The sequence below is a fragment of the Bactrocera oleae genome, chromosome 6 (genome assembly GCF_042242935.1).
Source record: "Bactrocera oleae isolate idBacOlea1 chromosome 6, idBacOlea1, whole genome shotgun sequence".
NCBI lineage: Eukaryota > Metazoa > Arthropoda > Insecta > Diptera > Tephritidae > Bactrocera > Bactrocera oleae.
The window spans coordinates 8,049,273-9,202,705 of NC_091540.1; the positions used below are offsets into that span (position 1 = coordinate 8,049,273).

At 33.8% G+C, this 1,153,433-nt stretch overlaps 31 protein-coding genes and 2 long non-coding RNA genes across 53 annotated transcripts in view; 17 read left to right on the plus strand and 16 right to left on the minus strand.

Annotated features, from left to right (window-relative positions):
• Nucleotides 1–42,331: 42,331 nt before the first annotated feature.
• Nucleotides 42,332–64,824, minus strand: Plod (procollagen lysyl hydroxylase). Its single transcript, XM_014233839.3, has 11 exons — nucleotides 64,350–64,824; nucleotides 61,369–61,460; nucleotides 53,101–53,240; nucleotides 52,486–53,023; nucleotides 52,294–52,425; nucleotides 52,110–52,231; nucleotides 51,246–51,347; nucleotides 51,049–51,174; nucleotides 44,859–44,985; nucleotides 43,316–43,750; nucleotides 42,332–43,248 (listed from the first exon to the last, which is right to left on the minus strand). Exons 1-11 carry the CDS (start codon nucleotides 64,480–64,482, stop codon nucleotides 42,964–42,966), a joined length of 2,232 nt encoding a protein of 743 aa, XP_014089314.2. The 5' UTR covers nucleotides 64,483–64,824; the 3' UTR covers nucleotides 42,332–42,963.
• LOC106616912 (immunoglobulin domain-containing protein oig-1) lies at nucleotides 45,551–48,477 on the plus strand. Its single transcript, XM_070110943.1, has 7 exons — nucleotides 45,551–45,887; nucleotides 45,993–46,206; nucleotides 47,158–47,264; nucleotides 47,327–47,408; nucleotides 47,540–47,607; nucleotides 48,141–48,216; nucleotides 48,290–48,477. Exons 2-7 carry the CDS (start codon nucleotides 46,122–46,124, stop codon nucleotides 48,370–48,372), a joined length of 501 nt encoding a protein of 166 aa, XP_069967044.1. The 5' UTR covers nucleotides 45,551–45,887; nucleotides 45,993–46,121; the 3' UTR covers nucleotides 48,373–48,477.
• On the plus strand, nucleotides 49,809–51,024 carry nkt (noktochor). The gene is made up of 4 exons (XM_014233841.3): nucleotides 49,809–50,221; nucleotides 50,290–50,361; nucleotides 50,533–50,682; nucleotides 50,742–51,024. Exons 1-4 carry the CDS (start codon nucleotides 50,120–50,122, stop codon nucleotides 50,898–50,900), a joined length of 483 nt encoding a protein of 160 aa, XP_014089316.1. The 5' UTR covers nucleotides 49,809–50,119; the 3' UTR covers nucleotides 50,901–51,024.
• A 345-nt stretch (nucleotides 64,825–65,169) lies between the features above and the next one.
• Nucleotides 65,170–70,375, minus strand: Ube3a (ubiquitin protein ligase E3A). Its single transcript, XM_014233838.3, has 9 exons — nucleotides 69,853–70,375; nucleotides 69,423–69,785; nucleotides 68,182–69,347; nucleotides 67,823–68,064; nucleotides 67,420–67,762; nucleotides 67,138–67,355; nucleotides 66,892–67,073; nucleotides 66,293–66,785; nucleotides 65,170–66,229 (listed from the first exon to the last, which is right to left on the minus strand). The coding sequence occupies exons 1-9, from the start codon at nucleotides 69,900–69,902 to the stop codon at nucleotides 65,891–65,893; spliced, it is 3,396 nt and encodes a 1,131-aa protein (XP_014089313.2). The 5' UTR covers nucleotides 69,903–70,375; the 3' UTR covers nucleotides 65,170–65,890.
• A 350-nt stretch (nucleotides 70,376–70,725) lies between these two features.
• Nucleotides 70,726–74,449, plus strand: LOC106616918 (protein FAM91A1). The gene is made up of 2 exons (XM_014233848.3): nucleotides 70,726–72,765; nucleotides 72,827–74,449. The coding sequence occupies exons 1-2, from the start codon at nucleotides 70,932–70,934 to the stop codon at nucleotides 73,957–73,959; spliced, it is 2,967 nt and encodes a 988-aa protein (XP_014089323.2). The 5' UTR covers nucleotides 70,726–70,931; the 3' UTR covers nucleotides 73,960–74,449.
• Nucleotides 74,450–76,242: 1,793 nt separating this feature from the next.
• M6 (neuronal membrane glycoprotein M6) lies at nucleotides 76,243–146,129 on the plus strand. Of its 7 annotated transcripts, XM_070110870.1 has the most exons (7): nucleotides 120,616–120,773; nucleotides 120,945–121,120; nucleotides 121,713–122,145; nucleotides 136,326–136,485; nucleotides 139,071–139,230; nucleotides 139,976–140,120; nucleotides 141,728–146,129. In XM_070110870.1, exons 3-7 carry the CDS (start codon nucleotides 121,929–121,931, stop codon nucleotides 142,003–142,005), a joined length of 960 nt encoding a protein of 319 aa, XP_069966971.1. In that variant the 5' UTR covers nucleotides 120,616–120,773; nucleotides 120,945–121,120; nucleotides 121,713–121,928; the 3' UTR covers nucleotides 142,006–146,129. The 7 variants fall into 7 exon arrangements, with proteins under 7 accessions (XP_036216901.1, XP_036216896.1, XP_069966971.1 ...); XM_036361003.2 differs by lacking the exon at nucleotides 120,945–121,120 and having other exon boundaries at nucleotides 120,615–120,773; XM_036361004.2 differs by lacking the exon at nucleotides 120,945–121,120 and having other exon boundaries at nucleotides 120,616–120,837.
• Nucleotides 146,130–149,547: 3,418 nt separating this feature from the next.
• On the minus strand, nucleotides 149,548–153,263 carry SAK (Sak kinase). The gene is made up of 7 exons (XM_014233802.3): nucleotides 152,876–153,263; nucleotides 152,711–152,806; nucleotides 152,258–152,651; nucleotides 151,103–152,192; nucleotides 150,481–151,012; nucleotides 150,236–150,424; nucleotides 149,548–150,167 (listed from the first exon to the last, which is right to left on the minus strand). The coding sequence occupies exons 1-7, from the start codon at nucleotides 152,909–152,911 to the stop codon at nucleotides 149,817–149,819; spliced, it is 2,688 nt and encodes an 895-aa protein (XP_014089277.3). The 5' UTR covers nucleotides 152,912–153,263; the 3' UTR covers nucleotides 149,548–149,816.
• A 737-nt stretch (nucleotides 153,264–154,000) lies between these two features.
• Nucleotides 154,001–160,818, plus strand: Cdk12 (Cyclin-dependent kinase 12). 3 transcript variants are annotated; one of them, XM_036360990.2, is made up of 9 exons: nucleotides 154,001–154,136; nucleotides 154,368–155,352; nucleotides 155,441–156,528; nucleotides 156,591–156,783; nucleotides 156,843–157,356; nucleotides 157,421–158,305; nucleotides 158,380–158,768; nucleotides 158,917–159,390; nucleotides 160,107–160,818. In XM_036360990.2, the coding sequence occupies exons 2-9, from the start codon at nucleotides 154,832–154,834 to the stop codon at nucleotides 160,207–160,209; spliced, it is 4,167 nt and encodes a 1,388-aa protein (XP_036216883.2). In that variant the 5' UTR covers nucleotides 154,001–154,136; nucleotides 154,368–154,831; the 3' UTR covers nucleotides 160,210–160,818. The 3 variants fall into 3 exon arrangements, with proteins under 3 accessions (XP_036216883.2, XP_036216884.2, XP_069968163.1); XM_036360991.2 differs by having other exon boundaries at nucleotides 154,019–154,136; nucleotides 154,271–155,352; XM_070112062.1 differs by having other exon boundaries at nucleotides 154,019–154,136; nucleotides 154,271–155,352; nucleotides 155,444–156,528.
• A 3,070-nt stretch (nucleotides 160,819–163,888) lies between these two features.
• Nucleotides 163,889–174,073, plus strand: LOC106616895 (WD repeat-containing protein 26 homolog). Of its 4 annotated transcripts, none has more exons than XM_014233817.3 (5): nucleotides 163,889–163,984; nucleotides 165,349–165,500; nucleotides 165,593–166,751; nucleotides 170,291–171,243; nucleotides 171,790–174,073. In XM_014233817.3, exons 3-5 carry the CDS (start codon nucleotides 166,236–166,238, stop codon nucleotides 172,271–172,273), a joined length of 1,953 nt encoding a protein of 650 aa, XP_014089292.3. In that variant the 5' UTR covers nucleotides 163,889–163,984; nucleotides 165,349–165,500; nucleotides 165,593–166,235; the 3' UTR covers nucleotides 172,274–174,073. The 4 variants fall into 4 exon arrangements, with proteins under 4 accessions (XP_014089292.3, XP_014089291.3, XP_014089285.3 ...); XM_014233816.3 differs by having other exon boundaries at nucleotides 163,890–163,996; XM_014233810.3 differs by having other exon boundaries at nucleotides 163,893–164,176.
• Arv1 (ACAT-related protein required for viability 1) lies at nucleotides 171,972–175,926 on the minus strand. The gene is made up of 4 exons (XM_014233808.3): nucleotides 175,683–175,926; nucleotides 175,494–175,613; nucleotides 175,288–175,432; nucleotides 171,972–175,213 (listed from the first exon to the last, which is right to left on the minus strand). Exons 1-4 carry the CDS (start codon nucleotides 175,815–175,817, stop codon nucleotides 174,858–174,860), a joined length of 756 nt encoding a protein of 251 aa, XP_014089283.1. The 5' UTR covers nucleotides 175,818–175,926; the 3' UTR covers nucleotides 171,972–174,857.
• Nucleotides 175,927–176,176: 250 nt separating this feature from the next.
• Nucleotides 176,177–176,573, minus strand: LOC138857920 (uncharacterized). The gene is made up of 2 exons (XR_011397135.1): nucleotides 176,444–176,573; nucleotides 176,177–176,249 (listed from the first exon to the last, which is right to left on the minus strand). It is a non-coding gene; the product is annotated as an uncharacterized lncRNA (long non-coding RNA).
• Nucleotides 176,243–177,254, plus strand: Nubp2 (NUBP iron-sulfur cluster assembly factor 2). The gene is made up of 3 exons (XM_014233807.3): nucleotides 176,243–176,381; nucleotides 176,434–176,876; nucleotides 176,933–177,254. Exons 1-3 carry the CDS (start codon nucleotides 176,271–176,273, stop codon nucleotides 177,174–177,176), a joined length of 798 nt encoding a protein of 265 aa, XP_014089282.1. The 5' UTR covers nucleotides 176,243–176,270; the 3' UTR covers nucleotides 177,177–177,254.
• A 1,491-nt stretch (nucleotides 177,255–178,745) lies between these two features.
• LOC106616890 (extracellular matrix-binding protein ebh) lies at nucleotides 178,746–198,127 on the plus strand. The gene is made up of 8 exons (XM_070112065.1): nucleotides 178,746–179,773; nucleotides 179,839–179,956; nucleotides 180,021–180,173; nucleotides 180,264–180,349; nucleotides 180,416–180,701; nucleotides 180,764–180,820; nucleotides 181,749–182,804; nucleotides 182,889–198,127. Exons 1-8 carry the CDS (start codon nucleotides 178,746–178,748, stop codon nucleotides 195,459–195,461), a joined length of 15,357 nt encoding a protein of 5,118 aa, XP_069968166.1. The 3' UTR covers nucleotides 195,462–198,127.
• A 142-nt stretch (nucleotides 198,128–198,269) lies between these two features.
• Nucleotides 198,270–210,343, plus strand: LOC138857921 (serine-rich adhesin for platelets-like). Its single transcript, XM_070112064.1, has 3 exons — nucleotides 198,270–198,994; nucleotides 200,606–204,271; nucleotides 205,457–210,343. The coding sequence occupies exons 1-3, from the start codon at nucleotides 198,859–198,861 to the stop codon at nucleotides 206,527–206,529; spliced, it is 4,875 nt and encodes a 1,624-aa protein (XP_069968165.1). The 5' UTR covers nucleotides 198,270–198,858; the 3' UTR covers nucleotides 206,530–210,343.
• A 1,283-nt stretch (nucleotides 210,344–211,626) lies between these two features.
• Nucleotides 211,627–224,179, minus strand: cmb (combover). The gene is made up of 10 exons (XM_036360980.2): nucleotides 223,936–224,179; nucleotides 223,781–223,847; nucleotides 223,452–223,592; nucleotides 222,523–222,784; nucleotides 220,966–221,561; nucleotides 219,049–220,903; nucleotides 218,577–218,971; nucleotides 217,315–217,985; nucleotides 213,227–215,468; nucleotides 211,627–213,147 (listed from the first exon to the last, which is right to left on the minus strand). The coding sequence occupies exons 2-10, from the start codon at nucleotides 223,832–223,834 to the stop codon at nucleotides 212,266–212,268; spliced, it is 7,098 nt and encodes a 2,365-aa protein (XP_036216873.2). The 5' UTR covers nucleotides 223,835–223,847; nucleotides 223,936–224,179; the 3' UTR covers nucleotides 211,627–212,265.
• Nucleotides 224,180–225,257: 1,078 nt separating this feature from the next.
• LOC118680578 (uncharacterized) lies at nucleotides 225,258–228,154 on the minus strand. 3 transcript variants are annotated; one of them, XM_036360984.2, is made up of 3 exons: nucleotides 228,006–228,154; nucleotides 226,425–226,490; nucleotides 225,258–226,343 (listed from the first exon to the last, which is right to left on the minus strand). In XM_036360984.2, exons 2-3 carry the CDS (start codon nucleotides 226,476–226,478, stop codon nucleotides 225,483–225,485), a joined length of 915 nt encoding a protein of 304 aa, XP_036216877.2. In that variant the 5' UTR covers nucleotides 226,479–226,490; nucleotides 228,006–228,154; the 3' UTR covers nucleotides 225,258–225,482. The 3 variants fall into 3 exon arrangements, with proteins under 3 accessions (XP_036216877.2, XP_036216878.2, XP_069967186.1); XM_036360985.2 differs by having other exon boundaries at nucleotides 228,012–228,098; XM_070111085.1 differs by having other exon boundaries at nucleotides 228,038–228,061.
• Nucleotides 228,155–230,958: 2,804 nt separating this feature from the next.
• On the minus strand, nucleotides 230,959–232,258 carry LOC106616885 (protein obstructor-E). The gene is made up of 4 exons (XM_014233796.3): nucleotides 232,136–232,258; nucleotides 231,611–232,079; nucleotides 231,437–231,545; nucleotides 230,959–231,371 (listed from the first exon to the last, which is right to left on the minus strand). Coding segments are annotated over exons 1-4 (813 nt in total). The 5' UTR covers nucleotides 232,137–232,258; the 3' UTR covers nucleotides 230,959–231,137.
• Nucleotides 232,259–234,523: 2,265 nt separating this feature from the next.
• LOC106616888 (putative uncharacterized protein DDB_G0285119) lies at nucleotides 234,524–247,970 on the plus strand. Of its 2 annotated transcripts, none has more exons than XM_014233799.3 (3): nucleotides 234,524–235,454; nucleotides 244,540–245,463; nucleotides 245,527–247,970. In XM_014233799.3, the coding sequence occupies exons 2-3, from the start codon at nucleotides 244,553–244,555 to the stop codon at nucleotides 246,215–246,217; spliced, it is 1,602 nt and encodes a 533-aa protein (XP_014089274.1). In that variant the 5' UTR covers nucleotides 234,524–235,454; nucleotides 244,540–244,552; the 3' UTR covers nucleotides 246,218–247,970. The 2 variants fall into 2 exon arrangements, with proteins under 2 accessions (XP_014089274.1, XP_069967185.1); XM_070111084.1 differs by lacking the exon at nucleotides 234,524–235,454 and adding an exon at nucleotides 242,547–242,976.
• Nucleotides 247,971–249,193: 1,223 nt separating this feature from the next.
• Nucleotides 249,194–253,826, plus strand: Pdi (protein disulfide isomerase). The gene is made up of 4 exons (XM_014233845.3): nucleotides 249,194–249,526; nucleotides 251,892–252,199; nucleotides 252,313–253,281; nucleotides 253,355–253,826. Exons 1-4 carry the CDS (start codon nucleotides 249,370–249,372, stop codon nucleotides 253,415–253,417), a joined length of 1,497 nt encoding a protein of 498 aa, XP_014089320.1. The 5' UTR covers nucleotides 249,194–249,369; the 3' UTR covers nucleotides 253,418–253,826.
• On the minus strand, nucleotides 253,814–255,834 carry JMJD7 (Jumonji domain containing 7). Its single transcript, XM_014233825.3, has 2 exons — nucleotides 255,494–255,834; nucleotides 253,814–255,428 (listed from the first exon to the last, which is right to left on the minus strand). The coding sequence occupies exon 2, from the start codon at nucleotides 255,347–255,349 to the stop codon at nucleotides 254,393–254,395; it is 957 nt and encodes a 318-aa protein (XP_014089300.3). The 5' UTR covers nucleotides 255,350–255,428; nucleotides 255,494–255,834; the 3' UTR covers nucleotides 253,814–254,392.
• Nucleotides 255,835–255,916: 82 nt separating this feature from the next.
• LOC106616902 (GSK3-beta interaction protein) lies at nucleotides 255,917–256,903 on the plus strand. The gene has a single exon (XM_014233826.3). The coding sequence runs from the start codon at nucleotides 256,128–256,130 to the stop codon at nucleotides 256,602–256,604; it is 477 nt and encodes a 158-aa protein (XP_014089301.1). The 5' UTR covers nucleotides 255,917–256,127; the 3' UTR covers nucleotides 256,605–256,903.
• Nucleotides 256,703–259,632, minus strand: Ddx1 (ATP-dependent RNA helicase Ddx1). The gene is made up of 6 exons (XM_014233824.3): nucleotides 259,366–259,632; nucleotides 258,227–259,304; nucleotides 257,513–258,156; nucleotides 257,324–257,439; nucleotides 257,162–257,263; nucleotides 256,703–257,089 (listed from the first exon to the last, which is right to left on the minus strand). Exons 1-6 carry the CDS (start codon nucleotides 259,379–259,381, stop codon nucleotides 256,862–256,864), a joined length of 2,184 nt encoding a protein of 727 aa, XP_014089299.1. The 5' UTR covers nucleotides 259,382–259,632; the 3' UTR covers nucleotides 256,703–256,861.
• A 137-nt stretch (nucleotides 259,633–259,769) lies between these two features.
• COX8 (Cytochrome c oxidase subunit 8) lies at nucleotides 259,770–260,285 on the plus strand. Its single transcript, XM_014233827.3, has 2 exons — nucleotides 259,770–259,985; nucleotides 260,080–260,285. The coding sequence occupies exons 1-2, from the start codon at nucleotides 259,875–259,877 to the stop codon at nucleotides 260,173–260,175; spliced, it is 207 nt and encodes a 68-aa protein (XP_014089302.1). The 5' UTR covers nucleotides 259,770–259,874; the 3' UTR covers nucleotides 260,176–260,285.
• Nucleotides 260,286–260,671: 386 nt separating this feature from the next.
• On the minus strand, nucleotides 260,672–262,618 carry Rpn10 (regulatory particle non-ATPase 10). The gene is made up of 7 exons (XM_014233787.3): nucleotides 262,467–262,618; nucleotides 262,126–262,266; nucleotides 261,951–262,065; nucleotides 261,307–261,897; nucleotides 261,161–261,245; nucleotides 260,972–261,081; nucleotides 260,672–260,908 (listed from the first exon to the last, which is right to left on the minus strand). The coding sequence occupies exons 1-7, from the start codon at nucleotides 262,490–262,492 to the stop codon at nucleotides 260,786–260,788; spliced, it is 1,191 nt and encodes a 396-aa protein (XP_014089262.1). The 5' UTR covers nucleotides 262,493–262,618; the 3' UTR covers nucleotides 260,672–260,785.
• Nucleotides 262,619–264,167: 1,549 nt separating this feature from the next.
• VhaM9.7-b (Vacuolar H[+] ATPase M9.7 subunit b) lies at nucleotides 264,168–265,033 on the plus strand. The gene is made up of 3 exons (XM_014233791.3): nucleotides 264,168–264,412; nucleotides 264,478–264,525; nucleotides 264,604–265,033. The coding sequence occupies exons 1-3, from the start codon at nucleotides 264,318–264,320 to the stop codon at nucleotides 264,728–264,730; spliced, it is 270 nt and encodes an 89-aa protein (XP_014089266.1). The 5' UTR covers nucleotides 264,168–264,317; the 3' UTR covers nucleotides 264,731–265,033.
• Nucleotides 265,034–265,336: 303 nt separating this feature from the next.
• RpLP0 (ribosomal protein LP0) lies at nucleotides 265,337–267,033 on the minus strand. The gene is made up of 3 exons (XM_014233781.3): nucleotides 266,931–267,033; nucleotides 266,712–266,812; nucleotides 265,337–266,496 (listed from the first exon to the last, which is right to left on the minus strand). Exons 2-3 carry the CDS (start codon nucleotides 266,763–266,765, stop codon nucleotides 265,597–265,599), a joined length of 954 nt encoding a protein of 317 aa, XP_014089256.1. The 5' UTR covers nucleotides 266,766–266,812; nucleotides 266,931–267,033; the 3' UTR covers nucleotides 265,337–265,596.
• A 248-nt stretch (nucleotides 267,034–267,281) lies between these two features.
• Mkrn1 (Makorin 1) lies at nucleotides 267,282–272,217 on the plus strand. 2 transcript variants are annotated; one of them, XM_014233842.3, is made up of 5 exons: nucleotides 267,282–267,413; nucleotides 268,146–269,388; nucleotides 269,909–270,047; nucleotides 270,105–270,242; nucleotides 270,311–272,217. In XM_014233842.3, exons 2-5 carry the CDS (start codon nucleotides 268,490–268,492, stop codon nucleotides 270,407–270,409), a joined length of 1,275 nt encoding a protein of 424 aa, XP_014089317.1. In that variant the 5' UTR covers nucleotides 267,282–267,413; nucleotides 268,146–268,489; the 3' UTR covers nucleotides 270,410–272,217. The 2 variants fall into 2 exon arrangements, with proteins under 2 accessions (XP_014089317.1, XP_036216866.1); XM_036360973.2 differs by lacking the exon at nucleotides 267,282–267,413 and adding an exon at nucleotides 267,903–267,955.
• On the minus strand, nucleotides 272,117–273,823 carry LOC138857657 (uncharacterized). Its single transcript, XR_011396846.1, has 2 exons — nucleotides 272,997–273,823; nucleotides 272,117–272,940 (listed from the first exon to the last, which is right to left on the minus strand). It is a non-coding gene; the product is annotated as an uncharacterized lncRNA (long non-coding RNA).
• Nucleotides 273,824–296,422: 22,599 nt separating this feature from the next.
• On the minus strand, nucleotides 296,423–655,079 carry bru3 (bruno 3). 5 transcript variants are annotated; one of them, XM_070111190.1, is made up of 12 exons: nucleotides 654,538–655,079; nucleotides 648,554–649,616; nucleotides 582,232–582,280; nucleotides 480,519–480,653; nucleotides 419,741–419,820; nucleotides 306,427–306,570; nucleotides 305,104–305,362; nucleotides 303,891–303,989; nucleotides 301,237–301,314; nucleotides 298,565–298,741; nucleotides 297,949–298,476; nucleotides 296,423–297,388 (listed from the first exon to the last, which is right to left on the minus strand). In XM_070111190.1, exons 2-11 carry the CDS (start codon nucleotides 648,611–648,613, stop codon nucleotides 298,349–298,351), a joined length of 1,209 nt encoding a protein of 402 aa, XP_069967291.1. In that variant the 5' UTR covers nucleotides 648,614–649,616; nucleotides 654,538–655,079; the 3' UTR covers nucleotides 296,423–297,388; nucleotides 297,949–298,348. The 5 variants fall into 5 exon arrangements, with proteins under 5 accessions (XP_069967291.1, XP_069967293.1, XP_069967292.1 ...); XM_070111192.1 differs by lacking the exon at nucleotides 480,519–480,653; XM_070111191.1 differs by lacking the exon at nucleotides 301,237–301,314.
• A 70,636-nt stretch (nucleotides 655,080–725,715) lies between these two features.
• Nucleotides 725,716–726,697, minus strand: LOC106614892 (C-type lectin 37Db). Of its 2 annotated transcripts, XM_036360968.2 has the most exons (4): nucleotides 726,534–726,697; nucleotides 726,393–726,463; nucleotides 726,101–726,332; nucleotides 725,716–726,008 (listed from the first exon to the last, which is right to left on the minus strand). In XM_036360968.2, exons 1-4 carry the CDS (start codon nucleotides 726,613–726,615, stop codon nucleotides 725,980–725,982), a joined length of 414 nt encoding a protein of 137 aa, XP_036216861.2. In that variant the 5' UTR covers nucleotides 726,616–726,697; the 3' UTR covers nucleotides 725,716–725,979. The 2 variants fall into 2 exon arrangements, with proteins under 2 accessions (XP_036216861.2, XP_036216860.2); XM_036360967.2 differs by having other exon boundaries at nucleotides 725,716–726,332; nucleotides 726,534–726,696.
• A 130,279-nt stretch (nucleotides 726,698–856,976) lies between these two features.
• Nucleotides 856,977–858,039, plus strand: LOC106614875 (C-type lectin 37Db). The gene is made up of 3 exons (XM_036360966.2): nucleotides 856,977–857,107; nucleotides 857,177–857,247; nucleotides 857,330–858,039. The coding sequence occupies exons 1-3, from the start codon at nucleotides 857,026–857,028 to the stop codon at nucleotides 857,801–857,803; spliced, it is 627 nt and encodes a 208-aa protein (XP_036216859.2). The 5' UTR covers nucleotides 856,977–857,025; the 3' UTR covers nucleotides 857,804–858,039.
• A 24,793-nt stretch (nucleotides 858,040–882,832) lies between these two features.
• Nucleotides 882,833–887,308, plus strand: Ir76a (Ionotropic receptor 76a). Its single transcript, XM_014230802.3, has 10 exons — nucleotides 882,833–882,919; nucleotides 882,996–883,246; nucleotides 883,443–883,605; nucleotides 883,742–883,989; nucleotides 884,763–884,892; nucleotides 884,964–885,069; nucleotides 885,134–885,532; nucleotides 885,606–885,711; nucleotides 885,785–885,893; nucleotides 886,741–887,308. Exons 1-10 carry the CDS (start codon nucleotides 882,865–882,867, stop codon nucleotides 887,145–887,147), a joined length of 1,974 nt encoding a protein of 657 aa, XP_014086277.2. The 5' UTR covers nucleotides 882,833–882,864; the 3' UTR covers nucleotides 887,148–887,308.
• Nucleotides 887,309–1,136,885: 249,577 nt separating this feature from the next.
• Hml (hemolectin) overlaps nucleotides 1,136,886–1,153,433 on the minus strand; it is a 19,558-nt gene continuing 3,010 nt past the window's right edge. The window contains exons 5-39 of the mRNA XM_014230800.3: nucleotides 1,153,350–1,153,433; nucleotides 1,153,112–1,153,271; nucleotides 1,152,920–1,153,047; nucleotides 1,152,742–1,152,837; nucleotides 1,152,002–1,152,199; nucleotides 1,151,742–1,151,902; nucleotides 1,151,517–1,151,674; nucleotides 1,151,252–1,151,406; nucleotides 1,150,574–1,151,176; nucleotides 1,150,292–1,150,520; nucleotides 1,149,340–1,150,226; nucleotides 1,149,027–1,149,276; nucleotides 1,148,640–1,148,966; nucleotides 1,148,262–1,148,578; nucleotides 1,147,452–1,147,828; nucleotides 1,147,113–1,147,284; nucleotides 1,144,609–1,145,654; nucleotides 1,144,269–1,144,524; nucleotides 1,144,084–1,144,177; nucleotides 1,143,770–1,144,022; nucleotides 1,142,943–1,143,711; nucleotides 1,142,701–1,142,878; nucleotides 1,142,316–1,142,626; nucleotides 1,142,048–1,142,147; nucleotides 1,141,562–1,141,974; nucleotides 1,140,847–1,141,330; nucleotides 1,140,455–1,140,660; nucleotides 1,140,053–1,140,363; nucleotides 1,139,702–1,139,986; nucleotides 1,138,639–1,139,629; nucleotides 1,138,363–1,138,578; nucleotides 1,137,839–1,138,297; nucleotides 1,137,618–1,137,770; nucleotides 1,137,452–1,137,555; nucleotides 1,136,886–1,137,120 (exon numbers count right to left, since the gene is read on the minus strand). The exon at nucleotides 1,153,350–1,153,433 is cut by the window's right edge and continues 161 nt beyond it. Coding sequence (XP_014086275.3) covers nucleotides 1,136,998–1,137,120; nucleotides 1,137,452–1,137,555; nucleotides 1,137,618–1,137,770; nucleotides 1,137,839–1,138,297; nucleotides 1,138,363–1,138,578; nucleotides 1,138,639–1,139,629; nucleotides 1,139,702–1,139,986; nucleotides 1,140,053–1,140,363; nucleotides 1,140,455–1,140,660; nucleotides 1,140,847–1,141,330; nucleotides 1,141,562–1,141,974; nucleotides 1,142,048–1,142,147; nucleotides 1,142,316–1,142,626; nucleotides 1,142,701–1,142,878; nucleotides 1,142,943–1,143,711; nucleotides 1,143,770–1,144,022; nucleotides 1,144,084–1,144,177; nucleotides 1,144,269–1,144,524; nucleotides 1,144,609–1,145,654; nucleotides 1,147,113–1,147,284; nucleotides 1,147,452–1,147,828; nucleotides 1,148,262–1,148,578; nucleotides 1,148,640–1,148,966; nucleotides 1,149,027–1,149,276; nucleotides 1,149,340–1,150,226; nucleotides 1,150,292–1,150,520; nucleotides 1,150,574–1,151,176; nucleotides 1,151,252–1,151,406; nucleotides 1,151,517–1,151,674; nucleotides 1,151,742–1,151,902; nucleotides 1,152,002–1,152,199; nucleotides 1,152,742–1,152,837; nucleotides 1,152,920–1,153,047; nucleotides 1,153,112–1,153,271; nucleotides 1,153,350–1,153,433 — 11,054 coding nt within the window. The 3' untranslated portion in view covers nucleotides 1,136,886–1,136,997. The remainder of the gene's footprint in view (nucleotides 1,137,121–1,137,451; nucleotides 1,137,556–1,137,617; nucleotides 1,137,771–1,137,838; nucleotides 1,138,298–1,138,362; nucleotides 1,138,579–1,138,638; nucleotides 1,139,630–1,139,701; nucleotides 1,139,987–1,140,052; nucleotides 1,140,364–1,140,454; nucleotides 1,140,661–1,140,846; nucleotides 1,141,331–1,141,561; nucleotides 1,141,975–1,142,047; nucleotides 1,142,148–1,142,315; nucleotides 1,142,627–1,142,700; nucleotides 1,142,879–1,142,942; nucleotides 1,143,712–1,143,769; nucleotides 1,144,023–1,144,083; nucleotides 1,144,178–1,144,268; nucleotides 1,144,525–1,144,608; nucleotides 1,145,655–1,147,112; nucleotides 1,147,285–1,147,451; nucleotides 1,147,829–1,148,261; nucleotides 1,148,579–1,148,639; nucleotides 1,148,967–1,149,026; nucleotides 1,149,277–1,149,339; nucleotides 1,150,227–1,150,291; nucleotides 1,150,521–1,150,573; nucleotides 1,151,177–1,151,251; nucleotides 1,151,407–1,151,516; nucleotides 1,151,675–1,151,741; nucleotides 1,151,903–1,152,001; nucleotides 1,152,200–1,152,741; nucleotides 1,152,838–1,152,919; nucleotides 1,153,048–1,153,111; nucleotides 1,153,272–1,153,349) is intronic.

Here is a 1,153,433-nt window from a genome sequence, read left to right on the forward strand (position 1 = left end):
TTAAATTTTTTATTTGTATCAACAAATGCTTTGATAGGCATTACATATGGACATACCTACACTTATTTGATAGCATGCGCCATCAACTGTGTTGTGGAAATTAATTGTTTATCATAGTGCGATGGTAGTTGCACAGTGAAACATTTCCTACATACTTGAGATAAAAAACCTATTATCTAGTAATGAATATATGTCTGGACGTCAATTACATGAGCAATTATGAAGCTGTTTCTTTTTATTTGTTATACGCTACACTTATTAAAAGTGTGCAGAATTGTGGGTAATTGAAAACTAATACAAATATTGGCTATAGCAGTATATAAGAAATATTTTTGAAGATACATTTGCAGCAAATTTTGTTTCTTGCTTTAAAAATCAAAATCAAAATCAAAATCAAGATAAAAATTGCTATATAAGTTTCTTTATCTTGATTCTGATCTGTTAGTTATACCAACTGTTATATACTATAGTTCTCCGATCTAAACAAATTGTTCGAAGTTTTTGGCGTTGCTTTCAACAATAATCTAAGCTTTCCATACAAGAATTTTAGTTTGATCGTACAGTTTCTATGTCAGCTATGTGCTATAGTGGTCCGATATGGGTGGCGCCGAAAAAAAGTGCGAAACAAATTTCAAAACAATATCTCAACAATATTTCCAACGTTTCTTTCTGGGTGTTACCTGTTCAGGATATATATGTTAGTAGTGAAAATAATATGAAAATTAAAATTTGTGTAGTAGTCGTGTATATTTTATCTATTAATCAATACAAGTTATACGTTAGAAGGATTAATTTTGGAACCAATTTCCGTTTCCACTTACTATATACGCTTACAAAATTTTTGAAGTGCTAAATTTTTCTATTTATATAATCTAATTTATTCGTCAGCTATTGATATTGATAGAATAACCTATAATTTTTTAAGTATATATAAATATAACTGCTTGTTAAATGCATGGCTAACTTATCTTTGAAGAATGTGCAGATAAAAAGTGGAGGTTGTGAAATATACAGCTCGAGTGCCAATTATTGAACGCTTGGTAAATTAATCATACATATATTTTTAATATTATATATAATATAAATATTACCGACATTTATACCGCAATGCTTGTGCATAATGGCAGCGCATAAGCAATGCCATTAACTTGCGCTGAAAGGCAATTACAACAGCTTTTTGTGCTGCAATATGGGTCAGGGCCAATAAAAATACAAAACACCGAGCATGTCTATTATGCATAATTCACTTACTGCTGCTCATTATGACGCGCTTGACTGGCGCTAGCCAGAGCAGTCAACTGGAAGCCAAGCTGATTTCTTAGCATAATTCCCTTTTATAAATTATTTATCAATGTAGAAAGTCCACTAATCGCCCCACATAATTTCTTTAATTTGCGTGCAGCACTTAAAAAGCAAATAGGAAAATACTATACGCAAAAGAAATATAAGCTTAACTTTATTAAATAATCATAACACTCATACGCCCTGTTGACCCACTTTTCACGCACACAAATTTCACTCTCAACTTAATTGCAAATGCCATTTGAGTTTAATTGCACTTTCACTTGCGTTCTATACATAGCTACAAGCCGAAAACTGTGCTTGTACACGTATATATATGTGTGTGCTGTGTAGTGTCATGTAATTGCATGATCCTACACACCGCGTCACGACACGCCTGACACGATTGCGGTCCTGCTCTAAATGTCTATTAAATTATTTATTTATATATATATATGGATATGTATGAGTGTGGATGTAAATATGTAGTCATGCCACGCGCAGTTATTGTCTACCAACGCTGACACTGCGCGTCACACACAACACGAGCACACAAAGCAACTACGCTACAGTCCTGCCGCGAGCCAACCAACCAATACACACCAGCAAACAGCACACAGGCGACAGATTGACTACCAAACAAATGTCGGATGCCATGTAAAACTTTCGCAGAGCGCGTCGAGCAGTCGGCAACATGCAAACAAAACGACGCCATCTTTCAGCAAAAAATAAAAATAAAAAATATGTGGAAAACTGCATTTTGCCCCACCATTTTGTAGACCACTTGCATATTTCCGCCCCCAATTGCCTACGTGTATTACATTTTAAACTAACTGTAAGGAATTGTATATTTGTCTGTGCCACCATCGCTAAGCCATTTAACCAATGAGTTTCCTGTACAAAAGCTGCAGCACGCACACACCACACACCTAAATGGTATATGATTGTATGTATCATGTTGCAAATCGGTTTAAAATAAACCTAGTAGTGTATTAAAATTCAATTCAATTCAGCAGGGCATTTCACATTCACATTTCGACCCTCTGTGGGTTGGCCGCATGCACGCCCTGTTGGCAACAACAGCACGCTTATATATGCTATAGCTAAAAATGCGCTTATACGCAATGTACTGTAGGGTAGTTAAAAAAAATAATGTTTTTTTTAGCTTCGTTCTCTGAAAACTGGCTGATGGACACCTCTAAGAAAGGCTCTTCATGTATGAGCTCTTAATTGTAACAGAAAGATCCTCCACTTAACGATTTTCTATTTTGTTCTTAATATCAGCTAGAAAATTGCATATCTCGCTTCCAACTATTTGAAAATAATTATCGTTTAATAAATTTTGTAGGAAATTTAATGCTTTATAAAGTGATATCTTACGGGTTTTTCGTAAACGTAACCGTTTAAAAGATATTAACGGTTGAAGTATGGTCATTTTAAAGCAAACTTCTTTATTTTCTTATAGAAAATGTTCTCCGTACCTTTACAGAGTTTTAAATAGGGAATCATCCAATTAATGAACTATGTTGTCATCTGTATAAAGTACATACAAATCATATTACTTATGTAATCTTTCTTGTTGACCGCACGTAAAAGTTGATCAATTTATCGCAAAATTTCTCTCTTGATCAACCTAAAAGAATTACCCTTGTGCTCGCTTAAACGTTTCTTAATTGTTACAGAGTTTAAAGCAAAATTTACAAGCAAGCAGGAGCTTGGAATAAAAAATATTCCAAGGCAGTGTTTTACTACATTTGCAGTATTCAAACACGCGCAATTTTTTACAAAGTTAAAACAGTAAAATCAGCGCCCAGCTTCAATTATACTGACTCTTCATTTAATATACTGACTCTTTATTGTTATTGATCTAATATTCCAACGGCGATTTACGGTAACTTGCAATAATATAAAAAACTATTGTATATGATACCTAATTGCTCTAAGTAGCTACGAATGATAGTTTATTAAGCTTTGCTTGGTACTAAACAGCTTTGAAACGCTATCTCTGCACCTGTCAAATTTAATTATCTTAAATTAACTAATGAGCGTAGTTTGCTCTATTTACCCTTGCAAATATCTTAATTACTTTTTAATCATATTCTAGGTAAATGTATGTGTAATGATATCATTACACAAACACACAACAATGTGTAATAGCTATAATTACTATGTCACAATTACGGTAAATATGCCTGCTATGATGTCTCCCCATACAGCACTTAGTTCACGCAAAGGAATTCTTCCCACCAACGGCAAAGACAAAGGAACTATTCGCTTACTACATTAAGGTATGTATGTATGCCTGTATGTAGTCGATTGTAGTATCCACATATTCGCGCTAAGTATTCGCAGGAGTCCCATTACTCTACAATGGAGATATGTATGCAAGAATATCCAACAATGTCTGTGCATTCACATACACATACATATACGTACGTAATTATGCATTTTCACACGCTTCGTTGAGCCGCATGTCCTTGACAATTTTCCGGCATACAACAGCAGCAAAAAACAAGTTCAAATTTTTTAATAAACTTTTCTCTTGTATATCCCTGAAAGTGGTAGTGGAAGTGTTGTGCAAAAAACAAAGAGTCAAGCGGAAAAAGGGTGCTAATTTCAGAGCAAAAAAACAAGTCTATACGTATATAATATTAAAGTTTCAAAAAAAGTCTTAAGCTTATTAATGACTGTGCGGCAAGCTTAATTATAGTACACATTTAAAAGCGAAATTGCGATAGTAATTTATTTTAATTTTATTTTTTTGTTGCAACTTTATTGCGTCACAAATGTGGAAAATGTCATTTAAGGGGTTATCCCCATTTGGCAATTGAAAAATCGATTTTTTTGCGTATATATTGAATGTACACATCCATATTTGAAAATATTTTCCGTAAATTGCAAGTTGATAAAGTAAATAGTTTTGAAGATATGAGCGTATTTGCAAAAACGCTGAGTTAGTATTTAACTTCCAAAAATTTAATCACGTTTATCTCGAAACGATGTATTCTGAGTCGGTGAAGAAAATTATCGAAACATTTTCTTAAAAGTGGGCGCCCCCATAATGGTTTTATGTACATACATTAGGGTAAGTAAAAAAAACCGCGAATGTTGTTTTAGCCGACAATTTTTTAAAAATTGGGCGTGATTTCACCCCCTAAATGGTTTAATGTACATTAGGGTGGGTAAGATGAAACGAATGTTTTTTTTTTCGCTTGGCACTCTGAAAAATTGGTTGATAGACACCTCAAAAAAATCTCTCCAAGTATGAGTAACACGAATGTCCTCCGCCTTGAAAATTTTCTATTTTTTTTATATATTATTATCAGATAAAAAAATCCATATCTTCCTTCAAAGTAATTGAAAAAATATCTTGTTTTAAATATTTGGTGATTTTTAACCGAACATATCGGTTAATCTGTAATCTTATATTATTCGAAATTCGTAGAAAATATTTTGGTGATGACAGCATGCTCTTGTGCCGAAAATGGGGTCAACACCTCCCTTAGCGCTCATATATTTATATTTTTAATTTAAGTATATATGAAAATCTCAAATATGATTTTACCTTGCGAGAGAATAAAATGTTCGGTTTAAACCTACCCTACTTCTTGATAATAGTTGCAATGTTTAAGGCCATCATGAAATGTAAATTTTGTTCCAAAAACGGACTTTTTTTTTGGAAGCGGACATTTTTTCAAAAATCCAAATTTTGACTAGGCTTTCGATCGTTACCCGTATTCACCTATTGTAATATAATATTAAATGTATTTTGGTTTTTAGATATGAAATAACTTTAAGTTAAATAATCATCCGAACTTCTTTCGGGGGCCTTCCTATAGTTCGGCGACGGATCCAAATTTTCCAAAATGAATCGCCGATTATTAAAGTACATTACATTCTTTTTGTTTATTCACACACTCACATTGTAAGCGATCCCTCAACGCCTTATTTCCTGCTTTATTGTTTACTTTTGTGGCACCGTGACGCCACAATAAGTGTTCATTTGAAACAAAGCAACGGCAAACAAAAAACTAACGAGCAAAAAACAGGCAGAAAGCTGGAGCCAGAGCAAAACTGCAGTCAGTCAAAAGAGAAATATACTCATATATACTACACTATGTAAGTATATAAGCAAATCACTCAGCAGCAGAACTTCTGAATGCAACCGTCCAACTTGCATAAATTGCACTAAATCTGTACATACATATGTACGTATATACGCTTACAAGCGAGATTGCAGAAGGAGCATTGAATTAAGCATGCATCGGACACAAGTGGATAATCCGCAAATATATGCAACTACGATAAAAACAAACGACGCCAACAATGCAACATTTATTAGTGTCTACACACACGCGCGAATCTCATAAGCCGCCATTGGTTGGGTGATGTCAAGTGGTGTAAATAAAGCCTTACTTGGCGCGCGACACTTAGACGATGGCTACAGGCGACAGGCGGCTGACTGTTTAACTTGGATTTATGGCGAAAGTTAAGAGGGATACCGAGGGCAAACGCAAACGCAAAAGCAAGTAATAAACGAAACTAAAAAGCAAAAATTGGGTATGTGTGGTGTTGTGCGAAAGCATGCTGAAAGTAGGTGAAAGTGAACTAGATGTGGCAAAAATTTACAAACATGCACATACACACTTTTTATGTATGTATTTAGCACATAGTCAGCAAGGGAACTAGGCAAAAATAAGATAGAATAAAATTTAGTTAGATTTATTGTAAGATTTTTTAAAGCAATTTTCGCGAAAATTGGCAGTTGCAGTTCATAACAGATTGTGTAATAAAGTAATTTGAAATTAATTAGTTAAAATAAGAAGAAAACACGCCAACTTCGACTGCAGTGAAACTGTAATACGCTTCACAGATACATTTTTTATAGCATGAAAGTATATAATAAGATATCTATCTTAATTTTGATAAGTGGGTTTTGTATGGCAGCTATATGCTATATTGGTCCGATCTTAGCATTATGTTTGAAAATTATAGCGATGCCTTGGATAGATATGTGCACAAAATTTTGTGAAAATATCTTGACAAATAAAAAAGTTTCACATACAAGAACTTGATTTTGAGCGTTAAGTTTGTATGGCAGCTATATATATACTTAAGTTCTCCGATATCGGCGATTCCGACATATGAGCAGTTTCTTCGAGAGAAAAGGATCTGTGCAAAATGGACGGACGAATAGACCGACATGACTAAATCGACTGCTGCTTCACGCTCTTCATTTATATATATAATTTATAGGATTTCCAACGTTTACTTCTGGCCTCCTACATATTTTTAAATCCAACTAAAAACGTTAAGCTTAATTTTAAAAGGTATCAGTGAGGTGAGTTTCTCATTTAAATAACTCGTAAAAAATAGTTATTTAGCAAAAATTTTCACAAGGCAAATTTTTGTGAAGCATAAAATTTTCTAAAAAAATCTATCTCTAATACATAACAGTTGTTTAAAGTGAAAAACGTTACCCCGCAATCACAACAATGAAATCTAAGTACCGTTACTATAATTTTCGACGCTCCTATATTTTGGTTATAGCCGTACATATGTATCAGCCTCTTTGAGCTACAAATTCGTCAGTAAGCACAAAAAATATAACTATATTCGAGAAATCAAATGTAATCATATCTTTGATAACTAAGAAATTTGCTAGCAAAAATTTGCACATTCAAGTTGTGAAAAATTTGCTAACACACATTAACACATATTCAAATTCGCAATATGCATACATAATGAAGTATATTTGTATGTACATAAACACAAAGTTATATTGTTATGCATTCATACTCAAACCCACACAACTTTTATCTGAAATTCAGATTTTTCTAAAAGAGAGCACAGCGTCGGAATGTAATAGAAAACAGGAATTAGAAATTTTTAGTAGCAGGAATTCATTTCAACAGAAATTCCCTTAAAGGTAGCGTCATACAAAAGACGGCTTAAACACATTCCTGCAAAAAACCGAACCAACATATATGAAGGAGTAAATAATCCATACATATATACGACGTATTCACTTGCTTTTCAGAAACGACTAGAAAGATGAATTATGTGGCAGCACAGACAACACACTATGGCAGACATACATGCATACATACTATGTATATGTGTATAAATGCACTTGTGTAACTGAAAGTCTGAAAAGGCAACAATATTAAATGTAAACATCGTAAAAATATAGAGCACATATGCTCATACAGTTAAACCTTAGATATGAATTTAAATATATGGTTACCGGGCAGTGCAACAACATTTCAGTACACAGCAGGAAAACACATGCTAAACATATGCATAAATGCCGCTTATGCCTGTTACATATTATCCATAATAATATGCGTACTTTCAGTAACTGTGCTTTATGTACATATATTTGCATGTGTATAGAAGATACATAACCTCAAATTTGTTTTCTTTAAATTACATTTTATATTTACGTATTAAGTATGAAAACTGAATATTATAAAGAATTTGCCTGAGAATCGAAAAGAAAACTTGAAAGGGCTTACTTAGTGGAAAATTAAAAAATAGATTATACCTTTAAAATAACATACTAAAATTTTAAAACGATATCTCAAATAGGTTTTCAGTTAAACTAATATCCAAGCGCTATGAAATTTTTTCTGCATGTACTGTACATATATGGTTTTCCAACGACCAAATTTTGGGTAAAATAAATTTTTTTTAAATCGCTGCTATTTTGTAAATTTTTTACTCTTTTCGATAGTATCTTTTAGTAAGAATATTTTTTTTTAAGTTTTAAACACTCAGACGTGCGAAATCACTGCAGCCATGAAGGACCTTTTTTAAGCGCCGTCGGCGATTGCATATGATTTGAAAAATTTGATGGTATATTCTTAAAAAAAAATATGTATAAATAAAAATTGTAAAACAATTGATACAGTAATCCCAAAAGTCGACTAGGCTGTCACACGAGGTGTGTCCCTTAACAAATATACGAGATTTATTTAAAGATAGGTGCAGCTCTTGAAACCTAGCTTTAAATAGTGAGCAGCTCTATTTTAATATAAAAATTTAACTCAATTAAGTTCTACAATACTCTAAGTCAATTATATACTTTTTGGGAACAAGCTATAAAAATAATTTAATTTAAACCATTTATACGAAGTAGCGAATAAGCCGGCAACTTTACATCAGTTGCCTTACATAATAGGCATATGGGACTGAATCCACTAAGTTTCTGATTGAATCCACTAAGTATCTGAACTTGAGTCAATTTTATCCAGATAGATAAAAACCTATATTTTTGGCTACATAAAGAATTATATTATTTAAAAAATGGAAATAGTTTTTTTTTTTGCAAAATGGGGAAACTCTGTTACATTATTATTATATCTCCGAAGTTCTCCTGCTAAAAATAGTTTAATTATTCGCAAATATAATTAATATAATATAACCAAGTGTGGTAAATCAATTTATATACAGCTCTAATTAACTATCTTACCTTAAGCATGCATAATAATTTTAGCGTTTATTACTCATTATACGACAATGCAATACTCTCTACTCTCAGCAGTTTAACTACTTACGTGGTAAAGTTAATTTAATACCATAGTATATATAATTATATTATATGCAAGTCTACTGCACTATATTATTTAAAAACTGATAACTGATAACTAATATTTTTTACAATGGTTGTCTAACATTGCAGGCTTATCAATGTAAATCTTTTAGTATTTTCGAATTACTTTTTGTAATGCCATATTTGAAATTAATTACTTAGTACTTGGGTGCAAGCATTTTGTGATATCCAAGCTTGTTATAATATATTTTATTGAATGAAAATAATGCAATAATACAGTGTCGCTAAAGTTCATTAATAGTGACAGCTTTGATTGCAATTATTTTTAAGTACGCTTCTCTTATCAATACACCGTATCAATATTGATTTATTGTTTTACTAACACCAATACCAATAATATTTAAAACGGTATGACATGCGATTACACTTTGTTTGAGTAATGACTAATTTTTTGCATTCATTAACAATACGCCCCTTAAATGGATACAAGCAAATTTTTGTAGAGATTATGGTAAAGAGTTATTGGTGCGGAGAAGGTCGAGAATTTTATGAGTAATAATATACAAATGTATTTATAATATATAAAAATCATAATAGATCCTTCCAATTACGTTTATTTCAGGCGATTAAGAAAGAATCAAATCAAACTAGCTTAAAAATAGAGTTACTGTTCTTCTTGCCTCAAGCTGGAACTGGAATGGAGAAGTAAGAAGTATAAAATGGCGAATAGTCAGTCGGAAAAGGCATAATTGTAATTTTTTTAGGTTAATTCGAAACTTTTGCCATACTCGTATGCTTTCCCGACTTTTTTTTTCATTCCTTCGTTTGTAATATTTAAATCAGTTTTGTGTTCTTCCAAAGATGGCAACTCTATACACCAATATTTCTAAAACAAAATTTTCTAGAATATTTTCTGTTCCAGAGATTTTATTTGTTTCATTACATTGTTCGAAATAAAGTTCATAAAGTGGCATTCAAAATCATGCAGGCATAGAAATCGCATGGTTATTAATATAATTTTTCCATATTTACTCAAACTATGTAGACATGCATCTGTCATTTGTTTAACAGTTAAAGTGATAATAGTTTTAGTGAGATTATTATACTGCCTCGAATTACCGAAAAAATTTCAACTACACAAACAAAGCAACAAGTACTATCTATTAGTGATATATACCAACACTAATGTTATGCACTTACCCTATATGCAGGTATGTATATACAATTAGTATTATCTAAAAATCATGATTTGTTTGCACGAAGTTAATTTGCAAACGAAACTGTTGCGCCAAAGCAGCGTGAAAAGTATGAAGCAAATAATTTAACTGTTATATGATATAATATAAAGTAGAGCTATAAAAGTGTGGCAACAATACCAATTTCTTACTCACAGCAGAAAGGGCTCACTAAAAAATATGTAATAATGGTAATAAAAATTTATAGATATGTTGATATTTATAACTGAATGCTTCGTTATGACATATATAAAGATATACATGTATATACATACTATTAATAATAGACACATGGAAAACAAATTGAGAGGCATATAAAGGTGTGCCTCACACGAACCTTACACAGTTACTAAGAAACTTCTTACGGTTGTTGTTAGCAATCATTGAGGCCACAAAATTCGGGCCGACACAACTCATTGAACAGAAACGAATAGAGACAAAAACAAAAAAAATAGCGAGAAGTGGAAAGGACTTTAATATAAATTACTAATTTTAATTGATGCACTTAATTGTATATTATAAAAAAATTATTCTCTTTCACTAGTGTTAGTACAACAGAAAAATAGAGGTGCCACAAATAAAAAATTGTGTTTATGTTAATTTTTAAAAAAAATTATGGGTAGCCAGAAATACAATAGGGGTGTTCAGACCGTACATGTTAATCTGGTAATTAGTTAGTTAATACTTCTTTAAAACACTTTACTGTAAACATACTTTTTGCTCTATTTCAGTAGTGTGCTAAATTTTGTTTCAAAATAGTTGATTACATTTTATTTAATACTTACTTTTGAAAAATTTGTCTCTAATTATTTTGTTGCGAGCAGCAAATATATTTTTTCCCAATGAATCAAATGAACTTTTTAGGCTACAACGCAAAACAAACAGCTGATTTGATGTTCCCAAGTAACGAAAAAATTAGCAAGTTTGTCACACTGATACTACGTTACTCAGTAGAACAATAATTCTTTAATTTTATAAAAACAAAATGCACGTAAAAAACTAACGAATAACACCTAACGATTCAACAAAGCATGTGTGAATATCCCTAATATTAACAAAATGTGCGAGAATTTTTTACAAAAATAATTTAAAATTTGATTTTTTTTTTAAATCGCACAAAATTAACAAAATTGTGTGATATTATGAAACCACGATGAAAGTGAAACTTTTTACAGATTGTAGGCATTCATTGTTAAAATCACGTATTAAATCTGAACTTAATAATTAATAAAGGAAATGTTAGATGACAAAAAAACTAATTATAAATATTTATTTCACTCTATATATGAAAATATACAATACAAAACTAAATACACTCATTCAGCTGCTATGCAATGTATGTGAATGTAAAATGCTGTAATGCGACATACGACAAATGAACGAGAAAATTCTAGATGATTATCTATCAAAGTTTAATAAATATTGTATTTATTTTCATTTAATGCCAGAAAATAAATAATTTTTAATCACACGTTTTTTAACAATTCACACACTTTAATGAACACATTTTTGGGAATTTTTTAAAGATTTTAAAAAAAAATTTTCATTTCTAAGTTTTTAGAAAAAATATTAAATTATAATCTGTTTTCTAAGCTTTGCTAAAAAGTTATGTTGCATTTTATTTGTATATCAATTTTAAATAATATTGTAAAAAAAACAAATTTTATTAACTGATAACAGTGATATACAAGTATATGATAGATTTTTTAACGTACTCTCTAATATTAAATAATGTGCTTACCTTTCTTACGTGAATATTATTTTCCTATCGAACTACCTTTCATCAAAATATATAATTATACTGCGCCTTGAAAACACGTATACTCATTAATATACAGTTAGCAGTGTTCTTATCTGCAAAAGCATTTCTTCCGGCAATTATTATTAATATTATCATTCTTCACTAATTTTATAGTATTTGCTTTGATTGGATACACATTAAATATATACCATACTTTAGACGTTTAGCAGTACGAAAACATTTGTGTTAAAAAATACTAGGTATCTAATGCTTACTGCGCTCTTATCAATTTCCGGCACTACCCTCTATGGCAATAAATGGTTGATCAAAAGTACAATTGTATTTACAAGCTTAACAAATATTTTGACATATTTTTCCCAACTACTTGTTTGTTTCTTTAATTTCGCCACAAGTTATTAGTGGATTGCTTAGCGATTTTAAATTTTATTAGATTTTTTGTACAGAGAACTTGCGACTAGACATACGCATAGATTTCGTTATAAATTAAATAAATTGTAATCAGTATAAAAATGTAGATAACAAATGTATATGTTGAGAACTAGTTCAATGACACTCTATCAGGTAATGGATGGACGGATGGATTTTTTTAAGAAACCTCTATTTTATGTAAGAAAATATATGCAAAGCTATTGCACACGAAAAACACTGTTTCGAAAAAACTGCCTAACTGTTAAAATTTTAGTTTATTTCCGTTATCAATTTTGACCATGTGTTAACAAAAACTCAAGCAACCTACTTATGTATGGCAGTCAGCTTATCATAAAAATGTATAATTATATGTAAACGTGTCCGCTGTCAGACCTTATTTTGGGCATAAGCTTACAAATTTTATTGAATTATTATTAACTTGTGATTGGTTTTAGCAAGCCTTGAATATTTTTTGAGCGAATGTATAGGTAACTACGACTACTGTTTATCGCTTGTTTGTACTTGTATTTATCTAATTTTTGTTCATATAAAGCATCAAAAAGTAGTAAAAATATTTATTTATTCGTATTTTTTATTTATATTAGAGTATATTCAGGTTTTTATGGTTTGGTTTATGGCATACTGTATATTCAGGTTATGGTATCAGCTTATAGTAAAATATATAGCATTACATATATAGTTATTACAATAGCTAAAAAGTTATTAAATAATATTAATACTCGTACTTACATAAACTGAAACTAATAGTCTGCACAAATTAATAAAGTGTTATCAAATAAATAATTTAGTTAAATAAATTTTAATTATTTTAAAACGCTAAAATCTATTTAGCACTCTAAGCGGCTATTATTAAGCAAAATCACACTTAAACTTTCACTCATTTCAATACACAAAAAAAAAAATTAAGGTTTCTGAACTAAATTTATCGAATTCATTTAATTAAGCACATTTGCGATTTAATTAAGAGCGATATAGTAACAAAATATTTATGAATTTTTAAGTTTTTCCTTTTTTCAAATAAATAATCGAATAATAAATTTCCAGTTTCGTTATTTACACAGTGTCCAACAATAAATTTTGTAATGCGTAGAAAACTTTTAAAAATACACAAAACTGAAAATCATACAGAATATTTTTGCGCACTACAAATAATTAACTGTTTTTGTTTTTCGAGCAACAGCTTCTGACCATGTTCAAAACAATAACACAAATTAACTATGTGTCAAAATGAGTACAACACTTCATAAAAGCGGTTAACAACGACGGCGTAAGCGTATTCAATTAAAAAACACAAACAAGTGGCGGTGTCATTTATTAATGAATTTTTGAATAGGTCAACAATTAAACTAAGCCTCAATGAGCACGACCGCAGTTTGTGGTGCAAGGGGTTGCTCACGTTGTGGTTGCTTTTTATATGTAAAAGTACGTGTTTCAACACCCAAAATATTATCAACTGTTATAACTAGTGTTTATATAGACAGCGACTGTTATATGAATCACCACAGCAGGGGGTAATGGTTAACTCGTAAAGCATTATTGACAATTTTAGAGATTTTTCATAGTTATTGAAGATTCAGTTGCGACTGAGCCAATATAATGCTTGCGAAAAAGAAAACAGTTGTCTAAATATGCGTCGAATATGAATCGAACACACAACTGGCATAAATGAAGTAGACTGACTTAACTAAATAAGGATAGAATTGAAGAACTTTACATCTCTTAAATGAGTTTTTTTTTTTCAATTATATTATATAACTAGTTTTTGCGTAAATGTTGTTTTACAGGAAATGGTAATTGGAAAAGTTAAAAGATTTTCGTATATAGTACAATTTCATATTTATTAGCGTGTTATTTTAAGTCATCTCAAAAAGTCAAAATGTTAATAATTTTTACGAATTTTCACGATATAAGGGAATTGTTTGGTATGTCAAAAAATACAACAATTCGAGTCCGCTACTCTTCTAAGAGACTCGAATTCCTTTTTATTACCTTTACATTACATCGGGAAAAAAGTGTGTTACACGAAATATACACAAAATGTTTAAAAAGCTATGACTTTATGAAACGAAGAATATATCTATCTGGAATCTGGACTTATTTTTGATACTGACTGATCGGAAATTAGCCGCGCCTTAGAGAATATGCAAGAAAAATTGTCGGCCTGTCATAAGATTTTGTCACTTAAGTTTTGATATAGTTTCAAATTATACTCCATCCAAAAAAATTAAATTTGGTTCAAATCAATATTTCATAAGAGGTCTATTGCACACACAGAAACCCCCCTCTCGTACGCCTTTGTCAAAAGACCCACACATACGTATACTATATATGTATTTCTGCTAGTCATCAATGTCAGTTAAAACTATGAAAGTCGTTCATTAAAAAAACTTTGTTAATTTATTTAAAAATGTTATGTGGCACCGCTACCTCATTAAGTAACAGCAGTGCGTATGCGTGAATTCCTGTATGGAACAACAAAAATTCGCATAATTTGCTGGCGAAAAGTTTTGCCGTTAATTATTTCACATTTTGCACATGTTCGCCCGTGTAAAGTTGTGTAAATTTGCGTAATTTGTATGATTTAATTATTTGCACTTAAAATCATTATTACTCTCACATATATTTTACATTTAAGCACTTACATATACTAAGTAGTTATGTAAACATGGCGTATGGGGGTATATGGAACCGCACTAAAATATTGAACTTGCAGTTTTGTGTTTGCATTGTTTCACGTCAAAGGCGTCGAAGCTAGTGTACATGTCTGGCTGGCCATAGAAACACAGCTCGAATTTCACCAAATACGCGGTCATCAGCAGCAAAATTTATGATGACGTAAGCGCAACTGAAAATTAATAAATGTTAAGTGTGAGTAATTTAAAGCAGTTTATTAGCAATATATGCAGTTCTTTGAGCGCGTCTCACTTCAGTGACTAGAATAAAACAGTTCTTCAAACTCATTTTTTTCTTTAATTAAGCACCTCCATAAAAAATATTAAAGCATGGAAAGCATAGTTCAAAATTATTGTTTTAGCTTTTCATTTTCATTCCCTATTGAACTTGTGTGGCGACATCAATAAATATGACAAAAATGTTGTTTGTTATACGCTGCAGTGTAATGGCGACGACAAGGCGAAAGGCAAACGTCAAATATACAGACAAATACAATTGTAGAGTTAAAAACAAGAACGGAGCCATAAAGTCAGCAGCCAGAAAGGCAAACGGCGACAGGGCGACTGCAGCCGCATTGCCTGAAGTTCATGGTTCATGGCTTATAATATATGCACAAATACATTTATATGCATGAAAACATATGGATTTATGTGGGCGAAATGCCAGCGAAAGCAAACTGAACTATGTTCTCAGTATTTTTGTTTTTCGATTGTTTGCTTGTTTCAACACAAAAACCGATGCCTAACCATAGGGACACCGAGCAACAAACCAATTGAACACCAACGGATTCACAAGCCAACTGTGCGCCACCCAATTGACCGAAAATAAAACAAACAATAAAAAACGAAAGTGAAAACAAAAAAATCGAACTCGACTATTGGCAATTAAATCGTTGCTCGTGCTATATACCATACAACAATGCAAACAAACACAAAAATTGCAATAACAGCAAAAGCAATAACACTAAGCAATACAAATACAACAAGAGTAGGAAAAAGGCAAATTGTTTGGCCAAAATAACTTTACAAAACGATTTCGTTGCTTACTTGAAAAGTTGCCAATTTCAGATAAACTCTTTTGTGTGTTTGTAAATATGTGCAAATGTCTTTGTGTAGCAATGAAAGCGCTTTCACACACACATGTAAACAGTTTAGCAAGAATAGCGCGAAAAAGTAGCAAAAAGCTGCAGACTTGCGAATTTTTCCCACATTCACCGGTAACGATATACGGGTATTTATTGATTGCAGTTTAAGTGAGTAGACTCACGAGTATACTTATGTATTCACATACATAACATGCATATGTATTATTATTCTACTGGTCCGTTACATTGGCGTAAAAATGAGTGGATAATAGGTGAAAGCTACAAAAGCTAAGTGTTTGTACGTGTCACTTGTTTATCTTAATGTACTGTAGATATAATATTTACTGTTTTGGAAAGAAATGTAAGATAAGGAAGTTTTTGCAAATAATTTATAAAATGTCACACATGAAAATTGTATGTCGGAAAAATACTAAAAGCTAAATCCTTTATGGAAAATATGAGCATAATAGAAAAGTATAAACTGTCTTTTGATATAACTTGAATTAAAAGAATTTGATTTGAAAATTACCAAGAAAATTACAGATAGAAGTAGACTAGATTAATTTTAATTCTGAGACAGCAATATCATCATTAGTGAAACTAAAACTTGTGGCAGGGGATGTGAAACTTTTTTACTCTTTTTAATTACTACATAATTATAACACCTTTAAGAATATATATGATACTCATTCAAATACCTTATTTTTTCCAAAAAAAGCTAAGGAAATTCACTTAAAGCACTTACTTATTTAAAAAGTTCATAAATTTCCTTTAATAAATTTTAATCACTTGCTGTAACTCTACATTAGCTAATTTTTTGTTTTATCTGAAAACCAGGCCTAGGCTTTAGATGTCGCCAATAACTTTAATTTTTAAAATAATTAGCCTTATTTACCAAAACAAGACATTAGAGAGGTGCAGTGAGAGTGTTAAATGAAATACGAAAAACACCTAAAGATATGCTACACCTACGACCAGAAAATGTTAACAGTTCAATCTCTCTAATTTTTAACTTTTTGATATTTCATTTGTATTTGCATTTGCAGTCCAGTATTTTTCGATAATATTTTCGATTTTTTAAGCCATTCTGAAGAGTAATTTTTTTTTACCAAGAAACTTAATTTTCAAGTGTTGGCTTATCCATCATATTTGAGATGTAGAACGTTTATAACGAAGCAAGAGCTGTCATAATTCAGTTTAGATCATCCTTTTCAATCGTGTTGCGAATGCTAATACCTCTATCATCCCAACTTATTAGAAATAGTAAAATACCCTTTGCTGTGTCTTTTTTTGTGCCTAAGATATCGTTGCAATGTCTCCTGAACCTTTTAACCTTAGATTAAACAGACGAGAAAGTACATATATAAGTAGTGGTCTCAGCTATACTTGAATATAAAATAAATATTCAAATCCTTGAATCTAGCTCCAAGCTTTAATTAGTAACCACTTGCCTTCTTTGCCAAATCTGATATGCTCCGAACTTATACTTGTAGTCCGATTTGGATTTAAATATATTAGACATTTTCCGTTCTGCTGAAGAATATGATGATGAATTCTCTCCAATTTGAAACTATAATAAAAAATCGATTATCTTCATGAGGCATTGCAAACCATCAAAGCAAATGAATAAGAGACGAGTCCATGACACCCACTCACTCATACGAGTATGATGCTCATCATGGTAAATATTAACTCTACAGTCAGAATGGTCATTTAAAGTCAAACCAAACTTTACCTCCCAAATTACTCTACAGCATGTATATTCTGCCCGGACGTTCTAGATATCATATATTCATTTGCACATCATGTGAAAATAGGCTGAGCGTTAATTTGGTAACTGTATTTAAAATTTGGTTGTATACACATATGTGTATATACAACTGTACAACTATGTAAGCATGCAAGCATTTAAATTATCCCAGCTTTTGCTGCAGTGTCCTCATTTCATTCACTTTTACTGTTTGCTGTCACAACTGTCACTGAATTTTAATTAAAAATTTGTAATGGTCAAGTTTTGAAAATGGGTTATTTAAAATTTCATGTCGATTGCATGACGACTGACTCTTGTGAGCACTCAACACGTTGCTGTAAGTAAGCTAAGTACGATAGCGGTAAGATAGGAACAAGTTAATATACAGACGTCCTATCTGGCATACTTACCGTATAAAGAGCCGATATGGATACTCACATACCTATATGTATTTGTTGGTATGAGCTTTAATAAAATATCAACGAAAGGGTGAAAGTTCTATGGAGCAGTTCTATGGAACATTGTATACTTTGTATTTTTGTTTTAAAAATACTCATTGGTACTTCAATTTAGCATCAATTTTTTTTTTAATTTTTACAGTCTCCGTTTTAATATGGTATTGACACAATACTACAAATAAACTCCAGCCCACATTTTAGTATGAATATTCGAGTTTTACGGTATGTATGGGAGATAAACATTCAGCTGTGCTTTTTGTTGATTTTTTTATATTTTTTTATTGGTCAGTTGGTAAAAAATCCCATTGCAAAATTTCCTATTGCCCACGAAAGAAAAAAATACAATATAACATATAATAAAAGTTGCTAAAGGAAATAAAACTCTATTGGCTAGTATATTGAAAGCATTGCATGAATATATGCCATTATAAAAAGTCAATACTAACTGTCAATATACCAGATGAAAACGCAATAAGAGCTGACGTTGTCATGACAGCACTAAACATGGCAAAAAAAATTGCTGTCTTAAAGCAAACTATTCTGTAAGGTAAAAGCTTTCGAAAACCGTAAAAATTACTTTTTACACAAATAAAAATACCAAATTAAAATTGCCTAGTGCTCATACTAATAAAAATACATTTCACTCTTACTATCCATTCAAATATTCCTACTAGTATATATGTATATCAATTTTCAATAAAGAAAAATATTTTACTGCACCTTATATGCACATAAACCACATATTTTTTATATTTCAAACATATTTCTGGATTAATAGGTGCTTTTTAAAAACCGAAGAAAATTTTCCTTCCAAATTTTAAAAACTTGAGCTTACACACGAAGATTTTATACAGTTTAAAAATAAATATATTTTATTTTACTCACCTCATATCTATTGTGGCTGTTTCCAAAATATCAAGGATAGAGAAGAATTCTGGAAAAAATAATAAAAAAAATGTGAAGAGACGTTACAAAAATAACATTTATTGGAATAATAAAAATATATATAAACTAAATGTGCTTCTTTAAAGGGTTATATAACTTGTGAATTTCAAAACCTTGATTTTTTAGCTTATAGTATATCGAATGTGCATATATTTGAAAATATTTCCTGATAATTTGAAGGTGATTCCGCAAATAGTTTCGGTTATATTAGCGTATGGGTAAGAATTTTTTAACTTAGTATTATCGGCTGCCAAAATTGTAAACGTGTTTTTTCTCGAAACGCTGTGTTCACAGTTTTGGAAAATGCTTGGTGAAATTTACACTTGACCTTCTTAGATATATTTGTCATGTGATGATCGAAGAAGTAAAATTTTTGATTATAATTTCGATTTTTTTATACACTCTTAATTGTAAATTTTTTTTCAAAAAAACACTTTTTTGGGGTAACCGTCATTTTGTCAAAAACCCAAGTTTTGTCTAACCCTTCGATCTTTACCTGTGCTCATCTATTGTAATAAGACATTTTTGTGGTTTTAAGATTTCAGATAATTTTAAACAGAAACATCTTCCTCACCGCCAGACACATGTTTTCGGAGGCTTAAGTACATCAAATTCCATACCGAAATGTAAATCTTTGTAACTTTATTTATTAAATAAAAGGCTTCTTCAAAATACAAAAAAAAAAAATAACAAAAGAGTTTTTTCTGACTTGCAAATGGATATAACCACTTAAAGCATATATTAATATATAAATTGATTTGTAAAAAAAATTCAATATTTACGCGTTTCGTATTCTTCTTCAAAATTATACTAAATAAATACAAAAATACGACTATATTTAACCTCATTCATAACTTCAAAAGAAAGGATATTTATATAAGAAAAGAAACCACAGAATCCCAAAAGCAATTTAAAATATATTTATAAAACAAATCTAAAATTTAAAATTTCTCAAATAATAAATAATAATAATGTCATGTAAATTTCATACCTTTCTTTAAATATGCGATTTTGCAACAATATTAAGTACCGCGCCCAAATGTAGGCAACATATTTTATTATTTAAAATTTACTTAAATTTAAATAATTCAATAAAAAAATGCGACATTACGTTTCAGTATACAAATATACGTCTGACATAAAAAGTCGATAATTTTGATCACCTATGACACCTAGAGCACGCCACTGCGTATGAGTGACAATATTTCACACATCATCCAAACTGAAAGTGACAGTGCAAGTGGATAGGATGACTCAATGCAACAACAAATGTGCGCGACGAGACATTGTTGTTGTTATTTTTGTTATAACAAGCTGTCACAAGTGACTGTCACATTTACTGCCAGCAAATATGTACGCATGCGAGTATAAATAAGAATACCAGATGCATATATAAAGCTGCAGTTAAATCATAGCGCGCAGTTTAAGTGTAGAAGGTGCCTCATGCCACACACTGCCAATCCAAAAATGCTCAGAATAATGGCCAGGTCGCCAACAACAACAACACCCGCACAGAAATTGCTGGATTTATTATGCGTTAGCAAATGTGGCATATATACTTGTATATGATATATGTTTGTGTGTACAAATGTAGCAGTTAGTTGCTATTTGCTGCTCATATTGCGATATTAGCCGTTATACAAATACTATGTAGTGTAAAACTCTGTCTGTTATTGGCAATTTTTTTGTTTTTGTTGTTGTTGTTGTTTGCTGTTTGCTGCCATCGGCCTGTACACTGTCTATTAACACAAATTCTGCTTGCACATCACATTCGCAACGCACAACATGCACACACTAAGCTGGCATTTGCCGCTAAAAGGATAAAAAATGACATCAACAACAACAAAAACAAGCAGCAATGTGGTCAAAGTTAGCAAGGCACCCGTAAAACTACCAACGGTTGAGTCATTTAAGCATATAAATTTACTGGCTTTTGGCCACAACAGCTGTTACTGTGGCTACAGTGAAAATGCAATTATTGTGATTATTGTTGATTATTGTTGTTGTTGTTTTTGTTGCTGCAACTACCGTTAATGTTAATTGCAATCACACTAGCATGCATATATTTTTATGGCTGTAGAGGTGCACATATAGTATGTTCATATTTGTGGTGGTCGTGTTGCTATTGCTACCCTTTGATATAGTTGCGGTTATGTAAAAGCGTTGTAAATTGTTTTGCGGCTTTGTAGCGTGCACTGTATTTAATTAGACCAAAATGTTATATAAACGATATGATTTAAATATAATAGCAATAAAACTGTCATATATATGTATGTAATTAAAATGTGTTGAATGTTATAGAGCTATTAAAATAATGAGGTTGAAATAATTTTTGGACGCTGAAGCAGTTGTTTTTATATAACAAATATATGTGAAATTGTATATAAGAAAAAAACTTTTAATGACAAAAAATTTGCTTAGTTAATACAAAATACAAGGCATTACATTTCCTACCTTGTGAGACCACTACAGCAGCTTTTTTGATAATCAGATTAAGACTTTGATTCTGATTTTATCTGTTTTACAATACCCATTGCTCCTAATACTTAAAGAGTTAGACCAGTCTAGAATCCTCAAAAAATGCTTAATATTGAAAATCTTGTATGCGAGCAAGTAACAAAAATTCGAATTTCTCTCATTCAGGCTTTATTGAGCACGTTTTCGAATGTATAAAAAAATAATATACATTATATATATATTTGGTTATTTAGCTTGACAATCATTTTTCGAGGATCAGTTTGTACGACATCTATATGTTATAGTGGCCCGATTTAAATTATTTATTTATTGCTTTGCGCAATAATGCATGTCAAATCTTATGAAGAAACCTTGTCAAATAAACAAGTTTTTCATACAAGAACTTGATTTTGATCAATCAGTTTATATAGCAACTGTAAGCTATAGTAAACCGATCAGAAAAATGTATTCACAAATTATAGCGTGAGAGAATAATCTGCGCGAAATTTCGAGAAGATATCTGGCCAATTAAAAAGTGTTCCATTGTTCCATATTTTCAATAATGTTTTTTCATATAAAAAATAAAATGCTTTATTCAAAATTTTTAATATTCCAAAGATACATATTTTACAAAGATTTTGTGAAAATTTCAAAGACAAATATTCAAAACTCGGTCATTACGACGTCATTTTCGGCAGTCCCACGGAAAATAGGTGCTTCCGCGTTGACAGCAGAATTTCTGACAGGTTTAGAAAAAAGTAAGAAGAAGAAAATACGTGATTGAACTAAGAGTATTAACTAGGTATTGAACGGGGAAAAAACAAATAAAGTAAAATTTGTATTTTTAGCAGACGTTTTTACAAAAAAATGCAAATTTCGGTGAAAATTGTTCGATATTTTTTATTATTTTTATTTAAAATATATCTCAAAGAACCGTGTAAAATTTCATAAAGGTCGATTGAGTAGTTCGTGACAAATCTTGATAACCGACTTTGAAAACACAGTTTCGAGAAAAACGCGTTTAGAGTTTTAAGTGATTATATACCTGACCGCAACTTTTCTAAGCTGTAATTCCAAAACTATTACTGGTATCAGCTTAATAATTTAGGACAATATTCTAGAGATTTTATAGAACTAAATAAGACAATAATATTTTTTTTTTTTTGGAAGCCGTGAAACCCATCTAACCCCATCGCTAAAAATACTATTCGGATCAATGTAATCAATATTCTAGATATGATACAGAATTAAAAAAACAATAAAAAATCGATTTTTTCGAAGCCTTGAAACGCATGTAAATCCTAAACAGATAACATAAATAACCTCAAGAAAATTGATTTCACACTCCAAATAAATTTGGTCCTGATAAATTAAATTTGCACAATCAACCAATCTTATATAGTAATATTCGTTTCTCACGCGCCATTTTAAAAACCAGCTGTGAAACAAAGTATTGAAAATCGCAATATTTCCTAAGCGGAAATTATTTTAATTACATTAAAAATTTTTATACATGCATGTACAATATTTACTTGCAAATTCATTTCATACGCACGCATTTTACAGTTCAATGCCTTAAAAGCTTCAATAATCATCAATATGTACACATGCTTTAACGCACGCAGAATAATCGAGGAAAGTAATGCGAGTGCATCCTTGTTGTTATATTAAATTTTATATTCACACTACAATTTATACACACACACACGTGTAATATATGGTTATATTTGGACCAAATGCCGCAATAAACACTTCACACGGTATTTAATATTCAGTTGCTTGTCTGTATGTAAGTACTCAAAGCAAGGTATGTATGTGTTTGATGCACATTTTTCCACTTCAACTGGCAGCGGCAATTGTAAAAATACAAATACAATATAAAGCACCGAAACAATACCAACAAATCTACTACAAGTATGTACATACGTACATATATATGCTTGAGTGTACTATATGTATATGTGTGTTATTTAACACTACAAGCACGTATGTAGATGTATATTTAAACGTTTATACCGGTTGAGCACTTGTCTGTGTATGTGTGCGGCAACTTATGCCCGCAAATGCGTGCAATGCTTTCACATACTATAATAATTACTTTTGTTTCACCACTACTTTCATACAAACTTACAAACCGCACATACAACCAATAATACACTATATGTACTTGGCAGCTTTTGTTGGCATTTCCTTCCTTCCGTTAAGTGCTCTTCATATTTTTCTCCCTCTTTCCTTTATATATCTGCATACATTTGTATATGCCATTCACATTTATGTTGTTCTTTATACTTTTTGCGACAATTATTGCAAGGAGCTTGCTCACATGACCGGAAAAGGTGAAAGAAATTAAATAAAATATTACAGCCACGACTACTTATGAGTTCAGAGTAGCGTTTACAGCCACAAATAAGGTGTCAGAGCATGCTATCGCGGTAGCTGTGAACGTGTGTGGCATACACTGCGCATACTTCCTTGTTAATATACCGAACCAAAAACATAACACAATTTTTTTTTTATCAAACTTTTGGGTCCTTCTGGATTATACGCCATGGTTATGTTTCGAAACCCTTCAGCATAGTTTCAAGAATTGTCTCTGCGATGAAAATGTCAGGCGTTAAGTGTCCTTACACGTCTACAAAACATTAAAATAATTACCAAATTATCTTCGGCAATCAGAAAAGCTAGATAAATTCCCACCATATGTAAACGAGTTCATTCATTAAGAACACTGGTTGAAAATGTAACCTTGAATATTCGGAACTACAAGCAAGGCAATTTTTGCGACAATTTAGTATATTGGGTCGCTTCATGTTTTGCTCTTGTTGTCATATGGTCGTCATATGCTAGCCATTGTCGGTTGGCAATTGCAAATAATTATATGGCATAACGTATTTAAATAACGTGGCGTGAATGGCTTTCTTGGTTGTGCCTTTTAGCATGCACATAGCTACACACTTCTTAATCTTTTGAAGCATTCTTAGCCCATTAAAAGGCACGAAAACAGCAGCATAATTTCTTGCAGTCCTTTGTGTATTAGTAAGTTTCTAAAAAGCGCTTATGTTTACCTTATTCTTGCCAGCAAGTTGGTAGTTATATTGCTGCTGGCCAAACGACAGGTTGTGGCTTCTATATATATATGTGATTTAACAGTTCTACCTTACTAGTATGTCATGTGGTTTTTTGTTTATATTTATATGTGCTTTTTTATTTAATTTCGTTAAAAGCTAGCATTTAGATAGACATATGAACATCGTAGATCTAACTTGATACGTAATATAAAGGCAATGCGGAGTAAACACTTGAAGCGTGCTGCCCAGAAGGCCCTATTGACTTCAAATATATGTACATATACATATATATATATAGGTATATATATTATATATAGGTATATATATATATGTATAAATATATTTCATAATTTTTATTATGCATTATATTTTGTATGACTTATAACACCGTAGAAAAAGTTAATGTGTACCTTAGTGTCACTTAGGTAACTACAGGCAGTTGTTGTTGCAGTCTTTTTGTTGTGGTTTCTGTTTAACGCTTCTCCAGCACGTATCTAATATGCGCATGAATGTAGTTTTAGTTTTGAAGTATTTGCTGTGAATGACCTAAGCAATAGTGCTTACACAGTAATTGTAATGTATTTATGTAAGTCCTATTTAAATATTAAAAATTATTTTTAAAGGGATATTTTCATTGAAAAATATTAAAATTAAGACAAAATATTTTAACATTTATATATCATAGGCTAAGGCTTGAGAAGATAAAGTGGTTTAAATAATGCAGTTATTTGATGACTTTAATACTGCTTACATATACATATGTGTTCAAGTATTCATGTATTCATGTAAGCCAGCCCCTGATAAGCACCATTTTCTAGCTTTTTTATTGTATTACGACGTCTCTTTTGTTTAAAAATAGACCTCAGTATCGACGATTTCTCCTAAGTGACTAGTCACTTCATGTCTGATAACAGTAAAAAATCGCTAGGATCCATATGTGGAGAGTACAGTGGATGCATAAGCAATTGAAAAACCGCAATTCATGGGATTTTTCTCTGATTTGTGATTCGCTCAATCAGCAGAATGAGAGCTCGCGCAGGAACCATTTTGCAGTGAACTTTCGCATACCCAAATTTTTATCAACGATATATTCTATATGATTCTTTGATAGCTTTAGAATGTCAGTTATATCAATAACTTCTTTTTATCATACCCACCACAGTCGGCACTACGTAACCGTACCGGACCCGAATTTTTATCCAGTCAAGCACAGCCGACACAGCCTTCAAATTTCTTCACGGATATTTTCTCTCTTTGCGACAACAACAAAATCATTTTGTGTTTTTTTTTATGCTTTCGCCCTTAACATCCTCTTTTAGACGTCCTCAGCGTATATGCTTTTTGATGAGTTGAGATCTATACGAAATTCACCTGAGCTGTGTATGAATAACACATGTCAAAACCGTTTCGTTATCAGCAATACTTTTTTTCGTCAAAAGATAGTTTTCCATTAACGCAAGCATCTTTTTTATCCAGTTTATCCAGACAACATCAAAAGTCACAGTACGATTTGAAAATAGTTTCTTGTTTTTTAGAGTATAAACCCCTCAAATTATAACTACATCCTCTTTTGACTTTATTTTATCGTCGAGTAAGTCAACTGGAGAAACTTCTTGCAGCGCTCTCATATTTCATATGCAGTGAATTAAGTGCTAAACTTGACAGCTGCGTGACTGAGCTTTATCCTCGCACTTTTTCAGCCAAGTATAGGGTGCTTACTAATAGCTGGTGATATTCACCATGATGGAGACAACGTTATCGTCAATGAGAAGTCTCACAGGTCATTTTTAGGTCTCCAATGTCTGCATAATTCGTCTTAATTGAGTCTATTTTATGATGACCGAATCATATCTTGCTAATTGGACTACAAGGCCTTGTGATTTAACCTTTTTGTACTACTCTTTATAGAAGTAAGTCAAGTCAATGGTCTTTGCTGACAAAGCGGAATGCAGAAAAGCAACATTCGTTCTACACCTCCAAAATAAACACCCTTTTTAGCGAAAATACTAACAAACTAGTAGCCCTTACTAACGGGCACTACGCATTCCAACATGCTAAGTGCATTGAAATACCTCTCAACCGCATTCGCTTGAACACATCGAAGGGAGGTACATTTGTTGTTACAGATTTCGTGAACGCAATAGAAGCACATGCGGGCATATATAATATAATGCATATGCAAACGCACGTACATATACATGTATATGAATGTGCTTGTTAACACGCAGCTTTATTTCTCGGTAGGGGGTGGCGTGCAATAGGTGTGTTATGCCGCAGTTAGTATTATTGAAGCATTTGTGCTCACAACTACTCACGTGCGAAGCTGCATACACCGTACAAATATATTTGAAAAAGCCGTAAACATTACCGTTACTGCAATTGAAATGCAACATCAGCCACATGCCTGCACGCATTCCTGCTTATTTCCTTTTCACATTTATGCACAACCACTTATGTCTAACCCTATTTCCTATATTTATGCTGTTATGGTTCGCTAAGCATGCATTGCGTGTCCACCTGGTTCTTCGAACGGCCCTAAAAATGTATGTCCTCCTGTATGTTTAAATGTATTAACAAGCTCATGAAATTTTTTCATTATTTTTTATTTTTATAGCCTGAACAGGGTACATTAAGTTTGCCACGAAGTTTGTAATACGCAGAATGAGATCCTATATCCTATAAAACACATACATATATTTATAAATGATCAGCGTGATGATTAGAGTCGATTAAGCCATGTCCTTCTGTACATATGTTAGGGACTTACTCAACTTTGGAGTTATCGATCTGAAATTTCGTACACATTCTTTTCGTTCCAAAAACCAGTTCATTTGTCAGAATCACCGATATCGGACCGCAATAGCATATAGCTGCCATACATACTTACCGATTCAAAACAAGTTCTGGTGTGGTAATACTTTTTATTTGACAAGATTTTTTTAAGGAAATTTGAGTTGAAACATTGTTCAATGTAACGCCACAAACTCCGAACAAATCAATCAGATCGGACCACTTCAGCATATAGCTGTCATAAAAAATTACCGATAAGTTAGTTAATAGTTCTTGTATGGAAAACTTTTGTATTTGTGAATGGTATTATAGCTACAATTTTTTCTTGTTTTTATTTCAGTTACTTTTAGCTGTATTGTTGCTATTTTTGTAATCTTTACACTTTTCTAAATTAATTGAAGTAGCTTTTCTTACAATTCGTTACTGGTTGAACTTATTTTTTCTGCTATTATTTCTGTCATTTACTCACACTCTCGTTTCCATAAATTATTTAGTATTGCTATTAGCGAGTTCCACGCATTGTTTGCCTAGCGGTACACGGCCGCTGGCAGTTCCTTCATACATACAAACATAATAGCAACAGTTTTTCTGGCCACACCATAATGGCATACATTATCCACTTTAAATGTCTAGAACGCAAAAATTTCATCCAACAAAATATATATATAATCAGTACAACCGTTGCGCCGCGGTAATGTTCTGTAATGTTGGTAACGGTATGTGTGGATGGGCCATGTCAAGTCAGCCCAAGTCGAGTACGCACTTCACATATTTTGCCCTTTTGACTTTTTTACTCTGTGGCTTACTTTTTTATAAAGCTTTTGTTTTTCAACATAGAAGACACTAATACATATTTGTCTGATATTCCTCCCGAGACCGAGTGCGTAATAAATAATCACGTTTACTGTTGCCTATCAGCTGCTCCTTAGCACTTTGTTGCTCTTCCGTTTTACTTATATTTTCTCCTCTATTTATTTGCTTTAGCTAGCTCTGCCCGGTAGTCGTGTACCCAACTACCTGACATTCTTGCAGCTCTTCACTTTTAGTACTTCCTATAAACAAGGAATGTAATAAAAAGCCGGCGAAAAGGCTGGCCGAGACAGGAGCGTCAAAAAATACTCATTTCTATTGAATTTTCATACTCTCAGCCTTTATTTGTGTTCTAAAAAATTCTAGCGGCCCCGGAAGACATAAACACTGCTGCACAGAATTACCACCCTTGTCTCATATGACTTTACAGCGTGTTTCGTTCCGTTTTACAGCATGTTTACAGCGTCTGTTAGAGTGACTCTCTTAATGCTCACATACTGAACATTTGAGAGAGCAAAATGAAGTATGGTAATTCTAATTTGCGATGCCGTTGTGACCTACAGTAAGTAGTATTTTTTGAATGAATATTTTTTTTATATAGTGATATAACTTCTAAATTTATTCCAAATATTATACCCAAATGAATTGCTGTTGCACCTTTATCGATTTGGAATTTTTTATAAATTCAATTGTTGAAAAAATACAACTGAAAAATGTCAATATACTGTTGAATATGTGTTTTGAAGTTAAAATAAAAGACTTGAGTGCATTATTTGCCCTATTTTTAAACGTTTCTAAAAACATCTAAAAGACCAAACTGGACATTGACGTTGACTGACTGACCTATTTTTTTTTTTTTTTTGCACTCAATTATAGTGGTACATTATTGGTAATATATACCGTTTTCGCAAAAACCTTTACCAAGTCCCTATATATACATTGATATGAATTACTAATGTTCAATTCTTAGATAATAATTTTTGTTAAGTGCTGAACAGTGCAGTATTTTAAATCAAAATCTATTAGTTATAACTATATTTAAAGCATGGTTTGAGTAAATTAATAGAATCACATAATATTTAAATGGATTTAACAAGTAGAGTACATTCTGAATTTACAATCATGCTGTAAAACTAACATATTCATGACTATTTACAGCAGACTGTAAAAAGGCAGTGGAGCTGTTACGGAAATATGGATAGAAATAGTACCAGAGAATGTTGATGAATGAACTCATCAACATTCTCTGATAGTACTACTTTGTTTTCCTAAAAATTATTATTATTAATTACTCAAAGAAATTCTGTTATACTTTAGGCGACAATTCACAGCAGTTACCTTTTAGCAAATATCTGAACTAATTATTTGTAGCAAAAATAAAAACAAACTATTTTCAATATATATTAAAAAATTAAAAAACAAACAACTGTTGGTTGATGATGAAAACAAAACTGTAATTGTTAAAATATTTGTAAAGATATTAGACAAATATTTTTTAATAAAGTGTCGTTGTCCTAATATAAAAATTTAATTATTTGTCAAATGTACATAACATTTAAAAACACAAATTTATTGTTTCCTTAAAAATTAATATTAAAATAGGCACACTTGCAGTTCAGTCTTAATGTTTGAATAACTGTGTAAATAAAATTATTATTTTAAAAAAATTTTACGTAACTAATTGTAAAGAATAATAACGCTATTTATGAAACAAAAAAATATGTACGAGCAGAAAAGCTGTGGCAATAAGTCTAATATGGTATTAAGATATTTTCAAAAAGGTACAATTTATATAGATTTTACTTAATATAAAGGGCTATATTCACTCGCAAATCAGAAATAAATACAATATAATATTTAATAAACCATATAAAGTAAAAAAACGGAGATTCATTAAAAAAAATGCTCAACCAAACTTGAGAAAAGGTATTTTTAGCATTTCTTTATATACTGTGCTAATCAGAAAAGTCAGATAATAACGAAAGTATAAAATGTTCGGTTACACCCGAACTTAAGTTTCTGCTTAAAATTATCTCAAATCCAAAAATCGAAAAAAAAAATATTATTGTCTATTGTATTATTATTGACTACTAATGACTGAAGGACTAGGCAAAATTTTGCCAGATCAACTTCACATTTTCGGAGAATACTCTCGAATATATGTACATTCAATATAAATCCGAAAGGTTCAATTTTTTTTTAATTCACAAGCGGATATGACCCCTAAGTAAAGAACAAAAATTTCATTTGCCGAGCAACGCCAAGCCTTTTCAACGAATATAACACTTTTAAGCTCTCAATATTTTTTACCAATATAATGCAATTTAAGCTCGCTAAAACGAAATAAATTTAATTAAATGCGAACATTGATACCTGCAACAACAACACTGCCATAAAAATAGTGTCAAATTAGGTATATGTGTGTTATGCGTAGACCCTAATTTTGCGTTGTATAAACACTAAATAAACTGGAGCATATTAAATGGGAATGTATGTGCATACAAGTCGTAAATGCAATGAAAAATGTCCAAGAACAAATAAATATACTATATACTATATACAACAGCTTACAAATTTTCACTCACAAAAGCGTTTTTTTTACAACCATTTTTCAAAATATGCATATGTATATAGTTTTCCATGCACACATGGTTAACACGTATAGAAGGCAAGTAAGCAAGTGCTTCGGGTAGGCGCTTCACGACCAAGCATTCATTTATATGCCAGACGGCGCATACAAAAATTTAAAAAGGAAAACCTTGTAAGTGCCAAAGAATAGCACTTTCACTTTTCCCCCAGCATCAGTACAAAGTGGAAGTGGCGTAGAGGAGTGGAAAGCCAATATAATACGCGCCGACTCGTCAATGAATACACAACCACGTAGTTAGTACGAAAAAAGCCGAAAAGGAATTATGATGGAGCCACTTAAAAGCGGAGCAAGAGTTAGAAACGCTCAAAGTGTAGAAACCAAATAAAACAAAAATTAATAAAAATAAACAAGAAAAAAAGTTAACTTCGGTTGCAACGAAGCTATAATACCCTTCACAAATACAAAAGATTTCTTACAAGCACTCGACTCCGATCGTTCAGTTTGTATGGCAGCTATATGCTATAGTGATCCGAGCTAAACAATTTCTTCGGAGAAATATCCCAAGCCCGATTTCGTGAAGTTATCTCTTCAAATGAAAAAATGTTCCGTAAAAGCACTTGACTCCGATCGTTCAATTTGTATGGCAGCTATATGCTATAGTGGTTCGATATATTCCGGCAGCTTTTTGGTAAAAAACGAAGGGTGCAAAATTTCAGATCGATATCTCAAAAACTGAGCGACTAGTTCGCGTATATACAGACATTCAAGCGGACAAACAGGCTAAATCAAGCCAGCTAGTTATGCTGATCATTTGTATATATTATATATATGATATATAAATTCGTGACAAACTTAATATACCCTGTACAGGGTATAAAAAGAATAAAACAAGCAACAAGGCGCAAAAGTTGAGTCAATAGACGTGCGAGTAGCCACAACGCATGATGGAGCCGCGAGTAGCTGGTGCATGTAGTTAACAGAAGGTGAAGTAAAAAATATGCAAGCAACATTTTTTTGCTTTTTGGAAATGGAGAAAGAGTCGCTACCTCGACGACACTAAAAATAGAACAAACGCCGAGCATGCAATCGTCGAGGAGGCCGTAAGGCACAACGTTTGAAGAGGCAGATTACGTGCGCGAAACTGTTGGGCGCGCACTTTGATTGTGTTAAGCATATACATACACATGCATATTTTTAGCAGAGTTACGCTGACAACAGCGTGGAGTGGGTAATGCGACAATTAGGTAGCACAATGAAGGCAACTACAAAAAATTAAACAAAAAAAATTTTAGAAATCATTACAAACCAAAATCTCGAGCAATGCGATTAACGCAAGTGGTTTTATGCGCAAAGTCTCGTGTACATATAAATGCGCCGCACAAAATGAACTTTGAACGTAAATGTGAGTGCAATGACATATACACACTATTATCTATATACAGACATGCTTATATAAGCAAAAATTTCAGCATAATTCAAAAGTAGCGCGCAATCTATGCCATATCGCGAAAACCCTCGTCTTTTATATATAATATATACATACATATGTATGTACCTGCATGCATTATAATTTTTATAAAAACTCCATTGTTTCATGCATTACTGTTTCATTTTCATGGTTTCGTTTTATGGTTTAGCTTGCTTATAGCGTGACCGCTTAACCGCTTCTATTCGCTATTTTTTCTTTTGTACTTCTTTGCTTCGGTAAAAGGTCTATGGGCTTTACGGTATTTATACTAAATTAACCTAAAATATCAGTGAAAATTTGTACGTCTATGCATTCGATTTTTCTCAATTATTTCAAAATAGATTTAAAGAATTGTACAGCACACGTAGTATCGTAGCGTTCGAATCAGTCAGCTACATTTGAGTACAATGCACTTGAAACTTTAATATATTACGTTTTTGTCGAAGCCTCATTTTTCAAATTGAGCGATGATGCTACTCAGAGATCGTCTACTTAAAATTTAAACTGTATTTTGATAGCACGATTTCCAGAAATCAGCGCAGTAGTCGCTGTTGTTTCCAAACATCAATATCGTTTTGTGTTTGTAAACTAAAATACATATTTCCTAAATCCTGAAGGAGAGATTTTCGATTCAGTTTTTGTTACTTCCAGCATAAATTTTCACAGTTAGGCTATTATTGAGAATGCTATTATTTATGCTGGCATAACCCTTAATCAAACATAAAAACGATTAACTACCGCCACAATTCTTATAAAAATTTTCAAAGCATTAAACATGCATTTTATGTAAGAATACATAAATATACAAATATGTACTTAAATACATGTTATATAATTAAAACTAAGTCGGCAGACTTTCCTCCGGCGCTCATATGTCAGCGCTGCAACTTTTGTTTGCCTATTTTGATTACGCACACTTAAATATTAAATATATTTCTACACAATACATATGTATGTAAGTGATATGTATGTGAGATTTTTTTAACCTCAAGCAAACGACCTATAACAAAGGAAATCACATTTATATATGATATGTGTATATGTATTTGTATGCATATGTGATTAGTAAGCTAGTATGTTTAAGCATACATAAGAGCATAAAGCCATTTATCTGGACTTAGTTTCCGTCCTCATAATTTCTTTCTTCCCACAACATATCTACACATTTTGAAAAATGAAAATAAATGTATGTGTCCTGTTATACGCGTTCAATTATATACAAAAAATTTCTTTGGATTCATAAATCGCAAGTGATTGAAAAATTTCCATAGTTTGAAGTAAATTATTAAAAAATAATAATATTTTACTTTTAATTTTTTAAAAAGTGAATTTTAATATTTATTTTTTTAATATTTTAATGATCTGAGGTGCATTCTTATTTTTTGCACAACGCTATCATACATTTTTGCAGATTTTCTTTGCATTCCTTTTTTTACGCTAAGGCTTTTGTATCTACAAACTTATTTATTATGTATTTACTAAAATGTGTCACATGTGTTTTCATATTTGCATTTAGCAAATTTTTTCATATTTGCATAAACCTCACCGTTTCAAAGATATAAACGGTTGCAGTTTGACTATTTTAGGACAAATTTGTTTTTTTTTTTGAACTCAATAAAAAAGAAGAAAAAACGTTAACTTCAGTTGCAGCGAAGCTATAAGACCCTTCACAAACACAAAGGTTCCTTACAAGAACTTGTTTCCGATCTCGTTTCATACAGATACCTTGTCAAATAAAAAAGTTCTCTGTGCAAGCGCTTTATCCCCATCGTTCAGTTAATATGGCAGCTATATGCTATAGTCATCCGATTTATAAAATTTTTTCGGAGATTGCATAATTGCCTTAAATAACAACTCTTGCTCAATTTCGTGAAAATACCTCGACAAATAAAAAAGTTTTCCATACAAGCACTTTATTCCCATCGTTCAGTTAATATGGCAGTTATATGCTATAATGGTTCGATGTCGACCATTCCGACAAATAAGCAGCTTCTTAGTTAGAAAAGGACAGGTGCAAAATTTCAGATCGATATCTCAAAAACTGAGGGCCTAGTTCGCCAAAAAAAACATTCGATTTTTTTTGACCCACCTTAATACATACAAATATTTGTTTTTATCGCCAACTTTATTGCTAATTTGTTTCGTAAACAAACAAGCAACGGCAGTTTCATTCAAGCTCAATGATGTGCATATAAAGCCACGAAGAAGCTAATGATAAAATTGAATTGAAAATCTATGCGAGATATATTTAAATGCTGTGATAATCGCTGAATAGTGGGCTTCCAAACATAGCATGATTAGAGATTTTTTTTCGAGCTCAAGGCAGTTTGTTTTATTAGAGCACGAAAAATTATTTACGAGTCACAAGTAGACAGAAAATTGTTTGATTATTTATATAAATAACTGTGAAATGACTATAGTAAAACTGTGTGCTAATTAATAGTACAATATTATTGCAATTTAAGAATGTAGTTAGTAATATTTAGATTTGAATAACTCTTTGGTCCTACCTAGCTCTAACAACAATCATCCGTACTGATATTAATATCATCTAAAGCTTTTTGAGAGCCTTGAAAGTTGTAGTTTGAGTTGAATTCAGACGCTTGTAGACTCACTATAAATTAATTTCCTGCAATACAATCGTTGAATGATTCCATGGACTTCAAGAATAGTTATTGATCAGTCTTTCTATTTTCACCACTGATTTCATTTAAATTATTGTCTAGTAAATATATATATATATATATATATATATATATATCACATATTTTTCAAACATCCCTGTCATATGGCTACTTGTGTTATAGATTTTTTTTTTTTATAGATATAGATTTTCCCAAGTATTATCGCTACAATTCTTATATGATTCAAAGTTAACTGATCATCACTAAGTCACACGCTCGGAGGCGCAAGTATACATAAAGTTCAGTTACGCTTGAACCTAAATTACATGTGGCTTTATTTGCTTCCATTTTACTTATAAAAATATAAAGCGCTCAATTGTGCAATTTTTATCAATAATTCGCTAAAAATTATATAAACCATTAGAAATGTATAAATATGCAGTGAGCGGTATTTATTACTTATGGTTTCAAAAAGTAGTTAATAGCGCTCACTGCATAGTAACTAACTAGTGTAAAACTATTTTGATAAATCATTGATTTTGCTTTAATGATATTTTTATAGAAATGGTAATAAAAATCTTCCTATTTATTATTAACAAAAATTTTTATTTTGCCACGAAGCAATGCGCAAGAGATAATGGTAAATAAAACAAGAAAAAACGTTATTTCCGTCTGCACCGAAGCAGTAATACCCAGGTGCATTTCTTATTGCATAAAATGGTATAAAAAGATCTTTAGCTTCATTTTTATAGATCAGTTTATGTGGTAGATATATGATATATGTAGTAGTCCGAATCAAACAATATGTACGCAGGTTGTAGCATTGATTATGTGAATAAATTTTGTTAAATAAAAAAGTTTTCAATACAAGAATTTAATTTGATCGAACAGTTTTTATGGCAGCTATATCCTCTCAAGATCCGATATCGGCGGTTCCGACAAATGAGCAGCTTCTTGGGGGAGAAAAGGACGACGCAAAATTTCAGAACAGAATTTCGATATTTCAAAAACTGAAAGTCTGCTTCGCGTATATACGGGGAGACAGACAAACTTGGCTAAATCAACTCAGCTCGTCACGCTAATCATTTTTGTATTTACGTTACAATGACTCTATAGTTAGTTAGTTAATATGAATTGACAGAACCCTCGAACGATTCTCTTCGATATGCGAAAGGAGACTATTATGAGAGTAATGTACTGCTGTGTACTTGAAGTATATAGACGTCCTACTAGTCTCCTATGTCTTTAACATTTGAAGTGTCTTACTTTGTGTTCCAATTAAATACCACTAACAATGCCACATTATTTATATTTTTACCTAAAATAAAGATGCATTCGAAAATAAAGATTAGACTCAACACAAGTTGAAATCCGCTGTATTCTTTTTATATATTTAGCTATAATTCTATATAATTTATTAAGTTCATAAATCACAAAGAGTAGGAGAACAGTTTTAAAGCGTAATAGCAAAAAAAAAAAAACAAATGCAAATGTTTCTAATAAGCATTTATTTGGAAAATTGTGCACACACTGCTATTACTCACTGCAACAATTACAATTTATTTGCACATAAATGACAAACTATGAAAAGAAAATTAAAGTGAAATCAACCCTAGTAAAATGATGAGTCTATGTCTGCAATGTACATATGGCTATTCATTGAAGATGTCGTTCTGCTAAATCGGATTATTTCAATACGACAAAAATAATGATGAGCCATTACCTTAGTAGATATATTACGAAGATTTCTCAGTATCAGTCGGTCTCATTATATTGCAGATATTATTTGATTGTGTCCTATCTAGTATTGCTTTTCTGCTGGCTTAGCCTTTTATAAAATTATTGGTTCGGCGTGACGAGTTGAGTCGATTTAGCCATGTGTGTCTCTCCGTCTGTCTATATATATACGAACTAGTCTCTCAGTTTTTGAGATATCGAAAATGCCGAAAATAACGCTTTTTCTTGATTTAGGTGCAGTATTGTTCTTTTTTTAGCTCTGATTATGTATATATATACTCCGTATAGCAAGCACAAACATACTATGTACAGATTTATATGCATGTATTTTCTTTCCTTTTTTTTTCAATTTCAAAAGAACCTAAGTGATAAGTTATATACCTATACCAAGTTTGCGAATTTAAGAAAACATATACGATAACAATTAACATGGGTGTGCAAGTGCATTTCAAAATATAACAACAGCAATGTGAATGAGCGGAAGCATAAATGAGTACTTCAAACTACAATGAAATATCGTTACTTTCATTTATTTTTTGTTATTAAATTTCTTTCTTACTTATCGCTTATTGTTAAGGACTACTAAGGCAAACTTTAGTTATTATTATGTACTATATAATTACCACTAGATCGCAGTTTTAGCTATAATTATATTGATTTGATAAAACAACAAAGTGCCTAAATTAATAATTGGCGGGCATAGATGTTTTTTTTAACCAAATTATGTTTATCAACGCTTTCAAATTGGACTCAACTAGCAGCAGGAAGTGCAGTTTGTTTACTAATCACAGAGAAGAGATAAAATATTAAGCTTTTAAAGTTAAACACGGATATTTGTTGTTGTAGTAGATAATGCTATCATTAAACGAAGGCACTAAAAGTTTTACAACGCAATTCAACAATCTAATAGAGCCTCACTCAGCACAATCACTACGTTTAAGATCCTACAAGGCCTTTTACAATAATCAGACAGTTTCTATGACAGCTATGTTATATGCAATGGTAGTCCGATTCAAACAATATGTGCGAAAGAGCCTTGAACAATAATCTACACCAATATTTTGTGAAGATAACTCGTCAAATAAAAAAGTTTTCCGTACAAGAAATTGACTAATATCGATCAGTTTGCATGACAGCTATAGGCTATAGTAAAGCAAGAACATAGTTGTGATCGGTCAGTTTGTATGGCAGCTATATACTAAAAATTTTTGGTGAGAAAAAGGCGTGTTAGTAAAAGTACGTTAATTCTAAACAAAATTTTCGTTGCGTAGTAATTTTCTTAAGTAAGTACAATAATAGAAATCTCTACAGTAACAGCAGGCTTCTAGAACTACGTAAAAACTAAAGCAGCTAACTAAAAACTGACCTATTAAAAGTTAATTACTCAAATTGTCACTTTTCGTGATGTAAATTTTATGACACTCGCTGACTAAATTAAGAATTACTAAAATAACTTGTATGTAAATTTGCTTTTGTCACTTACCAGATTTATTTTTAACTACGTAAGTAAATAGACATTGTATTTGTTGTAACTGCTGAGATTGAGACGATGACTGTTCTTTTATTATTATTTTTTCATTTCGTCTTATACTTTATAGTTATACTCTCAAATTTGTATATATTGCCAGCACAGCTTAAATAAATTTGCTTTGGTTTTGAGCCAGATGTCAACAATATACTTGGACACTTGTATATGCATACATATATATACGAGTATATAGCAAATAACTTTTCAGCTATTAAGCTTTGTTTAATTAACTTAGTTACGACGCCTTTTAAATAATTTTTTTATTATTACGTGTGGTTTCTATCAGCTCTAGTAACGCTTATAAATTATTTGCTTACGAGTATTTACATTTTTTTAAGTAAGCAAAGTGCTTAAAGTTCTTATTAAAAATTATATTTAAATATTCAGTAAATTAACGTATGTGCTTGGTAGCTACTGACCACACACAAGCATATTATATGTAAATAAAAAATGTGATTAGTCAAACAAATATGCATATGAGTAACAACCGGCCGCCACACTGATTAAAGTAAAAAAAAGTTGCTTGTTTATAAACAATAAACTGAAAACACCCCTTAAACGGTAGCGCTCAGGTGTTTGACAGCGTTGCCTTAGACAACCGAGCGGTCAACCGACCGACGGCCTTCACTGCTGTCGTTATTGCTCGAAAAGGCGAAAAAGCAAATAATTTTATACGTTTAGTAAATATTAATTTTAAAAAATATTTTAATTAATGTTATATTTCTTAATTAAAAAAACAAGCCACTTAAACTGCATATTTTTTTAATGCGCAAAAAAGTGCAAAACAAAAAAGAAAAATATACGGCAAGAACCCAAAACGTGTTACAGCGGTTCGTCCGGCCACATGTCCGCTGCCGCTACGCCAAAGCAATATTTACAGTTACAGACTTAAAGGAGAACACAACACCAAGGCGCATTATAAATAAAAAAGAGGAGAGCAAGAAATTGCACACAAAGCAAAACACAAGATTACCTTCTACAATAATTCACATAAATCAAACACTTTTTCAGATAATTCTCTGCAATTTTAGCAAGCATAATTTACGGCGTCTAGGCATAAATAATTATTTCCATACTACTTATGCACACCCAATACATTTATGTATATTTTAACTTTATGTAAACACACATCAATTATCCTACAAGTAAATAATTTGTACCAAAATTCCAACGCACAACACTTTATGCCATCAACAGCGAGAGCTCCTTTCATGCGCGCTGCGAAAGGATAACTGACTGTTGACGTTTTAGTACACCGTAATTTTCTCACGCGCTGTAAAGTTGTCGGTTTATTTCGTAAAAAAAAAAAAAAAAATATGCAAAGAGCCTAGTACCTACCACTGAGCGGCGTAGCCTATGCCGATACACTGCACTATTCAACAACTAAAAACATACATACATATGCATGTACAATTTGTGTGTCGTTTTATAACACGATAATAGTCACAAGCAAAAGCGATAATAAATATATACGCCACCGGAACAACGTCAAAAAAAAAATGTTGCCGATAACAAGGTACAATATATATTTTGACCGCAACCCATTAGGCGCAACTACGTTTTGAATCACTGGATATCTTATTGAGACTGAAGTGGAACATGTGAAAACAAATTGATAAATACTATTGTCACAGCAGACCGCAAAAAGCAACAAATATCAATACAAGTTAACAGCGACCAATGCAAAGGCAAAATGCGATTTATACATTAACAGCGGTAACGGTGGCGAAATAACAGCGATATGAAACGGAAGCAGTTGTGTACAGAAGAGCCGAGTAAGAAAATGCGACAGCAGTGTTAACCGTTGTTCAAAATTTTGTATATGCTAAATAGATGTTAGCACATGCATTTAGATATATATACAGTTGTGTTGAAAATATATTGCGCATATGAGTCAGTCGAGAGCATGGTCAGTCGAGAGAACAAACAATTGAATGTTCATTAACACGCTGCTTTCTCTAGCAATGCTATGAAGTTAGCAGTGAAATTTTTACAGCAATATGTTATAAGCAGAAAATTTGAAGAGTGCTAATTATTTTACTGTAGGAAATAAAGAAAATTCAGATTTGAGACCACAAGAAAATAACATAACTCGAAATTTGAGGAGTTTCGTAGCGCACATTTAAGGCTGTCATTTGGTAGAGTTTAGCTATAAATTTTTTTTTACTTTTTATTGAAATATATAAATAAATTCTAACTCATTTTAGTTAACGGGTTATTTTCACTTATGGATTGCAAAAAATCGAACTTTCTTATGTTTTTATATCGAATATGCATATATTTGAAAATATTCTCTGAAAGTTTGAAGTGGATCCAGCAAGTAGTTTCGGAGATATGAGCGTATTTGTAAGATTGTTTTAACTTAAAGTAATCGGCTCCCAAAACTCCTAAGCGCGTCTACTCCAAACGATGTTTTCAGAATGGGTGAGGGAAATTACTCCGCAACGACTAGACCGTTAGACTTGAATTAACTTCTTAATTATATTTGCCAGATAATGATTGAAGAAAAAATATTTTTGATAATAATTTCGATTTTTTAAGCCATTGCAATATTTTTTTTTTTTGTTTTTGGATTTGAAATAATTTTAACCTGAAAAATCTTTCTCACCACCAGACACCCTTTTTCGGAGGTCTTTCTGAAGATCGGCTACAGCAAAACCCACCAATCCAAATTTTCTCAAAATGAACCACCGATTATTAATGTATTTGCGTTAAATTTTGTAAATGTAGACTATTTTTAATTACATATTTATTAAATTAAATGCATCTAAAAAAAAGAAAAAATTCAGAAAAACACGTTTTTTCTGACTAAAACGCATAGAGATTTTAGCTATATATATATATATTGCTTGCATTTTTATAACTAAAACAAAAAATTGCGCTTGGCTACTCTGTTGCCTGTGATAGCTAGCTGATAACCAGACATTATATACAGTGGCCCAGCGGCTACTATACTCACACTAAAGTCATACGCAATGGCAAATTTCGCAGGAAGTTAATGAATTTAAGTTCCAGCAAATAAATTTCTTAAGTTCGATTTTCTCATTGATTATGCAGAGGGAAATCGTTCTACAGGTAGTAATGCTCAACTATGCTCTATCCAGACATGATTTCCGTATATCTCTCATTTTAAAGTTGCTTTGATTGTTGCAGGAATAATTTCAGTATATTATGTATGTATATTCAGTATAAATATTTCAGTGTCTTGTTGTCAATAGGTCTCACACAGTAACGATAAAAAGAGAAACTTTAAAATATATTTTTGGATTACCACGATTACAACTTGTCATTATAATGAAACCTTTTGTTTCCGAACATAAGCGAACAACTTACCACACATACATATTTCCGGTGATCCGACTTTTCGAGTTTGATATACTCGACTAAGGAATCATGCATACATATTTTACCTACATATATATTTATATATGAACATCATATTTTTATACTCTATACATAGTATACTAAGTTTGCCATGTGCGTTATGAGCTGCGAACTAGTCACTCAGTTTTTGAGATGTCAAGCAGAAATTTTTCACATGCTCTTTTCTCATCAAGAAGTTGCTCATTTCTCGAAGTCAAGTGCTTGCATGGAAAACGTCTTCATTTGACGAGGTATCTTCACGAATTTTGACATGGGTTATTGTCTAAGGCAACAATGCCATCTTCGAAGAAATTGTTCAGGTCGGACAACTATAAGATATAGTTGTCATGCAAACTAACCGATCGTGCTCAAGTTTTTCACGAAATTTGGCATAGATTATTATTCAATGCATCGCTACAATCTCCGAAGAAATTGTTTCGATCTGATCACTATGACATATAGCTGCCATACAACTGACCAATCAAACTCAAGATAAAAATCTTTTTATACCCCTTTATGTTAAGAAAAATGCACCTCTGAAGGGTATTAACGCTTTGGTGCAGCCGAAGTTAACGCTTTTTCTTGTTTGTTGAAAAAATAACAATACAATGTTTACTAGTATAATTATTTAACGTAACCACAATTTACATGATGAAGCAACTAAAGATTGTGATACTAAACAACACGAAACACTCTAATTGGTTTATTGTCTACAAAAAACGCATTATTATTTATATTTTTTACATAAAATGTTTATTTGTTCATTGCTTATAAATCAATCACTTTTTAGCAAACACATGCATCAGCTAATGGTTAAGGTTAATTTAAAAATGTTGTAAAAAATTGTCAATTACGAGTACATTTTGACTGTTTCAATTCATTGCGATTGTTTGATTAAATGCAGATTCATTTGTTAGTTAGTATTATAAAATATAGTAAATTCATTCATAATGACGAGTATTTAGCAAATTTTGCACGATATGCATGCAACTAGATTTTCACATTTGTTTGGTATAAGTAGGCATATATGTATGTATGTATGAATTTTTGTGTATTGTATATAAGTTTATAAGCATATTTATGAATTGTATATATAGTATTATTAATCGACTTTGTTCACATGCATATGGTAGTGTAGAATTAAGTAGACTCTTACAATTCGATACGATAACTAAGAAAGCTTTTCGAGTTTTCACATACTATGCTCATTAACATAAACGTACGCATAAAGAAAGCAACTACAAAACAACTAAAGGTAATCTTTGGACACGCCAATGGCAGTTTTTTGCTTAAATTCTAAACGACTGTGGCGCTACAAAGTACTCATCCACTGATTTATACCGCAAAATGAAACATTTATGGATCAACAAATGAAATCATTATGTAACGTGTGCCATTTGTCACCGACAAGCCTTCGTGATAGTGTGTTAAACGACCTGGATGCATAAACATCCAACCTTTGCGCGTCTTATCCACCTGACAGTTGTAGCGTAGGAAACGGCAACCACCGCCCTCGTAATCCTCATTCACACTATTCAATGCTATATTGATCGTGTATGTGGAGGAGTCATGGTGTGGACGCAGTGACGGTTGTTCATCTGGGCGATAACGTACAACGAAGTTCATGAGCGAGCGTGGCGGCTAAAAATAAAAATAATTATATTTAAATAGATATTTTTAAGTTTAAATGTACAACACTTGCACTCACATTATGATAGTAGCCCATGAAAACTTTCTCCTGCAACGGGCGCACAATGTAATCCAGGAACTTCAGCCACACTCCATCCAATCCCACCTGTTTCATGTGTATGTCACGTGTCGGCACCGCTTCGTAGCCACCCTCTAAACGTTCATCTTTATTGCTGCCATCTGACCATTTGCCAAAGTTTTCCACAATCGCCACCATATCATCGCAAAAAGCGTCGGTACCGACTTGAAACCAGAAAACGTCCGGGCAGGGTTGCTCAACTGTTGTATTCGGTTCCAAATGTTTAAAATAATTTGGATGTATATACTTTTTAACCCAATCGTATTTATTGCTGAATAACGTGTAAAAGTCAGGACGCGCGACTGTGGTGTCGAAGTTATCGGCGTTTACCAAATGGCCAAAGATATGCTGGTTAGTGATGTACATGAAGACACCCTGTAGGAAATAAGAAGCATACATATTATTATTAGTGCAAACAGATTAATTTGGTTTAAGAAAGTATTACTTAGGCGTATTTATGGGAGCTAGAATGTTTAAAACTCAGCATAATCTCAAATATTTGTGTAGTAAAAGGATGGCAGGAACGGTTAAACAAAAAATCAAATAATAAAGAAGCAAGTGATGTACAGTAAGTTATGTTGTCGTAAGTGAATTAAAATTGGAAAAATAAAAATTCGACATTTAAAATAGTTACGTTTTTTATTTTTATTTTATTTTTATACCCTGAACAAAGTATAATAAGTTAGCCATGAAGTTTGTAACAACCAGAATGGAACGTCAGAGACGCTATAAAGTATATATATTTATAAATGTTCAACGTGAAAAGCTGCATTGATTTAGTCTGTCTGTCCGTCTGCATATACGCGAAACAGTACCTCAGTTTTTGAGATATAATTCTGACATTTTTCACACGTTCCTTTCTTTGCAAGAAGCCGCTCATTTGTTGGAACCGCCGATATCGTAACACATATATAGCATATAGCTGAAATACAAACTGAACGATCAGAATCAAGTCTTTGCATGAACATTTTTTTTTTATTTGACGAAATATCTTCATGAACTTTTGGCATGGATTATTATCCAGGGCAACTTTACAATCTCTGAAGAAATTGATCAGATCGGACGACTTTAGCGTAGACAGTTTGTATGACCGAACAAAATCAAGTTCATAGATGGAAAATTTTTTTGTGAATGATTTTATTAGCTGTTATCAACCGAAGTTAACGTTTTTTGTTTTAAAATTTTTTTTGAAATTGTAAGCACGCTATGAAAGCACACAATTTTGTAATTCTCATAGGGTGTTTATATACAATAAAAATTACTATAAATAGCTCTCATTACGGGCAAAGGCTAAAGCAATGAACTTATTCGAATATGTATGTGCTTATATATTATATACATAGGTATATACAAATGTGCACCTTCCGCTGATCACGTTTTGACGCTGTGCAGTACAGTTTGCCATAAGAAAATTTTTAAGTATTTCAATACAAGTAAACCTATGTTTGTATTTATGTACATATGTATGTCATGTTTTACTTACAGCTCTGCGCAGCGACTCGCACATTGCCATATCGGGGTCATAATCGCGATGCTGATACGAGATATGCTTGAATGCGCTGCTCTTGATCAGATAAACACTGGACACATAAGGGACATTCCACATGCCGCTGAAATCAAAACGAGAAACCATACATTATTATACAAATTACAACAAAAAAAAAACATAACAGTATATAAGGATAAAGAAATTTTGGTATATGGAACAGCAGATGATACAATAATAAGAACTGACACAAATTGGTGTAAATATAAGTCTATAAATAACACTATACAACCGCGCTTTGAAATCTGGAAGATATTTGCAACTGCATACATAGATACATATGTATGTACGTATACGGAGCAGCACGAGTTGACGCGAAATACATTGTAGGTTGAACATTTGTCCGTATGCAGACAATGGATGGCAATTACAAAAAAAAATAAATAAAACAAATTTTATTCGCAAAAGTGCAACAACGTAAACAAATTCATAAAGCAACCAATGACACATAGTTTCAGCGAAATCGTCATAAATAAGTAGCGCCTAAGAGGGAAGATTTACTAAAACAAATTTTTATATTTTTTTGTACACGAACAATTTTTTAATTTAGTTTCCGAGAATCAACAAACTAAACCCATAACAAATGTAGGTGTATTAGTAAGCTGCAGACTACTGCCACTATAGCGGTTATTCGCCACAGTGACAATTGAAATTGTGGGCGCAAAGCAGAGCACAACATCGTAGGTGGGTGTATGCCGCGTTAATGAGTTTGTGGCATGTTAGAGACGAACAGTATGAATGCTGGTGACGCGTGTAATCACAATGTGTTGACGATGGCGACGACGTAGTTGATGGCGCACAGTTTGATTGCGGATTTCGCGTGGTCAGTAGTTGCAGAAACATGCCTTTGAGCTAACACAGCAAATATAGTGAAGTGATAGACAAGTTAGGCAAATATTGTTTTAATGTGTAAAACAAGTGGAGACGACAAGAAAAATCAAATATTAAGATAAAAAAATACGCATTGTAAATACAAATATTCAGAAAGCAGACAAAAAAAGAATTATTTTTTATTTTCATACAATCGGAAAAACTGTTTCTTTCTTTTCATTTTGTTGGGCTCTTTTAAAGATATTGCTTGTGCAAAAATATAATTTGTATAAAAAATTATTATTTCGTTTTGAAAACATATTATTTCACACTACTACTTAACTACAATTAAATAAAAATAAAATATTATAACAATAAATATTAAATAAAATGCGCATTGCATTCGGCAACAGTTTTAGTTACATTTCTTTGCTGCTGTTAAATTTTTTATTGCTCTCCAGCAGCGAGGCGCAGCGTAAGTGAAATATTATACTATAAATATGGAATTTACATAATTTGCTTAAAAAACAAAAAATAAAAAATAAAATTTTTTAAATTGTTAAAATTTTAGCGAAATGCGGATATAAAAAAAGATATTACAATATAATAAAAAAAATTATTATACATAAAAGTGTAGTAATAAAAAATTGTAACAAACAAAAAACAAATTTTAATACTAAAAATTAACCAAAAAAAAAAGGAAATTTTGTAAATAAAATAAGAATATTTCAATCAGCAACAATCCACTAAATTTTGTTTAAATATTTTTTTTTGATGTTTGTGAAATTATATAGGACATTATTCCAAAAATTAAAATTGTTTAATAATCTAAGAAAAAAATATTTTTAAGAAAAATAATGTTAGAAAAATATTTTTAATATTAAATAATAATAAAATATTTTTTTTTTAAATTCAATAAATATACAAACATATGTATGTATATTTAGAAAGTATAATATTAGAATAATATTATTTAAATTCAATACATATAAAAACATTTTTCTTTTTTTTAATATTTTTTGAAACACAATTTTGAAATATCAAAACAATTTTAAAACGTTGTGTCTTTACAATAATTCCCAATAAAAAATACTACTATCAAAAAATGTAAAAATATATAAATTTTAAACATAAAATATGTATTAAAAAAATGTAATAAATTACTATATATTAAAAAAAAGTATGTTAAAAAAGTTATTGAAAAACTACTACAACTATATTAAAAAAAAATTATGTAAAAAACATTACTAAAATTTTATATATTAACAAAAAAACTTAATTATAAAAAAATGTTCAATTGCAATACTAAAAACTTTAAAATTTTTAAACGTTTTTAAGTTGTTTAACGCCGTTTTTGCATTTTTCTAATATAAAACTTGTTATTTTTCAAGAATAATTCAATAATTGTATTATTTTCTACAACTAGGCACCGTCGGCGCACGCGGCGTGTTGCGTAGAAACTACACGGGAAAAAAGCCAGTTGTCATACAACATCGCTCACAGGATGCCGTCAATTATTACGATCATGAAAATGTAAATTTGTGGTTTTTTCACCTTCGTGCATACTAAACCGATTCTTTGTTTACATTTTTTAGGGCGCCAAAATAATAAAATCATCACATTTTGAATTGGATTATACGTTGGGAAGAAAAATCACATTCTTCTGCATGGCTCAGGGTAGGTAGAATGCCATAATTTGATAATAATAAAATAAATTAAAGAAAAATAAAATGCAATCTCATAAATTTTATGCAAAATTTGTAAAATTAGTTGTATTTAAAAGAAAATTTGTTATGCTCTCGCTGTAGGCAATCCGCGGCCCACAATCACTTGGTTCAAAGATGGCGCCGAATTGTATCAGCATCGATTTTTTCAGGTAAAATACAAAATTAGAGAGGATTTCAGCAATTAAAAATAATCTATATATATATCTATATATATATATATATATTTTTTTTTTTTTTCTGTCTATAATAACTTTTTGAATATTTGGAAATCTGACAAAATGGCACCGATATAACAAAAAAATTATTTTTTGACCATGTTTTTCAAGCTAAATGATATAATTATTAATGAGATTTGTGAATCAGTAGCAATTTACATATTTCGAATATCTTTAATAGTGTTTTCAGAATTGTGTCAAAATTTAAAAACACTACTTTTGAAAAAACGCGTTTAAAGAACACTAAACGACAAGTAGAGTCAGCGTGGGGCCGGGTTTGAGACTCGATATCTCATAAACCAACATGCTTTCAACCAAATCCTTCATAAAGCATGTTTCGAGTTATGTCTACAGTAGAATATGGTATCTAACGAAATCCCCTTTAAGAGAAAGTTTTGAAAGTTTTTTATTGACATTTATAAATTATATTACAGTACGTAATCAAAGTTCTTTTTACACTTTTCTAGGTGCACGAGTCACACATTGATGCGGATATAATCAAATCGAAAATGGAAATCGATCCAACCACACAAATGGATGCAGGTAAAATAATTTATATTAGTTTCTAAATAAAATACGTACTTTTTTAACACGTTTTTATTGTAAAAATGCGCAGGCTACTATGAATGTCAAGCGGATAATATTTATGCAATCGATAGACGCGGCTTTCGCACCGATTACGTTATGATCAACTTTTAGTACATAATATTTCTAAATACAATAATTTTGTGTGAATTGATTTTTTCTAGAAAATGTATACGAATAATTATTGCACGTAATAAAAAAAAGAAATAAGTACTCACAGCCAATTTTTAGTACGAATAAATTTTGATTAAAACTAAATCAGTGTGTGTGTGTGTGATTTGCAATGAAAGCAGCTTAATACGAATACGAACCATGAGCGTGTCCTATGAAAAACTTAAATAACTACATATTCCGGTATACCACAAAATCCGTGATGGGAACCAACCTAGGAAAATAATATTTGGCGACAAATTGTCGCAATTATTTAATTCAGGCAATTTTCGATTTAACGTTGTGTTTGTTTATTCTGCCTTCTGCTCGTAGACAATTGGGTGTAAATGAGTAAATTGTAAAAGAGTTGAACCGAGTTTGTGTGGCGCAGCGAATTACAGTGGAACTTTTCAGAAAATTTTTTGATATTATAAAAAAAAACCATAGTCAAAAGTAAATTATTTTATTTATGACTTGGAAGCTGCTGGGAAAAATATAAATTGCAATTAATTTTTTTTATAATAAAATATATTGAAAGCAAACAAATTTTATATGAAAAGTTTGATTACATATATGTACATATATCTATAGTATTTGCAAATATACAACCAATATCAAATTTAACACGGATAAAGAAATATTTATCGATTCGGTTTGCATGTGTGGTTTATATACAACAGTCCGAGTCAAATTTGATCTTGTGTGTAAAAATTAAAATTTTCAAAATTTTTCAAATTTGAATTTTATAAATACATTCTAACTGAAAAATAAAAATTTACTTAATTTTAAAATATTCTTTTAATACAACATTTTACCGAATTTTGATTAAAAACTAGCGGCAAAGTGCTCTAACGCCTAAAAGCAGGCAAGATATTGAGTTTTTCAATTCTGAAAGCGGTAAAATATTATGTATCACGCTTCAACACGCCTAACAATATGTGTCTAAACTTTAATTTATTATATATATGTATATATTATTTATTTCGAGTTAACATTAAAACTATTTTTAGCAGGCTACTAAAGTGACATGACTAAATATAAAACGCAACGCACTGTGCCACAAAGTATTATACTTGAAAACTACTAAACAAATTTCAAAAAAAATATTATATATATATATAATTAAATTTCCTCCTTGACCTAAAAGTGGTCAGATGCGGAAGGGTGTCACACGCTTATATTATTATCTGCAAAGCTTATGCGCATTACTATATGTATGTATGTAGTATGCCAAGTTGAAAATATTGCATAAATGATAAGTGCCAAGTGGCTGAGAGTGAAATTTCGTGATATGTAGGTGCAAAGGTTCAACATAAACGCGTTGGACCCCTGCAAAAAGTGTAGCTTTCAATTTTCAAATTTAACCAGACACATGCTGCGACTAACGGTCCCTTGCATTACGTCCAAACACAATCACACAATTAAACCGAACAACGTGATTCGACGGCAGATTCACAAAATATCCAATGTTTAGTCTGATTTATCCGGTCGAAGTGTACAGCAAACAATAAGGCGACAGCGATCGTAACGGGCGAGCGTATAGCGCTAACACTCGAGCCGAACCGAAACGTAACCGAGCCCAAATTGAAATAAATTATATACAAAATATTGCTGCAGAGGTTTTGAAAACAAAAAACACAACTTTTTTATAATTTAAGTAATATTTCAAAAACTGTTTTCGCTCCGCAATCCGCTAATTGCTATAAAAATCATGAATGTAAAAGTATTGTTGATTTGCTTTGGGGTGCTAATATTAAGCTGTCAAGTGTGCGACGGTCGACGTGGACGTGGTCGAGGACGCACCAAATCGCGAGTATGTGGACTTGCGTTAACGAAACGTTAATGGTTTATTAATTAAAATAAATGTTTATTAATTTGCAGGTACAAATCGGTTTACCCATAACAGGCAAATATCGTGATCCAGAGTCGGATCAGTATTACAACAACAATAATGTAAGTGATGAAGAGATTGTAGTAATTTCGTACTTGATATTTGTAGCTGAAAGCCTCTTTAAAAGCGAAAATTGTATTTGATTTGTAAACGCTTTTACAATTATTCGAAATTCAAAAATCACATATTAAAATTAATTTTCCCACACATATGTATGTATGTATCATTTTCAGGGCGCTAAAATTCTGCAAGCCTCGCATTTCGATTATGAATACGTTTTGGGTCATAAAATTGCTTTCCTTTGTGTGGCTAAAGGTAATCCACGTCCGCACATAACCTGGTACAAAGATGGCACAGAGATTTTTCAACATCTCTACATGCATGTGAGTACGCAAATTATTAATTATTTGTGCTCTTACAATTTACTTTGTATTTTTGGCAGGTACATGAGTGGCGCATTGGAGATGATAGAGTAAAATCGAAAATCGAAATTGATCCCGCCACACAAATGGACGCCGGTCTTTATGAATGTACTGCTGATAATATGTACTCAATCGATCGGCGTAGTTTCAAAACAGATTTCTCTATTGCTTTCGATTAATTTAATAGTGTTTGCATTTTTATAATACTATTATAACTTTTTCATACTAAAAATAGCTGTACTGAATTGTTAAAGGCCGTTAATACAATTTTACAAATAAAATTTAGTGTTAAAATTATAGAAACATGTTTTTGTTTATTTTACTCACGTAAATGAGGCCTTCACAATGTCCACATAATCGTGTGAGCGCGCATAATAGCCGCCGTCGGAAAGTGCACCCCAGAAATTGCTCCATAATTCATCGTATTTGCTTACCACAGGCGCAACGAATTGTCTGGCATAAAAAATATTTTTAAATTTCAGTATATATTTAAATCAAAAGAGTTATTAATTTAAATAAAGTACCTATTCATTATCAACAACTCGCGCAGCAATTGCGGGTCGTCTATTTGCACAGCGGCATCCACAAAGAATATATAGTCGCCCAGCTTTTGTTTGGCTTGTTGGCTGTGTAAGAAAAAGAGGCAGTTAATGCAATTAATAATTTGATAGATAAATGAAACAAAAATATATTCTTTTAACTTTTGCTTACAAGAGCTAACGACAATATTTAGTACTGGTTTTGCTGTTTCGAAATTAAAACCAAGACAAAACGTTGACTTCGCTGCACCGAAGCTATAATGTCTTTACAAATAAAAACAAGAAAAAATGTTAACTTCGTTTGCACCTTTAGTAACGTTCACTAATACAAACGATTCCTTACAAGAAGTTGATTCCGATCGTTCAGTTTGTATGGCAGCTATAAGCTACAGTGATCCGATTTGAACAATTTCTTAAGAGATTGCGTCATTGGCTTAGATAATAAGCCATGCCTAATTTCGTGACGATATATCGTTAAAATAAAAAGTTTTCCATACAAGCACTTGATGCCGATCGTTTAGCATACCTATATGGCAACTATAAGCTACAGTGGTCCGATATTTGTGGTTTCGACAAATGAGCAGCTTTTTGAGGAAAACTAACTGACTAGTTCGCGTATATACAGACAGGCGAACGGGCAGACATGGACATGGATAAATCGACACAGTTCGTCATGCTGATGATTTATGTATATGTTTCAAAGGGTCGCCGATGTTTTCTTCTGGGTGTTACAAACGTAATATACCTTGTTTAGGGTATAAAAACTATAATATGAAGCGACTAAATTTTTCTTATATTTAGTATGAGCTCAAATACAAATTTACAGCTATCAATTACTCAACAACTTACAGCGCCAATTCGCGACCGCGTTGCTCATTCAGATCATCGCTAGAAAGCACTATTTTCGCGCTGCGGTACTCCTTCTCTAGGCGCTTAAGAAAGGCTAGCGCCATATCATCATGGAATTTTTGCTGTAATTACAATTGCAATAATAACAATATGTTTTCTATAAGAAAAATTAAGTCAAACGCACATTGCTGTAAATGTATAGATGCAAATTTTGTTTGGGATAGTTAAGATTTTCGATTTTCTGCAAAAACATATCGAAGAAAGGCACTGCTTCTGTAATGATGAGCGCTACGGACACAATGGGTAGATTATTTTCCTGCAAGTCAAACATATAATATTATAACAAATATTTATACGAATTTGAGCATTAACTCACTTGCAACTCCAGTCGATCTTCCTGACATATCAAACAGTTACCATGAAAAGTTTGCGCCAAATAATTAGCAAATGCATTTAATTCTACTTTGCTTGGTCCATTGCCGTGTATAATGCTCGGTTCGGTCATGAAGTTAATATTCTGCAATTTACCCTCATTCGAGTCCAAATCCACATTCAGCTTGACATCTTCACGCGCACCATTCAAATTCTGGAACAAACGCGATTGCGTGTCCAATTGTATGCTCAATTTTTTACGTTTATCTACATCAAGGAATATTTTCGTATAGTAACGTTGATCATCATCGTCATCTTTGATTTCCTCAGCGCTTAAAATACTATAGATCTCCGGTGCATAGCCGATAAAAGCGCCCGAGTTCAAGTATGGCGAGGAGTTGGCCTCCGATACTGGCGGATATGCCTTTGCCAACTTCACATCAGGCCAACAGAATTTCTCCGCAGAGAAGAGCACTCTAGCGCCGAATTCTTTGAATTTCTTATAAATATCCTTAAGGCCGGTGGTAAAGACGACATCGTAGCTGTGAAAAAATTATCGGCAGCACACACAATTAAGGCTTTGTTACAAAACTAATATTTTTTTTATTTAAAGAAATACCTGTCAGTATACAAAATAATTGTGTTTTTCTCATCTTTGAAAGGCGCAACGGCCTCACGTAATAAACGTATTTTAAAGCCGCCACCCAAACCATTCATATCGCCACCTTTCCACTCCTCATCCATGCCAAGCGTGTTCACCTGCGGATAAAGTAAATAAAAGCTTTACAGTTTTTCTAAACATAATTATATAAATACATATGTGCAAGCATATGTTATAACATAACAAATATATGTAAGTCAATATACATAAAAACATATGTAGAGATATTAGCAAAGCTCAACGACCTCTTCTTTTATATGGCTTTGCAGTTGTTTGATAAACAAATAAAATTTTATTTCGCTGCATTGATTGCTTATGTTTATTGTTGTTGTTCCACTGCTAATCGAAATTCAAAAGTTAAGCAGCAAGCTTAGTTTTATTACTTTAAACTAAGTTTTTGCGAATTCGATAAAATTTATAGTTACTAATATTCTTTGTTTTTTGCATTTTTTTAAAACATTTTTTTTTACTTTATATTCTTTATAGTTTTGCCATCAGCAATTAAGAAAGAAAGCAAGCGAAATTTTTATTGTTATTGAAAATAGAATATATATATATAATACTGTTTTTTATGTAATGCTTATTTAAATTCCAGACCATTACATTATGTAAGGTTTACAAGGTTTGCTGAAAAGTGTTTAGCATTCAGATAGATTATAAAGTCCTAAACAATAAAGAATAAAACCTTAGTAGTAATCTTAATCTTAATTTTATTTTAGGAAAAAAGTCGCCTCCTTACCACCTTTATATAAAAAGGCACGAAAATAAGTTTTTATTATTTTTTTTTTTTACTGAAAAGTCAAAAGATATAGCAGCCGATCAAATTTGACTCGGACTGCTCTAATCAATACAACATTTTCCCCTAGATTGATAACACTTTTTTTATATGCGTGTGAAATTTGATCTACATACTTGTATGTATATTAATTAGTGTCTGTTTGACAGCTGTTTGTTTACAACGCGTTTTTTTTGTCTAGTGATATTTACAATGGAAAAATAAAATTGAACAACGAGTTTGCTTGTTGCCAATGAAATCAAGGCAATGGAATCCTTGAAAATGTTGCAGAAGTGTTTTGGAGAGTCTACTTTATCACGCACACAAGTATTTTCGGATTCAAAAAAAAAAATTGATAAATAAAAAAATTTCATCATTTTCGAATACTTTCAACATTGACTTGCTTAGGCGATCCTTACTTAATTTGTGTAATTTAATGTTGTCGGAGCGGCAGAGAATATCTTTTAAGTAATTTGGAAAAATGCTGCCGATTTGGGAATCTTTGACCAGATAAAATTCTGATGCGTACCGGTTACGTAGACCCGACTATCGTGGAAACGCTAATTTGGCAAATTATAAGCATGTACAATTTATCATATTCAAATCAAGTGTGGTGAATATTACAAAAAAACATTAAATATGGCTTTTATTATTCAAAAAATTTCAACCTCATAAAATCAGCTATTATGCTGACGTCATTATAGCACATTTTCACAGTTTGTTGAAGGAATAATCTTCACATCTGTTTTTCAGACCCCTGCCTTTGATTTCCTGCGAATATTCAAAAATATTTATCAGTGGTGATGACTTGACAGCGATTTGAAGTTCAAACGCTAAATTCATTGTCGTTAGGTAAAGAAAAATATATTTTGCATACGCTATAGAGGATCTCGCGAAATTAGCATGAGTAAGCGCAAATGCCAAACACTGTCTGAAACGATTATCTCTGCTATGTTTCGCAAAATTGCGGTATACCATACATAAAGGTATGAGAATAATAGAAATATGAATAATATTATGGTGCAAATCTTGGACGCAGGAAACCAACGTGAAAAGCACCGCATACAAACTTGAACGCTCCATTTTCATTTTATATTATATTATAATATACAAATAACTATATTATATTTGTGAAAATAACTAACAAAAATTACAAACAAATGGTTTCAAATGACACCAATGATACCAAGGTCGCAACTGTTGTGTACAAATATTTGACTTATCAGCAAGATTTATTTCAAACACGATTACCTAATTCTGGGCAATTGCTACTTTGCCTGCACAAAATAAATGGTTTTAATAATTGTTCATCTCAAATTGCAGTATATATATAAATACATAAATATTAAGACACGTTAATATATACAAGCATTGTTGTTTATATATACAAACGTGGAGACAGAAATGTTTAGAAAAAAATTTAGAATAAGAAACTCTTACGAAACTGATAAGTAGGCCGCCAGAGCTGAGCTTGTGAACCGGTAGTGGCTTATCTAACAGCAGAAACCTTTTGAAAAGTGAGCTGCGGTTAATGCTAGCGCAGCAAATACATATTTGGTGAAATATTAACAAATAAAAATTTTTTTTACAAAGTTATTAGTGCCTGTGGAACTTAACTTTTAGGGGTTAGGGCAGAAAAATAGGTCTATACTTTTTTTATACACTCAAATTAAAGTTTGTAGGGAAGATATTAAATTCTTTATTTTTCTTTCTGAAAATAAATTGTCAAAGCCACTTTTGAGCGCTCTAGATCGGACTGACCGCTTAAGCAAACCATATTTTTACTGAAAATTGAGCGCAACCTCATAAAACCAAATGTTTATGCTGCTTTTCAGCCTTTTGAATATTGCTCTTGGAAAAATACGATTTTCCTGAAGTACCAGTGGCAAGCTGACGTTGTGATTCAAAAGAAGACAAATCAGCTATCCGTGTATCGATTTTCGAGGAGCTATAGAAGACTCTAATAGCCTAGGCTATACAATATACTAATTTCTTCTGAGTTATTGATTTTGGATTTTGTTACATTGCTGCAAGGGAAGCGTTGAAAATATTGCAGAAGTGTTTTGTGGAGTCTATTTTATCACGAATACAGGTACTTGAGTGACACAAGGCATTCAGCGTAGGTCGTGAAGTCATCAAAAACTTGCCTCAAGCGAGTCGTCCATCCACATCTGTTAATGACGATATAACAGCGAAAAAATTAAAGCAACAGCGCTCGAAAATCGTAAATTTGGCAACAGAGAGATAACAAAGGTTCTCAAAACATCTCTTATGAATCGACCCAACACATTTTGGCTAATGTTTTGGGTATGAATCGTGTCAATGCTAGACTCGTACCAAACGACCTGAATCTATGGCAAAATTGACGTCGAGTGGAAGTCGCAATAGAGATGCTTGGGATTCTACATTCATCAAACGCAACATTACTGCTGACGAGACGTGGGTTTATTAATATGACGACGAAACTGTCCAACAGTCTACCGAATGGCGCAACAAAAATGAGTCGAAACCAAAAAAAACTGAAATTCGCTAAAGGCACTGAAGGCAGTTCCAGCCGAGGCTTAAAGCAAGTTTATGGAAAATTGTATTAAGCGTTGGCTTACATGGCTTAAAAGCACACTTTTTTGAAGGCGATAATAAAGATTTTTATTAAAATAAAATGTAGTTTTTCATTAGTTCGGATCAAATTTGATCTGATGGTAGATCCTAGAACTAAAAAGAATTTTGAGTTACAGTACATGATACTTATAAAAGAGAGCTTCTAGAAATGAAATATGTTCACATGCTGCGATCGTAAGGAAGTTTAAAGTAAGCTGGCAATACAAAATTATAAACAAAATCTCGAAATTTCACTCAATCGTTTAATGAAATATCAAATACAGACATCGACTGGATTACGTGACAATTTACGCATATACCATATATATACTCAGGCATATATACATATGTACAACTCTGCATAATTGTACGAGTATAGAGGGGTTTCATCAAATAATTAGAATGCGTCAGGAACACAGTTGGCGATTAAAAGAAGCTGCAGTTTACTGCACAAGAGCAAGTTAAATTCAAACATATAATATAATTATGTACATATATACATATGTCTTTAATATAAACACATGTTCCAGTTGTTACAGTGCGCCGGATGCTGCTATGACCGATTCATCAGCTCACTGTGCACACAAATGAAATCATATAAGTAAATAAGGCTATGTATATTAAAGTATGAACATATACAAGTATATGTGTAGATGTAGGAGTATACATATAGAAGAAAGCCTCTGAAAGCGACCTAGTTCTGATTGCACGCACACGAATGTATGCGATTACTATTAATTTTTTTTTCATTCTTAATATTATTATTTTTCAATATTATTATTATTTTTTATTTCATTATTATTATTTCTTTTTTATTATAATTATTATTTTTTTATTTCATTATTATTATTTTTTTTTTCATTATTATTATTTTTTTTATTTCATTATTATTATTATTTTTCTCGTTGTTTTCTTTCTATTTATAATACAACGGGCAAATGAGCTATATGCTCGATTAAACTATAAATTATTTCTAACTGAAAAGCGTGCGTCAAGTAATTAGCAAATGAAATAAAACGCTTGTACAATAAACTACAATAGATGTGATGGAATCAATTGTGGCCGCCTATTTAACGGAAATAAATATATATACTATAAAGTAAGAATATGACGAGTTCTACAAGAGTGCCGAAAATCGGTGAAGCTCAGCCAAGCCTGATAACCGATAATTAACACGATATACATATGCAAATGGTTTGACGCATAAAACTTGTTAATTAGCTTTTTTTTTTGAACTATCAAGCAGCAGACAACCGAACAGTCGCACCCAGGCATCGGACATCGCGTACATTTAAAACTATATGATATTAATTTTTGCGAATTTCAGTGTCAAGCGACGATATTCAATATTTAGTTGTTTGTTTTGACCGCTTTTTGCGACGATGATGGTTGATAGCACGAAACCGAAGACAGGTCTTAAGGGAAACATGTTTTGTTTTTTGTTTTTTGCAGCATCAGCCGGCATGCCACTGAATCGTGTGTCGGCTGGAGCGTAATTTAAAATTGTAGTGGTAAAAAAAATCAAAACACATGTGAACCTTTTTTTCATAGATCTAATATTAAAGCATACATATACATATATATATATATATATATATATATATATATACATTTTTTTTTTTGTTAACGAGATGAAAAATAAGTATGTATGTACGTATGCAAATAAATTCAGCATGTGGCTGTTGTAAGCAAAAAAGCCGAACAAATGAGTTAATCAAGCAAAAGTAACTAAATTTAACGGCCTCAGCCGAAGACAAATTAGTACAAAACATTTTATTTATCAAAAGAAAAAATTGAAAATTTCAAGTATTAAGAGGAATACATCTATTAGACGAAATTTTTTTACGAACGAAGTTTATAGCGCAATTACTTTTCTTGAGTATAAAATGAGGATTTAGTGTTGATTCTTCACAATAACATACATACATACAAACATATACGCATATTCATCGATTGAATGAAATTGCTCTAAACTAATCCAGAGAACATGTAACATATTTATACCCCGAAAAGGCTACATATATTAACATAGCCTCTAAAATTGTAACACCCGTTTTTAACATTTCCAGAAGGCAATGTCGAAAACCCTATAAAATATATTTATAAATACTCAGCGTGACGAGTTAAGTCAATTTTGAAATGTCCGTCTATTTGTCTGTCCACCTATATCTATGCGAACTAATCTCACAGTTTTGGAGGAATTTATCTGAGTTTTTGCACAAGTTCTTTTCTCCACAAGAAGTTGCTCATTCGTCGGCACAGACGATATCGGGCCACTCGACCATGTATGCTGATCGATCAAAATCATATGATTGTAGGCAAAACATTTTTATTTCACAAGATATCTTAACAAAATTTGGCACAAATTATTATCTAGAATAACGATACAATCTCTGAATAAATTGTGCAGATCGGACTACTATAGCATATAGCTATCATACAAACTGATCGATCTATATCAAATTCTTATATGATAAAATTTTTATTTGACAAGATATCATAACGAAATTTGGCACAAGTTAATGCACTAAGCAGCACAAAAATCCCCGAGCATATTATTTAGATCTAATTACTATAGTATATAGCTGCCGTTCGATGAAAATTAATATAAAGATCTTTTTATACACATTTATGCTATAAGAAATGAACCTGTGAAGGGTATTATGACTTCGCTACAGCCAATGTTAACATTTTTTCGTGTTTTCTCTCATTATGATATATTCATCGCTTGGATGAATAATAACTGCAACAGTCTAAATAGATCAACAGATATATTTTCTTTCAAAATGCTTGCAAAATATTATCAATTTACAATAATAATAAACTATAAAGTTCTGAACTAAAAAATAAGATACAAATACGAGTATAGCTCGTGTATGAAAATTTCTAAACACGTAAAACAAAATATATAAAAACACGAACTTCTTAATAAAACATAAAAATAAACTATTTTTGGAAAATATTGTCAAAAAATAACAACATCTAATCAAAATTTTTGATACTGACAACTTCTTACACGTTTCTTACATATTTCTAGCGTATCAACTGTTCAGCTTTCCTACATACTATACATACAAGTATATTCTTGTTTCCATGTCCGGCAACATTTGCTGATAAAAATCAATAAACTATCGCTACCGCAAACGTTATTTATATAAGCACTATAATTTATGTACAATATTTTCTCACCAAAGTCCCATAAAACCATCCACTTATCTGATGTATAACTTAAAGTGCTTGCATCGCCACCCAACTTTACCAAATGGCACCAAATATTCACCTAATGCACCAATTCTAAATGGTAATCGACTAATGTCTTCATTTAAATTTTTAATTACTATTGTTTTGTAGTTAAAAATAAATCACTGTCTTCAACGCTATGAATAAAAAAAATTAAATAAAAATTGCGTCGAAAAACTAGTTTTGGCCATTAAAATTTAAACAGTTTTTCGATACAAATTAGCTTTTAAAACCCAGTGTGAGTATCGGTATATGTACGTACATATGTACAGGTTGGTTGAAAAGTTTCTGCGCTCGAAATGAAAATATACTCACGAGTTTTTTCATGCAGCTTTTTGGATGCTGCAGTAATATTCAGAGTTGATGGTTTTACATTTTTGCAAATAATCAATCAACTTTTTCATATGTAATTCTCCATGTAAAATATGAAGTACTCGTTCGTCTGAGATGCCCATGGTATTAGCAATTTCATGCTTAGTCTAACTTGGATCTTTACTAACAATATTATGAACTTGCTCACTGATTTCTGGTGTGGTTGCGATTTTTGGTCGTCCTTGGCGTGGATCGTTTTCAAGCCTAGTACGACTACATTTAAATTCACCAGCACAAAATTCAACGGTGCGTTTTGAAGTTGAGGACTCCTCCTACACTTTTAACAATTGTTCATAAATTTCCTTTGCTTTTGAACCTTTCAAAACAAAAAATCTAAGCACTGCGCGATATTAAATTTTTTCCATATTAAAAAAATACTCTGACACGTCAACTTCGAATGGCTTGTAAACAAAGAATTAATTGACAGAATGGCTTGTAACTTTGCATGTGTTCACACGACAGATGTAACAACTTGAGGAAAAAAAAATTGGTGCTAGTGAAAACAGCAACTTTTCAACCAACCTGTATGTATATCCATACCTTTATATAGGTACATATATCTATACATATTTTTTCTCTTTTCAATACAATATATATTTTTTCGAATTCGCAATGTTTTGATAATAGAACTGAGATAACCATCGTTACCGATGTTTGCTGTCAGATAAACTATAGTAGCCATTAATTTAAGACGTTAAATGTATGAATAATAATAGAATAGAGTAGACCAAAACAGGCTTATATTTATGCAATGCGGGAACGTGTGCGAATGAACGTTGTTGTTTTAGTTTTAGCGTTAACCTGTTAACTATATTTTAAACACTTTCGATGCCATGTTTCAAGCTCATATTTCATATATTTATATATTTTTTAAACAATATATATTTAAAATTAATTTTTAAAGAAATTTATTTAACTAATTTGTATTTTTATGAATTTTGCTATGAATAATTTTTAAATTATTATTATTTTTTTTCATAATATTTAAATTTATTTTTTCAAATAATTTTTTAAATTTATTTTTTTAATAATTTTTAAATTTATTTTTTTAATAATTTTTAAATTATTATTTTTTTTTTAATTTTTAAATTTATTTTTTTTAAATAATTTTTAAATTTATTTTTTTAATAATTTTTTAATACTTTTTTTCCAGTTTTTTAATATTATTTTTTCATTCACATTTCATAATTCAGAAAATATATATCTATATACTTGTAATATATATAGTGGACTTCACTCACCTCAATGTCATAGACACGCTTTGCTGAACGCAAGTACCGCAAGTATCCATCAGTGCGTTCTGTCGCCACGGTAAATACTTTTATGTGTTTTGCTGAAAAGAAACATAAAAATGTCATAATATACGTACATACATACATGTATTCTTGGTAATGCACAAAAGCTTGTCAAGTCAAGTCGGTACATTTAGTAGATATTTTATTACATTTTGCTTCAAGGCGATGTACACAATACAAATGTTAACGGTGTTTTTTATAGTTACAAAGCTTGCTCATTAAAACAAAATGTTCTTGAATTGAAATCATGCATATTCATATTTTATTAATTGGAAATTGTAAAAAAAAAAAATATTTTCTATAAAACTTGCAAAATTTTACAGGCTTAGCAATTTATTTAAAATTTACACCAAAACGATTTCATACAGATATCGTACTGATGAATATTTGACAACAATTCAAAATAAGATGAAGTCAGAGGTTCTCTAGAGCTTAAATAGTTTTCTTTAAAGAAAAAGTAAGTGTTAACTCTTTGAAAACCAACATAATACTCAAGAAATCTTGCTTGCATATTCCAACAATTTCCAAGGCATGACTTGGGAAATAATCTATGCCAAATTTTGTAAGATAACTAAAAAAGTTTTCTATACAAAAACTGGAATTTGAACGATCAGTTTATATGGCAGCTATATCCCATAGTAGTTGTTATTGTTGTTGTTGCAACGATTATCCAGACCATGCTTGGTAGAAAGCAATAAGTAAACTCTCATCGTAATCATTCAAGGGTAGGTCCAGGAAACCAGCTGTTTCGACGGGTTCGGATCATAGAGAGAGTGGAGTTATTCGTAAGTGAATTGGTTTCGTTTTGCATGTAAAGAGGTATTTAGTGTCTGGTGTAAGTGTTTTGTATGTCAGGGTCCATTCAGGATAAGTAAGAATTTAACCTGCTACAATACCTAGAACGAAGTTGCGCAAGGGTCACTCTGCTTTCACGCGGCAACTCGAGCTCTTGTGCTGCTGTGGATGGTGTTTTATTGCGGCTCTGTACTTTTGTAACAATCGTGGTTGTTTGCGGAAGGAGAGTCTGCACTGTCGAATGTAATACCAAAAATTTTAGGTAATCGACGGAAATGTTAAGATCCAGATTATACTATTTCGTCCAGTTTGTAAATAGGATGGCCTTAAATTTGGCAGCGGAGAGTTTTAAGCTCCCTGCAGAGATAGGCGTTCTCTTAGCAGTACATAATCGGTGATGACAACAAATGAGCGGTTTTTTGGGGAGAAAAGGGCGTGTGAAAAATTTAAGATCGATATCTCAAGAACTGAGGTACTAATTATATATCACAGATTGCCATGCTGATCATTTATATAAACATATGTATATTCTATAGCGTCTCCGACATTTCCTTCTAGGTGTTACAAACATCAAGGCAAACTAATTATACCCTGTTCAGGGTAACATGATAACAATTTTAGCAAAAATATTTCTTTCAGTGTGCACAAATTTTAACTAAATTTTCACTTTATTGATGCCAATTAAATTGTGTCGTTCAAATACATTGTGAGTTTAAGTTTGCACATGCGATTTTTAATTGAACTGATACACTAATATAGGTACGCATGAATGTATATATATATACATATGTGTATGTATGTAAATTCAGTGAAATTAATGTTTATGTGTTTGTACAGCAGCAACTATTAGAATTATTGTCAGGCTATATAAATAATATAAATCATAAATTTTTATGTATTTGCATATTAGCATTATATAGACAATTTTATTACGGTAATCAAAACATCAAACCGGACCATTTTTCAAATATTTATATTATGTTTGTGCATGTGATTAAAAGTTAAAAATTAGTATAACAAAGAACTATAATCAATACATACATACATAAGTATCTATATTAACAACTATACAACCATTATAGTTAAGAAATTATGCTTATTTGATGGCGAAAGAGTTGCGAATTGTTAGAACTTCTCTAACTTGCGGACTTCCAGAAAATTCTTTCAGAGATCTTCCACAAATATATATTTATGTATATGTATGTATGTATAAATAAGTATACATGTATACGTACGTTTTTGAGATATGTATGTATATGAAACAGAAACATTGTCCTCAAAAAAGCAATCACTAAATCAATTTATTAAAATTTTGTTGTTTTTGTTGTTGTAGCGGCAGATAACATTCCTAATGTGAGGCGACTAGTTCTATTCTCCTGATATTGTAAGTGTGGCTATTAAAGTAATTTATTTGAAGAATTCAGAAATTGTACAAAAAAAAACAGATCAAAATTAACCCGGACAAGTCTATTTAAACTGCGTACATCATTTTCGTTTCAATTTGTACAACTTTTTTTACTCTGTATATATGCGCATAATGCTTATTGTTTATTTTCTAACTATTTACCGGCATAAATGCTTACATGCATGTATGTATGTATGTATGTATATAAAAGCAATTTAATTGAGAAAGTATCCAAGAAAGAGATCAACTAACCGCAAATATGTTCATATCTTCCTATGTACATAAGCATGTATGTAGTGGCAAAAAGCGTTCCACTTAGCGAGATAAACAAAAAGCTAATATGTAGTACATAACAACAACAACAACAATAAAATGATAAATAAGGCACCAGCAAAGCTTATGTCCACTACATAAAAAATGCTGTATAAAAGTATTTTATGTTACATTTATGAATAGGATGCATGATTTTTCAGCGACTGCAGTAGTACACAAGCAGTTAGAGCATGATTGTGCTGGAGCAGAGAATGCAAAGTCAATGCAATGAATTCGAGGTAATGAGCAAAGGAATTAGAACAGAAATGGCAAAGTGATCTCATACAAAAAAAAGTGCAATTAATATACGCTTCCCATATACATACATATGTCCATGTATATGCCATATATACATATGTAATATATTGAAATAAAAGATCACATACAATAAAATATATGTACATATGTTACTCACCTCCTTCCTCGGCTGCCGCCTCGTCAGTCGCATCCGTTGTCGCTGCATTTGTTGACGCCCAAGTGCAACAGGACCAGAGGCAAAGCAACAAGAGTAGCGTATGGTTAAACACTGCTTGTTTCAATAACTGCATGTTTATATGTATATAAAATGTATCACTATTTTTCCAAATTTATTTTCACACTTTGAAACACATTCGGGTAAACTATATATTTACAGTGCACAATTAAATGAATTTAATGTATTATGGAGCAGAGATGGCATATACGATTACTGCACGACCAACACTCTCGAGCACGTCTTTACGTCTGATAGCCAAGAAGCAACAAGCTCCCTTTAAGACGATCAGAGACACAAGTTGACCACACAATCACAAACAGCGACAACAAATTTTAACGAAATCAAATAGACAAATGAGCGTAAAAACCAAATGGGGAGCGCTCTGCTAAAAAATGCTCCAACATAAACAGCTCCAAACGATAAGAATAAACAAGTATTTTAATTGGTTTTATTGCAGGGAAAATTTGAAAGGTATACAACACAGCTGCGATATCAGCTGTAAAAGTAGTGATGCCGGATGATTGTTAATGGAAAAATAAAACGTGCGAAAGTTTGCTCGCCATAATTTTTTTTTTTTGTTTTTAATTTTTGAAATTACAGTTAAACTGTATATCACTAAAACGTTTAAACAACTGCTAGTTTTTAGCAAATAATAAGTACACATTTGCTGTTGTATACGCATATATTAGCATTTATTTATATTTGCATATCAATTTTTCAGTTTTCTAGAAAAGAAATTTTAAATAAAATTCAAAAGCTGTCGATTTAAAAATAAACTTTCTTTTATATATACATATACAAACGAAAATAAATGTATGTATGTTGTTCTTGTTGTTACGAATTATATCGTGGTGAGTGAACTGTTTTGGGTGGCACTCGTGTTGTTTTTATTAAAATTATTATTATGTATATAAAATTATTTATGTTTCTTATTAGATGTACTCAATGTTACATTGAGAAAATTATGCAAAAATAAATTGAATTCTTTAAGTTTATATATTATTTAACTTGCAAGTAAAATATATATATGCTTTTGAAAGAGTAAAAATTAAATTATTAGCGCTTTTTTCTACCAGCGCACATATGTAAGGAAGCTTCAAGATTTTGTAAATTATTAATTCACTACTCGCTTCGTTTAAAGAAATGTCTTTTACATTTATATGTATGCATGTATGTATATATGTATTCATATGTAGGTTTGTTGTAAACGAACCAAAAATATATATACTTGAAATAAAGACAAGTCTTCAGTAGCTGTCGTAGAGACCAAAAAATCAATTATTTGTAAAACATATCCTTCAAAAAGAAATAAACAAAAAATAAGAAACGAGAATGATAAAAGAGAACTAGTTAAAACAACATTCGTTGCGCTTGTATTTCTCATTACACGTATATTCCCGCTTTCGTTTTGCTGTAGCATCTCCATTTGGTGTCGTTCAGTACTCACGTATATAGGAATATAGTTATTTGAAAGCAGCAATTTATAACATGCCAAAACCTTTTGAATAATTTATCGCCTTTAGTAGACGTTCCTCCAACTTCTCACGAGCGCTGTATTCTGGCAGCAATAACACATTAAAGCATGTATGCGAGGTGGGCAGGCGATCGCTGTCGGGACCGTGACGTGTTATTAGTAGTTTCAGGCGACTTAGACCGCCGACAGGCACACGATCCGAGCCAGTTGTGAATTCGAGTAATTTGCGCTTAGACTCCTCGGGCATAGAATGTACAACACTCCAAAAGTCTTTGATTACTTGCGAGTCCTTTGTGTAACCACCCTCGTATTCAGTGGATTTTTCCAGTTCAACAAAGTCGAATTTCTGCATTATGTGGAAAAATCATTACTATTGAGTCATACAACAACAACTAAACATTTTACTTACCCTACTACCGCATACGAGTAACTCAATTTCTTCTGGCCGAAACAGTAATTTTAATGGCGACTCATCTGTTACCATTTCGAAACCTTTCTTGAAAGCCCTAAATTGTCGTTCAATGCTCTTGTTAAGCAAATAATCGCTATACATATCGACGAACTCTAGCTTATTCTGTTGACCAACTGCTATGTCACCACCGCCGGGTTTCAACTCATGATCGACAACTTCACCAAACACATCGTTATAGCTAATTTTAAATGTTTGCATAAAAACCTCTTCCATATCGGCCTCCTGATAGTCGAGTAACGATTTCAGACTTCTATACAATGTTGGATTCCAATATTTCAAATCGTAAAATGTACCAACGCCGCCCATTAATTTACGATAGACGACCATGGGAAAATTCACAGCCAGTATGATGTTATTGTAAATTGCTAAACCTAATATAATGCCAATCAGCGTGAACTGAGCTTCATTCTCAAATGGTGCTGAATTGAACCTGAAACAGAATTATTATAATTTTTGTAAACATTTTCATTCATTATATTATTATAATTGTTTAAACGTTATCAATTATTTATACATAATAAAAGTTATGTTCTTACCACACAGTGTTGGTATCCTCCTGATGCACAAACATGCCATAGTCGGGATTGAAAATCTCTTCAATAATCAACTGGAAAAATTCTTTGGAAACACCACCTTCATCGATGCCCTGTTCACCAACGAACTCAACTACTAGCTGCTTCTTTAAGTCTTTCGGATTGCTCATAGCCACAAGCTCAAGCTAAACGTGAGAATTATTTTAAATTTGCTCTTACATTTTTTGATAAAAATTCACGTTCATTTACCCCAATGAGTGCATCGTCTATAATATTATCACGTCGTACTTTCAATTTCAAGTCAGGTCGTGCGCCAACCTCATTGCCATCAGAAAATGAGTTCAATAAGGAATATAGCGATGAATTGCGCTCACTATACATGCGTATGCGGCTATCGTAGTAAAGCGCAATAACTTTTGTCGCGGGTGTTAAGATAAACGAATACAGCATAAAGGAAAAGTGTAAATCTGTAATAGAAATTATATATAATAAGTTTTTAATATGAAAACTAAACAAGAAAAATTGCTATACCGTCGCCACTGGGATTTAGTGATAAAATCATATTTCTATATGATAAATAATCGCGATCCATTTGTATGGCATCGCTTAGCGGTTCATTGTAGAACTCTTCAAATGGCACCAACGGCACTCGACAGTCCATACTCGATATACCCAACTCTTTCTCTAGCTCGTCTTCCGCAAACTTCGGATAATGCGGTTTAGGTACTTGAGTATAGAAGAAGATATCATCATCATCGTTGGTAGTATCCGCATTAGAAGATGTGTCGACATCGGCGCTGCTAGCCGATTGACTATGAGCATTAATTGAGCTGGTATCCAGCTCGCCGGCTAAGATATTGGCGTAGAAAGCAATCTGCGTTTTACAAAAATTAATTTATTTTGTAGAAAAAATTTATTTTTAATTATATTCTACCTTGAGTACACGCGTTACCGCAATCACATCAGTATTTTCCTGTACTGTATCTTCGTCAAGTATTACCTGTAAGGTAATCAATTGTTGACAACACTGTACCAGCGATTGCATTTGATCTTTACAATGCGCCGCCCATATGCGACCCAAACGCGCCTGAGCGGCAACTGGTAATATACGTGTAGCATGACAAAGCTTGGGCAACGAACGTTCCAAATATTCCAAATCAGCGAAACTATTAGAAGCTGCAGTATAAAAGCATTGAAAATTTAGCGGGCAAATAAAAATTAAGCACAATATACTGGTGAGGGGCAGATTTCTAACAAAACACTACTTTAAAGCAATAAGAAACAAACACTTACTATTTGTCGCCATATCAAAGCAAATAACCAGACAATGTAGCACTTTCTCCCAGTCAGTTTCACGTCCATAGCGTATACTTTCTGCCAGCAGTATTATGTTGCTATTTAACGCCTCACCAATGCTCGTATTATTCAAAGCAAACAATTTCTTTTTTACACGTCGCAAACTCTCCAAGTCTACCAATGTTTCATTGCTATTTGACTGTACATCTATCTCGTTGTCACCAGCTGTGTTTGCTGCAGCTGCTGCTGTTGAAAACCCATCAGAAGCGCCATCTTCATCCATTGGCACATCATCGCAATCGATAGACACTTGTGGTACTTGTTGTTCACTGTTCGCGGGATCATCTTCGGCCGAAACACATGTACTATCCTCATCTTTATCAGTTTCACCCTCAAGTGTACGTAAGTCCTCTTTCTTTAGATCAGTCGGTGATTTACCCAGTAATTCTTGCAGTTTTGTAGCTGTCGCACTAGATGTTAACTGAGTGGGCATAACAGTAAGAGTTGGCCTACGAAAACTCTTACTAAGCCGATCAATGTGTGGGTAAACTTCGTTTATGGCATGTAAAAGTCTATCGTATGTATTAAACTTTTTGCCTTCATCCAATAATTCATCGATCAGTGCCTCGTTAAGGTATGGCACAGGTGCGAATGTTGGTGTAGGTGGTCCAGAAATTGTACGCGCCGCTGGCGCACTGACATCCATATCTCCCTCTGTGGATGCATTCGAAGTTTGTGTTTTTAAAATATCGTTATCATCGATCGCCATTTCAGCAGCTTCAGCTGCATTACAAAGAATTTCCAGTTGACACATTTCGTCGTCAGCCGCAGTTGAATTGTTTTCAGTAATTCTATTAGAATTACCGCGACTCTGTGAAGTAAAGGCAGGTGCAGATGAAGAAGCACCGGCCACATCTGCATCCCCTCCTCCACCGCCATCGCCACCAGCACTATTACGAACAGCCTTAGCGATATTACTCATATTGCTTTGTTGGCTGGTATGACTGCGCACACTGGCACTGCCAGAGGTAATGGTGCTATTACCGCTGCTACTACTTGTGCTTGTAGTGCTACTTGTGCTGCTGGTGCTGCTATCGTTAGGCGAAAGCATTTCTGAGTCTTGAATGCTGGGTGTTGTAGCCGCAGAGCTTGCCGAATGTGAACTAAAACAAAGAATGCAAAGAAAAATGTGTTTAAGCGATAATAGAACAGAAAAGGATATCTGCGCGTTCAATTACCTCGACGGTGAGTCATTTTGTGTGCGCGGCACCTTCGGTGGTTGACTGTAGAAATCGCATAGTTTTGCGTCCTGTGAAAAAAGTTGAATGGCGCGTGCTGCAATTTCGTTTGGATTCATTGGCGCAACCTGACCACTAGAAGCACAGTTTTGATTTGAACATTTTGGATTCCCACATCCACGCTGAAGCTGATAAAAATAGCGCTCAATAAGTTCTTTGACAGCAGATCTTTTCATATCTGGATTGGTGGTGCGGGTGTGTTGTATCGTTTGTTGCGGTTGTTGTTGCTCGTGTTCTTGTTGATTGTTGCTTGTTGAACTATTAGAGACGATATGGCTTGCAGTTGGTGAATCTTCATGGATGCTAAATTGTTTAAAAAGCGTTATTCACACATTCTAACGAAAATGTTTATAACATTGTGTTCGTATACCTTGAAGTATCGTCGCCAATGGCTTGTTGCTTCTCTTTCTCAGCGTTCATCAAGTGGCGTTATACACCCAGTGTTTCGCTCCAAAAAAATTTTTCTTTCTTATTTCAGTTTAATAATATTGAATATTATCCTGTAGTTAAACAAAGAAAAGGTACGATGCGGTATTCAGGCTTTTTAGCCGAACTACTTAACTTTGCTTTGAAATGGAGCTTTGGTTAAAAGGACATTCGGTGAATTATTATTTTGCCTGAATGCTCACAGGCTGTTACCTGCTACACTGTTCCTACTAAAAGGAACTGTCAACACAAAAAAAAATCGATTGTTCCTGTCGTCTTCGCCAATTTTCGCAAAATTTTTCACAAATTTATTAGTTTGCGGAATTCTTGTTCACAATATATTGAATATTATTTTTGTTAATAAATAAATTGTATATGCTTTAGTTTATTTATAAAGATTTAAACTTTCTTTTAATGCAAATGTTGTAAAGAAAGCTGTGGAAGAAAAATGTTTAAGAAATAGTCTCCTTGTTGCTAACACAACTGCCAAAAAAATTCTAAAACTCATTCAAACAGGGTTGCATGCGAAGTCTCGGAATCAAGGTAAACAATCAAATTTTTAAGTGAGAACGTTCTCTGTTTTTTCTAACTAATATTTTTTTAATTTGTAACACATTTTTATAAAAGTTTCAGAAATAATACTATGCATATATTTTTATAATTCAAAACTAAACAACAGCAATGTGTTATCATTTTAGGTACTACTCTACTTTATCAACCTTGCAATATTGTTTTTTTTAATACTACCCATACTGTTATTTTATTTGTCAAAATATGAAAAAACCGAAAACGAACACAAACAAAGGTACTGATAAACGTCAGCTGTGCAGACGAAAAATTTACACCTTTTAATCTTCTTATTCGTTTTTTGCCACATTCTAAAAAGTAAATAAAAGCAAACTTACTCGTTTCCTTTTTGTGCCAAAAATATTTTGTTTTGTGATACATAAAATGTAAATAATTTAGAGCCGCGTAGCTGCTCAACTTTTAAAGATAAAAAAAAACAATAAAGCTAGGTGAGAAATGATGTCGGAGAAGGTCTCTGAAGATATCGGTAATTGCGTACGTCAAAACATTCCATGGGCATCCGTACCGATTCATTTGAAACAAGTTCTCCATAACAATCAACTCGACTATGAAAAGTACGTTTTCAATTATAGTCTCAAGAATCAGCTGCGTTTTCGTGGTAATCTCGTTTTGAAAGTTTTTCGACATGAGCAACGTTACTACGAATTATTGGTGCAGAAGAGCATCAATGGCCTGTTACTTTTTCCATATCATTTAGCTGACATTATAACGAAAGGACTGCGCGTTACGCCATTTAACTATTATCTTGATTTAGTGAGTCAATTGCTACGCAATGATAAGTCATATGATACGCTACCAAATTTCACAGCTGCAGATTGCCTGCGTATTTTGGGCATTGGACGCAATGAGTATTTATCACTGATAAGCGATTTGAAAACACATACAACACGTGCGCTTCTCTTTAGTGCCAAGCCGAATCCATTGGATTTTTTGCCTCGATTTCCAGTACGTATATGTATTGAACCATGGTGGCGCATCGAGGTAGGCTATGTCTTGGAGGCGGATATAAGATTTGTAACTACAGCAGAACGTAGTCTTATTGATGATCTCATCGATTTTGGCTCACAAACCGCAGGAAAATGCGACTACGTCGTTGTGCACAGTTTATATCGAAAAGGTCTCATCTATTTAGACATACCCATATCAGGAGAAGATCGTATCAGCATACCACCGCTACGAAATTTCGTAATGAATCGTACTAGTGGCGATCACTTTGAGAATTTACTCTATAAAATTTTCGTTAGCGCTGATGAATATATGACTATTTCGGAATTGGCACAAATGTTACAAGTCGATTTGGATTTAGTTAAGCAAGCCGTGTCTCTACTCTGCCGTTTGGGTTTCTCACGTCGCAAAGAACCGGTCAGTGATAGTCCCAGTATTGATATAAAGTATCATGCCAGTTGGGAACAATACCAATTGGAACAACATACAACGCGTGAACCACCTCAAATAACGCCGCTCAATTATAACAACTTCATTACATCGGAGGCAGCAGCAGAACGCGCTGAAGCTGCAGAATATAGCCCAGTTTTAACAAAGCCACAAGATAAGGACAACAGCTCCATTGGTTATCTTTCATCTGATGGTAATACAAGTGACTTCAGTTTTGCTAATATGCCTTCACCATCCCCGCAAGCAATGCAAACTGTTGGTGACGTACACAACCATTCAGAGGAGCAAGAACTCAGTTCTGAATTGGATGATTTAAGTGAGAGTACAACAAAATTAAGTATTAAAGAACTGCCAACAACACCTAAAGGTGATGGCAAATTACCAAGTATATCAGAGAAGACGGGCAAACGAGTTGGATTTCTCTTTGATTCCACTCTAACGGCATTTTTAATGATGGGCAATCTATCGCCGGGTTTAAAAAATCATGCTGTCACTATGTTTGAGGTGGGCAAACTATGTGAGGAAAGTATTGACTCATTTTTAGCAGAGTTAGAAAAAGTTTCGCTCTTAGATGCCGAGGGTGAAGGTGATGTTTCTAGGTATTTTGCGCATGCAGTAATTTTGAGATCGACAATATGTTCGTTGCGCCATCTGGTGCCAGGTGGTCTAGATTTGTTACGTCTGGAATGTTTGGAGTGCTTGGATCAGAAAACACGCGATCGTGTACTCGAAAAGAAATATAAATTTGTTATATCTGCCACGCCGTTAACTGCTACACTCTCACATATCTTCAGCATTCCATTTTTTGGCCAATATTACCGCGGTTCAGATAGCTCTCATATGTGGACGAAACTATTTTATAATCATATAACAGGTACATAGAATATAAATAAAATAATTTATTACAATTATTATTTTACTACCTTTACCTTTAGGATATGGACCTCCAAGCCTTTTCCTTTGTCGCGGCACTGTACTTAAAACACTTCCACGTATATTTCTTGGCTACGGAAAGTTGCTTGTTAATATACTACATTCCGATTCATATGTTTTGAACTCTGAAAATTTCCGCAATCTAAACGATCAGTTGAGAAATGGCTGCATTCTCGTGCAGGGTTATGGTATACGACAACCTGGTGAATTGCGCTACGAAGCCTTCCCCTTCAATGCCGAAGATCCACGCCAATTAGAATGGATCAATCATAAAGCTGTACAACAACTAACGAAATATTTAGATCTTGAACACAATTGTGGTTTTATAACATTCCTTAATACCGGCGTGCCAGATATTGGCTGCGAATCATTTGATTTGCAAGTACATCTGAGACACCCCAAAATCAAAATTAAGCCAGTGAATGCGCCAAAGAGTGTTGCAACAGCGTCCAATGTCGTTGCTGGTACAACAGCGCCAATAACCGTATCAACAGTACCACAGCCACAAGATCTATTGTCACCTGCAGATGGCTCTGAAGTGACTAGTTTTGCGCGTCTGAGTGCTTCACCGCTCAGCGGCAGCCAACTCAAGAGTCCGGATGAGAATTATTTTGCGATTAGTCCACAAAACGGTTCACCATCCAATGTGTACACTTCAGTCGACTGCAACGAATTATTGGCATCAGAATTGGCCAAATGTGATGCTGATTCAGCGGCAACGCATATCAAAAACGAATTGGTATCTCAAAGTTCCGTTGAAATACCTATAATCGCCACGGCAGTAAATAGCAATAAAAATGCGCTATTGGAAAGTGTTGATAATTCTAGCGAAGATACAACATCAGAGAATTGGACTATATTGGATGTGAATTTTGGTGTGCCACTCTTCGATGTCGATTGCAACACACGTATATGCGAGCAAATTGTACATAAACTGCATCGAGATGATAATCTGCAGGCTTTGCCGGGTAGAGCGGAGCAGATGAATGCGACTTTCTTGAAGTTCGTAAAGCAGTGTATGTATTTTGAAGAGGAACCGAACATAGAGCAATTAAAGATTGGAAAAATCTTGCCATATCCACGCATAAATTTGGCTTTCGAAAATGGACGAGTTTGCTACTGGAGTGGTAGATAAGCGCTTGAACTGCGAAAAATGTAGTATATAGGCTGGGTTATGCAAATGGAAAATTTATAGAAAAAAATAATGAAAAGGCAATATCAAATTAATTTGCTGTACATTATTTATTGTCAAATAGCTGCAATCCATTCCTTTATTTTTTTTTTATTAGCTTATTTTTGCGTATGTATGTGCTCGTTTTCTTTATCTTATCTGTTTTGACAGATTTGTACTTTTAATATGCTGAATACAAGTGCACATTCATATTTTGTTTTTGTTTATATAATATTACGAAATAGAGTTTTTGAGCTGAACTTATGGAAAAAATGTGAAAAAGCAGAAAATAGTACCTTCTGTTTTTAATGGTATGAAAGCCACTTATACATACATAAATAAAATATAAAATGAATAATAATTTAAATTTTATCATACAATGTATTGCTTATTCATAAATACTTACAGCACTTATGAATACAAATAAAAAAGTATTTATCATTTTCAAATATAATATTTAATGTTTGCTTGTATGTAATATGTCTATTAAGCGCATTCCCATTCAAGTTTTTAATGCGCTGCAAATCATTAAGCTGGAACAAGCTCAGCTTAAATTTAATAAGTATTGGTTTTTGTTCTCATATTGCAGCGTGTGATTTACACAACGACATATCAGTTGTAACTGCTATTGTGAGTATACTTGTACATACAGATTTAATTTCAGAACAAGAAAAAACGATAAATGCAGCTGCACCGAAGCTGTAATACCCTTCACAGGTACATTTCTTATAACATAAAAAAGTATAAAAAGATATGTCGGTTTATTGAGCAGTTATACCTATGAAGACATAGTTCAGTTTGTATGACAGCTATATGCTGTAGTAGTCCGATCTGAGCATTTTAATAATAATCCATGCCAAACTTCGTGCAGATATCTCGTCAAGTACAAAAGTTTTCCATACAAAGACTGGATTTTGATTGATCAGTTTTTATAGCAGTAATATGCTATAGCCCAATATCGATGGTACCAACAAATGAACAGCTAGGGAAGGAGAGAACGTGTACAAGATCAGTTTCAGATCGATAGCTCAAAAACTGAGAGCCTAGTTCGCGTGTATACAGACCGAGTGGCGGACAGACAGACAACGGACATGACTAAATCGACTCAGCTCGTCACGCTGATCACTTAGAGACATATATTTGTATATATAATATATGTTCTCCGACGCTTCCTTCTGGGTATTACAAACTTTGTGACAAACTTAATATACCTTGTTCTGGGTATAAAAAAAACCATAGCAGGTATTCAACGCCCTATACACATATAATAGATTAAAGCTGTATAACTTAATAGCTGTCGATAATTAACTTACCCTTTTAACAATTTATAGATTTACTTTATATTCTTATATTATTTACGATATATTCTACACATTTTGTTTTCATATTTTTGTATTTAATAAAAGCTGTTTTTCTTCCTTCAATGCAAAGCGGTAGGTTAACTTTCAAACTGTATGTTTTATGAGTAGTTTTGAAACCACTGTGCAACTGTCAGCCGGATATAAGTTTATTTACAATTATTCGCGCTGTAATGTTTTCAATGAAAATAAAAATTTAAATTAAATTAAAAATCTGATATTTATTGTACAATAAAAAAAAATTAAAAAAAGAGTGATTTTAATATTTGACTTACAATGTTTAGCCGAAATCTTTTTAAAATCGCGGATTTATCGCTAGCATATTTGTATTGCTGCAACTCAAAAAGTCAGAAATTTATTCATTATAAACAATATTATTTTATGTAATACTATATAGAATATTTTGTGTGTATACAAATATATTAGTATTAACATTTTTTTCTATGAAAAACTCAATTATAGAGCCACTTATATATATTTGTTTTGCTCTACTTTTGTGGCATTTTGAGAGCTTACGAATAAGGTGTCTAGTGGCAAAAGAATTATTGCAAATTGAAGTCAACACAGCGGCGATATGACACTTTTGTGGTAAAGTCGTGATCGAGAATTGTATAAATTACTTTTGTTTCGTTTTTTTCTTTGAATAGTCGTTTTCACAAAACCAACTGTTATCAAACATGTTCGAGTTGTAAGTGCGCAATGAAACCGGTTATTGCGAGTATTTAGTATCAAGTGAATGTAAAGTTGATTTCGTTACACAGTAACTACAATTGCTGCTGCTACAACAAAACGCAACTTGCTGCTGCTGGCCAGTTATTTTGGCTGTTGGTTGCTGCTATTGGCTTTTGTGTTGCCAGCGCTTGCGACAGTCTGTGTGCAACGCTTGTTGATGGTGGTAGTTGTTAGAAGCGGCAATTGACATTCTATGCCAGTAAATTCAGTGACTTTTCGACATTCGAGAGAGGAAGTTAACATTGTGACAGTTTAAGATGACGGAGTACGCTCGTTAAACGTTTTGCCGCGTTCAAGTAATAAATGTTGTGTTTTGTAGTGCGGTGGTTGAAAGTTATAAAATAAAATTGTTCATATAAAAAGCACAAAACCGTGCACCAAATTAAATGTGGCACAAATGGTGGTTAGTTGGTGCTGTTACAGAACGTCAAAGTTGTAAATGCAAGACGCTGTGCATATTTACAAATAAGTTTTAACCACATAATATGTGAAATGAATTAACGCCACCGAACGGAAATAAATTAATATGTTTGATATACGATATCGCAAGAAATATTAGTGAGGTAGTGCAACTTGAATAAAAGTGCTTATTACAATAAAAAAAATATTAAATTTGAATCTGAAAAAGAGAGTTGAAATATATTAAAAACACAAAGAGATATGGTAGGGGAACATGAAGTTTTTTCCAATGAGCATAATTACATATACCAACATACATAGACTGCACCTGACAAGAATATTGTAAATGCAAAGCAATTCTTAGCGTTGCATTCCATTGGATTATGAAGTAAATATAAAACACAAATATTTATAAGCTCGTTGCCAAGCGAACGCGTAAAAGCGAAAACAAGCAACAAAAGGGAACAAAGCAAACAAGTGTTTTCATACCATTGCAACAGCTCTGCCTGCCATTTTCTTATGCGCGTGCATATGAAAAGCTGCTGAATTCACACAACAACAAGCCAACATGTGTTAAAGGTGCGCAACAATAAAATAAAAACACAAGCAATAATAAGAAGTAGTATAAATAAACGCAGCATAAAAGCCAATATTTAATAAAATAAGCAATAACAGTGCAATGACAAAAAGTAAATAAAGACAAAATTTTTATAAAGTGAACAAAAACAAAAACAAATACTATATAGCACAGAAAAACAACGATTTAAATAACATAGAGAAACCACAGCAAATGAATATGGCACCCACAACGTCAGTAATAAATTGAATTTGGGCGAAAACACGTTTGCCTTCAACATACTCCAACGCGTCGCGCTTACACGTACAAACGAATCTATAAGCCATACACTTAAGTCCATACCGCGTGGCAGCGCGCGACTGCGGAGTGTACACTAGACCCACAACACCGCTTCACACACCTAATCGGCGCTCAGCGCAACAACAACGGGCGTCTTAAGTCAACCCCATCACCACTTACATATGCAAATACATACAAGCAAACATTCTGACCAATACGCTGTACAACAGTCAACTGAACTGAGTAAATTAACTTTGCTCTAAGCGTGGAATAGCGCGCACACGGCGTGCTCTCGCTTGATTTGCGTTTGAGCTAACATGCCATAGTACGCTAATATACATACATATATACATATAGACGTACATAGACATATACGAATACTGTCCGTGTGTGTTTTACCTTTTGGTCGGAGCTGCTGCTTTCTGCTGCTCTGCGCTTGTTGAAGTTTTCGTGGCTTTAACACCTTTGCGCGAGCTTAAATAACAACGCACAGTGCCTAATTCTCATATATTGTGCGTTTGTGTTTGTGTTAACCCGTTTCACGCACACACATATGTATGTTTGTGCGCACACCTACCTGTGGACTTGCCTGTGCGAGAGAAATAAAAGAAATAAAAAAAGTTTTGTGCTAACGGGCTTAAATCCGCATGTATTGGTGTATTAAAAAATTAATACTACTGTAAATATTGCAGCTGTCACAAAGCAACAATATATTCATACCATATTATCGAAATATACTGAAATACGCTGAATAAATTTTCCGACAGCACGCATAGATATCAAGAGAACATACAAAATGGGTAAGTCCACTTGCGGTCAACAGCTAACGCCCAAACTATTATTCTTTTTTATTTTTTTTTATTGTATTGTAACATTTGTGAATATGAAGTATGCATTAGCTTGTATATATTATATAATATATTTCTTATATCATATTTTGTTGATTATTTACGATCACAGCAGTTCGACTGCTTCTGATATTTAAATACAGTCAAACCTGAGCAAGAGAGAAGCGGGTAAGCGAGAAAACTCTATAAGTGAGAATGATTCGCAGGTCCCGAACTGAAAAAACAAAAGCCTTCATAAGTGACAGTCGTTTTTTCCACTCTGACCTCTATAACTGAGAGCCTCTTTTGTATTTACGTTTATAAGCGACAATTTTCCTATGTGTGACACATTCTTATTTTTTTCAGGAGTCAGGAACTATGTTGTTTTCTTGTAATTCAAAGAAATAATATTTAACTGTATTAACTTATTTGGCATGCTCACTGCAGTTCATAAATATCATTTGCAACGAACAGCACAGCCCTTGCAGCAACTTATAATGTCTAAACGAAAAATCAACGTGTTGTTTTAGTGAGAAATCTCTATAAGCGAGAAAAAAGCATGGTCCCTTATACTCTCTCTTAACCAGGTTTGACTGTATAACATAATATTAAACTTAATCCTTGACTTGAAAAATAGTAGCGGCCAATTAAGCTTAGTGTGCTCTGCATTTGCCATATCCATATATCAAAACATTTAATATATCCAAAGACCTTAAATCGTGGAAAGCAGAAAATATGTTGCGCTTAGGCGTTAAAGCCAGTCTAATGCCCGAAATAAGCTTTAAATTTGACAATTTACTGTGCAAATATACGAAACACCCTTTTCAAGCAGACCTCTACGAGCGGCGGTGTTAATTTACATGAGTCTTCTAGTAATGCATGTTTTTTAGTTTTGCAAGAATTCTTCGCAAAACAAAAGTTGCCATAGAAAGAAAAAAATTAAACAATTCCTGTGTTACCGGCCTAATGAAACCTAAAAAACAATATTCTTCGCTAGTAGATATTGTCCGAACAACGTCAAGTTTGGCTTACCAAAATTCGATTTTTGATTAGATTGAAAAAACTGGTAGGCGTTTGTATGGAGAACTATACCATCTATGGTACAGAATATGCAGAAAAAATGTGACAGTGATTATATTTGTCTCCGAGTAAGCACTCAAGCAAATTTGAAAAATATAGTTTTCAAAAAAAGGCGTTTAAAGATAAACCTTTGGAGCTGATTGAACTGAGCGGCAATACTTTAGAAGGTTGTAACTCAGAAGCTATTTGAGATAATGATTTAAAATTTTAATATGTTTATTTTGGAGGTATAACCTATCTAAGTATGAAAAAGCAATATTTTTTAAATTTTACACTGTGCCCTGTAAGATTTCAAGTAGATACGTGTGATAACCCCCAAGTGCTTCGAAACTACAGAGGATTATAAAGAGGCGAATTTTTTTTAGTATACTGCCAATTAAACAATGTTTTTTTGAAGCTTAAAGAGACGCGCTCCTTAAAATATATATTTACATTCTAACCAGTATGAAAAAGACACATTTTCAGATCTAAAAATCCTTGAAAAAGTTTGTAAAATTTTACGACTACCTCACTAGGCATTTCTCTTATTTAATTCACACTCGCAACAACACATCAAAAGCTGGCTTCAACCAACAGCTGTTTCAATTTCTTTGCTTTCTTTCGATTTATTTTTCGCTTCTAGGTAGGAGCACAAGTATGCATCACCTGAACACCAATGTTCTTTATTGACACACACAAAATTGGGCACAGCTGCAACAAGCCGTTAAACACGTATCTTACATTTACAGCCACATTTTGACGTTAATTCAATTTTATTTCTTCTGCTTTGCTTAATTTCCGCAATTCCGGTGTGTCTACGCACAACCGAACGCCATCTTCAAATAATTTAATTTCCTTCTGCGAAAAGTATAAAACAACAAGTTACAAATGCAACAAAAAAAAATCAACTACAATGTGGCATATTAAAAGAGCAAAGGCAGCAGCAGTAAGCCAGCCAACTATAACGGTAAAGTTGTAGCCAAACGCTTTGAGGCAAGAGTAAATTTCTGACTTTGCTGGAAATTAAATTGGATTTTTGGCCAAAAAATAAATTTATACTTGTATACTTTTATTGTTGTTGCATTAAAGAGACACCGAATGAAAGACAACAAATCGACACTGTGGTTGTATGAACTGCTATGGTGAAGTTCGGCGCCTCTCGTGCTGAAACTGTAACACGTTGCTTTAAATGTTCAAATGTCATCCACCGTCACAATTGAGTATGAGCAATGCCGTTACTTGGGTATCAGCGCGCACTTGCATGTTTTTACATTTTTCACTGCCACTTCCGTCCCCAACTCTGGCGTTGAATTTTTTGCCGTTACGTCTGCTGCTGCCACTCAAGCAAAATGTAATTCGAAACTTTCCAAAAAATGTGCGTAAAAATTCCTTTGTTTTCGCTTTATTTACCACACGTTAGACATCCCTTATTGCGCCGGCAGCGACCTCGAAGTCAAAAGTGTGCATGGTATTAGTGCGCTGAGTAACAACTGTCCTGCCATATACTAATTGCGTGCCGTCTGTTTTGCGTTGATCCGCTGCGCTAGAGCTTAGCTGGCGGCGTTTTTAAATTTTGACTCTTTTTTTTTTTACTTTGACGTTTTTTTAGTTTTCTCTTTATTTCTCTGCATTTTTGCAGTCACTCCTTGCCGTTTCGCTTCTCTCACAGTGGCAATGCAGGCAGGCAGTCAGGGAGCGCTTCACTCAAAAGTATATAAGAGTAAGCATATGCATGGGCTTATGGACAAACATGTATGTACATCAATACATAAATATATCTATATATATGTTTATATAAATATATATATGCGTATGTTATTGTAATTGTCGTTGTGCCCACTACTCGAAACAACCTTTCACTCGCAATTTGGGTTGATTTTTTGATGATTTACAACCGCAACAGCACAAGAACATTATAAAAGTACCGTTAACCAGTGTCGTGCAACATTTGTGCCTGCCATGTAAGCACGTCGAAAATTCATGCACGCCGAAATCGTTGGCCAAAAATTTTATTCCTGTGCTATAACTTGCATACGCGTTCTTCCTCTCTCTCTTTCTCTGCTTATCCCTCTCCTGAGGGATTCCCCTTAAGCGCTTGTCTGGTGTACGCACGGAAGTATGCATGTGCATACGCAATGAATACCTTTATATATTCTGGCATCCTTTTACTTTTTATACCCTTAACAGGATATATTAAGTTAGTCACGAAGTTTGTAACACCCACCAGGCAACTTCAAAAACCATATTTAGTATACATATATACATATGTATATGTAGCTACATATATAAATGATCAACATGACGCGCTGCTTCGATTTGGCCATGTCTGTCTGTCTGTATAAGCGCGTACTAGTCCCTAAGTTTTTGAGAAATAGATCAGAAATTTTGCACGCCTTCTTTGCTTCAAGAAGCTGCCGATTTATCGGAACCACCGTTAGCGGACCACTATAGCAAACAGCTGCCATAAAAAACCGTTCAATCAAAATCAAGTCCTTGTATCTTCACAAAATGTGGCACAGCCACGCTACAATCTCCAAATCAATTGGATCAGGCCACTATAGCAAAGTATAGCTGTAATACTAGCTGCTCGATCAAATGCAAGATAAAGATATTTTATGCCATTAGAGATTCAACTGTGTAGGGTATTATAGCTTCGGTGTAGCCAAAGTTAACATTTTTACTTGCTGCCTTTTGTCTTACACACATATTTGTGCACACATTTATATGTATTGGGACGCTTTTTATGTAACAAACCAGCCGTGCCGCCACACATCAACGCACAAACACACGCTTACAGGTATTTGCTTTTAACCGCTCGAGTTTTTGGCGCTTTATTTACATTTGTTCTTGACCACTTTTCCACTCAGCATTGGCTTGGCGTTCTTTTCACCTATGTTCATGCTTTTCGTTTTTATTTTTGGATAGCATACAACGGTATCCTCATTTGCTTTATTTTGATTTGCAGCTTGTGCAATGTACTGTGTTTGCTGTTGTTGTTGTTGTTGTTCATGTGCTGTTCATATGACTACCAATGCCCTACTTGCTTTTTAAAACCATTTGCGCCATTGCTCAATTATATGATGTTGGTTGTGATTGCGTTTTTACATTGGCTTTTGCTTTCAATTTAATTCATTGGCTCTCAGCCTCTCCTTCTACCGCCGCCCTCGACTCACACATGTGCTGCAACGATGCCCAGCCATTTATCTATTATGCATGTGTGTGCTTGTTGTGCCCGGAATTGCTCTTCAGTTGTTGCCAGCACTCCCTTTTGTTTTGGGTTATTGTACATTATTTGTTATTTCTTTGTATGTAGTAGTCCTTTTCGGTAACTCCCTGCGCTCGTTGATTCTTGTAACAATTGTTTCCACTTACACTCAATTGCAATAAAAACAAAAACACTCGTATGAATAACAATAACAAATGCACCTACATATAAGGGAACAGAGACACAACAACAATGCCAACAAAAAAGCTTATACAATTACAACAACAATATAAGCACACAGTGAAGTAGCTTGCTTCGGCTCTTTATTATAGTTGCAAGGAACGCTTTTTACAGTGTGCTGGAAGGATTGAACAAACCTGCTAATTAGCAGATTTTTTTTTCACAGATTTTTGTTTTAGGAATACTGAATTATCGAAGTCACTTGCTTCTTTACTGGTTTATCCCCATATGTGGCCACCAACTGGTTCACAGGAACCTTTAACGATATTTACTGTTACGAACGGTAAAAGCTCCGTCGGTTCGAATGCTGTTCTTTCGCGGTGACGAGCTTTGACGAATTGGATTATTATATGCAATATAGTAGCTGTATAAACCATCGGTACCACCCGAAGCTCCAAAGGTATTTACGATTACGAATGGTAAAAGCTCCTTCGGTTCGAATGTTTTCGTCTTTCACGATTCTCAGCTCTGGCGAATGTGATTATTTTATGCAATATAGCCGTATAAGCTTTGTAGCGCTACCAAAAAGCGACTTCCGATTTGATTTTCTCCAATCTTTTCTAATATTTGACGCAATGTGTTTGCAAAAATGTTTTCTCCGTTGTCTAAGTCTGCTCTGGAGGTCAGTCACAGAACTCCTGTCTTTAGAAAAAGTGAATACAGACGTACATAATTAACATTTCAAACTATGGTAACCCGATTACTAACCTCTATACTTTCGGTTTAACGACAATTGATATCCATTGTGCTTACTCCTCCTCGTCGGACTTTTTCACACAATTTAGCCTACTGTAAATTGACTTCGTCATCACGGCCATAATCACCATTTGTGGTCGGTCGTCATCATTGTACAGTTCGCAACGTCATCGCCGTCACCGCCAGCGTCAACAGCGCCATCTCCCAATTAAGGCGAGCACGTACAGCGTTGTATGCGATAATACTTAAGGAAAACTGGTTTTCTTCAACACAACAACGAGTTCTGAAGTAATAGCAACATAAATGCTTAGCACGTCCGGTACACCGTACCGTCGGGACCATTAGTTAACTTAGCGGGTACAACATTATGGTGACTGGCAACTCGTTCATTTGTCGTTCAAACAAGTTTCAATCAACCCAACAATCATTATCACTTTAAACATCATCATGTTGTCCAGCTTTATTATCATTTGACTTTTTTGATATTTGTATGTAGAAGTCTTTATGCTTAAAGGGGTTGTTGATATGTGCGTACTTTGGTGCCCGTTTGCGGCCGCAACTTACATATACCTTTGCTTTCATTTAGCTATTCGACCGTTCACTCACTCACTCTCACACCAACAACTGTCTACTTTTGGCCCTAGTTGTAGGTTTTCGGCCATTCTTCCACTTCACTTACGAACATGCAACTACTTTGTTTGTGTGTGTGTGTATGTGTGTGTGTAGTACTTAAACAGTTTCAGTAGTTGTTATTGCTGTCCAACGCTCTTTCAAAAACGCTTTAGTCAATGTTGTTGTTATTTTGTTGTTGTCAACGTTTTTGTTGCTGCGGTCATTTGTGTAAAGCTATTTGAGATCCCTTCCTGTTACCGCTCATCCGACGCCACTCCACCGACTGCTGATCCACACTTTCCCCTTGTACAATAATCGTGTGGTCTGTCGTGTTATTGCCGCCATCATTGTTGTATTCGATTGTCCATCATCGTGTGTGTACAAAAGAGGGTATAGTTTAGGTCCCCAACTGCAAGTTTTTCTCCAGCCCTACTCATGCAACGTTTACTAATCTGCGCTCTTCAAGACTTTTCGTATTTATATACTATTGTTGTTGTTGTTGTCTTTGTTATTGGCCTGATTTGATGTAGCCCATTTGTTCGCCTATTTAGTTTAGCGTTACCAAAGCGTTGCAATGAATTGTTATTTTATTGGCATTGAATTTAATTAGGCTTCAATATCAGCTAACAGCCTCTGCAGCTTAAATTCCATGAAAAGCGTAAGATAATGCTTAAATTTTGCACATATATAGGCAGTAGCAACAAAAAAGTTAACTATCACTTGGTCTTATGCGCATATGTACATGTCATGTATGTATACATAAAAGCCGTTCAAAATTGGCGCCCTTCTCCTTCAACCATCAATTAAATATCTGAAATGAAATTTGAACAGTTTAAGCTTACTACAAGAGCTGTACCTGCTGATCAAAATTTACCCGGACTGACAAAAAAAAATATATTTTTACGTATTTTAATACAAATAACTATTTATTAACGCCTTCAAAATAGCTTGCTAATGCTTAATTCAATTCTCCGTATACTTGTTATAAGCCTCTGCCCCACATCTTGTCATCAGTAATTATACGTTTGTTGAATATAGGGTCTTCAGCTACGTTGTCAAGCATCTCTTTTGCGACCTCTAGAGAACATTTTTTTATCAATTCGGCTTACTCGCGCAGTTTAGATGAACGGGGCCAAATTTGTTTAGATGGTATACACGAAATTGGCGTAGAAAAATTAAGAGAAGTTAGGCTCTGCTCGCGGCTTCAGACAGCGCTATTTCTCGCAAGAAGATGATTACTGTCAAATATTTTCTGCATGTTCTGTATATAGTTCTCCATACAATGACCTATGACAGGTTAAAAATGACTAAAATTCTACTTTTTTAAACGCCGCCATTTTGTCAATTTTAAAATTGTCAATGTCTGTTAGTAGTCATCCACGGAGAAGGCCATAATCACTGCAGCCGTAGAGGACCTTTTAGTTTACCGCCATCGCAGGCAGATCACGTGTAACTGGAAAAATATTTAATTTGTTTCTTCAAAAAATTTACTGTATCTTCTTAAAATTCTTCAAATACGTGTGTTTTTTTTTTTTAAACCCAAAAATCCCATTTATTTTAGCTGTCACCACGCACATAAACTCAAAACTTATGTATATGTACATATGTATGACAAGACATCGACAACTCAAATCTTTTTAGTCAACTTCTTTCATTTGCACTACATTCGTGACGTCTTTTTTCAGTTCTTGAATTTCGTGTCTTTCAAAATCAATACACACAGGGTATATCGTGCATAAGTATGGCACATTTTTTATCATTTCATCCGTACTAAGCCGTGGAGCTTACCAAACATCGTAGTTTTCATTAAATCGTATTTTACGGCGCGCACTTAAATTCAAAACAAACAAGCTACTTTTTTCTCCCATTTAACTACGCTTTCACTCTCAGCACCTGGGACTGTTGCCTGTTGGCGCTCGATTGCTGACAGTTGGCTACTGGCTGTTGTTCGCTGCTGGTTGTTTAACTGTTGGTCGACTGATTGCTACTGTCACCGCCGGCCGGTTGTCGTGTTGACATTTCATATTGCGGTTGATTTTATGCTGATTTTGTGCGGATTTTGGTTGAGCAGCACACCTTGCAGCTGATGTTGTTGCTGTTGGCGCATCACGACTCGCGGCTAGCGGTTAGTCTGCCGTTATGTTTGCTTACGTGGCAAATTTCGGGATTTAACGGTTAAGCAGCAGAAAAATTGCATACATAATACATATATACATGTGTGTATACTTATATATTTAAAAGAGTAAAAAATATTTTTCATAAAAACTAACAAAATATATATTATACCATTAAAGTATGAAGTGCGTCATGAAAAGAACAACCAAACTGACAATATCATACTACAAACGCGCACACTCATGAGCTGGTAGTTTAATTAATTTAATTATGCGCAAAGTTGCACAGCTTGCAGAAACAAAACTTGTAAGTCTTTAAATTTTACGTTGCACCCAGAGTAAAAAGTAAAACGAAAGCGAAAAGCAAAAACGCGAATGGTATTAAAAGTAGATCCCATAAAGCCTTTGGAGTCAGTCATTAGCGTGTAAGAAGCAAAAAGCGAAACATTTTTGATAACAACCAACTGGTTCATCATGAAGTCACATAAATGCGCCGCAATATGTTTGCAATCGACATTTTCATCACATCATTCCTGTTTACTTTTCATTTGGTTTGCCTCGCTTATTTATGCAAATATATTCGGGTATATCATATTTTGTTTAGACAAAACGCCTGCCCTTATTTTGTGTTTACTCTGCTTTTTATTTCTTAATTTTAGCAAGCGACGATTTGTCCAACCATACCGCCGGCAAGGCAAGCTGATTGGCCCGCTCGTGCGTCCTAGGCGTGCAGTGGCGTGCGTACGCTGCGGGCATTTCAATTAAATTCCCAACGCTTGCATTTCTAACGCTCTTATCTTTACTCCATGCTATGTGCGTAGTTGGGTTTGTGGGTTGTTATCCTTTGTGGAAAAAATTTACTAAAGTTGTTTATTTGCCCCTGTACTATATATTCCTTTTTCGAATAGTTTGTTGTGTTGATCTCAGAAAACAAATTATAGCAATCTTGTTATTATTGTTAACATGTTGAACAATTCAAGAATACTTGACAATCATAATATCTTCCGTAACGTGATCTGATTCTGTCACTAAAGTCATCTTAACCAAACCGATCTTCTTCGGTTTGTGTCTAGCGGCAACGCACTTCAAACCAAAAAATAGTGAGTCAAAGAATGATTTTTAGTAAGCAAATATTTCCTTTCTCGGTAAAGTACTCGTCCCTCAGTTTTTGAGATATCACTCTGCAATATTTTACATGCGCTTTACTTCCCAAGAAACTGCTCATTTGTTGTCCAAATACATTTTTTAGATCGAATCACTATAGCATTTAGGTCACATACAAACTGAACGATTAATACCACCTTCTTAAATTATATTAAAACTTTGTTTATTTGTTGAGATATCTTTACGCCATTTTGTATGAATTGTTGCCTAAGTCAATAGTAAAAATTATTATTTCGCTGTAATTTATACCACTTTTTCCTACAGAGCACTTTTTGCTAGCTTTAATAAATATTTGTAGGGTTTACTTGCTTATACGGGCACTCCCTATTTTAGTTGAGCGAATGTCCAGCCATGTACATGAATGTGTCTGTGTATATGTTTTTATGTTTTTCTACCAATACTAATGTCCCTCCTTCGCTGTCATGGCATTTCATACGCCCAGCTAAGCCGCTGTTTCATTAAATCCCTTTAAAATCTTTCACTAAAAATATTTACTTTATGTTGCTATTGTTATTGTTGCCTTTAGTTGCATATTATGTTTTGCTTTATTTTATGCTGTGTGAAAATATTTGCTTACTTAATTAAATTTATAATTAAATAAAAAACATTCCTAGCACAAAATTGGTCCCAAACTTCCCGGCAGCTACAATATGGCTTATGAATATGCAAAAGACAATGCACACACACTTGTACATAGGCATAAAGTATGCGCAGCCAGACAACCGGTCAATTTCTCTTCCCCACACTATTTCTTCTATTCCCTATGGATGGCTGCCGTTCAATAGCTTTTTGAATACATAACTAATTTTATAGCACTCGTGCTTGGCATATAATTACCACAGTGTCCTTTCAATTACCAATAATATGAATAGTTATTGTCGCTGCATAAATACACGCACAAGTACGTATAGAATTTATAAGTTTATATTTGGGCAAATCTGCACCAGATTATGCGAGTATATTGACAAAGACCATGGCTCTAATTACAATAAATAATTTCACGATATATATACATATATCCAAATACATAGAACTTTGTGTAAAACGCCTGCTCAGCGCATACCACTTATGTACTTTATATAAGTATGAATATATACTAAATATCGCCTTCATTATACAATTGCTAATTAATGTTGATAAATTAATTTGCTTGCATAATATTAGGCGCATTGGCATTTCACATGCATGCAAATCGCGTAACTAATGGCGGTAAATTTGCACACAAATAAGTTTGTATATTTATGCTAATTGTATAATATTTGGCAAATTTGTTTAAATTAGCGTAAAACGCGATAACAAACCAGCGCTGCCAGCCAACTGTGGACCATTTAAATGCTTTTTGCACGAAAATCAATACGAAAAAAACGTTTGCATGATAATAAATTATAATTTGGAGCAATTGAAGTCAAAACTTTAATTAAGTGACATTAGAATGGTATTAAATGAATTAGCGTAAGCAACATTGGCAAACAATTGTGTGCAATTTTAAAGCTGTTTGCGGTATTAATTAGGTATAAACATTAGGGATAATGGGTCATAATATTTACTATGCGTATTTGGGGTTTAAGTGGTTTAAATGGGCTTCTAAGCATATACTGTTATTAATACCGATTGGTATTAGTGATCAATACACTTTACGATAGTATAACGGAGTAAATTAAAAGTGCGCCTAGAGGTATGCAAAGTTAAATATCCGCATATTCATAATTTTTTATTGAGAGCATTTCAGTGGCACTGTTATAGAAAATTCAAACACCTAAAAATAATGATGGCATTTATTAGGGTGGAGCGAAAAAAATTTTTTTTTTGTTTGCTTAGCCTGAGGGTAAAATTTGTAGATTATAAAAAAGAAAATTTTTGGATAAACAAAATGTTTAACATCTAGAGGCGGGCCCACTCACTTTGAAAGTAAATTTCGAGTTAAAATTTTTATTTTGTAAAAATTGTTTGATAAGTGTTCTAGAAGCAGTGGAGGGTCTTTTTTCTGGCCAATTAAAAGTTATCAACTTAAAAAAAATTTTGTGGTCATTATTTGAGTTTTACAAAAAGTATTAAACGACCACATGTTTTACTTAAGAATTAAAATAAATTTTGAGTCACAAACAGTCAAATTCGGTAATTTTTATATAAATGTGCAGAGTTTAAACCAAAAAAACATGTTAGCTCGAAATTTACTTTAAAAATGAGTGGGCCATTGCTAGATATTAAAAAAAAAATTTTTATTTACATATTTATTTTTACTACTTTGGTGAAAGCACCGAAAATTCCATCAGCAATTGTTAAACTCCTGGAGAATTATATAAAAGTCATGTATGTGCAGCATCAATTTACAGAACTGTTAGAGCGCAGCAAAGACAAAGGTATTTCACAGAGCATATTTCCAGGGTGTTGCATACAAGTGGTTCGACTTCTCGTAATCGCTGGGATAATTTTTTCGACGTAAATTACTAATAAATACATAGAAAAACATTTGTTGTTGGTATAAATTTTTCCGACAGTTTAAGCAGCACAGTAACGGTTTAAGGATATATGATGAGTTTTAATACTCTTATATGCTTTTCCTTGGTATTGCAAGCGCCCACGCAGTTAAATTTAGAATTAGAGAAAACTATTAAATTTCACGCTTTTCAATTTAAAGCACCACATATCATTTGCTGAACTAAAAAATACTTAAAAATTTACTTTTTGTTTGTTACTTTCTTCACGACTGCTATCATATTAAATACAAAAAGAAAACTTCGAAGAAGTCTGTTTCTAATGTCTCCGCCCCAAATGACTGGTGGTAATGACATTCCTGCCACAACACAAATCATCAATACAACTCCCACGATAAACGAACGAATCCATCAAAGCCAGCAATTGGGCTAGAAAAGCTTGATAAAAGCTTCTATAGAAAAAAATGCCAACAAAATTGACATTTCCGCATCAAGATCAAGTTACAACGATTTCTATGCAAAAGACGCTATTGATAAATGCAAAGATGCCACGCGACTGTGCTACTACAAAGCATCCTTCACTTTCAAGTTAAGGGCAGAAAAAAATCGCCTGCGGATATTTTCGCGATGTGTAGACATACAAATTTGCACCATTATGCATGCACTTCTCTATGTAAGTTTCTGTGTGTGTTTGTGTATGTGTGTGAACTTAACGCTTTGCTACTGTAACTTGTGGTTGCTTGCCTTTGGGGAGTATTCAATTGGAAAGCAGCAAAGCATTCAAATCAAAATAAGTATCAGTCGTATCAAAAGAAAGAATAACAAGATAAATAAAAACAAAAAAAAATTCAGAAAAAAACACTAAAATGCTGCACAAAAATAATGTGTTCGCCCCAATTTAGGTGTGGGTAAGCGAGCAATGGAAGTGCTAGTAAATCAATGCAAGTGCAAGTGCGTGCTTGTGTTATGCGCAGCATGTCGTATACGTAATCTCTGTAAGTGTAAGAGATATGCTAAGCCATTGCGAAAGCTACACGCCTTCATGAAGTCGCTGCCGACAGCAAACCAAACAGGCAGACAGGCAGGCCACCAGTATAAGGGGAGTTCACAATAGTCATCACTTACTACCAGCATAGCGTATGTTTATTTGTTTGTATGTGTGTGTTTATTGTGTCTATAGTAGGTCTACACTACAACCGCTGTTCAGACTCATCACTTGTCACCGGCTCTTGTGGCGTGCTTTTGCTGTCTGTCCTTTGGTTTTCACTATTGTACCGTTATTTTTTTTCCCTTACATAATTTTCCCACTCTTGTCGTATTGCCGATATTGCTCTGTTGTGTGTGAAAACTAAAGTGTAATGGCTATAATAAAACGAAACAACCACCCCAGCGGCAATATTTTATTCAAGTTACTGCGTTTCATTTACACTCAAATACGCTCACAGCTACACCATAATGCCGAATGGTGGAGCCCACCAAATAAATGCTAGAATTTTTTGTTTTTTGTTCATTTCCTTAAAGTATGAGAATGAGTTTGACGCTGTGGACCCTGGTTGAAATTTGGCAAAAAGTGCGTCGTGCGGCTCGTTAAATAAAATCCCACGCAGCGGCAGCGGAAGCGCACGAGTACAATAACGAATACAACAACAATAAATACATTAGACTGCAAAACGTTTCATTGAAATGGTTAAATCAAAAGCTTCAAGCTGGCACACTAAGTCTGACAGGAAGTTTCATAGAATCAATTCGTTTGGCTTCAGTTTCCTGCTTTCATTTCGTTTGTGTATTTCATCCTTTTCCTAACGCTTTTGCCTATACTCCTTCTTCGCTGCATTACTTTCTCACTCCCTCTCTTTGATACAATTGTGTGGTCTTAGGTCTATTTATCCTCGGTCGGCTGTTATGCTTATCATGCATACTCTCACTTCCTCATTATTCCTACGTTTTCCTCATTCCACCGTTTTCGTAATAGTGCCGTCTTTTTTTTTTTAACTTCCCAAACCCCGCAAGCAAGCGCTTTTAAATGGCGCTATCTTCGAAATCCATGCAAATCCGATTCAAACCCCACAAAGCAAAGCGCTTAAGCTAAGAAAGTGAAATAAAAAATAAATACAAATCTTAAGCACTAACAAAAATCATACAATTCATATATGTAGCTAGAAAAGATAGATAAGCCTGAATTATTAATTAGTTTAAATGCTTTGAAACAATGCAGCTTATGTTTCTTAGTCGAGTTGATTGCTTTTAGGAAACAATTTTCTTCAAAAAGATAGAAAACAAATTAAGCCTGAGTGGTGGTCTAAATATGTGCCAGCATTTTTAAATCACAACTCAGATAAATTATATTTTTTTATTTAAATTGTTTACTCCACAAATATTTATTTCTTTAGTGTAACTATTCAACTACTCCGTAGCCGTGATTCCATTGGAAACACAAAATTTCAAGCATACTCGTTGTTCAATTTTTTTCCATGGTAAAAATCGCCAGACAAAATATTAGCGGCGTAAAAAAAATATAAAAAATGTTGTGCCAATTTAAGAAAAGATATTTCATCGATTCGGTTTGCGCGCCTAAATTTGATCTTATATACGTATGTTTAACTATTTAGTAAGATTTCAACTTCTGACATGAAAAAAAAATGTTTCAATTCAATAACTACGCTTCAGACACTTTATTGTTTCATATTTGTTTTTTTTAACAGCCATTTATGTACCGTTATAATATTATTAATTGCTAATCCAAGATAATATTCCACGAATTCTAGTTTCATCGAGTAATTTCATAGAGGGTTACAAGGGCGTTGCGTTAAGTACTTAGCGCCACCGTGTGATGGCGCAATTATCACTGGATGTATCTATAGTACATTCTTATAGCCAACTGTCAAAATGTCAGCCGAATCGCATTCGTAGTTTTTTTTTTGGAAGCGGGGGCGTCTGCGGATTTTAGATTAATATCCAACAAGGACCAACAAAAATTGTCCAAGCGAGTTTCAACACACGACAACCTGTTTTTGATGACTCACTACCAATTGACTCAAAACCGGCTTCCACAGAGGTTAACGTGATAAAATCGGCGTACGTCATATTCTGCATGGGATATTGAACATGAGAAAGTTGTCGGCCCTCATGGCTGCCTTTGCTTGTACGATCGGCTCAGAACAATCGTGAGATCACTTCACAGTAATAAGATTTACTGACATTTACCAAAGATCAAGAAACAATCAAAACTGGGAACTGTCGTATCAGAAAAGCGTATTTTTCAAGCAGGTTAAAGCAGTTGAAACATCGCTGAATCAATTGGCTTGAGCTCAATATTTAAGTGTGAAGCACTATAACAGATATTCTGTCTATCACGGATGAAATTTAGGTATCACATATATATCATATATATCAACGTGGTGCTGTGTAGTGTTGAGATAACTTAGATATTGACCGATATAATGTTAAAGGAAAGTCTAGATAACATTATTGACAAAGAAATATGTTCAATCAATTTCATGAAGATCTCTAACAATATATTAAACATTTTTGAGTTAAAATCACTATATGATTATAGCTAAGTTTTTGTCTCAATCTTCAACTTAAGCCCGATACAAGTTCGAATTTGAAGCACTTCATAGACAATAGTAATTTTAAAATAATGTTAAAGGTGCTTTATTCGTCAAATAGTGATTAAATTTTTTTTAAACAATTGTAAAATAAGCATATTATTGACAATATTACAACAACCTTCAATATTTTAAACTTTGAAGCTCAAATCATACTAACATCTTAATATTTTTACACTCCACTGAGCTAGTATTTACATTTGTATAATTAATGCTGAGGATTCGCTTAATAAATGCAATGGCAGTTTTCTACCCTCACACACCTCTTTATAGGCATCAAATTATAAAAAGTATGTAATAAAATATGCGCAATGGGAAAGCACAGATGTCTTATGTGGAGCATTCATACTCCTGCTTACTTAAGCATAACACACGTATGTCACTTAAGTACAGACAAATAGATATTTATGTATGTTTGAGCGCACATTTACATATTTATAGAATGTGAGCTCATAATTTATTAGCATAAATATGCATAGCTAAATAAATATTAAAATGAATAGTAACCTATTTTAAAACCTCCACAACACACAGCCACATTTGCGCACACTTTTTTCAGGCGCATTACGCTCTTGCTGCTTAATTAGGCTTTTCAACTACAAATTGAAATGGGTTAATTGCATGTGGCAACAGCAACAACACACACCGTAATTTAAATATAATCACACACACACACACATTGACATAGTATGTATTTAAAAAAGTGTTGCTTTTCATGGTTACAAGTACAAGCAAATCTGCTGTGATATGAGTGTGTGTTAGTGTATGTATGTATGTGTGTGCGTTTAAGCATTTTGTATCCTTGGCACATGTGCCAATTCCAACTACAACAGTCGCAACATTGTTAACCGTTGATTGCGTGCTACCGGTTAGCAGCTGTTGGTTGCTGCTGATGAGCGTCAGTGTTGGTGCAAACTGAAAGCAACAACAAATCAGGGCAAAAATAATGAAATAAAGGGTGACAAGAGTGCGAGAGCGAGTGCTTGGTGCGCATATATGGAGGCGGTTGGAGCGCGAGCGTGCTGCTAGATATATGCGAGCATAATGTTTATATGTTATATTAGATTTTCTTCTAAGCTTAAGTATATGCGAGTGAATGCAGCATTTTGTAGGGTGTCGCAAACGCTTCTTCATTTTATTTAAATAAAAGAAACATATTTACGCTTATATATACACGTACATATTTCTTTCTTTACAAAATTTTAATTGAGCCAGCATAAAACAGCACTCATGCCTCACTGGTTGCAACGCTGATCCGGTTTACTTTCGTATACAACGTTTTTATACCCTTAACAGGGTATATTAGGCTTGTTTGTAACACGCAGAAGGTAACGTCGGAGACCCTAAAAAGTATATATATCACTGATCAGCGTGACGAGCTAAGTCGATTTGGCCATCTCTGTTCGTATATACGCGAACTACTTGTGGTACCTCCTGAATAGTCGGACTCGCTGACATCACTCCACTATAGGATATAATTGTCATGCTAACTGATCGATCAAAATCAAGTTCTTGTATGGAAAACTTTCTTTTTTTTGACAAGATATCTTCATGAAATTTGGCATAGATTATTGTCGAAGGCAACGGTGCAATCTCCGAAGCAATCGCTCAGATCGAATCGCTATAGCATATAGCTGCCTATCTGATCTATCAAAATTAGAATGAAGACCTTTTTATACCTTTTTGAGTTAGAAGAAATGCACCTATGAAGGTTATTACTGCAACCGAAGTTAGAATTTTCCTGTCATTTTTCTCTGCGTCAAATTGAAAACCTTCTGTTATGACATATTTTTTGCATGGCGCGCTAAATTACAGCCTATTGAAGTGGTTTTATTTTTTGTTGAACACTTGCCACCAATTTTATTATGTATGCGTGACGTGAAATAATTTAAGCGTATTAATTTGGTTAGTTAAGCTATCTAGCACATGCGTATTTAAAACATATACGATATATACATACATATAAACACCTATGTATATACGCGTATGTATTCATAAGGAAAGTTGCATATCCGCAGGCGCCCGAACGCACAGCAGTATTTCTTCGTGATTTGCACACACATATAAATAAAGCCTTGTATGCTTTGTCTGCTTATGCTCTCTTGCAGCGCGTTTTGCACTAATCCTTTCATTATACTATGAAAATTAGTCTTAAAATCTTTATTATACGGCTGTGCATATAGCCTACTCCTTACATTTCTACTACGCCGTTGCTTTTCGCTTAAGCTTTTAATATGATAAAGAATGTGTGCAATACCGCATATTTACTACTACTTGCATGTGTATATATATACGTGTGCATATGCTTAAGACAATCTCTTGGCAATGCATTTCCACACATACATATGCAAGCAGCAGTAAACGAAATGGTATACAAAGGATTTTCCCTTATGCGCCTTTGGCGCCAAAATGTATGCAAAGGGATATACGCATATAGGCACAATAGGTAGACATAAATCTGCATAACTATATAAGTATGTACTGTCATGTTTGCATAAATAAGTGGAAAAGTATAACAAATGATAGCGTGTGCTAAGAAAGTAACCCAATGAGCCAAAAAGGGAGGAATCGCTAAGTTAAATTGTAGCCTTACATTGTATACTCTCGTAATTTAAAAAAATCAAAATATTTATTTTAGCACCAAATATAAAAAAATACCACCTATTTAGCACCAACTACAGTATCGGATAGATAACGCTTTCCTTTAAATTGGCTAAGCTAGCTTACACACGTCATTTTAATCATTTTTATACAATTTCTAAATATACCATGTGTTAATTAACTACCAGATTTATATGCCTAATCACATAAGTTTTTCTACTAACGTTGATTTGTTTCGAGCGATCGTATGATGAAATGAAGCAAACTGAATTCTCTACTTAATTTTAGCTAGGTTATACTAAGCTTAAATTATGCTGAGGCTATTACAATCTCATATCTTCAATAGGTAATGGTTTTAATAGAAATTCATAGCAGGTTCGAATCATATATATACGCTTTCTATGGGCGATGAATACTTTATATACGGTCTGGTCCGAAACGGAACGGATTTGCTATTATACCCGGCCAAGAACTGGCATCAAAGTATAATACCTCTAAACTATGTATTTTGAAAAGGCATTAAGCTGGTAAAACTAGAGCCTATTCATTTCACTTTTCACCCAAAAAAAAAAAAATGATATTAACTGTGAATACGCTGTTCCATACAAGCTGACATGAATGAGTCTTCGTTACAACTGTTTACTGTGTAATCAAGCACAAGACTGTACAAGTATATAATGTTGATTATATTTATGCTACTAATTTACTAGTGTTGCTAAGTGAAATGGGATTTCACATTTGGGCGCACAGAAAAGTATACAAATACAACAAGAAAACATACATATATGTATATAGCAAAGAAATACACCCAATTAGATGGATTTTCACAAAGTTGATACAAGCAACGTTGCTGGGGGCGAAAAGACGAAATGACGATGGGACTGCTAAGTAGATTTGTAGGTGGTTGGACAAAGCTGTCCACCAAAAGAAACTTTTTACGGCACGCCATGGCAGCAGGCAATCTACCGTATTTCACGCAGTATGCTTAGCTGCTTTTATCAATATTCTAGAAACCACACGGCATACATACAGCTAAATGTGAAAACTTTAGGCAAAATTAGCATAAAAATGGGCAATAATTTTTAAGCAAAGCAAAATCTAAAAAATATAAATAAACTGAAATGCAAAATAGAAATGAAATGGTCACACAAATTATCTGACAATAGGCAAGTCAAACTTTTTCAAACGCTCATAAATACTGTATTTTCAGTAGCATTTTGTTTTATATCCTTTTTTCCCTGTGCCTAGCGGAATGCCGCCGCTCCCCGCAAACACACAAAACCATAAAAATCATAACAATAACAATTTTATTCAAATTCAAATGTATTTGCTATTTATTACACTTTATCTACGGTTGTTGTTGTTTTTTTTTCTTTTTGGCACAAATCGCAAATAGATGGTTAAATGAATGAATGAGCCAAGTTGAAGGAAATGAGCTTAAAAAGACCTAAGTCTAATAAATAACTTTGGCGCCATTAGGCAAAGCACCGAGGTACATCATAAACTCCATTTCCAATTGGTCCGACAATCAGCAACAGCGTGAGCGATGTACATAGAAGCGTTGCGAAAATTCTTAGTGTGAGGCATTCGAAACGAGCTGTTAGAGATTGCGGTAACTGATAAAAAAAAATGCTTAAAAGAGGGTATGTGCATTCATACAGCTACTGTTATTGGCGTTGAAGGGTGTCTACTTTTATGCTCAAGGAAAACATATTACAGTTACTGTGCCAATGTGTTGCATATGTATGTGCTTTTTGTAAATTTGCGCGTACAAATATTTATGTGAAAATTTGCAAACAATTTCCGCGATAATATTGTTGACAGCAAAATGTTCAGCAACAAAGAAAATTACGGACAAAATTTTATGTATGTTTCGTTACGAATCGATGAAAATGTAAATATATCGATTATTTATATGATAAAAAAAAGGGTTTGAGTATAGAAAGCAGCACTGTTATAAAATTATGCTGACTGAAAATAAAATTTATGTTTTTAAAAAAAAAATCGATAAGAACAAAAATATATCGATTAATGCTGAAAGGATTTAAATATAGAGAGCAGAATTTTTATGAATTGTTGCTGACATCAAACTCGAAAAATATCGAAATATTGATAAAAAATATCGAAAAGGCTACTTTTTATGTGTTTATATACGTTTTTGTAGTATCAAATAATATTACAGTACATAAAAAAAATATCAACGAAATGATTGTATACAGTTCAAAGGATAGAAAAAGATTGATTGGCTTTTATGAATATCCTTATATAGCCCAAATTGTCAGAAGAGCTCTCCAGCAAAGATTCAAAACGATGAACTTATATTAGCTACATATATTTGCATGCAGTTTTCTTTACCACAGTATTTTTTAAAGAAAACTGAATACGTATATCGATAAATATATATTTTTTCATCCAAAATAAACTAAAGTTATCGATGATCGATGCATATTAACTACATTTATATGGAGATTTCCTCAGCAAATTATTTTTATTTTAAAACAGAATAAGTATAGCGTTAAAAAATCTAAACTTATGAAAGTATCGATATATTTTCAGTGAAAATAAAATCAAGTTATCAATAAATGTTCATAGAAAATTTTATGAGTAAAATTTTAAGCCATTCCGCTAACCAAAACAATAAAAACTTCAATATTTGATTAATTTTTAAAAAGTATATAGAAATATTATATTTTGAAAGAATAAATCTCCAAATATTTTCGCTTAGCGTGTTTTTTATTTTGTATTCGAATATGGAATGTCATAAGAAATTATTATTCCCCATATAGAAAATAAACACTACTTTCGAGAGTAAATAAACCCAATATTAATAAGAAAAAATTTTAACAATTATTTTTTTTTTTTTAATTAAAGTTTAAAAACTATTGTAATATCTCAAAATCATATTCAATCAAAATTTTCCGCAAAATCTTATATTTTAAAGTCTTTGCTAAATAAAACAAAAAACAGACAATTTAAGATATAAATAACTCACCCGCCGCACCACTTTCGGTGCACACATTTTTGTCATATCGGCTTTGGCACTGGCAGCATCACCACATACGACTTTTGCCTAGGCACCGTAGCACTGGCAATTGTAAAATGCGCGCTTAACGCATGAATGATGCTAAATGAAATTTGCAACAAATAACACATGCATACATGCACACATACAAACACCAAAAGAAAGCACAATTCACAAAACAACCACAACAAACGCAAATTTCATGTTCCAACGCCTGTGCGTATGCATTGTTGTGCGTCGTTATAAGAATACAAGCGCACAACGCTGACGGATATTGAAATCTCCACTTGGCAGACACGACACGACACGACTGCTAACAAATACATTTAACAGCGCATCAACACAATCACACTACATGCACACGCTACGGCTGTTCATATAAATTGCATTGGATTTATGCTCTTTTGTATGCCAGTGTGTATGTATATGTGTGTGTGTCTGAGCATGTGTGTGTTAAACTCATATGTTTACACAGCAATAATGTTTATGCTGCCATAACGATTTGGCTAACACATTTGTTGGCACCCGTCGCCACTACTGCAGCTTGCTGCTGCTGGTGCTGGTTGCTGCTATCATTTGGCAAAATGGTTAAATGCGACATTTTATGCCGGCTAGCAAGTGCGTTTGCCGATTCGTTTGAGTGCGAAATTTTCGGATGTGCGTATGTTGGCTGTTATGCATAACCGTTTCCAAAAGTACAAAAAAAAAATAAAGAACAAGAGAAAACGTTAACTTCATTTGCACCGAAGCTATAATACCCTTTACAAATACCAAATGATCCTGCAAGAACTTGAATTCGTTTGTTCAATTTGTATGGCGGCTATATGCTATAGTGGTCCGATATCGGCGGTTCAGACAAATGAGCAGTTTTTTGTAAGAAAAAGATGTGCGCGAAATTTCAGACCGATATCTCAAACACTGAGGGACTAGTTTGTATGTATTCTGTCTGGGTGTTATAAACTTTGTGACAAACTTATATACCCTGTTCAGACTCATATATGAATGAAATTATATATTTATGCGTGTGTCTCGTGCGCAGGAGATTTGCTGAATATGAGGATGCTGAATAGTCTCATGATGGCAGATTTATCAAAGCTTAGATGTATATTGTATTGTGGCGATTTGCGCTTATATGAATTCGATAACTTCATATAAACATTTATGATTTTATTAATGTTCCCATTGATTTGTTTATATAAAAGATTTATTATGAATTTTTTACAATCCAAACATTAAAAGCTGTCTTAGCGGCGGTCTGATAAATACTTAGCCTACAAAAGAGGAACGAATATTTCGGATAAAGGCGAAGGTGGCAACCTTCTTGTTTTCTTCTGCAATCAAATCAATAATTTGGAGTAGTAGTGTGGTATGACCTTGTGAATACGAAAACAGAAGTTTTTCGAACTTCAGGACAGTTTTCGGCTTCTTCTGGGTAGTTTTGCAGGAAGAAGTCTAATAATTCTTACTCTTGAGTGTGAGCTAGTGGAATTATGTTTTGTCGGCTGGTTAAACGACACAGCAACTTCTTTGATTACGTTTGAACGGCGCAAAAATTTGCTATAAAGTGTTCACCCGATTAATTTTGTAGTACGGAGTTAGTAAACGCGGTACTTATCGCATCAAAATTAATATCTTCTACAAACTTCCACGTTAGATGGGATTCACGAGATCGTTTGAGATGCCTACTGTCTTTTTACTGACATTTAGATAGTAGTCGTCTACGAAAATGCACTACACCTAGTTGCACGTAAACATATTTGCAATATTCCTTAATATTATTTGAGCAAGTCACTACGATGGGCATTTTTCGTGTACGATCTTCATGAGCTGCGTACTTTATTTACTTTTATCTATACGATCCTACCGACAATACGCACCTTTGTATATTGAAAGAAATTCATCAGTTCCATTTTTTAGATGCTAAATACGTTTCGAATTTACTGAAGCCCGTAATAAAATGAGCAATGTTAATAAAGTTTTGGTTTTTGCTAAAAAATATAGTAAAACAGCTTTTCTGAAAGTAAAAATAAATTTAATGCTTTGCGGACGCGCTAACAAAAGTAAATGAACCAATTCAAATAGATGACCCATAAAAAAGAGTTGCTTTCACAGAAAATTTACAGATATATATATTTTCAACATTTTTGCGAAGAAGCGTTAGAACAAGTAATCACACACACAGTACACACGCGTATATTGACTTTTTAGAAAAAGTTACGACGCTATAATTTTCATTCAGATAAAATGCACTAAATTTGCGTACGTCCAAAAAACTCAAGCGGACTTGAGCGTAATAAAACCACTGAAGATACTCATAAAGCGTTTAACAGCTTTTCTTATGCTTTAACTGCACTTTCGGTCGTATTATTGCCATATCTCGTTACCAACAGCAACAAAATTCTAAGTGCAGTGACTGACGGCTAACGGTATAATTTTCTAAGCGTAGAGTGTAATGACATCTCATAAGCTGCACTCGCTTGCGCAGTTAACTGTAAATAACACGTTAAAGATGGCGTACGGTGGCGGCAAACGAGTATGAATGAATTGCGCAGGTGTTTGTGCATATATTCTTATAGAAAGTAATATGAATGAAATATAACGAAGTCAGCATATGTTAAATTCAAGAGTGACATAACTCAAATTTGGTTAGCAAAGCCAGAATTCAGCATAAAACTTGCCAAAAAATAAACCGAAAACGAAAACACCAAAATTTTTTGAAAGCCAGCCAAAGCTTTTAAAGAGGGGAGAGAGCAAATTGAATTAAGCGTTGGTATGCTTGTATTGGCTCAGCAGCCTGTTTGTAGGCAATAATAAAGTTTTTTATTAAAATACGTGAAAATGTAGTTTTTTGTTCAGTCCAGGTCAAATTTGATCAATTGATAAGTTAACAAATATGTATTTGCCACATCGAATAATTTTTCATTTTGAGTTATGAAACTTTAAATTTAAGCAGCAAAGTGCTCAAGTCATAAACACACATGCGTATATACATGTGTATGTAATCAGCGACAAAACTATCGCGTGTTAACTAACAGCAACAACATGCTACTGCATTCTACAGCATTTTTCTCCACCTTTGTTGACGTGCATAAAACTGAAGAAGTGCTTGTTTTTTTACACTTGAGCAATTTTATTAGATGTCGCGGCAGCGCGGAGCCATCTTGAGCGGTTGTTATTGCTTGCTGCAGGAAAAAGCAGCTAGAAAAAAAAAGATTGAAAAAAACAAAGTATTTGCTTTAATAAAAAATAATATATAATATTTAGTTTAATATTTCATATGTTAGCATCACTTTATTTTCTCTAAAAATTATATGTATATATATGTTCATTCATATATATCACACCATTTATATTTCCAAATTAATTCACAACGTAGCTTAATGCATTTTCTAACTCTGGACATACATAACATATGTATGTAGAAGCATTAAATAAGTTTGTAATTTTTTGCGACACATTGTCACTTGCAATGCATACTTTAAGCCATTGTACTGCGCGCAGATTAACAAAGTAATTACAATTTTCCGTATTTTTCTTAAATTCTTTTGTTTTTCGCTGCGTCGGTGAGCGCATGCAATATTATCCTTGCATAATTATAACATTAATGCCCTTACTATGCGTTATGCAAATTTTTAAAGGGTGACAAATCATAGGTACCATAAAAGCTTTCAGAAGCAGATAAGTACTTATATTGTGATGAAACATCGAACTTAAAGTGTAAATAAAAACTTCACTGAAAAAATAAAATTAACATAATTTGTTTTTTGTTTCGAACTGTCTCGAGACACTTAAGGAATTATTTTATATACTTTTATGTGTAGATTTGCAAGTCAGAAATAACGCATTTTTCGTGGATTTTTTTTTTTTGAAGAAACCTTTTATTTGTTACACAAGTATATAAAATGTATATTTACAGAATTTAATATACTTTAATAATCTGCGTTTCTTTTTGAAAAAAATTCAAATTCCCTTGATCCCATAACCAAGCTCTGGCGATGAGCAAGATTATTCGGCTTCAAATTATCCGAAATCTAAGCACCAAAAAAAATTATTATTACTATAGATAAATACTGCTACTGATTAAAAGGCTTGCCAAAATTCTAATTTTTAACAAAATGCGGCTGCCCAAAAAATTATTTTTTTTTGTGAAAAAATTTACATTTCAGAGTGGCTTAAAATAACGAAATTTTCAAACAAAAAAAACGTTAACTTCACTTGCACCGAAGCTATAATACCCTCCCCAAATACAAAAGGTTCCTTAGAAGAATTTGATTCCGTTCGTTCAGTTTGTATAGCAGCCGTAGGCTATAGTGATCCGAATTTCTTCCGAGTTTGCATTATTCCTTTAGATAATGACCCAGGTCGAATTTCGGAAAGATATCTCATATGAAAATGTTTTCTATTCAATCACTTGATTCCGATCGTTCAGTGTGTATGGCAGCTATATGCTATAGTGTTCCGATATCGACAGTTGTGACAAATGAGCAGTTCCTTGGGAAGAAAAGAACATGTGAAAAATTTCAGATCGATATCTCAAAATCAGGGATTATTTCGAGTATATACGGACAGACAGGCTGACATGGCTAAATCAACTCATTACGTTGATCATTTATATAATATTTCATAGTGTCGCCGACGTTTCCTTTTGTTACAACAACTTTGTTACAAAGTTATGTCACTATATTTTGGAATTAGAAGACAAAACGACAAAATCGATAAACAATAATTATCTCAAGGCGGGATTCGAGGTTCTCATATATATTTATTAAAAAATAATAATACTCTACTACATACATTTACCATTGGAGTTTAAGAGGTTACATGAGTTTCGTCGAGCAAAAAACGCTCTATTTTCAATAATTTTTTTTGTAAAAATCATCAAAAGTAAAAAGAAAAAAATACGTGTTTGAACTAAGCCCATTAACTATGTATTGAACGAAGAAAAAACAAATAAAGTGAAAATTGTATTTTTGGCAGACGTTTTTACAAAGAAATGCAAATTTTGATGAACATTTTTCGACGTTTTTTGATTTTTAAATAGTTGTAATTCAACAACAAAAAATTCTTTGTGCAAGACTTTGTAAATTAACATTCATATAATAATATTTAAAAATATAAAATGTTGCCTTAATTGATTAATAATAAAATGAACGACTTTGTGTTTTGGCTTTTATTATCACTAACTTGCTCTAAAAACAGTAGCGGAATGTCCTTTAATTAAATTGAAACGTTTCAACAAATTGCTTTCCAATGTGACGACTATTAATTACAATAACAAAAAAAAAATCGTTGCAAAGCTTTTTAGACGTATTGTGGCCACATTTTGACGTGTCATCAAAAATGCTGAAATTTGTATTTCGCAAAGAAAAACCGCGATATGACTGGTACAAAGCGGCGCAGATACACAGATTACATAATTGTAACCGCAAATTTTTGCGGTCAACGCAGAGTAATTACATAATTTTTTAAGCTTTTAATAAATTTTAAAAGTTTTTCTTCAAATTTTAACAAAACTGTTATTTTATACAAAAGCGCGCTACACTTGTGAAAATTCACAAAGTTTTTTCTTTTGTTATTATTTTTGGGCTTAAAAACTTAAATGCTTAAATGTACTTAACTAATAATTGAAAAAATAGTTGACCCTGTTTTTTGCGTTGCACAAACTTGCTTTTTGGTGTGCAACTCACTCGCTCCTGACGCGCTACATATGCTACACCGAAATATGCATGTATGTACATACGAGTATATGTACAATATATAAAGAGCAATTCCAGCAAGCAACTAGCCAGAGATAAATAACACACAAGTGCCACAAAGGATGCAACATCCTAGCAGAGGCATAGAAAAAATTGCAGCTCTGATAAATATGAAGTGATATATTGTATGAGTGTGGTTTGTGCCACATCACTTATGTACATATATGTCCATATATATGTTTGCCCCGAAAAATAATGGAACAAGGCAGAGGCGTAAAAAATCAGTGTGCTGTAGAAAAACCGCAAGCAATTTTTAATACTGTCAACGTGACACGAGCTTTTTTCGGTGCTTCGGATGAGCTAAGCGTCCACTAAGGCGATTGCCACATGCGAAATGAACTAAATACACAATGACTATACAAATACGTTGCGATGGCTTGTGCACTTAGCTGTGTGTGCTTGTGTGCATATTGTGGTTGAAATGTGGGAAAATTTGTGCATGGCTTAGCACTTTTCACTCTTACATCTATATAGTATATATATATTAATTGCACACACATACATGCCTGCATTTAAACATTGATGTAATAACACATACATGCGCAAGATTTCCCGACGTGTAAAGGATACGAAATGTGATAAGTTTTCGCCTATACGCTCGCACATGCATACACACTTGTAGTGCAAGAACGCTTTTGAGCAAAAGTTTATCGCCACAAGCAGCAAAAGGTGCTTTGACTGCATAGTTTTGACAACTTAATGCTCTCTAAGTTTCACTTAAGTTTTTTTTCTCATCCGAAGCACATCAATTTAGCCATGTTAGCCATCTTGCCTACAGCTCAAACCAAAATTTATCCTTACCACATACAGCTAACGAGCTACTTGAACGCACTCAAACAGCTTTGCGGTCATGCCACCAAAATCATCATCGAATACAATATTATATGCCACAATAAGTACATTTACACTTCTTAAACCGAAATTATGTTTGATTAGCTCTCATTTTGTATTCTACTGGCAGTTTTGATAAATCAATCATTATCAATTTTTATCACGTGCGTTACGTTACAGATTTTTTAGAGTGTTGCCGTCAACTCAAGAATTTTGTTTAAATTTAATATGAAAATATGCTGTTTAATGTAGTAGTTATTATTTTTCGGTTTCAATATGAATCGGGGACTAACGTATACTAATTTTTTTAGCATTAAAATTATTTTTTACTTTTAGGCAACGAGCTCCTTAAATTTAACTTAGCAGAGTGAATATAATTAATGAAAAGTTATCATTCACATCCATGGTTTTAAAGTTAATTGAGTTTAGAAAGCACAACTTAAGGGGCGGCGCACACCTAGTGAGAAATTTTGTAAAATTTTTATTTTTTGCATATTTGGATACTGATTACCTTAAAAAATAAAATACTAAAATTTTGAATCGATATCTTAAATGGTATTTGAGTTATAGCCTTCTAAAGTGTAGCCACTCAGTTCAATCAGCACTATCAGTTTATCTTTGAACGCGTTTTTTTTCCAAAATAAATTTTTGGAAATTTTCTGCAGTGATTATTCAGAGACAAAGATTCGCGCACTACCAAATTTATTTTACATGTTCTGTAAATTGTTGAATTTTGACAGGCCAAAAACGACTAAAATTTCAGGTGAAATTCTACTTTTTTGTAAATGCCGCCAGTTTGTCAATTTTTGATTTTTTTGTTGACCTACCGACACTACTTTTTAAAGAGAATTTTATTAGGTTTCATCCACGGAGAAGTCCGTAATCATTGCGACAGTGGGAGACTTTTTTTGACGCCGTATGAGATCGCTTTTAACTCGAAAAATAATTAATTTTTTTCTTAAAAAATTTAACTGTGTATTTTTAAACACTGTCACACTGGTTGTTACGATTAAAGGTTCAATCTTTCATATAGACATATACATCTAATATTTAACTTGCTCTAAGGTAGAGGCTTACTCACAATATACATTTTAATTAAGAAATGCTAAACAAACAGCCAAAAACAAATACCAAACTAGTACCGCGTCCTCTGCAGCTCCCATCAAAGCAAAGGTCAATTTATATGGTAGTTATATGCTACAGTGATCCGAGCTAAACAACTTCTTTGGGATTTTTAGCAATGCATTGAGTAAAAATACAAGTATATGCCAAATTTCGTAAAGATATCTTGTCGAATAAAAAAGTATTCCATACAAGGGCTTGAGTTCGATCGGTCAGTTTTTATGACAGCTGTATGTTATAAATGGCCGATCTGAACAATTTCTTCGGAGATTGCATTATTGTCTTGGGTAATTATTCATGCCAAATTTCGTTAAAATATCTGGCCAAATTAAAATTTTCATCATACAACCACTTTATTCTCATCGTTCAGTTTGTATGGCAGCTATATTCTATAGTTTACCGATATCGGCCGTTCCGACAAATGAAAATCTTGATTAGAAAACGACGTGTGCAAAATTTCAGATTGATGTCTCAATAACTTGGAGACTAGTTCGTATATATTCAGACAGACGGGCAGACAGGCGTACATAGCTAAAACGACCCAACTCGTCACGCTAATCATTTAAATATATATTTTATATTAATAAAATAAATATATATTTTCTCGGGTGTTCAAGGCAGAGTACCGTTACAATTCAGAGCTCATACTTAGAGAGACTTTTTTAGACGTTTCTAGGAACCTATTTTTCAGAACATCAAGCGCAAAGAAGTATTCAATGTTTAAGCCACTCTAATATATATATATATATATATTTAAGCGGGTGAAAACTGGTGTTTAGAAAGCGATTACCTCAATTTTCCATACTATATTATAAGTAGCACACGAAAAATCTGTAATTTAAATAACTTTTAAAGTAGAATAATATAACTCCAACTAAATAAGGCTTTCAAAGTACTAAATTTCCAGTCAACTTAATTGAAATACAATCACCTAAGTATACATTATCCTTTTTCTGTTAACCCTTTCTGTAGGGGTGCCAAACATTTCCAACAGCACATGTTAGCTTGATAAATTTAAATTGCAAATAAAAGCTTACTCCTTACAAATTAGTGGCAACATTTTTGGGTCTAGTGTGCATTTGGAATAAAATTACAAGCGCAAGTTGTAAGCCTTTAAGCAACACTAAATTAAATACCTACAAAATATGCCCACAAACATGCTACGGTCAACATAGCACGCAGCTGATGCAAAATAGAACCAAAAGTCATTTTATAACAATTCCATATATTTTATAGATAACATACCGTTTTACAAAGCTCACACGTGCACAAGCTTGCTTTTTAAATATTGAAAATAAAACAACTTACGAAAATCAAATGTTTCATTTAAAAACATACCAACATTTAATTGCGAAAACATACATAAATGATTGTGAAAAGGAGTATAATTCGCACATGGAAAGGGCAAGCGTGCGCGTTCTTCAATTTATTTACATGTATGTGTGTACACAAGCGTGTATGTGTGGCTATATGCATGTTATGAAATGCCCACAACATTTATATTTATTCAACAAGAATTTAGCGGTGTACGTGCGTTTATGCTAAATTATGTGCTAATATGTGTATATATATTTATGTGTGTGTGAACTTGTACCAAATTATGTGTTAATGTTAATGTGCGCAGCTCTTCATACGAGTAGGCCATATAAATGCACGTAAAATGATACGTTAACCTTTTTCGCTTTGTAACAAAGCATAACCGTAGGCGCTTAAACGTACCATTAAGCGTTGAAACGATGAAACGTCAACGGCGATACACTTCTACACATGCACCAACAAGCATACTCCTAACCTGCCTGTATTACTTGAATTTCTATAAAGCAACACTCAGCCTCAATGAATCTCTGCCTCCCTCTCTCTCTCATCCACTAGCACCAGCAGAGCACCTTAGATTTTTATATGTACTCGTACTACTTGTACGAAAGACAAACTCTATCCTTTCAGTTCGTACCTTTGGGTTAATTGTAGGTCTGCAAATGATATGTACGAAAACAGTTAGCCGCACAGCCGAGCAGCCAGGCAGCCTCCCTTCCGACAAACACAACGTAATTATGCGTGCCAGCATGGTAGTCTGCTTGAAATACTCAAATCTTTGTGTCATATTGTGCGCTAAACCTTGACAATAACCTCAACTTGGCGAACAGTTGCAAACTATGGCTCCCTTTGCACTCAGTCACTGAGTAAGAGTAACCATTTCAAATGAACTGTCATGCGGCATTCATATTACGCCCCCACAAATAAGTCGGGGCAGTGAGTTGAAATGTACGTATAGTAGTTCTGAGTCAAGTAAATGTTGGCTGGTGAGTCAGAAGTTGAGTTGTTGTATGCACAAAAAGTTTTCCACTTCACACTCACACGAACAAACAAAAATATTTGTGTGTGTGCATACACAGCCAAACACTTAAAACTTGTTCCGGCTTCAACAAGTTTGCTATGCAAGAAAACTTCAACTGACGTTGTGGCAAAATAGATCCAACAGCCACAAAAAACAAAAAACGAAAGAGGAAAAAGAAAAAAGAAAAGCAACAATAGGCACATGAAGCGAGTTGGCATGCGATACGTCGACTGGGTCACAAACTTACCGACAAACCGAATCAAAACGCAAATGCGAACTCCAGCTCGACCTCGGTCCCGACGTCAGCCTCAGCTGGTTCATTGTCGGCATGTCAGCGGCTTAACGCATCCACCTCAGCTTGTCAGCGTCAGCACGAACGCTTACGCAAGGCGGCTGGCAACTCGCATATCCTGTACGCCACTTGCCTAATTGGATGTTGGGTTGCCATACAATTCAGCTGGCTCTTACTTGGCTTTTCTTTCGTTTGTTTGTTAGTATGAGTGAGTATCGCATTTTTGTTTCTCAATTTCGTGTGACGTTTCCGAAAATGTTTGCTGGCATGGTTGGTTTGCTGGTTGGTTGCTTGGTTGATTCTTTGGTTACTTTGACAGTGTAATGAAATTCCATTTTGTTGCACAGCAGTTGGCGCGCTATCTATATACATACATACATAAGTTTTGTGCATTTTCAGCCGCTTTCAAAGGTCGTCGAGGATATGACAGCAGAAAAAGTACGAACAACTACGCACACGTGTGCCTATGCCCGCTTTTTCATATTTCGAAAAGCAAAAGAAAATTAAGTGCGTAGAAATAGCTAAAACTGACCAAAAATAAATAGAAATACAAATATAGAAGCGCTAAGAAGAGCTTAATTCGGTTATAGCCTAACATTAGATACTTAAAACTTTACAATAAAACTGTTGCATATGAATTCAATATACGTTATTACGAAGAAATTGTAAACCGATTACAGCCAACCAGAAGTACAAAAATCGTTATAATTGGTTTATGGGGGATAAGTGAAAATATGGATAAAATTCATTAATTTCTTGCAACAAACCACACTATTTCTCAAATTACATGTTCACTTAATGCCATTTAAAAAACATATATTACATCTTATATTCGTCCCGTTGTCAAGGGGATGAGCGAAATTCTCTACATTAGAGCGGATAAGGTGTGAACCGGTTTACCTCAACCCTGGCTTGAACTCCCACGACCCATTGCCAGATTTCGCCTGACCGCTAGGTTGACGTCGACTAACCTAAAGCTTGACCTCGCATGACTTCCAGTTTGATTTTATCTAATCCCAAGCTTCATTTCCCTTCACCTATAGTTAGATCTCGTTTCACCCTAATTTGACCACGAGTGATCCCTATTTTGTGCTGGCATGATTTCAAGTTTGACCTTCTGTGATTCCAATTTTAATCTCCTTAGACCTATAGCTTGACCTCTATTTTACGCGCAAGTGACTCCAATCTTGACCTCGCGTCACTCCTAGTTTGACCGTATTTGACCATAAGCTTGATACTGCTTCACCCAACTTCACCCAATTTCAAACAATAATATAAGGAAGTCAAGATGAAAATTATGTACGATTTTGATTTAAATTGGTCGAGTAGTTGCTGATATATGGAATTTCAAATAGGCGGCACTATGCCTACAAACGACAGATGGAAATATTAAACTTAGTTTAACGGAGAGTCAAACACTTGGAAATCAAATTTTCTCATCATCCAGATATTTTTGATATTGATAGCACCATATCTCTCGATTAATTTAAGGTGTTACAAACAAACGTTAGGAGAACAAATCTATTATGCTCTAAGGAAAATGTTGCGTGAGTATAAAAAATATCATACGGTAATACTTGAATGGATAACGCAAGGAATAAAAGGATGAACGACAGTGCAACAGAGAAATATTTTTGGTGCATAAAAAAGTAGTATATATATAATAATTATTTTAGTACACTACTAAATAAGTATAAACGCAAAAGCAAAGGTTGAAAAAAGGCGTAGGAGTTTAAAAGGACGAGCATAAGAGCAATCAAGACTGGCGCTGGTTGATGACGCAAAACAGCCTTCTTAAAGTCTCATTAAGAATCGAGCGGCAGGAGAAATTTCCATGAGTATTTTAATGCCATTCCAATGATAGTATCACACCGTTGCGCGCTAAATTTCGCTAATTAATTATTTGGTAGCCTATTCGCAATCCGCAATCGAATGAAACAACGTTCACATATTTTTGTTAAGTTTTCCGGCAATATATACCACGGTCGCCACGCGCCAGCACGCCTATGCATCCTTATGCCAAACAAAACATAAAAGCAGAACGCTAAACTCATCTCATCAGCAAATTTAATTTTGCCATAAGTAACTTTTTTTCTTTTCATTTCTTTTATCTCCTTTGATTGCACACTTTCCATCTGTTTACCACTGCTTTTATGTGGCTACACGGAGTTAGTGTATTCATTGTTGTTGTTATTGTTTCTGTGTGCTTATTGTTTTAGCAACAAATGTTGCCACTTTGCCGCCACAGCTACTATTTATGGTCTAATGCTTAACTGCTGCCGAACGCCCGCCCACCAAAAGTAATGAAAGGAAATTATTATTAACTTTTTTGTGCTAGTTACTATTTTTCTTTTCTTTTCTTTTCCACTCACTTATACCAGTTCTTATTGTTTTTTTTTTGTTTTTACTCTACCTTCGTAATTACAACTTCTGTATCGAAGACTCTATAGCGAAGAGTAGAGAGCTGTAAGGTGTCGCGCGCTCTGCTTGGCTTGTCTAGGCTTCGTTAAACCTTCTTCTACTCATACATTTCGAGCAGCAGGAATTAATTTTCTGCTTTGCTTCCTTTCAGCGGCAGCGAGTGTGGCGACAGCGTCAAATATTTTCCATGCACACACTAACGTCGCTATTACGACTGCCTGCGCCATTTCCGTCATAACCCGTTCGGCATAGAAACATTTACTCATAGGTATATACTTGTACATTATACTTGTGCATAAGTGCGCATATGTATATGCCATGTGAAATGTTCTCTGTATCGTTATGAATTGCAAACGTGAACGCAGCCGGGAAGCATTGTATGCTACGCGCCACAGCGATGCTTTGTCATTTTTGTCATCTTCACTAGCGGAAATGTCGGTGATAATTCTCTCAGCGCGACGGACGGATGCATGTCTCCGCGAGCAGCGTCGGCAAAACGGTGGTATCATAGCACGACCACGACCACCAGCACCAACACTATTTCCTTGTGCACCGCCTACTTCCTTTTGTGCTTCAAATTGTATCCTTTAGTAGTAGCAAAGGTAGATGCGCCATAGAAGCTAGTCAGCGGTGTTGGCTCACGTCAGTTGTGGTCGCTTTTGCTTTATTGCTGTGGCCAACCTGCTACCTCAGCATGAGAAAAAGCTACTTTGTCCGCTTTAATCCACGGCAATCTGTACAAAAAAACCCGATTCATGTGATTATCAGCATTATCATTACCATTTGCGTCCGCGTCATCTTCATCAGGTGCTTTCATAATTTCAGCGTTAAGTCATTTACACCACTCCTGAACGCTGATGAACGCTGTGAAGGAGAAGCAGTAGAAATTGCGCAAAAAAGCTTTAAAGAAATATTTCACTATAGCTTTCATGCAGCATCAGCGAAATTATGGAGTGCACGGAATATGAGCAAAGTGTGCAACAACAAAAAAGTCTGCATACTTTCTACGCCACTCACATACTTTTCGGTGTATTTAACTTTATGAAAATAGTTTTCTTCCGACATTTCTTCTGTACGTGTGCTGTGCGTGCACCAGCTAGTTGCACGTAACCACAGCAAGTCGCAACCATACAATGGAGCTAGGCAGATATATGTATTATATGTATATTATACGGCACCTATAGTAGTTACACGCTACATACAAAGCATTGCTGCTGCCTTCAAGTACAAGTGCACCGAGCTGTCGGCACACCCACTTTATTGAATATGCTCGCACAATATGCTTTTCATATGAGCATGAACGACTGAAAAACCGACAATTAAAGACTGGTGTGAATGTATGCGCATCACAAATTTTATTCATATAGGCTTTCTGCGAAAAACTGTAGATATTTTCATCCATACCTATTTTACACAGTACATCACTTAAGTCTACCTCATTTAAATTCACTTGCCGATACTCAATTGCATGGAGCTTACATATTTGGAGCTACTTGTGCCTGTCCATATGCTTATATGTGCTCGCACCCATGCATTTAATAGACAGTTGAATGGCATTGACAGCGTGTATGTAGAGGCATTGGAAGACGACAGTTGCAGCAAAGCATTGTAATTTTTTACAGCCTGCGTCTGCAGCAGAGCTTTGTTACGTTTCGCAGTTGGCCAAGCAGGTGTACAACAAGCCCAAACAGCGCCTACTACCCAACAATCGGCAGCTCGATTTCATAATAGCACATTGCTGGAATTCTCTTTAACCTGTCTATATTATTTGCTGTGCTGAGTTGGTAGTACTGTTTTATTTTCTCCTTTTAGCTGTGAAGTGTGAATGCACTTAACGGTAGAGAGTTTGAAAATAAATTGCTCTTCGTTGAAAGTAAATAAAATCGTTGAAGAAATAGTGAAAAGCAGTTATGAAAATATTTCATTTTAATTAAATTTTATATTTACTTGGTTTTGATCTTCCTTGAAGGTAGTAAACTTTTAGAGGTAATAATTTGTTACACAATGCTAAGGCTATACTTATAGCTGATAAGCATACAATATTTAAGAACATTATTAAATTTTCACTTTTACCGCATCGCATTTGTATCGAATGCAAGAAATTGTTTTGATTTGAAAAAAAAAAATAGAATATAGAAATAAATTATTGACAAATTAAAATTCTTTCGTAAAGTTTTTAAAATACCACAAGAAGCTGCTAAAATTGTAGCATTCAACGGTCAAAGCGTATGATAGCTCTTACACAACATGCACTGCATAGAAATGTTAAACTTCGAATACCTCTTTACCTCTCACAAGTATGCTTCATGACAGCTGATTTAAACTTTCTTATATTTAAAAAAATAGAATTAACAAATTCAATACAATTTTAATCTATTTAATGTTTGAGTTGACTTTAAATTCAGGTACATGGCAATTTATCATCATTAATGAACTGTTGACAGCAATTTTTTGTGAAAAATAAATCGTTAATAATAAATAATTTTTCCAAACCATTATATATAAACATAAATAATTGATGATTTCGCTTTTACAACACAAAAATTAATTCTATAATACTCATATTTTTGTAATTGAATATTCACATCCAGCAAAAAAGGAAAATTAAATTCAAAATTAATATATGTACATATACCATATGTATTTATTTCAATGCATTTTTTTGAGCATGAATATAAACACATGAACAAAAATGTTATAAATAAAAATGGTACATATCTACGAGTTTACAAGTATATACGAGTAAAAACAAGAGTTTATAAGTATATATTAAAACACTAAACCAGCGAATGGATTAATTGCAAGTCCATTCAAATCATATGTGCAAATTCATTCCTACATAAAGATGTACATATGTGCTTCAATATTTTTATAACCTGAATGTCCACATGCCTGTCTGTATATACGCAAATTAGTTGCTCAGTTTTTGAGAGATCGATCTGAAATTTTGCACACGTCCCTTTCTCTTCAAGATGTTTCTCATTTGTCGATGTCGAACCGCTATGACATAGAGCGGCCGTACAAACTGAACGAACTATATGCTATAGTAGTCCGATAGACCTCATAATGTAAATAAAAGCGTCATTGACCCCAAAAGTAAACAAAGGTTGTTGACTCGGCTAAATCAAAACAAAGATTGTGGACTGTCTTCAAAAAATTTGGCATGGATTATTGTCCAAGACAACACTACGATCTACGAACTTGTTGTGCAAATCGGACCACATAAAAGCCACCTTAATTTTAGAATGCTAGTCATCACGTGCTGCTTGCTTAGCTAAACTAAACGAAGTTGAGTCAAGCCATTTAAGGGGCACACCTAGTGACAGCTTGAAAACTCGATTTTGGTAAATTAAAAAAAAATTACCGTATAAATTATTTATTTTATATATATTTATGCATATTTTAGGAATACAAAGTAAACTTTTTTAAGAACAAAATCTAATATATTTCGCGTTACACGCGATCTTCTACGGCGCTAAAAAATGCTCTTCCACTGCTGCAGTATTTCCGGTCTTCTCCATGGATAAAACCTCAAAAAATTACTAAAAAAGTTATATTAGTAGACTTCGTCCGTACAATGACCCACGGTCAAAATTTTTGTCGTTTTTAGCCTGCCAAAATACGATTTTTGCTCAAATCAAAAAACATCGCATCATTTATCTCCGAGTAATCACTCAAGCAAATTTGAAAAAAGCTGTTTTAACAAAAAGGCGTTTAAAGATAAACTGATTCAGCTGATTAAACTGAGTGGTTACATTTTACAAGACTGTAATTTAAAAACGATTTCAGCTATCGATTTAAAATTTTAGAATGTTATGTATAACCTATGAAATTATGAAAACAATTTATTATTTTTTAATTCTTTAAATTTCTAAAAACGTAAACTGTCCGCTTACAAATTTAAGCTGTCTGTTATTTGTACAATTGTTTTCAATTTCTTAAATATTTAATTGCCAATCGACGCTTAACCTAAGAACCTAGTCTGTGATCAGTTAAATTAACCCATTGACTTTAGGTGTAAACTCATTGCACAGAATCAAGCAACGAGCAACAGATGAGTAAGCAATGTTACGAACAAAAGATAGAATTAAGAATAAAGAAACAAGTATCGAAAATAAACAAAACCAAAAAACCAAACAACGCAAAATAAAGTGTAACACTCATTGCTTTAATCAAGTTCAAGAAACCAGTTCGGAAGCAGCAAGCGTCAAGCGTTATTTCAAATACCAACCGTCACTACGCCGATCAGCTGGCTTATTTAGTTGACGTTGTTTTGTGGATACCTTTATTGGTTGTGGAGCAGAGAGTGGGGAGTGCTGAAGCAGAGAACTTAAAACAATGAGAAGGTGCAGGTTCGACAGCGAACAATTTGTAGGAATTTATCAAGGAGTTCACCACAGATGCACCAGAAACAAATAACATTTTTCGCTTTTATAACAGCGGTGAATCTGTACACATACGCTCTCTTAACATAACCAACCGACGAATATTGAAGAGAATATAATATGTGAGCAAAACTGGGCATATTGATATGCCATTTGAAATATATTCCCTTTTATTGAACTATTATTTATTATTTTTTAAATTATTTTATGTTAATTCACTTTTACTTTATTATGAGAAATATATCAAAATACATTTAAATTATTACTAATAAAGTATTTTGATATATTTCTTAAAATAATTCATTAATTGTACTTGACACCATTATGGAGTCATAAAAGTACAGAATTGTGTTTTGCCGTCGGTATTTCACATTCATGCTTCAATTTTTCTTTTCAAATGCATGTGTAAACATATGTAACAGGACATACATATATTATGTCGTTTACACATTTGTATGTATTTTTATGTAGATATGTACACTCATTACTTCATGTGAAATCTCCGTTGACACATTTTTTGCTTTTATGTCAAAGAGTCAATCTGTCGAAGAACTGACGCGACGACAAAGCGTCACAACATTGTGTTGTTGGTAGAAAATCCGAGATGTGCCATACACACTCTTACAAACATACATCGCATATGGGCAAGTGTAAAGTCAATGTGTGTACAAAAAATTCGAACGTACTTATGTAAATTCTTTGACAAATACAGTCAATCCCGGTTAAGTGCCAAAACCAAAGATGCAGATTTTTTGTGCTTTGTAGTACATAAGCGATTGTGGTACTTAAGCGAGTGGTACCAAAAAAAATTATTTCTATGTATTTAAAAAAAAATTACCGTTTTCTTTAAAAAATTAAGAAAAAAAAGTGAGATGCAGCAAGACACCGGCAGATAAGAGGGATTAGAGGAGTGATACTTAACCGGGGTTTACTGTATACATAAATCAGAGGAATATTGAATATTTTCTTTAAAAAGTTTCTTGAATTGTAAATCGACAAATTTACTATGTGGTCACTTTTATTCTAAAATATTTTAATATTCATATTTGAGGGGTTGTCACTTTTCCCTTCTAGAGGGAATATCAGAAATTTGTTCAATTTATGATTTTTAGCTTTTGCCATCGTCGCGAAAAGACGCTTGTAGGCAAACGCATGCTCGGGGAGACGTGTAAGGCGTTTGCTTTTATGAATGAAACGACTTAGCTTATTGCTTGTGCGCCAGCGTTCATGAATGAAAATGTTGTTGGTGTGTGATTTACTACAAATTTAGGATTTGTCAATTTGGCTGCCATATTGATTTCTGGTGCTGATGCTATTTGAGACAATTGTTGTTTTTGTACAACAATGTTTGTATTTTTCTTATTGGCTGACGTACTTACATTTGTACGCTTAAATGTATGTAGATTTGTGTATGCATTACTTATTTTGCGCGGTCATATGCATATTTGTACATACATACTTACATATAGAGCAGTGCGCTCACATGTATTTATTGATAATTGATAATATATTATTATATTATATAATATAACATATTGATGTACATACATAAATTATTAATTCTGTAAATATTGAAATTAGAAAATTATGAAAACAGTAAAATATCATTTTTTGCATAATCTTTCACATTTTATCAATGTAGCATTTGTGCAAAATAATAATAATTTCATCATAAAAATCGTTTATATGGCAAAAAATAATCATGCATATGTGAAGTGGCATTTGTATTTCTTGTTTTCTCATTCATTTCATTTCATTTTTCTCTTTATATTGGTAGATACGTATTTTGTCAGAAAGCGTTGTTAAAAACTCTCATTTCTGTTAAATAACAGCAAAACTATACAGAAAGTGGTGAACTCCTTGATCTCAAATTTTCAGCCAACCAATCGAGCATCATACAAAATTCAATTTGCACCTTCTCATTGTTTTAAGTTCTCTGGCTGAAGTAAGTGTGGAAAGCAATGCATAGAATGCTGGAAGTGCATACAAATGCATGTGTTTGTATGGGTATTGAAACACTTGATTACTCAACATCATTCACTGGAGTTTCCAAGCAAATAGGTAAAGGTTTTTCAAGAGTATATGGCACATATGTACATACTAGTTCATGTACTGTATCGTGTATTGACTTATTGAAGCGCTAATTTGCTGTTTTTCAATTACAGCAGGTAGATAGCAGTCACAGGCTAACAAACATACATACATACCTACCTATCAACAAGCAAATAAACTCCACGCTGCAATGAAGAGTGCACGAGAGTACCGGAGAGCACCAGTGAGTTGGGTACGGTACTGAATAAGGTCTATAAAAGTAAACTTCGTATAGCAAAACCAGCTACAAGTGTGCAAACAATACACATACATACGAACACACTATGTATAGAACAGCTACGTGCTAGTGTGGGCAAGTAGGGACGGTACTTGCTATTAAAAAAAAATGAGTATTAAGTAGCAATAAAAAATGAATAAAATGAAATAATGATCAACTAATGCCAGAGAACTTAAAACAATGAGAAGGTGCAGGTTCGACAGCGAACAATTTGTAGGAATTTATCAAGGAGTTCACCACAGATGCACCAGAAACAAATAACATTTTTCGCTTTTATAACAGCGGTGAATCTGTACACATACGCTCTCTTAACATAACCAACCGACGAATATTGAAGAGAATATAATATGTGAGCAAAACTGGGCATATTGATATGCCATTTGAAATATATTCCCTTTTATTGAACTATTATTTATTATTTTTTAAATTATTTTATGTTAATTCACTTTTACTTTATTATGAGAAATATATCAAAATACATTTAAATTATTACTAATAAAGTATTTTGATATATTTCTTAAAATAATTCATTAATTGTACTTGACACCATTATGGAGTCATAAAAGTACAGAATTGTGTTTTGCCGTCGGTATTTCACATTCATGCTTCAATTTTTCTTTTCAAATGCATGTGTAAACATATGTAACAGGACATACATATATTATGTCGTTTACACATTTGTATGTATTTTTATGTAGATATGTACACTCATTACTTCATGTGAAATCTCCGTTGACACATTTTTTGCTTTTATGTCAAAGAGTCAATCTGTCGAAGAACTGACGCGACGACAAAGCGTCACAACATTGTGTTGTTGGTAGAAAATCCGAGATGTGCCATACACACTCTTACAAACATACATCGCATATGGGCAAGTGTAAAGTCAATGTGTGTACAAAAAATTCGAACGTACTTATGTAAATTCTTTGACAAATACAGTCAATCCCGGTTAAGTGCCAAAACCAAAGATGCAGATTTTTTGTGCTTTGTAGTACATAAGCGATTGTGGTACTTAAGCGAGTGGTACCAAAAAAAATTATTTCTATGTATTTAAAAAAAAATTACCGTTTTCTTTAAAAAATTAAGAAAAAAAAGTGAGATGCAGCAAGACACCGGCAGATAAGAGGGATTAGAGGAGTGATACTTAACCGGGGTTTACTGTATACATAAATCAGAGGAATATTGAATATTTTCTTTAAAAAGTTTCTTGAATTGTAAATCGACAAATTTACTATGTGGTCACTTTTATTCTAAAATATTTTAATATTCATATTTGAGGGGTTGTCACTTTTCCCTTCTAGAGGGAATATCAGAAATTTGTTCAATTTATGATTTTTAGCTTTTGCCATCGTCGCGAAAAGACGCTTGTAGGCAAACGCATGCTCGGGGAGACGTGTAAGGCGTTTGCTTTTATGAATGAAACGACTTAGCTTATTGCTTGTGCGCCAGCGTTCATGAATGAAAATGTTGTTGGTGTGTGATTTACTACAAATTTAGGATTTGTCAATTTGGCTGCCATATTGATTTCTGGTGCTGATGCTATTTGAGACAATTGTTGTTTTTGTACAACAATGTTTGTATTTTTCTTATTGGCTGACGTACTTACATTTGTACGCTTAAATGTATGTAGATTTGTGTATGCATTACTTATTTTGCGCGGTCATATGCATATTTGTACATACATACTTACATATAGAGCAGTGCGCTCACATGTATTTATTGATAATTGATAATATATTATTATATTATATAATATAACATATTGATGTACATACATAAATTATTAATTCTGTAAATATTGAAATTAGAAAATTATGAAAACAGTAAAATATCATTTTTTGCATAATCTTTCACATTTTATCAATGTAGCATTTGTGCAAAATAATAATAATTTCATCATAAAAATCGTTTATATGGCAAAAAATAATCATGCATATGTGAAGTGGCATTTGTATTTCTTGTTTTCTCATTCATTTCATTTCATTTTTCTCTTTATATTGGTAGATACGTATTTTGTCAGAAAGCGTTGTTAAAAACTCTCATTTCTGTTAAATAACAGCAAAACTATACAGAAAGTGGTGAACTCCTTGATCTCAAATTTTCAGCCAACCAATCGAGCATCATACAAAATTCAATTTGCACCTTCTCATTGTTTTAAGTTCTCTGCTAATGCCGGCCGTTTCATTTCGTTTCGTTTCGCTTTTGTACATATAGAGCCTAGTACTGGCGAATCAGTTCGAAAGTGAAGCGCAAACGAATCGAAAGCAACAAGTTGCTATTGTCGCAATCGCTTTCGTTGTTGGTTATTCAGCAGATTGTTGATGATTGTTGCCGTTGTTGTTTGTGCGCTTGTCAACATAAACTTCGTGCGAATAAAACGTAACGTTGCAATTGTGTGCTTATGCCGTCCGTTAAATTTTCATTATTTTTTCTGCAAGTGCAGGTCGGAATGGGTGCACTTTTGTCGGTCACAAAGTGCAGATTACGCGGTTTATTGTGATCTAGATATATATACAAATACATATAGTATATATAATTTGTTTTTTACAGTGACAAGAAAAAAGTATAAATGTAGTGAAACGTGACGTATAAAAATATGTATAATTTATTGATGTGCGATTTGATAAAGCGTGGATGATTCATAAAAATAAACGCGATTCCATGTAAAAATGAGAGATCAGAATTTGTATGGGAAATGGAAATATGTGTGAAAAATATTGCCAAAAGTGTAAAATTGCTTGCAAAATTAAAAAAATCATATAAATAAATTTAAGAGGCACACCTAGTGTGACAGTGTAAAAATAAGGAGATTTTTCAAATTAAAAAAAAAAATAACTGCATCAATTGTGCTCAAATTTTAAGGGTATATTTAGCATATTTTAAAAATACACAGTTAAATTTTTGAAGGAAAATATTTAAAATTTTTCATGTTTCTCGCGATCTTCAACGGCACTACTAGATTATCCACCAGTGGTTTCGAACTTCTCCGTGGTTGAAACCTAAAAAAACAAATACTCTACTAGCCGACATTGTCCGCACAATGACCTACGGTCGAACAAAAAATCAAAAATTAACGAAAAGACGGTTTTCGAATCATTTGTCTCCGAGTAATCACTGCAACAAATTTAGAAAAGACTGTTTTAATAAAAACGCCAAATTTTTGCTGATCTATTTAATTACTTAGTAGCACAAAATAAAAATTTCTTTTAAGAACAAGCAAATATTGCACAATACTTTGAAAAAATGTGCACTGGTCCAAACTGTATTCGAATAATATCGTTTGATTAACATTTATTCATATTTTTCCTCTCATTTTAGCAATCTTTTGAGTCACAAAATTAAAGAAAAAGTAACAAAACGAAATATATTTAACTAACGACGGAAATTTTTATATACATAATTTCCGAAATAATCAACACAGAAGTATTATTTCAACGACTAAGTTTAGCATACGTACAAGCATACCAAAGAGTTACGCCGATTTCTTGTCATTACTTTAAATCTAAGTAATAACTACATATAAATTTATGCGTCATGTCTTCACCGACAAAATCTCTAAACCAACGCGATCGTATACGTGATCCTCGCGAAGATATCCTGCTCGAAACAAATTTCGAAGATGACGGCATATTAACACATGCCTACAACAACAATCCATATAATGGTGGCACAGCAATACACAATCGTCGACGCAGCACCTATCGTTCAGATCACTCTTTGGACCGCTATACTGAACGCGGTGGCGATGAAGGTAAATCCATCAATAGAGACTGCACACATACCCAAGCATACGTATGGTTGTGCACCATATTTTTTTTTAGCGTCAAAATGTTGCTAAATTTAGTGTAACCAACACCGCTTAAACTACAATAGCTTCACAAATGCAAAGTTTTGTATATTTTTTATGCATATATTTTATATTATATTTTTCTTTGTTGCAAAATTACGTAATTTGAAAGCCATGTAATTTAAACGTTTGTAATATGACACTTGCAGTTAGTGTTAAGTGCTAAATTGTGCTCAAATTTTACGCTTTACGACGTCACACTTTTTACGCTTTTATTGTTGTTGGCATAATTTCAACCTTCTTTTGACACACTTTATTACATCACTACTAGAATGCTATAATTGCAGCCGGTGTGTGTTTTTATTTATTTTTCTTATAATTTAACGCCCTGTGCTGAGGTTATTAGGTTAATTAGCCTTTTGTCAGTGAATATTTCTTGTGCTGTTGCACAGTCACCCTAACATATTTTCTTTTAATTTTTCTAACAAATAAGCACAACAACATTTTTTTTTTTTTGTAACTAATACCCAGTTATTCGTATTTTCTCCAGCCTTGCCACCCTCTTTTATGTTTTTCTTAATAATCGTTCTACCGCAACTTTACTGTTTACTTTATTAGCCTCATTCAATACCCACCGCATTTCTTTGTTTCACTATTTAATATTTCCCCATTCTTATTATCTTGCTGTTATCACACAAACCATTTGCCAACAAACCGCAATATCCATTCCATATCTTATCATCGCATTAGTTGTCGCTCTACACACAGTCACAACCGGAGCAATAAATTTCGTCATATTTGCTAAACTCTGCCCAAAACGTAAAATTATTTCAGCTCGAAGTCTTTCGATGGACTTGTATGTATATTCTTACACTCATATATATTTATAGTAAGCTCATTGTAAGCTTTCCTCAATGCGCATCACATCAATTCATGCGTTCATCTGTTCCAATACTCATTTTGAGTCACCTACTAGCAACTATCCAGCTTGCTGAAGTGTAGCTCAAGCTTTTAGTGAGGTGCCTTGGCGCACAAGCTAGTCGATGCACAAGCTAGCAGCTGCTGTGCCCACCGTATGGCCTTTGATATGAGCACGCATTAATACAATTTGTTTTGCTGTAATAATTATTTTATTTACACTGTAAGAAACGAAAAATGTCTGGGAAATTGACTAGATGATTCATTGAACGTGTGAGTAAAGCGTATATATGTATGTATGGTAAATAGTAGGTATGAATATTAGTCAGCAGCAGCAATTTCGTGGATAAAAACGTTGGTTGGCGTTAAATCAACTATAAAGTGTTTGTGTTCGATGAATATTTACAATGATGTCATTAAAATTTCTACTATTTTGTTCAATCATAAAAAATCTTAGCTATTATGCTTTGTATTAACATATTATAGTCACAATTCATATTTTACCACTAGAGGTACTTAAACTTATATAAGCTTAAATTCCTCTAAAATTTTTTACTGACCGTTTTGGTGTTTTGCATTAAACACTAAGCACTAACACGGAGTTTACAAGATAAATAATTTTGCCCTAACTTTTCATAAACACCGCGTCTTGCTTTTTATAGCGATAAAAATTTTTTCAAGGCATTTCTTCTTCTTTCCACATTTTACTGTCAAATGCAAACGTACATTAAATTAAACGCTTAGTTTCTTAGCACCAAAATAAAAAACTCACAATTGATCTTAAACACAAAACTCAAGATTTTGACATAAGTTAAATGTATTCTTAAGCTTTAAATATGCATGTAATGCGTGCCTGCCGATTCACAGCTATATTAATAACATAACATTAAATTTTCAACTAAAATTTCTTTCAGTGCACTTTGCATTATTATTATGCTAGCTCTGCCTGTAGTCATCACTTTGGCAGTTGTTTTGTGCTCAATTCTAATGTGAAACTTTATTAGCAGACAGCAGTAGTAGTAGTCAATGAAATCACCCACAATTCGTCTTCACAATTGCCGACATTAGTTGACTTATAATTGCTTAACTTGGTCCATTGTTGAACTTAAGGGTCAATTATGCGATGTTTGTCAGTTAGATTGAATTACATTGAAAACAAATAATGAGCCCACACATTTATGTATGAGTATATACATAAAGCCACTTGTGTGTGTATTAGTTTCAAGCACACTCTCAGGCAAAAGTGCAAAGTTGAAGATACCACTTAAACTTTTGCATAAGCTCTGACTTAATTGTGATACAAATACACATATATAGGTATATAATTAAAGTTGGATAAACCTGGACTTAAGGCGCACAAAGTGCAGTTAACTGCGCGTACTTAAGTTTAAGTGATTTATAGATAGATAACTATATAAATCAGTTAGTATAATTGTGATCCTTGTTGTTATTGCTGTAAGTGCTCTCGCGTGTATTATGGAGCTGTCAATATTTTGACTAATTATTTTGGTAACATAATATATAGCATGCAATTGTAGCAATATTGAGCAATAACATATTGTTTAATGAGAATTTACAGAAAAATTTAATTTGCTTATTCATAATGTTTTCGAAATTTTCTGATTTATTTAAGTTTTTTCTTCGAATTTTTAAATAATATTCTTAACGAAAAAATACTGTATAAACCGTATACATCTATTTATAGTGATATATTATAATTGTATTGGTGCCTTGAATAACAGTTTAAGAGCCAAACCAAGTCTGACAGCCTAAAAAAAGAGAATTTTTAGGGATAAAAAAAAGTTTTATTTTAAAATTCTAAGCGTATATACATATATATATATATATATATAAATTTAAGGAAATAAGTACAATTTTAGAACAAAAAAATTAAATATTACATGCGATATCCGACGACGCTGAACCAAAAGGTCCTCCACTGCTGCAGTGATTTCGGCCTGCTCCGTGGATGAAATCTAAAAAAAACTCTCTACTAAAAGATATTTTCCATACATAGTGGCGTTTAAAAAAGTTGAATTTTAACCTTAACTTTGGTCGTTTTTGACCTGTCAAAGTTTGATATATGAACAAATCAAAAAACTCATTGAACATTTTATGGCGAACAATACCGATACAGAACACGCAGAAAAAACTTGATACCATTTTTCATCATTTTTCTCCGAATAACCGCTCAAGCAAATCTGAGTAATGTAGTTTTGCGAAAAACGCGTTTAAATATAAATTGAAACCGCAATATTAACAAAAAAAATTTATTTATCTAATTTCACACTTAAAAGTTAGAAAAAGTTTTTAAATCCATGTATTCAAATGACATTTGGCCTGATATTTAAAACAATAAAACAAAAAAAAAAAAAACAAATAATAATAATATATTTATGCTTTGAGTATTTAAGATATACTTATAATCAGGGTTGCGAATAATGCATTAAAAAATAATTGAATTAACATATGAATACATTTTTTTGTTTTGTATTCCCAAATACGGGATTAAAAACTAGAAAAAGTGTTTAATCCCACATACCGGTTTAAAAAATTAAACAAAATTTTTATTCCGAAAACCGAATTAAAAATTTATTTTTAATTTTTAGTCCCAACTACCGGATTGAAAAATAAAAATTAAAAATTTTAATCTCAAGCAGATAATTAAGAATTAAAAAAAATATCTGGTTTAGAATTAACATTTTTTCGCGTTCATCCAAATCAAAAAATTATATTTTCAATTTTCAATCCCAAACATGCTGAATTAAAAAATTAAAATTTTATTTTTAATGCCAACATCGGGGTTAAATAATGAAAATCGAATATTTAATCCCAACACCAGGATTAAAAATTAAATTTTTATCTAATATTATTTAATTTTTTTTAAATACATAAATAAAAATTAGATATTAAAAAATTTTTTAATTAAATTTTTAAAATTTTATTTAAATTTAATTAAACTTTTATTTCTTATTATGTTTTTTTTTTTTTAAATAAATAAAAATTTTATTTAAATACCTGATTAAAAAATTCGCAATTGTGCTTAATACGAGTTCAATTAGAAATAGTTATTAAAGTAACTTTGTTGTTTTTTTGTAATAACTAACTTATGTAGATACATATGTATAATATGATTTCATACTCCTGTTGTTGTTTTTGTTGTTGTAGCGGCAGAATTCATTATTTTTCATACTCCTGAAAGCTCTTGGCAGGTCTTGTGTATTTCAAATTATGTATATATATTTTTCTTTTTTAGAAACTACAACAGTATTTCTGTAATAATCTGTGAAATTAAATTAATTTATTCTCCGCAAAACCACAAAGCATTTCATCGTACAACAAAACTCAATTAAACTAAGCATTAATCTTAAATGAAATTATCTCGATGTATGTATGTATACATTAAATACCATACATAACAAATAGGCCTACTTGTATTGTATAATTATACACAATCGAAGTAAATAAGTACAAAAAGCAAAAAGAAAGTGATTTAATTTAAGAAAGGGACAATTTAAGATGAAAACCGCAAATAATTCCCAAAGCAATCATTAAAAACGCCTGCAACATTCACGCAAACAAAGACAGTAAACAGCAACAACAACAACAACAAGAAGAAGAGCAGCAGTGTACTTAGAGCAAACAAAGCGACACAACGACGCACAGATGTATCGATAAACCAGCAAGCAAACAAAACGGTGAAAGCACACAATTAAGCTTCAATAGTGATTGCAAATAACAACAACAACAAAAACACTATGCAATGCTACCATCAAAAACACGCAGCACCAAAAACACCGTCATGCTCCTACTAAATGATATCTTTCTACTGATATTTTCAATACTACGATGCTTATTATTTATACGCTTCACTGGAATAGGCGGAGGATGTGGGTAACAGCACAGCACGATTACAATTCAACCATTTTTCATCGCCCAAAGTGTGATTACCGCGCGCACCGATAGACGCAGGCTAGCAATTTCGCCCATCCGTCTGTCTGACATAGCAGAACTTCAAAACGAGTTCGCACACAATTGATTTCCTTCCGTTTTGTGACACGTCGTAATGTACATATGTGCGTTGAATACTTAAGTAAGCGTTGCTGGTGGAGCATTAGTGGGAGCATACATTTATGCACACGACAGCGAGAGGAGAAGAAGTTGCGATAAGAGGTCGCTTGAGAGACAACCAGACAAATGGTGAAATCAACAAAGATAAATATAATAAAACAAATATGAGTTAAGCTGGTAGATAAACAAAAACATCTATATTATATATAAATATGTATTTATAATCGGCCGGTACTCGAGGCAGGAAGTAGTATAACATATATCGGAAATATTTAGCTAATGATTTTTTTTAATACAAATATATTATTTAACGTAAAAACTACAGAATTAATAACTTACCACAACAACTTAATTAATCAAAAAATATATATGGTAAAAGATAAGCTGTAAGGTGTCAGTAACTCAATCGGCGGTATTACACATTTTTTGAATCAAATAGAGAATATTATATTTACCGAGTCTACGTCAGAGTGAGCCTGCATATTTTTGAAAAATTATGTTTAAGAGTTTATAATAATTATTAGCGCTTTCTACTATTTTTTTTTTTCTTAAGCATTAGTTGTATGGCGATAATCAAGATGGAGACATTTTTCGCTAGAGTGAATTTGAACCGGCTAAATAGGCGCAATGCTAACCGCCTCAATAGATTTGTGATAAACTCAAAGCGTTTTATCGAAACATCAGGGTTTTTTATTTCGTACCTAGGAGCTTTTGGCAACACAAAGGCGTAATGTATTCCTGTCCAAATGAAATCCTCATATTCTCCGTCGCGAAGATCAGTCCCGAAACTATACTAACTCACACCCTCTACCTAAGAACAGTTTTTTTTTTATAGAAAAACACTCAGTAGTTTGATTTTGACTGTAAAAATTATTATTTTTATTATTATGGTAGATTTTACTCTTAATAAAAGACAATATTTTTCCTTAACTTTTAACTTTTAAAAATCATAGGGTAAAGCAAAAGTTGTACTAACATAAAAGGTTACCATTCACTATTTTTCATGCATTGTAGATAAAAATTTCGAACATAGTTCTAAAATATTTTCGAAACATGTTAATATCAGCATTTAATTAGTTCATTACTCATACCAAGAGCTTACAACACTCTATACGAAAAAGCATACATGCACTAAAATTTAAATTCTATAAAATAATAGATTTTCCCCACAGGGAATGCCCCATAAGATGTAACTTGTTTGAACACCCAATACTTGCATATTTAAGGTGTTAAATTGCACGCAAATACGAGCCAACAAACACCTGCTGTCGCTCTGCCCTGCAATTACTTGAGTAACAATAGCCAAGCTGACATTCGTGCTTTATGCTGCCATTTAAACTCTGCTGCTCCCACTTTGATATAAGGCATGCAGATGAATACATATGTATGTAAATATATACAATGTACATACAAGTATATACATACATACATATATGTATGTTTTTGCTATCCCGTGCAGCGCTGCTGCCATTAACATAGCCATTACCATTACCGTCGCCATTACTAGTAAGCCAGCAGGGCATAGTCTTTTGACGAATCGGCATGCAAATATTATTATTTAAAGGTTATTGGCAAAAGTCCTTTACGCAAAGCATATTTACACATATGGGCATTAAAATGGGTACACATTGTTGAATAACTAACTAAATCGCATATAGAGGAGCCATTATATTAATTTAAAAATGTTAATTTCAAAATATTAATATTCTAAATAAATTTTAGAAATTTTCTAAAAAGTTATATGATTGGTTAATTATTTTATGATTTTAATGGTGTTTATGATACATTTTTTTTGAGAATTTTTTTATCTATTCGGCTTACACACGCAGTTTAAATTGAACATTTCGAGACATATTTGATATATGTGGTGTATTTCTTTCTCTGTATCACTGTACTGATCAAGTACAGTTCGATAACTAACTATGTGCCAAATTCTAGCACTACAGAATATGGTTACTAAAAGTTTTCAACTCATACACAAAATACTTCGTTTTAATGAGAAATTAAATATTTTTAAGGTTTATTCAGTTTTTTTGATTTAGTTCGTGAGACTATCCTAGATGGACACCTATAAATAAAAAACTTAGCGTATTCCTCTTTCAGTGACCTTATACTTATTTACACAAAGATGAGTATGTGTGTGTGTTCTATTGGCCGCTAGCCAGCCATCAATCCACATATATACACAAACATTGAGAATTCAACCAAACCATTGGTGGTTTGGACAACTCCACCGCCTAAATATTGTCTCACTAACGGCACGACCATCAACAGACAAACCATGGTAAATAGCCACCAATGTGACAGCATCATGATCAAAAGTAATAGCTGTGGCAGCTAGAGTAATATCAGCATAGAGTCATCAACAAACGAGTGTCGATGCTGGCTGCTGATTGTGGTTGCAACCCAAACATGCAAGCGTATCCACCATATACCATACATACATAACTGTAGGTATGTAAACAAAGTTGAAGTCGAATTTAGATTGGGAAGGTTGTCGCTTTATAACCGTCTGCCATTTATCGTTTGCTGATCGCTTGTATAATAGTAATCGAATTAGCGACGGCATGGATGATGGTAAATTGCCAAACTAAAATGAGCGAAAAAATTTGCGCGACGAGCAAGAAAGTTTTGTAATGCGACAACAAGTTAAATGGTAGTGCAATTAAATTTTTTTTACAAACGGTAAAAGTCATAAACTGACTGCATTTGACGTTATATGCTTTGCACCATAATTTACAGCACTTCATCAGTTACAGCACTCGCTTGTTTGCAGACACCAAGCGCCACCCAACGATAATGACTCTGTTAATTGTGCACAAAAAACTGTGTTCATCTGTCATTATTTGTTTATTTTTGCATATGTGTGCACGCGCTTGTTGTTTACTTACATATGCATGCATGTATGTGTGTATCCTTTTGCCAATTCGCATTAAATTATGTCCATCAGAAATGTTCACATCGCGCACAATATTTTACAATTAATTACATTTTATTTGTTTATTACAATGCCATCAGTCGCTTGGAAGCTTTATTTTTCACACATTTAAATCTCACGGCTGATAATGCTTCAATTTTGCATACGCATAGCCTTTTGTGTCCGATTATTTACGGATAAAATTCCCATTATTTCAATGGTAATGCAGTAGATTAATATAACGTTTTTTGCGCATTAAGGCGAGTTAATATATGCCATTGAAATTAGTGGATTGGCAAAAATTAATATGCATTAATAAGCGCGAAAACTATTGTACGATAAACTGTATTTTAATATCTGAAACAAACTATTCTTTTTGTAGCTTGAATTTTTTTAACAAGGTATTCTGATTTCTTCACAATAGCTATCTGCATCAAATCTATACAAGCAAGTATAAGCTATATAAGCATATGTAAGTATACCTGTATAGCTAATATTAAGGTGTTTTCTAGGTTTCACGACTTCAAAAAAAATAAATTTTTATTATCTTATTTAATTGTATAACATCTCTAGAATATTGTTCTAAATTCTTAAGTTGATGACAGTAATAGTTTTGAAGTAACAGCTTTAGAAAGTTGCGCGCACGAGTTCAGCTACATAGTCACTTAAAACTTTAAACGCGTTTTTCTCGAAAATGTGCTTTCAAAGTCAGTTGTCAAGATTTCTCGAGAGCAACTCAAACGATCTTAATGAAATTATACACGAAATACACTGAGATATAATTGACTAGGTCTTGAGCTGAAGATTTGTTTTGTTCAATTACAACTATTTAAAAAACAAAAAACCACCAAAAATTTAATTTTTTGTAAAATCGTCTGCCAGATATACAATTTTCACTTTTTTTGTTTTTCCTTCGTCCAATACCCAGTTAATGGGCTTAATTCAAACACGTATTTTTTCTTTTTACTTTTTATGATGCTGTCAGAAATTCTGCTGTCAACACAAAAGCACTATTTTTCCGAGGCACTGCCGGAAATAACGTCGTAATGACCGAATTTCGAATATTTTCCTTTGAAAATTTCATAAAAGCTTTGTAAAATATGTATGTTCGGAATAAAAGAAAGTTTGAATAAAATATTTCATCTTTTATATGCAAAAAAGATTATTACTCGACGAATGTAACATGTAACCCCATAAGTTTGTAAAACCCAGAAAACCACTTCAGAGACCCTATAATGTACATACTTGTATGTACGTAATAATCAAAGTGACATGCTGAGTCGATTTAGCCATGTTTGCTTGTCTCCTCCTCTATCTATATATACGCGAACTAGTCCCGCAGTTTTTGAGATATTGATCTGAAATTTTGCACACGTGCTTTTCTCTTCAAGAAGCTGGTGGAATCGCCGATATCGGACCACTATAGCATATCGCTGCCATACAAACTGACTGATAGAAATCACATTTTTGTATATAAAACTTTTTTATATAACAAAATATTTTCACGAAATTTATCATAGAATATTGATCAAAGCAAGGCTTTAATATCCGAATATATTTTTATAACACTATAACATATAGCTGCCATATAAACTATTCGTTCAAAATCAATATAATAATTTTTGTATACCATTTTATGCTATGAGTAATGTAACTGTGAAGGATATTATAGCTTCGGTGCAGCCAAAGTTAACTTTTTGTTTTTGTAGGAAATGTAAGTGTCGGACCGCCCTCCAAGTTATTACATGCTATAAAATAATGACAGCAAATAAAAACTTTAAGCGTCTAATACGATATAAATAATCCAAAATTTATGAATTTTACATATTCATACTAAAGTAAGTTCGCTTAAACTTATATCCAAACACCACACTGCCTTCAATCCATCATACCCAGAGTTTATTTTCACCTAACACTCATAATTTCATCCAAACATGTTACATTACAATGATTAAGTAGGTATAATAATCCTGTCATTTACACAAAAAAATATACATTTTTTGATTGACATATATATACATACAATATGTCCCGAGAGCATACCAAAGGCGCAGTATCCACATTAGCAAACCTCGTATTTTCAGTATTTTTCACTTTCTCTTTTTAATTTGCACCACAATTGAGTCAAAGGAGCCCAACATCAAAGCGATATGTACAATGTAATCTCGAACAACAGATGGCTTGCTTTGAGAACACAATACTTATTGTGGCATATTCAAATGTTGCCATTTTCTGAAATTTAAGCCAATTTCGCTAACACATAAACATACATGCATATTTCTGCTTTTCATATACATACATACATATACACATATGTGAGTGTATATAGTCATTTTCGTGAGCACACGTTTGCCTTTGCCTTACGCACACCGATAATGGATGTATGCCATCAGGCTGCAGTTCAACCCATTCAGTGAGCAATCAATCTTGTCTGACAAATCTCAATGCATGCAAAAGTTTAAAGAAGAGAGCATATGTATCAGAATTGGCTTGGCATAAAAGAAGGATTCGCATCCATACATTAATGTATATGCTTCTATCAATGTATGAAAACGCTTACGAAGGCAAAAATCATTTGACTATACGTAGATATGGTAGTGCGTATGTTAGTACATATATATATTATAGTTTGGGTAAAAAATTGAACAAACTACATAACAACCCATTAAAATTCGTACAAAAGTCCTTTGACTCCGAGTATGTCGTTAGGAAAACGTTACGCTACACATCTTATATTTATAATACAATTTCATTTTGCTTTGCGCAACAAAACAAGAAAAAAAATTTGTGAGAAGTAATACCCTTCATAGGTATATTTCTTATAACATAAAATGAACGGTCAGTTTGTATTGCAGCTATATACAATAGCGATCCGAACTATTCAATATGTTCGGAGATTGTAGCTTTGCCTTTGACAATAATCTGTGCCAAAAGGAATTGGATCGGAACTGAACAATACGTTATAGCTGGCTCGTGATTTAACTCACGGGAAGTTGGCTGCCCGCTGGCTCTATATAAGTAAAGCAGGCGCCGTGCCTGGCCAGTGTTTAGGTCACTCTCATGCCATCATGTGATTTAAAAGTCACGAGATGACCTCACGGGAAGCTGACTGCCAGCTGGCTCTATATAAGTAAGGCAGGGACCGTACCTGACCCGCGCTTAGGTGACTGTCGTGACCCGATGCGATGTGATTTAAAAGTGATGAGGCGACCTGTCATAAAGCTGGCTGCCAGATGGCTCTATATAAGTAATGCAGGCGCCGTGCCTGGCCAGTGCTTAGGTGACTATCGTGCTTCGATGCGATGTGATTTAAAAGTCATGAGGTGACATCCTGAGAAGTTGGCTGCCAGCTAGCTCTATATAAGTAAAGCAGCCGCCGTGCCTGGCCAGTGCTTAGGTGGCTCTCGTGCCTCGATGCGATGTGATTTTTAAGTCATGAGGTGACTTCACGGGAAGTTGGCTGCCAACTGGCTCTATATAAGTAAATCAGGCACTAGGCCTGACTATTGCTTAGGTGACTTTCGTGCCTCGATATGATGTGATTTAAAAGCCACGAAGTGACCTCACGTGAAGCTAGCTGCCAGCTGGCTCTATTTATTTACATTTAGCAAAGTCCACAACCTTTGTTTACATTTGTCCAAGTCCACAATCCTTTTTTATATTTAGCCAAGTCAACAACCTTTGTTTACATTTTATGAGGTCACTGACCCCTTGATCACATTTGGCAAGGTCAATGAAACCAATGACTGTTATTTAATTTTAAAAAGGTAGGCAGCTATTTGCGATCTTTCTTCAAAATTAATATTATTATATACTTTTTGATTGAAAATATAAAAATATTAAATTGTTTTTATTTATTTTTTAATATTTTTAATAATGTATCTCAAAAACTGAGAGAACTAGCTCGTATATCTACAGACAGACAGGCGGACATGGCTGAATCAACTCAGCTCGTCATGCTGATCATTTATCTATATCTATATGCTTTTCAAGGTCTCCGACGTTTTCTTTTGAGTTTTAAAAACTTCTTGGCAAATTTAATATTCCCTGTTCAAGGTATAAAAGTGCGACAAAAAATAAAAAAATTCATGTTTCAGTGCACTTTGTTGTAGCCCTTTACACATACATAACACTTCGCTCCTGCTCCTGCAGATATGTTTTGATTTTTTAACGCTTACATTGAAGAGATATGTAGAAAAAAATTTATATGAAATAAAATGTATGCAAATCAATGAACTGCATTGAAAAAAAATATATGCTTGTACATACATATGTATGCGTTGAAAATGTGTTACAATGTGTCTTTGGTTCATATTGCATACAAAAAACGGCTTGAGGTTTCAAGATGAAAAATGTACGTCACCTTTTGTACTAATAGTGCGGGTTGCTTTTGCAACTACATAGTGTATGCTCATATATACCCATACATATTTGGGAGGTATGAATGAATATACATACATAATAAGTGTGTTTTCCGTTATTTTTGATGAAAGCAAATTGGATTCATATTTTGATACATGCACACTGAAATGCTTAGGAAAACATGTTAGCATATACTGTTTTTTTTTTTTTTGAGAATAGAAGATTGTGGATTACCTACATACAAGTACTTTGTTTTACTTTTGGAATAGCTACGAAATATTATATTATCATTATATTTAGATGTTTATTTCTGCGATATTTTATTGAAAAAGTTTAAGAAAGCTTTATTACAAATATATGTATATTTATTTTTCCCATTCTTATAGCCTGAACAGGGTATTTTAAGTTTGTCATCCAGAAGAAAACTTCGTAGATAGAAAAAACGCGTTAGTGCAACCGATTTTTCTTGTTTTTATTAAAGTTTAAAGCTCGCGATTTTCCAGCACTTTAATATTAACATAGCTACATGAATAGTCTTTTCATTGTTATTTATTTCACAAATTATTTGAATAATTTAAGCAAATCAATGGAAATTTAGGTAATTGATGAGATTAAATTAATGGTATTAAAAAGAAAACAACACTTCAGCTATCCTAATGTATGCCTGCGCTCCATTGCTCTTCCTTCACAACCAATAACACTCTGACAGAAATTATTGTATATTTAGTTGTACAAATATGTATTGTATTTATATATTTATTTGTGGTATGCACATTATCTTTGCACTATGTATTTGAAATTTGTTCGTTATAGCGTTAAACGCAGTCGACGGTACCTTCTAGTAAAATATCATAACATACACATACTGTGGAAGCAAGCTTAGCAGATGTATACGTACATATTTTTAGTACAATGGGGTGTTACGAGAACAGAAGATATTTAAAATTATAAAGTGCAAAACAAATGCGACCTTTTTAGATAAAAAATCTATTCTAGTATACTATTGCAAGCCTAATCAGGATCATAGAAATATATGACCATACTATGGCAAGCCAAATCAGGGTTGAGCCTCAATACGGATTATTTTTAACATTTTTAAATCTTATATGTATCTTATCAAGTGGTGCTCGCGTAACTAATTATGATGCTTACCTAAATTAAAATCAAAAAGTAAAGCAAAAATGGTTTTCTCTGTATATAAATATTTAGCTAATGATTTTTTTTAATACAAATATATTATTTTATTTCCAATATTCTTCTCACAAATATTATTTTTAAGAAATATTTAATAGCTATTATTTAGAAGCTTTATAACAGTTTTATACAAGTTTTTTATACCAACAATAATAATTTAAATCGTTAAAGTTAGTAAATTATTAAACCAAAATAGCTGCTTACTTTCATATATTGCCCAGTCTAACGTTGATGCTTAAAATTCCTTGTATATAAATTCCATACAATTCTGAACCGCACCAAACTACATTTATTCATAAATATGTACACATATTTGAGGCTATGCTACCGTTTTGTGCCAATTTAATAGTATTGGCAACCCAATCACCGGCAATCAACTTGCAAGCTATTCAAATGCTTTGACTCCTGGCTGCCTCTACATGCTGTGGTGCGATTTAATACAATTTGTATGGAACACTGAATACCCGCACAATTTTACCCATTCATACTGCACTATATTATAGCTAAAATTGTGCTGACTCAAATGCCGTCACAATAGTAGATATGCAGCATATATTCCTTCATATGCTAACTTAAATATTCCATATATGTATGTATATGTAGTTGTCTATATAAACCTAAAAGCGTACAGTCCTTGTAAATTTGTAACACATTTTCAACACATTTCTTACCTTCATTACAGGTGACTGCTGTCAATCATGTATGTCCCGCATACCATATGCCACATTAATAGCGACGCTCATGTGCCTGCTTGGCGTCGGCATATTCTGTGGTACGATGTATCGAGGCGCCTCGTTGACGGTGATTATGATGGATCAAGTGTTTCATTTACATCTAATTTGGTGAGTATCTAGTTAAGGCGTTACATAGCTGTACCAATGCTTGTATTTGCGTTGTATGTATGTTTGTAACTTAATACAAAGCTACCGCACTCTAAATATGCTGTCCAAGCGCATTTACTTGTTGTTAATTTCAACCGAAATGTGACAGAGTGACAATATGCTTTAATTACAATTACATCAACGCTCCTCATTATCGATGATCTAACGTATTTCGATGGGCTGGAGTAATGTGCAGATATTTATTACATTCTTGAGTGTGAGAGCGTGCAAGCTGGTATGCCGACAAACTTGAAATCATACATATCTACATATTGAAATTGCAATTTGCGCTTCACTCTCAGACTTTACTTGCGTCTTAAAGCGCGTTAATTGTTTGCATATGTTGTAGACTTGATCTAAATTATCTGGAACATTTTTTTGTTATAGTTTCAATTTTAGCCTTTGATGACTTTGATTGCTGAGAAAAGGCTTACAGCGGCTTAAGGCTGCATTATGCTGAAAGTGGAAATAAACTTTATTATTTAGCTGAAAGTAAAAATGTGTTATTTCTGTTAAAATATTAGTTTACTTCCAACTTCTCCCTGCGGGTAGGGGTAAGAATTTACCCGCGGTAAGGCATGCCTGTCGTAAAAGGCGACTAAAAGCCAAATGCACTATGACTGTTAATTTATTTTGCCCAGAATTATCAGCATAGTAAATGATGTCAGAAATAGTGCTATAATACTCAGCTTGAACTGATATTATAGACTTTAAATGAAATCCCAAATAAAAAGACATTTGAAGTTCAAGCGACAAATGTCACCAGTCATTGAGTAATGGGTTGCTCAACTGGCAGTAGTTTCGGCTACACAGTCTTACCGGAGACTTTCTGGTACCACGGGGAGCAGAAAGCCCTTGGACTTCGGTCCAATCTGCTCATTGGGTTATGACCCCTTTGGGGAGATTCGTGGTGGCTGTGGTAGAAACCTAAATGCAGGAAGAATTGAAAATTCAGCCTAACTGTTTTTTCAGTTCTAAAAAGAAGTTGCAAAAAGCAACTGGGTTCCGTACCCGAAAACGGAAGAGGTTTTAGGTCGGCCTCGAATCTTACCAAGATGGTAGTGTGGGCCCAGATACACTGCCACTGGTAACCAAATTAATACTTGCAAATAGCTCGTATTATTTGGGGCGCTTATCAACGCATTGTATTAATACGTTGTGTGTTGGAGCACCGTGAGGTAAGGCCGTCGCCGGCAGGTACTCACGTAAATCAACAACGAAAGTTTACTTCCAACTGACTCTGACAATGTGAAATTATATATAATAAATATGAAAACAAGACAAAACGTTTACTTCGGCTGCACGGAAATTATCATGCCCTTCACTGGTGCATTTCTTCTACTATAAAGTGGTGTAAAAAGATCTACCAGGATTGGATTTTGATCAATCAGTTTGCATAGCAGCTATATTCTATAGTGGTTCGATATCTTCAAAAACTGATATACTAGTACGCGTATATACAGAAAAACAGACAGACAGCCGGATATGCCTAAATCAACTTAGCTCGTCACGTTAATCATTTATATGGTGTATATGGTATCTGTATATAACAAGTATGACTTATAGCTTTTCCAAGCACTTATGTAAAAGCTTTCTTCTTTTAATCACGTAGTATGAACAGTGTTATGTAAAAAATTATATTGAGTGAAAAGTCGTTGGGCTAAAAACACCCAAGATCCGCTTATCTGATCTGAATTTCCAAGAGGACAAATCTTGTTAATATGCAATAGGTTATAGCTATATGTAGATATATAATATATGATCAAGCACAGTTCGGATTACGATTTTCAATTTTCTAGCTGAGAGAAGTGGTGTCAGAGAATGAAGATTCTCAGATATAAGCGTGAATTTACGTCTATAACCAATTTTTGTAATTGCACCAATCTTGAAAATATTGCTTGTAGTACGATCCAACTTAAAAGAGGCCACAAAGCCACAGTTAAACATATTTCTTATATTACTAATAGTCAGATCAACTATTGTACCATACAATCCCAATAATTCCTAAAAATGTGTTGATTAAACTTCACACGATCATAAAAAAGATAAGCCGATTTGTTAAGCTATTAGGCTAAGGGACTACAGAAGCTTAAGTATCTTTTTATAAGCCCGAAACTCAGACCTACCACACTGTTCGAAGAATTCAAGTACTATTCTCGAATGGAAACTGGATCAGCCACGGCTAGATTTTAATTGGCTTCACACAAGAATTTTACTACTCTGCTCTACAAAATAGGAGAAGAAGAGGAGCTCGCATAAATTGCAGATATCATATCATAACTAACTTCAGACAAGCACCTAACCATTCAGCTAACCAAAATAAAAGAAGCGTATATTTTATAATTTTTAGGTATTATAGTTATTTTAAGTTATATAAACGTAATTATGCATAAAGTATTTACATAATGCGCACATTCGACATTTTTGAACAAATATATACTTGTTTACATAAAAACCTTAGATAGCATAAATAACCGAGAAAACCGCTCGGATATCTCTTCAACTAATGTAACCGACTCTAATTGCGCATTCATTTCATTTTACAGGATTGAAGCGATTCAAATGATTTTCGTCATAATTGCTGCGGGAATGGCGGCGCTTGGCTTCATGATACTCTTCGTTGGTTTCCTCGCAACTGGAGCGACACGATACAAGGTCTATCGCGCGTGGCGTTCACGAGTGGGTGGGCGCATCTCGTGCGCAGTGGTAAGTGAAATGCAGAAACTAAAACAAAAACTAAAACAAAAACTACAACAAAACCAAATCAGGGAAAAATAATTTGAAAAAAAAAATGTTTGCCAGTCAACTAACCAAGCGTTGGAAGAAAGCACCAGACAATGTTTTACAAATGAGTCGCGTAACTGATTTGGCTGGTAGGAAGAAGTGAAGTTCGTGGCTCAACGCCAATAGACAACCAAAAAAAAACAAAAAAAAAGCACAGAATAAATATTGAGATGATGCGACATTTTCACTGCAACGACAGTGTCTAATACAAACACAACAAAGCACACGAACTAACAGCAAATAATAGAGTAAGTAAAGCTTCAGTTACAATGAACTGACTAGCGAACTACCAGCTATTGCTTATTTATATAAAAATTCCGACGTCGGCAGCATTGACTACTTACTGACAATTAAAAACGCATTTCACCCGCGAAAAGTTACAAAACTTAATTAAGCGTTGATCAAAGACAAAAGAAGACTGCAATTGAATGTTGTCTGCTCATTTTTTCCATTCGCAATTTGTTTGTGTATATATTGTAGTTGTGAAGTGAGACAAAATGGCAAAATTAATTGCAATTATTTACGCTTATATGTGCTGGAAATAGCGCGCGATTTTTTATTATTTTATTATTATTAATATTTTTTTGTTTTGCGAAAATTTACTCCTTTTGCTGTCTTTACGGTCGAAGAAAAATGTCATAAATTTTGCGCTTTATTTTCTTTACAGTTCATGGGCGTCACATATCTGTTGAACTTCATTTGGATATTGATTCTATGCTTCTTGGTCATAGTCACCTTCATCTATACCATGTTCTGGAATATGTGCTCAAGTGTGGAGCGTTCCCTCAGCTGCATCGATTTAACACAATTTCGTAAGTATCACTGCAAATTTTATATTAAATTATGATTTTTGCGCTTGACTTCGGAAACATAATGCCAAATTTCTGTGTTAATTTTCTGCTGTCTGACATCAGTTTAAGGGGTTAGGGTTAGTCAGAGGCACGAAAAAATGAGAATTTTCATTAATTTTTTTTTGCTATTAAGTCATGTTATTTTACAAAAGTAGTAATATGGCATTATTATACAATGTTTTGTCTTGAAGTCACGAAACTTTCAAAAAACAAAAATTTTATATCCAAAGTTATAGCTGTCTGTATTGACTCAGTTCTAAAAAAAAGGTCCTTGCGGTGACAATCAAAAGTGCTTGGAAATTCATCTAAAATCAATCGGATGAAAAAAATTAGTTTAATAAATAGATAATCCTGGGCCTGATCGGAGCTTTTTTTTCAAAAACTAACTAAATGGCGGCCTGAGGAAATTTTTTTCTAGATTTTTGGTAAAAAACCAACAGTTAATTGATCTTAAAAAATCATTCGATCAGGCTCGAGTTTATTATGTATTCTAAAAGCTGTATAAATTTCATTAAAATCTACTGAGCGATTTCCGAGTTACAGTTGTCACCTCTTCAAAAAACATAGTTTTGAGAAAAACGCATTTAAAGTTTCACACTAGAGCTCCCGAGCGCTCTTTGTTATTTGTCGAATAACTCAAAAAGTAACTATCAGATCAACTTGGAATTTTCAGAGAATATTTTCAAAATATTACACTTAACGAAAATGCAAAAAAAATTATTTATTTGAAAATTCTGACTACCCCTAACCGCTTAAGAACTCAATATTGAATAAATTATCTCGCATTTCAAATTTTCAATACAAGAATTTGATTTTGATCGGTAAGTTTGTACAAAAAAACGAAAGTAATAGAATATAACAAAATATTTTTTAAAATCGTTACTAACCTCAAAAAGCACCTCAAAATATATAAATCGGCCCAAAAACTTTTTAATATACTATATACTTTTATAATACTTGTTCAATATTTTTCATCAATTATTTTTTGATTTTGATTGTCAACTTATATTGACCAATACACATAGAACTTTTAATTCGCTTTGCGTCAGTAATTTGTTTTGACAGAAAATTTCGATGTATGCTTTTGTATGAGTAGCTTCACATAAAAAGTTTTTGATCTTCATCTTTTTACGCTTTGCCAAGCAACCGTCTTCATTTTTTAGAGAGAAACACTGAAAGCAAAGCGTTCATGTAGCATACCCTTTGATTTCTTCGTTGTTTAAGTATGAATTGGCACGGAAAGCGAGGAAAGTTGTATGTGATCGGGCCTTAAGTATATGCACATTCTAATCCAGCTTCAAATTGGTGTCAGCTACAAAAACTTACCCTAAAAGGGTTGCTAAATTTCAATATGCTGCATATAACATAAGTCTCAAAAGATAACTCTCCATTCAATCAGCTGTGAGTTTTTGAAATATCTTTACAAATTTAGTCTTTAACCACCTGCTTTAAGCAGGCCAATACAAAAGATTAATGCAAAGTGGTCACATGCTTATTAACTTATTTTGCAAATAATTTTTAATTTCTACAATTAACAAACATACTGCTTTCTTCCTTTCTACTTCCAGATTTCATGTTCCCGCCAAACACAAAACAGGAGGATATGAAAATCTGCGATAAATATGAGATTAAAACCTTCTGCAAGGATGGCGTCGAGAATGCCGAAGTCATGTTTATACTCGCTACATTAGCTGCTCTACTCGTCATACTTAGTCTGGTGCACTATCTCATGTGCCTGGCAGCCAACTATGCGCATATTAGAGATCATGAAAAATTCCAAGAACTACAAGAAATTCAAAATCTCAATGAGCTCGAGTATAGCGCTACGTCCAAGGATCGTTTCTAGGACATATTTCAGAAGATTCATTTTGAGCTTAAAGAGAAGTGAGCGAACAAAGCAGTGAAGAGATAATCAACCCACAGAACTACACACACGCACACAGACATGCAACACGTACACTTAGAAAAATAAAGCAAAAGAACTGATATAAACAACATATAACAATGAATAATATAAATAATGGCATATTAAGCAAATAAATACAGAGATTTATTGGAGAAAATGTATTATATAGCGCATACATACAACAAATTATTATTAGCAAGGCAATGCGCGCAGTAACAGCACTACTGTAAACTGGATTTTTTTTGTGAAGTTTTTGTGAATTTACTTAAATTGAAGTAAGCAACTGTGCGCATTAACTTTCAAACACATCACAAACATAAACTTTCTAAAAATTTTACATATTAGTATATATACAATATTTATATTTAACTTGGTTTTGTTTAAATATTGCGCGTGAAATTTTTGAGTTAACATTTAATTAATTTTTTCGTTTTGTAATAATTTTTAATAAACAAATAAAATTACATTATTATTTTTAAAATTTGAATATTTTTTCAAAAGTGTATATTTATAAATATTTAGTACGTATTTTTCGAAAATTATATTTCGTGAGAGCTGCCTACTATAGTAGGGTATATGTTTACTTTTAAAATCTTTATTTAATTTCGTTAACTTTTGTAGCTTCCTATATATAATATATTATTAATATTTTTAACATATTTTAATTCTATTTCTAAGTGCTAAAAATGGTTTATCTACACTTACAGCAATTCAACGAGTAGCAAAGTTGTAGGTAATAAAACGTTCTAGAACTTTCGTGTTAACACTTTTTCACATAAGCTCAAAATTTATATGAAAAATTCAAATAACCAAGTTTTTGTTTATTTTTGCTTATATGTTTTACAAAAATTTTTATTCTTTCACAAAATTTATATAAAATTAACTTTTTTATATTCGCAACACACTATAATTTTTTTCATTTAAAATATAAATTTTTTCACTTAATTTTGACTAAATATCAGAAAAACGCTCTATTGTTGAAACGAAAATTTTTGCTGTCCAAGCCCACTTATGGAATTTCATATCGTTATAAATAAAAGTATTTATTTTTTCTTTAAACTTTTTTCACAATTTAAAATTTATTAGTGTTTTTTTTAACTTTATCTTTATAAGTTTTGATTAATTTCATGTGTTCACTTAATTGAGGTTATATTAAGTTATTTATAAATTTATTAATTGAATTATAAATTTATTAATTTATAAATTTATGATTTAATTTAATTGAAATTATTTGTGTAAAAAATACACAAGAACACCAAGAGTTACCAGACATATCAGTTTGATTTTATTACTTTAGCATTCCTGCTGCAACAACAACAATTAAAAGTTAGTGCATTTTGCACCGAATTTTCGAAGTTGTTGCCCAAGTACCTTTAAAACGACTTTAGTTTAGTTTTATTTAGTTTTTAGTTTTTTTTTTTAAATATGTATGTATATATTGCATAACTATATACTGCTTTGCTTGCTTAATTCAGCAATAAATATAATAATATAACTTACAACTACATTTCAAAAATAAATTTGTAAGCGTAGATGTTTTGTTTTTGATTTATGTTTGTATTTTTTTTTTTGTAAATTTTCAAAATAACCACATTTTTTATGCACTTAATTTTTAAGAAAGTTTCAAAAAACCACATTTTTCATGCACAAATTCGGTAAACCAAAACATACGAAATTCGTAGCCAAAAACAACAAATGTATAAACCGTGCCAACTCAAAACCACAACCCGACCAAAATCGAACTATTGAGAAAGCCGTCCAATTGTAGCTAACGAGACGAAAATTAATTTTTTTCGAAATAAAATTTTACAGTTATTTATGCATATGCAGAAATTAAAATGAATTACTAAAAGCAAATTTTTTTCGAAATAAAATTTTACAGTTATTTGTGAATATGCAGAAATTAAAAATAATTACGGAAATATATTCTAATGCTGCGCTGCTGACTTTGAACATTAAATTTGCGCTTTAACATTAAAACAATTCTACAATTATTACAAACATACCTACAAGTATATTAGATGCAAGCATATTTTTGTAATACATATTAATGTGATGCAGGCTTGTATTAAATGCTTTTGGTACCGGCTTATTGTTATAAGTTCAAAAACGCACACGCTAACTACCCATATTGGCAAATAAAATGGAAAATGTACTGCAATTGACAAACACATCAATTAACAGCAACACATACACACAAACTGTTACACACACACATGCACATCCAGCATACAAACGTACAAACATACACACACCAGGGCAATGCACAATCGATAGTTTAATGCTCAAAATGAATTCTTCTGAATTTGCATGTAAAATAAGAAAGCTAAAAACAAAAGCAAATAAAAGTTTGCGTCAAAAGTTGTATTTGAAAATTTGCAAAATCAACAAGTAAATATTAAATTGCATTCAATTTGTAATGAATTGCTTTCAGCACATGCATACACACGCATATACATATATATATAACTGCATATATGTGTGTGTGTATTGAGAAGTAAACTCATATATAATTTTTGTAGCCACGTATATGTGCATATGAATGTATGTATGTATGTGTGTATGGCAAGCATAGAGCAAAGGTGCGCTTATAAACTGCAAATATAAGTTAGTAAATCACAGCGCTTGTGTAGTTTATGCACAAACTATATATAATATATAATATGTATGTGTATATAAGTTGGCAAAATGCGCATTGTAAGCAAATTAGCATATCAAATCAACGATTAGTTAAAACTAGCAAAATAGCACTAAATTACGTTTAAGTGTAGTAAAGTAAATATAAAATACTTTGTATATATAAATACATACATACACATGTAGTAGTATATTTAAAATACTATAAAAAATTTAAGTAAATGAAAATTCATGCAATGACTCTTTATGCTTACATACGAATTATTACTTTTATTGGAAACTGAAGCAATATTTGACAGGTAAACAATGCAAACAAATAATAAATATGAAGTTAAGTATGCCAACATAATAAAAACAAGCACGAGAGCACATGCAGAAGAGAATATGTAAATAAATCGTGTTTTACTCGGTGTGTGCAAATGTGCACATTGTATATATTAGTTATGTAGCGTGTTGCACTATTCACAATTTTAAAGGACACACCAAGTGTGACAGCCTAAAAAAGCCGATTCTTAGGAGATACCAGAAAAAACAACTACGTTATTAACTGTTTTGAAATTTTAAGCGTATATTTATACATATTTTAAGAGCGTACATGGGTTTCACGGCTTCAAAACACAAAAAAAAAATGTTTAATGGCTAATTTAATTCTATAATATCTCTAGAATATTGTTCTAAATTCTCAAGTTGATAGCAGTAATAGTTTTGGCGTTACAGCTTTGAAAAGTTGCGCGCAGGTCAGCTATGTAGTCACTTAAAACTTTAAACGCGTTTTTCCCGAAACTGTGTTTTCAAAGTCGGTTGTCAAGATTCATCGCAAACTACTCAACCGATCTTAATGAAATTTTACACAGGTCTTTAAGATATCCTTTACAAGATCTTAAATTCAATTACAATTATTTTCTTTCACTTACAATTATTTGCGTCTTTTTTCACACTGCCGAAAATACAATTTTCATTTTATTTGTTTTTTTTATCCGTGCAATGCCTAGTTAATGTTCTTAGTTCAAACACGTATTTTTTTTTTTTACTTTTGATGATGCTGTCAGAAGTTCTGCTGTCAACGCGGAAGCACCCTTTTTCCGAGGGACTGCCGGAAATGACATCGTAATGACCGAGTTTTGCATATTTTCCTTTGAAAATTTCACAAAATCTTTATCAAATATGTATCTTCAGAATAATTAAAAGTTTGAATAAAATATTTAATTTTTTATATTATATATGAAAAAAAAACTATTGAAAACAGGGCGTTCGTTGCTCGTCAAAACCCGTGTAACCCCTTAAGCATACACAGAAAAATTTTTGAAGAAAAATATTAAATATTTTCGCGTTACATGCGAACTTCGACGTTGCTAAAAAAGAAAGCTTCTTTACTGCATCACTGCTGCGAAGAAGAACCTTTCTTTTTAGCATTTAGCCGGCTTTCTCCATGCATGAAACCTAAAAAAAATTCTCTATTAAAAGACATTCTCCGTACCATGCACTACAGTCGAAAAATTAAAACAAAAAGCAAAACAAAGGCCGGCGTTTTAAAAAACTTTAATTTAACCAAAATTTTGCAGACGGACATAACTAAATCGACTCATCTCATCACGCTTGATTATTTATATATGTATGTACATATATATTTTATGCAGTCTCCCACTTTTACTTCTGGATGTTACAAACTTTGCGACAAAGTTAATATATAATGATTGCTATGAAACCGATCAACATTTTTTTTAAGTGCTTTCGTGGCATTCTTCAAAGTCGTGTGTACTACGATTTTTCGCAGTTACTGAAGACGAGAACTTTTTGTAATATTATAAAATTTTTCCGGCTGCTAATTTTACCGTTGCATTATACTGATTGCCCGCATAATTTGCCAAAGATTTTACATACTTCTAAGGCAACAACATATAACAATCCATCTTAATTTTGAGTTATGTCTGAACTGCACTTTGACAGTTGTTCCTTGTGGCTACAGATTCAAGCGCATCGCTTTAGCTAATCTTTAAACGAGTAACTACGCTACATCGTTCTTGCTACGGCTTTCGTTTAAGTTTTGTGTAACTAACATTCGTTCATCATACGCCCTGGAGAATATAGTTTTTTAATGTAGCATACTTTTAGGCGCACAAAGGAAATGCTTATGTGTTTGGCTTATATGTATGCATGTGTCAATAGATTTATACTCTGTATATCAACACACTCACATAAACAAAAATAAATTATTAAACGCTTAAGAAAAACAACTCAATTTATGCTTGATGCTCAAATGTATATCGGACTACGATTTTTTTACAAATGAATTTTTGTTTGGAATAAGTGTGTGTTTTTATAGTTGAAATACTTGAACGCGCACAAATTGTATATCTCTGTAAGTATGCAGTATACTCTTAGTAAGTATTTGCTGAAATGATGTACTGCCACAGAAACACTGCCAATTTTACTATTTATTTAGAAAACGTACCGATTTCGATGAAAATTTTCCAATCCATATCTAAATAAAAAAAAATTAATGTAAGACCGAAAATATAATAGTATTAAGTATATATAAAAAAATTTAATTTAGTGAATTTAATGAAAATAATTGATAAAATAAATAAGTTAATAATAATTTTAATAATAAAAGGAAATAATAATAATTTTTGTAAAAACAAAATTAATAACTCGACATAGTTACAATATATGATATGGTATAATGCTGAATCGTAAAAGTTAAAATTATTTTATTAATATTATTGAGACATTTAACCTAAAAATCAATTATCATTTATGTAAATATGTTTTAGCAACTAAATTATTTCGAATGTAAATATAAATAAGCAAAAAAAATAAATAACTGCATTGTCAATATTTTTTCACACAATCAAAACTTCAATAAAGATTTTTTTTCGAAAAGACAAATTTTATTTAAATAAATTAAATGTAAATACGATAAACAAAAATTTATATTTGGTTCTATTTGTTTATAAAAATATCAATAAATCTTTTTTATTTAATTACATTTATAAAGAAAGAAATTAAATAAAAAATAAAAATATAAAAGAAAAAAATAAAAAATTAAAAATAAAAAATTAAAAATTAGAAATTAGAAATATAAAACTAACAATAAAAAAAAAATTTAAGTATAAAAGTAAAAAATTAAAAATTAAAAATTAGAAATATAAAATTAACAATAAAAAAATAAAATTAAAATATAAAAGAAAATAAAAAAGAACAATATAAAATAAGTAAGGAAAGCCTAAGTTCGGGTCTAGGCGAACATTTTATACTTTTGCAACTTGCAAGGATCAAAGTCAGCTAAATACCTACAGGTGTTGGCAATATTAAAAAATGTGGCGAAAGTGTTCAACTTCATTGTTGAAACGTGAATGGATTACAATCAAGTTGTGTTATGTGGGGAATAGGCGTGGTTACTTTATAATTTCGCGCATTTTCGCACTGTTACATGGGAATGTCAAAATAATCTTATGTACCAAATTTGATTGAAATTGGTTGAGTAGGTTCGGTTATGATTTCACCTAAATCACCATTGTCCAAATTTAACACCGACTCCTATAAAGCCATTTTATACCATCTCAAGTGCAAAATTGTATGTCTCTGAAACATTTAGTTATTGATTTATCGCGCCTTTAGTAGCTTTTAACAAAACCGTTATATAGGGAGAGGGCAGGTTAATAATCCGATTTCATCGCACTGTCGGTAAGGGATCATAAAAGATTTGTCCTAAGCGAATATGGTTATTGTAGCTTTAGTGGTTTAGCAGATATGTACATTATACCTATTAGAGGGCGGGGTCACGCCCATGTTTTCAAAATTTGTGGCACACAGGTGCCCCTTGCTGCGAACTCGTCCTTACTTGCCAATGGACATATGTATGTACCAAGTTCCATCAATATATCTTCATTTTTACTCAAGTTACAGCTTGCACGGACAGACAGACGGACGGACAGACACTCACCTGGATTTCAACTCGTCTCGTCATTCTGATCATTCATATACAAGTTAAATGATACAAACAACCGTTAGGTGTACAAAACCACTATACGCTGTAGCAACATGTTGCAAGAGTATAAAACTTTAAAATGTATAAGAAAAAACAAATAAATAAATTTAAAAAAAATAAAAATTAAAAAAAAAATAAAAATTTAAAAAAAAGTAAAAAAATAAAATTTAATAAATAAAAATAAAAAATATATTTACAAAAATTAAAAAAAAAATTTAAAAACTTAAAAAAAATAAAGTAAGAAATATTAAATATAAGAAAAAACAAATATATATACAAACAATACAATTGATTGGCGTATTATACTGTCCAATATATTATTTTTAAAAAATATTCCAATTAAATAAATAATGCAAAACGTTTATGTTTCAAAAATGTGTGCAATTTTATTTCATTAGCGTTTAAGACCATAAGGATTACTAATTTAAGTGAATATGGTTAAAACTTGCTAAATCTAATTTAACAGGTTAAATAATATGGACATAAAATGAATATATACATTAAGCAAATATGCGCAACTAATTATGAAATATACATATATGCATGTATGTCGGCATACTCATATCCAAATTTAGAAAGAATTGTAAAATAATTACTTCTAATAAACTTAAACTATGAATAAACAATAGTCTAGTTTTATATATACTGCTTAAACGATAGATGTATGTACGTATGTGTATCTGCTAAACTCAGCATTGTCAAAGCAGATAAAAGCAATAAAGATACACCCGTCTGTACTTACTTATCACTAATTTGAACCATTTAAAAAATAACTCAACGGCGCACATGCGTTTTTCCGACAAATGCCTGAGTTAATACGCTTTTTATCTTGTACGCAGCAAAAACAATTGGACTTTATTGTGTAACGCACAGAAAAGCACAAATGTACATTTTATATATTTCGGCTTTAATTCAATTCATATATACTAAATATACATATATTTATTGCATTCAAGTATGAACAATTGAAATAACGTTTTAATAAAAAATAATTTTCGTTTGTAAAACAATTTACAAATAAAATATTTTTTTTTTTTTTTGAAATAAGAAGCTGCTCGTTCGAAAATTCAACTCACAGTTTCGAAAATTCAAAGAGCGCGCGTTTAATACAAATCTAAGGGCACTAACGAAAATATTTTATAGCATGTTGTTGCGTTGTACCAACGGTATTTGTAGAGCGTGGTGTAGTCAGCACTTGTATGCTTTCGTACGCGGCATAGTGACCGTTATGCGGCTGCTTAGATTGCATAAAATGTCCGTTTGTGCGCAAAAGCGGCGCTTGCTTCAATTGCCGCTCCACCTGTGGCAATTGTGCTAATTTTTCTCTTACCACAATAGGCAGATCGTCTTGTGGGCTAAAGTGGGTGGACGAACCATTTGTTTGCGTAAAAGTAATGCCACCGCCCTGATGTGCGGGTATCACTGAAACATGCGAACCGTCAGGGAATTGCACTTGGATAATGCCATGCGAAAGCTGTAATAGCAAAAAAGAAAAAAAATTATAAAAATGATGATATTTTTTTTTGAAGTTCAACTACATACTTCTGTGGCGATACCAATGCCGGGTATGTTAAGTTTTCGTATCGGTACATTTGGCTGTGCTGCCATTATTTGTTGTTGTTGTAGTTGATGCTGCTGTAAGCCCATTGATTGCTGTGACGAGGAGTTACTGAAATTGGTGCCGCTACGAAATCCCGAAGATGTGGTGCCGGTTGAAAAGTTAGTACTTTCCTAAATGGAAATTTACATTGTTTACAAAACGCATGAAAAAAGTAGCAACAATTTACCTGTTGCGACGTTGGTGTTAAATAAATGAAGTTGGTAGTGTCGCGCATTGCCGTTGTAATACATTGACCCTGCATCACATCAACATCACTGGGTCGCCGGCCCACCACAGCTGGAAAACAGCAATTACCACTAGTCTGCGCCAGCTGTAGCGCACTGCAGATCGCCTGACAATGCTTTAAGCATTCCTCTTGATGTTGCAGCAAGTTACGGGCAGTAAGCTCGTCGTGATCCTTCAACAAACGACCGTGCTTATCGTATACACGTATATCAGCATTAGACGATTTAATTACTTTTGCGCCATTATAAAAGAAAACCTCGAAATCGTTCATGCTTTCCATGAGCTGGCATTTTGCTTGTGTGCTAAAGAATGTAACTTTTGGAGTTTTGGCTTTAACCAAGTTGACAAAACGTGAGGCATAAATATATTTTTTCCAATGTTTGCTGGGTAAATTATTATAAGAGTAAATCGTGTGATTAGCAGCAGAACCATCTGGTGGAGCTGGAGGCGATTCTTCGCTAATAGGTAAACCACTACATGAAAATGAAGTAAGAAAAGAAAAGAGTAATTATATAAATTTTTTTATTAATGTTTTTTATAAATAATTTTTATGATGCACTTACCGTCCTGGATCTGGTTGGTAAATGGTAACACGCAAGCCATCTTTTGAAAACCAATATATATCGGTTATACGATCTTCGCGTAAACGACTTTTATATTTTATGAATTCCAATGCCACCTCGCCACCGGATAAAATGCTCATGATAGCATTTTTGGTTTTATAACGTGTAGGCAAGAGACGATTGGTGTTTAATGGTAGCACACCTAAACGTTCTGTGGTACTTTTTTGTTCTTGCGCAGCTGCATTATTTGGCATAAGTACTTTATGCATTCCGTCCATATGATTAGACTTATGCGACAAGTAATCGCTGCCACTAGCGTGAAAATTATTTTCAACATTCTCGCCACATGGTTTAGGAAGCGGAAAATGATTTTCAACCACATAGCGTGGTGTACTATTGTATTTAGATGAGCCGTTAGTTTGCCACTCAATGTCCATGCTATTACTTTGAGGAGTCGATGCATGGAATTGACGTTGTTGATTTGTTTCCAAATAGTCACTAGCAAAAGAATTGTAGGACTGTGCTGCCTTCAATGGCGCAAAGTCAGCTTCGTTTTGTTGATGCTCATGTATGCGCTCCAATGTACCACCACGCATTGGATATTTTTCCATTGAACGTGAACGTTGTAGTGCAGCAGTACGAGATGAACTTGAGTTGCTACTGGCGAATGTTATAATGCCGCTGTCACAGCTTGAGCCACTTTGTTGCTGTTGATATTTTTGCTTATGATTCTGCGTGCACTCGTGAATGTCAATGTTATTGCCGACAGCAGCTGAACCTGCAGCTATGACACAACCTTGTTCATGACGCAGCATGAATGGATGTTGCAGCACTTGTTCCAAGGTTATTCGCTCATTTGGATCTTTTTTTAATAAACGTTCTATTAAATCTTGTGCATCGTAAGCGAGATGTTGTGGTATTTGGAAATCCGATTTTACAACTTTATTAAGTGTGGACTGTATTGCATCTGTATCAAAAGGTGGGTGTCCGACAAGCAGTGTGTAGAACATACAACCAAGACCCCAAACATCAGCCGGTAAGCCATGGGGAGCTCTAGTTACTACTTCAGGTGATATGTAGTTGGGTGTACCTGAAATAAATTCAAAATAGCGTTTGGCAATGCGTAAATTAACATTTCCATTTGCGGTTACCTACCGCACATTGTCATGTGTTTCTCATCAGGTCGTTTTAACTGAGTAGCTAGTCCGAAATCGGCAATCTTGACATGCATATCTTTGCTAAGTAATAAGTTCGAAAGCGATATATCACGGTGCATTATCTGATGAGAATGTAGATACAACAAGCCGGAAACCACCTGTCGTAGTATGTTAGCCGCTTCATCCTCAGTCATGGCTCGTCCCATTTGTTGTTTCATATAACGATGCAGCTCGCCATTATGTGCCAGCTCTAGCACCAGATATACATAGTTAACATCTTGAAAAAAAGTGTACAACTCCAGAACTGAAGGATGTTTTAGACGCGAATGTATTTCAACTTCTTGTCGTACTCGGTTGGCTAAGCCAGCACGCTGTATAAGCTGTTTGTCAATCTTAATAGAAAATTTTAAATTTTACATAAAACATTATTACAGTGTATTCATATATGTACCATTTTAATAGCCACTACTTGATTTGTACGCGTACAACGCGCCTTATATACACTAGCGAAGCCGCCTTTGCCCAGTAGATGAAGTACTTCATATTCCTATAATTTAGTAATTGGAAAGTTAGCTTCACTTGTAAAATTACTTTTATACTATGCTGCAGCTCACACCTCAATACACTCCCCTATTCCTCCGTGTATAGACATTGTTGGGGTAAGCTCTTACAGTCTCTTATCAACCAACACTTAAATTTTCACTTTATTATTTAAAAATAATTGTTTTTCCTCAATAAACATGTAAATAAATAAAAGCGTCGCACCTGCCTACATTCTTTAGCACTTTTTATTTCTTTTAAATTCGAAGTCAACGTCACAAAACGTTTATGCTCACTAAACAAAGTTGTGTGCTGTCAACTGGTATATGACAGCTACATGACAGCATAGACGCCTTAAAATATTTTAAAATCAAAATATTGCTTTATACTCAATTGAAATTTAAAAAAACTTTAAACATTTATTTTCTCCGCCACATAAACATTATTTGATTTATCTGTTTCCATCGTTCTTTTAAAATCGGTATTACGAAAATGTAAACTTTATTTTATTACTTTGAAGCAACCCTGTCCATTCGCCATTTACGCATTTCGTCGAGAAATTTTCATTTCGCTGTCGTAATCATAATCGCTCTGTGCGCTGCTTGGAAAGAAAAATTCCTTTTAATTCAGCTTCCATAATTTTATTGCCATTTTCATAAAATTTTATGCAAATATGCTCATTTAAAGAACGCACATGAAACAATTAAACCCCAAAGAATATATATAAATTAAATGCATATGAAATTAGAACAAAATTTTAACGCACGCAAAGCGAACTTATTGCTTTAAGTTTATTGAAATCACATTTCGTGATCAAGAAAAAACGGGAGTACTGCTCCAGTGAAGTACAAGTCGCACCTTGTGCACACGTTCGCAAAATATATGTGATAAGACCACGTACTACGTTATTACAGTGGAGTTGCATACTATACCAATCACCAAGTTGTTACAAATGTGCTATTGAATAGTGATTTCGGTGAAAGTGTGGGAAAGAATTTATTTCGGAACAAAAATATTGGTGACAAATATTCAAGTCCAAGATACCGTTTTATATACCAAAGTGAAGAATAATAATGCAACCTGCCTTAGACTAATGGACCATCGGTAGTGGTCACGTCAAATACGGGCAAGGAAACAAAAAATTTGCAATACTTGTAAATTCTTACAAGTTTGAGCAGTGAATATTTACCAAAACATTACTATTAATACTCCTGAAAGTATTTTTTAATACCTAGGATGGAATTATTTACTGCAAGTTGGTGAAATTATAAAACTTATGCCGCTGCGTTCATGTCAAAAATCTTTCTTCAATCAAATCAAAAACAGAGTTGTTAAATGTAAGTTAGCTTAAAATAATTACTTTATGTTGTTGTGTTAAATATTACTTTAACATTTCACCTTATCTAATATTGAATCAAGTTGAACATATTAATTTTTAACATTTGATTTATTTTTAACTTTATTTACTCAGATATTAACTATAAATTATCAAAAATATACATAGAAATTTAAAAAAAAAAAACACCTATTCAATTCAACATCGTTTTCGTTATTTTGACATTTATCAGTGTTGTATCGTTGACTGACAACTAACCTCAAAATACTACAGGGCAAAAAGTGACAAATGATAAATTTTATTTCTGTTACCGTGTTGTTGTTGCTGTTTGTAATTCATCGGGGCGACATCGTTGACGGCGAAGCTTGCAGAAAATTTCACAAATAGTATAAAACTACAAATATCATTCTTAAATTGCATTTATTAATTTACTGCTTTGGAGTATAAAATCAGCGATAAAGTATTTAACATGTGAATTGAAATTATGTATAAATCAATCAAGAAGGAGAACATTTTAGAACAAAAAAACAGACAGCCTATATTTCAACTCTGCCTGAAGGAAGTGAAGTAGCTGAAAAAAAACAACAAACTGAACCAATTAAAATAATATTGTGTTAGAGGTGAGACTAGCAAATTCGAAAAGATTGGTTCCAAGGAATACAAGTGTTAGTGATTGTGTCTCTAATCGTCCCGCTAATGGAAAAAGAACGGGGCGGTTGCAGCAGCACGCGCTACGCCAGTGCCAGCGAACGTAGCAACGTTGTTGGCGGAAACTCACATTCGCTAATGGCTAGTGAATATGACGGTTTAATAAAAAAACACAAAAAATCTAAAAAGAAAAGTAGTAAACATTCACGTTCTCGTGAAAATTCTCCGACCCGACAGTTACGGCATAGTCGCAGTAGCAGCAACCAGTCTCTGCAAAGTCGACCCAGCCCAGATGGCGACGATACTTTAGCAAATAACCAATCATCGACGAAAACAAATGCCTTGAATGCCATCGTAGAATACTCAGATGTTAGTTCCGAAGATTTCTCTGATCCTGAGGCGGGCGAAATTAATTCGGAACCAAATGAAACCACGAAGCAGCAAAGTGTCAATATAACGGTACTAAATGTGAGCAAAGATCTAAGACCTTCCACACAACTTCCTCCACCAAATGCACCTAAAGTTGATCAACAACTTCAGAACATGAGCAGTGATGATGATACTTTCCGGTATGTTAAAATTTGTTTGAATTATTAATATTATTATTTAGTACAAACATTGTAAAATAAATTAAAAAATGTATTTTTCTTTTACCAGAAGAAAACGTAAAGAGAGTCTTGATAATTTATCCAATTTATCACCAAATCGTGTGCGCCGTATTATACTTGGTTCTCCAGTTCGGGGGGGAAAATCAAATAGCACTGCAACAACAACTGGTTTATTGAAATCCAAAGGTGATAAAATGTCCAGTTCAGGGGCGTCCCCCAACGATGCGAGCACAGTAATGTTATCTCACCATCGTACACACAGCGATTCATCAACGAAAAAACAAAAAAAGAATAGCATTAACAGTAGCAGCAGTAGCAAACTGCTTGATGAAGAAGTTTCGGACTGGGATGCGGCATTGGCAAGTAGTGATTCCATGGATACCGATGAATTTGAAGCAGAATTAAAGAGACAAAAACGCAAGAAAGCCAAAAAAGACAAAAAGCATAAGCGAAGTAAGAAATCAAAGAAACGAAAAAAGAAGCGTGCACGATCATATTCAAGTATCGAGTCGATTTCTGACAATGACTTAGATGAAGTTATAGCAGCTGAGAGTATACGTCACTACACACCTTCGCCGAAGGCACACCGTTTTCACGAAAAAACTGTTGGTAACAGTGCAATTAAAAGTCCCGATCGTAACATCGCTGGTAGTGGTGTTGGTTCATCTTATACGCCAATGAAAGAAGTCAGTCCAATGTCCATAGATACACCACCACTGCGTCCCAGTAGTAGCAACAGCTACTATGCTGAAAAGACAAATGCCGCTTTATCAGCTAATGCCGCAGTAAAACCGAGTGGCACATCTACAGTTGCGGCAGCAGCTTCTGGTCTACAAGTCACTGTAACTAATCAACGGCATCGTACACCCCCACGTACCAGTGCTAAAACACGATTTCCTGCCGCAACATCACCGCATACACCACCGCTTTATGTGGGCGGTAGTGTTGAACGTGGACATAACGCACGCAGCACACGTTATGCGCTTAGTCCATCAAAGGAAGAACTACTAACTACGCACCATCATCATCAACATCGCTCATTAAGCAATGCCAGCGGTGGTGGTACTACTAGTCATCATTACAGTGGTAGAAGTAGCAGCGGTGTTGATATGCATAAATATAAAAATCTTTCGCCTGGTAAGGGCCGATTGTTTTATTTGCGCGATACAGTTATTTAAATTTATTTCTCGCTATTTTAGATCGCTACCATCATCACCAGCCTGCTACACCGCCTCATAAGCGCAGAAAAGCAATTGATACACGAACGCCTGCGTACGAGTCTCATCATACACGTACCCACCATAGCTCTAGCGCCCACAGTTTGCGTAAAACACATGATTTTGATCGTTTCGGTAATAATAACAGAGACAAATATGGCAGACGCTACTCCAGGTAATACGCATAATTTAATGTTTTGAAGATCTTTTATAACTATGTATTTCGTTTATCAGAAGCCCTAGTTTGTTAAATGTTCGAAGTAGACAATCACCAGCATATGCGGCCACCTCTTCCTCATCATATCGTAGTAGTGGTGTTTCGAGTAGTAGTCATCGTCATGGTGGCAGCAAATACCTACAAGCAACATCACCTTCCCCTGTACGATCAAAGTCGTCTAAACGCGGCGCTGGCGCTGATCGTTATTCACGTTCGCGTTCACCGCGTTCTGTAACTAGGCATTATGACTCACCACCCTCGCCCATCTCTGCAGCGTTAGTTAGTGGCCGCTCGTCACATCGACGTTACCGTTCATCTTCACGGAATCGTCGTCGTGATGGCAAGCGTTCATACACGCGTTCACGCAGTCGAACACGTTCACGTTCACGTACACGATCGCGTTCACCTTCATCGTCACCCATTTCACGCGACCTGAAGCTCAAACGCATCGAATACAGTAAAAAGATCAGTGACACAAGTCTATTTGCTGAGCTGGTGAAAGACAAGCACAAGCGACAAAAGGCGATAGACGTGAGTGTATTATATTTATACATAAATATATTTCAAACATATATTTTTTTTTATCATTTGATAGGCACTACTAGAACGTCAAGAGGAGAACAGTAATAGTAATAGTGCGCTCATTATCAATGAAAATAGCTCGTCAGTGGATAGCGGTACTCCCAAGGTAGTCGTACATTCAGACCTCACACCGTCCATCACTGATAGCGCTACTGCGAAATCCGCAACATTAGCACCCAATCCGGCAACAACGCCAAATGGTGTGAGTGGTGGCAGCAAAACAGCTGTCGAAATAACTAACATTCCCATGCCGAAGGTGATAGATGAAAAGCTTACCACCGAACAAATGACAAATGAGCCCGCCACCAAAGCCACTGCAACAAATGCGACAATTGATGAGACCGATCGTCAGTCCATAGTACCGCCGCCAATTAAGACTAAACCTAAAAGTCTTACTGCTTTACCAATGCCACCAGGCATAAGTGCCGCTGATTTAGCCAATGCGACTACACCCTCACCACCCTCCGAGTATAATAGCAAAAGTACTTCGTCTGCTCCGAAAGTGAGTAACAACAACGCCTCGTCTACCGCCACGCCAGCTGCAAACACTAATGCCAACAAAAGCTTGCTCAATTTGCCGATGCCACCAATGGTGCCCGGCGGTGAGGAGCTCAGTGGCGATGAGGACGATGTTATTAATAGTCCAGAAGATTTTGACACCGCAAACAGCAGCAGCAATGCGTCGAAAGCGGGTGCGGATGGCGCATCAAACGATGCCGCAACGGGAAATGGTAAACTTTCCAACAGTAAAGGGAACACAAATGCTGCCACTGCAAAACGCAAACGGCCGGTAATATTGAATCGTCGCGATTCACGTAATCAAGTGCGTGATTGGGGCGAACGTTGTGTCGATGTTTTCGAGATGATAGCACAGATCGGCGAGGGTACATATGGACAAGTAATGAATTAAACTATTATGCGTTTAATCATTTTTTAATTACTTTAATGATTTCATTCTTATTTGCCAATTAGGTGTATAAAGCACGTGACCATCACACTAACGAAATGGTTGCGCTGAAGAAAGTGCGTTTGGAGCATGAGAAGGAAGGCTTTCCCATTACAGCTGTGCGTGAAATTAAAATTTTACGACAACTGAATCATCGCAATATTGTCAATCTTCATGAAATAGTCACAGACAAACAAGATGCTTTGGAATTTCGAAAAGATAAAGGCTCATTTTATTTAGTATTCGAGTATATGGATCATGATTTGATGGGTTTATTGGAATCTGGCATGGTCGACTTCAATGAAGAGAATAATGCCAGTATTATGAAGCAACTTTTGGATGGGCTCAATTACTGCCATAAAAAGAATTTCCTTCATCGTGATATTAAATGTTCAAATATCTTAATGAACAACAAGTAAGTAACGTAACGGACTTACCTATGTTGAACGGATTGTTTTGTTTTTGTTGTAATTACACAAATTGTTGCTGCTGTACAATCAAAATTTTACATTAATAACAATATTTCATTTATAATAAAACAAAATCTATTAATAATTTTGCAGAGGTCAAGTAAAACTTGCCGATTTCGGTTTGGCTCGCTTATACAACGCGGAAGATCGCGAACGTCCATACACTAACAAAGTTATAACACTGTGGTATCGTCCGCCGGAACTACTACTCGGCGAAGAACGTTATGGACCAGCGATTGATGTTTGGTCATGTGGTTGTATATTGGGGGAGTTATTCGTTAAACGACCACTCTTCCAAGCGAATGCCGAAATGCCGCAATTGGACACGATTTCCAAAGTGTGTGGCACGCCGGTGCCGGCGGTATGGCCAAATGTAATCAAACTACCACTCTTCCATACATTTAAGCCGAAACGTCAGCATAGGCGACGCCTACGCGAAGATTTTGAATTCATGCCAATGCCCGCTTTGGATTTACTCGATCGCATGCTGGAATTAGATCCAGATCGTCGCATCACCGCAGAGGAGGCGCTCAAATCACCATGGCTCGTAAACATCAATCCCGATGAGTAAGTTTTTTTTGATTACGGAGTATGAAATGTGTTACACCCACAATGGAACGTCAGAGACCCAATAAAGTATATGTATAAATGATCAGCGTGACGAGTTGAGTCGATTTAGCCATGTCCGTTTATCTGTCCATCTGTCTGTATATACGCGAGTACTAGTCCCTCAGTTTATGAGATATTGAACTGAAATCTTGCACAGCGCCGCTATCGGACTACCGTATATATGCATATATATATTTAATTACATATATATCTCTGTTCCCACAACAGTCGGGTCTAAGTGACTGGAACGGACCCGAATTTTTATCCGGCCAAGGACTGTCAACTCGGCACTATTCCTCGAAATTACTTTAGTTACTTTAGGAATTTTCAGTCGCTACAACAACAACAATGACTACCATATATCTGAAATACAAACTGAACAATCAAAAGAAAATTTTTGTATTGAAAATTTTTTAATATGTCAAGATATGTTCACGAATCATTTCAAATGAATTATTGTCTAAGTCCACGCTATAATATCCGAATAAATTTTTCAGATTGCACCACTATAGCATATAGCATCCATACAGACCGACTAATCAAAATTAAGTTCTTGTAAGAAAAAAAAAAATTTTGCGTATTTTATCTTCGGTGCAACCGAAGTTAACTTTTCTTTTTGTTTAAGTCTTGAAATTATACATTTTGTTAATATCTCATAATTTTACTTTCCGTAGAATGGCTATACCCAGGTTGCCTACTTGGCAAGATTGCCATGAATTGTGGAGCAAAAAGCTACGTCGTCAAAAGCGCGAACAGGGCGACGCAGGCACGCTGTGAGATTACATCTATTCTATGGTGGCGACGCCAGTCATTGATTCGGAGTTGACCCAGCGCTTGGTGCCTGACAAAGTGACAGATAACACAAAATAACTGTGTATATAGCTGGTGCAACAACAACAATATCAACATTAATTTCTAAAATCAATTGATGGCGCTGTGAATGCAGAAAGCTAATACCAACAACAATATGGAAAACTGTGTCATTTGGAATTAATTTGAAATGTACGATGGTAAAATGTTTAGCGCAGCTGTTATTGTTGTATCTAACGTGTCGGAAGTAGGAAGTGTTGAAAGCTTAGCAAATACACGAAACTTTCTTCATCCTTTATCTATAGTAATTGTAATTGATTCACATTTTAGATTTTTTTTTTATAATAACCATTATAACTTACTATTTTTATTATAATCATATTATATTAGTAATGGCATCAAGTTAAAGCGTAAACTAAATTATAATTAGTTTTAAAGCAACGAAAAGGATAACTTAAATAAAACTAAGAAATTATTAAACTTTGTAAGCCGATTACAAAAAAAGAAACAAGAGCAAAATAATATAATAAATGAATATAAAGATCTACGTACACATATTTAAGCACATGCGTCAAATTTGAAAGTCTCTTTCTTAACACCTTTTGGGTGCATTTATTAAAATTCATTAGGGCACAAACTTGGAGAGCAAAAGTACGTCAAAAATGAAAAATTTGTAAACAATGTCTCATATATATGCATACTATTTACTAAGTAAAATAACAACAAAGCATATAACGGAAGGACTGTTAGGTGACTGATATATTGTTAATACCGCAGCAAATTGATGAATTTCCAAACATAAAACACTGTAAATATTAATGGAGAGACTTCAATAGTTGCACACAATTTTAAACTTATATTATATGAGTAATGAGTTAGTTTTTTTTTTGACACTTCAAAAATTTCAGTTATTTAAATACGTAACTGTAACTATCTTTAATTTTACATTCAAAGCATAATTATGTATGAATGTAAATCAATTAAGTAATTACATATATGTATGTGTGTTGCATATGCATATACAATAAAAACAATGTACGTATGTATGTTACGTGTGTACATTAAAAATTTGTAGAATGAACTTAAACGACTTTAGCGTTGCAACTACATATTACTGTAAATCATGAATAAATAGCAGCAATTCTAAATTTAGTCAATAAAAATTACAAAAAAAAAACGTATTAAGAACGGTTTATTACATTTTTAAATGTATATGTTTGTACAGAGTTGCGTGGAAAAATTGATATATATATATGATTTGAACAAAAATTATTTCCATATTTTTAATAGAATTTATCACTCAATATTTTATTTAAAAAATAAATACTGATTATTTGGCAAATGAGCTTAACAGTGTTCAGTTACGGTATATATTAGCTGTTCCTTGGAATTGCGCTATAAACAAGGCGTACATGCCTACTAAATAAATGCATAACAAAATTGAACAAAATACTTTGAATATAAAACATTTTAGTTAGAAAATTGGCAAACTACTTGGATCGCCCATTATTATACATACGTATAATAGCGGCTCCTTATTGTATACATACAAACACACTTGTTTTATATAGCGTATATAAAATTTTGAATAGTATTTTTATTTGTTGTGAAGGTAGAATTTGATATACAACTCAGAAAATTTTATTAACCCTATAAAAGCAAACGCTAGCTTCTTTTTTGCCACCCTTTCTTATTTTGAGAGAGTGTTTTACACTTACGTCTCATAAAAGTTAAATTAGAGAAAAGAGAAATAAGTTGGCTGTCTAATATTAACTTGTTCGATAACTAGATAACTCAGTTTTTATATAACATACATATTACTATGCTAAGGCAGTACTCTAAGTAATGAATATAAAAAATATTTTATTTGAGAAAGCATCAAGTAGTAGGTAGTGGCACCATGGTTTGTTTTGTCCATCTGCATCAATATACACTGATTTTGATAGGCAATAAAAATTTTAGGTTTTCAATGTATTTTTTATTTTACACATACAAATACAGTATATTGTTTATTTTTAGAGGAGATAGCGGTCTTAAACATTGCATAAGTAGGTAACTCATGAAAATATTGTTAAGACCAGCGTTGAAGTTGAAATTGAAATGGATTTATAAGTAAAATGTATGCAGTGGAAACATTTGAAGCATTCAAAGTTTATATTTTTTATAAATAAGTATAGTACACTAGAGTAAAAGTACATATATTACATAAACATCGTATATATATATATATGTATATTATGTATTGAATATAAACTGCAATAGCAATTAAACATTTATAAACTATTGAAATGAGGTACTAACTGTAATGTAATAAGTAATTCGTTGAACAAAATAAAATCAAAATATTCATGCATACATATATATTAATCTTAAGTAAATAATGAAGTTATAAGCTAAAAAGTTAATAATGGGTGCATGTGAGACTGAATACAAGAAAATAAAATCTGGAATATTAAACTAAGAACTTCTACAACTGATATCTCAACGAATGGATATTGTTGGCATTAAATAACTGACATTGTGTTAAAACTCATTTATAAAATAATATAAATATATAATTGTATGTAATGTATAATAGCTGAAAAAAACTGTACGTAAATTTAACCGCTTAACTATAACTATTGTCATTTTGTTACATTAAAATAACAAAAAAATTTATTGAAATATCTAATTTCGTGTTTGTGGAAGAGCAGAGGAGCAAATAAATACAAAGAATTAAAAAAGTGACGTGAAAATATTTAATAAATTAAAACATGTAAGTATCTGCGATCGCATCTACTTCCTTTTTTAACATATATATTACATACAATATAATAATACATTCAGTTATATATTTGGCTACATTCGCCTAATTCATATTCGGTTATGCTAACCTGTTGACGTTGGATTATGCTATAATAAATAAAAATTCCAACAATATTTACCTTCACATACATTCATACCCAATTTAAAATAAGTAAATACAGATGATTGACATCAATAATAACGGATAGACAATAACAACAAACCATAAGATAATCTGACAGCCATCAGCTGTTACTCTATCACATTTACTTCGAGTTATATTACATCGTCCTTTTTTGTTTTGTTCTCTTATTTATCACATTATCTCATGTCCATGTGCGTATGTGATATATGTATATATGTACATAAAATAGATTTATTTATATGCAAGAATTATAGTCTATTTCTAACATTCCTATTTTGTATAATTCGAACCAGAAGTAGTATCATACAGATAAACGCGAATATACGCTCTATATCAGCGTAGAAAAAGTACATTTTTGAGCATATCTGGAATTTAAATGCAGTAAACTGCATGTCATATGTGTAGCTGTTGAATGCAGCAGAAACAGAAAAAATGCAATAGTTCGCATTTTTATATTATAAATAATTTATCGTTCTAGTTTTATTTATAAATAATATTATAAAGTGATTAAAAATGGGACACAGTACTCATATTTATAGATATTACAAATTGCTATCGATTTGCAGTTAAAATTACTTGTCGAAACTACACTACTACCAGAGAATGTGAAATATCTACATTCTCTGCTACTACTACATTTTCCAAAAATAATGTGCAACCCTAGGCGACATACATACCAAACGAAAAGAGTTCGGTATGCAGAAGAATAGTGGTGAGCAGAAGAAAAAATAGTAGTTCTTTGTTTCGTCATCGGTTTTTGGAAATTTTTAAACATTTAACTTATTTATTTGTGGTGAAAAATATGAAATATCGGTAGTAGAATAAGTAAATAATAATAAATCATTAAATATTTATGTGAAAAACATAAGTAGAGTATGAAAAAAACACTTTCATATGTGCAGCAGTTGGATATGCAAAAATGAAAAAACTTACATTGCATTTGGTGAATATGGAATAAAAAGAAGTAGATGAAAGCGTATGAAATAAAGCAGCAATGAGATTTAGGTGATCGAATGCAAATACGTTTGAATATAGAAAGATTGTTAGAGGAGGGGCAGGTTATGTAGAAGTAAATAACAGGAAGTATAAAAGTACATAGAAATAAAAGTGCAACTGTTCTGTGCTGCTGAACACTTTTGTGCTGTGGAAGAAAAAAAATTTAAAACAACTACATATAACAATAACCCCGATAGTCCAATTATTGTGACATATTTACATATGTAGCCATCGTACAAGAGAAAATGAAGAATGTAATATAAATACGCATGTATTTATTTATGTGGATACTCATAATTATATGTATATGTACTTTTATATGATATATTTTTATTAACCCTTGAAGTACATACTAACACAACAACTTCATTAATACGATGTTAAATTCTATATTCTTGATGTAATTAAATTAATTGAAAAGAGTAAACCTGTAATTTAATTGTAAACTATAAAGGAGATTAATTACTTTACAATTAAAAGGTGTGGAAATATACATATAAATAAATTGTGTTAAAATTCATTGTATTTGTGAAAAGTGAACAAAATATATAATACTAAAGTGTTCATTAAATTTAACTTACTTGAAACGAGTAGTAAATCGTCGCTTCGAGGATAAATCAATCGTACGTAATTGTCATATTTGCTATATACATACATTCATATGTTTATACGCTTTGTAGGTTAAAATTCAATACAATGAAACCTGCCTTTAATATTTCCATAAACTTCCTTTTACCTTTATATGGCACATTCATTAAAATACATATATAAGTATTTATTACATCGTTGCTTCATAGCTCGTCATTTACATACAAACATGTATACACATATCTCTTCATACAACATACATATATTAAATAAAGCGTAATATTGTAATAAATGAAAGTATGGAGTCATGTGCAATAAGTTTATTTAAAAAAAATATAAGTAGCCAGCAACTGAAACAGTGCGTTTGAAATTCTAGCCTTTCGACTAGAAAGAAAAGAAGAGGAAACATCCTCTCTTTTCTTTTTTTTTTTTTTAAATTTCACTTAATTATGTACACTTAAAATATTTCGCAAGTTATTTTTTTGTTCACATTCAAAATATATATAATTAAAAATTAACTTTACCTAATAATTGAATTTCAACACTCAAATGTCTAATGTCTAATAGTTTTGTATTTTCTTCTCTGTTATCAGCATTGTCAATTTTTGTTGGCGCATTACTGAGGTAAACAACAAACTCAAATAAAAGCTATCAAATACATGACAAGAAGCATATGTACATCAAAGAAAAACGTACATTTTTTGTAAAGCAGACGATACCGCTCTGAGCAGCTGCTAAAGCAAAGGTGAGTACTTTGGACGTAGAATGTTGGAGTTGCACTCGATTGTAAATAGCTGCTATGGTTCTCTTAACAAAAATATTCATATATGTATATAGATAAGAGCACCTAAATCGGCTGAGCGGAGAGGCACGAACAAAAAATAAGTAGAATCTCAACGGCGGCTGTTTCAAAAGCTTGCGGACCTAAGAATTAACGAGAGCGTTTTAGCGCGACGAGAGTGTTTTGTTGACGTGCGTGTAAGTAAAGAAACTCAAAATTGATAGAAATAACAAGAAGGCTGCTGCAACTGGTACCTCTTCCGAGGACCAGCCGCCGCGCAAAAAAGGACGACGTTCAGCAGGAGGATCAACGGCAGCAGCCGCAGCGGGAGCTTCGATAACGACGACCGGATCCGCAGCAGCAGCAGCAGCAGCAATAGCAGTAACTGGTACAAGTGGAAGTAGTAGTCTCAGTACGATTGCGTCTATTGACGCAGACACAGCGTCGACTTCACGAGCGGCACAACAGCAGCAATCAAATCAAAATCAAAATAATCGCGAGAAACAAAATAGAGGTGAACCAAAAAGTAATAGTTGCGTAAACATCGAAACAAGAGAGAATTTACAAGAAAATACAACAACAAACACTTCGATTAGCAGTGATAGTGTTGTGAGCGTCGTCAGTGGCGCAGTCGTTGACCGTAACATTGAAGTACTTGAAAATAATAATAATTGTAATAGTGGTAGCATAACAACGAATATGCAAAATTCAACACTGAATCCTACATTATCGAGCACATCCTCATCTGGATCGGGTTCGGTTGGGGGTTCCGCGTCAGTGTCCGGGTCTGGTGTGCCTTCGGTTGGCAATTCATCAGCAGCAAATTCGGCAACTGATGTAGCTGGTAGTACGGTGGGGCATGTCGGTGACTCTTCAGCTAATATACCTAGCTCTGTAAATTCATCAACTTCAACATCAAATGGACACGACACAAAACACAATGGTTTCACCGGTACCAATGAGAGTGGCACTGTGGACCTACAAAACAATCACGATCAATCAATCGTGCCTATTGCCAATCATAATTTGCATTTGGACAAGTCTAATCAGGAGATAATACGTTTGATTGGCCAATATTTGCAGGATATAGGATTGGAGAAATCGGTAAAGACTCTAATGACAGAATCCGGTTGTTACCTAGAACATCCAGCTGCATCAAAATTTCGAGAGCATGTCTTGTCTGGAGAGTGGAACAAAGCTGACGTTGACTTAAAGGTAAGTGAATATTGTTTAAGTGAAGTGCCAAAAATGTGCAAGCACCAATACCGTTATACCCTGTACAGCGTATATTAAGTTTGTCATCAAGTTGGTAACACCCAGAGAGGAGTCGGAGACCCTATAATATATACATATATGAATATATATAAATGATCAGCATGACGTGTGGATGCTATGTCCGTCTGTTTAAACGCGAACTAGTTCTTCAGCCTTTTAGATATCCATCTGAAATTTTGCATATGTCCTTTTCCTCAAAAGCTGCTCATTTGTAGAAACCGCTGATAGTGGACCACTATAGCATATAAACTAAACGATCAGAAGCTTGTATGAAAAACTTTTTTATTTGTCAAGGTATCTGGTTGTTCAAGACAACGGTACAATATTCGAACAAATAGTTTAGATCGAACCGCTATAGCATATAGCAACCATACAAACTAACTGGAAACTTGTTTACAATGTGAAGGGTATTATAGCTTTGGTGCAACCACAGTTAACTTTATTTTTCTTTTTCTTTTTTTTTTTTTGCCTGTTTTATGATATTTTTACTTTCCTTCGTTAGAATCATTTGACTAACTTGCCGTTTTTTTTTTTTACTTTATTTATGACGAATACCAAAACAAATACTGAATCAAACTACATTATTAAATCTAAAAAGTGTTTATTGCAATTGTGTGTTTAAAAATATATATTCACAACAATTGTCTCTTAAAGTTACATACCCATTAGTCTTTGTGTATTAGTAGAGCTAACGTCCAACGCACTCGCCAACCATTGCCCTCTATTCGCTCCCCTTCAAGTACTAAGACACATTATTGTACGTAAACCTATACACCAAGATACTTTTTATATATATACAAGTACGCTCTTCTTTTATACGATTGTTTACATTCCACTAAAATAGCAGAAAAAAGCTAACTGCGACAAAACAAAAACCAAACGTAGAATTGGCGAATAAGTTGAAAAATGCTACCAACAAGAGTAAATTGATTGACATCTGGAGAAGAGCAGCGACAGTCAATATGCCAATGAGTTTCAGCTTTTACTTCTTCCAATGTTTTATTTGTGTGTGCTCAATAAAAGCTTTTGGCGATTGCGCGCGCTCACTACTCGATGACTGGCTGGCTTTATGATTTTATTTATAAGCGTAACCAAGAGGCATATATGTATTTATGTCTAAAAAAAAATACAAAAACAGAAAATTTAAGTAAACCAAAGCAAATTGTAGCAAAACAAAGAAATCGGGTGGAAGATGTACAAAGGAACCCACACTCAAAAGCTAACAAAAAAAATTACACACATTTACAAAATGTACAATGGAATACAAAAACTGATTCACTGCGTACGCTCTAGGTGGAGAGACTGATTTTGTCAGGTGTTTATATGCAAACATGTACATATGTATGCAAGTGTATATTTCATGCGATTGCAATCATGAATTTCCTAATAATGAGTCGCAAATTGTTTAATATCCATAATATTTTAAAAATTGCTTTCATTGTTATTAACTTCAGGTTGATGCATTGATTCAATTAATCTTTTTACATCATTGACACAACTTGACTTACGTACATATGTACTATATGTATTGTCTACTTCAGTTTGTGTTTTTCTAGCCATTTGCTTAGCTTAGCTACGCATGATGAACTTCTTTGCTGATAATTGTATCTTGCTGTATTATTATATATTCTACGGTAGATGGTACATACACATAACACATAAAAACTGTGGATGGGGGTGGGTGTTATGTGCGTTGTAGAAATGTGTCTATCGAAACAAAGAAACTGCAGAAGCGCTGGTGATTTTACATGCTCTATGTAAAAGTATTCATAATAGCAGCTGATTACCATGCATGTCGGGTCAATGTGCCCATATTTAGCTTTGTTGTATAAAATGTTACTGGAGAAAAGAGAGTACAGCGACAATAGTTAGCAAAGGCTTTACCGCACACTAGCTAGAAATTGGAGTTAGAAGATTTGTAGACGATTGTATATGTTTTGCGTTTTAGTTCCAATACATTTTTTTTTTTGTCTTTTTTGTATCTTACTTTGTTCTAGCGCTCAATTCTTAATTCCCACACTATCGTGAGTTCTTAATTGAATTAAGGTATTCATCTCAGAGATGCATACGAATTTATATTATTATTATATTAAACAAAAAATTATATATTTTGTTATCTAAAATACCCATTACACCGTCATGTAGTCATAAAATAGTGACGCTGTCTCTTCGGTATTGTTAGGATAATGCGTGACAACAATATGGTATCACATGTTTCTAATTTGACATTTTTACTGTTACACTTTTGTATTTTCGAATACACTAGCTCGAGTTGAATATTTTAATGCTGTTGCTTGTAGCTCTCTTTCATTCGTCACTACCTACCTGCCTCGACTATTTGAATGTAGTATTTTCCACCACTGCGCTCGCTATGTTTGAGCTCTACTCTCTTGACAAAATGTTTATATGTGAAAGTTACAACATAGTTGTCTATGTTTGCATTCGAAACTAAAAAGTGGTAGATATCTCAGTAAACTGCCATAACAGCTGACTATTTTACCTCTAGCTGATTATACCACTTTATTGTAATTACATGTTTGTTTGTTCGTTTCGCTACTTTCCAAGCTTTCGCCAAACGAAAACAGCTCATATAAAACCCATGATGTGAAGTTTTAAACAATTATTTTCATTATTAAGAAAATTAATTTCTGGTAGAGTTATTTCCCATACAATACAAAACGTTCTCAGATTGGATTACCAGTTTATTCTAAACTTTTTATATCTGTTATATCTGAGGAGGTATCGAAATTCGGTTATTTAATATTGTCCAAGACAACGGTAAAATCTCCGGAGAAATTGTTCAGATCGGATCACTAAAGGATATAGCGGTCATACAAACTTATCGCTCAAAATCAAATTCTTATAAGGAAACTTTTTTATTTGTGAGGGGTATTATAGCTTCGGTACAATTGAAGTTAACCGTTTTTTATTGTTTTATTCAAGTAAGGTTAAGTTCATGGTATACATTTAAGATTATAATTTAATGACGTTGAAAAAAAATCTATAATTATTTTAAACAACAATTTCGTTTTAATATTGCTTTTCGTTACTTTCTCTCTTTGTACAAACATATATGTATAATTTTTCTACATTCTAAAGTCTCAACAAACGTTTTCTTGTCGAACGACTAATTTCTGTATTGAATCAGTTCTAAAATATATCTTCAACAGACTATTTTTAGAATTACGTATGTACGTGTATTCCCACATATGACAAAGTATATATTATATATAAAACTCACGAGTACTCCATGATTGAATGTAAGTTGTGCTCCACATATAAAATATGTGGCCAATGACCATATATACCGTCTTTGCATAACGTCAAAGTAATCCAGGGAAGACATGTGAGAAATTACTTCATGTGTAAACGAAAATCTGTACTTATTATATATTACATTTAATGTGTATACTAGTTAAAATAATAACACTATCTTACAATTACACTTGAATGAAATTGTATTTTTCTATCAAAAATAGGAACTGGAACCACTCATTGACAATGGCAAACCGTCGACTATCATCGAAATGAAATTTTTATTATTAGAGCAAAAGTACTTGGAATTTTTGGATGATGGCTGTCCATTGGACGCTTTACATGTGTTACGTAATGAGCTTACACCGTTACAACACAACACTTCACGTGTTCATCAACTTTCCTCATATATGATGTGTTCGAATAATCATGATCTCTACCAACGCGCCAAATGGGAGGGCAAAGGCATATTGTCACGTGCTGTGGTTATGGATCGTTTACAGGCATTCCTACCACCAACAGTAATGATGCCACCACGTCGTTTACGTCACTTACTCCAACAGGCGGTTGAATTGCAATCGGAACATTGCGATTTTCATGACATGGCGTTTAAAACAAATTTACAAAATATCTCATTACTTAGTGATCACACCTGTGACACAGATGGCTTTCCTATGCAAACTATACAAGTGCTCACCGATCATTGTGACGAGGTTTGGTATTGTAAATTCTCCCCAGACGGCCTTAAACTCGCCACAGGCAGCAAAGACTCCAGCGTTATTATTTGGGATGTGGACCCATATAAATTGTCACTAAAGCATCGTCGCATATTGGAGGCACAATCCAATATAAGTGTGGCTTTTGTTAGCTGGAGTCCAGATTCGAAATTATTATTGGTGGGTGGACCTGATGATACACCCGAAATAAGCATATGGAATGTAGACGATGGCAAACTCATACTAAAAATGTCGCAATCAGTGGATGACAGTCTATCATGTGGTGCTTTCAGTCGTGATGGTAGTCGCTTCGTTTGTGGCGGTCAAAAGGGGCAGTTCTACTTGTGCGATTTGAGTGGATCAATTCTTAATACTTGGGAAGGTGTACGAATCAATAGCGTTGCCTACCGCGCTGATAATAAGACTATCATAGCATCAGATAATCACTATCGTATCAGAGGGTAAGTTTTTAAATGTTCATTTCCTGTACAGGCTTTTTTAAGTTTGCCACGAAGTTTGTAACACCCAGAAGGAAACGTCGAAGACGCTCTAAAATATATATATATAAATGATTAGCATGATGAGCTGAGTCGAATTAGCCATGTCCGTCTGTATATACGCGTCTGTATATATATTAGTTTTTGAGATATCGATGTGAAATATTTCTCACGTCCTTTTTTCCGAAAAATGCTGCTTTAGCTTACAACTGCTATACAAATATAACGATCAAATATATTTAATTGTATGGAAAACGTTTTTATTTGACGAAATATTTTCAAGAAATTTGGTATGCAGTATTATACAAGCAACGGTAGAATCTCCCAAGAAATTGCTTAAATCTATAGCATATAGCTGTCATACAAACTGACAGATCAAAATCAGGTTTAAAATTTTATACCCTTAAATGCTATAAAAAATGCACCTGTGAAGGGTATTATAGCTTCGGTGCAGCCGAAGTTGACGTTTTCCTTATTTTATTATATTTTCGCCGTTTCGTTAATTTTCAGCTACAATTTCGAAGATCCCGGCACGGATTTCGATATTCTCAAAGAACCACATCCGATAATGACATTTACCGTAAATTCTGCCGATCGTCTGGCCTTGCTCAACATTTCCAGCCAAGGACTTCATTTATGGGATTTGGAGGACAAGTGTTTAGTACGTCGGTTTCAGGGCATTCGTCAAAGCAAATTCGCCATACATTCATGCTTCGGTGGGGTAAATGAAAGTTTCGTGGCGAGTGGAAGCGAAGATAAACTGGTTTGTATTTGGCATATAAAGCGCGAAGAGCCATTGGGCAAACTGGCGGGTCATACAAAAACAGTGAATTGTGTTTCCTGGAATCCTATGTTTCCGTCCCTCTTGGCATCAGCTAGTGACGATGCAACCGTACGTATTTGGGGCCCGAAATCGCACAGTGCCAACGCCACACCCGAAAGTGATGACTGTTCATCTTGTTCATCATCATCGTCATGGAATATGACATCGTAATTTAGCACACTTACGCATATACACACCATAAAAGCGGTAATCAATAGAAAAAGCACACTATTATCGCTATAGCCACTTAGATAAAACAACTAAAATAGCAATACAATAGTAATAACAACAATCTATAAAGAAGGTTAATGGACAAAACAAAACCAAACAAAAACTAATTGGAAATTAACAGGCAAGCAGCAATTATCATTTAAAAATAAAACTATTTAAGAAAATAAAATATTTATATGAAATTTATTGAAAAACTAAAAAACTGAAGGTGCGTAAAGAGCTTGCTGCACTTTTCGAAATTGATTTCGAAAACAATGCTCGGCTATATATCGCTACATTTAATGGTTAGATTAATCGAGTTGTTGAAAAAATGTCTGAGAAATGATTTCGCCATTAGATTTTAAGACAGGCAGAACCGAAACAGCCCGATGTGCCCATTTTTTTCTTTTCAAATATTAACTAACTAAAGGTAAAGGCCACAAATAAAATGCATACAAGTAATAAACATATGCATTAAATAGCAAAAAAAAAATTGTATCAGAGAATTTGTTACAACAAATAAATAATTATGAAAATATATAAGCCTGAATGCAAAGAGAACTAAAATTCATCCAATTGAAGCGAAAAATAAACGAATAAATACAAAACTAAGAAAAAATTAAATATAGCAATTAAACTGGTTTATAATTAATATATGTAATAAGCGTTAATAGTAATTAAACGAAAATTAGTACTGCAACGGGTTAGCAAGGAGATTTGCAGTGGCGTGCATAATTTGATATATTTAAAACAACCAATTTAAATAATCTAATTTTTTAAACATTATAATGTAACATGTTTTGAGTATTATGCTCAATGTTAACAACTTGAAAAACTCGATCAACTAACAACTAACCTATAATTTAGCACAGTAACGACCCAAACTGTCGCTGTTAAAACAGTTGCTTTAAATATTACAGAACTGTTATAAAGCTTAACTGTCATACGCGTTTAGCAGTCTTTTTTAATATGTTGAGGTTTTTTAATTTTTTTATATGTATGCGTTTTTTGATTGAATATTTTTTACACACAAGCAAATAGTATACACAATAAGTAAATAAATAAAAAAAATAATTTTTACTTGACAATTTATATGTTTTGTTTAGCGATAATAGCATCATAGCGCTTAAGCTAGCTTTTAATATACAGAATAAGAAACTATCAATGCGCCCTTTTAATTAACTTAATAACTTAAATCAATGAAGTATATCATCAATTTATGTGCGCCACACTATCCAACTGTGCTACTTTCCCTTCTTAGTTATTTAAAAATCATATATTAAATTAGAACTGTTCTTAAGTGATTATATATACGATAGTATATATATACATATATACCGAAGTAAAATATATAATAGAAAAGGGGGGGTTGGTTGGCGGAGAAATGCAAAACAATATAAGTACGAAAGGTCAGCCTACAAAATGTATAACAAATTAAAAAAAAAACAGATTTTGAGCAGCATAGACTAACAACGGGTCAAGAATGTAACAAATTAATAACACATATTTCATGCACACAAGCAAAAAAAATTAAATATTATATGCATAGTGATAAATCAAAATTGACATACAAACCTACATATAATAATAATATACATGCAGTGCATTAAAATATGAAAATAAATATACGATTTAACGTATGTATGTACACTATATACAGACACAAACTTTTCTGTTTATGTACACAATATATAAAGAACATTTTTAATTACGGTATTTAAGCGAATGATAATAAATTACGTTTATATAAGACATATATAATGTATAGCAATCCTTTTTTCGCTGTGTCTGGGTAAGCAAATAATTTTGGTTGAAATTTTCCTTTTATAGCGTAAAATTCGAAGATGACTACTATAAATATTTTTCTACATGATTTACGAAAATTTCTATGTATTCTATTTTGAATACAGATGTTTCGCACTTTCTTAAATCGATGCACCTACTTTGAGAGAAATATTAAAAAACACGGAATGGCAGCAATTACTTTGAAGCGTCTCGGAAAAAGATGAATTGCGCGGCCCCTCATAACTCGGTGCTGGATCATTTGAAATCGAAAATTTAAAATTATATCATTATATAATCGCTTTGAGCAGGTAACGCTAGGCGATTTTTCGAAATTGCAATTTTTAATTTTTTGGGACCATTTTGAAGAAAAACTGGTGAAGTTATAGCATAAATCTTTGGAAATATCTGGTAAGATCCTTAAATTAGTAATTTACGTACATACATACGTACATGTAATGCATGTAATGTTTCTTTACTTAAAACCGTTCGATTTAGGTTTTGATAAAAATTTAATAAGGTAACTTACAATGTATTCATATATATATTTATGTAAATAAATCTTTAATATGTATATGTATATCAAAATTTTTGATAGGTACATATAATGTGTAGCATATAATGGTAAAACAAGGCATCGATAACAAAAACCTAAATAAAGTACAGGACATACGAAAAATTTAATACTCGCTGCATTATTTTTTTTTTTTTGTTTTGGAATTTGCGTGACATATATTAATTAAACATTTATTTCTTAGGTTACTCATAAATAAAATTCTAAATAAGTAGATATATGGCGCTTAATATACTCCTTTGCTAAATACACGGGCAATATAATGAAAAAAGATTGCAGCTTTTGAACATTTCCAACTATTGCATAAATATAAACCAAAGAAAGTAGGTGATGTCCTTTGACAAGTATTTGGTGAATGTTTGCACCCAAATCTGTAGTATTCTCACGCCACACTATCAGCGGTAGGAGGAAAATTTTAGAAAAATTTGCTATTGTTAAAGCCTTTAATAAAATTAAAGCAAATTTGTTATAACCCGTGCTTTCAACCAGCCGCGGATTGTGTACACACGTCACAGCAAACAGAATCAAAGTAGTAATGCAATAATCTAAATAGAAGCGAAAAATACGTTTTTTAATGTGCATATTCTAGAAATAAACATATTGTTTTTCATTCATTTACCAATAATATTTTGCAAGCAGCATATATAAAAGCCCTTTTCGCTGATAATTTCATTTTGCAAAGAATCCTGTTTAATGCTTCCTTTCTGTCTCCATAATGCGAAAGACTCTAGAAGCAGCAGCACAAGTGATAATTTCCAGTTCAGCTAATGGTTACAAGTGGAATATTGGTTCAATAAATATTTACTTAAGTATTCACCATATTACCTTAAAATCTCGGTTATGTAGCATATGCTTATAAGACTCTTGGGACAATAGCATCGCATCCACCAGAATTATTATCGGATCAAATTCAATATATTTGTCCGCCACTTTGTGACAATTTTCCTAATGTTAAATAAAATTACTCAGTAAAATGATAAATGATATTTTGGTTGGTATTTAATGTGGACGTACGCATTGATTTGTTTTGATTGCAGTATTACTATACTTTCGATACAATTCGGCTATAGGATGACCACAGTTTATGCAAACATACTGCATTTGCTGTTTTGAGTATGCTGATTTTAACTGTGAAGTTAGCTTTCCCATTTTTATTTAATGTTATATATATTTTTTTTTCATACTTTATAACGCGGCAGATGGTTTTAAAATTCGCCATACATTTTATTTTGTATTTTCATCTTACTTTTCTCCTTCACTTTTTACGTAAACAAACCTTATTGACATATGTAAGTACATACATATACCCATAATTTCTACACCTCAAAAGTTAGTAAAATATAACATTTTATTTAAAACTTGATTCAATTATTATCTAGCTAAAATTTACGGAAAGCACTGATTAAATATTATTTATTAAATATAAATTTTTGTTGTATTTTATTTTTTTGTAATTTTCTGATAAAGGTATCTTGTTTATAAACAGCTGATTCACACCATTGAACGTATTTTTGACAGCTAGATTCTTAAATTAACTTCTATTATGGCGAAATTCACTATCTCGTGTTGATTCTACGTTCTCTGTTTAAAATTTTAAAAATAATGTTGGAGAAAGTAAAACATGTTATATTAGTTTTGTCCGGAAAGGGAGGTGTGGGTAAATCTACTGTTAGCACACAACTGGCAATAGCATTACGGGAAAGCGGTTTGAAGGTGCTTTAAACAATTAATTTAATTTATTTATTTCAATTATATTATTTCATAGGTGGGCTTACTAGATATAGATTTATGTGGTCCAAGTGTTCCTTTCTTGCTTGGTTTAGAACAAAGCGATGTATACCAATGTGATGAAGGTTGGGTACCTATTTACACAGGGGAAGATAAAACTCTCGCTGTCATGTCAATTGGTTTTTTATTGAAGAACCGCAATGATCCCGTAATTTGGAGGGGTCCTAAGAAAACAATGATGATACGACAGTTTTTAACTGACGTAAAATGGGACGAGTTGGATTACTTGATTATTGATACACCGCCAGGAACTTCAGACGAACACATAACAGTAATGGAATGTATGCGTGATGTAAAATGTGATGGCGCTATTATGGTTACCACTCCACAGGGCGTTGCTTTAGATGATGTACGAAAGGAACTGACCTTTTGTCGAAAAACCGGTGTCAAAGTGTTAGGTATTGTGGAAAATATGAGTGGGTATGTTGATACAATTAAAAAAATTTTACAATATGTTACGACTCATTATATTCTAGATTTGTATGCCCGAAATGCAGCAACTGCACAAATATATTTTCCTCTAATGGGGGCGTTGAGTTGGCAAAACGAGCTGGTGTTCCACATCTAGGAACATTACCAATAGATCCACGAATAAATGTATTAGTGGGTACGACACGATCAGTGATTACGGAATTACCGGATTCCAATACAGCGAAAATATTTAAATCAATTGTCGAGCAGATTACACAGCCCAATTCCAAGTCTATCAGCACAGATTGAGTGTATATATAACAATTTCATATTCGTTTTTTTCAATTAAATACGACGTTTAATAGCAAACGTTATAGATTTTTTAAATATGTGTATAAATTTATTTTCTTCCTTTTATTATTTTTTCGTTTTTTTCTTATTGTGGGTTAAAGAAATTTTTATCAAAGTTTTATCGAAATTTCGATTATCGATAAAATTAATAATGAAGTCCGTAATGGAATTTAACTATTTATGATTATTTTATTTGAATAAATATAACTTTCTGTTTAATTTCTATCGGGTTTTCTTATATATCAATTGTTTGATAATGTAATTATATATAAAAATGTATAAAGTCAATTGAGTGTTAATATATTTTCTAATACAGCACTGTCGACGAATTAGAGGAATAATGGAAACCGAATTGACATTAGTTTTCCTATTGCAGCCAACTTCATGTATATATGTAAATTTTCACTGCTGTAAGAAAAAGTAAAACACCGTGTATATGCGCCAAACATTTAGATTTTTCAGTGATATTTCAGGAAAAAGTTATAAATTTAATTGTAAAGTGCAGTTCAATAACGCAAATACGTGATTACTAATATATTTAACAAATATATTCAAAAATTTGTGAGAAAAACGCGCTATAGCTTTTGCGTTGAATGGGGCAGTGAAGCACTAATCTTTGACGCCATGTTTAATTTCTTGCCATCAGCACTCCTATTAAATGTATTAAGGGGTGAGGCGAGTAGGCCGGGTGGCAAGTAGTGGTGGAACGATTTTAGAAAGCGCAATTTTGAATACTGCGTTGAATGGAGTGAAAAATGTGTATAAATGTAATTCACAAATAAATAAGTATTAGAAGGTTGTATATAAGAACACAAAAATTGAAATGTGAGCTTTCTCCAAATAATGGAATTGTTTGAAACTCTAAAAATAAATGCCAATATAATTTATGCAACAATATCTACGCGAGAGTGTGGCTCTCTTAACGATTACAGTAGAAAGAGGATCAAACAAAAACATTTACAAAAAGAGTAACAACAACAAAACCAAAAATAACTAGAAATGTATGTAGATGCTTAAAACTTTGTGGAAAAGCGAGCGGACAGGTTTATTCATTTAGTAAGTTTCCAACTGGTAAGCTTAGCATTTGAGTACAATTTAACATAGACGAAAACGCACCTAAACTCAATTAACATAAATACCAGTATTTCAAAATTGGATACGTTATCATATATATTATCAATTTTAAATATACTTGAATCTCATGGGATTTAGCTATATTGAAAGATTTACACTCTCTTTTTAATAAATTCATGTTCACAATCGGTTGTCGAAACTTAATTTGCATTTAAAAAATAATTTTTGCTGAAGATTTACACTTAATGAAATAAATGTATTAAATATCTTACTTTAAAACAGTATTATTTCAGATACGTTATATTTTATTTTGAAAAGATAGCTTGCAACACAATTTTAAAAATTTATGATTGTTTACAAAAAAGAAAACGTAAAGAAAAAACTTGAAACATAAAATTTCTAGTCTTCTAAATTTGCTTGTATCCTTTAAGCAAAGTTCTAAATTAATTAAATATGTTTTTCAGACGCCGCATTTATAGCATCATGTGGGATAAAGATACCTCAAAAACTAAAAAATCTGAGGACACATCCGTCGAAGGAAACACCGAAAATGCCGCCTCACAATATATCAAAAGAAATAATTTATCTGAAAATGTTTCAGCGGGAGCAGATACATTGGTGGTTGCAACATATGTTGTCCATGATGACGATGATAGCGCCGGAAATAGTAGAAAGGTAAATGCTGGTCCAAAGTCTTTGGGCACAGAACAAAGCGATATCGAACATTTGCTGTCTATTGTACAATTATGTGATGGACCATCGACAAGCTCCTTTTCACAGAAAAATGAATTAACAAACAAGCAACCACATTCGACAAAGCACTCAGATTTTAGACCTGTATTGCCAACATCAGTAGCAACGATAACGGCTGCAGCTAAGGAAACAACTAACGCGGAGGAGTTAACTGTATCCATTGATAGTGATGAATTGCCATATAAAAATACAAATGCAAATACTAAAACCCAATCCTTTATGCAATCTAATAAACCAGTAATGTCAGTAAAATATGTTAGTCCTATATCAAGAAAATCGTCTCAAAATGAAAAGGTACTAGAACAGAGAAGCAAAAATCTTCAAAATGATAATGTGGCTGGTCCACAAATCCAGGGTTTGTATGACAAACCACTTACCCTGTCACCCGAAAATTTGGATGCAGCAACAAGAGAATATTCACCAGCAGGTTCCGTTGAAGATCTTACATCAGTGTCGGAAATGCATGCGGGTTCGCCCACCCCGTCCAGCATTACTAGTGCATCGACACTTCGAGTTGCAAGAGGTACGAGTGGACGACGAACGGAATGCTTACGACATATGAGACGACCACCCAAAGAACCTGAAGAATACCTAGATGCGCTATTTCCGCATATACGGAAAGTACATGATCAAATTCGTAAAGCTTTATTGCATGCACCGCTTACGGATGTTAAAGATAATGCTTTGCTAAAGAAAAAAATGTTGGAGCTAATTCAGATCTATACTAGGTAATATAATCGTTGAAAATTCCTTGAAGATTTTTATAATTATGCATTGTAACACTTACTTACAGTGGTTGTAAAGATGAATTCGAAAGAGTGGGACCCTCACTTGTGCTCTGTCGTAGGCTTAAGAGAAATATTATACGGCTTCTTGATCTGTTCCATGAAATTTGTTCATCTAGTCATGAAGTAAATTAAAAACTAAAATATATATAGATAAATATATAACTTACTTTTTACATGAAATTTGTAGGATCATGCCTATTTGTACCATATTAGCCAACTAATCGCCGTATATACCTCCCTTGAAATAAGATTGTCCTTTAATTTGACAAGACTACAGAAATGTGCGTTAATTCACCGCATACATCACATCATACATAAACATTTAATGGTAAAGAATGAGGTAAGTTCTTTGATTTTAATCAAATCTAATTTCAGTAAACTTATGCTATATTATATTTATTAATAATTTTTTTTTTTACATAAATTTTAGTCTTTGGCCAAAGAAAATATACTGCGCATGTTCCTTCACATGCCCGATACGTATTCAGCACGTTTTATAATGGAACCGCTTTTCAAGTAAACATTTATACATTTGTACATTATTAGTGACAAAAATATTGATATTGATTATTTAAATTTTAGCACCTTTTTGCTAGAAATCACTACGAGCGGCAATACATGGTGTCAAAAAGAATTGCCGGATAAGGTATTTGTGCAATACATTATAATATTACATATATGGAAAGAGATGCTACGAGATCCACTTGAACAAGTCGAACTAATTAACCGTGCCCAGCATTTTATGTGTCCAACTAAGACGCTACATGCAAATCCAATGTATGCCAATCATTTACCAACGATTCACACACGCAAGCATGCTGTTAAAGATATCTTAAATAGTCTAAAATTTTTTCACGATTTGAGAAATGTAAGAGCTAGCGCTAATTATTTGTAATTTGATTGCATTGTAACATTTTATTTATTTATTAGGCAGCAATTTGTGATGATACATTGCATGATGGAGACGATGACATTGAGGTGGTTATAGTAAGTATAATACAAAAAACCTGAAAAAATGTTAACTTCGGCTGCACCGAAGCTATAATACCCAAATTCAAAATATTCCATACAAGAACAAGATTTTGATCGGTCAGTTTGCATGGCAGCTGTATGCTATAGTGTTCTGATCTGAAAAATTTCGCCGGAAATTGTACTGTTGCTTTGAACAATAATCCATGCCAAATTTCGTCAAGATATCTTGTCAAATATAATAGTTTTCCATATAGGAACAAGATTTTGAACGGTCAGTTTGCATGGCAGCTGTATGCTACAGTGTTCTGATCTGAAAAATTTCACCGGAATTTGTACTGTTGCTTTGAACAATAATCCATGCCAAATTTCGTGAAGATATCTTGTTAAATATAATAGTTTTCCATATAAGAACATAATTTAGATCGTTTAGTTTGTGTGGCAGCTATACAAGTATGCTATAGTGGTTCGATATTGGTGGTGGAGCAAAGTACGTGTGCAAAATGACAGATCAATATCTCAAACATTGAGTGACTAGTTCGCATATATACAGACAGATAGTTGGACAGACCGATTGATATGGCTAAATCGACACAGTCCATCATGCTGATCATTTATGTATATATTTTATAGAGTCTCGCTCGTTTCCTTCAACGTGTTACAAACTTCGTGGCAAACTTAATATACTTTATTCAGGGTATAAAAATTGCAAAGGATTTAACAATTATTTTATACATGATGTTTAAGTAAAAGGTCTGAGGCTGAAGTTGAACATCATAGCCAAAACAATGTTGAGCAGTTAGTCGCCATCATTGTGTTTACGCTTTGCTTGTTCGCTTAAGTAAATGACTACAACGTTAACTGATTAATCGATAAGATATATAATATATAATTTAGTTATTAAAATATAGATGTCCTTTATAAAGATATGTTTTTCAAATTTCAGGATGAAGTTATAAACACACCATTTTGGGATTTTGGTGCCACCTACACAGGGGAATCCAAACAGACAAAGAGCATAAATCGCAACGTACCAGCAGCAGACCCAACAGAATGCGTGGATTTGACACAGGAAGATGATCAAGATTCAATTTTTGATTCGTCAGATAAACCTTTAGAATGGCTTATTAAGCTGAGAGAGTGTGCAGCAGAGAGAGTGCAAGTTGATGAGTCGGAAAAGATTATTTGCTTAGACTCTGATTCAGATGGAGAATTGTTTTCTGGTAGTATACTAGATCCATCAGAATCATATCAAGATTGTGATGCTGTCGATACCGATTACACAAGTCTCGACGGTAGTACAACAGATGATAAAGATCTATCTGAAGATGAGGCGCTATCAGGCAATGGTATTACTATTAACGGTCTTAGAACTTATCTCGCGCCTAGATCTAAAAATCAGATAAACGTTATAAATGACAAGCGTTCAACAGCAAGCGCTGCCTCAGTATCAGAACCTTACGAAAGAACAAGAGATTGTGATGGTGAAGGTGACAGCGCAGCAGTCGGTACGAAAAAGTCGACAATTGCTGCTGTCTCAACTGCGGAACCCACAATACCACTAATTGTTAACTCTTTTACCGTTAGGGGTAAACAAAATATGCATTTGTTGAATTCACCTAGATTTAGCCTAGATATTGGACCAGAACGTTTTGGGAATGAATATATAGAATTTCACGATGCAGGTGGTGAAGAACGTGAAATGAGTTTAAATTTTAAGGCAACGAAAAATCATTATAGACGCGCTGATAATGCGGTTGCTAATGATCGTGCTGCAGTTGGCCGTAGCGCTGGTGGCTATTTTGGCAAAGAAGTTAATACCGATGATGAGGAAGATGATGATGAGTACCAGTCCTTGCCATCCACGTCGTCATCAACAACAACACTTGGTAAAGTTATATATTCGCAAGCGCTACTGCGGCCTAGTCAACACTTTTTAACGGAGTATCAAGAGAAAAATTCAGATAATGAGCGATTTAAGGCAGATAACAAAAAAGAAATGGTAAGTATAGGCATATAAATCTGGAAGAGCTGTGTGCATGTAAATAATATACATTTTTTTTTTTTTTTAATTATTTTCTTTCAGCTCATACTTGGCGAAGACAAACCAGTGAAAAAACAAGTGAAATTCAATGATAACCCCATCGGACCAACGCGTCGTCCTCATGCCATATTGCCGATAAAACCTGCTATACATCTCAATAAAATCCAACCCAGCAATCAACAACCTATTTTCTCCAATTCACCACAACCACGTTTCTCATCACCGTCATCTTCAACTTCTTCAACAAACGACTCACTTAAGCAAATGGCACAAAAAGGTAGGAATTTCGTTGACATAATTAAAACAAATAAATATACGAAAATATCTAAAAGTTCATCCACAATAATAATTGATTCTGATGATGATGATGATATTATTTATATTAATACTAGTGCAACTAAAAAAACGAATTTATTTTCTACTCAACCAATTCAAAGTAAAGACACCTATAAAAAAAATATAACAAATGAACATTTATCAATTTGTAATAGCAACATTTGCAAAAATCGATTGTGTAAAATGCAAGCGTGTGATGTTTCAAATAGCACTATAAAGGCACTTGGGCCAAAAGATATTTCATCAACCAATAATATACGCAATAAAAATGTTGACATTATGCACATTTCTGGTGATGAGGGTCATGATAATATTGCTAGTATTTTATGTAGTAATGTAGGAGTTTTAGAGCCGGAAAAACAGTATGTAAGGGAAGAGCAGAATTCGAATGTTTCGACAACGACAGGGCCTAATGTAGATTATAGCACCGTAGCTGAAAATAGCATAGGTTTAGTTATTAAACAAACAGATGCTAATGTAGAGAGCACAAGTAAAGAGCAAGGTGACAGGGCACATTTCTTGGAGCCAATGACAGGTAGTGATATTTGCACGAGTACAAGTACAGAGGCATTTGTGCAGAGTACCGAGTGTAGTGTACAGAATTTTGAACAATCTAGTTCGAACACTGAAGCGGTGGAAGTTGTGGAAAGTGTGCAGTTGGCGGCTAATAGTATTGGCAACGAAAATATGGCCAAAAGTGAAACAATTGCCGATAAGCGAATGGATGTACAGGCAGAATTGTATAAGCCTATAATAAATGTAAATGACATGAACAACGAGAATATATCTAGAACGCTGATTTGTGAGGACAAAAGTGATTTAGATGACAAATACAATTGTGATGTACATTCCAGCGTATTGCCGCAATGTCTTGATAGTCAATGCGCTAATAAAGTGGTAGTTGAAAATGCGATGGTAACAGCGAATTCCGAACACAAGGAATTAAATAAAGAAGAAACAGTTGTTTCAGAAAAATTGCAAAGCGATATCGTTAACGTTAACGTTTTGGAAAACAATTTTGATGTTGCAGAAAAGAATTCAAGCAGCTCGGAAAACATAAACGTGGTTTGCACTCAATCTGTAACACCAGCAACATATACTGAAATCAAAGAGAGCTGTAAAAACCAAACAGAGAAAGAGCTTAGAGACACTTTAGTAGTCACTAAAGAAAATTTAGATGCGAGCTTGCCAGAAACTCAAGCATGTGGCCAAATAGCAGCAGTTAAATTAAAAATGACAATGACTGAAATCACTGAAAATGTTGTTCCAACTACAGAAATACCGAAAAGAACTGAAGTGTGTCAGGTACTACTTACAGCGGAACAAGTTATTGAAGAGCCAATGCGGTTTGAGACCAAACGTAATACAACGGATTCAAATGTATTTATAACTGAGAATACTTTAAGTCAACAAAGTGATAATAAAATGGTGGAAAAGTTCATAACAAATATTGAAGAACTTGATGTGCAGGAAAAGAACACACCTACACCGGCTGAAAATGAAGTAAATGCGGCGCACGATGCAACTAACACATGTGATGTAAAGGATATGGAATTGGCAAATGAAATATCGCAGATAAATACAAGCAATATAAATATAGACAAGTCAACAAGCCGAGAGACAGCAACTGCAGCTAATGTCAACGAAAACAATATAGAAACTGCTAGCGTTTCAAAAGCTAACTGTACTGTAAGTGCTGCAGTTGAAAAGTGCACTGCCGGTTTAAATGAAAAGGAAACTGAATTACAAGTAAATACTACTGAAGCTACACAAAATATCAACTTTAAACATGATTTAGAAAATATGAGTAAAAACAAGTTAGGTAAAGAAAAACTTACTAGTAATCACATTAAACATAGCGAATGCTTAGAAAACAGTCCAAATAATGCTGATGCAAAAGTATGCATGCATCAAGCTGAGTCACTGGAAGTGCCAACGAAAATATTTAACACCACACTTGCAAGCAACGATGGCCTCGCCTGCTTAGTAGCAGCTGTCAAATCGGTTGAAGCGCTGACCTACACTACACAAATAGCTGAATATATAGTGCCTGCTGAAAAAGGTCGTAATGAATCAGAAACGTCCGAAACGCCTGACGGAAATGAAACAGCAGGTGATGTCAAAAAACGCCTACATTCATATTCGAATTTAACTGCATTATCAGAAACACTTGTCAACGCAAAAATACTTGAAAATGTTACTGAAAAAGCGATTGACATACTTGAAAATAACTTAAGGAAAACTACTGATACTGACATATTAGTAAAAGCGAAAGCAACTGAGTCAAATAGCATTTATTTTAGTGGTGATAAAAGTCCCAAAACTAATTTGGAGCGTCTTGCCGAAGCGGCAGTTCAAAAATATGGCGAGCATGTCGCTGATCAAGAAACTTGTAATATGACGCATATTAAAACAAAAGCCAAAGAGCTGTCTTATGAAGCTGTGGCTGTAGAAAATGTTAAAAACAAAACGGGTGAAATATCCAAAACTCAGACCAATATTATTAATGCTGCTAGTGGAACTGTTAGCGCAAATACTGCATCATATCGTGATAAAACTAAAATAACTGAATCCGAGACATCAACTATCGAGTTCGCGCATATGCAAGTAAACATTGTAAAATCTCATGCAGTAGAACGCCAGCTAGCTTGTCACAAACAACTTAAGTCCACTGCTGTTATTATTGATAATATACAAGTGTCGCAACCTAACGATGACAATATGCAAATAATTGATTTAAGTGACAATCTCCAAAGTATTCAAGATGCAGCCAAGCCCACAACAACATGTAACTTTAAACAAGAAGATACCTGCAAAAATTCAGCAGCCACAAAAAAATCCGAAAATTTCGACAACGCTTCTAAAATAGAAAAAAATATTGCTACGGTTACATCTAAGCCGCCCAAAACTGGTTCGACATTTTATTCACATTTTGAAAGCTTTATAAGTACACTAAAAGATATGCAAGGAACCAAATGTGAAGTAAAAGGTCAGCGTAGATCGCCACGAACTCAAAAGTCTAATACGACAACTAAGATTTCGTCAATTGACGCAAATGCAAAATCTGTCGTAACTGAGACAAAACTTAGCCCACATAACCGTCACAATACAGTAAAAAATGTGTCGAAAAACAATGCGGATGTAGTAATAACGAAAAAAGTCAGTAACGCATCACTGACACAACATAGCCCATCACTCTCTGCGTCTTCAGATATTGAGCGCTCCAATGTTGGCGTGCGTGAGGTTGAATTGAGAAAAGGATACAGCTTGCGCAAGCCTGAGCAATGGAAAGTGATCAAAAATACAAGTCTACGCGCTTCACCACCCGCAAGCAGTGCTGAATGCATGGACACCAGAAAGCCTGTCAACAGTACACTAACAAAGCGCTGTATAAAAATACGCTTAGCAAGAGCAAAAGTACCAACAAAAGTCGAAACAAAGCAGCTACCAATAAATGCAGAACAAAACGAGGTAAATTTGAAATCGGCGTTCGGTGATGTGGCACACCGTCCGATAACAAGAAGACTTGCCGCGGCACTCAATTCAAGTCTACAAATGGTCACGGAGAATGCAATTATTGAACCGTTAAAACCATTTGCACGTGGAAGAAAATCGAAACCCAAAGTGCAAGCTACGGAGACAGAGAATACGCTAATGAAACGTAGAAAATATGAAAATATGGTAGACGAAAAAGTTATTGAAACAAAACCAGCAAAAGAAACGATAATTCATAGTGAAGAAATATATTCCAAAATGAAAGAAAAAAGAAAGCATTGTGCTTTAGAACTGGCACAAAATTCGCACACTAAACCGCCAGATATTGCGACGAAATCACAAAATCAGCTTCTTGGCAATATTGAAACGATTTCAGTTGGTTCCACTAGTTTTACTGAAGAATGTTCGTCAAAACGTATGAAAATCGAAAAACGTAAGAATGTGATGAAAAATAGTGTCTGTGAAACGGTGACAACAGCGCAAAATGTGAAAAGCGAAACGCTTACTTTTGAGACAGTTTTCGTAAAACCAATTCTAACCATCAAAAGGTCAAAACCTGCAAACTTGAGTTCAAGCAAAGCAATCGCGCTACAGCAGCAATCTATTGAAGAATCGCTAACACCGATAAGCATAAATAATGAAGACCATTTACGCCATGAAGATGCATTAAATGACAATTCAACCGTTGAAGTTGTAATGCAAGAGGAAAAATTGGAGGATGAAAAAATACAAGAGAAAGCCGAAACTAAGATTTTAGATACTACATATTCCACCGAAAATAGTATGCAAGGTAACAGCGTAGAAATAATCGCAGAACATGCTTTAGAAGAACTGTCAGTACTGTCCACGGTTATATCGACAGTGGAAGATCCAGCACCACCGTATGATCATAGATCTCAAGTAGCAGATGAAAGTATGAAACCGAATAGCGCAATAAACATGGGCGAAACACCTACTCGCGACGACGCAGATTTAATGGTTTCAGAGAAAAATAGTAATGAAAGAAGTGGCGCGGTTTTAAACCAAAAACCATCTGCTACACAAAATGAGGACAACGCAACTGAATTGGAGAAATCTATAAACAAAAGTTGCACTGAAACAAGTGTTAATATTAGGGAATCAGTACCCGAAACACCGTTTTACACAACACCCCGTGATGAATGTGCTTCGACAAGCAAGTCTGAAGATGCAAGTGTATTGGGTTTAGATGAAAATATAAGGATAATTTGTGTTGAAACAATTGATACAGAGAAAGCAAATGTAGAGAGCAGAGAGGAAATAAACGTATCAGTTTTGGAAGAAATTAAAAATAAAGATAATATTAAAGCAGAGGTTTTTATTAGGGACTCAGTTTCAAACAATCAAGAGGTTGTGGAACGCTTTAATGAAAGTTCTTCAACTTGTGTTTCAAAAGAAACAAGTGTCCTAGACTCAAATGTATTGGATTTAAGTGAAGTCAATTGTATTAAAACAACCGATTCGGAGATATCGGTAAAAGCAGAAATAAATGCGGAAACAAACGCACCGATTTTAGAAGAAATTACAATTAAAGATAATGCTGAAAGACGAGCTTTTATTGACGACCAAAGTGGGGACGATGAAAGCTCTCCAACAGGTGATTTAAAGGAAACAAGTGCTTTGCTTTTAGATGTAGAAATGGCAAAAGAATTTATGAAAACTAGTGATTCAATGAAAATTTTAGGTACAGAAACAAGTATGCGCGATTTAGAGGCAGATATAAACAGGAATTGTACTGAAACACAGAACATACTGAATGTCAGTGCAAATCATATAGAACTGCATACGACACAATCACCAACGAAAGAGGTTCTATTAACCAATGACCTTGAGTCGCCACCAATAAGCTTTCAAGAGGATTCGGTTATACTAGCAGAAAACAATGAAGTGCCGCCACTAGTAGATATATCCGATTTTACCAGCTTAACGTTGGATACCAAAAGTGTTGTGAATTTTCAAAATGTTGCTGAATTTTTAGAGAAAGATACTAATATTAATTTGAGCGTTTCACACATACAAATTAGCAATAAAAGTGAATATCTCAACGAATCCGATGCTATAAACACTTTAAAGACCAATATGGAAGCTGATAAATTATTAGAAGAATATAATCATTCGGCGCGAATAATTGCGAATGCTAATTTAAAAATACCACCGGCAATGCACACGCCAACCGATGGCTGCACACCACCCTGTAGTAGCGTTACATTTAGTTTCACTGCCAGCGATAGCTCGAGTTCATTCACGAACAGTTGTTCTTGTAGTACTACATCCACTGTAAACTCAGCAACAGACTTGTATAAAAACGAACTAACAAGCTTTAAAGTAGTGCAATCGCAGGCCCAGGTAGTCGAATTACTCTCCAGTACGAGTACAAGCTTTCAGGAATTGTCGCTATTAGATTTAGAACATGACGTTATTATGAGCAATGACGATTTACTCTCCGAATTCATACCGACTGCTATGATGGATACAATGGCGGCCACTAGTTTGGAGCATAATTATGCAATAAAACCGTTAGAAACGGCTATACGAACTGAGTATGATATACAAAACGAAGCCAGTGAGGATACTGAAGTACTACCAAATAATGAGACACCATTGCCAACGCCATGCTTGAAAGTCTCGATACCTATCGCCTATATAAAAAGATTTGAGGAGATAACGGGCAATCGTTCTAAAAATTGGTATTTAGCTGAAAAACCAACAACCTCTAAAGCGGCTTTGGCAGCGTTAGCCAAAAGAAATGCTCAATTTAAAACTGATGTGCAAATTTTTAATACGAGCAGTGTTTCAACGAATAATCGAATTGTCGATTATGAAAGTGCGGGAAATAAGCGAGACGTTGCCACAACAGATAGCTCAGTAAGCCATCAGTTACTTATTGGTGAAGGTTTCAGTCCATTACCTAGTTTGCCACTAAAGAAGAGAAGAAATATTTCTGGTGTTTTGGAGGAGGATTTCTGTAATGCTACAGTGATTTTGTCGGATGATAGTGATCTTGTGACAATGATATCACAGGACAGCAATTCAAATGAAACAAATAAATTAGAAGATATGACAACTGAAGCAGTAAGAAATCAGCAAATCGAATTTAACAATACGAAGATTGAGGAAACAGCAATTGAACATCAAACAACTACAGATAATCAAGCCATAGCTTACCAAAGTAACACAAATTACATAGAAGAATATCAAAGTGATACATCTAAAACCACAAATGAAACAAAACAAACCAGTGAAATGGATTTTGCGAACAATACAAGAGCGGAAACAACAACTAAAGAACCAAAAATTGAGGAAAACGAACAGAAAGACGAGCAGCATGCGGTTCTTTCAAATTCGAATTATTGCAGTGAATGCGAAGTATATACTTGTATGAATGAAATATCACATGCGAGCGATGAAAAGTGCTTTAATAACCAAAAAGATCTTGACAACAGTAACAGCTTGGAAATAATAGCAGCTGAACAACAAACAATGTTGGAACTAGCAGATAATCAATATAAAATAAACGACGAAGTAGTATTTGAATCAGAACCAGCCGAAGGAGAAGATATTACAATGAGTAGCGAACACAATGCGGGTGTAAAGCTTGCAAATGTGACAAGAAATCAGGATATAATACGAGATCGGCAAAAAGAAGTCACTCTTCAACTAGGAACTGAAATTCAAACATCTGAAAATCAAGTATGGCATCAAAATCAATTTGACCAACCAGATCTGGCTACAAATGATGTATCAACAAAAGAACAAACAATAACAGAAGAAGATAGAGCATTGCAGGAAAAGAAAAATGGTGAGGCTTTAAATAATGAGTCACAAGAAGCTGAAAATTTAACAGAAACGGTAGCATTACAGGCAGAGCAACCGGATCGGACTGTAAATAATACATCACCAAAAGTTGATAATGTAACATATATGAGAACACTACAGGAAAAACAAACCAAGCGGGCTATAAACAACATGGCACAAAAAACTCAAAATATAACCGATGAGGGAGGGCTGTTGGGAGACCAACAGGATAAACCTCCATACAATGCTGAAACTGATGAAGCTATAACAAACAAACCATTTCAAGAAACTATCGAGCAATATAAAACGCCAGCAGTCGCAAATGAACACCACATTGAGGAACACATTATGGCCACTACTCAAGAACAACTGGATAGCAATGAAGTGACACCTGCACAAAATGTTCTAGTGCCTGATCATCTAGGGCTTACACTGAATGAAGATCACCATACAGAACACACCAAAAACGCAACAGCAACAGATTTACTAGTTGATGCTAAAAGCATTGCTGTTTTGGAAATGCAGGAAAAAGATATTCACGACTTAATGAGTATACAACAAATACAAAGCAATGATAATACATTGGTAAATTTTAACGATCATGCAAATGAAGTTACACTATCAAATTATGAAGATCAATTCCTTGTTACGGTTTGTTTAAACGATGCTGACACAGTGAGTGGTTTTGAGACAACAAGTAACCTATTTGCCACGAAGGAATATGCAGAAAATGATTTTGATATAGGAAACGATGTTATAATCAGTACGCAGGATATTAAAGAAGAACCCATGGAATTCACAAGTGATTTTAATTCACCAAAAAATAGTCCAATAAATTTAACTAAGCCGTTGCCTATAACCAATAACGCCTACGACTTTAATATCTCGCTGTTAAATCAAAATGAATTTGTGGAATTTACCAGCGAACCAACGCATTCTGTAGCGCCAACAAACACAACAAGTAATTTTCAGTTATTTTCCACAACAATACCAAATAGTGAGATTGTGACTACGAATTTGAACATTAATAGCATGCCGCCATTCACAAATTGTGAACTAAATCTAGACCAAGCGCAGCCAAGTGGTAGAAAAAGCATTATAGATCTGGCGCAAATGGACGAACTTAGCTTTGGGGAGCATGAGTCAATGCATGCAACACAATTACCTAGAGTTGTCGAACAATCGGAACAATTAGAATACAATAATTTTGCGCAGTCACAAATACACACTACAACAACAGATATTGGCACAACTTCGCCACTAAAAATAAGCTCAAATATTGCTGTAACAAAACCAACACAAACTGCTGAAAATGTACGCGACACATATGCAACGGTTCTACCAACAATCAAAATATGCTCAAGCAATCAAGCACAACAATGCTTGGAAAATAATGAAATAATAGCTATGCCCACAATTTTGGCACAGTCGCAGCATCTGACAACGCCATCAACTTTATCACCAATTTTACCATTAATCAAACCGACCACAACTACAATTGACGCAATATATGAGAAGTCCAATGTAATATTCAGTTTTCCAGACATCGAATCGGCCAGCGTCGCAACAACTTTAAGCGAAAACTGTGTTGCTGCTGACAACTTTCCAACAACGACAATAGTTAGTACAGCTGGTAATTGTACAACAATACCGCCTACAAATGATGAAAAGTCATCATCAACCTATCTCAGTCACAGCTCAATGTCACAAACGCAAACAACACGCAACAACACAACACGTGTACGTGCGCCTGCGCGTGTGCAAATTGTTACGCCGCAACGTAAGAACCGTGAAATTGCGCAAAAAACAAGCGAAGAAACAAAAGCGCCGAATATTAACTATACGAATACAACAGCAAACTTTTGCAACGCGTTGGAATTTGACATGAATCAAGTTGCAGCGGCAATGCCAGTTGCCTATCCCACTACGCCAGCACGTTACGCGAATCTTCTACAATTTGAAAAGTATATACAAAAATTAATGACAATTATCGATGTGCCCAGCATCATAGATTCTGCACGAAATTTATTTGTTGATAAGCAGGCCTTAGCCGAAGCGCATGCTGCCTTACTCGCACAAGCCACACAGTTCGATGATGAGGGCAATGCAATTTCGGAACCACTTCTACTGAAATATCACAAAGACGGCACTATATCGATACTAAATGACAATGACGAATGCATTATATTGACGGCGAACATGTCGAAAACGGTGAAAAGTCTATCTTTGGCCTTAAGCATTCTACAGGAGCAGCAATCACCAGTGCTGGGTATACGTGCGCGTATCCATGCATTGCTCAAGCAATTAACACAAACATCTGCAACAAAGACTGCAGCTGTTGCGCCAAATGTTAACAATACATCTGCTATACCAACGGCGGTGGTGAATCCCACCAATTTGGTTGATAACAGACATGTTATCGACATGCATACAACACACGCTATGGAATACTGTAGTGATATTGGCGAAGCGGTTAGCCAACCGCTGCAACCACCACTTCAAGTTATCAATGCAAATTACCAAAATGTGCAATTGTATGCCGCCAATTGGCAGAATATAGACGATAGCGGCCTAGTAACGAGTATACCCAATACGGAATTACAAATCACAAATATAGATGCGCTGCCATTTGCAGCAGATGATGGCACAACGAATTATGAGCATGCGATCGCTTTTAATTTTGACGATCACGCCACTATACTCGCCACGCAGGAAAGTACAAATGCACAACGCTTTGAAAACAGCTTTCACGCGACTTTAGAACGAACAGACGGTAGAAGTTGTGATGAGGAAGAGCAAAATAGACTTCTACACTGGCAACATGAAAGACCGCTGCACAAACTAAGCTCTGTTGCAACGCATGCACTAAATTGTACAGATGTGGTATATGAGCAAAATGTTGCACATACGCATGAACATGTTACAACTGGGCGCATAGACGTCAATAATGACAATTTACATACAGTAATGATTGACAAAGTCGGTGCTAACACCAGCTACAGTAGGGGTGATACTATAATTGAAAGTTATGCTATGCCGACTAATAAACCTCAGGCTAACACTGCGCTTGGTAGTAATCTGGCAGCAACAGTGTCGCGCAAGGCAGACAAATCTAAAAAGACTGTACATCGAACGCACGATAATTATCAGCACGCGCATACGCAATCGCATGTAAAGACCACTGCGCATAGTAGTACTAAAAAAGCCTCAACTAAGCTGGTAGAAAAAGCGCCGAAAGCACAGTGTAGTATATTACCAGCAAGCGTAGCAGTCACACCACAGCCGCATACACAAAACACATCTAATAGTAAAGTACGCAACATGCAACATAGTAACACACCATTACACAGACACTCATCTACCATACATTATCGGCACACGCCACATTCAGTGAATGTCGAATGTAAACCTAGCGCCACATTGCATTATAAACAAGCAACACCGCGACAGCAGCAGCCACCGCAACGCATTGCTAGTCTGCAAGCGGCAAGCCAACCAAATCACGCGCCACAACCAATACCACACATTAGCATTGATAGTGTTAGCAATACAACATCATACACACCGGAATACCCACAGAATTCAGCGCTGTCCGGTGGTTTTGGACTATTGCATAATCATAATAATTTCAGATATCTCTTAACAACGCCACATACACGTATGCATTTCACACCTACCACACACACAACACTGTCGAATTGTGACATCACACCACTAAATACCACACCAGAATCACATGAAACTCTCGAGCAATATCCTTATCAGCTGCACACGCTGCAAACACCACCGAATTTTAGCGATAACTTGAAAATAAATGAACTTGAGCTGCAATCTGTTATAAAAAATGCAACGCATTCCGAAGTCGTCGCTAGTAGCGCAACTACAGCTGATGCTGCTGCCACTGCAACTAAAACAACTACAACTGCAAATGTATTGCGCAGTTTTCGTAATGTTGCGCGTGCAAATACATTAGCGAAAAGTGCGGCCACGCCCACTTTCATGCTTAACAATGATGCGCTAGCAACTGCCGAGAGCACATTATTAACAATACAACAACAACAACAGCATACACCGCAGCAACCAATACAATTTATACAAACTGCAAGCGCTTTAATAAACGATGATATACAGCAAAAACAAGAAGCAGACTTGAACTGCTTGCGCCAAGAACTAGCAAAACAGGAAACACAGCAGCAAACTGGATCGCAATTGCCACCAGCGCAACAACAATCACAAAATCCATTGCAAGTAGAACGAAATCAAAGAATGTACACGACAATAACACCAATTTTAGCGGCGCAAGCTAAACACCAGTACAACGATGAGCAGGAACAAGCGCTACTACCACAACAACAGCGCCCACCAACACCGAGACCAATTGTAAAGCCTTGCCACCGCAATGCGGCAACGCCGCCAAACAGAACATCCTCCAATACCGCAGTCAATCGTAAACGTGGACGTCCACGAAAATATAATTTAGGTGAGGATATGCTTTTAGCTACTTCCGAGCTGCTGCAGAAGCATAATGCTTGCGTTGCAACGCCAAAATATGCCAAATTAAGCGTTTATCCGAAATTACGACCGAATGCAGCGGCAAGCACAAATGCAAGCGTGCGCCATAAACTTCCAGTGAATAAAGCAACAAATGCAAAAGCACGACAAATATTACCAAGCACACACCACACGTTAACTAAAAAATCGCATGATTTAGCAACGCCACAAGCAACAGCACTACCGCCACCACCACCACTTATAAAGTCAACGTCTGACTGCAAGCCACAAGAACTAAGACCTTCATTTACTAGCTCTGCGAATGCATTTCATTTAATCGAACATATGGTTAATGCCGTTGAGTCTAATAGTCTTGAAAATGTCAAGCCAACTGCAAATGTTGAACAACAACAACAACAAGAACCACAACTCCATTTGCCACACATACAAACAACGAGTGACAGTCAGCACAATGCATGATATTTATGTTTTCACGAAGAGTTATTCAATAATACTTTTCGTTTTATCGATATATAATCTAATCGATTAGTCTTTCTGTTATTAAGTGATTACATCAGAGCACTTTCTTTAAGTCAGCTAAAAATTTTTGAATTGCAGAAATCTTCGTTGTGAAACCGTTGTTTCTGAAATATTTAATTTTATACATCTGTTGCTGTTTATGAAAGATTTTATAAATTTTTTTTTAAAACCGCTAGAAGTTTCAGTCTAAGCTCAAAAAATTAGTTTGGCATTTATTTTGTTTTTGCTTCGAAAAGCATGCTTATTAATATTTTGGTGGAGTGTCAGCTTTTATTTAACATTTTAGATATTTTATATATAAATATTATTACCGCCGAGTGTAAGTGTTTTTACGCTATTTTGCTAGTTCATTAGTGGCTATAAAGCCCACGACTCCATGACATATTTAGGAATTGCGCATTGAAACTCAAAAAGCCGTTTCTAGCAATCAATTCCATTTAATGTAATTATATTTGTTTTAGCTAAGTTTGTGGTTAAATTCCGTAAATTATTTAGGTCTATGCAACTATACAAATATACTAAGCAAAAGCTGAAAATATGCAATTTTACTTGATTACTTTATAAATAATAACTAAGTATTTTCAAATTTATTTTTTAATATTTATAGAAAATAGCAATTCTTAACATATTTTAATATAAATTTGTGACAACATTTTACGCTACTCAAATAGTATATGACGAGTTCCTTGTACAAAGAACAAAATTTGTTAACTTAGAATTTATTGTACTCCTTTTTATTATTTCCTACCACGCTAACTTCCCACAAACTTGCCATTGGTTTCTAATGGGTTTCTCAATTCAGAAAAACACTCAAAATTAAACTTGACCCGGGCAGGTCTAAATAAATTACGCGCAAATCGTATTTTTGCCTATATGTATTGTTGCAACCTCATTTTATGTTCCTGTGAAGTTTGATCTCCATATATCCGTTAGTGTGCGTTTGGCAACTGTTGGTTTACGCTGCGAAAGGGTCAATTTTGAACTTGAATATATGTACCATAGATAAACCAATGTAAATAATTTACCACCGCTTCTCAACCCAGTGTGTTCTTAATTCAACAAGAAAAAATTTCCTTAATGCTTAAATATAAAAAAAATATATATATATTTGTAACATTTTAAATTAAATAAAATAATTTTAAGTTTGATTTCTGATAGTTTTCGAGATTTGAACCAAGCCTCAGTGATTAGCTACAAAAATGAATTACTTGTAAACAAATTTTACAATGCAGCGCCACTAAAATTAGTTTAGTTATAGATTTATATATATGTATTGTGAACACTTTGAAAAAAAAAAAAAACAGAAAAAAAAACAAGAAAATATTACGCTCTTTTCGTACTTAGTGTTTTAATAATTGATAATGGATGTACAACAATAACAAATATATAAATATTAGATCAAATATATTTTATGTAATAATTCTTAGCATATTTTTCTATAAGCAGAGTTAGGACACACTAATATACACAAAGCAATATCGTGTGAGTTTTTAGGTTATGCTGCTATTGTTTTTAAAGAATTTTAAGTTTTTTACTGCCTGTTTTTACTTGTTAGCTGTAATATTATTTGTTCTTTAATTCCTTTTCCTTAATTTTCATATTCATTAACACAACACGTTTTCACATACTTTTATGTACACACGTGAAATAAGCACGAATTTTCCAATGTAATCACTTGGTATTTTATACATAAAGTTGCATAGTAGATTTTTTAAGTGGTTAAATGGGTTTCGTCGAGCTAAAATTATTTTCAATAATTTTTTTTTTCATATAAAAAATGAAATATTTTTTATTATTCCAAAGATACATATTTGATAAAGATTTTGTGAAATTTTCAAAGGAAAATATGCAAAATTCGGTCATTACGATATCATTTTCGGCAGTCCCTCGGATAAAAACGTGCTTCCGCGTTGACAGCAGAATTTCTGACAGGTTCAACAAAAGTAAAAAGAAAAAAATACGTATTTGAACTAAGACCATTAATTAGGTATTGCACGGATAAAAAAACAAATAAAATGAAAATAGTATTTTTAGCAGATGTTTTTACAAAAAAAATTTCTCGACGTTTTTTATTTTTAAATAGCTGTAATTGAACAAAAAAAAATCCTTTGCTCCTCGACCTTGTAAATTATATCTCAAAGACCTGTGTAAAATATCATTAAGATCGGTTGAGTAGTTCCGACTTTGAAAACACAGTTTCGAGAAAAACACGTTTAAAGTTTTAAGTGATAATATAGCTGACCTCGAGCGCGCAACTTTTTAAAGCTGTAACTCCAAAACTATTACTGCGATCATTTTAAGAATTTAGGACAATATTCTAGAGATGTTATAGAAATTAGTAAGACAATAATAATTTTTTTTTTTTTTGAAGCCGTGAAACCCTTTATTTACCAGATATAGAAATTTAATTGTGCGTTAAAATTGTTTAGGCATTTTTATGCAGCAAATATTTCAAACAATACTAAAATGATATTAAACATAAAAATACTTAAAATAATAATTTTTGTAAACTTAACCGATGAAATGTTGAAGTTTCGCACACCCGTTAGGCTAGTTTGTACTCGTATGCTAATTGTGTAAAAACACAGCAAAAAAATATGGCGTTTCGTTAAACGAAAATCAGAAAGATGACAAATTATTATTTGAAATGCTGCAGTGGATTGGCTTATAGTTGATGTATTTATAACTCACGAGTAAAGAGCTGAAATTCAAAGTTTGATATGAGTTTATATATTTTGAATAGAACAATGCGAAAAGGTCTGAATTAATATATACTTCATTTATACATTCCTATTGCCTAATTAAATGTGTACAAATCTGTTTGAAAACAATTAAGCGCTATTGTGCAACACTTTGCACAAGATTTCTTCAATCAACACCAACTTCACGTCACAGCCGCTTATAAAATTATTGCTGACTACAATCAACCTCAATCAGTGAATGTAAATCGGATAAATTATGCAGTTAATCGCTACTTAAACTACAATCAACAACCAAAACTCCAAACTGCAATCAACAAACAATATGCAACTATTCATGATATGAGCGTTGTTAGAATGACTATAAATATTTCATTTCTTAGACGCTGAAAGTAACATCATCAGTTCGGCAAAGCGTCATTTACACATACATATATACATAATTATAATATTTACATACTTATGCAATATGATTACACGCACTATTGTACTTCCTTACATACTTACATATTTACATCGAAAAGCAATCTGTTTAAGGCAACTACAAGCATAAATAGCTTAGCTGTAAGCTTAAAAAACTGATAAGTTTGATTTTTTTCCATAAATGTTCATAAATATTTTAAAGTTAGAAAATTAAAATGTTAGCTATAATTACTGCGATATCAAACCGCTTTCCTTCTTATATTTATCTGGGCAAACTAAAAACAAACTACTCTACCTTGTTCTATGCAGAACGCCAATCTGTATTGCCTACAACTATTCATCATATACCTGGTAAATACCTAGTTGTTAAAATTAGTGTGCATTACAACTTTTTCTATACATTTCTAAATATTTTTTTATATATACTTGAACATTCTAAACGCTAAATAAAAAACCAAAATGTATATGTGCAATTAGTAGTGTGGCCTGTGGTGCTTTACGAAATGCTTTTCATATTGATACGCGTAATCTTGAAACGTACTTTTGTGTCACTTTAACTAAAGTTGCTGCAATAAATTTTTTAGTCAATAACTGATTTACAAACTGAAATACTAAATATTGGTTTATGAAATATCTAGCTACTACGAAAATAACTGTCAGTCAATTTTAAGTTAATATTTTATGTGTTTAGTAGCATTACTTAATTACTATGAAATTGGACCTGAGTAGAAATGTGGCATGACAAATTTTTTGCATAACAAACTGTTTATCTGTGTTAAATCTATAATCAGCGTATTTAGGCTAATCGTCAATTATACATACATACGAATATGTGCCAAAAAGTTATTATTGAAAAAAAAACACACGCTTTGTGCAATATGCTCGATCCAATTTTGTAAAACACTAAATAAACTCTACTTATAACTAAAATGTATCTAACACTTTTCTTCTAACGGGTGTTGTTTTACAAAATTGTATTGTTTAAACTTGATATTGTTCTCAGCAGATATATTATATAATATAATATATTGGTATGAAGCTTTGGAGTATGAAAATAAAAGTATACTTAAGTTTTGCCCTTTTTATTACAATAATCATTCAAATCCGTAGACAAACTGCTGCTGATACTCAGATAGTTTTGTACTCGATGATTTTTTGTTTCAAACGGTTTTTTTTTTTACATTTTTTCACATAAATTGTCAATCACATTTGAATATGTTGTACTGCTGCTTGTCCATTTAATGAATTCAGCAATATGGTCTATGTTTTCTGCATAACAAGTGCAAAAGTCATATATGGTTTTATACAAGACACGCTCACTATAATATTTTCAAAAACAAAAAAATATTAATTTATGCAGAAAACTGCAAAATTTAAAAAAAAAAATGATCATTCATGAAAGCGACCCTGACAATTGTAACAAATTTCAACTCTACAGTCTACAATTTGTAATCTTCCGATGTGTTTTCTTTCCTGTCTGTTATTTATATTTACGCTCCACCTAATTACCATTCGGTTTTCTACATATCAAAGCTAAAATCTATAGCATACCAACTATGTTTTACTTGAACAATTTAAATGTATGCATAAATTTTAAATAATATGGCATAACGTTAAGAATAATTCTCCAAAAGTTTCATACCAATTATTTGATATTGTTTCAAAAAAAAAATCATAAATTTGTTTGACAAAATCTAACGAAACTATTGGCTAGCATATTTGAAGAGATGTGTACTTAATATTTTTTCTTACCTCGTCCAACTAATAACTGTGCATATATATTTTGAGAGTGATATTTTCACTTTATTTTTTTTACAAATCTAACAACTTTGATCACATTTCTTTTAATTATTCTGCAAACACTACTCATTAATGTCTTAATCAATTCTAAAACACAATTTTATCATATAATCAATTTGTAATTAACATATATAAATTTCAATATCTTTCCACTTTATTTAGAGCATATCAACGCAATTGCAACACTATTTAGCAGTTATAAAATCACGAAACAGCCCGCCGTTAGTGGCGCTGCAGCACGCAATAGTGGCAGCAACACCACAGTTCTAAACAAGTCCAAATATAAAGCTGGACCGAAGTCTATGCATATGTCGCGTAAAAGGAATGCAATGTCGGAAAGGCGTAAACATTCTACTAACTCGCCACAGTCTGTCTCCAATTCACAATCACCGACAACACGTAATCACTCAACATCACCGGCCAGTTTGCGCGCAAATAGTCCTGTTATTATAGCGCCCGAAACAGCAGCTGATCCGAAATTGAATATGAAATGCGCTGTGATAATGCAAGAAAATGAGAACGTCATCAATTATAAACGACAACAGGTCGCCTTCATCAATGAATTATTGGAGAAACAAAGAGAAATGCAACGGCAGCGTGCACTAAAACGACAAGAGTTCCAGAATATATTGAAGCAAAAACGTGAGGAGGGTAAACGCTTGATGGCGGAAATTTCGCAAATAAAAAAGCAGCAAGCCGCAGCGCACGAAAAGATTTTAAAAACACAGACACATCAACCAAAACAATCGCCTACACTTTTAAATCGCAAACGATTATTGGTGAGAGAAAGAAATATAACATTCAAAACAAAGACAAAAGTACGCAGCCGTTCCACAACGCCCAATCGCACAAATAATCTGGAAAATGTTGCAGAGACGGCTGGTGAAGGAATAGATACAGCAAGCGCTGCTATAATACAAACAATGATAGGCGACACTTTTGAATTGGCGACTGAAGCTATGCCTTTAAGCGATGGCGCGAATAGAACTTCTGTCGCATTGAAAAGTATAAAGGCTACACAGATGCAAGACAAAAAATCTACCACTTCAATACGTTCGACAACAGGTGCCTCAAATGGAGAGGCAAATACATTAACGAACTCAACAAAATGCAGAGTGCCGAGTACATCGTCAAATACATTAACAAAGTTAAATGCAATTGAGCAAGTTAATTCAGCATTACAATTGACAGAAGAAAATAGCAATGAAAAGCAAAACGCCGACACTTCAAGTAAAGCAATAAAAACTAATATAACGGCAATATCAACACAAACCATGAAAAGCCTGCAGGAAGCTGAAGAATTGACAGGCATGGAAATACCGAGCGCAGTGTTGCCATTGACAAGTAAGACGAGTTTCAAACCCGAAAATCCGAAAATACCGGCATTACTAGCATTAGCAACAACAACACCGTATAAACGTTGTGCTAGATCAATGACACCCACACGTGGAGATTATGATACGACGAAGCAGTCCGAACTGCATACAAAACGTATTACAGATAATTTGTTAGTTAATTGCTCATCACCGTTATCTACACCCACCACATCTAGAACACGTCTACAACGTGCACCGTCATTATCACCGTCAATATTCATGAATCGCAATCGTGTGGAGGTGCGACGTAGCATGCAAGATCCCACTAGTAATACCGACTTCACTACGAATAGCACATCTTGGTTGCTGAATGCTTCGCCGCGCACTTTCAGCAAAACATTAAAAGTTCGACTAAAACGTTTACAGCATATAAATATGTTGCCTACAACCGCAAATTCGCCTGAAAAGGAAACAAACGATAAAATTTCAATGCCAGCGTCTGTCATGCCAACTCTCTTAAGCGAACATGAGGCGCGAACAACACATACAGTTGCTAACGCGCTAAATGAAAATATAGGGATCGCAACACAAGAATCTCAAATTAAAAATAATAAGCGCAAGCGCGTGCAATTATTGAAACAACAGCTCAAAAAAGAGTTGCATGAATTGGGTAAATCATTTGTTAGGCCAGTCGACGCAAAAACTGAAAATACCTTACGTCTGCTGTCATCTAAGGATATAGCATGTAGTCAAGCCACGCAAACAGCTGAAGAGCGCATTAACAAAGGAGCACGGCGGAAGCACGCAAAAAAGGTGCAACAAAATAGCAAAAAGTTAAAGCGCTTAGAAAAAGTCAACAACGATCAGCATACAAATAAAATGCAAACCGATTTGACGATTAACGACAGTCCATCTGATAATGCTGTTGGGTGTGATAGTAAAGATGCGAAGACAGCGAAGAGCGATGTTGGAGACGACTTACAATGTGATAGAAATCAAGAAACGAAAGAAATAATTGGTGAAACGTTAGCAAATGTTAACAATGATCTATGTCCAAGCAGTAGGCAAATAACTATTGAGTCTAGCGAAACTGTCGTAGAGCAAGCGTTAGGACAACATAGTGAAAATAACGCAAAACATCAACAGTTTTCAATAGAGCCTTCGAATAGCGATAAAAATGCAATTGAAGACATTGAAATTGCAACTGCGCAAAAAGAACCCGCCTCAAATAACTCTATGAGCATTAATTGCGACAACGTTATGGATAAAAAACACAAAAGAACTCATAAACACGGTGCGATCGTTACCCAAGTTGTAGATGTTACACCTGGCCGGCATGTTAATGATAATCTTTTGAGCGATTTATTGCTAGTCGCAGCTGCAAACAATTCAGCGGTGTTAAATAGTAATGACGTCTTGAACACAACTGCTAGTTTAGCTTTTATTGAACCGCCTGCTGCAGAGTTACCAATTCCCCGCAAAATTACGGAAACTTGTACAAAACCGACTGTCGAACCCACTTCGGTCGTCAAGCCGAATAATTTACTGCCGGAAATACCTAACGGTGCTAGTGACAAAACGCATGTTGAGATAGCCGATGAAATGGCGGTGGCTGTGTCGGGTCTTGCAATGTTAGCAAATAGACCGTTAACAACAATAAATACCGAAAACTGCAAAAACGCGCCTGAATTCCAAAATGAAAATGTGGACACAATCTTTCCAAAGAAAATGTCCAGCGAATCAATTTCCTCTGACATGCAATGTGTTGCTGAGCCAACGACTGTGATTGGTTTGTTAAACGATACTCGAAACCATACAATAACCACAATCGACGCGCATGCAACCACTGATGAAACAAAACAAAGAGTTGTGGAAATTCCTAATGACATTGTTGCCCTGCCAAATGATAAAGGTGACATAACAGATGGTGAGGAGTCTAGCAGTGATTGTTTGTTGTCGCAATTGTCAAAACGTGTACATAAAATGTCCGATTTGGAGAGTATTGTCGATGCCACCACTGTGCATGTGATTAAGGATGCCACCATGACGCTGATGAGTTTCGAAGCCACACCAACTTTGCCAGCTTATTTGCTTAATGGCGAAAGTCGTGATGTGCCCACACCACCAGCTATAGCCACACCCGCGCCGACCCCTGCACCCACACCCACACCCACTGCCGATTTATACGCGGAGACTGAGCAGCCGAAGTCTGAACCGACACCACCATTGCCTGAACTAATGATCAAAGAAAATGCGCATGCTCCAACACCAATAGATCCTATAATAAAAGAACATTTAACTACACCAAACGACTCAACAGATGCAATGGTTGCAGTTAAAGTACCCGAACCAGCGCAGGAGAACATGAGCTCATTAGCAGATGCACCCTTACAAGCTCAACAAGCGATAATTAATACTGACGAAGGTTTGTCTAATAATCATTTGTCAGCACCATTGACGCAAGAACAACAACAGTTTGAATTAGAAGTAAATTCACCGGCGCCGGCAAGTGGTAAGCTTTTATTTGTTATGAAAAGTTTTGGTATTTTTACATAGATCATTAAGCATGGAAAGTCAATAATCCGAATTTAGAATTTTGTTATACCATTTTATCCGTACTGACGAAGCAGCATTTTAATACAAATCTTTATTATTACCTTCAAAATAGGCTCCTTTTGAGCCAATATAAGCCTGTCAACGCTTAATCCAATTTTTTATACATTTATTATAAGCCTTGGCGGGGATGGCCATCAGTGCTGCCCGTTTTACGTAGCGGATTTTTAAGACAAATATCACAAGGAGCCTGGCGAATCTGTCGAATCTGGTGGCTGAGCGATGGCTCTCGTTTCATGTTTGCCAAAAAGTCAGTCAGAATCGTGCTAGAATGTCACGGCGCATTTAGGTCATTTGGTACGAGTCTATCATTACCGCGCTTCATACCCAAAACATTAACCAAAATTAGTTGATTCGATCCATAAGAGATGTTGAGGTCCTCTGCTATCTCTCTGATGCCAACATGACGATTTTCAAGCACGGTTTATTTAAATTTTTCGATGTTATCGTCATTAACAGTGGAGGATGGACTACACGTATGGCGCAAGTTTTCGATGACTTCACGACCTGCTCTGAATGCTCTGTGCCACTCAAATACTTGTGTTCATGTTAAAGAAGACTCGCCAAAAGATTTCTGTAACATTTTTAACGAACTGTAAACGTGAATCCATTGGAAACGCAACATTTTAAGCAAACTCGTTGCTAAAGTTTTTGTTTTTATGGAAAAAATTATCAGACAAACATTTAGCATCGTAAACAAAAACACACTTAATTGACATATGAAGACAATTGTGACAATTTAAAGAAAAATAAATAAATAACAACGTAAAAAAAAAATTAAAAAATAACAAATAAATGAACTCACAAATAGCGTTCCTTTAAGTTAAAAACGACGATTTGAAAGCTTAAAATGAAATATTGAATTTTTTTTAAGCTATTCACACAAATACACCGCGGTGGGTATCCGGGTACCCGGTAACTAACATAAGGGTTAAATGGACTAGGCAAGTTTGAACAGATGTAATAATTCGTTTGTGTCTATTAGAATGTTTCATTGTTGTATTGAAAATTGTTTAATACTTAAGTGTTATTAGAGAATTATTAAATTCACTGCCTAATTTGTTCATAATTTCCCCCCTTACAGCAATATCGACCTCAGATCATGAAGTATCTTCAACCCAAGAGATCGTTTATACACCAACAAAACGTTCTAATGCTAATACACTCAATAGCACCGCCGGTATGTCGATACCAACACCCAACGAAGAAGAGGCAGCCATGTTAGTGCAAAATAGTCAAATAGATACGACACATCACCTGCCAGAAAGCTCATATTATATGCGCAAGCGCGCACGTAAATTTTCAGATGAATTTACTTTGAGTGAAAATAAGAATGAAAATTCCGCTAAAGACATAATGAAGCAAAGACGTAAAACGTTCTCCTCTGAATCATGTCTACCCGCACAATTTTCATCGAATCTTACAACATTCACGAAAAACAATAACGAACTCACGAATAGCAGTGCAACAGCTGGCACAAGTAACGGCATAAATAATGGTGGCCAAAACAGTGGTGGTAGTTCACCATCTACCACCACTGAACCAGTGACTAAGCACGCGCCAGCACGTCGGCGCAATCATCAACAAAAACGCAACAATTCACAATCACCGCTAACTGCGCGTAGTCGCGCCGGTGGCAGTGCGGGTGAATTGAATGGCAGTTTTGTTTATAGTTGCAGCCGTTTGCAACCTACTAACGTAGATATGGCGGATGTGGAACATTGTGTGGTGCTGCCAGCGAGTGCTGTTGTACCACCAGTAAATTTGGGTAACATTGCGCGTACATATTCGAAAAATAACATAGCCCAGATTAAGGTGTTCGTACCACCTGAAGTGGAAATGTGTTTGGAAAACGCAGATGCAGAAAAAGACGCCACTGTAGCGACCACCACAAGTAAACGTGGTCGTCCAAAAGGCGGCATCATAAATCGAAGTCGAAAACAAACAAAAGACGAAACAGCTGAAAAAGTAAAGGCGAAAAAGACCGCTACAAATATAACGAAAACGAAAACAATGCAATCCTCGAACAAGCGCGATACTGCTGCTGATAGTCGTCCGAAACCTGCGGATAGCAAATCTTCAAAATCAACAACAAGCACCAAGACACCAACGCGTTCGAAGCACGTAGAACGCGCATCTAATCGTAAACGGAAATAACATATCAATTCAAGTATGTCGACACGTTGTAGCACTGATGACGCTGATAATTATGATAGTGATTATGTTGTCAAAAATTACGGAAATATTTCGCCGTGCTCATCTTTGCAGTCGTCTGAAAACGAACGTTTACACACACTGCGACCACGTCTGCAGGAGCAATTGCAGCGCATGGTGCTAACTGAAGATCACTCACTACATGAGTATGAAATTGAGGACGCCGAGCGCTTAAATGTGTTTGATATTGCTCAAGATAATAATATTGTTGACTCGAAATGGAATGTGCCGGAAATGCAACCAATTGTTTTGGTGCAACGCATTTGCTGGAGAAAGGGTGTATACAGCGATTAGTGGATTAGTAAAGTTGGTTTCTTTATTATGTTTTATCTGAATGGGAAATATGTTGTAGAAGTTTAATTAGGGCGTATAATTATAACACGTTCCAATGTTTTGTACATGTGAACATTTTCTGTTAATTTAATTAATTATTAATTATTTGTATGTAAATTATATATATGTATATGAATATGTAAACTTAAAAATATAAAAAAAAATTGTAGAATGTAAAAAGTACTGCCAGAAACAGAATATATGTTTATATACACCCAAAACAATACTAAAACAGTCATACATACTAAATGCATAAAAAACGAATAAATATGAAAAATAGTGGCAATGAAGGTAGTGTGAAATTTGTAATAAAGTTTAAAAGAAAACAATATATGGCTTGTGTAAATGCGGCAGTCATGTGAGTTGTGAATAGCATGGCAAATATTCGTAAAAATCAAACCAATATATACATGCAGATTTTTGCAGAAATTTCATTGATTTTAATAAAGCTACTTATTGTACAATTTTAAACTAATTTGCTGATTAAGAACGCCAGACTAGCATGGTGTATAAACCAATTGTAATATATGTAAAATTGTAGCGTTATGTAAAATGAAAATAAAGCATGTATATATGTATACGCGTATATATAACAAATTTATATATTGTTAAACTTTTAGTTAAAGATTTTGAATAATTGTAATTTAAGTTTGTTTTATATTTATTTTTATTAAAATATTAAATTTGTGGTAATATTGTTTCTAATTAAATTTCGAATATACGTACATAATTTCTTAGCCGTTTATACTTATGATATTCATTTAGAATTGAAGTAAATTTAATTCCCATGAAATATTATGAATTAGTATTTCGGCAGTAAATTCGTTAACGTTTCCTTAAAAGATATGAACAACAATGCCTTTACACGCGACTATTTCTCTCCAATATGGTTATTGTTTCTAAACAATATTTTTCTAACAAATTGCATTGATATCATTAAACTTATGAAAAAATACAGGTTAATTAATAATGAAAACGATAAATTGTGTAATAATAGATATTTTTATAAAAAAAAAAATCGATACATATATAATGTATATTTTATTGTGTTAAATATGGCAGCTCAATTTCGAAACTAGAATTGTAATGCAAAAAATAATAAATAAGAGGAAAATACTATAAAAGGTTTTTTTGGCATCGACAAATATATGTACATACATACATTTGCTTAAATGCATATGCGACGGTAAAGAAACTTATTATATAATATAACTCAAATTTATTAGTGTTTGAAAAAAATAATTATATATACATATATAAGTAAAAAGCAAATAGATTTGCGCATATAGCGTATTATAAGTGGTACAAAGCGTCATTCAATATATCTATATATATAAATATAAAACGTGTAAAATAAGTTATTGCACGATATATGCATATAAAAAAAGAAACTATTTTACGTAAATGAAAATTACATATGAAAAAAAAATTTATTTTACATATATGTATGTAGGTAAGCAGTTAGATATAAGCTATTGGAGTACCACACGAAAGAAAATACTACCACAGAATTTCTTAGCACAACGTAAAAATTATTGTTTGTAGCAAAAATTTAATTTCGGTAAAAAATCTTAAGATAAATTTAATATTAAAATATATATTACATATATATATATGTATGTAAGCGCATACATGCGTATATATTATAATACTGTTTTCGGGTTTATCAAGTCGTTGTAGCTGATAATTTAGATTTATAATAGTTTTAAGCGTCAACAGGCAAGCGTGCATTGTACACATACAATTTGAAAATATGCCAAAATGGTTTTTTATAGAACAGATTGTAAATCACACAAAATCAACAAAAAGTAAACAGAAAAATCACGAGAAAAACACAAAAAAAAAAAAAGATTTGTCGACATTATTGTTTTCAATTTTTTTTTCGTAAGAGGAAACGAGCACCGTAGTAACACAATCTTATACCATATAATTGAAACATGATGTGTATTAATTTCAGAAGATGATTGATATAATATGTATACTTGTATGTCTCTAATAATAGAAATATGATAAAAAAAATATATATTTAAAAAACACTGTAATTAAAAAAGCAATAACGAACTTACATTTTCCCAAAGTCTTCGAAGCACAGCACTCTATTCTGTTATTTCATGTCATATGATTATTACACATATAACAACATACGTACATAAATATTAGAAAGCCGTGACGTCTTTTATTGTGCAATCTTGGTGAAACACACAATAAAAATAAAAATGAACGTTTTGATGGTGAAACGCTGGTGGGGGCAAAATAAAAGATTTAAGATGAAATATGATTTAATAAAATATATATGTATTCAAAATATAAACAACCGTACAAAGCCAAATATTTTAGAGGATATAACAATAAAACTGGTAATATAATATTTCCTTAAAACAAAAACACGAAAAAGTTTGCTCTAAAGCGTTAATCAAGCGGTGCAAAAAAAAAAATTAATTGAAACATATGACAAAAAATTAAATAAAAAGTTGCTATAAGAAAGCCAATATGACAAAAAAACAAAAAACAATAATAATAACACTCATTAAATTTATAAACACACATGTAAAATAATATTTTTATTATTATACTTTGAAATATATATTATTATTTTAAAAGGTCTTTTACTTAAAAAATCACTTTTGAATATTATTTGCGTTATAATATTTGTAAAAGCAACGTTTGCTGGCAGTAATAACTTTGCAACTTTCTTCCCTTAAACGTTTCCTTAATTTGATTAATTGAAATGCACAATACTACATAGATACCTTAAAGTAAGTTACAAGTATATTGTATCCCGTATTAGTTTACTATAAAATTTTTTCCGTTGTTACAATAATATATTGTATATGAAAAAAAATATTTGAAACAAAAAGCAGTAGCGCATATATTTTGTTAAAAACAATTCGATTATTGATACAGAAAGTCATAAAGGGTGCATTTGTATTTATTAAGAAATAATTGCAATTTAAGTAAATTTCGTTATTGCTTATATAATAAAAATGCCTTGCAAAATATGTATAATTATATTCAACGGGAAATAGCCAAAAAAAAAAAAGAGCAAATATAACAAACAATAAATAAGTGCATTTTATTACAATATTATGAATATATTTAATTGACAATTTAAAGTTTATTGTAGCTAAAGCAGACACTTACAATTATTGTGTATATTATTAATACGCCAGCAATTTATTAGTGTATTTATATTACGTACGCTTTATATAAATGTACACATACCTTATACATTTATATATACCTATAACACTATTAAGCTAAGTGAGTTATTTAAGTTTATACATTTTGACAAACAAAAAACACCCTATTTTATTTTGTTGTTATTTATTGTGATAATTTCTAAATAAAGTTAAATCTTTGTATTTTACTAAATATTACAATGTAAAGTAAATATAAACTATCCAGAGTATTTTAAAATTTTTAACCATGTTTTTTGTATTACACATTGAATGAGAAGCTGTTTCAAGGTAAGCATAACTGTTGTTGCATTAAATATTTTAATTATAAGAGAAAACTATGTATGTTAATAGGCGCGTATGCTACATGCTTTGAGTGGTTACATACAGTTAGAATTTTCAAAAAATCTATTTTTGTTTTCTTTTTTTTCTTCTTAATGTACATATATATAAGAATACACACAGAAAATTTCATATCGTGCCGGTGAATATTTTCGAAGTTACACGCAAATTTGGAAAGACGTTTTAGCGCGCTTGGAAGTACAAGGCCGGAGCCGACGAACTTTAAACTCGTCATTTTTAGAATGGTGTTTTCAAAGTCGGTGACCAACATTACTCGAAAACGGTTAAACCGATTAATCTCAAATTATAACACGAGCTTCTTAAATATATTTTTTTAGTAATTAACCGAAGATTTTTTCTAACAAATTTTTAAATTCCATCTGATTCTTTCACTGTACAGGATACAAATCGAGCATCAGTAATGTTATTGGGGTAAAACTTTGCACAAATAGTGTCCTCAAGGTATTTAATCTAACGCTGAAAAAATGTCAAAATCAAAATTTTTTAAGAACCCAGACAACAAATATATGGACACCTGTGCATATGGCTGATTTTTTACCGAACATATCGATTAGTCTATGAGTTACTAGTATTGAAATTCGGACAGATTATTTTTGTGATAACAGCATGCCATTGTGCTAAAGATGTGTAAAATCGCGTTAATACTTCCCTTAGCCTCCAAATACCTAATACAAATATTTTCGAATTTAAGGTGGACTTTATACCGCATCTATCAGTCAATGTGTAAGAAATCTGAATGAAATTCCAAAAGCAACTCTTTCTAATTGTAGTGTATCTTCTTGCCTGTGATTGTAAATAATGTATGCAATACTTACTACGTTCAACTAAAATATATATCACTTTACCTTGCGAGAGTAAAAAATGTTCGGTTACACCCGAACTTAGCACCTCCTTACTTTTTTTTTTTTTTTGTTTCTTTAATTTATTAATTTCAAAGTCTGCAGATTGCTTTCAATTTTAAATGATCAAAATGTACAACTTATCAGCCAGAATTTAATATATCTATTTGCTATATGTTGGTACTCAAAAGTGTTCTTTCATACAAGTACATACTATTTGGACATTTTACATATTTCTTGTACTCTTAATAACGTTATACTTACCCCTTCTACTATCTTCAAAGCTATGTAGCGATATATTTACATATATAATAATATGCAAAATATCGTTGTTTTTAATGAAGTAATTTTTAGTTTATTTATATAAGCTCAAATTTACACATATACAGTTACATTTGCATTAACTACATACATGTGAAATAGTGTACATACTGTGTAACAAAATATTTGGTCAATATAAACCGACAGTTAATTAGAATTTTGTGGGAATGTATGTTTATGGTGCAGCATAATACAGTCTAACACACACCTATAGATATCTAGTAATAAAAAACTAATAAATATATGAATTTCTTTTAAAATAGTCAAAATTTAGACGACACGACACACGAAATATTAAAAAAAAAAAACAGTATTATATTTGTATGTATGTATGTATGCATATACAGATGTATGCCAGAAGTAGCCAAGTTAACGTAAAATTTATTCGATTTGTGTTAGGTTTCGGAAACAGTCTATTAGTGTATTTTTTTTATTATAAAGTTTTCTTTTATATTTGTATATTTTTTTCCATTTTTGGAAGATATTCTACAGCGTTAGCGCTGGCTAACTATGAGCAACACGTTCAGTCACATGAATTCATATACAAATAGCAACGCTGCCGACAGCATAGGCGATGAAAGCATTGTGGCGACGATTATTATTAGAGTAGTAACCAGTTGCAGTGACATATATATGTATACAATTAACTAGGTATAGTTATTATGTGGATTAAAATCTGTTTCCGCTGTGCCGCCATCAGTGCCGTTTGCAGCAAAATGTTGCGCATCTCGCTGTTGTATCGCTGCATTTATAGCCTCTTCGGTCACTGCGGCTGCTGCGATGGCAGCAGGTGATAGCGGCAACAAACAGCACGCACCCGCAACATCGCCACACTGATCGGCGTTAGTTGGCTTCTCGTTGTTCTTTTCAAGTTTATCAACATTATCATTCGGATTTTCTTTGTTTACAAGTTCATTTTCATGCATTAATGCGTTAGTTGCCAGATGCTCTGCAAATGTGTTATCAAACAAAATGTTGCTGGTATTGCTGCTACTATTAGCGGAATTTTGATCAGCTTCCGCCAAGTCTTCGTCGTTGTTTTCTTTATTGCTAATACTGTTTCCATTTTCTTGCTGCTGTTGTTGTTGTTGCGCTTGCTGCTGATTTGCCATTTTATTGCGAATGCGTGGTAACTCTAGACTAGCGCTTGACGCTTCCGAAGTACCACTGATGCTTAAATCGTCGCCTTGTCGCCACTCACCTTCGGAACGTGCGCCTGGAAAAATGCCTTCCAAATAATTTCGATACCATTGCAAGAACTCGTCACGTTGACGTGGTGCGCAGAGTTTTTTAATTCTCATATAGAATTTCTTGGGCGAAATGTGTGGCGCAGCAGTGGAGAGCGTTTTATGGCTCACAAGCGTTGGTGCAAACTTTTGCACTGCGCAGGCGGTCAGCTTAGCGATTTCCACTAACACAGTGTCGTTAATTTGAGTGTTAACATGCGTTTGGTTATGTATACGTGTTATTATGTATGTGATAAGATCATTGCTATATGTTGGACGTATATTGCTGCCGCCACTGGCGTGCTAAAATCAAGTAAAATGTAAAATAAATTAATAAAAATTAATTTTTTTTCCACAATTGCTTCTTTAATGAAATACTAACCGGCATTGCTTCCGCATCACCGCCGGCACCACTGTTGTTGACAGTATCTGAACGATTTTTGTGTTTATTGCTGTTAGCTATCATCGATTTATTGCTAATATTTGATTCTGCTTGACTAAACACATTTTGTCGCCAACTTGGCACGGTGTTGCTATCTGTGCGTCCGTTACTATCAGACAATTTATGCTGTTGCGTCTGACTAAGCGCTGTTGCATCGCTAACTGTCACATTATTAATTGTATTATTGCTGTTGTTGTTGTAACGCATATCATCCTCCTCCGGTTGTTCGCTTTCGCCTGCTTGCGGTACGCTTGGTACGTGGCCTGTACTGTTGTTGATGTTCGCCATTGCCTCCACTAACGCTGCTGCGGCATCCTCATTGTCCGCTTTGTTGCTTTCTGTGTCAGCATTATTTGCTCCATATTCGTCCTCCTCTGCATTCTCTTGCAGAGCAGCTGCTTGCCGATTATTTACATAGGCGTTAACTGGAGAGATTGGCAAAGCGTGTTGATCATCCTCAGCGGCAAGATCATCATTGGATTCATGTTTGAACGCATAAGAGTTGGCTGGTGCCGTTCGTCCAGCGCCAAAGTTACCAGACAATGTTAATGGATTCTGTTGTTGTTCTTGCTGTTGCTTATACTGTTGCAAACGTTGCTGTTGCTGTTGATTGCCCATGCGCGCATTCAAATTGAATTTACGCGTTGGATCGCGTGGTAATGAAGTTGCGCCCAATAAATCATTGGACTCTTCATGCTCGTGAGCAGAACTGGCCGTATTTGTAGCGGATAGACCAGCGCAAACTTGACCAACATTACGCACACAATTGCTCTCAGCTGACTCTTTCTCTAGCAGCATGCGTTCGAGGCGACGGAAAACATCTTCTTTTATTGACTCATAGAATTTGGTAGTGAATTTATCATTCTTCAAAGCATTAACAAGTAGATTTCGTTTAATCTCTTCAGATGTGGTATCATCGTCCTCCTCATCATTTAACACGTCTATGTCTACGTTTAAATCGACACCAGCTTCGCCTTCAGTTTCAACTTCACGCTCAGGATTCTCGTTATTAATATTAGGCGTATTATTAATAATTCCATTGGTGTCCATTAACTGCAATCCATTAGTGTTCGGCATGTATGGCGAGTTATATGTGGTTGCTGTGCTGCCACCCACTGTGGCGGGCAAAACATTAATAGCGTCGTTATGATCAGTGGTCACAGTACGTAGTAAAAGATCGACACGTTCACGATTCCGTAATTGTGCCTCTGCTGCAGCTACCGCCTCGCTAACCGAGGCTGGTAATAAATCCTGATGCTGCGCCTGTGTGTAATCAGCCATGTTTCGTAAGGTTGGCGGTGTCGTTGGATCGAGCTGTTGTTGTGCGCGTAACAACTGCTGTTGTTGTGATAGCATGCGTTGGTGTTGTTGTTGTTGCTGCTGTTGCTCTGATTGCATTCTATTCGGATTGTGATGATCCATGGCTTCGGCACCACGACAATTTGGCTTTGTCAACAACTTATTGCGCTGATAATGCGGACTATTGCCAAAGTTGACATTCATGTTGCGCAACATGTTGCTCGAATTCGAACCCATATTGCTGCTCAAGTGTGCATAGGGCGCGGCCAAATCACTGTCAATAATATTGTACGTATCGTAAACATCAATATCAACATTGTCGGTGTCGGTATTGACTTCGGTGCAATTGGTGGCGTTCGCAGCAGCGCCGGCTGGTGGTAGCCAAGACGATTGGTATAAGTTGTTGTTATTGGTGTATAATGAATTCGGCAGTCCAACATTTTGTTGTTGTTGCTGCTGATAGCGATTGATATGCGAACGCTGCAACGTGTGCAAATACTTATTATCGTTCGCATTGCGTTCGAAATTCAAATTGTTGCAACTATTGCTATTACTACCGTCTACGGTGCGATACAACTGTGGCTGCGTTTGTGCTGCGCGTTGCTGTTGCTGTTGGCGTTGCTGCACCGCTTCTTCACGCTGCTGTTGCTGTCGCTGTAATTGCTGCAAATTACTCGTGGTCAACGCTGCAGGTAATGTTGTTGTTAATGCGCGGTGATGGGGCTGTAATTGCGAACGATATTGCGTCGGACCACGCCCCTCAGTTTGTTCCATTACGCGTTGTTGTAGATATAGTTGATGTTGGTGTTGTTGTTGGTTCTGCTGCTGCTGCTCTTCATTGCTCTTGTTCGAATTAGTGGAAAGTAAATTTTGACGCGAATAACTAAATAGTAAATAAATGGAAAAGGGAAAAAGCATTCGCAATTTGTTTTTGTTAGTTATTTCAAACAAGCATTAGTGATTAGCGTACAAAAAAGGAATATAAAAGAGTTAACCTGCAACAATTTTTAATAAATTTTTTTTATAATATCTGTGTTAATGACTATGTAACATTAGGGTGCCCGTAATTTCTCTAGTTTCAGTTTTTGCCCTAAAAGCAACAAGCCAAAGTAAGCAAGCTCTTCATTTTCAACTTGAACCGTGCATAAATCATTTTACTTCTTCCATATATTTTATATGGAATTTTTTGAGCTTTTGCAATAAAATTGTTATCACCTAAGCTGATGAATTTACATCTTTGAAAAATTGATATTCTAATACTAAATTTTCGGCTCCACAAAAAAGGTAACCTTTAAAAGTTATACGCAGTTAAAGTTATGCACCAAATGTACTGTATTCATATAGTACACCATGTCGTATGAGCAACACAGAATGTATCTACCACTTGCTCAGGGCATTGGTTGAATAACTTTAATTGCGTATAACTTTTGGAATGTTTTTATGAAAAACAGTTATTAAGAAATTTTTTGTAGAACGTAAAATTTTGTACCAGAATATCAATATCTTTTTCAAGGTTGTACTTTTACATGCTTAATGTAAGATATCAAAAAATCCCATGTTATAAATATAAAGAAAATATCAGAAAAATTAAGGCACGGTTTAAAATGAAAAAAATTAGCTGTTTTTGTTGGAGCTAAAACTTTATTTTTAGAGCGAAAACTGAAATTTCAGTGGGCGTTGCAAAAAAAAACAGCAACTTGGGAAATAACGGACAGCTTAATGTGGCATATTGAGCAAAATAATTTTGTACGAGCTACATATCTTCTTTAGGTATACTTATACGATAAATAATTGGACTTGCTATTATCGTAAATACGATATCAATGTATATTATTTGTAAAAAAGTTTCTAAGAAAAATGCTAACTTTGTATGTCGAAATAAACTTGGTAAACTCAAATAATAATATTATATAACAAGTGGTGGAATCCAAATCAAGCTGCGAGTAATAAAATATGGCATGCACAAACTAAATTAATATTTTATATAATAAAGTAGTTAATATTCAACTGGGTTTATTGCCATAACTCAACTGTAACGAAAGCTTTCTAAAGCGCACTCGTGTTTTAGACTAATAGAAGCGTTTAATTATTACAAATATTTATAAAAAAAATAGTGCGCATCAACTGTGGTGTTAGTTGCATAAAATATAAATATAAAAAAAATTAATCCCTCATTGTGCAAGCAAACTTACCCACACCTTCAATAGATACTTTTCTTTGGGGAAAATGAAATATAATTATATTTAAATGTGCTGCACATTTTTTTATTGAAATAATCGATAGATAATAACTGAACTAATTTTTATACAATAAAAAAATCAGCCATAACAAAATATATAATTGCCATTTAGAACTAATCAAAGAACTAATAGGTGCTAATAGTAAGAAATACGTTTTAAGTAGTTTTATAAATAAATTTATAGTGCGAATTTGAAGAATGCGTTAAAGTTTTCTTTTTCAAAGTTTTCAATAGACGGAAATTTGGATAGATTAATAGATTACAGCAGTAGATACAATGAATAACCAAAAGTTGCCTAACAAAATACAAATATAAGTATAAAGTTATAGTAAATGTGCAAAAGTTGGTGAAAAAATGTACAATTAATTGCACCGCAATAACGTTAATAAAGTATAACAACCCAGTACCCTTGATATAGTATAAACTACAATACATGGTAATTCAAAGAGAATTGTACGCAATTTTTTCTACTTCAATGCATCGAAATTACCTTCGAAAATTGTCCCAATAATTGTTGGCGCGATTACCGGGTGGCACTTGATTATTCAATGTATTACCTCCGCCAATATTGACGTTACTATGACCATGTTGTTGTTGCTGTTGTAGCTGCTGCTGCTGATGCAAATTGTTAGCATAGTGATTTTGTGTGCGCAAATTGGCATTATTTTGATGTATAGCGTTGTTATGATGGTGCATAAAAATTGGTCCTGGTCCAGCGGCATTACCCTGCAGTGGTGGTGATTGTGGTACTTCATTGTTGTAATGTGATGCGGCCTGATTGGGTGGTGGTGGTGGTGGTGGTGCGGCGTTATTTAAAGTGTTATAAAGGCCGGCGTTGGTACTGCTAGCGGCCGCAATATTGCTGTGTTGTGTTTCGCTGCTGAAAGCTGTTGCGATGCGACCATGTTGTTGATATTGTTGTTGCTGATGACGTTGATAGTTGGAGAATGCGCTATTTCGTGTAGTTGTGGTAAGACCGGGCATGAAGAGCGTTGGTTGCTCAGATTGTGCACGATTTGTGCTGCTCAAATAAAGATTGTTTGGCAATGTGCCTGTTGTGATGCCGGGCGGTGGCACCGATTCGGCACGCAGTGAGTAGGGCAAATCCGTTAATGGTATAGCGTTGACGTTGCCGGTTAATGCAAGTAAACGCTCCTGTAACTGTATATAATGGTGATATTGTTAAGATATCATATTTTAACTAAAACACAAAAACAAACTTTAACTTCGGTTGCACCGAAACTATAATACCCTTCACAAATATAAAATATTACATAAAAAAATTTGATATTGTTCCGTGAGTTTGTATGGCAGCTATATTCTGTAGTGGTCCGATCTGAAAAATTTTTTCGGAGATTGTACCGTTGGATTGGACAAAAATCCATACCAAATTTCGTGTAGACATCTTATCAAATAAAAGTGTGTTTCATACAAAGATTAAATTTTGATCGTTTACTTTGTATGACAGCTATATGCTATAGTGCTTCTATATCCGCGGTTCCGATAATAAGCAGCTTCTTCGGAAGAAAAGGAGTTATGCAAAATTTAAAACCGATATCTCAAAAACTGAGGGACTTGTTCACGTATATACAGACAGACGGACATGGCTAAATCGACTCAGCTCGTAATGCTGATCATTTATATATATATTTTATGTTTACAACTTTTCGTTTTGGGTGTTACAAACTTAATATCCCCTGTTCAGGCTAAAATATATGTATATAATAAGAATATCACTGGCTGCTTACTTACCACATGTATGGTGTTATTCAAAGCATCAATTTCACGTTGCTGATGCCACAACATCTGATTACATTGGCATACAGAATTGATGAGCATTTGTTGAGTTTGTACGAATTGCTGTAACAATACAGGATCGGCGGCCAATTGTGCAGCTGTATTTGTAGAGCTTATTGTTGGTGTTGGTCCGCTAACAATGGGCGCATTAGTAGCACTATTTGCTGCACTGCAAATACATTCACTGTTCACGGCAGATTGTGGCAGCAAACCAACTGGTGTGAATGGTGCACCAACACTCTGAGTTGTTGTTGCCGAGTTCGGTTGTGTTGCAGTTATTGGATGTGACGGAGCGCCAAAACCATAGTACAATTGTGGATTCCAAGTGTTGGGCATTGGAGGTAGCGGTGCTGATGGAGAGTTAAAAAAGTTATTTAAAACTAGAACATAAATGAACAAAGCAATTATAATTTAAAAGAAAACTTACGCCAACTGCTGCAAGCGCCCATGGCCGGCATTGGTGGTGGCATTGAGAATTGGGAGCTACCCGATTGTACACTACCAGCTTCTAGGGAAGCGCCATCCTGTGTGGTACTATTGGCATTGGCTAGTGTAGAATGACGACGTTCACCTGCCGTAGATGACGTTAAATTTGTGTCAAAACTTTCTTCCTTACCCAGAGGCCTGGCTGATACATGTTGTCCTTGGCTTTGAAGACTGTGTCCATTTACTTTTGCCGATGCTGCTCCAGAAGCCAAGGTATGTGCAGTTACAGCAGCTTTTGCGGCAGCGCGATGCTGCTGAGCCGGAGTAGATTGTTGTTGGGGTGCCGAAAAATATTGACGTCCAGTGGAAGTTGTATTCGAAGTGGGGAAGTCCGAATCATTTAGCTCTTCATCGCCATCTGCCTCGTCGTCAGCTTCGGAGACAGTATCTCGACGGCGTGGTTCTTTAATGCCAGTTGGTGCAATAGTGGCACTGTTATCGTCTTGCTGTAAACGTTGACACAAAAGTTCGAATTCCTTTTTCTTTGTCTCATATTCTTTTTTGAGTTGGTCGCTTTCGGTATTTGTTGACGGCGGTGGCGTGGGAGTGTCATCTTCACGTTGTTTACGACTGCGTGGTATGGGCGTGGGTGTTAAACTGCTGCGCTTTAAAGCATCTTCACCAAGTTTTGCTGCGTCAGCTGCTTGTTGTTTGCGCAAAACGATTTCTTCCTTCAACGCCTTTATGCGATCGCGTTCGGCCTGCAAACTTTCGGCCTGCGCACGTAAATCAGCGGTTACTTCATTAATCATACGCATTTTTCGTGTAAGATATACATCATCGCCAATGTCATCCGCGCTGCCAGCAGCATGTGCCGGTACAACCGAAACAGGTGTACAATCGCGATCAAACGATGAGCCGGTCGAACGTGATTGTGAACGAAGTTCACGTGGAGGTGTACGACCAATATCACCAACATCTCGCGATGTGCGCGCTTCTATTATATTCACAGTCTCCATCATCTCCTTTAGACGTTGTAATTGCTTACGCATCGTTTCTATATCGGCAACTTTTTGTTGTATAAGCATAGCGGTGGCGGCTTTTTGTTCGGGATCGTCATTTTCATCATCATCATCATCGATATTGGCTGCATTTCCAGCTGTTTCAGGTACACCGCCATTAGTGAGTTTTATGGGCACATTACGCATATAAGTGACGGGCACAATGCGTGCACCATTAGTTGCATTTGGTGTTTCTTCGCGCTCTTGCGTTATTTGTTTTACCGCGGGTGTTTCGCCAACATTAGCGTCGTTTTCGCTTTCCCTCGTACCCATAGCACATCTACGTTCGGCGTTACGATTAATATCTTGCAGTTCGCTCACCAATGTACGCATATCATCACGTTGCGTACGCAAGGATTCAAGTTTATGTTGCAATGCTTCTTGTTCGGCTAGGATTTCGGGACCATCATCACCCAAAAGATTGCTTAACTCATTCTGGTTTTGTATAAATGTGGTGAGATTTTTCATGCGCCCAACCAATGTTGCCATATCTGAATGCACTTGATCGATTGACTCATATTCAGGTGAGCCATCAGCATTGGACGAGCCGTTTAGTTGGTTAGCACCAAAACTTAAAGTACCAGCCTGTTGGCGCAGATGTTCCATCTCGCTCAAATGCTGTTTGGCGGCATTTTGTAAACGCAACAGCTGTTGCTGCTGCTCTTGCATATTTTGTATATTACGATTCGAAGTCTCCAAACGTTGCTGTAATTCATCGAAACTTGGTGAGGTATCTGGCGTAGGCGTTTCAACGCTGTGCAATGATTGTATAGATTGTGCGCGATTATCGTTCAACTGAAATAATAAAAAAAAAATTGTTTTAGTTGCTTACATAAATAACAATAATTACTACATACCTCACTAAGAGCAACATCCTCCAGACTTGTTGAATTCACTACAACTTCACGTTCCATACTTTCGGTTTTATTTTCATATACCATTAACGTCTTAGGTAAATTTTGTTGAACAGTTAAATTAGCTACGCTTACTCTTGGTGTTATTTCTTCGTTCTGTTTTGGTAAACGCTGATTAAGTGAAGTAATTGTTGGCGCAGTTATCTTCAAAAAATGTTTAATTAATTGTAAACGTTGTAGTAAAATCGACTCAACATTTACGCCTTCACCGAAACGAATTTGCTGTGGATTTGTCGAAGGCACCGCTCTTGCAACAGCTGTTGACAAAGCAGTAATAGTCGGTGTTGGCGTTGTAGTTATACTGGTGCCCAAATTTAGTAGTCTAACCGGCAACAACGGCGTTTTATTCGCTTTGGTTAACTTTACAAATGAATTTTGTCTTGCTTTTGAAATCGTATGTGGTTCCTTTAATATTTTTTGTGTTTGTGCGGAGTTAGTTCCATGCGAGATACTAGCTTCTCTTAACACATGTTCTGGTGACTTTTGCTCTAACGATGTACTAGGCAATGCCGGAGGTGATTGTGTGTTTTGCTCTGATTCTAAAAGTGGTTTGCCAATATTATTATTTTACAAAATTTCAGATCATAAATTATAAAAAAAAAACAAGAAAAAACGAATCTAAGCTTAATATCCCTCACAAATAAAAAAGTTTTCCATACAAGAACTTTATTTTGAGAGTTCAGGTATGGCAGCTATATGCTATGGTATATGCTCCAATATCGGCAGTTCCGACAAATGAGATATAATATGATTCTTGGGGAGAAATTTACGTGTGCAGAATTTCACATCGATATCTCAAAAACTGTGAGACTAGCTAGTATATATACAGAAAGAAAAACCGACCGATGTGGCTATATCGACTCGGCTCGTCACGCTAATCATTTATACATATATAAATTTTATAGGGTCACCGACGATTCCTACTATATGTCACAAACTGTTTATGGTATAAAAGACTAATTTCGTTTAAATTAATCTATTTGCTGCCCCAGTGGGCAATAAGAAATGTTTACATGAACTATTGTATTATTTTTAGCATGTAGACCATTCTCTGGAGCAATGATTCATCATAAACATTTCAAGACAATAATATATTTCGTAACGCGCAGAAATTTGTCACGATCTAAATGTATGATAAAAAATTGAGTTTACATATATATATGACATTTAAAGAGGAAATAATATTTCCAATTTTGAAAGTATGTGAATAATTTGGAGAAGTACCACGATCAAATTTTATTTATTTTCTTTAAGCGGCAAAGAGATGGGAAAAATGTATACGCAGCAAAGAGATATTGCGGAAAACTAAAATTAGATACTATTTTTAGAAATGCGCTGGTCGCTATCTGTGTTCGAATTCATATACGACGTACAAACAGGTAAAAATATATAAAATTTACAAAGAAAATCTTAAAAAATAAGTTAAGTAACATAATTTTATAAACATACATATATATACTCCATTAAAAACCCGAACTAGTAAGGACATCAATAACTTACCACTTTTGCTGATGTCGCAATGACTATCTGTTATATTTCCGTTTATATGTGCCGATGGTTTTTCTGGACTATGTTGTCTTTTTCTCTGCACATCCGCTGCGGCAGAACTTATATTATTATTATTAATATTACGTTTATTACAATTTCGATTGTTTCCTTTTGGAAATGCTGATTCAGTTTCGCCGCTGGTTGTTGCAGATGCTTTATGCGTTTTCACTGTTGCACCACGACTTGTCGGTCGATTCGTTGACACTGCGTAATCCTTTAAATAGAGTGTAAAACACCAAACTATTAAAAGCGCACAGCAAATTAAAACCAATGACACTTTGAATGACTCAATTGTGAACAACTAAATGCTTTAACTGTGTAAAGTGAAATTGGTCTATTTTTGAAAGTTCAAAGATTCAATGAGAGAATTTTTACATGTGCTTTGTTCAATTACAAAACAAATTCGTGAGGATTCGATTCTGATGATCTACTCGTAGTGACACCTTCGTGTCCAAATCGGTACTAAATCGCGAGATCTTTGCCGAAACTCAAATCTCTTGACCTAACGAAACTTAGTAAAAACATTTTTGAAAATTTCTCTTTTGAAATAATATCTGTATTGCTCTTATTAAGTTTGTTTATATTTTTGATAAAACTTTATGAATATACACGTATATGTAGTAAGCATTTTAGAGAATTTAGAGTATTAAATTTATTTTACGAAAAACGTGAAGCCATGCTAGTTAAAATATTTCATTGATTTATAAATTTTAATTTACTTAAAATTTTAAACATATTAACTTCTAAATTTATTGAAATCCTACTACAAGTATATACATTTGTACAATATTTGAAAACAAAGAATAATTTCATTTACAAATTTTAAATAGGTTTACATACAACAAGCAAAACTCATATAAACTTGCCTCATTGCTATTTACCTGCCATCGAACACAACAATCTGAAGATGTTCCTGTTGTGCCACTACCACCACTGACCCCAGAGTTTATGCGGTGCCGTTGAGCAGACCTATGTGATCTTTTATGTGGTTGTTGTTGCATTAATGTTTGTTTACTTTTTTGCTGTAAGATATAATGCAACATAATAAATTATAACTACAATATAAATTGACTAATAGCAAAAGCAACTAGTTTATAATTTTCCTTTCAACGATCTATATATATATATATAAAATGTATGTAAATGTATATATATATATATTTACCAAATTACAGGGGTTGTAATCCTGCTCTAAATTACTTCACCTTACCATTTCTGTTTCCTTTGTGACTTGAACCGTAGTTATATTTCTCACTGGAGCCATAACCTTTTTATAGCTATTTTACAGATGGCATGGCATTAGTTAATTCATATTTTAAATAAACATTAATATTTTCAGATTCTTCCTTTTTTGTATACACTGACCTGGCTTGAAATTTTTGCTCTTTTACTTCCTAAATCACTTCTGCGTTCGGGTTCTTTTATTGGTGACCATGCACGCTTCCACTATTCCCTATCGAATTATTATTACGAAATTTTTTAAATACTATTATAACATTTAGTCAAAAAATGTATGTATGGTTTCTACAAAATTTTCTGACAGCGAAAGAACTTTTCAATTCATTTGAAATTTTACATCAAAGTTATGTTCTACACTCTGCACTAACAAATTTTGGCTTTTGAATGTTTCACTCAATTCCGTTTTGTTGTTCTCTTTTTCTTTATCATATGCTATTTGCCATATCTTTTGAAATTGCAGAAATGTCAAATATCATAAGCAAAAATTCTGACTACCCAGCAAGCAAAAACAAAAACATTTGAGTAAACAGCTCTCAGCAATAAATATCACCACTTTGCTCTCAAAGCGAGGAAATTATCAGGGTAGGCTGCAATGTTCCATTTGCTCAAACTGTTAGACAGTTATATAAAAGGTATTGTCATATGGCAACGTTGTACGGATCTACAATTAAGACAAACCACACAACCTATATTCTACTAATGAAAACTTTAAAGGGGGAGTAGGTGTATTTCTGTAAAAAAAAGCCCCATTTTTTGAATTCTTTGATGAAATAGTTAAAAGTTATTTTTAAAAACCAATGGTACGTTATAGTATGACATTCATGAAGAAATATTAAAACATGCGGCAATGGTAACCATTACTCTGGAGCGTCGCGGAAAAAAGTTTAATGGCGGTGTCCCTCGTAACTCGATGCTGGATCATCTAAAATAAAAAATTGAAAACTATATCGTTACTTAACCGCTTTGCCAAGGAAACGCTGAGGATTTTTTCTAAATTTCAAATTTTACTTTTTGGGAACACTTTAAAGGAAAGAACGAGATTTTTTGTAAAATTTTTTATTGTAAAATGAAAAATATTAAAAAAAAACCTCTAATGTTAACTCGTAAATTATGCATAAAAATAGTATTCAAAAATTGAAAACGATCGTGCAGTAGTTATGATGTTATGAGGGACACAGGCTCACGTGAGTTGTAGAGAAAACGCTTTGAAGTTTTAAAATCTGATGTAAAACGTTCCTAAAAAAGTTAAAACTAAACATTTAATAATAATATTCATTCAATTAAAACAAAAAAAAATCGAAAAAAACATTTAAAAACCCTACCCCCCTTAATCAGAATCAACACTAATGTAATATAAATAATTGTTACCTTAGATATATATATATAATATAATATATACTTGTATGTATATTAAAACCGTAACCCAAAATCTTATTGTAGACGCATAATTTAATATAATGTATTAAATTTTATTAAATAAAACTGTTGAATATATATGCTTGAAGTATAAATACATATTTAACATTTATAACATGGCTATATGCTCAAATCAATTTCGGTTTTTTAGATCCGAAATTAAGCTCATATACAGGTGGAATAAGTATAATGCATACATACACCAGCAATCAATAATAGTTTTGTTTTATAATATTATAAGATATCTTAGCAAAATTTTATGACTGACGCTTCCTGCGTAAAAGATCTTCCTTAAGCGCACGCAAACGATCACGTTCGGCACGCAAATCATCCGCCTGGCTACGTAAATCTGCTGTAAAATCACTAAACATATTCATCATAGCTGAGAGTAACTCCTCATTGGCCAGCTGTGATGGTGCATATGAGTTAAGAGCTTGCTCCTCGTCGTTCGGTGTATTTTCGTATTTTTTTGCTTCATTTTGTATGTTAGTATCGCCTTCGTTTAATTTAGTATTTGGTTGAACAGTCGTTGTGCTGGTCACACATGGAGATTGCACTTCGGTTAAGCTATCGGCAATAATTAATTTATTTAGTGAACTCTCCAATGCGGCTGCGGCAGTGCTATTTGGAACACCTTTCAAGGCTATGTGTTCCTCTATCATTTCAGTGGTATTCATAATGTTCTGAACTTGCTTAAAACGTGCTTTCAATGCCGCTATTTCTGCTAACTTTTTCTGCAAATACGCTGCTGTTTCAGGGTCATCGTTATCCTCCTCGTTTTCGGACGATTTCGTTTGTGTTAGACCAAATGTTGTTGTACTGCTGTCTTTATTTAAATTGGCGCTTTGTTCAATGGCATCATTTGACGAGGCTATGTCTTGCTCCTCAACTTCTGCAGTGGCTAATTCTGAGGCATCGCTCTGTTGATGGTTTGCACCAGTTTCCTGTGTATCAGGTGTATGTGTCCTTTCACGTCGCTGTTCGCCGACACGACTGAATTGTTGCTCATTCAAATTGCTTAAGGCAGCAGCACGTTGTCGTAGTACTTGCATTTCTTGTATCAACTGTCGGTGTTCCTCCTGCATCTCCTGCAATTGTCTTTGGGAATCCAGCAGGCGCTGAAAATACGGGAACAATATATTATTTTTTATTTGACATTATTTTGTAGGCAATATTTTTGGAAAATAATTAATATTTACCTCACCAAGCGCTAAATTTTCCTGTGAAGGTGGTTTGTTGGGTTCGTTTACCATTTTTATGTTTACCTAGAAAGAATATTATATGTATACCAAGAATTTAGTTTAGATAAACATTAGCGCTTATTAGCTTATTTTATGGATTAATTATAATAAAATATTTCCTCAACAAATTGCAAATACATGTCTATATTGATATATCTATTGTATATACATATATATGTATACAAATATACATATATGATAATTTCATGGTGAAATATAAATCATAAAGTAATATCAGTTGAGTTACCGTAATTTAAAAATACGATTACATAGTTTGATTAAAAAATGTTAAGTAAGAAAACCTAAATATCAAAAACAATTAAAAATAAATAAAAATTTTATAAATCGTTAATAATATAAATAATTTAATAGTTAGGAAATAATCTTTTATTTGTGAAGTTTACTTTTAATTTATTTGGGACGACAAGAGCACTAACTGAAAAAATTGTACACCTTATTAAAAAATAAATAACCTACATAAAACAAAACAACAGTAGTTTGATAAGAAAAATTAGTACTTAATAACTACAATGGATCATCTATTCGTTACATAAAGAGTCGTAAAAGTTTTTCTTTGATAATAAATATATCAGAAATAATAATGACAATATGAAGCACTGTCCTTTAAAGGCACAAACAAATCGATTTGTTTTTTTATATTTCGATAGGTATATAATCTAGCTTTAAAAATAACATACTAAAGTTTTAAATCGATATCTCAAATATTTTTTGAGTTACAGCTTTGTAAAATATAACCAGTCAGTTCAATCAGCTTAATCAGTGTATTTTTAAATGCGTTTTTCGAAAACTAGATTTTTCGAATTTGCTTCGGTGACTACTTGAAAAATCCGATCACTTTCAAAATTTGTCCGCATGTTCTGTATACCCAAAAACGCCCATAATTTTGGGTACAATTCAACTTTTTTTTAAATATCAACATTTTGTAAATTTTTGATATTTTTCCACCATAGGTCATTGTACGGACAATATCTTCTAATAAAGAATTATATTTTAGGTTTAATCCACGGAGAAGATCGCAATCACTACAGCAATAGAGGACCTATTTTATCGCTAACGGAGATCGCATGTAACTCGAAAAGCATTTAATTTTTTTCTTCAACAATTTTACATTGTATTTTTTAAATATGTACAAATATACTCTTAAAATTTTAAAACAATTGATATAGTAGTTTTTTTCATTGCCGACAATTTCCGTTTGTTTGGGCTGTCACACTAAATGTGCCTTTAAATTTAGATATTCACTTTTAAATATCACAACACCCTGTATAGAAAGTGCATAAAAGATTTCATGAACAACTTATGCTAAAAATAGTTAAAATTTATTTTCCTGTCATTGCACAGAAACTAATTAAATTTTTTCAAGTCATTAATGTCACTTTCTACTTTTTTTTTAAATAATATATATTTTTGTAAGTAAAATAAATATGATAAACTGTTGCCACTTAAACAGAAATATACGCTTTTAAATACATGTATTAAACAATGAAAATACGAAATTTGAAAAAAAATCGCTTTTACCAAAACCTTCAAAACAAAGAATTTTCACGCACGATTGTCGCAGCAAACAGTCCAATAGCAACTGAGTAATATGATTTTCAGCGCTTTTACCGAAAAACGGAGATAAACTGTTGCTCTGGTTTTGCTAAATCAAAGAGAAAAACGAAGAATAGGTGTGAAAATATACTAGGTGTACATATGCATGTATGTATAGTGTTTTAGATTTTATAAGATCGGCTGTGCGCGTGAAAAATGTTATTGTGGCTATATATATAAATATATACATACATATGTGTATATGCGCTTATGTATAATAACAAAACAGATACCTTGTGGATAGGCCATAGTGGTCTCAATAAAGGGTGTTTGCTCTTACACAGCTTGATAAGAGTTTTTAAGATTCAAAATAATTGAAATTAATACTTGAAATATTACTCATACGACACGTATTCCATGCTTGAAATCAGAGTAATTTTGAATCTTAAATATTAGCTAGAAGACAAGTATTTATATATAAACGCGTTTTTACACCTTTCATAGATATCTGGACGATTTTCTGTTTCCATTTAGTGTATTTACCTACTCTGATATTGATCGGGAACTTGAATCGAGTATGGATCAAGCGCCTCTCTACAAGTATGCTGACTGCCTATCCTTTGAAATATCTAAGCTACAATAAAAATGCAAAATACGCGATCAGTCATTGTGTGTCGGCTTACAACTGTACATTTAAATTTATATTTAAATTTTATACTTTTGAATATTTTACACAAATATTTGTAATTTATATTTTTAAGATTTACGTTAAATATTTTCTGGTATACGGCACTCCTCGAACTCAACATCATAAAGTAGTCCAGGCGTACACTCAAGCACTATCTCCATGCCATTCAAGCAGTAGTAGTATTTGGCTGGATCGAGATGTGCAATAAAATTGGCACCGTCAGCAGGGCAGTCAGTATCAGCGTACCTGGGTGGCACCTTCGAAACAAGGACTTAAAAAATAATAAATTAATTTTATATATTTATGACTATCGATATATACGCAATTCAACTCACTTGTGTCTCAGTCTATTGATTTGCGGTATTATTTGTCGTCGTACGGAAGTTATTTGAATGATTATTAATTAATTGGTTTTTGATCATTATATAGGTTCATGAAATTATGACTAATTATGACTCCGAAGTATGACTAGTTTTCATTAATAAATTGAATTGTCATGTGATTGTTACACTTATCTGCCAAAATATTATTAAACATACAAAAACATATATTTTGTGATAATATCAGAGTAGATAGAATCGAAAAGTTCCCGAAATCATACAACAAAAAAGAAACAAAATTCGGTTTATGTTGTTGTTGCTGTTGCAACGGCAAAATTCTGCCGAGTTGATAGTTCTTAGCCAAAAAAAAAAAATAATAATAAAATCTGCGTACCGGTTACACAGACCCGACTTGGCGATGCAATACATGTGTACATATCCAATTTATAAGCGAACTTAACATAGCCTTTATTTTGATTGGTCTTGGAATAGTCAAAGTACTCTAGGAAAATGGTTAACCTCGCTTACTGGGTGTATAAATAATTTATATGTTCTTAGAACTGAACGTGTACAAAAATGTAAAATACTTTCATTCTCTAGAAGTCAGAAGTGGTATGTTCTTTAGTAGATGAAAGTCGATCGATGCTCTCAACATGTGCAACAAATTAGATATTCTTATCAAGTAAAAAATCAGTTGTTCTAAATTTTGTTTGGAAAAAAAAGTTACTCGACCATAATTATAATAATACAATTGGTTTTCCGATTTTAGTGCTTTTTCATTAGGCGTTAGGACAGTCGGGAGAATACAAAAGCGGCGTAACTTTGACGATTTATTCTGGGAGAAAGAAAAAGAAGGCGAACTTCTTTTATTCAGTGTTTATTAAACATTTATTTGAACGTATGAAAAAATTTTTATATTCATATTTTGATACAAAATGGCGGCTACTGAGCCAATTTTCGGTATCACCATTTCCACGATGGCCTATACGGACGACGGTTATTCTAGGAACTGTTGCTATCTGAAACAAAAGCGGTGTCGTCGGCTTAATCTACATGAATTTTTCGCAAAATGGCGGACTTATAAAAAAAGTTTATATTTTTTACCGAAAAAATACTAGTAAATTGTTTATAAAAAAAAAGTTGCAATAATTACAAAAGAATAGTGCGTAGAAGCTGTAGGTTAAGCCCTTAAAATTCGATTTTTTGAAAATTCTAGATTGATCTAACTTTTTAACTCACTCGTTTACTGCTCTGTATTACATATATATATATATATATATATACATATTAGGGTGGAGCGATACTTAGCGATACCACTTTTAAAGTAAATTTCGAGTTATAATTTTTTTGGACAAAAAAGGTTTTTGATTCAAAATTTATTTTAACGCTTAAACGTTGTCGGTTAAAACTTTTTTTTAAACTTCAATAATGACCACAAAATTTGTTTTTAGGTTGATAATTTTTAATTGGTCAGAAAGAGGACTATCTACAGATTATAAAACATTAATAAAACAATTTTACAAAATAAATATTATATTTTAATTCGAAATTTACTTTAAAACTGAGTGGGCCGCCTGTAGATTAAAAAAATTTTTTTTCCAACAATTTCCTTTTTTATGAGCTAAGAATTTTACCCTCAGGCTAAGCAAAAAAACAAAAAAAAAATTTCGGTCCACCCTAATATATATATACCTCAAAATATTAATAAAATTAGGGTTTACTTCAGATCAAACACGTTCAATTGGAATGCCAATTGAGCTTGAAAATTATTCTCAACTATAGGAAGTGACATTTAACTTTAAACCAATGGATTGGTTGATGCTGGTAGTGTATATTCGTCTCAGCATTGAAATTCTCTATTCGATTTCAAGTTGTGAAACGTTTAAAATATATGACTTTCACCAAATAATTGAATAAAAAATTTTCTCAGTTGATTTTCATTTAACCTCAACCTTTTTATTTAATTGCTTAGCGATCAAAACAAGTTCACCCTTGATTTGATAATTTTTAATAATTGTACGTGGCAAAATATCGAAGAACTAAAAAATGCACATATTCATTTAGCGATTATGGACGAGAGAAACTAAATATTTTTTTAGGATATTCTTTTTAATAATTTTTTAGGATATCCTCTTTGCGGCGGCAAGCGCCCATCCCCATGTCAAAGAACAGATTGGCAGCGCAAGTCATTAGTGCACCCTTACCGTTAACACACATGTAGTATTGATTTAAGTTTTCGTGTGCGATCTGCTGAATACCCTCACGGGGGCAGCTGATATCGACCATGCGTGGAGCGATCTCGGCAGCACTTTGGAAGGAACGTGATCTAGGTATAGCGGCAATCTATAAAGCATATAATTGAATATGATCATAGTGTACAATAACATTAACATATTAATTAGACTCACAGTGCAATTAGAATTAGCTGGACGGACGCATTGGTTGTTGACAGCGTTAAATTGCAAACTACCGACACATGTTCGGTTTTGTGGCTGGCCATTCATGCATATAAAATATCTACAACAGAAATACATACATAATTATGAAATTATCAATAGTTCACCAATTATTCTTCTATTCACCTCGAACACGACGCCTGGCTAGGAGCGTAGACAATACTATCGGGACTATCATAAATGGAACAACGGTTTGCAACACAATCCACATTTTGTGGATAATCGCAAGCATTTAAGTTCGGGTTGTATTGTAAATCATCAGCGCATTCTTGTAGCACCGGTGTACCAGCAAAGCAGAGCGCATATTTGTTGCAAGTCCTTTCCAAGCCCACTGAAGACAATATATTCGGGTTGCATGACAAGCAGGACGAGTTGGATACCTCACACGATTGCGTCCTGCCATTAAAGAAGTAGTTATTACGACATTGCTGAGCGATCGGCTCGCCATTAACGCAAATATAATAGTTGGTGCAGTTAGTGATATCCGTTACAAAAACGTTGTTGGCCACACCTGCACAAAGATTAATGGACGTTGCATTAGCGGCGACAATGAAGCCAATGATTGCCAGCAAACCAATAGCGTAGTCTCGATTCACTAAAAAAAATGTTATTGTAGATTTAATGAGTAATCCTGCAACAATAGGAACTCACTGTTTGCCGTAAGAAGTGGTTATAAGTTCCAAGTGTTTATGCTTGCCGCGTTACGAAGAAGCCTTAGCAGCCGTTATTGTCGTCAAGTTGTACTGCGTAAGACGTACTGTTTGTTACCTTTAATGTGGGTTCATTTTTATATTCTTGGTTGACAGCATTTAAACACTGATAGTCAAAATAGCAATAAAAAACAGCTCAAAATTGTAAAGATGCTATCAATTTTCGATCTTATCAAAACATGCTTATGTAGTCTCGAATAGGAGCACATGCACACACTAACGGTATATGCACGTTTAAAAGTGTTAACCGAGTGTTTTTGTTGGCTTTTACAAAAATTTCTGTACGAAAACAGTATGTGTGTATGTGAGCAAATTTACAAATTTCCAAAGCATTGAACTTCAAAAAGTTATCATTAAAGTCTCATGGTTCTTTACAATGAAAGTATCTGCGATAAGATGTTTTGAATTAATAAATTACTTTAACAATATGGCAACGCTTTAGACCATTATAATTATATCATCTGATCAATTTTGCCCCAGGTTGGTCAATTTAAACTGCGTGCGAAGACCGAATTGATAATTTTTTTTTCCTAGATTGGTACAAGAGGAAATCGAAACAAGTAAAAACTTTAATTTCGGTTGCATCGAAGCTATATGTTATACTTTTCACCAATACAAAAGACTCCTTGCTAGAACTTAATTTCGATCGTTCAGTTTGTATGGCAGCTATATGCTATTGTGACCCCATCTGAACAATTTCTTCGGAGATTACATTATTGCCTTAGACAATGCCAAATTTCATGAAGATATCTCGTCAAATGAAAAATTTTGAATTAAAATAAGTGAAAATATAATTTTTTGGCGGTACGGCTCAAATTTCATCAAAAATAATGTGAAATAAAGACGACAAAACTGAATAACAAGCTCAATTAAACAACTGCAAGTATCTTATTAATACAAATAACTTTTCACTTACCTTAAAAGTATTACTAATATAAAATTATTAACAACATTGTATTCAAATAGTAAATATTATATTTTTATCATAAATTGACTGATATATAATTTAACTTTAATTATTAACTTTAAAACACACTATAATCAAGCGGAAAACCTACAAAGAAAATATTTACATATATCATTACTTATTGTACTTTTTTTTAGTGAAACAAATTTTTCTGCATGAAAACACGCTACTTCGACAATATTTACCAACTGTTGTATTCGTACATAAATTACAAGTAATCATTTTAATGTTAACAACTGATAACTCAATTCGAGTGCTTCGCGCCAGTTCTCGCACTTAGTGCGCACAAGTTCACTGTGATTGAAATGCTAATGCAAAAAGCAAATAAGACTTTTGAATTTTTTTTTTTATAACTTTTAAGATTTTTAATGAATGAGCACACATTAATTATAACAATTACTTATAAATTTTGCTTTTACTTTCAACTGCCGACGAACATACCAATTGGTATATTGGCTGAATTGCATAAGATACGCTTACTATGAGTACGAGTAGATAATTTACTACATATTTGGAATTTTTCGCAGCTTGTTCCGGCGGAAATGTTATATGGTAGAAATGTTGCAACCATTACAGAAAATTTGTTAAATTTAAATTCCGAAAATTATTACATGGATGGAAAAATCTTTGCTGTGGCCAAGAAATCGCGCTATAAAAATAATCTCTTACAGGGAAGGTACTAACCTTAACTAGAATATTATCAAGATTTTATGACATTGCATTGAATAGCTCTTAAGTTATTGGTCTCAAAGTGACATTTTTGTTTACAAAGGTTGGAAAAAAGTGAGTTTCATATTTTATTCAAACATTGTTTCTTGATGGGAAAAAATACCGTTGATTACAACCAATGGCTCAATAAGTTATAGCAAATCTGCTCCCGAACATATAGTTATATTTGCTGAACTTTTTTGGAACCACATCAGTACAAATTATGCGCGCGGAAGTTCCGAAGAAGCAGTAACACGATAAAATATCGAGCAAATACATAACATTTTTGTTAAGATCTCAAACGAATGCATTTATCACATTTTTACAAAAGAAAATGCTCGGATTTGGCAGCCAGCTATAATTTCTTCCAAGTTTTCTTTCCCAGACTCAAAAAATGGCACATTGGCAAATAATTACACTCATATATATGTACATTGTAGGGGCAAGAATGTTTGGTGGCAATTGAGCTCGACTCTGGTTCTAGTTTTCAAAAAAAAAAAAAATATTTCTGACGTATACTCTGAACATGTCGGCAGCGAACCTCGTTGAATAGAAAAATTTGTTTAAGGTTAAATTATTCGTTTGATACTTTTAACTTGTTTATTATAATATATAGATTAGGCAATTGTGGTATAAATTTCTTCTACAATTATTTTATTTTGACAGAAATTGTAATTTATTTGAACTGTAACAGACGACAAGGAAAGCTCTGTTTCAAAAATTTGCACATGCGCATAGGAAATAACCAAAACGTATGAATAAGAAAAAGTAATACAGCATCGCAGCCAAAGCAGCATCAATTCAAGCACAACAATGCAACAGACAAGTGGTGGGATGTCGAAATCGCATGAAAAAGCTTTAAAGCTACTAGAAATGGCAGAGAGGCCAGCGATTGCAGAAGAGCAACACAACCGTAATGCGACCGAACACTTTGCATATGATTTAGTCCTTTCGCAGACAGACGACCGAGTGTAGTGCGAGCCAACAAATCAAGTGAGACTCCGCCAATATATAAAATTGACTCGCGTAAAAAATAACTATCCAAATATATAAATATACAAAGAAAAAATTAAGTACTGTATAAAAAAAAATCATTACTAGACTGCCATATAAGGTTAAATATTCAAATGAAAATATTCAGAAATATTATTACTTAAGTAAAACGCGAAAACGTGACAATCGAATAGCAAAAAAATGCTACATTTCACAATAAGAAGTGTGTGAAAATGTATTGCGAAGTTGGTAAGAATTGAGTGCAAGTAGGTAAAAGCCGAGGGAAATTTTCAAGGACTCGTCGGGACAAACCACATACACACGCATTCTAGTTAGAAAAGGTGACAAGCAGCAGCACCCTATGTGTTCAAAATAGTGTTAAAAAACAAAAGCAAACAAAAAATATAAACAGATTTTTATTTGTGTACAATTTTCGTGTATTTGCGTCCACCAGACATACTACACAGAAGACGGCAGAGTCAGACGAAACGTATAAGTTGCCAAAACAAAGAAAAGTGAAAGACGAAAGAACTGACTAACTGAAAACGTGCTGTAGGCGAAAGTAGAAGTTGTGAGTGCAGTTGATAACAAAGTAAGTATGTGAAAGAAAATAAAATACTTGCCACTATAAGGGGCATTCGTAGCTGCAAAAATACTGAATATTTTAATTAGGATTTTATACCTTATGTACTCGTATGCTTAGTAATTGTAAAATGCAAACTTTAATGTAAAAATTTGCAATTTTGTTTAGTAATCTTAATAACTTAATCTTATGGGTTAATATTAAGATTACTACGAAGTTTGTACCACACAGAAGAAAATGTCGGAGACCCTATAAAGTATATACAATATAACTCATCAGCGTGGTGTGCTAATTCCATTTGGCCCTCAGTTTTTGAGATACCGCAATATCGGACCATATAAACAGAACGCTCAAAATCTTTTTATGGAATTTTTTTTTTTATGACAAGATATCTGCAAGAAATTTGGCATAGATTATTGTATAAAGCAAGGCTACAATCTCTAAACATATTATTTGGATCGCACTATTATAGCATATAACTGCCATATAAACCGATCAATCAAAATGAAGTCATTGTATGGAAAATCTTTTAATTGACAAATTATCTTCACGCAAAGACAATAGTCTAAGGCAACGCTAACTGCTCTGAGCATGTCATTCAGTTCGAATCACTACAGCATATAGCTGCTATATATACAGACCGATAAAAATCATGATAAGTTCAACAGAGTTTCTTGAGTTTATCAAATTTTTGTTGTATTTGCAGTACATCCGATAATTTTCCATACAATTTTAAAGGATAAAAACAACTTACTATTGAGCAGTGTTATAGAATAAGCAACGATCAACAGGGCGTATGAGTGATGGCAATGAATATTCAACGCGGGGAAAACACACTTTTGCTTAGAAAACCTCAACTACCATACACACTGGATATTGATATTGTTTATAAATTTTGTATACATATTTTTTTAAATATTTTAATAACTATTAAAATTACAGCGCTCGTAAAACAATTTTATATCAAGCTCAAGAAACATCGCTGAAACTCGTGGTTAACATATATCCACATTTTATACAAACTTAACATATATTAAGTAAATAATTACATTTCATCAAACAAATTTTTTTTGTAAAATTTCTCTATCTTTATTTCTTCTAATTTTCGCAATAGTTTTTTTTTTTTTGTTTTAACACCTTAAGTGATTTAAATTTTGAACAACTTTTTCAAACTGTAAGATTTCCACAAAAGACAGCAAAATGTAAAAGCCATTTAATGCTGAATCAACTTTGACATGATTTCAATTCAAGTATTGCCTTAATAATCATTAACATTGTCAATGACAATACGCATTGGCAAGGGCAATCAGAACAAAGTTGACTGTTGTAATAGAATAGTGGCAAGTATGATGAGAGCTTCCTGCGTCGACAACATTAAACCGCCATGCTTTAATTACAACTACAATGAGGTTACCTTAATGCACTAATCGAATACACGGTATTATGCATCTACATATTTATCTATATACGCATGCATGTACATATGCTTATGTACCCACAAATAAAGCAAAAAGTTGCCTAACGTGCAACCGTTATACATACATATGCATATTGTTGTTGGCGTTGAGATTGTACGGCATTGTGCGGTTCAGGTCGTTGATAACTCTGTGCCGAGCACTTGCACTTGAGCCACATGCACGACCTATAAAACCGCTTGAAGTACCACATAGCCGAACAACCGCACGACGGCAACCACTCACCTAGGTTATCAACTGGTTACCTTTGCTTGTGTTTACCACAGCAATTCTAACTGCAAAGCAACAACAATAAAAACTATGCATAAAACTTACACACAGATTTTTATGCTCTACCTTTGTACAGTGCACTTGAATGCCTTTTAATTATTGACTTTTGCACCGCAATCACTCCCACTATACAAGTACATATATATATACTTGCAAAAGTGCAAGCATAGCGCAGCAATGTATGTAAGTGTGACAGTTTGCAACTGAAAAATTGTCTCAAACAAGAATTAATGTTATGTGTACATGATGTACGAGTACATACTTACACATGTAAAATTTAGTATTACACACTTATATATATATAGATTTTTACATACATATATTAATAAAGTAACGCACCTGCATTCGTTACAGGTTGTTGTATGTGACATGCAAGCATCAACAAAAATTGTAATATAACAGTGCAGCGAAGGCAAATGCAGCATAAGGCATGAGCAGAGTAGGGTTTTGTTGCTTTCTCGTTTGCTTTGCTATGCAGTCGCAAATTAATTACATTTTCCTATTAGATGTTGCAGTTTCGCAACGGATGTCGCGATACGCGAACACGTGGCAAAACAAGTTATTTAGGCATATTGCTTTATATACATGTACATACATACATTAGGTTGAGCCATATCAAATTTGTGGGTTACAATGAACCTATATATAGGAAAAAAATATCACTGGAATGCAGGTTTTTTTTTTGTCTTACGAGTATTCTTAAAAGGTCTCGGTGAACATTCAAATTTCCTCATATAAATCGGTTTTCATTAAACATACCAAAACTTTTGAAGCGTTTCGAATAACATTTTTTACATCGCGGAATATGAATGCGATTTTTTTTGTCATTTCAACACTTTGTATATTTAAAAGCTTTGTAAAGAGAAACAAATCAAAATATGTTTAAAAATGTTACAATAGATTAAAAATTTTTATATCGCGGTACCAAAATATCCAAAAAAAAATCTAACTCAATGAGATTTGTTGCAAATCTAAAATGTGTATATTAAAAAGCTTTGTAAAGTATAATTTAAAATATAATTAAAAGTGTTCATATTTAACAAAAAAAAACCTAGATTCAAATAAAATAAAATATTGTTATTGAAAACAGATTTTTTACATATTATTTACAATATATGGGAAACTTTGAATACACACCATCACCTTTTAAAGGTTAATTGTAATTCATAAATTCAATATTACTGTTCATGGCTCACATATGTATGTGGTATATGTGCTTTTAGGATGTAAAAATTGTAAAACACAAATACAATTTTAAGGCACATAATTAAATACCTAAACTTAAACTTAAATAGATATTATAAATGGTGTGCACTATAGTGAAATTCTAAGGCGATATAAAATGTCTACAGGAATAAATTTGAGGTGTTTTTCTGGCTGCTATAAAAAAACAAAAAATATTTTTCTTATCAATTTTATGCAATGTATTTATTCGCGTTTTAACAATACAATACATAGTGAAAAAATGTAAAACTTAAGATATTATATTACAGCTGTTGAAGTGCGGAGTTGGCAAATATGGTGTGCATAAAAAAATATATATTTATCTAGTTATTAACGTATTAACTAAAAAGGATTAAAATATATTTTTTCACAAAATTTGCTTATGTGCGAAAAAATAATATTTTGTTTTACAATCTTCTGACTTTCTTCAAGTAAAATTTTTTCTATTTATTATAAATTTATAATAAATCGTAGTTAGTATGATACAAACATACATATGTCTGTAGAACTCACGCCAAAATTCAAGAAAATCAGTTAGGCAGAACACATCATCAAACGCGAAAACTCTTTGAAAAAACTAGTTTTGAGAAAAACGCGTTAAAAATTTTCAGAGAATTTGCGAACAGTATCAACTGAGACAGCCGATTTGAATGACGTATCACTAAAATACGAATATATCTCCGAAAATAATAAATTTTTTGACAAATTCTCTGAAGCGCATATTGTTGAAAGGTTAATCTATGAAAATATGAAAAAAAATATCGATATGCTATTAAGTAGTCAATCACTTACACAACATTTTTGATTAAGATATAAACACTTTTTGCGTATTTCCAACAACTTTTCCAGCAAATTAAGATAAGCTGGAATTTAAATGATAATTTGACACATTAAGCTAAACTTGAATCCACAATTTTTCATCAATTTCATTTATACTACAACTAATTACGCACAATTTTGTGCCACAGCCTAAAAGTGAACAAAGTTGCGAAAATACACATGAAACAAGTGTAAAAAATAAAAACACAGCATAAAATGGTGGATAATGCTGTCAACAGCTTTTTACTACCCTCATACATGGAAACAACATGTGTAGGAATATAAAAAATGTCAACCTACATGTTTTATTTTTATTACTTTTTTCTTATTTAAGTATGTTTTGTTATTTAAGCGAAAATAACATGTGCAAAAGTGCATTGCAACACTTAAACGCCCCCACCCACACATGCGCACGCCACACTCAAAATCGCGCTGCAGGACCACTGCTCTACAGCAGTAGGCGCTACCAAGTAACCAAACATCAAAATACTAATTGCTTTGACTCCTAGCATACGCATACACAAACACACAAGCGCACACACATTCACACACAAAAAAGCACTAATCGCAGCTGGATCTCAAACCCACTGCGTCTGGTTGCTGTGCTGACTGATAATTCAATGGCAGTTGTTGTTATTATTTTTTTTTTACTTTTCATCAACAATCGCATATGGCGACGTCTTTGTCTTTGTACAATTACACTGCTACTCACTTGCTGCATCTTTTGTCCCAAGATTTGCTGGATGCATGAATTACTGCATGCTTTGTTTGCGCTTAAGTTCACACATAAAAATTTTGAACCAATGCATGGAAATACATACATGCAGCTGTCTACATGTAGGCATGTATATTACATGTACCATATGTATGTATGTGCCTATGCATGCACGAGTGTCTACCGAATTACACATAGACGTGTATATGTATTTGTTTTTTTTTACGCTTGAAGACAGTCATATATAATTTTATATAGATTCTTATGTACAAGCAGCATTCTTAAATACGTTCATAAATACCTACTTACGTATATGTGCGTATGTGTGTGTTGCTGTCAAAGCTTTTACAATGCTCTTTATTTGTGGCTCGCGTGGCTCCAAGCACTTACTCACACTTTATACTTCGTTTTTTTGTTGTTCTATGCTAGTGGCGAAAGTTATTTGATACATTCACTTGTGTTCGTAGGCGATTCCGCAATGCATTGCAGTTGTATTTGTACTAGGCTGCTGATGTAGCGGTATGATTCACAGTCAAAGTAACAAATAAACATTTTGAAGTGAGGCGAAGTGTGAACACGAGTTGTCAGATGATTCATGCCGATTTTCCCATAAGCTAAATAGATAAAGAACTAAAATTTAATCATTTGTTAGTACATCAACCATATAAATTTATTTACTTATCTTTATCATTATCTTTATCAGAGTGTATTCATAAAATTATAACAATAAAGCTCAGTGTTTAAAGTTTCGCCAATAAATATGCAATGAATATTTATTTTGAGTTCAAGTTTAAAATATATACATATATATTTCTCTTAAAATAAACGTTTATAAGCCAATTTATAAAAAAAATTGGTTTCTTAAAAAGATTAATTGATTTCATTCCATAATACTACATTACAAATATTTAATCACATGGACCTATATATAAAGAGTTTAAAAAATGTTGTAATGGAAGACCTAAATACATACGTATAAATATCGTATATATGTATGTAAGGGCTTAGACCAGTCTTGAGCCTTCAAAAATTCCGTTTATTTATTCTGCGAGTAAAGAAAAAGGAGTCGAATTTTTCTCTCCAGTTTAATTGAAAATTATTTTAGTATATGATAAAAATGTTATATTAATATTTTGATAGGAAAAGTAGCCGTTATTTCGTAGGTCATTCGGCGAGTTCACATTTTAAGAGGATCACACTTACGCGGTCTTAATCTACATAAGACTTAGTAAAGTAAATTGTTCGCAACATGAGGCACGTGAAAACATAAAATTAACAGAAAAAAAACATACAATAAATAGAATAATATTTTTTGAATCCTACATGGTACTTTAAGTAAATAAAACTTAGATTTTTTCTAAAACTTAGACTGACCCAACCGCTTAATACATAACAATTCAGTAAAGGTCGTAAAGTGATCAAAAACCTGAGTCATGCTAAGTGTTAAGATTTTCAATGATAGACTCGTACCAAATGACCTGAATGCACCGACCCACTCTAGCATGTGTTCAATCACCGTATTCGCCAAATTTGGCTCCCTTCGAATTTTTTTTTCTACGAAACTGAAAAATTCTCTTCGGGGCACGCGTCCATTGATCTAATGTACTCAACAAACTGTTCGCGTCATAAACAAACAGCTATCAAACACAGACCAATTGACATATCGAGATCAAAGTTCACATGACCACACAAAGTGGTCTTTACCAGTCTAGGAAAATAATATTTATCGATTCGGCTTGCGCTCGCAGTTTAAATGGTCAGTCCGTGTCAAATTTGATCTTGAATGTCTAGCAGCAAAACAAACAATATTCTTATCTATAGTGAATTATAATTGCAAATTTTTTCCACTGGTTTTTAATTTTAGTTTAAAATTTAACACTTTATTGCGAAGTCATTTACCATAAAATACTACTCTCCTAGCAAATATGCAAATTTACTTGCATAACAAGAATTAAAATGTAATTGTTGAGTTGTCTCCAGCTGTTAGCCCTCCTACGTATAATAACTGTTTATAATATGCGATTATTAATCTGCGTAATTGTTCATTATTGCATAATTTCACCATTACAGTCAAAACACCAGCTGTGTAAACTAAAGCAAAATACAAATCCCCAAGCAATAACAATTTTAGACTGGGCACCATCATGCCGAACTAAATAGCCACTCTCACTCGTCTTTTTCTAATATCACTATCAATCAACCAATGCTGGAGTATTTTAATACCACTGCACTTTAGCACGAACAAGGCGTGATTGGTCCTTAAAATCATTTAAGCCGTAAATTCGTGTAGCTACTGCCACAGCCTCCCTTAAAGAGCGGTGTTTATTTTTTCATTTGAGCGAAATGGTTCATTGAACATAAGGTTGGCCACCTCTGCGTTGCGATGTTCGCGTGGTTTCTTTGTTGTTTCGAACTTCACAAACGCTTCCTTTGTGCGCCATGCCGTTGATGGAACGTCTAGCTAAAAATACGTGAGTGTGATGGAATTTATGTGTAAGACAATGCATGTGGAATAGCACATAGTACATATAAAATGTTTGTGTATAGTCTGACGCATAAGCTCACGAGCAACCAATAATTCGCAGCACCTACTGACAATGTCCAAACAATCGACAGTACCGAACATCTAATCATTTAAGCCAAGAACTCCTTGCTGCTGCTCATTGACCTTGTGTTATTGTGTTGCGGTTGACATTTGGCAGTTGCTGTTGTTGTAGAGTTGAGGAATGTGCACGATTGTTGACTTTCATCTAGTAGAATGGCAGCTTGTTTATTCTTTTTGAATTTTAGCCGTGCAACGACCCTTTCAAAGGTATCCACGAGCGGTTGACATTGCGTCGGTTAAGTCACCAGTTAATGACTTCCTATCTACTTATTCGTGAACTTTTGCTTTGTGTACGGTCGTCGGCGCTTAGATGCCAATAGACGCAGACAAAGCGTTTGACAGAAACAAAACTTATGTAGTCAACAGACACTGGCTCTTTGTTCGTATGCATGAGTGCGGATCTTACTAAAACTTCAATTGTTTGTGGGTTTGAATTGTACTTTGTTATCCTAGAATGTGTTTCAATGCTGGTGTATTGTTGGCAAAGTGAACAGAAACGTGTTATTTAAAGAAAGTCATGAACTAATTAATTTAGATCTGGTGATTAAAGTGGAAAGTAAAACTATAAATGAATTGTTATTAATGCATTATCAGTTGACTATTGCGATCTGTTATACTGCTGTATTTTTATAGCAGCGATTAGAGGCTTTGAAACTTACTTCGTTTAAAATATTGGTTGTACATCAGCTGTACCGGTATGAAATGATTTTTTTTTTTTTTTTTGTGAAAATTAAATACTTATTTTGAATGGGAAAGTAAAAAACAAGTTATGCAAAGTATTAAAATCCAATTTTCAACTTCTGCCTAGGAATCGAAATGCTATTCACTTTGGATCTTTCCCATAGCTTTCAAACGTTCTGAAATTGTTTTTTGTGCAACATTTAACATTCCATTTCCATTTCCATTTGCTTTTGACTTAAAGTATCATTTTCATTTAATATTGCTTGCAGTTCGGTGTCTTTCAACTTTTTTGGTGGTCTGTCACGTTCTTCACTTCACACATGAAAACTTCAATATTATCTCTGAACCGTTGATATCATCATTTGCATGCTGCTTCTGATAGAGTAAGATCACAACATGCCTCGACAAGCATTCGATGCGACTCTGCAGCATTTTTCTTCAAATGGAAATAAAAAATGTATGCTTTCAGCATTTCTTCACTTTCCGGTACAAAATTGGACATTTGACAATGAAAAAAATTAAGTTGTTTCTTCAATGACTGTAAAGTTATTAAATATGTTTGACAGATGTCAAAAATAAAGACTCGTTCACACCAAATGTTTCCTACCAACACATTTGCAACTTAAATCATACCGGTACACCTGGTAGATTATGAGGTTTTTCCAAAATTTTGGTTAAATAATTGATATTTTGGTTTTGTATGCCCTGAACTGGATGCATTAAGTTTGGCATTAAGTCTTTAACAACTAGAAGGAAAAGTCAGAGACCCTATAAAGTATATATAGAAGTGATTAGTGTGACGAACCGAATCGATTTAGCCATGTTCGTTCGTTCGTTCGTCTGTATATACGCGTACTAGTCCCTCAGTTTCGATCTGAAATTTTGTACACTTCCTTTTTCCCCCAAGAATCTGCTCATTTTTCGGTACCGCGGATATCGGACCAATATAGGATATATCCTTTGATTAAAATCAAGTCCCTGTATGCAAAACTTTTTTATTTGACAAGATATCTAGACGAACTTTCGCATCGATTATCCAAGACAATGCCAAAATCTCCGAACAAATTTTCCAGTTTGGACCACAAAAGCGTATGACTGCCATACAATCTGACCGATCACAATCAAGATAAAGATCTTTTTAGACTCTTTTATGCTATAATAAAAAGTATTACAGCTTCGGTGCAGTCGTAGTTAATGTTTTTCTTATTTTATCCGATTTTGTTGCGATTCATTCTTAGTATATGAGTATGTGTATATAAAAACGTTTCTACTAAAAGGATTATTTTTTCATAATATTTCCTACAGTTAGACGACGGAAATGCACTTCTGGATAGACAAACGCTCACAGCAATGTGGTTTCGGGAGATCGAGAGTTGCAGCCTCACTCTCTGGCGCCGGCGGATCCGGAGTGGGTCTCAGTTTTGGTCATCCACCGCGTCGTATAAGCGGCGGCAGTGGCAATAAAGCGAGCAGTAGAAGCAACGTACTGCCAGACTGTCATCACAACACTGCCGCCAGCAGCAGCAGCAGCAGTCGCAGCCATCAATATCAACAGGCGCAATTGCAACATCACCATCAACTGCAACAGCAACAGCACTATGCCAATAACAATAATAATTTGAACAGCGGCAACAATTGTCAACAACAATCAAATACGCACAGCAGCAATAATAGCAATTATACAGGTAATATAAGCACCGCCAATGCAACAGCCTCAGGCGCCGCAATGCAATCGACCACATCGGCGACGCTTAACAATAATCCCCACCAGTACACCTACCAGCAGACGCATCAGCATGGCAGTGTTCCAGTGCAGACCCATCATGCGTCCGGCAACAACAATTTAATGAACAACAACAACGCCAGCACTTCTACGTCCATGGCTACAGCAGCCGATGCGCGCGGCAACACACCAGCAACGCAAGATTTTAATCAGCGCGCGGGTGCCATGTTGCAAAGCAACGCAAACACACCGAATGCAACGCTATATCAGCAACACGTCAATCAATGCTATGATATGCGTAGCTATCATCATCCTCAGTTCGGCAATATGTCCGTACGACACTATCAATATTCGGGCAGAAATTGTAATGGGCCAACGCACGCTAACTCAAATCCCCCAACACATGCATATCGTAATGGCAATAACAGCGGCGCAAGGACAATAATTGGTGCTGCTCATTCGCAACACTTGGACCAAATAGCATATCGGCAACAACATGGTTACAGGTAATCAGTGCTATTTGCCAGTTAATAAATTTACCACTTCTAAGCGCTCAATTATTTTTTCAGTCACTCTGCTGCAGCGTGCGCTCAATCAAACGAGTCTATAATGGGCGGTTCCGCGCCTATTTCCACTAATACCACAAATACAGCGAGCTACGCGGTAGCTAACACAGCGCATCGCTATAGTTCGGCAGCCATAAATATGCGCACAAGCAACATGACGGTAGACGCGAACGGTGGCGACGCTCAGCTGCTACCTTCACACCTTAAATGTGGCATGTGTGCTTCGCTAGTGCTGGCCTCCGTCTTTGTGGCGGGCGCAAAATTTTATTTCGACCATCAGGGTACTGGCTTGGAAGTGTTGATTTTTTGTGCTTTTTCTGCAACTTTCTTTTTGGCCGCCTGCACCGTATCACTGTGTCGCGTACCAAAAGGGCTATTGCCAAGCGGACGCAATGCCGTATTGGGTGCGCAACCGCATGCTGATGCCGAAAGCGCTATACATTATACGCGTCCACCATACGGTAGACGTGATATTGTGAATGCTGATGGTAGTAGTGAATTAGTTGGTTCGGATGATATACAGGGCGCACCATTATGTGGCCAGTTGCAATTGATTGAGGATTCGGCTAGCGCCGGACCACCACCATATCATATAGCAATATACTTTCCTGAGACAGAGAGCAATGGAAAGGGCAAAGACGCACCGATAGATGACGAATCACCGCCGCCGTCCTATGATAAAATACTTATCTAAATCTATACAATGCATAGTAATAATATATGGGAATGTAGTAGAGAGCTAAATGTGTTTACGGCCAAAAGAGAAAATCAGCATTATTGGCGCATAGTTGAAATCCTCATTCACATTTTCTCATACTAAGAACGTAAATACAATTATTCATATCTTTCAACAACATGTCTTACTTCCGTTTAGTAGATGAAAATCGATTTGACGCATTGGTTATATATAGCATCGTGGGGCTTGGAAAATTCCAATTTTATTTTTATAATGATTCCCTTAATCAAAGCCTGTATGACAAAAATCTTCAAACTATTCACACAACGCGTAATCTTTGTATAATTTCCATTCCGCTTCTTGAAGAGGCGAAAATCAAATTTAAAGAAAATGGTCTGACAGTCGAAGACATAAGCGATATAGTATTATTGTTATTTGTTAACAATTATAAATGAGTGCCACACCACTTTTTCATCAACATCATATTTGTATACATATAAACAACTCAGATATATGTACATATTTCCATTCCAACTAAGCTGCTTCACGTCATCTCTCTCTGACTACAAACTCTCTACAATCTACATTTTTTATGTATGCTCAATATTTTTATATACACTTTTTTATTCAAACTAAACGTCTACACAATAATCTATATTAATATAAATAAATATATATATATATATATATATATATACGAATGCTCACGTAGTGTAAATAATGATAAGTTCACATACATACATATATCAAACAATATTTAAAATAAAAAATTTATTAAAAATTATTCGTAAAGTAATAAGTTTGTGGAAAGAATTATGTACTCTGTACATATTATAAGCTAAAAGCTGAATTTAATTCAATTAACTGATATACAAAAAATTATGAATTGAATAACATTCTACGAAAATATTTTTATCAATTGCAATATGTGTGTAGATATGTATGTACATACGTATTATATGTATATACGAGTATATATACAAAACAATGCTCAAAGTGGGATCTTGGTAGAAATCTATATCTTCATGAAATTGATATTTGCCAAATTTATAAAAATCATTAAATATCGCAAGAAATTAACTAGAATTTCTATTTAGAAATTAATTATGTTTGTAAGCATAGCTTTAAGTAAGTTGTTGGAAAAACGTCATATGAATACTGCGATTGGAAACTTTCTATAATTTATAAAAAAAAGACCTGTCATTTGGTTCTGTGATATGATATTTACGAGTAAAACAAATAATACAGTAAAACCTAACCCAAATAAACAATGTTATTCCAATGAACATATATACATACATATGTACATATACCTATGTATAATAATATAAAACAAGCATACTATAATAAGACATACTTACATACTTATGTATGTAGCTGCATAACTAACTGTTATATTCAGTTTTCAACTGTAGGAAGACGAGCGCACAGTAAATAACATTAATATACATATGTATAATTTAAGCATACTATAACATAGTGTACTATAAGAATTGAACTTGAAAAAGTTTGTTTGAGATTAAATTATGTTAAAATGCAATTAAATAGATGCGAGTGTATGTATGTAGTATGGTATTGATCTGATGCATACGTATATACAGGTTAGTAAGTATAATACAATATGTAATTACTTAATTTATGATATTTAAGAATGTGTGGGAGCGAAAATGTTTTAGAAATGAGTTATTAATGAATGACTTCTATGAAGGGTGAATAACCAAAAAATTTTAATTATAAATTCAACAATAAAACACCTAAATAACGAAAAAATATTAAATTGTACGAGTATAAATTGCTTGGCTAACAAGATGGGTTTGTATTATACTACACAAATATATTAATAATCGATTTATACCTATATTTGCAGTTAAATTGTTTGTGTTTAATAATTTTTTCATATTTTATGATTATTATTTTCAATCATTCTTCAAATCTTCGACAAAAATAACAGAGACTGTTCCTAAATTGTAATCGGCAAAAAGCCTTTATTTTAGTGACAATTCATCATAGTTCAAAGTGAGTCCATACATAATAAAAATATTACGTTTCAAAATCAACATATGTAGTATTATGAGCTAACATATAGTGGGTAAAGAGTATATAGTATGTAAATAAATACCTTCAACTTAGCAACTCAAATTGGTAGGCATGCCAGCAGGCTAGGTGTACCGTTGTCTTAAGCCTTGCAGAAGCAAGTATTTTATAAATACATACATATATATATATATATATATGCATCATTCTGTGAGCTACAAGGATTCAGCTACTGATATTGTTTTATACCAATTTTGCATTTAATCCATCTTAAATATTACAATAAACAGTTGCATAATGTATTCGTACACTTAAGAACAACTGCGCAAACAAAAATCAATTTCAATTGTAGCAATTCGGTGCAATGCCCGGATACTATTATAGGTTATCGACTTTTGCGAATGAAAAGATTAAAACAATTGCAAAAACAATAATATATGTACATATGAACTTACGTACATAAAGCGTGCACTTATACGCTCAAAAGATTTTTCGATGTGTTTTTATTTGCCTTTTTAAATTTATATTTACAAACAACATCCGCTTCCGCGATTCCATATCCTCATTGTAGAATTTATAAATGCATATTACACAGCTGCTAACAATTCCAATGCTTGCTTACAACAATAAAGAGTAAAACATTTGCCAACACTGTAATGCTGGCCAACCAAAAGAGGAGACGTGTACAAACACAAACTACGCAGGGTGGTATTCAATATTATTTAAATAAATAAGATTTATTTGATTTGTGTTGGTAAAATACAGAATATGAATAAAATTATACAAAACAATTAATTTTGTATGCATTTAAAAGTATGTTTGCATGTAAATTTTATATAAATAGTTTAATAAACACAGTATATTAAATTTAACTACATCTTAATTTCATATTATTGGCAGCACTAAATGTATACATATCGGGAACACTGCAAGCCGAAGTCTCCAATTTTCTTCCCATCGGCATAATCGTCATCAACATTTGCTTTTAGTGAAAATTTTGTCGTTCATTTCATTTTACATTTAACTGTCGAGACAAGTTGTTTAGTTTCTTAAGAAGTTAGGTTTTATTCGGCGAGAACGTGAAATATCTTCAGTTAACCAAATAGAGCAGAGATATCATAAACAGATAATAAAACATGAAGTTCGTAATTTGTTCGCTGCTACTGGCAGCAGTTATTGCATCGGGTGCCCACGCCGCTGAAGAAGTGAAAATAGAAGATGGAGTACTTGTGCTGACTACAGACAATTTCGATGAAGTCATAAAAAAACATGAATTTGTGTTGGTGGAATTCTGTAAGTACCAATTTCCAATTAGCATATTGAAATTTAATACGATTAAAGTTTAATATTAGCCAAGTGTAAGCAAGTTAAAAATAAAATAAGATTGTTATTTAAGATATAAGCGTTACATTTAGAGATGAAAGCAGAAATATATCCGCCATTTCTCTTACTACATAGTATATATATCAGGAAGTGCAACAAGATTTATGGGAAAGTATAGACTTGCCTACTTTTCCCATTGGCCATTTTATGACGGGAACGGTTTAATAGTTCATAGATTCCTTTTCTTATTGTTTTATTCTTTAATGCGCTATGCACTTAAATTTGTATTTATCGGTCTTCATGTCTACAGTTCTGTGAGTTTGCACTGTTGACGAAGCATATTTCAATCTTTGTCGCGTCTTCTCTTTCACGCTTTCTACCGGCTTACCGCAGATTTTGTATCCGTTGGTATGTTGCTTGCTCTTCAACACCAATGCTATATGTGGTGAGGAAAAGTATATATAATGCCTTTATACGAGAAGTTCTAGTGACGTGTCAATTTAAAAATCGCCTTGTTTATATTTCTATTTTCCATTATAGGAAGATTAGCGGTGTTAAATAATTTTTGTAAAAGGTTTTAGGAAAATTGCTATCGTATTTGGTTTAACTATTATTTTATTTTTAAATCGCCATTTTTCACATGTGCCATTTGGATGTTCAGAAGTACAAATTTTATGAAAATATCACAAAAGCACTCTTTTATATAAGTATATGAGTACATACATAAATCGAATATTGCACAACTATCACCCTCATCCAGCTTTGAAGATATGTACATACATACCATACATACATAAGGTAAAAAAAAATTCATAAACTAAGAGCTGAGATCTGACCACAGTTTTAGTTTCATCAAAGTACCTCTTCGATTATTAACAACAGATTGCAATATAAAACCTAGGTTATATTTGATAAAGAAATTGAAATTGTCACGGTGCGAATGAAATGCATTGTATTCTACCACAAATATTCTCGGAGAAACAGGTTGTCCGCAGAGAAGAACAGCAAACACTTTAAAGATGACGTGTATTCTTGTCAATTGCATTGGATGCTGAACCATATGTTTCCTTCATTTTCATGTTATTAAAACTTCCAGTAATTGATCATTTTATAGCGCTAATCTCATTTCAGTTTGCGCTTATCTCCTATCCGTTTTAGTATTGTACACTTACAGTCGCTTTGCTAGGTGCCATTATCACAATACCATCTTCATTTTTATGCATGTATAATACACAAGGCAATCATAAATTTATTTTCTCTGCACTGTCTTGCTATAGGCATTTATTAAAGACCAACGTGGCAATAGCAATTATCAAAACATGCTTTCTATTAAATAGTTACAGCGAAAAAAATTAGATTAACTAATTTTCTATTTATTTACTGCTTTATGGTTTATGATAAACCGCAAAAGCCGGCTTTTTGTATCATTATTTTTTTCTGATAGTCTCAAAATCGCTAATAAAGCTTGAATGATTTCACCATCTTTACACAGCCTTTAACATTTTACCGCTAAATTGAAAGCTTTTAAATTTGTTTTTGTTTTTCAATTATTTATGCGTACTCAATTTGGCCGGTATATGTCTAAACAACTGCTTGCTGTTGACTTTTTTGTAGCAATATCAAAAGCTCAACGCACGCATAATACCTTCAAGTTCATTGGCCTTTAAAAGCGGTTGCACGTTTAAGCCCAGCTACGGTTTATTTTTTAGCACCAAGCAAAATTTTGTTTACAGAAATACCGTATGTTAGAAAAGAAATCAGTTATTTGCATTTTTAGATACAAAACAAATATATTTAGAAATTCATGTAGTCACGTCAGCTCTAATTTCCTACAGAAATGTAGTAATAATAAATACCTATTCATCTGTGTTCATTTTGTTGACGTAAGAAATTTATGTTTGAATGCTCGCAAAAGTAAACTCATCTACCCACGCTGCAAATAATTAAATAATGCTATAATCAGCATCAACTTGCCTCGTTATGGTGTCCTTAATTCAAGCTCAAGCATAAATTTACGTATGTAGATGTTATACGTACCGCACCTATGTACGTATAAGTATAATGCTTTCTACGTGATGCTTTGAAATAATTATATGGTTGACGATTTAATTTATTCCAATTGTTTTGAGAGAAACTAATTAGAATTTAGAAATTAGTTATTAATAAACCAAATATTAACCCACAAAGAAAAATACAGCAAATAGTTTTTTTTTCAATTCTGATTAACTCAACTTTATCATTTATTAAAATAAAGAAAATAAAAGATTTAACCCCCAATATTTTTATGATCTTCTATATGTATATTTATATAATGGTTGTGTAATTTCTCGTTTAGATGCTCCATGGTGTGGTCATTGCAAAGCACTTGCACCCGAATATGCTAAAGCTGCACAGACCTTGGCCGAAAAGGAGTCGCCCATCAAATTGGGTAAGGTCGATGCTACTGTAGAAGGTAGTTTGGCCGAGAAATTCCAAGTACGTGGTTATCCTACACTGAAGTTCTTCCGCAATGGTGTCCCCGTTGAATACAGCGGTGGCCGTCAATCAGCTGATATCATTTCATGGGTCAACAAGAAGACTGGCCCACCAGCCAAGGAGTTAAAGACTGTCGAAGAAGCTGAAAAATTCTTAAAGGACAATGAGGTTAGTTTGGTGATAAAGAACGCACAAATATATATATATAAATATATATATTTTTTTTCAAATAAATTTATAATGCAACATTTTTGAATTAACTTCTCATTTATTTTAATTAGATCGCAGTTGTCGGCTTCTTCAAGAGCCAGGAATCCGATGAAGCCAAGGCTTTCATTTCTGTTGCTAATGCTCTTGACACTTTCGTTTTTGCTCTTATTGCTGATGATGAACTTATTTCCCATTATGAGGCTAAGGATGGTGCAGTTGTACTCTTCAAGCCATTCGATGAAAAGAAAGCCATATACGAGGGCGAGCATACTGTTGAGAATATTAAAAAATTCGTACAAGTACAATCTTTGCCCTTGATTGTCGAATTCAACCACGAATCAGCCTCGAAGATTTTTGGCGGATCAATCAAATCGCATCTCCTCTTCTTCGTTTCAAAGGAAGCTGGACATATTGAAAAGTACGTTGACCCATTGAAGGATATTGCCAAGGATTATCGCGAAGACATTTTGTTCGTCACTATTTCTTCAGATGAAGAAGAGCACCAACGTATTTTTGAATTCTTCGGTATGTCCAAGGAGGAAGTACCAACTATTCGTTTGATCCGCTTGGAAGAGGATATGGCCAAATACAAACCCGAAAGCAATGACCTGTCTGCTAGTACCATCAAAGATTTCTTGCAGAAATTCATGGACGGTAAATTGAAGCAACATTTACTCGCACAGGAAGTGCCTGAGGATTGGGATAAGAACCCTGTTAAAGTGCTGGTCGCCAGCAACTTCGATGATGTTGCTTTGGATAAGAGCAAAGATGTGCTTGTTGAATTCTATGCCCCATGGTGTGGCCACTGCAAACAATTGGTTCCTATTTACGACCAACTTGGTGAGAAATTCAAGGACAATGAAAATATCGTTGTTGCTAAAATCGATGCTACTGCCAATGAGTTGGAGCACACTAAAATCTCTTCATTCCCCACTATCAAATTGTACCGTAAGGGTGATAACAAAGTTATCGACTACAATTTGGACAGGACTTTGGATGAATTCGTGAAGTTCCTGGAAGCTGGTGGTGATGTTTCACAGGTAATTATTGTAGAAAAGTGTTTTTATTTTTTATTTTATAAAAACTAATATTGAAAATTGTATAAAATTTTAGAGCGGTGAATCAGAAGAAGAGGTGGAGGAGAAACCCGATGATCATCAAAAGGATGAGTTGTAAATATTTAACTTAAATCAACTTAAAAATAAACTGAACAGCAGCAATCAGCAGCAACAAGAACATTTACATTTCCACCTTTAATCGAACGAATCATGTTATAGATATTTTACAAAAAAAAAAATGCAACGGAACATTCTTACTTTGGTGCAAGTGCATTTCCTTATCTGCTGTACCATTGTAGTTTTTCATAGGTTTACAAAATTGCGTTCAAATGTGTTCTTACCAATAAAAATCTACCAGAAAAACGAAAAGAGGAAGGACAACGTCAGCAGATCTTTATTTTTTTTATAATTACAATAAATAATTTTTTGTATTACGTTTTAAGTAACTTAAAAAACAAACGAAAATGAAAAATCAAAATTACTACATTTGCTATTATTTTTGTAATTGTGGTAATTTTTTAAATGAAGTTGGTATTTTTTTACTCAAAAATAATAAGTGTTTCTGCAAATACCTTAGTATATCAGATGATATAATAAATGAGAAAAGGTGAGATTTATTTGTTAGAAAACATGGACGTGAGGGCTGTCATTTCACACAATTATTAAGTATGTTTTTATTCTCTACGCATAAAAATTGAGGCAAGAAACTGGCGCTTCCGGGCTTACCTTCCACTTGGACGCATTAATATTGAATAATTTTTTGTGTATAATATACATACATATATATTGTAATTTAAAAATCAAATCTATTTTATTTAAAATGACTTCTCATATTTAAGTGTATGAAACAAACTTTTAAATTAAATAAAAAGAGAGTAGAAAAGAAAAAAGAAAGTTTGGATCTAAAATACTATTTTATTTCAAACATTATTTACTTGTGCTAAAAGTAGTTGTGTTAGTTAGTGAGAAACTTCACAACTTTCATGTATTCCTACTGATAAAAGGTTAGTTGCAATTAATATTTTATTTTTATGTTTTTGGTATTATACAGTTTCGTATGTTTGAGAAATTTAAAAAAATCGAAAATTAATATCTAATAATTTTGGGTTTCCACAAGTTTTTCCAGCATTCGGAAGAAACAATAACGGCTATCAAACTCCATATCGTACCAAAAATTCACTGCTATGCATTTATGACTTTGTTGCACATGGTGAAACCAAAAATTGGGTAAAAACAAGATATCACCGGCGTTCACACGCACATGCAATGGTTGGCTATTTGCAAATTTTGGATATTTGGAAAAATCTGGTGCTAAGGGATCAATACTTATCCACTCTGTTCGTAACGGCTGACTTTCATTATTATCCATTTGAACAGGTTCAATATAAAACTGGCCTGATTCATTCCGTTGGTACTTTCCTACGGGATAAAGTTGTCGCGGAATATTTACTACTTGGTGCGGTGGTAGTAAAATAAAGTCTTTGTATCCTGATATGACGCAGTATAAATTATCAAATGGATCTTTATGCATTGATGTAACTGCACGTTTATCACCCATCCAAAAATTTACCAATGGGGGACTATTTAAACATTGCTCCGCAAAGTCCAAGTCTTTAATATTAATATCATCAGCCAATTCTGGAAAATCAGTTATAAAATTTGAATTTTGTTTCTGAATATAATGTATAGGACCAGTAGGATTATCTAGTTTTTGCAAGAAATCGCTCATGCACATCTTTTCTTCAAGCGGTAGTACAAAATACTCAGTTTCACCTTGTTTGGCCAAACCGTCCGCGTAACCATTTGGCGTTGTTGTCACATCTAACAATTTTTTATCAAGTACTTGCTCAAGGTAAGCAGAGTTCCACTTTTTAACCGCTGGCCAATGTTTCACTGCATTCCTTATAACCACTGGCTGGTTTTTAGCGTAGAAATCACGCGCAAATACAAGTGGTTCTGGTATTTTATCCAGTATTACAACTTCCGTTCCTATACATAGCTCATTTGCTTCCCTCAAGAGTTCATTTAATGCTGCTGTAATATTTTCCATGGCTTGTTGTAAAAGGAGCACGTGACACTGTGTTTATTACCATACGTTCGACATAAACCAGGACAGATAACCATGAAGTCTGGAACATGTTTACGAATTTAGAATGTTCTTATTTGCCCAGGAATCAATGTAGTATTCAAACACCTTTTTATTTAAGATTATGTAGTGATATCTCAGTTTTTATCATGTTTTCAACATTGTATAATTCTGCAAGTAACCAATCCTAAGTTTCTCACTAACCCATACGCAAAAAATTGACATTTGACAATTCCAAAAGATTAAATTTACATAGTTTTGTCCAATATATTATTAATTTTATCAAAATATTATTATATTAGTAGGTTTATATAATGGTTTTTAGCGACCAAAACAAAAAATTTATTGTCTTTTCCTTTCAATATTGGCCGCACATTGCGAATTTTTCCATATTTAATAATTCAATCAAAACCATTGTAAACTGGCAATATTGGAAATGTCACCATGCACGAATTCAACATTTATAAGCTTTATTGTCAGCTGTTTACGCACCTCAGATAAAGCCGAGACTTTTAGATTTATATATATGTATATAGATAATTTTTAACAAATTTCAATTCAAGAAACACGCAAGTTCAAGAAAATACAAAGGATATAAAAGAAAATTGAAATAAGTGACAATAGCGATAAATTTGCAAATATTATTTATTTTTTGCTTTATACTAATTAATGCTATTGTTGCACATGAATATATATAAAAGTTTCTCATCAGTTTTGTGTACTTAACTTAATATACATAAATATGAGTATTACTCCTAATGCTAACTCTCTTGCAATACTTGATTATGATAACGACGACGAAGAAGTTATTAACTGGGAGGAGGAAGCAGCTGCAATTATAAAAGACGTTAATCCACATGTTGCGTTAATAGAAATATCCCGAGAAATTCCTAGCAATGTGAGTAAAGTGTACCTGAATGTGCGCACTATCGAGGGGCGAGACTACTGCGTTCAAGTATCGAGTATTGGTTTTCGCGTGGTAGCTAATGAATTTAATTCAATTGACGACGGTAAGGAAGAAACAAATGAAGAAGAGGAAGTGGTTTATGAGACACCATATGCACTATTAGACAAAATCAGTCCAAGTTATGTGGAATCATTTGGTAATCAGCTTTGCAAACAACTATTATCGGTACAACAAATGCGTACACAGTTCAATGAAGAAGATGAGGAGGGTGTAGAGGACGAAGATACTACCGACAACACAAAGACTTCATAGGTGGTGTAGAATATTATTTTTACACATAATACATTGAACAAAAGCCAAAAGTGATCATTCAACAAAAAGCCCGAAAGCTAAATAATACAAATTAGTAGTTAAGTCTTTTTAATTTAATATTTAATTTATGAATTTCGTGAGGGTATGTTTTACTATAATAATAACGTCCGCATTGCTTTTAAGTAGTAATTATAAGCGCTTCTTTCAAACACTAATGTTAATTAAATGATGTTCCATATACACATAATTATTTTTGCTTAAAATTTTAAACGTTTCAAGAATAAAGATTGTGACTGTAATTCAAGATCTGTTAACTTTCCGACAACTGGCCCCAATTGTTGAACGTGGTCTTTATATCCAGTACCGGTGTTTATATTTTTTTGACCATACACAACTTTGCCATCGAAATCATTCACTGGTACTGCCAGAGATTTATCAACTTGCTGAATCGTGACATTCAGATGGTCCTCAATATCAGCTAACAACTGTTGAATTAAAAAAAAGTGCAATTTTATTTCGATATGGCATTAGCTCGCCCTTATGCCAAATATGCTTACATTCATTTCATTGTACCAAATACAGCAACCTCGCACATCGGTCAAATTTGTATTTTGACAATTGCGTCCCCTTGTCGAGCACCATTCTCCGTGGTACCAAACCTATAATAAATGATAATAAACTTGAAATAAAAAAATACAAAATATACTGTTATGTATTACCTTCTCAGGCACCGATGATACTAAACTAATGGCCAAACCCATACGTTCCGCACGTCCCACTCGGCCAATACGGTGTACATAATTTGACTTTTCATCGGGCAGTGTAACGTTGATCACTAAAAAATATTTTATAATAAATTTTAAAAATACATATACGTAGAGGCAAATAATATAAAGAAATAATCGTACTGAATGGCAAGCCAGTTATGTCCAAGCCTCTTGCCGCTACGTCGGTGCAAATAAGAAATTTTACTTGCTCTCGTTTAAACATTTCCAAATTTTGTTTGCGTTCCGGTGGTCTTCGATCTCCATGTAGACAAACACATGAATAACGTTGGCCACCTCGCGATTTAAAGTAATTTTCCAAATTGTCACAGTCTAGTTTAGTGCGGCAAAAAATTATGGCTCTATCCATTTTATGCTGCTCAATGGCAGCTATACAATATTCGCCCTTAAGGATTTTAATTGCCTCTGACCATGTTTCTGGTGTGTGATTCTGTGGATTTACATTATCGCGACTGTGTACACCATCAGTGCGTATATGTTGTCGTAGATTATACCAAGATGTATCCTTTTGTGGATCAACCATACAGACAACGTGATGTACCGTTTCTGGCACAGCGTCTTCACCTTTGAGATCTACCCAAGTAGGAAAGTGCATTAAACGATCGGCCATTTTTTTCACCTCAAATGCATGTAGCGTAGCTGAGCAGACAACCATTTGTAATCGCCGACCATCGGACGTTATTTTCGGAATTTGCTTATGTAAACGATCAATTAAATCAGTATAACCTTGTTTGAGTAGTGCATCAGCTTCGTCCAATACAAAAAATCTACCATTAAATATAAGGTATTATTTTTAAAAGATTATTTTAAAGAATTCATTATCGCAAGGGCACCAACCTGCAATGTGTTAACTGTACAAAACCACTGCTAATCATCTCTTCGAGACGGCCAGGTGTACCCACTACAATATGCACACCCTGCTGTAAAGCACTTTTCTGCTGCTCCGGTTTAACCCCACCGATTAGTAGAAGTGAGCGCACATTTGGATTGCTTAAATGCACTCCAAATTTTTCTATTTGATTATAGGTTTGTTCTGCTAATTCACGACTTGGCTCAATGATAATTGCTTGTGGTGCGTTAGGCGCTGGTTTGTTAGCTGCGGCATTGGTTGTCGGACTAGCAAGCGGGTTAGACTTAAATTGTCCTGCAACTGCATGAGATACAGCAATAAATCCTTGTTTTGGAGGATACTTAAATTCAGTTTTTCCAAAATTAAAAAGCATTTCCGCATTTTTTAATACAACAGCTGGATAGAAGTTTTCATTACGTTGATTTTCTGGTATTCGAAATGCTAATCCAAGATGTTTGCCATTTTTAGCAAAGGATACTTCCATTTGTTGTAAGTCTATATAGCAACCGATCACATCGTTTTTTCCAAAGGCTTCACCGTAGTCATCAAATTGACGATTATTGGATTTTTTTCCAGTACCGCCAAATCCATAACCATTACGGCAGGTACCAAGATCCAAATTAGCTTGTTGCGTAGACCAACCTACACGACATAGACCTTCGTCTGTCACGATGGCTTCAAAATAAAATTTACCCTTGCCACACACACCAGTTGTTGCACGACATCCGTGCCATTCTTTAAACTCACGCGATTGACAACGCAAACCATCTGGTGTCACTGCAAGCGCTGTTCCACGATCAAAGAACGACATCGTCCATGGTGCAATACTACCACCCGCTCCCAAAGACTTGCTAACTTTTCCCTCTTCAAGGTCCCGCAATGTTTCCCAGACAATTTGCAAAATAGGCAAACAAAACGCTCCGGTTTTTCCGGATCCGGTTTCAGCAGCCATCAAAACATCACCACCTCCCAGAATGAGAGGTATTGCTTCGGCTTGTACATCTGTGGGTAGTGTCCACTCCATTTCATCAATCGCCTTAGCAATTTCTGGTAAAACACCAAATTCTGTGCAATTAAAGAACTCATCATTTTTTATCATATGAAATAATTTTCGCAATATCCTTACCTTCAAAAGCAGTCATATTTTTGAAACAAATTCAATCAATTTTTTTATCTTAACCGGCTGTATAAATCACTATATGTATATACATATGTTCACTGTGATACAGATGGTGATTTATCTATAAGGTATGTTCAATAATTGACAATAAATGCACATAAAAATCGCATACGCCTTTGCAAAATTTACTTTTCTTTTAAAAATACTAAATTATTCTTGATTGTTGGATGGTTTTTATAAATTGGAAAATCCTAAAAAGACCATCGTTGTTATAATATTGTTTCGTAATATTGCCAAATATTTCCGCTGAACTTGAGTGATTTCTCTGTGGATAATATAATTTTTAAACTCAATGCATTTAAGGTATAACTGTAGATGCCGCTAATACGCAGCTGAATAGCTGAAAAGACGATTGTCAAAAAATTATCGATCAAAGTGTGGCAGTGGAATAATTCCAATTTCGGCCAGAAGTTAATCAGTCGCCAAATTTTTAGTGAATAATATTAAAAAAGAAAATGTTCCAAAACAGTGCCGCTCGTCTTTTGGTTCCAGCTATCCGAAATGGATTGCAAAGCCGTTGCCAATCTGTCATTGCTGGACCACCAATAAACAAGGTGTCTACAGCCGTAAGTATATTCCTACTATATAAGCAGGTTACGTAAACTGACTTGGACGAGAAATATAAGTTATATATTCGCATGTCTTATTTATGTATTTCAGGAAAAAATCATCTTGGGTGGAGGAATGTGCGTGTCGTTGCTCGTTGTACCGGCGTGGGTGTTGCTCCATTTGAAGGAATATAAAGGTGGCAAGTAAATTCAGCACCACATTGGAAGAATTGCTTTCAGTACATAATAAAATTTAAAGTTTTTGTGAAGTTGTAAAGTAAAAGCATTAAAATATACGATCGCTTATAATTTAAATAATCCGTTTTTGTCATTGAAACGAAATGTGTGTAATATGTGTAATTTGTGCCTAAGAGAGGAATATAATTGAAGTCAATATATCAATATAGTATCACAAATGGTTATGATACAGATGCTCAGCTCAATATTAAAATGAACCGAAATCCTATAAAACAAAATACAATTTAGTTGCTGAGCTCTGCCCAACATCAATGAAATGTGTCCTTACTGGACTTATGACAAATACTGCACTAATAATAGTATACAAAACAAGTATGTTTTACAAATCATAGTCAAGGAACATATAAGATACTTTCAGTAATGATCAAACTAAATTTCAAACAAACCCTCATTAAAACACATTCATATTAGATACTAGGGTTACATTTTTTAAATACATAAGCTCGTATGGTTTAGGCATTATATTTGCATAATGCAAGTTTATTATAAAATAATTCATATTACGTTTCAATATAGTTTTATTATTAAAGCGGGATTATTGGAATCGGCGCAAATAAGATTTACTGAGATTGGTCTCCATCATCACTTTTCTTGTCTTTTTCTTTTTCTTTACTGAGTGATCCGACTGCATCGCGTACAGCTTCTGATTGTGGGTCGACGCCTGGTAAGTTTTCCAATACACTCTAAAAAGATTGTTTATATGAGAATTAACCTCATAAAATTATTGCAATATATAAATATATCACCTGTAGAAATGCTGGATCACCAATTACTTCGGAGTAATCCTCATCGACGTCCATTGGTTGATTTTCTTCGGTTTTAGGACGTTTAGCCTGTTGAGTTACGGTCTCATCAGCTAAAGCAAATTAATGAAGAGAAAGAATAAAACTTTCATAATATAATTTTTTTTTTATATATTTCTCAACAAAACGAACCTGCATCCTGCATTGACATTTGCATAGCGAAAGCTATTTGCTCTTCTTCGGTCATGTTAGCAAAATCAGGCAAGTTATCTTCTGGCTATTTTCATGAAAAAGTTATACTCAATAACAAATATATAATGTAATTATGTTGAAATTACCGTTTCTGTGGATAATGCCAAAGCACGTTGCAACATTGCTTCCTCAGAATTTGGTTCTTCAAGTGCAGTAGCAACATTTGTGCTAGTTTTTTCGGAACCTGTTGTGGCACTGCCAGCATTCACTTCTGTATTTCCTGCAGTATTTGATTCTGAAAGAGCCCGCCGTTGTTCCTCTTCTTGGCGTTGACGTTGTTCTTCCATGGATACACGTAAAGCGAGAGCCAATTCCGGATCTTCATTGGGGTCAACACCAAACTCAAAACCAGCACCACTCAAACCTGCCCCTCCCATGCCATCTTCACCTTGTATTATTGGTGAGGATAACAATGCATCGGATAATCCCGAGCCCCGAGGTACGCTAACTAAATGGGAACCTGTACCATCTTTTCCATTTAGTGCGTTTACGAAAGTAGTTAAAATTTCATTGTTGTTTCCATGGTCTCCAAAACTGACAATGTCGACGTTTACTTTTTCTTTTTTTAAACGTTTAGCTTGTTTTACTAATTCACCTTCCTCATTATTTATAGGTGAACCCACAAATACCACAATACGCATCTTGTGATTTTTACCCTGTCGATGCTTAAGAACCAACTGTAAAGTGATATGATATATTTTAAGGATTCCAATTGCATCCAATAACTTACATGTGCAATACGGATCCCAGTGAGTAAATTGATTTCTCCCTTTGGTTGTATTAAATGCATCTTTGAAAAAATACGCCCAACATCACTAGTAAGTGTTGCAAGAACCTCAACGGTGCTATAAACAAAATGAATTATATTAAAAATTTCGAATATTTTATTAATTTTGTTTGTGTACTTGGATATAGTCATCAGTCCAACATTGTTCTCTGGATTAGAACGAACTTTTGTGAGGCAAACTAGATTAATACCATCCTTCTGGACATTCAAACGCGTCGGGAAGTAATCACCATTTCTCTGGTAATCACTATTGTCGAAACTTAAAAGTAAAAAAGAAAACAACAAAAACGCTTCGTAATACACAGGTACATAAAGCCGCAATCAAAAATGTGCATTGGTAGAGCTTAAAGTCAAACTTTAACAAATAAATTAAACACCAAAGTAATTAGGCAGTTCTTTTTTGTTTGAACTTACTAAAAATTATTCGAATTTATTATTTAATTATTTAAAATTGCTCACCATATCATAGTACTTTCCAAAACCATTTTCAATAATTTTGCTTGTCACTACTCCACTGAACTGTAATTGAAACTCATCCAGCTGACATTTATTATATTGCGTATGTTCAATTAGTGCATTTTCAGTTGAAATTGCAAGTACCCCTTAAGACCCATTCACATACAACTTTCCTCGCTTTGCATGGCAGTTCGTACTAAATCCAGTTTTAGTGTTTCTCTCTAATAAAAATGGCAACTGTAGCTTGGCAAAGCATATAACGATGAGAGTTGTTTAACATTTTGTTTGCCTTTGAGTCGAAAACTTTTTATGTGAACATACTCATACAAAAGCTTACATCGAATTTTTCTATATAAACAAATGTTCACGCAAAGTGAAGAAAAAGTTCCATGCGAATTGGCCATTAACGCAGAGAACTTATAACAATTCTTGTATGTTCTCTGCATATAGCATGATGAGCTGAGTCGATTTAGCCATGTCCGTCTGTCTGCATATACGCGATTCAGTCCCTAGGTTTTTGAGGTATCGATCTGAAATCACATCCAGTCCCGGTGCCTGCCTTACTTATATAGAGCCAGCAAACATTACCGTGAAGTCACCTCATGACTTTTAAATCACATCGTATGGACTTACGAGAGTCACCTAGGCACTGGCTAGGCATGGTGTCTGCTTTACTTATATAGAGCAAGTTGGCAGCCAACTTCTCGTGAAGTCACCTCATGACTTTTAAATCACATCACATCGAGGCACGAGAGTCACCTAAGCACTGGCTCGGCACGGTGCCTGCTTTACTTATATAGAGCCAGATGACAGCAAGCTTCCTCAGAGCTCAATTCATGACTTTTAAATCACATCGCATCGAATTACGAGTGTCACCTAAGCACTGGCTAGGCATGGTGTCTGCTTTACTTATATAGAGCCAGCTGACAGCCAGCTTCCTCAGAGCTCAATTCATGACTTTTAAATCACATCGCATCGAGTTACGAGTGTCACCTAAGCACTGGCTAGGCATGGTGTCTGCTTTACTTATATAGAGCCAGCTGACAGCCAGCTTCCTCAGAGGTCAATTCATGACTTTTAAATCACATCACATCGAGGCACGAAAGTCACCTAAGCACTGGCTAGGCATGGTGTCTGCTTTACTTATATAGAGCCAGTTGGCAGCCAACTTCTTGTGAAGTCACCTCATGACTTATAAATCACATCACATCGAGCCACGAAAATCACAGAAGACTTAGCCAGGCACGGTGTCAGCTGGGAGCTAGCTTTCCGTGGGGTTACCTATTGACTTTTAAATTATGTCACATCAAAGCGTGTGAGTCAGAGAGTACAGAGAATATATAAAGTTATTATACGATCTCTGACAAAATCATTGTCAACCTCAATGGCAATGTATCTGACAAATGGTTAAATATGTCTATTGCCTGTGGAGATGCGGAGTAAAAAAGCTGACAATTGAGCAAGATGAGCAGAATAAATTAAACATCAAACACAAATATAAATTGACATATTCTAATATTCCTTACATATTTTCATAATATCAACGATTAGTGGTAAATATAAAAACTGTCTCAAAAATTGTCAAAATTATTAATCACTCAAAATAGATTCGTTTTTCGGAAATCATTTTGATTGCAACCGTGCAAATTTCATTAAGCAACTTGCTGAATTGAACAGCTGTGAGTAGAAGTCCCATGTCTGGTCATGTGACATTTGTTAAGCTGGAAAAGTCATTTGCCAATTTTAGATATTTTCCACATCGTAGTGCACCATTTATTTGGAATTGCATTTTCGGAAGTTATTTAGCGTAAACTATTATCAAATTAACAGTATTACGGTTTAAAATATTGTAAAATGGTTTCTCCATGGCTAGCACCTATCATAATCACCTGTATTTGGGGCTTTATTGGAATAATTTGTCCATTTTTGGCTCGCGGACCTGACAAAGGGTGAGTTAATTTTACAGTACAACTATGCCACAAATCAAAATATTTAAATTCCTATTCTTTTATAGTATCACTCAATGTTGTTTAATGTTGGTAGCTTCCACCTGTTGGCTATTGTAAGTACCTATATAAAAATAAAAAATTTTCTACCCTCCTATATATTATATATTTATATATATATATATATATTCTAGCTGGCTGTGCTGTTATATGACGCAAATGAACCCACTTATCGGTCCTAAACTAACCAAGAACGAGATTATGATCGTGGCTCGAGAATGGGGAAATCCTATCCAGGATTCAATTGATATTACATATTAGTGCTTTTGTTATTCGTCGTCATTCTTCAGGTCCGCAATTTTTTTTATAAGGCCTCCCGTTAATTTGTTCTTTAACCTTTTACTGTTTGTTTACAAAAATATTTAAAGTGCCTATTGTATTATGACTGCTGCTATTTAAGCACGAGCACATATTTGTGTTCCCGTTTTGACGGCCAAGTAAATTATCATTAAAGCAAACGATAACATTGCGATGTTCAATTATTTATCAATATCAAATATTGTAATACAAAGTGTCCTTATATAAAAATATACATATATACAATAATTTTTGCCGAAATACAAATTTTAAAGTTTTATTAGATTTGAATATGACAAAGCCCTACTTCCACGCAGCAGGTAAATATGTACACATTAACGTAGTCAAGCGTGATCTAAAAGAACAATACATATAGAAAATGTGTAGTAATGTCAAATCCAAATTCGGGTATTTTCATCGCGAAACTTTGGAACTAATTGATTTCCTTAGTTGATATTTAACTCGCTATATTCAGAAATTACTTTGAATACTGCTACTTAAAACTGCATCAAAATTCCTTGTTAAATATTGCAATCAAAAAAATTCATAACCTAAATTAAGTAGTCATACTTTTCTTTTTTAAATTACAACTTTATTTGGGTGTACATATTTAGAATACAATTGGATAACTACGTTTTTAGTGCGTAACTTGCCATTGGGTGTGTCAGACCACGACAATAATTTACTAACACTAAGTTCGTGCGTTAAAAAATTACAGTATACTCTAGGATCGTTTGTCCTATTATTACCAATATTTCCAAAATCTTCTATAAAATCCAAATAATCGTACACCTGTGGTAAGTGTAATATCAACTTTAGTGTTAAGCTGTTTAGTCGAAGAGACCGAAACCCATATCGTCGTCTTCTTCTGACTCCGACTCCTCCTTTTTGGCTTCTTCCTTCTTTTCGGCAGCAGCGCCAGCGCCAGCAGCTGGAGCAGAGGCAGCAGCAGCAGCAACAAACTTGCTGGGGTCCTTGATGAACTCCTTGATGGTAGCAGCTTCCTTGAACTCTACTTCGGTGGCAGCAGCAATAGCCAACAGATTCTTGAAACCATTGGCAATACTGTGTGGTGCCGAAGCAATAGTTGGGTAACCAATCTGTAACGATACAGCGGCCAAATTTGCAACACCAGCTTGGAATTTCGCACGCAGATCTTCGGGCTTGATGTCCAAGATCTCAGGTGAGAAAATGGAACCAGAGTCGTATACTTGGGTTATGGCCAAACCATATGAGAAGGGCGAAATGTTCAACATATTAAGCAAAGTAGCTTCTGAAGCACCAACTTTATCTCCTGGCTTCAAAATGGGCACATCATTTATAATTTCAATTGTACCCTTGGAAATCTTGGTTGGAATCGAAAGAGCCTGGAAGAAAGAAGTTTTCTCGGGACCCAAACCAGTGTTTTGTGCTGGAATGACGACTGGCAAAGGAGCAATAGCACCAGCACGAGCAGGTGCACGCACTTTCGATTCAAGCAATTTGTCACGAACTTCAGCCAAATCGCCCTTGGTAAATACGAAACCAACATTGCCCTTAATGTGTGGCAGCAATTTCTCCAATTGAGCGTTGTTCTCCAAATGACCACGAATAGCTTTGCGCATCATAGTATTCTTACCCATGAGCACAACACCCAATCCACGCAAGCTAGTACGGATGTTTTGCATTTGCTTTGAGCCAACATTATCAGCGCCGACGATGAAGCACTTAGGATATTCGTCGAAGAGTTCCTGCAAATTGGAATACACAATTTAGTTGGAGAAACCACATACAAAGTGTTTTTTTTTATGCCATGACTCAGACGCAATTTTGTCAAACGTAACGTGTATCAGGACGTCTGGGTTCAGCTTTTTCAAGCAAGACATCCGGACGATACACATTCAGACGTAAAATTTTATCATCATTGGATTAACTTCAAAATTATGTTTACTCATAGAATACTTACGACAACTTTAAGGAAGTATTGAGCTTTCCAGGCGGCCTTGTTCTCCCTAACCATCTTGAATCAAGTTGTGTAATTAGGGACTCGTGAAAAGAATTTAAGAACTGCAAGCATAATGAATACATTTTATATGGTAGTTGAAAACTCGAAATATATATTCGCAAAGTAAGTTATTAGATATATAATAAGATGCTTCCTATTTTCACAGATTTAAAAACCTACCAAAGCACGAAACGTATGCAAACGACGGTGACTTGGACCAAAATGGCCGAGTGAAAATAAATGTTTTAGTAGTTGGCATCGCATTGGAGGATTTTAGCAGAGTTGCATTGGAAATACTACTGGCGACATCTGTAGGACTAGGGAAGATTTTAACTAAACCGAACTCTATTTATATAAAACAAAAATCATTCTAGAGAACTTATATCATATACGTTCTCTGCTGCAATAAGCCATTTTGCTTCTTTTATTCCTTGTGCAACTAAAATTAATACACTTAATTTTTTTAAATATTTGTTTTTTTTTAATATTTGTGAACCCATCACATAAGTACCGTCAATTATTTGTAAGTCTGGCATCATTGTCTACATGTCTGTGGTAGACGTCAGTGCAAAGCAAAAGATTTGCTCAGCGTTTGTGGAAAAGACGCAAATTGTGTGAATATTTTCAAAACTTTTCAATAAGATTGGATATTGGCTTAAAGAGGTGATTTTTTTTAGCAAAACTAATATAATTGGTTACAAATCCGTACATTTACATATCAACGAAAATTGTGAAATCGACGTAATTATCGCTTGTGCATCAGACGTTTATTTATGTAGAATGTGCGCTTTATGGTGTTTGCTTTCTGGATATGACCATGAAGGTCCAAATTTAAGACTATTTGTACTTTGAATTCGCCAGTTACAAAATTTTTCATGCAAAGGAGGACTTCGTTGCGTTAAGAAAGTGTACTATGATATAGTGAGAAAATTAGTTTTTAAGTGAAATAGAATGGACCTTGAAAATCAATTTTGCATTTAAGTTCTAATATTATTATTTATATGCTATTGTTTTATGTTATAATTCGTATTTATTATTTGTTTTGTTTATAGCTAGGATAAGATTTTCACGGCCAAATGTGTATTCTCTGTGGTATTGCATTGCCATATAATATGTTTATAAATGATTTGGCAGGACTGAAAGAATGACAGCTGTTGTAATTACCGAGGGAAACGTTTTTGACAAATGTGTTACAATTTACCACTGTAGAATTTTTTTTAAAATAATATTTATGATATGTTATGACTTTCATTTTTCTGTTTCTACTTGTTACAGGAACAGATTCTCAATGATTTCCTTATAATTTGTTAGAAATATTAACATTACAAATAATGCACAACTAAGAAATGCTGACCGTTAGAATAATATTTATACGATTTTGTTTTTGTTTTACAGGTAGATTGCGTGTTTCTTGAAAGAAAAGGCAAAACCTTTTGTAACCTGTCTATTTCATAGACGTCGAAGGACAAAGAAAGCGATAAAGGACGCTTGGCGGAATATACAGCATCAGTTATAAAGAAAACACAAAGAAATATAAAAGCAAAAACTTTGTAAGAGAACCAGAATACTAATTGAGAGTTCATTTGCCTTTGTCGTGTTCGTGTAGCAATTTCTTAATTCAGTTACACTCATTCAAATTCTGTGAAAGTGAAACCACGTTGACGCACTGGTGAAGGTGTGCTCACGATACCACCTCCTTAGTATTTCATGTAATTTAAAAATTAAAGTGTAAAATAAATATGAATGCATCTGCTGCATTTGTGCCATCAGTTGGATTCGGTGGTACTATAGCTGCCGGTTTAACTTCTATGATGTCTAATTTAAACGTGGACGAAGGTGCAACAGCAATGTCAAGAGCACAACCAATTATGATGGCGAATCCACCTATTTGTCGCTATTTTCAACGTGGTGTGTGCCATTATGGCAGCTCGTGCCGTTTTTCTCACGTTCTTACTGGCGGCGAAGCAATTAATAACAGTAGTAATGAAACTGAATCTCTAAATCCCACAACCTCTATAACAAACAACCAGAAAATAACAACAGAAACTCTAAATGCTCGACCTAGTACTAGTCGACAAAATTGGATAAATGCTCCAGTTTTTGTGCCGAAAAGTTATCGACAAACGTACTCTGCTGAAGAAGTTGCTGATAACTCTATTAATGAAGGTGCAACGAGCATGTGTCCAACGAACAATGACATACAAAAATCTTGGGCTGAAGTGGTTGGTGGTAATAATGTGGCACAGCGTACAAACCTTATTGAAGTTACCGATGCCGAAGGCATGCTTGAAATGGAATGCCCATTTGAGGGTCCCTGTCCGTATGGTGCGTATTGTGCTTATGGCATACACATGGAACTTTGTAAAATGTGCGACCAGTTTTGTCTACATCCAAGTGATCAACCGCAACGCCGCAAACATAATCAAGAATGTTTACAGCAGCATGAACAAGCCATGGAGTGGTCATTTGCTATTGCCCGCTCCAAGGATAAAACTTGTGGTATTTGCTTCGACACAATAATGGAAAAAGCTGGAAGAGAGAAACGTTTTGGAATTTTGCCGAATTGTAACCACATTTTCTGCTTGGAATGCATACGGAAATGGCGGCAGGCAAAACAGTTTGAACATAAGATCACACGGTAAATTGAAACTATCTTATTATATTATATTCATAATTAGTAGCTTAAAACGTATAAAAAATATTAAAGAAACAAATAAAATAAAAACTAAAAAAAAAATTATAAAAAATAAAAAAAAATTATGTAGAAATTAAAAAAAAGTACAAAATATATAAAAATACAAAAAATATTAAATTTTTTTTATTAAATAATTATTAAAAAAAATATTTAAAATATTGGAAAAGAAAAAAAAAATAAATTATAATATAACTATTTTAAAAATTTCCTAAAATTATTGAAAAATATAATAAAAAAAAAAGGAAAAAAAAAAAGGTATAAAAATAAATTATAAAATGATTATTAAAAAAAGCATTTAAAAAAATTACTAAAAAAATTATTTAACAAAATTTTTAATAAATATAATTAAAAAAATTAGTAAAAAATATAATTAAAAAAATTAGTAAAAAATATAATTAAAAAAATTAGTAAAAAATAAAATAAAAAAAATTAGTAAAAAATATAATTAAAAAAATTATTACAGCTCATGTCCAGAGTGTCGCGTATCTTCAGATTTTGTCTGTCCCAGTGCCTTTTGGGTGGAAACTAAGGAAGAAAAGGATAAGCTGCTCAACGACTATCGATTAGCGCTTGGTGTGAAAGACTGCAAATACTTTAAAAAGGTAATATTTCAATAAAATATTGTTTAATTCTTTTCTAAAGAAATATATATATTTCAGGGTGATGGTAAGTGTCCATTTGGCAATAAATGTTTTTATAAACATGCTCTACCCAATGGGAATTTAGTCGATGTGGGTTGCCCAAAGCGTGCACGTAAATTACATCGTGGCTCAAACGATTTCATCGATTTGCTAGATGTATGTACAAAAATATAGTAAGTTGTATAATTACATGTGCACAAAATTAAATTGTATCTATATTTTAGATTTATTTGTGGGAGTTTGTCGAACAACGCGATTACCATTGGCTTGATTTTCTGTCCGGCACCAGCGATGATAGTGAAAGCGACTTTTCGGAGGTGTAAAAGTGTGCAGATTTTCAATAACTCAAAGTTATACAATTATTACATGCTGGCATATTTATACCAATATGTTACCAATATTAAGTTGCGCAAAGAAAAAAGAGAACCTATATACAAGTTAGAAATTCTAAAAAAGGAATAAAATCATAATAGTCTATTAGCTGCTATGGATCCGTCGTATGTAAAAAACGGATTACCAAAATTATATGATTAAATTGCACATATGAAAAAGTCGGCATTAAACAGATATCCAACAAAAAAAAGAAAGAAAAAAACACAGATTAAAACTTGAAAGTTATAAACATACAAAAATTGTATAATCGGGCGAAATGACTCGTATCTAGCTTGTACAAGTATATAGAAACAAAAGCGAATACATTTATAGGAACACAATGCAACGAACTTTTTTCGAGTAGTAAAAATAAACAAAAAAAAAAGTGCATAATATACAAAATAAGAAGTTTCCGAAAAAAAATCATCTTATAAAAAGTGGGCATTGCTGAAAGAATAAACAACAAAAAAGAAAAAAAAAAATGAAATACATTAAAAATATGCAATTACGGAATATATAAATTTAGATTTATGTGCGAATATGTATACATTACTTTGGTCATTTATCATATGGTAAAAATAACAAATTAAATGTGTTAAATATTTAATATATATCTATATATCAAAATTAACAACACAATCTAAGCCGCATATAACACACTGGTAGGAACTCTTTTTACGAAAAGCCATATCACACAAAAATGGCGTACAAATTTCAAATGAAAAACCACAAATCCTTATATATATATATATTTGAATTTGATTGTGATTTATACTCGTAATTGCCACGCTGACCGCCATGATGTCGGCTTCAATTGTAATAAACAACAACAATAATAATTAATTTATCATAACGCCATGAACGCGTTTGGGCGTGCGCCTGCCTTAAATGTCCCCCCACCATCGCGCGCAACGAACGTGCAACGGCTAATATATGACTAATGTTACTTTTATTTGCAAATTAATTATTAGTGATAATACATCAATTTTTTTTTTTATATAATAAAGTTGTAAAGTTGGAAAACGCCAAAGGCTTGTTTGCGGCTGGTTATAAAATATATATGCGTTGTAGTATTTTAAAAATTCCAACTAAAAGTGATGCAAATGTTTATGCTGGTTAATATATTTTGTCATGCATTGATTTAAAACAACTTAACACGCCGTTAAATATGTAGCTACTTGTCCTATAAACCACACGTTCACCTTTATGAACTTTGTTCTTTCGTATTTATGTTGAAGTATTTGAAAATTAGAATTCAGTATATGCTTAAGTTGTTATTTGCTTAAATATTACGGTGCAGTGTAAAAGTGTAGGACTTAATTCAATTGTTTTTCTTTTTTTTTTGAATTTAAAATTCATGCCTTTATGCCAAAAAGAACGTTCAAATTTCAAATTTTTATTTTTTAATTATCAATATTTTTAGTTGATTATTATAAAGATTAAAAGTTAAATTGTTCTTAATCTATTTACCATATTTTTTTCATTTCACCTGTTGTCTGTTAAATGTATTAAAATATATATATATATAAATTTGATTGCAAGGAATAAAATCAAACCCGTTAACTTCGCGTTTGTTACATATAAGCGTTAGCATTAACATTATTTTTATAAACAAATAAAAAAAAAAAAAAAAAAAAATAACACAAAAACTAAAAGCCCTCATATGTTAGATATAGCGTTAACAAATTAATTACTATGAGTTAAAAAAAAAAAATGCGCATAAAATTGTATTAAAGGGACATCTATCTGTGTATGTACGTATGTATGTATGTAAGTGCGCGCGCTTGCTCTAACACTTTACTAAAAAATAAAGAAGCAGAACCAAGTAAAAAATAATAATTTTGTATTTAATGTAACTAATTCCTCAATCATAAATATATGCATACTTAATACCTACAATACACAAACAAAACACATACATATGCATACATATATATATTATATACTAAAAAGCTAACATGGATTTATTAATTACAAAATTGAAAAAATATATATTTAAAAATTTATTATATTAAATTGAAAATACCTCCAAAAATTTATGCAAGCAAACCGTTAAAGTGGAAGCTAAAACAAAATCTAATTAAACATAAAAAATAACTGTAATTACGCTAAAATCTGCTCCTCGTACACAAAGTACTCATATAACGAAAGTAAACTATCAAAGTAAAACAAATACAAAAAAGTCTAAAATAAAACCAGAACACTTAATAAAAAATATACTTTGTAGGCGATTAGCAACCAACTGCAACTACATATAAATATCTTGAATTATTTGTTATAGGAAAAATCGTGGTAAGTGTGATTTGTTATATAAACTGCGCAAATTGGAGCCGGACTGCCTAAAAATAAAAATATACACATACAGGTTGGTTGAAAAATTTCTCCTATTCCAATGATCTTCCAAAAATTTTATGCCATCGCTATAAAGACTTTCCGGCAGCTCTGTAAAATACTCGTCTACCGCTGTAATAGCTACTTCGTTCTACGAAAAAATGAAAAATTATTTTTGTTTGTGCTGCAAACCAGGTCTTTTCTCACGAGTATTTTCATCCAGCTGATCCAAAAGGCTGCAATAATATTCAGAGTTGATTGTTTTACATTTCTGCAGTTTATCAATCAACAATATTTCTTTTGCATCCCAAAGAAACTGATGCCATAACCTTCTTTGCTGATAGTTGTGATTGCACCTGCTTTGGAGCTGAATAACCAGTTTCAGTCCACTGTAAACGTTCTTGTTTCAATTTAGCATCATGGTGGTAGATCCAAGTCTCCTCCATAGTTATAAGACAACGCAATAAATCGGTTTAATTCTGCTTACAGCGCTCCAAATTATGCTGAGAAATTTGTTTTCAGTGTGATACAGTTTTTGTTGAATTCTTAACGTGTGCGGCACTAACTTTCCAAACAGCTTTTTCATGCGTATTGTAATTCTCTATGTAAAATATGAAATACTCGTTCGTTTGAGATGCCTATGGCATTGCCAATTTCACGCTTAGTCTAACTTGGATCTTTACTAACAATATTATGAACTTGCTCAATGATTTCTGGTGTGGTTGCGATATTTGGTCGTCCTTCGCGTGGATCGTCTTCATGCCTAGCGCGACCACGTTTGAACTCGCCAGCCCAAAATTCAACGGTGCGTTTTGGAGGTGAGGACTCCTTAACCACTTGATATTCAATTTTTTCCATATTACTTGTAAAAAAATACTCTGCCACGTCAACTTCAATTGGCTTGTAAACAAAGAATAAATTGACAAACTGATTCATAACTTTGCATGTGTTTACACGAAAGATGTACCAACTTGAGAAAAAAAATTTTTGTAGATAGTAGTGCTATTTCTTGGTGAGACTAACCAACCCTCCAACCAACCTGTACATGTGTACGTATTTTATACAAATCTTTATTATGACAACAAAATAGGCTCCGGAGCACCCCTCGTGCCCTCTTACTTGTTGCTAATTTTTTTTTGCTGTCGAACTTACCTTGTTTATGGGTTCTGACAATTGAACATAACCCATGCGTTTTAAACCCTATAAAGTGTATACTGGGTGACCAATTTTGAGGTTCCCTACTTTTTTTTAAAGAAGAAACACAGATTTTTATTTAAATTTAATGGAGAATGTTTATTATCATTCAAAAGAACATTCTTTGGCATTTATTTTTTGAAGATTATCTTTTTCAAATGTTGGCCGCGGCTACGTCTCAGATGGTCCATCCATTGAGTCCAATTGGATGACCCGTTCGATCATTTCGACTGGTTACTGGCGAATGACAAGCGTGATGTTTTGCTCCAAGGTCTGAATCGAAGCGAGATTGTTTGCAGAAACTTAAGACTTTACATATCCACACAGGAAAAAGTCTAACGGTGTAATATCACACGATCTTGGTAGCCAATCGACCGTCCCCAAACGTGCAATTATCTGCTTACCGAAGTGTTCTCTCAATAAATCCATTGATTGATGTGATATGGGGGAAGTGGTGCCGCCTTGTTGTAACCAAATGTCGCCAAGATCACGATTTTCAATTTCAGGCATCAAATAGTCGGTTATTATGACGCGGTAACGGTCGACATTAACGGTTACGTTATCACCGGCATCATTTTTGAAGAAATGTGGACAGATGATTTTACCAGTCCACAAACCACACCAAACCGTTGTTTTACTGGATAAAATAGCAGCTCTTCAATCTCTTCAGGTCGCTCTTCGTTCCAAATGCAGCAATTTTGCTTGTTTCCATACCCCCTGAGCCAGAAATGGGTCTCATCGCTGAACAAAATTTGGCTTCAAAACGTCGGATCTTCTTGGAACTTTTCAAGAGCTCACAGAGCGAAGCGATGTCGCTTAGGAATGTCGAGCAGCTTCAGTTTTTGCACATGTTATATTTTGTACGCTTTCAATTTAAGTTCTTACCGTAAAATGCGCCAATTCATTTCATACGTCAGTCCGCGTTGCTGCGAACGGTACGGAATCGTGGTCTATTCGGTCGAATATTATCTAATAATGAATGCCGGAGCTGGGTCAGTTATTTTGACCATAACTTGAGCGAACGTGAATTTTCGTAATAAAGTTGCACGATTTGTAAAGATTTTTTAGACGTAAGACTTTCCATGATAAAATGCCAAACAATACTAAACAAAAATAACATGTCAACTTGACACTACTCTTGCGTGATCTGTCAAAAACAGGTTATTGAAAAAAGTACCTTTGTTTGGAACACCCGCTATATGGTATTCATGGTTTAGCGCTGAACATGAATGTAGTTGGTCTATGGTAGACCTTGGTGTTAATCTCATATCATCAATTCCGATCTTCTGGTTGATATTTTGTTCATCAACTCAATTTATTATATTTAGTCGCTTTAAGTTTATGTCAGATATATCTCATTTGGGCATGATTTCAATATAATTTTCGTCGAATGATGAATGTTGAATTCTTTCGCAACATTTTTTAATGTGAAGTTTTGACAACAACTACAGGTACTTCCCCTATTTTAATTCTTACAAGTTTTAAGAGTATGAAATGTTCGGTTACACCCGAAGTAAGCCCCTCCTTACTTGCTGCTTTTCCTTTTTTTGCTGTCAAACTTACCTTGTTTATGTGTTCTGACAACTGAGCATGACTCATGCTTTTTAAATCCTATAAAGTATATATACATACATAAATGGTAAGCGTACTATGCTGTCATTTACGTCTGTATGTCTAACGATATTGGGACACTATAGTTTATAGCTGCCATAAAAACTGACCGATCACAAACAATACAAAATCTTTTTTTACCTGTACGCGGTGTGTCAAGCGAAGTGAATATTTTTTCTTGTTTTTTATAAAAATAAAAATTCCCTGTTAACCGCTATAAATAAAAACACATATATTTTTTTGTTAAAAGTTTTATTTGTAACTTTATTTTATTACTTTTTTTGCGTTTTATTCCTCTTGTTTTTGTTGTTTTTGGGTTTTTTGTTTTCATTTAGGTTTTTGTTAAATGTCTATAAAGTATATATAATATATATTCTGTGTTTTTGTTGATTTTTTGTTAGGCTTTTTGTATTTTTTTTTGTGTTTTTTTTTTAATTATTATTATTTATTTAATTATTATTATTTTTTTTTTAATTTTTGTGGTTTATTACGCCTATCATATATTTCCTCGACTAGCAATCAGCATAATCAGCATAAAGAGTATTATTATTATTTTTGTGTTTTGTTTGGTAATAGTACTTAATATATCCTTGTAATATATTTGTTTTATATTTAATTATGTAATAATTCATAATAATTTATTATAATAATAATTGATAATAATAATAATCATAATAATAATTAATATATTAGTTTAGTAATTAATATATTAGTTTGTTGCTGTTATTGTTGAATTATAATAATAATATAATGTGTGTGTAATAAGTTGGTTTTTTTAATTACTTCTTTGTTATGTATGTATGTATGTATGTAGTTGTTTTTCTGCAAGCATAACATATGCAAGTTATTTGTTTAATTTTTAGTTATTTTAGCAGCAATTGTTGCGTGTTAAAAATGGGTTTAATAGAAAATTAGTCATATTGGATTTGTGTGTGGTTTGGGCGATCGCTGCTTGGCGCGGCCTGTGTATACAAATGTGTATATGTTTATATGGGTATGCGTCTATGTATTAGCATATGCTACTGCTGTTCAGCGTAAGTATGTGTATGCATATATAAGCATGTGTGTATGTGTGTTGTATAGGCTTGCTAAAAAAACAACAAGTTTTCGTTGGCGTGTGTGTGTGCTTGTCATGTTTATTTTTATTTTATTTCCGTTTGCATTGCATTCTTGTGTCGTATTCATCTACCTCTAGCAATGCTTAGTAATAATTGCCTTACGCTTGCCAACGTTATATAACATTTGCGCTTTCTTAAGTTGTTTGTTTGTATTTATGTGTTAGCTCTTAGATATTTAATTTTCTTGCTTTACTATTAAATATCATATGTATGAAATGTATTCATATATTGTATACTGGATATTTAAATGCTTGTAAATATGCCTACAACTTATCAGACATTTCGCTACGCCCACTCTGCGCCGTTCATTTATTGTTTCGCTTTGGTTTCTGCTTGCGTTTCCAGCGTTTGTTCATAAATAATTTATATCTTTAATATTTAATAGTTTTTTTTTCTTAATTTTTTTTCTGTTAATGATAATAATTTTTGCAGTGTTTGCCACATGCTACACCGTTAAATATATATGTGTGTGCATTTGTGTGTGTGTGTGTGTATGTATGCATGCTGCTACGTTGTCTTGCTTATATTTATCATCGGTACAGTTTAATACTAAACAATAATTATTATTTATTGTATAATAAATAATTATTATTTATAATAATCATATAAGTACTGTTAATAATAAACATATAATAATAGTGTTATAATATTAATTAATAATATTTAGCGTTTAACGCGCTGAAAATTTTGTCTATCAATTCAGCAAAAAATTTGCGAATTGAAATTATGCAACTACTTTGTTTTATATATAAGTATATATAGTATGTACTTTAATTTAATTTATTTACGTTTTAAATGTAATGCAATGCAATTAGTTTAATTAGTTGTGATACTTTTTTTTTTAATTTTTGTAATTTACTTTACAACTCACGTTTAATTTGTAAATTTCTTTTACATGTCGGTGTATGCTTTCATCCTTTTTGGCTTGTCGCACTTGCAATGGCGAACGAAGCGCTTTCATTTTCTTATATATAATAGAATATAGTAATTATGTATCGTATGTATGTACGATTAAATGGTATATATGTATGTATATTTTTTTCGCAGTTTCGCAACTATATATATAATTAATTTTTATGCATTTTTGCATAATTTATGTAATTTATTTTTTCTTTTGTATTTTTGTTTTCCCTTGCTATTTTTTCTGTTTTTTTTTCTATGCATGTATGTATATACGCTAAATTACTATTTAATTATTTTTTGTTTTATAAGGTTTAGTTTGTTTATTTGGTTCACTACTGTAACATTCCCTATGAAAGTGTGTGTGTGTGGCTTTCGCATTTTTGCTCTTGCAGTGGTTTTCAATATTAGTTAAGTCTGTTTATAAGTTAATACGGTTCATTCTAATCATTTGTATATAATGTGTTCAAGTATTGTATATTTATTTTTGTATGGCAAATTGTTCTCCAAAAGTTGAGTTAGTAATGCAACTGATTTTTAGAAGTGTATGTGTATGCGTGTAAGCAATAGAATGAATTTGTGAAATTGTGAGTGTACTGTGTGTAAATCAAATAAAGTTTTTTAGTTAAAGAAATATGTTTATAGTTTCAGCTAAATGAAGTCTTTGAGTTGATTTTGAACTAAATGAAAAGTAATAAAGGTTTTTAAGTTAAAGAATTTTTGTATTTTCAACTAAATGAAAGGTTATTTAATGTGAAATTAATTTGAAACACTTTTAAGTTTCAAACTAAAAAAAAATTAGTATATCAAGAATTTTTTTAAGTTCGAAAATCATTTAAAGCACTTTTCAGTATTTTTTTTTAATGTTGTAAAAATTGAATTGTCCAAAGAACTTTTTAATTCGAAATAAATGCAAAGATATTTTGAAACACTTCAGAAATTTTTTATTGTTGTAAGTGAAATTGAAAGGTACGAAGAATTTCAATAATTTCGAAAATAATTTGCAACAGTGTTACCAAGAAATTTTAAAATTCGAAATTAATTCGAAAATAATTTGAAACTCTACAGAGTTTTTTTCATGTTGTTGTAAGTGAAATTGAGAGGTACGAAGAATTTCAATAATTTCGAAAATAATTTGAAACTCTTTTGAGAAATTTTTTTAAAAGTGCTGTAAGAAAAATAACATATTACCAAGAAATTTTTAGATTCGAAATTATTATTTTTTTAATGTTTTTGTAAGTAAAATTGATACCAAGAACTTTTGTAAATTCGAAATTAATCTGAAAATAAGTAATAATAAAAATAACGAAATTAAGTCGAAAATAATTTAAGACACTTTTCAGAAAACATTTTTGAAAATACGTATGGAACAATTGCTTCCAGTTACGGCTGAACTTTTTTTTTATAAATTTCAGTCTGATGTTTTGACGCCTTATTATAAGTACTTAGGGCACAATAAACCTTAGGTCGCGGTGCAAACCTCATTTATTATCTATCTATTATAAGTACTTGTGTCTGATACTCGACATTAATTGGAAAATATTAATATAATAATGTAATTAACCGGTTGAGATATAAAAAATTTAAGTCGAAGTTAAACTGGTTTTCTGCCCAATTTACTGGGTACAGAGAAAGAAAAATTGATCGAGGCGGCAGCTTCGATTCATGAAAGGCTTTTTAAAGCAATTCAAATTTTTTTTTATATGAAAACAATTTTGAAATTTAAACCAAAAAATGTGCAAAGAAAATTTTAAAGCAAACATTTTTTGGTACCAAAAATCTTTTTAAAAGCTTCTATTAAAATTTTTTTTATATTATTTTTTTTTTTATTTCAAATCAATTTCGAGCTTTAAAATAAAAAGTGTGCGAAGAACGTTAAATACTCAATATCTTTTTATTTCATATAAGTTTCGAATTTTGAAATAAAATATGTGCGTGAAAGCTTTGAAGCAAACAATGTTTGAAACAAAAATCTGCTTGGGAGCATCGACTAAATTCAGTTTTTCCATTTTTTTATATAAATACTTTATGTTTTGAAGTAAGTTTCGAATTTTGAATAAAGAAATTGCACAAAAAATATTCATGCAAACAATTTTTCGACAAAAATCTGTTTAGTAGCTTCAATAACAATAATTTCAAAACTGGAAAACAAATAAATTTCTTCGAAAATTATTTTTGAAACATTTTTTAAAACTCATTATTTGTATAAATCATTTAAATTCTGAAAACTAAAATACTTATTGTTAAAAGCTTCAAGTAAAAAAAAAATCAGAACTAGAAAACAAATTGTTTTTTCGAAAATCATTATCTAAATGTTTTTTTTTTTTAAATTAATTATATGTACAAATCATTTAAATATATTCAAAACCAAAATATTTGTTTTTCAAAAATGAAATGATTGCATGTTTTCAATGTTCACAAATTCTTTTATATGTTATGTTTGTATATATTCTTCTTCAGTTGCACGTTTTGAAAATTTGATTAAATGCTTTTTTATACTATACTGGTTTGCGGTCATTGCATTATGCACGGCTTCTATTTTTTGTCTTATATCTGTCAAATTCTATTACTTGATTTTCTATGCTATATTCAGCTTAGTCATAAACTTATTAAATAGTTTACTAAATTTTGCATACAATTTTTTATTTCTTCATAAGCTAATAAACTTTACCTTACGCACCAAACTATTGGTAATAATACAATAATTTGTATCTTCATTACTATTTAACAAATAAAATCCCTTGCTTGCTTTTTATTAATATTAATTTACTGATAATATCTCTAAAATATCTTTTCTTTCATATTTTTCTTTGCGCTAATTATACATAGTTGAATGATATAAGTTTAAATAATTTCCATTTGGAATATTCTTCAAATATTGTATATGTATGTATGTATGTATTGTATTGTATAATATTTTTTTGCTCATCTAAATACTAAAAACCTTGCGCTGCTAATACAATTATTTATTAATTATTACAATGCCATTATGATGTTTTTAAGACAATATTAATTACTGTCTTGTGTGTTTTTGCTTTGAAGGACAAAAATTAAAATAAAAATAATTCTTATACTCTGTAGCAACATGTTGTGAGAGTATAATTATATTAGTGCCTTCGCGCATGCGTTAATATTTCAAGTTGCTTTTCAAAAAAGATTTCTAGGTCTAAGATTTTGTTTTCGATAAAAAAAATTTAAATGTGATCTATTTTAAAATTAAAGTTAACTTGCCGATAACAGCATTAAATAGGACTTCTTTGTAGCTGAAATCTTTTATTAGTTAATTAATTAAAATTCACTTATCACTACCTTTTTAGTATTTTTGTGTATTATTCTACATATTTTAAGTCTGATATGGTGAAAAATAGTCGAAGAGCTTTTATTTTGTTCTAAATAAAAGAAAAAAAAAATCATGTGGTATTTTTTAGAAGGAATTGTCGAGGCTTTCTTTTACTACATTTTTTTTATTTGTATTTCTTACAAAGCAAATTTCAAAACCTCAAAACTAATTGAAATAGCATACAAAAGTTTCAATAAGCTTAAATTTCACTTAAAGCTCTCATGCTTACATTTCGTTTAAAAGCTTACACGAAGTTCGCTTGCATACAAATTTTCTGAGTGTGGAAACCTATGCTAAATAGCCGGCGCTTTTTCTTCAAATCATGCTATGAAAGTTAGCGCTTTCATTTACTATTGACATGCCAGCTGATTTTCGTAATGTGTTTAAAGCTTAAAGCTCCAACAAATCAAAAGCTTGCGCTGCATTTACTTTTTATATTAGGTAATATTTTCTATGCAGGCATAAACTTAACTGCTTGCTTCAGCTGAAGGTTTCAACTCAAAACAACTTTATCAATCATAAAAAAAAAATTGTTGTGTTTTAGTGTTTAATTTTGTATTATGCTGCTTAGCGCTAATGCTAAATGCATCCCTGTGTCGATTTCTCTTCTAGGTTGATTAGTTTGCATTACTACATCATAGAATATTTGTTTTTGTTTTCGCTTTCGCCTATAGTCTTTCGTTATAACAGTATTGACTATTATTATTATCATATTTAATAATAATAGTTTGCCTTAAATGTATTTGAAGTATTTCTATCTTTAATTATGCTTGCGTTTAAATTGTTGATTTTGTGAAATTTCGCTTCTTATTTATTTTATTAGTTTATTTGAAACCATTTTACAATAAAAATGTGTATTTTTGATACTTTAATATTTTCAATTACAATTTGATCTTTTTTTTACGCATTTTTGCGATTAGCGTGATTTTAGAATTTTTTTACTAATCTCAATGCGTTATTTTGTAATTATTATTGTATTGTTTTGCTTGGTGAATTTTATTCTCTAAAAAGAAAAAATAGTAATAAATGAAAAAGTGCTGTAAATAAATTGTAGAAAAATTTAGAAAGTACATATACATTTCTTCAATTGTCGGTATTTGCTACGGGTATTTGTTGTTGAAAATTTTATTTTTAATTGTTTTCGTTTTTTATTTATGCATATAGCAATTCATGTGTTTTATGGACCTTTATATATACTTTTTTTGTCATTATTTACTATTTTTTCTGCTGATTTGCTTTCTAAAACTTTTTATTGTTCATTTAAAGGTGCTCTTTAAATCTAAAACTTGTTTGTTTTTTTATTTTTGTTTTGATTACTAATTTAAATAGTTAACAATTTGTAATGTTTTGTGGTTGCGTTGCATGTATTTGAGAGTTGTGATAATTTGCAAACATTGATGAAAGAAATCCACAGAAAGCTTAAAGCCAGAAGTTTAAAAAACTAAAAAAAAGTTTTAAATTATTTAAGAAAAGGTTTGAAACTAGTAAATTTAAATCTAAGCGCATAAACTATTAAAAAAATATTCTGAAATATTTTAAAATATAATATTAAAAAAAAATATTTTAAAACATCACATAATATTTTTTTAATAATATTTTTTTTAATAATTTTTTTTTTAATAATTATATTTTTTAATAATACTATTTTTTGTTAAATAACATTTTTTGAAATAATATTTTTTTAATAATTTTTATATATATAATTTTTTTTTATTATATTGTATTATTAATAAAATAACAATATTTTTAAAATAAGTTTTTATAATTTTTATATTATTATTTGAAAAATATTAAATATCATTTGAAAGAATTATTATTGAAAAATATTATTAAAAAATATTACTTGACAAAATATTATTAAAAAAAAAATATTTTAATTATAAAAAAATTACAATAATTATTTTTAAAAAAATATAATACTATTAAAAACAATATTTCATAATATTTAAAAATATATTGTTTTCCAATAGGAGTGATATAATTTTTCTTCTAAAAAATACACTAATTGTTAAAAGAAGTCAAATGTTTTTATTAAATTTGAAGTACCATCGTTACAATTAAGTTACGAATAAAACATCATTCAAATGGCCTCCACGACTTTATTTGCAGGAACGAATTCGATGAACCTAATTTTCGAGTACTTCTTTCTTGACTTCTAAAGCTTCAAGAGAGTCTGGTTTATTGCTAAAGATGAATTACTTCAAATAACCACACAAGAAGTAGTTTAATAGTGTTAAATCAATAATTTTTGGAGCCATTCAATGTTACAATTTCTTGAATTATCAAATCTCCAAAAAATTCTCGAAAAATATTAAAAAAATATATGTTATTTAAAAAAAATTTTCAATAAATAAATTTTTTTTCATTAAAAATATTTAAAACAAAACAGTTGTTTTATAATATTATTTTTTTAACATATTAATATGTTTTCTTAATTTTTGTTTAGAGCAGCATTTTGTAATTTAAAAAGAACACTCACTTATATAAAAAATGTATTAATGAAAATTTTTTAGATACCGTAATAGTGCCGAAAAATTTCTTGAAACCTTCTATTGCGTGGTATAGTTAAAAATCGGTAATAGGAAAACATTTTGTGTTAAGTGAGTGAAATTTAGTGCAAAACGCAGTGAAATAATTTACAAAATTATAATAATAAAATATAAATAAATAAAGTACTATAAATAAATAAATAAATAAAATATTAATTATTACAATAAATATTGCTAAAACTAAAGCAAATACATCTAAGCAGCTTGCAAATGAAGCAACCGAAAAAAAACCGTTACCTAAAAAAAAAAAAGATTTCGAAACAATACTTCTTGAATCATTGTAAAGTGTATTTAATTTCGCTATATTTGTGCTTACTAACATTTACTAACATGCGGACGGAATTTTCTGAATAGAACAATCTGGAGATAAGTTAGACTCAAAAAATTAAAAAAATATTTTGTTAATTTGTAACAAAACAATTTACAGAAAATACATACGAGTACACACTTGGGTTTCGAATTTCTAAGCGAGTTTAATACTAATAAAAAAATATTTTTCGTGCTAAACTGTTAAAGAAATAGATTTGCGCAAAATATTTATGCATGTCGTGTTATAATTTTTTTTTATTATGTGCTAGCTTTTGCAGTTATTATAATAAAAAAAAAAACATTTTTTTCAATTACTCTTCACTAGCTCTAATAAGCGGCACTCAATTCTGCTAAGCTTTTGTAAAATGCAACTCTGCTATTTAAACTCACCTAATCAAGTTTACATGTAGGCATTGCATATGTATTTGATTATATGTATGTATGTATGTGTTTATGTCTGTGCGCATGCGCTAAGTGGCGCAAAGTGCTGTTATGCTTATTTTCTTATGTTTGCTTTATAAAATTAGTTATCAGTAATTTCATTTACAGCTAATGTGTTTGTTAATCTAAATTTTCAAATTTATGTATATGTATAGTATATATGTTTTTGCTTTTGTGTATAATTATATTTTATTTATTTTTTTTTTTATATTAAACTTATTTACAATATAAATTCGCTTTATGTTTGTCTTGCATAGGTTTTCTGCTCCTCTAAAATGGTCAGTAAAGTGTTGATAGTGTGCTACAGAGTGCTTGTGTGAGAGAAAGAGAGTGTGTTGATGACTGCATATCAGTGTGTGCGCCCCTGTATCAGTGTGGAAATGTATTTGCAAGCAATTCAGCTTCATGTTCCATTATTGTACGAAGCTTGAACAAATTATGTTTTTGGTGAATAATAGTTTTAAAAATGTAGAAGCAGTAAGCTTCTAAGCTCGCGCTTATTAACAGATTGGTATGACTAAAAAGCTTACGCGTGCTTTGTGAAAGTTGAAAAATATGGATTATTATAGTGAAAGCTTTTCGTGCATGTAATGGAAAACAGCTGAGCAATTTTCCAAATTTTGTGATACATGTAACCAAAAAGTTTCGCGTGCTTTGTAAAAGTAGAAAAATATGAATTGTTAAAGTGAAAGCTTTCGATGCATGAATTGGAAAACAGCTGGGAAACTTTCAAAGTTTCGTTATACGTATAACCAAAAAGCTTTCGTGTGCTTTGTAAAAGTAGAAAAATATGAATTGTTAAAGTGAAAGCTTTTGATGCATGAATTGGAAAACAGCTGGGAAACTTTCAAAGTTTCGTTACGTATAACCAAAAAGCTTTCGCGTGCTTTGTAAAAGTAGAAAGATATGAATTGTTAAAGTGAAAGCTTTTGATGCATGAATTGGAAAACAGCTGTGAAACTTTAAAAGTTTCGTGCTAATTGTATTATTAAATTACTGTGAAATACATATGAAGGTAAACTGTTGAAGAAATTAAATAGATTAATGTTTTTAAAAATATTTCGGTGTAGTATTTTGTAAATGTGTAAGCAGTAAGTGTGCTGACTGAGGGTTTTATGCTTTTATTTCGCATACATATACATATATGTTGTAACACTAAAAATTTACGCACTTAAGACTTGAACAATGCTATGTGAATTTTATTTCATATCAACGCGTATTTTATAAGATTTCATTTTGACTTAATTTACAGTGATTTGTAGCAGCTAATTTAAATTGTTTGTATATTAGTAATAATAATAATAATAATTGCATGTAGTACCCTGTATCCTAAGTGTTATTTATTTTTTAACCATTCTTCATGTGGATGCGCTCATTCGTTTAGTGATTTTCATTTAATAAGAAAAGCTCTCACTTGTGTGACTTAATTATTTAAATATAGCATGCTTATTTGTGAATAAAAGCTTGTGTGACTAAAATGTTTTTATGTTTGTTTATTAATAATATGTTTGCTTATAATCTTAATATTTTTCTTTGCAGGTAAAGGCATATTTAAAGTTTTTTGTTTACTTTTCCATCGATTCTTCATTTAATTTCAATTTGGTTTGCTCGCAACAAGCGCGTTGAAAACCAAGTAAAATTTAATAAAGCAAAAGTGGCAACATATTTCATAAATCATTGACGAATGTTCTAACAAAATTTTAAAATTATTCTTAAGTTGCATTCTAATTATAAGTTTGTTAAATTGTTACCTTAAGTGTTTAATGTATTATTTCACATGACGAAGCTTTCAAATAGACATGCAAGCTTTTTATGCTTTAACGCATGCTTTTACCATACCCAACAAGCTTTCGTAAATTTACGTAATTGATATTCTTATAAAACACATTAACAATTTTCATAATTTTCAAATGTGCTTCTTGTGGACACATTACCTCGGTCTTTTATCAAATGCCTAGTTCAATTAACCATATTGCCGCAACTTCGTTTAAAACTTGTGTTTCTAGTCAATTTCATAATTACACATTTTCCCTTCTAGTAATCACATTCTATAAGAATGCTTTTATTAGCTATTCTCATTTAATATTTAGCACAATAAATCAGCACCTTATTACTACGCTCTATATATTCCACTACTAAATTCTACAAATTTAAACACTTTGTAATAATATGTAAGTATATATATATATATGTACTTATTTACTTAGTTAAACGCTTAAGATCAGTTCTATATTATCTAAGTTACTAATGACTAAAAATTTAAATTGCTGAATTTATTTATTTAATATAGTTTCCTTGCTATGTACAGTAATGTAAGGAACGTTTTTCGATAAGAGATTCATTATCTGTATTTACTTTGTAGTACTTAATAAATTTACAGCACATATGTTTCTTACAAGTTTATTGTAAAACAAAAGCTTATTTTGCTATTAAGGCTACAGGCTTAATCTTTAAAATAAGAAATAAATAATAATAACAATCAAGATACCAATATGCTTATGGCTTTAAACTCTGGAAACCGAAACGAATTTTATGCCGAAAGCTTGCTTGCATATATTAGATGAAATTATTGAAAATAGGTGAGTTTACATTCTTGAAGCTTTTGAAACACGCTTAAAATCTACTTTACTTAAAATATATTTCCAAATAAATAAACTTTTAATTCTTCCAGTGGATATATATTTGCAGTCTTAAATATATATTTCCAGCTTATTAAAAAATTATGAAATATATCGAACAACTCCTTTGGAAGCTTTAATCTGGAATGAATGCAAATATCATTCAGGATTAAAAGCTAATAGTTTACGCTCTTGACTTGGCGTAAACAAAAGTGCCATTTACCTCATAAAGTGTAAGCGAAAGGGTCATTAACCCCATGAAATGTAGACAAAAGGGTCACTGATCTCGACAAAAGTAAACAAAGGTTGTTGGCTTGGCCAAATGTAAAAAAAAGGGTCATTGAACTCATAAAATGTAAATAAAAGGGTCATTGATCACTAACTGTGATTCGAAATTCGAAAGCTTAAATGGTTTTCATGGGAAAACGCAAGTAATAAGCGATTTAAATATGATATGATATTAGAAGCTTTAAACTGAAAGTACACCTAATGGTTTTTCCATTTCAAAATAGTATAAAAAATTTCGTATGCTAGCTAAAAATTTGTTTAAGGTTTTTCTGTCTCAAAGCTCTAGTGAAAACTTACATCTCGAATTTATTTGAATGTTTCTGAAAGCTTAAAAAGCTTTCATGTGAAAGCGCAAGAAATAAGCAATGTATTCAATTTTAGTGCATACGAAATGTGGGTCGGAAAATTGAAGCAAACTTTTGTTAAAAACAAGGTAATTATAAAACAACAATAAATTATTTGTAGTTACAAAGTTATATCATATTGTGCACAATATTTTTTTCCGTTTTTCAATAATTTGTTGCAAATCTTTTTTTTTTATTTATTATTTAAATCTATATACTAATTGTTACTAATAATGGTGATAAGAACTTTTTTATTCCCACTAACTGGGATATTTTCGGACGCATTTCACTTTGTGTGATTAAGTTTAGTATATGTTTTTATTTGATTTTGTTAAAGGATGCTGTTGTGTGCGTTTTAATTATTTCATTTCAAATGTGTTTGCGTGTGTGTGTGTTTTTATTTTAATATTATTAATTTCGTTATATGCAACAGCTTTCGTCATGATATGATTTAAAATATTTCTCAGCTTAACAAAAAGCTTATTTATTATGCATTTTATTATAATTTCTTGCAATATACTTTACTTTTGTGAAAAACTGAATTTGGCAAAATTCTGCGCATGCGCGCATACTAATTAAACGCGTGTGCGTCTGTATTGTTCGGGCAGCACATAAACGTAAGTTTAATAAAAGAGCGAAACCTTGTGTAAAATATGAAATTATCTTTTTTTTTCTTATTTTGAACAATTCAAAATTTTTGAAATATGTTTTTATTATATCTGTGGTTATTGTAATCAGCGTGCTTCTTAAATTTCTGTGTATCAAGGTACATATTCATATTTTCTTAACTCGCATTACAATTTGTGAGTTTTACATATGCATGTATATGCGCAAGTAATTACGTGTTCTCAATTATTTATTTGTTATAATATGCATTTTAATTATTTTGTTTAGTGTTTGTTTAGTAAAATTGTTGAAATTTTGATTTTTGGCTACATTCATATTGTGTTTTTTGCATTTATCACCAACGTTATGAGCTTGTTTTTTGTATTTTTTGTGTTATTATAGTTTAGTTTTAAATTTAACAATTTACTTTTAATTATTTATTATTTATATTTTAATTGTTTTTTGTATTTCTTCTGTGTTTTCGAAAAACAAATATATGTTGCCGCAGAATTATTGTAAATGTGTTAAGTCGGTCAAAGCATAATTTTATAAGTGTTGACAATAGAATTTCGAAATTTCGCTAAAACGTTTCAGTTATCTTGTTTATTTGTTTTTTTCTTTTAATTTAGTTTAATTTTTTCTCGATTCACAGCCCATTTGTGTGTGTGTGTGTGTGTGTATGCATATGTTAGCAACTCATTTCTCTGTGGATGAATGCAAAAAATTGATAAAAATAAACAAATAGGTAAGCACTTCCCGCCAATCAATTTCCAAAAAAAAAAAGAAATTCTAACGTAGTTACATAAAAGAAAAAAGGCAAATTTAATTGTTTTGTTTATAATAAACTTTTTATTATTTTTTTTTCGAATTTTCCTCTGCTTGTTCCATAATAATGGTGCTAATAATAATAATATTCCATAATTAATAATGTTTTGTTAATAATGACTAAATTCATAATTATTAATTTCATAATTATTATAATTGTATTTAATAATAATTAAATTCTTAATGCATACAATATGTGAATGCATGTAAAAGCGTTTTATTATTTTTATTTTAGTTCTTATTATTACTAGTTGATTTCAATTTTTAATTAAATTTCAAATTACGTTTCTTATTCGGGTAAGAATTTTGCCAAAATCAGTTTTCAGTAATGCTATTAATTAAGTAATTTTAAAAACAATTTTGTTACTGAAATAAAAGCAAACTGTCTCAACAATACGTAGTACATTAAGACAATGTTTGTATATAGGTAAATAATTATAAAATAGTTACAACGAAATGATATAAAAAACACTCATTAGTTACTTTTGGTAATTTGACTAGAACTTTTCAATTTAATTGTTTAAAACATAACTGATCTTTTTTTTTAAAATAGTTTTATGATATTTTCTTCCTTTATTAAACCAAATAAAATGCTAACGTTTTCGTTTTACAAATATACTACGCTTACATATAAATATGTATACGAGTAGACAGCGCTTACATTAGAGCTTTTAGGCTTTCGTACGCTCTCCAAATCGAAGCTTTTAAGTTCAAAGCTTATGCACATATTTTAAAGGCAAACATTTCAGTGCGCCCATTAACTAAGCCTAGGTTTTTTAACAAATAAAATCCTGGCACTTCGTCGCATTTGCACTGCAGGAGAGCGCCTAATTTTTTCGCCCACTTTTGCAATGTTGCTGCATGTTATATACTTTAAAGCTCTCACTATGCCGCCTACTGCCTATGACATTTCTTGTTATTATTTAACACTACTTTAGCACTTAAAGAATAAAAATATATTAATATAGATTTTTTTTAATATAAATTTCATCATGTATATCTCATGTACATATGTGTATGATAGTTTAAGCTTCTCTATGTATGTATTTATATTACATATGTTATGTGTATTGTAGTGCTTAAATGGTACAAAGTTAGCTGTTGCTTTGTTTTGTTTTCCATTTTTCGCTTTGTTATTTATAATTTATTTCATTATTATGAAATGTTTACTTCTTTACTTCCGTTTTAAAGATATTTTCTTATTATTTCATATAATTTTGATAGAATGTAAATTTACATATTAATTCTGTATTTAATATGCTAAGATATTAACTTACTTTATTATGGGTGGTTCTTACTGTTTTAGCTTTACATTTGTATATATGTATGTATGTAAGTAATTATGCATCTATTTTTCTCTGCTTGTGGGGGGACTTTCATCCGCCTTTGACGTTTTCACCTATATTTACAATGTGATTTCTATTTTATCAATTAAGTACATTTGACGCTAGAGTTTTCTATGTATTTATGTTTGTATGTATATGTATATATATTTTCATACATCCTTAGTTATTTATACAGTTGGAATAGTTTTGAAATAAAATTTAATTAATATGTATAATTTTAACAATGCAATTTTAAAACAAAAATTGTTTGAGAAAAAAAATAAAACTCTGGAGTTATTTATTTAACTGCGTGAGAGACAATTCAGCAGTCCATAAAAGCTTTTTGACGTAAAAATTTTTACGAAATGTTGAAAATGTTAACAGTGCTGCATAGTATTATGTTGCTGAATTGCACTTAAACACAACTGAATTGCAAATAAAGGCTGCTGAATTTCATATAAAGACTGCTGGATCGATAAAGTGTGCTGACTTGCATATAAATACTACTAAGCGATCCACTATTATATACAAAAGCTGCTGAATTGCATACAAAGGTATTTTCTTATTACACACATAATAATAATGCGTGCATTGCACTTAAAGACAGCTGAAATCTATATCAAGACAGATGAATTGCATATAAAGTCCGCGGATCGATAAAATATGCTGAATTACATTTAAAAACTGCTGAATTGCATATAAAAACTATTATGCGTTCCAATATTACATATAAAGGCTGCTGAATAGTACATAATAATGCGTGAAAGTGCAGAACTGTTTTATGTTCAGAGAAGAAGTTAGTTCCTCAGAGCTTGATTGTAAATTGGTTGCACATATTTTTGCACAATTTTTCCAATAAATCAAACAAACTCAGCAAGTGCTGCAAGATTGTATGGCATACAAACATTTGGCAACAAATAAAGACTTCCTTGTTACAGCATTTGCTCAAATTTAAATTCAGCAAAACCTCAGTTGCTCTTCCAGTTTTGTGCTGAATACAACAGAATACAGCAATTCTATGTTTGAAATTTTATTTCAAGCTTTGAAGTAATCTTCTACGCTAAATAGTTTTCGCATCAACTGTTTCAGTTTACCCGTTAAGCAATATATTGCTGCTGTATGCTATTCAGCAAGCGCTGAATGATATTCTGTTAAAAGTTTTTTAACATATTTTTTTATTATAAAAGCTAAAACCATCAAAATTTGTAAAATTAATTGTTTGTAGTAGAAAATAATTGCATTTTTAATACTGAAAATTAATTTGAGATGCATAAGTGTTTAACGTAGTTAATTTATAAATTGTTTAAAATTATTTATTGTACAATACACACGAAATTAATTGTAAATATTTATATAATATGTCAATACATTTTACAATGTAATTGTTTGGAAAAATTATTTTAAATAATTTATTTCAAAGATTGTTTCAACAATTAATTAGGCATACAAAAAAAATATTAAAAAAATATATTTAAATAGTTTACAAACAATTCTTAACAATATGGACATCATATTTGTATTGCACTGTTAGTTAAAATAATTTTCAAGTGAAATTTTGTAGTCAAAATTGATTTCATGCTCTATAACAACGTTGCTGTTTTCCAACTTTTAATAATTATGCAATTAATATACAATTTATTTAATAAACTTAAGCTGCTGCTATGTCTGTATGTATAGTAATTAATGAATACAATACAGTAAACAGTAGAAATTAATTTCAACTCTCTAAAATTACAAATTCGCTATACAATTTTTGTTTTGAAATTTCTGCTTACAATTTTCAAAAACTTTACTTAGTTAATAAATAAACTTATTTATCTTTTTTGGTTTATTTAGCTGTAGATTGGTTGCATATTTCCTTTAATATATTTTTTAAATTTAATTAATTTTATAATTCATTAGATATTTATGTAGTAAATGTGAAATTATTTTCTTTTTATGTGTATTTTGATATATTTAGAGTCGACTGCACGATTTTCAATTTGCAAAAAATATTTATTGTACGTTTTAGATGATGACATGCGTGTATGTATGTAGTTGTACGAGTATAGTGTTTAGTAATCTTTCATTTATGCTTTTAAACGCTAAATATTGTTTCTGCATTTTTGTTTTTTTATTTGAAAATTCTGCATTTAAATATTTGTACATTACTGTGTATTATTTATTTATTTTTTATTATTTTGTTTGCATAATGCAAGTGTGTAAATGTATGTGTGTCTGTGTTTGTATTTGTGTTACTGTATCTGAAAAACGTTTTTGTATTTTTGCGGCGCGTGTGATTTGTTATCGTGATTGCATAACAGACTGCAAGTTATATTTTAAATTTCGTGTTTTACTAATTAATACTTATTTATTTATCATAAATTATTTCTTATTTGTTGTTTATTATTTTTTAAAGAAAAAAATTCTACGCAGCTCTTACGTTGCGTGACTTATATGCGAAAATCATTCAAATTGTGTCTGCTTTAATAATTACTTTAATTACTGCTCGGTTAATTTATTTTATTTCTTGTTTTATTTTATTTTTGTTTTTAGTTTTATACTGCTTCACCTACGCTCAACTGCTATCTCAATATTATTTGTTTGTATCTTGTTTTGCTTCTCATCACGAAGTATTTGTAACATACTTTTTTGAGAATATAAAAAATACTAAATATTAATTTTAGTTTTTTTTTGTGTTATATTTCTACTCTCATTTAGTATAATATTTTGCATATAACTTATTTATTATTATTTTTTACTCATAATATTAATAATATTTATTAATAGATTTGTATATAATATGTGTATATATGTGTGTATATAAATCTTTTGGGGGGATTTAAGTGTAGTTCTAATTTTGTTGTTATTTCAATTTTCTATGCATTCTTTAAAAAAACTTTTAGTTGATTATATTAATATATATGTATATATATATTATAGTTAGAAAATATGCAAAGAAAATTTAACAAATGTTAAAAATGATTAGCTTGTATTTTTTGCTAAATTAATATTAATATGTCGCTTTTCTAAATTTATATATACTTGTAATAAGCATTTGTTTCTTATTTTCATATAGAAATTACCTGTATTTGTGTTTTTTTTACTAAATAGATTAAATAGTTTGCTGCTGTTAGCTGTGTTTTCATTTCGATTTTTGTTTGTTTTTGAACAGCAATTTTTGCATAGAGTCTTCACGTATTGTGATGATAATTAATTGATTTCGCTAAAATTGCAAAAAATATTATATTTGCATTGTGTGGTTATTTAATTAAGTATTAGTTGAAAGCCTCGGTTTGTAAGTTTATAAGTAAATGAGTAATCGCAAATAGGAGGTTTAAACAAATTTTTTTCAATGTATTAAAATTAAAAAAAAAAAATTTAAAATATAACAAAAATCTAAAATATAGAACAAAAAATAGTAATTAAAAAAATTTGCAACACAATTTTAAAACGAAAAATTTAAATTTAAATATTAAAAAAATTAGCTTAGTTATGTGCAGTAAAATAATTAAAAAACTAGAAACATTTCGAAAAATTAAATTATTGATTATTTTTTTTTGAATTTTAATATAGAAGTTATTTCTATTTAAAGTGAATATATTTATTTAAAATTGCGTAATATAAAAAATATGTTTGGTCTGAATTTGATGCATATAACGCCTAAATAATTAAATAAACACTTTTTTTTAAATTTAATTTTATACAATTTTAATGAAAACTATTTGTTTATAAAAATTTATTTTAAAGTAAATTAAGAAATTTAAATGAAACATATTTTTGTTCTGTATTAAATGTAAGTGCTTGAAAAATTAAAAAAAAAAACATTAAAAAAATTAATGTAAAAAAAACTCGCAATAACAGAAATTAAAATTAATATTGAAATATGGCGCAAATAATAAATCACCAAAACCGAAATCAGTTTGTAATAACAATAATTATAGCTAAAAAACGCATGGTTTTAATACGTCTACATATTAATATTATTTATTTATTTGTGGCATAAGTTCCTAAATATTTCATATATTATTTAGTTCGCCGCTGTTGTAACTACTCTGCCTCATTTACATTAAAACTAATTGCTAAATATTTCCCCCAACTATCATCATCACTGCACTTTCTTACTTTCAATAATAATAATAATAATAATAGTTGTTATATATATATTTTTTTAAATTATTATTTTTGTTTATTATTTATTTGTTGATTTTTTTGTTTTTTTTTTACTTAAATATTAATTAAATTCGAATTTTTGTGTTAGATTTTCAATTATACTTCGCTTTTTCTGTTGCTTAAGAGCTAAAATGCTAAAAAGTTCCTTTCTTCTCTGCTCCAACATAGTTCCCAACACTACCCAATGAACTACTATTCATCATACTACCCTCTTATATGTGCCGCCACTTTGCTTTATTAATCGCAAACCACTAACCTAATTCACTTTAAACTCGGTTCTCATTATATCGCTCTATATAGCTGTTTTATTTATATGTTGCAAAAGTTCAACATTAACTTCAACAAATTTAATTCATTTTTTTTTATATATATATTTGTTTATTTCTTTGTTTTGTAATAATTTCTAAATCAATTTTTGCGCGGTTACTGACCGTCCTTGCCCACCCTAATACATATGTATGTGTTTTGTAGTAGGTATCTGTATATAAGTATTAATGTATGTATGTTGATGCTTGTTTGCTCAAACAATTTTCAAATCGGTTTCGTTTTCGTGTGTATGTATGTATGTATCAAAAAGCGTTTAATTATGTCTGCAGATTTCAGCTTTGTATGTATGCATGTATATGTATAAGCATAAATAATACTACAGGGCTACTATATGAAGAGTCATTCCACTGTCAAGAGAGGCATGCTTGACGTTTTTTTTTTGTTTTTTTTTTTTGAGATAAAAAACGAAAAAAGTCTTCTATGTTTGTTACTACGTGAAATCACTCATCATTTCATATATGAAGGCTGAGAAAAAAATTAAACACTTCGTGGCAAGCTCATAGGCTATATTAACCTTCGATAACTTGTATTTTTACCGAAATTTACCGAGATCAATGCTATTCAAAATATTGTAAGATAACTTACAAATTCCGCTTTGACTTGTGCGGTACAATGATTTACTAGCAGAATGCGCTTTTGTTCAGCCGCTTAAAGCTTCATTTTGAAAGTATACAATGTTTCACACTAATTTGAGAACCTCTACATAATAAATTTCGATAAGCTTAAGTGTACTCGTAGTTAAGATAAAATCCGTTGTCTGCTGCTATACAGTTTTAAGAAATTTCTTATTCAATTCTAATATTTCTCCTTTTCTTTCATACCTCTTTTCAAGCTTTTATTCTGTTGCTATGATCTCTGCTCTCTCACATTTGTACCCCTCTGCTTGCTCTTATAAGCTTTTGTTATCTCTTTGCTCTCTTAGTTGTGAGTCCTCGCATTGTTGTAGTTATTTATCTCTTTCAAACCATTTCGAGTTGTTTTAGCGTTTATTTCTCTAACTCTCCACTCGCGTTTAGCCCTGCTTTGGCATATACCTACCTACATACATATTATATATTGCCAAATCTTTGTATCTTATTTTGTGTTTAGTTCTTCTGTGTAATTTAATTGATATTGTGGAACTTTAAGGCTTGTAATCTCAACGTTTTTTGGAACTTGTTTTTGTTTTTTGTTTTCTTATTACAAACTGTGGAAAAAATATTTCCCAATTTTTCCCGATGTTCTCTACTACTTCTCTAATATACTTGCTCGTCTTGCTACAAATTCGCGCATGCTTATATATTGTATGATTTTCACTACTTGCTTCGCATTATTTTCAAACTATTTGTATTTGGTAATAAATTTTAAATAATTATTATTTATTTAGTTCTTATTTGCGCACGTTGGCATGCTAATTTTTATGGTATCTTTACTAAGTTTTTGGTTTGTTCGCTAAGTTTAATAAATTCCCATTATGATTCATTTTGTTTTTACTAATAATGTATCTTTACGCATTATTTTTATTTTGTATGCGATTATTTGCATTATTTCAATGAAGTATATAATTATATTATTTTTTTTTTTTTAGATTTTTTAATTTTATATTTTGTATAAAAATTATTATTTGTTTGTATTTCTTTTTAGTTTTTATTTTAAGTACTTGGTATTTGCTCTAATTTTTATTGATGCAGTTTTTGTCTATATTTGTTTTTGTATTTTGAAAACCCAGAACAGTTCAGTTTTTTCGGTTCTTTATTCATATTTTGCAGTCAGCTTTGTTTTGTAGTTGTTGTTGTATTTGTGTGATAATATTAATTGTAGTGGTAATTAAGTAATTGATTAGTTAATTTATCCAACTATTGTAGTAGTTATGTATGTTATAATATATATATGTATATATGGTACATATGTATGCGAAGTGTTTGGTAGTTGAATGGTATATCGAACTCTAAAGTGTGATCGTGTGCATAAAAAATGATTAGTAAACTTTCAAATGTATGCTTTTGAAAATTTAAAGAAATCTATATTTTGTTTAATAATAGTCAAATTTACTTGTTTTTTTGTTTTTGGGTTTTGTTTTGTTTTGCTTATACGGTTGTTTTGCCTTGCGATAAAGTTAATTAATAAATATATTTATATATATGTATGTATATATATATATAGATATATGTGTGTATAATGTATATGCGTGTGTTGTATATATAACTACCATATTATTTTTTGTATGCTTAATTTTGTTTTTGGTTTGGCAAAAATTGTTCAACTTCTCTTTGACATCCACATTATTCGCTATTTTCTACTCGTACACGCATTTTCGTTAGCGGTATTTCAGTTCTTCTAAATTTTGTGATAATAATAATATATATTATTTTTTTTTTTGCATTTTTGCATATACATAAATATATTTATGTATATTATTTTTGTTTAAATTTTTAATAACATTATTTATTGCACACTTTATCGGCATGTTGTTTTTCATTGACGTTTCGAAAAAAATTTAATTCCATTTGTAAGCTTATTTGCTCGCGTTTGTTGTTGAGCTTTGGTAAAAGCTTGTATGTGGTTTTGGATCGGTTTGCCTGGTTAGTTGATAGGAAGCTGGATTTACATCATCGGGTAAGACATTTTAACTGGTTTAGTGGCATGGATTTTGTTGATAAACTGTTCTTTGATCTAAAATGAGAATAGTAAAATATAACGATGTAAATATTTTCGCTTGTAAACTTTTTGTGTTCATGAGAGCGCTAAAAACATCACTAAAGTAATGTGCTAGTTTGCTTTACTTGTAATTAAAGCGTTTTGTAGCTTATTAGGTTAAAGCTTTCTGCAGCTTGTAACGGAAGCGTTTTGTAGCTCATTAGCTGAAAGCTTTCTGTAGATTGTAATGAAAGCTTTTTGTTACTTATAAGGTGAAAGCTTTTTATTGATTATAATAAAAGCCTTTTGTAACTCTTAAAGTGAAAGCTTTATGAGTAAAAATCTTTAGTCAGGTTAAGCTCAGCTCTTGTCATAAATAGTAGATTTTGACAGTAGACTTGACATAAATAGAAACTCTTCATTTTATATTCATAATATCAATAGCGCTATATTACCGTTAGTTTCTTTTTAACGGTGCAGTGTCAGTGCAGGCATAAGATGTGCTTTTGGTGTTAATGTTTTGAATTTAAATTTCAATTACTACCGTTTTTTACTAACGAATAATTTTAAACAATGAACGTTTTTTCATCACTTACCGAGTAAATTTTGCACGTTGCTTGTTTTCTATCGGCTTTCACTGGGATATTAATTATTGTAAACTTGCACATATGTTGCTTGGTGAATTTATTTTGCGGGATCAGAATTTGTATTCAGTTAATTGGAATCTATTGACTACATTACTGCGAATTTTTCTTTCTTTTGCTGCTAGTTGTTTCTGCTGCTGACTGTTGTTGTATGTAGAGGTTTACTTGCTGCGCTTTTACTTTTAGTTTTGTTTCATTTTTTTTTTGTTCTATTTGGTAATAGATTTTTTTTTGTTATATATTTGTGTATATTTTTTGGTTGCTCTTGGAATTACTGTTTCAACATTATTTTCAAAAGAAGTAATCGTTTGTAATTGTTAATGTTGTTTAACGCTTTAAGGAACTCCGATTGTTAATAGGGTCGGCTGGCATCCTTTGGCCGCTTCAGTTGAACTTTCAGTCTTTTCATGCCAATCTGGAAACCATTCATAGCCTGAATGGCCGCTTGAGCGCTGGCAGGATTATCGAATGAAACAAAACCTATGAAGAAAGTGTGTTATACAATCAGTAAAGATAAAAAAGTTAAAATCACAGATTTGTGTTTTGTGTGCGTGTGTATGGTGCTTACCAAAACATTTACTCTGATTTGTAGCGCGATCAATGAAGACCTTTGAACTGATCACATTACCAAATGGCAGGAACATCTGCATCAATTCCGCATCGCCGAATTCTTGCGGCAAATGATATATGAATAGATTACAACCCTCCGGCCCCGAAATCGAACATCCTGGGAACATCAGAAAATCTTAAAGAAGACATTACAAGAAAAGAAAAGAAAGAAAGAAATAAACGATGAGAAAATCAAAAGTGAAAAATCTATGAATTTGTGATTTGTGATGCTGCGACTTAAATTGAAAACAGATCAGACGAAATAAACATAAAATGCAATTAAACCAAAATTCTGAATAATCGAATATCCGTAATATTACATATGTAAGTGTATATGAGTATAATATGAAATTACGATTTCCCTGCTATCTGGTACCAATTTATATTAAGAAAATATAACCTTTATACATACATATATTGTATATATGCGTAAAAAGAATCGAGATATTTTATTGATAAAACGTAAGAATATAGTTACAATAAGAAAATAATAAGTAGAAGATAAATAATAAGAAAGTAAGAATAAAGTGTTAATATGCATTAAACATTTGTTGGAAGCAGTATTGTGCTAGAAAGCTTTAAGCATCAACTACAGTGGATATTCTGTGCTACGCAGTGCTAGTTGTGAAAGCTTGAACGAAAGCTCAAGAGAAATAATTTTTATTTCGAATAAATTACCTACTGTCAAGACATTATAAAACAAATTTAATTTTAAGATTGATTGTGAAAAGTTAAGATTGCAGTGAAAAAGTAATTGTGAAATACTTTGCAAATGGCGTTTTGTAATATAAATATTTGAAGAAAGTCAAATCAACTTTCAAGATTTTAAAAAATAATGTTGATTGTAAAATAGATTGTAAAAAATTGTGATTAAATTGGAAAAAAGTGGTACTAAAGTTTGTTTTTTGCAAAAAAGCTATTTATAATAAATTTTTTGGAAAGATGTCATTTACGCTTGTTAAAATATTATATTAGTTAAATTCAAATTTTTAAAAAAGCCCATGAGCTTTTGCGAACAAGCGCAAAAATTGATTGGAGCTTTCACTAAAAGCTTGAATGAAAAATTAACGTGATAAAAGAAGTAGATATAATATTCATTTTATGCTAAATTTACTAAATTTAAAACAAATATGTAGAAATATCAGTATGTCTTTCAAAAATACTTTCAAAATATCACCAAAGCTTTCACATCCGTAAACGTAAACTTTTTATAATATATGCTTTTTATTATACCGTACAGCCAATTGGACAGCAGCAGTGCTACTCAAGTTGTGAAAGAAGAAATGCAGCAATATAAATGCGTAAACTTGAAAGTTTTCTTTACTTAAATGCAGTGTTGCATACGTGTGTTGTACTTGTATACGTATATTAATAAAAAAAAAAATAAAAATAACGTAAAATAAACTAAAATAATAAATGCTTAGTAAAAAAGTTTGCCTAAAACAAATTAATAATTCAACCAAGCTTTTATAAAGCGCTATGAAATATTTACAATACATTTACAATATTTTGGTACGTCTATGAAATGCTTTTAACAAAAGCTCTACCAGCCTCTAAAGAACATTTTGTTTCTAGCAATGCAGTTGTCATCCATTCTTTTGTAATTTTAATACTTCGAACTCAAATCCATTTTAGAATGTATGTTTATATGATCTTGTCCAATACAATAGTTGTACATACATTGGGGAATTAAATAAAATACTAAAAGCGAATGGCAGCATAACTTGTAATAGAAGCAAACACACATGCAATATGTACAACACAAGGATAATATACGATGAAAGGTGAATAGAATATTGCTATTACGGATATTTTTTTTGTAGGTGTAGTATATGTATAATATGTATATTGTATGTAAGTATGGCTGCGAACATGTGTGTCTTATTCTTAACTAAAATTTAAATATCTCTTGTATATATAAAAGATTGTGAAATTTATATGAAAGCATATACGAGTACATACATATATTTTCATATTAAAAATTTAAAAAATAATTCATTTTTCATCTGCATCGTAAAAACTGGACACTTATGTGATGATGAGCTTAATGCTTATAACTTTTTTCAGTATATATAATATATAAAAAACTATACACTTATATTTACATACATACAAGTACATTTCTACATTAATATGATTAAAAAAAAGTATTAAAAAATTATATATTTATATTATTATAAAACAGCTTTTATTCGTAATTAAATAATTACATATACATATATTAACAATTATCTACAATTCATTACAAAATAGTTAATCCCCATATAGCAAAGCTCACAAATCACAAAATAGCACGCAGGTAATTATAAAGAAAATTAACAGAAAAAAAGTTAATATTAAACAAAAACAAAAAAAATCATGAATTAAATGAGTTGAAAATATTTAAAAACACAAAAACTAAACGGCTTGTGAGTTTTTTCTACGATGATTTTATTTTCATACAATTTTTTTAACCAATAAATATTACAGCACACAAATCAGTTGTTTTTAACGAATTACTGTTATATGTGATTAAATGAAATAATTGAAAATAATAAAGCTACATAACTTTACTAGAAAAAAATATAAACATTTAAGAAATGAAAAAAGAAATACACAAACAAAGAACATGTACATTTAAAAACTGCTTACCTTCACGCTGAGTGGGTGCAACCGCCGCTAGAGGTGGTGGTAAAGCTTGTGGAAATTGTCCATAAACGGCGGGAAAGGCTGCATTATATAAATAATTTTTGTTGTTGGTTTGTTGTTTGTTTTTTTGGTTTTTGCGTTTTGTACACATACATATATATATATATATATATATATATATAGATAGATATAGATAAATATAGAGTAATCGAAACATTTATGAGACAACACAACGTTTATATAATGTTCAATATGTAATTGGAAGTTGAAAAAATTAAACGAAATAAATGAAAAAAGAACGGAAAAAGTAGAGAGAACACATTGAAATTACACAATATAAAAATCAAAGTTAATTATTTCGAACAATATTTATATACGTCTTGGCAACCATATATAAATATATATTAATAAACATTGTTGTATAGTAGATACGGTAATAACGACCAAAAAAATATATTATAATTTATACTGATATTATTTTTAATTTGCTCATAATAATTATATTTATACGTGTGCGAAAGGTTGGTTAATACATAAATGGCTAGTAAAAACAAGAGTCACAGCTTATGCAAGACATATGTGCGGATATTGAGAATTTATCATGTTTTTTCATTTAATTAAAAATGTAGATAGGTAATAGTTTTATCTGCTTTTTCAAAGTATTTTTATAAAAAGGTATTTCATTTGAATTTATAAAGTGTTTAAAGGATCTGCGGGTAAAAATTTTGATAGCTTTTTAAATAAAGCTTACCAGTTTTTGAAAACTTATGAAATAAAGCTTTAGCTTAGTTATACATACTGAAAGCGCTCAGCTCTCTTGTTTCACTTTCTACACTTTCACTAGTGAAAGTTCTAAGCTCTCTTGATTTACTTTTTTATAGCTCTCTTGAAAAGCTTTCTTCAATATAACGAAAGTATCACATATTTGACAAAATTTTAATACAAAGCTCAGTAAAATTACATAGTGAAAGTTCCAAGCTTTCTTGATTTTTATAGCTCTTCTTAAAAGATTGCTTCAATGTAACAAAAGTATTACATGTTCTACAAGCTTTTGATATATAGCTCATTAAAATTAAAAAGTGAAAGTTCTAAGCTCTCATGTTTTCACTTTTTTGTAGATTTCTTAGAACACTTACCTAAATGTCATCATCATCTCATATCATTGTATTCGCAGAGGGAGTGAAATGTTTAACAGGTGAAAGCTCAGGTATGGAAGCTTGTTTTAGGACATGAAAAAACAGGCAAGTTTGAAATTTTGATAATTTTTTTTATATGTTAGTAAGTATTCAGGTTGTTCGCTGCCACACAGAATTTTTCGAATTTTTCGAACTAAAGCGAGTTATTTTCTTTAAAAAGTAATATTTTTCTGTTCCGCTTTTTTAATAAATTACCCAATACATAAGTTCTGAGACTGTTATTTTTGTTGCCCATTACTTTTCGCCTTTTCGCAATGATATTGTTAAACCATTAAACACTTAACAGCAATATCGAAATGTTCTTTACATTAAATAAAACATAAAAAATTACAATAATTGAAACAATTATGAATTACAAATAGTTGGTAGTTGGCAATAATTAACACTTAAAATGAAAATTACGAGTGACAAAATATTGAATGTCATATTATATGTATGGCGTATGACAAGGCGTGGAAGGAATATATTATATATATATATTATATAAAAATGAAAAAAATATTAAAAATGAATAAAAAAAAAATAAATTAAAAATATTTTTTTTTATAAATTCAATACGATAGTAAACCGAAATAAAAAAAAATATCTTTAAATATATAAATTATATGTAAGATAAGATAATTATAAAGTTATAAATTTTTTTAATAGCAATTTAATACTTAGTTTGCGATTGTGTTAATTTTTTTAATACCCTCCACGCCTTAGTACCAACAGTAATTGCATTATTGCGCATTAAAATAAATCATAAATAGATCGTAAAATAGAATTACTAACAATGAACGAAAGGTCAATTTATGCCGACTTAGAACAACTATATAGTTTTAATAAATATTGCTCTGAGCTAACAATTAATATAATATATATTTATATAATTGTTTATTTCATGACACAACAATCAAATAACAATGAAATAGAGAACGAGGTATGAGTGTGACTGTCACAATTACATAAGAAATAAATCCATTAATGAATTTCATAATAACAACAAGAGCGAAAACTCACAATAATTTTTAAGTTTCCAAAAAATACCCTGTAAAATGAAATTTGAAAAATGAAAACCAAACTGAAACGAGTGATATGCAACGCATTGTACACAGTAGAACAAATTGAAAAAATAAAAATAAAATTATAACAGCTAAAAATGTTTTGTAGAATAATTGATAATGGAGTGATGGACGAAAACTTAAATTAACTATGACGTTTGAAATGGTAAACTTATAAAAAGTATATACTATAAAATAACCTTAAAGAATATACCCTAATTTCATATATAATAAGAAAGCTAATCAGTTGCATTTATTGTTGTAGAAATTATAAATTTATAACGATATTTTTTGTTCCTAACTAAATATTATTTTATCATAGCTTTAATAATGCATAATAACCAAATCATAATTAATCAAAAACTTGCTCAAGCTTATTTGGAGCTTTTTTCTTGTCACTATGACTGTTTGTACTTACCAACTCCTGGAAATGGTGGCATTCCAGTGAAGGCATGCTGTAAGGCGGCAGCATCACCATTTGGCAGACCTTGTGGTGGAATCGTTAAATGGAGTGGATCTATGGTAAGAGAATGAAATAATCGAACTTTAATCGATAGAAAAGTGTGTATTAAGAAATGAACATATTCATAATTCAACAAATATCTATAACAATTATGTTGTTTTGTTAAATTAAAAACTGGAACTTAACTCAACGAAAATTTTTGTGGGCTAAAGGCAGAGCTGCTGAAAGTGCGTAATTTAATTCTCCAAATAGAAGTGCCAATCTCTTCATATTTTAATATTATTTGGAAAGCTCAAAGCTCAGTGCAAGCACAAAAGTGTGAAAGCTCTAGTTTAAAGGTCTAAGTAAGCTCGAAAGCTTTGTTAAAAGAGATGAAAATTTGAAATTAAATTAAAAAATGTATTAAACCAGAAAAAATGTTAACTTCAGTTTTAACCTAGCTAATAATACCCTTTACAAATACATAAGTTTCCTTACAAGAACTTTGATCGGTCAGTATGTATGGCAGCTATATGCTATAATGGTTCGAACTGAACAATTTCTTCGAAGATTGTATAATTGCCGTAAGCAATAACTTGTGCCAAATTTCTTGAATATATCTCGTCAAGTGGAAAAGTTTTTCATACAAGTTTTTATGGCTGCTATATGCTATAGTGGTCCACTATCGTCCATTCCACAAATGAGCAGCTTCTTGCTGAGAAAAGGACGATGTCTCAAAAACTGAGAGACTAGTTCTCAAATACACAGACAGTCGGACCTACATACCTATATGGCCTCTGACGTTTTCTTATGGGTGTTACAAACATCGTGGCAAACTTAATATACTAAAGAATAGAATTCTACTGTTGAATAGAAACTAAAATTGAAGTGAACAGATCAGGTTATACAGTGTTTCATCAATGAAAAGAGCAAACCGAAAATAGATTACTCTATATATGACTTCCATGACTTAATCAGTTTATGTGAATTATTACTTATTTATTAAAACCTTAATTTGAAAAACTTTACTACGGTCCATATACCCTATTATGCGTTTTATTTACCCAACGCTTTGGTAGTTTATTTATGTAATTTTAAGCATCTTCATGTAAATATTTGCTTGTAGTGATAAAAATATTGAGTATGTATATGTGCTCTAGAGTTATATGAACTTTTATGTGTTACTTACGTCCCGGGAATGCCGTCTGCGGAATGCCATTCGTAAAGACGCCATCAGCGGCGGCGGCAGCTGCTGCGGCCGCTGCAGCAGCGGGTTGTCCATTTGGCGTTTGAGCGCCCATATTGAAATTGGGCATGGTCGGTGAGGGCAGCGATGGCTGACCGGTGCCATTTAAGCCATGAGGTATTTGCGTTGCCAACGCGGCCATCGGATTCATATATGAGCCGGGTGCAGTGGCAGCGGCGGCCATTAAAGCGGCTTGCTGTTGCTATAGTTGTAATAAAGAAGGCGAGGAAGAAGTAGAAGTATAAAAAGCACGTTATGTAAGATACAATGCATTAAAATGAAAGCGGAAAAAAAGAAAATAAAGCCAGCAACAATAAATGAAATGAGTGAATGGATGAGAAACGGAAATGCTAAAGTATGCAGATGATGAAGTTGTGCGCATAAATAAGGCAAGCAATTGGCGGTCACCAAAGAGAAAGAGAGAGAGGGAGGGCGTTGTGTTAATGTGCAGCGTACGACGGAAGTGGTTAGCGGTATGCAAAAGTGTGATGAAGTGGGGGATGGGAAGTGGTGATGGCGCTGAACGTGCAACATTCATGGTAACGAGGCTGCACGTTGCTAGTAGTTGCAGTTAAATTGGTTTTGCAACAAAAGTAGCAATAAAAGTGTACAATTTACGATGGGAAACGTGCAAGGGGGCAGCGTGGCTACTAAAAGCGTCGAATAGTGCTTGCAATGCGCTGCCGACCAACATCAACACCAATGTCGCCGTTATTTAATGCACTTTACGTGACGCTGATTTCTACTGAACTTGCGACTGTTGTTCTGCTTGCTGTTGTAGCCATTATTGAACGGCTTTTTGCATTGTTTTCATTTGCGCACCCACAGACTGCACGAGTGTGTGTGCGCAATAAAATGCAGCGCCTTTTGTTTTGACATTTTATGCGTACCATAACAACAACAACAGCGACAATAAAAGGCACGCAAACAAAAAGCAAGTGACATTAACAATAACAGTAAGTGCAAAACAATGCACACAACAACAACAGCAACGCAAACGAAATCAATTACTCTGCATTGTATTTTGCAAAGATTTTTTATTGCCGCATAACTTTTGGTGATTTTTTCTCGCTCTTTGTTTTTGCGATTTTATGTTTTTATTTACGCAACTCTTTTACATTCTCTCCATTCTGTGCGCGGCATGTTTGCATGCTTTATATTGTTGTTGTTTAATTATTATTGCATTGCGCTTATTGGCTTGCCCGCTTTTATTGCATATACATATGTGTTTATGTGTGTGTGTGTGTGTTTGCGTTGCGTACTTACCTGCGCATAAGCTCCATATGGTCCAAATTGATTAAAGACAAAGGGATTAAGTAAATTCATATGACCCGCCATTTGTTGCATACGTCGTATCTGTCGCTCCTTCTCAGTATCGGCAAATTTCACAACAAGACTGGAGGAAGCACCCTGTGGCGCGATCACATGTAAATAAAATGAAAGCAGAAAATAAGAGCAAAGCTTGAAAATGTGAAGCGTACGCTTATATAATACATATAGGTATTGGTAGTTAAAGCACACGCATACGAGTACAGACGCCAGTATAAAAGCTGACAATCATATAATGTAGTATTATATAAAAAGTATAAAAGGAAATAAATAAAAGGTACTCTTAAGTCGATTTCGAGCCGATTAAAGTGCGGCGGGTGGCAGCTGCTATAAAGCACACTCGCTGATTACTGACGGTAGTTGCATGGCGACAGCATGATTTTAATCTAGTTTCATTTAAAGCGAAACGACTTTGCGTAATTAAATTTTTGCTAAAGCTTTAATGAGTTGAAGAATTGTTTTGCCTTTTTTTCTAGATAGTGTTGTGACTTTTGCTAACCGTTTAACTGTTTGATAGCTACGAAAAACGAAAAACATACCACACTATTTGGCAAGCTTTCACAATTAGAAGCTTTCACCATTTCCACGTTAGTGCAAAGTTTTCAAGTTTATATGCTGCAAAAGTAATGTGCTTACTCATTTTACGTCTGGCCACTTTTACAGAAAGCTTCAAACTGGAAAGCTTTCACATGTATAATATTTGAAAGAAATTTTACGATTGGCTAAAGTAGAGAATATAATGCATTTATAAACTTTGGATGTGATGCGCTTTAATATTTTATGACTCTACGACTTTTACGGAAATCTTTACTGTAACAGCTGTTCAAAAGCTTAAAAGAGCTTTTCATTAGATAGCTGTAAATGACAACAATAGCAAATTTTCTTATTATTCTGGCATTATAAGCACTTTACAATTTTTATTTTTAAAATAATATTTGTTATCTGTCAAAAACTGAGAGCTTTTTGGCTGTTAGTTGAAAATTTGTATTTTTAAGAATTTTTTAATGTATTGTATTTGGTTCTAAAAGCGCTTTACGAACGTTGATTCCTGTTAATCGCGCTGCAAAGATTTTACTTTCTGGAATCTTTGCCAGTTTATAGTTAGAGAAATTTAAAAGATCAACAAATAAGCTTTTTGGTAAAAGTTTGCAAAATCATTTATTTTGACAACTCAATTAAACCATATATTTGAGTTTGAAACGATTTTTTAAAACATGTTAAATAAATTTTTAATATTTGTTAACTGTCAAAAGAGCTTTTAATTAGCTATTTGAAAATAGTTTTTTTTACATGTATTTTTTTAAAAGCACCTTTAGAACGTTTTAACTTTTTGTAAGATGTCAACACTGTACTTTCTGCAGGTTTTAAATTTTTTGAAGTTAAATGAACCTTAAATGATAAGTAAAGACGTTTTTTTTTTAAATCGTGACAATACTGTTAAATATTTAAATTTTCAAAGCCTTTTTAAAGCATTTCAAAGAAATTTTTAGACATTGAGCGTGTGCTTTCGTGGACTGTGATCCATTAATTGATTTCGCTGAAGAATACTTTTAAACGAAAATTAATGCACTCAATATTTTTTTGCGCACACTACGCTTAAATACTAAATTAAGCAACTCAAGTTCTACACAACGCTGCGTTGTCAATGTGAGGCTTATATGTAGCGCATTAAATAAAAAATAACCAGAAATCATAGCAACTTAATATCATTGTCACATTGATTAATGCGTATTGTAAAATCCTTTGGCAATACAATAGCCTCTTTTAATTACAACACAACAATGAAATGAAAATAACACCAAAAACAACAACAACAAATAGCTCTGACACCTATGACAGTTATGTCAGTAAATTGAATAGCATAATTATAACTGAAATGCAGACATGCACACACACATACACATGTACATATAGGCACGCCTTTGTTTGTGTGTGTAGTGTGCAAAAAGGCGCTGCTGCAAATTTTGCTATTGATTTGCAAAAATTTCTATAGGGACGACTTGCAATTACGCAGAATTTCGTGACAGGGTATGGCTGCATATGTGCAAGTGGGTGTGAGTGTCAAGTTGCAACATGCGCCGTGCGCTATGCTATTATTATGCTAATTAATAGACAACACTAATGTGTGAGGCAGGCGTGCCAACCAACGCATACGAAACTGTAGAGACGTGTGTGCGTATGCAATTACCGAAGGAGCGGCCTGATACACAAGTATACAAACTGCTAACGAATGCAAACTGAAGACATCACTTCGTAATCATTTATTTCTATTCGATTTCAAAGCGGCAACACCATATACATAGTTGCTGCGCCTGAGGAAAGGAGTGCGATGCGGCACAATTGTTGGTCACAGCATGAGCTAGCGTCGGCGTGAGAGTCGTTACAATAATTGCTACACATTTGTGTATGTGTGTATATATGCGTGCATGCCAGCTTATGTGTGGCACACACACGCGCCTTCTTGTGCACACATACATAAATAAGCGGCTTACAAATATGAAATACAAAAGCACTCAGTATGCAATTATTTTGATATTTACTTAAAAATAAATAATAATAATATTTCATGCTGCCACACCCAGCTGCAGCAATGTCACTACTGGTAATGGCTGTAAGCTTGTAATTTTTCGAGTATGTATGTGTGTATGGAGTGGTTGCATGATTATACGCGAGATGAAATATAACTGTATGTTACATATATACACACAGCCATATATATGTGAGCTTACATAAGCACACATATACACACACACATGTATGTCTATCATATAAGCACAATGTGCTCGAACATTTTGCTATATGTTTTGTATAGCATACTTCAAGGCGCACCCACGCATTGATGAATGTTCATTCTCAAAACAAAAACTATACATATATGCAATAAAATAGAATTGTTGGCAAATGCACCTACATAAATACGCATAAATGCCTTTTCAAATACATATGCTCACCATTTCACTTGTCATCCACTATTTATGTGTGCTCTTCGAAAGGTAAAAGAAAATTATAAGCGGATTTAATGCTTGCTTTTCAAATAACAATAAAGTACCGTACTTGTGCTGTGATATATGTGTGTAGTTGAATATGTGCTGAGCTTAGTTAGTTTTTATAGAAAATATATTCCTTTGAAGTTACGGTAGCGTGAAAGCTTATGCACACATGATTTTGGCTTTCAAAATTAAATTTTAAGAACTCTGCTTTAAATATGCTTGAAATATTTTTAGCTATTTATTAAAATGTAAAGTAAAATTTTACAAAAACATGCAAAAACATTAACTTCAGTTGCACCGAAATCATAATACCCTTCACAAATAAAACTGTTTCCATACAAGAACTTGATTTAGATTTTGATCGTTTGGTTTGTATGGCAGCTATATGCTATAGTGGTACGATCTGAACAGTTTCTTTAAAAATTATGGCGTTGCTTTGGAAATTAACCCATGCCAAATATCGTGAAGTTATCTTGTCAAATAAAAGAGTTTTTTCGATATAGGAACTTGGTTTCTACCGTTCAGTTTGTTTGGTGGCTTTATGCTATAGAGGTGCGATATTCGCTTGTGCACAACAAATAAACAGCTTCTTGGAGAGAAAAACGCGTGTACAAAATTTCAGATTAATCTCTGAAATACGGAGGGACTAGTGCGCGTATATACGGACGTCAGACGTACAGACAAACGGATATACCTAAATCGATCTGAAAACCACACTTGGCGGTAGTTTCTCGGTGGAAAATCCTCTATTAAATGGAAAGCAGTCAGCGAAGCGTCAGCTTTGATAGTGACAAGATTGAGACACTTACAACAGATTAGGAGTCAGTTAGTCCGTACCGTAGAGGAGACTTAAATGTCTTCTTCTCTCACATGAAGCAATACTTTGTCCAGTGGTTCCGTGGGAGAGATTTGGGTTGGGAGTAGGTTAGGTTTAGCGGATTAAAGTTCCGCACATCGGCTTTCGATGCTTCCCCCTACTGTAAAAAAAAAAAACCTAAATTGACTTAGCTAGTCACGGTGTTCATTTACGCATATATTTTATAGGATTTCTACTGGGTATTACAAAATTCGGGCCAAACTTAATATACCTTCTTCAGGGTATAAATATTCCCTATTAAAAATAAAATTTTTCAACGTATACATTTTATAAAAAATATAGAGAAAATTTTAGTCTGATAAAAGAGTACATTAAAATAAAATAAAAAAATAAAAATAAAAAGCCAACAAAAATATATTTCATATTTTATAAATAATTAATTTTGATTATTTTCAAATTTTCAAAAAACAAATATTATATATAAATATATAATTTTTACTAATTATGTATAATATATATAAATATATATTTTTTAAACATAGAGCTGTGCCCACATTAGTAATTTTCTATATTTACATTACGCCTTGAATATAAAATGATATTGCGTCAACTATTTGCGCAATATCTGCATAAAAATGACATTTTTCAATTACAAAATGTTTTAATCGCATGCAACTACAAAGTACAAAATAACTTGGTAACAACAACACCACAACGGCAATATCAAAGAGGTGATAAATCACACTTTGCAACATTTACGCCTATTTCCAGCGCTGATTGCATGTTGCACACAACGCCCGGTGTTGCAACATAAGCGTGCATGTGTCTTTGCTATTTTCACATTTGGCGCCTGACTGTATGCTCCAATTTTTTCGTCGACAATTATTTACCTCATATGTGTAACTTTATATGACGAAGGCTGAAATATTCGCTGCTGTGCCTGTCAACTGAAAGCGCGGCGCAAAGCATGCTTGCAACGGCAACACCTTCAACGACTTTAATTACGTCATACAAGTAGCCCTGGCAGCATTTATTTGTGAATATGCATGCATGTTTCTGCTATGTTTATCGCAAATGCGCGTCACATTTTGTGTGACAAAGAGCAACAGTCACGAATTCCATACCAGGTACCTAGGTGCCGCTGTAGCAGCACCACAGGCGGCAGTCATCAAATAAACCGGTCAACTGCCTGCTTATTGCCGGTTCGTTTTAGCTTGAGTTGACGTGTACACGCCGTTTTGTATGCTTTAAATTAGCGAAAGTGTGAAAGTGTCATGTTACAAAATATGATATTTACACCCCTATGAACGCAACATATTGCATATATGTAGGCGCCGCACTTATTGCGCCGTATGTTGTTGCAAATTGAGTACGTTTTGTTGTTGTAGTTGTTATGCGACTAGCTGCTTCGAAGCTGTTCGTGTTGATGCATGTGACGTGTGAAATGCGCACACAACAGCTCGGCTTATGAAGGGACACATACATTTAGGCATTTGACGTTACCAGTTTGCGTGTCGGTGAATTTGTAGCTATTATGGCTACTGAATTTCTCTTTCTAATTTTGTAAAATTATTGTGTAAGTGCCACTCATTTCACACTTCTATTTACGGTATGGAATTAGCGGATCCGGCTGTAGTGTAGGTGCTGGTAGCCATGTCCTTATATCTTAATGAAGCGTTTGTGTTTACTTTGTATGCTTAGAAACTTAAACAAGACCATAGAATGTTAATAAGAATATACTGATTTTAAAGTTTGAAGATATTACTAAAAAGCAAATAGACCTTTAAACACAGGGTCACTCTAAACTGCTATTAAACGTCGAAATTACTTACTTACAAGCTTGTCCTTTAATTGGATGCAATTCTCACTAAATTATCTTCTATCTATCTATCTTCTTATATTATTTGGTGAAAAAACTGCCTACAGAAAAACGATTTGCCATTAGCAGCTAAAAGCTGCAATTAGACGAAAAAATCGTGCTGAAAAGCAAATTCTTTTATGCAGCAAAAATACACATATCCTCTGCTAGCCAATGCATTAGTAAGTGCAAGCGCCTAAGAGCATGCTACAGGCGTTTTTCATGTGTTTTTAACAGCCAATTTATTTACAGTAAAAATTATTTATTTCTCAATTAAAACAATATGTCACACCGAAAGTGTTTTAAGCATACACATAGGCACATAAAATATGCCTGAATGTGTGCGCTCAATGTTTTTTCCACACAAAAGTTTTAAACTATTAAATAAAAATCACTGTCGCAACGTGAAAAAATATTTTGCCTTAATTTCTTCGCTATTGTGTTGCCTACATTTTCGCGCTGCATCAAATTGTATAAAAATTCCATATGTATATGTTTTTTGCTAGCATTTTGCATGTTGGCAAATTTGTCGTGACAAATTTGTGAAACCATAACGATAAGCGACCGGCGCAGCTCCGGCTGGTGACGCTCACAAAACATATTGACGATGCAAAATGGAAAAAACCGAAATAATTGTAGAGTAAAAGGCAAAAAAAAAAAGCTTATGCGCCTTTTAGGCGCTGACAAATCACACAATAAAATCGTACGCATGGCAATTTTAAACACTCGCCTCTCTGAATGCACTCGGTTGTGTACATACAAGTATGTAGCCGCGCGTAGGCAAGTGGTGAGTGTATTTGCATATTTTCAAATGCAAAACGAAAATAACGGCAATGCTGAAGTAAATGCGTTACACAAAACGCAGTCGTTTTTGGTGGTTGCCCTTGTTGCACAGCTCCCTACACAGCTCTTCCCGTGCGCCTGAGTGAGTTATAGCATTTTGCAGTGCTGCTCAAAGTGTGCAACAGTCAGTGGAGCCAACGAAATATGCCACCAAAAGGGCGGTACAGCTAGTCTGTTGCATATATAAAATAATTCGTGGCACGAAAGTCATGTTAACATGTCCCCAGTGTCTGCATATGTACGGCTCGTAGTGGATTTATGTATGTGTGTAAAATGGTACGTGGCTTGTACACCACCACAGCGCTACCAACTATTTTGCATGCGGTCGGTTTGTGCCATCCTGTAGGTTTACCCACGTGCCACGCATGCCGAGGCAAATGAGCTGGCAACGATGAAGACGATAACGTCGCCAATGCCACTACCAATACAACAAAAGCTACGCAAGTCTAAAAAACATTACCGACAACAAGCAGTATGCTTTGGTTGTCGCTCCGTACACATACATACATACACCTTCATATCAACTAAAGATTGCGCTGCTTAAAATATGCCGCGTGCTTGCGCTGCTGAATTTGCGCAGCCTCTGATATTATTACTGATTGCATGCATGCACTACGCCGTCTGTCTGTCGGTTTGTCAGCTACTGGCGCCTGTTGCACTTGTTGTTGCTGCTGTGTTAGTACCCATGTTGCAGCTGCCAGTTTTTGGTGTGCAATCAGTTTATTATATTCACAAGCGAAGTGGTGTGGTGTTGGCAAAGGTGGGTAGGTAGTTGGTACGAGTACAAAGGCGGTGAGGTCGCACACGAGTGCCAGTATCAGCCACTAGCTTAACGAGCTGTTAGCGTACGCACAGTGGTTGAACGGTGCTCCAAATGTGAAATTTTATAGAAATTACAAATTGAGTAGATATTTTGGTAAGTTTGTGCCTTAATAACAGAATGAATTACTTATAACATTTTTAAACTTTTCATTCGTTTGGTCAGACAGTTTGTAATTCTCGTTCGGTTTATGAAAAAAAATTAACAAACTCTGAACAGGGTGGACTTAGCGAAACGCGAACTAGCCAATCAGTTTTTGATTTATTGATTTGGTAATTATTTTTTGAAAAGATTTCTCAACCAAATTTGACTCATAGTATTGCCAAAGGCAGCGCTATAGTCTCCGAATATATTGTTAAGATCGGAGCACTATAGCATATATGTAGCTGCCAAATAAGTATTCGAATATAGGAGCTCTGCAATGCTGCGTTATATTTAGTCAAAAATTATTACCCTTTAAGTGTGTTTTTATTCATAAATGCTGCATTGTGCCTTTATATATGTTTGTAGTGTGTATATATTTCTAGGTTGAATTGTTATCGAGTGCTTTAACAATAGTCACCGAAGCAGTTAAGACACACCAAAAAAGCGTTGCCAACGCACAGGATGTGCCTGTGGCTTGCACAGCCATTAGTGAGGCACAAATCAGGCGCATATGCGGCGACAAACAAATGCATATTTAAAGGCGCACAATAAGAGCAAAACCTACATACACACACTAACATATAAATTCAAGCAAATATAGTAAAAATGCTCAAAAATAGGAACCTGTCGCTGCGCCGGTAAAATCACAGCGAGTAAAAGTGCTTACAGTGTGGCTTTGTCGTGCGCTTTTACATGTGTATATGCAACACTGTGAATATGTATGTATATCCACTTGAATTTTTCGCATACAGTCAGACTGTCACCGCTTTGCTGGTAATATTCCCAGTACGATTACTTGTTGTTGGCTACGCTGTTATCCGTTGGGGCAACCAACAGGTACACTGCCGAGCTTGGCTTGTTTTTGGTGCAACCTTTCGCTGTAGTAGTTTTGCATATCAGTGATCCTGTTGGGATATATCGCGCACACAAAATCATGTACTTACGGTTAACATGTATGTATGTGTGTCAGCAGTTTTTGCGGTACATGTAGTTAACTCTTTTTCGTGTGCCCGAAAAATGTTTTTTAAAATAAATGCCTGCGGATTTTATTACAAGCCACAATAGTGTTGGTGTTATTTACAATATTTGTTGCTGTTGGTTTTGTTGCTTTCATGTTACTATGTTGGCTGCTGGCGGCAGACAAATTACATTTTAAATGCACTTTTGTGCCTCAAATAAATACATTTCCACCCAAACATACCGAATTGCTGAAAATGTTGTGCACAAATTGGTGTTAACGTTGAAAGCTGTTTGTGCCCGTGTAAGTGCGTGTAGTTGTATGTAGTTTTGTAAAGTCTGAGAAATTAATTGCGCTAAAAGGAATGCGCTCGATAACGCTTAATTGTGTTTAATGTTCATATTAAAGTTTATCTGGTTTTAGAATACAATTTTAATTTAACAGAAAAATGCTTCTAAAAAACATATTAAAATTTTGAAAATTTTTGTATTGATTTTTATATACCATTTTTTTTATCAATTTAAGCATATTGTTATAATAAAACTCTTTAAAAATTCTTTAAATCAATAAAAAAAATGTTGCATATTTTAAGGCGCCATATTATTATTATTTTTTGTACTACTAGCATTTAATCATGTCTCACAGCATTTTTTGCCCAATATTAAAATTTTCGGAAGCTTTTAGATGAAAAACTAGTTTCATACGGTCTGACTATACCTATATTAGCGTCTGAAGGAGCACGCCTGTTAATGTCGATTTTTGAGAATTAGAAAAACAGAAAAAAAACTGCTAACGATTGTTTTGAAACTTTCGGAGTATATTTTTACATGTTTCAAGAATACATAGAAATTAAATATTTTTGGAGTTAAAAAAAATCTCGACGGCGCAAAAAAAAAAGCGGCTATCCTTTAATTGGCTGTAATTCAAAAATTTGAGACATCGATTTGAAATTTTGGTATGTTATTTCGAAAAGTAAAAACTATCGGTATATGAAAAAAAAATTTTTTTTAAAACTACACACCAGACGTGCCCCTAGTGTATGACATTTCTTATATAGGCTTAATTGATCTACCATATCATTTTGAGAATTAGTTTCAATATTTTTCTATTAACTTCTTAATTTTATTATTTTATTTAATAGTTTCGCTTGCGCACTGTTCACTGCTATGCCGCGCTGCCAGTCGACAGCAGAAATGCAGCCCAATGAGGGGCTGACTGACTTCCTGATTGCTTGTAATGTAAACGCCTCATAGCAAATAAACAACGCCCATTTCGACACTTCAATATTAAAGTCACTTGAAACTTTGCCAACTCAACAGTGGCAGCTAACGGGGCAGCAATAGCACACACCGAAAACCATTAAAAAAGGGCTGGCAACAACGGATGGCAATTGAAAAACATTGAAGCGAAAAAATTACGCCCCGAAAAAATTGGAATAAATAAAAAAAGGAATAAGTCAAAGCACATTAAAAAACAATAAAATTATTAGGTACTTGAGGCCAAAACAAAAACAAAAAGAGTGTAAAGTAGCAGGCACCGAATAAAAATAACAAAAACGGCATAACACAAATGAAAGTCAAAAACATGTTGCACTTGGCACTTTGGCCTGGCGAAATGTTGGCGTGTGTGCATAAGGGCGATTTGCCAACCAGGCGGCGGCAGGCCGAGCTAATAGCGTCACGTTTGCCAGCCGGGAATGTGCAAGCCGTCATTTGCTGCGGCTGGCTGCCGCTTTGGCGTCAGCCAAGTAAGCAAGTAGCATGCAACATGCGATTGTTGCCAAACGTGTGCCGTATGCTCAGTCGGTTGTGCCTTTGTGGCACATTGCCTGTTGCATGCAACAGCACCGTTGAACGCTTGTGCAAATCGTTTGTATGTGCACTCGTGTGTTTGCCCGTACATTTGCTTGTGCTCGTTGGCTTGCAACGAACAACGTGTTGAATTTTTCATTTCATTTGCGGATATTTCAACTTCAATGGGATTTTCGTGTTTTGGCAACACTTGCCACTTTGTGTTGTCGTTAGTAGCTCACTCATAGCGGCTGACTGCTTGGCTGGCATTCGCCGTTTGCCATTTGCCATTTGCTAGCTGCTTGCCACTTTGCCACATGCTATGCCACTGCAAATGTTGTATGTGTGTGTGTGTTTGTAAAGTAAGTTCTCCTTTGGCAGTCATTTATGCGCCTCAACGGACGGAAGCGGAAGTTGGAACTTCCTAAGCATATATTGCGGTTGTTTGTGTTTCATACTTTCTAACAATAACAACAACGTAAACTTCAACAACACTGTAACACTAATATAGTGCATACTTGTAACAATGCGGCAAGTTGAATGATGATGCGCTTTAGCATTGAGGTTAAAGTGGTGTAATTTAATAATGAAATATATAGAATGCAAAATGTTGCGCTTTTGTGGGTGGCTGTGTGCATATGCACGCTAGCTTAATTTGCCGACGTTTATGCGCCTCCAATTATGCAACGAAATTGGATATGAATTAAATTTTGTGGTTTAAAGCTTTACTAATTCATCATTAGTGTTTAGCGGGCTTGAGCATCATTGCGTTTGTGGTTAATTTTCCTTTTTGCATGCTATTATGGAATTAATAAATAATTGTGCTGGATTTCGGTTAATTGAAAAACTAGCTAGAACTATACTCTAGAACCTATAAGGAAAGCATGTGAGGAAAGCAAGCATTTAAGGGTGTTTCATCTATGATAAGCCTAAAAATATGCAAACTAGATTATATAACTAGATCTGTTTGTTAGTTTTTTTTGATTATTTCTAGGCACAACAAGGTTTCCAAAATAAAATAAATTGTAGTCAAGAAATATATCAGAAGTTGGTTGACAGATTAAATTCATTAATGGGTTGAAACATAAGACGAATTCCATAAAGCGCCTAAAATTAGACATTTTAAATATTAAGTAGTAAAAAGATGGGGTTTTTTAATATTTCTAAATCTATACTACAAAAATCCGAAGTCAATCAAGTTTTATATGCATTAAAGTATTGAAAAATAGGTAAAATTGCATATAGCGCCTAAAAGTAGACTTTTCATACATTAAGTAGTATGAAGATGGATTTAACCATAGAAAATATTTAAATTCCTAGTCATGCAGGAAAACCGCGAAGCATTTGTATTGATTTGTTTTGCATACTTATAGGCGCGCGACGGTTCCCAATAGCTCAAACTAAATTTCAATTACAATATATATATAAACGAAGCCACCGCTAACCACTTACATCTCTTATTGCATTGACACATAAGAAAAGTTGCGTTAGTCGCCTAAAAGTATGCTTAGCTTACATTAAGCAGTTGGTTATATTATACATAGCTTGTTATTTGGTTATTGCTTTATTATTGACTTGAAACTTCTAGTTATATATATTCAAGCAAAGTCTTCTAGAAAATTTATTGCGTACTTTTTTAGAATATAACACTTCTAACACTGAGAGTACGAAGTAAAAATATTGAAATATTTTTAAATATAGCTTTACCAAATACCATAAAACATTGTTTCTATTGTTTACAAAAAAAATTGTATGCACTTGTCAAACAACAGTGAAATGTCTAGTTGCCAAACTAGCGCCTTGGTGTATGCTACACTTTTTTTAAATCTTCATAATATATAAGAAAGTGCTTTAGTTTCTTTAGAGGAACGCACTATTTTGTACAGTATATGCATAATATGTTCAATATTAGCAAATTCACACTTTTAAATGCTTTCAATTACAATTTTAAAACTTCAAAGTGGACATTTTGTGCTTGACAGACATTTCCAATTAAAATGCTTTTATGCGTAGTCACATTAAAATTAACTTTAGCGATTTTTCCAACAAACGCCACTTTGGTCATTTTTGTGAAAGTTCTTTTGAACTTTTTCGCTACTACAATCACCGATATGTCACACTCAACAAAACTTGCTGTTGCGGCAACTAAATTAATTACAAATTCATTTTCGCATTTTGAAATTTTTCGGTTGTCAACAGCGATTGAGATGAATAGATTTACCCGCCAGAGTGCAGCAGTAATAGACTTTTTCGGTTTTCCGCTACTACAATTCACTGTCACACACACACACAGTGGCACCACAAATGTTGCAAGTATGACTTCACTCCCTTATTAGTTGGTTGCGTTTAATCTTTTCCGCCAAATAAATCACTCAATTGAAGTGAAAAAACAGTCAAATTAGTGTAATTCCCGCAGCGATATGGTTACAAGCGACAGCACACACACACCCAGACATACACACACAACTACTAAAGCTTCCTTATACTTTTACACGCACATATATACTTCACTTGCTGGAAAGTTTTCTTCACTAAATTGCAAAAAATTTAGTAAGTAGTAGAAAAGTGGTGACTGCCAAAAGTAGTAAGTAAGTATGTGTGTACCGAAGTAGTGGCAGTAGACTTTTGTCGCTTAACTTTCTGCTTAGCGCACAAGTTCAGCTGAAGGCACAAGAAGAGAAAAAAAACAAACAAAAAATAAGTAGAATAAAATATTACAAAGTCGAGAAAAATGCTGCCATTATGCGCCTTACGTGTGTGTGCGTGGCATGCAACATATTATGGTGACGCTGGCGAATGTGGCGGCAACTTTCGCCTCATTGCATGCTGTTGTACCCGCGACGCCTGGCTGGCAGTGGCAGTTCGTATATTCCATGTCTTGCCACTTGTAAAACCGCATCAAAAGGCAAAATACTTGCTGCGAACCCCTTTGCCAACACTTCGCGCAAATTCTTTTAGTTAAATCCGCGCTTGCTCAATCCCTCACCGTCTTGGTCTTTATGCAAAATCCATGACGGAGAAAATTGTAGCGCACGCTTCTGTGTTTTTGTTGCCTTTGTTGTTGCAGTATAGTCGTAGCACTTTCAGCTTAAATGCTGTCGTCATTGTGCTGGCAATGAAAGAACGAAAGCACCAAACAACCGGCAAGCTTTTACAAGTCTCTGTCAACTAAGCAACGCTGCGCTGGCGACGTAACGGTGCGGCCAGTGGTTGCGACTCGCGCACAAACTTATTTAATTCACTACGTTTTTCGCAATTTAATTCAATTACATTAAAAAAGTTTTGTCAGCTTTGTATGCTGTGCGCTCTATTTGCATTGCACACTTTTAGGCGTCTAAGTTTGTAGTCAGCATTTGCATTAAATGCTTTAAAAGAAGGAAATGTGTTTGCTGAAATGTTTGTTTTCACCAAAAATTATCAGCTGTTGGAGTGAAAAGTTTGCTTAAACGAGTAGTATTCTGCAAGCTTTGTGGTTTGGAACTTAGCTTAATGATCTTACTTTGTAAGTTTTTTGTTAAAAATCTTTTAAAGAACATGCAGTCGTTTGTCAAACAAGAGCGATCGAACTGTTAAAGTTGCAGACTACTGAGAAAAACTTAGTTCAATGCAACCGTAACTAAACAATGATAAAAGAAATTTTAAATTGAGTGAGCTGTCGGAGCTTTTAGAAGCGTGTTTATGGAGTATTTATGCAGTTTTGTGGTTCCTATTAATTAATTAATGTTTCGATGTTGGAAATTATTAATTCTATATTGTCCAGTGTAGTTTATAGATTAAATCCAGTGAGCTTTTGGAGCTTTCAGTAATGGATTTACGGATTATTTATATAGCTTTGCGTTTTAATATGTGGCTTTTGGATTTTATTCTCAAGTATCATACATAAATTAAATCGTTTAAACTTTTAGAGCTTTCGGTAATGTGTTTTCAGGTAATTTATACGACTTTTGGTATTCTGTTTCACTAATGCAGTGATGATGGAAATCACTTGCACAATTTTGCTAAGATAACGGCTATAAATTAAAGCTTTTCGGGTAGCTTTTTTTAATATTATGGGTTGGAAAAGCTTTGCGAGCTCCTAAAGCGAGCGTCGGGGTGTTCTTATAGATTTCTGATCAAAAATATATTTATGGCTTAAGCGAGTCACTTTAACTAATGCAGAAAGCTTTAAAATAAACGCTTTTGTAAAGCTTTTTTCTTATTAATACCCTTAAAAGTTTTATTAGTTTTAACTACATGAGTTTAAGGCTACTTTATACATTTATGATAGAAGATGTTATTTGGTCTTGAAAAAGTGACTTTAAAGAAAGCAGAAAGCTTTCAAAAGTTTTGAAGTTAAATAAACAAGCTAAAGTAAAGTTTGATAACTGTAAGTAACTTTAAGATTACTATTATGTTTAGTTTTTTGTTCACCTACCTCAGCAGTCAATGTTTAATTACATTTCACGAGATTTAAATTTAGCAACACTCACTAATTCAATGAGCGTGTCAAGTGAAGTTTTTAATCAAGTGACGACTCACTTAGCTTATACACATTTACTGCTCACATATTGCGCAAATAAATGCATATGCGCTACAACAAATAAAATGGAAACATACATACATACGTACAGACAAATGTACTTTTGCCCCAAGCAACTAACTAACCAACTCTTACCTTAATTGAATTGCAGCTGCGTCACCTTCTAAACGAATTCAATCAATAAAATTCAATGCTGTTTACGGTGTTGCACTTGGAGGAGTGGAGTGGAGCTGCAGATAAAGCATCAGAACCACAATGTTGTAGTAAACAAAAGCCCTTACGAGTTTTGCTACTTTCTAGTAGTACCTGCTTTCCCCCACTACTTGCTTGAGAACCCCTGGTTTTCGCAATGCTGACTTTAGCTTTCACATTTTGTTTTACCCATTTTACGCTAAGCTTTTCTTCACATTTGTTTTCATTTTTAAAGTGTCCGTGTATGTTTTTGCCAGCACTTCAATCTCTCAATCACATTAAATTACTTGCACTCAGGCGATAACATTACGCCAACACACACACATACTTCTACACATATGCGTCCTTATTATTTACTACCACTGCTGCACAACGCTGCTGTTTGTGTGTGACACATTGTTGTAGCATACTTTTAGGTATTGTTATATGGTGTGCGATAAATACACTTTGTATTTTATGTATCTCTTCATAGCTGTTGTTATTTTGTTGTGTGCATTTGTGTATGTATTTGTTGTTAAATTCTGTTTTGCTGTGGCTGAGTGTAAGTAAGGCATGACAAAGGCCTCCAGATATGTTAGTATATCCTTATGTGTGATTAGTAAGTATGTGTGTTTAAGCTTTTACTACACACTACTCCTTAAAGGCAGACAACAACAATTAGAGGCACAACAAAGTCGTCAGCTTTTCAAAACTTTTATCACAATATCAAAGAAAAACCCAACAGTCGATAGTTACTCAATAAATTTTGTAGAAATTTGTGAGTAGCAGGGACAAAATGAAGAGTTAGTGTAGAGAAATATGGAATATATATCTAAAAATGTGGAATGTCTTTGTTGTATTGCCAATGCTGTTCAACACACACACACACACACTTCTTCTACGCACATTTACTTTTCCCAATGCTTGCCATGATTATACAACGCAGCTTCCGTACAGTCGACTAACACATATACAGGCAGAGAGTGACCTGTTTCAACCTCGAACTCTTCACACACTCTATTTTCATTGTTGTTGCTTTGCAATTTTGCTAAAATTCTCATTTGCTTGAGTAAACGTTGACGTGTAGCCGCATCAGCAGCAAAAACTTGCACAATACTCGTATAAGCAGCCATGTAGCCAGTGAAGCGCATCGTCCTTGCCACAAGATATGCCTCATTCTTTGCTGCAACACAACACAAGACAATTGTGCTACCCCATGCCACTAGCGACGCTGCTATGTGGCATGAAAGCCCATTTGTGCCTACAGTGATCTGTGCAAAACGGCAAAACAACAATAATAATAACAACAAAAATGTACAACAAAACCGCCAAAAACAAGCCAACAAAACTCAACCACAACAGCAAATGCAACAGTCAGTTGTTTGAAGTCAGGCCAAGTGAAGCGTGCAGCGCAAGGACTCATCGAAAGTATGTAATGCGAACTTCGACATTCTTAAGCTGCAAATGCTTAGGCGTATGGCCTAGAGTGCGCGTAGACAAGACGCATGGAAAGGCGGCGCTGCCTATGTTTTTCAAAACCTGCAACGCACACATTTGTCTGCATGGCCTGCATGTACCTTTGTCTGTCTGCCAGCTCGGTTGGCTTGTTGACTGTCTGCTTTCAATGTTCAAGCACTCTTGTTGCTTGCCTCGAGTAGTGCTGTTGCTTATTGCTTGACTGGCTGCCTGCCAATGACTAGTCGTCGCTTTAGGTTAGGCTTTACTTACAAAGTGCCCTACAGCTCACATTCTTTGTGACGCGTCCTTATAACCTTGCCTGCATAACAAATTTCTGTTATTATTGTTATGACTGTTGTTAGTACATATTATTATTATTGCTGTTGTTATTGTTGTGTGTTTTCTATACAGCCATTTGTTGTTGTTGTTGACCACCAGTTTAGCGGCGAGAGGCAACAAGTCTACCGTTGACTTTTAGGTCTAACTGCCTGCATGCAAGCATTTTATTTACTCGCCTGCCTTTACAACTCATTGCATTTAGAATATGCCAAATATTTTTGCCAATAGAGCTATTAGATACAGGTATGCTTTATAAGTTAATATACATATGTACATACATTTCTTTTGTGCTACCGAAATACTCAAATGCTGGAGTAATGGTGAGGATAACTTGCCACACATATAAAATTTTGTGCTGTTGGCAATCTGCTTTTAAAGCCTGTTGCTTCCAGTTTGTTTTGCCTGTTTTTTGACAGTGTTGTAAATTTGCTGTATTGGTTCATGCCCCAGTGTATAGTAGTTTATCATCATTGAAGTGGAAATATTTGAACTGGCTATTCAAATTGTGTTACCGCTTAGTTGCACATACGTATAAAGTTGGCCCTTCTTTTTTGGACCTTTCTAGCTGTCATTTAGCAATGTTGTAAATTTAAGGTTTATCTCAAGCGATTTTTTTCAGTTAGAAGTTTATACTAATTTTTTTACGCTTAAGTGCTTCATATGTTGGTTTTTTTTATAAGAGATTATACTTTACTTCAATTCAAAATTTTCAGAATTCTACAATAAAATCTGTGTATTTTAAAATTTTAAAGTAATTTGTCTTTCGAGTCATTCACAAAAGTAAAACTGGTCTAATATTAGCAACATAAAACTCGATGGCATTGAACAGGTGATTATACCACTTTAGTGAGACTCTCTTGCGTCGTATTCAACTCGCTAAACTTGTCGTTGCTTTCAAATGTCAATTTTTTGACAAGAGAGGCAAAAGAGCAACGGTAAAAGCTTTGGAGCAGAAAAATGGCGAAGCATAGAGGTTAAGTATCACGAAATAAGGAGGGTACCACAAATAATAGCTCGAAAACTTTGTGACCAAAGTTAGTTAGTGTTCGGATATCAATTCAAAACTTTTTTACACAAGTTTAAGAACGCAGGATATCCAAATATATTCATAATGGATTAACAGTCTTGATGTCTTCAAAAAATTATATTTTAACAATAATTTATAGTATCTAGTGAGCTTAGACAATACTTAAAATACTTCTCTGAATAGTTTTATGAGCCATGATAACTCAAAAATATATCGAATACCATTATAAATGTGACTAATGACTGTCAGTTTCATTTCATAGATATACTAGAACAGTATTGGATACTTTAACTATATTTTTTTCTTTAAAATTTTTATAATTTTTCTTTGAAAAATTTTATCTATCATATTTAAAATAACCAATTTAAATAAAAATATATATCATTTTTATTAACAGCAAGTTAATTTATTAACTAAAACAAAAAGCCAAATCTTTTATCTATATAGAAAAGTAGCCACAGCCGGAAATGAAAGAATCTCTCTGCAACTGTTGTCGCCACACAATCACAAGCTCATGAAAGCAATTGGAATTTACTACACCACTACTACTAATGCACTTGTAACGAAATTTAATTTCAACATGATGAACTTTTCAACAACGACTCAACAACGTTTTTGAGTAAAGTCAAACAAACGAAGCGAGTACGATTGTCAGTAGATGTAATGCTTGCCGTTGATCCCGGAGTCTTTGAGGGGAGGCATGAACAATAGAAGAAGCAACTAGTCTATGCCGGAGACAAATAGCAGGAGTGAAGAGTCGGTGAGCCACAAAAAGAAAAGGAATATATATAGAGACGTTTAGCGAAAAGCACAAAACTGGCAGAATATATGTGTCGGATGTATATACTATATAATATGTATATCTAAGCATGTATATGTGTATGTGTATGTCTAAGAGAAAAGCAGAAAAGTGATGAGTGAATGAAGCTCAAGAAGGCAGCGATGGTGTAGCGGAGCGATGCAAACATTTTAGGTGATTGCTTGCAGCAGCCAAAACGAAACGACGCATAAACGTAGACGGACACGGACATGGACAAATCTCCTAAACGAGTTACAAATGCCCCTAATGTAGTTAAATCAATGTGTGTGGCAGTGGCAGCGATAGAAAACGGAAAGGCAGTTTTTAGACGGTCGAAGAACACTGAAGCTGACTGGCATGCATATACATGCGTATGTACGTCAAAAGTATAGGCTTTGAGGTTGACAAATGCTGCAAATATACATATGTATATTTGTAGTAAGATATGTACGTTTGTATGTGTGCTGGCTTGTGGCAGCTAGGATTTTATGCAGCACATTAAAATAGCCAGACAGCGTTGCTGCATTCGCTTGCGCTTTTTTGCTATTATCTACATGTTTTAATGTTGTTGTTGTAAGCTTGTTGTTAGCTGCTATTTTGCGCTTCATTGCAGCTACAAGCATTTGGAGTGTTTGTGCATTTCTACGCTTAATATAACTGTACTGGTTTGTTTTTTTTTTCGCTTTTAAAAAACTTGCAACTTCTGCTTTTAGTTGCTGTTATGCCTAGTTTTTGGTTTCCCCAAGCTGAGTTGAAAGCATTGCGTTGTGTGTATGAATTTATTATACCCTGAACGGCGCAGATTAAGTTTGCCTGAAGTTTGTAATGACCAGCAGGAAACGTCGGAGACCACATTAAAGTGTATATATATAAATGATAAGTATAGCGAGTTGCCCGTCTATACGTTCGCTTGTATAAACGCGAACTGGTCTCTCAGTTTTTTGAGATATCGTTCTGAAATTTTGCACACATTCTTTTACTTCCAAGAAACTACTCTGTTGCCGAAATTACCCATATCGCACTACTAATGCATATAGCTGCAATACAAATTTCCCAATCAATATCAAATTATTTTACAGAAATTTTTTTTATTTGTAAAATTCCAAAGAAATCAATCCGATCGGACGGCTATAGCATATCTCATAGTCATATATAGACTGGCCGTTCAAAATCGAGATTAAGAACTTTTTATTCCCTTTTATGCTATATGAAATGCATCTGTGAAGGGCATTATAGCTACGCTGCAGCCGAAGCTAGCGTTTCTTGTTTTTATTTATTTTTTGTTGCTACAAATTTATGTTGCTTTTACTTAAATTATATTTTGGCGTAAAATTCAATTTGTTACAAACTTTTTGCCGCAAATACTTGCTGTAAATATATGCATGTAGTGTGTGTGCAACAGGCCACAAGGCCAGCCTAGGAGTTATCTAAGATTTATAGTTTATGTTATGAATATTTTAGTATTTTGGAAGATTTTACACACACACATACACCAGCGCGTTTTTCGCTTTGCTCACTGCGACCATATAAATTATTTACGTGACTAAAAGCGCTAAAGTGCCACTCAACACCGCCTAGTGGTATACAACGAAATGCAAAAAGCGTTTGTCATTGTGTGTGTGTGGGTGTGCGTCCGGCTTTTTTGTCACACACAAAACTGTTTGTAAACATGAAATTGTTAATAAAATTATCAATATTTCATTATGGTTTTTGCGCTGCATGCCGCACGGTTGTGTGCGTGTGTGTGTTGGAAATCTCTAAAGCTTACGGCTGACCGCATGGCATGCAACACTTTCAGTTCAACTTAGCCTTGTCGCCGACTGTTCAATTTTTGATTACGACGCTTGTTTTTCGGCTATGCAATTACATATTGTATATGTAAGTGTGTATGTGTGTTTGTTGTATTTATTGTCCAAGCGTGCTTTTTACACAAACAAGCTGCAATATGAAGAGGATTAAATTGCATTTATAAGCATTTCGTTTGCTGTGCATAAAATAAATTAAATTTACTCGCACATATGCGTTTGTGTATACATGTATATACGCACTTAAACACAGTGCTATGTGGCTACACACACGCACACATAATCACGCAGACACACTTAGGCGCATATGAGCGTTTAACGAGCATGCATTTTGATTTAAATGAAATTAGTGTACTCTCATTTGTATATAAATATGTGTATAGATGTGTGTATGTGTTTGATGGCAATGCTTTGCATTTGCAATTGAATTGGCATATTTTACACAATATTTTCCAGCAAAACTTAATGCATTTATTTATTTGTATATGGATTAGTTTGCTTGCATATTTGCAAACACTTTCAAATGAAAATATGCATGTAAGCAAATAGCAAGCGCTCATATGCATGTGTGTATGTGTTTGTGTGCAGTTTGACTTTGGCAAACATGACACTTTGCTATTTGCGTTTGGTTATGAATTTTTGATTTGAATATTGTATGCACACATACATACATATATATAAATATATGCGTTAGCACTGAAATATGCAAATTGTTGGTATTTAACCAAAAATGTTGCTGCCTTTGTGGCTGCGTAGCTCAAATAATTGAATTTGCCAAAAATTTGGCCTTTACTTTAAAGTTTGTAATAAAGAAATTCATTTATATTCGTTTAAGCGCCATATGTAATTTAGTATTTGTGCTTATGTATAGTGCATTCTGTACCTAAATGCTTGTTTATTACAAAAACATATATATTAGTTGCATACTCTTAGGCGCACAAGTTTATTAAATTGCTTTCGGTGCTACTTTTTACTTTAAAAATTATTCGTGCTTTTAAAAAGAAGTTTTTACAATAGGTAATATAGTTATTAAATCGATTTTAAAAGGTGTTCGAGTCGTTTTTAGAATAATGCTAAAAACTTGCAAAAATTCAAAAGACTTTAGTGTACAGACTTAACAGAAAACTCGTTGTTAATTTAATTCTGCATAAATTTGACTTTAAGTTTTGGCGTGGGGAAGGAATACGCCATAATTATTATTTATATATTGTATACGCGAACTTTTTAATTCAAAAATTTTGGAATATAAATAAATTTTTTATTTTTTAATCCCGATGTTGGATTGAAAATTAGATTTTAAATTTTTTAAGCCGCCTGGGATTGCAATTTAAGTTTTAATTCTTTATTGCAGATGTTGGGGTTAAAAATTTTAAATTGAAAATGTTACTTTTTGATTTGAATGAACCCGAAAACATGTGAATTCTAAAACAAATTCTTTTTTTAATTCTTAGCTATATGCTTCAGATTGAATATTTTAATTTTCATTTTTCAATCCGATAGTTGGAATTAAAAATTAAAAATAAATAGTTAGTTTGGTTTTTGGGACTTTTTTTAAGACCGGTATGTGGAATAAACATTTTTTAATGTATTTTTTAATCTCGTGTTTGGGATTAAATTTTTTTATTTGCGACTCTGATATTTGATATTTTAATCAAAAAGTTTGAAACCCTGAAACTTTTTGATTCAAAAAGTTTGGATTAAAAAATTAAAATTAAAATTTAAATTAAAATTGCATTTTTTAATCCTAGAGGTTTTGGATTAAATATTAAAATTTAATTTTTTAATCCAATATGTTTGAAATTAAAAATTGAAAATTTAAAATATATTTTTTATGATTTTAGCGAACGCGAAAAATGTGAATTCTAAAACAATTTGTTTTTGCAATTTTTAATTATATGTTTGAGATTAAAATTTTTAATTTTTATTATTCAATCCGGTAGTAGCTAGTAAAAATTTATTTGAAATTCGGTTTTGGGGCTACATTTTTATATTTATTTCTTAAGCAGGTATATGGGATAAACATTTTTTTTTGTATTTTTTAAGCCGGTATTTAAGGTTAAAAAATGAAAAAAAAATGTAATTGAATGATTATTAAAATATTTTTGTAATGCATTATTTGCAATACTGATTGTATATACATATAATATAAGGTCTCCGATGTTTCGTTTTAGGTGTTATGAACTTAATATACCTTGGTTAGGTTATAAAAAATTATGAAAAATATCAATATGTACATTTCGGAAATAAAATTTTTTTACAATTAACATTTTTGTTCAACTTTGCATTTTTAATTAAAAAATATTTGTTAGACATAATTAGTAGAATTAAGTTCAGCCAACTGGTCATTTTTACCAATATTCTATAAATCCTATGATTTTTAATAAACTACTCTACTAAAATTTAAGTTGCCAAAGTTGTTAGCATCTTCTTAAAGCCTTTAATTACGACATTTTCATTTGCACATTCCCATAGACACATATACATGTGTATATTCAGTCATACAGCATATGCATGACACCGCTTACACCGTCTCCGCTGAGGCTACACGACCACAACGCTGCGCGAAAATTTTTTCACACATACCAACCGCAATGGCAATGCCAAGCAATGCAAATAATGCAAAATTTCCGCCGACACCATTACCAATGAATGGGCTGCCAACGCAAACGCCTTTGCAATTTCCGCGACAATGCAATGAAGGCATACTTTAAATGAACCTCTACCCAAACACACGGCGTACGTGTGTTTGTAAGTAAGCATGTGCATAAAGAAAGAAGTGAGCAAATATGCGGCGCAGCAAGGAAGTCGCACACAAATCGACGCAACCACTTCCGTCTATCATTTCCTCTTGCAATTTAATACACTTCAAAGCAAATAAGAGGCACACAAAAGCGGCGAGCAATGGCGGGAAGCGGCATAAAGAATGATTGAGAAAAGCTTGGTATGCATGTGGTAAATGAAATGTGTGCGCAAGAAGCAAATATCAACGACATACACTTGCACACATGTGTTTCTGTTTGTAGAGGCGCGCCGTGTGGTGTGCGGACATTACTATAAATGTACTCCCGATTGTTTGTCTGTATATGTGTGCGTGCGCATTCCATATGCAGATAAAGGCATATCAATACAAACGACATACATGCAGTACTTCTCCCGCTGCTTGCCAGCGCCTCACTATCCAGCCGGGCACACTTACTCATTCAGTGAGCAAATATTTCTTAGCATGCATACTCTATGCATATGCCTGCCTGCCAGCATGCTTTGCTTTGTTTGGCATACATAAATCGGCAAAGCGCACTAGAAGGCAAATAACGACGAAGGGACGCAAGTAATAAACATAAAAAACAATGTGGTATGAAAAAGACGACGAGGCAAGACGCATATGGCTTGCCAGCAAGCGAAGACGTATTCGCCGCTACCACTTTCTCGCGTCTTCGGTGCACTCGAAAGGCAAATATATTCATTGCAACATTCGTTCGTGCAAGCGTACATGCGGTTATATGCACATACGTATATGTTTGTATGCAAACTTATGCGCTTATGCTTGAATTGCAAATAGTTACGAAAGATTTGCCAACCAAAGTATGGCAGTGTCGTTGGAGTATGCGAAAAAAGTGGTAGCACATTTTATTGATAGTGGCATTTTTGGGCTAAAATTGTAACGATGATGTGTGTGCCTTGCAGTCGTAAGGACATGAGTAAGAAAAAAAATCACAGCCAAACTAGCAAGCGCCGTTTAATGTGAACAAGTGCAGTCTATTACTTACTTATAAATGTTTCTGAGTTAACAGATTCCATTCAATTGACTGCAGCCAGAAGAGCTTTTCAAGTAGAGTACAGATTTTAGAAGAATTATTTGTCAGAAGCTTAGACTAAATATAGATTTTGAATTCTAATGTGTGATTATTATTCTAAGAGCATATATTTCAGTTGCTAAAAATAGTAAAATACCAAAATGTATTATTTTTAGTTAATGTGTTTTTTAAGTGGTGTTCTGGCTATTAATTTAGATAGTTACATTATATATAGCAGCACGCGCTATTTAAAGTGCCAATTTTCAACGAAAATAGTAGCTCTATAGAGGTGAATTCTCCTGGCATACACAGGCACAGCTGGAGATCGACATTGCGTATACATAACCCGAAAGTGAAACATTAAAAATTTATATATGTATATGTAATACATATTATATAAATAAAGAATATTGCATTGATATAAGTTCTACATAACTCACATAAGGTTATAATACAGCAAACTACTATAAAGCGTATCTGTTTTCCTGACGGTAACTGTAAATAAATCTTTTTTGAAAATTTTAACAGTGATTAAATTGATAACAATTTGGCAGCTTCCACCATAGAGTTGATTGCACATACATGTATGCCCTGAATAACACATAGCAATATCATTTATAGCCAGAGGCAGACACATTTTTTCTTTTGCCTAATATGTGTGTGCTACTGAAAGATTTGCAAAGTGGATTATATGGCGTTTTATTAAAAAAAAGTTTGGTATGCCATAAAAAACCAACTTGTCCGTATATGTAATCCACTGCTACTTGCTTCAACACACATTTCGACAAGACTTTCTGTGGTGAAAACGTTTATTTGGCAGACGCTCTGGATGAGCACAAGCCAGGCAGTTGCTGCCTAACCGAAATAAGTAACGTGTGGTTACATGAGTAGGTAAACAAAGAGAAAAAATATTGCATTGGAAAGTATAGGCTGGCTGGCGCTTCACTGCAATGCAACCTGCTCGATCACTTTATTTGCCCGCTACGCAAAGTAAATACATATGCATGTAAATGTGGAAATGTAAATATGCACAGTTGTAACATATGCTTGTGCAACTGTCTACTTACTATCTCACATTTCTTTTACACTTTCGCCGATTGAATTGAATTGAAATATTGTTGCATTTGTGAAAATTAAGTGTTGCCTGTCATGTGGGCGTTTTAGTTTCCTACATGCAATCATATATACGCGTGCGTGTGTGCTAACGAACGTGGCATGCAGTCCTTTACCACATCTAATTCGCTGACTGTCTGACAAATAAATTGCTTGTGGCAGTACTTGGCTGTTGTGACTGTATGCTGGTGTATAAATATATGTATGTGTGCCATATATGCATGTGAAATTGCATGGCATGTTGAATGATTTGTTTGCTTGGCATATGGGGCGTATGAGTGATATTCAATTGATAGTTTGCATGTAAGCAAATAAAGGCGTTACGCGCGACGGTAATATTGATTTAAAATATCCGCCGATTCGTTGGCGCTTAAATTTAATGCAGGCGTATTAAATGTAATTGCTTTGATAGTTTTTGTTATTGGTAATCAATAAAACTTTGATTTCTTTCAATTAGTGAATTTTTCAAGTTCAAATTGTATGCTAATGCTTTTCTTACATTAGTCGGCACTGCGTATACGTCATTATATTACTAATATGACAATCAAATACTCAGATATCGATCTAAAATTTTACACACGTCCTTTTCTCCTCAAGAAGCTGCTAATATAAAATACAGCTGTTACACAAACTGACCGATACAAATCAAGTTTTCCATAGTTTTATTTTTATTTGGAGAGATATTAATGGCCAAGAGTATGCTACAACTTTCGAACAAATTGTTCAGTACGCAACCCTATAGCTGGCGATCAAAATTAAGGTAAACATTTTTTTATACTTTTTTGTGATATAAAAAATGTCTCTGTGCAGGATTGTCCTGTATAACTTCGATGTAGCCGAGTTTAACTTTTTATCTTCATACTTGTATGAAATCTTGTATGAAATTTCACAAATTTTACTTGTAAACTTAGTAGAAGAAGCGATTAGCATAAAATGCATTTATAGCGTCTGTAAGCACCATATGTGCATTAATAACGGTTGCAATTTGGACGTACAAATTTTCGTTGCTCTTGTTGATGATAGACAGGCCAAAGTAGGCACCAAATTTTGGCAAATTTAAGCATTAAAAAGTGACAATCATAATCAAGCACATACTCTACATAACTCATAAGCATTGTTGTTATTTTTTGGCAAATAAATTGTGTGGAAGAGTTGTTTATAGTAGAAATAAAAATTCTAAAACAACAGTAGCAAACATTTAAGTGTTGCAGTATAAAAATGTAAACAAAAAGTGGGCAATATAAAGCATGAGAATCTACACTGCTGCACTTTTTTATTGCCTGCAACTTTTATTGCTAGCCGCCATACTAATAAGTTTGTTATTTCTAGTCAATTTCATGGCAACTTTCAATTCAAAAAATTCAAGCACACACATTGTCCCACGCATACACATAGAAATGCCGTTATCCAGCGAATATTTACCCAATTGAATTTAATATTTTCATTGATTACTTGTTGTTGTAAGCCCTGCCAGTTATTACACAAACTGCATTGCAGTGTTGTTGGTTTCATACAGTTTATTTAGAAATGTCATTTACTGCCGCTGCTTTTACGGCTCGCCCACACCGCTGCCGCGAACCGGCTGGCATGGCTTGTAAAGTTGTTGTTAGCGCCTGCGTCACCACTGTCCACATGTCGCGGTATGTGCTGAGTGCCGAAATTTCAAAGCATTGCCAATAATTTTTTCTATTGAATTTGCTATTGCTACTGATTGCTGGCACATGCAACAATGTAACTGCATCTGTATGCGTGCAACGTAGTATTTGCTGCGCATTTGAACATTTGCTCGCATAATTGGACAATTTTGTGGCACATCTGACAATACTGCGGTTGGACACGATTTCATTTTGTTGCCAATTGTGGTGGCATTACATTTGATTGCGTGTGCATGCCACGTGCCGCGCAGCGCTATAAATTGGTGAATACAAATGTTGCTGCGTTTCGAATTGATGGTTTACACAGATATTGACAGTGAAATGCTTTGCGGTGCTAGAATTTGTGCAAAATTGGTTTTTAATGGAAGTCTAATTTGCGCTCAGCGCCTAAGGATCGGCTTAGATTTTAAGCATACTTGTTTTTTGAAAATATAATTTGTTTTACTCTTTTGATATATCAAAAGTCGTTCGCCATTAATTAGTATGCGCATCATTATGGACGTTATTAAGGAAGGGAGTATGTGTCACGACGTAACTATATTTGTGGTTCCTCTGTATAAAATTGGCTTTTAATGTTGCAGCATTAGTTATGGAGAAGCACGCATATAATTGAATCGTAGCAGGTTTTGAAAGTCACGCTGTTGTCATAAGAAATTGACACTGCGTATACGTTACTTTTTGATTTAGCTAGTTGTTGGTCATAGTTTTGGTATTCTCAATTTAAAATTCTTCTATTTAGTACTTTAAGACAAGTAATCTTCTGTTCAAATTTATAATATTTTTAATTACCATTGCATATAGGGAATGTGAAAAAAAAACGGCACTGCGTATACGTAACTTTTACATTGCAATTAAAAAACCGACACTGCGTATACGTAACTTATGCTTTTGTTAAGGTTATAGGTAGGTGATTTCTGAGAATACACTGCCAGTAATTATGCTCACTTTTTCCTTGATATGGCTTTACAAATCTGCCCTTCCGTGACCGTGATCTTTGTTGTTTGTTCTAGTAGTGATTGCTTCTTGGTAAGCAGTTCTTCTACTTAAATTGGTTGTATTGCTCACTGAAAAACTTATGAAATATTTTAAGCATTTAAATTACATGCTAAAGCCTGCACTTTGTTCTACTGCTAAGTAAAACATGTTAAAGCCTACACTTTGTTCTAATGCTAAGTAAATATAGAATACTTTTGCATAACTTTAAAGCTCTTCCATCAAAAACACATACCAGTTTTGGGCAAAGAATGCCAAGCAAATTCAAAAATCCTTACAAAAATAAACACTTAACGCTTAAATGAGCTTTGAGTGCTTTTATGCTGCATTAACATATTTTAGAACTCAATTTTACTGATTTTTAATATTTATTTATTTTTTACTTTTTCTTTTTTTCTTGAAGTTCAATCATGTGTTGAAAGCAGTCCGATAGTAGCAAGCAGGAGTCGAAGGACAACAATAAAGTAACAAAAAAACATGAAAAAGGAAATGAAATACGTACAAATTGCGTGGAAGAAAGAAGTGAACTAGAGGAAAATAAAGTAAATGCGTCTAAAAATTCAAAAAAAAAAGACTAAAGTAAAAAGAGATAAAAAAAATATTAATAAAATACTTAAAATCATAATAAAAATTCCTTGAAGCAACCGTTTTCCTTGCAGCGTACATTTGCGCATTTATGAAGCGTAGTCAGTCCCTTAGATTTTCTATAAAATTTCTTCAACGACACTAAAGGCAGGAATACTTTGCGATGGGGATATATATGTGATCACATATTTACACACACACTTTCTGTACAAACTGTGTGTGTATATACAAACCAATTCCTTTTACTCTGCTTTATTTTATTTGTTATTTTCGCTTATGCTGCGCTTCATACTATCGCTGTTGCCACTTCCACCACTTCGCAACACTTTTACGTGTGTTTGTATGTGTGTAGGCGTGACTGTATGTGTATTTGTGTGTCTATGTGCGTCTCCTATCTATGCTTTTTATCAATTTCCGTTGTGAGATCAATTTTTGAAAATTATTTGCAAATTTCATTCACTTGCCTTACGTCCATTCAAATTTCCTGTTGCCTTGGCGAGTGAGTGGGTTGTTATATGCAGGATTATGAAAGACATAAGGGTTCTCGGTTAAAAAAAAAAATAAAAAAAAAGAAGTAGCGCGCTCTTTTAGCGGGTCAAAGAAACACACCACCCTTGCATTGACACATTATTTGCTTTGAGTATGTAAATTTTTTCCAATATGCATATTTAGTAGCGTTTACTTAACCGTTGGGGCACTTTACAGCGCTCAGCGTTAAGATGCGTGCTGTTACCACAAGAAACCTTTAAATCTTTATACTTTTTTGGGTTGCTAAATAGACGCAAATAACTGCAGCTTAAGCAGCTGCGTCCAGCGTTTTTGCAGTTCCCAATGATTTAGTTGGCTTTTACAACGATTTTTTATTTCCCTTTTATGCAACCCTTACTCTTCAATTTTTATTTTCTAATATTTTTCTCACTCTACTCTTTACCATTTCGCTTTTAGCCGTTTCCTCATTTTTATGCGCGCTTCCTGTACTTTATGCGCAACCTCTTTTGCATATATATTTATGAATGCCAGCATTTAGTATATCGTCAAGGACCTTTTGTTATATCCTGCCCGCTGAAGCATGGGACTATATTTCTCGTACACACAGTCTTACACATACATACAAATAGTCAGTCGCCCATTACTCTACTTTCCTCTTAGACGAGTAGTGCCACCCAATTTTTTTTAATATCCTGCCGTGCTGCATAAACAGCTGTAAAGCTCAAGTGCCTTAGCTGCACTCAGCGGTAAGTTTTTTTGTATTTTGCTATTGAAAATCCATAAGACATCGGAAAATAGCCATAACGTAATAGTCGAAGACGGAGGCATAGACAAGAAGAAATTGCGCTAAGATGCTTATCCTTGACGAGTGTAACAGTAATGGCAGGAGTTGTTGAGGCAGCCTTAACAAAGCGCAGCCAGCTATTATTACTTTTATTGCTTATTTGCTTTTAATATGCAACAAGAGCGCGGTCGAAACGGCTAAAGTGTGTGCAAATATGCTGGAAAGAGTGTGTATTGGAAAAATGGAAGCTGTGTGAGTTAGTTAAAACGCACTCTAAAGCATTTCAGACGTCTTACACCCAACAGCTCCATACAGCAGCAAAAGCAGTTGGAACACTGAGATGATTTGGAGTAAACAGAGCCGGATGCAAGCGTCTATTTTACATTTTTCAACGCAAAGCACAGAGTTGGCGAGGTATGCTGCAATATTTTTTGGGCTATGCAAGATATTGGACAAAATTGTGGTGTCTAAATAAAAATAAAAAAGGGCGTAAAAGAGAATCAGCGCACTGTAGCCGCTGCGGGCCAAGCATAACGTTGATTTTCTTATTGCGCCGTCTAGCCAGTGTAAATGCACATACATATAAAGTATGCTTATCTTTCATGCTATGACGGTTGGCTCTTGTTTTAAGTAAGCAGCAAATGCCAGTGCCAGTGGCAGCTAAAGAAAATATAATAAGCAACTTGAGCGCTGCAACAACACACTGCGGGCTGTGATTTGCTATTGTCCTGCAGTTGTCTAACCAGCTAATGGGGGTTAAGTCTTAAAAACAGCATGGCAAAAGTAGACAAAAAAAAAAGTAATCGAAAGCATAAAAGTGACGTAAAGATAAATGAGTAGTGATAATACTGAATAAAAAAAAAATAATAAAGAAAAAATAAATAAAAAATATTGCTGTATTGAATGTTTATCCCAATCATAAACTGAAAAAAATACACACTATTTAAATCTATAGCTGCACTTATTCTTTATGCTTTCGACGGACGTTTCTTCACGAAATTTGCTTGTAATCACTGTCTACAAGTGGCTACGCCTGCAGCTATGCATTACTAACCGCTACCGCGTTTTAGGTTAGCTGCTTGTTGGTAATTGCTTTGTTTCCTTTTTGACTGTCATTACTTGTGACATGCTTTTGCTATGGGTAATTGCTTTTATAATAAATACAGCTATTTTGTACAAATTTATTTCTGTCGTGATTTATAAATTTTTTCCTTTATCAAGTTTTTCTGAGCTTGCAGTGTTCTTTGACTTTCTTGATTTGTCTTTCAATCCACTATTTCTTACAGTTTTCGTAACATTTTTAATATTAGGACAAAACTCCGTTATGAGCACTACTTACAGTAATTGCTGGTCTATCTTACTTTGTAGTACAAATTGTAGTGTTGTTTTTACATACCTGAAAAGAGACAAGAAGAGTAGTATTCTTAGTATTTCAGTGCATACTTTTGGTATGTATTAACATTGGCAAAAATTAAGTGTGTACTTGTGAGGCTTTGTGTAGAAGGCATAATTTTCATTTGAAATCAGTTTGTTTTAACTTTGATAATGTCAAAGCTTGAAGATTAGCCATAGAGAAGTTGCAAATTAAATAAAAATAATTTAATATAATATAATGAGCACCTAAAGGTATACTTTAGAAGTATTCATATTTTTTATTTAGTCACGTTTAAAGGCATTCATGCAGTTGTGTCTGACAGTTTTCAAGTCAAAATTGTTATATTTTATGCAGGTGAGAGTCCTTTAATAATTTCTTATGCTCTTTAGAATGCATTCAGTTGCAAGTAATGGAAGTATGTTACCAATGTTTCGAGTATGCGCTGCTCAAATATTTACTCTGCCAAGCTACAAGCGTGTAGGTGTGTCATTAAAGCGTTGCTATCTGAGGCTTACATTTGTTCTTAATACGAGAAGTCGTTTAGCTCTAAGTTTCAGTTTTAAATTAGCTAGTTTAGCCGTTTTTCAATGGAAATATGGCATAATTTTGAGCGTTGATGCTTCTTCAATAAGCAAAATTAGTTGATCTGAAATTATTGCATACATTTAGGAGTGTAGACCGGTTCAAAATGTGCAAATCTCTGCTTTATTAGTTCTTTCCTAATTTTTAACACTAAAAAAATTTAAGATAATATTTTTAGAACGGTTATTTTCAAGCATACTCCTACCTAACTTCCATTGTCTTTACCTTGGATCTGGTTTTGGCATTACAATAATTTCCAACCATCATCGGACTTTCGAAACGATTTTCGAATGCTTATTAAAAATTCTGTAAATGTTTTGAACTCAAAGCCCAATTGGTATGCGAAATGGCACACGAAGGTAAAGAACGTGGAAGAGAGAGAAAGCTCGAAAGGAGCGCTTGCGAGTACCTTGGTATTTGGGTGGCTTCTCACACAGCTACTACTACGCCGTCTTACCAGCATTACAGCGCCGTCATCGCCTTAAGCTGGGCAATAAATGATGCTTGGCGGCTAGCTTTGTGCTGTGCGTTCGCCTTGGTGTGGTCACAGTTTCGTACGTAAAATGCGCAGCGCACACGTAAGTTGTTGGCGTAAAATTCGTGCGAAATGAATTGGAACGAAATGAAATGTGCCAAAACGAAAAGTGTTGAACACAAAGTAACTAATGAAGCATGAACAACACGATGTGCACAAATGGCATTGCACACTTTTAGCTGTTGTTTTTTTTCGTTTTTTTTTTTTATCTTTTTATACGCATTTAGCTTTCGTAATAATGCGCTAAGCTAAAAGTGAAATGAAAAATGTGAGAAAAATGCACGAAGAATTGCTGAGTGGTGTAAATATTTGAAGTAAAATTTGCTTAACACATAAGAAGTCGACTTTAGATTTTAAATTTTTAAGCAGAATCATATAAATTTTTCGTACAAATTACATAAACATATATTTGTGTGTGTTTTCAGCATTTACGTCATTTATCATAGCTTCAGCATACTTCAACATCTAGGCGCGCTGCTCTATATCATTCATTAAATATGTGCAAAGCTGCTAAAATTATGCAATTTTATTATTGTTCTTTTTTGTGTGCGGTGCGCACCAACAACCCGCCTATGGCTAATTTCTGCACGCCAACACAACAACACGAGCAAAAACGCAGCTAATACATGCATAATTAAATATATATGTATATGTATATATGCCATAAATATTCAAAAAATAAGTTGACATATGCTTTTCGCTTGTGCGAAATTTGTTATTTTGTAAATTTTATCTCAATTCGACCCCACAAACAACAAAAAGCATGCTTCACTAGTTTGATACCTAATTTACACACAATGCGCCGGCGAGTATGCAACGCTTGTTGTATTTTGCTGATGTTCTTATTATTTTTGTGTGTTTGGCGTAAATCGCATAGTTTATTATTAATTTTGCGCTGTTAGTTGTTGTCATTGATAATAATAAATTTTGCAAAATATTATAGTAAATAATTGCATGAAAACACAACTATTTGCAAGTTTACATGTGTTGGCGTGCGTGTGTGGCAGGCATGATTTATCTGCGTGCAGCATATTTTTAAGCGTTATTTAATTAATTATTGTCGTCGCCTAGGGGGGCTTTATGCACATATACATATATATATGGATGCACACACACATGCTCACGCGCTCCATTGTTAACAACTCATAACTAGCTATGTTTTGAGCAGCATTGAGCATTACCCGGAAATCACACATTTTGTGGTTAGCACGTACATTTGTCATTTACAGCCCAAAAACGCGAATACAAACATACATACACACATATATATGTACGCATTATAGTTACATTCTGAACATGTGTTTACTGCATGTCGCATGTTGCATGTTGCAAGTTACCTACTGCATATTTCACTCTCACACAGGCACATACACACAGAAAAGTACATTTATTATCTGTTGTAGTGTCGTCTTTTTTTGTTTTTGTTTTTGTACAATGTTTTTCTGCGCTGCGCTGCACTGTGTTTTGCGCTTTATTAAATATTAATAATATTACAAAATACAATTGTGATTAAAATGTCCCTGAGGCGTTATTTGCGCGGATACAATTTAATGCATTAAATATGGCCGCAAAGGACACAACATCGCTATTATTGTTATGTAGGTGTGTGTATATGCGTGTTTTTGTAAAACATTTGCGTCTATCATTTAAATTCTGCGTTCAACTAATGCATTTTTTCATGCTTTTCACTGCTGATTTAATGTTATGAAATATTGGTTGTGTTGGTATGCGCAATAAATTTATATAGTAATAGCATATTTATAGGCGCAGCATTTATCAAGGTAGCATAGCTTATAAATCAAACGGAAAATGACAGCGTTGCATTGGTGCAGGTGGGGGGAGATAATTATAAATGAAATGCTATGATATGATTTTTAAAGAATTTGAAGGTAATATTTTTATTTAATTTAAATTACTAAAATATTTTTTTAATAGTTATGATGATTTAAGTGGAAAAAAATATAATAACCTTGTATTGACCGATTTGTGATTTAATTGAAATAGCGAAGGTTGAAATAAAATGCATGGACTCCTGAAAGTAGGCAATATTTCAGTTTTACTTAATAAATATTTTGAAAACTGAATGCAAAACATATCTATTTTTTCAGTTAAACGTATATAATTATTAATTAAATAATAATAATATTGTTGAAACGTTTGTAAATTAGTAAAATTTTCGCAAATAAGTCGAACGCCTGAATGTATGCTATTACAATACCAATGGATACTGAAATCAGAAAAAAAACCTTTTTAAGCATTTAATTATACGTAATATATACGTGTACGTTTATTACTTTTATGTACTCACTATAAAAGTAATAAAAAATAATCTTTCTATGGAAATAGCTGAGGTTTAAATAAAATGTCCTGGCTCCTAAAAGTAGGCAAATTTTAGATGTTACATGTTTAAAAATTTTTATACAATATTGTAAAAGCGTGCAGAAGTAATATTATATTATTTTGCTTAAAAAAGCAATACGCCTCAATGTATGCTATTAATATGACACCAATCGAAATTTCATTTCGAAAAATGCTCATTTAGCGTCAAATTTTACTAAATGCTAATAGTTAGTAATAAGTATTGTTTTCAAGCTTAGTTTGCCTTTAAAAATTAATATCTATAAATAAGAATAAGACATACATTAACTAGAGTTAATATCAAGTACAACGATTAGTAGCTAGCAATAAGCATACAGCAAAAAAATTCAAGTTAAGTCAAGGTTGATATATGAGCATACAGTTCAGTAAAACGTACAAGTATTTGAACTTTAAAACTGCTGTTAAAAGCTGTGTGCTCATGCAGACTCTGCTATACGTTTATTTTTATGTTTAAAGTGCACCAAACTGCACTAAAAGACACTAAGAAATGTGAGCTTCAATAGAACTGCGCACTTCACTCCCGATATCTTCTGCAGGCGCACAACAATACTAAGTATAAACCTATATATGTGTAACTGATTGTTCGCATATAAGTGTCTGGTGCGCCTCGTCGTATGAGTTACTTGTTTGAGTATTTGCTTTGCCTCTTACGCCACGCATTTACTCTGCTCGAACAGCAGTTAAACGATGTCAGCATGAGAAATCATCATTAAATTGAAAAGTGAAGTAAGGCACAAGTGCCGAAAAAGTCATGTGAGGGGTATGTAATGGCAGTTGCGTGTACTGCGCACTGCTCGACAACCTTTTGAAAAGTACTAAAAGTTCGGCGCAACCCACACGCTTGCTACCAATTTCAAGCGGCATAAGACACTTGAATTGCTAGCATAGTGGAAAATCGTATTTGAGTCGAAGACTTTGCTGCCGTTGCTATTATGCTTTTAACCTGCCAATGCGCTATCGTCATATATGTTGCTCGCGAATTTACGTTCTTACCTATTGTTATGCCTATTTTTGTCATTGCTGCTGCCATTGTTGCTGCCACCGTCAACGCTGTGTTATCGACAATGCTGGTTAAGTCAAGTAGAGGTCGTCATGCCATACTTGTTGCAAGGGTATTGCACTTGAACGGACAGTGAGTCGATGGTGTTGGCAAACAGGCAGCAGCTCAGCGGCTTTAGTGCGTCAACTGGCTTGGTAGGGTCGTTGTCTAGCGGTGAACTGACTTGTCTTACTACCGCCTTTGATAGCACTGTGCAAGCTGTGTAAACGGAAAAATATGGGCGTAGCTGTGCAATATTCAATTTTAAGTATATGTGGCTGCGTGCTGAGGGGAATCTGTATATGTGTAATAATAACAAGCGCATATAAAATTTTAAATTTACTGTGTTGATAGTCAAATTATGTGTTTGCAACTGTAAAAAACTTGTGCTGGCTAGTGGCCCCAGAAAATATATTTTTGTGCGCCTAAAAACATATAAGCTAAAAAACGTTGCCTATATTTTGGCGTATTTTTAACCAGGTTTATATAAAAAGTACAATGAGGTTTCACATGCTATAAAATTATAGTGCTATATTCTACGGAATCAATAATTTTCTGTAAAAAATCATTTTCATTAGCTGCGAAACCTAAACTTTTATATTGAAAAATGTAGAGATAATAGAAACTGCGAATTTTTTTTTAGCTAGTTGATTGCTTATTTATATTAAACTATTAAGTTATTTATCAAACAATTATAGACACTAATTAATGCATAGATATTTAATAATAACTTTTTGCATAATTTTTCAGATAAATTTTCAAAACCGTTTAAGCTTAAGCAAAAAAAAAAAAATTGTGGAAAGAGTGACAATGACATATACATAAAGAATCATAGCAAATCCGCCCAATTAAAACTCATTTATGCATGACACACACAGCAATTTCAATTAAAATTAAGCATATTAATAAAAATAGGCCATAATGCGGCAATACACTGGCCGCCATGAGAACGGCAGCAATAAAAATGAAAACTACAAGCAAGCAGAATGTATCTACTACCATAACTATTAACAATTTTTCACGCACGTGAATATTATGAGCGGAAATTAAGAGGGCGTGTGTTTGTACGCATACAGCGGTTAATAAAATATTAAATAAAATTTAAGAAAAATCAAAAAAATAAAAATAAAAATATCAGTGATAAAAAAAGAAGCAAGAGGAAAAATTAATAAAAAAAATATCACAAAAACAGAAAAGCTGCAATAAGCTGGCAATAAATAAGCTAGCTTTTATACTTGCAGATTTTCGAGTTTTTATTTTCTTTTTATATTCACACTTACACATGCGCCTGCAGCCGCTACTAAAAGCATTTATCACTGTATGTGCGCTTGCATGCTGTTGACCACTACAAAACGCCATAATAATTGGCATTTTCGCTGCGACACAACAATTTGCAATTTCGCACAGGATTTGTTGCATGCAACTTAATAATGATTGCAAGCAGTTTACACGTGCTTGCTGTTACTACTACTGCATACACACACACACACCTACACACATTATTATTGCACAAAACAATTACCGTGTTTATAATATATTTGTTGCTGTTGTTGTCGCCACTGCTTGTTATGTATACAGTTCACTCCTTGTGGCATTATAGCGGTAAACGCTATTGTGCATATATCATTGTATTAGTGGCAGCGCCGCGCGTGACAGCGCATACATAATTTTGCTGGAGAGTCGCTGTTAAAAAAAACTTCACTTTAAACTCTTTAAATATTTGCGCTCGTCTGCTGACAATGCTTGGCGCTTTACTGTTGGCCATTGCCACTCGCACCACTACATACACACTAATACATCGACAATGCTATCGCTGTCACTTCAAACACTTTACTTATACCCCTCTTCTGCATACAGCGCTCTTCAAGCGTTAAGTGTATTTGTTTCAGTGCACGAGTTCAATTTCAATATTGCATGCTCGTCGACTCTTTATTACGCGAGTGCTTCCATTTCCAAGAAATTTGTGACCCCGCTCAACGCCTGCGTAGCCGCTTTGATATACTTCATATTTTGCTTTTATTTCTTTGCCCAGCCTTAGTGCTTCTTAGCCTTCTGCATAGTCTCTTTTCTTGCCACCACCTAACTCTTGATGTGGCTCTGCTCCACGGAGTCAGCCAGCGTCCATCAGTGGTATTGATGTCACTTACTTGCGCGACACTTCATCATCATCAGGCGTGGTGGCTTCACTCGACTCAGCACTTGCCGTGGCAGTCGCATTATAAGTTTCTTCTCAAACTGCAAGTCCATTTCATTTATTTGTCGACTGCCAACTGTAGTCAAAAGGAGCAGCAAAAGCAGCGCATTTATATCATTTAAGGAGCATTGACTTTTGTACACTTCTGTATTTTTTTCTGTGCTGCAAAACGCCGCTGCTGCCATTTCTTTTCAGTTGTCTGCTATTCTAAAGGCTTGCCATTTGTAAGATGGATTTTCTGCGTCTAATGTGTGTGTGACTTTTTTAAATTTTTTTTATAGCGTACGAAGTTTGAGTAGAACTTGGTGAAGCACTTGACTTTAATCTTGATTATTTTCAGCCTTGTTTTTTATAAAATAATATTGTTCAAAATTCCCACTTCTAAAATCCCTTTTATATATTTTTAGTTGAAAAATCGTTTGATAATTTTCTGATAAAAAAAAAATTATACACAAATTTTACAAGGGCGCGCTTAGAGCACTCTCTTTCCTTACTCATGAGTAATAAATGATTAAGTCTTCAGTATCACAAATTTAAATGGCCTTATGTTACACCTAGGCACAGTAGCAGAATATATGTTTTAATATATAATATATAAAAGTTGAATCGTTAAGCGAGCTGATTGAGTAGAAAAAAACCACTGTCATCTAAATTATAGAAACTCCAATAAGAACTGCTTAGCTTTCAACTGTAAAATTATTTAAGACAGATTCGAATTGACAAAAAATTCATATATTTTACCCTGAACTTTTTAAGCGCTCAAACTCTAAATTTTTTCCAACACTGTACTAGTAGTCAAGTCATTCTTGTCCACTTCACCGCTACTTTGATTGCTTGCCAACACCGTGGCAACTGCTGCGATTTACCTAAGGATATGAAAGCGCATTTGTGGCGTGAGCGTCAATATAGAAGATACCTGCACATATGCTATCTTGAAGCAGTGAAAAAAAATCGAAAAAAGTGGGAAAAAAGCTAGACAATATGTGCCAAATGCGCTGGCTACCTTGAGTAACAGCTGTTTGTTTTTACACAGCTCATTTAACGCTGAGTTGGTAAACAATTTACTCACTTCATTTATCTGCTCGGCAACAACATGTGTAAGGATAAAGATATCAGTTGGAAAAATCTGATGATGTGGACGGGAAAAGTGCACGAGGAAAGAAAATGAAACAGTGAACCGAAATTCTTATATAGGTGCAAGTTTTGTAAGAGCAAAAAGTAGTGGCGCTATAGTTTAGCTCGGAAACCCAAAAAAGGAGTTCTTAGAAACATTTTATAAAAATATTTATCTAGCTTATTGTGCTGCTAAGTGAGTCCTTACCGCAGATCGTACAACAACACGCTAGTATTGATAAAATTTTACAACTTTTTTCTTCGTACTTGTTTAATTTCATTTAGATTGGAATATTGTGAGTCGGGGAAGTGAAAAAATAGCAAATAGTTATTAAAATATTATCATTCAATTATGATTTCAGTATAACTTTGTTGAAAATTATAATTTTCATATACTAACTTTCTCATCAAGTTGAAAAAAGACTTTTCGATTGTTTGCATACTAACAGCAAGTAACTTCCAGCTCTGCATCACTAATTTTTTTAGTCACTGAGTAAACTTACGTAAGTTCAGTTAGCACATATATAACATATGTCAACACACCATATCACACATTTTGTCACCTTAAAAGTGATTACATAACTAAAATGTCATATATCTCTTTGTATCACAGAGGCAAAGCCCACAAAATAATTTTTAGTCATCTATGTCGCTAAGGTCCAACCGCTTGTCAACAAATTTATTCGATTTGTAGAACCAAAGAAAACATTTCTTTGCACTACTACAATCCACTTACAAAGCTATTTGTAGACCTTTCCACACTTTTTTTCTCAAACCAAGAAAATGAACAGCTGACAATGACAATGCCTATGCGCCTAAAACAATGCAACATCTTTAGTTGTAAAAAATTAGGAAAATGATATTCCGTGAATTGTATGCACACAAACTGGCTTTCGGCAATGAGAAGAAGATAGTAGATGTTAAATTTGTTTACGCAAAACTTTCAACAACTTTTCGGAGAGTGTTCGAGTAACAAAAACAAAACAGACCACTTATTATATATATAACTGAAAGATTTGTGCATATTCTATGCGCGTGTGTATTGGTAAGCTTATTGCTGTGTTGGTGTATGCGTCAGCATGATTGATGACTTGCTGTCTGACACTAATGGCGATTGTTGCTATTTTGTCATATTGCATGCTAGAAAATACCGTTACACTTCAGCATGTCCACAAATTCGCCGTATTTGCCCATAAACATATATATTTAGTTGAGACTTGACAACGCCTGTAGATATGCTATGATTTACCTGCAAAAATACATTAATCAGATTCCACTCAAACACAAACACATCTATCGAAGTACTTTCAGCATAGCATCTACAACAACAATTTGCCCAACATGGTTTCATGTAAGCTGTCATTGTAATTTGTTTAGCACTTTTTGTGTGTACTCGTTGCTGGTTATTGTACAAAAAACAATGTGAATTGCCAACTTGCGGCATATTCTTAACAACTTTGTTGCTTATCTCAAGTGAAATCTTCTGCATCGCACCACTTGCCTAGCGTTCATGTAATAAAATATTACTTTGTCTTTTGGTTTAATTTTACATTTTAATAGAGTTTTATGTGTTCTCCCCAAAACTATGCAACACATCAACACCCAGTGAAACGTTGAAGGGCGTTGTTTTCTTGGTGTAATATGCCTAGAAAAGTTATGATGATTTATGATGTGCGCCTGCTGTCGTCTGACACCTAAAGTAATTACTCAATTTTGTCGTTTTGTTTCATTTGCAACACAACATACACTTTGCGTAGCATGCAAACAGGCATAGGCATTGCATTTACAAAGCATAAATTAGTTTTTTCAATAAAAAATCTATATAATTGCTGCCCATTGCTTAGCAATAATTGCCGGAATGCGGCTAATATAAATATTTAATTTATGCATTTGCCGAAAAGTATGCAAAAATATGCGCATTAACTGTGAATTTATAAAATAATTATGGTGTCATGGCAACGCGTTTTCAACATTAATTAAAGCTGCCATATTACAATGCAACAGCAACAGCTTACCACACACTCTTGCATGCACTTGCAGGCGTTTTTGTTGCATAAGCCTAGGCGCTAACACACAAATTACCAAACAATGCGTGAATTGCGCAACTATATGCAAATATTATGTTGTTGCTATTTATTAGTTAAAAAAAAGTGAATTATGAAAATTAGCTGAGTATTTGATAACAGTAAAAAATATATATGAGTATTTATTGTGTGCAGCACTGGCGTATAATAAACAAACAGTGAGATAATAAAATATTGTTAGACAAACAAAAACGCATATAAGTGCGCATAGGTATGCTGCATTTATAAGCATATGCATGTGTGTGTGTGTGTATGCGAAGGCATTAGTATTATGTTATGCAATTTTAGCAACACAAACAAACAAACATAATTTAATTAACTAAAAATGCATGAAAGCTCACATTAAACAAACATAAGCTCCTTTACAAAATATTGTATTCTATTTTTTTCTTACCCAGTATTTAACGGTATGCAAATAATCACCTTGGCAACACAATGCATTTAAATGGTCATTTGTGTTAAGGCCGAAGAAAAAAATACATATTATTTGAAATGCATTTATTTTGTAATTGTGTGTGTGCGCGCGTATTTAATAGTCACATATTAGCGCTTTCGTATATAAAAAAAACTAAGTGATTATATATGTTTACTGAAGCATACTTTTGCGCATTAACTGCACTTCACACACACACACACACGTGTATAGATGATATGTTAATGACTGCTATCAAATAGTTATTAGTGCTATGCAAATATGATATTGTGTAAGATTTTAAGAGCTCATTGAACTTAAAAATTATTTTCAAGTGTGTGGGTATTTTAAGTTTTAAATAAAAACAATATTTTGCATATAATTTTTTCATTTGTTTGCAATTTTTCTGTTAATTCTGCATTATGAAAGCGCTAATTAACTTTAAAGTGTGAACAGCGGTTTTAAAGCCGGTCTTTTTAAAATACGGCATTTATGCTAGTTTTGTAATAAATATGCAAATATTTAAAAAATTTACGAAAAGTATGAAAAATTTATTATTTTTGCTAATATACTAAATTAATCATATTTCACTTATTAATTGTTAAAGAAAAAATTGCTAAAAACTGTTAGTTTTTCATCATTAACTACAAAGTTTAATGCGCCTGAATGTATACTGCAGTAGATTTCAATTAAGAGGCACCTCTAGTTTAATAGCTTAAAAATGGTAATTTTTGGGAATTAAAAAAAAATTTATAAATTATTTAAAAATTTTATAATAATATATAAATATTTTAAAAGTATTTACTGAAATTTTTAAAGAAAAATTTATATATATACATGGGATCTTCAACAGCGTTAAAAAACAGGCCATCCTTTGCTACACTGATTCTGTCCTTAGTCGTGAATGAAAGCTAAAAATAATTATCTTCTAACAGATATAGTTAATACAATGACCTACGGTTAAAAAAAAAATTGACAAAATGGCGGCCATTTAAAAAAAAAGTAACATTGCCTGAAAAATTTTGGTAGTTTTTTTACCGACATGCGATTTTCGATCAGATTAAAAAAGTGATAAGTAATTGTGTACAGAACAGGCAAATGGATAGATTTGATAGTGATCGGATCACTTTTCTCCGCGCAATCGTTGCATAAAATTTGAAAAATGTACTTTTGAACAAAGAAAAAAAAAAGGCGTTTAAAAAAAAAATAAAGTAATGCAGCTGAGTGAGCTGAGCGTTTATAGTGATCTGTAATTCAAAAACTGTTTGAGATATAGATTTAAAATTTTTGTTTGTAGTTTTTAAAATGTTCTATTTATGAAAAAAAGTTTTTATGTGTAAATTTCACGTTGGTTATGCCACTTACGTTTCATAAGCATCATATCAATTCGGCTTGAAAGGCAGCGGCTTAATCTTATCTTACACTGAATATTTATTAAAATTTACGGCTTAATAAAATGATTGAAAATTTGTCTATACTTCTTTCAATCACATATCTAATTTACCTAATTAAAAAGTATATATTTTATACAAATCCCTACCTTTTTAACCACATTATAAAATTACTATTTTTTGAGTTTAATTATGCATTATATGCACTTAAGATTTGTTAGATTAAATGCAGATATCGTATAGTTATTTAAATACTTCATTTTTGCGCCTAATTGTATGCAATGTTGCGTGTTATGAAGTGTGTTTAAGTTGAAGTGTTTTTAAATACTAACATATTTTTGCTTATTAGTGATTATACTTGAACAGCTTTTGGCTGATTTGCAATAAATTATTTGCAAGTATGAGTATGTGTGTGTAGTTCGAGCGCACTGAAAGGCACTCAACAGTATTTAAATGCAAATATAAATGCAATTTCATAAGTTGTTATACTTAAGTGCATAATTTATGAAAAAAAAATTAACTAAATATGTGTAATTATGAGCTAAATATTTGTGTGATAAATTGTTTCGCGATATTTGTGCAGTTATGAGTTTCAAGTGCTCATTATTATAAACTTTGATGACACTAGAAATTTGATATTAATTTTTTTAAAATAAAGAATTTTTTATATGTTATGTGATATGTTAATAAAACAACGTAAATTTTTTAAGTTTCAAGTGTTTGGCATAAATATTTTTTTGAATAAAATTTTGTTAAAAACTAAAAAAAAAAAAATTAATTTTTAGATATTAAAAAGATTTACGCTATATATATTTTTAAATGTCATTCACTCCAATCGCATTAATATTCATAGCAATGCATGCTTCGCTATTATTTGACATTACTTTTGAATTATATTTGTTTAAAATGCGGATTTTCAATTTGTAGCATATTCTGCATACCGCTAATGAAACTTTTTACTTACTAATTTTTATTCTTCCGAAGCAATTGTCAGTTATACAATTAAAATTAGGCATAGAAATAAAAAAAATTAAATATATATGTTTATATTTACAAAGCTTCATTCACAAAAATAAAAATCATTATTTTTAGCTGTACAGTTTTTTATTACGCCGAAAGCTTTGGGCATATTTACATTTGGCATTTCCTGAAATGTCAATAATGATAACTGTAAATGTGGTGTGTAGCATGATTTATGCGCATACAAATCGAATAATAATAGCAAATGCAAAACTAATAAATTTGCAAATTAAATCACACCTCAGCTGGCAGCTCTAATGCAAATAACATTTTTACGCATTATTTTTATTAATTCTATTTGCATGCGCTATATTTTCAATATTTTTTTTACTTGTCTCTTTCGGCTTTGTACGTTTTTTCTCTTAAACTATAAATTTAATTAAAATTCGCAAAAGCGTCGCAAAATTGTATTGCTGCTATTTGCTTAAGGCAAATAAGGAATTTTTAATTTTAATTGAAAAATGTACATAAAATTGCATTTAATATCTAATTTATAGAACATTTTATTTGCATTAAATAATTGAGTTTATTTAACACCCTAAAGGTATGCTTCAATTAAAAGTGGCTGACGAAAATACGAGGTGTTGAGAAATATTTTATTATTAGTCAGAAATAAGACAATGAAATTGACTTGTGTTGAAAATGTGATAATAGAATATTAGAATAATGGTTCTAAGTATTTGGTGAAAGTGGATTTTGGCTTTTAAGTCATGTCAAATAGGCTATGTCTGAATGTTGATGTGTAAGTATAGAAAAATATTCGCTCTCAACATAAAATCTCTTACATTAGCTATAATGCAGAAAACTAGTGCAAAAAAAAAGTTTGTAAAGAAAAATTTTTACATTTCAACTACATTTGCCTCAATGTATGCTTTAAAAAATTAAGAAATGTGATTTAAAATTTTTTTTCAACAGCTTAAATAAACAAATGTCTTGCAAAAATTAATTTTGCAAGGAAGAATTCCAATTTTCGAGCAAATCTATGCACATATAATCATTACAGCCTGAATGTATGCTTTAAAATTAATTTTTGCGCTATAATTATGCAAACAAAGTGAGAGTTGCGAATTTTTTAGTTCAAATATTTTGCATTAAAAATTAAATTTGAAAAACTTAAATTAAATTTTAATATTTAATTCCGATCTTGCGCCATATTTCTTTTAAAGCCACTTGCTGAACAACATAAAGATATACAACTCGAACACAACTCTCCTCACCGCATTAAAGTTCCGAGCTATAGCCTTTGCTGCGGTTTCTACGACCACCGTTATGTTTTAATTTAAATTGCTATTATTGTTGTTGTCAGTTGCCTTTGAGCTGCACACAATTTGCACCCTTAGGCCTACTTATGTACTTCTTGTATAATAATTATAATAATAACTTCAACTTTGACATGCACTTCACACGCTTTGCAAATATTACTGCTAATGACAGCTAAACCGCAAACACAATACAAGTAAAAGTCAACATGAGGCCTATGCTGAGAAATGCTCTTCACTAACAACTAAACACAAACACTGCTACATAACTGTATGTGTGTGTGTGTATTTGCTAAGCAAATATGGAAGTTTGTAGAGTTGAAAGCGAATTTATGCCAATTCAAACACAACTACTACACCCACAAGCCTACCTATATATCGTCTATGTATATATGTATGTACAATATATATGTATGTGCGTGTGTTTACTACTTAGCGCTCGCATTGGCATTAACCGAGTCAGCTTTCACACACACAGTCATTCACCGTCTCGTCAAGTTTAACTTCTGTTGTAATCACGAAGCTCATTAGCTTTGCAGGCAGCTTTTTGAAGTATGCATTTAGGCGGCGCTTGAGTGCGCATATTAGCATTTCACACGTTGCTGCGAAAAAGCGTGGCAGCATGTAAACATTACAAATCTCTATGTATATATGTTTGTGTTGATTTACTTATACACTCTAGCAACTTTGTAGCACAAAGTTACACTGTTAGGCCTACATCCAACAGCTAACTGTTTTAACCGCTAAGTTAGCGCTATTTATTATGATATTGTGTGTACGTGTTAGTTGCTTTTTGCGACATGCTATTATTCCACTATTGCTTATTACACTTGACTGCCAGTATTTGGATTTGTGTTTGTCGTCGCAAAGCACACACACAGTCAACTTGCAACAGAATGTGTCATTTTGGCATTCATTTGCGTGTTGCCAGTGACACGTAGTATTTATGCGCGCAAAAATAGCAAACGCACACATGCTCATATTTAGACAAATACACATGCATGCATGTTGTTACAGTAACTTATGATTATTGTGCTGGCTTTTGCTGCGCTTATTTCTGTAGTTATGTGTGTATGGGCTTGTGTGCGTATTTGTGATTGCATGTTGACACAACAATTAAAATCATTTAGAATAAAAGCGTCACATTCAGGCTGATAGATACTAGGCATGGCAAGTTTGCTTTTTCCATAACATGAGCAGTGCGTACGTGGCGTATACGTAACTAATCTAGGTAGAGAAGTGGGGTGCCAGCATGAAAAGCGGAGATACTTGTATATTTAAACAGTCAATGTGCCATTATAAAAGGCCGTAAAATAATATTATAGTATTTAAAAATGTTTAAATTTTTTTTATGCATGGATTATTTTTTAATATAATTTTCTTTTATTAATTGTTATTTAATGCCGATTTCCTCAATGGTAAATTTATTTATTTTTAATAAGAAATTGCAAAATTAATATTACAAAAATGTACGACAAAATATTAAGCGTTTTTATGCATATTTTTCTACAGCGTTGCCACCTATAGGGAAAACGAAAAATATTTCTTTCATTTAATATAAATAAATACACCAATAAAATATTGATTGGTGCAATTTTCATATGATTTTAACTATGTGAATTTTTTAAGTAGAGTTGCCATTTCAAATGTTCTTTTTTGGAAGCAAAAATCAGAAATTATTTATAAAATTTCTTAAATTCTCAAAGAAATATTTTTTAATTGTTTTTAAAAATATAGTTACAGATTTCAGGCAGAGTTGCCACCTAGCATACATTTTTCGAAATCAAAAGCAAGCAATTTATTAAATAAATTTTGTGAATTCTCTATACAGAATGTAGTTAACTGATATGATATAATTGGGGAAACTTTTTTAATACATGTTGCCACCTGAAATAATTTTTTTGGAAGCAAAAAACAAATTATTTAATAAATTTGTTAAATTCTTAAAGCAAATTTTTTTTTAATATACTAAAAATATAGTTTAACTTTTTTTGGTAATATTGCCACCTGGAATGCACTTTCTTGAGGGTTAAAAGCAACAATTGTTTATTATTAATAAAATACCAAATACCACATACTCATACTTTTGCACTCTCACATAGATTTGCATGCATTGCCACATAAATTTGCCAACTTCACACCTGCAACAACAAAAACTACTTGTCTGACTTCGTGTCGTTTGTTTCTGTTTGCGCAGTGGCACTCATTGTTGTCGCTTTGTTGGTCACATTAGTTGACTTTTACACTGACGCGCCACTAATAATTCTAACACTAACACATAGCGGCATAATATACATACCATTATATAAACACATATATTTGCAAGCGCATACAACAAGCTTGCCACACACAGTCTTGGTGTAATTATTGTGCGCATTAAAAGTGTTAACAGTTTAAATTGACATGTCTGCAAATTGCGTGCGCTTGCTGGTATTTGTGCATGTATGCGTATGCATATATGTTTATAATATATTCGTATGTATGTGTATATGCATGCTACATTACATTATCATACTTAGTAGCAGCAGGTACAACTTAATTGTGCACCTGTTTATTTATACTCGTCCGCCAACAAGTGCGTGTATCCTTATGCTCCTGTGTAAGTGTTTGTGTTAGTGAGAGTGTGTGTATGCTATCCCAACGCTGCTTACTTGGCCAAATTTACACTCATGTTCTGGGCGCTTAAGCAGCCTCGTTCGCTCATTTACGAACATAATCTGTATGTGTAGTTTTAAGTGGTTAAATTGCATGTAAGAGAAATGAGCCAAGTTAATTCGCAGCCGCACAAACACACAAATTTATTTATGCATGGCTGTATGCAAGTCGTTAGCAATATATCAAAACGTGCCATTGGTGGCAATTTAAGCGCTTTAAGTGAGTGTAAAATGTACTTGGCAGTTTGTAGATTACACTATGAGGTGTTTTTAAGTTAATAATTATAGGGCTTGTGCAGTTAAAGCTGTCAATTTGAAGTATAAAATAAAGTAAGAATAATTAGAAATCAAAAAAGATATTGCTTAGTAAATAAAAGTAAGTCTTAAAGGTGGCAGCAGTAACTAAGTTGAGTATTACTACGCCAATGGATATTTAAGATATGCGTTCTTACTCAGTGAGTTTTCTTAAACGTACTTCTTTGCCTAATTTCTAACTTCAGTTTGTTCTCATTATTAATAAATGTGTGCATAAAAATTTTCCTTAACAAAAAAATCAACAAAACTGTGCACATTTATCACAAAATAATTAAAGGTCTCACGTACAAAGCAGACAGCGCTGCGTGCACGAATGCTCTAAGACACTCCCAAACCGCTTGCAAGAAATGAGTAAAGTCACTCACACGCTGCTGTAGTTGGCTTAACAAGGTGCTACCGGCAAAAGTTCAATGCACACGACAAAAGGAGTTCTCACGCGCTCATTTAACTGACGCAACCTCGGAAAAAACTTTACCGTCTTAAGCACAGTGGTAGAGGTATCGAAAAACTTATTTTTTCCAAACAAGTAAACAAAATGTCAGATATTAACACCACGAAGGGAAAGTCTATGCTGGAGAAATCGTGCCCATGACGCTGTGCAATGGCAACTATAACAATAAAGACACTAGATATTTTAAAGGTCGCGCTAAACAGTGTGCTGCTACAACTTTCAAACGGTAAGTGTGGAGTTGCCACGATGCAAGAAATAATTTTTTAAACTTTTTGCGTTTTTTTTTTGGGATGCGTTGCATAGTTTGTTGTCTTCAGTTTCGATTTTGCGTTGCCAAACTTTGTATTTTTTTTTTCGTGCGCAGCAAATAACTTGCAAATGTTTACGGATATGAGACATTTTGGCAGCTAACCAAACTAACCAGTCACCGCACGGCAGTACAAAACAACAACCCAGCTAACTGGGTAACACTTTCTTTGCAAACTTTACCTGCGCTTACTTGAGTTGACTTTCTTGGCCTTGCTGCCAACAGCCTAAAAACTTTCACCAACTACTTACTGTCTATATTGTGTTTGTTTCAGTTGTTGTTGTTGTTGCCATGTGGCGGTAAGTTTTTGAAAAATATAATTTATTACACCTGAGTTGAGATAAGAAATTTTCGTTAAATTTTTTGTTTTTTTTTGTTTGGCGAATTTTTTTTCCAATAACTTTTCTTGTTTCTATATTGGTTGACTTGAGCTAGGCTCTTAAGCTTCACTACCTAGCTGTGCCATATATTACGCGTTTACTTTGGATAGGTAGTGGTTTTCGCTTTAATTGTTGGTAAGGCGAAGAGCTATGCAAAATAAGCTGCTTCTAATTATAATCTTTATAGATTAAATTTGAGTTTTAAGTTTTGAAGAGCTTTGCTAAAAGCTTTGAAGTTTTGAAAATACCAGGAGGATAATGATAAATGTTAATTTTGAGCTTTTTAAGAAACTCTTATAAAAACTTCGAATATGGTAAAAAGTTATCAAGTCTCAGTATTTTAAATAGAAGTTTTAAAAGAGGATATGACTATAAAGAAAGTTAAGCTTCAAGCTTAAGCCTTGCAACAATATTTTTGGTATGAAAGCTCTGTAAAGCTTTTTCTGTAAGTGTTTATTAATTTAGAAAATTCAATTCAAATAATGTATCAAGATTTTTTGATGCTTAAAAACTTTCGTAAGTTTTTCAAATTTCTTCATAACGTAAAAATTTTAAAAATTTAAGTTTTAAGTTTAAGCATGGCAATTAAATACCATATACTTGTTGTGTTCCGAAAGCTTTGAAAAGCTTTTTGTATATCAAAATTTATCAATGCTGTGAGTTTTCAGAAGAGCTTCAAGTCTTCAAGTCTTCAATTCACTCAATTTTTCAAAGTTCATTGAGGCTTAAGTCTCCCAAAAGCTTTTGGAACATCAGAGTCGCCTAAAAATTAATAATATTCAATAAACTTAGACTCTAAACGTGGCAATGAATATATAATGTTTCTTCAAGGAGGTTTTATAAAGTTTTTTGTGTGTACCTGACTTTTGTGACAATAAATATATTTTGTAAGCTTAACAATGTGAAATAATGATCTAGGAGCTTTAAAAGCTTTTGAAATCTGTAACATAGTTTTTAAAGTACGTTAAAGCTTTATGAGGCTTGGAAGCTGCTGGTGGTTGATGGTTATTTCTTTTTTTGAAATGTACCAAAGATTAAATATAATAAAATTGACTTCATTTTAATTGTATATATAATAATAAAATTTACTTTTTAAAGCAAAGCTTTAGGAAAAGTTGAAATTAAGTACTCTTCTTGCAAATCTTTCTTTTTATCGCCACTTTTTACAAATCATAAATTTCCCTCTGTTTTATCTTCATATATAAGTATATGCGCACATATACGTATGTAGTACACACACTCATTTCTAGACTTATATGTCATAGCATTTTCATCAAATTAAACTAATTTAAAGACATGAATGATATCCGTCATTTAAAAGTTCATTTTAGTCACAAATTCATAATCTTTTACAACGGAAGATTACAGTCACCCAGCTACACGCTTACACACACAGTCCATAGCCACTGTCGCGCTTTCACCTCGTGTCTCCGCACACATAAAAACAAGCTTAAGTGCGTGCATATTTTATGCTTTCAAATTTACCAAAAAGTTGCAGTCATAAAGTTTGAAAAGGAAAAGACACACATGCACATTCACACACATACACACAAGCACATGTCAGCAAATGGGAATACAAAAACTTTTTGAATGACATATCCAATACATTAAAGTAATTGAAAGAAAAATATGCTATATCATGCTGTAAGAGCCCAGCAGAACCCTTTATCGTGAGCCAGCTTAAGGCAAGTATATGATACCGGCGTGTGGTAGGTGATAGCGAGGGTTTAAAAATTTATGCCATTAAATAGGTGAGGGGTAGATGAAAAAGTAAACGCGTGAGGCTGCGTAGTAATGGAGAGAGAATAAAAAAACAACAAAAAGGTGGGGCAAGATAAATTTCCATAAACATAAAAATGCTCTTCTTTATATTGCGCTCAGTCATATTGTATAAACACGAAATAAAAAGTGAAATAAAAGCACAACATTGATACGCGCTCTATGTATGCACACGAAAGGTCTGGTTACAGCCACCAAACTGAGTGACGAATAAGACAAACAATAATAGCGCGATGTGTGAGTGTATGCGCATACATTAAATTACGTATACGCAACGATGCACAAAACGCAATTGCAACTAGTAAAAATAAATGATAATAAAACAACAAAAATAATAAAAATAACAAAAAATTACAAACATAACAAAGCTGTAAGGTAAGAAAAATTTGAAGCGAAATAAAATTTTCATAAAAAAGCAAAAAACAACAAAATAATCACAACAAGGTGTAGATTGCAAGAAGTTGCTGAAAAGGTGGCTGCGCAACCATTGAAGTGTAGAGCAGAGGCGCACAGGCAAGCGGCAGTATACACAGAAAATTACTTTGCACTTTGTTATGCGGCTCAAAATTCGGCGGAAGTATGACGGCAGCGGAACTGGGAAATTGTGGAACGCATGATGCAGGCGTGGCATGCACTTAAACACTTGGCTGACTGCGTTCTTGTGTCCTCACAGTTAAACGTAGATTGCATTGCACTGTTAAAATTTTCAACTTTGCATAATTTTAGGAGCAACAAGATACCTGCAACTACAATGTCAACAACGGCGTGGCGCAGCAAGGCAGCCAGCGAACGCCACAGAGCCTTGAGCTGGCTAAATGTCGTGCGCGCGCATTGGTGAGGCGTCAAGAAATTTTTCGCAGCTATGCGAAAACTTTACATGTTTTTCATATTTTGACATAAAGCAGACAGCCAACACATACGTATATAGTATAGTTATGGGCGCGCAGACATCAGCAAAGAACAACAAAAACAATGCATAGTAGAATGTTGGCAGGTGGCAAAGAAATTTATGTATTTTTATATGCATTCAAAGATGCCTAACGGCGCGCAAGTGAGTGGGTGGCAAATTTCTTAAATGGTATGTGCTATTTATGTATGAAAGCAGACGCATAGCAGTGCGCGACAGGTTGGACGCCAGCCATGCAATGAAGGACACGGCGCTGCTTTTATTTCTCCCTCTGCATCCTGTGGCAAGTGCGCAGCTTGGCTGGTTTTTCTGCTTGACTTAGGTGCAAGAAAATTATTTAGCAAAAGTATCAGCATTTGCTGCTTGTGCAGTCTGGCAACGCAATACCCTGCACTTTTTTCTTTGCATATATTATAATAGCGGCGGCACGGTGTGAGACGGCGGGTGTTTCTTTTGCACATAAGAAATTTCTCAACTTTATTTATGGCAAGTAGTAAGCGTAACTGGAAGACATATGAGACACGCTAGAGCTGAAGGTGAAATATCTGAGAATAATGCCAACAAAAAAAAAAAAAAAAGATAGGTGATGGTGGCAGAAACAGTGTGCACATATATATGCATACATATATGTGTCTATAAAGCGGCGTACAACTGTTGTGCGGAGCTATAATGCATTTCCACATATTTGTAAGGCCAGCAGTCAGTTGAAAATACAAAGTAAGACAGCAATGTGGTAGTAACTTGTGGAAACTAAAGGTATAGTAGAAAAATAAGAGAAAATGATGATGAAGATGACTAAAACTGTAGCTGAAAGCCACTGGCAGACGACAATGACTGACAGGAAGGAAGGAAGCTATGAAAATACTTTGTAAATATTTTCTTGTTTGGCGTAATTTCACTAAAGAAATACGCAAAAGGTGTGCACCGAATGACAACTTGTAAAAATATATGAGCATACTCGTATATACCTAAAAATACGCGTTAATGTGAACCTTTGGTCGCTAGTGAGGACGTCACACATTTTTTGGGCATTCAGGCGTATGAACAGGTATGCTGTCCGCCTGCCAACCAAATCCAACCAGTCAACGTCTTGCTGCTGCTGCTGCTGGTGGCATTCGGTTCAAATGGACAGTTAGTTGCGCTCCGATAAACGCAGACAATTGCATGTCACCGACTTGACAGCGGGCATGATGAGTGTTATTATGCGTACTTTTATATAAATACATATATGCATATGTGTTTGTGGCATTTTTTTAAAGAAAAGTATCATATATATGTTTTTTTTTATAAGTACTAGCATGTAAGAAGAATTCATACTGGTAGCCCATGCTCTTTAAATTGATAAAACGTCGAAATATACGCGAGCGAGAATTTTCTTTAAATTTTTTTTAAAGCAATATACATATATATATGTCTAAACATTTAAACAAACTTGTTTTATAACTAAACCTTTTCGGCTATATGAAGAATGCAAGACAGAATTTTCACCCTAAAATTATATTAATTGTCACAGAACTTTCACTTTTTATTGTTAGTCTCCATTTTTGGGTTCTCATATGCAACAGAATGCAATGAGTTAGATAGCCATTCAAAGTTTGCATTCGTTACCATATGACAACCATAGTTTGAATCCTATACTATCTTTTGAAACGTAACAACTTTATAATTTGCTCAAAAACTCTAATTTTTTAGTTTTAGTGTCTCTTTTTAGTTTTAATCTTTTGCGGGTCTCATATAGGGCCGATTATAGTAAAATTGATGGTTATTTAAAAGCTTGCATTCAATACCATATGACAATCTTATCTTCGCGGTTCGTTACGTAAAATATTTTTAATTTGCTCAAAACTCTCAGTTTTTAGAGTTAGTCTCCCTTTTGTAGCTCTCATATGGCACTGAATATTATAAACTAAATGGCCTTTTAAAGCTTGCATTCCATACCATGTGACAATAGTATTTCAACGGCATGTGTCTTTTTTTTGCTCGAATAATAATGTAAAATAGAAGTGTTTTACTATAGAAGTGTTTTACTATTGTATTGTGATGTAATGTTGACTTCGGGTTTGAAACTGTACTTCACTAGACGTTAACATAGCCTGAGTAAGTAGAGACACTTACCACTTTACAGATGGTGAACTGTTACAAAGCTTGTTGTGGGAGTTAAGAAACTACTGCTTTCTTAGTTTTTTCTTCGATTGTGAACTTAAGTTAGAATACTAAATTTTTGGAAACAGTGGCCTTTTTCGCATTAAAAATACATTTTAAATACTTGAAAATTTAAAAAGTTTTAAACTTTCTACAAAAAAATCCAGCTTTATTTAAATTTCGCTTACAAAATTTTAAACGTATACAAGCAACCATATTTAAAATGTTTTGCCAAACATTCAATTTCCTCAATATGATAAAATGTGAACATTTTATTTTTGCTGCACATTTTGCTACCACAAATTGTTTCCGCTGAAATGTCAACAACACAGTTTTCGTTGCTGTTGCAAACACGATTTCATCACTAAGTTTTACGCAAACATTATGAGGACTTGAGCGAAAAAATACACACAAATATGCAAAGCATACAATTTTTCACAAACTCTTTTTTTGGAATTTAAAAAGAAAGCTTTGTGTAGCAAAAATGTACTGAGGTAGTTGTTAAAAATACAAACACCGCCATAAATACACATGTGAGTAGTGTGTATACAAGGGCGAAAAAATATGGGTAACGGGGAGTATAAACATAGTGGTACTGGATATAGATGGATTTTAAACATTTCTATGCATTTTTATGGGTAAAAGTAGGTATGTGTATTGAGGCAGCTTTTTTTTATAGCAAACAGCTATGTAGCGTATGCTTAGCCGCCTAAAAGCATGCATAGAAAAAATTGTTGGCATAGAAAAAATGCTATATTTATGTTTATATGGCAGTGGTGTGGGTGCGAAAAATTTTTCGAAAGCATTGCAAAGTTTTGAAACTGTCAGTTGGAAAAAGAAAAATGCGCAGCGGCAAAACAATGAAAATGTTACAAATCTCACGCTTGCAATGTGGCGGCTGCAAATGCCACATGTCACCAGCAACCGCATACAGCAGACAAACATACACATAAATGGTTGAAAGTGCATAAATACACATGTATGAGATAGAGCCAACCACCAGTGCACGGCTACAGGAATAGATCGTTACGCCAGCGCTGTCACATATGTGCGCATATATGTATATGATATATATATATATAAATGTATATATGCAGCGATTTGCGTCAAAACTAAGTTTGCATATGCTCTATATGCTATTTGTAGATACTGACGCTAGTATGTTTGTGTTTGTTTGCATAACAAAGTGTTTGCGCATTTGTGAGTTTGTTTATGCGCTGGTGAAATTTTATGCATGTGCATAGCAGCATATGTGTGTATGTGTGTGAAAAATATAATTTATGGCGCAAATAGCGTCGAAAAAAACGGAATTTTGAAATAGTCACAGCAGCAGCAGGGCCTGCTGTCGCTGATTGCCGGAACCATACGACATGTCCTTGCACACACATCTACCAATTTATCGCTTGTGAGTGTACTATGTGTGTGTCCTATGCGCGCTACAACGTGTGTGAAGTGCAATTTTTCTTATTTCATCAACGATTTGCCACTCACTGCCACACTCGTATCAACAGTTCTTTAGCCATCTAAGCTGGCAAACATTTACTACACCCGAATCGCTGGCGCAACAGACGCACACACACACACACACACAAATTGAGTTTAGCAATATAGTAGCAACTTTTTATATATTTTGTGTTTATATTTTTCGAGTTTTGCACTCGCGATTTTTTTCTTGTGTTTCGTGCAACAGTCTTTACTACTAAGCTTCGTGCCAGAGACTCCGCGCGATGACATTCGCAAGGACAAAAGTACGAAAACACTGTTAGTTACTTCGCAGAAAATTCTGTGTTCTCTGTTGTTCGCGGTTGTGTTGCAGGTGGTGATTGCGGCAGTAATTGTTGTCGCTATGATTTTTTGCTCCCTTTTCGGTAGATTGCATTTATTTGATTTTGATTATCCTCTATATTTTATTTTCTATGTATATTCTATAATCTATATATAGAGTATTTCTGTGTTTTAAATTACATACTCTATACTAATTTATATTCCATATTCTATATTCTATATTTTTTACTCTATATTCAATGTTCTATATTCTATATTCTATATTCTACACTCTATATTCTATATACCATATTTTCATTCTATATTTTATATTATATATTATATATTATATATCCTATATTATATATTTTATATTCTTTATTCTATATTCTATATTCTATATTCTATATTCTGTATTCTATATTCTATATTTTATATTCGATATTCTATATTATATATTCTATATTATATATATTGTATATTCTATATTCTATATTCCATATTCTATATTCTATATTCTATATTCTATATTCTATATTCTATATTCTATATTATATATTCTATATTCTATATTCTATATTCTATATTCTATATTCTATATTCTATATTCTATATTCTATATTCCATATTCCATATTCCATATTCCATATTCTGTATTCTATATTCTACATCCTATATATACTATTTTTTGTATTCTTTATTCTAAGTTCTATATATATATAAAAGATGTTAAAAACTGCCGCTTGTAATTAAGGCGTACCTTTACAAATTTAAAGCTTTGTTAAAAAGCGTGAGATTGGCTACGGACACCATTTATTTTAATATCATCGTTAGTAATTTGAAAACTCAATAATAAATCATATGCAGGCTACAATCGTAAAAACCAACAACAAAGCAATCGTTATGTTCACAAGAAAATGTGACAAATCAAAGGAAATTGTAAATAACAGAAGAGACGAGTTAGAAAAACGAACAAATAACGCAAGCACAAAGTGGCTACAAAACTGTTTAGGTGAGCTTGTAAAGGTAGAGCGCCGAACGCCGAAAGTCATAAATAAAAATTTCAAAAAAGTGACAGGCAAATGTTTATACTTTTACGCAATAAAAAAAAAACACAGCCAGCTGGCTGCAATGAAGGAAATAATAAAAATGAGGCAAATGAATAAGCGCGGAGTGGTAGCCTTGCAAAGGTGTGATAAAATCACGAAGGCAGTCAGCGGATAGATTCAGATACAAATACAAAAACGCAGGCATACATATGCAAATACATACTTATTTACTGTGACTTTACTTAAACTCCTAAAGGTATGCTACACTTTAAGTGAGAAAGAAAAAAAATATATAAAGTATTGCGCTTCCTCCATTGGCTATAAATCAAAAATTCCAAACAGCCGCGACAAAGCGCTGGCAAATTGCGCAGCGCTACAAGTAATGTGGCAGCGACACATAGTCTATGAAACACACACACACGAACTTATTTCCACATATTTCGTAAGGTGTTGCGCTTTGCACGCGCTCACGGTTTACGGTGACACATGTCAAACTCTTTGCTTGATGAGCGCGCGGTGGCGTGGTGCAAGGGCGTGGAGGGCACATGACTGGGAATTTACGGCCGTTTGCGGGTGCTTTGGCACTTGGTAGCACTTTTCTTTTGCCCATTTTTTGTATGGTAAACTTTTTTCGCTTGCATTATTTATTTCATATGTGCCTATTTGGGGTTGCATATTTTCAGGCGCTAAATTTTTAATACACATGTAAGTGGCGGGTGTTAGCGCTTGGTAATTTACAATTTTCGACATTTTTCCTTTTTTAAATGTTTTGAAATTGATATATTATTGATCGTGTGGGAAAGATGTCTGATATTATGTAAAATATGTTTAAGGATATATATTTTGAACTTACATAAGGAAACAAAAAAAATCAACATACCAAAAAAATGTTTTCTTCATATGCGCAGTTGCTAAGAATTTTGAAAAATATTTTTTCTCATTTCGTTGACGATGCCTGATTATTCTCCTTACTTTCCTCCTATAATGTGTATGCTTAAAGAAATGTTAATTGGACTCACAATTGTTTGTATTAATTTTGGTATCTCAGCCCATTATTGTTACATGATTTATGGCCACGTGTTAACTGTTGTATGCATAGTATGTGCGTGTTCTCTAACTTAAGTAAAGTGACTTTATTGTCGTAGAAGTTTTTTTGTAAATATTTTTTTTTTAACTTTATTTTATTTGAAATACGACTTTGTCTGCTCAAAATTCAAATAATTAATTTCTTTTTCTATTACTAAATTAGGTTATCATTTAGTAACCACTTTAAGTTCAAATATTAAATATCCGCTGCTATAAAATAATTTTCTTCTAAAAAGCTCCAACTCACCTTCACGCACTAATTTATAGTTATCCACTGCAAACAAATAGTTTTTCGAGCTACAATTTTCACTTGCCATAGTTTCTACTTTGCAACTTTCAAACTGTCAACACATTCCCCATGTAGGTCTAGCATGCAACAGTCATGGCAACTGGGCAACTGGACCTGCTGCACAGGCACACATAAATTTTATATGAAAAATCAAATAAAAAACTAAAAAATAAAGAAAAAGCAGCACAAAAAAAAGTAGAGAACGCTTGCTTATTTACCAAAAGTGTTCGCTGGACAAAGCGTACTCATATGTGTTGGCGGTACTGCTTTTTTCAACACAGTATATTGCTTGCTTTCGTTGCCAAGTAAACCAGCTGTATTTTTTGCAACTCCTTCTATTATTTTTATCTCTCTTTCAATTAAAATTTTAAATTTTAATTCGTTTTTGTCTTTTTCTTAACGCTACACTAGCGTTTTTTTGCTTGCTCTGCCTTCAATTTTTATTACTCGTTTGCCTTCCATGCTCTCGAATTTGAACAACATTATTTTTGTGGTTGACCAAGCAAAAGTTTTTTTGGCAACCACTGTACTAGATTACATACAACGACTACTTTCCAACTGGCTACATGAAAAACATTTTAATTCCTCGCCAGCATGTCAAACTGTCTTTGGTGTGGCCGCTCTGTCAGCATGTGTGTGTGTGTTTATTAATGCAGGCATTCATCGAAATTGCTTGGTTTCACATATGTGTATACACACACACAGACTCAAGTGCCGTTTTAGGTATTTTCATTTGTAAATTTTATTTTTTATTTTTTGGTATCTTCTTTCGGTGTATTTTGTGTTTTCGGTTCATTTGTTATGAGTGTTGCTGTAATTGAAGTATTCTGCTTGTAAATACAAGTTAAAATTGTAGCTTGATTGCTTTAGTACAGTTACTAAATTGTGATTTCGAAAAAGGCAAGAGTGAATTAAGAACTTTTGTATGAGATAGAGACAAATTGAAAGACTTTTGGCAATGGGTTAGGATTTGTAATAAAGTGTTACAAATAGAATTTGCTACATCTGCAATAATACTTAATTTTTTTCTTAATAGCAAGATTTGAAAAAAAAATAAATAATAAAAAAATACCAATATATATATATAAATATGTTGTAAAAATATTAAAAAATAAAAGTTAGAAATAAAAAGGTTCCACACAGAATGTTATTTTCTATTTTGCGCGTTGTTCAGTCCTATTTGATTTAAATATTTGTTTATTTTTGATTTTGGATTTTATAAAATTTTTGAGTTTTTTATTTCAATACATACTGTAAATTTAATTTCTTATGTTTGTGTTAAGAAATTGTTGTATATTTTTTTATATATTATTTTAGTAATATTAAAGAAATGTCTTTTACAAAGACAAAATTCAAATAAATATTTATCAAATAATAATTTTTTTTCTTTCCAATAAAAAAACGGTTTCAACGGTAAACATCAGTATCATCAATATTAAAGCAGAGCTAAATATTTTCTGCAGTGTCCCAAGTAAACTAAATTTTTAATATTGACAAGAAAATATGATTAAAAATTCATGATGATAAAAAGGTGCGTTGCAGAGAGTACAAGAGAGCAAAAAGAGGTGAATACATGATCGAAGGTATAAAAATATTTGTATAAAGGTGCTTATGTAAGCCCGCATAGAAGAACTAGTTTTATACAAAGTGCCCAATCAAATACGCAACCCTTTCAAGTGCTGTAAGAAAATTTCATACAAAAGCGGAAGCTGCTAAATAAAATTTCAACAAAACACACAGAAAATAATAAGAATATAAGAAGATAATGGAAAAGTTAAAGAAAGGCGTTATGTTTGCAGCAAAAAGGAAAAAAAGATATGAAAGCAGTCTAGGTGCAATAATGAAATATTTTGGATTGAAAAAATGTCTGGGCAGTAACAAAAAAAGCACAGATATTAAAGTCACACAATGCGTTGATGCGTAGAAAAGTACTGCCTACGCGTTGAGTTGCACTATCCTTTCATACTCATAGTCAGTTATAAGGGTACATAAGTGCACATTGAAACATTTGCCACTTTGTTGAAGAGCTTTTGAAAACAGCAACAAATTGGAGTTGTTGAATATTCCCTGTTGCCATACAACAATATTTTTTATGAGCAAGAAAGAGTTACTTATGTTTGTAGTCTCAACACAAATATTATTTCATAAATGCAAGCATGTCATAGGCAGCGTGTAAACATGAATTTTTCGCCATCAACGAAAGTCTACTTGCTGTGTGTGGGCTTGTTGACTTAAGAAATATGCCTGTTTTTTTCTGTTTATACTTTACTTTAGAAAACATACGCATATGTCTATTTATTTTAAAAAGGCAATTGTTTGTCTAAGCGAAAAGAGCTGTGCGCTCATAGAAAATTAATTTATCTTGAGCAACAGTAGAAAATGAAGCATACTTCTGGGCGTGAAGACTTGGTAAAAGTAAACATATAACTGTTTTCATAAATATTATTTTAGGTAATACGGGGTTTTTTATACAAAAGTAAACGCATGTAAGACAGCTTGCACTTATGGCTTAGCTAATTGCAAACAAATTTTTTTGCATTTTTTTATGAAGATGGAAGGAATTCGATTAAGAGAACCATCCGGTTAGTAAAAATTCTTCTGCTTTTTAGACTGCACAAATTACAGTGAATTTCTGAAATTTTTTCCGACTAATATATGGCAACTCTATTTATTTAGTTTTCTTAACAACTGTCATATATTTTCGAATAGAGCTGCCATATAACTGTTAAATAATGCAAAAAGTTTGGTTTGGCTGAAATTTTTTCCATTTACCATATGGCAACCCTTTTTTTGTTTTCAACAACTGTGATATATTTTCGAAAAGAGCTGGTATAGCCACATAACTGTTAAATAATATGAAAAGTATGATCAGGCAAAATTTTTTTTTATTATTTTATGGCAACCCTAGTGAGTTTTTTGTTGGCAGCTGTAAGTTTTTGCGAAGAGAGTTCTTATAGCCACATAACAGTCAAATAATGCAAAAAGCATCTTTTTCTCAACTGACGTGTTAGCTTTCTCACATTTAAATAAAAACATTTAAATATTAAGAAAATTGCAATAACAACAATTCAACAAGAATAAAAAGTGTTACCAAGTTTCAAAATGTATAAAAGGTGGTTGTGTTTTTTGACTAGAAAAATTTGAAAGAAAACTATGGCTGTGGCGCCAGACTTCTAGCCATGCCAATATTGTAATCAAATCTTTTATTTTTTAGAAACTGGGTTGCCATATTTTTTATATTTGAACAAAAAAAATTGAAATATTAAAAATAGCAATACATTTTCAATTAAAAAATATTTCAAAGTATACTGAAAATCAAAAACACAACAAGGGTTGCCAAGTTCAAAAATGTACGCGAGGTGGTCTGGAGGTTAATAAAAATGTTACTAATAGTTCTAGCATACCAATGATTCTGATGGGAAACTGCTTTCTTAAAAGAGGTATGTTACAAAAATTGAAAATTAGCTGCAGTGTTGCCAAATTTTTTTAAAGCGATGAAATAAAAATGTATTCTTAACATTTCAAGGACTGTGTTCAGTATACCTTTCATTTTATATGACAAAATATACAACATAAGTGCTTTTCATAGCATTGAAAACTTTTTCAAAATCTTTGCGTAGCTATGAATTTTGGTTTCGCCGCATTTAATGTGACTCTTAAATGCTGCCACCTAATTGTCAGTTTTATGCCACACATTTGCTGTCTGTGACAAGACAACTTTAGCAATTCAAATAGAGTACGGCTCAGTATTTGTTGTTGCTGCCAATGCAGAAAATAAAATAACGAAGGCATAAAAATAACAATAACAAAAACGTACAGAAATTATATAATTCATATGTACACAAACTTATTTAAGTAATTAACTTTATGTGTGTTTAAAAGTGTATAGAGACATAAAAGCAAAACAACGCACACATTAAAGACGCTGGCATGGTGAAAAAAAAACTACAGACAGCTACACAGCTACTCAACTGAGACGTGTCTTTGTGGGCCTGTTATAAGGCTGTGGCGTATTCATTAGCGCAGCCAGGGAAGCAAATAAACGAGATTGGTTGACTGACAAAAAGTAAAAAATAAAAAATTTCAGTTGCATATGTATTTGTAGTTGTGCGTAAATATGTATTATACATACGTATTTATTGATATATATATACGTGTATATATATACACATACGTCACAGCAACCGCGCTGCGTTTGTAGCAAATTGCGCTTTTGAGTTGCCAGCAAAAGGATATCAAATTGTCTAACAAGGATAACAGCAGCGGCGGCGCACGTCTTTCATTTGCTACTTTGGTTGGCTGTGTGCTGCTGTGTATTTGACAGAAATGAAAATATGTACGCGTGGGTTAGCGCAGATGTATAAGATGCCCGATGCTGGGCACTAAAAGGCAGGCTGCTAAGAAATGCCAAGATAAATACACTTGAGGCGCGCGGTATTAAAAATGAAAGGCGTACAGTGCGCTGCGTGGCAGGGGTGTAGAAGTAAAACAAAACGAATTAAAACCGGCAGACTATACAATTGCAACAACAACAAGCGTTAGGTAATAAAAGCAAAGACGTTACAATGCGAAAAAAAGGATAAAGCACAAGCAAAGGAAATGAATGACTACGGCTATGGTTGGCAGTAACCGGAAACGGATGTGGGTTTTCTTTGCTTAGCTACTTGTTTTTGTACGCATTGCATGTTTTTGTATTTTTGTATTATAGTTGTTCTTTTATTTTATTTTACGTTGGCTTTTTTGTTTTTGGTAACGGAAGTCACCGCTTCATGGCGTGCGTCAGCGCGCAAAGGGGTGAGCTAGGATTTCAATTTCATTTTCGCAGCAAAACTGTGAAACAATTTTTAATTAACACTTTTAAGTTTGTTGTGGCATGTAACCAGCGAATTGGGTGAGTGGTTGTGTAGAGCGCGTATGGCTGAGGGGGAGGTGGTATGCAGGGAGTCTGCATTCCGAAGACAACGCGCACATTTGGGTAAGCTGATGCTGCCGCTGCTACTCGAGCGTTGATTATAATCAAGCTGATGATAATGATTATGATGCCACACTTGCACTGACGCAGGATAGGAGCGTCGGACCGGAGGTTGAAGCTTCAAAGTTATTACGCGTCTTTTATTTTTCTTTGCTTTGTTGTGTTTTCTTTTTCTAAGCGCACAGGATATGAGCAACGAAATTTTAGCTGCTGCAGCTGTTTAGTTGTTTTTTGACGCAATATCAAATATCTGCGTTGTGTTGTTGCTGCTTTGTGTTCATTTTTCTTCACAATTTCCTCTAGTTTACTTTTTAGTTGTTATTTTGTAATTTAATTGGAAATTCGGTAAGGTTTCCCCGTATAAATGTGCTCAGATATCAATACGCTTTTACTTTACTCAACTTTATAACAGCACTAGAGTTAAAGGTCACATAATAATTTTAGTTGTTGTGCTTTTAGGCGCGCAAGCGGAATTATTACTTTCTTGTTAATGGAAAGTTTTGGGTTGGTTTTGTTCGGAGGATTGTTGGTAATTGATAAGTTTAGCAAAAAAGAGTTTCGTCGGTGGAAATTGGAAGTAACTTGTATACTTATATTTGATAACGGTGTATTCTGGAAATATATAAGCGGTTCAAAAGCAGCTGATAAACAGAAGTTGGGGAAGATAACACTTTAAATGATAAAATTAATGTAGTCAAAACGCAAGGTTAGATTTTTGTAAAAAGTAAGTTGAGAACATTAGCTAATTACAGTATTTAATAGTTGGAATGAGCTTTGAACTATTTTCTACACTTTTTGTTTAAAAATTTAAAAATTATAAATAAAAAATTCAGTAAAGTCATAGAAAAAGCTGAAACAGTTTTTTTTTATGAATAAAATAAGTACCTTTCAGTTACAAGTAGTTAAGTAATTAAAAAGTGCGTTCAAAAAGTTTTATAGATCTAAAAATTAAATCCAAAATTTGAACCTACTTGTTAACACTGGCTTTTAAATTTTTTGAATAGTTTTATGTGTATTATATTTATATAGAAAACACGTAGTCGCCAACCAATTATTGACGTAACAATAAAGATATTAAAAATTGTTTGCATACTTTTAGATGTAAAGTTTTTGTCTGCTGTTTCAGATTGGCTGCCTTCCTAATACAAAATGAAAAATAGAGTATACTAAGTGATTACGAATCTATCGTTGTTAATTTTTTGGAGATACAAAAAATTGCATACTTTTCGGATACAACTTTTTTACTGCTTCTGTATGCTTCTTTCATTTCATAAAAGCTATATTTAATTACTTTCAGTCATCTCTTCGACAAGAAAATGCTTAATTCTTAATTTAAAAGCCGATAAGGTCATATTTGTATGACAAATACATATTTAGTTGGCATTACAGAAATAATATTGCATACTTTTAGGCTTGCAGTTTATCTGCAATAATTAGTTGGGTCTGCCTTTTCCAATAAAATTAAATGGTAGTTATTATATTAGTTGAGCGACTCGATTTTAGAAATAAAAACTTGCATACATTTAGGATTACATGTTTCTATACTGCTTCGGAGGACGTATTTTATCTTTATTCATAGAAACTATATATATTTTTCGGCAGTTGTCAATTAAGCGACAATAATTTACTGACTTATGTCAGAGAATGTTGAAGAGTAGAGAAGGAGCAAATGTTAAATGAAAACTTTTTGAGTACTAATTTGTAATTCCACAAGAGGGAACATCGAAAAGTATAACTTCGAAAAAGAAAAATACACCACACAATATGCGAAATGCTATAAATAGACACAACGAATATTCCTATATGAAAAATCGTTGCGCATACCTATTTAGATTTATGTTTTCAATTTCTATGATATGACAAATTTATAATTATGAAAAACCTTTTGAATTAAAAATCTGTATTACCGGTAAAAACCCCAGAATTCATAATAAAATAAACATTTAATAAGTTAGTTTTCTAACTTATGTATGTGCGTTGCGTAAGCAATATACTTATTAAACAAATGATAATAATAAAACGGTGGCTAAGCGGCCACGTTTCCACTTTTGTGGTGGCTTAGGTCGTATGCGCGAAGGAGTTAAGCTCTTTCCGAATACGAGCATATACGTTCGAATCGTAAAATACATAAAATTAAAATTGTATTTAATTTTTTTATTTTATTAATTGGAATCTAAGCATATCATAATTCAATTACTTTAATAGCATATTTTACTTCCTGATATAATTAAAATATATCAGGAGAATATGTTCATATGTTTGGGTTTATTGCATATTCCTTTATTTATGCGTATTTACACAAATGTGATAATCACACATACATTCATGAGTACACGTACGCTGATGCTTGCTTCTTCTTGCCCCACACAAGCAATGACTTTTGTCCACACTTTTTGCTTTTTGCGAGTAGAACGATCGCAGGCAAGGAGGGATTGGGGCGCACTGCCACATAATTATTTCAGATATATATTTTATTTATCGAATTTAGTTTAAAAACGATTATAGGTATGAATATATGTGTATTTATATATATATATATAATATATATTATATTACGAAAATAATTCATAAATGCATCAGTATTTTTCAATACAAAATAAGCAACATAATAATATACTAAGAGTCTTCAGTTAGAACGCCTCTGTGTATAGTGGCAAGCCAACGAAATAACGGCGAGTTCGCGCAGACATTGTGTTGTTGAAAGTAACCAAATGACGATTTTGTCGACAAACATACATATATACATATGAGCTCGCATACATATTGACGCCGAATTTTGCGCATCGTGGCGGAGTTGACAAAATTTGTTTCAATCAACAATTTTACGACAATGTCGATCGGCTATGTTGTCTCGTTTGTCCTTTTTGCAGGGCTTTGCTGTTGAAAATTGACTTATGCTCTTTTGAAATATTGCGATTACCGATTGGGCTGCATTTTCATAGCGTCATATTTGAATAAAATTGGCTAAATCGACAAACTATGAAATAATGATAATAAGTAAACATATAAAAGTACTATATGGACTGTGCTTAGAATATATAGAAGTAGTTAATGATTTCATATGAATGGCAATTTAATATAAATTTTGTAATTTAATGCTATAAATAGTGCATAATATGCAAAAATATAAATATTATTTAAACTCGCTAAGAGGTCATGTTGCCAATTCTCCTTTTTGAAGTGAACATCAGACAAATTCTTCAATTTCTGATTTTTAGCAAATGTTGTGAGGAAGCAGCTTGTGGGCAACATACAAACGCGAGGGGGATGGTAGGATTTTCAGTGATACAAATTGTAAAATTGAAATTTTGCTGATTCTTCAATTTTACATTGACATTCAAATTCAATTTCATTCATTTTATTTTCGCGCATTTGCGGTAGGAATTCTATATGAAAACCAAATGTGGTTTACCAGGCGCACAGAAAAAATAGCGCGGCGCAGAGTTATGAACGAACGCACTTTGCTTTGAAGCAGCGCACGTTCCTTATGAATGAATTTGTTGTCGTTGTAATATAAAATACTTAGAAAATATGCCGCGAGTTCGCTTGAATATTATTGGCCGATGATGGTGCGTCTACGTTTTTTTGTCACTTGCGCGAATGTTTGATTTTTTGCGAAAGACATATTGAGGTACATACATATGTACATATGTGTACATATATGCAAATATATTTGGACATGCGAATGAAAGAAGGCAATTTCAAGAATATTCACATATAGACATATAAACATTGAAGCAAGTAAACAACAATAGCTGTTTGAGTTCACAGATTAGACAAATATATTTTAATATCATCTGTGGTGCTGCTTGTATAGCACACTTCCTTATTGCAATGAAATGTTTTGCCTAAGTTCAAATCCTATCATATTTTTATATATTATACTATTTTTTATTTTTATAACTCTTTTTTATTAAATGATATTTGAATTCTATTTTAGTATTATTTCCCTCATTATTTATATTTTCTTGTCGGAAGTCAATTACTTTCATTTTTATTATTTCAATTTTTGTTTATGCGCATATCAAAGAACATCTGCGCATATGTATGTATATACATTTTGCTTATAGAGTGGTGTAGTTCGTTGCGTAAATTGACAGCTGTGGTGACATTTTATTTTCGAACTTGCGCGTTTTCGATGTTCCTTCTTAGCAATTAACATTTTAGTACTGCTAACATTTGCTCCTTCTCTACTCATCAACATTCTCTGCTTATGTATCACTACTGAATTTAACAGCGCATTCGGCCCTATGATAAATTGGTTGATACTTTTTTTTGGGTATAGAAAAAATTGCATATTTTTAGGATTCAAGTTTTTTACTTAGTTTTTTATTTAAAAATTTAAAAGGTCATATTTGTGTGACAAATACATATGTAGTTGTAATTAAGGAAATTTAAAATTTTTGCATACCTTTGACTTGCAATTTTTCTGCACTGTTTAGGTGGGTCTACCCCTAATGGGGTGGTCATTTCCAATAAGTGTGTGTAGTCATTTCCAAATTTAGTGATAGGTATTATCAGAGAATGTTGATGAGTAGAGAAGGAGCAAATGTTAGCAGTACTAAAATGTTAATTGCTAAGAAGGAACATCGAAAACGCGCAAGTTCGAAAATAAAATGTCACCACAGCTGTCAATTTACGCAACGAACTACACCACTCTATAAGCAAAATGTATATACATACATATGCGCAGATGTTCTTTGATATGCGCATAAACAAAAATTGAAATAATAAAAATGAAAGTAATTGACTTCCGACAAGAAAATATAAATAATGAGGGAAATAATACTAAAATAGAATTCAAATATCATTTAATAAAAAAGAGTTATAAAAATAAAAAATAGTATAATATATAAAAATATGATAGGATTTGAACTTAGGCAAAACATTTCATTGCAATAAGGAAGTGTGCTATACAAGCAGCACCACAGATGATATTAAAATATATTTGTCTAATCTGTGAACTCAAACAGCTATTGTTGTTTACTTGCTTCAATGTTTATATGTCTATATGTGAATATTCTTGAAATTGCCTTCTTTCATTCGCATGTCCAAATATATTTGCATATATGTACACATATGTACATATGTATGTACCTCAATATGTCTTTCGCAAAAAATCAAACATTCGCGCAAGTGACAAAAAAACGTAGACGCACCATCATCGGCCAATAATATTCAAGCGAACTCGCGGCATATTTTCTAAGTATTTTATATTACAACGACAACAAATTCATTCATAAGGAACGTGCGCTGCTTCAAAGCAAAGTGCGTTCGTTCATAACTCTGCGCCGCGCTATTTTTTCTGTGCGCCTGGTAAACCACATTTGGTTTTCATATAGAATTCCTACCGCAAATGCGCGAAAATAAAATGAATGAAATTGAATTTGAATGTCAATGTAAAATTGAAGAATCAGCAAAATTTCAATTTTACAATTTGTATCACTGAAAATCCTACCATCCCCCTCGCGTTTGTATGTTGCCCACAAGCTGCTTCCTCACAACATTTGCTAAAAATCAGAAATTGAAGAATTTGTCTGATGTTCACTTCAAAAAGGAGAATTGGCAACATGACCTCTTAGCGAGTTTAAATAATATTTATATTTTTGCATATTATGCACTATTTATAGCATTAAATTACAAAATTTATATTAAATTGCCATTCATATGAAATCATTAACTACTTCTATATATTCTAAGCACAGTCCATATAGTACTTTTATATGTTTACTTATTATCATTATTTCATAGTTTGTCGATTTAGCCAATTTTATTCAAATATGACGCTATGAAAATGCAGCCCAATCGGTAATCGCAATATTTCAAAAGAGCATAAGTCAATTTTCAACAGCAAAGCCCTGCAAAAAGGACAAACGAGACAACATAGCCGATCGACATTGTCGTAAAATTGTTGATTGAAACAAATTTTGTCAACTCCGCCACGATGCGCAAAATTCGGCGTCAATATGTATGCGAGCTCATATGTATATATGTATGTTTGTCGACAAAATCGTCATTTGGTTACTTTCAACAACACAATGTCTGCGCGAACTCGCCGTTATTTCGTTGGCTTGCCACTATACACAGAGGCGTTCTAACTGAAGACTCTTAGTATATTATTATGTTGCTTATTTTGTATTGAAAAATACTGATGCATTTATGAATTATTTTCGTAATATAATATATATTATATATATATATATAAATACACATATATTCATACCTATAATCGTTTTTAAACTAAATTCGATAAATAAAATATATATCTGAAATAATTATGTGGCAGTGCGCCCCAATCCCTCCTTGCCTGCGATCGTTCTACTCGCAAAAAGCAAAAAGTGTGGACAAAAGTCATTGCTTGTGGGGCAAGAAGAAGCAAGCATCAGCGTACGTGTACTCATGAATGTATGTGTGATTATCACATTTGTGTAAATACGCATAAATAAAGGAATATGCAATAAACCCAAACATATGAACATATTCTCCTGATATATTTTAATTATATCAGGAAGTAAAATATGCTATTAAAGTAATTGAATTATGATATGCTTAGATTCCAATTAATAAAATAAAAAAATTAAATACAATTTTAATTTTATGTATTTTACGATTCGAACGTATATGCTCGTATTCGGAAAGAGCTTAACTCCTTCGCGCATACGACCTAAGCCACCACAAAAGTGGAAACGTGGCCGCTTAGCCACCGTTTTATTATTATCATTTGTTTAATAAGTATATTGCTTACGCAACGCACATACATAAGTTAGAAAACTAACTTATTAAATGTTTATTTTATTATGAATTCTGGGGTTTTTACCGGTAATACAGATTTTTAATTCAAAAGGTTTTTCATAATTATAAATTTGTCATATCATAGAAATTGAAAACATAAATCTAAATAGGTATGCGCAACGATTTTTCATATAGGAATATTCGTTGTGTCTATTTATAGCATTTCGCATATTGTGTGGTGTATTTTTCTTTTTCGAAGTTATACTTTTCGATGTTCCCTCTTGTGGAATTACAAATTAGTACTCAAAAAGTTTTCATTTAACATTTGCTCCTTCTCTACTCTTCAACATTCTCTGGTATTATATTGGTTGAATAAAATTATATTTTGGAAATAAAAATTTGCATACTTTTAGGATTAAAATATTTTTATACTGCTTCGGAGGACTTATATCCTTTTTCATAGAAACTATATATATTTTTAGCGACAATAACTAACTCATTCATATATCACTGTTGCATAGTGCTACTTGTTCAAATAAATCTAGCATTGTTTAGTATCATACTACTAATCTATATAATAAGTTAGACTTAACATTATTTTTCAATTTGATTAAAATTATTGTTGATATCTAAAAGCATAATTTTAGGCGTCAGCTACACTTTATTAAAATGAGTCTCACAATTGGACCGCTCAATTAATTTTCTGCATAATTTATTGTACCATTAATAATGTTTTAAATGTAGAGCCCTACTTTAAAGCGCCTGAACTATGAAGTATTTAGAAACACCTTCAATTAGCACTTAAAATACTCGAAATAATTGTATAAATTTTTGTTTTTCATAAATGTGGAGAAAAAGTAAATTTTTTAAGCACCTTTATAATTACCATTTCCCTAAAAGCTTAATACTTGTATAATTCAAAGCGAGAAAAAATCAGTAATTTACTAACAATTTAGTTGCCGCATTAATTCACTAATTCACAACACGTTAAAGCTTTTAACTTAACAACTTAAATGAAAACAATTCATTCGCACATTTTACGATGCAGCAGCAACACGCGATTGGCATTTACATAAGCACACACACAAATAAATATTAACAAGCACATTGAGGTGCTCAGTTGCAAGCGAACATATTAATTGTTATTTATTTTCGTGAGCATCTTTTCGATGTTGTTCTCAGTTTTAGTTCTCGCCTCGTCCCTTCTCATTGTTTGTTTTGCTGTCATTACCATTACCGCCGGTGCTTGGCTTGGTGAGTCGTTTGTTTTCGACGCTACGCTGTGTTGCACAGTTAACGGTGATTGTGTGTTGGCAGCAGCAGCTTGCTTGTTGGCTTGCAATTTTCACAAAATTGCTGAAGAGCAATTGTTGTTTAGTTCGTTTGTCTGCCGCTCCGCCGAATGGTTGCTTATACAAAACAATAACAAGAACAACAACAACAACAAAAGCACAGCTCGAAATGTGTGCGAATTTGTTTTGTTGCGCAAGAAGTGCCTGACAATAAGGTTGGCTGTAGGGACGGCAAGTCAACAAAAAGGAAGGAAGTGGGTTGTGATAGAGGCAGTCCAACTGCCAATTGCTATTTCGTGCACAATTTTCATTTGCGTTTTTTTGTTTTGCTTTTTTAATTATTTGCTGCTGTTTATTTGTATTTTTCTTTGTCACTACACTAATGGGATTTCAGTTGCAGTGTTGGCTGTAAGCTGCTGCCGGCTGCCTGCTGCACTAGCGACTGGCAATTGTCGGTTTGTTGCAACCACACCAGCGCAGTGGCGCTGCGCCGCCTTCACTTGACTACTGGCAATGACTACTGCTAACTAAATATCGTCTTCGTGCTTATGTTTTTTTTTTGCTTCATTATTATTGTTGTTGTTACAATTGTTATTATTGCTTGCAATTTTCGTAGCTTTTGCTGTTCAAATTGCCCGGCGTGGCAACTGTTTAAGTGCGGACGATCTTCAGTTATCTTTTAGGCGCTCCGGCACTTGTGCTGTATTTGCAATTGCACTTTCCTTGCTGCAGACAGGCAAACAATTGAGACAAGCATCAGTGTGCATATGGTAGGGTAGGTAGCTAGGAGTTGTTGTGTGTGTATAAACAAATATCTAAGATTGTGTTCCTGATACAATAGTCACTACAAGCGCATCAAGTTGGCGTAGTTCCAAATAAGAAAGGTTGCTTTTAAATGCGATGCATATGGAGTAAACGATTATCAGAATCATTTGCTGTTGATATTGATTTCAACGAAGGAATAATTCTGTAATACTGTTATAAAGAGAGTGGTATTGGGTATAGTACAATTCAAGATGGAGCCGTGGCTGCACTGGTTGCTCTTGGCTCAACTGCAACTTCTCATAAAGCAAAGTACCAGCTTGAGAATGTGGTTCTCTCTACAACTTAGTAGGAAATTCGTTGAGCTAGCTAAAGATGGCACCCTTATTCCGCTCACATCGGCAGGGGAACGATTTGGATTCCCGTAATCAGCTTGTATGGTAGCACTGGAACTATAGACCTCACGTGCGTTTATCAAGCGTTGACTGACGAGCAATCTCTGCGCAACTGCGAGATCCTACTGGCCTAGAGTAGCATGTAGAAAATCTCCGCCTCATTAAGATTTTTAAAGCACAAAATAGACTAAATTCATACCATGAGGTGTGAGGCTACCAAAAAGATACCTTAAATGTAAATATTTATATGCGGTTTCGATTATGAAAATATTTAATGATGGAGTAAATTTCGTTGTATATTTAGTTCTATCAGCAAGTTTGATGCATGATTCTGTACTATACATGTGCTTTACTATACAAATTAGTATAGCTGTAATCGTTTCTAGTGAAAGTATGTAATCATCGATAAGTTTTCCAAATAAATATTTACCCAGAATTATTTTTTGTAGAATTTTGATTTTTTGAAGCGAAAATATTATATATTTTCTCAACTTAAATCAATCAATTTTCTTGTTTTCATGTAATCGAAAGACTTTTTCTTTTTTCTACACCAATTAGATGCATTTTCTTCGAGCGCACTTGCCATATCCGTTTCATACACACATACGGACAGAGAGCACTGTGCAAATATACTACCGTAAAATAATTGCACTATTTGGCAGCTAGTCTGTCTGTCCGTCTATTTGTCTACTTGTTTACGAAAAACACTAGTTTTCTACAACGCACCGCACCTTCTCCGCTAGGCGCCACACTTGTTATATTTTCTTCCACTTTCTACTTCTTTACTTTGTACTTCACTGCCTGCTCACCACTACCGCTAAATTCGGCCTTGCTCTACACTTACTCACATACAGTAGTTCAACAAAATAATTGTTCGCTCGATTGTTTTTGTTTTTCGTGTTTTCTTATAACTTGCATTTGAACATTTGCTGTTGTTGTTGTAGGTTCACTTCTATGCACTCCACTCCGAAAACTATGCTTCAAGACAAATTGATGGCATAGACTAACGGTTGTTTGCTACCCATTACCACTTTTCAACAATTTCCTTTGTCACTATACAACAATTTCCACAAAAGCGTATACTCGCTCTACCTCCTTCGCTCTCTTCAACACTCTCTAGTCGAAGGTGCAGCACATTTACGAGCAAACGCTGCAATAGTAACAACAAAAATATGCTACAAACAACAATTCATATGTCCGTTGCAACTGATGTCTGCAATTAATTATCGAAAGTGGGCGCTGCTGCTGGAAATACCAGGCACACATATACATATAAATACAAATGCATACACACACGCATATATACAAGTATGTTTGGCCTTCGCCTGCCAGCGCTGCACTTCAAAGGCGGATGAAATAACTGAATAAGTGGACTGAACTCAAACGAATCGAAATTGAGCTAGAAGTTGTATTTGTATATATGTACTCTATATATGTACATGTATATGAATGTGTGAATATGTGTGTGTGTGTGTAAAAGGGTTTGAGCTTCGCCTAGATATATCTCTGTTTGTGCTATTGGTAGTCGATCGATTGTGTGCAGCCCTAAGTGCTGTACATTTAATTACATATACACACATACATACATATATACACAGAACGCTTTAGGTGCTGTATTTCTTATTTAACACTATAGAAAGTGGATATTTATTTTGTTTTGTCGGTCGTTGAAGTAGTCGGTAATTGCAGAAAACGCCTGAAGAAAATGGGTAGCGCCTTCAAATAAAGAATGCAGCAGGGAGCGAAGGACTTAGACTAAGAGTGCGCGTAAGCGACGGCAGCAGGCATGTAGCTTAAATTGCTGCAAGCATCAGTTTAAATAAAGCAATGGTGTTGACTGCCAAGCGAGTCGAGTGGTGTGTTGCAGGCAGGTGTGGCAAATAAGTTGCATGAGAATGCATGAAAAGTAAATACCGATTTCGGTTAATTGATGTGGGGTCATCAAGCACTATACACTTTTATATGTATGCATTAAGCCACTATTACACATTAGTACACTCCAAAGTGCTGCTATTTGCTAGCGCACAGACATTTGTTGCTGGTAACTGTAAATAATTGAAAAATTGTACACTTGATTGCTTAGTTGTAATTAAATTTCTGGCACCTCCTTTTACTTTTCTTATTTTTCTGTTATTCCTCGCTGTACATATATATGTGTGAGCGGCATTGAGCGAAGTGTATGAATTATTAAAGCATACTTTTAGGTTAATTAACTCGTTAGTGGCAATAACTCGCTGTTATTCTCATCTATTATAATGTAAGTTCCCTTGTGAATGATAATAAAATCATCATTACCGGAATGTAGTGAGTACACCAAAAAAAAAAAAAATATATATATATACATACATAACAAGGGAACTTACCTGAAAAGAGAAATATTATTTATTTTTATGAAGAGATGTGTTATATATTATTAAGGGTTTCTTCTATTATAAAATAAAATACTGGAAGTCAGTACTTATTGTCATTGCATAACTTTAGGTGTTTAGGTTTCTCATATTTTACAAACTTATTTTTAATAAATTTAGTTATTTTATATCCTCAATGAAAAAGGTTAGGTTATTTTTTCATATAACACAGTTTAAGGCATTATAGCATATAAATAGGCGCAAGTGCTAGACTTTGTAATATTATTTTCTATGCTATTAGTTTCTAACAGTATTGTTCATCTATTACCAATCCCAAACTAGCCACGCTTCATCAGACTAGCTGATTTATGACTTAATTTGTTAAATGGATTTGATACGCCGAAATGTAGGCAACAAGTGCTTACTTTTCGCATAGCACAGCACGCGTGCTGAGCACACATAAAAATCATCGTGTAAGTAAAAATATTTATTTGTTGTTTTTTTTGACAAAACATGCGTTTATACAAATTTGGGGCGAGAAATTAAATAGACGCCATAGTAATAGCGACACAGCAGGACATGTAGGCATGCACATAATGTAAAAAAATATTATATGAAGCATAAGAATAAATATTATGACTTCAATTAATCATCATAACAAACAATAAAATGTATAATTTATGAATGTGCGCATACTTTCAGGCGTGAGCGCACAGACTGTTGCTCATTTGATGTGATGTGATGCCTACGCAAGCCACGTTGATGGCAGGCATGTAAGAAAGCAAATAGAAATACGAGTACTAGATATGTAGTTAAAGGAAAGGCAGCAACCGCCTGCCACGGGTAGCAAGCCGGTTTTTGTTTGATGGGGAATAAAACAAATTAAAACATTCCGGAGACGTGACTAAACAAATGAAATGCTGCTGCCATAGAAATGCTGTTGCTTTGTTTTATTACTATGTCTACAGCCAGATCAGCTTCCCAACGGCCTTTTGCGTCATGCAACGCCAAAAAGTATGCAAGAAAAATGCTTCCCCTCTCAAACGTCGTGTCTTTCAGGCGCTGAGTGAATACAAATAAATGTTGGCGTAAACGTAATGCTTGAATGCCAGAACTGAAGTGAACTGGTGCTACGTCTATTTACATTGCCTTGTTGTTGCAAGTCTCATGCTTTTTTTTGTATGTTTTATAATATTTTTGCACTGTTGGTAGCGCAAAATCAAAAGGACATTCAGCGGCGTGCAACAAGCGAACAAGTGGACGCAAACAAATGGTAACAGAGTAACTATGCCACAGTCAAAGTTTGTTTGCGTTGCCCAACCAAAGAGCGCGTGGCCGCAGCTTGGCTGATAAAGGAATAAAAAATGAATTGTTGCATACCAACAGGCGCTATGCGCTCATTATAACAACGTTGAACTGTTGCGCTTTTTGTTTGTTTGCCAAAGCGGTTGCGCTGGCGGTGTGCCTGAGTGCGCAACAACAAAGCATTGAATTTCTCAAAAAAAAACTCCTACCTTTCAGTATGAAGTGCGTTTTGGTGCAAAAGGTGAGTACAATTGTATAAAAAAAATTAAAAAATAATGCCACCAAAAAGGGTAAAGAAGTGGCATGAATGCTTTAAAATAATTATTTTCATCCATATACCGATGTTGCAAGTGTTATATGTCCGCTGAAAATTAAGGACCTTGAAGCTCCTGACGCCATCTTCTCCTCTTGTCGTTTTCTCCTCTTTTTACTTTCATATAATTTCACCTCAATTAATTTTTAATTTGCTAGTCTTTTTTGTTGATGTAAACTTAATTTTTTCCTCAAATTTTTTGTATTTAAATATCTCAAAGCCTACTGCTAGGCTTAAAACAAGCTTTTTAACCCTCAAGGCCATTTCATATATGCGAAACTCTACAATGCGCTCTTGCCAATAAGTAGTTATAGTGAGTGCATATTTTGTAGCACTCAACTGTGAGTATTTGCTCGTTGTCTTTTCACTTCTTCAAATAATGTTTACCATAAATAAAAAGTGTTCGCGCATAATTGAAGTGTAAATCCTATTTAAAAGCACTCGCTGCACGTTCGCACGTTGACGCGCATTAATTCAACGCCCAATACAAACACAAAAGTGAGGGCTTGATGGAATGGGAGAGAGAGTAAGAAAAATAGTAGGCAAATATAATGCCTTACTAATGCCTAAAAGTATGCAACAGCGTGGCAGTCGTGAAATTGCGAACGTTGAAATGGAAAGTGTTTTGATGGCCCCCAATAAAAAGAGTGTAAGGAATGTGGATTATGAACAAACAAGCGTTAAACGAGAAAAATATATTGATTTGCTGCTATGAGTGCGCCTGCAGATATGCCGACAAATAACTCTGTAAATGGCATGCAAACAAGTGACGACCGTAGGCGAGTGCACCATCCAGTTATAACTGCGCCGTATGGCAAACCAGCGTTGTTCACTGAATTGTGAGTCTATTTGCTTTGCACTTAATGTATCAATTAAAAATTATTAAGTTTGCTAATATGCCAAGGCACGTACGAGGCATTAAAGCGTATTCACTCGCTTGCCTGCCGCCCAAAACGCTGCTTCTCTCAACTAATTGTACTTGCACCAGCACGACGTGGCACTATGTAGCATTGCAGCCACAATTGAAACAGCTGCTGGAATTTATTATAATGAAATTCACTCGGCCGCCAACCAAATGGACTTGGTTTGGGCATAGGCAAAAGGACACTAACGTTGCGGTATGTTTGTAATGTAATAGAGTGTCCTTTAAGTGCTGCCATCTTTAGGCTGTGCGGACACTGAGTTGTGTAAGTGTGTAACAGTGTAAGTGTGCATGCGACATATGCACGCCAAATACCTAAGCTTAATCATTGGTACGCTTTTGACAGGCGGCAGCAAGTTATGTCTTTGCCAAAAGTGTTTCCTTGTCGTTGCAAGTGGCGCAATAGTTGTTGCTGTTATTAGATTTGTTCTAATTGTGTGTGGGCGCCTTGAGCACTTGCTACGTTCATGAATGCCTAACGGCTATTTGGTATATCGATTGTGTAGTAGCGCAGGCTTAACGGACTACCATGTTGAACGTACAGCCTGGCCTTTGCATACTTTTGGGCGTATGCGTGCGTATTTCTTATAAGCTATTAAGTTCTTGAACATTCGTGCTTGCTATTTAAGGAGTTATATCCAATTGTCAGTCAGAAAAAGGGTTTCTTTTTGTGAATGCCGATCTCTAGTATAACCTCCGAGAAAAAGTGTCTGTTGGTAAGCAACATTTTTCAGCTTAAAATTATTTTAAATCCAAAAACCAAAAATATTCGTAACAGTTAATGATCGAGGGATGACAAGTAAAAATTCTGATTTTTGAAAAAACGCCGGTTTCCCAAAAAAAAAAAAAGTGATTGTTTGTGAAAAAATCTGCACTTCACAGTGGTTTAAAAAATATAAATTATCAGTATAAATCTTATCTCTGAAGGTCGTTTAAAATTTCAAGTTTTAGCGGACTGCCGTGTTGAACTCACAGCCAGGCGTTGCATACTTCTAGGCGTATGCGTGCGTATTTTTACTGAGCTATTAAGTTCTTTAAATATTCGTGCTTATTATGGAGCTTAGGAGTTGTATCCACTCGCAAGTCAGATAAAGCATCTCTCTTTGCCAATAGCTGATCTCTAGGATAATCTCCGGGAAAAAGTGTCTGTCGATGAATGACGATTTTCTGCTTAAACTTTTTTAAATCCAAAAACCAAAAATACTCGATCGGGTTCAGCCGTTTTTCTCACCAACTCCCTTCGAAAAAAGCGCGTTTAAAGTTTTGTAAAATGAAAAAATTCCTAAAAATATGCTCATAATATCTCCGAACATATAAAAGTAAATATGTATATACAAGTATGTATGTATAGTATGTATAGTATACTTATATGCAAAAACGAATTTTTGAAATTCACAAAGGCATATGTTCTTTGGATTATTTAAAATCTAGGTACTTAGATAATCAATACATTTTTTATGAAAGTAGTTCCGATCACTTCCAAAAATAAGAATCCTCTTGTCATAACACTCTGCTTTTTTACTATCGCCTATAGTTGTATAGTTTTGTAGATCCTGTATCCGCAAGCTTCAATAAAACAGCCGGCGGCATATCTACAAGCTGTGTCTTAATGGAGATTCGATGCAATGGCAATTAACATAAACAAATACATAGCTATTAGAGTGCTGAACTCAACTTGAGGCGAGCGCCAATAACTACAATACATATATGTATATCACTAGCTATGTGGTGGCCGTAACGGAGTTATACGTTGCAAATGAGAGCCAGCATATATGGCTGGCTTTTAGGCGCAGACCTAGAAGCTACGTCGGGAAAGAAATATGCTGGAACAAAAAGGTTTTAGTTTTTACTCCAAGGCATGCGTTGAACATTCGGCAACTCATAGGATGACCCAGGGCAAGATGATAGCTGGCTTCAATATGTGAGTAGTGTGAGCAATTCTGTGTGTGTGTTAAAGTGTGCGTATATGAAAATGAAAGAATAGGCAGTAAACAAGAATGAATATGTGTGTTGTTGTATGTGTGCGTTCATAAGAAAAATGGCTCCTTTAATTTAAATGCAAACACCTTTGTGTGCCGTACACAAGCACATATACATAGCTACGTGAATATATATCTCCTTTGCTTTACTATCTTGTAGCAGCTGAAGGGCTGGGTATTTTTGCTTTTTTGTCCTAGTATTGCTGGGGATTTATGTGATAATCATTTAAGTGAAAATTTAATTGCATACTTTATGGATGGGTTTTTAAAAGATCTCACATAGGCTTAGCGCCAATGTACAAATATAGTATATCTCTTTCTCTCAATCTATCTCATTCGCTCTCATGCGCAAGCAAGTAATGCAATAAATGAAAGTGCAAAATGTGTAAAAGCTTGCGCACAAATGGCATACAAAGTAGCAGAGTAATAGTACAATATGGCATAAGTAAAATTGTGTGCAGGTGGCAGGGGTAGCAAAAGCTATAGCAAGTATGTAGTGTCTGTGTGTGTGTGTGGTGTAAATAGAATTTATGTAAATGTTAAGTAATGGTGTAAAAGGCCAGCAAAAAGCCATGACACAGGTATAGGTGGACACTTACTTATCAGCCACACACAACAGAACAGTAAAATATAGATGCATATGCATATACACAAACATATACAATATGAGTACACAGAGATGATACATAGTAGCATTAATTTATTTATGTTCTATTAAATGTGTGCCTATATAAGCTTTTGTGGATGTATATACATATGTGTTTCACAAAAGGCATACATGAATGCTCGTAAATAAGTGCTGCCGCAAATGTTGTGTACGCCTGCAAGTAGGCAATAAATAGTAAGTGCGCTACATGCATGTCGAAAGGTAAGGCAATTTAATGCCAATAGCTAAATATTACTTGGCTAAAAGTTTGAAGTATTTATGTGCAAGCGCTTTAACACACGTACACACACGATTTTAATAGATGTTTGTGTGGGGCTGACATTTGTGTTTAATAAAGTATGTGTATAAGGAGTTACGAGCTTAATAAGTATTTGCCACGCTCATGCTGTTACAGTATATTTTATGGGACAGCTTATTTGACAATGGCGCGCACAATGATTAAAGAGAGCGACCAGCTGGCGCTATGTAGAGCAAATTTTTAATTTTAGCGACTTTTTTTTTTTAAATACAGAAGATAACAATTGTCTTTTAACCAATTCTGGAAACCTGTACGTGCTATGATTTTTGAAAAATTTTATGCAATTACAAAGCATAATATTGGATTATTACTTTACAAAGAAGCATTAGGTGCATGTTAAACTCAAGTAAAGAAAAAATGCAAAACTATCCAAAATTTTGCCTGTTGACAAGTTAAAATAATAAATCCTTGATAAGTTAAAAAAATACATTTTAATAGCATACCTCCAGGCGAATTATGCAAATAGTTTAAATATCACTTTCCTTACTTTTTGTTATTTTTGAAGCTTACAAAAACTTTAAATCGAGAAATGAAAGTTTCGAGTCATTTACCGATATGTGACATATAAATATACTATTTTATTATAATAGAAATGAAGTAATTTTTATGTTTGCGCATAAAAGCATGCAATAAAATATTATTATGTTTTCAAAGAAATTTTCTGGCATGTGATACATAAATTTTCCATTTTGGGGAAATGTATTTTTTATTTTCAATTTAAAAACTAAACGATAACAAATACTTCGTACTGTACTCATCTTGCCTCAGGTGCACTTTGTAAAAATATAAAAATATCTACTTTTTTTTTAACTATGCATAAACAACGTAGAATTCTTAAAACAATATATTTAATAATATACTCCCAAAATTATGCAATGTCATAGATTTTCTACTATCATACCATATATTTATCTATATGGCGAACGAAGTAATTGTGCAACAAATTCTTTTTTCTGCAAGCTGCTATTAATTTTATTTAGAAACGTATCTTCAAGTCACGTAAATTTGATTTTGCTTTCAACAGTTAAAACAAACATTACTTTTACCGTTAATATAGAAAATTTCACACAATCTCTTATTATATAGCTAGATATAGATATAAATAGTCTACAAAGTTGCATAATAAACCACAATTACTGGCAACTAGACTTTTAACCATTTTCAAGCGCATACATTGCGCTCGCCTAAATGTATGCAATAATAATTGTGCAAATATTTATAATTACTTAATATTGTAATAATCTTTTACATTTTGCAGCCGCTGGCAAAATGTGAAAATGTGCAAACAATGAACCGAATAAACGAAAGGCACTATACAAAGTTAATACGCACATAGCGATATGTATGTATACACACTACATACACAGTGCGCCAAACCGGAAAGGCAGTGTAATGAAAACCCTGATTTTGTGTAAGTTTAAACAGTTGTGAAAGATTTTCCTAAGCAAACAAGCGCCAACATATACAGAGGCAAGTGGGCGTACAAGTATATTTATACAATTTTGTACAATATCCAAAAAGTATGCTATAGCTCCACGCTCGGTAATTATACATTAGAGGAATTACTGTAAATACACCCTAGGACATGCTTTGGAAAAGGACCGATTGGCGCTGGCAAGTGTAGTATAGTATGTCGAATATGTTGTTGCTGGCTACAAGCAGTTCTGTAGTGTGCTTTTGGGTGCCATGTCGTGTATTGCATTATTATTAATATATTATTAATATGTACTTGGGTCAGCAGCGTAGCAACAGAAATTAAAAGTGAAGCAATGAAAGAGCCATCCTAATTTGTGGAAATTTTCGTGAAAATAAAAATGAAAAAGCAAATGTCTATATTAAAATATCAAACTTTGTGCTGGAGCGTAAAGTGTAGATCGTAAAGCGGGAAAATTAAATAAACAAAGCGATAGGAGGGCGGCAACTGTGCCAGCGCAGCCTGTATAAGTATTGTTGTATGAAAGATTTTTAATTAAAATATACAAGTACATACGCGTTGCATACATTTAGGTGGCATGGCAAATTACAAGGATTACAAGCTTTAGCAAAATGCAAATATTTGCTGTAACTCTAACTGCTTGGGCAACTCGTGCGCGCATTGTTGTATTTTTTAATAAAGTAATTTGGCAAATTTGGCTTAGTTAGCGATTAGCTGTACTGTTTTGTTTTTTCTTCATATGTATGCGAGTATGCTGTGCTAGGGTGTACTGCAGCCGCGTAATTAATTAGTGATTGGCTCAAAGTTTACTTAAGAATTTTGCTCATAAGCTATGCACAAGTATGATAAAGTATCTCAGCTAAGAAAAGCAGGCATATGCCGGCGCTTGGAATGTGTTGCATGCCTTTAGGGAGGTGACGTGGGTGACTACATGTATATATAACTATAATTACGCATATTTATTATAAAGTTAGTTGCAGTGTTTGTAGGAAACTTACGCAATTATAGTTAATGTTAAAATAATTTCAGTGAAGTACCGTAATGGCGCCATGGCATGAGCGGTTTTCAATTTTAAAAGTTGTTGCATATTTTCAAGCGTATGCGTAATTATTTTTGGTTTTGGGTTTTAAGCGGTAGTAATGGAATATGAACTTGAAATATTAATAAGGTTATAAGAAAAATGGGGGATGAAATGAAACTAATAGCATACTTATAGGCGCATGTTTGTTTTGAAAATTTTAGATATAAGAAATAGCTGAAGTTAATTAATCATTATATTATACTCAACAGTTCTACATCGAAGTGAGCGAAAATTAGATATAAGTTTAAAAGAAGTTGCATACTTTCAGGCGAAATACTTTGATATTTAGATATCTGTATTCACTAGCGCTTAGAAAGAACAAGCAAACATATTATGTGTTTTGATTTGAATTCAGAAGTTTCCTCTGACAGCGTAACTTGCAGCTTAAAAGTTTACAATATTTTTTGAATTTATTATAAAAAATTTTATTTCAGTACATATACACATTTCACATATTAAAAGCGTGTGTATTTATACATATATCATAATCAACTTTGACTTATAGCTGACTTAAAACTAACCAAATTGAAAAGTACAACGCATTGCATACTTTTCCGCGCGAAAAACACAAAAAAATAGATATAAATTCATATTACGAGTAGTAGAATTATAAGAGTGAAATATAAAAAAACATGCAAACAAAATATGCCAGCAAAGCCCCTATTGTTAATGACAGCGCGCATTAATGCACTACCGTGCGCAATTTATGGTAGGCATTTAGGCGCAACACTAAGTAAATTCAATGCTTTAATCCAGCTGTTGGCAGCGCTGGTAATGAGACAGGTGTGAACGTAATGAGAAAAAATTCGAAAACAACAAAGCGCAAATACCACTGTGACAACAACAAATTAGCGCGCGCACGCTAAATGTCACAAAAATGTGAACTAAATTAAAATCAAACGCTAATCCAGCTGCTTAATTTAATTACGCTAAAATAAAATGTCACTAACTCAATTAAATTTTAATGCGCGGACAAGCGCCCGTGTCGACGCGGACAGGCGGCTTGCGGCGCCTACAGCTGACACATGTGTTGTGTCAAACAAGTAGAAAAATGGCGATGAGACGCGGTGGTAGCGGAATGGTGCGTAGAAAAAATTGTTATAAATTTTCATTTACAATTTCAATCAGTGGTTAATCCTAGCAGTGACGCAGGCACGCACAAGCGCAGGCAAACAAGCAACGACGAGTAAAAGTGAAAAAGTATATCAAAAACAAGAAAAAAACATTAAAACAAATAAATAGATAGACAAGCGATGAGTGTGTGTGCGGAAATTGCTGTGCATGCATGTTTTCAGAAATGTTTTCATGTGGCTTTGTTTGCGCGCTGCAAGCGCTTTGTTTTCGTTTTTGCAGATCTGCCTGCAATCACCCGCACCACAGTGCACGGCGTGCACAGCGCTTCAAGTATATACATACATGTGTACGTGTACGTATATTTTAGCATCAGTATTTGAGCACGTACAAGGCATTTATTTCGATGGCGCGGCGTCACGAGCAAAGCTTAAGCTTAATTCAGCTGCCGATAGAGCAGTCGCTATGAAGTAGCAAGTGGGTAGTAGCTTCTACTGGTGTGGTTGCGCGGCTGAGTGCTTCAGCTATTTATTCTTATCAGCGTTTTTGCGCGTCTCACACGCCGCACCGTCGCATGGCGGCGAATGGGCGGTCAACGCTTAACATTGTGAGTCAGCGGGGCTTCTTTGGCAATAATTCTCAATTTAAATTGAATAAATGAACGCGTCATTGTGTGCGAGAGTGTGTGGATGTGCTACATTTATAAATGGTTTTGTATGCGTGTCTAGCGCGCTTGCAATCTAATTGCTGCCATATCCCTCTCTATCCATACTCACTCGCTTAAGCGCACCGCTATCGCGCAGCTTTCAAGCCTTCACACTGCGCGGCATTAAAGCTAACAAACGTGCACGCACCAACACAGCGCAACTAAGTAAACATTTCAAAGTAAATCCAAAAATGAATTAAACCAACAAAATAGCTAACGTCAGGCATAAGCGTAGCGCAACAGGAGTTGCACCAAGGACAATGTTGTTGCGTGGCGCCTGTGTTTTATTGTTGTCATTGTCTACTTTTTTTTTGTATTGTGTGTATTTTGCCTAAATCCCCTGCCGATTAAGTAAAACGCCGCAGCTATTTTGTCTAAGCGCCGCCACAAACAGCAAAAGTAAAATAGCATAGCATATCTACAGGCGCACCACATATAGCGCTTGCACATATACGCAGTGTTACGTGTGTGCGCATTTTAGTTCCTTATCTGCACTCGCGCGTCATGGCAACAGAGTCCGGCAGCTCATTTTGGCTTAAAAGATTTAAATTTCTGTTCTTCTGTCGACTGCCAGCATCTACCAGCTTGGCTGCCTGTCTGTACGCTTGGTATTTTTCCTATTACTGTCGTATTTGCTGTTGAGTGCTTGGGCTTGCTTAGTTTTCCAAGTCTATTTGTTGTTATTCTTACAGAGTTTTGTTTGTTATTATTTGCTTTGTTACAGTAATTGGTGGGTTTGTCGGCAGTTATGTTAGACATGTTTGTGCATGTGTATGTGTGCGTGCGTGATTTTTCATTTGTTGTGTTGTTTGTTGTATAAACACATTTTTATGTTGTTCACCTTAATCCGCTGAATTTTATTTTGAATTTCTCGGATTGTTGTAGATTAAAGTTTTTTCTTTTTTAATTGTTTTCATTAACTTTTTGTTATTTTATATATGTAGTAGTAGCCGTTATACGTTCCATATAGTAAATTGTTATAGATTTGAGAATGCAAATGTCGAAAAAAAGCTCTTCTCACTGTTTTTCTGCCTAGTCTTATATGAAATAATTTTTATGTATTCCTTCGATATATCTAAACTTTTCCATGTTTTGTTCACCGTCCCTTTCGGTTGTATATTCATATATGTGTGTGTATATATTTTAGTTGCAGTAAATTCTTGTTTCAAATATCGAAAGGAAGTAGTTTAGTGTAATTTTATATATATAGTTATGTTTATAGACAAAATAGTAAAAAAAACATTGCATATTTTTAAGCGTGCTTTCGCTTTACAATTTTGTCCCAATAAACACGCTTATTTTTACATTTCTACTTAAAAATAGTTGAACAAATCAAGCTCATTTACAATTTTACATATAAAAAATCATACATATATATTTCAGAGCCTATGTAGTATATACATACATATATATATATATATATGTAATTGAATTGATATGAAATTCTGATCCAAATGAACAAAAATTTATTTTTGTGTTTATATACGTACTCAAAGCTCAAAATCAAAAACAAAAAATATTAAAACAAAATTACATTGCATACTTTTAGGCGTAATTTCGATTTACAATTTTGTCTCAGCTATTTATTTGTGGGAATAGAAACGCTTTCTCTTACACCCATGTATTTAAACTAAGAGAACCCCATTCTTTTACATACCCTACTTACAACTACTCGATGAGCTCAAGCTCAATTACCACAAACTGCCAAAAGTACTTATGGCCCCGAAGTGTATGCAATGAAATGCAATAAACTTAAGAGTATCAGTTTGCCAATTATTAGGGCAATCATCCTAAAAGTCTGGTAGTGCCGCCGCTGGCTGGTAATAAAAAACTCATGCTTGATATGAAGACACACCATTTGCATACACACATATATGTACATACATACACACAACTGTTCGCAGCTGCGCTTGAGTCGTGGAGTAGACATATGCATTTAAAATTTATAGATATGCGTATGTTTGTGCCATTCTGCTAGGGTTTGCGTAAAAGTTAAATGCAACTTTTCGGATGTTGCATGCCGCCAGCTATTTGTGTACACATGAAGTGGATATTGGCTGCGTTGCGGGTATTTGTTTGCTTGTCTGCATATTTATATGCATTGTCTGTATTGCTGTGTGTGTGTGTGCATGCTTCGCCTACATACTTAGGAAAAGTGTAATCACCAATTTGCTATCTTTAATACGAAACTTCTACCGCCACCAAAGCATTTATGCACTCTGCAAACATATAGATGTATATTGTATAAATGCCTCGAGGCAGATTTGATACAAGCAAATTTTTAAACTTATATATATACGTGTATATCTCGTAGTGTTTTGAAAATATTTCGTTGTTTTCCGGTTGTTAAATACTCCCCTTACTACACACTCATCTTCGCAAACATTTTCCTATTTAAATTTCTAATTTTTCCTGACCTTACCAGAGGCATCTTATCAGTAACTCAGCTGCCCGCCGCCCAATTGTCGTAACACCATTAGTGTGCTGTCGGGTATTCCGTTGCATGTGTTACAATTTGTTTGCAAAACATATGCAGGCAAATAAATATATAACTTGTGTCAGTTAGAGTAGCGCTTGCCACCACAATCACTTTCGAGAAAACTTTTTCAACAAAATATTTACGATTTCTATACATATCTGGCATAGTTGTTATTGTGTGGGCGGGTTTTACTATTGTGTTTGTTTCTTACTGAGACCAGTGGAATTACTTGTCAACCAATGTGTATATGTGATAGCCTAACTTTAGGCGCAGTGAGCTTTTTTTATGTAAACAGCCTTATATGTTTGAGAAGACCATCTTTTTATAATATTTTACTGAGTTTATTATGTTATTTTTGTATTTTCAAGCTTTGGGCATGAAGGGAATATTTCACTATTGACTTGCTAAAGTTATTTACTTGACCAAATTTTATATAAAAACAAATTGGTTGCTTACGACAAATACAAAGGCATTGTCTCTAACTAACAACGCAGAAGTAAAAATATTTGATAAATATTTTCTAATAAGTATTTCTTCTTCAAACAGCTTGAAAGTATGCAACTAAACATTTTCAATATATATTTTTGGCATTAATTGACCTTTCCTGTAACAGCCTAAATACATTAATTTTTCTATAAATTCATTGCCGCTGGCACAAAGGCGACCTTTTTATTGCTAGCAATTACAAAATTTTTATTGCATACTTTTGGGCAACGGCATAGGCTAAGCGTGTGTTAGTGATATTTCTTAATGCTAGCATGCCCTCGGGGAACTGCGTGACATTTGGGTTGGGCAGCACAAACATAATTCTCATTACATTTTGCAAACATACAATCGAAAATGTGGCATACTTTTAGGTGAAATGATAATAAATTGTAGCAGCAGTTAGCTGCTGACAGTAGTTGGCTTACGAAACAACAAGAGAGCAATTAATTTAAATATTTTGTGTAAAATGTGTTGTAGGTTGCGGGTGAACTACTAGTTGAGATATATTTTGTGCTGAGAATCACAATTCGTGCCATTATGTTAATTTATAATAACTAATATTAGACACTGATTCCCACATGAAGTGGTGAATAACTGTGTATGTGTAAACCTAGAGAGACTTTTTGACGCTTTGCTTTATTTGAGTTATGTTAAATAATAGAAAAATCTCCACTTAACTTAATAAATAAAAGAAAAATATATTTTTTCAGCATCATCACAAGCAGCTATATATTTTCTGCATACCTTTAGGCACATAAAGTAAGCATTCTTCGGTAGGAAGGTATATTCTGTGCTGCGAATTACAATAAAATACCCTTTACGACTGTTAGTCACTAATTCTAAGGTTTCGTAGTAATTTATTGTATGTTTATAAGCCTAAAATAATTGTAAAATACGTAAGCATAATTTAAGGCGCTTTTTTAAATTTTAGGTGTATTAAACAATATTATGGCAAAGTCTCAACTAAATTAAACACGAAAAAATATTAATTTTTCTGAAGCGCTACAAGCAATTATATTTCTTTTGCATATTTTTAGGCACATAATATGAGCAGCCATCCCTTTATTACATTTGCAATAAATGCAAAATTCAACAATGAAGTATTTCAAGCATATTTGCCTGAAAGTATGCAACAGTTCAATGAGAAACTACGCCAAAGTCTACAACTTCAAATTGTTTGCAAAATTAATACACTTAAGTGCCACATACTACAAATGCATTGCAACAAATGACTCGTAAAATGCCTAATCGCCTAATGTGCTTGTAAGCTAACCTTCAAACTCAACCCCATGCGAGTTATGCAATAAATTACACAAAACTGATATGAAACTTGTACAAATATTCATGCAGGCATTTATTATTCAATTACTTCAGCTGAACGGCTGGGGCAAAAATAATCATAATAATAAAAAACTAAAATAAACACAGATGTGTGCACACAACATATACAACATATACATGTATGGGTGCACAGTGAATATAGTCCCGCCGATATGTGAGTATTGGTGCAAAACTTTTCACATTTTAACGAGAAACGACAAGACCATTAAATGTAAACTGCTTACTCATGAAGTTTTGTCGACTGCCTGATGATTCACCCACACCCGCACACACACACATACATACATATGTATGCATATGGTTACACACACGCACACATTCATGCTCTAATAAACTTGCTAATCACTTTATTTGCGCACAAATACATACAAATGTCAGTTCTCTTGCCAGGATGAAGCAACGGAACTGCGAAAGTTTGACGCAACATATTGGCACACCCGCACACAGGCAAAAAATATATGCGGACACACTTGCGCTTAGAACTTGGCAAATAGACAAATGGTCACAGCAGGGCACTAATATCGGTATTACTTGCTTTGGTGTGGTCAAATAAATGTTGAAAATCTACGAAAAATATAACCGACAATATATAGTACACATACATATGTATATATGTAGATTTGTACACATATAAGCGTGTTAGCATGTAAAGCTACCGAAAATGCATAATCTGCAGAAAATTTACACAAATACTCTGCAAGAGGCCAAATGCTAGGAGTTATGGTCTTCGCCCACAGCCACATATGTGTCACTATCTGAAAGGTTCGCAAGGGTATAGGTAGAAAGGACAAATCCTTTAAACGACTTGGAATATTTGCGTGCAAGGAAAGCAGAAATTATGCAATATGTGTTGTTGGTTTAGCTTTGGAGCTGTTGAAAATATTTTATTTTTTGGCTTAAAATTTGTAAATTCTGGTGTTCATAGTGGGTCGATAAATAATGGCTGTAAATGAAAACTTGCATAGATTAGTGTGTTAAAAGGACATTTATTTGCATTGATTAAGGACACAAGTGTCACAGCAAACGCTGGAGCGGGTTTTAATAAATATGTGTATAAATTAAGCAAACTTTTGCCGATAATTGGCAAAATTAATATAAATTTAAATTTTCAGCCTTCTTGCATGCTATAAAATTCTAGTTATATATGTGTTACGGTGCATATTTTTGGGTTTGGAACAGAAAATTGTTCTAATAAAATTTTATAAATTTTTTGGGACTTAAAATCAGTAGTGATACAGAGTGCTAATAAATAATTATATTAAATTAATTGCATATTTTTAGACGTTGTGACATATTACACATACTTTCGTATAGAAAGCAAACAAAAAATAATTTAATTGCAATCTTTTGGGTACTTAGAAAAAAACTAAATTAGATTCAAAATTATAAAAATAATATTTTTGCATACTACGAGGCTTAAATTGAAGATTTTCTGCTTTGTCTCCTTAAAATTCCGTGCTCTCCATTAAATTCGTCAAAAATATTAAGGATTTCGCATAATGATAGGTCTTTTTCTATAGAAAAAAATTTAGCATAATTACAGGCGTAAATTGACAATTTTTTATAGCATTGCTTATTCTCATTAAAGCCGTCGTAAATAGTCAAATTTGCATAACTTTAGTTTTTTTTTTATTTATGGCTTGAATTATCTTTTTTAGTTTCATTAATTGCATGTCAAAAAATATTTTAATAGAGACATTTAAATTCTACTTTTTCGTATATATTGTATTCTGTTAAAAACTAAATTGGTAAAGTAAAAAAAACATTCTTTACACTTATTTATGCTTACCTTTTCATTTGCATATTTTGTGGCATATATTTAGGCATATTAAACCACCATTATCACTGTAATATATGCGATTTTTTCAACTATATATAAATACACTGCATACTTTTTGGCGCCACACACAGCTTTACCACATGCTAATAAAGCTATAAAGTGTCTATTTCAACACTTCTTTCATTTATTTGAATTGTAAGCGCCAGTCATTAATGTAACGCAACTAGTAAATTATAAAATGATATTGGCAAACTTCAACACCAAGAAGAAATTGAGTGAGCGCATATTCAACAAGCACGCCTGGTGATGTATATAAATCAAAATGAGACTATTAAGTGGAAGAAAAAGAAATTTACTTTATAACGACAGTTTACAAATACTTTTTACAACCTCTCGAAACAAGGGTGAGCCACGAAAGCGCGCTTGCTGATATACAGGGCTGTGGATTTTTTAAAGCATACCTAAAGGGCGCTTAGATAATATTACATATTATGTTGTCAAATATTTGCTTTATTGCGTTGTGCTTTTTTTTCATTTTAAGCGAGCTAATTTTGACAAATTTACTTTTTCACGGTGCATAAATCATTGCATACTTTTATGCTGAGCAGACTATATGCTTGCTTGTCGCTTAAACATCACTTGATTATTATTATATGAAGTATTTGCTTCAAGCGTCTGAAATAAAATGCTCTTTTCTTTGCTTTGCATTGAAGAAAGTGGCACCCCTTGTAACATATTTCTAATTTTTCGAGATTTTTTTTCCACTGTCAAATTACGGCAGTTTCAGTTCAATTCGCTTACAAATTACGCGTGAAGGCACGCAAAATATTTCAGAGAAAAATGTCAAAGCAATGCAATATACTTTTTAGCTGCTGACTTAAATGTTCACGTTCTTCGGTTCTTCGCCATGCTTTGAAGATTTCTTTGTGTTTTATTGTTTTTTTTTTTGTTTTTTATTTCCGTAGTAACGGAAGAAATTTTTCTTGAGTTCGCTTCTTCATTTCCTCCTTGTTTGCTTGCCAGTTGCCTTTTGCATTGCCCCGCACTTGACGCGCTGATCCCTCAAATATCGATAATGACATGCCCAAACATTTCCGTTAGTCATTATAGTCAAAGTCATTATTTTTACCGTTGTCGCCGCTGCTAACGACAACGAAATTGAAATCATCATTGAAGTCGCCTACGCAACGTGCGCGGCATCGGGCAATACTTAGACACACACACACCGTTGGCTGCGCTATTTGTTTGTATGTGTGCTAAGCACATCTATTTAAAAATTTGACATAAATACAATTATAGATTTGCGTTGTATGCCGAAAATGAAGATGCAGATAATAAAATTGACATAAAATGATGTCAGCTCTTAAAGAAGACAGCGCAGAGAAAATGTGGCATAGCTGTAAGTGTGTGTGTCAGTAAGAAACTGTGTAAAGTGGCGAGCATTTTTGTTTCTTTTTTTTGGCTTTTTTGTTGTTTTGGTATGCACGACTGCGCGACAGTGCAGCGGAAATGCAGCCATTAAGCAAGAAAGAAAACTATTGTGGCACAGTGGCTCCACTCAGAAGCAAAAAACCAAAAAAAAAAAATTTACTTCGAAGAAATTGCGAGCGATCACCTCTTTTCTACAATGCTACAACAGCCGCTAGGTAGAGAAATTGCATTTGAGCCTCAAAGTTGGCGATGAAGTAAGAAAATCATGCAGTAAAGTCGAAAACTAGAGAAAATATTTAAAGCGTCTTAAAGTATGCCACATAGCACGAGATTTTTATTACTGTTTTTGTTAAGAGCAATAATAAAATCGATGCAGAAATGGTGCACAAAAAACATTAAGTCTTTGTTGTGGTTGTTGTTGTTAGGGAAAAATATAAAAACATTTGAAATGTCATACCGGAATTCGTTAATAAAATTTTATTGAAATTGTAGACAAGTGAAAATATTGTCGGCGCAATCATTGACAGCGACCGGCGGCGGCAGCGCAAACCCAAACAGCGCTACGACAGCAACAAAAGAGTGAAACACAGAGGGCGGCTAGTCGGCGTTGGCAAGAAAAACAACAATAACTAAAGAAAATATGTGTTGTAAAAAGAAAAAATTGCGAAACCTTGTTTGTTGAAAAGCAGCAACGTAAACAGAAAACTTTTTTTCGCAATGCTTTTTTATTTGGCTCCGCTGAGAAATCGAAATGGGAATCGAAGAAGAATGCGCGCCGTCGTCTCCTAAAGGTATGCTAAGAATGCGAAGTTGCTTGCATGCCAACCTGCTTATTTCTTTGGCGCTCGGACAACGTGCTTGCTTTGTAGAAATTTTTAGCTAAAAGTGTAAGAAATTAAAAAAAAAAAAGCGTAAACCGAGTGAGAAAACGCTGAGTGAATAGCAAACGCGGCGCGCTGATAGCAACAAGCGCACGCAAACAAATCGATGAAACGGCAAATGCATGAAGAGCGCCACAGCGTGGAATGAAAACGATGATGGCTGTCTTCACGACTGGGGCAAGTATTGACACTTGGCGGCGGTGGAGTGTGCACAGTTCGCTGGCTTCTTGTGATTGTCATCATTGGCACGTAACGATGACATGGACAATGCGTCGAGGGAATGTAGAAATAATGCCGATTGGCGGCATAAGGTGGCGGTGTACGGTATGTACGTACCATTAACTGTGCGTGTATATGGCAGAGCGTAGGGTATGTTGTTAAGATAAGCGGGTAGGAACGCGCATTTTTGAAAGATAAAAAGAAAGTTTCTTGCGTGAATGTCAGTTTGTGGAAAATTTGGAAAAAAATGTGCTGAGTAGTGTGGTTTTTCTTTAAGTCATTGCTGTTGTTGTGGCTGCTAAAGTGTTACGTTTGGCGTCGAAAATGTAATGCGCATGAGTCGAGTGTCTAGGTAAATGAAAATTTTTAGAAACGTGACACCGCAAATGAGGACACGATGCGAAATACGAAAGTTTATTCAATTATAACTTTAATAATTTTTATCATTTCAATTGTTGAAGTATAAAAAATGTAGTATTGTAGCGCAACAAGAAAAGTAAAATATTTCGCAGTTCTTGCATATATTTTTACAACTGAGACTGCGGGAATTATTTTTATTTAAAAAAATTGCCACCTTAGCGCCATCTATGCATTGAAAACGATAACTAAATAGAGTGTTTAAAAAAATATAACGCACAGAGTTAGTAATCGGCTGATAATTTATATAAATAAATTATTTTTGAATATATTTTCGGGTTTTCAAATCAAAAGAAGCAAATATATTCACGCAGGAGTTTGAGTTCTGGTATGTTCAAGCTGTTAAAGCATTTTTACTAGTGGTTTTGGTAACTCAGTGTTGTTTTTTGATCATATTTTTTATTAAAAAAGATTTCCTCTCCAGATCCCGTAATTTTCAATACTTGAATGCAAGCAAAAGTAGTCACTTGTACTAAAGCGACATCGCTGAAAAAGGGCACATGCTTTCTATGCTATTTCGAGTGACAAAACTTTGACAGCATATAGGGAATACGAGCGTGATACCGCGCACCTTTTTGGCTTGTGTGCGCTCTAATATATTGTACTCTTTTCATTGCGCCTGAAAATATGCTACGTCAGGTGGGAGGTACTAAGGCGCTGATAGGAAGACGGAAATCCCTAAAAGTGTGAAAATAAGAGTATATTCATGCTTGAGATTAAAATATGTCTATTTGAAGTATTCTTCTGAGTAAGAGTATGTTAAAAAATTATATCTATGCCGCTTTCAGACCCGAAAGCTTAATATTTAAAAAAGCTCAGCTATACTAAATTTTTTCCCTATATTAATTATTCTGCCCTTCAACCGCCCGCTACATGCAGCTGCAAGAATATATTTGTGTACTGAAACAACTGTGGGCCGATCTCTATCAAATTTTTTTAGAATATAGTAAAATTTTTTAGGAAAAAATATAAAATTACTTTCAGAAATACTTGTGCATAGGGAAAACTCTTAAATATAAAATATAACAATACATTATATAAATAATGCGAAATTGTGCAATATGCGCCTTGCGTCAAGCTGCAGCATATCAAGTTAAAAGCAATGCTGCCAAATATAAGCCAAAACTATATAAGTCCCGGGAGATAGTGCACGTAGCAGCTAAAGAAAAGCAGAAGCAAACAAACAAACACATGCGCTTTACCACTAATATTATCACAGTTCAACATACGCTGGTGCATGTGTGCGCGTTTGTTTATGCGAAAAAGCAGCACGTAAACAAACATACAATTTTCGTTGGTGCCACAACGCCTTAAGGTATACTTTCAGCCGTTTGCTTTCGAAGATTTGATTTTACGGCAAATTTTCATTGAAAAAAAGAGGAATAAAGTGTTGCACGGAAAATGTTGATCCTTAAGAGGTGAATGTATGTATGTGCGGAAAAATGTCACATTAGCGTGCAGCAACAAAAACGATGCGCACTCCAAATTGACAATAACAGCTTTTTATGTATACCTTCCTGTGGCTTTGTGTGTGTGCCTATGTCTGTTGCGCTTTGTTTTTCTACGTTGATAAAAAGTTCGCAGCACTTTCTTGCTGCTACTAAAAAAGTTGCAACAATACATTTGGGATGTTGCAGCACTAAAAGCGTAGCTACTTGCTTTTGAGCTTGATTCTACGCTATTTTTCTCACAAAAACATAGTAAAAAAACACTTTTAGTTTTGTGCTTGAGACAAACAAAATTTTTTTGCAGCATAGTTTAAGGCTAAATGGCCAAAGTCGCATAGTTTGCTTTTAGTGCAGTCAAGTTGTTGGCTAAAGCAGTATTTTAGGTAAAAACTATTTAGTAAGCGCTGATTGGAGGTTTGTGTTGCAAATATGCGCTGTTAAATGCTGTAAGTGTGGTGCATGGAGTTAGCAGGCAACTCGTAGTTGCGCTTATAGCGCTTATTCGTCTACATATATGTGAGTGTATATTTAGTATTGTATTTTTTGTTTTGTTTTTTATTCCTCATTTACCACTGTTTGGCGCTTAGAGCATTGCCTTCGACGTCAGTGATTTTTTTAAATGTTTTTTCGGCGTCATAAAAAGGTGAAACGCCTGAAAATAGGCACTTAGTTTTATGTTTATTAGTCGCTTGCTCGCATGTGTAAATGCCAAAGGAAGCGATACGTTTAGCACGTGAGGTGTGAATTTAATTTTGTGGAAAACGTGCGCGTTTAAATTGAGAATAAAATTTGAAGTTGGAAGCAAATATATAAAATTTTATTTGTGAAACGTTTTATGGTAATAAAATAAAATAATTTAAATTGTTAAAAAATAGTAGGTAAATAATATTATAATAATATATATAATAATTACAACAAAATTTTTAGAGAATTTTGCAGCGGTTTTGACTTAAAAAAATTAAAAAATTCTTGCCTTGCAGATTTTACTTTATCATAAATTTTGAAGGAAAAAATATCAAATAAAAAATTGCTGTATTTTTTTTAAATTGACAATTTTTACATATGCCTCATCTTACGTAAACTTAAATTTGCATAATATTTAATTATTTATGCTCCTATATATTTAAATATACGCAGAAGAAGAAGCGCGCCTGAGCTTAGACTACAATTTTTTAAATTTTTTGTTCTAGCATGGTTTTACAGCAACAAACGTTTGAAATTTCAAGCCTTTAACAGGTTTTACGATAGTGCTGTGTTATTAGTTAAAGTTTAAGCAAAATTGTTTCAGCAAGCTTGTTGCTGGCGCATACAAATAACGTAAATTTGTTGTCACTTCTTATATTTATGCATATAGCATTGTGTTGCTGCAACATGTGTACTAATAATGTTGCATTGGCATTGATGCTGACTTTTATTGTCTGCGCTTTACTCACTGCAGCATTTTCGACACTTTTTTGCTCGAAGTAGAATTTCTCATTTCCTTAAAGTTCAAGCGTTTGGCGCATACTGTTTGCCTTGTTGCATGCACAGTACGTGCCACAGGCGTTGTCGTCGTCCACTATACACTAAAAAATCTTGATAATTTATTTTTGCTTTGTTTTTGTCGCAATTTTTTATTTGCAGTTGTTGTTGTAGCGCTTTACATTTCCGCTTTTCCACTTGGACTTTTATGCGTTGCCATTTGAACATGCGTGCCATTTCACTGGCCTTTTGTGCGACGTCGAAACACACGCTCACATACACACACATGTGGCAACCTGCTACTTGCTGCCGCCTTCTGCTGTGTAGTTTAGTGCAGCGCATTGCATTTGTCTTCCGGAAATGTGCGAATTGAGTCGTTCACATGCGCTTTCGCAGCTTTTACAGCTCTTTTGTATGCGTCTGTCATTTATAATGCAGTTTCGCGCAAAGTTTTATGATTTCTTTTGCTGCGCTTTATTTTTGCCACATTTTTGCATACTTTTTTTGTGTTTGCGAAAATTGTGTGTCCTTTTAGTTTTACGACTGCGCTGGTCGTAAAACGAATGCGCGCATAGTCTGTGCTTAAAATGAACTTTACACTCACTTTGAATTACTGCTGACGGAAATGGTCCTAAGGAATGTGATGTAAGGTACCTACTTTCGATAACTGCCATGCGCTATAAATATATATGTGTATGTATGTATATACGCCTACATATAGCATGAAGCATGCGATCAGATTACATGAGTTCATATATATAGTAATATGGTTTTTAAATGGCTCTTGTGTTAACTTCGGTTTATATATTATTTCCTTGAAGAAAAAGTGAAATAAAATTGAAGCGCAAAAAAACAGTGTATTCATTATTTAGGGCTCGATAAGAATATTATGAATTAATTGCGTAAATTTTTACCTAATCACATTGTGTTAAGTGCAACATTTTCATTAGAACAAATCACTCTTTCACTGATAAGCATGAACTAGTGTCAACCCGTTGTAGCGTGATGTATGAAAAGTGGGTTAAGAGAAAGTGTGATTTTAACGAGATTTGTGTGAAAGTTCTCACATAGCAGGGTGCAAAGTGTATTCGATATTTTGTTACACGCGGCCGATTCAAGTTGATAAATATTGCTCGAAAATGATCTTGTATGGAAAGTAGACGTGATTGAACTCAAATTTTGGCAATTTTTAATCCACCACATATAAATTTGAAGTATAAAATTTTCTTAGAGTGGTTTAGCATGTATTTCTCAGCTTAAAAAATGCAAAATTTTAAAACATTGTGACCGCCGCAAGGTGGCAAAATCACGTCATCTCTATTGTTAGATGCTGTACAATTCCACTACTAAGTTTAACTTTTATGTTAAAACCAGCTGGGATTTAATACTGTTTATCAGGTTACTAGGTTTCCAAAAAAATTTTTTTTTTTGTGATGCTATGAAATTCAGTTGGAATCTCTAGTAGTTAGCTTATAGAAACGGTTATGTAACCTGAGAATTTGTGAAAAGACTACAACACTATTGAAATCATTTTTACTTACTTAAGATGCTTAAATTATGGAAACTTACCTGAAAATAAAAAAGAAAAAATATTTATTATTGAAAATTTCTATAAATATCGTAAGTCAAATATATAATATACGTAAGGAAATACCAAAAGTACCGAGTTCTTAAAAAATTCCCAATATCATATGTTATATGTGTAGAGGACCTCATTCCATGTATTCTGATTGTTGTTTCGGCATCGCAATAAACTATTACTAAAAGATTTAAATCTAGTTAAGAAAAGAACCTCAAACAGTGGTACTTAAGAAAAAACTTGCAAATATAGGTTGTGATTGCATGCTATAGCATATATTAAGGCGCCTCACAATTATGAAATATAAGTAACCTCGATCTAAATTGCTTGAAATTAAAAGAAAAGTGTGTACTTTATACGCCACCATAAATTATGATGAGTTTATGTCTGAAAGTCCGATGGGTAAGGTAATTATTTTTTAATTTCAATAATTTTCACAGCATACATATTTTAAGTAGCTACACATCTGCTAGATTTCTGCCTATTTGCGCTTCCTATTAAATGGAGACCATGAAAGGCATTACTTCAAGACATGCACCAGTCAAATAGATCAATCGGTTTTCATATAATTTTACTCAACTCGGAATTCATTTAAGCCAATAAAATGATTTAGTAATAAGTAAATTATTAAATAAATTCAATCAAAAATTAAATAAATTCACCAAGCTCTTTATATAAACGCTGCTCTTAGGAAAGCCCCGACTTTGAGCGCTCTGCAAATCTTAAAACACACGCCTACAAATCTATTTGTCGTGATATGCACTTGAAATATATTTCTTAAATGGCTTTAACTCACGCTTATGAATTTCGCAAGCATTTATGCATATTTGCCTCACACAGGATCTATAATAGCTACCATCTATTCTTTAGCCAATATTAAGCTAATCTCACGCAAATAAATCACTTTAATTTTCAGCAGTAAATGTTGATTTGTGTTTTGTGATTTTTATGGTTGGGAAAAGCAATTCAAGTCGAAGCCACAGGCGCGATTTATAAGCGCACAAGCACAAGCGCACCGACACACACAAGCGAAAGCGTGCAAGAGCCTGTGTATGCGCGCCTAAAGGTATGCAACATAGTATAGCATATCAATAGTAAGGCATACAAATATTGCTGTGTATGCCGGCACGTATGCAGTTGTATTAGTGGCAGACTGGCTGTTGAAACAGCGAAATGAATTACTTTAACCAGCCAAAAACCAATTCCTCAAGAGACGTGACTGCAATTCCAATCACGTTGGTTTTACGAATTGCTCTAGCATACACCAAGGCGCACACTATTTAACTGCATGCTGCTGGTGAGTGTGTGAATGCCGGTGGTGCGAGTGGCGTGGTTTTCGCCTTTTGCCTTTTTCTACCTGCAAACACCTTGCACCTTGCAGCATTGTAGTCAACATAATTATCATTACCAACACTACCCGGTTGTTGGGTGAATTGCCGTGTTTGGGTATGCGCATGAATGGCGCCCAGCATCATTATTGGCGTCGTCACGTGTAGCACCTTTAACTTGCCACGTAGAGTGGCATTTGCCGCTTGAATATCATTTGCTATCATCATTATTATTTTTTTATTTCATTTTCTTGGAAACTTCCTGAGTATACACACAGGCTTACTGCAACTGGCATTAGCGCCTAAAAGCCGGCAACACACGTTATTATTGTAGCTGATTGTGTCATGATGACGTTGCTTGAAGTTGTTTGAAGTTGCTGTTGTTGTTTCTTATATGTGTGCGTAGGTGTATGTTGAAAATTCGTGCCAATTTCACTGTCAAGGTATTACGAAAATTAGTTTACCAGATTCCAGATTAGAAAACGAAAATTGCACATGGCATTTTATTTGAAATCAGACCATGAGGAAAATTGAAATTGATGGTTGTGTCTCGTGTGCATTTTTGGTTGGCACGAGTGTAGTGAGTGCGCGAAGTCGGGTGAATGAACGTATGCATGAGTTTTGCAGATAAACTGTCTGAAGCGTTGGTATGGAAACAAGATGGCTTAAAGCATGTGTTAAAAAATCGTTTTCAGACTGCGATTGATTTTTCAAGCTTGCAGTTGCAAACTTTTGAAGTCTAGATATACAACACGTGTGAAATGCCAAAAATGGCTCAGTTATTATCGCATACTTTAAGGCGCCAACATTTAAATTTACATATTTCTTTAAAATTAAAGAGCTAAATGCTGAATATAATTATATTGTATATTAACTGCGAAAACTGCGAATTTTTAAGAGTCTCTGAGTTGTGTGCGCTTTAAAACCGTTAAACGATGCAAAACGATTTAATAAAAATAAACTGCCGCTCTTGTTCGAGCGACCTGCCTGCCATACAGCCATAATAACACAGAAAAATGCCGTTATGTGCTGCGGCGCCAAAGAGTATACTTCAAACAGTTGTAAACGTGTGTGTTCTGGATATTTTGCTTAAAACAGCATTCCGCTAACGGCTCACAGATTTCACTACACTTCATTATGCAACCAAAATAATGCCGAACATATGTTCAGTTACCCATGCACATCACAACGTAGAGTGTGGTGTACGTTGACAGACAGCGCGCCCAAAAGTATACGCATATGCGCGCATAGGTATAACAACAAAGCGTTGTTGCGAACCAACAAAGTGTATGAAAAAATTTAAATTTCAAATTAATTTCAGCTTGCGCTGCTGCTGTTGCTGTTATGCTTCCCGGAATTTTGTGTAAAAATATGCGAATAAAAAAATCTAAAATGCGCTGTGCTCGAATGTGAGTAAAATTCGTCGGTGACACATATGCGCTTCAAAAATGATTCAATCTGACGGCCAAATTCTGTGCCGCCATAGGAACGAGAGTGCAAATGACGGCATATATACTTATTATTTGGCTGAAATTGTACTCAGAACGATAGGCAAGTGGCACTCTCCGAGCTTTCACTTAGTATGGGAACAGTTTTATAAAAATGAGAACAGTTGTTTCTCTTGAAAACTCCAACATTTTATTTTTTTTTTTCACTTTAGTTTCAACAGGAGAGCTAAAAGCCGTAAATTAATTCTGAGAACAGTTTCATACGTTAAAAATTGGTAAGAAATATGAACATTAGACCTTAACATGTATGATATTTTGTATGCAGATCTATATTCTAATTTTTTTGCTAAATTACAAAATCTATATAACATACGATTAAAATACGATGAGTTACGATTTGTAACATACATCTGTAAATCAAAAAGTTCTTCACGTACAAGTTGAAAACGTTCCATATAATCTAATAAATTATATAATCAAGACAAAAGTGTGCTTGGTTTCAACTGCTGTGCACGCAATTCTCTCTCTATATCCGAAAACGTCTCTTCAAAAAAATTTAACGCTTTCACATATGTACATTTATAGAGAAATGTACAATCAATAATTGTGAATATACATAAACACTATAAATTTATGAGTATCAGATGTGTAAGTTATTCGCGCTCAATAAAATTAGAGAGTTCCCACCTAAGCTACTCGGCGAGCGCATGAATACACCATTAGCAAAAGAAGCGAGTTCTCACACATACATACACACACATATAAGCGGTTATCGAAAAGGAAGCTGCATTTATGGCAATGACAACAATCAGGCGACAAGTGTGAATAAAGGACGAAAACAACAACAATAAACAGCAGGGAAAAACAAAAGAAAACAGAGCAAACAAAATATAACGACCACAACAAAAGCTATATGTACAATAGAGAAATATGAAGAAGCAAGAGAAGTAGTGTAGAGATCTTTCAGGACACCTCACTTCAAATGCACACATATATAAGCGCACTTGTATACTAGCTCATAAGCAATTTCGTGCGCTTAGTTGTGCCAGCATAGATTTACCGAAAAGCAAAATACAATCACCGACACCATCAACGCGCTATTGTGTGCACCTGGTGCCAGAACGAAGGCAATAACAAAAATAAACAAAGCTGTATACTACGAGTGAAGGTGCGCGTGTGGAAGAGTTTGCGGCGGAATTGTGTAGAAGACTTCACAAGTATTTCGTTGATGACAAATATCTGAGTCGTAACAAGTGTGTGTGTGTGGATGTATGTGCTTCAGGCGCGAAGTCGTGTATTCCGCACAGCTTGCGTAGCAATCATAAAAGCAAGCGGAGACAACAACAACACAGATAACAGCTAAATAATAAAAGTCAACATATACAGACAATGGCATAAATTAAACTAGAAAAGCAACTGAAGCTGTAGATGTGGGCGTTTCAGAAGACTGTATGGGAGGTGTGCCTGAACGTTTTCCTTTTTATTTAAATTTGAATTCCCTTGCTTTTGGAAAACAGTCTTCAGGTGCTGTTTAGCGCTCACATATAAATATATATAAGCAATTTGGTTTGTATTTATAAGACAACGCTTGTTTTGATTACTTGTCACAGCTAGCGTGTTCTGAAGAATCTTTTAAATATCAACACACATCTGAGTCGCTTGAAAATCATTCAAATTCGTTGGCAAAGTTGATGAACAGTTTCATTTGTTTATGGCTGACAATAAATTGGGGTGGCTAGTAATATATGCAAGATAAAAGACGTGAGCTAAAAGTAGGATAGTAGAGAAACGTTCAAACAAGCTGTTACGTGATTTTCAAAAACTACAAGCGAAAACTTTGCTAGCAGTTTGGAGGTGCGAATGAACTAAAAAAAGCGATAAAGTAGTTGTGTGACGGTGAGAACAGTTTTGTTAAGATGGGAACAGTTTGATTTTACATACTAAGTGCAGCTGCAAGGCCGACAATATTATATAATCATTTAGACGCAATTACATGTAAGGAAAGCATTGATTCTAAAATGGGAACAGTTTTTGCTTTGGCTCCTAGCTTTTAGATTAATTAAATTGCAATAAAAAGCGTTCAGTGAAACCAGTAAAAGCAACAATTTAAAACATACATGAACTGGATTTTACTGTCAATTTGTATATCTTTTGTTTTTGTCATTTTACGTTGCATGATGTATAGTGCTCCTGCCTTTTCCTAGTTGCCTACATTTTCATTAAAATGCTCAACTGACTATTCACTTTGTTTCACGTGCTTAGACTATATTTTACATGCAGTCTTAATTCCGACACTTTTCTCATTTTAGCATTTTTGTTGCATAGTCGGAGGCGTGCAATTAATAAAACAAAGCGAAAGCAAAAATTAAAACATTTTTTACGCAGAGTAACGAAATCATTTTAACGCTGCTCATAAATATAAGCAACGCGCGTTAATGTATAACGGCAGAAATGAGAAATTAAAAAATTGTTACAACATAATTTTAAAGCGCGCCGGTGCCACGCTGTAGAGAGAAAGTAGCGCTTAGTGAAAGAACATGCGTCTGTCAAGTGTTGCCATGAAATGCCAGTATGCCACACCCATTTATAGCTGAAAGCAAACACGGCAGTAATACCATGGAATGTTAGATATTTCATAAAAATTGTACGCTTCACCACCGCGCCGTGCACTAACGAAGCTGGCATGCAATATCAACACTGCGCTTTGGCCCGCCACGACCTGTCGCCGTTAAGGGCAAAAACTTGCAAACTGAGCCGGTACTTTATGCAAGCGCCCGCCGTCCGCGCAAAGGTTTTTTATGGCGTTAAATCTACTAGCGACAGCTTATTCTTATGTATATGTATATTAGGGTGGAGCGAAAAAAAACATGTTTTTTTTCTGCTTAGCCTGGGGATAAAATCTGTAGATTATAAAAAAAAAAATTTTGCACAAAAAAAATTTTTTAACACCTAGAGGCGGCGCACTCAGTTTTAAGCAAAATTTTTGGCGTAAAAATTTCCACCCTAATGTATATGTGCGTGTGTGGGGGCGGCAGCAGCAGCACTAATTACCTGCGAGTGTTGCACGCTCACTGCCGATGCTTTGTTCTTTGTGTTGGCTGTTTTTTCTTGCATATTTTTTCCTTGCCGGCTTTCAGGCGCATCAGCCGTAGCGACAGCAACGGCGCTATTCTCATTATGGCTTAACAGTTAGTTTTTTGCTCAGCCAGCATTCTGCTTTTTTTCACAACAGCAACTCATGTTGCATAAGTATACCTGCTGTTACTTGAAACTTCCTTCCGTATCGTGCCGCGCACTCACTCATTGCTTGTTTTTCTTGTTACCCTATATTTGGGCGCGTTACGGCGCGGCAGCGGCAATTTTGCCATTAAAATGTTTAATTTTCTACGTTCGCTCTCGCGTAATGACGCACAACGTTGTAGGTGGTAATGAATGTGTGCAATCCAAGCGCCAAAGCATCAACGTAGGGGCAATTTAAAAAGAAAATGGCGAAAAAAAGTTACAAGCAGCAAAAAGTGCTTATAGCAAAATAAAAGTGCTCATAGCGCTGGCAGTTGAGTTACTTTAAAGCCAAAAGAAAAATAAAAAAGGAAGGGAAATTAAAGTGTGGCTATTAGTCGTTTGTAGTCGGGGTAGCTGCGCCGCCGCTGTACTTCATAGCTCATCTCGGAAAATTACCCAGGTGAAAAATTGCAGCTGTCGTATCTAGCAAGCGCTACAACAACAACGTCAGCTTTGAAATGCTCCGAAACATAAATTAGTTAGATGATGAGGGCGTCATAGACGAAGATGTGGGGCGCGGTTGCTAAGAAACTAATATGTAGATGTGCGCTTGTAGGCAAGCGTAGAGCAAGAAGAAAGATGTAAACGGTTAATGAGCTGAATGCCTGATGGCTTTAAAATTACAAATTGCAGGTATTTCATTATATATGGGTATAGCTGCTATATTATTGAGAATAAACAATCTACTTTTATGTGATGTAAAATGAGCAGTACCGCCTTAAACTAGGCAACACAGACAGAAATATAGTTTGAGCGCTTTAGAAATCAGCTAGAAACGTTAACATAGTTGCTTATTTCATGTTTATTATTTTGTTATGCTTGCTAATTTGAAACTTATGTTATATTGAATGTATGTTTTCAACTTATTCCCGCTTAGTGATAATAATCATATCTAACGATTCTACTAAAAGTACTACAAGTTTAATTAGAAGAGTGTGACGCATACTTTTGGGTTTTTGACTAGAAACTTTTCACTTTAATACTTCAAACATTTTGAATAGCCTTAAAGCAGCAGGCAATCATTTTCTTCTAATTTGAAAATTATTTTAATTGTGGTTTTCTTATCTATTTCCGTTTTTGACGTTTTTAGCGAGCCTAAAGGTATGCAACAACATTATTTTACAATGCTTTTCCAGTTCGTTTTTTATATTGTATTCAATACATTTTTTTTCCAAGATCTTTAGGACAAGCAAAACCACACATAAGCCGCTTAAATACATTTCTTCACACCAAACTCAGATTCAAAAGCCTAAATTCAAATGCGCTAGGTGGAAAGGGTGCTTAACGGACGGTCCAACAGCGGCAAAAAAAAAAACCTAAGCCAACGCCAGTCATTAAAAAGGAATTTACTAGCACTTTTTTGTGTAAATAGCAAACACGTACACAAGCAGATGTAGAATACATGTGGAAATTGAAATTGTTGCACACATACAAACATGTATATATACGCAGCGCTGAACTGGATTATTATAAACTGGAGTAGGACTCTACACATTCGTATGTATTTGTTTCTGTGTATTCGAGTGTGAGTACAGCTTAAGCCGCACTTTTTTGTTTGCGGTTTTAGTTGAGTTGATGTTTTTTTGTATTGCCGCTTGCTGTTGTGTTGTAGGGCTTGGGGTTAGCGCATATGAGGTGTAAGAGTATGACGGCACGGTAGTTGCTTGTTTGAAGATTTTTATATAAAATTCGCTGTTAAGCTCTTAGCACTCAACATGTTTTAATTCTCTACGGACTTGCGACTGACGGGTATGCAAGCTTGGCTTGCTGCGGCGCACAACAACGAACGGCGCAGCGGTAGACGGCCGCATCATAAACGGTCAGCAGACGCTAAGGATTATACAAAAGGTGGTAATGGTGTAACTGCCTAATAACGGTGTGTTGCAGCTTCCACTGCAAATTTATAATTGTTACGCTGGACAATGCAATGAACCGCTACTACATGGAAGAGCGTGAGCTTCACTTATATTTATGTTTCAATTTTCACTGCACTACGAGCGCGTGATTTCTATTTTGCACAGAGTAAACATTAATTTCGCATTCACTTAAAGGTCTGTGCACGAGCAGTGAGGGTGTAGAAAAAAATTTAGAAACAAAGAGCGAAAAGTAAAAAACGCATCAAACGCTTAAATATATGCTAAAATTACACACAACACTACCCTACAATAGAAAACCAGCGTTGAAAGGTGCGCTGCATGTTTTTAAGCCGCAAATAAATTTATTTGCGTCCGACTTTCGGGTGTTGATCTTTGTTCTTAGTATTGTTTTTTACTTTATTTACATTTTGTTTGTGTTCAAATTTTTTTTCGTTGCCTCTTTGTGCTTTCGCGCTTACTGCGTGCAGCTTCAGCAGCGCTGTGCCACTACGTAACACCGTCCGCCTTGGTTGTTTTTAATTAAGATGCAAAAGCTACAAAAATAATTGTATACTTTTAGGCGGTGTTTCGTGTGTGGCAGACCGCGACGCACACTAACGCACAGTGTATGTAAATAAATCCAAGATAAATTGTTACTCACATTTAAAGGTACGCTTGGTCGGTGGTTGTTTTTCTGTTTTTATTTCTACGTGTTGTTACAAATTAAATATGGCATACTTTCGGGTGTTTGTTGAGTAAGATAAAAATACATATTTTTGAATTATGGCCTGATATGAATGAAATATTATTTTGATTTTTTTCGCTTGTGGTTTTGACCGAAATTCGAAATTGTGTGCATATTTGGAGGGTTTCTGTGAGCAAGAATATTTAAGCTGGTTTAATATACATTTAGTTGCACAGTTTGCTCATTTTAATTAATTACTGGATGATTCTTGTTGTTAAAAAATATGTTGCAAACTTTTAGGTACAATTTTTATAATTTTTAGCAGTAAGAAATTTGTGTTTTCTATGATGTTTTTGATAAATTAGCTTGAGTGAACAGAAATTGATCATTTTTACAATTCAATCGGCGTTGTGTGTATGTGTGTCATATCAAGATCAAATTTTGCTATATTTTAGATTTCAGTTGAATTGTAAATTAATAACAAGAGTGTATGCTTTTAGTTTAACAAATTTCTAATATTTAATTGAACTTTATAGGTTTTGAAATAACATTTATCATACTCATATTTGTAGTCTTGTTGATTAACCGCAAGTCTTTAAATTCTCGAAACTATTCCATACATTTAGGATTCCATTCCATGAAGAACATTTTTATACTCAGATGGTAATTTTGCTTAAATCCTTAAACTCTATTAGTTTCCTCATTTCCTCCTAGATAACAATTAAAAGCATTCGTGTCACCTCTCACATGTAAACCACAATCCCTGCCTCCCTTCTCAGCTCCGTACACTATGCGCTGCGCGTCTTAATGCCAATCATGTTGCCATTCAACGAAACGACTTTGCTCCCATTCAACGTTCTAATTAGTAACATTTGTCACTTTCACACGTTCATTGCACTTCATACGAAATAGCTTGAGGCGAGCTACTTGGCTGTGTACAAGCACGTTTGAGGGTGCTACGGCGCAGTGTGCTGGCAACACAAAAATCATTCAAGCGTTTAGAAGCGTATCAGCAACTGGCATCACAGTTTGATGGAAAAATTTCGAGCGTCGACACAGGGTAACCACTAAAGCCTTACCCTTGGCGGTGGGACGCTTATCAGCAGCACAAAAATGTTCATTACCGTTGTCGCCGTTGTCGTTTGCCTAATTCGAAGGACTCAAAATAACTTGTGGGAGCGTAATGTATACATACATACATCTCTGGTTATATAAAAGGGTGAAATGTATGTAGTTTCTCCCAACAAATGAGTAGCAGTTGGCTAGCGCGGGTGTGTGGAGACTTTATAAAAGTTCGGTTGCTTTGAATGGACGGGTCTCATACAACGTGCACACGTCCATATAATGCCGCCTAAATACAAATTAAGTAATTAAAAAGCTGATAAGCAAATGAAAGGAAGTATATGTAATCCTTTATCAAAACATGGGGGTTTTAAAGTTTGTTGGCATGCAAAAAATTTTGCGCTATGGTATGAGCCTCTTATAGCACTGTTAAAACAGTGAGGCATTGCACCAGCTCCGCCATATGCTTAAAGAGTTTTAACATAAGCAGTATTTTCCTTAACACGTAATTCGTATAGTGCCTACAGGTATGCTACAACTTTTTGGTGCACAATAAAGTATCAGCGTTGCAAATTTGAGAAAATTGTTAGTTAAAAAAGTGGAAAGTTAGCTTATAAATCGAAAAATAAATTTGTTTCTGTAACAATTGTGCAAAATGTGAAACATTAAAAGCGTAAAATTTGTAACTTTTTGTATTTAGTTCCATACTTTTAGGTGTTTGCTTACATAATGTGTATTATTTGTTTTTATTTTTGAACTTTTTATATGTACTGCTTTCACATCACTTTTCGCTATATGCTGCTTTTCTATCTATCTATCAAATTTCAGGGTTATATCCGTTTCAGTTTGCTTCGCCCGCTATAGTTTTCAATTTCGTCTAGCAATCCTTTTTCCGTTTATCCAATTTTTTTTCCTGACCAACTTTTTAGATTTCAGTAAAGCACAGCTTTCTTATTACCATATAGTTATGTACTTATTTCTTCGAACGCAAGGAGTTCTTTCAACTCTTTTATGTCGTTTATTTTTCACTTGAACGGATATGCCTTAGGCGCTTGCGTTCACAACTTCTACGCTGTAACGCATTTTTAGCGCTGCTTTGTTTCCATCTCACTGCCTTTTTCGCATTTGATTTCTGCGCAACAAATTTGTTTTGCCTTCGGCCTCTTAAGTGCCAAATTTAAGTTTCTTCTTTTCTTCGCTGTTGTTTATATATGAAGCCTTACGTTTTTTGTTTGTTTGTAATTTTCTATTTTATTCTATGTTCAAATGTTTTTGATTACATTCCACTTTTCTGGAGTTGCACAGATTTCGTTGATGATGGGTTCGCTTCCGTTTATTTCCGGTTTCTTTTAGAATATTGCTTGAAGAGCCGATGATTTTTTGGTTGGCATTTGCGAAGAGTGTTATTTTATTTTTATAGCGCAGTTATGTTGAGTTTTGATATACGAATAGCATGCTTTTAGGCGTTAAAGTGATGTAAAAAGGATGGAATTGTCAAGACGTAAGTTTGGTGTAAAAAAACCGGTATATATACATATGTACATATTATGTAAACGTAAAATAGAAAGTTATATAAACTTTTATAAGAGAACTTTTTCAGTTATATGTATGTTTAGGAGTCGGCGCTTTGTTGAGTTCTGTTTGGTTGTGATGTATGAAGTTTATTTAAGCTGTGTAATTTAAGCTTATCTAAGTCAAGTTAAGTTAAAATAAATTAAGTTAAGCTAGGTTAAGTTAAGACAGATTATTTTAAGTTGAGCTAAGTTAAGTTAAGTCAGATAAATTTAAGTTAAGTTATGTCGAGTTAAGTCAAGTTAAGTTAAAATAAGTTAGATTAATTTAAGTTAAGATAAGTTAATATAAGTTAAGTTAATTTAAGTTAAGTTAAGTTAAGGTTAAGAGCAAGTTAATTAGATTAAGTTATGGTTAGTTGGGCTAAATTAGTTAGTTAAGCTGCAAACTTTACGAAAGTCAAGTTAAATTATGTTTTGTTAAGTTAAGGTTAATGGTAAGTTAATTAGAGTTAGTTATGTTAAGTTGGATTAAATTAGTAAGTTAAGTTGCAATATGTTATGATGCGTTAAGTTAAGTCATACACAGCATGTTAGCTCCTGTTATATGTACCATATCAACTGTTTTCGCCTGTTCCTTTTCGAAGAGGGTTAACAACCATAAAGGAAAGTTTAGGATTTATGCCGCCACTTCCTCAAGCAAACATTGTTGCTCCAAGTTTGATTTCTGACTTTCCTTGTTCATTATTTCCGAAAACCGTTGCAAATTTTTAGATTTCTGAGACAATCTCCAAAACTGATTGTGCTCTTTTATATCTATTTACTCGTATATTGTCTCTTTACTAGTATATATCCTGCATATATTCAGCACACTTGAAGACTACGCAGTACTATATGCTTCTATAGAAATACATTTGTATATACGAATGAGTGTTCTCACGTAATCTAAACAGCTTTGCGTGCATATAGGCGTTACTGTGCACACACACGCAACAGCAATCTAAAAATTTACACCAAAATACCTGTCTAAATTGAATGCCACGTCGATTCGCTGTTGGTTGATGTTGTCAAAAGAAGCAATTTACGTGCAAAATAACTCAAGTGTCATGCAAATTGCGTTTATTTTGGCAGCTGATATGGAAATGTGTGCCAAAAGAAAATAAAACGAAACGAAATAATAGAAAGAAAGAAAATATAAAACGCACCGCCAACACATTAATGAACTGCACGGCCGAGGTGGCGCTGTGGTGGAGGCTTTTTTTACTAAATAAAATTGAAAAAAAAAATTGAGAGAAAAATTTTATAAAATCGGGTGAAAAAAATTAAAAAAATTAAAAAAAAAAAAATTTTTTTAGCTTACAAAATCGACATAGCAAGCACTAGTGCTTGTTGGTAAAGCTGTTAAATATTACACAACACCACCGCCACAACCACCAACAGCACCGCCATGCGCTTTATCTGGCACAATTTCGCGCTTTTGTTGTCAATTGCTCTTGTTAGCTGCAATGTTGTGCTTTACTATCGTTTCAGCTGTTGTTGTTGTTATTTTTGTTGTTATACCAGTCATAGTCTCCGCGACATATTTGTTGTTGCTATTGCTGGCGGTAATTTTTGTTTTGCAAATTTCAATTTAATTTGGTTGTTTGCTTATTTGCCGCACACCCGCGCCTCTCCCGCACGGTTTCTCCCTCTCTCTCTCTCCCTCTCTCTCTCTGCCTCTCTCTCTCCACCTACACTACACTTCCCTGCTCGGCCTTCGTGCCAACCTGGCAAATTCAAGTGCTCATTATGCCAACAGGCATTTCTACGAATATTCGCTTATTTTGTAGATTTCGTAACTTTTGTTGTTGTTGTTGCGCTTGTTATAGCTGTTGTCATTGCTATTATGGTTCATTGTAAAAAAAATTGTTACTTTTCCCAGGTCGCTTATTGAATTGCGCGTTGCGGTGGAAATCCTGTTCTTTTCACTCTGCCGCGCGCTTCCTTTTCCATGAGCTGCCGTTCCATTGCTTCTCTTTTCCTCTCTTACTCGCTCTCACCACGCTTTGCAGCACATAATGAGATGTGCAAGTAATTTGGCTTTCAATTTATTTTGGTTGTTTATTTAACAATGTTGTTTTTATTTTTTACTTTATTTTTTGCTTTACATTGCCTCTTTTCTAATTTCCTTTTTGCTTTTTGCTTATTCTTGTCATTTCTGCTGTTGTTGTAAGGATGCGCGCGCGCTCGCTATTGTTTAATTGTTGAAAAATTTGAAAATTGCTGTTTGTTATGCCGAAATTGATTTCGATTTGTTTGTCGGACTCAGTTGGTTAGTTGCCTGAAGAATGCTTCAACCTAAGTGTACTAAACACACACACACGCGCAGTAGCATACTAGCTTACACTGCGCACAAGCGCCAAAACGCAAAAGGGACATACAAAGTATACACTTTTAGGCGTGCTTGTGACTACTTGAAAGTAGCTCACAGCGGAAGTTAAGCTTGACTTCATATAATAAAGAAGTATGTAAAAGTTTGCGTTTGTGTGTGAGTGTGTGCAAGTGACAGTTGTAATTAAATTCGTAAAGCGCTTTCATTGCCACTTTTGTAATGTTCATACTAAAGTTTCTAACGCCCCTCTCTTATGCATTGGTGCTTTATTTGTTTTTGATTTTCGTGCGCAAATTGCTTAAAGTGAAGTGCTGTTGGAAAGCAGGGGTAGTGAATTTCGCTTAAGGTGTTCCAAAATTGCGTTTGGAATGGATTATGAAGTGTGCTTTTCAGAAAAACAAAAACTAATTGGTTATTAGTTAATATGGTTATGGGGGTTTCTCTTGTATTAATAATTCATTTCCCGGCTTGTTATTTCGTGTTTACCTGATAATAGACTTACAACTTGTTCTGAGTAAAGAATGTGTGTGCTCGTTTAATATTGTAAATAATAAAAATTAGTATTAACGCTAAGATATTACAACGAAAATTAGTAGAAATATATAACAGATCTGTTGGTTTCTGGGTCTTCATAAGAGTTTGCAAAGATTTATAAAAATTTTTTAGCTAAAAAAGATTTAAATGAATTATTTTATTACTTCAAGCAAACTGGAATTGTAAACATTATGTGATAAAAGTTTGCGCTATACAATAAGTTAATCTAAAAAAATTTTTTTTTTTTTGAATTTACTAAGCATTAGTTAATTGAAATTCCTGAAATTCATATTAACCCTTTTATGCAAATGATTTTTTTGTAAATATATTTAGAGATTTTACACTGTCGAAATATTTTTGCATAGCCTGCGACCTTTGGCACTTAATTTTACTTGACAGTAGAGGGAAATCAATCTTCGTGAATGTTATAAAAGCAATAAACAAAGGTGGTTGAGTTTATCAATATATTTTGTATGTGTGTTGGAACGTCTCTTCTTAATCATAAATAAAAATTAGCACACACCTATTATTTGCTTTAAGCCACTAGCGATTGATAAATTGTGTGTGATCCAATGTGAACGCATTTGTTTTTTCAATCAAATGTTCATGCAATATAAAATGTTGTTGACGCCTAAAGTAGTAAAAAATAATTGCACGGAAATGTTCGCGATTTGGATCCATTTTTTTGACCGAGATGAATATTTTAAGTTACTGTAAACAACACAAATAGCGCTCATAGGTCAAAACGTACTGAGTATGTATAATATTAAAAATTTCAAACTTTACGATAAAGTTGTGAGTTTCTATTAAGGTTGCAACACTAGGATTGTCAAATCCCGAAATCTTAAAGGCAACCTATGTATTAGCTTTTATTAAATTTTTATATGGTGCTAACGAAATCAGTGACGCTTTGGCTTTTTAGCTTTAATACATGGTATCTTTTTTATTTGTTTGTCATAATATGAATCACTATTCTAACTCTAAATTAAACTCTAAATCTTGATGCTCTATAACGCTATCACCAACACTTTTGCTACGAAATCTATATATCCGCTCCGACTTTTATATTTATTTTTTCTTAAATACAACAATTATTGGATGAAAATTATTCACTCACCGGCATAGTTTGACTTCCGTGTAAATTGGTTATGGCGGACTGGGCCTCCTGTTGCGAACTAAATTTGACGAAAGCACAACCTGTAATGCACAAAAAAAGTGACACAAAATAAATTAGTGCGCAGTGTAATTGCTTTCAAGGCGTATATTTATATTTTTTAGAGCATAAACAGTTAATTGGAAAATGATAAATGCAGCGCACAACATAATATTTTAAAGTAATTAAACAAATTTGAAATGATGCTTTTTTGAAGATATAAACTTTTTTTGTATAAAATAAATGAAATTTAAAGCAATCAAAGTGCGGCCTATTAGGCGCTGTGCAATCACACGTAACGAGCTATGCGCGGTAGTGTGGCGGCAACTATGGTTTGGGTAATTAAAGCAGCAATGTTTTTGAACTATATTTCATTTTTATTGCCATATTTTTACTTGTTCTGTTGTTGTTTTTTGTGTTTTTCCTTTTTTACTTTTTAAGCCGGTGAACAATTTAAAATCAGCTTTCGCCGACAATTTCCATTTGTTGTTTTGGCATGGTGCTATGATTTAAAAATTTCATATCACGCGGTTACATTTAAAAAATTACCTTTTTCCCATCAAGCCGCGCCGCTGTCGCTGCCATCGCTAATTATTTTGTAATTTGCTGTCGAGCATCACGGGGAAAAAAATGAAAATGGAAATAAAATATTACAGAAAAAAGCATTAAAAATAAATTTCACATAACTGGTACGCGTAATGCTTTAATAACCGCACACGCGCATGCACACAGCCATGCATGCAAGTACTTATGCATGTATGTATGTAAGTGTGCGGCTGTGCGCTTGCAACGCAGTCGCTCAGTTATTTGTGCGCGAACGTTTTGTGGCCGCAGCTTTATATTATACATACACAGGCAGAAGGTGTGTGTGTGTGTGCGCGCTGGAGGCCTTCTTGCCACATCCATGTGTGCAATTGGCAGTTGGCTTTGACGCTTTTCCATTTTAATTTCCAACGCAATAAAACCTTGGCGGTGACAACAACAACAAATTACTACAACCACAGTGGCAACGGGCAACCACAATCATAGGTTGCATGTTGCTGCAGCTAATGATGTTGCCATGCTAGTGTGCGCCTGTGTGTGCGTGTGTTGCAAGTGACATTGTTGCCGCGGCAACGCGTTTGCCACCAACCGCAAGCTGCTGCCACTACAACAACAACAGCAACAAAAGTATTAATAGCGCGGTGCGGCAGTTACCTGACAGTCAATTGCAGCAGCAATAGCAACAACAACGATAACGAGCGCCAGCCAGCTAGTGCTGACGAAGGCGTTCATCTGTGCGGTTCTGCGGTTCAGTGGCGCTCGTCTTTTCACCTCCGCTATACGTTTTCTTTGCCTACAATTCAGCGTTTGTGGTTTTGCGCAAAGTTGAGTTTGCTGTAAGCAGTCGGAAGCGGTGCTACATTTGTGGGTGCGAGGGTGGGCGGGTGTGTGCGTGTATGTTGTTGAGTGCTGCTCGTTGCACTCACTGGTAAGTGAAGCTTTATCGTGGATGCGAGGTACGGTGTATTGGTTGCAATGGTTGGTCATAAAGTAGACGAAGTGGCTTGGGAAGGCGGTTTGTTTTTAGCTTAATGAGTGATAAAGGGACGGAGAGAGTGTAATAACATCATATTTATGATTCGAGATATGCATTGCTATGTAGAATGCTGCAGTTGTTTATTTATTGACTTTTTTTGTGCGTTCATTGAAGAAGATAAGAAATTTTGCGGGTAAGACGGAACTTCAATTTGTTCTATGGCTCTGAAAAGGTTCTAAAAGTTCAAAACTCTTATGAAAAAAATTGTTTTTTTTTCTATTAGCATTTTTGATTAATGGCCCTTATAAGTGATTCATGTGATGTTAAATTCAGTATATGAAGCTAACGTATTTGTTAACGCTTTTATAAAGTCATTGCTAAAGCGAACTTTTCAATAGTCTGCTAACATATGTTAATACAACTGCTACTGTTGTTGCTTATCGGCCTTAAAGCCAAGCCTAAGCTTAAATAGGCAATAAAGTAATGAACATTGTACGAAAGTACAAAGGTTTTGAAAAATATTTTTAAATATAAGTTAAAAACAATAAAAGGGTCACATCGGCTGCAGCGAAGCTATTATTCGCTTCACAGGTGAATTTATTAGTGCAGAAAATTAAATAAAAAGATTATTATCGTCTCTAATATCATGCAGAAATACATCCAGAACAGCATTTCAAAAATAGCTTTTATTTATTTATTGAAAAAACGAGCAAACATACAGCGTCTAACCTCACTTTTGATGCCCAAATTACAATGGCAATAACAACATAGATATTGCGCTGGTAAAAATTAATTATGCTGACGAAATCGTACAAAAATCAAAATAAATAATAAGTACTAAAATATATGCACAAGTTATTCCACAAAAAAAAATTCTTTAATTACTGTTTATATTAAGTTATTAAATAGATTAATCCGTCATGTTTTAATAAATTACTTTAAAAACTTTTTTGTGTACAACTAAAAACAAAAAAAAAGTTTCTGCTTCAAATATTTGCACATTTTCCTTTATTTCAATTAAGTTTTGCAAATGAAAAATTAATTATCTCCATATCAACGGCAAACATAATGAATGGGAAAAGCATTTTGTTGTTTAATTGTTGAACAACATCATCATTGTCAACTAAAGCATGAAAATGCAAAAAAAAAAATATTGCAGTTTTAATATATTAAAATTAGTTTGCAAAAACTTTTCAACATGTGTGCACAGCACATAATGCAGTAACAAAATTTTTAATTAATTAAATTAATTACGCAAATTTTTAACAAAAACAAATGTGTGTATGTGTAGGCATATCTATATATAAAACTGTGCAACTAAATAAGGTAAAATAGTAAAGCAAACAATTTTATGTATTATGAGTGCATAGCGAATGACTATGTATGTGTGTGTGCTCACTAACAAGCACTGGTTGCTATGTGCTTTAGTTAATCAGTAAAACGAGTTTTGCAATATAAGGAAAAAATGCTGATTTTCCAGAAATGTTTGAAAAATTTATTTAAACGAAAAATTTATTTAACAAAAAATTTATTTAACAAAAAATTTATATCTACCTATGAGTTTTAAAAAATTATTTCTAAGAATTTCTCTACTTAGTGTTAACTGTTTTCAGAATTTTAAACGCGTTTTTCCCGAAATGGATTTCAGAGTCGATGGTGTAAATTTCTCCGAAACGAAGGTGCAGCTATCATTCAAATAACCTTTCGTTGTTATTCAAGCAGCCTTTTTCTTGTCATCCCAGTACCCTGATACTGGGATTCAGTTTGTCAATAGTCCCACCAAAAAAAAAAAAAATAAATCGTAGTAAATCGATTTTTTAAGCCATTTTGAAGTTTAAATTAATTCAAGAAATCCGACTTATTTTTGTCAAAAATCAAAATTTGAACTAGTACTTATTACCGTTACTGTCATTCATCTATAGTTATAAAATTTTGTTTTAGTTTCTTAATTTGAGGTAGCCTCTTTTCCGAAGTCCCCCTGATGATCGGTTACGGAATCAAGTGAATGCAAAATTTGTTAGTATATTATTTTTATTTATTAAATTTATCAAATGCTTCTTCAAAAAACAAAAACTAAAAACAAAAATAAAAATTCAGAAAAAAGTGCTACTGACTTGCAAGTGCTTGCTTTCTAATTTCAATCACTCATTGCTTACTCATCCATCAAAATTTACTTTTATTTGTATTTTTGTTTTAGTTTCTTAAGTAATTTGAATTAACTTCATATTTATTAACATGAAAACTCACTTAAATCCACTCAGCTTGCAGCTTTTACAATACATTAAGACTGCGTGGATGGCTACCCAATATAACATTTCATTAATATACTTTTAGGCGTAAAAGCTGTTTCAGAAATATAACTGCACGCCAACATATATTTAGTGAAACTATCAACCAATAGCAAAACCAAAAAAAAAATAAAGAAGATGTTTATTTAGAGCAACAAACAAATTTTGCATTTTCCTGCATAAAATTTTCGAACACATAATTCTACTTAGTTTAGTTTCGGTTGATAGAGGGTTAGCTGCTTAGAGAAAGGTAGAAAAGCGCTGCGAAAACTATGTTGTTACTAAAATGGAGTGTCTAAAACAGAAAATAAAAAATAAATTAATTGATGAAAATTATTAAACCGTCTTTAAAGTCATAACTAGCTCAAAAAGTTGCCATCTTTATATAGAAATAAAAAATAAAGTAATATTTTTAGAAAGCCAATCTATGAGTGGACTAATGCAGGCCGGCTGTAAACAAAAATTCAAAAAATATTAATTTGAAGTGAAAGCCAGCATTCCCACCCCTCTGCACTCACACACTTCAGTGAATATGCATATATAATTTTCATGCTTTGTTGCCTTGCGACGGCATAACAGTAGAAGTTTACACAAGAGTCTAATTGAACATAGCAAAGCGCTAAATATCTTTTCTCCTGCCTCTTTCAATCCACTGCTCGGAAGCAACTTTATGCAAACTAATTTTAAAGACTTGTTCAGACTTTTTTTCCTTTGATGTATAGGTTATGTTGGCCTCTGGTGTTTTGAAATTAACTTATCATAATCCATCATGAACAGTATAGACAACAGTTGATTATTGCTGAGATGTTAGATAAGAGGCTGAGGGGTTTGTTTGGAGTAGTCCTAAATAAACGCTTCGTAGAAGCCGAAGAAGAGTGGATGGAATAATTGCATAGAGACAATGTAAATATAAATACAGAAAATAGATAAGGTGAAGGCAGAACAAATAGCTTAGGTCGAGTCGAGTAAGTACAAACGAAGCAAACTTTCCAAAGTGGTGAATTCTCATTATTCGAAAATTGCGAACTCAGAGGCTTTGTAATTGTACATACTAAGTATCACTTTTTAAGATTGATACAGAAATCGCTAGATGGCGCTGAAATCATTTATGAAGAAAACCATGCTCCTATCTATCTGATGCATATGCGCAGTGATTGTGATGAGAAAGCGGACACTATATTGAATTAAAAGAAAATTCTTAAGCCCCAAATGCTACTTTGTATTGAATTAGAATTGCTTGTTGGTGCTCAATAGTATAAGTTTTATTACAAGCGGTGAGTAGAGGAACATCGAACGTTTTGAGAGCAGAAGTATAATATGTAATTAAAAAGAGAAGCAACAGTAACGTCAAACACTTTAAAGAAGTTTGTATAAACTATCAAAAATATCTACGTTAACTCACGTACTAATTGAAAATACATTTTCGCACTCACAATCCTAAATTCATACCACATAAATCACCACAACGGCACTACTAACCCGTTTTGCTAAGTCTCGGAAAATTGAAGTCTGCTCTTTTTGCCAAGTGCGAGGAGCAAAAATGCCTACCTAATGAACAGTTGTGAACAGATTAACAAGTTCACATGCCCCACATACTTAACACATAGGAAACGGTGCGATTACACATACACACACACACCCAAACACAACTGAATATCTCATATCTAAGCATCAGCACATACCGTGCCGCAGGATTGTTGGCCTGCGAGGAATTGTAGTGGTTCTAACACGAATTCGATTTTACGGTGAAAATAAGCGTAAACGTGGCTAACAAGTAGTGGCAGGATAAATGCACACATATACATATGCAAATTATTGCCAGCGAAACACACAATTGCCATTGGGGTACACTAGCAGAGCAAGAAAAACGAAACCAACTAACTTGACCAATGCAAAAATAACGTTGAAGTTGTTGTTCATGCAAATAGCGGGTGGGACGGTAGCCTCCCCGTGGCAAGAAAAAACATGACTTGCAGATTCGTTGCATACTTGGAGGCGTTGTACAGTGTCAGAGCTTAGCGTATACGCGAGTGTTGGTCACTACATACTTGCACGCGCGCATAACTGTAGCACAAATTCACAGGAAGCTGCAAATGGACATTGTAGCTAGTACGGATTTATGCTAGAACATTCATTCCATGGCTAACGGCTAGTCAGTGGGCTGGCAAAGCACGACGACGCGGGCCGGCTAAAGCACAAAACAGTTGTGACACTGTGGCAACAACGATTTAAATTCCCACTAGGGATTTTTTAATTGGATTTTAAAATGCTGCTGACGCGCCCCACACATACACTTACATAGAGACACACATCTCATGGCATCCATATATCCTTTGGCGCTGTTGCTGGCACACAGAAAACATGGACTGAGCGCAGCTTAATGCAGCCTTACAGGCACTCAAAGTTTCCTCGACCCGCTGCCGCTATGGCCATTTATGTCAATTTTCATTTGTGAAGCATGAACAGGAGTGTGTGTGTGTGAGTGTGCATACATGCCGGTCACCAAAATGGCCAACGGTTACTGTAAAAGATGAACACAGCTACGCGTTCCACATCCGCCACTTATTCTCCGCCACTAAATATTCGTGTGAGTATGTGTACGCTGTCGGTTTGACGTTGCCGAGCTGAACAATTTCATTTCAACTTGCCTGCAAGCAATTTTTCATATAACAAACATGTGAGTGTATGAAGGAAGCGTGAGTTAGGGCGACGGTCAGCAAGCAGAGCGACGAATGTGGCCAGCGTGAACATGTTTTTCAACGCTAAAATGGCAATAAGCATGAACTCAGATTGGATTTGTGCGACTCTCAGTGCAGGGAGGTGTGAGCATGATACTTTCAAGGCGTATATAACGATGTAGTGAGAAAAATTTTGTGTTAAATTAATTAATTAGCAGTATATGATTAAATAATACAAAAATTAATTAATTTAATTTATTTTAGCGTAAAATGAAATTCAATAATCTTTTTCAACAAAATTTAGTTGATCGATTTTATGTTTATGAAAATTTCAAACTGATTTTCAACAAAGTTTAGCTGATCGTTCTTAAACTCCACTTATGTATCACTAACTTAGTGTTTATGGCATCAATTTACATACACTAATTATACGCCAAAAAGTCAAATTCTACTTAGACTGCCCTAAACATTTTATTAAAAGTTATTAATAAATTCAATAATTTAAACTCGAGTTTAAGGTGATACAGTTTACTTTTTTTAGTTTAAACCCATGTTTCTCTAAACCTAAACTGCCTTCATTTTTTCAATTATTCGAGAGTAACTGTCATTAACACTTTATGATAGTTTTTCATAAACTCGGTATCTTAAACTCGTGTTTAAGAAACGACAGTTATATTTCTCACTATAATACATGAACTGTCTTAATTTTTGCAATAGTTTGAGGCATACATTTGACTGGCATAAACCCTTTAATGAGAGTTATTCATAAACTTAATATCTTAAACTCGAGTTTAAGGAGAAACAATCGCTTTGATTCTCTGAGACCTAAACTTTGTTAATTTTTACGATGGATTGTGGTATACACTTTATAAACCCTTTAATGAGAATTATTCACAAACTAAAAATTTTAAACTCGAGTTTAAGGAAAAACAATTCTGTTTTTCTCACTTTTTCTGTGTGTATACCACAATTACCGTTAGCATTATGGCCACATACCGATGTTTTGTAATCGTTAGCGTGAATAAACTCACCACCACGCCCGTTGGCGGTGGTAATGCTGCTCTGATTACCAAAACCTCGCCGGCACATCTATCAGCCTACAATTTCATGTCGCAACTCAAATTATATTTTTCCCTAAACGAAATTCGCTGTTGTTGTTGTGTTTGTTACTGCAATGAAATGTAATGCTTTGCAATGCGCACTAGCTTTGGGCATTTGCAAAGCGCTGAAGTAATTTTTAGTTAATTTTCATGTTTGGGCGCGTTACAGATTGCAAGAAATTAACTTTTGCCAGCGCGTTGCACATGCACACAAGCACACTTGCAGCGTGAGTGCCGCCATAGCCATTTAGTGACAGTTGTGGATGTGTGTGTGTGTGCGGGTGTTGTCTCTGGTCACTCGATTCGCAATGCATGATTGCCTGCAACCAATCGCCAGCAACATGGTCGCACACTAGTGCGTATGAGTGATGCAGCTAATATGAGGCGACTTTTCCAAGCCAAAGCAAAGAGTGTTTGCGCACGTGATGCTGTGTGGGTGTGATAGTGCATGGGAGGGCGGGTGTGTGTGAGTGTGGCGGTGTTTGCATGTTTGCCGCTGTTGCATAATTGCTGACATCGGATAGCCATTGCGAAATTTGTTGTTATTTGTATGCAGTTGTTGTTGTCGGTTTTATACACATGCTTGCGCACAGTAATGTGCACTTTAATTGCCATGGATTGTAATATACGCGAGTGCACACACCCACCAACCCCGCGGCAGTCCGCGGTTCACATCTACAAAGCTTTAATTAGCGGCATTGCCATACCAAATATTACGCTCTCCAGCGTTTTGTACATATGTATATGTGTGCGTGTGTGTGTGCATATGCAAACAAACGGATTACGTTACAGCAAATCAAGCGCATGCCATGTAATTGAGTGCGCGCGCGCGTGTTAAATAAAAATATGCGCGAAAATCTCATTACTTTGTCATGCAATTTTTTGCGGCGGCGTTATTTTGCCCTCTCTTCTCGCTTCGACACTTCCGCGCTCTTTTTTCTTTTGCTCTGATTTTAGCAATTAATTTTGTTGGCATTTCATTTGACTTTGGTCTCGCGCTTACGCATCATTAGCATACTTGATTAAAAGACATTGCGAAGGTTCATTTGTTTGCAAAGTTGGACGTGGCGGATGAGTAACCAACTTACAACTTAGAAAATGTTAACAAACGGTGTTGAAAAGAATTGTAGAGTGTGCAATGTACAGATACGAGTATAATGGAATATATATGCACTCCAGAGTGCTATTTAAAATTTTCTGTTAAAAATTGTATTTTTGAATTTCATAAACTTTTTCAGTTTAATTTTGTCCAATGTTTTGAACTAATAATTTCGAACATAGTTCCATTTTATAAACAAAATTGAGTAAATAATTAAAAAAAGAGAGGTTTTCGAAAAGTTTCTCGGTTGCAATATTCATATGAAGATTATTTCAAATCACTTTGACCATTTTCTGAAAACAATTCTAGTTTTACCACAAAAGAGCTGAAGGAAACCATTAGGAAACCAAGTTTGTCTTCATATAAAGTAAAATGTTTCGGTTTGGTTTTAAGGAAATATTTTCTCATCGATTACTTGTTTTTTGGCAGTTTTCAAGTAATGAAATATTTAAATAATAACTTTTTTACGATATTTTTTGCTTAAAACTTTTTTTTCTCCTTTTCCAATTATTTTAACTTTGCTGAATTTATCTTCGTTTATTTTGTTCACCTGTTGCAAGCTTTGATACTTTTATTAATGCAGCTTTATGGCACTATAAGTGCCTTGATAGTGTACTCTTTCAATTAGAACTAATTGCAAACAAAGTAAATGAGTTCTTCCACTTTTACAGCTACTTGCTTCTTTGGTGATTACTCTTCAATATATTATATTTCGTTAGAATATATATAGAACTATGCGTATAGTTTATGGGAGTAGTATACTCGGGGTATACTTTGTAGTTTACTACAGCTCATTCTATAAAATAAATATTCGAAATATTCAGATAAGGTAAGTTTTAAGTAAGAATTGAAACGAAATGGAGATATGTATAGAATGAAATGATGCTATACCTATAAATTATATTCTTATATAAATATGATCGTCGATTTACCCATATATATAAGCAAATGTTGTAAGTTACTGCAAATACAGAATATTTTCACGCGTATTTCTCTCCCTAAGAAACTGCTCATTTGTCGAAACCGCCGATAAAATCAGGTCCTTATATGGAAAACATTTTTTAATTTAGAAAATTATCTTCTCGAAATTTTATCTAGATTTTTATCGCAAAACAAATATCGCATTACAATTTAAGAACATGCTGTTCACATCGGACCATATAGAATATCAAATATTATTTAGTATCATATGAATGCTTCGAAATATGCTTTAATATCATTATTTTAAATAACCAAAAATTGTCTTTATAATCTTTGCCCAAGATTCCAAGCAGCTTACTTATGATATTATTTAAAATGAAAAAAAAAATTTAATAAAAAACAAAGTTCATTAATATGAAGGTTGCTTTTTATAGTGGTAAGTGCAATTTACCAACTCACAACTTTATCGTAAATCTAAAATTTTTTTTGTTATACATACTCGGAAACTTATGACATATGTACACTTTTTGTGTTGTTTACAGTAACTTATAATATTCATCTCGACCAAAAACTGGAATTAAATCGCGAACATTTTCGCGCGATTATTTTTTAACACTTTCGACGTGCATTAACTTGGCTTTCAAAATACAATATTGCATGAACATTTGATTGTAAAAAAATGCGTTCACGTTGGATCCCAAAAAAATCAATTAAATGTCAATCGCTCAGAAACAGGCTCGGCCCGATTGGTCGAAAGAATTGTTAAAAAATACGATAGCGGTGCTTCGAAACATGTTTTCGACATCGTGACTGGTGATAGATCATAGATTTACGCATATTAGACTGAAAGTCAACATCAGTTGTTTTAGGAGGAGCTGAATCCAACAAAAGTTGTACGCGTACGAAACAGTTCCCAGAAAATTATTGCCTGTTTTTTTTGGAAAAGCTGAACATGTCGCAACCGAACCACTATAATAGTGTAGAACAGTAAATTCTGAGTGTTACACAATCATTTGTTTGCCAGTTGTCTTATACGAAATCAGGAAAACCAATCGCGGAAGATGGATCACTCTTCACCACTATAATGTGAACACTCAAACAATGAGTGAAATAGCTTTATTTTTGAGCACTCAAAACACCGATTTGATATGTCATCCACCGTTAAGTCCTGATTTGACACTGGACAATAAAGGGATTTTCGATTATTAGTATTTGTTTTTGTTCTCTAATCCCAAAGTAGAATGGGCAACCTTAAAACCTGTAAAATTGGACATTATGTTATTTTGTCACTCAAAAATCACCCATATATTGAAGTACACTTCAGTTATTCATTTAAATACTACATCGCTCAAAAACTGCCTACACACCACTAACAATACTATAATTTTAACCCTCCTTTCACTCTAATTTGGCCGCTCTCTTTCACATAGCCTGTATACCCTCTCTAACTCTTCTGTTATATTCTTTTATCTCCCTTCTATTAAATACATACATTCACCACATTGCCGTTCACTCAGTTAAATTTTCAATTAATTAAAATAATTGCCTTCTCTTGCTTGTTGCCCGATAAGCAATTCCCGTGTGAGCTTTTTAATGCACCAGCTACTCATATGCACACACACACACCTGCACAGATATGCTCTTAGCTTTTACATACTCTTTTTCAGCTGTAGTTACTGCTACTATATTTTATATAATTGTTGTATATGTTGTTGCAGTAAGTGTGTGTATAGATGTACGTGCTCGTTCGCATTTATCAGCCTGTCAATCAGCTTTTACAGCTTTTCGACTGGACGCACTTTTATTCATTAGTTGCCATTAAATACTTTGCTTGGGCTGTTGGAAAATGGCCTCGTTTAAGTCATTTATTCATTCTTGTTTGTATGCTAGATGTGTAGCATATATATAATTGGAATGAGACTGGTATTTGTGACAATACTTTGCAACTAGATATAGAAATGATGACGAGACGAGTTGAATTCCGAGTGACAGTCCGTCCGTTCCTCTGTCAGATATCTTGATAAAACTTGATATACAAATTATTTGGCTCTCAAGGAGCATAACCAAGCTCCATAATAATTTACAAGAGTTATATTTAGTACAACGAACATGTCGGTCAGTGTATGAGTTATATAATTATAAAATTATTTGAAAATATATTTTTGACTATACCTGAGCATTGTCTGAAGTTAGTGCTATAAACCTATAGCTTTTCTGCCCTCAATATACCTTGTATAGTGATGTCTAAGTTTATATTTGTCTTTACGCCGTTTAGGTTGGTCCAAATGTGTGATAATAAAAAAAATGTAAGCAATCTTTCTTAAAAGTTATGTGGTTTAGCGCATAACAAGAATTGAATTTATTTTAACCTTGTTCGAAAACTCATCTTCCTAAAGTAAAGAATATCGTTACTCTGGTTGACGTTTTGCACATGACCTCAATATTTAGGTATAATAAATTAGCTTATGTCTAAAAGTAGCACATCTTTAAGTAGCTTGTGACTAATTTTATACTAACCCATCCGCTTTGGTATAAATTTGGTTGATAATTTTATGAGTTTAATAGCCAATTTACACTTTTGACACACAAATCAAACTAGTCGGTTTGCAACTAGTTATATATATATTTCAATTTTTCATTTCTGACTCAAAACCCAGTACTACAATAATATAATTGATTCAGAAGCCAGTGCAAAAAGTGCGCGCTGGCTAGTTATTAGCTGTTAGGTTTGCAATTAAGCATACTTTTGTGCGTTAAAGTGAGTTTATTGCCAATTCATTTTATTTTATGTTATTTTATATTTACGATCTAATATACAAGTATAGACATTATTGCATTATTTATTTTCATTGTTTAGTGACTGTTTGACAGCAATTACCTTAATTAGAATTTGTATTTGTTAAGCTTCGTTGTGAGCTCTTTGTGAGAGAATAATAATCAAATTGACGAAAGCTATCTTTGTTAGAAGCGTGTGGTTCATGTGTTGATCGCTCCCAAAGCATTTAATGTGGGCTTTAAAATTAAAATTACATATACCTTATTGTAATAAAGATACGCTTTTCCAGAATATGCCTCTCATTTACATATATAAAAAAATTGAGAAGAGAATATACGATATACCTATACTCGTATGGTCATTCTCAGTTCACAAATTAATCGAACACAACGTATTTTTCACTTATTTTAATTTTTGCAAAATTATAAAAAAGAAATTATACTATTCTAAATCAGATATTATAATAGTTTAGCTTAAAATAGATTTTCGAAATATGAAGTTGCTTCAGTTAACTGAAGGTCATCAAACATATTGTAGAGGCGCTAAAATAGTTAGCATACTTTTATGCGCAAATTATATTGATTTAAATGTTAAAACTGTCCATTAAAAAATTTGAAAATTTAAAAGAAAAATCAAGTAAATATTTTTATGTTTTGTTCAATAGATTATAATATAATAATTCAGTTATACAACATATGTGTATTACTTTCGAAACATAAATATCCTTCAGTTACTAGTTACATTTCCACACATACGTTTGATAGGCTAAATTATGTAGCATACCTTTATGCGAGAAGTATTTTGATTTAAATGGTAAAACTGCCTTTAAAGTGATTTTTTTTCAGAAAAAATTATGAAAATATATATTAATTATATATATATTATATAGTAACATATATTATAATAATTCCGTTATACAAAATATCTTCGAGGTTTCTTTAGTTATTTGCGAGTTTCCTTTATTATAATCTTCAAAAATATGTATATTTTTGAGACGCTAAATTAAGTAGCATACCTTTATGCGCAAAGTATTTTTATAAAAGTGGCTTAAAAACCATTGGTTAAGCTGGAAAGAATTCGGTTATATATGGCTATAAATTTCTATTCCATCCGAATTGCAATTACATTTTGCTTTTTCTTGAAATACTATGGAAATTGCCTCTACACGCTAATTTTAAACCTGACAGAGAATAAAGAAGAAATTTAATGACGCTTCATATACCAAATATGTAACGCAAGGTATGTGACTATCAATAACACTGATCACGGACCAGTGGCTAGGATGACTGTGCAACCAATACAATGCAAATATGTAGACCGGTCATTTACTAATACAAGCTGCTGTTGGTGTCATTTGCTAAAGAGGGCTGTCAACACAAAGCAATGCAAACATAGACCAAAAAGACCGAACAGCAAAAAGTAAACAGCAAACAAATAGCAAACTGTAAATAGTATTGAAAAGTGTGAAGCAAAAGCAAATATATAGAACAAGCGATCAGTACCAATATACACACATGTATGTACACAAACAGTTTATGCGCATAGTTTGTTGAAGCCTGTTTCTAGAAGCCCGGCAAGCAAAGCCACTAGTCGGCAAATAGGCGTGAGTCAAAAGCCTGTATGCAAGCATAAACTATAGCCGAGAGTAGTGCGGTTGTGTCGCAAAAGTTGTAAATAGTACAAGCAGTGTGTTTAAAGTAGACGCTTACCGTTACTTATATGTACTTTTGTTATTTATTTGGGATGCTGGAGGAACAAAGTCACAGTGTTAGTATTTGGTTGAATGATTCAATGCGCTTTGCTATTGCGTACATTACCGCTATTGTTGTAAGTGTTCGTGTTGCTGCTGTAAATATTGTAAACACAACGAACATGCCACAGACAGCAAGCAGCAAACAACAGTTGGGTGTGTGTGTGTGCTGGCATATAATAACAACAAATGGAGGGTATTACGAAACATTGAAAATATCAAGCCGAAATCGCAAAACACAAGCTTAAGTGTTATCCACACACATACACTAACAAAAACATACTAACACACACATACACACTAATGGCAAAGGAAGCGAACGCATTAAATGCGATGCCTGACTGCGCTGCTGTTGCTTTTTCAACACAATAACACAAATACTAAGTACTGCAATGCCAACAAAACTTATTTGGCGACAATGTTTGCCGTTGCTGTTGTTGTCGTTCTCGTAGTTTATTTGATTATTTGTGTGGCTTCGACTGGTTTTTGTGTCAATGTTGAATGTTTGTGTTAGCCACTTCGTACTTTTTTGAGGAAAATTTTCTTAATTGATGTTTATTGCACACAGACGTGCCAGTGTGTATGAGCGTGTAAGTGGCACAGAGAAATGGAAGTCCTTTTTTTCCGTACTTGCTTACATGTATTTGATATATGTGTACGAAAAGTGGAATGTTGGATATACCATATATGCTTTGATATTGATGTGTGTGAGTGAAACATACAGGGTGGTTATTAATTTGGACAACACAAATTTACTTGAAGCATACGTTTAGTTAAATTAAATTTGTATTTTACATACAAATATGAAATAATATTATATATTATACAATTAAGTCGTACAATCGAAACAACTGAGGTATTCGCTAGATGTTGAAACTGCTTTGCATACTTACAGCAGCAATTTGTGTTTGTATTTATTAGCGATATTTTATATGTATGCAATCTATTTTCGGTATATGAAGCACCTTCAGTTAGCTGAATTTCTTCAAATATATTTTAGCGAAAATAATTTATGTAGCATACTTTTCGGTGAAATAATTTAGTTTGAAATACAAAATTTACCGCTGGTGGCTAAATTTCAGTGCTAGGATACAAGATATTCGACGATATTGTATACTATTCCAAGATGCTTTAGATGAAAAATAATAGAACTGATATCTAAGATTTTTATGTCTGAAACAGTTTGAAGTGTTGCTTTCTATGAAGTTGTTTGCTTGGGTCTCTTAGCTGAAAATTATAGACATCGCTTAAAGATATTCCTTTGTTAAACATTCTGTGGGCAAATGTTAGGTATTTTTATGCTTTCCTTTTCTTTCAAAATGAATGTGAGTCAAGCTTTTGAACATTAAGCTTTCATTTGACTCTCTCGTAGAAAAGACTTTGAAGAAACTCTATATTAGAAATAGTTGCAAAATGTATAGCATTGGTATATAAATATTTTGTTGCATCATTTTCGGTTCTAAAATTCATTGCAACTCTTTAAGTAGTATATTTACCACGAAATTTACGTTTGTGGTCGTTAAGTGTCCAAATATATTCACATACTAAAAATAGCATACTTTTAGGGCCATTATTTTAATTTTTGCCTCTTATTACATTAAAAGTTAATACATCTACTTGCAAAGTCCAAAAAACAAAACAAACGTTAAAAATTAATTTGCATTTACATAATTTAATGTATTCTGAAGAATTTTGGTTTTCTTTGATGCCGTAACCAAACTCCAGGAGGATAACAGGAAAAACGGATCTGATCTGATAGTGTTGCTGACTTTTCTGCTTAACATTTTTTCAAATTCAAAAATCCAGAAAATGTGCTATTACGACAAATGAATACAAGTAATAAACGAAAGCCTAAAAAAATTTTATTTTTGACAATATGGTGGCTTTCCTAAAAAATTGTTTTTTTGTTATTAAACTCATACTTGATAGTGGCTTAAAAAACTCGAAAATGTTATCAAAAAAAAAAAAGAAAAAAAATTTTTTTTGATCATTGCCTGATATCTTGTGAACAATCGATATATGTGTATTCAAACAATTTTTTTGAAATTCGAAAGTGGATGTTATAAGCTCTTAAGTAAAATGATATGTTTTCAAATATGTGAAATTTCTAGAGTAGTATTATACTTATCTCTTATTTATTTAACGACAATAGTCTGCAATAACAATTTCGGGTAATTTTATACTATTTCATACATATTTACACTTTTACATTTTTTCCTTCAAGCAAACTCAAAACACAGCAAATCAAAAAAGGCAAAAAAAAAACCCAAATAAATTCTGAACAAACTATAAACTATACCGCTTTCTGCTTTTAATTCCCAAATTGTTTGATATGCAGCAACTGCATTGAAAGAATCTCAAACAGAGATAACACAAATGAACTTGTAATAAAGTGCACCCATATTTAGTAATATACTAGCTGGTTAAATAAAGAGAAAGTCAAGGGAGAGCACAAGGGACTGATATATTTTTGCCTGTATATCTGAAATGTAGTATATTTGTTATAATATTATTTCAGCTAACACTCTATATACCCCACTGCAGATATTTTTCAAACATTTGTGTATACAAAAACAATATTTTTTGCACTACTTTTGTGCAACATTTTTTGTTTTCATATAAATAAATTCTCACATTGCCTTCTGAGGCAATAGAAACTTTCCGGCAATATAGACCTGTTATTAAGTCAGTCAAGCGAAAACAGCAAAGCACATACCCGACTGCCCAACTACCAAGCTGCCTGCCGCATCACATTCAGCCAACGTGCAGTGGGAAAAGCTTCGTGATCAACATCATCATCATCATCTTGTCACACATCACGTTTATTTGCCACAACTCATGCAAACTCAGGCTCGCACAGCAGCAGCAGCAGCAGCAGTAGCCAACTTGCTAACTTACCTGGGTGGCTACTGGAATTTTGTTATGCAACAATTTGCTTGCCGTTCGCAAATCAGTATGCCAAAAACTACATATTTGCACAAAGCGTTGTGTGCCGAGCCGAGTTGAGCGAGTGAGCAGAAAAAAAATGGCATGTCTATGCCAACTGTCACTGCAGCAAAATAGAGTTTTTGCAGATGAAGTGATATGCAAATTTTTGAAGCGCCTTTTTGCATTTCCCCCCTTGCATGTTTGTTGGTGTTTCTGAATTCCGTGCAGGAAATATTATGTCAAAAGTGAGTTGAAAAATAACGCAAATAGAAAAAACGGCTGAATGAGTTGTTGTCTTTGTTGCCGAAAAATTGCTATATCAAAATCAGCCGCTGTGCTGCATGCTAACTATATACACCAATAACAAAAACCAAAAAATGTCCGTGTACTTAAATCAAGTAGCAAATGCTGTATTAAAGTGACTGTACTCAATTCTCGTGTGCACACGTGTAAGTGTATATGTACGACGACTGACGTGCGTGCCGCCTATAGCGCTATATTTGTATATGTGTGCAAATCACTTGCCGCCTGTATGTTATTTTCGGCATTTTTCTGCACAACTTTCACAAAAACTACACACGTACACATTAATTTTATTAACAGTCAACTACTACATACTCGTGTTTAGTGTTGCATTCCCAAAGGTGTAGCTGGGCGACCATCAATTGCCACAACCACAGCTGTGCTAAGTTAGTAGTTGTCTAACTGACTAAATAAATGGCAGACATATACTTGTAACACAAATATTTTTTCTTACAAACATTCTCTTAACGATTATAAGGGTAACACTTACTTTCCACAATTTTTTTTTTGTAATTTCAAAAAACATAAAAAAATGTTTTGCTTCAGTATTCTTACTTTCAATTTCAAAATAGTAATACAAACATCTTTTCTTACTAAAAAACCTCACCCTAATTCAGCGCACGTAGGCGTTTTGTGGCTGCCTCATATTAGTGTGCTTAAGTGCCTCTTGCGTTGCACGTTCAACGCACTCAATAGTTACTCGTATAAATAAGCTTACTCCCATCTACTTAGGTACACTTGCTAGAATTACACATGAGGGTGCAGTTTATTTTCCACTATTTATGTATTTTTTTGTGGTTTCCCATACACTTTCATTTTAGTTTATGACATTTATATGAACTACGTAGGCTTACTTAGCAAAATTTAGGGTACACATGAAATTACTTTGCTGTTGTTTTTTTCATGTGAAAATAAATGCAGGTTACATAAAAATCTTATTTTGAAGTTAGTTGTATACATTTTAATATAAAAAGCATTAGTTGGTACATCAAGTAAAGATTTTGTAAGCAGCACTTTGGGAATATCGTGGCAAGAGTGTAGGCTTTTGTTGTACAACTTCGAAAATTTCAGTTGAATTTCAATCTAACTCTAATTTTATTCAAATCTAGACAGCATTGTAAGCAAGATTTGCTGAACGTTTGAAAGCAGTTGTTATAATATATGCGTATAAAAGCATACTAAAATGTTACTCATACGCGGTGTACTACTGCCAACCGCACTATTTAAAGTTATTAGAAATAAGATTTTGTCCAAAAATAGGTGAAGTTCGTATATATTTTTTAATTCGTTATGGAACTTTTCAACTTATTTTGTATAAAAATTTTATTTGCAAATATTTCTTTTAAGAAATATTATAATGGCTTCGAAGCACTAAAACAGTGGAGATTTTCAGTAATATAAAATTGCCAAAAACTTTTCAAAGTGAAAATAGAACAAAACATATACTTCAATATTTTCTCATGCGCTCAAATTTGTTTTAAATTTATTTTCTGTTTTTTTTTTCTACTTGAATCCTTCCCATATTTGTATTGCTTATTTTAGTACTATGATTTCTTATTTTACCATTATTTTCTGTTATTTCGATTCGAAATAATTTTTTAGTTTCTTTTGTGACTTATCAACGCTTTAAAAATTTCAACTCTATTACTCAGAATTTTCGCACCGTTGCATCTGCAAATAGACGTTAAAAATTTTACGATCAAAACACTCAAATTCACTGACGCTTAATAAAAGAAGAACGCTGAGAGCGTGGGGCGCGCGAACGCTGAACATTTGCAATTTCATAACCAATTTATTTTCAATTCAATTTCGGAATGCAGCATGACCACAGCTGCGTAGAAAGAGCAGGCGGCTTGCAGTAGGGAGCATGCAAATAAAACGAAGCGCACATATGTGTGTGTAAAGGTGGATGCATGTGCTTTTACAAGCTTCACTTTTCGAATGCAATACGTAGCAAAAACCAAACAAAAAAACAAAAAACGAAAAAGAAATGTGTTTCTGGAAACAAGCAATTTGCCTGTCGGCGCTGAACTTGTACTTGTGCCGTGCTCTGTACCCTTCGTCGCAGCAATGACCACCCAAGCGCACTCATTCAACCCTTTCGAATATTTTCTATGCAAAATAAGTCTAGCAGAAAACAAAGAAATAAATAAAATACAATTTTCACTTGTTGTCCAGCGGTCACCCATCGCGCCGCTATGCCGGCTCAGCGCAGAAGAGGGTGTACGAAAAACTGGATGAAAAAGCCTGCTCACAAACAGTGAAAAGATTTTTGCTGGACAACCAGCTGGGCGCAGCGCGTACAAATGCTGTGACCTAAAGGCTTTTTGGCAAGAGCAAATATAGTGACATACAAAGAACAACAACAACAAAAAAGAAAGTACTGACAATGGCAAAAACAATGGCGTGCGCACGATGGGCGGCTTAAAGGACAAGCGCCTGGTTGCGGCATTTAGTCAGCAGGTTTTTGCGTGCTGTCGGCTTGCTGCTACGCGCCGCTGGCACAACACGCAACAACAGTGGAAATTACATTTTAACCTTTTGTGTTGTTTAAATGGACAGCCGGCGGCCACCTGTATGTGTTCGGTGCTGCTGCGTAAGGCGGCAGGTATTTTTTAAAATTTCTTGTAGTACTTTTGTGTGCCAGCCTGACTACGCGCTATACTATGGCAAGGCAACTTTGAAACATTAGCAGTGTGTTTTCATTATTTTCTTTTTTTGTATTTTTGGTATAATATTTTTATTTTATGTATTCTTTTGCTGTTTTCGTCACTTTTCAAACTTCATATTTTTTGAATTGTTGTGGCCAACAAATTGCACCTCACATAAACGCACTAGAGTTTTTTAATTTTTTTAGCGCCGGTGGTAGAAATCACCCACCGCTAAAAAGTGTAAAGCGCTTTTTTCAAAAATGCTAAAAAAAATTATTTATAAAAAGCCTGAAAAAAAAACATTGCAAAGTGGAACACAAAAGCGACTGCAACACTTTGCGGCAAAGTTCAAAATGAAATTAAATGCAAAACGTTGGCGAACGCCACGAAATACATCATAAATGAAAACCTTGTCGTTGTCGTTGACATTTTTATGATGAGCGACAAAATGGTTTTAACGAAAACGAAAAAAAATTTTGTGCAATTACGAAAAAAGTTACACATAGGTATGAAGAATGGAATGCAGAAGAGTGGAAATCAAAATGAAAAGGTGATTGCTAAAATAATTAAAATAAGAATAATAAACAAAATAAAATTAAATATTTGGAGAGTCTTTTACCACAAATTTTCTTTCAAACTGGAAAAAATCGAAGCTATATCCGTTACAAATGCATTTATTATAGCATAAAAGTATATAAAAATATTTTTAATTGACCGATTAGTTTGTATGGCAGTTATATGCTATAATTGTGGGATCTTAACAATATGGTCGAATATTGTAGCGTATACTTAGACGACAATCTTTGACAGATTTCGTGAAGATATCTACCAAAATTCCAAATATCCAGATCGAAATCGCTAAAGCTGAGGTACACTTTATCGTATATACAGACAGACAAACATGTCTAAATCGGCTCACACTGATTAATTGTATTTGTATTTTATAGGGTCTTCATGTGTTTCTTTCTGCGTGTTGCAAACTGCATATACCCTGTTCTGTATCTGGGGGTCTGTTCAGGGTATAATAAATATTTAGAGCGCTTTTTACCTCTATGCGGCCCTTAGAAAGTAGTTATGTAATGAAAATGACAGTATCATTCATTATTTCCAAAAGACTAATGAAAATGGTGGCATAATTCAGAAATTGGTATCTCCAAGTACTTCATATTTGCTTTTTTTTATTGTCTTAAGTTCTTATATATTAGACACTCGCCACTAGTAACAGCCTGCTTACTTCTACGCTTTTCCTGAAAACCACCAACTGCCTGCCTCATTCAGTCATTGTAAACACAGTGCGTATCTTGTATGCGGCATTCAAACATCGGTTGCAAGTATGCGGTTAGCCACTTCATCAACAGCAGCTATGGTTGCACCGCTGCTAAGCACACATACACACACACCCGGAAGTCACCATAATGTTGACTACTAGCAAAACAAACATGGTGCAAAGAGAAGAGGAGCAGCAACTGCATTATAGGCCGCAATTCACAAGCAACCGCAAGTTGCAAGTACTCAAGCTGTCAGCAGCAGAAGCCCGGGTCGAAGTGAGCTAACAGATGGACAGACAAACAAACGACGACTCGTTACACAAACAACAGTGGACAAAAGCAAATCTAAGGTGTGAAAATAATAAAGATGATAGCATAAAATACAACAATAAAATAAAGTTGCGTGAGAAGGGGCAAGTGGGAGTTGTGGCATTAGCAGAAAATTAAATTTCTTGTATTTTGCTGTAAATATAAATATTTCACTACCGAGAATGTATTTATTTGAGCGCTAGTAAGCAACCGCAGCGCTGCACTATGCTACATGCCACACTTGCTAGCCACATTTGCTGGGCATTTGTTTCAAGTCGAGCATTTCTTAAGACACAGGTGAGCAGCACAGCTTTATAGCACACATACATATACACCTAAAAGTGTGTATAAGTGTAAAGATTGCAACGACTTTTGTGCGTACTTATACCGCTGTAAATTACCGCTACCAACCGCAAGCACACACTTATTGTTTTAGAAATTGAAATTTGTTGGTTTTGTTTTAGTGCATGCAAGCATGCTGTGTGGGAGCGTGCGCGTATGTGCAGGCATGCATATGCATAACGTTGAGTTTTGCTGTATGCGCGCTGGTTTGGTTTGCGTGCTAAACGTCTTGCGTTGCGGTTTCTGCTGCATTTGACTTTGTGGTTGCACAATACACAACGCGCCAAAGCGTTGTCCAAACGGCAGCAGGGTACACATGCGTGTGTGTTAAGAACCACATGAGTGCAAGCATGTGTATGCACATATACAAGCAGTTGGTTACACTTTTGTTTGAAGCGTTTTGCTTGCTGTTGCATTTTTATTTGCTTCGCTGGCTCGTACTGCTTTGGCAGTTATTGCTCGGCTTGAAATCGCCCTTTTATTCAGTGAGGCGTTATATGATGCAGTAGTTAGTGCTTTGCCTACTTTTCTATTGGTGACACTCCTGCATTTACTATTACTGTGTGAGCTGGCAGCATTCTCAATAGCGCTTTTTAAATGATACATAAATTATCTTATATTAAATTATCTTATACACAAATAGTTAAAAAAAAATAGACAAACATAATTTATTTATTTGTAAATTATTTTTACCGTAGGCCCTATTTACAAAATATCACTTTTCTAAAAATCACTGCATACTTCAAGGGTTACAAACTTAAATGTATATAAATTAGAAAAGTTCACCAAAAGTTTGCGAAAGAAATTCTTTAAAAGACTCGCTTGTGAATGGACTAACTTTACAATGATCGAACGCCTAAAAGTATGAAACATTTTTGGTATCTTTAATTTCGTTTATTACATTTGGGTTAAAAATATGTCGTATAGTGTATTATATATATATAAATATATGCTATAAACTTTTGCCATACATTTTCAAACTCAAAAAACCTGTTAGTTTTAGAGATATCTATCTGATAATTCGCACACGTGCTTTTCTTCCTAAGAAGCTACTATTTTATAAGAATCGCCGATATCGGACTACTATAGGATATGGCTCCCATATAAGCTTAGCGACCAAAATCAAGTTCTTGTATGAAAAACTTTTTCATTTGACAAGATATCTTCACAAAATTTGCCACATTTTCTTCTTCGAGCCAGCGCTACAATTTTCGGATATATTTTTCAGAGCGGATGACTATAGCATATAGCTGCAATACAACTTGAGCGACCATAACAAGTCATTCTACGAAAAACTTTTTAATTTAGATAAACAAGATATCTTCTAAAAATTCAGCGTAGATTATTGTTTAAGATAGTCTTACACTCTTCGTACAGATTGTTTAGTGCGTACCACTATAAACCATTTAAACTTAGTCGCCACAATCAACTCTTTGATGGACAACTTTTTCATTTGTATGATATATATATAAAATTTGGCTTAGACTATACGCTAAAATCCGCACACAAATTGTTTAGATCGGATGAATATTGCATATAGCTGTCATACAAACTGATTGAATAAAATCAAGTTCTTGTATGGAAAAATTTTTTATTTTAGTAATTATTTTTAAGAAGTTTGGCATAGGTGTTTGTTCAAGATGACGCTATAACGTCCGAAAATAGCATTTTGAGTGAATCGCTATAGCATATGGCTGCTCTAAAAACTGGTTACTCAAAATCAAGTTTTACGGCTTTATGCTTTAAGCAATGCACCTGTGCAGGGTATTATAGCTTCGGTGCAGCTGAAGTTATCAATTTTTCTTCTTTAACTTTAATTGCTCTATTAATTTTGTTTCTTTACTCACTAACTTTGTAATGAAAAATCTTTTTTTTTAGCTAATATATTTTCTTCTTGCAATAACTTATTGCTGGCTTCACAATTTGCCACATAATTCTTTCATGCATTACCAGAAATTCACTCACATTTACCTTAAAATATTTAAGTTTTCGCCTAAAACATTTAGGTTAACTGCCTTGCCGAATTCATATACCCTCCGGGCTAACCAACCAATTTACTTTTACGTTTCAATTGGAAAACTTAATTTGAGCAAAAGCTACTTTTAATGCCAGTAGACTTACGAACTTAAGTACCTGCCCGGATACACGCTATGCGTCTGTGTATACTACGTAAGCAGCTAAGTAGAAAATATACTTTTTGACGAAATAAATCATATTAACTTGAGCCACCGCACCCAATGTTGTTCAAATGTAGCAATAAATTCACTTAAATCCAGCAAAAGTTGTTGGTTTGCTTTGTGCCTGAATGTAACTCGCGCACACAATACAGCAGTAATACCTGTCTCCCCGTGGAGCGGCTTTACTAAATTTAACTTACGATTTTATTCATACAAATACAATATATTACCTATAAAGCCAATAAATAAAATTACATTTTGTCTCCCAGCCTTATTGGGCTACCTCACGATGAAGTTTGTGTAGAAGAATGGCGGAAGAAGCAAAGAAAAATGTAAAGAAATGAATTCATCCCAAGTCAGCTTAAAATACAATTAAGCAAGGTTTTTGTTATACAAAATATCACCAAAAGCCTACAAAAATGCTTTAAGTAGATAGCTGAAGTCGATAGACAGTCAAGTTTATTGCTATGACTTCATCGCCTATATTACTTGGTTACATTTTTTTCTTTTTACATTCACCCAAAAGGCCGATTAGTCTTCAGGTCTCTGCAACGAACCTTCACATCTTGCCATACTACCCTCCGCAGGCACTTGCGTAAGGCTTATGCCTTGCTGCTTTTGTTTTACCTGCATGCATTTACTTACACAGCCGCTAGCTGTGCGTACATTGCGTCCGGTCTTAGAGTAGCTTATAGCATTTTACCTTTAGCTTTCGCTCCTTTGGGAGGCTGTAAATAGTGAGTTTGGTATTTCTTTCGGGTTTTGGCAATATTTCTTGGCGAGAAAGGCGCAAAGGCGTAGCAAATAAAGCGATGCAGTAACGCAATAAAGGTTGAGTTAAACGTAAATATGAACTCTACGCATCCCAGAAGAGAGTGAAGAAGATTCGAACAAGTCTATATAACGGCATACACGCCTATCTACTCGCTATGTTTTTTTCTCTTTTTGCTTCCGGTTGCGTATTAAATGGCTTAGTTTGCCGCCTATCATCCTCCGTTTTCTATTAAGTTTGTTGCCCGCCTCAGGCATACGCTTTGATGTTGCCAAAAATCCCGTTAAATTGATTTTGAGGTACAGCAATCCCTTCACTGCTTCCCCCACCTTTGTGCGGTAAACTATAACTCAGGGAAGTAATTCAGGTTGTAGCGGGTGATTCGAAGTAGGTGTGGCGGCGCAATGACATTTGAGATAAATTTTGTGAGTTAACTTTTCTTCGGGTTGACAGTGTATTTATGTCGTTTTAGGATATTAAAAGAGCTGAATGGAAGTAGGGTAAGATTTTCCAGCATTCACTCTATAATTTGAAGCAGAGGAATTAATATTTGAAACTTTCTAAAACAAATTAATTAGTTGAAAAAAATATAAAGCTTTAATGCTTTAATTATGAAGTGTTTGAAGAGCTTTATATATTAATATTTGCTCATATTATCTAGGTGGAATTTTCTGTTTTGTGGTTTTGAGAGCTTTTACTATGTACAAAAAGATTATTTAGCTTGCAATTAGTAGCTGGTGTACACTTTAAAAAAAAATTGAATTTATACGTAACTTCAATTCAACCGACTATTTAATAATGAATTGGTATTTTGAGATGAAAGGTCGACTAAAAGCTTAATTTGTCTTATCCAAAACTTATGTAAGGTTATGAGTTCTTAATAGTTTTTGATTTTTTTTATAAAACTTGTGTAAAAGCTCCAAGACATTTAACATTTGGTGAAAGCTTGTTTTGGTTTAAACTTAAAAAATTTCACTTCTTTATATAACCTCGAAACTTTCAGTCAAAATGAATTGAATTGACTCATAAGTATGGGTAGTTGCAAGTGAAAGCTCGACAAAAAGTTTGTTTCAGCTTATCTTAAAGTTTAAATAAAGCCGTAAATTTGCTATAGATTTCAGATTTTTGTTATAAAAGTTTTTGTCAAAGCTGAGGCAATTAACAGTTAGTGAAAGCTTGTTTTTGGAAAACCTGAACTTTTTTATATACCGTCGGAACTTTCAGCCAAATAAAATTCGACAGCTTCATAAGGCATGGGTATTTTTTAGTGAAAACTTGACTAAAAGCTTAATTTAGTTCACCGAAAATTTATGTTAAAGCAGAAAACTTTGAATAACTATTGGTTTTACTTCCAAAAAGCTTTTGTTTGTGAAAGCTCCAAAGCTTTAGTGTTTGCATTCCTTAGTTCACTTATACATTAAAACATCTTAACTTGATATCGACAGGACCAACATTACGCGCACAGCATCATTAAAATAAGTAAATTAAGCTTTAATAGCAATACCTGTACGCAAATAACTCACATTAATTCGTTAAGCAGTAGCAAAACATTTTAATGGCCGTTACACGTATAATGTTCTTCCTTAACTAACTGCCGGCAAATGCACCTTTCTTAACTTAACTGGCGCATAAAGTTCATTAGCGTTATAAAAGTGCGTAATTGCTGTCATTTTCCGCTTCACTACACGATCAACGCCACACCGACTACCATGCTGCTGGTGAATGGGTATATATTTTTTATGAAAATGAGCGCTACTATTTTGTAGCTATATACATATTGCATTGCATCTTTTACAACAAACTTTATACAGCTTTCATTTCAGTGCTAATTGCATTTATTTTATGAGAGAGAATTGCTTGGCGCTGAGAGAGAGAGAATGCCTGAGTAGCTAAGATAGTGCTTTTATTTGCAACATGATAACTACTATGACCTTCATTATGGTCACTACTACTTTACCTGATACAAAATACGGCGTATATTACTGTATTATTGCAAGTGGCGGCTTCGCCTTCAGGTTTGGTTTTTTACTATTTTTCTTTTCCTTTGCTCAACCTGCATGGTTCGCCTAGAGCTTCGGTATTTTAGTTGGCTCATTTGGCTTAACGGCAGTGGCATTCAGGTTTGTGGGCTCATAAAGCCGCCAAATTGCGAAAGAGTAGCCAGGTTTAAGTACTTTCTTCGTGCTGGTGCTGGTGTGTGAGGCGGGTAAGTAAGTTTTTGAGTAGTTCCCAAAAGCAAGCAGATTTGTGGACCGAATTTTGAATCTTTGCAGTGGTAGTCTATTGATTTAACTGATGTTAGCGCGCGCGTATTGTGTTAGATTACGTAGTTTCGCTGAAAAATGGTACCCAGTAGGAAATTCGATTAAAAAATAAATGCATTTAAATCAAGAGTACTGCTGCTATTCGTAAGTCAAACTTGTTTTAAAAGGTTAGTTTAGGTACGTAAAAAACCCAATAAATTATGCAAAATTTATTAGTTATAATAAATTTTTTTCAGAAATTTGCTTTTTTTATTAAATTTTTTTTAAATCCTATGTGGAACTTTAGTTGCTAACTCTTCTCACAAACGTCGTATTAGCCCGTATGAATCCTCGTTGCAAGCTTTTTACGCCCAACACGTTATTCATTTTTAATGCCTTTGTGGCAAAATCGTAATTTTTTTTATTATTGTGTTGGACAACTACTCGCGTTGGTAACATAAAACCGGCGCGCGCTCACCAAAAATAAAGCACAATTTTACACATACAACAGCGGCAGCCAGAAAAAGTATACAAAAGCTGATATGGCAAGTGTCTTTAGCGGCACAATACAACCAGATATACTATATGCAGCTTCTTAAGAACGTGTGGGCCACGCATATCATAGCACTGAAGCACCGTAGTTGCAACATCTTAAGCATAATTGCCAACATTGTGGCGCCTGTTGCATTGTGGCACTATGCAGCTAGCACATTAAAGCGCCACACACAAAGCGGTAACATTAAGCTGCCACAAAGTGGCAAGCAGCACCAATGTATGCCCGTTTATATACGTTGTTGTGTAGCGCTTCTCATCTCTGCACTTTTGCTTAGTGTCTTATTTGTGGCTGCATCGCCTACCGCTGCAACATAATCTAGCATGTTCATCTGCTTGTTGCAACACTGTCTTACCGCCGTTGGCTGCTTGTCGTCTATGCGCTACATTGTCTTCATTTGCTGCCTTAAGCGCCCGACAAACGCTACATTTCCATCTTCATCTTCAGATTCATACGCAGCTGTGGCAACATCTTCATTAAGTATACTATGGCTTCTTATTTGCTGCCACACCGCCAAAGTGTCCCAAGGTAGCCATGTTAGTGGCTGACACCGTACTTGTGCGACTATGTAAGCTGGCTTTCTACTTGCCGCACACACACGCACAAGCGAATGCGCTGCGGTTGCTGCAAGCAACATCTTCTACTTTACGTTTTTACCTGTGCGCTGTCTTTGGGGTGCAATTTCAGTGGCTTTATGCTCGCTGCGCGTGCACCGGCGTTCGCTTGGCTGTGTGTGCTGGCTGTCTGCGCACTGGCTTAGGCAACTGTTGCCAATTAAGCCCACAAAAGCGCAGTCGATTTAAGTGCCGCTGTGCGTCTTGGGTCCTTTACGCCATTCCGACTCACTCACTCGCTCTTCTTTTCGACTTTCTTGAGTTTTCACTCGTTTCTACCTGTGTCAGTTTTATAATGCTGTGCAAAAATAATAGCTTACTTCGAGGATGCTGTTGCACTGCAGGTTTTTTTTACCGATTTTTTTTTGCTGCCGTGCCTTGCGGTCACTTGTGGCAAAATTGCGTAATTTTTCATCAGCATTTCACCTGGCAGTTAAGCGAATGTCCTTTTAAGCAGTGCGGCTTTGTAGAATTTTGTCAGCTGAGCAGCTGGCATAATTAATTGTTTGAAATAATTTTTTTTTGTTCATAAAAATTAGTTTCATGATAAATTTGGTGAATGTCTAAAGTATTTTGCTGGTTTTTGTAACGATATGCTAGCTATAATGCAAGCAATTTGTCACTAAAAAATTGCTTAGAGTTTTTAAGCATCTTATATCTTTTTTAGGGTATAAAGAGAGTTTCTGAATACTGTGTATGCGCTAACTCAGGGGTACCTTAACAGCGTAAGCAACTCAGCTGATCCAAGCAAGACTGAACTGGTTTTACTCACTAGGAAGTACAAAATCACGTAGGCACATCTACCCCTAATAGGGGGGAACGCGTCTTTGGTCTGCTGACAGAGTTATAGAGTTAAGTATCTAGGGCTCATTGACATCAGTTGCCCTGTACTGCTGCAGGGGAGCCATTGGCAAAAGGTGGGGACTCTCACTAAAGTTAGTTCTTTGGCACTACCATATGAAATAATAGTTACCCATAACATTCTAAGGAATTTTTGTATTACGGAAGGCGTTGGAATAGACTACACTCGCGAAAAGATTGGCGAGTGCACTCTTTCTATTAGCTTCCGTTTTAGGCTTTCTGATCACTGCAGCGTCTTCTAAGCAGAAGTGGCTGCCATAAATATAGCAGTAGATGTACTGCTCCGGAACGCAGTCTCCTTCAGAGTGGTGTTTATCTACACCGATAGTAGGGCAGCGATTTTAAGCCCTGAGTTCGCTAACTATGCGCACACGATTAGTGAATGGAGCTTTAGATTCCTTATCTCTAGCATCGAACTATTTTATGATTAGACTGGTTTAGCTGCCTCGCCACAGCGGTATTGCAGGCTGATGTAAGACTGATGAGCTTGCTAGGGCAGGTTCTTCAGTATCAATAACTGAGAAATGGGAACGCATAGAAGATCCGTTGGCTTCTTGTGGTTTACTACTGGACTGTTGAGCCTTAGAACAGCAAAGCAAGCGTTGGTCAACTACCAGCAGCTGTGCAGTCGAAAGATCCTTCTGACCCAGGGTATATGAGAAGCGGTATAGGTAGCTATTCAATCTCAACAAATTTCACCTTTCAATGGTTGTAGGAGTTCTAGCTGGCCACTGTCCGATTAGTATTCATGTAGTAAGATTGAACATCTCACCGGATGCCCGCTGCATGGAAGCTGTTTGGAAGAAGATGAAATATAATCATCTCAACACTTCCTTCTCGAATGTTCCGTTTCTGATGGATCAATGTAAAAACCCATCGGATCTCATATTTTCAGACATCTAGGTGAAATAGCGAAAATAGAAATAAAACACCTAAGCAGATTTGTAATAGATACAGCGCGCTTCGACGATAGCTAAGATCCAACTACATTACTTTTTCATCCGGTCTCAGAAAGAACTGAGCGGCTGTTATATTTACAATATAATAATTTAATTAAAAATTTTTTTTATAGCTCTACAATACCTAATTACAGTGTAAAATTAAAATATGCATACTTCCACCCTGTTGCTACACCGTAAGACATTTATGTGATTTTCGGTAAATGAAAAATCTCCGAAAAACACAAATTCATATTTAAACCAATTAAAATTCAAAATGTAGTGCCAATGCTATAAGCAGACAAGCAATAGATGATGACTTAACCTAGCTAGCTTGCTTAAGCGCCTAAATGCATGCTAAGAATATTTGGTTTTTCATAAGACAGCAGAAATGAAGATATTCCAAGCTCAAAATCTCCAAATAAAAACCACAAAATTATAGGCTATACAATGCGCCTACAGGCGAAGAAAGCATAAAACGAGTTGTGAAAGAGAACGAGCATTTTAAGAGAGCGTGAAAGCGGCTGCTAGTGAAAAAGTCAAGTTATTGGTAGAAAACTACAATGCTTTACATACAATATTGCTGCGTCATAAAGTATGATGAAAGGGTGAAGCAGCATTGCTGTGGCAACTGAAGTTTTGTGCATTTTACGAGTCAGCAAAGAGAGCGTTAGGGAGGAGTGTGAGAAGACGCCCTTAAATCCCTGCATACTCAATCAAAAATCATTTCTACTCAATATTCAATCAGTGTAACAATGCGAAAACATTTCGCATGATGCAACAAAATACAACAATGCAATGTCACACACAGGCACATACAAACAAACTTGCAAAGCAATTGATGCAACAGTGAGGCAACGTTGTAACGTATACAAATGTGTGCGTGTGCGCGCTATAACTGCGTCATAGATGATGCAACAATGCTGTAACAAAAGCAACAACAATAACAATATCGACAACAACAACTGTTACTACAACACTCAAAATGTAATTAAAATTCGATATTCTTGTTTTCACAGAAGAGTTACAAGCGATCAAATACACACACTTGCACAAACACATATACACAGTATCACCGAGGCACATACACAGGCACGCATGCATTGCAGGTTATAACAAATAAACCAACTTTATGTTGCACGGACCATCAATGGCTGAAAGCCTGTTTGTTTGACTCAAAGCGGCAGCGGCAGCAGCATCACGACAGACTGTCAGATAAACAACAAAATAAGCGCACACAATCGCCAACATCTTGCCCCCCGCCTTGACATTTTTGTCTATGGTCTATGCCAGTTGCATGTACGTGACTATGCAAGTGAGTTGCCAATGCCGGATAGCTTACTAGTCACGTGTTGTTAGCCCGGTGCATACATGTGTGCCTGTGTGACTGTGTGAGTGTGTGCTTTGCGTGTGGATACGCCAAAATTCGGATGTTGTACAATTTAAATTTTTGGTCAGTTCTGCACGTACTCTTCGCCAATATATACCGTTGCAGTTTGTGTGCATAGCAAGTAGTTACACAAACACACACACACACATACTTATATATATGTGAGCTAGCACAAGCTAAGACTCACACCTATATAGAGAATGACAAAAGAGTGCAGTTGCAAATTTGCATACAGTATATACATGTAAGCAAATGTAATACAATGTTTGATGGGCTGTGTGCAGAGCGTTGCATACTTTTGTGCGTTCGCATCGATTATACTCTTGTGTAATGAAATAACATTGTGTTATGCATTACCACTGAGTTGGTTGTTTGACAAAGCATGTTGAAATATTTGTTGTTGTTGTTGCTGGATGGCATCAAATTTACAATGTCCATTCGCCTTAGAGTGAATTTATACAATACATTTATTTAAAACTTGAAGGAAATTTTATGAGAAAATATTTCTAATATGAAACTGTGGCAAAGATTTTGAGACTTCGAGGTGAAAATCCTTTATTGCAAGCGTAATTTATTGTAAACATTCCGGAATACCATTAATCATTACTCTAAACATTGAATAATTATAATCACATTAGTATAATTTAGTGACACAGAGCATGAAAAAAGTTAAAAATTTGCAACGCAAACAAAAATTCTGATAATGTTAGCAACACATTGACATTGAATAACTTAGGAGTGCTATATACCATTTTAATACTTTGAGTGATAGGCAAACAAAGGCTTAGCATAGTTCGCAAAACAGGAAAAGGAAACAAAATTATAATTTTTCAATTGTAAACTTTTCAAAGTGAAGTATATCTTTGTTATGAAGCAAAACTTTAATGTATTATATGAAGTCTTCTAGAGTGAATTTAAATTAGCTATAACAAATCATTTACGAGTAAAAAAAAATTAGGAGTAATTTCGGAGTGGTTGAAAATGTATATTTTTATTTTTATTATATGACATTCATTGGAAATACTTAAAAAACTATAGGCAAATATTTTCGGAGTGAAATAAAAAATTCGGAGTAATTTCGGAGTTGTGGAAACAGTTGTTTAAAAAAAAACTAATAAAATAACCAAAGTTTTTCAATTTTGTATATGTATGCTTCGGACTAAATTAGGAGTTATTATACAGTAAAAATCTAGTATGGTGTATTATATGAAATCTGCTGTCGTATTAAACAATTTGCAACAGGAAATTTTTTTAGTAATTTCGGAGTAAATTTCAATATATTAATTATCTTGAGTTATAAAAATTCGTTTTTAAGATTTTTAATAGTAGACTCTACAAGAAAGCTGCAAATTTAAGATATTCGGCAGAACTTGGAAATCGCCAAAACTATATGTATATTTCTTATGTGTAACATACATACGTTGTTACTTTAAAATATGAAAAACCTTGAGAGTTATGAAATTCAATTAAATTTATGTCAATATGAAATCATAATTTCACTTAAAAAGGTTTCGGCAACAACTAAATATGATTATGATGCACACAGACAATCGTTTTTTTGAGTAAGCGCTGCTGATAACTCAATAAGTTCATGTCTTAAAGAATGCTAACGCATACAAACAGTCATACGTATAATTCATACAACTTTCTTCCCCAGCAACGCTGCTGGATGGTATCGAAAGACAGGCGCAAATATTAAATTATGTACCTGCGTTGGTATTTTATACCCCAAGAGTATATTTTGTTGATATTCTCGTTACAGCGGCTATTATTATGCATATGTGACCGTGCTGATGGAGACGTAAGTCAGCTGTAGGCTGTTGTTGTACGTTCGATGATGGTGGTGCTTGCTTGGCTGTTCATACATACATACAATATATGTATGGTCCCTCATGAGTGCTGAACTAACAATAGTTCGTTATATTCATGCATGTATTGTATATATATGAACATGTGTATGCGGCGTATGGAGTATTATGAGTGTTATTGTTGTTATTATGTTATGCAAAAATCTGTCATTCAAGCGAGCGGAAATCATGCGAATATACTAAACACAATATTGTAATATTTACAAATGTATGCATTAGTGTGCTCATATGTGCATATGTGTGTGCGTGTGCACAGCAATCGTATGATAAAAGACATGTCAAATACCGACAGGACACAACAGTCAGCATACCGATGTTGTACAAGGTGTCGAGCAGGGTCACTAGGTGCACATGTAAAGGCATAAGCCAGAACAGACAATACACATACATGCGAATATATGTATGTACATACATTTGTATATAGAATTGCGTATGCATGTGAGCGTGTGCTCGGCGCTTATATTGGAAATGTTTCGCATTATTATGCATTGTAGGCTGTCAATGTGGACGTGTGTTGTATATATGTGTATGTATGTGTTACCATATATGTGCGTCGCTTGTGTGGGGATGGTGTAGGATTTTTTAGCTTACTTTTCAGGCAAACATACGTGAGCGCTAGTGAAACTGGCGTTTGATTAGGGGTTGATAGGTGAAACTGTAGACATTTAGCTAGCCTATAGGTGCCGCTTGGTTGATCCGGTGTTTAGTTTGGCATGCTTGGTCATACGAGTACCACGCTGATTTACATATTTGATATCGTCCTATGCGAGATTGAAAATGTTGGTGAGTGGCAGAGGTTTGCTGATATCCATACCATCCGTTATTAGGCAGGATTTGTTTTTTGATGTTTATACCCAACACGTGTTATTTTGTCGGTAAATGTGCTAATTGCAATTCTTTAGCTCTAAAAAGTTATGATCGCTTAGTGGTAATACATAAGTTGGGCTTGAGTTAAATTAAAAGAAATAAATAATTTCATTTAGCATATATTTAGGCGTTATATGGAATAAGCGGTTTGCGCACTTAGTTAAAATTATTGATATACATTATATGTAGTTTATCAATTTTAAACTTTGCGAAATTACAAATATATTATGAATGGAAAAAAGGAAGAAGACTTAAATGAGCAACAAAGAACTCTTTTCGGAGTCTAAGAAAGTTTTCAGAGTAATTTCGGAGTAGTTGAAAACTTACAATTTCCATATTCTAGAGTTTTATTAAAATAACCACCAAATTATATATTTCTATTACAATAAAATAAACCGTGAACAACTTAAAACTAAACCAGCCTTCAATATTGTATCTGAAGCTTTAAAAACTTCACCTTCTGCAAAAGAAATTTCTTAACCAGTATGGTTCAATAAGTTTGAAAGCGGCATATAGTAACTATTATATAACACAAAAATTTCCAATATATGTATATTAATTTGTATGTTATTTATATACATATGTTTATATGTATATATTTTTTTCCCCAGATTTTTGCTTAAAATTTTTCTCTCAGTTTCCTCTCAATTAGAATCCTGTTGTTGAAGGCTGACATTATTAGACTCTTTGTTTTTATATGTGCATATCTATATACATTAGCTTAGCATTTTATATGCTATATGCTGTATCGCACATTATTGTCTTGTAGCTATTTACATTGAAAATATATACCTATTTACATATGTTACAGTTATTCTTTTTCAGTTTCACTGATTTCAATACTTTTTTCTCTGTCACAATAAATTGAATTAGTTTACATTTATAATATATATGAAGCTTATGCGCCTGTACTTGGTATTTCTAAAAGGCTCACATGGTGGCTGTTGTTTGTAAGATTATATAAATTTTCTTATGTGTGCGTATATGTGCACAAAGGCATAACTACAACAACAAATATACCACAAGCTATCTTCGCAACCGAGCAAGTTCATGCGACTGTCAATTACTTTTATTTTCTAGGCATTTCTTTGATTTGAGTTGCTTGCCATTTGCGCTTAGTTGTGGGCCTTTGTTTATTCAATGCTTGTGCGTGTGTATGTATGTGGAAAATTTTCCTGAATTTTTTTCTATAAGATTTTGTTTATTAAACAAACTGTCAGGAAAATTTCTACGTAGGTTTATTTGAATTTGATATGACATCTGACCGAACATAGCAATAAAGTATTCTTTGTCAAATAATTCGTTTGCAGCTGCTTGTGAGATACACATACAAAGACAGATATGTGCTTAATAAAATCAGCTTTGTGCTTGTAAGTTAATTAAATAAAATTTTTGACAACAAAGAACCATCAAGTAAAATGAATTCATTGAATTTGGCAGTGAGGATTTTTGAGAAATTAGTCATATAATAAATATTTACTAATTTTCAAACATATTGATGGATATATTATACAATATATAGTGAGATATTATAGTTTTTACGTTCATGCATAGACCCCAAATGTAATACATGAAATATTTTAAAATTTTAACAAATTCTTAAGACTTTTGTAAACCGATTGCTTTTGATTGTACTCTGTTTTGAACCGCATATGCTGAGAAAAAAATTATAATATATGTTATACCTACAAGAAAACACTTATACATATATATTTTGTTATAAGATTGTTACTATACAAACAAAAAATAAGAACAACAAAATAGTAAATAATTTGTAATAAAGTATTATTTATGAACAATTTTAAGTAAAGAAATTTAAAAAATAATTTCTTCAAAGTCTCTAAACGTTTTTACCCGTAATTTCTACGTCAGTCTCTTTAATTTTTTTTATAATATTATATTATAACTTCAAATATAATACAAACTTGGAACAGCACAGTTTTTGATATTAAAATGCAGACATTTTTAACACTGCCTGGAGTTATTCTAATCACTTACCTGAAAAGAGAAGAAAAATAATAAAGTTAGTAAAATGCAGCAGTTAGGCTAACGTGAAACTAGCTTCCAGGAAAAATATTTTAAATTGTATAACATTAGGCGCTATATGAAATGTTTACTTATTTTGAAGTATGTTATACTTATACTGAAGTATGTTTATATTAACTTAAGCATACTTTTAGGCGTTATATGATATTCGTCGATATTAGGCTTTAAATGCTGAGGATTGTTTAGACGCATTAACAAATCAGGTACATTACATAATATTAGCAAAAAAATTAATTCTCCTTAGCATACTTTTAGACATTATACTAATTTCTTAAAAGAACACACTAAGTTGAGTATCTTGAAATTATTGAATATAGGAATAATTTGGAATAAACATTTAGTTTATTATAGGAAATCATTTGAAGAGAACTCAAATCAGTTATGACGAATTTTTTAGGAGTGAAATAAAGTTTTCGGAGTTTATTTTATTACATGAAATCGATTGCAGAGGACTTAAAACAGCTATGATGATTTGTTTAGAAGTGAAATAAAGTTTTCGGAGTAATTTCGGAGCAGTTAAAATTTACAATTTCGATGTTTTTAATTATATTACAAGAAACATCAAATCTATTAAATTATAAGCTTAATTTCTTAACTTGAGTTTTTTTAAAATAATTTTGTAAAATATAAGCCACATATTACTTTTTATTATTTAATACAAAATATTTAACGATTTCCAAATAAATTATTTGGATATATTTATTAATTATTTGTCTCGATAGGGTGCATTAAAAAAATTTTACTTTTCTCGAAATTATTTTTTGATTTTAGTAAATTTTTATATGTGCATACATATTATATATTTTAAAAAATTTTAGTCTCACGTCAACACGCGCACACACAGACCAAAGGCACAACTTTTTTTAACTTTCGCTTTGCCTTAACAACCCGTTCGGCACGGCACTCAATAATCAACAAGCAGTCGCAGCGTTAATACAAACACTGACAGCGTAAGCTAAAAAATCAACAGAATTCGCTTGACGTTCTAATTTTCAACAATATCCTGTTTCCTTATTATTTTATGCCTTCCGTGCGGGAAGAAGAATTTATATTAGATTTTGTATGCGCAAGTAAAGTTTTGCCTAAAAAGCGGGTGCAGCGTATCGAGTAGCTAAGTCGTCTATTACTGCTAAGAAACACAATACATGTCAAACACGCAGCGTTTTCTCGCTAACGCCTGCTGTGCTGCTACATTATGTCGCCATCTTTGTTGTTGCTTTGTTGGATTTTCCACTTTGTTTTCAACGCTTTTGTATTTTGCTTAGCTGTGGGTGAAACTGTTGTGTAGCCACTTAGTCGGCAGGCTAGCCGTCCGGCCGTTAGCGGCGATAATAATAAAATCTCGTTAAAGTGTTAACATGATGCATAAAGACGCCCTAAAGTATGCTTTTATGCTTTTATTAGATTTCGCGCAGCAACACACACCAACAAAAATGTAGACAAAAGAAAGCTGCTGAGTGGCAAGAAAGTTATTTTACTTAAGATGACGTGTCTCCACTACAATTATAAAAGAGCTGCCGTTGCTAACGTGTAGCTGACATGGTGGTGTAGGCATTCGCCTGTGACCTGCGTATTGTTGAAATCTGCAGATTAGGCTTTAACGTTGGCCTAAGCAGCAGGCAGCTTTCAAAGAAAGGCGTGGCGGTGGTGTGCAACGCAAAAAGATGTACACTGCAGCGCTAAGCAGTTGGTAACGAAAATTATAGCCTACTTTTAGGCGCTTACTGGCGTACAATAATGTTAGTTTAGCTGTTGATTTGGTAACTTTTTGACTGTTTTTGTTTTACTTTGGCGAAAATAAGGGTATTCTCATTGTTGTTGGTGGCCGTAGCATTTTACAGCGCCCATATGTATGCTGTGTACTTATTGTGAAAGCGGAAACCGAGATTTACAATATTACACGCCTGCTGCGCTGCTTTGTAAATATGTGTGCGTTATCATTATGCCCAACAACAACAATAATAACAACAAATTACTTTATATACTGCTTGAAAAGCTGCATGGGCTAACATACCGCCCTGAATTGGTTAAGCAAGCGCGCGCTTAAATTAATTTAGCACACGTTTTAATTTTCAATGAGCTAGAAAATTGTGCGTCAGCAGCAAAATAACAGTAAAACGCTAGCATTCGGTAACATAATAGCACTGAATTGCCACCAAAGGGGCACCGACAACGTACCTAGTTGCTATACAATGAGGAAAATGTGACGCCGCGTTGGGCAGGAATGTATGGAAAGTATTTTATAGCACAGTTAAGCTGACATTATGCCTTTAGCTGAATAAAGGTGAAGACTTGCTAATATATTATATTGAAAATAATTTTCTAGAAAAAATGCAATTTAAGCCGTTTTATGCTCATCAAAAACTCCTATTTCAATTAGCAGCTCAGCGATTTTATTAAGTTAACTCAACCTCCATCAATGCACGGCAAGCTGACAGAAATAATTCGTTTATCCGGCGCCATAGAAATGTAATCCAACTCTTTTTTTTTTCTATTCGCCACTTGTTGTTGTTATTGCATGCTTTTGCGCTTCAATTTTACTTTTGTCCGCTCATTAATACCAATTAGTTATCTTGAGTGAAGCTCAAAAATGTCAGTTTCACTTTCATTTCCGCCTAATTGAATTTGTGATATCGATGCGCTAAATGAAATTATAAACACACACACCCACACACGTATACGAGAGCGCACACCCGTTTACAAACTAACGCACAAACACATAAAGAAGTATAGTGTTGCTGCGAAAATACGTGCTCGTATTTGTGCCGAAGTTTATTTTGCCCAACGCAGCACGCTACAAAAATTCTCAATAAATTACATTAATTTTCCAATAATATGCTTTTTTGTTGTCTTTGCGCTATACTATCTATACAGAAAAAAGTATATAAACCACTTCGCTGTGTAGTGCATAGCGAGAAGAAATATTGTCGGAGATATGCGGCAAAGTGACGCAAACACACCCATATTTGAGCGCATACTCAAATAATATAGCATACTTTATGGCGCTATACAGACAATCAACCAAAGCTAACCCACAATGCTGATGGCACGAATGTAATGAAGATAAGGGTCATGATCTGTCTCAGAACTTAGCTAATCTTTTATTAATATAAGCTAACGAATTCAAAATGAAGCAAAAAATAAATAAATTGCAGATAATGCACAGACATAAACACACATATGCACGGCTTAAGCTTGTATACTTGTGCATAAGTGACTTTTTGTGTTATTTGCTGCGTATGTATTTGGTTAAGTATATAAGTAATAGTAAATAAAAGCTTTATATAGCATTGCATATAAGCTTTGCTTTGGCAAAACCAAAAGCAGCAAAAAGCGAGTGAAGTGAAAAATATAGAGCCTTGTTGCTAGCAATATATAAATGTATACATGTATAGCTAAAAGAACAACAAAAATAATGCACGAAGTACAGCAACAGTGTAAGTAATGTTAATAACGTATCAACTGAAAAAGGATGCGCTCAAGTGAGTTAATTAAATTTAGCAAAGTTTTCGACATTTTTCGACATGACGTAGTATGTGGTAAGTATATGAGTAAACGGATTATAGTAGAGCGTTTTATTGGCAGGAAATATGGTATTAGTGTGGCATATCAGAAGAAATGCGCTAGACACGTGCAGGATGATAGTAGAAGGAGGTTACTTTAAGACTTACTGAAAACACTTAGATATATATAAACGTGTGTGTATGCGTAGTTAGGTTTACAAATGTAATATTAGATATATAAATTTTGCTGTTAGTATATGCAAGTGATGTCAATACCAGATTTTTTGATTATTATAAAATACTCTAGCATATATATGGGTGTTAAAATAATTGAGTAACTTATGTGCTACAAAATTTAATGAAAAAAAAAATTCAGTAATACATAGTAAGATATTTCTAAGTTTTTTTCAATATATATATTTTCTTTTCGAAAAGTTTGAACTGTCAATTACAATAATAGAAACAAAAAAGTAAAATTAATAAAGAGGTTTTTGTTTTTGAAATTATTGGATTGCAAAAAGCGTAGAAAAAGGGGTTATTCAGGCAAACGAAAGCTTAATTTGCAGTCTAATAGTAAGAAAAATTGTATTTGTTGTGATTTAAAACGAATGGCACAAATAATTTTGAAATCTAAACGTGAAACAAAAACAGAATCTAAAATTTTTAATAAATATGTACAAAATGTAGTATATTGGATGAGTCTAGGTATATTATAAACAGTTATAATAAAATATTTATATAAAAATATTACCAGTTGCCGTAAATAGAAACAGAAGCAGAAACAGAAATTACAACAGAAATAGAACTGAATTTATAATTTTAAATTATATATGAAATAAGCAGTCAACTCTGAGAAAAACTATATATAAAATATATTTCGAAATTTATACTAATTTTATTTATAATTGATTTCATAATAGCGAAATGGTGTCAAAAACACTAAACCACAAAGCAGCTGAAAATGCCACGTGTACCAATATCTATACTCATGCATATGCACCTAAGAGCAAATATATACACACACACACATTTATAAATATGAGAGCTCTTCCAGCCATCACTTCCACTTTGCAACTTCACTAAAAGTTTTTACAGAAACATATTTGCATGAGTATGTGCACCCACACACGCATTACCCATTACATGACACATCTTAATTTCTTTCTGAGCGCAACTTTTTACATTCACTGCAAACACCACATGTGTCGCCGCTGCTTTAAATGCTAGCCAACTCCCGCCGTGCAGCTAAATAACAAAAATTGTCAACACAATTTACTTGTATGCGCGCTGTGTATGTATACACCGACATACACCATACGCACACACACACACACATATATATATATATATATTAATATAATACTCAAACTCACACATGCACTAAGCAAACAGTCAAGGTTGCTTTTATTTGCAGCTACCGGACGCAAGTGTGCTTTATTAACACATATTTTGTGGCATAAAAGTTAGTGTGTTTTTATAGTTGTTGTTGGTTTGTATATGTGTTTGCGTTGGTCACACATATGAGTCTCCAGCTGGGAAATGCAATATTTGGCAGCAGTTCTCAAGTGTTGTTTATGAGTTCATGAAGGCGGCGGAGCGCGGCGTTAATAGCGAGAGTGTGCGTTATGAAAGCGCGTTTGTATGTATGGTTGTATGGTGGATAAGAGTGTCAGCGGTTAACGTGTTTTTACTTCTACCATATATGTCGCGTATTTCTGTCTTTCTGCAAGTTTTATTAGTTATCGCTAAGCGCGGCGTCGGCTGTTTTGGAGTGTTGCATAAACCACAGGCGCTGAATGCGGTTTTGTTATTGACGATATTAGTTTAATACAGCTGTTGTGGTTAGATTTGGCATTTTAGCGCTCTTAGTGTTTGCGTTAATTTGCGAAAGTAACTGATGTGGTGGAATTAAAGTGATAAGCTTCTGAAATTTATTTTTCTTCATACCGCAATGTTACAAAAATGGCGTTAGTTCATTGGTTTGTGTAAAACATATTTTTTTTTGCATTTTTTGTTTGTAAACTACTACAATTTTGTCTAATTAATAGCTGCGATCTCAAAAGTTGTCCAAATCAGGCCATGATAGACTTATTTTTGGCAAATATTTTGCATAACCGAATCCTAAAAAAATACTTTAATACTTCTTAAGGTTACTCAGAAGGACAGTCACTCTAAAGTTTTTAGTTATAAAAATTATTAATATAACCTTATATGGCAGTGTTTAGAAATATTTAGATAAATTTTTGCCATAATGTTACGGAAATATACGTTGAATATCAAATGTGAGCAAAACTTGTGGCGTACTATAATTTTTTTTTTGAGGATTATTTTTTTAGATAATTTGTATTCTTAGGAAAAGTTCTGAGTTTTACTCTTGTTTGGTAGGCATAATACTCTTCACAGGTGCAATTTTTATAGCATAAATGTGTCTTCATATTGCCTTTGATCGGTCGGCATGTATGACATATGCTATAGCGCTCCGTTTAAAAAACTTTTTTCAGGGATTATATCGTTCTTCGGATTATAATGCGTGACGAGTCTTGTTAAGATCTCTCGTCAAATAAAAAAACTTTTCCATACAAGAACTAGAATCCAAGCGTTCAGTTTGTATGACAGCTATGCACTATGATAGTTCGATATCGGCGATTCCAAAATGACAAATGAGCAGCTTCGATCGATCTCTCAATAACTGAGGGACTTATATATATACTTTGCGTATATACAGGCGGACAGAGCGGCACTGGCAAATCGACTCAGCTCATCTCCGAAGCTGCTTGCTGATTACTACACAATTCTTGAAACTTTAATATATTCTGTTCAGGGTATAAACAGATATTATGACGTGAAAACAGCAAACCTCCTATAAGTATGCAAGAATTTGTTACACTTAGTTTAATTGGTTTTAATTCTGAAAATTAGTATGATTGTTAAGAGATTTATGTAATAAACTTAAAACAAACTTGTGATGAATCCAATATTTTGTAGATTTTTTGTCATAAGCAAGTGAATAAAAAGCCGGTGAAAGTGTCTCTGAGAAATAAAATATTGCCACTTAATTTCTATGTTTTCTTCTTATATTATGTAAAAAATTCCAGTTGATCTATTTTGCTGTCCGCTAGCTGTACTCTTGATAATATTTCATTAAATATATGCCCCAATTTAGTTTTATTTTTTTCATGGCAAAACTCAGCAAATTTTTGCTATAAAAATGTGCGACAGCCAGCTGAGCAAAATTGACTTGGACTTTTCTATTTAAACTTTGTGCGCAAAAGGAATCTACATATATAAAATTATTTCCTAGATTAGTATAACTCTTTTTTTAGCTACGTATGAAGCTCTATGTGTCATTTAGTATGTGTTTTTAAAACTGGATTAAGCAAGCAATACAAGCATGCTAAGTATTGGATGCCACAGAGCCCATTATGAAGGAAATAATAACAAATGCCATTAAAATACGTGGAAATATAATTTGTTTTTGACAGTACGGGTTAAATTTGATCGAAGTAATTTTATTGCAAAATAACTTTTTTTTGTCCAACTACTTGAAATACTAGGAATTTAAAATCAGCTTGAGTATTGATTTTATAAATTACAAAAAAAAAAGCGAGGCAAAGCGACGACTGCATTATCATTAAATAAAGCTAGCAATTACTTTAATTATGCTTAATGCACATATATACCATTTTATACACATGTAACAGTAAATATGTATGTATAGGCAAATAGCTCAACCAAAGCGCGTGTTGCAAGGTGTGAGCGCGTTATTGTCATGAACTAAAGAGTTAAAGGAACTTATTATGTAAGCGCAGCGGTAAGCCACATTTATTGGTCAGCGTGTATACGCACAAAAACACACGCACACCCAATTACAACAACAACAACAACGATAACTTGAAGCTTTACGACTTTTACGCCAATGCCTGTCGCCGCGCAGTCTTTTATTGTTTTTCAAAATTTAATTGAATTGAATTGCATTGAATTATTATTAATAACTTTAGCTGGTTGTTGTTTCGTTTTTCGTATACACCACACGCACTTGCAATGCTGACAGTGCAAGCGCAAAGTGCATCACATATATTTAAGACTTATGTGTGAGGAAAAAAGGTAAAAATGATTTTGCAGTTGAACGTTAAGTGAGTCTGGCAGCGCTGGTTGACGTTTGCCTTGCGGTGCGCGGCGCTTGGTGGTTGGCAACATGTTGCCAACTGTAAATAATTTATTATTATGCGTCATTAACAATTATGTGCCGTTGATGACAATGAAAGTGAGCAAGTGGGCAGTAGTGTGAGTGCCGTGCGGCGAACGCAGTGTTAATATAAGCGTCTACGTTCGTTTCTGTTTGCTGGTGTCTATGTGTGCCTGTATTACAGCTCGTAAATGCAACAACCAACATTTGCTGTAATTTTCAGCCAGTAGCAATTACACTTATGTGCATTTGTATCGCTTTTGTTCGTGTTTTCCATTTGCCATTCGCACATCATGCTTACACACACATACATATGCCATATATGTGTGAAGTCATTGTGCGGCTTGTAGTTTGCCTGCCGTTGGGCATTTCTTTCACATTTCATTTGCGCAACGTACATTTAAAGTGTATTAAAAATGTTGTCTGCATCTCCTTTAATATGTGTGCGCAGTCTACGCCGCTCAAGCGTAATATTTGCGCCTTCATTGCTCATTTACTTTGGTAATGCAATTTTTCTTGGTTTTCAATTTCATGTGTGCAATCAGTGAGCATTTTGAAAGGCAGAAAAATGAAACAAGAAAAAATGTTAACTTCGGTTGCGCCGCCTTCATAAATAAAAGAAGATTTCCATATAAGAGCTTGTTTTGTGTTGTTCAATTTGTATGACAGCTATATGCTATAGTTTTCCGATTTAAACAATTCGTTCAGAAATCGTAGTGTTGCCTTAGATAATGAACTGTGCAAAATTTCGTCAAGATATCGTGTCAAATAAAAAAGTTTTTCATACAAGGTTTTGATTTTAAGCGGCCAGTTTGCATGACAGCTATATGCTATAGTAATCCGATCTGAATATTTTGTTCCGAGATTTTAACATTGCTTTTGAAAATAATCTCTGCAAAATTTCGTGAAGATATCTTGTCCAACCAAAAAGTTTGCCGAACAAAAGCTTTATTTTTTACGGTCAGTTTGTATGGCAGCTATATGCTATATTGAGCTAATATCTGCGATTCCGACAAATGAGCAGCGTACGGGTGAGTAGAGTACGCTTGAAAAATTTCATGTTGATATCTCAAACACTGTGGTACTAGTTGACGCATTTATCGACAGACAGGCGTACTTGGCAAAATTGACTCAGCACGTCACACTGATCATAAATATATATATGATATAGCATTTCCTACGTTTCCTTCTGGTTGTTACGAACTTCGTGGCTAACTTGATATACCCTGTGCAGAGTATAAAAAGGTTGCAAATTGCTTGCCGTTAAGTTGATGAGCGCGCACATAAAGACAAATGCATATATAGTTACATATGTGCATATTAATATACATTTGGGATTGTGTATAAATTTAATTACAACTGAAAAACTTGCCAAATTAAATCAGTCAGCGTGTTTTTGGCTGTTGCAGTCAGCTAAGGTTCATATAAATACTCGCAAGTATTAAAAAAAAAAAAAGTTATAAATAAATGCGCGCTGCCATTTAATTTAAGTGCACATGCGCTGCCACACACATCTATGCACTCAGAATATGCTCCACCACTTTTATCATGCCTTTCAACTCCGCCTCGCTCACGCTTCAACCGCTTTCTTTCATTTACCTCATTGTCGCCTATAAGTATGCCTTAAATTTTTTTTCGCTGGCATTTCAGCGCTCACATGTGCATACGCTGCACAACCTTGCACCACTGCGTTTCAGCCACATTCTTACTGTCCTTCCTGCCAGCTGTCATCCTTTGCGTTTTTGTATGTGTGCGTGTGTGTGTGTGTGTTTGTTGCTGTGTCAGTGTCAATTGTTGTGTTGTTTTTATTTTCATTAAATAAACTTAAAAATTTACTGTCAGCGTGTGGCAACTTGCGTCTGGCAGCAAATTAACTGTCATGAGCGCAAACTCGCGCTTCGTCGGTCCGTTTGGAGTGCACTTCTTATGCGTGCGCAACCATGTGTGCGTTAGTGTGTGCATTCAGGCGTTTTTATTGTTGAACAGGAAACAATTATGCGCTTGCAAAAGTTATTGCTTTCGAATTTTTACTGCATTTCTTGAGTACTTTAAGCGCGAAATGAATTTTGCGGAGTTCTCTTGGTGTTAATGATTGTAAATTTTATTTTTGCAGGCGCTCTTTTATTGGGATTTTTAATTAAAAGATTAAAGGGATGCGGAATTCTTATAATGACATTGAAAAACTTGCCTTAATAAAGCATTTGACCATATAAGCTTAGAACTTGGCTTATATCATATTTTTAGGTTAGGTTGCAATAACTGTTTCTAGGCATTCCGGTTTTTTCGTCTCCTTGATAATGAAAAATAGTTTTTAATGTCTAGTATTTTTTGAAATTTAAAACCACGCCACCAATAAAAGTATGCAATTTTTATTTAATTTTTCAATTGAGCTTCCATAAGAAGTTTTTTTTCGGAGCTTGTGCCTATACTTATTGCTTATAGAAAACATAAAATATGGAAATTGTTCCGGTAAAGAGTTTCGGCAATACAAGCGTAATTGTAAGATTTTTTTTAACTTAGTGTAAATGGCTGCCATTTTTTTCTGAAATGCGGTTTTCAGAGTCAGCGAAGAAACTGACACCGAAATGAAAAATGCTGTATTGATCGACTTGAATACATAATCTTTTTAAATATAGTTGTTAAGTAATGATCGTAGGAATAATATTTTTTCTATTTTTGGTAATAGTGCCGATTTTTTTAGCCACTCTAAAGTGTAAATTTTTTCACAAAATAACGAATTTTTGTTTTTTGAAATCGCCGCCATTTTGTCAAAAATCAAAGTTCATTACATACCTGTTTTCATATAATTGTATAATAATATATATATATTTTTTTGGTTTAATGATTTGAGATAATTTTAAGCAGAAAAATCTTGCTGATTCCAGACAACTTTTTTCGAAGTTCCTTCTGGAGATCAGGTGGATGCAAAGCTATCAAAAATTTTCAGAATTAAGCGCAAATTATTAAACTGCATTGTCTTCTATAAAACTATTTTTTTTATTTACCTTATAAAATGTCTCTTCAAGAAAAAAAAAACTGTTTAAAAACTTGTTTTCTTAGCTGACCATTCATCCCGGTTTAAACGGGAAAGTCCGGATTCTGAGTTAAGCGTCTCGGCCGTACTGGGCTTAGACATTAAAAAAAAAAATTATGAATTGAATAAAATTGTTTGCTCTCGCACCTGTTATATATCGCGATTTTCAGTGAATTATAATATGAAAAAAATCGTTTACTAAAAAAACCGCCCGGATTTTGCCGGCACAAATTTGGTCGCCTTAATATAACCTCTAACTACCACCGACTTGGTTGCAATAATTACAATTTTTAATTATCCAAATTTTCACATCAATTTAATTACTATCTCAGTTCTTGTTTACTGTCACGATTCACTAATATAAATTTTATATATTATTAGTCAAATCATTTATATTTTGAAATTTATATTATTTTATTGCCAATAAAAGTGCTTAATTTCAAATTTGATTAATTGCAAAATTCCAAAAATTTATGCTCAGTGCAAACAATCAAAATTATTGCTAAACGAAATTAAAAATTTGTATAAATTACCGCAAGCTACACACATTGAACGCTTTCACACAACAATTTGATCAATTTAATTGCACTAACGGCTTATAATGTGCAATTTTATTAGCGTAACAAATTAAAATTCCAACCAAACGTGTAACTCTAGCGCGCACATAAATTTCCAAAGCGTTTTAATAACTAACGGAGTAGCGACTCATGCTGGTGTGAGTGTGTGTGTATGTGTGTGGCGATAGAAGTAGGCAATTTCAATTTTACTACCAATTAAATGTTTGTTCATTGCCTACAATAAGGGGAGTGTGTGTGCGAAAGTTGAGTGGAGTGAGAGCGCACTTAAAAACTTTGCCGCATGTTACGCTCACCTAACGGTACACACTGACTGTCTGACGTTTTGTCTGTGCGTCGCGGCTCGGAACGCTAGATATAACGGCAAGTGACAAGTACACCATACCTTTACAGCTAGCTGCCTTTTAGTGTGAGTTAAAGGCACAGACACACTCTCTCACGCACACACTCATTTTATGAGTTAACTATACCTATACATAACTGTACTTGTAGTGCCGTCAAACTTTTCCTATAAACATTTCAAATGAAATTCTGTCATATTTCGTAAAAATATGCATGTGTGTATATGTGTGTGTTGGCTGTATTGTTTAAGTGGAGTTTGAAAATGAGCGACGCGCAGGGAGCCAACGAATGACTGTGTTGAGTGCTGAGTTTTAAATGCATATGACATGTAAACAATACCTGAACGTAAAATTTTAACAATATCCTGCTGCATGGAGCAACATGAAAAACCACAATAACAACAATAACTACAATACTAAATACTACTAAAACAGCAATAAAAACAACTAACAACAATGGTGTAGAAAATTTTGTATAGATAATGTTGGCCGTAAGCTAGAGAGCGCATATGTATGAGTAGATTTTACAACTAAAATGTTGTTGTCACGCATGCATGTATGTGTGCGTGTTGTTGTAAGTGCAGTGAAACATTTCTCAACTTAACACAAACTACTTACAACTGCCACTTCAAACTCGTAACTCATAAAGCTTTAAATGACATATAACTGTTGTCAAACGAAATGTCAATGTAAGTGAGTGTGTGGCAACGCCATAAATATAACTGTATAAACATGCATATGTAAGAGTGGCAGGCAACGGTGTGTGCTGTGTTGCCGTCAAGGCGTGTACAAAAAAGTTATTAGCAATTATTTTGACAACAATAAAATTTCATTACAAAGCAACGTTGCCATGACAAACTGCCACAGCAGCATTCCACAGGCATTCAAGCGCACACAGGTGCGTTATAAATGCATATATGTATATATGTGTGTATATGTATATATATTGTATGCAATATAAGTAAATATATGTGTGTATTACGCATCGATATCCACGCCTGCTTTCGGAAATGTCAGAAATGCCAATAATACAGATTTAATTACAAAAAGCGAATTGTTTGATTTATGCAGCCGGAAAGATATCAAGCATGTTGTCTTTTAGACGTTTATGTTGAAACTTATTTGAAATATTTTGTGCATGCTGCAGCAGAAATTTATGTGGCAAAATATGTGGTATGTGCTCTATGTGCCTTAAGTGGTACAGCATGGCGAGCAGAAAAATTTGTGCGAAGTCTTTTAAGATTTTGAAAATTTAATATATGAGGAATGACTCTCCAATATTTTAATATGCTATGAATTACCAAAAACAAAAAAAAATATTTTTGTTGTTGTTGTAGCGGAAGAATTCTACAGAGTTGACAGTGCTTGGCCGCATAAAATCCGGGTCCGTTCCGGTTACGTAGACCCGACTGTGGTGGGAAAACGAAATTTTATTTGTCTCGGTCAGTTTGTATGGCGGCTACATATATACTATGGTGGTCCTATATGGATATTGAGCAGCTTCTTGGTGAGGGACGCATGCAAAATTTCAGCTCGATATCTCCAAAACCGGGGGATTAGTTTGCGCTTACTCAGACAGACAGACAGAATCACTGACTAAATAACTAAGCTTGTCACGCGGCTCATTTATATATAAACTTTATAGGGTCTTCGCGGTTTTTTTCTGGGTATTACAAATTTCCTTACTTAGTATACCCTGTTCTGGTTACAAAAAAATAAAATAACTGTCTACTAACTTGTATTGTACTAAAATGATTGAAAAATCAATTATATAAAATTTAATTTGCTTCTATAAAATTTGTTTACAACAATAAGAACACTTGATTAAATTTGCAATGCTCGAGAGCGGCAGACTTAAAATATTTTATAAAAGTGTGGGTGTAGAAGCAAACGCAAATGCAAACAGGCAAAAAATGGCACTTGCTGCCAATCGCCACCAACCAATGCGAATGCATAAATTATTTGACAATAATTAAAATCAATTTTTGGCTTGGTTGGCGCAGCTGCAGCATAGCGATGCGTTGCACGTGCGTGTGCGTGTGTGAAAATGGCGTTGAAAGCCGCTAGAGCAATAAAATATATACAAACAATAACAAAAAAACCGTAAGTACAACAATGAAAGCAACAGCGCCATCAATAACAACAATTTTAAGCACACTCACACATATATATATATATACCTAAATGTATGCATACAAAAGCATAATAGTTGCCATAGCAGCCGTCGCTGACAGCTTCACCCACTGCTGCTGTTGCTGTGGCATTAAGCCGCCACTGACGCTGATGCGCCCTGAAGTATGCAACGTAATGCCTTCACAACGCATATGTGATGTATGCAGCCGTAGTGTGTACAATATTTTGGGTGGAAGCGGTGTGTACACATACTTGTGATGAGTAAGTGCAGAGTTATATTTGTTTATATGTGTGCATTGCGTATGTGTGTATGTGTGTGTGTGTCTCAGAAAATTTGCATGCTGACAGCGTTGGATGGGTCATACAGCCATGGATTTTATGCGTATTCATACTGTCTCCTGCCAACAGTCAGCCCAGCGCCAGTCACCATTAGCAGAAGTGCTATCTCACATACGCTGGTGTCTATAATAAAGCGCCACGCTAAAGCATGTGTTCGTGCGTTTGTGTATGTGCTATAAAGACGCACATGTATTGAGCTTAATTTTGTTCAGCGCGTCCAATATGAAATCCAATTGCGTGAACTGTTGTTAAGGCAACAGCGGGGCGCTACTTTCATATACCATATATAACTCTATGCTCAAATGTATACTTCGCTGCGCTGTGACTCTTGTTGTTGCTGTGTATTGCGTTGCTCTTTTGTTCGGCTGCTGTTGGCGGCGGGATTAAAACGTGAAATGACGTCATTAACATTTTGGTTTTGCCATAACCGCATATTTTGCGTAATAAGGTAGGTTAGCGTGCGCGCCAGCAATCCGGCGCTTCGGTCCTTTGTGTAATGCTAGCTCTAAGGGCGGCAGGAAATGCATGCTTTTACGCATAAACAGGCAAATAACGCATACATACATACAAAAACACAGCGGCACTCACATACTACCACACCACTACAACTTTGCTGTTCTCCATTTTGTTTAGCCTGTAATGAGGTTTGAATGGCAGCTGCTGTTGCTGACAGTTGAGCTGCTGCCTGCTTGCCACATGGCTCTCAACCTGTACAATCAAAGCTTCCCTGTCTACCCCTTCACTTCACTATTTCTACGCATGTTCAATAGTTAATTTCTGCTCGCTTCTTAACTACATTGCTGTCTAGTTGCGCCTTAATTTAAGACAGAAAATTGTCTGTGTCAGCCATGCAAGTGCCACCCTACATGTACCCAGCTTTAGCGCAAATTTGCCCTATTTCTCAAATTGCCAATCTCTCGCCTCGGATTGCTGCTCTTGCGGTTATTTGCAGCGAGTCTGTGGCGCAGCCTTGCTGCCCATCTAGCGTATGTCCTTCAACGTTGGTTTAATTAAAATGCAAGCCTACTCAAACTTGCCACACACACACAGACAGATGCCTGCCCATGTAAAGGTCCAATATGCATGTAGTTATTAATGCATGGTATTCTCCACTAGGCATTGACTTGTGGTGTGCACCACTGCAATTTGACGGAAATAACAAAGGAAGTCAACGGGTCAAATCGAAAGAGGCAATCAATTTCATGTTATTTTTTCGCTTACTGCTAATGATTATGGAAGTGGTGCAATCACTGGCTTTGTGACGACTGAAGAGAAGAAAACGAAAGATGATAAAATTTGTGGTTGAGTAGTGAGAGTTTGACGGGATTGGATTTTGAACCTATTGAAGGCAATTTATTTTACCAGGAATATTGAACTATGAATTATAAATTACAAATTATGAATTATGAATTAAGAATTAATTTTTAAGAATTAGGAAATAAGAATTAAGAATTAAGAATTATGAATTATAATTTATGAATTATGAATTAAGAATTATGAAGAAAGAATTATGAGTAATGAACTATGAATTATGAATTAAGAATTAAGAATTAAGAATTAAGAATTAAGAAATAAGAATTAAGAATTATGAATTAAGAATTAAAAATTAAGAATTAAGAATTAAGGATTAAGAATTAAGAATGAGAATTAAGAATGAGAATTAAGAATTATGAATTAAGAATCAAAAATTAAGAATTAAGAATTAAGGATTAAGAATTAAGAATTAAGAATGAGAATTAAGAATTAGGATTATGAATTATGAATTATAATTTATGAGTTATGAATTAGGAATTATGAATAACAAATTAAGGATTATGAGCTAAGAATTATGAATTATAAGTAATGAATTATGAATTTAGAATTACGAATTATGAATTATGCATTATGAGTTATGAATTATGAGTTAAGAATTACGAGCTATGAATCATGAATTATGAATTCTGACTTAAGAATTAAGACTTGACAATTATGTATTATGGATTATGAATTGAAAATGGTGAATTGAAATGATGTAATACTAATTATGCATTATGAATTAGCAATAAAATTTGAAAGATGAATAATATATGGATGATTACTTAAGAATTACAGAATCATGCCATTTTTGGTATTTATTACAAAAGTTAAATATTAGAAAGTCGTAGGGTTTATATGAGAAGTGTTAGAAAACTTCCATTTTAAGTCTCTAAGCTTTGGTAGACTTCAAAAAAGAAAAACATGATTTCTGAAAGTAGTCTCAGTACTAATATTTGCAATTTCCTGCGCCAAAAGACTAAGCCTTTTAACATTTTTTCAATATGTCCCTACACGTAATCCTTTTCGACACTTCTAATGACGCCCTCAAGTGTTTGTGCTAATTTGCTTGCGCACTTCACTCAGCAGCTGTTGACAGGCAGCTATCGTCTTTAGTGCCGAACAAGTGCAACATATGAGTATGTATGCATTTAAATGTGTGGGGGTGTGTCTATATGTAAGTTGAGATTGGCACAAGCACTCGTCAACCGCTCGGGCTAAGCAGGCTGACTGATAGACATGTAGACAGGCGAGACCGGCAATTTTCGCTGTCAATGCAAAGGAACCAAACCCAATGCAGCCTTCAAGGCGCTCAAGCACACATGCATACAAACATTTGCATATGTTTATGATTACAATTTGCTGCAAGAACATGTGTAGCTTGAGTAAAGTGAAAAGCCGCACTCAACACCGCTGCTGTTCAACTCAAATGCACTTCACTTATGATTACTGTCAGTCAGTCAGTCATTCAGCCAGCTTGACTGTGGCAACCTGCTGCTTAGCATGCATACAGCTGCTATAGAAATGCGTTGGCATTGCAATGCTACTTATGCAAATTGCAAGGCTACCGCCATAAACGACTGCAACAACAATAAGCAGCAGTCAGTTAGTCGCTGGTTAAAACACCAACAACAATAATAAATACCATTTCGACCACCGGTTATAGCGTCGTACCGTTAACTGTTGCCAATATCGCAAGTCGGAGTTAAAGCCACAAGCGTAGACTATAAGCAGGCGCATGGATGCACTGCTATGCTGGTTTATGACATGCAACCCTTAATGCTATTTGCCGTTGCTGGTGGTTGGTGGCTTGTGGCGGCGTGTTGCAAGCATTATTGAAGCAACATGTCATTTTTATTCTCCTGACAAAACTGTCAGTCGAACATTCAACATGTTAGCACATACATACTGCATATATGCATTGGTTAAAATGTTGTGGAATATGCCATTATATAGATTTCTGCATTTTGCGGGGGTTGCTATTGGCGCCAATGTGTAATTTGGTTGATTGCGCGTTTCGTCATTGGAGTCACTTTCTTTGAGTATTGCGGGGGCCAATTGCATTCACAAGTCTAAAATGCAGGCATTAATCGATCGCCTTTATTTAATTATTTTAAGTGATATTCAGCACAATGAAACACTGGCTTTGAATGTTAGTATGCTAGAGATATGACTAAGGTGTGGAAAATATACTTTGAAAAGAATCCAGCGTTAGAAGTGAATTTATTTTAGACAAAAAATTCGAAATTTCTTGCCTACATTTGGGCTGTAGTGTGAAAGCATACTAACGAAGCGTGATAAAGGCACTGAGTGTTAAAGATACTCCGTAGATGTATAAGGAAAAGTAAGATTCTCATTATACATCATTAGTGTCAGTAATATTTTACAGACTAATCAATAAATGAAATGACAGAATTGCATCTAAATATACGCCACATTTTATATTGAGATTATATTTTTGCACGTTTGCAGATGGCAAGAAATACTGTGACGCATGCAAGGGTTAAAGTATAAAAATATCTTGCCTGCTTTCTCCATACTTACGTTAAGTTGAAAAATTGTACAATATAACAAATTCTATTTTATTATATCTCATTCTTAAAACTATTTAAATGATTAAAGAATAGTGAAATATTCTGAAAGGTTCAAGAAATTAATTTTTTCACCTTATAAACTAAATTTGGCCACAGCAAATTTTTGCTTGGTCGAACCTTAACTATTTATAGCTTAGAATTTTGATACTTTTAATTTTGAAGTTGATTCCAAATGTTTTGCGTTTTATTATAAATTTTCACATGCCAAAAAGGCACAGAAAAAAAAAATAGAAGTTAAAAATATATGTTTTTTAATAAAATTCTTAGCCGTCTATACACATTTGCTGCTGAGTAAAATTCTAATCAGTTAATGGAATTAACATCTTAACTTGACAGTTGCGTGTCACTCCTTCAATTTTCTGTCAACGGCGCATACTCGATCAATTTTTGTTTTCGCGTGACAAGATTTCGAACATAATGCCATAGTTTTTTTCACTTCATTGACGATGATACTCATCACGCACACATAACTGTAGTGTTTGTCAAGCCTCTATCACTCAAACACTCGCTTATTGACAATATTATAAACAAATGTCAAATTATTTCTATTTTGCCGCAGAATTTCCATAAGTTTATGGCAACATACTTTTTTTTTGCTGCTATTAATGACATTATTTGCGATACATCACAAATATATAACGAAGTATGATTGACAAAGACAGCAGGCAAGCGTGCGCTGGCATTGACTAGTTATAGCTAGCAGCTGCCGGCAGGAAGTACGGACTAGCGCGAAGAGTAAAAAAAAGCGGCGTCAATAACAGTTAGCTGACAATGCTATTGACAATTGTGCGCAATAAGAAGAAATGAATTGAGTAGCGTGGCATATACACAGGCGCGAGTTCAGCGTGGTTTGTTTTTCATGAATTTTCATTATTTTTTTTGTAACTGCACATGGCTCAAGACACATCAGTCTTCATTAAATTGGCAGCTACAATACGCGTTTGCAACAAGTTGTAAGTGACAAAATTCATCAATGTTAATTTGCTGCTGCAATTTTGTTACTTCAAGCATATTGTAGTGGGAAAGGAAAAGCAAGAAATGCTGAAAGTTATAACGAAGTGAGTACAAGCTGTAAGCATGAAGCGCTTATTATTATATTAAGCTGTATGTTTACATCTAACGACTGCCATATACGCGCTTTAGTTTCATAAAAAGCGCTACGCATTTTAAATTTATGCAAATTTCAAGTGAACAAGTGATGTTCCAACATACAATCAACAAACAACCACATACAATACATGTTTAGTCACAATAGAGTGGTGTAGGCGCAAAAAACCGCACGAAATGAAGTGACAGCTTCGATGGCAGGCAATGGCATTGAGCTCTTGATATGCTGTCGCTGTCATTTGAATTGGTAAAGTCAGCCAGTCAGCCAAACCGCAATGCAAGCAACCCAAAGCAAAGTGAAGCCAAGCTGGCAAGCCAACCGACATGTTAAATTATGCAAATTTGATTTCTATGAATGAATGAAGTGTAGAATGAATGACAGCGTGTTGAGGCACACTCACATACACGCACACACATGTATATGTGCGCATATGATTAACTGCCTGGCTGAGTAAGTGGTTGCTTGCGAGTCCGCGTGAGGCGTTTAAATGACGGACGGTGTCTACCCTCATTGTGAAAATGCGCAAATGCGCGATCGTAAAGAAGGGTGCTCATTTGTTTTTGCTTTACTTTTTATCATAGCATACATGCGGGCGCTTTAGCACACATGTGGCTCGCACTGAGTGCATACATGCGTACGTACTTGTATTCGCATTACGGGTGCGGTTTGCGTGTTGGCAGTCTTTAGTGCACTGAGAAAAAGTTCTTGGAATATTTTAATAAAATATTTAGACTGTAAAAAATTAAAAAAAAATTTTGAAGAAAATTTTATAAGAAGTTAAAAGTATTTTAAAAAATATTAATATTTTAAAATTTCGGTATTATTTTTAAATCCAAATTCGGGATTCTGGAGGTAAAATATGCCGAAAAACCAGATTTGGTGCCTTTTACTGCTGTTTTATGAATTGCTCAATTCCGAAAGCACTGCTGAACTGCAGAAGTTTTGAGTAAAGGAGAATTAAGCAATAGTTTGCTTAGGTATATAATTAAAAAATTTCAATTGCATAAATATTCTACTTGAGTATTATTTAGTTTTGAAATTTTTCGTTTATTTTTAGTGGTAATCTTGAGGCAATTCATGAGAATTAAAATAAACTTCACTTCTGTATTAATTGATTTCAAGCTTAAAAACTACTCGGTAAAATTTTTGAAGAAAAAAATTAAATATTTTTGCCTTCGTTGTGGCCTACTCCGTTGATGAAACCTAAAAAATTTCGTCTTGAAAATATTGTGCGTACAGTGACCAACGGACGAACAATTAAAAATTGACAAAATGCCGGCGTTTATACAAAAATATTGGAATTTTACTTCACATACATAGGTTGCCTTTTATATTTCAGGATTTTGCGACCATAGTATTGCAATCTGGTAGCTCACAATTTTATGGTAAAGCTTCACAGTTTTGATGTTACACACACTTAGAACGTTTTGACATATGAAGGCCATTTGCGTTGTTTACAGTAACTTCAAATATTCAGCTTGACCAAAAGATGGAATTAAATCGCGAAAATTTACGTGCGATTATTTTTTACAACTTTTGATGTGTATTAAATCAGCAACTGTGCATCAATGAACTTAATTAAATTTTTGGCGCTGCAGCACTATTAAGGACCAGTATTTATCGATGGTATGGTGTATGCAATCGAGGTAGTAGATGTATTTCGTGAAGGTCATCCGAAATGCGTTGTTGTTTCAGTAACTATTGATACTGTGCGCAAACAGATATTGCAAGATCGTCGTGCGATCTATCATGAGATACTATACTAGGCATTGGTGGGATCAGCATATATTTGATATTACATAAAGATTTGACTGAAAAAAATTATTCAATATGGACCCCACACAATTAATCAAACACTCAAAACAAGAATCGTGTCGATTGGTCGAGTGAAATGTTAAAAGAATTCGATAGCGGTACTTCAAAACGCTGCTATGACATTGTAACAGCTGATGAATCATGAATTTCCGCATATAAGCTTGAAGGTAAACTAGCTAATATTTATTTTAGGAACTAAGAGCACAACATTTTCAATACCTGAAGGGGCGATTGATTGCATTCAGAATGCATGTTTTGGATATACCACAATTTTACCTAATCCCGAAATATATAAGGCAATGCTCGTATAATGAAATATACTGATCTTACAATTAACAATAACTAGGATGGCGCAAGATATCAGAGCAGCGTCTAATCTTTTGTGAAATAAAAATTTATCGAAGAGAACATGGTTGTTTTTATCTGAAAAAGTCGTAGTGTCAGCAACAAAGGACACGTCAGATATAATTTTTACTGAAAACTTTTCCAATGATAATAAATTTTGAAAAAAAAGAATTCCGAAATTGCACTGTATCTGGGTGTATCTATGGAAATTAATAACATAAAAAATAGAATTTATTCACTTTTTACGGGAAATATTAAAAACAATGAGTGTTATGCCATTTTAATGTTGAGCAATATATTTGCTTGAAAACACCGAAACAAAAAATAAGTAAACATAAATAGATGGAAATGCATAAAAATTAGGCAAGGACAAAGCAATGAAAACAATAGCAACTGTAACAACAAAGGTGCGAAAGCGAGAGGAGAAGAGGGGTGGAGTCAAATAAAAAATACAATGTGTATTATCATATGCAAAAGTTCAGCGTTTTAAGCAACAAAATTGAGAAAGAATAATAAAAAAGCGAACAATGATAATAAACAAACAAAGAATACTAAACACTGTAGAGGAACAAAAAAAGCACACACACGCATACATAGAAAATGTGAAAAGTGTATGCAAGGAAGTTGAAAATAAAAAAAAACAAACGAAAAAAGGCGTAGATTAAATACAAAAATGACCAAAGTTAGAATACAACATAAAATAATCACAGAGCAATGACGCACAACAAAAGATATGCAAACACAGAGTAAACAACAACAAAGTGCTGCATAGTAATACACGAGAGAAAAACGAACTAAATACAACTAAAATGGAATAATTTTAAAAGTTTGACATAATAAAATAAAATGTTACTGCTTTGCATGCGCATTTGCAGTTGCGCCCAAAAGCAGACTACAGCAAATGGCAGCACATTTAAATATTTAACTTTGGCATAACATTAAATAAAATTTTATGCCAGCGCATGTATGTACTTCACATACACTCCGTTACTATGTAACTGTGTGTTGAGCGTGTGTACATATGTGTGTGTGTGTATGTGTGTTGCATGCTCAGCGCTGCCACAAAGTAAATAGCGCGCACCGAAAAGCCAACCATGCGGGCAAACATTTCGACAGCTAGCCAGTTGTTTAGCCGCCGTGTCAGACGCGCCGCCATTCAGTCATTTAGCGCTACAGCCCAATGAACCATGTGACCAAGAGCAGCTAACAGCATTCAGCGTTGCATTTAATAGTCGAGGTATTGGTATGCGACACGGCACTTTAATTGAACTGTTTACTTCATTTTTATAAATGTTAAGTTGCTCTATACAGACATACGTATATATATTTGTGTATGTGTGTGTGTGCATGCTTGTTTGTGTTTACATTGATTGCTGCATATATATATAATTGTTATTGTTATGTTTGTGATTATTATTTGGTTGAATGCACCAGCTGCGGCACGTTGCTCAATTGTTTGCTGTTGGTTGTTATTGTTGTAGTTGTTGTCGGCTGCTATTTGGTATTGCATATCAATGGCAATATCATTATCAGCGACTAGCGGTGGGAGCCATGTTGCAAGTATTGCTTGCAACAGCAAAAACAACTGCTATAACTATTGGCGATTATAGCTACACTGAAATTATTCGTATTTGTGTGTGTGTGTGTTATGCAATAACCGTAGCATCGTAAACATTAACTAAAACTTCAGTGAGCGCGAACTTTTTTATGCTTTTACATCTTTATTTAATGCAAGTGCTTTTTATTGCATATAAATAAGGTTTAAAGCTAAAAATTTATAATGTGGAAAGTGCTTGGTTGGCTTGAGAGATAAATCGAAAAAAGCTTTTCAAATATATAGGTAAAACTTTGCATTATTGGCAACCGGCATTGGCTATAATGAGTTCGGTTTAACTACTAAAAACAAAAATTAATAATAATATTTCTAAAAGCATTTTGAATTAAGTTTAGAACTTGAAAAAAAAAGTGAAAGCTCTCAAAAATGAAATTAAATATATGCATTAAGTTATATTAGTGAAAGCTCTCTGCAAGGAAATATTTTCATTAAAAGCCCTTAGAAGTTACTATACTTGTATAATGCTCGGCTATATGAAAGCTCTCTTGGAAAAAATCTCTTTGTAATTATATATGATATTCCAAAAATTTTTTCTGGAAGAAAGGTACCACGTGGAATTGCTGGTCGGTAGAACATAAACGAAAGCTCTAGGTAATGCATAAAAGCATAAGAGCTCAAAAATCAAAAAGCTCAAAAAAACTCAAACTAAATATCAAGAGTGTGAAAATTTGATAAAGTGAAAGCTCATAGTAAAGAAAGCTAAACAGATAATTTAAATGTTAGCCTCTGCCGATAGTAAACTGAAAGCTTGTTATAAACAAATGCAGTATTACTGTAGTGACAGCTCAAAAAAAAATGAAACCTAATAAAACGAAATTATATCAGTTCAAATTCTCAGCAATGAAAGCTTTTAATTCTAAGCTCTTAGCAGTAAAAGCTTAAAATATGCAGTAATGAGATTTGTAAAAGCTTCCTTAGAACAAATCTCTTAATGTGCTTTAATATTCAAATTGATATGTCATATACAAAAGTTTTTTTCTGGTAGAAACTTTGGAATTACTGATCACTAGAACATACGAAAAAGCTCGAGTGAAATGCATAGGAACGGAAACTTTTATTATATACGCAGTTAAAGAGTAGTGAGCTCAGAAAATAAACGTTCAAAAATGTGAAAGCTCAAAAATAGAAAAGCTCAATAGAGTGAAAGTTTAACAAAGTGAAAGCTGATTTACTATCAGACCTCAGACCACAACTAATTTGAATGTCTATTTGTAGCGATAATGGAGTGAAAGCTCATTGTAAATAGGTTCATTATTACTATAGCGAAAGCTCATTCGATTTCACTGCTATCGATAATAGTATTTGTATCAAAAAGTTGACTGATTAAGTCCCGTGTAATTCTTCATATTTTTTTAAATTTAAGGTCTAAGCTTTAAAATAGCATATTAATTAATTTGCAAATAGTTTTTGTATTGAGATATTTCTGGATTGTTCATTAAAATGTTCGGCTCCTAAATTTTAATTAAATACACGTATGGTTTTATAAATTATAAATACTTACTTTATTTAACTATAATTGATAGAAACTAACAAATTACAAATACACACACATAGATCAAGGAAGTACAATACAAGAAAATTACGAAATCTTTGTACTCACCTTTGCTGGCGCCTTCCGGACCACGCAATATGGTGCACTCTTCTATGCTGCCAAAAGGGCTGAATATTTGTCTAACATCCTCTTCGGTTTGTTGCTTGCTTAGCATACCAACGAACAGTTTGCGATCTAAATGCTCTAAATATATTTACGATAGCCGACGTTACGCAGATAAGTAGCAGTCCATACAAAAAGGCACAAATATACGATGGACGGCGGAGGGTCGGGTCGGGTGTGGGTGGAGTAAGTGGGTTAGGGAGTATAAAGTGAACGCATACATTTTTATTTATTTAATTTTTAATTTTGTTTTTGCGGAAAGGATTTGTTGGGCGGGTTGGAGAAATTAAAGAAACAAGAAAAAAGAAAGATATACAAATAATGAGTATAAGGAGTTACAAAATATTTCAATATTTAGCAAATTAATATGGAATAAATAGATTGTGGATATCATAACGGTAGTAAAAGAATAATGAGATCAAGGCGATTTAGTGATATGAGCAAAAGGGTTGGAATAAGTATATCAAAGTAGTGGAGAATATAAATTATTGGATTGAAAGAAGAAACAGAAAATATGTCAAAAAACGGGATGATAGGTAAAATATTTTGAAATATTGTAAAATAAAGTGATTTCAATAAATTCAACGCATAATGCAGGATGTTTTCCCAATAAGTAGACAAACGAGTTAAGAGCAAATTATATGCATGTATATAAAATGTAACAAATGCAACGATATAACGAACGAACGCAACGAATGCACATTGAAACGAGCGCCAAAGTACAAAACATTACAACATATATTTAATATTTGGAATATTTAAAAGTTGTTTGTTTTTTGTTTATTTGTAATAAGAAAACGTTACAACATTTATTTAAAAAATAGTATTTGCATTAAAAGTTTATGGGTTTTTCATTGGTTGTTTAATTTGTTTCGCATTTGAGTATATTTTCATTTTATTGCGAAAACGTAACCAAAAATATTTTCAGTTTGAATATTTTTATTTTTTTAAATTTTTTTTCAATTTAAATTTTAAGTAGCGAGTTTCATGGTTGAATGTTAATAGTAGTTAAACGAAAAATTTAACATAAACAAAAAACAAAAAAAAAAACACAGTTAGATGTTGGGATACGCACGAGCGAATTTTTATATATTCGAATTATGATTGAAATTAAAACAAAATTTGAAAAAAAATAAAGTATACGAAATTTCAGCAGAAAGCAGCAGAATGCAAAATAATTTTGATTTGTTAGTAGAGCGAGAGGAAATTGTGGAAGTTTGCATGTGTTCAGCACGCAAGTGATATTTTCACAAATAAATTTTGTTATATTTTATTTTGTTGTTGGTGGGGAAAATTTAGATTTTCGTAAGGAAATTGTGCCAATTGTTGTTGTACGATTTTCAGCAATATTATTATTTTATTTGTTTTTTTTTTTTAATTTTTATGTAGTTGAGGTTGAGTTGGTAGAGCAAAAAAAGGAAGAAAAAGAAGAAGAGACAAAAATTGTAACTTTAGTAAAAATTTTGAATAAATGTTTATCTAAATGTTTGTTTTTGTGCTTAAAATTTTACTACATAAAACTTTGTTTTAAGAGCTAATGTAGCTATTGGTATAATAGAGAGCTTTTGGGGGTTTGTTAATAAAAAAAAATTTTGACTAAGTTGATTCAAAAGACCTAGGAGTACTTAAAACTTTAAAACTTAAAAGATTTTTTAGTTTACGAAAAAAAATTTTATTTTCAAAAATTACTTGCTTTAGCAATTTTTAAGAAAAATTTTTGCGCCTAAAAGTAGATGAGAAAACTATTGAACATTTTTTGATGCATACCACTAAGCGGCGTGAATATAGAGGCGCAAAAGTTTTGAAATGAAGTAGCAACTTTCGAATTAGCACACTAATTTATGTGAATTGGACATAAGTTTGCTATAAATTCTTGTAAACATAAGTAGGTTTAAGTATATTTTATATCAAACAATTTAAAGCAGTATATATTTTAATTTGTTTACTAATTTTACTATTTTAATAACAAATGTTATCTTGTGTATATGTTCAGCCATCTTTTATTACTCTCCGTCGATGTTTTTGAATCAGCTTGGTTTCATAAGTATTTAGTCAAAGTTTTTGTCTAAAATTTTGCGTGATTTCATTATTAAATTATTTACTATAAATTTTTGTTTCCTAAAAATAATAATGTACTTACGTATAAGATTTATAAATACTCAATAAAAATGCGATCACACATACATACGCACAGCGATACGAAAAATTACAATACGAATACATTTATATAAAGTATCAATCATAGCCACTACTTATAAATCGCACAATTCTTCATTAATTAAATGATATAAGTACTTGTACCTGATACCTTAGCAGCGTGATTTATCGGCGCTCATATGCTGTTGAGATTTTATTAAAATAGATGGCGAAAATAATAGTTGTATTGTAATTTATGTGTAGAAGTAAATTGTAGGAGACAAAGCTTTAGTATTTGTTGGCAAATTTTTATAAAGTTTGGTAGTTAGTAAGGATTTTTAGTTTACATTGGTGGAAAATGTATTAAAAATATATATGTTTAGAAAATATTTTAACTAATATGTTGAATTCAGCAAGCGTTAGGTACCGTACAGAAAAATCGGTAGCGTACTTGACGGCTTAAAGCGAATAAAAATATATAGAAAGTATAGAAATTTTGTAAAGGTAGTCTAACAGTATGTATGAGCTATCGAAATATAACGAAAAAAATGGTATGCTTCTAGGCGCAAATCGATTTCTTTGTTTTAAAGAATTTTTTTTATTGACTACCGCATCAATATTTTTTTAATATTAATATTCCATTAGCGATATATATATTTTTTTAAATTGTAAGTCCAAACCGCTTTGCAAAAATCATCTATCCATTCCTTAGTAACATATAAGTAGTTAATCGCAAGCTTGTTTTTTTTTTAGCACATTTTCAGTTATTCCATTCTTTTACCTCGTTTGTTTTATTTACAAAACAAAATTGAATTTGTTATGATTCATGAATGCGCTCAAATTTGATAAGCTTCAATAATATTGCTTGCGGTTAAGAAAATTTTGCTTCCAAGTGGTTACTGTTATACCAAAATATGTGTATATTTGTTGTTGGGAGTTGTACTCAAACATTCTACTCGCAAGGAGTATCATCAAAATCAATGTTGTTAAAAATTAAAAGCCTGAAGTATAAACAATTTTCGGTTGAAAGAGTTTTTCATATGCTTTGTAGAAAAATAGAGAAGCAGCGCTGACAGTATCTGATTATAATTTTCTAAGATTTAAAAAAAATGTTTCTTATACTTATCATCAATTTTTTTTAATATAGTAACAAACAATTTGAACTCGTGTTTCAGTTTGTGTGTTTTTGCGCGTTAAAACCTCAAAGTTTAACAAGCCGGCTCCATAAACTCGAGTTTGATATTTCGTGTTAATGCGTGAAAGTGAGTTTATTATTTTATGCTAAGCGTACTTTCGGTTGGCTACACTAATTAGATTTCAAGATTTTTTATTTTAGAGTAAGTAACAGACGTACACTGCAAAAGTTTAAGGTGCTCTGGAAGCTGTTAAAGTAGTCAAGAGTTAGTTGAAACTTTTCAACCGTGCAACTAAAATTTATTTCAAAAAGAGTTGTCTATACTTAAATAAAAACAAAGTTTGTAGTAGTGTAAAGTAAGTTAAAAATAGCTAATTTACTTGGAACAGTTCAATATTGGGAGCAGTGTTTTCTGCTAAGCCTCAAAGTGTCAAATAAATACGATGAGTTTAAGAATTTACAACTTAGTATTACAACTATCAAAATATGTATATATGTAACTTAACTCGAGTTTAAGGTAAGTTTTTGTTCAAATATTTAGAAATTTTGGATATAGAGGAAGATGCAGGAGCTGTAAGTAGCCAATAGCTAGCTAAAACTTTCGAAACGTGCATCACTCTTATTTTTTTAGCAGTGTTTTGTGCTACCCAAAAAATTTTAGGGCCTTACAACTCAATAATAGAACTATGGTAAAAACTAATTTTGTTTAGATTGCAGTTAATATTCGCTACTGCTACTTACTATAAACGAAAATAATTTTAATAATGAAGACGAGATTACATAAAAAGGAATGCATGAAAACCCAATGATGGAACAAAAACGTGATGAAGGCTGCTACAAAATTTCACAAAAGTGAATGAAAATTTATATACTGCTTTTATACACGCTGTCTATACTCATACATATATGGAGCCAAAATATTTGCGCCGCAGCTGCGAATTTGTTGTAAAATAAGTGCTTAGATAGCGTCAGCTATTACAATGTAAGCAATTGTGGGTTGTAATGAGCAACAAAAGAATACTTGCCATATCATGCAACTGTGTATGCACAAGCTTAGCTGTCAGCATTTAGTACAAAATTACCGTAATACAGCCGCAGGCGCAGCATGCAAAAATAGCAAAAGAAAAAAGTAGCAAAGAATAGAAACAAAGACAAAGGAGCAACAGTAGCGCTGCCAGCAATTGTTGCAAACTGCTTACCCATGATTGAACTTTTAGCGCTAACTTGCCAGCCAACTTTTGAGTTAAGTGTATGAACTTCTTTTGGAAGTGCATGTTTCCTTGCTGATACTTAATATGACCAAAGTTTTAACATTAAACTGGCTGATTGTCTGCATAAATGTGTGCGCGTTATAGAAATGTCCATGAAGCAAATGTGTGCGCGCGTTTATACATATACGTATGTATGTGTGTATGTGTATGGACGAGTATGCTGTTGAAGGACATATTGCCATAGTTAAGCTAATAATAGCCTGAGTACTTTTCATTTGATACGGCCAACTACAAAAAGGAAACTACAATGCACGCACATATACGCAACTACAACAACACATGGTATGTATAAATGAGTGTGACTACGCAACCATTCAACTCGAGCACGGAGTAGACCATTGGGTCTCTTGAATATTTATACATATGTGGCGTTAAACTCACTGACAATAGCTTCATTGGCAACAGATGGCGCACCAAGGAGTAATTGCGCACAAAGCAACTGCGTGTGTGTGTGTGTGTATTGCAGGCCATCTACTTGGCCACACAAAATTAAATGCAATAAAAGTAAAAATAAAATAACATGAAATTTCGTGTAAGGAAAGTGCCGAGGCAGCTGTTTTTATACAATTATTGGCTGTTGCTTAAAGTGCATGTGTGTGCTCACAAGGAAAAGTGTGTATATTTGTGTTGTGAGTTTTAATGCTTATGTGTTGCACCTGCTTGCTGCTAATTACAAATCTTGACACATTTGCACATAAAAGAAGACCTACGAAGTCGTTAAGATCATTTTAGTTCGCTTTAAAAGATTTGTATGTGAATTTTGTAGCATAGCCACAGGCGGTTGGTTGAATTGAGAAATTTCGAGCTAAATTTCACAGTGTGCCTTACACTTGTTCGATCTTGGAAGTTACAAAAAGAAAAAGAACACAAATTTTCTTTATAAAAACAGCAGCACAGTGGTGAGCAAAATAAGTGCTAATACCTATTAAACACTTTTTACAGATTTTTTATATATTTTTTAAATTTTTCCTTATTGTTTGCTAAGAATTTTGAAATTTAAAGAACTTTTAAGGCATAGTATGATATAATCACATAATTTTCTCAAACAAATCCGTCACTATGCCTGTCATCCTATTCAGACAACGTCGTCTAATATAGTTTTTCTGCTTTTAAAACATATTTCTCATACTAGTTTCAAGTGTTTCTACCTTTCAAGCGTAGCAAAACGAGAAGAACAGTAAAATAATAAAGGCCATTAGGCGCATATAGAAAAGCTAAGTGGCTCTTTTAGTGCCACATGAGGCGCGCCAGTTGGCAAATACATACATACAGTAGTCACCGTGTGGTTGCAACGTGGAATGTGCAGCCGTCACGGTCTGATTGCTCAATGTTGACCTGGCTAAAAGTCTTACAACAAAAACAAATGCACATATGTGTTATATAAATGTGTTGAAAAAATGCTGGCGAAAGCTTTTAGAATCAGCAAAAAAATAGCTTTAGATATTTTTTGATGACAGTGAGCGGCAGGCAGTTGGCAGCTGACTGTTAACTGTATGCTGCCTGGTCACTTATGACACATCATGTTGCTTATGGATCTGTTAGCAAAGGCTAAATTATTTAGTAGCTCCTTTTCAATTTCTGTATTTCTTTTACTAAAGCCGTCAGCGCAATTATGCTGTGCAACAAAGGCGGTCAGCAGCTTGTAACAACAGCAGCAGGCATTCTAGCAGGCTGTTTAGTTAGCTACAACTATTTATTTTATGCTTTTTTTCTATATACTTGTATGCTGTACTAATGCCTGAGAGGAAATTTTTTGCTTTTCGTCTCCACTGACAGTAAAAACTGCAAAAACAAAATTGTTGCAAATGTGCAAAAGCATTCACAAATTGCTAACCACATGAAATGACCAGGTGCGCTCAAGCGCCTAGTTGTATGCTACACAAACACCAGCCCTTCTGTTAAACCTTACGAACTCCGTTTTATAATTTGTGTCTATGCCGCTGTTTGTGGCAGCAAATTTTTACGTTGCTTATGACTTTTCTGTTTCAGGCTTCAGTCAGCAGTTTTTTTTACATAACTGAGACTCCTTTTTTTGTTTTTTTGGTGAAAAATGAGTTAACTGCAGACAGTTGCTAATTGTCTGGCGCAATTTTGACTTTTATTTTTAGCTTGATTTTTTCAATGCACAACGGTACGTTTCAGGGAAAGTGCGGTTAAGCGGCAAAAGAATCTTTAGACAACCTCACTAAAATGTCAGTTGTGTAATTGTATTTTAAATGCTGGCACTCTCACCCTACCTATCTCTTTGCTGGTGGTCATTTGCTGTCTTTGCCTTTGCTGGCAGGTAAAAAGCTAATGGTTTTCGCTTTCCTCATATACATATGTAATTTTGAGCAGCCCTCTGGCCACTTTATTATTTTTGTGTGCAGACGTCTGTACACATTGACATGTAAATTGGCATTTAATGGCGGTACATGTGATTAGAAGGTGAAGTAAAAATAATCTCAAATGTGTTTTAAATGAGAAAGAGAGGCATAAAAGTGTAACTATTGTATAAAGGGTGCTCAAATCGGCGTTTATTGACAATTATATGAATTTACTATAAAAAATTATAGATATATTTATGCATTAATTTTACTTCCGATCTAGTATTCGATGACAAGTTGTTAAGTAATTTCTTCTCAATACCATTTATTTACAGCGCATAAATAAATAGCACTAACGAAAGTAGTTTAACGCGTTGCTAGACATTGGAGCCGAAAAGTATGCCTTAAAATATATAAAACTGTATAAAAAAGGTCAAAGCTAGTTACAAAACCATAAAAAAAGTATTGTAAGCTTTATAATTTATATTTATTCTTTATAAATGCAAGTTATATATTTTTTCCTATATTGGTACAACATTTTTCTAGTTTGGTATAAAGTTTGATCTTCATTTTCTTTTTATCTTGTGTATGTATGTGATTACATGCCTTAGCTGACGCTGCAATCGATATATTTAAAGTATCTGCATTTTTATATAGACTACCCTTCTACTCGGTATTTATATCTCGTTAGTGATTGGAAAGAAGATATTTCTGCTGACAGATCTTATAGATGCAAACGATAGGTGGCGCTGAAATCAACTCAGATCAACTTTACAGTTCAATTCCATTCATATGCTGGCTTTACATACAATTTTATCTATTAATAAATATATTCTTGAAAATTTTCTAATAAATTCAAAAATTATTTATTTCGTGCTATTGTTTTATTCAAGTCACTTGCTGTCTTTCAGAATTGCAATATTTCTGATCATAAACAACTTTTATGAAAGTGATATACAAATAGTAATTTTCTGCTTTCCAGTATTGTCATTAATTTTAATTTGCTTCTATAATTGCATGGTCAAAAAGTGAAATATTTTCATTTATAATTATAATGACAAGCATTGACATTAGTGTAATTGATTTTCAACAAACACACATATAAATATATGCAGCTGAATTTGCATGTTTAATAGCAAAACTCGCACACCCACTGACACACAACTAATTGGAAAAACAGATTTCGACAGTAAAAACAAAATAAATGTCCGTAACATAAACCAGCAAAGAATCGTACGACCAGCAAATAGATAATTAGTGCGTGCGTCATATTTGGCTGGAGGAAAAGGCACAAATCGAAAATTTATGGCAATCAACAGTAAGCATAAATGCGTTTATAAAACATAACGCAGTGTTATATTTTGTGCGTTTAGATGTGTGCGTGGGTGAAACAAGCGCACTACACTCAATAACGCACGAATAAACGATTAATTTTGGTAGTAAATTTTAGTACAACACACATATAGATAGTTAATGTTGAGCAGTATTTAAGCAATATTTTCGAAAATATTTTATATATACCATTACGCACATAATTATTAAAAAATACACGCATGTCAATGTATGTGTGTATTTGTGTATGTGTGTGCTGCATAATTTCTAATTGCTTGTTTTTACTGCTAATTGCCATTGCTTTTAATTGCTATTTTTATTAGTCATTTGCTTCTCTATTTAGCTGCAGTTGCTGTTTGCTTTGTTTTGCTTTATTGTACGCGCTCACACTACTAAATTTTATTGCTTTTTAGCCTTTAGCAAAAGTTGGTTATATTTTGAAACACGTTGTTGAAAATCAGTCGTTAATGACACTCATAAACTTCTAGCATGTATGTAATTAACCTGAATGTTTGCTAGCATTGCCTAGTTTAAGGCGCAAGTGTTCATAACTAGTAACTGCTTGTCAAAGCCGACATGTGTCTATCATTTCATGTGACAAGCAAGAGATCGTGAGTATTTTTTAATAACTCTGAAACACAATTAAAGTAAGATGCCTAATGGAATTGCCCACTAAACGGCGAAAAATTTACGTTTTAAAAAAATAATAGCCAGTTTTCACGCTTAGAAAAAGCTGATGTGTTGTTTTAGTGTAAAAATTTCATTGCTATTTTCTGAAGATAGAATTTATTTTTGCTAAGTAAGCTGAGTTTCAAACCACTCTGACCACTATCAAAAATTTCACGTTTTGTTGACAAGTTTTGAGCCAGAAGGTATATATAACATTAAGAAGACATACAAGTATAGGTGGCGCTAAAACTTTTCGTAAATAATGAAATTTATGTTCTGTACTTCTCAGTCGGTTTATACCTATACTAAGCTGCTATTAACCTCGCAGTAACTTTACTCCCATTTGCACCATATTTCATTAGGATATATAATTTATTCGAATAGTAAAAAATATGTAGATAGTTAGTTATTTAGACAAATGTAGCTACATTGGTTTAAGAAAAAACGAGCAAAGAAGAAATTTTATTTCACATAAATCACAATCAAAATTAGCTGCGCCTATAGGTATACTTTTGCAAAATCTAAACCTTAATAAAGTTATGAATAAATTAAACAAAATCCAGTGTTGCGCTGAGTACGAGATTACTGCGTAATGTAGTGCTTATGAAGACATCGCTTTTTCTGATTTCAAATCAAGTCAATCATAACTCTCAAATTTCTAAAATTTTGTGTCATAGTCGCCGCCGCCTAAAACTTTTTTATACCGAAAGATGGTGCTGTGGTGAATTGAAAGCAATTAATAAAGAATTTAAGCCTATATTGACACATTAGCTGGTATTAAAGAAAATGCATTTATGTTTATATTATATGAGGTTATGATTGGAATATATTAAAATTGAGTAATATACTGCGACCTGTGTTCAATTGTGGCTTTGCCTATTAACGTATCACTTCATTTCAATTAGGCAGTAGGCGTTTCAATTAGGTCTAACAGCTCTCTTAGCATGTCTCGAGTGTCAAAGTAAAATTACTATTTATGATATCAAGATATTGCTTGGTGGTGAGGCTAGAAAATATCTATACTGGAAGCGGTAGTTAGGCCAAAGTTTTGACTTCATTTAGTGAAAGAAAAGTATGGTATAGCCGCAAGATGGCGCTACTTTATATATACCTATGGCTTATTTGTAGCGTATCTAATGCATTATATACAAATTTATTGAAAAATATAGCCTTTTACTAACTACTGAGAGCAGTAGGATCTCTGATTTCTATGGCGGCAATCAGATTTGAATATATCTTAATATATTCTCATTTAAATCCGACTGTGTTCAATTTTCAAGCTGCAGATTTTACTACCACAAACATTTTTACACATGCTTATATACGTATACGTTTTGTATATGCATACAATTTTCCATATAATATAATTAGTTGCAAGAAATCTTGGTATTGCTACGTTTACTGTAATTTCTGTGCTGTCAACAGCAAGACCAAGCATTTACCACAACTGCGTTTGAAAAGCCAAGAAGAAGCTAAAGACGAAGCCGCACACATAAGACACAAACATATGTAATTGTAACTGCACATAAATGAAATTTTTGCGGCATAGCTTTGTGTATGTGTTTGTGCTTGTGTCTGTGTGTGTGTGCATTCTCATTTAATATCTAATATATAATATTACTTGTAGTAGTGGCGCCTGCTTGCGACATAAATGAAATTTTAATAACATACACGCATGTTTCAGAAATTTGCGGTTGATTAATTGAAATGTGGTTAAAAGCTTGCGGTTAAAGTCAAGCACAGGCAAATGCAATTGCGCACATGCTTACGTGCGTGCAAGCGTATGAGTGGAAGCCGGATAGTATGCAACGAAGGCAGGCAGGCAGGCAGGCAGACAATCAGGGCTGTTGATTAAGATTAAGTGGGCATTTTTTAGATTTTTCCAATTCATTGCAAGCTAACGGTTATATAAGATGCAGCATAGCAGTAGTTGGGTAAGCGTTGAAATTAATTTGTAATTTAAGTAATTAAATGCAAGGCAATTTTGTGGAAACCGCAAAAGTGAATATGTAAAACTTATAGTTGCAGTTGTATTAGCAGTAGTAAAAAGTTCCAATTGAAATATACTTAAAGTTAAAAGTACCGGATGCAATTTAGTTTAAATTTCCCGAGCTTACAAATTTTACAGAAATATTTTTACAATAAAACTTACTTAAAAAATACTCATTCTTACAAAAATTCTGCACAAATATTTTGCTAACATTGTCATTTGGCTATACCTATATTAACTATTTCGCTTGCATTGTCGTAGTTCCTTGTGATTCTTGCAAATTCCTTAACGAAGTAAGCAGCTCATTCGCATTTGTCCCCGAGCAACGTAGCAACACTTACTTAAAAGCCGGCACGAAAGTAAGGAGTAAGGCATTGTTCAGACATTTACTTAAACCCTTTTCAGCCATTTAGGCGTTTATTAGCTGAATGCCAAGCCGCATGCCATGTCTAGAGAGAACTAGGCTGAATGCCTGGCACTCTGCATGCCACAGACGTCTTTCTACAGCGCCCACACAACTCCCCAGCAACGCTAGTCTGTCACACTGCTAAGGGCGAAAGCGCAGTCAGTACATAACTCCTTTCAACATTTATACAGCTAAATGAGCTGCCCTTTATCATTTGGCGCTCAGCCGTTCTCTCTCTCTCTCTCTACGTGTCTATATGTTTGTGTATGTTTCAGTGCCCCCAAAGGACCTTTGAAAGCAATTGTTTTGAAAGACAATTGTCAAAAAGTTAGCAGCCACCAGTGCGACAAACTTAAGGTTACTCAAACCTTGAATGAGATTAAATAAATATGCGCAGAACAGCATACTTTTAGGAGTACAGTGTAAACCCATGACTGTTGCTTGTCAGTTACTTTAAGGCAACGCTGAATGACAGCTGAAATTTCTACGTATAAATGCCTTTACGTCAAAGCGACAAATAAAATATATGATTTGTAATATTTCATAGTACTCGCTGGCTAATGGAAGCGAAATTCAGCACAGCAATTACTTTCGAAATGTATATAATGCTACAGCGCAGCATATGCAACGCAGCGAAGATTCAAGAAAGTTAATTTTGTCTTCTGTGCTTGTCACTGCAGTGCCGCCTTAATACAATTCCACAGAGCATATTGTCGAATTGCTTTCAACCTGACCGCTGTTTAGTATACATCAAGGCGCGTTTGCCATCTAAGCATGCTGCACTCACTCATTTACTTACATCATTACTCCTTTGGTTATCTTGACATGCTCGCCGCTTTTGATTCACGCGTTCGTCTTTTAACTTTTGTAGGTTTGAGTTAAATAGAGTTTGTTGTACTTTTTGTAGGCAGATGTGAGACACAAAAGGCATTTTCTTTTGGTGTGTATGGACTTTAGACGAGTGTAAAATTAGTTTATTAGTATTGCGCGCAAATTAGTTAGACTGCCTGGCTGTCATTAGCAGTATAAGGGAACGTGTGCGCACGTTGCAACAAGTAACAAGGAGTACAGTGGGATTACAATTAATTTGATGACTTTTCATCCATTACTTTGCTTGGAAGGTTTGTAGTAAGAGTTCGTAATTAGCGTGTCGAAAATTCTGTACAATTAAGCAAAATGTTGCAAAAGCTAAAAATCCTGCATATCCGAAAACGCACTTGTACTTATAGATTAAAGTTTATAAAGCGGCTCTGAATTGAAACACCAAATCTTGCAACGATAGAAATAATCTAGCAGTGCAAAACTGAAAAGTGAAAATGGCTTTTTTTTAATAAGTGCATATCAGTAAGTTTTAAATAAGTTTCATTCATAATTTTCTGTACTCAACTTATTTCAAAATTTTTACTATAGATTGCCTCGAAAACTGTCTTCAAAACTTCACAACTAACCAGTGGCAATTTTTTGCCGACTATCCTGCAACACTGTCTCCAACACGTATGCACCACAACGTGGTGTGTTGAAATTTTTATGACCCCATGGATTACCAAAGCCCGTGGTGACAGTCAACTTTTACTACGGCTATAGCTGGTTTATGCTCATAATTGTTTGCTTTCTTTTCACTGTCTGTCGCAGCGGTTAAGTTGTGCTGGTCCGATGCTAAGCAGGTAATGCACTTTTATTATTATTTGTTTTTGGATTTTTACTTGCTTTCAAATATATTTTTATGCTTTTTAAAGATTTCCTCATCTCTGCTGGGTCCATAAAAGTGACATTGACGCGCATAAAAATGTAAAAAATGCCAATTGTAAAGAAGAGCTCAGCGCAAATGAGAATTTAAACTGCAAGAGCTGCTTGCATGTTTTGGTGTGTGTGCGTTTTACGGTTTTGTGCTGAAATGGGCGTAAATCTTCTGCCAGCATGAGCAGCTCTTGGCGTGTCAAATAAATTTAAGTTGTGACGCGTCAGGGATCAACGTAATTTTAGTGGCTGGCAGGTGAGTTACCGTCGGCCGCTGTTGGTAGTTGCGTTTGTGACTGTGTGTGAGTGGTTTACAAGTTTTTCTTTGTGTGTATGGAAGTAGTAAACTTTAAAGTAATGTTGTGTGCTTTATAAATTTGAAAAAACAAATATTGTAAGTAACTCCTAATTATGCATATAATGCATGATAATTTTAAAGTTTTACTAGAATATGTGTGCTGCTTCATATGTATACCTATTTTATTACGGAGCGAGATTTTCAAGTGTCAAGCAGAAAGTAGAAATTTCGATGCCAATTCAACTGTTGCAGGTACTTTCTTTAATGTTTGATTTTTTGTTTTAAAAAGTAATGCAAGCTTTGTTCGTTGGTCTACCGAATTTCTCTTTTTTTGTCAATAGAATATGGTGTAAATAATTTCTGTGTTAATTTTAGTAAAATTCTGCGCAAGCAGTGAGTAACGTCTTACAATAGGTGAGACTTTACTCCCAGTAGTTTACACAATACTATTGTATTTATAAAATTCTTGGAATAAATTGTTATCTGGTAGAGCGTTTTAGATTATATTTTTTCTTAGTATGAAACAGTTACTTACGGTTATGCGATTTTATAGATCGAATTCATAGAAACTTACCTGAAATTGAAAAAGAAATAGCTATTATTACAATGTTTTTAGGTGAAATGCATAATTTATAGAAATTATTAAGAGCTTAAAATTGTTGAAATAAATTTTGAAGGGCTCTTTATAGCTACTTAAGGGGCTGCTATCTATTAAATATATGATTCTGAATTCTAAAATAAAAAAATAAAAAAATTCGGATTACAAAAGAATTATATATAAGTACTCTATAATTGGTAAAAAAAAAAATTGAAGCCGGAAACAAATTAGCCGATTTCCGCAATTAAAATTAATTTAATAGAAAATAGCATTCAATTAAAAATTTGGATAAATTTTCTAATTTAAATGTTTCCATAGCTGACAGTATATATTTAGGCGCAATCGAATTTCCTTTCAATCCTTTATATTTTTATAAGTATACATTCATGCGTTCCCGATTTTTCAAAGAAGCTATCGCTGGAAGTATAAATTTTGGCGCCATTAAGATCGATATTAGAATATGAATTATTACTAAATTAACTTGAAGGGTTTCATTTAAAAAATAACAAAAATTAAATGCCTCAAATGAAGTAAACTATCATATGATTTGTTTTATTTGTGTTATCATAAGAACTAATAAATAATCTAAAATAAAAATTGTATGTAATTTTTCTGTAATGCTATCAATGCTAGAAGCATAAATTTAGGCGCAATAGATGTTTTTTATGAAACATTTAATTTTCTACAAGTATACATTTAGGCACAATCGATTTTTAAAATTTTTATTTTTAGAAGTATACATTTAGGCTTAATTAAGGTTAATGATAAAATTGTATAATAAATTTTAGTAGAATTAAAGAAATTAATTTATTTTAAATTTCGGAGCTTTCGTATACAGAAAAATGTGTAATTAGAGGCTTAGTAACGCAAGGAATTGCTGGTCTCGCTTGAGCGTAGTTAGAGTCATTTATTAGTAGTTGAATGTAAGAAATAATATTTTTTTAAATTAATTAATAAGTAAATGTCGATTTATTGCAAGTACAGCATTATAATATTCCATATTTTTATGCATAATATAAAATCAATATATGGTATTGTATGTATTTATGATGTCGTACATAATATAAAATCAATATAGGTACATATATACTACATATTCTGCTTACTTTTTATTTGTATAGAAACCTTGGTAACCGCGCTCTTTATAGTCCAGTTTTTGGATTTTAAAAATGTTGCTTGATAATAGAACTTATATTTATGATAAACATGAAATGTTATTTCGATTTGAGTGTTTTTCTTTTTTTAATTTATTTCAAGTTTAACTGTTTTATATAATTAGTTAAACTTGTAAATGTTTATTTTAATTTTTTTTTTTAATTTTATATGGTTTTATTTTATTTTAATTAAATCTTCATCCCTGTAATTCAGCTTAGTAATTTGCTATTTTGTTTACCTTTAAGAAATTTAAGCTTTAATTAGTTATTTTATTTATTAATTTAAAATTAATTAAATGTTCATTTATTTTTTACTTTAAAATTATTAACTACTAACCGCGTATTTAAGTTATGTTTTGATAACAGCAGCAGACGTGAGAGTTTGAAATTTTTGTGTGCTTTTAACGTTTTGTAAGATTTAATTTCTTAATTCATTAGTTTTATTATCTAATAATATCAAGTGACTTTTGAGTTATCACCAAGTTGTGAGCTACAGTAGGCACGCGTTTAAAACTACAAATTTCGCGTTAAATTTTTACAGCTAAATTATGTATATATAAGTGAGTATAATAATTGAAACGTTTGATCACCACAAGTGTATAGGAAAAGCTAAGCAGTTGCAATTGGCGCTAAGAGTCTTGTGTATGCACAAATATATTTTGGTAAATTTATTTGAATTTTTTTTGTATTAGTTATTAATTTCCATAGCAATAAGCAACAAATTCTAATGATTATCGCTAGTTTTGCTATTTAAAATGAATTTTTAGTGCAACTTGCAATAATTGTTTAATTATTTAAATTATTTTTGTTTAATTTCATTTTTAAAAACGCTGGACGTATAGATTACACTTTTGTTATAACAATTTTTTTATTGAAAATTTTTATTAAATATTTTTAAATTTTTCCCACAAAAATGTCAATTAGTTTCACACATTTGCATATGTAATATATCACTTTGTGTTTACTAGTGCTCTACGTTCGTTTGCTGTGGTATTTACTGTGACTTTGTTGCGCAGGCGCGCTGAACTGGAGCGACAGCGTTGCTTTCATTGTTGTTGCATTGGACATCCTGTGTGTTGGTAGCGTTGTAGCAGTTGTTTAATGCAAAAGCTAATAGTTTAAATTATCAACCGGTTGAGTTTTGTTGTTGTTCATATACAAGAATGAAAAGAAGAGAAAAGAAGAAGAAAAAAACAATTTTGTAAATATTATTGTTGTTGATGTTGTTGTAATTGAAATGGTTTACGCAATAAACATTTGTAACGACAAAACGGCAACATGTTAACGAACGTCTAACGAGTAATGTGAAAGAAAACACATTAAGGCAAAACGTGTAACGAGTAACAAATTTTCAACAAGTACTGAAAATAATTCTAAATTTAATTTAGATATTGTGATAACACACACAACATTTATTAAACGAAGTAATGCAATGTAAAAAGAGAGGAGGCACATTTTTGAAGAGAGTTTTGAAAAATTCGGCGTTAGTGAGCATGTTACAATTTCTTTAATTTAAAAGTTGATTGTAGCATGTAAAGTTATGTTTAAAATTCTTTATATTGCAAATTTTGATATTTTTTAATTTTTTTAAAAAAATTTTGAAATTATTTTGAAAATTTGATTTTTTTAGATGAATAATGTTACAAAATTTGGAAAATGTGTGAGCTGTTTTTTAAAAATGTTTTGAAAAATTTATAAAATGTTTGCATATATGAAATTTGCGAAAGGTTTCAAATTTTTTTTTATTTGGTTTTAATTAATTAAAAAAATGTAGTTTTTGAAATTTGTAAAATTTCTTTTCCTTTTTTCATTTCAGTAGTTATATCCTTCTCAGCTGTGTTTGTTTTTATTGACTTACGCACAACATCAATTAACAACAACATTCAATAACAATATAATTAAATAAAAAACTAATTGAACTCAGTTAAATAAAAACCGTTTTCTTCTTTTCGAGTTTCAAAATAAATATTATATTTTTTGTTTTTTATTGGTTTTATATTTTTATATTTTTCTACAGTAAAATTTATATATATTTTTAAATTTGTATATACTTGTACTTTAGTCTAATAATTTTTTTATTTTTTAAACAAACCGTTTTCTTAATTAATACAATCAAACCAGAACAACACTCATATAAATACATATATGTGGGTGGAGTTAGAAGCTAAGTGGGATAAAGCGATAAAAGCACAATAGATAAATGTATGTAACTTGATTAGTTTATGTTTAAGTATTTGAGTAAAAATTCAGCGATACATTAATATTTATATACATTTTTGCTTATATTTAAAGTATATAGTATATATTGTATACATATAAATATGAGTACGCGGGTGGAGAATATATTTTAAAAAATTAATTTATAATAATTTAATATAGAGTTGGTTAAGAGCAATTGCTTTAGACGCATTAATGCTTTTAGATATCAATTTTCAGAGGGGCAGCTGAGATAATTTATTTCAAATCAATCAAAGCTTTTTTCTTTGTAAAATTGTCATTGATGAGCAATAAAAGTCTACATATAAGTATATAAAGCGAGTGTTTTTTGATGAGAGGCAAGGAGAATTTTTATAATTTTTTTCGAAGCGAAAAAACTAAAAGATTATTCGGTAAAAAAATTGATTTCAAATTATTTTTTGACTTTCAGCCAATACTTGTTTTTTTTTGTTTAATTCAATATTGAAGCATTTATACATACACCTTTAATTTGGCACAATTTTCTACAGCAACGTTAAAATATTATATAGAAATAACAGAATGAATATCTCACTCATATTTCTTACCCTAATTGCTCACCCACACCTCAAAATACAAAATTTCTTGAAAATACCAATACAATTTCATCTCTTTGAACTTAGTAGCTCTTGCATTGCTTGCTCAGTCACTTCTGAAATTCCAATACAATTACCTCTTTCTTTGAAAATTGCTGTCGATTCAGCGAAATTCATTGCCACCACATACCAGCGTGAATTACACAAGCCGCACAATCAATATTTACAAGATCTATTTTGCTTTTGTTTCTGCTTATTTAATCAAAATATTTGCAAAGAAATAGTGCTGAACGCTTGTAATTGATTGCGCCGATTTTCGACGAAATTTTTGGAAATTAAAAAATTGAAGATAAAAGACAATCAACGATTTTGTTGTGTAAATTTTCTAGCGGTGCTGCGTTTCCCACTTGACGTCGTGCTGCTGCTGTAATGTTAGCGTTATTGAAAATTAAACAACAAATGCTGAACGTAGAGCAAGTATCTCGCTTAGTAGTCTCGAGAAGTAGTCACATGCTTTGTCCAACTCTTACAGTTATGTGTTAATAATAATTTAATTTTTGCGACTCTCAGTTTTAATAGAGATAATAGTTTTTTAAGAGCTTTCATGTTGCGCTAACAGCTCTTGAAAGCGCTAAAAGCTCTTGAAATATTTGGTTAGCGTTCTTTTCGACGCCTGAATCTTTGAGTCGCTAAGTTATGATATTCGCGATCTATTACTGGTAGTATAATGTAGAGTCCCCAAATATCGGTTATACTTTTGGGTAGCTTTTAACCGTTTGACTGATAAAGCAATATTGGCTACGAATATCCTTTTAAAGTATCTTCATAAACATAACTTCCACAATTAATTCAAGAGTTAATATCTAGTATATATTAGGTTCTATAGCTGTAATATTAGAATCTGTCAATTATCTATGGACGAGTTGTGTGCTTTTTATGAGCAGAAGAATAATAAAAAATATTTTGCAGCAAAACGAAAATCGCGTATTCTTCTGTACTTGTGAGTCGGGTCAGGGACGTAGTAAGGATTTGTAACCATATCAGAATTATAAGCTTTTTATGCTTTCTTGATTCTCTTTTAAACTTTTTTTCTCTATTTTTTATTTGGTGTTTTTTTGTGGCTTTGAAACAACAAGGCCATCGCTAAAGCTAACTAAGCCACTTGGCATTACTAAACTCTTGTTCTTATTGCTTTTTTATGTTCCCTTTCTACAAAGCTTACGACTATCGAATATTTTGTAGCGCGGTTTCAGTGCAAATTAAAAACAAAAGAGTACTATAAAATGATGAGCAGAAAACTCGTGGTAAATTGCTGCAACATATGGATGGGTAAGATAACTATGCTTTCGTTGTTTTTTTTTAATTCTTATTTTTATTTTTTTTTATTTATACCGTTTCAATTTTCCATTTTTAACCAACCAGTAAATGCCAGCCTTGCAATTCAACGTTTTGATTGTGTTTTGTGGCGAAAGGCGTTGATGTGGCTGTTGTAAGTAACAATTGCGGCAACAGACGGCAACTTCAATGTGCCACATTGGTGCACTAGCGCAGCTAGCAACTGATGACTACACTAACCGCAAGCGGAGCGGCAGCAGTGAGCGGCACTAAACCAACAGACACATATGTTATTAGAATGAAGAACAAAGCTAAAGGCGAAAGGCAGCAACAATATATTATACAACAATAACTAATGCTGGCGAAAGCTAGCGAGACATGTCAATAACGGAGACGTGGCAACACCGCAATTGGTGGCGTTGCCGCTGACGTTGCCACTACTGCTGTTGCTGTTGCTTGGCATGGCTGCTTGCCACGTTGCCTGCTAAAGTGTTTGTTGTTTTTCTTTTTTATCGTAGCGGAGGCATGAGTGCTCGTTGGTGTTCGAGCGTCACAGCAGTAAAGTTCAATTAATTGCAAAATGCACACACACAGTTACACAAACAAATATGCTGTCGCAGACAGGAACCTGCACTAAACCACGTAACAGCAAGACATGAGTGCCGTTATGCTGCACAAACAACTTGCTAATACAGACAAAGTGTGTGTGTGTGTCTAGCCACCCAATATGTATATAACTGCAAATTTATATGTCTTCTAAAATCCACTCTTCTCTATATATATATATATGTGTGTGTGTGTGCATGCGCTGTTTGTTAGCTGGCTGTGTTGATTGATTGTATGTTGGGCTGCCTGCTGACAGCGTATTTGGTTTGATGTTTCTTCTCATGCACTGTCATTCTTGCACACATACACTCCAATAGCTGTTAACCAAACAAATTAAATTAAAATAGTGGAGAACGTCAAATTATTGCTCTTACACATATTTATTATACTATGAACAAGGTTTATTAAGTTTGCCAGGAAGTTTGTAACAACTAGAAGATCTGGAGGAGATATAAAAAATATATTTAAATGATTAGCATGACGAGGTGAGTCGATTTAGCCATGTCCGTCTGTATGTATATACGCAAATTAGTTACTCAATTTGAAATTTTGCACCTATACTTTCTTCCTTAAGTAGCTGATCATGTTTCGAAACTGTCGATAGCAGACCACTATACCTCATAGCTGCCATATATACTGGCCGATCGGTATCAAATGCTTGTATGGCAAACTTTTTTATTTGACAAGGTATCTTCACCAACGCAGTTAACTTGTTTTCTTGTTTAATTTTTTTCATAGATTTCATACATTTTTCAAAAATCTTATAAAGAATTTAAGAACAAATTTTAGCAATAGTTCTTAAACACAATATATTGAATTATCAGAAAAAAAACAGCTAAAAGTCATCTCGAGCAGTCACGTTTTGCAACGTAACGCTTTACGATTTTACGCTGCGCTGTCGAATTGCGAGCGATATCGCTTGGAATTACACAATGCTGCGCTTTAAATCAAGACTTGTTCAAGTACAATACACATAAAAGAATGCTTATATATGTACACATATGCATTTGTTTTATATTATATAATGATATGTATAGCATATATACTGACAGAAATAGCACACGTCTTAGGTAGCGCTCCAGCAACTATACTTTGTATGCCAGCGCCAAACTAGTTGCCGCGTAGCCTGATTGCTAGCAACCAGAGTAATAGTATTTCAACGTGATCGCGTGTTCATTGCCCCAAGCACGTTGCCAATATGTTTGGGATATTTTATTTTATTTTCGATTTTGTGTTCTTTTCTTGTTTTTGCAGTATTGCTTAATCCATCACTCACAACAACAACGCGCTGTAATTTTTAACGCGCTAACTCACTCCACTAGTCATCATTACACCCACCAGAAAGCTAGTACCAGCGCCAGCGTTGCTTAGCAGCCGCACGCCATTCAACTTTATGCTTATATCATCAACTACCGCCAAGATTAAATTCCAACGCTGTACGCTCTGTATATGTATATATCTATATATATTTATACATATTTACCTATTTCCATCACCATTTCCATGGCCGCCAGCATCTTTGTTGTTACGGCGTTTTTGTTTCCGCTTCAATTGTGCAACATATGTTGCCATTTAGTGACGGCTAAGGTAAGTGGCAGCGCTGGCGGCTGTGTGGTGCGGTAGGGAAGTGTTTGCATAGTTGAAAAATTTATTTCACCATCAAACCTGACGTCGGATTGAATTCAATTGATGTATATGTAAGCGAGCAAGTATGTATGTGTGGGAGTGTGAATGAATTTTATGTGCCCACATACAGGTAGTTGAATACATTGTGCTTACATGAGTAAATGTGTGTTATTTGCGCTGTGTTTGCCCACCTTACGATTTCAGCGCCTGTTGGTATGCATTGAATTGTGCTCGTTTGGTTTTGTGGTTGCGAAACCAATTTATTTGCCTATATGCCTAGCAGCAAGGTAGTGCGGGTAAAAGTGAATGGATTTGTATATGTATATATAGATATATAAATATACACGCACAAACTTCAATATTCACACATATTCGTTTGCCTAGAAAGCCATATAAAGTATAGTATTAATTTTACTTAACTTTTATTAACAATTTTCTTCGTGAAATATTTTGTATTTGGCATGAAAAGCGTTTGTAAGATGAAAGCGTTTTCGAAACTTCACAGCAAGTGCACACTTAGACGCATATTCTTAATAAACCACTACCACACACACAGCCTTGTGCGTTGTTCATTTACTTTCGATATTCTTGCTTTGTGGCGCCTTTTACATGGTTGCCTGGCTTTAGGCGCAAAAGTTCAAAAATACCGCATGAAACTTTGCTTGATTGCTTCTATTTGTTCGGCTTGCAAGTGGCATATTATTGCCTATGCGCACATACTTATACAAATACAAATGATTCAGAGCGGTATTTCCATTTGAGTTGCAAGTGTAATTGTTGCTGCCACTTTCCTTTGATGGCACTTTTTGAGAATTTAATTGAGAAATATTTTCTTATGTACATTTTTGTTGTTGTTTTGCTTTATTTTTGTTTGATTCAAAAATTAATTGCTTGTTTTGTAGTATTTTTGCAATGTCTGGAGGCTTACAGTGACTCTTCAAGCTCTTGCTGAATTGAGCACAAAGTCGATTGAGTGCATGTCAGACGCAATTATTTGTGGGATCTTTAAAGCCAACTCCACAATCTCCGAACATACATATTGTTCAGAACAGACCATTATATCACACTTTTGCCATACAAACTGAACGATCAAAATAAAGTTCGTTTTTGTCTTATTGTTTTTAATATTTTTTTTTTGCACTAACTTATGTTAAATTGATATAAAAAGATTCGTGAAAGCATAATGAAGTAAACAAAAAGTTAAATATTGTGTAAGGTGGTCAACAGCATCGGTTATAGAGAGAAAAATAAAAGATAGAGAGTGAGATCAAATTAAATACTGAGCGATATGTATCATCAATGAGAAATAAATAAATTAGAATGAGTAAATAAGATAGAGAATAGGGTGATTTATTTTATGATACAGTATAGAAATAATAAGATCTATACAGCTAAGCTATAAAGAGCGTATGCAGAAAGCAATCTAAAAAGAACTATACAGAGAGATTCAGAAAGAGAGAGAGAGGCAGAGCTACAGAGAGATACATAATTTATGTATATCTTATCGAAGAGATGGAAACTGAGAGATAAGGATATTTGGTATTAAAAAAGAGCAGAATAACTTATTAGATATATATTCAGAAAGAAAAAGAACAATCGATATAGAGAAGGCTATAGCAATCATCCGGAAAGAGCGGTATAAACAGAGCTAAAGAAAGAGCTGTAAATAGAGCACGATAGAAGAAGAGAAAATATAGAGAGTTATGACCTTAACGCAGGAACAAAGCAGGGATAAGGTTATATTAAGAAAGAGAAGGATTATATATTAAAATATATATGTTTAGTAAGAAAAATATCAAACGGTATAGAAAAGGCTATACAGAGCTCTTGTAGATAGCCTACCAGAAGGAGCGGCAAAGACAGAGCTATACAAGGAGCTGTAGACAGAGAACTATGGAAGAATTGAAAGTTAAGACCTGGGACAAACGCAGAGAAAAAAAGGGATAAATATCAAGTGATATAGACAAGGCTGTAGACAGCTCTAATAGATAGCAATCCAGAAAGAGCTGTAAAGATCCATACAAAAAGCTGCAGACAGTGAACTATAGAAATATAGAGAGCTACGACTTAAATGGAGGGATAAAACAGAGAAAGGATTACTTAATAAAATACGTGAATATAAACAAAAACATCTAGTTAAGCGGAAGCAGCAAAAATATTGATGAGAACGATTACGATCAGTAGTTATAGTAAAGAAAGAGAGACACGGAGTGAGTGCGAGATAGTTTAGAGATCAAGAGAAGAAGAAAATAAATAGAGAGAGTCAGGTAAAGTTAGTAATCTAGGAGAAGAGAAAGCGAAATAGAACGTATTAGATTTCCTACCTTTGGGCAGTAAAAACGAAAAATCTTCGAAATTTTCCAACGATTAAAAATCATAAAATACTTTTAGATTACAATTTTTCGTAATTTAGAAGCATTTTCATCTATGCTTATAAATTTCGCGCACTGGGTCACTAAAGCAAAGTGTGACACTTGTGATGGCTATTAACAGCACGAGACATGAGAGTATGTGCCAACAACAACTACACGAAGCTGCCAAATAACCATGCACCAAGCCACAGTACCAATAGCGGACACATGCGTTAGTTTGCTACCTCCACAGCGGAAGTGGCAAGTGAGACCTTAACTATGTCTTGCTTCAATTTAGTTGCAACAACGAGTGTGTCTCGTTTCACCTTCCAACGCACAATGGTGTGCATTTAGTGCATGCCACTGCCATTATGTTAAGCAGCGTGATATATTGTTGTTGCATAAAGCCACTGCCGGCAAGAGATTGCATTTGCCACAAGCTGCCGCAAGTGCCATAGTACACACACACACACACAACTGCGGCAAGTATAATACACTAACTAGACAATTCATTAGGGCATGCTTCATGGAGAGGAGCAGCCACTGCAGCTTTTCATAATTACTTTTCACCTTAGGCCAGTTTGTGGCTGCTCGTTTGTGCGTGTATGTGTGAGTGTGCATCAAAACTATTTGCTGCTGTTGCACCTTTTCAACTAGCAGCACTTAATTATGTGTGTGTTTGCTTGCAGTTGGTGTGTTTGTGTGTGTGGTTGTATTGTGTCGTCGAGTGGTTGTCATATTCACGCGCTCTCCCCACATACATACACACACCCACATACAACTGCTGACATTAGCGCGTCTTTGCTGCTTTTGTTTGTTGCACAAACAGAAATAGTTGCTGTAAATTTCAAATTTGGCAGAATGTTATGCTTTGTGTTGTTGTTGTTATTGTGGTTGTAGTATGTAACTACAGCAGCTCAGCAGCAGCTGCAACTACAGAGCATATACTGATAATAGCTTTGTGTGGCAATTCGATCTAGCTTAAGGCTAACTCTCTATAATAACCAAGAGCTATGCATGACTATATTTCATAAGCTTCATTAAGCGCACACAGCTCACACAAATACATACGCACATGTATGAATATTTATAATGAAGTATGCATAAATACTTTATACTTTATTTGGTAGCGAAACTTTGTTAGCTGGTGTCTTGTTGCACCTTCCACAGCTACTGCGTGCTTCACTCGGCAGCAGTGTTCCTCATTAACAAATTCCTCATTATTTCCCTGCACTTGGAGACGTGTGCCTGGTATTAGTACAGACGGCCACCTTTCAGCTTCCAAACTTACGGTCTTCGGCGCATTAAGCATATATTTAGCATAAGGATTTGTCATTCACACTCATGTCCTTACAAGCAAAAGCTGTAGCGCTCACAGCGCAGCGCAACTCTAAGCATAATTAAATGGCTGCTGCCACTACTAGCGTTGCTGTCTCTGCCAAAAACAAGCAGGTATACTCAGTTATGTGTTGAATCGCAGTCAACTAAACATAATGATACTAATACGCCATGGCACACCGAGCAGGTCTATCTGCAGCTTACTCTTATAAGCTTTGTGCAGGTTTGAGCGGCCGCTTTGGCAAGCTGATATCCGGTGTTGCTGACACGAATTACATGTGTGTTTGTGCATGAGACACACTTAGACACTAACCACCTGCGCTTGTTTATGGTTAAGCTACTAGTTAATGAAATTTTTAAACACTTTTCGGCAGAGGCAACTGATATCCATATAAATATTTATGTAAGCCTCAAGTATTTGTTTAAAATTTTCCATCAAATTAATAGAAATTAAAGAGGGTGTGGGTGCGTGGGTGGTAAAATATAATATAGAGTAGAGTAAACAGGTTTTGACTACTAGCTAAGGTAGTATTATACGCCAAAGTGAATGTTTAAGCGAGTTGAGCATAGTTTAATACACTTAATGCAACGTTAACGAAAGCAAAGCATGTATGTATTTGATAGTATTGGTTATGGTGTAGAAATGAAAATCAGCCTAAATTTCTTTAAAAAACTTTTTAAAATTTTATATAATAATTTTTAAAAATTCTTTAAAATTTTGCATAATATCTTTTAATTTCGATCTCTAGGAGGTCCTCTGAGAAGGCTGTCTGGCGGTGAGGAAAATTTGTCTGCTTAAAATTAGCTCAAAAAAAAAATATATATATATTTTTATAATCGATGTACACAGGGTATGATCGAAGAACTTTTCAAAAATTAGATTTTCGACAAAATGACGGATTGCCAAACAAATTAGATTTTTATGAGAAAATTAAAAATAATAGAAATTATTGTCAAAAATCTTCAATCATTGCTGGATAAATGTATTTAGAAAAATCGTGTGAAAATTTCAAGTTGATCTTTCAAGCCGTTTTCAAGTAACTTTCCTAACCGACTCTTTAAATAGCGTTTCGAGTAAAGCGTGTTTAAAGCTGTTTAAAATAAGTTAACAAATTCTAAAAAAATATGCTTACATCTCCGAAATTATTTGCTGGTTCAACTTCAAAATTTCAGAAATTATTATTAAATATGTACATTCGATATACCATACATATTATATATGCAAAATTATTTGGTATTTTGAAACTCACAAGTGAATATATCCACTCAACTGTTATTAATATACTAACCAAAAATAATGTATTTATAAAGACGCGCCTTTATGTAGGCAACATTTCTGGTGAACGGTTTATAGAGTAAGCAATTCCAGTAAATATATAAATTACTGATATAACATACATTTTGGCGCCCCATCAATAAGGTATAAACTAATTTATTAAATTATGTTAAACTGGCCGACAATTTTGCGTATTACAATAAATTCAGTTAATTTGTGATATTTGTTGTAAAAATAAACTACCAAAATTCCTAGTATAGTATACTTTTGAGAGCGCTTAAAATTATAGCTGCATATTTTTTATTTCATCAGCGTTATCGTTGTCAATTACGAACAAAGGCATAACTGCAAAATTATCTGGTCAAATAGCACTCTGCCAACAACTCGTAATATTTTGATTATTGAGCACGAGCTTAGCTGCTGCAAAAGTGAACGTACATATTCATATATACTTGAATATGAGCATATTATTCATATTCAGTACTTATGTGTATGGTTGCACATGCAAGCGGTAATGATTGAACACAAGCTGCTTAACAATTGGAATGTGCTACGGTTAGAGGAGTAAGAAGGAAACTAAAACGCAGAGCAGCGCTGCCAATTAGTATTTCACAAACCGACGAAAATACCTGGCAATATTTGGTCAAACAATAGAACGGCAGCTAAGCTAAATATATATATGCTTAACAATACATATGGTATATGTGCCTCATTTTGCATTAGTAAATGAGAGCTAACATATATCTAAATAAATATATTTGCGCATATGCTGGCATGTGTTCAACGCTTCTGCATACATATTTACATGTATATGAGCTTCTTCGCACGGCACCGTTGCATAGCAGCAGTCATTTTCTAGGCTTCCCACAAAAACGCAACAATGGCGTGTTGAGCGCTTTGTTCTCAACGGCAATACACCAACACATGTATACACGCTGTTGCTTGAATGTATGTATATAAGTTTGTATATATATATATATATTTCAGCCTATATACTAAGCAATATTCCTAAATCGCATTGTAAAAGCCGTCTATTGTTAATGCTAACAATGCACAAAATTTCATTGTTTTTGTTGCGTTCGACTATATTCTATTATTGTTATGACTAGCAGCTGTTGTATAGTTTTACTATCCGCTACATACGCTTCGTATATGCTTGTTTTGTTATTGTTATGTTTATTGTGGACACTGTAGAACTCCCACTCTTACTATATAAGCTCGCATATGTGCGCATGTATGCGTGTATTTATAAGTTTTGTGATAATGCCCGCATTTGCTGTTGCATTTAAGCATTTTAGTATGGCTGCTAAGTTGCTTTTGGCTTGATATGTCGGCTCGGCCGCTTTTGTTGTGCGTCTGTAAAAGCATGGCGCTCCTCTCTCAAATTAGTCACTCTCAAATGCTTAGCGTAATTCTAATTTATGAATTGTCGTCACTAATTAAGCACATATAGTGATTCTGTAATAAGCGCTAATGTGTTGGTGAATAAAAGTTGTGGTGGCACGAAATTTGTAGGACAAAAATGTGCATAAGCTTGATTTGGCTAAATTTTTGCTTGCGCTTTGTGTGACTGAGAAACTTAAAAATGGCAGAATTAAATTTAAAATACTTTTTGTTTTTTGATATCGTATATCTACGTTAAAGCTTCTTACGCGTATTGTTTTAGTTCACAGTATTAAATTTGTATGTGAAAGCTCTTCAAAAGCTTGCGATTGGTTATTGAGAAATATGTAAAAGTTAGTAAGTCAAAGTAATATGCAGGCTAACTTAGGAGCGTACATGCGAAAGCTTTCGCAAAAGCACCAAAAGCTCTGCATATCTGATTAAATTGAGACAATAATTAAAATTAAGACAAAAGTGTTATGGTGTTAGTTCACAATAATAAATTTGTATATGAAAGCTCGTCCAAAAGCTTGTAATATTTCGTTGAAAAATATGAAGCAGTTAGAGAAGTCCAATTAATACCGAAGCTTACTAACCTTAATGTATAAGTGCTAAGTATTTCGCAAAAGCTTCAAAAAACGCTTCAGATTTAGAAAAAATTAATTAAAATTAAGACAAACGTGGTAGGGCATTATGGTGTTAATTCACAATAATAAATTTTTATGTGAAAGCCCGTTCAAAAGCTTGTCACATTTTGTTGAAAAATATGTTACAGTTAGAGAAGTCAAATTAATATGAAAGCTTACTAACCTAAGCGTATAAGTGCGGAAGCTTTCGCAAAAGCTCCAAAAAGCTCTAAAAATTTAGAAAATATGAATTAAAATAAAAACAAAATGTTATGTTGTTATTTTGCATTTTATGTAAAAGCTGCTTAAAAAGCTTTTCATAGCTTGTAGAAAATATATAACAATAAGAGAAGTTAAGTTAATATGAACGCCTATTAACTTAAGCGTATAAGTGCGAAAGCTTTAAAAAGCTGTACTTGTTTAAATTTAGTGAATTTAAATTAAAACAAACGTTTTTTGGGTTCAACACAGATTCTGACTATAAAATTTTAATACAACTTTTTTGCACACAAATTAACAAGATGCGCAGGCTGCATAATCAAATCTCAGCAAGCTGCCTATTTGCTCAAATTTTTGTTTTAATTTAAAGAACTAGAATTTGAACTAAATTCAGGCGAAAATTCAAATTTTATAATGTTATAATTTGAGTTTTAATTCCAAAAAAATATAAAAATAAAAAATTCCTCAAAAACCACAAACTAATCAAAAATTTGCTTTGTGAAATTATAACTGTCATCAGCAATAGTGGAAGCCCAATTTTTGCTCCCTTGGCGCACATCAACAAGTCAACCGTAAAATCTTGGATATCGAATTTCGTATTTTGTATGAGGCAAACATTGTACAAAATTTTATTTATTTTTTTTTATGCTTTTGTGAGCAATATAAGCCCGTAGGAAAATGAACTGACAGCACACAAGAGCACGCCTATTGGTAGTACACACACATATGTAGGTAAATTTGCTAAAGTATATGACTTTGATTTGCCCGATAGCAATTGTGTGCTGCTTAATAAACATAACCATGGCAATCTATCAAAGCAGCTGTATGTGTGTATGTGTCTTTGGCGGTACCTGCAGATTTCATTAAACTCATATCAAATTGCAAAAAAAAAATAGATTTTTTGCCTATCAGTTCAACTTCATAACAAAATCAACAAACAAGCATGTAAACACACACACAAGTCAACACACAAGTGCAGAAGAAGAAGCATATAAATATATATGAAATTTGATATAAATACAATTCATTGAAATTGCCAGGCAACAGTGCAGCGACACGTGCAGGCGGCAATAGCTGGCAGCTATGTTGCCTATGACGACGTAGAGATCAAAAGAGTGCACCCCGGCTACAGCTATTTGCAAGCTTTGTATCGCAACACGAGAAAAAAGGCACGAGAAATTGTAGCGAAATATTCAAAACAATATTTACCTGTAAAGCTTGCTTCAATGCACGGCCTGTGGACTGCCTATGAGCGCTATTGCTATGCGGAGCGTGTAGAAATAAAAATAATATTTGAATGTCCAGCGCCTATGAAAGTTTCAGCTTGCCCCACCACACACATATTTATATGCTTTACACGCAGCGCATAAAAAGCTTTTGAGCTTCAGTTTAGTTATGGCTGTTATGTTATGAGTACAACTCATATTTATGTTGTTGCTATATGTATTTGTGTATACGTGTATATGCATTTATTTGTTACTGTTGTTATATCTGCTTTTATTATAGCTTTGTTCGAATGGTGTATTTTACATGCAAATCGAATTTTCCTCAATTTTAATTGGATTTTTGATTGGTTATACACAAGTGTGCTTGTACTATATGTGTGTGTATGCGTACATGTTACAGTTATTCGAAAAATTTGAGTGCTATGTGTGCGCATATAAACAAATATTTTATAGTTGCAAACGTATATTGATTTATATGCATACTCAACACTCCAACACGCTCGGCAATTTTTTTCACAACTTGCGAAATATTTATTTGCTGACTATGCCAGAAATGCGACATGACTTTTACATGCACCTATAACCTCTCTTGTGTGGCGCTCTTACTTAGTGCTAAAACAGCAAGCATTTTATAGCTCATACGTATTTATTTACACTGTAGTTTATTTTCTTCACTTTTCCTCATTGTTGCAATCTACTTTGCCTATAAACAGGCGCACGTGCCCACATTGAGTGGTACTAACCCACTTGTGTGTTTTTCGATTTTAATTTACATAACAACCGGAAGATAAGCACTTAAAACTTGTTTTTAAAGCCATAAATGGAAATATTACCAAAAAAATTAAAAAAAAAATGTTTAACATTCAACTTTTTAGTACGACAGTTCATTTTATTTTTATAAAAAATCGTTTTAATTTGCACAGCGACTATTACTTATTTTCATAAAAGAATTGGCGATGTCATGGTTAATTTTTTTGCCGAAATATGAGAAAAATACTGCACAATTATATTGAATTACAAGTAAGATAATGAATAAAGATGCCATTAAAAGTTTCAATATTTTCATTCAGAAAAGATTGTCGTATTTTTATATGTTTTACCACTGTAATGGTTATATTCCGAAAAAAGTTCGTAAAAGCTCTGGTACTGTGAAAGCTTTACGCTAAAGTTTTACATATTTGCATAAAGATTATTTACGGTATTTGTATTAAGAAGCTGTGAAGAAAAAATTTCGTGCAAGTTCTGTTGTTGTGAAAGCTTGGGTGTAGTAAAAACTTTATCGTTTTTAGTATTTGCGTAAAGATTTTTTAAGGTATCTGTATAAAAAAGCTGTGCTGTGACTTCAGCAAACTATGAAGTGTAGGTGAGTTTTCACATGGCGAGGAGCTTTCTCATTTGGCGAAGAGCTTTTTCCAAAATTTAAAAGAGGATGATCACATTATGACTTAATTGATATTGATGGCAGCTCTAAGAGTAAATGTGTCTTAATAAAGTAATATAAAGTCATATTTGATAAAGCGCAGTGAAAGCGCGCAAAATTAATGAGTTTGAAAATTTTGTATTTGAGGATGTGTTACCGTTCATTAAAGTCGGCAAGTAAATCTTTTGAAGTGGTAGAAGAATACTACATAGGATAGAACTTTCATCAACATTTTTTGTGCGAAAGGTCTATATTAACATTAAATTATGCTTTGGAAAATATAATGAAAAAGTGAAAGCTCGCAAAATTTATGAGCTTTATAATTTTGTAAAAGAAGACGATTTACATATTTTTTATACTGGCACTGCATAGGGTAGAACTTTCATGAAAAATTTTCTTGTGTAAAAGCCCTATAGCTTAAAGTTGAATTTCTTGTTTAGACATTTTGTAACAAAAGATGGCTTACGCATTATTATTATTGCTAGCAAGTAAATCTTTTGATGCTTTTGTGGTAAAAGAGAACTGCAAATGCTAGATTTTTGATCAACATTTATGATGTGAAAGCTCTATAGTAAATTTGAAGTTCTTTTTATAAAATATTATGAAAAAGTGAAAGCTCGAAGTGAAAATATGATGGCTTACGCAGCATTATTGATTGCATGGAAAGCCTTTGAGACTGCTGTAGTTGAAAATAACTTCAAAGGGGAAAACTTGCATAAACATTTTTTGTGTGAAAGCTCTTAAGTTACTTTGAAATACTTTTTGGAAAATATAATGAAAAATTATGTGTCAAATATTTATTGAAACCCGTCAACCTTTCGAATTTCTATTTATAAAACTAAGCTTTTGTTTATTAATAATTTATATTTTAGGAGCTTTCATTTATTCTGTCATTCATATTTATTTAGGTATTACTCATTAGCTTAATATAAATTTAAAAAAGTGCATAAAAACTGATACAAGTTGTGTAACTTGATAGCTAAATTCAAAAACACCAAAAGCACAAAAATAAATTGCTATCAAAATTCAAAATATGAAGCGCCGAATAAGCGTCAGTCAACTGCGAAAAAATTATCGCTAAACAAATACCCGTAAAAGTAATTATGCCAGCAGAAATCAAATAAATGCCAATTTATTTGCGTTAAAAGCTAAAGTGATTTTTTTCAAAAATATTAACAAAAACGTTTGGATTTATGCATTTGTATTTATGTCCACCATAAACTAAGCTGAACGTGCATTTTATGTTTTAAGCGAAATAATCGCCTTTCCGCCATTTTGAAAAAGAGGTTAGGTCGCGCAATTAAGAGTTGAAAAATGTGCGATGCATGTGAGAAAAAATTCGATTTTCTATTGAAATAAAAGTATATGAAAGCGTCACACACACCCACACACATTTATGTTCACGTACATAAAACATATGCGCCAATAAAGCTGCAGAGCAAGCAGCTGCGCGTTCTATCGTTATCTATTCAATTGCAACACTCAACTTTAAATATATGCCATAACAGCAAATAGTTAAAAAGAAGAAAACAAATACAACTTGTTAAAACCATGAAAACATATTTTTTACACGCGCGCGCCTGCTGATATGCAATGATTTTCACATATGCGCATAGCTTTCAAATGCTGTTGATTTTTCATCTTTCCTTTATTGTTTTTGATACTTATTTTTCGCTATTTTGCTTGTTGCCAAAGTGATTTGCAATTTATTTTCATGCAACAACAACAACAACCACAAAAGTGTGTGTGGCGCAAAATATGAATATTGTATGTAATTTACAACAAGCATTTCATGCCTCATGCCGGCATTTAAGCCTCCACCCTCCTGATATGCTTGCGGCCAGCGTATCCTCTTCTTTGCGGCTATTCAACGCTCGATTTGGCTGTATTGCAACAACCACTCAATGCTTACAACATGCCACTCGATGTCGTCGACAACATACTCTATGCGAATGTATGCGTACACACACATGTGGCGCACTGCACATTTGTATTGGTGCGCGTGAGTTTTTGATTATTATTATTATTTTTTTTTGTGTCGACACTTTTTTCTCATTTTATCCATTCGTTGGCTTCGCATTTTGTTCGACCAGCGAAAAGGCTTTGATTTATCATCGCAACGCGGCTTGGCATGGCTTAGCATTTTTTTCGACATTTCATTTTTCTATTATTCGCATTTTTTGTTGCCGCCCTTTTTTCAAACCGCTCACCATCTATTCAATATATTTCATTTTGCCGCTTTGGCAATTCATATTTTAATTTGGCTTGCTATTCAATATTTCAACGCTCAGTCTCATAGGCAGTGCGGTGAAGTGTTTTAGCGGCAATCATCAAAGGAAAACAACAAAAAAATGCAGAAAATAATTAAAATGAGAAAAATGATGGTCAATTGAAAAAATGTGGCTACTCATCGATCATTTTTGACAATGCTTCAGCAATTTATTAGTGTATTTCAGCATCGTACATATTTTCGTTAACAATATTTGTTCGATCCTTCAACGAAGTGTATTCAATTTTATACTTGTGTTGCTAAATACGCATAAATAAATAATATAGCTTTTTGCCCAAAATGTTATTTTAACATTGTATCATTTTAAATAACATATTTTGGAATTTTCACTAGCAGTTAAACGTTTGCACTTTTTAAACAAGCTGGAAATTACTTGAAAATCATAGCGTAAATTAGTTGTATACAATCTACTAACCTATTTCATTGATGCGGATGTATTGTAGTATAAAACTTAATAATGACAACTTGTTAATAAAAATGTCTTGACAGCTTTGGTGAAAGCTCTGCTTGTAAAAGGTCTAGTACCACGTTAGCATTGCAAAGTTATATAGCTGTAAATAATTTAGCTTTTTTCACAAATTAAAAAGTTTTTGAGAGCTTTGATGAAAGCTGCGCATATGAAAGTTTCTCTATTACAAGTATGTTAGCCTTACGAAGTTATATATAACTTAATTCTTTAATGCGCTTGCATTAAACTTAGTTTTAATTACTTAATAAAACTGTCTTGAGAGCTTTGGTAAAAGCTCTGCTTGTAAAAGGTCTAGTACCACGTTAGCATTGCAAACCTAAGTTGCTAATCAAAAATGTTTTAAGAGCTTTGGTGAAAGCTCTGCTTGTGAAAGCTTCTCCACTGGACCAATATTGCGAAATTATATCAAACTTACCACACACAAGCGGGCAAGACATTTTTATTCAGTAATAAAAACTAAGTTACTAGGTATTTATTACTAAAAAATGTTTTGCGAGCTTCGGTGAAAGCTCTGTTTGTGAAATCTGTTCTACCATGTTAGTATTACAAAGTAAAATAACTGTAAATAACCAAGTTTTAATTAGTAATTAATGTCTTGAGAGCTTTGCTGAACCCTTAGCTTGTGAAAGCTTTTATACCATATGGGTATTGCTAAATTTTATAACTTTAAAAACTTTATTTTTATTGCCCTGGACTTTCGAAAGTATTTTAGAATTAAATAATTAGTGAAAATATCAACATTTTATATTCTAAGCGTCGTTAAATAGCTTCCGCGATTATTAAAAAAAAAATAAAATATTATTAAAATGGTTTCCTGATAATGTTAGAATCCCAATAATTTTAATGAGTGTGTAAAAATTTGTGAAAGCTTTAAGATGGTGAAATAATATACTTTTAGGTGAACGCATGTACATTTATTACAAACATACTTGTTACAGGCGCATAAACTAGAGCAATCTCACATATAAAATGAAATAATTAATTTTATTACAACATTACAAGTATTAAATTTTTGAGCGAATACAAAGAAGTGCTTTTAAAATTTTGAGCCTTCGAGTAACCGAGTTGTGCTCGATCTGGTTGCCTTTTCTTATTTTTCATTTAAAATATACTTTTTAGCTGAGTAGTGTTTATTGCTTAAATTATTGTGAAATTGAAATGGTTATTTTGTCGAATTGAAATGTGAACAAGCTAACCAACCTTTACACAAATAATAAATTAATATCAACTATGCAACACTAGCACTCATTAGTATGTACATCATAGCACATCAATTACTTGTACAATGCGTAATTTAATTCCTGCGCCTTTTGGTTATGCAACAGTTGATTTAATTAGTTATTTGTTGCCGCTGTGTGTGTATGCGTAAATAACAGCAAATATTTCATTTTTGCTACATTAAATTAATGTATGTACGTAACACAACACTTTTTGCGCACACGAACAGTGGTTAGTGGCAAGGCATGTAACAAAAATGTTTTGCAACAAATATTTTTGCTATTAATTAAGATTTATATTTGATTAAAAATTATTTAATCAAATTAATCATATATATGATGAATGAACAGTGCTTATTATGAAATGCAAAATACGCAAATTAATCGTATGTATGTATGTTGCATAGTTGATCAGCAGGTAATCCGATATGCTTGTGTTTTGCTAGAATTTAATTTAATTTCATTTCAAACCGCTTGGAATTCAACTTTACTTTACTGCTAGAAAATATTTCCTTTACAGTTAATGCTGTTGCCTTAATTACACTTTCAATTAAATGGTGGTGTGTATTGATTACTGCCACACTCTTGCTTTGGTAGCACGCAGCCGTTCGCCTGTCTGCCTGCTGGTGTCTGCTGCCACTCTTTCGCCGTGCGCTGAACTGCTTGTAAGTAATTATTTAGTGCTCGTGTTGCTTTTACATTCATTAATTCATTTACATCCAGCTACCTCGTTCATTAATTCATTCATTCCCGCACATACCTACACACTCAAAGCCAAGCTGTTGGTCTAAAGTATGGCCTTTTCGACTAATTAAATTTCCATTTTGATGTCTTCGACGTATTGAATGCCTTGACGAATGGCTTGGTTGACTAACAGATTGAGGCGAAATAACAGACTGATTTGCTGCCTGACTGGTTAGGCAGAAATGATAAACAGGCAACGGTTCAAATCTGCCGGAATGTTATATGAAATTATATACTTGCATATATATGTTTAAGAAGTAAGTCTAACAAACGCCACGTCGTACCAATCAAAGTCAAAACTGATGGCGTGACTGACGGACTAATACAACTACAGTATATGACGAGACTTCAAATAAAAATACAAACAATTAAAAAACAGCACTTTCAATGTCATCTCTTATGTGGTGTAGTGTTGTTACCTATTAAATTTGTGTAGCATACTTTAAGGCGTTAGTGGTTTTAGTGTGCTGTAAGTGACAATACACGCCCTGTTCTGGTATCAAAAAGGTAAATAAATAATTGAACTCATTATGTTAATGCAAAAATTCTTTTATTCCACTTTGTTTGATTTTGTTTATTTGTCTTTTTTTTACTGTTTTGCTACGAAGTAATCAAAGAAGTGGTATGAGAATTATATGCTCTAAAGCTACGGACCACCAGTTGTGCTCAATTAATTTGCAGGTGTTGTATATAACTTAGCAGTCAAACTATTTGGAGTGTGACAGCTGCAGTTATCCTAACGTTTGTGTCATTTATTCAACGAGAGTGAGAAAAAGAAAAACAAACATAATTAGAAAGTACTACGGTTGAGATGATGTCGACCTAAATTATATATAAAATGACCACCTTCAATGCTGATGACAAGCCATTACAGGTGACAATAACAAAACTAAAGAAATTAGTAAAGTTAGGCAAAACAAAGAAAGTGACGTGCAGAATTGTTTTTCTTGGAAATGTGAGCAAAAATTTGCAAGCTACAAAAAAAGTCTGCTTACTGTTTGACAATTTCAGGGCAAGAATTTTTTGGATAAAAATAAATTTCATATCCTATAGCGAGATATTAAATAAGGTAACAATTTTGTGGAAAACAATTTTTGAGTTTGCTTATTTTGTGCTTGTAAATACATATTTTAGAGATATAAACCCTTCGCATACAAGTTTGTTTGCGAAAGCAGTATTCTAAGTGCCATACTTGATGCTGCTGTAACTTATAAGACATCCTGCTAAATTACTTCACTCAAATATTCCCACTTGTATATGTACATACAATACATATATTCCTATATCTATCGCAAACACATACTCCTATTTTTTTTCTTACCAAAACCAATTGCCATCAAAAGCAGGTACACCAGCAAGGGCACTTAATGACATATCAAATACCTATATACACACACAACCATACTAACATACCTGCAAATATACATAATAAAATATCAATTAACTTTGATGTGAAGTATTCTTGATGTAATTAGTTTTTCTTGCTTTGGGGCAAATGAAAAAGACGGTAAAACGCGGCAGCACAAGAGAAAAGCTTTCGTTACGGTGAAAAAGTTTTTCTCGCAAAGCGATTTCGTAGATGCTAAGAAATGCAGTAATGCAGAACTTTATCAAAAGCTCAAATCTTCTGGAGTGAAACTTTAGCAAAAGCTCAGTGAAAGCTGCTACTGAAAATTGAGCGAGCAAATATTACAATGGCAGTTCATTACACAATAAAATATGAGCGTTAGAAAATACTAATATGATGAAAAAATGTGTTGGCAATTTTAGACCAATACCAGCTTATTAGTTAGATATGAAAGCTGCTATATATTTGAAAACGCAAAATTCTCAATAACTGGCTTCGAATTTTGTTACTTAAACTACGGAGCACACCAGTGGTAATACAATTTTCGTGAAAGCTCACTTAGGGAACATTTGAGCATTCCTTTAAAACTGCCAACTGCTCCAATGGTCATACAATTTTCGTAAAAGCTCATTTACAGAGCTTCTGAGGTTTTGAGCTTTCACCTAAAGCTCTTTCCTCTAGTTTTCTACATTATATTAAAACAGTAAGAAATTTCCGCATAGTAAAAGCTGGCTGTAAATACTCTACTCTTACTTTAATCAATTTGTATAACGAGCTTTAATGCAAATATAATTTAAAATATCATTTAAAACTTTTTATTTTATTTTATTTTTTAAATCATTTAGCAATTCACATTTGCTCTCTGAGCCATCTAAGGGTAAACAAAAAATCACTTTGCAGATTGCTTAAATAATTCCGAACCGGGTATGTTAAAAGCTGTGGCAACTGTGTGACATGTGCTAAGCATGACAATGTAATGAAGCAGTAAAATCAAAAGGACGAAAGGACATACTAAAGTAAAAGTCACTTTTTCAATATGAAGTAATGTAAGTGTGGTGAAATAATTCTTAAGCTGCAAATAATGGAATTGAAAAATCTCATACAGATGAGCAAGTGAGTGTATAAAAAGTGTGTTGGATGACTACAAGCATGAATGAGTCTCAAAATACTTGTACGAATGTGTGTATATGCTTGATATTGATATTTTGTTAAGAATTCGAGAGTGGCACTTATAAAAACACATTATACACAAACACGTGTTTAATGCCCGTAAGCATTCATATAACTATGAGTTATGCTTCGAAGACCATGTGATATGGAACCCTTATCAAAAATGGCAACACATAATTTGTGCAAGTGAAAGTGAATCAAATGGTTAGATGTAGGAAATGTAGATGAAAATATATACGCAGGCACAGAAAAATATAAATACGTGTAAGTGAAGTGTATGCGTAGTGAAAAGGCAAAAAAAGTGAAAACGTTTTTAAACACATTTTGGTGGAAGCAAACGCACAGCTACTAATCTAAATTGTGTGCATGTGTGAATGACAATAAGCAGTGGGGCTGACATATTGTCACAGTGTGCCAAAAAAGTAAATAATACAAAAATAATGACTGCTGTATTAAACCTAAGCCGCTACACTTGTCTTTGGCAGCGAGGTGTAGAAATCGGCTTGCACTCTTGATGAGGGTTGCGCTAGGCAAAAGTCAAATTGGAAAATGGCAAAAAACAAGTGGGCGTAAAATAAATTCTAAACGCTAGAAAAAACACCAACAGCACCAGTAAAATGTCAAACCAATGCGCACATGTTCAAATGACATTTGGCATGCGAACGCAACTGAAAATGATTTGCACGTTTGTTGCCTACTTTGCGGCGTCACAGCGGTAAGTTAACTCGCATACAGCGTGTGACTTACATATGCGCGTTGCATACCAATAACATTTTTTTTGGCTATTTTATAGTGGATATGTGAGGGTTCACATATTTGGAAGGCATGTATTGTTTAGTGCAATATTTTAGGAAATTATATGGGAAAAAATAATATTAAAGGTAAACATGTACAGGCTGAACAGGCTAGTGTTGTTTTGCAGTGTAAAATTATAAATTTTTTTTTTGTTTTTTGTTAATTTGAAATATAGTATTTTAAAAAATTTATTTGTTTTATTTTAGTCCCAACTGTAAAAAAATTCAGTTAAAAATTTGTAATTCTTTTAAAGCAGCGGTTTTAATGGTGATTAGCTTCCGTATACTTAGATAGATAGAGACATGCGAAATCCTATACGTCACAAGAAATTCTTGATTCCCAAGCTCTTCATTTCCTGCTCTTCTTTTATCTAGCTTGTGATTTGCTTGCCTGGGCGCCTTTGTATGCCGAAGTTTTATGGGTTAATGGTGCGTAAACGTGACTTAATGGCAAGTACGTGCATACAGTAACGTAACTGCATATATGTATATACAATTTATATGCGCTCTGTATGGCCTTTAAATCTCCATACATCATTCTGACACGCAAATGGCTTGAAATGGTAATCATTAGTGGCAGCAGCAGCGGCACCAATACCGGCACCCGCCCAAAAGCACTCTTAACAAAAGAATATTTGATCGTTTGCTTTTATGTTTTCAATCCACCACCAATTCACCAATATTATGCTTGCACTTGTTATGTATTTGATGCTTTGCTGGATTTTAAGTTGGAGGTCAAAACGATTTACGCCATTGTGGGCAAGGCGGTTTAAAATATATGGCGTTTTTTTTCACACTTAAATTTTTTTGATTTATGCTGATTGATTTGTACGTGGAAGATTATCTCTTCGAGGAAGTGAAATGTTTCGATAATGAGAGATGAAAATGAAGGGGATTAAAGCTGGAAGTTTTTAGTACAAGAGTAAATCACAAGTTTTTAAAAAGTTTTTGTTTTCAAATTAGAATTTTTTTCGAATTAAAATTTGTACGTGGAATATTATGAGCATGTTGTGAAGTGAAATGTTATGATAATGAGAGGCGAAAATAAAGGAGATTAAAGCTGGCAGTTTTCAGTACAAGTTGAACTACGGAGATCGTAGAGAGTGTAAGTGTGGGTTCAAGTTTTGTAAAAAGTAACCACCAGCAAAGCTAACTGTAACAAACTAAGTAAGCAAATATACGCGTATATCATAAAAATATTGGTTGTTGTAAGCCGGCAAATAAATCCTTTGAAAAATTTAAATATGGGCGTGTATTGCCCCACTTTTGGGTAAAATTTTGTATATCATTCACCTTATCAAACTTAATAATAATATTTCACGGCCCTCTCAGTACAACTTGATGCAAGGCAATATTAGATCACTATGCTTTTTTTCCACCTTTTCAGTTTATACCATAGATAACCCAATCATCTATGAACACATCGAAGCAAAATTTTTACGTTAGTTACCGTGTACTGAATTATTAAATTATTGTATGGAAACTTTTTTCATCAGCGGAAATATTTTATAACGTTACAAGAAAAGCAATAATCTAGAAATAACCAAAAATAAATAAATTTATGAACTTTATTACCTCCTGACAAATTACCGCCCCTACTTTTTCAACAAAATTGAAAACTTTACAGTGCAACGCGAAAATTATTAGAAAATTGCCCCCAAGTGGCATACATACAACGTCGACTACTTATGCAAACATAAATTTTCTGTAGTTGCTAAATGAATGAGCGAAGCAGAGTGACAAAAGACACGAAAAGGGTTAGCGACAAGTGGGCGAGTGTGTGAGGCACGTAGCGTAATAGCGTCGAAAAAAGCGCGAGTGTGAGTGAGTGAGAAGCAGAGTGAGTAAGCGAGAGCGCAGAGGGAGCAAGTAATCAGTGAGTTTGAGCGCAAGCGATTGTGGGGAGTTGAACAATTGCAGAACAGGTGCTTTCGCTTGCCTCACGCGCTGAGCCAATACATTGCATAACTGCAAATACACATGTGTGTATGTGTGTACGAGTATGTGTGTCTGCTGTCGCGTTTATAATTAGAACAGCAAAATGATTATAATTACGTGATTGCCTGGCGCTGCATTGCATTGTGCGGCGCTGTTTTATGCCAGCGGCCGCCAAAGTACCAAAGTGTTGTATAATGAGCATAAAGTGTGCTAAAGGGCGCAAAGCTCACAACACGCGCACACACGCACCTATATATATACTTGTATATATATGTATATATATATTATAATTATGTATATTTATGTGTCTGTACGCTGCGGTTACATGATGGTTAAAAGTTTTGCCATACAAATTGGTTGTTCGAGTACGCGCTTAACCTTTGTAAAGTTTTTATTTACAATGTGCGGTTGTGTAGTTTCGTTTGTGTGGGCGAGTGTGTGGGCGGCTTTATAAGCCTGTGTTATATAAAGTTCAATGGCTTTAAATAAAAGTAGGGATTGTGGACACATAGTTCTGTGCTTTTGATTGCATTGTGTGTAATAAGGTCTATTTTGAGAAATTATTAGTTTACTATTTTTAGTTACTTTACGCTGTGGAACTAGTTGCGTTTGTGGCAAAAGGTAATGTTTATATGCGCCAATGTGCTTTATGCAATTGAAGTAGGTGTTTTATGGAAAGTTGAAATCTTTTTAGATAATACATGTTCAATCTTATGTAGAGATACTGAAACAATATCTCAGATTTGGGAAACCTATTTTATTTGATGCGTCTTTGAAGTAATTACAATACTTTAATACTACTAAAAAATAATAAATTTAGGTCTGCTTTTTCCCAAAAATCTAGAAAAAAATTTCCTGAGGCCGCCATTTCGTTAATTTTTGAAAAAGAAAGCTTCAATCAGGCCCCGGATTATCAATTAATAAAACTAATTTTGTTTATCCGGTTGATTTTAGATGAATCTCCAAGAACTTATGATTGTCAACGCAAGGACTTTTTTTTGGAACTTGGTCAACACTGGAACTGAACTTTGGAAATTAATATGTTTTTTTTTTGAAATTTTCGTGACTTCAAGTCAAAACATTGTTTAATAAAGCCATATTACTACTTTTGTAAAATAACATGATTTAATAAAAAAAAAAAATTCTGAAAATTCAAATTTTTTCGTGCCTCTGACTACCTCAAACCCCTTAAGAACTTGCAAATTTGTAGAGTTTTGAATTATTACTTAAAAAATACAAGACTGACAGCTTTAAAAATTGTTGGCCTGTTTTGTGCGCAATTTTTTATTAATACAAGTAATCATTAATTTCATTGAAACAATTTTCTTACACTACCAGCTACTACTACTTAGTTTTAATGCCTTACCGCTAGAGTTGTTACAAATTATGGCTACTTTATGATTAGTTAAGGCTAGTAACAAATTTGCTGTCATTTTGTTAATCTACCCAGAAAATATGGCTTGCTACCCCATCTTTATGCTACTGATAGTCAATGAGAATGTGTCGCGAAGTTGGCTGCGTTCTTCAAGGTTGCCTCAAATAAATGATTTATGTTTGCCACTAAGTCAAGTGATAGCGAAATATTGCGTGGAAATTTCATCTACCTATAACACTTCGTACATACAGATTGCTCTGTAAGCTGCGCTCCACAAACGAAGCAAAAACAAAAAGCAAATCAACAAAAAGTTTTTAAACTCTTTGTAGCGATTTAAATTTTCATATTTTAATTGCGGGACGCGTATTGGACTACTGCCATTCTGTACAGCAGCGCTGCTGCAGGCACGTCGCTTGTTTAGTGGTTGATTTTCATAACGTTTGCTGTTGTTGTTGTTGTAGCAAAAATGTCGCTTTAGCTATGCTTTTATTTATATGCGCTGTAATATTTTTCAAGTCATAAACTTTCTTAGGTTGCTTGTAAATGTTTGTTTTACTGCGTAGCGCCTAATTTTATGCTACAATTTGTGGTTGTTGAAAGAAGCTTGTGTAGAACGAAAGCTTGGCTTGCCAGTGTGTTGTGAGCATGTTTTCGTTGTGGCATATTGTTAGTTTGAAAGCAATGTTGCTACTGCCATAGCTTTGCTTGCGCGAGAAAAGCAAGTGTTGGGAGGCAGTATGCTGCCACCGACGTTAACACCAAGCGGCTGTGTGCTGCTTTGAAAATCATTTTCGGATAAACATAGTGTTTTAGCTGTTGTAAATATTTTCGTATGCGCTGCTTGTGTTGGTAATTTTATTTTCGCATGCTTATTTTGATGCGTTCACATTTTCATTTGAGTCGCAATCAAATTTACTACTTAAATAATCCGCTTTTTGTTGGGGCATACGAACTTTACGCATTTATAATTCATTAAACGTTCGCTTGTTTGCGTCGTCGTGTTCTCGTCGTAACTAGTTTTAACTTTGCTTTTATTTTCTACTTGTTAGTCTGTGAAACTTTTTAGCCTTAAATATTGTTGATTCCTTATTAACTGCTCCACTTTTTTCCGTAAGTAAGCTTCTTTATCAACTTTTACGCCTTGCAACTTTGTTGTATAGCAACTTTTTTGTTTGTTTTCACTTTTGTAATTTGCAGCGGCTTTGAATTATGTCCGAACGTAATTTATTTCATATTTAACTTTGAAATTTAGTGTCATTTTCAAAGGCTGCGAAATTTTCCGCCAAATATATTTGGTTCGACTTATAAATTGTTCGTTTTTATATTAACTGTAAATTCTTGCCTATATTTTTGATGAGCTTTTGTTGCGATAATTTTTTGGTTTACAAGTATTTTTGATTTAGGTTTTTTTGTAGCTGGTACACTTAGTAGAGATTAGCGAAAATTTGATTCTTAAAAACACAAATCGATTTTTGAAATTGACGTGGAAAAAAATAACTTTTTTTGAAAATGTAAATATCAGGTCAAAGTTTCTCAAAAATAATTGAGGCTTTTTAAATCCTTTTTGAAATCGTTTAACGAATTTTGGGGAGCAGAACATTATTTTGTTAAACTAATTGAAAAATTTACAATTCTCAACCGGTTTACGAATTTTTTCGTTTACATTCAATTATAAAATAAGTGAAATTCAGAATTTATGTTATATAGTCTTTTGCCGAAAGAAGATCGCTCTACTATTACTGTAGCTGAGTGTGATATTTTGCTCTTGATCTTCTTTTAACACATATTGGAACGCTACTGACAATAAATAAGTGTGTAAATTGACTAGCCTAATGTGTCTTGCACTAAAAAAAAATAACAAAAAAAAAGTAATAAGAAGATTTTAAAATGTGTTCATCTTGAAATATTCTTAAGAATATTAGTTAATTAAAAGTTAATAATCTTCAAGGAGACACGATATTTTTTTTTCGAGATTGCAGATTCCAAATCGGGCAACGGATTGTATTCGCCTACTTGAAAAGGTGTTGTCGAAAACTGGGCCAGTACCCGCCATTTTGTATCAAAATATAAGCATACTCATATGTTTCTTTTTAACATACTCAAATGTATGCTTAGTAAAGCTTGAGAGAGAGAAAGGGGGTTCTGTTCGTATCTTCGAAATAAATTCTATAAGTTGGGCGTTTTTGCTCCAGTCTAGGCGTACCCTATAAAACACCCAAATATTTTACTTAGAGTAAAAATTAAAACTTATTTGGGTGTACTGTATTTTCTTTATCAGTTACATTTTTTTTTTCATGGAACAATTTTTGGTCATGTTGGAAAATTTTACCTTTTTTAGTGAATTCGTGATAGTAAATTGCTCAACGGATTACTATTTCATTGACAAATGACTTTAGTTCTTAACCGCTTTATGAAAAACATGTAATAGTAGACTTTAAACCCGAAAAATGGAATATAATTTTTCTGTTACAAGACAATCATGGAAACTTTTCGTTCCGCATAACTTTTACTTCTCATAACTTCTCTTTTAATTACCTACAAAGTAACAATCGCACTCATAACTACATTTCCGCTGTGACGCGCGCATAAAATAGAAATTTATTTAACAGCTAAGCGGCGCAGTTAGCGCTTCAAAAACACTAAAAAACGCCACGGTAAAACCAAAACCAAGAAAATCGTTACAGTTACATACGCTTGACCGCAGTAAAGCAATTTAATAATTTTACGCTGGCAGCGAGAGTACAAACACAAACATACCAGAAGATGTATGAAATGCAATTAGTTGCCATAAAACACATTTATATTAATTTCTATATGTGTGCATGTGCGCGCAAGTGCATAGGTATGCGCACACAAATAACTAAATAAATGAAAAATTAAATTTAACAATAAAAGACGCGAAACGAAGCAATACAGAAATTCATTTGCGCGCGTTCGCTGTGTAAATCGCACACTTGGCGGCTCAGCCGAAATGTACGCACTCATAATATTACTCATACCACACCCCCTGCCCCACATGGCGCATGGAGGCGCGCACACATTTACTTTTAATTTAAATGCCATCGAGCGGCTGGTGGTAAATGTCAGTTATGTCTGGAAGTGAGCGCAAATTCTGCTATATTGGCGGTAATTGTTGTTGTTGCTACGCCTGCATTTGCTGTGGTTGTTGTGAAATAAAAAGAAACAGTCGGCAAGCAGAAATTATGGTTATTTTGCGCGAAAAGGCGCCGCAATGTTGTGTTTGCGGTCGGGCGCGCGCACTCACACAGCGCCACACATCCACACACGCACACACAAATACACTGGCAAGCATATGCATTTACAGCGCTTTAGTGGCCACGAATTGACTATACATTTGCGCATTCACGCCTCGACCGCGCGCTCACTTATTATATACTATATATATTTGTGTATATATTATATATAAGTGAGTAGCGCGCCCAACTAAACGAGCCCCAGCGGACCGACTACCCATGGCTCATACTGAATTCTAAGCTATTAAGCGCGTTTTTGTTTTTGTGCAGCGTATATTAGCGGGTTTTTGCGGAAAATTATTGCTTGTGTTGTTGTTATTATTAAATTGTTTGTGCTTGCGTTGTTGTTAGTGTTATTGTTATAGCTTTTCGGTTTTGTTATTATTATAGGTATGTGCTGTTTTACTTTACCGTTTTATTTGTTTTTGCGTTTTCACCCGCACTTTTGTTAAATTTATGTGCAACACCCCGGTAGCGTAATTGTAAATGTGTGTGTGTCTGTGTAAATAATTGCGCATGTATGTATTGGTGGCACCATAAAACCCATATAGAAATTTATGACTGCTGTGCGAGGAAAGCTATTTGAACATTTTTGCGCTGTAATTGGTGTGCTGGCTCTAACTTTCATGTATATCCAATATATATATATACATATACATACACATATATAAAAATATATATCTTCTATATACCTAAATGGGGTTGCTAACACAACTAAGAACTGCATGGTCCAGCTAATGGCTTTATTGGCATATGCGCAGTTATTTTATAACCAGTTATAACTTTACTATAAAGTTCCAAACGCTTCAGTTTTACCAATAGCCAGTTGGATCTGAACTGACCTGATGATCCATATATTTATATAAATCCTACCTTTAATTTCATTATGATTAGGCATTTTTGGCATATTTTCAGATTATAATAAGATTACTGCAGTTTGAAGGTTATTTCATTGTTCAAATTTAGAGCATACCTTTAGGCGTAAGTATACTTACTTCTTAAGTGCTTCAACCAACAAGATTTTATTGTTCATAACAATATTTTCAGAACATAAAATATGCTTTCTTCATACTTACTGGGTAGTGAACATCCTGCGTACTCTAATTTTTTTGAGTTGCATATAAAAATCGACTATAAATGTATATAAGCGAGTATTTGAGTGCAAATAGTTGAAGATTATTAAAAAATATTGGCGTCAAGCACATTTTTAAAAGAAATGAGAAGAAAGTATTTATGAATTATCATCCTGCTTAGCAGTAGCCTAGTTATACAATTTTTAAAATCATCAGAATCTGCGGAGTTGCTGGATAACACTTAAATTGGTCACCACCCGGGAGCGCAATAGGCCTAATGATGGCCTAAGTGCGGCGTCTACTGTCCAGCGCTCAGCCACCTACCTTTTCAAACAACCAACCAACCAACATATTTAAGTAAGTAATAAGGCAGAATACTTTTAGGCTTATGCTTGAAATACAAAATTAAGTTAAAATTTGGAATTGTTGAAATTTCAAAGAGTGACTGAGCTTTTTAATTTGATTTTATTAAAAGTGCTCTTAGAAAATGCGATTTGTCAACATCTGGTAACATTTTAAAATATGTGAACTTGTGGAACATAGCGTAAAATTAAGAAATTCTAAAAAAAAATGTAATAATAAATTGTTGTCTTTATATTAATATATTTCCTGCAACTAAGTATTGCTTTATTTATTGTATTTAATTATTTTTTGATTATTTTTGTATTAAAAATATGTGCGAATATCACCTTAAATAATTTTTTTTTTTTTAATATTTCAATGCAATTGCTTGAATAAATTAAACTTTTATGTAGTTTTGTTTTATGAAAATTAATGTCTTATTGACTTTTGCGCAAATGTAATTCCCAACTTAATTTTCGCACCCATAACCATAGTCGAAAATGCGCAATTATTTTCTCTTTGAATTCCTTCGAACATATAGTTTTCATAGACGCTCCGAATCTGCAGCGCATCAAATCTTACGCCATTGTTATATCAGCCGTATAATTTTATGTACAACAATCTAAATTCCTTGCAACGCCCGCTTTCTTTATGACTGCTGCTGCCTGTGCGTAACTTGACGCTCGCATTCTTTTATGGTTTCATTGACCTAATTTCGCTACTTTTAAGTTGATATTTACCATACAACAAACAAGTTTAATTTTATTGCTTTGCTGTTTGTTGTTGCTTGTTGGTGTTGTTGTTGCTAAAGCTGAAATGTGTTTTGATGTTTTAAGCTATGGCATTTATACTAGTTTGCTTGCAGAAGCAGCCGCATGCAAGGGGATAAAATGCTCGTATGCAATTTACTTGTGTGTGTGTGCGGGCATGTGGGTGTGCTCAAGTATGAATTTCACACACACACACACATACGTACTTTGTGGAATGCCAAGAAACGGGTTAACACCAGCAAATTGAAAGCAGCAAGGAAGAAAAAAGACACGAACAGGGACACAAGCCGTGCAAACAAACAAGCGGATAAAAATGAAAATGAAATTGAGAACGGAATTCACAAGTCGAACGCTGCTAACATGAGCTATTAAATAGAAAATTGCAAAAACAAAAATGAAAATGAAAAAAAAACAAAGAGGAAACAAAAAATGCCACGTAAGCTCCATATATAGCTCGCTGACGCGTTCGTTTTCAGCAGTGCGACAACAACAAAACGCGCGCTCATTTGAAGTTTGCACACAACGCGAACTTGGCTTGCTGCGCGTGCATGTGTGTGTGCAGTTTTGATAAGCTTTAGATGTGCATGCGTTGGTGCATACTTACTCTAAACACGTATGTGCATTTGTGCGAGCAAGTGTAAGCTTTGCTTGCCACACAACTTGTCTGCGCCACTAAGACTTTATATATATTAAGAATACTTCGCATGCAATGACTTTGCCAGCGCGTCATTAACGCGCTGTGAATTTATGAAAATTTTGTTTACCCCAGTTCCTTTGGTGCAATGTGCAATTTAAAAATTTTCTCTCGTCAATTTTCTTTTACGAAAACCGAAATTACTTTCTGCATGACCTTGAGAGCGTGGCAAAGAGTTTTATGCGTTGCTGTAAACGTCATAAAACCAAATTTACACACACACACACACTTCCACTGGTATGTTTCTTAAATTAGTTTTAACGCATTGAGCTTTCTTGGCTTGGTTAAATGCAGTGGGATGATTTTTAAGCTTCCTTGGCATAAATAGCGGGCGACTTTTGCAAATTTTTGCTTTGAATGCATAGCAAAATGCAGAATACGATTGTTTTAGTAATTTTCTAATCACATATGTGTGAGTTTGGAATTTTTGATGTAGAAACTGGTGTATGTTATGCTTAGTTTTTGTCCGCGTGAACTTAAAAGCTGTGCTACAAAAAGCTTAAAACTAGTTTGCGTCAGAGCATAAGGGCACAAAAAAAAAAATTAACTCCTATTTTATTGAGTTTTATTTATTGTTAAGAAAACGCTGTGGCGGTCAAATTATTAAATTTTTCAATCGTGAATCCAAATTTTATTATTAATTATTCTTAATTTTTTTTAAGCTGAAAAGTACCCGGGCCTTCTGCTATAAATATACTGTCGTGTATTGTTTAGCACTGCCGAAATTGGCGAATTGAAAAGAATTGTAGCTGAAAAGCTAAAGAGTTGGCAGCTGAGCTTGAAAATAAAAGTTCAAAAATTTCTTGCTAATGTATAATAGTTAAAAGGGTTAAATTTAAAGTGTTTGAGCTTCAGCTCTTAGTTTCCAGCTAAAGTGGCCATAAAACTTCAAACAAGCCGCGTTATCAGTAAAATGGAACTAGCCGGTGTTCCGCTCTCTTCACGCGTTCTACTATTGAATTGCTGGACTTTGCTGGAACTTGGTTAGCGCACGGCTACTATTAGTTCAGTGGTCTCTTTACCATCAGAAAGGCTTGGGACTCTAACTGGTCATTACATTATCCATACTCACGCGGTAAATTTGAGAACCTCAGCGGCTGTTAGTGTTAATAGCTGTTTGAATGAAAAAGAAGTAGCCAAATCTCAACACTTTCTTCTTGACTGTTCCGCTTATGCGAGATCATGGCGTGAACGCTTTGGAGCTCACACTTTCAGAGATCTGGCTGAGGTGGTAGGTATACAAATAAAACGCCTTAACTGATCTGTATTTGCCTTAGTAGACTTATTAATTTTGTTTACGTGAGTAATTTTGTTCTATATTTTGCCTTTACAAGGGAATCTTTATAACAATGCAAATGCGATCCCTCATCTTGAGAATCAGCCATTGAACCCATCCCGAGCTTTGTTGATATTAATAAAAATATGTATACTGCGGCGGTCATAATGTAGTCCAATCCTAGTTTATGACGAAGCCAGTGCTTCTGCCATGAAAATATTATCCTAAAATCCGCCGGCATATACTCATATGTAATTACTATATATATATCTTAGTAGATTTATTCATAATATACTCTACTTTAAGCTCATTTATTTTAGAAATTTTATTTATTTTTTTAAATAAACGCGTTTCTTGCTATTCAAAGTACTATATTACTTTGTCATTTAAAAAATATTCTATGGTGTATTTAATTACCTTATATTAAATGTAATCTTGCTTTTACTATTTTTTTTTTAATTTTCTACAATTTCGATTTTACATACCATACATATACTATTTTTTCCATAGCGATACACCATCTAGTGCTACATTGGGCAAACAATACTTACGGGTATTTTATAATTGATAAAACGTATTTATTGAGACTTACCTGAAAGAAAGAAGAAGAGCAGATATTTACATAAAAATTTTAAAAATTAATTTTATAATAATTTTATAATTTTATAATCGTGCAATAATTTCAAATTACTAATTTTTCAGCGTGCTGCTAAAGTTTAAAAAATATTTTATAAATAGAGATTATATACTGTGAAGTGATATGATAGTGAAAGCAACCTATTAAATATAGAGCGAATTTTGAAACTTTAATTTCATATGTAGTGCTTTTTATTTTCAGTTCTGTATTTAGATCTAAAATATCTACATATAATTAGTTTTGCTGGTAGCACATTTTTTACTCCAAAAACCACAAAATGTATAAACGCAAACCGTTGCTGCTATTTCCATTTAGTTATGCGTTGAAATTGCAAATTCAATTTTTAATGCAAAAATCAACTGGAGCAAATATTAATGTGATTGAAATTAGTATTGCGGAACATTTATGTATATTTTTTGCATGTATAAATTAGACATTTTCATGCTAAGAATTTCAAGCAAATAATTTTCGCTTTATGTTTTCTCATATGAAATGAATAATAAAGCCAGGTAATTTTAAATGCGAAATCCAGCAACTCTTTCATTATACGCAACTTTATGTAGCAAGTACGCTTGCTGGCGCCACAAAGTAGGCAACATTTTTTCATACGCACTAACTAACGCTACACAGTGTATAGACTGCATATTGTGTTGGACTCATCAGCCGGCATCAGAGGCCAAGCCAAGACAAAGTCAGGCAACAAAGCTTAATTAAATTCAGCAAAAGCAGCTATTATGTACGCACACACATACATTTAGACGGTGTTTAAATATTTGCCACCGCACGTGTATGTGTGTGTGTTTTTGGTCGCACTCCTTTTGCAATTTTTTAATTAAAAACTATTTTACTTTGCATTTTTCGCACCAGAAGAGCATAAAAAGCTACACAACATTGTCTAAGTCAAAGCGGCGGTCTCGCACGTACGAGCTTATGCTTGCAGCAGTATGCATGCTTATTGGTGTGTGTGTGCAGGGGTCTTTTAAATATGCTACGCTTTTTGCCTGCTTCGTGCGCCTTTGTTGTTGTTTCAGCATTTGTGTGGAAGTGAAAATTTTAACATTTTAATTTTAATTTACCCGCTGGCCAGAGTCGTGCATGCATGCAGTCGAAATCATTTGCACACGTTGAACGCTTGGTTGGGGTTTGCATTTTTATTTTATGCGCACTTTTTTATTGTTTTTATTTTTGTATTTTGTGTGTGTTTTCGCAACGGTCGTTGTGCTTTCAATTTAAATGCTGCTTTTGTTGTTGTTTTTTTTTTTTTTGCTATTTTGTCTCTGTATATTATGTTGCTTTTAAATGCTTTTGTGTTGGCTTTATATAGGTACACGCACGTACATATACATGCATACATTTTTCTGATTAAAAAATGGCAGCACAAAGCTTTGGCCAAAGGTCCTTCGGTCATTTTTAACACGTTTATTACTTTTTCATCGCATTGTCTTTCTTATTTTAGCACTTCCTTCCTTCTTTACTAACTTTATCTGGCAACTCGCACCAACACCGTTGTGACACGCTTGTTGCTGTGTTGTTGCACTTAATGGAGCAACAGTGTTTTTTCAGCTTCATGCTTTCCACCATACCCTTGTACCACCAGCAACCCGACGGTTGTGCATTACCGCTGAGTTAAGTCAAACGTAATCCGCTCATGTACAAATAGTGTTATTGTCGTTGGAGTGGTAAAATATGGTTATATATGGGAACACAGTGGCATAAAGCTGTACAATTGAGTATTAAATTTTAAGCATTTATTTTTAGAATTTTTGACCAGACTTTGAAATTTTAATTTATGTTAGATGCCTTAGGTTTTAGAAATGTTTGAGAGAAATAGTGAAATCTGGTAGAGTTTTACAACGTCATTAATCAGTGATAAATAAATATTGAAAGATGAATATAATTATGTACTTGCTTCTAAACCTATTTTTATAACACTTTAAGAACCACAAAGATCAAAAAGTATCATTTTAGGAAATCTGAGAAAGTGAGAACAAACCAAAAATAATCATAGTAGCTTAAGGTGCGGTACAAATCTATTCTAAGAAACTGTAAAGTAAAGAAAGAGAGAGAGAGAGAGGGAGAAAACGAGATGATAAAAGAGCGAGGAAGTAAGAGAATTGTTATCACGACATATCATTTTGTAAAACATAAACTGTATATATAGGTTTTGAAGATAGAGAGAGAAAAGAGAGAAAGAGATCACTTATCAATCTCAGTATATACTTGTGTGGAACAAACATATGTCATATGACTAACGAAAATGTATGCATTCATGACCTAACCTAAGCTAATGTATACTTTGTTAAACCAGAAAGCCTTGAAAAGAAGAAAAATAGTTAGATAAGCAACAAGACAAGCAATAACTTTGGAAACGCGCTATTTTCATTACATTAGCTGAGACACGAGCCATTTATTCAAGCAAGGTTACCTACCACAATATCTCTGAATGGAAAGAAGACTGGTAAAACACTCAAGTGATATTTATTTCTCACTGTAACTGATAGCATTTTATTAACGAATTAAGTTTTCCATGATGAATACATTTTTTACTCAAAAATCGGTTTTAGTATTTTTTTGTAATTTAATATATTTAATTTACTTTTACTCCAAAATCTGTTTTAGTCTTTTCATGTAACTATATATAATTTAATTTTCACTCATCAACTGAGTGCCGTGCCATATTCCCCTTAATCTGGGAATAGGTAAATTTTCTTCAACACTGTACACTTCGTTGTAGTAACAGGATTAGCGGAAGCTTGCATACTAAGCAACCGAACGCCACAGGACTTTCGGACTTTTTCGGGGAGCGTTTCATTAAGTAAATCGTGCGCGTCTGCATACCCTTAAAACAACACACTCACATACTATCATACGCAAATGTATGTATTTGTGCACTTACCGCTGTGCTCTGCGCTTTGAACAACACAAGACAAACATTTGCCGAACAAAACCGCAGTCAAGCAAACCAACTCAATCCGCAAGCCAAAAGTCGAAGCTAGAATACGGCACAGAGCACGGAACAGTTGCCGGTAGAAAGTATTGCCAAAACGCCCGATCGCACGACCAAACACGCCTGCCCGCATGCAGACCGCAGCCATTTATTTACATTTGCTTTGGGTCAAATTACAACTTGCCATACAATGCCAGCATGTGAGTTGGGGAAATTGTGAAATAAATGTAAAGCGCTAGGAGAAGGCTGAACTAAGACGAGTTAGTGTGTCTTGCATGTGCTCTCTTCTACTGACATGCCAGTCATTGACTGTTGAACGTATAAACAAAGCGCATTCCAAACTCCAGCTTTCACCGTTATTTCTACTACAGTGCTTTTGTTCACATACAAATTCTACAAAATTGCAGAAAATTTATACAAAATGTTTGCATTTAGCTTAGGACTGCCTGCTGATTGCCTGCCTGTCGGTACATTTGCTCGGCTCAAATGCCTTTAGTTTTTCTCTCTATTGCTTGCAGAGAGTCCTTTTAATTTTTTGCAACTTGATTTTTTTTCTAACGTTTACTTTTGCCAAAGGTGTCGAAAGCAACGATTGTGCGAACTTCTTTTCATTTACTCGTTGGTTTTTTTTTATTTTCTTTTTTCATCGAATGAAAGCTTGTGCGGCCTGCTGCATGGAGCTACAATATTGTGCTCTCTGTACGATGGCGATGGTGGTTGTGGCGCGACTTATGACACAAAGGCAAACATAGACATCAGTCAAATATTATCGAAGGTCTGCTAAGTAAACTTTCATGTTATTTTTTCTCTGCACGCTCTTAATTTTAGGGCGTTGGCTTTCAATTGAAATTTTTTAAGCTGCTTTTTATCTTTTTTTCACCAAATGAATTTAATTAAATGTACATGAGGTAAAAAAAATAAAATGCTATTCTTTTGGTGGCGCAAGGTCGACCATTCGTTTCTGTTTCAGTGCCAAATTAGTTTTATATTACAGTCCAAGTTTTAGTTTGAGATCTAATCTCAGTAAAAGTATCAGTCTTATTCGCAGAGTCAGCTACAGTTTTAGTTTAGTCTCAATCTCAATGTCAGTCTCAGTCTCAGCCTCAGTCTCAGCCTTAGTCTCAGTTTTAGCCTTAGTTTCAGTCGCAGTCGCTGTCTCAGCCTCAGTCTCAGTCTCGGTCTTAGTCTTAGTTTCAGTCTCAGTCTCAGTCCCAGTCGCAGTCGCTGTCTCAATCTCAGTCTCAGTTTCAGTCTCAGTCTCAATCTCAGTCTTAGTCTTAGTCTCAGTCTCAGCCTCAGTCGCAGTCGCTGTCTCAGCCTCAGTCTCAGTCTCGGTCTCAGTTTCAGTCTCAGTCTCAGTCTCAGTCTCAGTCTCAATCTCAGTCTTAGTCTTAGCCTCAGTCTCAGCCTCAGCCTCAGACTCAATCTCAGCCTCAGCCTCAGTTTTAGCCGCAGCCTCAGTCTCAGTCATAGCCTTATCCTCAGGTTCAGCCTTAATTTCGGTTTCATCCTCAGTCCAATCGCTATCTCAATCTCAGGGTAAATCTCAGTATCAGTCCAGCCTCAGTGTTGGTTCTGAGTCTTGGTCTCAGTCTCAGTATCAGTCTTAGTTTCGGCCACCAGTTCAGGATTTGTCTCAGTTTCTAAGCTACTTAAAACTTAAAGTTTTCGAGTGTTTTGTCAACATCTTTTGCCATACCCGTACACACGCTTGAGATATTGCAATGTTTTGACGCTTGTTTTTCTTGCAACTAAATGCTTCTGTTGCTGTTAATATTGGGAATACGCTTGGACGCGTCACAGCATTCGCCAAGGAATGGAAGGCGTTCAAATGAACTACTTGCTTTTGGCACATTGCCTAAACAAGTAAAGTAAAGAAAGTAAATAGTTGCTTCCTTGCTGCTCCAAAATCTTCTAAGCTCGCCCTATAAAGACTGTATTTTCAAGTTTGCTTGTAGGTATGTTTTAGTGTACGTGTCCTCAGGCGCCAAAATATTGTCACCAACCATTCAGTAGCTTATTTATGCTCTAAGTTGTGTGTCTCGTTGCAGCCGCCATGCATACGCATGTGTGAGAGAGCAAATATATTTTCGGTTTTAAGTGTGTTGACAGTTGTAATTTGGTTGCGAAATTCCTAAAATTGCGTGTGTAAATTTTTGCACCGAGTTTAAGATATTCACTTAAGTTATTTATAGTGGAATCGGTTAAAATGTATCGCATAGAATCATTGATCTTAAAGAAATGAGGTTTTTGAAATATTTTTCTAAATTTTGTTTCAGTTTTTGTTTTCATATATTATATATAGACTCTCGATATTTAGGCTTAAAGAAATTATTACTGAGAAATTCATTGTTTATTTTATCGACTGCAGAAAACTTGAATGAAATATCTTACTTTCATTTAATAATATTTAGACTCTACACTAGAGCGAAGTTCTGCATAAAAATGTGGCAAAAATTTTTGCGCATTGAGTATATTAGATTATATACAAATCGTTTATATTAATTTAAATTTTATCATCAGAAAAATAATTTTTTCAAAGCTCAAACTTTCTTTTACTGAGACTTTAGGTCTTCAAAAAACGTGGTGCTAAAATGTTGCCTACTTTTTGGCGTTTTGTTTTAAGGCGAAGTGTCGCAGTGGTTCGCTTTTAAAAAGCCGTTGCCAAAGAGACCTTAGATCTCCAAAAACAAAAAATATCTGCAATTGTTGCCTACATTTCGGCGTATTGCGTAGCTGCTCTCAAATAATTTTTTTTTTTAAGTTTTAATTCGAAATTTATATGCTTTAGCTCCTGGTTGATGTAAAGCAGTAAGTAGTAAGATATATATGCATGTATAGTATTTGCTAACGGTTACTGTATTTTCCGGGAAATTTAGCTTTTTTTAAATCTTTTCTAGAGTTAAATTGGCAATTTATTTGGCAACTTGCCTATAACCAAGTTGGCGCTGCTGCCAACTAGCAAACATTTATTGGTGTAATTAGAGCAGTAAGTCGAAATTGAAAATCTGTGACTGTGACTAGTGCCAGGCAAATTTTTTTATGAAATATTAGGGTTTACTGTTTTTACATTTTTAAGTAAATGAAAGACCAAGTGTCAGGTGCCTGTGAATAATTTAGGAGTAAATTGTTGTGCTTAAGGTGCCTGTTTATACTATAAAGCGAGTGTATATAACTTGCGATAGCATACCTTTAGGCGCTTTAGAAAATATATCTTATAAACAAGTGAGCGTTGATATAAGTGAGTAATGCAAATGATCGGCATTTGAAATAAACACCAAATTGAGAACAATTTTTTATACCTACTTTAAATAGTAGGTGATTTTTCCAGCTTTTGTGTCTCAGAGTTTAGGCGTCTAAAAATCGATTTGAATGCGTCAGTGGGCGCTATAAAGCGCATACATAATGTGCGTACCAAAACATTGTTGGTATTGGTGTTGGTGATAATGGTACGGTAAAGAAGTCTTACGGTAGCAATAGCAATTGATGGCTGCCGCAGCGAAAAGTACTCAATCAATCTGCAGCAACGACAATGACAACAAAAGGGGCAGTAAGGAGAACCAAAAAAACCAGCACACGCAGACAAGAGCTTGAGAAAGGGGCACACACCTACGCAAGTGTGTGTAAGCAACTTTTATATGTATGTATGTATGTGCACAGTACAACAGTGCACACAACGGCGCATGGACTCTGCTGTGCCTTGAGTGGCACTTGACTGCAATGACGCCTCGGCTTGACAGGCATGTAAGCGAGCAGGCAGGCAGGCGCAGTGCGGCGTGTAGTCAGTTATATGCCTGCATGTATGTGTTTGCCAGAAATTCCGCTTATCTGCATGTGCGTTTGTCACATTGCGCCTAAATGAATGCATTCAAATCAAGTCAAACGTAAAAACGATGACTTTGCATGCAAATGGTGAGTGATTTTTTTACTTTACACTATATTTCCTTGCTAAAGAGTGTATGTGTGGCGGCATACGGTAAGTAACGCTTGGATGTTTGTAGCGCGCAGACTGGTAATAGCTGGAAAAATGGCCTGAAAGTGTTGTGGGGAAAAGGAAATGAAAAACGAAAATAAATATACTCGAACTGCCATTAAGGACTCTTCGACTCGGCGACTTTCCAATTTAAGCAGGAGGGCTGTAACAAAAACTTCCTACTTCGATTCGGTTTTTTACCACTTTCGCAGCCACTTCATCAGCGCTTAATGGGCTTTGAATATGGACGAGTTTGCTTTTGTCTATGTATGTGTGTGTCTCTTTTTTGTAAGCATGTGTGTATGTGACAACCATAAAAGTTTAAATCGGTTCGAGTAGCTGGCTCTGGCTCAGCAAGCCCCCCTTACAATGCTATAAGGCGAACCGTTAACCCATATCCTTGCCTCGCTTATGGTTTGCGCCTTAAGTGTGTTTGCCTGCTGCAGCACCTAAGTGCCACATTTACATATAGAAGAGTACGAAGTGGGTACTTCTGGTATTATTTAAAGCAAAACGACAGAAAAAATGTCAAGCCGTTAGCTGAGTTTAAAGGTGGGTGGCTAAGCAATAAGTAAGGTGTGCAGCGCGTATTTGCTTCGAAAAATGTGTTAAGTAAAAACGCTGATAAAGTGTGTGGCTATTCAAACACAAAAAGCTTGGCAAATAATAGTAGTTTAGAAACTCTGAAAAATCGAATTTCTGCAAGCTATGAATTTTTTATCGAAACCCTTTGCATATATTTAAGCGTGCAAATAAATGCGATATCATGAATATTGAACAAAGGAGTTATACTTTCAGGCGCTGTTAACAAAGTCAATAAATTTAAGTTAATTTTATAAATTATTTAAAGATAGGCGGATGGTAAGGCATTCTTGCCACTTACATGAGCTTGTCTGCTTATCATTTTCAAAGTTAAAAATATTGCAACGCCTGCGGGTATGCTTTAATTATAATATATAAAGTCAATATGCAACCATAGTCGGAGTTTTGCGTGCATTGGCTTAACAATTTTCCTGTTGCGTTGATTTTTAAAATAAAGCATGTAAAGTAAATCATAAAATTTATATGCGCCGCCTCAGGGTATGCTTTAGTGGGTGCTTTTTTAAGTATTTTTTTGTTGTTTGAAGTTAGAAATTTGCTTCTATTATATTCCTTCGAAAATCGTTTTTAAATTGAATTTAAAACTTTCGCTTTCCACATACAACCTTATTTTGAGCATATATGGAAACTGCTTGTTTACAAGCAGAAATTTCCACCTACACTACGAACACACCCACTCGTTTGTAGAAAAATGTCTCATTAAATTAAACAAAAAGTTCTCAAAAACGTACGACATAAGAAAAATAGAGAAGAAATGTGAAACTGCGTATTGTGAAATAAAATATTGGTTACAAAATTCATTCAAGCTATTTTTAAATTCTCATTCGGTTTATAAAATTAATATTAGGCGTCAAATAGTGCCAGAAAGTTTCAAAATATGTTCTTGTTAAAAAATTTGTATATGTTGTAATTATATCTACATTAAAATCAACATTATTGTTAGGCTTAAAAATTTGAAATCTGATTGTAGTATTTTTAGTTCAGTTTGACTTTGCTTTAGAAGCTACTCTTTATCAACTTGAGTAACTAAAAGTAGTTGCATTCAAAATACTTGTCGTTAAACAATTGTTGTTACAGAAAATTTTTTCAGTTGCATATTTGTGTGCATTTATCGCTAACGAAAACTTTTAACTGTTATTCTACTTTTATCCTTGCTATATTGTGTTGGGAGCTATGAAAAGCTGCACGCTTCTAAAACTTTGTTTTGTGAACATTGCGAATAAAGGCAATTGTTGCATTCTATTGTATTTGTATTATATATTTAAGCAATATTATTTTTTAAAGTCTACTTTGAGATAGCTGTAGTTAGCAGTGTTAAACATTACTTTTTCTCAGTCGGTTGAATGATAAAATTCTCGTGCAACTATTCTAATGTTTTTTGCTAATATTAATAACTTTTTTAACTAAGAAGTGTAGTTTTTATTTGCATCTTGCTTGCAGTAAAATAATGAATAACGAAGTGCAATAAAATTCATTTAATGGTTTCTTAAGTTTTATTCCATGCTTTTTTCATCTTAAAATTTTCTATTTAAATCAATGAACTCTCATTCGCTTGAGCCACCCACGTGATTTTATGAAAAAGTACTTAACAACTGACTTCGAAACCATAATCAGGCACGTAGATATCACTTTTAAAGTCTGTATAACTAACTTTGCGTAAATTTTTTTACTTAAGCAAAACTTCTGCAGTACCACACTCCCGGACATCACACTTTCGCAGCCGCTTTAAACTCTATTAAAGAATGTGCATAAGAAAAGAAAGCAAGTAAGTTTGAAAAACGCAAAAAATGTGTAGAAATTATTCAAAATTTTGGCATACGCATTTACAGTTGGAGAAAAAATAATGAAGTTGCCAAAAGATTGACGAAAAAGTTGCTGAAAACTTGTTAAAAAAAAACAAAAAACAATAAAAATAAGGGCTTACGTGTTAGGTTAGTATATGACTAAACACAATGCTCTAGTCTTATATTTAGGGCTGTATTGTAGGAGAGAACCGACATAGCTGTTGAGTAACTGTCAAGCATATAAATTTGAAAATTGCGTGCGTAATTTGCATAACATAATCGAAAGTTTTTAAACTTTTGCTAAAAGTGGGTGGCAGCAGTGTCGGCGGCACTGAGCTAAGTGCTAAAGGGAGGAAAGAATTTTTTGTTGTTAAAAAAAAAAAAACGGGAAAGTAAAAAGCTTTTGGGCAAACTGTGTTAAGTTGATGAATCCAGAATGGTTGATTAAAAGGCGCACGTAAAAGTAAATAGAAAGTGATTATTAAAAAAAAAAAAAAAAATTGTTGTGATGGAAAAACGTTTTTTAAATCAGATTTGTATATGCTCTTATGAAATATTATATAGATCTCACATGTAGACTGAATACAATTTTCTTCAAAAAATTTAAGATTCATATATATTCAAAAAATTTAAATCTTTACCATTGTGAAAGCTACAGTATTTTATGAAAACTTATAACAACACAATTTAGTATACGTTTGTGAGTTTAACGCTCCTAAAGTTATGCTAAAAAGTGCAATAAAAGGTAAATAATGACTTTTTGAGAAACTCTTTGATAATTCAGCTTGAAATCAATTGCTGTGGAGTGAACATGCGCATATTTCCCCAACATGATGAACACCGAGATCTTATATTGTAATATGAATCGTTATGCTACACTATGAGAAAAATTTAGATTAGCGCCAAAGTGTAGGCAAGAAAAATTAAAGTTTTCGCAGCATTTTAATGTTTTGGTTTTTTTTTTTTTAATTTTTGTTGAAAAAACATCAATTTGCTAAGAAGTGATCGCTTAGTATTAGACTCTTACGTGAAACAGCAAAGTTTGTTTTTCTGCGCTTAACAGTAGACAATATATTTTATCATGGAAAAAAAGGAAATAACTGACACTAATAAGCATTTACCGAATTTTTCGTGTGCATGTTAACTCATAATCTAATTAATTATTTCATTTACTAAAGACCTAGTTATTTATAAAACCTATTTGTGTATAAATATTATATTAACCTTTTAGGTAGCATAAATCAAATGTCCGTGCGCTCTAATTAATTCAAAGGTATTCATAAATTTGTCAACTAGCCTAAACGCAAAGCTACGCACTTAGAACTTGCGCCTTACTCATTGCCACCACTTCGCTTTGCTCACCAAAACACTACAATTCAGCACCCCTTCAGCCATATTAGTCAACCAAGCGCACAATCATAATTTAGTTGAATTCAAATGGTCGCTTAATTTTTCACTATATATTTAGGTGTATGTGTGTGTGTGTGTAAATACCTAGAACCTCTCGTGCAAGTATTTTTCACCTTTTAGCTTACTGCCAGAACTTTATTATCTACACAAAACAGTCGTTTCCTGTGTTAGAACTCTTGATTTACGGCACACACACACACACATACATATACAGTATGGTTATCACATTTCGCCCGCCGAATTCGGTGGTCAGGTGACCTCTGGTTGCTGTGTCGCACTGGTCATGGCATGATTGACTGCCATTTGTCATTTTTCATTGGTCACCAAAGAGAAAGCGAGAGCCGAAAGCTTGTATACACATCAACCTTCTAACTGTTCGAGCAGAATCATTACTCTTATTCTTGGGTACGGTAAATAAAAAATACTGCCGCCTTCATACGCTGATTTGTTTTTGGTTGCGTTTTGAAAATCGCCAACAGCAAGTTAGTTTTTGCTGATGTACATTTATTATACATTTTTTGTGTCTGTCTAAGCATGTTAATGAAGCAGAGCGGTGGCAAGTGACCATCTCCTCCGCAGAATGTTTATGCCATGCACTGAAAGCTCAGTTGCTCACTCACTAATATTTACGAAGTTTAGTTAAGGTGGTACAACTATTGTGTGTTGTTGTGCCGATTTTGACGCAAATAAATTATTTGTTAGTGCAGGTGGTGTGAGAAAAACTATTTGAAAGTGTTCGTTGAGCGGTAATTTGAATAATTGGAATACGTATAGTAGTAATACTAGTAAAATTAGTAGATATTATGTGTAGGAATATATATTTTTTTGGCTTAACGTTGCGCTATGCAAATTTGGTAATAAGTTGTATATGCGCAGTAGCATGCTTAAAGGCGTATAAAATTTTTTATTAATATATAATTCGGTTAAAGTTTAATAATAACAAAAAAAAATGTGTAACTAACACAAATTCAATTAGTGAATATATAAAGTTGAGCCTTAAAATTATGCTACGAGTTACTTTAAAAGTTGCAAATAAGGTAGTTTAGTTAGTAAGTAGTTAAGAGCTTCAAAAAGTATGCTATAGTAAGGCATATTCAAAATGTTTATATGTTTACCGACTATGCTTTGTATTTTTGGGTAAAAGTAATAAAAAAAATTACGAGGGAAGCGATGTTGAGAGCTTATTTAATAAATATTAAAATAATCGAAATTTTAAACATTAAAATTTCATCATATTTTTTCTCGCTACATCGTATGAAACGGAAACCATTTATTGCAAAATATATCCATAATAAAAGACTTGAAAAAAAAAACAGTAATATCCTCAAAAAAAACCGTACAAGGTTTATTTTGATCGGTTAGGTGTTATGGCAATTATAGGTCTATAGCCTGGTTTGGAGCAATAATCTTTGCCAAATTTCCTGAAGATATCTCGTCAAATAAAAAAATTTTGCACACAAGCATTTAATTCCGCTAGTTTAGCAATTATTTTGTTTTAGACGTTGCATTAAAATTATTTAACAGGCGTATACATATATACACACTTTCTGTAGACCATCCATTTCCTGAAAATTTAAGACCATCGTTACAAATTGTATAGCATATTTGTGGGCGCAACTAATTTGAAGACAATAACTCGGCGTTACATGACTTTAGAAACTAATTTGCTGAAACTTTCGCTACATCGCCATACTTTGTTTACGAGTTATTTTCTTATACGCGCAGTTATACATATATGTTCTTCCCAAGTATGCCGTACAGCCGTTGAGGCATTAAATTCGATTTAGCAAGTATTTTTCCTACCTCTTCTTGGTGATGTCGCTAATTTGTTTTAGAATATATTAGTGCCTCCAACAATGCCCGCACCGAAGTCGCTGCAATTACTTAACAATAAAATAAAAGCAGTCAGCCTGAAAGTAGGCAACGCCTCGACATTGCACACACAGCGAAATTCGCAGCGTTCACACAGTCAAGCGATTTAATTGCATAAGCAATTTAAAAGTTTTGTGTGCATATGTAAGTGTAAGTATTATTATAATTGCATGTGCTGGCATGCGTGTATGCGAGTGTGTGTAAGTTGGTGCGGCAGCCACACGGAAGTGAGCTGTGAAACTTAATATGCTTAGCAGAGGACATTCAATAGCGAAACAACAACACCAACATTGTGCGAGTGCGCCATGAGCATAAATACTGCGCAAACTTTACGCAAGCATGTAATAGTGTGTTAGTGTGTGTGTTTTTGTGTGTGCAGTGTTGCGTTTTGTGTGTTAACTTGAAAGTTTCCGCTAAGCAATCCATCAAAATTACACCTTCTTGCATGTTGTTGACGAGCTATTTGTTGTTTTTGCCATTACCGGCTGCCTCTTTTACGTGTATATGTGTGTTTGTGTGTGTGGTTGTTTTTGTCGTTGTGTGCTTGCTAGCACTAAAATGAATTAAATTTGTTCTGCATCACACGCCAGCACACATGCCACGCCAGCAAGCATGTAAGCAAATAGGCAGCAGTGCGGGTATGCAACCAGCTATATATGGAGCTTCACTTCCATCCCGCACGTGTTCAAATTACGCTTGGGCACCATCAAGCGCGGCCAACAATGCAGAGCAAGCTTTTTGCCACTGCCAACTGCAGCAGACGCTATTGTTTCGGCGTTCGCTAACATACAGCCGTTGCCGCCGCCAGCGCCTATGTGTATGCAAGCGGCTTCAATGGTGCGTGCGTGATGCGCTATTAAATATTGTATGCTGCTGGCAGCGCTCGGTGAGGTGCTTTTGTTAATTATTTGATGAAATTTTAATTGATTTTCGCCAAACAAAAGCATAGCCAAGCAGGCAGGCATGCCCAGCGTAACATAAGCAGCGTCAAAATGCGTACGAGCTGTTGCACTGCTTGTGTTTAGGCGCAGTTTAACATATATATATAAATATATATATATCTGCAATTGTGTGTATTTGCTGTGCCTCTTGTGTGCATATTTAAATTAAGATAAATCAGTATTAGAATTTATGGTTTATAATTTATGCGCAAATTTGCCTTGCAGCTATATGTAAAAGCTTTGCCTAAGTTTAGGCGCCAAATGAAGCAATTTCGTTAATTGCAATTAGGCATTGCAAATTTTGCAGGCTCACTGCACACAAATAAAGGCGGAAAAGTATTAAATATGAGCGGCTCGTTGTCGCCGCACTAATGACGCTCGATTTATTTTCGGTATGCGCCTAAAAATATGTCTCAAACAAACTAGTGTTTGGGCTTTTGCGCGCCACCGCATTTATTTATAATTAACAGCAACTGTGGTGGTGAAAAGTTCACACTAATAAACCGTAATAAATAAACAAAATCTGCAAAATAAACAAAATTTGTTGTTTATTCTAATTTGTTATTTGCCTTTTGCTGCAAACTTTATGCTGTTTGCTGGCAACTCAGTTCACCAGCTAAATTTTATATAACTTTAGCTGGTCATTCCACTCGTCTGTTGTATGTATGTATTTATATATATATTTTTTTTAATTCTCGTCCGACCACAACTCAATCAAAATGTAATTGTCCTGCGCTTTCGGTCGCTGTCCGCCTCTGCGTGTACCGTTTTTGGCTTGGGTCGTCCCATTGCCCAGCTCTACTTGGGTAATTTGTCTGTAGCTGAAAATATAAGCAATCAAAAATTTATATTTGTGCGCTCGTCGTTTTTGTTTTATCTTTATTGTTGTTGTGGTTTTTGTTTTCATTTGGGTTGTAGTTTGGTGTTGTTATTGCTGGTGGACAATTTGGCTGAATTTGCTCTTTTCGCTGTGTGACCACTATGCATATTAAAATACACTCAAATGTACACATTTCCATTTACCAGCGCAGGATACCCAGTGAGGCAAGTTTATTATCTAAGAAAACTTTGTCATTTCTGAGGCGATTTCAATGCAAAACTTGCGTTATTTTGAAAAATAAATTTTATATACGTTTTATTTTTCTTCGAAAATTGTTTTTGTAGCAATCCCGAAATTTTCGGGACTAGTCCCGATTTTTTGTATATCTTTAAAGAAAAAAAAGCAGTTATTGCATACTTTTTTTCGTCGAAAAGCGTTCTTTTTTTTTTTTTTGATTTCAGTACATTAATTTTTGATAGGGTTCAGTTCTAAATCGTGTGTTTAAATTTAATAAATTAGTTACAAAAAAAATAAAATTTTGAAGTCTCTATACGTTTTGTTTATTTTTTTCTAGGAATCCCGAAATTTTCGGTTTTAGTCCCGAATTTGTTTTTGCAAATTTAAAAAGTAAAAAGCACAAAAAATAATTTTTCTCTCTTTCTCATTTTTGCAGTACTTTTTTTTGATCGGGATCAGGCCCGAAACGTGTATTTAAATTTAGTTTTTTTCCAAGTTAATTCCCACGTACTCTAACAATTTTCTCACAGGGTGCCCAGTGCAAGCAGCTGCGCTCTGCTCACTGTCCAGTTCGTACATCAAATGTGCTGATGTCCTTGCAACGCAGACAAATACACGAATTTGCATATTTACGTTTGCATAAAGTGGAGTTATTTATTTCAATATACATATACACACTTACTAATGTATGTGTACGTCCACTGGTCATTAGTCTGTTTTTGTCGACGCCAGTGGCTTCGCAGCGCTGTGTGCCTCATTTCCACTCGCCAGCGACGGACAACGGCGGTGACTTATTAATTTAGACTTTCTGCTACAAAAACAAACAGCATTAGTGGGTGTTGTGTTAGTAGTGTTAGCAGAGGATAGTTGATTTTATGTCTGTCGCCGACACATATACATATGTGCTGTATTTCAGTGAAATTGTGATTTGTTTTTAGTGCTGGTGATTTTTGCGTTGTAGTCTAAATAACATTAGACGTACACAAATACATGCAAAAGCACTGTATTTGACAGCTATGTATAGCATACATTTAGGCGGCGATTGCAATATATTTCTTTACTTGTATCAGTTAAATTGCAACGGTTGTTGTTTTTGTTTCATTTGGCTAGCAAAGCGACTGATTTCAATACACATGAGCATAAATATGGAAAAAAATGTGAATAGACTGATCGCCTGACTCAAGGAGTAGCTACATATAGCGCCACTCAATTGTATAATTTTATGAAGCCAGTATATATGTGCGCCCATATACACAAACTTTCATTATTTATACCCAGTTTGGACTACCCTTGCCTTTAACTGTTCATTGGCTACACATTTACGAGTGCCACCACATCAGTTGTCCACCAGTCTGAATCTCATTTATGCAAATTATATTTGATTGTGTGCGGTCGGTGCACATCAAATAAGCTCACACAATCACACACATACACAATCATATAGTAAAATATAAATGTATGCGTACTCGCTGGAAATTGAAAGTTATTTTGTATTCTGTTGCATATTTTAAGGCGCAAAAACCAAAGCACTAACAATGCGGTTAAGCTCAACCGTTAATGCCACATTGCTTTCACATCATAACATATCCGTGTGTGTTGTGCAAGTTTCTGTGTCCTTTTTACGATTTGTTGACGTCTTGTTGTTTGCTCTCTGCTAACTTTAAAACAAATTTAATGAAGCGCTGAAGTTAAAATATTAAGTCTTATTGATGTTGGTGGTAGTGGTATTTTAATGAAAATTTTTTTGTAAATAAATCTTAAAAACATTGAGAAGTTGCTTGTACTGACACATACTTTCTAATCCCGAAAATTTAGGATCCGAAATCGAATTAAGTTTTCTATGCCGCTTTTTTTTTAAATTTAGGATCTGTCGAAGGAAACAAATTTGATAATCCCGAAAAGTCGGGATTGAATTATAGAGGTTTATTGAAGTTGAACTAAGTACCTGTGGAATTAAAATTTTTGATCACGCATTCTTAAAAACATGCAGCAGACACATATTTTCTAATGCCGAAAATTTCGAGATTGATACCGAAATTGCATTTGTTGCTATAATTAACGCCGCTATTGCAATATCAAAGAAAGCAACTGTGTTTCAAGCAGAAACTTAAGTAAGGTTAAAAGCGAATATGCCAAATTCAGTAAAAGAAACGAGCACGAAAGCGTTCGAGAAAGCAAAATAATCTGACTGCCGAAGAATACTTTGAAAGTCTTTTTTGGATTGAAGTGGTCTATAGAAACCAAAGACCACAGGAAGGCCGGCCAAGCAATTCAGTGCAAGTTTTATACCAACAAGCGAATGAGAGTGAACTTGATGACTTATATTTTTCTCAGTTTTTTTCAACCTTCTTTACCTTTAACTAGTTTGCAATTTGAAGTAGTTTTACTCAAATCATCATCATTAGCAAGTATGCCAGAAAAAAACAAAGTAATGGCCTTAAACTCTTTCCAAATTAAATATAGAATTCTTTTAAGCAAAAAACACTCACTCTTGTACAATGCCAAAGTTCCTTCCGCTCGGCAGCTACGTCTATGAAATGTAAACATTTGCTGTCTCAAAAAAGAAATGCAATGCATAAAAGAATTAAAAAACAATGAAAAAAGTGCCAGAGCATTAGCACACATGTGTGACAGCCTATAAATATGCAACAGCCTGAGCACACAATAAAAATGCACATAATAATGACTTTGAAGGAAAAATAGCACACTCACGCACCTACACAGGGGCTCATACGCTGCCTAATGGCAAAACATTTCACAATCAATGTTTTGCACAGTGTTTATCCTAGGCTTGCTCACATATGCACGTACGGGGAGCTAAGGCAAGAAAGCTAGCAGGTGATAATGCGCATCCGTAAGTGACTTTGGTTGGCTTTTGTTCGTTGCCACGCAGCATACAAAGGACACATAACGCTGCATGTATGCAAATGCAAAACGGATGTCCTTTTCGCGCTGCAAAACACATGAGCACACTTTTTTTTTTACTTCTTTTTTTGACTGCAAGAAATTAAGATTTTTTGCATTTGTTGCTGGTGCCTTTATTGTGAAAGTTTCCTTTGCCTATGTTAGTAGACGAAAGTAGAAAATATGGCTATACAATGGAGTTGTTGCACAACATTGGACTGAAGAATATGACTACAGCTGCTGCGCGGAAAAACGTTTCTTATTTCTATTGTGTGAATGCGCGTAAAGTGAGAATGATAATAATAAATTTTATTTGAAAAAAAAAACATCTTCTTAATGCATTGAAATTGTGTGGAAAATATGCGCATAATTACACTGGTAGCATGGAAGGAAGTATGCAGCAAGGCTTATGTGCCTAGTGCTATGCACTTGATAGTAATTGTTGGATGTAATTGAATTAGGCGGTATATTTTGGTATGAGTAGCATACTTTCTGCATCTATTTTTGATGATTTCACATAATATTTTCGAGAATATAGGCGTTAAAGGTTTTTGAATAACTTTGTTGAGCGAATGGAAGATAAAAATAATTATTGCCGAAATATTTATGAACTTATGAAACGCTTTTATAACAACAGCTGGCCAAAAATATATCTTTGGAATGAGTCTGGAATTTCTTGAACTGCCTTCGGAGAGTCTTTATAATCTTATAGAATTGAGGTTAATGTGTAATAAGCACGAAAAGGCTTTGAAATAAAATTACTGTATAAAATAAATGAGGTGAATTAAGAATTGTATATAGCGGGTATATATCTGGTATATATTTGTTATATTTTCGGCATATAACCGGTTATCACTTCTAAAGGCTCTGGACAGCGTTTGGTTAGTCAAAAATTATTTAAAGAAAATAATATGTTAATATAAAGCTACGGTGTTTTCTTATGAAAAATAATTTGGTTCAGAAATAAACTTAGTACTACAGAAAATGCTAAAAAATATTTTCAGCTAATATTCGAAAAATGTTAAATTCAAAGTAAATTTTAAAATTATTAAGTCATATTTTAGTCCCTCTCACAACCAACAAGGACAGAACTGAATTGAAAACTTTTAAATTTTCTCTTAAATATACGAATAGTTTTATTTTATAGCCTATTGTCTGGCGCTAAGTCCACTATATTGCGTTGCGCGTTTTGTGGTCAACAATATAGCACAGTTTAATAAGTTGCTTTAATGGCAAATATGCACACATATAAACACACAACCATACGCGCACTTGCTGCCGCAACACAGTTAAATAAATCCGTGTATCTGCTTGCCGTTTTATCACTTTAATTACGCCATCACATTGTCTGATACTAAAATTTTTTTACTGCAACAGCATTTGCGCTAAAGTTTGTGTAAAGTATTGTAATTAAAATCCGCGCTACACACACGCACATGTATTGGTTAGTGGCGCTAATGTGTGTGTGTGTATGCAGAAACTGTCACATAGCGCGGTTATTGCTAATATCCTTCTTATGAGAAGTTGGATGAAATTGTTTGCGCCAACGAAAGAAGATATCAAAAATTTGTTGCCGCCGACAGTGTGTTGCAGCGCTCAGTATTTTTTATGATACAGGCGATGCGCTAAGTGTCAGTTGGCGTTGGTTTTCATAAGATTCTGCTTGTTTATTTAATGACATTTTTAATGGCGCTCAGCAAGCTCACATGTGTTTGTGTTGGTGACGCGCAAGACGGACATGCAATGTTTTTGAGGAACCGTGATGTTGCTGCAATCGCATGCTTGTTTGTTTGTTTGTGTGTGTTTGTGGTGCTGGCTGCGTCGCCTTGGGCTCGTTAGGTGTGCTTGGCGTTCAAACATGCATCTGTGTTTGTATTTATGTGGTTTTATATTAGCCATGACATTTTAGTTTTCCAGCAGACAAGCGCCGTAACGATGACAGCAACCAAGTTGACAATGACGAGCGCGTTGTGTTGTCAGACGCGTCCCGTTGTGGTGCAAGGACTTGAAAGGATTACTTGAGGACTTTAAGAAGTATGTGCATTTGCTGATTGCGGCACTGAGAGAAGAGTTCGGAGCAAAGCAGTTGGTTCCTTAGCTCTGTGGTAAAGGAAGTTAATTGAAGTCTGACATATCATTTTCAAATAAGCATTTCGATCTGCAGTGTTTAGTAAGCGCTTAAATTCCGGTTATAGTTACTTAAACTTAGTTAAGTAAGACTCAGACCAGTGAGGGCATAAAAAGCCATGGATTGCTGATAAAGCAGTATATCTATAAGACCGCTTACGCTGGTTAAAGTCGTGCAAAAGACCTACTTGAAAGAATTGTTCGTAAAGTCTTTCGGAAAGTGATCGAACTTCAGCTGATGATCAATAGATTTATTGCATAACATTTTCCATAGTTGAACGACTATTCAAAGTCAGTTCAACCGTAGAGACATGGGCTAAAGCCAGCTCAGTGTTTACCAAACATACATCTGGTTTACTCTACTATCGCTATCGTTAATGGCTGTAGAAAATAATCACGTACACTTAAGAAATTTCGTTCATTAAAATTATTGCAAAAAGTCTTTCATATCTTTGGCATAACGCCGTGTCAAGTTTAAAATATATTATCTTAGTAAAATATACCTTCTCATAACCAATTTTTGTGTATGCCAGTCTACCAGATACTACCACAAAATATTGAGAAGCGATCACAGCAAATTGTCTTAGCAGCTGAAGGGCTTGACTCTAGATCAATGTGGTCGAAAAGAATGGAGCGAGTATTTCGAAATATAATCTAGTTTTTTTCCGCTTTACCAATGTTCTACAAACCACAAGGTGAATAAGAAATTTTTTTATAATCTGATTCGATTTTTTTATGAAGCATATATCGGTAATCATATTCAGTCAAACTATAGTGCCAAACAAGTATAGAATACCGGTCTCATATATAGAATACTTATGCAAATAAACACATTATCATCGACATGCCATACATTTCTCACAGTGCACCAACGCTGCTGCAACGTCATTCACATTAGCGCTGATAACGACATTTTTTCGCACTTTCGTCATATTTCTGCGACTTTTATGACATTTTGAAAAGGTTATTAAAAAAACGCTAACATAAAAATATTTTATATGTAGCTATATCAGCTTAATGTCAGCAATGCCATGCGAATTTTGCAGCAAGCAAGAGTCAAGTAACAGCAGCCACCCTGAGCATGTGCATATGTCGATGTATGTGTGAGTGCCAGATCATTATATTGTCAACCACTTTTATTAGCGCTTTTATGCGTTTATAAAAGACAAGAAACTTTAATGCTGCACCATATATTTTGTTGAGTATGTGTTTACATATTTACTCAAGTATTTATGTGCTCATATATGGTACGTATGCATATATTGACATTTCAACATGTATGTTTGTATAAAGTTTCGCTATTTTAACACTATAAAATAAATGTCAACAGTGCTGTGCGCGATTAAACTACAACATGCTGCTGAGCGCCTAAAATGCTGCCTCGCCTATACGTGTAACTGCTTGCAACATACTCGTAAAGTCTTAGCGGTAATAAAAATAAACACTCTTCATTGCAAATGTTTCAGAAGAACCCACTTTCGGTTGTTGTTGCTATTTTTTTGTTGTAGCAGCAGGGTTGTAGTGCAAGCGCGTCTAATGAAAAATTCGACTAAAATCACAATTTAATTAAATTTCGCGCATATAAACAATTAAAGTTTAAGTGCGGGTGTGTTTGTGCCTACTTATGTGTATGCGTGTGTGTCGGCCACATACTCGTAAATGCAGAAACACCAATTTCGCGGTGATGTGGCATTTTCTCTCATTTTCGCCAGATCATTTTGTTTGCATCCTCCTTTGGCTGACAGTGCAAGCAATATTATGACAGAATGGTAGACGAAAAAGCGCGATGAAATGACATTTTAATGTACGTCACAGGCGGGTATAGCGACCAACGTGTGGGGAATAGTAGCGAAATGGTAATGGCAACAGCTGTGACTCTAAGTGGGCTTATCGCTTGTTGGTTCGCATGTGTTTTGTAAAGCGAAGATTACCGAAAGTGGCTGCTATAGAGCAGCATACAACTTTCTAACCTCCACTTGACTGAAATGGTACCAAGCAAAAAGTATATTGCAAACTATTACACTCTAACTCGCCACCGCATTGTGTCAGTCACATGAAAGCGTCTTATCAACACCACTGGTTATGTCTTTATATGTATATCATATATATATGTACCATACCAATACATATGCTTTTGTGTACATATTGTTACAGTTGAAGTCACTTAAGTCGCACGATTTGTATTAAGTAGTTTGACTTCTATTTGACATTCGTTGACAATGTCATTGATCCGCTTGCATTCGAAATGCGGTTAAGCTGCAACTCGGCGCTCGTTAGCGGCAATGTGCAAGTATGTGTGTGTAGAATAGTTGCAATCTTGTTAGTAGAAATAATTTATATAAAATGCTGTTGTTCCGTAGAGTTCGTTATACCTTGACACATGTAATGACAATAAATTTTTGCGAGATAATTATCATTTTTCACTCATAGCTGTGTCAATTATAATATTGCTTCTCGTTAAACTCAGCAAAAAAGCTTATGTTTACAATATGCAGACAGGCGACACAGCTGAGCGATTTTAAATAGAAAAGTCAACTTGTTAAAAAAAATGAAACAATCTAGTAATTTTTAAAGCCTTTTAAATAGACGGCAAATAAAGTTTTTTATATTTAACGTATAGAAAATAAAAGTTAAGGTAGATATACCTACATTAATCTTTTCTAACTTTTCTTTAACAAGCGCTTCAGCATTTTGAAATAGCGCTTAGAAATCTTAAAAGATAACCACAAGCTCTTTGAAATAGTGTCTCAAAATCTTCAAATACTCTTTAAAAAGCTGTATATATATTTCAATTTGAAAAATATGTTACCAAGCCAATGAGTTTTTTTTTTTTTTGAAATAGTGTTAAAACATCTTCAAAAGCTCTCACAGGCTCTTAAAAGCTCTTCCTAAACTTACCATTTACTAATATTTTAAAAATCTGTTACTAAACCAATCAAATTATTTTTGAAAGCTCCCAAAAGCACTTTAAAAAGCTTTATATTTATTTCTGTACATATATTAATTAATATATAAAAGTATTACCAAACGAATCAGCTCAATTTAAAAAAATAGATTTAAAACCACCAAAAGCTCTAAAAAATTTTCAAAAAGCTTTATAGCTATTTTAGAAAACGCATGCAATTTTGCTATACATAAAGCAACTTACACACATACCTGAATTTAGAGATTAATGACAAATAATGTACGATGAAACTTACCTGGAAAGATAAGAAATATTTTTTCATTAATGATATTAATAGTATATAAATGTGAAGAAGTTTTGACAATAATTTAGGAACTAGGTAAATATATTTTTTAATATGTAAAAATTATTATCATAACTAGTTTTCGAACTAGTTTTAGGTTATACTATTTTAGGCCAGTCTTTTACTATATACTATTTTTGACAAGTTGGAGAACTAGTTGTAATATATACTAGTCTGGACTAGTGTTTTAAAATTTGAAATATCGTTTTAGGCAGAAAATTGCAACAAATTTGAGTACATGAGATCAAAAAAGAAATTTTAGGTCTAAATTTGTAATCAACCAACTTTATTTGCTCCCACTTTTATAAGCCTTCAATACAGAGTGCGTTGCTTTTTTACACTCTCTTATAAGACAAGGGTTATATAACATGTACGGCTTTAAGTGGTGTCAATGGGGCAATAATAATGCATATGCCAGTTTGATTTATAGATTACTCATTAGTCTACACGTGGCTTCAATAACACTAGAGAACAAAAAGTAAAAATGAAAGCCTTCATTTGTCCTCTATTGTTAGCAGTACAATGATGATTACAATACCATTACAACTATTAGTAACAAGTTTTGCTTTTCTAATAACATATAGTTCAAACGCCGCAAACTATGCTACAGACAGTCAGTCAATCACCTCGGATAGCAGAATAGACAAATAAAAGCAAATTAGGAGAAAGCAGGAAGTTGAGGAGGGAATGCGATTGTCTGTAAGTTTAGCTGCTGTTGGTAGCTTAGCATGCAAAGATATAGATATATATATCCATATACAATTGTGCATATGTCAAAAAACCATCAGTGTATATAAAAACAAATTTCCAACAACACCACATATATTTTTATTTGTGTTACTGATGTGCTTGACTTTCTCTTTGACCGCCTGTCTGTTTAATTATTTGTCTAGCTCATTATTGGACAGTTCAAACATCGCTGTGGCTTCACAATTTTTATATTCTGTTGTTTCTGCATCTATCTGGATTTGCTTGATTGTAACATTTTACTGCGTCTCCTTTTTTGCCAAATCTATATTTTTCCATTTTATTGCTAACTGTTGCTCCTTCTTTTCTCTCGTGCAGTTAGGGTTAGTGGCTTGCCTTTACGTTTGTTGTCTGCTAACATGCTCATTATTGCAACTTGGCACTTCAATTATAATTACTACGTCAAGCAAACAAAAACAACAAACCACAAGTTGCACACACAGCGCTAACATTTATTGCTAGCTGTCGGAAAAAGTATATTTTTTCTTTTTTTTTTTTATATATTTTTTTCCCCACTGTCAGTCATTGCGCGCTCGTTGCATTAAAGTGAGCATTTCCCGGCTTCCTTCCTGCCGCCGCTAGCAGTTGGCAAGCGATAGTCATGCCAGTGATGCTGGCAGTTAGCTACTAGGCGCACAGCAAAGAAAATAAAAACATAACCTAGCAAAACATAGCATAGCATAGCACAGTGCTAGGTATCACTGTTTGTTGATCGCTATTTATATCTTTTTTCGTTTTTTTTTACATTTGCTTACATAAACTTGCATGCCATGCTCATTTCTCGGCCCAGCTAAGGGGAGTTGCCACATAGTCATACACACACAGCATAATATGTTGCAGCAAATGCAAAGCAAGTACAGGAATAGGGCAGACAGTAATCAGAAGCAGCAAAAGCATAAAGGCATAATTGCATAAGTGGCAAAGAAAAAGTTGAAAATTGCATTCAATGTTAGGAGCACACACATGCAATAAGAAAAGTAACAGTTATGTTGGGCAGTGTACACACATGCACCAATATATATATATATATATATATAAGTACTCGCAATGTATATAAACTCATTTAGGTACAGAGTAATACAACAACAACTTCAACTAACTACTTATAACTGACACAAATGACTATCAGGCACTCTTCGCGCTTCGTTTCTTTAGCCACTCTGTGCAGTTAGTTGTCTGTCAATGCCGGTACGCTTCCTGCGCTTTGCACTGCGGACTATAAAGGCAAACAAACTCTTAAACAAGCAGCTATTCACAATAAAAGACAGTTGTTTAGCCATTGAAGTCGCTGCTTAGTCGCCCTGCGCGTTTGCACATTTTAATGCTGCAATCACTAGCATACCTCCAGGCGCTGTACACGTGTATCGCTAAGGATAGGTAAATAAGCTGCTGCTATGCCACTTTTTTTAACCGTGTTTTGCCTCAAGTGGCTGTTTGCTAGCAAATATGTAGAGTTAGTATAGCTAAGTCGGCGCAGTGGTCGCTTCTACGTGCTCGTTAGTGGCCAAATTAGATTTTATAACATTATGTTATGCCATGAATGTCATTCATGTTTACACATACACACATATGTCTATTTTGCGCACAAAGATGTCTTCATTTTAACTGCAGTTTAAGTGCATTCAAGAGATTTTTGAACTTTGCTGGCAGCTGTGTGTATTTGTGTTGTGGCCAGGTGCTGCAGTTCGACGTCGAGCAACGGGCAGGTAATTAAGAGTTCAGAAAAAGTTAAAGTGCAGGAATTAAAATTAGTTATATTGAGGAGACAACAAGTTTATGGAAAGGAAAAACTTAAGTATTAGATATGAAGCAGGGGTTATAACTATGACTTTTGGTATGAAAGTCCTAGTAAAGATAGAGAATGGAAAATAAAAGTGCTTGCTATAATTGGTTATATAAAATTAAAAGTTTAACTTGGGTGGGAATGTTTTGTCATTTATCTTCACATTGTCATTATCCTTCACAGAAAAGGCAGAAAAATATTAATAAGATTGGGCTTATAATGCGAGATAAAAATAGTTGCCTACCTTTAGGCTGTTTGTAAAAAAAGAGGTTTCAAATGTAGAATGTAATGACCTTTACATAATATTCTTTTGAAATAATTACAAAAATTTAAAAATCTTAGTAAGATTGGTACCTTCAATGAAAATAAAAAATGTTCGCCTACTTTTAGGCTAATTGTTAAAAAAGCGGTTTCAAATATAGAAAGTAACGATCTGCACATAGTACTCTTTGGAATTAATTCACTGATAAGACTGCAAAATAGTAACAAAGACTCAACTATATTGAGAAATTACAATTGTTGCCTACCATTAGGTTGAGTTTGCTATAAACATGTAAACCAATTACTCTCATGCCAAATTTTAAACACAAAGATTACAGAAGTAAGCCTGAAATCATTGTTCGAATGCTTTAATTAAAATATTGCTTTATATAAGGCTAGAAGCAACATAACCCGTGTAAGGAGGGTGCTTAGTATAGCGATATAGTTTCTCTTTTCATTTGCATGGTGAATTTACTTCACATTCATATCTTTACTTCCTTAAACTACCTATAAAATATAATACAGTAAAAAATTAGTAAAAGAGAAAAAAAAGTTAATATTATCTCCTTTTCCTATGTATGATCTCGAGTGAGCAAGGACGCTTGTTTAAACCAAGTTAAAAGTACTACCGAAGCGTTTTGCTTTTTCAAAACATGCGCCCATATGTATGCCTCATATTGTTATACTAGCAAGTTTCTCTTTGTGTTAGCTGCTTTTTGTAGGCAAAAATCATGTGCTTTAACATCCATTGCGCTTGGAATGTACTATCTAACTACCAAATGCATCGTTTTTACGTCATTAATGTTTACTACGAAAATCTCTGGCAAAAACTACTGCTAGTGATAATTTTGAGTGACCAGTGGCACTGCCAAAGCAAGCATAAATAATCAAGCTTCGTTTTACTGCATTTAGATGCTCTCCACCACTTGCCGCTGTGCTGCAGCAATCTTCGCTAAAAGCGCCTCTTGGTTGGACACGCCTGTTTGACCAGCATCAATGTAAGTTCATACCCTTCCATGGTAGCCTATTTTTAGGCACATTTCAGTTGTGGAAAATTTTATAAAAAGAAAACGGACATATCTGGCTTTTGGCGCATGCAGCGGGTGGTGCTTTATTCTTCACGCTCCAACAGACAATAGGCAAAAATAACAACGCGTTGACTTACTAAGCTGCCTGCTGCTATTTCAAAGCCTCTGCGCAAACAACGGACGCTTGATGTGTGTGTGTAAGTATGTGGTTGTTTGTGTACGCTCGTTATTTACATGCAGGCTAGCTTACGCAGAAGTATTGATAATACTGTCATGGCTGGCATAGACGTCTGCATATGTGTGTGAGGGTTTTGTTTTACGCTGCTTTTGTTTTGCTGGCAGTTGATGTGCTGATGGGACCAGCGCCTAAATGTTGGCTTTGTATACTCATAGGTTTCAATATGCTGCATTGAAGTATATCTGATATTTTGTGATGGTTTTCAATTTGCTAGAGAGATGTTTAAATTTTCGAAAGATTCAACATTTTTTTATCATTTGTAGAATATACATTTTTGGATGAAATTTTACTTTTTGGAGGATTTGAAAAACTATATTGTGACTTATTTTTAAATTTAGATAATTTTTAATACGAAATCTTAAATTAGTTGAATTAAAAATTTGTTATTTATTTGAAATTTTTATTAAAAATAATTAAAAAAATCTTACTTAATTGAAATATTTTCTTGAAAATCAGACTTCAAGTTTACACTGCTTAAATTGTTTGAGTCTCTTCTGCGCTCTTTTCCACAATTTCTGCTTATCTCGACATGCCACTGCCGTGCAGCAGCTGACCAGCTTCGAGCTTAAGCTGTCAAGCTGTGTAAAGTTCAATGCATTTAACAACACAAGCAAAGGGCGTAACCAAACAAGCGCATATACAGACATAGCCGACACCACAATGCTGCCTAACTGCGTCGCCCTCGCTCAGGGACGTCGCCATCAAACATTTGATCCTAAACAAAGCTGCATAATGGCTAAAATGCGAAGCCAAGATTGAGCACATTTTTGCCTCGTCTCTTTCACTTTTGTTGTTATCAAACAAATCCATACAAACACATTTCAGCTACGCTCGAGTCGGTTAGACTTGTGCTGCACTTTTAGCTACGCTTAGCGTCCATAAGTCGGCTTCTCGTTTTGACTTGCTTTTATTTTGATTTTTGGTTTTCCTTTTTCTTATTGTGGCATACCATCAATCATGTCTCGTCGCTGCTTAGCTTTTGTGTTGGGCTTGTTATGTTATGTTATTGCGCTGGTAATTTTCGGAACCTTCTACAGATTTACTCATACTCGTATCAGTTTTCTTCTGCTCGACCACTTGTGTTGCTGCTTTTGTCGTTGCTATGTTTGCTATTGGGCAGCGTTAAATTTGTAGTCTACTTTCAGGCGTTATACTTTATAGCTTGCTTATTTGCTGCTTCGCCTGTTGTTGCTCTTGTTTGGTTGCTTAGCTGCTGGCGCTGGCATTTCGAGTGCATTGACTGAGTAAACTGCAGTTGACAGCAGCAGTAGCTCTGAGAGTAAAGGATTCTTATTTGTTCGGTTATTTGTTGTTGCAGATTGATGCGCAAATTGTTTGACTTTTGCGCTTGCTGGACCCAATGCATTGTACGTACGTACGTTGTGGATTGAGCTCTTAAATTTCGAAATGGGTGAGGTTGGTAGCTAAAATTTAACAGTAAGCTTCTATTTTTGAAAAGAAAAATTATTTTAAATGTAAGAGACGCTAAGAAAAAATTGAAAATTCTATATTTTTTTTAATTTTCAAACACATTGTTGAAGAAATTATGGAACTCGAGAAATTTAGGTGCTTTTTTCGAAATCAAAGGCCAGTCATCTTTTCCTCTATTAGCAAACTTAGTGCCAATTTATGATCCTTAAACATTGATCAGTATTAATCAATAGAAAAAGATTGTCATATCAACCTTAATAAAAAATTTTAGAAAATGCACTAATTTAAACATAAAACTTCTTTAAAAATATGTAGTATTCAAAAAAGTATAGTTATCTCCATATATACCATACCTTAAGTAATGTTTTTAGCAATTTCCGTTATAAAATTGCTCATAAAATCCGCTTTTGAGTTGCATTTTCTCTTGCAACGTAATAAAAATTTGTATAAAATGTGTGCCGCATTTGCAAATATAATGATCGTAAAAATATATGCGCATACACTAAGCCTTGCCCGTCAATAACCATAAAATATGCAAGTAAAAGCATACATTTAGGCGCAATGTACTAAATGTATTAAAAACGGCCAACTGACCGTCAATATGCGACTGCAACGCAGTGAAAAACCAACGTCGCATATTACAAAGCATTAGCAAGAAAAGTGAAAATCGTTGTGGTAAGAAAGTGTTTGCGTAACACACCACTCCTCACACACCATACTCACCGCAATGCGCACACAACCCTTCCTCTTGACTAGCTTTTATAGCTAGTATATATTTTCATGCGCACAAAGAAAAGAAAAGTAAATGTTGCAAACGAATTAATGAGCTGGAAATCTACTGCTGCTGCTGCTGCTGGTTGCGCTGGTGGTTGTGGCAAGCTGACAGCCGACGCCACAAAAGCCTGTATTAACTGCTGAAGCCACTGTCAGTGCGTCTCGGCTGGAGGGTGAAGACTTGTGTGCTGCAACCGAGCGCCATATTGTATGATAGCATTAAAAATGCTTTTAAAATCATAAACACAAGGGCAGGCAGTGCATTGTAGGCGGTGGGTGGTGGGGTGCGCCTTGTAAGTAGTTGCTGCGAAGGCCAACGACAAAGCTGATAAGCATGAAGATTTTATAAGCGCATAGAGTAATGATTTTTATGCGCAAAATTATGCGATTTTGACAGCGCTGCCGAGTAGCGGAGTGAGCTGAAGGGTTGTAGGAGGGTTTTAGCAAAGTGTGTATGGTAAATTGCGTTTAAGTGAAATTGCGGAAGGGATCTGGCGCTTCATTAAATTTTGTAGCTTCCAATATAAGTGAAGTGGGTAGTTTTCGGCATTGACTTAGAAAAATTTATATTTTGTTTATGCGATTGAAGGACAGACATGGAAACAATTTACGAATACTGCCCTGCATACGCCTATTGGTTGCCAACCTACGCCTAAAAATGTGGCCGGGGAATGAAAAACAAAAAATAGCATTTCGAAGATTATAGAACGTAAAATAAATATAGAAAGAAAAATGTGTGAAAACAGCATAAGAAACTTTCAAAAATAGTGTGTAAGCATTATACACTCAAGATCAAATATGACTCGGACTGGATATAATTAGATAGGTGTCACCGCTCTTTTGGAACCAGATTTGATCTTTACTTTATTTAGTTGAGTATAAATTTAAATATACATTTTTTGAAATATATAAAATATAAGGAGTAAGAATTGTTGAGCACATCTCGTATAAAAAAAATATAATAAAAATAACTAAAAAATTTAGTAGAAAAAGAAATTGTATAAAATGATCTTTAAGGTCTTATATTTTTAAATAAATACTATTATCAATGAAAAATATTGGCATACTTAGAGACGCAAAGCTGCATAAGAACTTAAGTGCGTCTTCACTTCAATATGCAGTAGGGGAATATAAGTTATTATTTTTATTTCACTTTTTAAATTATTTTTACTAAATTCTATATAATCTAAAGCATTTGCCAATGCTTTTAAAGATTTAAAAAATATTATTTTGAAATTTGTAACTGAGGCAACTTACTGCCTCTACTCTCTCCCACCTACGCCCATAGCTCTGATACATATTTACCACGAAATCTTCATAAAATTTTTAACCTTATCTATTTAGCCTTACATTCCTTCCATTTCATTGCTTTACTCGGCACTGCTTCTCTCACTTGGCATGCAAGCATTTGTGTCACATTTTATCTTCGCTGATTTTGTAAAGCAAGCATAAAAAAGGAAGAAAGTAAAATTCTGTTCATTCCTTTATATTTGCGTGCGCTGCGGCTGCACGATTGTATTCATAAATTGTCGCTTTATTACGCTGAGCTGCCATTTTATTACTTGGTCTCATTCACCAGTCGCCGGCCTTGTCTATCCGTTAATGCCAACTTTTTGACATCAAATTGCTTTTGTGCGAAATTTTTCCAATAACTTTTTGTGGCACACACACCTTTCACCTACTTGCTCACCACATAGTCTTTGAATAACGCATTTTATGTATATTTTTTGTTTTTGGTTTTTATGTTCGCTGCTGCGTTATTATTATTGATTTTGCGTAAATTAGCATAGCAAATGTGTTAGTTCACGTTAAATATGGTGTGCGGTAAGACAATTTGATTCAACTTCAAGTAGACATGCCAAAATATATTTTTGTTTATTTTTGTTTTTGTTTTGTTTCTTTGTATATATTTTTGAGACATATTTACTAGCCACTCCTGGTTCGAGTATGAAACATTGTTGTTTTGCAAATTTCGGTGCCGAATTGGTTTGCAGATTTTTTGTAGTTTTTTATTTATTTTTTTATATTTTCGAGTCGATTTAGACATGTTTGTCGATCAGTCTGCTTGTCTGTCGGTATTTACGCATACTAGTGCTTCAGGTTTTGAGTTATCGATCGGAAAATTTGTGCATGTCTTTTTCTCATCAAGAAATTGCTCACCTGTCGGAACCGCGGATATTGGATCATTATGGTATATAGCTGTCATACAAACTGAACGATGGTAATCAAGTCCGTGTATGAAAAAAAATTTTATTTGACAAAATATCCGAATAAAATTTGACATAGGTTATAGCCTAAGACATTAAAATAATCGCCCGATAAATTATTCAAAGTGACCGATCAAAACCAAGTGCTTGTATGGAAAACTTTTTCATTTGACGAGATAGCTGCACGAAAATCAGCATGAGTTATTGTGTAAGGCAATTATGTAGTATGCGAAGAAATTGTTCAGATCGTATCACTAAAGCATATATTCGCCATACAAACTGACCGATCAAAATCAAGTGCTTGTATGGAAAACTTTTGTATTTGGCGAGATATCATCACGAAATTTGGCACCAAAAATTTCTCAAGACAACACTATAATACCCGAGTATAAGGTTTAGATTCAATCAATTTAGCTTATAGCCGCCATACAAACTCACCAGTCCATATCGAAATAATCATCTTTTCAGATCTCTTCAAACAATAAGAAATGCAAATAATAGAAAATATCAATAAAAAAACTTGGAGAATTATAGGCATGCACTTAGGTTTATGCCGAATTTTTTAGTTCTGTATTACAGACAAAAAAATTCAAAAAAATTTAAAAAAGTCTTCAATAAATCGTATTTTACATGCATAAGCAATAATTTCTGTGCTTTTAATTAAATTCATTGCCCAAAAGCACACACAAAAAGTATATGCGGCAAGTTTTTATCTAAGTCAAACATGCACATTGTAATAATTTGCTTAAACACACACACGTAAGGCTACATGAATACAAAGGCAATAAGCGCGGCATAATTGAGTCATCAGCGCATAAAATTCAATCAAGCAAAATAATAGCTTGTCGCTTATGACCAAACTTGGCGACGGTGACCAACCACAAAAACCAATAATAATAATTTTCAATAATACACAGGAATACAAATGCAATTAAGATTACAATCGCGCACAGTGCGAGCAGCAAAAGCAAATAATAAATATAAATATATTTTATCTGTTTGCTTTGCTGTAATTGTTTTGGCCGGGCGCGCGTGTGTGGGTGTGTGTATGAAAGCAAACAGCAATACGCGATAGTGTTTGTGTGAGTGGCTACGTTGTGCTGTACTTATAGTGCTGATCTTAGCAGCGATAACGCGCGCTGGCCATCGAGCGAATATGGCTGAACGCCTTGACTTGCAGAAAATAACACTTGTGCGTGTGTGTATGTGTAATGCTTGAAGGTGTAGTTGTAGAAGTAACGAATATTTACGCATGTGGTAGTGTGTGTTTCGGCACCTGCGAGAATTGTAATTGTCATGATTTTGAGTGACAGCGCAAACAATTATAAATTACAATTAATTCAATTAGTGTGTGTGCATACACACATAGATAAACAATAACAACAGTAAATACAATGTCTGGTGACAAATAGCGGTTTTGTAATAAAAAATAATTATTGCAACTAGCATTTGGACATTTGAAAATTAAAGTGATCAAACAAAGCATTGTCTACCTGCAGGCGCCAAACCCCAACTAACGATACATAGCGCCTTTTACTGAAGTATTTGCAGCACCTTTACAGCAGAGAAAATTGCTTGCTCATCGCGCATTTTATAGCTTTAGTGCCGCCACATTGCCGGCAGCTTTGTCTGCATTTAAACGCTGTTATACCGTTATACCTAAGTGCTATCCTGCCACCTGCGTCGCTGGTAATTACAAACACTAATTTTATTTGCTCGAAATAGTTCATATTTGTTCGATCGTTTGCTTTATGTGTTTCTATTATTTTCATATTGTGTGCTTGGTCCGTTTAATAGCTGTGCAGAGGCGGCGTGTGCTCAAACACACACACATATATAAATATTATTTGGATGAGGGTATGTCCTCCGGTCACAAAGCGCTGCGCGTTTGCTCTATCTATTTGCCGAGTGTCATCAAAGCCAGCATTATTTCTTACATTTTTACTTTTTTCACTTGCACAGTGTATTTATAGCACAGTCAGTGTTGGCGCTTATTTTATCAGCATTTAGTTGTTATTTGAAACTGTTCTTCGCCTGCTCTGTAGCTTGTTTTCATTTCATTTCATTTAAGCAAGTAAAGTGTGTATAAAAAATGATAAATGATAAACGATAAGCAAATACAAATAAACAAGCAATCTGCTTTAGGAGTGGGGGTGCGCGGTACGCTGCACAATATTATGCTGCTCTGCAGGGTGCACTTAAAGCTTTCTGTGCCATAGTCTAAGTAAATATAATAAACTTCCGTAGCTCTCTTTAACTTCAAGCGAAAACAATAGCACAATTCGTTATTGTTGCATACTTTTGTGCGTTTGTTCATATAAATTTTTAATGAAGCCTTCAAGGCATTTGTAATTGACGTTGTCGTAATAAATGTTTTACATTAAGACGTTCATAATGTGTTTGAAGCGTTTTTTGATGCAAAATACTTGCTTGATTTATTCCAATAAATAATTTTAATTTTAAATAAGTGTTTTCCTAATTATTTGCATGTAAATGCTGGAAACTTTGCTTACTCAAAAGAAGCAATACAAGTAAGAAAGCTATAAAAGTGAAAATCAGTAATAAAGCTAAAAAAAACAAAAAAAAAAAGAACACATTCAAAGCAAGCTTTTAGGCGCCGATAGCATTAGGTGCTCAAATTTTCTTGTTTTATATAACTCTCGAAATCTTTCTGCGCTGTCGTTTTTTATATAAATTTATTTAAGTCTGCACGGAAAAAGGAAAACTGTATTCCTAGCATACTTTTAGGCAAATATAAAAATATTTTTTAAATTAATGTTGTCTACAAATATGACAGTTCTGCTGTTCTGTTGGTTTTATAATATATATAGTTTTGGCATAAATAAATTTATTATCTTTTGTCCGAACTTTTGCATTAAGGAAAGTAGTTTTGAGGCATACCTTCAGGCAAATTTAAAGTAGTTGTTAGCTAAGGAGTGATCTAATCACTTGCTATTTAAACAACTCACAAACAACTACTTTAATATTACGTCATATTAGTTAATTTTGCGATAATAATATTGCATACTTTTCGGAGCACCAAGTTAAAAATTGTAGTTTCCACTCTTTCTCTTTTACCGCAAAGCGCTTTCTAAGAATATTGCCTAGAAATAGATATTATTATTAAATGCCGTATACTATCCACATTTTTAAAGATTCTTTATATAATATAAGCTAAGACGCTTGAACTCTAATAAATTAGATTTTGTAGTCTACAATAGCCGCTACAACCACTTATACTTTGTAGCATTGCACGAAAAACCTTTGTAGTAAATGTAATTTCTGATTTAATAAAAAGCCTCAGCATACATTCAGGCGCACAACAGCTACACAGCAAATCGAATAAAAGCCACATATTTCCATGGAAACTGGAATGGCTGCATTATTGTCGCTTAAATCCAGCTATAACTGGTGGTATAAGGCAACAGTTGCACCGCACACCGCCGCAAATTGTGAATGCAACACTGCGGTTGCCTTTTGTCCGTTATATGTAAAGAGAATGAGAGAGATATACTTGAGTATGCTTTTACTAATAATTTCCGTAATGCGATAAAGTCACAAAATACTTCAACTAAGGCAACTACAACATGTAGACTTTATAGAAGTAACATGGACAATAGCGAATCAGTGAGAGAGTTACGTAAGGCGTGGGGCGACGAAAGTTTGCAAATAAGTGAGGCTGGTTGCTGTGTGCGCATAAATTGAATGAAAGGATGACAATTTCAATTGTGTAGCTCGCAAATACAAAAAGCCGCTTCAATAGCAAGAAATCATGGCTTCCAAGTAAACTTAGTAAATAGAATGGCTTTTTATGACCCTTGGAGGGGGTGGAGCGCGTGGGCTTATTCAATGCTGAACTGTGCAACTTTTGATTTCATTTTCGTAATGAAAAGTGATATCTTTATATGTATACCACGCGAGCATATACTTAACGTTGACCGTCGATCTCAGCCATTTGACGCAACGTTGGTTTCGGTGATATTTCTTAGAAAGTCTTACAAAAAGCGACACTGTCTAACATATTCGTTTGGTAAGGGAGGTGAGTAATTCAATTGAATTGTATTTATACTATACTTAAGCCTCGATGAAAGGACATTTATTGCCTTTTACGAAAATGGATGAGTTTGCGCAAGCAATGATTTATTGAATTCAAGTATACACACAGGCGCACACGTAAAAGTGTCAACTAAATCTATGCTAGCTATTGGAAGCAAATAAATTTTAAATGATTACGCTTCAAAACAATTATAATTTCCCTTTACGGAAGTTGTGCGCATACAAAGCGCAATGAAATTTTATCAATATTGTAAGAGTCTTATGTAAACGCGCAAATGTAGGCAGCAGCAAAAAAAAAAAAAGAACAGAAATACGCACTTGTCAACAGACGCGCTTACAACTTCGGCAACATCAACAACAATTTAAACGCTAATGATGATATTTTTCTGCAACATCAAAAACTCAAACACGATATGAAAGCGTTGAGTATGTACACGACAAGAAAAATAAAATTGGAAAACAAAAAACTTATAAATTGCTGTTGGAAAAGAAAAATATGTATCTGTTTACATACTTATGTAAGTAAACGGAACAAACGAGCTCAAGTAGGAAGTAAAAAAAATGTGCGTTTCCGTTTCCGCACTAAGGATACTGATACTTGACTGACGTTGTCGGTCTACAGGGAGCTGCCCCGACAGGCATTTACTCACTGCAAGTCCAACCATAAACAGAATGTAGTCGCACACAACTCCACACTACTTCACCAAGCACAAGTTGTTTATAGCAAAATTCCATTTACAACACCCAGTACAATGCTGGCTCAGCCAAAAATAGACCGAACAATAACAAATCACTTCTTGAAGTAGGCTTTTAGGCGCACCAACAAGCAGCATGCAATAAACTATGCTTTTGTGTATAGGTATATGCGTAGCATGGCCTCCCACACCGCCAATTTGTGTTAGACGAAAAACTTCAAACAATTTTTCGGATAGTAAAGCGAGGTATTCAGGCAATTGACAGGCTTCATTGATGGCGCAGCAATCAGCAGGAAGACAGACAGGCAGTCAGTCGAATTTAATGTTGGTTAGCTGGCTAGTTTAGTTGGTGGTGAGTTGTTGGTAAGAGCTGACAGTTTTGGTGGGGGTGAGACGCGAATTGCCAGCCTAAAGTTTGATTGACAGTCCAACAAAATAGTGCTGACATGTTGTGATATCGCGGTATGGGTGGAGGTGGGCATGTGACCCCGAAAAATCGTATACAAAAAAAAAATAAAAACAAATCAGAATAAATATAAATTTAATTGTGACGAGATTCACGCGTGAATTCTTGAAGGTCGCTGTCTATTGCTTATGTGTATGTTTTCCAGGTGCTCTACAATACCATATACTTTAAAAATGTTGAAAATTTTATAAGATAAAAAAATCAGTTCATCATATTTTAGTGATACAGTATAAGTATATAATAAATTGCCGTAAAAATATACCTTTGCATACTTTTTAGCTGAATGGAAATTTGAAAAGCTTATAAATTACAATGATTTTATAAATATTTATGAAGCAATCCACTTATTCAAAAATAGTTCTTTACTTGTTATTAAAGTTAAAAGGAAATTTTAATATTTTTTACATACATATGTACAACTGTACTTGTGTTCGCATCGAAGAAAAAATCGAATTTAATTTCGAATTCTGAATGAGTGTTAAAGAGCAAAAAATTCGGAACAGAAATATGCAATAATATGTGAGTTATCTCGCCCTAAGTTCTATTTATCTTCCACTAGAAAGGAAAACACTGACATACACTGCAGCATGCTATTATACATATATAACTATATATGTATATCATAACTAAATATATATATATGTATTTGCGTTAATCTATTTATATTTGCTTAAAAACTTTTTCTGACAGTAAGATTGCTTTGTACGTTGATATCGATTTTCTCGTAAAGCCACGCACAAATCTGTCAAATGTCTCTTTATTTGACAGGTCAAAGCAATAACAGAAGTACGCAGAAGAGCCCGATGGAGTAGACAACAAATTCGTGACCATTTTTAGGCAGCAATAGGCGCAAGGGCGAATAAAAATTTTATGCTACGTATCACTTATTGCGAATTCTTCACAAATATATATAGATATTCGAAAGGCAATACTGCGCATTCAGGCTGTTAGCCGTTAACCGCACAATGCCTTGCTTTACGAGCGCTTTGAACTCTCTGTGAATGGGATTTACTGTGCTAACAAATACATAGACAAATGCACGGCATAGCACGCTAATCAATACGTGTGAGTTTAAGCTGATTAAAGAATTTCTGCGCGACTTACACAATGCGTAGTCTACTTTTAGGCGCAAAAAAGTCAGATGAAACAGTCGGCGCGCTGCTTTTTTGGTTTTTGCCTTTCTTCTTTGTGTGCGGGATTAGTGTGAATGAATGAAACAAGGCTAAAGGAACATAATCACATAAAAATACAAAAAATAAGAAAATGAGAGAAAAAGTCAAAATAATTTTTTGCAAAGCGATATAAAAAGTAAAAGAACACTACCGAAATGTACCAGAAATAACCAGTGGCAGCTGAAAATCACAAGTTTTCCGTATTTGGGTACGTATTTAGAAATTAAGTGCGGTGCGTGTGTGCATGAATGACAAGGAAGAAACACCCGGGTTTATAAAAGGAATTTTTAATTTGCAAAGTATTATAAAAAAGGATAAAAGCATGGCGGCGCCGAAGTACAGAAATTAAATGTGAAAGAAAATTGTGATGAGTGCTTTGCGGTATGGTGCGTAAGCCAAAGTACATAAGCATTGAATTGACAAAGTTTTCGCATATACAAAATTAATACAAAATGCTTTTCGTACACAAGTCGAGTTAAAGTGGTCAAGTTTATTGTTGTAAGCTTTGCAAGAAACAACAAATATAGTAGATAGCGCGAAGAAGTTGAAGCAAAGTCTTATTAAAGCGTATTAGCGGATCAGCTGAATTAAAATTTGGGTTAAAATATTGAATAGAGTGCAACTTTGAGTGGTTTGTCAAGTTCTAGTGAAGTGAAAAAACGCAATCTTAACTACACTGAGTAAAATTTAAACATTCAGCGCTGACTTAAGTTATTCAGCGGCAATTCAGCGTTCTTTAACGTATAGTGCATAAAAAAAAACACTTTAGACTGTATCAATTTAGTAAATTCAGCGCTAGAAAAAAGTGTGGAATAGCTTTGTAATCAAATTTGATATTGTAATTATTTTGAATTATCTATGTGGAGAGCGTCATGATATGTGCTAATTCAGCTCTACCTATCCTTACATTTTACCAATTCAGCGTTCAATATTGTACTCAGCATAATATATACTACAAGTTCTTAAAAAAATATTATTCAGCCACATTACATCAAATTTGCTATCCAGCAATATGTTTTGATTACCTGAAACCAAATTTTTGCGTTTTGTACTTCAGAGAGTGAAAAGAGGGAAATTCTGTGCAATGTGTGGTAATGGTTAGGGAGAAAAACCAAGGTGAGAGAAAAGCATTGAAATAGAAAAAAATAGTACCTAGAATTAAAGAAGAAAAACGCTCGCCCCTACATGAGAAATGAACAGCATCACACCAAACTTGCAATACTTATTTTTTTATTTTTCTCAAATTACTTTTATGATGACTACTTTTCTGAATGGTTCAAGGCTTCAATTGAATTCTATTCAATACATTCGTTCAAATGTATAATAGATTCGTGAAACCACAGAAAGCTTAATCAGGAAAAGCCAATCATCATTGTGCAGCTGAATGGGTTTTATGAACTTACATATATCAAGCTCGCAAAAAAAATTACGTAATTCTGCGTATTCACAAAATGAGCAGCATGTCAAAAGTCACTTTTTTTTCTAGACTTCATTGAGATGACACATAAATGCATATATTAAATTTAATAATAGAAAAATATGGAAATCCGCAGACAAAAGTGGAAAAATTGGCAATATATTGCAATGAGCCTAAAAGTTTGCTATAACAAAATAATCAAACATTTTTGTTGAGTATCTTTTTAGCATTCTAGTGGGCAATTTGCACACAACTACTGATCAACCAATCATCATAAAAGCGCACATAAGTATGCAAAAAATTACAGAATGAAAGAAAAAAGACTTCACTCTGTTATAAAGCAGCATACGAGCCTGAAATGCCACTTTGCTTGACTGTCTGGATATGTTATAAATGAATATAAATGTGCCTGAATGCTAAGCGTAAGTGAAACTAATACGACCGCTTTTATATACTATATAACTCAGACAAATCGATATGGCTAATGATGCGCACAAACGTATGCTACAACAGCTGATTTAGATTGATATTCGACGTTGATTAGGTGAAGTTATATATCGGCGAAACGGAAATGTGAAAGGAAATGAAGCGCATGACTTATTATATGTAAAAACAATAAAGCGCCTAAAAGTATAATTTAATATAGTTGACATAATAAATAATATTATATGAAACAGCGCAAAATTACTACATCAAGAATAGACAATAATTTACAAATGGTCTAAAAAAATTTAGGTTCGTATAGTTTTTTGTTGGCACGCCTAAAAGTATGCATTTATTTTATAAAATATCATTAGTTTTTATATTATATATATACATAGTTAGTCCTACAGAAAAACAAAGAAACGCGTAAAAATGTTATAGAACTGAAATACTGAAAAATAGTTGTTGCTTTTATAACTAAAAGTATGCAATGGTTTAATAATTTCAATAAGCTAGCAAATAGAGTACCAACTAACTGCAACAAATGAGTGCTAAATATGTATAAGAGAAATATAAAAATACTGTTATTGGCCTAGGTATGTATATGAATATATGTGTCCGTAAATGTGAAAGTGTCAAAGTAATCATGTGAAAATGGAAAACAAACTATATTGACATCACCCACTACGCTACTATATTATGTGCCGGCGTTAACGCATAAATAAGTGTAACGAAAGAGAAATGGGAAAAGTTTGCCACCGTACTTTTTATTACACTTCTTTCACTAGAACTTTTCCAAAACAAAAACTAGTTATATTCTGCACGTCAGTTACTTGCTTCTATTTTCATAGTTCATTGCTTTTCAATTTGATGAATGTCTGTAATAATCAGGCTAAACAACAGTTTGGAAAGGAATAAAAGAGTGACAGGAAATCGAAACAAATGGCAATAAAGCTTGTAAGTGTGAATATGCTTTGTATGTATAAAAGTTCACGGGTTACCAATCAGAAAGTGGGAAAGTGTTGCGCATAACGATTGAGTGAAATTAATGTGCCAAATATGTGCCGTTAGTATTAAGGTTTTTGTAATTGTTGTTGCAGTGCTTTGTGCCACCACTCTTTGTGTTACAACTAAGCACTAAGCTTTATATATTTTTATCTTAAACCGCACACATATACAAGCACAAGCAACGGAGAAAGAAAAGAATTAAGTAACGGATTTGTGGCATACATTTCGGCGCACGCTTGTATTGTGTTACACACTGATAAGCTGGCAGACGCGTCATAGTGTAAGTCTCGCTTTTTTTGCCTACTTTCGTGCTTAGTCATATACACACGAATGTGAGAATTTATATATATATATATATAGCGTTATTTAGATGTATGTATATATATATACATATATGATTAGTGTGGTGGGCATTAGTTTGGTTATTATTTAGACTTAATAGTAGGATTTTTTCGCAAATGTATATTGAAGCGTTATTAAAAGAGCATAAATTTATTAGATTTAGGCACATACAGCTGCTAGAATAAACGATAAGCAAGAAAAGTAAATCTATTAACTTGGTACCTTTATAAGCGGAAATATAATATATCATTTGTGGTCATATATATACAAACTTATGCATGACAAGGTATATACATATGTTTCTAATATTTAACCAATGCAGTTAAGTCAATTCAGCTCTGTTTACATATATAGTTGAATGGCGATACATACATATGAATGTCAAATAAGGTTAGCTTGAAAATTTAGTAGTAATTGCATAAATTTTTAACTCGGTAAGAGATATGATGAAACATATTGAAAAAGTCTTACTTTGCTCTATTGAAAACAGATAAATAATGATACTTATATAATAAACTGTTGAGCACATAACTTATTGTATATTTGACTTACAGTTTATCAGTTATTAAATTTATTTGAGGTTTTTACCGATCGCTCTCTTAAATTTTCTACACTAAGTATTGTAAAAAAATATTCAGCGCTATTCAGCGCAATTATTTGTTATTCAGCGGCCATAATTTAAAGCCATTTTTTTTTTTCTTCAAGTATTTCTATAGATATATGTAACATATTAAGGCTCAGTTAGCAAAAATTGGACGCAATTTTAATATTATTCTGTTAAACTTTGAAAACAGCCAAGTTTTCAATATGACAGCATGTTATCAGCGCTTTGCAGAGCTATTCAGCGCATTTCGCAGTTATTCAGCAGCCATTATAAAAACAAATTTTGAAACATAGCATTTCAAGCTATCATTATAGGTTTTAAAGTTCAATAACATGAACGGAATTCAGCATTAATATTATTTAAATTTGAAATAGCGTTGGCGAAAAGATATTGCTAAATTAAAGTATTCAGCGAAATACAGCGACTCTGCTTCAAGTTGTAAATTGCAGACAATACCAACATTGAGTTATAGCAATTTTAAAGCTAACGGTATTCTTATATGGCTTATTATCACATGTTATTTAGTTTGCTTAAATAAAGGCACTCAAATATGTGTGAAACTTTTATAGGCTCATTTTCTTCACCATAACTTAACATTAAATCCTCACATACATATACATATGTATATAAATAACCGAGATCACAGCAATCTTCCCTGTTTGTACCACACGCAGCATTCTGCCAACTTTTTGCCTTTGAATATGCACACATATACTTGTAAACACGACAAAAATAAATACACACACATACGCCTAAATGTATGCCACGGCAGCATTACCACCATATAAACTCATATATGGATGGTAACAGCGGTGCTGCGTGCGCTTATATAGCGAGTTTATTTATTTTAAACTTTATTTATTTACTTTATGTGTACGTTAATGAACTTTTTTGGCCTCCATTAAAGTGCCAAACTCATCCAACGCACCATACTCACAGCTTCAGTCATCACTGCAGAAGCTACATGCGTACACTCAACATTTGAGGCTGCCTTACTTATGCCAACCAAACCTGTTTTAGTGCCAGTTAATGCCTCTACGCCTTCCGCTTGCACTGCTTCGCTTTGCTGCTGAGCACTACTGTGTTGTTGTTGCTGTTATTTTCCTAATTTAATGTGATTTATCATCACAGGTGAAATGTGTTGTGTTGCGTGCGTTGGAATTTCTTTGCTCTGCGGCAGTTGATTTTTAATCTTTCGCAATCAGCAGAGCCTTTGAGCTGCCTGCCTCAAGATAATTTGTTATTTACTTTATGTTTTTGTTTTAAAGAATACACCTTATTTGTTGTTTGTATGTATGCAGGCGTCACTGAGTAGCTGCCATGAGGTATTTTTTCCACAAACTGACTGTCGTCCTAAGGAACTTTTGACTTTTGCGGGTGTAGATACTGCTTAGTAGCGCCAACAGTAGCTTGCCTTAGTTTTGTTTATGTTTTTGTATATGTGTGTATGAATATTTATTTATGAATGTGTATATGCGCGCATATTTTATTGCGGAAATGAATATTTATAAGCGTGATAAATGAGCGTACGCTAAAAGTGAATTTGAGTTAACGTTTGGGCAGCGGTGCTACAGACAAGCGGCTGTGAAGCTTTTGTGAGTTGTGGCGTATAGTTAAAAGAAGGGTGTTTAGGTGTTTTTATGTTGAAAGGGTGGCAAAATGTATTATATAGAAAACTTCAGTTGCAAAAAGTTGCTGCCATCGAATGGAGAGATAAAATTTTACCTAAGAAATGCCTATTGGATTTAATGATTGATCAAAATTAAGTGCTTGTATGGCAAACTTTTTTATTTGACAAGATATCTTAACGAAATTTGACATGGATTATTACCTTAAAAAGTAATAGCACCTATGAAGAAATTGTTTAGATTGGAACACTATAGCATATAGCTGTCATACAAACTGAACGCTCAAAATCAAGATAAAGTTTTGTTCAATTTGATTTTATTAGAAATGCACATGTGTAGGTTTTTATAGCTTCGATGTATTCATAGTCAGATTATTGTTTTATCTTGCATTTTCACACACTTAAAACTCTTAAATTTACAATTAAATTTATTTTATTGCCCCCTAACCATAAACCCTGCACAAAAACTGAAGTTATTATTTATGCCTACGTTTCCCTGAAAAGACATTTACTTGGCATTTAATTTCCCAACCGCAATTGCAAGAGCAATCATTCAATTTCATGCCCTACCAGCGCTATGTAGTCGCCGCGCCGCAGCTGAGCCACACACCTAGCAAACGAAGACACACAAAGCTACACTGGGGGCAACAGCGGCAGCCGCAATTCACTCAATCAACTCAACCAACGCTGCCGGGCGGCAAACAGCTCAATGCGACACAGCCAACTAAGGCAGCAACCGCAAATCATAATTTATTTTTGACTTGCCACAAATAGTCACAATTTATTTACTGGGAAAAAGACAAAAACAAATGCACCACAAATATACGTAGGTATGCAATAAGAGCGTATGGGTAATAATAGCAGAGAAATGCGTTGCATTAAAGAGCAAAAATAAAAGCAGGAAAAACAGTAAATAAACAACAAGAGCAACAATAACAATAATTTTGATAATAAAAACAACACTATGAGTTGTATGCAATTGCATGCAGCACTAACGGTGGCGGCATTGATGTGGCAGAAATATAAACTCACACATATATGCATATATATACATGCACACATATATACAAACATACACATGTACGTAAATATGAACACACACATAATTGTAACTGCGTTTTGAACGTGCGCTGGGCATGTTATAATGCCAGCAATGACGTATGTTAGTAGTAGTGTTGACGTTGCTGTTGCAGTAAAGACAAAAGCTTCTAAAATAAAGCAAAATAAAGCGCACTTTCTGCCGTCTGCCGAGTAAGCATATATGCGAATTTGTTGTTGTTGTTGTTGTTGTTAACATTATTGTCTCATACGCATGCACACTAAGTGCTAATATGTGTATGCATTTGTGTGTATGTCTGCTGAAATCTTCACTTGCGTACGTGCATTGTGAATTTATTATGTCTGACATTTGTGTTGAAAGGTGAAAAATGTTGCAAGTTCATCAATTTTAACTTAAACTGCTTATGTGCGCAGTTATACAGACATTTTTTGCGAGTGTGCGTAAGTGTAAATTTTCATCGGCACAACTTGATATTGAGGTGAAGGTGAAAATGAAGTATACTTTTGGGAGCTAAGTATATAAGCTGCACATTTTAATTATTTAAAAAAAAAGTTGTAAAGTCTAGTATGCAGCATACTTATTAATTTGCAAAAATTTCTTTTTCATATAGGTGCTGAAATTTCGCTTTTAATAGACGCAAAGAAGATATACTTCTGGGAGCTGTGGATTTGCATTTAAAATCTATATTTGATTAGTTTTCATACTCGTGCAAAAGTCTCAAAAAAAAGCATTTTTATTGGAGTTTTCTTAGATTTCTCACTAGTAAAATTTTATTAGCAACAAAGCAATATGCAAACTAGGGTGGAGCGAAAAAAGTTAGTTTTTTTCTTAGCCTGATGTTATATTTTGTAGATTATAAATAAAAAAAAATTTTGAAAATAATAAAATTAAATTTTTTAACATCTAGATTTTTAACATCTCGCTTTTAAAGTAACTTACAAGTTAAAATTTTTTTTGGACAAAAAAATTTTTCTTTGGTTTAAACTCTTCAGATTTATATAAAATGACCGAGTTTGACGGTTTTTGACTCAAAATTTATTTTAAAGCTTACGGAAAGCATGTTGTCGTTTAAGACTTTTTTTAAAACTCCAATAATGACCACAAAAAATTTTTTTAAGTTGATAACTTTTAATTGGCCCGAAAGAGCACTCTCCCAATTTTTTATTTTTTTTCCAAATTTTTTTTTTATTATTCACATTTTTTTCCCTCAGGTTTAGCAAAAAAAACATATTTTTTCACTAAACCCTTATGCATACTTCTGGTATCTGTTGATATGTATTTTTTGTAGTGACAAAATATTGAGTTAAGGCATACTTTTTGGGGTTTTTTTAAATGTTTTGCGCTGCAGATATTTTTGTTTTTAAATGGAGAAAGAGATATAACGAGGAGTAGTTAAATATAATGTATACTTTTGAGAGTTTTAGCTAAGTATTTCAGTTAAGTATTTTAGCTTCGTGTTATATAATTATAAAGTGCAGTGCAATGTAGCATACATTTTAGCGTCGCACTTGAAATTTTTTCTTTGCGCAGTATTTCTTTTAAAGAAGTAATGAAATAATATTTTTTTCACAAGCTAAAGCGATACCACATACTTTTTGTGGATGTTTACTTTGAACTATTTAGTAATTAATATTGAATAAGTGAAAAAAAAAATTGTTTGAATAAATTAGTTTCCAAAAAAAAAGCGCATTATGAAAGTTTTTTCAATTTCTGATTCTTAAATCTAAATATTGCATTTTTCTCTTTTTTTAACTTTTTAAAATATGTTGTACACATTCAAAAATTTTGTTTGAACCAATTTTTTATTTAAATATCTTGTAGCTTACTTAAAGCTTCAAAAATATGTTCTAGCTATATTGAAATTAATGTTTTCGAGCTCTAGCACAAACACAAATACACCTATATGTATATGCGCATATATTATATAATAGTGCTTCTTACCTCATTCGCCACACACATGTAAAAATCATTTATTTCCCCACTTATTTATCATTTGCCATTTCTCACAGACTATACTAGCGTATAAAATTGCGTACGTATGTGTGTTTGCCACAAGACATTTATTTTTATATAGCGCTTTTTCCATTGCTTGTCACGCTGCGACTCAAATCACAAACGAATGCGCTGTAACGCAGAAAAAGCAATGGTTCGCGCATTAATATTGCACACAACCACACATTTGCGCATATATCGTTGTGTGCGTGTGTGCAAGGTTGGTAAATGTTGGTAAATGTGTCACATACGTCAGCATATGCATCATCATTACCTTTATATTGTAGCGAATTTCCTGTGCCTCTTCGAGGACTGCGTTTCACTCTAGGTCGCTGCTTCTTACGAATTTGTGCGCCACTGGAACTTGCCACCACACAAGCCAACTGCATATCTTTGCTACGCAGGTTCCACATTTAATTCCACCTTACTTAATGCAGCACAATTGACAGTGGTATCTGTTTTCCACCCAACCGCTCTCTTAACACACACACACACACACATGAGGCGTCTCCGCTGCCCCACGGCACACTTGCGAGCAAGTGTTTTTCTTTTTGCCTTTTTATCATTGTCTGTCGCGTATTTGTGCGCGTAATTTGTTCTTGTCTTACGTTTGTAATGATGTCACGTAAATTGAATCCGTAAGTTCGTTATTATATTTCAAAAGATACTCAAGCTTATGCTCGGTAGTTCGAAGATGAGCGGGCGCCATGCTTGAACTGTGTGTGTAGTGGTGTGGAGCAGTGACAACCAACAGTTTGCATTATTGTAATCATATACTATATATATACATATATATATACGCATATGGTTGCATAGCTTTGATTGAGGTAGTCTTTCATGCGCAATTTCCTCTCTCCACTCTCTTTGCTGTCATGCTGTTGTAATTGAGGTAGAAATGTAAGAATGCCGAGTTCAAAGTGAAAATGTTGTAAATTGAGACATTGAGCGAGTATGAGAGAGAGAGAGAAGCGCAGGAAAAAGTCATTAAAAGTTGTAGAGCGAGTCTTTAAATGCAATTTAGTGGCTGTGAGTCAGGCAAGTGCTGACTTTAGTGTTGGCAACAAAGTGAAGTTATGTGTTGGTTTATATTTTTTTTTCTTTTGAAAATCAATTTGAATTGAAAATCGTAGATTTTTTGTGGAAAATCACTTTTTAAGCTTTACCTCTTCCTAATAGAAAGCTGAGACTAGTAAATTATACAAATTTTGAATGAGTATCGAAGATTATATTAGCTTATAATAAATTTAAATAGTTATTTTTATCAAATTTAATTAAGAGTTCCTTATACAGGTTTTTTTTGGATCGAAAATCTATATATATATATACATTTAAAATTTTTAATTTAGACTTTTTTGTTCTAATTTCTTGAAATTTTAAATGAGTTCCGGTATCGAATGTAAATATTTATAGTCTTAATATTCTATCTCAGTTTTATTACTAGAAGCCAAATCGCCCAATCAAATTTTTAATATTTTTTTAACATATAAATCCGAAAAATCTAATAAAAGAGTTTATATATGTATGTATAGCCACTTGCTGACATCTGCGCATTAAAGCTTCAAGTCGGTCTGTGTTAATCACAAAATCCTGAAAAGAATCTTTGCTTACCGCAAGCAATTAAACTTGTCGCAAATAATTGCATTTACGTACAAAACTTTGATTCTCGACTACACGCGCTCACTCTAACCTCACATTTCTGCCAATATTCACACAATTTTCATACTGCACCCTTTCACTAGCCTGTCGCCATCTTTAACGTTTGCTGACTTGACTCGCCGCACCAACAAATGATAGACACTAACAAGTCGGACGATTGATGCAGCAGCAGCCGCAAGTTGAACTGCAGACCGCAAAAAAAAATAATTGTCATCAGCATCATCATCACCAAGACAATGTGCACCGAATGAAATGCTGTGCGCCATGGCGTATGAGTAACATCAGTTTTGTTTGCTGGCATTGCCAATTATTTGTTTGTTTGCTTGTATATTTGTACGTATGCATTCAAAAATGCACACGGCTGCTTTGGCGCTAGCGATAAGACAAGTTTTATGTACTAAAAACTTTGATGCTTGTTGCTAAGAAGTTTATATAGGTATATCTATATAGCGAGTATAGCTAGAGCAAAAGCTGGAAGATGTTGAAGAGTTGGAAGAAATAACTAACTAGCAGTTGAACGCATTTGTTGGCTAACTGGCAGTTCGAGTGGATTAAGAGTGATGCCAGCCAGGCAGCTTCAAAATATTTTAATACATATATACAACTTGCAGTTAGCTAAGGAAGAGAAGAGGGTATTTATGTATAGCCGAACAGCTGCCATTCAACCGCAAAGCAAGGAGCAATGCAATTGCAAGAATTAAATGGCAAAGGACTTGACTGATGAAGAATGCAGCAGTAATTCCCGACCAATTTCCGTTGTCGGATTAGTGAAAACTTTAAACTGTTGCCCAAGTGGCGAAGCGCACACAAACAGTCAAACAAACAAACCGGCAAATGAAAAGGCGAAACAGTTCAAGAAACGGCAGATAGACAGTTAGTTGATTGTGCAGAAAGCAGGAACTGAAACTTGGCTGAATAGTATAGGCATACAGACAAGTGCTTAAATATAAGATTATATATATACAAGTATGAGTCGTGATCGCTTGCAAACCAACTCTGAATTCACTTTTACGCTCTCATCTCTTATACGCTCGCCTGCGCTCTTTCTGGCCAGCGGGAGCAATGAAACGATTAATATTTTGACATCGTCCTCTAGCGTAGTTTAAAGGTCACACGCATACATATGCATTTGCTTGTTGACATATAGATACACGCTATTGCTTTGCCTGCGGTTTGCGCTCCCTCAAAGCATACGCCGTGCGCTGAGCACTACTTTGCTTGACTTTGTTCGAATGTCCTTTCTGTGTTATACAATACTTAAAGTTTTAGCTTACGGCTTGTGGCTCCAAAGGCATATCCATACATACATATGTATAGATATGACTGTATGCGTTTTGCTTGGCAAAGTTACTGCTGCGCTCATTTTCTTCATTTTATTGCTTGCTGCGGTAAGATTTGTGAAATTTCTTGCATATTTCTTGTTTTTTATTACTATTTCGTTTTCTGTTTTAGTCCTTTTCTTTTGCATACTTTTGCTTGCTTGTTGGTTATAATTGTTTGACATCGCTGTCAGCGCTTTAAATTGAATTGGTATGCATTTCTTGGCTGCAAGTCAAAGTGACAATGGCAATAAACGTGTCAAAGGCTATGGTATATGTAAGGGGAAAGACGCGTATGGAATTTCTGTAGTTAGCCCGTTGTCCCAACTTGTGCAGCTGGGTATTGATAGGTTAAATGGAAAAATTTCTTAGTTTTAATATATTCAAATATAAATATTTTATTTACTATTAAATAAACAAATGTAGAACTTTCAAAAACTAGTTTTTGGTGAAGTTATTGAAACGACTCTGGGATGTTACTATCATCACAGTTAAAATTATTGGTGAACGTTTTGCTTTTCAAGGAAGTATTTGAGTTTTTTTAAAACTATTTTAATATTATTATAGATTTTTATTCCCTTTTACAATTTTTTGCGATTTTTCTATACATTGTGTTTTATTGCCTTCCAGTAATTTTTAGTAAATTTCATTTAATTTTTTTTATAAATATATTTAAATTTTTGTTTTAACTCAATTCAATATGAGTTGCCCTGTTTCAATTTAAAATTAAATTTAAAATTATTTTAGTTTAACTTTTAATTTTAACTTTACATTTTATTGTTAATTTTAATTTTAGTTTTAATTTTAAACTTAATTTTAATTTTAATTTTAATTTTTATATTTATTTTAGTTTTAGGTTTAATTTTTGAGTATTAACTTAAACTTAAATTTTACTTTAAATTATTTAACTTAAATTATCTATATTTATTTTAATATTAATTTTAATTTTAATTTTAGTTTTAATTTTATATATTTTTTAAAATTTATTATAATATTATTTAGTGTAGTTTTATTAATTTTTTTTTTAATTTTAATTTATTTTATTTAATCTTATTTATTTTTTTAGATATTAATTAAATTTTTATTTTTAATTTTGTATTTATTTCTATATTTAACTTTAATTTTGTTTTTAATTTTCTAATTTTAATTCATTTTTAATTTTAATTTTAATTCTTATTTTAATTTTAATATTAATTTTAATTTTATATATTTTTTTAAATTTATTATAATATTATTTAGTTTAATTTTAATAATTTTTTTCAAATTTTAATTTATTTTATGTTATTTATTTTTTTAGTTATTAATTTAATTTTAATTTTTAATTTTATATTTATTTCTATTTTTAACTTAGGTTTTATTTTTATTTTCTAATTGTAATTTAATTTTTTATTTAAATTTTAATTTAAATTTTAATTTTAATTCTTATTTTAATTTAAATTTTAATTTTATATATTTTTTAAATTTATTATAATTTTATTTAGTTTCATTTTAATAATTTTTTTGTAATTTTAATTTATTTGATCATATTCTTTTTTTAGTTATTAATTTAATTTTAATTTTTAATTTTATATTTATTTCTTTTTTTAACTTAGGTTTTGTTTTTAATTTAATTTTTTATATTAATTTTTATTTTATATTTATTTCTATTTTTTACCTTAATATTCATTTTAATTTTCTAATTTTTATTTAATTTTATATTTTAATTTTGATTTTATATATTTTTTAATTTAATATAAATTTATTAAGTAAATTTTAATAATTTTTTTTAATTTTAATTTATTATATTTTTTTATATTATTTTATTTTATTTTAAACATATTTTTTATGTCTTTCTCTTAAAGATCTTAAAGATATATATGTACAAGTAAATAAGTATATACTTCAACTTACCGCTTCGACTTTCACTTTCAGCTGGCTTGAGCTGTAAAGCACGGTTCATCTACAATAAAGAAAAGACGAAATATAAATTAGAAATCAAATTTTAATAAAATGCATAGAAATTCTTTGTGTGTCATTTCTGGTTGACCGCAGCAATGCAGCACCAAAAGCACTTAAACTGAGCAATTTTCAAATTGTAAATTCATTTGCAGAAGATTTAATAATTATATAAGTATATATAAGTATACAACCTAATATTAAAACAAAATTTTAATTCTATTAAACTATTTCATGTATTTTCAATGCATATGGTTGCTTTAATCTTCAACTAACAATCCTATACAGACACCTCACCTGCCGTGCTTACATTAATTTTATTACCATCACTCAAATGACTTGTCTTTGTTTCGTTCGAACACCGACTGACGTTGCAATCAAGCGCAAAAGCCTTAACAAATCACCGGTGAAGTTAAAACGAAGTGAAATAAGAGTAAAATTAAGTAAAAAATAAAAATATATAAAGAAAAACAATAACAACAACACTTTACAACTACTACCCGCAAACCAATTGAAATGGGTTAGCAAACGGTCAAGCGCAATAAAAGCAAAAATGACAAGAACAACAGCTGTAAATGGAAAATTGCAGGCAGGTGATGAGCCTTTTGGGTAGACGCAGAACACCAAAGTCATTGGATCAAGTGGATCAATGCTGTGGCTTAAAAAATGAGTATACCAAAGGATATTTGCTATTATGTACAACAGTTAAATAGATAAGCGGCAAGTGTTTCATGCCACCGGCAGTTGAAGAAATAAGCAAATACGGCGCTTAGAATGGTTGGAGGTCAAGCAGGTTGGTACACCAGTGTGGCTCTACTACCTCAAAATACTTAAGAGACTTCTTGCATTTGTTGATGCAATTCTATTTACCGACGGTTTTGCTTTTTCACTAGTACTTTCGTTATTTTTGTGCTTTCTGCACTTATCCTTCAAGTAAGTAATTCACCAGCATGCTTAATGTTCGTCTCTTACTTCATGTTGTTGTTGAGTATCGAATTGGATTTGTATATAATGCTTCCGAATGTATATGTTTGTATAATATATATATATATATGTATGTGTGTAACTGAGTCGGTGTTTTGCTGTTGGTTGACCTCGTCGGCTATTGGGTGATTTGGTCATTGAATTGTGCATTCCTTATTGGTGTTGTTGTTGGCTACGGCATTTAAGTGGTGATTTAGTTGAATAATTTATTAAAGGACGATTGGCAGGTGATTACGATTTACCACTTTGAGCGCACAGTGGCACAATGCAGCAGTAGTTACATGTTCATATATATTGAAGTGTATTTGTGCTGCGCTAGGTCTGTTGGTCTGTTAAACAAAAACAAAGGATTTGTTAGACAGACGATTTTCACGCTTACAGATTGGTTAGTCACAAGCCATTGACGTAAGTACTTACTTCGTAAACAATTTGAAGGAAAGTTGTACAATTTAATTTGATTGCATAATTTTAGGCGCTCAACGTTGGCTGGCGTACGTTTATAGTGAGTGGATTAAAAAATAATTATTCTATTTTCGTTTCGGTTGAAGCGCATAAATAAATAAATTGAGGATGTTTCTGAGGGATAAGTGAACTCAGAAAAGGAAATGATGTTGGAATTTATTCGAAGAGTTCCCAAGGAATGCCGGTAAATCATTTGTGGTCAATAATTTTGAAGTCAGTTAACGTACATTTGTATGAATTATATTACAAATTTTTTAAATAATGGCTTAAGAAGTTTTATATATTTTTAGTTACCAAAAACTTTGTAAGCTGGTCACAAAATGTGCTTAACTAAACGCTAAATCCTTAAATTACTTTGAAATGACTAAAAGTATACTACATTTTGCAGTTACTACTGTTTGTTGGAAGAGCTGTGGTCGAATTTTTGTTCTGTAATTGCTATGAAATTGAGAAACCATTAAAATTGGTGAAAATTCAAAACCGCCTAAAGGTATACTACATTTTGCAATTAAAAGATCAATTATAGAAAGGACTCTGATGCGATTTTTGCTTTGAAATTGTTGAATGCTATCAAATTAAACATAAGTTACTACTTGGGAGCTAACTAAAAGTTAATGACACTATCAAATTCAAAAGTTGATACTCTCTTGTATAAAATGGTTGACATAGGCTCGATACATTTCCAAGTTTCCGTAAATGGGTAACTATAAAACTTGTAAAAATACACATTTAGGCCGTGAAAAAAGTACCGACAAGAGATATGTCTACTAACCATTGCGTGTACACGTAACTAACCGGGCAGACAGATAACTATGCCAAAAACATACTTTACCATTAATCCGATCCCTTCCTACACAACCGAAAACCTTAGTGTCGCTTGTCAGCAAAGGCTAAATGCGAATTTTCGGGTAAACATTTGGTTTTAATTTTGTGGCACCATCATCACCAATAATATAGTTGATGGACAAAGTGATGGTGACAGCGTTACAAAAACAATATATACTAACAACAGTAGAGACAACAGAAGCAAAGAAGACTATAACGAAAACCTTTTTCAAGCTCATGGAGCTTGGGTGACATTTAAAAGCATTTAAGGGCTATGAAGGTGGCATAAGCATCGGCAAAATAGTCAACAAAGCCGATGACAGCAACAATAAGAACAACGTAGCATCAACCACAGTATGTACACCAAAAATTATAAACTGTTGTGTTGTTTTTGTTTGTACATTCAGTCATCGCTGTTGTCGTCACCGACCACGCGCTTGTACAGCACTCAACAAGGATTCAGTTCATCGACCACTTAATTTATCCAGCTGAGCTTTGAGCCACGGCTCATTTATGCGTAGTTGAAACAAGTGAATTGCGACAGCCATGCAACAAAGCGGAAGTGTTTGCGGGTGGAGGGGGCCTATGTGGCAGCAAAGTGATGAGAAGCGAGTGCGAGTGAAAGAGTTACAGACTAAAGGCTACTGAAAGAGTTGAAAATTGGTTTATTTGTGGGTAGGAGGCGTTGAAAATATGAAGAGGATGCTTTGAACTCCTACTTTTTTCTTTTAAATACGCATCTATGTGTAAGCTAACCGTGCAGCAGGCAACAAAAAAGTGCTGTAGTGGTTTGTTGCTTTACCCAATTCTCACAAAGTGCTTTCCATACACACCTACATATAGGCGCTAGCCCGTAACTGACTTGGACTGTAGTTTTTGTGTTGCGACTTGCTACTAAATTTTCATTCAACACTCTGTTGCAGTACCCATGGCCTGAGTGCTACATGGCAAAAGCAATTTGTAAGCACAGCATAATTTTAGGCACACTACGAGCGTATGGCCGAACAACTATGCGCGCTGCCTATTCATTATGCATTAATGTAAATACAGCAAATGTTTTGCAATCATTAACATAATTGAATTACAAATAAGTGCGCTGTGTTTAAACACACGCACACACACACATATACACAACACACAAATTCGTCTACACTAACGTCGAAATCTGCTTGCATTTGTATATGCAGACAAAATACATTTGTACACAAAATCACAAATTTACTAAACTCACTCCCAGCGCGGTGTTTTGCATCTACATGCAGTAGCATTTTAGGCGCACGTATGCTCATGTGCGTGTATATGTGTTCCACACCGTTGGCGCTTTGAATTTGTAATTCCTAATGGCTAGCTTGTGCAAATTTTACTACAAGCTTTTTTAATTACCGTTACGTAGCGGCATTTGCTGCGGTGCAGCAGCACAGCGCAAAAAATAAAATACTGACTAATGGACTTAAATTTGGTCGAGTACGAACGCATAATAAACGTGCTGCTTGAGTGCGTTTTTGAAGCAGCATTTTAGGCGAGATAGACGGTGGGTGCAAAACTACGTAAGGGGGGTAAATTTAAACGCTGAGTGCGAGTCTGGCAACAGACTAATTGTAAATAGCGAATTTTCCAAGTGAATTTGTTTTTCTCTACTTATTTATGTCCGCATTTATCTATTGAAACAAGCACGTATCATAGTGGTGGGTAATAAGTGTTGGTAGACGATGGGCGATACATTGGAAAATATTTAGCATATTGCGCTCAATTGGGGCTTACAATTAGTGTATTGATGCAGAAGTAATTGAGTACGTATTTTTTCTGCCTTGTGTACATTTTGTATGCATTTCAATAAAGTTGTAGTCAGTAAGTACAGTTACTGGTCATATTAGCAACCTAAATGTATGCTTTGCTTTACAGCAGTGCTTTATGTAGATTACTGAACAGCACCTTCATAAAATGTGATTATTCCAACTACATTACGCTTTAGCGATAGCTTTTAATTTGCATAACTCTGGACTCACGTTTAACAATATATTTTTTAAGGAATGGCAAAATAGTTCAGCCTAATTGTATGCTATAGAAACCAAAATTGCACCAAATATGCGCCTTCTTTGTTACGGTTTGGAATGAAAAATTCTACTTAAGCATTTAAGTCTTTCAACTTGTCTCGCTCCATTTAACTTATTATTCGTAAATCCACCTTAAACTTAATTTAGTGCCAATTAATCAGCATTACCGTTGCATAATTTAAGCGCACAAATGTCTAAACTGTATTATATATGTATATATATGTATAAACGCGATTTTAATTAGCCTTGTCAGTCATTTCATTTCGATGAAGTGAACACTAATAATCGAAATTAGGCTGTCAATAATAGAGTTTATTAAACGTAAAGCTCTAAACAAGTGTCTGGTGACAAATGTATATTATACATTCAGCTAGTCAATATTTAATATGCGCTGTGGCAACGGGGCATTTCGAATAATTGAAGAGCTGAATAAATATTAAGCAATGATAATCCTTTTGCTGTGTAAACAAATTGTTTATCTGGCCATAGGAGAATTATTTGGAAGAACAAAAACAAGGGTTGTGGCGCTAAAATGTAGGCTATAATATGGGAAATTGAAAGATGGTGTGTTAAAAAGATTATATTCTTTTGTGTACGTTTTTTAGTGCTTTAATTTGTTTTTTCTACGAAAAATTTAAAAAAGATATTATTAATCTCAAATTAAATAGTTTATTTTATTTAATGAATTTAAAACCATTTTTGAGTACGAAAAATTATTCAAGCTGAAAGCATTGCCGCTGAATCACTTAAAGCAGTCCACAAGTTGAAAAGCGAACGCCCTTGGGGGCACACAAATTGACTGCAGCCAAAGCAGTGGTTCTCCTGCTGTGCGAAACTATTCCACAGCAGCTGACCATTATACTACTTCTGTGCTTCTAACAAGAAAAGCAAAGATACTACCGTTGCAGCGCTGCGCAGCAGTACACTTCATCACAGCATATTGACGCTGATTTGGAATTTATTTGCTAGATATGGTTCCACATATATACAAGCACTAGAAAAGTAACGAAAAACTAGGCGAAAAAATAGTATTTCTAGTATTTTGTAAGTAAACAGCACAAGAAGTAGTAGTTGAGAAGTTTGTAAACGAAAACAAAAAGAGAGAAATATATATAACTAAAATTAAATACTTACAACTCTGGAAACTGACCAGCCAGAAGGTAGACTAAGCTAAACTAAAATAAACTAAAGTGAACTGAGCTCAGTCAGGCAGACAGCTGCTGAAACAGCAAGTAAGAAACATAAAAAAATAGAGTACATATATGTGTGCAAGTAAATTTTTATAATGGAAAATAAATGTGAAACTTTATTTGTAGTTCTAGCCAGAATAGTGTAAGCAAAAACAAACTGGGTGATTGTAAAAACAAAAGCGTTTGTTATATATAATGAAGAACTATTCTATACCACAAGAACTTAAAAAAAAAAAAAAATTTAGTAAATAAATATAAAAACAGAGAACAGAAAATGTTGTATGAAAAAATTTGATATATAAAGTCTTATCATAACATCACTTTTAATAAAGAGCAGTTATGCGAGTTATGCGAAAATCAGCTCCAATGTTTAAGACACCTTAAGGACATATGGTAACAGCTGATTTTAAGCAGATCCCTACACAAATAAATAGTATTTTGTGGCAACATATTGAGTCATAATTGAGTAATTAAGTAGAAGAAGTGATTGCAAATTCACATGTTCTCGCGATACTGACAAAGCATAGTTTCAGGCATAAATTGAAAATTTTTTTTGAAATCTCAGATCACTTTAGAAAACTTTTAAATGTATGCATAATTAATAATTTTCGAAGAAAGCTAGTTGAAATACTATTTGTAGAACTGAGGACTATAGTGATAACCCATAATAAAAAGTTGTTTGACACTTAGTCAATTATGTGTCTATATTTTTTTCTGCTCAATGTCCAAATTAGGCAATGTCACATGCTAATTATATGCTTAGTATTTCCATATACATATCATTAGCCAACATGCAACTGACTTATGGAAGCGTCTGGCGGCACATATATTTAACTCTCTCCCCAACCTGAACGGCAGCCGAAAAGATCTAAGCAGCATTACTGAATGGTTGCCACAGCAGCCGCAAAAACGCTTTGAGCCTTCAATTGCTTGGCTTTGCGCAGCTTTGCTTGTGGCAGTAGCGTAATATGATGTCCTACAAGTACGCCGTAGCACACATAAGAGAAGAAAAAGAAGAAGAGTGGCAGCACAAAAAATATAATAATTAAGAAATTAATTAGAAATTTTACTGAAATACTAATAAAGCAAAATGAAATGTTATGCAAGCAGAAAGCCTTGAGTAAATGTTGTGAGTAAGAAGCAATGTGGCAGCAACAGAGCTGTTTTTAATGCGTATTGGTGGTGATGTTCCTGGTGTATTGTGGCCTATTGCCTAGCAATGATGTTATGCTGCAAGCAATAGTTATAACGATTTCTAAGGATTTGATTTCCAAGCAGCTTACATCACAAATTAATTACTTTCAATGTGTAAAACAATATCTTAGGCGAATGCCTTTTAATACGTGTGTAAATATCTGTGCCTGGCTTTTAATGATACACCTATGCTAATTATATTTTATGAGATTTTCTGTGAATTTTGCAAAAATGTATTCAAATGTAATTATTATTATTATTAATTATAACTAAAAATCTCTATAACTCTGTCAACAACTTGTCAGGTGAATGTGCAACTATCAGTTGACTTTAATAATTATAATAATATAGTACATAAACAGCTATATTTCGTAATGCAACTACAAAAAAAAATATATATTTTTGCTCATACATAAATCAAATTAAATATTTTACATTACTTGTAGCATAACATTAGGCATAATATTTAATAAACCTAACATTTTGTATGTTCAGACTTATGTTGATATGTCGCTTTTACATTTCCAATGATGAACAAATTTTATATAGCTTATTGGTCGTACTTTATAATTAATAGTGTTGTTTTTAATTCCAATTTGAGGCAGCTACTTGTCATTGAAAATTCTAGATTTAAAATTTTTGTCACATTAGACTTCAGTGCGTCTATAACTGCGCCTATTTTCAACAGTTTACACACAAAAAGTACGTTTAAATCCCATTTTTACACATTTTAGCAACGTCCAACGCCTAAAATCAGACAACAATTTTCTTAAAAAATGTGAAAATTCGGCCAAAAGATTAGGTAATTGTTTGCTTATAAATAATGCAAAATTAATTTATCAACTATATGGCCCGTTCCAAGGTGTTGCGTTCGTTCGTGTGTCACCAGCACGAACACTAGCAAGCGTATTCTAAAAATGTCTGTGTGTCTGCAGATTGTTGCACCTGCGTGCTTAGCTATCTCGTTTTAGACAAACACAAGTCCCATGAACGAGAGAGTGTGAGAGAGCAGACGAAAACATGTTATCATGTGCATTATTAATGCCATGTAATTATGTTAATTTCGCAGCTATTAAAAATTAACACTTATAATACGTTTTAGGGGTCCTTGACAAACTTTACGCTTTGTTTTAATTATTTCCACTAAATGCTTTATGTGCATGTACGGTAAGAAAAAAATGTTTTTCAGTGAAAAATACTAAAAATTTTGTACTAAATAGCCAACGCAGCGAAAGGCATGAAAATACTATAATTTGTTGGCGGTTTGCGAAGTTAATTAACAAACGCGGCTGACGTAAACGTATGCAATTTGCGGTTGGGGATAACTAGAGGTTTGCTTTAGGGTGTTATTTAGAATGTTGTAGTAGAGTAAAAAATTAGTATACAGTTTTTCATGGTGAGAGAAAAAATATATGAGGTTATTTATTTTATTTAAATTCATTTATTATTATTTCTTTAAAACTTTTGGGTGTGCAAAAAACGCAAAAAGAAGAAAAAAAATTATATTGCTGGAATTTTTTTCATGATTCGCTGATGAGAAAATCGAAAAAAAATATAGCTATCAGAAGAAAAATTTAGAACACAATTAACAAAGAAATTAAATGACATAGTTAGATAGTTTTTTACAAAAATTTCTGAAAAAAAGCTAAAAAAATAATAGCCTTAAATAGTCATTTACGATTTTTAGGCTTCAAAAAAATGCATTTTTTTTCGATATTTTAATTTATAGTAATACAAAGCCAGTTTCCCAGAACTAAAATAAATTTATTTTCCTAAAATTTTATACAAATTCGCTTTTGAAAATTATAAAAATATTTGAATAACAATTTCCAAAAATAATGGTTTTAAAATGTTAAAAGTTTTATTTTTCGGAAACTAAAAAAGTTTAGTTTATTTAAAATAGTTTCATTTATCAAAAATTTTATAAACACTTCTGTTTTGAAAAAAATTACTTTTCCAAAAATTAGAAATATGTTTTCTTTTAACATTAAAAATTTTAATTTTCTAAGGCTAACAATACCAAATTTTTTAAAAAGGTTTCGCTTTTCAAAAATGTAAAAAGCTTCTGTTTTGAAAATATCCAAAATAGAAAATTTATAAATAATATATCATTTTCAAATTTAAAATTACGAGTATTTTTTTTTCAAATTAAAATACATCATTTTTCAAAAATTTGAAATAATTTATTTTAAATATCAAAAGTTTTATTTTTTGGAAACTAAAAACGTTTAGTTTTTTTCAAATAGCTTCATTTACCAAAAATTTTATTAAACATATGCTTTTTGATAAAATTCAAAATATATAATTTTCCAAATTAAAAAATATTTTTTTTTGTGTTAAAAATTTAAATTTTCTAAAGCTAACAATAAATACAATTTTTTTTTAAAAAGGAAAAGCTTCTGTTTTAAAATTTATTAAAAATATACAATTTTCAACATTATTCAAATTATTATATATTTAATAATAATAAGTTTTGTTTTAATATTGCAAATTTTATTTTTCGAAAACTATAGACCGTTAAATTTTTTTTTAAATAGTTTTGTTTTTCAAAAATTGTAGGGAATTTCTGGTTCGAAAGGATTGACAATAGTTCTATTTCATTTTCCAAGAATTAATTAGAATAAAAATAATTAAATCTTCTTAAAATTCAAAAGTATTATTTTCCAAAAAGTTATGACAATTTTTTTTAGAAAAAAAATTAAAATATTATTTTCCAAAAGGTTTTTTTCTGCAAAATAGTAGAAATATTATTTTCCAAAAAGTTAAAATAAATAAATATTTTCAAAATTATTTATATTTTTATAAAATATTAAAATTATGTATAGCTTAAATTAGTTCTTTTTCGAAAATATTGAAAAGATTTAAATATTATTTAATGAAATTTTTTATTTTTTATATATTAAAAATTTTATTTTTTAAATATTAAAAATTTTATTTCCAGTTAATTAAAATAACTAAATTTTTTGGATATATAAATACATATGTATATTTTTTTAAGGTATTAATTGTTTATTAAAGAATTAAAAAAATTTTATTTTTAAACAAAAAAAATGTACTAATAATAACAGACATTTAAATAATTTTTTTCTCAATATTTCTGACAATATTTTTTTAAAAAATGCGTACTATGGTATATCATTATTACATTCTCACATAAACTCCGTCTACTTCAAACATCCTATCTATCACTCTCTCTCATACTCCCCACACGCTCCCATATCCTGCGTGCGCTTACATACGTGTCAGTGTGGTCAGCCACAGCGTGTTGTGTGCATGCTGATTTTCGGTTACACACTTTTTCACGCCTTTTCACCAACAAGTTCCAAGCCGTTTTTGCCCTCGTTTTTCACGTTTTGTTTTACACATTTTTTTTTTATTTTTCGCTTAGCCTGCTGGACACGTTTATACGCAAATGCGTGGCAAAAACCACAACAAAGACACAAATGCCGAAAATACCAAAAATTTACGTGTACATTTGTGAGCTATTTGCGTATTGCGGTTGGTCAGCTGTTCTGCAACGGGTTTATTATTGCTGTATCGCAACTGTTTTGTGTAAGTTCGATTGTGTGTGTGTGTGTTTGCTGTTTTTGCACTCCATTGTGAAGCTGTAAAATAGGTGCTCGAAAGCACTCAACTAAGCTGACCGCAAATTGCTTTTGTACGAGCGTATTTAGTGACCCAAATGTGGTTGGGCAAAAAATTTTATGGCGAAAATATAGAAAAAGTAATATAAAAAAAAAAAATAATAAAAAATTAAGGTGTGAGGCTTAAAGTAACATTTTTTTTGCAGTTTTTATGTCAACAACAAATATAAAGAAACAGCGTGCTGCGTATGTGTCGAAAGATGGAATATAGAAGTGAACTACTTTAAACCACTTTTGAACTACTTTTAGACTGGTTGAGCATTTTTTTTTGGTTATTTGCTAATTTCAATATGTTTCATTAGCAAACACGAGACACTTGCTTTAATGCAGAATAATAGTAAAATAAAATTTATTAACAAAACGACATTAGGAAATTATTTTCTAATTTGTTCGATGGCAGCAATAGACTAGCATGCTGCACGCACAGGTTTAGGGGAACACGAAATTTAATTCGGTTGATTAGAAATACCCAGCAGGAAAAGTTTGACATGCAAATTGAGTAAGTAGTGACATTATTTGGAAAAATTTTTCTTTAAAAATTAATTAAATAAAAGACAGTAGATGCACAGAGACATCGACGAAAGCAATTATTTTCAGCGTTACCCCATTACAGAGGCTCTGGCAATAATACGTAATAATAATTTAGTAATTTTTTAGTAAGCAAAATATTTATTTTCTAGTAGAAAATGTGGCATTAAAATTGAAATGAGCCGTAACTTCGGCGTCATAATAACAACAATTGATCGCTTTTGATAACAGTAGTTATTATTATTGTTGTTGTAGCTACAGATTAAAATTGTTTCTGCAACATAAAAAACCTTCCACCTGGTCTCTTAAACGCCAACCACATACATATTTGAGTGCCGCTGCGTGTTACAAACCATATGCATAATTAAGCATACTTTTAGGAGCTAACAAAAGTTTCGGTTTACTTTAACCAAACCACAAATCAATACATATATAAATGCTTTTAGATGGCATATCGACATGTTTGCATGTCAGACTCCAGCTTGTTTTTGGCCAAGGTAGTAATAGTCGCAGTGCCACTACTACATACAAAAAATTCGTTTCTTTTTGCTAGAAACACCATATACTTTGTTTGTGTGTGTCCACATATTATATGCACGCACTCTTTTCTATTCTTCTTCGCTTGTATATATATATATATTTACATAACGATTTTATGCCCGTTGTTTGTGGCATGATTTTCCGGTTTTCGTAAGCAAAAGCCCACTTGACACGCATTCATGAGCCCAAATTGGTAGCAATTAGCTTTCACAGTTACACACTATATGCATATTTACATAAATTTGTATACGTATGTGTGCGTGTGTGTTTGCAGTAATATTGCCTCAGCAATTAACAAATCGTGGCTACATAAACACTAAGTAACAATGCATATCCGATACGGATTTGTATGTGTTTTAGTCCCAAATTAGCGTACGCTTTTCGTTTGCTACGCATTTTACTTCATTTTTTTTTTGGGGTACTAGACACATTTCAATGCGGCTAATTAGTGTTTTGAGTTAGATCGTGTGGAAAAATATTGCGTGCTTAAAATAGAAAATACGAGCAGTTGGGCAGGCCGTTGATGGATATTGGAAATTATATGCGCTTAAAAGCGGAAAGAAGACAAAGGTAGAAAAGGATTCAGGAAAAATATATTTAGTGGAAGTGGTACTATAGAGTTACTGTAAGGAACTCTAAGTCAAAATGGATTTTCGAAGTTGTAAGTATGAAAAAATTCTTTGATTGGCTTTTTACTTCAAGCTGTAATACATATTTTGCAAACTTTTTAGGATTTTTCGCAGAGAAAGCGGAAATAATTAAATTTTTTAAATTTTAGTAACTATCTTAAATATTTATATCGTTTAGAGATAACTGTTAAAGTTTAAAACAGCCACAATTCATTGCGACAAAAATTGTGTTACCCTGCCTAAGCTGCAGAGTTAGCTGCTGTATCCCTTAAAATATTTCAATTATTTCTATATTTACCAGAAGGAATTTCATTTCCTTTCTTTTCACTGTCTTTTTTTTTCTTTTTTCTGCTTTTTGCTTTAACCTCTTCACTGCGTTCATCGCATTGAGAAAAAATGACATTTATTTCTGCCACCTCCACAAAAGTTCAATCAATATCTTTCTCTTCTGCTCGAAATATACCTACTTCATTCAAATTTGCATGTGTGGGCGATACCACCAAAAAAAAAAATGTAGAAAATAAAAAAATCGATAAGCCTTACGCCAGCTGCTAACACACACAACTTTCTCTAACTACGCTTATGCCAATGTGGGTAACTTCCAACTCACTTGCTGCCTAAACCAAAATACTAGATATACTGAAAGCTAGTGGTTGGAGCACAGTCACAGCACAGTTTTAGGCGCACACAAGGAGAAAATTTGTGTGGAAGAAGACAGCTATGCACCTGCTTGTAAGCGTCCGTATCTGCACTCGTAAATGTGTATGTGTACTCTTTTGTGTGTTTCTTGACTACTTCGGCATTATCAGTAATGGAAATTTGTTGAATAAAGAACCTATGCAAATAACAGCATCAGCATCAGCGCCAACAACAGCAAGTGCTGGTTGAGTTAGGTAAAACAACAACAACAACAGCAATAAGGATAACTTGAGATGAATTTTCGTAGCAATTTTGATTGAAATTTGCGCTGTCAAAAAGGTAAAATGTTATAATGTAGGCAAAACAGCAGTCATTTTGTGAAGTACACTTCGAGGCACGCCACCCAATCTCACACCGGCTACACATTATACATACGCGAATACAAACACATATATATTGCCGCGCACCTTTATGCGTACGTGTCAGCTCATATTGTGTGATAGATTGTGCGACGCAAGCGAGTTGACAGCTGATTTGCCATTTTCTTGCTTATATTATTATAATTTTATTGTTGTTGCTCAAGCGCAGCGTTTCCGTTTGCCACTGTCAGATCGGCGTGCGCATGTAAATATTGTATGTATGTATGTGTGCTACATTCTAACCAAAAACTGCTGCGTAGTTTGCTTGCTATCTGCCTTGCGCCTTGATGACTTTGATATTCTTGCTAAAAATTATCCGACCATTAATCGATTGATTGCGTGAATAAGTGAGTACATAACGGTTTTTACATATACGTTCATGTGAGATACTTATATAACGGTTTGGTAAAGTGATTGTGTGCGTGTGATATAGAGCGGATATGTGTGAGGCATGAGTGGCTTTGTGTGTGTATGTTTTAATAACTCAGCAGGATTTTGACAACTTTTTGCTGTTGTTGTTCTACTACTGCTTTTGACTTTTTGTTTGAGCAGTTGCTTTGGAAATGCTTGAATGACAGCTTGAATAACATTTGTGTGTAGCTTGAATAGCTTTGGAGCTTTATTTTGCTGCATATCTTCAAGAGCATGTGCATATAAAAAGACAGATTAAGGAGTAGAAGGTTTTCAATAAATTTTTGAAATAATTTTTGCTTTTTCCAATAAGGTATAAAACATGGTTAACGTCAGAGTCTAGTCTCGGAGAGTATAGAAATTGGAATCCTCTTGTTTTATTTCGTATGTGTATTGCCAAGTCGGCTCATGCAGCTACTTTTGAGTTGAGTATCAAATGTAGTAACACCACGAAAATGAAAGCAGCTTCCATAAAATGCTAAATATTTTTGGTATGCCCCTACAAAATTGTGATTAATTATTCCTTTATAATTACAAAAATTTTCTGCGTTAAATTTTGAACTGTTTAAAATATCTGTGACCCAATTTAATAAGCCGATCTGCTAAAAAGTATATATATCATTTTAAATAGCATAGTGTTTCACAAGTTCAACGTTGGTTTAATTTGCAACAAAATATCATTTCAACTATACAACGTGCCTAGTTTTTGTGAACATGCTTTAAATTTCTATTGATAAATAGAAAATATATCTCATGCGTTATAAAAGTCTACCGCAGCACTGTTTACGACTTACTGTTAGAATTCTTTTATATTAAGCACGTTTCAGGTTCAAGAGTTTAAAGATCAACAACTAAAAAGAGTAGACAATATTATTAAAATGCATACAGAGTTACTAGCGCAAAAAAAAAAATATTGAAAAGCATACAGAGTGTGTAGCTCAGAAAAAATATTGAAAATCATACAGAGTGTCTAGCTCGCAAAATATTCAGTGAGATAATGACGGATGAAGTGGTGTTATCGAAAAAGAAGAAAAGTAATTAGAGCAAGAAGAAGACAGTCATTTTCATGTGCCTAAAAGCTCAAGTGTCAACGAGACGGCCTTAGGTCATGTAATTTTTATTTTAGGGTAAATGTGAAATTGGTAGGTTATAATAAATTTACGATAGAAATATGAGGGTAACTTTTTTTATTACTTTCGCAAGGGATTTTTGAAAAATGTATAAAAAACAATATTTTATTAGAGAAATTATATTGAATATTTTTTGTAAAAATTTAAATTAACATATAAATAAATAAAACTTTTTTAATTCTTACACTCAAATATAAAAACATTTTGTATTTGTATTTTTTTAAAATTATTGAAAAGTTATACACAAGAATTAAACAGAATTATTCCTTTTAATTCATTCACATTAAAAGTCATAAATATTCGCTAAAAATCGCCTGTAAATGAAGCATGAAAGCAAATTAAGTGTTTTAGCACAAAGCGCTGTCTACTTTGAAATATCAAAGCACGCCTTGAATTATGCTACGCAGAAACATACTAGATACAACTGTGAAGACAACATAAACAAATAAGGGGAAGCAACAGTTACAATTTCAAGCGCAATAAGAATTCAATACGCCCGAATGAATTTCATACACTTGTTAAGCACATCACGTCTTTTAATTGATATTGTAAAAGGGATCGCACATTATATGTTATGTTTGTGTGTAGTCAAGCATTGAAATGGCGTGGAGATGAAAGTAGATAGCGACACGACCAAGTAAAATACGAAAACAGTTAGCAGAAATATTACAGTAAACAATTCTGGTAAAAAATGTTTTCAAATTAAATAGATTGCACAGACATATTGTATATACAGGTTGCAAGGATGTATGTGCGCCTTGCATGAAATCACAAGCTATGCATGAGCATCAGCCATGACCATTCGCTTGCTCTCATTTAGTAGCACATTTGTTTTAGCCTCAGCTGCCAACTGCCAAGCATCAATGTAATTGTAATTGTAAATATACACCAATACACATACAAGTATATGGTTGGCGTTTGATGTCTGCTGGCAATGTATCGACAATACCATTTGCTGGAGCGCGCTTCGCTAGCGGCGCATATATACACTTCTACATACACTGTTTTTCTTGTTGTTAATGTTGTTGCCATCGATGTTGTCGATGCTTCATTTAATATTAACTTGCAATCATTTCTAGCGAATGGCATACAAGTGAGCAGCTAGCGCACCAGAAGCGACGAAAACGAAATGAAATGAAAATGTGAAAAGCGTTGAAATGTTGATGGCGACGAAGAGCCACACCGATGCTGGAGGAGGGGCTGTAGAGCTGTAGAGAAGACTTGCATGTATGTGTGTGTGAAAGTAGACGGTATTGGATGTGTTATTGACGCTGACGCGGCGGCGAGGCGACGATGAATCGATTGTATGCACGAATGCATCCACACATACTCACACGCACGGTGTGTGTAAAGACGCTTGTGCGCCCAAACATATGCAACATATTAAGTACAACTCTTTCGTGTTGCTGAATACTTACTATATGCGACTGTTCGTCAATGTAACTGTATAGCTGTGTAGATTTGTCAGCTTTTGCATGTATGTGGGTTTCTTTAGCTACACTCATATATGTATATGAGCTCAACAGCACCAGTATGTTTGTGTGCTTTCAATTGGAAAATCGTGCCGTGTATGTAATGCTACCACTCTCCAACACAGGCTTATAGTTGTCGCGCCACTCATGTGCTGACGTTCGAGTGCACAGAAAATTATATTTAGCAGTCAGCCTAGTGCCTTAGCGCCGTAAAGTATGCACACTCGGAATTAATTGAGTATTAAATTGTGTGAAGCTGTTGGAGAGGCATTACAGGCTCACATGTTGACAACGTGCCTCATTTGCAGCAATGTGAATTATATAATAACGGTAGAAATATGTAGCGCTCTCTTACGTGCATTTGGTATAAGAGTTTATGGCATAAGTGCTGGGGCTAAAAGCAATTAAAGTGAATATGTTTTACATAATGATCGACCGTAAGATAATATTTTTTGCTATTAAGCTAGGAATTTTGTTTCTTTGAAGCAAATAAATGCTCTAGGTATTCAGTATTTGAACTAGTGCAACTTCAAAAGAAAGTATTTTTAATTTCACTTTATATAGATACGTATATAGTTCAACTTAAACTAGTTTAGCAAGAGTAAGAGAGTATCAAAAAGTAAGCAATCTTATTTAGCTTGAATCTTTATTAGCTCTTGCATCTTTACGTTTTTTGGACGTTCGTTGTTTTATAAAATTATTTCATAAACCTGTTGAGAATTATAAAGTGATTTATGTACAGGGACGCAATGAGTTCCAATGACTAGCTAAAGCTGTTACATCTATACCACCTCGCAGTTTACTCGAAATTCAATTGAAGCCTATATATTATATATTAACCATTTAACCCACTCTTTTTAAAGCTTGAACGTAGCTCTGAGTTTGGAGTCTGTTTTACGGTATAGCTGCTGTATGCTGATAAAATATCCATAAATAGTCGAGTAAAACCAGAACAAATATTTAAGTATGCAAAAGATTAGATTATTTTTGGTGCTTTCCAAACATTTGTGCCTTCATTACATACCAATAATAGCACTCTTTCCCCGCTGACTCCACTATGTTTATAGCTTAAGGCCGCAAATTAAAGTCAAGCAACAACTAATGTATTCTTATTTGGCAGCATTTTTCCTTTTTATTTTATGTATCACTTATTTAATTGAGGCGCGCAACTGCTGAAAGCGTTGTTGTATGTGCTCACCGCCTGATTTTTAAACATTTATGTACACCACCACGTTATAATTAAACTCGAATGCACTGCCGCTAACATTGCAGCGGAAAGTACATAATATGCAAATCTGTTGAAACATAAAATTATTTCTCAATTTTACACACACTTCTGTGTTCTGGCGATGGAAGATATTTGATAACATGTTGTGGCTCCAGCAGTTATGGACAGTTGTTAAATTAAGAGAGTGCTCACACGAATTAAGTATGCAACTACCCTTGAACGCGATTTCGGGGGTGCAATGAAATATACGCTTTTAATATTTTTGTTGGTTACATAAAAGTGTCAGCGGTGGAAAACGTTATTATTATTTTAATAAAAAGTACAAGTAGCATTTATTTATGTAGTTAAATGTCTGTATGCCTAAGTAGCTCACTTAAATGATAACACGTGACAGTTTTCCTGCCGTTGGCGTTTCTTTTGTTTTGTTACGCAACTACTTGCTTGCGCATATTTCTATTTCTACTTTGAGTGTTCGAGGGTTGCTCGCCGGGACCAAACGCGCGCTTTGGCGTTGGGTTGGGCAATCAAGCAGCACATGTGAGATTTTTGTTTGGTGCTTGGGCACTTTTTTCTCACACTACTTGATAGACTGTCATTTGGCGTAAACATGAGTGACATATTTATGGAGTATTTGGTATAAAAAGCGAATGAAGAGAAAACTATTTTGAAAAGTATACTTTCCATTTGTTTAGTTTCGACTTCTTGTTTGCTGGAACAATAAATAATAAATGAAAAGAAATGAAAGTGACATGAAGCTAACCCAGTTTGGGTGTGTTTCGTGTGTAAAAAGCGTTTGGGTTAACAAAGCGGGTACTGGCAAAGTGCTGCTTGTGGTTGTTGATCTGCTTATGGTGTTTAGCGGAACCTGATTGAGTTCTCACGTTTTTTATATTGTTCTGGATTTTTGCTTATCAATAGAGTAAGCACATATATGGTGTTGTTTTAATAAAATATTAAAACAACAAAAACTATTATCAAATCTTATTTCGAAATGTGTTATGAAAAATTTTTGTTTGCTATGCATTTGAAAGCACTTAGCTACTAAAGAAATTATAATCAGTGTGACGAAAAATATTAGTGGTTTTCTGAGTCTTCATAAATTATTATTCTTATAATATTATTTAGTAAAACGTGTGAAAACTAAAATTGAAGTTCCTTTCAAACCATTACTTGGCAGAATATCGTAGCAGATGATATAAAAAATCGACCTATTTATCTTAAATATGCTTAGGAAAGATGATCATATATTATCAGCAGGAAAATGAAAATATTTTATAAATTTGTCATATTGTTAACTATTGTACAAGATGGGTTTAGGCAGTTTAAGTTATTAAGTATTGGTAAAAGTGATCTGAATTCTATACATAGTCTGTAATTATGCCTTGTACGAATCCAGCGAGTGCATCTTTATGGCATTGCTCTTTAGTAGTCTTACTCTATTAAATGGGTACAAAAATCGTACATTTGAGAGAGATGGATTTTTCAATTGGCCCCATCCAATTTTTTTAATCTAGTTCTACACTATTTGCTATTAAGAAATCATATATATAAAATATATTTTCATATAACTCGGTTGAGAATTGCAGCTTATAATAGCTGAATAGTAAAAAGCGCAGTAAAACTGGCAAGCACTTTAAATAATACTTATAATTACTACAGCAGCAAATTTAGTCCAAATTAGTCAGACACTCAAGCTTCAGGTTTAATATTTCTATGGTTTTGAAAATAGTTCTTACATTTGTAGTGACTTCTGTGTTATAAACTTAAAGACTATTTTATGGAAAATTTGTCTAAATGATAGATAATATTTATTCATATACAGCAGAGTTTTTTTTTAGAAGTATGTTACGGTTTCTGATGCTGGTAAGGTAGCAATAGATAAGGCTTTTAACAAGTCTTTTACTAGCAAAATAGCATAGACTGTGAAAATTCCTATAGTATTTTATATTGAACTATATTTAAGTATAAGCCTGTGAGTTAGAGCGTACGATATTTTTTTTCTTTCTATAAAATCGGGTATGCGGGAAATATTATACGGATAACTTAGTATAAGAGACTATATGTATGAAACCGGTTTCTAATTAGCGATTTTTAGTGGGAAGTTAAAAAAATCTGAACAATCGGATGTATGGAATGTGTGTGATATAGTTGTCCGGTTTGACCTATTCCGACAAATAATCAATAGAATATCGAAATCTTCATAGATGACAAACAAACTTTTATGATCCCTAAATAGCTTCGACTTAAAAATCGCTGCCTAGAAACCAGTGTTAGAGCCATAGTTTCTTAGACAAAGTTGTTTAGAATGAACGGTAGAACATTTCCCGCATACGCGATTTTTTCGTATTTTTTTTGCTTACTGTAAATGCTATTTAGATCTATTGATAAAACTGTATATAAAAATTAAAAACAGACATATGGTTTCCATACTACAATGTGTACCACAATAAAAGCTCAGGAAACCATGTAGCAGCATAATGACATGGTGATATGGTGTTTTACACTCATCAGCTGATGCAAAAAAATTAAAATCAACTAAAAGAAAATAAATATCAAACAGGAAAATGAAGCCAAGTTGCTTATAACAGCAAAGAATCTTAAAATATTTTTTTTTTAGTCGAAGTGGGAAAGGAAATATTTTACTCTATCCCTATGGGCAAGAAAAAGGTCTAATCAATATAAAACATTGATTTACAGAAAAAGGCTTTGCAACCAAATTTTTTCCATTTTTTAATTTTTTTCTTTATTTTGGGACAAAAATTAAAAATACGGTTGACATTCTGTAGCATATGTATTATATAATATGTCTGTCTAAGGCATTAGATACAAACAAATTTTTTTTTTCTAAATTATTTATTTTTATCTTAACATATGGCCCTTACAAATCTGACTATCTAGCAATATCATATTAGCTTTCAGTTCTATGCAACAAAAAGTTAATTTCAAAATATACCATGAAATAAAAGCTGTCACTTAATATATACATTAGGCATGAAAAAAGAAATTAAACTCACATAAAACCACCCTTTGACAAACACTTAACCCTTTAACGCTTGCGACACAGAGAAAACTTGTTTGCATTTTCCATGCAAATCAGGCAAGAGGTCACCAAGTTTATGCGCTGTGCTATAGTATTGCTGAAGCTAGCAAATTACATATATACATATATGTAGGTATATAGTTTGTACGTAGTGCCTTGAAATTGTTGCTTTTTAATTATGGCAAAAGAATGCGCACAAATAAAGCCATTGCCGATTACAAGTCTGTTACGCAGCAAACACGTTTTCCGGCGTAAGTTAAATTTTACATAAAAAATATATTTTATTTACAATACAGCAACACATACATATATATGTATGCATATGTGTGTAAATATTATATGTAATGAAAATTTTTAATAACAACTTTACAACCCTTCAACATGCTGGGGGCGACGCGTCATGGATTTTAATTTGTTAACTGTGCGGCTTGTTAAAGCGGATGAGCATACATATAAATATAGATATATATATTTATATATGTGCGTCTATGTGTGTAAGTGATTGAAGGCGCATTGTGCTACTGGTGTTCTAAGTGCGTGTGCTGCGCTCGCAACATGGGCACGTGCGTTCGCTGCCACCGCTGGCGCAAGACGTGCGGGGCAAGTTGTGAAGTGCGGAAAAGGTGTGCAACAACAAAGCCAAAGCAGCTAGAATTTAAAAGCATTGCCGGCAAATAAGCCAAGCAAAGTGATGGTAATTTAGGGCGTAGCGCACTAGATGTTGAGTAGCCGAAAGGGTTAGGATTTTCAATGAGCACATATTGCTTTGTATGCGTGTGCGCATATGCGTATGTATATATATGTAAAAAAATTTGTAACTGTGTGCGTGTTGTTTTTCCCTGTGGTTGCTTTCCGCTGGCACAAATGTAATTTCAAGTTCAAATTGCCGTGTAGCAACTGCGTATGCATAAATAGACTTTGAAAAAATAGAAAACATAGCATACCGGCAGGCGCCAACATCTTTCCACTAAGCGCAAATACAAAACCTTACACATTTAATTGCATGGAAGAGTTATATTACAATTTTCGAAAATGACAGCGTTGGCTTGGGGCGTTTATACACGCACGCACACATACACCGTTTGAAGCGCGTATGCTTGTTTCTGAATACCAAATACATATCTCAAAAGTTAAAAAACGAAAATTCTAAGTGGTGTCAAACACAGCGTGGCAAACATATTTCATGTCCGCTTTGATTTGCATAAGCAAATGGTTTGAAAGCACACACACACACACAGCAGCAAATTAGTTAGTGTTTACCTTTTTAGATATACATATCTGTATTATATATACTAAAACCCAGCAACTTCAGTAGTCTCTCCTTCTTCTTATGCGCCGAAAATTGATGTTTGCTTTATTAGGTGTTAAACGGCTTAAATATTTCGTGGATTCGGGTTAACGTTAACCTACATACATTAGCTTAAGTGACGGCAGCAGATTGCTTTGGGACTGAAAGCTCATTGCTTTAGCGCACATTCCTTTCCTTGCGTGCTCTCTTAGTCGCCCCACTCCACACTTTTCGTTGCTGCTGTGCGCTTCTTGGGATTTCCGTCATTTACTTTCACTGTTTTGACTTGATAGCTGCCAAAGCATTTTCAGCGGCAGTGGCAGCTCATAGGCACGCCTAACTGAACTTTTAATACTTGATTTGTCTGCTGCCAACTGCTTCTTAGCTTCTTCGTCTTTAATACATATTAAATACGTTGTAGTTATTGGCCTACCGTTGGCTTCTTGTGTGCCTTGCAATGCGTGCTGCGCTTACGCGCCTCCTACAGCTCATTGCCAGCTATTCTATTGATGTATGAAGGGGAATTCTTTATATCTGTTAAATTAGTTTTGCATTTCGGGCTGACTTTGATGTTGATGAATATGCTTCAGTTAAGAAGTTGACAGGATTTGTGATTCGTTTTTTTTATAAAATTTTATCTGAACTACAAACTAAGATTTCAATATTAAACTTTAATTATATTATAGTGTGTTTTTTATGATGTATTTGATGTAAATAGTTATAATAGTAATAAATCTTGAGGGAAAATCATGGCTTCTGAAATTTTATTAGGGTGTTGTATCCACTTGTAACCCACATATACCGGTTTTTTGTTCTGAATTTGTTTTGAAGAGGCATTTAATTTAATATTATAAAAAATTAAAATAATATAAATTTACAGAATTTAATGTTCTTTTATAATGAGAGATAAATATTTGAAAAGTTTTTGTTTCCTTTGAACAAGATCTTCTATATTCTTCCTTTCGACAAAAGGTGTTTGGCGGCGAGACAGATTTTCTATTTCAAACTATCTCAACTAAATCAAAAAAGCAAATTATTATATTTTTACAATAGACGTATATAGGTAATGCTCGAAAGGCAAGTCAAAATTTGTATTACTGACAAAGTGGCGGTTTCACAAAGAAAAGCAATTTTTTTGTGGAGAAATCTACACTTCAGAGTGGCTTAAAAAACTGAAATCAATATCAAAAATATTATTTCTACGATCATTACCAGACAAATATTTTAAAAAAGGTTACGTGAAAATTTCACATAGCTATAAAAATATATTTATACACTGAACAGGGTATATTAAGTTTGCCACGATGTTTGTTAGACCCGAAAGGAAACGTAAGCGACCCTTCAAAGTATTTATATATAAATGAGCAATGTGACGAACTGAGTTTATTTAGCCATGTTGTTCTGTCCGACTATCTATCCGTATGTCTGTGTATATGCAAACTGAGGAACTAGCTCAGTTTTTGAGATATCCATATGAATTTTTGTACCCGTGCTTTTCTAACCAAGATGCTGCTCATTTGTTGGAACGGATCCGATATTGGACTACTATAGCGTATAGCTGCCATAAAAACTGTATAATCGGAATCAAGTATTTGTATGGAAAATTTAGCATATAGCTGTCATACAAACTGATCGAAGAAAATAAGGAATCTTTTGTTTTTGTGCAGGGTAATATAGCTTCGGTACAACCGAAGTTAAAGATTTTTATTGGTTTTTATAACGTGGTTGAGAATTGCAATTTCAATTAATTTAGCTGTGAACAGTAAACTGGCCTATACAAAAATACATTGATTTCGAACTTTTTTATGAACCTCGGTACTAGGTAGAGTGGCTGTCTAACGAAACACCTAGGCCTTTAGGAGACCTATTGTGAAAAACCTCAGTACCAAGTTTTGCGCAAATTAGCAGTATATATACGCTTCAGGTTCCAGATTTCACAAGTTTTATACTCAGCTCGCAACAATAAATATATTAAGAAATATTGGTATATATACCTGAGATTTTTAATTTCAAATTAAATATATAATTTAATGCTATAATATACTTTGTAAGTTATGCATGGTTGCTGATTCCACGCTGAGGCGTTAATAATACATAATTTCGGATGAAAAGGATACCAAAAGGTCTTGTTTCTTTAATAGAAATAAAAGTCCACTTAGTTTGACAGTGCTGATAAAAAATACATTATCTATATTGAGCGTACCATATATTACTTTCGTTGTAGAAATTTTAGGCGCAAATAGTGATCTAAATGAGAACTTCAACTTTACAGCATAATATGAGAATTATAGATTATTTTCAGCAGCCAGCAGGTCTGTTTAAAAATAAATTTTTTGCAATGATAAATTTAGTCGTATCGTTATCTATTGAAGGTCATACAAATTCACTTGATTTCTCGTTTGTTGAGCACAACAATGGCTGAAAGTATTTATTATAAAACAATTAGAAAATCTCTCTGAATAATATAAAGCCAAAAAGGTTTGATATTCTATATTTCATATCGTACTATACAAATACATATATTATGCACAAATAAAAATTTGATTCTAACTCACTTGAAAATCAGTTTAAAAAGCCTGCATATTTGATTCACATCCACCTCTATGCCAACATCACATCACATCAGCAGAACATACAGCATCATTGCATAATTTCCATTTCTATTGCAGCTAAGGATTCAGATTTTAATGCTTACATGCGTCTGTCGGAGGAGTCTATGAATAACTTAGCAAACACTCAGTAGTCAGCAGTGACTAGTTTGTAAAAGGCACATAGCCGACTGACTGCTAAGTGCTTTTGCCAATTTCCATGCTTATTTGCCATACAAAAGCGACTGCTTGTCTACTTTTTCACATTTAATCTGCAGCGACAATACGCACTCACTTATTTATGAGCGCTGCGAGTGCGCAAGGATATGCGGCGCAGACATAGGTTGCGCGGCAGTGGCGCTGAACTTGGTATGTGTGCGTGTGTGCCGTTTGTGGCGGTGCCTTGCCAGCCAACTGCTTAACTTTACACTCAATGCGTTGCATGTGGCACGCGACTTGTTAGTGCCGCTGGGACATACTTAGGGTTTTTTCGCCATATCTCTGTGCGCTACTTTGCTCATTTTGCAAAAAACTCAAAATATTTTAAAAATACAATGCGAATTTTGGCGAACGTCATAGTTAAGTGGCGGTGGCAAACAGCAAATCCATATGGGGCGACGCACAAAGCATAGCTTAAGGCGCACGCCACACCAGTTAGGTGTTTTATGTATTATATGTGTATGTACTATGTATGTGTGGATGTTTGAAGTATTACAAGCATATTAGATAAGCCACTTCCTTTTGCTACGACAAGGCGCGTGCTATTTTACAACTACAGTTATATTACGCGCATATCTTACAGCTACAATGGCAACATCGAACGTGTGTTAAGCATTGCGTGCTTAGTTGTTATTGTTATATCAGCGTTTTATATGCAGGTTTTGGTTCTTTCCCGTTTTCTCTTTTTCTGATATTGCTGTTTAGTGCTTATTTGGCTCCCTCATCTAACATTTCAAGCTGCCGCTTTTTATTATTTAATGGAGCACAAAATGCACTTTAGCCTTCATGAGAGTTCATCATCAAATTTGTGCGGGCGGCAACAGCGCACACTGCTTGTAGAGTGCTGGGATAACCAAAACCAAAATAAAAGAAAAGATATAGCAGTTAAATCTAAACGCAAATAAAATGCTGATGTATGCGGTTACTTCTTGATGCCCCTTATTAGCGACGAAGCAAAAAAACAAAACAAAAAATAATAAAATAAATACAAAGCAAAAAAAAAACAAAGCTTCTAACAAGTAGCATTCTAAAGAGGCTTTTTAACGCAGCTATAGCACCGCCCTTACCATTTATTACCTGCCCCCCACACAAATTTCCAAAGCAGCTTCGCACGTTAAGGCGAGCAAAGTGTAGCGGAGATAACAAATTAATAATTTATATAAGAAAATGTGCGTTAAGAGATTCACTTTTGCACATTTTCGCTTACCGCACACCAATCATGCCACAGCTCTGCGCTACTGCCTGCCACTTTTGCCTTACAAGCCAATTTCCTCCGCAATTTTTTGCACCCATCAACAAATTTTTTATGCAACGTGTGTTACTGTGTATTCTCTGCTACCAGCTTCATCACTTTTTCTCTCTGCATTGCTTTCCATTTTACACTTGCTTTTGTGTGATTTTGTGTCAGTGTCTGTTTGTGCAACCCTCTTTGTTTTAACGCCAGCAAATTGCGTAAATAATGCGCGTATTGTGCTTGTCTTTAGTTGGCTCCCAACGCTCTCAGCGTTCTTACAGGTTATTTGCAAGGTCATGCCACTTGGCAGCCATCACTTTTTGTTGTTCGCCATTGCGTGTTTGTTCATCACTTCTTTGCTTGCTGCCACTTTTCAAATGGGCTATACAATCTTATTAAAATACAGCTTAGTAGCTGGTTAAAATATATTAGCATACCTTTAGGCTACACTGGAGTGAGATAATATTTTTGAGAGGAATGTGATAACCCTCACTTGTTTTTCTGAAAACTTATTTTTTATTCTGAAAGCTAATCTTAATGGATTGATTTTTGTGAAAACTGCGTGTCGGTAAAGTAATCCAGAAATTGTAACTGATTAAACAGAGCGCCAAAAAGTATATCCATATAGTTGGATTTTCAATAGAATTTCAAAAAATAGTCTTATGAATATTTTATACAGATCGCCTCACTATCAGAAAGTGCATGTATATGGAATTGAAGTTTATGGTGTCTTATAATAGCCTCTGAAAGACTCACTATAAGAATAAATGAGTTAAAACTATTTGTAAAAGACCATTATGTTCTAGAAAATATCTGAATGTCACAGGTATTGCTTGCATTTTTACAGAATGTCAATTAGATAAACTGTATTCAACGAAAAGAGGCAGAACTTCATTTTGCAGTGTTATGCTAAGAAATGTGCTTAAATATCCTTTAATAGGTTTTTTCCGCGAAGTGATCAGCTTGTAGTTGATAATGAGATCCTATAGAATGTTCAAAACTGACTTTGATATATATTTAATGATTTTTAGAGCAATAAAAATAGCGATTTCTTCACATATAAAAAGTATGATGATTTTTATTATAGAAATTCGGCTTCCCGGCATGACCCTGAAATGCCATTGTTCAAATTGAAATATGGAATATTTGTACTCAAAAGAAATATTCTGGGTTCATGTGATAACCTTTACTTGCGAGAGCGTACTTACAACTTTGCCAGTAAGCATTTATAATTAAATATAAGAATATATGCGAAAGTAGGTGAGCTGAATAGCTAATTTCCAATATGCTTACACATCAAATGAGTGGATTCTGTCATTGTCGAAGGGTGTATATGAACTTCTAAGCGAGTGTTACTTATTTATAAGGTTAAGTGAGCTGCGTTGGGTGTATTTGGCTACAAGTATATATATATATATATATATATAATCTCGCTTAGAAGTTCATATATATATATATATATATATATTATGTACTATATATGCTTTAAGCGCTACCATATAGTAGTAGCAAGACTGTCAGCGCTTAGTTGCCGCTGCTGAGATAATTCATTTAAAGCTTGTTTTCCCAAGTTTCGCACTTATTTTTCTTCCCTACCAACACATAAATATAGCTGTGCGTTTCACGATTTCCTTCTCCGCTTGACACTACTGCGCGCTGCGTCAGCGTCTCAGCTCTGCTTCCCCGCTCAAAATGATTGTAATTTATAAATTGCATTCCACGCTGTCGCTTTTCATTTAAAACTTTGATATATGAGTTGCACTGATGAAGATAGTGCAAAGCAGAGTAGCGCAGAAAAAAAAAACACAAAGCAGCAGCAAGAAAATAGGACATGGGACATAACAAATGCATATGCAGCATACAGCTGTTGACAGACAAACACATATATGCATATATGCGTGCACTAGTAGATAATCAAATACATGAGAGTATGGCACACACACACTAGTAATAGGTTATGTTATCTTTTAGCTCAAGGACTATGCATGTGTGTATTTTATATAGGACATATAGTCAAATAGCTTGCGCGCATTCTTTGAAATGCGATATTCATCTGTGTTCTATTGTAGTAGCTGTGTTATGCAACATACATAGCCAGCGTGTGCGAAACGTTGGAAATGCCAACGCTTGTTGCCACAGCTACTCGAAGGCTAACTGCGCTTTTAGCGCTGCAGCGCTGACAGATAAATAAAACGCTCATAGCAGCAGCATTGTGAGACAACCAAATAAAATATGTGTTGGAATTTTTTTATTTAATATTTTTCAACAGCGAACAAGGGTTGCCAAGTGGAGTAACGATATGGATATGATATCACATTTTGCATAATAACAGATACAACAACAAATATAGTATATATGCTTGGTATTATCAAAAGAAGTTATAGGCGAAAGAAGGCCACATTACAGAAACACCAAGACTGGGCCCAAAAACGAGTGCTACATTTTAGAAATGCTAACTTCTACGCTTCTTCATGTGCTAATTTTCATAAAATATCTAGCACAGTGCTTAGAACTAACCCAAAACTGTTTAGATATGGCAGGACTTTATCAAATTCTCTCAAAATGCTGGCGTTTAACGGCTAAAAATGGAAATATATGGAAAACTTAATATAAAGAAGCATACTTTAGGGCTGATATAAGAAAAAACTGTAATTATTAATGAATATATACTTTTTTAAATATAATTTATACAATATCTAACCCAACTTTTCATTGCAAATGCACCGCTGATGTCACATCGAAATGGCAAATAAAGCTTACCGCCACACGCACAACACAAACAACTACAGTCGCTGTAACAAAGAGCATCAACAAATGCATTCGACACACACACACACACACATACACAACTGATTCACATATGAGCATAATAACTCTACAATCCACTCGTCGATCTTCCTTGTTGTGCTAGAAAAATGTGCGACAGCTTATCCACCATACCACTCAGCCACTCGTCAGCGCTCATGGCACTCTTAGCCGTGAATGCTTGCTCTTCCTGTTTATTTGTTGCCCGTAGGATATGCGCTTAAGCACTTTTAATTTACTTATTATTTGTAAACAAAAGCTTTTTGAAGTGCTTGCTTTTAAGATGAAGCTAAGTGTAACGGCTTTTTACCAACAAAAGAAGCAAAAAATGTTACCAGACTATCACAAAGAATGACAGTAGAAATAAACGACTGCAACATTGTCGCATAACAAACGCATACACGTCTGAGTGTGTGTGTGTCTATACTCTCATTGTGGTTGAATGGAGTTGAGTGAGTTGTTGAAACGCTGATGAGTGGCGCGTATGACAGAAAGGAAGCAGAAATGAAATCAAATGCAGTCAAGTCTAATGTTGACAATTATGATAATGCTTATATATTAATCCAAAGGGTGGTAAGTGGAGATTATATAATTTACTTGATTATGGAAGGAGCTTATTTGTTTCGAGAGTGGTATTAAATGAGATAAATATGTTTTTGTTCTACAAAAATTCGAACAATTGTGGCGACTTGCGCTGATAATGAGCGATTTTGGTAAAAGTGGGTTAAAATTAATTTAAAATAATTTATAAATCTTACCAATACACAAAATTTAACAATTAAATAACTAAGTGGTTTGGGCAACTTTAAAAGGACACGCATATTGTGCTATTAAAATATTTACTTTGGTGGAGACATTTTTAGGGCGTTAGAACTGTACCCGTATGGAATTAATGAATCAAGCAGCAATCAAATTAATTTTGCGGTTATGCGAAAAAAGTGTCAACACAAAAGTTGTAGATTCTTTCATTACAAAATATTATGCCATATAACTTTTTTACATAGGACTCGCAGTTTTGACGGTTTTCAACCCTCAAATTTTCAGCTAGCTGCTTCTCCTTACTCTCAGCGACCACAGAGCGCCCGCAAATTATTTTTTCTTTAATTTTTCTTATTTTATTATTTTTTTCAATTAGTTTAATTATATATTAACTTTTTTTTTCTTAAAAAAATTTTTGACGCTGTTCTCCTGCACTGGCTCGATCAAGCATATTAACAGGAGCGAGATTTTTTCTTTAAAATTAAAGCATTTAATAGTTGAGTAATTTTAAATTAGTAATTCACTTTAATAATTAGATTTTGGCAATGAATACTTATTTTACCCTTGGAAAGCTTTGCCATTAATAACGCTTTTTGTTTAAACCTATGGAGAAGTTTTTGTAATTTTTACCAGCTTGCCGAAATACAGTACGAGTATAGTGTACAATGAGTTAACTTAAAGCGGGCGCAGGCTTTTACTGGTATTCACTCTTTGCGAATATTTAGTTGGTAGTGGTTTGGATTATCGGCAAAAATATTAGAGCTTTTCGCATACTGAACCATGAACGACTAGCAGAAAGTTCAAACAAATTTGTGTAAAATAAAAATTGATTTCATAACTATTTTCTAAATGACCTCGATAAAAGTGCTAATGTTGTAAGCGAACGAAGGTCGCTGCAGTAACAAAATGAAACGAAATTATATGTATCGATGCCTTGGATGATATTAAAAATACAGGTAATAAAACCAAAAAGAAATTTAACAAAAAAAGTCCATTAGCGAATGGTAGGTAAATATATAATAAAACGAAATACCAAAACAGAAGTGTGTGCCACGTAAAAGGTAGACATTGAACTGACAGTCTACTTAGCCGCACGACGCACAAAAGTAGGCACTTTGCACACGACGATCGACTGACAGTCGAGCACTTCACTCACATCTACTCACTAACAGCGCCACACCGACCACTTTTCCCTAGGAAGGGGAAATGGATTTTTACGCACCAAGTTATACAAGCATAACCGAAACTGCCTATCCTTGTTATTGCTGTCAGTGGCTTCATTTAAATGCAAATTTTGCTGGCATTTTACCTTTATTTTGCCACTGGACGTCGAGGTGCGTGAGAAGTGGTCGAAAGCAGGGTTGGAAGAAAAAAATCGAAAGTATAAATAAAATAAGACATAAAATAGGTAAAATGTAAATGGCAGTTTGAAGTGTGCTATCATCCACCTTCCTGTGAGGATGGAGCAAGTATGCGCGCGAGCCGGATATAATAATAAAACATTAAAATTAAAATATACGACCGCGGCCAAGGTGGCGACCGTCAGCGACCATTTCAAAAGCGCGCAGACAACACAGACCCGAGCAATGTGCTTGGCTGGACGAGCAAATGAGTGGCTGAGCTGAGCTGAAAATATAATATAGATATATGGTTATAAAAGTCAGGTGATTGCGGCGTACCCAACCGCCAGCCACGCAACAGAGATGCGCACATGAATGAAACCGCACTGCTTGTGAAACAGTATGGTATGCTGCTTATTTTTTTTCTTTCTTTGATTTTTGGGTTTAAAGTTTAGTTTATGTTTTTGCTTTTTGACCTAACGGCTAACTGCCTGCCTCATATTTACCGCAATAAAGTATGCTATATACATATACATTTTAAGGTGATAGCTTAATTGAAACATGTTTTTAGGCGCTCGAAATTTTCGCCACCACGGTACAATAAGATAAAAGTGTGTATATATATTTACTTGGCATTTTTCTGCACATATTTCGTTTTTTTTTGTGCAAGCATGCTTTTAGGCGTTTCGCCATGAACGCGCGCAGAAACAAAGTATAAACTATATTAAATGCTATGCAAAGTGATTTTTAAAATTCTTATACCAACACACGGCCAGGTATGCAAACCGCAAAATTGTGCGCGCCTAAAAAGCTGCAATTAAAATTGTAATTTTTCTATTTGCATAGCCTACAGGCGACAGCACTAGGTATTTCTGGTCTGCACTGCACGCTTGCAACAGCGTTGAATGCGTTGCGGTGTGCGAAAATTTGAATAAACTGTATTTCAATGTCTCTGGTTAGTCGGTGGCGGGGGAACGCTTTGTGTTGTCTACAGTAGAACATTTTTTTACGTCACAACTTTTAAAGTGTGAATTTTTTGTGCATAAACTTTATACGCTCTTTATATTAAATAAGCGCAATCAAATCAAATTGTAGTTAAAAGCTGTGTTTAATTATAAAGTGTGGGCACGGAAGTTAAAAGTAGCATACTTTACAGTGTTCTGCTCTGGAGTATATTAAGAGTTTGAAATTATTGTTGGTATAACTTCAACATTCGCTAATAAACAGACTTTAGATTTTAAACTAAAAAAAAATTTTTGTATATAATGCGCGAGCTGATAAATAACATTTTTTTATGCTACGAAAACTATCGAAATTGCATCACAATACATTATTATTCTTCTCTGAGTAAAATTTCAAGTACCCACAACACACTTTGTATTTTGCTGTTAAAGTGAAAATAAGCCAAAAACAACAATAAAAGTACCCTGAAAATAAGGTGCGTCACGAGCTGAAACCACAACGAGCTGTCATATACTCATAAAAATATGTTGTGAAGGCCTCAGCGCCTAAATGTGCGCATTTGCAGCGTATTTACTTTGCAGTGCATACGTGAGGTCTTCATAATGCAGTTGATTAAAATGCTTGTGTGCTTTTCTGCATGCATACATTGTGCTATATAGAAATGTATGTGTTTTTGTGTACTGACGCCACAACAAAATGTTGTTGCCGCTTTTAGTCGCGGAGTTAATTTGTCTGTTGCTAAATAAACCTGTGGAAGCCAACGCTGGCAAGCAAGTACTGTGGGTACAATATTTTTAAACTCACATACGTGTATATGAAGGTGCCAGCGATGGGTTGGGGAGTGCAACAAGCGATCAACCTTCAACTTGTTGCTATAGTACAAATAAGTTTTATCGTGAGACCGTGTAAATTTTTTGATAAAAAAAACAAAATTTTTGTATAATTTGTATCAACTTGTAATGCAACAATATCTAAAAAAGTTTTTAACTTTTATCATGAACTTAGAGTATTTAATTTATCACGTTGTTTGTTATACCCAAAAGTAAACACCCTATACTCTATATAATATTTACATATGTATATCAATGATCAGCGTGACGAGCTCAGTCGCTATATATGCGAACTAGTCCCTCAGTTTTTGAGATATCGATCTGAAATTTCACCAAGCAGTTGCTCATTTGTCTGAACGGTTGATATGGGATTACTATAGCACATAGCTATCCTACAAACTGAACGATCAGAAACAACTGCTTGTATGGAAAACTTTTTTATTTGACAAGATATCTTAATGAATTTTGGCAAGTGTTATTGCCGAAGAATATCCATGGAATATCCGAAAAAAATTGTAGAGTTCCGATAAATATATCATATAACTGTCATACAAACAGAAGTTCTTGTAAGGTATCTTTTATATTTATGAAATATTTTAACTGAACTAAATTTAGTTTACTTTTCTATTCACTAATACGAAAATTTGCCTACTAAACAATGTCTTAAGCTGTTGAAAGCCCCAGTATTTATGTTATTATTTTGTGATCTTAAGATTTTTTATTGCAACAATTTGACTCATACTTTCATCAGCTACATGCGTTCACTAAATTTTAGGTTTATTTTTATGCGTTTCCCGTACCTGAATCATTTATTTTATATCAAAAACAAAGAGAGAAGCACAAATGCCCTGACGGCATTACCACCGCAACTAAGCAGCTACTGTCGCCCGCAAGCAACGGTACCGGCAACGGCAGCGGCAACAAATTAAACATTACTATCCGCTTCCGGTTAGTTTGGAACTTTGGCAACACCCAGTGGCGGCAATGCGCACAGTTTAGAGCAATAACACTCGGCTATGGTACAGCAGAGTTGCCGTGTATATAACAACAGACATTAATGAAGGCTTCAGCAGAGTAATTAAGGTGAGTGGTTGTAGAATTGTTGGCCATCCAAATCACTCATGTGAGAAATTATATTAGAAATATTTCTTTTTGGCTATAAGTGCGAAATTGCTATGCTATTTTAGATTATACTTGTATGTACAGCTTTAGTTAGACAACAACTCTAGCTTCTTTGACCAACTTACAAAATAGTGCTAACTGTTGCCTATAGCACTAAAATTGAATAATTTTGAAGTAAAATTAGTATTTTTTAATAAAAATTGAACTATCTGTCTAATAGCGTGTAACTATAACTATACATTTTAATTCATAAATTGGTAGAGAATTTCAGATAGTTGCGTTCGACGAATGAAATTATCACATATACATGAATAGAGAGCCATAGAAGTGATTATTTGAGATTAAGTCGTATCAAACAGCTTGTTTATAATATTAACCAAACAGTTATTTAATCAGAGACTCGAACTATACATCGTTTTTTCTATATTCGTGCCGTGTAGATGAGATTGAGTAGTATTTTAAACCTACTGCTTTAACTTATAAATAAATATTTGGCTTGTTGCAATTACAATTTTAGTTTATATGCTGGTTTTAAGCCAAATATTTTTTATTTTACTCACCAACTACTTGTCACTTATTAAATTTATTTACTACTTAGTGGCTAAATGATCAAACTCGTGGACTTACCTGAAAGAAAAGAAATTATATTTTTTAATTTTTGTTGAAAAATAGTATTTAAATATAAAAATATGGCAACACATCAAAAAAAAACAATGAAGTTTCCATTTTTTAATATATGAGTTTTAGAATAAGAGCGCCTAAATGTATGCTTAAAAAATTACAAAAATCAATAATAAATGGCAGAGTAATATTTTCTTCGAGCATCAGTAATGAGAGTCTATAAAAACATAGAGCAATTTAGCTAATTTGCGACTATTTGGAAAACATAACAATTATTTAACCAAAAACTTTGCAGTCGTTCTGTTAACAACTGAATATGAGACATATATACATATTTTTCCAAATCAGCAGTGCCTTTCACAATGTCAGCACTACCAATCCAAATGACTTGTGGCCATGATTTGATATTTAAATTGCTTTCTTCGCATAAAAATACAGTAAATTTTACTTGGCAGCTTACTAAAAGCCTATAAGTATGCTATAATATATAAATATTTATATATTTATGGACAATAAGTTGTATGCGCGTTTAGAAAAGCATTAGTTATTCCATTATTTCAAATAAAAATAGAAAAAACCAAAGCAAAGAGGAAGTACATAACAAACACTAATCGCATTTGAGTCATAGTGAATTCGGGGTGAGTTGGTTTGTGTGTGTGTGTATGTATAATTGATTATATAAAATTTCTACTATCTCGTTAAATTTCGAAAGTAATCTAATAAATATTGATTTTCATTCGTCATCGTAGCGCTTTTACGGACATACATATAAATGACACACACACATACACAAACACAATAACAAATACAAATATGTGACTTTGTATAGCTTTATGAGCGCTCACTGCTGTCGAAATGGCAACACCATCAATAATATGATCGACCGACAAGCGAAACAAAAAAAAATAAAAATACAACAACAACACCAACACTAACAAAAAAAAATAATAAAGACAGTGTTGACGTCGTTCAGCTTCAGTGACGACAAAATGCCTCCGTTAGTGTAGGTATCGGCGCGGGTGTGGTGCGGTGGCGTAGAGCGCAACAGTCATACTAGTAATTTGATATACTCAACTAGCAACAACAACAATAATAACACGAAATATACGGCATATACGCTGGACACGCTGTGAGTTGTGTTTAGCATGTGAAATAGAGCGAAGAAGACGACAACAAGGGCGAAATTCGAAGCCAAAAGGGATGAAATCATTCGTTCATTCAATTATTCAAATGTCCTTTGAACTATAAAAATACATGACACTAATAAAAATAACGAAACGACTGAGCCAATGAACATATGAAGGACACGACACGTATAAACAGACACACAAACAAATATATATATATATATATATATACACAAGTAGAAGTATATGTTAATATATGGCAGGCAGGCGAGTGAGCGATGATCGAACGAGTTGCCAGCGAGTGGACAGCACCACCGGCGCGCTTTAAGTCAGAAGTGAACGCTGAAAGCAAAGCAGGATGTGCGACATATCGAGAGAGAGAGAGAGAGAGCGACCGAGGGTGGTGGTGAGCGCAGACAAAAGTGGACGAGAGCTTGGACAAGCTGTATTTGTTGCTTAGACGCCGGCTGAAATGTGGAAATGTGTGATAAAGTCCGGAAACGTACACAGCGTGATAGAAATATTGTGGCACAGCGCCGGAAAGCAGATATTGCTGGCAAGTGTAGGCACACATATGTACATGGATATTTGTGTGTGTGTTTGCGTTTATTAGGGCGTAGCATAAAAATTGATATATGCTCATTGGGATAGCGAGACGACAGCAATAGAAGACTAACTACAAGCTCAACAGCAATTTGTTAGCCAGCACACACACCCACACACAGCGTGAATAGTTTACAACAATAGAAATAGTTGGCGTGGCACTTCGCCGTAAACTATACAAACACATACATATACACACACATGCTCAGTATTATCTCACTTGTCGGTGTGACCATGTAAATTCGTCCACTTTAAAGCTCACTGACGAATTTTATTGCATTTTTATGTTAAGGTTGTGCCCTGAGAAACAACAAAACGAGCGAGTCACCGAACGTAACATGAAAATTTATCTAAACTTTATGCATATTTAAAAAAATGTAGCGTGCTTTTAGGTGCCATGAAGTTGGTTGTTGAAAAAACGAAAAAAAGTTGTAGCGACTACCTCCAACAGACGTGTACAAATGGGTCAGGGTAGGGCTGGGCATGTTGTGCGCCTCTCGGGAGTCAATCGGTTAGTAGATAGCTTGCTCACGACTCTGTTTGTGGTTAACGAATGTGTAGGTGTTTTATATACATATGTGTAGTGGTATACTTGCTAGTTGCTTATCATCACTGCATTAGCTAAATTAGGTTTTGATATTAGCTAATATTGTTTACTGCTTTTCCACTCTGTAAAGATTGACGAAATATACTGGCCAAGCGTTTTGGGTCGGCTATAAATAAACTTTACACGGCGGAATAGCACCTTTGATCGTCTTATATATGCTTAAATTAGCTTTAAAAATAGCACATGATTGTAAATTTAGCATACTTATAGGCACAGCGGCGGAAAGCTATGTGTTTTTTCGTCGAGGCAGCTTTTTTTAGAGGCACAATTGTACTTATAGGTATACCAGGACAAATTTTTTATTCTTTTTTTTCGTTCAGGCAGCTATTTTGGCAGAATTGCTAATTTCTTCAATAAAAACATTCATATAAACTATATCTTATGGCGCTCTTATAATAAATAGTTTTATTTTTGTTATTGGATATAATTTCTGGCCTATAATTGACAAAAATATTGTGTAAGTTTAAGTTTTTGTAATGATTGATCAGTCTAAGTACTTAAATAACATAAAATTTACTATAAAATTTTCAATTGCATACTTTTGGGTACAAGCGCTTCCAAAATGTGGTCCTCTTGATCCAAGGGAGTTAAGTTTTTTTTTTTTCTTTGTGGTAATAATCAAAATGAATAGCCTCAAAATATATTATTGCCTACATTTAAGGTTAACATTTATTATATAAAATAAGGTGTTAAGTTTTAATCCTCAGTTATTTAATTACAAGAGTGTTGTTGCATATTAAAATCATAAATAATACATTTCATTGCAAAATACTAACTCTAATAATGAGTAACAATTCTTAAAGTTGTGTGCGCCAATGTAGTACAGAGAAACCTAGGAATTATAAATTATAGGATTTTTCGCAAAAATATTAAATTTCATCAAATCTACATACTAAAGCACAAATACAGATTTGAATCAAAAATGTTCTCGTCTTCCTTGTATCTTGAAATCTTAGATTGCTTTAAAGACAATTGTAGCCTAAAACTATGCAACATATTTCCGTACGTTTTTACCATTTTGACTACAATAGCAGACCGTGAAACCGCAAAATCAGCGCTAAAGCAATATAATCGCAACATGGACCATGAAGATTTATAGCATCGCTATTGTACTGTTAACACTAAACAACAACACTGAATCATATGCTGGCATTTATTTCCGCCACAGACGGGCATTATATAGCGCTAAGGTAACGCAGTCGAAAAAAAAGGCGAAAGGTCTAATAGAAGACAGGAAAAGTTTTTGTGCAACTTAGCGCCAAACTTTATGCAATAATTTATAGAAAAAAATGTAAGTAACGAAATATTGAAAGGAAAAATGCAATAAAAGGTGGATATGAAACATAAAATAAGCGGCAGTAGGGCGCAAGGGAGCCACAATAATCAAAATATATGACGAGGAAGTTTTTACGCACACGAAAACAGCAAATACACAGATAGTAATAACAATAATAGTCACACAAAAGTATTTGCTGCATACTTTGTGGCGGTTTTAGTGGTTTGCGCACGAAAATTTTTCCGTTGAAAAATTAAAAACTTGCTCCTTTGCGAGTAATAATACAATACAGCAATGGAGTGTTTGTTTTTGTATTTGCTCGCTATTATAGTTAGGCTTACGTGGCCTTGCCGACTTTCAGGCGCACAACCAAAGTTGGTAAACCGTTTTCGCTACACCTTTACTGCGTTGGTGTTGGAAATGCTTTTTTCGTCGTATGAAATCGCTAAATGTTTTGCGTTACAGTTCGTAGGCGGTGGGTATCGAATTCCTCACCTCACCTTACCAAACCTGACCACTCCACCTCCAGAAACTCATTTGACGACTCTGCTGTAGTGAGTGCGATAAAAAAGTAAACTTTTCAATGAGTTTTTCCTGCCGGTCGAACGTGAATGTGCGCGCTATAAGCAGCGTTCTGCCAGCGGGTGGTTCATACAACTCGCAGTACACCCCCCACCCACAAAACGGGCGTACTGGGGCTTACACCACACTGCACTATCGGCAGTCCCCAATGACTTCGACGCGCGAAAGCACTCAGCCTCTATCGATCGATTGATAGAGTGTACTTCTTACAGCATGGGTGTCTGCTTTCAGGCGCTAGCGAGCTATCGCCAAGCGAGTTGAGTTCAGTTTCCATTTTGCCATACCTTTTTTTTTTGCGCCGGCAAACATTATTATTGTTTGCGTACCAAATAGCAACTGAAGTGCACTCACTGTCTGGAGAGTGCTTGTTTGTGGCGTTGTTGTTCTTGTTGTGCCACCAATGCAGGCGGCCAACGTCAGGCATTTGATGGTATTGGCAGGCTTTTCAAACTCATTGGTGCGATGGTGTTAAAAAATCAATCGATAGTTAATGGAAAATCGTTATTAATGAAAAACTTTTTCAACAACAAAAAGAAAGTGAAGCGAAGCGCACGCTGAAGAAAGTATAACAAAAACAAAAGCTTATTGCAACAATAACACAAAAGCGCTTGGAAAAAGTATATAACAATAATAACAATTGTGTAGGCATTCATGCGTAGCAAAATTATGATAAAGTAGCGTCTCGTGCGACGTGCGCAGTGAGTGCGGGTGGCGGTGGTGGCAAGAGTCGCTCATGTATGCGCGCGTATGTAAGTGTGTGGTTGGGTAAGTAATTGAACTGACGCGCGCATCGATAAATGTGCTAACAACTTGCATAGAGCAGCGTGTCTATGTGTATTTGTGGTAGTTCATATGTATGCGTGTATGTGTGTGTGCTAATATGCCGACAAGCGCTCGATAACAAGGCAAAGTTGTAAACAATTTCACATAAGCATACACACAGATGGTGCAAACGTATACACAAACAAGAAAATATCGTTAGCGCGGAAGTGATTTTGAAGTGCACTTGAGCGTAATTTTCAACTTTTCACATGCACACACACACACACACACACAACTTTTTTCAACCTAAGCAACGCCCCAAATATTTCCAATTTTTGTCTCTTGAAGATTGTTATTCATACATTTTTACAAACAAAAGCTAACATATATATACATTTAAGCTTGTATTTGTAAAAAACTGTTTGCCTCACGAAAATAGGCAACAAGGTTAATATACCTGCACACATTTGCATTATTTATGGTGCGCTGTAAATGCAATTTTTTTTATGAGCGCTTTCCTTGCTGCTATTAGTTCTCACGCAACGAGTGAAGTGAAAAATTAGAAAATTTTATGAGGCATAAAATGTGTTTGTTGCCTAATTTCAGGCGCATGTAACAAAACATTTTGTAAGGCTGTAAACCGCAAAATGTAAACTTTTAGATGCTTGCTGCCTTGCAAGTAATAACGGTATGATTATCGATTGCGCCTCAAGGTTAGTGCTTATTAGGTAAGCAGCAATATTTTTTTGAGCATACCATTACATGTTTTCGGTGTTTTATTTGTAAAACTGTGCATAGCGCCGGCCTCTAAGGTAGTTTTTTAGATGCACGAGGTGATTTTGATGTAATTTAAAACTTATTGCATACTTTTCGACTCGTAAGAAAATTGTTTTGTGGGAAATCTATAAGTTATATGAAAAGCTGTTACAGTGATATAAAAAGACAGCCTTCAAATGTCTGTTGAGCACTGGTATGATCGTTAATTCTACTCTTTGAACTTCTGTTTTTTTCTGCGCTCTCAAAACTAGGCAATGCTTCCATCTTGCTATCTTCATCCGCATTTGTCTTACGATTTCTTTACACTCATAATGACGTTGTATTCAAAATTCGCGCAGCTCCATCACAGCCACGCTGAATCCTTCGCGATACAAACTGGCATAAGTGCTATGACTTTCCAAACGGCTTTGTTTACTCTTGCCTCTTGCTCATACTTGGCTACATTCTGTCATTTCTCTTTGTGGCGAATGAATGTTAAAAATTATAGAATAAGAAAGTCGACTGATTGCTGCGTGAAAAGAATGGCGAAGAAAGTTTACGCCGGCGGCGGCATTCGTTCGTGCCAATTTATACGCAGTTTCAATTTTATTGTTCAGCGCCAAAAAGTACACTTGACGGCAGCGAGTTGAGTTCACAGATCCATACAAAATAGTGGCATCTAAAAGTTATGCTGCAACCTGCAGGTGTCGACAGTTGAAAGTAGTTAGCATTGTTGTAGAAAAAAGGTGTTCAATACTTTTGTGAAAGTTTAATGACAGTTTAAGTACTTGACAAAAGTATTAATTTTTAAGAAATTAATTTTTTTAGCGACTTTTCAGCGCGCATTGTTGAGGCAATGTTTTACGGAGAGAGTTAGAGAAATTTTAAGTGAACTAAAGAAGCTGTTGCGGAGCGGCAGGTAAGAAAATGTTTTCTAGCAGCGCTGTATCGGCTTGTGATTACAAATTTCAATAGCTAAGAACTTGCACTGAACTGGCGATTTTTGAATATATTTAAAGTTTTTATAAAAGACCATATTAAATTATATTGATTTCTCTCTTTAAAAAGCAAATATACTGCTGCGTAATAATTTTATTGCTATACCAATCGAACAATATCAAACATTTGCCCAATTTCATTGCCGTTAGTTCAATTAATACATTTCGATTTGCCATAAAAGCAATAAACATGAAAATTTATACACTTGACCTATTTCCGTGTCAATAAAAAAGGTTAAGCAAGCCTGCATTCTTATAACCTTTGCATTTTGAGCCTGAATGTATGCTTTGAACGCGAAACGTTCGTAAAAACGGCACAGTCGAAAGCTCTATCGCTAAAAATAAAAATAAAAAAGCGAAAACCCAAACTTCGTGCCGAGTAAATCTAAAGTTTTCGAATAAAAAAAGTACAAATTTATTTATTGAACGCCAACTTTTCTTGCGCTCACGTTTCACGATACTTGATGAGCAAATATTTAACTTTTATCGTTTCGTAATCACATCAATGGGCATAATAAAATGCATGCGTATATGGCGATGTGCATATTCATATATGACGGCGTGGGCATTTTATGATGGTGAGCCACTAAATCGCCCACGCATGCTTGTTCGTGCTACACATACAACCCTATCCAGTGATTTACGAGTGTTTGAATTATTTTTTTTGTGAATCTTTTATAGAACCACTGCAAGCGCCTAAAACTTGATCATTCATATTTAATGCGTGTAAATGTTGCCATCATAAAAATGTAAAGAAAACTTCCGAATAATACAGAAATCTTACCCTTAACGCCAGTTATACACTAATTTGTAGCGAATGGCGGCGGAGGAAACGCTTTTGATCTACTTTCTTTTCCTTTTTTTGTTTTGTGTACTTAGTTATGCTTACAACTTTTAGGCGCACACGCGCATAATAAAATGTAGTATTTATTGGCAACAAAATTTACGGAAGTTTTACGTTCACAGCGAGTATGGAGAACGAGTTTCAAGTGGCATACGTTTAAAAATGTTATTTCTTTTTTTATTGACATCCACTTTATTTATGATACACATAAGCAATCATATCATATTAACAACACATTTTTGTAGCATACATTTAAGCGCAGTTTTGATGGATTTTTTGTTTTGTGCATAATTAATGTAAATAAATGATTATGGATATCGAAATCGATAAGAAATTCAGTAAAAATCTGTAATAGTTTAGCACAACGATATGCAGTTTATCACCCGCATATATAGATTACGATCGTATATAGCCTACCTTTAGGGTGCAAAGCAACTTTTGTATATACTGATACCAAATTGCGTCAAAATGTGTTAACGTCAGTTATTTCACTTTGCTAGGCGCGCGTATAAACTATTCAGTGAGTTTTCCGTTATCAGCATGATGTTACCATACCCAACACATTTCATGTATAAACACGTGTCAGTGCTGACTGAAAAACTTTGCGATGTGACAACTAAATACAGAAAACGTAACGCTATAGTTTAAAAAAGGTTGACGCGAGAGAAAAAAATCAAAATTTCGAAAAACTTACAAAGAGCACTAATAACATAAAGTAGTAAGTAAAAAGTTGAGGGTGATAAAGAGAAGTGGGCATGTTGAATGTCGCCAAACAAATACAAACGAAACTTTTTAATGATGTAGAGTGCTAAGTTTTGCGATTCCCAATAGACAAGCGACCACAGTTGAAACTAACAAATAGAGAATTTAAAAGATTCAAAAGCAAAAAAAGTTAGAAGTAAAAGCATGAAAAATTGAAAAGTGGCGACGGGCTTGTAGAGAGGTCGAAATTTGAAAAATTTACGCAATGAAAGTCTAATAGGAAGACATGCATGTGTCAAGCATAGAATATTTAGTATGGTATACCACAAAATGCTGATGATGTAGAATTCATCATTTCAAAGTTTTATTTTATAAAAAGTAATTTTGTGTAGCACAAAACCTTTGTTAACAAAAAATTTGATTCAATTCTGATAACACTGAAGTATATGAAGCATATAGAAAATAAATCTCATCCTAATTGCATGCTTTGTTTTTTAAAGCTTACAATTTTTCAGTTTACCTTAAATAATTTTGAAAGAGCAGAAGCAAACAGAAGAATATTATCAAGTGACAGACCACAGCATTTTTTTAGAAGTTTTGTAATTTTTCTAGTTCAGCACTAATTTAGCAGGAGCCTGTGTGTATGCAAGAGTTTTTGGAAAAAGTGCTACAATTATGGTTGGCTCAAAAACTATTTGTTAAGTTATAACAGCGCCTAAACACTTGTTTTTTGACATTCAACCTTAGATCGTTATAGATTAGATAGAAGTTTCTATTTCCTAAGTGCTTTTTATTATTTTCTTAGTATTTGTAGGTTGTTTATTGAAAAAAAGAAAACTTGTACAATCCAGTGGCATCCAATACCAGTGGCATGCAGGAGACCTGCCCTGCAACATAATAAATTTATTTGTTCATTTTGCGCCTATAGTTATGCTACTAAATAGTATTGCTTTATAGCGAAACAATACCGGTGAGCTGTTTTATCAAAAATTGACTGCATAAAATGCAGCTCCACAGATGTGTTTAAAAGCAAAAAGTATATATTCCTATTGTGAAACATTTTTCTTTTATTCTTATGCTATTTCGATTATATTGCAGCTTGCTATTATAATTTTATATGCCTTACTTTCTTCTAATCTGTCTAGCATTATTTCTTATTTTTTAAACACTTTTGTTTTAAATCGGCAATATATTTGCATGCATTGCTTCAACCCTTGCCAGAAGACTCAGTACAGTGGCATTGCAAATAAAAAATGCTCTAGCCGCAACCTCTTACTATTTTTTATATATATTTTTGTTGCTTTCGAATGTGCATACCGGCGAGTTTTCCGCCTGCACCAACAACAGCGACTATATAATAAACAAAGGCATTGGCTACAAAAGTAGCGTGCAACAACAATCAAGTGAAGAGTAGCTCTACCATCTCAGCCGTGCAAGCATATTTTACATGCGCATATGCCACATTGTTCTTGTATGCCACAACAACTAGTTAAAGTAGTGGCGCAACTACTTTGTGCTATAGTATTTTTTGTTTGCTCTTGTTGTTGCTCCTGCTATTATTATTTCGCAGTGCCTCCACCCACTTTTTGCGCTCTACTGCGCTGGTCTGCTCCAATACATTCAGCCGCATGGCAAAAGCATGCAAATACGATATGTCTGGGTATATGTATGCGTTTGTGTGTTATTTTCTATTATGCGCTCGTTTATTACAATCTCAACTGCATGCAGTTTTTTTAGCATGCTTGCTTGCAGCCTCAGTCTATTCAGCGTTTCCACTTTTCATGCTTTGTCAAGCATAGCTTAGGTATTGCGCCTAAATTTATGCACTATATTTTTTCGCAAAGCTGCAAGCGCATATGTCAGTGATTGCTGGTGGAGAAATAAAAATCGAAATAGAGCGTTAAAAATAAGTGCTTAGCTATAGAGGCTATTTTGGTTTTTTTTTTGTCGTTATTACAATTATTTTTTTGTAATTTTCACACGTTTAGGTGTTGCCTCACTTTTTTGCTGATGCCTGCTGTGGTGTGAGGTGCGCTAATTTATTTTTATTACAGCAGTGTCTAATTGCAGCTTTGAAGGCAATTTTTATTTAATAGTTTTGTTTTTTACAGCATTTTTTTACACGCTTCACTTTATTTGCGTTGTGTATTTAGTTTTGCTTTTTTTTTGTTTAGTTCTTTCTTTCGACATGCCCTAGTGCCAGCCCCATTTTGTTGTTTTTCTTTTACCGCAAAAGCCTTCACAAGTTTGCAGTCATGCGCCTACTACCATCCCTACTTAGCAGCTAACAACCCCTAAAAGTATGCCAACAACCAGACAAACCTTTGTCAAGTATATGTGCTTTTGTTGTTGGCCTGTATTTAGGTTACCACATTTGTTGCTATAACGGGCACTACTCTTATATTTAGTATATATTTTTGGGAGGGCTTTTCATTATACAGTTGCAGGCATATGTTTCTACCCTTTCATACACCACGCTTACAGGGCTTAGTCAATGCTTTGCACAATATTTTATTTTAAGCGCCAAAAAAATCGAAAAAAAATATTGAAAAAGCAACAAAGTTTAAATTAGAGAAAAAACTGTATTTTATTACCTGCATAGCGCTTTGTGTAGAGCTGGCGCACAAACTAAGTAGTTTTGAAAAGCCAAAAAGTGGTAAGTGGTTTTTGCAACAGTAGCGAGTGGTAAGGCAAAAAAATATGAGCAAATAAAAATTGCAAGAGATAATAAAAATTGCATACAGTTTAAATTATATATAAAAGATATACCGCTTTTTTCTATAGTAATGCTTTATTTTGGAAAACGCCTGATTTTTGTATTTATATTTTGCACTTTATTTACTTTATCTATATTTTTGCTTTTGAAATTTACGTTCCATATAAATGTTTTCATAGCAAAAATTTGTGCTTTGTGAAGCATGAATTGTAAACAACAGCAATATACCATATAAAATATAGAGGTATATGATGTGTGTAACGGTTATTCATATGAAAATGTATTTGGAGCGTATAAACAAAAGGTGTGCTATTTTACCAGCAACAAGTACGCACAATAACGGATGTGTCTGTAAGTATACATTTTTCTTTGAATATAAAAATACATTGGCAGATAACACATTTTTGTTTTGTAAATATTTTTTTTTAAAAGCTAGAAAATAGTGTTAACACAATTTTTTAAACGGAAAGGTGTTGTGTATTATCCTTGAAATCAGGAAAAGCCATGAAAGTAAAGTTGCTTTAATAGTAGAAGGATCAATATTAGCAAAACAATAACTTAAACTGAGAGACATGTTTGAGTCAGATTTTCGACTAAGTTTGAAAACTTGCTGGATATGCAATAAAAAATAAAAAAATTCCGTAACGTATCAATTCGATTGCGATCAAAATTAGCTATATAAATAAATTGTAATTGTATATAAATGCTCAAACTGCCAAGTATTCAAAGCTCTAAATATTAGATAACAAAAAGAAATGAGCTTAATTGAAAATAAATTGCTCATATGTTTAAGTGAAATTTTTCATTATGCAAATCTAATAAAATTGGTTAAATAAGCCGGATACCTATGTATGCAAGTGAAAAAAATAGTTGAAGGCAATAAATCTTTCAGCTTAATTGAAAAAAAGTTTCTCATATTTTTGAGTAAAAATATTGCTTGAGTAAATTTCCAAAAATACACAAGATAATTAAGGCAATTTCCATATCAGCGGGTTATAAATTTAAAAAAAAAAAACTAAAGCTTAATTGAAAAAAAATTGCTCATTCTTTTTTATGTAAATATTTATTGAGTACAGTTTCATAAAAAAGTTTACATAAACTGGAGTTTACTTAAAAAAAAAATTGCTCATGCTTATGAGTAAAAATATTGTTTAAGTAAATCTTCGAAAATACATAAGTTATATAAGTTAGTTTCAATATGATTATCAGCTGGTTAAAGAAAGGGTTGAAGGCTCTAAATACTATAAAAAATAAACTAGAGCTTACCTGAAAAAAAAAAAAAAATTGCACATGCCTTTTTGTGAAAATATTTATTGAGTAAAGTTTCATAAATAAGCATATACATGAATAAGTCACATTCGTTATGATCATCAGTGAAGGAGTTGTTGATATTAAAAAATTAAAACGGTTTTAGCTTAAAAATAAAAAAAGTACACATATTTCTGAGTCAAAATTTTCATCAAGCAGATTCTGAATAATTATTTATGTAAGTCAGATTCCTTATGAACATCAGCGTATGAAATATTAAAAACAAATATTAAAAAATACTTTTATATTATTAAAAAATACTTTTAAAAAAATACTACTAAATATTAAAAAATACTTCTTAATATTAAAATTACTACTTTTGAGAAACTCAATTTTAATTGTTTTCGAAAATTTACCATTTAAAAAATAAGGGAGTGCTAACAATCTAGGTAATATTGAAAACAAAATTGGTAACTAAGTTTAGTTTAAGATAATTTAAAAATTTACTAAATGCGAACTCTTTTAATTTATTATAATAAAATAATTAATTTTTTAAATTTTTTACATTTTTTATGTATATTTATAGTTTATTAAAAAGCTGCTGAAAAGGTTTGCAATCGGCAATTCTATACTCAGTAGTACATGAAACGCAATAAATCCTAAAATCTCTTGTGCTGCGCTTAACAAAAACTTACTACTAAACTTTAATTAAAAAAAAACACTATCACCTTTGTGTCATATTTTCGAAAATGAAAATTTGTGAATACACTTAAATATTTTATTTAATTTTTGCAAAAAAAATTCAACTTTGAATAGCATATTAATATATTTTTTCTAATTTTTGTGAAAAAATTCGTGCAAAGAAAATTTCGATAACACTTTTGATACTTTTTGTGACGTACTAACAAGAGCTTAAGGCAAAGGTTATATTAATTGAGCAACTAGTTGAGTGACTTACAAATACTAAAATTTTCAAAGCTAGAAAACATTTATATTTATATTATATAATGACATTAATTTTATATTTTTAACAGCTGTTGAATTATTTTGTTTTATTTAGAAAAGAATGTGGAATTTAGAAATGAGTGAGTCACTCGAAAGAATGCTATAAAGGCACAGGCATGAGTACAAAATACAAATATATGTTTATTAAATCTATTTGTAGAAATATTTATGAAAATTTCGGTAATAGGCGACTATAAATAAACCTAAAAGTCGATTTAATAAGCAAATACGAAACTTGAAAGCATATTTTCTTCTTCAAAATACAACTAAACAAATGCGAAACTTTTAGCGTATAGACATATGAGAAAGTACACAGCTACAAATAAAAATCAAATTTCGCAAAATAATAACAAAAAAGCACTAAAACGGAGGAACAACAATTTTTACTAGCCAAATGTAGCGAGCATGAAAATTCTGCATAAAAATGCGTTCAACCGGAAATCTGCAGCAAGGTACCATAAGTGGGAGCGGCAGACAGTCGCGGCTACAATGCTTTCCAGTGCATGCAGATCTCGTTAGAAATTGCAAGCTGCACGAACGAAGCGAAGCAGCAAAAATCTCAATGTTGCAACAACAATTAAATTGTTTTTGTGCAACAGCGCAAATGTTGTTTGTGGCATTAGTCGCTTGTCAGTCAAGCTTACGCCACGTCACGTTGCAAAGAGTGTATGCGGGGAAATTGAATATATTGCAAGGCATATGGATGAGGGTAAGCAAAAAAAAAAAACCCAGTAAATGCATATGCATATGTATACGCTGGGCAGAGCACATGGCATTGCCGAAAGAGAATATGCAAAAATGTCAAGTAAGCTGAGTGAATTGTTTTTCTAATGCCAAATGCTGCATGCCACATGGACGTCCAACGTCGCGTTAGACCAACACTCACACGTACACACATCTGCTTTATTGTTTGTATGCATATTGTATGCAAGTGAGTGCACGCTTCCTGCGTCGGCTCGCATGCAAATAGTGGGCGTTGGTGGGTCTGGTCGCGCTCACTGCAAATGGCGTGTAAATGTGGCAGCAAAACAAGCGCTTTTTGCTGAAATTTTTTTCCACTGCGATATTGTTGCAAATATGCTGCAAAGAACTGTAAAAATATGTTTAGTTATTTTGCGTTGGTAAGTGTGGGTAAAATAAAAAAGTAGCAATAACAACAAGCGGTTAAGTTACTTTGTCTACGATTTTTTAAGTTTTTAATTTTATTTTATTTCTTAATTTCTTTTTTCTATTTTTATTTTTTTCTAGTTTTGCGTGCGGTGCAGTGAACTGCCAGCTGCAGTTGCATTCAGCTGTAGCAAAAAGCGTGTGCTTGCACATTTAGTGTATGTATGTGTGCGTATGTGCAACATATGTTCGCTTGCAATGATGGCTGACGTTTGCAACACGGCTGTAAAGGTGTGTTATATGGAGTTGGACAAATGTGTTTTACTTTTCTAATGTATGACTAACAGAAATGCTTTGATGTAGATTTTTATTGTTGTTTCGTTGCTTTTAGCGCGCTCTTCATCCCTCTTAAAGTTGCGTGCATTCTTAGAGGTTTTCAAATTCAAAGAGGTTCAAATTGAAGAAATTATTAAAAATTTGGGTTGATAAGTAAATTTATATATTGGAGGGAAGTTGGTATTCCAAAGGTTTGAACGCAAAACTAGGTTTCGGGATTTCGATATACGATATACTATACCAAACAATACTTGTATATAATTCGGAATCCCGAACATATTGCTATCTGTGGATTGTCAAAAAAAGAACTGGGATATTTTCAGACAGAAATAGGTATCTCACAGTATAACACGCATAACTAGGCTTCGGGATCCCGAAGTATGTAAATCGGGATCCCGAAGTACGTAATTCGGGTTGCACCACCGTTGATAATATTGCTACTTTAGACTGTTAAAAGAAGAAAAGCGCATGTACGAGTTTATAATGACGCGTGATGACTGTGGATCTCCGCAATTTCGACAGCTGAAACTTTTAAACGTGCTTGTTCCCACAAATGCTGTCCTCTATGATCAACTTATTTGTAATTTAATCTACTAAGTAGTTTATAATAACTGTTGCACAGTTAATTAATGCAGCAGCACAGCCAATCAATACACCCCTGTTGAGCAACCGCAGTTGCTGCATTCTGTGAGCAATTATCTAAGAAAGGAACACTGTCACTGCTGTTTTGTCTCTAACAGGACAACCACCCCTTAATGTTCAACGTGTCACTAACACCGGACGTGTCAGCCACAGCGGCGGCCGCAGTCACCGCTGTCAGTCAATGTCATGTCATTAGCGAATGCGTCAATTTTTTTGTGTGTTTCAAAAAAATCAAGTGTAACCATTTCAATTTTTTACTAGCTGCTACACACACGCACAAATATTTGTATGCATTCGTGTTTCCACTTCGTTGTTGTGCGCGTCAAAAGGACCTTTTTTCCATGTCGAGTCCTTGAAAAAATGCATTTTTCACTGCTGTCATTGACATTGTCTTTCCGCACGCAGAAAAATTTTTCGCGCAAAACTTGGCAACGCGCTGCCAACGTGTGGCACACAGGTGCACATTGATGGCGTCGGTGTGAAAGGCATTGATGGTGGCATTGACGGCGGCAAATTTATGAGCGAGTAACAAACGCAAAGCGTCGCATGGATGCAGACTGTTGTATATGTATACGTAAGCACACACACACACATACTACTGCACGCACTTATTGAACTTTGGCGTATACCAAGCTGCATACTCGTACTTGCCAACGAATTGCATGCTTCAGCGGTCACGCTTTATTGGCGCTCAACCAATTTGTCTATACATTTTTCCAAATTCACCGCAATAGCAGTCGCGCCATTTGCTACTTTCCACGCCGCATACACTGCCGCTAACGCCCGCACCCTCACATTGGTCTTTGGCTCATTTCTCTTTTGGTGAATTTCGCGTGTTGCAAGTTGGCAGCGTGTGCCAGTCGCCGGCACGACACCTGTGTGACACGCCAAATTTTGTGTATGAACATTACAGCAACAGCAACAACAAAAGCAGCGTAAGCGGTTAACTGCGTGGCTGGCTGTCTGTGCGATTGGTTAATAACAAGGTGTTGCTGCTTATGTTGCTTTAATTGAAATTAATTAAGTAGTGAATGGCTGAAATTATGTGAAAATTCAATTTTTCCTGCAAGTAAGAAAGGGGCACAAGTACGCGGTAGTAATTTAATGTTGTAGTAAGTATGTAAAATGTGGCAAAGGTAATTAGTAGTAGCATGAGTGGTGGGGGTGTATTTTGTGACAGGTTGAATTTGTCGTCGCTGCATTTTGGGAAAATTTATGTGAAAATAATGGTTTGTGGCAAACTTGAAGTTTCGAAGGAAGTTGTTGTTTAAGTGTGTATTTTTTATTATGATGAATTGCATTTTTTTGTGGCGTAATGGTTTGTTTTTTTGGCTAATTACTAGGATTACTTTAACTTTGAAAATCAAAAAAAAAAAAAAAATTATTATGTTAAAACTTTCATTATTGCACAACTCAAAATTAATTTTTAATGTGCATAATATTTTTTTTCGAAAATTTTTTGAAATTTTTATTGTAGATTAATAAGAAATTTTGAATTGCATATTTCAACATTTTTTTTCGAAATTTTTCAGTTGTATTAATTTTTTTTTGTGAGTTCAAATGCTATTTATAATTATCTAATCTGCGTTCTTGCTTCTTCTTACAAAATTTAAACGTATTAAAAAGTATTAGTGGTAACCCTATTTATATATAGTGCTTTGCATATTTATTAAATTTTAAAACATAAAATATTGGTTAATGCAAAAACATTTTTTTGAGCATTGTTAAAATGCGTAAGCTGGATTCATAAGAGATTTCGGTTGCATGTTTCAAAAATTTAAAAAAAAATTTCTAAACATTTTTAAAAGTTTTCTTTGAATTTAAAAACTTTTGAAAAATATTTTTCGCAATTATTTCTACACTTAACTCCACCAACTTTAAAAAATTAAGTTTGACTGCATTACTTTGTGAAAATGTGGCAACCCTACTACAATTGACATTTTTGCATATTAAAATATTGTCAGCAGAATGTCTCTCATTCATTTTTTCATAATTTGTGAATAGCTTTTCTTCAAAATAAAATTTAGCTTTCACTAATAAAGACTGTATGTTGACAGCTGACAGTTGACAAGTGACAGATATAAAGCAAATTATTCTTGTTTTTTTAATGGAGCTATGAAATTACTGAAAAATAAATTTCTCATTTTTTATTTGTATTAAAAATTATGTTACAAAATTTCCTTAGTAACTACGTTTAATTTGCTGAAATCTTAAAAAAAAATTGTTTAAAAATATCCAATATTTTTTTTTTTTCAGCACACTCAAACCTAACCAACCACCAGTACGACCCTCCCGTCATGCCGTGGGATTAGCTGCTTAACCTAATCAACTTAACCCTATTCGAAACAGCCTGTTTTTGCATATTCGGCATCAAAATGTGGCATAAACGAGGCAAATTCACACATCTAATAAAATAGAACACACATGTGCAACAACACACACACATGTACATACACACATGCCTATACAATGCATGTGAATATTTAGTTAAAAAAAATTGCTAAAAATAAGACTGAATTCAATTGCATGGTAATAACAAATCGAAACACATTCAATTGAATTGAAACGCTTGGCAGCCAGCGCAAAGCAACAATGAACGCCACTGCTGCACAAGTGGAAAGAATTTGCCTTTTGTTTACATTTCGCGCGCATATACACATATATTTTGTAGCTATTTTTAGCATGTCAAACAACAACAACAACACGTATGCCGTAACGGCAAAATATAAACAAAATGCAAAGTGTATAGGTAGAATTGACTAGAAAAGTAGAAAAAGTTGATGAATAAGAAAAATAATACTGTAAGGTGTCGAAATTTTAGTGAGAATTTTTCAAAACCAATGCTGTAATAAAAATTAATATTTGCATTTACTTACAGAGTATTTTGCTACATTTAAAATTGCCCACACTCATAATAAATAAATAAATGCAGAAAACAAACTCGTAGCAGCTTATCGGTTTTATATTCAATTCAGAAAATTTATGATTTTGAAATTGCAACATTAGCACTATGGTATATACTTTATAGAGAGAAAACAAACTTAACAGTTGGAAATTGTTAACTTTTAGAAAAATAAAAAATTTTTGGAAAATAAATTCAGCGAAGTCAAACAATATCAAAAGCGAAATCTAAAAGAGTTAAATTCAAAATAATCAATAAATTTAAAGGGCACAACTAGGGTGAAACTTCAAAAATTCAATGATTGTGGGATGTTACGATAGTTTATACGTTTAGAAAAAACATAGCAAAATTTCAAATCGATATCTCAAATAGTTTTTGAACTACAGTTTTCTAAAATGCAGCGCTCAGTTCAATCAGCTTATCCTTCAACGTGTTTTTCTCAGTACTACATTTATCAAAATTTCTTGCGTGACTACTCAGAGCTGGAATCATTTATTATAATTATGCTTTTCTGCTTATTCCGTATATACAACGTACAACGACTTAGCAGTTCTTTTTGTTCTGATCCATAATCGAATATTGTTAGGCCAAAAGCGAGCAGAATTTTGTATAGAATTACATTCGTTTCAACAAATGACGCCATATTGTCAATTTTTAATTTTTTTTTCGATGGAAGGTCATTGTACGGATAATATCTTCTAGATAAACGGGTTGCATATACGGAGAGGTCTGGAATCATTCTTTGTTTAGTAGTTTAGCGCGCGTTTAACTCGAAAACTGCTTAATTGTTTACTTCAAAAATTTTACTGTGTATTCCTAAAATAGGTGTTAATATACTCTTAAAATTTTAAATTAATTGAAAACAATAATATTTGGTTTCTAGCTATAGTGCTACCTACCTTATCAAAATATTTTCTTATTTTTTTATATTTTTTTTTATGCATATAATTTTTAAAATAACTAAAATTAATAATTTTTTTCACTAATAACTTTGTTGAAGTGGAGAGAATTTTCCGGATTCTACACTACGGAATACCAATTCATAGCGCTTTGCATACATTGCTTATAGGTGAACCCCTTTAATATTGGAGTAGAGAGACGCTATGATTCGGTATGCCGAAGTATGCCATTCGGGCTTAAAGTTTGCTGATAAATGCACCTTTTTCCAACACAATTATTTGAAATAAATTATTATTATTTGATGTAGCTTTAAAAGTTATTCAGTTAACAGATTGCTTTCTTATATCATGTTCCCACCGACATCTAATCACGAGATTTAGGCTGTTGAGTAGAGTATCTCACTAATCTGCTAGATTTAGCAAGATTTCGCCATACAAAAATGAAACTTGTTAATCTTGTCAGCGGAGAAATTTATCACCTTATTGCAGCTGAATTAGACACTACAAATAATTTAATATTTTTGCCAGAATTTATTAAAGTAAAACTGCCTTTTGTAAATGTTCAACTCTTTTCTATAATTTTTTTACAAATTTACATAGTTTGTTCGCTCTAAATGCGACTTCTCACTCATTAAAAGCTACCTTTATTACTTCAACTACAAAATCGACTGATGAGAACTAAGCGGATTAATTAAAGACCACGGAAGTAACGCGAAGTTGTGAAATAAAAATACTATGAAACAAAAATTAATTGGAGAAAGGCGTTTTCTGAATAACTTTAATGTCGTAACGCCTGCCTGATCCTGAATTACATAGCAGCATTTCATGCTACGCATGCTTATTAATGTAATTATGGTAACGGAGTTAAAAAAAAGGAAAGTTCCATGTAAAAATTTAATAGAAATCACACGTGCGTCGGACAGGCGGGCGCAAGTAATCAGGTATGTAGGCGGAATGGAATTTAAGAAAAACAAAACAATACAAAAAAAAAAAAATGATAAGCAACAACAAAAGCAACTGTAATAGAAGTTAAATGCATTTATTAAGTATGCCATAGTGAAGACTTAGGGGTTGGTAGTGATAAGCTCTTGTGCAGCGTGTAAGACTTAGAAATATCTAATCAGACGAAACTCAGGGGCTGCAGCGTGTACTGTGACACAACAGTGGCTTAAAGAACATGAAGAACTGCGCATGTATGTAATTAGATGGCACGAGTATTGCGGCCTGAAGAGGGTTGGGCGGCAATCATAGAAGAAGCAAGGCGGTAAAACTTGTTTTTTCTTAAACTATTGCGAAAAAGGTGAAAAGGGCGGGTGAAATGATTAGTGTAACAATGGGGTGGCAAAACTGATGCATAAAGCTAAGGGTGATTGCACGTAATACCGGTGTAGTATAGCGGTCAGCGCTCCCAGTGCATGTGCACTCATAGTCAACTATATAGAGTAGTTTACTACCATTAATGCTTAGGCACATGCGCTGGGTCCCTTAAGAATTACGACGACTCTTCGGCACACATATATTTGCTTGATTACGTCGTCTCATTGCTGCGATGACACGATAAGCGTATTCAATAAAACGTATATGATATTTGTATAGGTACACACATATGCAGTGTGGAGTATTAAGTAATGTAGGTGAAAGAAAAATCGAGGAGAAATCTTATAACTGCGATTGAGGCATGCCAAATGCGATTTTAGTGGTTGACAATATGTACTATGAAACATACAGGAGAGTAAGAAGGGAGGGTGGGAGCGAAAGTAGCAAAATAAGCATACTTTTTGTTTATTTGTATGTAGTTTGATACTTAGTGCTTAGTAGGTTAACATGCTTGTTGAAAGCAGAGGTCTTCAAATATTTTTCATCAAATACTTTGTGTTACACACACACTTACACACATGTTGGGTAATAAAATTGCGTAGCAAAACAAAAACGTTGGAAGAGAAACGAAAATAGGAAACTAATGTTGTATTATGATGAGTACAAAGAAGAAAGTGATGGCATATATGTAAACAGACGCCCGACAGTCGTAATGTGCTTTTTAGTACATATGTGACGCCGCAGAGATTTGGACTTAAAGAGTAAATGAATTTTTTGTAAATATTGAAGGCAAATGGAAAAGTATTAAATTATTAAATTTTGAGCATAAAAATAGAAACTGCTAGTTAAGCGAAAATGTTGAGATATACAGCCATACAAAATAAACCGTTTATTGTTTTTTGGCAACTATAAATATATTAGTTGACATTTGAAAAATTTCAGTTATTTTTGAGTTGAAAAAAATTAATAAAAACAATTATGTGTAGGATAACACTCAAATGCGCTTTAAATTTTTTTTCAAAAAGCCTTGATTGAGAGTTGCCGCATATCTTTTATCTTAAACATATCACTTCTTTGCTAATGACCAAGAATTTAGTATTATGCATGAGCCTTTTACAGAAAATAAGTTTTGAAAGCAGGGCTGCCATAAAACATGTATTAGAAATATTGAAAACAAATGATTTTAAAAGTTTGTAATAGTAAAAATTTTCAGGGTTGCCATATACTTTTATTTTAAATTTTAATCTTTAATTGAATACTTGTAAAAATTATTGTTTTCTTAATTTTTAACATTATTACTTAATAATTGAAATCAAACAAATTTTGCATGCTTGCCTTATATTTTTATTTTAGATTTCATTTTTATAAATTATTCAAAATGCAAAAAACAAATATTTTTTCATTATTCCGTTATTTTTTTCAACAATATCGTTAATTATTGAATTAAAATATGAAAGCGTAAAAATTTGGCAGTGTTGCCATATATTTTGATTTTAAATTTTTATCATTCGTCTTGTAAAAATTATTGTTTCTTTTATTTATGACGTTAATTTTTAAAAATATTACTTAATGACGCATAAAAATTGAAATCGTAAACATTTTGCATGGTTGCCATACATTTATAACTTAAATTCCAATTATATAAATTATTCAACTAGCCAAAAACCACTATTTTTTAATAATTTATAGCAAAATCTAAAATCGTAAAATTTTGGCAGGCTTGCCATATACTTTTATTTTCAATTGAATATATTTTTCTTTTAAGCTAATTTAAATAATTGAAATTGTCAAAATTGCGCTAGAAACTTGTGAAACAAATTGCTTCATTTACTTTATTTGCACTGTATTAAAATAAAAGAAGTTGTCAACAAAATGTTTAATTTTAATAGCGGGAGTCACTGTCTTTTTATTTTTTACTCTTTAAAAGTGTTGCCTTGTGGTTTATATGTAAAAGATTTAATATGTCAAAGTTTATGAATTTTGATAGAAAATAGTTGATTTACAGACACGGTTGCCATATCATAATATTAAAATTGCTTCTTCAAAAACATTGTTTTTTTAATGTTTTATGGAATCTGATTACTTCATGCAACAAAAACTATATCTTCTCCGCACTTACATCATTACATAATTTCTTACTTTCCCAACTAATAATGTCATCTCTTACGACTCTAACAACTCACTTACGTAACAGCAATAACTTATTTCGCTTGGCATTTAACACAGCAATAAAACTGTCTCGTTCAATGTATTTTGCAACACCACAAAGATTTCTTCAACCAACTTGCATTGTGTGCACAAACTAACACATAGCACAGGCGCCACAAAGTATGTCAAGAAATTAATAAAATATTTATAAACAAGTACAAGTGGAAGTATGCATGCACGTACCACATATTCCCTCGTAATTGTGGCACATTCATATGCTAATGTGTACGTGTGCGCTGCAAGTTAACAAGGTGCTTACACTGGTTTTTATTAGTCAAGTATGTAACGAAATAAAAGTCTACCAAAGGAGTCGTAAGAAATAATAGTAAGCAAACAAAGAAATCGGCATAAAAAAAGTGCAGAGTAAGGCAGAGCATGAGTGGATAGAGTTACAATAATGAAAGCAATTTTGTCGTCTGTGATTGTCACTTTCAAAGTGAAGTTGGTGTGTGTGTATGCCTGTATATAGTTACAAATGTACACACATACAAATGCTGGCTTTATTTTGTAGCGAGTGCTAGGCTTGTAAGTGAGCTATGTTATACGGGCGCATTCTTTTTATTTATGTTGATTAGCTGCTAATTTTTGTGTGAAACAATAAATAATGCTGCTAAGTTGTGAGAATTATGAGTAGCGGGCGAACAAATGAAAAATATATACAATGTGTATGTCTGTAACAATTTTTCCAATTACTAGGCAATTTTTGCAGCTTGCTTTTTGGAAAGAATAATAAAGTTTCTAAATTTATAAATTTTTTTTATAATTATTTAAAGCTTTTTGTTAGTTATTATTTTGTATATTTTTTTTTAAATTTTTGGCATAATATATTTTTTAAAGCACAATATACAGAGAAATGAGAACTAAGACCTAAAACGATCTTAATAATTATATAATTTATTATAAAAATTATAATTTTAATATGAAAATAAATACAAAAAAACGTTAACTTACGTTATACCGAAGCTTATAAAAGATTCTTTATAAGAATTTGATTTCGATCGGTCTTTATTCAGAAGTTTATGTTATTTTTTGGGTATTCATAGTTATCTTTAAATGACAAGTCTTTCACGTATCGAAAGAAAATTTTAAAAGATAAAGAACATGTGAAAGCTTTGAGATCGATATCTCAAAAACTGAAGGATAGACCGACGGTAACACAGTCAGACGGAGAGGACCTAATCAACCCAGCTCGTCATGCTGATAATTTTTATATGCCTTTTATGAGGTCTCTTAACTTTTTCTTCTTGGTCTAACAAACTTAATATACCTTGTACGGGGTATAAGTATTAAAAAATTTTGCATGGTAACCCTATATTCATTAATTGGCAATCATTTTATTATTATATAAATTATAAAAACAGTTTAAATATTACTTTAAAAAACTGCTTCCAAAATTTTTTGTAAGAAATGGCAACACTTTATATTATATTTTTCTTTAATTCCAATATATTACATAAATATATCAAAAATTTGTATTAATATTATTATCAAATAGTATTAAGCATACGTGCAAAAGATTTAAAAATATTAGCATGGTTGCCATATATTTTTTTTATGTAAGAAATTTAAACATACATTTTTTTCGTGGAGATAAGAATATTTAATTTTTTTTATTAAAAAAAAAAAAATACCAAAACAAAAAATAACTATATTTTTATCGATGACAGTCTATACAAGAAATATGTTTACATATAAAAATTTTATATATGAATATATGTTAGATATACAAATTCAATAATCATGTAAAACTTTTTATTTATAATATATCAAAATAACTCATTATTGTTTCTTGTAAGCTGCTATAATAAGTAATAATGTATGTTCAAACATACCTTTTCATTTCATTTGTTTACATATTTTTTTTTTAATATTTTGCTTCTTTTAGTACCTAAATATACGCATATATGTTCACATTTATATACAAATATGTGTATTTGGTCTAAACACATTGCCCAAAAACGTCTTAGCATATTTCCGCACCACATAAACATAATAAACACTTAGCGCTTTGGTAAACATGCGCTTAACCATGTAATTACCGCCAGTCAGCGGCAAACGTTGCATACCCGCCAGGCGCCAACAATTGAACTACACACAGTTTGCGCGCTAACAGCTTTTTATGACTAGTGGCTTTCTTAAATAATTGGCACATTAGACGTGTATAATATTTGTGAGAAAAAATATGAAGCAATAGTAAAACAAAAAAAAAAAGAAAATACAAGAAATAAAAATAAATAATAACACGCTTTGGCCGGAGTTGTTTTCGGCATATTAGCCGGCTTTTTTCAGAAAAACCTACTATTTTCATAATATTTTTTTCATTTTTTAGATTGTGCCTACCTATCAACTGACTTGGGCTTTGTAAACATATAATTTGCCAAAGAAAAGTATAAATCACTGAGTTTTCTTAAAGACATTATATAATATATTATATACGCATACATCTATTTGGGGCTAAAATTATATATGTTGTGTGTTCGTATTGGTGAAGCTATCCATGTGTTGTGGAAGAAAGGCGTAATCAGAGGCGTACACGGACATGTTTGTTTTCATGGCATAAGTTCTTGTTTTGGTTTATTTTTTTTTTGCTTTTTTTTGAATGACGCCAAAATCTTAGCATAGTTTTTGGCGTAGTTCGGTTTGTTTGCGGACTGCGTTCTCTTTCATTATGTTATTATCAAACATATTTTATGCTTTTATACAGACCAAGGGCCAGCCCCACATTAAGTCACAACTTGTAAGCAAATTTGGTGTGCAAACAGAGTTGACCTTCACTTGTTTCTTCGACCTCGTCCCCCCCGAACTCGCTAGCACTTTCTTGTGTGTCTATTTTTAGTTGCCTATATTTAACTTAAGCCGATTGCCACGGCAACTTCTTTGCCCTTTCGCATGACTTTGCAGGACTGTGGTGTGTCGAGCGTAAAATTATGCTTTACTTGTAGTATTTTTCCAGTTGCTTGAACGCCTACTGGTGTGCTTTACATCACATATATAAATTGCGCTTATTTTATTTTTTAATGTTGATTTCCTTTTTTTTTGTTTCTGTGGTGCTTGGCTAACGTTTTGTGATTTACTTGCATGTGCACATGCTATGCTAATTCCATTAAATTTGGTGTGAAATGCATCTTGATAAGCATGTGTGGGTATGAAAATTAGTCGCAATTAAGTATGAATGTGTTGAGATTGGCATCACCGCAGCGAGCAAATGGAAGCTTTTTAATGTGTGATTGGAATGAGCAGCTCAAATAGTGACAGGTATCGTACTGCAGTAGTTCAAAGGGGGTGTAGAACCCACGGAGGGTGTTCAAAATAATTTAAAGGTATAGTTTTATAACCAATCAAATTGCCGTATATATTGCCAGAATAAAGTTTTCGTACTTATTAACCGACAGAATTTTGAAAAACATTTTTAAATTTATTTCTCCTAAAATTAACTTAACATAATTGAGAAAAAACAATATTTTTTTTTCTTGAGCAACGAATGCCTCTTATATAATTTTCCTTTATTTCTAACAGTTTTAGGATCTCTGCAACATCATACTCATATTAAAAATTTTTCATAATTCGGTTGAGAACTACAAAAATATTTTTGGTTATGAATGAAATATGATGTAAGTGGAGTTATTTTTAAGTTTTGAGCATATATCAGTTTTTTTTTTAATTTTTAATGCATAAAAAGAAAATTGAAAGTATCTTTTTCGGTACTAACGACAGTTATATAATATGTAAAAATAGGGCTGACAAAGAAAACGAACGAGAATGAAATTTTGGTCGAATAAATTCAACTAATTTTGTTGAGAGCTCTCTTCAAAAATTACCTAAAGTTATTTTATCGTCTATTATATAAGGATTATTAAAATAATATTCGGAAAAGATGGCTGGCTAGTAAGTTAACTCACAAGGTACATTATTGTCTATTAGGGCTTCAATTAAAATATTTTGCGCTTCAGCTTTACCATCCATATATCCGGAAGGGCTGTTTACTTGGCAGATCTTTAAGCAGCACCCAAATTTTTTAGCTGTGTGGCATGTATCTAAATTATGTTGTTGAAATAAGTTCTACATGCTTCAAGATTAAGTTACGTTAAATAAGTCAAAATAGTTCTCATGTACTTTTGCAATTCAGTACTTATAAATAAAAAATAAATAAAAATATGTTGCCGTTTTCAATCTGTAAATTAGATCAAATAAAATAACTAATGCTCTTAAAGTAAGTCTATAAAAAGTATAGATCTGGCAAATCAAAAAATATTTGCGTTATTTTGTTAGTTGCAGCCACTTCTAATAAGCTCCGCCACCTCTTAATATTCTTCAAAAAAATTTTTCTCGCAATTTTTGGTTTAAAATTAAATTTTGACGCCTTAATGTATGCTTCAATATATATATAGCGTGTCACAACGCATATTGTCGTTACTATATGTGTGACACATTAAATTGCCGAAGCTCGCGGCAATAATAGGAAGAAGCAGGTTTTTTCAAATATATTATATTTATCTGTGTGCTATATGGAAAATCCTGCTGAAAAGCGAAACGTGCGCAGCAACAGCGAGAGACGCAAATTTGCACGCAACGCTTGGCTATTTTGCTTACACCCTGCTAAGGGATAACGAACCGAACAACAACCAAACAAAAAGAAGCAAACAACCACGCACAGCACACCAAATGCATGTCAATGAGTCTGCTGCTCCAATTTTGTGCGTCGACAAATATTCCCGTTACATACGCAAAAATGCTGGTTGTCGCTTTTTTTTTTTTTATGAACTTTTTTGATGTTTTGTTTTCTTTTTTTTGGTTTTTCTGTAGAATATTTAGTGTGCTTTTTTGCATTGTTGCTGGTGTTTGTCAAAGGCACATAACATGACAAGCTGCTGATGAGGCGAACGACGTCACGCAGCCAACGCACATATAAGCAGCGCCGAACAAGTGACAATATCAAGTGAACTTGCGAGGGTGGAGAGCGGTGTGAGTGCGCTAGCAGTCCACAAGAAACTACCAAGAAGATAACAGGAATATAGAGCAGCGAGTGTTTTTTTATTATTTATTTTTGTGGAAAATAAACGAAATTGGCGAGAAGTTGCTAAAAGGATAATAAGAACAAGCTACTATGGCGGTTTTACTGTCTGCGCGCTTTTGGCGTCTTAAGAAGAGTACATGGAGTATACTAATACAAGCGTAAAATATTTACATTCATATTTTACTATGCTTGTATTTGGCGAGATTTCTTCATACTATAAATGGCATAATGAGCGGAAACTGTGTCACCATTAAAGAGTCGCTGAGGGCAGGAGAAGAGCAAAGAGCAGCAATCACAGAAGTTTAGACACAATAAAAATGGTAATACCTATCTACTAAACGCAAGATATCGCAAAATATATATTTGCGTTAAAATAAAGCAACAACAAAAACTAAGAGAGCATAGTCACCGCGCACTAACACATTGACAGTTCGCAGCAAAATCGTATAAGCAGGAAAAGCCGCAATCAGCACCAGCTAGCGAACAGCTGTGCACCAACACGCTGACGCGTTACGCACGAACGCACCAATAAAATGACAACAATAACAACAAAAACATCATATATATATTGTGCGAGAAAAAATTCCAATCAGCAGCGCACACCGTGGCAGGCGACAACGCAGACAACGCAATGTCAGCAACTAAGCGAAAATTGCTGTAAAGCAAAGCGAATGACAGAAAATAAAACGAAACGAAAGATGTTTAGCAAGTAAAATGAAATTACGAGAAAAAACGTAAAATAAAACAGCGCACAAATAATATACGAGCAAAAGTTGGTGCGTAGACCAGCATGGCTGGTGGACTCGTAAACACAACGCCAGCATACAAATACATGAAAAATATGTATGTGTGTGTTTGTATATGTGTGCATGCCGGTTATGGCAAGGGCGTCAGCATACAACGGGGATGTTGCTTAGATAAAATAATCAATGAAGGGTAGAAATTGCTGATAATACGCAGACAACAAGCGATTACGTAGAGCGCGCGCATACATACAAATATAAGCTGACACATAAATATAAATATACAAGCATATGCATACAAGTATAGTAATACATGCATATAAATATACGCTGACACACACACATATAAAAATACAAATATATATATCTAAATTTTTCAACACATACAAACAAATACAAATAATGCTAAAACACATCCAGTACACGCAAGCGCTACAGTGCGCTATGCGTGGCGTTAACTGTGTGTAAGTTGTAGCGTATGTGCGTAAATGCGCCGTTAGACGAACTAGTACATCAATAGCTTGTGTTATCTAGCAAAAATAATATGAACAAACGCGCTCTAGATCAAAATAAAATAATACAACTTGAAATAGGCAGATAAGAGTCTAAATATAAATGATACGGGTTGGCGTGGCAATCCACTGCCGAACTGCTTACCTCTGCTAAAAGCCTGCTGGTAAGGCTTATATTGAATAAATACGTAAGTGTATTTGTTGCTGCAAGCTCGCATTTTTGGCTCTAATCTGAGTACGCTAGCGCAATTTTTTAATATTGAAAATTGGTTTAGCACAGGAAATGCTTTGCAAGTAACGGTTTCAACTTGAAATTACCGTTAGCATTTCTTCGCCTTGCTGCTGCGTTACGTTAAATTTAAGTATTATAATGATTGTGAGTAAAAGCCTTAGTCAGCGAAAATTTTAAAGTAAAGCGTTATATCTACAGGAAACATGGTAAAGCTTTTGGTAGAGAACTCAAAAAAAAAATGTAATGTAAATTTACTTTTATGTGTTTGAAGATAGTTTGGTTTTCACATCTCATATGAGTTGAGTTTTTGCTATGGGTAATGTAAAACTATTTGACATATTTCAATCATGCAGAAGTAGAGTTTGCTAACGTTAAACGCCTGTTTTGTAAAATATGCTTAAAGGGAAAAACTGATTTATTTTTATATTTCTCCTGCATATTATTGAGTCGCAAAAGCAAAGAGACACTCATAACTGGAAGTATATATAATATATTTAGTAGATATAAAATCGAATTTTAATTTAATTTAAGCATTATGGCAAATGTAATTCTTTTTCTTCTTAAAAGCGTGCTGCTTATGACGCTAATGTTGGTCTTACGACTTTTATAGTGACCTTGAAATCACTGCAGCCGTGTAATAGATAAAATTATTCTGAGTAAGGCAGACTTGTTTTTATAAAAAATAAAGCAAAAGTTGGCCTTACGACTTTTATAGTGGGCTTGAAATCACTGAAGACGCAAGAGAGATAAAATTATTGAGAGTAAGGCAGACTTGTTTTTTATAGAAAATAACCAAAAAACTTTCAAATGCTTTTAGTAAATAATGGAGACTGAATGGTCAGAGGCGTGAAATCATTATAATTTCTACTGTTAATAATCAAAAAAAAAAAAAAAAATAGATAGTTCTACTCGACAATCTTGGCTTGATATAAGAGATAGAGTGCAGGCACTTACATAGCATATTTACCGTACATACATTATTTACCGTTTCAAAATATGGTTTTTGAGTATTGCCAGTGCTGGTTTCTTCCTTTGTGCGATTGCATTGATTCTTTAGGAGTCTAGTTTCTTTATTTTAGAAAATTTACTTTTTTGTAATATATATTTTCGAAAACTTGTTGATTTTTCTTAAGAAAATATCTGATTTTCTAATATATATGTGGAGTTTTATACTATGTAAGATTCAATTGCTTCGAAGCAAATAATGCTGTGTGCATACAAATAAGTTAACAGAAGCTTGAAATTATGTATTTTAAAGTAATTTTGCCAATTATTGATGTTTATGGTATGTAAAGAGAGTCAATATTATAGCAAATAACAATTATTAACAATATATTTCGCAATAAAGTTTTTGAAAATTTTTCAAGATAGTCTAAATTTTTAAGCTTAATTTTCTGTATTTTTTTCGCTTGATTTCTCTAAAATATTCGCTATATAGACAAAATATAATTAAAGTTCCACATAATTTTGCTCAACGTCTCTAAACGATATCCAAAATAATTTTTCATATACGCCACTAAAGCGCAAATATTCTTTAATTGAATAAAAATCATCAAATAATTAATATGCATATCCCTCATTATTGCCAAAAATTAATTTCACGAACACTAAACAAACAAAATCAGTAATTTCGTATATGTTAATAATATTGACCTATGATGTCTAGATTTATGCTACGCTGTCAAATTTGCAACGCCCATTTATCTACCGAAATATGAAGAGGGCAGACAGCCAAAATAAAACAAAATCAGTTGCTCATACTCGAATTGTTAGACAAGACTAAACAAGACATTTACTCTGCCGCCCAAGCAACACAAAAGCAAACGCACACACACACAAATACTCAGCTTTAACTTGATAACACTTAACAAAGCTTGGGTATATAGAGTTGTTATTGTGGGTGCCGTAAGTAAACTTCATAAGGCTGCAGCGCAGCGATGATTAATTATGAAAATATGTTGCCTTTGATGGGGCAGCGTAAGGCGTAAAGCAACAATGGGCAGGGTTGTGGAGCAGCTGGGCGAAAAGTAATATGGACAGCCGTATTAAAAAAAAAAAGCGGAAAGCCAAAAATATGTGGCGGACATGCTAATAAAAAGGCAAGTAAATGCAAGTATGTGTGTTTTTCAATAAAGCTGCGCTACATTTTTGTGCCTATGCCTGTGTGAGCCAAGCCAGTAAGCCTAGCGGTCTCTGTGTGATTTGTCGTACATTTTCGTACTTTTCTGTATCGGTATTGGTGCAAACCAATGGCGGCACGCTCGCTATTGTTATAATATATATTTCTTTATATAGATGTATATATATATATATCATTAAGACATTTAGTTTTATTTGTTAGCGGCGCAATGTTGTTGTTGTGTTTTTATATGAGCTCAGTTATTGTGTCAGTTGCTTAGTCAAAGTCACATATTATGTTGTCATTACGTGACTACACGAGAAGATTTATTACATTTTATATACTTTTATAAGCGCCACACCCCAACCTGACACGCACACACACCTACAAATATTCGATAGAAAGCATAAAGTACATTGGCGATTTTTTGCTGCTGTAGGAATGTGTATTAAAGACTTGGCAGAAACTTCGGCTCCATATACCCTAAAGTTATGCTACGCAGTTGCATGTAAGTAATCAGCCGCCTTACTATATGCTATGTTTTTGTATATGTGGCACATTGTTGAGATTGTAGCGCAATAAAAGTGGCAAATTACAGATTAAAAAAGAACTAGAAAGAAAAAAAGGATTTGTTTTTGTTGTTTGTTTTGATAACTGTGTTTCCATATATTTACGTAGGTTATAAATATTTACACATACATTAATTTTCGCCAAAATTCTAATTTCTGCTCTCTGGCTTTTACTTAAACTGCCTCTCCAATTAATTTAAAATGTTCAATTTATTTGCTAATTTCAAATAAAATATTTTTTTTTGTGTTTTGTTTTATTTTTTAGATTTGCATTATTTCTTCGGTATACTCACAGTAACTTGTTGAGCAAACTCAACCTTCGGCTGGCCGACCAATTCAATAATATGAACCATATGGAACGCTTTTTTCTGCACTAACACTGTTGTTGATGAGCGATTTTTTGCTCTTGCTCTTAGTTGTTGTTTATTTGTTTTTGGCGTAAGTGTACTTTGCTGGATTTGTTTTACAAACAACGTATAGTTATCGTTGTTTTTTTTGTTTTTGTATTAAATTTGATTTATTTGCGCTCACTTAATGATTATTTATTATTTTTCTCTTTTATTTTGCACAATTTTTTCAACCGAATAATTTTCTCTTTTTTTCGCTGGTTTATTTGGTTGGTTGTTGTTGTTTATTTTATATTTGTGTGTTTTTTCTAACTTTTGTGTGTTTGGCGTTTTCTGCGCTGTGTGGAAAATGTTCTTTCTGCTACTTTATTGATTACTTTAGTTGATTTCGTTTGCAGCAGAAAATGGCCGCACTTGGTTTTGCACAATTCTTCAGCTTTTTACGAATATTAATTTTTTCTTCGTAATCAATTTTTATTTCTCTATTAAAAAATATGTATCGCTGCAGCGTTTTGATTTAGATGTTGCACATTTGTATTTATCTTTTGTATTTTTATGAGTCAAGTAATGTTGTCACCTGGCAAAATTTATTGTTTTTGTTTTATAAATAACTCAGCTGGTTTTCGCAAAGTATATTTTTATGTGAAATTTAGGTTTTTACTTACTTTTTAGTTTGATTATGAATTTGTGCTATTGTTTGTAGTTGTTTGTAATGTTTGCAGAGTTTATATTTGATTTTAGTTTACTTGTATAAGGTGTGCACTTAAGAAGTTTACTGTTATTTTAAGTTAATGAATTTTCTTTTTTAAAAATTTTTTTACCACTGCCGCCTTTGCTGATTTTTTCATATGCACAAATTGTTGTTTTTTTTTAATTTTATCTTGGAATATTTTCTTAATATTTTTTAAGTGCAGTTCATTGCTGCCTTTTTTTCTGGTTTCTTAATATTTTTTGTATTATTTATACAAATTTGGTGAAATTCGTTTTCACTTTTGATCAATTGAAATGCCTTTTTGTTGGGAAAAAAATAGAAAATATTGATAATTTACAATATACACATGATAAAATAACTATAGCTTTTGTGTTTCTGTATGCCAAATTTTTGAAACATGTTTCAGTTCAAAATTTTTTTCGCAAAAAACACATGTTTTGATATATATTTTTATTTCAAAATTAATATACGTTTTTATTCTTTGTTTTATAAAAACACAATTTTAAAAACAATTTTTGCATTTTTGTTTTTTTTTTTGGAAATTTTTAACTAATTTTTTCTGAAAATGTTACTTATAAGCTATTATTAGAATTTTATTTAATAAAATATTTAAAAAAAATATTTTATTATAAATTATTTTAATTTTAAAATTAATATTTAATATTTAATATAAAATTATTTTACTTAAATTATTTTTAAAAGAATTATGTTCACTTAAAATTTTGACTTAAAAAAAAAATTATTTTAATTTTAACATTAATATTTAATATTGAAAAATTATTTTACTTAAATTATTTTTAATAGAATTATGTTAACTTAAAATTTTCTTTTAGTCAAAATTTTAAGAAAATTTGCAAAAATACATTTACTGCATGAATTCAAAGCTGAGTGAAATAAACATATAATTTTGTTTAGCCTGAACACAATATATTTTATTTTGTTCTGAAAACAATATATATATAGAATTTAATATTATTAAAAACCTAAATAGTATATAAAAATTTTTTATTTTAATGAAAAAAAATCAATTATTTCTTAATAGTATATATAAATTTTTTATTTTAATGAAAAAAATCAATTATTTCTTAAAATATGTTTTTATGTGATCGAAAATCTTTTTTTACTGAAATGTTGATACTTTTGGAATAAAAATATTGAGTTGAGCACTTTAATTTTATTAGTACAGTAAAAAGTTTAATCAATACAAATGCTGCATGTCTCGTAGAAAATATTAAAGCTTGTTTTGTGCTTGGTTAATTGAGTTCGTTTATTGAGTGAATTTTACATACTGAATGGAGTTGTTCTCGTCTAGTTGCTGACTATTTAAATGCTCAGCAATGGAGAGTATAAAGTTTTATTTAAAATCAGTGTCTGTATATTATTTGAGTTATTCGTTGCTATATGAGTTGACTTATAATGTACCGCTCAAAGTTTTTAAGAATATTTTTTTTTAAAACCAGGAGGCTAAGTTGGTTATTTTGATTAAACTCTTGTCTTAGTTAATGATATGTGTATGTTTTAATGTTGTGAGTTTTTATTTTTTTGAGCCAAACGAAGTCAAACTAGAATATTTTTTAGTTTAGTGAAACAAGTAAATTTTTTTAGTTTGCAAGTGTATATGTATAGAATTTAAAAAAGGCTTAGGTTGTGTGCATGTTAGGTATTAATTATTTTACTTAAATTTCAAACCGGTAATAAGTGAAATATTTTAACTCAGACTTTGAGTTTGAGCTTTATTTCGAGCTTTTCAAGCGCTTTAGTATGCAAATGAGTAAGTTGTATTTAAAATTTATTTTTTAATTTGTTTTTTTTTTTTTTTTGTTAAGGTTAGATATTATTATTTCTCAAAAAAATTAGTTTGGTTTTGATAATATATTTAATACCTTTTTTTAATTTTCTTTTGATAAGTAAGGAAAAAATACATTCTTTTACAGCTCGGCCATATTATAATTTTTTTTTAATGAGAAATATTTCCACATTTTTGTTTTTCCATGCCAAGCACCAGCTTACGTATATTTTCCCTAATTTCCTGTATCTTGATTTCCTGCAAGTGTATTATTAATTTATTCTTTAAACAAAATTATTTCTATTATAAAGTAGTATACAGGTGCAGCTACCTTGAAATTTTCCAAAATATTTCAAGCGAGTCATGTGGAAATAGCCAAAGGCATGAAAAATGCGAAACAATAAATTTTCGGCTATAAAATTGCGAAATAATTATGCGCGGAAAACCAATACTGAACACTAAATCACACATACATACTTATAAAATGCAAATTAAAAAAGAAAACCTTGGAAATTTTTATAGGTGAAACAGCGGCAAGTAATTGAAGCAAAATAAAATGTTTGTGAAGAGCAGTGTGGAAAATGCTTTGGAGAAGTGTATATATACATATATATTTACACGATGAAACAGTTTACACAATTCTAAATCATGTGGCAGCTGTGTAAACGTTTTTTCAATCGTTTGAGGCAAATCGAACGCTTAGCAGCGGTTGAAAAGGCATAAGACACTCCAGCATTCGTGAACTGAGGAAAGGCATGTGTGTATTTTTATATGCACACACACTTTTGTATTATAGTACACATATATACAAAACAACATAATATATTTGTATATACAAGTATATGTGTATATATTTATAATGTATATGAGGTAAAAGCGTTTGCTCACCGAAAGCTATGAGACAGCCAGCCATGCTGAGGCATTTGTGAATTAATGATAAATAAATTCAAATTCAAATTGTTTGCATTATAAAATACTAGAAATAATACGTGCCTTTGTTTGAAGGCGAGAAATCAAAGCGAACTATGCAAATGAATGTCCGAAAATTGCCAAGTAAGTGGTGGCGCTGCCTGTGGTGGTGTGGTCACTGCGGTGCAGCCAATCATGTGCAAATAATTTTGCTTTTGTTCGGCTTTAAATGCCAAAATTGATGAGATGCAAAATTTAATTTTGCGTAAGCAGCCTTACCAACTTGTGCGTTTTAGATTTGCAGGTATTCTGTACAGATTTCGAGTGTTTGCTTTGAAGTAGCTGAAGTTTGGAAATATTTTCAACGTATTTTAGAAAACTGTTGTTTTCGAATGTGTGCTATGAGTTCACAGATTTTCGACTGATTCGACTGAATTAAATTTTGTATTTATGTTTACTTGTTTGCGCTACAATTTTCACTAAAAATTTTTGAAGTAAGTAAGAATTGCTAAGGTTTTTGTATTCTGTAAATTTTTATGAAAAAAAAATTTTTTAAACCGAATTTCATTGTTCATATCCATTAAATTGTAGAATTTCGTTGCCCAGCTGAAACAAATTTTGAAAAAACATAAGTTTTTTCTGAGAAAGTTTAAACGCTTAACTAGAATATTATATTTAGATATTTAGGAGTCCAACAATTTTAATTTTTCTTAACGGTACGCGAATGAAGTAAAACAATTAAATTAGAAGAAAAATAATTTCGAAATTACAAAAAAAGAACTATATAGTTAAAAATATTTACATAAATATAATAGATATAAACAAATATAAACATTTTTTTTTATAAATATTTATACTTAATAATTTTTTTCCAAAGTAATATTTGTCAGTATAAAATTTGTTTTTAAAACATTCAAAAGTTGTTTTCGGAAAAAAATTTTAATATTTTAAATATTCTACAAATAAAGTATTAATGTAATATTTATCAGTAAAAAGTTTGTTTGTTATTAAAATATTTCAAAATTGTTTTCGGAAAAAAATTTTAATATTTTCAATATTCTACCAAAATTAATTTATTGTTTGCAAACATATATTGAAATTTTAGAATATTCAAAAATAACACAGCTTAGCTAGTATTCTTAGCGTTACAATACTTAAGCACTTGTGTGAAACTTTTTGGATAAAGTTTAAAATCAAATTTAACTTATTAAATATTTACTATTTTACTAAAAAAAAAAAGTAACTGAAAAAAAATTAAATTTAAAAAATATAAAATTAATTATATTTAAAAATTTAATGTCAAAAACATAAATAAAATTTTAAATTTTAAATTTTTAATTTTATTTATAAAAAATTTTATTTAATTAATATGCTTATTCAAATAAAAAACTTAATTTAAATCTAGTTAATTTAAATTTTAACTTTGAAATAAAAAGTTGCAATTCGTGTAGTATATTTAATGTTTGAAATATATTTAATTTATATTCTAAAAAAAAAAATTATTTTATAGAAAAAATAACCATCTTAAGTATTTTTTATTATTTTAATATTTTTTATTTTTATTAATTTTTTATAGTCAAAAAATTATTTTTCCTAATATATATAACAAATATAAGAATAATAAATAATTTAAGTATTTGCTATTATTATAAAGAAAATTTATTTTATGTTGAGATTAAGTGTTTATTTTTTTGTTTTTATTTGCTTCACAAACATTTTTTAAGTTATTGTTAGTATGTGTGATTGCAACTGGCAGCTGTCACTTCAAAAGCAATAATTTAATATTAATAAAGTATTCAAAATTTTGGTATTAAAATAATTACAAGTTTTTTTATATAAATTATTTGTTTTTTTAAATCAATAACTTTAAAAAACTGTTAGCTTAAGGAAAATTTAGTTTGGTTGTTTACGCTGTAAACTGTGACAGTACTGTTTTAAATTGTCACTTCAAATATAGTGTAAGTTAAGAAATTTTTAAAAATATATTTTTATGTATAAGAAAAAATTAGTAAAACATAATTAAAATTAAAAAAATAGTTGTTATTTCGTATATTATTAAGTATAAATATTTTTCATTATTTATTAATAATTCAAACTAAAATTAAACATGGACCTATATAAACCGATTTCCAAAAAATATATTTTTTAAGTTAAATAACTTTGAAAAATTCAAAACTCTTTTGCTTTACAAGTTTCGATCTAAATATATAAACATATGTATGTTTTCAAAAAAACGAATTTTAAATTAAAACCAAAATAAAAAAATGTACTTAATTTTCGACTACTTGCATGCGCTTTCAGCTGATTTCAAACTCCATTTTATTTCGTAGTTAACACAATATTCAAAATCACTTGCAAAATTTCATTTAAAACCCTGACATTATTGCTAAGAATATAATAAACAAACAAAAACACTCGAAACCTGCTTTACAAGCTTTGGAAACTAACCAACTTTTCCGTTAACCGTTAGAAAATTTTGAATTGAAACACGTTTCGAGTCGAATTTGGCTCACAAGTATTTACAATATGTGTCTGGTTACATGTGTGTGTGTATATTTTGTTGTTGTGTGTTGAATATTTTCGTGTTGAGCACTATTTTGGAAAACTAAATACGTTACGCTGTTAGCCGCTGAAAAAATTTGCACAATTTATATTTTTCAAATAATTTTTTTTTTCTTTCACTTGAAAAGCTCGTATATACTGCTATTTGGCTATTGTTGTTGTTGAAGAGCTCAACTTAGATTTTGGTTTCGGTTAAAATATTTTTAATTACCGAATTTTTAGTTAAATATTTTATTTTGATCTTACAAATACAAATAAATTTGCTAAAATTTGCAAATATTTAAATATATTTATTTTGTGATGATAATTTTTTTTTTGTGGGTTTGTTTTGCTTTATTCTATTGTTGAATATATTTTGCTTTGCTTGCTTGATTTATTTTTGATATTTGTTTTCTGAGAACTTTGAGAATGTCACACGAGAGACGAGAACTATACGAAATATTTTCTGACTTAACTACACAAAACTCAATAGCGTACTGAAAAAGGACGGCTAACGGCAAGCAGGAAAACCAACCACTCGTATCAAGTTGGAAAATTCAATCAGAATATCGAACGAGCGAACCAACGAGCCAACGAACAAGCGAACGAGCATTGACTGCGCACATACATACATATATGAATATAATAAACAAACACACATTTTAGTATGCATGTGTATGTGTGTGTGTGTTTGTGTGGGTGAACGAGTGGTTAGACGGACATGATGCGAAGCAAGCAAATTTTCAAAATTCAAGTAGCGCACGAAAGTGCCACGACAGCAACGAGTACCCTACACTTGAATTTGTATGCCTACAAAATGTTTGTTTGTGTGTGTATATGTGCGCGCGCTTACAACGGTACATATGACTACTCAGCTATGCGCTACATTTAAACACTTTATACTTACGGCTGTGCGTGTGTGTGTGCGAGTATGAAGCTGAGTCAACGAAGTCACCTATGGTCCAAACGGAAAATTCAACGAACCAGCCGACTAATGAGCCGACCGGCCGAATGCCATATAAACGCCGCCGACCAACCCACATTGCATAGGCCGCGCGCGTCTCGTCGACAGCAACACACACACACACGCACACACAAGTACAACATTATCCGTATATTATGTGTATGTGTTTGTTTGTGGGCCAAGAAAATTCCAGCGCACAGTAGGCGCACGCCAAACAACGAACGAATGCAGCTCGCACACGAACTTACGAATTAACACAAAAATCGAGCATGTTGCATGTCACGACTACGTTGTGGTTCGTTGCCACTTGCGTACGCCAACATGTTCGCAGCAAGCAAACGAGTAGCAGCGAGCGGCATTGCATCAAACAACTAAAATTGCTGGGCCAACGAACGAATGAGAGGCGCATTTTCTAAAGCAACGAGTCCACGGCGAGCGTCAAACGAAATGCGCCGAACTGTTGCGGACGAATATTGCCATACAGCTACTATACACACACATACACATTTGTATATGCTAAAGGTGTCGTGTGTTCGTGCGCTCGCTCGCTGGTTCGGGTGTGTACATTTTCGTGCTCGTTGGTTGTTGTATGTTGTGTTGTGTTGTTGCGGCAGGCCAAAACGGAAAATACAATTACTCGCAAGCGCGCTTGTGTTATGAACCCCTAAAACTCGGCAACGCCATGCAACACCAACATCAATGCTGACCAACAATAACAACATGCTACCATCCGTGGCACAACAAAAGCAACTCAAACATGTGGGTGTGCATGGCAGAGCGCAAGAGTACCAGTGCTTGAGTGTGGCCAGCAGCGTGCTTGCGGTACATGAGAGGGAGTGAGATGACTAGCGTGCGGGGCTGTTGGGTGCTGTTTCCAGTTGCAAGGCGACACACAAACACGTATGTGCAATGCGGGAAAACTAACGGCACAGCAAGTTGTGCGCGCGGTGTGGCGCGGCAGTGCGTTGTTTTGTTGTTGGCGCGCTTGTTGGATTTTTGCGCGAGCGGGTTGGCATTATTGCTGTTTGTGCGAGCGTAGCGCTCGGCTGCTGTTGCTGTAGTTATTGCTGGACTGACGGCTGCCTGAGTTTGAAGTGGAAAATGTGCACGCTTTGCTTTTGTTGTAATTGTATTTGTTTTCATTGCTCTTCTTTTTAGTTTTTTTGTTTTTTTTTTCTTGTGCATGTTTTTGCTTTTGCCTTTGCTGCTTGCCACATATTCTTTGCGCGCGTTGTTGCCGTTGTTGTTGCAGCGATTTTCCTGCCTCCCATTTGTATTTGTTGCTGTTTCTCCATTGCGCTGCGTTGTGTGTTGGTGTTGTTTGCTTTTAATTTTCAACGTTTTTCGTGCAAAAATGCTTTTCGCATTTTCGTAGCGTCGCCGCTTTTTGTTTCCTTTATTATTTATTCTTTTTTTTTTATAATATTCACTCTGCATTTCGTAGCTGTTTAGAAAATGTTTTGAATTTATCGACTTTGTATGTTTGTCTGCGTGCACATACATTGTTTTCGCACTACTTGCCATATTCTTACACACAAATTATTGTCGGAATATGGATCGACTTTGGCTGGCTTTAGCTGTTGTGCTGGAAGGTCAATGCTTTGGATTGTGAGTTTAAAATTTGCTTAAATTTTACTAAACTTAGTTTGTTCAGCATTAAGAAGGCAATGTTAGCAGAATATATGCTGAGACAGTTTTTAAGCTATCAAAGCAAATTTGATGATATTAGTAGCCTATTCGTTTATACGGTTATTATCGAACGTATTTAAAGAAGACCCATTTATCGGGATAACAATTTTGATTATATAAACAGTAAATTAACAGAACTGTAAGCAAAAATAGTTTACGGGCGATTTTTGGTCGAGAAGTTGAAGGGTGGTTAAGTTTTTAAGTATACATATGTAAAACAGTTCATCTCGAGACAACCTTTTAAATACATAACTCACACACTGAACTATATATTCGTCATAAGGCTTGTTAGAAAAAACGAAAAATGTTTATATGTATTATATAGTAGTCGGGTTAATTCATATATATGTTATAAGGCCAACCGAAAAATGTATGTAAGCTGTATCGGGTCTAAGGAATCTTGTAACCCGATTTTGTTAATTTTTGGCAATACCACATACTATTAACATGCCATAAACTAATAATATGCTCCTTAAGTTTCATTAAGGTTCACTTACCATCACCAATATATATGGAGTAAACTCAACCGGATTTTCGAAAATCATGATAATAGATTTATAGAAGGTCGAAAATCTTTGTATTGTGTATATGGCGACTAAGAGAAATTCAATAAAATATCTCACAGATTGCTGGATATTTTCGACAAAATGTGTGCTATAGCAACTGGGGTCACTATTTCGAACAATAGCACTCCGATTTTGACAATTTTTGGACAGAAGGTCTGCAAGACTATTCGGGCAAAGTATTATATGAAAGAATCAGATAGAATTTAAAATTGTGTTAAATGGGAAGTAGGCGTGGTTGTAGTCTGATTTTGTCCATTTTCGCACTGATACATAGGAATGTCAAGATGATATTATATTAGAGATTTAGTCGATATCGGTCGAGCAGGTCCTGAATTGTGCGTTTTCATCTAAATGTGGGCGGTGCCACGCCCATAGTCATATATTGACCCTAGGCTCCTATAAAGCTTTCTTTTACATTCGTTTGTGCAAGCTTTAACTTGAGTAAAAAGTGCGTTTATCGTAATGCAACTTGGTATACATGTTTATTGGTAAAAAAGGGGGACGAGTGCTTAGATGGGCGTAATCGGATCACTGCCAAGCTCACAGAATGCTATTAAATGAAAATTTAAAAAGTGCCATAAATAAACAACAAATAAAGGTATGAAACTATAATTTGTCACAGGGGATCGCAGTGGCAAGTGGCTCACATACATATCTCCAAAATCATTCAAGCTATTATAACCAAATTCGCTCAGGACAAATCCTTTACGTATTTCTACTGACACTGTGAAAATAAATAAAAACGAATGATATCCCTACCCGCTACCCATATAACGGTACTGTCACTGCTAACAGCGCGAGTAATCAATAAATAAACTCGTAAGAAATACAAAAATTTCAACTTGAAATCATAGAAGAGTGTTTAACAGGAGTCGCTGTCAAAATTTGACGGTGGGCGTGTCACCAGCCATATTTAAAAATTTATCAAAAATTTTGTGAATCGGTTCAATATTTCCCTTATCCCCCTATGTGACTAATAGAAATATTTTCGAACATCCGCTTAACTTTATACCGCATATATCGACCAATATGTGAGTTAAATTAATTAAATTGATTGAGCGCGTTTTTCTCCTAACTGTGCATCTCTGTGCTATGGATAATATCGGGTAAAAACTTGCTCTAGTCCCCATTTGACTAATATCAGGCTTTTCAAACATCCGGTTTACTTTAATATAATTTTAGCTGACGCGAAGTAAAATATTGTTATAAAACTAATTGAATCTATGACCAATAAAATAACTTATTAAAATACAAAATTTGATCGTAATTCATCTACGATTTCGTCGAATGATGAATGTTGAACTCTTTCGCAACACTTTTTAAGGGTTACACCTGAACTTTACCCTTTCTTACTTGTTTTATTTAAGATATTTACTGTTTCACCTCGTTTTGACTTTATATCGGGAAAAGATCCTATCTCAAAATAATGAATAAGATCGCAAACACATTTTCTTCTTTGAAGTCAGCAATATCAAAATATTGTAGTTGATGATATAAAGATAACGGTTTAAATAACTCGATCGCTTTCGCATGCCAAGACATCGTTCAAAGCTAGAAATAAGCAACTCGTAAAAGTTATGAAAAATATATTGGAATAGAAAAAGAGTTCAGATAGTCAGAGTTCTTTAATTCTATACCACATTATACTTAATTGTTAATTATTAGCAAGGCAAAATTTTGGCTTTATGAAACAGTCGCTAATTTGGTGACATTGCTTATGGACAGCTATTCAAAAAAATTAAAATATATAATATGTACCTACATATGAAGTGATTCACCTTATGCTTTCTCAATATAATACTCGTTGTCAACGTTAAGAGGTATGGTAGAATTTTAAGAGCGTATATTCGTCATATCATGTTAACAGAACGTTATTGTAAAATATCCGCTTCTCTAACCTCAAAACAAACGTTTCCTTAAACATACTGAAAGTTAAGTTTTACAATGTGTTCAACAATTTGAAAACGAAAGTTGTGTAAGAAATTTCTTGAAAAATAAGGTAGTTAATTTAGTTCACTAATGCTCAGTGTACTAAATTATTAAATTAAACCACAGCTACAGTTATTGAAAATTTTCAGCAAAAACTTTATTTAAACTAATCACCGTAAAATTTTCCTCTCATAACAGCTTAATATAACCCCGGCGGTGGAGACTATAAATTTACTAGACAACTTCGAGATGGAAGCCAAAAAGAAGGGTAGGCAGCTAGCAAAGCATTATTTGGTATTACAAGTATTTTACTGACTGATCAGATTTGACTCAGACTAGTTTATTAAAACTGCGCATCGATACAATTTTTTTGTCTAGATTGCCGGAGCCTTTTTAAGGTTTTTCTTACAGAAATGTGATTAAGTGAGCTCCCGCTTTTTGGTGGTAAACTTGCTGTAGGGCGGTGACTATGAAAGAGTATTTAGACTTTGAGGATAATATGAAGCACTTGGAAGCTGTTTGTAGCCGCTGGGAACTACGATTTGGTAAGAATCATGATGAAGTAGTTTAACTTGGCCAAATTTTAACAAGTTTAAACCGGCAAAATGTGCACGGGATATTACTAAGTCATATTTTTATTTATAATTATAAAATATAAAAAAAATAATAGCAATAAAAAATAATTGTAAATATATTATAAACATACATTTTATTAAATCCAATTTTCTATTTATTTTTTGTCGTAATAATGCGTAATGCTCAGTAGTTATTTGGTTATTATTTTTGGAAATAATATTTTAAGATATTTAAGTTTCGAGGCGCGCTATCCACGCTATAGATTTTTGTGTTAAAAATTTTAAGAGTTTTTTTTGGGAACATATGTAAGTACGATATTTAAAAACCCAGTATGGCAAACTGCGGAAAAAAATAGTATTGCTTGTCTTCGTAGTTATAAGAAGACAGTAGATACTATATTTATTATATAATATTAAATATAGTTTATTGATATATATTATTAATCGGTTTCCAATTGGCACTGAAAATGGTATTTTATCTATATTAATATTTTGAAAATTTATTAAATTCCTTTGACCGACATTTGAACTATATAATTTACAAACTTTTCTCTACAACTCTTTATTAAATTCGCTTTGCTTTATTAAACAACAGTTTTCTACGCAGTCCTTTAAATATACCAAAATTTCAGCTTTAATATCCGTACAACAGAATTTGATTGATTTATACCTACTTCTCCTTCGAACACCCTCACATGCGCTACGCACACACACACACACACACCAACAGGAGTTCGCTGCGAATCACACAACACACTTCATTTGTGTACCACGCTTCCAATTGGAGGGGAAAACTTACTCTTCAATGAAAATTATGCGAGTATATGAGACACATGCTAAGAGCGCGCTGCAAGAGAAACGCCATAAATAAGAGTAACTCTATTTAACGCCACACTCTTGAATGTTTTGCTATGAAAAAACAAAGCATTTTGCGGCGAATTTGTGTTTACATCCAGCGAAACGCAACAATTTTCCAACAACAACTGCATGCGTATGCACAAACACACTTGCTAAACACCATAGATTATCAACTATAACAATAACAACACGTGACACAGCTTTAGCGTAGGGGGATGTTTTCCTTAGTTACAAAACACTATGCTAGATGAGTTTTGTTGTAAGGCCAAAATAAAAACCGGCAAATAAGTATGCTTGCGAGAGCAGAAGTGGAAAGCGCAAACCCTACACGCAGCATGCCATGTGTGTGCGTGTGTATGTGTGTCGTCGCTGTCGTATATCATGAATTGAGTTATAGTGTCGACGTGGTAACTGCACAAAAATTCAATACAAAAAGGGAAAATGCAAGAAAAAGGTGAACAGGAAAAGTTAGTCAATATATTTAATATGGAAGAAGAAGAAGAAGAAGAGAGAGACGCATATGGCGGAAAAGGTGCAAATGTAAAGATGTGCAAATGCGAAAAATCTGTAAACTTTAAGAAAATTAGTTCAACAAAAGTCACCAATGGATGCCGCGTGCTTGTTGGTCTTATTGGGGATTTAGTCTGATTGCAACCATTATTGGTTTGCCATTTGAGGTATAAACGGTAGTTACTTATATAAAACGTATATGCTATTATTTATGTTTTAAACAGGCCTACAGTTGGTTATTAGATTCTTGTTAACATAAAAATAATTTTTTCCTAGCTTAGTAGAATCGTTTTTTATGTTCGTGTAAAGTTTGATATCCATATGCTAATTAATGTATGTTTAGCAGCTGTTTGTTTACAGCGCCAAAAGTAAGCCTAGCGATTTGTATGAATCGGGCCAATGGACTCAAGGCGCGTTCCTTGAAGCTGACTTTTCGATTTTGATAACAATAAAATCACAGGCAGCCAACCTGGCGAATACGCTGCCTGAGCGATGACTCTCCGTTCATATTCACAATATTGCTAGAATGTCTAGCATTGATACGCTTCCAAAACTATTAATCAAATCGGTTGAGTGGATGCATAAGAGATGTTGAAATCATCTGCTATCTTTCTGATGTCAACTCAATGATTTTTAAGCACTGCTTCTTTAACTTTTTCGACGTTATCGTCATTAGCAGCGATGGATGGACGACTAGCATGAGCATGCAGAGTTTTTTCATAAACTTACTCTTAGAATTTGTTGAATTGGAACCACAACATAAATCTTTCATAAACTTAATTTCAGAACTTATTAAATTGAAAAAACAGACAAGAATACGGAAAGCATGAGCTAGAGATCTCATTGAGAGAAATATGAAGCAAAATAAGCAAGTAGTAAATATTAGTGAAACCTAAAATCTATAGAGAGTACTGATGGATATCTATTTTGCTATAACCTCATTGCTGGCAAAAATTATCATATAACCAAAGATCTTTGACGACATTATAAAACTTACAATAAATCTTGTAATCCTATATTTTATGAGAGTTTTGAGCTACATGTATAGTTTAGCAATAGTACAGTGATTTAAAATACAGCAGCCTAGGGAGACCACAGTCTCATTATAGGACGCGATGTATTAGCTAATTTTGAAATACCTTCCTTTTGCAGGTCAATCGGGACTGCATATTTGGAACGTTGAGCAATGTCAAAGACTATGCAAGTCTGCACCATTCTTCAAAACTATTTCAAAAACACTCACTCCCTCAAAAACCTTTAACAGAGTTTTATAAATTTTTTCTTAGTTTTTTATGAACGATTTGTGGTGCAATCAGTTGTATACCCTAAATAGTGTATATTAAGTTTTACACGAAGTTTGTAACACCCAGACGGAAATATCGGAAACTCTATAAAGCATATATATACAATTGACGTGGAGAGCTGAGTTGATTTAGCCGTCTGTTTATACGCGAAGTAGTTCCTCAGTTTAAGAGATATCAGTTTGAAATTTTGCACATGTCTTCTCTCCCCAAAAATTTGTTTTCTGGTATGGAAAACTTTTTTATTTGATAAGATATCTGCATGAAACTCGGCACAGCTTATTGTTCGATTTTCAAAGATATTTTCTCACTGGACCACTATTGAATATAGCTAACATACAAACTGGCCGAGCAAAATGAACTTAAAGGTCTTTTTATACCCATTTTAAGCTATTAAAGACGGGTATTAAGTTGCTTTTTAGTATTGCAACTGGTCATGGCTGAGTAAAAAAAACCTAAAAATAATTAATAAGTCCCTAAATAATAAATTTATTTTTTCAAATCGGTAGCAAGGTAAGCAAAGACATATACCTAATTAAAGAAATGCCCCTAAAGCTATGCTAAACATAATTTAAGCTAAGCAAAAATACATACCCTTTTCTGAAATGCCCCTAAAACTATACTATCTGCATTTAAGAGAGAGTTCACTCTTATTCCATCACTCATCAATATAATGCTTAATTTTTCACATATTCTAAGCTAACTTTATTTTCTATTTATTATTTTGCTTCTATTTTTAGGCGGATATATGCAGTAATCTCTAAGTATATTAAAATGTATACTAATCTGTTATAACAGCTTGATATTATCAAGTTTTCCAATTTTTTACTTACTTACTAATCAAATAAATTACCACAACTTATCGCCATTAATTTGCTGCCGGCTAACGGAATCAAAGCGAAAACCTCAACGTAATACTGAACCACTACTTACAAGAGAATTCAATATTTAATCTTAAGTAGTGGAAATAATATTTTGAAAAGACAATCTTCATCAATCAGGCAAAATATATTTACTACAAAAACAAAAGCAAATAATTGCGCAAGGCCATTGCACAAACAATGCAATTGCGCAAGAAAAATATTGTTATGAACGTAAACCTTTATGCAAGCAAGCAGCGCTATAGCGTGCAACAAGCGTACGCACACATACACGCATATGCGCCATTAAGTATGCTACATGCCAAGTAAAATAGTGAATTAACAGATAAAGCCACAGCGTGCTATACACATGCATATATGTGGTCACTAAGGGAGGAGAGGAGGTGCGGCATTTGCGGCAAATGACTTTGTCAACAACTTTGTATGTACGTATGTATGTGTGTGTTTGGGTACTTTATTTATTTAACTCTTCTTTAAGTTTATTTTTGTATTAATATTATTTTTTTGCTGACTGTGTATGACTGTTGCTGTCACATGCCCGTTTACATACATATGTACATGTGTGCGTTGCTTGTTTTCGCACAATTTTTAAATGAATGCTCGTCCGAGCTGAAACAACAAGCCAACATACACATACATAAATAAACACATATCTTTAAATGTGTAGTGTATACAAGCCGCCATGTGAGTGAACTGGACAGGCAGGACCACAAGCTGCACTAAAATGAAATGAAAAGAATTGTAAGTAAGTAATAGTGAAGTGAAGTGAAATGCTGAAAGAGTGGGAGCCAAAAGCAGAGCATAAAGTTAAAGTGAATTGGAGCAAAGTTAAGTGGCGTACAGTGGCATGGCATGGATTGGATGAAGCATAGTGGATTGTCTTGAACAAAATTGGTGTAGAGTAGCTGACCACCGGTGCTTATGTGCCCACATATATTACATATATGTGTGCTAGTGTAAGTAGTTTGTGTGCGTTGTGGCTGTGACATGCGTACAAGGCAAATGAACACTTCAAATGGATGGCCCGCAGAGATTTTCGATGAGCTGGCAAAGCAAGAAGAAAAAGCAGCAGCAGACAAAGTAATAGGTTAGTAGTGGAGAGGGAGTTGAAAGGGAGCTAGTTGTTTGGAATGCGCCATATAGCATTTGTCAGCGTTGATATGATCAGCAGGGACACTAAGAAACACTACGACATACATATACAACTGCAAAACAAATGAAAGTAGTCGTCGGCCAACTTTAATACCAACGAAGGCGACCAAATGCAAGATGTACGAAGTGTTTTATGTTTTTCACTTTTATTTGACGCACAGTATGCTTAAATAGGTCGCAGGGACAAACGGACACAAATTGCTAAAAAAAAAAGAAAAACAAGAAAACACGTTAACTTTGGCTGCTATAATACCCTTCACACGTGCATTTTTTATAGCATAAAGGAGTATAAATATAATAGTTTGTATGACAGCTATATGCTATAGCGGCCCTATATCAGTGGTTCCGACAAATGAGCAGCGTCTTGGAGAGAAAAGGATGCTCGCAAAATGTCTGGTCAATATCTCAAAAACTGACTAGTGCGGACAGAAAAGCGTGTGTAAAAAATTTCAGATCGATATCCCATATACGTATTACCGGGTCTTCGAACTTTCTTTCTGGCAATTGTAAACTTCCTGCCAAACTTAATATATCCTGTCTAGCGTATCACAAAAAAAAAAAAACACACACCCAGCTATTTCAAGGAACTAGCACGCACTATGCGTCAGCGGCATGACCAACTAGAGCATCTACTGAGACGCTATGTAAGACTACAATTACAATAACAAAAAAACAACAAAAAAAATGGCATACCACTTTACGTTGTCGCCGACAGAACCCATAGCGTTTCAATGAGCGCGCCGTCATGGCCGCGGTATGCCTGTCAATCAACGGCGCAACGTCGGACGCACTTTACGTGCGTGGCATGCCAACTAGTTGGCTTATGTGCAACGTATTGTTGTTGTTATTGCTGTTGCTGTCGCTGAATTTGTGTCACTGGGATATTGAAGTTTAAGTTGTTGCCGCTGCCTTTGATTGCGCGTAATCCGCGCCAAGTTTCTTACATACATATATTTATATAGTTGTTGCAACCGCTACATACATAAACTCATACATAAACTCATATATAAGTGCATATATATATGACTATATTTGCACGCTCCGTCTTATTGCCTGCCTTTGCGCATCTCCACTTTTTCTGGATTCAACTCTTATCACCAACAATATCCTCTTTGATTTTATTTCCAACGTTATTGTCTCTGTCGTTTGCTGACACTACGTAATTGTTGTTGTTGTTATTTTTGTGGTCGTTTGTTTTGCTGCTATTTGCAATTTGCTTTGCTTGAGTGCGTTTCGCAACCGTTACACTAGTACTACTCAGCTGACATATTTACTTCAGCGTTGTTATTGTTATTGCGTTACTATTTATCTTGTAGCGTATTTACGCAATTTTAAGCGCTTAGTGTTTTTCACTGCCTGTTAGTTGCTACAGTGTGTCACTAGTTTCTTAAGTACAAGTGAACATTTTGATTTGCTCGGCATTAAATTAAAAATTTTGGTAAAAAAATTTGTTTTTTGTGTTTTTCTAAAATTGTTTTATATAAATTTTTTTCGAAAAAATTTTAACTTTCTCCAACGCTTAAAAGCAGCGAGCAGTATGAAAGCGCAAATTCCGTATTACTTACATTTATAATTTTTTAGCATATATCTGGGCGCCACATTTTATATTTCAAAGTTATTTGAGCCTAGTGTATATGAAAATTTTGACTGAGAATATCAGTCGTCAAAAACAGCGGTAAATAATTCAATGACTTTTTTTTTACTCAGCATAAAACTAAAAATTTCTATAAAATTTTTTTTTTGGTGTTCCTCTGGTTTTTTAATTAATATTATATTGCCAAAGTAATTTTTTATATATTTTTAACACTAGAAAACAGCAAGCAGCAGAGGAAGGAACGATTTCGTATTAACTGCAAGTATAATTTTTGCAGCATACATTTAGGCGCTATGCTTGTTATTTTTATGGTATCTGCCTCTAACGTATTGTATTCAAATATTTTGGCTCCGAAGATTCCTGCCGCAAATACCAATAAACATTTATTTTTATTATTTCAAGCACTTAATTACAGACAGACATTGAATTTACTTTTATTCATAATGTTTTTTTTTTCTTTTTGTTTTGTACAATATTTAATATATGAACTCTTTTGAAAGGAGAACTATAAAACCAACAGTAGCAATGAAACAATAGTTTAAAAAGTAGCACAATATTATAGACTAGAGTTAGCTTAAACATATTTCCTTCTAGCAAAATTTTTTCTGATCTTAAAGGCTTTTCGTATGCTTTGAAACTTATTGTTAATGAAAAATGTGGCTTTTATTTACCCACCACTTTAGTGCTACTGTGACAGCCTGACAGCATTGAAATATAATTTACGACAGTTTAGGTATTTTATGTAGCACAGTTTTAAGCGCGCGCGCTAATGATACATCAACTATATCTATACATATACAAGTACATATATATATGTTTGAAACTGATAATTAAGTTATTAGAAACCACAACAATGGCAACAGCAGCAGTAGCAAACAAAAATTCATAGCGACTGATACCGCACTCCAAGGAGTTGGAAGTCGTGAAAATGTGATTAATATGTTGCGTAGAATTTTGAGTGAGGCTTCATTTGCATGACTGTCAACGGGCTGAGAAACTAAGAGTTTGCTAGAAAGTGTGGGTTGGAAATTTAAAAATATGAAGTGATGCGTGTGTAAGTAATATGACTTTAAGTGTTGTTGTTGTTAACTGTATGAGGGATGGGGAAAAGTTTTTGGACTCTGTGGGCATCAAATTTTATTGAGTCAGTTAGCTGCAGCAGTGGGACTGACAACTTTATGATATTTTCATTAATTTAAGCCACAAGGGATATTTTTGAGCCGCACAAACAACAACACGTACATATGTATATATGTTAGCAAACTAGTACGCTAATTAATAACGACACATGTAGTCCCACAGCAAGTTGCGCCTACAAATGAGTGATGAGTTTAGAAGAAATATAGTTACAAAGCACAAAGGAGTGAATAAAGTTTGGCGAAAGTTGTGATATGCTGAAAATAATAGCAAGATTGACTTTAAATGGAATGCCGTAATATTATACAAATATTTGCTGCGTAAAGGGTTAGTGAGTGTTTGTAAATAGTTGGAAAGGATTTTGAGTTCAAAGTTCACAAACTGATACCAAAAGCACAACAACTTGCGAAGTTCTGAGATGGCTTTGAATTATTACGATAGCGCCTAAAAGTATATTTTCATTGAAGTATTGTTTTATGGCCTGAAAGTGTACTCGCTTGACTGCTAGACACAGCAACAACCTAAATTTACATTTATTTCGGTAAATTGTCGTTGAACTTGTTAGTTTCTCTGAACGTTGAACATATAAAAACTATTTTTAGCATACATAACGGCGCAAAGCAAAACCCACGTATTGTAGTTAAATAAATTTAAAATTTTACTAATTACTGACTGACCAGCTACATTATTTGCTTGCCTAATAGTAATATGCAGCAAGCATACTCGCAAGACTGCTACAAGCTACTAACGAAGCGTCTTTAACAAAACTCAAACCATCTTAAATCTTTTGACCCCTTACAACAACGTTTTTATTATGAAATATACAATTAGCGCTCCGCTTGACGACTTTTTGGTGGTATTTGGTTGTATATATCAGCTAAGCGCCTGTAAGCATGCAACAAATTAAATTTTGAATTGAGCGCAAATTTCATTCACATTCCACTTATAATTTATAGCGACATCGTAATTGCATTTGGCTACCTTTCTGGGTTAATACGCAAGTATTAATCTGACAAAGTACTCTCTTGTATTGTTTTTTGTTTGTCTTTTTGCTTAGCGCTTCCACTTTCCCTGGTTCAGTTGTTTTGAATAACACACTTTTCGTTGCCTTATTTTAATAACATGTCTCATTACACTTCCGTTTGGTATGTGTGGCGTAAAAATTCATCTCTCTGTAGAAGCTTTGCGAATAATTCTATTTTAGGAAATCTTCTTGTAAGATATGTGTGGATGAATATGGAGTAACTTTTAAACAAAAAATGTGTGTAGAAATTCTGCTTTGGTTAATTTGAACATGGGGTCCATCCTAATATATAATCGTGTGTTGCAAGTTTTTTTTTTACTATGACGTCTTGCTGCAAATCAGATGTTGGTACTTGAAGTATTTTCGCGCTCATATTTCATTGAATCTGTCAGCAAACGTTATGATACTCTATTCTTTTATATAGCTTTCTTCGGTATTCTTCATTGTTTTCCACCTAAGCTTTTGCCTTAGAGATTTAGCTCTTACAAAATTTATTACCTCTTACGCTACTATCCCATTCTCTTAACATTTTCTTATAATGAAACAATATATGTATATATGTAGTGGTTGATTATATGAAGCATATTAATATTTTGCCTCATGCATGCCTCATATTGCGCTGAACTGACAATCAACATCGTGTAATTTTGCAATTTGATAACCTGTCTGCCATTTTACCTCGCCACATAAATATTTTACAGTTAATCTCATATTTTTAATGTTAAAACATAATTTATTTTTTATATTATGATATATAAAAAATATACGTCTGGATTTACATAATACTTTAATGGTTAGTCGCACATTATTCGCTCTGTTTATGTCTTAAAATAATATTAGAAGGGGAAGCCTGGTTTAGAAAGTAAGGAAGCAATGGTTTAGAAAATTATTACATAATTTTTACCAACCAAATATTGAACAATAATTTAGCGACAACGCCAGCAGTCTTCTTTTAAAATTCTTAAACAAGTGAGCTTAGAAAGTAGCATGAATATTTTAAATGCCGATTATGGGACCTAGTGGGTTTTGTAATGAATATCATGTAAATGCCTACTTAAAGAGTCTATTAACTACAATAGCGATTGTTCTGCCAAAAATTATGACTCACTGGAGGTTATGTTGAATCTTTTCAGAGCTTAACTCAGAAATGGTATTGATTCAGCTGAGACAGGGTAATTTTCTTCAGGTACAAACATTTTCTTTAGAAACATTAATAAAGTTTAGTGAAATGTATGCATGGCTTTATAAGCAAATCCGTGTTTTTTTTTTAATATAAGAAACGAATGAATACGTAGGTTGTCGTTCATATTTGGGGGTTTGGCAAACCTAGTGTTGTAATCTGGTAAGTCACAATTCTATAATAAAATTTGACATTTTCGATGCTATACATACTTAGAACGTTTTGGCATACCAACGCTATTTGTGTATTTACAGTAACTTAAAATATTCACCTCGACCAAAAAATTTAATTAAATCGCGAACATTTTCGCCCGACTATGCTTTACAATTTTCGACGTGGATTAACTCAGCAACAGTGCAACGACGAACTTAGTTTAATTTTTGTCGTAGAAGCTACATCAAGGACCAGTGTTAATTAGTAGTATGGTGAATAAAATCGAAGTCGTAGATCACCTCAAGATTAATTTCGTAAAGGTCGTTCAAAATCAGTTGTTGTTTCGGAAAATATTGGTGCTTTGCGATCGTCATGTGATCTAGCGTGAGATTGAGACAACAATAGTCATGCACACATTCAATATTGCTTGAGATTTGATTTAAAAAAATGTTGGTGCTTCGAAACAAGTCTATGACATCGTAACTTGTGATAAATCGAGATATACACGTAAGAGCCTGAATATAAAGAGCAGTCGACTGTATGGGTATCTTAGGATGATCCGAATCAAACAAAAGTTGAAAGAAGATATGGTCTCAGTTTCTATCTTATATAAAATGAATATATAATTCAGTTTCGAAAGAATATTAGAATGTGTAGTACTTAGGCTTAAACTGACAAAAATTTGCAAACTGTTTTTCGATTTTAAATAATAATTTGATATTTATTTATTTTCCGAAATTTTTTTGAAAACTTGTTTATTTTAAATAAAAATGTTAAACTAAATGTAAACTTTAAATGTTTTTCGAAATCCTACCTGCCTAAAGGATATAAAAATAAAATATGAGTTCTACCATTACAGGACAATAAAATAAAATAAGTAACTCACCAAAAATAAAATCGCAGTCAAAATCGTATTTTATTGTTATTTTTTACGACCAGCTTTTGCACTAGTCCCACCCCGACACGTCTGTGTTGAACTGCTTGTTTTTACACCCAACATCTTAAGCGTTCATTTCTACATATATCCATACATAAATATATTGTATATATATGTATATATATTTTATTTTATTTTTTTTTTGCCGTCTTCAAGCGCGTTAACTCATTTTCAGCCATTTACCGTAGAGTTGCTTCTTGTTTCAAGTCTACTGCGTTTATGTTTGTTATTCTTTTTTTTTTAATTTTTTATTTATTTTTGTTTTTTTTTTTTGTTGTAAGTATTTTTCGTATTTTGTTAGCTTCAGCAATCACTTTGACAGCTTCTTATACAAAAACAAAGCTGCTAAGCACGAGCGTATGTATATACACTTACCCGTAATATACATATGTATGTCAGCGCGCATGTATTGTGCGTCTTATGTAAGATGTATCTAGTGGTATTTGTTTACGTATTAAGCAACATAAGCCAACCCTGCTTTTTTGTGGCAATCAACTGTTGCTTGTTTGCGTGTGAAGCGTGCGTACGCACACTCATGCATATATGCAAAACATATAACTGTTGAAATTAAATTTTAAAGGGTATTCTATAATTTAGTAAAGCTTCTGATTGTTAGATTTTATAAAATTTATGTCTGTGCTCGGTAACTAAAGTAGTCGAAAATTGGATTTTAGACTGCGAATCTAAAAAGTGTTGAGTTCGAATTTGCTAAGCAGAGTTTACATGGAGGTGTGGTGGAAATTTCAGAAACTAAAAAACGTTTTTTTTTTTACTAGATAATCTAAAAATTTATATAAACTAATTAAATTAAAAAAATTAAAAAAAAACTTTCAATATTTTTTTGTAGACCAGTGTAAAGTTTTTATTTGCTTCATAATTTATTGAAAAAAATCAAGAACTGTGTGTATATTGAGTAAGAATGCGTAACACTTAGCATACCTTAAGGCGCTGTGGTTGAAAATGTGAAAACAACTGTAATTGTTTTGCTGCCACCGCAAAAACTTTAAAGCCACAACACTTAGCCCACATCCACATATACTGAAACATACCTACATATGTACAGGCATTCACGAACACACACATAAACAACAAAAACAAACATTCATAGCCATACTACACACTCACACCACTTAACCACCACCAATACAACGCCATTCACAGTAAAGCTATTAATATGCCATTTGACATAGCATACTTATAGGCGTTATACGCTTGTATATAAAAGAAAATACCCACAACAAAAAGTAAAAAATAGAAAAGTACATACTTGGCAGCTTTCAAAATGCAGAAACCGCACAATAACAAACAATCAGACGTAATCAGCTACGCAAAATTATTACAGTTATATGACATATATCTTTTTATTATAATTTTGTTTTGTGTCACTTGTTTATAACTAAATTATGAAAACTCACAGCTGGAAGCGATGGCAAGAAGAAAGTAAGAAACTAAAAAAGCGAAAACGAACACACACACACCAACACATGAATGAAATGCGTACAGCATTGGAAGGCAACCGATGCGGGTCACCTCATTGCTTTGCCGGCCGCCTGTTGTTGCTTGTCCGCGTAATCGTATTGTCATCAATATATGTACATTTGTATGTTCGTAGCACACAGCTGTCACAAGCACACCACTTCCACTGCCTATTGCCACCACCAGCACTTTGTCTCTTCGGCTGTCTATCTGTCTGCTTGTCGTTATTTGCCACAATTTCGGTTTTTGCCATATTTTATTTCTTTATTATTGCTTGTGTGCTGTTCTTGTTGTTTTTTTGTTCGTTTTATATTGCGCTTCACTATATTTTCGTGCCATGGCGCCTGTTGTTATGTTAAGTTATTTTTTCGGCTTCTCTGCAATCGTGTCCATTTGGCGCTGTCATGTGGAAAAAAATTACAATAATCATCGAATCGTTTGTGTCGTTCGTTCACAATTTTATCCGTTTCCCATCGTCATACCCGGCCCCGCCAACGCTGACCGCAAACACATACTGCCACCGCCCACCCTTTATCTGTCATCTTTACTTCATTTGCCCAGCTCTTTCGTTCAGCTGTCCAATTTGTCCAACATGGCGTTCTCCTTTATTGGTTTTGTTGTGTGTGTTTTTTTTTTGTTTCTTGTTTCTGCAACAAATTTTTCATACCGTGTTCATTCACCCAATTCGACGATTTTTTCGAATTTTTTCTTAACTCGTCCTGGCCTTGTTTTGTTTTTACTCTACATAACTACAAACATTTACATAAACAAGGTTGTATATATATGTGCCAGTTCAGCATACTCTCGCATATTCAATTTTGTTACGGCATTCGTTGTTGGACACTCACTTTTTGCCACCGTCGCCGTCACTGTCGTCTTAGTTTTCATTTAAGCCTTCTTCCTTGTTCTCGTCACTCATTTGTTTCACTTATTTGCTCAACTGTCATTCACATGTCCAACTTTCTTTCCTGTTCCCCCCACCAACGTATTTAGCTTGTCTTCTTTTTCTACGTTCAATCGAAATTGGCGCAGAGCTTTCAATTGCAACGGCATTTTGTTTAGCCATATGGAAATGCAAGTACACGCTGAGGAACATTTTATGACAACAACGCAAATATTTACTTTATTCAAAAATTGATAATTATTTCTGGCTTTGAATTCATAACGAATATTTCGTAGAGCAAGTGGGCTACAAAAATTGCTTTCAAGAGCTTTTCGCAGCTTTCATTGTCAAATATCCTAATATGAGCACCGTTGATATGATGTTTTTAAGCCATTTACTTTTTAAAGGAGTTTTTAAAAATTTTCGAAAAATATTTTTCCGCAGAGTATTTTACAGTTCCATTACTGTTTTGTAGACCACTTATACTAGTCTATTAGTTTCTCAACTCTTGAGGTGAGTTGAAAATAGTCTAGTAAAGATCGACAGAAATTGATGCTTGATGCAGTGTTTAGTTTGTCGAGTCCTCATAGCCACGAAAAATCAAAGCCATTCATTTGACCTAGTCCTTTAGTTGACAAAAAACCGCTTCAATAGTTTGCGATCAAATGAGTACTAGTTGCAGACAGCGAATACCTATTGATTATTCTCTTTACGAGAATGACAAAAGCTATATTGCAAGATTTGTAAAATCATTATCTCAACTCATAAGCAGAATACGACCCCTGCTCTCAATGCTCTCATATATATTATAACTACTGCTTATTTCCAGAATATAAAACTAAACTGTTTCACAAGTTCAATAACGAATAATTGTTACAGATAGTTTTACTCACAAATTCAAAGTTCTGCGCTCCGAAGTCGCTCATTTCGTAAAATGAAAGCAAGTACCTTTAAGGCAAAAGCTTTTTACCATTGCCAGGATTTGCAGAATTTTAAGAAAGTATTTTTTATTTTTAATTTTATATATTATATCTTTATAATTTTTTCACCATATTTATTTATACATATTTTTCTTACTCTCAGCTATCGCTTCTTATGTGACACAATCGTCGGCATGGCAATATGCTTCAAACCGTAACTTCCTGCCGCACCTCCCTATAAACCCCAGCTAGGAGCAACAACTAAAATACACAACAACAACATCACTAAACACCAGCTGCAACAACACTACGTCATAGTGCGTTGAAGCCGGCTATCATTCTCCTCATTCAATTCATACCAAACACGCGCACCACCCGCTTGAGCAACTACTTGACATTTTTTTGCTTTTGCCACATTTCGCATGCAGCAAATAAAAGCAACAACAAAAGTGCAAAAATCTTTGAGCAACTCAAGTAAAACATCAATATGTATGGCACCTAGTCAAGTAAGTAGAAACTAGCGCGTTGCTTGGTGCCGTCTGCTTGCAACTAGGCAACCTAAAGTGCCAGCCTCCCTTCGGTGGTTGCCTACAGAGCGCCGTCGCACGCCGTCACCCGCTGACAAAAACATACATACATACTATGCTGTTGGCGCCCTTCTCCCTCCTGTCCGCTCACGTGCGCTTGGTTGATTGTTTGTGGTGAAAATTATCTGGGCGGTACCCGTGGTATCCACATGGTTACCAGTTTATATACATATATGCCACATCTACACTAGCGCATGCTGTCTATTTACTGCGCACTCCATCATTCTTACATAGTGTTTATCTGTTTATGTAAAAAGCTTATGTGCTCTGCACCGTTTATATATAATTTATATATAATATATTATGTAAAAATTATTTGTATTAGAGAATGCGCTTGTAAATAGATATCATATACAAACAATTCAATAAATATATGTATACCCTGTTAGTATGCGTGTATTAGTGTTTTAGAATATTTTGACATACTTAATAAACCGTTAGATGTGCACATCAACTCTGCGTAAACGTTCATCGACTTTTTCGCATATTTCTTGTTGCTTCCTTTTAGTGTTTAGTTCGATTTTCCATTCGTCAAATTTTCCTGTTAATCGCCGTGCTCTTGGCATAGACGCGTTTCACTCTCTTACATTATACGTGCTCATTTCCCCTACATACTTCCATTGTATTTCCAGTATTTCTCTCTATTTTTCTCTCTTGCGCTCTGTTATGTGTTTTCTCTTATTGGAAACTTTGTTTTCATTCCAGTATCCGTGTCTGTTTATCCGGCATTTCATGTCTACTTCCCATTTCTTCCAATATTCCAAGTTTGTTTACAAGTTTTATTCGTATGCTTCACAATCACTTTCCAGTGCGTTGTAATTTTGCTTATTCCAGTCACTTTGTCCTGCCACGTTGCTGTTATCAATTTATTGCTACGCAAAATTTTTTGTCACTACGTTTTCTTGCTTTTACGCCCGCTTTCCAGTTATATTGAGATTTGCCAAATATTTTCTCTTCCATAGCTTATTGTAAGAGCATTTGCAACGAGTTGATATGAAATTAGTTATGAAGTCCACTGTGGACAACAAAATACTTCTCGAGTTGCTAAAGGATTTTAGGTCCCGCGGCTTAAGTAAAGCTATAACTGTGTATCTAATATAAGAAATATTTTATAAATACCACAAGCGGCCCAAAAAATTGAGACACACCGGCAAGGTATTGTCTTAATGCGCCTAAAAGAAGGTGAAGAAAAACCGTTGGCAGAGTGATACCGTGCTTTGAAATCTATAGTTACTGATCTTATTGGAAAATATATGGCTTCGGTTAAAATTTTCATCTAGGTAAAATGGAGATTTCTAGAACAAAATATTCATCTAGAGAACGGCATTTCGGTTAGCCATATGGAAGAAGACGCCGATATGGGTTTCGGTTGCTTTGACTTAACAGCGCAACACAAAAATGGAGAATTGTGGAATGAAATATTCATGTAGAGAGTCCAATAGAGCTCAATTAGCATTTTCTTTCTGTAAAAATTTCAGATAGCGAGTTTATTTCATTTATTCCAGTTATTCGAAAAAACTTTTGTCTCGGATTGGATCTCGACACTCATAAATTTTGATTGTCATCAACACTTGTGACGATGTATCACATTCTGGAGAAATCATAATATATAAAAGAGCATCTGTCGTGTGTCAAAAGTGCTCTAACTAATTACTAGAAAGAAGGAAACCAATAATTTTGAACTCAGTTCGGAGAAGTTGATTTTTCCCTCAATTTTTTCAACACTGTCGCCAAAAAAAGTTTTTTAGTAGTTGTTTGCAAATACTTTATTAAAGAAATTGGAATTGTAAAAATTCGTTTGACCTTTTTCCCTAAACTTGCTGCTAGAGTTTTTCGCCTGAACTTCCTTTAAGTTATTTTTCTTGACTGAAAATGCTTGTATGGATCGAATATATGAGAATAAAGCTCACCAATTAATAGGAGTAACAAAATTATTTTTTAGCTAGGCGTAGGTAGTGAAAAGTTTTCAGGGAATTAAGTAAACTCTTTATAAGTCAAAAATAAAGTGAAAATGAAGTTCGGAAGAAGGCTTTTCAGACAATGTGCTTTATTTTCTAGAAGCGCTTTGGCAAGCATAGATGCTTAAGCAAACTAAGCAATGCAACTAACGCTGATATTAAGCAGATCACATAAAAATTTTGACTATAGTTTCAGATTTTCTACTATAGGTCGGTTGAAGAGTTTCTGCTCTTACCAAGAAATAGCACTACTAGCTCCAAGTTTTTTTTTCTCAAATAGGTACAACTGTCTTGAGAACAAGTGCAAAGTTACAAGTCATTCTGTCAAATAAATTATTCGTTTACCAGCCATTTGAAGTTGACGTGTCAGAGTATTTGTTTTAATATGGAAAAAATTTGATCTCACGCAGTGATTAGATTCTTTGTTTTGAAAGGCTTAAAAGCAAAGGAAATTTATGGACAATTGTAAGTGTATAAGGAGTCCTCACCTTCAAAACGCACCGCTGAATTTTGGGCTGCTGAAATTAAGACGTGGTCACACTAGGCTTGAAGACGATTCACGCGAAGGATGACAAATACCGCAACGACTACCAGTAATTATTGAGCAAGTTCATATTATTGTTAGCTAAGATCCAAGTTAGACTAAGCATGAAAGTGATAATGGCTTAGGCAATTCAGACGAACGAGTACTTTATATTTGACATAGATAATTGCATATGGAAAAGTGTTTTGGACAAATGAAGAAGCTATAACAGCCGTAGGCGGGTATTTTGCAGAGCTGCCGGAAAGTCGTTATAGGAATGGCATAAAATTAAAGAAGGATCATTGGAATAAGTGTATTGAAGTTAAGGAAGATTATATTTAATAAGTTTCGTACCTAAAACATAATTTTTTTCATTTCGAGCGTCGAAACTTTTGAACCAACGTGTATAATGTATAACATGGTGGATATTGTAGGTTTCCGCTGATCCATAACCAGTACGATAGCCGGTTTTTTGGTAGCTCAACTGCCATAAATTCCTACACTTTTCCACAAAAGCGCACAACTTGCCGTCGGTAATCTAACAACAAAGTTGCTTTACAGATTTTTATTTCCAAACGGAACAACAAAAAACGCAATTTTACGCAGCTGTTTTTCGCACAGCTGCAAACACACATACAAGCAGAGTAGTGCAATAGTAAAGAGTGTTTTGCTGGCAACAACCATATGACAGCCATCAACACATATTAACTACAAAATATTTCACCGAAAGTGTTGCCGGGAAAATGTGTGAACGCAACGAGCGGCAGACTCGTACATATTTGTGGCAAACATATGGCACTGTTGGCCACGGCTAACGCTAGTTAGTTGCCACAAGCCCACAACTCGCCTGCCACAGTGCTTCACTGCACTTCATTTGATGCTAACAACGACGCCTAGAATGTGGCAGACAATAAGTGTAACAAAAAAAAAAAAAAACAGCTATCTAGTGTGTGTGTAGGCGATGAGAATTTATCACGTTGCCGCGGGCGCGACGGTGGCGCAGCGCGTTGTCGTTGTGTGCAGCGAACACTACAATTTCGTTAGATTTCTTTGCGCGCGCTTCATCACTAAGCCATTCGTCGACAATTTTGTAATACAAACTGGCATTTTGTATGATTTGGCATATGTTTTGGTTGCGCCGCACTTGCCACACGCACACACACGCGCGCGCGCTGTATTGAAACCAGAGCTGCATTGCTTTTTATACACTTTTTCAGTTTATTGCTTGCAACAGAGTTTCCAATTTTTTCTATTTTAAATTTTATTTTTAATTTTTGTTGTTTCTGCTTTTATTTCTAGTCTTTCGCATTGCAGCAAAATTTTATTGTGCCAGCGCAGCGTTGTCGCTGTGTTGCAAGTTTGTTGCATGCAGCTGTGTAGCACGTGAATTTGAGCGCACAGCAAATCAAAAATAACAATAACAAACAGCAGCAACAACAAGCACACTAGTGATAGTAGCAGCAACAGCAACAGGGAACGTGCCACATGCTGCTTGCCACCAGCGCGCGCGTCGCTGGCGTTGCAGTTGAGTGCATTTGCCGGGTCAGCGGCGTCTGCTAGCATGCGCTAATGTTTTTGCAGCTGAAATATTAAATTCGCTTGTGGTTGTTGTTGCTGCTGCCCGCGAGCTGCTTCACTGCTTCACTGCTTCTTTGTTATACATATTGACTCCTGAGCGCTATTTTCGTATGTATGTATGTGTGTGTGTGCGTGATTTTTCCCAACTCGACAGCGGGTGTAATTAGCATTTTTTCGTTGCCTTTGCCAGCAGCTCGCTACTGTTTGTTGTTTTGTTTATTTCATATTGTTGCTGTTGTTGCAGTTGCACATGTTATCTTGTTGTTTTTGCTGTGCGTTAGCTAACTGGCTGTTTTTGTTTACATTTCAATGATTTCGTTTTGATTTAATTTTTCACTTTGTTTATGCGTGTGCTCACTCACGTACAAATATATATGTGTGTGTGTGTGTATGCGTTTGTGCGTATGCGCGCTCTGCCGACAAGTGCATGCCACTTGAATAGGTGCATGATATTAGTTGCGCGTTTGCAGTAGAAAGTGCACACATTTCATCTACATCCCACACGCACACAAACACACACATATTCGTAAATTGTATTCGTATTGTTATATAATGTTCAAGCGATTGGCTGGCACATAGACAAACACACACACATATATGTACATGCACTTGTAGCACGCATTACTCTAAACATGCACATAAATATTTCCGTTTTTTCCCTACATTTAATTTCGGTTGTTGCCTCTACTGCTTCCAGTGTCTCATCGTGCGTTCGCGCCAAAAATAGCGCTGCAAACTATTTCTTAGTCGAAAGCTAAACGGTCCCAATGACGAGTTTAATGATTTTGTGGCAGCAACGATGGAATTTTAATTGTTTTAGGTGCTCAGAAGTTTTTATTTTCTTCATTTTCTCATAGCTGGCCTTTCATTTGTGGACTTTTTTTGTTGAAAAAAGGCATACATTTTTAATCTTTACACATAAATTGCGATTACCATCAAAATTTATTAACAATTTGAAAGCCTGCAAAGAATCTCTGTTGGGTTCGAATTTTATAAGAATCTCACAGCTCTCTTTAAGGTAAAACTTAATTATTTCTACTGTCATTCAGCCGGCCAAAATATCGTTGGGGCAATAAATAGCAACCAAAGTGATTAAATTTAGTCGATAAGCTCTTCTTCGGCAATCTTAGGCATAATCTATGTGTTATGTATCATTTCTAAGTTCTGGCATAAGCTCAATGGAAAACTAATGTATATATCTCGAAGATAAAATGTGAGAATAAGAAATGTAACTTAAAACAGTTTTAATCAATAAATTTATGTACATACTCCTGACAGTTTGTGGAATCGTTACCAAATTCCCCAGAACATGATCGCGCGAATTTTTTCCAATATATTTTGAACCATAAAATATTTATTTTTTTCGTAAATCCGATTTCGACGCTTTGTATCATCTAGTAACTTCAAAATGTAAGTAATATTGAGGCTTTAAATAAGCTCACTTTCCAAATTCGTAGGCAAATATTCTGACTTTCCGGGCTAAAGTTGAAAAAAAGAAAACAAGGCGATTCTGCCGTATAGTGTTAGTATTGATTTTATATTTTATTATATATACTTATGAAATATATAACACAAATACAAAAGAATCCTTATAAGAATTTGTTTGAGATCGTTCAGTTAGTTTGGCAGCTTTTTGCTATAGTATTCCGATCTGCACAATTTCAGCGGAGCTTGCAACGCTACTTTAGATAATAAGCCGTTTCGAATTTCATGATTATATCTCCACAAATGAAAAAGTTGACCCCACAAGCTTTTGATTCCGATCGTTTAGTTTGTATGGCAGCTTGTATGCTTTGAAGGTCCGATATCGGCGGTTCCGGCAAATGAGCAGCTTCTTGGGGAGAGAAGAACGTGTGTAAAACTTCAGATCGATCTCTCAAAAACTGAGGGACTAGTTCTCATATATACAGACAGAAAGATATGGCTAAATAAATTCAGCTCATCAAGCTGATCATTTATGTATATTAGGGCGAGTAATAACATTTCATATAAAACTTTTGCCATTTAAAATTATGTTTTTTCACTGAGTCATAAAATTCTTAAAAAAAAAAATTTTCCTTAAAATAATAAAGTTTCAAGCTTTAATATCTTTCAAACGATTAGGTTTAGAAAAAAATCGTACGAGATCAATTTGTTGAGCATTAAATTTTCTACAAAATCTATGAAATCAGGTACTTTTTAAAGTAGTTGGAAGCAAGAGATGAATTTTTATATCTGATAATAAGAAAGAAATAAAGAGCTGTAAGGCGAAGACCTTCTTTTTACAATTAAGAGCTCATACTTGGAGAGATGTTCTTAGAGCCGTCTAAGAATCTGTTTTGCAGTTTTTCGGAGTACCAAATGAACAAATATAAACTTTTTTTCTGACCCACCCTAACGTATACATTTTGTATGGTCTCCGACGTTCCCTTCTGTGTGCTACAAACTTCGTAGCAAACTTAATATTCCCTATTGAATGTATAAATAGCAAAAATTTTTAATTTTTGTGAATATTACTTTTCAGATTTCGTAGGAAAATGGAATGAAACCCATCGATAAGGGGCAGTAGTTGAATAAGAATAAATTGTATATCATATTTAACATATACTACCTTAAGTTAGTAACCACACTGACAAATATATATGTACATACCTGCAAAGAGAAAGAAAAAGTTATTAATTAATATTAGTAAAATATAGTTTGCTTAAACAAAATAATATTGTAAAAAGTAAACTAAGTTCTAGCGCAAATTAAGCGCATTTTGAGATATAAGTCATATCAAGTACTTAGTACATGAATTTCATTGTTTCGATATTTATTTCTTAATTGTAAAATTTCAAGTCGTTCAAGATTTCGAAGTCTACTCAGACATGCAACAAGCCTTCATCTCAACCCACTTCAAAGAGTTTAATATAAACTATTTATGATTGAGCATTCACATTAATAAAACCTACTTTGAATGCACAAAAATATATAACAAACAGAAATTCAAGCATATAAAATAACCACCATATAACTTTACATTCATTGCAAAAAGATTTACATGCATAATCTTTCTCATATTTGCATTTTCAATCATTCATGTGTGACAACAAACACTTTTTCATAAACTCCCAACCGACGCACAATCAGTGCAATCACACATGTACGCTGGCAAATAGCTATAACAGTACATTATTGGGAGCCGGCCAAGGACAGTGGCAGCAACAAATCACCGACATGTCAATAACGGTTGAAAAATTGTTAAAATTGAATTACAGTTGCAATGTGAATACCATACATTGCTGCTCAGGGGAGCAAGTAAGTGAAGGGTTTGAATAATTGTTGTTGTATGCAGTAGCTGCGTGTGGGTGTGGGAGAAACATATAAAGAGAGTAAAAGAATACAAAAAATTCTACAAAAATTAACAAAAATGTATTTTCGATATTTACGAAAAAAAAATTATAAAAATTATACGCAAGGAATATTGTAAGAAAAAATAAAAACGAATTATGGAAATATTAAAAATATATTTTTATCTTTATATTTGAAAATATATATTTATAATATTTATATTTAAAAATATATATTTATAATATTTATATTTAAAAATTATATATTTATAATAGTTTCAAGAAGAGATTTTTTGGACTTTTCAGCAGAACTTAGATGGGAGCTTTATTTAAAAAGCTTTTATTAACAAAAATTAAACAAAACAAGTAGACAAAGCTTTATTTACAGTTTCAAATAAAAAAAAAAAATAATAATAATAATAATTTACATATATGATTTAGAAATACAATTAATTATTGGTTTTACATGGTAACATTTAAACTATACATATATATTTAAGAATAAATTTTAAATGCAATTAAAAAAAAAAATTTATAAATATTAGTTTTTCTATAAAAAAAAGCTTTTATTAAAACTACAGCAAAATTCATTAAGAAGAGATATCTACGAGTACATGCATGCTAGCCATTTACACCCACACACACATGCATGCCGTCATTACCATTTGGTCCGCCCAGCAGTCCCTTTAGTGTCTACGTTGGAAATTGATAAAAATGATATTGATGAATTGCTGCAGTGTGTAATTTATACACAACTAACGAGAAAACGGTAAAAAATCTCTCATGCAAAACACTGCAGCAAAACGCGCAGAAACAACAACAAACATATTTGCATTTCCCTATGCATCACACACTAACAAAAAAGTGTACAGAGAGCGGCAGGCGCGCAGGCAGTCGCTTCAACGCAGAAGATGAATGAAGCGCATTATTGACAGACGCTCTCAACAAAGCGCAACTACAACAGCACACATACACCGCATGCAGCGCCGTGATGTATGCAATGGTTGTCGAATGACGCCGCCGTTGTCACATTTGCATTGAACGCACTGTTTTTGTTTGAGTATCGGTTTACATAGCGGCACGCAAACGTACATACATACTGGCTTATGTATGTAGTTTTGTGTTGGTCCGCATAGGTGGCAACTCTCAAAGGCATTTGTATTTGTTTGCGTATAAGTTTCGTCCATTTTTTCACGGCGATTTTTCACTCTCGTTTGTGTGCTATGCATGTGTGTGGGTATTGTTTGGTGTTGCAGTTGTTTTTCGCAAAGTTTTCACTCTTTTGCTATTGTTGTTGGTTGCATTGCATGCCAAATGACACTTGTGGATTGTTTACTTGCTGAAGCTAACAGAGGGACAGCAGAATATAACTTTCCTAACTAAACGCTAGTTTTGAAAGCTTGTGTTGTCGACTTTTAGGCGCTAAACAAGTTTTTGTGTTTTCTTAATTTCATGATTTTAATATCTTATAATTAATATTTATAGAAAGTTGTACACTTAGTGTTAGTAATATGATAAAAAATTTAATCCTTTGAAATGGTAAGAAGCAGCAAAGTTTTTTTGGTTGCTGGCATGCTCAAAACGGCGTCAAACTTTTGACAATTTAAAAACTAATAATGTGTAAATATTAGTTACTTGGTGACGCATGTTATTTCAAAAATATCTTTACATTCTTCTCTTCAAAAAAAATGAGTCATATAATCATCGTAAAATAAATATCGCCATAAGGTATGCTTCTATAATATTTAGTAGGTGCTTATTTTTCCAAGACACTATTTCGTTCTCTATATATTTTTTTTAAACGCCACTTAAAAATTTTAATAATGCCATTTGATGTGTGCTCTATAGCTAACATATCTTGAGTCACTCGGCGGACTTAACTTCAGACTTCTTCTTAATAAGTTTGATTACATTTTTCAAGTAAAAGAGTAGCATACTTTTACCTCTAAAACTTTATAATTGTATTAAATTAGTTTCTAATTTATATTTTATTGCCATACACTACATGCCACTACTACTAAGCGTAATATTACTGCACATAAGTACTTGAAAAGTAATATTTGATATATTTTTCTTAGAAACAATCAATCAAAACTTTTCATGTACTTATTGTGGCATTATGAAATGTGACCACTTGTGTATTTGAGAAAGATGTATACCGTAGCACAAGCTGATAGCTTATATACCAATCGTATGTGTCCAAAAGCACTTACAATTAACTGTAATAGTTCATATTTAATGTGAGAGTGATAGAAAGTTAGGTTGTTAAGTACAAAAAAGTAATAAAGGAGTTAAAGTGAAAAGACTGAGTGGCTGCCAAGGTACATTTTAAACATGCTGAGCTGAAATTGTAAAACTGAATTGTTCAAAATATTTTTCTCATGAAAAAATCAAAACTTGATTCCACTCTCGTTGGTCGAATGGTGCTTCAGAATAACGAAGAGTAAATAGAAATTTTGTTTGTTTAAATAAACAATGCTCATGTGATTGCGTTTAGCAAATAACCTGGAAGGAGTAATCAGATTTCGCCTAAAGGTATGCAATAGATTTTTTTTTGTTAAGAAGAACTTCTACGTAGCAGCCATAGATATGTTTGCATGTAAGTAAACGATAGCAGCATAATATGCTCACGAAATTGGCAAATTTAATAAACTTACTCGTACAAGGGGCCACGCGTCCAGTGCAAAGAGAAGATGCTTCTCTAAAAACTGCCACAAGTATGTAACAAATGTCCAATTCTAGGCAACTTCGCAAAAATGTTAGACAAATAAAAATAATCAGTTGGAACTTGCGTTGTCAATAAAACTTATTTTGATGTGTGCTAAATGTTTAAAAGTATACACTTGTCGGTAACAACCCTAAAAGTGGGCAATCATATTTTGCATTCATCGAGTTTTGCACAAAAAATTACGTCTTAAGACAAGTTAATAAAGGTGGCATACCACAAGGATTGCAAGTTGTGTTCGCACGAAAAAGGTTACAAAGACTAACGGTAGTGTAAGGGCAAAAGAGGCTAAAAATCCTATAACAAGGATAAACAGCACTCAAGCTATAATCAGCTGCTTGTTTGCACCTGTGTGCTCTTAATAATTGATTGGATTGGCACTCTTCGATAGCATCGTTTGTGGCTGGCGCATAAAAGTTCAATAAAGGTTCGTAAACTCAAACAAAAGCGGGAAAATTGGGCAAATCCAAAAGTTGGAGAGCATCTTGGTTTAGTGTGTGAGTATATGTAAGTAAGACTAGTGAGTACTCAAACATATGGCAGGAGCGCTGAGCACAGCATATAAGAATATAGTGCCCAAAAATGTAATTTACATTTAAGTGTCAGTTGTAATAAGCTATAATGGCTAGTGTTTAAGACACGGCATATAAAGTGTAGAACTGTATTGAAAACCATATTATTAAACTTAAGACGCTTAAAGTTATGCAACAAAAATTAAAAACAAAAGTTGGATGGTTCACTGGAGACTTTTTTTTGGGTTAAGGCATACTATTTAACGTCGTAATAATGCGAACATTTTGAACTAAATACAGTTGCGATAATTTTTTAACAAAAAAAAAGGCGTCTAAATTAAAAATATTATTACTTTAGTCCCGGTACCCATTTATAATGTGACCAAACCTTACTTAATTTCAACCATATTCTTAACTCTACCAACCTAAATTGTGTTTTTCTTACACAAAAATATTTAAAATATTCATTAACATGTGACTGCCTTTTTTGAAAATTTATGTCAACATAACCCTTATCAAGCTGTTGACACATCACTTAAAAATATCACCAACACTCAACACAAACAATGTTTAGCACTTTCGGCCAGCGGTAAAAAGTATTATGCCTAAAAGTATGCTAACGTTACTTCTACACAAAAAACCTACTTGTCCATCATCACCAGCCGCGAGTTAATAGAAAAAATGTTGCGAGTTTGTGGTAGCACGCGATTGACTGACAGCCATATTTGAGCTGACGGTTGTAAGCCATTTTTTCAGCGTAAAAGTATGCTATATACAATCAAAATAAAGGCATATTTAAGGTTTGATTTTTGAATTTTGCTGACAGCGCTATAGTTTTTTATATTTAAATGAGCGTTTTTTCTATGTAGTTGTATTGCAAATAGTTGGAAGTGTAGCCTACTTTCTGGCGCTTGTAAATGAATTTCTTTGTAGAATTTCGGGAAGGCATATGAGTGGCATTTCTAAGTAGCTTTAACCCTTCGGGTTTTGCATTTGACTATTATAAAGGTCTATTTCCTATTTTTTTAAAACCAACAAGTGCCTGCGGCAACGTTACCTCACTAGCTTAAAGCACACATACTCTACTTTACCCTCATATGAATTCACTCATATTTCTTCAGCTGGGCTATACCCTAGGCGCTCACTTACAGAAAAGAGCGCTGCGTTTGCTTTACTGGCTGCTTGACTACTTGCCTTTGCGTGAAAAGTCAACATAAATTTAGGCGCGTTTTATTGTAACGGCTGAAAGGAAATATGTTCAACATTAAAGGGTGTAATGCGAGTTGAGGGAACGAATAAGTATTCGCAGTAGCGCACGCGAAGAATGAAACGGAGTGGGTGTGTGGGCGAGTGTGAGTAAACGCTGACGGAAATGACATATCGACAAATGTCATGCATCATTGATGTATGCCACTTAGGTAAATTTATTCGCTCGTTTGTGGCGTTAACAAAGGAGTGTAGGCGTAAAAGCTGTTGCATATATATAAATCTGTATGTTAAGTTTGGTAGTTGGGTCATATTTTCAAGTGTTTGCTCTGTGCGCACGTATGTGTTGCAACGACTGAAATATTGCTTTATTGAATTGAAAGCGACTTGACTGGTAGCAGGTATGAGAAGTTGCTCGTGAAAGCGTGCGCTTGTATTGCGATAATTGTTGCATTAATTTTATATATTACCGGTCTTTAGAAGCATTACTCTGGTGGAAAGTATGAGAGGAAGTGAAGCCCGAAGCACTAAAGCTTTAAAATGAGTAGCAAAATGAAGGGAGTAAATTGAAGCAACGGGTCGGTTAAGCAAAATCTTATGCTTGACAAATGGCAAGGCTTTGAGACATGTGCTATTAACAATTTTTATTTTAGTAATGGTTAGAGTATTAGAAAATAACGAAATAATTAACGATGTCCCCAACAGCTTGCATTTATGTATGTAAGAATACTAACTGGCTTAAACATTTCAAAAAATATTATAATTTATAGCATTATTACACGTACTTGCTAAGTGTATCTGGCTGCATAACATCCAATGGATATGTGAGAGCGGATTTAGGAATTTTGAGCAGATTCGTTTTTTAAATGCTGGTTTTTGTAAACCAATTCTTGTTATAATATGCATAAAGTATACCATTTGTTTTTAAAAGCCAATGCTCATCCGTTTTGAAAGTACTATATGAAAATTTTCAACTGTGCCTACTTTTTTCAAATCTGTTCCCATTATTGTACTATTGCTTTTCGCTCATAGCACCAGTTGAAAAGCATAAAATATATATCTTCTGTGTAAAAAACAAATTTACCAACTGTTCCCATTGTTACCACACACACATGGAAGTACTTTATAGCTTTGATTCACTCTCGCCCGTAAAATATGAGTATTAATTTGTCAGCAATTTATTATGATGTCTACTTTGATAAAATCTATGTCATCTGCTAGAAAATATTTTGTAAGTCACAATTAGTTATATTGTACAATTTTTTTTATAATTTATGAACAGTAATATAAATTTGCAAATTGAAATCTTGCTTTGCTCATACGTATACTTTTCATTCAGAAAGCTCTTAACATCTTAAGAAAAGTTTCTACAACACGAGTATATAAATTAAGTATCTTCTCTACATATTATTATGAAAAAAACGAAATAAAAGAAAACCTAAAAGTAAAAAACTAAAATACGAGACACATAGAACTGTTGAAAAAAACAGTTTATTAAAAATTGAAATAATAGCAAATGACGGTTTTCGGTAAAAGAAAAAGCAGGTAAATAATGGTGTGCTAACTGCTTATAAGGGAGAATAGCAAATGCTTTTAAACAAAAGTTAACTAAATGTTGTTGCTACAATAACTTATACATTTTATTGTCTTATCGGCAAAAATGTCATAAATTAATTTAGCTATTATTGATGAGCAAAGTTCTCGGTTTTGGTTTTTTTTTTCTTCTTGTTACCTACTGGCAATAAATTGAGTCAAATAACGATTGGTTGCACGGCAGTTGCTAAAAATTTAGCTGCATACAAACGCAAATACCAACAAATAATGTAAGCACGTAAGTTGGTGAGCTTTGCATATTATATGCACACATACTAACAAGTAAATCCACCCTGGTTAGTTTTTCTTGTTTGTGTGTGTGTTCGTGAATTTTTTTCTTTTCATACTCAACACGTACATTGTGTATACATAGACACCAATACATAGCTCTTTTTATAACACAAAATTTTTGTTGTTTTCTCTTACACTTTGTTATAACTTTATTTTATTTGTTGGCCACAAGTTCATATAAAAGTCAATAAACTAACCAATATATTTGGCTTTTTGGTAAAGTTTGGTGTTTTTCTATGCTGCTGAACTGGTGGCAAACTGTTGAGTTCTACACATATACATAAATATGCAGATCTATATATGTGTTGTTGAAATGAATATTAGAATATCATAAGTATGTGTAGACATTGAATACGTAATTGTTCTACACAAATATGTACGGTTGAGTTATATATTTTTGAATAAAAGTAAATTTTCTATAGGCGTTTTATGAATCAAATTAACGAGTATATATAGCCAGTGCATATTTGCAGCTAGAAAGAAATTTATTACAGAAAAAACTGTTCTCATCTCTAACAACTGTTCTCAAGTTCATCTTTGCTGCTCTGGATTGTATCAAATTTCTATTCTAATAAAATTCTAAAACTTATCGAACCAAGTCATCCAACAAAAACTGTTCCCAACATATTTCTGTTCTTCAAAGTACCGGTTTAAAATTAGTTTTGTTTCTTCAATTCAAATACACCATAGTTTTTATGAAAAGTTTTTTAAAATTTCAATCAACTATGCATGTTTTTTATATTAAAGGCAGAAATTGTTAAAAAAATAAAAAAAATTGTACTAAAAATAAATTACAAATATATTAAGGAATTGGGAACTGCTTTCATCATGCTAAATAAATTATTGATAGCCAACTGCAGCCATCAAAAAATTTTCCTATGTATAGAAAACATTTTTAACTGAAAAAAATAAATTTACACTCAAGCATATATTAATATTATTTTGTGACTACGAAAAATAGAAACCGCTTTACCTTACCACCCTTTGTCAGTAGCAACAACAACCCCCATCAACTAACTGCCAGTTAGTGCTGCTGTCATTATAGCGCATTCAAGCCGTTTGTCATTTATTGGCTTGTCGACAACAACGGCAAAGGAAAGCTGAAGGACATTCATACATACACACATATATATAAGATATTTTGCATAGACGTGCGCTGGTATTCCAGCCGTAGGCGGTGAATGGACAGTTAGACGCAGCGCAACTAAAGCTGGTTAAGCGCTGGCATTGGCGTCAGTGGTGTCCACTTTCCGTAAACAGCCTCAAACCGCAAAGTAATTAATTTCTATTTTAATTTGATGTCTCACCGGTACATTGGCGGCGCTAGGTCCAGTGCAGGCGACCCAAAGACAGCCAGAACTGAATGGCGAAGCAGCTGAGCTGAACTAGAGGGGCTACAGTAATAAGGCTGAAAGGCAAATGTGGTGCCTGCACACGCCAATCTTTATGATGGCGCTTGTTATATGTATATTTATGTGTATGTGTGTGTGTTTGTTTGCTACGGCGGTGCTGTGGAATCTGCCTTGGCCTTGAGGCAATTCAGCACACGACAACGCATCATAAATGAAATGAGATACGTGCAAATGCAATAACAAAAACATGTATACACCTTAAAGGCTATTAGCCAACACATCAATGGCGTAAAGGTCAGTCTGTCCGTGAGTGGTTGCTATATGAAAAAGTCTAAGAATTAACTAAATGAGTGGTGAGGGGTAGAGTCGAGTACAGTTACAGCGCCAGTGGCCATATTTATGCATGTATATATTTATCGAGTGGGGTGTGCTTGATTATCGCCGTGCTAGGCTTAGTGTGTACATATGTGAAACAGTCTCATGTGTCAGTGATATTATGATAAAACTCAATTTAATTGCAATACGCACCAAAGCGACCAGCCAACAACAAGCTGCCAATTTATATGGTATACATACATACAATTTTGTATGTTTGCGCGTATATGTGTTAGTCTACCCACATGCAGCTTCTAAGTTTTGTTTTTATGACCTTAATTATGCGCAGAATACTTAGCTAAGATTTTTGTTTGTTTATTTTTGGCCTTGTTTTCCCGCCCTCTTCTGCTTATTTAACCAGCTTCAAATTACTTTTTGCATATCCGAAAGCCGCTAGCGCCTTAGCCTTGGTAATAAGAGCGCAAAGCATGTAAAAAGGCGCACTCTCAAAGGTGGTTATAACTGCCGACATGTGCTGCATATCTATTCGCTTAGTAAGCCCACATGTGCCACCGTTGCTAATGAAAATGGCGTTAATTAGAAAAAAAGTTCTTAAGCTGTTCTTTATTGGTTTTTGGTTTAATTCTTTGCTCATGCATTTATATTTCCTACTTAAGATATAAATATCAATAAATTATAAGTATATCTATAAACGGAGAGTGTAATTGTAAACAGCAAACGGTTATTCAAACAGAGACCAATATTTAAGCATATAATAAAATAAGTTTAACAGCAGGAGTTTCACAGGCTTCATACGATAGACTTGCTTTAGCGTAAGTAATAGATCAGTATAGCATATGCCTTCTGTTAGTTTACAAGTTGCTAAATATGCTGTTAATATCTGAAATGCTATAAAAATTGATAGGCCATTGAGCAATTAGCTTCGGTTGCAAATATTGCATTTAAGCACAAATATTATAGCCAAGTTCAATCGAAGTTGGTATTTTTATATCAAACAGGCGAAAAAAAAACTGTTCCCACCGTAACAAAACTGTTCCCATATGCAAACTTTTCCCCTTCATTATATCACACATTTTACAGTTAATGGTGAAATTCGGGTTTTTTATTTTTGTTGACAATAAATGTATTTATTTAAATCAGCTTGTTCATGCTACAAAAGACAATTCCCCATAAAATTATTTCAGCAAAGCTTCCGTTAATTTTTCTCACCAATAACAAAAATTTAGTTTAGGTATTCTGCTGCAAATGCAATAATCTTTAAATTCTGCAATACTTTTCATTGCTTTTGGCGCTGTAATAGAAAAATGCTGATATTTTATTATAAGTAGTATTATCTTAGATATTTCAGACTGTTTATACCGTCTTTTAGAACTCTTCTCGCTAAACTTCTTCATTAACTAGAAGTGAATGAATTGAATTCAATTCGTTTAAAATTTCATGCATATTCTACAGTCAGAAGTAAAAATAATCTGTTCCCATCTTAAGGTTATTTCATATAAAGTGACTTTTGCAATATACAATTAAATTAAATACGCTCAATTCGATTGACATTTTTAAAATAAATATTTACGCAGCAGTAAACAAAAAACTGTTCCCATTTTCAAATATGTTCATATAAATTAATGTAAGCGATTAAAAATTAAGGTTAAGGTGTGCTCTGCTGCGTTTGCAAGCTGATTTTAGCAAATTTCCACCCAATTGTTTTAATTATGGCCCATTGAAACTCAAGCATTAGAGGAATTCAAAAGTATCGGACCGTTTTGAATAACTCACCTAATAATAATAAATCTCAATTTCTTTCTACCACAACATGACCTTTACAATATAAATTACTGAATTAAAGTGACCCGCTTATCATTTGTGTGAATACTAAGAACAGATGTCGAAATGTAAAATTAGATGAAATGATAGTAAAGCAATAAACACAAATAAACATCTACAAATAACTGCAAATGTTGACAGAGTCATAAAAGTAATTAAGCTACAACAATTAAATAAACAACAAAAGCAACAAAAATAATTAAACCTTCATGCTGAGTTTGAATAAAAGAGAAATTTACTTGATTATTGGCAAATAAAGCATAAATTTTCCAAGCGCTAATATCGTTAAGAAAAGTTTGAAGGTATGTAAATTGTGCTCCCATTTGTTTGTTCGACATATTTCATGACAAAAAATACACAAATACATGCAAGCACAATAATTGCTCTCTCGTTTAAGCTATGCAACTGTTGATAATTGTTTCGAATAAATTCTGCTGAACTTAATTTAGATATTAGGTATGTATTTGTTAAATATGTATGCATGTGATTACTATTATTAGTTGTAACGCACGACAATAGAACAGGGCGCCCAGCAAATGAGACCAATAAATTCAAATTATGGCCATAGTGGTGCTGGGTAGTTGAAAGTGCAGGGCGGTGCAGAAGAAATAACCATTTCTAGCATTGCTATTGGCTGTGCTTATATGAAATTTGTCTAAAAATAAATTCACATTCACATTCGAGTGCACATATGCCTACGAAATTACTGTTATAATTATGCCAATATTATTCCTAGCATTGCTTTCATGATAATCGCGTAAATAGCATGTACCTCTTCACAATGCAAATGCATTTTTTTTTTAATATTTGTTCGCTCTATTTAGTAGCCACCAGTAAATGCATTACCCAATTTTAGGCGCATTGCCGCGTTAATTGTATTTACTGCAAGTGCGTGAATAGCATAAATTTGGTATGGTGCTAGTCATAAATATAGTGCAGTTTGTTGTTATTAGCAGTGGCTTATATGCATATATGTACATATATAGAATTATTCAGCAATATGTAGTTCAGCTAAAAATAAGTATTATATCAAGTAATATGCTCATCAGCAGCCTTCAATAGAAGCTAAAATTGCTTTATTTTAACCGGCGTGCTTGAAAAAGTTGCTAACGTAATAGAAATTAAAAATCGACAATTTTATTAAATTTTACAACTGTTCCCATCTTCAAAGTGACCCATTTTAATCACGAAAAAACTTCTAACCAACTTATAGCTACTGAGCGTTTCAAAAATAATTTTAACAAATCTAGTAATAGTTAATACAACTGTTCCATTTATTTATTTTTTTCATCAAGCTCTAATTTTTACGATACAAAATAAACAAAGTTTTTGGTAAATAATTATATCTATATATGTAAGAACACATGAAAAAAGCTTTTTTTTTTAACATTTTCAGTCAGTTATACTGAATATAAGTTTGATTGCTGTTGTGTTGTGAATCAATTTGTAAAAGTACTTAAAGTAAACAGTTCTCAACTTTACAATATTTTACAGGTTAAAGAAAAGTTATCCCTTTCAGCAAGTTTGCATTGAATATTAACTTCATTTAAAGAAAAGTACAACAAAAACTTCGCATTAACTAAAATATAAAATGATAAAAGACAAAATTTCCAAAGGACTGGGCAAGGTCTCGTTACCTCCAACACGCTTAAGAATACCTATATTCCTTTCAAACAAAATGTCAAAAGACAAAACTTTCAAATGGCTGGGCCAGGTTTCGTAAGCTTCAACACGCCTAAGAAGATATCCGCTTCAAACAAACCGCCTTCGGATATGGTAAAATTGCTTTTTTAATTTTTGTTGCATAATTTTGTGCGTAAGCCAAATGGTTTACACCCACATTAATTGGTATTCAAGGTGATTTATTGTAAAAATTACAGCGCGAAGAATTAACGTGTCGGCGTGCCCGATAACAAGCAAGGAAATTAAATAGATAGCATACATTTAGCTTGTTTGAACTTTTTTATTTTAACTAAATCACGTTCACCCCTTGTTCCTTACATTACATTAATTCCACCAATTTCACAACAGAAATTGCATAAATCTTATAATTTTGCCTGTCATTAACCATTGCGGCGTACGGTTTTTTTACAATACAGAAATGCTTTGATTTTTCTTCATTTATTTTTTCGTTTAGTTAAAATTACAGAGACTTTTTCACAGCATGTGTTGAAGCCTATAATTATGAGCTTAATGAGTTAGCAAAAGGGTTATGCACGTATTTATTGCATAATTTTAGGATACAGCACGCTTTACCCTCCTTACTTTGCTTTATGTAGTGAATGCAGTGTGGGCTTTTAAAAATGTTGCTAATTTGAGAGAAAAAGTTCACCGCGCTTAAAAGTATGCTAAATATATATTCCAGTTTTGTAGTAAAATTTGCAAGACACATTTTTAAAGCTATACAGCCTGTACAACACAATATATGCATATATTCTTAGCATTAAATAATTTATTTCACTTCACTGTGCTCTATTAACTCACAGCTCCACATAATTACTTCACAATGCCTAATACCCATCTTAGTTCACGACATTGTTCGCATAATTAAAAGCGCCACCCCACGCGCATCCTTCGCGTTAACAGCTATGCGAGCGCAAATGCGTTGAAAGTTCTTGAAGCGTAAACAAAACATTTGACAGCATTCAATAGTAATTTACATAATTTACATTTTTTGCGCTTTTCCGCTGCCGGGCATAAATCAGTAATTTAAAGGCGACAGCAGATAGATATTGCAGAAGGGTCATAGAAAAATATATCGGCGTTTGTGTTTGAATTAACTTAAGCGGAAGACAAGTGATGTATGTGCAGGATAGCGGTTGCGTAAAAAATTTTAAAAGTTTATGAAAGATAATGAAAGCGATGAGATACCGACGTTAAATGAAGTGAGTGGTACAGTGGAGGTTTTTTTACCCAAGTTGTTTGTTTTCGTAAAAAGTGTGGTGAAACCTATAATGCAGGGTGAAGGGCTGTCTATGACACTATCCATTCCTCTAAGCTCAGATTAGCTGTAATTCAGGTTAAGAACATTTATCCAAAACTATTAAAACTTAACTGCTGAGACTATTCAGTTTGTAGTCACACTAAACTCTAAATTAAAAATTTAGTTCTAGATATTTTTGGTATTGCTCAAAACAGCTGAGGATAAAATTGCCAATAGATTAAAACCAAAAGCCGGTATTAAACAAGGGTGTAGTTCTGACATGAAGTTAGAAAGGAGTTTTGTTTCCAAAAATAAACTTTTGTTTCTCAATAAGCCGCGATTGTCTCTAAATAATATGAACAACAAGAAAAATCTCTAAGTGAGGCTTTAGAAAATCCTAAGTAGAAGCTGATAAGTTTGATATGCTTAAGAAGGAGAGATCGTACAGCTAGAGACACTATCAACGAAGCAAATTTTATACAATACGTGCGGGTCATATTCAAGTCATATTTTAACCTATAGCTATTTCATTTACTTTGGACTCTGCGCTAAAATAATCAAAAGGTAGCATACTTTTTGGCTTGCGCACTTCACAAAATTTAACGATACGCTCTTTGTCGCTTTCATTTTAATTACACAATTAATTAGTGATATAAACATTAGTTTCTATTTATCATTGAAAATAATTATGAAAGTGACATTTATTTGCAACTCATTTACATTAAAGTCTCATTTCATGTGTCACTTTGAGTATCAATGTTTAACAGGCAAACAAGCAGTCCGATAATTTGTACGAGTAGTTTATTATAATTTTATAACTTCTTCATGCTTTCCGTTTCCACTAAAAACAAACACTACTTTCTGTCAAAAGCGCTTGCTCACAAAAGCAATTTGACTAATTATGAAAATATTTACGAGCATTGAAACAACTTTAATTGTACATAGTATGCAAATAGATGTATTTGTGTATGCTAACTAGCATGCACTAGTGATATTTGTATATAATGATGGTTAAAATACTGGCAGTCTAAGCGTCACAGCATACCTTGCGATCATTAGAGAGCAAATATATGCCTTAAGTTTCAGGCACTTCAAGCAGCATATTTTTAGGCGCTCAAGCTTTATAGCTTTTTTGTGGCTTTGGAATATTTTCAAAATTCGTTTAGTTTATTTATTTAAAAAAGTTTAATTTTAAACCTTGACATAAAAAGAATAAATATTTCTTTGCGTTTTTGAGTTTGGTTTGCCAAAAATTCCTAGTATTTGTTATCGTACTTTCGCTATATTTGATAAAAACTATATGTTCTATCTTCTAATTTTTTCTAGAAAATATATTAATTACTCTAGGCGCTGCATTTATTTTTTACACTACTAGTTTCTAGCTACGCATAATAATCATAATTAGATATGTTGATAGAAGCAAACATATACCACAGACTTATGTGTAATAGAAATGCATTAATATTTTTTATTAGTATTACTATATTCTGTTAGGAAAATTATTATTCTAATTACATTAATGACTACGTAAGGAGTATTTCCTTAACGGGATGAGGGATTTGAGAAAACGAGCTGGCAGGCCTTTAGATAAGAAAAAAGTAAGCACCTATGACTTCCACCACTAATAATATGTTTAGAGGACGAAAGTACCTAAATTGGTTAAGAATTGTTCAAGATTAAGTTTCGAAATCGAAAATCGTCACTAATTATTTAGTCAACAATTTTCCCTTTTTGTTGCTGGCTAAGAACACAGCTGCTGTTGGCAGAACACTAGAAAGTTTTCAGACTAGTTAGAGATGTTGAAACCTTATTGTGACACTTGTGCACAGCTAGAAGGAGACTATGTTGCGAAAGGAGTTGCATTTTTTCAAAAATTTCGTTTTCTTTTGTATGCTAAATATTTAACGCACCATCTTTGTAATTTATATTTTCGTAAAGCTACATTAAAATCATTTGAAAACAGAATTTCTTTAGAACTTAGCTTTGCATCGAACTAGAAATAACTGCTCGTCAAACTTTTCAACCAAAAAAAGTTTTTTTTTTACCAAGAATTGAACGGAAATTAGAATAACTTGAATTAGAAAAAGCAAATCGAATATACCATCCATAAAAAGCAATGTCTGAAGAATAAAAACGCGCGTTCACACGCATATGTACACACACCTATACATTGAATTTAGTATATTCGTAAAATTTTTCGATTTTTTTGCAGCCACGCACCCAACTAATCAAAGCAATTCAACAGCTAAGATTAGCTGACAGATACCCTTATATGCATTCACATACACACACATATTTAATCGCACTCGCATTGTAATGAAAGCTATTTAACTTTAGAGGGAAGCCAGCTAATGCAGCTATAGCTCACTGAACAAACCAGCAAGGAAGCGAGCGGAGAAAAATATGTCACATAAAAACCAAATTCAATGCGACACATACACTCGGTAGCATAAAAATGGCACTCAATGTTAAGCAAGTAAGTGTATTTGTGTATATGCGCTGCAGCAGAGTTGCCAGCAGAGTAGTTGGGGTTTATAGCCGTGTTTGTTGGGTTACACGGCGATTGCGAGCAAACGCAGAAATAATCAAATAAAAACGTAAATGTGTCGACGAATTGCGCAGAAATTAGATTTCGTGTGCTGTTGCCGGAAAAATGAACATGAAATCACACACACACACACACATATATGCCAAGGAATATGCGAGTATGTGAAACGCATATATATAAATAAATATGTTTGCGTAGTTATATTTAAGCTGAAGAAAAGTACGGGGTGGAAGCTAGCAGTGTATGTAGTAGTGCCCGGTCCACTGCTGAGTGTGTGGCAGGTAAATGCAATCAGCATGAAAATCTGCCAGCAACTGCAATGAAGTCGAACAGATTGCAAGCAACTGCCAGCACTCAATTCCCACCCCCTACTCCGCTGCTATTACTATGTAAGCCGCATGCACCGCACAGATAGCTTTTCGTTCACCTGTTACTCTTGACAGCGCTTTTGGTTTGGCGATGCTGTGAAAAAATTCACGCCAAAAAACACAAAAACAAAAACAAGAAAAATCACCGAGAAATCAGTGAGCATATTGAAAATGCTTTTAACCATCACTAGCAGCACAACAACAAGCATGTGCGTATGGCTTTTAGCGCCCGCACACATACATATACACCAGCAACTGCCATTATATTCCCGTTGCGCTAAAAGCCAACTATGGCGATATGCCACCTTTAATTGGATTTCATATTGTTTCATGGCTTTATAGTTTCTAATGCAATCTACAGTTCGCATTTGCCATCACCGCCCTCTGCTCCGGCACGCTATCAGCACTGCCCAGCAATTTTAGTGTTGCCCTAACTGTCACAGTGGCGTTGTCGTCGCGAAATGTTGCCAACACGAAAACGCAAATACCGCTACTAGCCCACTCCCTTTGCGAATTTTCGCTATCGCTCACATGTAAATGCATTTACCGCTATTTGTTACATGGCGCTGCTACAGGGCCGCTTGTTCGCCTGACAGCGCGTACCATGTGTCTGTGAACCTCTTAAATGCGCTGAGACCAAAACTTGTCAAACATAACTTTGCATTTTTATGTTGCTTAATGTCATTTGCGGGCGCAAATATGTGTGCGCAAGTATGTTGGCGCGTATCGAGTGACCTTCTCTAACAGCACATACATACGTTTTGGTTACATTTGCAAACATATTCATGCTAAAATATTTATAAAGTAGTAAATGATAGCGTAATACCCAGTAGAATAAGCAAATGGCTAGCATGAAAGTTTTATTTGGTAGCATAGTGTGGCTTAAGTATATGCTAAAATTATTTTTATCGTCGAAACTGATTTTCGAAAGTTCCAAATAAGCTGCTAAGCGCAGTAATTTACGTTCTTAGCCTATGCCCACTTATCAGTGTCCACCTCATACCACTCACGACTAACAGTCATGCAAACTAAGAGATTTTAGGAGGAGCTTCAGACGAGTTTTTTTTATTTATGCTGATTAATTGGCAAAACAATTCAAAGAGTTTTTCAAAAGTTGAGTATAATTGAATCGGAACAATTTTTATGGATGCCTATCCAAACCTAACCTAAAAACTCTTTTTTATTACAATATATCGACCGAAAAGATGATAGCCTCCGTTTTATGGGATGCACAATGTGTGATATACAGTGCTTTCTTGAAAATCTCTTTACATTTCCCGCCAACAGACTTGTTCTGTAAGCAACTGGCAGCGAAGTCAGCATTTAAACTGCGCGAATACTTTCCAGTGAAGAGTGAGAAAGGGTCGCGGTGGACATAGACGCAGCGCTAAGCACCTATACAGATTGGTTAAAACTAGATAATTAAGTGGGAGCTGTTGCCTTTTCAGTAAAATTAGCTACCCAAAACGCCTTCCGTCTACCAGACCATTCCTTCCAAGCGGAGATCAGTATCTTCCAAGCGGAGATCACAGCAATTATAGAAAGCCTTCTTGTTCTGACACAGAGTGTGCTCACAACAAGGAATATATTTATATTTACAGATAGTCCAGCAGCCTTGATATCATAAAAGTCTTAAGCCTTCGTTAGAAATATTGAAAGAAAGTCTTGATCTCATAGTGGATCTAATATTATATTTCACGATAAACCTTAAATGGGTTACAGATGAACTAGCCAAGACAGGCACCACCCTACAATTAGAGTTCGAAAAAGAGAGAATATATATGCTTCTGGCCACTTGTAGATAGTTAATCGGTAAATAAGTTATACATTTAGCTGCGTCTCGGTGTAGTCAATCCCTGACTAGCTCAACAAGCATGCCAACGTAAAACGAATTCAAAAGGAATGTTATAATAACTCTAGTAGGAGTACTAACAGATCACTCTCTAATTGGCAGATATGCCAGCAGACTAGATATAGTCAATAGTCAGAAAATGTCAGGAGATAGAGAATACTATATTACATCTTCTATGCGAATGCAAGGCTCTATACAGAAAAATAATCGCAACTATAGGTCGAGGGTTTTTAACGACGTTTCGGAGATTACACACATACAAATTTTTGTACTGATAAACTTCATCAGACGTTGCTTCTTGAGGTTCAAAGAAAATATAATATTTCTTCTTTTGTATCTTCTTTAATGAACAGGAAATACGATATGAAGAATTTGACTTCACGGAAAAGTAAATTATTTAGTTATATTCAGACCACTTTTTGTAATTATTTTCAGTATTGAGGACATATTTGTATCGCTTTCTTTGTAGATACAAACCAACTGACCGAATTAATAGATTCAGGAATCACCTCAAAATCTTACGATTTTCAGGTATTCGATAATATCTATCATTAACCGTGACAGCTGTCATTTAGCGCACACGAGGCCAACGATAACACGAACACTTAACGGTTATATACATACTGTTACATATATATATACGCATGTATATACGCATGTATATAAAGCATGTATATTCGGAATCGTGTGAGTGGCAGTAGTATTGTTGCTCAACGAACGAAATCACGTTTGAATTTCTTTCGGACCTAATGACCTGTGCCATGTGTTTATTAAATGGTATCCACCCGACCTAACTACGCAAATAAATGCCAAAGGACATGTTCATAATGCATATAAGGTAAGCAAGGATGTTGGTGAGGGTTTCACGGATATACATATGTATGCTATAAATATATATATAAACATTAACTTAGTTACTAAATGACATATATACGCACAATCAGGGTCGGCCGTAGTCGCCAGCTGTTACAGGCTAGCTGGCTGCGGTGCTGCCTGGCCCACAACCAACACTCACGTCGAAAACTTTGCTATGGTTAATTTTATTAACGTTAAATGCTTTTAGCCTTAATTTTGGCTTACATATGCATATATTCGCGAACTGTTTCGGTTGCCATAAGTCCTTCGTTCGTTTATTTTTTTTTTGTTTTCACCATCACACTTTTGCATTACATCGTGTCCACTTAATCATTGATAAGCATGTGCCTTTGCAGACAGCGTTGTTGTTGTCGTTTTTGGCAACTGTATTTCAACGAATTATTCGGCCAAATTGCCGCAGCAGCTAAAATTTTCATTCGAATTTATTTACGCGCTTACAAAGTGCACGAATCAAACACATATAAACATCCAAACATATATACATACATAGGTTGAGTATATATGTAAATATCACTCACTTCAATGCAATCATTTCACCGCTTTGACTCACACTCGTTGGCGCCCATTAGCTACACTTAATAGCCGTGTTAATAATTTCCAATATGTTGCAGTGGCGTTGCTGCTGTTTTGAGCTTTTTTCGTTCACTTTCGCACACTTTCCCTCACACATGATTTTGCGTCATATTTACGGGGTCCCCACATATTTATTTGTATATATAATACTTATCTGGTATATGTGTATGTGTGTTCGAAATCTCAATCATCTCATTGGTTTGAGTTGTGCTTTCATTCGCTTTTAGTTTAATTAACGCTTTATTGGTATAAATGTGACATGTTACTATAATTGGTCGAGCAGATTTTTTCATGTTCTCGCTTTGAGTTTTGCTTCTGCCCTCAGTGTTTTTTTTGCCTGTATTTGTAAGTTGTTAAATACTTCGACAAATGGCTGCAATTACCATTTCCAGACATTGACGCAGGTGCATTTTAAAAGCATTACGTTGCTCTGGCTAATGTAATCACGTTTTTCGGCTCTTACGATTTTCGTTATTAAATTTAAATAAATTTCAGTTTAATATTGTAATAAAACTTTACTGGCTTTTAATGATAGCTGTGAGTGTGAAAAAAATGTAGAGATTATTTTTCATGCAAATTAAATGGTATTAGCCGCTGCTTCATACAATATTTAAGTCAAACTTCTGTAGGCGTAGAGTAAAAATCAATCGATTGCAACGAATTTGTGTTGCGTAACAAAATTTCGTCACGCTTATTATGCACAAAGCACTACCTTAATGGATGCTGGGTCGTATTGAAGTGTGCTTTTGTTGATTTGAAGAAATCGAAGTCAAAATAATGGAAAAGGTTACCACCTGTTTGAAAATGTAAAGTCAAAATGACTTGGGAGATAAAAGAGTAACACAATATAAATGCTAAAGTGAAAAGGAATGACAAAACATACATGTATATGCAAATATACTTTGAGAAGGGTTGCCACCTGTACAATACTGAATGCACTAAAATTTATAAGTTACACGTATAAAATATGCGCTGCAAACTAAGGAGTTTTAAAAAGGTTACAGCTTAAAATATTTCTGAGAGGCGTTGCCAATTGTTCAGAATTTTTTCTAATTAAATTGAACTACTTTCTTATGACACAATATACATATATTACTGAAGAGGCACAAGAAAACACACATAAGTGAATATAATTTATTTTTAAAAAAGTTGCCACCTGTAAAATACAGAATTCACTAAAATTGAAGAGGTTAACGAGTTGTTGCAATATGCATGTTCAGCTAAGAAGCTTTAATTTTTATATTTGTAATTTTAGTTTAATATGTAATTATTTTTGAGAAGCGTTGCCAATTGTTTAGGTTTTTTTTTCAATTATATTAAATAAACAGCATCTTCTATTTTATTTTACATATAAAAATATGCGTATTGAACTGTAGAGCAACACCAATTAGTTCGCACATCAAATTACTAAAATTTTGGCAAGGTTACCAACTGTAAAAATTTTAATTATAAAAATTTAATCATTTTGTTGTTACAAATTGGGAATAATTAAATAAAGGGATTAAGAAGAATTGAAAATAATTTCGAAATAACTGTTTGGAAAGGTTGCCAACTGTCAAAAACTTTATTTAAAAATTTTAAAATTGAGTTGTTACAATATGAGTATTGAATTAGGGAGCCTCAAGTGGAAACGAAAATATTTTTGGTATAACTTTTTAAAAAGATTGCCACATGCAAAAAATTTTAAATTGTTACAATATGCTTACTGAATTAAGGAGGCTTAAGTATAATTGAAACTATTTTTGTATTATTTTTTTTTATCAACTTTTTAGAAAGGTGGCAACCGCAAACAATTTTTTTTTATATTTTGAAATTGAGTTGTTACAATATGCTTACTAAATTAAGCAGCCTTAAGTATAATTGAAAATATTTTCGGAATAGCTATTCGTTAAGGTTGCCACCTATGACCATTTTAATAAAAAAAATATTAATTTAATTTTTAAACTACGAATACGTAATTAAGGAGATTAAAGACGAATTGTGAATTTTTGAAAAAAAAAATTGTATGAGTAATTTTTGAAACTGAGTTTATGCGATATATCTGAGTATATGCAGTTAACAGAGAACTTAAAGAGAAAGAGAGAGAATTATAGAGAATAGATACTAATTAACATATTTAGTATTTATGATTTCTATTAAACGCTCTCTGATCAAATTGCTATTTTTTCGCACAAAATAATTAATGAAAAAAAATGTTTGCCTTTTTAATGAAAAAACTATAAAAAATAATAACTTTAAATTTTTAAATTGGTTTTGTATATAATTTGAAATCTGTGCAAGTAAAAAGTGAAGAGAGTAATATATTTTTGTAACACCCAGAAGAAAGCGTCGGAGACCCTATAAAAAGCTTTTTATCAAGCCTTGTCCGTCTGTGTGCATATAAGCGAATCAGTCCCTTAGTTTTTGAGAAATCGATCTGAAATTTTGCACACGTTCTTTGCACTCCAAGTAGCTGCTTATTTGTCGGAACGGCTAATATTGGAACGCTATAGCACATAGCTGCCATACACACTGAACGATTGGAATCAAGTGTTTGCATGGAAAACTTTTTATTTTTACGAGATATCTTCACGAAATTTGGCACAGATTATTATCTAAGACAATAATGTAATTTCGAAAAACATTTTTAGATCGCATAACCATAGCATATAGCTGCTATACAAAGTGAGCGATCAGAATTAAGTTCTTGTAAGCAATCTTTTGTGTGTGAAGTGTGTTATAGCTTCGTTGCCGTTAGCGAAGTTAATGTTTTTTCTTGTTTTTCTTGTACTATGAACTATATGAGTGAACAAAAAGTGCAAAACTTATTTTTCACGCTGAGTTAATTGCTATAGAAATCCATACTAAATAATATTGCAAACGCTTTGCATACAACCAGCCTAAGGCTACTTTTTGTGTGCATGACGCACCAATACACGTATATTTACTTATTTGCACATCCATCTTGTGCCTTTTACAGCTTCCACTTGCAAACATATGCGTGTGTTGTATAGATGAATATACAATATATGTATTTGGAACTATCTACATATGTATGTCTGCTTTTTACAGTTTATCTATTAAATGCATACAATAGTAAACATCTATATAAATATATATATAGTATATTGTACAAACGTGTATGTGTATATTACTAAGTTTTGCCAGCAGGCATAATTTAAATAAATTTCATCACATATAACTATCAAAATTAATTACGTTCACGCAAATGTTGTGTGTGCCCGTTGTATGCAACCAAATATGCGCTTATTAAATTCACGCACACATTAATGCACATACATATAAATTTACTAATGATTGCAGCGTCGCTGATTAGCTCTTTTGAATAACAACATTTCTCCACTGTGAGTGTTTGCTATTAAATGTATTTGAAACGAAGAATATAAATGCATAAATTGAGGATTTTGGAATTTATCTCAAAGTTAACTGCTGTTACTTAATAGCAGGCACTTTAGTTGTATACCTTATATGGCATATGTATGTGCTACCCTACTCCGCTTCGCTAAACGCATACAAGTATTAAAGTGAAGTAGCATTAGCTGCCACAAACGCTTAGTAAGCCAATGAAGTCAAATATCTAACAGCAATGCACTCTAACAAGCCATAAAAGTACATGAGCAGTTACGAGAAGGTATTTAGTGCAGTTTATGGCAAGCAGTTTAATATATGCAAAAGTCAAACTACTCATTTATCTTAGATTCAGAAAACTAAAGTTGAGTTTAGTGTGATTCAATAACTCAGTAGGCTTTTGTAGTAGTAAATTAGCTGCTGCTCGGAAATATTTAAGCTTACAGAGCTTATTGAGCGTTTTTTTGCATGTTAGCTTTAGTACAGGCTGCTGAAGTCGAAGAGTTGAGTGTTAAGCCATGCCATGTGGGTTGTAGATTTCAATTCTAATCAAAACAATAAAAAACTGTAGTTAAGCTATTCTCACATTTAGTTACACACCAGGTTCTTCGTTATTAGAATGAAGCAGAACTGTCAACGCTAGAAATCACTACCATGATAGTGTTCTGTAGCGCTGGAGAATTGGTGACTCTGCACCACCTAGGGAGCATTAGGAATGAATTGTCAACTGAGACAGGTCCCTCTTTTGCCACTGGAAGTTACAATAAGTGGCTTTTGAGCGTTATTAGCCCCCTTCTATTCGCGGCTTGGCCTATTCCGCAGTGAGGCTCTGTCTGGTTAGCGAAAACCCATTTATTGGCCGGGGTTGCCGTTACCAGGCCGTATCTCTGATTTCCGCTACTCCGTCTAGCGACGAATGCAGTATTTGTGCCTGTCGGCCTTACGGTATGCTTTCGAGTTGCTGTCCAAACCGTGCCTATCTCTGCTCAGAGGTATTTTCTTAGCATACTCTCTGGAATTTATAGTCCTAAAAGTGTTTCAGGTACTATTTAAGGCTGGCACCACTCGACCTCTCGCCTGCTGGACAGCCAGCTGCTGGTTGCGGACACTCCTCTTCCTCTTCTTTGTGATTCTCTCGATTCGGAGCAGCTTATCCTGCTAGCAAAAGGTTTATTCGAGTTCATAATTCTTTTGCCGACCGCAGATGCTTCTTCCTTGAAAGGGTCAGGTCTCGAGTTTTTAAGGAGCATACAAACGTCATGGCCAGAACCTTATGACACGGTAAGAAGGTTGGGAATGCTCCATCTGAGTACAAACGAATTTACGTCGTGGCTTTAAAACATCCAATGGGCACCGGAATTGCATAACACCTTCGATTATGAGGTGGCAGTTCTATCTGTGGAGTACCATACACAACCAAGCACACCTTTTGGGAGAGTCCAAATTGCGTTGCAACTTAAGCATCTACATCCCGACAAGCTGCATTCCATTCTCACCAAATTTGGATTCACTCGCTGAGCGCCTATACTAAAGCCTCTACTTTACACTAATTCTTATAGAGTTTACTTATGCCAATTTGAGCGTATTTGTACGCTTACACAGAAGTAAGCTGATCAGTGAGAATTAGCACAGCACAGCCGCATATTTACACACACATCCAAATATATATATATATATACATATAAGAGTAAGAGCAAATTAAATTGTTCACTTTATACATTGACTTATGGTAACCATTGCCATAACTAAGTCTCTGACCGCAAAGGAACTTCCTGCTGCAACAACAATACATAAATGCACTTAAATTTAGAGGCAAATATAACTGCAAATACACAGATACTGTTTACTTAGAATATTTTGTATTTTTGGTGCTGACACATTTTGCCGGTGAGCGCTTATATACATGTGAACGCTCATTCTCTAACAGGACCTTCACAGCCGACTGTCTTCCTCGAGCCAATAGAGCGATAACTGTGCAACAGTGTGTCGTTCCGTTATTGTGCCATCTGCATAGCCGGCACTCAGCCGCTTTCAAGTAGATTTATGAATTTATGCAGTGTTTTGTATAGGTGCCAACATCAACGGTATCACCAGCATCCTCGAAACTCTAGCTATCGCACTTGCTACCCGTTATTGTTGCATGTTTCCGGCATTGTGCTGCACAGTGTTGCACAAGTCCAACACATACTCACTTATGTTTACTAATCACTACCTGTAAGCAGTCTTGCCACTTGTAGATGGGAAGTTGTGCAATGCCAAGAAGATCGTGCCACAAACGCTAGTGTGGTGTACTAACAGATGTATGTATGTATGGTGTGTGCGTAAGTCTGAGGTGTGTCTTTGTTGCAATCTCTGCTTTTGTGGTTAATATTATTTCGTATTTCTGCTTTAACGATGCCACACGTTGCCATGTTGCTGCTGTTACAAAGCATAATAAGTTTGCACATATGTGTGTGTGTAATGCTCTACGTATAATATACATACTTACATATGCGCTTTAATAATGGTGTTGCAATGTTGTCGCATAAATGACTACTCGAATTTGTTATAAGCTATGTTGCAGTTAGCAAGTTGCATGCATTTGTTATCGCCAACCTCGATTGCATAAGTGGCGCACGTCTGAAACGGCGAACGGACGCAAATTGTGCGCTGCCATTGCCACACTATTTTAGTTTTGGTTTTGTTTTTGTTATTTGCATTTGTACAATTTTCATTGCAACTGCTGCAGATTGTTTCTACACGTTTTTTGTTGTGGTCGTCAGTTGTTGTTGCTGCGTGGTAATGCTGTTGCAGGCATAGCGTGGTTGAAGTAGTAATACTTATATTATGACACTGCTTGTTGTTAGCAACGGTTATACACTTTAAATGGTGAAGATGCTCTCAGCAATATATGTGCTCTTAGATCATAAAAACATATTCCCAATTGGAACATCATAAATATGCTTAAGAAACTTAAAGAGTGCCGAAAATCCAAAACTGGATTTAAAGTAAGTTTTCGTTTGAAATAAGTATTAACGTTCCGATTATTCAAAGTATTGGGTTATAGACCCGGCATGCCTCCCTAAACAATAAATCGAACTATTGCAGTGAAAGAGCTACAAAGTTAAATATTATAACATTTCACTCTCTTGTGCGAAATTTTCTGAAGAAATTTTCGCTCAACGCGTACAGATCACTTAACATTTCTTATATGAGTACGTGTACATCAATACTTATATATGTAATTCTTAATTCATTAAAGCAAAGCTAAACGAACTGTATATCAAAGTTGAGAATTTTATATTAAAAACCAGTGTTTGTTTTAAATCGAGCACAGCTACTCTCTGCATACGAGATATTGTAGAAATATGATTTAAACTTGGTTTCCGAAAATAATATTGCTTTGTTACTTTGAGAGTCAGCTCCGGTCTGCGAGCATAAAATTAGTGAAATATGCGCTAATATATCAATTCGTAAAACCTAATAATTGTGCAAACAGGTTGTTTGAAAAGCTTCTATTTTCATAAAGAAATAACACTACTAGCTCCAAATTTTTTTAGATCCAAAATGTAATACTTCATAGTGGATATATTTGGTTTTGCCTATTTCCCATAAATCAGCGAAAGCTTTTACATTTATATGGCTTTTATTAAAAGGTTTTTGTGCAGGTAAAGCAGGACTTTTAAATCATTTACAGCCACGAGAGCAGAACGAAATACACTGCGTCCGCTGCCACCTTCGGCTATTTCTCTTTATGAAATCATATTCTAATTGGGTAGCGTTGAATATCAGCATATTTGCTTGTGTCGAGCTAACTCCTCATATTACCATAGATACCTACATGTGCTACCTTTACGATAGAAATATGAGAGATATTTCCAAGAAATTTTTAACAGAAATGCATCAAACAGTCGTTTATTGCTTTAGACGTTCTCCTGGTTATGATTGCGGTTGCACTGAGGTCGGTTTGCTAGTCAGTTTAACTAGTTGCGTACAAGTAAACTAGAGCTATTTAATATAGATATATACATGTTATGCAATTATGTTCATGTGTGTGTGTGAATGTGTGCCACTGATTGCTTGTGTGTGTGCATTTAAGCATAACTTAAATTTAAGTGGCAACATTTGTTTCATAACATGTCATTGATGTGGTGCGTGCAAAACAGTTTTACAGTTACGTGTGCTAGCGTGTTGCCAGCTTACAAGGATGTTACTATATATATGTAAGCTATACAGAGAGTTGCAATATTAAATTAAAAGCGCATGGGACGTATTGAAAGCTAAAATATGAATAACTGCATTTATATATAGATGTATATATCTGGCAACCACCACCCATACAAACACATTACTACCTGTCATTATCTATTATTTCAAAAGCTGCAATCATTAACAGTATTTTGGCATAAATAAATCATATGAAATCTGCCACATTATACATGTTGAAAACAAATATACGCACACACACACACACACACATACACACAAGTGCATGCATTAACGCATCAAGTTAATGTTAAATAAGTCAGTGCTGTTGTCGATTTGATATTGTGGTTTTCTTTGTCATCTAAATTTCGCAAGTAGCGGTGAATTGTGGAATTACAAATTACATTAGTTGCATAATAAATAAATTTTATATGTCGGTGTTACGACTAAGTTAAATTAGTGTCTATAATAGTATATATAAATCTGTAATAATTATATGAAATGTTTGCTTTGGTGTTTAGCACTTTCAGCTTGCTTCATTCTTTTGTCATGTCAGCAGTCAATTTAGTTGAACTTTAAGTAATTTTCACATATCTGCATGCAATTTTAGCCTGTATAAAGTATATACTATATAGTACGAGGGTTGCATTTTATATTCCGGGTTTAGATATTATGTGTTATGATAAAAATATTATAAGTTATTTTAGATGTATATGTTATTTTTTGGGTATTCATAGTCATATTTACATAACAAGTCTTTCTCTTATCCAGAGAAAATTTTGGCTAAAACAAGAAGAAACGTTAACTTGTGAACCACCAAAGCTATAATACTCTTCACAGGTGCATTTCTTATAACATAAATGTTATAAAGAGATATTCACCTTAATTTGGATTAGTCAATTTGTATGGCAGCTATCCGATCTAAACAATTCCTTCAGAGATTCAGAAAAACAATTCCTGACAGCTGGTTGGGAGAAAAGTTAAAAAAAAAGAATCAAACAACGCTTAAAGATTCTCTTCTTCTTCTTTATTGACTCAGGAGCCTATTTTGAAGCCGTTAATAAAGATTTGTATTAAAATACGTAAAATTTTATTTATTTTTATCAGTCCGGATCAAATTTGATCATATGCTCTATATCAAATAGGTCCACAATTTTCGAATTTGAATTGAGACGGTTTGTACTCTTAGTCATTCATGCCTAACTCTGGCAGTACATCTTAAAGAACAAAATTAGAGTATATCAAGTGCATAACTTATGTATTATGTATTTTCCTTAAATCAGAGGAGAAGTGTAAGCTGTTAAAGAGAATGATTAATAAAATGTGTATTAAAATGAGAGCAGCATTGGAGTAATAACAGTGCTCTCCTTAGTCTACATATGAATAGAGTACAAGGAATGACAAACGCTATAATTTTAAAAATCTATCAAAACTAAAAAAATAAATAGAGGTGCTGTAAGAGTCTTTTCAAATGCATGTTATATATGCTATTTTAATAGCAGGTATTAACTTCTGGTAACTGTGACTAATCTCCTAGGGACGAAAGCGTTCTATATTATCTGAACTAAATCTACAAATATGTAAAATGTATTTCATATTAAAACCCTACAACTAACTCGTAATTCTAAATAATTTTTTAAATATTATGAAAAGTGCTGTTTTTAATAAATAAAAAAATATTCATAATAGCTATCTTGCATCTATATTAACAAGCACACGCTTAGGCGCGTTGAAATGAAAAGCTTATTAACAACAAAAACAATCAACGAGCAAATAAACAGTAAAATACAAAAATCAAACAGATTTTCAACAGATTTAAACAAATGTGTCAGCGCCAGCAATTCAAAAGGATCAGTCAGTAGTGGGAACAATAAGGCCAATAGGCGCATATATGTGATGAGAGGAGACAGTGCAATGGATAGACGGCACCGACTGTATGATAATAAGCCTTCCGCTAGGCTTACAATACAACTGTTGAGCGCACAATTGAGTTTGGCTGCGGGCGGAGAAGCGCGATGAGATTCAAAGGATCTGCGCGCAATTATATCAATGAAATACAAAGGATTATGCCACAGTCACGTACAGCAGATTGTTTGTTTATTTGTTATTGCTACATACATATCTATGATTGAATATACATTTATACTGTATATATAGTGTATATGTATTGTTTGTTAAGCGTACACTGTATGTTAGTTATTGTTGTGGCGCTCGCGTGCGCTGTCAACAGCCAACCTAACGAATGACAATCAAGCGAGTCAACAGTGTTGACAATAGCTTGTAGGTAGCTGCAGTTCTGTGAATTTGCAAGGGATAAGCGAAAGCAGTGGCTTGAAAATTTAATAAATGGCATGTGCCGAAAATTTATGTGCTAAAAATAGACTACAAAAACTGATTTATAAGCAATTATTAGCATTTCAATTCTAGTCATTTCAATTTAACCAGTTTAGTGGCACTTAGCAAATGTAGCACCCCTTTAAACGTTCCTAAAAGCCACAACTTGCTCACACGCTTAATATTTTATTGCTTTTAATGAGCGCGAAAGCTCTTCTCGTTCGTTTGTCTATGCATGAGCTACTCCAAATCGCCCAGTTGTGCGACATTTGCAAACAAAAATGAATCGCACTTCAATGCTTGTATTTATTTATGTTTTTTCATTGCCAAACAATCACTTGGCTCGTGGCATTTACGCTTTAACGCACCCTGCGCTTAGCCTGCGACTGCATTCGTAGCCGCTCTGCCTCATTCTCTCTCCACACTCACACACACTCATGAGAGACATCAGTCATCATTATTGTTCCCACATTCAATTACAACTGGCATACTCGACAATATTTGCACTTGCGTTGGCATATCCATGGAAATACACAAACATCCTGCACACATAATTACCGCGCACATATTTTCGCTATGCAGTTTTCGTTTGGCGCTTTAACACATATTTTCTTCATTGTCCTTCACATGTTTGCTCGCTGTATTACAGCGCATATTTCAATTTCGCAATTCATCGCTGCTGCGTTGGCAGCGCATGAAACTCATATTTGTTTGCGGTTAAGTGTAATAAGTATTTATTTGTGCGCTTGTTGCATATTTGCAGGCGCTCGTCATTAATGTAAATATTTCTCACGAATTCATCAACAGTCCACTTAACGGTTGTGTTTTCGCAAGTATTTTGTACTTACAGTTATAGTTGTATCGTTGCGTATATTTCGAAGAGAATTTCAATGCCGTAAGTAGAGAAAAAGTGGTTTGGATTAAAATGCCATTTAAAAGGGGCGAAGCTTAAGTAAAGCCGTTAAATTGCCTGGATTTATAGTAAGTGTTCTGTGAATATTATGCAGTTAAATTTTAAACGTTAATTAGCTATAATTTTGCCAATATTCTTTGATAATACTTGGTGTTGTATAAAAATATTCGTTACTTAATTCCTCCGTGTTCCCTTAATATTCTTAGTCCTCCATCATATAATTTCGTTAAATTTTTTGAGAAACTTACCTGAAGAAGACAAAAAAAGAGAAGAGAATAAATAACAATATAGCGAATTTTTGAAGTTTTTTAAAATTAATATTATAAATATATATGTATATATATATATTTAGACGGGATAAGCCTAGAACATTTTATAATCTGCCTATTTCGGGACTAGTTTTCAGAATTCGTTTTAGAAATTTACACTCATGATTCGATTTCGGAATCCGACTTCGGAAATATATTTAAGCATTAGTTTGAGAAATTTATTTTCGGCAGTCGATTTCGGGATTACGCTGCGGTATTTTATTTTATTTTTTCGGGATTTGTTTTTGGCTTTTTTCAACAAAAAAATCAAAATATTATTTGTTTGCTTTTTAATATTAATTTTAATCCAAACTTCTATTAAATTAGAAAAGCATTAAGTTCAAATCAATACTCGTTGTTTTAACAAAAAATCATTTTTATTTAGAAAATTATTTTTCTAAAAATTTCTATTAAATTAGAAAAGCATTAAGTTAAGATCCGATTTCGGTATTATTTTCGGGATTTTTAACAAAAAAAAAATCAGAATATTAGTAATTATTTTTAAATTAAATCAAAATTGCTTTGAAAGTAAGAAAGCATTATTTCCAAAATAATATTCGTTTTCAGGATTTTTTTAATAAAAAATTGGAGTGTTTTTTTTTTTTTTAATATTAGGTAAAATCAAAATTGATTTTAAACTAAAAAACCATTTAATCCTAATCAATATTCGTTTTTCTGCGAGCAAAAAACACCTACTTTATGTTGCTTTAGTTAAAACATTTTAACATAAAGGACATAAAAGCTTCACTTTGTCTAAAAAGGAAAATCATGTCGATGATTATGTTTTTATATTTGTTGAGAGAAAATAAGAAAATATGGCTCTAAGGGTTCTAAAAGCATTATAATTAGGACAAGTTATTAAAATAAATAACTAATGCGCCCAAAAAAATGATAAGATATTTTTCCGGGTTCAATTCAAAATTAAACAGACGACTTCTTTTTAGAAGCTCAGTGACAGTAATGCAGGTATCAAGACCGGAAGCGTTGAGCAAGTCGACAAGATGCTCCTTCGACGACGGCCCTTACAAATTTTTATGAGTGACACCCGAAATATTTTAACAATAAGTAAGGAGAATTTCAGCGGTTGTTTTGCAAGCAGTGCAAGGAAAAAATAATCTATAAACAAGGAAGCGTAACACCAAGAAATGCTACGACCGTTAAATGAATTTCGGATAGTTATTTTGCGCTCGAAACACATTTGAGTCAAGCTTCATATTACAAGAAGTGCGCAGTTCTTGATCCAGCATTGATGATGTGAAATGTGAAATTCAATACCAAACAAGGAGAAAAATTAAAAAAAAAATTTTAAATATTTAATACTTTTTATTCCAAATATAACCTTTAATATTAAATTTGCTCTCTTTCTCCTAACAACCAATTCAATTTCTTTTAAAAACATCTTCCTTTCAACTTCCACATCTTGCTCAGCTATGATTACCGAAGTTTCCTAATCCGTTTGTTGAACCCGCTTAAGAATATGACCCAACCTCCACACGACTCCACTTTGCAACGTCAGCGAGTTAACGTTTAAACAGCGCCGTGTCGGCCAAACACTTTCATGTTCCGGTTATGCTGTACTACGTGTTAGTCAAGTTGTTGCCGCTTAGCATTGTTGTTGTTGTACTTTTAATTTTTTGCTTTTGTGCGCAAAATTTCGCTTGCGGGAATTTACATTTTTCATTTACTTTTGCGCCGTGTCTTCAACAAGTCAGTGGCGTTGTAAAACGTGGCAAGCAACATGCGCTACAAACAAATACACACTCACACACATACACACAAATGCACTGCAGCACTTAGCGTCCCATTCTATGAAAAAGATTTGTGCAAGAGAGTTCTTGCTTGTGTGTGTAAACACTGCTGCCAAGTAGCTGTGGCGCCGCATTAACGCCTCGCATCCGCACGTAGCAGCGTTTGAAAGCGCATGCACTTGTTGCTGTTGCTGTTGCTGTAGCTGACACTTTACGGAGCAATCAACAAGCGCACAGCGCCAAATATATTTATAAGTTTGTATGTATGTGTATGTGTGAAGGCAGTTTACTTGTCGTGTAATGCCTTGAAATGCCTAAGCAAAGGCATAAACATAGGCGCGAGCTCGCAAACAGACTTAAACGCAGGCGCCCTCAATCACACACACGCACACGTATCACATTTTCACATAAAAGGATCACAATTGCTGCCTGCAGGCCTGAACTGGCTTAGCGACCGCGACAAAGCAACGCCAAGTAAAGCAATTGCACTTGCTGAGAAGGTCTACACGAGCTCTTAGCTGAAGTTGGCTGTTAGAGGAGTGAGCGCCTGCAGTTCGTGGGCAATTCGAAACGCGGTTAAATGGCAGTCAAGGCGTCAACAGCAAACGTAATGCTCTGCGGCAGGCAGTTGGCAGTTGGCATTTTTAGTGAGTACAACTGCAAATGCTTAAATGGCCAATTGTTGGTTGGTTGGTTGGTTGGTGGCATTCGGTCGGCTAATAGACAGCAGTAATACTTCTGTCTGTAGCTGGGTATTATGACGCTGTGCTGTAGTGCTGTCCAGGGGTAAGTAGTGATAATTGTCTCTATTGCTGCGTTGCTGTTTATTGTTGTTGCTCGTGTTGGTGTTGGCAGTTAAAAGTTCGTTTCCGCCGGAAATGGCTGCACCAGTGACTTACCAAATGCTTAACCAAATACACTGCATGCCGTAGGCCTGCAAGCACTTTACTCTGTCATCCATAGTCTTCTGTTGTCTGCTTAAATATGCGCGCGTGTCCTTTGGCTGCCTTTACACTTCATTTGCATACAGACCTGTAAATAAATTTTTGTCGAATTGTAATGAATGTGATTGCTGCTTTGCACTGCTCGAACTGCCAAATGTGTCCTTTCGTAAAGTTAGCACATGGCGTCATATGAGCTCGATTGAAGGCAATCAAAGGGATTGCACTTTGTAATGTAAATTTTGTAATTTCGCTTTTACTAAATTTAATGAGCTTTTATATATAATATATTAACCCGCCAAAGTACTATTAAAAGGTTCTTTAAAAAGTAATTATTTTATCACATATTTGGTAGGTGACTTTACTAAATTTTTTCTATATGTGCCTAAATGTAGGCAAGATTTCGATAGAATTAATATTTGATGAAATTCAGTACTATTACTATTTTTTTAGAATACGTAGCCAAAGAATTTGCAATGCAAGTAAGTCGATAACTAGAAGAAATTCAATAAATACTATTACTATTTATTAGAATTTTTAGCTAAAGTATTAACCAATGCAAGTAAGTCGATAACTAAAAAGCCTAAAGCTTCGGTTTCAAAATAAAATTTGTTATGCTTTCATATAATCTACTGAGATTTCCTTCCTTGAGTAGTATCAGAAATATATTGACTTTCACCGAATTTGTTGCAAATGTTCAATCTCTTGCTGTGGGTTTACGAGTATGGATTCGACACAAATGCTCAGCAGACCTTTTTTTTCATCATATCTATTTATTGTTTTTAACATAAAAACGGTTAGAGCTTTCATAGAAATTATTGTATAATGTATAAAATACATATAAAAGTCGCAGCACGTTATTATAATATTATATTTATATAACAGCCCCTTATAGATTTTCATAAGTATACATTTCTCTCTATAGCCTTTATTTCGTACCGAATTTATGGTTTTTACTATAACCTTTAAAAGTATTTGTTTGATTTTGTATGCTATAGAGCTTCAAAAAAGCTCAGTTCAGTTTTAAAAAAGGTCAGATATCTAAATATCTATATTCCCTAGGTTTGAGCAGGCTTTAAAATTTTTGTTTAATGTTGTGCGCAAGAAAGCTTCAAAAAAGCCCTGGCCAATTTTATAATAGCTTAAAGCTTCTAAATCTATAAGCTTATTTTCTAAGCGGTTTGGTAAAATATTAATTTAATGTGTATGTACTGTTGTATGTTAAAAAGCTTCAAAAAAAGTTGAGATCAATTTTAGAAAAGCTATAATATTTAAAATCTTTATTCTTTAGGTTTGAGCAGGCTTTAAAATTATTTATTCAATGTTGTGTGCTAGAAAACTTCAAAAAAGCTCAATACAATTTTAGAATAACTTAAAGCTTCGAAATCTATAATTTTTATTTATGAATAGGCTTTAAAAATATTAATTTGAACTTGTGTACTTAAAGGTTTCCAAATGCTGGGCCCATATTTGGAAAAGTTAAAAGCTTAAAGTTTAAATAACTGTTACAATAATTTTTTGTATTTCATGTCCATTCATCAATTATAAGACTATCAATGAAACACATACACTAAAACGAAATGATGTTTGAGCTGCTGAAAAAGAAAATAATTTTTATAGTAAAAGATTTCGAAATAGTTAACATTACAGTCCCACTTATGTTCCTAGTTTTGCACTTTTGGTTTGCGCTTTTTAAATTTTTTATGAGCGCTTTGCTTTTACCTCATTCACCATACCGAAAAAATACTCACATCACAACAAAATACGGCGACCGCCGCAAACCAACTCATTTCACAGGTGTTTGCATTTTAAATAATTCAGCATTTATACACATCAATGCCAAATTCAATTGTGAGCAACAAGCAAATGGAAAAAGGATAATAAAAGGCTAAAATGCTAGCTACTAAAAGGGCGAAAAGAATGGAGTAAATAAAATAAAATATAGTGAAAGAACAACCGCAGCCACCTTATGGCTGGGCAAATGCTTTCACACAACACCACACACACACACACGTGCCTGCATGCAAGCGACCATATATTTGAAACGCTGAAACATTGAGTGTACCCCAGAGGAAACCCCGAAAAAGGAAACCGCTGAGTACTCAACGCCAGTCATGACTACGGCCATCGCTGGCATGCATTAGTGTGTGTGCATGTGTATGTGTGTGGGTGTATGTGGCCGCGTGTGATTGTGGTTTTCCGCCAGCTGGTGTATTGCAATGCGGCGCTGTTGGCTTTCAACACTTTCATTCATAAAATTTTTATTCGGCCACTTCCTTTTATTATTTGCACTCAACTATGTGTATGTAAACATGTGGGTGTGTGTGTGTGGGTATTTTTAAACTTCGCCTTACGTTTAGCAAACATATGCGCAAATAAATACAGTATCGTAAATGTGAATAAAATATGCCGGCGCTGTTGGGCTTATCCTTGTATTGGCGTTGCTGCCAACAATATGCATTGAGGTGTGAGTGTTGGTGTATTTGTATTTTCTAGTTATTTGCTTAAAAAGTTTTATGAGTTTTATGCTAATTTGAACACACTCATTTCCTGTTTTACTTAACCACAATCGAGTGATTTTCAGTCTAGTGACAAAGTAATGCTAAAGTGGTCCGAATGAATATTTATTGGCTTAAGGCTATCGGTGGTAAGCTTCTCTTAATTCAAACTTTACTTTAATTTCAATGAACTTGAGTTCAGTATATATATGTCTGTGAAAAAACTTCAGCACTTTGCGCTTGCAACTTTTATATTCGAGATTTAGACTAATTTTATAAGTAGCATTAGATGTCGCAGTAGTATTAAATTTGCCTGCCTGGCTCAGAATAGCTGTATTTGTAAGCATTTTCTAAGCGAGTATTGCATAGTTTGTGGCTGCTAATAAATTATGCATTAACATATTAAAATAACTGCTGTCTAATTCACTTTAGATTTCTCATATATGAGTGAGAATGCAGTCTATGAAATTTGTTTGATTTCTGAAGCAGAGGTTGCAATGAGAGCACAGATTTTCTCGAAATCCATTCTATGTAAACCTAAAGTGCGCTAGTTAGAAACAACATGAGTTGATTGTTCGGTCAGTTTGTATGACAGCTGTATGCTATAGTGATCTCATATGAACAATTACTACGAAGATTACATTATTGCCTTAAATAATAAGCCATGAAAAAATTCTTGAAGATATCTCGTTAAATGAAAAAGTTTACCTTACGAATACTTGATTTTGTTTGATCATTTTGTATGGCAGATTTATCCTGTAGTGGTCCAATATGGGTCGTTCCGATAAACAACCAGCTTCTTGCTGAAAAAAGAACGTGGGAAATCTCAAATAAAAGTAGAGGCAGATGAACAGACGGTCATATCTAAAGCGACTCAGCTCGTCACGCTGACTACTTATATATATACTTTGTGGCCGCTCCGATATTTCCTTTTTGGTGCTATAAGTTTCTTGAATAAAAAACTTTCCCTAATTCGGTTGTACTAAAATAATTTTACCGGAGTTAATAAACTTTCATTTTAAAGGAAGGCAACAGGAATTCCATAGATAGCGAACTAAAATATGCTAAATAGAGACTACATTAAGCCTAATACGCTTTAGAGTTTCAACGCGCGGTGTTATATCAACGAATTTTCAAAACTCGTTACTCTTCAATTCTTAGCAGAATTGCTACCATGTCAAGTTACTTCTAAAAAGAGTTATCATCAAGAAAGTTCGTTAGGTTACTACTAGGCAATACTGTCGCTAATAATAGTTTATCTTAACAGTTTTGAGCAGATGCCAGCAACTTACTGTAAACACTGTCTATAACCTATGAAATTTGTTAAACGGTTAACTTAATGAAATTCTACCTTTGTTTTTGTAGACTTATGACATTCAGAGAAGCAGCTAAGTCCCAACTACAGCTTACTTTCACGCCACAGTTCTAACATGCTATCGGTTTCTGAGTGGAGCAGCCAACTCCTGCCTAACAACTCAAAATTATATTAATTTACTGAATATTCTCTTCAAATTCAAGTATACACAGAATACTTTTTTTTCCACGCCTTGAAAAACAATAATTATTTGAGATTATTTTCTAAAAACCAAGTTTTTAACGCAATAGGTGAAGTGCATAATTTTTGAAAATTTTAACTCGAGACATCAACTTGTAAATTTTTGATATACTAAAAATCGCCGAATTCCGCAATTTGTTTACCGAGTATAAACAATTGCTAAAAGCATGAATAAGTGGCTGAATGTACTTTAGATTTTCCCAAAAAAAAAAACCCCAGCTTTGAGCAAATCTTTGACAGCAACAATGTTGCAGCTGCTGGCGACCAAAGTGAGTTGCGGTTGTTGCGACGTAGCAAAATTCAAGTAAAGCACTCATCCCTTTTGCTTTTTTATGCGTTGCATACTTTTTAGCGCACATGCCGAAGCCACCAACTCAAACATAAAAACAAACTGGCAACTTAACTAAAAACTTGAAAGTAAAATTTTGAGCACAACTGTGAACTATGCGAATTTGCGACGACGAATTGCGGAACTGAATGGTGAATGCTCAGCCAGTGAACTGTAAGCGAGCAAATATGCGTGCTTAAAGTGTATGGGCGTGTGTGTGTGGCACGAATGCATGCGCGTGTTTGCCGTGCAACATCATTGTTGCGGCAGCAATTCCGCACAGACTTCCGCCAAAGCGGCGGGCACTGATAAACGTTGCGGAAGTTATAAGAAAGCAAGCAAAAACAAGAACAACAACAAAAACAAAAACTGAACACAGAAGCACAAGAACAATTGGCGAAAATTGAAAATTTTACAAATGTTGACAAAAATTTGACACAAAGTTGAGGCATTCGACGGCGAACATGTGGCTGTGTGTTTGTGTATGCGTGTGCAGCGTCGCCTTGGTTAAGCTGACAAATGGCACAACTTTAGTCAGGCCCGCGTAGAGATTGACGACGCTAAGCAACCAAGCTAATCAGCCAGCGCAGCAAGTGAATGCGTGCTGCACGGCGGCATAGCCGTGGTTGTACACCACATGCAACAACAACAATCAACATCAGGAACTTGCCACAGTCCAACTTTTGGGCGGCAGCACTTACTTTGTTGTTGAACAAAAGTTTTCCGGCAACAACTGCAATCACTATTATGTTGCAGTCGCGAGCTTAGCATAATTTTAGGCGAACAATAAGCCAGTATAATAATAAAGCGTTTGCTTGCCACACCACTTGGCCGACAATGAAACAGCGCCTTGGCCACAGTCACTCACTCTCCTTTAAGCGGTTACACACACACACACACACACACGCAAAACGCCTTCAGCTTCAATTCGACGGCTGCATTTCATAGTGCGGAAATGTCAACTGCTTTTAATTGGCTGCGCATTTGCAACAATGTGTGGCTGTGGATGGCACACTCATACAATACACACAATTATTTATGTGCTCACAGTGTTAAGGGCAAACTTTGTTGACGCGGTTAATTTTGAAGAATCTGTCGCCGCTGCATTGTCGAGAATCTGCGGAGGGCGCCGTAAAAACTTTTCTATTGACATTTTCTTTGTCTGTTGTCCACTATTAGATTTACAGTTCAACTGTGGCCTTTGGCACTGGCAATAATGTTCGGCGCATGCTAATGAAAATGTAATTCAGCGTTGTAATATTTTCCTGCAATTTTGTTGTGCGCAACTAGTTGCAGCAATCCTGGAGTTTATGGAAATCATTTGAGTGATATGAACTTTCTTCGATCATTTAACGATAGTGGCTGTTTTTGAATATGCGAGTGTTCCATGCGAAACTTCATGAAAACTATGTAGAGCTAATTTTTCAATAAAATATGTAAGCTTTTTGGCGACTTAACGAACGAAAAGTTGCGCAAAAGCTTAGCAGCCTACTTTCTCACCATTGTTATAGCAACTGAAGTCATATCTAGCTTTATTATACATACGAGTCTAATTCACTAGACGGTGCACTGTAGAAATGGTAACTTAGTAGTAATTTTTTTAACATGCAAACAGCATCTATTTACTCCTTTCAGTTCAAGACAACGCTTATAATATATCTCCTCATACTCCATTCTTTAAAAAGTCGAAAGTTGTACAACTTTTTTTTTCCGTGAAAAGCGCATAACATGGAGAGAGGGAGAGCTTGGTAAAAAGAAACAGAGAGAGCGAGAGGGAAAGGTAGACAGATAAATAAAGAAGCGTTGGTTAAGCACCAAAGAGAGAGAGAGAAACAAAGAGAGCGGTAGGTGGTATGATCAAAATAGAAAGAGATACAATAAAGGAGTGATTAATATATAAAGGAAAAGAGGGAATCAACGCGAGAGAGAGATTTAGTGAGAGAAAAAGAGAGAGCGTACTTGGAGCATTTTAAATCAAGATGCGCTTTCTGTTGGGTTATTTCTTAAAAACTTTGTGTATTTTGGCAACGATAAGCTGAGAATAGGAACTGGATAATTAACTCAAGTTTGAGAAAAACCTTAGGGACATTTAATAGCGGATTTTAAATTAAAGAATAATCAATCATCAGAAATTACTCCTATGCTACATGAGCGCTTGCAGTACATTCTAAGTTGATTTTAAGCCTCCTTTGAAAATATGGACGAGATATAATATATTGTACAAATTCGTTGTATAGCCACTACTCGAAATTACGAACAGCTTTGTACAGAAAAGAGAACAGTGTGAGATACACTATTTGCTTTACATTTGTTCCTTAACCATTGAAACAACAAGTATTAGAAACTTTTTGTAAAATGGAGAGCTTTGAGTATTATGAGGGCAACATTTATTGTGAATTTAGCCACTAAATATTTGAATAAAGATTTGCTCACATTGTGCGAACAAGAAGTACAACGAATTATTAGTTATTTGTATGAAGTTCAATTTATAATTATCTAACATCCATTACAAATGCGAAAGTGCGTTAGTTTGTTACGCTTTCACGCAAAAACTACTTAACCGATCATCATGAAACTTTGTAGACATATTCCTAATGGTATTAGTAAGGATAAAGGATATTTATTATTAAAAAATGTAAAACCTTTTTACGGATAGTTAAAGAAATGATTTTGGAGGACAATATCAATTTGTAAATTAATTTCAAAATTTTGAATTTTGAAAACAATAAGTTTGGCAGATATGATTGTTTGTCGAAAAATTTAAAAATGTTAGAAAAAAAAAATGCATAAAACGTACATCAGAAAAATACACCAAGCGAATAGTCGCGGTATAGTATTCGTGTACATACTATGTATTTAGTTTAATCTTTAATATTTATTTAAGAGATTCAATGAGAGCGAAGCCGCGGGAATATGCATATTCCGGAGCGAGTTAGAAGATTGGATTGCGAAATCTTTTTCTGTGTGTGTGCACTTAAATTGGTAGAGAAGCTAGGAAATAAATTATATAACGAACTAGAAAAGAGAAAGCAAGAATACAAAAAAAAAAAAAAAAATTAAAGATTGAGCGAGAGAGATAAAGAGAGAGAGAGATAGCATGTTACAATTCCTCGTTTTGATAAATTTTTTTTCTCATAAAAAATCCTTTGTATGATGATATTCTATTATAAGTCCTATATAGTATTTATAATTTTCAAAGTTTGCGGATAGTAAAAGGAAACTGCAATTCGCAAGTTGCTAACAGTAATAGTATTGGAGATGCAGCCTGGCAAGGTTGCGTACTCGAGGTCAGCTATATAGGCACTTAAAACTTTAAACGCGTTTTTCTCGACACTTTTGGTTCTCAAAGTTGGTTGACAAGATGTCTGGCCAACTACTTAACCGATCTTAACGAAATTTTACGCAGGCCTTCGAGATATATTTTAATACAACGATGATCCTTTAAGAAGTTCTGCTGGCAACGCGGAGGCACCTTTTTACTGAGAGACTGCCGGAAATGACGTCATAATGACTGAGTTTTGAATATTTTCCCTTGAAATATTCACAAAATCTTTGTGAAATATGCATCTTTGGAATAATAAAAAAGTTTGTATATAAAATATTTTATTGCGCCTTGAAATCCATGTAACTGCTTAAGATATAACTGGAGTTAGGTACATAAAAAATGAATACGTGGCCAACAATTAGTATATATACTTTTTTTTTTAATCGAAGTATATTCTCTGCTCAGGTTAATTATTACTTAAGGTATTACATGTAATGTGTGGTATGAAAATCAAAATCGCATTATCACAAGCAGATAGCACACACTAATACATGGTATTATTATTTCAATGCTGAGTCTCACATAAGAATATAAAAATATCGATGATATGCATATGATGAAATATAATATCGTAGAAAGCGTAGAAATAAGTGCAAAAATATTAGTAGCGCTAATGTTGCATGAACGCACACAAACACATTAATACAAATATGAAAGAAAAGAAGCGTTGATAATAATGCCAAAAATACTTACGAACATGTGTGGGAAAACTTAAAAGAAATTGTGCAGAAAGCAACAGCACAAAGCAAAAGAGGCCAGTAAGAGGGTAAAGAAGCGGTAGAGAGAAAGTGTTGCTAGTACGCAGCTAGCATGCAGATTTATGACTGATACGCAGTGTAAGGCAAAAGAATATGTGTGGGAGTTAAGAACTAACACACACATTCGCATATACATGTGCGCACATAGATTTTCGCACCGTATACAGCGTGTAGCAAATGCAGTGAAAACAGGCAAAACGTGGCGAATGGATGGGTTAGATTCGTGCATGCATAACGTGACAGGAATACAAATTCGTGCAATTACTCCTGCCACATGCATAATACGAGTAGCGAGTATATCTAAGCGCATGTACAATAAGCAGCAAGCAAAACCTGCTTATATGTGGTATGTATGTGTGTGCGTGTATGTAAAGCATGCCATTGTGTCCGTTTGCTATATTCAGAAGTAGTGTGAGAAAGCAACAGTCATTTAATGCGCTTAGAGAACGTTATTGTGTCGCGTTGTGCTGCACAGGGTTCAACTGCTGTCTTGTTGCAAGTGTTTGAGAAAATCATTTTGATGGCGCTATGATAAAAGTAGTATTGTTATTGCAACACAAAAAGGAGTTTACGGAAATATTTTAAAAAATATTATTACTCTTTTTTTTGTAATTCTTTTCTTTATTGTTAATTCTTCAGGCTTTTCACTTGTATTTCATTAGCAACCACTATTTGTGCTTTGTAAATAAAAATAAATAAATTTTTCCATTAATCAACACATTTTGGCTAACAAAAACAACTCTAGATAAAAAAAAAACAAAAAAAAAAGCATTACATAAACATCTAAAGCATTTGCTGCAAACCACTCTATGTTTTATGTATGCAAGTTAGTATTTAATAAAAATCCCAACACTGCTGCAACTAAGTACAATATAAAACTTTACAAATATACAAAATATTGAATAGCAATGCCAATACACGTACCAGTCAGCTAGCCAGCAGCACCGCAGCAACACTCTAATAGTTCTTAAATACACTTAAGCGCCTGTAATTATGCAATCGTTTTACACGCATGCATGCAACACAGCGCAAAGTGCTCTTAAGCGCATACCATGCAAATGTGTACGCACGCACACTATCACACAAGCATTATATACAGCTACATATACACAAGCGAATTGCATGCCACACAATAAGTATGTGTGCAGGCTAGTTGTAAGCGGATTTCATTCGATTTGTGCCACATCTAAGTTGTTTGTTGTTATTGTTTGCAAAATATGATGATGAAAATGGTAAGCAATATAAAATATTTCTACCAACCACTGCATCGAGTGCTTATAAAATATATTTATTTATTTGTGCAGCATATTTTTTCCATGTATCTGTGCAACCAAAAGTATACTTTAATACCCATACAATCGTATATAAATGCTTTCTATTTAATGTGCTTATTTTTTAATGTGTTGTTGCTAAGTATTCTTAAGCTCTTGGTATGGTAGTAAAAAGTATGTTTTATAAAATTTTGCTACGTTTTTGCATTTCCAGGTATTTGTTTAATGCAAAAACGCATGGAAAGCTGATTTTACATGCCACTGCGATCAAAAGTATGCAATGTTAAACAATGCTATTAATATAATTTTTTAAAATTTACTTATGATGATTTGCTTTAATGGCCTTTAATGTGAAAAGTATGTATGTTTGCAAAAAACTGCAAACTGTAATTAGTTCCACGGAATTCAAACTAGAATAAAAAATAAGCTACTCCAAAACTATGCATAAGTGCAATTACGAAAAAAATTTATACTTTCGGAGTAATTCGGAGTGATTCGGAGTAACTCCATATATTCGCGTTTGATACGCAAGCAAAGAAAAATAAATAAAAATTTCGAAAATGTTTTACAAAGCCAATTAAAACTAAATTTTGTGTTTCGAAGTAATTCGGAGTAACTCCGAATATTCATTTTTGTTACCGAAGCGTAGAAAAAAAAAGGAGTGAACAAAAACATGTTATTTTAAATACATTTTATGCTTCCGGAGAAATTCGGAGTAAATTCGAATACTCGGTTTTGATACACCGAAATGTGGTGCATATATTTTGCATGCTAAAATAGTAAAACAATACAATCAGCGCAAAGTGAACGCTTTCCACAATAATTCGGAATATTGATATAAAATTTAAACTTAATATGTATTACTTTTGAGTAAAATCTATGCAATTTATATATGTCACAATTAAGGAGCAATGCTTAAACAATTTGATTGCGCCGATGTGAAAAAATCGAACTTCTTTAACTGCTAAATTTTCAGTAAAGCCATATTATATTTTTTTGTGGATTTTATTACGATAAATATTACGGTAATCGATTCACATTGTATCTTGTATACGGTATACTAGTAAATCTGGTGTTCTGTTCAGGAGTTGTTTCACGGGATTACATACTAATGCGTTCTCTTCATTCACTATACTGTTGGGCTCAGAGTGGGTTGCGAGTGTGATTTAAATATATCGACTGCTTGCGTCGACACATCAACTAATTTCTCAAGTATACAGTGTTCTTCTTGATGCATTAATGAGTTGTTCTCACTGCAACGCTTGTTGGGTGCGCGATACTGACAAATAGCGTAAAAAGTATTTTCACAGTGATGATCATTCATCAGAAGTGTTTTGCCGTGTATACAAACTTCAAGGCAATCTTCATTACCTGAATTGCCGGGATTATTTTGTAACCATTTGGTGAAAACTATGGGTTGACCAGTGGAGTGTGACATATAGCGTCCTTCCTCTGCCAAATCGTTGCCGTCAAACCAAAGTTGCGTTCTTATTTTTCTAGCTAAGATATACTCTTCCAGTGCCAGATGTTCTTCAAGGGATACAATATTCGCCAAATCGCCTCCAATAGAGCGACAGTACTCAGAAGATTTGAACCAGTTCATCTATTTAGAGATTTACTTATAATATAAAACAATAATAATTTCTCTTAACACCACACTTGCCTTCCAATTACTGTTTATAAAATAATACTTGCTACCAAGCTTGATGAAGGGATGATAATTTACCGCCGTTTCTGAAAATATTTTATTTGTGAACGATACTGTAAAATGGTATAAGTATCAAAAAGAAAAGGTTGCACTTACCACCATTACAAGAGTGATAACTACTCGCGACGATACCACAAGTGCTTAGCAACATTAAACAAATGTGTATGAAATTCACCATTTTAACTTTAAAGATCTTATTGGGCTGCGTCACTGGCTGTTTCGCTTAGTGCTCCGTAATACACTGCGCTACAGCAACGCAATTATTTTCTAAAAACTTGATTTTGCAACAATAAAAAAAAAATACATAAAGCGATAACAGCAATTAGAAGAAAACTGCAATCAGTGTATTAATAAATTTATAAATGTTTATATAGGGTGATACAAATTTTGGTTTGTTATAAAAGCTAAAAATACCTTCTACATATAAGAAAATCGCGTTTGTCAAAATAAGCGATGTTGATTTGTTAGATTTCCATATTTGAAACGTTGCACTTTTTTGAGCGGTGCTGTCGTCCATCAAGCGTTCATTGGCAAGTTTTATAAGCTAAAAATTGCACATTATAAAAGAGCACATTATAAATTCTGTACTAAAGACGATCACTTGATTCATTTTGACTCTACTCTATATAAAATATACGATATTTTAGGAGAGCAAATCAAAAAGTCATCAATTTATAGAGCGATTTCTAGAAAAAATGGCACACCCTGTTCATACATACTCGTCTGATACTATATATACATAATATATAACTATATATATAATAGCATTTGCGATAAGTTAGGTTATATATATATATACAGCATTTGCGATAAGTTAGAATTCTAGACAGATCAACTTAAGCTCAGACATTCACTCTTTCAGGTATATATCAGTATTATCAGTGCATGAATTTGTATGTTTATGCATACAATTTCAGAAAAACTCAATGAATAATTAAAACGCGGGCTTACAAACTTATTTATTTATACATACATACATATATAATTATCAATTGTACTATATATTATAATTTTCAAATTAAAATTTGAATTTTAAAATTAAAATTAAGTATTCGGACTATGAAATAATAAAAAAAAGAGCGTATAACTTAAAACAAATTTTTTTCGGATATAGGTATTTTCCGAAAAAGTATATGTGCATTCAGAATAACTCGTAATAGAACATATCATATAACGGCGCAATTCGTTTAAGGGTAGACGTTTTTCGGAGTTAATAAGAATTTTTCGAAATATATAAATATTTTCGAAGTATTTACGAAAAAGTATATACGCATTCAGACTAACTCGTAATGGTATATAGCAAACTACGGCGCATTCCGCTTATGGTTAGAAGTCTTTCGGAGTTAATAAAAAAAATTCGGAGTAATTATGAGTATGAAATAGCGATCATAAGTGAACTTTCGTTTGGTGTGCTAAATTTTTATTTACAAATATAAGTGAGTTTCAGCTATAATTAGTATTTCGGAAAAACTTGATTGATTTTCGGTGTAATTTGTAGTAAGTATGAAATTTTGGTAGTAATTCAGAGCATGAACTAGCGAATATCAACAAATTCTCGGACAATTTTTTCGCAAAGAACACCACACTTCCTTTCCACTTTATGTTTACATACATATTTATACTCTTACATAATCAAAATACTATTAGAACACTACAACTTGTCTCACTAATTCTTATATATCATATTCTCAAATTTACCGATATAACGTTGCAAGTACACGCATTACTTTTATGTGCCACTACGCGTTAGGACAACTCAATCAAAAAGATTTTCATAGGCGATATTTGTGACGTGCTAATAATCAGCACGTTGGCTATCAAAGTGCAAGTGCGCTAATTTATTAACGGCACACACATAAACACAACTGCAATGGTGTGCGTGCGCAAATTTCATCTAGTGTATATTATTACTACAGGCACACATACATACAAGCGCATTTATTTCGTAGTGCTCATAAACACCTAAAAGCAAAACTCCCAACACTTAGGAAGCTATTTTGGCGTTTAGTTAATTTTATTTGATTGCCAACAATTTAGTGTTGAATATAAAAGCAAGCGTGAGCTGGAGTTTTTAGTATGCGTGAAATATAAGTATGTAATTTAATTGAGAGTTGGAGAGAAAGAGATAGAGAAAGCAATGGCAGTAGTGAGAGTGAGTGAGCTACGTGTACGTAGTTCTAAATATCATCAAAAATATGTATGCGACACAACAAAAAACGCAAAAGCTATCAAAAGCAGCGTCGCAAAATTATAATGGCCGACCGTAAAACGTTAACCACACGCCCAAACGTGCTGAAGGCAATAATCAACTGAGTGATGCTTATAGCCATCAAGCATATAGGTAATAACTACATCAGACAACACACACAACGCAACCGTCAATTTACTTTCATTGCCTGTGCGTGTCCTTGACGCTTTGACGCCGCTGCACGTCTTGCATACGCCGCAGCCGCTTTAATATAATAGCCTGACGTTTTAAGTTTAATCATAAAAATATTGCATGACTTCCGCTGGCGACTTGTTTTATGCTTCCGGCTAACGGAAGTATTTGTAATTCATCGGTTAGCGTATGCATTCTAAGAACGATCGAATACTTGCGAGCGTAAAGTTATTGACTAGCGTCAGCCGCATATTGGCAGCCTTCTACCGTACTTAGACGCGAAGCACCTTTATATTTATTTTTTTGTTGTTTTCATGGCACTTAACTGTGCTTCAATGACATAAGGCAGTTAGTTATGCTGCAGCTGTGCGTAGACCTCATAAATAAAATATATAAACTGTAGGTGTTAAATGCGCACAGAAAAATATGCTCTATTATTGTGCTTTGAAAGTTATCAGCGGAAGCTACTGAAAGTGTTCGTAAGTCTTCGGTAGCTTCCGCTTGTGGTTCGTGCACTAAATAATAATTAGCTTGGGGTGCCACTAAGCTATAACGTAATATGGAAACAAAGTGTATACGAAGTTCACGATTTATCTTTTAAGTAAAGAAATACAAAAAAAAAAACAGCTGCTTCAATTCACTTATTTGCGGGTTGACAGTTACTCGGAATTAAACGGACTAATTCTGATTGCGAAACTTTCTTGAACTAAATCAAAATACTACTCCCAGGTAGTAGTTCGAGAGGTTACGTTTTGTGACTGTCTGGCTTTCGTATGGTTTGTCTATAGACCTGTTCTTTAATTATTATTTCATGGCCTTAGAGAACTGCTTGGAACTCCTTAAAAATATAGAAAAAATTAAGTCGTAAGCTTCAGTTATTACCATTAGAAAACGCTTTCATTCCGTAAGTAAAGAGTTTGATATCCCAGTATTAATTCTTCAGAATAGCTAAGAGCACAGTATTGCTGAATATAGATCCGAAACATAGCTGAGTATCAAATTTTAATTCAGTCAGTCATATGAAAATGCTTTTCAGAGTCGATATGTGGGTTTCTTTGGCAACAGATCTAAACACATACGATTTTATGGAATTTTTGTACTACAAACAGATCGACACTCATCATCTTTTTGTCTATTTCAAAACCGCTTTCGCAGCACTGACCGGAGCTACCAATTCGACGCCATGTCTAAACTTGGTATTCCTGCGAAACTCATACGGTTATGCAGAATGCGTTTGAGTACAACCATCAGCTCAGTCTGAATCGGGAAGTACCTTTCCGAGGTGTTTGATACCAGACAAGGCTTTAGCGCTTATGCGCCTCCTTCAATATAATGTTGGAAAAAGTAAAACGCGCCGCTAATCCGAACCAAAGTGGCACTGTCTGCTCTAAAAGTACAATGCTATGGAATACTCAGCTGATATTGACATCGTAAGCATTAACAGTGTATAGAACCATCAGCGTAGCCCTTTTTACCATAGAAACTGAAGTGAATGAAATGGTTCTTGTGGTGAGAAAACGCTGCGCTGAGGGCAGCAAGGCAAAGTATTAATATTATATATTCTTAATGAATAATTTACAAAGCAGCCTAAAACTTGTAATTGGTAGAAATGAGGCTTTAAGATAATTCGCTATCAGAAAAAATAATTTTTCCATACATACTTTAAGGAAGAGGTTCACCAATGAAGCATTATTTTTCATAATTATTCTTCGAAGAGTATGTTTTATATATAAATATATATATAAATATATAAAATTATAATATATAGAAAACATTTTTATATTTAACAAACAAACTGGGTACCAGTTGCGTCGGCATTTTCGCTAACATGCCATAAAAATTCCCTTGATCTAACGGAATTTTAAACTTGAAACAGCATTCTCTATTAGTACATCAGGCATCCTCATACTGATTGAAAGATGATTGCACAATAAAACCTTTTGGGTTTCAAAAAAACATAAATTAATTAGAAATAGTGCAAAGAGAATGATTAAGGGCTTATGAAGGGAATAGTGAAGGCATTTATAGCCGTAAACTCCTTAAATACGCTTTACTTATGAGAGCATGCCGCTACCACTCCGAAAAACTGTATATATCAACTAGTATTTAGTAGTAATTGAATTTGTGCTGGTAGCTTTCATTCGGTAGCAATTGAGAGATTGCAATACAGTTGCGATGCTGAGTCGATTCGCGTCACGATTTAATCCACTGGCACGAAATTTATTAACTAACAGTTACCAACCCAGCCAACGTTAGCTGCGCTTTTAGTACGGTACACTATTTGTTGTGCTTGTTTGTGTTGTTTTATTGCAGCGCCTCTCGCATTTAGTGGCGGCGCTGATGCTGCAGGTAAAACAGCGACAGCTAATTCCATAAACTACCGTTATTGCCACAAAAAGCACAATGGCAATCGGAGCAGCTAAGCAGCAGTGGCAGCAACAATTGTAAAACAGCTATTTAAGTGAGAAAATAAGCGAGACGCAAAGCGGTAAATAAGCAAGAGCATTCGGGGGGCGAACTGCATGCCACGACAAATGAAATGGCAGCATAACTTCAGCCAATAAATAAGCGCGTCTAATCTTAAAAGCACTTCATTAATTTCATGCCACAATAAAGAGGCAAATGCGGGCGTGAGATGGCGTACATAGCCGGATGGAGTGGTGAATGCGGCAACGCAGCACATGTACATGAGATTGAAGAGTTATGTGGCAGCATACATGCAGCAAGGTTATAGACTGCAACTTGCCACACACACACACACAGGGCAAGGCAAACACGCCGATGCTACCGATAGCGATAAGGTTTAACTTAATAAGCCACACAGGAGCAACAAACCGGAATTATAGCAGCAGCAGCAACAACAACACGCGCCACAGCGCAGTAATATGGCAGCAAGCAAAGCAACCCCCTTATATTGCGCGCTGGCAATTGCTATGAATAGCAGATCAAGCGCAGGTAGCATTTGAAATGAATGCAATGAAAAAATGCATAGCAATGGCTGTTGCAGCAACGGCTGAGCGGTGTGTGTTGGCTGCTATGCGCTTGCTTACGAATCCAGTTTGAATTTATGACAAAACCATTGCCGCATATCAAATTATAATGCAAAAGATTTTCGAAAACCACAATACCAGAGCAAGGATATGCGGACAGACAAACAAGCGCGCATACAACCTGAAACACATACGGGTATACGTTCCGGCGGCTCTCCTCTGCGCTTCCTGCTTCGCACTCACTTTGTGATTGTTGTGATTTAACTGTTTTGTATATAAGTGTATGTAGCTTTGAGGTGACCAGAAATAGTGCTTCTTTATTGCTAGTTCTAAGATATTACAAGCTTAAGCTGAGCTTGAGCGCAAGGAAAGAGAACTCTTGGTCAGATGCCATAGAGATAACATAACAGTTATTACTTAGATCTCATCCTTTACAACTACCTATCCTATCGACTTGTGCTTCAAAAATCAATATATTCTATTTACACAACAGTCGAGTCTATATAATTGGAGCGAACCCGCATATTTAATCGGCCTAGGACAGTAAACTTGGCAGCATTTCTCAAAATTATTTAGCGAGTGTCTGCTATTACCACAACAAATGTGGTGAATTCCAAGACTAAAAAAGATCGCTATGGATTTGGTATTGGGTGGGTATTGGGAGAGGTTGAGGCCCTTAACAGCGAAGAAGTGAGAAATATTGAGAACACAGTCAACTAGTTTCTTTTGTTGTTGTTGTTGTAGCGGCAGCAAACATTATTAAAGTAATTTCGAGGACTGATGCCGTCTTGACGTTCTGACCGTTCCAGTTACTTAGTCCCTACTGTCGTAGAACTTGCTTAGTTCCGCTCTAAGACAGCGCTTCAACTTTGCTGTGGTAGTAAATCGGTATATATTTAGGTACCTAATTTATTTATTTCAAGTATATGGTCACCTTTAACCAAAATCCAATTGTGACGCGAGCACGCTATACCAGTTAATGTATTTTGTGACGCCACCTTTTTTCCCCAACTTCTTATCACTTCTTTATCCACTACAACTTGTGCCACCAACTGCCATACCTTTGCAACGGCAAACATAAATTCTGATGAATCTGCGCGAAAACAGAAGTAACAGCAAGTAGACCGCAGCGCCACAGCTCCACTACACAATCAACTGCATTATAATTTGCTCCAACCAACTAACTTCCCGAAGCAGACAACTACGCTGAGGACTACATTTGTAGTACAGCTTTTGTGCAGGTGGGTCGTTGGCGCTGGTAAGTAAGTAGACTTACAGCTGCTTTACCTTTGTAGCCGGCAAAATATTAGTAATGCCACATCAGTCAACCACACTTCGGTTCGTTGCTTGGTTGCTCAACTGGCTTAGTTTGGTTCACTGGCTGCTTGACGCAAACGCAATTCACAACTGCCACAGCGTTGCGGCGCATTCAACTGCACCAACCTGCTGCAACATCCGTCGAGCAGCCACACAGTCAACGTTGACGACGGCGGCATGCAATTGCAGTCGAAATCCCTGCACGTAATCTGGTCTAATAATAAATTTTGCTTGGTAAAATTTCAAATTCATAATTCAAAACTCATATTTGCCACGCACTGCCGCCGTTACGAACGCACAGCGTCTGATTGTGCGCCTAGTAAAGGCAGGTGGGTGCGTTGATTATGTGTGTGCCGTTGTTATAACTTTTTGCATCTTGCTTGTAAGTGCTTGTTGTTGTTTTTGTACGTATTGCACTTGTCCTTTGCGCTCAGCCATTGTTCTGGCGTTTCGGTATTTTGTTATTGCGCTTTTGCCGCTGCGGCCGTCGCCGTTGTTGTCATCTATTTATCCATCGTCTGCCTTTACTTCCGCCTTTTGTTAGTTGTCTTGCTGCCTTCCGACATGTCTGCATTGTTTTTGCTCAGCCTTTTGAGTTGCTGGCGCGATTGCTTTTGTTGTTCGAAGCAGACTCTCACTTTTTTCCTCACTTCAATAACCTTCCTGCTGTACGTCCTGTTGCTGTTATTGCTTGTCTCATGTGCAATTGCTTATTAACTTGATGAAATAGAGGACATGTCGCTCTACGCGGTTTGATGAAATTCCATTTTGTTGTTGTATTATAACAGTAATTCTTGATTGAGTTGGTTCTTATTAAATGCGTGTTGTTTTTAAGATTTTATGAGCACTTTTGCAGCAAATAACTTTAAGCTGATGGAATAAGATATTATGAAGAAGTGTGAGTAGAGGTTTGCGAATGACGTCAGAGCAATCTATTCATATAAAATACTTTGTAGGTCAGTCCGTTGAATATAAATCGATAAAACTGAGTGTTGTCAAAGTTGTAGACTAAATTGTTGACTTTCTTGGACTTGATGAACATAGTTCAAAAGAAGAAGCCAAAGGAGTGATTTATCGATCAAAAAAATTATAATCTAATGATGTAGCGTCTAATCTATGTCGGCGGACTTACTGTTCTATACCAATGGTCAAAATTGAACCGATGTTCCCAATTCAGTCAAGTCATTTAAACGGTACGACATGGAAGGCGAATTGGTTCTTATTAAATGGTATCTAACAAAATTTTGCTTACCACACCTGTAAAAACATCGTTCTTTGAGAAATTCGTTTAATGCTCAACATTTTCTTTAATTAAACGGAGAGAGAGAGAGAGAGAGTGAGAAAGCGACGAAACTAGGCCGCTGTTTGCCGGTAATGGTCGGCTTAATTTCGTACAAATTCATTGACTATAGTTACATGATCGAAGTCTACTATGAGATTTATTTAGCGTCAAACCGACTTTTAATTAGTTAAGCACCCATAGCATTTGAGCATATTTGACGACAATCAAAACTCTATACATACTTGTAGTTTTTTCTAAGTTTCAAAGTAGCTTTGTGCCAAGAAGCCGCACTTATGATGGGAGTTGTTGTTATCGTTTTTACGATTCTATATTCTATATACTATATCTAGTATTTGCATGAAATATTTTTGGCAACTTACTATTTCCGTAGCCACAGATCAACCGAAGGCTTCCAATCTTTCTTAAACTTATTTATATTTGACGTCATGGATAATCTTTTTTCACTGATGAATAGAATGATTTGACGCATCATGAAAGTTCATTAGCTCCACAGCGTTCCAATTACCAAATCAAGGTATTGCGATTTCCAATTGAGTAGAGTTATAAATAGTTGCTAAGCTATTTTTTTCTCAGCACGAGTCGGCAATAGAACTTGAATAGAAACCGTTTTAGAAACTGTTAAAATAAGGATCCCTTTTTTGGAATTCTTAAATACCTTTAAAGCCCCTCAATTAAAAATCACCAGCATACTCTTTAACTTTTAGTCAGTCGCGTTCATAAACGTATGAGTGCTGCAACTCGCTGTTGACTTATGATGGCACCGAGTTCATTTGCCATGACAACAGCTTTTGAAGCTGCCAAAAGAGCCAAACAACAGCATGAAATTCGTAGCTCTGAAGCACACTCAGCTGCTATTTAAAAAAAAAAATAAAATGGTTGCTTTTTGGAGAGATGCACCTTATTTTGTTACAGTTTCTAGCATGGCGCTTGTTACTTTAGCGCGTGTTGTTAATATTTCGCTTTTATTTTTATTTTATGATTTTATTTATTTTTTTGGATTCTGCGCTGAAGTGACTATCTTTAAAGCGTATGACTTAAGCCGAAACCGGTGCTGAGTTATATATTTACTTTTTTATACCCTTGCAATATGGTGCTATAAAGTATAATAGTTTTGTGCACCTAACGTTTGTTTGTATCACTTTAAACTTATCGAGATAGATATGATCAGATAGAGACGGGTTGAATTTCGAGTGACTGTCTGTCTGTTCGTCCATTCGTAAGTCCGTCTTTGCACGTAAAGTACCGTTTAAAATAACTTACAACGCTGTTATTTAGCATTACTAATTGCACTAGGGAGAGTCATCTATAGTTGAAACCAGTACAGGGCGTGGCCCGCCCTCTAGTGAGTCTAATGTACATAGCTCCAAACCATTCAAGCTCAAATAACCAAATTTGCTCAGGGCAAATATTTATAATCTACCCATCCTCTGAAAATAAGTGAATTCGCCTTATAACCCCGCCCGCTCCCCATATAACGGTTTTGTGAAAAACTACTAAAAGGGCGATGAATCCATAAATAAATGTGGCACAGACACAAAATTTTACACTAGAGATGGTAAAAAAAAGGGTTTTAGGAGTAGGTGTCAAATTTGAATGATAGGCGTGGCTCTGCTCTCCTTTAGATGAAAACACGTATCTCGGCAGCTGCTCGACCGATTTCCACCAAAATAATATTATCTTAACATTTTAACATTACAGTACGAAAATAACGGTAGTTAGACTGAAACCACGCCTACTTTCCGTATAACTCAACTTAAATTCCATCTGTTTATCAAATCAAGAATCAGTCGATGTCTTTGAGGTGTGCCAACTTCTGACCAAAAAATTTTCAAATCGGACAACAACTGTTCAAGCCCTCAAATACCGAATATGTGAAGCCCAGTTCATATTGCGAAATTTATGTCGAAAATATCGATCAATCTGTGAGATATATTATGGAAATACGAAAAGAATTATTTTCTGATAATGTTTGTACAGTCAGATCTTTGTGCCTAAAACCGATAAAATCGATTGAAAACTTGCCCCAGCTCCAAATAACTGATATACAGGATTTTGAAACATACGGCTGACCTTACTCCATGCACATTAGGGTGGGGCGAAAAACCTTTTTTTTTTTGCTTAGCCTCTAGGTAAAATTTGTAGATTATAAAAAACGAAAACTTTTGGAGAAAAAAATTTCTTTTTAACATCTAGAGGCGATCCACTAATTTTTCAAGTAAATTTCGAGTTAAAGAGTTATTTCGTAAAAAATTGTTGATAAGTGTTCTAAGCTAAGCTGTGGAGAGCCCTCTATCTGGCCAATTAAAAGTTATTAACTTAAAATTTTTTTGTGGTCATTATTGGAGTTTAAAGAAGAAATTTTCAACAACAACATGCTTTTCATAGCCGTTAAAATAAATTTTGAGTCGAAATTTACTTTAAAACTTAAGAAAAATTTTATTTTCGCTCCACCCTAATTTACATTGGTGATAGTAGCCGTTAAAATATATTTTGAGTGAAAACCCGTCAAATTCGATAATTTTTATATAAATGTAAGGAGTTTAAACCAAAAAAAAAATTTTTAATCCAAAAATTAGCAACCCTGACCTAATATAAGATTTTTAAACTTCCGGTTAGCTTTATATCGTATATGTTGGGCGTAGCTACTGTAACTAACTGGACATATAATATTGTTATAGTTTATTGCTGCAAATATGTGAAATTGGTCCACGAATTATCCAAACTCCCACATACTACATATAATGATTTACGTTATTCTACAAAAAAAAACCCTTATGCCGAATATGTCGGTCGGTGTGTGAGTTATATACTTATAAAATTGCTTGCAAATACATTCTCGAGTACACCTGGGTAATGTTAAAATTGTGTGCAATCAGTCCGAAGCTTTTCTGCCTCCAATATAGTCTATAATAGTGATATCCGACTTCACACCTCTCTTTAAACCGTTAAGGCTGGTCAAAATGTGTGTTATTTTAGTGAAATTAAGTGAACAGCTTTGATCCTAGCAAGTTACAGGAGCATGAAATGTTTGGTTACAACCAAACTTAGCGCTGCCTTACTTGTTGTTAAGTATTTTTTTTTGGGTTGTGTTGCTTTTGATTTGCTTTTATTTTTGGTTAGTTGCATGGTTACTTTTTTTTTTGTTGTTTTTAGCTTTTTTTTTGTTTTTTTTTCTTTTTTTTATTATTTTTACAAGCTTTCCATACAGTAGCTTTATTATACTTTCCACTTTGCTGTACGCTCACCTGCCCCAACCGCTTTTCACATATGCCGCGCTTGCATGGAAACGGCAAGTGCATAGCGCTTTCACGTTAGCTATAATAACAATAGCAACAACAGCAGCATATAACATGTAACAACCACGAATTATTGCCAATGGCAACACAGTTGTAAATTTTTGCTACCACAACCACTTCTTTGTTGCATATATATATATGTGTGTATGTATGTATGTATGCATGTTATTGTTGCAGCATATTTTGTAGTTGTTGTTGTTAGATATTTACCTTGCTAGCTGTTTGCTTGTTATCCTTGCGCATCTTTATTTGTTGCAGCTAAGCGCTCAATGCCGCTTTTTGACTTTTGCCAGCTAACAACCAGCTACCACACAAACACACACACACACGTTTATACTTCCACTCTTATATGCGTGCGTGTATTTGTGCAGCTAATATTTTACCGACGCTCCTTTGCGCAACATGCATTCGTTTGTTGCATGCAACTGACATTTGTTTGCTTTTATGTGCATTTTTTCACAAAAGCTTCGCACAGCAACAACAACAACAACACAAATAGTCAAATAGACAAGCAGCAACAACAAATTATAAATAAGCTCACAAGACAAGCGCACACGCTTTGTGCTTGTTTGCGTATTACCGCATGCACAGTTATACAACAAAAACAAACAATATTTTATTCGTAAATCTCTATTTGTGGTTTATAATTTCAAAGCCATAATAAACAGCAAATAAGCGCGTCGTTGGTTAAAGCAACTCTGCTCAGCTGGTTGCAAACTCAAACACGCACACACGCATCCAATAGCAAAGCAAACACATACAACCATGCAATTATACTGTCACATACAGGTTGGTTGAAAAGTTTTTGCGCTCGAAATGAGAAATACTGCTTTTGGCACGATATATATTTTTTTATTCAACATAATCTCGCTCAACTTCAATACACTTATTCCAATGATCCGCCAATAATTTTATGCCATCATTATAATGACTTTTCGGAAGCTCTGCAAAATACCCGTCTACCCGTGTGCGGCACTAACTTTTCAAACAGTTTTTTCATATGTAATTCTCAATGCAAAATATGAGTTACTCATTTGTCTGAGTTGCCTAAGGCATTAGCATTTTCATGCTTAGTCAAACTTGGATCTTCACGAACAATATTATGAACTTGCTCAATGATTTCTGGTGCGGTTGCGGTTTTTGGTCGTTCTTCGCGTGGATCGTCTTTAAGCCTAGTACGACCAGATTTAAATTCACAAGCTTAAAATTCTATACTGCGTTTCGAAGGTGCGGACTCCTTATACACTTTAAAAAATTGTTCATAAATTTGCTTTGCTCTTAAACCTTTCAAAACCAAGAATCTTATCACCGCGCGATATTAAATTTTTTCCATATTAAAAAAATACTCTGACACGTCAACTTCAATTGGCTTGTAAACGAAGAATTAATTGACGGTGTTCTCACAACAAATGTACCAACTTGAGAAAAAAAATGAAGTAAGTAGTGCTATTTCTTGGTGAGAGCAGAAACTCTTCAACCAACCTGTATTTGCATAGATTTGTTTAAATATAAATATTAAGGATTTGCTTTGGCTCTTTTTGCATTTCGAGAAATTCGTGTTGTCTGTAATTTTCTTTCAAAGCTCTGCAATTATTTTATTTACTGTGTGGAAACTGAAAAATTTGCATCCAATTATGTGGTATTTGTGCAGAAATCTGACCAATTCATATGCAATTTATTTATTGCTTGTTAATTAAATCGGTTTGTTATGGTTTTGTGCAGCATTCAATATGGATAGTGGCTTCTATAGAAGTATATGTATATTTATAATAAAATTTTTTTTTGTTCAAAAACAAATATTTCTCCTAGAACATGTGTAAAGTGCACAAATATAGCATCATATTATTAGCGATGTGAGCTCTAAGCCAAGGTATAAACCAATTCCATTCTAATTCAGCGCTAAACCACATAACTTTTAAGAAAACTTGTGCACTTAATTTCACTAAAATATTACACAGTTTGACCAACTTAAACCTAAAAGATAGGTGGAAAAACGGAAACCATTTTTTGCGGTATATTGCGTATAAAGAAAAGAACAGATTTATTGTATTAATTTCGACATTGCTCAGATATACTCGAAAATATATTTTTAAGCATTTTCTATATGAATAATACTCGTTGACCGACGTATTTGGCATAAAACTTGTTAGAAAACGAAATTATTATAAGTAGTACGTGGGAGATAGGGTAGTATTGAATCGATTTTATCATTTTTTGCCATTGCCACATACTACTAACATGCCACACACTAATAAAATGCTCCAGGGTTTCTTTAAGCTACCTCGCATACCAACACCAATCAAGTGTAGTAAAGTCCGCAAGATGTTCTAAAATCTTAAAATTAATAATAAAGGAGTTAGTTTAAGTTTGCGCCCAATTTTATGCATTTTAGACATAAAGATGCACTGTTATGATTGAACCACGCTTTCAAATTTGTATAACTCATTGATATATGCAGTATAAAGACACCGGAAAGTTCGAAAATCTTTCTATTAGGTAAATAGGGGCTAAGAGAAGTATCAACCTGACTCAACCCATTTTTGACATACAGATATAATATTATCAAGAAAGAATCCTCTCAGAATTTCAATTATATTATATCTCACACATTGATCGATACTTTCGGCAAAAAGTCAGCTATAGGTACTGGGGTCTACATATTCGGTACCTAGGGGCCTGAACAGTTGTAGTTCGATTTGAACAACTTTTAGTCATAACGTGGCATATTTATAGGTACTATTCGTGCACACTTTAATTCCGATATATTCAGTTATCATAGAATTTTTACCACGACTCTTTTAAAGTACTCAAATACTATCTCGGGGTAAAATTTAATATCTCTGGCGTAGTTAGTTATTGATTTATCGCGCATTATCAGCCGGTTTTATATATACTATATAAGCAAACAAGTGATCTAGGATCAGAGTGGAGACACAGTTGTTAAATTATTAGAGATTTAAACTAAATTGATTAGAACGCAGTATTTAAAGGCCTGGCAGAAGTGTCAGAATACACGGAGCTCAGATCGAGAACCTCAGGTATTAGGAAGCCAGCAATAATTAATCGACCTGATACTAAGATTAGTGGATTATAGTTCCGAGTACGTGAACTAGCAAATAGAAGCTAATAAGTAAAGCCCGAAGACCATAAAATGAAAACAAGAAGCACGAATTATAGAGGAGAACCCTGAGGCATTATTGGTAAAGAAGAATATAAAGAGCACAGATCTTTTGAAATATTATATATTCCCAATATTAACTCCTCTATAGTGGTGGTACTAAGATTACTATGGTTATGGAATTCTTAACAAAAACTCAATAAGTACTGGTATAGCATTAAAAGAGCAACAAATAGTTTCAACACCAGCCAATTGCTATCAACACCAATGACCAGTTGTAATAAAAATAGCCAGGCGTTTGATACAAAATTAAGATGAAGATATTGGTGAAGAGCAATAGCAAAAAATCGCAACAAAAATGTTAGTGGCAAAAAGGCGAACAAAAAAGGAAAGAAAACAATGACCGCATATGGCAAGACGTGAGCGAAATGTCGAGCAAGATGCGAAGCTGATCGAAAAGAGCACCAAAAAAAAAAAAAAAACAGAAAATTCGGTAGCAAACGTAAAGAAAATTAACGCAAGCAAATATTGGTTTAATAAAAGCAGGTAAAGCTGTTGGCATTCCAAAGGAGTAGCCGGACAAAGCTATGGATTGAGGATGTGGCGCTGGTTGAGGTAGTGAAGAGTCAAGAAGCAGTCGAGCTTTTGGCAGAAAAAAGTAATAAGGCGAGTACGCATAATTTCAAATTATACAAAAATACCAAAAGCCAGCACCTCAGAGCACATATGTGACAATATACATACCAAGGCATAGTTTTTCGGAAACTCTGTGGATCAGCGGAGCTTGCATTGCGGACGTTTAATTTAAAATTCCCACAGTGTTACCATAGTAACAGCATACTCGAATAAATGAAAATACACATACATATACACACATGTGCAGCTCTATGACTTTTTTATGCACAGCTGTTGATAAGCAAGGACATATGACACCGGCACTCGACGCCAAAAATTGAACGAACGTGCGTGAGTACTTTTTGCTTTCGCCTGCTGGTCGAAAAGAAAATCAGCCAGCTCAAGTGAATTCGCAGTCATTGAAGAAGATATCACAAAAAGGTATAAGGCGGAGAATAAGAAATTAAGAGGACTAAATTAAATATTGCAAATATGCTGGGAAATGTGCTTTGGGCAGATTGCCAACAAAAAAAGAGTGGAGAAAAATTTTTAAAATTAATTTGTAGCAAGTAGAGTGGAAAAGCCACCGAAGGACTGAGGTAGGCAGTTAATATAGAGATATGTGTGAAGAAAAAAAGTTGCGCTTGTAAGTATACAAAATGAAAAAATAATAAAAGGACAACTGCTTAAAGCTTTGTGCGGCGTGCAAAAAAATTAAATGGAATGGAAACAAACGGAATGAGGTGGAACAGAACTATTAGATTTAATTGAAATAATGTGAAATGGAATAAAAAACTATGGAACGTTTTAAGAAAAAGACAACTCCATAAGACTTTGTGTGGCGTGCGAAGGAATGAAATGGAATGAAAACAAACAGAATGACGTGGAACAGAACTATTAGCTTCAATTGAAATAATGTGAAATGGAATAGAAAAATATGGAACGTTTTAGCAAAAAGTTTTGTGTGGTATAAGTAATGAAATGGAATGAAACATTGAGAAATGAAGTGAAAAGGAACCATTCAACCGTGAAATATTAACTTGCATTCGAACAAAGAAAAATGAACATAAAAGCCTTGCGTCAATATGGTGAAATGTGTTGGAATGAGACAAAAAATAAATGGTTAAAAATGTAAAAAGTTGGTAAGAAAAGAAATGTATGGTGGAACGAAACGGAATAACAGCTATGGAACCAAAATATATTGTAATTTAATTAAAAAAGTAGTACAAGTGATGATGATGATTAAGTGATAGCGCATATGCGGTGTATGCCTTTGATCGGTGGTAAATCATCGAAAAAAATCCACAATTTAGATCGTAATATATAGGCGAAATATTTAAAGCGGGCTTGAAGAAACAGTGATCTCTACATATTATTAAAAGGGCAACCCAAAAATAAAAGTTTAATCTAAATAATTCAGAGGAAACCTAACATACATATAATTTAATTGGAGCTTATCATCTACTTTGAAGACAAGATATAAAAAAGCCACGACCAAATTTTCGAAATGCAATGCAAGTTTAAGCTATAATGGGCGGGAAAAGCTCTAAACGACGCTCACTGATAATTTTAATAAGAATTGTAGTCTAACAGCTCGATTTCATGATGGAAATTAGTAATTACTCTACTATGTATGAGCAAAAGCTCAGAGTAATTACTCTACATGTATGAGCAAAAGCGCAGAGCTTTAAGCTCGAACTAATAAACGCCGAAAGGTTGTGAATGCTCGATATAATAACATTTTGATAGAAAATAGAATCGCGGAAAAGCATATCTATGAAGGGCGGTTGTTTTGGATGAAGCGAACATTGCTGATACTTATATAATATATAGTATACTATAAATATTATATACTAAAAATTCCATTCGTTTCATTAACAAAACCGGACAGTCTCAAGTTCAAAGTGCTCGAAAAAACTCTTAGCAAAACTTAAGTTAGAAAACTTAAAAAGCAAAGCGACAGTCTCAACACAAAATTAACAATCGATAGCAATAACTATATTAAGATTGCTTGTGTCCAAAAAGCCGCTGATAAGCTTTGATATAAATGGAATAGCGAATTTCTGGAAATTTGTCGAAAACATACGCTGAAAAGAATTAAGCAAACAACTTTCTGGAAATTTCAGCAGGACATGTATTCAAAAAAAAAAAGAAAAATACACAAAAAAACAGACAGTCCACACAATTGAGCTGTTTCCTCACAAGGATTGCCCGTAAAGGCAAGAAAAGCCGAAAAGGTGGATAAAAAGCTTTAACGGCTGCCGCAGACACATACGCTCAAAACCAATTTTCGCCAATGCCACAGAACGTCAACCACGACTACTCGAACTGACAATTTCAATTCCACTTATGTTGCAATTCACACACACACATAGACACATATGTACACTCACATGCACGCAGTTTCTTTTTTGCTTTCGGCAAAAGCACTCAGAATTGAAGGTAAGGCCCGGAATCTAGCCAGATTGGCCAGCACATAAATGTAATAAAATAGCGAAGGGTGGGCAAAGGAAGCAGCCAATAAAATTGAAGGCGCAAATTTGCAGCAAAGACATTCTACGAAATGCGCGCGCGCAGAGCAGAAGCCTGTGCGCAAGCCATTCAAGTTGGCAAGTTGCTTCAAGGCAGGTGCAATGATGCATTCAAGCGTGGAGAATGGCAACGTGTAAATGTGTATGTGTGTGTGCGAGCGTGTGCATATCGACGACAATCAGCGAATAGCCACAAGGCGACACTCAACTTATGAAAGGAAAAAGAAGTGATCAAAGCGCGGAGGGTAAGCTCAACTAAAGCAGCGCGGCAGCGACATCTGTGTGCGTTGAAAGCCAATTTCGTAAATGTCCATTTACGAGCCCACGTGAAAAGCAGCAGAAATAAAAGGTGTGCGGGAAAGATGAAAAAAAATACAGAAAAGCATATTGAAAACACATGTGAAGGAAAGCAGTAAGAGCTGCGCTGCGAAAATTCACATAAAAAAATGAAAATAAAAATAAGCTGAAGACTGAGCAAAACAAGTGCGTTCGTGTTAAAAGTGCCGCTTTCAGCATAAACCCATTTGTCCAGAAACAGCGCTGGCTGACATTGCTATAGCTCGCGGAGACGTTGATGATGTGGGGAGCAGCGTGCAAGCGACAACGCCTTCAAGCAGCATTAGTGTCAGTGTGAAGCGCGTTGACAAGCGCGCAACGTATGGGGTAGACTTGAAGATCTCCATGTTAATGGGTTGCACTCATAAATGCATGAAAGAGCTTCATCTCCGGTCCGTTGAAAGCAACGAAAAAAAGCCATGAGGCATGTTAATGCGCCTACAGGTAGGCTACCATTACTGATAGTACATAGTGTTTGCATTTGTTTTCCTTTTGCAGCTTATGCTCGGTGTGCCATCTTACGGCAGTTACGTAATTGCTGCACTTTGGTCCAGCTTCGGGGGATTACCTGAGTGAGTGCTGCAAAACAACTGTGTACACGCAATCTTTTGCTGTTTTTTACCTCTCAGCTAGCCATTGCTAAGGGGTACATTAAAAATTAAAAGCGTTGTAAAATGGTTTGTGATCACGCATAAACATATGCTTTAATTTAGTTGTCACGGTGAGTGCAAAAGTATATTTAGTAAGTAGTGTAGTCATATGGCGACAAATAACAGATTTCTCTTTGGCAAAGTAGAGAAATAAATAGAGAAGCACTTTTAATGAATTTTTTATTAAAATTTTCTATATAAGTAAATTTTCTATATAATTTTTTATAAAAAATGGTGTGAATAATTTTGTGATTTAAGTTAAGCGTTTACGAGATGTTCATCGTCAAACATCAATGCCTATAAAAAGAAAAAAAAATAAAAAAAACAACAAAAGCAAAAAAAAATAAAAAAAATAAAAAAGAGACCATTTTTGTAGTGCAGTAAGTTTTATACAAGACTATGAGCTTTGCAATTTAGTAGGATTTGTTTTTCCATTGAATTCCATTTTATAAAATTCCGAAAAAAACATACAAATTTGTCTTAAAATAGGCACACTTCTACCGTTAATATTTTTTACACGGTTAGATTTACGAAAAACTCGAATAGACCTTTTTTAAAAAGTATTTATTAAATTTCCTACTAAAACCACAAAATTTTCAATTTTTTCAAGTAGTTGGAAGCAAGATATGAATTTTTCTGTCTGATAATATGAAAAAACTAAAAAAATGTAAGGCGGAGAATCTTGCCGTTACAATTACGAGCTCACTTAGATAGACTTTCTTAGACATACTCTGAGATACTTTCTTAGAAAAAAATATATGATTGCATTCGTGATCGCACAAAACTCACATACTATCGAGTCCCTAAAAGGCTAAATAAATAAAGTGCTTTCAATAGCTTTGCAAAAAAGCTCCTCAGGTAGCCCATTATTTCTAAAAGCTTCCAAAAATAATAATATTTTGATATAATTTATATGATTCTCGGCTCAGTTTATTGAATAGCCTATTCCTAGCATTGATAATCTATTACAAGCTGTCATTACGTTTCATTAAAAAAATACTGATTTTTAATTAAGAATACTGGAAATTGAAAAATATTTCCATAAAACTTAAAGCTAATAAAAAGCTTTTCTTGAAAAGCTCTGTTATTACAGGATTTCATGTACATAATTTCTAACCTTAAGTTTTTAAAACTCCAAGCTTTTTTCTAGATCACGTTGAGTGCAAGAGTAGGAAAATATTTCCGGAACAAAATTTTAAACCACTTCATAGCTCATTCAAACAATCAATTTAAATTTGATTCAAAGAATCTTCAAAGCAACTCTGCGCAATCTAGTGTATAATTCCGGCAGCTTGCCACAAACAAATTAAAAACAACAAACCAAATGAAAAAGCAATTAGATTTAAGCACCTAATAAATTATGGGGCAGCATATGTACACACATAAGGAGAGTTACAACAAAAATTATAACAAACGGAAAAAGTCGGATACACAAATTTATTTCATAGATGCTTTGTTGTAAAAATCTCTTACATACTTTTGCCGGTTTTTACTTTGTAAAATAAATTTTCATAAAACCAAACACCAATTGGCAGTAAACGTGTATACAAACATTTATATGTATACATACATATACACAGCATATACAAATGAACAATAATGGCATTGCAATACACAACGCTCTTTTAATTTAATTTAATGTGCTCACATTCCGACAGTAGACTCGGCATATCCTCAAGTTGCTGGGAAAGCTTAGTTTGATTTCGCCACAACTGATGTGTCTACATTCGTTATGCTTCATTGCTCATTGTTGTTGATTATTTTAAGAATGTGCTGTATGTTCAAATTTGTGTGTGCTTATAGGTGCGCTAGTATTTGTGGCAAGGTATGCTCACTCATTTATTTATTTGATTCGTTTTGCATTTCATTTTCATTTTCATTAAATACAACAAATTGCGGAATTACACGCATAATTTATTTTTACGCAACAGCCAGGGTGCATAATCAAAAGTATATTATATATATGCATAGATGTACTATACTAAAATACACATACAATCATAGTATGACCACCCTCTAAACGCAATGTGGGGTGCTGCCAACTTTTTTCTTGAAAAAATTAATAGAAATAATTATAGAAGAAAGCTTGAATTGTTTTTGCCATTTTAGTATCTTGCTGAAAAAGCTGGTATTAAACGTCTTCATGGCTGATAAAACGGTATATTTCGAATTTCGAATTTTTCCAGAAACAAGTTGATTTTACAATGGTCAATACTTTGAATATATTTTTTTACTTTCTTACTCAAAATTAGTAATTTATTATTACAAAAAACCTCTAATTTCATACCGGTAAACCTTTGCTAGAAGGCTTGGTATCGAATCGGTTAATAATTCGAATAATGACACAAAACCTCCACAGCAATACAAACTGGTCCGAAAAATGGTGCAATTTAGGCGTAGTGTACCTGACACTAGTTGAAAACTAGTTCGAATTTACATCACAGTTATTGGTTCGGTAGCAGTTTCACAGCAAACTAAGTTAAATTAGTAAAATAGTAACATAAACTAACTAATTTGCTACTAAATTCTAAGTGGCTAGTGTTAAACTTGCTGCCAAGTGTCGCAAAGTTACTAATTTGGAACAGCAATGAATTGCTAAGTATTTAAAAGTTACTAATTTTCAACAAGTTCAGCAGAAAATCAAACATTTCCGAAATAGAAGTCGATATAAAAAATAAATATGTAATAAAAACAACTGGTCTATAAAGTACTAGTTGGTAGCTAGTTAAAAAATACAAGATATTTTATAAAACTAAATCTTCTGTTCACAGCTGTCCAAAAGGGAGTTAATGTTAACCATAAAAATAAAAAATAAACACAATTAGGCTCAAAAGTACTAGTTGGTAACTGGTAAAAAAGTATCAGATTTTCTTTAAAATATTTGTGTTATGTCTGCTTTTGATAGTTAAAGAGAGCTAACATTCAATTAAAAAATATTAAAAATATATATAACTAGGCTGAAAAGTAGTTGGTAACTAGTTAAAAAATAAAACATATTTTATAAATGCTGCATATCACGTCAGCTTAGAACAGTTAAAGCGAGTTTGTGTTGCATGAAAGCGTTTTTAGGCGCAAAATAAGGTGTACGACTCCTAAAAGTAAACTATATATACGAGTATATATTGTAGATAAAGAGAATTTGTAATTTTAAAGCACTGGAATTTTCTTAAGCACATTTTCAATTAAATAAATTACAGAATGATTTCTTGAGAAAGTACAACAACGATGCATTATGTAACTTTAAATAAAATAATAAGCGTTAAGCGCGCCTAAACATACTTTTTTATATAAACCTCATTAGTGATTGCTTGGCGTCCGCATTGCGTAGCAGTCACGCGCGTGTTTATATATATTTACAGCAAACCAAACATACCTATTGGCTCAATGAGCTTGTATGTAGAGCCAATGGAACATGTTTTCCAAATGAATGAAATAAATTTTCATATAACAAAAATGTCAGACAGTGGGGCAAGTCACACGGACGGAAAGTCATGTGTTCAATTATTTCGCTTGCTTGCTTCTTTTTTACTTCAATGCTGCATTTGTTACCTACCGTAATGCTTTCAAAGCGCACCGTAGGACTATATGTGTACAAGTATAGCATATGCTTGCTTGAATCAAAGGCTGTGAGCTCTTTCGCCTGTTGCATGCCACAACATGCGTAACGGCTAGCAGCTTAAAGACTTTGCCACGCAGTAAGCTTTCTACATTTGAATATGTATGCGTTAATCAGGTTTGATATAACAAGAAAAAACGCATATGCTCACGTGAGGGCGCTATCAATCTGACTTGACTTATGCTTGTTTATTTATTTTCGTATTTCTTACACGCATCTTTGATTTGTGTGGAACCCCAGCATAATTGCTCTACTTCTTTCAAATCTTTCAAAGTACATACAGTCACATTTATTTATGTACACAAACAGTCTCCTACCCTGCCGTTTACGCTTCAATGATAAATTGGTTTAATTAATGCCACCATATTGTCCATCAGCACTGAATGTAGGCCGTAGCTTAGGTGAAAGCGTGATTACGTTGAGTTACAACACAACAAAGCAAGACTTGAAAAAAAATAAAACTACAGCCAAAGTTAATGCAAATTTAGCTACTCGCAAAACAAACATTTGTGGCATTCATCAGCGGTAAATGGCGTACTTTGCGTGACTCCCAATTACACGCTGACTACTAAATGAATTACGTTCCGAGATATTTAGCAGTCAAATTACCCATTTTGGCATATTTAGTATTGCTGCTGTTGTTGAGCACTGCTCATTTAGATATTTGCTATATAAGATATCTTTAAATAACTGCGAAACCAGATGTTAAAGTACATATTTTATTGTAGTGGTACAATATGACCATAATCCAGGCGAAAATGAAATGAAAATGGTGTTAAGCTTGGCTAAATTGATGCAGATGAATGAAGCAATAGCAATTTTTGGTTATAGGTAGGAAATGTTAGTTTTGGGGGTTGGGTAGATGAAATAAGTTAAGTATATTGTTAATGATAATATAATGAACTCCTTTAACACCTAAACTAGGCTTCATATTACAATATCTCCTACTCAGCCTAGAAATGAAATGGTGTGAAACTTGGCTAAAAATTAAATAATATTATTATTTACGGGAATGAATTTATATGAAATAGTTATTTGGGCAAAAAAATAGTCGACACCAATTTGTATATTTAAATTTGTCAATAAATAAATGAATGCAGTTAAATGCAGATAGTGATCTCAGAGATTATAAAAGTTTTAAAAGAAATGCAGTTCTTCTCTGCTGAAAGCACATTTTAAGCCTTTAACGAAGAACTTGTTGAAAAATCTGTACCATACTATTATCTCAGCACTATAAATATAGTCCTCACTAAAAGCCATGAAATCGGACTAAAAGTTATGTTATGGTTTTTTTCAAAACTACATACTTTCTCCCTATAATCTTTCTGTAATAAGTACATGCAACAATATAACACATATTTATTTCGCATAATAAAGCATACATATAAGTTTAATAGATGCATACACATATGTTATCTTAATCAACGCTGCTTGTATGCGTACACAATTGACAGCAGAATTGCTTTTCCATTTCACATTGATTTCGTTTGATAGTCAAGAACGCAGAAATATGCACAGCTAGCAACAACAACGATAAAAGAAAGAACCACTAGCAGACACATATAGGCACACACACACACACATACATAAACATCCAATTGCGTTTAACAATTGTTAACAATTCTTGGCGTAATTTCTGCGCTATGCTTTTGAGTGTCTTCCATTTTGCATTATTCTCGTTGTTGTTGTTGCGGTGGTTATTGTCACTAACGCCAACACCATCAGCATAGTGCGCCACCGTTTTGTTGTTGCCAATCTTATTGTTGTCATTCATTTCTAGTTGTCTTGTCGCTTTCCTTTTGATTTGCCGCCGTAATTGGGTGTCAAACGTTACGTATACGCCTGGTTGGGTGTCAGCCGGCGAAGCGCTATAAATGTGCGTACACACTTTTGAGTGGTGTACGGTGTTGTTGCAGCAGGTGAAAATGAACAAAGGCAACTGTTAGTGCTTTGTGCTTGTATTAGTGTATGTGTGCATGTGCGTGTTAGCTTCATTTTCACTACAAGCCTGGCACATCTAACAGTTCTATTCTGAAGGTACCAAGGCTATGAGTGCAGTTATATACCGATTCATTTTTTCCCCAACAAACACTTTGCTTTGTTCGCGTAAATTTGAATATTTTTCCTTTCCTACTTGTGCCTTGTACAACACGAAATGTTTGTAGTTTCTTCATTGCCGCTACATTTTGTGACAAAAGAAGCCAACAGCAGCTAACACATTGCCATATTTTTATTCAAATATACAGTTGTTGTTGTCCATTGTATTTTCATGCATTTAATTTTATATTATGTCTATATTGACACCTATTTTCCAACTGTGTCGTTCACATAATCAAATCAATTCAAAGTGTGTGCAATATTTTACAAGCACTTCAAGCGTGACAGTCGTCAGGCTAAGCGTGTGCTCATATACGCTATCTATTGTGTACGTACAATTATTATGATATGTAAGATAACATGTTCGATTCAAGTGGAGCTGCTGTCAAAATTCAAACAATACACACTCAGCGGCCAGTTCATGTGGTTTTTCAACTAATTTAATTGGAGTAAAGTTTCCATTGAAGGAACTGAATGCGAAAAAACCATTATAGTAATAAGAAAAAGCTTTTAGTTGTTAAATGGAAAATAAAAAGGTTAAATGTTGAAAAAGAGCAAAGAAATATTATGCGATTTTGCTCTTTAAGATCAACCGGTCTTAAAGACGTACCATAAAGACGTGGTTTATAGGATATAATATATATTATAGTCGATTTGAGCTACAAATTAATTTAATTAATTTTTTAAGTCCTTATTCTGTTGCAAGCTTATTAAAATATCACAATTATTAACCAGCATAATTGTTCTAAGATCAAATCACCAACATCCCTCTTTTCTTCTTCGATAGATAACTCAAAGCACCATTTTTAGTGTTGAACTGTGCTATGCTAACAGAAAAAAATATTTTTGAGCTATTCCTTAAGTAGAGGAATATGTTTTTTATAAAGTGAATCGGAGACACTGAGCACCACATAGCTGACATTAGAGTGCTATGAGAAAGTGATGACTGATCTTAATCATTTTTGATACTAAAGCCTATTTTTTAAGAAAGCAGCTTACATGCTAAAATTGTGGTAGCACATTTAGGATATATCATCAAAGCAAAAAATGGGTTTACCTGTATTTGGTAGATAGTAGCTAATATCAAATATAAACCAACTTTATGCATGGAAGACAGTTGCCAGATTTCAATTTCTCTACATTTACTAAGCTTGGCTCAATATTATTTTTTGTTGCTTGAAAAATCTACAATAAAACCAAAAAAAAAAGATCGAATTCACAACGTCTGCACGTAGAAATTAAGCGTGGCTACATTTAAGCCATTTAAGACGTGCTAAGCAGACGTTAATAATGAAAGTTTTCTGTTTTATAAATGGGAACCGGATTTATTTGTGGATGAAATCCCTGATAATGCGTGTATATATTATATTATTTTTGCACAAGAGGTGCTCAGAAAGATTCTTTAGGGGAGATTTTACGAAAATTTCTTAAAAATGTTTTCAGTTATTCATCGCAGGTAGAAACGGATAGATGGACGGACTTATATAATTCCCGTGACAGTTGTTTCAGCGTAACCGAAACGTATTCAGATTTATAACCGAACAAGGTCTATAAACTCAAATTTTTTAAATAAGACACAACCTAAACCAAATTAATTTTTCTTGCGTTCTAATTATTTAAATGAATATAAGACTACATCTCTTCCTCAATATTACAAGCCGCCGTTAAATGACAAAAAAGTATGGATAATGCAGGCTTTTGCGGAGGATTTTAATAAAATAGTAATGAAAATGTAGTTCAGCTACAGTCACCGAAGCGTGACGCACGATAAGCACATAGTATCTGTGAGGGTATTTACCGGCAAAAAAGTAAAGTTTTTGCAAACATTTGTCACCTCAAACGGAAGCACTTAAAAATTGTATGGAAATCACACACGAAATAAGTTGCACACAAAAACATATGCAATATACATATACACTATATATAAAAATATATCTAGCAAGCGGCTACAGCAACTCTAGCAAAGGGTACTCAGTCGAGTGAGTGCTGCTGCGGTTGAACTACCTCGCCTTTGCTGCATATCATTGCCACTCTTAGTATTATCTATTAGCTACATATATATATTTGTATGCATATATATGCTACTTATTTGTGATATGTTTAATATGTTGTGTTTGGAATTTATTTGTGTTAGCCGCAACACCCTAGCAAACCGAGCTAAAGTGAAGTTTGGCATAGCCAAAGCGACACATTGCTTCCGTTTCCGTTAGCCAGCTTCCGCTCGGTTAACCGGTTAGCTACCTGCTGGTGTCGTGTGGCTAGCTTTGCTGGCATGTATCCAGCTGACTGATTAGTAGTTATGCCGCTGCCTATTTTAGATTGCTTGCTGCATAAAAGTGTTTTTGTGGCAGTTTGGTTGTATGTGCGTGTGACAACAAATTGTTTGTTGCTTTCATATTTTTAGTTTAATTGAAATTAAGTTTAAAGTAAATTTTAGTTTTAGCATCGTTTGTTGGTTGGACGCCAAGCCAAATTCGTTATACGCCGTAAAGTATGCAATAAAATTTTTAATTTTACAATAAACAGGTGAATTTTTTATAAAAAGTAGCCATAAATACAACTTAAGTTGTTATATCCAGGTGCGATTTTTACAAAATTATATTTATGCTTTTTCAAAAAATATCTGCAGCGTTCTTAAAAGAATTTGTTTACCATGTGTAAACGGCTGTCAAAACTTCGAAGCCATTTTGATCGAAATTTTGTGTCAGAGACGATGTGGCAAATTTCTCCAAATGATTGACTTTGCAATTTTCACACACATCTTCTCAGCTATATTTGTAAGTTAGGGATCAAAGGTATACGTTTGTTGATAACAAATTCGTTTATGCAGCCACTCTGAAGTGTCAACCTTATCACCAGAAACGACTTTTTTTTGGAAGCCGCCATTATACTTATCAAAACACAAAATGTTGACTGTTACTTCGATCTTCACTTGTATTTTTTTATTGTTATAATAATTTTTTATTTGGTTTTTTTGAATTTAATTAAGTCTAGGCAGAAATATATCCTGCACCGCCACACACCTTGTTTTGAAGGTGCTGCTGAAGATCGGTTACGGTATCAGTGAAAATCAATGTTTTTTTTTTTAAATGAACCGACGCTTATTAAATTATTTTACCTTCTCTAAATGTACATTATTTTTAATAATATATTTTATAAATTTCCTCTTAAAAAAGTTTAACGCAAAAGCGGTTTTCTTACCTACAATTCGATGCAACCGCTTATGTTCAATTTTAAAGTTTAGTTTTAATGGAACATAAAATAAGTTTATATATAATAAAACAGCATTAAATTCAATTACACAGCCGCCTAATTGGCAAGCATATTTCTTCGTCCTTGTACTTAGCCTGCCGTTCAGTGTTAATGCAATAAACTCATAAAAAGTACTACAAAGTGCATTCGAGTATTTAATTCTATTATATTTCACAATAAATCCATGAGAGTTTAAAATATAAATTGATATAAGTACACAGTGTATTTGTTACTGTTTTTGTTATTATTTTCTTACAAAAGCTTATGCGTTTATTTTCATAGCTACAGCTTTTTTCACAGCACTTTGCTAAGTAACTTACGAAACTATTAAGAATTCTAAGTAGATACGCACAATGAACTACGCTTTTCATATATCTGTGTGTGTATGTATGTACGTTCACATATACATATATATCTGTTTAGGTGTTAATGCAAACACAAACAAATCTGCGATTTGTTGACAATATTTGTGTTGATATTTGCAAAATTTTAAATGCGCTTTGCACTTTTGTTATCTGCGTTGTACAGACATTTACAGCTGGGTGGTAGAGCGACGGGTTGCTGCTGAGAAGAAATTGTATAGTAGTTATTATACAAGCATTAATACTAGATTTAAGTTAGTTATTTTGTTGCTTAAGTCCCAGCAATAAATGCTATTGTTGCATAACCATTTTATTATGTTTTCAGTTTACCAATTTTCCCAATCACCTTTTACCGTTACTGCCATCAACGTATGTAAGTCGCGCGGTGTATTTTCTTTGTTGTTGCTACACCTATTTACAGTCGTCGTGGCAGTTTTTTATACCCTTGTTGCATGCATATCAACAGTTTTCTGCTTTTGTTATTGTTTTGTTGTTGTTGTGACATTTGAAGATAATGAATTTTAAGAAGCTTAGCACTCGTTTGCTCAGTCGCCCGTAAATGGATGCAACCTTGAGGGCAAATGTGTTTGTGTGCGTATAAACGCGAGAATGAGTGGCATTGGCAGAGTTTTGTGAATATTTGCAAAACAAATTTATTACCACTGTACCAAACAGTGGTGGCAAATGTTATTGTGATAGCTAAATAAAAATGTTAGAAATAAAATTGTTTGTAGGAAGTTGCTGTGAGATCAAATATTTCGTAACAACATTTATGGTATGAATGTTGCATATGCAGTGGTGGCTAAAATTTAAGGATGTTGCGATTAAAGTTCGCAATAGATATTTTTAGGTATTTTATTGTTTCTGAGTGTGCTTAATTGTATTTAACGAAAATTTAATTGATTCAAATTTTATAATACCGTTATGTCATGAAAAATTGGCGTTAGTTAAAAAAAAGCACTACATTTATACAGCTTAGAGTGAAAAATAATGCATATGAAGTTTTTATTATGTCATAATTTCTTTATAACAATATGGTATAAGCAATATACAGTGGTGGCTAAAAATGTTAGGTTGTTACAATAAAATGTCAAATAAGTATTTTTAATGTTAGCGTTCTGGATCTCGATCTTTTCTATGAGATTCTCTATGATTCTAATTTGCATAATTAACTAATTAAGCGTAATATTAACTAAAAAAATGGACTAAAAAATATTTTGAAGAGGCAAAAATAGATATCATAGAATTATTGTGCCATATTTTTTATTTAGGCTCATTTGGCTTGAAGAAATTTTTGAAAATGATAAACTATAAGTTTCTAATAACTCTTAGGGTACAAAAAAAGTTTGGAGAGCATCTTTAAGCTTCGGACCTTATGTGTAAAAGCTTATCGGAATTTCCAAGCAAAACTTATAGCTACAGATAAAAAGCAAGTAAGCTTCTTTGAGTAATGCTTCAGGCAGACTTTTGTGGAACCGACAATTTATTAGAAAAATGTTGTAGATGCGTTACTGTATATTTGTTATTAATTTTTTCGCCACCAACCAAATATTCTCAAACACTGCTGTGTATATACAATAATATGCGCTGGAATATGAGAAATTGAATACTCGTTCGCATGGTAACGGCAACCTGTGGCATGCGTACAGCTGACGCTGCCACGAGCCGATCCCACGGACACACCCATACACCCACACACAACCATGCATAAACATATATATGTATAAGTGTATAAAATATTAAGCATGCGAAAAACATAAAGAACGTAAAGAACGGATACTACATTGGCACTCAAACTACACACTTAAGCATTTACATGCAATAGCCAGCACAAAAAACGCTCTTCACCCCCGTCTCAGCGCTTGGAGCAACAACAATGATGGCAACATTTTATGTCGCCTGAAGTAATTTTATACTTAGAGTTTTACCAAAATTTCACAAATAAATCGCTGGCGGTGGGAGGCAGAAAGCATTTCGTGAAGAGCTGAGAAGCTTAGCAAAAGAGACAGGTGTATTGCTAACGAAGTAATAAAAGATTTAAGGAAGCCGTAAACTTAACTGAAAATAAGCGATGCAAGTATAAGTATGGAAGGAGGAGAATGGTAGGAGTGTAAAAGATGTCGTGTAAGTTTGAGAAAATGGACGTGCTTTTATTGTGTAGAGCGTTAGCGATTGCCATGCTAAACCAATGGGGGAGTGAGAAAACAATACCGAAGAAGAACAACAGTAAGCGAGATTTTGATAAAAACTAAATATTATAAAAAAAAAATAGCACAACAAGAAGGTGAGAGCAGTGAAATGCTTGAGCGAAGAATAGGTAGGGAATGACAGTTCGTAAAAGAGATGGGTCGTTGTTGATAGCCAGTTAAAATAATAATTAATTATCAAATAAGAAGGGCAGCAATGCGGATAAATAATACAGAGGTAGAATAATGAAGTGAAACAACAACAACAATAACAATTATATAGCATTTAAAGCAGACAATAAAAGCGCAGTGAATTGGAAAAGCAACACAAACAATTGCCAGCGTATGCAGATGTCGAATTAAGCATTTCCATTGAAGAATTGCTGAGCGACGAAAACAAAAGCAACAGCAAAATTCGTAGAAATGTTGTTAATTTTCTTTACAGCAGCGATGGCAATAAAAAAAGCATGGATAGAAGCGCTAGAAAGGCAGGAAAAGATGATACTTACAAAAATCGTAGTATAGTTCTAGGCGTACGGGTATTTAAGCATACGTAGTTAACTTTTTAAAGAAAGTGTTTTGGCAAAATTAAAGCTTATGTTGATGAGGCAAAATAAAAGAGATAAGTTCATTATCAAACAAAAATAAAGACATGTGAAAAGCAGCAAGAAGCAGTGATATTTCTAACATTTAAAGCACATTGCTAAGCGCAGAGATTCTTTAGGCATGCGCATGTATTGAGACTGAATTTGAAGGCAATTTTGCTTATATTGATACTAAAATATGAAAATTATTATTTATACATGTAGCTTCATATTAAGTTGAGCCCAGCAGCAATCGGCAGCTGCTGTGTGCGATAACGCGCTTTTGTACATATTTTTGCAAGTCAGCAGCAGTAACGATGACCACAAGAGAAAAGAAAAGAACAATATATTATACAATTTGATAACTATTAGCGCCACTGTCGCTCTGTCTAAGCAGCCCTGCCAACACAGTAAAAAGGACAAAATGTCAAATTAAAACGTTTAACATTTAATCATGATTAAATTTGAAGTTTATACCGGGTGTAGCGCTTGTTTTTGTGCAACTACGCAAAACAAGTGGATTTCAATGAATGTTTTGAAAGCGAATTTGTTTATTTTGATAAATGTTGCAAGATGAGTTGTGGGTTTTTGTGTTGAAACAGCAGGTGCGTGAAAGTAGAAAACAGAGCGGCTTTTAAATTTATTTTTATTTTTAATTTTTATTTTTATATAGATTTGCTTGCTGAGCATAATACAGCTGTTGCGCTGATCGCCTTTTAAAAATTGCGATTAGATAAAGCGGCTATGTGTAAACTTTTACTTTATAGTGACTTGTTGCTTGCTTTGCAATACAACGAGCGAAGGGTTTTTAAAATAAAAATGAAAATTTAATAGATAAATGATACGAGAGAACTTGTATTCAAAAGAAAAATTGTTTCACGCATTCAAAGCAGTAGATTTGAATATTAGATATTTCTTCACGGAAATTATCTCTTACTTCTATCCCAATCACAGTTCTGTATTTATTCCTTGAACAGGGTGTTTAAGTTTGCCACAAAGTTTATTATTAATATTATAGAAGGAAATAACGGAGATATTTTAAAGTACCTTTATACGAGTAAATGATCAGCATGGTGAGCTCAGTCGTTTTAGCCATATTCGCCTGTCTGTGTATATACTACTAGTTTTTCAGTATTTGAGTTGTCGTTTTGATACATCTCGCTCTCCTTAAGAAGCTGCTGCGGAACTGATATCGATTTTTATTACATATAGCTACCCCACAAACTGATCGATCACCATTCTGTGCTTGTATGAACAATTTTTTTTTGACAGATTATTTAACGAAATGTTTCATGTGTTATTGTTCACGGCATTCCTACAAATTATTGTTCAAATCGGACCGCTATAGCATAGAGCTGTCATACAAACTGACTGAACAAAATCGAAATAAAAATAGCTTATATACTTTTTTATATTACAAGAAATATACCTGTGAAGGTTATTATAGCTTTTTCTTTCTCCAAAGTCTCTTCCTATTTTTTCTATAAAAACAATATGTTACAAATAAATTTAATTTCAATTATTCGATTTCCATATGCAGCATGCTGTAATAAATAAATTTCTAAAAAATTCTCCAAAAAGTTCCATTGCTTTAAACTCTTTGAATTCAAATTTTATTTGCATATCCTATGCAAACAAATCTCCAAACAATAAAAGAATATTTGTTGCCAAGTACAAAGCGCAACAAAAATAGAAAAACAGCACATAGATATTAGATAGCCTGAAGCAAAAAAGTCAAAGCAAGACCAGAAATAATAAACTCTCATTTGCTTTACGGCTTTTGTTCTGCTACATTGACTGATAATTTTAATTAACATTTCAGCATTTTAATTACGAAATCAGATAAAAGCCCAATAAACAAGGGACAAAAATTGTAATCGGAAATATATATCAAATGCAGTTATACGAGTGCGTAAATTGTGGAGAACACAAAAGCTTTGGCAGTTGGAAAATATATAGGTGTGTGTGTGTTTGAAAATACCACATTTATAAATTTGGTTAACAGTAGCAGCAGCGTTGACAATCAGAAATAATTTTTGCCGCTATCAAATGTTTGCTATGCATAGAAAATGGGTGGTCCATAAGTTATCCAAAATTGTTAGTAGAGGTCAATAAGGAAGAAACTAAAGTGAATTGCGAAAAAAGTGAATTAAAGTGTTCAGCATATGGGCCGAGCCACTTAATATAGTTTAGAAAGCCAAAACTAATTCTAAAGAGTAATTCATATGTATTTAGACGAAGTAAAAATCTTCGCACCCAAAATAGCTTTTTTATGTGCATTTTCCACAGAGCTGAGTTTTGGCTTTTTAAAATTAAATACCAACTATTAAAGTATTTCAAGCGTTAGCATGCTGAAAAGGTTGGTCGAAATCGAGCAGGGCTTTTAGTGAATCAATTACGTTGCTAAAAAACATAAAACCATCATTTTACTGTGCTGTGTTAAATATTTAAGTACCGTTAAGGCGCAATGTCGACATTTAAAAAGCACATATAATTTTTTCTTTTCAAAAATTAAAAAAAAAAAACAGTAACGATTTTTCTTATACCAACAGAGTCTCACACCTTCTTTTTAGTAAAGTCGCACACCCATTTTAGTCAGGACACACACTTATCGATCAAAATATGCAATAAAATTGATTTTCTAAGCATAATGCATAGAAGTTTGCTGCTTGTGGGAAGTAAGTAACTGTGTCTCGAAGCTGAAAATGTGGTAATAAAATTGGAATGCTTCAAAGATATAACAAAAATTTTAAAATTAAACAACCTGTATAATTTGAACTGGTTTAAAATCTGAACAACAGCTGAAATACAATTAGCATTTAAGTCAAATTTAGGAAGCGACATACTTCACATTTTTCTGACACTTTTCAGACAATTGTCAGAACATTCAGGTCTATGCAACTGGAACAGACCCAAATTTTATACGCCTAAGAACTGTCAACTGTGCAGCATTTTTCTAAATTACTTTAGGGGTGTTTTATATCGCTAAAATAACAACAACATTTTTTCAGATGAAAAACTACAAAAAAGTGCGTTCAGGCATACCGTTTCAGATTTGTGCCTAAAAATATGTTACTAAAACTTTACACAATTGCGAGTTTTCATCATGCGAACATTTTTGCGGTTTCAAATTGGACATGGGAATGAAATTGCAGTCAAAAACAAAAATAAATCAATATTTAAATTTGCATATAAAATGTTTACATGCATAAATCAGCAGCAAAACAAGAAGTAAATATCTGCAAACAACAACACAGAGGGTGAATGTAAAAATCAGCAAACTAATATGTGGAGCAAAAACCAGCGAAATATGCATGAATTAGGTGGCAACTCCAAACATTAACAATGAAATCTGTGAAAAACAAAACTAATAATCGAAATTATAAGGCAATACAAGGGTGGCAGTGGTGATGGCAGTGGCGATGGCAGCGTCGATAGCAACGAGGGACTATAAAAACCGGCAATGCTATCAACAAGCATTGATAATAGCATTGCATTACAGCCAAATAAAAGCGAGCTGATGACAATGATATGAAAATGGGAGAGCAGCAGCAATGCTCGTGGCACTAATATAATTGGCAAATACCAATAACAACAAGTAAGTGTGTAGTTTTTTTTTTTTTGCAAATCAATATTTGTGGCAGTGAGCCTGCGGACAATGGCAATAGTGTGCGTGCCACTGACAACCAATAACAATATTTATAATTATTTCAGCGATATAAGCCGCATGCCATGCTGACGGCCTTCAACGCTTCAAGCATTTGTATGTGTGTGTCTAGTTGTTGTATGTGTGTCTAGTTGTTGACCACAGGCCGCGGCGTTGACAGCCTAGAAAATGTACGCAATCACTATTGAGTGCTGTGCACGCTGTTGTTGTTTTTGTTTTTGTTGCTGCTATATGCAAGAATGGCAACGCCGTGCTGCGCGCAAATGTTGCAATTTATTAGCGCGCAAGCATTGCCTGCATGCATATATTAGTTGCATAAACTTAGGAACAAACAAATAATACTGGTTGCCGCTTGTTTTTGTTGTTATGACAAATATGTGTGTGTGCGTTATTATTGTTATTGTTGCTGATCACTCAAGCTTCAATGCTATGCGCAGGCATACGTAATAAAATATGCAATGTAATAACTATTTCATGCGTGCAACTGGGCGTATGAGTAACATATGAAATTTAGTTGCATAGTCATCAATACGCGCACACACACACACACACACATGCTTTTGAACATATTTGTTTATGTAATAAATTTTGTTTCGGTTGAATATGCTATTGTCTAGCACATATACACACTTAAAAACGCTCCTCCTCCTTACACTGCTCTATATCAGCGCTTTGCGGTCGCCTTGCCGTGCTCGCTGCTCCGTCCAGTCCACGCTGCTTTGTCTGTTCGCGCATAGATAACAAGCCATTGACGTGCAACTGTCAGCATCAACACCCACAACTGTCAAATTCATCAAAATCACACAATGAGTGCAGCAGCAGCGTCAGTGACAGCGACAGCATTGTTGACCGCGTAGTCGGTTGGTGGTTATTTGCGCCAGTTTTGCTTTTGTTGGCAGTGTTTTGTGTTCTATAGATTTGGTGTATGATAGCGCTATACTCGTAAATACGTGTGCATTTGATATGTATATGTTAAACATAAATATTGTGTATGCGAAAATTTAATTATTTTGGTAAAATCTAGGCTTTGATATCATTCAACCTCTATGCGGTTGTGGTCTGTCAATAATTTCTAAGGAACAAAAAACTCATTGATTTAAAGAAAATAATTTTCACGACTCAGAATTTAATGAGGAAATACTATATATAAAATTTACATGGGGAACATGTAATAATATTTCTTAAATTCTTGTATATATATACGAGGTGGGTAACATGCAATTTCGTGTTTTTTTTATATTTTTATTATTAATTCATTTGTCTAGAATAATGCTGTCGATTTCAGAAAAGACTCCATTCGACTTCTAATTGTTCAGCACCAATTGTCGAATCACTTCTCAAACTCGATTTTTGGGATAGCCATTAGCTCTTTTAGCGCTGCGCTTTCAATGTCATTTATGCTTTTAAACAGAAAAAGACAGAAAAAAATCACTCGGAGGTAAATCTGGCGAATATGGCGGTTTGGGTATTGTTACAGCATTTTTTTTGGACTAAGAATTTACCAACAAATTAACTGATTCATTTTTTTAACAAAATCGCCAGGCTCATCATGCTACATACAAAGTAGGCAGTAAATACAGCTGAAAATTGTATCGTACTTTAGGAGCATGTATATCAAATATTATAAAACAATTTGACAATTTGGCTCTCCAAACCCATTGTGTTTTTAACACACCTTGTTTTCCAATATAAAATAATATATAAATATATAAAATGTTCATACTCAGCCGGTTGAGAATTTCAAATTCATGAGTATAACAAACGAAATACGAACAAGAAAGTATAGGAGCAATTTATGGACAGGTGAAACGGGTATCAGCATATAAAGAGGATTGGCATATTTGTTGCCAAAACAAGTAAGTAAGCGCTAATTCGGGTGTAACCGAACATTTCACACTCTTACAATTTGCAAGAATCAAAGCCGGTGAACTAACTTCAGGCGTTGGCAAAATTTTATTTTCTAATATGTTGCAAAAGAATTTAACATTCATTGTTCGAAGAACTGATTTTCAGTCAATTTTGGTATTTTATTACCTAATATTATTGGTAATAGATTCAGTTAGTTTTATAACTATTCTACTGCCTACACATTCAGCATAGGGTTTGTTAGAATCCCCAAATTCATTATATGTGGTTGTGGGTGGGATAAACTATAGTTTATTCAATATTATTGTACATATTGAAAGATATTTACGATATAACGCCAATAGAAAATTGGAAAATCTTATATAAGGTGATCCATTTCGATATTCATTATTTTTCTAAGAAAAAAATACAGAAAATTCAAATTTAATGGGGAAGTAAGTAAATAAGTCTTTCCATGATAACATGCCTAACAATACTGAACAAAAGTATCATGACAGCTTGACACGATGCATGCGTAATCTGTCAAAAAAAGGCTATTGAAAAAAGTATCGCTACTTGGATCAGCCCGTTAGTATATGTGCGCCAACCTTTGTACCCTTACTTTGAATTTTCTTTGACATGAAAGCAACCTTGCTGACTGATTGTCTGGCAAACAACACAAAAATGCTTCACTTAATAGCGCATATTCATATTAATGATACGTTAAGTGTTCTTTGCATTTTTTTTTTCTTTACCAAATACCAAAAATTTCTTTTTATGACAGAAGCATATGTCAAATTGAAGCACATAAAAGAAGCAAATATGTGGCAATGCGCAAAATGTATACTTTCGTTTAATAAAGTACACTGTTGCTATGAGCAGTAATTACGAAGCAGAGCAAAGATAACAAGCAGCAGCTGTCAATGCGGCGAATACACAAAAAGCAGCTGTCTTAAAAGAAGAAGTAGCAACGTTTTTAATTTCGCTTAGTAAAAAGCATTAACATCACATGAATTTAATAAAAGAAAATAATTTAAAATAATTTACTTTCAAATTTTTGTATTCATATGAATTTCTTTCATGGCGCTTCTGTTACCAATATCTCACTTTTTGCGCTTTATATTAAACATTTTTGTGATTTCAGTTGCCTCATCTTTCTATGCTCCTCTTGCCCCTACAAATATGCTACGGTTTATTATATAGTAATTTGTGTGTAAAAACTATGTGAAAGAATAACTGTTTATTATGTGCGTCAGCGATTGCCAACAAATGAAATTCACATAAGCACACAAACAAACCATTTCTACAAATACATGCAAACATATATGTGTGTGTGCGTGTAATTTTTTCATTCGTATTTTCGCGTTGCAACGTCAACAACTGAATATTTTAATTTTTTGTTTGCTGTTAGTCTAATGTGAAGCTGCGGCGGCAATATGTGAATAGTGTTTAATTGAGTTGCTGCACTGAGAATAATTTTCTATTTAAATAAAATTTTCTTAAACAACTCTCTATACCACATTTCGGGTAGCCTCAAAAACTAAACTTTTCGAATAGATAACTAGTCAACGTCGTACAAATATTTTCTATTTCATGGGCTAAGAAATATTTTTTCACAAGATAAACTATCTTAAAGTTCGCCTGCAGAGTGTGAATGCCAAAAATAATTCCTGGAACAGTGAGCAGTGTTCTTAACATATGTGAGAAGAATTGGATGTGAAGTGCGAGAGATATGAAAGGCACGATTTTGAGATCCGCATGTCAACAGCAAAGAGATCCACCCGAAAATATTTAAAATAGCTTGGAACTTTTTTAAGCAAAATACCAATACAATAACTCTTGCCTCATAGCGGTATAAAAATGCATATATTAAGAGCAGCCCAAGTCAGAAGACCTCAATCTCAAAGGGAGTGTCTAGACTTTCTTTCAGAATAATTGTATATAAACTGGAAAGTCTTGCGAAATAAATTTCGTTTTATAAGATTTCAAACGATCTCAAACTAGATGCCATGCAGTTGTAACTAAAGATTCAGTCGCCCTGTGCTTACAAAAACACAACAAAAATAAAATCACTATCAAAAGTCTCGCAAATAAGCTGCACAGTTCAAGTGTAACGGGAGTCATGCTAAGCGAGTGGCATTATCAACAGAAGTATCCTCATCAACATCAAGCACAGCGGCGACAAAAAAGGACATTCATAACATGCGAATACGCGACCAGCGAAAAGCAGCAAGCAAATATACACACAACGTAACGCTTTGACGAATATATTTCAACCACAAAAAAAAAACAAAAAACAAAAAAATATGGAAACGTGCGTACACATTTGCGGAGTGTGTGGCATATACATGTTGCTTACGCAAACAAACAAGCTGGCAACCAACCAAACAACCAGCCAAACTACAAGGCTCACTTCACCAAATGATGAACCTGCCACAAATATTCAACGCAACCGGCGAAGCAGCGCACAAATGATGAGCTGCACAAAATCACTGACAGAAGGGTGGCGAGTGAGTATATTTGGTTTGGCAGCAAATATAAAAAGGGCATGCGGAACTACTATTTAATAAATGAGCGCACACACACCCTAGTACGAGTGCAAAAATGCACATGTGTGCGCTTGTAAACATATTGCCGAGCAATATGAGTATATGCATGGTTGCACAGATAAACAAGCCAACGAGTGAGCGCAACAAGCGTAGAGCGCAAAGCTGTGTGCATGGTAGTGCAGTGAAGGAAGCGTAGTCAACAACATTAGGGTGGAGTGAAAAGGCAATTGATGAGCACTATTCATATAAGAATATGTATATGAGTGTGTGTGTTTGTGCGTGCGTGCAAGGACAGCTGAATTGCGTTCGCCACACTGACTGACTTGTCCGGCTGACAGGCGAAAATAAGCGTACGAAAGCAAAGAGGAAGCATCAAAAGTATTAGTGAGCTTGGAGAGAACGTGGAGTCACGTTTCTGCTGCTGCTGCTGCGCGCCGACCAGGCGGGTGGACAACATAAATGAGTATTCGCACAAAAATACTAATTTTAACTTTATGCGCCGGCCGCTGCTGCTGCGCTCATAATGTGAGGCAGGCAAAGTGTATTTGCGTGTGTGTGATTTGCTGGCAAGCATGTAGTTTATTTGCACATATTTGTGTATTGTGTGTGTGTTAGTGTGTGGTGTGCTCTGTGACTCGGTGACTGGCGAACGGATGTGGTGGCAATGTTGGTAAATTCATGTCCTGTGGCAACTAATTAAAAGAGTCATTCATCACTGATGTGTGATGTGCGCAAATAGACAGTCGAAAACACAAACACACACACACACACATACATATATTAAAAAGATGGAAATGAGAAGTGAAATGAAAAAAGCATACAGTTAATATGCATATGTATGTGGTTTGTGGCACGTTCTTTGCCAAGTTGTAAGAGTTTGAGCGTGTCGAGTACTTTTGTATATTAAATTGCAGGGACACTCTAATTGTGTGTCATAAATTTCATATTCTCGTGCGTTTACGAAGTGTGAGGTGATAATGTTCAGCAGTAAGTTGGCTTAGTGCAGGTTTGGCGTGGAAATATGGTAGATGGTTCGAATTGATTAGCATATTTTTAGTACGGCTCAAGGGTATTGCTACTCACTTTATAGCAATGTGCTTAGAACCTCAGGTCCTAAGCTATTATTATAATTTAATTAATTATTATTATTTTATGTGTTTCCCTTATCTTTAGGCTAGTTTCTCGAGAAAATCGATAAAATTTGAGACATTACAAAACTTCTGTTCTTCAGATTAGGTATTGCAAGTATTTTTTTAAGCTATTGAAGAGATCTGTGAGACTTGCAGAAAAATATCCAGATCAATATTCGATCTAATGTATAACAATATCTCTAACAATGCTAATTTATAATGAGAAACAAATAATTTTGTTATTTAAATCTTGAAATTTCGGTATTTATGTATAGAAGAAATGTTTAACACACTAACATATTAATCTAAAATGCGAAAAATTTTACGAATCCCGAAAAATATGTTAATGTTCCGAAATATCGGTAGCCATAAAGGAGTGAAAATATAAAATTAACCAGACTTGTAAAAAAATGTTCAGTACAGTGTTTGAAGAAATAAATATATGTATAACAAGGCATACAAATCCCGAAACAAAATTTTTCATATCCTTTAATATCGGTATACAGTAGTAGTGAACATCAAATAGATGACTTTTAAAAAAATTTCCAGTACAGTATTTGTGAAATTGTATAACAATACATACTACTACAAAATCAGAAACATTTTCGCGATTTCGAAATAAATATTAATAACTACCGAAATTTCGGGATTCATAAATAAGTTAAAATCTTAAATAGCGAGACTTATTAACACAAAAAGAGAAACGTTTTCGGGATACCGCAACAAATATTTTCGAATCCCGAAATTTCGGGATTCATAAATAAGTTGAAATATAAAATAAATGAGACTTTTTTAGCAAAAAATGCAGTTTATTAAAAATTTTGCACTTGCCACGTAAATAATTTAACTGCTATTATGGTAATCTAGAAAAATTAATTAGAATAAAATTATTATAAATATTGCTCGGAAAAGTGGTTTTATGCAAATTTTTTACGCAATAAATTGTTAATTGGCACTGCAATCATATGCATAATTTAGCAATTTTTTTGCCTTTATGCGCAGCGCTATCTAAGAAGCTATCAGAGCTAAAAGGTCTCTTGGCGGCCTTGGAATTAAGAGCGCAATATCATATATCTTGCGACTGTAAAATTTAGTGGCGCAATTTTTCTTATGACTTAATAAAAATTTTAATAGAATGGAACAAAGCGAATATAAATAGTTAATACACTCGCAAGGCTTATAAAAGTGCAGCAAATAAGGTGTTGCGAGGGTGCAATATGCGTGCAGCCAATATAGAAATATACTTATATGTCACTAGAAACATTTGACTACATATCTGTTGGCTTGCAGCAATAATAAGGCCCACAGAGAGACAATTTCTAAGAAAACATAAAAAAGCAACTAAAATAGCGCAACGCTGCGGCAATCATGCACTAGAGTGACATAAATGCAACATACGCACACAAATGCAAATGCATATAGATACATTAACACACGCATAAGCAAAAGGCATTGAAAATGCACATGAGCGCACATGAGTGCGTGTGTGTGCGGGAAGTGATAGTAATAACCCGAATACCTAATGCTGTTGACTGCTGGTTTAGAATTGTCACACCCATTTTGTGTACAACGAAGCTTTGAGCACTAGTTTGCCCGTTTGATACATAGACATGCACTGACTCTGCTGACTCTTAACGGTTAACGTCCATTTAGGGGTTACCAATGCAAAGCCAATGTGGTGGCAAAGTAATAAATTTTTATGCCACTCAAGTGTGGATAAATGCACACAAACGCCAACACACATGGAAAATAAATGGATTGCGCTCACACACACACACATACACACACGAATAAAGCACATAATGCAACAGTCTCATAGGAACGTGCTACCAAATGATGCAAGAAGAAACAATGGTTTTGCTGATTCAATATGAGTGGCATACACCATAGACCAACGACGCTGCCAGCGCTACTAAGCGAATGTGCAAGTGTGTGTGTGCGTGTGGCGTGCTGTAAAAATTGCATACAACGTCTGCGTGACAGCAGTAAATGTGGCAGTAGTAAAGATAACAATACCAATGTTCACATTCACTTGCTAACTGTGTGCATTTGTTGCATCAACACACACAGACACACATGCAAGCATATTCAATGATATCAACATTTTTTCCTCTAATCCAAATCAATTTGCAGCGAGGGCCTCATTTCATTCTATTAGTCCGCATTCAGTTGCCCGCTGGCGCTTGCAGTTGACCAATTTAGGTTGCAACAAATGTGGCAACACAAAGTTGCATTCATAGCAATATTTCAAGTAAGTTAAAAAACCTAAAAATTGTATGCGTTAAAGGCATAGCACTATTGGCCGCCGAATAATTGCGCGCGGTATTGTTTATTTTCTATGAGGTAAAAGTGTTTTATCACTCCTACCCTGATTTGGGAAAGCTCGAGCATTATGGATCTCGTTATTTCCAATTATATTCGGATGATTCAGGTTTAGAAAATTGCAGAAACTTCGGTTTCAGCATTAATTTATTTGCATTAAATGACACTCTTATAATTCAATGGTTCAATAAAAAAAAAAGATGAGCTCCAGCTCCAGTTATCAGGTTCCAAGTATCCATATATGACTCATTTTACAGCACCGATATGTGGTTCCAAAAAATCTAAAAATCTCAAATGGTCCGAAGTTTCACATTTAAATATAATCAATTCTCAAGAGCCTGTACCTCTTAGTTTATAGCGAATCAGTTCTGATGCAATACTATATATGATATGTTGAATACCTTTAATTCAATTCGTCTCAATCTAGAAATGCTTACCACATTCTGAGAAGTATTATATATAGGAAGGATATCACAAATTGGTTAATAGCTTTTTAAAATACTTTTTGTTACTTTACTTTTCAGGCTCATTTCAACAATGAATCTCTAACGTTGAATACACCACTGCCTTCGGCGGCAAAAAAACATAACATACATTCAGGGTTCAATTTATAAGGTAACGATATGTTCTTCTTTTTATTGCGTATTTGAGCTTGATTTACTCTAAGCTTCGCATGTTGACGTAAGTTTGCAGTGAAGAGAAGTATTTCTTCAATAAGTCATGTATTTCTTGCGAGAAGATCATTGAATAAGATTAGATCTATGTGTCCGCAAAACAGTCCAAAAAGCATGGTTTGGCACACTTCTAGCTTGATAAAGCTTTTATGCTCGTTTTGTTGAAGGTAGAGGTTTATTTCTCAGTTGTGTACTAAGTTGAAAACAGCAAATTTTTCACAAGCGTAATGCTATATGTACTTGGAATTTGAGCGCTCATATTATTGCCGGTCTTTAGGCTGCGAGAGAAACGAGGTAATTTCGCGGTTTTGACTGTCAAATGTTATTACGGAGAAACTTAGACGTTGAATTTTTATTTTTTTTTAATACTTGACATATCATAAAATTATTTTATTCATATTACAGCGAGTTACACCCCGAAGCGGATTTATCAGTTATTAAAAGTATGGCGATTCTCCGAACTTTGACTTAGCTGATGATCTCAAGTTGTAAAATTGCGGAGGAATGTCGATCAAATTGAGGAATTTTGTTGCGGGATATTTCTAATGATGAGCTTTTCAGAAAAAGCTTGATCGACGAGATCTTATATTAAGCTTTCTATTGGTTACTAGAATACTCCAACAGTTACTTCTTTACTGGCAAATTTGCGGCACCAGTGTGCGCATAATCTTAGTATTCATGTATTTGCTACTCTGCTAGAATGTTGGGTTCTATCTAGCAACTACTATATAATGCTACTGTCAGTCGCACAAGTCTGGATATTTTATAGTTTGTTTGAGCTGAATCTAGAATCAATCTATCAATGCTAAACACTCGAGGTCTCAGCGTTTACATCTGATCTCAGTTTAGTCAGTTAAGTCTATCAATTTGTATGTACCTTTGCTCTCGAAACCAAACAACAGCTGTTCGTGTAATATTTTTTCCTCTCAATTGTTTTCCACACTTTATTATTTTTCTGCTATCAGCTTCATTTTGTTGCGCTGCACTAAATTCAGCTCAATAAAAGTTTATCGCATTCGACACGTACGCAACACTGACATTCACTTGCCGGTCTGCTGGTTGCTATTGTGGCGCAATGTGCCACAATTTGTGGCATGCCCACACATATATGAGTATATACACAGAGTTATATATTTGGCACAACGTATGTTACACCCACTAAGCTGCTGGGGTGTGTGTTGTGCGCGAACGCTTCCTGTCATCAAATGTTTTGCCTTGTATTTGTGTATTTTTTTGTTGTTGTTGTTGTTGTTGTGCGACTGGCTTATATGTTGTTAGTTTTGTAATTGCTATTGCAATATATAGTTTGTTATTTGTTTGTGCTTTGTTGTCGCCAACGGGCATGTCAAACTTCAAAACAGTTTCAAAACTGTAAATGACAAAATGTTAAATGGGCTTTCAATGTGCTGCGGAGCGAACGGCGGCCTTCAACGCTGCCACAATACGACCGGCTGGACCTCGGCAGCCACACCACCAACACCGTTCTCATCACTATCTGCCAGTCGTCATGACACGCCAGCATAGTTACGCACAGTGCACGTTCCACGCCTGTCACCGTTCGCCGTCCATTAGTAACGGTTTTCTTCATTTCATTCGTACCAAATGTGTGGCGACATTTCTGACAGTATTCATCCATCCGCGTGTATGCACTGCCCCAGGCGCGTGTATTAGTTTACCGAAATGAGTGTATATCCACTGTTTTCTTTAGTTTGTTCATGTGTGTGTGTGTGTGTGTGTAGACACGTGTGTGTGCATGCGTTGCGATACGCACTGTGACAGCGAGTGATCTCCGTTCCAATGAGTTTTTGAAAAATGTCACTGCACTGCATTGGACAAATGACCAACGAAATGACGCAAAATGAAATGGAATGAATTGAAAATCGGTTGTCATGGCAATACTGTGGCTTAGAAAGGTGCCGTTGAACATTAGTTTGTTGTAGCGGCAAATACATGTTCGGCGATTCACTGAGAAAAAGCAGCTTAAAGTATTAAGCTAAAGAACTTTATCGATTATAATCACTGTGCGAGACATGTTGCCGAGATAAGACCAAGGCAATTTTTATAAAAGAAAATACAAGTAACTTTAAAAAGCTCAGTATCACAAATCAGTTATGGAGTTTGTAGAAAAAGTGAAAATTTTAATCTGCTTACGAAGTACCGAAGAGGCAGCGCGAGGTGGGCGTGAGCTTTTCCACAAATGTAAAGCCAAATTAATCGAAATAGGCAAATTGAGACTGGGCATGAGCTCACTGACTTGTCGTTGAAGACTAGAACAGCACAGCTTGGATTTGTTAGCGGTTTTTGAGTCGCGTGGAATTTAAAATGCAAGTAGAAAACAATTGTGCGCTTGCCGTGTAGCTGTAGACAACTGAGGCTGTTGTGAGCTCAATGTACGCTAATTAGCTTATGCGTAGCCCTTAGCTTTCCAGCGCAAAGTGGTCGCAAGGGGTCCACTGAAGTATTTGTTTTTACCGGAATTTGCGCTGTCGAAATGCTGGTCAATTAAATTGGTAGAAAATTAAACACACGCTAATGCTCATAGTTTAATGCGAGATAGAAACATTTCAATACTTTTTTCTCGACTTTACAGCTGTTGAGTGTTAGAGTAAGATTGCAATACTTGGAATATCATATCTTCAGCCGATCCATCGTTTGGCTGGAATCGATACTAGTCGCCTCAATAAATTTGTGATGGACTCAAAGCGCTTTGTGTAGCGTCTAGTCAGCTTTGCAATCCCTCTAGCGACGATCATACAATTCACCTAACCTAACCTATATGTGCTTTATATCTGTTTAAAATCTAAAATATAAACATTGTACCCCGTAGCACACTCAAAAAAAAAACCACGAGTTCATAACTACCATTAGCAAACTTAAGCGACAGCAAATTTGATATTTTAATGCGAAATGACAACAACATGAACACGAATCCGCACTCAACGCACGATTACACTGCATTGCATATGAACTCGTTGGCGGTAGAAGAGCGAGAGAGCTATATTCGTAGAAAAGTATAGAGAAGAGCAAGAGCGCCAGAAATTGTCGTTAACGAAACGCTTGTAAGTTCACCTGTTCCAATAAGGAAACACAAGGAAACCAATTTCCTGTTTGCCAGTGTGCAACAAAGGCACGTATTACGAGTGCCGCAAGTCTGCAGAATGGCACGAAAGCCGAGCACAGCAGTAGGGGAAGGGTGATGGACTGAAATATATGCTTTAACATAAAATAATTGTTGGGCAAAGAATAGCGGTATATCGCGACTGCCTGTGCAGTGAACGCGCGTATGCATGTGGCATGTGACAAGGAGCGGAAGTGCGCGCATGTGGCAAGCTAAGAAGCGGATCGTATAAATAATTAAAATACAACAAAAGTGCGAGTGGAGCGCAACAGCAACAGCGTAGTGTATGCGAAGCTAAGTGGGGGCTGTGGCAAACTAGCGGCAACATAAGAAGAAAGAGAGGCAGAAAGGGAAGAAGCGGAAGAGCAACACGCAATTGCGATTACAAGCGCGGCCAAGAAGAGTATAAAATTTAAAATTCAAATTACGCGCGAAGTCAACAAGGCACACACATATACATGCATACATGTATGCACTTGAATACACAGTTATACGCTATGTTTATGTGTGTGCGCATGTGTTTTCATGTGTGAGCCGCATATGTCATTACGCGCAACGCCGTTATGTGAGCCTTTGTTTGTGCTGCTGCAGTCGCTTTCGCTATTGTGGCTGTTGTTGTAGTTGTTGTTGCTGCTGCTGATGACAAAGTAATGCAATTGCATGCGACGGAAATCCCGTTAACGAGCAGCCGCTAACAGGCGCTCAGCGCCAAGACCAAGGCCGCAGTGGTTGCTTAACGGTGCTGGCCGCCGACGATGGCGCCGCGACGCAGGTGCAACAATGCCGTCGACAAATAAGGCACAACAACGACAACAGCACGCGCTACAACAAAGTCATCAGCAGTTGGCACAACATCGCCAAGTAAACTGCCATTAATTCACGACTTGTAATTTCCTCACTTGAGCGACGTCACGTGTGCTATGACAAAGGTAAGAACAGCGGCAACAACAACAATGCAACAGTGCGTACTTCAACAGCATCAGCAGCGTGATGACGGCGAACAGACAGGCAGCTTTAAAGTGACTGCCATTCAATGCTTGTGGCTCTGCAGGTTTGCATTTGTGTGTGCGCAGTAATTTGGCGCCTCATGTAATGTGCAGTTAGTTTTGTATGTATGTGTGTATATGTATGCTCATGTGTGCACTTGATCAAGTCATGCAAGTTTACTGCACGTGTGTGTTTTTGTTTTTGCACTGTCTGTAAATCTTTCACTTGTCATAGCTTCATGTCGGCAAATTTCAACATATTCGTGTGAATTTGTGTTGCCACTCATGTGCGTGTGTGAAATTGTAGATAGATGAATTTGCTGCTCTGTTTCTGGCACTCAATTAATGGCGCCATTGTCGATATTGTTTGTGTGGCTTTATATGTCAACGCTTGTGTGGCACCAAAATCAGAAATTAAATTTTATAAGTTTTTTTCTATAAGGACGTCTCGAATTTGGCGTTCAAATAATGATATAAAATATTCTATGAGAAAATAAATTGTGTATAGCAGGGCGCAATGAAATTATGAAATTAAGCGATAAAAAGTGGCAAGGAACATTACAAAATTGTAACATATAAAATATGAAATAAAGTCAATAAATATAACTGATGGGAAATTATTGAGACACTGAAACCGCAAAGAACGTACTGAAACGAAACGAAATTGGAACGTATGAAATAAATATGTGAAATGGAATGAAATCAATATGTGAAATGGTAAAAAGAGCGAAATTGTAGGCCATTCAATGTCCCAATTTCTTGAAATTATCGAATCTTCAAACTTTTCTCGCAGTAATTCGGTTGTTGCACGTGCTTTGTATCACGTTGTCCCGTCTTATTGCAACCAGATGTTCTCAAAATCCACTTTTTCCAATTGCGATTCCTCGTAGTGGTAACTTGAGTTTTAGAAACAAAACAAAAAGCCGCATGGGCCAAATCCGGTGAATACGGTAGTTGATCGATGGTACTGAATGAGTTTTTGGTCTTGAAATCGTTCACTATACTCTTTAGCAACATTTTGTACAATAAGATCAGAAAGTTTCCGGAAATTGTTTTTTTTCGATATTCGCGGTTTGGTTCATCATGAATTCGTTCCAGCGAGACCGACAGTTATTGTATTATTTGAGCGTTTTGAGGCGTTTGCGTGGGTAGATCATACTTGGTTTTGACTGTTATTGATCCTCCAACTATTAACATATGTGGATCTGTGTTTCCACAGCATGACTTGAAGTTGGGACTCTTTGAGCTTATCACATGTGTTGCCATATAGTAGTTATTTCGTCGGATATTTAGTACAATATACGAGTTTCAAACCAGAACTCTTTTGACACAACTCACGAAAGCTCGAAAGGAATCTAGAAAGAACGCTAAAGACGCCATAGAAAAGCTTGCAGTACTTGGAAAGTTTGCTGCTAAGTCACAAGTTACCTGATTAACTGCTTCCTTAGCCAAGCTAATACACTCTACTTAATAACAACATCAAGTAAGTAATGTGAGCTTGCCATTTTAGTAGGGAGAGCTTAAACCAAGCGCTTATGATGTAGTCAGCTATATATAGTTCTATAAAATAATTGTGAATTTCTACAAAACCGGTTGAGCTGCATTCGAATTATCAGTAAAACTTACTTTAACAAATGCGTTAAAAGGTAATTAGCAATTTATTAGCTAATGAATTTCGTATGTATTCGGATACAAAATGAAACTCATATTTCTTCTTCGTCTGTTAAGAAACTAATTAGCCATTCGCTCATGAGAAATGAAATTCGATTAAAATCGCAGCGTTCCAATCAACTGACATATTCTTTGATGTTGTGTCAAAACTAATGAATGGCGATTTCAAAGTATTGAATTCGATTTTTCCGCTATTCTTTCTACAGCGCTCAAGCAGAAATTTTTCAAATGAATTCCACAATTTTTTCAAGCATTCGACCATGCATCATAAGCACTCACTACTCTTGTAGTCACAAAGGCAAACAAAAGCTGGCTTTATACCTCACATATGGCACTACTGTGTAGGGGTATGTGTGTGTGAGTGTATGTCTGCTTGCATAAACATTTGAGCGAGTGAAAAAATGCCGCTAATTAGCGTAAGCTTGATTAGACATGACTTGGAAGCATATTTTTGCCAACTGATTAAATGCAGCAAAAGAAGAGGGCGGTTGAAAAAAATATGGACAGAGAAAGATCGACTGTGAGCGTGAGCTGATTGAAAAGAAATGAAAGCAAATAGTGACATTTGCAAGACTTTGTAATGGAATTTCTACTTTTTTTGCGAAGGTTTATATTTTTTTCGCTCAAATGCACACAAACATAAGTAAATGTCATTCAAGCAATGTTGCCATATTTGTAAGGCTGTATACCATGATAAGCTGACAACTTAGGTTTCGTATTGAAAGGATACTTTTTACGAATATGCTGATTTTTCACTTAAGGCCTTTGACGTACATACTTGTACGTAAATTTCTGATGAAAATTTTGCGGAAAAAATTTTGAATGTTATTATTACTAAAAGTACAAGGGTTAGAGAAAGATTAGCAAAAACCTAGTGATTGCATTCATATATTTTTTTTTTGTAGTGAATTTCTTTGATATTGCCAGAAGTAAAAAATGCAAATCGTACTAAGTCCTTCTTCTAGTATCTTCTTCAACAGTATCAGTTCTCTGTTGTTGCAAATTTTAGAGAAAATTTTAGAAAATAAGTTTAAGGATAGAAATAACGCTACGTTATTTCTTTCTCTGAATAATTCATAATATAATTCCAAATTTTTTCGAGTTAATAAACAATTCATATCAATATTATAGTTCCAGGTGGGATACAATTAAAAAATAGCAAATGAAGTTAATTTTAAATGTAGAGCAGTTATATTATTTCACTGCTAACAGCTGCCATCTCTCGATCAACAGAAAGAAGGGTCTACGGTCGCTGGGTAAATATAAAAAAGTGCTTTCAAGAATCAGATATGCATTTTGTTTAGGACGGACTCACATTAATTTTCGCTTGCGTCGATCAGGGATTTCGAGAAATAGAGACACTTGAAAATATGCTAATCTCTTCGCGTAAAAAGAGTGCGATAACAACTTGAGTGAGAAGTATGTAGTTTGAGAACATCACATATAAAACTGCACTAAAATGGCTCAAAATTCAGTCATACTAAGTTCGCGTTCAGACACAGCAACTATTGCTCGACGTTCAGCAGAGAAGGGTTCAACGATAAGAGTTTTGAATATTTTTTTTGCGTAACATACAAAAACTTGAGAATATTCTGTCTGAATGTGATGGATATCAACAAAAGAGAAGTTGACCATAATTAGCACCCAAAGCTTCCATGCTTGAAAGCAGTCTAAAATTGCAATGACGAGTTAAGGCATAAAAAGCGAATTGGATATTTTAGCAACAATTCATTGAGTATGAAATCAGCAGAAAATAGGACCAGGCATATGCGTTCATTGATTGACAGATAATTATTGTTAATTACAACTGTTTTAGAAATTGTATATTGAGATATTCGTGTTACTCACGGCTATTAAGCTGCATATATTTATGTAATTTTATATTAGTATTAAATTTTTCTATTATTAGAGTGTTTTGCAAATCAATTGAATAGCTTACTAAAACTACTACAGCGGCGATTCATATCAATTACCGCACATATGTTTACATTTTACTACATAGAAGTATGTTTACACGTATCAACTCATTTAAGTTTGTATGTGTGCTTTTTAATTAGCCATTGACGCGCTAATATGCCTGACTGATTGATATGAAAGTGTGATTATATATTCCTGATTCAACGAGTATTTTGCCTGCCTTTATGCCTATTTTAGCAGTGAATAGTTTTTGCGAAGTCGCGCAATGGACCACTTCGGAATACATGCTTTGTATGTGTATTTGTGCGTATTTGTATGTGTTATTTATCGCATGCTTGCTTTCAACTCAATCACACACAATTATCTGGTTTACTGGCTTGACTGTAAATAGTAAGGTGTATAGCATTATGGTCAATGCACCGATGTGCATATAAATAAATAAATTTACACACATTTTCATATCAAAAATATATTAATAAAAATGGCATCAATGAAAAATGTTGATTTTTTAATAACGGTGACTATTGGCCAATGTACCCTATTGCTTTGCAAATATGTATAAGTAAATTTGTATAATATTTATGATATATCAGCGCAAGCTGCATAGTCGGTCTTGAAGTTATGTATTGTAATAGGGAGCTGGCAAGAGGTTCTGCATTTGATAAAGAGTTCTGATATCATGTTCATATAAAATTTAGATTTTATTTTCATGTATTAACAAAATGTATGCATAAGTTCTGACAAACGCTATAATATTTTTATCTTAATGTTTTAAGGGGTTACAAGTACTTAAAAGTCCGAAAATTGTATGAAAAGATATTTTATTTAATTAATAAATAACAAGAAAAAACCTTAACTTCGATTGCACCGGTCGGTTTGTATGCCAGCTCTATGCTATAGTCGTCCGATTTGTAAAATTTTTTCAGATATTGTGGCAATGCTTTGCATAATAACAAATACGAAATTTTGTGAAGTTAATTAATAAAGTTTTCTTAACAATAATTTTATATTGATCGTAAAGTTTGTAGGCAGCTTTCTGCTATAATTGTCGATCGAAAAAAAGTTGTTCAGATATTATACTTGTAGTAATACTTTGGATAAATATTCATACGAAATTTTTTTAAGGTATCTTATCAAAAAAAAATTTTTTCATACAAGAACTTGTTTCAGAAAGTTCAGTTTGTATGGCAGCTCTATGCTATAGCTGTCCGATATCGGCGATGCCAATAAATGAGGAACTTGTTGGTGAGAAAAGAACAGGTGCAAAATTTCAGATCGATAGCTCAGAAACTGTGGGACTAGTTCGCGTATAAACTGACAGACTGACGTACAACTGACATTTATTATAACACTTAATTTTTATAGGGTTACCACCAGTTTAGAAATTCAAGCAACTTTAATGTTTCGTTAAAAACTGGAAAGAATTTTTTTCTGTGACTTTATATTAGACCATATAATTTAGGAACTATAGTCAAAACAAGTTTGTTTAATTCAATATAATAAATCAGGTATCTCTTGACATAACAAGAATTAAGCAAAATCCGCCATAGTCACTCTCTTGATCATAAATAAATAACCACAGTTGATATAATATATAGAATTACTTAGTAGTTAGTCAAAAAAGGTGCGTTTAGACCCAGGCAACAATAAATTGAACTCCATTGACATATTTATAAGTATACAACAAGCATTAAAGCAGAAACAACACAGCACAGCATTCTTACATTTTCACCGCGGACAATGTGGCACCAAATTTTGACACATGCACAATTCCACAACGACTGCGGCTACAGTTGTTTGGGAAACGGCGACGACGATGGCAGTTGTGGCGCGACAGACAGCCAACCAAGCAAACAAACAGCTGCTCAGCTGCGCCGCAAGAGACAATGTGGCAAGCAGCTGTTTGTATGCGGTCGCCATACATATACAGGGATAACTGTACTTTTAGATATGTTGGTTTGTGTGGCCGCTGCCTGTGCTTCAAACGTGCAACAGCCATATTTTTCATAGCATTCTCGTTACAATGCCAAGCGATGGAGCGAAAATGAACTGAAACGTGGTAAGATATGAATGGAAGCAAGCCGGTTGCATGATGTGTGTGTGGCAAGTGCAGCCAGCATTCATTATTTGTCAATGTCAATGCGGACAAATGCGCGCGTTGGCGTGCTGGACGCTGACATGTATATATATTTGTGTGTAGAGAATATCGCCGAGGACTTACAACGGATCGTATTGGACGTTGCAATTGCACACCTAGTGAGAAGTGACAAGACATAAATATGTGTGTGTGAGTTGTGGTTCTGTCTTTGACGCGCAGCAATATGGCAGGGGGGGGAACGAAAGTCAATGCGCGACATTGTTTGCCATGCAACAAATGTCTGATGTTTGCGCTTGCAGCAGCATTGTTGCCGCAACGTCTCCTCCTAGTGCCACCTTTTGCTGTCTGTTGGTCTGCCATTGACTTTTGCTTTTGTCAAAATGGAAATTAAGAAAATTTTCTAGCAAAGCATACAAACATGAATGCACAATTGTTGCAGAGAACTCGCCTTGCTCCTTAATCATCTTTCTTTGCATTGCAAATAAACAGCGCCAGCAGTAGCAGGTGTGGCGCATTGACTTGACTCTCTCATGTGTGGCACGCTAGCCCAACTGGACTTAGTCTTACTTGCCGTGTGCGACACGACAGGTGATTGTCACGCTGCGTAGCGCACAACAGCAACATGGGGTAACAGCGCGCTGCACCTACCCATTCGCATCAACATTACACACCCGCATTTTAATGCATCTTCGTAGTTGTCATTCGCCTGAATGCGACGTGCAACAATTTCAAAACACCATTTGTGCTAACGCGCCCGTTTATACCCAATAGCATGCAACATTACATTATATACAAGCATACCTTTCAACTTGCAACATACCCACCCCATTCATCGCTCAACATTGTACTATCAACATTCGACCGTTGGCATGCCAGCTTCGCGTCGTTGCATTGCAAAGTTGTATGCGCTTAGTATGCATTCGTGCCAGAAATTTTCGCATGTTTGTTGCATGTTGCACGTGCTGATCATTAATAATGATGACACTTGGAAATTAAGTTCTGTGCGCGCGGTTGCCCCAAGTGATCCAGCCAGCAAAAGCAAGCGTCCCAGCACTAAGCTTGTGTAATAGATATGAGCGGCGAATGTGACTTGAAAAAAAAACAAAAAAAAAAAAAAACACAATCAAGGGGTGAAATGTTGATGACTGTTGAGGGAGTTTGGGGTCAAAGTTGTGTTTCAGACTGTTTTTAATTTCTCTGAAAATGATAAGGGGAGTTAAGAAAGGGTAAAAACTCTTTTAAAATGCGCAGCGCTTAAATATTTAATTAATATTTTTATGTTTTCGAAGTAAAGTGAAAGATTGGTAAGTTACTGGGAGCTGTTGGCATACTGTAATAGGAATATTAGTTATCTAAAAATTGCTGCAGTTAAAGGAACGCGCAATTTTTTGTATCATAAAAACTTAGAAATATTAAAATAATTGTTAAAATGTAACGAATTTTGTTGCTCTCACAGATAATTTTCGTTTGTAGCTTAGATTAGTATTATAGACTATGGTTGATTTAAATTGGAAATTTTTAAGTGGTTTAAGTGGTAGACAACAAGTTATGTTATTTATGTCTGATATGTGCCACATATATATATTTGGTAAAGGACTCACTTGAATTACTGTTATATATATATTTGTTTCTTCTGCAGTATACTTAGCACAACAATTCAGCAATCAATAGGTTTAATAGTAGGCTTACCTGAAAGAACGAAAAATGCAAAATTTAGTATTTTAAATATATAAAACTTAAATTTTTAGATATTTAAGTATAAAATTTACATTATTATATAATTTATTTTAGAAATGTTACAATACATGGGCATATGGCAGGGAAAGCAAGTGTGAGTTTCGCCTGAAAGTATGCCTGATAATATATTTGTTAGAGATTGTAGGCCAGGGTAGCATCTTTTGCAGCTGTGTTTTAATTGCTAAATCCAAATTATTTTCTGAAAAAAAAATACGAAACACCCTAACACCGGCACTAATATCTTTAGGAAATTTGGCATAAATTATTATCCAAGCATTTCAAAAATAATAAATAATAACTAAACAAAAATAATAATTAATAAAATAATAAAAAATAATTTCTTTGTAATTCCAAATATGCAATACATAATTTGTTTTTTTTTTGATCTCTTCATTATCTTTTATTCCTATATAGCTTCGCTCGTTACATTTAAATTATTTTTTCGAAATAATTTTGAATATTCTGTTTTTTGATTTAGCTTTAAATTTTTCTACACTGCTTTTTTAACGACAATTCTGCTCCAACCCTTATAAATCTCACCAAATCCCACCAAAATCCCCACAAATGACATGCTGTCTCTTATGTGCTGCAGTAACCGCTCCTTCCCACGTAGCAATTAAATCCTGCACTTTATGTCAGACTCTCTCTCATATCTATATACTTCCCTGCTTGTTGCCTGTTTATTATGCAACCGTGAGGACAGAGCACAGTGAGGTGTTGAAAGTATCTGTTGTTACTCATAGTCGCCGCTGTCAGCACCTTTGTTGCAATTTTGTTTACACTCTCTTCCAACATATTATGCCAACAACTCACCAGCCCTCAACTCGCTTTGTCTTTTCCCTTTTGATTGTTCTGCCGTTGCGGTTTTTCTGTTGCGAAGCAAGTGTGAAGTTGCGCAATGACAGGAAGGGCAGCAAATTACTTTACTCCTTAGTTTCTTAGTTTTGTATGCATGCGTACTAATTGAGTCTGGCCATGGAAATCCTGTCATAGACCTACTCGTCCAAATATTCATAGGCAAACAAACAGTGATACATACATATACATCTACACATATGCGCTTGTGTTTGTGGCGTTGCATGCCACACACTGATAGTGCGTTAAATGTGTTAATTTGTATGTGTACAGGTCATAGTTGGGCAAGAAAAGATAATTTCATTGACGGCAGCCTACTTTGAGCCTAAAGAAAATTGTATACGTGTAAAAACAAACACTGTTGTTGGTTATTGTAGTAGTATGCGTGTTGCATTTGCATTTCAATTATAAGCTGAGGCATAAGAGTTAACTAAAATCCGGCATAGCTACAGTCAATGCACACATACATATGTACATGTATACTTGCACAAGCACACACATACTTTCATCCATGCATTCCTTTAAATAAGCACATCAGTAAGCTGCTTTAGTATCTCCCTTTTCCGGCGGCCATCTTTATACCAGCTTTGTATTGGCTCTATGCTCTTCGGCACCTTAATTGCGAGCAGTTTATGTACAAAAACCACATTAATTACCATTTCATACAAATCAATTAACTTGGTAAATCTTGTAAATGGCGTTGTAGATAGAAAAGTCTATTTAATATTCTTGGCAATAATATATGAGCTTAGGCTTTGTTAGGCTTACAGATAAGCTGTGAACACATGGCGTCAGGAAAATGGTTTATATTATGCTCATATGCATATGTTCTAGCGAAGAAATAGGCTGCAGTTTGCTAGCCCTTGAGGAAAGTGTTCTTTCCATATTATCACTTGAAAACTTCGTTCAATTGATGGAGCAAGATGCAGAAGTTGACTAGAAGATATGAATCTGAACTGCTAGCACAATGAATTTAGTTGATAAGACAGCTACAATGTTTACCTTACTCATGTATATTTGGCTCAAAAACTTACTTTCTTTATGTGTAACAAATAATTTGACTGTGTCTTTTCAAAGTGGACCCAAGAGATGAGGGTACCTAGCTGAAGCAATATCAACTTCCAGCATATCAACATTGCAAAATTACTTATTAAGATTTAATCACATAAAAAAAATCAGCAAGTTAATCGGAAAGTTGAGATATTTTCGGTCAATAAATTGCATTTCACTCAATCCTATTTCAAGCGCTCCTTTCTAGCTTGAAAATTTTGCAAATAAACTCTTCCGGCGGTAACTGTTAGTGCACTTGTTTCCTCTATCGCAAGATTGAAATGTACGGCACTTCGTAAAAAGTCAATTGGTTGCCAACGAAGGTGATTCAGTAGTCAAAGCAGATAGACAATTGCACACATTTGTGTCGAGAGTTTTTCAAAAACCATGTTACATATTGGTATAAAAAAATCCAGATTTTTAAGTTAGATTTTTGCAATAACAGAAGAAGTGGCTCTAAAATCAATTTTTTATTATATAAAACTAAAATTTTCGAAGTAGCTTTATATCTTACATAAAAACTTTTGTTTTTAATGAAAATACTATAACTAACACTGTTTAAGGATATTGAGAGATAATAAGAGAAGTCTGTCAATACTTTTTATACAGGTTTTCTTCTCTTCGACTGCATAAGCTAACCAAATAAATGAAACAAATTCAGAAAATAATACCTTTAACGCGTAAAAACGTTAGGTCCAACAAACAGCCCAGATTCTGTTAAGAAATGTAGCTGATTACAGCGCATTAATCAAAAGTAGATTGAGCAGAGCAAATGGCTGAAGATTATGAGTATAATAATATCTTTAAATATGTGGGGGAATATACGGAATTTTGAAGAAAATTACCATTAATGAAAATCTAAAGTAGCAAGCATGAATGAAGTGTGCTAGCTGTTGCTTAAGTTATATAAAAAATGTGATCGCACATATTTAAATGCACAGGCATATGACTACATGTGTGGAAACTATCACTGTCAGTGCAATTAATTGAGCGTCCTTTGGGTTTAGGTATCAGCTTCAAAATATATATAAGTATTTGTATTACATAGTTTCCATAATATGATTACATAAGCACAACTAGTGTTGAGCAACGGAAAATCATGCAAAATTTATACTTACGAAATTGTGACAAAAGATTCCTTAAGGACACTGATATACTACAAATGGACATTGAAATCATTTCCGCTATAGCAACAACAATTGTGTAGTATTTGCTGCAATTAAATGTAACGCAACAAAGTATATGTAATATGGCAAAACACTCATTGAGCACTGGTCTCCGGTGGCGTATACGCAACATCAATGTAATTGGTTTGCTTACAAAATCGTTTGATTGCATTTATGCAAAAGTATTGCGCGTGTACTGCAAGGTAATTTATTTGATTAAGTAATGTGTTGTAATAAACGCTCAGCAGCAGTAGCAGAGTTGATATAACAAGAACATATATTAGGCTAGAGTTTGAGCGAAACAGGTAGTATGAAGGCAAATAACGCAGGTGAAGGTGTTTGAGCGAGATATTCAGTGTTTAAAAAGTTATGCAATTTATGTATTATTATTTTTTATAGCATATTATTGTCAAAATATAACATTTTATTAAAATAAAACATACAAAGATGTTGTTATAAGCACAAATACACTATTTCTCAAAAGGTAGCAAACTGCAAGAGTGCCTCTTGACACCTCTTGAGTGCAATTTCTAACAAAAAATACTAAAAATATTTCAAAAATCTTAAAATATACATATATTTCTAAGCACAAACCATTCTATATATATTTTTTTTAATTCCTTCTTTTTGTTCGCAGCACATCCTTTTCGCTTGCGTATTTGCCATTTTTATGAACTACGCCGCAAGCCACTAGCTAACAAGCAACTGACAACAACAACAGCAATATAGCAAATACAAATAGTCAAATATTCAAAGAGCGTAAGCATATACGAAATCAACGACTAAAGGGACCAGTAACGGTATTGAAACCAATACTTGTCTAAAAGAAAGCAAGCAGTTCATTTGTAAAGATTTCATCGCTCTGCTACAGTCGTGTGTGTGTGAGTGTGTGTTTGTTGTGTTTGCTCTACTCCGCTTTCAAGCTTACAAGCAGATTTTTTATGCAAACGATTTTTGTGGTAATTTGCACATACAAGTACGAATGTGCGCACACACTGCCACAGCAGTTTGAGTATGGCAACATATGCGTATATATGCTTGTATTTAGTGGCACTCGACAGCTGGAGGATTGCTTGGCTGCTTTTTTGAATTGCAGTATGCTTAAAATATTGAAAAATTCAGCAGCAAGCGCTCGCACCAATGATGTTTTTGCATATTTGTTGCATGCAACATGCATAGACTGTATGTGGCAATATTGCCGCCAGCGGCGAGGGATCTATGCTACATGCATGAATGCTGTGCTTGCCAGCTGGTATTAGTGGCAATGAGCGCTGTGGATAGCTAGCGGTAAAGAAGAGTGAAGCGTATCCTTTATAAATTCGTGCATGTATGTGTCTGTGTGTGTGTTGAAGCGCAAGCTACAACGCTACAAATCAACTTACACCCAACAAATCACAGCAAAGGGATTTGCTATTTACATTTTTTGCCATTTTATTCTATTTGGTTTGTTAGTGTGTGTGTAGGTCTTCCTTTTTGTTTTTTTTTGCCACAGTCTAGGGTTTTTACGCTTCTCTACACTACTATTGACTTTTTTCTTAATACTCACTTTACGCTTGCTACGGTTGTGTTTTGTTACTGTTGCACAAATGGACGGAAATCGAAATTTCCCTTTCGAGTTTGGCGCACACTAACACATATGTAGTATATATGTGCATACAAGTATTTGTATGTGCATATATGTATGTATTTTTGTGAGCTATAAGTGTTAGTGTTTCTTTGATTTGCACATTTTTCCAATTTTCTCGCACACATATTCATACTTAATTATACACACATACAGACACATAGAAGCGGACGCGCCAGCATTCGGGCAAACACTTTTGAATGCTATAAAATAGAACATTGAACGCTGCAGATCCATGTATTAGTCTCGAAAAAGCAGTGCAAAAAACATATACATATAAGCATATAACTGTAAATGTGCGTTGCACGAAGTGCGGTATAAGAAAACTGATATGTGGGAAAATGATGCAAGCAAGCAAATATATACGCTTGCTACAAGTTATTGTGTTGAAAGCATATTGAAAAGCTTAGTGAAGATTTTGAATTGGAGACGATATGAGAATAGCACTCAGATTATAGAGTCTACTAGTCTAGAATGTTAATTGGACCTATAATAAGAGAAAACCGTTATATGCTAGAGTCAAGAGTAGTACCAGCTAGAATACATGAGCAAGTGATAAGTTGGTGCTTTGGATTCCAAATTTTGCTCTGAAATGATGGTTGAACAAACACAGAAATATGCTGCGAACCACTTACAGCTACTTCTGAATTTTAAAAAATCGATTCTCGGAAAATTTGACGTTATTGCGGTAATAGTTTCGCAGATATGAGCGAATTTGTAAGAATATTTTTAATTTAAGGGGGGTATTCCTGTCTAGAAATTTGAAAAAAACAATTTTTTTTTTTTAATTCGGTAATTTAGATAATCAAAAATATCTGCATAAAAGAATTTTTCAAAAAGTTCAACATTTTTCAAGTTATTTCTGAAGTTGTAGCCGTTTTAGTGTCAGGGCAATGGACTGGTTTAGCGTGCGATTGCAACAACGGGTGACTTAACGTAAAACTTTAAACGCTTTTTTTTGAAACTTTTTTTTTTCGCTACAGTTGCCACAATAGCTCAAGTTCAAATCAGTTGCATTACATGCAATATGACATGAATACTCTTTAAATATCTCTTTACCACATGCGGCAACAAAAAATGAAATATTGAAATTTCTAATATATTTAAAAAAATTTACAACGTTAAGAAATTAGCGAAAAAATCGAACTTTATTTTTGAGTAGCCGCCATATTATGAATTATTTCTTTCAGTTTTGCAGCTTTTTGAGATAGCGAGATGCGTACTAACCCTGAATCCGACATTGTTTTAGCTCGCAGATAACCACAAGGTAGAAATCATGGCGACAAGGACGCAACGTTTTTCCCGCTCTACTTCAAGAACGCAAAACGCAATGAAAAATTTTTTATTTTTTTTTTTAATAATGTTGTGTTTTCTACAAATATCAATAAACAAATGAAAAAAAAATTGTAGTAAAAATAGCAAGTGCTTTTTTTATCAATAGCCAAAAAACATTATAGTGTGTAAAATAAATTTTCAGGTAATGCGTACTTGCTGCGGCAAGCAATATTATTCAAATGTTGCAGAATATCAATGCATAATCACAACTGAAGTTTTAAATAATATTTTAACAGTAAGATTGGTGGTTTATTGGTTTATTTTTGAACTTTGCTACCAATCAAAAACATGCTTATTAGTACTGAAAGCTCAAAAAGAACATTTTAACATTGCGTATTTAGTTTTCCGCTAATTTGTTGCAAATTATCATGTCTACGTATGCTAATAATCTAAAAACATTTGAAAAAAATTAAAATATTTCTCTCCCAACTTCACTTGCCATGCTTTTCATAAACCTGATTTTTTTATTATTACAATCGATACATCTTTCTTATTCCTTCAAAAAACCGGCGCGCGATTTTCAACTAAATTTCTGTATAGCTACCAACACTGTTCACTTTTCACAACAACACTTTAACTGCAGCTTTTCCGACAGGCCAATGTTACCACATGCCATACGTAAATACGAAAGCAATTGAGAAACGTAAAATGCATATGTCAAACATTTCGAGCAAAGCAACACTACTGGCGATTTGCTTTTAATTGCAATGCCTATGTATATGTAGACTGCTAGCCAATAGCGCTTTCATTGCACAATACGCTGATTGCGTATATGTGTACGGTTAGGCGCACATGTAAAAGTACATATATATATATATGTACGCGCAACTGTTGCGGTAACAGCAATCATACAAGCAAAAAAAGAGTAAAAAGTGCTCATCACGAAAAGTGTTCACCGTAAACAACTTTTTCTGAGAAGCGTCTAAAGCAAGGCGAAGAGTACATGAGGTAAGAGGAAACTACAAAGCACATATTGAAATGAAACTCTTCAATACGCCTAAAAGCAGGCAATATATCGCTGTCAATGCAGGTTTTTGTGGTTTTTGCTGTTTTTTTTTGTTTTTTTTTTTTTGTAGTCTCTGCCAACCGAAAATTCGACTATTTTTTCTGCATCATAAAACATTTCAATGCGTCTACGCTTTCTCGAATATATATTTTTTTGCTTGCGCCGGTCTCTAAAGCTGTTTTGCATAACTCATATTTTTTATGCTGCCAACTATATGTATATATGTGTGTGTGTGTGTGTTTCTGTGTCTTTCACTTTGTCCATTTGCTGTCTCTGCTGCTGACTGTCGCCAATTTTGTTGTGCCATTGACTAATTATAAAATGTTTGATTTCCCTTGACGCAGTGTCGCAGCGGTGTGCCATGTTGCTGACGATGATGATGGTGATGGCAGTGGTGGTAACAGTAGTAAGTGGCAGCAGTTTGAGATTGAAGCATGTGCCTTTCGCCACAGTTGATTGCTTTGCTGTGTGTGTTTTTCTGCTGGTATATGTAGTAGTGATTGGTAAACGGAGTTGACTAGTTTTATATTTTCCTGTCTTTACGAAGCAATTATTGGTGAAATCTATGCTAAAAACATATCCAAAAAAAATGTAAAGCATTTTTATACACAAACTCAGAAAAAGACTGCGCAGTGAAATCTTCAAATAAGATTCTTAACCCACACAATTTTCGCACTCTCAGATAGTATTATTTTTCATAACTTAAGAAGTCCAGTCGTTCTTCAATCACACCATCTATAAAACTTAAACTCTCTGCGGGTATTGTTATATACCGTTATATTTTTTTTCACTTTTATTACTCACCACCTCCACAACGCTCACTCAACTACTCATTTTCGTCGTACTGTTGTTTACCAATTCGCTTGCCGTCTGTCAACACAAATAAATTCAATGCTTAGCACTTCGCTTTGCAATGATCCCAACCGCAATCCAATTTCAGTCACTTCAGTCATAGACTAGTGGTTTGGCTGCTGGAGTTGTTTAAACTCAATTGGAAAGTGTTGTAGTGAAATGAAATGAAAAATCAAAGTTAAATAAGCGGTGCGAAAGTACGTTAATGAAGTGTGACAACCGAGAAGGACCAAAAAGCAAAAAAGAAAACAAAATATAATGTGATTAGTGTGGCGAAAGGAGGTAAAAAAGTGTGAGCAAATGGTTAGAGAGGGCTGTCATTGTATAATTTATATATTCAGGGAGAGAGAGAAAGGGGGAGAGAGAGAAGGAGAGAGAGAGAGAGAGAAAAGGAGAGAGAAAGAGAGAGGTAAATGGAGAAAGCGAGAGAGAGAGTGAGAGTTATGCAATTTCGGTAAAATCTGATACCGTTTTTCTCAATTTATTGGTGTGGATCATACCTGACCAATAAATTCTGTTATATACGAGTATCAAATTTGAGTCGCTTTTAACTGAAATAGGTAAACCCGTTAACTGCGGTCGTCAACAGTTGCATTTCCTATAGCACAAAAAAAATTAAAGCAGCTTCATCCTGATTCTGATGGGTTAGTTTGTATGGCACCCATATGCTATAGTGGTTCGATCTGAACAATATATTTGGAAGTTATAGCATTGAAAATAATCCGCGCTAAAGCTCGTGTAGATATCTTGTCAAATAAAAAAGTTTTCCATACTAAAACTTGATTTCGATCGGTCAGTTTATAGGACAGCTCTAAGTTATTGTGGCTCTATAATAGCGATTTCGACAAATGAGCAGCTGCTTGAGGAGAAAACCAATTTTGCGAAATTTCAGATCATATATCAAAAACTAGTTTGCATATATACAGACATGTCTAAATCGACTCAGCTTGTCAGGCTGTTCATTTGAGACTATACTTTATGGTGACTATAAAGTTTCCTTATTGGGTGCTACAAACTTCGTGACAAATATAATATAACCTACTCAGGTTATACAAATTAGTTATATGATCGTTGTGTGTTAGAATTGATTCTTTTGAAAAAATAAGTGGATTCATAAGGCGCCTTGACTCTAACGAGTTCTATTAGTAGTAAAATATACTAACGCCTCTCTTAACTATCTTATCTGATCGCTTCATGTCTTCTATATAGTTTATTAAATTTTCATATAAAACTTTTCTCCTTTCATTCATTCACGCTCAACCCAATTTCTAACTGCACAAATACATACATATATCTACATGAATACTAAAGGCCAGTGCTTGAATAATCAGCAACCGTGACCAAAGATTTACAGGCACATGCAAAACAATCACCATAAGGACATTGTCCTGTTTTGCTCCTTTGTTCAGCGACGAAACAATCAACTCGAACGACTTGTGCTCATCATTATCATTATCGATGCACGCATCAGCTGTTGCTCTGACAATGGCACCACAAGTAGACACAAGCTCAACGCGCTATATAATAGCTGCTAACACACATACACACAAACACACGCTTAAACATATTTATATATGTATATAGTTTGCTGCGTCAAGCAACTGGTGGCGCCTCGATTCGTTGCGGTTGTTGACATCTTGTTCTCAGTTTTTAGCGCTCGCTTTGTTTTACTCCTTTCGTCCATCGCTTGATTGTTTTTGTGTTATTATACAAATATTATAACTACGTTGTTGTTATTGTTGCTGTTGCTATAGTTTTGCTCGTCATGCCATCAGCATAATCATTATCATTGTCGTCGTCTTCAACTACATTTGTCTTGCGCATGAAAATTACTTAAATCTCAATTTATAATCAACACAAAAACTCACTGAACGGGAAAGTGCTTAAATAGCACAAACACATTTATATCTGTACCTGTAGTAAAAGTGGTTGGTTTGGTCAAGAGACAGAGCAAATGGAAAGTACTAACTATATTCGGTAATGAAACGGCCGACGGCTTAATGGTATGCTGAGTGTAGACTTATTTAGTTCGACTGGATAGAAGTGGTGCTTCAAAGCGTATATTACCACTACACTAGGTAGGTTTTCGATATGCTTTAAGACCGGTCGTCCTTTTCAAGCAATAACAGCCCTGCTAGTATATACTTGTAGTTATGCAATGCAAAGCTTTTCAAAAGCTTTTTTTTAGTCATCCCAAGAAGGTTTAAGACTCAAATATCATAATTTTTCTTGTATAAGCTCAAAGCACATACTAAACCAAGTATTTAGCATCATATTAAGCCTTCAGAGAAGAGCTACAATGCATCAGACTTATTTCATACAAAGTTTGTGATCTGGGGTCGGCGTTTTGCTGCCTTAGTTCTCCTTTAAAAAGAACGCCCTTAATTCACATTCATATTTATGGTATATGAATGTGAATTAAGGGTCAACTCGTGTGGAAAAAATCTATCTAACGATCGGTTGATTTTCATATACCAAACATCTACGCTTTTTGTGATATAACAAAGCTGCAGAAGAACAGTGGTTGCTCGGCGAGTAAACATTGATCAAAGATCACTGATCTACAAGTTCCGATCGCTGCTTTTTTGTTTGTAAGATATAATTTATGTTCCATTGGAGAATTGAATTTGTTGTTAATATATAATTGATTCCACGTGGGCTAGATAATATGTATAATAATAATAGTATCCGCAAATCTGTAGACAATTCTTTGCATGCCAAAGTTTATTATTATGGTATGATTTTGATCTGAAAACATAATTTCTGCTCTCTTTTCATTGTGATCTTTAACTTATGAAAATGATCGATGATTTACTATATTTTAGACAATTATGATCAGTGATTAGTTGAGAGAAAGTTTTAGATCGTGATACTATAAACTTTGAGCTTCTTTGTTTCACAATAATTAATGCCATATAATAGCAGATTAAAATTCTAAAAATTATAACAATTTGCTAAAGATTTATTTATAAGTTATGCTCTATGATTTCTTAACATTTAGCTGTGATCTACTATCTCTGACCGTTCTATGGCTTGGGATTTTTTATTATATATAAGTTTGTAACAGAAGGAAACGTCGGAGTTCCTACAAGATATGTATATATATCAGCAGCATGACGAGCTTAACGGATTTAGCCATGTTCGTTTCGTTGTCCGTGCCTTTGTCTGTATATACGCGAACTAGTCCCTCAGTTTTTGAGATATAAATCTGAAACTTTGCGCACGTTCTTTTCTCCCTAAGAAACTGCTTATTTGTCGAAACCTTCGATATCGGACCACTATATCATAAAGCTTCCATACAAACTGAACGATCCGAAACAAGTTCTTGTATGGAAAACTCTTTCATTTGGCAAGATATATTCACGAAATTTGGAACGGATGATTTTTTCAAGCAACGGTACAATTTCTGAGTAAATTGTTTAGTTTGGATCACTATAGTATATAGCTGTCATATAAACTGTACGCTCGGAATCAAGTGCTTGTATGGAAAACTTTTCCATTTGCAGAGATATATTCACGAAATTTGGCGTGGGTCATTTCCGAAAGCAACGGTGCCATTCGCGTAGAAATTGTTCAGATCGGATCACTATAGCATATAGCTGCCATACAAACGGAACGTTTGGAATCAAGTTCTTGTATGATATTTTTTGTATTTGTGAAGGCTATTACAGCCTTGGAGCAAAATAAGTTAACGTTTTTTCTTATTTTTATTATCTGTCTGTTAGAAAATATAATTTCGAAGCTATAAGATTCACAGTTCAGTTTAGTAAAAAGGTAATGTGGTAAAGAGTTTTCATGGCGACAATTATCTCAGAGCAGAACTGCATGACTAACAGCGCAAAGTGGGAGAGATATTAAAGGTAGGAGGCATACCTACTTTTTTACGCGCTCCTTTTGCTTAGCCAAATAACGGCCGTTTGTTTGGTTACACCCATTTTAATCACTTGTCAACAAAGTGCTCGCTACCTTTTCTTTACTTTAATGCTGCGCTCCAATTGTGATATGCCTGACCATTCGCATGAGTACAACCGTTGCGTATAGTAAGCGGGTAATGTGTAAGTTTAGAAAAGGTGCGGCAACTTTGTACACACAACTATAAGTAAATTGGTTTGCGCGATATCTATAGAGGTGCTGCCTCGTTTACAGTTCGTTGGCCGCTTCGTTGGGCACCTCGCACAAGCTTTAGTTCCAGCTGTGAGTAGCTGCATTGGCTTTTCTTTTTTATTTAACCATCCTCTCTATTATATTATATATCGTCTCAGCACTGATCGCGCGCGTTCATGTGCTGCTCTATCATGACAATATGACTACATTGTTGTTATTTTCCCACCAGTCGTTAGCTGTTAAATATATATTTATTGTCGTGCAGAATTTGTTGCAGTTGCGCGTTGCGGCACACGCTGTGCCACCTTATGTCACCAGCTAAAGCGCACAAACGCGCTTCACCTAGCACAACAACAGCAATAATAGCAACAACGTGTATAGCAATAATGCCATAAAATATTGTTTGTTGGCATGTTATATTGACAAGGTTCGACAGGTGTCCATTTACATCACTTTAATGGAGTGCTACACTTAAAATTCCATTACGTAATCAAAGTTTTTTGTGTTCTTTTGCATTTTTTCTTTTTGTGCTCAGTGTTTGTATGTGTGCGTAGTATTGGCACGTGAGTCCCAGTGGGTGTATTTTATATATATATATACATATATATGTATTGTGTATATACACATGCCGCCCAATATGTCGCCATAGTTGCTGGGTGTGTTTTTGTCCGTGTTGTTGTTGCTTTTGTTGGTTTATTGCCCGTGTTGCATGTTAAGCGTATCAGCAGCATACACCTTTACTGTTTTACCACCTATGTACAAACAAATATTTTTCAGCTCTTATCATTTCATGTTTTGCTGTGAAAAATTGCACAATAAACTTGAATAAAAAATTCGTAAAAGGTGAAAAAATTTTCAAAAAAAAAATTAATTAAATAAAGAGAAACGTACAACATTGAAATCAAATTTCAAGCATTTGTTGCTGCTAATGACACTTTTTCCTCAACGCTGTCATACACACACATATATTGTACGTAAACTTTTTGTTGTGATAAACGAAGCGTTTTTGTGTTTATTTGTAGGTTTTATATATCACGTTATATGCTTTCAGCTAAGTTTTCCTCACTATCATACTCATCCCTAAATTTTGTTTTTATTAATTTGTAAGCAGATTATGTCTATAAACTGTATACTATATCTACACTAACTAGATTACTGTAACTGATTTCATTGAAATGTAATCTAATTTGACTAACATTCAGCATATATGGCTTTAAAAATTGAAAACTAAATAATTAAATTGTATTAGTTAACGCTGCATTGTAATTGATTACTGTAGCAAAATAATGATCTTTTATGTATGTGCTGTAATAGTTATGAAATTAGAAGCAAAAGAGCCCAAACTTAATTTATATAATTTATTTAGACTTTGTCCTTTAGTGCTCAATGTCATACGTCTGTGTAATCATTCAAAAATATTTAATTACACCCTAAATAAGGAGATTTGCCAAGACATTTGAAGCATCCAAAAGTAAACTTTGGAAACTCTATAATATATATATACAAACATATATAAATTATCAGCGTTAATTGAATCAATTTACAATAGCTATGTCCTTCTATCTTTCCTCTGTATATACGCGAATCAGTCTTTCAGTTTTTCAGATATTAACCTGAAATTTTGCTCACCTACTTTTTTCTGCAAGTAGCCGCTCATTTGTTGGAGTCATCGATGTCGCACCACTATAGCATATAGCTGCTATACAAACTATAAATGATCAATAAAAATTAAGTTCTTGTAAGGAAACCCATTCTCGTAATTTTATGTTCAATGCATGGTTCAAATTGATCATTTGTTGTCTTTAGCGCTTAGTATTAACGGTTTCAACAGGTTTTAGAAGCTCATGATATTCCACACGCTTCTGATCGCACCAAGCACTCGAATTGATATATTTTTGCAGTCGATATTGATGGTTGTCCCGATTAAACCATGATTTTGTCCTTTTAAGATTTTTAAAATAAATCCATTTTTCTTCGCCAGCAACAACTGGTTGCGAAACTGGTTTCCTTTCGTGTCTTTGAAGCACAATTTCGGTTTCGGTTTTCCATTTGTATTTTATTCAATTCATGTGGTATCCATTTTCCACACTTCTAAATCTTTTCTGTAGCTTTGAGACGGTCTGAAAAAATTTGTTGCGCTACAAATTTACATGGCTGCTATTTGCTTTTGACTCAAAGTATCATCTTCATCAAATATTGCTTGCAGTTCAATGTCTTCCAACTTTTTTGGTGGTCTTCCACATTATTCGTTTCTCACATTAAAATCATTATCTCTGAGCCGTTGAAATCATCTTTTGTATGTTGTTTCTGATAGCGCATGATCACCATATGCCACGATAAGTATTCGATGTGATTCTTTAGCACTTTTTATGAAATGAAAACAAAAAACTAATGCTTTCCGCAAATCATCACTTTACAGTACAAAATTTTACATTACCAACACAATGAAAAAATAAATGTGTAATGTTAAATGTAATCTTTCCTACCACCACATTTGTAACTTAACGCTCATTTCATACCGGTACACCGCTGCTACAAATATTTATATATATTATATATTTACATATGAATAGGTTTTAGCTTTGTAATTGCTTATAACTACGATTAAGCTGGAATGTAGACTAGTATAAAAGGTTTTATTTGCTCTTTACGCGAAGAAAACTGATTTTAGCTGTGCGTACAGAACAAAAATCTAGTTTGCTTCAAGTATAATATTTATATGTTAGATATACAAGCTTATTCATCAGCAAAATGAGAACTTCTTTGCATTTGCACCATTTTATGTAGTCTCGAAAACGTAGTCTTAAGTAAACTGAGCAGAAAAGAGGAGGTTTGTTTATAAAATAATAAAACAAATCCACCATACTCGTACCTTCACACTTGATGCTGGTTGAAAAATGAGTAATGTTTCGAAAAACATCTTCTTCTAATGAATATGAAAAGGTTTGGCGAAACTAGTTTGTAGAAATATTAAAAATATTTAAATGATATGGAAGCCTTTTAAATATTTAAAGCTGCACAAATATTTTGCATAAGCTCAAATTTACAGCAGCAGCGACCAGCTCAAGGCTAACATATTGTAGAAGACGAGGATAACAGAAAAAGTAAACATCAAAAAATACAACAAAAAAGAAACTACAACAAAAAGAAAAACCAAATCGAAAACAAACTAAAATATAACGAAAAACATTTTAGCACGTGCTTTTAGCGCAATAACATGGCTTAAAATTTTACTGCTACTAAACACCAATACAACGGCATAATCCCACTATTTGCAGCAAGTCTACGACAGCAGCCAAGTTACCGCCTGCGACCATAACCAATACGCCTTGAATTGTTGGAGCAAGCAAACACTCGGATATTCATAGTTTTACAACGCAGTTGACTGCCTAGTGGGGTGCTTAAACTAGGTGTCGCTGTAAATGCAACGCTGGCAACATATACTTGCGAATTTACGGCCATTTCAGCAGGCAACAACTGCACTCAAACGAATGGCTAACACTTTGTTTGTTAGTGTTGCACACAACCTCTTCTTTCACCCTTTAACCTTACCTCTCCACACTGTCGAATGACTTTAATGCGCCGATTTTATAGATAACAAATGCGAGGTGTTACATATGCACTATACATATATTAACTAATGACAGCAAGTGAAAAATACAAAAGACCAACACCAAAGGTTTGCGCAAAAACCAACGTCGACGCAGCTGCATCAACGAAAATCCACTAAAACAAGACAAAGCGCTTCTCAGTGCTAGCCATAAAAAAGTGTAAGCAGCGCACCCACAAAAACGCACGTGACTTGCTGGTGTTTTGAGGGAGAAAACGCTGAAGCGTGGGTGAGAAGATGGCGAAGAGTGAGTGCGAATAAGTAGCGTTGTACATGCACATTGTTGTTGTTGTTGCTACTGGTGATAAAGTGAATGCAAAAGGTCAATGTGGTAGTAAAGTATAAAAGCATTGGCAAGAAGTTGCAACAATAACAAAAAAGCGGCAATTGCAAACACAATTTACAAGAAAATGCACTCAATCCGACGCGTGTGTATTGCATTGGTGTTGCGCAACGCGCCAAGCGGCTTAGTTGCAAAAGCGAAACACAAAAGAAATTTGCGCTATGCACAAAAAAAAAAATTAAAAAGCGATAAGTGAAAAGTGAGTGATGTTAAGCTGATAGGCGAAAGCTGCAAGCCGAACTCTATGCATTATATGTCTTTAAAGCGCAACTCGGGGCACGCTATGCTGAATGCGGCTCAAAGAAGTAGTATTATGATTGATTAGTGAACTTGTGCAAATGAATTGTGATTTGCAATATTTTTTATACCAATTTATAGACTAAGCATTCAAAGAGAAGCAAGCTAACACGTTATTAACGAAGCTATAACACCCTGCAAAGGTGCATTTTTATAGCATAAAAAGGCATAAATAGAACTTTAACATGATTTTGATCGATCCAGTTTGTATAGCAGCTATTTGCTATAGTGATCAGATCTGTACAATTTCTTAGGAGATTATAGTGTTGCCTCGAAAAATAGTTCGTGCCACATTTAGTAAAGATATCTATTCAAATAAAAAATGTTCCCATACAGGGGCATGATTTTTAATGATCAGTTTGTATGGCAGCAATATGCTATAGCAGGCCGATCTGCACAATTTGTAAAGGAAATTGTAGCGTTGTCTCACATAGCAATCTGTGTCGAATTTCGTGAAGATATCTTGTCAAGTTTAAAAGTTTTCAATTCAATAACTCGATTTTAAACGCTTTGTATGATAGCTATGTTTTATAGTGGCACGATAACGGCGGCTTCAACAAATCGGCAGCTGCTTGTGGTGATTAAACGCGTGTTCAAAATTGCAGATCTATATCTCGAAAACTGCGGAACTAGTTCGCGTAGGTACAGTTGAAAAAGTTATCGAAAAAAAAATCAAAATAAAAGCAAATATATACACATACATATGTAAACTACAAAAAAAAAAATTTTTTTAAATAATTGGTTTGAAATACAACGAAGTTTAAAGTTCTTTTCCAAATCAGCCTTTATAATATAAAATTTCTCTTTTCTTATTCGCTTGTATTTATTATATATTATATGACTACCTTTTTTAAGCAATTCTAAACCTTAACACTTCTACTCTGTATACTTTGAGCACACCACCCTTTTATCTTAAGTGAAAATATTTCTTTCCAAACCATTTACAACTTGTCACTCTTCAATACACTCGCCACATGACCATCAGCAACAACAATACTCTCACACATACATAAGTATCAAGTTCTTTCTGCCAGCGCGTGTGAGTGCGCTAACTGATAAATGTACGCATGCAAAATAACTGACACGTTGCATGAGCAACATCATTGTATATGTAATAGAAACATGTGTGTGTGTGTGTGGGTGTTTAATAGCTTAGACATGTGTATGGTTGTAAATAAAAGCATTCATGCTGAAGAAGATGAGCACTGTAGGCGATAAGTGTGCATAAGTTGGAAGTTGCAAGTAATGGCCGAAACAAATGATCTGTGCCATGTTGCCACGTTATATACTTGTAACATGGTTCCATGCAATTACACTTCAAGGCGACACCATAACGGACTTTGCATTGAGCCTTGCCTTAATGCATTACAGCATAGATGCGAAGGTGAAACTTAAAGGCGAAAAACAAAATTAAGCTTTTTCCCCAAATTAAATCTCAATTGTATTTTCAAACGCACTATCACTTAATTGAAAATAACCATTTGGGCTTTGCATATAAATTATCGGAACGCAATTATTTTAGTAACAAAGTATAAATATAAGATCATTTAATTATTAAAGTGGTGTTTTTATAAACATAATATATTAACCATATATCGATTGAAAACTAGCAAAAAGCAGTTAGTCGAGACAACTGCTATCATAACACTTTTTCATAAAGCAGTGGAGAATTGCAAATTGTTTTGAATGGCGAATGAAAAGGTGGCTAAACGTGAAAGAAAAATATTGACGGACGATTCTTTCTTGACAATTGTCTTTTTGACTTTATTGACTAATGTGAGAAGTGCTTATCTATAGGAAAACTCTTCTCCTTAAAAGTCATACAGGCTGGTGGATGGTGAAGAGAACTTGTTTGCAAAAATGAATTGTTCAAGCAACCAAATAAAGTATCGAATAAGCATAAATAGATTTCGAAACTCCCAACATGTTTCATGCATAGAAAAAAAAACTGAATTTTTTGTTAAAAAATGTCGAGTAACTGAAACAAAAGTCATCGCCACATTACTCAACAGAACATATTTATTTGAGAATTTATTTGGCAAGAGACTTCTTAAAGAATAGAAATAAATTTCATACGCTTTCCTTGAACGGTATATTTAACAGTTGCGCAAATAATCGGCAATCGGTATTAGCCACCTCAGCGAATTTATGATCAACTCAACATGGCGATCCATTGACTCACATTAAGCAGTTTTTGGTATTATAAAGGACCAAAGTTTTAGCTATCGAAGTGAGGTCCTCATGATATTTGTCGTGGGAGTCACTACTGACAAAATATCTGTTTAAGTAAGTATATATTATACGAAGATTTCTGTCCTTAAATAACTTGTTGCAGAATTTATAATCTATATATTTTCTTGACTTAGGATGTTCTTTTGCGGCACTTTGGCAGGTATAGGTGCTAATTTTTTAGACCTTTACTGCCATAGCCACGTTAATTTATACACACGTCAGCCCAGATACTTATATTCTCGCACTTTTTGGCTTTTATGCGCTCACCTGCTTGTGTAGATTTAGATAGGCATTAAGTGAGCTCGCTTAGCCGTGTCAGCGTGTGGAACTCAATTAACGCTTTGGTTTTAGCCACGCACTTAAGTGAAGTGGTTGGCACAGCAGCTTGCTCGCATTATCGATGGGCCGAGAGTGGAAAAAATTAAAAAATAAAACTACAACAAAGTTAGTTATCTCGCCATATGGTGTTTGCTCGACTAAAGCGACAGCTAGCATATTTTTTCTTTTACCTATACACACGCACGCACACACATGCGTATATAGGACACTCATATTTTTCCTCTGCAGCGCTTTGATGCGTGCGAGATTTTCTTCAGCCACACTGTTGCTTGTTTGCATTTTTGCATTTCCCCACTTTTTTCTCGCACACATTTTTCCCTGAAACTTTATAGTAATAAATAGCGTGGCATAAGCAGTGGCGGCAGAGAGGAGAAAGAGCGCCGCGAAACGTTAATTGGCTTTGAAAAGTTTTTAATTGCTTTTAGCCATGCGTTCATATGCTTAGAAGAAAGTGGTGGCGTAGCTGGGGTGTGCAGAAGCGTTTGCCATGATGAGACGCGTCAAAGCAGGGGTAGCTAATGAAAGCGGTAAATGGTTGCGCAGCGTGGTTAAGATGTATTGAAGTGTAAAAAATGTGTAGAGAAAAATGTTTAATGAATGGCTGAAGATATTAAAAAATTGAAGCGTACAAAAAAAAAAATATATATATATAATATATAAAAATGTTAAAGTGAAGCAAAAAGAGTTTGCAGTTAAATCAAGTGCGGCAAAATTAAATTTGTTGTGCGGTTTATGCCACATTATATAAAATAATAAATATTTCTGGGAAATAGAATATTGGTTTTCTAGTTGTTGCAATTTTAAATTCAATTTTCTGTTAATTCAATATGCTAAGTGAGAGTTTTAACTTTTTATATATAATTGCAACCATATCATTAGTAAAAGCTCGAAAAAGTTTTGTGTACGATCCACGCGAAGGACGACCAAAAGCCGCAACCACACCAGAAATCATTAAGCAAATTCATAATATTGTTAATTTAGATACAAGTTAGACTAAGCATGAAATTGAAACATATGAAAACACTGTTTGGAAAGTTAGTGCCGCTCAAGTTAACAATTCAACGAAAACTGGATCGAAAACAAATTTCTCAGCATAATTTAGAGAGTTTTAAACAGAATAAACCCGATTTCTTGCGTCGTTTTATAACTATAGATGAGACTAGGATCTACCATCATGATTCCAAATTAAAGTGAGAACATTTACAGTGGAATTAAGCTGCTTGTTCAGCCAAAATTCAACAAATTAAAGTACGAATTGCTTGAGCATTGACCGTATTCACCAGATATAGTTCCCAGCGACTACTACCTATTCAGAAATCTGAAAAAATTTCTTCGTGGAAAGCGTTTTTCGACGAATGAAGAAGCTAAGGGTACTTTGCAGAGCTACGTTAAAGTCATTATAGGGATGGCATAAAATTGTTGGAGGGTCATTGGAATAAATGTATTGAAGTATATAATCTCCATATTGATTAAAAAAATATATTTCTCTCAGTTTTTGAGATGTGGAACTAAAATTTTGCACACGTTTTAGTCTTTCCAAGCAAGAAGCTGTTTATTAGTCAGAACCGACATCGCTAGTGCTCCGATCCGCCCATATAGCTGACATACAAAGTGAGCGATCGGAATTAAATGCTTCTATGGAAAACTTTTTCATTTGAGGTAGTATACTCACGAAGTTTAAGTCAACTGTGCAATTTGTGAATAAATTGTTTGGATCATCGATCGGTCTTATTATGAGGCTAATACATAATCGTATCAAACGCACAAGACTAAAGTGGTCTGCTGTGTATAGAATACTATTTTCTAGTATATATTTACTAGTTGATATAATAATAATCATAATTTTTTTATGTTACACTTTGTTAATGGTGTGTGTTGACTTACGCTACACCATTATTTTATCACCAAAATTCTTATTTATATACATACATATGTATCAGCAAGTTTGCTTTGCAAAATCCAAAATTAAACACAAGATAATCGAAAATTTGAAAGCGTATAAGAAATAAAACAATTTTCGTGCGATTCTTCGAAATCTCATCTTCAATGAATAAATAAATAAATCATCAAATCAACTCTAATTGAAAACTCTGCGCAGGTAGCTTTACATATACATACAAATGGCCTGATGTAGCATCTACTCTTATGGGCTGCACTTTCTGTTAATTAATTTCTCGAAAATAAAATTGGTTACAAAACCAAAAACCTGTTTTCACCTTAATACACCCATAAGCTATCACTGTTGCTACATAAACATACACATACATACATATATGTTATGACTACAAACGCCTGTCTATGCAACAACAACGCATAATCTATTTTTAACGCAACGCAACAGAGCTTTACTCATTGTTGATTGAAATTTTGAGATTTGGTAAACAAATACAATTTGAAGAAATTAATTTTCATACTTTCTCATGCCAAAAGCACCAGAAACAGCAACAATATCAACAACAGCAGTGAGTGAGTGAGTGCAAACACATAACGGACTTAGTTAAAAGCGTTTGATAGAGGATACCATTCGATTTTTGGCATAAAATTCGAAAATAACTGAATCTGTACTCGCCTGCAGCTGGCACTCAAGCTACAGTCGGTGCTTATGAAAGCTGCATAGCAACTGTGAATTATCTAACTAGCATTTATGCTATGAGGTTGGGTAGTTTGCGTGTGTGCCTTTGCTTTTTACTTGTAACTGTTTGGTTAACTTTGCCGCTTAGGTATTTGCTGTTGTTGTGGCGCATCAGCAGGCGTATCACTGTATCAAGTGTAGAGTATGTTGTGTTGTATGGCTGAGTGTGATCTGCTTTTTGGTTAACGGAAACTTGAAATGATTTACCCATTATGCAAACACAGCTTACTGGTTATGAAAAAATTATCTAAGGAACATGATTTGAAAAGGGGTATGTTGTGCAAATGAAATTATTTTATAGCTGTTAGGGGTGTTAAATAAGCTAGAATGCCGAAACTAATATTGGGAGCATAATATAAATACTTTAGCCAAACTATATTTTGTTATTTGTTGTTTTTTTTTTTTCTGTTACCAATCAGAAGTCTGGTTTACGCCCCTTTAATACATATTTTCTGAAAACTCGAGAAGATCATGTTGCTTTGGATATTTCTTCTATCATACTATTTAAATTTTGATACTTAAATTTATAAGCATACTTTATTTCAATCACTGAAAAACATTCACATGAACTTCTCAAATCGTTAATAAAATAATTTTTATAAATAATACCGTACTTAATTCCAATCGAAACTGAGCAGTTCGTCTGATAATGCTCAAATAATGAAAAAGCCATTTAAGTGTGCTTATGAGTGAACTTTTAGCTTTCTGACATATTAGTGTTTCATTTTATGAGACAAATTAGGGACTTGAGCCCTCTAGCATTTGCTGTAACCTCAAACAAGCAGTCTAGTCTTCGCCGCACAAATTTCAACCACGCCTCTATGCCAAAACCAATAACAGTCTCGAGCGCAGCCGAAGCGACAACAAACTGTGAAGTCTGACGACTATATGAGTCGGTGACGTGAAATGATGAACAGTTGCAGTTATTGACATTTATTGATTGCAGTCGTTTTTATCAAAACTGCGTTAGTGACCTCTGATGGCCGGCCAAATTTTTCTCTATATCAGTATTGCAACAGCGCAGAAAGCACAAGAAGTTGCACGCTTAGACAGTGCTTTTTCGATGCATGCAGCTACATTTAGCTTGTTGGCTATCAACATGGATCTGCGCTATTTCAACGACGTATGCAACTTACGCCTTCCGGCTGCATGCGCTTAGATATGAGTTTAGCTGAAATTAGAGTTTTTGTGTTTGACTGTGAAGTAAAGTTGTTTGCATAATGAAAATTTGCCAAAATCACAATTTGTTAACGGTTGAGTTCAATCGATGGTAAGTTGAATGTGTGAGGCACCACGATTATGGATGCATTGACATGGGAGATAGCCTAAAGTCGTATTGAGATACACCTTTTATGTGCTATACGTCAAGGTAGTAGAGAGTCTATGTTTGTTGAGTGAGGATCTATTGGAATAATGCTTGAGAGAAGTTTGGTGTTGAGACTTTAGCCTTTGAAGGAATGGTGGAACATAATTGTCGGTTTTAATTTTTTTGTGCTTCAAATTTATTTCAAACTTTTGGTTAATCCCAACCAAAATACAATCTGCAGTTACGTGTGTACAGTCAATATCACTTATTGCTGACATCAAATCTTTCGTGATTCGTTATCATACTGCTACTGACTTGTACGTTCAGTAACTAATATTTTACTGTTAGTTGCACTTTCTATGTGCGCGATTTGTTATCATCTCTGAAAAATTATTTTCAAAAACGTTTCATTGACGAAAAATTTTGAGGTGACACGACGCTTGAGGAAACGCTCTCTTTGACAGCTTTAGTCAGTTCTCTCACTGTCAACTGTGTGCTGCAGCACAATGTTTGTTTGTGCCGAAAATTCCACATAAATAATTTTTATAAACCGCTGATGTGTTAGTTAGACTAGTTAAAGTTTGGCTTGTATCGAAAGTGTACTCGATATGTAGGAGTATTTGGAATAACACTTTTCGAACATATATTTCACAAGTATTTTTTTAATTTGCCAACTTTCATAAAAAAGCATGCCAACGCATATATACTAGAAAATGATGATTATAAAGTTCACCACACATACGTAATTGGAAAACAACTATAGCGCAGCATAACCTATTCAAATGCCACACAGCGCCACAGGTCAAGCCGGGTAGTCAATGAAATGAGAATTTTTGAATTTTGATTTTCAAATTTCATTTCACAAAATGCATATGCAATGTACAACAACAGGCCGCGGGTGCAGCAGCAACCAGTTAATGGGCGGCATGTTGCACAACTGCTTAACGCCGCATGCTGTAATGGTCTTGGCTGATAAGTCGAACGTCAGTCAGTGGCGGCTCACTGTAAGCTGGCAAATGTTATGTGCGCTATTATAAAGCAAAGATTATGGTGTATTGGCACAACAGCCAATATTGTTGTTGTTTTTAGTTTTGTTGTTATTGCTTGCACGCGCTTCGCAATGTGTTGCTGCATGCATAAATAGCTGCAACCAATAATGCTGCATGTTATTGTGCGCTTTTTATGAATTCTGCATTTTGTTGTTTTGTTTTTGCATTCAGCGCTGCATCATTGCCCCTTATCTTGCTGGTTTGCGCAGCGACAGCTGCTGTTTTGTTGACGGCGCTGCAAGCGTTTGTTTTTCCATTTTGCTATTTTGATTGTTATTGCAGCGGCAGATAGTGCTATTAATACTATTGTTGTTATTATTGCAGTCGTTGTTATTGCATCTTTCAATGAATTTTAATTAGCATTGTTTTGCTTCGATTCGAATTTCATTGGATTTGTGGCATTCTGTTGTCCATTGTTGTGCTATGCTGCAGCGAGTTGCAAGGACATGCCCACAAGCGGCAGCAAGTCTATTTGCATGCTCGGCTGCACGCGTGTGTGTATATGCGTGTTGTTTGTATGCTAATGATGTGCATTGTTCTGTGGAAAATAGTTCACCCTTCTTGATATAATCTTCTGCTGCTATGCAACGACGCTAAAGCGAGGGCGCTGACACTGCCAAAGTGGGGGTTTGGCGTCTCACTTTAATGAGCCAAGTTGTGTACACAAATATTTGATGTATACTTATGAAACTGGCTGAAAATAGCACTGCCAAAAATGTTTCGAATAGGTTATTTCACAAATGCAGTTTTTTTTTTAAAGAAAACAAATTTTTCGATTACTAAGCAATATACTAGAGATAAATTAATTAACTTTGTTTAAATTTATTAAATTTTTTTGCAATACTCTATCGCTTTCAAAACCTTAAAAATAATATTTTGTGGTATATATTGTAATTATCATACAAGTATATGTATTTACATGGCGTATAAGCAACATTTGTAGCAAATAATATAGCACGAAATTAAAAGATATGTGATTTTTTATACACTGAACAGGGTAGATTAAGTTTGCCACGATGTTTGTAGCAACCAGAAGGAAGCGTGTGAGACCCTTTAAAGTAGATGTATAAAGGATCAGCATGGCGAGCTGAGTCGGTTAAGTCATGTCCGTCTGTGTATACGTCGGAATATTTTCGAACTAGTCCCTCAGTTTTTGAGATATCAACAAGAAGTTTTGTTTTCCTTTTCTCACCACGACGCCGCTTATTTCTCGAAAAGGCCAATCTCAGACTACTAGAGCATATGGCCGCCATATAAACTGAATCTGAAGCAATCAAGTGCTTGTATAGAAAGCTTTGTCAGTTGAGGAGATATCTTCAAGAAATTTTGCACAGATTATCGAAAGAAATTGTACAGACTGGTACACTATAGCGTATAGCTGCCATAAAAACTGACTGATCGAAATCAAGATAAAGATCTTTTTATACTCCTTTATGCTATAAAAATGCACTTGTGAAGGACATAATAGCTTCGGTGCAGCCGCAGTTAAGGTTTTTTCTTGTTTTTTGTGTTATTAGAAAAAATTTAAAACTATCTTTTGGTGTGTGCCGCAATTAAAATACTACATATTTTGCGCTGCATTGTTAAAATTTACTCTACTATCGCAAGTTTTAAAATTGTTACAACGGAGAGTATATTTCGACAATATATATTTTATAAAATGTTAGTTAAATGATTTTAAGCAATATTTTATGCCCTAGAATCTTAACAGCCTTTGATTAAATTGTTATATTAAAAATATTTATACCAATTATTTACTGCTGCATATAATTTCGACAAATTGAGATGTAAAATATTAACAAAATATACACCAAAAATTATATTTCATTACATGAACTTTAGCCACTCATTATATTATTTTACAATATCCAGCGACAGCAGGAAAAAATTTATGATAACCATTTCCACAGAAAAAATTATATGAACACTTGTTCCACCATTTGCAAACACAACTGCTGCAACATTTTTTTATCAACCAATCAGTTTGCAACTTCAGTTGTGCGAACGAAAAAACCAGTTACACATAAAAGCATTGGCAAAAAAGCATGGTTACCCCTGACAACTTGTTGCACCAATAAAGCAAAGTAGCCAATTAAAAGTAAATTTTCGCATCTCCATAACGCAATGAAAAAAAGTGTGAGAAAACTTTTTAAAAACGAACAAATGTAAACACATACTAGCGCTCGTTTGTAAAAGCAGAAATTATTAATCAAATAAGCGAAATAACTGGCACTTTTTACACATGCACCAATTTCGAAACTCTGCTCATTATAGTCGACGCACTCGCCGCACAATGAAAATGTGTTGGCTTAGCTTAAATTTTTAATAAACGCTTATTAACATGAAACACTTCGTTTGCTAGATGTAAATTACAGCGCTAATAAGCATTGTCATGGCAACTAAAGTAGGCAACAGTAGTGTGCTAAGTGCGTAGCACGCATTGTAGAACTTGTAGAGCTACGAATGTCTGTTGCTTTAACACTAACACGCGCATCAGCAGTAGTGCTTGATATATTGTTAGAATCTTTTGTGTTGACCACACGTGGCGTATGAGTAACTATTGTAATTTATTTTAATTTAGTTATTTCATTTAATATAAGTAAGTGTGTAAGTTGTTGTATTAGCTTTGTGTGTAAAATATGTTTCAAGCTGTATACAAACAGCATCTAATGTGTAAAAACTATATTTATATATACTGCCTAGGCGGCGAACGGGGCGTATGAGCAACTATTTTAATGAAAACAGTACATATATTATTTTTGAGCCGTTTTGTGCGTATATTTGGCAATCAGCAAATCAATTTTTGAGCCTTATAAGTGTTTTATTACTATTAATCTACCGAAGTACGACTTGATTTCCTTATTATTTACTAATAAATAATATCACGATTTGTAAAGTAAACTGGCTATAGAATTGTTTCTCAAATATTTCAAAAAAACCTTGTCAAACCTTTTAAGTATATCTTAAGCTTTATATTTTCGATTTGTTATCGCTTTATAAAAGTTTTTAGTTTCAGTTTCAGAGCTACTTATGCATTAGTAATATTCTTTCACAGACTGTATTTCACGCTCTTGCAATAGCTCTTAAAATTTTCTTTATCTTTTTAATTTTTTCTATATAATTTAGTCCTATATATAGTCTAACTTTAGTATCAATAGTTCTTAAAATTTTCTTTATCTTTTTAATTTTTTTTCTTAATGTATATAGTTCAACTACATATGAATATACATGGCGTTAATATTTTACTCTATGACGATTCAAGCGCCATAAACATAGCAATCTTTTAATCTAGTCAATACTAAATTTTGTTACTACTTTTAGAACTTGGCTTGGTAATAACTAAACAAGTCATAATTATAATATACATATATAGCGACTGCGGTATAGTCTGAGTAAATTTCGCAACTGATATAATAACAAAAAAAAAAACACGTTAACTTCAGTTGCACCGAAGCTGGAATACTTTTCTCAAATAACGAAGTTTTCATACAAGATTGTTCAGATTGTTTTTTAAATAAGGTCTGCGACGTTTTCTTTTGGGTGCTATAAACATTACGTCAAACTTAATATTCAGTGTATGAAAAGTATATATATTTTTAAGAATTCAGATTATATATTTTGTAAACCCAAATTAAATAAAAAATATATTAGATCAATATCATACCAAAATATTGGTTATCTTACGTTTAAGTTGTATGTACATTTAACTCTATCTCTTTTAATTGAAAAAAACCAACTTTTAATCAAATCACATGATAATGCAATAACGAAAGCTACTCAACACTGCGTTTACACAATTGAGAGGTTGCAACACAAAAAAAAAAAAACACAAAAAATTTAAAACACATGCTATACACTCTAATTAATCATATTTAGTAAATTTTACAAATTTCTGTAAAAACTTCGCTCTTAATTGGAGTTGATTGAAACTTTTTCCTTTAATTTGCGCTGACTTTACCTTAATTAAAACACAAAAATTCAAACCAAAATTTGTAGCTAATTTAATATAGAGTGTAGATCCGGGAATATAAAAGAAGCATTGCAAAACTGTGCAATAAAAAATCTGCGAACCAACAAAAAAGCCGCATGTGTGATTACCGGCCATAATTTGTTAAACTAATATAATTAAAATGTGTATGTATGAGTTTATAAAATTAAATCAAGTTGTTAGGTTTAAACTTTTTTACATTAAAAGATTTTTGCTTGATTTTAATTTATTTATGGTAAATTAATCATTTTTGGAAAAGCGTATAAACTATTTTTGAAGTTCAAAATGTAAAAAAATAAAAAATTGGATGAAAATTTAAATAAAGAATTATATTTGAATTTAAAATATTAAAAAAATCACTTTGCTACTGCTTTAAAGAATTTTTTTTTTTTTTTGTAGAAAAATGTCTTTGAAGAATGTTTGCTGGATTAAAAGTCATTTAAATTAATTATTTTTGAAAAAGTGTATAAACTATTTTTGAATTTAAATACCAGTATATAAAAATAAACTAAAAAAGTTGATAAAAATTGAATCAAAAAATTGTAGTATTAAAAAAACACTACACTGCTTCTAAAAAAAAAAACTTTTTTAAAAAACTTTATTCGAAGCACGTTTACTGGATTTAAAATTATTTAAATTAACTATTTGTGGAAAAGTGTATAAACTATTTTTAAAGTTTATTCTTCAAAGAATATTTAATGGATTTAAAATTAGTTATATGCTTATGCAAAAACGTATAAAATATTTTTAAAGTTAAAGATAATAAAAAACCAAAAACTTCCACGAAAATTTAATTAAAGAATGATATTTGTATATTAAGTATTAAGAATATCACTTCACTACTTCTTTAAAGAAAGATTTTTTTTTGGAAATATTTCTTCAAACATTCTAGCTCCCAATCTTCGCTAATCATTATAGCTATAGGACACTCTTAAATAGTCCGAAAATTTCCGATAAATATTTAGTGAAAAAAAATATATATGAAAAATAAAAAATATATAAAAAAAGATATAAAAAAAAGAGTCCGCAAATCGTAGTCGTTAAAAAAAGTCACTCTTCTACTTTTTCCAAAACAAAATTTTTTCAGAAAAATCTTTTCAAACATCCCAGCCCCCACTTCCAGCTATTAATTTGCTATAGCAATAGGAATTACTGGAAAAGAGTCCGGAAATTATCGATGCAAATTTAGTGAAAGAAATATATATATATAAAAATTATACAATATTTTTAAAAACCAATCATAGTAGGAGTAGTTTAAAAAATGCACTTTACTAATTTAAAAATTAAAAAATTTTCAGAAATATCATTGCCAACATCCCAGCTAATAATTTGCAAAGAAAACACCATAAAGTAGTTCGGAAATTCAAAATTGCAAATGTTTTAACAAAACCGTACTGAAATATCTAAAAAAACACTTTACAGCGAAATGGATAACTTGAACATAACGAACGCTGTACGCTTGTAGTTACAATACATCTAATATTAAACTTATTGCAGACTTCTATGCAAAAGCTAGCAAATGTCAAGCACTGCAATGTTGCAAAATCATACAAAAATATTCAGTAAAAGCAAAACTTTGTTTTATTACAATAAATGGTGGGTTTTGCTATTTCGATTTCCTGTTATGCTTCTGTCTATTGGTTTGGTGAATTTTTTCGTAGTTCAAGCTTTTAACAAGCTGCAACGCGCTGGGCAGAAAGCTGTTCGAAATCTCTAACTCGAAATAACATTTGAATTTGCAGTTAGTATTTTTTTTGTGTTTGCTTCAATCAATTGTATTTTGCTTTTTTTACAAAGTTATGGAGGTTAATTTTAATTTAAGGTGTACACGGCGTATGAGTAATTTTAGGATTTGAGTATTAATTAATAGATAAAGTTGGGTTTTTCTCGTTTTTTAAAGTAGCTAGTGTAGAAGAAAGGCTTGTAGAAATTACTATACACAATCATTTTTATTCTTTTGAGATTTCATATAAATTATTAAAAATTCTCTATAAATTAGCAGTATTGCTGAAGATCGTAACGTTCGTGCTAACCGCCGATATGGCAGTGGCCATTGCTGCTACTGGCGCATAGTTTTGACTACGTTTTACCGAAATTTCTTCAATAATTGCTTTTGTACTTAAATAAATTATTAATTTTTTTTTTTAATATTAAATTTTAATCAAACTTTTTACGCTGTTTGTAACTCTGAATGTAACTAACACATATATGCGTATAGTTGGTATAAAAGCTAGTTTTTGCTAAACATATTCGAAAGCACCATCCCACACATATATACATACATCACATACACGCATTCATTCAACTATCTGCATGCTAAACATCTGTTGCTGTTGCAATCGCTTCGAGGCTGTCGCGCATAATTAGTATTTTCAATTTAATTATGTTAAAAGCTAGCTACAACAACTACAATAGCAGCACAACAAATCTGCTGCATTGCTGAAATTGTTATGTAACTACAAAAACAATTACAGAAAACACAACAACAAGCTCTATTGTACATTAAAAAGTGACAGCAAGTCAACAGAACTTAGTATACAGCACAGCATGGTAGGACAAGCGCTGCAGCTATGTGGCATGGCAGATTGCACACGTCAACATGCTGACAATCAAAGTTTGGCTTTGGATTAAAATATGCTATCAAAAAATGTTTAGTGCTGCAGCTGCGCCTAATGTTTGTATTTAGTTGACAATATGATGAAGCGGTTTTTGTTGTGAATTACAGCAAAGTGCAGCGAATACCTTTACAGACAATTATTGAGCTTCATAATTTTTATTGCAGATGGCGCTGTGTGTTTAAAAATAGCTTCAACTTAATTCTTCTCATTTTAATTGAAAAGTTGCCGGGGATAGATTTTATTTAATATTCGCTCTCGTTGTAGCATGCAGGAACACTTTTATACAACAGAATTTTTTACGGTTCTATATACCGTAAAGTCGCCGCGAAAATTCTTAATCACGAAGCATACTTCAAGGATGCATTAATACAAATCACATTAAAAGTGTATAAATATTTACATAAGAAAACGATTTGCACTTTTTAGCAGCGATAACAAGCAAAATTGAAATAACTAAGCAGGAAATGAAGAAAAAAGGCAAAAATACAGCCAAACAAGTGCGAATCAAAACAAAACTGTCGACAAAAGTGGTAAAGAACAATGGTTATAAAATTCAAATTTTATATTATGGCTATTTTTAAATGCAGCAAATAAAATAAATAAACAAATGAAGTGAAGCTGGCTTCAACACAAACAATGCTACTACTTGTGCAGTCAACATCAACCGTTAAATGCTGTTGCACAGTTGTTGTAGTTGCCACAGCAAACTATTTGCCGGCGCACGCCAGCGCTCATGGCGCCAAGACCTGTAATGCTAACATTAAAATTCACCATAAACCAAAAAACTATAAAGAACAAGAAAAAATGTTGCATCAAAGCTATAATATCCTTTACAAATGCAAATACTTTTGAGAGTTTAGTTTGTATGGCAGCTATATGCTATAGTTCTCCGATATCGACGGTACTGAAAAATGAGCAGCTTCTTGAAGAGTAAAAAACGTGAGAAATACAAGTATTTCTAATTGATATCTCAAAAACTGAGACGGACATATAAACAAACATGGCCAGATCGACTCTGCTCGTCATGCTGATCATTTATGTATATGTTCTATAGGGTCTCGGACGTTTCCTACTGGGTCCTACAAACTTCATGGCGAATTTCATATACCCTGTTCAGGGCATAAAAATTATCAGCAAAATGTAAAATAAATGCCGGCGTATTAAACGCAAGCCAAAACGAACAAAGAAACTTGCATTGTATTTACTTGGTTGAATGCGGAAAGTTACAACAAAAAAAAACAAGAAATTACAAACAAAATCAGCAAAAATAAACATTCAAAAAATATGAAAACCAAAAGCACTGAGCAATTCAAATGAATCCGATTAAATGGAAATTTATTGTCAAATTCAAGCACAGCGAATGCTACACTAGCTCACTCATTCCCACCGCTGGCATATTTCAAAACGCCGCATTTGTAATCAAACTGGCGTTTGTCGTCGCTGCCAACCGCACTTGCCACTACCACACTTAAGCCAGTACAACTTAGCCCCACACTTCACAACTGCACGCCACTTAGCGCTAGTCATCTGCTAATACCCAAAAGGCGCGCCGCCACCACGGCGTATACGTAACTATTTGCCTATTCATTGACAGCGTATGCTGGCCGCTCGGCCATATGCTGTTGAAAGCCAAGATTCGCTGTCGCCGTTCATCTAACTGTATGTCCGCAGATTTATGCTTGATCGCACTGCATTTTAGCTTTCAGCACTGTGAGTATTTTTCTTTCGAGTATTTTTTTCTTTTCTTTTCTATTTTTTTGTGCCTTCGCCAACACTTAACTTTATTGCTGTGCGCATTCTTTTTTGTTAGCGGCTCCAACTCCAAGGGGAAATTTGTGCTTTATTCTGCTGCAAATTTTTCGCTTTCAACGCTTTTAAATATACTACCATGCTTCATAGACATCTGCTTGAATATGTGTACGCGGGTGGCTGTGTCTATGACTAGTGGGCACTACTGCAATCATTGCCGTTTTACGTTAGTCCGTGCAATCGTTTTGACTTTGGAGTTTGGCAAGAGAAAGCACTTTGGCCACAAATTTCACCAGCAATCCCAACAACGGCACACTTCAGTGGAGATTGGAGCATTGGAAACATTTTGATGTGATGAAGTGATGAAGTAACTGGTAAGGTGGCAAATAAAAATGTGTTTGAGAAGGAGAGGCATGAGATGGTTTTTAGGAAGAAGAAGAGGTGCTAAAATATACAAGTTAAAAAACCATAAATACTTATACGAGTATACTATAAATGAGGAGCGTGGCAGGCTAAGTTATCGGAAGCAAATGCTTGTACGGAAAACTTTTTAATTTGATGAGATACCCGCATGAAATTTGACAAGGATTATTGCTTAAAGTATAAGTGCAATATCCGATAGTTCAGATTGAATTATTATGGCAAATCTACCTGAAAAGAAATTTTACAAGCATCTCTTAAAAAAATTAAATTTTTTTCCTCAAGCAAGTAAATAGCCTAAAATGAAATAACAAATTTTTTCATTTCTCATGAAAGGTTCGAAAATTGTCATATTCATATATTTTGCAGTATGCAAACCTCCACTACTATGACCAAATATTATTGGCAACTCTTTGACATTGCCTTTTTCGTTTTATTAATATTTAACTGTAAACATGAGCACTCAAAGGTATGCTCTGAAATAAATACAAGTGAGAAATTCATAACATATTTGTGTTTGCATTTGCTTGTTTCGGTCTTTGCATGTGAAAATACATATGTGTGGAGTATATATGTGAGCATTTTTCTGTTTGTGCTCTAACGGCAAGCCAAAAACGTGTAGCGTACAAGTATATGAACCAAATTTGGTTTTATTAAACTTTTATATGTGTGTAGTTTAAGTATATTTGGTCGAAATTGAAAAATATTAAAAATATTTGTAGGCTACTAGTAATATAATATCTATAAAGTCTGCTGGCCTGCAGGAAAATATTTTATTGTTGGTTTGTGAGAAGAAGGACTAAAGCTGGGTAGCAGTACGTTTTGCGCAATCACGAATTCATTTCTTAATAAGCGTGCTGCTCAAAAGCAAAGAAAATGGCTGTAAGCTTGTCTTCTTCAAGCTGTTAATCTATGTTAGCACCGAAGTTACGCGAAATATTCTGAAAAATTTTAGCACACTTTGCCAATCAGCTGAAAGCAAGACCTATAAATCATGTTCATTTGTTGGTTAGCATAACTAGATTCTAAAAGAAAGGAGAGATGAAACAAAATATCAATTTAAATGTTTTCCAGTTGTCTGTTTATTATGCTTGTATAGGCAATAGAAACAACTTGTATCTTACATTAATTAATCTAGTTTTCAAAGGCAAAAATGAACTATGAATTCATAATATGTATTTCGACTAAAGGTTACTAAAACTGTTAATGTAATTTTTTGGAAAGACTTTCAAAGTCATTACATCGAATTCACAATGACTTTTCAACCGATTTCCGATCGTCCTATATTGAAAGCTGATAATGATTTCATGACAAAATTGTGATCAACAGGGCTTTTGAAAAAGCAGGAAGGCAGCTAAAAACAGAATATATGAGCATACGTAAATTTATTTATTTAAGGAACTGGAATTTTGTGATAAAATTAATTTTAGTTAAACCTGATCATGAGGTTTAAGGTATATGTCACCAAATCGCTTTAGAATTCGGCACAAAGTTTATGTTCTCATGCGGCGAATTCACTAAAAAATTTTTGTGCTTGCCAAAAATCGTTAAACATTTTTTTTTCGCACAATACCTAGAATATTGCCGTCAACAGCACCGATTTATTAGTGTGGTCATTGCTTGTCATTGCAGTGCTTTTATTTGATGACAACACTGCCTTTATGACGAACGACATAATACGCGCTTGTTTGTCTTTAATATCGGTGACAAGCACTGCTGGGCAAATGCAGGTTATTGAAGCAGCAAATACAAAAACAAAGCGAAGAAAAAAATCAGTATGAGCAATAGCAGCAGCAACAATAACAGCAACAGTATGCAAAATATTAAATCGAATGCAGCGCATCAATGCACACAAGCAAGCAGCGCGCCAATATATAATATATGTGCATATGTGTAGTGTAAATATATGCTCACACATACATACGCACACACACATACAAAAGTTGGCAATGTTTGATTTCATTGCCGCTGCTTGCTCATATTTATTATTAAAATATTAATTTTGCAACAAACAAGACTGTAAATGTTTGTGTGTACTTTATATACGAGTATATGTGTGTGTATGAATTTTGTATGTATGTGTTGTGTTTCTGTGCGCTATATATAAGTATGTGTGTGCTATATACATGTGTGAAAATGCACGCTCATATGCATTTGTTATTTGCATTTCGAAGATGCGACAAATAATAAATAACAACAATAACAACAATAACAACAACAGCATGTGTGTTGTCTCCGTATGACAGGTACTATGTAAATAAAATCAAATATTGACGCTGTCACTCACAGTTGCACATTTCAGTTGAGACCAGCCTCCTTTGGGTATGTGTTTGAGGTAGTTCAGGGAACGCCAAATCGTTTTCTGCTGCTTTTATAAAATAACAAGGAAAAACGTTATATTCGGCTACACTGAAGCTTTAATAAGCTCCAAAGGCGCATTTCTAACAGCATGAACTTTTATAAAAAGATCTTTATCTTGATATTGAACGGTTAGTTTATATGCCAGCTATACGCTATCCTTATCCGAACTGAACAATTTGTTCAGAGATTGGCGCGCAGTCAGTTTGTATGGCAGCTATAAGCTATAGCAGTCCGATAACGGCGATTTCAACAAATAAACAGATTTTTAAAAAGAAAAATACATGTGTAAAATTTCAGAACGATAGCTCGAAAATAAGGGTGATTCAGTTATAAACAAATACTGTATTGAAGAAAAAAAACAAGTTTGTGTTTTCTCCAATGCCTAAATGGTTTTGTGGAATTTCTTGAAGTAGACAATTTATTACCATATAATAATTCCGGGTCCTAGTTTATTCAACTAAGTCTCAGAGCCCTAGGATAATATTAGTTTCATGATAAGGCAGAGGTAAACGAAGTATCAACCTGCTTCGCAGTGACGCTAACATTTGAATCCAGAGCTAATAATATAGTTACGCCTTTTGTAGGCCCTCGTTGAGTTGGACATGTTAAAACTAGAACTCACAGGCACCTCAGATTAAAAAAAATTACTTTTTGAAATGGAACACGCTTTCTAAAATTACAAGTTTTTTGATGTAACCGACTACGAAGAAAAGTGCTTGCTCAACATATAACCACTACAGGCTCTATTCAAGTCTATGTATACACATTTAGTTCGCCGTAATTGCGCATGAAAGAGTACTCTATATATTTCTGTCGACATTTTCTAAAACTAAGTATTTGAATCACTAGAAGTTGAGTTATACGAATTACAGTGATATGTGCAGTGTTTCAAAAACACGAAAATAAGTTTATAAGTACAACTTTGAGGTTGTAGAAATTTTCGCTCAAGCACTTTTTCTAGTGCTTGCTTATTTTCGCCATAAACTGCACCACTAATGCTTCTACATAAACACTGTTCAGTACTTACAAGTTTGCCGACCGCTGCATTGTTAACCAATAGCTGTATACGTGCATGTGAGCATACATTCAAGTGCCAGCCACCCAACAGCCACCTGGCTTCTCTCTGATTTCCAATTTGATTTGTTATTTGCGCAGAAATATTGCCAGAAACCCTATTTCCCTCGCTCCACACCAACTTACTTTACTTTGTCTCAATATTATATTTACATTTGCAAGTGAGCGGAATTTTTAATTTATTTTAAATCGTTGTGCAATATGTGCGTGGCTACATGTGTGCGTGTGTGTGACAGGCTGCATTTCATAATAATTTTATTATAACTACTTTTTATTACTTTTTAATACAACATGTAAGAGCTCAAGGTAAACAAAGTGTTGCAAAATGCATTGGCAACGTTATTGCATTTCCATTTTTGGTTAGCAAACAAGCTTTTTTCGCCGGTATTTTTCGAAAATACTCGTTTTTTCGAATTCATTGCATGGCAAATTAATTTCGTTTGCAACCTTGTTTGCAGCTGAGCAAAATACAAATAAAATCTAAATCATGTTGCAACAACAGCACCGCAAACAATGTTGCAACAATCAATATTGGACACCACAAATAGCCGTTGGCGCTCATAAAATGCGCAAACATGTCAATGCAGTTTTGGATTTTATTGAAAATGCATGCATCAAATGCGAGAGTGTGAGGACGAGAGCGGCAGCAGGAGTGTAGAAATGAAATTCGTAGCCTTTATCACGAAAACTTCGTTATATTTTTGTATGTTAGCGTATTTTACAGCCTCAAATATATCAATTTCCGCAAATAATATTTTGTGCTGCAAAACATTCGGCCATTTTTTGTTGTTGCTAAATGCCAAATGCAAAATACCGTTAAAGCTTAGAAAGTACAGTTTGAAAAATAGCAACGAAACCACTAAACGCTTTTCATGTTCGCAGCAGTGGTATTAAAATAAATGTAATTTTTTAAAAGCGCTTTCAAAATATAAATATTTTTTTTTATTATTTATTTTTCAATTTAAAAAAAAACGAAAAATAAAATCTAAGCGTAAAATTTTTTCGTTTTAATTTAAAAATATTGAAGCCTTGAAAATGTTAAATGGAGTAATGATTCATAATACTGTAAATATAGGTTTAGTTTAAGGTTATACTGGCCAGCTGTCTCGTCATACATAGACTTACTAGTCCTTAGTAATGCCAGATGTAGCTACACTGGTATTCGTCAAACCGGACCTCAACGCTTTTTAGATTTTTAAGAGCGACTTGATATCTAATTTAAATATTATAGGTACTACATCTAGTATCTTCAACTGCGAAGCTACTAGATATTTAAGACGAGTTCAAGATGATGCTGGACAGAAGCATAGGAGTAGAGTTCCAGCGTCTCTTTCATACCTTCCTCTCTGCACTTTTTGCACGTATCCTCGTTACGCTCAACCTACTCGCATGTAATGCTAGTAGGTTGTGATCTGTCTAGAAAACCAACACCGAGAACAGCGTTTCGGCTTGACTAACGCTGCTTAATACCAATGCATGAGGCCCTAGCATCATCTTACATGCATACAGGGCACCACTAGCCTTTATCACTCTCTCCACCACATTGAGTTTCCAAATCAGTTTGCTATCCAAAACTATTACCAGATACTTGGTATGCTCCTTAATTGTTAATTCAACCCCGTTGAGCATCGGAGCTTTCCATGTCGGGGTTTTGTTCTTCCTTATAAAGAGTACCATATCTTACTATATCTATAAAACTACTGAGAATTACTGGGCAGATGGACCTTACGAACGAAACAACACAAGTTTCATAGATTTATCTCAATAAAGGTTGTATGCCCTTTTTTTAAATGTGAAAAGCATTATTGCGCGAAAAGTGCACTAGATCTGGCTTTTGTTATTATACAATACAAGTATATGGCAATACCAGTTATGATTCCCAGAACATTTTTTATATAATTTCAATATAGTCTGTTTCATGAAAACCCAACTGCCGGAGTATATTAGTGCTAGACCTTAAGGCAAAAGCGCGTTATTCTAGAAGTTTATGCAACCTACGACTAGTCCATCTAGGTGGTTGTATAGTCTGTTCTAATTGTATACCTCGAGCGAAAATGAATTTAAAACGAAGAAAGGTAGAAATGCTAAGAAAGAAGTATAGAAAAAACTATGACCCTACAAGATCAGTTTAGATGTGGATAAGCTCTTGACCACTAAATTTATCTCTTCAAATACGAAACTCATATAAAGTTGAATTCAACAATAAGTTAAGTTCTGTGGTATTTCCTTGAAGATGGTAACCCAAAAATCAGCCATGGTAACCCTGATAAGCCTTTATGGTGAGGATTATTACTACCGCTCAGCTAGAGAAATTTGTCGGGTATGTCAAATGTGTCAAATATATCAGAATTATGTCTATTAGAAGGACTTTTGAAAATGTTAGACACCAATTGCAGTAACTCAATCCTCTCAAGTCCTCCATATTAAATATAATTAAAGGAACTCAAGAGTGGAAGTCAATCTTTGAATTGGTGAAGTATTATAAGAGAAATACCTATGATTACTTTCAGCTATCCCACGAATTGGTTCATATGACGCACTCAGCTAAAACCTACCTATTTTACTCACTACCTTTTTAACTGCATAGTTCTATGATGCTAATACTTTTTCAACATATTATGCACTTGATAGTATTTTTAGATTTTGAGGTTTACTGCTATCGAAGTTATTTTCTATCAGCTCTATAAAAATATTTGTATATATGTCACAGGTTTCGCCAGCGCTGATTTGACTCAGCTGCTGCGGTCGCATCGGCGTACTGAGCACAAATTGCATTCTCACAAATAACTGTACTATTTTTACTTTATTATACTATTCTCAAATCATTCAACTCTCCACTGATTTACTGCTTGCTTATGATTTTGTCTACACTAGTTTTTTCGTCGCCTTTCGGATAGCATAATTTTATTTGCAAATTCATTGCATTTGTTGATTGTCATTCCGCCTCAGTTCTTTTGCTGTCTTTTATCCACTTTTTTTTAGTTTTAGAATTTCACTTTATTGCGTTGTTAGCGCCTTTGCACAAACACTTCCCACACTCGCTTTCAGCTTTGCTGTCGCCATTTTTAATGCAATCGCATATTGATTGCTTGCCACCAATATATGCATATGCTTTGCCTTTGACGGCGTACTTACGAATTGCTTTTGTTATCAATAAATCATGCAACTATTATTTATATGTGTGTCCTGTTGTCGAAAATATACAAACATACCGATATATTTAAATATACAATACAACGAAAAGAGCGCACAAGAAAGGGTTGCAGAAGATTAATATGAATGCAAATATCGCAGTTAGATAATATTTGGCATACAAGAGTCCGAAGTCCCGAGCTTACATATTTTAATTTCTTGCAAATCAATTAATTAGTTATGAGCAAAAACCAAAAAATTAAATCCCGAAAAAACTCGGGATGCCGATTTTGTCATATCGCAGTCCCGAAATTTCGGTATGGCTTGTACTACTTTTTGTAAAACGTCTTTAAATGCACCTGCATGTGCACTCAACTGCATTTTGATATATTTTTTATATATATAAATTTATTTTGCTACGGATCAGCTCAATATCGTATATCTAGATCTTCGTCAGCATATAAGCACCAAAATATTAAAATTAAGCTAATTTATTTAATTTTTATGCACACAATTATGTGGTAAGAACAATAAAAAAATCTAGAAAAATGCTGAAATTTTTCGGGATCCCGATTTTCCATAACATAATCCCGAAAATTTGGTATTGCTTACACAAATTTTTATAATACGTCCATAAATGTGCCTGCCGATGTGTGCAACTTCATTTGTATGTGTTAATTATTTTTTTGTTAAGGACCAGCGCCTTAATTAAATTTTCGACACTCTACTTTGACTTTCATTAATATATTAGGTTTCCAAATTTTGGTACCAAGCTGAAATAATAAATTTTTGCATATCAATTAATAAGATATTTTCAATAAAAAAGTACAAAAAACTCCGAAAATGTGGGAAATCCCGATTTCTTTATTTAAAAATCTAAAACTTTCAATACTGCATGTACTACTTGCATAATACATACTCTCAAGTACCTGCCTCTGTGCATTTTAGTCTACGCGCTCAGCTGCATTTTGTTGTGCTAAATTTGTTTTGTCACGTCTGTTCACTTGCCGCGCAGTTTTTCAGTCATTTACTGTCGAAAATAAAAATACAAAACTCATGCTAAAAAAAATAATAGTGAATATGATCACCACTAGCAGCCATTGTCATGCGTGTTGCGCCCTAACATATGCTAACTGTCTTTGGGTTTTATTGAAGTGCACTGTCGTTGTTCGATTTAGTTCGCCGAACACATCACAACCACACTGTCACAACGCCTCCGACTACTGCCTGATTTCAGAGAACTACTATTTTTTATTGCTGCCTGCAGTCGCTTGTTTGCGCTTGCACATTATTTCCTTTACTATGCGGCGTTTTGTCTTTTATTGTGTTTTATTTTGAGTATTTTTGTCTATTTTTTGACTCTTCCTCCACCACTTCAGCGTCTTTAATTTAGCGTTTGACTGTGTCGTTGCATTTTTGAATTGATTTCGCTACACATATTCCTATGCTTTATTTCATTTACCATTTTAGTTGTTTTGCTACTTTTTTATTTTGCTCTGTCTACCCACTACTGTTTATTCCCGTTCGCCTTTGGGCGTTCGAAATTGCCGGAATCGCGGTACGCTGCACCATTTGCTGAACGTTGGCGCAAGAGGAAATCATATGAATTGACAAATTGAGCAGATATGTAACGACTCAAGCGTCGCTGGTATGTTGTGAAGAATTTGTGAAAAAAGTGCAAGAAAAAAGTTTACATGCAGAAAGTGACACACATACATACATGCGTAGATATGTAGGTATGCAACACTGCGTATATGTGCATATAAGTGTATAATGGTAATGCAATCACTGTCTGTTGCGTCAACTCTCGCAGTCAGTGCTCCACAAGCTGTAGTTTTTTGCTTACGCCGTCACATTTGCTTACCGACTATATGCATGTAACGGTACTATCTTGTTTTTATTTATTTATTTTTATTTATAGTCATTATATATGTGTGTGTGTGTGCCTCAGAATAATTTCATTTGACTGGTCCGCCCCCAAATGGTGATGTGGAAAAAACGTTGTACATATTATTGAATTATTCTCGTTAGGCTTGTGGGAGGAAACTGAAATATTTTGTTTGAATTGCGACGATAATAAAACTATGCATCGATGCTAAGTTGTTATTGTCAAGTTTTGTAGAAAATTGCTGCAAAAATGTTCCGGTATAATTCCTTTAATCTAGATTAATGCGACAGAACCTTTTAAGTCAAGAGATTAGTCTTACGGTTGTCTAAATAACTAAATACGTTTTCTGTACACTCAGTGGTTCTCTGTTAGTGTTATTTAAGTATTCTCACTGTATAGCCGCAGTTGAGATATCAGCTAATTTGTACAGGCTAAAAGCATTACTTCACTATTTGCATACTTTTTGGTACCATCAGCACAAGTAGCGACAACGACCGTATTAAAAATGCCTTCACTTCAATTTCTTTCTATAAAACACCGCAGCTGAGAGTATCAATTGAAATTCAGCATATGCGTATGTGTTTGTTTTATTTTAATACTGAGAAATTCTTCCCTTTTCGTTTTTCCCTTGTTACTCCATTCTGGAGCATAGGACCACTATAAGCTTGCGCCATCGCGCTTAATTGAGACTGAAGGCATTTTCCTTTTTGTTTTTTTTTTTGGCGACAATCTGTTGCCTCTTCACAGAGTGTATGACTGGTCTACTCTCAAATAATAAGTAGCATTAGTAAGACTTTATTCCTTAATTTCTGCTATGAACTAGCTATTACCAATACACGCATAGGGCAAGCTGTAAGCTCTTTTCAAATGCTTTTAATACTCGATCTATCTAATTTAGAGTTAATAATGCTTCTATTTATATATTATATTTAAGCGTACGCATATTTCCTGTGCGCAACTCAGACACTCAGACTAAGTAGTATGCATATTTCGACGACTGAGAAGTCGAAGTGTCCAAGAGTGTAACTTTTTATATAAAAATAATTATTTATTTAATATAAAGTAAAGTGTAAAGTATTTTCAGACTAATTTTGATATTTAATATAAAGCAAAAAAACAGACAAATTAAGTTTTTGTAACTCGAAAATTATTTAGGAAAAATAACGTAAATTCGTTTTTATACTTAGCGTTCTCAAACTGTTTCAAGCGATAATATTTAAAAATGTAGTGTTCTTCAACACGCTGATAATGACGCTGCGTCATATTGAAGTGCAATTTTGTTAATTAAATAAATGAAGATATTTCCACTTAAATACATTTTTCTAAAGTTTTATCTCTTTCAAAGCAAAGTGTTGAACCATATCAGCTAAGCTGGCAATTGAAGTGCCTTTGTTACTATAGATTATTGTACGGCTTATTGTATAACCCAAAAGTTAAAGTACAATAGATGGAGTAGATTTGAAAATTTTCTTTGTCTAGAAGTAAATGTTCGTCATACTTTTTTTTCTCGAAACGATATATCGATGTATAAGAGTATAATATACACATACTTGCGAGATCCAGAAAATAGATACGGGCTTACAATTTTGTGGCGCGCAACAAATGATTTGCCATATTTTGCCATACCAAACTATCACCCTCAAACTATAGCAAGCTGGCAGATAAAAGTATGAGCCTGCGAAACTTGGCCAATAGCCAAAAATAACAGTAATCTTAAAATAGCAACAATTGAGCAAATAATATCTGCAGCTGCGTTTAGTATGCACACCACTTTTTACACACTTTTAACTCTATCACTTACTTGCCGTTGCACTTTAAGCCGCTGACCGCTCCAAGCCGCACAAAATAAATGTCTTTCGTCTGCCACGTACCGCACACATGCACACACCTCTTTCTGCGTGTTCTATACCATTTGCTGCCCAATATGCCATTAGTTGGTGTATCAATTTTTAGTTTTTTTTCAAACTGTAACATTCGAATTCCCTGTTTGCGCCCAAAAGGATAACGGCAAATACTAATATTTGAAACGATTTTCAACTACTTAAGTGTAATTTTCGACGACCACTCCCAGTAGCTGCTGCCACAATATTTTCTTTAGCGAAATCCCGCAAAAAAATACAAAGCAGCCTCAACTCGTTACACATATATAGATACACACATATAGTCAGCGCTGCATATAATCCTGCAATGTCCTTTGGCGACGTGCACCGCAAACATTCGGCATTATTTTGTCCGGCGGCATTTTTCGGCTCGATTACGGACTATCCTATGCTCTGCAGTTGCAATGTGCCACCACTCTTTATATGTTTGTGTCTGCGTGTGTGTGTGTGTGTGCTGTATACTTTTATTACCCGGCTCAGCTAGCGTTCGTGCTGCAGCTCCAATGTTATTCTATTTTTCAATCGTTTAACTGCTTGGCTGCCTCTGTCACTTTCTCTTTTCCTGCCTTCTACCACCGTCCCGGGCGCTCGTACATTTTTCGCTTGGGCTATAAATTTTTATAAGGATCACACGTATCGATAATAGATTAATCTACTCAGCAGCCAAACAGCAATTGTCTGTTGGCTGCCTGCGGATAAAGTGCAATAAAATTTATTTATTTTGTTGTTGCTTTGCTTTTACTATTTTTGGGGCGACAATATTGAGAATTACTGCTGTCGAAAGTGTATTGAGTTAAACGCATACATATGTAAGTCTGTGTGTGGCGGCGTGCCAGTTCGTGCTTTAGCTTAAAGGGTCGTTAGTCTGTGGTTGGTCGCTGGGTCTGATTTGCAATGAATGTGACCTGTAGCTAGGATTTATTTAATTTGCAAAAGGTTGTAGTGAGTACTCTCCGTGATTTTTGCGACCAGCTGTGGCGCAGGTAATGCAATATATAGATTTTTTTTTTTCGAGTATAGAGAAAGTGGCGTATAGGTAATTGAAATTTAAGGCACAATGTTAATTTTCTGTAGTCAAGTATACTAGCAAACAATTTTCGGTAATATAGATGTAGAAGTACTAAAAGTGCAAGCTTCTGGTTTTTTTCTTCGTTCGACTAATGCTTGGTCATCATCTATAGCTCCTTCTGATGGTATATACGTATTTGTATATACTTTTTGGGACGATGCCCTTGGTATGTAAAATTTCTAGTTGAAATAGTTTTTTTTTACGATTTTCGTTACAGCAAGGACTTTCCAAAGCATAGCAAAATTTCCTCTACTTCTGATACAGCAGACAGCTAGTGCCATTCATAATGGTTTTCAGGTGACGAATTTACATCCTTATTCGAGAGCATCCATGAGAGCATATTCTAAACAGCAGGAATTTAAATATGAATGCCTCAGACAGACGAATTACAAACAAATTTTAATATATTATCTCCCTCGAAAACGCCAAAAGTCACCTTTTCGAATGTAAAATGATCTGGGCTGAACGTATACAATAGTAAAGCCAGCGTGATTGGCTAGCAATTGTATACTGTGGTTAATAAAATCAGCGAATCCTTCCTGCCTTTTTTATCACTTGACATATTCGTGTTCCTTTCTAAGCAATCTAAAAGAGGACCTAACAGTATATTCCCTTAGACCGATACATTAGATTGATGTAGTTCTTTTGCTGGATTTATACTTCAAGTTTCATTTCAAAGCTTTTTAAATTGATCTTGATTTTTAAGAGCTTCAGGCTAGATTCATGTTCAAAGGGCACGCAATTTTCACCTTTTCCTCCGTTTTGGAGATTTTATTCTTAATTATACGTTTTATATTCGGATAAGGCAATATAAAGTGGGGAGGAGCGAAAAAAAAATTGTTTTTGCTTAGCCTGAGTGTAAAATTTGTAGATTATAAAAAAAGAAAATTTTTGCAAAAATCAAATAACAAGTAGAAGAGGCTCACTTTTAAATTAAATTTCGAGTTAAAATTTTTTTTGGACAAAAAAAAAATTTTTTTTTTTGGTTTAAGCTCTTTACATTTATATAAAAATTACCAAACTTGACGGTTTTTGACTCAAAATTTATTTTAACGCTTAAGGAAAGCCTTAAACAACAACATGTTTAAGGCTTTTTTTTTAAACTCCAATAATGACAACAAAAATTTTTCTTAAGTTGATTACTTTTAATTGGCCAGAAAGAGGACTCTCCACAGCTCTAGAACACTTATCTAAAAATGTTTACGAAAAAAAATTTTAACTCGAAATTTACTTTAAAATTGAGTGAGAGATGTTAAAAAATATTATTTTGCTAATCTACAAATTATACCCTCAGGCTAAGAAAAACAAAACCTCCACCCTAATCTAAAGCCATGGCTTCGCATAACATACAATTTCTCAAAGATTCGTCCTTCTTCGGAACTGTCTGAAAGATTCTTATGTCCTGGCGGTTGACTGTTGTTTTGTATAAGAGGTACTTACATATATTATGATCTATGAAAAATAGTTTAAAAAATATACAAACTGCTATGTCGTGAACCTAAGCAGCTACAATTTTCCATTAAAAGGTATAGAAGGATCTACTCAGCTCCGAAATTTTACCCGATCGAAGCTACAACGTCTAGGTTTTATTACATGCTCAGTTGAACGAGGATGCTTAAGTCTTTCTAGCTCTTTTTTTATGCTAACCTAAACAAATAATTTGTATGATTCAAGCTTCAAACAACCGCAGACCCGGAATTTCTTTTAAAAACCATGAAAGCATTTACAATTTCATGCTAACCCTTCTTCTTATATAAAAACACTTACAAAACTTACCTCACACATATCAAACAGCTACAACTAAAAACAAAAACAAAAACAACAAGACGAAAAAATTTAATCGAAGTTAATGTCAGCAAGGAAAACTAATCGACACAATTTTTCTACAAAATGACTGAAACATAAATGCCACAAATGCAGAACAGCAGGAGGCAAGAGGTAGAAGGCAACGACAAAACGACGTGCAACACTCAATCATAAACGAAGAAATATGAAAAGAAAAAGTTATTTCAACTTTCACACTTTACAGTAAAATAACACAACAGCAACAGCAAACGGATATGCAACCGCATTGTACTAACGGGGGTGCGGAGGAGAAAAGCGCAGTAAATAACAACGTGCAACAACAAGAGAATGATGGACATCAAGGAAAAAACTTCGAATGTAATTTGTAGTAAAAGTGTAGAAGTTTATGTTCGCCTGTATGTGTGTATGTGTGTTTATTAAATTGCACGTGTGTGTGTGCTAGCGGATGTGTTTGTTTATGATAGGTTTATACAAGACAAGCAAACATCTACATTTCCGTCGCTCACCGCCAGCAAGGCTTGTAAGCAATTTTTCTAAACATGCTAAGCAATTAAACAAATGGATTTCTTAACGAAAACGGATGTTTAATTTGTAAATTATGGCGACGGCTGAGAGCTGGTGAGTGGAGCGGTTAGGTAGGCAGGAAGTATAGAAAAATGATAGTTGAAAATATGTAGACAATTTGTTGAAGTGCACAAGGCAAATATTGTAAAACTATGTACACATCCTTGAGGAAGTATGAAACGTGTATATAGTGTCGTGTGTGTGTGTGTGTGTGAATGGAAAGGTAGGCAAGAAACAAATTGATTGCTGTGAAGTATGTAGGGTTACGGCTGGGTGGCAGGCTGCTTTGTGGACAGGCAGGAAAGCAATTGTGACAGGAAGGATATGAGTGCATATATACTCATAATTTTATTTATCGAAAAAGGTAGAAGAGTAGTTTGACCACTTATAAGCCCGCAAAACCGCAACAACAAGTGTTGGAAAGTTAACAATGCATAGAGATTTTTTTATTTTGTAAAGTTTTATAAAAAATTCTGAGAACAAATTAATTATTATTTTAATGTTGCTGTTTCGGAATGCTAGTTCCAAGTTTTCCATACAAGTACTTGATTGTGATCGTTCAGTTTGTATAGCAGCTATATGCTATAGTGAACCGATCTGTTCAATATCTTCTGAGTTTGTACCGTTACTTTAGAAAATAATCCATGGGAATTTTCGTAAAGATATCTCGTCAAATGAAAAAGTTTTCTATACAAGTACTTGATTGTTTCCTATTTTTTCTAGGGTCTTCGACATTTTCTTCTGTATGTTACAAACTTCATGACAAACTAATGTACCTTGTTTTGAGTGTAAATATATATAACAAGTTCTTTAAATGTTATGTGTGTAGTATTTACAACGACAGTGTAAATTTTTTTTCAGTTGTACTATAATTGCAGAAAAGTGTGTTAAGCTATTTGCCGTGCTGTCGTAGATCTCAATTTGCAATATTTTTAATGTGTACAAATTGAAGAAAACGCCATTAAAATTTAATTATATTTGATTGCGGGTGCGATTACAACGACTGTCAGCAGTTGAAGGCCACAAATGCACGTACATACATAGCTATATGAATGCATAAAAGTAAGCGAGCAACCCTGTAGAGAATATGATATTACGTATAAAAATATAATCCTCTATTATGTCAGCATGAATTTAATGCTTAATGAAATAAGAGTATCAAAAATTATTTTCGGAGAAAATAACTACTTAGTAAAGTCATTAATTTTATATGATAACAGACAAGTGAAAATATTTAGATTAGTTGAGGAATGAGCACCGAATCATTAAGTCTCTATTACAAAGAGAAGTTGGTTCGTGGGTTTTCGGGATGAGTTTGTTGTCAACTTAATACCGAAAAAGATAGGTGATTCCCTTTAGTACTTCTATTCGCACAACCAAGTGGTCATTGCACTTAAAATAATAGAAATTCGTCAAAAAATGCTTCGAATGCTGCCAGCTGTTATAAAAAGTGATCTCAAGAAGAGGTAATAGAGGCTAAACTCATTTATGCATCGACTATTCTCTTCCGAGTGATAATGTCGGGCTTTTCTCAGACATTACCATATTATAGTTAAATTCACATTATTTATGTTTACTCGAAACTAGTAGGGCGCGCAGAGCTTTCATGAGTGAGAGAAATACCTGAATGAGTTATCAAGTTTATGAATATCTTTTAACATAGTGATGTAACTGCCGCAGATATACTTAAATTTTAGTTTAATTTAATTTAAATTTATTTCAACTTTAGTTAAGGCAAAAAACACACCACTCATTTATATGTGGATACGGCATACATTCTTATTCTAAAGCGAAACTGAAATATTCTATATTTTCTGAACCCCCTATACTCATAAGGCATGCTGAGAAAGAGTTGTAAGGAACGTTCTGAATTATTCTTTCAAGACTAAAAGCTCGACTTATCTAGGGGTACTTCAACAGCAAGTCACTTAAAGGTACTGGAAGACGTTTTATGATTTTCTTTACCTTGGGGGTCTGCTGTCTACTCCTCTTAATTTTCTCGAACATTTATTCAGCATTACGAATTCATCAGCACGTTCAGCGGTGTAAGGTGCGCTCTTCCAGCTGGACTCTACAGGCTTGAAAGATACAGTGCGTTTTGGAAAATTTATGAGATTGCACTTATTGCCAGCTGAAAGGTAATAAATTCCTTTGCCTTGGCATTTAAGTTCAACTGCAACAAAGAACTTTTAACTGCTCTGCATTTACTCCAGTTTAAGTTTATATACACTTTTTTTTATATAGATGCATACAAGCGCACATATGTGCCGTTATATTAATTGGTTTGTGCCAGTGGTAAATTGATTGATTGACTTGTTGCATTAAAATGCGTGACATATAGAAAAAATTCCATTCAACACCATTTCAAATGTAAACGCACACACACTCACATTTATACAGACACTTATACAATATATATATATATATAGGCATACAAACATACTTAGACATGTATGCGCGCTTATATAACAATGAAAGCGACTCACAAGTAACTCTGTGCTTATATATACACACACGCACACAAACATATATACGCCGACCGTTATTTCCAATTACTTATACGCCGGCATGCCCATTTCACATTGATAAACATCGCTGTCGTGGCATCAATATCGCCATTGTAGCCTTTCTACCTACGACGCTGTCGATAATTGCTACGAAATTCCTAGCGAGATATACACACACACGCAAACACTCACATTTTCTCTTACATTCACTTCGCTTTATTCTTTTACTGTCGTGCGCTTTTGGATAGACAATGTAAATTTTATAATTCGCTTTTATTGCTTTGAGCGCAGCTAAGCCGTGAGGGGGTTGACAACGCAGTCAGTGAGACAGACAAGCAGGTGGTCTTAGATTGGAAATTCGGGGTTGCAAAATTACTGATTACTAATCGCGTTGCTTGCGGTGATATTTGTTATGTCGCTCAATCAGCAGTCCTCAGTAGTCGGTAGTTATAGTACGAGGGGATGCTTTTGATTGGTCACGTGTGGTGGCGTGATTTCTTTTTTTCATATTTGTTCGTAAAATCGGTATTTTGCTTGCACTTTCGTAACATTGCAAAACGTTGCAAAAATAGTAAGCAATTTCTTAAATTTTTCTTGTTGTACTATTTTGAACTTTTATATAGCACAATGATTTAGCTGAATTTGTTCCTTAATGTTCGTATAAAAATCTAATTTCTCTGCTTTGAAATATTTTTGACGTACATACTTGTATGCATATCATGTAGTATTAACATCACGTGATTTTCCGTCACAGAACTGCCGAGTATGCGTTCGGTCGTTTAGTTTAAATAAAAATTATTTATTATTTTTGAGAAAAAAAATAGTTCACATATCATATGATATTAACATCACGTATTTTTTCGTCACACGACTGTTTATCATTTGATGTCATTAATAATTTAAATTCTTTTTCAAGTTACAAGCACGATTTGCATATATGTATGTCACACCACATTTCTTATTATACATATGTTATGACATGAGAAAGACATCACGTGGTGTCATTTTAACATATTTCAATATAAACGATCATAATATTTATTAGTTACTTTTTATTTCAAGCGCTAAATATATACAAATTTATGCTTGCTGTTGAGGTGATGTGTTGATTGTGATCGTATGCTACATTTTCTCTTCACACTGCTATACTAATTACTTACAGTTTGAAGAGCGTCACTTTGTGGAGGTGGAATGCAATAAGATTTATAACAATATTATAACAATGTGATTACTCATCAAATGACGAAACATCACATGATATATTTAAGTGTAATATTATATATTTTGAGGCTAATACTAAACCCAAAAAGTGGTATGTTAAAAAACCTTTGACAATATGATAGTCATGTGATCTTTCATAGGGTGTTGAAACATCATGCAATATATACATATGAGATATGAAACATTTTCAAGCTAATAATTACCAAAAAATTATAATCGGTATATTTTTTAACAGTTTCTTGCAGCTGGAAATGCTTTCAACTGCAACTTTGTATATATATGAAATACACACTTTGATCTTTTTTCAGTTTGGATTTGACTATTTCGTAAGCTGTCAAACTTGCCATAATTTTACAGTTCTCCAAATTTTCCAAAAAAAAATTCTTCATAACCCAAAAGTAGCTCAGATTTTTTTTATAAATAAAATCATCCATCATCTTATAAATAGCATGCTACTTTATTACTTAAAAACTTGTATTTACGCTTTAGGCCAATATTCGCTTTTTCTTAATTTCCTAGCCCCACATCTCGTTCGCACATTTTTTGCGCCAAAGTCATCTTCAGTTTAGCGGAAGCAGGTTTTAACTTTTTAAGAAAATTATTTGCTTTTATTCACACCGGATATTGAGTTATATGAAAGCAAAACAAATTCTCGCTTCATCTACTTCCACTTCCACGCCGCGTACATTCGTCCTTTTATTTTTCGTTCCCAACTTTGTCGTCGTCAAAGCCAAAGTAATATGCAATTTGCTGTAGCTTTGTCACTTAGCTACCCGCTTGGTTGTCATGGATAACCTTGTTGGTTTGCTGCTGGGCTTATTGGTTGCTCGGTTGCTCGTTTTGTCGGTTGACTGACTCAATGCCATGTCACTTGATGGCTTTGACTTGCTCTTTTACAGCTTTTACATATACACTCTTTAAAATAAGCTGCACTTTAAGAGCCTGCATATATGTTGCCTCAATTTGACTAACAAAGTACGAAGAAACTAACGCATGCTTAGATTTCTACAACGTATGTGTGTATCCATTACAGCTTCCGCAGGAAGTATATTATTTTTTAAGTGTACCATACAACGCTTACAAAGAAACAAAATATTTATTTATGCCAGTTTTTGTGCCTTCAATACAAGCGATGAAATCACACTTTTTTCTGCACATAAAAGAGCAGAAAAGCATTTTTGTATTACTTTATGCTTTTGATCCCTCCACATTCACTCTTGCCTTTATTATTACGGTTTCATTGCCAGCAATAGCTGTTTAATAACAATTTTCCTGTTGCTTTTCATGTATAGGCAGCCTGTTAGAGCGATATCAAAAGCTCTGGTTGACAGCAGTATTGGAAATTCTCAGCATGTGTGCAATTTTTCGAAAATTGCTTTATTGAATTTTTTCCGTTCGCCTAAAAGCGCACTTCCATTTTTCGCTTTTGCGCCATTTTGTATTGCTTATGCCAGGAAATATGGGCTTTTAGTAGCATATAAGTGGCTTTATATAGCGTATATCTATATCTACAGACATACACACATAGTGCTAGTGAGAAATGATCGAGATTGCGTGATGAAAACCGGAGCAATTGTGCTTATATTGCCAATACCTTCAAGTTATGATTGATATATGAAGTATTGACACGTTATTCTGGAAATAAAACTATGTTGCATATTTTGAGAATATTTTTTATTTTTATTTTGCATTGTACAGCCTTCCAAAAAGGTTTTTTGTATATTTTTTTTTTTTAATTTTCTTCTATAACAATTTCATTTAGACCAATAGTCGTCCGGTGTTCATACGGGTCATACGGAATTGAGTAAAACACTTGCAAATTGTTGCTTCACATAATTCAGGCCCTATGACTCATTTTTGATATCAGATGCTTCTGAACTTTCTTTTTACTAAAACTTAAGTGTTTCAATAAGAAACTTAGAAACTAAATTTCATAAATTGAAATCCTAGAAATTAAATTTCATAATTTTTATTTTACGTTACTAAAAATGCTCAATGTTCTTCCAAATATTATATGAAATGAATGAAAACTGCTATGAAATATTTAAATTATTTCAGTGCGATCAATATTAACAAAAATTTCATATTTCTATAATAAATACTAAATTTGTACAATACTTTGCATTCCAGGACATTTTTAGTAGCTAAAAACATGGAGAAGATACTTTAGCCTGTATGTGCGCGTAGACATTTATTTATATATGTGTCTGTTTCTATAAACTTGACTGCAATTCGTCCAGGGTATTTATATATTATACAAATTGCATTATTAATATTCCTAAAGCATAACAAAAATATCTTTTATTGTCAATGTATTGCAGAAAAACTTGTGGTCAAGCGCATAAATATATATGGCAGCAGCAAGAATATTAAAATCTACTCAGAATCTCTTTTATTGGAGTGAAACATGCGCGCATAGACACTGACTGCACTGCACATGAAGAAATTGTACAAAGATGCTTGGACTTGGTATGCTTTGTACTTTTTAGAAGAATGAAAAATATTAGAATTCCAAAGTCTCGCAAAATCTTAGAAATTTATTAGAAAACGTAAAAGACAACAACTACATAAAACGATGTTAAGAAGGGTAAGAGAATAAAAATAAAATAAAATTAAGTACAGTTAAGGAGAAGAGTTTGTAATAAAGACACAATTTATACACAGAAATATGCCATACCAATATATTTATATTAGGGTGGAGCTCTGTAGATTATAAAAAACTTTAACTTTTGGACAAAACAGAAAAAAAAATTAACACTTAGAGGCGGCGCACTCAGTTTTAAAGTAAATTTGGAGTTAAAATTTTTTTTGTACAAAAAATAATAATTTTTGGTTTAAACTCTTCACGTTTATATAAAAATTACCAAACTTGACGGTTTTTGACTCAAAATTTATTTTAACGCTTTTTTTTAAACTTCAATAATGACCACAAAAAATTTTTTTAAGTTGATAAATTTTAATTGGCCAGAAAGAGCACTCTTCACAGCTTCTAGAACACTTATCAAATAAATTTTACGAAATAAAAATTTTAACTTTAATATTTATTTTAAAAGTGAGTGCTGGAGGCAGGTGTTAAAAAAATTTTTTTGGAAATTTTCTTTTTTTAAATCTACAGATTTTACCCCCAGGCTAATTTATATATTGTATAACTTCTACACGATGTACTCATATTTAATGTTTAGATAAATTTATCACGCTATAACATAAATAAAAAATATATATGCTATAAAAAATAAAATTTGTGAATTTAATTGGCAACACATATTGTATATTTAGGAGGTATAAGGTAAGCTATATTATTAGAAGGTATAAGCGTCAAAACTACTTTCACGATCAGCTTTAAACTTATATATATACGTATTAGATAATGAATAAGCATATATTCAGAGTTCTAATTTACTTTTGTATTTGTATTTTGTATCTTAATTGGTGCCTATGACATGCAACGCTAAAACAAAAAAACTGTTCTGAAAGTCCTGATGTTATATATAATTCTTAATGTAGTTACCACCTATCTCCAAAAATTAAAATGGAAATAAAATTAAAATTTTGCCAAAACCAAATACAAATATATAAAATATATTTTTTTTGAAAGAATGCATACAATTTTCGCATTGCTTAAGACAAATTTTACAGCAGAGTTGCCAACTGTCACAAAAAATAAGTAAAATGAGCGCTTAATAGAAAGTGACGCGAACATTTCGAGAAGTACTTACACAGTTTAAAATTCAGGCATATTTCGTAATAGAGTTGCCACATATCCAAAAAGATAACCAAAATATTGCAACATTTGTGTTAAAAGTATTGAGGAAATCTTACAGCACTTATTCGCAAAGTATTTATTTAAAAAGCATAAATATTATTACATACATATAAAATTTAAAAAAATATTGCTGCAACGAACACTATGTCTTGAAGTCTCTGCATATTGTACAGCAATATCTTAGCAACTTACCAGTCAAAATATCAATAAAGATAGTATGAATTAACTTACCTGTAAGTAATAAGAAAAAAAAAAAAAAATTTTTTTAAATATTATAAAAAAATATTTTTTTTCAAAATTTATAAATATATTTTCGGGCAGAAGTAAACATCAACAAATAAAAGAGTTTTCAGTACAAGAACATGATTTTTATCATTTAGTTTGTATGACAACTATATGCTATAGTGCTCCAAACGAGCAGCTTCTTTGGGCTAAAAGAACGTCCGCAAAATTTAAGATCGATATCTCAAAAACTCAAAGACGGATGGATGGACAGTTGGATATCGCAAAATCGACACAACTCATCAAACTGTTCATGTATACATATACCTATTTCATAGTGTCTCCGTTGCTTCTTTCTGGGTGTTAAAAACTTCGTGACGAACGTAATATACCCTGTTCAAGATTTAAAAATAAAACTAAAACCGCTATGTGGCATAAAAGAAACTATTCAAATTAAACACAGAAAATAAATTTCGCAAATAACCACAAGGAGGGTACTGAATCAAAGCAAGTATACCTATATAGGAGTATGAAAGCACACAAGGCTGAATTCATGAAAGCTCAAATGCAATTTTTAACAAATAACACCTTAATACAAACATACTACGCAACAATAACTACACCTTATTGCAAGCACACACACGCACCGCAGCACAAGTTAAGCCACAGACAGTTTTGCTGCAAATCTTGTGAAGGTGTAAAAAGAGTGATTACTTTGAAAAGTAACTCATGTAATGCAAGGCAACAACACTAGCTACAATGAAGAGATGGACTATAATAAAAGAGGTAGGTGTGATGCACAAATTGCCAACGCAAATGTTTGAATGCGAATGAAAGAAAAAGAATCAAGGAATCTAAAGTGAACAAATGGGCGAGCAAATAAGCCGAATAGTTGGCAAACAAAGTGAACGTGAACGCACAGTGGGTGTGATGGGCATAATGAGCGCACATATAGAGTTGGATTGAAGAGAGAGATAACATAGTTGCTGGAATATGTCGATGAAAGTGAGTAATAAAGAGTTGGAAGTAACTAAAAAAGTTTTGGAGTGCTGAAGTTTAAAAAAAAACTTACGAACAGAATTGAGTTACTTTTTACGATTCGTTTTGTAGATTCGAACCAATCTTTTACCAAAAAATTATAGAATCTTTAATTGTAAATTAATATGCTGCATTGAAAAAACTTTGTAGCAGTAACTCTCGCTACTTCAGCGCTTTCATGTAGCAGCTTTAATCCTACTGATTTAAGAACTTGGTGTAAAACTTCGCTAATAACATAGTCAGCCTACATGTAGGCAAATACTTTTTTGCGTTTATCTTTTTGTAAAATATTTGTCGTTTTAAGTACAAACCATAGTCTGTAATATATTTTGAACGCTGAATAAAATTAAACAATTTAAATCGAAAATTTAATAAATTTGCAATATATTGTGATCCCACATCTCCACTATTTGTCAATATCAACCAAAACTGCCACTGCAATTGCACTCGGACTGATGTCTTCATTAATTTTCTGACCGCTGTTAAACAGTGAAGCAATCATGAATATTGTCAAGCCATTGACACTTAATGTTAATGACAGTCAGCAATAGTGGAAAGTGCATGGCAACAACAATAGCCGTAGCAATGCACTCAATTTTTCAACAACAACAATAAGCGCATGCAAGTTTGTGCAACATTTACCACGATTTTAGCAGCAAATGAGTGACTCACACTCACGCCATTTAATGTTTCCTTTTTTTTGTTGCTGTTGTTGTTATCGTTACATGTTGGATGCGTTATTTAAGCCTTTTTATTTTGCACAAAATAATTTTTTTTTATAACTTGCTGGTTGTTATAAATGATGTGGTCACATTTGTTTCGGCCAAAATGAATTACAGGCGCGTAAAATAAAATGCGTAAAAAATACATAATGAAATAAATTAATGAAAAGTGCGTTGCAAAAGTGCTGAACAAATTGAAATGTCAATGGGAGAACGTGAAAAATGGTTTAAATAAAAATTAACCATTTTAAAAAGTTGGCTCTGCGCTCAAAAAATACATATATATATATATGAGATAAGTATATATGTAAATGTTGTTAATGAGAAATCGATGTATGCAATAGCAGCGACAAAAATATTTAATTGCTTTAACAAATAGCCAAATTAATGTGGATATATATGCAGAGAAAGAGCGAATTGAATGCGAACATCAAGGCTGTTTTCATAAATTAAGCGGCTTCAACTGCTATCGATATAGCTATATGAGACTGGTTCAATACGTTAATAGTGCACACTGCTACTATGGCATCGCCTTAATGTAGGCAACGCATTTGCCTTTATATTATTTTGTACAGAAAATTCTTTAACTAGATCTTAATTCTCTAAGCTACGCGAACTTCAATCTCAATCTCGCATATTTTACATTCAAGCTGAATATATGGCTACTTTATATATTTTCGCCTAAATATAGGCAACATTTTTAATTATCTATTTTCCTATACAGTATATTCATATTTAAACAATTTACGAATTTTCTAACCCAGAAACATTTATAAAACATAAAAAATTTTAAGTAATTATTTAAAACTTAAAATAATTGTTGTTTTTTCTTTTATTTTATTTTCTCATGACATATGTATATACCGGTATTTCTTAAAAAAAAATCATAAAGCGCTTGTTTCTTGCCATTATATAAACTCCACAAACACCGTGGTCGTAAAAGCATAATCATTGGCGATTGCAGGCGAAGGCTTAAAATGAATAATTAACAGTAAAGTGGCAGCACATTGTAAAATGCAATTACTTTCCAACAAGTTGCACTGCAACAACCTACACCATACATATATACGCCAATTTTAACTACATGACGTTGTCATAAATTTAATTATGCGCCATACAGTTTATGCCACGCGTCAGCTACAATCAGTCACTACCAACAAATGCCGTCAACGCCGCGTCGCTGCTGTTTGCCACTGCCGCTTGATTATACTAAGGACTCGCATGCGCAACATAACATAGTTGTCAACACAATGTTTTATTAATTTCTTTGCAGTAATTTACTGTCTTTTTGTTTTAATTAAGTGTATATCATTTTTTACTTGGACTTAATTACATGTTATTTACTTAATTTTGTTTTGCATGCAATGTGAAATGAAAAACAAGTATTATCAAACAAAAAGAAGCGGCATATATATATACTTATTGCTGTTGTTGTTTTTTGCTTAATTGCTCAGTGTAATTTGTATGTGTTAAGGTGGCGGTGTGCGCTTGCAACAATGTTGCAACATGCGTCAACTGTCACAACAGCTGATGGCGCAGTGGGCAGGCGAAATGCAAATTACGCTGATGACGCAAAACAGTACACACAATTAATAGAAGCATATTTATATTAAAAAGTATTAAATTTAAAAATAATTATAAGGTATATAGGTTTACTAACGCCGCTTGTGCCTGGAACCTAAAGAAAATTTTCAACGTAAGCCTAAACATAAGAAACTAAGCCTGCAATTTATGCTATTATATATATAATCTCTGGAACTTTAGTGTTTTCTAAATTTAAGCCCATGTAGTGGCATTTAAGAAGAAAATGCCAACTGTCTGAAGAAAATATTTCCCGCATTCATTCAAGCAGCGTATTTCTCCAGCCAGTTTTTGCTTACCATACAGTATTGTGTTTTGCTTTTTAAACTTCGTTCTACAGAGTTTGTGTTTGTGCTCAAGATATTACCGGCTTTGTGATAAGTCTAGAAAAATTAAGCAGCTTCATGTTAAATCTGTTTAAGTGTTTTGAGCTTTGTAATTTTGTCGTTTATCATAAAAGGCCTCAGAAACCTTTCATATATATACTTATATCGTGAAAGATACACCATATTTCTTTTAGTTTCCTTTTAACGGTGCAAGATTTGGAAAATGCATATATTATAAATACTAAAACCGCCAAAATGTAGGCAATGTATGATTGTACAGTGCACTAACTGCCTACTTTTAAGCTAACAAAAAAGATAGCCGCGTAGATTCTTGATTGGCACTATGCCTTCAGACTTAATCAACAATGAAGTGTGGCTTTCCTAACCAACTCCACTAAGGCATTTTTTACCAAGCGCAGAATACGACTGAAGGCAATAAATGCTTCGCTTCCTTAGGATGTTATGTGATGCACCTTTAAAAGACCTACATATGTCTTCAGCAGCTTAGAGAAAAAGAACTCCTTACAAATATTCCAACGTTTCTTTTCTCATAATTATTAAAAATTTAAAACTTCAATTTTGTTCACAAAAAACGATATCTTCAAATGTATTGAAAAATAAAAATTACAGCAAACTTTAACCAAAATACTGGCGTATGATTTTTTCAACTACAAATCTGACTGAAATGCTTTTCATTATGCGCATTCGCGTGCAACAAAACAAATAAACAAACGTGCCGCACATAACAATGCCGAAGATAAAGGATAATGCCGAACGAGTCAAAAAACAAAAAAACCAAAACCGGGAAACATTGAAAGGCAGCAATGAAATTGCAAATAAATTATAGAGCTGGCTCAATACAAGCAGAAAAAGTGGAATTGAATAAAATAGAAAAACACACACACACTTTTACATGCATAACTGTATAAAATACGATGAGCGACTAGCTTAAATTGAATCAGTAGAGTTAGCAGGCGCTACAGCCGAACAAATTTCCGAATACGCAAACATACGCGCATAAAAACATGCTAACGAAGAGTTTCGCTAGCAAATAGCTAACTGTTGCTGAGTCGATTCGGAATGCATACATTGCCACATGCTGCGCTGCATGAATGTTTACAAATGCGAGTAGTTATTTCGTATATGTTTTTGCGACTGCCGTGTAGGACTTATTTACTAGCGACAACAGGAAATTTTATAACTACATATACATATAAAATATTGCCTGAAGTAAATAAATTAACAGCCAAAGACTATGTACTCAAGAAAAGGAAAAACTAAAAAAAATATTTGGAAAAATCATAGCAGAAGTATAAGGAAATTATACAAGCTGGCGCAAGATAAAAATTTTTCAACTACACCGAAAGTAACTAGTTGCTAACTAGTTTTATTTTTTTTTTATATTCCTATTTTTACATGGAAAAATTGAAATCCAGCATTAAAAAAATATTTATTAATTTCATTTGCTAGTAATTGTTGGGTAAGCTAGACATATTGTACATAAGTTTTAACTTTCAGTACAAAGTATATTCTACAACTAGCTTGAGTGCTACTTTAAAATAATTTTAAGTCATTAGTTTTTCTCTAAGCACCATTGAAGCATATGTATATATGCTAGCGCGAGAGTATTATATACCACTCAATAGCCGCTTACAGAACTACAAGTATTCGAAGCTGAGCGCACTTTAGTGCAGTCAACACAAAATCGAATTGCCCTAACCGCTTACATATAACTGAAGGGAAAAAAACTGTCTAAACATGTGTTGTTACAAACTCACTCGCAAAACAGAGATACATTCTAATAAATGTAGATAGCTTTTCAATGGCAATAAGATCAGCGTTGGCATAGAAAGCAATTTTACGCTTGCGAAGGCGTGAAAGCCTTTGTTCGTGTCAATTTTACGTTACGCTAGCTACATATTCGATTCGCATTCGAATCCTTACTGAAAAGACCAGCGAAGAAAGAAAACCAATACAATTCTGGTTCAAACAAAAAGGCTAAAAAAATTGCATAAAGAAGTGCAACGCGTACGCATATGTTGTACGAAGTGGCCATGCAAGTCAATTAGACACACACACACACATACTCAAACTCAACAATAATGCTATTTTGGTACAGCAAAATGCCTGGCTGAATGCAAAAACAAATAGGCAGCCGTAGTAGTGTATTTTGAAAGACTCTATCCCTTGGCAGCAGCTAACAGTTATGCAAGAAAAAAGGCAAGAAATAAAAAAAAGCGGAAAACATTCATTCACTTTGCTAGTAAAAACTGTAGTATCTGCGCAGGCAGTCAGCAGCAATTGCTCTGCAACAAACTGTTGTTGAGTTAATAAATGAATTATTTATGAAATGGTTTCTTCTATTGTTTTCAACAACTCAGCGGCAAACTCTTAGGCATATGTGATACAAGCGAACAAGAAAACTACAAATATGGACAAAAAAGTAGCAAATATTGGCAAAAGGCAGGAAAAAGTTTGCAAAAATCATGCGAGTGTTGGATGATGCATTTTTTAAATATATTTGTGGCTCAATAGCCAAAGAAAACGTTAGTAAATTATTATGGTCATGGTTCTTGAGAGATGTATTCACTACATTTCGCCTTTGTCGGTACATAAAATAGCCTAAAAGTAGGCGACGTACGATTTTTATATTGGACTTATTGCCTACCTTTAGGATTTGTCAATAACAAAATGGTGCAAAAGTTAGCATTTCATATGCTTGTTTGCCTTAGAGCCTACCGAATGTTTAATTGTGAATTGTTTGTGCCGATTTTTTCTACTTCGAAGGCGTACGCTAATTCAAAACACTATATAAAACCAACATATTTTTCAGTTAATTTTTGACAAGTAAAGAAAGCATTGATTTATTATAATACAGCCAGTATCCATTTAGATGTTGTGCTTTAGCTAGTTTAGCCGTTGTGTTGTGTCTATCTATCTATTATTCGAACTTATATCTTAGTTTAACCTTTACTGTGGTAAATCTTTCGAGTTAATCTAAATAATTAGTTCACCGTAGCAACTTGTAGTTACTGTTGTAGTGCCATCAAATAATTCCTAATTGTTTTTAGCAACATTTTTCCGAAACTCGCCACAAAACTTATATTGCGATTGTGCAAAAAGTTATCTTGGTATTTTTAATGCCCACTAACTTCGATTCACGCGTGATTATTATACAAAAATCTCAAAATTTCTGTGAATTTCTGTAGGTGCTGTTAAACCTAAAGTTGAGTTTTACACTCTGACTACCAGCATATGATTTGACTGAACTGGAAAGCTTACTAAAATTTACCTTGAATCTTTATGATTCTGCAGTTCTTTAAATACTTTCTTATATATACATACGCATGCATATGTACACATACAGCTCCACATGCAAGATTCAAGTAAACGTTTCTGAAAGCATGTGGTAGAATGTATGTAAAGAACTCAGCGAACAACGAACTCTTAAGTAGCTGCATTGGAACTCAATAGCTTCACTTAGGCAAGCAATTGAAAAGCGACGGCACTCAAATTAAAAGCCGAGAGTTTAAGTCAGACGCGACCGCAAAGCAAGCACAGAAAGCAAAGAAACTTGAATATCTTCAATTACCTTTAGAGAAAAAGGTAGACAGAATATTACTAGCTCTACAAGCACATACATTACTCATGCTTTGTAAGAATTTCGCATTTGTTTTTCAGCAACTTAAGTTAGCGGTGCATTTTTTTGGCAGCCACAGGTTGTAGCAGCATTGTTGTTGCGCTTAAGAAAAGAACATTTCAAGCCCAAGTAGTCTCACTACACCAAGCAAGCAGCGTTTCTTAAATGCAAAATCAACTAACGGCTGCAGGTGAGCTCATGCTCTCATTGCACCCCTCTTTCTGCAAATGCGTTGAATATAAAGCATGCAACATGCAGCGTCTTCAGTTAATTATTTCTTTTCTTTTTAGCGTAGGTAAATGCCGAAAAGGCAGTCAATAGCTGGCGTTAAGTAAGCGTCTGCAGTAACTGTCTGTCTGCTAGCGAGAGAAAGAGAGAGAGAGACGGAAATGAAGCAAAAGTAGCGTTTTTGTGTACAAGTATTAGCATTGTTTCTGACAAAGATTGGCCTTAAAAATGCTTGTTGAGCAGACATTTTAATTAAGCGGCGCTGATTGCTATTATCACGGCGCAGGGGAGGACGTGGTTGGGTGACTAACTGCAGTTCATTATTTGAATGATTTTAATTGTTCCGTAAATATGACCAATCAATGCTGTCTGCTTGAAATTGACTAGACGTTTGAGATTATGTGGAGTGGGCGTCATTAAAAGGGTAATCACTTAGGCGGACAACTTGTGCTGAATGTTTGATGCTCCTGGAGTGCTTTGAGAGTTAATTTAGTCAGGCTGAGAAAATAAAAATTTGAAGCTCAACTTTTAAATAAATTCTTTATAGCGATAGTAAAAAGTGGTACGAACAACCCATACGAGTATATGCAATGAAGCTATGTGTGATGAAAACTATATGTATTAACTTATTTGTAATTTGGAAGGACGCGATCTTGCTGGTTTTATAGCGGTCTTTCAGAAACTATTAATCGTAATGTATCCGCCGTTTCTTGTCTTATAAGTTGAGTTTCATACTGTTTTCCTACCAAAAGACGAGTTCGTGTTCATCCATTCAGGCAACTACAATGTCCAGCAATTTAGTTCTCACTTTTTCTGAATATATGAGTGGGCGCATGAGAAAGATATACCAGTAGACTTACTTGCTAATATTTTTATTCACATGCAGCTTTAAATTATTTTGGAAGCCGCGCTAAGATTTGTACTTTCTCTTACAGCCACTTGTTGCATAAGATACTGGCAGACATATTGAGAGAGGCAGACAGAGAGCGAGAGAGAGATAGCGATGGGAATATACTGTATCTCCTACGTTTCTCCCTCTCTAGTGCATACAATAAGTATTTGTACTAAGTTCTTTTGATATACTGCTCTCTGCAAGCTCAGAAAAAACGGAGTGGCGAATATAGCCAATGTATGCCTTCAAGAAAGCTTTACTTCATCATCCAAATTTTTTTCTTTACAAATACTATTCAACAAAAATATTTTATTACTAACGTTATCGCTAACCTCTGAGTTTTGCTACATTTATAGCAATAAAAACATATTTAGAATGTATTATATTTAATGCAAAATATTCAATATACCCAATGCCGCAGTGCTTTTATTTAATTTCAAAAAGCTGTGCCCTAAAACCTCCATAACCTCAAAAATAATTATGAAATTTTAAACAATGACTACATTTAAATCTAAGTCACCAGCCGAAAATAAATTAGCTGCAGCCACAATGCAGCGCTGTCATAATTATGTTAATAATCCAAGCAATTTCGGTAAAGCCAAGCGACACACCCAGCGATGCATGGTGCGATAATTGCAATTACTATTGTGACAAAAACAATATTATCAAATTTCAAAACAGCAGCAGTTGCAGTGGCAAATTCACAGTTACATATGTATATAGTATGATGCATTGTCAGCAAGACTCGCATATACACACACACTTGTATACTTTATAAATTGATCAGCAACTAATTTATAGTTGTATTTGAAAACCCTGTAGGAAAAGCGGTAAATAATATAACAGAAAGTTTCAAATATGAACCAGTTTTAAGTTAGATACAGATAAGCTGAAAAGTTGTTCGTTGCGTTAGTTTTTAGCCTCTGACATATCTGCAGGTACGGAGCATAGATTTCAGTGTGCTTGCTTTTAGCAGAAATTACTACAATTCATTTTGAAAAAAATAATTAGACGTATTTAACAATTATACTCGGACAATTTACTATTTTTTATTGCTTACCTAAAAATTATTTAGACGAACAGTATGAAAATTTATTTCTAAGCCAATTAAAATTTATTTGGAATAACTCTCTAAAATCTTTTCTCTCCAACCAGCTCGGATTACTATAGCGTATAGCTGCCAAACTTAGCAATCGAAATCAAGTGTTTTCATGGAAAACTTATTTATTTGACGAGATACCTCTACGATATTTGGCTTGAATTTTTGCTAAAGCAAGCGCTACAATCTCTAAATAAATTGTTCAGATCAAACCACTATAACGTTTAGCTGCTATACAAATTGACTAATTAGAATCAAAACCCTGTATGAAAAACGTTTTTATTTGACGTGATATCTCTACGAAATTTGACTTTAGTTCTTGCCAAAGACAAAGCTACACTCTCGAAATAATTTGCTCAGAGCTATCTATAACATATAGCTGCCATACAAGCTGAGCTATGAAAATCAAGTGCTTGTATGCAAACTATTTTATATTTGGCAATTATAAGTTTGATGCAACCGAAGTTAACATTTTTGCTTGCTTTTTGGAATCGGCTCGCAAGTTGTAACGTTTACGCGGCAAACACTTTCCTACAGGGCACTATTATGTTTTATAGTGTAACCGCTACGCGATAGTGTGTTAAACAGCCTGACAGTACATGAACATTGCTCCATGTTGCACTAACGAAAATTTGAAATTTGCTAAATTTGAAGTGACAGTTGCGTATAGAGAGCTGACCTCGCTGCTTCTGACTGATTTTTGTGCCTTGGCATGCGTGTGTCAGTTGTTATTCATAGCAATTGTTTGTATGCCTATGTGTACAATGATATCCTATAGTATTGTAGCATAAATACTAGTTATTAGTTCGGCTTATATAACAAATATATACTATTTCTGATGGACACATGATTATATGAGTATATATGGTATAATGCCCAGCGCTGCCATTTCAAATGCATTTGTATGACTGTACAGTTATTATGCTGTATTATGGCAGAGGACTGACGTCAAATGCCTGTCACAATAATGCATAAGCAATTGGTCACACACACACACACACACACACACTGAATGCAAAATTATGTGCATGTGTGTGTTGCTTTAACGCTCGTGTCACCGAAAGGAGCGTTGCTATTGCTGCTGTTACTTCACTTATACGCTGACTATCGCTTGCCAATGTTTATTTTGTTCATTGCTGATGCTATGCTATTTGTTGTTGTCACTGCCGTTGGTTGCTGCGCTCTTGACGCATATTATAAATTATAATGATTTCGCTGAATCTGCACTCATGATAAGCCGATTGCCTCGATAGCCTGCCCACCTACCTGCATGCTGGATACCAACTGCTGGCTACCGACTGCTATGTTGTTGTTGCTATAGCAACTAATGCTAGAACAACAATAAAGGCAATAACAATATGTACGCATGCTGGTGTTGTGAAACTCGTTGTGAATGTGTGTGTGTTGCTGTGCATGTCAATGTTATGTGTTCATTTTGCTGGAAAATTAACGCGTGAACAACGGCAGTAACGGTTGTGACAACAACAGACAACCAAAACTATATATACGATATATAATAGCAATCACTGGTGCATGGTGTTGAGTGACGAAAACGACACGACACACTGACAAGGCGCTAAAACTCATATATACTTGTATATATACATAAATATATATATATATGTATATACATAATATATATGCTTAAGTACGATTATTGCGTCGCGCGTTAAATTCGTTGATATCAGTTTTAATTGCTGAGTTGATGTAATATCTGCTTTATCATAAAATATAAAATAATTATCAATAGCAATGTCTCAGGTGTCCTCAGTAAATAAAGTGGGCTTCATTTCAAGGTTTTCTACATTTTTAAAGACAAAAAAAACACAGTAAATTTAAATTCAATGGGGAATGTTTATTATCATTCGAAAGAACATTATTTGGCATTTATTTTTTGAGTCCAATTTTTGATGACTCGTTTGAGCATTTCGACTGGTAACTGGCAAATGACACGCGTGGTGTTTCGCTCCAAGATCAGAATCGCAGCGGCATTGTCCGCAAAGACGTTAGACTTTACATACATAACAGGAAAAATCGAACGATGTGATATCACATGATCTTGGTGGCCAAACGAACGGCCCAAAACGTGAAATTATCTGCTCACCGAAGTGTTCTCTCAATAAATCCATCGATTGATGCGATGTGTGGCAAGTGGCGTCTTCTTGTGAAACCAAATGTCGCCGAAACCACGTGCTTCAATATCAGGTATCAAATTGTTTTTTCTGGATGAAATGGCAGCTCTTGCATCACTAAAGTTTGCTCTTTGTTCCAAATCCAGAAATTTTGCCAGAGAATTGAGCCAGAAATGGGCCTCATCGCTAAACAAAATTTGGCTCGAAAACGTCGGATCTTCATGGAACTTTTCAAGAGCCCATAGAGCAAAGCGATGTCGCTTGGTAAGAGCGCCAAGAGTGATGGTGTTACGAATAGTACGCTCAGTAGGCCGATTATGTTGAGCATAAGTTGAGCGAGGCACGCAAAATACATTCTTTAGAGCACGTGAATTTTTGTAATAAAGTTTAACGATTTGTAAACGTTGTTCAGGCTCAAGTCTTTACATGATATAATGCCAAGCAATACTAAACAAAAATAACATGACAGCTTGACACGACTCCTGCGTAATTAAAAAAGTACCTCTAGTTGAATCACCCGTTATATATGTATATTTATGTTACACCCTGTTCAATATTTTACCTGGAATTAGCTTTTTATATATACGAGTATTTAATTATTTACCAAACTAATATTCCATAAAACTCTAAAAATAGTGTGAACCACGCCTACTTGTCTAGTAACGCTTATCTTTTTTATTCTACAATTCACCAAACGTGTCAACGAAAACACTAAAATAGTCAAAAAAAAAAACTTTTTTTTCTACATAAACGTCACATCATTTTATGCGCCGCAATGTATGCTATGATAACTGCTCACTCACGAATTTCATCATTTACTTTGCAAATGTGTGCTTTTTCTTCTTTTTGTGCGTAATTTGATTTTCTACATATAGCAATTTCGTACTTTAATATTTTTAGCAGTCTTACTAAATTTTGGTACTCCCAAAACTCACGCATACCTTTCTCCCAACGCTCAACTAATATCACGCTTCCAACTTGTCTTTGATTTAGCACTTCTCGCAATTATTAATATTTTTTACCTTTTTTTGCTTGCGCTTTTTGTTACCTCTAGCTAAAATATTCATTTGCATTTATGAGAAATGTGATTTCGTTTTACTTTTACGCACGCTGAAATAATGATTACAATAATTATATCCTCGAGGCGCGTGCATAACTTAAAATGGCAGCGTTTTGCCTGCATATGAGTTCCCATAATTGCATATGCATATATTGTAATGCTGATTTTTCCAACTGAAATAAATTGACGCATTTGGTTAATGAAGTTATGCAAGTAAAAGGAAAAAAAATTAAACATTATATGTAGGTGTGACTTTATCATGCTATAAGGGTAGAAGTACACGGTAAGAACTAAAATTCTTTTATAAACAAATTTTCTTTCAACTATTGGCACTTTTGTGTACACGTGGCTTCTAAAAGAGGCATCTTGAAGTAAAAAGTAGCAGATCGGTCTTCGGACTCCTTTATAATATATGTCATATGAGGGCGTCTTAGAATTCAAGCAGTCAATTATTTTGACTCCCGTATGTATGTTATGACATTGCAGAGTACTGGAATTTATGCAGCCAATTGAAATGACTCCCGATTGTATGCTATAATATTGCAGGGTTGATAATTGACATGCCAGCCGCATGTATACTACTTCAACTTAAATAAAATGTATCATTGCTGGAGCCAAAAGACAGTGTGAACTTTCGCGATATTATATTATATATATATAGGTATATACATATATGAATGGCAGTTCCTAATATTTTTTATACAAATTTTGCTGCTTAGCTCAAGCTAAATCTTTGTATTGTAAGGACTAGCTCTTTAAAAGATTAATTCGATTCATTAATATACTACGGCGGCATATACATAGCTGTGCCTGATGGATATTCTAAATAGATTCTAAACTTTTATAAGCAACTACCAAGTATATGACACTCTTCTCTCTTGCTGAGATGCTTGTACTTCAAGAAATTTGACATGCTAACTAATAAAAGTTGACACGGACTGACAAAAAAAAATCTTTAAAAATTTTTGTACTATGATGAGCACGCCATTATACAATATTTTCGAGTACAACTCATCATCTTATTTTCATGCCGCACGATTTATTCTCGTTTTGGATTGCCAATAATTTCAGTAGCCGCACAGCTCTCTCACAGCTTTTTAACATTTTTTCCGATTAGTGATGTGATATGCTTGCTTTCAAGAAATAAGTTGCTACCAACTATTCATTGAAAAATTTATTAAATCTTGTTACTGGATTAAACTTTAAAAAATTAAATTCTTTCTCTACTTTCTCTCAACCTTTCAAATATTTCACCTATCATTCTCTTCTTTGAGAAGAGATTTCTGGTAAACCATATCAAGCAAGTTCAAGCTCCTTGCAGGTTTCTAGTATTTATTTTCTTTGTATAGAACTTTTGACTTTGACTTCAAAAGACTAAAATCGTGTGAGTTTTGTTGGAATTTTATAGCACAGTTGTGGTTATGCATCGTCTACTAACATGTTTTTACATAATTTCACTACTATTAAAGGCAAATAAAGACTTTTTTGTTCTAGCGCATTATAACTTACCAAGATCTATATCTAAAAAATGATTTCTTCCGTTTCCAATGCCAATAAATGCGATACGCTGATGAAAACACTTTAAATTTACACAAATGGCTCACCATGAATTCATGGCTTTTCATTATTTTGCCAGCTGTTGCTTTCGCTATCCATTCAACAACAAAACACTGTTGTTGTATTAAACATTGATTCGCTATAATCCCCAGCATTGTTTCGTGCTGTTATTGATGTTTAAGCTCTTTGCCACTTAGGCCGCTCTACTTATCATTATACAGAGCACAAATCCAATTAGAATAAAATAATATGCGTAGAAATGATTTGCGTTTTAAATATGTACTTGTAGAATGGAAAAGAGAAAATAACAACAAAAAAAACCTGAATTCTAAATGCCATGCGGATTTATAGAAAATTAATAAACAAGAAAAAAATGTATGAGTTGGAAGCGAAATTGTATTTATTTGACGATTTAAATAAAAACGGCTATTATGAGTAAATAATTTCAGCGGTTGAGTAAATGAAAGCTTTTTCGCTAATGCTTTTAAGCAAACTAAAAATATGTGTTAAGAAATGTATTATTTTTCTAATTTTGAGAACAGCTTTGATTTCTTTAATACATAGTCTGCTGTAAAAAACGATGCATAATATAATAGTTATATATATAATAAATTTGCGTGACTGTAGATATATATATATATTCTTCAAACCTACATATGTACGTGTTCATATTTCTATATCCACAATCGTTTCTATAATATTTCTCAATTACACACAATTGTTGGCCACACTTACACACACTCACAAATCGCTGCTTTTCTAGCATCTTTTCTAATAAATCACAATTGTGTGGTTGCCATGACAGCGCTTTGTGCTTTTTTGGCAATTATTTTGCAGTTTGTGCAAATTTATTCAAAGAACTCTTCAATTTTTGACGCACGTGCGCTTTATAATTTCACCAATAAGCAACTAGGTTTGTATGTGGCCATTAATATGCCTAATGAATAATAATAACAAGCGTATTCTTTAGATATATAAGAGAGAATGTGTAAGTAAATATGTATTTTGAGCGCAATTGTGCACGCAAATTAAAGGAGCAGTCAAATAACAAGGCATAATACGGCATGGCTTCATCTACTCAAGCTGAAATGGTAATGAACGTTGGTAAGCAATAATTGGGTTTTCATTGTCATTTGATTTATTCGGCATAATGTTTAGGAAAAATATTTAAATCAAGGTTGCTGTGTTCGAGAAGATCCTTTACTTCACTTTTTTTTTATAAATTTTTAAAGTTTTGCAATTTTTCTGTTTTAGTCTTGAAGATCTTCGAGTACCAGTTAGTAAAAAGATATTTCTGAAAGCTGTTGAGCAGTCTTAAGCTGCCATAAATGCACTAGCAGCTTTATTCTGGTTTAACAAAAAGGCGGTAGATTTTAAAAAAATTTTTTTGGGGTTGCAAATTTGGATATTTGTATTGCTCAAATATTTTTAGCACATTAGTCACCTTAATGGTAAACACAAAGAGCTGGACAACAAATTCATGTTCCAAAACAGGGATTGCTCTAAGATGCTATTGTACGCTAGCATACAAAAATAGCAAAAAAGAAGCATCGAAGCATCTTTTAAAATTACCACGAATGACAAACCCTACTATGTCTGCCAGAATATGGGTAAAACTGAATCATATATGGGTTCTTAGATGTTACAAAAGATTGTAGAAAGGTTTGCAATACCTAAACAAAATTTGTTGATACTCTTTGAAGTTATAAGCGATAGAGCTTTTCTCCGAAGGCAGACAGATTCAAGATTCTAACCTTTACCCTGAACAGGGTGCATCTGCGCAAAAAATTATTCAGCTCTGATTGCTAAAGCATATAGCTGCCATACAAACAGAAAGATCGGAATCAAGTTCTTGTAAGTAGCCTTTGTATTTGTGAAAGGTATTATAGCTTCGGTGCAATCGAGGTTAATGTATTTTCTTGTTTTAAATGATTTTTTGTAATTCTTTATCTATTCTATGGCTTGAAGTCGCAAATGCTGTGCCTGATTTGTAGAGTTTTGAAAATTATAATTTTTTTTTTTTGGTTTACGTTTGGGCAAAGACGAATATTTGTATTGAATTTTCTTTAAGGAATGAACGCATAGTATAATTTATCTATGCTCAAAGTAATAGAGAAAGACAAGATACCATAGTTTAGTGTGGTTCACTCGGATTGTATTGCATTCTAGTTATAAGTTTGGAACTCGAAACTCTTAGTAAAAATTGAATGTAATTAAACATTATTTTTTTCGCCACCAAACAGTCATAAAATTTGTAACCACATTATTTTCAAAACTGTACATATATCAGCTCTACGTGAGAGCAAAATTTTTTTGACATTTTTGACATTAATATACACCACAAACAATTAACTTTATTAATAGATAAATTGAATATTAATGTTTAATTGATTCTCGACCGAATCTTTCACTTCAAATTTTGTGCAAACTAATATATTTACAAGTGGAAATACTTTAGAAGCCTTTAGTTTTGAAACTTACTTAAGTAAACCTTTTCAGAAAAATACTGCGCATCACTTTTTTAACAAAAGTTTTTCCACCTAAATTTTTAAAGTTTCATCGCATTAAGATCAACTTCAAAGCAAATATAAAATAAGCACTGAAGTCAGTATTACATAAACTGGGACAGTAATTTCATTAAAACCACAATTTTATATGAACATAAAAATGCAAGTGGTAAACAAGTCCATAAGCACCTTGAGTTACCGCCACCGAACCAAACGCAACACACAATAGATTGACCCTGTACAGTTACGTTACACTCTCCATTTGTGTGGATTTGTGTACATAAGCCGTTGCACACATACAGGCGTGGCAAGTGAAATGCATAAGCTGAAAGTAGGGGAAGGACATGATTTTAAAATTCAAATTCTTCGCTGCTTTAGCAAAGTTTCACGCTGCAAAGAGAAATGTTGGCGCCAAGCAATGGCAATTGCCGTGCTGACGCAATACAAATGCTGTGCATGCGTATGTGTGAGTTTGTGGGTGTGTATGTACGGTATTACAGAAAATGTCTTACCGTCAAACAGTGCCATAAAACCGCAGTAATATGATTGTCTATATGCTAATGTAGAGCCACACTACTCAACTAAAACTAAAACTAAAGCTATGAAATAAGCTTAAAAGCACTAAGTGACAGTAAAATAGCCGTAATATGGATGTGTTGTTGTGCGTGTACGCCTATAGATATGCACCAGATATAAGCAGTGTGTGCTGCTACGTGCGTTGATAGCAAAACAGCTGCTTAATGTGCGCTCAGGCAGCGCCAACGACGGCCAGAAAGCTGAGCGACAGCCCAGCAAACAATGCAACTGATCAAACTCATATATGTGAGGTCGTATACACATTTATCTACTTAGATACATAGTGTTGCTTGTGTCATGGCAATTTGTGTTGATCATTTGCTGAATTTAAATTTTATTTAATTTTAGAGTATCCAGCTTCACACTGTGCGTATATATATTGGTATCAGTAAGTGGACAAGTGTGAGCAGAGAAAATGTGTATAATTGTAAATGATATTACGTCACTAAAGCATGCCTCAGAATTATATTTGTTATGTCAGTTAAAGGATGCAGTGTGTCTAAGGACAGCCAGGCGGAAAAGAAATCAAGGAACTGTGCTCTCGGAATATGGAATTTCAGAAAAAAATGTTTAATGAAATTGTACGAATATCATCAACTGGCCAATTTTAGAGAAAGCTTTTAAGCGCATAGAAGAAAAAACTTTCACTTTAATTGACGAGATTTTTATTTAACATCTAATTTTAAAATTATAAAATGGTACACTTTCAATAAGTTTGGTGAGCTTTTTATTTTGTGTTAATTATAAGCGTGTAAAACGAAAGCTTTTAGGTTCATGTTGACTCTCATCTTTTAAAACGAAAAGCTTTTGCCAACTTTTAGAGCTTAACATTTAATTACTTGCTGTAAACATATAAAACGATAAGCTTTCATCAAACGTGCCGAGCGTTTGTTTAACAGTTAATCATGACCATATCAAATGAAAAGCTGTCATCTTTTTTTTATTTAGCAACAAACAGCATTCATCAGTCTGACGAGCTTTTAATTTAAATAAACTTGAGAAACTATTTTTTATGCTAATTACTGTCATATAAAACGAAAAAGCTTTTACTAAATTTGTAAAGCTTTTTATATGTCAGCTAATTTCAATAGTATAAACAGAAAGCTTTCACAAAACTGCCTAAGCTTTTTCCAGTAAATTATGTTTTGAACATTTTAATTGTGTTTAATATAAGTAGTAGCTTATAAAAGAGAATATATTGCAGTAGAACAACAGCAAAGCAATGTTATATATTTTTAGGTAAACCACTCTAGAAAATATTGTGGTCTTTCAAAAATAACTGAAATTAAACCATTGATATTTCCGAAAAAATAAAAGTATGTATAATCCTTTCCAACATTTACAACCCATAACTTTGGTTTTTTGGCTCACTGTTCGCACCGGAGCGCAATGCATTCACACCGTACGTCGCATGCATAAGGCATGTGTGACAAAAACGTGACGCTGATATGTTGTTGTCAGCATTTTCGCCATACGACGCTTTCGCCGGCTTGCTCACACGCACGCACAGTTACATATAAATGCGCAGCTGTATGTAAAAAATTGTCTGCCACACGCATGATAATACCAACATCTACTGGATATGCCTTCGGCCTGTCCGCTTGTCGGCCGTTTACTGTCCGCTGTTCGCAACACTGACGCACAGTTGATTGCACTTCAAAATATGGCGCAAGTGTGGGAAGCTGCTTTATATCTTACGTCACATACCCGCTCTCCACTCTGTCACTCCTTCAGCAGCGTCATCGTCGCCATCATCATCATTACGCTGTCTGTTCTTATTTGTTTCAGTGCACCCTGCTGTGCCCTAACTTTTTACTGCTCGTCAAGCGCTTCGCTTTCATATGCCTGAATATCTTGGCGACAAGCAAGTTTGGTTGTTTTCTGGTTGCTTGTTTGCTTGGTGAATGGCTGAATGCCTGAAATTATGCAACGGCATAAAATCCAGCACACATACATACACACGCATACACAGTTGCCAAGTGGAGAATATCTGCATCTGTATGCGTACAGATTTGAGTAGCGGCTGTCATATTGCAGCCGCCTTCGCCTACCTCACTACCTCCATCGCTGCTCTGCTCTTGGTCTGGGTCTCGGCCGCTCTCACTGGCTAATAGTAATATATATAATAATAATAATATAATATTGTCGTATGTATGTGCGTTACGGCGCTGAGCCTCTTTTGTGGTCAGTGCTGCACGTACATGCCGCATATGTTACAGTAGGCAGCGCTCTCTGTCACACTCTGCATGATTCTTACATCATCGCTCTCGCTTTTATGCGCCTTAAAATTGCCCATGTCAGTAGAAAATACAATTTAAATTGCAATTTTGTTACATTTCACAGTCGCCGCACTCTCTTTGCTACGCGTTGCACGCTTCTGCATGGCGTGGCATGTGAGTGGCATACAACATTGGCGGCTTGTTTGTCACATATACCATATTCTCGTATATATGTTAGTACATGCACCTAAGCGTATGCATCGTATTGTCATTGTCCGTTATTATTGTGGTTATTGCGGAGTTACTTTACTCTACAGTATTGTTGTTACTATTGTTTGAAATTATTATTGTTAGTGCATTTGTTGCATATGCGCCTTCTTGCATAATGCGTTCTTACCCAATTACGGACACTAACGTTGTGTCGCTGTCAATGCAATGCCTACATTTACAGCACTATGGCATCCCTATGCATGAACTTTGTATACACACACACATTCATATTTTCCACTTGTGCGCACGTGTATGTGTGTCTGCTTGGAAATGAAATGCTAACTATGTTAAGCCATTTCGGATTTAAGTTTTGTTCTGTCACTTGCATAAGCGTAAATCATATTTGTAGTAGACTCTGGTAGCATACAAATACAATTACATAAATTTGAAATCAACAAAAATGCAAAAAATGAAACGGATTCTTCAATCTGAACGGAAGTCTCTTTACAAGAGCATAGTTGCCAAATATCTCCAAAACTGAGGAAATAATGCAAACGAACTCAACTTACTTCAATCTACTACTATGGAAACTCTTCTAAAGTTTTCATCTGTTTGAAAATTAATAGCACTACGTGCGTTGCCCTTTCTGATTCGATATTAGCGAATAAAAACAAATTTTAATCATCGAAAATCGATGATGAGCAAAAAATTTTTTTTAATAAAATCTCCATGCCATATTGAATGGTATATATGCATGCCTATAATTGTCTAACTATCACGTTAGATCACATGCCGATCTTGTTATATCAGTTTGCTTAAAACACCAATAGTTTCCGGAATAACAACTGATTTTGAAAAACCTTCAGGAAATTCGTACTGGAGTGATCTAGGAGCTCGATTGAATTCAACATACCATCGCTCAACACTGGTTCTTGATGAAGCTTCATCGCCAAAAATGTAATTAAATACACCTAAATTCACTGTTTGTTGAGTAAATCTACGTTGAAAATTGGTAAAAAATAATAACGCGTAAATGTTCGCAATTCAATTAATTTTATTACCGAGATGAATATTTTATGTTACTGTAAACAACACAAATAGCGCTCATATGTCAAAATATTCTGAGTATGTATAACATAAAATTTCCAAACTTTACGATCAAATTCTAAGCTACCAGATGGCAACACTGAGCTTGCCATATCTCGAAACATAAAAGGTAGCCTACATATAAGGTTGACTTTCAAGGTATATCTTACTCGAACTTAAAACTAAAGTTGCAGCGGCACAAATTTCTATCGATGACCTATCAAATAGGAGAAATAAAAATTTCTAATATATTCCTAGAGGCTTTACTACGGCCGAACCTTTGTTGAAAATATCAGTTAATTAAATGATATTTATGAGATATGTATTACCAAAAATGGGTAAAATCCGTTCAGTATTTCTCCTAGCCTTCATATACCTTATATAGGGGTTTTCAAACTTTTCGTATATATACTGTATATTATATTATATATTGCTAATAAGTGAAATATTCTTGTTGTATTATATATTATATTATCCATATGCTCCATATTTTCATATATCCATAATTTAATGATTTACGTTGTTGTGGTGGATTGTAATCGATGCACAATGTCATCCACGCTTTTGATTTTAAAATTGCTACAGTAATATTAGACTAAAGCCGCACTTAAATTCCCCTTATCTGCTTGTATATAGTAAACATATTTACTTGCTGATAACTCTGAAAAGTACCCAAAAAACTGACTCATAACAGCCTCGCTCTGAATGCTAGCTTATCGCAAATGTTGGTTTGGTTTTAGTTTGGTTTATAATTAAAAGTAATATAACTAGTGGGTGTGGTTTTTTTTTGATAATTGCTTTATAAATTCGACAACGTTTTTTCTTAGTAAATTATCTAACATTCTAGTGGACATTGGCGTTTGCAATATTCTTCTTTTAATATCTTCAACACATTTTATCATATAAGACTTTAATGTAGACTTTTTATGCACTGTAGAGTGTATGTTTATTAAGTTTGCCACGAAGTTTGTAACACCCAGAAGGAAGAAATTTGCACGCGTCTTTTTCTTCCCAAGAAGCTGTCCATTGGTCGGAGCTGCCGCTATCGGACCACTATAGCATATAGCTGCCATACAAACTGTATGTCACTAAACTAAAAGTTGCATCACCCTGTATAAATGGGGCACACTTCTCGACGTTTTGGAAGTTCTGTTTTTTGTTTTTACACTTGCTGTTATCTTTTATCTTTTTTTGGTATTTTTAATCGAGTATTTATAAAAGATTTACGCTAATGTACAGCAGTGAGGTTAAGAACATTGATAGAAACAGTAAGAGGCGCAGCTCAAGTAAAAACATTAGCGCTGAAATGGTAAATTTTTTGCAACGTTTTTTAGTGTTTTTAAACATTTATAGCATTTTCGCGGATGGTTATTCCTTTAATAATGATGGTAAGAGCTACCTTATATTGTTTTTAGCGTTTTTATTTTTAACGTTTACATCATGTAAAAAACTTTCAGAGCACACAGAAAATATACATCCCTTTATAAAAATCGGTAGCAAGTATTACTTTATAAACGAATTGTTGAAGGCAAGTATGTCGCGTAAAAAAATTATTACTTCTTTTATTATATCTTTACAAAAATCATATATATATAAAAACCTCCATATAGATGAACTGGTTCGAGTCGTATAACTACTGTCGCTCTTATGGTGGCGAATTGGCGAGTGTTGAATCGCATGAAGAATTGTTGGCACTGCAAAATTACATTTTAGCTAGAAAAATAGAATCGCGGTTTTGGTTTGACGGCAACGATTTAGCAGAGGAAGGGAAATTCGTCTCACACACTACTGGTCGACCCTTGATCTTCAACAAATGGTCACAAAATAACCCCAACAATGTGAATAATGAAGATTGCCTTGAGGTTAATTTGTACAACAAAGAACTATTAATGAATGATATTAACTGTAACGTTGAAAATATTGCGATTTGTAAATATCGTGAACCTAACACGCATTGCAGTGGAAAAAATTCATTGATGAATCAAAATGAAGTCTGTATACTTAGGAACTTAGTGGAGAGTTTTGCGCAAGTGGGTCATAGATGTAAGTCATGCTCTCAAGCCTTTATGTTCCCAACGTCGTAGTAAGCGAACGGCGCTCATTAAAATGTTTTACGGCAAAACAAATAAGAGATCCGAACATCAATTAAAAGAATAAAGAGAGAGAGGGAAATATGAACGTCATTCATAGTATACGACTTCACGATGAGTAAGACGCACTTTCACTTATACATATATAATTTTATATTAGTCTTCGATATATAAAAATTGATCACATAAAAACAGACTTACGGTAAAATAAAACAATGTGAAAAAAAGGTTGCCACATGTAGTTAATTATTTAATTGTAAATAAAATTAAAATTTAATAAGTTTGCATATGAATGCTAATGAAATATACTTTTGCAGAAAAATTTATATAAAGTGTTGCCACTTAAATATTAACAAATGTAAATTTAGAATCAATTGCAAACTATAATTTTATATTGGTCTTCAGATACATAATATTTGATGAGCTACAAACAGACTTACAGCAAACTGGAAAAAATTTAAAAAGGGTTGCCACATATTTTTAATAAAGAAACTGTAAAAAAAAATTAATTTAATAAGTTTGGACACAGTTGTTAATAAAATATATTTTTGTGGAAAAAAAATGTGCGAAGTGTTGCCACTTAAATTTAAATATGTGAAAATTTTAAATAAATTGAAAGAACAGCACACATAAAAACCTTGAATATATCTAAGTTAAACTTGAAAAAATATGAATGCAGTGTTGCCAGCTGCAGTTAAATTTAAGGTAATGTAAATATAATTAGGGTAAAAACTGCAAAAGTTTTGGGGCAAAATATAACTTTATTTTTAATAACAATTTTTTGATCGAGTAAATATAGCACATAGCTGCCGTACAAACTGACCGATCAAAGTTCTGGCAAAGAATATTTTATATTTGATAAGGGTATTATAGCTTCGGCGATGCTAATATTATTTCTTGTTTTTTACACTTTTCGGAAGAGAAAGCTGCGCTAAATAATGTTAATGAAGAAATGTATACAATAGTAAAAAGTCTACATATATATTTTTGAATTGCCTCTACTCTTTCTTCACTGTTAAGCTCTCTTTCTTACTCTGTACTAAATCTAAATCAAATTTTCTAATTTTTATGTGTATATTTTGCAGACATTTCTTTTCTTCGCATGCCAATTGGCATCGTTATAACACTTTAAAACGTGTGTTGCAATACAAATAACTCTCCTGGGAGTAGTTATAACAGGCATGCACAAACTAAGGCTGCTTAACAGCAAGCATACAAAGCTTATGTGTAACTTGAAAAGTTGTGAGCTTCGAACGTAGCCAAAATTTACTTCAACGGCTTTTTATTCAATCATCGATGAACGCATAATAAGCTCTATTGTGGCAGTTGTTGCGTAAGCTGGAGGCAGTTGCACATTCAAAACCCAAATGTGGGAGGGTAAAGTTTGTAGATTATAAAAAAACAAAATTTGAAAATAAATTTTTTTTTTTAACATCTAGAGTCACCACTCACTTTTAAAGTAAATTTCAAGTTAAAATTTTTTTTGAACAAAAAATTCTTTTTGGACAAAATAAATATTTTTTTTTGGTTTAAACTTTTTACATTTGATAAAAATTACCGAATTTGACAGCTTTTGACTCAAAATTTATTTTAACGCTTAAGGAAAGCATGTTGTCATTAAATTTTTTTTTTAAAACTCCAATAATGACAACAAAAATTTTTTTTAAGTTTATAACTTTTAATTGGCCAGAATGAGGACTCTTCACAGCTTCTAGAACACTTATCAAAAATTTTTTACGAAATAACAATTTTAATTCGAAATTTACTTAAATTTTTTTTTTTCCAAAAATTTGCTCTATTTATAATCTACAAATAGTTGCTCTCAGGCTAAGCAAAATAAATAAAAAAAAATTTCGCTCCACCCTAGTATGTAAATATATGCGTATATGGAGGTAAGGTAATGCACATAAATTGCTATTTTATTAATGCAGTAAAAATAATTGATCCACTGTGCATTTTACGAAGAAAGCACGCAAATTGCTATAAATATAAATCTGTGTAGATTTATATATACACAATGTGCTAATGGATACGAAAACCCAAATAGGAAAATGTAGAAATTTACGCGCAGCGATGCTATAAAGAGAGTTGAGACCTTAAATGTTTGAGTGTTTTCATATGCGGAACTGAGCTACCTTGCAGCTCTTAATATTATACGAGTGTATAAGAATATCTAGTACTGGGCATCAGCGATAATTGAAATGGTTTATAGACTAGTAGCGATATAACTAGTTACTCAAAGCTTTAATACCACTAATTTGGATTCCCTGAACCGGATATATTAAGTTTACCGCAAGTTTTTTTCCATACATCTGTTTTTTCACAAGAAGCTGCTGATTTGTTGGAATGGCCGCTATTGAACCATTATAGCAAATAGCTGATAAGATATGTTTACGAAATTTAGCTTAGTACTTGTATTTAAGAAAGCGTTACAAGCTCCGAATAAATTGCTTAGAATGGACCACTATAGCATATAGTTACCATACAAACTGAACGATCCAAATCTAGTAAGGTCTTATATGGAACACTTTTTTATTTGTGAAGCTATCTTCACGGAACTTGGCATGTATTATTGTCTAAGGCAACGGTATAATCTCTAAACAATACGTTGCGATCGGATCATTATAGCATATATAGCTGCCGTATAAACTGAAGATATCTACACGAAATTTGGTACGGATTGTTGACAATGATGCAATCTCCGAAGAAATTGTTGAGAGTTAGTATAAAGCTGCCATACAATTTGAACGATCAAAAAAATTTTATTTTATTTATTTATTTTTTTTTTGAGAAGGGTAACAGAAAATAACGCCTTTTCTTTTTTGTTGTTTTGTTGTTGAAAAATTTTAATCTAGTGCCACCTTGGGCATTTCAATACATAAGTTCTCATTATTTTTTTACTAAAAATTCATAGAAAGAAAATTTCATTTTCATAACTCCTTTTCATTTTATCAGAACCAAGTAATAACAATGTCAGTTCTACAAGTTTTAAATTGCCCAACTGATGACACAAGCGGCTAATTGCTTACTGGTATATGTATATCTACCGCTGCTTACTCAACGACGTTTAACAGCTGTGTTGTTGTAGTCACCTTCAACGGTCATATGCGAAAATACCGATGAAATTACTTACTGTTGCATATTTATAGGCGTTAAACGTAAACTGCATAAACCAATATCACCTACGCACACACTGCCGCATGCACCGTTGCACTAGTGCGATTAATTCATACACGCTTGTGTGTATGTGTGTATGAAAATGATATGCGTAATATTTAAAAATTTCAAATTTCCACCCAATGCCAACGCCTGCGTCAGCTCCACTGCAAAAGTGTCTGCTTACCGCTGCGAGCCTTTGCGCAGTAGATAGGCAATTGTATCTGCCTGCCTGTCAGGGTATGTGTGCATATGTGGATATGCGTGTGTGGAGGGCAGATAGTATACGCGCATAAATTTCCCTTCATCATACGCATGCATGCGTTTCAATTTTTGATTAATGACACATCATAACTTTCAACTTTTCCACCAATCATTTTTGCTGCCACATGCTTCGACTGACTGACTGACGCTGGCTGTTGAGTAGATTGGCAAACTGTTGTGCATGGTTAGTGGGCTTTTGTTTCATGCGTTACCTTGAATGCCTGTTGCTGTTATATAACTCTTGGTTAATGTTACTTTTTTGCCAGGTATGCTTGTTGTTGCTTGCCATTTGTTGGCCGCGCTGTCGTGCAGCAACACAATGTAGGTGTTGGCTGTCAGTCTCAACAATTTTGCATATGTGTTTGCTGTGTAACAGTGTTTTCTTTTGAAAATAGATTGTTGTAAATTTAAGTTTTTGAGCCTTGGAGTAGTTGCAGTTCGAGTTTTTGCCATTCGATTGTATTCGGACTTATTCGTATGACTACTTTATAAAACCAATATAATCGGCAAGTTATTTATTAATGTTTCGACCTAAGTAAGGCAAGTTTTATACAGCTAAAGCTTTAAATTGAATAAAAAACAATAAACAAAAAATAACATCAAAAACATGCAAAATATTCCTTGCAAGAACATGATTTGGATCGGTCAGTGACATGTCAACTTTCTTGAAGTTATCTCGTCAAATGAAAAAGCTTTCCACACAAGCACTTAGCAAAATTTCATATCGATATCTCAGAAATTAAGGGACTAGTTCGTACATATACAGGCAGACAGACGTACAGACGGACATGGCTAAATCGACACAGCTCGTCACGCTGATCATTTGTTTATACATTTTATGGCGTCTGTGAGGTTCCTTCAGTGTGTTACAAATTTCGGGGCTTAAGGTTTAAATTTTCAAAAAATGTTCTCAAAGTGTAAAATGAGCACTGGACCTAAGCTAAAATTTTATTTGCATTATAAAAGTACAATGCTTGCTAGGAACACATACATATGTACATATGTTAACTGAGATAGGAATTACAGGGATTTAATCGTCATTCGCTAGATATTTGCACACTGTCACTATTATGCAACATATTATTATTGCGATTTTTTATATTTATCATCCATATTTACTGCGGCACTGTTATTTACAAATTGCATGCGTAAATAATTGCGTTTAATGTCATTATGCCACACATATCCTGCGGGCAACAGCCCATAACGAAAACAACAAGAAAAATTAAAAATTAAAAAATAAAAATATTTTCAAGGGAGCACAGCCGCAAGGGTGAGTGGTATGCACATGCACACGTACATACGGCTACTCAGTTATGTAAATTTAGTAGCCAGCAGCGTGCAAGAGTGCGAGTGCGTGTGTCGCCGTGTGTCAGGCGGCAGCCAATCAAGCAGCCGCTTGATATGAAATTGCTTGATTTCGCTTGTTATTAGAGCGCTTGTTGTTGTTTTTATTGTTGTTGTGACGCAGCCACTGCTGTACAGCCTCACTGTGGCCTAACGCATACCAACGCACCGACGCATACACACACACACTCACACATAAGCGTGAAACACTCATCATCATGCCATTCATTCGATTCATGTCAATATTTCAGTTCAGATTTCAGATTTTCTGTTTGATTAAATTTTTGGTGGTTGTCATCATCATTGGCAGGCGTTTGTTTGCTGATGTTGTTGCGTTGACTCTGACGACTGCGACTGCCAACAGGCTCATATTTGTTTATTTGTTTGTTTGTTTGTTTGTATTGTGCATGTGTGCGCTGTTGCTGTTGTGCTGTTGCTATTGGCAATGATGCGTGTTATGTTGCAGCTACTATATGATTGCGTACACACACACACACATACATAGACCACAATTATAAATCAGTACGGAAATTTTCATTGATATGTGATTTATGCCCGGCATACCAGCTATCGTGATGGCATCAACGTACACACACACATACACCCAGAAAAAGTTACATACCACACGCTCAATCAATGCTTCGGCTAGCGTTTGCTAGCGCTGCTCCGACGCGCGCATATTAATTAAAACGCCAAAATAAATATATTTTTGTGTTATATAAAGCTGCTGCCGCATAGTTATTTGCCTTTGTTCGCGTTGTATTTTCTTGACCAGCGTACGGCATTTTATAAGCTATTAATTTCAGTTCAATAATTAAAAAATTTCTGATTAAAAAAAAACACTATAACTAATTCTATATAATTTTTTTTCTCACTCTTTCTCTCATACACACACACACTACCTCTCACACTCAGGCTTACTTTCGCTCTAGCTCTCTAGCTCTCTCTGGTTCGTGTTGTTGGCAGTGCAAGCGATTATTTCAGCGTGTGCGTATCAAATATATGTTATATGATTTATTTACAGTTAGCTGAAAATTAGCAAATAAATATTCAATTGAATTGAAATGAATTAAAGATAATTGGCTTTAAATTATTTACAGTTACGCTGTATTCAAACGCAATTATAAGCTGACAAATAAGTTGGCGTGTACGAGTGACTAATTAATTTTGATCTGAAATATATTATAGCCATCGAATTGTTTTTTTTGTACAGAACAGAAGTCGAGTTTTTTAGTTTTTTATTTTGAAGTCGAGCAAATAGTGTCTGGTGATATTAGATTGACATCAGAATCAAGCTTCGAGACGTTGTTTATATGAAATCATATCAGCTAAACAGACGAGTCTAAAATTCAATCCAACTGGAAAGTTGGCATTACTTAGTCTGTGTTATCATTATTCAGTCTGTGTTACAGCTATATGCTATAAGTTACGATATCGGTGGTTCCAACAAATGAGCAACTTCTTGCGTAGAAAAAAATGTGTGTAAAAGATCGTATATCAGATCAATAGCTCACACTGAAAGACAAGTTCGCGTATATACAGATGGACGAACAAGCAAACGAACATGGCTAGAACGACACAGCTCGTCACTATAATAACTTATATATATATGTACAAGTATGTACTGCGAAGCGCTGCACAGACGTAGCCTGATGGGCGGAACTTCCGAAGGGTGTACCGCTTAGAATTTTACTCGGATTGACTTGAAATTTTTGGAGAATATTTGAAATATATTTTGCAATTTAATAATACAAAAAAAGAAAAATTTTAAATATTGAAATTTTCAAACTCAACTAACCGCTTACGAATTTCTAAATTAACTTAATTACACCATGGACTATAAATTAATTAAACTTTTAAATAAAAATATATGTTTGATGAATTTTCGTAAGTTAGTTGCCACTTAATATGCAGATATTTTATGTTATAAAGTTGTGCGCTATTTTTAAGCTAAAAAGGTTGCACACACATAAGCGCATACAAAATGTTAAGTAGATCACGCACACAAGCACATATGCATATAAGCATATGTACAGCTGTACATTGTAGTCCAATATGGCAACTACTTGTAATGAAATAAACGTTCGCTGACGTGCTACGCTGTGTTGCATCATTAGCGTTGCTATTGTTTCGTCCAGCGCTGACATGCAACAATATCCCTATTAACGCTAATATCCCAGCAAAATATATAATCATAAATATATCTTAATTACTACATAAATACTGCCGAGGTGGAGTAGTTGAACGCAAATAGGTGTGTTCGCTAACAAGCAGCTGGTAGTTGCGGCAAATTTGCAAATAATTGCGTGCAAATAAGTATGCATGCAGCAAATTGTTTGAGTATATTTGTTAGTCGCTGTGTGTATTGCTTGTTGTAATCGAGTACTGATGTGCTAAATGTAATAAAATTGTTCAATGCAAGACCAAATTGTTGAAAGGCTGCTGAAGCAGTTAAGCTAAAAATTTTATGCGGAATACAAATATTTAATCAGTTAATATTGAACAGTGTTTAACTCGATTAGTTACTGAAAATTGTTGAAAAACGGCAAAGACATTTCCAGAATTTCTATATCTTGAAAATAGTGCAGCATACCTTTAGGCGTTTATAGATTTTCCGCGAATTTCTTTACATACTTTTAGGCGATTTACAAGTTACAAGTATTTATGGTTTCTAAACATTTCCGTATTTGCAGTAGCTTGTTAATATTGAATTTTAAGTCAGATAGAGTTTATTTTTCAACGCTTATACTCTGAAAAACTTTTCGACATGAAAATGTTCTATTGATAGTTATTTCATATATCTGAGTCCAATAATTCCGCTATAGAATAACCACTCAGTCTTTCTTCAGACTCATAAAAATAAAGCTACAATAATTATCATATTTGCTTTTAATTTTTATTTAACAATAATATGAGGTATTCTGGTAAGCCTGTTTTTCTTGGTGCTCCATCTATGCGTTACTTGAAGCAGCCATCGAATCACCTTAGTAGACACTAAAGAGCCACATATAGCGCATAAAATTAATTGCATACATAATAATAGCCCTGTAATACCCACAGGAAATGTATATGCTCACCACAAAACACTGACAACGAGTGGGCGTGGCATATTGATAATGCGCGCCAAGCCTCTCACAAACACATACACACACACACAAAACATAGATCAGCAATTTCGAAATGAGCTATTGCATATGTTTGCACCGAGTTAAGCGGATGAGCTGACACATCCTGCCAGGAAAATACCAACCATAAACAATGCAAACGCTAATTGAGGATTTTCTCAAGCAACTAAGTGCATGCAGGCGTACATACACGCACACCCATAGAGTGACGTACTTAAAGCGCTTACAATTAATTTGCACACGAACGTATTTGTTGTTTAAAGCGCTAATAAGCACATGCATGTTTGTATATATGTATTGTTTGACCGCTGTCAGTAATTTCTTCTTTCATGGTTGTTATTGCTGTTGTCATTCTATCTATTGCTTGTTAACTTGCCTTTGTGCGACTATTAGCCAGACGCTTGCATCGGACATTCCATTTATCGCCTTTTGATGATTTCGCAGCAAATGCCGCTCGCGAGCTTTTTTAGCGAGTACAGCTGAGTGCTTAGCGAATATCCTTTGGCTATGCGCGTGTACGTTGTTTACCGCATGCATTCGTGGCTGATATCTATGTGGTAGTTGTTGCCTTTTTCTAACTCTTTGCTAAATTTTCTTCGCAAAACGCTAAGCGCTGGTTTCGCTTTGTGCACGCGACTTGCAGTCAACGCTCCTTAGGCACCTTGCAGCGTTTTTACCACGGTTTTTATTAGCGCGCGTATAGGCACACCTTTGCCCACAAACACACATAACCATAGTGTAATATATATTATATATGTAAGCTTTTTATTGAATGGCTTCAATGCAATTTGCTCCCATTCCGTTAACCTTCTGCCATCCCTTGCTAATCCTGCGGCGTTATTGTGGTTAGTAAGTGACCTTGTTTTTGTTAGCTAAAATGTGTTGTTTTTCTTGCTTACTTTTTCCTAACGTTATAATGTTTGTAATGTTTTAGCTGTTGTTTTTTTTTTTTTTTTTTGTCTTTGTTGTTTTTTCCTCCTGTTTGATGCACTTGTTTACGGCTGCTCGTATATGTTGGACGCTTGCGTGCTTTTGACATGCTTTGAAGCGAAATTTAATTACTTTTTGGCGTTGATTCCTTTGCAAAAATTATAACATGCACAACACACACACATATGTATACATGTCGTATGTATGTACCATATAATTATATATGAAACGTTAAATGTTTATCGATATGTTTATGCGGCGACTACTGTTGGTTATTGTTGCCTGCTAGCGCTGTGTGTAGGTCTTATGCCTCAGGCTACTGTCAAGCATTCATTCATTGATCTTGCGTTTTCTTCTCGGAAGGGGAAAAAATCTAAGAGTATATATTGTATTCTTGTCGCATGTTGAACATACATATATACATGAATTATTGTATTTATTTTTCAGTCGTTGAGAAAAAATGCTTGTAAATATGTAAAATCTTATAAAACAAGAAAAAACGTTAACTTCGGTTGCATCGAACACAAAAAAAAACATCAGAAATACTAAAGGTTCCTTCGAAGAAATTGTTTCTGATCTAATTCATCGCAGCTATATGCTATAGTGATTCGATCTGAACAATTTCTTCAAATATTGCATTATTGCCTTAGGTAATAATCTATGTCAAGTTTCGTAAAGATATCTCGTCAACTAAACTAGTTTATCATACAAGTACTAGATTCCGATCGTTAATTTTGTATGGCAGCTATATGCCATATGGTCGAACATCGGCGATTCCGACAAATAAGCAGCTTCTCAGACAGAAAAGAACGTTTGCTAGATTTTGGAGCGATATCTAAGTCTGAAGGACTAGTTCACGTATATATTACATTTAGAAATATATATTTTTTGGGCAACCGGCGTTTTCATCTGAATGTTACAAACATCATGGCAACTTACTGTACCCTGTTAAGGGTAATTAATAAAAAAAGTATATCTAACTGCTAACATCTTAACTTGAATAGTCGCCACGAAAACAGCAACAACAGCTGTCTTGAGTCAACTACAAGCCTTGAAAACATATGAATATTGAATATATTATATAACAATGGTATATGAGTACTTATGTATACCAGAAAAACCTCAATTAATTGGTTTTATTATCAAAAATCAATATTTTTTACACTATAAGACTGTATTTTAAGTCAATATGGAATTAGTTTTCATTAAACCCGTTAATAAAATTTTAGTGTTACTAACAGGTAAGAGTTGTGCTTGCATTCAATAAATTCAAAATAAAATTTAAATTCAAATTTTCCACATTTTTGTAACGCTTTCTACACAAATTTCCAGTCTTTCCAACCACACTTTTCCACAAAGCTTTCCAATAGTATTTCCAAACACACTTCCAGTGTTATTGCGCAGAAGCAAGCATTACTTTTATATATTATGGTATGCATTTCCAATGTATATAGAACCTAAATAAGTTTTATATGGGTAAATGAGAGCAGAGGCGCTGAGAAACTAAACTATTTGAATTCCTTCACAAATGCGTATAAGTGCTATGTAGTATATGTTTTGAGAGCGCTTTGTACATGAACAGTGCTTTTTGAAATATGGAGGCTGAGCGATTTCGGTGCTTATATGCTGTTTGTGTATATTATATACACTTATATTATACATAATACATACACAAATCTGTTATATGTAGTTACATGGTCCAATTGCAATACCCACCGGTTACATAATAAGCAACACAAGCAACAGGTACTGTGTGCGATTTTATTCATGCGAAATTCGTTTGCTTTATAGCGCGCATATTCAAAATTTTTTAAAGAAAATCTTAAATAAATTAATAGTTTACAATTTTAAGAGGTAATAAATATAAATACGTGTAATTTATAATTTTGAATTAAAATTTATGAATAAAGTAACGAAATATGATATCATTGTAACCAGTAAATCGAAAAAAATCAGTTTGAAAGCGTTGATGAATTTTTTGGCGCAGCAAATGCCTGCCTCACTTGTTGTTATTGCTAACTCAAGACATTTTCAGCTCGGCTTGTTGTATAATAATTAATTTCCGAATCAAAAGCTCATACGTGCACATCAACAGAAAAGAAATTTGCTGAGCAATAAACTTTCGAAAATACATTAAACCAACATCTAACGAAAAAGTTGTATTTAACCCAACACAAATCTATTAAGGTAATTGATTTCTATGCAAACAAAAGAAGCTAGTTTGTCAAAGGTATGAGAAATTAATACCTAACTAAAGCATCATTATGCCATAAAGAGCTGCTTTAGTGAGAAGCAACCAAGTAACAAACTATAAATAACTAGTCGCTAGTACAGGCATATATCTCTGTAGAACAACAACTCAATAACATATTCAAGAGTTCCATAAACAAAGACCATATGGTTGTTGTTGCAGCGTTAGAACTCTGTTGAGTTGATATAATAATATACCGGCTACGTAGACATGACTGTCGTCCGTTACAACAACAACAACAAACATATGGTCTACAGGTATATTTATACTTAAAACCACTCGAAATAGATCAATCGAATAATCTCACATAAAAATATGAAAGAGAAATAAAGGAAAGCTAGTTGAGAAATCTTAACTAAGTATTAACTCATTAATCATTGATCATTGCCTATCAGTAAAATTTAGTACATTGAGTCTAGCACTTAACCGTAGACTAGAGCACTTTATCATGAACTTTGAGTAACCAAATGCCATTCAAAATTATTCGCAACGCGTTACAATAACTGAACTCTTGCGAGACAATAACCTACGCGAAGTCAATTAAAAATACAAAAATTACAGCCAATAATAACAAAGAAACTCTTACAAAGGTTGGCTCTAAAAATCATTTTTAATTCACTCAAATATTATTGCGCCTCTAACCCCAAACCACTACTGCCTCGCAACACGTTTACAGAACGCTGCACAAAGCATTAGCTATAGGTGTTTTGTTTGGATTAATACTCATCATTATACATAGACAGCACTGTGAGGTAGTGTAGCTGGGAAAATGTTGCACTAACAGCAACACACAGCCAAGCTATACTGACACATACACACCCACGTATGTGCGCCTGCAATGCCGCTACACTAAAACATCTTTGCAATGTGAAAACAAATACCTGCCAGCACAAAGAATGCAAACAAATAAGCGCAAATAGAGATACACAGCAGCAGCAACAACAAAAAAAAACAAGCAACAACAAGTGGCAGTAGAATAAAGCCGGATTTGTTTAACAGTAAAATCTATTGTTGCATTCAACATTTATCCCCGTTGCCTGGACAACTATGAATTACAAGCAAAAGCAAGCGGAGAGAACAAGCAAAAGCCAATAGCTATTAGAACTAGCAGCAGCAGCAGCAATAACAAAACAGTAGCAGCAGCAACAACAAAACAGTAGCAGCATCACAAGCGCAACCAGCTTTGCTTTAAATGAAGTAATTAATTTACGAAAATATACACACGCACACGCACTTATATAATTGCATTGCTGCCCTGTTATTGAATTGTTTTGCAACACTAACAACAACAACAAGCGCAAGTGCAAAACAATGCATTCGTTGCTCTTTGGTTAATTGGTAAAGCAGTGGCCGTTGTTGTTGCTCTCGTTTGAAAGAAATGTAAAAAAACAAAAAATACACATAATAAACAAGGATAAAAGCAACTAGTTGTAGTAGCATTAAGCAATACCATTAGTCTTGCATATGCCTTCAATTATTTCTTCTTCATGTGTTTTTGTTTATTTTCATGCGTCTTCAATTGCAGCTTACGTGCTAATAATGCATTTGCATTTTATATTGCAATGAATTTTGTTGTTTTTTTGGCACATTAAATATTCAGCAGCATTAATACATTGGTGATATGCATGGTATAAACATTCTGCTAATATAATATAATATTAAATATAGATATATTATATATGTACTTTTGTTGTATTTAAGCGCCTTCTCTATAATAATTATAGTATTTCTGTAAGGCGCAACAACCAGAACAAGCCATTTACTGTGGATTTTTACTTAATAATATCTAATTATACCGTAGTTTGACCAATTTGAGGCTTTTGAGATACTTGCTTAAAAAGTGGTTACGTATACGCCCTGTCTATCGAATATATGCACCGTTTTAGTATTGTAGACGCTGTAAAGGCAAATATGCAGTTAACAGACTGTATCGTATCTGCTACTAAGCTCTTAAGGCCTCAGTAGGCAGCTGTTTCTTTTAACCGTTTCTTTTTTAACCGAAGATCCTTGTGTTTAATATTGGAGTGGTATACCTAGCGCGACAACCAAAAAAAAAATATGTTTGGGAGTTAAAACAAAAAAAAAAAAAATCGAATCTATCAATTGTTTGAAAATATAAACCGTATGTTTATGTAAATTTTTGGAATACACACACAATTAAAAAAAAAAAAAAAAATCACCAGCTGCAGTTACTCCGGCCTTCTTCGTAGATGAAACATAAAAACTAAAAACTCTGCTAGAAATATCGTTCATACAATGAGCTACGGTAAAAAATATATAAATTGACACAAAAAGTTGAATTTTATCCAAAGATTTGGTCGTTTTTGGTCCAGTATTTTTACTTTTTCCTTTTTTCATCATAGTATAATGATTTTACTACAACAATAGCGTGACTTTTTTTTAATGTTTTTTACCACACTGCAGCAATTAACAAACGTTCAAATATACTTTAGAGCGACAAAAGCTTGCCATAAAATACATGAGTTGTTCTAAATAGTAGATGTTATCGTTTCAGTCCTTCAGGTTCCACCAATCAGCGATCTGGGTTGTTGCGCAGTGTAGCCAGTACATGTAGTCAATATACTTATTGATATTACAACAACTCAGTGTGTTAATTTTGTTGTTGTCAGAAAAGAAATTTTCTTTTGAAAATTACTTTTAATTTAATCCAAATAAGCCACTCAGATATGACAAAACTTAGTTACGTATACGCACCGCTCTTCTAATATACCTATGTTTTATTTAGCTATGAACATTTTTGTAGCGTCATATTGCAAAAATAGTCAACTCATCGTTTTAGTGTAAACCGGCGAATTGTAAATCTACATATTTTTCAGAAACAAATTCGAGCTGCAATGAATCACTTAATTTTTATAATAAGATTCTGTGGTGTTATCTTGTGGGCTTTTAAGCATGTAATTTGGGAACTTATTGCTGTTTTATTCGGAGATAAATTATAGCTTTTTCCTAACAGCTTCTCCTATAACTGAAGTCAACGCAGCAAAAATCAAACGAGTTATTTTCGAAACGATTAATTTTGATTTACAAATTTTGTTCTAAAGCGCGCTACAAGCTCGGTTAATAATGAAATACATATATCTCGTGGAAAATTTTCGCGCATAAAATGCTTACCAAATAAAATCTTAGCACTGCCAAGAAACACAACGAATGAAAAAGATAATGCTATTTAAATTAAATATAGTTTGCATCGAACAGCCCACACTCGAATTTGCATTTAAATTTAATTTCGAAAACAACAACAACGGCAACATGAAACTTTATTTACAACAATAATGATTCCCGTAAACGTAGAAATTTCAGCTGCCGTGTATTCAGTTATATATCTTCCTATAAATATACATACTCCTAACCTTACAAATAAATTTTTCCGCATATTTTCGGTTGGCGCCAACATTTTGATTGCCATTACATTGTGTAATTAAAAGTGTAAGTTATTTATTTTTAACAACAGCAAGCACCTTTAAGCGCCGAGCAGCACAAATTCCCTTCAAACACAACTCATAAAGCATTGAAACAGCCACCGCAATAGCAATAACAATAACAATGCTGTTATTAAGTATTTGCTGGGTAGACTGATTGTCTGCCTCGTGCGGTCGCTAGAGAGTTGCAAGTGTCATTAAAATGAAATGTTGGTATTTTCATTAAAAAGTCTGCGCCAAATGGAGTTATAAGCAGATACACGTAAATAAACTTACATATTGTAAGTGCATACAGAAAGTATGTAGCGATATTGGTAAGAGCTGTAGATATGGCTCTTATTATTCACCTTACGCTGTGGACAAATTCAAAAGTGCTGCCTACTTACAAAGCAAAAAACAAAAATAACAACCTGACAATGATTTCCTATTACAATTTTCATATCGTCTAAGCAATTGTTGTAGTAATAAAATAGATATTGTCTTTTGGCATAATTCAAAGTGACAACTGTGGAGTCGCCACAACCACTTACATTACAGTTATATGCATTACACAGTGCTGCGTTTCCATCAAAGACGTGTCAGCGCCTTAGTGCTTTTATGGCATCAAACTAACTGTATTATAGCGCTAACTGCCACGCTACAACGCAAACGAGTTTCTTAAAGAAGACAACGGATGTGGCTGTGCAAAATCAGAGTAATAAAATTAGTTTGTGAGGAATTTGTCAATCTCATAATAAAAAATAGCAGGAAGCATAGAAAGAAGAAAGCGAACTGAAATTCATAAAATACCTTGCGTAGAGTACATTTTAAATAACATAGCATAGCACAGCATGGCATGACACAGCTTACTAAAGCAGATCATCAGTGGCACATACCTGTAATGAAATGAAAATGTTAAATAAAATATTTATATTAGTTTGTTAGCGTTAGGTAAATTAGTAGTAGAGGTAAATTAGTAGTAATTCTAATTGTGAAATGTTTGCTGAAATCTTCAATAATTTAATATTCTAACAATTACGTTTTTTTTCTAATATAAATATTTATTTTATTATATCTTTAAATAAAATATATTTCATTTGTAGTCAACAATTTTATATATGTATGACATATATAAATGGGACAAAGTACAGCTACATTTAATTTGAAATAATACTAAATTTCTAAAATTATAATACTAAATTTCTAAAATAATTCGCAGCATAGTTTTAGGCTGTTTAATGAAATTTCATAAAGCCAGTTGCAGCAATGTTTAAAGGCGAGATTATAAATTATAATACGATAAATATGAATCGAAAAATAACAAACTCAAAACATGTTTAAATAAATATTGCACAATAAAATAAGAAATAAAAATATTTTCACATATTGTTGGGAGTTAAGAATATTTTTAAATATAGTAAAAACTTATAATAAAGTTGTAAGGCATCGCAACATATGCTCAAAAAGTTAAAATAATGTGAAAGCAAATTTTGTGTATTAAGATCATAAACTAATACTTCACATATAAGATATTCTTGTAATAGAACAAAAAAACGGTATTGTTGCCTAAAGGTAGGCAACAAAATTTATATTTTTTTATTTTATTTTTGAAAGTCAAAATTAAAAGCTTTACTTTCGTATTGAAAAACTTTCAAACAAAATATTTATTTTTTAGAAATATACATAATTTGAATAACATTTTTTACTATCTGTGTCACGTGCACGTCTGCATAAGATATTAAAATATATATTGCCGTTAACCATGTACAAATTTTTCGAAAAAGAAATAACAAGTAGAGTTAGCACCTAAATGTAGGCAACAAACTAACAACAAACAAACTTCTACTTTAATATAAATATTTTAGCTCCACTAACACTACATCTTAACTTTAACTTAACTATTTGAATCTATTACAATTTTAAGCTCTACTAACTTAAAACTTAAATTTCACATTGAAAATTTATTCTATAAGAAATTATTTTTTCTAGAAATATTAATTTACGCCTAAAGCTACACCATAGAATTTTTTAAATTGAATATTATGTCAAATTGGCTACATTTTTTAGCTAGCTTCGACTAGTTTACGTCTGTGTACAATGTGTTAATACTGTTAACTACTTTTAGTCACTCTCTTCCTCAAAATCAAATTTCTATTAACGAAAGAGCAGTTCTTTGTTGCAACAAATAAACCTAATACTCACCACACTACTCTTTTATTTCGTATAACCGCACTTCTTGCGCTAACATTCAATAATAATTGAATTAAACCAAACATACATGTATACATTGCCACAACGGTGCGTAATGTTGCGTATATGCCATGTGCGCACCGCTACTCCACCATTACGAAAACTGTTGCTGTTATTGCGTAACAGTTTGCAGAATGATTTTTCACAAAATATGCATGTATAAGTGCTTGCACCTGAATAAGCTTCATATATGCAGCCATTGATGATATCAGCAATATGCAAATATGTTGGAATTCTTTACAAGTAACTGCAGCATTGGTGGTAGCTGAGCATAAATGAAGAATTTTGTGCAATTTATATTGGAATTTAATTGTGCACTATCATGCTATGAATGCATATTGTAAATATTGCAATATATGCGTGTACAGGAATATTACTAACGCATGACTGCCGACTCAAGTGTGCTACTTGATGAATGGCTGGCAACATATACACATTTATGGAATTTATGGCAATATTGCTAATATGTAAAAAAATTACAATTCGTTACATGCCTGCAATGAAATCAAGTTTTTAATGTGAAAATCATTGCATGAGTATGTATTTACAACTCACGAGAAAGCAAAAATTTTAACTCAGAAAGGAAACTATGAGTATGTAGTCATTAATTCTTCCTTTTTTCCAAGAACTGAAAGAAAATCAAACTTGTATTTATTTGTTGCCATACTTTAAATTTTGTGGGTAATAATTAATTTTGAACGAAACTTTTTGCATGAGTATTTATTTTTCGCAAAACTGAATTTATTTTAGTTAATTTTTTTATTTTTGAACCCACCTTTTCTTACTAATCCAACATCAGACTAATATTAGAAATTTATCAATAAGTCAGAATGAGAGTAATTCAAAACTAGATTTAATCATCTTCAGCTCCGCACGCTGCATATTCTTGCATTTATAGACAACAGGCTGCTTTGCTTACAATTCTGGCTTATGCAGCACTTTCCACGCGCCCTCATTGAGCGCTCGCGCCACTCCGCTGCATTGCATGCTGTTTAAGCAAGCCATAATCGGCTTATGAACTTTTGCTATTAGCACTAATAGTTGTGGACTAACAATGCATTGTAATGCGAATGAGAGCAAACATTTTACAAGCGATTACAGCAACAACTCGCACTAAATATATGCCTTAAAACTGAGAATCCTTGATCCTCTGCACCATACCTTTGCGTCTTCTCGGCACTTTTCAGATTCCTTGTACTCTTATAATTGCTTGAATGTGTTTTGTTTCCAAGTTGCAAATTTCCCAAAAGTAACTGCTTAGAGTAAGTTTATAATATTGTAAGATTACGAAACTGGCATATAATTGTAGTTGCTTATCAATATTTGCACTTGAAAAGCATGGCTGGATTGGCATGATGCTGTTTGCGTGGGTAGAAGTGTTTTATAACTGATTTGATTGGTTTTTGTTAAGTAAAGCAAACACAGATGCTAAAATACTCTTCAAAAATATTAAATTTCCCATAAAAAAACATTTCTGAAGCAATTTCAAGGCATGGCGCCGAGTTGACAGTGCTTGCCCGGATAAAAGTTCGCGTGGAAACGGAACGTACAAAACCATGCTTTTGATCGGTCAGTTTGTATGGCAGCTATATGCTATAGTGGTTCGATCTGAGCAGTTTCTTCGGGGTTTGTACCGTTGGCTTATACTGGCAATACTATTTTCCAAATTTCGTGAAGATATCTTATCAAATAAACAATTTTTCCATATCAGCACATTATTTTCGTTCAGTTTGTATGGCAATTATATGCTATGGCGGTTCTATATCGGCGTTTTTGACAAATGAACAGCTATTTGAAGACAAAAGAATGTGTGCGAAATTTCACATCAATATCTCATAAACTGAGAGACTAGTTCACACATATACAGACAGACATGCCTAAGTCGACTAGACACGTCATGCTGATCATTTATATTGTATATATACTTTTAGGCATTTCGATGTTCCTTCTGGGTGTTACAAATGTCGTGGCAAACTTAATATTCTCTGTCCAAGATATAATTATGTAGAAACACTGAAGAGGTTACATTTTCAAAAGCTGTAAAATGAAGACTTTATGTCTAAGAGCGCACCAGGTTATTTTAGTGTAGGAAAGGAGCTCTTGAGCTCAAAAGAAATGCTATGAGTCTTGTGCTCAAGCACGCATAGCTGGAAGCTCTTAATTCATATGAATGTACAAGCACATACATATGGATGTAAATGTAGAAGTACCGTTATCACTTGCCATTTACACATTTGGCTGCACAATCAATGAAGCGCAGAGCAAAAATGTGCAGATTGAGGTAAAATATAAACACGCTCACAATTTTTCAGCAAGCAACAACAAAGCCGACAGACACATTCGTGGCAAATCAACGCGTAAACTACAAAATATGAACGAGAAGGTCGGCAAAGTTATGAAAACATGCAACAAGACAGGCACCAAGCAGTAAAGTGAAGTGCAGGGAGGTGAGTCGATAAGTAGGTTGAGCTTTGGCACACCTCGCGCGCGATACTAAGCTGCCGCGCACTACGAAATCGGCAAAACGGAAAATCGCAAAATCATAAAATCACAAGTGCAAGCAAGGCACTCGAAGCTCAAGCGTTTGCGCGCAAAATTCCTACTTAATTGGCTGAATCTGATCAGGGAGCTGTTGTGTTTTTTAATTTTATTTTTTTGTTTGTTTCAATTCCAAATCGAGCACACACAACAACATGCAGTGCAATACAGCGCATAATAGCGCAAGGCGGTGTGCGGGCGAGAGAGAGCATCTCACATTAAGTGCCTGCTATTTTGCTGTTCGAACTGAAAGTGAAGTGCGCACTTTTGTCTGTCATTAAGGCAACGGCAATTTTATTGAAGCTACTGCGTCACTCTTGTTGTAATTGTTGTAACTATTGATTTAATACAGTACGTAATGTAATGCCGAAAGTGAAGTGGCCATCATGCAGCTTGCGCTGAGTGCGAGCATTTGCGAGTTGAAGCTTAGCAGTTGCTTACACGCCAGCTATGTGTGCATGAACGAGTGGATTATGTAGTGCCGTTATACACGTACTTTAGTGCAATGCATGCGTATGCAAGCATGCGCACACAAATGTGCTCACGCATAGGTGAAATATAAGCGCCGTAAGCTTTACAATATGCTTCTGAGACTTTACTGCTTTTGCCAATGCAATGGGCATAAAGGGAATTTACAGCTCAATAGTTCAACAAGTTTGGATAAACAAAAAAAAAAAAAAAACAACAATCAGTAGATGTGTAGATTTGGCGCATATTGCTTGAAAAACTGCCGTGGTGCTTATTCTACATGCACATAAATATATATTAAGTTGAACTCTTAGCCCGACAAGCTGCTGGCTATATTTTCCAAACGAGTGTTGCGTTCATTCGTTTCATTTGTTACTTGACTCGACTTCATTAATAATTAATTTAGTGAAAATGCATGTTTTTTTTCCAGTATATATTTGCAATGTATGTAATTTGGTTCCAGGTTACTGCGTGATTAAACGTTTAAACTGTAGCGCTACCCAGCGAAAAATAAAAAAGTGGGCGCAGTGAGTTTTTTCCATTAAAGTCTACGTGCATTTTTCTCATTAAAAGTAATAGAAAGCACGACAACACTAAATACAATCGCTTTTGTACAATACATTGCTAGCTATTATATTTTGGCAGCAGCTACATACATTTTGTGTTACTCATACGCCATGTCGTTTACTTTGAAGAAAAAAATCTCTCGTATCAAATTTGATATTTCAATAGAACAAGTCATGTAGACAAAATAAATAGACTTAGTAATATATTATATAATTTCCCCTGTTCATCTCTGTATGTTATAATATTACTCATACGCCATGACACAACAAAAAATCAGTTTTTATATAATAGTTTTATTACAATTCTCGATTTTCTAAACACATCAATTATCAACGAATAAAAGCAGCATAAACTTATTGGATAATTTCTTAGTTATCAAATCGGTTATTAAAAGTAAAAAAAGTGCAAAGTCGTGACCCTTTCTGGGTATCGAAAATCGGGATATTTTAACTAACACAATCTTTTAGACCATTTAAATATATTTTTTTCTCCTTACAAGATTTACTTTTAGCATTAATGAAGATCAGTTTTCCACTGACGAGCACTATGATGATTTGTTTTCGTGGGGTCATTCGAATTGTTAAGAAATTGCAACAGATAAGTAGTGAGACTTGCTATATCAAACTAAGTCAAAAAATTTTCTCATTAAGTCACTAAATTACTCAATAATTATTGTTTTAATTTTTTCTTGCTGTTAATTTTAGAGCATAATTTAATTTTTTTGCCGCGAAGTATATTTTCATTCAACTGAATGCTAATCGTACTAGTTTACCTATGAAATGAAATCTCTTTTCTCTCTGTCCATTGAATTATTATAATTATATTAATTTTAATTCTTCAATATTTTTTTCTCAAGTATTCAACATATTATGCTCCCTTACTAAATGTATTCAATATACAGAATAAAAATGCAGTGACATTTTTTAGTCGATCAGAGCAGATTTTCTGCAGAAAATACTTTAACTAAGCTTGACGTTTTTCGTTCCACTTTACTCTGCAATCTTGCATATTGATTACAATTAAATATATAGCACAAAAATATGCGTGAATTGATTATTTAGTCAAATCACGCAAAAACGCGATTATATAATGCAATTTAACTACTCGGACTCCGCTAGCTAAAGAACGCGAAACTCTTGACTTTGACAGCAATCAAATTTCTTAATAGTAAATTGCAATTACCAGCAGCTGATTCGAAGAAAATAGGTAGCAGCTGCATGCAAATACGCATTTTCTCTTATAATTTCAGTTTGTTGCTGTTTTTGTAGGTTAAGTATAAATATTTTAATTTCTTTAAGCGTAAACGCTGTCTATAAACTAAGGGTCTTTTTGAACTCATTTGCTCTGCATTTGTTATATATTTAACACCTTATTTCTTACAGTTATCTATATTAAATTCATTAACCTCAAGTTATATTTAACGCTTTATTATTCTCTCTTTCTCCACAGATGCAATTTTTTAAAAGAATAAGCGTTAGAAATTTTTATATTTCCGAAACAATTAAAAAAATTTCGAACTCTTGTAGTTTCGAAAAAAATTTTACGCCGAATAAATATACACTAAAAATAACATGTGAACATTTCGAGAAAAGTCCTACTGAAAAGGTATTAACACCGAGAAAAAAGTAACTGCGAAAATTTGAAATTTATTTAATAACAAAAAACAATTTAAATTAAAGAAAAAAATGTTTAGTTTTAAAAACTGCGATGTCAACGCACAACGGATTTATATTACACCCCAAAAGGCCACTGCGAAAAATATTTTCACCGAATTAATATGTGGATAAAAATAATTAAACTATGAAACTTCAAAAAAAAAAACTAAAAATCCAAAAACAATTTTTAATAAAATATATTTACTCCGAAAATTCAGAGTTTACTTAAAATCAAAAACGCTTGGAATTAAAGAAAAAACCATCGACGCTCAAAAGGATTTACTTTTAAAAATTTTGAATTGATACTTACGCCAAAAATTTTAACACCGAAAAATTCGTAGTGGAGTTAATCAAAGAAAAAAATATGCAACTACAGCATGACGACCTTATTTTTAGATAGAAATATTATACATATATATAACAGAATTAAATGTTGTACAATTCTATGCGCTGAACCCAGCATAACCTCTACCACGCTGTAATAGAGCAGGAGAGTTTTATATTATTATTTTTTTTTTGAAAACTATGGGGACGTAAATGCCACAGCAAAGATTAGTAGAAATGGAAATTTTTCATCAGAAATATGCATTTAATGCACAGCAACTATTACTTTTGGCTTTTATTATTCTCACGCTAGTTGTTGTTGTTGTGCCGCTGCTGCTGCTTATAATGCGCTGACATTTAATCAAGTTTGCTGCCACAACCGTCACCGCCACAACGCCCACAACTGCCAACCAATGCCTTTACTTGTGCAACATGGCATTCAGCGCCTTTTCTTCCAATACTATTTCCTGCGCTTGCGGTTGATAGCAACAACACTGCGCTTAATCGTAGTCAAAATGCCGCAAATATTTCAGCGTGACAGCGAAAATGCGTTGCAGCAGCCAGCATCGAGTGGTGCGAGGGAAAGGCGATGCTTAAACGCATTAAATGCAGCAACCAACCGCAGCCATACGCCTGCACTGACAGCGTAGCGAGTCATTGTCGCGAGTTAATGTAATTTCAGCACTTATTTACCGCTGACATCTTTTTCGGCAGCAGCAATGAAAATGCAAAATTTTTGTTATTCTACAGAATAAGTTATTTGCTTACGGTTGTTTTAGTTGTAGTTGTGATTTTATGTAGTATGACAGTGTACGTCTGCAATTCATCGAGTGGAAGACGCTAAGGCGTAAAGCAAGCCGCTCTCTATAGTAGATTTGTGACTGCTAGGCAGCAGTCGTCACTCAGCCAGCAGGGCGTATGAGTGACTTGTTGTACGCCACAATACCTACCATCACTACTACAACTAACGTTGATTTCATGGCTGAGCGCTGTGCATAGCAAATGACAAAGCGACAGCGTCAACTATTAACCACACACCTTGCTGCTGACAAACAGTCAAACAATTGCAACAACACGAAGCAAAGTTGGTGAGATTGAGAAAAACCACTAAGCGCAAACGCTACGGGTAACAAAGAGCAGCTGCAGCTGCAGCAGCCTTGAGATTTGATGACATTTGTCAAAATGTTGACAACGCAGCAAAAGCAGCAACGGCAACAGTCAGGGTAAAATTAGAAAAATTACATGCACACATACACGCACAGATGAGAAAATACAAGCACAGTTCTATGGAAAAACTTCTTCACCGTTTCACTAACGAAATGCAAGCAATGCCATCATGACTTTTATTGTTGCTGCTGTTGTTGTAGTAACATCGCAAAATATTTGCGGTTTATTTAAATCTAAAAATTTGCAAAGCTTTTTATGTCGTCGTAGAGTTGCCGTGTTTGTTGTAGCTGTTTTTGCAACAGTTGCTAGTCTCATTTGCTGCAGCTGCATTTGATGTGTAGTAATGTTGCGGCAACGCTGCAGGGTATTTCGAAGATTTTACATTTTTATGTTGGATTTTTTATAATTTGGCAACTACTGCTTCATGCAAATGACTGAAAGCTGGTGGTTTGCAGAAGAAAGGTGGTGAGAAGGTAGTGAAAAATAGTGAAAATATAGTTCATTTTAATAATATTTTCAATATGACTTACGTGAGAAAAGGTGTATAGATTGAATTTTTGTGTTGTAGGTGACTTCCTAAGTGATTCCAAGATACTCCGAATATTATTGTTACAAAAAAAATATATTATTTAGATGTTCTTGTCGCTTCGAAAAAATTGTGAATGCACGAAACGCACAGAAGTGATAATATATTTAACCTCACTGTGTGTATAAGCAGACATTCGGAGTAACTCCGAAAATCTCCGAATCAGTCCTGATAACTCGAAATACATGTATAACTCCAAATATATGTATGTATGTTATACCAAAAGTTGAGAATATGTTATTTTAAAGTTATTGGCACACCGACGTATATATGAATGTGTTATAAAAAGATTTACTTTAAGCTAAACACAAAGCTATTAGCTTTTTATGTATTTTTATGAATTTAGAAGCAACTCCGAAAAATTTCGAAAAACTCCGAATTACTCCTAATATTTATTTTTAAGCACAGAAATTGCTGCAATCTAATTTAGGCTTTATTGTCACTCTAAAGAATTATAAAATACACGAAACAGCACAGAATTCTTGAGAAACTCACTCGTATAGTTGAAAATAATTCGGCAATAAGATTAGCTGGCATACAAATGTTCGAAACAGCTGCTAAAAAATTATTACTGTTATGTAAATGCAACCTTTCATTTATAAGCTTCGGCGCTAACAAAGCATATCACGTCTTTGTGAAATGATAGTTACTCATACGCACTGTAGTCATGTTTTTAGTAATTATTCTCCAATATAGTACGCTAAGTATTATATTGTAAACTGCTTGCGTAAAGGGTTAAAATTTTCTTCGTTACTTATATTTACCATGCTACCGTCGCTTGGTTGACACGCATAATATATAATAATCATTATTTGCAATTTCTTATAAGTGTATCGCTAACTAAGCTTATAATTTGTTTACATTATTTTGTAAGTGCAAAACGCAAGCAAAACGCTTATAAAAGCCACTTCAGCACCGCTTCGCTGACAGTAAGTGCACTCGTGCGCCAGATTCAGTTGTGTGTTTGTGTTTAAAAAATATACAAATAAATTATAAAATATCTCAAATATGTCACTGCTGTCACCCGCAGTCAACCACTGGACTACGCTACTCAATTTCATAAGTAAATTTGCATTTTTTAAATCTCTACCTTTTTTGTATTTTCATTATTAATATAATTCCGCATATCAACCCACTAGTACAAACATATTTTATTGACTCGCATACTACCTGTATCCTGTGGCATCACGATTTCCCATTTGAATTGCAAACACCAGCCAATGGCGAATTCATACAGTACATAAATATTTGGCCTGACAATTTGTCGCAATCCCTGCAGCAGGACATTTACAATTTTACAGCATTTGCCGAAACGCAACTGGCCTACGGCATGCAACTCGATACGTTGGTACAGAAACTGACTATAGCCATCAGAGAATCTCACTGTGAGGTGAGTTGAGTAATCAGTCAGACTGCGGCGGCCAAAGGTGGTGAAGGAGCAAGAGTTAGGAGAAAATTAAAATAAGTGGTAGATAAGCGCAAGATACCTGCGAAATCAGTTTCATTTTGTATTTTAATTTAATTACGCATGAATTTTAATTACCACTTTTATACACCGTCTCTACCGTCTCCTGTAAATTTCATAGACTTTCGTAGCCTTTCAACAGGACATACCGAGCTTTGCGCGCAGCTTTTACAATGCCAGCAGAATATCAGTTTGGCGTTCGTTGCGTAATAAATTTCTATTTGCTTACCGTAAGGACCTGCAACAGGATACGACAGCATACTTCGATGATTCTCTTTTCATGGGTAAAGTATATACGGTATACATCAATTTATTAGCGCTGCTCTTTGCACATTTATCAATGTTGGCCGTTAAATATGTATCGCTTGAAAGTAGTCTTGTGTGTATGTGTACTTTACTGGCACTTGAATTTAATTACAGATCAACCAAATGTTTTAATAGTCGAAGCCGAGTGCGGCAACTGCTCGACGTTTGCCTTGAAAACTAATAAATTCATTGGACCGCTGGCCGAGCATCCGGAGCAACTTTATGTATTGGACCGCTATAATGGTGTGGATGGCAAATTTGAGTTGGGCGTTGATTTGTATATAGACAAGGTTAAGGACTTGCAGGGACGCGAAGTAACAGTTGGAATTTTCGATTATCGTCCCTTTACGGTAATAGATTATGTAAGTCAATATGATTACCAAAAACCTTGTTTGGTATGTTCTGAAACGTAAGAAGTCATGGCCGAGCCTATTTTTCATAAAAGTTAGTGTAAAAAATATTAAACAATATTAAACGTTATTAAGTTTCATTTATTTTTTGTTCAGGAATTACTCTTAAAAGTTCTGGAATGCGCCGAAAGTAATATTTACATAAAATTGTGCAAAAGTCACACATTAAAAAATTAAAACTTACTCCGAATAACTCCAAATTACTCCTAAAAACTTTTACACTCCGAAAAACGACATTGCTGCAAAAACTTAATTAAAATGTTACTGTTAACTGAACAAAAAACTGTTAACTAACATAACTGTTATGTACACCTAAACCCATAGCTTGATTGAAAGAAACATTGCGGTTTCTAAAAAGATTAGTTTCGGAGGGCTTAGATGATTTACTTATATAAACAGATAAAGCATCGTACTGACAAAACAATTTAGTAACTTTGAGTTATTGCTAAAAATGCCGCACTTTTCCGAGAATATTATTTGTGTAACCTTGCGAGAGACAAAAAAACAACACACTCCGAACTTTTATTATAAGCTCTCAACCATGTTATGCGCTTTCGAGAACATTTACTCACTCTTAGAAACCATAAGCTTTCCGAAAATAAATTTAGATTGGAAACCTTAAGGTTTGCCTAATTTTTTATTTCAAAATTTGCGAAAACAACTTATACTATAACACATTTGAGATATTAGAGGTAAAGCAACGTTTTCTTTTTATCTCTTTTAAGGATCGTCAGCCTCAAACTAAAGATCATTCTCCTGAAAATGTTCGCGGCACAGCACATATTGATGGCACTGAAGTACGAATGTTGTTCGCACTCTGTGAAGTTGTTAACTGTACGGTAAATACCGATACATGTGAGTATATATGTGAATTTCTGCAAGACCAAACTGTGCCTGATTTTCTCTTTTTACTTTCCGAATAATAGCTGAAGATGATTGGGGCACTTCTTATGCAAATCTGACAGCGGATGGTATTTTCGGTTTAATAACTTCCAGAAAAGCGCAATACGTTGTTGGTGCTTTATATTTCTGGTAAATTTTTTACTCCCTATCACTGCTTTTTTAGCTCATACTTCTTTTGACTATTTTTTATTAGGCCCGATGACTACCGCTACTTAGATATGTCCTTATTTATTGGCCGTTCTGGCGTCACTTGCCTAGTGCCATCGCCACATCGTCTCACCAGTTGGCTACTACCACTTCGTCCCTTTCAACTCACGCTTTGGCTAGGCGTATTTGCGAGTCTGGGCGTTGAGGCGCTCGCACTCTTTTTCACACGCCATCTAGCACCATCCGATACTGAACCACAATACGGGTTAATGGAGAGTTTTCAATTTGGCTATATTACTACGTTGAAGCTATTTGTATCGCAAGGCTCGGACTACGTGGTGAATTCACATACTGTACGTATGGTGCTCTTCGCTTGCTATATGATGGACACGATTGTGACGAGTGTGTACGGTGGTGGTCTATCTGCGATACTAACGCTGCCGACGTAAGTTTCAGACTCAAATATGTTTACCCCCTTTATTTCTTTTCTTTTTGTCGTTTTTTTAAATATTGCTTAGCTTGGAGGAAGCCTCGGACTCTGTAGAGCGTCTGTACAGACATGGTATACCCTGGACAGCAACTTCACCTGATTGGGTAATTTCACTGAAAGGCGCTGATGATGATGTGAGTTGTGTCTAGATGGTTGATCTAGTTGATTTCTATTGCTGTGCTTAAGCTTTTTGTTATGTACTTGTAGCCAATGGTGGAAAAACTTTTGCAAAAATATCATGTTTACACATACGAACAACTAACAGAATTTGCGAAGACAGAGAATATGGGCTTCATCTTGGAGCGTTTGGCATTCGGTATGTCTCTTATATCGCATTTGACCAAGTATGATAATCTCGATGATACGAATTCACATCGCATGATTTGCTCATGATATCATGATTTTATTACAATACAAATCCATTTATTTGCGCAAAAATCAAATATCATTCGAAAACAATTCAAGCGGTTATATCAGATCATTAATTTCTGGCATCACATATATTTGATATACCATATACAATATATATATATATTATATAGTAAGAACAGATATCACATCGCTCACATATTTTATACCCTGTTTACGTAACTAATATTCAACATCACGTGACGTTCATTTTGGTACAATTTAATTAAAATTTAAATCAGTACTATAGGTCTTCACATCATATGATATAAAAAATATTACATCACTTTTTTGCAAGTATTAAACGTAGTTAAATCAAATAGTCTCACAAAACTTTCAAGTATCTTTCATATGTATTGTATTTCTTCATTTAATTTTGATCATATCGCTTGCGCCTCATATCTCGAAATCGCACCATGTTATTGTGTTTGCGTTACTACTATTTAGATTCATGTCACATTTATTTCAAATCAATATAAGAACAATATGGCATCACATCATTTATATAAAATATTACAACATATGATATGAAATTAGCAGATGATTTTTCTTCATAGCATTAAATTTCGTCGAAGCTACGTCAAAGAGTCCCACAAAAACTTTAATCTTGTCACATCACATTACAAAAAATCACTAGATAAAATATCCCGCCACGTGTAGTGTTACAAAAATCACATGTTCTTTAAAATAACCGTATTGCAGTTGCAATAAGTCAAACTCAATTTGTCATTTGTATTTTATTTTTATTTCCCAAGGTCATTTTGGCAACGTTGACTTTCTCACGGATGAGTCCTTTAAACGCCTCAAGCTCATGATTGACGATATTTATTTTCAATATTGCTTCGCCTTCGTGCCACGCCTGTGGGCCTTGCTGCCCAAATTGAATGATGTGATTATGAGAGTGCACTCAACCGGTTTGGATATTTTCTGGGAGTGGGAAGTTGCTGCCACTTATATGGATGGCCAGCAGCAAGAGGAGATACAGGCATCCATGTATATGGATTTCGATGTGGGCCCAGTTAAATTGGATATGGGAAATTTCATAGGTTTGGTATTGCCTTTAATAATTGGCTTTGTACTCAGTATCTTTGCTTTTATCGGCGAGCTGGTCTACTTCAAGCATGCTCAGAAAAAAGCTCAAGCCTTGAAAATTGTAAACTGAGTTAATATCTGTCGAATGTGTGATATAAGCAAAGCTCAAAAAAGGAATTCAGAATTCAAGAAATGAAAAAATAGTAGTAAATAATGCCAAGCCCCACACAACAATTTTTTGTCCTGAATAATTTAATATTTGTATCTTAGGTCAATTTCGTTCACCTAACATTGCTTGAAATTCTCGGTAGGTTTATTAAATATATTCACACACCTCGAATTTAATTTCAATAATAAAGTAGTCTTCAAAAGGAAAGATGATGTTGTTTTATTAACTATTTATATGCGCTTTCAATTCTCAACTGGTTAATGTCTTTCAAAGGTAAGAGTACCCAAATAATTTGTAACTGATATTTTATATAAATATAAGTAAAGTTTTTGATTAGAAATAAATTTACTTTTTGCATTTACTCCAAAATTATCATCTCTGTTGTACCCACGTACACCATACAACGGCATCAAACTAATGAAGAGTAAAATGAATCCAGCTACACAAACAAGAAACTCCTTTTAATCTGCATACGTTTTCACATATCCATATTAAAATCAAAATTTTATACACATAGTATATATGAGCAAACTTATGTATCCACCAAATTCTTGTGTTCACGAACAACACAAATAACTACAAAAACAAAAAGTATTTCTTCAAGCATAGCTAATTAGTTTAGGAATTTCAGTCGTCAATAGAAACACATCACAGAGAGCGCACGCGGAAGGCAATCAAGCAGACGGACCGCTGTGGGAACGGCATAAGCAAATTTCTAAACAACACCGCCGCTAAGCTACTATGCCGGATCCTTCACAATTTTTGATGTATGTACGCGCTTCTGGACCATCTCAACCGCTGTGCAGCAGTGGTTAACATTTTGCTTTCTCATCTATATAAGCAAGTTATGTGGGAGTGGGTGTGGTGGAGAAAAAAATATGAAACGCATATTAGAGCATCTGTCGCTCACACCGACTGATAAATTTCCACTAAAGCGCACATAGTTATGTAGGCATATAGACGTGTGTACAACGGCACCACATCGCCACAACACAGACGCAAATAGTGCGGCGAAAGTACTTTGAGTAGCTGTATTGGCAACAACTCGAAAACTTAAGCTATTTCGCGTGCAGCTTTATGGAGCGTTCAAGTGCAAATTCAGCCGAAAACTTTGTTGCATTTTTTCGTTAGAGTTCCTTAGTGAGTTCAGCGTCAAGCTTAGCAGATAAATGTTGTTTTCGTGCATATTTCTAATGTTTTCTCGATAGAAATAAATATATCTAACGGTTTTGGTAAATATTTTTGTCAATTTTAATAAACATAATTTGGGTGAGATGGAACAGATGGTCTCGATTAAATTGTAGATATTAATTTGAGTCAGAAACCATGTGATGTGCATAAAATTTCACATTTCAGATCAATTTGCAGATCTTTCCCGGCATATTATTACTCCAAATGCAATAAATAGCTGCACTAAATAGGCAAGAAGGAGAGCAATAATTGAATTTATATAGTAAAGGATATTCTGAAGTTTAGTAAAAAGTCACATCTTGTCTAACGATTTCTTGACATGCCTATTTTATTTCTGTATTCTTAGTTGTTTAGGTTTTGCTAAAAATGCGCTAAACAATATTTAAAGCCTCAGCAAGTGACCGCCACACTTAGCATATTGTATTCAATATTCTGATAGTACTACAATTGAGAAATTTTCTCCGCAATTTCCCTCATAGAAAAATAACTCCTGCGCAAGTGCTCGTAGCGTTCGCAAAATAAATGCCGAAATTCCAAGTATATCACTAGAAAATATATAAAATTAAACTCAAATTACAAGCATTATGTAATTTTGTCTTAATTGTTGTCGTAGATTTTGTTATAAAAATTCTTTGCATCTAGGGAAACATACTTATATACACTTGTATATATCTAGATACAGCAGCATTTGTGATATACGCTCACACACACACACAGCTTCAACCACTTCAATGGCATCACAGCAAAGTATGCTCGCAAATAAAGTAAAATATCAGAAATAAATAAGAAATTCCAACTAATTGAGTAGGAGATTGCTGAAGGAATTTCATAAAATGCCCAACAACAAAGCTAAACAAAATAACAAATATTTACAACGGAAGCAATTGTAGGTACAAATAACTGGCAAGCACAGTTAGCAAAAATAATAAAAAATATTGACGAATGCCAGCGCGACAAAGAGGGCTAAAAGAAATATGATCAGATGTACATGAAAAAAATATAATGCAATATTTGTGTGTAAATATAAAAAGGCAAGTCTATCGCTTTTGACTTTGGATTTGAGTTAAAAATAAATTGTTCTTAGCAAGGTTAAATTTCGATTTTGCTCAAGGAAAACTTCAAATTTTTTCTGAGGCTTGTTAAAATAAGTGTCAAATATACCAACTCAGATAAACACTTGGTTAAGTGGTTTTCTACCTTTCGAAAATTTAAATTTTTCAGAAATTAAAAGTTTTTAAAAATTAAAATTTTTCAAGAATTAAAAAATATTAAAAATTTTCAAAAATTAAAATTTTTCAAGAATTAAAAATTTTCAAAAATTAAAATTTTCAGAAATTAAAAATTCTTCAGAAATTAAAATTTTTCAGACGTTCAAATTTTTTCTTATTTATTTGTTTGTAATTTAAAAAAAAAAAAATTATTAAATTTTGCAGTTTGTATTCTTATTAATTAAACCTTAATTTTTATTTTTATTAATTATTTCAACACTTCTTTTTTTATAAATATATTATTATACTACCGCCGCAGCCTCAAGCCACCTTTTGCAGCCAGCCAATAAGAAAACAGCTTTTATGTTATTAAACTCTGCTGCAATAACAACAATACACAAGGTCTTGCGTATGGTTACCTGGCAACTAAATATAAATGGGAGAATATCTAAGGCAAAATAAAATAGAAATGCTTACAATGTTATATAATAAACGCAAGGCAAGAAAAATGTAGTCTATAACTCCAATATAAACACAGGCAGATATCTCAACAAAAAGGTAACACAGCAAAAACAGAAATACTAACAATAATTAAGTGGTGGGATTAAAACAGAACAAAGTTGCATTATTAAATATTCTCTTCACCAAAATACTGATATATTTGATTTTTCGATGACTGCTTCTTTTGTAAGACTAACCAATTTTTTTTTATCTACTGTATGAGTCGAAATCATCGTTGTTTGAACCCTATAAAATCTATGAAATATGTATATGAGAAATATAACTTTCTGTCCATTGTGTTTAATAATTTTGAGTTAACGCTTCATTTTCTTTCACACATATGCCACAAGTATTACTTAATTATCAATAATTTTCTTTTTTACTTGCATTTGCTGACCTTCCTTTTTTACACCCTGTACAGCATATATAATATAATAAGTTTGCTAGGAAGTTAGTAACACCGATAAGAAAACATTGGAGACCCAGTAAAATGTGTATATAAATGAGCGACGTGCCGAGCTGCATCGACTTTGCTATGCTCGTCTGTCTGCTTGTCTACTTGTATGTACATACATACGCGAACTAATCTCAGTTTTTCAGATATCGATCTGAAATTTTGCACACGTTCTTTTCTCTCCAAGCTGCACATTTGTTGTAACGACCGATATCGGATCACTATAGCATATAGCTGCCATATAAACACAATGATCGGAATCAGGTTCTTGTAAGCTAAACCTGTGAAGCTTTGCAGGGTATTATAGCTTCTATGCGGTAAAAGTTAACATTTTGTCTTGCTTCTACTTGCTTTTTGCAACACAAAATTATTATTGGCTTCTAGTTTTTTTTTTTTTTTTTTTTTTTGCTGAACTCGCACTTTGACGCTGTTGTTTTCACTTTCGCAACCAACTTTTCCAGCGCGCAACCATACACTTCGCCCCCCTCCTTGCATTGCGCGCCCACGCTAGCTCTGCCACACAGCTGCACCACAGCCACCAGCAATCATTCAAGCCAGCTGAACTTTTGCCTCGAATGTCGAGCAGCAACCACAGCAACAACACTTTTTCACATTTATTACGCCAATGTGTTTGTTATTATTGCTACTTGTTGTTGTCATACTTTGTAATCGTTATTTTTTCGTTTTGTTGTGTGATTTTTTTTTTTTTGCTTTCGTGCGTTCGTTCGTTGAATAAAACTCAATCACAAATTATAAGGTATTATTGCCATGGCAAACTGTTGCGTTGCTAAGCAATCGCTTTCATCATCGTCATCAACAGCAATATACTCGTAAATAGAAGCAGTAGTAGCAATCAACAACTTCTCGCCAAACAGTAATAACAAAAACTAGAAGCCAAATTGTATGAATTTTCCAGTGTAGTGGTGTTGGCATAACGACTTTTAATCTACTATATATAGCACACATACTTGTATATATGTTGTTTTATAAATACATACATAATCATATAAAGTAGTTTGCTCTATCAAAGCCTCACAATTAGATACGGGCAGTAAAAATATACCGCTTTGTATGAACAACAATAAAAGCGTGTATACAGATTAGTTAATACATGTGGATTTCTATAGGCTTTAACAAAATTGTATATATGTAGGTTTAGGTAAATAGGTTTATAAGACAACAAAGTATATCAACATTTTATAAAGATTTTCTTGATGGATAAAGTATTTCTAACTTTCGCGAAACGTTGTTTTCGGAGTCGGTGAGGAAAATTTCTCCGCAAGAACTACAATATTTATTAGGTAAAGATGGAAGAAATACAATTTTTGTTAATAATTTTTGATTTTTGAAATCGCTCTGAAGTGTAATTTTTTCACAATAAAGCCTTCGATCATTACCTATATTCATCTGTTTTAATAATAATATTTTCTTTGCGACAATTTTAAGCCGAAAGGTCTTGCTCGCCGACAGACCTCTTTTTCGGAGATTCCTAGAGATCGGCTTATAACGTTTCTAACTTCCGACGGAATGGGTAACCATGGAGCTCGACATACAATATATTTTACTTGCGTGTGCAAAAAAAACATATTTCCTTTAATGGTATTTTATGCTAGCTACAGGGTGATCTACAAAGCTCCACTTCCCCAGCAGACAATGTTTTCTATAAAAATCTTGTTCTGTACAAGAATTAGCTCAGGTTTATGAGTCTGAGAGTGACTTTAAAAAAAATAATATTTGTATGTAGATCGGAGCATGATCGAGTCCAGGTCCAGTATAGCTGGTGAGCGTTACTCAAACAACTACATAACAAAAGCCAAGGTCGAAAGTTAGTTGAGGTTACATTCAAGATAAAATCTATGGACTTATGACATAGGTCCAGGAAAAGTATATATAGGCTTACAACAACCATAGGAGGGCACTGGCCATTTGGAGACCATGCGCTATGGGTATGCCCTATAATAGCACTTGCTGTAGCTGCAATCTCTAACGGAGCAAGGGAACGACCCTACACTTTCTTTGTAAGTGCCCAGCTTTATCACAAATCAGACATCGAACTTTTGGAATCCATCAGTTGCCAAACCTCGAATATTTATCTACAAAAAGCTTAACGGAGATAAGTAGTTTCATTAAAAGCACCGAATGTTTGAACACAACAATGGAAAATGATAACAAAATTTTGTATCATCTTATGGTAGTGTATCAAAATGGCGCTTCTAGTGCTAATTGTGCCCGAAGGAACAGCACGCTTACCTACTTACCTACTTCTACAGCCAACTGGTGCTGAGATATAAGTTTATGACGTCAAAATTGATCTACAACAAAAACACATGACAAAATTGGTCGAATTAAGGCGAAAACCATTTACTTCTGCGATTCAGAAATGGAGTTAACCACAACCTGAATTATTATACTGGGTTGCCACAGCATAAATAAAAAAAAACTATACTTCAACTGGCTGTGACATAAACATAAAGCGATTTGGTGTTAGTAGGCAGTTTTGTTGGCAAACAGTGGAAGATTATTACTGAGCGACAATTCTTCTACATACAAGTTGGTTTATAACTGAATTGTGTGAATTAAGATAAATCAACACTGTTTAACATTATTCGACATACTAGCTTTCAACTTACCAAACTCAAAAATATATATAAAGGACTGCACTAGAAATATTACTGGGAAGACAAAAAGAAATCAGTAAGCAAACGAATGGAAATGATTTCAAATTAAGACCAGAAAATGGATATAAAATTAGTAAAAGCTCTGCAAATCTTTAGATGCATGCCAGCTTAATTTATGTCTTTTAAGTAAAATACTTACTTAATACTGCGATATGTCAGAACGCTTATTAAAATATCTTTGGAATTTCTTCTGCGGCATTCCTTGAGATATAATCTCTGCTTTGGTATTGAGTTCTTACTGCTCCACAAAGCTGTTAAGGTTCAAATAATGGCTTTGATCTTCATCAATACAAAGAAAACTATGTCCAAGCGGCGCTTTTGATTGTGTTAAATCAGCCATAAAAAGCAAACGAATTCATATTTATAACACGATTTTAGTGAAATTTTGATTCAATGCTACTGATTTACTAAATATTTAGTAACTGGCTTTTTGCGACCGGTTTCGCTTTTCTTTAGCATTTCGCTTTTCTTCAGCCACAGCGTCTCGCCAGTTTCTCAGCGCTAAAAATGGCATGCTTTACATATAAAATCTTTTCGCTCTATTTTATTTCATAGTGTTACTAATTGTGCGTAAAAGTTGCAAATGCATTCTCAACTAAAGTCCGCCACCTTTTCTCCGTTCCTGCCCCACAAAATTCACTCAGGCAACAAAAGTCTGAGCCAGCAGCTGATTTACTTCTAAAAATACCATATTTTATTTTAAAAAAAATTTTTCCATGCACTGCTAGCACTTTAGTCGACCGCCAGCTTCAACCCGCCTTCGTTGCGGTTGCTGGCTTTTAACTTTGGTTTCGTATGAATTTTATAGAATTTGTGAAATTGTTTTATGAAAAATATTTGCAATATTATTAAATTAAAAAGTTTTCCGCTAACAAAAGCAACAGCTACACAAACACACCCACGCACTGTGTAAAGTGCAACAAAGTAAACAACACAAAACAACAACAACACTGACAATCAAAGCGCAATCAGGTGTTACAACAAATGCAAAGCATATTTTCCATTTCCACTTATTTGGCTCCGTTGTCTTAATTAAAAATGCTTCAACTTTAATTAGCAACTTTAAGCGTTGGCTTAGCAGGTATGCCAGGAGAATGTGGTAAGCCGCCAGCTAACAGCTCACGGTTCATAGCTCAGCCTGAGCTCATGCTGCAGCCGCTACACTCTTCCTCTCACTCTCACTCTTCCTCTCACTCTCTCTCTTCTTCTCTTATTGGTGTGGCATGAAGTCAGGGCCTTTTTTCTGATTTTATATATTATTTACTTGTTTTTCATTTTTAAATAAATACATTGTTGTTGTTATTGCTGATTGTTGTCTGTTATTTGTTGTTTGCTGTTTTTTCAAGTCGTACAAATGTTTTGTTCAGTTTGAGTTTACAACGCTAAGGCTTCTACACTGTTGCGTGCGCTCCAATTGAGCGAAGCTGTGGATAATTACTGTGTTTCTAAAGCCTCCTTAAGTTTGTGAGTTTCACTTTAAAACACAAAATAATTTTTTGAGAACATTATTTGATTTTGTATTATACAGCTCGTTGCTTTCATGCCAGCAAAAATTCTGCGGCGTGCAACAGAGTGTGTTGTGGAAATTAGTAGCAAAAGTTTTGTGAGTGTGTGCATAGATTTCCACGCATAAAAATCCACAAAGCTTAGAACGTTGCTTATAGCCAAATTATGGTTGGCAAGTTAAATAGAGAATTTCTAAAGCGTGTGGCAAAATTAATGTTGGTCCAAGTTTTTCGCAAACATTCTATTAAAATATATATTGTAGTATATACCTTTTCAACACACAATAGAAATAATACCGATATCAACTAAGCCATTATGCACTACTGTAGCTAATTGACCATAACATATGCCTTTTGATAACAAAATAAATGTTTTGCAAGAAATGCGCTTATTTTGCGCTACAGCAATTCTTAATGCTTGAATTACCATACATGACTTTCAAAATATAAATAAATGCTTTTCTTTCTTGCCTCACTTCAACTCACATACATTTATAGCTTCTAAGACATATTGGCTGCCTTTTTCATGCATATTAATTTCACAAAACGATTACTCACGCCAAATCACTTTGATTTCCATGTATTTATGCATTTCAGGCATTGCTACCTATGAGCAGCACATGAGCGCTTTTTGAAGCGTAACTGTATGCTTATACGAGCTGCTGTAAGCAAGAGTGCAAGACGTCTATTCAGTTGGGCCACTTAACTTTTCACTCGGACATAGTGCGTGCTTTGGCAGCTGCCAGCCATTCAAATCGTCATGGATATGATGCTGCGAATTTATTGCCATTTTTGTAAGGTGAGTGGCTATAATATGCGAAATATATATTGGTATGCACTTTACATGCATATTTGGTCAATTAAATACAGTAAGCGTCAAGTTATTAAAATAAGCATAATAATATTTTGTAATAATTTCTATATTAATAATATTTGAAATAACTTAAAAGCTGACCTATAAGGGATTTTATAAGAAATAATTAAAATTTTTTTCTATGCAGAATTGGAAGTAATTGAGAATTTTAACTGTTAACCAATTAAGCAATATTAAAGGCTTGGTGTACACTTTTTAAGCTGATATACTTACATATTTTACTGTTTATTCATTTTTACTGTTTTTCTTTTTTGATTTCTGCTAACACATATACAACAACAGCAATGCGAACTTAAAGCTTACACAGCAAAAAATTCAGCTTCTCGCTGTTGATTTAGAATAATGCAAGATATTGATATTAGTCTATTTTGGCTGCTATCAGTTCCCATGGACCTAACGGCATCTAGTTTCTGCAGCAATGAATTAGTTGTCACAATATCACTAGAAATTTGTCTGGTACGTAAAGAAATTATTTATCCTACATAGTATTCTGAATATCATTCATTAGTAAGCGCATAAATCAGACGGATGTTAGGCTCGTCAGCATTTACAACTCATTAAGGAGGAACAGATATATTGAAGGTAAATAAAGTTTCTCTCTGCAGTCTGCAGAGTGCCTATCTACTCAAAAATAAAATAAAAATTAGAAAAAAATTCACTCATGATGGCGTCATTGTTTGGTGAAGCGCGGTAACTCGAGCGATGAGAGTATTTCGGTAATCATGAATATGAAGTTTATCGAAATGTAAATATAATTTTTCAGATTTTTTAGTTTAGTTGTTTTCTTCTGTAAGTCGCTACTTACTTGTATATATATATATTTTCGGTTTTATGGTTTCAGATACCAGCCATACACTTTGTTTTTGAGGCTAAATTTGACCGTTCCAAGCGCATTTTATCATTTTCATTCAATTGCAGGCTTTTCAATATTTCTCTAAGATTTGCCTTTTCAACGTTTTTTTTTTCAATAAAAATTTGATTAAAAATGTTTATAATTTTTAAATATTATATTTAGAGCGCTATCATCTGTGCCTTCCAAAAATATTTCATTTATAATTTATTTAAATTTATTTGCCAGCTTATACCTTCATGCGTACAACAGTGTGCCGATAACGCATGTGAAATTATTTTTGAGTTTGCGCAATGTAGCATGCAATATTGCCGCTGCAAACTGACATTCAAACACAAACAAACTCGTTTGAATGCAAGTACTCTCGCTAAACTACGGATCAACAAAGTTAAGCTTAGAAAATCGGGCAAGCAATTATATGGTCGCAACGCAACATTTGCTTTCAAGCACAGAAATAAATACCTACAACTGATGACAATGTTCATACAATGAATTGCTTGTTATTTATATATTTTGTTACTTTTTCATGCTTAAATGGGAAACTCAAAGAATCACTAGTAATTGCGTGAATCCGCTGACATGCAAATAGCACAACTAGAAATACTATAGCTGCAATTCAGAACTTCAGTGAAGTTGCTCTTTGAGCTATATGACCGCTCAGCAGCTTGAAAAACAATGTAAATTTAGAAAATTTTTCGCGAAACTATTTATATACTGCTTATGTGTATATCTTTATTGCAATTGCTTACCTTTAGGCACAATTCGTAATATTTTCAATACATCATGCAATCTACCCTCTAAACAATTAGGCCTAAAATTTTACTGTTTTCGTTCACGCTCTTTAAAAGGTGATTGCGTAGTTGTGACTTAAAAAATGTGGGTGTGGTTTGGCAGTTCGCCAAAAAAGACGGAGCCAAAAGTAATCAATAATTGAAAAAGCTTTTCGGAAAAACCACATACTAATACATAGCAAATAGGCACCCTCAAATAAATAAATAGGCGTGGAAAAGAAAGGAACTTTTATACTTTAAAAAGGTGGTTGTGATTATATAAAATATAGAAGATACGACTCGAATTGCAATATAAACTATGTAAATTTTTTGCATTATTTTATTTTAGAAAGTATATAACAACTCGTGGATCTTATGCATTTTATTCATTAACGCTGTAGCTATGTATTATGATCTTGAATAACCTTAGAGACTTTTACGCGCTTCGAGTTAAGTAAACTCTCTTCTGTATTGGGCAAAATTACGCCTATATAATTGCTATTTTGATATTTTAAGTGTGAATTTTCTAAGAACCGAAAATGTTTCAACAGGTTGTCATGAATGCAAATTGACTTTAGTTATTTATATATTTTTGTGGTAAATGTGGAATGGTATTGCCATCTGTTTTTTTATAAAAAACTATTAAAAAAAAAAATGTGTACAACTTATTAACTTATTGCCTACATTTAGGCGCATAGCACTAAGAGACTAAAAACCGTTTATTTCCAACAACTTTAAAAGCTTTTTCAGCGGCAAGTTAATGCATTTATTCTTATGGTTTTTGTAATGACTAAACAGAATAAATGTCTTCGCGCTTTATTTAGTTTTCAGTTATTGATTACGGCACCCGCAGTCAAGAAACACTTAGTGTCTGAAAAGCTATAATACACTTTGACATCCGCTGCGACATCTGACGGAAGTAAAATATGCTATGAAAACAAGCAACTTCTACGACTAAAGTTCATCATAAAAGCTACACAGGCTTTACAAACATTAAAGGTGATATACTCCGCTATAGTGGGCAAAAAAAGTTCGAAAGCTTATGAGCAAAAATACGGATTTTTGTTTGTCAAATTAGTGGTTTAAGAGCTTTTGTGCTCCTATCTCCAAATATATATAAGAAGCGATTTTGATTATCAAAATGATTATTTTGCTAATATTTCTAGACATAAGGGGAACAAAAAAGCTGCAAAGAGGTATGTGGATATACTACAAGTATATAGCAAGTATGAGCTTTTAAAGCTTTACGTATCATTGTTTTATAGCGACGCACCATACTAGCAAGTGATTCTAGAATCTGGAGCTTTTATGGTGTGTAAATATGAGTTACTCTGAGCTTTCTAAGCAAGCGCAAGCTTTTTACTGATTCAACCCTGCACTTTAACACCATCATATTCGCAAACCAAATCAGTATTAATTCAGAACAAAATTTTGATGCCTATGAACTAGAAAAACCATTACTAGTAGTAACCCATACTTGCATTATTAAAAAAAAATACAGTTATTTTCAAACTGCGTATTCCTGTAAACTTTTCTAGCGACGAGTAGCGCAACGCGAACACACTCAACGAATACGCTTTAAACGAAAGGATAACCAAAAATTTAAGAGCCACTGTACTATTATATATGACACATACGTACAAGTATATTTTCATTGAAAAATATATACATATGGGTATATATTCATATTAATGTTTGAGTACAGCTGGTTACGGCCGAAAACATTAGAATTTATGTTGGTGACAACTGCACTTATGACCTCATAATGCTTAATATTTCAGTATATATATATATATATGTATGTATACGTGAGCAAGCAAATGTGTATGTGTGTGTGCGCATGTGTTCGTGTTCACTTTGCGCGATTTAACATTAATAGGCCTCGCTAATAGCGTACGAGCGGCTGGATGAAGTTTGAAATGGACATGGCGAACGGCTCGTTGGCCATCAACGCTCATAAAGGACATTTACTTTATGAGTTCTTAAACTGTTGGCAGGGCGAGGACGAGTCAGTTAGTTGAAATGCTGGTCGGTCGGTTGTCTGTCTGGCAGATGATGCTAGCCGATCAGGAAGTCAAGCAGCCAAATGGAGGCAAGGGAAATGGCATAGAAGATGAAGTTGAAACTGAAAGCGGAGACAACTAAATGTCATTCGAATAAGGTGGTTTGCATATGCGGATGTATGTATGTATGTGTGTGTGCTTGTATATATGTGTAGGCATTCAATGAGTTACGTGAGTAATTTAGATATGCTAATATCGTTTGTTTGCATACGCTTTGGTGATAGAGTAATAAAAAGTGAAGTGTTAACGTTTTTAAAGCCGGACATTCGAGAAATCAGTGTGTTGGTTATAAGCACTTTGATCGTTTAAGGGAGGAAATAAGGTTATTGTAGAAAGTTTATACACATTTGGTTTTAAAATTGTTTATAGTAAAAGTTTGCTTCTTCCGAAAATAACTGGGATCAATTGATACAGTTTTTAAGCCTATATATAGTGCATATACTACTGCATTGAGTTTATGTTTTATATGTGTGAGTAGGTATTTTTATACTAAACTGAGTAGGTTACATAATGTGACTTGGTAACATAAATAGACGAAAGTGATTTACATCACTCTTTACACCCTTATAACTATATATCCAGTTGATTTTAAAAATATATCGCGTCAACTTTCACTTTTAGATTTTTTTTGTTAGAAATTTTTACCCAAAATATTATTTATTTAAAGAGAGCCTCAGAAACATTTTTCTCTACTCGCTCTTCATATACATTTCCGCTCAAAAAATCTGTGTACAATAAATGTGCGAAAATCACTACTATTGTAGTGCCACCAAGGAGATATGTCTAAAGAACAACAAATATTCTGTAGTTCCAATTTATATGAATGGCTATGCGTCAATATATTTTTTACTGTTATCTACGCATACACAAAGGTAATTGCTTGTTTAACACACTTGCCGCTCAGCACGTTTCTTATAAGATACGCAAATGTGGATATGTGTTAATGTGTGTATTCCCAAGCGGTGAGTAAATATTAAGCAGCTAAAGGGAATTTGTATGTAATACAAATGTAGGAATGCCAATTCGATTTATTTTCTTAGTTTGTTATTATAACACGCCAGGCAATGAACTTGCACGCAACGCAAGCAAATTTCAGATAAATGAATAAACTAATATAAATAAAGCGAGATGTAAAAGGTTCTCATAGAATAAATGAAAAAAAGAAAAAACGTTAACTTCGGTACGACCGAAGCTAGAATAGACAACACAAATAAAAAGGTTTCTATAAAAGGAATAAATTTCTTCGGATAATATTGCATTGTCATGGATGATAATCTGTGCTTAATTTCGTGACGATATTTTCAAATAAAAAAGTTTTCCATACAAGTATTTGATTTCGATCGTTCAGTTTGTATGGTAGCCATATATTATAGTAGTCCGATAACGGTGGTTCTGCGCTGATTATTTATATATATAGGTATATACTTTATAAGGTTTTCAACGTTTGCTTCTATACTTGTGTGTTTCCAATTTCTTGGCAAACTTAGGGTAATTTTTATATTCAAGATATAAAAAGTTGTATATAAATTTGTTATTTTTTAAGTGAGAGTGATGTTTCCTGGAAATTCCAAGGCACCTAAAAAAAGACTAGCGGGCTTCGTACCATCTTAAAATCTAAGAGGACGCCAATAAGTTCATTCTAATATATATATTTTCTGTTAGATCTTATATTTTAAAGAAGGTGTAAATTTAAGATGGTCGAGAAATGCGAACAATGTTGTTGATACAAAAAAGTGATATAAATGAGTGATGACCATTGTCTGGGTCTGCCACAGTGACAACGAAGCCGTGGTTCGCGATTTGCGAAATTACTCAACGAAGACAAGTAAAATTCGAATTGAGAAAAAAGTCCAAAAATTATTTCAAATAACCATAAAAAAAGTTAATCGGGATAGCTGGCGCTATGAAGATATTAAAGAAAGATTTTTAACATAACACTTGTAAAAAATACTCGCTCTGTTGACCGACTCAACGTGCCAAAAATCAATGAAAACGGCAGCAAATTAAAAGATTCCATTTTTAATTGCTTAAGCATTCACAGTATGCTCCGGAATCTCAGCTATCTCTGCTATTTATTGCGAAATTCATGAAATGTTAAGCGCTAGCTGTTTTAAATTTAGACCCAAAAAGCTTGCGACACACAAACTTGACTATTATGAGCACATAGTTTATCAGAAATATATATTATATTTGGCACCGTGAGTGGAAACATATAAAGTGAGAAAATTGAATGTAATTAATTTTTATTTTTTTTTTTAATTACGCTATGCTATAGCAAATAATGTAAACAATCTCCACCAATAAATACTACATATAAGTTTCAGTAAAGAAAGATATAAGTTAAAAATGCAGTATACCTGTTTATATATTAAACACCATAAAAACAACATTAATCACGTTGCAGAACTGAAGATAAGCAATGGATATTCGGCGAAGTCGATTGGCGCCAAACGAATTTAGAGTTATTTACTTGAGCGTCGGAAGCAGCGGCGACTCAAATTAATGAACGCACTTAAGGCAAGCGCAACGATAAGAATACATATGTGTTAAACGTGTGTATATATGTGTGTGTTATAATTTGTTAGTTTGTGCGCTAAAGAGCAAAGCAAAATAAAAAAACTTTTGCAAACGACTTGCTGGCGATAAAAGTCAAAGGACAATGAAACAGTAAAGGCTTGTAAGAAGCATGTAAGCAAGCAAGCAAAAGAAAGCAGCACTTAATATTGCAAAAAAATAAATATAAAACACTTTTACCGCACCTCATTGAAGCATTTGTTTACAAATGAGCCTTACTTTTGCGTGCTGCTTTGAAGGACGACACTGCGTATACGTTACAAAAATGCGCCAACTATTTGTACACAACAAATACACACAAATTATAGAAATATCAGCCAACAACCAGGGCAAGTGAGCGATTTGCAAATGTCGCACGTGACACGGCTGATGTATGTCGACGCCTTGCTGGCGACCAGCGACCAGCGACGTCGTCAAGGCGCAGTGGTCGACAACCTAAACGACGTGCTTGCTATATGCAGCTATAGGCACATTAATGGCTGTCCGGTCTACCTTCATACCGCCAGCCGCTGTTTGACTGTGTTAATCACCAAACACACACACACACACATCTACATGCAAATACTTGCTCACGTAAAGACCCAAACAGATACAACTGCAGCACACTGATATTTAAGCGAGCATTTTATTCATTGTGGCACTGTTTGGCCTCAACCGCTTCATTGATTTTCCACACTCAAACGGAGCTGTTGTTGATTATAGCGCGGTGCGACGCGGCAGATAGAGTGACTGATTTTTTCGACGCGCATTAATTCGTCAACTCGTTAAAGGCGGTGTGGCGCTGACTGGCTGCCTACTTGCTGAGTGTTCATGGCAAATCGATGTTGGGTGCGACAGTGCTTTCTGTTAATTAATCAGCTACGCTGGTAGGCTGAGTGACAGACGACTAATAAGTTGCTGGATACAAGTGACATTGAAGTCGGTTTGGTGTTATATATGTACATATATGTTGTTTTTGTTGTTGTGTGTATAAATTAATTGGCAGCTGAATATGCTTGCGGATAGGTGAGCCATCGCTGGCGCGCACATGTATGTGTGCATTTGTATTTATGTGTGATGTGGGTCCAATGGCCTTAATGGGCGAGTGTGACATAGCGTACGGACGATCATTTGTTTTACGGCTGGTAAACAACTAAATCCAGTGTGAGCGAGTGAATGGGGTTACTTAAGCGAACGGGTATTCGGTTTAAGCACAAATGTACTAAATAAAATTAATGTGATTTAATAAATTAAAATTAAAATTAAAATTATGATAAAAATTAAAATTAAAATTAAAATTAAAGTTAAAATTAAAATTAAAATTAAAATTAAAATTTAAATTAAAATTTAAATTAAAATTAATACTAAAATTAAAATTAAAATTAAAATTAAAATTAAAATTAAAATTAAAATTAAAATTAAAATTAAAATTAAAATTAAAATTAAAATTAAAATTAAAATTAAAATTAAAATTAAAATTAAAATTAAAATTAAAATTAAAATTAAAATTAAAATTAAAGTTAAAATTAAAACTGAAATTAAAATTAAAACTATTACGAAAATTAAATTTAAAACTATAATTAAAAATTATATTATATAGAAATACGATTAAAAAAAGAAATAATACTAAATTTAATTAAAGTAAATAAAAAAAAAATAAAAATTAATAAAAATTAAAAAATAAATTAATAAATAAAATCAGTTGCAAATAATATAAAATACAAAAATTATATTACAAATATTTATTCATTAAACAAATTATTAAAAAACTGAAATTTCAATTAAAGTTGGAGTTAAAATTAAATAAAAATAGTATGATAAAATAGAAATTATAAAACAAATCTGGTCATCTGCCAATATGAAAAACCAGATAACCAGTTAAAACATTATAAAATATTAATAAAAAGAAAAATGCTATCAATATTTAACACATACGAACTTTGACATTTATTAAAGTGCTTAAGAGATTTATCAAAACAATGTTGCATATAAAAAAAAAAAAAACATTTGTACTTTTTGGCGCTCTAATCAAAGCACTAATCGCCAGACTAATCAACATCCTGTTGGCCATTTGCAGAAAAATTAAGCCAAATAACTGGCTAAACCAGTCGGCAAACATATATCATGACTCGCATTTTATTATTTATGACTCATTGCGAAAGGCGAACGCAATGCAAGCGACAGTGAAGCTAACAGATTGCCTTACCATAAGTAAAATTGCGTTGACCTAAGCAAAAGTCACAGCAAAACACAGCCGGGCAAAAAAACGCACAGCAGCAAATGGAGAAGCCAAGCCAAGTGTAGCAAGTGCAGTGCTGGTAGTGAACTCGAAATGCTAGCAACAAAATAGTATTGCATTGTGCCATTTTTGCACTAGAATTCCGTACGTAAGTTGCCATACTTCATTACAAGCAAACACTTATACATAGAGCGCTACGATCTGAAATACGTAGAGAAATATACACAGTGACAATAGAAATTGTGCATAACTAAAAGTTGCATGGGTCACATGGGAGCAGCACCGAAGTGGCCGTAGTAATCGTAAAGGAATTTCGGTTATTTAAGGAAAATATGCCCAAGTCCCACAAGGTGACACATGCAATGTGCATGAATATGTATGTCGGTGTGTGGTTATGATTGATAGCAATAGTATTGCCTACTTTTAGGCACAAGCACGGTTTTTAGTTGTGATGTTGTTGCTGTTGCTTCCCTTGCTTTTTTGTTGTGCTCGAAATTTGCAATTGCAGTTTGCAGTTTTATTTCATTTTGTAACTCCGGCGTTTTGTTTTTGTAATTTTACTTTCCTTATCCATTCGAGTATAGGCATGCGTTGCCTTATTCCTGTTGTTGTAAGCAAATATAACAAATTTATTTCCAGCGGTTGGCAGGCAATTTGGCACAATGTTGCGCACCCAGCAGGCATGCATGTGGTGGCCATTAAATTGCTGTGGTGGAAGTGTGCAGCTAAAAAGTGGCAACTTGTTGTATTTGTAATTTAGAATTATTGCTAAGTACAGGTGGTTAGTATAAAATATTGAATTTATGTATTAATTATGTTAAATATCATAAATATTTTGATTAAAAGCTTTTGTTTTGGCCTTTATCTCGTTTGTTTAGCAAGTTAATCTTCAATGCTTCGATAAAATTGCCTTACTTTTATAGCCTTTGTGGTGAGTTGGGTACAAAAAAAAAAAAACCTGGCTCTAAGCGTAGAAAGGTGTTTAGTGTGCGAAATCAACACATCTGGTTCAAAGGGCTTATTTCATTATAACCTTGCTTACGCGCCTGAACTCCTGCAACACTATTTGGAATGTTCTTTTATCAAATAAATTGCTCATATTAAACACTGTTAAACCAAGCTTGACATTATAAAGTAACAAATACAATTTTTAACTCTTTTCCCGTCCATGGTATCAAAAGTACATCATCTAAGCGAGTTTCTTCATCTTTTAGATTTTTTGCAACAAATAGCCCCTACATATAGTCGAACGATTTCAATTTAGATACACGTAGAGGCGTTTGCGCTTAACATTTTAAATAACACCAGCATTTCCATTACCTTCCTCAAACGCCTTAAAGTATGCAACACCATTTTAAATTTTTTTTTTTTTAACTTGCGTCACAAATTTTGCTGGTTGAGTGCCATCGTTAAACTCAAAATGTAAACAAAGTGAAATAGCTATAATAACAACAACAGCAAAACAAAAACAAACAATGAAGTCATATACTGCATATCGAGTGCATAAAACAAATTGTCAATTCTGTGTTGAATTAACTAAAGGCGCGCTAGACATACACACACACACACACACTTAAATAACAAAATTTACTGCAATAGCTATGTTGCGCTTATGCGAGCGAGCGTGTGCCAAGTAGTGAGTAAATGAAAGTTTCGTGAAACTGCTGACAACAAATGTGGTGACATTGGCGACAACAGACTTTTCGGCCAGCTACGAACAATCTAACAACACAAAGCAATAATAATGTTGACAACAAGTTGCAACCAGTACAAATATCGTGTTGTGCAACAAGCGGTAATACTGGCTGAAATCATTTCAAGCAAAAAAGCAGTCAACTTACACTCATAATCACATACAGCGACACGTGTAGATGTGTGTGTATGCGCAAAAGTTTTGTGATTTGTAAGCGAATTGTAGCATCTACTGCTGCATACCAGCGGGCACCCTTGCGCACTCCAACTTAAGTTCTAAAAAAAAACAAGAAATGAATTTAATGAAAGTAAAAACTTTCAATTTAATCCTTGCAGCGGCACTCCCTGCCACTTATCGCAGACGTTATGTTGTAACCGCATATTGTCTTAGCGGTTTGGCTGTCGGCCACGCTGTCTCACTTTCGGCGGTTGCTGAAGTTTCATTTGATAGCTCCGAATTTCTTGATTATTTTTTAGCAATACACTTGCATTTTGGACGTTCATTCGCTCCTTCCCTGATTTGCTTGTTATTTTTGTTTGCTTGTCTGCCCCCCTGTTCGTCGCTTTGCTTGTGTCTTTGTCTTTGCTACTTAGTGATTTTATTATGATTATAACATGGTTTTCTGTTGTCGTTCGTTGGTGGTTGTTTGTTTTGTTTTGCTCTTAATTTTCTTACTCATTCATTGCCTATTGTTTTTGTATGGTCGTCTGCTTGTGGCTGCGAACTCTTCATCAAGCTACTTAATGTTGAAAGTTTGAAATTAGCAAAAAAAAAGTCTGCTGCTGGTTGTCTTAAACGCCTCAGCATATTTTTGAGCAAAATTTTAAAAGTTTCGCTGCCATTAAACATTGTGAAACGATACATATACTTCCTATGCCATAGTAGTTTCCAATTTTTTGGCAGATTACAGGATCAGGCGCATATTACCTGGTGTAGGTTGTCACAGTATAAGGCTTTTTGGGACATTTATTATTGCTTAGACAATGATGGAATCTCCAAAGAAATTTTTCAGATCGGATCACTCTAGCATAATCCTGTCATACAAATTGATCAATCGAAATCAAGAGCTTGTGTGGAAAACTTTTTTTATTTTAGGAGATATCTTCCTGAAATTTAGCATGGACTTTTGTCTAAGGCAACGATCTATAATCCGCAGAAACTGTTCAGATCGGATCACTATAGCATATAGCTGTCATACAAACTGATCAATCGAAATATATTGCTTGTGTGGAAAACTTTTTTTATTTTAGGAGATATCTTCACAAAATTTGGCATGACTTATTACCTATAGTTGTGAAGGGTATATAAGCTTTGGTGTACCCAAGATTAATGTTTTATCTTGTCTGTCTTTATACTGCTTTCGAGTTATTGATATATTACTAGGACTGTGTTCTCAATTATTTTATAAATTTTCTATATACATATATTGCTTGGAGAAGTAAAAACCCCAAATCAGCTTCAATAGTACTGACATATTTTTCAAGAACTAAGTTTTGCTCTTGCGGACTTTTTTGATCGATAAATTGTAGTATTGTCTTTAGTCGAGTTTTCTATCATATTTTCGTAATAAAAAAATAAATTAAACATATCAATACTTCCACTCTATATCTACCTTAGTTAATGTTACTCATCTTTGCTGTACACAACAGGCACTCATAAAACAAACTCCAGCAAAAATATTAAGCCACTAAATGCACGTGTTACGAACAATAATTGCTTATAAGTGGATGATATAACATGTAACAATCTAAAGCCACGGAAAAATATGTGAGAAAGGTAGTGCAACAAAACTGAAAAGTATGACAACAAAGAAGTGAAAATCACAAGCTTTGCGGTCGCAGCCAAATGGCACAAAAGCTTCGAAGGTGGGGAAAGTAAAAAAAAGTAATAATTTGTGAAAATGTGTGTGTATGTGTGTGTATGTGTGTGTATGCAGTGAAATGAACATACGTAAATGCTGGATGAGCAGACAAGCAGCGTAAATGGTAAAACAGATGAAAGAATACGATGAAATATGCAGTAGGCTTAAAGCATAGTGAAGCTCTGTTCAAATTTATGAAACGAAGAAGTCGTAAAACTACATATATCTAAAATGAAGAGTACATACATTTTTAAATTTGTATTCAACCACTAATGCTTATGATTTTTCTCCCTATTCATACGACTCACTTGCTTACCATTTGATGCACAATGTGCCTCACCTTAGTATAGCGAACTGGAGCATGCTCACCGACAAGTGGTGCACTACCCCAACAGATGCGCAGCTGTTGAAGGGAAAAAATGACAAGAGGCGCACAATGCAGCGTAGTGCACACGCAAAGAAGTGCGGTGCAATGAGTAGTGTACACACTTCATATAAAATCAAAAGCATTTTTAATTGTGTATGATGTGGAAAGTAGTGTCTGGAGGCAAATAAAATGGTAAAAGAAAAGGTTAGAGTGAATGTTGTAAGTGAAATTGTAAGGGGTCACATGGCATATTTATATAATTTTGCTACAACATATTTATGCTTATAAACTAAGCATACATAGAGTCGACTAGGCAACCTGTCACGGGTTAAATTGTGGCATGAAGTGGCACATGACGTATAACAGCAGCAAGGAATATGAAAAAATGCAAAACACAGAGTTGTTGTGCCTTGACAATTTTGTGGGCACACTGTTGAATAGAGTTGAGTCGAGCTACGGTAGGCAACAAAGCGGACAGGCAATAGAGGGGCTCTTGTTTACATACAACTCAATGCAAGGGCCGCCTGATGAGTGATGTGATAATGAAGTCCGCAGTAAGATGACGAAGTGTTGCATGTCGAAGACAAAACGGAAAAATTTTATTGAAAAAAGAAACTGAAGTCAACTGAGAAAGCGCAACGCAACTGAGACCTACAGGGCAAATATTTGAATTGCTTTCTGCTACGAATTCCCAGCACAAGTCACACTTGGACAATTTATATTTACTTGCTGCTGACAATGCTGACACTGCTGCAGCTGCCGGGCAGTAAAAAGCTAGCAGTGCAAGCTTCTACTCTTATGCTTTTTTGCTTAGGCTTACGGCTGCAAATGAACAGCGCCAGTGAATAAAAGGAATGAAGTTAGAAAGTAAAAATTAAAGTAAGTGGAAACTGCACAGCATAGAAGCGCAGTCGAGCAGCTGACCAAGGAGTAGTGTCATGCTTATATTTACACTTGAAAGATAAGAAATGTAGCTGGCGGAATGCAATAAAAAGTACGAGACTGAGCAAGGTAGTCCGGCACTTTATGTCATCACTTCGCTTTAACTTACTGCAAACAAGTACTTTTGAGTTAGTCTTTTTTTTTGCCATATTTATTTTTTTTTTTTTTTGTTTTTCTCTTATTAATAAGGAAACAAAAAAAATTAATTAGTTAGAATTTATGTTGACAGCAGAATGACGTGACCAAATGACAAAGGCAGCCAAACTAGTTGACAACAGCAAATCAGATTTTTAGTCACACTCTGTTGGTATTTTCGTGTTTAATGACGTGGCTGTACATAATTTGTTATTGAAGTGGATATTTTTGTGTTAAAAGAAGTATTTTTATGATATGGAAGCAGCATTGCCAAAAAAGTTGGATTTGTTTGAAAAAAATAAAAAAATTTTTAATGCACATATTGTCCACTAATATATAATATTTTTTTAAAATGAATCTATAAACCAAATTTTATATTTTTATTATATATTCTTTCATATAGGGTTAAGCTATAGCAAAGCATTTATCAATCAACAAAATTCAAAACAATGTCAACTAAAAAATTTTAAAACTAATCTCTTTCCAACTAAAATTGCGAAAAAAAATAAATTGAAATGCATTTTCTATGTCAAACACTATTGCCAGGAACCGTCACTAGCCAACATACAACAGTATAAATTTTTAAACAACAGCATTGTTTAAATCTCTCAGACTCAACCTCAATACCAACGTCAATACCAACCTCAACCCCAACAACACTACCACACTAATTTCTCACATCATTTCACTGTCAATTGCAAATGCACAATTAAAATTGGCTGTCTGTCCAAGTAAATTATTGCATACTTGTATGTATATACCTAAACATACATATATATACATATATGGATCTATGTGCAACAATAACTAATACCAAACACCCTTGAGCACACAAGAGCGCCTTACACACACACATATGTACAAAACAATTGCTGGCCTGCCAAAAAGTCACTTATACGCCATGTATGCCTCCGTACTTCACTCCTCTGTTAGTCGCTATCCAATTGAGATTTTAAATTAAAAATCGATATTAATTTCATTTCATGCAACAATAGCAGCATGAACGTACAACAATTCTATTTGATTGCATTTTCGGCATTGGTCATGAGTAACAACGATTTTGCCTTCGTTTTTGTTTTAATTTCTGAGAAAATAAATTTTATTTGCTGCTGATTGTATTGCTATTTCGATTTTTGTTGACTAGAACTCAACTCATTGTCGGTGTAAGGAAATGAAATTTCATTTCATTTGACAGCAAATATAAATGCTGAATGAGTAAGTAGGAAATTTGTAGAAGAGCGCATGCCTATGTGCGCATATGTAAGTATAATAAAGGGGAGATTTTTGAAATATATAACATAAACTGCTTGAAGCACAATTTAAAATAAAAAGCAAAAAAAAAAGTTTTTTTTTTTTAATTTTGTGAAGATCTTTGCTGCAGGTGCCCATAAGTGACATGTAGATGGCGCTGCCACAAATTTATCCGTTTCATTGGCTAAAGAAAACGGTGTGGTTTAATGAATGAAAACCAAGTTTCCAAAAAGCGTTATATGCACCTAACAGCGACTCATGTTCGACTAAAAGAATTTTTTTGTATTTTATATAGTTTTCGTAGATTTTCAAACACAAGTCTGATATATAGCTGCCGCTGCCGCAACAGAAAAATAGTCTTGACTCATAAATGACTTCTTATATTTAAGGAATGATATATGAAAAAACTTTTACATATTTCTGGAATACAGCTGTTATTTTATTAACAGCGAAAAACAGTTTTCGTTGAGATCAACAAGGTAAAATGTCAAAAGAAGTTTGATTTAAGGAAAAAATATGTGCGATTATATCACACAGTTAGAAAAGGAAAAACTTCTTTCGATTTGCGTGGCGAAAATGCGAGAGTTGCACTTCTAAGCAAGTTCGCTGAAAGCTAGACATAAGGAACAAAATATATTAGAAGATTTGAGTGCATCAAAAACATTAAGCTATACGAAAAAATTTAGCATATAGATCATTATTTAAAGATAATCTTAAAAAAAAAAAATATTAGTAAACAGGAAATATTTATCAATGCAATATATCTAAATCTCACATTCTAACAAGAATTAAATGTACTTCAAAAAAAAATTTGGGCAAACTCGGCTCACCGTAGCCCAGTGTTATCATCCACACGTTAAGGAAGCACAGCAACTACATTTTTCGTTAGCCTAGGCTTTTTCTTCAGCTTTTGGGTGAAATAACTGATGAAAAGCTGCTTCTATGAGTTGATAGTGAAACTAATGCGGCAACAAGAGTGCTTGTAGCATGCACTATACACACTTTCTAGCTCCAAACCACAAGTCAGTTTTCCCATAAGCATTAGGCAATTGACAATTTGCATGTTGACTCAAGGTTATGCACATAAATCTGTTGCTGATCCATTGTGACCAGTGACTGCCACCAACTGCAACTAAAATGTGCCCCTGTTGTTGGCGACAAACTGCTAAGCACAGCATAACGTAGCCACGATGAGGCACAACTCCAACAACAAACAGCAAAATTGCAAATGAAAGACTCTAAATCATCGAAACAGCAGCTTTTGTTTGATAATAGCTTTTGCAGCTGATGATGGAAAATATCATAGCCGAAGCTGGAGCAAAAACTGGTTGACAGGTTGTTGGCAAAAATAATCCAAATCAGTCAACGCAGGTAAGTGTGCATAGCAGACATGCGATTACAGACGGTCATTGTGGTATTAGTGGGAGTAATAATGTATGCTTTGACACATATCTATATGCAGGTGAGTGTGTGTGCGAGCCGCTGTAGGTAATATGTCACTTTTTCATTTCAATACATCAGTCGGATAAGCAGAAAAGTGCCTGCCTGGCTTGAGGTAACAATAAAGTAAATGTAATGGAAATATGCTGCGTTGAAAGTGATGATTCAGGCGCACAAAAGAACACAAACACATACACACTTATGAGTGTATACATAACCATTTTTGCTTCATTGCTAGCCTGTTGTTGTTGGTCGTCGTATCAGCAGGTGCTGACATTGACATGCCACACCACAGCATGTGCGCAGGTGTGTGCGCTGCCAAGTTGAGTGGCTAGCAAAACTAGTTGCCACACACACACGCGCTGGCAATCACAAACTGGTATTTCCTCCACTAGCTAATGAAAGTGCATGCAGTTGCAATGATATAAGCAACAACAACAACAAAACGAAAAAGAAATGCAAAACGAAATATTTCTTTGTTGTACAACAACATAACAAAAGTGCAGGCTTAAAAGTGGCTGTCAGCGCTCAAGCGGCGTGTGAGCAAAGAGCGCGTTTGACAAGCACCGCTATGCAAGGCAACTCTATGCTATTGTACGTTCGCCGTCATCTTGTCGCTGCTGTTAGTGTCGTGTCAGCTGTATTGTGTGCCTTGTGTGGCTGTATCCTAGCTGTCAGCTGTAAAAGTTCTCATTTGTCAACGCAAATGCCAACGATATTCGTTTATGTAAAAAGGCCGGTTGCTCTGCTTCTGCTCCTCTCTTCGGTCACACAAAAATTTGATACTTTTTCGGCCTGCACATGTGTATACAAATCTGTCTAAGCTCCACAAAAAAAGACAAACAACTCTGACTTAACCTCTCCATTTGATATGTTGTCACTTTGGCTGGTGTTGTTAGGCTGCTGTTAGTGGCACTCATGTGCAGTTTATATTAAAATAACTACATGCAAGCAAATCTCAATTCAACTTTACTTACACACACACACCTAAACATATAGACAATAATATGTGTAAGGTGTAAATAGTGCCCTCTATGCACTACACTCTTACAAATCGCATGCAAATCACACTTAGCCGGCCTCTTTACACTTCTCCAAACTGAATTTTTTTTTTATTTGTCTAGTTGTTGCACATTGTTGTGCCTAAATCCCAGCTCAACTCTTCACAAACTTTATATTTTGAGTGTAGTTTTTCTATTGTGAAAACTAACTGGCATTAAGCTGGGTAATGTTATGCAAATAGCTAAGTGTTGATACTAGTAAAGGTGTAGGCTAAAGCTGTTTCTATGCATGTAGCAAGTTTGTTGTTGTGTGCTTACCTTGGAATATTAGAAATGTCTGTGCTGTGTGGTATGAGAGATATGTATTGTATGTGAGCTTAACGTAAAGGAAATAAATCATAGCAACATGTTGCTGCAAAAATATGGTGGCCAACAAAATTTTGTCAAACTAAATGTTGCTGTACAAAAACGGATATACTTAAAAGTCGGTTTTAAAACATTAGTAAGCAAATGTTTCACACACATTTTTCAAATTAAAGCAACATGTTATTGCAATATTGTTGAAAACAAAATGTTGCTACACACAATTTGCTAGACTAGAAAATTCTTAGCAAATTAAATATATAAATATTTAACATATTAATTTAAATTATATTTATAGACACGTATGTTGCCAGCAACACATTTTGTTTTATTTAACATCATTTAGACACATTAACGTGTACATACCAAGCATATATTTCTTCCACAGCACTATAACGCGTACCACACATTTTCTGCTTAAGAAAAAAAACATAGCAACATGTTGCTGCAATAATGTTGCAAACAAATTTGCATAGCAAAATGTTTTGAAATTACTCAACAAATTATAAATATAAATATAGTTTCATATAAATAAGAAAAAACCAAAGCAACATGTTGCTGCAATAATGTTGCAAACAATTTGTTGCTATGCAAAATTTGTTTGACTAGATTTCTTTAACCAATTATAAATATAAATATATTTTACACATAAATTTAAATAATGTTTCAAGACGCGCATGTTGCCAGCAACACATGCTTAGAAAAATAATATTAGCGAGGCACATGTTGCTAAATACATAAGCATTTCACAGCACTACCAAGTGTATAACATATTTTCTATATCAAAAAAAAATTATAACAACATGTTGCTGGAGTTATATTGAAGTTATATTGTAAGCAATATGTTTAGATTTATAGAAATAAATTATCACACAATTTGTGAATAAAGTTTCTGTGAATCATAATCTTCTAATATTGTTTGCATACTTTGAAAAACTCACCGCATTAGCAATTCGAAAGAGGCCCACTATTTTAATCTTCAAACAATTTTGCATATTTCAAGAAGATATAGAAGGATTTTAGTCGCTGACTTTAGAAGACTTTTCTAACTGCCTCGGAAAACAAATCGTTTTCACGAAAAATCGAAGCTCACCTAATATCTAATAAACTCAAGCTTTAAATTTCAGGGTATTTTCTAAATTTCAGGCTATACTTCCAATTAGACTCTAAATATTTATTTCATATGAATACAGAAACTGAAAATATTAAATTCTTTCGCATTGGCAACATATAAATATTTCCATTCAATTGGCAACAAAAATGTGCGAATTTCTAATGAAAACTACTGATTTGCTTTGTTATGCATGAGTGAGTGCGCAGTTGCAGCGTTATGTGTGTGTTTTAACTACACAATGCAACGCATACACACAAACACAACGACTTCTCTTTGTTACCGCTGGCCGTTGGCTATTTCAACAATGGTAGCCGCTGCAAGCCAATAACGGCATGTGAAAGCTGCTATGAAATGTGTTTAGCCAAAGGAAATGGCAATTGTTTTAGCAAACGCTTTTCTATTTTGCTTTCAATTTTCGCATTGCCTTTTTCATTGCATTCTAAATTCCGGTTTTGCATTTATTTGCGCTCTTAATTTTTTGTTTATTGATACAACACGCTTTTATTTCGAAATTCGTGCAAATTTTTCCTTTCCATTTTTGGCAGTCACAAGCTGCAAGCGCTTTCGTTGGCCGCATTTCGCGCTTTAGTTGTGCATTTTTATGTTACAGCTCACTTGCCAATATACAAGTATATGCATAAATATTTCAATATACATATGTATACTTGTGTTTGTATTGCTGTGTATTCTTTATTTGCTTTCTAATTTCTTTTTCTGGCATTGCATTTTAGATTCGTTAGCGAGACTCGGGCGTTTTGCTAAAATTGTATTTGAAATTGCGTTGCTCTCCCGCAAATAATTGAAATGGGCCTATAAAAATGCTGGCGTTCCAAAAACGCATATATGTAAGTAACCTTATCCTTTTAGAAGTAAAATTGTTTGCAATTGATTAAAAAGCATATAGTTTGGCACAATTGTTTTCGGTTTTCAACCAAAAGGCATTTAAAATGTATTCAGCTGTGGAGCAGGCGTGAGAGTATAGCGAGTGTTCAGTTACTAACTTATTCTGCGAAAAAAAACCACAAAGGCATTGGGGAGTCGAAAGTTTTGAAAAAATATATTTTTTCGTATTTTTTTGGCTAAAAGAAATTAACTAATGCCTTTATGAGAATTCAAGTAGCTCAGATGACACTTGGGCCGATTTCCATTTTACTATTTGACAAATTGAGTATTACTTATAGATCTTTTACTAAAAATTAATTACTATTATTTCACTTACATATATCTTTATTACTTATAATTTCCTTAGGATAATAAAACTCTCGTTAGCATCAGCTGATATCTGAAGCGCTCTCTTGTACTTGATTTGAATTAAGCGCATAGTTACGGAAGTTTTAGCAAACATCTGTATACCGATTACTTTAGGAATACTAAGTCTCCATAATTTTACTCCCTTTCTTAAAAATGTCCAGTACTTTACTCTCTCTAAACTCAAAATTTGCTAATGACAACAACAACTATTTTTTACTCTTTTATGTGTTTTCTTCTCCCTCTATCACTATCTTTTCTTCATGATCACTCACTCGCTCTCTCTCTCTTTCTCCTTCTCTGTTGCTACTTTTCTGCAGCCTGCTCTTCATCTTCTTTGTAATGCTCTCTCTTTCTAATTCTCCTTCTTACTCTCTCTAACTATTTTATACACTCTTACATGTTCTCCTCTCCCTCTACAACGGTCTACTTCTCCGTATCTTTCTGTTGATCTCACTCTCACTTGTTACCTCTCTTTAGGCTGATCTTCATCTTTCTTCATATGCTATTTTTCTCTTCCTGTCTCTTGCTACTCTTCTCTCTCCCTTTTTTGTCTCATTCTGATCTCTTGTAGACCGTAATCTGTTTAATAAATCTGTGCATTACTCCTTAAGATTATTTCAGCAACATAGTCCTCTATTTTTTCAAAAGATACTTTTTTTGAACACTCTTTCTTCTCGTAGTATACTTAATTAGCGCCCTGCAGCAACCATTAACCCACACAAACGACATTACCGAACTATAAAAGTAATGTAATATTTAACGAACATTACAGACAAAAACCACTTCAATAATAGAAAACGAAAAAAATTGCTCACTCATTAAAGTAAATAACAAGCGAAATTAGACATAAAAGCAAATACGCAAACGGCAGAGAACAAAAGCAAAAACACACAACATTTTAACCAAACAAACTGAAAACAAAAGACAGGCAAAAACCGAACTTAATGAAACAAATCTGCTGAGAGCAGTATAAAAGCCGACTAAATGAGTGAAAACAGGCCGAAGTTTGATAACGAGGGTTGCGAAAACGCAAAACTTTCTAACTGCCACATCGCAATGCTCATTCACCGACTGCTGGCGCTGCCACAATTACTGACGACTTACGGGTTAACCAAAAATAACTAAGAACAATGGAGTGGCGGTGCAATATGCGCCTCGCTAGTTGAATTCAAAGTCAACCGCAACGCAGATGATTATGATGATGAAAATGAAAATGATGAATGTGAGCGGTGAGCAAGCAAAGTGAGTGGGGCCTGAAGACACTCGAGATGCTTAGAAATGAAATGAAGTGAGGTCAGCAAAGCACTACATAGTGAATTTAATAAGAAAAGCGGCACTGTTTATTTACTAAAACAACTGAGCACAATTTTTTGCGCTAAACTGCATGCGAGTAAATTGAACTAACCACAAAAATAAAAGTTAAAATGAAAACTTAAGTATGCTGTAAGTACTGACGAAGCTTTAGTTGCTGCTTGCCGGAATATAAACTTTTACGCGCCCACAAAACGACCGCAGCTGCGCGCACTTCGCCAGCCTAAGTAGCCACCAAGGATACGCTTTATAGGCGCAATAGTCGCGTTGCTCATAAAGACGGTGAAAAAACATAAAACTTGCACCAGAACCAGAACAGTGAAGCTATCTATATAAGAATGTGTGTAGTGGTTGTTTAAAAAATAAATGAGTTTGAAGTTTAGCACTCAACTGCAATGGTCAGCGCAAAATTTTATTGCAACAATTTGGGTCTTAGTTAGTTAAAGTGTAAAATTGAGCAAATGGCCAGAAAATGTTAAAAAATGTAAGTGTGTTATTTCAAAGTGATTTCCGGTTGAAGAATGATTAAAGTTATCTAAAGAGAAAAATTCACTGTTCATTTAAATATTTTGATCGCTATTTATACATGACTAAAAGACCCAATCTCCACAGATTCTCTTATGAAATAAAAAGTCAAATAAAACAAGTGGCTTGAACTGTACCATTTTTTATTTATCTACTAAAAATTTTAATTTAATATACACATTTATTGCAGCTTATTCGTTTATTTACAGCATTGTTAGCAATTCTTAACCGGTTTATCTCAAACAGTCTATAAACTGTGAGGCAAAAACGTGTAGCATTTTGTAATTTTGTAAGTGGTGAAGACTACCTCAAGCTAAACCAATAAGAACTCACGATTAAGCAAATTTTCTTATTAAAAGTCAGCAGAAATTCGTTGATTATTCTTTCGCACATATTTTGATGAAAACTGAATCGCTTTAGCCATGTACGTCTGTTTTTGTGCCTGTTTATACGCAAAATTTTTTTGATATCAATCTAAAATTTAGCATACGTACATTTCTTCTCAAGAAGCTGCTGATTTGTCGGAATCGTCAATATCGGAACACTATAAGCTATAGCTGCCATACAAACTGTTCGTTAAAAATTAAGTATGGATTTTTTTTTTTGTAACTGAAAAAATATTCTCACAAAATTTAACCGCGAATATTGTCACAGTTTTGTGAAAAAATCAAACGACAAAACATAAAGTTTGCTCTCGAAGGAGCAAATAAGCACAAACCAGTACAAGTGGAATAATATATTTTAAATCATCAAAATTTAAATTTCTGCTAAATTCAGCTTTAAGCACAGATATTTCAAATTAAACGAACACATTATTGTACCAATTTAAATTAAAATCACTAACAAACAATCACACATGTACATATATACACAGATAAATATTTATAAATAAAGAGTCAATAAAAAACATCAAAAAATTCTAAAAAAAATTCCGCAAAATTTAGTTAAAGCATTACCATTTCAAATATGTGCATTTTTTTTTTTACGAAATCATCAAACCGAGTAGCTTGCCGCACTCGTTTGGCATTTGGCAGTTGAAAATCACAAAATCCCCTAGCTGGCGTTAAATGAAAATTAAGCAACGCAACAAAAGCAAAAACAAATTTAAAAAAAAGTGAAATAAAAGCATAGGCATAGGCGCATAGACACCAACACAACCACACACACTTCTAGCTTCCCGCATTTGTATCTGTGCGCTGTTGTCTACCCACTCGCTGGACGCATAAAATCGGCAAAACTTATTTGGCAAATTTATTTGCAAATAAATATTTTTTAGCCAACTAACCATGCGAGCGAAACAATAGAAACAACAACAATTACAAAAGTAAAATCAACTAACGGCCGCACAACAACAACACACACACACACTCTAATACGATTTATTCAATTTTATTTTATAGCGGTCAACAATGGGCCCAATAAGGCCAACTAAACTTGACCAACTGGCCGGTCGACCAGCAGGCTGCACGGCAGACAAGCGGTCACATAAAAGGGCAGCCAAATGGTAGGCAAGCGCAAACTTATATATTATTACAAAAAGTATAAACGCAAGCGCTTTTGCATTAGAAAAAACTAAGCAGACGAGCAGTGGTGACGCCTGGGCGGCTACCCTGTCTGTCTAGCATTTAGAAAAGTAAATTGTGAAAAAACAATAGCAAGTGGCTTGAGCGTCCAACGCGTGGCGAGACTTTCAAATATACACAGAATAACACACTCCTGGGCCTGGTTCCAAAGGTTATATATATATATATATATATATATATAATATATATACGATATAACTATATTTGTAAGGTTTATTTACGTTTACATTGTTTGTATCCTTTTTGTTTTGGGAGTTAAAAATCAGAACGATTTGAATTTATTTGAAGGATTTACCAATGTAAGCAAGGATTTAAGGACACGATCGCTGTTGTTGTGTTGCCTGTTTGGCATATGAAACCTTTGTAACGATTTTCAGTGTTTATTAACAGGCTTCAATACAATTTAATACAGCAATTAAAATGCTAGCGATTATTTTGGGGATTCGGCATAATTATTAAGTTCTAAAGTCATACCAAGTAACATTTTATTTTTTTCGCATGTCGTATGTCGCATTACAGATTTGACTGCTGACGAAGAAAGTCAGCTGGAAAATAATTTCATACAAATGAGAAAATGAATGCCTGTCGATAGTACTTAGAGTTCGAAAGTATGTAGTATATGTATTTTTGACTTCCAAGGCGGTTATCAAGAAACTTCTACAACAGTTTTATAAATCAAGCATAATCATTTTAATATTACACAGTTCACCAATCATTTTAATATTCACTGGTTTTACTATCGAATAATTGTTTATGAAGCTATTGTTAAGTCCATATTTTCATAAAGAAATATAAATACCACTTTATATTACGCTCTCACTCACTTCCAGCACTCTAGCTCTATATTTCAATTCAAGTTGCTTTTATTGTTAATTTGTCTCTTTGTGGCTGATCAGTAATCTGTCTATTTTATGTTTTCCCTTTTCCTGTTTGCCACTCTAGTCTAGGTACGCAAGTACACCCACACAGACACACCTACTGATATCCGCGCACATATACTGATAGACTTACACACATAAATGTATGATATGCATATATTCAAGTTCTATCACTTTGGCTTCCATCCAAGTATTGTGTATTTGATTGATTTATTGCGATTAGCAACAAACAGTGGGTGTGTCATGTCGCCAAGCCGCCAAACGCGTATAACAAACGACTGTCATTGGAGTGGCATGTAACGTAAATAAGGGATTTTTTATCAAGCCAGTTTAGCATTTTTATACCCAGAAAGTGGTATATTAAGTTTGCCACGAAGTTTGTAACACCCAGAAGATAACGTCAGAGACCCCACAAGGTGTCTACATAAATGATTAGCGTGACGAACTGAGTGAATTTTGCGATATCCGCCTGTCAGCCCATCTGTTGGTAAGTATATCTGTATGTACCCGAACCCGTTCCTCAATTTTTGAGTTATCGATCCAAAATATTGCATAAGTACTTTTCCTTCCAAAGCGCTACGCATTTGTCGGAGCCACAGATATAGAACCACTGTAGAATATAGTTACCAGACAAACTGATCAATCTAAATCAAGTCTTTGTAAGAAAAGCTTTTTTATTTGACAAGATATGTTCAACAAATTTGGCATAGATTATTGTTCAAAGTAACGCTATAATCTCCAAATGAATTGTTTATTTATTCCGATCAAAATAAACTTTTTGGTAAAATTTTTTATTTGTAGAGGGTATTGTAGCTTCGGTGCTGCCGAAGTTAAAGTTTTTATTGTTTTTGTTAGTTTTGTTTTGTCGTTTTACTTTTTCCTAAGCTTTCCTTTTGTTTTTCCTGTCTAAGCTAGCTACTTAAGGGGATGAAGTTGTATGTATTCATTATGTGTGAATTTTGGGTGGAGCTGAGTATATATAATTGCAAATCTTACAGAAGAATCTTACAGCCTATGTAGGAGCTAGACACAATAAAATATATTTTATTTTATTTTAATTTATAAATATTTTTAGTTAACATTTTGACACTAAAAAGTTATAGCTTCATAAAAAATTGCAAAAAAAATGCAAATTCTTAAATTTTATTATATAAAATTCATTATTATTATTATTATTATTTTTTTTTTTGTTTTGTGGTTTCAGAATTTTTAACCACTTTTTGGTAAAAATAAGCTTCAACAAAATAAATCTTGCCACTTAAGCTCTCTTTGCCACCTAACCAACGCCACCACATAAACTCGCACCCGAACATTTGCAGCCGCTTAACCTCAGCTAGCCTCATAGAAATGCGATTAATTAATAACTTAATGGCATGTGCACAAATAATAAGTGAAATACAAACACCGATTTACTTCAACTCCCCATGCAACACGCATTAGCATTTCAGACGCAACGATTTGCCACTCACCACGCGCGCACCCACACACACAAACAGGCGAGCGCACACTAATGACAGCTGCCACAATATTAATTCAAATTATGTAGATATGCAACTGATAAAAAAAACAACTAACCAACACAAATACACGCACACGCACACAGTCAGAAGTGGGCAACAGACATATCAGAGAGCGGCGCCATTGAATAACCGCAAAAGCATTTTAACGAAATCAATACAATTTGCAAGCGCACACTGGCACTACGCTTGGTGTTTTTGTTGTTGTTGTTGGTTTGCTGTTGTTTGTAGCTGGCAATCATAACCAACTTCATATGCGCATAATGATCTCACTAGTGGCATAATATGATGATGACTTGCTGATGGCCATACTCAACTCCACATACATTGTTATTGTTGTTATTATGATTATTGTTGTTGTTGCTGTTTTGTGCATCTGCTGTGACAGTTACTCGCATTGCCATAATTACATCGTAACGCACGCTTAATTGAATCAAATTATACTAGCGAATGCAAAATCAAGCACAAGCACACGCACACAAACATATGCATGCACACACCCGCTCACATGTCACCCGGTATCCCGTGTGTACATTCATGTATGCATTTGCGCAAATTTAGTTGGCGTTGGCGATATTATGCTAATACATTATCTGCTCAACTTGGCCAACAGATTGCTATCGTTGAGTGGCAGTTGGCATTACGTATGCGCCTATATTGGATGCTTAGGGATTTCACCGGCACTCAGCAGAGCAACACATTACCAATAACGCATCAATTATGGGCAGTGAGTCGTCTCGTTGGCTTCAAAACAAATTTATAAGCGCTGCGAGTCGATCTTAAGGCTTGGAAACTTGAGTTGGATCAGAAAATAATTAAGATATTTCTAAGAGAAAGCTTTTACTTTACGGTAAAAAAGCCAAAAACAATAAAAACCAGGGTTACCAACATTATGCAGAAATTTAAGATATTCAGTTTTTCACACAAATATAATATTGCTACAAGTAGCCAAACTCTGGTAAGTAAATATTTTTTCTGCTTAGTGTAAAAAACTTAGCGTTGCCACCACTTGAAAAAATTCAAAAAGATTTTAAAGTAACCTAAACTTATGTGTTATATTAACTAAAGCTAAAATAAAATGTGCCTAATACGCGATATGTATAAAAATCTGAAAATTTCGATGTTTTTCACATTAAATTCTAACTAAAGAGAGTTGCCAATTTGTTAAAAAAACATAACTTTCATTTTAAATTATTAAGCATTAAACACTATACGATATTATCATAAAAGTTGACAAAAGTGTGTAAATAAAAATATGTAATGCTTATAATTGTAAATTTAGGGTTGCCACGTTTAAAAAAATATATCAAATATTTTCAAATAACTACAACTCACACAATAAGTTATATGTACAATAGAAAGAAATATACAAACTGATTTATTGTTAATATTTTTCAACATACACATAATATTTACTAAATGAGGTTGCCACTTTTATAATTAAAATTAGTTTCGATAATGTCACTTTTGTATGCAACAACATTTTAATTTTACAGTTTTAGTAAGCTATTTAATAGAGGCTTTAACAAATTTGAATTTTCTACAATATGTATATTGGAACTGATTGCCAGCTTCCCATAGTTTTTTTTTTATTATTTTTCTTATGCAATTTTACAACAGATTATTGTAAGTTGCTTAAAACCACTTTTGATAAATTCTTCTTTTACGCGTTATTACTGAATTAGTTACTTTGTAAAATGTTGCCACCTTTCAACAATTTTTTTTGCTATCTTCATACATTCTTCATGTGAGATTTTACTACAGATTATTGGAAGTTCAATAAAACACTTTTAACAATTTTTTCAAATACGGGGTTGCCATATTAAAAGAAATTAACAATCAAATTTTTTTTTAAACTAAAAAAGATAATTTTGTATTACTGAGTTTATGCATAATTATTCAAAATTCTTATGTTTGATTATGAAAGAAAAACAACTGATTTCAAATAGTGTAGCCAACCTAGTATAAAAACTCTTTTTACCGAATGTGAGAACAACTTCAATTTGCTATTTACAGATTTTAAATTAGTCTTACAAACCCTACATAGCAGCCAAAAATGAGTACAAAATACCGTAAATAAAATTAATTTGTGTAAAAAATAAAGAAAACAGACTCTGAGCCTCAAAGTAAGCTGCTGTCTAATAAATGCATCACTGTGTAAATAGTAATAATGCCTGCCTATTTACCAAGCTGCGGCTACAAGTAAGTGAAAATCGAAGTTATTTGCATTTACTCAGATACTAATGTGGCAAAAATTTGTAAGTATATGTGTGTGTGTGTGTCTGTGATAACTGCTATTTGCATAAAATCCACATTAAGGTTATATAATTAGAGACACCTTTTCACTTTCGCTGCCACATATGCCACAAAGCTTGTCATACGCCTGCATTTACATGAAAGTGCTTACCAACACACACACATATACACCCAAAAGCTGAACGCATACCGTAACATGCATAAATAAATCTTGCTGCTACCACATATATCACTCGAAGCAAATATTTCCGCCGCAAACTAGCAAACCACAAGTACAAGTGTAAGCGCTGCAGCAACAGCAGCCAGCATATTTGCGATTGCATTTACTTACTTCTGCATGACAGGGCGTATGAGTAACATTTAATTAAAGTTTATTTGCAATAGTAAAGTACACACACACACCCACACACATACGCAAACTTACATGCCAATGAGCGAGCAAATACATAGGGGAATAGAGCGCTCAAAAGGTGAGAGGGTTGCCACACACGCGGTGTTGAGTTCAAGGACTGGGAATCGCTTGGAGTGCTGAGTAATATATATAGGCGCTGCGTTGCCTGTATGGTCTGGGTGGTCGTTTTAATGTTGCTGCCTACTCGAGAATGCAATTAAGTCGCGGCAGCCACTTGCTTTGATGCAAGTTTCTTAAGTTTTTTGTTTTTGAGTTTATGTTTTTAGTTGCTAGGAGTGGTGATTATTGTATTGCTTTGATTATGTAACTTTTGTTTTACTACATACATATGTAACATTTTTTCTGCATAACTTTAAGTACCGTTTGGTTGAAATAACTAATGTTGAGACCAAACAGTTAGCGGGTTATTATTAATTATGGATTTGTGTTTTTCATGTTGGCTTTGTTATGTTTGACTTGTTTTGCAGTTTAGTTGAGTAAAAAGTGCAATATGAGGAAATTGAGTGTGCTTATGGACAATAATTGCTTAACTTTATTTTTTTGAGCGTTGTATATTTTTTACATATATTGGTAAAAAAGTACAATTTTAATTATGCTAGGTGCCTCTTGGTTTCTCCATATATGCATATAGGGCCTCCGACTTTTCCTTAAGTGCGTTAAAAACCTCGTGACATACTTAATATACCCATTTTGGGGTATAAAAATTGAGTATAATCAAAGGGTTTCGTCCTTATATGGCCAACACACACATTTTGAATCTTCTTCCACAGAATAACAAAACAAGGTCGTTTTGGAATTATATGATTTATTTTACGAAGAATTTGTGCGAACTTCTATACGAACATCAGCTCTAAAGCATTTATCAAAAGTTGCGGTGCTGCCATAAAGTCAAATTCACATAACGAAAACGCTTGCCACAAATACGTGCAACCATTTCCGTGTGACTTGATGTGTGGCACGTAAAGGCAAACGCATTGTCAGCTTCAGATCAGTAGTGTTTTAGAGAGCTTGTTTTTGTTTTTTTCTTTTCTCTGTACTCTTTCCGTCTGCCTAGGCCGCCAACAGCAATTCAACGCACTTTCGTGCCACCACTGCCAGTGTCATTGTGTCATTGCTGCTGCAAGTGCAACAGCAAGCAGTATTGCTTAGGTTCTATTGTTATTGTTGTTGTTATGTTGGCAAACACTGCATTTGATGAGTGCGCGCTGTGACACACTAACTGTTGTCTGTTTTGTCTTTTGCTCACCGTCACTTATCATACATACCATTTTCACCGCCGCCGCCGCCATTTTAGTTGCTCTCAATTTCCCATATTTTCCCTTTTGCTGTTCTTTTGTTGCTGTTGCTTTTTTCTCGCTGTTGCCGCTTTATCCTTTCGGTGCGCTTGAGTGCCTTATAACTGTCAGCGGCAGCATTGCACCTATCAGCAGCCTTTTCATTTATTTTCAAATGTGTGGGTGTACGTGCGTGATGACTTCATACAAAGCATGCATATCAGCTGTCATTAGCAGGTTGTCAGACAGGCAAGCGCAGACACTAAGCGTTGTGGTAATATATACTCGCAAGCATGCTTATCACAGTAATTGGCGGTTACGGTGCATTTTAGTGTTGACTTTAGCTTGTGAAGACGTATGTATTATATGGAGAAGTTCAGATTGAAATTGGCTTGATCCAACCATTGTCACGCCCACAAACGCTATTTAAAGAAAACATATAAAGCGCCATAACTAAGCAATTATTAAAGAAACAAAACAGTAATTTTGTACAGGAGCTCGCAGTAGTCCAGATCACCTGTGGGCTTAAAACTTTTTAAATGTGGGCCCCGCCCCATCCCCTAAATAGTTTAATGCACATATTTTTCAAACCGCTAAAGCTTAGTTAAGCAATCTTACCGATAATAAGTTATTTAATCACCACTTTAAATGACTAAAATCAGGGAATAACTACGCCCACGCGCCTTATAGCAGTTATGTTGAAAACTATGTAATTGCGGATTTTTTGTTTTAAATCACAGACAATTTTTTTTTTGGAACTAAATAACTTTATTCTGTAATGTATTGCCCACTTTGATCAATGAACTTTTGCCATATAATGACAATACAAGGATACTAAGAGAAGATTTGAAAATTTGACAATGCGGGTGGCAGCGCTTACTTTTAGGTCAAATCTTATATTTTAGGAACTACATAACCTATTTCAAACAAATTTGATATGTGAGCCTACCCAAGTATTCTTATTAGGCACTGTGAAAATGAACGAACCATGCCTACTTCCCATATAAAAAACTTTTAAACCCTAACTGGTTCTTTGACTTTACAGAACGCAAATCAAACATTAATAAAGTTATCAGCATAAAGCTTTTGACAAATACTTGTAATATTATATATTTCAACATACGTCAAAAATGTGTCCACATCGAACTATAACTTGTGCCAAAAATGACTAAAATCGGGTCAACACCTCCCTTAGACTCCATTTGAATAACATAAATTTTTTCGAACTTCCGTTTCACTTTATACCGCATCTATTGGTCAATATGTAAGAAATCTTAATGCTAATTAGAAAGAATATCTTTCTAATAAGAGTGTATCATGTTCTAAATGTGTAAAATCACGGTGATACTTTCCCTAGTTGAATATAAAATTTTGCCAACACCTGAAGTTGTTTCCCAGACTTTGATCCTTGCAAGTTGCGAAAGTATCAAATGTTCGGTTACACCCGAACTTACCCCTTGCTAACTTGTTAATATTAAATTTATTATAGAATCTCACTCCATATATTTACTTGTATAGCTCTTTGCTCGAAATTATTTATGACACACTTAAAGCAAGTGCTTTGCCAGCTTATTAGCACTGCTGGCATACTCCAAAGCGCCGCATGAACGCATACAATACTTTGCACAAATATGTATATGCACCCCGAAATGCCATAGAGCTACATGCATACACAGTGTCAGCGCCGCACGCAGCACAGCAGCCAAGCTGCAACCACAAAAACAGCAAAAACACACTTAGACAAGTTATACAATCGTTACAGTAGTTGTTGTTGTAGTTATTGGTAGTTGTAGCTACAAGTTGCATCGGCCATATCGGCACAGCAATAACAACAACAATAATGCCAACAATGATAAAACACCACAAAACAGCCGCCAAGTGGCATGCAACAATATTTCATTTATTTGCGTGCATCAGCAACAATTGTTGGCAATCTAGGCGAAAATGAAACATTCTAATGCCATTGGCAATACCTCATTTGCCACAAAAATAATATGCATTCACACACACATATACATAAATATATGTGTTTGTGTATTGGTGTACAACTGCACGCGCTGCCTTGGCGCTTGTCCAAAGGAAATTAATAAGCAGCATGCACCACAAACCGATTGCGGCTGCTGCCATGCAGACACGCCTCTTACTTAACTACAGCGCATATTGCTACAGAAGCACACATTCACAGACACCCTATATCTGCTGAAAGTTATGCGCCGCACTTTTGTTAGTGCTATGTTGCAAGTAGCAAGCACGACCAACACCACTCGTTCAACACCAACCACCATTTCTACTAAGCAACCGCAGCGTAGCCTACTTTCAGGCTGCAATTTTGCTCCTTTGTTGGTTATTATGTATTATCTTTGGCGTTTATTGTTGTTGTCTAGCCAAATATTAAAATGCGCTGCGCTTCATTCATATTCCACGACATTTGGCCATTTCTCAATATCTCCATTACGCAAGCATATCCAGGCCAAATCTTATACATGTACGTGCTCGGTTTTGCTTTATTGCCGCAAACATGCTTTACGCTTTCTTATTGCTGCCGGCCTTTCATTGTTGACCACATTGTTGCTGGTCTGCATCGCCTTTATGTTCGATTTTATTTTGCTGCTGTTTGTTGTGCGCATATTACTGTCATATTCTCTTGGCTACGTTCCCTGCAACGCGCGCTGGTGCTTTAATGCCCGAACGTCCGCTTTTTCTTTATTTTTCCTCACTGTTTATTTCTTTGTGCCGAGCCCTGCTGCACAGTGTTGCACTGCCTCTAATCGCCGTATTTCGTTGCGGTCATTGCGTTTTTGGTCATTAAGATTCATATCGTCTATTTGTCATTTATGATGTTTGTCAATGCTTTTTCGCCATTTTTCTTATGCCTCTGGGTCTCTGCCACTGTGCTTTTATTATTTTTGCAATTTTGTTTGCTGATTGCCTACACTCGACTTGAATCTGGGTTAAGTGATTTGGCATTCAATCAAGTGTTGTTTTTGTGCTAAAGCTAAGTTATGTGACGTTTGGCGGCAATTAAAGTAGTATTGAAAGCACGAAGCATATTTTCATTGTGCACAAAAATTGTGAAAAATTCAAGCTAAGACGGGATTTGAGATTTGCTAAGGTATCCTGCCACCTTGTAAAAAAATCTTAAGTAAATGTGAGATGAATGTAATTGAACTTGTTTGGAATTTTTTACGTTTTAATGGTAAAGTAACTAAGGTAATTAAGTTAAGTGAGTTGGTAAGTAACTAAGGTGCTTACATTTGTAAGTTAAAATTTATGGTAACTAAGGTAAAGTTTATATGGTTAAGTTATGTTAAGTTTTATTAAGTGTTTTTAAGTTAAGTTAAGTTAGCTTAAGTTTTGTTTGGTTGAATTAAGTTGGGTTAAGTTTTGTTATGTTAAGTTATGATAAGTTAAGTAATGTATATAATACAAATTTATTTGAGTTTAATTTATCGTTAAATGATATACATTTTGAAGTTAAAATTAAGATAAGCTAAGATAAAGTTGAGGTACGTTAAGTTAAGTTAAGTAAAGTTAAATTAAGTTAAGTTTTATTAAGCTGAGTTAAGTTAAGTTAAAATTTGTTAAGTTAAGTTACGTTAAGTTACGTGAAGTTACGTGAAGTTATTCTATATTATGTCATGTTAAGCTAGGTTAAGTTATGTTAAGTTGAAACAACTAAGCTGTACAAAATTTACTTGAAAATTTACTCTCTTAAATGACTTCGCTTTTAAATACACTTTGTTTTCGCAGCACTTTAATACATAATTTACTGTCCGCTTATGTGATTATTGCAAAGTACCCGGAGCAGCAAGAGCTTTCAGCACCGCTACACCGAATTATCACCGGGAAAAGTTAAACAGCGCAGCACAGTCTTAATGCCAGCAGCAACTACCGGCCAACATAAGCGCGAGTCCACCTTTTAACGAACTTTGCGGTAGTGCCTTATATGCGCCATGCAACTACCAGCGATTGCCACCGCGTTTACCTCATTACAGCGTCGTGCACTTTTCGGTGAGACGCCAATAATTTATAGGCGCATTTTGTGCGAAAATTGTCACCAACTTTTGCCAACGCCACCTGATCAAAGCGGCGAATAGTAGCACACCTACGAGCGTAGCGTTGGTCTTCCGCATGCGTGCAAGTGTTTACTTAACTTTAATGCAGCTTTTATGGCGCCTCCCTGCTGGTAACTGCTTTGATTTTATCACTTAAGTTGGCGAGTTTGTAATGCGTAAATTTATTTTAGAGCAACTTGCGAAATCTCGTCGTGTAAATTGCGCAAACTTTTTGCCAGCAGCGCGCAGTAGCAACATTAAGGAAATGCGAGTTTGCGGAGCTGCGCTTCTAAAGAAGTGTTAGCTGGCTTCCGTGCATTTGAACCGCTTATTGTCAAACTCATATGTGTTTTTAGTACTTATCTATGTGGTAGTCGCTTAAAACACTTCGCAGTTACTTTGCTGCTCTTTAAAGTAATAAAGATTAGTTGAAACTTAGGTTTAATATTTATAAATTATAGTTTCAATAATTCCGCTACATATACCTACATATGTACGTATTAGGTTATGTTGAGCTTAAGAAAGTTAAGGCAAAATTTTTGAAGTTATTAACTTAAATGAATTAATGTGAATGTGAATAAAGTTAAGTTAATAGGTTTAGTTAAGTTAAGTTAAGTTAAGTTATGTTAAGTTAAGTTAGATTAATTTAAGTTACAATAAAATAAGCTAAATTAAATGATGTTCAGTTTAGTTAAATTCAGTTAGGTTAAGTTCAGTTAAGTTCAGCTAAGTTAAATTGAGCTAACTTAAGTGCGGTCATGCTAGGTTAAAGAAAGGTAAGGCAGCATTTTTAAAAGTTATGGCGTTTCGCACCTCAGTTATTGACAATAAATTTTTATCTAAATGCCACATGTGGGGTTCGTGACCCAGGTAATGTACTATACTTCGTCTTAACTTCATTCGGTTAGCAACGACGAACCCTCGAAAAAACAACGCGGAGGCTACTTAGATGCTTTTTATAAAAAATAATATTATTTTTTTCTCCTACTTTTTTGAACGGAAAATAACAGTTTTCTCTCCTTTCCATCGTTAGTATTTGTCACACATGACATTTGTCATGTAGATTAACAGCCAATTTATAAACAGCTAACTGACCACCAAAGGACTTATTATTTTCCTGCGATAAGTTTCCGAAAACAATTTGTTCTAGCCAAGCTTGACGCAAAAGTGTACGCCTACAAGCGAGCTGCCAGCAAGAAAATCAAGTATGCATATATACCATACACAACTAGACACTCAATTGTAGCATTTGTTGAACACATGCTTTGACCAACCTCTCGACGATCATACAAGCAGGCACGCCCACTTATTTGTCTACAAATGTTTGAGAACCATGTAGTTTAACGTTGACATTGTAATTTAAGTGCAGTCAAAGTGATAGCAACAAAAAAATTATATAAAACAGTAGGTTGTTGACACTACTTCTGAAAATTTCTTTAAAAAAAGTTTGAATCCTTATATGCCTTCATTAAATTTTTTTTCTTAAATACAGAGTTCTGTACGCCACTACTGCTCTGCTGCCTAGTGTTTGACTACTTCAAGTACAGCAAGCTGGAAATTTATTGCATCTTATTTGTCACTCCTCTCTGGCATCTCCTACCGCCGTACCCGTTGCGTACACTTCTTCTTCTTCTCGTGCTTCATCTGCCACTTGCGCTTCCTTCGCTGCATGCTGTTTGCTTTTTGGTCGGATATTTGCACGCCTTCAAGTGTCATTTCGAGTGGTACATGGCATTTTCGGTTAGCAGTTGACGCACAGCCAACCACAAATGCACAAACAAGTGCAAGCGCAAGTGGCAAGCAACAGCAAAAACAATGCAACAAGAAGATTAATACGAAAACACGCACACATGTGCATATGTCAACACACACGCACACACACACATACAAATTTATGCACTCGCCGACAACTGCTACACACTATTATTTATTTGCCTGTCCGTCAAGCATTGCTTATTTCCATTGTTTATTTATTGCTTTTGCTTTTTGTTGCTTGGCATGGCTTTTGTTTTCCAATTTCGTTGCTTGAAACACACATTTTTTATCATACTCACTCACTTTACTGCTTTTCTTGCTCTCTCTCTTTTGTTCAAGTTACTTGACTGTCGTATGCAAACTTGCCGGATATTGCGTTGCTTTGGTCACACATGGCGTATGAGTAACCAAATTGCCATTGGCTCGTAGGCTGCCGCCTGCTTAGCTCGTAAGTACGCAAACTTGTAGTTTTGCTAAGACTTAGCTTTCAGTGCAAACACTTGATATTAGATTTGCTTTTTGTTTTTGTAAACATTTTTTTTACTATTTCTTTTAGTGCTCTTAAGTCGGGCAATGAAAGTTTGGACATCGCTTGAAATTTTATGTGTCTCTTTGGTTTATCGTAAATATTTATTTGTATACATTTTTGCCTAGCTGCTTGTATTCAAATATTTTCTATTCGCCTAAGTGTATTTACTCTGTAGAATAACACTCTTTGCGCACATCAAATAATCTGAAAAGTTACTGCCAATTTTTTACCTTGTTTATTTGGTTTTTTACTTTGGAGTTTATTTCTTTGACTTACCTGCAAGTAGAAAAAGAGCAAAAATAATATTATTTTAATAAATTTTCAAAATGTTAGCTAAGTAAATTTAATAATCTCAATACGTATAAAATATAGAGAAAACTATGAACTATTTAGTAAGTTAAAGTGTGTGGGTATGTACTTTTTATTGACAATACTTCGATTTCTGCGGAAAGCTGCTGAAGATTCAGTAATTTTTTAGGGGTGAGTCATACTGGATCTAGAACTATGCACATGCGGTTGGCCAAGATATGACGTAACTTAGTTATTATTTCATGGTTTTAATATTCCGAACACGCATTTTAAAGTCTATGTCCTCCTGCGTCTCTTTCGGTATATGTCATTTATTTGAAGCGTTAACAAAACTCAAATATGTCGAACTGTGTGGCTGGAGAGTACTTCTTCATTACTTTATCTTAATGTAAAGAAACTCTCAACCGAAAGTGAACGTATTTTGGTGGAAGATCATGGTGAATCTGCTCTAGCTGACTGAATGTGACAAAAGTGGTTTAGAAGATGAAGAACTGGCAGCATTATTTGATGAAGCGTTTTGCCAAACACAAAAAAGGCTTGCACAATCTTTGAAAGTCACTCAAGTTGCATTTTTAAATTGTTTGAAAGTAGCCATTCAAAGGCAAGGAAATTAGTTGCCATATAAATTGAAGCCAAGAGTCGTTGAAAGACGATATGCATGTTAGACAAGTAGATTCTGGTGAGGTATACTTTGAATAATATTACTTCCTATGTGTTTTATATATAAACAAATTTTGAAACCTTGAGAATATAGTTATATTATTTATGCTATTTATATTATGACAAAGTATACTGTTAAAGCAAAGTGCTGGGCATTTGCGAGGTAATGTTTTAGAGCTTCGTAAAGCGTAGCACATGCCCGACGGTATTTTATTTCATTTCATAGCTGTTTTCTTAAGGTGAAATCTCAATATTTTGCGGACACCCAATATTAAATTAAATTTATTAACTAATATTTCTTCATCGACTGATATCTAAAGCAGCTCTGGAAGGCCGCGAACAGCCAATATACATATCCGAATCTCATTGGTCCCACTAGTCTTATTGTTGATTGCCTCATTCTATAAATTTATCAGAGAGGAGTTGGTATTGAGGCGTAATACCTTAATTGCTGCCTGAATATTCATTAGTAAGCAACTGAAGTATTTATTATGGTACGCAGACTTAGCCTAGTTGACTGCAACCGCCTCTTTATACCTGAGCAATAATTTTCCATATAACGAAAATGGCTTTCCGGTTCTTTGTAATGGTAGTTCTCTCATTTTTGCCAGTCAACAGATTAGATGCGTCTATTTTATGGTTTAAGCGCAACTTCTTCGTTATTCAATTTTTTATAATAGTTTTTATAGCTATTTCGGAATATCATAGTATTATCCAAAATAACATGTCCCACTTATGTTAATTCTAAATTTTTTGAGAGAGCAACCGAACTCAGCTTAAATTCTTTAAATTTATAAAATAACCTCACTCATCGAAAACCATTATTAAGCCTTCGTAGTATGAAGTCAATAAACAGAAGTAATTTGGCAGTGAAACATGATAAAATTTCAATACAATTACTCACGCACATACACACATACGTGTTAGATATACTCAGACCCTCAGTGCATGCAACTCAGTTAACCTTGCAATAATTTAAACTAAATTGTGGCTAACAACAAACCAAACTTAACCACTACTGCAACAGCGCTCACATTCGTACACACCATCAGTAACACACACCCACTGGCGCACTGACAAAATTGCCACTCATTTGATAGACGCCACGCATTTTCAAAACCAATACACACACACATATACACCCAAACAGCGTTGCGGCTGACGCCGGCGGATTGCGTGAAATGATTTATTGCCGCATAAGCAATTGGTGTGAATGCGAATTTCCCCTGCCAAGTTGTGTACGAAAAGTGGGCAGCAGTGTAGAGGATGAGCAGCAATAAGCAATAAGGAGCGATAGCTGATTGTTCAGGAGAGTTGATTGAACTTGGCAGCTAAAAATTGCGTATGCGCCTGAAAGTATGCAACTAAAGGTTGAGTGGCGAAATTTGTTAGCGTCGACATCCTGTACGCTTTTGGCAGACTACATGTTTTTTAAATTGCGGCCACACGCACAACCACACTCATTTCCATACCCTTTACCTTGCCCAACAACACATTTATCCTTTCGCAGGCTAACTAAGCAAGTTTATCCTTACGATTTTCTGTTACTCGCGTCCGCCACAACTGCTTAGAAATGCAATTCAGCGCGTATTTTACGGATGCGTGTAATTAATCAAAAGTCGAAACTTTCGCAGAACACGTTTTCTCATGCGCGCACATACACGCCCACACACATACACTTTTAGTTGGAAAATGAGTATATTGTTTTACTTTATTTAATTGCACTGATATGCACCACTAGCGGCACAACGCTTGTGTGTGTCGAAACTTTAAAATTAGCGCGCGCAAAAATTCGCATTGATAGCGTGTGTGTGTTTGTGCTGGATATTTCGCATCGCACGCTTTCGCCACAAACACTCACGTTCGCCCACCATTCGTAACTAGTTTTTAGTTTGCTCGAATTTCACGCTGCTAACTGCATTGTGTGCTGTGGTTAGTGTCCTTCATCGATTTTTATTACTTCTGTTTTTCTTTTAGAATGAGCGTTGTAGCGCAATTAGCGTACAACGTGGCGTATGCGCAACTTTATTGTGGGTTGAAACACACGTGTTTTTGAAGACCTTTATCTAGCATGTTTGAGCTCACTGTTGGCACAAATTCATATCTGTTTGTATAGATTTTGGTTTGTTGGGACACAAACTTTAAAATGTATGAAATAAAAAACTCCTTTGGTATGAAAATATCAAGCCAAAAGCAAAAACCAAGGGTGACATTAAGAGAAGAGAGTAAGATTAGAGTATAAGTGCTCGTTAAATGCTGAAAAAGAGTCAAATTTATATATTTCTTTACATATTCTAGCTTAAATTTCCCGTATATAAAAAAAAATTATATTTAATAATTTTTTAATTTATATTTAATAATTTTTTAACCCACGCACAGTTTAACCCCAATATGAATCGTCAGAAGAGTATTATAGAACTATGCCCATAATGAAAAATGTTATCATTTGACTTAAAAAGTTGTATACGAAACTCGCAAAATTGCTTCTGCCTTTTAAGAAAATCAACACATAGTAATATATGCATTTTAAGAGAAACGTCCTTAAATATATAAGCGACTTCTTTAATTAAGTTTTTGTACAATAACTTGACAATACAAATTGTTAAACTTGATTTTAGCCTTTACTGCACAACTTTGCTTGAATTTGTAAAGAAAAGAAAACAAAAAACATGCAAAAAAGAGTTAACTTGAGTTACTCCTAGGCTTTACTTCCTAGACTTCACAAATACAAAAAATACTTTACAAGCACTCGATTTTGCTGACCGATCAAATCTATACCAAATTTAGTAAAGACACCATTTTGTTTGAAAAAGTTAACCATACAAGCAATTGATTCCGATCGTTCAGTTTGTATAGCAGCTACATGCCATAGTGATGTGATCTGTACAATTTCTTTAGATATTGCGCAATTAGCCAATATGTCAGAGTTCGTGAATCAATCCCGTCAAAAGAAACATATTCCCATACAAGCACCTATTTCCGATCGGTCAGTTTGTATTGTGCCATAGTGATGTAATCTGAGCAATTTCTTCACTACTTGCGTAACTTCCTTAGGCAATAACTCATGCCAAAATTCGTAAAGCCATCTTGGAAAATGAAAAAGTTTCTTTACAAACACTTGTTTGCGATCGCTCAATTTGTATGGCAGCTACATGCGCTAGTGGGCCGATTTTGGCGATTCTGACAATTAAGCAGGTTCTTGGAGGAAAAAAAAACTTGCGCCAAATCTCAGATAGATATCTCAAAAACTGAAGCGACTATTTCACGTATATACAGACAGACCAACAGACGGACATGGCTAAATCGACAGAGCTTGTCACGCTAATATTTTTATATATATTTAATACGGTCTCCGACGTTTCATTTTGAGTGTTACAAACTTCGTAAAACTTAATATAGCCTGTTAGGGGTATAATAAAGCGTTGCATACCTACAGGCGCATAAGTAAAATCACTGCAAATTGCATAACTTTTTGGAAATAAAATTAAATAAAATGCTAAATTTACTTATTCGTGACCGATAAAAGTAAAAAAATTAGATAAACAAAATTATTTTGTAGTTAGTCAAGTTTTTATAAAAATAGACTGTAAGTTACTATTTGCTATTGTATAAATAAAGCAATAGTATGGCGTGCTAACACAATATTTAGAAATATTGCTAATTTTAGAAACTCAGAACCGAATATAATAAATAATCAAAAATTCAAACAAAAAAAAAATCTTAAAATAAAGCAGCTTTAAAACAATGAGTGAAGTAATGCAATAAATGCCAAGCAGTAGAGCAAACAGCGCGCAAAATGCACGCAGCTGAGATTACATGAGTAAGCAGCTCGTATTTGCTTACGAAAAATAAATTATATCAAATGAAATAAATAAAGCGGTAATTGTACATTTTCCATGTGTGACTTTGCAATTTTATTGCCTACTTCCAGGCGGTCGCACGCACAATCGAAAACTACTTTTTCAACTCATCAAGCAATAACATTGGGGCAATTTAAGCGAAAAATAAATTTACCAAGGCGTTGAGCAAAAATGCACCAATATTGTGTAATCGAATGCATGTTGCATATTTATTTATAAATAAACTGCACACACATTTACAATTGCATTTAAGTAATACGCATACATATGTACACGCACAACTACAAGTGTTTGCCTTGGCGTGCCTGTTTGATGGCATGGCAATGGCGTTGGCGCCGGCGGCGAGTAGGCGCGAACAATATCTGCATTTTTAATAAATTCAATAAAATATTTCATTATAATGAATTTTTAATTTCGATTGCGCGCTTACATTTTGACATACCAACGCACAGAAATAACCATATATATTAATAAAAATACATACATAAAATCCGCACGCCAGACGTTATTTTAAAACAGTTTTTATTTTTATTTGTTTTTTTTACCCTTGCAAATTGTGAAAAAGTGCCATAACATGCATATCGTAGATATATTTTAATGACGCTTTAAAAGTCGCAAATGACGTAAGAAAAAATATTATTAAGCGCAAAATGAAAAAGTTGACATTCAACCGGCAAGTTGAAGTATTTATCATTCGATTGCAGTGCAATTAATTATTAAAATGCAAATGTTTTGCTTTTTTATTGCTTACGCCGTAGGGATTAACGAAGCATAAATAAATTTTATAAGAGGGAAGTGTTACAGTTTGGCTTTATTTTTCTGCAAGTATCACGCAAAATTATGGATTTGCATTGTGTTAAACTTTATCGGTGGTTTTTGCTCCTTTCTCATTATAACATATTTATCATATTCAAATATACTTCACCATATCTTATAATTTATATAGAAAATATATGGAGTCGATAAAGCGTCGTTTCATTGTACATTGAACTGTGATCGTCCTTTGCAACGATAGGTTACTCATACGCCATGTACTGCCATACTTTGTGAAAATTATTACTCAAACGCCATGTGCCACTCGAAATTTATAAACATCAAGTTTTTGGGCCAATATCAACACCCCTATTATACTAATATTATCGACCTAATTTTTCACAAAAAAGTTTTCGAGTCATAGAAACCTCACCAACTTGACATAAACTGAAAATGTATGACATTTGTAAGATTATACTATGGGATAGGAAATTCAATTTTGATTATTATATATGAAGGCGATAGACTAAATCGAAGACCCACCGGGTGGTAGAAAAGAACGCAATTTTTCTTGCTGCATAAAACTGCAAAAATTTCATGCCAGTCATTTATAGACCCTAACGGCATTAACCAAACTTCAAGTTACGCATACGCCGTGTAATGCAAAATTTTAACTTCACACAAACTGCTATAAAAATGTCAATATTTTCCTTAAAATTTAACAATTTGGAAATTCCATGCAAAACAGCAATTATGCATTTATCGTTCATATTACACGCTTTCGCAACAATAAAAACAGCAATTTTCTTCAATAAACCCACCGGTAAATGCTTAAGAGGTGCAACTTAAAGTCATTAGCTGCGCAAAGTGTGGAAAATATTTTTATGCCAGTATTAAGGCATTGTAAAATAATTAGAAACACATTACTACACCCTAAAGCCATAAGTAGAAGGAAAATCGCCAAGAAAGCGCCATTATTCAATTGTTGTATGAGACGATATATGAAATATAAAATGCAAACTTTCCGCAGCTTAACTCTAAGTAAGCGCTGGCATCAGAATTGTAAGCTCAATTGAGCACACCAGCTACTCGAACAACTCCAATGAAACACAAAATTTTGGTCAGTTGCAAAGTTGAGTTGAACTTATTTTGCATTTGCGTGACCAGTTATGGGTAACTGAGGAATATGTCTGTACAGCACAAATAAGTGGTTAAATCGGCATCACCAGCTACGTCACGATATTCGACCGCGTGGTCACACTATGCATTTTAATTTACAATGCGTGCTTCATTTGCTGTGCTAAACTTTATTCGCTGTGCAAGAGTGACGTGCAATGCCAACGCCGGCATTATTATGTGACTTGTGCATTTTCAAGTGGTTTAAAGGTTACTCAAACGCACCGTGTGACGGCCAGTGTATGCCGTATTACATGAGTTGTTTTTTGAAAACAAAGCATGCTGCTGTTGTCCATTTTGTACGTATTTAATTTGAGTGCCTTTTGTAAAAATTTATTTTCTCCTCATGCCAAAATGGCTTTTGAGCACGTACTGTGTAATTAGAAAATTACGAAATATGTGCCCTTATGAGTTGGCAATGCACACATGGATTTAAAGTATATTTATTTTTCTACAGTGGTGTCAGCTTTTGTAAGTTATTTACGATGCTGAAAGTTGGAATTTCAATGATTAAGCTGCAGAACGTGTGCGCTTGCCATACAAGAGATATACAGAAGTTAATTTTAAAGCATATGTTTTTCTTTTGACTTTAAAATATGTGATTTCATCATCCTCATTTTTCCAGAAACTAAGCTGCACACAAATTGCGAGCATTTGACTCGTTTTAGTTGACGTGTGAAGATTAATGTCAACATTGAAGAGTACTGTGCAGGGGTAGATATTAGTTTAAGGTTGCCTATGCGCCATGGATGATATAGAGAAGAGTTACTCATACGCCATAAAGTCTTCCTCAAGATTCAGTTGTCAATAAATATCCGGTACAAATCGTGATGAAGAATATATAATTAAGTACACATGCGAATGCGATTATGCATATGAATGTGAATATAAGTATGAATATGAATATGAATACGAATATGAATAAGAATATGAATACTTGTATGAATCTTAGTATGGGTATGAATATGAATATGAATATGAGTATTAATATAAATATGGATATGAGTATGGGTATGAATATTAATATAAACATGAATATATGTATGAATAAGTATATGAATATGTATATAATATATGAATACAAGTATAAATATAAGTATGAGTACAAACATGAAAATAAATATTAACATTAAAATGAATATCCAAATAAAATTTACGAATATTTATCAATATGAATATGAATATAACATAAATATGAGTATGTATATGAATCTGAGTATGGGTATGAATATTAATATGAGTATTGGTATTAATATAAATATGAATATGAATATAAAAATTAATATTAATATGAAAATTAATATAAATATGAATATAAATATGAAGATGAATATGAATATGAATATGAATATGAATATGAATATAAATATGAATATGAATATGAATATAAATATGAATATGAATATGAATATAAATATGAATATGAATATGAATATGAATATGAATATGAATATGAATATGAATTTGAATATGAATATGAATATAAATATGAATATGAATATGAATAAGTGTATGAATAAGAATATCAATATATATATAATGTAATGTCAAAACGAGTATGAATATGAGTGTGAGCACAAATATGAAAATAAATGTTAACATAAATATGAATACCCGAATAAAATTTTCGGTTCTAATTATTTAAAAAACCAACTTTCCTACAACAAAATAATTGATATACCGCCTATTCAATAATGTTGTACAATAATGATGATTCTGATATATTTATACAAATCTTTCCACACACAAATTCCAGAAAACTTTTGTAAAACAACTTATTTAAATATTTTCGCCAAATTTCTTTACTAACTTAACTATTCTATTTGCACTATTTTTTCAATCGAAACCAATACAGCGTTTCCACCTTAAAAAGAAAAAACAAAAAACGCAATACAAACTAACTCCCACTAGAGTTGTTGCACAAATCAGATTCAATTCAATTCAATTGAAATAAATTTAGTTTCAGTGATGCAACAGCAGCAGTAGCTCCGGCACAACTTTGCACCGGCGCAGCTGCGTATGCATATCAATGCGCTGTCATGTAACTGCACACATGTCATACATATTATACCGTTTTTTGGCAGAGTGAGCTGTGCGGCTTATCGAAGATGCACGCTCATGTAAGCGCACGCTTTGTATCGCCGTGCACATTTCCGATTGCTGAATTTTTCGTACAAAATTACACGCTTCGCATATCAAATAGTGGCGAAAAAGGCCAGCGCAGTTGTTGCTCAGTTTTTTGCTTGTTGTCAGCTGTGCATTTCGCAAGCGCAACTAGCTTGTGTCATTACTGTTGCGAATGTAGCTGCTCGCAGTTCCCATTGCAGCTGCTTAGTTACGACTGCAGCTGCCACATCTTATCAAAATTCAAATGCTGCACAACTTCTTTTCCTTTGCGTAACATTTTTTGAGTTTCAAATTTTTCTACGTGTTTTAGTTGTTTTACGTGAAAACATTGAAATTTAATTTCTTGGCGCAACTTTTCTGTAAGGTACATATGCCTTGCGCTTTTCCAAGCTTTTAAGGTTTGATTCCTGATAAAATACCAAAACTTTAATTAAGCGAACATATGGTCTTCAGTTTGCATGCAATATGTAACAATTTTTAACTGCTAAACATAAAATCAGTCTAGACCCAAAATCTTCGCATTTTCACAATCAAAATATAATTTATTCAATAATTTCTAAAAGTTAACCTTTATGAAACCAAAAGAGTGTTATAATTATTCTAATTATCAATTAATATTTCACTGGCCTTCATTAGTCCCTAGAGTAGCGAATTTTTTAAATGCGCCGGAATGTAGGCAATAAAAATATTAATATATTAGTGTTCATTACTCGAGAAGTTTGAAATGAAAACTTATTTACTGCACACTACAAGAAATTTAAGTTATAATTTATAATTTTATAATAATATTGTAATATTTGTTGTAAGCCTAATCATGGGCAATCTCAATTTGATAATTAACAAACTAAGCAAAAAAAGCTTCCAAAAATTTATTTCTAGACATTTTTTCGTTTACCCCAAAAGGCTGGTAATACTGAATATTTGCTGCAGTATTCAAACACAAGCTGGAATTGAATCACGAAAAAAAATATTTTATATTTCATTCCCACTTATATAAATATTAAGTTGGCACGTGCAAATGCCTGACTACGTTCGAATCGTGTGCTGCCGTTCTCGTTTTATGCATGACTCATATAAAGATACCAAAAGCTAGCAAAATATTGAGCAAATGTGAAAAAGTCAAAGGTGACAAAATTGAGCTGTACTGTACGCCAAGAAATATAATAATAATATTCAAAATCGAAATTCAAACATAACTGCGCATTAAAGGCGCCAGTTAAGTTGCACAGTGGATGGAGGTGTACCTGTCTTTCGTGTTGTATGCGTTCCCAATTGAAGTACGTGACTCTCACATATGTTCAATTTGCGAAAATTATTCGCATAAATATTAGAGTAATGCAAAGTTTGTAAAATTATTGTATTTTTATGCTATTTACTAAGAGTTTGGAGTTAGAAAATTTAAACGAATAAAAGTTTTCACTCACAATCTTTTTTTTCAATTTTATTAGATTATTCATACGCCATGCATCTCTACGTGCAGTTACCATTTTAATAGATTAGTAAGAGTAGGTTAAATTGCTAATATTATACTCAAGCTAAATGCTGTTTGAATATTGAGCAAATTTGATTACCCAACGATGTTGCCAACATATGTCAAAATTAAACAATAATACATATCTAAGTCGAAAATTACATTATATTTAGTGCACGAAGCTATTGTTTAAAAATTAAGTATTTGACAATTCATGATGAGTTTAAGAGTAAAAAAATTTAAATATTTATTAAAATAAACTTTATTTATATTCAACGTTACTGAATAGCTTAGGTTACTCATACGCCAGGTACGAACTAATATGACAGAAATGAGTTGCTTATACGCCATGACAAACTTGGCGTTAATATATATTATATTTACTACTGTAGAAGTTATTTATTGATATTAATGACATTCAACGATATATCAGTCACACATGCACATACGCACATTTTCATATGAACACACATACTGCTGTTAACCAACACACAAAGGTCGCATTATGGATATATACACATGTATATGTATATTTACAAAAACATTAATTTCACTACTCCATTGTCCTGTTTGTATGTAAAAATGTGTTATTGTTGCTAGACGCGACAGTTGCTTTTGCGGTTTAATTTTTAATTTTGTTATTTGCGCGTGAAGATATGTTTTTAACCACTTGCGGTTGGCTTTGTTTACATTATTTGGCAATAATTTTCATTTTCATTGCTGGTTTTTTTTATATGTTTTTTCGGTATTTTAATTTTACACTGTGCTTAATAATGCAATTAATTGCAAATGACATTTTTTATTGCGCCACAAAAACAAATGCATAAAAGTGCAAGGCTTGAAAGCGAAATTGCGTGCATTTTCTCATACAGCCAAGTGCACAAGTATATGTGTTTATATACAAAAATTTATTTTTTTATATATATGTAAAATTTATATGTAGGTACTTTTAAGCGCACGCATCGTGCTCAATAATTTGCTCATTTGTTTTTGTTAAGTTGAAAAAGCACACCGCAATTCACATTTTTTCATACTTTGTACGCAGCTCAGACATTAACAGCTACAGGAACAATGCAATAATGCAACAAAAGCAATCACAGCCCATTTGCTGATAATTGCTGGCATTTGCACGTCACAGCCACCAAATGTTGTGTCAATTAAAGTTGTCGTTTTTTCGCAAGTTGTTGAAAGCTATTTTTATTATTTATAATTTAATTAAATAATATTGGTAATGCATTTTTTGAGTTCCTTTTCGCTATTAAATTTATGTATGTGTCTGAGCTTATATACCTTTAATATAGATTAAAACTACATTACTAATAATTGTGGCCTTGCGGTCGCTTTTAATTAAAGAAAATTTTATGTATATAGCTATAAATGATCAGCTTAACGAGCTGACTCGATTTTGCCATGTGTGTCTGTTTGTATATATGCGAACTAGTCCCTCAATTTTTGAGATATAGCTGCTATACAAACTGTACGAACGTAATCAAGTGCTTGTATGGAATACTTTCTCATATGACAAGATATCTACAAGAATCTTTACATAAATTATTATTTACGGCAATGGCACAATCTCCGAAGAAATTTTTTATATATGTACCTTATATCTGAGTCTATATTTAAAGTTAAAATAGTTAAAGTGCAGTGCTAGGAATGTAAAGTACAGCATAAAACCTGCCGGCCTTTCAGCCTTTCATAAAAATGACTTATATGCTTAAAAATAATTTTCGTTAAGCACACATTAATGATTTAAAAAAGTGGCAACTTAGTTAAACATTTTGCTCTTAACTCTTTACTACTGAAAACAAATTTGTAATCACGTACTAATTCTAACCAAAGTACGGTTACCAGGCAGTACGTGACAATTATAACAAAGTAACTGTGACTAACTGTATAATTGTGCTTAACTATTAACTTTTAGTTGTGAACACTGTTGGTCCAAGCTATTCTTAATATAGCACAGACAGATAAGAAAGAAAAAAAATATTAAAATATGTGAACAGAGCCCGTACCAACACCAACAACTCAACGTAATAAAAAAATTGTCGCTGCTAATTACACATTTTGGTCAAGGTGTTGACTTGAAATTAAAATGAATTGACAATTCTGAAAGCGTTTTGCAATTTCTAGCCAACGCAAGTAGCGCGACAAGAGAAAATTGCCACCAAGCAATGAGCTTGCATGCAAGTGTGAGTATATGTGTGTATATAGTCTGAAATTGGCTGCATTGCTACATCCAATTCGCGTTGAGTGCATAAAAAAGTTTGCTGGAAAACTTTTGCTCGCAGAAAACTCAACTGAACTGCACGGCCGCTGACACTGACCACGTTCAAACATTTGCTGTTGCTGTTACATAGAGTACGCTGCTGGTTGGATGCAGTAAAGTATTTAGCTGCTAAATGCTGTGCATAGCAGAAGAAAAGTCAACCAATCAAGTTTAGCTACTTAAGGCAGACACATGCATACATACATATTATATATAGAGGATTAGTGTATGTGCTTGCTGGCGCGCGCGTTAATGAGCTTAATTACCTTGAAATCGTGTTTACGTGGCGGTGCGGAAATCACGTGCCATAACACGTTGCCAACACAGAGCAAAGCAGTTAGTCAGTTAGGCAGTCAGGCAGAAAGAGAAGCGAAATAAAATTTTTGCTTGCTAAAACTTAACTAGATATACATACATAGTAAGCAATGACCACAAGACAGTATGTCTGTTTGCTAAGAAAATAGTCAGCTGTGCCTCGTACGGAATGAAATAGAATTTGTATAAATGGCAAGAATCTCAAAAAATGTCTCAGAAATGCCAAAAGAACTTGGAGTAAGTAAGCGGTAAGCCAAATGCAAGTCAAGCTCTTATATGAAGAAAAGTACACCATGGCGAATGAGTAATTTTATTTACTCAAGTTTAATTAGCGCTGTTGAGTTGGTTGCCCGCGGCGCTTGCAATGGTGGAAGAGTACAGATAATAAATATCATTAAGTAGGCAGAAGTCGTTGACTTCCTGCTGACAATTGTAGTTGATTTGCAGTAATATGTAGCTTCCGCAGTATAAGTGAATAGACACTTGTTTTAATAATATCTTATAAGATCACGACCAAGATAAAGTAACAGTGCTTGAAATAAGAAGAAGAAACCTCCTAGCAGCTCACATGGTTCGAAACCAAATAAACCAAAGTTCAAAGGCGATAATAATAATTTTTATATAAATATGTGAAAAGGTAAAAATACTGGTTTTTGAATTTAAAACCGCTTTCTGATTGTTTTATTACTGATCTATACAAGGTTTTAAACATTTTTGACTACAGCGCCATCTATTGGCTATACTTTTATAATTTTTAACTTTTAACTGCTTCTTTAATGCTCTCACTTAAATACTTACGCTGCCAATAAACACCCTTTCAATCGCATTCATATACGAACATGAAATTTCGATACATAAATAATTGATGCTACTGCTGTATTCTACATTCGAATGCCAGTTTGCATGACTCTGTACGCGAGAAATGTTTTTAAGCCAGTGTGAGTGGATATTTATGTATGCGAGTAAGTCCAGAGAATTTCCGTGGTGTGGAAATAATTCACGCAGGGCTCAGCTGACACACTGGCAGCTGTTGCATCAAAAAGTAGACACGCAAACGGCAAGAGTGCACACCACAGCACAAACAAAAAGCGTTAAAGCGGGAGAGGGATGAGAAAATTTAGACCGAGAAGAGAAGAGGTCGTTGGCGGCAAAGTGTATACAAGATTTAGTGCATTCGGCATGGAAGTTGTGGTCCGGGAAGTCAGGCAAGCAATGCTCGCAATAAACTAAAATAAAATGTGCAAGCAGAAAGTATGTGAAGAGCAATGCGAATACGAAAAAAGAGAGAAAAGTGGTTTGAGGATGGTGCCACCACCTCCGCCTTGTGGCGAAACAAAATGCATGAGTGTAGCAACTAATGCCACTTCAAGCGTAGGCGTGCTAGAGACTGAGTTGCGCATGTGTGCAAGGGTAGTAGACACAAACAACAACAGCTGTGTGTGGCACTGCAACACATGCAACACGCGATTTGTAGGCTGCCAACTGTGTGTCTGTGGTTCTTAGAATTTTTCAGTTAACACACATATCAGCTTGTTGCTGTTGGTTGTTGTTGTTCTACGTTGTTGTTGTTGTTGTTGTGCACATGTGATCATCTCTTTGTTGGCTACAAATCACGTTGTTTTTAACTGCCTGCGCCCACATGCATAAACAATGTGCAACTGTTTGCATGTAAACGCATGTCTGTGTGTATGTATGTATGTGTGAGAGCTGCTATTCTTGCTCCTCTTTTCTCCGTAAGCATTTTACGTGATTTGCACATAATTCAACGTGTTGCCCTCTGCGCTCACGATCTGCCACATCAAACAAATGTTGCAGCTGCAAAGACGAAGTGGCAGGCAAGATAAAAATCTTACAAAAACAACTATAGTAAATCATTGCCAGTGTGAGTGCGCTACATGTTGTTGCTGTTGTTAGCTGTGTAGGCGTTAAAAATTTAGTTTCTTCATTATATGTATGCAGCGAAACAGCACTTTTTCTGTGTGTCATTTATTTCTGTTGCACATTTTGTTGCATGCAATCAGGTGTGAACGCCAACGTGAAGCAGGCGAACTTTTTCTAAGTGTTTGCCATTTTTCAGCGCATTCGCTTGTCTCTTTTATTTTGTTGCACGCGCACAACTTGCCACGTTTGCTTTCAGCATTTTACATTTTATTTGTTGCATTTAATGGACGCTATTTTATTGCCACATTTCTTTTTTTTTTATTGTTCTTGTTTTTGTGCGTTGTTGCAAGTTTACGCCATTTGATTTGACACGATTTCGTTCTAGACTATTACAGTTAGTTTTTTGTTCTTGGCATTACTTTATGTTGTTTATGGCTTTAATTTAAAGTAATACTTTTTTCTTGAATCTAAAACTTTTTCCTGAAAACTGAATCCAAGCCAACATTATGTAAGTATGCTGTAAACAAAGCGTTTAAGGAAACTGAGTATAGGTGTTGGTGAGCACTTCATTTTCTGCTAACCAAATATTCAACGATCAGTAGTATGGTATTTAAAAGACTTGGTATCTCTCCTAAGAAACACTAACACCATGCCAAGTAAGCGGTAACGTTTTATTTAATATTTTTATGTAACTGAGAATTAAAATTACTTCCGGCTGTTACCGAGAGACTATTAGTCGACATTGTCATAGCCTGATCTGAGAACAATAGATTTTCCGATACATGATTTATGCTTGGCGTTATAGTGGCTAGCTTTGCAACTTATTTTTGAAGAGCAGAGAGCAGCTGATTTTGAGCAGTGAGAAGCCTATTAGACACCTTATCAGACTGCAAATTGAGGTATATAATTAGTAAAACAAAAAATGCCTTGAGGTCTCATGTCAAAAAGAAGTCAAATTAATTTAGAACCCAGTTTATGACTTCATCCAACTTTATCGCTTGGATTTCAATAAGTTAAGCACAATTTAGTTACTCTGGATTTTTTTACAAAGAATAAATGGAGCAGGTGAGCGTGTATTTATCAACAGGCTTCGTATTAATTCATACATTTCAAAGAACTTATAAAAAGTAACAAAAATATGGTTGTCCATGGTTAACAGTACAAAGCCTGCAAAAATGCTCCAAACTGAAAAATAATCGTAAGAAAACTAATTAGTATCAGCCGGAACTTTGTTTCAAGTATTAATTCCGTGCGAATTAAAATTCGTAAATCTCCAATTTTTTAAATATTGAGGCTAAAATACAAAAAATTAACAATTTATCATACGCTTTTCCTTAGTAGACCAAATTTTGCAAGAAGTTGATTTTGATCGGTCAGTTAGCATGGCAGCTATATGCTATAGTGGTCCAATATTGGCGGTTCCGACAAATGAGCAGCTGTTTAAGGCGCAACGTAAGCAAGCAGGACGAAACAAAATTTCAGATCGATATCTGAAAAACTTAAGGACTAGTTCTCATATATACAGACAGGCAGACGGACAAACAAAGTTGCCTTCTATGTGTTACAAAATTCATGAAAAACTTTATATAACTTGTTCAGGGTATTTAAACCACATATAACAGTTCCATCATACACGCTGTGATGTGTAATCGTTTTCATTGTCAGTTTCTGTGTTGGAATTAAAGTAATAGTATACTGACGCCCGTGCCTTTATTTATTAACACTTAAATGTTTCATTATCGACGCGTGTTACGCCCACCAAATTTAAGCGCATTTGCATAAATTACAATAATTGAAAAGTGGCAAGAAAATGCTGTTAACAAAGCGCCGAAAATGTGCGTTGCTGCAGTAGGATCATTACTGGCAACGCATGTGGGCATATGTGCTTAGAAAAACAAAGGCTTAACGGCCCTTTAGAAAATTTTTAAAGTGATTGGTTAAAAAGAAAAATTTATTGTCTTAATACGAAAGTATGTATTTGGTTAAACTACAAATTGTTTTCAATAAAAATGATTTAATTCATAATTATTTTTTTTGGATTTACTTTTTTATTATTATATAGTTGTATATATATGAATTTTTTTTTTGTATTTTATTAAGTTAAATTTTTTTTTGTTCATTTAATTTGTTTATAATTTTATGATAAGACATATGCTGCAACTGAGAAATCGTATCTTCTTTGTATTAGGCAGACATTTCATCTTAAAATTTTTAAATATTTCCTACAGGGTCTTTGCACAATTGTACAGATCTTTGTAACTCTAAACATTTGTTGAAATCTATTACAAAAGGCTTGCAACGCAGCGCCATCAATGTATTTAGTACGCCCACAGCAGCAAGAATTCACGAAATTACGATCACACACACACAGCCATACACACAAATGTGCATTTGCAAGCACACAGTGACATACGCTTGGCTTAAATCCACAGAACTATTGCATTCGCGCTAAGTGCAATTTGCATAATGATCAAGCGTTAGTTTCGATGCAAATATATATTTTATATATAGTGCTATGCCTATCTAAGCTCGCTTGTATGTCTGCAGGCAAAATTTTTAGTACGTTTAAGCCTTCCAATGCGCATTTAAATAGAGGCTTTCAGCTAGTCTGCCCGAAAGTTACTAAACCGCTTATATATTACCAGATGTTACCACATATATACATATATATATGTGTTTATGTTATTTTGCCACTTATTTGAATAGTTTACTATGCCTTTTTGCTGATAATCACCTTAGAATTTTCCCATTTGCCAATTGCCGTTTTGTTGGCATTTTCAGTGGGTTTCACTATAAAATTCCACGCATTTATTGGTTTTGTAGGCAACACTAATGCGGCGTGAAATAATTCCGCCTTTTATGCCCACATCTAACTAGCTAACTTGAATTCAATGAGCGCTAAATTTGTGTAGCATATTAGCGAAACTACTACATTAGATGCCTTTTATGTAATTTTTTAGTTAGTGGTAATTTAGTAATAGCGACCCGAAATTTTCAAACTTCAAATTCACAAATCATAATTTTAATATATATATAATTCTTCAAACTGTGGAGGCTGCCTGCTATTATTCTACATTATGCAAGTTATGTGTCTTTTTCTGCTTGGGGAGCATTGAAATTTTTGAAAAATTTAAATTGAAAAAATCTGTGATGCTCAAAATCATCGCAGAGGCGGTAGAGGCTCTTAGTATCAGATGAAAGTCGACTCTACATATTTATTTCAATTGATATTTTAGCTTCACGTATATCTTGCAAAAGAATGTTGCCGAGTATTCAAAAGAGGCTTGCTTAGCAACAAAACCAAAACAAGCTCACGTCTTGGATCAACTACCATAACTATCAAGCACACCGCTTTTTGAACTTTTCCAGTTTTCGCGTCATATACAAGTACACTATATCCCTCTGAACTAGTCTAGTGTCGATTAACCGCATAGGCAGCACTTAAGGACGCAAGGGTCGTGGCTTACCATACCTAGTCTTTACAATTATTGGCAAGCTGTTTAGCTTCAGGTATTGACAGGCCAATACTAATAAAAACTAATAAGGCAGCATCTGGCCAGGCTTACTTATGGACATACTTAAATCACTACTGCTGCCAAAAAGTACTTTTTCACTATCTGCGCTATATTACAGAACAAATTAACGTCGTCAAAACTAAGAAAATGGTGTATGATTATTGCGAAGAGATTTCTGAAGCTTTTCACAAGGACTTGCCGGAACATAACGAAAACTTTTTGCTTAAAAAAATTACCAGTGTCCTCTGGGCTTAATCGCAACCGCAATTTTTCGCATTTCACCTATTAAATTTTTACATATATCTACCATGTAGCAAGGCTACTAAGCAATAAAACTCAACTAGTGGCCAAAAGAGATGCTTCAAAAGCAACTATATTTACTTTAATTAGCTGCAGCTAGTGATTGCTTTAGAACGAAGCACGAAAATAGCTTTTAAAGCACTGCTAATGCGTCGACAAGTCCTGACTTTAAATATATACTTTTTACATTATTACAAAATATAAGCAAGCAACCTACCTTAATGTCGGCTTCATATTCCCGGTCGCTTATGATTGCTGACATTTGTTCAACGCTATCGCCATTTGACGACAGTGATGCCGCATTTGCGACATCGCCAGTGGCATCCGATGCCGTCGACGATGAGTTTAGTGATTGTTAGCTAAGCTTAACAATGGATTTTTGAAATGATGACGTTGCTTTTGTTGTTGTTGTTGCTAACGCAGTATCATTATTACCGACGCTGGTGGTAGCCGCAGTCGCGAACACTTCACGTTTACTACAAGTACGATTACGACTAGCATTGCAACTACCACCGAAACAGTTCGTAAGGCGCGACATTAAATTAATGGGCAACAATAGCTTGTGTTGTTGCAAGCTTTGTTGTTGTTGTTGTGTGTATTTGAGTTTAAATTGTTGTTGTTGCTGTTGTTGTTGTTGTATATATTGTTGTTGCTGCTGCTGCTGTAGTCTTGCTTGTTGACGCTGTCTTATAAATTGTCGCATTTGCTGCAACTGCAACACGTGCAACAACGTTGTCTGCGGTTGCCTGGCACTAAGCTGCAGCGGTGTGAGTTGCTGCTGTTGTTGTTGCCGCTGCTGCTGCTGCTGCTGCTGCTGCTGCAAGCGCGCCATATTCAAGGCATAGGGCTGTAGACGTCTGCCATGACCGGCACTTTGATTGTTGTTGTTATTGCTCAAGTTTAAGCTGTAGCTTTGACCACTGCAGTGATTGCTGCTGCTGCTACTACTACTGCTGCTGTTGTTGTTGCTATTGCTGTTACTGTGGCCTCTCGCTACTAATGGCCTCGGCGTTGCGGCTATCTGCAATGAAATGTTTAATGCGTAGAAAGGAGCTAAATAAATATGTTTACAAGCTGCTTTGGTTGTTTGTTTATGCAAGTGTTTGCTTGTAGGGCAACAACAGCGTATGCAGTGGTGGTTGTTCATACGAAAAAGTAACATACAACAACAAATGCAGCAACATTAAATTATCTCCATGGAACACTCTGTGCTACAGCGAGTGATTTTCCAAACATCTTTTAGTTTCTGAACAGCAACAACAAATACAACATTGAGAAACAACATCAAGAAATTGAAATAAACACATAGATATTAATACATACATACACATTAAGATATATTTATTGTATTGTACAACAGCATAATCACATTTAAGTTAAATAAATTTAAACACCGCTAATTTCGTATAGATTTCGTTTTGAGCAAGGTGACAAAAATATCACAACATCGAGAGTTTTGAAAAATAATATAACATTTGTTAAATAACTTGCATATAAATTTTGTATATTTTGTTTTATGTTTTCTTTATTTCTTTTGTAATATTTTTACAATTTTTTTGGTATCTCTCATAGCTTAATTTTTTACAACAACAACATTCAACACCAACAACATCAATGATATTAAATATTAGCAACAACATCAAGTAATTTCTTATTTTTTATTAATTTATGTAAACATCAACAACAACAACATCAAGATTTCAAGTTCCTTTTAGAAGAGAGCATATATTAAGCTACCTGTTTTTGGCAAAATAACCGCCTGTTAGTAAGCTGCGTTTGTGCTGCTTCCAGTATTTCGCTTAAAATATTTGTATTTGTACAACGCCTATTTCGGACTATAATATACATATATTTTTATACACAAATACATAGAAATTTATTAACAAAACCCCTATCTGAACACATATACATACAGTTATAGCTATAAATATTCAAACAACATCAAGAGAAGATTAGAATATTATTTAAATTTTCTACTTACCCTCTTTATATATCTTGTATGAAAATTGAAACAATTATATTTATATGTATATATTTACATATATACAGGTATATCACAAGGTTTTTATATCAACATGCATGTCTAAATCAATAATTTAGTTGAAAAGCCTAAAAGCACAAGCCGATCGTTAGTGTAAATGTGAGAAAATATTAACTACATTAAACAATAGAATAAAAAAATGCATTATCAAGATTTAAAATATTTTTTTATTAAAAGGGTTTGTAATTTAAAGTTGTAAATAATGTGGCTTTTCTGTAAAATTTATCATCGGTTTAAGAAGTACACATTTATAGCAGATGTATGTAAATTGATACCTGTTTCTGAATTTCATATTTTTAGGTAATGGTAGGTAGATATTGATACCTGTTTCAGATATTCATATTTCTAGGAAATGTATAGAATTGAAGGAAATGTATAGAATTGACACCTGTTTCAGAATGTCATATTTCTGGCAAATGTTTAGGGACTGACACCTTCTGAAGTTCGTATATCTAACATTTTTATATAAATTGATATATTATATATTACAGAAGTTCCTATTATATTTTAAGAATATGCATAGACACCAGTTTCAGTAGTTCATATTTCTAGGTAATGTTGAGATATTGATACGTGTTTCAGTTATTCATATTTCAAGCAGACGTATATAAATTGATATCTGTTTAAGAAGTACACATTTCTAGCAGATGTATATAAATTGACATCTGTTCCAGAAGTTCATATTTCGAATAGAGATAATATTTCTAGCAAATGCTTACCGACTGATACCAACTTCAGAAGCTCATATTTCTTGCGAATATTTGGTAATTGTTTCAGAAGTTCAAATTCCTACTGAAACCAAGTTTTTTGACATCGTTATCTTTTTTGAAATTACATACTTTAAATATTAAGATATAATGCTAAGAAATTAACTTCTGTTTCATAAGTTCATACCCATAGAAACATTTTTAAAAATTGTTATCTGCTACAAAATTTCATATCTCTAGCAAATATATACAGATAGTGATCTGTTTCAGAAACTTATATAATTTTTGCGCAAATAAATTACTTAACGTAGGCTTCAAAAAATATTGTCTGGGTTGACATTAAACTAAGGCCAAATGGTACTTATTTTTAAACAAATGGTAAAAATGTCTATTTACTCAGTATAGCTATTAAAAATAACAACTATAAAATGTATTCGCATTAAAGGATAATATTCTGATAATAATGAGTGCAGTTAAAAATGCGCATGAACTTCTGAAACAGATGGTGCTTCTAACATACTTTTAATCCGTTTCAAAAGTTCATACATTTCTTGAATAAGTTTATATTAGGTACAATTGGTACAGAAACAATTATTTAGTTTTTAAACAAAAATTAAATGCTGATCAACATGTGATGAATGAAACGTAATTACAGTAAGCTATGGACTGCTAATCTATAAATAACCTTTACGCAGCCCTAACATTTAAGGAGTCTGACTGTCTGAAACATATTAATGACTGTCTGAAATATATTAAACGTAAGACTGCGAAGGTAAGGTGTTAAAGGTTGACTATTTCGAATTAGAGGTATGCAAGTTAGATATTAAAATTGTAAACACTAAAAAATTATAATTGATAAATGAAAAGATTACTTTTCATATTTTGAATTCGTAGCAGCTATCTTACGAATTTGGAAATTTTCATGTTACGTTTACAAAATATTTCGTACGCTGACTAAAGACATATTAACAACAGCTTAAAAATATACATGCAAAGATACAAATAAAGTAAAGTATGGTAAAATATTGAAAAATAAATACCAAGTACAAGTTGACAGGCATAATTCACAGATAATGTCAAAATATTAATATTCGATATATAATGATTAGAAACTAGTAACATATGTGTGTAAAATACATATAAAAATAAAAAAATATATATTATATATACAAAAATAAACGTAAATAGTTGAGAAAGCAAATTTATTGAACTATATTAACTTTGTGAATACTTTCAACTTAAAATAAAATATATGTTGCCTACCTTCAGGAGCTTCGATATAAAAGTTATAATTTAAAGAAAAATGTATAGTCAAATAAATGTATATGAAATAAAAAGCAGGATCAAATGAAGACATACCTATGTAGTTCAAATCCAGTAGAGAAAAAAATTAGTAACTGCCAAGAAAATGGGATTTACATTGAACTGCCTAGAGTGTAAATTCAGCTAATATTTTTTAATGAAATAATGCTTAAAATGTCTAACAAACAATTCTTTTTCAAATTCAACGAAGCTGCTCTTCTTTTCACAGAAATAAGTGGTAGGCATTTTTTGAATATACTTTCTTGTTATAGTCTGATAAATAAACATATTAAGTTAAATATTTTTATTTTATATTTATTTTATACTATATTGATTCCTACACAGTATCGTGCTCATTTGAATTTATTTTCATTGACTTAACCACATTTTGTTTTAAATAGCACACTTAGTAAATTAGACAATTACTTCACCAACATGTTTCAATGCAAATGAAGCTGTGCGCTCAACTGCATGCCTATATGCCGTTAGCTCAAAATTATGTTGATGCGCATTCAATTACATTAGAGAAAGGTAATTTATTTCGGAAACATTTCAAATACATTTCATAATTGCACGCAAGCACGTTTCACAAACAAATCCAGCACACACACATACCGCTGTGTATATGTGTGTGTGTGAGGGCAAATTTGCAATTATTCAAATGTCTGCATATTCATAAGCTGACATTAAAAATTCATCATTTTCACTTATGTGGTGAAGCACTTAAAGTGATGAATTCCCCTCGATGCGCACTATGCTCAAATAATTTCACGCACAACACAATTCAATGCCTCCTCAAAGAAGCCTGACGTGCTCATGAGCTACTCAATATGCAACAGCCAGCAGGCGAGCTTGTAGGCAGGCAAAAACAATTTACAACTTAACGCCTGCAGCAACAATTTTTGCTCCCCATGGTATTTTCGAACTCAAGGACATCAATCAATTAAGTTACACTGCGCGTACAGCAGGTGCTGCGAAAGATATGCGCATGTGCGAGCGACAGAGCGTTGTGTGTTTGTGTGTGAGTTGCTTGCGGTGGTTGTTTGTGTTAAGATTACTCATTTGTGAGCATTTAAATATAAGTAATTGTTGTTGTAAGCAATTTCATATGCGCACAGTGATAAAAGCCATAAAAATTTCAACAGTCATATATGTGCATATTTACCGTTGTAAAAATATAGATATGTGTGCAAGCGCTTGAGCTGTTGATAGCTGTCTGAGCATGCGTGCGTGCGTATGCCACACGAATTATAGCGTCATACTGTACGTATGAGCAACCAAACAAATTCGTATGGCACAGGTAGCAGACACAGACAGGGCGGGGCGGGGCGTATGAGTAATCAACTCAATGCAGTGCAGGCGCTACATGGCGTATGAGTAATCTGCTGAGGCAATGCGCCCTGTGCGCATGTGTGTTGCGTGCGGCGCGTCAATTTTAATTTATTACCTTTATTGGCAATAATATTTATGACACACACGTACAAGCAATATTTATCAAATATTTTTTTCACAATTTCCTGTCATATAAAATATGTCAATTCAAAGGCTTTTTTTAGGCAAAATATTAACGGAAAATTCTATGAAAATTCCACACAAGCGTCAGAGGAAACTTTTTAAATTAGTGCATAAAGTTGTGCAATAAATTGCTAATAAATATATTTAATGTAATAAATTAAAACTGCGCTGCAAAAAAAAAAAAAGAAAGCAATGAAAACCAAATGAAAATGGTAACTAAAACAAAAAATTCAAGGCTTTTAGCAACGCTTATTGCACTTACAACATATGCGTCGTACATGAGCTACAATCGTTTGCAGCAAAACGGCATAAAAAATATTGCATAGCAATCGGCATCCGGTTTGGCAAACAATCGCTTCCTGACTGGGGTGCAAACGGTTTTTTATGCTTATGCAAAAATTTGCGCAGCGTATTGGCTGAAATAACAACGCCAATGCATTGCCGAATTGCTGGCGGAAGCAGCTGCCAATAATGTGTAAAAACGCTTGACACCAAAGGCTGTAGGAAAATAATCGAAAAGTGTTGCTTCCGCGGCACAACACAGGCGGCGGAAATATGTTTGAATTATGAAGTGCCGACGCCTAAAAGTTTATTTATAAAAAAATGCATTTTTCAGCAATAAATAAGTGAAATTATTGCTGCATACTTTTAGGCAATGTATTACAATATTGTTCGTTACGGCGTGAAAAAATTAATTGTGGCAAAAAACTGTTTTTGTGCAAAGTTTTTTAAGTTTTTTTTTTTTTTTTAGTTTTACACTCGTTGTTGATTAAAGGCTTTTCATGTTGCTTACGATTTTTTCACAAATATATATATTATACAGTATATACTATACATATTTAATATATACAATGCGTTTCAATGTAGGTAGACTACTACCTTTAAGTGCAATTTTTTTCAATCACTTTTATTATGGGTTCTTCAGTACTAAACCAGCGACATTTGCCAGAACAGCATTTACAAAAAAGTTATAGAAATCCTAAATTTTCGTATACTTCTTACATATATGTATTTATTCCAGAGAACTTATAACAACTATTTTATACTTGTATGAAAAAACTGCTATATTTCAAACAAATCGCTAGAAATATTAGCCCGCTAGTCATATTTATAAAAGCATACACGGCTCACTGCGTTCGAATAACATTTTAGCGCCTTTGACAGCACTTTTTACTGAAACGCATAGTCAGCGCGGGTGAAAGCGAAAAAATATATTAAAATTCAATAAATAACTAAACAAAAGCAACACAAAACTGCCGCGAAAAGCTTGCAAATGGCGCAACGGCAGCAGCTGCAGGAAACTCGAGGCGCAAGACTTGAAAACGACGCTGTTATGCCACGCATATTGTTGCATTGATGCGCGGTCAGTTATTCGCCCATTTAATGCGCTCAACTTTTTTAACTTTTTAGCTTTAAAAGAAAATAGATGTTTTTTTTACTCTGCATATATTGCAGCAATAAAAATGTGTGGCAAGCGAATTTATTTAGCAATATTTCAAATTTTCTTTGCATGCATTTCAGTATTCTTTTTTTTTTTTTTTACTTAGCCTCAATTTTGCCTAAAAAGTCATGTGAGTTGCGCAAAAAATATTTTGCTGCTAACCACGCCGCTTGATTTCCTTTTCTAAAAACAAAATAAAGTAAACGAAAAAATGTTGCATTGTCTCGCTGCAGCCACAATATGGAATTGGATATGCAAAAATTTGTATGCATTTTATTTGATTGCCTTTGCTGACCGCTGAGTTCGGTTAACCACTAAATACATATTTCTATATGTAAATAACTGTATATAGATATGCAAATAACTGCATATTGCTATGTCTGTGCAACTCATATGCACTAAAAATAACTATTTTGTAAGCAGCTGCATGCGTTCACATGTTCCGTGAATATAGGTATACATACATACAGCAATGCAGTTATTGCTATCTGAATCGGAAATATGCATAGCTTTTCCAGCCAAATTGCTGAGTTCATATTAAGTTTTCAAATTGCCTATAAGCCTTTGTTGTGTTAGAGAAATTTATTTATTTTTCCAAAAGATTTGCAGCTTGTTGTAATTTTATTTGAGTAAATAATAAGTGAGTTAATTTAAAATTTATTCATATTATTACTTCCTTGCATTTTTCTAGATTGAAACAAGAAAAAATTTTAGCCTCAGCTACACCGAAGCTGTACTACCCCAAAAGGTGTTCTTCTTATAGCATAAAAGCATATGAAAAGAACTTAATATTTATTTTAATCGGTCTATTTGCATAGTAGTTATATGCTATAGTGATCCAGTCTATACAATTTATTCAAAAATTATAACATTTCCTTAGCTAATAATCAGTGCCGAATCTCCTAAGTACATCTTGTCAAATAAAAAAATTTTCTATACTAGAATTTAAGCTTAAACCGTCAGTTTGTAGCACAGCTATACGCTATAGTAGTGTGATCGAAAGAATTTGTTCGGAGATTGCAGTTTCAGATAAGAATGTATGCCATAATTCGTGTTGGTATCTTGTCAAATAAAAAAGTTTTAATACTTGTACAAGAGCTTAATTTTGACATTCATTCATTCATTTTGTATGGTGCCTATATACTAAAGCGCACCGATATCAGCGGTTTCAACTAAAAAGCAGCTACTTAGAAAGAAAATACAATGTATCAAATGTCCGATCGATATCTTACAAACTGAGAAACTATGTAACGTATATACAAAAAAACAGACATGTTTAAATCGACTCAGCTAGTCATACTGATAATTTGTATATAAACTTCGCAACAATCTTTCTTCCTGGGTATTACAAACTTTTTGACATATTCAATATACCAATTTAGAAATTATTTAAAGGTTAATATTTCACCTAGATTTAGCCATAGCTGGCCTTATATCACAGATTTATTTCCAAAGAAAGCAATTTTGCTTATATACGCATAAAATCCCACTGTTATATCTCATAGAAAAGTATAAAAGGTAATATTCAGCATTTTGGGTATCAAAATATACCCGAGATCGGAAAAAAAACTAATTAACTAACGATTCGTACATTAATAGCTTTGCGATAGGTTAAGAGCTTGTTTACCTTTTGGTTTCATACAGCTTGACCAGCAGGATCACTGGCACACATTACTGCCCTCTTGACTGCAATGATTCCGAGGATTGGCCCAGTGCGGTCATTCAGTATTAAAATATCAGAAACTTCATTCCATTTTCCGTACTATGGCTAAGATCTATCTACAATCATAAATTCATTCTACTTTATTCATGGACTTCCATTTGTTCCGCCAATTCAATTCCAAATGTTTATTTTGGTGTTGTAAAAAGTGTGCTGAATGAAATGCGTGGATAATCGATTTGAACTAAAGAAAATATCTTGGAGGGTATTGTATTTTACATTATAAAAAAATATATAAATATAACTACGGTTTTCCGAACAGAGATTATGAGCTGTTGCACAAAAGATCTGGAAGAGCGTATTATTGTTTTTTTGAAACTTAGCTCTTGCAGGTATTGCGGAACGAGAATCGTTAAACTATTTTAGATTTATGAATATGTCGGTGTATGTTGATATGATGTGTCATTTTTAAAGACTTTGCTATGTTCAAGGATTCTTGGAGTATCTACTATGTATATTGCCAAGCCACGTAGTTTTATGCAGCTATTAAAGTTTCTTACTTTTATACACCACTTCAAAAAAATATGGCACCAATTTTCAAACATTTTTACAATACCGAAAATACACAATAAAATTCATAGACTTTATAGCAGACAATAAATGAGCAGGCAACATGAAAGCGCTCGATTTAAAACTCTAAACCACAGCAATCAAACAAATAATAAGAGAGGCAAGCGAAAAACGGCCGACGTCGACCGAGGAGCTGCGGTTTGCAGCAGTTACGCTAGATAGATATGCCAGATATGCAACGGCAACTGCTTACTTAAATGCAGCATACGTACACACACACACACACATATATATGCATACGTGAAGCATGGACAGCCAGCATATTTATTGTGCCTCTTACAGACTGCGCTGTTTTTATTTACTACTTTTAACGGCGATTAAAGCGCATAAAAAGGTATGCCAGTGCACCGGTGAGGAATGACGGCGGTTAAACGCGCAAATTTATAAAGCTTGGAAGAAACGCTAAAAAATAGCTGATAGTCGCTGTGGATGACGGTTGGCTGGATGCATGAGGCAGCAAGAAATTAACTACTTAAAAGCAAGGAAATCCATTTTATTGCCGCCAATAGTAATGCCAGCTAAAGTAACAACAACAATAACAATGGTGGTTTCAGCGCAAAAGCAGCAGAGGAGCAAAATCGCCAAAAAAAAATTTTTAAACTTTAAACAAAACTGCCAGATTGCGCCTCAAAAATTTACAGTCGCGTGTAAAACCAAAACTCACAAAAAAAATAAAGAAGTCCAATTTTGAAGCAAAGTAATGTGTTGTAAATAAAGCGGAGTTCAAGGCTATTGTGGGGTCGCGGAAACCGCAGGCAGCACTTCATATGCAATTTTTTATTTGCGCAGCAATAACAACAACTCAGGCAATTTTCATTTTTTTTTTCGATGCACATAGTAAACCGTTATTTTTATTGCCTTGCTTACGTTGTTGTTGCTTTGGTGTTGTTTTCTTATTTTTTTCTTCTTGTTTGTGTTGTTGGTTTGTTGGCTACAGCTGTCACTGTCAGCTGGCATTAATCACTAGCAGACGCCACGCGATTTACCTGTGAGAATCATGTACTTTTACAAAAAAAAAAAAAGAAAAAATATCAAAAAAAAAAAAACTAGAAAACACAGCAATAAAAAAATCAGTATAAAAACGGTGTAAAGCTCAAAAGAATAAATGCAACGCTGCATTACTTCCTGCGCCTACTTACATTAACATTTGCTTAACGCGCACACACTTACATGCAAGCCTCAGTACGCTTAACTCTTGCTGTGGCAGCAGAAAAAAACGCCGTTACACCAACTTAATGCAACGCGCATACTAACGTTATCTATGTGCAGAACGCTCAGCCACATTTTGAGTTTAATTGCACAAAATAAGCACAGAGCGGCAGGACAGGCAAGCTTAAATATAAAAACTACAACTCTTTGCAAGCATCTTCATACACACATACGACACCAACGTTTAAGCGTGTTTGTGCGCTGCTTGGCATCTCATTACATATGTGTGTGTGTGTGTTGACTGTTATGCACTTGGGAGCCATTTAGCTCACATTACTTTCCTTTTCGTGGCCTACAACGCGCTTGTGCTTACATGTCTCGGTGCGTGTGCGTGTTTGTGCGGTGTGGTAGCACCGCAGCTTGAAATAAAGTACCAAGAATGCTGTGTCGGATAACCGCGCGGACCACATACCACAAGCGCATAGTAGACGACACTCTTACAAGGACATTCAAAAGTAGTCATTAAAAAAATCGCGTTTTGAGGCCGGCAAAGAGACATCATACGAAAATTGGTTGGATCGCAAGACGGTCAGTGAGAAAAAGGCGAGAAAGCATGTGGCTTAAAACGAAAATCGCACAAAGTCTAGATTAAGCTGGTTTTGCTGAAAAATATTAGCTAAAGTGAAGTTAGTTTATTATATGCTATGTTATGTTAAGTTGTGTGATGTTATGTTAATTTATCCCAAAAGTCTAGTTTAGCCAGATTTATCTTTAAAATGTCAGTTTAAATTAAGTTAAGTTATGTTAAGTTAAGTTATGTTACGTTAAGTTATGTTACGTTAAGTTATGTTACGTTTACTTTTCATTCGTTAATTTATACTATGGTAGGTTATTTTAAGCTATGTGAGTTTATTTTACCAGATTTAATTGAAATATGTTAACTTAAGTTATGTTCAGTAATGTTATGTTACGTTAAGTTAAGTGATGTTGAGTTAAGTAATGTTATATGGAGTTAAGTTATGTAATTTTATGCTATGTAAAGTTACGTTATGTTAGGATATGTCTAGCATAAAGAGGTTTTACTGCAAGATTTAGGTTAGGTTAACTCCATTCGAGGTTATATGATGTTATGTTATGTTATGTTAAGTTATGTTATGTTAAGTTATGTTATGCTAAGTTATTTTACGTTAGAATATGTCGGATAAAAAAAATTATTAAAGCTAAGTATACACAAATTCAGTGCAAATATAAATATGACTGAATCGGAAATGACTTAACATACAACCAACAACAGTATGTACCAAAACAACTATTTTCTAGTATACAAAGCCAGGATTATAAGCACATGTTTCAGCGAAGTATTCAATGACTCATCAAGTCAGCGAATTCGATAAGAAATTCGACTCTTTTAACTCACACTGCATTTTTCTTTAAAAAAATAGAATATGATAGCCAAAATAAATTTTGTGGACATGACTATCTACTTCTCAATCCTCATACTTTTTTTTAAGAAACTAACTGAAATTTTCTCTCTATTTTAACATTTTTTTTAAAGCAAATCTTCACCATCCAACTTTTAGTTACAATTTCTCAAATATTCGCATTAGGGTCACTCAAATCACTCCTACTAGTAGCTACAATTAAAGAAGACTACCCGCAAAGCGAAAAAGAGAGAGAGACGTCAAACAAACCGAGATATCCATAAATTTACAAAGGATTTTAATTACACATGAATTCGTTTTGGGTTGTGGATTTCGGTTTTGCGCGCTCGTTGGCAATGCACTTTACTACGCCTTTCACATATGCACAACATCTTCAGAACATTTTGGGTTGCGAGCTTTGCATACTTTGCGGCGCACATGCCAGACACATGCACACACACACACACTTATATTTATAAATGTGCAAGGCATTTGCCAGCAAGCAACTCACTTCGCATTTTAGCTGTACGCGTACCACTTCAGTTCTATGTTTGCTGTATGTGCTGAATTATTGTTCACTCCTTTTTTCACTACTGTTTCATTTCTCCTTAATATTCCGCAGCTGCATTGCATGCTTTGTGGCGCGCGCGCTTTTTACTTAAAGGCTTACCCTTTCGCTGTTGCACAGAAATAAATGTGTTCCTATACATGCATATATATGTGCATGTGTACGCATGTACATACACTTGATTCTTCCTTTATTGGTTCTTTAAGCCATTTTGCTTACGCTGCTCGTTTCGTTTGTGCGCGCGTGTAAAATGTAAATTTTTCGTGATTTTTGCGGGCATTTTTCGCTGTCGTTTCACATTGTTTTATACCTTTTGCCGCCTTACTTTATTACAAGTGCACTTAGTCAGTACTTGTGTCTCATTTATTAATTTAATATGTTACTGATATCTTAATCGAAGTTTCTTAGTAATATATATATATATATATATGCTTTGGTACAGAGTATTTTGCGATTGGTACTCAGATATTGCTCATTTTATATAATATCATATATAAATTTGGGAACAAGCGCAGGGACATCATTTGTATATAATACTTTGTATTTGTAGAATATTGCGGAACCAGAAATTTTAGAATTTACTCAGATTGAATTGCCAGCACATATGTTTTCTCTGAAAGATGCTGCGGCATAGCGCAAATATATTGACTCAATCTATGATTGCTTTAAGAAAGAACGAAAGCCAACTACATACCACATATATGGTATATATATTACACCACATTTCTAATCGAGTATTTCATATCAGCATTCGAACTATCTTTTTCATTGAGTCAAATTTCGCTTTTGCTTAAAACAAATGCGCTTAAAGAATTTAGTTAATTTTATAACCGATTAAGGTTTGCTGTAAAAATCAGTTTTGAAAATCTGTACAGTACTGTAAAATTGCAAACACCATCTAACTAATATTTCATTACTTTTTAATTGCTTTAGTATGTTTCCATTACGAGCTTTTTACAGCTTTGACACTCTTTCTTTCTTTGTTTGACTTTTTATCAAACGAGATGCGGATTTATTAACAATAACTAACCAATGACTGAATGCCAGTTTTTTTTTCTGTTATGCTCCCGCATACGGGAATCTGCGTTTAATCGGTTTACTTTTGTTGTGCTTAATTTTCAGCGCATCTTGCATAACGTTTACCTTAAAAATTAGTTTGGGAGAGAAAATTAAATAAGCTACTTGTATATCTAAAAGTAATTGTTTTTCTTGCTTTATATCATATTTTACGCAGTCGTTTGAAACTGCAATATATGAATCAGAGAAAAGAGTAGCAAAAATGTAAAGCTTTCTTAAGTTTAAGATCACTTAAAAGCTTACAACACTTTGCATGTTGAAAACTGACACATAGGTGGCGCGCTGCACAGATACTACTTTTTTTCTTAAGACAGAATAGTGACTATAGTGATCTTAAGTGCTGCTAAAATATAATGCAAACTTATTAACTGTTTCATATTTACAGTTATAAAATGAACTCATAAGTCTTCAAATGGGTTTAGTTCTCACTTATTCACTAACTTCAGTTGTGCAAAAAATTAGTTGCACTTTAAACACAGGAAGCACACTTTCTGCTTTCACAACGCCACACTGTAGTATAGGCTCAAACCATATCACGTTAAATGAAATTCTAAAATATCATATATCAAAGCACACTTACATAGCTACACATATTTACTATCAAAAACTTCTCATATCTTTTCACGTTCAACGCGCTGGCGGACACATAAATTATTTGCTACAAAGCCAAAATATATTATAAAATACTTTTGCTTGCGTTAGCTAAAAATATGCCTAAAATTCCTGTGAACCACATAAGAGAGCTTAACGCAAATGCCGCCTATTGGGCGTATAACTAAGTGCGCTGCTTAATGGCGTTGGATCTAGTGTCCAAACTAGCAAAATCAGCAGAAATTTTTAACCGCAGTCGGCAATTAATCAAGCCGCCACATAAGCGTACACAAGCGAAGGAAAAGCATGAGAGCATAACGAAGCATACAAGGAAAGCGCGCACAATGTCGTAGAGCCCAAAAAGTATTGCATGCATGATACACGCATACACATAGATGTATATGTATATCGAAAGTGCTGGAAAGACTGCCGACAATGGCATCGGTATTTTTTTCATGCAACATTTTGGTTGCTTTCATTTTTCGAATTTTGTGATTTTTTCTGCCGAAATCGCTGTCTACTGACAGGCATTTTAACTGCTTTGAATACGCCGCCAACGCTGCCGACCAACAGCAAACGTCTAACTGGCTAACCAACTAGGCTGGCAGACAGCGCCCTTTGCGGCTGTATCCAAAAAAAAAAAAAAAAAAAAAAAACAAAGAAGCACAAACCTGTGTGAAACTAAGGAATGCTTGTGGCTGCAACACAAGCTGTCTAAGCGCCGCTGGTCAACAGCTCTATTGCCCTGCGTCTTGTTGTAGGTTTTTCGTTGTTTTTTGGCTTTTTAAGTGTCATATTTTGCAAATTTTTTCCTCGTTTCTAATCCAGTTCGCGGCAATGCTCAACTGCATAGCGGCGAAAATTTGCATGCGCACAACAATTTTGCGCTTTTTTCATGCTTATCAGCCTTTGTGTATGCTTTATCTTTTTGTGCAACGCTTAGCGCTTTTGTCTCTTTTCTGATTGGTTTATCAGTTTTTTTTTATTATCTCAGCTGTTTTATGTCTCTGTTTCGGCTAAGTTATTAACCAAGGCAATTGACATGGTATAAAGACATCACAAATGGGTGTGGTCGGCCTAAAAGTATGCTAGGCATTTTTAGGTATTTTTAATTTTCACTTATAGTGTGAGCAATTTCACAATATAAACAATTATTTTCAGCCCGAGTTATTGGCTTCAGCTTTAAATTTAATATATTAGTGTATTTTTGGCGAAAAACTATATTTTTGAAGTTTTGATATTCCTAAAAGTATGCAATTTTTTATTACCTTAATAAAAACTGATAATGCAGAATATTTTGGTATATTTCAAGTTTTGAGACTTTACTAGAACTGCAATTTTTTATTGAGAATTGCCTTCACAGACATGTGCCTCAAAGTTCTGTAATATTTTTTTTAAAAGTATCCCCTTCGAACGCGAAACCAGCAATACCTCGTCATTACAGAAAAATAAATTTTCGCGTCAACTATGTCAACGTAGTTTATGTTTTTTTTTTTTACTTCATTTACATCTCTAGTTATTCGGGCTAAAGCATATAGACATAAATTAAGGCTCGTCATATTTCATAAATTTGTTTACAATATCTATATTTTACTGAAAATTTATGCATTCCAATATGAAGCATGAAAAACAAGAATTCAAATAAACAATATTATACGGATTCATTTTCATTTAAGTTATGCATTATTTGAACCCACCAAAAGAATTAGAATCCAAAAACGCACGAACGAAGAAAGCACAACAAACGAATTTCTAATGCGTAAATGCAATATCTAACTGACAATGCCTAACCCACATTCCATTCCGTTGCACACACACACACACACACAGAAATGCTAGTCGGTATACATGTGTGGGTATGCGAGAAAGTTTTTTCTTAATATTTTCCGATTTTGCATAAATGTTGCATACTTTCAGGCATGAATTTTCATTTCATGCATAAAACCAGAAAAGAAATTGCGCTTCAACAAACTTTGAAATAACTACAATAACTAAAATTGCATAATCACTGGTGAGGCAAACAATAAAGATTCGAATTGAAAGCGAAGAAGTAGAAGAGGAAGCTTGCAGTAAGCAGCAAAAGAAACGACAATTGTGCCAGCAGCGGGGCGAGAGTTGGCATTGAAAGGAAGGAAATGAAGAAGTGCGGCTAGTTTTGAGAAAACTTTATGCAAATATAATCTAGCATTTTGAACTTCCGCCGCCTATGATATGTATGTAAATCCATCTATATAATAAACGGGACGAGCTTTAGGTAAAAGTGTGTAGTCAGAAAGTATATCTAGACGAATATTTATTTTATTTTATTTTATTTCATTGCCATTAAGTTTATTTTATTTTATTTTGATTTATTTATTTTATTTATAGTGTATTAAGCTTGAATTTTCGATTTTTATCAAGAAAAATAATTTATATAACAATGCAGCAAAGCGGAGATAAGAAACAGCTGATGTTTCTGCTGGATTGGTAAAGATACATGCGTTTACTTTGATTGCGAATAAAATCAAAACTCTCTATTATGCTGCTTTGAAAAATGATTATCTTAAAATGCAAGCTCTTTCACTGAGTGCTAGTAGTACAACAAAAGCTGCGACTCAATATGGAAAAAAGTGTCAAGCCAAACGATCTTGTTATTGCGTTACTTGTCTGTAAAGAAAAACAAAGTTTTCGAAAGGTCTGAACTTAGTTTAAATAGCTAGGCTATCGCTTTTGCTTTCGTTTATGACCAAATAGCCTTACTTATTAACCCGCTAACTTTTACCAAAAACTATATATTGTGAAAAAACTCGGTTCTGGCCGCATTTGTACTTCCTTATTCGCAATCGAATTTTTTTTTTATTATTATTACTATTACATTGCTAGTGCTCGAACCACTTTTCTTTGCAACTGTCATCTTTTTTGCAGTTGCGTTTTGCCCCAAAATATATGCGAGTTATGACCGGCATATCCGCTGAGTAGCGTTAAGCGTGATTGTTGTTGTAGTAACTAAATAAAACGAAAAGTGGCATAATGGTAAAGCCACTGGTTAAGTCCTAATCAAAAATCTTGGATTCGTATTTAAAACCAAAAGTCACTTTTGGTAGCTTAGAAAGAAGATTTGACTTTCCAAGCACACACACACATACTCACACACAATGTTTAGTAGTATGCAGGCATTTACAGGTATGTTTTCTGACATATACAGCAACATTACATACTTTTCGAAGTATAAAGTGTACTTAAGTTTTCCTGTCGCATAGCCACAAGCGCATTTCTTACCAACTCAGTGCATACTGCCTAAAGCACACATATACACACATATATATATATACATATATACACTTATATATATTTGATATTAGCTATTTTAAAAATTTCCGTTATGATTTCCGAGTGCAGATTCTATTTAGAAAGTTTTGCCACTTAAACAGCACCAGCCAACACACACACTACCAAAGCACACATACTCGTTCAGAAACACAGATACGCACACACACATCCGCTTTGGAGCTCGCTTACTGACTGCCCGATAAATTTCACTTTGTATGCAAAAGTTTCAAGTTTTTCAAACCGACACGCCTCTTGCGAAGCAAACTCAGCTTGCTGCACTGCTTGGCTTGGCAAGCAAACGAGAGCGAAGCAAAAAAAAAAAACAAAAAACAAAAAACACGCTTGAAAGCACGCCAGCAGAAGTTAACTGTATAGCTCTCGATATGCTTGTACGTAAGCTAACTGGCAGTTGTAGTGCAAAAAACTGCATTTCAAGTAGAAATTTGAATACGCGTCATGCGACCAAACTAACCAACACAACCAGCACCAATACCAACAAGCGAATGTCACAAGCCAGCAGCCAGCAGCAGGCAGCTTAGAAAGGCCAACCGCCTAACAGTAAAAAGCTGGCATTTGTGCAAATGTCTGTGACCGCATATCTCTGCTGTGAATGTGTAGGTGAGTGCTAGCATGCGGGTTGCAGCGCGCATATGTGTTGGCAAATGTGTTCGTGTATGTCTTCGTACCATAAAAATGGCATCTTTCGTAACTCATATACATAGCCATGCCCATTCAAGTACGAGATAAGCGTTTAATTTTTTTATTTCCGTTTGCAGCGCTTAAGTTAGCTGCTCTGCCGTAAAGACTGACAAAACTAGCGTATAGTGCTATTGCCTAGCACCTACAGCAAACTTCTGTAAGTAGCTATATAACAAAATGAGCCGGAGTGTTCAACAAATTTTAACTTGAACTCGAACTTAAACCTTTCAGAATTAACTCAGGCATTTAATGTGGTAAAACATTTGACAGTTTTCGAAATTTTTGAAAATATTTTAGCTGAAGTTATTGCAATTTTATTACATGCATCCGTGGGCTTAATAGTTATGATGAAAAATTTTATGAGATTAGTGTAATAACCTAGCAACTTATTGGCCAACTGTAAATAAAGTTCTATAAAAAAAATGTTAATTAATATTAGTTATCAAATTTGGAAGAGGTAACGCAGTCGACGCAAATATACAAAATTAAACTGTAAAAGTTTTGCGCATATACCTTTTAAACACAGCACATTCGGTAAGCTTAAAAACTAGAAAATTACGAAAAAGTTCTACCTATAGATATTATAACTCTTGTAAGCACTTATTCGCAGTGCCAAAAAGACCACAAGTTAACGTATGAAAGCCACTGAGTTTTTTGATTTTCAACAGGATATTAACATGCTGCACCAGAACATCACATTAGAATTTATTGAAATTTTATCAGACCATCGCTCAGTACCGCGATTATTCCAGAGACCTTAAGTGTAATAAATATGAAATCTCTGCAGAAGTGTAAGTGGTGATAACATTGATGGACACACTGAACTAAATTTTCATAATATTTGGAAGCACTCGAGCGCATGTGGTTCCATTATTTTGAATAAAATTTCCGCTACAAAAACAAACTAGAAGAGGACATATACGATATGCTTGAACGTGCACCAACGCAGACGATCTCACGAAAGATAATATTTTTTCACCTCAGTAGTTCCAATATCAAAGGAAACTTAACATCTTGGTGCAACCAGTGCAAATGCTAAATTTGCTCAAAATTATACCATATACTATAATATTATATATAGCTTAAGATTGAAAAGGTTGCTCGTCAGTGAAACTTCTGACAATCGCTTGTATACAAAAAGTTTATACTTTTTAGGAAACATTGATATTAGTGTACTTTGAAACACAAATATCAAACTTCTTATAACAAGTCAAATACAGTGAAGGAAAGGAGAGCAGTCTTAATTATGGATAAGCATAGGAAAAGGCAATAATTTCACTGACAGTCAGACACATGATATACTCTCAACAACATCCTTCAATATTATTTGGTAATCATTGTATGCTGCTTCAGCTTCAGCGGTCTTGAATTCGCTACAAAACATGTAAAATCTCACGAGACTAGTTTTAATAAGTTGTAAGTGAGTGTTGATAGGAAATTTAGGCACATTAAAACACACTTGAGCGTACGAAAAAAAATAATTTTAATAAATGGTTTTTTTCACATTAGCTTTATCAACATTCTAATGATTTCCTAACTATTTTTGAACGTTTTTTCTTATTATATGCACATATCCGGTTGGCAAGGCAACATGCTCTGTTTTTGAGATAAATAAACTGAATATGTCTTTAAATCCCGTGCATCTTGAAAAAGAAGTACATTACTTCAATATTATTATATGGACTTACTAAGGTGTGTATTTCTGATGCAAATTGGCTAATAATTGGATTTTCAATTTTGCAGCTTTTTAACTTTAGATACATGGCTTAAGTATGAGTAAGTATGAACTGCAGACCCTTACAGTTTTTATTTTTCCTTTTACCTATTTATACCCATTCACAGCAGGCTTAGTCATTAGTGCCGAATGCAAGTATTTCACAGAAAATTTAATGCAATATTTAGTAGCGTTTGTATGCATGAGAACTAATGCTACTCGTACTCTCACGGAAGAGGAGCATAAATTGATTTTCATTTCATATATTTGCCACAACAACAACAATGTGATGCTTTAGCACTGTATTTAGAATGAAACAAACGCGTTGGCATTAAATTGCCAAAGTATAGCTTAATAAAGCAAAATTTCATTGACCACTGAAACCACAGACACACAGTCTAAAAATGTGGTTGATTAACGACGGGGAATTTTGTGGACTGTGTTGCGAATTTTGAGGCGTGTAGCGCAAATGTGAATACAAATACATTGAGCCCACGTTAAACAAAAACAAAAGCAAATAATACCAACAGTGTTTCGAAATAATGAGCGGCGGGTAATGCACGCCTAAAAGTAGATTTGGGTAACACCACAAATACCGAATGCTACGAAAATGTTAAAAGAATATTTTAAACTCGTTTTGAAACATAATTTGAGGCTGAGATTTAAAGCAAAACCAGGCAAAGCAGCTAAAACTAACAGTAAGTTAAGACAGTCTGTACTAAAAGAAAGGTCAGAAAAATACATAAAGAAATAAAATTTTACAAGTGGTGTACGAATTCTCAACTCTCAACTCTCAAATTTTAGTATTTTAATATTATTAAGTATTTAACGATTTTATTATTTTTAAAACAAAATTAGTTTTGTGTATGAAAAATTAAAATTATCTTAGAAAAATAAGTTCACTAAACAACAACAAGCAACTACAGTTAAAAGAATAAAATTACAAAGTTATTCCGAAGTAATTTGAAAAATATCGATTGTCACTTACCCCAGTTAAGGCCGTTTTATCATTGAGCACAGCTGCTTGTGGCGTTGTTGGCGAATTAGCAGCCGTCGTTGTGCTCTCCGGGCTAAAGTAAGTTAAAAAGGCACAACCTGAAAGGAAGTAGGAAGATAGTAAATATATTTGCCACATTTTGAGTTAAAAGATATTTGCGATTGAAAAATAAAACTGCCTTACAACTAGTTTTTCAAAGCGCTGGTATCGAGCGCCAACTATTGGCCTCATTCTTGTTAGACAAAATCATTCGTCGTGAACGATAAAGGTAATGCTAAAGGTAAAGATAAAGATGAAAATGAAGAAACAAATGAAGATAAAGATAAAGATAAAGATAAAGCTAAAGATAAAGGTAAAGATAAAGATAAAGGTGAATGTGAAGGTATAGATAAAGATAAAGATAAAGATAAAGATAAAGGTAAAGGTAAAGGCAAAGATAAAGAAAAAAAAAAGGATAAAGATAAAGATAGAGATAAAAATAAAAATAAAGATAAAGATAAAGATAAATATAAATATAGAGATAAAGATAAAGATAAATATAATTATATGATAAAGATTAAGATAGGAGTGTCCTACTTCAATTCTTTCCACATCCTCATAGAGGCCAGGTCGCTACTTAGACATATAAAACTTCAGCTCTTAAAGGTCATAATATCAACTATCGAACGTCTTTCATTTATTGCACATGAAAAGGAAAACAGTTTCACAATTTCTTTACCGAAAACCTAAAATTTTTCTACGTAATAATTATAACCTACAAAGCATTCTTTTAAATATACATATTGTCTAAATTTCTTTCATCTAAGCTTAACAAAGGACACTACCGATACGCTTCTAGAAGAAAAGAGTTAACGAGAAGTAAAATTCCTAAAAAAAAAACTCTCCGACAGTAACTAAGAAGTTGCGACAGCTTACCAACACCCTTTCATGTGGTACTCACCGTTCTACGTATATTCTTCTCTAAAAATATGGTAATCACCCTATCAACGACAGCAATAACTTCAAGAGCCAATAAATATTCCGCTTGCAAACGAAAAACTTTCCCCATTAAATTCAATCAAACGTAATTACTTGGTTGAGATATAAGACACTGTTGACAGCGATTTTCAAGTAGCTAAATTAAATAAAATTAAATTCCAACACGACATCGCCAAGCAAGTCAAAGCTATATTTCTCGCCTGCCAAAAATATTTTTTGCTTTTCAATTATACATTGTTGTTGTTTATTTTTCCAAACAACTCAAGCCTGAAAGCGACGACAAGGCTGCTTAGCAGAAAATTAAAACGCAAAAAAATCAAGAAATGGTAACATTACAACAACAAGCTAGATAAAGAACAATGTAAACATGTGCCTTAACGTGCTTGTTTGGCAAGAAAAGGCCGAAAAAGTGCCAGCGCACGGCTGACATGAAAGCGAATGCAGAAAATAAAAAAGAAATTTCGAAATAAAAATTACTTGAAAGACATACAAAAGAATAAACATTGCATGTGGCATGTTGCATGTTGAATGTTGCTGCTTGCCGGCTATTGTGGCATGTAGCAAACATACACATACACAGTTATAGTGCAATCAAAGAGCGCAGCATAAAAATAGCGTGTGACGTGGCAGCGGTGTGACGAACATTTTGTTGCCAAATGCCAGTGGCAACAAAGCAATGGACACACACAAATACATGAGCGCAATTGTGTATATGCTACACACATGCGTGTATGTGTGGGTGTGCATGTGTCATGTGGTAAATTTAATAATTCATGTTATTACACTATGCACATACCACGTGCAGTTGCATGCCACATGTATGGACATATAGTAACAAAATGTATATATGTATATTTCTGAGTATAAGTATGTGTCTTTGTGTAAGTGTGTGCATTGTTGACTGCCAGCAGCAATTTTTGCCATTAATTTACAGCTAAACGCGAACGTTTAGTCACACATTTTCATGGGCACGAACTGCTGTGGTATACAACAATAACAAGAACATGCACGTTTCCAAATAAAATATTAAAATAAACAGCGGCGTGTAGGTGAGCGCATATAGATTGCCAAAACTAAAAAAAATTATATTTAGCTAAATAAGCATTAACAACAACAACCACTCACATGCAAGTCGCGTGCACTCACTCAAATGGCGAATGTCAAACCATAACGACAGCTGTCAAATGCACAAACAGGCAGTTCATAAACCAGCAACCAACATTTAAACAAAAAAAAGCGCACCACAACAATAACAACTGAGCAAATAATCACGTGACTCTTCAGACTTCAACTGCAGTGGCAACATTTTTGAAATGCCGCAAAATTATGCTGCACACCACATTGCAACACTGCATTATTGTTGATTATAACGCTTCTACGTTAACTGTTTGCCTGCTATTTGTTGTTTTTGTTGTATAAATGCCTGCGCTGTCTAACTAACAGTGCTTTCGAGTTATTAAAATAACTGCCATTTTGTCAATTGAAGCGCATATGAAAAATTGCTTTGTGTGGTTAACTATAATTCGCGGTTTGTAGTTTGAGGGTTGCCACAAAACAAACCAGCAACATGTGTGGCGTTGCATGTGTGTTGTTTACATAGTGTTTTAGCCAAAATTTAAAAATGTTTTTAATGGTTATAAGTTAATTATGGAGTTTGCTGTAGTGAATATTCACATTTCATTTCTTATTTTATATTAAAAAATAATAATATATCTTCAAAAGTGACTTGATATATAATTTTGATACTTCATCTAGTCCTTTAAACTGCGAAGCTAGTAGATATTTAAGCCGACTACTAGATAGTGCTGAACAGAGGCATAGCCGGTGTTCCAGCGTCTTTCTCATGCCTACTTCTCTACACTTGCTGCATGTATCCTCGTTAAGCCCATCCGGCTCGCATGGGATGCAAGTAGCAATCTATCAATAGGTTAACAACCGTGCGGCAGTCCTTTGCAGATCGTGTAAGTAAAACGCATGCCCTTTTTACTGTGGAACTCTTGCACATGACGTTGGCGATCTTATATGACCTTAAGGCATTCTAGGATTCTTCAATGTATGTGCTAGAATTTTTAATGGTAGCTATACAGCAACACTATCTAGTAAGCTGGTCAATATTTACACAAGATGATCTCCACATGAAAGCCTACCGTTGATCAACTGGTAATTTTCTAACAACGCGCTATTATAGCAAATTATGCTCAACAGATACTTGTGGCACGGATGCTGAGTCTTCTGTAAAGGCACCTCTTCACTGATGTGAAAAAATGGTTAAAACTGTAATAAAAGTGCACCAGCAGGAAGCTTTGATAAAACAGTTAAGCAATAGCTTCTTCGTCGAAAAGCAAAGTTGGATCTGTCAGCAAGATTTTGCTCCAGCACATAAAGCACAATCATTGCAGCGGCTTAAAAGTTAGATTCCTGGTTTCGGATATGAATCCGTTTGCCTACAGTTGGTGCTCAGAATTATAAAAGATGGCCTGGATCGAGTACTCCATAGAAATGTTTAAGAGTCTCAAAAAATCTTTGGTTCGAGCACCATCTTCATAACTAAGAGAAATAGTGCATACTGCTATTGATCATTGCCCGAATCGTTTGAAGGCTTGTGTGAAAGCAAACGGTCAACGTTTCAAATAAAATTTTTTACATCGCTTACTTAATATATTTATTAAAAAATGCATTAAGGTAAAATTTTTTTAACGATCTAAACTTATAACAGAACTTATGGCAGGCAGTAAATTTTTGTACATCAAGTAGAGGTATACTACAGGATGAACGAGCAAAAATTACTATATTTTACCTCATCTCCAGAAAAAATAGTCGAAATTATTCTCTTTTTACAAATCACGGCTGTCCTTCTAATAAAGGCGTGGTAAAAAATAAGTTTAACGGGTTGACAGCCAACAAATCACTCGCTTACACTGCTTAACACTTTATTTGCAAACAACTCTCCTCAATTAATTAGATGAAGTATTTCGGCGCTGAGATTAGCACTCCTGCAAATATAAGGCGCTGGTTTTCAACTCAACCGATATGCACTCAAAACTACCATAATAAGACTCTTTTCCACTCTTACCTAATTACTACTAAATTTCTGCTTTCCTAAATCTGTTTTCTCTTCTATTCTTTTTGGCCATTAATTGTCGTTAAAAAATGTCTAAAAAAACCACGGCTACTTGTGTAATGAGTCTGCAACAAAGTCACAATTTTTTATTAGCACCTAAAAACGCTAGCTAATACACTTAGAACTCTCTGCCTCCGCTTAGCGCTCAATTACTAATCCAAAATAATCAAACACACCGAAAAATCCATGCTTCTGTCATTTAGGGTGCGGAAAAGCTGTAAAAATGTTCGAACAACCGTCACGCTGTTGTTTAATTACCTGCGCTTATGGTAGCGATGACGCTAAACGAACATTTGCAGAAATCATATTAAGTGAAATGGAGTAGAGTAAGTAAACATACATTTGGGCGCAAGCGAGATTTTTATACCCAACGATATAAGATTTTGTTAGAACAAAACGATTCAAAGATTTTCTCTGCATTAAGCTCACGAATATATGAATTTAGCATCGAGGCTTTGCCCTCGGTCTTCACATGATACTTCAAGAAGACTTGTGAATGCAAGGCGTTTAAAAAGTGATATATTTACAGCAGCAAATCCAAAGTTTGATTGATATCCAACGTTTTCAAATATTGTTTTCTTAAGACTTACAGCCTACTTCGGTGAGAAAAGTCGCTGCATCCTTTAGGTAGTCACAACATTCATGCTTAACTATAGCTCACTCAAAATGTCTCTAGTAAAAGGAAATATAATTTATATTCTAGACAAGCCATGAAGAGAATATTTCGTTTTTCCACTTTCTGCTTTGATCATAAAAAATTTCAGCGAAAGAATGCTTAGACTCTAAAAAATGTTGTAGAGGTTAAACTTATAGGTATTTAAAGCTTCACAAGTTTCGCGAGTCTTCTGATATTTATTTGTGTTTGCTATAATACAGATTTGTGGGCGTGGCAAAAATTCAGATTTGGATACCTTATCAAGTAAACTAAATATTCCATTCAATATTTTACTAATAAAAACACCATTGGACTTACTGATATAAATTGATGGAATTTTGGACATATCACTTTGCATCTGCTCTAAAAAGAAATAAATATGAATAAAACTAAAATACCTTTAAGCAAAATATTTCAATAGGTGTAAAAGCAGAACAAAATATATGGTGTAGTGGTCCAAAATTAGAAAGTTGCTCGAAAAACGAAAACACACGTTTGTCACCCGGAATTATGTGAAATGAGCGCACATGAAAATAATGTTTTGCAGAGCAGAGTTTTTTGTAGGTGATTAAACGGCGAATAGCGCACAGCTGCTACAAAGTAATTTTTTAGCAAACATTAAAAAATAGTGGGTATTCAGCAAACTGGTATGCCTGTGATCCTTCATGACGCGACCGACACACACACACACATGCAATTCTGGCTGTTGGCTTTTTCCATTGTAAATTGCAGCCTATTAAGTCATATGTATGAAGGTGCTTATGTTATGTGACAGCAAAAACAACAAAAAAAGCAACATTTAACAGCTGCCATAGAGACTGAGCTGCAAAGGGTGCGAAAGGTTGATGACAAACGACAAAGACGGGAGGGCAGGCGGTAATAAAAAGAGTTCACATAGAGCTGGCTGTTGTTTTTGGGTGCTGTAGTTGTTGTTACGAAACTAAAATTGCCGCTAAATGCTTGTACTACATGCGTACATACAAACATGCATATATGCACACACACATATGTAAGCAGCAATTTTACCCAGCGACCGCGATGTCAACAAAGTCAAGCAAAAAATCTCAGAGCAAAACAAAAAAAAAATTAGCAAAAACGTTAAAAAATATTCTCAGAGTTTAGCGCACTCTTTTTATGTGTGTTGCGTTTAAGCATAAAAAGTGCTTTAAAAGTCATTAGCAGCTTTGCTGGGTGTCGTTTGCGTGCAAAGAAATTTACCAACACAAACATATGTGACACTTGGCGTGCACAAACACACATGCCAAATTTAACACATATGCGCTTTGGCTCATGCCATTTCGCTGTTGAAAATAGTCATCGTTTTGTCGACATTTGCCAACCATAAAAAATGCAAAGCATTCGCTTATACTTTGCTTGTTGGCGCTGGCAATTTTTAAAGCATACTTCACGGCGCTTGCTTGCAATTCGGTGTCGCACTGCTTATGTGCAGCTGCAGCTAATGGCGCGACTATGAATGGACTGCTGACTTTCGCTTTGAGTTGTTGTTGCAGCCAGTTGTAGTAAACGAGTGGATTTTATAATTTTTTCTTACACTTGTTGTGGCATTTGGATTTTAGTTGCTTATATATAATTTTACTTTTACAACCTAATAATAGTATTTTTTTCGCTTTCACTTAATAAGCTCACTTAGGTGTAGGTCGCAGCTGCTTTATATTTCTACTTTGAACGGTTACCGATTAGCGATTAACTGTAAACGCGCTGCTTAAAACAAAGTTTTTGCAGACACACAAACATGTATGTATGGTATGTATAGTGTATGCTTAAATATATAATATCATACTTTGAGCAGCAGCTGTTGCTAAAGTTTTTGGGATAATTAGCTGAAAAAGGGATACTTTTGCAAGTAGCAAGTTTTGAACCAATCAAATTTAATTGAGGAATCGTTAATTTTAATATTTACTTTTCAGTTTATTTAATTTAATTTTTCTTGATTAGTCCAACAGCAGTGCCTTATTACTACTCTCAAATTTAAATAGCCAAAATCCCTGAGTTTTCGCTGGTTTAAAGTACTAGAGTATAAGTATATTCGGAAATACTAAATTGTTGCCTAATTTTATTAAAAAAATTCCAAACTTAAAAAAAATATTTAACTTATGAAAAGAATTTTACCAAAACCAAAATTAAAGCAGAGAATAGCGATGCAAACAGACTACCGGCACTAAAATAATACTGCAGAAAATTTCATATGTTTGGTTGCACTGTTTCAGTGGCTTGGAAGCACATTTGAGTCCAGGGCTCACTATCAGAAAAATTGCTAACCGAAAATAGCTGATTTTTCAGTAAAACTCCAGCTAAATATTCAAATAACTCAGCAATCAGATATCAAGCCCCCAGTTGAGAGCGGGGTAATGTTATACTAAAATAATATTTAAGACGTAATAATGTAGAAGACTTAATTGGGTTCACTTAAGTATTTTAAAATTTATTTTTTTATCTGCATATACATACATACATATATCGAATACTAACAAACATTTTTTTAAATATTCTACAAAAATTACTATTGATCCGACCGTTTCGGAGATATGCTCCTATTTTTAAGAATATTTAAACTTAATGTAACCGGCTCTGAAAACTTTAACCGCGTTTTTTCTCAAAACGATATCTCCAAAACCAGAAATTTCTACTAAACAGCTCAAACCGATCGACTTGCAATTATCACACGACATTATCAGATATATTTGTGAGGTAATGATAGAAGGAATACAGTTTCAATAATAATTTCGACTTTTAAAGGCTCTCTGTTCGGAAAAAATCCTCCGCTGCACTCTCCACGAAGGTTCCGACCGGGCAGGAACGAGCTGGCAGCAGGTCAGGCTTCCTACTTGGGTGTTCGTTGCTCCTCAATATGAAATGATCCAGATGAGAAGTCTTACTATGTTAAAAGGTACAGAAAGAGCTAGATCAAGGTGTCATGCGACCGGTGCCGTAGATCAACTGTGGGGCTTCAAATAGTCCAGTCTCAAATGGAGCTTACGAATACCTGGCGCCTGGAGGTTGCACGGGAAAAACTTGTCAAACTGATTTTGTATGTCAATCATTGCCTGCATTCATTTATTGTAAGACTGAATTCTTTGGTTATTTTTTGGTTTGAAAGAATTATTAACATTCATTTAATTCGGTAAATGTACATTATTTGTAATTAAAATTAAACTTAAAAAAAAAATTAAGGAAAACTCGTTTTTTCTGATTTGCAAGTGGATTTAAGTGTTAAAGCTTTATTGGTCTTTAAAGGTATATATTTAAGTGCTTGTCAAAGCCAATTGTGTAGTATTTCGTAATGTTAAGTTAAAACTAGTTCTGAGTAGGCTGAGCAGACTAGACTTGAAAATGTGTTGTAGTACATAAGTTCTTCCAGTCATCAAACGATTAGTGCGAACCGGGAAATACCAATAGACCAAGAAAAAACCACAAATATTAAAAAAAATTTAAATGCTACTCAAGTTTCTTTCTTTTTATTGAAATACCACTACATATTTTTGGTCTTGAAATGTTCAGCTACTCACACATAACCTCAACTCAGTAATCTGTCGATAAGCGTCACCATTGCCAAGTCTTTGCTTTTGCTTATGTTCCAATATTACATTGACCAGTTTTTATTCTAAGTATACTAAATATTGATTTACACAACCTTATGAATCTAGAAAAATACCAGCAAGATTGCATGTACTCGTATGAGCCCAGCGATCACTGTACTGCTTCGACGACCAATCTCACCGATATGACATGTTGTAGCTAAGAAAACTGTCATGTACTTTCGATTCAAGAACATAATTTCAAGAACGCTAGATCTGTGATAATTCTCAATCTTGGTATTAACATAACTGTAGGATAACCTTAATAGCGGTTGAAGTTTTAGGATTTAAATCCTACACACGTGACATGACATGACCCCAAACTTTTAAAGTATAAAAGCTAGAGACAATAAATTCGAACTCCAAACTTTTCGGCTAGTTTAGAAATACAGAGTATAAATTTGTTGATTATATAAAATAGTTCAAATAAGTTTTTAGACATTTCTGCTTGTAGGCAAAGGTCTCTTAGTTTGCTGGTTAATCCTATAGTCCAGTACTAAATTTTGTGGACTCAAATAGTCTTTTAAATACATTGTATTTATACCTGACAAAGTTATTTACACATAATTCACTTTATTCCTCAATATTTCACTCCTCTCCCCACATTATTCAATGATTTATTTCGTAGAACTAAAAGCCACATTAAGTTAAGAATTAATATGAATTATAAAACATTTTCCGAAATCATCGGCGTTTGCCACTTTCCCCAGTTACCCAATTCATTGTCGATTTGTAAATGTGTTAAGTTCTTTTCAACGAGCCAGTCGGACTTGTGCCAAATGCTGTCAAAATCAATTGTGCACAGCAATGGAATGCAGCCGACTGCCGTTTTCGGCTGCTATAAAGAATGATTTGGCTAAATACCAAACGAGTTGGGAGCAAAGAATTCCACATGCACACACACACACAACTGGTTAATAGAAACACAGTAAGCAATACAATCACAGCACAAAGGTATTGACGGGAGCGAGGTGAAAATGCTTTAAAAAAAAGCGGAAGCACAGCAAAAGCTGGTGGAACAAAATGTAAATTGCATATCAAAATGTGGTTGCCACAACCAACACATACGCGCCTACAGCTGAGCTTAATATAAATATATAAGCACACACACAAACACACAGCGACAAAGCGGCAAACGAAATTGAAATTGGCAATGCCAAAAGTGGTCTCGCCTACACCCACACACACACACACACAATTGAAGAAACTTACTAGCGAATCGAAAGCACGAGTGAAGTTGATTGCCAGCACACCTGCAATCCAAAATTCGCCGCACAAAAAGTTAGAAATAGAAATTTTAAATTTTGGAAAGCATATATGCATGCGCTTGTGTGTGTGTGTGTGTATGTGTATGCTGAAAATTTTTGGCTTAAGGTGTAGCCGAAACGCCCCCAAAAATAGTTTTGACTTTTGCTTGCACTTTTCAGCGTCGAATGCTGCCACTTCCTCGCTGGAGTGCGCTGCAAAACCGTAAATGACGACCCATTAAAATTCAAACTAAACTAAACGTTTGTGGGCAGCGCTCAACAGCAGTACAGTAAAAAATATATAAGCTAGGTTATGCAGTTATACAAAAGTCAAATTGAATAGTGAAAAAGGCGTTTGCGAAATTTCAAAACCTGCCATGATATATGCTATGAGTGTATTTATAGTAATGTGGCTTTGTATGTCAGACACAAGCTACTAAGCTAAACTAGTGCCTAAAAGTATGCTAGTTATACATACATATGTATATAGTTGCATACGTTCAGGCTCAGTGGCCTTTAGACTTTGCGCGCAACTTTTGCACGTTTTTCTTATTTTTATGAACTCGAATGGTCAAATGGAATTTTTTCCAACTGTTTTATTGAATATTTAGTACAGAAAATTAATTACAATTCGTCGTTGGAATTATTGAGAAAAGCCTAAGTTAATTTTAGTCGCTAATAAGCTTTCTAATTACTTTTTTTTTTACCTGATTTATGCGGTACTGACACTACATATTTCATACTCAAATAATTTATATTCAATCAACATCCTTATGCAATCTACACAATCTACACAAGGTAGATTTATCATCATTACTGTACGCATAACCCATACCACTCTACAGTTGGATGTTTGTAGGTTCTTTTATCGGTAATTTGCGTTTTGTTTGACGACATTTAAATATGCATATCCCTTCTTCATTCCCATTTCGATAAATTATTCTTAATTTTTATGAAACAGATTAGAAAATTAAAAGCAAATTGAGTTAAACAGTTATAAGAAGCTATTTTTAAATAAGAGGCATGTTCAGTAGTTTACCATACTACTTCCTGACTATTTTCAGAAATTACTTCTAATACTTCTTTAGTTTAGGACAGCCAAATATTTACTTGGTTTTTATGTGCTCAATCCAACAGATGCGCTTGAGTTATTACAAAATTATTGATTTTACATTCTCTTCTCATAAGTATTTCACTCTAAACTTTAAGCTTTCGCCGAACAAAAAACGCCCTATTTTCAATAATTTTTTTTTTTTTTTTTATAAGAATGAAATATTTTTTTTTTTAATTTTTATTATTTCGAAGATACATATTTTACAAAAATTGTGTCAATTTTTCAAAGGAAAATATTCAAAAGGCGTCACTATGACCATATTTCTTGTTCTCACTCGGAAAAAAGGTGCACGCGCGTTGACAGCAGAACTGAATTATCAACAGTAAAAAGAAAAAAATATATGTTTGAATTAAGAGCACACAGTTTCGAGAAAAACGCGTTTAAAGTTTTAAGTGATTATATAGCTGACCTCGAGCGCGCAACTTTTTGAAGCTGTACCCCTTAAACTGGGATCAACTTGAGAATTTAGGACAATAATCTAGAAATGTTATAGAATTAAATTAGTTAATAAAAAATTGTTGGTTTTTTGAAGCCGTGAAACCCATGTAACCCTTTAACTGTACCATATTTTGACAAAGACTCACCAAGCAGCTTTGTTACCTTTAGGAGATGATTACACTTTTTACGGAGCTTTTTTGTACTATTTTCATTACTGCCAAGTGTAAAGCTTGTTTATTATCTACAAGCTATCACAAGGCATGTTATAAACAGTTTATACTCCGTTGATTACGAGTATATCAGCCAGAATCTATATACGAAGATGGATATAGTTAGTCTTGAATATTATAGAGCTTATTGAACACAATCCAACACGAAGCAAATGAACCAAAAAAACTTGTGGGTATATATTTTTGTATTTATATATTTGAAGAGCGCTAATTATCATATAGGACCTGCTGCTAAAACACATTCAGAAAGATTTGTAAGAACTATTAAAGGACAACTCTAGGTTTTGTGAATAGCTTGGTCTATGGTCAACGTCTAAGTTTGACTAAATATAATATATAGATCGAAGGTTGCTAAAATTCGATTTTTAAGACTTATGATTTCTTAAGTTGGAGATTTTATAGAAATAAGCGCTGCAAAAAGGTACGAACAAAAAAAACAAAATGTTCATTTAAATCTCGCAAGTATTTGTGTAACCTGTAAAACGAAGATATTTCTTGGTATCTAAATAAAACTACTTTCTCATATTTGTAGTGGTTTAAAAAAAGCAAAATAAATTTTTCCGGTTAGACCTACGAATGTTTACCAAATTTGAATAACTCGCTAAAAGAGTAAAGTAAGCCAGCTACCCCAAACGGAAGACTAGCCGTTAAAGCAAGTCAACTCATGTACACACGATTGCATGTGCGGGGCTAAGGCTACAAAATAACATTATCAGTGTCATCATTACATGCAAAACAATTGTAATATGCTGCTAACAGGCTGCCAAGAGCTAAACAACAACAACAACAAAGCGAAAGCAAATGATACTCACAAAGCATAACAAAGGCAAGCAATCTCTAATAAATGAAAATGGTAAAAGAAAGGATTCGAAACTAAACTCACGCTCCCTCACTCACACACTCTCATGCAAACACTTCAATATATGAAAAAATATATATGTACATATATGTGCTAGAATAAAGTTATTTGAAAATATTCGGGCAGCAAAAGCTTTTGACGCTTGTCGGCGCTGAGTCATTGTTGCCAGCACTCGAATATGTAAATGCAAACAAACAAATACCAACACATGTGCCCTAGCGCAGGCATATATATATATGTGTATGTGTGTGTGTTAGTGCATATGTGGTTGTAAATGAAGCACAACGACGGCGTCTCAGTTAGGCTGCCAATTGCTAGCACTACACCTTTCAACCTCATATTTGTTGGCCTTTGGTTGGCGCACACAACACCACAGACATACAAACAAATGCTCGCCTAGTTGATAGGCGTTTTGGCAAAGGCTAATGGCTGTGAAGTGCTAAGAAATGAAAGGAAATAAAATGAAAATGCCAAAAAGTAAGGTAGGAAGTGTTCGAAATTGCACTCGCGGTGGCGAGTTGGCTGAAAATTTGAAATTCAATTTTCCGCCTACAAGCCCATACAACTGCCTCGCCGTATAAAAACTTATAGACTCACAGTAAACTAAAGACAATGAGTTTGAGGGCAGCACTTGGCGGTTCTAAAGTGGTTTGCGTCATTTTTTTTTAATAACACAGGTTGTACTGGCTTATGAAAAATGCAATTGTATAATTTTCGTGAGCTTCTGAAGTGCTTTATAAGTTTGGGTTACGATTATACAACTCCAATCATATCAGAAAGTTGTCCTTCAAGTACAAGTATAGGGAAATTGCGCCTTTAGCATAGAACATAATAGAGTAAACTTCTAATTCTACATTGTATCATAAAATATGAATGAACATGTATATTTCACTGTTTGCTTTTCACCTCATTTCCAGCTCTTTGGAGAAAATTAGAAAACGCTTAAATATTTCTTAATATTTTATGAGCAGCACTTAAGCGCTTTTTTGAAGTTGCCACACACCTAAGTGCTAGCAAACAAAGTGCATGGCATTCTCCATATGCAGAAACGTGCATCAAAGTGTGTTTGTTAGTATTCTTCTGGGTATAATAACGGAGGTTTTTTCTTCGCAATACTTTGTTGCAGCTAAAGAATGAAAGTGAAAAGAAAGTAAAGTGGCTCTGTTGCACACATAAAACTACATCTTTAACGAACTATTTGCATTTTGCTTTTAATAAAACACCATAAATTTTAAATAACAACAAAAATATTATACAAAATATATAAATAAGTATAATATATTTTTTTCTCCACTTTTTGAACTAGTGAATGTGCAAACAACACGGGTTGTGGCCGAGCTTAAAATCGCAAGTGTGAAACAGAAAGCCCATAAAATTGAACAAGATCAAAAATCAAGTGTCAACTGTCATAAGTCAGCTGTTAAGCATCAAACTTCAACAGTCAGTGATCTAAACGTTTTAAATCGAGCAATATGTATGGTTTAACATTAGTATGCAGTCATTATTCAAGTGTCAACTGTCATATGTAAACCGTCAAGTGTCAAACTTCAACTGTCATTGGTCCAACAACCAGTATTGTGGGTTGAAAGCCGAGCTTAAAATGAAAAGTTTGAAGCAGAAAGCCCATAAAAAATTAAATGGGAGCGAAAATCAAGTGTCAATTGTCATATGTCAGCTATCAAGTATCAAACTTCAACTGTCAGTGGTCCAAGGTCTCAAATCGAGTATCATGTATAATTTGACATTAGTAAACAGTCATTACTTAATATGAGTTTTAAGCTGTCAAATAACTTTTGGCAAGTAATAAGAGTTAAATATCAGGATTAGCATTGTGACACTGTCTTTTATGTCAGTTATCAAATAGATTATAATAAGTGTCTGTCATGTGTCACCCACCAAAACGTCAGTGGCGAACTAAAAAAGATTCTCAATACAAACTGCCGTGGAGAGCGCAGATTAATACTCTAGTATAAAGCTTCAGCTCCATGAACAGGATATTCACTAAAAAACCAATAAAAACGTATATTCTATAAGCGTAACCACTTTTCAATTATTAGCGTATTATAAGTATTTTCCTTCAGACCTAATTTCAGCTTTCTTTTCTATATTATATATATTTCTATCTTAAATAACGTAAATCAAAGTCCAACAGTCAAATATACTTTCGCGTTTGTTTTACCAAAAGTTTGAAAGAATTTGGAATTTTTAAATTTACTACACAACCCAAATGCCTTCCAGAATCACCTGCAGCACTAATTCGACCACGGCAAGAGCCGGCATATCTTTGCTGACATAAAACAAAAACTAAATCTTTAAGTATTATATCCGTCAAACTATCAAACAGTGGCTAAATTAATGAGCATTTTTATATGTCACCCGAGACTTTTGGCTAATTATTTTCTTCGAAAAATTTCAAAAACATGCTTACCAGCGCACTTGAGCAATTTTTGTCCAATGCCATGGGGAAATGAATGCTTTACAACAAAAAAGTTTGTATGGTCTTTTTTTCCGATTTTTGTTTACTACTTTAAATTTTTTTGTGAAACATAAAAAAAACACACACACACTTAGCTACTTGTAACGGCATATTCGACAGTCATCAGTCATTCGCTTGTCCCACTCACCCATGCTTATGCCCTACACCCGGTGTTTCCACAGCTTTTTGCTTCGCAGCTCGAGTACTTAAGCCACTTTTAATTGAAACTTATAATAACTTGTCAAGGACTTTCGTTTTGGCCAACAAATGAGCGCCCGATGCAGCGCTAGGAATTTCGAACCACGCAAGTCGGCTGGCATAGCCAAGTGTTGGTTAGCGGCGGCTTTAGGCGCCGAGTGAGTGGTGCAAATGGCAAAGGGAGAATTGCGGGTGGTAAGCACATAACTGTGGGCATGTCAATAAAATATATAGGGAAATAATGCTGGCGCATGTGGAAGCAGAAAAGAGGCCTCTTGGGAGAGTGATGCTTTGGTTTGTGGGTAGGTTTAGTGGCAGCGTCGCATTTCCGGCGGCTATGTCGCACTTCAAGTGTTTTCATTTGGCGTTTTTTACATTTTTTTACTTATGCTCATGCTTTTACTTTATATTTACAACATTAATAAAGTAAACAGTCACATTCAAACATATTTTTGTATGTATTTGCGTTTTTTTTATATTTAACAGCAGCATATTTCAACGACTCGAAGTGAAGAGACCCTTCACTAGGTAAGTAAAGAAAAATACAAGTAAAGAAAATGTCAAACAAATACAGAGCAATGTGTATTCGAGCACAAATGTTGTGCCTTTGCTCTTAATAATTTTCTTTGTCAAGTTTTAAACTGACCCCACCATACGTGATTGCAAGAAATTTCATGCTACTGCTGCTAAATAAAATTTTCATTTAATTTCATGTGGCTAGCATAAGTGCTTACCATTCTGAAAGCTTTGTGCGAGCGGAAAATTAAAAAAAAAATTTTATAAAAAATATATGAAAACAATTAAGCTTATCAAGAGTCGTAGCTTTATATGTATGTACCTTACCGGTATGGAATTTCAAAAGCAACTCAAATGGATATCTGACGGCAAATGACAAATGTGTGTGAGATGGCAGCTGTTAACTAGATGCAAGATAATAAATATTAAATGTATGACCGATGTCAAATGACAAACAGATGTCTGATAGCCGCTGTCAAATAGATATCAGATTATAAATGTCAATTGGATGTCAGATAGGAGCTGTCAAATAAATGACAGATGGCAAATGTCAAAGGGATGCCAGCTGATAAATGTCAAATTTATGACAATTGGCAAAAGACAAACAGATGTCATATAGCAGCCATTTAATATATGCCAGATGACAAATGGGGACTGGATGTTAAATAGCAAATAACAATCAGCTGTCCGATAGCAACTGTTAAATTAAAGACGAATGGCAAATGTCAAATAAATGACAGATGCCAAATGTCAAGGGCATGTCAGATAGCAATTGTCAAATAGATGTCAGATTACAAAGGACAAATTTATGCTAAATGGCAAATGTTACATAGACGTTAGACGGCAAATGTCATATGGATTGAAGCTGTCAAACGTATGTCAGATGGCAAAGGTCAAACGGATGTCAAATAGCAAATGTCAAACTGTGCTTGATGGTAAGTATCATATGGATATAAGATGGTAAATGTCCAAAATAATGTCTCATGGCAGTAGTTCAAGTAATTTATTTAAAAAAAAAAATTACAGATCAAAACATATCATCAGACATTCAATATATGAACAGAATTTGGAGCGTTATGTGCGTCTCACAAAGGCCTTGCAAATCAGACCTATCGCGCCAATAAAGTGTCGAATATTGTGTTCGAAACATCCAGTTATCATTGTGTCATCAATGGCATTGCCTATAACCAGTTGACGGACTCATTTCTTAATATTATTTTAACCTCTCCTATATATTAATGATTGCACACTCTGAATAGTTTGCTGTACAGTACCTCTGAATCCAATGAGCACTTAGGCAATTGATATCGATGTATAAAATTTCAAGGTAGATCATTCTTTGTCACTAACATCAAGGACGCTGAGTTTGATGCAATCTGTTTAGGAAAAGTTTTAATAAAGAATGGGACGTACAAAGCACGTCATACAGTTAGCTTTGTATTCGAGATAGAGGGGGACTTATGTATATAAAAGCATAAACTGTTCCCTTAAAAGTATTTTAAGGCTTAGTAAAAACGAATAACGGGTATTTTCTTTATAAATATTGAGATCTTTTCTGTAAGACCAATTTACGGTAGTTAGATATTAAAAAAATTGCTTACAACTATTTCTTCAGTAGAAGTAAAATTATCACGCTATCATCCAAATATATAGTCTTACGTTACAGTATAATCACAACAATATTAATTACATAATTTAAATACGAGATTACTACCGCCGTTAATGCAACCAAATTCTACATTTATCTAATCGCAAACGCTCATTTGTCTTTGCCACAAAATAGCCGGCAAGCTACAACCACTCAAGCATTGCAATACATATACACACTGCTACCCACTACCACCCGCAAGACGCATGCTCTGGCGCTGAGTGAGACCGCCAGTCACAATGGATTAGTGTCGGATGTGAGAAATTAACTTTGCAAACCAAAAGCAAAATTACGCTAAATGCAACTTAGCGCTCAAGTTTACATCTATATGCATGTGTGCATGCAAATGCCGACGCAAAGGATGCAAATGTGTAGGTGAGAAAATCCGTTTTAGTTTTTGCAATTAACATATTAAGCAAGAGATTAGCAGGCAGCCAACGACTCGTGCAGGTAGACATATTTTAGTAGCAAACAGTCAGCACACACACATACAAGCACATGTGACGGTTAATGGCTGTAAAATGGTTGCGTGGTTGCCCTCAACAGATATATGAGCATGTATTGAGAACTTTGCGCGGTCATATATGGTCAAATGTAAATACGCTGGCATGTGTGTGTGTACAGGTATATGTATATGTGTGTCTGCTTTTGTAGGTGTACACACACTATGCATCCTCAAGCTTTGCGGTTAACATGCCACACAGACCGCTAGCTTGGGCCCAACTGGTTGGCGCTTTTTGTGAAGTACGGCACCTGTTTGCTGCAGCGTACACACACACATACACAACCGCATATACTTCGTCATATATGCATGTACATATGTATCTTAGTTGCTTGATATACTTTAATTTTCATATGCATCTGCCCTGCTCGCCCTTAATTTTGCCGCACACCTGCTTATTAGCATGCAAATTACAAGGCCTAAGCGCCTATTAGTCGTACGTATTTAGTGGGCGTTTGTGCTGTATAAAAATTATGTAGCACAGTGTGCATATTTTGCATGTGTGCATTATAATTATCGTCAGTTTAAATATGTATGACCTGCTTTTGGGCGGTTAAGCAATTGTTAGTTCAAAATTTATTGAAATTGTAAATTTGCTAAATTGAATACTTGGCAGCCAAACTAAAGCGTTCGTAAGTGAAATGCTTTCGTTAGCTATTCATGGGTTGATTAAAAATTAAGCATAACTAGATTAAATATAAGTTTTGAAAAATTTTTAAAAATTAAAAAAGAAATAATTAAATAAATAAAAAATTAATTAATAATAACTTGCAGATGTATACATTAGGAAATTCTGTCTTGCTGTTCTCTTGGTATAAAATTAAAAAAGAGACATTTTCATTATACCCGAAATTATAACCGAAGTTATAACCAAATTATAAAAGAAATTAGGTTTAGAGCATATTTTTTATACGTTTCACAGTACACATTAAAATATTTTTATTTTATCTTAGAAAGAAAAGATAGTATTAACCATACATTCTATAATTATAGAATTATAGAATATATATAATTACAGAATATATGGTGAATTATTAAAAATTTCTTTGCTTAGTAACTATGAATAAGTAATTTAAATTTTAATTTTTTTTGTTTGAATATAATATATTTTTTTATTTTATATATCTATATGTAAATATAATTATATAATATATGGTAAATACTCAAAATTTCTAAGTTAAAATAAAAAAATTAGCTCTTAAGTACTAAATTCTATTAAAAATTAAAAAAAAATATTATATAAAAAAAAAAATAAATAAATATATATTAAATTATGTAACCATAATTACAAAGCTCCGTGTTTTTTGCCTGTTTATTTTATGGAAATTATAAATAATTCAGCGATATATTAATACTTCCTCAAACATTACATGTTGCTCCTAAAGATATGCTACGCTTATAATAATTATAAAATAGATCAGTTATTGTTGATACCAAACTTCAAAATGTACTAAAATATTAATAAAAAAGTTTACGAAATTCTTCTATCTCGCTCGAAAAATTTTGTATAAATTAAAATAAATACTTGTATATTTGTTCCACCTACAACGGTGCGCATGCGTAACTTTATAACATGATTTTACAATTCAAGCATATTTAAACATAATATATCAGCAAAAACATTTAAAAGCATGCCATGGCGTATACGTAATCAAAATCAATAAATCGGCAAAGAAAGTCTATGAAGTAATTTTATTAAAAAAATAAATAGTCTCGCACCTCAAGCTAAGTGCATTTTTTTTATAAAAATATTGACTAACTACAATATTTAAAATACCCTAGTAGACTAGCTGCGTCTGCTAACATTTTATAATGAAAGGGGATTCAAATTTCAGACGAGAAATATATTATTATAACCTGAAAAGGCTATATTAAGTTTGCCACGAAGTGGTTAACACCCAAAAGGAAACGACGGAGACTTAACAAAGTAGCTATGTAATTGATCAACGTAACGAGCTGACTCCATTTGGCCATGTCTGTCGGTCCGTTTGTGTATATGTAAGCTAGACTCACAGTTTTTGAGATATCAATCAGAAATTTTGCACGTCACCCAGACGGTGCTCATTTTTCGAAACCACCAATATCGGATGACCAAAGCATATAGCTGTCATATAAACTGAACGATCGTAATCATGTGTTTGTATTAAAAGCCTTTTCAATTGACGAGATATCTTCAAGAAATTTTGCATGGATTATTGTATAAACTAATTATGTAATCTCCAAAGAAATTGTTAAGATTGAACCACTATAACATACAGCTGTCATACAAGCTGAATAATTGCACTCTAGTCCTTGTTTGGAATACTTTTTTATTTGACAAAGTATCTTCACGAAATTTGGCATAGATTATTATTTATTGCATCGCTACAAGATCCAACGAAATTGTTCAAATAAGACCACTATGCATATAGCTGCCATATAAACTGACAAAATCTAGATTTTTGTACTCCTTTATGCTATGAAAAATGCACCTGTGAGGGGTATTAAAGCTTCGGTGCAGCCGAAATTAACTTTTATCTTGTTTTTCAAATAGAATATTACAAAATTTATAATTTAATTTTTTCTGCAAAGAACATTAAACAATAATATATATATATAACATAAGAAAAATCCATAAAATCATTTAACTAAGCTTAAAATAACTTAATCCATTTGCATGAATTTTGCTACACTGCGTATGAGTAACATTCCGCCTGTACGTACTTAATTTGCTCAACAAAAGTTATTTATAAGTTGATGAAAATAAATATTGTATAATTCTGAAGCAATACTGAACTTTAACACGCAAACATATAATTTTATGTCAGAAGTAATTAAATAAATTCAAAAATATATATTTTTCGTACTCACTTGCAATGTGCTCGTTATGGAAGGCCAACATTTGGTCGTCTGTTTATTTTTACCGTTTAAATTGCAAAATACGATACACAAGTTTTGCGTTTGAAGCAAAATTTTTTAGTTTAACCGTAATCACCGTGAAATACCGTAAAATTAAACGCGAAACCGAAACCGTATTTAAGCTAAACACAGTATACCGTTATATTACCGAAAACGCGAGAATTTAGCAATATGTATTTTTTCACAGATTAAGCTTTATGCAAAAACTAATAGCGCTTTTTTGCTTTCGAGCAGCTGTCACCGGTGGACGGTCACTCTATGCTCCCAATTATTTTGCTGAAACGCGTAAATTATGCTGACATCTTTGTAGTACTTTTGAGCAACAACAGCAGCAAACGCTTGCACCTGCAAAGAGAAAAAAGAGAGAGTGTGTGAGTGAGTGAGTAAAAGCAACGCTTTAGTTATGTTTAAGAAAATTTAGTTGCTGTAAAAAACGTGAAAAATTCAGTTCGTAAGTTGAAAGAATTGCGACAAAAGTTTGCGCTAAGAAAAAATTGCATAAAATTTGCTTACGAAAGTTTGTCGCTTACGGCTATAAAACGTACCGAAAGTCAGACAAACAACAAATAAGGCAAGCGCGTTTAAAAAAATCTGAAGCGCTTAAAGCACCACATTTTTAGCTGGCTGTTGGACAAATTTTTACTTTCCGGCACTGGAGAGATATGCAACGCTGCTTTGTTTTCGTTTGTGTGCGCGAATGTTTCTGTATTATGTCAACTGCATTACCGTTAAGAGAATGCTTGCAGTAGTTGTACCGGTGAGCAAAAGAAATATTGTCACTGCTTAGGCGCAGACACAAGTCAAGTTGGTATTTCTTTACTTTTTGTTCTTGATTTTTTTAATTTTTTTTTTTGTTATTGCAATGGCGTTTTTATTCAGCATAGATTTTAGTTTATGTATTTGTTTATTTTCAGAAATTTTTTTTGTTGACAGACGCTTGACGCAGACGGATTTGCATAAGTTCAGTTTGCAAAGGTTGAGAGCGACAAAGAATGCCTGAGATTCCTTGAAACTTAGCGCAAAGAAAACGTAAAGAGGGAGATTGGTGACGTTTCACAAAATGCACTCAGATAGGCTTCAGGCTTATGCGAGGCATGAATTTCATTGCAGTTTGCGCAGATTTTAACATCATTTTTTGAATGAAGCTGTTGCAGCAGGTGAAAAACCCTATATATTAATTAAATTCTAATAAACTTTTGATTATGGTTTATACCTAATGAGATTACTGTTTTCTATATTTCAAGATAGTCATGAAATTCATCAATTTCGTCACTCATAGCAAACATTTGCGATCTAGGCTTTGAAACTCAACTATTAAAGCAGATATTCTAGTCTAGAAATAAAATAGAAAATACATTTTTTTACTTTATATTTTCAAATTTTAACTATTCAAGAATATATCTACAAGAAGTTTCATTCAAATTCAAATAATTTTCGGAGATATAGGTATTTTGCTGTACCGGCATCCAAACAGGTTCGGTCGAAACTAAAATTTTAAACGCATTTTTTTTTAAAACTGTCTTTTTCAAAACAGTATCCAACATTTTTCAGGTTCTAATGGATCGATTTAACTGAAATTTTTATGTAGTCTATTTATAGAATTTTCCATCTAGCTTTATTCTAAAATTACAATTTGCATTATTTTTCAAAAATTTTAAATAGTCAAAAAACTGGTACAAAACTTTTTTTTTTTTTTTGTACAGGCAGTCGCCATTTCCTAAAAGAAAATTTTCCAACTTTTCGGCAGTACCAGACATTGCGACACTGTGCTAAATCCATATTTATTTATATTTCTTTTTTTTGTTTCAGTTTGCTAGGAGGGTTGAAATTGTGGGTATAGTCACGTCCCAATTTTGTGAGACCGCCCACTTTATCAGCTGCTAATTTTACAAATTTTTAATTTTTTTTTATTTTGTAATTTTAATAAATAGCCAATAAAAACATGGTTTATAAAAATATGATGCCTTTTTTAGGACACTTCACAAATTATCTGAAATTCATGTCTCTATACTAGATTGCTACCTTAATAATTTTCTTGAATTCTAGCTTGAGTTTTAACCACGCTTGAACACTTCTGTGTGCACACGCACAATTATAGCAAATTAGTTTCTTAATCTTACAATTATCTTTTAACTTTTAATGGATCGCATGTAAAATAAATTTCATATCGCTTTACGAACAAGCAAGTCTTTCACGTCAAAAAGAAAAAAATTTTGAAAATCTATTCTAAAACTTTAAACCCGCTAATGGCAGTTTTCACATTAGTTTACGAGATAAGAGAGATAGATTGCTCATTAAAAGACCCGCTCAAATCGTCTGCCACTATTACTAGCAAAAATTTTTTTTTAAGCCGACATGCAACCCTGGAGGATTTGGAAATATTTCTCGATTGAAAAATAACCCAATATTGTTGCAAAATCAAAAGGCATCATGAAATTTGTGGCAATTTTGAAAGTGCAATGGATTTATGAATATTTAACTAAGTCCTCTAAGTACCAGAAATTTTAAAACTGTTAAAATTATAAATTTTGAAATAGTGCAGTTTAGCAATTTACTTTTATATACGTGAAGCTTTGGAAAGCTTAAGTTTGCAGGTCATACCACAGAGCTGTCAATTTTAACCAAATTTTTGAAAATAATACTAGACTTTCTAAAGCTTTAATAGCGAAGCTCCAAATTTTTAAATAAATTCACATAATGAAACTAAAACATCCGATCAACTGTACAGTTATTTACATCAGCAAATGCTCCAAATATCAATAAATTTAGATTTCCACATAAAAAATGCATAATTCTCACCACTACCTGAGCGTGACTAATCCAAAAAAATCCTATTCTCTATTTAATTGTCTACAGCGGCTGACATTTACAATTTCACAGCAATTAAAACGAAAGCAATAAAATAAAATGCAAAGTCACCAACGCGCCAGTGTCTTTGCAACTGCATTTGGCGTACAGTTATATAACTACATATATATACATATATATATGTATATATGTGTGCGTGAGTGTGTCAACCGCAGATCGTGTTGATTGTGGTCAAACCGGCAAATCGCTGTCATTGACTTTCATTTCATTTTTTCAACAACATTCTTTTCAAGCGATTTTTTTACACTCAGCCATATATAGAATTACAAAGACATATGAATATACATGTATGTATACACGTGTATAAATTTCAATATATAAATATATTTCTTTTTAATCCGCCTTTCAACTCGTGCGCCATGGCAAACGTTTTAGCTGCACAAAGCGCGACATGAATTATAGTGTCGAAAAAGTCAACTCTAAATACACACATACACATTCAGCGGTAAAATTGCCGCACACACAGCCATATAAATATTATACTAGAATAAATTGTATGAAAATATATACCTATGCATATAAGTATAGAGCGCGTATGTAAGCCACCAAAGTTAGTTAGTTAGTTAGTTGGTGAATAGGTTTTAGATGGATAGTGATTTGGGATTTTTGTAAATGCAAATTTATTACTAAATAATCCGTTGATGTCCAAACGAACTGATTTATGTGAAAAGCTCGTTGTAGACACGCTTATATAGCAGTACATATTCATTCATGTCTGCATTCAAACACATCGATTTGTTGAGCTAGTAAAAGATTTTTTTATTTTTTTTTTTCATTAAGGTCTATACTCTTTTCATGACTATAGAAATTACAGTTTATATTAAAATAAAATGTATTTAATTAGAAAATTTAAATCGATATTTTTCAGTTTTGAACACTATGAGCTAATTTTTATTATTTAAAAAAAGTTTACAAAAAAATTTTGAAAATGTATTGAAAGTATTTCTAAAAAACTATTAAAATGTTTTCTGTAATAAATAAATATTAACAAGAATGTAGTGTTTCAAAAATAATATACTTTCTTTAAAAAAATCCAATTTCTAACTCGTTATTTTTCAATTTCGAACACAATTATAAGCTAATTTTGTATAATTAAAAAAGTGCTGAAAATGTATTTAAAATATTTCTAAAACAAAAATTAAAATTTTGTTTGTACTAAATAGATACTAACAAAAATATAGTGTTTAAAAAAAATATACTCTTATTTAAAAAAGTCCAATTTTTTTCTTAAAATATAACTAATAAAACTTTTAAAAATATGTCTGCGTCAAAACGTTTTATTTAATTTTTTTTTTGTTTGTTTTTTTTTTTTTGTTTTTTTTTCAGCAAGGGTTTTTGTGAGGTCAAAACTTGATGAATCAAAAGTTAAGTTTTAAAATTATAAAAAAAGATTAAAAATTTTTCTGCAATAAAAACAGTTATAATAAATAATTCACAGTTTCAGAAATTAACATATTTAAAAAAAAAAAAAAAATTCTTCTGAAAAAATAACTAAAAAAAATTCTATATACATATGTTACATATATATTTGAGTCTAAACATTTTATTGATTTTTATTTTTGTATCTTTAGTAACAACGGTTTAATAAGGTAAAAATTTTACGATTCTTTTGTTGTAAGGCCAAAACTTGATCGTTATTTTCTAAGCAAGCTTATGAATATGTTTTAGAAATATTTAAAAAGAAATAAAAATGTGTCTGCAATAAAAAAACTATAATAAATAATTTGGAGTATATATACCTGAGTCTATCATTTCATTTATTTATTTAATTTTTTTCTATAATTTTTTTTAACAACATTTTTTATAAGGTCAAAATATCATAATTATTTTCTAACCAAAATTTTAGTTTTTATTTAAGAAAAAATTTAGTAAAAAAAATTAATTTAGTGTATTATCACAACAAAAACTTTTTTCAATTCAATGTATTTTCCAAATTTTTTTGGGAATGTTCCTTTAGTAAATTTATTTTAAAACTCACTAATAATGATCAATCAAAAAAAAACATTTTTATATGTGAAATTTTGTGACAATTCTGTTACATACATAGGAATTTAGTTTGGATTTTCGAAACCAATTTCTTTTTAAAGTTATAGTAAAGTGCGCATCATGAAGTATGCAATTAGAAAACATCTATTTTTTCCAATATGATACCTTTAAAAATAACGTATTGAACTTCTAAATAAATATCTCAAATAGCTTTTGAGTTACAACCTCTTTTTTTTGTCATTTTGTAAATTTTTGTATTTCTTCGACCGTCGGTCATTGTATGACCAATAACTTCTGGTAGAAACTGTTTTTAAGTTTCATCCACGGAGTATTTTTTAAATACGCTTACAATTATAAAATAATTGATACAGTAGTTTATTTTTTAATTTGCAAAAATCGCATTTTTTAAGCTGTCACAAAAATTTATATGAAAATAAAATATATAGGAAATTAAATAGTATTTATAACACAAAATGATTTTTTAAACATGCAGTAATATGTGCAGAAACTCTTTTTGAAATAAAATTTTAATTCTGAAATTATTTTTCAATTAATTTTATAAAAAATACAGCAAAAGCCTTAGAAATTGAAATTCTTCACGTAAATTTCGAGGTTATGTGAAAAAGGTGTTGATACGACTTTGCCACCTATAGGACTCGCAGTTAAGCCGGCAATCGCGATAAACCGATTTTAGCACATTTAAATTTAACCACGCCCCTAATCTGCCTCTTCCCAACCTCAGGGAACCACCTCGTTCATAAATCAGTTTTTCTTTCATGTTTGTTATATCATCTTTCGTTTCCAATGGATTTCAAATTACTATGAATTTCTTTCACTTATCACCATTTTCAAAGGCTTCTGTACTGATCTGCAACAACATATTTATGCTTCAAAAATCTCATTCCCACAATCACACTTCAAAATATTATTTTACTTAACAAATTCAATAAAACACACATTCACTTTGCCAAAGCCATAAATATGATTTATTTATTAATTCTTTACATTGGCAACGCAAATTTGCTGGTGTACGATGTCACGGCGCGCAACAACAACCAAAACAGCCAACTTGGCTTAATCAAAATCTTGTCAAAATATGTCAAAAGCAATTTGCAATTTGCACAGCAAAGCAAATACACGCGTCATGCAAATATGTACAGTTATAAATATATATAAACACACCTATATATGCGCATACCATATGTATGTATATATGGATGTGTGTCAGTGGAAGCGCTTGAACGTACACTGTGCCACGCTTTAGTGCTTTTTCTTGCTGTTACCCGGTTACTGTCTATACATGCCGCCACCACTGTCAGGCATAACAAGCTAACCACCTCTTAACTCCTGCAGCCGACGTCGCAACGCCTGCACCGTAACCGCTAAAATTTGATTTCATTTCAATTTCAATTTAAATGGCAACGCGGCATAGCATAGCATGCCATGTTGCCACTAGAGACTAGCCGCACATATGAGCGTGTTTGTATGTGTGTATATGTGTGTGTGTAATAGAGATGGCCGCTAGAAGGAGAGCGCAGAGATAGCAAGGGAAAGGCGTGTTGCTACTTGTATATGTATCTATTTATGTGTGTGGATGTGTGGCATCAACAAAGTAGCGGTGCGGTGGCGGTGGCAAAAATTCATTAAGAAAATCGCGTTGAAAATGGAAATTTCATACGCTGTCATGTATCGGTGTGTGTGTGCTTGCATGCACTTGTGTGCCACGGTATGTGCCCTGTTGCACTGTGGTGTGTAGCAAGCGATTTGAAGATTGCATGCAGATATGCGCGTCGCAACTTGCCTGCCTGCATTTAGTAAACGTTGGCGCTTGCCGCTTACGTATGCCCGCCTATTTTTTATGGCCTGCCACTGCTTTAATTTTCTATAGTGTTTTTCGAAATAGTTTCGCAAAAATGGATTTCGTTATGCCTCAAGCATGCACCGTTAGCATTTTCGTTGGCAACAGTGCGCGCCCGCACAATCCAACACAGCAGCAACGACTCGTAACGGTACACAATGGCTTTCATATGGTGAGTGGTTTCTTGTTATCCTTGGCAAATTGCTGTAATTTAACTGTATATGCAGTAATATTACAATTGCTTTAGCAATAGAGTTAAGTTAATTTAATTAACCTCACTTTTCGACAGGCAGCAGTAATTAAATACTAGAAATATTCGAAATTGCTTATTAAAATTTTTGTTTCGTTTCGACATTTGAATAGTTATTTTTTGCTATTGTTGTTTTCAAATATGTCTTTCTATCAAAAACTTGTTAAAGCTTTGCTAGAAGTTAATCAAGTCACATCCGGCATATGAGGAAATACGAACGGAACTCATTTAATAACACACCCAAACAAAGTGAGCAAGCCTTGGGCATTGTGGCAAGGCAAATTCCTATTATAATTTAGTTAGTTTGTGAATTTAGTGCTTAAACTTACTTTCTCATGCAGCATACAATTTACACGGTTACTACTTACAACTTACAACTCATGCATTACATCTTATAACTTGCACCTAACCACTTACAATTTTTATCTTACAACTTACACATTACTTCTTACTTTTTACAACTTAGGACTCACATCTTACGTCTTACAACTTACATCATACACCATACAGCTAAAACATTCTTTATACAACTTACAGCTCACATCTTACAACTTAGTTCTTACATTTTACAACTTACAAATTACAACTTACTTCTTATATTTTACAACTTACCCCTTACATTTTTCAACACCAAAAAACTTTCTTCATACAACTTACAACTTAAATCATACACCACTTACAACTTCAAAAATATATGACCTCACATCTTACAACTTACGTCATACAACTACAATTATACACCTTACATCTAACAACTTCCATCTTACAACTTACGCCTTACATTTTACAACTTACACCTTACAACTTACACCTTACAACTTACATCAAACATTTTACAACTTACCCCTCAAATTTTTCAACATCAAAATTCATCTTACAACTTTCTTCATACAACTTACAACTTATTTCATATACTTAACAACTTACATCATATATTTTAGAACTTACAACCTTTTTCTTACAAATTAAACCCTACAATTTACAAATTTTACCTTACAACTTACGCCTTACATTTTACAACTTACACCTTACAACTTACATCAAACATTTTACAACTTACCCCTCAAATTTTTCTACATTAAAATTCATCTCACGTCTTACGACTTACTTCATACAACTTACAACTTATTTCATATACTTTACAACTTACATCATATATTTTAGAACTTACAACCTTTTTCTTACAAATTAAACCCTACAGTTTACAAATTTTACCTTACAACTTACATTATACAGCTTACGCTCCCCAGCATACAACTAACACTTATATTAGAAATAATGCCTGCTGAGGTTTATTTAAATAACTTTGAGGGAAGATAATCCAAAAAACTTAAAATTCATATACAAGAATTCACAATAAAATTTGGCAGGATTCTAGAAGCATTATATTAAGTTTTCCAAAATCATTTTCTTACGGCAAATATTATTTTTAAAATCCCTCAATCCACTTTTACCCTCAAATTTACTTTTTTTCAGTTATGACCTAAAACTCTTTTCTATTTTTTCCAAGTTTACCCCCTCATTTAAACAACGAAGCTCACTTCGTTCTTCGATCTGAATAATCTTAACAATTTTAGGTTTACACACTCGTTCACCCTTATACCCTCCCTCCTGCCCCACCTTCGTGTATCCTGATAAGCATTTCACCCTTCGTTTATTGCAATTTTTGACATTCCCTAATCATAACGGCTTACTTGTTGTCGGAAATTGACGTTGTTTAGCGGAAATTCAAGAATTTGTTGTTATTGCAATTAAAACGAAATGCTGGTAAGTTCATAAAGCTTCTTGTTTCTTCATAGTTATTGCATGCTAGAAAAATTATCGAGTTATGTAACTTTTGTTTTGTTTTTTTACTTAGTTATTACAGGGCACAAGTTTTGCAAGCTAGTTATGCACTTGAGCGCTTTTACGAGTACTTCGAATTGTTGGCAGTTTTTGAGTTTATTTACGCCCCTTCCCCTTATGAGCTTTCTCTTTGTATGTCGTTGCGCTTTTTTATTACTTTGAGTTATTTTTCTTGAAACTATAATTTTAATTTCGTTATAAAAATTTTATTTGTATGCTGTTTGAGCTTAGATGAAAGAAGAGAAGATTGAGGAAGATAGGAATGGAGGGTGGATACAAGGGTGAACGAGAAACTTGAAATTTATGGACTATGGTTTTATGATATTCAAATTAAAATTCCAGTAGCATATAGCTTGATGTGCTCACTGTCGAATAGCCAAAAACTAATATCTGAAAAAATGCTTCGAAGAACATCTATCCTTACTTAAGGATTGGTAGATAAAACTATACAATTCGAGAGGATACATTCATTTGCAGTTTTTGAACAACTAAAGAACCAGAGCCTCATAGAAATCTGTGTGGGTTGAGTGAGCCCTTTAACTTTGGTAAGCACAAGACACTGAATAACAACGAAAAAACCAGTATTTCTATGATGAGCATCATAAACCTTTACGTTGATCAAACATATCTATCACATATGCATTGTTTACACTTCTTACTTGACCAAGTGCTGTAGAATATAATGCACCCACCAAAATTATCGAAACACGGTGCAAGTACTAAAATCGTGTAAGCTCGGCATCTCAATGAAACAAGGTAATAAAGTTACTGCTACCTAATGCTACGCAATAATTCAATGTACTACTGAGCTTAAGTAATACAGAAGAGAGAGGTATCAGGTTTATTTGCTTATGTATAGTCCGATACTCCAGCTGCTCTCTCGGAGATGCTCAACCTGTAGCTCTTTAATTACCTTTAGCACGAAACTACTTCCAATGACGCCTACATCATATATTATGCTGTAGCCTAGCCGAGCGGGTTTCCGCTCACCGCACGACTTTTTTCTAATATAGTACTTACATTTTTGAATTCGTAAAAGCTTTCGAATAGAATGCCCGAATCGGATAATTCAAAAAGTTGTTATATGAATCAGTCTTAAAAATTAATTTTGAAAAGATTCAATAGTAAGGTACAAATAAAGAGCTTTTACAGTAGCTGGATTATAATTATTTTTTTTTTTGATTAAAAAAACACTTATGGTATAGTGACGTAACTTAACAGTTAGACATATGCTGTCGCGACATTTTTTGTATATAATTACGAGTATATGCCCTGCAAAGTTGTAGTAAATTTGTATGCCCTGAGCAGGGTATAGTTAGTTTGCAACGTCGTTCGTAACACCCAAAAGGAAACATCAGAGTCCCTATAAAGTATATATATAAATCATTAACATGACGAGCTGAGTCGATTTAGCCATGTCCGTCTGTTCGTTTGTCTATCTGTATATATATGCGAAGCAGTCCCGCCGTTTTCGAGATAGCGATCTAAACATTTGCAACCATCCTTTTCTCATCAAAAAGCTACTTATTTGGCAGAACGGACGATATCAGACCAATATAGCATATAGCTGCCATACAAACTGAACTATGATATGATATGGAAAACTTTTTCAGTTGAAGAGATATCTTCACGAAATTTGGCATATATTATTGCCTAAGTCAGCGGTGCAATCTCCGAGCAACCGCAGTTAACGTTTTTTCTTGTTTTGTTCTATAATCAATATTATTCGCAACGCACGCTATGTAAAGAATTTTTTAGCTCATTTTTTAAACATTTTTTACACCGTAACTTTTTCGAAAATATTATGTAGCCTATGCTCGTTGGAAAGAGTGTAGCTTGCTAAAGTTGACAGAATTTTTCAAATACATTTGGTAATTTCGGTGCCTATTTAATGCAAGCAAACAAACAATCAAAACATTTCTCTTTCTAATATTAAGTATAGTAAAAGAAAAATACGAGGTTTTCTTTCTTGTTGATTCTTACATAAACACGTTCACAATTTTTTTTTTAACTGACCACAGCTAGTTTAAGGTTTTAAATAATTAAGTTCTTATTTGCTATGCTGCACAGAAATTGATTCAACATTTTAAAACTGAAACTTTCTGTTAATAAATTCCAAAACTTTTAATTCACTGATATTCTCAATCAAGCAATCAAATTTAATGCTTAGCATTTGTAATAACAGTATTTTCAGTTTATTTATTTAAAATCAATGCCATTAGCATGATGTGCAATTACTTATTTACATATTAATGCAACAACAACTGGCAGCTACAAGCAGCGCATAATCGTAAATATTTAGGTAAGAAATAAACATTCGTGAATAGCCCGGCACATAATATATTCCAATCACACATTTTGCCAATAACTCCCACAATGCGAACAACAACAAAAACATTTTACGCCTAACGGCTACTAATACGTGTAAACATATATGTATATGGTTGGTCGTCAATCGTGCAACACCCAGTTGACAAGCACACCCACATAACAGTTTTTACCACCATCGGTCTGTAGCTGACTTGAAATGGCTGCCAAAACTCTTACTACACATACACCTATCCACCTAGAGTCTAGCTATTATTTATGGCCCATCATAAAATTCACGTTTTGCATTCAAATACACAATTTTGCCGTTAGCACTTACAACAGCAACAGCAACAAACTGCACACATAGCAGTGTAGGCACCGAATAAAGCGCTGGCAAAGTGACCTTATGGATTTGATAAGCAAAACCAAAGCAGTCGAGGTGCACATTAAGGCAAGCAGGCAGTGTGAAAGGGGCGGCAAGTGCCTCAGCCGGGAAGATTGTGCAATGCAAATGTGCTTGCAAATCAGTGAAATGCTGACGCCGACGCCAACACTCAATTACACCAACACATACACACACACACATGAAGGCAATATGTATATGCAAATGTGCTGGGCCAAGCAAAGTTGTGCCTGTCGGGGCAATAATATTGCTTTTGTTGTGAATATAGGCCGTCATTGGCAGTTTATGGCTCCTTGCTGTGCAGAACAATATATGTGTTGGTGTAGTTGTAGTTGTAGCTGTGTTGGCGTGTATGTGGGTATGCAAAATGGCGGCTGCTGGCAACTGAACGTCAGCTGAAATTGATTGCGATTTGCTACGATAAATGAAGACGTTCAACTTAAAATTCTATGCCACATGCGCGCGCCTGCAAGCGCACATACACACATACACACATACTTCCTATATAGAGACATCGGCGCGCTAGCAATGCACGAATGACTGACTGCGTGGCAGCTGTAATCTGACTCATGCAAGCCGTGTAGCTGATGGTGGCGGCGCGAATGGACGTTAGCGCAGATATCTTCAGCTGCAAATTATGACATTGCAACATAAATACTTACATACATGCATGCTGTTGTTGCACAGCGTGTTGCTACTGCTGTCTGCAGTCCGATTGACTGGCCAGAGCGTTTGTATAGGCGCATAGCTAACTAGTTGACTGTTGGCTATGTCGCTTTTACGGCCTAGTTGACTTCGCCGTCTGATTGCGCTCGACTGCTCATGAGTGGCCGCCACAACGTGTAGTGCAGGTAATGACCATTCAAGGCATGGCGCGGCAGGCAAGCGTATGAGCGCGCCTATTTGCACACACTGTGCCCGAATGCTGCTGTATTTTCTTATACATATACCTATAAATATTTGTGAAGTCATATGTAAATATTTGTAACAGCCTATATTAACTATTTGCCCCTCTAGCACTCCATTTTGGCAAGTTGAATGTCGGCAATAAGAATTTTGCTACTTTACACCGCGTACTGCAACTAAATAAAAGAAGAAGAGGTATTTTTATAGCCTTGAAGCAATGTTTGTAAGCATTGCTTTTGAGCCATAGAATTTTTATTTTAATACTTTTCGTAGAGGATTACATTAGGAGGTACTTAGCGCTTGCATTGGTGAAAACTAGAGGCTGCAAGCTTTGTTCGGTCAGTTTGTCTGGCAGCTATATGCTTTGCTGCTTCGCTATTGGCGATTCCAGATAATAAGCTGCTTCTTGGGGAGCTAAGGGCGTGCCCAAAATTTCAGATTGTTATCTCAAAACCTGAGTTTCTAATTTGACATCCTGCACGACGTAAACTTTAACTCATATTAAACTGAACATGCATCATTGCAAAGAATATATAGGTCTATATATGACGTGACAGCCAGTCAGTATAATCTAACCTAACTCACCTTCACTTCACTTTTTGTGGCCGCCATAATTTCACTTAATATTTAGTCCAACTAATTATGTGCTCAAAGTTAGTATGCAAGAGAGCGCTGCCATTAATTTTCAGACTCAATCAAATCCTTTTAGTTTCTAAACACAAACAAAAGTGCGCAAAGAGAAGAATGGCAAATAAACAGGTGCCCTTACTAAAGTAGAAGCATAGAAAAGAAATAAAATAAGCGCGCTTGCAAACAACAGCTATAAAGCGGGAGGGTTCGCCCCTCGATTTTAACATGAAGCGAACGAAAGCGCCAAAATGCAGCTAAATATGCCTGCAAAAGCGGTGACAAAGCCATATCTACTTTGCACTTGCAAAATTGCACTAAAATTTCTAAAACTTAAAATGAGTGCTGGTACAACACTTCCGACCAGCGGCTGGAGTTGAGCTTGAACATTTGCAGTATGTGAGTGAAAGGGCACTTCTTAACTGGTCTCTCTGCGCCCCTATAATTCGTCGTAGCGGATCTATGTGTTAATTATTTATTTGCAATGTGCTCTGCGTTGGGTCATTACGTCTTTGGTTTGTATTTATTTTATAAATTCGGCACAAAAGCCAAAAATACGCGCCAACTAACTACCCTACTATTGCGTAGTGTTTGAGACTCATCTAGTAAGTGTAAATAATATTAAATTATTGCAAGGAGAAGGGAATTTTGTAGTTTGAACGTTAGGCAGTTTTTCTTCGCTGATAGCAACTCTGGTATTAATTTAATTTTTTAAAAACATATTTATTTCTATATCAAGTGGTTGGTAGTCGCAGTTATTAAGCGTTTATTTCCACTACTGAATTGCCAAAAATCGACTTTTTGATATTTAAAAATTTTACATATTTTTTGATGTATTTTTAAAATTTTTTGAGAAAATTCTTTGAAATTTGAAGTTAATCCGACAAGTGATTTCAGAGATATGAGCGTATTTGTAAAAACTTTTTCACTTAGTGTAATCGTCTACCAAAATATTAAATGCATTTTTCTCGGAACACTGCTTTCAGAGTCAGTGTGGAAAATTTCTACAAAAATGTACCGATCGGTATGAATTTTTTACAAAACCTTTTAAGATTTTTTGTCAGTTAATTATCGAGGGAATAAGATTTTTTAAAATAATTTTGATTTTCTGCCATTTTTATATGTAAATTTTCTCACAAAAAACGATTTTTTTGGGGAACCACCATCTTATATAAACGCAAAATTTTGATTAGTCTTTTAATCACGCTCTATATTCATCTATGGTTATAACAAGTTGTTTTGGTATTTTATATGCGAGATAATTGTAAACAAAAAAATCCTGCTTAAGGCCACACACTTTTTTCGCTGGTCCTCCTGGAGATCGGTTACGCCATAAACGAAATTCAAAATTTTTGCAAATGAATTATCAATTATTATATTACATTAAATTCGGTAAAAGTGCATTATTTTTATTAATTTACTAAATAAAATGGTTCTTCAAACAAAATTTACAAAAAATGTTTTTTCTCATTTTTCTTTCTTTTGTTTTCTGAGAATATGCAAAAGCGTTCAAAAATTTATTTTTATAAAAAAAAAATATGTGGATAAAAAATTTAAGCATAAAACCTAAACTTGTATTGGATTAGTTCAAAATGCATGCTTACAAATTTGGCTTTACTTATCTTAACAGCTCTGTAAGCATTTCTGGGTTTAAGTAGACATTTTCGCATTTCGTTCTCAATAAAAATTCACAACAAAGGCTTAACATAGTTTTGTAAAGAAAATATGTTAAATTACTAATGAATTTTTAAGACTTGAAAAATATTCGAAAAAATAGTTTAATCAATGTTGCTTCAATTAAGTTGTGTTAACATAGCTGTAACAATTTTATATACTTATATTTTTGTCAACGATACGTCATCTTTTGCTTGATATCGCTACTCCACCAAGCCCAATCAAAGCGCTAACATATAGCAACGACCTTCGTGCAACAAACATATCAAATATACTTGAAGCAAGGCAACAACCGCTGCCGCGACGAAAGCAGTCGAAGCAACAGCGGCAATAACAAACCTACTTCATTTCGCATCATCACTGCAGCTGTTTATACCGCAGCCAATGCAGTCTGTGCCTGCTTTAGTGGCATATAAGTACCATAATTGCAGGTAGCACACATTTGAGCCTCCTAATAGGCACGTCACTCATACGCCCCGTAACACCGACGACGCATCAACAATTGCCTACACTATGCATTTGCTTTCTCCTGCTCATGCACTTTTGTTTTCATTTTTATTTTACCGCATTTATATATATGCTTCGTTCTTGCGTCTACTGCTATGCAGCCGTCGCTTATTGTGTTGCCCACGTGTGTGTGTAAAAAGTAGAGTACTAAAAATGAAAAGCATGTATGTGGCTGGTTGGCTGGCTGGCTGCTGGCTGCACTTAAGCTCGAGTCTCAAGTAATTATGAAAATTTTATGTATTTACCGTTATTCTACTGTGAATATATGAATGTCTTTATACGCGCACTTGTATGTGTGTGTGTGTATATTTTGCACATTATAGTGCAGGTGCTTGAGGAAAAGTGGCAGTAATTAAAATTTTTGTGTGCGCACGTCTACTTCCTTGAGTCGAGTTCGCTGGTGAGCTGCAAGCTTTCGTCAGCGTTGCCACTGCATCGCTTTGATTTTTGTTTATTATTACTATTTTTTTTTTTTTTGGCTTCTCTTAGTTTTTTTCGCTTTTGTGGTTGTTTTCTTGATTTGCTTGCGTACTCCAAACTCGCTTTGAAATACTGCAATGAGCCGTTATGTAAGTAAACAAGGGCAATTGTATGTGGTTTTTAGGCTTTAAAGCCGCAAAAAAAATTATTTTTGTAAAAATGAATTAATTAATTAAAATAAAGAGGATTGCCACACAAAACTTTTACTTGCGCCTAAATGTAGGCAATATTTGAACATAGACACTTTTTACCAAGCAGATTGTATTGAATATTAAATTATGCGCGTAAATGTAGGCATTATTTAAACATTGACATTTTTTATTAAACAGTTTGTATTGAATATTGAGTTCTTCGCCTACATGTAGGCCGCACGACAGTAACTAAGCGTGCTTCAAAGAATTTATTCATTTTCTTGCCAAGCATGACAGCAATTTTGAAGCCCAGACTTTGTTGTATTGCTCCTTTTAATTGAATATCAGTTTATTCGCCTATATGTAGGCAATATTTTAATAATTTTGTCAAATTAGTTAAGAATTATTGAGGGACTTAGACAACTATTTTGACAGGCAGCACTACAAAAAAGCTAACTCCTTATTCTACGATAATTATTTAGACTTTCTTATAATTATCTCTGTTTAAAAGTAGTAAATTTGTAGTGACAAACGTGGATAAACATTTTATCTGCATTTGACAGTTGTACAGTAATCAACAAAGAAAATATAATATCGTCAACTCACTAACTGTCAATGCAAATAATGGACATTTTGACAGGCGCACAAAAGTATGTAATAAATATGTACCTACACACACATACAATAATATCAATCAAAAATAAATACCAGCACTTAATAAAAAAATATAAACCGCAAAGCATCGGCTGTAAACATAAGCCACTCAATGAAAGTCAATTAAAAATATATTTTTCTAACACTTTTGTTATAATTTAATTAAAATCGATTGCAGTGTATTCACATACATAAAGAGGCACTTTTTTGCATATATGCACATACATATATATACGTATTTACACATAAAACTGCACATTTTTGAATATCCATTAAAATTACAACAAATTAAATTGAACTGGATTTTGATGTGCGATTATGGCTTGTACAAGCTCAAAATAAATGGAAAACAGTGAATGGAAATATTACAAATATATTCAGTTGCAAATGTCACATTTCATATTATAGTGCGCCTTAACTATGTGTAGGTATGTGTGTTCGTTTGAGTGGTATACTTACATAGTATAACTGTAAATATTTACGAATGCAATAGGCTAACAGCATGATTAAAGTGGTTACTAACGATTTTATATATTACAGTATACATAAGTGCTTATACGGTGGTGGGCAATGATACGGAACCATATTTTTCAAAACATGCAAATAAAGGCAAGGCATTCATTTTATAAAAACTTATGATTCTTTAAATTAAACTAAATTTAATTTAATTAAACTTAACTTTATTTAACTTAAATAAAATTAATTTAATTTAATTTTCAAAATAAAATAAAATTCAAAAAAATAAAAAATTAAATAAATTAAATTAAATTGAATTAAGTTAATTAATATAAAAATAAATTAAATTAAATTAAATTTTAAAAAATATAACAAAAAAAAACAAATAAAATAACATAAATATATAAAATAATTAAATTAAAATAAATTAAATTAAACTAAATATAGTAAAATTAAATTAAATTAATTTTAAAACAAAATAATATAAAAATAAATTAAATGAAAAAAAGTAAAACAAAATAAAATAAAATTAAATTAATTTAAATAAAAACAAGTAACTAAAAATAAAATTAAATTAAATTAAATTAAATTAATTTTAAAAATTAAAAAAAAAGAATATAAAATTAAATTAAAATAAATTTAAAAAAATAAAATACATCAAAATAAAGTAAGTTAAACAAAATAAAACTAAATTAAATTGAATTAAATTAAAATAAATGAAACTAAATAAAGTAAAATAAAATTATATTAAATTGAAAACCAAATAAAAAAAAATAAATAAGAATTAAATAAAATAAAATAATATAAAATAAAATTAAATTAAAAAAAATTAATTGAAATATAATAATATAAAATTAAATTAAATCAAATTAAATTAAACTAAATGAAGTAAAATAAAATTTTATTATATATAAAAATCAATCGAAATAAACAAAAATAAAATAATACAAAGTTAAATTAAATAAAGTAAAATAAAATAAAATTTAATTTAATTTAACTAAATTGAACTAAATAAAGTAAAATAAAAAAATAAAAGAAAATTAAATGTAATTTAATTTAAAATTAATAATATAAATCAAATAAATAAAAATAATATAATATAAAATCAAATTAAATAAATATTAAATACTAACAGATTTTAGCTGAAAAAGCGATTATATTTAAGTGCACAACATTGCATAGTTTCAAATGACTGTAAAAAACTGTCGAAATATATGCCTACAAGCATTGTACAATATTCTCTATGAAAATAATCATTACGTAAGTATATATGTATAAATAAATCTACGCCTGTCTGCTTATTTGAAAATAAAAACTGCCACATTTTACTGCCAACTAAATTATTCAACACATTACAGATTTCAATTGCATTTGACATATAATATTTCAGCAAATCTCTGCAACAGCCGAATGAAATGTTGAATAAATTAAAAATAAAGATTCATCCAAAGAGATAGGGAAAAAAATCACAAGCAGTTTTCAATAAAATAATGCACAAATGTGCAATCAATTTGGAAATAAAATAGGAAATTGGAAATAGAACAAAAGATTGTTGTAGATAACAAAGTAGACACGAATGCATTTCAAATTTAATAGCTTTTAGTGCATTACATATTTAATGAATTTTTCTGCTTTATCGAAAAGAATATATTATGACGGTAATGGTTAAGTTAATATGAAGAAAAGCCTATTTTTGACTTTCTAAATGAAATTACGTACAAATATTCCAAATTCGTGGAATTTGAGGTTAAGGGTCAACAATCAGATTCCAGTAACACAGCTATTTGGTTGCATCCAGTTTTCAGGATAATCAGTTTGATTATCAATATCAGAACTTATTTTTCAAAAATATTTGGAGGCCGCTATAAGAGCCACTTATAAAATCTCGAAAGGTTATATACAACTGTTAAGCGTCAACATTATGATAGTCAATTAACTTTGTGTTTAATTTGAGAAGTTTACCCCTACCGAAGTCAAAATTGTTATAAACCAATACGATAGATGGCGCCATATTGCCAATAAAGAATTTAACCTAGTTGCTAATAATAAAGTCGATTCTTTCTCTTAGTACAAATAATTGTCTATTTATTCCGCTTGTCAGCTTCACACTTGCTCTTCATTAACTAAAATTTTGTTTGCTTACAAAAAAAAATAGAAAATTTCAGCAGAAATAGTCGAAAAAAAGCATGATCAACTTAACAGCTGACATATCAGTCGGCGGCAAATCAAATGATAGAGCTGAAGCCAGGCAGCCATAGTCAGTCAGTCAGTCAAATTTCAAATGACAAACGTTGCGCAAATATTGGCTATGCAAATAGAAGTGGGCAAAAGGCCATGAGGCTAAAGGAAAGGCGTGAAAACTGGCAGTATGTGAGCAACACACTCATATTGCCGGCAATATGAATATACATGGATGTATATGGACACATATGTGACATTTTTAGAATTTTCACTTATAAAGTGAGTAATATAGACAGTAGTGTCAACTTTCACAGATATAGTTAAATTTTGCAAATGGCAAATTTGTTATATAAGCTCCATAAAGTTCGAAACACACTTGTCTACTGGTAAATATCTATTAAGAGTTCCACTACAGATCCCAATGAATTAACTAACTAGCCCATCATTCGCTATATTATCACAATATCTAACAGGCTTGAACAGATTCCTCAAAACAGCCCTGCTACTAGTTATAGTTATAACAATTTTGTAATACAAGTATTCCACGAAATGGTTACATTTTCTGAACTTAGTGAAAAACTGCTGCAATCATTTCAAAGTTATTTGAAATACACTTAAGATAACTCTAATATAGCAAGGGTTACTGTAAAAGCTGCTAAATGTCTGCAGAACATGGTTCAAATTCAATACTGTGCACTTTTTTAAATACCAAACAACTCCTAGCGTTACAAAACTGAGTTTCATTAACTCTAACTCATAACTTTTCTTCTCTCTCACCCTACTATACCTCTTACTATATTTCATCTTTCTTGAACATACTTTTTTACTCTCTCGCCTAACTTGCCTTCACAAAAGAGCATATCAATGTCAACGTCTGTCATCAATTTAAAATTAACAGAACCATACACGCTCAAGCGGACATCATAACTCGCTTACTATGTTCATAACTACCAACAGACATTATACATACACATATATATATCGCACCTTGTCTCTCAACAAAGGTAGACCGAAAGTCCATTAGTTGATCAATTTATTTGTCGTTCGAATCAGCGCTTATAAACGCTTGAACATCACTTCATCACTTTTATAGTATATGCGTTAATATGTCTGTAGGTATTCGTGAATATTTACATTGCCGTTATTCAATCGACCGGAATTGAAAATTGAATTTTCTGCAAACAAAAATCAATTGAAGTCAATTATTGTTTATGTAACTAATTTTATTTAAATATACGAGTCTGTCAGTTGTTTGGCGTCAGCGGCGCTGTATGTATGTAATGAGCGCAAGGCAATGACAAAAATGGTAGCAGCAGGTTTAGCGAGTTAAAGAGTGAAAGCGTATGAGTAGCATAACATATAACTGAAAGAGGAGAGTGGTTGAAAAGGGTATGTAGAAAATTTGGTTTTAATTTTGAAAATATTTTAAAAGCTACAGATGGACTTGATATTATTTTTTATGAGACTCAAAATTCTTAATTTTAGATTTATTTTTCAATCGTCATTTGTTCAAATTGAAAAGAAAAAATATTATGATTTTTTTGTTATTAAGCAGTATTGCAATTTAAAAATGTTTTAAAGAAATTATTTTTTAGTATACCACTATTACTGAGTTTGATCTTTATATTTACTACAAAAACAATAACATTTTAAACAAATATTTTTTTAAATGCGATTTATAAAGCAATTTTAGCATATGTCAATTTATTCTTAATTATTATCTTTTTTTTGTTAATTACTTTTTCGAAAATCTCACTATTTTAGTATTAATGAATATTTTTTTTGTATTTTTTCCTCACATCCCTACTGGTTTTCTTCGCCAGTAAAACACTAAACATCCACAACGATCCGCTGTAAATGGAAATACATACATATGTAAATCCTATATACTTAAATATTATCACATAAACACATATATATATATTTGCTTAAGCGAGAAAATGTGTAAAATGTAAAATTGCATTGCACTAAATGTTGCAAATGACCATCGCAACAACACAACGGTGTGACGGCTGAAAGGCAGCCGAAGAGGCATGCAGCCAACAACAGCAAATAGGCTAGTTTGTGTGCAAAGCGGAAATCGTTAGGTAAATGAATTCGTTAAGGTCCATTTAAAAATGTTGCAAATGTGCAAATCTTTGTTTAAACTCAACGAAGCGGCGAGGCGGCTCGTCGTGTCGTTGCATTTTACAGGCAGCGCAATAAATATATACCGAGCAACCCAGAGCGGCTAACTGCAAGCTTTTGCATTGAATTTGTTATATGTATTATTATAGAGCAGTGCCTTTGCTAGACTGAACGGGAAATGAGATAGTGTTGTCATACGGCAAAAATGATAAATCCGACACTAAATAGGATTGCCGTGTGTCAAGTTCGAAATTGTTTCGATATTTTTTGAATATTTGTTAAATAAATTAAAATATTTCAATTGGAAATAAGAAAAAACGTTAACTTTGCTTGCACCGAAGTTAGCACAGACAGACGGACGGTCGGACGAACATGGCTAAATCGACCCAGCCTGTCACGCTGTTCATTTAGATATATATAATATTTTACAGGGTCTCCGAGTATTTCTTCTGGGTGTTACAAACTTCGTGGCAAACTTAACTTTATAAAAAACTACATATAATATTATTCTTAATACCTCAATTGTTGGTTTTGGGTTCGTGTGATATCACTAGTGACATACCTTAATACTAGAGTGTGGAAATCGTAAGTAATGGCAATGGTTCTCCAACAGGAAAGATATAAAGAAAAGACTCGCGATACAATTTTAGTTCTAATAGTTTGGAATAGCATGGTTAAGATCCTAATAAGTTTTAAAACTTTTAAAAAAATATTTCCAGATAAAATTTTCTACCACATGCGATTGGAAAAAAGATCGCGATTGAATGAGTCAAATTAATTTTATGTATATACGGATGAATCTTTAATGGTTAATGATGTCGTAGTCGACACTTTTTTGAAGAGCATGTACTCTTTCTTAGACAGTCTCCACGAATTGAATCTTCTAGAATAAAGCAATGAGTTTTATAAGTAACCAGTCTATATTCGAGCTGCTCAACCGAGCTTAAGTTTATCACAGTATCCGATCTACTAGTCCGTATATATATCATTCCAGTATTCAATCTAACCTCACTTAAAATAATATGTTTTATTACTTGCTCACTTACTCATAAGTATAACGGTAAATCATATATGAAATTATTATTTTCATGACTACCTGCCAACACTCCATTGTAGGCCTTAATCGCGCTGCAACTTTGTGTGCGGACAGTAAAAAAATCCACAAACTTAGGCAGTCATACCAAGAGTGAGTTATTATTTTACACACTTTCTTTGTATGTATGAGTGTGAGTGTCTGTGTGTGTGTGCAATAAAATAGCATATACATAGAGGGAAAAGTTACACTATGGGCTCATAATAACAAAATTAATGTTAGTTTTTAACAGGCCAACATTTCGTCTTAAATGGCACTCAGCGCAGCAGCACTTCATACTGTGGCCATAACCACAGACAACGCAGGCCATTACAAGCCAACAAAGGAGGAGCGTAACTGAGGACTGGACGGCAAAAGCAGTAAAGCATAAGAGAAAGAAAGAAAGGAGCGGCGCTTGATGAGCTGCAAGCATCTACTAAGCGTATATAAATATGTGTGTTGGTGTGTTAATATGTGGAAGAATACACTTCTTTTGTAGAAGAGTCTGGTTCGTATGTGGGTGTGTGTGAGTGTGTGTGTGTATGTAGGCACAATTGTATGGGGCGCTAAATGGGCCAACTGCTTCCAGCAAGCAGCAGTGAGTGGCGCTGTTACTACTTTTAAGCGCCGTTTTCATACCACGAACACATACACACACATTCACACATGCCGACACTCGCTGTGCTCCGTTTGCTTTCTTTTTTGAGCTGGCTCAAGCACTTCTTCATCTTCACTTTACAGTTGGCCAACAGCCAAATGTGTTTAATTTCTCAGCTTCTTCAGCCACAGCACTGCTCCACTAACTATCTCACTATTTTCCCACGCCTCACACATATATACATGCATACATACACACTTCCTCCCTATATTTTACTTCACTGCTGACTTGAGTTCACCGAAGATTGCTTACCTTCTTGAATTACAGCTCATTTTTATTCATTCGGTTGGGTTATGGGGGCGCAAAAGTAGTGCTACAACAAAGATGCTTCAAGAAAATAACAGTTGTGAGCGGGAAGAGACATGGAGACGCGACGAAAGTTGTAGCAGACAGAATCAGAGCAGCGCTATCAGTCACTCAGCTTTAAGAGTCTAAGTATATACACATACATATATACATATGTACTCAGTACATATAGTGGTTGTTGCTGTGTTAGCAGCCTTAAATGTCCTTGGCAGAAGAATGTTTATATTGTTGTTGTCATTATTGTTGTTTTTAATGATGAGGCTTTTTGTTTGTTGTGTACGAAATTTATTTTATGAAGCACTTAGAGAGAATTGTGTTTGTTGTTTCATGCGCCTGTCGTCCACTTTGTATGCGTAAAAGCTGTGCTTGTCTGTTAATGTATATGTATGTGTGTGTGTGTGTTTCAGTTTGAATTTTTGTTCACGCTATTGCCACGCTTGTCAAGCGATCCATCAGCTGCCAATTGTGCACAGTTTGTCTTGCTGGTGCTTAGCAGACGGCGGTTTTTATTCAAGCTTGGCCTAGTTTGTTTTGGTTTTTTTTTGTTTGCAGCATATAGTTTAAACCTTTACTTTTATTTAAAATAAATACATTTTAAATTTCACTACTGTTTATAGAATCAGTTTCAGCAATTTTAGTAAAAAAAAAATGTACTAAGGTTGCCACCTTCTTGTAAAACCTACAATAATTCATTTACATGAATATTTAAAATAAAATACCGGAATATATTTTTTAAACAATCTTTCTAGATAAAAACAATATATAAAATCCAATACGAGTTTAAAAATAGTGTTGCCAACCCTAAAAGAAATTCGTATTTTTAATACGTTATTACAGCTTGTTTATAAAAGTCTGTAACAAAATTAATTAGAGAAAATATTTTTTCTAATTTTTTTATTGCAGGGTTGCCAGCTATTTATAATATTATATTTTAAACTTTATTTAGACGAAACTGAAATATGCACAAGGGTTATAGATTTCGCATAATATATTTTTTTGAACAATTTGAGATGGCTTTACTATTTTTATTATTTTTTTCATTTGTATGTTCATGCATTAAGACCAGAAAATTTCCAGAAATTGCAAATACAAATTTTTTAATATTCATCAATATTTATTTTGAAGCCTTTAAAATATGCACCTTCTAAAGTTATACATATATGCCTTTTTTTCAATCATCTAAAAGAGCCTTGTAATCGCTGTACGGAATCGCCTTCATGTAGCTCTGCGAATTTTCTTTTACGTCCTCAATCTAGTCTAAACGGGTTCCACGTAGTACTAACTTGAGTTTTGGGAACAAAATAAAGGTCGCATGCGGCCAAATCCGGTGAATACGGGGGTTGATCGACGGTATTGAACGAGTTTTTGGTCTTAATGTATGTACAAGTATGTGTGTATGACCCCAACGCAAGATTCCACGTTTATAGTGACTAAATTTTATGATATTTTCAATGTAATACTTTCGATTTCAGGGTTGTTTTAACTTACATTTTCAAAAAAAATGTATAGGGTTACCAACTCCGTTTGAATTTTAAACAAAAGCCACCAAATCAAAAAAAAACAACTGCAATAAAAAAATTATATTATAACCTGTATATCTTATAATTTTAATAGGGTTGCCACTTAGCCAAAAATATTCTAAAATTATATATTATTATATGCAGTATTATATAATAAATTTTAAAAACATACAAGTACTATACGCAAATAACATTGAGTATTGCCTTATGTGTGTAAATATATATAGAGTTGCCACCTTTCACTACACGTCAGCAAATATCTAAAGTACATAGAATATTGTCATGATATAGAGGTATGTATGTATACAAAGTTTTTCATATCCACATATTTTTATTGTTATTGTTATACACATCACTCATACACATTGCAACGTCTTTTCTTGTCTACGCCACAGTTGCTCTACATTTCTAGCTCATTTATCTTCTCTTACTTATTGTGTCCTCATTTTTTACCATTTTGATGCTTTGTTTGAGTCGCACGACCACACCTACTCACTTGACTTACAAGAAAGGCAATTTCCCCAGCATGTCAGTCATACTTATTGAGTGCTGGGATGTGTTCAACAAAATATGGGTATTTTGTGGCAAGGTATTATTGGCATGTCAACCCAGACAGCACCTATTTCATTTCAGAGTGAACATTTTTCATGAAAGAACATTAAGAAAAAATTCGAAAAAAAAATATGGGAATAATAAATAAATGGATATATATTTCCAAATTATATGCTTAACGCAAAGTTCGCTACTACTAAGCACAGTTACTCGCTGAAATTTTGACGATATTCGCTCTCCACTATATATTCCACACAATCATTTTCTACTACCACTTCAGAAAGTAAACAAATAATTTCCTTTTCATATTCGTTATTATTAGGAATTTCGTGGTGAATATTTTTTTACATAAATATGCCATTGATTTAATAATGCAGCCATTCAGCAAAATGTTGCACATACGCATACACATATAAACACACATAACACACACACACAGTCAAATACACGATCATGTGTTGCGCCTTTTCAATTTCACATTTGCTTTCGAATTTCACGCGTTGAAAATGTTCAAAAATATATATATATTTTTTATTTATTTGTATTTTTCTTTTATTTTATTTTTGCCACATTTTCATATTATTTTGCTTTCCGCTACGAATATTTGCTATTTGGTATTTGTTGTTATTGCAATTTTGGCAATTTCGACAATTTCTGTTGTTTTTGTTTGCATTTGTTATTTTCCATTTTATTGCTTTTCAATTTCCCTTATTCATGATGCCATGAATTTCCCATTACCACGCAGTTGTCTGCTTGCTTTTGGCTTGGTTTGCTTGCTTACACTTGGCTTTTCACTTTTCGCATTACGTTGCTGTGCACACATGGCGTGGCAATAACAACAACAACAGCAACCAGAACGACAAGAAAAGCTAAGAAAGTTTGAAAAATGAAGCAAAGCTGTGGAGAAATAGAATTATATGAAAATTTCACTGCACAGCAGACAAGTGTTGCATGGTCACACATATACACATATACACACAAACACACGAACGCGCATATATGTGTATGTGTGTTTTTTACATGCTCATAAATAGGTGAATTCGATATCCGACCAGACGCTACCTCACATGCTCACACATGCACGCACGCACAAACAATGCTTTCTTCATAGTTTGCTCACACTGCCTGCACTCCATGGCGTATACGTAACTTTTGAAGCAGTACTGCGCTACAACTAAGCATTTCGCCACTTGCCACCACTTACTGCAGTTTGCACTACTACTTTGCCGCCTGCCTAAGACACATTTTCGTCTTTCATATTTTCGGCGTTATTTCGTGTTCACACACACCCGCCCGTGCATTCTGTGTCTTTGCCACCACTGCAGCGTTGCCTTTTTTCGCTCATGCCCGCTACTTGCTTCACCGTGCTGCTTTTTTGCTTTCCTGCTTTCCGTTTTATTATTGTTTGACATTTTTATGCGTCTACTACGAGTATTTGCACTACTTTGCTGTCATTGCAGCTCGATATTCTATTTGCACGCTCGACAAAAATCACCAGCACCACTTTTCGCATATATTGCATTTGCAATTTCATCGCTGTATGCATGTGTGTGATTGTGCGGAAAATTCTCCAAAAAAAAAGTAGCGGTAATAATAGTTGAGGAAGAGTACGTGTCAAGCAGCGTCACACATTGTTGTCTGCTTCAACAGAGTGCTCAACCGTTACACTGCTCGCTCACCCGCGTATTCTCGGCGCTTTTCAATGCGTTTTTCTGTCATTCAAAATTGATAACCGCAAGCGCAAATACTCATTGCATTGAAGTGTTGCAAGAAATTTATCATTTTCGTTTTTTTTTTTTGCAAAAGCAAGAAATTTATGGCGTTGAAAAAAAAGCGCTTATGCGTTGAAAAGGTGTGTCGTGACATTTGATTTAAATTTATTGCCACTTGTGGTAGTCACACAGGCATACACACATACTTATATATAAAGCGATCGATCAGCGCTTTCATTGCTATATAAATATTGTGTATGTGTGCGTTTAAATGCTTGATATATATGCTAAGATGGCTTTTATGCGTTCCACTATTTGGAAAATATCAGTAGAAATTATGCAGACGGCGCTGCTGTTTGGTTAAGCAAACAGAGAATGGAGGCCAGCAGTCTTCTAGCAGCTATAAAAATATTTTGAGATGAAAAATTGTTAGTTAAATTTATATATGCTTTACCATATATTATATAAAAAGAAATTTTTGCTTGCAAAATGCATAAAATCAATACGACAGATGGCGCTGTCAAAAATATATTGTAGAAGCTATTTAGTTAACATTTTTATATGGACATATTTTGTAATATAGAAAAACGATTATACTAGGAAAAGTTAAGTCACTGTTTGATGCTAATATGTCTAGATTTTTAACTCGAATGTATATACTTTTATAGAATAAACTGAACTGGAAGCTGTATGGAATACAAAAGGTCGAAAGACCTCAAATATGTTCAATAGGGGATCGAGCAATGTTTGAAAAATGTATATCTTATATATTTGTTCGTATATGTATATGTACACTTGCATGCACCTTTCGCCTAATTTATTACCTATTGCTGCTACTCAACAAATAGTATGTGGAACTATGGTTGTCTTATACACTAGCATAAAATATTCCAACCTAAGTTATCTAATATAGCGGTCTCATGAAAAATAAGACTCTGGTTGGATTTATTATTAAAGACAAGGACAAGGTAAAGACAATGTATATAGTCTTGGAATTTTCATGAAATGAAAAATTATGAGCATACCGGGGAATAAGCAATTTCGAAAAAACTGCATTTGTTCCAAATTAATCGTGAGCACTGTCTGTTTATATACTTAGAATCGATTTTGCATATAAAAGAGACATTCATTTCACAGACAGTACCTTAAAAATAGGCAAGCTTAAAAATCGCTCGTGTACCATAAGCTAAACTCATCAGCCTTCAGTTATAATAGTTGCGGTCAGAACTCTTCAAAACCTTTGCATAACAAAATGAGCGTATTTTTAGTTAAATATTCATTACATTTATACACTCACACTCTCAATATTAACATTTCCAGCCAGCGTAAGGGTTATCATATGCAAATCTCTTGCAATTTTAACTAAACTCATCAAAAGGTGTTGCTGCCACGTGTGCACTTTCAACACATACATACTTAGCACATGCAAAGGTGACTGACTAACTAACTAACTCACTGAATACTGAATGTATTTTAATTGAATGACCAGCAAAAAACAAAAAAAGAAAATAGTTTGCTGGCGAAAAGTAGAGTAGCAAATGCAGTCAGTGACAGGGGAATAACTAAATGCGAAATTCATAGCCAACACATTTTTGCTAAACTCGTAGTAATATACATATATGCTCTAAATATATAAATATATATATTGTATATACACTGCATATATTTATAATCATATGTCTGTTTTCGTGCAAATATTTATGCAACAACTTTGACACAGTGCGAACAAGTGGCGTTTTTTCCAACGTGAACTAAGTGCACTGGCTTTTGGCGAAAGTTTGGACTTTTTCGTGTTGAACTTTTAGTAACAGATGTACATATGTGGGTTGTTTTAGGAGCGACTAAATTTGTGTGGCTTGCAGTTTTTGTTGAATTTGGCTCAGGTCATTTGGAAGTTCCGCTATGCATATGAAATTTTACTTTGGACTTATCTGTATGGTTTTATTATTTGTTTTATTTTAATTTTTTTCAGAATTTTTTTTTTGATGGTTTTATTTTATTTTTTTATATTTTTTTTCCTGATTTTTTTTTTTCAATTTGAAATTGTGGACGGTGCACAGGTATATGAGTGTAGCTATGCTTAAAGCAAAAGTTAATATATAAATAGTTTTTTTTTTTTTTTTGTAATATGTAATATGTAATATAATATAATATGTGCTATCTAAGGGTTAATGCCGAATTTGTTAAAGTAAGAAATAAAGTAACAGTAAACTTAGCGCTGCATATGCTTTATTAATAGATTTCAGCTGTAAGCCCAACAATTTTTATATACTACACACATGTAAATACTTATGACGGCATTTTTTACCAATTTTTATTACCATTTTTTTATTTTTAGGTTTAAAAAGTTCGAGACAATAAACTCGCATAAGTATTTATTACTCCAATATATATCGTTGCCTACATTTTATATTATAAGATAAGGATACTGGGCTTTCACACATATCACCTTGAATGTCAAAGGTAGGTGAGTACTCTTCTTTGCCTCAATGCTTTCTATTCCTTCACAGAATATTCTTCTTGTTGAATTCGCCAACATAAGTTTTGTTATAAAGATAGTGTATAACTTTCTTTGAAAAAACTTAGCACCACAAATAGCAGGGGGTCATATTGACTCACCAGCAAAATTTCATTTGTTTTCGGGGTTCACCATTGTTTTATCACTAACTGAAAGATATTTATTTATATAATATTTTTGAAAAAAAAAACATGGTTTTACTCGAATTCAAGAAGCACGTTCTAAGGTTGATTGTTTTTTCGACAACTTTATGCGGTTAATATTGTAAAAGTAACTTTTCTCAAGCTTTAGGGAGAGAGTTTTTTCTACAAATTTTTTATTTGCTCTCGGATATCTCCATATACAACCGGAGTATTTGTTCGAAGACTAGAAAGCTGACCCTCTAAGCGTAGCTCTAGACCGGAATTCTGGTTGGTTAGCGTTAGTTTCAGTAGAAGTAAGTAGTGTAGAAAGGGGAGCTGAAGACTATTACTTTCTGAACTCTTTAGATAAAAGATGGCATGAGGTATTGAGTTATTTACAAACTTTTTGCGTCTAAGTTTTGTTTCAAAGAGTGCTCTTAGAAATTTTATTAATTTAAATGCATATATGCATTTTTTACAAACTGCTGACAAAATTATATTAATGTTTTTGAATTTCACTCACATAAACATTTTTAATTTGGTTTTTATATAAAAAATTTTTCATTCATGCTCGAATAGGACTTTATTTGGCATTCCTTGAGGAATTCAATTTAAAATTTTACATTTCCTTTATGCAAACAAGAAGCGTAAATACTTTCTGCATATGCAGATATGTCTGAAATAATCAACGCCAAGCGACCACAAGTCGATATAAATATGAATAACCACTCGAAATAACAAACTGACCACGAAGCGGGCAACTTCAATCAGCACTTGCTACTTCCACATAAACAAAGTTACTCATTTGCTGCCTTTCGATGAAATATTCAGTGCCGTCTGCTGCCCGGCTGCAGCGCCAGTGAGTTGCTTACCAAACTAAAGCATTTACTGCAATGAAGACGGCGCTGCGGATTGAAGCGCGCGTTCAATTGAATGGTGGACCCATCGTGTTGAAGTGGCATAAAGTCAAGCGCTGTGTTGCTACCTTGTTGCATGCAGCAGTGAGTTGTGATGGCGCGCAATATTTGCGCAACATTGCATTGTAAATACACACACACACACATATGTATATACATATATACAAGTGTATACAAATAAATATGTATGAGTGCATTATGAAAACATTGACACGTTTCGTGTATTTTTGTTGTGTTTGTATGCAGAAAATTTGTTGATTATTAATATTCATGAAAGTGGAAACTTTATGATTTTTATTTATTGCATTTCACAGACTGCCAGTCATGTAAGCTCAATGCGCCGCCGAAAAAAGGAGTAAAAATATATTGATATGCATGCCGAGCGTGTGTCAATATATTGCGCTGTGTGTGTGGTGTAAATATGTCAGGAAATCATAAAAAAAATTATTTGTACCAAAATAACCGCTTTATAAAGATTTACAAAAAACAACACTGGCAAAAGACTCCTGAGTGTGAACCGCGTACCGTCACTGGCCTCGGCATTACAAATTTTTTTTCAGCGAAACTATTTTCTGCGCTTTACCGCCCCTTACCGATTATCAAGTTGACCCCCCATCGCTTTTATTTATTTATTTTATTTTTGTTGTATTGTATTTTTACCCAATCCAAAACTTACAAATATCTATATATGCATATTTGTTTGTAAATAACTGTAAATTTGCATGTGTGTGTTTTAATCAATGCGGAATTTCATATGCTACATTTCTTCATCCATTTTTTGTTGCTTGGCTGTACATTCATATTTTCCATATTTTGTGCCGCTGCTTGGCTTTTTTTGCCCACTGACTGACACGCTAGCACCTTTTGGCATTTTTGTGAGTGTGCAAAGTTTTAATTAAAATACATTTTCCGTGCATATGTGCGTTTTGTTTGTGTTGTAGTTGCCGGCAAAAGAATTTGTTTAATAGTGGTAAATGGAATTTTTAACAGTATCAATAACGACTCAAATATTTATGCACAGCGCGATTTTCATATTCAGGCATATGTATATGCCATACTGTATAAATGTATACAAATTTACATATTTCTTTTTAACACACATTTTTTTACATATTTTATTACACACTGTTTCGTGTGTAAAATCAGCGAGATTTAAATAATATCGTAACGGTAATAATAGCATTTGATTTTTCAGCCAATATTGCATTTTTTATGCAGTAGCAATAAACGTAAAGGTTAATTTTTTCTAGAGAAAAAATTACTGTAAGAAATGTTCTTCTTTTATTATATTTTTAACAATAAAATAAAATTACAAAAATCTTTATATCAAGCACCTTCATGTGTACCTCGTACTACATTAAAATTTTATTAAATTAATAAAGTGTTGCCTACATTTAGGGTACTATAAAATTATTGACATAAACACCGTCAAGTTGTGTACAGTTTGGTGGCATACTTCTAGCAGCCAACGCTTCTTTTGAGAATAGCACGAAATATAGTTTTAATATTAACAATATATGTACATATAAGCATATGCATACCACAAATTTAAGCGAAAAATCACGACATGTGGATTTTTACAAACATTTTCTGCAAATTTTTAAAAGCAAAATTTAATGGCGTCAAGGCGCTTTTAATGCAGATCTTCAAATCGCGGTTTTATTTTATTTTTTTTCAACAAAATTGTTCTTTACAAGTTTATAGTTATTTGTATGAAACACTGATATGAAAAAGCAAAGACCGTTTTTACCGTTACTGACTTATACAAAAACCCATTAATTAGAATTCAACAATGCTTTGGTGAAATTTTACCTATTGTATTGAGACAAACTGCAGAGCTTGCAAGAAAGCTAATCCAGAAAATATGTATGGAACTATTTCACATAATTTCGATTCGCGCGTAAGCATATGTGATGCTTAAGGATATCGACGAATATGGATTATGAGTTAAATGCAGAAGTTGGTGTATAGTACATTCAGTAATCACGCAGCACAGGTTGCATACATATGCCATAATTTCGTGTAAAGTCTAAGGTTTCTTTAATAACATTTCCTTGAGGTGAATTTTGTCTAAAAATATTTGGTAAACAGCCTAGTTGTATGCTACTTTTTCTTATTGGAAAATATATGACAAAAATCCGCAAATTTCAAGAATTCAAAGCATACTTTTCAGCGCAATAATTATTGTCAACGAGCACTTATAGCCACATTTTTACATTATTTTCTTAGTATTTGTAAGGTATACTAAAATTCTGCCCTATTATTAATTACAACACGATTTTAATTCTATTTTGTGGAAAACTATTTCAATAAAGTACACTTACAGCCCCAATATAAATGTCATACTACTTACATCGCTACAACAAATCCCTGGGGTAAAATTTACAGCCCATCAATGGCTCGCTTTGATTACACTGCAAAATGTAAAAAGAGAAAACAAAAGCTGCGTACTTACAAAAATTTAAAACAAAATTTCACTTGTTCGCCCCACAAAACCTGTAACATTACATAACTTTTCATAGCCACATAAACACATTTTACTTTTTACTTTTATGTTTATGTAATATAACTCTACTAAATAAATATTTTTTGTTCGAAATTGTCGTGCAACATTATATGCTTTTTTTTCAGCCACTTCAGCTGCCTCTAGGGCATTTTTATGTGCAACCATAAACATTCCGCCGCGCGAGCAACGAAATCAGGTTGCGCATAATCAACAATAGTTGGGGAAAGGCGCAAAATAGTAGACGAAAAAAAAAATCATAATAACAAAATGTTAACAAATAAAAACTTGCCATCAAAGCAATGGCAAAAGCAGCAGCACTCTAGTGGCAACAACAATATGTTATGTTGCCGAACAATACGATTGGGTCAAATAAAAACTGATGACACTGATTAATGGATTTTGTAATATTTTCTGAAATAATTTCTTTTTGCGTCTATTTATTTTATAGCAATGGCGTTAGAGTTTGTGTTTTGTTATTATTATTTTATTTTTTTTATGTGGCACCAAGGCTTCGACTATTTGTCACTTAATAAAAAAATAAATAAAATTTCGTGTAAAAATGTTACGTGTTATAATGTTAACTGTAGTTGACAGACATGCATACACATGTGCTCATCTGTTTTATTGCTTTAAAAAAATTGTGTAGACAAATATGGTCTAATGGTTTTTCAACTGAGAAAAACAAAAAATTTTCTGGAGGAAATATGCAATCATTACTGTTGTAGCTGTTATTGATAGTTTAAAATTTTATATTACATACACATCTAGTGGCATCACGTGCATAAAGGGCCAATGTTTTTATTTTTATTTTATTTTATTTGAAGCGTCGGAAATTAGTCTGTATGATCCTCTATCTCTACCGAAAAAAAAATTCGCGCTTTATGATCACACTGTAATTTGCGAAACGGCTGACGGACGTATCATGGTGATATGGAATCCCATAGGAGCAGGCAGGCGCACCAAGATCATAGGTAAGGGAGCGGAAGAAAAACAAGCAATTTTTCTACCCACACGGTCTTGAAAAGGCAAAGTGGTTGTTGGCCTAGCCACAGGTAACAATTTACTGGCATCATATACGAGCCGTATGAGCATTATTGTCGATGATACATGCATTTCCTTCTTCACTGCCGTGCCTTTGCTTTACAAAGGACTATATATATAGAAGTCTAAGTGCGATCCCCAACTTGGTGATAAGTGTTAACTGCTTACCTAACCTAAGAGAACGTTAAGAAGGTAGAAAAGTTGGCTCATTATGAATTTTTCGTTGACTCTCTATAACAATTGCCATATTTTTATTATTATTTATTTATTTCTTAAAAAAGTTTTTATTTATTCATGAATAGCTATTTTGGCGCCTTCAAAGTAATCACCCCTAAATAACTCTTCTTTATTTTAACTAGCCTATATATTATACATGTATGAGAATTTTTAAAATTGGAAACATAGATCATATGGTATGGAAATTTTTTCTTTCTAGATGCAGAGAGCCATTCGGAACTTTTATTGGTAAAAACTTGTGAGAGAAGAAAGCAGCTGTAACATTTATTATTTAACATATGTATATTAATACTTAGTATACTTACATACATACATACTTAAAAGTAATTAATATTCCAACTTAACCTAACCTCAAAATGTGAGATAAAAAAATTTTCAAAAAAAATTCAGCTTACTGCGCTTGTTGTAAGCAACATTAAAAAATTCTGTCCCAAGAGATTTTGGAAATGAATATTTAAACATACTTTTTACAGCGATAAATATAACTGTGTAACTATGAAAAATGTAAAAATATAAATTTCAGTTAAAAAAAAATTTTTAAATATTAATATTTAACATTTCGCATTTGTAACACATGGCCAGCAAAAATTAAACAAGCATAAAACCGAGTTTAAATTCATATTTAAAACCATTTCACATGCAACCCTGCTGATACAAAATTCATGAAAAATAAAAGAAACAGTGTTCCCCAAGCAGCAACTGCAAAAAAATTACAAAATCGTGTTTACAATTATTATCGTTGCGGCTACAAATTTCTCAAAAAAAAAAAGCGCATAACTAGCAACAACAACATCGGCGCAAAAAACTATAATTTGTGGCAAGTAAAATGCCACACGCAACAAATAACAAAAATTGCGACAAATTTGTAGCAAACGCGCGCCACGCGGCAACATGCGGCAATTAGAGTAGAAAAATTGAAATTTTTTCAACACTCGGCAACACCATAACAAAAGTGGGAATAAAAGCAAGCAATTTGCAACATATTCATAATATATGGCAATTGTTGAAGGAGAAACAAAAAACGCACAGACAAGCCAATGCTTTTTCACGCACTCTTCATGCACAACACTGAGGCGGCACGCTATTGTTGTAATTATTATTGTTGTGCGATTATAATACTCGTTATTTTTTGTGCTTTTGTTGCCCACGCTACAAATCGAGCAGCTATAACCACGCACTTAAATCATCCACATCCTTAATGTGTCCTCGCAGCCAGCAATCGCACACACACACACACACCACCTCACAGCTGCGCAAGTACGTATTCAAGGTAGCAGCAGCAACGACAGCAATTCAACGTCCCGCAGCAATGTCCAGCAGCAATAACTGTTAAAGTGACAGTCATAAAAACTACCATCAACCACAATAATGGGCGATGGGCGACGCCGACGGAACTGCGCTGTGTCCTTGCGTATTTATTGGCCATCAGCTATACTATATTTTATGTAAGTAGGCAGTAGTGTATGTGTGCAACCTTGTCATGGTTGCTGCTATTACCGCAGTTGTTGTTGCTATTATTGCTCTTTTGACTTTTAGCCGTTTAAATGGCTGTGCAGCGGTTGCTATCTATCAACTTCAGGCATCATCAAGCAGAAAATCATACGTAATATTTTTTACGATGCTCTGCGGCAAGTGAAATACGTACAACAACAATAGCAACACTGTTATAGTTGGTGTAGGATGCGTGGCAATTTGTTAGCGGTGGAAGGAAATTGGCTTATTGGTACGACATCACTATTGAGAAGTGTTTAATTTTTTTAAATTTCAGATTTGTTTTCTTTTGTGGATTTTCTTCAAAGATTTTGTGCTTCAAATGCTGACACCTTTCTATCCAAACGTGTCTCCTAAGTCCTACTTCATATTTTAAAAGGTTTTTATTTAACTTTACGGCATATTGTAGTTGCTACCTTAATTCCCTAATACAATAATATTTTTCTTTTTTTTTGTGTCGAGCTTTGTATAATAGTTCACATTTTTTATTACATATTTTTGTTTTTCTAAATTTCTCCAGTGTTTTATGTTAACTCATCCTACCTTATAACATTTTATTACCCTCTCTTTAATTTCTGATCTAAATCTCTTTAACGCTAATATTCTTGTCCTTTCCAGACACAATTCTGCTATTATGATATTTTGTTTTTCTCACTTTATTCTTTTGTAAATAAAGTTAACCTTTTCTCTCTCATTTTCTAATCTTCTAATCTGTTCTGTATTCTCTTAAATACGTTCTCATTAGCTTATATTCTTACTTTTTATTGTTATTTTATTCATTTCTTCTGGAACTTTATTTCTTTTCTTCAGCTTATAATGCCTTTTTCAATATTTCAATATATTATTTAAACTGTCAAAAATTGCCTTGGTCTAATAGTGCTGAGAGAGTTAAAGCGCAAATCTGAGGAATAAGAAGTTTTAGTATTTCATAAAACAGCTGAGAATTGTAACAATGATGTCACCACAATATAATAATCAAATGTTTTGTTATGTTTAATGAAGTCTTATTCGGCAGTGCGTGAACTGTAAAATTGCCAACTTTATACTAGACCATTCTAGTCTCTCTCTTGACCTACCTTTTCAATAAACCGTTTCGTTGTTCTTATTCTCTTACATTGCACTCCGCGCTCTCGTTTTCCTGCTGTTTATACTCTAAGACACTCTGTAAGTAAAAACGGCAACATTTTTGACAGGCATAATGCCATAATTAAATTTCTGGATTGTAACATTTGAGAACCGATGGTTTTTTATAAGAGTTTTATGAAGGCTGGAAATAGCCTGCATAATTTCTTCATTACTTGCTTTGCATTTATATTTGCTTTTGACCCTATTATCAAATGTTGTGTGAGAGTAATGGGTAGTGTGAAGAAACCGTATGAAAAAGCGGTATACTTTTCTAAAAAAAAAAATTAAGATACTACTTTCAGTTCGTTAAGAGAGCTGAGCATTTTTCACCCATGATATATTATATAAGTCTATTGCTTTAAAATAATATTAATTTTGTAAATTCTCTTTCCATACCGTTTCCCACATTTCCAATACTCTGTCAAATATTTACACTATGACCACCAATTCTAAGCCCATTATAAGCTCATAGCTCATAATTTATGCATTTTCATTTACAGCTGCTTATCGCGCTAGTTATATGAATATAAATTTTCCCGTCCCAAGTACTATTTGCAGTCTTTAACCAAAAACATGACAGTGATTTGCAATTTCAAAAAATGTTGAGAAAAAATAAAACTCTCCACAACCAACAAGTGACCATTTTTACAGAGATGGGCTATTATATGGCAAATGAACTAAAAAAAAATATAAATTTCTGCCACGCGACACTCCATTATCATTGTAGTAATAGGCAAAATACAAAGAGTCAACAACAACAATGGCAAACAAGAACACAAATCTAACTATCTGCAGGCAGCCTAACGGCCCATTTACAACAAATTGTAATGATACCCTCAAGTGTAGTGAAGTGCAGAGAATTGCTGCGCCTCATTTTAAAATAATCACCGACTTTCCGGCCGCTCACTCGCTTGTCGCTTTCTGCTGTCTCTGTGTCACATAAACGGCACACTAACACGCCCAACCGCACAGCGAGTGGACGAGCTCGTAGTGTTCGCGTCAGTGTCCTGCTCACCGTTTGTCGCTGGTTTGGCACGGAAAGGCAAATTTTTACTTCCTATTCACTCGCAATAAAGTCATGTGCTTTTAGAAATTTGTGAGCCGCCGCTTTAGCGGGTTCAGCATTGACACGCCACCTACCGTCGTACTGTGGGCCATAGCGTTTAGGTTATGCTGAATCACCGGAAACCCATTAATGAAAGTCACAACTATTGATTATGTCGCACACAGCGGTGGCAACGACGTTGAGTAAACGTGCCGAGCCAATCGACAAATGTGCACTGGCGGTATAAATTGGACGACGGCTGTGCCAACAGCCAAATGCACAACTCATCAAGTAGTGTTTGTTGTGGAAACGAACGAAGGCTACCAAGGGGTCAGTGAAATATTCAGTCAGCCGTCGATTTTCACATTTCGAACGGCGTGCCGTGTTTCGGTGTATATGTGTTGTGACAATCATATCTTTAGTGCTTCTGCCAACCGTGACTGCCACCTTCAACTGCACGGCACTACATCTTTTATGATAGTCACCAATTTTATTATAATTTTGCATGCATTGAGTTCGACGTGGGCGTATGTGTGTGTCGATGGTAAACGTTGTTCTTTGTGTGTACATATAATTTTGGGAATGCACCCTGCAGGAATCTGTTGGAGAAATGGCTGATGTTTACCATCTCGATAACTTGGTAAGAGCATGCGTTGATAAGTGTTTTGAGTTAATTGAAGATTGGCTGAGAATCACTTTCATCGCAACAATGCATTCGGAACATATCCTTACTTCCTGGGGGTGCCTGCTTGAGTGCAAGCTTTTTTATATCAAATTCAACCCAAAATATTTAGAGTGTTACTCTTGAACTTCTGATATGTCAGAAGCTTAATATGCCGAAAGCCTTTTATGGAAGGTTATTGTGGTGCCGCAATAAGACATTTCCTGCTTCAGTATTTTGAAACCTTTATAGAACATTTCCAAACACGAAATTATTAACTTAGACTGCATACAAATAGGCAAATATTCGATAATGATAACTTTAGTTGAACATAAGTAACTAATGAATTTTCATTCTGATACAAGGCGCCCTTGCCAATGCACTTATGGTATAACCGTCAAGATCTCTGACTCTATCTCCAAGTACAACACTCTCAATCTCAGTCTATATTTTTATCACTATCTCTCTATGTCTTTTTATCTCCATATCTACTAAATCTCTACAACTATCTCTCTCCATCTCTATACCAACCTAAACTCCATAACTATATCTATCTCTTTATTTATATTCCTCTTTTTCTATATAATCTCTAGATTCGTCTCTATCACTCTCTTTTCATCTTTCTCTATTGCAATTTTTATTTTTATCTTAATCTCCCTAATGGGTATATGCTACTCTTTATCTCTATTTAAAACAATTATGAACACACATTTATACAAACACTGATATACTTCGCATTGTAGTTTGACCTTTTAAAAATAAATTTGCATTCAAAAGCATAACGATTTTTCTTTGACTCGCTGTTTGTGGCCATAAATTGAAATTCAATTTAATTGGCCGTGGAGGCAATTTTTTTACGCGCCAACGACATGCGCATATAGTAAGAGAGAATGAAGAGGAGGGATGAGGTCGGAAAAAATTGAGAAAAGGACACTCATATATATATACAAATATATAAATATATCAGTTTAAAAGAAGATATTCAGTAGGAAAGTTTTAACGTGTTAAAAAAAATTTAAGAAAATTAGCAATACAAATAAAATTTAATATTAAAAATAGTACAAATAATCAAGATACAAAAAATTATAATATTAATTTTGAATAAAAAATTTTAAAGAGTAAAAAATTTGTATGAATCAAAAGAAATAATGTCAAAATTTAAAATAAAAATTATTTTTTAAAATTAGTTTCATATTTTTTACTATTTTATTTAACGAAAGCTGCTATTAAATATAGTATAAAAAAATTATAAAGTTTAAAGAATTATTATGGTCAAGAAATAAAAAAAATCCATTTTTTGTCTACAAGAGAATTTTTCAATATATAAATTATTTTCGGAAATATAAGTATTTGTCCGACGCGGCATCCAAACTGAAAAAATGTTTTTTTTTTAGGTAGTCGCCATTTCGTAGAAAAAATGTTTCCCACTTTTTCGTAGAACCATTGCGACATTATTTTAGATTAATATTTTTTTTTGATTTCAGAGTGAAATGAGGGTTGAAATCGTGGATATGGTCACGTTCTTGAGACACCCACTTCATCAGCTGGTAGTTTTTGAAATTTTTAACTTTTTAATTTTTTTCCCCTATATTTTTGTAAGTTTAATAAATAGTTAAAAAAAAATTAATAGTGGAAATATTAATTTCGTTCTTTGACGACTTTTCAAACATTACCTGAAATTCATGCTTTTAGAACAGAATGTCCCTGAAATAAAAACTTAAGGAACAACAATTTTTTTTACATTCGGTTTTCTGCAATCTTTTAAATAAAAATTTAAATAATTTGCAAAAAACTGCAATAATTTTTTTTGCGAAATTTTCAATAAAATACAAAATATATAAATAAATAAAAAAATTTTGAAATTTTGAAATTGTAAAAATTAAATTTGAAAAAATTAAAAAATAGTTGTTTGAACATTTCTTTTTTTTATTTTATTTCACGATATCGGCTATATAATAAAAATTTGCAACATCAACTCTTTAATAAACTTTGAACACGGAGTTAACCACAAATATTTGAAAAGTCTAAATGCTTTCAATAGAAACATGCAATTAATTTCCAACGATTTCAGCCATTATGAAATTGTCTGGCAAGCGAAGAAAAAAATCATCTAAATATCCAAAAAAAAAATTAACTCAGCCTAAAAGTCGCACGGAAGTGCAAAATAAAGCGCATTCAAGCCCGAATAGTGGCGAGATAAATTGATGCAGATAGCAGTGGAAATGCATGCAAACAACGAGACAGCAACGGCGGCAAGCCCAAATCGGCCGACAACGACAGGCGCTTGCCACATGGTGGCGTGAACATGCACAATTCGCTATAGGCAATACAAAAACAGCAGCAACAACAAAAGCGAAAACGAATCGCACCGCTCGTAGAGCTTTGTGCGAAATCAATTTAATGTTGAATTGGTGCCAAGAATCTGATTTTCTAATGCTATGGCGCGACGCGTCGCAGCTCAACGCCTCACCACGCTTGCGTTCGCGTTCAACCGCATACGAGCTGAATGTTGAAAAAACACCATTACATGCAACATGCAACATGCCACACACATATATATAAGTAAAATGGCACAGCAGCCACAACGAGTGTGCGGGGAAGCGCTGTAAAGAGTGTGTATGAGGGTGACAGCGTGCAGAAGCGGCGTCCAACCGGCTGTTGCTATCACAACGCGGAAATGGTGAATGCGGAAATGCGCGGACACATGCAAACACACCTACACATTTAAGTGCATATGTGTGATGGCTTTAGGTAATTCAACCATGCCACGCGCTCATTTTCACTTCACAAATTCGTTCAATCGCATATGCAACATCACATGGTGGTGGACAGCCAACTCCAATTCAAACAGCGAGCGATGCGACAGTGCGCACTCACACAAACATATATTGTATATATATACTTGTATGTATATATATATATATATATGCGAATGTATGCACCGCTAACTGAATGCTTGTCTCACTCATTGCCACTGGACGCCATTGACTTTAAAGCCGGCACCCCTTTGTATGGTAATGAATGGCGTGGCATGCAACATGGCAAGGCAACGAAGCATTTGTGTCGGGTCTTCGCTATTGACTCCATTAAGCGCCTAAGCTAGCTAACGAATGATGAGCTAACCTATCGGTAATCTTAAGGCAAAGAATGATACACTTTGTGGAATGTAAAGCGTCTATGGAACGTTTAGCGGATTACCTGCGGCATGGCGTAAGTGCGATGTTAATAGTGTGGAAATTGCGGTACAAACGATGAAAGGCTTATCGACGGGAATGCTTAAAATAAAATTTGTGATTTGCATGTGGATTTGAGAATGTTGTCGTTTAGCAAAGTAAAATTCAATGGAGTTATAGTGAGCTAAAGACTATTTAGTAGTTAGAGTGAAAGAGGGAGCTTAAATGTATAGCAAATGGCTTTGCAAACTCAAACGAATCTAAAATCTCGCAGCACTTTTTTTTTGTAAAAGAAGAGAATTGATAGGAAAATTTTTCCAAAACATTTACATTGTGCCGACCAGACTCCATATTGGCCATATACCCAGGGTTGCGTATAATGCACTAAAACATAATTGAATTAACATTTAATTAAATTTTTGTTTTATTTTGTAATCCCATATAAAAAATTAGTCCCACATACCAACTTAAAAAATAACAAAAATAATTCTAAACCCAAAAATAATTTGATCCCAAAAACCAGATTAAAATTTTATTTTTAATAACAAATTTATTTTTAATTTGGTTTTTGGGATGAAATTATTTTTGTTATTTTTTTAGTCGGTACGTGTTATTTATATGTATTTATTTGATTTAATTTATTTTTAATTAATCCGGTTTTTGGAATCAAAAATTTTTTTGTTATTTTTTAAGCCGGTATATGGGATTATATTAGAAGTGAAATTTTAATCCCAACTACCGGATTGCAAAATAAAAAATAAAAATTTCAATCTTCAAACATATATATAATGACCAGCAAAATAATTAGTTTTAGAATTAACATTCTTTAGCGTTCATTTAACTCGAAAAAAAATAATTTCAGTCTTCCATTTCTAATTCCAAACATCTTAGACTGAAAATTAAATTTTAATTTTTTATTTTGCAAACCTGGCCTTACCTAGAGTAACGTTGGCTACCAAAAGAGCGGTGAATCAACTAAGCCTAGCTCTAAATTTAGATTAATTATCAAAAAACTTTGGTCAATCAGCAGCACCATCTTGCGAATACCGCATATTATTGGTTAGTATCCACAGAATTCCAGCGGTCATAGTCTTCCCAGGCAACCGAAAGCTATGCTTCTCTCCCAAAAAGCTCTGACGGTTAATTATGTATCTCCAGTGCTTGATCCAAAGCACAGCAGTTGTTAGAAATATACAACGAATTTCACTAAGGCTGTTTAAGTGGCTTATATTTCAGGGCGTGTATATTATCCACCGTGTCTTTAGGAATTAAGAAGTGAAGCGGTCAAACAACAACATTACGTACACTGGATATTGTATTTTCCGAGGAAGTGCGAGTTCTCGAATTAACAAGCCGTATTCAATTTTGCAAATACAAACATTATGCTATTTTTATAATAAGTTTGTATACACAAGCAGTGAGAAATGACCTATCAAAGAACTAGCTTTCTCTTATTTTAAAATCTCGGCCAAAATATACGATTTTATTCTATTTTTAAGACACCACTTTAGGCGACAACAAAATAGCCACGAAAAAGGTTTCCTAAATAAAGCTGCCGCTGTATGTTAAATCAAAATTTAACAGTTGTCAAAATACAACCCTGTGTTTCCCAATTTTGATAACTAAATTTTGCTAATTTATTTAATTAATTTTGTGTATTTCAACCTCAAAAATATAATTAAATTTGCATTGAACAGCATTATTTGACAGCCGTCAAAATGCAACCCTGCTTTTTCCACTGCATAAAAAAAAATGTTGAGTTATTTCACATATATGCAGCTTTAACACGTTGTATTATTTATAACCTAACTTTTTAAATATATTCTAACTTGTTTTCCAACTTTTTGTACCGTTTTACTTTTCAATTTCCAGTAAATTTTGCTATTGACTGCTTGCCAGCACCTGGGTGCAACATTTCCGTTCACCTTTCCAAACTTCTTTATATACCACCACATAAGTGTATGTGTGTTTATGTGATTTTGAAAAAGATTCACCACTTCAGAATGTTCAGCATAATCAATTTCATTTCCTCACTAATTAATTAGATTCAGAAAAAGTATGCATTGCCGCAAACAAAACTCGCTTTCATTTCGACTCACACATATATATATATATATGAGTATTTGTATGGCCGGTGTATGCATAACTCAACTTCAATAGATAGCAAGGGTCCACAAGCTGCTGCCAACGTTCGCATTTAGTTGCAAGCGCCACTTCCAATTCGAGCAAAATGTCCGGCGCGCTCAGCTTCTGTGGCAATTGCTCATTGGCAGTGGCCGGCATTACGGCCTCTCCCAACAAGCAGTCATTTGGCACGCTAAATATTTATTTGTGTGTGTGTGTGTGCATTTGAGTTTGTTTGGGTGTGTGTGTTTGCAGCGGTATATATGCAGCGCTTAACTTCATTTGCTTGGACAATTTCTGCCTGCCACCATCAACACTTGACTGGCCTCGTTGGCTGTCGCTTTTCAATGCAAACTTTTGTTCCGCTGCAGGCGCATTTAGTTGCTGATTTTTAGAATTTCTATTTTTTATAATTTATTGTGCACTTTTTCTTTGCTTTTCTACGTCTGCATTTGCTGTTCTACATTTCCAGTTTTCTCTTTTTACTCCGGTGTTTCTGTGTGTTGTTGTTATTGCCGGTTGCCCGCAAATTGTTAGATTCGTGTTTTATTTACTCGCCATTCTATTCACTATCCGCTTGGCTTTTTTAGCTTTCTTTTACTTTTTCATTCATTTTCTTGCAACTTTTGCATGTTTTTATTTTTCTAATTTTATTATAGATTTTTTTTCTCATTGTCGCTTTTTCCACACTGCTCCTTGCACGCTGTGTTATTTTTCTTGCCATTATTTTTATGCTGAGATTTTATCGAAAAACACTTTCATTAAAATTACTCCAATTTTCCATGATTCCTTTTGCTCGCCGTTGTTTTTTCTTGTAGTTGTGTGGCATATTACTCGTGTTGTTTTTGTTTTTGTGTTGGACATTTTTCCGACAACGCTTTCCGCCAGCATGCCATTGCCGGCGCGTGTATATTTTATATCTACCGTTCTTCACTATCTCAATGTCGCATCGTTGCCTCTTTTTTTGACTATTTTTCTCGCTGCCTCATAACGTTGCCGGTAGCCAAGTGGTGTGTGCGTGTGTATGTATTAGTGGCATCAAACTTTGGGCTCTGCTGAATTGCAAAAGTCTGCTTTGCCGTGCTCGCCTTCGGTTTCAGTGCCCCTGTGGGCTTTGTCGTAATTCTATCAACACATAAAAGTTTATTAAGTTCGATACGGAGCCTGTAGGAAAAAAATCGCAGTACTTTGCTATACAACTCTGTATATCGTTATAAGAATTTATTATTAATATTTTGACACTACCGTTGCAATAACACTAACTTTTGAAGCAGTTGGAGATCTCTTACGATCTCTTACAATAATTGTAAACAGCTTTACTGCTACTTTAGGTTGCATAATCAGTTGACATTTAACAGATAGCAGAACAGATTATAGTCATCTCAGCTGCAGCTAAAAAAACAGCTACTGGCCGATTGCGTCGATGTATCCCACCACTTTCCACTCAGTTTTCGCTTCTTCCAGACTCCGACTCTGTCAAATGCTTAGCTTCAAGTTTCAAATGAATAAATATTCATCAAACTACCAAGAAAATCCTTAGTACTTTGAGAAGCCAAGCCGCATAATATTACTATAAGGAAAGTCATAACAAATATCCCAAAATTCCTACAGCTCTTCTTGTCACCCATTGTACTACCGCTATCTGTACCGCCTCAAGACCAAAATATTTGTAAATATATTAAATATATATATATATATTTATATTTATAGTCTTACAATCACACTTGCCATTCCCAAGGCACCATAGTTTACTCAGCTCATTTACGCCGAACAGCAGCCAACTTAAAACACATACACACACACTTATTTATATGCACACATATGCATGCGAATGCCATCAAGTTGGCCGCACCTCATTCGTTTTAACAACCGTAAGCAGTAAAAATGTCTTCAGGCCTTTTTTATTACATTCAACTCATCATCTCATCAACATCATCGGCATTGGTGGCAACAACAGAAATGAAAAAACTGACATACGAGTGGATAAATAAAAACAACAACAACTACAAAAAACTATAATTTTTCAGCATTGCCATTTGTTTTTGTCTGATTTTGCTTTGCGCTGTTGTCCTTTAATTTGGTTTTGCTGCACACGCCTAACTGAATTGCTTAAAGCATCCATCGTGGCAGCAGTGTAGCTTGTTTGGAGTTTTTGGGCGTTTCACTGCCAGATTGCTTGAAATTGAACGTTTTTCTGCTGTGACAGTACAATCAAAAGGTGGTACAAATAATTGAACTGACACGTGTCGCCCATGAAAGGGTATACGTTTGTTGTTTTTTGTGCTATATTTTGGGTATAGTTTGTTGGAAGAAGAATTGCTAGAGAATGAAGTGGTTTAAAATTTTAAAGAGATAATGAGATATAAGTGGGCTAAACTGTTTTAAATTGCATATTTTAAAGGAAAATTAAAAGTTTGTTGTTATATATACGTATTAGGGTGGAGCGAAACAAACATTTTTTTTGCTTAGCCTATGGGTACAATCTGTAGATTATAAAACATCTAGAGGCGCCCACTCAATTTTAAAGTAAAATTCGAGTTAAAATTATTTTTGGACAAAAAAAATTATTTTTGGTTTAAACTCTTTACATTTATATAAAATTTACCGAATTTGACGGTTTTTTACTAAAAATTGATTTTAACGCTTAAGTGAAGTATGTAGTCGTTTAAGACTTTTTTTAAAACTACAATAATGACCACAAAAATTTTTTTTAAGTTGATAACTTTTACTTGGACAGAAAGAGGACGCTCCACAGCTTCTAGAACACTTAAAAAAATTTTTACGAAATAAAAATTTTAACTTGAAAATTTACTTTAAAACTGATGTGTTAAAAAAAAATTTTTTTTGTCCAAAAATTTTCTTTTTTATAATCTACAGATCTTACCTTAGGCTAAGCAAAAAAAAATATATTTTCTTTGAGTCTTGCATGTACGCAGCCCGGCACTAGTTGGTCTGCGATAAACAGAGTATTTCAAGAGGTCTGTACTTAGAATACAAAATTGCATTTCTTTAAAGTAGATAGAAAGGACCGATTTGCTTTTCAAAAATTAGTCCGATCTAAATTCTACTTATTACACTCATGCTAACCTAACTAAATATAATTCAACTTAACCTAAAAATATGCAAACTATCATAACCTAACCTACTGATAAGCTCTTAACTTATACATTTTGTAACTTAAATTACTCAATAAATGGCGGCATTTTCAGTATATTTGCACGAACAACCACACTAAAATTGCGTAAATTACTAATTTCATTGATTTTGTCTAACGATATCTTTGAATAATTCATGCAATTTCCAATTTTCATAAATCATTTAACAAAATGGCAATAATATTAAATGATGTGATAAACTGCCCAACAACAACTGCTTAGCAATTATAATGTTATGTGTTATGCGTTGTAGAAATAAGTAGTTGTACAAGCCATGAAATACATACAAACATTACTTACACGCACACACATACACATTAATGGCATAAATTTGCGAAGCTTCTAAGACCTTAAATATCGTGCTTTCTTCTGCCGCCACCTTTATGTTGTACAAGCATTTGCACTTATTTGCCACTGACATGTACATAGTAATAAGCTATTTGCCATTTTATTTGTCTACATGCTGCTATAAACTCTTGTATATGTGTGTGTACAGCAAATTCCAGGCATAACAATTAACTCGACCATAATATTAGCATTTTTTATGCTACATCTTCATCTGCTACGTCAACAAATATTTGTTGCTGCAGCTGCTGGCCGCTACTAAAATAGTTTTTTGAATGTAGAGCTTTGTTTTCGTTGTTGTTTCTTCTGCTGCGACATGGCACTACTTGTATTGTCCTTTTCGCCTATTAATTAAATTGTAAACCACAATGTTTTAATTATTTTGTAAGCCATAACTGTACATAGAGCACAGTAAATGTATGATACAATGAAACTGTCAATAGCTACTTACAAATACATGAACACTTACTTATATATGTATATAATTTATTTGTAATGGTGTACTTCGACTACTAACTGATATCTACCAAAATATTCGACCTCAAACGCTGCTTGGACCAAAGTAAAGTAAACTCGTGCTTTGTTGTTGCATTTAGCTCTGCTTAAATATTTGTGGCGTATGTATATAAGTGTGTGTGTGTGTGTGTTTGTGCTTGGAGTCTATCGCAGCAAATTGCGGCTCACTTACACAATCGAAGCAATTATTCGACAAATATTGGCTATGAATCAACACTTAAGCAGACAATGTACACTTACATACACATTAGGGTGTCCATTATTTCTCAGTTAGACTATCTTTTTTTTTGCAAACGTCATCTGAAGTTTCAGTTTCTTCTCTAACGTAACAAGGCTCTTTATTTTCAATTTAAAATGTGCCTAAATCAAGTTTTTTTCCAATCTATATAACATGGAGTTTTTTAATATTTTGCCTTAAACAAGTATACCTACAACTTATAAAGAACAATATTCTTATTTAGAATTTAGTGCTCTCTAAAAAAGCTCTGATTAACTTTTTCTATAAAACCGCTGATTTAGAAGTTATACGCAATTAAAGTTATACATCAAATGACCTCAACCTTGTTAGAAATAAATTATAAATGTCGCTCATACGATATGGTGTACTGTATGAATACATTATATGTATATGCATATTCAGAGTACGTTTGCAAAAAAAAAATCAACTTGTGAAATAACGGACATCCTAACACACACATACTCACAGATTCACTCTGAGACTCTGCTGCTCAAAAGCATCCTTTACCTACATTATTTGTGTATGTGCGATGGCATCGTTTGATTGTTGCAAATTTCCTTAACTGTCATTATTAAAATAAAGGACATAACTACGAAAGCCCGACAAACACAGGCGTATATATGTACACTACAGTGCCAACAAACCTGTCTACTCTTACTCAAATATTCTCTCTATAATATTCTCCTTAGCTTCATACACATACACCACCAAACCGCATGTCTGTGTATATGTTTGTAATCAAAATATAGTTTCGTCAACAATACAAAGTGTGTATGGTCAATACCAATTTGGCTACATTATTTCCTACCAAATTGCAATTACTTCACATGCAGCACACACATACAAACACTAATACAATTTGCTTGTATTAAATATGTAATATTGCTATTAACCTTAGTAAACACATTGCCGTGGTCTCATTGTTCTGCTATAGACATTCCCCAGCGCATATATATATGTGTGTATGTGCTGGCCTACGCAACATGTGTATGTGTTTGTATATCTTAGTTTACAAGTAAATTAAGTGCGTCATGTGTGGTAATACTGGCATCTTCCGAATAACTATTAAGTGAGGAACTTGCGCAAATTATTACGGTGCACAGTGAAACAAAATAAAATTTATGAAATTAAAATATAAGAAATACAAGAAAAAAGTTAAGCTCCGGCTGCACCGAAGCTATCATATGCTTAACAGATTAATTTCCTAAAGCACATAAGGGTATACAATTTTATTTTATTTTTATTTTTTGCTCGGACAGTTTGCATGGCAGCTATATGCTATAGTGGTCCGATTTGAACAATTTGTTTGGAGTTTAGACCCTTGGTTTAGTTAATAATCCATGCCGGATTTCGTGAAGATGTCTCATCAAGAAGAACAGTTTTCTATATATAGTTTCCTGGAAAGGAAATGATATTTGCAAAATATCAGAGCGATATCTTAAAATCTAAGAAACTAGTTCGCATATATATGTTTATGTACAGAATATTATTTAGCCTCACAATTTTTTCTACAAGAATCGAACTGAGTATAAAATATGAAAGTGAGATTCTATTATAAATTTTATTTTTTTTTTTCAAGAAAAACAATGCAAAAGTATTTTTTTAATGAAGAAGTGAATAAAAATCAGTAATCATGGGAATGTGCCCAGAACAGGAGATCTGAAGTTTGATAAAATATATTCTTTCTTTCTAAGCTTCCGGAAAAAACGAACACCGCTTTATGGACCGAACTAAGATACAACATCTACCTTACTTAGCACATCTTTTGACTGCTTAATTCTTTATTATAAAAATGATAAAGAGAGCCTGGGCGGCTTCCCCCCGTAGGAAGTATTGAGTAAACTAAAAGAGATGACTTAAAGTAAAGTTGTATATGCAAGGAGCTTTCATTCACCTCCATTGACCACATAGCAGTTAAGATTGTTGTAAATATAAAGCCTCTAGTAAGCAAAATACGCCAAGAAAGCGACCCAAATTTGTCTAATGTTGTCGAGTTGGTTGTAAGATTCTCTGATTCGGTAGCTGCGACTTCCATAGGGCGCTCACTTAATACCTAGAGGCTAAATTTTTATAAGTGTATTCAATATAGTAATAATGTCATCATTGCCAGGTAGTAACGGTTCAAACAGTTTAAAGAAATTGCTCTGGTCATACAAAGTCTTCAAAAATAATAACTAATTTTAAAAGTCAGGAAATAATAATGGATATAGATTTAAGCTGGATTGCTCCCCGAAACTTTAAACTTTAATTTTTCGAATCTACTGCAGTGATAACTCGTAGACAAATGATCCGATCATTATGAAATATTTCTGACTTTCTGTATATATTTCTACACACAATGACTGAATCGATTTTTTGATCAGCTCAAAAATCGAATTTGGCAGGGCAAAAAAAAATTTGGAAAAAAAAACAACTTTTTGTTTTAAACATGCATTGGCATTTTGTAAATTAAAAATTTTTTTTTACGTTGTTTTTTTTTTTTGTACGGAGAATATTTTCCAGTTTAACGAAAATTTTTTATTTTTATATTTTTTCCACGGAGAAGGCGGGAATCACTGCAACAGTGGAGAACCTTTGTTTTAACGCCGTCGAAGATATCATACAACTCAAAAAATAATTAATTTTTTTTCCAAAAATTTGACTGTGTTTTTGAATAATGTTTAAATATAGACTGTAGATTTTATATTCGATACAGTATTTTTTTTTTGGTTTTGAATTTCCAAACCTCGACGTTTCTTAAGCTGTCACAATAGGTATGCCCCTTAAGACAGAAATTTAAGTTTATGTATATACGTATCAGCAGTTTCAATGCTCTAATCATCTGTTATTCAAATCAGTTCGGCTAATTTCTGTGCGGTTTCATAATCTGCGAACAGTCAATTAGCGTTAAATAATTAATTGCCTGCACAAATGACTTAAAGCACATACCACACATAGGCACGTTCGATTACTGCTAAAACAGAAAATCGATTCATCATTACGATATATCAAAATAACTAAAATTATTTGTTGTTGCCAAGCCTAAAGCATTGTTCAAATTAAAAATATAAATACTAGAACATTTCACAGTAATTGCTTGCTCTTATATTGCACATGTCAAAAGCACTTTTATGTTGAAATGGAAATTGGTCATCAACAACAGCGACGGAGTCAGAGAAAGCAGTAGCGACAGCGGCAAGAGCAGAGACGCGCTGCATTGAATCAACCGCAGAAGAAAAGCAAATTAAGTATAGGAAGGATGTCATTAGCAGCAAGGACATTTTGAGGCGAGCCAGCCTTGATTGTTGAAATAACTGTATAATTGTTTGGAAGCTGATATAAGTAAGCATATATATGTTTATAATATATATGGTAGATCAATATATGTCTAAAACTTGTATTAGAATTTTTCAATTCCAAGTAATTACTGCTAGGGTATATGTATAGCGTTTTGATATAAAAAGCCAAAGCATATACCGAATATACTAATCATCAGCAACTTCATCAGCTGCACCATCATTATCACCACTTATACGGTTATAAAGCTACATGCAACCACAGGCTACTTCGCTTCATCTCGGCTTCCTCTAAATGCTGCTATTTGCCCTTTACTCTTTACTCTTTTCTGTTTTTTTTTTTTGTTTTTTGTTGCTATAACTGTGCTCTACTGTTATGCACATTTGCATACGCATTTGCATTTGCCATTAACAAATGTCATTTGCCCATCAATGAGCAAACAAAAGCATTCAGCTACAGGAGTACAAGCCGTGCATAATATTGACTGAGGTTGTGCGATTGCTTGTGCAGAGCAATGAAATGTGTAGTAATATTGTTTGTATGTGTATAAGTGTGTGTATGTGTGTATGTCCAACGCTCATTTGTTATATGTCATTTGAGAGATATTGGTGTTGGCAGGCGTGGCACTTCAGCAGCAACAGCTCAACTGATGAGATAACTTACATTTACTGCTACATGTACGATATGTTTATGTGTGCGTGCGTGGTTTACGGAACGTGCTCTAATCCAGTTGTATAGTTTTTTGTGCTGTTGGTAACCCAATTAGCAAATAAACAATTTTATAGCAATTAGAATTTTGTGAAGTTTCTGTTTCTTCTAATTATAAGTAGCAACTTCTGACTGAACTCTCCAATCCTAAAAAACACACGGAATTTTTGCTACTAATCTATATAAAATATTCTACAATTTTTCTATTTATCACCAGCTATTCGATTCAATTGTCAGTTTTGAAAGCAAGAATTTTTTTATCAAAGATAATCCTTACTTGCAATCAGTGATGCAAATAATGCATTGAAAAATTAATACTTCATTTAAATTAGGAAATCAATTTTTCAATTATTAATTATTTCAAATTAAAAATCTGATTTTAAATCCCAACATTGCTTATTTTTTTTCTTCATTACTGAGTTCCTGGCAACACCTAGAGTTATATTATATTAAAGACAATTTTTGGGAATTAAAAATTATATATAAATTTTTTTTTAATATTAAGAGAATATTTATACATATTTTAGGAATACACAATAAAATTTTTGAAGTTAAGAATAATTAAATTTTTTTTGAGTTATGCGCCATATCCGATGAAGCTAGAAACAAAAGGTACTTTACTACTGCAGTCATTCTGGACTTCTTCGTAGATGAAACCTAACAAAAAAAGATTATTTACTAGAAGAGCCGGTCGGTACAATAACTGACGGTTGCAAAAGAATCAAAAATTCACAAAATGATGAGATTTTATGAATAAAAATGCTGAATTTCATCTAAAATGTTAGTCGTTTTTGGCGTGCTAAACTCGATTTATGATCAGATCAAACAACTGTTGAGTCATTGCATGGAAAACTACATACAGAATATACAGAAACACAGTGAGCGGATTATGTGACTCCAAATAATCACTCAAGCAAATATAAACAAAAAAGGCGTCAACTATTGTTGCGGAACCATAATACACTTCATAGTTGCATTTTTTATAACAAAATAGGTCATAAAAAGTACTTTTTTTCGATTTTAAGCGGTCAACTTGTATGGCAGCTGTAAGCTATAGTACTGCGATCTGAACAATAATTATAGCAATGTATTGGCTAATAACTCATACAAAGTCTCATGAAGATATCTTGACAGATAAAAACGATATCCATACAAGCACTTGAGGAAGTTCGTTCGGTTTGTATGTCATATACATACATACTATAGCTGTCCGATATTCGACGGTTTCAACAAATGAGCAGCGTCTTGGGGAGAAAACGACATGTGCTAAATTTCAGGCCGTTATCCCAAAAACTGAGAGAATAGTTCGCGTATCTACAGACTGCGGCTACAATTTAGAACGCTGTAACTTAACAACTATTTGAGATATCGAGTTAAAATTTTAGTATGTTATTTTTAAAGGTTTGCTGCATAGAAATATGAAAAAATTACGTTAAGTAGAACTGTAAGTTTGTTAATTAGTTACCTACCGAAATATGGTATTGCATTTCTTTATAAAAACCTCAAAATATTATTCCTAATTATTACCAACTACAACTAGGTTACCTTCACATTGCTAATGCCACTGCTTACAAAACAATATAACGAAATCATGTACAATGAAGTTTTTCACTACTAGACGAGTGCATACAAATGGAAATAGTCAGCCACTCACTAACACATACTCGCCTCGTATGTGCGTGCATCAACACATCAACTCGATATATATTTGCAAATACTCATGTTCACCGCAAACACAACAATTTGCAATTTGCTAACGATGCAAGCATTAGCAGAAGACACAAGTGCACCACTACAGCGCTACAAACGCAAACCAACATCACACACACACATACATACTTACATTATAACCATCATCTCCGGCTTAGCCACTCAATCGCACTGTTGGCCTATCTACTTACCAACCACCGCAGCAGCAACCGCACAACAGCATGCTTACATCCGCTGCTGCCTTTGATTTCGTATCACTGCAACACTTACTCACCCACACACCCCCCTCTGCTCCAGTTGCGTTGAGTTGCTGTTCGCTTTGCACTCGCTTACTCATCAATCTCATTCTTATTATTTGCAAACATTATCGCACTGTCGATATTGCTTTGCTTATTTGTTTTTGCAATTGCCGCACATGCTACACACACACACAAACATACATACATACCAGCACAGCGCTTACACACGTACAGGGGCTGTGCTTGAAAGCATAAATACTGGCTACTAGTCGGGTGCTCATCATCAACTCAATAGCCAAATAGAATTCAGACAACAGCACACATGCAAACACAGACACATACTAATACACATACGCTCAACGAATGACAACCGCAAATAATGATTACATTTCCTTTTGTTTGCTGCCACCAACAACTCCACATGCTGTCACATGGTGACTATTTTGCTTTTTGACTGAAAATCAAGCGAATTCATGGATGTCCGAGTGTTTATTAAAAACAATAGCTGCAAAAAACAAAACAACAAAAAGACGACAGTAATGAAAAAAGTGCAGGAGACAAAAATCTGCAGCGTCGCAATTGCACATTTTTGTCTTGCTTTGTTTAGCTTCGTTTATTAATAGCATTTGGCATTTTGCAATTTTCCACTCTCAATTCTTTATGGCATTGGCGGTGGCAAAATATTTTTGCATATTCTCTTATTGTCATTGTCATTGTCATCGTTAGCTTCTTAGTTAGTGCGACGTGCTTATTTGCCAAAAGCTGACTTTACCCATTTGTGCACACACACATGCGAGTATGTATGGACACACAAATATATTTATGCATTTATGCTGTTGTGCGCATACATATGCATAAATATCCTTTTTCCAATTTGCGCATTCTAATTTAGCGCCCGTAAATGCTCAAGTCACATATGTATACTGGAGAAGCTATCAGATTTGCACATAAATTAATTTTGAGGGATTTGTAAGGTGGGGTACATTATTTTTTGGGGTTTTAAGTATTTTATGGATAATATGTAAAGAGATTTCATACTTCTGTTGAAATGATATTAACAGCTAAAATGGTATTCATAGGTTGAAATTTCATATTGTCAGTAGCCAATAAACTTCGAGTAGATCGTTTTTTCAGTTGCCTTCAAGGAATAGAAACGTTTTTATCTAGATTGCCTTATCAGATTTTTATGAACTTTTATTTGAAAGTTTTATATACCACTTCAACCAGGCTAGCTCGTTCATGCTGCTATTTTATTTACAGGACCTTTTTGGAAAGAAATATCTGCCACTTGAAGACATCAAAAACCCACAGTGAGTCAAATCCAATCTGTAGAGTAAACAACTCAATAATGACTCTTCTTATCGGTGACTTCTCTGCATTCTTTTAGCATATTCTGCAAGCCTATCAACTTCTAATCATTATCAAACAGAACAGTATAATTTTCGAACAACATAACAGTTAGTTGAAATAAAAAAGCTGCTTTGTATCGTTGAGTGAAATATCTTTTAAATCTTTTGTAACGTCAGAAAGTGGAAACAACAATTATAAAACCTACCAACTATTTCAAAAATTATAATGCTGTTTGTTATATCATCAGAAAGTTGATTATTTTACAAAGAAAAAGCTTACCGACTTTTTAAAAAAGAAAACATTTGGACCTAACAATTTCGATAGAAATTCCAATTAAGGGGAAAAAATAAATATTGAAAATCAAAAAAGTGCAGTGTATATAGGACTTAATGATAGTTTATCTCAAATTTCGTGAGAAATAATTTTTTTTATTTAAAATAAAAAGCCAAAAAGAGAAATAAAAGAACAAACACTTGCTTACTTGAAGTTTTCACATAAATTTTGAGGTTATGTGAAAAAAATGCCAACAGAAAAGTTGTTAATCTTTTTATTAACTACAACTTTGCCATGCAACATTTTTACATAGGACTCTTGCTTCTACCAGAAATCCTGATGACCCGTCTTTAACCTTTTCTCTTACCGACTTTAGATCGTCCATAATTTTGTTGCTTTATCCTACTATTCCAATGGCTTTTATCATCGTAAGATTTTTTTGGTTTAAAAAAATATCGACGTTGGTGTATTACCCAAAAATATCTAGAAAAGTTTTCAAAATTACTATTACATGAAGATTGTTGGAGATCGCCCAACTTATAATATAATAGAATTTCACATACTTCGGTTTCTGTTAATAATATAGGCTTTGACAGATGCGGCGAGCTTAACTTGGTTATCATGTACTTGGTATTTGTAGCATATAAGTGATTTGACAAAAGTGTAAAATGTGTAAAAGCAGGCTCTACTTCGTTAATATTTTGCATATTGTAGAAGTCTTCAGAAGATACAACTTTTTGACACTGATTTAAACAACTCTTAATGAATTTATATGCATTTTATATATATCGCGCATTTACTTGTATATAATAAAACTATTTCATAAACCTGTTGAGAATTTCAGACAAATTTGTTGTTTAAAGAAAATGATGCTGATTGAGAATATCTATCGTTGGAAAATATCTTACAATGATAAAATTGCGGGAATGACTCAAATATAAAGGAGAGAAATGCTTAACAAAGGTGCTTCTAAAAATGTTAGAAAGAGACGCCTCTTTCCTATATTTAATATATTTTTATTTATTTATTTTTGTTTTTGCTGGAAAGTTACAGGCAATCGGAAGGATGTTGCAGACCAGCTTCGCTTATTAAAAATTTATATTCGAACTTTTTGTTTTGACTATATCGACAATATATAATACTATTATTGAAAAGAGATTCAAAAAAAGTTAAATTAACTAAACAAAACCTCTACGGCAAAAAGCAAAACATTAACAACTTCAAACACGCTTAACCCCATAACGGCCAACACTCAACACCTCTAATACCAACACAATGCGCACACACACTTCACTTCCTATCCGTCATATTCCCTTGCCGCTGACAATGCAACTAACTAATATAGTGCAGCAGTAGCAATAACAACAATAAGAACCACATCAACATTTTAAATTATGCGCGCCAAGAGAATATACACGATTTACCGTTAGTCAGCAGTTTGAGCGTGAACGCTCATTGAAAACCACTACAGCGCAATGGCTGTGTGAGTGTGTGTGTTTAATGGTATTTCATATTGCAGGCTGCGTGTATGCGTGCCGGTGCGGCGATGAGCCGTTTTGTTGCCAATCTCAATTGTATTTAACGAAAATTATTTCAACAACATAACACATTGGCTGCGTTGTTGTTGTTGTGGTTATTTTTGTAACACTTGTATTATTGCATTTGCTGTGATTATTCGTGTTGCAACTAGTTGTTGTTGTTGTTATAATTGTTTCACTTTTGCAGTCCATTGCAACTTGTTTTAAATCATGTTGCTCACAGTTAACTGTAATCGTTGTTGTTAGCATTTGGCCTCAACACTCATTTGTGCCAACTTTCGTTAACCAATCGCAACGGCAAAGTTACAAGAGTTATTACCGAACATGCGATTTAACAATAGCAAAAGCAACAAAACAAGCAGAAAAACAAAAGCAGTGCTCGCAACAAGCACACATACACGGATACACTCATTCTCTCTCGTGCCACAAATAATATCAACTTCATAGGCAGCAACAGGAACTCTGCCGGCAGCAAAAAAACCACGTAGTAGTGTAGCAACAATAGCATTGGCTTGGCACGCCTTCGGCAGTCTACAGTCTACCACCATATATATAGATACGTGTATTTAGTTTTTGTTTTCAATAACAATTATAAGGATGAAATAAAAGCCATGCTAATACAAAGGCGTTCTTTGGGCTTAAATAACATTACAAGTATAATATATGGTGAATATTTCAAAAATGTGCAAATATGTATATACACATGATATACTTGTATATAAAAATATCGCACGTCTAATTCCTATATAACACAACTTCAAATTCCAACTGATGCTTACACTTTACAGCATACAAATCAAACAGCAATAAATATATCGCTATAAAATTTTGCACAAGTAGTGCTCTTAAAGTATTTAATCTTTTGGCCATAAATTGTTGAAATCGTGCTATAACTTTACAAGAAACCACCCTCTAAATATCTGGACACCAATGAAGTTGGCTGATTTTTACCGAACAAATCGGTCAATCTGTAAAATATATTATCGAAATTCGGCGATAACTCTTTTCTGATGACAACATACCCTTGTGCCAAAAATAGATAAAATCGGGCCAATACCTTATTTAGCGCCCTATATCTAATATAAATATTATGGAACTTCCAGTTGACTTTATAGCGCGTTTATCGGTCAATATGTAAAGAAGCTTAATGAAATTCAGCGAGAATCTCGCTCTAATAACACTGTATATTTTAACCTGTGATTGTAAACAATGAATGTAATTTTTCCAACTTTTAATTAAAATATATATGAAAATCCTATGTATCACATTAACTTGCGATAGTTTAAAATGTTCGGTTACACGCGAACAAATCACTTGCTTACTTGTTTTACTTTAAAAATTTTAACACGACCTTTCTCAATATATTTGTCAGTTGATGATCGAAGAACTATGATTTTTGATAGTAATTTAAATTTTTTAAACCACTCTGATAGTAAAATAAATTAATTTAAAAAAAAAATATAAATTTTTTTTGGGACTTTTGTCAAAAGTCTAAATTTTTACTCGTTCTTCGATAATTACTCATTTATTTAAATTTTTTTTTTTTTTTGATTTTTAGGTAAAATATTCCCCACCGCCAGACACCTTTTTTCGCAGATCCTGCTGGAGATTGGGGACGTCATCAATTAAATCCAAAAATTTTCACAATATATTGCTGTTTATTAAATGACTTTAAATTTCTTAAATCTATATTATTTTTGTATTAAAAAAAATGTCTCTTCGAAAAAAATATCTCAAAAGAAACGCGTTTTGGCTGAATTCAAACTGGAATACTGAAACATTCAATCAAGTTTTGTCCAACCACTATAGTAGAGCTCATGCTTACATGAAAACGCTTGGATGATTCTTGCAAAAAAGAGTTCCTTATTAACACAAAACCCGTAGTAAAGCATTACTTTGAAATCCAATATAGAAATCTTACGGAAATATTTTTGGTGAATGGAAAACTTTTTCTTCACGGGTTAAACTTCAACCGTTAATACTCAGAGAGAACAAACCTATCAAATATAGATAATGTCGATCCTCTACAGGATAGCTGGAGATACTAACCAGAATTGTGGTGTAGTTTTTATTAGCATTCTTATAACGACAACTGTCTAAATATACAATCTTTTAGTTCTGAGAAAAAATTCGATCTGAAACTATATCTTTGTGATAAGCCTGTGTAGTACTTTTTGCTGGAAATCTCTACAAGTGTTAAGCTTTTAGGTTTTCATATCTTTATAATCTTCTAGCTTATGCGTTAGAAAACAACCTCGCAATTATTTGTTTAATTCCAACACCAAAATTAGCTTTAATGAGTGCTTTTTGTCATGTTGCCTTTATGGCAGCTGTGTTTTGCGAAATCTCAATTTAAACAAATCGAAAATCTAAGATTTTCTCATTTTTTTTTTTTGTGTTATTATAAGAATGTGTTGATTTCATGAAAGATTTATAGTATGCCAAAAAATTTGGTATACATACATACAGTCAATTTTGAGTGCCTTATAGAATATTTTTAACTAATTTTTTTAAAAGCCTACGAAAGAGCTTTCTTTAAAAAATTTGTCGTCAATCAATTTGTTGTCAAAAAAATACTAAAACCGGTTGAGAATTACAAAGAAATTTAAAGGAAACTATGAGGGATGAAAACATAATTAAAATAATTTATTTTATACAACATAAATGACAACTAAGAAAAACAATAAACTAGTGCTGAAGAATGGCAAAATTAAGATATATATTCTATAAAAAGCTACGTCAAAAATAGTTTGAGGTTATGTATGAATCGAAAAATCGCAAATTCAGAATTTATTAAAATACCTAAAAATCATTTACTAAGTTTTGACGTAGAGAGTAATCGTAATGCGAACACTTCACTGCTCCCTTCTCACACCACTAACAGCAGACAAATTCAGAGCTCATAAAGCTCGTTAATGCCAACAACACCGAAAGAGTAACTTTTAGCAACATTATTCTGCTGCCTTTGTTCAATAATGTAGTTGCTATTGCTGTTGGCATTATTATTGTTGTGTTAACAACAAAATAACAATAACAACAAGCGCAATGCATGTTGCAAATATAACAATTGTTGAAACAAGCCAACAAAGTACAAGCAAAACAAATGAAAGCAAACAAACGGCGGCGGCTGAAGTAAGAAGACCCTCCATTACGAATGTCGGTAAACCAGAAATAATAACAAAAGTAGCAAACGTCCCGCTGACTTGCCACCTAGCCACCATGCCACCGTGCCACATTGCCCCCCTTACTGGCTTGCTGCTCTGCGAATGAGCTTTTTCACCTTGCAACCGCCTCCACTGTAATTACAATTACAATAGCAATAACATTCGTACAGACACACCCATTTTGGCGTCAGTTAAACCATTCGATTTCTGCTTTTGCATGGTGAGTGCTAGCAACAACAAGCCGTTAATGTCATGTACGCCATTTCCTTTTCACCTTTTTTCCACGACAAATCTGCTATGCTCCTATACCTCGTTGTGGAAGTGTGTGTGTGAGTGTGCGTTTTACATGCGTTTGACTGTGGCTTTATTGCCCCGTCGCTGTGGCAAGTGAACGGCAAACAAAAATCGTAGTCAACCGACCACAGCAAAGCGCACAAAGCTTGCAGCGACCAGGCTACCCACTAACCCCCACCGACCGGGTTAAGCGCCCATTTGTTGAGTGGTGACGGCTCAGCTGCGCTTTCCGGCTTTTTGTTGCACATTTTCGCACACATTTTATATTTGCAGGCTTATTTTTTGTTTGCTTGTTGTTGTTATTGTCAGTTATTTTGTTGTTGCACAGTCTTGTTGCACATTATTATTATTATGCTGCCGCTGCGTCGCCGGCTGCCGGCATTGCGCACAGGTGCAAAATTGTAAATGAAGACTGATTGCAGTGTGTTTGCCTTGTTGTGGTGCAGTATATTGGTATTGCAAGTAAGACCAGCCAACCAGCCAGCTAGCCGAAATGCCTAGTAGCTGCTGAAGTAAGCCTGCAGTCAAATGCTGCCGGCAAAAAATACCTACCTGTCGGGTTTAAGTAAGCAATCTGCTATATGTTGTTGTTGTTGTTGCTGTTTTTGTGTATTTCTTGCTGTGGACGTTTGTGCAGCAGCTGCTGGTAATTGTGGTTAAGTGCAGGTTTATTAGTCGGAAACAAGGATATCATATTTTCATAATAAAAGGATTGCCTTCAACTGGTTGCCCCCTTTCACTGTTTTGTTATTGTTGTTTATACCATACACTTTGATTGTGCTTTTTTTAATGTTTAGGTTACCATATGGGGAGTAAGTGGCTTAAAGCGATTTCTTGTTCTTATTCTCATACATATAATATAAGTAATCAACATTCTATCTAAGATAGGTTTTTCTGCAAAAAATATAGATTTGCAAAAAATTTAGTTGTAAACCGATGGATTTATACTAGTTTCGATTATGAAGAAATTCTAGTTGTGTCACAGAAATGAAGGACATAGGAACTATAAAAATCGCGGAGAAATTATAATAACGGGAATTAGAGCACAGATCTTTTACTACGGAATGAATATCTAGACAACATTTGTCTTCTCCATTTAACACAACTTAACTTATCTAAATAAGAAAAGATTATATCATATAATATCTCGGCCAAGCCACAAGGCTGAAAAGCACTGAATCTTAAGAAATGCCACCAAAACTGATTTCTATCAGACGTGCAAGAGCTTTAAATTTACTTAACGGTAATACTATGTCCCGAGATATTCCAGTTCTAAGTAGCTTAGATATTGCAAAATAAATGAGTACGCAAACTAAGTGTGACTTGAAAGCTCGTAAAAAGCTCTAAAAGCTTTTAATTCATATTAGTTCTACTACTTATTAAAAGCTATCACAGAAGAAAATTATTTATGTGTATGAAAAATACAGTACAAGATAAATTTAAGTGATGATTCAGGCTTTTAAAAAAGCAAATGTTTATATTAATACTAACGCCAAAAGGTTATTGTCTTCTTGGGTTTTCGTCTAATACCACAATCATTTTTAATAACTTTTGATATCAACAAGAAAAAACGTTAACTTTGGCTATCATACCCTTCACAGTTGCATTTTTTAATAGCTTAAGGAGATATAAAAAAAAATTTATCTTGATTTTTAACGGTCAGCTTATATAACAGCTATATGCTATAGTGAGCCGATCAGAACAATTTCTTCCGAGATTGTAGCGATGTATAAAATAATAATATATGTCAAATTTCGTGCAGTTACGTTGTCAAATAAAAAATTTTTCTATGCAAGCACTTGACTCCGATCATTCAGTTGGTATGCCAGCTATATGCCATAGTGAACCGATCTGAATGATTTTTTCGGAGATTGCACCATTTCTATAGACAACAATCTGGTCAAATTTTGAGCAGATATATTGTGAAATAAACAGGTGTTCCATACAAGCACTTGATTACGATCTTTCAGTTTGTATAGCAGCTATAAGCTATAGTATTTCGATATCAGAAGTTCCGACAAATGAGCTGCTCCTTTATGAGAAAAGAGTGTGTGCGAAATTTTAGATTGATATCTCATAAATTGAGGGACTAGTTCGCATATATACAGACAGACGGACGTACAGACTACAGACTGAACTAGTCACCCTGATCAATTAAGTATATGTATACTCTGTACTTCGTCGACGTTTTTTTTTTTGGATGTTACAAACATCGTAGCAAACTTAATATAATAATAACCAAAAAATTTACCAGAATTCAAATTTTGTTAATTTTGATTGGTGATATTCTTATATACATATATTTTATCTTAGCCTTATTTGATGAGTTTCCCCTATTGTATTTCTATATAAAGCATACATAAAGAAAAATGACGCAAAAATATTTCCTATCAAAAATATATACTCAATTAACGCTAATTTTTTAATTACGCCTGAAGTGCAATACTTGAACTAGATTGGGCTTGAGTTTTGAGTTCGTGTAGAAATCTATATCACTTGTGATAGATAAGGCGACAGACAAGCCAGTAGTCACAGCACAAAAACAAACAAGCATATAAAAAAACAAACACCTAATATATTCAACAAAAATTGTACGCCTCGCAGTCTGGCAACCAAATACCAAAGTTTGCCTATTTTCAGCGCCTTATTTTTGCTATGAAACCTTGTACTCACTTTTCTCTACTATATCTCCATTTTCGCTCCTTTCCAAAGGTGTGCGCCCGCTAAAAATATGCCAAAAATGTATGCGACTACCAATCAGCTGACTGACAGGCAGTTGAGGAGCACCTTCCCTTGTGTGCCTACAAATTCACACACTTCCTGTTTCGACGCCGCCCGCCCCCACACCCGCTTCATCGCTTTAGCTCAGCTGCTATGTTGCCTGGCGGCTGACTGTCGACTGCTAACTGCCTAACTGACTGAGTTGTCGACCGTTGTTGTTTTGTTGCGTTGGCTGTTGATTGCTGTCACTTGTTGTTGCTTGGTTGTTTTTGTTGTTCGTTGCCTTTCACAAATGTGTTGCCACATAGTTTTAAGCTTGCCGGCAATTGCAAACACTAACTGACATTTGTTAACTTTTGGCACCAGCGCCGCGCATAGTCGCGTCGCATCGCATCGCGTTGTATACAAAACTGACAACGCGGCAACTTGAACACAGTTCACATCTACATACACACACACACATAGCGCGAGTTAGAGATATGCTCAAATGCATCTAAACATGTGTGCTGACGGCGGTGGCATATTTGCAACATTTCCATTTGAAGGCAAGCACAATTTCGTAAGCCTACTTTTAGGCGCGCAATTTACATGGCATTTGTGCATAGCCGGAATGTGCAGCTTCAAATGCACAACTGCCATGCCGTCTAACTGCCGGTACTCTGCCTAGTTGCCCGTTTGGCCTGATTGCAGTTGATCTTGCTATGCGCCTATAAAGTTTTGTTTTTGGTTTCTGCTGCATTTGACGTGAATTTAGACGAGCGCGCGCGCTCTACCGCCCAAATATAGACATTGCAAAATTCGCAACATTTTCGACCTTTTCTAAACGCCGTACGTTGCATTCCCCTCGACGCATGGCTGCCGCGCTTTTAACACATACTGCCGCGGCTGCTAAGCTGCTAAAGCTGCCAGTCAGCCAAAAGAGCGGCTATTGTTGTTTTTGTTGTATGTTCAACTTTTTCACCTATTTGTATGCTAGTGAATTCGTTTGTTGGTGGCGCAATTGGCGGCTAGGTTGTTAGTTAAATGCGGAGTTACACGCACACACATACAAATATGCTTAGTTCTGTTGTATATAAATTGTATGCGTCGCTAATATATGTATATCCGCTGAAATGTATTTGGTGAAGCCTACATGTATGCTTGCATATCCGCTTATGCATATGTGATTTCTACTTTTCGGCGCGTCTCCTGAGTGGCAGTAGCGAAACGGAAGGAAGGAAATGGGGTAGCGCCGCTCATTCACTCATACACAGATCTAGGTATATAAATAACTTTTAGATATTGTTCACACATATACGAGTATGTTTGGCTTTTAGTTTTGTCAAATTTAAAACAAAAATAAAATGGCAACTACCTTTGCAAGTGTGTGAATATTTTGTTGCTTTGTAGATTAGTGCTCGGGCATTTGCCTGTCTGGCGTTGATTACATTTCGAGCGTCGAGTGTTAATTGTTTGTTGTAAATTTATTATTATTGTTATTATATTTATGCTTAATTTTCAATTATTTGGCTGCCTTTCACACCAAAGGGGATTCTTTTGCGTGCAATATTTTTAATTATACCCAAAACAGTGTACATTAAGTTTGCTACAGTGTTTGTAACACCAAAAAGGAGACCCCGGGGCCCATATAAAGTGTACATATTAATGTTCAGCGTGATGTGTTGAGTCTGTTTAGCCATGTTCCTCTGTCGGTCCGCAGGATCGTCTATATAAACACGAACTAGTTAATCATTGTTTGAGATATCGATCTGAAGTTTTGCACACGTTCTTTTATCTCTAAGAAGCTGCTCATTTGTCGGAACCTCCATCCGAAATCGTACCACTATAGCTGGCATACAAACTGAACAATCCGTATCAAGTGCTCGTATGGCAAACTTTTTTATTTGACGAAATATCTTCACGAAGTTTGGCACGGATTATTACCCAAAGCATCGCTACAATTTCCGATGAAATTGTAGAGAACGGACAACTATAGCATATAGCGGCCATACAAAACTGACCGATCAAAATCAAGATAAAGATCTTTTTTTTTCCTTTTATACTATAAAAGCTCTTGGAACATGCGAGCGAACTATTCTCTGCAAGTATGAGTATCGCAAAAATGTAGCCACTTGATGATATAGTGAAGGTGAACTAGGTAATTATTTCATTACAAAATTTGATGTTCACAAAAATAACGATGGACTCTTATATCATCGTTAGCACTAGAAGTAGAGCAAGCTTTTCAGAGAAAGCATTTAAGGGTTTAAGGGGGTGGAAGGGTTTAGCATTCTAAAAAAAACAAACTCAATCGAACAATCGCCGTATGGAAATTCATATAGTAATAACAGACCCCAGCAGATTCTACCAGAAGTATATACCTAAATATCAAGTTAATTAAAAAAGAAATTAAAACACTTGTATTTGTCGCACAACTGAAGAAAATATTACACAAACACTCGAGTTGGCGTCCCATTTTTAATTTCATTACTTTTTTGACATCTAATATATGAAAATGTTAACAACAAATTTATTACGCACACAAAACAGGAAATTAATAACAAACTCATACAACAAAAACATTGATTTATTATTAAGTCAAGTATTTTGCTGACATGCCTACGTCTATTTTATCTGCCCCACTTTTCTATTAAGCTATTTTATATTTTCACTTAGCTCTTCATATATTTTTTCGCAACTTATCTACTCAGCTGCATAGTTCAAGTGTTTACTTCAAGCTAACTAGAAAATTTATCACACTTGATAGGCGAACAATAGCCTATAAGTATGAATGCTTAGAACGCGCCACAATGTGGTTATTATAAAATGTCACACAAACAGAAGCATTTTTATGGTTATAGCTCTATTTTTGCTTGAAAAGCAAGAAAAAAAGTATGTATTTGACACAATGGTGTCTTATTTATAAGAGACATGTGCACACGCCAGAGGCAAAATGAATAATGATAGGCCTAAGCAGTGTGACACAAGTGGCATTCAATTGTGAAGTATACTTAAAGGAGTGCACGTAGTTGCAGCTGCTTAGAACTGTGTTGTCTTGAGGGCAATTATAACGAAAAATATGTGTGATATTACTACTACGCAAAAATAGATATTTCTTCTCCGTATCATTATCTAGCTTGCTGCGATCACAAGACCTACTTTGGGGTAACTGAAATGCAATGAAAATTAAATTGAATGACAAAACAGAGCAGATGACATTTTAGGACATTTATCTCTTAACAGGAAGTAGTTTTAGCATACTTTTAGGCGACCTTATATTCGAGTTATTTTTTGATATGTTCGGGCGAATTCTCAAATGGTTTTAAGCTATATATAGACTGGAGCTAGTACTAACATACTTTAAGGAGCCCTTATATGGAATTATTTTTGAAATGTTCAAGTGAGTCTCTGTAAAATTCTCAAATGGGTTTAAGCTATATATTGACAGGACCTAGTATTAACATACTTTAAGGCCCCCTCATATGAAGTTATTTTTGAAATGTTCAAGTGAGTCTCTGTGAAATTCTCAAATGGTTTTAAGCTTTACTTTGACAGGAACTAGTATTAGCATACTTTTAAGCGCCCTTATATTGAGTTATTTTCGATACGTTCACGAGATTTTCACACCGCTTTTACGTTATTAATTAAATCTTTACCACAACTACACAATAATTTTATTAAAATTTTTTTTGTTTCAAATATTTTCCAAACTTCCATAAATTTGTTTAAAACACACAAAAAATTATTGTCAACTTAGCCTGAAATAGCCTGAAATAAATTCATTATATCCATAACTAAAGTCAAAAATCCGAGAAATATCGGAAATATTTTCTGCAGAAGCATTTATCACTTTAAATAAATAAATAATAAATAAAGCACTTTTGTAAATATCATTGTTGCAAGCTTTTTACTATATTTCTTTGCAAATAATATTCACTATTTTTGCCTGCCAAAGCCTGTAATAACCATCTGTTGTTTGTATGTTTAGTAAAAGTTGCGTCTCACATATTTAATTCTTATTTAATTTATTGCACACAAATAAATTTTATTTTAAGTTTATATCACAAAAAAATTTCCTATGAAGCAGGCTGTGCAACAATCCGGTATTTAAGACTGAGTGCCTTTGTAATTGCAGTATATTTGTGTGTAATGGTGGTTAAAATAGTTCACCTTGCTTTGCTGTAGCATATGCTACCTATAATTTTACACGTACACATGCACTCATGTGGCTTAGAGAGAACTTTATGGCTGCATAGACGATACGTTTGTCATTGCAGTCACCAGCACATGTCGCTTCTTACTATTGGAGTGTTTATGGTCGTGCCGTATGCCGCCCGTAAATTGTGGCACAGAAGCTGTATAACACTTATACTACACCTGGGTTGGCTTTAGGCAGCTTCAAAAAAAAAGTTATTAAATTTTAAAAATTTACAAAAATTTAGGATAGTAATGTTCATTTTTATTTCTTTTTTTTCAAATAATCAGAACATTTTTCTTTTTCTGACTTTTTTTTTCCAAAACTTTTCAATATATTATAATTTTATTATTATAAAAACGTCAAAGCCACAACGTTCTAGCTACATTTATGTGCTTATATTTAATTTTTAAATATTTTTATAAAAACACAATATTAAAACTGAATGTTTTATAAATAAAAAAATTTTTTTCAATAATTTTTTTTTTCTTTTGTTACATTTTTTTTTTTGCAATTAACATTAACAATAATAACTTTTAAACGTTCAAAAATCGCCAAAAAATTTATTTTAAAAAAAATTTATTTTGATTTTTTTAATTAAATTTTTTTTTTTAATTATTTATATTTTTCAAATAATAATTTTTGTCTATTTTATAAATTGTTATTCATTCAATTCACCAGAGGTTAGAACTCTGTCTATAGAGCCATTGTCTCAAAATCTAAACCGTGCTATAATCTACCCTACTTTCTCTCTCACTCTCACATCCTATATGTCGACAACGTGTTCGCGTGCGTACACATATTAAGGCTTGTAATCACATTTTCTATGATTTAAATGAAAAGTTTGTCCTTAAGTAAGCATACAAAACATATGTACGCAGTAGTTTAACATATATCTAAGACTACCACACTAGTTTACAGTATAACGTTATAAAGAGAGCTTGCATAGAAGGAGAGTATATGTAACATATGTTATTAAGCTTGGTGTCATTGTAAGGAAGTGGATAGGAAAATATTACAAAATACGTGAGCGTATTATTATCTCAAATTATATTATAGTTAGTACTAAAAAAGCTCTTCCGAGTTCATTTATTTCTACTGAGCTCAAAATTTCGTTTTTCTCAAATCAAATCATAAAATCTTTTTCGCTGAATTTTTGCCTCCAAAAAAATCAGAAATTCATTACATTTTGTCTTATTCTACGCCACAATACGCACTTAGCCTAGTATTGGTTAAGAATTGAGATACCTAAGTACGTAATTTATTTTGACTAAAAATTTAAAAGTCACAATTTTATAACCTAAATTAACTTTGATTCATTAAGTATAACAAGAAAAGAAATTTAAAATTTTTACGAATCAAAATAATATAAAAAATTCAATTTCCAAATGAACCATCTATTTCTTTCTCCCATTTCATAAGCAAACATTTGCAGAAAACTCTTGCACAATTTCACTGGAATTTCATTTCGCAAAAACTGCAAAAAAAATTAAATAAAACAAGTCGCGATTGCAGAAAAGGTGATGATTTGCCACCGCAATGACGGTTGCTTTGCGAATAAGCGATGCATTTCATTTTTTCCCAGTTTATTCTACACCCTCCGCTCTCGCGCAATCATTCTGCTCCGCTGTTCATTTGCCTTAGCATTTTTTTTTGTTGGCTTTGAAATCACGTTAATCATACTCTCCAAAGAGCATTTTAAATAAACAAGTGAATGGCAAAAAGTGAAGATATCAATTAGCAGAGTAAAGATTGTGATGATGACTGATGACTGTTGACTGCTGACTATGGATGATTGTTTGTTGCTGCTATTGCTGATACTGTTGTCGATACTGCGGCCTGTTGGGCATATCAAAGGCGATGGCAATTGATACAGTAATTAATGTGGGTGGTATTGCTGTTGATAGTGGTATTGCCAATGCTGATTGTTCATTGCTGATACTAATGATAAATGAAGGGAGCGCAATAGCAGCAGGTAATTAAGGTGGCGTAGAGATAGTGTATGCGTGCTGTAAGATGTCTAACAGTGTTTGTATTTGCTGTGTTGGAAATATCTTAATCAGTAAGAACGTAGAAGACACTTAGCTAAGTAAACTTTGTTCGAAGGAATTGAAAATTGCTTTTTTGTTTTTGTAGATATCTTGTATGTCGAATCAGAATTTTAATCAATAAATAATATTAAGCAAATTTTTTATTAAAAATGACAATTTTAATTAGTTTTATTTTAAGTTATAAAAACCTGAGTCATAACTTTTTTCAGAGAAAGTACAACAAACTATTTTAAAGGCACACTTTTCATGGCATAAAATGGTATAAAAAGATTTTTGTTGATTTTGATCGGTCAGCTTATATGACAGCTTTATGCTATAGTGGTCCTATGTGAATAATTTATTCGAAGATTATAGCGATGACAAAGATAATGATCTATGCCAAATTTCGTGAGGATACCTTGTCACATAAACAGCTGGTCCATACAAAGACTGGACAGTCAGTTATTACGCCATCTATATGCTATAATTGTCCGATATCACTCGGAGATTGTAGCGACGTCTTGACTATAAATATATGTTAAATTTCGTGAAGTTATGGCATCAAATAAAAAAGTTGTCCTTTCGAGAACTTAAGTTGGAACGTTCAGTTAATCGGACAGCTATATGCCGACATATGGTGGTCCAAACTGAGCAATTTCTTTGAAAATTATGGTGGTATTTCAGCTAAAAATTGTGCCAAATTTTGTGAAGATATTTTTTCAAATTAAAAAGTTTTGCTTACAAGGACTTGCTACCGATATTTCAGTTTGTATAGCAGCTATAAGCTATAGTGGTCCGATATCGATGGTTCTAACCAGCTTATTATTGACATTATTGAACCAATTTTTGGGAAAAAAATATTGTTTACAATTTTTGAAAAAATTATAAATTTGGAAACAAAAAATGTAGTTGAGACAATAAAACTCAATATGTTAATATTTGGAAAAAAAAATATTTTAAGAGAAAACATTAGTTTTAAACAACGGGTTTTTATTACTTTATTATTTTAAAATATTCTCAAAAAAAATATTTTTTTTCAGTTCAGAAAAAATTTCGTTTATCTGCTAGATAACTCTTCAAAGCAAAATTTTTAAAAATATTCAATAAAAAATAAAAAATGTGATAATTTCTGTTACTTTTGATAAAAAGTTACCCTTGTGTGCAATTTATGCGCGTTTTATTTATACAAACATCCAGCAGAAGCGAAAGAGTAACTATTTTTTCGCTGAAGCCAAATTTAGCTGAAGGCGTAATCAAGCGAAAATAACCACACAACAGCAAACACAGAAAATTCGCGCTTTTATGCAAAGAGGCGCACAGAGTCAAAGCCGCCGCGGCTTAGCAAATACAGAGACGTCAAAGGTAGGGTGTGCTGATGTTGCCGCAATGAATGCTGGTTGATGGTGGATGATGTTGTTGAGGCAGCAACGCAAGCAAGTGATGGGTGTGGTACAAAAAAGCAAGCGTTGGAGTGGAGTGTGCATATATATAGGTTCAAGCCCCAACATCGTACCAGAAATACTGAAAAATTCGACTATTTGACTTTGCTTTTTGTTCGAAGCACGCAATTTCTAGAATTCGGTAAGTGAAAAAGGCTTTGAAGCTCTATGCTACTACTGTTATGTGTTGTTTTTGTTGTAGTTGTTCATCCTCCGTTTTTTATTCACTTATCTTTTTTCTTTGCACCGGTAATGCAATCCTCACTTACGCTCACTGACATGTCAAAATTTGCTTTCCACGCGCAAAAGTATGCTACAAATTTCTAGTCTTACTCACAACGCATGGAGGCAAGCCAAGCGAAGTGATGTGATGTTCACTGACATGTGTTTACTTTGCAATCATACTCCAACACTGCCGCTAAATAAGGCACCCTTTTCTGTGCCAGCTACCAGCGGCATCGCCAATTCAAGCACAACGCAATCGAAATGAATTTTTAAACGCGTGTGTATGCTTTAGCAGTTAAAAAGCAGACAAATAAATCGCCAAAAAGTCACTAGTAAAAACGAGAAATTAACGAAAGTGTTGAGCAAAGAGAATATATGATGTGCGTGCGTAGGAGGTGCGGGGCGGGAAAAGTGGCTCCGCAACAAGCAACAAATGTGCGCTGGTAAGCCGAGCCGAACACCATGTAAGTCGGTGTATGCGCGGAAGTGAACTTCACAGTCATGCTTGCGTGCCACGCACACGCATTTCCACAGCCTTATTGGTAACGAAGTGAAGCACAAATGGAAAAAACCAAACGCACTAAAGTGTAACCTGACCACACCCCCACCAAAGCAAACGCAGTCGAGCAGATCGCTGTGGCTGCCAGCAGTCAAATGAAACCGTTACCAATGCTGGTGTGCTCGCGCTAGCAAACATAGCACGCAAACACATGCACATTCGAGTATGCAAAAGCGCGCGAGCTCATTGTGCGGTCAGCTTGTATGCGCGCCAACTCGCTTCGTTGAACAAAAGAAAAGTCCCGCTTAAGTAAAACGTACATCGTTATCTTCCTTTAATACGCACTATATACAATTCTACAACTGTGTGTGTTCGTGTTCGGTTAACATTTAAATTATTTACACAAGTAGTTGGTATGCACACGCTCGCTCGGCATAATTATGTGTGCTGCCGCGTCGGACAAGCAGCTGACCAATGCGCCGCCAAGCGTCCAGTTCCAAGCAAAAGGCATTTGCCCATTCTTCGCTCGCTCGTTGTCATTCTTTGTTGGTTCAGCGGAGTTGGCATTGTTGTGGGTTTTTTGCATTTGCTCGTGTTACTGTTGTATATATGAGGCTTGTTTACCATTTCGCTGTAGATTAACATGCTTCATTTGGCACTTTGTAGGCGAAATTAAGTAATTAAATATTTAAACGCAAATGTTGCGCTCAAATAGAATCATGTCGAGTGGATTTTTTATATGAGCAGATAAAGTTTTACTCTATTTTTTCAATTTTTTTTTGCTAAAGCCGTTTTTTTAATTTGAATTGCTTATAATTAGTTTTTTACTTTTTACTTCATACAACTTAGTTAAATCGTATTTTATTTTATATTATTTTTTATTTTATTATATTTTTTTATTTTAGTTTATTTTATTTTATTAATTACATATTTTATTTTATTTTATTTTATATTAATTTATTTTATTTTAGTTTATTTTATTTTTAATTTTATTTTTATTTTTTTACATTATTTTCTTTTATATTAATTTATTTTAATTTAATTTATTATATTTAATTTATTTTTCTTATTTTATAGCATTTTATTTCAATTTATTTCATATTTTTATATAATAGAAGTATTGCTTTTTTGAGTTTTTCCACTAAATTTTCTACTATTTATATTTTTATTTAACTTAATTTTTTTACTTTTCTTACATTTTTTCCAATAAATTTTTGTTTTTGTTTTTTTACTTTATTTTGTATATTTTTGTTATCTTAGTTTTTTTGTTTGAAATTTTCTACATTATTTGTTCCACATTTCTCATACGTCAGTTGTGCTGATAAATTGACAAGTTTTTTTATTACTCATCTGTGCTTTTATATCCGTCTGAATTTATGTGCGCTTTTACTATATTTTATGACATTTTAAATCATATTGACGCCCCACAGTTTACTGTAAGCTTTACTTTGCAGTGAAAGCTTCTGAAAGCTTATTTTAAGTGCTTTCACAGCAGTCATCCCGAGATATTTTCAACAAAAAACTAGTGCTATAAATGCGAATTCATGTTGCACCCTTTAGAGTAAGCTCTTTAGTGAAAGCTTGCGAAAGCTTCAATTTCATAACTTTCACAAACTTTTAATTTATTTTATTCCCAAGTCCATTATATCATTTTAGAGAGTTTTGAATGCAGTCAAAATTTGATACGCCTGTAAGTTTGGCTCAAATAGTTGGTCTTTCGTTTGAATAGCTCAGGAGCATTAAGAAAAACATTTTGTTCTCTAAATCTCTCTCTCTCTCTCTACCGAAAGATATGGTTTTCACTCGTTTTGAAATTCACTTTGTTGGCCATGAATTGCCAAGCAAATTAACCAGAACAGGCAAAGAAAGAAATGCAATAAACTAAAATCGAAAACCATATGCAAAAGACAACGGAGAAAAAAAGTGGCAACATTTATCATTCTCAAAGCAACCGCGTTTGTGGTAAGTAATTTTTCTCTCGCATATGTATAGCTTACTGTTGGCGCTTGTGAAATTTAAATTTACTTTGTGGTGCACAATTTGTGCATGAAAAAATATTTGAATTATTCTCTTTTTTGATTTCTATATCTGGTTTTACGCTGCTTTTTCTAATAACTGAGAGAGCATAAGCTAATCGCAATACTTTTTTTTATTAAAATGACAGCACAGAAAAAAATTTAAACTTTAAGTCCAAAATAAATTTCGACTATATAAAAAACATACGATTGACTGTAAATTGCCCACATTGAATCACTGATCAAGTGTTCAATATTGGTGCAGTCAATACTCGGCTCGCAGTCGAACACATAAGATTATTTGAAATAATCAGAAAACTATATGCACTGTAATAGTTCATATCACAAAGTCTCAATTTAAAGTGATTTAACATGCACCTATCTCCACGTCCGGTTTCGATCGCTTAATAAATCATTAGCTAATGAAAGTTGACCACATATCGCGTATGTCAATTAAACCGCATTTTGCGTACCGGCTTTGTAACTACTTATATACAATAATTTAGGTGTTTGTATGCGTTGAGCTTACCCTTTACCGCCTATCAACTCCATGCAGTTATGCAAAACCACAGTAGCCCATTTTGCAAGCAATCAACTAACCGACCACAACCTCAAACCACAAACAAGTGAAGCGGCAGGTGAGCAGTGGAGGCGGCAGCGGCGGATTTAACTAAGTGAATTTAACGAATAATTGATTTCAGTAATATATAGTTTACATATATGTATATATATCTATGCAGCTATATACTATAGGTGTTCATGCAAGTAACGACGTTAATTTTCCATCCATATTCATATTGTTGCAAATGAAAGCAATGCCGTTATATTATCTTCCAAACATTTAGTCAACTACACTTAATACAAAATGTTACAACATAATGTGATATTCATTGCTACATTGAGTTGTGTGCTTGTAAACTATACCACGATGGAAATTAATATGCGGGTCGTTGTTGTACATGGCGTATGAGTAACAATTAATATCTTCGCTACTATGTGATTAATTATATCAATCACTATATTAAGTAAATTTGGCTAATTCTCGATGGGCTAATGGAAATAGTTTGATTTTCTATAAACCTCACGGGATACTTGCGAGGTTAATTACAGTGTATCACAATATTTGAACCGAAACACTTTTAAGTGTTATATTATATTATTATGTGTCACTCAACTTATATAAATATCGAATAGAAAACGATGGTTTTAGATTTCAATAATATGAGTTTAGATACAGCACATATTAGTTTATTACTTTTTCTGTGGGATGGATGAATAAAAAAAATTATATATCAAATAATAATTATACTATTATATATGTATAATAGGTGTGGCTCTAGTGAGACAGTCTAAGAAAACGGTGACTTATGACAAATAAAATCAAACGACTGCAGCAATTGTTATAAAATGCTAAGGGTATAATTACACATATTTGAAGAATCAATAGTTACGCTAAAAAAAATGCACTCTACAGCTGCAGTGATTCCGGCTTTATCTATGCATGAAACCAAAAAAAAAAATAAAAAATTCTTTATCTGAATATATTCTTCATACAATATCCTGGTTAAGTTAAATTTTACTCAAAATTTTGGTCTTTTCTGGATTGTCAAAATTCGCTTTTTGATCAGAAGAAATAACTGATATGCTGTTATATGAAGAACTATATACAGAACATGCAAAAAATTTTACAGTGATCGGATTCTTTTACTCAGAGCAAAACAACAAAACTCATTTGAAATACGCAGTTTGAGAAAATCGCGCTTAAAACTAATGCAACTTATAGAACTGAGTCACTACACAGTAAAAGGCTAACTAACTAAGAAATTATTTTAACTTATCGAAATATGAAAAAATCGATTTTTTACTAATTTCAGTTTAGGTACGTCTCTATTTAATTTTTTTTTTAAATGTAACAAAGCTTATTTTCTAAAATTTATTTATATTTACTAGAAGATATTGTTATTATATTTAAGCATAATATTTTTAATAATGGTCTGCTACGCAACCGCTTCATAAATTGAAAATCTCCAAATAGTTATTTGGGTTGACTAGGCGAATGTGCAACATTTTATGCTCTGCCTGCTTCTGATTGGCTCCTGTAGTTTATCATTTTAGTTTTCAATATTTAACTGATTTTCTTTTTTCAGTATATAAAATTAACATTAATTCACTAGCAAAAAATGTGTGCAGCTTCGTAAATTGATTAAAACCTAAATATAATAATAATAAAAGTATTCAAAAATTCATCAAAACGGTTTTCGAAATTATTTTAAATCAGCCCTACATATAGCAAAAATTTTGGTAAATACTCTTTTCATTTTTTTTTTTTCATTTTGAGCTTATAAATACTTATTTGCTATTTCGCCTTCGTTATTCTAATTTATCGAGAGAGAATCGAGAGCTTTAAGAAATAAATAAAAAATATCTCAAATTTTTCGCAAATTTTCCGTAATTAATTTTCTATCTCATACCCGCCGTTTACTGCATTATTCACATATATAAGTATGGTGTATACCACCAACACTAGCTTGCCAAAATCATTAATAACAACAAGTGGCCACAATGAAATTTCAATTATGCCATAATACCCTTCATTGTCTCCGCTTACACTAGGCTGCTGCGTTATTATACTTCATACTTTTACAGCACTTTCTATAGAATCACTACAGTAACACACTATCTGTGGCAGAATCTTGCGCTGCAGCAAACGCACAAAGCATGATTTCAATTGCATACATCCCTTTTACCTACTGTGTTGTGAGAGCGATGTAGTTATTGGGAGCGTTTGGGTAGCAGATTAGCATGCTACATACTTGAGTAGCCAGCAGCGTCAAAGAGAAACTCTTTATATGTTCAGCAAGCGTTCATTCTAGTGAATTTACGTAAAAGTGTTGAATATTATCATTCAAGTCAGCTCTTAGCAAAGCTTTTGAAAGGTTTTTTTTAAACCAATTTATTTTATATAATAAAAACAGAAAACAACGTTAACTTCGGCTGCAACAAGGCTTTGACACCCTTTACAAATAAAAAAGTTGACATACAAGAACTTCATTTTAATCGTTCATATTGTATAGTAGCTGTCTGCTATAGTGGTCTTATCTGAATAATTTGTTCGAAGATTATAGCGTTGCCTTACGCAATACTCCATGCCAAATATTGTGATGAAATTTTGTCAAATCAAAAAATTTTTCATACAAGAACTTCATTGAGATTGATCAGTTTGTACGGCAGCTATAAGCTATGGTGGTTCAATATCGGTAATTGCGGCAAATGAGCAGCTTCTTAAGGTGAAAAGGATCTGTGCAAACTTTCAGATCGATATCTCAAAAACTGAGAGACTAGATCATGTATATACATACGGACATGGCTAAGTCGACCCAGTTCGTCACGCTGGTCATTTATATACATATTTCACTGAGTTGGCGATGTTTCTTTGTAGGCGTTACACACTTCGTGGTAAACTGAATATATTCCGCTCAATGTAAGAAAAATTAAATCATCACAAATTCCACCCGTAAGCCATCGATTTTCGTCTTTTAACGTAAGCAATTTATAAACCTATGACAAGTACAGCACTTTAACTTATTATAATTCAACACAAAAATCTTTTTCTGTTCTAAGATTTCTCTTTCACTTTCCACATCGCCATTTTAAGTCGATTAAGCCACAGAAAGATAATAAAATCTGCACATTTCGAATTTCTACGGCAATAATAACGGTTATAAGAATACCAGTAAACAGTTATTGCGCGCAGCTGACACACATACAGCAGCATAAGCGCCTGCCTGCCACATATATGTAAATCCTTTGTGCAATTACAATGAAAGTAATCATCTGCCAAACCATTCCCCGCCACACAGGCGCAACAACGATAGTGAAAGGCGCAAACGTAAAGCGTTCAACACAACGGCATGACAGCAACAAAGTTGAAAGGCAACAACAATTTAAATGGCAGCAATGTTATCACGATATGACGATACGTTGCCGCTGCTGATCATCATTATAATCATGAAAGTGATGCTGCCACTGCTGCTGATGTGTGATGATGCCGCTGATGCGCACTACAATGCCAGCGAAAGCAATTGTGGACTGCAGGGAAATCCTGTTGAATGCGTATGAGTAATTGAGTGCGTATGTTTGTGTTTTTTTTATGTATGTGTATGCATAGTATTGCTTGTGTATGCCAAACGGTAATGACAACTTTGTTGGTGAATGTTAAGTGCGACAATTGTAGTTGCTTGCTAGGGCAAGGTGCGAGCACGGGGTGTTGCGTAGCGAAAGGAGAGGCGGTTGTAGTGATATTGTGCGTAATGGTAAGTGCTTAATGCATAGCGTTTCCCCAACGTAAATTTGCAGTTGATGACAAATGCACACACACACAGAACATACGCAAAAATGTTGGCTGTGCAACACTAGCAGGTCGTGGCTCAATTATAGTACACTCGTTTGCATATCAGCGCGCCGCTCAGCACTTGTCAAACATATACACTCTTGCATATGTGAATGTGTGCGTGTCACCAGTTGCCTATATGGCGTAAAGCCTTGCAATACGCCGTTCAATATACACAACTCCACACACACATAACACACACCCACTAATATGCTCTTGAACGCATTGCCAATTTTCGTTTCATTTTATTTCGTTTATTGTCGCCAATGTTGTTGTGAGCTGGCACAATTTCTCCAACATATTTTCTCTCTATGCTGCTACTAGTAAGCACACCGTGTTGCATGCATTTCTAGCCTCATATGCGGTTTATATGGTTTCATGAAATTTTGCGCCCTAAAAGCTGCTTTAATATTCAATAACTGTTGACATGCGTTTGGTGTGGCATTGATGACAATGATAGCGGTGGCGGCATTAAACCCATTTTCATTTGTACGAATTGAAAATGTTAATTCCAAAGATCGATCTGCATGTGCACTCAAATGTGCGTAGTGCGTGTTTGTATGTGTTGCAAGCATTGTGCTATTGCATTTTTGCAATTTGTGTAGCATACTATGAGGCGTTTGCGCCTGAATTGCGCTACGACAATTGTGGGTGTGACATTCAGCATGCACAATGAGGCCGACAATCAGCTTGATTGCATGGCAGTGGCATATATTTAGGCGCTTATGCGAGGTTTTGTGCAAGTAAAGAAAATTGAATTGAAAATTTTAACTGAAAAATTTAATCGGGGCAGGCTTTTTGGTGGGGAGTGAAGCTGAAATGTGAGTAGAGAAGGTATGAATTGCCAACAATTATTTATGAAAAGATTAAAGAAATATAGCAAAAGTTATATCAGCGCCTTTTCACTGTAATACATAATTGTTGTAAGTATATATAGCCCAGACGATACTTTTCTTCTCTAGACAAACTGCAGCTTCAGAACATTTTTTTCTTATACTGTTTTAGAATCAGAGATACAATAGCACTCCAAAATGATATTGTAGTTTTTTTGCTAGAAATTATTCTTTTGAGAATATTTTCTTCTGTGGAAAGTGGTTAGAGGAGCCGGGAACCACTTTTTGTTTTCTGGTGTATAGTCTTCCTTTTGAACCTTAGATAATAACTGGCACCACTTATTGGTTTCTGGTATATGGTCTTGCTTTACAATGTTAGATAATATCTGGTATAGTTCTGGATTGTTAAAATCTTAGCAGGATCACATAGAAGGTGAGCGGGCGTACGAATCGAACAACTCCAAGCACGGCTACATGCCATTCTGAATGATTTATGAATGGTGATGAGGTGGCCTCATTTTTCCCTGAATAGAATAGGAATTGCTCCATCGTTCCAATACCAAAAGCAAAGCACTTTCATAGGTTGCCTTTGGATTACGGCGTCGAGATAATGACAGTTTTCGTAAATATTTATGAGACATTGGCATTAGTTCTCGATTCCTTCAGACTACAAGTACTATTCAGCATTCATTTATCTTTATATATATATTATTTTTCTTTATATGAACTATTTTTTAAAGATTATGCCATCCAGAGCTAATAAATTTAAATATTTTGGTATACCAAGAATACGAGGAATATAAACTGCCTTTTCTTGTACTCAGACCAACATTCTTGGTAGTTGGTTTACTATGCCATTAGGTTAGGCCGGGTTAGATCGTATAGCTGATCTTTCCACCAAAGGCAATGCAGAATCACACTTCGAAAGCTGTGTACGCTGGTTCATTGTGATTCGCAAAATACCTAGTTATGGTCACCAGACCCTTTCAGATCCAAGAATCGTTTTAACTCAACCATAAATTTGTTAATTCGGCACTTCGCCAGAACACAGCCTGATGGCGGCACACGCCTACATAAGGGTGCTGACTGATCGCGAAGACCGCAGTAATTGTCAAGAGCAGAGCACCACAGAAACAATGGAGCATCTCTTGTGCACTAGTCCCGCATTGGCAAGGCTATGCTGTAAGCCCCACAGTATGAGACACTAGAAGATGTATTGATGTCTGTTGAAAATCGCGTCAAGCGCAAGTATCCTAAAGGATGACTACTTCTTTACGGAACTGATCTATGCGTGGTTCATTAGCTTACCAATTTTGCCTAACCTAACTTCGCTACACTCCCCGAAAGTGTGTCTACTGAGATGTATCCAACCTCAGTCTGGCAAAAGCTGGAAAGATGAAATAAAAGTTTCTAGATCAATTCTCACTTTCTTCTATGCAGCTTTCGCATTTTTCGTCTAACTAGATTTGTAACATATTATATCAGATATCAGTTTTTAAGATGTGCATAAAGTACTAAAGCAATAAATATGAGATTTCAATAGAAAATTTTCCAAAATGTAACTCAATTACACTAAATATATTTATACAATTACATAATTCTCCTTATTGGCTTCACTTTAATATTTTCCATAATCATAAGAGAAGACTTTCGTAAATTCCTTTGTCTCATAATACTATTATATATATATTAATACTTGTATGTGTACAATAATATACTAACAAGTAAGGAAGGGCTAACTTTGACTGTAGCCGAACATTTTATACTCTCACAAGGTAAATTGATATATGGGATTTTCGTATGTATTTTAATAATGGTAGCAAGTATTACATTCCTTATTTACTAGCACAGGCAAGAAGTTACACTGTTATTGGAAAGATATTATTTCTGAATTTCATTGAGGTTTTTTACATATTGACCGATAGTTGTAGATATTAACCGATGTAGTATATTAGGCTTATCAGAGCTAAGGAAAGTATTGACCCAAATGGTTACCACGACAGCCACCGCATATTCTACAAACTTAAATAAAAAGTGAAAATCGATTTTTTTAAATTAAAATAATACTACAAATCTGTTAAACCTTTGTGAAGCTTATTCCTTAGCATACCTTTAGGAGTCAACTCACAAGTTTATTTATCCACTAGCATACTTTTCAGCGGAAATTGTTCGCACAGTTACTGAGATATAGGATTTCACCTAAAAATGGACGGTGTGGCAAACCTCCTATCCAATTTTTACGCCTGCTCCTATAAGGCTCAAGAAGATGAGAAGGGGATTGTAAAATTGAATGCTGGTGATGCATTAATTGAGTGAATTATCGCACTTTTAATTATTTTCAACATAACCGTTATATAGGAATTGTACGTCGTGGTTATCTGATTTTACCAATTTTCACAGAAAAGCTAAAAAGACTTCTTTCCAGCAAACTTGGTTGAACTAACTTTATCGCTTTGGTAGATATGTATATTAAACTGTTTAGGGGGTGGAATCACGCCCACTTTTAAACATCATGGCACAGGGCGTGCCTGTGATCTGATTACTCCCACCTGCAATACCAAGCTTTTTTTCATGGTTAAAAGGAACAAATGTAGCAAGTTTCAGCAAGGTATCTCAATTTTTACTTAAGTTATCGCTTTAACAGGCAGATGGACAGACAGTCATTTCTGTATTTCAACTCGTTTCTCCAACCTGATCATTTATGTATAAAATAATATATAAAAGTAAGTCTAGCTCAATTAGTTTTTAGTTATATAAACAATCGTTAGGTGAACGGAACTATAATACTCTGAGTAACATGTTGCGCGTGTATAGTAACTTTTATATGCATGTGTGCATGACTCAACATTGACCCAAGAGCAGCCAAATTGGAAATTCCTCGGAGACTTGTCGGACAAATGCCAATAACTGCTTGTAGAATAAATGTCAAATGAGTTGCAAGAATTTAAATTATCGATTACTTGGCCCGGCTATTATCGCAATAATTTCATTAATACAAGCAAATTACAATTTTAACAGGAAATTACGAGCAACAACAGCAACAATCGACAGCTGAAAACAATAAGCAGAACTCGCATTCAAGTATGCGCTTGTGTGTGGGTGTGTGTGTGTACGATGGCATCAAAAGATTTCCAGTGAGCTCAGAGGCTAAACAATGACTTGCAAGTCAAGTCAAGTCAAGAACGTTATGTGGCAGACGCACAGAGATTGGAAGGAGCAGGCATGCATATGTATGAGCTCGCTGCTTGCGCTCTGTATGTATGTATGTATGTATGTAAGTGTGGCTGTATGCTGACGCGCCACAGCTGCATTATTTGTATGCGCTTATATGCCTGCGTCTTCGCCTTCAATAGATCGATGACACTTGAAATATGCGTCACATACACATACCCATACATTGACATGCACACGCACGGCAGAGCCTTTCAAGTAAATTACTTACCAAGCAGAGGCATCAGCACAAATCCTTAGCTCAACAGCTCAACAGTTCATGCATATATGCAGGCATTCATTATCATCGATACTGCTGCTGCTGCTATTGTTGTTTTTGTTGTTATTGCACATGCTACTATTATTGAACAATGCTAAATGACGGAGGCAAGTAATGACACGCCACTGTAAACGACAAAGACAAAGTTGCTTACGGTTGTTTGCAGCTAGCAACATATTGATATGTTTGTTGTTGCTGCTGGCTGGCTGCTAGCCGTCTACAACAACAACAACATAAATAAATAACAGTAGTAGTAGCGGCACCAATGTAGCTGAAGTGCAATTTGGCAGATGAGTAGGGTAATGACTTAAGTCAATGTTGGTAATCTTTTTGTTGTTGTGCACATATTTTTGTTGTTGTCATTAGCCATATGCACTTTTGCTACCAACACACACGCATATACATACACATATTGGTACATATGCTATTCACACATTGTCAATGCTGCTTCTCAGCTGCTCAATACTTGCATTTGTCTGTGTATTTGTAGATGTGTCTGTGTGCACACATCCTTACGCCGTCCAGTTTGTTGATCAAACATTACAGAAAATGCAAACTTTTGCTGAGCCAGCTACTAAGAAAGCTTAACGAAAAATGTAAAGAAAGCACACGAAGAAAATTTGCCTAAGTCGAAAATTTCATTGGGTAGCAGCGGGAAATTCTTTGGAGCGGTGGTACTCTTTAATGGATTAATAGGCATCATATGGGGCACAGCTGAGTGGTGCACACTACAAAGCTGCTTGAGATTATGTCGATGTCAAAGTGGGTAAAAATTGGTAAAGAGACAATGCCAGATGGGTTAATCCACAGTGAGAAATGAGTTTAGTAAAAGGAATTTTCTAGTAGCTAAAGAACGGTATTTGTTGCCATCAGGTACATTAGTGGCCTTTTAATGTTTTGTCAGTCTTCGTATGGACGCACCTACTAAGCTTTTATGTTTTAAATTTGATTTGTTTGGAGATAAAAATGTGATTTTTCGACTTTTTTCAAAATGCTGACTCATTAAGATGGCTACCATGGCAGCCACCGCATCGTCTACAAACTTATGTAAAAAGTGAAAATTAAAAATTTTTTAAATAAAAAACAAATATTACAAACCGGTTGAAGCTTTCTGAAACTCAATCCTAAGCATACTTTTGGGAGTCAACTCACAATTTTATTTATCCATTAGCAAACTTTTAGGCGCAATCATGTTTTTCATTTAACTTTCTGAAGCTCATTCACTAGTATATTACTTTTTTTTGTTTAAGCACTCTGACGCTTATTCATTCGCATACCGTTAGGAGTGAACTTACAAGTTTATTTATCCACTAGCATATATTTTGGTACTATACTTTCAGGCGTTACCATTGTTTTTTTTTTGTTAAAACTTTCTTTACAAATTTGTTTATTCACTAATATACTTTTAAACGCCATTTTGTGTTTTTTGTTAAAGCCTTTTGAAAATAATTCCCAAGCATACTTTTCGGCACCTGCCAGCAAGTTTTTTTTTTATTAACTAGCACACTTTCAGGCGCTATCATAAATGTTTATGCAAAAATTCGATTATGTTTTCAGTGAAAACCTGAAAACCGACAAAGAAATAAAGCTGCTAACGATCGCTTTACCAAGATGTCATGTTTTTTATTCTTATATGGCAGAAGAAACTAATGTAAAACTATGAATCTAGAGTACTCAAAAAGAACAATTTTTTACTATTTGATTTTAGGAGTAGAGAAAAAGTATCTTTGCATTAGATTTTACTAAATATACCTTTGTATAAAGAAGTAAATTATATTGAAATTTTTATACAAAATGGCATTCGCTGAGCCAATCTTTAGTATCACCTTTCTCGGGGAGGCTACAACGAACGCCGAAGAACTAGGATTATTTTAATTTAATTAAAACTTGCTAGCAAAGAACTTGTGTGTAAATATTAAACAACTTTTAACAATAAAATATGTAATAAGTATCTCAAAATTACCAACAGCGCACATTATTCATAAATTCTTCTTGAACTTAAAACAATATTTTTTATGACTACGAAAAAGAATTTTACCGTTCAGCGTCGTTAAAAGCTTGTCAACATGCTTATTTTTTTCCTTCTTATTTCTAAATTTTTTTGTCTTTGGTTTTATTTTTATTTTTTATTTTAATTTTTTTGGGTCAATTGCCAACTCAGACTGTTTGCTTCACTGCGCCGGCATTTGCAGAGCAATTCAACTGCTAAACATACAAAAATGTAATTAATATTGGCATACTAATGCAACTTATGGTTATATTTTTCAATTTGTCCGCCCACAAGCGCGCACACACACAAGCAAAAACGCACACCGGCGCTCAAATCCATGCGCCAATATTTGCAGGGTAATAAAACTAATTAAAATCACTCATACGCACCAGTGGCTGCGACCGATAAAACAGCGCGCAAGCCAGTGAGGCAAAGCGGAGCACAAGTACGGTAGACAATGAGAGCGTGGCACAGAGTGAGACGGTGACTAACGGTATGAAAAGCGCGTGCAACATGGCAAATTAATGAAAACACACGCGAATAGGAGACAAATCGGCGTTTGTAAATTTGTATTGCGGCTGGGCAGATACTTATGTAAAATATGTACCACAGCTACACGCCACTTCATATCTGCTAAGCACGCACAACCCTACACACAAATTAGTACCGTTACTCATATGACTTGACACGCTGCTCCGCCAAATAAACGAAAATTATAATAAAATGAGCGCGAACAAAGAAAAAAATTTGAAATAAAGTGCAAATGAGAAAATGGGCAAACTATATATGTGGCTATGTACATATATGAGTGGCAAGCAACAACAATAATAGCGCATATTAAGTGCATGCAACACGTATGCACGTAGTCAATGAGCAATGGCGGCACGTCGCATCTTGCTAGCTGCTAGTATGAGCGAAAACTTTATGTGCCGCAGCAATTTAGCGTATATATATATATATATGTGTGTGAGTGTGTCTGCCACACGCTTGCGCTCGTAATTCGGTTTACTTTGCCATACAATTTTATGTTGCGTTACGCTTGAGTTGCGCTTAACGGCTGTCACTGCCGACGCGTTGCAAGCCAACCACCACTACCCAAGGCAGCAACAGCTACATAGAGCAAAACACACAACCGATCGTGTGGAAGCGTTAGCGCGCTGCTAGCTAACTGCAATAGCTTTGCCAAAGCACATTATTCGATTTTTGCATAATTTATTGCCAACAAAATCGAACGTGCGCACACGTTGCAAGCTCGAAATGACTTTAGTCGCGCGATAGATAAGGCTGTTGCATGTACGTATACCTGTATATGCATATCTAAGCGCATTTGCCAACTAATATATATGTATACAAGAGCTCATGTGTAGCAGTTTCTCTGTGTATGTGTGTTTGTGTGTCTACTTTGCTGCCAACTTAGCGCCATTGAAGGTAGTTTGTCAACGAAAGCGTAAAGGCAACAAATATACTCGCTTGCGCGCGGCCTACCGCATCTGAGAGGCTACAAATACGTGCACCGTTATAATGGCTTATTCAGAACTATATATGTGTATGTGTTTGTGTGCGTCTTAACTCTTTACTTAACTCGCCTCGCTTGCGTGCCAAATTTGGTCGAGTCTGCCAGCTGCAACTGAGCTATATGTTTCAAAATACATATTTACCTGCCCGTAGCTGTTTATCGATAATTTATATATCAGCTTTGTATACAGATACATATTTCTATATAACAAATACCTGCATTGTCCTCTAACTTTTTTTTGCTTATTAGCTGCCGAATGCGTTATTTTGTTGTAAATTTAAGACTGTTTGCTATTTGTGTTAGTGTTATGTTGTTATTGTGTGATTTTATTTTGTTGTTGTGTTATTTTTTGTTATTGTTGCTGTCACGCTTGCTTCAACTATTGTTATTGTTTCACATTTTGTGCGCGTAAAATTGATATTTTGTAGCGGTTTTCATGCCACATTGTGGCGAGTAATTAAAATGCACACTAAGCTGCTTCGAAGTGTGCGTGTCATCGGTGAGCGCGTTATTTTGTGTGACAGCACATAGTGCTGCAGCAGTAAGGCTGTTTGGATTTTCACGTATTTCCGGCATACAATGTCTATTTGGTACTAGAAAGCTGAAACTTATATATAGCGCGTGGGAATATCGATATAGATGCGAGAGTAAAGCGAAAATTGAAGAGTTATGAGTTTATATAGTTTCTCAAAAAATACTAAATTTTATGCAAGCAAATTATGCAGCAAATTATATTTAAAAAACACAATTCTTTTTCGTGTAATGATTTTATATAAAACTAATAAACACACAAAAAAATTCCGTCCGTAAAATTGTAACTTTCGCTTAGCTTAGATAAATAAACGAGTTCCTTTAAGTATAAATTTAATTGTATAGATTAGTTTAAATTAGGTAAAGTGGTCGATCCTATCTGAAATCTCTGTTGGTCAGCTTAAAACGCCAACCTGTTGTATTACCCAAAACAAAACCCTTCATAATATATAATAAGAACCTTACAAATCAGTAAGACGCTTTAAGCCTATCTCTCATTGTTTGAGATCATAAGATTCCTACAAACCGCCAAAGCGCTTTGAGCCCATCACACATATTTTGAAACGGTTAATGTCAGTTTTTGCTATGTCTTCTGGTTCGTCAAAGATAAGACCGCTGAGCTGTTTCAATCTCAGTCATGCAAATGCTGTACTATGAAGAAGAAATTCTGGGAGATGGACCTACCTCCATATAACTTTGACAACTTGCGTCCTTACCGCATGTATGCCTATTGAACAATGTCCAGTAAGAGCTCTTGCGATTGATGAGACAAGATGAACCTTTACAAGGTAACTATTGTAGTTGTGATATAAGAGTAGAAAATGTTTAGATTAATATTTAAATTTGTTTTAAGACACTTGTCAGAGATCTTCTCGAAAAAAATACTAAACCGCTGTTTTTTTTTTAATTTCATAATATTTTTAAGATACTTCATATACAAATATACAAAAAAAGAGCAGTGTCAACCCTAAGTCTATAAAACTATGGTAAGATAGACCACAACTGTGTTATAGTTTTTGAACTGCTAAAGTTCTTAACTCTAACCAAATATGAGACAAGAATTAGAATTTCAACCATAGTTTAATGGAAAGGCAATGCAAACAGGTCATTGTTTTGAAGTTTGAGAATATATGCGTCGACTGAGAAAATATCGAGTTCAGGATCAAATAAGTGTAGTATAGGTATTACGATTTTCAGTCCAGCTTTTACAAAGATCCGTCGCAATATTTTGTGACAATACCTACACAGAATGAAGATTTACCTTGTGATCGAATTTTTTTTAACAAGTTTCCGATTTAGGCGATGCGAAACACGCATATCGATGTAGAGATAGCATAATTTAGAGTAACACGATTGCAACTCATTTTTAACTACAAAAATTATAAACTTGATGGTTATGGCTCCACTTATGAGGTAACCTAGCAAGCTGGGTTGAATAGTTATGACTCCATATACCTTAAGACGTTACATCCGCTAATTTCATTTTATGAGTGGCATAACACGTCTTACAAAGATTTGAGGCTACATATTTGCAAGTGATCGTTCTTAATTTTTAACAAAAGTTTTGAATGTTGGGGTTTTTTTTTAATAATCTCAGCACAACGAATCTTATCTTTAAACTGATTACATATCTGAAGCTTTGGAGACTCCTAAAATGAAAAAAGTTGTCTGTAGTAACCGTACTTCTATCTAAATATCTATAAATAACTCAGCACTTGTCTTTAAACAATTTATTCCAAATGAGTTAGACTCCGAAAAAACAAATATTCCAGTCATAAGCTCCTACCGCACGCTTTAAAATTCCACTTAAAATATCAACACACACACACATAAAAATTAAGGCAGACAAATAATTCATAGACGGGCGTGTGTGCATGAGCATGACTAACGAAAATTATAAATGACAAGTGAAGGTCACTTGAAGTCAAAAATATCCTAGTGGCCAGCACTGACAGTGATAGCGGCGAAAACAAAAGCTACAAATATAACAACAACAACAAAGAAAGAAAAAAGCAAACCATACAAAACTAAATATAAAAAATAAAAACAATAACAAAAATAATAATAATAACAGAAGCTAAGCACAAAAGTAAAGTGTTTACAACAAAAAGCAGTTTAAAGCCCACTGGGAGCGCAACGCGAACGCTGAAGGAGCGACAAAGAGCTAAGCAGCGTTGGTTTTGCACACTTTACACACACACGCATTCATTGTGTGCATTTTAGCTGGTGAAATTGCTGTTGTTGTTTTGGTTTTTGAAACTTTTATTTTGTTTGCTAGTTTGTTGTTGTGGACTTTTATTTATTTTTGCACTTTGCTGGCAGTCACGTTAGGGATACGCTCCTCTGTTGCTGGGTTAGTGACCACTTTGTAAGCAAAGCGCAGCGTCGAAAGCGGCGCGAGTGTAAGAGGAGGCTGACAGCAACGGTGACAGATCTTTTGTTTAGCGAAATGCACACAGACGCACACAAATGCAGTCAGCAGCAGATAACGAAATACATATAGAAAAATATATATGTGTGGCAGTATGTGTGTTGACTGCAAAAAACCCTTGGCACAATGAAATGAGCAAAAGTAAGTGAAATGCATGGACTGTTTAACGGCAGGCAATTGAGTTGAGTGCGGCCGCCAGCCAGCAGCTGCAGTTAGTCGAGGCCCAGTCAATTGCATTTGTCTCTATTGTAAAGACAGTTGTTAGTATGCCTGTCATGTTGGCCGCTCACTTTTGAGCACCGTCAACGTTGATGGGCATTGTTCTTGCTTTTGAACATAGGCAGCAGGCTCGTTTTGCCTGCTCGGTAGCCAACAGCCGCCATTCAAAAGCCGCCAGTTGTCAATGTGTGTGTGTGCCGCTCGCTTTGTTGTCATGTTTGCACTGACTTTGGGTCGACAGGCGGCGCTGGTCACGCTGGCTTGTCAATGTCAAAAGTTACAAGTGTTGTGTGCGTGTCGCGTAAGTGTGCACGAAGGCAAATGTCAATGCCTTCAAATGCCCGGGGACTCTTTATGAAATTAGTTGTGATTTTTTGCCAAAAAGCTGTTTGCATTTTCATAAATTTCAAATATATTATTATAGCAATATAAAACGATTGCTATTAGTGAAATTTTGCAGGAAAAGGTAGCCGTTTCTCAAATTTTGAAAAATAAATAGGATCAGTTTACTTTCATGCACATTTAAATGTACACTGAACATCTGGAAAGAAACATCGGAGAATCATCTGAGATCAGCGTGACGAGCTGAGATGATGTAGTCACCCGTCTGTCTACTCATCCATCTGTATACACTCGAATTAGTCTCTCTGTTTTTGAGATATCGATCTGACAATCCGTACAAACTGATCGACCAAACTAAAGTCCTTGTAAGAAAAACTCTTTTATTTGTCAAGATCGGACTACTATAGCATACAGCTGTTACATGTACTACTATTTGTAGTAAATATTATAGTAAACCATAGAAAAAATCGATTATTTAAAAACAGCTTGCCCTGCAGCATATTGTCTAAGTGCAAAACTCTCAACAGGCCAGAGCAAATGGCAAAATAACGCAATCAGAGAATTGCAAAAACCTGGCGCCATAACAAAGATAAACAAATATCCATGACATAAACACAAATATAAGAGTGGCAGTGTTGCTTCATATTTATTTGTTTGTATATAGGCCTTAATACTTATAAATAAAATGACAAGCGCACACACAAAAGCACATACTATGAGCCTATGGTATGCCACCGGGCGTATACGTAACATCCATGCCGATATGCATGTGGGCGTGTATGTGTGGGGCAGTTGCTGCTAGCGCAAAACTGCAAAGCGCTCCGAACGAGCAGACAATCAGCCAAGCAACGGTTTTTCGTTGATGTTGTTGTTATCCTTGTTGTTAGGCCTTAAGTGTGTTTCGCTTATCTGGCACACTTTCATCTTATTAGGCACCTTATCGATTTTCATACGCTTGCGGCAATTGTGCACGCGTTTGGGTATTAAATTGAATAAATTCTCGTGGAAAAACCAACAGCACCGAATAGTCGTAAAATAAAATAGCATAAAATATGGGCGTGTGTTTGTGCGTGTGTGTGCATATTATATACGATTATATATGAATACGAAAAATGGTAGAAACTGATGCAGAGCGTAGCTGTTAAGTAACACGCCGTTAGGAAAAGCAATAAGAAAATGCTAAGCAGATGAAATATGGCAAATGAAGTAGGCTGTGTAGAGCAACCGAGCAGAGGCTGCAATAGTTAATGTACACACAAATAAACGAAAGCAAGCAAGGACGACTGAAATTGGAATATATAAGAGAAAAGCAGCTACATTTTTGTTCATATTTAACGGAGCAAATGGTGATACCACTTGCCAGCACTACAACAACAGACGCTGGAGAGCACAAACGATGAGTCGCAGAAGCAACGGTGTATAGCTCAAGCGCCACTTGAGCGTCTTGAGCGCACTGAATGGCTTGAGTGTGCGCGGCGAGAACGAAACGAGTCACAACAGAGTGACAGCAAGTAGACACCTAACAACAATCGCAACAATTGCGGCATGGCAGAAGGCAATAGGCATGACATGACACCATTGCAGCGCGACAGCGATGTCAGAGCGACAGCATCGATTGCTAGATAAGTGGAAAGTTAGGTGCTGGGAGCGATGTTATCATATCTGGTTTTTTTATGTGGTGTATTATCGCTTAAAGCGAAATAAAAAAACTCGCTTAAAAGATGTTGGGGGTGCATACTATAGAATCTAACCTTTACTAAACACTGTGAAATGCGCTACTATGGCTCTGCTGGTTGCTATAAAACAATATTTTTAATTTTATTTATTTTAGATTGTTGGTTGTTGCTATACTTTGATATCTAACATTTTTGCTAAGCTTTAAGCCCAAAATAATTTGAAAAATTTTGTACGCAGATGGTTATTGTAGGAAGAGCTGCAATATATGGTATATGGTGGTTAGTTGCGGTACGTTTTTTTACTTACTTTTACGCACTTAAATGGCGATAGAAAGAATTGAGAAACATCTAAGTCCATCTACTGAAACCTAGTCACGTATTTTCCGACAAGATGCCGAGGCATGATGTTACACTATATTGGCCTCCATATGTATCTCCACTTACATGTATGATAATAATAACAAAATACGGTTTCGTGGATATTAAGCAACAGGTTGAAAACCAATGTACCCTTGGAATAAAACATGAGCTCTCTGTAAAAAATAATAACTGTGTGTAATGCCACACGCCTAGCTTTAGCTAATGCCGCATATAGAAGGTATGAAGCTTCCATTATTTCTTTAGATTGCATTTCGAAGAGCTTGAATCTTAAAATATTCTAACTTGCTCAAAAAATAATATTATACTTGTATTAATAAATTTTTCAGATATAAACTATACTCTCACTAAATATAGAATACAACTTTATTGTCTTTGTTGAGACTTTTTATACGTTCTTGCGGTTCGTAAGGGGTTTTTGAATTTCGAAATTGAAGCAAACTACTCACAAATTTATTAACAAAATTTTAAAATGTATAAACAAATTTCCTTATGATATCAAATTTTCAAAAAATACCTCAATTTTACTCCCGCTATTCACTTTAGCATCTGCATTCACCACGCCCTTTTTAATATTTGCAACCACTTGCTTATATAATGTAATTTTTACACACATATCCGCTTTATCTTTAATACAATCCACTTTATTTGCTTTTGTCTACTCCACTTGCTCCCAACGGCGACTGCTAGCTACTTATAGCCCCTTATTTGTTTCAAATTATTATTTTTACTTTCCACACGACTGCTCACATCAGCGAGGCTGTCATGCACAAGTAAGCATGCGCACATAAACACAGGCACTCACTGGCGGCTTCTGCGAAAATCGCACAGCCAGAAGAATGCGCGACCTTACCAAATCGCTGAGACGATAAGCACATATTCAGCTGGAAATTGTTACATACTCATAGATTGTTGCAATTGCAGGCGCTTGGGAGAGATTTGTGGAGTTTTTCAATACAAATTTAAGTACAAGTATATTTCGATAGCTTTAGGAAATATATTTCTGACAATAAGCTTGCACTTTGACCAAAATTTCAGGCTTTAAGCTTCAAGAATAAATTGCAATTAAAGCCTCAATACTTTTGTCTATGAAATTTATCATTCAAAGCTTTATTCTGCTCTCTTTATAGTACAAAATTTAAACAAACTAGAGGAAACCTTTGCATCGTGCTGCAAAATTTCACTTTGTGGTGGATGTCTTATGCACACAGACTTGCGTTCAAAGTTCAATTTTACATGGTCACATATTCTCAAGGTCATTTGTCATATATCACACTGCTACAAAGGTAGACAGATAAGAAAGCAATATATAAGCGTGTGTGCGTGTGTGCGTGATTGCAAACTTGAGCTGTTCAACTAACTGTGGTCAATTGTAAGGCACAAGGCTGTCTACCCGTGCGGTTAAAGTTAGCAAAGTAGCGGCAGAAAACGATTTGTATATAAAAGAAACTAAAGCAGTAGTAATAAGACGAGCAAAAATGAGGCAAAAGAATAACTACACGTGCACAATGACCCTTAAAACGGCCAATGCACTTTTGGAAAATTGACCAAATTGCTTGAGTGCAGGTGCTTGCGCCGCTGTTCATGCTAGAGGCGTTCGCTGCTCAATGCTGGCTAACTGCGAACTTTGACGGCGATAAAGCAAAGTGTGTGTGTGTGTGTGCTCACAATAACAAGAAAATATTTGTAAGAAATTTTCGTTCAGACAATCATACTAGCGCATACTTATAAATATTATATATAGATATTTGTATATATCCATCATGCATGCGCTAGCAGGCCTTGTCGGCCCATACAGGTGTTGCGGCTAGCCCATTATCTCCGTTTTTGTAAAGAAAATAGTACAAAAAAAAAAATATTTTTGTTATAACAACATTGTTTATATGGAAAAAGCCCACAAACGACTGGTCAGTTAGTACACATATCATTTTCTTTACTCTTTTATTACCATTTTTTACCTTAACGGCCACAAAATCGAATTGCCAATTTTCGCACAAACAAGCGAGCTCTATTGTTGTTTGATACTTTATAACTTGTTATTTTTTTATTTATATTCAATATTTATATGTAGCGCTTATTTTATTATAAGCAATGTTGAGTGCTGTTATTGTTTTCATACGTGCTGGCTGCGCAATAACAATGCTCTCTAGTGGCACGACTGCCGGTAGGTAGCAATTGGCAGCGCCAATATCACGATTTGCTCTTCAACACCTTGCACGCCGCGCACACACATGTCTACACATACACACAAACACACCTTTATATATATATATATGTGTAGCGTGGCATTTATTGCATTGTACAATGTAGTTACTTTCCATTATCAATATTGCAGGCAATGTGTTACCGCAAATTTTGTATTTGTACATTGAAATTTGTGTTTACAAGCGCTACATGTATGTGGCGTGTGTTGAGATGGTGGTAAATTAAATAAAAAAGCTTAAACAAGAAAAAACGTGGCACCGAAGCCATAATACCCTTCACACATGCACACGTTTCCATACAAGCATTTGATTTTAATTGTTTATTGTGTATGGCCGCTTGAAGATACCTTGACAAATTAAAGAGTTTATCTTACAAGAACTTTAGTTTGGTCGATCAGTTTGTAGGGCAGCTATATGCTATAGTGGTTCGATATCGGCGATTTCGGCAAATGAGCAGCGGAAAGAAGAACACGTGGAAAATTTCAGTTCGATAACTCATGAACTGTGAGACTAGTTCGCGTTTATACAGACAGATAGACAGACATGGCTAAATCGACTCAGCTCAACACGGTGATCTTTTATGTATATTTTTATAGGTCCCCAAGGTAATCTTGGTGTTGCAAGCTTCCTAAAAAACTTAATATACACGGTTCCGTTTATAATAATTTTAAAATAATAAAAATTAAAAAGTGTTTAGCTCACCAAGCCACTATTTTACATGTTTATTGTTGCTTTTATATTATTTCCAATAATAAAATATACAACCACACAGTCGTTAAATAACGTATACTAATATATATATATATATATATATATTTTAATAAAATACCGAAATGATAAAAAAACAACAAAATACTTAACTGTGATAATCGATTTGCGCACATGGCGTATACGTAACATTTGCTGCTGGCATAGATTGCGTTAGCTGTTGCTTTCACTGTCTGTTTTTTATTGATTTGCTAGAACCTTTTTCGTTTCATTACCACTTGAATTACTTATGTACTTGTGCATATTCACATACATACACACGCACATAGATATACAGACGTATCACATATGTGTATGTATATATAATATCGTTAGCTCTTTTGGTTTGTGTCCATGCAACAACATTGTTTTTTGCTGTCAATATGTTAGCACATCTCGTACTTTTGTTGCATTTTGTTGTTATTTATCATTGCTTACACCATATACATTATATTTTTGTTACTATTTTATCGTTCAACTATTGCTTTCCACTTACCTTCTAGATACTTTTCCCTACAGTTTGCTGCCACAGTCGCTCGTTTTTGCCTGTCTTTTGTTTTACGGGTATATTTTTGTATGCCCCAGAGTATTGTGCATTCATTCAATTTATATTACGATAACAATGAGTGCACAAATAGACAGATGGTGTATGCGTAAATACAAAGTACAAATATATTGAAAAAAGCTCATTCTTGTAGTAAAAAGGATATTTTTTTGCGACAAATTTCTATGTCAAAAATATATTTGGAGATTTTATGTTGCTGCGGCAGGTTATTGTTAAAAATAAAAGCTCTCGCTATATCACCAGATTTTACTTTAATCATAAAAGCGTCAGTTGAGAGAACCTGTTGTTTTTTGAATCGTTGAATTTTGCTAAGCCTTAAAAATCACATATAAAAATTTTTAATATTATATAAATAGCGGGATTGCAGATCGTTACATTTTTCTCACAAATCCAGCATATTCTTGGAAAAATATTATTATTATTATTACTTAAGATGTAGTATTAATAAATTGCATATTAAAGCACTTAACATTTCCTCGAACTGCTAGCCACATGTGACCATTTGAAAGTAATAATTACTTCAGCAATTCATTGCTCCCATATGGACCGCTTAAATTTCAAAGTAACTGCATATATATACACAGAAATTTATAAAATATATAGTATTGTGTATAAACAGCTAAACTTGCTGACCTCTTCGTTTTAGCGCCGGCAATCAAAGCGCTGAAGTGTGCCATTACAGCAAATACAACGAAGAGTTTTACGTGCGATTATCATTTCGTGTTGCTGTTTGGTGGGCAAAACGCTGATTGTGGCAATTTATTGCTCAATTTATTTCATAAGCGTATTTATTTGTGCTGCCTGGCGGATAATGATTTTTCAAATTTAATTTTGTGTGATAAATGTGTAATGCCAACGAATTTCAATATATTTTCATTATATCTCTACGTACCTTTGTGTGTATATTTATGTGTGCACGTGACATATAAAAACGTTGAATTGCATTATTGCATGATATTCATTGAATTGCATATTAAAATTGTTCTGGCTCATAACTTGTCAGCTTTGCTTAAAATATGCGAGTAATTGAAATTTGTGGTATATTAATAAATAAAGTGCTGTGTATTTATTGTCTTTATATATTAAACAATTGTATTATATAGCTGAAAGCTCTGCGTTGTTATGAAGAAAATTTTACAGAACAGATATTATAATTTAGGATATAGATAGATTGCAGTTTTAAGCACTCAATACAACAAATATTAACTACGATTGCACAAAAGCTAAAACACCCTTCACAGATAGTAAAGATTCCTTTCAAGCACTTGATTTTGTTCGGTCAGTTTGTGCGAAGATTGTACCATTGCTTTAGACAATATTCTGTGCCAAACTTTTATCACAATTTTTAGTTTATATGGCAGCTATATGCTTTAGCGGTCCGATATCGACGATTCCACCAAATAAGCAGTTTCTTAAAGAGAAAATAAAGTGTGCAAAATTTCAGCTCGAAAGCTCGAAAACGTAAGGACTAGTTTATATACAGACAAAAGAACAGATAAACATAGCTAGATCGACACAGCTTCTCATGCTGATCATTTCTATGTATATTGAACAGGGATACCATGCCATACAAACTGACCAATATAGATCTTTCTATACCCTTTCATGCTATAAAATCCTTCAGAGTGTATTATAACTTTGTTGCAGTCTAAGTTAACTTTTTTTTTTGTTTTTATTTACTTTGCACATCTCAACGTTTTTGAACGAAAAGAAGCCGCAAGCACTTATAATACTCATAAGCTTTTTATATAAAGTACATATCCGCACACATACATATTAGTTTAAGCAAACATACAGATATACATTAGGGTAGAGCCTGAGGGTAAAATTAAAAATTTGCTTAAGATGAGGGTAAAATGTGTAGATTATAAAAAAAAAAAATTTAGGAAAACAAATTTTTTTTAACATCTAGATTGCCGCCTCTTACTTTTAAAGTAAATTTCCAGCTAAAATTTTTTTTGGTGTGAACTTTTCACATTTATATAAAAAATTACCGAATTTGGCGGTTTTTGACTCAAAACTTATTTTGACGCTTAAGGAAAGCATGTTGTCGTGTAAAACTTTTTTTTAAAAATCCAATATTGACCACAAAATTTTTTTTTTAGTTTATAACTTTCAATTGTCTAGAAAGAGGACTCTCCACAGCTTCTAGAACACGTATCAAAATTTTTTTACGAAATAAAAATGTTAACTCGAAATTTACTTTAAAAGTGAATGCGTCGGCCGCCTCTAGATGTTAAAATTTTTTTAATTTTTCCAAAATCTTTCTTTTCTTATAATCTACAAATTTTACCCTCAGACTAAGCAAAAAAACCAAATTTTTTTTGCTCCACCCTAATATACATATTTAAAAACATCTCGCTACAGAATGAAAGCGTTAACGGTAAATAATTGGCATTCCCCACTGAATTTGTACACGCCAAGCGACTATAACAATTAAACGTAAGATTATGGCATTGACTCACACATTAACATACAATACACATATTCTACAATAAATTCCTATGTACGTCATAATCCATGCACGGTCATCACCGTCTGGGCGGCGTCTGAGCGCAATACCATAACACGAATTCAGACACACACACAAGCAAACAAGTAAATGCGCGCAACAATGACGATGCAATGCAATCACTGCTAGGCAGTTGCGTAGGCGTTATTGCTTATATACAAATGTAACAGCGCGCATAAGTGCAATTGCAAGAAGCTACAAATGAACTAACACACAAATATGTTACCCATACAAATGAAAATTTTCGTCTCCACATGTCGTCACGTCATTTCGCGTGCCTACTCTATACGCTGCCAACTCAACACCGCGCAGAATACAGCACACTGCCAGAAATACGCATATAAATGACCATTTACATACATATGCGCCTACAAGTATGCAGCAAATATATTGCATTCCCTGCGTTGGCGCTTTTGTATGCTGCAGTGTATTGGCTATTTGGCGCCAGTGCAACAACACAGAAATATTTCGTACACCGGCATTGTGAGCTCTGCATACCTGTACATACACACATGGACATACTGACATAAATGCATACATTGATTGCTATTGTATGTAGATGTATGAGTATGGGGAGCATTCGTTTGCATACATTTTCAATTTCTTGTGCATGCATTCAACAATCAGCGCCGTATTTGCATATACGCAGACACACACACACATATATGCATACGCTTGTTGGCGTACAATCATAATCTCTTGGAATTCTCCAGGCCGCGAATTGCATTGTAAATACCACAAATGGCATATTTTCGTGGTAACGTTGCCGAGATTGCAGTTGTATGAACGTTATATGTCGGATTGAGAAATATTTTTCGGTGCGATACAGTTATGCGGGGGAAAATGACAAAAACAAATTGTAGTTTTTTGTTTGCAAGCGTTACAATTTTGCTTTTATGAACTTCAAGAGACTGAAGTAAACTATAATTAGTGTTCAGCTAATAGTCTCTGATTGGCTCTAACTTTGTCTGAAATATATTATCCATAAAAACTATTATAAATTACGTGTTAAAGTACCTTTTTTTAAAATCATCATCGAATGTTAACAATAGAGGGCCACCAAATTTTGTTAATATATCACATATATTGACCAATATATATGGCAAAAGGTCAATCGAAAAGTCGAAAATCGTAGTATTGCCACTCTATTATCGGTGTGAATGCTTTCCAGAAAAACAATACAGTGATCCGATAACTTAAAGCTAAGCTTGACCTAGAGCTCCCTACAGAAAACTCCCCGCCAACCTACCTTTCTAGCTTCGACCCAACCGTGAAAATGCTCACTGCGCCGCTTCTCCTGCGACTCCTCCCTATCCATATTTCCCTCGTCGGTAGCGAGCATAGAAGAAGACACCACGACTAGCCTTTATGACGCAGTGATGCTAGTTTTCTGGAAGGCAGTTGAAGGAAAAGCTTGTTCAGCTCCCTTCATATACCTAGTTTCCTCGAACATTAAAGCGCACTTCGCAACAATACACCAGCCGGCAGTGTACACTTGTGGTATGTGTAAAATTGCATTAAGTAGCTATTGTTGGTGTATTCCGCAGTTCAACAACAACAAAAGTTCACCTTATTACCAGAAACATTTATAAAATTTCATTAAGGCATATAACAAATCGAACGTGTCAGCCTTTGATTCTAAGGACCTCATATTTGTGATCTAGAGCTTTGACGGGTATAAAATTTTATATATTTATAAACCATTTGTTCTAAAGGCTAAAATAAACTGAAATATAAAATGCTTATTATCGGAAATCCAATTGAGTATAAAATGGAACAATAGTGATTATTAAGTTAAACTCAAATTACTACCACCTTGTGCACCAACAACAGAACTTCTTCAAACATAATTGTAATACGGTCAACAAACTTTCCAAGAACGGAATTAAACTAACTCAACAACCTGCAAATCTCATAAATTGCCTACAACAAGCAACGAAGTATACACTGCCGTTATAAATGCATGCTACGCCCAAAAATATGCCAAACGAAATTATCAGCCAAGCAGCAACATGTTAGTTAAGGAGCCGCCTAAAACGAATCATGCGAAATTAATCAAAAAAATATGCTTTAATTTAATTAAATTCTATACCACGCCTGGGCGTATGCAATAAATTATGAGCGCCGCACACAGCCACATATCCAAAGCAAACACATACCACAAACGCAGAGAGGCTGTTTGCTACGCCACACCCACCACAAATAGCTAACCAATATAAGCGCACATTGCTAAATACATATCAACTGCTTTACTTGTACACATACATGCATACACACAGGCACAGCCATAAATTTGAAATAGCAAATGATGCGCTTGAGTGCAACTAAAAATATGCAAAACTTCTAAATGGCACATTGCCGCGCACTTTATGCAATCATTGCTGCTTTTATTTTATTTTAGCGAATACCAGCGTATGTGTCGGTGTGTGTGTGCAACATTTATGCACTCATTCTCTAATTTACTCATGCATGCTGGCCACAAATGGCATTGCAGCGTGCGGCAAGCGGATGAGTACGCGAATATTTTATAAAGCATACGTGGCAGCCTAAAAGCATGCAATATTTTAATGTACAAATAAAGAGTTGCCGCTGATAAAGAGTTGCCGCTGTGTTGGCTTTTGCAGGCGAATGTGCGGTGACTATGTCTGACATTTGGCTGCTGGTTGCGGTGTGAAGTGGTTTGCGCGCATTGCACGCAAAAATGTAGGCAAATATGTGAAATAGATAATTTGCGCTGTAACTAAATTTATGCAGCATTTGTTGCATCATCAACTATTTAGTGGCGCAGCATAATTTAGGGTGTGGGTGGATTGCAAGTGAAAGACTGCCGCTACATTAATGCACAAATTGCCAGCGACTTGTTTTAATTTACTCCCGCCGTCAACGACACCACCACCAACCAGCAACCACACACACACAATTGCAAGTGACACTGGAATTAACCTGCGATCGTGTCGGTAGCCTCTGGCGCCCAACGGCGCGCCCAAGTGTACATTTCATTTCATTCACATTTGCCGGAGTCATTCATTTTGTTGCATTTATTTGCATTTGGCAAATAGTTTGTTACAACACGAGGCAAAAAGAATAGAAACACACAACAAAAACAACAGTAACATTGCAAACATTGTGGTCGTGACTAAACAAAGTACATTTGCCGCTTACAATTTGTTGTAATAGCATTTTAGGGGCTCTTTCTGCATTTACTGGATTGCTTTGCTGCTGCGCTGCCATTTATTATTGCCTACATTTGAGCGCTCGAACATGAGCGCACATCGATGCTGCTAATGAACACCAAATATGCAATTAGCACAAAAGTTGAGTTATTTCGGCACAAATATTTATTTGCCATTTTGACCTTACGTTCACTTGCAACTTGCTTGTGGCGCACGTAGCAAACCCAGCGTTATGTATAGCCCGGTATACGCCTACTGCTATGCAAGAATTCATTGCTTTCACATTTCGTTGTTGTGCTCTGTAAGCTCTCGTTTGTTGTTATTGTTATTTTTTTGTTTTTGTTTGTTTCTTTTTTATGTTGATGAATTTTGCTGTGGCACGTAATGTGGAAATTAATAAGCGCCAACGAATGTATTTCGTTACATATGTATATGTAAACAATTAGAAGCACGTTCTCTAATTCACATATAAATAATTACACATGTAATCGTACATGGCTACGGACTGTGTTTGTAGATATGCGCGGCACCCTGTGGTAGCCACCACAAGTATATTTATTAGCTACTAATGCTTGGTGGCCATAAACTTGCAAAAGTAAGCGGGATGCTTGTGGTACCTCGGTATTATGGCTTACACATATACGCTACCTTTGTGCTTGAGTTTGTATGTGTGTAGACTTTTATACCCAAATATGCTGATTAGTTTGCTTATAATAATTAGTTTGTTGCATATTGCTTACTCATATGGTAATTAAATGCATATATCGGATTTTTCAACTGTATTTGTGAAATCTGTTGAAGAACTAATAGCCTTGTTGATTCGTTAATAGCCTCTTATGTACAGTATTGTGTAAAGTGAAAGCAGTAATTCAAATAATATTATAAAATGACATTTTATTCAATTATCTTAGTACGAAAGATAAAATAATAAACCTTAAAAGCGACATTTCAAATAGTTTTCTGCTCTCGCAATATATAGTATAATAGTTTTGCGTAACTAACGGTTGTTTGTAAAAATAATCGTAATGAAGTTATGTATATATAAATAATCAAGATGACGAGACGTATTGAATTCCGAGTCACTATATGTCTATCCGCCTGTCCGTGGAAGCGATAACTTGAGTAAAAATTGAGATATCTTGATAAAACTTAGCAGCCAAGGGAAGTCGGTATTGCTGATGCGCGTATTCAGATCACTACCACGCCCACAAGGTGCCATAACTAAGTCTTCAAGCACCTTTTTGCAACTCTTTAAACACTGTAAAAATGGGTAGAATCAGATAATAATCACGCCCACTTATCATAAAACTATTATGTTTTTAATTAATACAATTCCGATAACTCACTGTACACATGCTTTGAGTTTCACAACCAAGTTGGTACAAGCGGCCGTTATAGAAAACGGTATCACAGTTGGACAAGGCTCATGCCAACGCCTACTCATAGGTGAAATCCTTTATCTCAGTAACTCAATATTTTCTACCAAGTTGGTTGCGTAAAGTTACCCAAATATTACTCGCTGTGAAAGTGGGCGAAATCGGATGATAACCACGCCTATTTCCCATATAACACAACTTTAAATTCTATCTGATTCTTTCACTTAACAGTATAAAACATCAAACATCATCAGAGTAAAGCATTTCCCAAACACTGTTCTCAAGTTATTTGATCTTACGCCCAAAAATTTTCGCAATCGTACTATTAACTTTCAAGCAGACAGACACCAAATATGTGAACCGCATTACATATGGCGTGACTTTTTACTTTACATATCGGTCAATCAATCAGTTCTAGTGTTAAAATTATGGAAAAATATTTTTCTGATGACATCATATTCCTTTGCCAAAAATGAGTCCAGTTGACTTTATACCGTGTATATCGGTCAATATGTAAGATATCTTTGCTATATATACTATATACTATAGTTTAATGCCAAAAATTATTTTCCATGCACGAGTTACCCCAGCTCCCATATAATATTATACATATAATGATTTTTATTAGTCCAGAATGCAATTGGGATTTCAAATGCTTTGGTTGATATATTCCTCATATACCCCATTATTAAATTTATCTCTTTTGATTGAGTTAAATTCCAGTTAGTTAGGTCTTAAAATTAATATTTTGCATATGTAAAACGTAGTACTGAAACTGAGTCTATGACTTATAATAAACATAAGTTAAGATGATACCAAATTTGTTTGCAGCTCATATGGTTTCTTCCAACAATGAGTGTTGAATTATTTTTGCTCTGATGTTTCGCGTAACTTTAAATGCTACCAACGACCACTTTGAGATAAGAATCGCTATGGTTGCCTGTTGCCTCTTCTAAGTCAAATCAGCAAGGCCTAGAGCTGCCTCTGATATTAGTCAAACGTTTAAAGTGCAGAATACACTGTTGTCAGAGCAACTCGCCTAATTTTATTTTTAATCACTAAAAAAGTTATACAAGATGGTTTAACGCTGGAATAAGTTCAATAAAATTATATAACTTATCATTTTATTGTCTTATGAATTTTATTAAAATATTCACTGTTTGAAAATCGTAAAAAAATGGATTAACGACCAATATTTATAAATCTAATTTAATTCAATTATTCTTCACAAGACTGTACCTAAACACCTACATTAGCATTATCCTCATCGCAATATATGCGCTCATGTAAGTCCTTGTTGCTCTACCATATATAAATTTTCGCAGCTTAACGATAATTTTAAGCACTTTATACACGCCCGCTTCTACAATTAAATTATCATTGTTGTTTTTCCATAGTAAATTCGCATTTTTTCTATATCTTACCTAGTTTTATACTTTTAGTTTTTCGCACCCGCTCCGGCGTGTTTGTTGTTTTATAATAAACATGAAAATTTAAATGTGTTGTAAGTGGATTAGTGTTTGGTTCGGTGTAAATTTTAAGTAGATTAGCGAGCGGATTTGTGCGCAATTAAACCAGCGAGTATTGCATTAAGTTTATGCTAAAGCAGTAAAATAGAGCTTGCAAATTTTGATATAGGTGCTTCATGTGATGGCTGGTGCTTTGCGTGCGGTGGAAATTTATGAAGTGTAAAGTGTAGTTAATTAAGTAGTTGAATATCATCAGAATAAGAGTTTAAGTTAAAGTAAGAGGTAAAGCTTTTCCAAATTTTAGGAATGTAATAAAATTATTATAAAGTTCTATTTTTTAACTAAATATTCTTAGTAATCATAAAAACTAACTGCAACTATTTTCCTGAAATTTTATCCACACCAAAGGCATTTGCCTTAAAATCCTAAAACTACAGTAATCAAACATAAATAAATCTTCTTTCTAACTTTACTCAAGTAATTATTCAGATAATTTTTAAAGAAAAGTTTGCTGAACTTATATTTACGCCTCGCCAGAAAAATTCAAATCGTTTGAAATTAATCTAACAATTAAGTAAAAATTGAGAAGACTCTAACAACATACTAACTGAACTGTGCAAGGAAGCTACACATAATATTTTAAATGTCCATGATTTTTGTACAACAACACCAAGCTATTAGCAGTTTAAGGTTGCCTTGATACAAATATTCAAACAGTTACATTCACAAATTCTTTTCAAGCTATTTTTTTTTACCTTTTAATCACTTTTTTAATTTTTAAGCGTACAACTTTTTAATAACTAAAACAAATTTGCACTAAATATAATTATTAAATTAGTGGTTAGCCTAAAGGTATGCTGCTAATATTCGCTTAGTACACAGCTAAGACTATTAGCATGCTTTTAGGCTTGCTAACTGAGTCAGGCTTGAAATGCCTATCTAATTTTTGGAAATTTCGAACAATGTTTGGAAATTTTTCACGCTAGCAATAATGTATTCTCAATTAAATGTTGCCGTAACACATTGATTCGGTCTATTTTTTTTCCAAAATTATAACCACTTTCACGGTTTCTCTGTGTGTTTTTCCATTATTTAGGACACCTTTCGACTAAATATCAGCAAAAAATTAGCGAATATCCTAAAGGTACAAAAACTCGTTTAGTGCTAAAATTATTAGCATACTTTTAGGCTGTGTGTTATCAACTGGAGTTTGTCCTAAAATATAAATAATTAAATTATATTCTCTTTATATCAGCCCACAATAATTTGGTTTTTTTAGTACTACTTTTCCAGTTATTTGACGTACAATTTTTCAACAATTAAGACAAATTTCGCAAAAAGCTCACCGAAAAAATCACCGGTTAGCCTAAAGGTATGCTACAAGTAACCGCTTAATACGCAGTTAAAATTATTAGCATACTTTTATGCGGCTCAAAACACTGTTTTTCTTGAGACAGTGGCATTAAACATTTAAAAAAAGATATATAAGATTTTTTTTACAAATTTAAATCAACTTACCGAAAATACAGCTGAGTAGTTGCCCAACTCTGCTCACGCCTCAAGTGACCCTTGCGCAATGGGATGAGATTTTGATTGCAGCAACAGCAACTCGCCTCTCAAGACAGTACTTTTCACACACTCCTCTTTGATTTTATACAATTTTCAATACGAACACTTCACTGTTAAATGCTGCAGTTTCTGCAACAAGCGATTTGCTCTCGAGATTTCGCACGCACAGAAAGAAACAAAAAGTGGTGAAAATAAATATTTTGTTAGTAAATGCTTGCGTTGCTCGCCTAAAATGTTGTTTCTCGCTTGTATTGCTTAATTCGATTTTTCTGCACGAAAAGCAAAAATAGCAATCTGTGTAGCTGAGCAGTCCAAAAGCGCACGAGATGAAGAATAAACTTTCCCAAATTATTCTTGCCTGCGATTTCTTTTATTTCTTCAGATCTTCTTAAGCATTTATTTTACGTTTTTTATCTATAAAAAGCTATAAGTTTTAACAGTTTTTTATATTATTATTTTTTTTCACTAAATGTTTTGTATTTTCTTGTGCTTATTTTTCTGTTTTGTTCTTCACTTATTTATTACCATTTATTCTGTTGTTCCAGTTTACGCTAAAATTTTTCGCTGCAATTATTTCGCACGATTCCGCTCTGCACGCTCGCCGGCGCCCACACTTGCTAGCAGCTGTACGCTTTTACGCTTTGCTTGTTTTGCTTACAATGCCGGAAATACGTTACAAATTACGCTCTCGTTGTTGGCTGCGAAAATTTATTTTGTTTTATAGTTTAATTCCTGCTGCAGACGTTTTAGTGTGTTTGTTGTTTATATTTTTTATTTTTTTTTCTACCTTTTGCGCTATTTCTTTACTTTCTTTAGATTTTTTAGTATCAATTATTTCGAAGCTTTGTTTTTTTTATTCACGTTTGTTGCTTTTGATCTTTGTTTCGAAGCGCTGCACTTTTTTACCATTTCCACTTCCGTTGCGCTTTTGTTGTTGCCACTTTCTTCTTACTTGGCTATACTTCACCGTCAGTGCTGCATGCTATACCTCCTGCGCTTAACAAAAACAACAGCAAATTTAGTGATTTTCAATCTTTTTCTGCAAGTCTGATTTGCTTGCCACGTCTTGCTGCAGCTTTGTTTCTATTTGATGCCAATGTTTTTTTCTTATTTTGTTGTTATTTTTTGCTTTGTTTTTAGCATTATTTTCTCTAGTTATATATTTATTTTTTCTTTATTCTGTTGTTTTGCTCCACTTCAACTTCTACTTAAGTTGCTTATTTTAAGCGCTTGCAGCATACTTTTGTAACGCATTGATTGAGTTTCCGTTTCCGCTTTTAAATGTGAAGTGATTTTGCCTTTTCTTGTATTTTGCCATCCAAAGTTGTCAAATGAGCTGCTTTATATTATTCGGTTTATTATTTCTATTCATTTACCTTGACTGTTGCAATTACGCGATTTTCGTTAGCGTTATTTTAAAAAGCACTAGAAAAGAAAATAAAACGAAAGTAGTGTATTATACGGCATGACATTAAATACAAAACTATAGTTGTAAATAAATCAGATATTCCATTTATATAAAGTATGTTTACGTGGCACTAAATAATTTTCTGTAAAAACCCAAACAAGGAAATAATAATATATTTCAAGTAAAGAAAAGTAGACTAATTAGATATGTTTGACGAGTTGTAGGCAACCGGACGGATCATAGGTTGCGAATAGTGAAAGGCCTTTATGTTTAAAGGTTACCTGCGAATAACCAATAAGCATTACCGGACAGCGTTTAGCGGCTAGAATCGAAAAATCTCATAGAGGTTTTCTATTGCACTAAATTTTTCATAGCGAATGGCAGCAGAGGAGCTCCTAGTGAGCCAACGGTATCGTTCACAGATTGGATAGCATGCAAGCGGGGGGGTAAACATGTATCAAGAAATCCCTCTGCTTTGGTGGCCTGCTCATCGAAATTGGAGGTGCAAAATTCATGTAAACTTAACACAAATTCGAAAGCAGGGACCACTGATATTTACTATCTGAGTTATATTTTGCACGGCACAACAAAAATATTTAATTTTAAGCTCGTAAAGGGTATATCACTTTACGTGTTGCCCTCTAAAAATGATTTTCTAGTTATTTATAATGCACTTCTAAAGTTCATTCCATTTCTGAGTTAAAAGCGCTTTCACCACTCATGTGTGAAAGCTTCCAAAATAGTCTGAAACCTAAATAAAATTTAAATGCTTTCGATCTAAGTCTAGTACCATAAGAGTCACATAAATTGTTTGAAGGAACTTTAAAAACCACGAGCACAAAAAATATGACTCCCAGATGGTGCTGCAGTCAGGTTATTTGAAAAACAGTGCATATATAATATAATGGATTTCTTTGTATCTTAATCGCGAGTATATAATAAATAACTAAAAAGAATTCAGATTTACAGAATTAATTTTTTTTCATCCTTCAATAATTGGTGAATCATTTTGAAAAATTTTGGTTACCCTTGCTCCCGAAACTAATCTTCTAAACGACCTCTGAAATATGATATAAGACGTTGAGGACGATTTTTCTACTTAAAACTATCACAAATCCAAAACCTAAAAAAAAAATTATTACAACAACAGATTTATTAATTTTTGACAAAATGGCGGATTTTCAAAAAACTACTTTTTTGTGAAAATATATTTTATCCAAACCAAACATTTTTTATTTTTTTGTTCTTTGAGCAAAATATTGGACATTTATTTTTTTGTTTTGGCTTAAAATGAAAAATTTCGGAGTTATGAATTTTCAAATTTCAACTTTTGAAAAAAATTCTTTCATTTTAAAAATAACTAGCCGGCCTAAGTTTTACTATTTTCGTTCAGCTTTTCAATACATTGAGTTTTTCCGGTTTTTTTTTTTTTATAAGCAAAAGGTACATTTTTATTAAGAAATATATTTTTTTCAATTCGGGACTACTTTTTACAGTCTTTTTCAATGAAAAAATCGATTGAAAAACTAACTTTAGTTTGGTTGAGTTTTTTAGATACATATTTATAAAAAAAATTTTTAATTTGTCGTTTGGAAACAAAAAACGTTTGTTGTACGAGAAAAGTTCGACCATCGAAAAAAAGTAGCTACACTTGGGAGTTTTTGTCTCAAATACGCTCATATAACTGAAATTATTTGCTGAATCAATTTAAAATTTTCGGAAAATATTCTTATATATAAGTAAATGGGATATATGAGCCAATATAATAGATTTTTTCAAAATTTACAAGTGAAGATAAACCCCGAATTTATGTTAATTAATACATAAGCTGTAACATAGATGGCGCTGTACGCACTTTCTTTATATATTTTGTGAAAATACACATATTTTTTAATAAAGATTAAAAATAAATTTTTTTTTTTTGATTTTTCACATACTCATACAGCTTTAAGTTGTGCAACTCACCTTTATTTAAGCAGTCTACGTAAGCAGCGCTTAAAGCTCGCATAGAATCGTCAGAAGTTTAGAGTTCCCACTAATTACTGTTCTTTATTTTTAGTTATATGTATGTCCACACTTGCTTATTTTAATTACTTATAAAAGTGTTTTAAAATTTATTTTAATTTTTCACTTTTTCCAAAGTCCACTTAAGAGGCACTACAATAATTCCTGATTTCGAAGTATTAACGCATATAACACTTAAATTAAGAATATAATTCAGCGCATATTAGCATAAGTACGCGTAATAACAGCACTTAAAGGCGACTTGCCTTTTTTGGCGTAAGTGTGTACAGCCAACAACAAAAAGACTGCACAGACTCAAGCAATGCACACTGCATGCAACGTACTTGTGTTGTGTTTTTGTATTGTGTACGCGTATGTTGCCGCTATACTGCTGCGCTATTAATTAATTAAATACATAATTTATGACTCAACATTAACAGAACGTGTGCACTTTAACGCACACCAGCACACATGCATACAATGCACGACGAACCACAAGTGTCTTTGGTGTGTTGGCGTTGGCGTATGAGTAATGCGGCGCACTTTTGTATTATTTTATTATTTTAGCTGCGTTTTGCGGTGGATATGTTTGCACTTTTTATTATAAATGTTATTATTATGCTTTTTCGTGTTTATGCACACACACATGCGCCCATATTTCCGCTGGCAATTGCACACACTGTCTGCTTACTTATTTATACATTATTATGACTGCTTTTGGTTGTTCTGTTTTTATTTTTTTATTTTATTAACGCAGCCGCAACAAAATAAATGGCAAACACTTTTAATTTTTTACTTCGCACTATTTTGCGCAAATTACAGCTATATTAATATGAATTTATGTGCTTTATGCATGTTCATTTGCGTATATGTTTGCCTTGTATGCTTGTTGTTGTTGCAATTATAAAAAATAACACATTAAATATTTATAAACGCATTGCGAAATTATGCGTAGCTCATTTGCTCAATGGCGGCTGTGCTGATATTTATCTGTATTTGTGTGTGTGTGTTTGTGTTTATTTTGAATTTTTTCCGCGCCTTTTCTAATTTATATGCATTTAATATTTGTTTATTGGCTTTAAAGTGTTTTGCAGTTACTGTTATTTGTAGGCTTGAATATTTGTGAACATTTATTTTGCATTAAATTGTAAGTTATTTGCAATATACGCTTATTAAAGCCGCACTTTATGTGGCGTTAAATATTACGCGTTTATTTACTTGCTTTATTAGGCGCAGCCCTGACAGCGCTAATAGTAGTGGATATGAGTTGATAGTTGCGCGTAACTGCAAAGAGAAATTTTTATTTAATTTAAATTCATGATTTAATAACTTAATTAAGCATCAAAATGTAATAATTAAGGCTGCAGAAATTAATTTGTTAAATGAGTTTGAGTGTGGTAAACAAAAATAAAGGAAATATATGGAATTTTCTCAAAAAAAGGTTTACAAAATATTTTTTTTTTTAGCAGCGGGCTTTATACAAGTAAGTTTTATTAATATTTCTTTTTAAAAATATTTTTAAGGCAGGCAAATTGCTATATCTAACTTTAATTGCAAACGCCATTGTCTTCTTCTTTCTGAAAATTTTCCAAAATTCCAACACAACATTAACACATTAACCTTGATTATGTGCTCGTATTATATCACTTGCGACAGTTCAAAGTATGCACCCGTACAAAAAGTTACTCATACGCCATGTACGGCGTCATATGGTTGCCTCATATGAATTCTTTTGTAGCTGCTATATATAGTTAAACCAATATATATTTCATTGCAAATATAAACCATGCAAAAGGACAATAAATGGCTGCTTCACATACAATTGTCTGCATCATTTCCAGCTTTATTGACCAAAAGAATTGTGTTAAACGAGAATAAGTGGAATAAATAAAATAAATCCAGCGATCGCAAATGATAAATGGCAATCAACAAAAGGGTCACCAAAGTAAGCGGAACGCTGTGTGTAGCATACGAAACCGACATAACATAAGCGTAACAATACTAATATAATTTTGTGGCAAAGGCGATATAATAAAAACCGTATAGAAAAAAATAGCTTGAAATTTGCAGTTTTAGGCAAGGAGTCAGCGGAATTGTAGCAGAACGTTATGTAACTGGCCTTGAAATGCACGGGGTATGCCAATCAGACTGAAAAGAATGAGAGTTCTTGTTTGGTGTTTATATAAATTTTAGAGAAAAATTGAGAAGCCTACACAAGTTTTCAATTTTGAAAAATTTTTTAATGCAGGATATTTTCTATGTTCATAATAAGTCTTAATTTTGCTGTCGCTTGGCAAAATTATTTTTAAGAAATTTTTTGGCAACTGCATACCGTAATTTTAAAAACGTTGCATACTTTTAGGCGCTGTAATCATTTTACCTTAATTTTTACAGCTTTTCGAAGAGATCATCATAATTCTGCTAACGCTTAAGAACTGGTTTCCAAACATTTTTTATAGTAACTTAATTTTAATTTTAAAAATGTTGCATAATTTTAGACGTAACTTTCAAAACGTTGCATACTTTTAGGTGCTATAACAATTTTTCTTAATTTTAACAGTTTCAAACAGAAAAATTTAAAGCGTTATAGGTAGCGTCGCTTTATATATGTACGGTATATATATTTAAATATATAAAAGTTAATAAATAAAACCCACACTCATTTACTTGCCACTGCTATATTTCCAACGCCACAAAAAACGACGACCTGTCTGCATAGTTCGCATAGGAATTTATATTTTTACCACAGTCTACCATTCCACTTCTCTGCGTGGTATTTTATATTTCTTCTAACCTTATTTACGCATTTTTGAGCTATTCAGCACTTCGCATACAACAGACTATGAAATAAATGTAGGTGAATAGCTATAAATAGTCAACAAACTTACTGTATGCTTTACACAAACCAGACGGACGCAATATGAAACGAGTATATATGTATGTGTGGGTATTAAAAGGTTGTTCATAAAAGAGTGTGCGTAAAATTCTAAACGCACAGACAGCGCTGTGAGTATGTAGCAAACTCTGCAACCCTGTTTTTATGTATTTTTTAAGTGCTCATTCGCTTCGTAGCACATGACGGCGAGTGTATTTGGTTAGGCAAAAACAGCTGATTGCCAACATGTTTATAAAATTTTACACATACATGTACGTCTCTCGGTGTCTGTGTATATTTATGTGTTGTAATATAAACAAAATCATAAATAACGGTGAAATGTGTGAAGAATGAGTAGAAAGTTGGTCGTAAACCGTATGGGGAAATAGAAGGAAGTTGTAAGCATAAAATAGCATAAATGAGGGGAAATGAAATATTGTAAAACACAGCAGTTGGTAATAGCAGATGAAGCATCAAAACAGTTGGCGCTCGCACTTACTACGGTGAAGATGAGGGATAAAAGAATTGTAAAAGAAGTTAAGCATATAGAGTGATAGATATGAGGCGTTATGAAAAATAAATATTAAGAGAAGAAGGATGTTACATACATGCATATATGTAGTACATAACTAAATCATTCTTATGGTGTTGTGTTTTTCAGAAAGTTAGTATAATCCAAGTTTAATAGGGTTGCCAGCTTTTTTTTCGAAAAATTTAATTTAATAAAATGCATTTAAAGGCAACACTAGGTAATCGAAAATATATTTTATTACTGTTGATTTGGCAAACAGGATTACCAACTGTTTTAAAGAAAATAATTATTAATATGTCAAATTTTGAATTTTAAGAAAATAATAAAAACTTAAACATGCACTAAACTCTGAAAATACAATCTTAATTAGCAGTCTAAAAATTATCGTACTATTATTCCAATAGGGTTGCCACCTTAATTTCTGAAAAAAAAATTTAATACATCAGAGACCAAGTCAAAATATATTTTAACGGCGTAATAATAGCGCAGAATCATTGTTCGCCTTTGGATATGCAAATTATTTTATGTAGGGTAGCCAATATTGTTCAAAAACACCTTACAATTTTTGAACTATTTTACTGATATGGAATTCGAAAAAAAACTTATTATCAAATAAATTCCTTAAAAAAAAGTATTAAAAGGTGTTGCCATAATACAACTAAAATTAAAAAAATTTCACATACTAACCGAATCATTTCTGTTTATTAGGAAGTATTTCGCACACATTTTTCTTTCCTTAAGGTATAACTTAAATATCTGCCTTAATAGAAATTAAATTGAATACGGTTGCCATGTAGTTTTAGTAATAAAAGCTAATAAAAAAGAAATACGAATTTAAAAACTCCATTTTATACTCGTAGAACAAATTGAACGCTGAGTTGCCAGCTGAAATTATTTTAAATAGACATTAACCAAATAAGTGCTCATCAAATGTTCATTTCTAAGCAATGCATATATTTTACTAATGATTTTGCATTGTTAAAATTTATTATTATGCTTTAAACGTATTCTAAAGTTACAAAAAAAGGAAATAACGACGTAAAACTCCACAACAAGGTCACTTTGCAAAACTTTTTAGTCAAATTAAAAATATATTTTATAAAATTGCATTAAAATCTGAAAAGTTTATTAGCCTTACTAACTAACTGCCACTTCACTTGGCGCTCTCACTTTTCCGTCATCAATTTATGTACGTTCTTTTTATTTCATTCCGGCTATGTTAATGCTTTGACCTGCCGCCATGCAATGTTTGCAGCTTCACAGTTTGACACTGTTCGCATTTTTCCGTTGCACTTTGTATGCGTCGTTGAGACCTTAGAAAGCACGTGTTAGGGGCCGTCGGTTCAAGTTGACACCCACATTTGCATCGTCTCACCACCAAAGTCAAAAACGAAAAAATGTTAAGCTCGTAAAAAATGCAAATTAAAAACTTATCCAATTAATTCTTGTTACAGCTAGAAGAATTTTAGGAAGGAGAACAGCAAACGAGCTTATATAATATGTTATGCTTGTTTTATGTACAGAAAAAATGAATACGCTGATGTACTGATCGGTGTGGAATGACGTTTTAAAAAACGCTTGAAAAAATAAAATAAATTACTTTAATTATATTTTAGAACAGAAATTTATATATTTTTTATTTTAAATTTTATTTTTTCATTTTGAGAACGCCCAATTTGTTTTTTTTTTTTTGAAAACAAAATAAATAATTGCACAGAAACAAACATACATATAAAAAGGGTTATCCAGAAAGTAAGACATGAAAAAGCAAGTTAATTAAGTAATCACCAATATAAAAGCCATTATCACATACAAACTTAAGAAAATGCATCTACTTTGACTTATTTTGCTAAACATTTTACTTTACCACACTAATATCTAAATAAAATACATTTTATTAACAAAAAGAAAGCAAAATAAGCAACAGGAATAGAAACAGAAACAAGACCTCACAGATTTTTTTGACAATAATGTAATTTGTACAAAAAAAAGTATACTTGCAAATACTAAAACAAAAACAGAAATGGAAACAGAAACTGAAATAGTAACAAAAACTCACAGATAAAATTGGCAAAAATGTAATTACGCCAAAAAACGTATGCACGCAAATACTAAACCAGAAACAGAAATAGAAACAGAAACAGGAACAAAAACCGAAACTCACAGATTACTTTGGCAATACGGCAATACGGCAATTTGGCCAAAAAAAAACATATGCACGTAAATACTAAAACAGAAACTGAAACTGAAACAGTAATGTAAACGAAAACAGAAACAGTAATGACAAAACGCAATATCTCATTTAGTCGAATAAATACAAACTTAATTGTAACCTCAGATCGAGAGACAGGGAAAACCAAATCGTGCTGTTCCACGCATTACAACGCCTATATGTAGACAATGCTGAATACTATAATTATTAGCGAGGACACATACCATAATTTCTGAAATTTTAAACCTAATCAAATTTTTTGCAACATTGAAACTCGTTTTTCACCTAAACATAAGACGAACACATCAAATCAGATTTATTAAATATTTGAGTTAAAGCCAGAAAATATGCACATATTAATTTTTCGCCGAAAATATGCCGTAAAAATTTTAATGTCACATAAAGCAACTACAACAAAAACCGGCTGATAAAAAGGGACACCGCAGCGAAAGCATACATTTGAGCCTGAAACACCAAAGAAATGGGTGTAAAATACAAAAGCAAAGTAAGTAACAACAACAAGCGCCACAGCTGTAAAGTAGGTAATACAGCGAGTGAAAACATGATAATAATGACAGCCATGCATGAAAGGAAAATAACAACAAAAACAACAACTGCACAAAGACGGTTGTATAAGGTAAAAACATAAGTTGCAACTGCGAAGCAACAGCTACAATGGAAAGCAGGGAAAAGCAGTGGAAAACAACAACAAACACAACAACAAGTGACAAGTAAAAGTAGCGAACCAACAATGGACGCACAAATTGCAGTTAAGACGCAGGCGACTGAGCGAGCGAAAGCAACGAATTCGAGCGAACAAGTATTGCACATGTAAATATGAATGTATACAAGGCTTGCATATGTGAGTATGTATGTATGGATGTGTGCGACGACAACTTAAAAGCCGCCAGCGCGCGCTACGACGACACTGAACTTCCACACACAAGTAATTTTATGTGTGCATTGCTTGAGCGTATTACTTATAATGCCGCGCACGGGCTGGCGCACCATGGCGTATGAGTTATAAAAAATTGCCGCTTGGAGAAAAGTTGGCACAGTAGTTGCAGCGGTGGCGCGGAGGGGCGAAAAATTTGCTACGCTTTTACTTTGCATATGAAATTCAAGCAGACAGACGCGTACACAAAGCAGCAAACGCACACACACATATACAAGCTACATGTGTGAGCAGCATAAGAAGCATAATAAGCATGCAAAAAAGTGTGTGTGTGTGAGTGTGTTGGTGAAAATGCTCGCAAATGTGTGTAAAACAAAAAAAGCGGACACGCATAAAAAGCACCGCTGTGTGGGTGCATCGTAAAATTGTCAAACTCAGTCGCGAGCAATGTTGTTTTGCTACGCTTTTTTTTATTTTAACTCGCCTTAAAATTACGACATATGCAAATGGCCTCACACACGAGCGCATAAGCGTAAGGTGCATGTGTGTGAGTGGCACCGCGTAAGCAACTGCCAAAACGTATGACATAAAGTAGCGCTTAAGCTTTTACACTTACACACACATATGCATGAATGTGTGTGTGTGTGAAAGCTACTCGCCGTACTTACTTGAATTGTACGAAAATAAAAATAATATATTTACAGCAGCAACAAAAAACAAGTGCGCTACGCTGTCAAAAAGCATAACTTGCCACGAAATTATGCAAAGTTACGCGCCACAAAGTGGCACAGACACGATAAGCACTTCAGCAGCTACTTCATACACTTATGTGTCACACACACATACACGCGCTCTCCTAAAAGAAATTGTTACTTTCACACTCACATCTATTACACGCAGTGCGCGCTTACTCCTTTAACTTGCTCACTGTCACTTATCGCTTGAAAGCTGCTCATTCACATATACAAACGCATATCACTCACACACATACAGTCATTGTTCTTGTTTACCTATTTGCTTACAGTTATTTGCGCTGTTTGCTGCATTAACAATTTATTGCCTTTCACTTTATTTCACTTCTCTTTTGGCATACTTTTCATTCATTTATTTATAATTTTTCGCCCATTTGCTTATGAAATATTTGCCGTTATTGACCGTAGCACAAATATGTTTATTTATTGTGATTTTAAAATATTATCGATTGCACTAAGATAGAAATCAAATGAAATTGCTTGCTTTTTTAATGTTTGCAATCACAATTTGTATAGTGTGAGGCATGAAATTGCTTAACAGAAGTCACTTTGCGGAATTTTGTTGATAAATGTCAGGCTCATAAAGACATTTGATTTGTTTGGCATATTTATTTCATATATTTAATGCTTAAATTTCTAAAGCAAATATCGGTTTGCTTGCGACAAGAAATTAAAGCATAGATCTTTAAAAAAAAATTCATTTTCATATTAATAGGTTTGTTTTGACAAAAAAAAAAATTCAATAAAATTTTATGAATTTTTAGTAATGAAAAGTTTAAATATGCAACTGTTTGGTATATTTCTTCAGATATTTACCAAAAACCAAACATATTGCTACCAAATAAATGAAATCACATACATGTATCGGTTCAGCGCTCATGCTTGGTGCTCATGGTTTAATTTTTTATGTGACAATCTAGTCTGATACCTAAAGACGTCAAAAAATGCTTACAAAATTCTTCTGCATTCATCAAATATATTCAAATTATACAATTTCTTCAGTAAATTGTTAAAATAGTCAAAATTAAATAAAGAGTTATCTTTGCGCCAAAATGTATACTGCTTAGTCTTAAGCTTCTTCACCTTATTGCTTATTCTTGCATACTTTGTGGCGCACTAAAGCTAATTTTTATTAAAGTTAAACACACGCTCTAAAAATATATACGGTAAATGCCAAAAATATTAGTTTTTAAATTCTTTACCATCTAAACAAATTTGACCTGGACGGACCAAAACAACAACAACATTATAACAAATTTTCTCTCCAAATAAAATTATAATCATAACAAGCGTATACTAGTACATACATTATTCAATGAAATTAGTGCAACTTTAAATGTCATTATAGTAAGTGCAGACATTTTATTCCTTTACATAAATTTTTCTATTAAGGAATTAGAAACCTATAAACTCAAGCGTTACAAAGCACGTTTTAATGTTTTTAATTCATTGCTTTTGAAATAGGTTCCTCTTGAGATACTGAAAAAAGCCAATCTCCTATTCACTATTTACATTCTTTCAAATGGGTTGGTCTTTTGGTTCAAATATAATTCGTCACTGCTCACAAATATACTGTTTACATGTATTAGAGAATACTATGCTTTCAAAACTCTGCCTCTATCCTTCTCAACTGAAAAGTTAATCAGATTTATAAGGAAAGATATGTTTTAAAATGAAACTAACTAAATTTGTTGTAAACATGCTAAACTAGCAACCTCATTGTAACCCTAAATAAAGATTAAACGTTTTCGGTAATAAAAAATTTCAGAAACCAAATTCTGAAAAGGATGCCAAAAATATGTTTCAGTTAACAATTTGAAGATTTACATTTCGGTTACGGTATATGATATATTTAAAAAATCTATGTAAAATTTTACAAAGAATATTATTCTACAAATTTGAACCCTATAACTTCTAACAGTGGCCTCTCTTTGATATTTCTATGCCTATTTTCATAGAAATATCAAAGAGAGCCCACTGTTAGAACGGTACAAATCAATGGACTCTAATATGTAAAAATTTAAAAAAAAAAATATTTATTTATAAATTTTTGCATTTTTCTCTTTCTTTCCTTTTATGTATTTCTCTCTCTTTTTCTCCCTCTTTCAAATAACATCAAAATTTCTAATTTTACTATAGGTTTTTTCACGCTCAAACCTTTGCTTTAAGGTTAATATGTATGAAAAAAATATTTCTTCGCTACGGTACTCCGTGAACAAAATCGTCATAAATATAATATATTTCGCATGATATCACAAGATTTTCTAAAAATGTCTGTATAAAACTCATATACCACAAGTAAAAATTATCCAGTCGGTCGCCATACTCTTCTCACAAACTTGCATTGCACGAAGGATACCGTCCGCCGCAGAATTATAGTTTTTAAGAAGGATTCTAGTCTAGAGGAATGAATTACAGATAATTTTTGAAAATTCGTAAAAACCAGGCAATTAATATTTATCCTATACATTTTTATATTATATAAGTTATTTACTAACATTACATGAATACAGGAAGAAGAAATGTTCACGAAATGGTGATTGCCTGAATTAAAAAAAAACATTTTTGTCACTTTCTTGATGCTTTCAAAGTTTTTAAAATAATAAAAATTTTAATTTGGAGATATGGCTAGTTCCGGATATCGACAAATATATAAAGAAATTGAAATTTCAGGTAAATCGTTAAAAGTTATTGTAACTAAAACGTCCATGTTGGACGACACCAAAACGGCTAAAACGTTGAAAATAATTGAAATTTTTAAAAATCCTTTAAGAGAGTTATTTTTGATTAATAAGTAACAAATATGTAAGAAAAATTGTTCAGATATTTTAAAACTTCTAGACTAGACTAGATGTATGCGGCAACCCTATCTGATCAAAAAAGCTTTGCAATAACTTAATTTCTGACAATTTTGTTAAAATTAACTTTTATTTTCTTTCTAAAATATATCATTTAGAAAAATATTTTTAAAGGACAATTATTAAAAATTTCGTTATGCTTTTTGGCATTTCATAAATTGAATTTATTAAATATCTTTTAAGTTTTAGAATGTAGTGGCAACCCTATTTGATAAATTTGCTCAAAACGTAACTACGTTGCTACCAACTTTCTAGAACAGTTTTCTTTAGCTTCGCTTAAAAATTTATTTTTTGACAGAAATATTTTTAATTGAGCAATTGTTAAAAATGTAATTATACTTTTAGACCTTTCATAAATCAAAATTATTATTTCTTGTAGGCTTGTAAGCTGTCAGCAGCTGAATGCAACGTCTTTATGAGTTTTCTACACTAAATTCTGTTTATAAATATAAATTTAAAATATTTTCTCTTTCATATATCACTTTCATATCTCACATATGAACAACTAAGCTCGTTAACCTGTGCAGCCTTTGTCTACGTATACTCCATATCAAGCAGCAAAAATCTTGTGTTTGGCTTTCAAGTGAACTTTGTTGTAGAATATTAGACAAATTATTTCGCAATTCATAAAATGAACGCTAAGCCAAACTAAGATAGCCAATTATGCACAAACGAAATAAGCCACAACAAATAACTTAAGCGAAATTGAAAGCATGCAAGCAAAGGCAAATACACAAATGTCATATTTCCACAGAAATTGCTTAATCTCTTGAGCAGCTCTGCAAGCTGCCAAAACACCAATACATGCGTGCGAAATGAAATTGACATTGAGTTGTCTGCTGCTACGCAAAACTTTGATTGAAACAATTTGTCACTTTAAAGTGCACGCGGCGCTAAGTCAACGCTTTCAACACTTCACAAGTGAAACGACGCATGCAAAAGCAAATACAAAGAAACGCATGCAATTATAAAACGTATATGTTTCTACATTGTATGTATGTGTTTGGTTTTATCAGTACGTCTGTGTGTGTGTGTGTGCAAAAACGTATTTCATTTTATTTCAACGCAACTTCCATACCCGGCTAACTAACCGCCGTTGGTTTGTGTTTGTGTGGCGGTCGCACGTGGCGTATGCGCAACCTTTCTGCGACGCGTATTTACTCACGCTCGCAACACACTCACGGGTATTGTACATATTTGCGTGCGGCAAGCAAAATTTAAATCACGCGGTGAGTGTATTATTTTCGCATAATTTTAAAGCACTGCGTAAAGGCAGTTGTTGTTGCTTGTGTGGCAACTAAAGTGCTGTGACATGGATAAAATTTTAGCGCAACGCAGCCTTTAAAGCAGTTTTCGCCGTTTTACGCGCAAATAATAATAAAAATGAAAAGCCACTCAATTTCGAGCATTTCAAGCTGAAAATGTCAATAACACGGAGCGTGCATGCTGGCAAATAGAGCAATAATTACATATAAGTATTGTGTTTGTGGCAAGTAAATGCAGCAATAGCGCCACAAAATGTGGCATTAACTAATATAAATATGCAAAAAAAAAAATTCGTAGAAAACCAGATTTTTTTTATTATTATTACCACTTATATATAAATATATATACATATATATAATTATATAAATATTTTTTTATTTCTTAAACCACTTCCCGCTTGTGCCCCCCTATGCCGCCTACCAACTTGTGCTTTAAGAAAATCGATAGCATTTATGCTGCCACACAATTCTTGTACATTCAGCCAGCTTTCCATCAACATTTTCGTCTTCTTTTCACCTTATTTTAGCCAGCATGCACACAAAAAGCCTCAAATAAAGCTACTAAACTTTCAGCAAACACCAGCCAAGGCGGCCGAGCGCGCCTGCCGTGCTGCACATGTTCTTGCGGCTTTTCACAACTACATTTGCGTGTAACGAGCACACACTCTGCCGCCCACATGCTGACGCTTTTATGCTGCTCCAAATCATACCTTCGCTAAGCCTAACTACTTGAATGTTGCCGAACCATAATTTTGTTGTCATCATTTGAATATTGACCTCACCCACTGCTGTGTTTTTGTTGTGTTTTTGTTGGCGACCGGCATCCAGCTAGGCGGCCTGACAGTCGTTCGCCTTGCTGAAGATGCATACTAAATCAGAAGAAGGTAGTCAAACACACACACAGATATACATATAAACATTTGTATATGTGTATTTGTTAAATGTGTGTGTGTGTGTGTGTGAGCATATAGAACAGCCTATATACCAAGTTGCTTTGCACTTTATTCAAACCGGCTCTTTCATCCTCAACTAGGCTCACTTGCCACCCGCTATTTATCTCTTACTATTACTTAGCGTCCTCTGCTCGTTCAGTTTTAGTATTTGTTTTTATTTTACTTTTTTATATTTTTATTTTTATTTTCAACTTACTCACTTGTGAATACGATGTTTCGCTCCTACGTTTCATTTATTCATGTGGGCATGCCCTTATGCGCCCATTTAGTCATTCATTCGCTTGATAAATAAATACACAGACAATAACAACAGCAACAAAGCCTACAACAACAAATGCTGCAGGAGTCATCGCTAAATTGTAGGCGGGTTGCAAAGTAAATATAAATAAATAAAATAAACGAGCGTTTTTTTTTTCTGTGTCTTTTCTATTTAGTTTTGAGAAAGTTGTGACGGTGAACGCGGGTTAACGCCGCTTGTGTGCGCAAATGAATGAATTTTAGTGCAAATACAGTCTAAATAAGAGTAAATAACGAAAATAGAGATTTACAAAAAGTAGTGCATAGAAATAATAACTAAGAAATATATATTGAAAATAGCTCAAGAAGAACTTCAACCAACATTTCGAAAAACCCAAATTTTTATACAGTTCCTAAATTTTTTCTACAAGCTAGTGCTTCAAAATAATTTTTGAAGATGGATACTAAACCATAGAGGCTTCAATATATCGAAGTGCTGTATTCGAAGTATCGAAAAAGATTAATAGATATATTAAAAACTTAGCTGGCATAATCATGCCTAATACATGACATTCGATCAAAAATAATCTAACTTCAATTTAGTTGGTTAAGCAGCATAGCTAAATATATCGTTAGAGACTATTTTAAAGATAAATGTTACGCCAAGGATAAAACAAAAAAAAAAAAATTTAAAAAAGATCTTTTACTTGATTTTGAACGGTCAATTTGTATGGTAGCTATATGTTATAATGATCCGATCTTAATAATTTTTTCGAAGATTGCTACACTGTCTTACAGAATACACTATGTCAAGTTTCTTTAATATATCTCTTCAAATGAAAAAGCTTTCCATGCAAGCATTTTACTCCGAACGGTCAGTTTGTATGACAGAACGTCTGACAAAACTCAGATCGATATCTCAAAATCTGAAGAACAAGTACGCTTATATATAGACAGTTAGACTGACGGACGGGCTTGGCTAAATCGACTTAGCTCGTCACTCTGATCATTTATATAATGTTCCTTTCGTCGAAAACTTATGTTAGTATGGCCTACTCAAGGTATAAAAATAAAATTTGGTATTTAGAGGTTCCGAATCGGACAAAAATTCTTGATACAAAGCAATAGTGATATATTTAAGCAGATGGAACGGAAATCTTAAGTTCTCAACCAATTAATTCAGTAAAATATTGGTTCAGCGCACAACTGGCTTGCGTTATCAGTGCACCGTTTTACGAATGATAACTCAATACAGAGTTTCTTGCAAACTATTGGCGAATGATCTGTCCGTACTCAACTTTACTTACAGCGAAAAATAATTTACAAAATAAATACCTAACGCGCATAGAAAACCGGTACTGAACCTAAGATAGGATTCCAAAGAGTAAGAGCTAAAGAACATTTCCATGTTGAAAAGCTAAAAAAAGGTGAGTTACTTTTCTCAACTACGTGAACTTACGACGGCTGCTGAGATAACGCACCGATATTCTTAATGTCTTGATGTAGATAACCCACTACCTATTCCAAAGTGTTATCTCAGATTATCGAAAAACAGAACTTCAAAACAGATACTAGTAGTTCTTTAAGACTGCTAATGTACAAATATTTTTCAAATATTCTTCTATCGAATTTATAATATATATATATATATATATATATATATATAAATAAAAATAAAAAAATTAATAAACTTCGAAACCAAACCACTTACAATTCTCCAGCAACAATAATAGCAACGGCAATCAGCTGGGAAATATCAAGTCGCCAACTGAGAGTTGACATACTGTCGAGTGTAGTGCGAGTAAGAAAGTAGGCACAAGAAGCAAACAACTATATAAATATATACAAAATGTATATGTATAAAAATAATAGAAAACGCTGGTAAATAAGTTGCACATATACACACGCTGCGCGCTATATAGAAGTGTGGAATGGGGGTAATGAACTGCCACACATGAAAACAACTGCTTGCGAGGCACTTACCAGTCGCACACACATACAGCTGCTTACACTAAAACATTAAATATAATATAAATATATGTAGATATAAGTATAGCAACAAAACACACACACATGTACGCGCACGCCGTCAAGCCTAGACACCGCGATAGGCGTCTACACGCATACAACTAACCTACATATACTACAGTATACATACGTACGAGCATACAATTGTATATGCGCCGCACAACAATAGATAAGAGCGAAATTCTAATGGCAATAGCAAAAGGAACTATGTGACCATGTAGCCAACAATCGTACAACTAAACAAGCATTGTTGTTGTTAAATCGTGTGCGCGCATATAAAATGTCAACACGCGCTTTCGCAGTCTAAGTATTTTCCTGTTGTCTGGAACGATGGCAAGCCACGCTGCCAAAGCAGGCAAGCAAGCGAGCAGGCTGGTAGTCAGCAAGGCAGGCGGCAGACAGCTGCCACATTGATTGTCGCGTATACGCCGTGGTGGTTACTTTTTAAATTTTCACAAATACGAATTTGCTGTAAATTCTGAACTTGACTTATGTCAGCGACGAAAGTGAGTCAATTTATAGCGGTATTTTTTTTTTGCTGTGTTTAACTGCGTGTGTGCCTTGGAATATATATTTAATTGTAGGCGAAAATTAGCTAAGGATATGAAATCAAATTTGTTTGGAATAATTATCATAGATAAGCGTATTTCAGGGAGATTTTGTATTGTGCTGCCATTTAGCAACTTTTGCTTAATTCTATTGCTTTTTACGCAAAGGAATTACTTTTTGGATAGAAAGAAGAAGTGTCCAATCAGTAGCAAAACCAAGGAGAGTTAGTATTGCAGACCATGGCCACGCCCACGAAACGTCATTTGTCGAAAACCTTTAAAGTATCTCAACTAAGCTCTACAATATAACGAATTACTTTAGGGCGCGGCAGCTATGGTTTGAAAAAATTTTAAAAGTGGGCGTGGCTCCACCCTCTAACAGGTTTAATGTACACAGTTTCTTATCTGCTAAAGTTATAATAACCAAATTCACTCAGGACAAATATTTTTAACACTGCTGCGGACAGCATAAAAATGGGTGAATTCGGATTATAGCCCCGCCTTGCTTCGATTTCGTTAAGCACTACTAAAAATGCAATAAATGTATAAATAAATGCGCCACAGACATAAAACCCTAGATGGATCAAGAGGCCTTAATAGCAATCATCGAAAACCCATATTTCGGGAGCTACTGAATCTAACCAAATACGGTAAATAATACTATCCTAACATTCTTACATAACAGAGAGAAAATTGGCGAAGTCAGACGCCTACTTTCCGTACAACGCAATTCTAAATTCCATCTGTTTCTTTCACTTTCCAGTCTACAAATCAAAAACCAATAATTATATCAGATAAAACTTTGCGTGAATAGTACCTACGAGTTATGCCACCTAATGACCAAAAATTGTGCAAATCGGACTAGAACTGTTCAAGCCACCAGATACCGAATAGATGGACGAACTTTAATCAAAAATATTGGTAAATTTGTAAGATATATTATGAAAATTTAGAGAGAATCATTAACTGAAAATAGTATGTCTATATGTCAAAAATGAGTTTAATCGGATCTAACATTCTCGTAGCCCCCATATAACAGCGTCTTTTTTTGACAACGGTGCATTTTTATAACTAAAATCAGGTGAAAACTTGCCATAGACCCCTATAATCAATATCAGGGTTTTTTAAAATCCTGTTGACTTTACCCCTTATACTTTATTGATGATGGTATGTGAGTTACCATAAAAAAAATTCAGAGAACATATTTTCCAGTTTATAATATGAGAAGTAATGTCCATAATAGATAAAATCTGGTCAATACTACCCCTACATTCAATACTCTTGTACCCCATGAGATAATTTTTAAATACCATTTAGTTTAGTAAAAATTAAGTTCAAAGAAAACAAGGTGCCAATATCAAAGAAACCCTTTCACTCAAACAGGAATTATTTTGAGATTTGCTTTACACATAGTGTACATAGATTTTCCTATAAATTCACCCTTATAAAATCAGTACGCATTGAAGGTTTTATATTACTCATGACACATAATCGAATTTAATTAAAAATGACACCAAATTTTAGGCCACAATTTCTAAACCACATTCTTTTATAATAATAAACTTACAGCTAAACATCAGTGGGTAATTCAGATATTTCACTTGAATTTATTTCTCACATACAATAATTTTCCTAAAGATTATTTGAAAAATTGTATAAAAATTTAATTAATGAAATCCTGCAACCTTTAAACCTCTAACTAACGCAGGAAAAGTATGTCAACACATAAGGAAATTCAGAAATTCATAAATTCACATATTACATATACATATATGTATATATATATATATATATATAATATGTAAGTCCAACACAAATACGCAAGCGTTATGTGTGCGCCACACTTGGATGCCAACGACATCAAATTGCCTTTGCACTGGCCAACTCCGCAGCACTACCGTCTCACCGCCGCCATCCTTCACACCCACTAAATGCAATTTTCGCATGCTACTCGCGGTGATTTTCGCACGTCTGCATGGCATCCGTTCCGCTCGTCGTCATCAACGTGGCGGCCAACAGCATGGTTGCCCTCTCTACGAACGCCAGCAACACCAGCACTGCCTGCTTCATTCACGTGTTTTTCAAAGAATTATTTTGCATTTGTTTTTTCATCTTCTGCTTCTTGCTTTTATGTACTAAATTCATATGAATATATATAAAATTATATACAAATATATGTATTTCATATATATATGCGTATCTATGTCTTTCTATATACATTTTCACAACACTTTAGTTCATTTCTCTATTTTGTTGCTAGTAAATCGATAATCATGACGCGTTGCAAGTCAGCTAAACTCAGTGCAACGGCGCTGCACCGCGTTGCTGGCAGGCGCGCATTGATAAAGTTCCCGTAGCATAGCGAAATTTTATGGATTTTCTTTTCGGGGACAACAGCTGTAAGTTTCAAATGCAGTTAACTTGCATGGCATTTTTGCACTTGTTGTGACTGTAGTTTGCGCTTTTGTTGTTGTCGTCTTTTTGTCTTAGTTTTTTTTCTGGTTTTTCTTTTTTGGTTTTGCTGCTGTCGCGTCAATGCCTTGCCAAAGGCTTAGTTCGCTTAGTGACAACAGGTTTTAGTTTCGGTCCAAAATTGATGCTGCAACGCGACGCGGCGGATTAGTTGCCTTAACTTTCGGTTATACGTTGGGAAATTGAGAACACGCTAGATTTAATATAATTTCGCCGTCTATTTTTAGTTTTGCCATTTATTTTGGAGAGCAGTGTGTCTGCAATTGTGAGTATGCTGTTATTGTAAGGGAATATGTTTTGTTTTTGGTACTGTGAGACGCATATATTTCTTTATATATTTACTGCTGAGAAGCCAAAAAATTGGTTTACAATTTTTAATCCGATGTTTGGATTAAAAATAAAATGTTTATTTTTTAATTCAATATGTTTGCGATGAAAAATTTAAAATATAATTTTTAATTAAAATCAAAGCGAAAAAATGTTAATTCTACAACAAATTCTTTTTTTAATTCTTAATTATATGCTTAAGATTAAATTTTTTTTTTCAATTTTGGCGGGTTTAAAACTTAAAAAATAAAAATTTTAATCCGGTTTTTGGGATTAAAATTTTTTTTATTTTTTTTGAACTTGAATTTTTTTGAACTTTTTGGCTTGAACTTGAGACAAACAAGATCATTATTTTAGCTCAGATATTATATTTCAAATATATAATACCGTTAGTAGGCATAACATGTAAGAATGGCATGCCTACCCGGTTAAAAGATCGTTGTTAGTGTCTCTCCAGCCGAATAATCTAACTACTTGTAGCTATTACTTATCAGAATCTAATACACTATTAACCATTTTTTATATATTGAATGCATAAACGATTAACCGATTATTTATAATAGAAAAAGATTAATGGTCGCAATGGTTCTTTGCTACCTTTATATAAAAACCCCCTTGTTAAAATCTTTAAAAAAAAAGAAATTTTCAAGAGAGCCATAATGTGCACTTAGTTGACCTTATTTAAAGTTAAAATAATAAAATTAGTTGATAAAGCCTGAGAATTATACACCTTGCTAGCGATATTAACAGAAAGGTGTAATTTTTGGTCGAAAAATAACCCAATTCTTTCAACATTTTTTTTTCATATCCGTCTTCGTTTTTCTGAATATATTTGAAATCAGTTTACGCCATTTCAATGACGTATTGGTATCCTGGTGAAATAATCTCTAAATTTTTCTAAAAATAACTAAACTGTGTCTCTTTCATTATCTTTCTGTTTCTTGTATTATTATGCTATAGTGATAGTGATAAAAATATTGCGGGTTAGGGTCTTCATAAAAAAGTTACTTCGAATTTTTTAAGGTTGACACCTTTAGCTTTTATGTTACTTATTTGCTTCACTAATATAAATATTGTTTGAAAATTAGAATAAATACTGGTCTGACTTGGTCTTTCCTTTCAAATTTTGCAATTTTCTTCAAAAAGCTGGAAATTTCAAATATGACAAGTAACTCAAATATTTAAGAACGAGCCATCATTCACTATAAAACTTGTCAAATCGTTTCAGTTAAAACCCCTTAATTACGAAAATAATTGATTCGAGTTAATTATGCGTGGGCAATCATATAATATTGCACATTAATATCTCAAGTTTTTTTAGTTCGGCGCTTGTTATCACGTGATTGCAGATAATTTACTATTTAACTAAGAGTAATGTGCGGCAATAAATTTCTTCTCTCGCCCACTTCTTATAACGATAAACAAGTATTATAATAATTTCGATTTGATTTATTTTTATTGCTTATATATAATACAATATATATTCGCGAAGAAATTATGTTAATTTCATTAATGATATTCCAAACGCCTAATATCGTAAATGCTGGCATTTGCACTGGTCTTTGTGGTAGGTCTAAGGATTATTTTCGGAAATTAACCGCAAATCATGTGCGGCACGACAGTCTCATTAACAGCTGTCGGCACATACAAATTGTTAAGTAGATTGCTATTTGATTAAAATTCACAGGAAATGCGGTTAGTTTGGTGAGGGATATAATGAAAGTGTTTTTTGTAATGCTAAAATTTAAATATTTGCTGTAGTTCCAGAACTCTTATAGAAGCTAACAGGAACAAACTTAATTTTTTTTTTTCAAATAAATTTTAAGGACCAATGATGTCAAGTTCCTAGATTTGATAAAAATTTCCAAAAGTCTTCAAAACATTCCAGAATTAATGCGTAGTAAGATTCTTAGATTTATATGCCTTCTGTACTGTGAAATATGACCAAAAAATCTGTGGTAGAATGGTACTTGACAAAACCAGCTGTAATTATTTTTCCAGAGACTGTTTAACCGCAAGTCTTATACAATACAAAGTTCTCATAGATTATGCAATTTTAAGCCACAAAAATCCAAAAAAGTTAAAAAAGAGAAACTAAAGAGTGTAGACTGGACTTGCTAGGTATCTATCTAGCTCATCTACAGTTTCCCAGAACTATCAAAGGGCGAATGGCGTGCAAAGCCAGATTTATAATCGTTCAAGTACTGACATATTATCTAGAGCTATTTAGAGCATATTTTATGCTTCTACAAAAACAACAAAAACAACGAGCTTAACTTTTGCAGTTTTTTGACAAATGTGCACTATTTTGGATGTTAAGAAAACTTCTCTGGACAACTGATCTTTAGAAAAACTCTTCGGGAGAAATTCGAAGCAGCTGTTTCCAGAAAAATCAGGTTAGTTTCGGTTAATTTGCATAAAGTTTATAAATATTTTATTCAACTCATTTAAAGACCATTCGAAAAATTTGAAGTTATAAGACAGAACTAAAATCTGTTTGTATGAAAATTTTATTATATTTGCTTCATTAAGCTGCAAAGTAAGTACGGTGAGATCCACAATTCCACATTGTTGTTTACATAGTTGATAAAGAAGTAGTTCTAAATAATTTTTTTTATAAGAATCTTCAAAAAAATATTCCGACAATATGTTATATTATATTATATAAAAAGTCCAGGTGAGAACCAAACTTCCACAATATTGTATACGAGTACATAGTTATTAGAGAAGTATTGTAGTTATAAAATAAGATTAGATTATTCGAAAAATATTTGAACAAAATATTGTATGAAATCCAAAACTTTTAAAACAGATTTCTATATCATAGTAGCCCTTTTACTAACTCTTGCATTGAATTATTTCCAATAATGTGTACATTTTTCTCAAATATAAATTGAAAAGCTAAATGATAGGGCACATTTATATAATACTATATACATACATACTCGTATGACTTCCGGACATTGCATATTTTTCTAAATCACTACGATATGGCTTTTCAGAATTGTATATTTCTTTCTTTATTTTTCAAATTTACAACAACACTTTTCACCTCATTCGGATTTATTCCACACATTCACTCGTTGTTTGTGATTTATCTATCAGCATTCATTTTAGCTTCATTTTTGAATTTCTGTTGTCGTGAGCGAAAAATAAGAATCGCAACACTTGTCCTTTTGCCCGAGAAAACTGTGACAAATCGCATTCAATAATTCACTTTAAAAATCTGCTAGAAGAAAGCACATGGTGAGCGAACGGAACGTGCGAAATCCCAAACAAATGATGGAAATAATGATAATGAAGGAAGTAACGGTTAATGAAAGGAAGAAGAAAGAACATAAAATGAGGAAAACGACGCACGAAAGATGGAGGTGATTTTAATGTGCAAAAATTGTGCGGACGGAAGTGGTATAGCGTGCGTGTATGTGTATGTATGTGTGTGTTTGTGTAGATGACATTTACAAAAGGATTGCTTGGTAATGATTGTCAGCTGTTCGCTGCTATTTCGATTTTTTTATTTTTTATTTCACACTTTGCGTTGTTGTTTTTGTATTGCTGCTTTGTAGCAAATGATACCACTTTAGCGGATTAACGGCAATTTACACGTTACACAAGGCCGTAAATGAGAGCGTATGCTTTAAGATGCAGTTTTTTTAGTTTGGTGTTAGTTTATACTAATATTTTAAATATTTTAGTATTTTTTATCTAATTATATTAAAATAATTTTGGTCTGGCATCAATTTCTGGTAAAGTTAAAAGGCTTTTCAGGCAGTTTCAAGTTAAAACTGTATGCTTTTGGCACGATTTTGAATACATATAATTATTTGACTTATCTAAAATGTTATTTCAATTTAATAAAAATAAAAAATTTATCAATTTTAAATCGAATTTAAAATATTTCAATTATGCTAAGCAGGCCGTTTCAAGTCAACCAGACATATGGACATCAATATACACTATACTTGTATAAGAGAGCTAGGAGAGTGTGGCATTTGTGTTTCTATATAGCATTACCCTAATGTGTTCACTTAATTTTTTGAGAGTATCATCTTCTCCGATTAGGCTCGCTATCATTTGAGTGATGAGGTAAATATACAAAACTGTCAGTTCTTAATTAAATTTAATTAATTAATTATGAACAACCATTACATTCACTTAAGCTGACAGTTTGTTGTGGTTTTTGGTCTGGTGGAATCAACGGTGCGTACTTCTTTCAAAGTGCAGCTGGTGACACCGTTACTGTCAATGGAGAACGTTATAAATTGATGATAACCAACTTTTTATGGCCGCAGTTAGGAGAAGTCCATCTTGATAACATCTGGTTTTAATAAAACGGAGCTACGTGCCACACAGCATGTGCAACAAGCGAATTAATGTGAAAAAAATTTGGAGATTCAATAATAAAACGAAATTGTGTCATTGAAAGGCATCCTAAATGTTGTGATTTAACACCATTAGACTACTTATTGTGGGGTTATTTGATGTCATGGGTGTTTGGCAATAAACCAGACTCTCTTCAAGCTTTAGAAGTCGATAATATCAAGACATACGATTTGATTTAGTGGAAAAAGTACTCGAAAATTGGGTTCATCGAATTTGTTCCTGCGAAATTAGTCGTGGGGGTCATTTAAATGTTGTTATATTCAGAAATTAATTGTATCGACTGTACTTCACTTAAAAAAAAAAAAAAAAACGTTTGAATTTTCTTAACAATAAATGTGTGTGTTTTTTTTTTGTTAATCATAGCACTCTCATTGGAAAAATCTTTAATTGCTGAATCTCAGATATTTGTTTATCACCACATTTTATTAATAATACTATTTTTACTCAACAACAAAAATAAAATTTGGAAATATTATTTGAAACTTATTGTTTATATTTAGACTTTTTATATGACCAACAAATTTTTACTTCCAAATCAAAATACTAATTAATTAAAAAACTTTTTTATGGGCCACAAAAAAAATGTAATAATTAATATCTTTAGCTAGTAGCATTTTTTTTTTACTTTTGGAAAGTCCAAGGATCCAAATGTCATATAGCATTAAACAAAATCATATAAATAATTTAATTTTTTTTTTTATGTGTCAAGTTTCTCCTTTTTTTTTTTGAAGGTATGCAAATATTTTTAGCGAATATATTTAAAGGCAACTAGTAAGTGGGTTATTATTTGTTATTACAATATGCTTTATTTAACGATAAATTATTTTGAAAACCTAATATATGGGTCATTCCATTCAAAACTTATATTAAACATTTTTTTTCGAGAGAAACATTTTTTTTTTTTTTTGTTCTTTGAGGCAAAATATTGGACACGTACTGATTATTTCGACTCAAAATAAAATAATTTGTAGTTATGAATTTTTAAATTTTAAGCGCTTGAAGAAAAGTATTCCATTATAAAAATAACTAGTCAGCCTAATGTTTACGATTTCTTCTCAGCTTGGCAATAGGATATACGCTGAATTTATTCCACCTTTTGTATAAACAAAATGTACATTTTTATAAACAAATATATTTTTTTTCAATTTTGAGCTATTTTTATACGTTTTTTTTCATTAAAAGTGTACATTTTATGTATTTAAAGAGAATAATATCTTTAAAATAATTATTTAAACTATTTTGAAAACCCTTTGTACAGCATCTAAGCAAATATATTTTGAAGCAACTGCTAAGTGGTTTATTATTTGTTCAAAAAAACATTTTCTTTCAGTTTAAGGCTAGAATTTTTTTTAATAATTATTAATTATGTCATAAATTTCAACATTTTTTGCTAAGGAAATGATAAAATTAGTGAAACTTTTCTACTATTAACACATATAAGCAGTCATTTTAATAAAAAAATTGTTTATGCCTGCAACTTTAAGAAAACACAATTTTAAGAAAAAGTTGTTTTAAGCAAGCACTTGTCGAGACACCCAAAAACCTTAAACCAGTTAAAGATTTAGTTAACAATTAGTATATATACATATATATTTTTAGTTTTGGAATCAAATTGTTACTAGCGAATACTTATTATTTTTCTCTTAATTTAATATAAATAATATGTATATATTTTTTAAATTTTAGAGAACGTAATAATTTAAAAAAAAAAAAATGTTCTTCAATTTAATATAAACAACATTTATATATATTTTTTACAAAAAACCAATAAGCAATTTGCCTTCACATTCCACCATGAACACAGCCATTTCAATTCATTTTATTCAACATTTAACACCAACTTTACACACCTTTCGTAAGTAGTACGTAGTATGGCGTTAATCATGTTAAGCTTTAAAGCCTACTTAAAGCACTCACTTAATGAAACACGTGTGAAAAATTACCGGCAAATGAAAGGATAACGCACGAGTAGCAGCGACGCGACGTCTACGTACCGTTCGAGTTGAAAAGTGCACCGAAATAAACAAACTGCTCGCAGCTTTAAGACTACTTTCGGCAAATTTTCGACTTTAAAAATCTCTCAATGCTTTCCTTTAAATGCTACTAAAGAATTAATTATATTTATTGCCACTAGCTACAGGCTAGTTGATGAAATTCATGAGCTAACGCAATTTCTTTAAATATTTGCGCACTTTAAATGCAAATGACACAAAGGACGAAACGACAACGACGAACGATAATAAGACACAATACGACACAATAGAAAAATTCAACGAACAACGAACGTGTATCCGTCTTTCCAAGGGAATGCGTTTACAGCGGCTTCAGCCACACAACTGTCATCGCAAGCGGCCAGCGAAAGTGCGCTAAGTTGGCGCCTGCCTTTTGGGCCTCCACGACGGTGTGCGCCGCATGACCAACTTTACTTGTGTATCGTATGTGTTTATATACGTATGTGTATGTGTGTGGGAGTATATGTATGTCCTGTTTGACATGCTGTGAGTAAATGTGTACCGCTATTTGTGTTGTGTTGCAACGCATTGTATTTCGCCAACAACACACGATACGACTGTGACTCAGTGTGCTTCGGCTCGGCGTCGTTTTCTGCCGCGCTGCGCTGTTGATGCCAACGCTGCGTACTGACGCTGGCCACGTTGTCGACTCTCTCAAGTTAGTGTGTTTAATTTTAAGCATTCTTAGCCTTGCACTAGCAATAGCTGTATGAAGTATAGTAAAAATGCTGCTAACGTCTCTGCCTCAGTCGGTGTCGCAGTTTATTGCACGCTCATGGCAGCAAGGTGTTGAAGTATGATGTGGAAATGTGGTAATTGGTATGCGAGTAATTGGTGAATCCACGGCTCTCGCAGGAATTTTGTATCTGTGCATATTTTTTTCTACTCTCGCTCTCTCTCTCTCTCTCTCTGTTTCTCTGAACTTCGCGTGTTTGAAGTGACGTCACAGAAAAGCTCTTTGTGGGCATTTGGCAAAACATGCTTTGCAATCCTTTTTCGTGCTGCTCAAGTGGCATGTAGGGTAATATTTGGATTATTCCAACTTGATTGCTCAAAAGAAATTACGCGCCAGAAAAACAAATCAATTGTAGGGGCTCCTAAATGATCCTGTATTTATTTTGAATTAAAAGTTCTGTGAAGCCAAAGCATCCCTGCAATAGGATGAAAAGCTAACAGCATCCAAGTAAGTTGTCGCAACACTTTACTCCGAGAAAATACGTACCCAGCCAAGAGATGAAGGTAGCTGACCAAATATCAAGCAAAGGTCCTGGCTCTGAAGAAAATAAGCTTACATATCCTATGGTCTCCCTTTTAACATAGTTTTATGCTCGTGCAAAAATAATGACTTGAAGCTAACAGTCATTGAAATCGAGTTCAATCAAATTTCTCAACTCTCTTTACCAAGAATGATTATTGGTGTTATGAAAGAATGACTTTTTGTAGATAAACTGTATCTCATTGGTCTAAAAAAAATCTCCTTAGAGTCAAGTTTTCCTGGCTAGTTAGATCAATTTTTCCCTAAATTCCATGTATCAATTTCATTTCAGACCTAAATAAACTGGGAAAATCTTTCAAAGTATTGCCTGTTAAAAAAAGTTCGTAGGAATCTTTTAATTTTTCATAAACATTATTTCAGCGATCTCTTAATTTCCTTCGACAAGTGAAAGATCCAATAAATTTATTAGATCTCGTAAATCTAAAGTCTGTGACGCACTAGCACTTTCAATAAAGCAATTAGAAATAACAGGTCGAAAAAAGTGCACCGCACCAAAAGGGTTGAGAGTTTAGAATAGTTATATATGAAGTGATGTTCTTATATGCTGTTATTCGATATATGACGGGGACTTAATTTACTTTACATAATACAAAAAAGTTCCCCTTTATCCCTTACATTAAATAACTTCATTTCGATCACATTAGTTTTGTTCAGCATTCCTGTGATGGAATTCTCACTCACTTTAAAAACAAAACTATACATAAAAAAAGCTCTGAGAGACAGCTCTCCCTCTCTATTTTCTACCTTATTACTTTCATAATACTCTAACTCATACACAACCGAAAAGAGACTGCCAACACAATTATTAATGCACTCCACTCACAACAACATAGAAACATGTTCGCTTAGCCGCTGCGTCCACGAAGCACCACCCACACAAGCCATCGCTTGCTGCTCGGACAGGAGTTGCGAATTTTTACTACAATCATGCTGACAGTGTAATGCACACCGTCAACGTAGAAACAGGCAGTACGAAGAAGCGGATTGTGGAAATTGGAATCGAATAAGGATACAAGTCAGGCAAATATTGGATATTAAAACAACAACAACGACAAAAATTAAACAAAGGAAAAGCACTTGCACACAAAAAACAAACTAAGCGACGTAGTTAACGAGCTAAGCGACATAAATAGCGATGCATGAGGTGTATAGGAGAAAGCAAGGGAAATTCGATGGAAAGCATAAAGGAAAACAGGATATGATGAATGGGATGTGGAAACAGTGTAGCTTTGTGTTGGTGGGTGGATGATGAGCAGAGGAATATGAATAAAAAATGCAACAACAACAAAGCAAACTATTGGCACAATAACAACAACAAACAAAAACTGGCAATTAGAATTAGTATTAGTGTTAGTAGGGAAATTGTAACTAAACACACACATACAAGCAAATTTATGAACATGTGTGTGGGTTAAACAGGAAACTTAAAATATGACGGAGGCGAAAGAATATGCACAAGTAAAAAGCACAACATTCGCAAAAGGAAAGAAAGAGATGGAGAGTGAGAGCCGTACAAGAAATAGAGAGTGTGAGGAGTAAAGCAAAGTAGGTGGATGCAATGATTTCTAGAAGCGCATAACTAAAGGCGAAGCAGATGGCAAAGAAGGCAAAAACAAAAACAACACAAAAAAGCGCGAGAAGCACGAGATGCACGAGATGCAGCGCAAGAACACATTTGCAGGTTGGAAGTGGTGGCAGAAAAGCCTAACTGGCTGGTTATCAGGGCATAGGCCTACGAATCAGCGACAGCCACAACAACAACAGCGGCACGAGGGCGCAGCAGCAGTAAAATACAACGACCGCAGCACTAACAACAAAAACAACAGTACAATTAGAAAATAGGCACAAAAAAACAATGTGAAAAAATAAAAATATAACAGAAAGTACATTGTAAGCGACTAAAGGGGACCGAGGCGGATTCCTAAACACGAAGTGAATTTGAAAGATTGCCAAAAACACGAAGCAACGTGTAAAGGAAAGCAAATAAAAAGCACAAATGGTAGCAGCGCAAAGCGCAAAAGCTGAAAGAAAGAAGCAAAGAGAACAAAAACTACAAAAAGTTATGAAAAATTGCAAAACAAAATAAAAACATAACTGTATATAATGAATAGCGCAAGCAAAGCAAGCTGTGCAACTGATGCTAAAGCAAGTAAATAGCTGTAAAAACAAAAAGTAATAAATAGCGAGCTTATATATACATACTGGCAAGCATATATGGTATATGCAGCTTATGTAATGCGCAACAAGACAACAACAGCACGTGCTACGTTTGCCTAAAACGCATGTCTGTTACGAAAATTACTATACACATAACATGTGACTGCATTTAGTAAGTATTATTATTTATATTTTTTATAATTTACTCGTACAATAAAAGAACATATACTTCAACTTATATAAACATGAATTGGGTTCATAACACGCGCTTTAAAACACAGCTTGACTGTTAAATTTATTTTATTTGTCAAAAAAGCTGATTATAAAAGAAAAATCAAAGTTAACCAATTTTGCTAAGAACACCGAGTTGAAAATATTTTGAGCTTAGCAAATATGCAATATGCTATACTTTTGTAGACAATTATGCTAAATTTCATTAACTTCTTATATTTTCAGGGCAATGCTAATGCGCAACTTTTATAAAAATTGTTGCAACTGGCGAAACAGCAACAGTCTAAGGCGTGATAAAGAATCGAAATAAGCAATTGAAGTTAGTTGCTGCTTCCGACTTGCTTTACAACTTTTTTTTTATTACTTTAAATACATTAATTTCTTTGGTATGTGATAAGCTGCCAAATTATGCTTATAACGAAGAGTGATTATTCTGTCATAATGCTTTAAAGCTCATTTACCGCATTTCAATTAAAATTTTCTTTAAATATTTTCTAATATTCAATAAAATAATAAATTTTTAACAGGGTGAAAACAAAATATTAAAAAAAGCTGTTCTGTATGCAAAATACGAAGAAAAAATAATACATTTCTTAAGAAGAATGACAGCTGTTTGCCAATTTGCCAACGCTTTGCTCAAGTTTTGGAATATATTTTGTCATTAATGTTATACATTTTGAAAATTTACTCTACTAAGTACTGTATCTGATTTACTAAAATTAAAAATTCATCCTTTTTCTTTCAACAAATAAAACCTGGTTCACGTAAATAATAGAAAATCTTCGAAATTTTAAAGATTTATCAAAAAATTTTGGAATTTTACTAGAAAATAAAAACTATTTTTTATATTATTATCTTATTATTAGTTAAAAGTAATATCCATCAGGGTTGCAAATAATATATTAAAAAAATAATTGCATTAAGATTTGAAATTAATTTTTTAATCCTAAATACGCGATTTAAAAGTAAAACAAATTGTTTATTCCCACATAGCGGATTAAATAATAAAAAAAGCACATTTTTAATACCACATACCGGATTAAAAAATAAAAAATTTTAATTTTAGTGCCAATCATATAATTAAGCAATAAAAAAACGATCTTAAAATAAAAATTTTTTTTGCTTGTGTACTTAATTGAAATTAATTAATAAAATTTTTAATTATTAATGCCAACGTCGACATTAAAAAAAATTAAAATTTAATTTTTAATCCCAACATCAAAATTAAAAAATTAAAATATAATAAAAAAATTATTTTATTTTTAATACAAATTTTTCGAATCAAAAAGCACGCAGCCCTACTTTCATAAAGTATATTTTCTAAATTATGAACTCTCGAGTAAGCAAAAGCCCACTCTCTTAAAACTGTAACAAATTATATTGAAAAATCCATAATTGGTCCGATTTTTTTAACTAAAAATTCACTAAAATTATTACAAACTATAAATGAATAAAAATTAATTGCATAAAAAATTAATTTGGCATTTAAACTTCCTTTTATACCTCAAACAGGGTATATTAAGTATATAATACCCAGCAGGAAACGTCGGAGACCCTAAAAAATATATATCTAAATGATCAACGTGACGAACTGAGTCGATTTAACCATGTCCGTTCGTCTGTCAGTCCCTCTGTCTGCATATATGCGAACTAGTCCCTCAATATTTGACATATCGACCAAAAACTTTGCACAACTTCTTTCCTTACTAAGAAGCTGATCATTTGTCGGAACCACCGATATTGTAAATTATAGTATATAGCTGTCATACAAACTGACCGATCGCAAACAAATTCTTGTATGGAAAACTTTTTTATTTGGCAAGATATTTTCAATTTTCATTTGGCATGGATTATTGCCTCAGGTAACGCTATAAACTCTGTATATATTTTTCGAATCGGACCACTATAGCATATAGCTGCCATAAAAACTGACCGATTGCAAACAAATTCTTTTATGGAAAACTCGTAACAATTTAATAGTCAAGTAATTCTATTCATTATATATTTTTATAGGAATTTTTGTTTAATAATATTATATTATATATATTATAATAACTAAAAATTAAATAATAAAAATATTAAAACAAACTACACATTTAAGACCTACATGTTGACACTCTCATTAATGTAATACTAGCCGACTAATCTGCTATATTTAATTAATATTTCCCCTTCAAAAGCAGCTACAGAGCTGCACCGCCAATCACACGCAAAGCAACAACAACACAGAAACACCAACTGTCTGCGGCTTAATCAAAGCATGTTACTTAATTATAACAACACACATGCGTTGCCACAAAAATATAACAGTAGTAAATACATACAAAAAGCCACTAATTCATTGCTGGCCCGAAAAAAAGTTGCCCAACTACGGCGATTAAAATATAATTTCCTTTTAATTAACATTTCCTCTTTCGCAACTAACGCAAAGTAACGCCACCACAACCTCCCTTTCTAGTATGTATTCCCCTAAGTGTCGTCATAATAACACTTTTATTTTGTGCGCCGAAAATCAGGCAACTCACGCACGCACGCGATTCACCGCTCATTCAAACACGGCAACAAAGAGAGCGAGAGACATGCACACGTACGTTTAATTATGAGGAATTCTCAAAGGTGAACTGTCACGCGGCGCTTACATTAATGTCAGAAATTTCACGCAAAACAATTAACTGCAAATTGATTATTTAATGAAAACGAAATAAAAACAAAGATGAGGGGTTAAAGATATAAGTGGAGCTTATAATGGTGATGGACTAAAGCAATGTTAAAATAAAAATGCTATGGGGAGAATTATAATTATTTTTTGAGTAAACAAAAATTAAAAAGAAATTTAAATTTGTACAATTAAAATATTAAGTTTCAGAAAAAAATGTCTAATGAAAAATATTGACCAAAAATATAATGTCTGTAACAAAGAAATATTTCTTGTGGAATAAATTTTTAATTTAAAAGAATTTAGTGACGCAAATTTAGTTTCAAGAAAATTAGTCTTGTGAAAATTCTGGGTCAAAACTTTTTACGTGACCCTTAGAACTTATATAAAAAAAATTGTTCTTATCGAATAAATTTTTAGTTTTAAAATGTTTGATCTCAAAAAAAGTTTTCTTAGATAAATAATGATACCAAATGTTCACGATTCAAATTTATAAATGGAGCTCATAATGGCGCTGGGCTATTGTTAAATATGTTTAACAAAATTATAGGTATTTTTTTGACGTTTTGCCTATCTAATTCTAAGAAATTTAGTTTAAGGAAATTTTTTCATATGAAAAATTTACCAAAACTTTTCATAGCCCAAAGATCTTGTCTAAAAAAGTTTTTTCATATTGAATGACAGAGATTTTTGAGAAGTATAAAATGTTTATTGATAAGAAAATATCAAGCAAAAAAACTAGAAATGAATTTTTGAAAGAAGTACTCTTAAGTAACTTCGAGCCAGATGTTTTTCCTTAAATTAAAATATTATAAAGTTACATATTAAGGGGTTACATGGTTCACCTCGCGCAAAATACTAACTGTTTATAAAATTTTTATTTTTTTTTTTGATATAAAAAAAAATATTTTATTCAAACTTTTTATCTTTGGAAGGTACATATTTTACAAAAATATCGTTCTTTTAAAGCCGTACAACTCATATAACCCTTAAACTGCAAAAGAGAGACCATACTGAAACAAATCATATATGATAATTGTTAAGAGCAAAGTTGGATATGTTTAGATGTACCCAGATCAACTGTTTGCCCAACATTTCCTATATTTGCAATCTAAATAAAAAATTATTATTTTCCACAAGCCTCTATCAAAAGTACGACGTACTTAGACATATTTGGACTTCCCAGCAAGTTTTCATAGTATTTTCCACCATCACCTAAACGTTTTTATGGACCTGCGTATCAAATGCGAAAACCTTTAACGTTTATATATTATAACTAAATTATTCTAAGAATATTTTTTATGTCAAAAATTCATAAAAGAATGCTCTCATACACACAACAGCGTTGCGCTCGTCGTAACAAATATATTTTACAAACATATTCATTTATATCAACCCCACTAAATTAAGCAATTTCTTACAATTTACTTCTTTCCTACCTACAACCGCACACAAACACGCGTTTATGCTAAAATTACAGCCCAAAACTGTTTCGGTGCTTAAAGTGTTGGGAACACAAAATTAAGCAGCAATCATAAACACGCACGCGAACCCAAGCAGCAAACCTGAGAAGCAAATTATATATAACAAGCAGCGTATCTTACACATCTTAACACACACAAATAAGCGCTCATACCAACACATAAACGCTGTTATACTTAATAGAGCAGGATATCAACATAACAGCTTGGTTAAAAGGCATGTTTAACCCTTAAAAGCGGTAATCATAAAAAATAACAAGCCTAAATGGCATAATAAGCCAAATATAATGTCTTGAAGTTGTTTAAAGGAACGGCATAAAAATGCAAGAAGATATAAAAAAGGGTAGCAAGGATCTAATTTGGAATTCAGTAGCATTCAGCTATTAATATTTGGCAGTGGCAAACAAAGTAATTTGAGCACGCTTTTAAATTTAAGAGTGGGTGTTTAAAAACCGCATTGTAAAGTACATAAAATAAATAAATTTTTTAATAATACAATGTTTGCTGCTTTTAAAAAAAATCGATATGCTTTATTTCTACATTTTTTCAGTAAATAAAAAGACTCTTAGTCGCTTTATTAATTAATATGTTCTTCTTAACGATTTGAGTCTAATTCAATATTTCGCAAATTGAGGTGTGCACCAATGTTACGTATACGCTTAGTACACCGCACAATTATTTATACCATATTAAAACGGGAACTAGTTGCCAAATTTTAATGATATAGAATTGAAATTTTGTACACGTTATTTTCTACAGAAAAAAAATTAGCGTTTATCTAAATTATAGCATATAGCTATCATACAAACTGTTCGATCAAAATCAAGTTGTTGTATGAAAAACCATTTCATTTGACAAGATATCTTCAAGAAGTTGAGCACGTATTATTGTTCAAAGTAACGCTATAATCTTTGACCAAATTTTTTAGCTCAGACCACTATAGTTTATAGCTGCCATACAAACCGGCCTATCAAAATAATGTTATTGTATGAAAACCGTTTTTAATTGACAACATATCAACACGAAACTTGTTGGCACGCATTTTTATCCAAAACCATACCACAATCTTCAAATAAATTATTTAGGTTGGACCCTTATAACATTTAGCTGCCATTCAAACTAACCGAGCAAAATCTAGATAAAGATATTTTATGCTTAGTAAGTTAAGCGAATTCAAAAAATGTGACTAGAAAGAACTAGCGAAATGTTTTCCGATTTAGCTAAACACATGGTTGCTACAAGAAATACACCTGTGAAGTGTATTATAATATTAACGATTTCACTTTTTTTTTGCACTTTTACTGCAGTAATTTTGATGCCGAAAATAAAGAAAAATAACAATATTAATTTAAGTGAATAAAGAAGAAACTTAAAATATATATATATTAGGGTGGAGCGAAAAAAAAAGTTTTTAACACCTAGAGGTGCTTTCAGTTTCAAAGTAAATTTTGGATTATAATTTTTTTTTCACAAAAAAAAATTTTTTGGTTTAAACTCTTCACGTTTATATAAAATATACCGAATTTGACGGTTTTTGACTCAAAATTTATTTTAACGCCTAAGAAAAGCATGTGGTCATTTAAAACTTTTTTTTTAAAACTCCAATAATGCCCACAAAAAAGTTTTGTTGATAAATTTTAATTGGTCAGAAAGACTCTATAGCTTCTAGAACACTTATCAAACATTTTTAACGAAATACAAATTTTAACTCGAAACTTTACTTTAAAATTGAGTGCGCCGCCTCTAGGTATTAAAATATTTTTTTTTATTGCCAAACATTTTTTTTTTGTTTAAAATCTACAGATTTTACCCCCAGGCTAAGCCAAAAAAAAATTCCTCCCTAATTTATATGTATATATATATATATATGTTTATATTTATATCATTTAGACAAACATATGTTCTAAATGTATATTTAAACATGATGCTTTCAGCCAACACCAAAAATATGTAACCCTCAACTTCTAACACACTTTCATTAATACTCCACCGTTACTGTAATGCTCTATCCAGCTCTTGCTTTTGCACAAACGACAATGCTCCACTACCAACACACATGAAAGCAGAACAACAATACATGTTATCTTCAACGCTTTTGCCACATCACTCACCGAGTAGTTGGCAGCTTCATCAGCGTCGCGTTCGCCTTTGCAAGTGACAACTGCAGAAACGGAGCGGCGAGTTTTCATTTTGTGCTTTTCGCTTTAAGCCAGCAAACGCTGCTACTTTATTTTTTAGCTCACACATTCCAACAACAACAATTGAAGCACGCTTTTATTGCATTCAGCTCTACGGCACTTCTGCCATTTATTTCTTATTTGTATTGTTGTTGCTTAAGTAAGCTTCGTAATTTGTATTATGATTGTTGCACATGGATCATGAAATTCCATTGTTAGCACACTTTTCAGCCGCGTGTTGTGCTTTGTTTTGTTTTTGTATTCGTTTGTTTAGCGCAAAATGTTTGCCTGGTCGCATGTCCTTGAGCGGCGTATAATTTGTTCTATATTCTCGTCACGTTGCGCGTCTCGGCACCAACACAACAAGACATTGATAAATGCCTCGCCAACGGCAATATATAATATATGTGTGTGTATGCGCATATACCTACAGTTATGCACAATTTCTATGTCTGTGTGCGTTTGCTTACCTTTTTATGCCGTTGGCGGTCTGTTTGTCTGTTTCTTATCAGCACATGCTTATCACAAATGTCTTCTTCTCCGACGTCATTCATCCGAAAATTTTTTCCTTGCATGCTTTTTCTTCTCACTTACACTGACACTAACACAAACATACGATAAACCATAGTCGTTCCATGCTTTGGGTTGACTTGTCACTCATATTTTGCCTATGTGTGCATTTGTGTGTTCCATTTTGTTATGCTGTCTCTTATGCTTTTCTCTTCTCCCACCTTTTGCTGTTTTCAGCATGTAATGTTGTCATAACACACGCGACATGTGTCCCAACTCACTTGGATCCACGTATCACTCTCGCATGTGTTTAGAAAGCTGTCGCTTGTATTATAACTTAATTTGTTTGGTTTTGCTCACTTTTTTCCCTTTCTTGCTGTTACCTTTTTCGGTTAGTTATTTGTTTTTGTTTAAGCTGTCGTGCATCCGATACTCTCACTTATGCTTCATCATGATTTTCAGGCTTCTGAATTTCTAAAGATAAAGATAAAAATAAATTTAGATAAAGATAAATATAAATATAAAGATAGAGTTAAAGATAAATTTAAGTTTACAGATAAAGATAAAGATAAAGATAGAGATAAAGATAGGGATAATGATAGAGATAGAGATAAAGCCAAATATAAAGATATCTTACAAATTGGGCGATATTTTCGACATAAAGTGTTCCATAGACACCAACGCCCTCATATTCGTTTTTTTAGCTTCTGAAAATGCGCTAAGTTAAGCGACAACTGAATTGAAGTTTCATTGAGTAAGAAAAAAATGCTGGAATAATTTAAAACGATTCATTTGGAAAATGACTATTTGCTTGAGATCGATTGAGCTTAAGTGTGAATCGCTTAACCCCAGCTTAAACTCGTTGAGTCCTTAGTTTGATCTCTGATATGAAATCGCGTAAGCCCTGCTTGACTTCCCTTGAACACTAGCTGAAGTGAGCTTGACCACAATAATGGTAAACGACTCATAACGAGGACATTATCACCGACGTTATTAGTCATTTACCATTCTCGAAGTCAATGACCATTTCCAAGGTCAAAAAGAGAGTGCTCAAATGATAGGAATTAAGAAAAGGAGTGTAAGCTTAAAGATGAATGAATTTCTTTAAAGAAAAAATGGAATAGAAAAGTTAAGAAATTTTAAGTATATAATAAAACATTTTAAAAAAGGCTTTACTGCTGTATTCATCGAATTATAAATATATAAATAACTACCACACGAAAAATATACAAACACAAGATGATATGTACATAGCTGTGAGTCCCACCCCAGTAAACAGCTTTTTGACTTTTGTTTCGAGTAGTTGCTTTAAGCTTTTTGCAGCTAGTAAGCTCATTTGAATATTCATGAATTTCAATCGAGTTTGAACCGCACTGAACCACACAGAAAGTTTTAAAAATATTCCACTTCCAATCATTGCTTGTTGCAATCCATTTTACGACACTTCGATTACGTGACAGACACAACCATAAATCAGTATGCTGGCAAAGTGGCGAATACTTGATGTTGCTCATTTGAAATGCAAGCAACTAATGTTACTTAAGACCGAGAGCATAAAATAGTTGTTGGCATAGCAAAATGTTATGAAAATATAAAAGCGATCGAAACTAAGGACGAGCCACTACCACTACCACAGGCGGCACTTTGCACAATTGCCGGCATAGAACGCGGCCATAGCTCAACTCACGAGCTCACACCTTGAACTAGCAATGGTGAGAGTGTACCACGGTTCTTTACCAAAAATAAAAAGACGAGTTGTTAATTTTTAATATTTTCTGAAAGTAAGTTTTATTTTCACTTTTTAGTAACAAATCTTAAAATTAAACATAGAAGGTATTTCCGAAAGCAAAGTCAATTTTTTCAGCGTTTAGTTGAAATTGCCAGACCGCAAACGAGGTAGCGGTTGCATGCGTATATCAATTTTATCACCCATCTGATAATCAGTAGTCTCTGCGCAAGGGCTGCAACCACAGCTAGATGGTACGTCGACCTAAAACAACGAAAATAAAAGTTTGCATTATCAGCATAACGCTCAACCGAGCTCGAGCTCACAACACCAAGCTAATTCTGAGCTACAGTTCCACTTGTAGTCTTGACCTAAATATCAGTATCTATCAGTCTTTGTCTAAAACTTTGTCTCAGCATTCATCTCAATCTCAAACTCAGTTTGTTATGAAACGCTTCTAGTCTCAACCTCAGCATCAGTCTCAAACTTTAGTCACAGTCCTAATCCTAAACTTAAATTCACTCTTTGTCCAAACTCAAACCCAGTGTCAACCAACATCTTGACTTCTTACTGCTCTGTATAGTCTATTACATACCTTCTTCACGATCTTGCTTCCATTCTCACAAATCAGCGGCACCGCAACTGATTTCCAGCCTGTTATGCTACAACAACGGCAATGCTTCTCATGGGTGCCTGATTCTGTAAATATCACAAGTTTCAATCAATAATACGTCCTTCACTATAAAGACACACATACTAACCTTTGCTATATTTTGAACCGGAAGGGCAGGCACCGTCGCAATCTGTGAATCCTTGTATAGCTTCCTTATTTATGCATTTACCCATACCAGGCTGAACAATTTCGATAATCTCCAGAGTCATTGGTTCAGCCAACGAAACCGGCAAACAATTCTCTGTAAACATGAAAAGTAGCAAATAATGAAAAGATCGAATTCTATCCAAATCCCTTCAAGCAACTCACTTTGGTTCTCCACAATCAGCTCCGGCTTGCACACCTCGCAGCAGCCACTTTCGGAGGGTACCAACAAGTGATCTGGACAAGAGGTCACATCTGGGCAAGTCTCTTGTGAAGATGAAACTATCAGGACTTCTCCTTTGCGCAAACAACTGTAAGTTGTGCAATTGTCAGCGCTCGTCCAGGTAGCGCCCTCTTCGTACAGTTCGTTACCCAACACACATTTCTCTTGCACACATTCACCACAACATTTGAGTTCAGGCTGCTTATTCTCATATTTAAAACCAGGTGGACAGTAGGTATCACAAGTCTCAGTCGTTGGTACGACTAATGTGCTGCCATTCGGACCATAAGCGCACGTCTCCTGCTTACAAGGATCTGTGGGATGTGGCCATTTGGCGTTCAGCGGTTTAATAAACTTCTCACCCAGTCCATTTTGTACTATGCACATATCCTTCGGTGGTTCTGTTTGTGTGAAATACATTAGTCATAAATATATTTTGATACGAGCATATTACGCATATACTTACCACAGACGTAGTGTGGACAGCAATCATCTAGTTCCTGTTTCCTAATAACTTCATAGAAGCGTTCGGCGCATTCCTTTAACACAGGCGGACAGGTGCTGACGTCGCAGACAATCTCTTGAGTCGGACAACAGCCCAGATCTTCCGTCACAACCTTTTCACCAGGTTTGAGTGCGCGTGGCAATTCTAAGGGTTCGCATTCCTCCTTCGGCTTGCACTCTGTATTTTATATACAAATAATTCAGCTACTTATACAATTTTATTTATCTCAACACTTACCGCAAATGAACTGCGGACAACCATCTGGTCCGGTTTTCTGCTTTTTAAACTGTCCGGGACCACATACAGGCATTAAAGGTTCGAGACATGCAATTGGTGGCGGTGATTTTTGTTCCGGCACACATCTGTAAAGTGGGCAACACATGTCAGCGGATTCGATCTTCTTCGGTATAAAGCCTTCCGCACAAATATTCTCTTCTATTAGGCACTTCTGTTCCACACACTCGACCTTTCCTTCCATATTACAATTACAATCGGTGCATTTGTCCTTCTTCCACTTATCGCCTGGTACGTGCACCAAATCATCGCATTTTACACACGACTCTTCCGCAACACATTCGCCATATTCCATAACCTTACCGGGTGGACAGAAACAGCCTTCAAATCGTTCCTCTGCCAGGCACATATCATTTGATTCCACTGTCTTGACAAACGTATCGGTCTTCATATTGACGGCATCGTATTCATGCAACGCCCTGATTGTATCACAGGTCTTAGCGCAACCACATGATTCATATACCATATCGCTAGGGCAATCGAGAGGACACAATTCCGGACGACGCCAATACAAGCATATACCCTGTTGTGCACACTGGTGCGCGTAAGCGGCCATCAAGTTACAAGTACTTTGCTGATGACTGCCGGGCTTACACATTTCTTTTTGGCACAATGCCACATAATTTCCAGGATCAATGATCATGTTGCACTGTCCGAAGAGCTCCTGATTATACAACATCAGACAGACATCTTTCTCCGGCGGTGGTGGCTCACATTCATTCTCTGTTATAATTTCACTAGAGCAAATTTGCAGTTCATTACCCAACTTCGGTTCCTCAGCCTTCCAGCTTTGGAGCACGACCGCTAGTTCTTTGTTGGGTGTGCGTGCCTTCTTATTGGCGGGGTTCTCTAGTAGATCGTTTTTAGGATTATTATCGCAATCGCCGCATAGACCCTCCATCTTGCCGCTATACTTGATGCTGGGCACCGAAAGCTGTGAAAGGTTATTAAAATTTTAGTATTAGCGTATAAAAAGAACAAGAAAACATTTCATTTCAAAAATTACCGTATAGACCATATCGTCATATGAGACACGTAAGTCCACGTGGCTTTCCAAAAGTGACAACAGAAGCTCTTTTCCGTTGACTTCGCGTATATTGACCCAAGAATTTTTGAACGGCACATTTTTCTCAGCGCCATCAACCAGTATCCGTGGCACCTTACCAACCCGCGGACGTTCAATGTGTATGAGATGATCACCATTGAAGACATGGAAAGATTTAATGCATGATTCTTCAGTTGAATTCGAAGCATAACCCAAACGCTTGCAGTAGTCCATTGTTACGTAAAGCTTTAAGAGTGAGTAATAAAGTTAATGAAGGAATATAGTTAGTGTAGCAACAACAAAAACACGCACTTGGAAGCTGTATTGTCCCGGTAAGACTATATCGCGCGAGAGCAAATATGTACAGTTGCCGTTGAAATGGAAATCGCGCTTATCATAAGTGAAGAACTGCGATTTTCCGAAGGAATTGCACTCACAATCTTTGCATTCCGCAACCGTTATGCACTTTTTGCCCTGACGCACAGTGCCTTCGGGACAGTAACAGCCGGGGAAACAGGCATCTGGTATAATCGGACAATCGTCGGTGTTTAGCGTGTCGCACGATGGCTCACAGCGCCGCTTATAGCAGTCGGAGTGAATAAGTGGAGCAGGACACTCAAGTTCTATTGAAAAAGGTAAATAAATATATAAATTCATTTATTTTGCTTAAAACAAAAATCTTTTAAACACCTCACTTGATTAACAACTACTCACCACATTGCTGCACCGCACGCCACAAATTCAATTGTATATTGGGATTGATTGTCAAACACTTGGCAACAAAGTCCTGTAATGCATTACATTTGCAAGTGTTGTCCTCGCCCGGATGTGCCCGTAGGCACTCACAAGTGCTCTCCATGCATTTGCTGACGAACTGTTTGTAGTTGACCGCCTTGTTGCACTTAACGAACACCGGATGCCTGGCGGAGTTGAAACAAAATTTCATGTCATTACACAAAATGCGAACTTTGCGCACCCAAAACCCAAATGTACAATCACTATGGGCATATATACATACATAACTGCAAATAATATGCTCAGAACAACTACCCAGACACTCGACGTGTTTAGACACCGCTCACAAACACAAGCACACCAAAACTTACTTAATCGCATTGCACAATGCCAACGCCTTCTTTTGCAACTCGAATGGACACGTTTGTGGGTAGCACATCTCCTTCGGTATCTTCTTGTCGAACCAGCTGTCACCGAACTTGCCTGTGTTCTGTATCAAAGTGCCATCCGGCGTGCGTTTATCATTGCCCGCAATGCCATCATAGTAGCCGCAGAGGCCGTCCACGGTGCGTAAATACTTAGAGGATATGCCGATCTTAACGTAACCAATATCATCATAAAGCACCCAATAGCCATGTTTGCGCGATACCACCAATACCGTTTGGCCCGGCTGCGAGATAACGAAGGCCGCCTTGCAGATGGGTGAGTTCATCAGTTGCGGTACGGTGTATTCGAAACCATTGAAATTTAATTTCATATTCGGCATGATCGTCAATATGGCCGCCGACTCGATGTCCTTGATGGTGATAGATTTATGACAAACGCGACGCGCCTCATCTTCGCAGAGTATATGTACTGAAAGTAATATTTAAGCTCGTTAATTTCTATTCTAATTGAAACAAAGCGCTGAGCTTCACGTGTGCTGCCTTAGCACATCAGCATATTTGTTTCTTATATACTACGCCAAACTTAAAATGTAGAGCTGTATTGCCGAATCCTAAGTCGAAGGTCTCCACATTATACAGATATACGAGTAACTTAACACGCGATCATTGAAAATCATGAGCTTCGATAAAAACCACTTACCAGTTATCACCCAGTTCGAGTTCTTGATATCACGCGCCAATATATGACTGCAAGTGTCGTACTTGAACTCAGTGCCGTCGAATGTGGTGAAAAATTTACCACTAATCTCGCATGAGTCATCTTTTGTCGGCTTGAGTACGCACGCATATTTGCGGCATTGTCCCGGTTTCGCATTAGACATATCCAATTCAATTTCATAGTTTTCTGGACATTTGGGTTCCACACAAGTGACAGTCGCATTCTTCAGTACCTCTTTTTTAGGTATCGGTACACAAGTGAATTCAGCGCACTCTTCTTCCTCTACACCGCTCACTTCTCCCGACGGCAGCATAAGGAATTCTTCACTTTCGCTTACCAACACTTTGGTCTTGGTAATTTTGATCATATTACCGAACTCTTCCATATCGGTGTAACTGAGCAAGAGAGACAGGGATAGATATATAAATATATAAATATATATATCTATAATTAATAGTTAATACTTACGCTCTAGCGAACATCTGTGACATTTTGCGTTGTTTCTTCTCCGTAAGCTTAATTCTCATATCAGGTGGACATTCTGGTTCGGGGCATTTGATGATAATGGCTGTGGTGATTTAAGAATCACATTTGGTTTGCATTTTAGGTTAAAAAAATATTATTCATATTATATATAAAAAACCTATTCTTAACCTAATTCTTACAAAAAAACTCTCAGAATTTTTAAGATCATTCATCATTAAACTATTTTTACTCCCACAAAAATGGTACTTACTTTCATTCGTACTTATAATTGGTTGAGGCGTCACCACTATTGTCTTCTTGCATGACTCATCTTCATCATCAGCACAATCTTGCACACCATTACACCACAATAATTCCGGAATGCAGTCGCCGCTTGACGGACAAATGCGTTGGTATTTCGGACAGGGCTCACATTTGCAGAAGCAATCCGGTGTAACTAAAGAACGCAGATTGGTTTCCACGCATGGTGGACACTTTTTGGGCTTGCAATTGGAATGACCACCCAAGACGCAAACACATTCTTCACACTGCTTATTCTCAAACTTAGAGCCGATGGGATAACTATACGCGGAAATAAAGTGATATTAATCAAAATTAATTATTGCAGCGTTGATTAATGCACTATCTACACCTACGTGCTATATTCATCAATGCACGGGCACAAATTACTCTGAACACAGTTTTGACCGTCCCAGAATAGACCGTTTGTGCATTTACACTCTCCACTATTCGCTGTCGTATCTAGAATGCCGTCACAAACTTGACATTTTGGTGGCGGCCGATCGAGCTCGGGCTCCTCTTCCTTAACTTCCACTGTGAATGATATATGTAATGTTATAGAATATTTTGTTTTATGTTGCCTCAGCGTTTCACTTACAATAAGTTTCGAAGCAACCCACTGGTTCTATGCGCATATTTATATTCTCTTCCCACTTCGAAGGCACTATCTTGAAGTATTGCGTCAATATGGGTGAACGGAACGTATTTAATACCTCACTATTTTCGTCATAGTTTCCACGAAATTGTTCGGGTTGGCCATCAAAGAATAGCACCTTATTCCAAATCAATTTATTCTTCGAGAACATAACCTTAAAGCTAGTAACCCAGCCAGATGGGCCACCTTTAGTGATAAAACCAGAAATGTTGCGTGGTGCCAAAAAGTCGAATTGCACATATTCATTCGGCGTATTGGCCACGGGGCGCCAGCCAACCGGTGAGGAAAGTTTCAGTAGATCTATGAGACGTGGCTTCTTAGCCGGTTGTGGTAATAACCAAATGCTACTAGCCTTCACTTGTGTGGAATGCATTTTACCATTATCCACACCCATACGGTCCACACACTTTCCGGCGTTTTGCCAATTAATCGGTCTCGTTGTCGTCGTTTGTATGAGTTTCTCAAACTTCGACTCAGGCATAGTAGTCAAAGTTGTTGTTGTGCGCGGTTCACCACAACCCAAGAGTTCCACACGCATAGCAATATGACGATACCATTTCATGGGATATATACGTATGGATTTCGCCTCGACAGGTATGTGAAAGAGTGTTTTATGTGGCTTACGTGAATCGAGTGGACCGTTAAACTTTTGTGGTATGTCATTCTCCTCGACTAAATAATGATAAGATTCACCATCGGGACTGTAGAGTATCTGCGAATGTGTAGGAATTAAAACCAGCTGAGTGGAAACAAAAATCATTTGAAGTTACCTTAAAGAGTGTAACATATTTATCAAAATCTGGACTGCCAGCCATAACAACTCCAAAGATGGGTTCCGGTTCCGGAAAGCTTATTTGTAGATATTGCATCTGATCATCGATACCGGGCGACCAACTGCCCACACTATTTTTGGGATTGGCGGGAAGGCGTGCCATGAAGGGCGCATTGTAGGCATTAAGTGTAGAGCTCGCATTGAAGGCGCTGTCCGGCAATGGTAGATCGCCTTGTATCAGCGGTACTAAGCTGAAAGTGTAAAGATTTCTTTTAGAGTAAGCACTTTCATAATATCTACACACAAACCAACCGTTCTGGTTCGCAATTCAGATGTGGTACGATTGTGGATGGCAGAAAGTCTGGTTCATGCTCGTCCTCGGCGGGAGTTGTGACCAAAATATATGCTATTTTTTTAAAGGAGAGTATTAAAAATATAGTTTTGTTAAAGCTAAGCAAAGTAATCACAAAGCAAAGCATGCCACAGTGAAAACTTACGCAATTCCGGCACTTCATTCGGTATGCAAGTATAGGCATTATCAATACACTGACACACTTCCTCCTCACCGGTCACTAGCATATGCGGCTGTACGTATTTCTCCGACTTGTCCATACAAGGACATTCATCCATTTCTACGCAAGTATTTTCATCGCGCCAGAACTTGCCCACAGAGAAGCAATCGGGTCGGTTCTTATCAACGCAGCCACGTTTGCAGTGTTCTCCTTTCTGGCAGAGACCACGCTTGCGCAGTATCTAGAAAGGTTAACATAAATCGTTTAAAAATTCCAACATAAATTTCACTTAGTCTTCTTTACACATACTCAATCGTCTACTCACCGAACCATAGTAATCGCAAGTAAATTCACATTGATTTGCGCATTCTACCATCACTTGATCTTCGGCGCATTCACTCAATGTTACTGGCTCCGCAGGAACATTACCACAGCTTGGTTTGATCTCTCGTACAGTGGCTATGTGATCGCACACGTTCAACGTTGGATTGAACATCATGTATTCACCGCAAGTCTTCTCCACATAAGTCCAACCATTGCCGTTAGTCGTCGGTTGACAGTGCAAGAATTTATGACAATCGCCCGGATATTCTTTATATTCGGCTATCACAGAGTCGCATGGCAAACCGACTTGCGGTTTTTCAGTTGGCGGTGGTGTCGTGACCGCTGCTTCGTCGCACTCACAGAACACACGTAATTCATAATCGTGACATTGTCCTTTACAAACGAGTCCCTCAGCCAAGCTACAGCTCACATTTTCATCCATATAGTCAGGTGATTCGTGTGTATCCACAACACGACATTCAATCTTCTTCATATATTTCTTCTGACATGTGCCATAAATGCTTTCGATGCGATTGTAACGTGGCAGCTTCTCCTCATCATTCAAGCGTACTATTTTGCCCGTCGCATCGCCGTCATTATCGAACCAATGTGTCCAACCGCGTACACACTTCGGTTGCGTATCGGTGCCATAGGCACGTGGTGTCGTGCTATCCAGCACACTATTACTTGGGCGCTCCGTTGTTGTTAGCGGTTCCTTGCATTTAACGCCACTGCAAACTTCTTTCTTCTTCGAGCAACGACAGGTGGCGCAATCGTCGGTATACGTTACATCACCTTCGTAATAAGTTTTGCCATCGCGTATCATACAAACTGGCTTGCAGTCAGCCTTCGGTACACATTCCTTGTAGGTGTCGTTTAGATAGATCATACCCTCGTCACAGGGCTTTATGAAACAACCCTCAATACAGTTCTCTTGATTGCACATGCGCTCCGTCATGCCTTGGTCGAGGAAATTGTCGCAAGTTTCGACAGCACACGCAGGTGTACACGCTTTGTATTCGGCGCAATGTGGATCGCATTGCATTGCTGATAAATAGTAAAAAAAACAGAAGTAGGGTTATAATACCGCTATTTGGATGTCTATAAATTCTGATAAACTGATGTCTTTATCCCTCCATAACAGGAATTGCTTTGAGCTCACATGCTGGCTAGGGGTTTTCTATTTATATCTGTCAAGTTAAACCTAGGAGGGAAACCCATTTCTTCGCTGTGTTTATAGTAGATGAGTGCATCGATTCGGTACAGGATCGTCTGCAAACCATCAGACGGTTCAGTTTTCAGTTCCGATTCTACAAGATTTTTGCGCTATCGATCCACATTTATATCAGTGGAAGCAAGAAAATCTATCAGAAGGCACTTACACTGAAAACTTTATAAATTCACTACTTAAATACGTGCGCTGACCAAAAGGTATTCGGATTTTATTGAGAAAAGACCTCACACCTCAGCAGCACTCTTTAAAGCTATTTGTTATAAACGTAAGTCTATCATCGGATATGCGAACTAGAGTTAATTTTTTCCTTAAACTTGTTCTGGAAGATGTTTGAGGAAATCAAGCATATTGAAGCCGTAGTGTTAGACCACAATAACCCCAAAGTATTCCTTAATGTCGGTATGAGTTAAATCATGTGGTTGTCGCTAAAAGAATCCGCAATGCCTATAGTGTATGTATCTCCAGGTATCGACTGAAAGAGTTCGGATATCTTTCGTGAACTGAATCGTACGTGAGTAGGATACTAAATATGCATATAAACTGCTTAAACTCTAGGATATAGCTATCTTCGAAAAACACGTCGGGAAGAGGCAGCTTAGGCATACAAAATGGTTGACCACATACTTTGCTTTTGCGCTCTGTTCGTACCTAGGAAGCTTTTAGTACTTTCGTCAATGTAATAAAGTTGAATCTTAAAACTTCTGTCAAGTGTGAATAATGGCTTGCGGCCCTAAAAATGGATTTTCCGCACAATCACTAACTGGTAAAATATGTTCGCGGCTTCTGAGCAAAGCTCGTTGCATGGTGAGTTTAGCTGTATAGGCCAAATTTAAAAGCACAATGAATAATTTTCAAGTATCAATTACGGCTAATCGAAAAGTCTACTTGGGCATAAGTATAATGGAACAAAAGAACATACATAATACATATATATATATGTTAATACGTGCATCTCGAAGCATAGTTATGCCACTCTTGCGCGGCAATCGAAGCATTAAGCGCTTGTTCCTACATATTATTTTGCATGCATATGTGAGTATGTGCAAGGCATCTACCACTTGCTTGCCACTTGCATTGTCGTCGACGTTGCATGTGACGATTTGCACTAATGAATAATTGAAAAGACAATGATTTTCAGCTACTGCATTCACGCCGAGCTCCACACACACTCACAAAACCTTGCAAGCTTACAGTGACCCTTAAGCAACTACCTTACTTACATACTCACGCATATGTCATACACACGGTTTATATGTATTTGCAGTACTTACGACAGAAGTGCGGCGTACGCCAACGTATATTGATGCCATGTTGGGAGCAGGCATGTGCATAGGCAGCCACCGCTGTGCACAGACACTCACAATCACCGCCCTGATCGCAAGCGCACGTATCGTATATGCAACGTTTCAGGTACTTCTCGACAGACACTTCAGCGTGGCAATCCTGTAAAACAGAAGAGAGTGATAGAGAGGGAGGGTAAGTGAGATTGCGGCAGGTGGAAAGTTAAGTGGAGAACAGCGCACTTAAGTATTAGTATGGCAATGCGTATTGGAATTTTAATTATCTGCTGTCTACTATACTTACTTACATACAATAGCCGGCATTCTTACCTTAAATATTTCCGATTTGAGCACGCCACACTTGAGCTGTGCCCACGTCTCACGTTCCGGATGCTCTTTGCACGCATCTATGGGTGTCGTTGGCTTGGCACAGAATTGTTGCACCTTCCATGCGTGTCCGAAGATGAGCGGACTGGTTTCGATACCTTGCGATGGCGTTTGCATGTCATCCACAGCATTGTCATTGTAATTGCCGCACAATCCTTTCACTTTGTTCTTCCATTCGTTACCGAGTTTCACGTAGACGCGTGTACCTTCATCCCATTTCACTTGCAATTTGAGCGGTATTACTTCGACCACAATAAATACACCGGCCTTGTAGATGTGGAAGGCGCCATGCCCCTTGGTGTTGCTTGCATCGCGAATTTCTGAAAGTTGATGAGTTGAAACCATTTAAAGAATAACAAGTGTAGGTCTACTAAAAATATAGTTTTTTACATATATTTTATCTCTAACACGGAATTAGACGGAGCTTTGATAAAGTAACATTCTTGACTTCACAGCTAACGGCTGGAAGTAATGTGGTAGTTTGTCTCATACTCCACAAAAAGATGACGCCACCAACAAAGGCCTTACTGGCGAACCCCTATCAACTAGATATTCTCTATCTACGAAACAAAGTATCTTTTCTCTTTTCAGTTAAGTCTGCTTTTGGATCCCCATTTTTCAGTTTCAAGTACTTTAGAAATGGTATCACCTTATTCTAAATAATATTTTGTAATAAATATTTTAAATCTCATATGGTCTTTCCTGAATCAACATTACTAATAGAAAAAATTGTTTGAATATTTTGCTACTCACTCTTAATCGGCGATTTGTTCGGGTCGGTTATGTAAGAGGCGTCTGAGTTCAGCGTAAGAGAATCCTGTACACTGCCCGATAGTGAAATCTCTACCGACTTTGAGCAAGTAACGCCCATGGTGCCACACAATACATTTTGTATGGTTATCGTGAAACCATCGCCATTCTCCGCCACACCTTTGGAGAGTATATAATCGCAGGCACCTTGGAAGTCAAAGTCGTGATTATCATAAGTGGAGAAATGTGAATCACCCCAGACGGAGCAGGTTGAGCCACAACCATTCGTGGAGCACGTCCAGTTACCGCTCTTACAAACACTAAAAAAATACAAAAACAATGAAGGCGACAAAAGGCAACAACATCTATAACAAAAGTTACCATTGGTTGCAATCCTCCTTGATCTTGTCACCATCCGCGTAACTCTTACCACCATGATGGCAGGAACAAAGCTCTGGCAGCACACATTCTTTACGGGAAGTATCATTGACATAACCCGACATGCAGACACAACCGGGTACACAATCCTCGATATTCTTCACATAATCATGCATATTCTTACAGGTCTTCGGCTCAGTGGGCGCACACTTTGAGAATTCAGCGAATGGACGATTCACGCATTCAGCACGTAATTGGGATGAAGGTGGATATTTCTTCTCATCGTCGGGACCAGCATCCTCACATTCCCAAAGACCATTAGTGCATGTGCTGCAGAAAACGAAAATGTTTGTCAATAAGCAAGGAAAGCCAAGTGTGCTTAAATTTTACCATAAATCGGGAAACTTTGCACCAGGTCGCACTTCCTTATAACCAGATTTGAAGGTCATACCATCGTAAGTGCATGGACACTTGTGTTGCGGCACGCATTCGTTATTTTCATTCAAGTATTCACCATGCGGACAACGACAGCCTTCTACACATTCGGTCTTGCATGCATTTTTGGTAGCCAAATCACCGCAGGTGCGCGCACATGTATCGCCACACTCATCGTATATTTGACCCATTGGGCACTTCACAGCTGTAATAAATTACAAATTTCGTATGTTGAATTCAAGTTTGGTTAACACAACTAATTACTCACCGCACTCTTTCACCGCCATGCGCCAGCCAGTTTTGATACCTTGACGTGCGCATTCGTTGCCGTAAGCAGCCAAAATAGGACAGAAACACTTATCCGGCTCGTCTTTACATGCACACACATCATACAAGCAATCCTCATAATATTGCTCCGGTTCGACGGTCCAATGGCAGTCTTGGAATATTTCATCCATAATCCAGTTGCAGTGCTTTTCGGCATTTTCACGCTTTTCTGGATTAGCGCTGCATGGATGTGGACCAGGTACTGTCTCAGTTGGGGAATCGCAAGTATCTTTGGTACGCCACTTGTCGGCGAATGGCTCCACCGCCGTTTCAATATCACCCTCCGGTGTTAAGAAATCATCTTGTGTATTCGTGTTAAATGTACCACAGAGACCGGCGGTCTTATTGCGATAACTGGGCGGCGCATCGATGTAGACGCGTGAGATACCATCCCACCAAACACGTATGCCGTCAGGGAACTCAACAGTCATGAAACTTGAGCTAGCCAAACGTATGAGCACTTCACCAGCGCCCAGAATTTTCGGGAATTTCGTAATTTCCTTCTCATTAACATGCACAGCCATGCCCTGATTCAAGCGCACAGTATTCTGTACGCCATTTTTGAGCGCAAAACGTAGCGTCACCGACTTGGTACAAGATGGATTGTCCGCAGCAGCTACCAAATTGAGATTTTCAGAAATTGAACCAGAACAAGCCACATTCTCCGCCTCTATCGATAGTTTAGCGGTCTTCAACAGATAATATGAGCACTGACCCATAAAGTCGAAGCGTTTACCATCGAAAGTTTGGTAATGCGGATCACCTATTGCGCCACAACGCGCACCACATTGTTCGTCCGTGCATTTCCACTTGCCGCTTTTGCAGGTGCTGGCGAATAAAATTATTTCTAGTACAGACCCACTAAGATTGGCAGCATATTTAAGACGGCTTACCATGTGTTACATTTCTTCTTTATGACCGCTTCCGCTTTGAACTCCTTACCACGCATGGTACATGGACATAACTCCTGTGCAATGCAAGCATCTTGATACTGCACCGTACCGGCGGGACAGAAGCAACCTTCATTGCATTTTGCTGGGTTTGGTGTCATTGCCATATCACAAGTGGGCTCTACATCCGGACCGCAAGGCAGATAGACACGTCCATAGCTACAGCTTACAGCTGAAATTCGATACTTTAGTAATTAGGAACATATATGTATATCGTCCACTTACGACAAATCTCCAAATTACGCCAACCATGCTCCAATTTTATACCCTTGAATGCGCACTCCTTAGCCAACATGGAGACGCCGTCGCAGTTGCAAGACTCTGGTCGTTCCCGATTCGCACAATTGCAATAATCATCCACGCATGCACGCAGCAAAGCCTCAAAGTTGATGCCTTTTATGCAGTCTTCTAATTTATCATTCGACAAAAGACGAGTACAGACGTTAATAGCCTTCGCACGCTTCGTCGCTTCACAAGTCTCTGAACCGAATTCCAATTCACGACTATTCTCCATTACACACAAATCCGAGCTATCTTCAACGCGCCATGAGTCGGTGAAAGACTTGACCGTCTCCACGACTACGCCACCTTTCGACATCAAGTCGTTCATATAGTCACCATCTAATGTGCCACATAAGCCGCCAACTTTGGACCACAACAACGGGCCGGCATGTATGCCGAGATATTGATGACGATCCCAGTCTATTTGTAGTCCAACGGACTCCAATTGAATTTGCAAATGCTCAGCCACCGGTATTATTTTCATGCCCATCACCTGTACTGGTATGGGAAACTTCTTCGTTGGCGTGGATAGATGTACAGTGCCATCTGTGTGAAATGTGTTAGACGGTATATTAATTTGGCGGTTAAGAATAATATATATAAATTATAACCGTAACTTACTTATATTATCTAGCGTGTATGGTATGGATTGCCAGTAGATCGTCAGCGCATGCGCACAGCCATAACCGGAACCATATGGGCAAGCATTAAGTATTATATCGAATGTGGCATCGACTTTATCATTAATTAAAGTATGCGAACACGAAAGAGGGGCTCTGAAAAACATGTAGGAGTTATTACTAAGCTCTAAGTTTTCTTTGAGCTGATTAATCAATAATTTAACATTTAAGGCCAGTGATATGCCTCTAAGAATACCGTTTCTTACTTGAAAACCAAACCATCGAATGTTTTCATATTAATGCCACCCCAAGTGGTACACAATGCCGGCTTGGGCGTACGATCGATCATCACATCGACATCGCCTTCCGTGTAGAGTGTGTAGCGCGTCGATGAAACTTGTCTCTCCTCAGAGGACCACCACTCCTGTAAAGCAGAAATAAATAAAAATTACAACTTTAGCAAATAGAAAATAATTTTCAATTGACATTACGCTGTGAACATTCGAAAGTTTATCGATTATGGCTTGAATACGCTCACGGTCAGTAACCCATTGCTCGCCGTGACCATATACTAGCCTACCGCCACCAGCGCCGCCATCAGAAGTTCGATTCCAATAAGTCGTAGAGCCCTTACGGACCGTGTAGCCAGGTGCTGCGTGATAAAAATAAGTAAATAAAAAATTTGCGATTTGGATTTCACCAGAAATTAAATTGTTTTAGTAAAGAAAAAAATTTTTGTAAATCAACTTACCATATATACACTTGGGCAATGGTTTAGGATAGAAATCGCCCACACTATATTTGCATGTATACTCAATATTTAGGTTGCCATGTACCGTTGTGCCCGGTGATGACGCACAGGAAAATTTGCACTTAGCCTCCAAACCATCGTATTTACATTTGTAATTGCCGTTGAAGCCAGTATTGGTTACATTACAAGCTTGCACGCCTTAAGTGGAGAGCGAAATAGAAAAATAAGTTTTTAGTATAAATTAATAAAAGAAGTACTTGTAGTCGCTTGGCAACTATTTAAAATAATATTTTTGTAGAAAAGCTTTTTGATTTCGTTTTGAATTGTATATAAAATTACGTGGCAACGCTAAAAATTATATTTTTGAAAGAAATGTTGCGGAAATATGCCTTGGATAGCATTTTTTTGAAATTCTAGTATTTCATATTTTGGTTCAATTTACATAAATAAATATTTGGTCACGTGGCAACTCTCAAAAAAATATTTTTAAAAAAAATTTCTTTTTTATCACTTCTGTTAGAGACAACAATGTTTTATTATATTTATGCAGCTTTTAATTTATGTGGCAACCCACCAAATATAATTTTAAACATTTTTCTTTATAAACTTTGCACTAAAAATATCGAACCGCACTAGTAAGGTGTGTGGGTTACCCGTGCAAACATTTTTACATAAACATCTTTAGATATAACAGTACTACTACATAGAGTTACCTACATCATTAACAATTACATACTTACTGTATTGGCAGTAGTCGCCGCGATATTGCTGTGTACACTGACACATATTAAATGAAATGCATTTGCCACCATTCTGACAGGCGGGCTCACAAATCGCTGAGAGAGAGAAAGAGAGCATAATAAGCAGAGCATATTTTTTGTTACAGTAATATATGATGTTGCTTTTAATAATACTTACGCGCACAATCCGGTGGCTTTACCGAGTTTGTCTGCTTATGAAACCAAACGCCATCCACGCATTCGAGATTCGCTATGGAACTGCCATCAGGATATTGAAAGCCGCTCATGCATTCAGCATTGCAGACGCTAACCAAAAACAAAACAGATTACTCAGCATATTTAGAATTTAGTGTGATACTAAGGTACTCACTTATTTCTACATTGAACTCGCGAATTTTTCGGTATCGGTGGCTTACCGCTGCAAAAGGTCTTCTTATTTCGACACCTAGGGCCATAGAAGTTCTCAGCACATTTGCAAACGCCAGCTTCGATACAAATACCGTTATTGTCACAAGGTGGTGTACAAGTAGCTAAGGAGGCACAGATGAAAAGGTAAGAAGAAAACTTTCATTTGGGATTTGAGCTCAACTTCCTACTGAATTACTTACCTTGACAGGGTGGCACACTGGTAAACGCTGAGTCGCGTATTATCCAATCGCCACTTATGCAAGCCAACTTCAGCGTGCTCGTGC

Excerpts from the sequence above, each read along its gene's own strand:
- LOC106616912 (XM_070110943.1), top strand. The coding sequence starts at position 46,122 with ATGCGCATTGCATTCGGCAACAGTTTTAGTTACATTTCTTTGCTGCTG. Across the intron at positions 46,207-47,157 it reads CTCCAGCAGCGAGGCGCAGC|GCACCGTCGGCGCACGCGGC; the intron begins GTAAGTGAAATA and ends TTCTACAACTAG. Across the intron at positions 47,608-48,140 it reads ATCAGCATCGATTTTTTCAG|GTGCACGAGTCACACATTGA; the intron begins GTAAAATACAAA and ends ACACTTTTCTAG.
- nkt (XM_014233841.3), top strand. The coding sequence starts at position 50,120 with ATGAATGTAAAAGTATTGTTGATTTGCTTTGGGGTGCTAATATTAAGC. Across the intron at positions 50,222-50,289 it reads GAGGACGCACCAAATCGCGA|GTACAAATCGGTTTACCCAT; the intron begins GTATGTGGACTT and ends ATTAATTTGCAG. Across the intron at positions 50,683-50,741 it reads TTCAACATCTCTACATGCAT|GTACATGAGTGGCGCATTGG; the intron begins GTGAGTACGCAA and ends TATTTTTGGCAG.
- Plod (XM_014233839.3), bottom strand. The coding sequence starts at position 64,482 with ATGCAGTTATTGAAACAAGCAGTGTTTAACCATACGCTACTCTTGTTG. Across the intron at positions 52,426-52,485 it reads AAGATCGACTGGAGTTGCAA|GAAAATAATCTACCCATTGT; the intron begins GTGAGTTAATGC and ends TTTGACTTGCAG. Across the intron at positions 44,986-51,048 it reads ATTGTGAAGGCCTCATTTAC|CGGCATGTGGAATGTCCCTT; the intron begins GTGAGTAAAATA and ends TTTTGATTTCAG.
- Ube3a (XM_014233838.3), bottom strand. The coding sequence starts at position 69,902 with ATGAACGCTGAGAAAGAGAAGCAACAAGCCATTGGCGACGATACTTCA. Across the intron at positions 67,356-67,419 it reads ACTAAATCCCAGTGGCGACG|ATTTACACTTTTCCTTTATG; the intron begins GTATAGCAATTT and ends TTTCTATTACAG. Across the intron at positions 66,786-66,891 it reads GAGGATACCAACACTGTGTG|GTTCAATTCAGCACCATTTG; the intron begins GTAAGAACATAA and ends ATTCTGTTTCAG.
- LOC106616918 (XM_014233848.3), top strand. The coding sequence starts at position 70,932 with ATGATGTCGGAGAAGGTCTCTGAAGATATCGGTAATTGCGTACGTCAA. Across the intron at positions 72,766-72,826 it reads ATTTTATAATCATATAACAG|GATATGGACCTCCAAGCCTT; the intron begins GTACATAGAATA and ends CTTTACCTTTAG.
- M6 (XM_036361003.2), top strand. The coding sequence starts at position 121,929 with ATGTCTTCACCGACAAAATCTCTAAACCAACGCGATCGTATACGTGAT. Across the intron at positions 139,231-139,975 it reads GGCGCATCTCGTGCGCAGTG|TTCATGGGCGTCACATATCT; the intron begins GTAAGTGAAATG and ends TTTTCTTTACAG. Across the intron at positions 140,121-141,727 it reads CATCGATTTAACACAATTTC|ATTTCATGTTCCCGCCAAAC; the intron begins GTAAGTATCACT and ends TTCTACTTCCAG.
- SAK (XM_014233802.3), bottom strand. The coding sequence starts at position 152,911 with ATGTCTATACACGGAGGAATAGGGGAGTGTATTGAG. Across the intron at positions 152,807-152,875 it reads GAATAGGGGAGTGTATTGAG|GAATATGAAGTACTTCATCT; the intron begins GTGTGAGCTGCA and ends ACTAAATTATAG. Across the intron at positions 152,193-152,257 it reads GAAACACATGACAATGTGCG|GTACACCCAACTACATATCA; the intron begins GTAGGTAACCGC and ends AATTTATTTCAG.
- Cdk12 (XM_036360990.2), top strand. The coding sequence starts at position 154,832 with ATGGAAAAAGAACGGGGCGGTTGCAGCAGCACGCGCTACGCCAGTGCC. Across the intron at positions 158,306-158,379 it reads GCGAGGGTACATATGGACAA|GTGTATAAAGCACGTGACCA; the intron begins GTAATGAATTAA and ends TTTGCCAATTAG. Across the intron at positions 159,391-160,106 it reads GTAAACATCAATCCCGATGA|AATGGCTATACCCAGGTTGC; the intron begins GTAAGTTTTTTT and ends TACTTTCCGTAG.
- LOC106616895 (XM_014233817.3), top strand. The coding sequence starts at position 166,236 with ATGCAAAATTCAACACTGAATCCTACATTATCGAGCACATCCTCATCT. Across the intron at positions 166,752-170,290 it reads AAGCTGACGTTGACTTAAAG|GAACTGGAACCACTCATTGA; the intron begins GTAAGTGAATAT and ends TATCAAAAATAG. Across the intron at positions 171,244-171,789 it reads AATCACTATCGTATCAGAGG|CTACAATTTCGAAGATCCCG; the intron begins GTAAGTTTTTAA and ends GTTAATTTTCAG.
- Arv1 (XM_014233808.3), bottom strand. The coding sequence starts at position 175,817 with ATGGGAAAGCTAACTTCACAGTTAAAATCAGCATACTCAAAACAGCAA. Across the intron at positions 175,614-175,682 it reads CAATCAAAACAAATCAATGC|GAAAATTGTCACAAAGTGGC; the intron begins GTACGTCCACAT and ends ATTTAACATTAG. Across the intron at positions 175,433-175,493 it reads TACATAACCGAGATTTTAAG|CTGAACTGGAAATTATCACT; the intron begins GTAATATGGTGA and ends TGTAACCATTAG.
- Nubp2 (XM_014233807.3), top strand. The coding sequence starts at position 176,271 with ATGTTGGAGAAAGTAAAACATGTTATATTAGTTTTGTCCGGAAAGGGA. Across the intron at positions 176,382-176,433 it reads TACGGGAAAGCGGTTTGAAG|GTGGGCTTACTAGATATAGA; the intron begins GTGCTTTAAACA and ends ATTATTTCATAG. Across the intron at positions 176,877-176,932 it reads ATTGTGGAAAATATGAGTGG|ATTTGTATGCCCGAAATGCA; the intron begins GTATGTTGATAC and ends ATTATATTCTAG.
- LOC106616890 (XM_070112065.1), top strand. The coding sequence starts at position 178,746 with ATGTTTTTCAGACGCCGCATTTATAGCATCATGTGGGATAAAGATACC. Across the intron at positions 179,774-179,838 it reads CTAATTCAGATCTATACTAG|TGGTTGTAAAGATGAATTCG; the intron begins GTAATATAATCG and ends ACTTACTTACAG. Across the intron at positions 180,350-180,415 it reads ATAATGGAACCGCTTTTCAA|CACCTTTTTGCTAGAAATCA; the intron begins GTAAACATTTAT and ends TTTAAATTTTAG.
- LOC138857921 (XM_070112064.1), top strand. The coding sequence starts at position 198,859 with ATGTTAGCTATAATTACTGCGATATCAAACCGCTTTCCTTCTTATATT. Across the intron at positions 198,995-200,605 it reads AACTATTCATCATATACCTG|AGCATATCAACGCAATTGCA; the intron begins GTAAATACCTAG and ends CACTTTATTTAG. Across the intron at positions 204,272-205,456 it reads TTCACCGGCGCCGGCAAGTG|CAATATCGACCTCAGATCAT; the intron begins GTAAGCTTTTAT and ends CCCCCCTTACAG.
- cmb (XM_036360980.2), bottom strand. The coding sequence starts at position 223,834 with ATGGCTCCAGTGAGAAATATAACTACGGTTCAAGTCACAAAGGAAACA. Across the intron at positions 217,986-218,576 it reads TGAATAACACCATACATGTG|TTACAGGAGCGTTTACTTGC; the intron begins GTAAGTAAGCAG and ends CATTATATACAG. Across the intron at positions 215,469-217,314 it reads TATTGGGACAATTTTCGAAG|TTATTCGCGTCAAAATTTAC; the intron begins GTAATTTCGATG and ends TTTACTATTTAG.
- LOC118680578 (XM_036360984.2), bottom strand. The coding sequence starts at position 226,478 with ATGGTAAACGAACCCAACAAACCACCTTCACAGGAAAATTTAGCGCTT. Across the intron at positions 226,344-226,424 it reads AAAATTTAGCGCTTGGTGAG|CGCCTGCTGGATTCCCAAAG; the intron begins GTAAATATTAAT and ends CCGTATTTTCAG.
- LOC106616885 (XM_014233796.3), bottom strand. Across the intron at positions 231,546-231,610 it reads AGCCAGGCGTCGTGTTCGAG|ATATTTTATATGCATGAATG; the intron begins GTGAATAGAAGA and ends TTTCTGTTGTAG. Across the intron at positions 231,372-231,436 it reads CAGCTAATTCTAATTGCACT|ATTGCCGCTATACCTAGATC; the intron begins GTGAGTCTAATT and ends TATGCTTTATAG.
- LOC106616888 (XM_014233799.3), top strand. The coding sequence starts at position 244,553 with ATGCACTTCTGGATAGACAAACGCTCACAGCAATGTGGTTTCGGGAGA. Across the intron at positions 245,464-245,526 it reads CGGCAACAACATGGTTACAG|TCACTCTGCTGCAGCGTGCG; the intron begins GTAATCAGTGCT and ends TTATTTTTTCAG.
- Pdi (XM_014233845.3), top strand. The coding sequence starts at position 249,370 with ATGAAGTTCGTAATTTGTTCGCTGCTACTGGCAGCAGTTATTGCATCG. Across the intron at positions 249,527-251,891 it reads ATTTGTGTTGGTGGAATTCT|ATGCTCCATGGTGTGGTCAT; the intron begins GTAAGTACCAAT and ends TTTCTCGTTTAG. Across the intron at positions 252,200-252,312 it reads AATTCTTAAAGGACAATGAG|ATCGCAGTTGTCGGCTTCTT; the intron begins GTTAGTTTGGTG and ends TATTTTAATTAG.
- JMJD7 (XM_014233825.3), bottom strand. The coding sequence starts at position 255,349 with ATGGAAAATATTACAGCAGCATTAAATGAACTCTTGAGGGAAGCAAAT.
- LOC106616902 (XM_014233826.3), top strand. The coding sequence starts at position 256,128 with ATGAGTATTACTCCTAATGCTAACTCTCTTGCAATACTTGATTATGAT.
- Ddx1 (XM_014233824.3), bottom strand. Across the intron at positions 257,440-257,512 it reads CATAACTGGCTTGCCATTCA|TGATCAACGTTACACTGCCC; the intron begins GTACGATTATTT and ends AATATTTTTTAG. Across the intron at positions 257,264-257,323 it reads TATCATCGGTGCCTGAGAAG|GTTTGGTACCACGGAGAATG; the intron begins GTAATACATAAC and ends CATTTATTATAG.
- COX8 (XM_014233827.3), top strand. The coding sequence starts at position 259,875 with ATGTTCCAAAACAGTGCCGCTCGTCTTTTGGTTCCAGCTATCCGAAAT. Across the intron at positions 259,986-260,079 it reads TAAACAAGGTGTCTACAGCC|GAAAAAATCATCTTGGGTGG; the intron begins GTAAGTATATTC and ends TATGTATTTCAG.
- Rpn10 (XM_014233787.3), bottom strand. The coding sequence starts at position 262,492 with ATGGTTTTGGAAAGTACTATGATATG. Across the intron at positions 262,267-262,466 it reads TTGGAAAGTACTATGATATG|TTTCGACAATAGTGATTACC; the intron begins GTGAGCAATTTT and ends TTTACTTTTAAG. Across the intron at positions 261,898-261,950 it reads CTGGGATCCGTATTGCACAT|TTGGTTCTTAAGCATCGACA; the intron begins GTAAGTTATTGG and ends ATCACTTTACAG.
- VhaM9.7-b (XM_014233791.3), top strand. The coding sequence starts at position 264,318 with ATGGTTTCTCCATGGCTAGCACCTATCATAATCACCTGTATTTGGGGC. Across the intron at positions 264,413-264,477 it reads GCTCGCGGACCTGACAAAGG|TATCACTCAATGTTGTTTAA; the intron begins GTGAGTTAATTT and ends ATTCTTTTATAG. Across the intron at positions 264,526-264,603 it reads GCTTCCACCTGTTGGCTATT|CTGGCTGTGCTGTTATATGA; the intron begins GTAAGTACCTAT and ends TATATATTCTAG.
- RpLP0 (XM_014233781.3), bottom strand. The coding sequence starts at position 266,765 with ATGGTTAGGGAGAACAAGGCCGCCTGGAAAGCTCAATACTTCCTTAAA. Across the intron at positions 266,497-266,711 it reads AATACTTCCTTAAAGTTGTC|GAACTCTTCGACGAATATCC; the intron begins GTAAGTATTCTA and ends TCCAATTTGCAG.
- Mkrn1 (XM_014233842.3), top strand. The coding sequence starts at position 268,490 with ATGAATGCATCTGCTGCATTTGTGCCATCAGTTGGATTCGGTGGTACT. Across the intron at positions 269,389-269,908 it reads TTTGAACATAAGATCACACG|CTCATGTCCAGAGTGTCGCG; the intron begins GTAAATTGAAAC and ends AAATTATTACAG. Across the intron at positions 270,048-270,104 it reads ACTGCAAATACTTTAAAAAG|GGTGATGGTAAGTGTCCATT; the intron begins GTAATATTTCAA and ends TATATATTTCAG.
- bru3 (XM_070111190.1), bottom strand. The coding sequence starts at position 648,613 with ATGGTTCATATTATTGAATTGGTCGGCCAGCCGAAGGTTGAGTTTGCT. Across the intron at positions 306,571-419,740 it reads ACGGAAGTCAAACTATGCCG|GGTGCTTCCTCCAGTCTTGT; the intron begins GTGAGTGAATAA and ends ATCGCGCCACAG. Across the intron at positions 298,477-298,564 it reads AAATCAGAGTAAATGTTTTG|GTTTTGTTTCATTCGATAAT; the intron begins GTAAGCACCATA and ends CTTTCTTCATAG.
- LOC106614892 (XM_036360967.2), bottom strand. The coding sequence starts at position 726,615 with ATGGTGAATTTCATACACATTTGTTTAATGTTGCTAAGCACTTGTGGT. Across the intron at positions 726,464-726,533 it reads TTATCACTCTTGTAATGGTG|AAACGGCGGTAAATTATCAT; the intron begins GTAAGTGCAACC and ends AAATATTTTCAG. Across the intron at positions 726,333-726,392 it reads TTATAAACAGTAATTGGAAG|ATGAACTGGTTCAAATCTTC; the intron begins GCAAGTGTGGTG and ends ATCTCTAAATAG.
- LOC106614875 (XM_036360966.2), top strand. The coding sequence starts at position 857,026 with ATGGTAAATTTTTTGCAACGTTTTTTAGTGTTTTTAAACATTTATAGC. Across the intron at positions 857,108-857,176 it reads TTATTCCTTTAATAATGATG|AGCACACAGAAAATATACAT; the intron begins GTAAGAGCTACC and ends AAAAACTTTCAG. Across the intron at positions 857,248-857,329 it reads TTATAAACGAATTGTTGAAG|ATGAACTGGTTCGAGTCGTA; the intron begins GCAAGTATGTCG and ends ACCTCCATATAG.
- Ir76a (XM_014230802.3), top strand. The coding sequence starts at position 882,865 with ATGTCACTGCTGTCACCCGCAGTCAACCACTGGACTACGCTACTCAAT. Across the intron at positions 883,990-884,762 it reads CCTTTACGGTAATAGATTAT|GATCGTCAGCCTCAAACTAA; the intron begins GTAAGTCAATAT and ends ATCTCTTTTAAG. Across the intron at positions 885,712-885,784 it reads TGAAAGGCGCTGATGATGAT|CCAATGGTGGAAAAACTTTT; the intron begins GTGAGTTGTGTC and ends ATGTACTTGTAG.